Below are 912,928 nucleotides of genomic sequence, written 5' to 3' on the forward strand. Positions count from 1 at the left end.
CAGTGTAAATACCTATGAACTGTTTTCTCATAATTTTGAAAGCTAATATGCTCAACTATTCGGTTATGAAAATTATGTATACCAATGATGGTTTTAGTGAATGGCGAAGAGAATGTAGGCACTGCGGATCAAGGCAGCGAAGGAAATGGCTATGTTGGTGCAGCAGAGGACGGGAACGAACCAACTCCCACGCTGAGGGAAGTTAAGGATGCCATCCACTAGCTCAAAAACAACAAAGCGGCTGATAAGGACGGTATCGCAGCCGAACTCATCAAGATTGGCCCGCAAAAGATGGCCACCTGTCTGCACTAGTTAGTAGTCAAGATCTGGGAAAACGAACAGTAACTGGGAAAGTGGAAGTAAGGGGTAATCTGCCCCATCCACAAGAAAAGCGACAAGTTAATGTGTGAGTCTTTCACCTAAAGTAAATGAGTTCGTGCGAAGTTACCAAGCCGGTTTCCATCGACGGCCGGTCGACAACGGACCAGATCTTCACCGTACGGCAATACCAGGTCCCAACGCATCACCTGTTCATCGACTTCAAAGCGGCATACGACAGTATCGACCACGCAGAGCTATGGAGAATCATGGACGAAAACGACTTTCCTGGGAAGCTGTCTAGACTGATTAAAGCAAAGTGTTCAAAACTACGTAAGGGTTTCGGGTGAACTATCCATTTCATTCGAATGAGTAGGGGTAGCCGCGTGCAGACGTGTTTTGTTTTGCTCGTCGCGTTTCTTTCGTGTTCGCCATTTTTTTTTGTGATTCTGCCGACGGTTTGGTCGGTGCTACACAGATAAAAATAATGAGATTTACACGTCATGTAAACTTCATTTTAGTCATGTAAACTTAGTGTTTTGATGGTTTACATGATATATCATGTAAATTTATGTTATATGTCATGTAAACACTCAGAGTCATGCGGAATTACATGACATATAATGGAAGTTTACATGATATTTTATGACTTTAACATTATATGTCATGTAAACTTCTGTGATATCTCACGCTCCAAACATGTGCATCATATGTCAAAGAATTTTACACTCCTTTTTCGATCTGTGTACGCCATCCGGATAGCTTCCGCGTGTGAAGAGTGCTTGTTCTGTGAGAATTTCAATAGTGGATTTATTGATTTCGGAAAGAATCATCATTTCCAAATGACTCGTGCGATAGCGGGGGGTTTCAAAGATTGTGTGTTTGAATGCCGCTGCTAAATTAGTTCGGGTTCGGAAACGGTGCTGAACGGTCAATGGCGCTACGTCTTCCAGTAGTTTTTCATTGTAAAGTCCCTATGACTGCAGTTTTGTTCCGTGTTTTTTACGTATGTGGCTATTAAACTACCACCATGCCATCAGTGGTTCGCGAGGGATTAGAGAATCATCCCGTGTGGCTCAATATTCATAATTTCGTGGGGGCTAAAGTGACGTGTGTTCAAATGATGACTGACTGCAAGCGCAACGGTGGCGAGACGAAGAGAAAGCCTGAACTCATTTAACCAACATTTCAATGACATTTTTATTCCACATTTGATTGAATTACAGTTTAACATTATTTCATCACAGCTTGTAATCAAGCGTTGTTCAAACAAAAGTGGAGAATTTATTCAGCAATCTTTTCTGCAAGCGCGATACAGGCTATACAGTCGGAAGTAATCTGAGTTATATCAGCCTCATATTAAACTTATATTCAGCTATAATAACCTGCTGCGAAAACAAAAACAAATTGAAGTGCGAGGTGCAATTATAGTCCAATCATGTTTATTTGTTGCATCTTAACGCATTTATAACACACAAGCTCTTCTAAAAATTTCTCAACTTGGGATTTGAACTCGTGATCTCCCAATCACCCGTCGCATGCCTTACCGACTACGCCATCCTGGAATTGGTAAGTTGCTCGCTGAGAGTGTAACACCTTCGCAATACTATGAAAGATCAATATTCAGATTTATAGAAGGCTGTAAATATTTATTTAAAAAAAAGTTGTGAAAAAGACTACAACTTCGAAAATGCTACGAAAATTTACAAATGTTTCGAATATTTTGCATTGGTGTGCAACAATCATCAATATATTTAATAATGAGGAACATTCCAGTACTGCTCTATTATAATCACTTTGACCTGTTGTTCAATCGAAAAGTGATAATCGAACAAATAAATCATAAACCCGTTTATATAGCTCACTGTTAACACATTATTGAACGTTCCCACAATAGCTGAAGTATTACACTTCGAAAGCATTTGTTCAACTTATGTAGACCGGAAACTGTGGAACATAAGCTTTTTAACGCGTAGAAAAAAGTTCTTCTTCAGCTTATATTAAAGCTAGTAAGGGCAAATCGAACAAACAAAAATTGCCGACGTTTGTTAAGCTTATAATTAAATTGCTGTTCACAGACGTGTCAAATGTTGCATTTTGGCTTATTTACCATGTAAATAGCATCATTTCAGCTTATTATTCAGCATTTAGTTTTGTTCAGCTGCGGATGTTATAAACCAGTAATAGTTTGACATGCATGCTTATTAATGACTTGGAATTTATTGTTCTTTGGGATGTACACATGCGGGGCTTATTGTAAGCAAGGGGCTAGTCGCTTGGAACATTGTGCCAAGAGGTGCCAAGCACACCGTCTTATACGCTGTGTGGCACACCAAGGCACTCTGAGGCACAATTTTGACACTTGAGTTTGGGTGAAAAAACTAGGCAACCATGTGCATTTGACCTGCAAAATGAAAACAAACAGTTGGTTGTCTTGGTAGTTGCCAAGCAAAATCTGAATCATCAAGCAGTGGCACTTCGGGGCACACTGAGACACAATTCAATACCCGGTGGCACACTGAAAATAATTGGCGAAAGTAAAGATGTGCTCAGCGACTCCCCCTTGATTGTAAGTGAAAGAGACTTCTGAATGGACGTGTCTCTCGAGCCATTCTGAAATGGGTCTCTGAATCTGCAATAGAGCTATCAACACACACACACACACACACACACACACACACACACACACACACACACACACACACACACACACACACACACACACACACACACACACACACACACACACACACACACACACACACACACACACACACACACACACACACACACACACACAACTATCCAGTTCATTCGAATCTCGCCGGGGACTGCGACAAGGTGATGGACTCTCATGCCTACTCTTCAACATCGCTCTGGAAGGTGTGATGCGACGAGCCGGGCTCAAGAGCCGGGAACGACTTTCACAAAATCCGGTCAATTTGTGTGCTTTGCGGACGACATGGACATTAATGCAAGAACATTTGGAACGGTGGCAGAGCTGAACACCCGCCTGAAACGCGAAGCAGCAAAGGTCAGACTGATGATGAATGCCTCAAAAACAAAGTACATGCTGGTAGGCGGAACCGAACACGACCGGATCTGTCTGGGTAGTTATGTTACGATAGATGTGGATACCTTCGAGGTGGTGGAGGAATTCGTCTACCTCGGATCCTTACTGACGGCTGGCAACAACGAAAGCCGTGAAATTCGGAGGCGCATCATCAGCGGAATTCGGGCCTACTACGGGCTTCAGAAGAAACTGCGCTGCCCATAACCGCATAACAGTAACATTCGACAACAGTAGGCATTGGAGAAAATGGAAACCAAAGTTGCAACTTTGAATAGTATAGGAATGAATTGAAATTTTAAAAATTTCTCATACAATTTTCATCAGTCGTAAAGCAATCAAATTTTCTACAGCAGTTCCTGTATGCTGGGGGAATTGTCAAAAAATAAATAGGACCTCAGTATGATTGATGTCACGCTTTAAAGTCAATCTATTTTCCTAGTGTGACTGTTATGCGGTCACATTGCTCAATGAGACAAAATGACTTGGTATTTTTTCATAAATCCTAGAACAAACTTCATTTTTTAATTCAGGTGGTCGAAAGCACTTGTGATTTGATGCTGATCCCCGATATTAACTCAATACCAGCAAAATATGCAAATGTTACAAATATGCGGTTATGGGCAGTGCGGTCGAAAAAGATTCACCCACGCACCAAATGCAGCATGTACAAAACGCTAATAAGACCGGTGGTCCTCTACGGACACGAGACATGGACCATGGTCGAGGAGGACCTGCAAACACTCGGAGTTTTTGAGCGACGCGTGCTAAGGACGATCTTCGGCGGTGTGCGGGAGAACGGTGTGGGGCGGAGAAGGATGAACCACGAGCTCACTGCACTTTACGGTGAATCCAGTATCCAGATGGTGGCCAAAGTCGGAACGATACGGTGGGCAGGGCATGTTGCAAGAATGCCGGACAACAACAAGCTGGTGTTTGCAACTGATCCGGTTGGCACAAGAAGGCGTGGAGCGCAGAGAGCACGATGGGCGGACCAGGTGGAGCGTGACCTGGCGAGCATTGGGCGCGACCGAGGATGGAGAGCGGCAGCCACAATCCGAGTATTGTGGAACTATTGTTGATTATGTCTTGTCTTAATGATGTTGAAAAAATAAATATATGTATGTATGGCACATTTCTAGAAATGGCAAAGTTGATGTTTTTTGCTTTGGTCGATAATTAGTCTTTGGTCTAGATTGAATCTGTGTGTGTATTGGACGGAATGCATTATAAGAGCTGTTGTTGATTCTGCTAAGGCTGTAGTAGCTGTGGTTGTGTTTGTGTTTTCATCATTTTGTCTACAGGTGCAGAAGTCGGTTGATCAGTTGTTTGGGGTAGTTGTTTTTTTCGCAGGATTTCGTGTATTATTTGGTCTGTTTCATCGTTGGATTTATTGTGGGTGAGCGACTTCACTCGATGGATGAGGTTGTTGGCGACGTTGAGTTTATATTTTGGTTGATGAAACTATCTATAATTAAGCATTCTTCCCGAAGCTTTTGGCTTAGCGTACCACTCGGTTGTTAAGAACTGGTCGGACTTCATAATGACCGTCATGTCTAGGAAGGGAAGTATGTTGTTCTGCTCGGATTCAATTGTGAACTACATACGTGGTTCGATGCTGTTGAACACTTCCAGGACCCTTGGCTCGAGACCCCTGGGTATCGCCATGAAAATGTCGTCAACATCGTAGCCTCGAATGATAGAGAGCTCATAGCTTGTTTAATGATGGAATCCAGTACTATGTCCGCTAGAGTTGGCGACAATGGGCTGCCCATCGCGGTTCCATACGTTTGTTTGTAGTACTGTCCATTATAGCAGAAGTAACTCGTTCGGCTCCATGGTCGTGCGGCTGGGGTCACCAAGCTCTTTGTCGCATCGTGCTGAGGAGCGCGGGTTCGATTCCCGCCGCAGCTGTCACTGGGCTGTGCCACTGGACGTTGCATGCTAGTCTGTTGTCTAGTGTCGTGCTTCCTTCAAAGAGCGAAAAGCTCACTGGAAGCATTGAACGTGTCCGTGTCTTTAAGTAACTCGCCTCCATACAGAAATCAACGGATTTTAAAAAGCGGCCCAAGTTGATTTGGGTGTTGATTTTGTCCCACTTTTCTATAATGGTTTTGATAACGAGCTGTCGTGGGACATTCGTAAATAACGACGTCACGTTGAGGGAGATCATCACATATCCATCTGGGAGTTTAGTGCTGTTCACCTTTTTACAGAATTCGAAGGAGCTATTTTTGCTGTACTGGCTGCTTAGTGAGTTCTGTTGAATGTTGGCCATGAATTTGGCGAGGTTGCAGATGGGAGCTGTGATGTTCGTGATAACAGGTCGCAAGGGTAGTTGTTGTTTGTGGGCCTTTAGCTGACCATATATCCTAGGCAAATGGCGTTGTTTGTAGACAAGTTTTTGGTTGTCTTGTAGTATATTAGCTTCAGACCTCTCAACCGTTTTGCTATGTGGTTGTTAGTAGTTAGAAATCTCGATGTGAGATCGGACTTTAGTTTCTCGTACGTTAAAGTGTCGTTGACTAACGCTTGCATTTTTTGATCGTATTCGTTCCGAAGCATGAATACCGTTCGGTTGCCCTAGTCTGCCGATAGGACACAAACCTCGGGGTGTGTGCGGAGGTATTGTTTGGTTGCTTTGTTTGCTTCTACACAGAATTTTGTCGCGCAGTCACGAGTCTCAACCATCGAAGGGAAACCGTGAATGAAATTCTGTGCGGTTGGTAGTGCAAATTTCGGCCCCAAAATCGGGAAGTGCAGTATGTTTGGTGGAATATGTAGACCTGTCGCGTTCAGGATAGCTCGTTCAATGAGAAACGGCGTTTCGTTGCAGCTTTGTTTGATCTTGTAGGATGTTTGTGAGCCTTCGCGAAGTATGTCGATCCTTTATCCGTAGCCACTTTTTGTATGCCTTTGACTGGGTCGAGATGGATTCTTCTGATACTGCTTCTCCAGTGAGGGTTCGGAGGTTTGCTATAAGCGTGTTCATTTCTGCTGTGGTTGGCCCTATTTTGTAGAACGTTTGTTTTATCTCCAAGCTTAAAACCGCTTTCTTGAAGCGATTTATTGTTCAGTCGATCTTATTGACATAGGGACCGTTATCGGCCAGTAGCGCATGCACATATTTGAATGTACTGGTAATGTGCCGACGAAAGATGCCTCGTCGTCGACATCCGATTAGAAAGGACTTTCGATTTATAAGATTCGCGAGTTTTTCTATTAATTTTGGCGTATGCTTTCATGGTGTCTACGGTGTTACCACCGAAGTTGTCATTAATGTACTGGAATGTGCCATATAACTAATACTAACAATACTGTAAACCAACGAACAGTTTTAAGCACCACATAGGGTCTTGTACCATTTGGGCAGGTGAATCTATTTTGGGCACTTGCCACTATAACTAAGTCAATTTCAAACCGATTGATTTGAGTTCTTTTTATAGAGTTAGATACTGAACGTCCCTAACTCTATACAAAAAATCAAATCAATCGGTTTGAAATTGACTTAGTTATAGCGACAAGTGCCCAAAATAGATACACCTGCTTAAATGGTACAAGACCCTATGCAGGCGTATTACACTGCATCAAAAAACATCCACCAACGTAAAGGAACATCGCACAGCAACAAAAACTCAAATAGGACATAGATGAACTTTACCACTAGGGAACTGCTATCAAATTCAAAAAGGGGTTCATAGCTCAAAAAGCAGAATTGCGCTAAAGTGTCCTCGCCAAAAATTAACAAGTGTTACAAAAACTGAAGAGTAAGACATCAAATTTGCAATTAATACAAATAATGTAACTTTTAACACAAATTATGTAATCCACAGTATGTACCAACATTTACATCACCCGACCGTTAGAGTTAGACAAAATTACATTGAACAAAAAATGAAAAACGTATCGTAAGTAGGAACAATTAACAACAGTCACATTCAAAAAGAAAAATTTAATCATTTCAGTTTTCCCTGAAGAAGACACCATCCAAAGAGTCGAAACGTCAGGTTAGATTTAACAAGACTCGTTTGATTTAACAAGACTGCGTAGCCGTCAAAATCCGAGTTGCACAGAATACAGTCGATTCTCTCCCATCTAACTGACAAGACCGGTAGTCCTCTATGGGCACGAAACATGGACCCTACGTGCAGAGGACCAACGCGCCCTTGGAGTTTTCGAACGGAAGGTGTTGCGTACCATCTACGGCGGAGTGCAGATGGAAGGCGGGACTTGCAGAAGACGAATGTACCACAATCTGCATTAGCTGCTGAGAGTTCACACCGCCAAAAACGGGAGGCTACAGTGGGTGGGCCACGTCATCAGGACAGCAACCCGATTAAAATGGTTCTCGAGAGCCATCCGACCAGTACTAAAAGACGTGGTGCGCAGCAAGCAAGATTACCCAAGCAACCAAAAGTTCGGATTCGACTTGAAGAACGAACTCAGAAGTTCAAGTTCGGTTCAATTCCGGTTTCGTTGAACTTAATTCTCCAAAAAGTTACTCTTGTATTGTTTATGAACTTGGAAGTACATGTACAAGCTTTTGACTTCTCTTCAAAACGACATTTAAGTCGAAAAAAGGTTCAAAAAGAACTTATGTTGAACTTTAAAACAGAGTTCAATCAAATATTAAAAAGTCCCAAAAAAATGACCACGTGGTTTATGGACAGCCCCTTACTTGTAATCAACGCAAAGGATCCGTATTGTGTGGCTCAAAGGCTGCCCCCGCAGCGGAAAACTGTTCCCCCCAGGATGCCGCCGGGAGTTTTTCGGCTGCGCACAAAAATTCTCCAGCTTTGCTGGATGTTTTCACACCCGTCTTACTTGTCGCTGCAGCGCACCGGTAATCGACGCAATCGTAGTCACTGGAAACCAAGCTAAAAACTTATAATCTTTTCTTAAAGTCGATACACTTGTCCTAATTTATTGCCTTGCACTGCGAACCACAACAAACTGAAAATGTCAAACTGTGTAAGTTCACAAGAAGTTCCACGTGAACTTCTTTCGAACTTTCGACTTCAAAAACTATTCCAAGTTCAGGGAAAGTTCACACGCGAACCTGATTGAGCTCTACTATATGATATCAGCATATTGAGTAAAATCCCACAGTGTACAACAACACATACATGGAGTAGTGGTTAGGCACCGACTTTCAACGAGGAGAACCCGAGTTCAAATCTCAGTGCGTAAAAAACATCAAACATTATTTCAAGGTATTAGTCAATTTGGGATCCACATGAACTAAAGGTTCTTAATAATAAATTACTTTTGAGGACTAAACATTTTTTTTTTTTTCATTTTTTCGAAGTTTATTTTTAATCTGAATAGCGTTCCTTTCAGCGACACAAGTGTACTTTTTGTGAACTCAAGTTCGGTTAATTACTTAAAAAGTGAGCTGAATAGAATGCTATTCATCTACCTTCGAATAGCTGATTAAGCCCAAACATGATATTTTATCCGAACTTTTGGTTGCTTGGGTAGTCAACCAAGGAGGACGATCTGCGGACCCTTCGCAGAGTGCGGAACTGGAGTTGAACAGCCATGGATCGAGTAGAATGGAGGCAACTCTTACGTACTGCAGAAGACACTCAGGCCTTAGTCTGACCGGTAAGGTTTGTTGTCATATACGATCAAACATAGCAAAATTCTGAGCTAGTTGATCGGACGTGAGGCCAGGTTTGACCAACCGTTTGGCTGGTGTATGGGTACCCTAATGCAATAGATAGGCAAGAGCATCTATAAGTCATAATAACCAGAAAATACTCTTATCCGAATCGAGATTCAAACGTAAACACCATCAGCACGATCTTACCTTAAAAGTCACCTCCCTCATCAATCAGTTGTTTCACCCGTTAACCAACTTAATGGAAAGGGGTTAAAACGACGACGAAATTGAATGTACCGCAACTTATTGTAAAAACAATGAACATCCTTTCTTTGTCCCGGGAGACCATAACCCATTTTCTTCAAAACCTACGCCGAAAATGTCCGTTCCGTACCCACCACAATCGATCACAACAAGACGACGACGCCCGCAACATGTTTGTTCACACCTTCACCAATCGCGCACACACAAGATGATTCACACCGGCGCGGCGGCGGCGGCGACGGATGCTGCCGATACAATCAGCACAGCGAGCAACGCAGCGCCTTAGAACAACAGAAGAAGAAATGCTTTCTTTTCTCGACTTTCCTGCGTCACCGATGATGATGATGATTGACTGCAGGTCCGGCTGTTTCCCACAGAGCTCCGGTGGGAGGATATGCGCGAGCCGCGTATGTGGCCACATGTTTCGGTCGCTGGACGTCACGCTGAGTAAGTATTTGTTTTTTTCTTTTCGAGTCATATTTAGTTGTTATCTTAGGATGCAGTCATTTTTGACACCTTTTTGACAGTCGCGTAGGTTTCCACGCGATGCGTTGGGATCTATTGATAGAGACCATTCAGTATAGTGTTGAAAAATTAATTTAAAATGGAAAGAGTTCACCATCCCTATTCTTCATTGAACTTAAGTTACTTAGTTGACACGAATGCAATGGTGATTTTGCATGTTGGATTTGGAAAAAAAGTTATTCATTTCAAAAATTGAAACCACGAACTAAAAAATCATTTGATCAACTAAACTAGTTGATTCAGCCCATGGGTGTTCCATTCATGAATTTGCGATTGCAGTTGCGAGTAAATTTCGATTAAAAATACCCAGCCTTCATTTATATCTATTTTGAAATCATCAACCGACATAAATATCCGGTCAGTCAAAGCCAACTGTTGATAACAGCGCAGAATGAACCGAATTCTGTTCAGTGAGATAATTATTCTTTGTGACAATCGGTGAAACTGTAAATCGACACCACATGATCTGATTTATACCTGATACATATTTTCGATGCAGCAAAACAAATTTAAACTTGTCTAATAAATATTACGTGGATGTTATGCGTTTCTGCAAAGGTTGTTTTGCTTTACAACCACCAAAATGACATTTCTCATCCGAAACACTGTTACCCCATTTCAGCGGTGCCGGTGCAAATCCGTTACAATTTTAGCAAAACATGTTTGTTTACATACCTCTCACCGCATTTTTCGCCATCTATTTTTGCATATGCTTTCACATGTTGATGCGAATTAGAATCTACGCATTATCCTAGAGTTTGTTTTTCTCGATTTGATTAATTTGTTTGTTCCACATTCACAAATCGACTTGCCAGCCTAATGAAGTTAAATTTTACTATACTTTTGTGTTGATGCTTCATTGACCAGAAAACCTCGAAATGCCGTTCCAATGATTCACTCGGTGCGAACTTCAATCGCCACCTGTAGTTTATGACGACGCCACGGCGCGGCACCGTAGGCCGTTAAGCCGTTAATCAATCGCTGCGGTTCCGTGTCCCTGGCACAGAATTCCGTAGTAAATCAACGCTTGAATTTTCTCCCGTAGGAAACCTAGCAAACAAATTTGGTCGTGGGTAGGGTGTGGGTAAGCCGAATCTGAAACATGTGATTCTGTTTTCGAGGCGAAGACGTGGAGTAAACAAATTTAGCGCCACATGAGACTTCCGGATCGAATGGCAAGATTATCGATGCTTTGCGTGGAGAACAAATCAATTACAATCAGAATTTGTGCAGAAAATAATACTGCACATATTATAATACATCTCTTGTAAAATAGTAAAATTTCGAAACTATGTACGAATTACATACCGTGGGTATCTGTTGATGAAGATCTTAAGCCATGTATTGTGCTTCAATGAGGCCGAGGTGTCAGGGATTCCGTATGCCTTCCTCACTGTGTGGTTAATTCGGAAGTGAATTTGTGATGTGGCCTTTGAGCATTAGCATCCATAAGATCTCAATAGGGAGTTTCATTCATCTATGCAACGATTATGGATATGCTCTTATGAATTGAGCTCCCGCTGGAAATGAGTGCATGACAGAAATTGAGTGGTATCAGGTATCAGGTATCAGTAGGTCGGCTCTAGAGGCACGTTCTCCTCCATTCGGGAAATTTGTGCCATCGCCATGAACACGAGCCTATTCATCATTTACCTGACGGAGAAGGGAAGGAAAAAGGATAGGACATGGGAAAGGACAGGTAAGGGAATAGGATCGTCATACTCGCAAAAGCGTACCACAATGGGTTCACATAGCGTCCTGAAAAGGACACTGTAATAACGCATAAGCGTGCCACAATGGGTTCGAACAGCGCCCTGAAAAGGGCACTGTGATAATGCATAAAGCGTAAAGAGAGCCTATAGCTCTTTACCACAGCGGGTCAAGAACAACAGAACGTCCTGAAGATTCAGGTTTCTGAAGTCAGTTTCACTTAATAAGTGTTTCCCGAGTACTCGGAAACGCAATTGCGCAAAAACTGGACAGTTACATATTAAATGATACGAAGTTCCATAATCGGATTCACAGCTATCACATGCAAATGAATCAGCTTGCTGAATATTCGCCATGTGATAACTGAGTCGGCAGTGGCCAGTCAATGCTTTGACCAGCATGCTGCAATTCTGCTTTGACAGATTTGTTAGATACTTTGCCACCCCTAGAGATGGCTCAGTACAATACAATTTTGTTTGACGACATGACCCCAAACTATTCCAGTATTGTTTGTGCTGAGTGGCAGCCCAGGTGTCAATCCGAAGCTTCACCCAACACTTGGATACCGGAATAGCTGGCTCAGGGCCAATGAAGTCATGTGATGCTCCAGTGCGAGCTAACTCATCAGCCAATTCATTTCCAGCGATGGAAGAATGGCCAGGTACCCATACAAGGTGAACAGCGTTTGCTAAATTCAGCTCCTCAATTTGAGTTCGACAAGCGATAACTATCTTCGACCTGGAGTTGGCCGAAGCAAGTGCTTTAATAGCAGCCTGGCTATCTGAACAGAAGTATATTACTTTGCCCATTACGTGCTGCTGAAGTGCTGATTGCACTCCGCACATAAGAGCAAAGATTTCGGCCTGAAAAACGGTGCAGTGTCTGCCAAGTGAATAAGACTGATACAGCCTTAGCTCACGAGAATAAACACCAGCACCTGCTCGACCTTCGAGAAGGGAACCATCAGTGTAACATACGATGCCGTCTGAAATACTTCTCTCCAGATAACCAGATGTCCACTCTTCCCGGGAAGGGAATTTCGTGGAAAATGTCCTATATGGAAAATTACAAGCAATTGTAAGATCACTTGGAGCAAGGACAACTTTGTCCCAATTCACCAAAAGTGGAAACAACGAGGTGTGTGTTGAACTGCGGTTCACAGGAGTTTCCTCTAGTAAACCGAGTACCCATAGGCGGTAAGTGCAAGAAAGTGCTTCTTGTTTGAGATGAATGTGTAGTGGGGCAACGTCAAAGAGAACTTCGAGAGCTGCCGTGGGAGTTGAAGAGAACGCTCCAGACATCGCCATTAAGCACATCCTTTGGAGATGGCCTAACTTTGATTGGACCGTTCTCACTTCGCCCTTTTGCCACCACACAAGGCATCCATAGGCCAATATTGGCCGAACAACAGTTGTGTAGATCCATTTGATATACTTGGGTTTTAGACCCCAAGTTGTACCAAAGGTTCGCCGGCATTGCCCGAAGGCCATACAAGCTTTCTTGATTCTGAACTCAACATGAGGTGTCCAGGAAAGCTTGGAATCAAGAATGACTCCAACGTACTTTACCTGTTCAGTCACATTGATTTCAGAATCGAAGAGACGTAAAGTTCGAACACCATTACGGTTGCGCTTTTCCGTGAAAAGAACAATAGATGTTTTACTCGGATTTACCGAAAGGCCATATTGGCGACACCAACCCTCAACTACCTGAAGAGCGTTTTGCATCAGGTCGAAAAGGGTGCTGATGCACATACCGACTAACAATGTTAGGTAGTCGTCGGCAAAACCATAAGTAGGAAAACCGCTATTATTGAGTTGCCTCAATAGCGTATCTGCTACGAGATTCCATAAAAGTGGTGATAAGACTCCCCCTTGGGGGCATCCACAAACACTCAATTTCCTAATCGCCGCTTGACGCAATGTCGAGAAGAGATGTCGGTTTTTGAGCATTTGGTGAATCCAATTGGAAATCATTGGAGATATACCATGACCCCGTGCGGCTTCCAATATGGCATCGAAAGGCACGTTGTCAAAGGCACCCTCGATATCTAAGAAAACACCTAAGCAGGATTGCTTTTGAGCGAATGCCTTCTCGATATCGTAAACAACTTTGTGTAAAAGAGTCACAGTGGACTTTCCAGATTGGTAAGCATGTTGGTTCACATGAAAAGGCACATTGGCCAGATGAACATCACGGATGTGATGATCGACTATGCGTTCTAAGCATTTCAGAAGAAAAGAGGTCAAACTGATAGGTCTGAAGCTCTTTGCTTCTTCATACGACGCGCGACCCACTTTCGGAATAAACTTCACAGTAATATCCCGCCAGGATTTGGGAATATACCCTGTAGCAAAACTGCAAACAAGTAGTTGTTTCAAAACATGTTTGAAATGATCAAATCCCTTCTGAAGCAAAATAGGATAAATCCCATCTGCCCCAGGAGATTTGAAAGGAGCAAAGCTATTAAGTGCCCATTCAATCGATTCTAAAGTTATGATACTCCGAGCCGAAGCTAAAGAATCATAACTACAAGAAAAGACATCAGGTTCATCCGAAGATGCAATATCCACACATCCGGGGAAGTGTGTACTGAATAAACATTCTAAAACTTCCTCATCAGAGGAAGTGAAATCACCATTTGGCAAACGAAGTTCGTTCACTTGAAAATCCTTAGATTTTGCAAGGATTTTGTTCAATCGACTGGCTTCACTCAGACTGGAAACATTTGTACAAAGGTTTTTCCAGCCGGATCGTTCAGCAGACCGAAGAGCTTTCTGGTAGGCCTTGCGAGCCGACCTGAAAGCCTCCGATCCAGCCGAACGTCGTCTGTTCCAACTCTTTCTACATTGTTTCCTGAGCTTCGCCAGATCGGAGTTCCACCAAGGGGTTCCTCTCGTGGTCTTCACAGACCGCAGAGGGCAGGCTTCTTCAAAAGCTTCCATGATGAAGGCCGTTGTAGTATCAACGGCATCATCTAAATCACTTGGAGTGTCAATTGATGGTGAGTATCCATGAAATTTGGGTGCAACCAAATCGGTAAAGAGATCCCAGTTGGTTGACCGGGGATTCCTGAAACGCAAAGTTTGCGAAGTAACATTCACATGTTCAAACAAGATGTAACGATGGTCAGATAAAGATTCTTCATCTGACACATGCCAATTGGTCAGCTCATGACTAATTCTGTTAGAGCAAAGCGTTATGTCTAACACTTCCTCTCTACCAGATACCATGAAGGTTGGGCGGTTGCCTATGTTAAGTAATCCAAGATCTGTACTACTTAAGTATTCCATCAAACTGGAGCCTCTCAAATTGATGTCTGAGCTGCCCCAGATTATATGGTGAGCATTAGCATCACTACCAACAATTAGCGGAAGGCCTTTTGAAGTGCAGTATGCAATGACTTGCTTGAAAGCATCCGTAGGGGATGGTTCATCATGCGGTAAATAAACCGAACAATAAACGTATTTCCTGTTGAGGTTTCCAACAGATACATCTATTGTGATAGCACATACATCTCTGGTAGTTAGTTCAGAGATGAGTGTAGCAACGATTGCGTTGTTGACAAGCACACATGCTCGAGGCATGACACGTGAGTTTGCCATTTCATTTTTACTGAAAGTAGCAAACACCGGATTCACAAGGTTTCCTAAATAGAAATTCCCCTTACGAAAGTAAGGTTCTTGGACTAACGCCACTTGGGCTGTACCATTTTGCATAAGTCTACAAAGATTGATCGTTGCTGTTCTTTTGTGCTGAAGATTGATCTGAGCTATCCTAACCGTAGCCACTACCCAAACTAGGCAAGATTAAACTCTTAACAATCACAGCACAAAAAAGAACAGCAACAATAAAGCCAGATCGGTATCGATTTGAGTTCGCCAAAGGCGAGGATTCACAGAATACACTGTGTAAATCGCATAATGCGAAACCATATAGGTGAAAATCTAAACTAATTAATAACATCTTCATAATCCCGCCCTTATTCAGCCTCAAGTATGAGATTGAAGAAGGGCAGCTGATTGTCTCGGAGAAACACAAGGTCCACCGCGCTATTGCTCCGGTTAGCACAGTAAGGGCAAATACTGTGGAGGGTGCCCTGGTTCTCCACAGGGTCCGTTTGCGATTAGGTTTTTATAAGACCCCCCTAACCATTCATTCCTAGGCACGGTAAGCATAAAGCCGCATCACACCATGAATTAGGGGTCACCGGTTGGTGGATTCTTACCACCGGAACAGGCGGTCCGTAGTGTTATTCTTAGCCAATTGAGATAATCGCTACTGACACTACACAGCTATCTAGGCTGATCGAGAAAAGAAGTTAATATTGATGATCAACTTCATACGGGCTCGAACAGCCACAAAACGTTTTCCTTATGTCAACCCTGAGATCAACCCAATCCACTGAGCATAGTTCAAGGGGTTATAATTTTGAGCCATGGCCAAATAGCACCATTATACAGGGAGCGTGCGGTAATTTTGCACTAACCTTCAAACAGGAATATTTCATCAAAGGGTTGCAAAAAAATATAAATCCCACATCATCAAATGCACCATATTTCTAGTGAACTGTGAAAAATATAAAACCATTAATAATCAAAAACGTGGTGGTATGAGAAAATATTTTCAGATCCTATGTTTTACACTGGCGCGCCCAATAACATTTCGGGTTCTACTATTTGTTGTGTAAATAAGACGAAATCAGTAAAATGTATGTGTAAAAGCCCGATAATGATACTCGAGACGTAATGATACAGATATGCTTCAAAAATTATAATTTAAATAATTTTGACGTGGTGATAACACATTATCGAATAGCATCAATAAAAACTGGTTGTTTTTTCGATACACTAAGTCTAGGGTACAACTTTTTTTTAGATGTTCCGCATAGAATTCCTTATAATAATACTAAAAATAAGGGTTATTGAACGCTTCCAGTGCCATCTATTGGCAGAAAACTAAAACTATGCCATTCCTGCACATATTTGTATCAGTTTTACCATATAAAATTCAGACTTGTCGAGCGATACCTAAGACCTTATCAATTCAGCTCAAATTTGTGCTGTAGCTTATGGGAGTCTAAAACAGCAAATTGAGGTGGTCAGACTTAGGATATTTTAGTTTTAAATTTTCTCATAAATGTTTGAGCAGCCCTAGTAGAATACCATTGCTCAAATTAGAATTTCCTACTTCTTCCAGTTATTTCTCCGCTTTCTTCCATTCCAGCGATGTAGATTTTTGTAGGTAACAAGCCTATGTAATCTCCCAACTACACTGAAAAAATCAGCTTCATAGCGTTCTTGACAGCTGAGAAAATGTAGATAGTATGCAGCTGCTCCATATATTTATACTCAAGTTGTTCGCATTTTCGTCTTCTAGAAACCTCTTTTTCAAATTTATGTGATATTTTTTGAACGGTGCGCATAACGATGATACCATTGGAGCTCCTCGTACAAAAAAATATTCTAGTTTTACCTAAAATAACACAATTGTTGCCCAAAATATAGAGAACAACACTAAAACGGACTTGCAGCGGTTCTCGGGATCGTTCAAAAAAGGTTATCGATATTAGGACCATTTTTTTCTGCTTCTTATCATTGAAATAATCACAATTGTTCGCGAAAAATTCGTTTAGTATAGATCTATTGTCGAATTATTTTTAAAACGTGTTTAATGATTACGATATGATTTAGTGCAAAAATATCGCACGCACCCTGCAGTTGTCATATTTATTTACACAGTGTGCGTTTGATAAATTATGATTTCTCTGCAAGTAAAAGGTAAGTATTAATGATGTTTGCAGTGAACATATTCGATTCTTAATTTTATGTTATAAGAATGTATTGAAAAACATCTTTAGTAACATCGAAGATGTTTTAAAAGCCACCAATTTTTGCTCTTTTTCAGTGATACGTTTCCGATTTGGCACAAAACATAGGTGTTTGTATGAAACATGTATTATTTACGTTATAATAACAAGCTGTGTTACCGTAATCCGGGGTAACATTGATCAGAATTTTCGATCTTTCTTGAATAATTCTCTTGTTAAAGCAAATGTTACATGTTTAATATTTTTAAAAGAAGTACTGGCCCTCTGAGTTTGTGTTAAGCTACTCGAAAAAGTATTGTAAAACTTTAAAACATGTTTAAAAGGGTTTTTAAATCTAATTTTTGATTGTGTTGATTTGGGGTAACATTGATCATGTCAGTGATCAATGTTCATTTGTGTTGAAAATACCCTTACTTACAAAATTCGGGGTCGCTGATTTCGAATATGTTGTCTAAATTCTTACAAATAATGTACTTTTTAAGTTATTTTAGGATTAAAATCCTCTAAACCACGAATATCGCCTAAAGGTAGGCAATGGCTTAAGGAATTGATAGTCGACTTTTAATAAATCGAAAATTTTACTGAAAAATAGCATTTTCATAAAAGTTTCGTTTATTAAATCTAACTCTAGGATACAATATTGAAGTAATACAGTGATTTCGAACCTCATATTATATCTAGTATTCACGCCAAGCATGAATGTTTGACAGTGTATCTCATTGCGTTACGAAACACAGTTATGGAAAAATCGATTTAATTCAATGTTTATGAAATTCAATTTTCATAAATTGCATGTCATTTAATAGCTAAATGATAGCAGATTACGATATACCATTCCATAGTAGAAACTGATTCAATGTAAAATGCTTGTTTGAAGATTTCATGAGGTGGGTCAAGCCGATCAATGTTACCCCGCTGATCAATGATACCCCGGATTACGGTACTTTGAGGGCACACCTCAGTCTGCTTCATTGACTGAAAGTGCGCCATTTTGCCCCATTTTGCCCCATTTTCCCATAAAAATACTATTTTTCTGGATTGAAAAATAGTTTCAATTGATTTCGGCTAACCAATCCATTTTTTCCTGATGTAGAATTTTTAGGTGCTTACTATGGAACACATTTTGATATGCTTCATTGGCTGGACCCTGTTTTAATCAGAAAAAGCTGTTTTCTAATATATTAATATTATATTTAAAAACAACATTTCTAATATTTACAATCAACAGTCGTTCTCTTATACATCTTCTCTATCGGCTGCATTCATCATCGGTATGTTCCAAAAATATGTCGTTTTCTTGCTACCATCTTGCTCCTTGATATTATGCATTAGAATATTGAAGTTTGGCAGCTATGTTATCGCTCAATCAAAAATTAGAAATTAGCAATAAACTTGATAAAAATCGCCCAATAAAAAAAGGTTTTTATTGAATAACTGGAAATTCTATGGATATTTTTCAATAGTTTTTTTGTGCAGATGATAAAAAGAAGGAACATCTCTCTATGATCGAAGACTTTGATAGTTTTTAATATTATTTCTGTGAGATATTGGCTATTGCTAGTTTTGGTCGTTTCAGTGCGCGTTAATATTTTAGTCTTAAAGTGTGGTTGGCCGCAATCAGCCAAAAAAATAAAATTCTGAAAAACCTTTTCGAAGGTAATTAGGATGAAATGGGGTTTAACGGCCACTTCCATTCATCTGACATGTCTTTTTGGTAAATTGGTTCAGAAAAAAATGGTTAGTTGGTCGCAATCAGTTGAAACTAAATTGTAATTCATAAAACAATATGTTATGGGGAAAATGGGGCAAAATAGACACTTCCATTCAATGACCCAGACCGAAATGTACTCCATAGTATGCATCTGTGAATTCTACTCCAGGAAAAAAAGTTGATTAACCGTACTCAGTTAAAACTATTGTTTATTCCAGAAAAAAGTGTTTTAGGGAAAAATGGGGCAAAATTGACACTTCCAGTCAATGACACAAATTGGGGTGTGTTCCATAGTTTCCACCTGCCAACTCTACATAAGGAAAAAAATGGTTGGTTAGCCGCAATCTGTTAAAACAGTTTTTTAATTCAGAAAAAAACAGTATTTTTAGGGGGAAATGGGGCAAAATAGGCAGCTCCGGTCAATGGCACAGACCGAAATGTGCCCCCTAGTATGCACCTAAAAATTCTACATCAGGAAAAAATGGGTTGGTTAGCCGCAATCAAGTAAAACATTTTTTTAATCCAGAAAAAAACAGTATTTTAGGGCAAAATAGGGCGAAATGGGCACTTTCAGTCAATGACACAGACTGCGGTGTGCCCCATAGTATGCACCTGTAAATTCTACATCAGAAATAAAGTGGTTGATTAGCCGCAATCAGTTGAAACATTTTATTTTATTTCAGAAACCCGTGTTTTTTAGAGGAAAATGGGGCAAAATGGACACCTACACGCAATTCCGGTGAATGAAACTATCATCATTCGATTTCTTGACCTTTTTCCATTCGGAAAAATTTGGGCTTCAAAGATGGCAATCATCCGCAATAATTAGGTGCCTTTTTGGGTCGGTTTTTCCCCACTGTGGGGCGTCGTATGATTTATCGATGGTTCCCTTCTCAAAGATCGAGCTGGTGCAGTTGACCAGTTTCGTGAGCTTTATCAGTCTTACTCACTTGTTAGACACTGCACCAAAATCTTTGCTCTCATGCGTGGAGTGCTATCAGCATTTGTTACCGATTGATTCGGCAACAATGAAGGCCATTTTGTTATATGTTAATAATTTTGTTAATTCAAATATTTTGCTTTATATATATATATATTGTTAATCCTATTAAACAAAAAGAAAAATGTTATTGTTAGTAACGTACATTAATTGTAAAGCGAACATTAAAACCTCTATTTAATTCCTCAAGTATATTTATGTAAAACTAAAATATTTAAATTTGCTATAAAACCCAATGTACACCCCTCGTTTAAAATGAAGTATAATGGGATCAAAGTAAAGACTGGGCAACACCGGATTCAGCTAGAAGCATCGGAGGCTGATGGAGGGGAGAGGAATTGTACGGGGGGAGGAGAGGAGAGGAGGTTTTTTGAGAAAAGAGGAGGTTGGAGTCGATTGGTTTTGGGAACAGAGAGCAGATAAGTTCGGGATTGGAAGCGAATCAGATGTTAGAAAAAGTTCCTCACAAAGTTAAGGTGGAAGTGATAGTGCCCTGCGAAGAAAAGAGTTTAGTGCGTAGTGTCCACGAGGTCTAGGCCTTATTGTCCGCCGAGTGAGTTAAGACTCGAAGTGTGAGGTCCGGTTCACCCTACGTAATTTGGGTAGAATCGTAGGACCTACGCGAAAGCTCGTGGTACGTTCCGGTACACGCTCCGCTGCTTCCCAGCGTGACCCCGGATATAAAAATCCCGACGGCACCGATCCTGAAATCTACCGTCAACGGTTTCGGAATCGCGCTCCACCTGTACCGAAGTGTACACCCACCTCGAGACGGTCCACATCTCGTGGATCCATAAGTTTTGGCCAATTCGGCAACCCACCAGCATTCAGCCCGCCGGCGTGTGCCCTACCGACCAGATTTGCCCGCCAGCCCCGGCGGCTGATGGTGAACCCACCCACCACCTCACCGAAGCTCGTTCGGTGATCGTCGGCCACGAACGACCGGCCAAGCATCGTCTGGACCAGCGTCGCGACGCCATTGTCGCCTCCTGCAAGTCGGCCGACTATCAGCACGTGTTCAGCAAGGTAGGCTTTCCATCCTCTCTCCCCTCCCAACGTTTACCAGAAGGGCCCCAACGACCAGCAACAGCCGTCTTCACCCCACGATCCCCGGTGATTAAGATAAATAAATCTGTTTTTTTTTCTCTTACTCAACTTGAAACTTTTAATTCTAAAAAGCTAGAGAGTAATTCCATCTCATAAGAGGCCTTTCATTGTCCGCTCGCAGAAAGGTAAGTGTAGGGTTGCTCAGTTCTCCCGGGTCTAAAGCCGACCCTGAGATAGCTAAGAAGGTGAGCTGGCCGAGGCGTTTGGACGTCGACACCCCAGGACGAGTGGACGTCCATGGTGATTTCAATTGGCGATCCTTCGGAAAGTGATAATAGGTTTGAATATTTCAATCAGTCGATTGAAATATTCATCCTTGCTCGGGGAGACTCGAGACAACCCTACAGTTATCTCGCTTTCAAATTTGTTGAATTGCTACTTGCTTGACCTTGAATACTCTCGTTGGCTGTTAGAATTGTTTTGCGAACAAAAGAACCGAGTGTTGCTTGTCGTATCTACAAAGGGAGTTCGATTGTATAGATAGCTCATCATGCCATTTGCGGTACATTTATTGCGGGAGATTTGATCACATACAACCAGATTTTGGGTACATAGAACTGGACCGTAGGTGGAAGGCGATTATCGTTTGCTTTAGAAGCAGAAAGTAACACACAATGAATACCGAAAAGGGATTTACGTTGGAAAATTTGGCCAGGAGATGTTTGGAGCTCAGAGTAGATTTTTTGGACGGAGACGAATTGGATCATGAATTAACTATGCGAAAGGTGTTTTTAACTGACCAGCAGGCCAGTTCAATGTCTCGTATACGACGAGTGTTACGCGAAACGATCAAGCAAGAGAAGGAAAAGGGTTTGTTCAGTAAGGTTTTGCTAAACAGTCCAGAAGACGAAATTACAGGGTGTATTGAGAAAATTCTTAAACTGGAATCTTCGGCCTTCACATGTGCTCAAATAGCGCCAAAATTTCGTTCCACTCTTTTGCACTTGGCCAACCGTTTGTTGGTATTGGAGGAGTATTCGGACGGGGACATCAGGGAAAAAGCGCATGGGCTTATTTTAAGAGTGCTAGCCCATCTGAATCACTTTTACGGTGACGATGTCGCAGTGTCCTCATCTGAAGACAACACGGCCGACAACGAAGATGAATTTAGGGAAGATCAGGCACCGGATGAGGCAATAGGGAGCCTGCCCATTAGGAAGGCAACTTCGAATCCCGTGGGTCATTCGCCGGGAAGGCAAATAGAGTTTGAATTTGTGGAGTTTTTCCGACGTTTAGGAATTTCGTCAGAAGGTTTGAGTACTCAACCGGAGACAATTAGAAACGTCCTTAGTGGCATCGAAAAGGAGTTGAAACAATTGAGGAAAGGTAAAGAAACATCTCGCCATAGTTCAACAGATACCGAAGGCACAGTAGTCTCTGTCGATAGTGACAGGATTCGGGATGCGGGGATTGGAAGCATAGCTTCAGTTACGTGTACCGGGACTATACCGAAAGCAACTCCGGCTCTATCAGTGGTTTCGGCATCTAGTTACTATACGCGGCCAATCACTGCCCCGACAGTCGTGTCAACGACTGGAATATACTCAAACGTTTCTCATCTACTTCCTGCCCCTGCGACAAACCCGTGGGATCGATCATTGTCTCCTACGGCGGTCAGTTCAGTTTATCCGACTCAACCGCTCCCTCAGTTTGCTTCACCCTACCCGTCTCGCCCATCCTGGTCAGACCCTCAATCGGCATACCACAACCCCCAGGTCGCGGAAGCAGTTCCCCAGGCTCGACTTAGTCAGAACCAGCCGCCTTCGTCGACGGTTCCTTACATGAACCCTTGGCTTTCGAACCCGATGGTTCCAGGCACTGCGGTCAGCGGTTTGCCGGTGTTCAACAGCGGTACCCCAGCTTATCGGGTAACGCCGACTTCACGCAGAACCATTCCTGTGTCGCAGTGGAGTATTGAAAAATACTCCGGCACAGACCAAGGAATGAAATTGAATGAGTTCCTTGGTTTGGTGGAGCAGCTGTCATTGTCCGAAAAAATAGGAGATGACGAACTGTTCGACTCGGCTTTTCATTTGTTTACTGGTCCGGCAGCGAACTGGTATATGTCCATGCGATCTAGTGGTCGGTTAATAAACTGGCAGCATCTAGTGCATGAGCTCAGGAAAACTTTCGTTCATCCCGAGCTGGACACACTGGTACGCTCTCGTATATACCAGAGACGCCAGCAACGGAACGAAACGTTCCAGGAATTCTATTTTGATGTGGACAAAATGTTCCGGTCTATGATCACCCCGATGGATGATCGGGAAAGACTTGACATCCTGCGTAGAAACCTTCGATCGGACTACAAAAAGGCTCTTCTGTGGAAGCCGGTCCAAGATCTTCCTCAATTAATCGAGGCGGGTCACCTGATAGATGCGTCCAACTTCTCGATGTACCAGAAGGTATTTGGTACTGAGAAATCGGTGAATATGATTTCACAAAAGAACCCCCCCAACCAAACACAAACCCACCCTCGTCAAAAGTCGAGTGCTGACCAGGTTGAGTCCTGGAAAAGCCACAAACCAAAACAGGCTTCAGCACCAGCAGATAAACCAGCACCCTACCGAAGCGGTGACAACGTAAAAACGCCGACTGAACCCAAACCAAAGCCCTCAACTTCCCAGGAGGGTCAGCCCAAACCGAATAGAACACTAGATTTTCTGGTCGCAGGGTTCAAACCACCTCCGATGGATGTGTGTTTGAACTGTCGTCAATCAGACCATCGCATTGACCAGTGTCGCAACCTGAAAGGCCTGATTTGTTACGTTTGTGGCTTCAAAGGTTTCGATTCGCAACATTGTCCCTATTGTCGAAAAAACGGACTGCAGACGACCGAAAATCGCCGATCGTCCGAGAAGTCCGCGTAAGTTCACCCGTTACTGTAGATCGTGCGGAATACTGCGTGCCAGACCGCGACGATTATCAAAATGAAACCCCCTCGCAGATTCTTCAAATTATCCTACCAGAATTGGACGATAACCGGCCATACGCGTTGGTCGGTATCCATAATATACAAATTAAAGGACTGTTAGACTCGGGCAGTAATCGTACGATTATTAGTCAAAAATTATTCCTCCGTCTTCGAGGATTAAAGCTAAAACCACCAGACGGACTGATTCAACTAAGATCGGCTGATGGAGGACAACTGAATATTATTGGAGAAGTTTACATTCCATTTAGCTTTGAGGGAAAAGTACGAGTGGTCCCTACCTTAGTAGTTGAGGCACTGCTGGTGGATTGTCTGTTGGGAATGACATTTTGGTCCCGATTCAACATTTACCCTAGAGTAGAAGAATGTGCTCTCACTCAGGGAGGCCCTACGGAAGCTGACCCACCTAGCCTAGTGCTCTCTTCCGATGAGCTTCAAAAGTTGGATGAAGTCAAGGCTCTCTTCAAAGTAGCAGTGCCTAACCAGGTATCCACCACCCATATGGCGGCCCACTCAATCGAGATACTCGATGAGTGGAAAACGCGCCCACCAATACGGCAGTACCCATACACCATGTCACCAAAGGTTAGGGAAAAGGTAGCCGAAGAACTGGACCGTATGCTCGGAGCCGGAATTATAGAGCGTTGTCACTCAGATTGGTCACTGAATGTGGTACCCGTCATCAAACCATCAGGTAAAGTTCGTCTTTGCCTAGATGCACGGAAAATTAACGAACGCACAATAAAAGACGCTTACCCTTTACCCCATCCGGGACGAATTCTCAGCCAGTTGCCCAAGGCCAGATATTTAAGTACACTGGACCTTTCCGAGACCTTTCTTCAAATCCCCCTTGAAGAAAGATCTCGACGGTACACTGCTTTTAGCATTCAAGGAAAAGGAATGTTCCAATTCACCAGGTTGCCGTTTGGTCTAGTGAATAGCCCGGCAACCTTGGCCCGGTTAATGGACCAGGTCCTAGGTCACGGTGAATTGGAACCATTCGTTTTCGTCTACCTGGACGACATAGTCCTGGTCAGCGAAACGTTTGAGGACCATTTAAGGTTGCTCTGAGAAGTAGCCAGGCGGTTAACAGAAGCTAACCTAGCTATAAACCTCGAAAAATCTCGATTCGGTGTAGATGAGTTGCCATTCCTAGGGTACCTTCTCTCTACTCAGGGCCTTAGAGCAAACCCTGAAAAAGTCAAGGCTATCGTGGAGTACGATAGACCAAACACCATTACTAAAATGCGCAGGTTCCTAGGAATGGCAAATTATTATCGCCGATTCATTGATGATTTCAGTGGGATTACGGCCCCCTTATCCGATCTCCTTAAGTCGAAAAGCAAAGTCTTACCCTGGAATGAAGCGGCTGAGGAAGCGTTCTGTCTCATCAAAGAGAGACTAATCAGTTCTCCCATATTAGTCAGTCCAAATTTTGCATCGGAGTTTTCGATACAAACGGACGCCAGTGACGTGGCCGTCGCCGGTGTCCTCACCCAGATCCAGGAGGGACAGGAGAGCGTCATTGCTTATTTTTCACACAAGTTGACAACTCCTGAAAGGAATTATCACGCGTGTGAAAAAGAAACACTGGCTGCCCTCCTGTCCATCGAGGCTTTTCGAGGGTACGTGGAAGGGAGTCATTTTACCCTGATTACGGACTCCTCCGCATTGACGCACATTCTGCGTACTAAGTGGAAGACATCGTCCCGGTGTAGTAGGTGGAGTCTGACTCTACAGCAATACAACATGACGATCATTCATCGCAAAGGGAAGGATAACGTTGTTCCCGATGCGTTGTCACGTTGTGTTGCCGTAGTTTCAACAAAACCCCCGTCACCGTGGTACGAAGATCTTAAGTATAAGGTCGAAGAAAGTCCTGATGAATACGTAGACTTTCGGGTCGAGAACGGCGTCCTATATAAGTTCGTTTCCGCCTCCGTCGAACCCTACGACCACCGGTTTGAGTGGAAGAAAGTAGTGGCCCCCGAAGATCGTGAGGATGTTCTTCGGGAGTGCCACGACCATGCTATGCATATGGGTTTCGATAAAACTCTTTCCCGAGCGAAGCTCAAATATTATTGGCCTAAAATGTCGAAGGAAATCAAAGAATATGTTCAGAACTGTACCGTCTGTAAAGAGGTCAAAGCTGCATGTGTTCCGGTAACACCTCCCATGGGAGAGCAGAGGATTACCACCCACCCTTGGCAGATAATTGCCACAGATTATGTTGGGCCCCTTCCGAGAAGCAAAAAGGGCAATCAACACATCTTAGTTACGCTAGATTTATACAGCAAGTGGGTAATGCTCTCTCCGGTACGCAGCATAAGCAGTAACTCCTTATGTAATATACTCAAAGACCAGTGGTTTCTGCGATTTTCTACCCCGGAGATTATCATTACCGATAATGCATCGGTCTTCTTATCTCGAGAATTTAAAGCCCTACTAGATCGGTTCAATATCCGGCATTGGTTGAATTCGAAATACCACTCTCAGGCAAACCCTGTAGAGAGGGTAAATCGAACAATCAATGCCGCGATACGCACTTATGTCCGCGAAGATCAGCGTCTTTGGGACAGCCGCCTGTCGGAAGTTGAGACGATCCTTAACACTTCAGTCCACTCTTCCATACAGTTGACTCCATTCTTCGTCATTCACGGGCATGAAGCCTTCACTCAGGGAACGGACCATCAATGGTTCGGTGCGGAATCTCAACGGGCTCCTGAAGAACGCGAAGAAGCTCGAAAACAACTTTTCGATAAGATTTACGATTTAGTGCAAGCAAATCTCAAAAAGGCTCATGAATCGGGTAAAGCTCGTTATGATCTTCGCCACCGACAGCATTCCAAATTGCTACAGGCCGGACAGCTCGTATACAGACGAAATATGAGGCAGTCCAGTGCCGCCGAGGGCTACAATGCCAAATACGGCCCACTTTATTTACCAGCTCGAATCAAATCACGCGTAGGCACCTCTTCGTATGAAATCGAAGATTTAGATGGAAAAAGCTTAGGTGTTTGGCCTGCAGCACACCTAAAACCAGGTTAATCATCAATGTAAACAATACTCCTTATTGAATGGGACGACGGACGTCTGGCGCAGCTGGTTTCAATCCGGTTCAATCCGCGTTTCGCAAAAGTTTCCCTTCCTATGTAATGGTCTTGTTCTACGCCATTGAGAAATGTTGTCTAGTTGTCTGACCCTTAAATTTCACCATTCCTAAAAGTAAAGAACCTTTTTTTGGGAATTAGCTGACTAAATTAATCAAAAAGAAGCGGAGAAAAAATCCGTTCGATTGATGTTGAATACGTTGTTGTTTTGATAGGAGGGCGGGATTGCCCTGATAATGACAGACGTTTCGTGCAGTTACCAGTTTATTTTCGCGGGGATGGTGGCTTACATCTCCCTTTGAGGCGCGTTTAGTAGAGCTCTCTTTATGCCAAGATGCATACAGTGAATGCTCGATTTTGATCCTAACGAGTCAATCTGATCCCCGTCTACTCGAATTCCAAACATTTGATTTGATTTTCCGAGAAGTAGTGCGGGATTGAAGGTAAATTTCGGAAAATTCGATTACCGACAAGATGCATCGCTGGAGACCAGAGTCATGATGACGATTACGGTCAGTACAGGTCCATCATGAATGATGGAACCTTTAAACTGAGCGGAGTTGAACCCATTCAACGTTGATGCCCTATGACCCCGATGCTATCTCTCGTAGAATTTATCTGAAAAGGTATACTTGTAAGGCAGTCTGCCTTAGTCGTTGAAAAGTAATCCCAAGCTGACGGTAGAATAGTTTTTGTCACTGGTTATCAAATAAAAATTTAAGTTAGATTTTTGGATTGAATGAATGAGTGTGTGTACGTGATGAATGATTGTTAATGGAGGACGCGTCCAATGAATGAGATTGATGAATGAAGTTGAATGCTTAAATGTAAAAAGGTTTTTCCACCTACGGCAAGCGTTGGAAGTTCGAAAGATTGATATGGTGAGGTATGTGATGATTTTCTCCCTAAAAAAAAAAAAAGGCTAGATGGCGAAGAATGATGTTGATTATTTAACACAAGAGAATGAACTAGACCATTAATAAGGAACACTCCTGTAACTGATATGATCCAGCCACACGATTTGTTTGAGTAATGTAAGTGGTGAGACAGCAAAATTGATAGATTGCGAAAAATTATCGGAATAATTTTTCTCTCTGCCGAGGGGAAAATTGTTACCGATTGATTCGGCAACAATGAAGGCCATTTTGTTATATGTTAATAATTTTGTTAATTCAAATATTTTGCTTTATATATATATATATTGTTAATCCTATTAAACAAAAAGAAAAATGTTATTGTTAGTAACGTACATTAATTGTAAAGCGAACATTAAAACCTCTATTTAATTCCTCAAGTATATTTATGTAAAACTAAAATATTTAAATTTGCTATAAAACCCAATGTACACCCCTCGTTTAAAATGAAGTATAATGGGATCAAAGTAAAGACTGGGCAACACCGGATTCAGCTAGAAGCATCGGAGGCTGATGGAGGGGAGAGGAATTGTACGGGGGGAGGAGAGGAGAGGAGGTTTTTTGAGAAAAGAGGAGGTTGGAGTCGATTGGTTTTGGGAACAGAGAGCAGATAAGTTCGGGATTGGAAGCGAATCAGATGTTAGAAAAAGTTCCTCACAAAGTTAAGGTGGAAGTGATAGTGCCCTGCGAAGAAAAGAGTTTAGTGCGTAGTGTCCACGAGGTCTAGGCCTTATTGTCCGCCGAGTGAGTTAAGACTCGAAGTGTGAGGTCCGGTTCACCCTACGTAATTTGGGTAGAATCGTAGGACCTACGCGAAAGCTCGTGGTACGTTCCGGTACACGCTCCGCTGCTTCCCAGCGTGACCCCGGATATAAAAATCCCGACGGCACCGATCCTGAAATCTACCGTCAACGGTTTCGGAATCGCGCTCCACCTGTACCGAAGTGTACACCCACCTCGAGACGGTCCACATCTCGTGGATCCATAAGTTTTGGCCAATTCGGCAACCCACCAGCATTCAGCCCGCCGGCGTGTGCCCTACCGACCAGATTTGCCCGCCAGCCCCGGCGGCTGATGGTGAACCCACCCACCACCTCACCGAAGCTCGTTCGGTGATCGTCGGCCACGAACGACCGGCCAAGCATCGTCTGGACCAGCGTCGCGACGCCATTGTCGCCTCCTGCAAGTCGGCCGACTATCAGCACGTGTTCAGCAAGGTAGGCTTTCCATCCTCTCTCCCCTCCCAACGTTTACCAGAAGGGCCCCAACGACCAGCAACAGCCGTCTTCACCCCACGATCCCCGGTGATTAAGATAAATAAATCTGTTTTTTTTTCTCTTACTCAACTTGAAACTTTTAATTCTAAAAAGCTAGAGAGTAATTCCATCTCATAAGAGGCCTTTCATTGTCCGCTCGCAGAAAGGTAAGTGTAGGGTTGCTCAGTTCTCCCGGGTCTAAAGCCGACCCTGAGATAGCTAAGAAGGTGAGCTGGCCGAGGCGTTTGGACGTCGACACCCCAGGACGAGTGGACGTCCATGGTGATTTCACATTTCAGCAGCTCGTAATGGGCCTGTTCAGGTAGCCTGGCTGCTATTAAATCACTTGCTTTGGCCAACTCTAGATTACAGTTATAACTATAGTAATAACTATAACTATAGTTATCGCTTGTCGAGCTCAAATCGAAGACCTGAATTCAGCAAACGGTAAATATCATCACTGGAAATTCTATGTCTGATGAGTTAGCTCGCACGGGAGCATCACATGACTTAATTGGTCCTGAGCCAGCTATATGTACCATGTTGAACATTTAAAACGTCGTTGATCGGCCCTCATGATACCAAACTAGGAATTCGTCGAAGAAGAACCCCGCTGAATTGTATAAGTCAATTGAACAAAATATGTGACATGGTTTACGATGATTGCTCGATGATTGGTTAACTCCTGCACATCCAAACTATTGTAAATTTGAAATTTTGATCGAAATTTCGTAGATTTTTCTAAGAAATTGTATTTTTTATATATTTCTGAAATCCTCTGTCTTATTGAAATCTGTGTTAATATGTGTAATTTTGTTTCGAAGCATATTTGGCGATATATTTGATGACTTCTATTTACTTCTTTTTATTCTTCTTCTTCTTTGTGGTTCTACGTTCCCCCTTCAACTTGGGTTGCCTCTCTTTAGCTTAGCGTTCTTTGAGCACTATCACAGTCATCAATTGATGGACTTTATTAACCTGCTATTGGAGGAATATATTTATTGTAAGACAAGTGCAATGATACAGAGTATTGTGTGGTTCTTTATTGCGCATGCATCGCTTCAGTATGGGGTGAGTATCGCAGCATAGTCGATCGCGTTCGCTATTGTCTCGTGCGAAAACGAAACCAATAGACGCATGGATGTTTAATTTTTAGTATTGTAGACTACATCTCAAATTGGACTAGGGTATCGCGCTACTTGGGTGGTGGCTTCTATATTCGTCTGTTTTCCACTATAACTCAGTCAATTTTGAACCAATTGACTTGAAATGTTGTACACGGGTAGATACTATACCTATCTCACTGCATTCCAAAAATTGTGTCAATTGGAACAAATTTGACTGAATTATAGTGGAAAACAGACGAAAATAGAAGCCACGGCCCAAGTGGCGCGATTCCCTATCACATTTTTTTTTGGTACGCGTAAAAAGTGTGATAAAAGTGCACATTTGCCTCGGATCGTCTCGACGTCTTCGGTGCACTTATTCCTTTATTCACAAGGAATAAGTGCACCGAAGCCCTCAATTCGATCCGACGTATCCCTGCGCTGTAATCACACTTTGAAGGTGTGTGCACACTATTGTGTCAGTCCAATTTGGGGTGCAGTCAGCAATATTGTGTTGTTCCTTGCTTTGCCTGCGAGTGTCGAAAAATAGTGTCGCACGATCGTATCGTTTTTAGCGATAGGTCAACGGGGGCTCGAGTGAATGTTTGATGATTGGTGATCTTGTTCCTTGCTTTTTTTGTATAGTAAAACAAGTTTCAATATATTGATTTCATGGCAAGTAGCATATTGGTTCACCAGTCTTCCCAATTGCAAGGTGACGCAAAATGTTTTTCATTCCATAAATTTTCATTTAAAATTTTTATGGTCTCATCGTTCTCCTAAACTGTGAGGTGACACATTTGTGTGCATACTGTACGGTTGCATGGATCGTATCGCTTACCAAAGTGAATTCTTGATCTATGCAACTATCAATCCCTCCCTACTAAGAAAACTCCTTCCCTTGACAACTGTGGAGGGTCCAGTGGTACATAAAACCTCTAGTAGCAACGGTTGTCGAACTAACATTCCTTCCCTTTCCCGGTTAGAACGTGACCAGTGCTCTTATTGACCCAATAAAGTTTGAGCTTTTGAAGCGTGTACATTGAGGATGGTGGCAAATCCAAAGCACCAAGCCTATTGGTTCTCTGTGCAGTTTCGCTAGCTGAGGTTAATCACAGAGTAGCAACTACGAAGTGTACGGTGCTCCTGTTCATGTAAGACGAGAATAATGATACACTATGCCCAGTAAAGTTGAGAAAAGATTCTGATCGCAACGGGAATCAAATTCGCCGTCTCCGAATTGGAAATCCCAAATTTTGTCCACAATTCTTTCTGTAGACCCGAGCTTGATATATCCACGACATATTCTAATATTATATTTCCAACTTTTCAGGTATCAGCAGATGATTTCATCGGCCGCAACGAATCATCACTGGCTGCCGAAGAAAATTTTTCAAGTTCAAGAATATCAACAAATCGATCAATTCTGACTATACATGTCAATGGTTGCTCCTCCGTGATTGATCTGAACTGGTACCAGTTGCACTGAGATCCAACTGAATAAGGGGCTGGGACATTCCACTTATTCTCAAAGTGCAATTTTAGCAGCTCATGCATATTTGATCAATAACGGTGCCGGCCAAGTCCTTATAGTCAGCTGGGAAGGGAAAGGAATGTTAGAGTGTACTGGTTGTTGCTACTAGAGACCGAGAGCACTCTGCGTCCCCACAACGCAGCACGGACTGGGGTATTTGTTAGACGGAAAGGATGGGAGATCTGGGAGTCACCGTTGGGTCGGTGATGCGATCCATGGATAGGGTTATTTATAGTGTTCGTGATAGATTGTGTGGTGAAATAAGGTGAATAAGGTCAAGCGGCACAGCACGCTTTGGTTGCATAACTTATAGGCGTTATATACACTGTGCTGTGAGTGGAAGTTGGAAGGGAGGGAACGACTTTTTTTTTAATTCGTTTCTGGTTCTAGCGATGGCTATGAACATATGAATATACATGAGTTGTATATGTAGAGAAGAGAGAGCGAGAGAAAGTGGATAGAAAGATACAAAGTAGGATGAAAAGGACGGGCCAGGGATTGAACCCATGACCTTCTGCATACGAATCAGAAGCGGTAGCCACTAGACCACCAAGCCCGTCTTCAAGTTCAAGAATATCAACAAATCCGCCAAAAACAAATAGCTGATCAGCGCCAACAAATGTTGTTTGTTTTTATTCTGCTGTATGTCGAACAGCACGCAAATGGGTGTAAGAAAAATAGCATCTTCTTGGCACACTTTTCTACCAATTATTTCTCGAAAACAAACGATCACAGCCAGCTTTAATATAGTTACCGAACCCTCTCAGAAAGAACGAACGAACGAACGAATCACCATCTCCGCCACCGTCTGTCGTCAGCAAATCTGCAAACCAGCTGTACCCGATCTTTCGAACATCTTAATCTCAGCCAAAGAAATTGTCTGCCATCGGCGAAAAATTGGCTTGTTTCAGAATAAAGACGGCGGCAAAAATATACCACTCAAGTACACGATCCCCTCACATTGATCTTCAGCCAACTGAACTCTTACTAACCTTGAACCCAGCGACAGTATCGCAACTCTTTTGGCATAAGATATTGTCTTGCGAAGATACGAGGTTAAGCGGTCATACCCCTCCGTCCACCACCGATCTTTTTCGCAGTTGGACGATTCACAAATAGGAGCAGATTTATTGCAACCCTGAGAACACGATGATCGCGATCTGGTGATTGGTGGTCGTCCTTGACGCATTATGTGGGAGAAAATTAGAAAGCGGCGATGGGTGCTTCTGGTTGTTAGGTGTGGAAAGTCAGATTGTGTATTAGTCATTCGTGCGAGTATCAATGAAGGCGATCGTTGACCCAGCTATCGCGGTCGGAGGAAATAGAGATCAAAAAGCGATTTATGGCTGGGAAATGGAGGTGGAATGTATCAAATTTTAAGCGTTTTACTGCGCAACGAAAGTATAGCCTTCTGAAGAGCAGTGAACTTGTTTTTATTGAAATTTATTGCAGTTAATCCTAAAGAGACCCATACCTTTTTCTAATAAACCCACATCGTCAGATTACACTGATACGCCTAAACCATCAATTGATGCTTTACAGTAACTCACTTAAGGGCCCATATTGTCGAGGCGGTAAACGCACGGGTATTCAGCATGACCATGCTGAGGGTGACGGGTTCGATTCCCGGTCGGTCCAGGATCTTTTCGTAAAGGAAATTTCCTTGGCATCCTTGGGCATAGAGTATCTTCGTGCCTGCCACACGATATACGCATGCAAAATGGTCATTGGCAGAGGAAGCTCTCAGTTAATAACTGTGGAAGTGCTCATAGAACACTAAGCTGAGAAGCAGGCTTTGTCCCAATGAGGACGTTACGCCAAGAAGAGAGAGAGAGAGAGAGTAACTCACTTACATCCTATCTTTCAAATGAACTTTAAAATAGTTATTCCCCAAGCAACACACATGTTATAATAGAGTTACGACAGCGCAAGTTTTGGTTGTATAGAAGTTTATTTTACGTAATTCTAACATTGTGTTGAAATAACGTAATAGTAGTTTACGCAACAAGGTGCAGAATGACGATTTTTACAGCACGAGTCGTACATTTATCCAACGAGGCTTGCCGAGTTGGATAATTACGACGAGTGCTGTAAAAATCGAGTTCTGCACCGAGTTGCGTACAACGTTTTTTGCACCTTCATAAATTACCACTTGAGGATAGTTTTTAACTAAACTTTATTATCAGACTGCACACTGATGTCCATAGCCATGATTAAGGAAGTCTGATCATAGCAGGTTATACTATGCATTGTTATTTTGGTGTGGGAAAGTAGGCCTTTTCCTGTCAGATTTGCGTGAGGTAAAATGGCCTATTACGATGAGAAGTTGCAAAATAGTAGTTTACGCAACAAGGTGCAGAATGACGATTTTTACAGCACGAGTCGTACATTTATCCAACGAGGCTTGCCGAGTTGGATAATTACGACGAGTGCTGGAAAAATCGAGTTCTGCACCGAGTTGCGTACAACGTTTTTTGCAATTTCATAAATTACCCTTGAGGATAGTTTTTAACAAAACTTTTTCATCAAACTGCCTACTGATGTTCATAGCCATGCTTAAGAAAATCTGAACTTAACAGGTTACACTGTGCAGTTGTTACAATTTTACAAAACTGCGTACAGAAAGCATCAAGAAGTTGACCAAAACTGAAAACAGTGCTGTAATGGTTCATTACGCAACGCAAATCAGTGCTGCAATGAACCATTACAGCACTGTTTACTTGGTGTGGGAAAGTAGGCCTTTTCCTGTCAGATTTGCGTGAGGTAAAATAGCCTATTACGATGAGAAATTGCAGAAAATAAACTTCTATACAACCAAAACTTGCGCTGTCGTAACTTTTATATAACATGTGTGTTACTTGGGTTATGTAACGAGGTGCAAAAAGTTGATTTTTTTTTCAGCACGAGTTGTACATTTATACGAAGAGTGCTGAAAAATCGAGTTTTGCAACGGGTTACATACAAAAGTTTCTGTAATGATTTTTCCATTATACAACTCATTTGAGTTTCATAATGTTTATAATGCAACTCAAATGAGTTGCGTAATGAACATTATGCAACTATTTTTCATTATGCAACTTATTTCAGCTTGAACCAGTTTGAAAAAAGGTTCAGTATGATAACGAAATGAGTTATATAAAATAGAAATTAGGATACTGAATTGCAAAAATAACTTATTTATTTTTTTCATGTTGAAGAACTACACATTTAAACTTTACGTATTTTTGGCAAGTTTTTGCTTACGTTTTGATTTTCTCGTACACCAAAGTGTACTGGAAACTGCGACGATTTTTGAAACTTTTAGCATGGTTGACGAATTTTGTGTGGAAATCAACACTAGAGATCATAAGTTCCACGATGTCGGCCCAAAATTCAAGATGGCAGCCTAATATTCAAGAAGACGGCACAAAATTCAAGATGGCGACTATTTAATAGAATTTTAGGCTCTAAAATCATACGATATGGGTATATTTGGTATGAGAAAGATGTCCAGAGTCCAGGAATCCAAAATGGAGGCTCAAAATTCCAACAGGTGCCTTGAAGAAACTCCTGGAGGAATCCATGAAGAAATTCTGTGCTAATATCTGCAAGAACTGCTGTATGAAACCCTAAAGAAACTTCTGGAATCTCTGAAGGTTCAAAAATCTCTCTTAGAGAGACGCCTGTAGAAACTTCCAAAGAAATCCTTGATTGGAATTTTCGAGGAATTTCAGAAGGGAATCCAGGAAGAATCAGCAAAGGATTACTGGGAGAAACCAACGAAAAAGGTCCAGTTTGAATTTCTGAAGATATCTCAGGAGAAGTTCTTGAAAGAATTCTAGGAGGAATTGTCGAAAGAATTTCACGAGAAATCCTCGGAAGAATTTTAGGAAGAATCCGCGAAGGAATTCTAAGAGGAATCTCAGAGAAATTCCGTGAGAGATCTCCAAAGGAATTCCAGAAGGAATCCCCGACGGAATATCAGAAGAAATCCCTGCAGGAATTTTCGGAGGAATCTTCGAAGGAAGAACGCTCCAGAAGAAACCCTCGAAGGAATTCTAGAAGGAATACCCGAAGGAATTCTAGGATGAATCCCCAAAACGATTCTAGCAAGAATCATTAAAGCCTAGGGCTAAGAATCTCGTTAATACAGATATAAAAAAAAAAAGAATCATCAAAGGAATTCCAGGAGGTATCCCCGAAGCAATTCCACGAGTAATCCCCAGAGGAGTTCCAGGAGGAATCTCCGAAGAAATTTGAAGAAGAATCACCAAAGGAATTCTAAGAGGAAATCCCGAAGGAAGTCCAGGAGGATTCCCCGACGGAATATCAGGAAGAATTCCCGAAGAAATTTAAGAAGGAATCCTCGAAGGAAGCCCAGAAAGAATCCCCGAAGGAATTCCAGCACGAATCTTCGAAGGAATTCCAGAAGGAATCCCCAAAAGCATTCCAAAAGGAATCACCGAAAGAATTCTAGGAAGAATCTCCAAAGCAATTCCAGGAGAAAACCCCGAAAGAAGGAGGAATTTACGAAGAAAGTCTAGTAGGAATCTCTGAAGAAATAACAAGAAAAAATCTTGAAGTAAAATCAGGGGGAACCACCGAAGTAATTTCAAGAAGAATCTCCGAAGGAATTGCAAGCGAAATCCTCAAACATTTTCCAAGAGGAAACCCCGTAGGTATTGCTAAAGAAATTCACATAGGAAGTCCAGAAGGAATCCCCGAAGAAATTCAAGAAGAAATCCCCAAAGGAAATCTAGGAAGAATCTCCAAACTCAAGGAGGGATTTCCGAAGGAATTCAAGGAGAAATCACCGAAGAATTTTAAAAACGAAATCCCGAAGGAATGCCATGAGGAATTCTGGAGGAATTCCATGAGGTATTTCTGAAGGAATTTCGTGAGGAATCACCAAAGGAATTCCAGGAGGAAACCCCGAAGGAATTTCAGAAGGAATCCACGACGGATTTTTAAGAGGAATCCCCGAAAGAGTTCCATGGAGTAAGTCCAGAAGGAATCCCCAAAGGAATTCAAAAAACAATTTTCAATATTCTTTACAAGGAAGCACGAGCCATCCAATTTCAACTGCTTGCTGGGCAATAAACTAGTTGTAAGTCAAACCAAAGTAAGAGAATTAGGAGTATTACTGGGCTTTGAGCATTTTTTGTTGATCATTACAACTCAGTTATTCATAATCCTCAAAGTATGCTTGACTTTATTAAAAGATTCAGCTATCATTTCAAAGATACTTAAACAATAAAGATTCTCTATTTGTCATATGTGTGATCAATACTAGAATATTGTAGCTTTGTTTGGTCTCTATACCAAGATGTTCGTTCAAACTGTATTTAATCCGTACAAAAACAATGTTTTCTCTTTGCTCTAAGAAAGTTAGGATGGGCATTCTATCATCTTCCGTCGTATGAGTCCCGGTACTTATTTATCAATTTAGGCTCTTAAGAAAAGGAAAACTGCATTTAGCTTTCATAAACGATGTCATCTCACAACGCAATTAATCGGAAGATTTATTACCGAGTTTAAATGTTTATTTTCGGTTTCAGTAACGATTTTTTGGGTTTCGGAAACAGTAGGTTGGTGTCCTAAGGTCCCCTATCCACCGTGGTGGGGCTGCCACCTTAGGTATAGCTTTCGGTGGATAGCATTTCATACTCAGTCGCTGGATGCCAGAACAGACGCTGTTTGAGTCGCACCTCCTTGGTGAACAGACGCTCGGGTCGTACCTCCTGAATCTAGTCAGAAGGACAACAGTGCCCAGGCTGCACTACCAGCTAAGTACACAACCCTTAGCTGGCGGTCTTTGTCATTGCTTGACCCATGGAAGCATGAGGTAGAAACTTGTGAGGGCCAGAGCTATGTTGGACGCTCTCCTTTTCGACTCACCTATTTGCAGCCCAAATAAATGTCAAACGTTTATGCTCCAAGTCGCTGTTTAAGATCACGTAACATATTTCAGCTCAAATAGCTACGAACTTTATATGCTATAAACGGACCAATGAGCCCATCGATTTGACTATGTACAGACCACTACTAAGGAAAGTCCTAAATGGTAGATCTAAAGACACATAAAATGTTCGAAAATCCAAGTATCAATATCTGTAAATTTGTACATTAAGCTTGTAGTCTACTTTCAATGATTGGCGAAATAAATAAATAAATAAATAAACAAAGGAATTCGGGAAGGAATCTTTAAAGGATTTCTAGGAGGAACCATCGAAAAATATCCAGGAGGAATCCTCGAAGGAATTCCAGGAGAAATCCTCAAAAGAATTCCATGAGGAACACCTGGATCAATTTCAAGAGAAATCTCTGAAGAAATTTTAGGATGAATCTCTGGAGACACCAAAAGAATTCTAGTGAGAATTTCCAAGCGAATTCGAGGAAAAATCCCCAAAGGATATCTAAGAAGAATCAAAGAAAAATATCCAGAAGGAATAATATCTGAGGGAATTCTAGAAGGAATCACTGAAGGAGTTTCAGAGGGAAACCTAGGAGGAATTCTTGGAGGATTCCCCGGAGGAACTCCTGGAGGAATTCCATGAGGAATTCTCGGAGGAATCTCCGAAGAAATTTGAACAGGAATCACAAAAAGAATTCCAAGAGGAAACTCTGCAGGCAGAGGAATTTCCGAAAAATTTCCAGAAAAAAAAACCCTAGAAATTTCAGGAGGAATTCGCGAAGGAATCCGCGACAGAATGTCAGGAGGAATCCCAAAAGAAATTTCAGGGGGCATCCTCGAAGGAAGAATCCCTGAAATTATTTCAGGTGGAGTCCCCGAAGTAATTTCAGGAGAAATCTCTGAAGGAATTCTATGAGGAATCTTCGTATTAATTCCAGGAGGAATCTTCTAGGGAAGTCCAGAGGAATCCCTGAAGGAAGTCTAGAAGGAATGTCTGACGGAATTCCTGGAGGATTTCCTGAGATAATTCCAGGAGAAATCTCCGAAGAAATAACAGGAGAAATCCCTGCAGGAATCTCAGGGAGGAATCTCCGAATTACTTCCATGAGAAATAATCAAAGGATTTTCAAGAGGAATCCCCGAAGGAATTCCAAGGGAAATCCCTATAGGAGTTCCAGGAGAAACTCCCGAAGAAATTGTAAAAGAAATCACTGAAGACATTCCAGGAGGAATCCTCGAATATGTCAGGAAGAATCTCCGAAAGAATTCTAAGAGGAATCACAAAAGTAATTCCAGGAATAAACCGCAGAGGAAAGTCTAGAAGGAATCTCCAAAATAAAATCTAGGATGAATACCCAAAGGAATTCCAGGAGGATTTGCAGGAGGTATCTCCCAAATTGCCCCCAAAGAATTCCTGGAGGAATTCCAAAAGGAAATCCTGGAGGAATTCTTGTGGAAACACCATGAAAGATCCCTCTTGAATATCCTGGAGATATCCCTGATTATAATCCTAAGGAAATTATTCAATGAACTTCTACAAGATTCCCTGAAAGAACTCCTGTAGGAATTTCTGAATGAGCTTCTGGAGAGATCTCTGATGTAACTCCTGGAGGAATCTGTAAGTTCTCGTGGAAAAATCTCAATCTCATTCTATAATTTGAATGAACCCCAGGAGCGATCCCTGGAAGAACTCCTAGAAAAAGCATATCCTGAAAGAATCTTAGAAGGAACTATTTCATAGGAATCCCTGAATAAACTTGTGGGGGAACCAGGGATGGGAACACTCACTTGCAGAGTTACACTCACTTGATGTTTTCTCAGCTCAGAAGCGTGCAATCAAGAAACGGTGTATGGACGACTTTTGCCTTGTGGTTTTGTCTAAAAGTTTGCTGAATAGGGAGGTGTCGCACACGCATATCAAAGTCGTGACGAAGCTGTGAAAGCGACTCTCCACAGGGTGAGTGTAATTTACATTCACCTCGAGGAGAGTTGCCTTCGCATCTTCTTCACGGCTTCGGTATGCGTGTGCGACCCCTACTCTGTGGGCAAAATTTTAGACGCAACCACAAGACAAAAGTTGTCCATACATCATTTCTTGATTGCACGTTTCTGAGCTGAGAAAACATCAAGTGAGTGTAACTCTCTGCAAGTGAGTGTTCCCATCCTTGGGGAAACCCCTGAATTCTCCTGGAGGTACCTACCATTGGATCCCCCTCGTAAGGAACTCCTGGAGAGATTTCTGCAAGAACTTCTGTAGGAATCCCTGAAGAAATGTAGGAGGAATCTCTGAAGAAACATCTGCAAGAATTCCTGAAACTCCTGGAGGATTCTCTGTAGAAACTACTGGACTGATTTATGTAAGAACTCCTGTGGGAATTTATAAAGAAACTTCAAAATGAATTCTTATAGGAATTTCTAGACTAAGACTGAACCATCAGATTATATTTCCTAATTTCTTGTTTGCTATGGCATACTGTTAGGGCCGTAGTGCTCGTCAACGTACTGATAAAAGCGGTCTTGTATTTGTGCCATATTGAATTATGGATGTTCGAGGGTTTGACTGTTTGGGAATAACGATTTAGACTTGTTTCTAAAGACCTCCTGCAGGATTTCCTGAAGAACCTTCTCATGGGACTACTGGAAAAATACTTGATGAAACTCCCTGAGTGATCCCTGAAGTATCTCCTCGGGCGATCCCTACAGAACGTCGGGAAAAATCCCTTGTTTGAATACTAGAGCAAATTGTAAAGGTTCACCTGGAGGAATCTCTGAGAAAACTCCTGGAGTAGTACCTAAAGAAACTTCTGCAGGAATTCCTGATGGAATCTCAGAAGGAATACCTGATGGAACGATCCTCAGACTAATCTTTGAAGGACCTCCTATGTGAATACCTGAAGCATCTTCTGGATGAACCTCTGATATATTTCTAGGAGTTATCCCTGAATCCTCCTGAAGGAAGTTCGAAAGGAACTCCTGGAGTCGAGAACTTCTCAAGAGATCTTCTGAAAAAAAAAATCATTCCTGGATCAATAAAAAAAATTGAGGCATCCCTGAACAATTTTCTTGAGGAATCCCTGGAGGCATCACTGAATCTTTCTGGCAGAATCTTTGAAGAAACTTCTGGACAGATGTGAATGATGAATAATACACGTAATCTAATGAAAAATTAAAAAAAAAAATCTAAGAGTTTCGTATTTCAATGGACACCCAGAAATTGCATTTGAATTTCTACAGAAGAGTCTTCAGCAGAGTTTGTCTAAAACAAATAAAAAAAAATAGAATGACGCCAATAACCAGACTTTGAATTGTTAGAACGTAATGGTTTCAATTTTAATATAAAAAGAGCATAACTTTAGTGATTGATTTTTTTTGTTATTGATGTTCTATTAATGGTATTTTTCCAAAATACGGTTCGTTTTTTAATAATCTCATGGAAATCTGACCAAGAATAGTTTTCACCTGTTTTCACTAGCGTCTATAACTGCAAAAGTATGCGAATATGAATCATCGATTTTCTTTTTTGCTAATGATTGTATTATATTTACAGATGAGAAAATGGATGATGAGAAATCAATTATTGCAGTCTTAGCCAAGTCTTAACTCTTATGATAGTGATCGTAAACATTGTTTATCTCAGCTTTATGTATACTTAATTTTGTTCACCGGCGTGAAAAATGAAAATTGGCGGCGGTGACAAACAGCGGCGTGTGGTGCGCCACCAATACCAAGATGGCGGCTGTGTAATGGAGGTTCGTGATTTTAGAAATCATGAAATATGGAAATATCTATCTATATATATAAAAATGCAGTGGCATACGTGAGACCGCGCATAACTTGCGAATGGAACGTCGGATTTGGGTCGTCTTTGTTTTGTTCTGTTAGTTTTCACCCAAGGAAGGTTTATGAGGCAAAAAACATGGAAAAATTGCGAGTTTTTGGAAAATCGATCTTCCATACATTTTGACCGGGGACTTGGTCTTGGCTAGAAACTTGAAACGTCAAGAAACGCAGTAGGCAAGACAAAGTTTACCGGGTACAGCTAGTTTGATATATAGAAGATGTCCTGCCCGAAGTTCAAAATTGGCGACCGGTTGTTCAATGGGGTTTTCGCACTAAAATCATGCAGTATAGGTAAATCTGGTATGGAGAATGAAATGGATGCGATATTCATCATCATGTCACTAGAGTTTTGTTGAAATGGGTTTTCGAGAACGAGAAAGACGCTATCACTGCTAGGTGGATTAATTTAGGTTTTTCATTTTATTTTCTCTAAATGTCTGCAGTTACTTTTTATGACTTTCTAGCAAAACCTGACAAAATATAAAACTAAGGTTGTCATTTGAAATTTTTAAACCACTTCTTCTCAAATTCACTATCAGAAATTGCATGAGAACTAACAACGTGGCATTTCTCCATTAAATTATTCAAATATTACTATCAGGAATTTTAGTCAATTTCTCAAGGAATGTGGTTTAAACAATCGTGAAAGGAAATAAGAAAATACCCCAAGTTATTCACTGCCCCAAATTGGGCCAAAGGGATTCAGATTTTTATGAAACTTTTTCCACAGGCAGGGCTCATGGATATATAAACAAAGAAAAATTGAAGAAAATTCGGGGACACCTATTTTCCCGGAAAACTCAGGTGGTTTTTTTTTGTTTTCTCCTGACACTACTTCCTTTGAAAAATCATAACTCAAGAACGAAGCATCGTAGAAACAAAACTTTTAATGAAAATGAAAGCAAATTTTCTCAGAAATCAAAAAAAAAAATGAAGTGGAAAAAGTTTTCCACAAAATTTTTCACCGTTGAGAAAATTCATTAGGAAAAGCCGGAAAATCTATGTCCGAATTCGCGGAAAATATTAAAAAAAAAATTGAGATGGTTATTTTATAAGTTGTGATAGCTGAAATTTTGGAATGCACTTTTTTTCCTTCCTGAGTTATGGCCAAATTTGTGAAAAATTACCTTGTAAGCCTATATTGTATGGTCATTTATCACATCTTATGAAATTACTTTTTCAAAAATATGTTTTTGAAAATTTTCCGCGAGTTCAGGCATAATTTTTCCGGCTTTTCTTTACGAATTTTCTCAACTGTGGGAAATTTTGTGGAAAAATTAGAAAAATGAGGTAAAAATGAAAAAAAAAAAAACACCAATATTGATTGAGCTTGGAAGTAATACAAAATTATTGTAATATGTGAAACCAATTGTAATAAATATTGTAAAATTAGGAAAGGCAAGAAAACGACTTCTTAATGGCTCTACGTTCCCACTGGAACTTGGCCTGCCTCTCTTCAACTAAGTGATCTTTAAGCATTTCTACAGTTATAAATTGAAGCACTTTCTTTGCCTGCCATTGTATGAATTTGTATATTGTGAGGGCAAGGACAATGATACACCCAGGGAGTCGAGAAAATGTTTCCGACTGGAACGGGAATCGAGCTCACTGTCTCCGAATTGGCGATCCATAGCCTTTATCACTAGGCTAACTGGAGACCCGTGCCTGACAACTATTGTTATTTAAGAACTGTATCGGAAATTAACTATAAACATTCAAAAAGCTCTATCTTGACGCACGGTTGGTCTTTTCATTCCGGTTCTTCTATGAAATCTTCACAATATAGTTAAGTTTAGAACAGCTTGAAGAAATTTGGAAAATGTTTAGTATTATTGAAAATATGGGTATATGAGTATACCACACAAAATAACAATCTGTACAAACAGTTTTGCCTTTCTCGTACACTAAGTGTACTGGAAAGGCTATATGTTCACTCCAAAAATGACTTTTTGATAGGAGGCCCGGAGAGTCGAGTCACATATACCAATCAACTCAGCTCGACGAATTGAGGTGATGTCTGTGTGTGTGTATGTATGTGTGTATGTGTGTGTGTATGTGTGGATGTGTGTATGTATGTGGACAAAAAAACTCACGTCACTTTTTTGAACTAAATCTCAACCGATTTTAACGACCGATGGTTCATTCGACGGGGAATCTGGTCCCATTGTTTCCTATTGAAAATGGTTCGGATCGGTTCAGCCGTTCCGGAGTTATGGCCATTTTTGTGTTCCGGACCGGAACCCCAGGCAGGGGCCAGATATGAAAATGCAGCAAACCCATGCATGCGACACATCAAACCGCGGCTTTTTCGGTAACCTTATAAACGGTTAGCAAGAAAATAGGCTCAGAACAAATTTGAAACTACCGGTAGTGTTCCGGAACCGGTTCCGGATGTCCTGCCGGAAGTGGCCAAATATGAAAGAGAACCAAATCCATGCATGCGACACATCAAATTGCGGCAATTTCGATAACCTGATGGACAGTTAGCAAGAAAACAGTCTCAGACCATATCTGAACCGGTTGTGTTTCGGAATCGGTTCCGGATGTCCCGCCGGAAGTGGCCAAATATAAAAGTGAACCAAATCCATGCATGCGATATATCAAAGCGCGACTTTTTTGATAACCCAATGAAAGGTTGGCATAAAAAAGACTCAGACCATATCTGAACCGGTTGTGTTTCGGAACCGATTCCGGATGCCCCGCTGGAAGTGGTCAAATATAAAAGTGATCCAAACCCATGCATGCAACACATCAAACTGCGGCATTTTCGATAACCTGATGAGCAGTTAGCAAGAAAAAAGCTTAGACCATATCTAAACCGAAGGGTTTCAGAATCGGTTCCGGGTGTTATTACGCCGGAAGTGGCCGTATATAAAAGTTGACAAAACTTTTGCATGCGCCACATCAAATCACGGCTTTTTCGACAACTGGATGACCGGTTATTGAGGAAGTAGGCTAAGACCACATTATGGACTGTCAGAAGTGCCGAAACTAGTTCCGGGTTTCTCTCCGAAAGCGGCTAAATATAAAATTGAACCAAACCCATGGCTGTTTTGATAACCTAATAAACTTTAGCAAGCAAATAGGCTCAGACTATTTAAGAGACTATCGGTAGTGTTCCGCAACCGGTTCCGGGCCGGAAGTGACACCAAACCCATGCATGCGATACTTCAAATCACGGCTTTTCAGGTAACATGATGAACAGTTGCAAGAAAATAGCCATATCAGTGTGTTACGGAACCGATTACGGGTGTCCCGCCAGAAATGGTCAAATGTAAAAGACAACCAATACATGCGACATATCAATTACTTATTCAGTAACAAGATAAACGGTTAACAAACGAATAATCTCAGGCTATATTTGGGAGAACCGGTAGGGTTCCAGAACTGGTGACAAGACGAGTAACGCGTCGGAAGTGGTAAAATATAGAAGTGAACTAAACTATAACGGCGTTTTTGATAATCTGATGAACGGTCAACAAGAAAATAGTCTCAGGCCACATCTAGAACTTGTAATAATATTTCGGAATCGGTTGCGGGTGTTCCATCGGAAGTGATTTAATAGAAGTGAACCAAAATCATGCATGCGATACATCAAATCCCGGCTTTTTCAAAAATTTGCCGAATGGTTAGCAAGAAAATAGCCTAAGATCACATTTATTTTCGGCTTTTCAGGTAAGGGGCTGTCCATTAATTACGTAAGGGGATTTTGGCGATTTTTCGACACTCCCTCCCTCCCTTGTAAGATTTTTTGTATGGGAACCCAAATATTTTTGTATGGCGTGTAAGATTTCTCGAACCCCCCCTCCCCCCATAAACCCTTACGTAATTAATGGACAGCCCCTAACCCGTTGAACAGTTGACAAAAACATAGTCTCAGACCATATTTGAGACAACCAGAATCGGTTCCAGGTGTTCCGCCGGAAGTAGTCAAACGTAAAATTTAACAAAACCCATGCAAGCTGCACAGCAAATAGCGGAATTATAATAGTGAACAAAATAAGTGTCAAAGCGATAAATCAAATTGTGGCTTTTTGTATCATGTAAACGTTGGGTAAGATTATAAGTGAAGAAATGGTCTAAGCGATCTCTTTAAATCACACCATTTCAAATTCCTGCGGTGTTAATGTATAGTAGGATGGATCATCGTTTTATGGAAAAAATATAATTTAATCGCATCAACACCTTATACAGTTTTTCAATCTTCACTCTCCTTATGCTTCTAAAATTACAGTGACCCCACACCGATGAATCACCTTAATTTTGTACACTATTTATGAATCACCATGTTGATCAAATGGAGTGATCCATAAACTGTGGTCATTTTTGCCGATTCATAAATTGTGGGGTCACTGTACTGCTAACAATTTGAGTGCGGCTGGTTGAGCTCTCACTCTTCTCATTGCGATTGAAATTTGAATAGAATATTTATATTTCTGCATTTTTATCGTAAAAATGTCTAATTTTACATGAATCGTGTTATCAATAAAATATAGCCTAAAGTGTGCTGAAATAAACATTGGCGAAGATCACAAAGTGATCTGTGATTGTGAATAAAGTAAACTTTCTTCATGCATTAGCTGACCCTCACCCCGCTGAGTCATAATGACCCCAATACACGACTAGGGTTAAGGTGGTCAAGCAGTCAACTGAGAGGTCTGATATTTTTCAGCTCTGTTTTGCTGTTGAACATAACATCGGAATATCACCAATATTTTTTTTAAAATCGATGATGGCTTTGTTAAAATTGTTGCTTTTCAGGATTCAGGAATATTTTGGCTAACGTCGACGAAACGTTCATGAGTACATATTCGACGAGAAAGGCACTATCACCACTAGGTGTATTAATCTGGGTTTTTATTTTAAATTTTTCTAACGTTTCAAACATTTGTAACGAAAAAAAATTGTACGGAGAAAAATCTGAAAAATACTGATTATTACTAGCAGTTATGTACACATAACATATCACTCAAAACCGACTTTTAAAATTCTTATTTTGGATAGAAAATCCTCCAACATTAAGAATATGGTCTATCCCAAAAAACACCTACTTTTTGGTCGAACTTTGATGCTCTGTTTTAAATATCTTTAGAGGTTATAAAATTCCGTTCTCTGGTAAAACTACCTCTTCAATAGATTTAAATACATACCCAATCGAAAAAAAAATGCAAACTTTCAACTTTATGTATTTTTTATTTGCGTAATCGTTCTTTGAAGACGCATAAAAAAGAGTTCCTCGAAAAATGACCTTTTTTCATTTTTAAGAATTGTCCTAAACTGCGGAGGGAATTTTTCTTGATAAAAATAATTTTGCTATATCATGAGCATTCTGGAAAAGAATATATTTACGCAAAAATAAGAGAAAAAATTGAATATTTTTCCACAGTTTTCGCAATTTTAAATTTTTAGGAGGTGTTCAAAATTTTAAAAACATTTGTGCAATCTTTAAGATAAAAGTTCAAGTTAAATAATTACTTTTTGAAAATCAGAACTGCCATTCTTTATTTAAGAGATTTATATAGTATCCCCAAAAATAAAGTTATGTTTATTTCGAACAGATTACTTTTCAGGCAATTGTAAACGTTTATAGTTAATTTCCGATACAGTCCTTATTGGAATCAGTTTTGCATGGTTTCTGTAACAAATGTTATTTGCTTATATTAAGTTTATAGTCAAAATTAATAAAATCATTCTGATTTCATCTCGGTACTCCAAAGCTCGCAAAATGGTAAAGTTCAAAGTCTTTCGCCTATGAATATACAAACTGTAAAGCTCTAGTCTGTATAAGACAGAGAACATACTGGAAGCTATGCGCATGCTTGTAAGCTTAAGTCGAGTGTCCGCGTGTCTTGCAAATAAAATCTCTATTAAAATGGTGCTTCAATTGTATGCAATATTGCTTTCAAGTTTATCGGTATTTCTTTCACAAAATTTATCCAACACAACTTCCGGAACATTAACACTATTAAACTTTTATTTTCTTAAATCACATTAAATTTTAACATTCATTTTAAACACGAATGTTTTCATTAAAATACACATATAGATAAAATACTTGTCGCTTCGCAACCCCTCCCCATCATCACCCTACTTATTTCTCATCTTCGATTTTCATCTTGTTCACATATCCCCCATCAAAACCGTTCTTTTCTCCATTCCTTTCCTTCATCAGTTTCTCCTGTGCCTCGATCGACCACGGCTGCAACTCCCCGGACGCCCAAATCCAATAAATAACACACCCAATCAAATAGATACCGGCGGCAATGTAGAACACCACTCGCCACTCGTCATCGGACTTGTTCGACGTGATGTAGCCCGTCAGGATGGGACTCACAATGCCGGGGATCGTGGCAAAGGTGTTCGAAATGCCCATCAACACGCCGGCGCTCTTCGGCGACAGATCCAAGTGGTTTACGGCAAAACCGGACCACGCAAAGGCTCCCATACCGACGGCGATCGTGAAACAAGTGATGGTTGCTCCCGGCTTCAGAATGAACGCTCCGGTGATCATGAACACCGTTTGACCGAGGAAGGCGCCACAGTTGAAGAATCGTCGGACCTGTTGTAAGAGTTGAAAGTTGAACTTATCTGGATTACCTATAGACTTTATCGGACATTACCTGAGTAGTTGTAAGCCATCCTTTGACTTGACACAAATCAGCCAGGTAACCGGAAACGAACAGAAGGATGCCCATGACTAGATACGGGATGGCAGAGATGAATCCAGTTTTCTCCAACTCGAAGTGCATTGTATCTGGAAGTTGAAAAGATTATTCAATCAGATGCATTTTAGGGAAGGTAATTAAGGAAACTGGGACATATTTCAGACGATTATAACGGAAGGCGTTGTGGTATTCCAGAGTGGTTTCAGAGAGAGACTCGATTTCTGAAGCCGCTCGGAACTTCCGAATATGGGTTTGAGAAGGAGAGCCAATGTGAGCTTAAGTGGCTAATAAAGGTTTCATAGAGTTCAATACAGTCTCAGAAGTGCTTGGGGAAGGGTGGGGCTCTAATTGTTACTTTGCATTTCAACTTACCCTTCAAGAACGTCGGCAGCTGCGTCAGCAGCGTGTAGAAACCCCAATTTTCCGAGAAGTGCGATGCCACCAGGGCCCACACGGCCATCGACGTCAGCATCGCCTTCCACGGGTGCCGAATCTTCTCCGGAACGCCCTCGGTCCTGCCCAAGCTGGACAAGATAAACTCCTTCTCCTTTTCGCTGATGCCCCGATCCACCTCGGGCGATGTCTTAATCATAAACGTCCACAGCACGAACCACACGCACCCGATGACTCCGAAGATGTAGAACACACTCTCCCATCCGTAGGCGTTGGCAAAGATTCCACTCAGGGGCATCGCCACCACCGTTCCGGCATAGTTCCCAGCAAAGGCAATCGATGCCATGCGGGACCGTTCCGAGGGTGGAGCCCACTTGGACCATACAGCGTGGATACACGGGAACGTGACACCCTCGAAGATGCCCTCGATGACTCGCACCCCAATCAACCAACCCAGACCGGCTTTGGCAGCTAGCGGGGTGAGCAGCGTCAGGATGGCGGTTGTGCCAATACCGACGCCGAAAACCTATTCCAAGAGATAAGGTGATTAATTCAATTTGCTGTTCTGGTAAGTGGCTCTCGATGTGCGAGAAACGATGATAGACACTCACATAATTGCCACCGAGTTTGTTGGAAATGAACCCTCCGAGGAAAGGCGTCAAAATGTAGCCGTAGAAGAACGAGCTCAGTACGAAGCCTTGCATCTGCGTTGTCCAGTCAAAGTATTGCTCCTGATATGGATATAAAGAAATAAGGATTATTAGTTACTTAAATATGATACAATTAATTTCAAAATGATATGACCAAATCATTTGAGGGAATATTAAACAAAGCCAAGGTGGTAAACGATTGGGTAACAAAGTACTCCACTGCATGACTCTTCTGTGACATGTGTGTTGCTTGGGAGAGATTCTTACTAAATTCTAAGGAAGATTCTTTGAGGAATTTATCAAGGGATTTCCACAAAATCCAGAGGAGGAATATCTGATATGGATTCGCCCATAATCCTGAGAGTTATTCTCTCAGATATTTTGATGGGGTTCCTCAAGAATGCTAAGAATGGTAACCCCAAGTCCCCAGAATCGTGAAAAGAATTCTCCCAGAGTCTTTACATGGACAAGGATTTTCTCTGAACTCTAGTTGGAATATCCCCAGAATCCAGAGAGGAATTCTCCCTTAATTCTGAAAGAAATTCCGTCTGAATCCAGTGAGAAAATCTCCCAGAGTTCTGAAGGAAATTGATACAGAATCCCGAGAGGAATTTTTACAAAAAAAAATCTCCTGAGATTATCTAAGAATGCTGAGAAAAATATCACCAGAATCTTCAGACGGACTCTCCCAGAATCCTGATATAGATTCTAGATGACTCCATCTCTGTATTCAAAAAGAACCCTGTGGTGAGGATTCTGTAGTTATTCATCTCCACAATCTAGAAGAATTATAGGCAAAAGCTTCTATATGAGAATTCATCTCACGATTCAGGGAAAATAACTGCTAGGATTTTGGGAGAAATCCACTTCACATTATCTCAGTAACCGTGCTCAGCATACTCGAAGAATTCTGATGCAGTAGTGTCGAAATTACACTTACAAATAACCGATTACGAACTCTTCTTAGGACAAACGCAGGATTTTCTTACACATTTTCTCCAGTAGAACATAATGAAAAGACTTTTTGAAAATGTCTACACAATGTCTTCCATGACTTAATTGGAGTTCTTTCAATAATTACCCAGCCAACCACATATCGTAAATCATTGTGAAAAAAATCGTATATTTCCATATATTGAATCAGAATTGTATAATAATATGTATATTTGTTGACAATGATTGCGAAAAATCGCATATCATGCCAAATTAAATTTCAATTACGATTTTGTTTCATACAGTCGTCTCCGATCATAAAAGGTGCGAGATACTATCGGTAGGATCGCACAGAATCGGATAGAATCGTAAAAAAAATACATTCTTAGTGTCCTTAAGCTGCAAGTTCGCTAGCATCGTATATATGATTTCTTTGAATCGTGGGAATCGTCGCTTCACATCGTATATGCATCTGCTAAATCGAGCTTGCTATCTAAAGGTATGATGAAAATCGGTGAAATCGTATACAACTATAACAATGTTGTATATTGATCGTTTGCGTCACACTTGCGTCGTATACGAAGTGAATGAAATCGTTGAAATCGTATATTCATTTTACCAGTCGCATATGATTGTAACTGCACTTTTAATAGTCGAATCTTGATCTCGGAAATCGTAAATGGTTTTGTTTAAATAATTGTATGATGGAGAAAAAGAAAAAAAATGGTATTCATCACAAATTTGTATTTTTGTTGTTGTTGACACATTCCGACCATGGTAGCAATAATTTCAACCAAATATATAGGTATTCATACTAGCAGATGACTTACAATAAGTGGTGATCGCACTGGTCGCAGTGAAAAATGTACACAACAGGAAAAAAATACATTAAGTGAAGTATAGATTCCAACAACGATGTGAATTCCGGGCCTCTTGCACGGAACCACTTTTGATGCCACTCAATGCACAACAACAACGCTCCCACCACAAGTCTCGCAACGTATCATGCAAACTTTTATTCGTTTCATACCATTCACTTTTAATTCTCTATTTTCAACTTGGCAATATAGGCAATAGAGATAACGCGCAGTTCTCAATCAAAGGACCTAAGTTCGATTCCCACTGAACACCAATTGTTTTTTTTTATTTGAAAATCTTGAGTCGTATATTAGTGCTCTCAATCGTAATAAGATCATGCATAATCGTATATTTAGACGGATAAAATCGTCGAAATCGTAGAAATTTTTAGAGAAATCGTAAATTATGTTGGATGGAATCGCAGTAATCGTATATATGTTTCGATATGGCCTCCACTTTAGTATGTATATGCCTATTTCGTGCATTGAATACGATTTCTTTGGTGCTATATATGTGTGACTATATCAGTTGCAATTTCGATATAGCAACCAAATTGCTGACTGGGTATCCATCCAGCTTATTAGCAATCTTGGAATGTCCTGGATCTGTATTCCTCTAGGAATAAACCTTCAGTTGTATTGTTCTGAGTACATTCTTGCCGCGAATTTTCTAAAGACAGTTTTATATAGGGTAATTTATCCGATCATGGAGGAGTACTGAATTCATGTTTAAACCACAATTGTATCGCCCCAAGCAAACTTTTTACATGGATTGAATTGAAAATAATAAAATCCATATATTATAATATACAGGGGATAGACAAAATGATCGGGACAGGCAAAATTTTCACTTTTCAAAAAGTGTACAACTTGCTGTAACTTTTCGAAAAGTGCATCAAATATTCTCAAATTTTTACTGTAAGTTCATCAACTAGTTGTGTATCAGTGGTTCAGATTTAGAAAAGATCGGGCCATTCTCCACGAAGTTATAAAGATTCTTGAAAAAGGTAAAATTATCCGATAGCCAACTTTGAGCTGTTATATCTCTGGATTCAATGAACCGAATGCAATGAAATTTCGACCATTTATGACTTATATAATGAGCTATGAAAAACCATTGGCTTAACTTAATATTCTTAACACGGAAGAAAATTGTAACGATTAGATTATTTTTCTAATGAAACACCAAATTATCTAAAATATCAACAACGTTTCAAAATTCAAGATGTAAATTATAGTTAATTTAATTTCCCTCTAATTGACTAATATATAAATGTGTTTTGAAGGAAAGTAACAACATAGCCACCAATAAATTGAAAAAGTAATAGAATGCATATTAAAAATAGACCAATTTACTAAAAATCGGGAAAAAAATAAAATCGCTATAATTTTGTCTCTTGTTAAAAATTTCAAGTTAAGTCAAATGTTTTCCAGAGTTCATTATATAAGTCATAAATAGTCAAAATTCCATTTCAATCGGTTCATTGAATCCGGAGATATAATAGCTCAAAGTTGGCTATCGGATAATTTTACGTTTTTCAAGAATCTTTATAACTTTGTGGAAAATGGCCCGATCTTTTCCAAATTTGAACCACTGATACACAACTAGTTGATGAACTTACAGTAAAAATTTCAGAATATATAATGCACTTTTCGAAAAGTTACAGCTAGTTGAACATTTTTTGAAAAGTGAAAATTTTGCCTGTCCCGATCATTTTGTCTATCCCCTGTATTTGCATATTGCTTGCACAAAAACGCAATTGGGCCCATTCAACGTATTTTTCTTGAAAACTAGAATTCAATAGCTTTAAAACAAAAAAAAAAAAAGAAGTTTCAAGTAGATGAAAATTTTAAGTTTTTAAAAACCTTGATTTTTAGGACCACCCCATCTGAAAATTGGTCACCCTAATGACGAAATAAAAAAATACGGGTCTTATTATTTTCGAAGAACTACGAACCCACTAAATTTAACGACAATCGGAGTTGCACTATATCATTTTTCTATGGAATGGCTGTATACTCATATACTCATCTCAGAATAATCCTATGAGAATTGTGAGAATTCTTCAAGGTATTCTCATGAAAGCATTGAAACTGTTAACTGTGTATTCAAAAAGAATGGATGAGAACTTCTACAGAAATACCTGGTACATTCACAAGAGAAACTCCAACAGGTATCTCTATGAGAATTCCGAAAGAGTCCTTCCTGGGTGAATTCCTGAAGGATTCCCTGGAGAAATGTTTAAAATAATCTCTGAAGGAATTTTATAGTAAGGACTTCTGATGGAATCTCTTCTGAAGAGTCTGCTGAAGACCCAGTCAACCAATCATCGTATAAGATGTTGTATAAGATGTTAAAGTGGAGGCGATATGCGTACATTTTACATGCGCCTAAATGGTGACATGCACGCATATGGCCTCCACTTTATCATCATATGCAACATCTTATACGATGACTGGTTGTCTGGGGAGATTCCCGAAAGAATCCCTGGATCAATTGCAATTTCCGGGAGAACTTACAAAATAAATTTCTGAAGAAATACCGTTGAATTGTTGTGGCTTTCTCAGTCTAAGAGCATTGAAACGGCTAGTTTGGCATAGCCAAACTAGCCGTTTCAATGCTCTTAGACTGAAAAAGCCACAGCAATTCAACATTTCCTCCCAGTCGTATACCTCCTCCAAATGAAGAAATACCTACACAAATTTCGGAAGCCGATCCCTGATGAAATTTCTAAAGGAATCCCAACATAAGTCCTGAATTAATCGATGCAAGAAACACTTAAGGCATGTTCTGGGGAATTTCTAAATGCTTTACTTTTTTTAAGGAATCCCCGAAGGACTTTGAACATAATTGTCGTCGAAACTCCATTCAGGATTCTAGAGAAATTTCAGCTAGAATTTCGGGAAAATCCCTTCTAAGGTTCTGAGAGAGTTCCTCTCACGATTTTTGGATAATTTATCTCAGGATTTCGGAAGAGTCCCTCTCATGATTCTCTGAGAATCCATCTCAGAATTATAAGATAACCCCCCTCAGGATTTTGGAGAAATCCTTCAGGAAATTCCTGAAATTCTGACAGAATTTCTTTCGGGATCCTGATGTAATCATGCTCAACATTCTGGAGAAATCCCCCACATGATTATGGGGGAACACCTCTCAAAAATCTGAAGGATTCTAAGATTTTTTTTTCTCTGAATTCAAAATGATGCTAAAGAGGTAAATATATACCTCTCAAAGAAAATTTCCTTGACAGGACTGTGTGAAAATTCCCATTTAAATTCTTAGGATTTCAAGTCAATCCATCTCAGGAATCTAGATCTAGAACATCTATTTCTGAATCCTGGGGGAAATCTCTCATGATGCAGCATGGTCTGATTTCATGATTTTGTGTAAATCTGTCTTTCAAGGGTAAGCTGTCCTAAGATTCTAGGGGAATCGCTTGAAGAATACTAGGGAATAAATTTCACATTTTTTGGGAAATCTTTTCTCTGAGAATGCCTCTCAGAATTCCGGATAAATTCCTCTCAGAACTTCTCTCAGGATTCTGAGGAAATAAATCATAGTATTTTGATGGATTCCTCTCAGAGTTATACAGCAATATCTCTCAAAATTATCAGGACTCTAAGGAAACTCTTTTCAGATTTCTGGAGGAATCATTCTGAAGATTCTAGAGTAGTTTTTCTCAAAATAGAAAATCTGTCATATTGGGATAATCTTTCTCAGTTTACTATGATAATTCTTTACAGAATTCTTTGAGAATCTCTTACGAGATTCTAAGGAAACGTCTTCGAAAAGCCTTTCAGAATACACATTTTTTGAGGGCCTGGATGCACTACTAGACAAAACAAGTCCATGCACAAAGAGGGGGGGGTTGGGTGTTGGGGGTATGCCCCCATTAACGACGCTTCATACACTATGCGCCCCCCGACTTTTGCCACCCTTGGCAACACTTCCGGACACGGGCCTGAGACAAATGTGTCTATTGGGCCGATTATGTTGGGAATACTAGTTGTTTTTAAATTGCAATTTTTATTTTTGATAACTATCAATTTCAAATGCCCTATTTCAATTTAAGAAAAACTCCAGAATCATGGCCATTTCCAAGAACCCTTACAAATCCTCAAATCAGAAGCGTATCCGGATCTTGTGTCCAAATTTTATTGAAATTATTTTTTTTTTTGTCAAAAATTTCAATAAAATAAAGAAAATAAACAAGAAAAAAAAGTTACATTTATTTATGCAAACTTGACCCAGTCAGTAATAGATAAAGTAAAATCAGCTCTATCTATTGGTGATATAAAAATTACAAGAATAATTGGAAGGACGGAAGAAGCAGAAGTTCGTAATGTTTTTACGCCATTTGGTCTAGAATTGATCCATACAGTATTGCAAAGACAAAAGTAAATATTTTCTGATTTCCATACAAAATAGCCATTTTTGGAGGTATATTCTATTGGTGTCTGTAAACCGATTGAGCTGAAAATCTAACAAGGAATGAAAAATTACCTGTATTTAGTATAAAAAATAGGAAATTTTTGCTTTTTTTATAATGTAGTCGTTCGCTCTCTTTCAAATTCATACATATGCTCTGGAATTGTAGCATAAACCTTTAGGCCCGGAAGGCCTTATGAAAGCTAAAACAATCAGACTACTGTAAAAGACGAAATCGATCAATCGAACTTCTGTTATGTTTGCATGAAAAAGTCCTTTGATCACTAGAATGTGATCTTTGGTAATGCATGCACAAATGATGAAAGAAATTATTTGAAGTTCATCAATTTTCCTTAAAACTACAACTGCATGGAAATTGACCCATTCTCAGCCCTTCGAGGGTCATGGGTTCCGAATTTGTTCTGCATGTTGTCAATGCAGTAAGTCAAGTCAAGTAAGTTAATAAAGTTCTGGTGCTGGTTAATACTAACTATGTACCAATAATATATTAAATTATGGCTATGGGTTTGAGAAACTAAAAAGTACCAATCCACCTAAAAGTGTGCTGATTCATCGGGCCTAAAATATGGCATTTAACAGAAAGCCTTTTTCGAGATTTCTTCGATGATTTATGAAAAATTGGTTGCTTAAGAAACCTCATTTTTGACAGGAGCTGGTGGCAACTACAGGGGAAATGATAATTCCCGATTTTACGAAAAAATCCGCATATATCCATCCCTAACACTAGTTTACAGCATTTTTGAACTCGGTAAGTTGATGATCGTTTTTGGTGTAGAATCATGCTCTGAATTCGAAAACGCGAAGGAAAAAAATTACAGTAGAGCGGAAAATTTTCCGACTTTCCATACAATGTTGATGATTTGAAATCGATTTTTGTTCTATTTTTAAGCAATGTCGCTCACTTCAAACATCTCATTATCCGTAATCAATGCTCCGATTGAGCTAAATTTTTTACTGTAACTCGCCTACATATGATATGTCAAATAAACGTTGAGAAAGAGTTTTCAAATTGTTTTTTTCTCATTGAAAAAAAAATACATATCTTCATATATTTTTGGAAATTTTGCTAAAATTTAAGGAGATCGTCCCCAAAACTCGCCAATATCTTGAATTTCATCAATCTGACGCAAAACCTGTATTCAGATGAGCGAATGGTAGTATATTCAGCTTTTAATTTATGGAAAAAGATTTAAAATTGGTTGAACAAAACGCAAGATATTTGAATTTTATTAAATTCCATATTTTAAAAAGTTGTAAAACTCGATATTGAGCTAAAACTCAAAAACTGCTCCACTTTAAATTTTTTGAAGCGCTGTTTCGAAATCAGCGCTAAATTATGCTTCAAAAATTTTGGTCGTTGACAGAAGTTCACGACTTTCGTTTTATTTTGTAAACTAGTGTAATCATCGCTAATCGCTGCTAACTAAGGGACGGAGCAAACGCACATCTTGAAAATTTTAAAAAAAATATAGAATACTAGCTGTACCCGGCAAACTTTGTCTTGCCTACTGCATTTTTTGACGTTTCAAGTTTCTAGCCAAGCCCAAGTCCCCGGTGGAAGAGGTATAGAAAATCGATTTTCGAAAACTCTCAATTTGTCCATGTTTTAGGCCTCATAAACCTTCCTTGGGTGAAAACTAACAGAACAAAACTAAGACGATCAAAATCGGACCTTCCGTTCGCAAGTTATGCGCGGTCCCACGTATGCCACTGCATTTTTATATATATAGATAGCTTTTAAAACTTCCGTTCAAAAATATTGTTTTGGGATTTTTTTCGGATTTCGAGAATAGTTTTTCCAACTTTTCCAACCGATTTTCCTATGAATCCCTACTGAAAACTGTCCCAAGATCTTTCACTCCGGAAATCCTTGCCGGGATTTACAGGTATCTTTGAATATTCTAGGATAGCCTTTGATATTTCTTGTAAGAAATTTCCGAAAAAAAATAGGGAGGAGCCCTGGTGAAATATCACGAGAAACTTCGAAAAAACTAAGAAAATTTGAAAGAAGCTCCTATAAAAATCAAGACAATTCAGACATAAACTTTTGGGAGTAATCTGAATAAGAAATATTAGAAGAACCCCGGGATGAACTCTGGCAACCTTTGAGAGAAGTTCCCGAAGCAACCAACTTCATAACTACGAAAGAAACTCAACGAGGAGCTTCAACGGAAATTCTAGAAAATTCTGTGGGAAAAATTTCTGTAAGAACTTCTGCAGAAGCCTCGTCGCAAAACTGTGAGATAGCCTGTGAAATAAAAAGGCGAGTTTGAGTTGTGAACAGAATGTTACATGATATTGTTGCTTATTATTGAAAAGGAGAAGGAGAAGCAAGAAGCCTCAATACCCTGATAAATCCTCGACTATTCAAGCCGTCACATCATTAAAAAAAACTCTTATCTATTTATTTTCTAAAACTTACCACCACAGTGGTCCCATTGGCGAGGACCACCTCCCGCTCCTCGGTCATCGCCACGATGGCCACACTGAGATTCACCCGCAGGGCGTACACGTTGAAGAACCCGAAAAAGGCCATAAACACCACAATGTATCTCCGCCGCTTCCAGAACATCCACAGTGGGGCCGAGATTCCATCACTGAAAATAATAGAGAAAAAAAAAGAACACGTTACTTTTGTTTGGTGGAAACTGCGTCGCATCCATTGCGTTGCGTTGTGGATAGATAGTGAACGGCATTGGCGAGTTTACACAATGCGCTGCAAATGACAGTTACTTGCTGATTGGATTATTTGGTTGGTAATTTGCGGCCTTTTCAATTAGATAATGAGCGCTAATCTTTATGGTATAATCAAAGATTGTTGGCACGTGAGAGCTAATTATTTTGACCACTTGTGCCAGTATGGGGATAATTGACGATCATCGCAAATAGTGTATCTGGACTTCCAAAGATTTATGTTCCATAAAATTTATCCGACAGTCCCAGTTAGAAACTCCAATAAAGTTAAGCAAGAAGTCTACCAGTCAAAAAAGTGATCCCAAAAATATGTATATGTTTCAGCTTATTCCAAATCGATACAAATGATGCATTTAGGATGGATTTCGTAACTCGATCCAATTACCATCCAATATCCAATTATTGCTGGACCATAACTTTCTCAAAGCATAATTTTCACCGATCAATCATGATCAGATGACCATACAGTTGATATGAGCAAGTGCGTGTCAATGCCATTTAACGGTGCGAATCCATCCATCATTCGGATGTTGACAATTTTCCAATCGGTTCGGCTTCCAGTAATATGTACGCACATCATGCATAGGCAGGAACATTCATTCAAGTTCACATTTTCCCACGCAACACAAATCCACATGAAACCAGTTGACAAATCAAGTTCATGGCGATCGAAAGTGGCACCTGCCAGGTCGGTGAGTAAGTACACATGTCTTTGCACTTGTGCATATCAGTAGACGGAAGCCGGTGCTGGCTGGCAGGATTCGATTATCACGCACCAGATGCAGTGGTTCTCAAACAGTTGTTCATATATCCCTCGATTTTTCAGAGGAATTCTTCAAGACATGTCCTCGAGATTCTTTCAGCAATTCCTCTAGCCATTCCTCCAAAACTTCTTTTTGAGTTTATGAACTTCAAGAATTTCTGTAGGGATTCCCTCATGGTTAATTCCAGGAATTGTTCCAGTAATAACTTCAGAAATCTCTGAAGGGATTCCTTCAGGAACTCTTCCTGTGATTCCTCGTGGAAATCCTGTAGGAAATCCTCGAGAAATTCCTCCAGGGATTTTTTCAGGAATTTCTCCAGGGATTGTACCAGAGATTTCTCCAGGGATTCCTCCAGACAATCCTCAAGGAGTTCCTATTGAATTTCCTCCAGAAACTCCTCCTGGAATTCATCGAGCAATTCCTCCTGGAATTCCTTCTGGAAGTCCTCCTGGAATACCTCCAGGAATTCCTCCTGGAATTCCTTCTGAAACTCCTCCTGGAATTTCTCCTGGAATTTCTCCTGGAATTTCTCCTGGAATTTCTCCTGGAATTTCTTCTGGAATTCCTCCAGGAATTTCTCCAGGAATTCCTCCTGGAATTCCTCCAGGAAATCCTCCTGGAATTCCTCCAGGAAATCCTCCTGGAATTCCTCCAGGAATTCCTCGTGGAATTCCTCCAGGAATTCCTCCTGGAATTCCTCCAGGAATTCCTCCTGGAATTCCTCCAGGAATTCCTCCAGAAATTCCTCCAGGAATTCCTCCAGAAATTCCTCCAGGAATTCCTCCAGGAATTCCTCCTGGAATTCCTTCAGAAATTCCTCCAGGAATTCCTCCAGAAACTCCTCCGGGAATTCCTCCAGAAATTCCTCCAGGAATTTCTCCAGAAATTCCTCCAGGAATTTCTCCAGAAATTCCTCCAGGAATTTCTCCAGAAATTCCTCCAGGAATTTCTCCAGGAATTCCTCCTGGAATTCCTCCAGGAATTCCTCCTGGAATTCCTCCAGGAATTCCTCCTGGAATTCCTCCAGGAAATCCTCCTGGAATTCCTCCAGGAAATCCTCCTGGAATTCCTCCTCGAATTCCTCCTGGAATTCCTCCAGGAATTCCTCCTAGAATTCCTCCGGGAATTCCTCCTAGAATTCCTGCAGGAATTCCTCCTCGAATTCCTCCTGGAATTCCTCCAGGAATTCCTCCTGGTATTCCTCCTAGAATTCCTCCTGGAATTCCTCCTCGAATTCCTACTGGAATTCCTCCTGGAATTCCTCCTGGAATTCCTCCTGGAATCCCTCCTGGAATTCCTCCTGGAATTCTTCCTGGAATTCCTCCTGGAATTCCTCATGGAATTCCTCCTGAAATTCCTCCTGGAATTCCTCCTGGAATTCCTCCTGGAATTCCTCCTGGAATTCCTCCTGGAATTCCTCCTGGAATTCCTCCTGGAATTCCTCCTGGAATTCCTCCTGGAATTCCTCCTGGCATTCCTCCTGGAATTCCTCCTGGCATTCCTCCTGGAATTCTTCCTGGAATTCCTCCTGGAATTCTTCCTGGAATTCCTCCTGGATTCCTCCTGAAATTCATCCAGGAATTCCTCCAGGAATTCCTCCTGGAATTCCTCCTGGAATTCCTGCTGGAATTCCTCCTGGAGTTGCTTCTGGAATTTCTCCTGGAATTCCTCCTGGAATTTCTCCTAGAATTCCTCCTGGAATTCCTCGTAGAATTTCTTTATAGAATTCCTCCTGGAATTCCTCCTAGAACTCCTCCTAGAACTCCTCCTGAACTTTTTTCAGAAAATCCTTCGCTGTTTTTTTTCGGAAATTGTTCAGAGGGCCTCAATACTTCCTTAAAATCCATGAAATGTTGTTTGTTCCACTGCCAAATAACACACTCCACGTTGAGAACCACTGCTTCATAAATGACTGATACACGCAGTGCAGTGACCGACAAAACTAAACAAATCATCATACAACCATACAGCATTTTACTACCGAATACTACTGAGACATCAATGTGCTTCACTCTGGCTGATTACATTTGATAAGCCGTCCGGGAGCCGGCGGTGGAGGTCGATAGTTTCAGTAAAAGATAAACGTGCCGATGATGGGTGATGCCGTGTTTGCATTCAAAATTACAACCTAGTCGTAGAGCCTGTAGTCACGTGCTTCGGTGGACGACCGCGATCAGCACTGGATCTGGATGGCATTGTGGGCGTTGAGTCTGCGGTTGGAGATGTGACTTGAGAGATGTTGTTGCGATAGAATGCGTTGCGATTATTGAGTGTTGCGTATCGAAAGAATTTATTTCTATCTGAATTCAACAGATTTCTCGTCTCTAGAGAGCTCATTCCGGTTTCGAATCAGTTAATCATTGAAATATAGAAATCCCCAAAATTCATCAAAAGATAACACTTCCTCTCTACACACCAAAACACAGACCACCGCGAATTATCTGAGCTTAAATTATCATCTTAATTTACGACAGCTCAATTTTCCCATTCACCGACCGTATCAATCAATAAATAAACACCCTATTAGCATCGCATCAGACCGGCTGTTAATCGACACAGTGTACCCGTATATTAGCGCACGATTGTTGTACGTACCTCCCTGTCGTTATCGAGCGAATTGATATGCGGTTATCTCCTCAATAGAAGCTATTCTTTCTGACACCTGATAAGGTGCGCGTTGGTGGAGGTCGATTGTACCTTTGGGATTTGTTTTGCGAATTCAAGCTTTTATGGGGCAATAAAACAGACTAATCAAATTCCGTTTGAACATCAATTGCTTGTCAAGTGTTGGATAGATTGAATGCATTGAATGAGAGTTTGATTGTACACACATTTCCAAAGATTTATTGCTAAATTTAGATTGATGGGCATTCGTTTGGTTATTTCGATTCCAAATCTAATTGACTAATAAATTCCGCAACTTGTACACCATTTAGTATCAGTGCGCCAAGATCACAAAAACCAGTTTTGGAATAACAGATCTGGCAGAAGAACCAAAGTCGTGCAGCAGAAGTTGCAGATCACTTTGTTTGAGCTGCCAGTTAAGCATCTACCCAAGCCGGAAGGTCACATGGTTGTGCGTTGTTTATTTCTGGTTAAATGGCACGGATTCTTACGTCACTGTATTTAGTGGAAGAATGCAGATTAGCTAATAATAAAAAAAATCCGTGTCAATCAATTTGTTATTAATTTGTTGATTATTTCTTCTCCAGCGAATGCTAACCATTCTTTCGTGGCACCCGAGGAGCTAAGATAAAAGTGTCAAGAATACAAGCTTCTTGATTTGGTTGTTGTTCCCAAGTAAACTCCAGTAGTTTGAAAAGTTTAACAAATTAACAACACAAAGATTGATGGTACCCATTGCACTTTGAGATGAAAGACATAATCATCACGACATCCAATACCATAGTGAAAACATAAAATTACAAATCGGAAACGATTCGATATTCAAACTTCCAGCGAAAGAAATTTTACATAACCGTCGCCAAAAGCTGGAACAGAATGATATGCGGAAATTTTATGAAATAGTCAAAGGCCTGCGAAGAAAAACAGTGCCGTCTCTTGTCGTTGGTGTCTATCACAATACGAGGGTAGTTTTTCTGCGGGGCAGTAGGGTCTTGTACCATTTGGGCAGTTGTCTAAAGTCAAAAGTTTTGGGCAGGAAATCTAAGAGTTCTGGAGAGCCAAAGTTGAACAATTTGTACAGTGACCCCACACCGATGAATCACCTTAATTTTGTACACTATTTATGAATCACCATGTTGATCAAATGAGCGATCCATAAACTGTGGTCATTTTTGCCGATTCATAAATTGTGGGGTCACTGTATGAGGTTTAAAGTTTTTCGTCGTATTCAAAATGTATGGAGTTTCAAAATGGAGCCAATTTCCAACACGAGGGTGAAAAGAACTAGGTTACTCACACTGACACGCAGCATGCTGAAAGCGAGAGTTGAGTTCATTCAATTTTCTGTAGATGGGTGTTCTCATGCTCACCCGTGGTGGCATATAGGGATCTCATTCTCACAAGCAATCGCTTGAAACAAATGCCCTGTGCGCACGAGCCGTGTGTGGATGATTGGGAATGATACAGTCGAGACTCTTATAAGATGACTGGTCGGGTGGCGCAATAGGAATCCGGTTAGTAGGAGCCTAAGAGCTTATCGGATTTCGGCTTTTTTGGGGGTGTGGCCAATTATCTCGGATACGTGCTAAGAGATAGCGCAATGCTTTCTTCTACAAAGTTGAAATAATCTACCATATAGAACTTTGGTTCATATGAACAGTTGGTAACTTGGCCGCTAGGGACGCCATCAACAGTTTGATGCTATATTAGTTTGTCAAGCAAACGTTGCGATATGTGACAGCTCAAGACCTTGATAAGTTGTAAGGATAGCGACTTAGGAAATGTTGAAACGATACTCGTAAAGCCTGTATCCGCAATAATCGGAACACAGAAGTACTGAATCGATAAAAATTGGCCAAAAATTAACTGAGAACTCTTTGATGTGTATTTATTATTCGTGCAAAATTTCATAAAAATCTATGTATTACTTTTAACTGTGGATGAGAAACAATCAATCGTAGTTTTTAAGATTTTGTACAATCATGATCAATTTTCATTCGCATTATACAGTATCGGACAATAAAAATGCACCAAAGCCGTTTTCCCATACAAACTAGTCAACTTTGGATTGCCATATCTCAGTTATGTCTCAACCGATTGTTTTCATTTTTCTGTGACGAACTACAAAACATTTCAATTTTCAAAAACTATTAAAAAACTTCAGTGATAACTATTGATACAAAAGTTACAGATAGGTTGAATTTTGATAATAAAAATGCACCAAGACAAAAAATTATGTAGCCAAAAATGCTGAAGTCAAATCACTATGGTGTCTTCGGCAAATATGTTTCTTGTGTGATGACCAATAAATTTGCTGAAGACACTATAGCTATCTGACCTCAGCATTTTTAGCTACACAATTTTTTGTCTTGGTGCATTTTTTTTGTCAAATTTCAACCTATCTGTAACTTTTGTATCAATAGTTATCACTGAAATTTTTCAATAGTTTTTGAAAATTGAAATGTTTTGTAGTTCGTCACAGAAAAATGAAAACAATCGGTTGAGACATAACTGAGATATGGCAATCCAAAATTGACTAGTTTGTATGGGAAAACGGCTTTGGTGCATTTTTATTGTCCGATACTGTATATGGTTCCTTTCCGCTACAATTCAAAGTTCTGCGAGGATAATTATGAAATTTCGTAAGCAGTCATGATACTTATAGAGACAATTTCTTGCAAAATTTCATCAACTTTTATCAATTGGATTGAAAGTTACTGGTGTTGATAGGGGTTAGTGTTAGTGAAAATGTTTCATATTTTTCATGTGCGATGTTTGCCCATTTTTTTTACATAAAATTTAGTTTATTTCTTTATAGCGTAAAAAGTAATTACAATGATAATTATTTATACACAATTGATTTCAAATTCTAGCGATTGTACATCAATAACATTGTTACACTTCATAACAAAGATGACATATCCGATAAACATTTTTAGAATCTGTATTTTCTTATGTTTTCCTACACCTCGTAGCTCTGATCGCACGAGCTCTTCTATCGTCAGGGTACGCCATCCATTCAGAACAGCAGAAATTTTCCGCTGCAAAAGCCTCCAAGCTGCAGCAACTCGCACGCATCCGCCCAGCTTATGTTCGAGGGTCTCACGTGCACAATTGCAGTACACGCAATTTTCGCTGTCCACTCTATTCATACGAAACATCAAGGAGCGATGCTCTAGTTTCGCGTTCACCAACAAAAAGAGAGTGCTTCGTTGGTCAGAAGGCAGCTACCGCATCGCAATGTTTTACCAAATTTGTCGCCAATTTTCTGCTGGGTATTTTTGGCAAATCTTTGGTGCATCGGTCCGCTCAATGTAATAACTGTGGATGCCCACGGCGGAGGGAGCATCTTGTATGAGAGGCGGGAGAGATGGAAATTCGGCAAGTATAATTTTGAGGCAAGGACAGTCTGCGGGGGGGTTAGGATTTACTTGGGTAAGGATGGATTTGTAGAAGGGTAAGGATTCGATGTCTTGCAAATGACGATTCAATAGTAAGGCTTTGAACTTCAAAGCAGGGAGATGTAGCTTCAATCCGCCTTCTTCTTTGGTACGAGCCAGCTGCTGAATTGGAGTTCTTGCTGATAGACCTCGCCACAAAAATGTTCCCATCGTTGCCATCAGCTTTGCCGTTTGAGCAGCTGATGCCGAGAGTACGGAGGCGAGATACCATAACTTGGAAGTCATGAAAGTATTGAGCAGAATAACTTTCTGGTGCAAGTTGAGTGTTCGCATAGCATGTAGGTAAGCTAAACGAGTAAACTTTCCTACAAGCTCATCCCAATTCAACTTGCTCATTAGGCGAACGGAGTTGGCGAAAGTAATATCCAAAATGCGTACAGTATTTTCGCACCGCAGCCACGGTACGGTAAGGGCCAGCTCGTCAGTGTAACCCACCGAAATCGACGACGATTTCTCCAAACTCAGCTTCGCACCAGATACACGTTCAAAGCCTCGGAATGCCTCTCGCATCCGTTCGAGTCTGTCGCTGCAGGTAGAAATCGTCGTCGGAATATGCCACCACAAGATCGGGTCCTCCTATCTGTTCGAGTCGTTTTAAGTCTTCTATAACGCTCACCCCTGTCTAGTTGGAGTCCGTTTTGTAGGAGTCCGCTAAATAGTAATTCGCTTAGTAAGAGACTCGACTGTACTTGGTTGGGTCGCTCACGGATTGAACGCTCGGACTGAATCAGTTCTCACAACAAGGAAATTTAATCGACCGCTGCAGACATTAATTTTTTACTGAAAAACAATAACTGAGACTGATGCGTCACAGCGCTGGTCAAAGAGAATATGTGATAATAAAGTTTACACCAAAAATATACTGCAACAGTGTAAAGCTGTAGATATTAATGAATAGTTTGTGTTGCGGTAACTACTGCGTTACGTAGCAAGCTGATAAAGCTGGTGAAACAACCGGCTTTCAATTTGTGTACCCCTGAATGTGCAACAAACTTCATTGATTGATATTCGAATATTAATAGGCTCGCTCGAGAACCGCACACAATAATTCGTGGATAGCATGTATTGAATTCGGGGCTGCAAAACGGTGAGTCGATAAGCAGAGCGTCCAACAAGGTCCTACCTCATGCTTCCACGGGTCAAGCGATGACAAAGACCACCAGCTAAGAGTTGTGTGCTTAGCTGGTAGTGCAGCCTGGGCACGGTTGTCCTTCTGACTTCAGCTAGATTGAGGAGGTACGACCCGAGCGCCTGTTCACCAAGGAGGTGCGGCTCAAACAGCGTCTGTTCTGGCATCCAGCGGCAGAGTAAGAAACGCTGCACCACGCCCAGCTAGATCCAAGGTGGAAGCCCCATCCCAGTGTTGGTTGGGACGTTAAACAGAACTGGCACGATGGCCCTCCGGCGAGACAGGAGTGTTGGCGTAGGCTCAATAAGCCACCCGTAAAAATCCCCATTGCGAATAAAATAGGACAAAATACGACTAGATACAATCGGCAAAGACCCACGCGACGAAGTAAGGACTACGATAGGAAACTTGGAACATGGAATTGCAAGTCACTAGGTTTCGCAGGATGTGACAGGATAATTTACGACGAACTACATCCCCGCAACTTCGACATCGTGGCGTTGCAGGAACTTTGTTGGACTGGACAGAAAGTGTGGAAAAGCGGGCATCGAGCGGCTACCTTCTACCAAAGCTGTGGCACCACCAATGAACTGGGAACAGGATTTATAGTGTTGGGCAAGATGCGACAACGTGTGATCGGGTGGCAGCCGATCAACGCAAGGATGTGCATGTTGAGAGTTAAGGGCCGTTTCTTCAACACAGCATCATCAACGTCCACTGCCCACACGAAGGGAGACCCGATGACGAGAAAGAAGCGTTCTACGCGCAGTTAGAGCAAACATACGATGGTTGCTCGCCGCGTGACGTGAAAATCGTTGTCGGCGACATGAACGCGCAGGTAGGAAGGGAGGAAATGTACAGACGGGTAATCGGGCGAAACAGCCTGCACGCCGTATCGAATGATAACGGCCAGCTATGCGTAAACTTTGCAGCCTCCCGTGGTATGGTAGTCCGAAGCACCTTCTACCCCCGCAAAGATATCCACAAAGCCACAAGATCACCCGACCACCAAACAGAAAACCAAATCCACCACGTTCTAATCGATGGTAAATTCTTCTCGGATATAACCAATGTCCGCACGATTCTGTCACATTCGCCCGAAAACCATTCGCCCAAAAAGACCTTTCGACCGAAAAACCATTCGCCAGAACGATTCCAAGCGATTTCTTAGAAAAAGTTTATTTTTCTGGTTTGCCAGGATGAAAGTTTAAGAACAGACGCATGGTGTATTTAGTATCCAACCAATCACAAGAACAGCTGGACTAGCGCCAGCTTTAAAAAAAACGGCCTATGTTTTGAAGAACGCCTAATTGCTTGTTAAATATAACATAATAGGACATTAATTGTTATAGTATTGTTGATCGAAAGACAAAACTTCAGTACAGAGTAGTCAACACTTTCAAGTTAATAGTGTTCACGACTGATCTACTTGGAATAACTACGTTAAACGAACAATAATTGATAAAATAAAAAACGTGTGAGCTAACGGAAGCAGAAAAAACACAAAAGTAGCGAGAATTCACCATTCTTATTCAAACAAGCTGTTCTTTTGAAACCATGTTTGGAAATTTCCAGAAATTGTAAAGGGGTTGTCCATAAACCACGTGGTCATTATGGGGGGGGGGGGGGTTCGGCCAATGACCATTTTGTATGGACAAATAAAAAATTTTGTATGGACTATTCACCACGGGGGGGGGGGGGGGGGGTTTGAAAAGTCCCAAAAAAATGACCACGTGGTTTATGGACAGCCCCAAAGTTATATAACGACAAGGTTCCCCAACAACTTAAAAGAACAACTCATGATTGAAAGAAGGGCAAGTTTCTGGTTAAAAATGACATCAAATTGAATTTTTGTTCCTCGGAGGTGAAACTAGAAAGAAAAGCCTATTAACAAAAGAAGGGAAAATTTCAATCAATGTTTCGGCAGCTATATTGCCGAACATGCCTGCAACTGTATAAGTCTCAAATCAGACTGTGTTCAAAGAAAGCAAAACCCTCTGACGAAAATGGTTGCAGATACTTTTAGTTGATAATGACGTTCAGCCATACGCGTGGACGACGGCCAAATTGATTTCAGAAAAGGGTTTTCAATATTATTATGGTTTTCGGGCGAATGGTCTTTTCGGGCGAATGACTTTCGGGCGTTTGTTACATTCGGCAATTTGTCATTCGGGCATTTGGAATTCGGGCGAGTGGTTTTCGGGCGAATGTGACAGAACCGTCTGCACATACGGAAGCGAATATAGATTCGGATCACTACTTAATCGCTGTATGCATGCGCTCAAAACTTTCGACAGTTATCACCATACCACGCGTCGAAGTCGAACGCCGCGGCTCAACATCGAGCAGCTGCGTAACGTACAGGTGGCTCAAGACCACGCGCAGCAGCTAGCAGTGGCCCTACCAACGGAAGAGCAGCTTGGCGCAGCTACACTTGAAGATGGCAGGAGGGACATCCGATCCGCCATAGGTAGTACCTCGGCTATAGCGCTAGGCTTCGCGACTCCGAATCACAGAAACGACTGGTACGACGGCGAATGTGAACAGTTGAAAAACAAGAAGAATGCAGCATGGGCGAGAATGCTGCAACACCATACGAGAGCGAATGATGCACGTTACAGATAGGCACGGAACAGCCAGAACTCAGTCTTCCGGAAGAAGAAGAGCCAGCAGGAAGAACGAGATCGCGAAGCGATGGAAGAGCTATACCGCGCAAAAGGTCACACGAAAGTTTTACGAGAAGCTGAACCGCTCGCGCAGAGGCTTTGTGCCACAAGCCGACATGTGCCGAGATAATCACGGGAATATTCTCACGAGCGAGCGTGAGGTGGTCGAGAGGTGGCGGAAACATCACCAATTGCAAGAGAGTTTGTGAGGCAATATCAGCGGTGAACGCACTACAACGGACCAGATGTTCACCATCCGTCAGGTGCTGCAGAAATGCCGCGAATACAACGTGCCCACACATCGCTTGTTCATCGATTTTAAATCGGCGTATGATACAATCGATCAAGATCAGTTATGGAACATTTTGCACGAATACGGAATTTCGGATAAACTGATTAATCAAAGCGACGATGGATCGAGAGATGTGCATAGTTCGAGTATCACTTTCGAGTCCCTTCGAATCTCGCACAGGGTTACGGCAAGGTGATGGTCTTTCGTGCTTGTTGGTCCCCATTGCTTCAGAGGGTGTAATCCTCTGCGAGGATAAACACGAGTGGAACGATTTTCACGAAGTCCGTTCAGCTGCTTGGTTTCGCTGATGATATTGATATTTTAGCCCGCAAATTTGAGACGATGGCGGACACGTACATCCGACTGGAGAACGAAGCCAGTCAAATCAGATTAATCATTAATGTGTCAAAGACGAAGTACATGATGGCGAAGGGCTCCATGGAGAAATTACCGCACCCGCCACCCCGAATCGACGGTGATGAATTCGAGACGGTTGAAAAATTCGAGGACTTGGGCTCACTGGTGACCGCCGACAACGATACCAGCAGAGACATTCAAAGAAGTATTGTGGCAGGAAATCGAGATTCGGGCTCCGCAGAACTCTACGGTCGAACAAAGTTCGCCGTCACACGAAGTTAACTATCTGCAAAACACTAACAAAACCGGTAGTCCCCTATTGGCACGAAGCATGGACTCTAAGTACAGAGGACCAACGCACCCTTGGAGTTTTCGAACGGAAGGTGCTGCGTTTCATCTACGGCGGAGTGCAGATGTAAAACGGGACTTGGAACACTGCGAAAATCGAGAGGGTACTAGGGACAGGTCACGTCATCAGGATGTCGGATAGTGACCCGACTAAAGTGGTTCTTCAGATGAGTCATCCGCCAGTACAAGAAGACGTGGTGCACGCTATGTCTGAACTAGAAGATTATAAAAATTGAATGTACATCGGGTTTCTTTCCACAGATTATCAGAATTCATGCTATATTATCATATGCAGAAACTTTTAAAATATTTCATCGGGGAAATTTTGATTTTTTTCATCTTTTTAGCTTTTTTTTCATACAAATTTGCATGAAATAATCGTTTTCGGCCAATTTCTCTCCCGTACAAAATGTATGGAAAAATTTTCACCGATAGAATATTTTCAAACCTTCTGCAAATGAAAATATAGGTTGAATACTGATGTTCTGCGGAAAAAAATCCGATGTACATTCAATTTTTATAATCTGCTGGTTTAGACATAGCGTGTGGTGCGCAGCGATCTAGGCGGGTCGGTCAAGTGAAGGACGATTTGCGGACCCTTCGCAGAGTGCGGAACTGGAGACACAGCCATGGACAGCAGAGGATACTCAGGTATTGAGTTAACATCAGGGATGGTCACGAAATACTAGCGAAAGTTGCAAATTTTAGTCTCCGTTTTCACCAATGACTACTTTTGTCGAATGTTACTTTTACGCAATCATGGGCAGTATAGCAAAACTTTAAAAAAATAATATAATCCTTTTTCAGTTAGGCCCCAGCAGTCTGACCCTTTAATTGGCGGCTATTTCAGTTACGCCCTTTTGTTTCTTTAAAGTTTGCAAATTTCAATTGAAATAATTTTTTAATTTGTAATTTATCAATAATTCGAATGGCCCTTCCGAATGCAGATAAACTCATAAATATTATTGGATGTCAGGTTGCAATACTCAAAGATATTGATAGGAATAGTGAAAAATCGGGTTGGTTTACATTTTGTATTTTTCCTCCCTTTTGCTAGCAGTTAAGCCCTTTGTAAATGTAACGCTAGAAATAATTAGCAAAGTGATCAATTTGTATGGATGCCTTAAAGTTTGTATAATACCTACAAATTAATCTGAACGAATATCTCCGTTATCATTCTACAAGTGTTTCCCAACACTTAAGTAAGACAATTATCACTCGGGCAATCAATTTTACACATGTTACCGATTGGAAGCTACAAGGTACTTCAAGGTTCGATAATAATAATAGGATTCATTTATTTTTCACGATAAAGACATTTTCAAATAGCAGGCATAATCTTAAATCTTCCCCTCTCTCCGTTGGACCTATTTATTGCAAAAATCCATTAAAGTTCACCTTCGCCTCTGGCCAGCGACCAGCGAATGGAATGAAGTGATTCGTTTTTATTGGCCACTAGTAACCAGTAACTTACAGCCCCCTTCCATCTAACTATAAACAAATTTTCCTCCCCCTAAATCCCCAGCTTACCTCAGTTTGCTGCTCTCCGTAACGTCCATATTGTTTTATTGCCCGGCAGCAGCCGCAACAGCAGTAACAGCAGCACTTCAAGTGGTGGTATCACAACAGCAAACAGCTGGTTTTTGCAGGCAAAACAAAAACAGACAACTTTCCAAAACAAGTTTTTGATCTCTGTTGTTGTTGGTTGGTTGGTCTGCGGTCGGTCGGTGCCCCTTCCTCGCCGTGGGTATCTATTTACCACCCGCCACGCGGCACTACTGGTCTCTGGTGTGTTGACACAATTGTTGCTCGGGAATTTGGCTTCTGTTACATTGTTCGACTTCGGGGATTTCGCACGCGCACTAATGTTTTGTGATATTGCACCTGTTTAGAGTTATGGCACTTCCTGTGGCGATGCTCCAATTAGGGTATGCGTATTCTCTTAACTGTATTGTTGCTTTTCAGTAGTGAAACAGCTGGACCAACTTCAAAAATTTGATTGTAGCACTTTTTCCCGCTCAGCATCAGACCATTGAACGCGCGCGAATGTATCGAATTGCCGTTTGCGACTGCAGCCCACCCGGCTCAATAATATCCCAAACGACCACTGAATGGGCAGAAACACGTTTCGAAACGACGACGGTAGCAATTTCAGAGACCCCAAAGTAACCCACGGTCAACTGGTCCGCTCTCCGGTGCTGCAGCAGCTCCTGACGTCAACTCGACGTCACCGTGTGGAGGTCGTTGAAGCGTTGCGAAAATGTCGACACTTTAACAATAGCGATCAGCACGTGCACGTAATTTCGTTTCGACCGATCCGCGGTAACCGCACTTTCTACAGACTGATAGGAGAAAAGCCCACCCACGCTCCAACTCGCGGACGGTGTACCTAACTGAAGGGCTAGATCGGAATCGGAAGGGCAGCTAAATTGCTCCTGCTGGACCACAGAAGCCGAACGAACCGATTGTGCTGAGCGCAAACAATCGACTGAATACGCCAGAAAGGCTTACTCTACTACGTCGGGGCGCCGGACGCCGCTCGAAAAAAACCCCGAAGTAGGTATATGTATCTCGATAAATTAATGTGCCCGACTGTGTGTGGTTATTTCCTTCTCCGGGGGCGCAAAAATATATGAGGCACACCACACCGGCATCAAGTTGGGGGTGATAATCGGTTCGTTAAATACCTGGCTGACAATTGAAGCGGGCAACCACCACCGGCCGGTGCGGCGGCGACGGCGCTCAGATGTTATGATAGATACACGAGTTTCGGTACTTCCATGCTTGAGTGGAAGCTTACTGTTTTAGTAGAAAAAGTATCGTAGTATTCGGCGAACTAGGTTTGTATATATTACCATAGCCCAAAATGTAAGATTAATGAACTGTACAAAGGTTTTCAGATCGTGCACCAAGGTGCACACTAGGAAATATTCCATTTCAAATTTTTATCGCTCTTATTATACTTAAAAATTTGTATAATGTTTTTTATGTCAACGAGCTGCAGAAAATTTGGACGAACTGATTGAAGTCATGTTTTGACTTCAGAGAACCGTAGATCGACTATAATGAGAGTTATTTGCACGCGAAAAACAACGTTTGGCTCCAGAAACCGATAGAACACCAATCAGGAGTAAGTAAATCCCTCGAATAGATTCCTGAGTACCCGGGATGGCCTGGTTGAAGTCAGGCCTCGAGTTCATTGAGCTATAGATAAACTGTAATCACGTGTTTCACCTATGTTGAACCTCAGTGCACTACATAAACTCATATTTTATCATTATGTATTGATAAAAGGTCACTCGAAACTATTCCTCGAAATATTGGATGATCTAAGCGAAGTCATCCAATGACTTCAAAGACCCATAGATGTACAACAATTACAGTTATTTGCACGCGGAAAACAACGATTAGCTCCAGAATCCAATGCTACACCGAACAGGAGTAAGTAAATTCTTCGAATAGATTCCTGGATACCCGGCATGGCCTTGGGTCCATTGAGCTGTAGATAAACTGTAATCACATATTTTACCTATGTGGAACCTCTGTGCACTACAAAAATACATATTCTATCATATGTCAATAAAAAGGTCTCTCGAAACTATTCCTAGGAAAATTTGATGATCTTAAAATTTGATGATCGAGTAGAATTTTTGACGAATTTTTACCATCACCAGGTAGTGGTCAATGTTGATGTAAGCGCCACGATAGGTCTTGGTGTCGATAATGTCGGAGTAATGCCGTCCGTCAATCAGGACGTGGTCAGTTTGGTACGTGCGCAGGACGAAAGATTTCCAGCCCCTAACCTCCAAGAGATTGAGGAGAAGGTTAGATGGTTAAAAAACAACAAAGCCGCTGGAGCAGATCAAATACAAAGCGAGCCTTTAAAATAAGGTGGTGGACAAGTACTGGTGAGAGCAGTACAGTGGGTCATTACCAAGTTTTGAGAAGAAAAAGTATTACCGGAGAAATGGATGGAAAGTATTGTGTGTCCCATCTACAAAAAGGGCGACAAGTTGTATTGTGGGAACTACCGCGCGATCACACTACTGAGCGCCACCTACAAGATACTCTCTCAAATTTTATGCCGCCGTCTATCACCGATTCCAAAAGAGGTCGTGGGGTAATATCAGGCTGGATTCATGGGTGAACGCGGTCAACTAACCAGATGTTTGCCATCCGCCAGGTGTTGCAGAAATGTCGCGAATACAACGTGCCCACACATCACTTATTCATCGATTTCAAATCGGCGTATGATACAATCGATCGAGAACAGCTATGGCAGATTATGCACGATTACGGATTCCCGGATAAACTGATACGATTAATCAAGGCGAAGATGATCGAGTGATGTGCGAAGTTCGAGTATCAGGGACACTCTCGAGCCCCTTCGAATCTCGTAGAGGGTTACGGCAAGGTGATGGTCTTTCGTGCTTGCTGTTCAACATTGCTTTAGACTTTTAGAGGATGTAATAATAAGTTTATCCCGAGAGGAACGATTTTTACGAAGTCCGTTTAACTAAAGAATGAAGCCAGGCGAATCGGATTAGTCATTAATGTGTCGAAAACAAAGTACTTGTGGGCAAAGGGCTCCAGGGAAGAAACACCGCGCCCGCCATCCCGAGTTTCTATCGACGGTGATGAAATCGAGGCGGTTGAAGAATTCGTGTTTTTGGACTCACTGGTGACCGCCGACAACGACACCAGCAGAGAAATTCAGAGACGCATTGTGGCAAGAAATCGTGCTTACTTTGGACTCCGCAGAACTCTATGATCGAATAAAGTTCGCCGTAATACGAAGTTAACTATCCACAAAACGCTGATTAGACCGGTCGTCCTCTATGGGCACGAAACATGGACCCTACGTGCAGAGGACCAACGCGCCCTTGGAGTTTTCGAACGGAAGGTGTTGCGTACCTGACTAGATAGGAAAAACAAAATTATAACAGGTTGTGTTATTTTGTTACAATGATTTTTGTAGCAACGGTTGTTGTAAAACATACACCGATAGTACATGTAACAAAACTCGTTCCAATTTAAACAAAAATATAACAGGTTGAGATATAATCATAACAAGACTATATCAAATTTGGTTAGACTTAACATGCGAAACCAAAACAAAATTATTACAAGTTCTGTTATAAATTTCAGAACAAATTTGTTACCAATTTCTTGGCTCGGGTGACCAAAACAACAAAAATTATTAATCTTTTTTGGGACAATACAAAAAATATCACAAATTCTAAAAAATCTTTGTTACAAAATATATAACAAAGATTGCAATAAACGTGTTAGAAAATTAAATTACTGGCAATAATATATATTATAATGCATAATATAACGAATGTTATTATACATCTGTTTAAATAAATAAAACAAGCTTTGTTATAATTTTGTTTCTAAAATAATAACAAATTTTGATACGATGTTGTAATGATTATTCACCAATAAAAATCCTTAGAACAAAATTATATCAACTTCTATTATTTCTGACAACGGTTGTTATAATTTTGTTATTATCTTGTTAGGTGCTTCTGGTTGGGTATCATCTACGGCGGAGTGCAGATGGAAGACGGGACTTGGAGAAGGCGGATGAACCACGAGCTGCATCAGCTGCTGAGTGAACCAACCATCGTCCACACCGCGAGAATTGGGAGGCTACGGTGGACGGGTCACGTCATCAGGATGTCGGATAGCAACCCGACTAAAATTGTTCTCGAGAGTCGTGTGAGCGGTACAAAACGACGTGCAGTGCAGCGAGCTAGGTGGGTCGATCAAGAGGAGGACGATTCGCGGACCCTTCGCAGAGTGCGGAGCTGGAGACACACAGCCATGGATCGAGTAAACTGGAGACGACTCCTACGTACAGCAGAGGACACTCAGGCCTTAGTCTAACCGGTAAGGTAAGGAAGTTTTCCTTCTGAACTTCTTCAGTGATTCATTCGAAAAATTCTTAACCAATTCCTTCAACGAACCATTAAAATTCCTCCAAGCGTTTCTTCTGGTAAATTTGCAAATATTTCTTCAGAAATCCATCAGGAATTTTTCTTAGATTTTTTGTGAATTTCTTCACCAAGAACTCTGTCAAGCGTTCTTCAATTATTTTTGCAGGTGTTCCTCCGAGGATTTCATCAGGAATATCTTGATGGTTTAAAAAAGTCTCCAAGGTTTTGATTAGAAATTCATCCAATGACTCCTTCAGGAACTCTACTCACGAAACCTTCGAGAAATCCTCCAAGGATCTCTTCTGAAATTTGCTTATGTACTCTTCCAGGAATATTTCCGAATATTTCCAAAGATTACTTTAGGAATTCCTCCAATAATTGTTTCGGCAACTTCTCGAAGGATAATTTTCAGAAACTCCTCCAAGAATTTACCCAGGAACTCCTCCACGGAATCCTTTGAAAATTTCTACAGGAACTCCTCTAACAAGTCCTACAGAATTTCTTTTAGAAACTTCTTCTGGACTCCAAGTTTTCATTCATGAATTTTGTCCTTTGAGGACAAAAACATCTTCAAAGATTTTTTAGTAGGGTCAATCGCCAATTGTTGCACACCTCATATAAAAAGCATGAAGTGTGCAACAATTGGCGACAGTTTTTAGGGTGTGCAATTAACCTTAATAATTCCAAGCAGTTCTTTAAATTTTCCTTCAGCAGGTTTTCTGCAGAGATTTCTTCAAGTTTCCCTTTAAAAAAACCCCTCAAAGACTAGTCTCAAAAATTCCTCCAGGGATTTTAACAGCAATTTCTACTCCCTGTAGTACACACATTCAGCAAATATTCATTCCCGTAAAATGAAACTTCTATGCAGGCTTGTCCCGCACTGAGCGCATGAAAATCCTGCCCTTTGGATTTACACCATCAAGCACATCATAATTTATAAATCTTTTCATCTTATCAGATAGAAGGATGTTGAAATATTGTAAATGTCATTTTGAACTGTCAAAAAACCGCACCGCAGAGCCACACGGAGCGCGCAAAAATTTCACCCGGGTGAAAACACTCTAGTGAATTTCACTTTGAACGGCCCGTTCGGCGCTGCGGTGCGGTTTTTTCACAGTTCGATCTGATAAGATGAAAAGATTTCTAATTTATGATGTGCTTGATGGTGTAAATCTAAAGAGCAGAATTTTCAAGCGCTCAGTGCGGACAAGCCTGCTTCTATGAATAAAAAGAAGGCGACACTCATTTCCTCTACAAAACCGAGGAATCCTTGAAATCTTCATGGATGTCACAGGAAATGGATGGTGTCTATTTAAGAGGGGTAAAAATTAGGCAATTTAATTAAAAGAAAAGTTCCGTGTCACGGTAGATGAATCGTTACCGGTTTTTATTTGTTTTAAAACAACATTTTTACGGCACAACTAGCGATGTTGATTTTACATGCAATAAATTTTTGATACCCTCCCGCAAATGGCATGTGCTTCACGACAAAAACAGACAATAATGACATCGTGATGATAATTAACCGATTACATAGGCTTGTTAGAACTTATTTCCATTTTTTCTAAGGTTTACCTTTTGGGGGCTCGTCATTGTTGATACATTTAGTATCAGTAAAAAGTTAGTTTGTAATTCCACTCATGATTCCACTTAACCCATTGATCAGAAAACTGTACAAAATTCCAGTAGCTCTTTAATCTTGATCTCACACCTTTCGATATCAGCTAATTCATTTGCGTCAACCACCTTCCCACGTAACCGCATCGTCAGAGGAAGCTGGATCCCTGGCAGACAGCGTTAATCGCTCTTGTACCACCGGATGATGATGGAAGAGAAAAATTGACACCTGAGAAGCTCCAGCTCAAGGCAGTTCGCCGCAACACCTCGACACAGGGAAAACTGCACAGCACATTCCTTTCTAGGAGAACAATACCCCTTACGTCGGTCGGTTGGTTTGTTGCGCGATGCGTTGGTACAGACGCCATCGACAGGAAGCTGGTGATTAGAAAACCGATATTCTTCATATTATCGGTTATCAGTCGCAGCTGTGCGGGCGCTGTGATGGTCGGGCCATCACGATGATGGATTACCGGGGGACGGATGCAAGATTAGATGGTTGACCGAGTTGCAAAACCGAACCTAGATGGATGGGATTGATCTTTTCTAGTAGAGGTGAGTTTTCTCCGGCTGGATGGGTAAAGTTAGGTAATTAGTCTAAGAATTGTTTGTAGGGGATAATGACGCAGAATGCATCCAATAAAATCTTAGGGGGATTTCAATGAAAATCATCAAGTTTTAATGAAAACACTTCGTAGAGCTCCCCGTAATGAATGTCTCTTTGAATATTTTGAAATCCCTGAGACTCTTCTGAACCCTGAATCCCAATGTGGTGTACCTCTCTTCAACTTAGTGTTCTTTGAGGACTTCCACAGGTAATAACTATAAGGCTTTCTTGTCTACCATTGCATGAATTTGTATATTGTAAAGCAAGCACATATGCCCACGAAGTTGTGAAAAATTCCCCGACCGGAACGGGAATCGAACCCGTGGTCTCCGGATTGACAAACCATGTCCTTAGCCACTAGGCTAACTGGAGACCCGAGACACCATATAATTCCCTGGAATTGCCTGAAGTCTCTCTCGAACCTCCCTATCTTTGAAACTCTCCGAAACATTTCATGAGATCCCCCTGAAACTCCTTCCAACTCATAAGACCACTAAGCCCCATAGGCATTCTGTGCCCGGTTCGGCTTATGAAACCCGCCTAAAACACTTTTTCACATTTCCAACTATTTAATTATACTAGTTCCCTTAAACGTCCGGCAACAGTTCTTCATTATTACATAAAACTTCCTTGAAATGATCAAAAGGTAGATTACGATTCATGCTATGCCTATCTTAGTCGGAGGCGTAAGGCAGGCGTTTTTGGGGGTTCAGATGCGTTACATTGGGTCCGAGGGGATTTTAGAGGGATTTTGGAGGCATTTCAGGAAGTTTCAGAGCATTTTTGGCGGGATTCAGAGGCGTTACGGAAGCGTTATGGAGGAGATTTTTTTATGCACAAATTTCCCTCATTTTATGCCTTTTTTAATTTATGCACCCCCAGCCATGTGCATAAATTGAGGTTTTAGTGTAGTAACTTGTAATTGCGCACTCGTATATAGTGCGGCAGACAATTAAACGTTGCATAATAAATAAAAAAAATCATGAGGCGCAGTCCACAAATTACGTAACGCTCTTGGGGGAGGGGGGTAGTATGGCCAAGCGTTACGGCCCATACAAAAATTTTTGGATTTCCATACAAAAAAGCGCTACGGAGGGGGAGGGGGGTCGCAAAAATATCAATTTTAGCGTTACGTAATAAATGGATGCTGCCTAAATAATTCTTTAGTTATGGCATGAATTGAATTGATCTTGTACCGACTTTTCGAACCCTCTAAGCAGAATACCCTCTATGAATGAGTGTAATCAGTTTCGTACCTTTTAATTCCGCCCTATGTTGCTTATCCTTTGACAGATACGCGTATTTCGACTACCACTTGTAATCTTCCTCAGTGGATAACTGACACTGAGGAAGATTACAAGTGGTAGTCGAAATACGCGTATCTGTCAAAGGATAAGCAACACAGGGCGGAATTAAAAGGTACGAAACTGATTACACTCATTCATAGATGAATTGAATTATTAGGACCTGAATTCTTCAGATTTCAAGCTTTCATGAACATTTTTAAGATTATTTTTACGATGATTGAAAAACACTTATAATACATCGGAGAAAATTGCGTTGATTTTGAAATTTCTCACATTTTGTATGTACACTGTGGTGCATAATTGATCGGACAAACGCCGATTTTCATACAAAATGGCCAAATTTGAGATGCTGTAACTATGGTTTGCTTTGATGGATTGAGCTCAATTTTTGACATGGAACTACAAATATGCTGAATTTTGTGTATACAAAGTATAAAATGTTTTCGTTCACAGGTCTGGGCGTGGCAAGGCGTTGAAAAAATTGCAAAAGTGATCGGACAGCGGCACGCGTGTAAATCAAAGGGGTCCGATCACTTTTGCAATATTTTCAACGCGTGGCAAGGCCCAGACCTGTGAACGAAAACATTTTATGCTTTGTATACACAAAATTCAGCATATTTGTAGTTCCGTGTCAAAAATTGAGCTCAATCCAACAAAGCAAACCATAGTTACAGCATCTTAAACTTGGCCATTTTGTATGAAAATCGGCGTTTGTCCGATCAATTATGCACCACAGTGTATGTAATGAAAAATTGACGAAAAATTTTAAACCTCATTTACTCGAAAGTGGGTTTTTGTCACTTACACCCCTTTGCTTCTAACCGCCTCAATTATAAACGAACGTCGTTATGACGTCACGCGGGTAAAAGCATGCATGCTGTCATTGCATGCTTTATACACCTTGTGTGAAGAATATGATATTTGCTAGGATTTTTATATGATAATATATAAGTGACTAAAAAGTAACTAAAATCTCAACAGGATCATTGAACGAAATATTTTGTTTATGCGGCAATGAATGACATGCATTCATTTTGGGAGCGTTTAAACTTAAATCGATTATTTTCTGAAGATTATTGGGGAAATTCTAAGTTCGGCGGCGTGATGAGTTTTAAGCTGGCGGCGTGCTAGAAAATCAAAACATCCGGCGGCGTGAAGTAATAAATCTCGACGGCGCACATCTCTAGTCCTTGAGACAAAATGAGATGAATATAGGTACTAGGCCGAAGAAGGGGGCTTTTACCCTACCATATCTCTGTTTGGCTGCAAAACGGTGAGTCGATAAGGAGAGCGTCCAACATAGCTCTGGTCCTCACAAGTTCCTACCTCATGCTTCCACGGGTCAAACGATGACAAAGACCGCCAGTTAAGAGTTGTGTGCTTAGCTGGTAGTGCAGCCTGGGCACTGTTGTCCTTCTGACTTCAGCTAGATTGAGGAGGTACGATCCGAGCGTCTGTTCACCAAGGAGGTGCGGCTCAAACAGCGTCTGTTCTGGCATCCAGCGGCTGAGTATGAAATGCTGTATTACGTCAGCTATACCTAAGAAGGCAGCCCCTTCAATGCAATGTAGGCAGCGCGGCCCCGGTAAGGTAGCCTGCTGAAAACCTTCAAACACTCAGAAAAGCAATAGTAGAGTAAACGGATTGATTCAACGGCAACAGACCCGGCAACGAATAAAGGACAACGATTGGAAAGTCGGATCTTGGAACGTGAGAACTTTGAATGAACCCGCACGTGTTGGGCTCCTGGCTCGTGAACTGCGGAATGTCGGCGTTAATGTGGCCGCTATCCAGGAGATACGCTGGCCCAAAACTGGAGAACGCGAATTCCGAGCGGTGGATCCCATCGCCAACACTTCATTCAAGTACCACATCTACTACAGCGGCGGCGAAAAGGCAGAACGCGAAGTTGGCTTTATAGTGATCGGGAAGCAGATGAAGCGAGTTATTCGGTGGAAGCCGATAAGCGACCGAATCTGTGTGTTGAGGATGAAGGGCAAGTTCTTCAACTACAGCCTGATCAGCATCTATGCGCCAACGAACGACAAACCCGATGACATGAAGGATGAGTTCTATGAGAGCCTTGATAAGGCCTACGGAGAGTGCCCAAAACAAGATGTCAAAATAGTCATCGGAGATGCAAATGCGCAGATCGGCAGAGAAAGTTTCTTTCGGCCTGTCATTGGAACGGAAAGCCTTCATTCTGTTACCAACGATAATGGTCTGCGCCTTGTGACATTCGCTGCTGCTAGAGGGATGGCAATCAGCAGTACCTACTTCGCACGTAAGAATATCCGAAAACACACCTGGCGACACCCGAGTGGTGACACTTGCTCCCAGATAGACCACGTGCTGGTCGACGGGCGACATTTCTCGGACGTCATAGATGTGAGGTCCTACAGAGGCCCGAACATCGACTCGGATCATTATCTTGTAGCCGCTGAAATTCAGGCGCGATTATCCAGCGTCACGAGTTCAAGAAACAACAGGACGATGCGTTTCAATATCCAGCGCTTGTCAGCCGAAGGGGTTGCTGCACAGTACCATCAGAAGCTAGACGAGAGGATAGGAGAGACCAACGGATCTGGAGATGTCAACAGCTTGTGGGGAAGTATCCACGAAGCAGTGACAACAACAGCGCAAGAGGTGATTGGTACCGCTCAGCGACGCCAACGTAATGGTTGGTTTGACGAGGACTGCCAACGAGCGACGAACGAAAAGAATGCCGCCAGAAGTCGAATGCTAGTGGCCGGTACCCGGCAGAACAAAGAGCGGTACAGGGTTGCAAGAGCAGAAGAGAAACGAATCCACCGCAGGAAAAAACGGCAACACGAAGAGAGTGTTATTGCTGAAGCGCAGGAAAGTATGGACAGGAACGATACGCGGAGATTTTATGCAACTGTCAATGGCGCGCGGCACAAGACTGCGCCAGTGCCCGCCATGTGCAATGACCGGGAAGGAAATTTGCTGACAGACAAAACAATGGTGGCAGCCAGGTGGAAGGAGCACTTCGAAGATTTGTTGAATGGTAGCAGCGAAGGAGCACCCAGGAACAGGATTAACATAATGGATGACAGTCAAGCAGTGGAACCACCAACACTGGATGAGGTTAAAAAGGCCCTTAAGGAGCTGAAAAACAGCAAGGCTGCTGGGAAGGACGAGATCCCGGTCGAACTTCTTAAGCACGGAAGCGAGCAGCTACATCAATCAATCCATCAGATTATTATAAAGATTTGGGAGGATGAAGAATTGCCCACTAGTTGGTTGGATGGCCTCATATGCCCAATCTACAAGAAAGGGCACAGACTGGAGTGTGCCAATTACAGAGGGATTACCCTTTTAAATTCGGCGTATAAGATACTGTCGCGTGTCCTGTTCAACAGACTGCGACCTCTTGAGGAGTCCTTCGTCGGCAAATACCAGGCTGGTTTTCGTGAGGGCCGATCAACGACGGATCAAATGTTTACCCTGCGGATGATCCTAGATAAATTCCGGGAATATAACTTGCAGACTCACCATCTGTTCATTGATTTTAAAGCAGCGTACGATTCAGTGAAAAGAAATGAGCTTTGGCAGATAATGTCAGAACATTGTTTTCCGGCGAAACTAATTAGGCTGATACGCGCAACGCTGGATGGATCAAAATTAAGTATTCGGATCGCGGACGAAGTGTCTACGTCGTTTGTGACCTTGGATGGGTTGAAGCAGGGGGATGCTCTTTCAAATTTATTGTTCAACATTGCACTCGAAGGAGCGATTAGGAGGTCAGGCGTGCAGAGGAATGGCTCTATCATCACACGGTCGCACATGCTCCTCGGTTTTGCGGACGATATTGATCTCATCGGCATCGATCGTAGGGCAGTGGAGGAAGCTTATGCTCCTCTGAAGAGAGAGACAGCGAGGATAGGCTTGACGATTAACTCTACCAAGACGAAGTACATGATAGCGGGTAGAGACAGAAGCAGGCCTAGTGGTGTTAGTGCTGAGGTAGTGATTGATGGGGATGTGTTTGAAGTTGTTGAAGAATTTGTTTATCTTGGAACAGTTGTGACATGTGACAATGACGTTTCCCGTGAAGTGAAAAGGCGTATTGCAGCTGCGAATAGGGCCTTTTACGGATTGCGTAGCCAGCTTAGGTCCCGTAACTTGCAAACGCAAACAAAATTCGCTCTGTATAAGACGCTGATTCTTCCGGTTGCCCTCTACGGTCACGAAGCGTGGACGTTAAAGGAGGTAGACCGAAAAGCTTTTGGAGTTTTTGAGCGCAAAGTGCTGCGGACAATTCTCGGTGGGAAACAAGAAAATGGAGTGTGGCGCAGACGCATGAATCACGAGTTGTACCAAGTGTACGAAGATGCGAATATTGTGAAACGTATAAAATACGGCAGACTTCAGTGGGCTGGACACGTAGTGCGAATGTCGGAAGAAAGAATAGCGAAAACAATATTCAGCAGAGAACCCGGTAGAGGTAGGCGACTTCGTGGGCGGCCGCGAACTCGCTGGCTGCACGCGGTTGAAGAAGATCTACGATCCCTACACGTTCGGGGAAACTGGAGGAACATCGCCCAAGACCGACGAAGATGGTGCTCTACTATACGCTCGGCATTGGAGTAAAGTTACTTTGTAGCCAACAAGGTATCAAGGTAGGGTATCTATGTTTGTTTTAACAAACTGTCAAACATTTCGACAAATGAAAATATTTGTATTATTAAACGATAGAACAGTTCAGTTTAAACTAGAAATCAGTTTGTCGCTATAGTAAACTGAAAAGTCGGTTGATTGGAAATAGCATTTAATTGTGTTTACAATTTATTTTTCAGCGTGTAGAGTACTTAATACATTGATAAGATCTATGGAGGAATTCCTAGATGATTATTTAGACAAATCGCTGAAAGAATAACCGAGGGCATTTCTGGAAGTAATCTAAGAATACTGCCCGGAAGAATACCAAGAGAAATTTCTAAAGAGATTCCTTCAGGTATCATGGTAAGAATTTATGCAGGAGTCTTAGGAGGCATTCTTCCCTGGAAAATCCCAGCATAAAAAATTCTGGAGGAAATACCGAACGAGCTTCTGGAAGAATCCTAAAAAGATAACCTTGAGTCATCCCAGCAAGAGTCTTTGAAGGAATTCAAGGAGAAATTCTTAAAAGAATGCCTAGAAGAATTCCAGGAGGTATATTACAGTTAAAGCTTCTGAAGGATGCCCTAGGAGGAATTGCTGGACGAACCACAACAAAAATTGCTTGAGAAATCCAGCTGGAATTTCTGGTGGAAATTGAAAAGTTCCTGGACGAATCCCACGAGAAATTTATGGGAAAATCCTCGAATAAAATCACCTGGACAGAAATTCATAGAGGATAAACTTCTGGAAAAATCTCAGAAAAAAAATCAGAAGCGATTCCAAGGATTCTGGGATGTGTCATTGATATTTCAACAGAATTTTCAGCAGCAATCCTGGGAGGAATCTGTGGAGAAACCCCATCAGGAATGCCTTGTGGAATCTATTATCAGGTATCAGAAGGCCGGCTCCAGAGGCACGTTATCCTCCATTTAGGACATTTGTGCCATCGCCAAAATAACAGCCTATTTCATCATCTACCTGAGGGAAAAGGAAGGAAAAAGGATTTGGATGGGGATAGGGACAGGTAGGGAAATAGGAAAAATACCCTGGAAGAGGGTACTAACGCACAAGCGTACCACAATGGGTTCAAACAGCGCCCTGAAAAGGGCACTGTAATAACGCATAAAGCGAAAGAGAGCCTATAGCTCTTTACCACAGCGGGCTAAGAACAACAGAATATCCTGAAGATTCAGGTTTCGGAAGTCAGTTTCACTTTATAAGTGTTTACCGAATACTCAGAAACGCAGTTGCGCGAAAATTGGACAGTTACATATCAAATGATACGAAGTTCCATAATCGGATTCACAGCTATCACAGGCAAATGAATCAGCTTGCTGAATATTCGCCATGTGATAGCTGAGTCGGCAGTGGCCAGTCAATGCTTTGACCAGCATGCTGCAATTCTGCTTAGACAGATTAGTTAGATACTTCGCCACCCGTAGAGATGGCTCAGCACTATACAATTTGGTTTGACGACATGACTCCAAATTATTCCAATATTGTCTGTGTTGAGTGACAGCCCAGGTGTGAATCTGAAGCTTAATCCAACACTTCGATATCGGAATAGCTGGCTCAGGGCCAATGAAGTCATGTGATGCTCCAGAGCGAGCTAGCTCATCAGCCAATTCATTTCCAGCGATGGAAGAATGACCAGGTACCCATAGAAGGTGAACAGCGTTTGCTGAATTCAGCTCCTCGATTTGAGTTCGACAAGCGATAATTATCTTCGACCTAGAGTTGGCCGTAGCAAGTGCTTTAATAGCAGCCTGGCTATCTGAACAGAAGTATATTACTTTGTCCATTACGTGCTGCTGAAGTGCTGATTGCACTCCGCACATAAGAGCAAAGATTTCGGCCTGAAAAACGGTGCAGTGTCTACCAAGTGAGTAAGACTGATACAGCCTTAGCTCACGAGAATGAACACCAGCACCTGCTCGACCTTCACGAAGGGAGCCATCAGTGTAACATACGATGCCTTCTGAAATACTTCTTTCCAGATAACCAGATGTCCACTCTTCCCGGGAAGGGAATATCGTGGAAAATGTCCTATATGGAAAATTACAAGCAATTGTAAGATCACTTGGAGCAAGGACAATTTTGTCCCAATTCACCAAAAGTGAAAACAACGAGGTGTGTGTTGATGTGCGGTTCACAGGAGTTTCCTCTAGTAGACCGAGTACCCGTAGACGGTAAGTGCAAGAAAGTACTTCTTGTTTGAGATGAATGTGTACTGGGGCAACGTCAAAGAGCACTTCGAGCGCTGCCGTGGGAATTGAAGAGAACGCTCCAGACATCGGCATTAAGCACATCCTTTGGAGATGGCCTAATTTTGATTGGACCGTTCTCACTTCGCCCTTTTGCCACCACACAAGACATCCATAAGCCAATATTGGCCGAACCACAGTTGTGTAAATCCATTTGATATACTTGGGTTTTAGACCCCAAGTTGTACCAAAAGTACGCCGGCATTGCCCGAAGGCCATACAAGCTTTCTTGATTCTGAACTCAATGTGGAAAGCTTGGAATCAAGAATGACTCCAACGTACTTTACCTGTTCAGTCACATCGATTTCAGAATCAAAGAGACGCAAAGGTCGAACGCCATTACGGTTTCGCCTTTCCGTGAAAAGAACAATAGATGTTTTACTCGGATTAACCGAAAGGCCATATTGGCGACACCAACCCTCAACTACCTGAAGGGCGTTTTGCATCAGGTCGAAAAGGGTGCTGATGCACATACCAACTAACAATGTTAGGTAGGGTTTGGGTACTAGTAGTGGACCCCCTAAGCCTTCGAAATTTACTTCTGCTGCTTTTTAGCTATGTTAAGGCAGTGGATTGTTCCAAAGTGGATTTTTTCAACAAGTTTCACGTCCCCTCTTTATATTAAGACCGTCATACATACAACATTAATACATTTTTCCAGTGAAATACGCATTTGAAAATACGCATCGATGTTGCCTGTAATGGACACCACCGGGGTCCATTATAGGATTATTTACAAATATCTTGGCGCCTACAGTGGACCCCCCATTTGATTTCCATGTTAGCTGTCACGCCGCCGACGGTGCCTATAGTGGACCCTCCCTGAGTGTGCGTATAGTGGACCTTTTTGAGTGTTTACATTCATTAAATAGTTAAAATAACCGATTGTTGCGGCCACTGAGTTATTTGTTTGCCAGGAACTGCTGTGTAGCAATGTAATTGATGTTCCCCCGATGGAAGTTGCCTGGACATAGTTGATTTGGGCATTTATATTTGAGTTTTTTCTGAAGGGGGTCCACTATAGGCGCAGGGTCCACTACTAGCACACAACCCCTAGTCGTCGGCAAAACCATAAGTAGGAAAACCGCTATTATTGAGTTGCCTCAATAGCGTATCTGCTACGAGATTCCACAAAAGCGGTGATAAGACTCCCCCTTGGGGGCTGTCCATAAACCACGTGGTCATTTTTTTGGGACTTTTCAACCCCCCCACCCCCCCGCGTGGTCATTTGTCTATACAAAATTGTCATTGGCCGAACCCCCCCCCCTCCCCTTTAGGACCACGTGGTTTATGGACAGCCCCTTGGGCATCCACTCAATTTACTAATCCCTGCTAGACGCAATGTCGAGAAGAGATAACGGTTTTTGAGCATTTGGTGAATCCAATTGGAAATCATTGGAGTACCATGACTCCGTGCGGCTTCCAATATGGCATCGAAAGGCACGTTGTCAAAGGCACCCTCGATATCTAAGAAAACCCCCAAACAAGATTGCTTTTGAGCGAATGCTTTCTCGATATCGTAAACAACCTTGTGTAGAAGAGTCACAGTAGACTTACAAGATTGGTAGGCATGTTGGTTCACATGAAGAGGCACGTTGGCCAGATGAACATCACGGATGTGATGATCCACAATGCGTTCTAAGCATTTCAGAAGAAAAGAGGTCAAACTGATAGGTCTGAAACTCTTTGCTTCTTCATACGACGCACGACCCACTTTCGGAATAAACTTTACAGTAATATCCCGCCAGGATTTGGGAATATACCCTGTAGCAAAACTGCAAACAAGTAGTTTTTTCAAAACATATTTGAAATAATCAAATCCCTTCTGAAGCAAGATAGGATAAATCACATCTGCCCCAGGAGATTTGAAAGGAGCAAAGCTATTAAGAGCCCACTCAATCGATTCTATAGTTACAACAGAAATTAGAAAGCGATTCCAAGGATTCTGGGATGTGTCATTGATATTTCAACAGAATTTTCAGCAGCAATCCTGGGAGGAATTTGTGGAGAAACCCCATCAGGAATGCCTTGAGGAATCTAAGGAAAAAAATCCTTGAAGAAATACCTGTAGGAATACCTAGGGAAGTCCCTGGAAGACCCGTAGAGGAATTCTGGAAGAATCCACAGAATCACCGAAAGAACGGTACCATAATTAGAATATCTGGAGGACATATAAGTTATTTGAAGAATCCCTTGAAGAAGGCAAGGAGGAGTTTCTGCAGGAATTCCATGAGGATTTTTTGGGTAAAATCTCTGGAGGGATTCCTGGAAGAATAACCGAAGGAATTTCTACAATAATCTCTGGAAGATTGCCTGCAAGGATCTCAGCAAAAATGCTGGAAAAAGGTCTTGAAGAATTCCCAGCAGAATTTTTGAAGTATGTATCACAGTTAGAACACAGACAAATAGACGCAACACCTAGAACAATTTTCGTGAAAATCCATCGCCCAGTTCGCACTTCTATCACCTGGTGCTATCAAAGGTGCTAGTGTGAAACGTCAAATGCACAGAAAAACGATGCGCGTTCCTCTGGATGTGAAATCCACAACTATGCAGATTTAAAATGATCGTTAAAAGCGTGGTCGATGGAAATTTTATCAGTGCCACGTCTGTTTGTCTGTAGTTAGAATTTCTGGAGGAATCCTAGCAAGAATAACTGGAATAACCGCAGGAAGAATTGCTTGAGGAATCCTAGCTGAAATTTCCGGAGGAAGGTCACGAGGAGCTCCTGGAGAAAGCCTATGAAAAATAACTAGTTTATGAAATTTCTGAAGGAATTCCTAGACTAATCATCAGAGTAACTTCTGGAAGGATATCCCAAATAAATGCCAAATGCCATGAATAATCCCAGCAAAAATTCCAGAAGAAAGCCCACGAGAAATCTCTAGAGAAATCTGTAGAAGAACTTCGGAAGATATTACAATAGAAATTTCTCGTAATTGCTTGAGATATCCCGGCTCGAATTTCTGGATAAAATCCCTGAAGATGATCCTGGAGAAATCAGGGGAACTACTGGAATAATCCCAAGAAGATTCTTATGATTTATCCCACCAAGAATTCTTGATGGAATTTCTAGAATTCCGGAAGGAATTTTTAAAGGAATCGTTATGGGAATTACTGGAAAAATCTGTACAGGAATTATTAGAGAAATCCCATCAAGCATCCCGGGGGAATTATGAACGATTTTTTTTTTAATGAATACCTGAAGGAACACATACAGTTCTTCTTACAAGAATCGGTAGAGGTATTCTGGGGATGTCCATGGCGCACACAACTAACAATCGCAAGCCACAGGCAAGCATGCTTGCTGAATTGTTGCTTTATAATAGTAATAATAACTGTCCTAACATTATGATATAGACATCACTATACAAATGCTTTTTCAATTGAAAAAGTAGCCATTGTTCAACTTTTCGTGGCGTTATTAACAATGATAACTTAAAACACTTTTCGAACGTTTTGCCTTTCTCGTACACTAAGTGTACTGGAAAGGCTATATGTTCACTCCAAAAATGACTTTTTGATAGAAGGCCCGGAGGGTCGAGCCACATATACCAATCGACTCAGCTCGACGAATTGAGGTGATGTCTGTGTGTGTGTGTATGTGTGTGCGTGTGTGTGTGTGTCTGTATGTGTGTGTACAAAAAAACTCACATCACTTTTTGGCAGTAAACCTCATCCGATTTCAATGACCAACGGTTCATTCGACGCGGAATCTGGTCCCATTGTTTCCTATTGAAAATGGTTTGGATCGGTTCAGCCGTTCCGGAGATATGGCCATTTAGGTGTTCCGGAACGGTACCCCAGGAAGGGACCAGATATGAAAATGCATCAAACCTATGCATGCGACACATCAAACCACGGCATTTTCGATAACCTGATGAGAGGTAAGAAGAAAAATAGTCTAAGACCATATCTGAACCGGTAGTGTTCCCGAACCGGTTCTGGGCGTCCCGCTGGAAGTGGCCAAATATACAATTGTACCAAACCCATGCAAGCGACACATCAAACCACGGCATTTTAGATGACCTGATGGACAACGAGCAGGAAAACCATCTCAGACCATATCTGAACCGGTAGTGTTCCGGAACCGGTTCTAGGAGTTCCACTGGAAGTGGTCAAAAATACAATTGAACCAAACCCATGCATGCGAAACATCAAACCACGGCATTTTCGATGACCTGATGGACAATGAGCAGGAAAACCATTTCAGCCCATATCTCAACCGGTAGTGTTCCGGAACCGGTTCTAGGCGTCCCGCTGGAAGTGGCCAAATATACAATTGAACCAAACCCATGCATGCGGCACATCAAACCACGGCATTTTCGATGACCTGATGTATAATGAGCAGGAAAATCATCTCAGACCATATCTGAACCGGTAGTGTTCCGGAACCGGTTCTAGTCGTCCCGCTGGAAGTGGCCAAATATACAATTGAACCAAACCCATGCATGCGGCACATCAAACCACGGCATTTTCGATGACCTGATGGACAATGAGCAGGAAAACCATCTCAGACCATATCTGAACCAGTAGTGTTCCGGAACCCGTTCCGGGGTTCCCGCCGAAGTGGTTAAATCTGAAAGAGAAACAAACCCGTACATGCGTCACATCAAATATCGGCTTTTTAGATTACCTAATGAACGGCCAGCAAGTGTTTCGGAATCGGTTTTGAGTGGCCGGAAGAGGCCAAATGTAAAAGAAAACCAAATTCAGGCATGTGACACATCAAATCATGGCTTTTACGATAACCTGATGAACAGTTAGCTAGAAAATAGCCTTACGTCACACTAAAGACAACTGGTAGTGTTCCGGAATTGGTTCCGAGAGTCCCGTCGAAATTGTCAAACCCTGCATGTGACACCTTCAATTTGCAGCGTTTTTGGTTAACCGATGAGCAGTTAACAAGACAATAATGTTAGACCATATTTGGTTCAGCCGGTAGTTAGCCGGGTAGTAAAATGTAAAATTTAACCAAACCCATGGATGCGGTACATCAAATCACGACCAGTCTTGTAAACATTCGACACTTTTTACTACCTTCATTTCGTTGCCGCAGTCGGGTGTCAGTCGGCTTTGTTACATTCGTGCGCTATCGTTACCTCTTACACACAACACGAGCAGTAGAACGAAGATCAATAAACATAAGAAAGGGTCAAATCAATGTCATCTGACACGATGACGTCTAATTTTAGCTTTACGCATAGATTTTCAGCCAATTCCGATTATGAATGTTAATATTAGTTTATTCTTGCATGTTGCATTGAATACGACACACAGATGGGCAACATTGCTCTTATTATGGAAGAAAACAGGAATAACAAAAGCCGAACCGTCTCCCGAAGCCGCTATCGTGGTGAAGTGCATTCGTTTGACATTTTTGTTTCGAACAGTAGTTTGATTGCTTGTGTTGCGAATGTCGGAGACAAAGGAGGTCGAATATCGACGAAAAGGTTCAAATGACTGTAATCTCTAACCAGACTGATCACGACTTATCGACAACCTGATGGAAAAATAGGGCCAGACCACATTAGATTCCCGGTAGTGTTGCGGGTTCAGCTGTGGCTTCGAAAGTGATTAGAAGTAAAAATGAAGCAAACCCATTCATGCGATATACCAAATCACGGTGATTAGGTAAAGGTGAATAAATAGCAATAAAATATTCTCAGACCATAATTGGGACAACCGGTAGTGTCATGGTCCATGACTCATGGAATCAGATCCGGCTATCCCACCGGAAATTACCAATTATAAAAATGAACCAGACCCATACATACGACACATCAGATCGCAGATTTTTTGATAATCTAATGAACGGTTAGCAAGAAAATAGCCTTAGATCACATTAGAGACTAGCTGTTGTGTAGCAGAACCAACTTTCATGTGAAAAAATAAATCGTGGCTTTGTTTAATGGCCTGATAAACATTAGGTATGAACAACAGTGACGAATAGGTCTAAGTTCTCATATATGAGAACAAAATATAGACAAAACTAAAGCGATCTCATCAAATCGTACCATTTCAGATTCCTAAGGTGTGAATTTATAGCAGGATGGGTCAACGTTGAATGAAAAAATAAGAATTTGATCGCGTCAACAGAAGATGGTGGCTGTTTTAAGGAATTTTGAGCTCTAAAACTATGTAAAATAAGTGTATTTGGTATGGGAAATATGTTCGGTCGGAGTCCACCAGAGTATCCAAGATAGCGGTCCAAAGTCCAAGATAATGGCCCAGTATTCAAGTTAGTGCCTATTTTATAGGGTTTTTAATTCTTGAATTATGGGCATATTTTGTATGAAAATATGTCCAGAATTCAAAATTTGTAATCAGAAAACCCAAGCTGTGCGCTGTTTCACAAGGTCTGCAATATGACTATAGTTTGAATGGGGAAGAATGCCGGTCTTCGTCCAAAACTGGTAACTAGAAAATCATAAACGACATGCCAAAATTCAATACGGAGACTATTTTATGTAATTTTAGGTGCAGAGTCCAAAAATGAATACTAGAACATCCAAGATGGTGTCTCAATGTTCAAGATGGCGGTTAGTTTAGTTGGGGTAGATATCCGGAGTCATAAAATGATGACCGGAAAATCTAAAATAACGTTTCAAAATTTTGCGGCTTCATGACACTTGTTTGGTTTGAGTTTTGGATCGTTGTCTTATATTTTCTGAATATTGGATTTGATGCTAATATAAAATGTATCCATATTGAGTAGATTAAGCAAGCAGCTTTCATTTTGTATTTATGTCAATTGTCATCAACATGTCGCTCGAGTTTTGTTGAAAGGATATTTTAAAGCACGAGAAAGGCACCATCACCGCTAGGTGGATTAATTAGGGTTTTTTTAGATTCCTATTCGACTTGCTGTAATTCCTTTACAAAATTGTTTAAAAAGACTGGTGCCGAAACCCGGGATGGATTACTGTGGGCCGTTTCTCGTACGTCCGTTAAGTGGTCGGGGCGCGTCGGTTAAGATATACGTCGGTCTTTTCGTATGTCTCGTGGTGAAAGCCGTGCATCTCGAAGTCGTCGCCGATCTGTCGTCCGCCGCCTGCATAAACGCCGTTAAGCGCTTCGTAGCTCGTCGCGGTCGAGTGCTCGAACTACACTGCGACAACGCGACTGCTTTCGTCGGAGCAGACCGAGAACTCCGTTCGATGCGGGAAGAGTTTCGTCGTCAATTCCGGTCCGAGGACTGGGAGAACTTCTGCGTGGAAAGCGGAATCAAGTTTCGCTTCATCCCGGCGAGATCCCCGCACTTCGGCGGTATCTGGGAGGCCGGAATCAAATCCTTCAAGCACCACTTCCGTCGCATCATGGGCAACCGCTCATTCACCGTGGACCAGCTCCAGACCGTCGTTGCCCAAATCGAATCAGTCCTCAATTCCCGTCCTCTCTCTCCGCTTACAGATTCTCCTGACGATTGCTCCGCTCTGACTCCAGGGCATTTCCTTGTTGGCGAACCGCTCGTGGCTATCCCTGAGCCAGACCTGGCCGACGTCAATCCAAATCGACTCTCGCGCCTGCAGGAGATGAAGAAGTCGGTCCAAGACCTTTGGCGTTGTTGGCAGCTGGATTACGTCAGTCAACTCCAGCAGCGAAGAAAGTGGAAGCGATCCCAGCCGGATGTGCGCGTTGGACAGCTGGTGCTCGTCAGGCAAGCGACTGCGCCGCCACTGCAGTGGCCGTTAGGACGGATCGTCGAAACCGTTGCGGGCAAGGATGGACGAGTTCGGGTGGTCGTAGTCAAGACCGCTGCCGGGCAGTACAAACGAGCAGTCACGGAGATCGCCGTTCTACCGATTGCTCCTACCGAGGACGAACCGAAGGACGACAACACCACAGTCAGTACCAGTCACCAAGTCGAAGATGATCGTTGAACCGGACGGCTTCAACGGCGGCCGGCATGTTACGATCTACCCCTTATAATATTTGAATTATATAACGAAAACCGCTCACCAACAATTATTGTATTTACCCTACAACCAACACACTACACATGCACTCGATACGATCGCCGAACAGTTGGATCCCCTAGCAGCACACAGTAGGTACAATACAGACAGTTATTAAAAGCTATTCAAATCGAACGCACGTATTTTGCTTTCCCGTCGGTCGGTCAGTCCGAATAGACCACGTCTATGGAATAATTACTCCGTCGTCGTCTTTGCAGAAAATTTGCAAATTTCGTTCGTCAGTTTTCGCTTTTGTGGACAGTTTTCGATTCCTCCGGTTTGTAGCCTACCGTCGTGATCATATCACGGAGCGTGCCACGGGTCAGTGTCGCGAGTGACCATCGTAATCGTGAACAATTTGGTGCCGAAACCCGGGACAGTGCGTTGCAATTTGTGTCGTTATCGCCATTGCACTAGGGTCGCGTCGTGGAAGGTTCCAGATAACCGCCATCGCGATTCAGACCGCGTTCAGAACACGTGTTCCAACGCAGTGCAGTGAAGTGAATTGTTCCCGTGGATAGATCTGTGGCCAAGCCAAGATCAGCATCGCTCCCGTCGGCTCCAGCAGCATCGGAGGATAGCAGCGCAACGCACCGTGTACCCTTCCCAGCCACAGCAGTCAGCAGAATTAAATCGGTCAGGTAGAGTTTACCACCGATCCCAGGTACGTGCCCTTTCTGGTGGTGGTGATCGATTTAATTATGCCGGTGAAGAAGGCAAGCAAGGCCAGCTCAGCTACAAAGCTGAAGCTTTTACATCGTCGTCGCTCGAACATTTTGGGCTCGGCGATGATGGTGAATGAGTTCAACCGAACGTATGAGCCCGCTCGTCAAAACCAATTAGCCACTCAAATTGCGCTTTTGGATGAGTTGTGGCGTGATTTTCTCTCCACCCAGGAGGAAATCGAAATTTTGGAGGACAGTGAGGAACATTTTTCCGAAGAGAGGCGAGATTTTCAACTGTTGTACCTCGATCTGAAGGGGTCGTTGCAGAGCAAGCTTCCCACTGTACCTCCGGCCCCACCCGCACAGCCTCGCGCACCGTCTTCGGTTTGTGCTCTACCGGCCCAGCCAATAACCAACGTTCGGCTGCCGGAGATTAAAATTCCAAATTTTGGAGGCAAGATTGACGATTGGGTACCGTTTCGCGATCTTTTCGTCTCGTTGATTCATTCCAATCAACAGTTGACGGCAGTGCAAAAGATGCACTATTTGCGAGCATCGTTGACGGACGAAGCAGCTCGTATTGTATCCACACTTGATATTTCCGCCGATGATTATCAAGTTGCGTGGAACCTTTTGAAGGATCGCTTTGAGAATCCGAACTTGCTCATCAAGCGACACATGTCGGCATTATTGGCGATCAGTCCCATAAAGAAAGAGTCTGCTTCAGGACTGTCGGAGCTGGCCGACAGCTTCGATCGCCATGTGCAGTTGCTGAATAAGCTCGAAACAGTGGAGGAACACTGGAACTCGTTCCTCGTTGAGCGATTGAGCAGTTGCCTGGACCATGGCTCACTGCGGGAGTGGGAAACCCATTTAGACGATGGCCAGAGACCCACTTATAAGCAACTTGTCGACTTTATTCATAAAAGATCGCGAATAATCACCACATTAATGCTCTCCCACACTACCAGTACCCAATCAGAGTCAAAACCGTCAAAACCACGCCTCACAGCCCACGTCGCTTCTGAGAACGTGAAGAAGTGCCCTCACTGTAAGCAAGCCCATCTCCTGTTTCAGTGCAGCGGTTTCCAATCTCTCGTTCCGCAACAACGTTTTGAATTCGTAAAGAAGCATGGGCTCTGCATAAACTGCTTGAAGGGTGCACACCTGGCGAAGGATTGCTCCAGCGGTTCCTGCAAGCAGTGCTCCAAGAAACATCATTCACTGCTGCACCTCCCGCCGATTTCGTCTGCTTCGGTCCCTGGTGCACCAGCAGCAGCTCCCAACCAATCTGTACCAGTTGCATTTGGTCAATCCGCTGAAGCAATCGGTGCGCGTTCGTACCAAGTATCGCCACGCGACGCTAACGCCGCCGTACGTCCACCGTCGGCAATTTCCGGTGCATCACCACTCGCGAACTCGTCGTTCCGTACATTTCCGCAATCGTATTCGGTCGGTATTCCCCCCATCACTTCGTCGGTCGATTCTCTCGTCGAAACAAATTCGCCTCCCTCCACCTCCTGTCAAAGTGCTGAAGTGACTCAACATTCTCGTCAGAATACGGTCGTGCTATCGACAGCCGTTATCAAAGTGAAAGATGCCGACAACAACGACCATTTCGCTAGGGCGCTCTTGGACAGTGGCTCCCAACCCAGCTTCATCAGCGAATCACTCTGCCAGAAGCTCCGTCTGAAGCGTTTCAAGATCAACTCGCCTGTCAGTGGGATAGGCCAATCCACCGTGAACGTCCACTTCGGCGTAACGCTTTCGCTCGCTTCACGCTTTGGAGATCATCGCTTCACTCTGGACTGCCTGGTATTGCCAAAGCTAACGGTGTCGCTACCCAGCCACCACATCAACGTCTCTCGTTGGCAAATTCCTCGCAATCTTCCGATGGCGGATCCCCAGTTCAACATCAGCCAGAAGATTGACATCATTATCGGAGCTGAACTGTTCTTTTCGTTGCTAGAACATCAGCAAATCTCTCTCGCCGCTGGGTGTCCGCTACTACAGAAAACCGTACTTGGATACATCGTATGCGGGAAGATATCGGATCCAGCTCTCGATCCACCGGCAGTTCAGACCAGTCACATCTGCACTGATGACCTGCTCGACAAGCAACTCGAACGCTTTTGGGAAATCGACAACTTCGACGTCGGAAGATCCTACACTCCCGACGAACAACGCTGCGAAGATCATTTCCAACAAACCATTGGACGAGATACAGACGGGAGATACATCGTCCGTCTGCCGCTGCGAGAAGACATGTTGCCAATGCTTGGCGACTCCTACCAGCTCGCATTCCGTCGCCTCCAGTCTATGGAGAAGAAGTTCGCTGTCGATGAAGGTCTCCGTATCGCCTACCACGAGTTCCTGGAGGAGTACGAAAGTCTGGGTCACATGGAGGAGGTGAATCCGCGCGCGTCGCGTAGCCCGCAGTTTTTCCTACCCCACCATGCCATCCACCGTCCTGAGAGTTCCACCACGAAGACACGAGTAGTGTTTGATGGATCATGTCGAAGTTCTACCAGCTTATCACTCAACGAAGTTCTGTTTGTCGGACCAACAGTGCAGCCAGCTCTGTACTCTACCGTCATCAATATCCGTCTTCCTCGGTACGCCGTCACTGCTGACGCCGAGAAGATGTTTCGACAGATCTGGGTGCACCCGGATGACCGGAAGTATCAGCAAATACTCTTCCGGAAAGATCCATCAGAACCAGTTCGCATCTACCAGTTGAAGACAGTCACCTACGGTCTCGCTAGCTCGCCGTTCCACGCTACTCGTGTGCTCAACCAGTTGGCCACTGACGAAGGAGAACGTTTTCCATTGGCGGTTCCTGTCATCAAGAAGGGAACGTACGTAGACGATGTCCTCGCCGGCGACGACGACCAAGTCAAGCTTGCCGAAACTTGTCGCCAATTGATGGAGATGCTACACCAAGCAGGCTTCGTTCTACGTAAATGGGCCACCAACAATACCGCCGTTCTCGCCAGCGTTCCTCGTCAGTTGTGGGAAACCAAACCAGAATTAGAAATCGATCGCTCCCCTACTGTGAAGACATTGGGACTTCTCTGGTTTCCACAGTCGGATACATTCCAGTTCAAGATTCCAGCTCTGTCGCCGCTGGATGTCGCAACCAAACGCCTCGTCGTATCCGAGATGTCGCAACTGTTTGATCCGCTCGGCCTTCTGGGACCCGTAGTGATGAAAGCTAAGACGTTCGTTCAAGTGCTCTGGGCAGAACACTGGTCGTGGGACGACCAACTGTCCGAAGAACACTCCAGCTGGTGGACAATCTACCGCTCAGAGCTCAAACAGCTACAGGCACTCTCCGTGCCGCGCAGAGTCGTGCAAAACCACCATTACAGTCTGCATTGCTTCTGCGACGCCTCGAAAGCAGCATACGGTTGCTGTATCTACGTCGTTTCCCGTGACGAGCTCGGACAGTCCCATAGCCATCTGCTGACAGCCAAGTCACGTGTTGCTCCACTACGTGGACAATCCATCCCTCGCCTGGAGTTGTGCGCCGCGCTACTTGGCAGCCAGCTTGCCGACAATCTCCGGCAAACAACGGATTTCGTCGAACCTCCAACATTTTGGGTTGATTCCAGCATCGTGCTACACTGGATCAAGTCGCAGTCAAATGTGTGGAAGGTTTTCGTCTCAAACCGGATCGCAGAGATCCAACGCCTTACCAAGGACTGCAAGTGGAGACACGTTCCGTCGGAAATGAATCCAGCAGACCGGATTTCCCGAGGGATGATGGCAAGTCAGATCTCGAAGGACGATTTGTGGTGGCATGGACCGAGTTTCCTCAAAGACCCCGTCGACAGTTGGCCCGAGTGTGTGGTTTCGATGCCGGATCTTCCGGATTTGCAGCAGGAAGCCTGCCCAGTCATCGCTCTGCACAGTGCTACCGTTGATCAAACATTGTGCGAACGATTCACGGACTTATCCAAGCTAATCCGTGTCGTAGCACGATGCTATCGCTTTTTCAACAATGCAAGGCTCCCACAGAGCGACCGCACCATTGGTTCACTGACCCCAGAGGAAGGTGAGCATGCGCTCAAGATTCTCGTACGACAAGTTCAGTTAGCGTCCTTCCCAGCTGAAGTTCACCACTACCGTAGTGCTCAAAGCGTTCCGTCAGCATCTGCAACATCGAAATCGCCACTCAAGGACTTGAAGTTGTTCATGGATCAGTTCGGCTTGCTCAGACTCTGTGGACGATTAGCGAATATGAAAGCACCGTACGACACTCGTTACCCGATTCTTCTCCCCGCCGACCACCGGCTCAGTTGGCTCATCGCCCGATCCAGCCACATCCGAACACTTCACGGCGGTCCAACGCTCACGCTCGCTACAATTCGTCAACGATTTTGGCCAGTCCGGGGTCGACAGCTAGCTCGCAAGGTGGTACGTCAATGCGTTACCTGTTTCCGTTGCCAGCCACGGCTAGCACAGCAGATCATGGCCCCCCTTCCAGCCGTTCGTGTGTCACCTGCTAGACCGTTTATACACTCCGGGATGGATTACTGTGGGCCGTTTCTCGTACGTCCGTTAAGTGGTCGGGGCGCGTCGGTTAAGATATACGTCGGTCTTTTCGTATGTCTCGTGGTGAAAGCCGTGCATCTCGAAGTCGTCGCCGATCTGTCGTCCGCCGCCTGCATAAACGCCGTTAAGCGCTTCGTAGCTCGTCGCGGTCGAGTGCTCGAACTACACTGCGACAACGCGACTGCTTTCGTCGGAGCAGACCGAGAACTCCGTTCGATGCGGGAAGAGTTTCGTCGTCAATTCCGGTCCGAGGACTGGGAGAACTTCTGCGTGGAAAGCGGAATCAAGTTTCGCTTCATCCCGGCGAGATCCCCGCACTTCGGCGGTATCTGGGAGGCCGGAATGAAATCCTTCAAGCACCACTTCCGTCGCATCATGGGCAACCGCTCATTCACCGTGGACCAGCTCCAGACCGTCGTTGCCCAAATCGAATCAGTCCTCAATTCCCGTCCTCTCTCTCCGCTTACAGATTCTCCTGACGATTGCTCCGCTCTGACTCCAGGGCATTTCCTTGTTGGCGAACCGCTCGTGGCTATCCCTGAGCCAGACCTGGCCGACGTCAATCCAAATCGACTCTCGCGCCTGCAGGAGATGAAGAAGTCGGTCCAAGACCTTTGGCGTTGTTGGCAGCTGGATTACGTCAGTCAACTCCAGCAGCGAAGAAAGTGGAAGCGATCCCAGCCGGATGTGCGCGTTGGACAGCTGGTGCTCGTCAGGCAAGCGACTGCGCCGCCACTGCAGTGGCCGTTAGGACGGATCGTCGAAACCGTTGCGGGCAAGGATGGACGAGTTCGGGTGGTCGTAGTCAAGACCGCTGCCGGGCAGTACAAACGAGCAGTCACGGAGATCGCCGTTCTACCGATTGCTCCTACCGAGGACGAACCGAAGGACGACAACACCACAGTCAGTACCAGTCACCAAGTCGAAGATGATCGTTGAACCGGACGGCTTCAACGGCGGCCGGCATGTTACGATCTACCCCTTATAATATTTGAATTATATAACGAAAACCGCTCACCAACAATTATTGTATTTACCCTACAACCAACACACTACACATGCACTCGATACGATCGCCGAACAGTTGGATCCCCTAGCAGCACACAGTAGGTACAATACAGACAGTTATTAAAAGCTATTCAAATCGAACGCACGTATTTTGCTTTCCCGTCGGTCGGTCAGTCCGAATAGCACGTCTATGGAATAATTACTCCGTCGTCGTCTTTGCAGAAAATTTGCAAATTTCGTTCGTCAGTTTTCGCTTTTGTGGACAGTTTTCGATTCCTCCGGTTTGTAGCCTACCGTCGTGATCATATCACGGAGCGTGCCACGGGTCAGTGTCGCGAGTGACCATCGTAATCGTGAACAAAGACTTTGTTCAACTTCTTGTTAAGTTTATAAGGTCGAATAAGCGCTTTCGTCTCATGATACTTCGACTCAGAGTACAGGATGCAAAACACGTATTTTTACTGAACAGCAGCTGAATTAATGTGTTGTTCAGTTGTTAACCATAACGTTCTGTGCTAATTCACCACTGTTGAATAGGAGTCAAAGTGTGATCATTACTAAACGAGTAAAAACACTTGTTCTTCATCCTGATTCGAAAAATGATGAAACGAAAGTGCTTATTTGACTTGTGAAAAACACATTATGCAGATATATATGCTATTGTTTACAAGAATTTAACAAGAAGCAAAAAAGTTCTTGTTGAAAAATTTTGTAAAGGAATTACTGCAAGTCGAATAGAAATCTTATTCAACTCTTGAAAGTGTTTTAAATTGTTATTGTTAATACCGATCCGAAAAATTGAACATAGGCTAATTTTTCAATTGAAAAAGCATTTGTACAGTAATGTGTATAGCATAATTTTAGTTCAGCTATCATTGCCATTATAAAGCAACAATTTAGCATGCTCGCCTGTTTGCGGCTTGCGATTGTTAGTTGAGCAGTTAAAATTTCTGGATGAGTCCTAAAAATAAAAATTTCCCCCTGGGGAAGACACTATCCCCGTTTCGAAACGTCGGGTGAATGATAAAACTCGTTTTTTGAAGCCTAAGACTGCGTAGAGGGCTCTTCATTATGGTATACCAGAACTATTGCTTTACAAGAAGCTTGTCTTCTGTGATCTGTGAGGACCGCAAGAGGTACTCTGATATGATGAAGATCATAATATCTATAAATAAACCAGTCTTTTTCTATAGTTACGAATCTCTAGTATCCGATCCGAGTATTTAGTAGTATCGATTTATTGGGTACTTAAAATCCTTGCTTCCTTCAAATCCCCAGGGGTTTGAGTATTTCATGCATGTTTTGAATAACTACTCTTTTGATAGAAAAACATTTGGGTATTTTCATGGTATGAAATTAATAACTCAATAGTTTTATCCCAAAAGGGTACGTGCGTTGTATGATGAAAAAAATCCAGACTTATTCGGTTCTTCTCGTTCCTTCCAGAGTACTTAAACACATTCTGGATTATCACATCCATGATAAGTAAAAGAAAATCGTGTTAAGTACTGTTCCTTTTAATTCCACTTAGAATTTTCATCCTTTGACAGATGCGTAATTTGACCAAAACTGTAAGGTCGTCTTCAGTGTCTTGTATTTGACTCACTTACAGGTATTCCACTATCAAGCTCAGGTTCATCATCAACATCCATAATGTTCGTCGACCTATTATGCCTATTCATGTGAACTCGCATACCTCCCAACTTGGGATGTAACATCAGGTAGATGATAAAATAGGCTCAAATTTGTGGCGATGGCACAAATGTCCCAAACAGAGGATAACGTGCCTCTGGAGCCGGCCTTCTGATACCTGATACCAAGCTCAATTATACGACTAAGTTTCAGGCAATTTAGCCTACAAAACCCCTATGACGGAGAGAACAATCCTGGAGATAATACACAATGTCACCCTATTTAAAAGTTTGAATGTGGTGTAGACTTTTTTTTTCCTGTAGGGTAACTTATCACTGCGACCAATTTTCTGATCTTTTGTGATAAAAGAGTGTAGACTTTCGACAAGACAGACCCTCTATGCACCTTTCTCCTGAAAGTTTTCGTGGTTTACGGATGACCCAATGCATTTCCGTACGTGTATTGTACATACAACTAAAAGATAACAAATACCACCAACTGCTTCTAAATTTGACTGTCCCGAACCCCCGTCAATCCCATCACGTGGCTCGCCATAAAATCATCCCGGTATCAGCTGAATTATCTAATCAACTGTTTGCAAACAGAATTGTTCCCTCGTCCACCTTATTGACGGCTTGTCTTTACTCTATGTACCTTCACAGAGGTACAATCATCTGGAGCCCATCATAAACTCAACGACCGTCCATTCCGAGAAGACGTCACCCTTGTTAAGCTGGCGCTGCTGCTGACTTCCACCGTTGTCATAACATACGCCGTTGAACGTAACTCCTGAACCATCACCAACTGAACGAGATAATGAACTTGAGCGACTACCCGGCGAAAAAAACGGTCGCCCCGTCAGGAAGCCACCCAACCGCTTCTCCTTCATCGCTGCTATTAGATAATTCCAAATGCACATATTTTACCGCACCATAACAGTGAGGATACAAAACGGCGCGCATACCCAACCGTCGTCCCAAGCCAGATTAGATTAAATTGTTCAAATCCTGTCACACTGCGATCCCATCAATCGCTCAATCGATCGTCGATCGAGATGGTTGTTGATTGACTCGGGTTTGGTAGGTACCTAGTTGTGAAGGAAAAAAGACCTTTCGTTTTGATTGGGGGTCTCCGATCAGCGCGCGACAGCAGTGGCCGATTCAAGTTCATTTTTATTTATTTTCTCATGCTATAATTGTCGTCCAGCCTCTCAAGTGGTGGCTTCGACTTGCAAGGCGAGGCGATGACGTGATCGCGAACAAGTCGATAACTGCTGAATGCACTTTTACTTTCTTCGAATAAATTCACAAAACCTGTCCGTCACTGTTGTTGCGTGGTGGGGGAGGGATAAAACGCATTTCGAATTTCTCGAAGTCTTACCCATGGTGCTACAGAGGGTCGAATTGAAAGATCTCCATCCTGGGCGATTTCCCACCATCGCCTTGACCTGTGGCCAGGTCAATTTTCTGTCGAATTCCTTTATTTCTTTATTGAGGCTGCACCATCATGAGCCTCTGTGCCTGCCTCTGCTGCGATGTCCTGCTGGGTGCCTGCAGGTTTAGTTCCGGCCCCTGCGTAGATTGTGACCGACCCAACTTTACTTCCGCTGCCGAATTTCTGTCGATATCGGCTTTTGATGACGTCTACGCAAGGGCGTAGCCAGCTTTTCGGTCAGGGAGGGGCAAGCACCCTTAGCAAATTTGTATCTACTAGCTTTTATAGCTAAACGCAATACGATGAAATTGAATATAATAACATTAAATTCTAAAAGCATTATATAGCCATTCAGCAGTCACGCTATTGTATTTTGCGCAATAGGGGGCATCCATTAAGTACGTCACGGTTTGATGGGGGAGGGGGGGGGTCAGGAAAGTGTGACAAGCAATGCATTAGGTATAAGAGAAACCCGTACGAAGGGGGGAGGGAGAGTCGAAAATTCCCAAATTTTGCGTGACGTACTAAATGGATGCTCCCATAGGTTAGAAAAAGCTCGTCTGATCTACATAACCAACGTGGTTCTGGTAACGGTGACCAATTTCTGGAAGATTAGGAATTTTTACTTACTTGTGCACTATTTTGAACTGTTTTTTTTTTAAATAATTTTTTTTTTTTTTTTTTAATTTATTAACGACATTTTACACCAAGGGTGCATTCATGTCTCTTAAAACTAAGAAAAAACTACATACAATTCAATCACTTTGTATTCAATAATTCAGCAACGCGCTTCTCTTGCTTTCTAGATCGCTTACTCAATTTCAAAACCCAACCGTCGATGTCATCTTTAGCTGGATCTGGGCCGGAGTCTGAATCGCTATCGGTCGTTCGATGATATTCTATTATCGGTTTTGTTCTTGTAGTTTGCTGATCCTGTTCAATCGCGCGCATGACTTGCTTCTTCCTTGGCGGTGATTTTATGGACGATGTGGCAGTACTTCTCACAGAACGCTTTTGTTCTCGTTGTTGTAGCTCTGCATGCATTTCGTTCGATACTTCCATCTGGTTGTCAGCTTCGCAGTGTGTAATCGGTGACTGTTTGTTGATTGTTTGGTTCCCTTTATCTTCGGCTGATACTTCCGAGCACTTTTTTCTAGGGTGTGCTTTACGCTGACAGTGGCGGCATGTTGCAATTTGCGAACGATAGCTGACCGTTGTGACGTGATCGGCTATTTGTATGAATGACGGCACATGCTTGGCGAGCTCAATCCTCACCACGCGAACGCCGTTTGGAACACCGGGAAAGAACTTTTTCCAAAGTTCTCGCGCCACTGATTTTACTTTTCCGTACTGTTGCATATGTTCGGCAACAATTGCATTCGGTACGGTGGGTGGGAGGTCGAGGATGCGAACATTAATTGCACTATCCTCAACGTAAACGGGTATGTTGAAACCCTTCATCTCGGAAACAATTACGTGTTTGAGATGATGGGTCAATGCTATGCTTTCGGCTACATCCAGACTACACATCTCGATAAGCACGCAGTTGCGGATAGTGTGAAGTTGGAGATTCTTAACTGAAGCAATGTCCAGTTTGAGTTTCTCATCGATAAACTGTTTTATAGTTCCCGCACTCTGTCGGACGGGAAGAACGCCAAAATCGATGACTAACGTGTTTTTTCGTACAGCATTCATTGTTCAACTAACAATGATGCTACATCGCGTATTGAAAACGAGAGCCTGCTCTGCGGTAAACGCGTCCGAACAGATCAGACGGTGGCTGACAACTGTTTTAAATAATATCTACAAAACATTCATAAGAAAATATAGCTAAACTCTTTTAGAAATTACGAACTCTTTTGAGGACTAACCTACAATTTCCTGGTTTCTGTATGGGCCCTTTTTAAATTATCTTACAATACTATTCGCTGGAGGAATTCCTCCAGAAATTGTTGAAATAATTAAAAAAAAATCATCAGGTGATCCTGGAGAAATTCTTGGGTACCTCCCTAAAAATATTATTGAAGGATTTCAGAAATTTCCGAAGGAATTCCTGAATGAATTTTTAAAGTGAAGCTGACTGGAATTTCTGAACAAATCATTTGAGGAATTCCTGGAGCAATCCCAGGAAGAATCCCCGGAGCAATCCCTGGAAGATTTCCTGGATAAATCCCTGAAAGAACCTTAATGAATCCCTGGAGCAATTCCTACAGGAATGACTGGAGGAAGCCTTGTAGAATCCCTGGAGGAATTCCCGGAGGATTCCCTGGAAGAATTTCTGAAAGTATACCTGGAGGAATTCATGTATAAATTATAGGAGGAATACCTAGAGAAATATCTGACGAAATCTCTCAAGGAATTCCTGGAGGAATTGTTGGAGGAACCCCTGAAGCAATTCCTGGAAAATACCTGGAAATACCTGGAGAGAAAATCCTGGAGAATGCCTGGAGAAACTTCTGCACAAATTCTTGGCGAATTATTGGAAGAATTTTTGGATGAGACCCAGCAGGAATTCCTGGAGAAATTTCTTGGAAGAATTTTTAGAGAAAATTCGTGGAGGAATTCGTGGAGAAATCTCCAGAGAAATTCTGGGAGAAATTACTGGAGAAACTTCTGAAAAAATCTCATGAGAAATTCCAGGAGGATTTCCTGGAAGATCCCTTGGAAGAATTTCTGGAGGATTCCTTGGAAGAATCTCTGGGAATATCTCTGGAGAAATTTGTGAAGAAATCCCTGGAGGAATCCCTGCAGGAATTCCTGGACGAATCTCTGGAGGAATTACTGCTGGAATGTTTGGAGGAATCTCTGAAAAATTCCTGAAAGTGTTCCTGGAGAATTTCCTGTAGGAATCTCTGAAGAAATCCCTAGGAGATTTCCTGAAAAAAAATCAATTGCTGACATACTTTCTGGAGGATGTCCAGGAGCAATTCCTGGAGGAATTCCTGAAGAAATTCCTCGGGTATTTCCTGGAGGAATTCCTGGATAAGTTCCTGGAGTTATTTCTGGATAAAACCCTGGAGGAATTACTAGAGGTGTATTCCCGAGGGAATTGCTGGATAAATCTCTAGAGGAATTCTTGAAAGAATTACTGGATACAGAGGATTTGCTGGAGGAATCCTTCAAAAAATCCTGAGGGTATTTCTGGAGAATTTCCTGGAAGAATTTCTGAAAAAAATCCCCAGAAGATTTTCTGGAAAAAATCCTGCAAAAATTTCTGACATAATTTCTGAAGGATGTCCAGGAGCAATTCCTGGATCAATTCCTAGAGAAATTTCTGGAAGAATTCCTGAAGAAATTCTTGGGGTAATTCCTGGAAGATTTTTTTTTAAATTTTTATTTCTGTGTATTTTAACTAATAAAAATTCTACACCATTTCCCGGAGAAGTTCCTGGAGAAATTCTTGGATAAAAGCCCGACGAAATGCCTGGAGGAATTCCTGGAGATTTTCCTTTGGGAATTGCTGGAGGAATCCTTAAACGAATTCCTGGAGGAATTTTTGGAGGAATTCTCGTAACAATTACTGGATGAATTTTTGGGGAAATCTCTAGAGGAACTCTGAGGGAAATTTCTGGAAAAATGCCCTGAGAAATTCTTGGCGGAATTGCTAGAGAAATTTCTAGAGGAATTCTCGGAGAACTTCTTGAAGGAATTTTTGAAGAAATCTCTTGGGGAATCCTTGGAGAAATTCGTGCAGAAATCCCTGGAAAAATCTCTGAAGAAGTTCCTGGAGGAATTTTTAGCGAAATTCCTAGAGGAATCCCTACAGCAATACTTGGAGGAATTCCTGAAAATAAAAATCTAGAACGTATTCCTAGAGAAAATCCTGGAAGAACTTTTTAGGAGAAATTCCTGGATCAATTGCTGACATAATGTATGATGAAATACCTTGATTAATTCCTGGTGAAAAGCCTGGAGGAACCCCCTAAAGAAATTCCTGGAGAAATCCCTGAAGAAATTCCTGGAAGAAATCCTGGAGGAATGCCTGCATGATTTCTGAAGGTATCCCAGGAAGAATTCCTGAAGCAATCCCAGGAGAAACTCCTGGAGGAGCCCCTGAAGCAATTCCTGGAGGAATATCTGGTGGAATTCCTGAAGAAATCACTGAAAAGTCCTGGAGAAATCTCTGCAAGAATCCAAGAAGGAATCCCTGGAAGAATGCCTGGAAAAATTCCTAGAAGAATGTCTTGGAGAAATTCTGATGTAATTTTGAGAGGATTGCCTTAAATTAATTCCTGGAGGAATTCCTGGAGAAATCTTTGGAGGAATTCCTGTAGAAGTCTCAGGGAAAAATCACTTGAAGATTTCCTGGATAAATTTATGCTGGAATTCCTGATGGGATTCTTGGAAGAATCACGAAAGCTATTACTGGAGTAATACCTGGAGGAAGTCCTCAATGAATGCATTGAGGAAACCCTGGAGGATTCCTTGGGGGAATTTCTGAAAAAGATCTTGTAGCAATTCTTGGAGGGATCCCTTAAAATATCCTAGATGAATTTCTGAAGAAATTCGTGGATGAATCTTTTAAGGAATTCGTAGAGGACTACCAGGAATAATTACTGAAGAAATCGCAGATGGAATTTTCGGAGAAATTCTAGAGGAATCTTTTGAAAAGTTCCTGAAGAAACTCGAGAAGGAATTCCGGAAACAATATCAGGAGAAATTCCTGAGGTCAACCCTAAACATTTCCTAAAGGAAGTACTGCATTAATTCCTGAAAGAGTTCCTGAAAAAATACAAGGAGGAATTCCTGGAGGAATCCTTAGAAGAGTTCCTGGAGAATCTTTAGAGGAATATTTAAAATAAGTTTTTCCAGAAAGAATCACAGAAGGAATTCCCGAGTTAGCGCCCTAAAAAAATCTTGGAGGAATCCCAGGAGGATATCCTTGAGAAATGCCTGTAAGGATTAACGGACGAATCTCTAGAAATACTCCTGCAGGAAACTCTAGAAGAACTTCTGGAGGAATCTCTTGAGGCATTTCTGAAGGAATGCGATGAAAAATCTGGATCCAGTAAAACTCAATGGCACATAACTTGAAAATGACTCGCGTCCAACCAAAAACCTGCGCTGTCGACACTTCTTTGTGACTTGTGTACTGCTAGGAACACGTGTTCCTATAGGGTTTAGCTCAGGAGTTCCTCCAGAAATTCCTCAAGGAGTATCAAGGATTATCGTAGATGATTCTTCAGAGATTCGTCCTGAACTCCTTCAAGGATTCATTCAGAAGTCGTTCAGAGATCTCCTCGGGAGTTTCTTCAGGGATTTCTCCAGAACTACTTTCAGAGATTCTTACAGGATGATCAAAAGAACCCAAGTAACACATCTAGCTATATAATAGTTTAAAATACCCTTTTCGTACAAGTTCTGTTGTATCATTCTTGCATAATTTACGCAATATTAAACACTTATAAATTCAAAACAGCGCAAAAAATGGCGGCTTATAAACATCTATCTGGTTGTATTAGATGTCTTCCACAACACTTATAGTACTAATAATTGCGTTCCATCCAGCTTTCATTTACCGATTAGCTCAAATTGAGTTATGTGTCAATAAAAAAACTAGTAAAGTACTTTTAACATACAATCTTATTCACTAGTTGAAATGAAGTTACTTCAAAGCTATATAACTGATGCGCACAACTTTTATGTAACATATCATATGTATAGGTTCTACTTAAGCTATATGTAGGTAACACAACCTACGGGTACCTTTTATTTTACAAACTAATATAAGTAGAATAGCAACCGGCTAAATAATGGCGGAAGTATACTCTTGCAATTTGGAAAAATTAAATCCAAGTACCAAGTGATCATTGCCATTTGATGATCAAACATGACATATTGTAAACTATTCTTATAATTATTTATGACATTCTTAACAGTCAATAGCAGTAGAGATGTTCAACTTGCGGTTTCAGATTTATGGCGAAACAGTTGTTTTTACTCATCCATAATTCAGCCGCCATAGAATTGAATTGAAAATTGTATGCTGAAACAATTAAATGGTGCGGTTTGATGACATATTTTTCTTTACCAACATGAAAAGCAATATGGCAGCAATTCCATCTAGCTTACAGTGTAGTTCAAAAATATTGAGATCAATTTAAATTTCTATCCAAGTTATAATTGTGCCTATAGCTCACTACTGGCTATGACTCAAATATAATTGTGAAATTTATAATTAAAAAAGCAAGTTTCATAATTTCATCAAAAAACCAAGAGAAATGTTTCAATTTGCTGCTAATTTTATTTGGGGTATCTATTCTTTTGATCGGTAATGTAATCTGAGAAAAATACACATCAACATATCTCAAAAATTCCAGTGTTGAAATTACGATGGTAATACATCTAAAAAACATATTTTCAACTGAACTACAAATTAGCCATAATTTTGTTTACTGTACATCTTTACAACGTGTGAAAAACTTTTGTATAGCTTTATTCATAACAGACCAGCAGCTGTCAAAGTATCAAGACATTGTCAACAATAATCTTCAAGCGGCCGCGATGGCCCGTCAGAGGTTTACAGTTTCCGCAGGATTTTAGGTGTTCGATAATTATATTTACGAAGCAGTATATCGGATCCCTAAGACGGAGTCCTGGAGGATTCCATGCCAACCGGAGGCCGAGTGTATGTTACCATCAAGAGCAGTTGATAACAGTTCCGGCGGTGCTTGAAATGCGAAATTGGATCCCGGCGAAAACCTGAATCAACAAACAAACACAGTTAGTTTGTGTTTAGAACGTTGGAATGATGAAGCGGCCAGTTAGATTCAGGCTGCTGTTTCATGTTGTCGATAGCTACCCAGATTTCTGTTTGGGAAGACGAAGTTTATTTGAAAAGCTCAGGTTATATGATAAACGGAACATTGCAGGCGACCTGGCCAAGATGCGATCACTGGCTGCAAGTGATCAAAATACGGCATATGTGTGGGTCCTGGTTCTTGAAAGAAGCTCGATCATCGTCTATCCTCCTGCGAAATGGATAACCTTTTGGCACCAGTAGTATCCTAAGAAGGGTCTAGTCCATTGCACTCTTTGCATTGATTGCTTGTTAGTGTTACTTAATAGAGTTGCGTCATGATTTATTTTCGTATGTGAGATTATTATGTTGTTTAATTGTAATACAAAAGTATTTCATGAGTGGCACCAAAAATGATGTTTTTCGGTGATGTTTGTTATCTTCCAACATATTTACAGCTAGATAATAACACAAGGTGTATTCTGAGTCCCTTATATTATACTTAAAAACATCTTTAAAAAATTAGATATGCAAAGATGTTTTCTGTGTTACTTCGGAAACCTCCAGTAGAATTCAGGGAAGCCAACAGAAGTTTCTTCCTGGATTCCTACAGAAGTTCATCCAGGAATTGGTTCAGGAGTTTCTTCAACGATTCTTTTAGAAGTTCATTAGCGGATTCCTCGAGAACTTCCTTTAAGGATTCTTCCATAGTTCGCTCTTGAGTTTCTTTTAGGCATATCTACAGGATATCCTTGAAGGAATCCTGAAACTCACTGAAGGCTCATGGGACTTCTTTGGAACGCCTCTGGGATCCCCTGAATCATCTTGAAACACCACCTCTGGAACACCCCTGAAACTCTCCGAAACTAATTGGAACGCCTCTGCAACCCTCCTGAATCCGCATGGAATGTCCCTGACCTTATGCAACACCCTTGAAACATCCCTGGAATACCACCCGGGGATTCCTTCTGGATAGCTTTCGAAGATTGCAATTGGAATTCCTCCAAGATTTCGATCAAAGATTTTTTTAGAACTTTCTTCAGGGATATATGTAATAGAGATTCTTGAACCACCAGGAATTCATACAGAAGTGCCATCAGGATTTCCTCCACTAGTTCTTTCAGAGAGTTTCTTCAATGTTCCTCCTAGAAATCCTTCGAGGATTTCTTAGTCTAAACTATCAAGTTTGGTTGCTTCTGAAGCTTCTAAGAACAATAGCTTTTGAGATTCCTTAAATAGTTAAGTAGCTTTTGAATCTCGTAACAGGCAGATGAATGGGAACGTCAATCGTACCCATTTTCCTGCAGGTAGTGTAGTGGACGTATTTTGGCAGGGGGCATGTATTTTGGCCCACCCTGGGTTTTTTTAGTAAACATATCATATAATTTCTACAAAATCATGGCAATAATCATTTGCAATATTTTGTAGAGATTATATGATAAATATAATAAAAATCCCAAGGTGGGCTAAAATACATGCCCCGAGCCAAAATACGTCCACTACCCTACTATTTCTAACAACGCCAACTCTTCCATCTAGCAAATCATGTTTGTCAAGCCGTGGAGTAGCTTACAGCTCAAATTGTCTTGAACAATCCTCCAGGAATTCCTTTAAGGGTGTCTACAACGGATTGATTTTGCAAGTTCTTTTAGGACATTTTCATAACAAGCGGTAGGCAGGCCTCGAGCTGCACATCTCTCTCCAAATCTTTTATGGATTGCTTGAGAAACTCCTCTAGAATTTCATTCTGAATTTCCTCATGAAAATTTCCAGAAAGTTATCAAGGAACTCGTCTAGAAAAGCTTTCATGAATTTCCTCTGAAATTCCACCATTGATTATTTCGGAAATCCGTACGAGAATTCATTCAGGAAATCACGCACGGATTACTTTAGAAAAGCTTTCAGCGATTACTTCAGCAAATCAAAAGTTCATAATTCCTTCAGAAATTATTCCGGGGATTTCTCTAGAAATTTTCTTAGAAATTCCCCCAGAAACACTTTATTAGATTTCTACAAACAATAGTCCAAGGAATCCTTTAAGTTAGCTTCTATGGATTCCTTCTAAAACTGCTCGGTCTTAAAATCTACCAAGGTATCTTTCAGGAACTCCTCCGTTGGTTTTTCAGAAATCATACAGGGATTCTTAAACACATTTCCCAATGGATTGCTTTAGATTAGATATTCCCTTAAGAATTTATCCTGAATTTCTCCAAGATTTTTTCTATGGCTCTTTTTTAACTCTTTCAAGGATAAATTGAGAAATTCTTTAGGGATTTTTTGTTTGTTCTTTCAGAGTTTCGACAGAGATTCTTTCAGAAAGGCTTTCAAAGATTCTTTCATAAATTCTTCCAGTGGTTTCTTCAGAAAATCTTCCTAAAGAAATAAATTCATGCATTATTCCATTTGATATTTGTCTAGGAATTGCTCCAAGGATTCTTGCTTTACACCTTTCAGTGATTCAGGCAGAAATTTCTCCAGAGATTCCTTTAGGATTTTCAACAGATATTCCTAAAACAGACATTTTTCCGGCATTTCTTCTAAGGATATCTCTTAACCCTCCAAGGATGTTGTGCTGGGCGCAACCTGATGGCGTAGTGCTCGTTCAGCGAGACTGTCTGGGTCATATTGACCCCAACATCCTACCAGGGTTAAATCATCTGCACGGATACAGTAAACAATTCAATCAAAAAGTATTTTCTGAGAATTTATACAGGAATTCTTTGAAAACTATCTCAAGAGTTGTTTTAGGGATATTTACAAAAGCTTATCTAAGCGTTTCTCCAGATATTCCTGGAGGCATTCCAACATAAATACGTCCACAGATTGCTCCAGGAATACCCTCTGAAATTCCTCCATGAATATCGCTGGAATATTTCTACAGGAATTTTCCTAAAAAATACTTAATCAACTTTTCAATCAATTCTACCAAATATTTCACGTAGAGTCTCTCCAGGTATTTCTCCTGCAAAATCATCAAGAAATATCTCCTGTGATTCCTTCAAGAATGTCTTCGAGATTTCTTCAGATATTTCTCTAGAGAATCATACCAGAGTACTTCCTGAGATTTCTATAGGCATTCTACTGATGATCTCACCTGAAACTCATTCATGTTTTTTTTTATTGGATGGACAACATGGATTCATTTTCATTTTTTTTTTTTCAAATATATCCACGGACTTCTCTCAAATTTTAAGGGATTTCTTCAGAAGTTTCAGTAAAGCATTTATTCAAAAGGTCTCCCATTGTGTTTTCCTGAAATTCCTATATAAATTCTTCAGAAATCCCACAAACAATTCTTCCAAATGTTCTTCAAGAATTCCTTCATAGATTCCTGCAGAAATCCCTACAAGGATTTTTTTTTCAGATTTTTCTCCTGTGGTTTCGTCTCAAACATCTCATGGGATTCTTTTAGCGATTTCTGCAGGAATTGCTTCAGATATTCCTCTACGGATTTTTTCAGATTACCAAATGAATTTTTGAAAGAATCCCAGAGAGAATTCCTAATGGAATTCCTAGAGGATTGTTTGAAGAAATCCCTCAAAAACTCTGGTTGATACCTTTGGAGATTTAAAGAAGAAATTATAGAAAGTTGTTTTTGGAGGAATTCTTGGACAGAATTTCCTGAAGCAATGTCCAAATTCCTGAAGTTTTCTCTGTAGGATTTCTTCTGAATTAATGCCTGAGATAAAACTTGAAGAAACTTCTTAACATACATCCTAAGCTCCTAGAAAAAAAAAAAAGATGAGAAACTCGTGGAGGAATTCTGAAAGTAATTCCAAGGAAAAATTGTTTGATAAATTTCTGAGGAAGATTAAGGATTTTCCGAAGAAATCCTTGGAAGAACTTCTGGAGATACACTCCCGATCAAAAGTTTGGGGTCGCCCCTCAAAAACATGTAATTTTTTTAGGCCCATATATCCGCCGATTTGCGTCCGGTTTCAAAACCGTAGGTCTCATTCAAAAGATAATAAGTCAAAGAAACATTAAACATGATTTGAATGAAACTTTTTCAAAAAAAAAAAAAAATATGTAAACTTAAACTAAAATATGGTTTGGCATGCAGTCTCTCAAATCAAAAGAAACAGAGGTTTTCTATTTTCCGACGTTTCGGCGTAATGTATTTTGTCTTCTTATTGGGATCACTTAAATGGTTTATACAATAAGTTTCATTTGTAGATTTCTATTTGTGTAGCATTTACTCACCATAGCTCTGTTTTTTATCATTGCTGCTTGATTGTCATAAAACTGTCAAGAGAGATGAGTGTTGCTAAAACTGCTACACATTTCAACTTTTCGATTCACACTACCCGTCATAAGTACGGACTCACAAAAAGTATTGCTATAATATTGCATCACCCTGACTCACCTCGATATCTCTAAAACCAGAACTCCTACAACAATGCCGTCTTCAGAAAAGTTGTTGCTTCTGGTCTTCTGAATAACTTTCCTGAAGACAGCATTTTTGGAAGTCCTCGGGTTTTGGAGATATCGAGGTGAATCAGGCTGATGCAATATTGTTGCAATACTTTTTGTGAGTCCGTACTTATGACGGGTAGTGTATGTACCACGGCTGTAGGACCCATTATTATTCAGATGACCTATAATTTATTGCTGATAACGAAGCAAATCATTGGGAAAAGAGATGTATTCCAAATAAATTTCATGATTGGTTTCTTATGCCTTCGTATCTCATGTGGTAGATTCTACTATCACCACTTGTCCGAGCCGTTGCCCGGGGTACAACGAAATAACTTCCGGCGTGGTACTCAAGCTTCAAATAGATCACATTATCTGTTCATTTATAGCTTATCCTGTAGCGTGGTTCAGCACCTCTGGTTGATGGATCGAGGGATCGAATCGCAGTTTCGGCGGGTTCATCGAAAAACAACTGCAAAAGAAAAAAAGAACAGCCACAAAAGTTGCGGAGTGGAGAGTGAGAGAAATATGAAAAGAGAATGTGGGGAAAGATATGAAGCAGCTGAAATGAGCAGCGAAAAATATTTTTGTTTTTATTTTCGACAATTTTGGAGATTCGAGAAATAAGCATTTAATCAGCCGTATGTTGGGCCACAACCTGCATTTAATTAGCACTTATGGCGCATATACGGCAGATTAGCATTCAATGACCTGCAGTAAAGGCACATATAGTGCAAATGCAATATTCAAAATGCAATTTTTCTGCTTATTGATTTCCTGGGTCGTTATCTGGTATTATCTCGCTACATTATAAGGTAAAAATAGCTCAATTTCCAGAGGAACAAATTATGAATGAATTGCGAACTTACAGAAAATAGTATCTTCTACATGGTCAAAAATTTCAGATATTCCACAACTACTGACAAAATGTAATACTATCTCACATGTACGACATGATATCCTGTGTAGCAGATTTCCGGTGGCCAATGTTCCCGGAAACAATGAACAGGGCTTGCGACTAGCTTACCATTCTCAATATGCGCTTCAATGTGCAAGTTTCATAACTAATTAAGCAAAAATGTTAATAAATATAAGTATGATAGGTATTTACAAAATTCAGATCATAATGTGTAATTGTTTCTAGTTAGAAATTGCCCAATATTATACTCTTGTCAGGGCCCGTGGCGCAAGTAGTCACACGTTCGCTTCATAAGCGAATGATCATGGGTTCGATCCCAGCCTCGGCACTTCGTCAGTTGCATAGTATACATAGTGCAATGCATACCCATAGCCTAGAACCACATCTCCCCTCCCAAAAAAGAGCGGCTGGTACTCGATCCTCTTTTGAGCTCCCATAGCACTAACGGATTCGGATAATTGGATATCGGCAAAATTGTAACTAATAATGGACTCTCAATCGGACTGGAAAAGGAATAGCAGCCACACATTATCAGCCTCGTGCTCATCATCCTACCATGGACGGAGTAGAAAGTGAAAGCAGCACATAGGCAACCAGTTCGATATAGTAGAATTAGAATAGCATAAATTTAGGCGTTGTACTAACTGTAAGTGTTGCTGTCAGTTGTGATCGTTTTCGTAGTGCCCCAGTGGACAAAGGAGCTGTAAATTAGGTTAAGTGGTTAAGAATAATAAATGTCATGTAATGGAAATTAGGATGATTCAAAAACAATGGTAGCTTGCAACGTTCTGTACCACATCGTCAAAGTATTGCCTTGGGTCAATTTGAATCATGGGTGCATTTTATACCGACTCCCCTATAATAGCAATTGGGAACTCTAGTCCGATGAACGTGAACAGTTGCTGTACTCAACTCAGCTGATGGTTTTGCTACTGCAGCAGTTGGTTCTCTTGTTGCGAGGGCAAAAAGGATCAGTGGTAATGCCAGTGACAAAGTTGTCGTACAGTTTGACTTGGATAAGATATTAATGTAATGCAAACATCCAGTATCATAGTGGTAACAGAACTACTAAACTGTCTGCTGTCACTTTGGCGCGACAACAGCAGTTTAGGATTTGATTTGTTTTGATTGCACGTTGATTTCACGGTTGGCCATAGTGCATACATAGGTACAAACTTCGCACAATGTTGAACCCAGCAATTCATTTAAGTCAATTTAAAACAAGTAAACGGGTGCAGTAACAAGATTGAACCTTGCGGTTGCACTTGCCTAGCTACGAGAAATTGACCCGATGCAATGTGAATGTGGAGTTGAGAATGTACATACCTACCTACCCGGCAGAAGGGAAATCGTACGCTTGGGCTTGGTACTAAGCTAACGGAACTGTTTTCTCATTCAATTGCTCTGTTTACTACGTGGTCGTTGCGAATCAAATTGAATGAAGTCATGATTGAAGGCAAATCATTCATATTTAAATGACAAACCATTGCAAAGGTCATGGTTTCTACAAACTATTATGTTTACGTGTCTGGACCGGGACACCAACATGAGAATTGACTGTTATTTATCATTCTTACAACATAAGAAAAAGCATGGATACCGCTTGGAAATTCCACTGTCGATCGAAGAACCCGAGGATCAAGTTTCATAAAACCAATTAACATAATTCAACGAATTGAGAAACTTTCTGTCAATTGAGAGTCGATATTAGTATCACGATGTGTCCAGACAACGATATTGTCTGAAATAAATTATAAAATTTATAAGAAAGTCATCATGAGGCATGTTTACAAAAGATCGAACTTAATCTTGCACATTAATTTTATTAACATAAACAAAACAATCATTTCTTGCTTCCCGTTCTTTTTTCTCGCGTTCTTGCATTTCAATTGACCAAGGCTGCAACTCACCAGACGCCCAAAACCAATAAACCACTATACCAAATGCATACACGCCAGCTGCTATGTAGAAAACCAACTTCCATTCACCGGGAGAATTTCCCGCCGTCAAGTACCCAACCACGATCGGAGTGATAATTCCCGCTGCGGTGCCAAAAGAGTTCGAGATTCCCATCAGAAGTCCTGCGCTCTTCGGGGACAGATCCAGATGGTTAACGGCATATCCACTCCAAGCGAAAGCACCGGCTGAAACTGCCAATGTAATGAACACAATCGATACGGCCGGCGTGAACACGGCAGCGGTAATGATCATGGACACACACTGAACCAGGAAGGCTCCACAGTTGAAATTGCGACGGACTTGGGTGGTGGTCAGAATTCCCTTGATTTGGAACCAGTCGGCAAGGTATCCGGCGATGTACAAGGTGATGCTCATTCCGAAGTACGGTATCGCTGAAATGAATCCACTGGATTGAACACCGTAATGTAAGGCTTCCTTCAGGAATCTTGGCAGCTGAGTCAGGAGCGTGTAGAAGCCCCAATTGTGACAGAAGTTCGCCGTCACGAGACCATACACGGCAGTAGACGTGAGTATTCCCTTCCAAGGATGCTTCACCTTCTGACTATCCTGTTCGTTTCTGCCCAAACTCATAAGAATGAATTCTTTCTCCTTCGTGGTAATATAACGATCGTCTTCCGGTGAGTTCCTAACCAAAAACAGCCAACCCACATACCAGGCACATCCAATTGCACCAAAGAAGTAAAACACACTCTCCCAGTTCCAGCTTTTCGACATAACGCCACTCAGCAGCATTCCCAAAATCGTACCCACAAACACTCCGGCAAACGAAAACAGCACCATCCGGGATCGTTCACTTGGTGGCGCCCAGCGAGACCAGATCGCGTGCATACAAGGGAAGGTTACTCCTTGAAAGACTCCTTCCAGAACGCGAACCGCTATAACACATCCGTATCCGGCGTAGGCAGCCAAGGGCGTCAACAGGGTCAGCACCGATGACGCTCCAACGCCGACTCCGAAGGCCTACGAGGGAAAAAAAACTTGTATTATTGGTCTGAATGGCATCTAACTTGAAAGTATTACAATGTGTGGTCCAAACCAATTCGATACGAAGCCTCCGGGAATTTGGGTGATGAGATAGCCGTAGAAGAACGAACTGAGTATGTACCCCTGAATTTGCGAACTCCAATCGAAGTATTGTTCCTGAAAAATAAGTTTAAGTGAGGAAGCACAATCCAAATGAATAACTTTCAAACTAAACACAAAAAAAAATCTATGAAAATCAATTACAATAGAATGTAAATATCAATGCCACATCAATAACTCAAAAATAATTCTATCAATTTAATGAAAATCAAAGTTATGTCTTTCCCAATTGGGATAACACTCCAAATGGAACAGAGACTGTATTTCTACTTGGAGAAATCCTACGCAGATTTCCTGGTGGAGTCCTTGGAGAAATCCCTAGAAGAATCACGAAGGAATTTTTAGAGAAATTCCTGCAGCGATACAAGGATTTTTCCAGCAATTGTTGCTGGAATTCCTCATGCAATTACAGCTCAGATTTAAACAATAGTCCTACTGTGATTCCTCCATAAATTTCCTCAAAATTTCCTGCTTCAAGGATTTCTATAAAGATTCTTAAAAAAAAGTTCTTAGCTGATTCCATTTGATAATTCTTCAGATATACTTAATATTTATTCAGGTATGCTGCTAGCATTCATTCAGGAATTTCTGTTGAAATGCACCAGGAAGTCTTGGAGTATCTGAAGTAATCCTGACAGGATTTTTTGTTGGTATTCGAAAAGAAATTCACAAAAAAAGAGTAATCTAGAAAAATAGGGAGGGTATAGAGAAATTTCTATACCCTCGTAGCCGTGCGGTTAGGGTCGCCAAGCTTCTATGGGGTGAGGATTCGATTCTCGCTCTGGGCGATGAAACTTTTCGCAAGAATAGTTTCTTCTCCGTATCCACTGGTACATCCCAGTACACATTTTGGTCTGTATAACTTGTGTTATACATCACCATATAAGATCCAATTCAATCGTATATGGTGCACAAAACCGCCATATGCGGACCAAAATGGAGGCCATATACATACCCCGGACGACTCTTTTAGATTTCCTCTGAAAACTAATACGATTTGCAAAATTGATGACACAAAACGGCATCATATGATTTACATACGACGTTTATTTAACGTAAGTAAATAAAAAAAAATATAAAATAGGAATCCGGACTCGAACACGGAACGTTGTGCTTCATATTCTGATACCATACCACTCCCCAACGAATCACTCTTGAGTGAAGTGCTAATTTAGACCAACATAATTTAAAGCTTACCTTAGTAGACGTGTGCGCCGCCGCGCCGCGCCGCCGTCGCCGACGATTTTTTCACGCCGCCGCCGCCAGTTAAATTGACCCGGCGCGCCGCTGTTCATATTTTTCCGCGCCGCCGAACAAAATTTCCCACGCCGATGAGAAAACGACAAAGATTTTTTTCTCACCAACATTCACGAATCACATATTTAAACCTAATAGCAATTTTCAAACAGTTTCTATTGTTTTTGTTTTGCATATTAGGTGTATTTTTCTGAAGTTCTTCTTGTATATTTTTTGTAACAATTTAATGTGATTTACTTTAGTGATTTCTTACAGCTATACTTTGATAATCCTCACTTATTCTGTTTCTAGTACTAAGTGAGTCTCTTGTAAAGCAATTCTTGGCAGTGATCTTATTAGGTTCACAAACACATCCTCCTACATATTCTTTGTTTATCTCTTGGAAGATTCTCATGGCAATTTACGAATTACATCCTTGAAGGCATATATTGCATGCAATCTTCAGAAATTCCTATAGGACCCTCCAGAAATTTCACCATGAATTCTTCCAAAAAGCTCCATGCTTAAGAAATTCCCCCATGGATCATTTCTAAAACTTCTCCGGTTTTTTTTTTTCAGAAAACCATACATGGATTCATGACTTTCAAACAGTTTTTTTTTAAATAAAAAGTCCAGAATACTTTCAGAAATTTCTCCAAGGATTCTTAAAAAAAATCTAATGTTCCTTCAGAAATATTTTTAGAGGTGTTATATATTCCTCCATATATTTTCCAAAGAATTTCTATGGAATTCCTATAATAACTCCATTGATTTATTAGAAATTTCATAAATAAGGTCACACAAAAATGCCCATTTTCAAATTCCACCCTTCACCCCCGTCCCTTCTATGGCACACTGTTTGTATAGGACTCCTCTGAAATTATCACACTCTTCGGAACCCCTCGCTCCCCAAAGCGTGGCGTAACTTATGAACGGTCCTTCAGAAGTAATACCAGTTGTCCCAGGGTTCTTTCAGGAATTATCCTATCGGATACTCCGAATTTTTTTTAGGGCTTCTTTTATAAATTTCTTAATGCAGTGTCTCCAGGACATTATTCAGAAATTCTTCCATAATTTTGTTTTGTAATTCCAGTGATTTTTGAAAAAAAAATATCATACAGCTCATGAATTGCTCCGGGTACTCCTTCACGTATTTCACCAGTAATGCCTTCTGAAATTCTTCTAAGAAATGTTTGAGAAATTTTTTAAAGAGTTTTTCTCCAGACATTTTTTCAGGGATTCTTTTAAAACTATGTTCATAAATTCCTTCGGGAATTCTTTCCGAATTTGTCTTGGATTTTTTCGTAATATTTATTGATAAATCCTTGTCGGAATTTCACCAAGGGATTCTGTTAGAGAGTTTCCAAAAATTTCTTTAGCAACTCTTTCTAGAATTATTTCAGAAAATTCTTTGGGATTCTTTAACATAATGATCAGGAATTAGATAGAAAATTTATTCAAAAATTCCTCCAAAGATTGTTTCAGAAATTCCCCCATGGATTCCATCTAAAGCCTACTAAAGAATTCCATCTGAAATATTACTAATGACTCCTTCACTAATATAAGAATTTTTCAAGAATGACAGTAAGAAATTACCACAAACATTTTTTCATGATTTCTTCCAAGGAATCCCTTGGAAAATATCGTCTGGGGTTACTAAAGAAATGCCTAGACGGTTTCTCTTTGGAATCCCTCTTTCGCTTCTTTCAGAAATACATACTTCCTGGGATTCCTTTTGAGATTCCTCCGTGAATTTTTTTGAGATATTACTCCACAGATATTTATAGAAATATTTTATGAAATTACATAAAACATGTTGGAGTTATTCTTGGAAGGTTATCTGAATGAATTTCTATAGGTAATTCCTCAAAAGATTTAATTTCATTGAGACAATTTCAGAAACAATCTTTGGAGGAGCTCTTGGGAAAGTCCTTGGGGGAGCTCCTGAGATTCACCACAAAAGTTCAGTAAATTTGACGCAGTGGTTTAATTTCCCCAACAGGGTAAGAAAAAAAAACTTTGGAGGAATTTCTAGAAGAATTTTATAAGAAATTTTTGGAAAAAATAAGAAAAAATGGATTAGTTTCTGATAAAATCGCTGAAGGAATATTTAAAGAACATCCTTGAGGAATTTCTGAATTAAATCATGAAGAAGCTTCTGAAGGAATCTTTGAAAACAATTCATCGGGAACTCGTGCAAAAAGAAATAACCAGGAAAACTGGAGATTGCTGTGCAGTAATTGCAAGAAGAGATATTCTTGAGATATTTATGAAGAAACGTCAAGAAATAAATCCTGAAATGATTTCTAAAGGAACTCCTGAAAGAAACTTTGGAGGGATTTTTAAGAGTTGTCGGAAAAAGAATCCATGAAGGAATGTTTCTATAAATCTGTAGAGAAGTATGCGATCCCACCCGTGGAGGAATATCTGAGGATCTTCCAGGAAGCCCCTGGAGGAACTTCCAGAAGAATCTATTGAGAATTTTCTGGAGGAACTTCTGAAAAAAAAACGCATGAAAGAATTCTTAGAATCCTTCTAGCCATTACTGAAAAGAACCCTAACAGAACGCAAAAGAAAATTAAATTTTACCATGACAGTACTGGTCTAAAATGAGTTTTAGAAAAGAATATCCTAAGAAGAGACGAGCGACGTAGTGATTTTCACTCGAGAGGAATCCTTTATAAATTTCCTTGTAAACGTAAATTTATAGCATAATTCTTGCAAGGATAGTTTTTATTGAAATCTCTGATTTACATACGTTTACACCTTTAACACAAAATAGATGAAAATTGTACTCAAATACAGGAAACAAATTATTTTGTTTTAACGTTTTCTAGCATTTCACAAAAAAAAAAATGAGGTCACGCCGATTACGCCGCCGCCGCCGCCGCCGAATAGGGCGAACGGCGTGGCGCCGGCGTCGCCGCCGCCGCTGCCTCAAATTACTATACACGCCGCCGCCGGTGAAAACTGCTTCGGCGCACACGTCTATACCTTAGTATTTGCTCACGAATACTGGGTAGTCAATTTGTCTAAGTTATTGCGATTCACTTAGATGCTTTACATACATGCATTATACAAACAATCATGATCTGTCAGTTATACAACTTGCAATGATTTTGAATTGTGGTATTTACGGCAAGTCCTGTTGTCAACACAACATCGCGGGCACACAGTTGTCATCGTCGTCGCTGCTGCCGCCGCCGCCGCCGCCGTCGCGAAAATAATTCTATTACTCGTCCGTCGTTGTCCAGTGCATCATTTAAGTGACCATTAGGAAAATCCACAAAGTGTATCCATACATCATAGAGCAACGTTTTGTTGAGGTCGCATTATTGACTGAGAAGATAGGCATCGGATTCCCACCACACGAATTCATCGCATGCAGGCCGGGTGTACTTTCAATTGCAATTAACTTCTACCCGGATCATGTCCTTAAGCCCGACTACCGTGTGTCCTGTGCTGCATCTCACATCTTTTCCAAAGGTACGTAGGAGGCAGAATTTTGGCTAGAACAGGCCCAAACTTCCTCATCAGTCAGTGGGGAAACTTGCCAAATTTGCATTAGTGATGATCAACGCCGTATAATTGGGTTGTTATTTTCGCTAAGTGACTGCGATTTCGACTGTTACAATTAGGTCCTGATTTATGAGCTATCAATGTTTACCACTTGTAGTGATTTTGTATCACGGTATTTACATCGTTCCTATTCCCAAATAGAATAATCGTTTTCGAATCGCAATTATGATGTTTATACAATTAGGCGTGCCATTCTAACTTACAAAATAAATCAATTTGTGCGATTCTGATTTAAAATGAAATAAAATACAATGTTGTATGCACATCTTAATACGATGTGTGGTTAACTGGGATGATCCGTGTGTCCGTTGTATAGTGTTAAGTTTCGTTCAGTCTGTACAGCCGCTGGCTGAAGACGGTGTCCGTGTTTTTATAGCAATCTGTACAGCAGGGGTTCTCAAACTTTTTCAGCCTGCGGCCCACTTTTTATTTGCATAAATATGGCGACCCATCAGCACGTATTTCCATTCCATAACATACGTCATTTCAGAAATTTAAGATTATTTTTTTTAATAATTCAATTATTATGTGTTGTTGAATTTGGGAGGGTGAAGAGAGAAATGTTCCGATACTTCAATGTTTCTTTATTGTTGGAAGTTTCAATAACCTAAGAAGAACCTCAATTAGCTAATAAATCATGAGTTAACGATAATTGAACTTACGTTTTGTCAACTTTCCGCCTATCTTTCCCAATTCCATTTACAATTAAGATTCTGGTCGGTGCTACGAGATCTAAAGTTTGGTATTATTCAGTTGTAGTCTAAGTCGCGTTAATAGTAACTTTTTACCTGTTCTTTTGGATACAGAATAATTCAGATTTTGTAGAACTGCTATACTAGCTAGATGAGAGGATCTGCGATGCAATCAGTAAAAGATTAATGACCGCATCAATATAATAATCAAATTATAAACTTATAGCCCTTAAGTAGCTCACTAATTTACTATCCTGCATGGATGACGACTTTCACTTTTTCCCCGCAAATAGGCCTTGTTTACATTTATTGCATTCACATCTCATTATTCTCCTGTCTAAGGTTCATAGGCGCCCTACACTCGTGCCGCAGGGGGCATAGAATGTAGACAATGTAGACAATCATGAGCGGTACAACACCGTGGGGTTGTAACATGTGTAATACAAAATTTAATGATAATTTGGCAAATTTCTAACTTCCGACACAATGTAATACTTCAGAAATCCTCATATTTTAGGGATTCTATCACACATTTTAAAGCTAAAGAAAACCTTAAAATTCATAAAATTTTTCTGGATATACTGACAATTTTACGCTTCTGTTCAATTTTAAGAATATCCTTTGAAAGAAATTTCAATCGCGTTTTACTGATTTTGGAAGATTAAGCAAAATTCTACAGAAGTTCCCACCACTCTAAGTTTTGCATCCTAAGTAAGTAAGTACCGAAGTTCGATAAAAATAAATATACATAGAATTTGGCGGTGAATACCTAACAAAATTATATATTTTTCGGTTTTCCTGAAATTCTAACTGCTGAACTTGGCACTATATTTCCAGCGTGTGAAATAATGTAAAGATGCAAAAAGAAATCTGAATTAATGGAAACATCCCAAAGTCTTGCACCATTTAATACTAAACTTGTTGTTCCAAAATCGATTTCAGATCAGCAGCAGTAATATTAATATTCAATGAAAATGTATAAATAAGACTCGTAATACGAAAGTTTGAATAGAAATAAAGAAAACCTTATTTCTAGAAAAAAAAATCCGAGGATTCTTATTGGCTAATCTCGAAAAACGAAACTGAATGCATTTTCTCGTATATTGGTTTTTGATTTTCATCAAATGACGGATCAATATTCTGTAAATCGGGTTTCATTCCCATTTAGGGGAAGGTTCCAGCTGGTCGAAAATTGTTTTAATTCTTAATCAAAATTTCATAAAAAATGGTTTCTGAAAAAAAAAGAGAAATATTTCCACTCAGAAAGTATATCTGACCTTAAGTATATATAATACAATATCGTCTAGACCTCCGTGACCCACCAAAAATCAGCTCGCGGCCCATAGTTTGAGAAACGCTTTTTTACAGGATTCTCAACAATATTTCAATTTCAGTAAAAATTTCCCTTCAGCCATATCCCATATGTAGAGAAATTCCAAGAGGATTTCCCAGGATTTTTCCGTGGGAGGTAATTTCTCTAGGTAACTCTCTTTTACTGCGCACTAGAATTCCTGCAGAAATTCCTTCTCTGATTTCTGCAGAGATTTAAAAAAACATCTTCATAAACTCTTCTTCCCCAAGAATGGCTGCTAGGTTTCCTTCAAAAATTCCTTGTGTGGTTCCACCAAGAATCCCATTTGGAATTAATCCAAGAATTCCTATGGTATTACCTCTAAAACATATTGATGGGATTGCCCCAATTATTCTTGATGGGATTTATCCAGAAGCCTCCTATAGCTTCTCTATGGATTTCTCCAAAGTTCACTTAGAGATTTTTATTCAAATATTCCTTCAGAATTCCTCTGCTTCTAAGAATTTCACTTCGTTTTTTTTTACTGGAAATCCTCATCAGATTTCTTTGAGAGTTTCTATTGGAATTGCTTCCAGAATGATGCTAGGATTTCTTCAAGTATTCGTAGTGGGATTCCTCCAAGCAGTCTTGCTGGGATTCTTCAAGCAATTTCTGCTGGAAATCCGCCAGGAATTCCTGAAGGAATCCTGAGAGCAATAACTGCTGGAAATGCTTGAAAGATCTCAACAAGAATGCTTTTGAAGAATTGCAATAAGAATGGAGAAATTCTGGCAGGAATTCATGACTTAATTCCAGCAAGAATTTCTGGAGGAATTCTTGGAGAAATCCGCACAGGTATCCCAGCAGAAGTTCAGCCGGCATTCCTTGAGGTATTTTAAGAGAATTTCTCAAAATATTTCTCCAACAATTCCTCCATCCGTTCCAAGGAACAATCCTTGGAAGAATTTTTAAAGAAATTCTTGGAAAATTGAAGGAACTTCAAGTGGACTCCCTGGAGGAATCGCAGGTGAAATTCCTGAAAGAATCCTTGAAAGTATTTGATTAGCAATCGCGACAGCGAATCTAGAGAATCCCATCTGGCATTCTTGAAGGCAATTTAAAAGAGACTTTTGGAGAAATCCTCCAGGCACAAAATTTATGCTGAAGGGGATTTGTAAAGGATTCCCAAAATAATTGTTCGAAAAGTTAAAGAGTAATCAAACGGATTTTAAAGACAATGTCAGAGAAATTCTGAAAAATATTGCTGAAGGAATCCTTGAAGGAATGACTGAAGACATTTCCAAATGAATTTTTAAAGGAATTGGCGAATGAATTTCCAAAACTATACGCGAAGAAATTGTCAAAAACAAATGAAAGATTTTTCGAAGAAATTCAAAAAAACCCCTTAAGGATATTTGCCATATTTTTTAAAGGAATTACCGAGGACATTCTCAAAGGCAGGCTTGTCCGCACTGAGCGTATGAAAATTCTGCTCTTTAGATTTACACCATCAAGCACATCATAAATTATAAATCTTTTCATCTTATCAGATAAAAGGATGTTGAAATATTGTAAATGTCATTTCGAACTGTCAAAAAACCGCACCGCAGCGCCGCACGGGCCGTTCAAAGTGAAATTCACTACACGGAACCACCAAACTACCCAAAATTGAGTTCTTTTGACGCAATCCTATAGTTCCGCCCAATAAGCCAAATTTGAGTAAATCGATTAAACTCACACTAGGTAAATTGCCTTTACCTCCAGCAAAAACATATACTTAAGAGTAGGTAAATTCAACCCAAGACCCCCCCTCATTCAACCCAAATTTGAGTATACCTACATTTACTCAAAATTGGCTTATTGGGCTCAAGGACCCCCATTGGGTAGACGCATCTCAGTTTGTTTTTGACAGCATCGGTGGGGGAAAGAGGGAAAACAACCTAATTTTGGGTAACTAGTTTATTCGATATTCTCAGCTTTGAGTAAAATCGACCCAAAAATTAGGTAGTTTGATTTCTCCGTGTAGAGTGTTTTCACCCGGGTGAAAATCTCTTTGTGCGCTCCGTGCGGCTCTGCGGTGCGGTTTTTTGACAGTTCGAAATGACATTTACAATAGAGTTTTGTATCGAAAATTAACCTCAATTTTCTCTCCGAGAGAGAAAAGAACGGCAACGAATGGGAATCAAAACAAACCACCGGAAAATGTCAAAATTCGCGTGAGAGGGAAAAGGAAGGGACGAACGAGAATGAACCGAACGTTCATTCGTGACGTCACCTTCCAGAATTCTATATTTCAACATCCTTCTATCTGATAAGATGAAAAGATTTATAATTTATGATGCACTTGATGATGTAAATCCAAAGAGCAGAATTTTCATGCGCTCAGTGCGGACAAGCCTGCTCAAAGGAAACGCCGCAAAAACTTTCAAACGCATCACTGAAGAATTCACGAAGAAAATGACTGAAGAATTCATAAGAATTGCAAAAGAAATTCACCAATGAACTTTGTAAAATCCTTCTCCAAGGAATTTGCAAAGGGATTACCGAAAGATTTCTCAAAAAAAAAATGCGGATGGAATTTCAAAATTACAAAAATGGGAAAATGTAGAAACCCCTAAAGTATGTTCAGAAAATAAAGCCAAAAGGGAATTCCCAAAGAATTGCCAAAAACTCTCTTAAAAAACTGCGAGAAATTGACAAAATTATAGCTGCTTGGAATTTTCAATGGGATTGCTAGGAAAATTCCAAAGAATTCCTTCAGGAAATTTCTTCAGGGTTTTTCCCTAGGAATTACTTCTGGGGATTTCTCTAGGAGTTCCTTCCTTCTGTTGATTTCGATGGGAATTTATCCCAGAGATCCCTTTGAGAATTCTTTTGGGAGTTCCTTCTGGGTATTCCTACCGTAGTTCCTACTGGGGTTGGCTATGAAAGACCTATCTGGGAGTTCCCCAAGAGTAGCTTCTGGAGATTCTTCTAGAAATCGCCGCTGGGGATTCCTTCAATGCTCCCTGTAGGAATTGCTTCAGGAGATGCCTTTGGGGATTCCTCTTGGGACTCCCTCTGGAGGTTTCAGTTGAAGGTCCTGCAGAGATTTTTTCCCACAAGTTTCCTGGAACTTATTCTGGTTATTCTATCTGGAAATCCCTCCGAGGATTCTTCTAAGAGATCCTTTTGGTGATTCCTCCAGGATTTCAGTCTGAAGATTTCAAAGGAAGTTTCTGCATGGAGTTTCTCCTGGGGTTTCCTCTAAAGATACGATTCTGAGTATTTCTGTGGAAATTTTCCCAAAAGTTGATTGTGGGGATTATGTTTTGAGAATTTCTAAGAGTTCCCAAATGGAAAATTCTCCTTCTAGGAAAATTCCTTCTGGGTATTTCAACGGGAGTGCTTTCGGAGAATTTTCCCAGAAGTTCCTCCTGGGAATTTCTCAAGTAGTTCGTCTTGGGATTGCTTCAGGAGTTCCCTGTGAATCCTGTGAATTCTCCATGAGTTAAGTCTGAAGATATCAATTGTAGATTCTGCTGGGAATTTCTTCAGGCGTTTCCTTTGGGGATCCTCCAGGAAGCGCCTCTAAAGATTTTTTTCAGAGGATTTCAATTAAAGTTCCTATACGGATTTCTTTTTTCGTATTGTGTGGTTTCCTCCAAGATACGTTTCTGGGCATTCCTTCCAATGTGCCCTCCGGGGAATCCTCTTGAATTTTCCTTTAAGGATTCCTTTTGGAATTATTCCTCAATATCGCCAGAACTGTTTGAAGAAAATTCTTGATCTATTCTGGTGCAAGAAGATGATGTTCCGATGAGCTTACTTAACCCTCTAATGGTGAGCTGAGGTCCATTTGGACCCCAGGCAACTTTGGAATAATGGCACACAGAACGTAATACGGGCGTATCTACGGGCGTATCTGCAATGATCGACTTAACTAGTTAACAAAAAAAACGAAAGTCATGAACTTCTATCAACTACCAAAATTTTTGAAGCATAATTGAGGGGGTTAGAAGCAAAGGGGTGTAAGTGACAAAAACCCACTTTCGAGTAAATGAGGTTTGAAGTTTTTCGCCAATATTTCATCACATACGAAATGTATGAAATTTCAAAATCGACCCAATTTTCTCCGATTTATTGTAATTCTTATAATCATCGTAAAAATAATCTTCAAAAATCTCGGAAAAGCTTGCAATCTGAAGATTTTTTTTTATATGCTCAGCTCAAAATCGACAAAAAGATCTCTTACATCTTTTAGATTTGGGGCCCCTCAATTATGTTCTGATGTTAGGATCGTGCTTCAAAAAATTTTAAGTTGAACAGTTTTTTTTATTTTTTTTTCCTGAAAACTAAGCTCTAAAGTTTTTAAAAATATGGAATTTACTAAAATTCAAATATTTTGCGTTACAGTCAACGAATTTTCAATCTTTTTGCATAAATAGAAAACTGAATATAATAGGGGGATTCACTTAACAGCTTAAACTGACTAAACGTCGCGAACACCAAGGCAATCTTTATTTCATACGCAAAATCATGAAACATTTCAAATAAGTAGAAAATCATGGCTAACGCAGCAATTTAATCTGGTTAGTGAGTACCCCTAATATGTTTCGATCATCTGAACATAATTTTTGCATCAAATTAGTGCGATTCGAGATATTGGTGATAATTTAGGCCAAGGGTGTTCAAAGATTGTTGAAAATGTTAATGTGCTTTGTGACGTGAGTTTCGAGCTTTCGCACGCCAGTATTGGTTTGATACTGACTTATTATTCTATATTTGTCACTAGGGGTATTCACTAAACCGATTAAATTGCTGCGTAAGCCATGATTTTCTGCTTATTTGAAATGTTTCATGATTCTGCGAATGAAATAATCAAAGATTGCCTTGATGATAACGACGTTTAATCAGTTTAAACAGTTTACGCTGTTAACCCTCTAATACCCAATCCCGCCTTTAGACGGGGTATAGTTGGAGCATTTTTGTAATTTTTGTTTCGTGGAAAATCAATTTTTTTATATTTTTGGCTGATATTTAGGACTGTTTTATATATCTCAAAATGGTTTTTGGTGTATTATAAAGCGTATTTACATTTTTTGAAAATCATTGAAAAATTGATGTTTTAGTCACCTTTTAGAAGTCATTATTTATTTTGTATTGAATCGCTACAATTAACATATTTTACATTTTTCCCAAATCATTCTATCCTTGTTTAATAGTTTAAGGGAATCGAATACACTCTAAAATTATTTTCCTTAAAATTACACGGAAAATAAAATTTTCTCTGAAAAAAATTTAAAATAATAATACTTCAACAATAATCATAAAATCTCAAAATATTTTTTTCTCAAAAAATCCGTTCCCCAAATTGGCTTTCAGGAAAAATATAAAAGTATGGGGATGTTCAAAAATAAAAATTAGAAAAATCAAAACCTGAAATTCACGAAATCGAGAATTAAAAAGAATCATCTTCCAAAACATGTTTAAATCGATTTTAGATGACGAAAAATGATATTTAGATCAAAATCAAAAATTTGGGTATTAGAGGGTTAAGTGAATCCCCCTACTATAATTCCATAACACAATCAAGACAAAAACTTGTTCAGCATACGTAATTTTTAACTTTGTATGTGTTTTTGGGAAGTTTTTATGTGACATTTTTAGAAAAATACCTAAAAATTCAAATTTCACCAAATAGTAACTTGTTATTAACTCTAAAACGGATAGAAAAAACGCCATGCTGCCTTCGGCAAAGTTTTTCCTCAGAAAATTTGCTATCTTTTTATGGAAATTGTTTTAATTTAGCATTAGGCTCAGATACTTTTAATGATGGGTAAAATGCACAGTATACCAAAAAATGACAAATTTTAGTAAATTCAAAAATTCAGTAACAAAAAGTTACCTGCAAAACATGTCGTTAATTGTTTTTCCCAAGTAGTTTGAATCCATATCAAGCTGTAAAAAATATAAAAATTGTGGGTATTACCCATTTTTGTACGGTAAAAAACATTTGTATGAAATTTATTAAGAAAAATGGCCATTTTTCAAAAATCTCGCTGCGGCAACCTCTAAACGTCATTTCTGAAAGTTGCCGTCATACAAAAGTTTGTTTCTAACATCCTGAGCTATCATTAGCAGAGTGAGCCCCCAAGCTTTTTAATCATGTGCAATTTTGGGACAACCTACTTGATGCGTGAACACACGCGCAGTGGACTGTATAGTATAGGGTGGATGGAATGGGGCTGGCTATTGGCCGGTTGGCCTCACCGGATGCGCTCGTCCCCGCAGAGATCGAGCCGATGGGAGCAGGAGCGGTTTGAAGCTCCTTCCCGGGGGTGCCCGCAGGCGAATGGTATCCAAACTCCCAGGTGGACTGTATCAGCCTCGCTCGGCTGATAGTGCACGACAACTGGTGGACATAACCCTAGTCGGATATCTGGCACCAGAACTGGGCTTGGTTCGGATAGGGTGGATGGAAACACCAGAGGAATATTTCTCTAAACTTAATTCTATTTATTACGATCGTTAGCCGGATCGATTAAAACTGACTCAAACTTCGCGCAACGCGCGCATATAAATAGCGCGCATATAATAATATAAATATTTATACCGTCCCAAATGTGCACTAGAAACGGGTGGAACGTTCTAGATGCGCGCGTGATGATGATGGTTGATGATCAGTAGCGCACGCGCACACCGTGCGTGGAAGTTCTCTCTCTCTCTCTCTGTGTATTGGCTTCGTCGGGTTACTCATCTCTCGTGGGTTCTCGCCTCGCTCGTCACACGTTTCTCGTCGTCGTCTCGGTCGCTCGTATACTCCGTATACTCTCGTTGCACGGGTGTTGTGTCGGAGAGCAACTGTTCGGTACTCGTGGTTTTGCTATGCTCCGACTGTGCGCTCGCTCTCAATATGTGCCGACTGACTGCTAAATTCTGCTGGTTGATGGGAGGTGGGATTCGACGGGCACAATGTGATGTTGATGGTGCGTTTTCAGTCTTCAGTTCGCTTTGCGGACTGAACACTACTATACATTCAAAATTATTTGCTTCAGAGATACAGTTTCTTGAAAGTTTCCTTAATTCATTATTTCAGAAAAATCTTCATAGAACATTGCTATCAGTCACTTGCGTTTATGGCAGATTTATTTATCAAGTATTTTTCATCATGCTTGTAGCCAATTCAAAACTCTCACGGTGCACTTAGGAAGGCTTTGCGGTGCATCAAGTGTACCGCGGAGCACGATCTGAAAACCCCTGAATAGGCCAATCACCTTAATTTTGGCAAAATTTCCAAAAAATAATGAAAATTTGTGTGGAGTTCCAAAATAAACGGCTCATCATCTGGAAGTACTTGACCTACACAACAATTTTTACGAAGACTTCATCTTACTATGTGATTAGAATCCACGAGATATAAATTTTGCATGCTCACTAGCGCCATCGATATGTTGAATTCCAAATCAAACGGCAAATCGTAAGTCCTTGACTCACTTGAAAACGTTGCCGAAGATGCCACATTTCTAGGTGATAACCATCCTGAGATATATGAAATATTAAATTTGCGGGCTCAGTAGCGCCATCTATGTTTGGAATTTTCATATAATGATAATTTAACCCAATAAACAACTTTTCCGAATACACCAAATTTCTATGTAGCCTGGGTTTTGATATGTATGTGATCAAATACTTAATATTTACATGTTCACTAGCGCCACCTATGTGTGAATTTCTAAATTAAACCACCCAACTTTGCTGTAAAATACCAATCTTCTAACAAGTCAGAATCATGATATAACTGTCGAGTGGATAACTGACACTGAGGAAGATTACAAGTGTATTCGAAATACGCGTATCTGTCAAAGGATAAGCAAAATAGGGCGGAATTAAAAGGTACGAAACTGATTACACTCATTCCAAAAAAAAAAATCATTATTGATGTTTTTTTACATGTTCAATGTTGAGCACTTCGAAACGATTTGTGAGTTTTAACGTTCGTTACAAGTTTCAAATATGTCTACTGACTTCCACAAAATGTTTCAGTACCGTCGTTTGGGGTGACATTGGACCTAGAGGATTACATTGGTTCGTCGATCTCACGGATTTAATATAAGTCAGAAAATCCAACGGTGGATATGAAGTATCTAAGAATTATGTATTCTAATATTTAAGTACTCAATATGCATTCCTATCGTATTCTAAACGTGCCAAATAGCCCGATGTCACCCGCTTTGGCCCAATGACACCCTGCACGACGCACAGTGGAGCACCTAGTACATCAAAACTGATCAAAATTATTTTGACGCATTTTCACAACCCAAATGCAACCCAAATTAGTAATGAAACGTATTTCATAGTTCTCGTATTTTTTTATTTCATCATTAGGGTGACCAATTTTATGATTGTAAAAGTCAAGATTTTTTGAAACTAAAATTTTTCAAAAAATCACAACTTTTGAACCAGTTGACCGATTTTAAACTTCTTTTTTTTGCTTGAAAGCTGTTGAGTTCTAGTTTTCAGCAAAAATACGTTCAGAGGGCCAAATAGTGTTTTTAGGCAAATAATATCATATAATAATATAATTATCACGATTTTTTCAAAGTGTTGCAACTTTTGAAATCGGAAACATCCGGAAGGTTTTCTTTCTGCATTTGAAAGAGGAACAATAGTTTTATCATACACTAAACGCAGATTTTCCGGAAACAGCCGGAAAATCAACTTATTTCATTTTGAATGTACGGTAAAGGATTCCATCAAATATTTTTTTCAATATTTTCATATATTGTATGTAAATTCAACGTCAATTTGCTTGGGTTTCATATTAACAGAATAACAAAATTAACCTTCTTTAACAAACTGCATTGTTGAATTGATTGACTATCAATTTCATTCACTTTGTACGGTCAAAACTAGCACGCGCTGTGAGTTATATCAAAGAAAACGGCTAAACTTCAGCTTCACTTAACCTCTTCTGATAAGCGTAAACAAAACATTTGTACACTGCTTAGCTGTCAAACGATTACACGATAACTACACTTGGCAAAAACACAGCGGAAAACCCAATTACTTCATTTTGAGTTTTTTCCACTTATGATCAGGTTTTGATGTGATTTACTCCAATGTGAGACGGTACATTCAATGCTTAAGGCGAAACTGGAAGCATTTCCTCACTTTTTGGTTTTTGATTTTTTATTAAATAATGAAGTATGGATCACGTTCTAATCGACGGTAAATTCTTCTCGGATATAACCAATGTCCGCACATACCGCAGTGCGAATATAGATTCGGATCACTACTTAGTCGCTGTATGCATGCGCTCAAAACTTTCGACAGTTATCACCACGCGTCGAAGTCGAACGCCGCGACTCAACATCGAGCAGCTGCGTAACGTAGAAGTGGCTCAAGACTACGCGCAGCAGTTAGCAGTGGCCCTAACAACGGAAGAGCAGCTTGGCGCAGCTACACTTGAAGATGGCTGGAGGGACATTGAATCCGCCATAGGTAGTACCTCGGCTACAGCACTGGGCTTCGCGACTCCGAATCACAGAAACGACTGGTACGACGGCGAATGTGAACAGTTGAAAAACGAGAAGAATGCAGCATGGGCGAGAATGCTGCAACACCGTACGAGAGCGAATGAGGCACGTTACAAACAGGCGCGGAACAGGCAGAACTCAGTCTTCCGGATGAAGAAGCGCCAGCAGGAAGAACGAGATCGCGAAGCGATGGAAGAGCTGTACCGCGCTAAGGACACACGAAAATTCTACGAGAAGCTGAACCGCTCACGCAGAGGCTTTGTGCCACAAGCCGACATGTGCCGAGATAATCACGGGAATATTCTCACGAGCGAGCGTGAGGTGGTCGAGAGGTGGCGGCAGCATTACGATGAGCACCTCAATGGCGACATTGCAAGTACCGGAGGTGGCGTGGTAACAGATCTAGGAGTATGTGCACAGGACGAAAGACTTCCGGCCCCTGACCTTCATGAGATTGAGGAGGAGGTTGGCCGGTTGAAAAACAACAAAGCCGCTGGAGCAGATCAACTACCAAGCGAGCTTCTAAAATACGGTGGAGAAGCACTGGTGAGAGCACTACACTGGGTCATTACCAAGATTTGGGAGGAGGAAGTATTACCGGAGGAATGGATGGAAGGTATCGTGTGTCCCATCTACAAAAAGGGCGACAAGTTGAATTGCGGGAACTATCGCGCGATCACACTACTGAGCGCTGCCTACAAGATACTCTCTCAAATGTTATGCCGCCGTCTATCACCGATTGCAAGAGAGTTCGTGGGGCAATATCAGGCTGGATTTATGGGCGAACGCGATACAACGGACCAGATGTTCGCCATCCGCCAGGTGTTGCAGAAATGCCGCGAATACAACGTGCCCACACATCACTTGTTCATCGATTTCAAAGCGGCGTATGATACAATCGATCGAGAACAGCTATGGCAGATTATGCACGAATACGGATTCCCGGATAAACTGATACGGTTGATCAAGGCGACGATGGATCGAGTGATGTGCGTAGTTCGAGTATCAGGGACACTTTCGAGTCCCTTCGAATCTCGCAGAGGGTTACGGCAAGGTGATGGTCTTTCGTGCTTGCTGTTCAACATTGCTTTGGAGGGTGTAATAAGAAGAGCGGGGATAAACACGAGTGGGACGATTTTCACGAAGTCCGTTCAGCTGCTTGGTTTCGCCGATGATATTGATATTATTGCTCGTAAATTTGAGATGATGGCGGAAACGTACATCCGACTAAAGAGTGAAGCCAGGCGAATCGGATTAGTCATTAATGTGTCGAAGACAAAGTACATGATGGCAAAGGGCTCCAGGGAGGAATCACCGCGCCCGCCACCCCGAATTCATATCGACGGTGATGAAATCGAGGCGGTTGAAGAATTCGTGTACTTGGGCTCACTGGTGACCGACGACAACGACACCAGCAGAGAAATTCAGAGGCGCATTGTGGCAGGAAATCGTGCCTACTTTGGACTCCGCAGAACTCTACGATCGAATAAAGTTCGCCGTAACACGAAGTTAACTATCTACAAAACGTTGATTAGACCGGTCGTCCTCTATGGGCACGAAACATGGACCCTACGTGCAGAGGACCAACGCGCCCTTGGAGTTTTCGAACGGAAGGTGTTGCGTACCATCTACGGCGGAGTGCAGATGGAAGACGGGACTTGGAGAAGGCGAATGAACCACGAGCTGCATCAGCTGCTGAGAGAACCAACCATCGTCCATACCGCGAAAATCGGGAGGCTACGGTGGGCGGGTCACGTCATCAGGATGTCGGATAGCAACCCGACTAAAATGGTTCTCGAGAGTCATCCGACCGGTACAAGAAGACGTGGAGCGCAGCGAGCTAGGTGGGTCGACCAAGTGGAGGACGATCTGCGGACCCTACGCAGAGTGCGGAACTGGAGGCAAACAGCCATGGACCGAGTGGAATGGAGGCGGCTACTATGTACAGCAGAGGCCACCCCGGCCTTAGCCTGACCGGTAAGGTAAGTAAGAGTATGGATCTAGGTATCTTCTGATTTTTTTGTAGTGGGAAATGTTTTTCGTTTTTGCAGAAACCATTTTTGAACAAAATTTCACAAAAAAATGTTTTTTGCAAACATCGAAAACATTTTCCACCTCAAAAAAATGGAGAAGCTACCTTGATCCATACTCTACATGTGCACGAAACCGATTTTGAAAATATTGCTTCGTTATTTAATAAAAAATCAAAAACCGAAAAAATGAGTAAATGCTTCCAGTTTCGCCTTAAATAGCTATTTATGCGACGAGTCCCAAAAGTAGATTTTTTCAGCACGAGTCGTACATTTATCCAACGAGAGTATTGTGTTGTTCTTTGCTGTGCATGCATCACTGCTGTAGGGGTCAGTATGGCAGCATAAACGATCGCGTTCGCTATTGTCTCGAGTGAAAATCAAAACAATAGATGCGCGGGTGTTTAGTGTTCAGTATTGTGTTGTGCTTTGCTGAGTATTGTGTTGTTCTTTACAGAGAAGAACATTAATCAAGACAATTAGATGATCGGCATTGAACCACAAAAACCCCACAACAATTGGTGAGATCTTTCCAATATGATTTATTTATAAATAACTCTGCTTCAGTATATTTACTTTATAATTGCATATAAGTTGAAAATTCGCTATTTTCAACATCCTTTCATCTATTGGAAGATGCTTCAGTTCTGGGCTCTTTCTAAGTTGATGAAGGGATTTATAAATGCTTGCAAGGACTTGGCCAGGTGTGTGGAGCTGAGTGAATCTATGACTACAATGTCGTAGCGACATCAGCAATGTCAATGGAAATATTCAACTTTGCAACTCCATCCAAGATTTGTGCAAGTATTCATGCTATGCTATGCTATGCTATGCTATGCTATGCTATGCTACGAGTCGTATATTTATCCAACGAGGCTTGCCGTGGTCCTCTTTAATACATCATGAATGTGTATAGTTTAGGGCCCTTGGCATTCTTTCCATAACAGTTTCGTCATACTTTCCTCTCACTATAATGACTATACCGTCTGCAAAGCCCAAAACATCGAAACCTCTTTCCTTCAAGCTTCTTAGAAGATCGTCTACAACTAAGGACCACATTAGTGATGAGAGGATTCCTCCTTGAGGGCAAGCCTTCGTTGCCCTTAATGTTATAGAAGACTGGTAATCTCAGAGGTGATTTCTTTTTTCTTGCAAGCACAGTGTAAATCCAATGTATGATCCATTGGTCAAAGTTTTCATTCTCCATGGTACGCTTCATAGATGAATGGAAGGCATTATCAAAAGCTCATTCTATGTCTAAAAAGACGCATAGAGCTATTTCTTTCGCTGAAAACGTTTTTTTTTTTCACCTTTGTTACTAACGAATGAAGTCCCGTAACCATTGATTTTCCAGTTTGATAAGCAAACTGGAAGCCTCTATTATGTAAGAAGAATTGATAAAATCCTTCAAAACCTTTTCCATAGTCTCCAACAAAACTGAAGAAAGACTAATTGGCCTATATGCTTTGGGGTCTTAAACTAGTCTTTAACATCTGAATTAGTGATGGAACCAATACCGCTGCTCCCTTTTGAATCAGGACTGGAAACATCCCATCAACTCCTACAGATTTAAAAGATTAAAAAGATCTAATTGCATTTTCCACTCTACCCTTCGTGAAAATTCCATCAGCAAAATATGAGGCGGTGTTTATCCAGATTTCCCAGTTCATTTGCATGATATTTTGCAAGCGTTTTTTGTAGTCTTACAACTACAGTAATCTTGTTAATGTTTTCACATGTCAGCACCAAGATTTTCTTTTAGATTTTCGTATTTCGTTATTGTATTCAGTCAGGGCTTTTCTGTACTGAGTCCAATCTGCCGTTTGTTTCGCTCTATTGAACATTTTACGAGAACATTTTCTAATGCGATTAATTTAGAGTTCCACCATGGCACGTCTCTAGTAGAAGACGATTGTATAATGGGACAACTGCTGTTAAGGAAATTGATGAATTGACGGTACGGTTAGAAAATTTACACAATAACTGTAATTATTGGGTTATTCTGGAGCAACACGAAGTTAATTAATTAGCTTCTCAAAACAGTTTTAATACTGACCAATTCTGTATGCAATGTTCGGACTGCAATTTGAACAACATGTTAGCCAAATTATCGCAATGATAAACGTTTTCAAATCAAATACATCTCACCATTTTACATTTATATCAATACTAGCTGTACCCGGCAAACTTTGTCTTGCCTACTGTGTTTTTTGACGTTTCGAGTCCCTAGCCAAGCGCCCAAGTCCCCGTTCAAAATGTATGAAAATCCGATTTTCAAAAACTCTCAATTTTCCCATGTTTTAGGCCTCACAAACCTTCCTTGGGTGAAAACTAACATAACAAAACTTAGACGACCCAAATCGGACCACCCGTTCGCAAGTTATGCGCGGTCCCACGTATGCCACTGCATTTTTATATATATAGATGTGCTTTAAACTTAGCTAAGAATAATATGTTATTCAGTCTCCAATCTGAACACTACATGACTACACAATTTGAGAACCGTAAGTACTCATAACTGAGTTATTAATTCAGTGCTAAAGCCAGAGTGTTTTTGTGTAGCCTTAGAATAGCTCTTCTGTTAGGGTCCCTGCTCAATTCTGTAAAACTTTTCTTAGATTACAGGTGCAATGTACCAAAACCAAATTAAAATCTCAGCAATCACCTACATAATGCACCGTTCCGTTAGCGAACTCCACCGTCCGGTTCTCCGTCATCGCCACGATCGCTACGCTGAGATTCGTCCGCATCGTGTACTGATTCATGAAGCCCAGAAAAGCCATCACCACCACAATGTAGCGACGTCGCTTCCAAAACATCCACTTCGGAGCGTCGATCCCATCGCTGAAACGGTTGTTGACACAATTAAAGTGCAAATCATCATCAAACAAATCCGCCAATTAAAAAGCTTTCGCATCTTATCACGAGATCTCACCTTAATTTACTGCTTTCCGTTGCATCCATTCTGTCTCTCTGTCTCTCTCAGAAGCACTCAGCACAAAACCGCCGAAAGGGCAAGGTCAGGGGACACACACTCACTGCTGGCTGGACTGGTCGAACTTGGACCACGTCTGGGAGTATCTCTCGTCCGACTGACTCGCCACCGATAGCCTTCGGAGGCGAACACTTCCACAAACCGATTGTGCATTGTCAAAGGGGTAGAAGCTCCACTGGCCAATTTGCTAGCCTACCGGAGTAGCGAATTAAAACCGTTATCAAAACATGTTTTCTTCTTGATTCTTCGATGCAAAACACAACTGTATTATTGACAGTTGGATTTGTCGTGGGCGTAATTGTCCCCCAGGTAAGTGATGTGTATTGCCCCCACTGTTAATATGAATGCGTCCGGAATGACTGATTAGAGGCATACCGAGACAGTCGGCTGTGCTGGGCAAGGTTGCACGCGACGGCATGCTCTGTCGGTGTGTATCAGCATTCAGCACATTAGGCTTCTCCGATTAGCAAGATCATTTACAAGGGTCCACGTACATAGGTATTTGCCATTTTCAAGTTATCGAGAGATGGGAATTAGAGGGAGATACCTGTCTATCTACCTACCTCTTATCAGAGTAGGCATCCGAGAATAGATGTTGTTTGTGATGTGACGTAGTCATTGTTTTGCGTCTATAATCATGGCATGCATTGATTTAGTAATTTTAAATTTATGACGTTGCGATTAGCAAGGGAAGTAAAGAATGAAAATGTTTAGTGCAGCGTTTCTCAAACTATGGGTCGCGACCCACCGGTGGGTTGCGAAAGTTTGAGCAAAAATTAATATCATCATAATTTTGTGAACTCTACTGTTTGATTGATTGAAACATTTCTAAAAATGAGGTTTCTCTTTAAAAGTTTTGGAAGAATCTGATTGAATTCAATAATTTATATCTTAATCTCTACAATATTCTTAAAACTTCACCTTGTTGACCTTCGAATGAGTTCTTAAGATTCTGCGAATTCCTTGAATTGAAACTGTACATATTTTTGTTTCATAATATATTTGTAAAAATCTTAAACTTTTCTTAAAATTTTACAAAGTTCTAAAGTTTGTATTGAAAACAATTGAAGAATTTTTGAACAGTCGTTTTACAACTACAATAGTAGCTATACCTTATCTTAAGAAGAAACTTCAGATAATCCAAACATGGCTGTCGCAATGGCCGACTAGGTCCCCTACTCACGTTTTCAAGAGCACCAATCTTCAGAATTCGTAAACAGATGCTCTCGATTTGGAAAAGCTCCCTCACACTCGTCTTCTGAAATTAAAATATATCAGGTACTAGGTACCACGGGTCCTAATAGAACGCCGGAAAGAATCTCGTCCGTTATGTGCGTCGCATCAGCAGCGGTCCATCGTCGTCCTGGTCGTCCTACTCCACATCCATAATATTGCCCGCGAGATCATCTATAATTGCCGACCGAATTCAGTTGGGTTTCAACCAGATTCATCTGTTGCGGTACTAGTCCGGTAGCTGTAGTCGGAACCAACTGGATCAAGCGATACTAATGCAATGTGGTTCTGCTGCTGTTGCTGGAGCAGATTCGTATCCTTCGAATTTTTCTTGCAAAGAATTTCGAATGAAACTTAACTGCTCCAGCAATAGAGCCCAGTCGGTAATCTGTTGATCCCTTCAAGAGTTAACGGATCCGTGCTGTTGCAGAGGAATCTGGTTTAACTTAATGGAATTCGCCCAGTGATCGTTTGATCTCAATTGACGACAATATGGAGAACGTGGAGCGGTACGAGTAGCACTTTAAGTTTGTCGGAAACAAACTCACACGTCCCCACATCGTACCCACGGAGCATTTGTCTTTTGTACATGCCATCCCTCAAGGGTTAATTCGATTTGAATGGTGATGGGTCAGATCGGTCAGATGGGTCAGATAGAAAAAAAACTGACGTTTTCGCTGTGTTGCTACCTAGATTGCTACGATGTCAGTGTGTAAAAATTATGCTTCATATGCTTTTAATGCTTTTCATATTTTAATGCTGGCTACGCAATAGGAGGCGGTGTGTCAGCCCCCTGAGACGAGTGGTTTATGATTGGACTTGAATGCACAAGTAAACAAACAAACTTCTGACGGCTTGGATCCGTTGCTAATGCTGTTGACAACTTGGATCCATCGCTTGAAATCGAGTTATGCTGGCTACGATGGAATGCATGGTGTTGCTATGGCGCTGTCAGGGCCCTGCTCCCTCATTTTGCAAGTGAGCAAATCCAGGATAAACAAGTGCGGCTTGGTTCGATGCTTCGTGCGTCAGATTTGTGCCTCTATAGTTTGTATGCAAAATTGCGATAGGATTTCTTGATGTTTCACCTTAACTTTCCTTAAAAAATGGTATTTGTAAATGTCATTTCTTGCGTTTAGTGTCATACAGGCGTATTTACAATGATCGATTTTTTTTTTCTTTCGATTTTTACGGAAAATACGATCAGTGTGGTGCGCGGATAATATCTTGACGTTTTTCGATACAGTACGCCTAGAAGTAGCATCTTGAACAATAAAAATAACTGGAAATGATTTGCCAGCCATGTTATTAGACCGATGAAGAGAAACTCTTGGAGAAATCGATCATTGTAGATTCGTCCGTATTATACTAAGCGCGAGATTTATTTCATTCACTTTTTTAAGCCCTGTTCTAGTGTAGAATTAGCAGTTGTTAAAAGTAGTTAAAATTAGTATCCGGTTAGAATCAAGACAGACATTCAATCAAAAATGGTCATTTCCTTGGTCCACAAGTGTCGCATCTAGTGCGCTGTGTTGCTGACAACAACGGGAAGGATGCGCACTACTTTTGGCATGACTCAAAAACGTTGCGAGTTGGATCGCGTCGCAACTTGATTGGGCGACGTCCGGTTTGGTGGCGGCCCGACAATAAGTAGTTAAAAATGCCCTGTTTTGTACAAGTTTTCTCGGGACAAACGACTTCTCTTCTCTTCTTGTCTAAAGCTCTAACTGTACTAAACCAGGTTTGTTTTGAACATACCGCTCAACATGTTTATTACTAAAATGAGTCCGAATTTTCTGATGTTACTATTTTTGTGGAAGTAGATGATGGTGGGTCGCCAAATTATCTAAGAATTAAAGGTGGGTCGTGAGCTGGAAAAGTTTGAGAACCCCTGAGTGCAAACGTGGAGGACGCATGATACATTAGGGCAGTTCAGACTTTAAACATGTCAAAAATTCAAAGCTTCCATATGTTCATTACAATCCTTGGTGCAAAACTAGAGTCCTGTCAAATATGGGAGCTGTGATTTTTTGACATGTTTAAAGTCCGAACTGCCCTAATGATACATGTGTTCTACACCGCATGTAATCACCATTTATTTTTTTTTAAGTCCATAGTACGCACAAACTACATAACAAAAATCCACTGGGTTAGATGCAAGACACCTGATAAATTGCGGTGGGCGTAAAGTGGGTGGCAGCGTCTAATAAGAGACTCGACTCGGCTTATTTTTCAAACCAGGAATTCGTAAGCTCTTTTGGATTCAAATGACACAAAAAGAGAAACCTCTGAGTTTAAGCCAAAAATATTGAGATTTAGAGGTCGCGCAATCGCTTCAAAGTTGAATTTTAGAGTAATAAAAAGGTGTTTTCACTTCAAGTGCCATAACTTTCTCAATTTTCAATCTTTTTTTATGAATTTCTCACAAATTAAATTTCGAATAAACTCGTAGATCATATTTTTTTTTCAAAGTTACGCAAAATATGAGTTTTTCAAGAATTAATTTGTTTTTTTCTTCTTTTTACAAAAATTTTTAACTTTATAATCCTATAACTCTTTAACCGTTTGACCAATTTTAATTTTTTTAGCTTGCTTTTGCAGATATTTTTTGTTGCTTAAAAATGCTGTGAATAAACTGTACCTTTAAAAACACGTTTCAAAATAGTTAAATACCAAAAACCGTTCAGAAACACGTATTTTATTGGAAAAATCAGAATTTTGGCAAAATTTCAATTATTTTCATGCTTAGTTTCGGGCTCAAAGTGAAAAATGTATTCTCTATAACCATATGGAAGCCTTTAACTTCAGTTTTTAAAGTGTTCTGAATCAAAACATATTTTCATGTTCGAAATGTGATAAAAAAAAATTGAAAAAAAAATCCTCCAATGTGTTCTACATTCCTAAATATGATGCTGAGTATCTGGTTTGGAATAAAAAATTGCAAATAATCGACAAAAACTCCAATTTTGCATAAAAAAATCATGCCTTAATGTTTTGGCAGTTTTTGGTGAAAAGTATCATAAAATGACTACTTTGATGAAATGTTTGTTTAGGACAAAGTTAGACAACAAAAATATCTACAAAAGCAAGCTAAAAAATTTAAAATCGGTACGGTTGAACGGTTGAAAAGTTACAGGATTCTAAAGCTAAAAATGTTTGTAAGACGAAGAAAAAACAAATTAAATATTCAAAAACTCATATTTTGCGTGACTTTGGAAAAAACAATGATGTTCTACGAGTTTATTCGAAATTTAATTTGTGAGAAATTCATAAAAAAAGATTGAAAATCGATTGAAAATTGTGAAAGTTATGGCACTTGAAGTGAAAACACCTTTTTATCATTCGAAAATTCAACTTTGAAGCGATTGCGCGACCTCTAAATCTCAATATGTTTGGCTTAAACTCAGAGGTTTCTCTTTTTGTGTCATTTGAATCCAAAAGAGCTTACCAATTCCAGGTTTCAACACCTTTTGAAAAATAAGCCGCAGCCTACTGCACTATTGTGCACTTCCAGAGTTCCGTTGTGGTTACCTTGATGGCAGAGCAGCATGTTACTTGGTCAATATTTCAGCAGTGTAAAGGCGTCATCATAAGCATAATAATTTTTGTGAGCGCTAGTGGAGTTGCACATTCTCCTGTGGACGTTAACCCGTATATACCCGGGTCGATCTTTTTTTTTTTTGGCAGAAATTCAATATCTTCTTTGTTTTAAAACATTAAACCCTGGTTTTCTTATAGTCAAGGGGAATAGTTGTGCTAAGGAATGCATGGTACCTCCCCCCTTTTACTAATAGCCGGAAGTACGTGTTTTTTTTTTGTAATTTATATCAGAGCGTTCATGATTAACAAAAAGTTTAATCATGATTAATCACTGATGATTAATATTCCAATTTTGGTGATTATTGATTATGATTAATGATTAATTTGATTTTTAGGATGATTATTGATTATGATTAATGATTAAAATTGGTTTTATCTGTGATTATTGATTACGATTAATGATTAAAATTGGCTCATTGATTAAAAATCATGATTAATCATGATTAATCAATCACAAGAAACTGGAAATGATTAAAATATATTTATTGTTTACCATGTTTTGAAATTTCAAAAGTAAAACGTAGCTCTGTCCGGGAGATTTTTGAATAAAGAATGATAAATTATATCATTTAGAACAGCATTTGAACCAATTTAAATTGATTCATATATTTTATATGATGAATCATTTTTGGTGATGAATGATTAATGATTGATTAATATTTTTTCTTATGATTATGATTACTGATTAATGATTAGATTGCAAAAACAGTGTGATTAAGATTAATGATTAGATGAGATTTTTTGTGATTATGATTAATGATTTTGATTAATCTTAATCATTAATCATTAATCATTAATCATGATTAAACTTATGATTAATCATTAACGCTCTGATTTATATGAATTCCACATGTTTTTGCTCAAATTTCATCATTTTGCTAATCGTCAATAGTTTTCACTAATAAAATACAATACAATCTAATACTACCTATCTAAGTCTGCTGAAGTTTTGATCCCAGAGCTATTCTAAGGCCTCAAAGTACTCCGAAGTTTGTGCCAAAAATCCAACACATTTTTTTACACGATGAATAATCACAGAACTAGACATGGGTAACTCACTAGCGAGTCGACTCAAGGAATCGATTCGCAAAACCGAGTGAGTGAACCACGATTCTTTTCAAAAGAGTTACGATTCGCTGAAGTTCATTACGAGTACAAGTGCCGAAAATAGTTGGATTGACTACGTACTTTAGTGATGTTTAGACACAGAACATCGCAATTTTTGCAATCGCATAATTTTTCATTCGTATATACCGGCTTACGCTAATGAATCGACTCTTTAGTGGAAGGAACGAAAATTTGTGTATCCTGTATTTATTGCGTCGATGGCTTAGTCGACGTCCATACCTTGCGAGCTGATTTCCTAGAAAACTGGACATATGAAAACAGGAGTCGGCCATCATCGAAAAAAGGCATTTTTCAACAAGTTACGGAAAAGTTGCTGAATCGGTCAAAAGAGTCGACTCTTTGTTGAGAGTGAATCGGTAGCGATTCACTCTCAAAATTGATCATTTTCCCATCTCTACACAGAACATAGTCTACTGTACTCAAAAAACCTCAAAGTACCCCTATAAAATTCATGGGACATGAATTGGGTGGTCTTGGTCATCCAAACTACTCTGGAATTCATTTTCTTAAGATCTACAGCATCAACCATATTGTGATAGTTGGACATTCCGTGAAATATAAATGGCCTCCAATACGCTTTGAAGTTTGGGTTACGATATCTACATACTGTATCATGCTTTATTTGTAAAAAATATTCGTGGAATGTAGCCTATATGTAGTCTAACTGCTGATGGAATCTCAATGCGCAACTATAATGCTGTTGGTACATATATTCAAGGGATATTCCAAGCATTCAAAACTATTTTTTTTGTCTGTATTAACGAGATTTTTAACCCTAGGCTAGTTCATCTCGGGACCCACGTTTTACTTCCCTTCCGAAGGAAGAACCCACATTTTGTGAGTATGTCGGGAGTGGGATTCGATCCCAGGTCCTCGGCGTGATAATCAAGTGTTCTAACCATCACACCAGGTCCGCTCCACCTATTCAAAACTATTCTGGAATTATGACTTTCAAGGTCTACAGGCTCTACCCTTGTTTCTCTTCACTCTATCGGCATAATTCTTCCACGATTGTATCTATTGCACCTCATTGTATTACGAGCATCTCTCTGTTTTGCTATTTGGGTGTCCACTGGTATACAAATGGGCCTAATGTATTTTGAAGTAGGGGTTGCAATATCTGTAAATCTTGGGATATTTTTATTGTAGCAAATGCTCTCGTAAAATGATCCACGCTAGTCTTAGAGCCTCAGAGTGCTAATCTGATAATTAAGCAACATTCATTCGGTGATCGAGGTGATCCAAATAATTCAGGAATTGATACCTTCAAGCTAGACTGTCCCAAAAAAAAATCGATGTTCGAAAAGTCAAGGTGCTCAACCCTTAAATGAAAGATATGCATATTTAAAACATTTTTGTAGAACATTTCGATTTTCTAAAAAATCATTTAGAGGTTCCGCTAGGGTGATTTTTTAAAAATGGCCTTTTTTCATGAAAAATCTCAAAATAATCATTTTTTCGTAATATTTTTTCAACTTCTAATTTTTTTCAATATTTTTGTATTTTTCTATGGACCTCTAGGCATAGTTGAAGGGGATGAGTTTTTGAAGTATTGTATTTATATTGACGGCAGAACTATTTTAATGTTGATAAAAAGACCAATTTTTGAGAATTTTTCATCTAAATTTGAGAAAAAAATACATGCACGATTTGTTATTTTCAATTTTGAAAGTTTTATCTGATAGTACTATTTGTATGTGTCATTTCTAAGGGCCCATATAGCCGAGGCGGAAAACGCACGGGTATTCAGCATGACCATGCTGAGGGTGACGGGTTCGATTCCCGGTCGGTCCAGGATCTTTTCGTAAAAGGAAATTTCCTTGACTTCCTTGGGCATAGAGTATCTTCGTGCCTGCCACACGATATACACATGCAAAATGGTCATTGGCAGAGGAAGCTCTCAGTTAATAACTGTGGAAGTGCTCATAGAACACTAAGCTGAGAAGCAGGCTTTGTCCCAGTGAGGACGTTACGCCAAGAAGAGGAGAGAGGAGAGGATGTGTCATTTCTCTAAAAAAAGATTTAAAATATCTTGTCTAGAAGCTGAGATATTAGGGTTTTAGTAAATGGACAATATTTCAAATTTTTGCAAAACTTTGTTTATTTGTAATATTGTAAGGTTTTTGTGACACTCCAATGTACGTATGTTAAAAGAAGTTAAAAAAAAAACAGCTTTTCTTGTTGTATGGTCAAGCTAGTTTAACATGGATCTTTTATTCTGGGCTGGTTGGCAGTAGATTCATGAAGAGCTTTTATCTTAATAACTACAAATATGACGGGTATCGTGATCACTGGTAGCAACGCGCTTAGTTCGAGATTACGTCGTGGATTTCCCGACTACTGCGCCCATTTTTTCTGAAATAGGAACGACCGTTCCATGCAGAGATTATATAACATTGATAAAATCAATAAAAAACCATAGTTAAGCCATGATTTTTGTAATGGTTAATTTGGTATGATACTCGGCAACAGGGGTGCATAGTTAATCGGACAAACACCGATTGTCATACAAAATTGCCAACTTTGAGATGGTTTAACTATATTTTCTTTGATGAATTACACACAAATTTTGATACGAAACCGACACGATGAAGAATTTTGCGTATAAAAAATACAAAACATTTCTGATCACATGTGTGGGCGTAAGTGCAAAATTGATCGAACAGCAACACACGTGTTAATCAAAAGACTGCCGTTGTCCGATCACTCTGACACATTTTGGTTGCCCTATCGTGCCTAAGCTTGTGATCAGACACGATTTGTATTTCGTATATGCAAAATTCAGCATATTTGCAATTTCGTGTCAAAATATAAGCTCAATTCATCAAAGAAATAAACGTGTAGCAATCATAAGATCGCGTATTTCCTCGAAAGCCTATTATTGTCTATTGTTTTCTAAGTTTTTTTTTTAATCAGTCCTGACTTAACTTAGTTATTTTTTATTGATTTCACCACTATTATGTAATCTCTGGATGAAATGGTTTTTGCTACTTCAAAAAAGGGGTGTAATTGTCGAGAATTCCACGACATAATATCGAAATTAATGCGTTGCTACCCGTCACTGTTGTAGTTATTCAGATAAAAGCTCTTCATGAATCTACTACCAATCACACCAGAATTAAAGATCCATGTTTAAACTAGATTGACCATCCAATAAGGAAAGCCGTATTTTTAAGCCTTACTTCTTTTAATATACGTACATTGGAGTGTCACAAAGACCTTACAATATTTCAAATATACAAAGTTTTGCAAAAATTTGAAATATTGTCCATTTACCAAAATCCTAATATCTCAGCTTCTAGACAAGATATTTTAAATCTTTTTTTAGAGAAATGACGCATACAAATAGTACTATCAGATAAAACTTTCAAAATTGAAAATAAAAAATCGTGCATGTATTTTTTTCTCAAATTCAGATGAAAAATTCTCAAAAAATAGTCCTTTTATCAGCAAAAAAACGGTTCTGCCGTCAATATAAATACAATATTTCAAAAACTTATCCCCTTCAAGAATGCGTAGAGGTCCATAGAAAAATACAAAAATATTGAAAAAATTCAGAAGATGTAAAAATATTACGAAAAAATGATTTTTTGAGACTTTTCATGGAAAAAGGACATTTTTCAAAAATCGCTCTAGCGGAACCTCTAAATGATTTTTTAGAAAATCAAAATGTTCTACAAAAATGCTTCAAATATGCATATCTTTCATTTAAGGGTTGAGCACCTTGACTTTTCGAACATCGATTTTTTTTTGGGACAGCCTACTTCAAGCCCTACAAGCTCTACTCTTGTATCTCTTTACTTTATCGGTGTAATTCCTCCAAATAAATCCTTCAGAATTTTCTCCAAGACTTTTTCAAAGAATCCTGTCAAATTCCAAGATTTTTTTTCCAATAATTCCTTCAAGAATTCATCTAGAGTTTTTTTTTTAAGAAATTCCTCAAAAATTCTTCCAGTAGTTCCTCTAATAATTCTACCAGAAATTCATACAAGAATCCCTCCAGGAATTTCTCCAAGAATTTCTTCAAGAACTCTACCAGGAATTTCCTCTAAAAATTCTGTCAAGAATTCCTCAAATAATCCTCCGGTATTCCTCCAAGAATTTCTCCAGCAATTCCTTGAAGAACTCCCCTAGGAATTTCGCAAAGAATCCCTCTAAGAATTTGTCCAGAAATTGTTCAAAGAATTTCTCCAGAAACCTGCAGAAAATCCTATCGAAATTCTCCCCAAAATTACTACAGCGATTTATGCGAAAGCAATAGGCATTACTCCAGAGATTCCTCCAGGAATTCGTGAAGACATTTTTCAAGAAATTTCTTTAGGAAATTCCCCAGGAACTTTTTCAGAAATTCCTCAAAGAATTCCTCCAGGAATTTCCACACGGATTTTTCAAGATTTTTTTTTTAAATGCTCCAGAAAGTCCCCCATTAATACCCCCAGGATCCTTCGAGGAACCTTTAGAAATTCCTCAAAAAAATACTCCTGGGCTCACTCTAAGATTTCCTTCATGGATTTCTTCAGAAATTCCTCTAAAACAATCTTAAGAATTTTTTTTTGGAATGAGTGTAATTAGTTTTGTGGATAACTGACACTGAGGAAGATTACAAGTGGTAGTCGAAATAGGCGTATCTGTCAAAGGATAAGCAACATAGGGCGGAATTAAAAGGTACGAAACTGATTACTCTCATTTGAAGGGGGTATTCTGCTTAGATGGTTCGAAAAGTCGGTACAAGATTAAGAAATTACGCCAAAAAATCCTCCCGAAATAACTCCTGGTTCTATTTCAGGAATTTCTTAAATTTATCAAGAAATCCTTCACAGAAGTTAATCCGGAAATCCCTTCAGGAAGTCCTCCAGAAATTCATCCAGGAATTCCAACCAAAAATCCTCAACGAATTTCTCCAAGAATATATCCAGGAATTTCTTCCAAGAATCCCTCCAGGAATTCCTCTTAAAATTCTTACAGGCCCTTCCCCAGAAATTTCACAAGTGGTTCCTCTAAGACTTCTTCAGGAAACCTCCAGAAATTCCTCAAGAAAATTCTCCTGGGAAAGTTCCGACAATTCTTTCAAATAATTCTCCAGAAACTGCTCCAAGAATTCTTCCAAAAATTTTCAGCAAAAATTCCTCTAGGTTTTTTTTTCAAGAGTTTCTCCAGATATTCCTCAAAAACTTCTGCTAAGAATTCTTCCAAGAAACTCTAATTAGAATTTCTCCAAGACCTGCTCTTATATTTCTGTGAAAAGTTCCTTCAAGAATCCCCCCATGAATATGGCAAGGAATACCTCCAGAGATTTTTCAATAAATACTTTCAGGAATTCGGTGACGGTGTCCGGCCATTTGGCCAAATGCCGTTAGTCCGAACGCCATTTGGCCGCATGCCATCTGGCCGAATGGTCGTTTGAGCGAATGCCGTTTGGCCGAATCATATTCAAAAGAATTCAGAGGAAGTATTTGACATTCCAACTACCAATATGATCATTAGAAATATTTCCTTCTTTTAATCATAGGCTGTTCTTTCTAGTTTTGACATTCACGGATGAGTTGGCGTTGAACCTGTCAATATTTTATCAAAGATTTTTCCTTCTTTGAATCATAGGCTGTTCTTTCGAGTTATACTGATGCGAGGAATAGTGAAATGGTCACTTAAGTTCATCATTTATTTTCGGCCAAACGGCATTCGGCCAAATGGCGTTCAGCCAAATGACCCGGAACCCTCCAAGACGTTTTCCAAGAATTCCTCCAACAATCCCTTCCAGAATTCCCTTCCATGAATTCATTCAGTCTTCTTTCAAGAATTCCATCAAGAATCTCTCTAGAAATTTCTCCACGAATTCCTTGAAGAATTCATTCAGGAATTTCTTCAAGAATTCCTACTACAACACTTCCAGGAGTTTCGTCAAGAATTTCTTGAAAAAAAAATCAGGAGGAATTCATGGAGTACTTTCTGCAAGTGTTCATGCAATAATTTGTGAAGGATTTTTTAAAGAATTTCCTGGGGGAATTCCTGAAGGAATTCCTTGAGGAATTTATGAAGGAACTTCAGGAGGAATTTTTAAAGTTATTTTTTTTAATTTTTATTCTCTAGATGAATTTCTGGAAGATTTCCTGGAGTGTTTGCTGTAAGAATTTATGGAGCAATTCCTGGAGGAATTTCTAAAATAATTCCTCGATGAATTCCTAAAGTATTTCCCGGAACAATTCCTGGAGTAGTTCCTGGAGGATTTCCTGAAATAATTCTTAGAGCAATTTCCTGGAGCAATTGCTTTTCGAGTTGATCGAGGCATTGCGAGATCTAATGGACATCAACGTTACTAAATTTCTTGAACAGAGTGAACATAAACGATGGTTGATGTTGTAGATCTTAAGAAAATGAACTCCAGTGTAGTTTGGATGACCTAGACCACCCAATTCATGTTCCATGGATTTTCTTCGCTTATTCATCGTGTAAAAGGTAAGGATGGTATCGCAGCGGAACTCATCAAGATGGGCCCAAAAAAGTTGACCACCTGTCTGCATCGGCTGATAGTCAGGATCTGGGAAATCGAACAGCTACCGGAGGAGTGGAAAGAAGGGGTAATCTGCCCCAGTCACAAGAAAGGCGACCATTTGGAATGCGAGAACTAAGAACTTCAGGACGATCACTAATTTGAATGCCGCCTACAAAGTGCTATCCCAGATCATCTTCCGTCGTCTGTCACCTAAAACGAATGATTTCATGGGAAGTTATCAAGCCGGCTTTATCGACGGCCGGTCGACAACGGACCAGATCTTCACCGTACGGCAAATCCTCCAGAAATGCCGTGAATACCAGGTCCCAACGCATCACCTGTTCATCGACTTCAAAGCGGCATATGACAGTATCGACCGCGCTGAGCTATGGAGAATCATGGACGATCTCCTCGCCTTTCGGTTGTCGTCAAGTCAAGTCTGGCCCCGTCCCTGTCCTGTCCTGTCAAGTCAAGGTTCAAGTGTCTGGTGCACTAATATACGCTCAGCGTTGGAGTAAAGTTATTTCCCTACTAACAATAGTAGCTGCATAACAGCTTATGCAGCAATCGCTTTTAGAAGAAAGCTCGCCTAAACTCTTATACGACGAATTTCGCCCCAAATCGTATTCGGAGTTGGCAGCACCCTCTCAGATTATAATGAAACTTTCTGGGTATGTACACCAAGACTAGATAAGCCACTTTGCATACTTAGTTTCTTCAAAATTTATCTGGACTGACTTTTGAAAAGGGCTAAACTTTTTTTATGGATTTTTTAAAAATGTTTTTAATCAAAAAATGACTACTCCTACAAAAAAGTGTTGTATGGGTGATTATCACAAAATAAGTCAAATTTTAAGAAAAAAATACTGAAAAAAATCTAAAATGAGCCCTACACTGAAAAAAATCATTTCTAAAAATTCAAAGTTGATTTAAAAAAAAACACCATTTTTGATTTTGATGAAATTTTGTCTCAAGACAGGTAATTATGTTCCCTACCAACCACACACCACACAAGATGGGCACTTTTAAGGAAAGAAAGTTTTTCTATCAAAAACTTTTTCATGTCCAAATTATTATTTTTTCAGTGTCTTTTTTTAAAAACAAACTAAACCAGTGAAGGTTATCTAGAAATCTCAAAATGCAATGAAACTTATTGTGTCATATGCGACAATGCAATGCACCCATATTCACGCAGCAGCACTCTAGAAGTACGAAACAATATACAATTAGAACACGCATTTCATACGTGCTGCTGTAATTTCTACCCAAACGTTTCTACCCCATGTTCTTACCTAATATTAGGTAAGGCTATTTATTAGATTCGAACTACCTAATCGAAAAAAAAAAACAAATCAAGAGTTGTACCTAAAGCAAATATGAACAAAACAAGAAAATGAATCGGTATCATTCAACGTGTTACTTCTCTTTGGTTATTAAAGGCAGTTCTGAAAAGTAATGGATCAATCGTATAAATCAAAATTCAACAAATTCAAGTGCAGTGCAAAAATAAACAATCCAAAGTGCAACCGTCATAATCTACGGGGCATGTCATTAAGATTGATAGATAAAATTCATTCCATGGGATATACACATGAAATCGACGAATCGATGAGTATTTGTGAGTCATGTCGTGGATTGATAAGTCACAACAGAAGCCCGAATACGAAAAAACGCCGATCGGATGGAAACGACGAAACTATGCAACCATCATTTAGTGGGCAGTAACATCATGATGTTCCAGAACCAGAACCGTCAACGAGTGGTCAACAAATCGAACATGAGCTGGGTAAGTAAGCCTTCAACGTGTTAGCTTCTTTTATATAACTCATTTTGCAGCTCGTTGCAAAACTACATTTTTCAGTATTCTTCGTATTTATCCAACCCGGCAAGCCTCGTTGGATAAATGTACTACTTGTGCGAAAAAAAAAATCATTTTTGCAACAAGTTGCATAAATAACTATCATTAACTTTCTACTGCATTCATTATTATATTGTTAACCTTAACTTTTATCTTACAGATATGGTACCATCTATTCCATCATTGGAGTCAATTCCGTCAACAGATCAACTACAGGGTCCCCATAATATTGAGAAGTTTAATACCATTGCTGAAACATTGAGTTTATCGCCAATCTCATCTAGAAACATGAGAAGTATGGAATATCGCATAAACAAATCATTGCAGATTACGAAAGCAGTTCGAAAAAATATCTTCGGAATAGATTCAACGGATGTTGGCAAAGTGGAGGCGTATGACGAGATAATTATGCAGTTAAAGGATAAGTTCAATCACCCTACAACTGACAGAAGCGAACAGATTAAAATACTATCTGTACTTCCTAAGTCTTGGTCGGTAAATAAAATCACAAGAGAGTTTAACGCACCAATGTATATGGCGAGGCAGGTGAAGGATCTTGTTTATGAACAGGTTATTCTTTGTACCACCGAAAAAAGAAGGGGGCATGGTATTGATGACGATACAAAACAAATAGAAAGAGAATTTTTTGATGATAATGATATCAGCAGGCCAATGCCAGGAACAAATGATTTTGTTTCTGAGGTTCGAAATGGAAAAAAACAACAAGTTCAAAAACGACTTTTGATGATGTCGCTCAAAGAGGCTTATATGATTTTTGTAGATATGTACAAAACTGTGAATATTGGTTTCACAGTATTTACACAGTTGCGACCAAAGCATTGTATTTTACTTGATTCTACTGGTATACATAATGTATGCATATGTACTATTCATGAAAATGTAAATTTAATGTTCAACAGTATAAGAATTGTGTCACAAGATGAAATAATACAAAAAAATGCTATGCGATATTTCCACCAGAACAGATAATTGCTTTTTCCGTGCTTGTGAAAAGTGTGCTTGTAATGAACACATTGAAGAGGAACTTACATTGATATTAGAATCAAATGACAAAGAAGAGATTATATTTCAGCAGTGGTTGAATACTGATCGCTGTAATTTAGAAACGATTATTAAACCTGTTGATGAATTTGTTCCGTATCTTGTTGATAAAATTGACAAACTTATAACACACGACTTTATTCATAAACAACAATCATCATTTCTCAGAAATAAAAAAGATACATTAAAGGATGATGAAATTCTTGCGATTTGTGATTTCTCTGAAAACTATTCATTCATAATTCAAAACGCTGCTCAAGGATATCATTGGAACAACTCGCAAGCAACAATACACCCATTTGAAATTTACTATATGAAAGATAATAAACTTGTAAATGTTAGCTTCATTATCATATCGGAAGTAATGGCTCACGATACAGTTGCGGTCCAGTTGTTCATCTCAAAAATGATAGATTTTATGAAACAATTAACGAACTTTTCTAAAATTTATTTTATGTCTGATGGGGCAGCATCACAATACAAAAATAAGAAGAACTTTGCTAGTCTATGTAGATTCCAGTCAAAGCATGCATTAAGAGCAGAATGGCATTTTTTTGCAACGTCCCACGGTAAAGGTCCATGTGATGCTATTGGTGGCACTCTCAAGCGAATGGCAAAGAGAGCAAGTCTTGCTCGAGATTATGGAAATACCATAACAACTCCACGAGAGTTATATAACTGGGCAGTTGTAGTTACGTATCCACTGAACAGTACATTAAAATGTCAGAAGATCTCGAAGAAATATATAATAACGCCAAAACAATACCAGGCACTCAGAAATTCCATAGTTTTTTGCCTATTCCTGGCGACAAAGTAAAGGCAAACAGGTATTCTAATTCAGAAGATGAACCAAAAATATTTAGTATGATCGGAAAAAAATAGAAAAGAACATGTTTGAAATTGGCTCTAAGACACATATATATATATTTGAAAAATTCATAATTATAAATAATTGTATATTTAAAAGTGCACTTCAATACATATTGCGATCAAACATTACATTTCCTAAGAAAATACATTTGTAATATTTTGAAGTTTTTTATGTATAGGAAAACCCTTCCAAATGATTGAATAAATAACACAAAATCTCCTAGAAAATTGAGTTTCATTGGATTCTGGGATTGTTATGGCCTTCACTGGTTTTATTGTTGATAACAAAATACACTGAAAAAAAAATCATTCGAACAAGAAAAAGTTTTTGTTAGAAAAACTTTTTTTCCTTAAAAGTGCCCATCTTGTGATGTATGGACGGTTGGTAGGAAACATAATTACCTGTCTTGAGACAAAATTTCATCAAAATCAAAAATGGTGTTTTTTTTTTAAATCAACTTTGAATTTTTAGAATTGACTTTTTTCAGTGTAGGGCTCATTTTGGATTTTTTCAGTATTTTTTTCTTAAAATTTGACTTATTTTGTGATAATCACCCATACAACACTTTTTTGTAGGAGTAGTCATTTTTTGATTAAAAACATTTTTAAAAAATCCATAAAAAAAGTTTAGCCCTTTTCAAAAGTCAGTCGAGAAAAAAAATTAGAAAAATGAGTATGCAAAGTGGCTTATCTGGGCAAGGTCTACACACCAAGAAAGTTTCGTTGTAATCTGAGAGGGTGCTGCCAACATTTGTTCGAGTTGGCGCGAAATCCGTCATACAGCAAAAACATTAGTTGGGTTTGTAGCCATCAAGGTATCAGGTACATTCAGTATGTCACGCTAAATATGGACATGTTGATCTCTTCCCACCTTCTTATGGCTTTCTATACTCCCTGTCAAGCTTTTACAAAGTCCCCTAATTCTTTTGGGTAGTGACGTACTTTATGGATGGCGCAATAAATTTCGTCTCTTATGTTACTTAAGATCCCAATACACAGAGGGTCAATTACTTGTCCAAAAAGAAACCAATGCTCAAACATCTTGCTTGATTCGTTCAACATAACATTACTGTCAAACAGATGTTGATGTTCATTCCTTGTGTAAGGCCTCAATTTCACACCAGTCAAACGGTTTTTGATCAGTCGTATGGTAAGGTTTGACCATCCGTTTGACTTGAGTGTAAATGCTCTTACAGAATTGATCCATTCTCACCCAAATCAAGATAAGATTGTTCAATGATGCAAATGGCAGCTTATGTTTCAACTATGCTAACAGCTTTCGTAGCTAGATATGCAAAAATCCGCCAAACTATAATACCATCAACCAAATGGCTACGTAACACTTTATCGCTACAGTTTTATCTTTATGATTCCACCTTTTCGACGTTGTAGAGGCAACAACAATCGGACACCTTCGGTGGTTAGACGCAGACATATTTGGACAGACACTGACACACAATAGCTAGTGCTAGTGGTTTTTACCCCCAATTGAGACATTAATTACCAAATTTGCTTGGTGCCATTTGCGCTGTAATAAAAAAAACGATAAGGTTGATTTATCTTTCTGTCTGATACTCTCGGTGGAGGATGCAAACAACATTCATCAACGCAACTCAGTGATTCGAGATTGCCCCATGATGATTATTTGGATTAGGCCAAACAATCTCTTATATGCACCACCGACCGGTGTGTAGAGTTAGGAATTTGCAATTTTGTTTCACTGGAAACCGGTATGTGACATTGCGACAAGTAATGGGTACCTTTCGAGATACGCCCAGCCCTGCCCGCGTGCTTGCGCAATGTAGATGCCATGTTAATGCGTTACACTTACTTCTCAGTTGGTAGTGCATAGGTACATACTTCCGCGGATGCAACATAAATAGCCACTTTCGTTTTGATGTCTGCCATGGCCATCATCATCATTGATACCGTAAATTGTTCGTATTGATATGGAGTTGATAATGTTGCAAGTCGTCCAACTGGTGCAAGTTCGCAGTCTGTTGAGGATAATTAAAGGATTAATTACCCGCCAGTGCACCGACTAAAACAGCCGATAAAACATGCATCAAACACGATCCAACATATTACTTCGCAAGTGCATTTACAGAGACCGGCAAAATATAAGATCTGATATGTAGTTTTCGACTTGAAGTTGTAGCCACTAAATGATGAATCTTTAATTTTGCAGCTCACTAAACGATGAAAATAAAAATTGAAAAATCTCTCATCAAACTGGGCGTGGAGGAAAAATGCTGTTTAGCTATCAAGTTAGCGCCGAGTCTGGTGGCTGGGTGACGTTGAGTGATCAGACTTCGATCGGATCGAGAAGCGAACAGCGAAGACAGCGCTGAAAAAGTGATAATTTAAAACGCAAGTCCGTCTCCCGTCCGTCTCCCATCCGTACCAATGAATCCGGAAAAGACCCCGGAGGCCTTGACGAAGCAGGAGCTGAAAAAGCTCCGGCGGCTGGAGAAGAGGCAAGCCAAGAAAGCGGCTGCGGAGGAGCTGAGGAAGAAATGTGTTAAGGTTGGTCATTGTGAAAAGAGAACATCGAAAGGGCAAATTGAATCGCTATGATAAAATTTCAGGATCATCTGAAGCGAGAGCAAAATTTTTCTCTTGAAACTGAGCAGCGCGTGTTCAAAGACTGGGATCGGATGTGTGCCGATGTGAAATATGCCGAACTACTGGAGGAAATGCTGCAAATCAAACAAAACCTTCAGCTGTTGTTTGACCGGAAGAACAACTACATCGAGCGGTTGTTTGGAGATCGTACTGAGATCGAAGATATATATGGGAGGAATTTGCAGCGGTTGAAGCGGTTGATTGATTGCTATCTGGGTGAGTATAATCTCTAAGGGGCCATTCATAAACCACGTATACCAAAATATGACCATCTAAGACAACCCCTCCAGTCTCGTATGGAGCGTAGACTTTAGCCAGAGCTCCCCCAAAATTTTACGTGGTTTATGAGTGACCCACAAGTTAACATTTCCTAATAAGAACTTGTTAATTATTATTGTTATTACTATTTATTTACGACACTTTACCATTATTGTTGCATTCGTGTCATACTTGTTAATTGTTAAGACCAGTTAATGATGGTGAGAAGCGTTTACAGCAAACAGGACAAGTTAGTTGCTTGGGGAATCCAGCCTTATGCAATCAGGCTCGCATGTGCAAGTTGTGAATGCTAAATGAGTTAACCTCGAAACAACTTAAAGCAACTTAAAACTCCTCCGCATCTTCTCGGAATTCGTTGAACCCCTCCTAAATTCCCAGGAAGCCCTCTAGAACGCTCAGGAATCCATACGGTACTTCATTAAAACGCTCCCACCAGGTCCCTGCACCCCCTTGAAACAAATTGAACTTTCAACTTATTCTTCTTAAACCGAGAAAACCGACCTTTACAAACGTGTTCTAGACCAGCAAGGTTACATCCAGAAAGGCTGAAATACCCGTGATTCCCGCAAACTTCTCCCAAACACTCTTGAACCCCTTAAAACGACATGCAATCTCCTGACCTTGACCTAGACCCCGGGAACTTCTGTTGAACCTTCGGGAACCACCCTGAAAGTTCCTAAAACCTGCTGGAGCCTGCTGATACGCCTTAAAATCTCTGGACACCTTTATAAAACCTTCCATAAGCTCTCCTGAGAGTGTCTGAAGCCCACTGTAACTCCACAAAGCTCCTAAATCTCTTGAAACTACGCCCTAAAAAAGCAATAAGATTTTTTTGTTAAACAACAAACCACACACACCCCCTCTCCCTTCCCCAAACTCGTTAACCCATATACGTAAAACATCGGTGATGCCTCTAGAAACTCTCTAAGAAGCCTTTTTTATCGGTGTCCAGCCATTTGGCCGAAGTCGTTTACACATATGTGCAAACAAAATGTGAGTGGGAGAAAAGAGAAATTCCAGGGATATTTCTCCTTCATAAATTCCACCATCTGAATCCAAAAATGCTTGAATAAATTCTTTAAGACGATCTTGCTCGATTATTTCAGAAATTCCTTCATGAGTTTCTCAGAAGTTTCTTCACTTAAAAAAAATAAGAGATTCTTTGCAAAAAAAAATCGGTGCTTCTTCAGAATATCTTTCCAAAATCGTTCAGAGATTCCCCCTTAGGATTTCGTTGGATTTTTTTTCCAAAGGAACGACTTCTTTTTTTTTCAACTTTCTGCAGAAAACCCTTCAGGAATTACTTCAAAAATTCATCCAGAGGGATTCTTCGGAAATTTCTCGAGGGATTCTATTGAAAATTATCTGAAGAGTTGACTATAAATTCCCCCAAGAATTTGTTAAGAAAATCCTCCAGACTCTCCCTCAAGAATGCATAAATTTCATGAAGAATTACAATGATTTTTTTCAGAAACTCATCCATGAATTCTTTCAAAAATTTCTCTCCAAGGTTATGTTTTAAAAATACTTCCCTCCCCATGGATATTCGATCTTGCCGCGATGGGAGGGCTCTCAATAGCCCTTTCAGTGTCACATTCTTCACCTCCCCTTGGACTTTAAGCTAGCGGTAAATCTGGAGTCTAGGTAGGTGAAGAAATCGGCCGTAAGCGCTATTGGGAACCAAAGGAGTGTCCGCTGTGAGCATATCACCATTTTCTACGTCATGCCATAGTTCAGCTCGCATAGACGTAAATGTAACGCAAGAGTGGGTATGGGAGGTCTCTGCGTTACACTCACACTCACACTCATCATTAGCGTTAGGAATAGAACGATAGGATAGAACAATATTCTTGCAGTAGAAAGTGGACGAGTTAACTTTCAATAGAAAATGATGGACTTTACAACAGTATTAAAACAAAGCTTTGCACTGGTTGATTTTCTTTTTGTCAATTGGTGTAGAGCTGACAAAGTTTTGACGAGGGTACTCGGGATGGTGAATTCTGCACGAATACTCTACATAGATTACAATAAAACAGAACCTTATTTTATATAATTTTCAACACAATACTCATCTGACCGACTATACACATTTTTGTTGATTTTTTTGAAAGCTTATGATTTTTTTTTACTCTTGTTTTCGATTAATTTTGAATACATTTTTTTTCTCCAAATTCTTAAATTCAGAATACTTGTTGTTATTCAAATGTTTTATGGCTTAAGTAAATCTCAAGTCAATATCAATATTTGCATATTTAATTTTTTTCCAGTATTTCACGTTTGAATTCAATGATAATGAACTAAATTGTTATGTCCATGTTCCGTTCAATTTCGCGATATTATTTGCATTATTGTGCCTCAAGTCTAGTCCAACCCATATCATTACCCTTCGGATGGTATGCATGTGGTCTGCTTGATCTTCGGCTTTGGATTGACTTGCGCTCTTACCAAATGCTGCAAAATGAAAATGAAATGAAAGGAAATGTTTAACAAATACTTCAAACATTTCTGCACAATTTTTTCCGTAGGAACATCACAAGATCATCTAAAAATTTATTCAAAAAAGAACTTTGACAGAAATTGCACCCTCAATTCCTTTAGATAGTTATTCCGATTTTTTTTTCCAAGAGTTCCTTTTTATAATCCCTTAGTGATTTCCAAATTTATTTTTTTTTTTTTGTAAAATTTTACAATATTTCAAAATTCTACTAATCTTCAAAAAAAAATCCTCCAGAAATGCTCCCAGGGTCTTACGAATGCTTTCAAGACACATTGCAATGATTGATTTAGAAAAGTTTGACAAGGACTGCTTGTACAATTATTTTAGATAATATCCCAGGTAACCAGTAAGCAGTTGAAATGCGCCTTTACAGCAGGTCAAAAAATGGAAATAAGTCGTATATGCGCCATAAGTGCTGCTTAAATGCAGGTTTTGGCCCAATATACGGCTGATTTAATGCTTATCTCTCAGACTATCGAAAATGAAAACGAAAATATGTGTATAATTTCACACTTCTTATCTCGCCGTCTTTTCTATCTCTCTCCCATTTCTCTTTTCTTCACTTTGCGCTTCCAAAAGAGGTAATTCATGCAATTTCGAATGAGCTGGGCAGTATTTTTATGCTAGAAGACCCCAAAGGATCGTGCATTTGAAATGCTACGCAACAGCTGTCACATTTTCAGTAGCAGTTCAGTTGCTAATTTAGTACAGTTTAGCAGTTGAACTGCTATGATAGAGCAGAAAGCAGGTGGAATGAAGATATAATGCTGAAATACGGCTTGTTTAAATGCTTAGTGGTTACCTGGGATTACATTAATTTCACTAGCGATTTCCTTTTTTTTAATCCTCAATGATTTTTTTTTAATCTCCCGGTGATTCTTAAAAAAAAAATCGTCCCTTCAAAGAGTCGTCTGGATATTTATCTAAAAATTTTCTCAGGGAATTCTGTAGAACATTGGTTTTCAACTCATTACCCTTTAAATCTGTAAGCTAATACGACCAGCGAGGCTGAAAATCACTTGTGGTAGAAAATCCTTAAGAAAACCCTTTTGAATGATCCTTCCACCGCAGCGGTTGCTTCAGAAATTTCGCTAAAGGAACAGTTTGTTAAAGGGTTTTAAGGTAATCTTGTGTAGACTTCTTTCAGAAATTCCCATTTTGATTTTTTTTTTTAGAAAATTCTACACACCGAAAACGCTTTCAGGAAACTTTCTTGAGTTTTCTTCAGAAATAAGTCTAACAACTACTACAGAAATTTTTCAAATTGTTCCTTTGAAAAATCTTCTATAACATCCCCTATAAGTTTTTGTCAATGATTTTTTAAGAAGAAATGTTCCTGAAAAACGTATTAAAGATTACCCAGAGATTCATTCTCTGAAAATATTCCTTCAGAAGTTAGCATAGCATAGCATAGCATAGCATAGCATAGCCGACCGTACACATCCTGGGGTGGCTGTCGATAGAGACGTTCAATGCGCCAGAAAAGATGCCTGGGACTTGACAAACTTTTCATTCAACGAACTCTCGACACCTGGCCAGGTCCTTACGATCAGCGGGGATGGGGAGGAAATGTTGATTAGATATCTACTCAGAATATGTCCAAGAACTTGGCCCACTTCATAGATATCAGGAGTTGGATTTTGGATAGGAGTTTATGGGACGCTTTCCTTGGCGAGAAAGCAATTTTTTGGCATATTTACGAATATTACGAAATTTTCATTTACCTGAATAGATATGAAAGTAATAATCAGTTATACATATAAAATGGCTAGATCTCACCAAACTGGATCATTTTCTGCTGATTGCTTCCAAAAATTCCATTTTCTTCTGATGAGACCTTCTTCCTTCTTCCTCAACAGGTCAGCTGTTGTCTCAGCAGGGGGTAGAGCCGGTCTCAACCAGAAAATTTCCTCGAGATTGTTAAACTTCAGGGTTAAGCTTTCCAATTGAACGGGAATATTGCAGTTTGCCGTTGACGCCGATCCGCAGCAGAACGGGTGGGAGGAAGTACATCTTCTTGAAATGCATCTGGTTAACCGGCGGGATCCTCTTCTTACCGCTTGAATTTACCAACTTTGAATCGTTTTTCTTGGTAGAACAAACCTTAGCTAGATGACGTTTCATGTGACGATTTAGGTAAACGTCTTCCGATAGGCTTAGGTGGGATATTTATGTAATAAAATTAAAACTTTTAATTCAGTCAATCTGGTATCTTCAAGTTGAGTAGAAAATCACGGACGCGAAAAAACTGGCTGCCGAAATTTTCGATACGTCCACACGCGCGCACAGACTACTTTGATCCTGAAAATATTGCTTCAGAAGTTGCTCCATAAATGCTCATAGCAATACCTCCGGTTTTGTTCAAAAAGTACTTCAGATATTTCGCCACAAATTTCTCCAAGTATTTCTTTAAAAAACCTGTCAAAGATTTCGTCAGTCCTCCTAAAGATATTTTTCTAGAGATTGTTTTGGCCACATTTTCATTGTTTTTTGTAGGATGGTTTTCCAAGAACTCCTTAAGTTTTTTTTTAACTCCTGCAGAAACCCCTCCATGGATTCCTTCAGAAATTTCTCCAGCGATTCCTTCAAAATAAACAAAATTCCGCCCTTCCTCCGGAAATTCTGCCAAAAGTTTCTCTCCAGTTTCCTTTAGAATAGCGGTACTCAACCTGTGGCTCACGGGCCGCATGTGCTCTTGCTAACCAGTCATTCTTAAAATTATGAATTAGAATTAAATTCGATTTCCATCAAGTCATCAATGGTCAGATATGACAGGTTTAGCGTATTGAAGTTAAAGAATAGCATGTTAAGTTTTTTTATTGGTTTGTCTCAGATTGAGAACCACTGTTTAGGAAACATTTTATGAATTTTTCAAAAAAAAATTCATGGGTTCCTCTAGATATTCATTTTGTGAATCATTCAGAAATTCCATTGAAAATTCGTGAAAGTTGAAAACCTCTCTTCAGAAATTTGCTTCTCTTCTTCTCTTCCAGAGATTCTTGCATGATTTCTTTCACTAGATACAACAGCAGTAATTCTTCCATGGGCTTATACAGGAATTCATACCGAGAGCTCATCACAACCTTTCAAGAGTATTCCAACGTTTTTTCACTAAAACTCTTTCAAGATTTCCTTTATGAATTTCTCCATGAATATTTTTCAGGGACGTATTCAGATATTCCTGCAAACGTCTTACTCTTCTTCTTCCAATCATAATGTACCCTCTGAGACAAATTCTGCCCTCAGCAATTATTAACTGAGAGCTTCCTCTGGAAATGATCTTTTTGCATGTATAGCAGACAAAAAAACTCTTTTCCCAAAAAAACTCAAGAAAATCACCATTACGAAAAAATACTTCATCGATCTGGAATCGAATCTGTCACCCTCAGCATGGTCGATAGTCATGCTGAAAATCCACACCTTGATAACTGTGGCAAAACATAAGTATTGTGTTTTTTTTTTGCTGTGCATGCACCGCTCCTGTAGGGGATGAGTACCTCATCATAATCGATCGCGTTCGCTTTTGTCTCGAGTGAAAATCAAGACAATAGATGCGCGGGTGTTAAGTGTTCAGTATTGTGTTGTTCTTTGCAGAGTAGAACATTAATCAAAACAATTAGATGATTGGCATTGAACCACAAAAACCACACAACAATTGGTGAGATCTTTTCAATAACATTTATTTATAAATAATTCTACTCCAGTATATATTTGCTATATAACTGCGTATAAGTTGAAAATTCGCTTTTTCAACATTCTTTCATCTATTGGAAGCTGCTTCAGTTCTGGGCTCTTTCTAAGTTGATAAAGGGATTTATAAATGCTTGCAAGGACTTGGCCAGGTGTGTGGAGCTGAGTGTATCTATGACATTGTAGACAGTAGCGACATCAGCAATGTCAATGGATGTATTTAACTTTGCAACTCCATCCAATATTTTTGCAAGTATTCATGCTATGCTATGCCTTGATGGATCGCAGTAGTCAATGTGCGCGCGCGGACGTTTCGAATTTTCGCGCTGTCATTTTTTTCGCGTCTGAAAATTTTAAATTTTGGAAGCGGTGGTGATTTTTCATATTTCGAATTAGGTCCCGCTGCTGTCGTCGCGTTGGTTTGATTTTGTTGTGAGCGTCGTCGTTTTTCAGTGTGGATGATGGATTGCCCTCAGTGAATTCCGCGTTTATGAGACGTTCTGAAGTGGTGCGGCGATTTTGAGGTGTTCTGGCTTGAGGAATAAGATTTTTTGTCTTCAAGAGACAAATTTGGTGAGATCTACCTTTTCAAAATTCAATAAAAAGCTTTAAATAAAAAAGGTACCTACAGTTTTTTCACCATAAGTAGAACAGAGTACGGTCTTTCCAATGCAACCGGGAGAATGAAAATCCATTTGCTCCTTTTTGAGATATGACTTTTTGAAAACAAAGTGATTTTTTGAAGAAAAATGCCAATATCTTTTTAACTACGTTAGTTAGAAATTTGAGTTCTTTGAAAAAAAGATGCGTCGTTAATAGTTCTAAAAGTGGTCGGAACAAAGTATTTACGAGAAACGAACGAATTAAAAGTTATTTCAGGAAAACTTAAATTAAATGGATCACGCTAACATGAATATTTTAAAAAATTATAAGTTAGGAACCATAAGAGATAGAATAATGGTTTCTTCGGCAAACTTGCTCTAAATAAGTTCTTTTACATCTTTGTAGAACATTTTGTGAACGTACATAAAACTATTAAAAAGCAGATGTTTGGATCAGCGAAACTAGAGGTACCACCCTAATTGAGAAAAAAAGGTCGAAAAATAAGAAGAAAGTTTCCCAAAGACACCATGTATCTAAATTTTATGGTTTAGGCACAAACATTTTTGTCTTCGTAAACACGGCTCTGGACCCATTGTGCATTGCATTCATGAAATTCTCGAAATTATTTAACTCTCTCTCTACTTTTGGGAAAGGTTAAATCGATTACAGTAAAGCGCAAAGAATGAGTTGAGAATAGAAATGTCAAACTACTTGATCTTTACTTGAATGCAGAGGTTTTCCAGTTTGATATTTTTCCATTGATGGTCTTAAAATGATTACGTAAATCTGACAGAAAAACATACTAATAAGTATACCTACATCATGACGTTTAGGTAAGTTATTGTATCGTTCCGTATATGATCAAGATAATAGCCCGATGGGGTTGTTAAGCACGCTGTATAGTTTTTTTTTATTAGGGTACCGTAAACCGGGGTCAAATTGATCATTCGGGTACTACATTGTAATTCCATACTAGGAATTCTTAAGCGTCGGAATGATCTTGAACTTTTTACATCAACTGGTTTGTGGATGCCTAGAGATGAGAGTAGACTTTTATTTTTTGAGAAAAAAAATAGTTTCGCCTTTTTTTTAGGAATTTGCAATGTATTTCTCATTTAGCTAAAATCATTGCTACTAAACAATCGATTGCTACTAGGACTTCCCGTGAATTCTCTGTCTTAACATTTTAGTGGAGCCCTGGTTGGGAAGTTATGTAGCTAATCAGAATATGAAATATATAAAAAAAAGTTCATTTCATGATGAAATAGTCCTTCACTGTGTTAGAAATCACTTCTTTCAAATTAAATTGCCTACCTTTAGGCGTTTAAGGGGAATTTTTTTTTTTATCTAGTTTATTTATTTGGGGCTCAATCGCGTCTAACGCTTTGCGGAGCCGAAGATCTTTTTTTGTACTTAATAGTAATAGTAATAACTTTTTCATGATATCTGCTAGTAATGAGTGGAAGCCAGGGTACTCGTGGCAGCTCGAGGTTAGACGGTCACATTTTGAGGGATGGACAGGGTAAGGATTGGGCCAAAGGTTTCACTGCAGCTCATCCGGGGGTGAATCGCATCTTGCTAGCGCATTCGGTGCCTTGTGGTGTTGGTACCAACTTGTTGTGGGACTTGGTCTTCCGGATGGCCAGGAGCAGCTTGGTAACACAAAGAGGACAAAACAGAGAAAAAAAAACTGGAGAAGAAAACACAAGCGAAATAAACTTTTATACCAGCAAAGCGAAGAAAGTCGAATAATTTTATAATTTATTTTGCATTTAAAGTATTAAATTCGCTAGTTGTAAGATTTTAAACGCGCTATTCGGTTTAAGAGAGGCAAAATTAGGCTGAGAAGGAAGTGTTCCTTTCCAATCGATGCTTAATTGTATACTGATCCATTGCGCCCCAAAAAGGCATTTCCAATGTTTTGTGATTTGGAGTTAGTTAACTTAAAGTTTAAATTTGTTGAACAAAATTCTGTCACATGGTTCCATGGAGATCCACTGGGTACTAGTTTTACAGAAATTCTTTTGGCAATATTTGAATTGGCACTGAAGTTATCCGCAAAAGTTGTTTTAAAGTGATCAATTTGACCCCGTATTACGTTACCGATTTAAATTTGGAAATGTGAATACGTTGAGCGTTGGACAATCATCTGGTGAGAGCTTTCAAATTATTACATTTTTGATACACGACGTTTTCCATTTTCATGTATAAAATTTGAAGTAGATAATGGAATACTATCATTTCAGAGAGCGAGTATTGGATAATAGCGCTTTCGTGAGATAATTTCTTCCAACATTTCTTGAGCTCATCACAACTTCTTTTTCTCCATTAATTCCTCCATTTCTCATTATTTCTACATTAATGCCTTCGGATTTTTTTTGCAATTTGTTAGAAAATCCCTCAGTAATACATTTGGAAATTTACGCGACTATGACTTTGGAAATTCGTTTGAGAATGTGTCCAAAGAATCATTTGGCAAATTATCAATTTGATCGGTATTCCTTTGGAAACTGCTTCCATCATTTCTTTGGGAGTTTACTTGATTATATTTTTCACAATTGCATCGTCACAAACCCTTTGGAAATTGTTACGTGATTTCCATTATTTTCGGAATTTTTCGAACATTTTTTTCATTGCTTCAGCATTTCTTTTGGAAATTTTCTTGGGAATGCTTTTGGTTATTTTTTATTTGTGGAGTTTTCCTAGCAATTCCTCCGACAATCCCTTTGCGAATTCCTTCTGTAATTAAATCGGCATTGCCTCTGGGAATTTCTTTGCAAATTACCAATTTACCATTATTCAAGAAATCACCGTTTTCCTAAGGAATTGCTAAAAAAGTTTCAATTATACGACCGTATAAATTCACATTTTTTGCCGAAGTAATTCAGTAGATGTATGGAAATTAAATCGCTAATGGCGTTGTAACCAATAAATTAATTTTGGAGATGTATTTATCCATAATTTTGAAATACACATGTTGTTGTGGATGTTTTGTTTTGTTCATAAAAATTAGTTTGACACTTGTAGGACCGCTACTGACTCTGTAAGGGCGTGGCAAACTAGGGTAAAAGCCCCCTTCTTCGGCCTAGTACCTATATTCATCTCATTTTGTCCCAAAGACTAGAGATGTGCGCCGTCGAGATTTATTACTTCACGCTGCCGGATGTTTTGGTTTTCTAGCACGCCGCCAGCTTAAAACTCATCACGCCGCCGAACTTAGAATTTCCCCAATAATCTTCAGAAAATAATCGATTTAAGTTTAAACGCTCCCAAAATGAATGCATGTCATTCATTGCCGAATAAACAAAATATTTCGTTCAATGATCCTGTTGAGATCTTAGTTACTTTTTAGTCACTTATATATCATCATATAAAAATCCTAGCAAATATCATATTCTTCAAACAAGGTGTATAAAGCATGCAATGACAGCATGCATGCTTTTCCCCGCGTGACGTCATAACGACGTTCGTTTATAATTGGGGGGGTTAGAAGCAAAGGGGTGTAAGTGACAAAAACCCACTTTCGAGTAAATGAGGTTTAAAATTTTACGTTAATTTTTCATTACATACATGCAAAATGTGAGGAATTCCAAAATCAACCCAATTTTCTCCGATTTATTATAAGTTTTTTTAATCATCGTAAAAATAATCTTAAAAATGTTCCTGAAAGCTTGAAATCTGAAGAATTCAGGTCCTAATAATTCAATTCATGCCATAACTTAAGAATTAATCAGGCAGCATCCATTTATTACGTAACGCTAAAATTGATATTTTTGCGACCCCCCCTAGCCCTCCGTAACGCTTTTATGTATGGAAATCCAAAAATGTTTGTAAGGGCCGTAACGCTTGGCCATACTTCCCCCCTCCCTCAAGAGCGTTACGTAATTTGTGGACTGCGCCTTATGGATTTTTTTTATTTATTATGGAACGTTTAATTGTCTGCCGCACTATATACGAGTGCGCAATTACAAGTTACTACACTTAAACACATAGAATCGGTCGTCGATCAGTTCGGACGCGTTTTTAATTGCTCCCGCACCTCGCGCGTGCTTCATTTTTATTTTAATTATTTTTTTTTATTAAGTCAGCTTTAAATTTGCTGCGGCCGTCGTGCGCGATATTGTGTGTGTTTTAGCAATTTTACCAATTATTTATCATGATTTGCAACGCCCCGGAATGCCGTGCATCAAGCACTCAAAATGTGTGGATGTGTAGTGGAACCTGTGGACAAAGCTTCCATGCAGCATGCATAGGCGCTAAGCGTGATTGGGAGGATAATCTTCGGAATTATGTTCTTCCATTGTGCAAAAAGTGTGCCTCAAGTTTTTTGGAGACGGTCGACCTAAAAATGCTTTCCATGCGGCAAATGGAACACCAACATAAAATCCACACACAGTTGGAAGGCATTACAATCATGCTGGATATGGCTGATGCAATTGAAAGGCGGTTGACCGTTTTGGAGCAGCGCTTGTGCGAAAATGCAAGCCACAGCAAAAACATTATGGACGGTTTGAGCAACATGGCACAACAGCCTTCATCAACGGAAACCGCTGACCAAATTGGCGAAATTGTACGTAGTGGTAATTCAAGCTTCATCAATATTATAAAAAAACACATAAATGAGTCAGTCGAACATATCATTGAAAAAATGAATAGCGATCGTCACGATTTGCTCACAATTGCATCAGCGTCAGGTGACTTCCCGTCAGAAGTCATCATTGAAATCATGGACGAAGTTAAAACACTGTCCACGCAATTTTCCAAATTTAATGATGCAAATTCTAAAGAAACTTTGAACTCCTCCCTTAATCAATCCACCAGTCTACAGTCTGAATTAAATGCAGGATCTACTACACACGACAAGTCCGGTTACGCATCAAATACCGTCACAGAAGACAAGTCCGGCTGGCGCTTACTTGGTTCAAGAAACATATGGAAGGCTGATTGGACCGACTACGACAAGCGTCAGTCGAATCGTCTAAATCAGCAAAAGCAAGCTGACAAGGCCAGGAAGCGTAAAAAGCGAACAAGCCATAACAATATACGTAATGCACAAAATAAAAAAAATCGCTCCGTACCTGCCAGCCGAAACAACGACATACATCGGAACGCGAATTTGCTGCCACCTGATAGAATTCTTCTGGCGGAAGCAAAGCATAGGTTTTCCAAACCACCGTGTTGTTCTGCTCGCGACGCAACGCACTCTAGAAGACCCGTACATTATCAAAGTGGAGAAACTCGAAACCCGGCTCACCTCGCGTGTGCCGATAGAAACCAGAGGAGCATTCAATTTCAACGTGGCGAAACATTGAACCCCTACCCAGCTGATCGGAATATTGTACAACGAACCTGTGAATCATCTTGTAATTGGACGATCGGATCGCCGCCAAGGCCATCCGTCAAAAACCACTGTGCGTCGTGCTCCTGCCAGCAACCGGGTTTTTAGCTGAATCGACGCAATCTGAGGATGTAGGATGCAATTCTTGTTTACCCAATTTGACGCAATCTACGGAGGAAGAAGCAGACGACCCAGAAACGCTTGGTAATAGATCATTAATTTTAAGCGATATTATACAAACGAACGAATTGCCAAAAATTACTTCAAAAACAAGTGCTATTGAAATTGTAGTTTATTGCCAGAATTTCAATCGCATGAAAAGCGCAAAAAAAGTAAATGAAAATCACAAACATATTTTGAGTTCATCCTTCTCGGTTGTTTTGGGTACTGAAACCAGTTGGAATGATAGCGTTAAAAGTGAAGAAGTTTTTGGTAACGATTTTAATGTTTATAGAGACGATCGAGATTTAACTCTTACCCAAAGAATGTCTGGTGGCGGTGTTCTCGTAGCAATTTCCTCAAAATTCAACTCAGAGCTTGTGGTTTCTACTAAGTTTAAAGAATTTGAACAAGTTTGGGCTAAAGCACAAATCGCCGGCGAAACTCATATTTTTGCTTCGGTATATTTCCCACCTGATCAAGCTTGTAAATCAACATATGAAATGTTCTTCCAAGCTGCTGAAGAAATTATTTCACAATTTCCTCCGGAATTCAAAGTACATATTTATGGCGATTTCAATCAACGTGACGTAGATTTCATATCTGATTCTGAAAATGAATGTATTTTATTACCAGTTGTAGGTGAAAATGAAACGCTACAGTTGATTTTTGAAAAAACTGCTTGTTTAGGTTTGAACCAAATCAATCATGCGAAAAATCAGCAAAATCGATATCTAGACTTTTTATTAACTAACATCCTTGAGGACTTCTGTGTGGAAGAAGCTCCCCTTCCATTATGGAAAAACGAGGTGTTCCATACCGCTATCGAGTATTCTGTTTTTTATCCATATGAACGTTAACTCAAATAATTGTGACTATGAGGATGTCTATGATTATAGTAAAGCCAATTATGAAAATATTAGACTTCAACTTAAACGAACTAATTGGCAATCTGTTTTAAGAAATCCAGATGTAGAATATGCTGTTGAGACTTTTTATAGCATTTTGTCGGAAACAATTCATTCGGAAGTTCCACTAAGGAGAAAACGACGAAATAATGGTTCTAAAAATCCAGTCTGGTTCAACAGGCAAATTATTAACTTAAAAAATCGGAAACAAAAGGCTCACAAAGTATACCGACGACACAAAAGTCAAGAAAACATTGAAAAGTATTTGAGCATTTGCAATCAACTTAATCTAGCCATATCCACTGCTCTTGAAGAGTACAACAGAAAAACCGAGAATGAAATAAAATCCTGTCCCAGGAACTTCTTCAATTATGCTAAAACTAAGTTGAAGTCGAGCAATTTCCCATCAAAAATGTCGTTAGATGGTAAAGTGGGAGAAAATTCCGATGAAATTTGCAATCTTTTTGCGGCTTATTTTCAAAAGACTTATAGTACATTTTCTGATACCGATCGCGACTATGAATATTTCTCCCACTTTCCTGACTTTACCAGCAACATTGGAATCAATCATATCATGTTACAGGATATTTTAACCGGTCTAAAAGACTTAGATCCAAACAAAGGTCCAGGGCCAGATGGAATTCCACCGGTTCTTCTGAAAAACCTGGCAACTGAATTTGCGGCTCCATTATTTTGGCTTTACAACATGTCACTTGAAACTGGAAAGTTTCCGAAAGGATGGAAAAAATCTTTCCTCATACCCATCTACAAATCTGGTAAAAAATCCGATGTTCGTAATTATCGTGGGATTGTCATTATCTCATGCATACCAAAACTATTTGAATCTATTATAAATAGATGTGTGTTTAATCAAATCAAACTAAGAATAACAAATGCACAACATGGATTTTTCAAAGGTCGGTCGACTACAACAAACTTGTTAGAATTTGTTAATTACACCTTATGTGCAATGGACAGCGGTAACTATGTTGAATCACTTTACACCGATTTCAGTAAGGCGTTCGACAGAATTGACATTCCAATGTTGATTTTCAAGCTTGATAAAATGGGAATCGAGTCAAGACTACTTAAATGGATCGAATCGTACTTAACTGACCGATTACAGATAGTAAGATTTGAGGGGAAGAAGTCAGAACCTATCAACGTATCATCAGGAGTTCCCCAAGGCTCACATTTAGGACCTTTGCTTTTCATATTGTTTGTAAATGATATCACGTATATTCTAAAACATCTCAAAATCCTTATATACGCTGATGATATGAAACTCTTCAAAGAAATAAAAAATGAAGAAGACAGAGAATGTTTTTTGAGTGAAATACGCATATTTGACCAATGGTGTAGTAAAAGCCTGCTGCAGTTAAACGTGAAAAAATGTAATTCAATTACGTACAGCAGAAAACATAGTACACCACCATTAATTGTATCTTTAGGAAACCAAGAAGTTGAAAAGTGCAATAGAATTAGAGATTTAGGTGTAATCTTAGATTCCAAATTAACTTTCACCGATCATTATAACGCTATCACTCATAAAGCAACTAATATGTTAAGCTTCATTAAGCGTTTTAGCTACAACTTTCAGGACCCATACACGATTAAAACATTGTACGTCGCTTATGTAAGATCAGTTCTAGAATACTGTAGCATAGTATGGTCTCCCTACATGGTAACACATGTGGATCGAATCGAATCAATACAAAAGCAGTTCCTCCTATATGCCTTACGCAAGTTAGGTTGGTCAACATTTCCACTGCCTTCATATGAGGCTAGATGCATGCTTATAGATATTCAAACGTTGAAAGAGCGTCGCGAATTAGCCATGGTTTCATTCATAAATGATTTAATATCTCAACGCATCGACTCCGCCAACTTACTATCATGTTTAAATTTCTATGCTCCTACTAGACTATTGAGAGGTCGTAATATATTTGCTCTAAACAAACATAGAACAGATTATGCAAAATTTGGTCCTTTGAACCGAATGATGAACCTTTATAATCACCACTGTGCATCTATTAGTTTAACGATGTCTAGAACAAATTTAAGAGAATATTTTAAGTCTTTGAGACATAATAGAGTATAGTTCTTAAGTGATATAATTAAGTGAAATTGTAGTCTACGGTATGTTTGACGAAATAAATAAATACCTTACATTTTTATAAACCTCAATTTATGCACATGGCTGGGGGTGCATAAATTAAAAAAGGCATAAAATGAGGGAAATTTGTGCATAAAAAAACTCCTCCATAACGCTTCCATAACGCCTCTGAATCCCGCCGAAAATGCTCTGAAACTTCCTGAAATGGCTTCAAAATTCCCCTTAAACCGCCTCGGACCCCATGTAACGCACCTACGACGCTCCAAAACCCCCGAAATCTCCTCCGTAACGCTTCCGTAACGCCTCTGAATCCCAACTTCCAAAATTCCTCTTAATAAGACGCTCCGAAACCCCCTAAAACGCCTCCGTAAGGCCTCTGAATCCCACCAAAAATGCACTGAAACTTCCTGAAATGCCTCCAAAATCCCTCTAAAATCCCCTCGGACCCAATGTAACGCATCTGAACCCCCAAAAATGCCTGCCTAACGCCTCCGAATCCATCTAAGACCCACTTGCACCCGTTTAACGCATGTGAGATCCTCGGAAACCCCCAAAAACGTACCAGTAACGCCTCCAAACCCCGTCGAAAATCCTCTGAAACTCTCTGCAATGCTTTCGAAAACCCCCTCAGACCCCCGAAAACCCCCCGGAGATCTCCTGTTACCTCGTGGAAACCCCTGGGAACCCCCTGAAACTCCCCTGTGACTTCCATTTGCCCATCCTTATAAACACCCTTTAGCCGCCGTTGCAATAGTTACCGTCATTATTAAATATTCTTATGCACAATATTGGTTCTGAGTAGCTTTCCCTTAATTTATGCAGGTCATAAAAAAGGTGCATAAATTAAAAAGTGCATAAAAATAACATGCATAAATTGAGGTTTTAGTGTATTTACATTCTCATATGCAAAGTATAGTTTGTTAAAATGTTTCGTTATATGAGATGTAAAAGAGCGAAATTTGGAATCTCATTTTTAACGCCGCCGCCGCCGACGACCAAAAATGATGTTTTAACCGCGGCGCACATCTCTGCCGAAGCACCAAAGCAAGCATCACAGCGGTGCCAGACATCAAGAAACAAGTAGTTAATTGAATGAGATTTGGTCACTACAAATACGATGTTTTTTCAATCATAATATGGTCGTTTCTTGGTTTAGCATCTTGATAATCGAACTTCTACGCAAATCGATCAATAATTTCATTTTCCAACGTCATTTCTTTCAAAATATTTGGTTTGGTTTTCATCTAAATATGCTGCTACCGCTCAAGCTTTACGAACTATCATCCAGTTCGGCAGCACTGATTTGCCAATCAGCTGTGAATGTATGCGAGTGCAAAACGTAGGGAGCGAGCATAGACGATTCGTCGCGCCGCACATTGTTGTGACTTCTCCTTTGCGAGAGAGAAAAACAATCACAATGAAACTGTCACCTGCTAGGGAAAGGGCTTGGGAAAGGGAGTGCGTTAGTGGGTGAGTGCAGAATGCTCTACGATGAGAAAATGTGAGAGTGGTTGTGGATTTGCTGTAAATACTGTTGAGATGAAAAAGGGGCCACCCGGTGGACCGCGATGAGATGAATTTTTTACGGTGTGCTGAAGATAGGTGCGAGTGGCTCGCGATTTGTGATCGCAATTAAATCAAATATTGAAGATAAATCCCACTCTAGTGCATCGTAGGATCAACAGTGGAAGTGAGCACGTGTATTAAAGGTTTGTATCATTAAGTTTGAAGCGTATACATTGCGCTGTGAGTGATTTTTCATGTTGCACATCCTTAATGAGACTAAGATAGGCACAAATACCCTAGATGTTGGTCACACAAACATTCACATTGACATTCTGTGGCTATTTTTTCTACTAGTACTTAATTCTCAACGAAATCGCCGAAGCAGTTACTAAAGAAATGACCAAAGAAATTCCCAGCGAAATTGACTAACGAAGGAATCCGGAAAGAAAATTTTCATGGAAATAATCGTTTCAATAATTAACTAAATCACCGAAAATAATACAAAATACATTACAAAGAAATCCCCAAAAAATATCCCGAAATTTAGAAAGCTTGAGTAACTATCTCTGATCTAACTATGTTCCCTGAGTGTCATTCATAAATGCGGTCTGAATACTAACATTCACAAAATGGCAATGTTTTGATTACCAATTTTCTATATTCTTTTCTCGTCGTTTTGCCTTTTTGACTGGAAAAAGTCTTTCAATGTTTTCAGAAATTCACCAATACTTCGTTACAAATTTGTCAAAACAATATCAGAAGGACTCCAAGTCGCGTCTAGAAGAATTCAGTCATGAAATTGAACTGAAAGAGGTGAGCTTTGGTTAGATAAGTAGGTAAAGTTATGAATTTAACGATATGCGTTGCCATGCACAGGGACAGGCGAACGAATGCACCCAGCAAATGGAAGGAGCTCTCTTTTCACTGGAAGAAGCAATGGAGCAAGGATTAATCGATGATCGAGTGGATTTCATCAAGAAAAATGATGACAACATAAATTTTGTATGAGGGTTTGGAAATAATCGAGTGTTCCTTTTTAACACCATCGATATTTACAGCACATTGAAAAACGGGACCGGCTTCGTGACGAGAGCGTTCAACGAATGGAACAATTCTATGGAGAAATTAGGAATGTTTTAAACAACTATTTTACCACTGTTCTACATCCCGACATGGAAAAGGCCTATCAACAGATGTACAATGAGGATGGGCAGTCTCGGAATCTTATCCAAACAAATCGTAGCAAGATAAAGGAACTCAACCTTCGAATCAATCGTCTGACCAAGAAAATAACTGAGGTGGAAATTGCTGGTACTAGGAAAGTAATCTCCAAAAAGTTTATCAAACGGAAACTGGAGGAAGAGATTGATACGCTGAAAAGGCAAATTATTCAAATGAACGTCAATTACATGGATGATATGAAGGAACTATCCTACGAGGTATTCCACGTTCAAAAACATCTGGAAAAACTATTGGAAAAAGGAAAATTGATTCTGAGTCTGGCGCAAACTTGCCGCAAGTTCGAATGTGATGACGACGTCAATTATTTCAAAAAACGAATGGAACATGCCCACTCCCAATCGGGCGACTGTCCACCTGAATATGCGTTGCTATTTGACAAAATCAACCGTGTGAGGGCGATTAATGTGCTTCAGCGAGAGGAACGAGATCGGCTGGTGCTTGCGAACCGTGAGCTGCAACGCCAATTTCAAGATTACTGCAAGTTGACCGGTCCCGAAGCCAAAGTGGCCCTGTTGCAGCCTTCCGTTAGAAACGTGGACCTGGGGGTTGGGGACAAACGGCAGCAATGAGCGGAACTTGTGTGGCGTGAGTTGAGGTGGTGACAGATCGATCTGATCTCACAGTGCAGACAGTGAGGGATTAAATATTTTCTAGATCTGATGTGGAATGTCAGATGGGATTGTTCACAAGACAAATTAATAGTGAATGAATTTCATACTTGTTTACTGTCTATCGATTTCGTGTGATTAGATTCATTGGGTGGTTGGCATAGTTGTTGAGTCGCTTCAATTGACCAGGGTTGGAGTTCACCGGAAGCCCAGAACCAGTACACAAGGGTTCCGATGATGTACATTCCAACTGCTATGTAGAACACTATCCTCCATTCATCTTCGGTGTTGTTGGTGGTGACGTATCCGGTGACGATGGGACTAATAACTCCGGAAATGGCAGCAAACCCGTTGGAGATTCCCATGAGTACTCCTGAGCTTATGGGAGACAGATCTAGCGGGTTCAGCAGGTAACCGCACCATGCGACACCTCCCAATCCAACGGCGATCGTTACACAGAGGATCGTCGGAGTGGGACTCAGGACTAAGGCACCGACCATCATACATACGAGCTGACCTAGGAAGGCACCACAGGTAAAGTACTTTCGCACTTGGGTGGTATTGAGGTAACCGCGAATTTGGAACCAGTCTGCCAGATAGCCGGATAAGCTCAGGAGAACGCCCATCGCAAGATATGGTAAAGCTGACAGGACACCGGATTCTTGAAGGTCGAAGTTTAATACGGCTGAAAAAACATGATTTATCATTATTGCGTTATATTGCGAATTTTTAGAAAATTTTCCACTCTGCGGTAGCCGCCGAGTTCTACCGCAGCTGTCAAAGTCCTACCGCAGCCATGAAAATCATCGTATCATTGAAAAGTTGGGCCAAATCATAGCATGCTTGCAAAATGAAATGTTCTGAAAAGCAACAACAAATAATGATCATCGGCGTCGTATCCAAGGATCGATCCAAGGTATCCTTGGACTGATTGATGATACCTTGGTGAAAATCATCAGTCTGACAGCTGCGGTAGCTTTTCAATCTTCCGTAAAGTGGAAAATTTTCTCTGAATTAACAATATTTATTAGTAGAATGTTTGGGTTTAAAACTTCAGGTGAATTGTTCCAAGTACATCCTAACTGAAATTTCCATAAAAACAGTTTTATATACTCATATAATGCATGAACTCATCTCGGAGCATAAGTATATAGAAATGCCATTGGCATATTTACTTCTGGGAGGATTCTTGGAAGTATTCATGAAGGTATTCTCGTCATAGCCTTGAAACTATCGTTGAAGGAAACCGTAGAGGTATCCCTGAAAGAATTCCTGAAAGGGAATCCGTGGAGAAATTCAAGAAGAATTTACTGAAGGTATTTCCAAAAAAAAATTAAAAAAATAATGTCTAGAGATGGAATCAAGAAAAAAATCCCAGAGGAGGAAGAAAACCCTGGAAAATGCCGGAAAGCGCTTCTACCATGTAAGTACTTATTTGTTTAACCGTTTAGGACGGATGGGTCATATGTGCCCAGCCGAGGAAATTTACCATCACAAACCTTTTCTAGACCGGCGAGGTTGCACCCAGAAAGGTGAAAATTCCGCCTCCAATGGGTTAAAGTAAGTCACAGTGACTTCTGCGCAACTAAAACCTGTGAGTCTTCTGTGATTTGTGTGTTACTTGCAAGAATCATTGGAGACCTTATTGTAAGAAATTATGATGGAATCCCTGAAGAAACTGATAGAGGGATTCCTGAAAGAATCCCTGGAAAATTTCAGGCAACTTTTTAGAGAAGTTCCAATTAAAATTTCTGGAGAAATCCCTACTGGGGTTCCAAAAAAAATCTATGTTCGAAAAGTCGAGGTATTCAAAGCTTAAGTGAAAGATATGCATATTTGAAGCAATTTTGTAGAACATTTCGAATTTCTAAGAAATAATTTAGAGGCTCCGCCACGGCTATTATTAAAAATAACCCGAAAATTCACGAAAATTCCCAAAAAATCATTTATTTGTAATATTTTTTTCATCTTCTGATTTTTTTTCCATATTTTTATATCAATTTCTTGATTTTGCTTTGGCTGACCAAGCCATGTGGAAAATAACACTGTTGAAAATGTTTTGACATCCATGTGCACAACAGAACATGTGCTAGATGAACAAATTGAGATTTGAAATTATGAAAAGAAATCCACGTACTCCGGTGAGACTCGAACTCACGACTCCTAATTCGCTAAGGAGCGCTTCTATTCCTTCAAGCTACGGAGTCACTCGACTAACTCCGTTGCCAGTAGGCCTAGAACTGAACTCGATTTCACATGTGCGATTGTGGAATCGAGTTCTCTTCTTTTCACAATCCAAACCTCCTTTGGATGGGATTAGATGATATTTAATATTAAATATGATATAAATATTTTTCTACTTTTTTAGGGACCCTAGACATTCTTGAGCGGATCATGTTTTGACATATTGTGATTATATTAACGGCAGAACCATTTTTGTGATGTTAGAAGAACTTTTTTTTTTAGAATTTTTCATCAAAATTTGATAAAAATATACTTGTACAATTTATCATTTTTAACCATGAAAGTTTTCACTGATTTCACTGATAGTAGTCGGGAATTCCACGACATAATCTTGAACTTAAGGTGTTGCTACCAGTAACCACGAAACCCGTCACTGTTGTAATTATTCATATACAAGCTTTTCATGAATCAATCCTAGAATTAAAAAAAAAAAACATGTTTAAATTAACACTTTTATCCGAAAAGTAAATCTATTATTCTAAGCATGACTCTTTTCAATAAACGTACATAAGATTGTCACGAAGATGATATAATATTCCAAATATACAAAGTTTCACAAATATTTCAAATATTGTCCATTTACTAATGTTGATGAAAAATTCTTAAAAAATATTCCTTCAAACAGAACAAAAACGGTTCTGTTGTCAATATTAACTAAATATTTCAAAAGCTTATTCCCTTAAAGAATGCCTTGGGCCATAGAAAAATACAAAACTATTTTAAAAAATCAGTAGTTGAAAAAATATTGCAAATTTTTTTATTTTTTTTTTTTGATAATTTTTATGGCAAGGGGTCATTTTTCAAAAATTGCCCTGGCGGAACCCCTAAATGCTTTTTTAGAAAAAAATCATAATGTTCTACAGAAAGGCTACAATTATGCATATCTTTTATTTAAGGTGAAGATATGACGAAGCCACACCTCAACTTTTCAAGATCACTAATCTGAAGAACCAAAAATCGGTTTGCGCTGAAAAGTTGATCGATTGGTTATCCGCTGGTGGTAATCGATCAGTATTTTATTTTTGGGACAGCCCAATCCCTACTCAAAACTCAGAAGGAGATCGTTGGTAAAATTTCTGACGGAAACATACGGAAGTCCTAATAAAACAATCTTTTGGGGTGACCCTTGAGACGTTCCCGGGGTGATTTCTTTAGGGTTGCTTGACATTTTTTTATTTGAAGAATAACTGAAGGATTTTCTAGAGGAGCACGGCACCCTCACACTTAGAGCAAGGGCGTAGCCAGGGGGGGTGCCGTGGCCCCCCCTGACCGAGCAACTATATTCTAACTTAACCGAAAGACTTAGATGATCAGAGCTGTTTTTGACTAGCAAAAATAAAATTCTCCTGCATCCTCGTATTTTTTTAAATGTATACAGGAATTCCTTCGGAAATTCTTGGAGGAATATCTTAGAAAATTCCTGAGGGTATTCCTTCGGAAATACCTGGAGGAATTCCTTTGGAAATTCCTGAAGGAATTCCATCAAAAAAACCCCGGGGGGAATCCCTTCGCAAATTCCTGGAAGATTTCCATCGGAAATTCCTGAAGGAATTCCTTCGGAAATTCCTGAAAAAATTCCTTCGGAAATTGCTGAAGAATTCCTTCAGAAATTCATGGAGCAATTCCTTCGGAAATTCCTTGGGCAGTTCCTTGGGAAAATCTTGGATGAATACCTTCGGAGATTCCTGGAGGAATTCTTTCAGAAATCCATAAAAAAATTCGTGAGGAAATCCTTACGGAATTCCTGGACAAAATAATTCCAAACTTCCTGGAGGAATGCTTTTGGAAATTCCTGGAGGAATTCCTTCGGAAATTGCTGGACGAATGTCATTGAAAATTCCTGGAGGAATTCCTTCGGAAAGTCCTGGAGGAAATCCTTGGGAAAGTCGTGGAGGAATTTGTTTCGGAAATACATTTTGGATTTTATTGGAAATTCTTGCAAGAATTCCTTCGGAAATTCCTAGCAGAATTCCTGGAGGAATTTTTTCGGAAATTCCAGGAGGAATTCCTTCGGAGATTCCTGGAGGAGTTCTTTCAAAAATTTCGGGAGGAATTCCTTCGGAAATTGCTGGACGAATTCCTTTGGAATTCCAGGAGGAATTCCTTCAGGAATTGCTGGAGGAATTCTTTCGGAAATTCCAGGAGGAATTCCTTCGGGAATTCCTGGAGGAATTCCTCCGGAAATTGCTGGACGAATTTCATTGGAAGTTCCAGGAGGAATTCCTTCAGAAATTCCTGGAGGAATTTTTTCGGAAATATTTTTAGATTTTTTTTGGAAATTCCTGGAGGAATACCATCGGAAATTCCTAGCAGAATTCCTTCGGAAAATCCTGAAGGAATTCTTCCGGAAATTCCGGGAGGAATTCCTTCGGAAATTCCATTAGGAATTCCTTCAAAAAATTCCTGGAGGAATTCCTTCAGAAATTTCGGGAGGAATTCCTTCGGAAATTGCTGGACGAATTCCTTTGGAGATTCCCGGAGAAATTCATTCGGAAATTCCAGGAGAAATTCCTTTAGGAATTCCTGGAGGAATTCTTTCGGAAATTCCTGAAGGAATCCCTTCGGAAATTGCTGAACGAATTCCATTGGAAATTCCTGGAGGAATTCCTTCCAAAATTCTTGGAGGAATCCCTTCGCAAAATCCTGGAAGAATTCCTTCGGAAATATCTGGAGAAATTCCATCGGAAATTCCTGAAAGACTTCGTTCGGAAATTACTGGAGGATTTCCATCGAAAATTCCTTGGCGAGATCCTTTGAAAAATCTTGGATGAATGCTTTCGGAAATTTCTGGAGGAGTTCATTCGGAAATTCCAGATGGAATTTCTTTAGGAATTCCTGGAGGAATTCTTTCGGAAATTCCGGGAGGAATTGCTTCGGAAATTACTGAAGCGATTCCTTCAAAAAATCCTGGAGGAATTCCTTAAAAAATTCCAGAAGGAATTCCTTCCAAAATTCTTGGAGGAAGAATTCCTCGGAAATTCCTGAAGGAATTCCTTCGGAAATTCCTGAAGGAATTCGTTCGGAAATTCCTGAAGGAATTCCTTCTGGAGGAATTCCTTCGGAAATTCCTTGGGGAGTTCCCTCGAAAAATCTTGGATGAATACCTCCGGAAATTTCTGGAGGAATTCTTTCAGAAGTCTATAGAGAAATTCCTGAGAAAATCCTTGGATGAATTCCTTAGGACATTCCTGGAAAAAAATCATTCTCTTCTTAGAGGAATGCGTTTTATGATTCCTGGAGGAATTCCTTCGGAAATTACTGGACGAATTCCTTTGGAAATTCCAGGAGGAATGCCTTCGGAAATTGCTGGAATAATTTCTTCGGAAATTACTGGAAGAATTCCTTCGGAAATTGCTGGAGGTATTCTTTCGGAAATTTCTGGAAGAATTCCTTCAGAAATTCCTGGAGGTATTCCTTCGGAAATTCCTGGAGAAATTTTTTCGGAAAGTCTTTTTGAATTTAATTTTTGGAAATTCCAAGAGGAATTCCCTCGAAAATTCATGGAGGAATTCCTTAACAAATTCCGTTAGGAATTCCTTCAAAAATTCCTGGAGGAATTCTTTCGGAAATTCCGGGAGGAATTCCTTCGAAAGTTGCTGGACGAATTCGTTTGAAGATTCATGGAGGAATTCCTTTGGAAATTCCTGCAGTAATTCTTTCGGAAATTCTTAGGGGAATTTCTTCGGAAATTCCTGGAGAAATCCCTCCGGAACCACTTGGATGTATTCCTTCTGAAATTCGTGGAGCAATTATTTCAGAAATTCCTAGAGGAATTCCTTCGGAAATTCTTGGGGGAATTTCTTTAAAAATTCCCGGAGGAATTCCATTGGAAATTCCTGGAGGATTTCCTTTAAAAATTCCTTCGGTAATTCCTGGAGAAACTCTTTGGAAATTCCTGAAGGATTTTTTTTGAAAATTCCAGGAAGAATTCCTTCAGAAATTCCAGGAGAAATTCTGTCGGAAATTCCTTGAGAAATTCCTTTGGAAATTTCCAAAGGAATTTCTCCATGAATTTCCGATGTAATTCCACCAGGAATTTTGCGAAAGAATTCCTTCGGGATTTTCCGAATGAATTCCTCCATGTATTTCCGAGAGAATTCCTCCAGGAATTTCCGAGGGAAATCCTCCAGGAACTTCCGGAGAAATTCCTCCAGGAAATTTCGGAAAAAATCCTCCACAAATTTCTGGAAGAATTACTCTAGGAATTTCCGGAGGAATTCCTCCAGGAATTTCCGAAGGAATTCTTTCAGGAATTTTCAAGGGATAATTCCTCTTGGAATTTTCAAAGGATTTCCAAAGGAATTTCCGACGGAATTCCTTCATGAATGTGCGAAGAAATCCCTCCATGAATTTTCGAAGGAATTCCTCCATGAATTACCGAAAAAACTCCTCCAGGAATTTTGGCAAGGAATTTCTAAAGGATTTTCCGAAGGAATGCCTCCATGAATTTCCGAAGGAATTCCTCCAGAAATTTTCCGACGAAATTTCTCTACGAATTTCCGAAGAATTTCCTCGAGGAATTTCCGGAGGAATTCCTCCAAGAATTTCCGAAGAAATTCTTCTAGGAATTTTCAAAGGAATTCCTCTTGGAATTTTTAAAGGATGTCCTCCTGGAATTTCCGTAGGAATTCCTCCATGAATGTCCGAAGGAATTCCTCCATGAATTTCCGAATGAATTCCTCCAGGAATTTTGCGAAGGAATTTCTAAAGATTTTTCCGAAGGAATTTCTAAAGAATTTTCCGAAGGAATTCCTACATGAATTTCCAAAGGAATTCCTCCAGAAATTTTCTGACGGAATCCCTCCACGAATTTCCGAAGAAATTCCTGGAGGAATTTTCGGAAGAATTCCTCCAGGAAATACCGAAGGAATTCCTCCATGAATTTCCGAAAGAATTCCTCCAGGAATTTTGCGAAGGAAATGCTAAAGAATTTTCCGAAGGAGTTCCTCCATGAATTTCCGAAGGAATTGCTCCAGAAATTTTCCGAAAGAATTCATTCACGAATTTCTGAAGAAATTCCTCCACGAATCTTCAAAGGAGTTCCTCCAGGAATCTCCTGAGAAATTCCTCCATGAATTTCCGGATGAATTTCTTCAGAAATTTCCGGAAGAAATTCTCCAGGAATTTCCGAAGGAGATCCTCCAGGAATTTTCAAAGAAATTCCTCCTGGAATTTCCAAAGGAATTCCTTCATAAATTTCCAAAAGAATTCCTTCAGGAATTTCCGAAGGAAATCTTTCAGCAATTTTCGAAGGAATCCCTCCTGGAACTTTCGAGGGAATTCCTGCAGTAATTTCCGGTGGAATTCCTCGAGGGATTTTCAAAGGAATTTCACCTGGAGCTTTCAATGGATTTCCTGCCGGAATTTCCGAAGGAATTCTTTCATTAATGTCCGAAGGAATTCCACCAGGAATTTTCGAAAGAATTTCTCCAGGAATTCCATCACGAATTTCCGAAGGAGTTCCTCCATAAATTTCAGAATGAATTCCTCCAGGACTTTTGTGAAGCAATCGCTCAAGGATTTTCTGAAGGAATTCTTCCATGAATTTCCAAAGGAATTCCTCCAGAAATTTCAGGAAGGAATTTCTGCAGGTATTTCCGAAGGAATTACTCCAGGAATTTCCGAAGAAATTCCTCCAGGAATTCCCGAAGGAAATCCTCCACTAATTCTCGAAGGAATTTCTCCAAGAATTTCCGAGGGAATTCCTCCAGGATTTTCCCGAAAAATTCCTCCATGAGTTTCCGGAGGAGTTTGTCCAGGAATTTCCGTAGGAATTCCTCCAGGAATTTTCAAAGGAATTTCTCTTGGAATTTTCAAAGGATTTTCTCCTGAATTTCCGACGGAATTCCTCTACGAATTGCTCAAGAAATCCCTCCCGGAATTTTCAAAGAAATTTCTTATGGATTTGCCTTGAAATACCTCCAAAAATTTCCGAATGAATTCGTCCAAAACTTTTTGACGGTTGTCCTCAAAAAAAATTCCTTAGGATTTTCTCACATAATCCCCAAACGTGTTTCTGAAGGAATGTTTGAAGAAGTTTCTCAAGTTTTCGTAGGAGTTCCGCAATACATTTTTGAAGGAATTTCTTGAGGAATTTCCGAAGAAATCTCTCAAGGATCTTTCGCTGGAATTCCTTGAGAAATTTTGTAGAGATTTATAAAAAAAACAAAAAAAATCCTCAACGAACTTATCAAACAATTTCTCACGAAATTTCCGAAGTAATTCCATAAGACATTTCAGACATATGCCAAAAAAAATCCAAACGATCTCCTTTAACAATTTCCGAATTTTCCTTATCAAGGAATATCCTATGGAATTTCAGAATGGATATCTCATGAGACTTTTAGTGGAATTTTTTCAATATTTTCAAAAGAATTGCTTCAGGAATTTGGGAAGGAATTCTCACAGAAATTTCCGGTTGAATTCCTCCAAGAATTTTTGAAGGTATTCCTCAAGGAATTTTCGGAAGAATTCCTCACGAAAACTCAAGTTCCTCAAGGAATATTCTAAATCTATTACTAAGAAATTCCTCAAGGAATTCCCGAAGAATCTTCTAAAGAAAATCGTAGAAGAACTCTCGAAGGATTTCTCAAGAAGCTTAAGAAATGAAGGAATTCCTCAAGAAATTTCTGAAGAATTTGTTAAGGAATTTCCTGTGGAATTCCTCAAGGATTTTCGAAATAAATTCCTGAAATTATTTTTAATTGATTCCTTTAAAAATTTTCGAATGCATTCCTCTAGCAACTACCAAAGATATTCCTTCAGGAATTTCGGAAGGAATTCCTTTAGAAATTTTCAAAGATTTTTTTCCGGTAATTCCGAAGGAATTCATTAAAGGATTTTTCGAAGAAATTTCTCCAAAAATTTCATAGGGTATTCCTCAAGGAAAGGAATCTTAGTTTGGTTGGAATTTTTGAAAGAATTCCCGGAGAAATTCTTTAAGTATTTTCTGGAGCTTCTCAAACGGATTTCTGGTGGAATTAAGAATGATATTTGTAAAGAATTACTGGGGAAATTCTCAAAAGAATGCATGGTGAAATTCGTAATAAAATTTCTGGAGGAATTATTAAAGAAATTTCTGAAGGTATTCCCAACGGAATTACTGCAAGTTTTCCGAAGGTAATTTCTGCTGGAATATCTACATAAAAATAACCTGGAAAAATATTTAAGAAATTTCTGGAGAAACTGCTGGATAAATTCAAATTCATGATGGCATTTGTTAAGAAATTCCTGAAGCAATGTCTTGAGGAATTCCTCAGGATTATAATCATATATGATTTTTCCATTGAACCATTCCTGTTAATCACCCATTTCAACTTCACTTTTATTTTTTTTAAATGATGAAGTATTTGAACTCTTTGTTACTGCAAAGTGGTTTTCAGTGTAAGGGTGCTCGCCCCCCCCCCCTAGCCGAAAAGCTGGCTACGCCCTTGACTTAGAGTACAAAAACCCTAATTAATCCACCTAGCGGTGATGGTGCCTTTCTCGTGCTTTAAAATATCCTTTCAACAAAACTCGAGCGACATGTAGATGACATTGACATAAATACAAAATGAAAACTGCTTGCTAAATCTACTCAATATGGATACATTTTATATTAGCATAACATCAAATATTCAGAAAATATAAGACAACGATCCAAAACTCAAACCAAACAAGTGTCATGAAGCCGCAAAATTTTGAAACGTCATTTTAGATTTTCCGGTCATCATTTTATGACTCCGGATATCTACCCCAACTAAACTAACCGTTATCTTGAACATTGAGACACCATCTTGGATGTTCTGGTATTCATTTTTGGACTCTGCACCTAAAATTACATAAAATAGTCGCCGTATTGAATTTTGGCATGTCGTTTATGATTTTCTGGTTACCAGTTTTGGACGAAGACCGGCATTCTTCCCCATTCAAACTATAGTCATATTGCAGACCTTGTGAAACAGCGCACAGCTTGGGTTTTCTGATTACAAATTTTGAATTCTGGACATATTTTCATACAAAATATGCCCATAATGCAAGAATTAAAAATCCTTTAAAATAGTCACTAACTTGAATACTGGGCCATTATCTTGGACTTTGGACCGCTATTTTGGATACTCTGGTGGACTCCAAACAAATTTCCCATACCAAATACACTTATTTTACATAGTTTTAGAGCTCAAAATTCCTTAAAACAGCCACCATCTCTAGCACCATCTTCTGTTTACGCGATCAAATTCTTATTTTTCCATTCAAAGTTGACCAATCCTGCTATAACTTTACACCTTAGGAATCTGAAATGGTACGATTTGATGAGATGGCTTTAGTTTTGTCTATATTTTGTTCTCATATATATGAGAACTTAGACCTATTCGTCACTGTTGTTCATACCTAATATTTGTCAGGCCATTAAACAAAGCCACGATTTAATTTTTCACATGAACGTTGGTTCTGCTACACAACAGCTAGTCTCTAATGTGATCTAAGGCTATTTTCTTGCTAACCGTTCAATAGATTATCAAAAAATATGCGATCTGATGTGTCGTATGTATGGGTTTGGTTCATTTTTATATTTGGTAATTTCCGGTGGGATAGCCGGAACTGATTCCATGAGTCATGGACCATGACACTACCGGTTGTCCCAATTATAGTCTGAGAATATTTTATTGCTATTTATTCACCTTTACCTAATCACCGCGATTTGATATATCGCATGAATGGGTTTGCTTCACTTTTACTTCTAACCACTTTCGAAGCCACAGCTGAACCCGCAACACTACCGGGAATCTAATGTGGTCTGACCCTATTTTTCCATCAGGTTGTCGATAAGTCGTGATCAGTCTTCGTTCAACTGCTCGTGTTGTGTGTAGGTAAGAGGTAACGATAGCGCACGAATGTAACAAAGCCGACTGACACCCGACTGCGGCAACGAAATGAAGGTAGTAAAAAGTGTCGAATGTTTACAAGACTTGTCGTGATTTGATGTACCGCATCCATGGGTTTGGTTAAATTTTACATTTTACTACCCGGATCTGATTCCGGGTAACTACCGGCTGAACCAAATATGGTCTAACATTATAGTCTTGTTAACTGCTCATCGGTTAACCAAAAACGCTGCAAATTGAAGGTGTCACATGCAGGGTTTGACAATTTCGACGGGACTCTCTGAACCAATTCCGGACCACTACCAGTGACGTAAGGCTATTTTCTAGCTAACTGTTCATCAGGTTATCACAAAAGCCACGATTTGATGTGTCACATGCCTGGATTTGGTTCACTTTTACATTTGGCCTCTTCCGGCCACTCAAAACCGATTCCGAAACACTTGCTGACCGTTCATTAGGTAATCTAAAAAGCCGCTATTTGATGTGACGCATGTACGGGTTTGTTTCTCTTTCAGATTTAACCACTTCGGCGGGAACCCCGGAACGGGGTCCGGAACACTACTGGTTCAGATATGATCTGAGATAGTTTTCCTGCTCATTGTCCATCAGGTCATCGAAAATGCCGTGGTTTGATGTGTCGCATGTATAGATTTGGTTCAATTGTATATTTGGCCATTTCCAGCGGGACGCCTAGAACCGGTTTCGGAACACTACCGGTTCAGATATGATCTGAGACTATTTTTCTGCTTACCGCTCATCAGGTTATCGAAAATGCCGTGGTTTGATGTGTCGCATGCATAGGTTTGGTTCACTTGTATATTTGGCCACTTCCAGCGGGACGACTAGAACCGGTTCCGGAACACTACCGGTTCAGATATGGTCTGAGATGATTTTCCTGCTCATTGTCCATCAGGTCATCTAAAATGCCGTGGTTTGATGTGTCGCTTGCATGGGTTTGGTTCAATTGTATATTTGGCCACTTCCAGCGGGACGCCCAGAACCGGTTCGGGAACACTACCGGTTCAGATATGGTCTGAGACTATTTTCCTGCTTACCGCTCATCAGGTTATCGAAAATGCCGTGGTTTGATGTGTCTCATGCATGGGTTTGGATCACTTTGTTATTTGCCACTTCCGGCGGGACACCCGGAACCGGTTCCGGAACACTACCGGTTCAGATATGGTCTTAGACTATTTTTCTGCTTACCGCTTATCAGGTTATCGAAAATGCAGTGGTTTGATATGTCGCATGCATAGGTTTGATGCATTTTCATATCTGGTCCCTTCCTGGGGTACCGTTCCGGAACACCTAAATGGCCATATCTCCGGAACGGCTGAACCGATCCGAACCATTTTCAATAGGAAACAATGGGACCAGATTCCGCGTCGAATGAACCATCGGTCATTGAAATCGGATGAGGTTTACTGCCAAAAAGTGATGTGAGTTTTTTTGTACACACACATACACACACACACACATACACACACACACACATACACACACACAGACATCACCTCAATTCGTCGAGCTGAGTCGATTGGTATATGAGACTTGACCCCTCCGGAGGCTCTATCAAATTTTCGTTTTTGGAGTGAACATATAGCCTTTCGGTACACCTTGGTGTACGAGAAAGGCAAAAAATCTTAGGAATACCTGAAAGAATCTCAGGAGGTATTGCTGAAGGAATTCCTGAGCTAATCTGTGGATGACCTTCTTGAAGGTTTCTTGGAGATAATTATAAATAAGGAATAAAGAAATAAATAATTCCTGGATGATTTCTTGGAAAATTTCCTAGCTCCTGTATGCATCCCTTTAAAATTATCTAATAGGATTCCAATGCAAATCGTTGAAGAAATACCTCTAGAAATCCTTGAAGTAATTCGGAAAAAAGTCATCATATAATCCTGGAAAAATTCTTGGGAGCACCCTTTTAGAAGATGATGAAAGGATTTCTAGAATTTTTGAAGGTACCCTGAATATTTTGTTAAGAGCTCCCGAGTGGAATCACTGGAGAAGTTCCTGGAAGAACACCAGGAGGAAACCCTGGAGGAATTTGCGAAAGTATGGAAAAATTCATAAAAGAATCCCCGATTGGATTCCTGGATTCCCTAAAGGAATCCCGGAATTTTGAGAGGAATCCCGGAGGAAATTTCTAAAGAAGTCTCTTGAGAAATTTCTAGGAGAATCCCTGAAGGGATTACTGGATGAATCCCTTGAAGAATTCTGGGAGAAATCGCTGGAAGTATTCCTGAAGGAACCCCTGAAACAATTCCTGGAATAAACTTCAGAGGATATCATGGAGGAATGCCTGGAGGAACTTCTAGACAAATTCCTGGCGGAATATTTGGGGGAAGTCTTGGAAGAATCCATGAAGGAATCTTTGGAGGAATTCCTGGAGGAATCCCTAGAGCAGTGTTTCCCAAACTTTTAGGAGGTATCGCCCCCTTGAAGCTTGAGAAAAATATTTTCGCCCCCCTCAGTGAGATTGAATTTTTCCATGATAAAAGGCTAAAAATTTGTTGACCGGGAGCCGTTAATAGCCCACTATTTGACACTATTATCACAGACAAACAGACGTAACACTATCAAAATTTCCATCGACCACGCTTTTCACGATCATTTTAAATCTTCATAGTTGTGACTTTCACAACCAGAGGCGCACGCATCGTTTTTCTTTGTGTTTGACGTTTCACACTAGCGCCTTCTGTTGACGATGTTGCACAACGCAGTGTTCCGTGAAATATTTCCACCAGGTGATGGTAGTGTGAACTGGGCGATGGATTTTCACGAAAATTGTTCTAGGTGTTACGTCTGTTTGTCTGTGCTATTATGGTAACACTGATATTTAATGTACCTAAATTAGTATCGCTCTCATTTTCATTGAGTTATAATGCAAATGCGTTGATTGTCTGCATTAAAAAAAACTGCATTATTGCATGTAAAAACAGTGCATCTTGAAATCATGTTTGTGCTATACATAGTTTTGAACAAAATCGAGCAAAATAGAACGGACTGTGAACATTTACGAACACTCGTTAGACTCAACCAGATGTTTCATCAATATTCTAAAAGGGGGTTCTTCAACACCCGAAATGTTTAGTCGTAAGAACTCAAATAGGACTGGTGGGAAATTGAAAAACAATTACAAAAATATCGTTGATGCAAAAATTACAACTCGAATAATTGTATGGAATTTCAAAATCGACCCATTTTTTCTCGATTTATTATAGTTTTTCTAATCAACGTAAAAATAATCTTAAAAAATTTCCTGAAAGCTTGAAATTTGAAGAATTTTCTAATAAGCTTAGTTTAAAATCGACAAAATGGTCACTTAAACCCCTTTGCATCTGGGCCCCTTATTTGTATATTTTCAAATGTAGCTTTGCTCAAGCTTTGCTCAGTAATTGAAAATTATGGAAAGCCTGGGATGTATGTCAATTCAGCTTCCCATGAATTGTAGAAATTTCTCTTGTTCGATTTTAATTGGTGTTTCTCGGTGATGATATTAAATTAAAATCGTAATTTGGTTTTACGTTTCAACCTACTTTTATTTTTCGGTCATCCTCAGAACTGTCATATAAAAGGAACAATAAACAATTTTTCACATTAATTACAATCACATAATTACAAACATTTACAATTTTCAAATTTCTAGACTAAACACTTACAATTTCCGCCGCGCCTGCGTTCTTTGGGGCGGCACACTTAATTCTAATTATCTATGTCATGTTCCGTCTCGGTGTCGTCTTGTTCGTCGTTGGTCGTCTTTCAGTTTGTGTATCAAGTTATTGTATGTGTTTGAGAACCCGTCTACGTCACGCTGTAAATTAACCGTCGTTTCTCTGTTTATCTTAATGTGAACTACCTCTGCTGCTAGTCTGCTCGCGTCATTGTTGATTCTCTCCAGAATTCTAGTTCGAGAGAAGTCAAAACGATGTCCGTTGTCTAGCGCGTGTTGGGTGAGTCCCGTAGCTGATGCGTTCGTGCGTACTGAGTTCTTGTGTTGCGCTATGCGCTTGTCAAGTGTTTGAGATGTCTGTCCGATATATTCCTTACGTTCGCATGCTCCACAAGGTATAGAATACACTACATTTGTCTGTTTTAATGGTGGTATAGTGTCTTTCAGTTTCGTAAAAATAGTGGTTTTTACCTTGTCGCATGGTTTGAAGGAAGCGGTGATGTCATGTTTTTTCAACGTCTTGCTCACCTTCTCGCTGAGACCCGGTACGTATGGAATGGACACATATTTTTTTGGTTCCTCATTGCACTCCCTCTCTAATGTGTTGTACAACCGGTGTACCCGATCTCTCACCGTTCGTTGAATGAGATTCTCCGGGTAGTTGTTGTTGCGGAGAATGCTCTTTACCGTTCCAATGCTCTCCTGTCTTCGTTCGACGTCCGTGAGTTTGAGTGCTCGATCGACCAAAGCGATCATCGTGTTTACCTTGTGGGTATGCGGGCTTTCCGAGTTGTAGTCGAGGTAGCGCCCATCCTTCTGCTTGGGGAACCAGACCTTCTGGATTCGCTCTTCGTTTCTCGTGAGTGTGAGATCCAGAAAGCGAAGTGAACCATTCGTCTCCTCTTCTACGGTGAACCTCAGTTTCTCATCGATGGCGTTGAAATGCTCCACCACCTTCTCCACATCCTCCTTTCTCCCCATTAGGAAGCAATCATCGACGTACCTTCTGTACACTGTCAGTGGGATGTGTTTCTGCTCTAGTTTGGTCATGGCCTCCTGTTCCACCTTCTCCATGATTAGATTTGCTATCACTGGTGAAAGCGGGGAGCCCATGGGGACCCCCGTTGTTTGGGCATAGAATTTTCCGTCGTATTGGAAAAAAGATGCTTCGAGAACAGTTTTCATCGCCTGCTTGAAAATTTCCCATGGTATGGTGGTGTGTTCTTGAAGTTCTCCCCATTTTCCTTCCACCAGATCGTACACCTTCTCCACTGGAACATTTGTATAGAGGGACACCACATCTAGTGAGTACATGATATGGCCCTCTGGAACAACCACATGCGATATTTCTCCCGCGAAATCGAAGCTGTTGCGCACGTGATATGGTGTTTTTCCTACAAGCTTTCCCAACATTTCCGCTAGAAATTGTGCCATACGGTACGTCGCCGTTCCTATGGTTGACACAACTGGGCGGAGGGGTCTGTTCGGTTTGTGAATTTTCGGCAGACCATATATTCTAGGTGGGTGACAATTATAAACCTTAAGTTTGTTTTTTGTTAGTGTGTCGATGTGACCTTCTTTCCACCATTTTTCTATAATCGTGTTGAGTTTCCTCAAGGTTTTGTTCGTTGGGTTATCGTTTAGGGGTTTATACGTGTTCGTGTCACTCACCATTTCCACCATTTTTTCACGATATTCCGAAGCGGACAGCACCACAGTTTTGTTTCCCTTATCTGCTCTCGTGATGTACAGATCGGGATGCTCTTTTAGAAAGTTTCGGGTCCTTTTGACTTCCTTGAGTATCCAGTCGTTTTCCTTCGTCTTCGGTTGTCGCTGGTAGTTGACGTAGTTCGACATGATCGTTGATACCTCCCCTCTGATTTCTTCCGCTTCGGGTTTCCGCTTGATCGCTGTTTCCACATCGGCTATGAACCTCACGTATGGGATCGTTCTTTTGTTCTGGATGTTGAAATTGGGCCCGAGGAGCAGAGTTCTTTCCACGAAGTCCGGTAATTCCGTCGTGGTCGTGTTTTCGATCCATTCGTGATTCCGATGTTGGTTCCGTATTTTCTCCATTTTGAGCGCCTCCAGTTTCTTTGTTTCCACAGATTTAGACTTGTTGTACGTGTTTCTTGCGCTCTTTTCCACCATCGCGACGATGTATTGGCAATCTTCGGTGTTCGTTGCTTCTTCAACTTTCCTTCTCAGGTGGTGTTTCGCGGCTTTGGTTCGTTCTAATGTTCTTTTTGTGTCCTGAATTGCCACGCTTATAATTTTTATTTTCTGTTTATGGACAAGTTTGTTCAATCTATCCATAGACACGGAATTCGCCAGATTTATGTGGAGTTTGTAGTTTAGGCAATTTGGGACAACCTTGCATCTTCTACAGTTGAGCAAGAACTTCAATCGGTTTTTAGTTTTGGCCATCTTGATGGCCGTTTTCAGCAGAGATTTTACCCAACTGCTTACTTGTCTTCCGTATTTCCTCTTCACAGTATTCACGAAGAACATTGTAATTCGTGTCACTTCTTTTCTTCACCAAACTATTTGATCTTGATATGGCTTTGATCACCGCTTACTTGATCTTGTTCGATTTTAATTGGTGTTTCTCGGTGATGATATTAAATTAAAATCGTAATTTGGTTTTACGTTTCAACCTACTTTTATTTTTCGGTCATCCTCAGAACTGTCATATAAAAGGAACAATAAACAATTTTTCACATTAATTACAATCACATAATTACAAACATTTACAATTTTCAAATTTCTAGACTAAACACTTACAATATGTGTCCATTCCATACGTACCGGGTCTCAGCGAGAAGGTGAGCAAGACGTTGAAAAAACATGACATCACCGCTTCCTTCAAACCATGCGACAAGGTAAAAACCACTATTTTTACGAAACTGAAAGACACTATACCACCATTAAAACAGACAAATGTAGTGTATTCTATACCTTGTGGAGCATGCGAACGTAAGGAATATATCGGACAGACATCTCAAACACTTGACAAGCGCATAGCGCAACACAAGAACTCAGTACGCACGAACGCATCAGCTACGGGACTCACCCAACACGCGCTAGACAACGGACATCGTTTTGACTTCTCTCGAACTAGAATTCTGGAGAGAATCAACAATGACGCGAGCAGACTAGCAGCAGAGGTAGTTCACATTAAGATAAACAGAGAAACGACGGTTAATTTACAGCGTGACGTAGACGGGTTCTCAAACACATACAATAACTTGATACACAAACTGAAAGACGACCAACGACGAACAAGACGACACCGAGACGGAACATGACATAGATAATTAGAATTAAGTGTGCCGCCCCAAAGAACGCAGGCGCGGCGGAAATTGTAAGTGTTTAGTCTAGAAATTTGAAAATTGTAAATGTTTGTAATTATGTGATTGTAATTAATGTGAAAAATTGTTTATTGTTCCTTTTATATGACAGTTCTGAGGATGACCGAAAAATAAAAGTAGGTTGAAACGTAAAACCAAATTACGATTTTAATTTAATATCATCACCGAGAAACACCAATTAAAATCGAACAAGATCAAGTAAGCGGTGATCAAAGCCATATCAAGATTGTAGAAATTTGTGTTGTCAAATAAGTAGATATGCAGACATGCAGCTATTACTCGCTTTTGAGAGAATTCAACGCTGTATTTGTGGAAAAAAAAATCAAAAAGCTCATTTCACTAGTGGTCAAGCGAGGATTAATGAAGAGAACATTGGTGAGCAAAGCGAAGATCAAACGCGATCCACAAACTGTAGTGTTCTTTATCTACCGTATGAGTTTGTACACCTATTTCGCTATGAGCTTGATAAGAGATGTGGTAGGAGAGAAAAGGCCTGTTAGGAGAATCAGGCAGGCAGATGATACTGTATATAGGCAAATACATGTTAGTTATAATCAGACCGCCGGGAAATACACTCCTCGTCTATTACAGTCCGCGAAATAAATTCTTATTACTACAATCGCAGTCGTTTTGTGTAGCGAATAAGTCTCGGAATAAAGTTTAGTGTTGAAGTGAAATAATTCTCGGTTTTACGGTTTCTACGGTGTCCGAAACGATCCGTTTCCCGCGCGTGGAAAATCAACTAGCAATGTTTGAAATTCCTCCTGGAAGCTTCTTTGATATATTTTGAAACAATATGTGACGACCTTCATCCGAAAAGTGTTCTAGATGCATACTAAACGTCATGTTTTTGATTGAAGTTTCAATAAAAAAACCCCACATAAATTAAGAACAAAACTTTCTTATATTTTACTTAATCAGAAAGTTTTGTTCTTCCTTTCATAACTTGGACAAAAATCAATCATGGATTTTTGCCTAGGAGTTTCTCATTTATTGGATCTTTTGAATCATTAGGAATTCTTTCGGAAATTCGTGTAGCAGCCTTTTTTTCTTGGAATTTTGCCAAAAAGTTCACATAAACATCAAAAATACTGTAAAATTTAGTTGGTCTCGAAACATTTTCAAATCCTATAAACAAAAAATCTTGAAATATCAGGGAGTTTTAATGATTCAGTTGACATTCTGAACTTGTTTTTCAATATTTTTGATATTTCTCAATTATTTAAAAAATCGCCCCCTTATTTAGCGTTTTCGCCCCCCAAATTTGATATTTCAAATTTTCGCCCCCTTCGGCCTGATTTTCGCCCCCTGGGGGGCGATTTCGCCCACTTTGGGAATCACCGCCCTAGAGGAATTCTCAAAGAAATCCCTAGAAGAATTTCTGAAGAAACTATTGGAGCAATCCCTTACCGAATTCCTGAAGGAATCCTGGAATGAATATCTGAAGGAATCCCTGAAGCAATTCTTGGAGAAATCTCTGGAATAACTCCTGGAATAATCTTTGGAGAGGTTTCTGAAGAAATCCATCCAGAATTTGCTGGAGAAATACTTAGAAGAATTTCTGGAGGAATTGCTGAAGAATCCTTGGAGAAATTTCGAAAATTCTGTAGAAATTCCTGGGGAGAATCCCTGGAGAAATTTGTGGAGGAATCCTAAGAACAATTTGTTAAGAAATTTCTGAAAAAAAACCCTGGAGGAATGCCTAAAGCAATCCATAGAGTAATCTCTAGAGAAATGCCAAGAAGAATTCATAAAGGATGGTCAGGAGCAAATCGTTGAGGAATGTCTGGAGAACTTCCAGGAGGAATGTCTGAAGGAATCCCTAGAGCAGTCCCTGAAGGAATCTCAGGTGAAATCCCAGGGGATATTCTCAGAGGATTAAAAGGAAAAAAAAAACCTGAAGGAGATATTCCCACATTAGTTTCTGGTGGAAATACTGCAAAAATTACTGGAGAAATTCCTGGAAAAAAAATCTGCAGGAATCCATGGAGGGTTTCTGGAAAAATGTCTGGAGGAATTTCTTTAGGAATTTATAAAGAATATCTTGGAGGAAATCTTCAATCAATTCCTGGAGGAATTTCTCGAAAAAAATCTGATCGAAAACGAAGATAATTCCTGGAGGAGTTTTTGGAGAAATTCCTGGAGGAGTTCTTGGAGAAATGCCTGAAAGAATTCCTGGATTTAATTCTGGAGAAATTTCTGGTGGAATTACTGGAGGAATCTCAACAGAAATTCCTGGAGAAACCCCTGGAGGAACTTCTGGATTAATTTTTGGAGGAACTCTTGCAGAAACTTCTGGAGAAACTTCTGGAGAAACTTCTGGAGAAACTCCTGGAGGAACTCCTGAAGGAATGCCTGAAGGACTACCTTGAGGAATGCCAGAAAGAATTCCTGGAGGAATCTCTGGAAGAACTCATGAAGGAATTCCAGGAGGAATTTCTGGTTAAACTCCATGGAATTCCTGGTTCAACTCCATGAGGAATTCTTGGAGGAATTCCTGGAGGAATTTCTGGAGGAATTTCTGGAGGAATTTCTTACAGAATTCTTGAATCTATTCTTGAAGGAATTTGTAATGACAACCCTGACGAAATTCTTGAAGGAATTTCTGGGGAATTTATGGAGGTATTCCTGGATCAACTCCTGAAGGGAATGCCTGGAGGAATTCCTGGAAACACGCCTGGAGGAATGCCAAGAGGAATCTCTTTGAAAACCCCTGGAGGTACTCTTGAAGGAACTCCTGGAGAAGGCCTGGCGACATCCCTGTAGGAATTTCTAGAGGAATCACTAGAAGAAAACCTGGAGGAATTCCTGAATCAATTCCTGGAGGAATTCCGGGAGAAATTTCTAATGAAATTTCTAGGGTAATTTAAAGAGAAATTCTTTGAGAAATTCCTGGATAAAATCCTGGAGCTATTTCTGGTGGAATTTCTAGAGGAATCCCTGAAGGAAATTCCGGATAAAGTCCTGGAGGAACTACTGATGGAATGTCAAGGTCAATACCTTGATTAATGCCTGAATGAATTCTTTGGAAGAACTCATGGAGGAATTTCCCGAGGAATTCTTAGATTTATCCCGGAGGAATTCCTGGAGGAAATACTGAAGATATCCCTGGAGGATATCATGGGGAAATTGACATAGAAAATTCTGGAGAAATTTCTTGCAGAATTCTTTAATCAATTCCTGGATAAATTTGTAAAAGAATCCCTTCCAAAATTCCTAAAGAAATTCCTCGGGTTCCTCGGTCTTAGGAATTTATAAAGGATTTCTTGGAGGAATTTCTCGAGAAATTTCTGATCGAAAATCTAAGATAATTCCTGGAGAAGTTCTTGAAGGAATTCCTGAGTGAAATGCTTGATGGAATTACTGGAAAAATGCCTAAAGGAAGGCCGAGAGGAATCCCTTTGGAAATTCCTGGAGATATTTCTGTAGGAACTTCTGGAGCAATTCCTGTAGATTTGTCTGTAGGAATTCCTGGAGGAATCTTTAGAAGCATTCATGGAGAAAACCCTGCATGAGCTACGTGGAGGAGTCCCTGGAGGAATTCTTAGATAAATCTCTGATGGAAATCCTGAATGAGTTGCTGAAGGAATCCCTGAAGAAATCCCTGAAGGAATTCCTGGAGCAATGCCAGTAGGAATTCCTGGAGGAATCTCTAGAAGAAATCCAAGAAAAATCTCTAGAGGAATTTTTGGAGGAATTCCTGCAGGAATTCTCGGAGGAATCCCTGGAGGAATCCCTGGAGGACGAATCCCTGCATGAATCCCTAGAAAAACTCCTAGAGCTTTTCTGAAGCAATCCCTGGATGAATTCTTAGTGCGATCCCTGGAGGAATCCTAGGAAGAGTTTTTGAAGAAATTCCTGAAGAAATCCCATGATGAATTGTTTAAAAATTCCCAGGAGAACTTTCTTAACAATATTCTGTACGAAAATTTGTAGGAATCACTGAAAAAACTGAAGGAATCCATCTCCTCTCTCTTCTCTCTTCTTGGCGTAACGTCCTCACTGGGACAAAGCCTGCTTCTCAGCTTAGTGTTCTATGAGCACTTCCACAGTTATTAACTGAGAGCTTCCTCTGCCAATGACCATTTTGCATGTGTATATCGTGTGGCAGGCACGAAGATACTCTATGCCCAAGGAAGTCAAGGAAATTTCCTTTACGAAAAGATCCTGGACCGACCGGGAATCGAACCCGTCACCCTCAGCATGGTCATGCTGAATACCCGTGCGTTTACCGCCTCGGCTATATTGGCCCAGAGGAATCCATTTCTACAGTAATTTTAAGACCAATTATTGAAAAAATGCTTGGATGGACTTCTAAAGGATTTGTTGTACAAAATGTTTCTGGAGGTTCTGGATTATTTTGTTTTTTTTTTTCTTAATCCAGTCGATGTAAGGGAAATTGTGTATTTTCGGCAGTTTTGTTCTTTCGTCATAAGGGTTTTTGAGAGCTGCTTAGCTCAAAGATGGCCCAAATCTTTCCCAACCAAGCTGAATTATATGACCAAATTTCAGGAAATTCGGTCGACAAAAACCCCTTATAACGAAGAGAACAAACCTGCCGATAATACCCATCGTCACCCTACTTCGGATAATTCCAGATGAAATTAATACCGATAAGAATTCTTGAAGCAATATGTGGAGAAACCATTGAAGAAATCTTGAAGGAATACCTCCAGAAATACCTGAAAGAATCTCAAGTGAAATTCCTGTGGAAATTTTTGGTAATCACTGAAGGAACTGTTGAAGATATCCCAAGAGAAATTCTTGGAGGACCTCTTGAAAAAATCTCCCGAGTATTCCACGCTGGAATCCCTGAGGGAAGCATCCTTGCAGAAGTTTCTGTAAAAAATCCCTCATGGGATCATCACAAACGAGTTGTGATTGAAAGGTGAAATCAATATTTTGACGAACAACTTATTGACACAGGTATGTATGTCATCTCTTAGATTTTGGGAACCCATCTTCTTTTTCGCGGAGTGAAGCTCAGTAACAATAAGGAAGCTGGTAATTATTGTATTACAGCTGAATTCATCCAGATGGCCCGAAAATGTTGACTATTTGTCTTATTTCTGTCTTATTTTCAAGATCTGCGAGAAACGGAATAGCAACAAGATTAGCAAAAAGATCCAAAACTTGTACTTACTTTTCAAAAACGTTGGCAAACCGGTCAAAAGCGTGTAGTAACCCCAGTCCTCTACGATACTTGCAATTGACATAGCTATGACAGGCTTGGAAGTAAGCATCGCTAACCATGGATGCTTCACACCATCAGAATCCTCTTCCTGCCGGCCCGAAGTCACCATAATAAAATCCTTCTCCTGTTTGCTCATCCGATAGTCATGTTCCGGAGACTTTCTTACCATCAGCAACCAAGCGGTATACCACAGACAAGCCAAAGCTCCGAAGAAATAGAATACGCTTTCCCAGCCCCACGATGCTGCCAGCACTCCACTTAGTGTCATTGCCACTACCGTACCGGCGAATGCTCCAGTGAAAGCTATCGAAGAGATCCGGGATCGCTCGCTGGGTGGCGCCCAAACTGACCACATGGCATGTCCACAAGGAAACGTAACTCCTTCGAATGCTCCCTCTAGGACGCGAACTGCAATGAGCCAACCAGCGCCCTGCCGCGCTAAAACCGGAGTCAGGAGAGTCAGAAAGGCCGTGGCTCCAATTCCTACGCCGAAAACCTATGGAAAGGTTCAATGTTAGACTTTGGCTGTACTCTGCGCAAGATACTTACGTTTGTACCGCCAAACTTGTTAGATAAGTAGCCACCAAGCACTTGGGTGAAAACGTACCCGTAGAAGAACGAGCTCAACACGTACCCTTGAACACTTGAACTCCAATCGAAGTCACGTTCCTAGAATCAAATATCTTAGGTTTGCTCAGTTTTATTTCACAAATCACTCACAAATCCCACGGTTCCATTGGGATGAACCACTTCGCGAATCTCGGTCATGGCTACAATCGCTACACTGAGATTCACTCGCAGAGAATACACGTTGAAATATCCCAGAAATGCCATCGCCACCACAGTGTATCTTCGTCGCTTCCAAAACATCCATAGCGGTGCGTCGATTCCATCGCTGAAATGATCAAGGTTCTAGGCATTGGTCGCCGGCTATTTGAATTTGGTGAACACTACATACTAACCTCACTTTACTGCTTTCCACGGCATCCATCGTTCACCCGAGACAGTGAACCGAGTATGAGTTACCTAATGTCGCAACGTCAAATTCGAATCGTCACAAACCAATCGAAGTTGTCACTTTATTGCCGATCATTGAATGATGACAATTATGCCATCCCAATCTGAGCAAGCGCCAGGAAATGATAACACTGACCAACCGCGAAGGAAGGCGCGTGTGACAAACTTATTCCAAATCTAAGGTATTGTCGATTCCAACTGCGACGACTGCGGTGCGGTAATGATGTGAATGTAAAATGTGAGTGTGATGCTGTTAGATGGCAATTATTATCAGTCGAAGGTGAGTGAGATGAGACGTGCCTATTTTTATGACTGCACACATAGCTCTATGGTGGGCTATCAGACGACCAGATGGGTAAACAGTAGCGCAATGTTATTACTTTTCTAGAGATCAACAAGATAAAATTGACAATGAAATGCATTTTTTTCCAAATTAAATGAAATTTAAAAATACAACTCAAGGAGCGTTTAAACTTTTAAAGTGGAAATAATGACCGAAGGAGATGCAAGTTGCCAAGGAGAGTTGAGGTGAACATTCAATTCAGGCTGGCTTTCTACTCCACAAAAAATGCCTTATCCTAGGCCTTATAAATCCCCCCCTAGGCCGTAAATCCTCATTACGAATAACCATAACGAATAACGAAAAGGGAAATTCGCATGTAGTATGGGATGACCACGCAATACGAAAAGAAATTGCATGTTGATCTCATTTGTTAAAGTAATTCAGCCCAGAAGGGAAAAGTAAATACGCGTGTAGCTCGGAATAGTCAACAGGGATTACCCTAGAATTTCTTTCCGGGAATCGCTTCTGGGAATCCTCCAGGATTGCTCTAGGAGTTCCTCCCGAGATTCCTTCTGATATTCCCCCGGCAATACTCCCAGCCCGAGCAGAAGTGCATACCTTACAAATACCATGCGAAGAGCAACATGTGCTCTAATACCTAAAATTGTTATTGCTGCGTTATTCTACGAAATGTTATGAGAACATCACAATAACAGCTGGAGGTATTTGAGCAGAGTTTGATATTGATGTAGTATTTGTTGGTTTAGCAGTGAAAATAATCGAAGATCAAGATTTACTATTACATCATGAAGTCATCGAACAAATGAAACATTTAATAACAAGAAATGTTATTAATTTGTTATTCAATAACTTTGGAATAACAAATACAGCACTTGAAATTTTAGGTATGCTTTTATTTTTTATTTTTTTTTGTCTGTATTAACGAGATTTTTAACCCAAGGCTAGTTCATCTCGGGACCCACGTTTTACTTCCCTTCCGAAGGAAGAACCCACATTTTGTGAGTATTTCGGGAGTGGGATTCGATCCCAGGTCCTCGGCGTGATAGTCAAGTGTTCTAACCACCACACCAGGTCCGCTCCTATGCTTTTATTATTGAAATAACAAGACTTGTTATTTTCTAGGTGTTATTTATATTAAATTTTGGTATTCATTTTTGTTATTTTGCCTCTTATTACCACCTAATGAAGGGCATATCACGGTATGGTAGTATACAAGATAAATACCTTGATATGTTATTCACTTGTTATTTTGTTCTGTTCGGGAGGGATTGCTACATAAATTCCTTCCATAGTTTATCCAAAAATGTATTTCAGGTTTCCTGCAGAAGTTCATTCTGGAATTCGTCAGGGAGCACCTTCAGAGATTTTTTAAGGGGATTATTCAGGATTTCTTCATAAGCACTCTCTGGGGCAGTCCCAGAAGATTCACATGAGATACATAAAGAGGTTCCACCCAGGATTTCTCTAGTAGAGTATTTCGTGATTTCTCCGGGAACTCTTCCAGAGATTCCTTCAGAGGTTCTTTCCGGGATTTCTCCAAAAAAAAAATATTTCTAAGGCTTATTCAGGAAACCCTCCTGGCCTTCATCCAGAAGTTATTTTAGTGGTTTTTCGAGGAATTCCTTCTTGGAAGCTGATCCTAAATTCCTCTAGGTGTTCCATCTGGAATTCCTCAAGGAGTTCCTTCTGGGATTTATGAAGTTTTCTCTAGTGGAATTTCTCCAAGAATCCTGCCTGCATCCAGAAAATCCTGCATTCAACAAATCTTCCCTTCAGGATTTTTTTTCAAGGATTCCTTTAGGAACATCTTCCGGGATTCTTCAATAAACTTCTTCTAGGATTCCTCCAAGAGTTCCTTCACGGGTTCATTCCACAGTTATTTCTGGAATTGCTTCATTATTTTTTTCCGAGACTCCAGTAGGAGTTTCTTCTGAGAACCATCCAGTAATTTCATCCAGAATTCATCCACATATTCCTTTCGCAATTTCTTCAGGTGTTTTTTTTTCAAGCTCGCTTCAAGAATTACTTCCAGCATTTCTTCAGAATTAGTCCACCTAAGATTCCTCTAAGAACATCGTACAGGGTACTCCCAGCAATACCGGAACTCCATCTGGGCTTTCTCCATGAACTCCTACCGGAGTCCTTTTAGTAACTGCTTCCGGTTTTATCTTTAGGAGTTCCTGATGGAATTTCCGCATATCCTTATGCAATTCCTCCAACAGTTAATTTCAACTTCTCGCAGATGTTCCCAATGGGAATCCTCCCGGAGATTATTACAAAATCCATCATGAAGATTTTGTCTTTGGATTTTATACGAAATTACTCAAGAAGATCCATATGGAATTCTTCCATAAGTTCCCTATAAAATTCCTACAGGAGTTCTTCTTAAGGAATTTTTCCAAAAGATCCTTCTGAGTTTCCTCCAATAATTTCTTCAAGGATAATATTTACGTTGTGGGAGTTCCAGTAAAAAAAAACTGCCGAAGACTTTCCAAAATGTCTTCCAGTTCATTTTGGAATGTCTTAGGCAGTTTTTTTTTCTCAGAAAATACGCCAATAGAAATCCTTGTAGTAACTTCTAGGTGAATCTCAGAAGAATTTTTCTTGAGGAATATCGGAATGAATACCTGGAGGAATCCGGGAACTCCTGGAGGAATCCCGGAAAGAACAAATAAATTTCGGTAGGAATTCCACGAGGAGTTGCTCGAGAAATCCCGGAAAGCACTACTGAAAGAATGCCAGATGGAACTTCTTTAGGTATCTCTAAATAAAAACTCTCTTTTAAGGAAGAATCTCCCTGAGGAATCCCAGATAGAATACCGGTAGGAACCCTGGAATACATTTTTGGAGAAGCAAGGAATTCTCAGATGAAATTCCTAGAGGAAACTCGGAAGGAACTCCTAGAGGAATCCCGAAACTCTTGGGGAAGGAAGTTTCTGGAGAACTGCTGGCAAGAACTCCAGGAGGAATCATAGTTGGAACCGTTTTAGGGATCTTAGTAGAAACTTCTGTAATGTACATCGGGGCAAGTTGAAACAGCGGGTTACCATGATGTTTTCTAGTGATGATAAACAGTTTGATTGCCATAACACATAGTTTTTGATTCAAACTATCTTTTAGCGAAGGATAAATTTACAAATTGTATTGAAATCCATTTCAAAACTTCGCGTTTCATCTTACCCCACCCGTTTCAACTTGCCCCGGTGTACCTTAAGCATCCCAGAGGGCATTTCTGATGGAATGCTAAATAAACCCCTGGGAGAATTTCAAGAGGAGCTCCCTCAGATACAGCAAAAGGAATTCCTGGAGGAAACCTGAATTAATTTTCTGTGGAAATCTCGGAAAAAAAACCTGAAGGAAGAAAGGAATTCAATCATTAACTGATATAATTTATTCAGCTAAAAATTAACAAGTATCTACTATGCGAACAAAATGTCCTGACTGTGTATACTGTTGCAACAGCAAAACCTTGCCCACCACTCCACTAAGATTTGTGGGCAATACTCTCCTTCTTCTCGTGATCGGCCCTGATTCTCTTCAGCGGTTGCCCTGTCTGAACGATCGGAATTGACTTGTGGCCTTCCGCATCCGCAACTGCCCTTTTCTGAGCCGAAATCTTCATGATGCCGTCCGACAAAATCGACGAGTTTATCTGATTGGAATCATGTCCCGTTGAAAGAGTGAAGCGTTGAATGAAGTACTGGGAGATGTAGGTAGCCATGATCGTCTTGCATCTCGATGTGTTCCCTTAGATGATGATGCTGTTGTCGGAGGTTTGGTCGAAGGCCTTCACCGAAATTTCTAAGTTGCTGCACATCCAAGGCGCTTAAACCTAGGCACAAGGGCCAGGACACGGACCAAATACCTGTGTTCCATCCCAGGATTTCAAGGACTATGGGGTGACATTAACCCTCTTAGCATCGTCACCCCCACCGATTTCTCGCGTATTTGGCTTTCTATATAAAACTGAGCGGTTGGTACGAGATGTCCCCGCCTTAATGGTTTTATTGTAGAATCAATAACGCTGCACAGTAGGACTGGTCGCTTTAATGCTTGTAATGCATTTTCGATGTACTGCAAGCATTAATAATGCCAAGAAAAATGGTAGAAGTAGTCGATTCTATCATTTTCCAGGATTCTTTCAATGAATGGCTGTGTATGTGTAGACTAGAATAGACTAGACTAGAGTTTATCGATAAAAAATTATCAACAACATTTCACGTTAGAAACTTCAATCGTTTCTACAAAATGAAGTTCACAATCTTCCTATAACTTTCCAATCAAGTGAGTGATTGTTTTTGGGATATACAAATGTGTTGGAAATAACATAATGCTGTTGATGGAGCATCGAATAACTTATGAAAATAGCGCATCTTCTTACATATTGAGAGACTCATGAAGTAAAATTAAAAATATGTCGGAAACGGTTACTTTCAGAAAGGTTATTACAGTAGACGTTTGGTCAGTGCAAGCGGTTTAACTGCAAGCACCTCCAAATGTCAAAATGGTGCGCATGTTAGCCCAAATGAACAGACGGATTAAGTTCACGTTCATTTAAGGTCAGTTGATGGCTTGTTGATACTGTCAGGCGTTCCAGTTATCGGATTTTTGTTCGCTAAAGGTCCCATTAGACATGGCAAATATTTGGCCAAACAAGCCCCCAACAAATGACCAACGCAACGTAAATCATGGCAACCTCGGATAAATGTCGGACCACCATGGCAAATATTTGTCATTATGACAAACAGTCTAATAGCCCCTTAAGTGAAACGTAAATATGTTGCAGTTACCGAACGTCTACTGTATCTTTGATATCCTTCTTAAATTTAAAAACGGTATGATGAAAAGTTCCAAACCTTTTTTCACGTTGTTTACCCGAATATCTATCGCATAAGAATACAAAACTAAGGTTAACAGAGAAGAAAGAAAAGCTAATGATCTGATGAAGGGAAAGATTGCCAATGATTGTTTCACACCAGACAAGACTTAACAATTGTGCCACAAAACTAACCCAACATCATCTAGATTCTGGAAATTACTGTGCTGTTGCGTCAACATGTTCTTCGGCACAGCTTCCATCAGAAAGTATGTTCTTTAAAACGCTACAAAGCACTGCTGGTTTTCGAAGAATTTGGCAGATTATAACTAAATGATAACTCTGTTGCAGTTTTTTAAACAAATATGACGCCGTCCCCAAATTACGCGTCGCTCAAGGGAGAGGGAAAAGTACAACCGAACGTTACGGTTCATACAAAAATTTTAGGACTTTCATACAAAAAAGCGTAACGAAAGAGGAGGGGTTGTTAAAACATGACGACTTTGTCGTTGCGTTCTAAATGAATGCTATAAGTTTTGTTTTTATGGCTTTTGACTCGAGTGGTCAGTATTACAAAAATGATCAAACTATTTCGCGTCAATATAAGAAACCTAACACATTTTGAAATTATTTTGTTAAAAAAAATGTAGCGAATACTACAATAAATGTGTTACGATATTTTGTTATAGGCAACTCTTTTGATATGCATAATGAAACAAATGTTGTTATACATTTGTTTGCATAAATAATACAAGTTTTGTTAAAGTTTGGTTTTTAAAATTATATCAAATTTTGTTACAATTTTGTTATGCTTATTCACACATACGAATCCGTCCAACAAAATTATATCAAATTGTGTTATTTGTAGCAACGGTTATAATAATTTTGTTATAATCTTGTTAGGAACTTCTGGTCGGCTATCCAGTTCATTCGAATCTCGCCGGGGACTGAGACAAGGTGATGGACTCTCATGTCTACTCTTCAGCATCGCTCTGGAAGGTGTGATACGTCGAGCCGGGTGCAGCAGCCGGGGAACGATTCTCACAAAATCCGGTCAATTTGTGTGCTTTGCTGACGACATGGACATTATTGCCAGAACATTTGGAACGGTGACAGAGCTGTAGGAGGGGGGGGGGGGGGGTTAAGACGGACATGTTTAAGAAACACTCTATTTTGACAGTGTAAGCAATGCGATAATTATAATTTTATCTCCATAAGGTACTTTACAGTCTGCAAGTCGATTTTGCAATAAAATTTGATTTTCCATGACTTTTGAGATAATTAAAAAGTGATCTCCAAATGTATGTTTTTCAACAGTGTGGGTAAGACGGACCGGTAGGGTGGGTAAGATGGACACGTTTGGAAATTTAGCTAATACGCCTCTAATTGTGTTAAATGATGTTTGTGGCCGTTTGTATTCGGTAGATCAATCATAGTAGAATCTAAATTTGGCCTTGAATCTCTTAACAAAACGTGTTTTTGCAAATTAAAATCTAATTTGTAAATTGGAAACCTCCATAGACTGATAAACGCCTAACAGTATGCAATGCTCTGGTAATTTTACAAAGTTCAAACTGTTCCAACAACAAAAATTCTAATAAAATGAATTTTTGCATAAAAAATCAATATGAAATGCTTTATCCGGCTTCCATAATCATTTTTGTACTCCAGAGATTTCAATCTGTGAACAATGTGTGGGTCTTAATGTATTTCTTGACACTATCAAAGTAACCCCAACACTGTCCGTCTTACCCACCCTCAAGGCGGACCGTCTTACCCCCACACAACGCAAAATATTCATTCCACCACCGTTATTCATAATCCATGAAATTTACCTGAGTTTCGTTGTGTATAGGACGGAACAGATTAAAACTTCTGGGAAACTCAAAATAAAATGCAAAAACTTAGCAATTCAATGTTAAAAAGCATATTTATTGCTGCCTCAAAATTAGATCCCAGCACAAAAGCGTATAGCCTGGAAAATAATTGATTATTTTTTGCACTTTTGACATATGTATTCTCTCATGGAGTGGTTCAATAATCATCAACTGATAAGAAGATATAGTTAATCGTAAAAGAAAGTCTAATTTCAGCTTTTAAGTGACAGAACTAGTCAGTGGTCCGTCTTACCCCCACCCCCACTACACCCGCACATGTTAAAATTAAAATTTAATGTTTCTTCTTAGTCTGTAGAATTATTATATCCGGCTCTCAGATCGCATACAAGTCTTTCGAATCCCATCTATAGTGGAGTTCAAGAATCATCTTCGCCTATACTTTAGAATTCCATTCATCACGAACAGCGCTATACATTGAGTCGCGCAACTTTTTTGTTTCGCTCCGAGAAAGAGATTGTTGAGTAAATTCTCTTCCGCACCACGTTCTCTCGCGTATCACACGCGCGCTCTCTGTCGCGTCCACCGACAAAGTTGCAATGAATGTTTTATTTTGCTGCAACCGGTATCTTGTTGAATAGCAATAATACATTATAATCTCATTCAGCCGAACGAAGGGGGAGACAAAAGGGAATCAAACGACTGGCGCTTCTTCTTGTTGGATGGTTTTATCATGGCACCTACATTACAGATACCTTGATGCTGAGCAGGGGGTGAGCTCATAACATATTGAAATGTGGTTATCGCTCACGCTCAGATTTTGATTTTGATTCTAACCTAGGTTAGAGCTCTTTTGTATTCTGATGAGCCAATCAATTAGGGCCCAGGGCTTTGAGACAAACCTATGGTTGAAGCGATCAACTTCAATCTTATTAGGATTCTGATAAATTATTTAATCAGAGAAAATCGGGTTAAGTACGGTTCCTTTGAATTCCACTAAGAATTTGCATCCTTTGACAAATACGTATTTCGACCTCAACTGTAAGGTCGTCTTCAGTGTCTTGTACTTGACTCGACTTCGAGTCGAGTCAAGTACAAGACACTGAAGACGACCTTACAGTTGAGGTCGAAATACGTATCTGTCAAAGGATGCAAATTCTTAGTGGAATTCAAAGGAACCGTACTTAACCCGATTTTCTTTTATTTACAGATATTCCCCTAACAAGCCCAGCCTAATCATCATATTTAATCAGGATTGTTTATATTGATGTACTAGTTGATTATTATACAGTTGTGCAGAAATTACTGCAACGGAAGTACAGCATAAATTCTGTCCAAATGGCCCGTTATAATTTGTAAAAAAAAATCGTGAAATTCATCAACTTTTTTTTAAACTTCATTGAAGACTTCCATTACCTTGTGACAAGTATTGAAATATATCTTAAGGATTCCCAGGGAGCTAGAATCAGACCGCCATCATCATCAATCACAGCCCTAATTGAATGGACAGTCATCTAAAATGCTAAACGGGATCTCTGCTACGGTACGGTGCTATCTTAGTGAGGTCGGTTCGGCTAGTTTAGTGGGAGGTCATCTTTCGGGTATTCTCAGAAGAGAACTCGAGAAAGCACGCTTAGAATCGCTAATACAAATGTTTGTTTATTTCATGAAGAATACTTGAAACTTTTAATTTTACCTCAAACTGGTACATGAAATTTACGAAACTATTTTCATGTAACATTCTTGGACTTTGACTCAAGATTATTTATCGTTTCCATAGATTAGTTTGAGTAAAACAAGTTGTTTAACTAAAAATGAACCTTAACGTGCAACGCAACAAAGAGGAGAGAAAGATTGCACATTTGCCTCTCTCGATTCTCTCGCACGAGTAACGCGATGCATCGCAGAAGAATCACTATAGCGGTACAAAGAGAAAGAGAAAAACTGGATGCTGTGTTGCGGCGCTGCGCTGATGTTTGAGAGAAGATCTTCACCGAACTCCACCACCTGGGTTCGGACGGAACGCGCGTGATGGAGTGCTGTGAAGTTGAAGCGCAACTGCTGCCTGCTGCCGCTCTGGCTGCTTCGAGCACTCCGGCATGTTCGAAGTTCGGGGGGACGACAACACATGCATTCATGAGAGTTCAGGCTTCAGAGCGGCAAGATTGCAAGCGAAAGCGAAACGTCCGTCAGTCCGTGTGGTGACTTTCGAGTGAACGGTAACCCCAAACCTTTGGCGCTCCGGTGTTCTAGTAGTGCGGATTGAAGGGGGACACGACTTCGGATGTTTGTTTTATTGGTTGGAGTTTTGAGTCGCTTCTGCGAGTGAAGATGGCTATCGGAGGGTAGTTAATCAAGTGGAGGATCACGGCGTTCCTGCCGAAGACCTACAAGTGCGTTTGGGTGGATGTTGATCAAGTTCTGGGTTTCTGGGGAAGGGGTGTAAGAGACGCTGTTGACTTATGTAACGTGACTCCCCCGACTTTGATCGATGATCATCAACGGCAGCGTGATTGTGAGGAAGATATATGTGGAAAGTGCAAGAAAACCCAGTGTGTCGTAAACTTGTGATTGCTGGACGCAGACAAAGCGTAGATCGTCGCGTCCAAAAGAAGAGCCTAACACAAACAACACTTCAATAGCGAAGGTCCAGGAAGATACCGAATCGGAAAAACGAGTTTCTCGACGCGGTGTGATGTGTGAAGTGCACTGATTTCTGCCTTTGGAGTTTGGAGAACAGTCGTCAGTCGGGCGAACGGGGCACAGTGGATAAGCCCACATCGCCGCCCCGACTTGGCAACGTGCGAACTGCTCTCGCCCTCGTACAGCAGCGGGGAAGATGCTTCAACGTACGAATGCAGCCCAGCCTCCGCACGCCGGATTCGCTTTATGCAAATGAGAATGAGTATCGACATGTTAATAAATTATGAACGCATCGCTGAAGACGGATGTTGAATGCCACCGTGCGGGCACAGTTGGGCGAGTTCTGATCTTGGTTAGAAGTGCATTTGGAAACTGAAAGTTGTGAAACCTGTATTGAGTGCGAAGACGCGAAACAGAAAAATCAAAGTGCCGTGTAACTGGAAAATATCAAGTGAATCTCCAAGTGGTGAACCAATACAATAGGGGTGCTAGTTGACATCGAATTACCAACTGGTTCATAATAAGAGAGGAATCTGTGAATGGTGGCGGTGAACGACTTTGAGAGAAGAAGAAAAAAATCAGTTTCGGAAAAGAGGCAAGGTGGACTTCCAAAAACGAGCAGACAGGCGGCTTCCACAATTGAAGTTGAAGTTTGGCGCTAACGATCGATTGTGTGTTAATTGCCCGATTAGGTAAGTATTGTTAATTGTAAAAGGGTTGGTCTGGGGCGCAGTTGTTGCTGGCGTTGTGATGCGATGCGTAGGAAGATAATGGGAGGAGTTTATGTTGTGTTTTCGTCGTGAACAACGGATGCTATTTGAGTGATGTGATGAGATGTGACTTGTGGAGTGGATTCGGAGAGAAAATGTTTGTTTCAATAAGCACTCGCTGTTACATCACTGGTATTGGTAGAAACAAATCCGAGAGGATAGTGTTACTTTTAAATTTCAATTTGTATAGGAGACCTGGTGAGATTGTTAAAGCACGTGACTATCACGCTGAGGATCTGAAATCGAATCCCACTACCGACAAACTCACCAAATGTGAGTTGTTCCTTCGGAACGGAAACTAAAGGGCTAAAAAACTCGTTAATCAAAGATTTGATTGATTTGTCTTTATTTCAGAGACTTTCAGCCCCCAATCAAAGACAAAAAACAGTTTAACACGTCTTAAAGGTCATTGAAACAAAGGTCTTGTTAATTTAATGAATTTCAGACATTTTGCCAGTACAGTTTTTTTTATCTCTACTGCGATCGAGCCTGAATCTAAGCTAAGTGTTTAATTTTATGGCTTTCTGTGAAATAATTGTAACAATAAGTAGCCGATTTGGAAAAGATTCTGTATGTCTTTATAGGTATTCACGATTGAAGCCTTGAAAGAATGTCTGACATAATTTCAAACAGAATCAAAAGAAAGGATTCAAGAGAGAAAAAGAAGTCCAGAGAAAAGTTCAAAGTTTTCTTGATTTGGTTGCAGGTTGCAGGAAAAGGAATTTTTTGGCTTTTTTAACTAGAAATTTTCAAAAAATCATGATTGTTGCACCAGCTGGCCGTTTTGAAATGTCTTTTAATTTTGTTTGAATTATATTGCATTTCACTTTTTTTTAAATACGTTAAAACCCAAGTAACATTTGGATGAATCGAAGAGAGGTTTTCAGAACCGTCATAAAGCCTCACACCGTTTATTTTAGTTTTATGATGGTTTTTATATTTGACTAAAAATGTTGCTTGGTGGCCCTTCCTAAATTGTGTTTAGATACAATAAATATTTGTATATTTTTGTTTTTTCATGTTTTCATAATCTGTGGACCAGAGGGGTATCTGTTTTTTTTTTAATTTTTTTTCAGCTAATTTGGAAAATTTGGCTAAAACATAAAAACAAATTTTTTTTTTTTAATTTTTGAGATATGATTTTTTGAAAACAAAAAACTAAATAACGTAATGGTTTCATTGGATATTTTCTTTATTTTTACTAGCTCTCACAGTGTGGTTCAATAGTTGGGACTTCTAGAGTAATTTTAGTTCCGATTTCAAAATTGATCACTCTAATGACGAAGTAGAAAATACGGGTCTAGGGTCATTCAAATATGAAGTCAATCGTTTAGGTAGGGGCTGAGGAGGTGCTCATAACTGCATATTTGTGACATTTGCATATGTTGTTTAGTTGATATCTTAGATCATCATCATATCACACCACTTTCGACTAGTTCAATAAGGTTTGCCCGTGGATTTATGAAATAAATACCAAGTCATTTTATCTCATTGTCAAATCTGACCGCATAACATCACACTAGAAAAATAGACTGGCCTTAAAGCGTGTTATCAATCATACTCAGGTCCGATTTGATGTTTGGTAATTCGTCTGGTATACAGGAAGTGCTGTAGAAAATTTTGAAGCAAAATAAATGGTTTTGAAGTTTTTGAAATTCCGGTCCATTCCCATACTAGCGAAAGTGTTGTAACTTTAGGCTCCATTTTCTCCAATGCCTACTTTTGTCGAATATCTTTTATGCGATTATGGATAATGCATTTTTTTAAGAACTGGAAGATCATTTGCTGCAGTCTTTGTACATTCAGCAAGAAATTGCCCATATTCATACGAATTTGTAAACTAAGCAGAGAAATATAAACCTTAAAATATACCTTCTAGTCTAGACGATCCAGTGTGCTACTTAGACCCAAGTTCTGTTGAATACCGCAGAAGAATTTAAATGGACATAAAATTTTTCCATCCACTTCTTGGCGTAACGTCCTGGAAAAATACTTACTTCTCAGCTTCCTCTGCCAATAATCATTTTGCATATGTATATCGTGTGGCAGACACGAAGATACTCTATAATCAAGCAAGTCAAGGAAATTTCCATTACGAAAAGTGCCTGGATCGACTGGGGATTCCTCCAGCGATTCCTTTTGGAGAATTTTCTTCTAGAGGTTCTTACAGAATATCCGGGAATTGCTTCTTTCTAATGCCCCAAAAACGCCATCTTGGATTTCTTCAGTAACTACTGCTAAGGATTCCACCTTGTATGCCTTCTGTGGATATCTCACGATTCCTCAATGCATTTCTTCTGAGAATTTCTACAAAACATTCTTCAGAAATCCTTTTCGAGAATGCAGGAGTTCCCAGGTAACAGTTTGGTGATGTACAAACGTGTTTTCCAACTTTTTTAAAAGCAGTCATCATGTGAACAAAAGCTGAGCACAAGAGGTACAATTTCTTTATTCAGTTCCTGAACATCTAATTTTGGTGATTTTATACAACCTTTAGCTGATTTGAAATTCATTGAAAGGCTGATTTAAGGCTTAATATGCACTGGATCAGCAATCAATCATATGTATAGAAATTAAAAAAAAAACACTTTCGGAAGCGCATTTTTACCATCTTGTAAAGAATAAGCCTAAGTTAAAATTCACGAATAAAAAAATACCATTTGCTGTTTTCATTTTCCAGAAGAGATGTTAAGGAATGTATAAATTAATCTATGGGAAAACTGGGAATTGAACTCGAACCTTGTGATTTAGAGTCACTTCACCTACACCAACTGATGATTAATTCTACATGTTAGTTGATGTATGTTTTAACCCTTTGGGGACGGATGGGTCGTATGTGCCCAGCCGACAAAATCAACCATCACAAACGTGTTCTAGACTAGCAAGGTTGCATCCAGAGAGGTGAAAATGCCGTCTCCAAAGGGTTAAAGCTGGTTACACAGTTTAAGAATATTCTATTCAATTAGATATTCAGCCATCTTTGTATTGCTGATTAAAGAAGTTGAACAAACCATACTTCAGACCAGTGCTCGGCTACCATTTTGTTCAGCCACTGACACCATTAATCAGCCAATGTTCAGCTAATACTCTCATTGTTCAGCATACATTGTTACTTGGGTCAAAAGGAACTTTGAGAAAACTTCAAGAAATATACCCTGGAAGATTTCCTTATGGCACACCAGAAGAAAATGCTGAATAATTTGCAGAAGGAATCCCTGGAGGATTAGTAAAAGAAACTCTTGGAAGCCTTCAGAATAAACTCCTGAAGGATTCCCAATTGGGTCTCCAGTTAGCCTAGTGGTTAAGGCATTGGATCGCCAATCCGGAGACGGCGGGTTCGATTCCCGTTCCGGACGGGAAAATTTTCTCGACTCCCTGGGCATAGTGTATCATTGTACTTGCCTCGCAATATACAAATTCATGCAATGGCAGGCAAAGAAAGCCCTTCAATTAATAACTGTGGAAGTGCTCAAAGAACACTAAGTTGAAGCGAGGCAGGCCAAGTCCCAGTGGGGACGTCCAGAGAAGAAAAAGAATAAGAAGAAGAAGAAGGATTCCCAACTCTTGGAGAGATTTCAAAAAAGGAAAAGAGAGCATTCGGCAATATCTCATGGAAGTATTCAAGTTCCAGAAAGAACATATGCTGTACAATTAACACAAAGAACTCCTTCAAAAATCTTCCAAAGAACTCCAGAAGAAATGTATGGATTGGAGATTTTTGAGTTTCCTGTCAAAGTACACGCAAAACAAGAAAAGCTACCAAAAATTGAGATATGCCTTTTCTATCAATGTATTAAAAACGTACAGAAAATGTGATAAATCATAATCCATTCGTTGTATTAAGATGCGCTACACGGTTCCACAGTAGACATGTTCACATTTTAGAAAATGTCTTGAATCCCACCAATGAAGTAAGTATCATAATTCTCATGTTAAAATGGACTTCTGGTCAAATTTTCAGCTCGATTTATAAAGATTTCGATGTGCTTCAAGTCGATTTGGTAATTTCGAGCTTCTTAAGCTAGTATGACACTCTTTGACCAATGCCAAATAGTTGACCACTTTTGACAGTTCAATTTTGACCAAGGTGTACCTGGCAAACAAAAATATTTGTCACTCTCGAAAAACGAATAGGGACAAACAGAGCCAAACAACCTGCCAAAATTTATCTGTCAAAAGTGGTCAAATATTTTACGTCTGGGAAAAGAGTGTAATAGCACCCTTGCACTTTAAAAAAATAATAATTTATTTTATTTTTAGTTGCATGCTTCAACTAATTTGCAACTAGCACCGTCTATTGGCAGAATCCTGAACCAATCAGCTAATCAACTGAAAGGCCTTAATAAACCAAACAACATTGCCGAAGAAACCAACTTTCTAAGTGATCAGAGTCCTGAGATATATCGAATATAATAATTGATTTATCGTCAGCGCTACCTAGTAGTTGAATTTTGAATCACACTGCCCATCACCAGTAAGACCTTGGCTGACCTAACAACTTTACCAAATACACCGAATATTTAAGTGATCATGGTGCTAAGATATACGGTATGGAAATTTCGCAAGTGCTACGTCTTGCTGTCTGTGATATCTGCCATGCCAGAGACAGACTTAATACTGATGAAATGTCTGTACCAAATATCTCATGACCCTAATTACTTAGAGAGTGGTGTCGTCGGCAATATTACTTGGCTGGTCAAGAACTAACAAATGATGGGCCTTTTGATTCAAAATTCCACCACTAGGCGGCGCTAGTGAGCAAACAAATCTTATATTCCTCTGCAAACAAATCTTATATTGACTCTGATCACTTAGAATGTTGATGTCTTCGGTGATGTTGTTAGGCTGGTTAAGGCCTCTCAGTTGATTAGCTGATTGGTTCAAGGTTCTGCCAGTAGGCGGCGCGAGTTGCAAATTAATTGAAGCATGCAACTTTTATTTATTATTTCGAATACATATATTCAGCAAGCAGTAGTACACCAAATTTTCTCAAATTTTACCTGTCAGTTGCACAACTAGTTAGCTATAAACGGTACAAATTTGGACTCGATTGGATAACTTTACACGAAGTTGGAGCAACTCTAGTAAAGTAATTCATATTTGAGTGTTCTTCGTAAAATTGCTATATCTCTGGATTAAGTGAACCGAATGAAATGAAATGTTGCACATTTATGACTAATATATATGTAGCTCTTTGAAAAATCTTTGACTTGAATTAAACACGTTCAAAGAAAACAAATATACAGCTTTTTGATTACTTTACGAAAAAAATCAATCATTGGAATGATTTTGCAAATGTGTAACTAGCGCCGCCTAGTGGCGAAATTTCAAAACAAGTACACCATTAACTGTAAGCTCTTGAATCACTTAACAACATTGCCGAAGGCACCAACTTTCTAAGTGGTGAGAGTCCTGAGATATATGAAATTCAAAATATGCTTGGCCTCTGGCTCCGCTTATTGGTGGAATTTCTAATTAAACGATCCATCACCATCTATCATGAAATCGTAAATAACATTATTAGAAAGCAGATTTTTTAATCAGTTTAACCAGATGAACCACCTTAACATATCAATAATGGGGAATCGGGTCACAATTAAAAAGAACCTTCTAAAATACAATACCTATGTGTCTAAAAACTTAAATTTCAAGCTTAGACAGTTTTGTCTTCGTAAATACGGCTCTGTACCTATTGTGCAGTGTGGCGGCTGTATCACTTTCATCGCCAAGCCACGTTTGTGTTGTTAACGATGGTTTTCAGCCTCTCCCTACCCATGTGCAGTTGTAGCCGTGCTGGTTAGAGCGCTGCGTATTACCATGATAGGGTCTCGGTTCGATTCCTGCTGCCGCCCGTATTTCTTCTTAAACATGTTTTGGTAATTGATGCCGCAGCTGCTGCCATGACCAGTCGAAAAATAGAACAATGAGAAACCAGTGCGACAGAGCACACGCACACATGCGAAATTTTCCTTTTTCTGATTCTAGGAAGCCGAAACAATTTTTGATATACTGCCACCTACCAATTTTTGTATTTACAAAGCCTTAATACAATATTTGTATATGTTTTATACCGCATTGTATTAGAATCTGCCAATCTCTGTTTGCGTGTACCAGAAGGAACTCTTTGAAGAATCGCAGAATAAACTCCTGATGAAATCATAGACATTTTTTAAGGAATCACGGATAGAAATACTGGGTGAACTCTATAAGAAACTTCTGGAGGAATTTCAGAAATAATCTTTGAAGAATGTCCGTGTGAAATTTGGAAGAATACTGGATAAATTTTAGAAGGAACATCGTGGTAAATCTCAGCAACTCTTGGGGTCATCGAGGTTTTTCCTAGAAGAAACTCTTGAAAAAAAAATCCCAGCGGACAGAAATTCTCAAATAACTAAATAATACGAGATAACCTAGCAAATCCCAGAAGGAGCTTTTTGGGGAAACCTAAAAATGGTTTTGAAGAAGCTCCAATTGATCACACGGACAAACTCGCAAAATGTGAGTTCTTCCTTCGGAAGGGAAGTAAAACGTGGGTCCCGAGATGAACTAGCCAAGGGCTAAAATCTCGTTAATACAGATACAGCCAGATCACACGGAAAAGTTCCTTGAGATTGCCTAAAAGTATCCCAGAAGACAGGAGGAACCCCTTGGTGGAACTCTGATCTGGCGAAGCTCAGGAAACAATGTAGAAAGAGTTGTAACAGACGACGTTCGGCTGATTCGGAGGCTTTCAGGCCAGCTCGCCATGCTTACAAAGAAAGGTCTTGGGTCAACTGAACGATGTGTCTGGAAGAACCTTAGTACATTTTTTTCCAGTTTGCTTGAAGTCAGTCGGTTAAACAAAATCCTAGCGAAATCTAAGGATTTCCGAGTGAACGAACTTCGTATGAAAAATGGCGATTTCACTTCCTCTAATGAAGAAGTTCTGGAATGCTTTTTCAGCACATTCAGCACACACTTCCTCGGATGTTTGGATATTACATCTTCGGATAGAGTGTGATTTTGGAGGCAAAGTGAAAAGGCCGCTTTTTTCATTCGGACCGGCCGCGTCAACGTCGTCGTCAATTTGATTGTGCACATTGTCGTACCCGTGTGTACATAGTTGTAGCGGTTCAGTGCGATTTCGGAGAAGAGCATCACATACGCACAGGACACTTCGAAGGATGTTTATTGGTGAGCTCGTTCCATTTTATCATAATAATTAATGCTAAAGGATATATACAATTCTGCTCTGGTTTTTGTGTATTTATCTAACAAATATTGAAAAGTTCGTCACGTCATGTGTCGGCGCTAGTTCCCAGGGCACATTCAATTGATATTAAATATGTTTTTTTTTTCATTTTATGCATTTACACAAAAATTTGATTGGTTCGTCATCTTCGGTGTCGACATTTGTAATATTTTAGTCGAAATGAATAAATGTTTTGACTCAAGTAAAAGTTGCAAGAATCACATCACTTACCAAAGTGAATCCAAATCATGTGACTCTCTCCCTCCCCACTAACAAAAGCTCCTTCCCGTGACACTCGTGGAGAAGATGAGGTGATCTCGGTCTCTAGTAGCAACGTACGTCACACTAACATTCCTTTTCCTTCCTCGATGACCGTAAGGACGTGGCCGGCGCCGTTATTGACTAATAAAGTTTGGAATTCTCGAACTGTGCACATTGAGACGGTAGTTACTCCCAAGCTCCGTTTGTTGGTTCCTTGTGCAATTTCGATTGTTCTGGTCAATCACGGAGTAGCAACTACGAATTGTACGGTCATCTATGCTCATGCTCGTGCTCATATTTGGATATTACATCTTCGGATAAACCTGATTTCTTTACTTGTAGCTATGATTATCTGGCTTCGGCGCGTAGTATTGCGAACCTTTCCAGTGCGCCATTTTTCCTCGATTAGTTAATGAAGTATAGAGATTTGAATGATGTTTTGAATCATTTTTGATAATAAATGAAAGGTACATACCTAATAGCATTAAAACTAGATAGTCTCATTCACATTGCTTGTATGGAATAAATTATTACCCCGTATGTGTACTTTTACATCACAAATTCAAGAAAAAATAGTCAAAAGTAGTAAGCAAAACTATTAGTAGGTATCTCCATGGGGAAGTCTGACCCCAATTGTCATAAACACACTAACCCTGAAAAATAAAACGCAAAAAGGTTATGGTTCTTTCTAGCCGCAACCAAGGCCGCAAATTAGTTTACACGACCTATCAATGAAACCATAACTAAACCGAATCACAATACAATTTTCCCATTCTATTCGGACGCAACTAAACCTCATTTCGCTTATCATCCGACATAATTCCCACTAATTGCCAGTGAAAAGGTTGCGGCTTCTATCTACAGCACGCAGTTCAAAAACGACCCAACCCAAGGTTTGCACTTCCGCGCGCTATGGCGCTCGCTCTAGCGCGCCAGATCCGATCTTCAACCGTCGATCACGTATACAAATGTTGGTTGGTAGGTTCCGCCGCGGCGAACAACAGCGAACAACGAAACGTGCGTAGTCCGCTATCAATCGTGTGCTTCGCCGAGCTTGCACGCGGTTGTTACCTGGTGCGATACCCGCATAATCGAGGTGTGACAAGCTCACACCTCTCTTCTTCGCTTTTCTCCATCATGGCAATCAACCGCCGTAATGCATTGCAAGCCGAAACAGTCAGTGGCATAGTTTGGGTGCTGCATGATGTTTTGCGGTACCTGCTCTACGAACGAATGCACTTGCTTTTGGCAATGAGTTGTGTCACCCAGTTATGACTTCCGAAGGCTTTCTCGGAAAGTTTGTTTCTATGGAGAAGCTACGATATGGATTGTTTGGAAAGGTAATTCAGGCTAAGAACGTCTGGATATAAGGTCATATTGTTCATTTCCATTGATTGCTGTACCCATTCCCTCTAAGTTGTTTAAGGCCTTTCAAGGGCACTTTCAAAAACATTTTCTCAGGTGAAGTTATTTTACCATGCAATCTTCAGTAGGAAATACATTTGATCGCCCAACCAATTTGTCAATCGAATTGCGTATTCACTTGAACGTCCAAAGTCTCATAACCCTTCGCGCACTGCATAACGCATCGGAAAGCCAATCCAATCACATTTGCGTCCAATCATGCATAATTGCAAGAAAAAGCCATCGCCACCACCACAACCGGCCACGAAAAGCGAGCTTAAAATGTCACCCGGCGCAGTTGAAGGTCTGCCACTTGATTTGCCTAGATTGCACCTTCCGTCGTCGTCGTCGTCGTCGTCGTCCTCCGTCCCGGCGTCCCACAAAACATCGCACAACTCGCGCAAATAATGTAATGTGTTTAATTCGACAACCTTTCCAATTTTTTAAGCCAACCCTGCAGCTCGCGGACGGATTGTGTGGTGGTGACCGTCCGTCCCTCACATAACTCGCGGAAAGTGACCGAGCGAGCAAAAAAAAAAGATCATCGTCAGCATCTCGGCGCAAGCAACTTTGCGCAGGTCGCCGACACTTGTTTCGCTCACCGGTCGACCGACCGACCGGTGGTGCGGTGCTGTGGTGGTCGTCGTCATTCATTAGGCTTTGGTTGGCATAAATTGGACCGCAGCTTGAAGCCACTCAGACCAGGCCAGGCAGGAGGGACCAACTCACCTGTGACGGTTATGTGTGCTCCCCAACATTGCATTGTGTGTCTTCCACGCGTCACAGCTGGAACGTATACTTATAGATTGGCACTGGTCTTGTGCTTGAAAAAAAAAATCAAAAAATCGACACAGATCGGCGACTGGCGGTCATTGGTTTATGTATTGCTAAAAAATAGTTGCTAGCTTGACCGACTGACTGACTGATTGCCGACTGGCAGACTGAAGTGTTATGATTAATTAGTGGCGACCAACTTTCCGAAAAACCTGTCCGACGGTTTTCTGAAGGAGAGCTTCGCAGCTGACCTGCCCTAAAATGGGTTGATTGTTGTTCTATGAATGACCGACTAAAAGTGGTTCTGATTGTGTGAACTGTATTCATAGCCTTGCATAAAAAATTGGCTCATTAAAATTGTGAAGTATATGAAAATGGCACTAAATAATTGACATTTGATCTTTTTATTATCGTCCTTCTTCTTGGCTGAGAGCTTCCGTTGCAAATGCCCTTTTTTGCATGTTTGTATCATTTGCTAGACGCTTAATGCCCAAGAAACTCTTCAAAACCGAAACTAAGTTATTGTTTCAAGTCAAATAAGCTTAAGGAGGTTATTACAACTACCATGAAACTAACATGGCATATTTTTTGGCTTAATTATGGTTTTCAGGACGGGTTTAAAACTAAATAGACTGGACCATGCATAAGATGTCTACGTCAGAATCTTGGCCAGCTCAGACACATTCCCAAACTAATCTCCTGTAAGAATTTCAAAATATGCTTCTGAATTCCTGGAGAAATTTTCAGATATCATTTCTTCAGGAATCCCTTAGATAAACGTAATGGGGTTACTTACAAAAGGCTGAATAACGAAAGACTGAAATAACATAAGGCTGAAACACAAAAGACTGAAATTACAAAAGGCTGATATGACATAAGGCTGAAATAGTGATTCGACTAGTTTTCCAACTCACCAGCTTAAAGACTAACTTCAACATTAACAACTCAGACAAATAGACGTATCACTCCAATTGGGAAAAATTAAATACTTTCATTGATATTACGATAAACATTTTAATTGAATATTTGCTAGTTGGTCGATTACCCAGCCGCGGCACTGGCATTGGTTTTGCTTGAGCTTGACCATCCTACCGTCTCCCACCCAGACAACCAGCAATCGCACAAGAAACCACGCTGTACATTGTATAAAGTACTATTTTAAGTCACTATCGCATATATGTACGGCTGACTGACAATTTTCATTGCATATGATGTTATTTTTTGAACTTATTACGATGTATCAGGTAAAGTCATATAAGAATACAAATCAACTTTTATAAGGTATAAGTTCATCGTAGTAGATGATATTCTGATGTTTTATTGCGATGAACTTTACTTATTCGTAAAAGCGTGCGAGTGAACTCGCATTGGGCTATGGATGAAATCGCATAAAAGTACAAATAAACTCGTTACAATGTGCATACAAACTCGCATAAGCAAGAAGCGTTTATGTTGACATAATGCGATTTGATATGTGATAACAAATAAAGAGTTTCTGTTGGGCTGTGGATGCTGTGCCAAAAAGCTACAAGAAAGTGAACAGCCTTAATTATGGTTACAAAGGCATCATTATTTGTTTTGTTGGCCTGATAATCAACATTGGGAGGCGCTAGTCAGAGAGGGGCAATGAAAACTGTGCGGGAAATGGTGTTTCGTCGTTTTTAGCCTGCCAAACACGCACAGCGCAAGTGAACCAAGCGCATTCCAACAAACACTGAGGTGAGTTAGAATATCATGATAAAAAATCAGCTTGTTTCATAAGTAGCGTTTGGTGTTGTGTGTGAAGGGTGGCTCGACAATCCAAAGGTCATTAGTTCGATATCGAGCTGAAAAGAATTGTTTTTTTTTTTAATTTTTAAATCGCATAACATGCTGAATAACGTCGTAATAGTGCACACGATGCATCGCATAAGATATCGCTTCAAGTCATATAGCGTTAATATTGTTCCGTCAATGCACGTATAACGCCTCCCATGGCGTCTCCAGTTTTATACGCAAAAGGCACTTCTACTGTATCTTATGCGATGTAACTTTAACGCATAAAAGTACGTATGACATGAATATGAACTTCATTATACGTGCTAATTGGCTGTCTGGGTAGTTTATAGCTGGCCAAACTAAGCTATTTTGGGGGAACATGCTTCAGTTACTATGTTCTGAGTCGGAATGCTTTACGACTGGTTTTGGATTATTGAAAGCCTACCTACATTACTTAGACAGTATTTTTCAAAGAAATAGCATATATTTCAAAGAAGGGAAAATCTCTGATGACATTGTTAGTAACTGTAATGCCAACAATCTCCAAAAAAACATGACTCGAAAGAATAGCTCATGTTTAAAGAAGGAAAAATTACCAACATGAATATTATCAGTTCCTTTTTTTGTTCGTTGGTATGCACCATTAGTATCTTCACTAAGATCGGTTTCGAAACTAAGGTGCTGACAGTTACGCGTTCGATTCACATTCGGACCAAGAACTTTTCATTATAAAAATTTTCTTAACTTTATTTGGCATTGAGTTCTTCGTGACTGTTACACGATATGCTTAAAGTGAAACATCAAGAAATCCCATTGCAATTTTTCATACAAACTTTAGAGGCGCAAATCTGACGAACAAAGCATCGAGCCAAGCCGCACTTGTTTTTCCTGGCTTTGCTAACTTCCAAAAAGAGGCAGCTTTTACAAATCCAGAGCATTTGTTTAAAAATTTTCAAGATTGGTGCTCTTGAAAACGTGAGAAGGGGACCAAGTCGGCCATTGTGGCAGCAATGTTTGTATTCTCTGAAGTTTCTCCTTAAGCTAAGAAGCAGGCTTGATCTCAGTACGGGCGTTAATCCAAGAAAAGAAAGAAGTGCTATAACTTATATATGCATTTTCGTATTTTCAGCCTTTTCAATTTTCAGCCTTTTGTCATTTCAGCCTTATGTTACACCTTATTATTTTCAGCCTTTCGTATTCAGCCTTTTGAGCATTTAGCCTTTTGAGCATTCAGCCTTTTGAGCATTCAGCCTTATGTTACCATCCCCTTTTTAAACCATCCATATCATGCTTATTTTTTACAAAAAAAAACTTCGAGGAAGCCTTCTAAAGTCATAACTTGGTGCCACAACTCAATTGGGTTGAGCACCTTGACTTTTCGAACATCGATTACTTTGGGACAGCCTACTCCGGATAAATACCTTAAGTAATTTCTGAAAGAATCCTTACTGCAATCTCCGTAGAAATCCCTAGAGACATCCCTAGAGGAATTCCTGGAGCATTTCCTGAAAAATCATTTAAGGAATTCTCATTGTAATCTACGAAGAAATCTCTGTTAGGATATGAGATGAAATTCCTTGAGAAAGTCCTTGAGCAATCCATGGAAAAAGTTCTGGGTAAAAATCTGGAGGAAGCGACATATTTGGCAAGTCGTTTGACATAATGTGGTTTGGCATAACGGTCATTTGGCATAATCGAAATGCACCCTTTTTGTTATGCCAAATGCCCATTATGCCAAATGACCGTTATGCCAAAAGTCTTTATGCCGAATGGCCTTATGTCAAATGACACAAACTCATACTGGAGTAGTTCCAGAAGCAATCACAGTTGCAATGGGTTGATAAATTACAGCATGAGTTCCAGGAGAGATTCCATCAAGAATGTCAAAAGAAATTTCAGAAGCAATACAAAGAGATTTTCTACATAAATACCAAGAGGTAACTCTAGAAAAATCCCAAGAAGAACCTCTGGGAAATCCATAGAGGATGCCCAATTGGGAAATATTATAGAGGAATATTAGTTAATTCTTCAGAGGATTTCGTATATGAGTAATAGGTGAAGGAATTAATATAGGGAAAATTTTAAGAAATTCCTAGTAGTATCCATGAAGAAATCCTAAGAGGCGTTCATGAAAAAATCCTGTGAAAATCGCGATTTATTCATCAGTCGGTCAGCTCAAGGGGCACATTCTCCTCCATTCAGGAAATTAGTGCCATCAGTTGATTTATTCATGGATTTAATCACGGAGTAATTCAGATAGGAATAATTAAAGAAATATCTACAGATATCTCTAAATACATCATTAGAGGAGTTCCTGTAGCGATTACTGGATTAATTTCTCTGGGGATCTGGCTATTAGTCACAACAAGTTGCGTTGATTTTTATAGAATCTTCACCGACGTTTCGATCCCTTATAGGATCATTGTCAAGGCCTAAAATTGCAGGATAAAGTCCTGCAATACAAGTAAGAATTTTTGGGTGAATTCCAGCAGGAATTCCCGGAGGTATCATAGGAGGAATGCATAAACAATTCTTAGGGAAATATCTGAGAGGAGTTCTTATAGAAATTCCCAAAAAAATCTTGGAGGAACTCCAGTCGAAGTTGCTGGATTGATCATAGCAGATATATATATATATGGAGAAATCTTAGCAGGATTGTTAAAAAAAATCCCTAGGAATAGGAATTCTTGGAGAAATCCGTAGAGAAACCCCTAGTTTCATCGCTGTAGGAGTTCATGTAGAAGTTTTTGGAAAAAAATCCTGCAGGAATATCAGCAAGAATTTTTGGAGGAATCCCAGCCCCTGAAAGAATCTCAAGAACAGCTTCTGGAGTAATCACAGGAGGAATGCCTGGAAAATGTTGAAATAGAAACATCTGAATGGATTGTTATAGAATCCCCAGTTGAATTTCTGGATGAATTTCCGGAGGAATTCCTCGGAGAAACACCAGCAAAAACACCTACAAGAAACGATGCAAAAATTATTGAAAGAATCGCAGCAACAGTTTCTGGAGGAAGCCCACCTCGAATTCCTTAAAGGTTTCTAATGGACAAATCTCTGGAAGAATTCTGACAGCAATTCCTGAAGCAGTTCAAGCAGGAAATCTATAACATAAATCTCATAATATTTTTTTGGAGCAACCCCAAAAGGTAACCTAGAGAAACCCCAGAGATACCGGAAAGCAGAATATTGGTAGACTTGTAATCACAACAACAGGCAGCGTTTATTGTTTGTTCTGTTCCAGAGGAAATTAAGAAAAATAGTCTTTAAGCCCATATAGCCGATGTGGTTAGTGCACGTGCAATCAGCAAAACCATGCTGAGAGTGGCGGGTTCGATTCCCGGTTGGCCCAGAACCATTTCGTTATGGAAATTCCCTTAACTAAATTATGTATAAAATATCTTCATGACTACCACACGATATACATATGCAAACCGAATTAAGAAGTGTTTCGGAGTAAAATAGGAAGGACACGAAATGTAAGTCTAAAATTGTGTACATTTGAGCATTACTTAACCTTCAACAAATATACTTACAGCTTGAAGCTGCATTCACTGCTGAAAAGACGTGGCCACTTAACACCTATCCGAAACATTGATTATAAAATGGCAAGGCCGAGCGAAAAATTATTTTATGCAATTGCGTTGCTATGTCCCTACTTTTCACTCGCGGTCATATAACGGTCTACTTTTCGTTTTATTCACCCTGTACCGGAAGAAGGAGTGCTGTATAGCTGCCATTAGGATTATTGCTATTGAAATACGACTGTATGGTTGACTCTCTCGATTAACGGCTACGCAGTCTTGGGATTTAAAAAACGAGTTGTTTTATTCACAACTGAAATGTTTGTTGAGAGACATGGACCGATTCGAATGGAGACGACTCTTATATGCAGCAGAGAGTACTCAGGCCTACGTCTGAGTCCGCTAAGGTAAGTTATTCCGGACATCAAAAAGGCTCCGTCTCCATTTTCAGCTGATGCAGATGTGGTTGAATTGGCTTTCAGAATGTAGATTACGAGAGACCTACGTCACGTTATGCACTGATCGGCGGTCTATATAGAAGAAGCGAGCCCTCAATCATCAGGTCGTTTTTGCCACAAAACTTTGCTAACAGCTCGCCGTTCTCGCTCATTTCTCCTACATCGAATTTTCCCTCTCGCTGATCGACGGTTCAACATCAGCTTAAGCGTGAATATCATCATATGAGCTGCTCTGCTCTCCGATCACTTCAAACACGATCGCATCTAGCTCGTTTCTGGATACCCTACGCTGCTGAACAGGGCAGTACTTGGATACGTCCTCTGTGGAATGCTAGGGTTCATGGAGGACTATGAGGGGTTGGATTGTATGAAAATGGAACCCATCGGAACGCGTAGATTAAGACAGTTTCTATTGTAGACAGTTTATCTGTCGTGGAGATGTCTCGATATCTCTGAACGAAGCGCTGTAGTCGAACCAACGATACAGCCGGCGCTCTGCTCAACTATCTAGCTTCCGTCTGCCGCGCTTTGCAGAGGAAATTTTCCGGATGATTTAGCCACACGTATAACCATAAACTCCAGCAATCAACTAAGAACCGTCAACAACGGTCTTGTTAGCTTGCACTTCCATGCTGCTCGAGCTTAGAATCAGCTAGCCATCGACGAAGGACAATGCTTCCCAATGGCCGTGATTGCAAGACACGACGAGTTTAATAAAATAGCTTACAAGTAGTTGAACGAGATGTAGAAGTCCCATGGATTTGTGATTCGAATTACAAAACAATTCTCTATCACGTTCACGAAGAACTGTGGGAGGTATCGACAGAGTTAGATTCAAGTCGATCGTTCGCTATTCGTCAAACGCTGGGGATATTGTAGTTCCCTTACAACAAGTTCAAAGCCTTTGCGATATGCCTACCGTATCCGAGATGTCCCAACTCCACGGCTCACTCGAACTTCTTGGACCTTTGCCGCTTCACATTTTCACATCAGTCTTCAAATGTACTGTCGATAATATCCATGTCAGCCGCAAAGCACACACATTTACTGGATTTCATGAAAAACCTTACTCCAGTTTAAATGGCTCATTGTATTACACTTCCAGAGTGATGTTGAAGAGTAGGCAAGAGAGTACATACGTCATATTGTCACAATCCCCGATGAGAATTACCTGAATAGACCTCCCGGAACCTTTATACAGTTGAGCACATTGTCCATCCTTGATTTGATTAGTGTGGTCAGGTTCCCAAGAAAGCCGTATTCGTCCATGATTTTGCATATCACTGTTCGGTTGAGCTCAGTTTGTATTATACTGTTGCTGTCATATGCCGCCTTGAAGTCGATGGGCAGGTGATGCATTAGGATCTGGTAATCACGACATTTCTGGCCAAATCTCAATATTTGCCGAGAAGTGGTTCATTGTCGACTTGCCGGCGATGAAGCCGACTTCCCACAAACTCAGTCATTTTGAACAACGGAAGATGATCTGGGATAACTCTTTGTAGACGGTATGCTGAATGGTGACCGCTCTACATTCTAAAGTTCTCAGATTCCAAATTGTCGCTTTTCTTGTGAACGGGCAGATGAAGGGGTAATTCACTCCTGCCATTTCCACTCAGCTATTCAGCTAGTGTATTTAACCTTGCAGTTTTCAGTTCGCGGTACGAAGCCGTTGCTGGATGCTGGTAGAACTTCCGTGTTTCTTCGGGACGGCACAGTAGATTCATTTCCTCGAACACCGCTTTTTCCAGGCTGAGTTGCTTCTACAACGTTCCACTTTTTGCCCGATTCCTTGCTGCAGCATTACCGCTCGAGCTGCGTTCTACTCCTTCAAAATCTCTCTGTGCTCCGCCTTGGATCATTAGTTCCGTTTACTCTGTTCTACGTACATAATAGTGCTAATAGCTGTTTGCAGCTCTTGTGTGTTGTCGCAGCTCTGGTAGATGGTATGGTAACCTCTAAACGTTCGAACCAAGGATTCTGTCCAACACACCTTTTGCAGCGCTATGATGCCGAAACTGTGGCCGTTCAGTAGATTAGGGAGTATGCGGGTGCTCCCAATGCAGTTTAGAGATGAGCAGTTCCGCGTACCGAGCTTCCAATCGCAATTTTTGTTTCGTCGTTAGGGTCGAAACTGCTTCATAAGCTTTTGAAAATGCCTATTCCTAAATTGAGCTTCGTTCAAAATGACCTACAATTTCCCATGAAAAAGAATTCCCATGAAAGGGACATCGAATTGTGAAGTTTTAGAATAGGTTGGTTTTTGTGCATCAGACACCAGAGGAACTTAACTTAAAAATCAGTTCCTCGAATTCAGCAACCGAGCGAAATACATAATTGAATTAATTTGGTGTCCTTCTACCTTTCCATCTTTTTCCAGAACCGCAAAAACTACCAACATCAACTGCACCGACTTCGATTCAACTTGTGAGCAAAGCACAAAAAAACTAAATAAAGAACCTCAACCTTCACGAACTACATCGCTGCATGATAACACCCTACTGCACCGCGCCGCGTATGCAATTTTGAATTACGACGGCAAAGACGACGACGACGACGACCTGCCCCTGTGAGTCTGTCCCGTGTTTGGTCTCTGCGCCTTCCGAAAAGAGCTTCCACCATCGCCATCGCCATCGCCAACCACCCGCCGCCGGAAGGTTGGAAAAAGTTGCAAAACCGGAGCTGCTGAAAAATTTCTTAAACCGCGGAGAAAACAACAAACTCCACACATCGCATCGGTCGGTACCTTCTCGCGGGTCCGGGGTTAGTGCATGCAAGAAGAACCAGCCGCACCACGGAGCGGTAGCATCGGTTGCGCTTTTACGACGACGTCGAGGGCTGCACAGAGAGCATGAATATGTGAAAACACATTCGGTGGCTCCGGAGCAGCAGCAGCAGCAGGTTGAGGCCACAGGTAGACAGAGGTAAGGAAGAAATCCAGTTTAGTTTTTAAGCCTTCCTCCATTCGAGTCTCGGCCGGCCGCCGCCGCCGGTTCGGACTCTCCTCATCCGTGTGGTTTTGACTTATTCACGGCGAGCGATGCTGTTGGTCCAAGCCGAAACGAAGATCAATTTCGCTAACCTCCGCATCGGCATTGGGGACCCGGGGCAGGCAGGTGGGGTCTACGAGCATTGCGAGATCACGGACGACCGGCGACGACGGGGCATATCTATCGATGTGTGTGTATGTGTTATTCTGGTATCTTTCGGGCATCGCGAAGGTTTTGCCAGGTATGGTGGCTTGCCAGAGCACATTCTTTCGCTGATTTATGCATGCTCAAAATGCGGCGCATTTCAGCGATTGCTCGATGGGGTGGGTAGATGGGTGGTCAGTAGAAAGTTAAGAAATAATCGAGGTTTTCTTAATAATAAATTCTTCTTTTGCAAGATATAGAACTAACAGTTGACCTGGTGATAAAGATTTTGGACCGACAATACAAAAAATTTGATTGAAAAAAAAATGTTTACCACAATTGAACTACACTCAGGCAAATAAACCTAGGATTATCATAAGGTCTAACATATGAAATGGTTTATGAAGCAGAATCGACTCACTATTTGGCTTTTATACACATTTAGCAAGATGATATTCTCAAGCGTCGATAGTCGCGTGGGTTGGGCACGAGCTCGGTGATCTCGACGTTCATGGATCGATTCCAGTCTGCATCATTTTACGATTTTTCTGCTCTTTTCATAAGTTTATCTTATGTAATTAGGTCATAATAAGCATGTTCAATTTTAATAATGTATTCTTATGGCATCCATACTTTACAGTTATGGCTAAATTTCATAAGGTATTTTGATGAATTTCGGTAGTTTAATTCGCTGAGTGTACCGGTGGGCTCAAAACTGTTCATTTTCTATTTATTTAGTATATCATCAAACTCAAGATAAAACTGAATCAACAATATTGTTCCATAATACACGGATCGTGGCTGCCGCTCTCCATCCTCGGTAACGCCCAATGCTCGCCAAGGGTGAATCTTTTTAGACAGCAGCTTCTTCTGGAGCCCGTAGTTGGCCCGCGGCTTCCGCTGATGATGCGCCTTCGAATTTCACGACTCACGATGTTGTCAGCCGTTAATAAGAATCCGAGCTAAGGACTGTATCGGGAATTAACTGTAAACATTCAAAATGCTCTATCTCGAAGCACGGTTGGTCTTTTTATTCCGGTTCTTCTATGAAATCTTCAGAATATAGTTAAGTTTAGAACAGCTTGAAGAAATTTGGAAAATGTTTAGTATTATTGAAAATATGGTTCTTTGAGTATACCACACAAAATAACAATCTGTACAAACTGCATTTTTTTGAATTTTTTTTAACGTTTCAATCATTTGTAGCGAAAAGAATTGTACGGGGAAAAATCTGAAAAATAATGATTATTTCTGTACACATAACATATCACTTAAAACCGACTTTTAAAATTCTTATTTTGGATCGAAAAACCTCCAACATTAAGAATACGGTCTATCCCAAAAAACACCTACTTTTTGGTCGAACTTTGACGCTCTGTTTTAAATATCTTCAGAGGTTATAAAATTACGTTCTCTGGTAAAACTACCTCTTCAATAGATTTAAATACATACCCAATCAAAAAAAATGCAAATTTTCAACTTTACGTATTTTTTTTATTTGCGTAATCGTTTTTTGAAGACGCATAAAAAAGAGTTCCTCGAAAAATGCCTTTTTTCATTTTTAAGAATTGCCCTAAACTGCGGAGAGATTTTTTCTTGATAAAAATAACTTTCCTATATCATGAGCATTCTGGAAAAGAATATATTTGCGCAAAAATTAGAGAAAAAATTTAATATTTTCCCACAGTTTTTGCAATTTAAAATTTGTAGGTGTCCAAAATTTTAAAAACGTATGTGCAATCTTTGAGATATAAGTCCAAGTTAAATGATTATTTTTTGAAAATCAGAACTGCCATTCTTTATATAAGAGATTTATATAGTATCTCCAAAAATAAAGTTATGATTATTTCGAACAGATTATTTTTCAGGCAATTTTGAACGTTTATAGTTAATTTCCGATACAGTCTTTAGACGAATTCCTCCAACACCTTGGCATGAGAGTCCATCACCTTGTCTCAGTCCCCGGCGAGATTCAAATGAACTGGATAGTTCACCCGCAGTTTTGCACACCGTCCGTCGTTGCTTTAATCAGTCTAGTCAGCTTCCCAGGAAAGCCGTTTTTGTCAATGATTCTTCATAGCTCTGCGTGGTCGATACCATCGTATACCGCCTTGAAGTCGATGAACAGGTTATGCGTTGGAACCTGGTATTCACGGCATTTTTGTAGAATTTGCCGTACGGTGAAGATATGGTCCATTGTCGACCGGCCGTCGATGAAGCCGGCTTGATAACTTCCCACGAACTCTTTCGTTCCAAGTGACTGACGACGGAAGATGATCTGGGATAGCACTTTGTAGGCAGCATTCAAAATAGTGATCGCTCTGAAGTTCTCACATTCCAAATGGTCGCCTTTCTTGTGAATGGGGCAGATCACTTCTTCCTTCCACTCCTCCAGTAGTCGGATTCATAACTGTCCCATATACAAAAAACACTCAATCTTGAAAATCGCGTCCGAAGTTAAAAAAAATGCCGACCTACTGATGCCTGATACCTCTGATGTTTTTATTGGATTGGATTGGATTTTTTCAGATTACTTTGTTCTGAATACATTTTATACGAAAACGACAAATTCGTATCTGTTATATTTTCGTATTTAGAGCCATTTTTCTATGAAAAATTCCATATTTTCAAAATCAATTTAGACGCTTTAAACGAAAAATACCTTTTTCATTTTTCACCATATAAAGATTAACACAAGATCACTCGAATAAGACTAAAAGATTTGAAATCGTCTTTCGCCATTCTGAGGTATTAAGTGTCTAAAATAAGCTATTTTTAGAAGAAAACTATGAATAACCTTTTTAATTGAGGTTACAGGAGTTTGTCGTATTTGGATAACGAATGTTGCATATAAGATGCACTAAAAGTTTTAGTCTAAAACTGCACGAAATAAATATTTATATTTTTTTTTGTGAAAAATCAATGTATTAGAAGTTATCGAAAGAAAACTTTTTTGCGGGTGTAATTCTTTTTTTTTCTTTTTAAAATGATATCTCTGAAACATTGAGAGATAGCAATATCGTTTCTTCGGTAAAGTTTTTTCTGAATTGAGTGTTTTTCAACTTTGTAGAACACCAAGTTGCTCTATATGGAAATAATGAAACGTTGACATTTTGGTCTTGAGAACCAGACGACCCAAGTAACATTTCCTAGACAAACAGACTAAAAGAGGTTCTCAGAACCATCATAAAAGCAATATTGAAGGTATTAGGTTTTATGACGGTTCTAAAGATCGCTTCAAGACTGAATAGTCATCAAAATGTTACTTGGATAGGGATGTAGTAGGCGTTGAATCTTCAAATTACAATACGAATGGAAGAGTTTGGAGTCATTTTAGTTCTTAACACTGAAGCGTCATAAGTATGTTACAATTGGTTGCGGAAAATTTCATCACTCGGAGCGGAAATTGAACCCGCAACCTATATTTAGGCGTAAATATTTTTTCTACTTACATACGGCCACGGACCATTGTGCAATTCTTGGTGCAAAACTAGAATTCTGTCAAATTTTCACTCTTTTCAGTGGTGGTTTAATGGTGGCCCAAATGCAAAATAGGTTTATTTGGGAATTACTATGGAGAATTTTCAAAAAAGAAGGTCTTCCGCGTTGTAGAGCATTCACACATTGATGAAGTCAGAGGGACAAATTCAAATTGAATTCTTTAGATCTCAATGATGAATGTCGCCGAAGACCGGAACTTATTTCGAAAATCGGGGAAAAAATGCTGAACAAATTCTCACTCGCAACTTCATACATAATGTCCTACATGGTGTACAAGAAGGTATTTACTATGATTGTTTGTCAAGCGTGTCGATCGAGATGTGGCGAGGATTTTTTCGATCATCTGGCAATCGTTTGACTTATTTGTCCATAACTCTGTTTAGAAACCTAATATTGAAATGTCATGTTCAGCAAAGTTGTAGGTTAGTGTTTTCCCTACATTTATCACCAAGGACGCCATATTCGAACTCTAATATTTACCGCGTAAAAGCGTTTGTACCATCTAAACGATCAGATTTTTCAGTCGTTTAGTATGAGTAGGTGATACTAGTGCTCAAGCGCCGTATATAGAGTTAGGATATGGCGTCTTTGGTAATAATTGTAGGAAAAACACTAATCTACAATTTTGCCGAACACCACATTTCAATATTAGGTTTCTGAACTGAGTTATGGACAAATGAGTCAAACGATTGCCAGATGATCAAAAACATTCCTGAGCCTGTAGTTTTCTGCAGTCTTCTGTGATGGTAAAATCAGAGCTGGTAACCCGAGAAGAAGAAAAAAAATCAAAACAAAATCATCATATGATATTATTCAGTGAAGTACTCAAGATCATAATTAACTATTTTTTTGGCATGAGAGGTAAAAGATCAAAAATAAGATCAAAAATTAGTATGGGAAAGAACATAAAAATATATGGTATGGATAATTTAAAATCAAACTAATATCTGGGGAGATCTGGGCTGTAGAACATCGAACCAATATCAAAAAATGATCTGACAGATGGATTAGAGTAAAAAAGGAATATGACCGCGACTAGAATCGAACTTATGACTTTGTAATTTGTGAGCACTGACATTATCACTGCACTACGACTCATAACTGGAAATAGAAGCTAACAAGAGCATCAAGGTCTATGTTTTCCAAGGTGTTTGCAGCTCATGGTAGTTGTGTTGGTTTGGTCACACCATGTTGTAGACGAGTGTGTGAAAGAACTGATTTTGAGTTTGAATAGTAGTTTTCAGATTTTACAAATACAATACCCAGGGTTTCCACATTTCAGCGCCCCTATAGTGGTACGCTCCATGCGTTATTGTTTCATGATTTTTTTTTCTGTTATAATTTTTGCTGGGATTCTTTTTATGAGTTTTGCAAGAATTCCTCTTAACATTTCTAGAAAATTCTACAAAATTACGTCTAGTGACACCGCCAGAAATTCCTTTGGGGTTCTTTGAGGATATATTAAAAAAAATTGAATGTTTTCAGAACGAAGAATCTTGCAGGATTTCTTGGAATGATTTTGTCAAAAACTCCTCTCAGTATTTCTCTTAGTGTCCCTGCATCCCTGTCCATCCAAATTTCTTCGGGCTTCCTCCAGATATTGTTTCAGGAATTCCCACAGGCATTTTCCTTGGCAATTTGTCAGGCATTTTTCAAGAAGTTTCCCAAAAGATTATTCTTGACATTGTTCCACGAGTTACTTCCGAACTTCCAACTGGGATTCCTTAAGGGATTCTTTGTGATAAATACAAAAATTCTTCAGAAATTCTCCTAGGAATTTCTCCAAGAAGTTCTCCGAACGTTTCTTCAAACGATGCAATTCCAGGAGATTTTTTTCACAAATTTCATCAATTCCTCTAGGGTTTTCCTTTGAAAATTCCGTTTTTTTTTTTTTCAAAAACTTTCCCAGAAATTATTACTTTATTCATTCAGAGATTTTCTCCAGCATTAAACTGCTGTAAAAAATACTCATGAGATTCTTCTGGAAGTTCTTTCAGGAATACCGAGCATGGCTGTGGGAGTTTCAGACTTTTCTTGGGAGACTTGTTTTTTGTTTTTGTTTTTCCAAATATTCTCTCAATAAATCCTGCAAAAAAATACTCTAGAAACTATTCCTTAGTGTTTTACATAAAATTTTTCAAGATATTTCGTCTAGTTCCTCCAGATACTATTTCAGAAATTGCATCAAAAAATAATTACATCAATGTCCATAAAAAACGCTTCTGATTTTTTCCTACTTTTTTCATAAGTTTTACTAGTGTTTTCCTTCAGAAACTTCTCTAGGTAGTAGTAGTTCAGGGATTTTGTGTACAAATGACTCGAGCATTTGCATAAATTTTCCAAGTAGTTCCAGTACTTTTTCCAAGGATTCCTCTAGAAAATCCATCAGAGACCCCTTAAAAATTTTATTGAATAATTTCTTTAGAACTTCAACAGAACCTTTGTCTAAGATTCCTGCAGACATTCGAACAGACACTCCTTCAGATATTTTGTCTATTGGCATTATCCCAGGCATTCATTCAGATATTGTTTCTAGACATTTTGTCCAAGATATACTCCAAAAAAATAATAATTTCTTCTAGGAGTTTTAAGGGATTTCTTGCGACAATCCTCCAGGGATTTCTTAGATGTCCCAGATATTTTTTCAGTATTTTTTGTGCAATTTATGGAAACTTCTTAAACCCGTGAATTTCGTGTAAATGATTCTACAAAAGGGTTCGCCACACCCCCTTTTGGCCCTTCATAAAGCGGTAAGTTGAATTCATTGTGGTAATGAAATTTAATCTTTACTGTCAAGTGGAACTGCATGCAGAGCAAGACTAAAGCTAGGATGGTGGCTACTTACATACATACATGCGTACTGGGGTGGCCCACACTTATATGAAAAACAAAAATTTCGAAAAATGTCAAGTCTTACCTCATAAATCAGTTGTTTTGAACTCCCAGAAGCTACGTTCAAAATTTGGGCAAATCAGTTGAGCCCAAGGGGGCGCTCAAAACGCTTGAAGTTTGTATGGGAAAACTTGGCCAAATGTATGCAGAAATTTTAAGTTTCCGAATTTCGCCGCTAGGTGGCACTGTAAGCGTTCAATAAATAAACCCTTTTGTATTATTGTAGGTGACTATATGCCAAAGAACTTTGTCGAAGACCGCGAAGCGATCCGACGGCTGTGAAAAAAGTAATACCTTACGCAAAGTGAGGCAAAGTATTGAAATTTCATTATTGATATTATTTCTTTACATGCACCTATTGGAAAAACAACAATAAAGTTTATCCTCACTTTACCTAGGGTATTACTTTTTCACAGACTTTGGATCAATTTGCGGTCTTCGACAAAGTTGTTTGGCATATAGTCACCTACAATAACACCAAAGGGTTTGATTATTGAACGCTTACAGCGCCACCTAGCGGCAAAATTCGAAAACTTAAAATTTATGCATACATTTGGCCAAGTTTTCCCATACAAACTTCAAGCGTTTTGAGCGCCCTCTTAGGCTCAACCGATTTTGCTCAAATTTTGAACTTGGCTTCTGGGAGTTGAAGACAACTGATTTAGGAGGTAAGACTTGACATTTTTCGAAATTTTTGTTTTTCATATATGTGTGGGCCACCTTAATGCGTACATACAATTTCAACTTCTGAAAATACCTGGAGGAATATCTGAATAAACTCTGCAGGGATTTCTAAAGACATCCCAGGAAATATTTCTGATGCGACCGCAAGAACAATTAAAAAAGCCCTGAAGGAATTTCTACAGAAACCCAGTAAAGAATTTTCGCAGCAATCACTGTAGGACTGGTAAAGAAATTTTTGGAAAAAAAAAACTCTGAAAAACTCGTCGGGGAACTTTTGAAAAAATCCCCCAAAAGAACTTCAGAAGGAATTCCTGCAGGAATTTCTGAATCAAATCCTGAGGAGTTCCGTGATCAGGAAGGTGGATTCTCTCTTGAAGTCTCAGCTCAAACTTCTCGTTCTATGAATAAATGAGTATACTTCAGCCAAACTCCACATTTGGGTGCAAGGATTTTTCAATATCAACTGTCCTTTTTCACACTCAATTCTGCACTTTCCTTCCGTGGAAAGAATCAAGAGTATAGACCATTCCAGAAATTATAAGCACACCTACGCTTACCGAGAAAGTAATAATTTTCTTAACAAACAACTATTTTTTTTTGTATTTCTATTTTAAGTATATTCTTCGATATCTGTGACAATTTGATACATTAAAACTAGTTTTTGTATGCATAATGTTCATTACAAAAAAACTTTTTAGCTCTTTTCACAAACCACTTTTTTACATTTATGCTGAATTCATGTACTGTAAACTATTTTTTTCCAATTTGTTTCACAGGATTACTTCAAAAACTAGTTTTGGAGATACTTGATTAACGTTTTTTGAAAATAACATTTTGCCCGTGCTTACGGGCACTTCAAAATTTTGAGAAAACTTGAAAATTAAGCTTTTTTTTTTATTTTTTGAGGAATAAGGCCGCAGATTTTGGAACGTTTTAAATGTACCTCTAAGAAATGTTCTGCCTCTTACAAACCAAGGGTCAAATGTAACTTTTGATAGCCGTTATTTGATAGTAATATATTAGAGCAGGATATGTGTGAAAATGACGTTTGTTCTTGCATTCATTCTTAAATGGCGGGACTATACATGTGTACATTTTTCAGCATAATTCCAACAATTGAAAAGGCCGCATCAACATTTTGTAAACAAACATGTTTCTGTCGACTTGAGGCCTTTTGAACTCCACCCACACACCTCACAACCACTAACAAATAGCGCAAACATCAAGCTTTCTGTTAATGGTGGTGAGATGCGTGGGTGGATCCCAGAAGACCCTAAATCGACAGAAACGTGTTTGTTTACTTAATGTTGATGCGGCCTTTTCAATTGTTGGTCTTGAATTGTTAAACGTATAAATCTTTGAGCTTCATTTTTTTTTACCTAAATACGCATTAATGCAAGAATTTTGTATTAATCTTGGCGAGGCGCTGCGCGAGCACTTACACTTTGCACAGCGCCTAAATGTATTCTATTCTTATTCTACTATATCGAACTGGTTGTCTTTGCGCTGCTGTAGTTTTTTTTATATTCTATTGTATTCATATGTATTCCTTTGACAATTTCTTTAGAGTTTACATCGTCAATTTCTTTGAAAAGTTGTTTGGAAATTTATTTAAAAATGTGTTTGTGAATTGCTTCAATAATTATAATAAAATTTGTACAACTTGTACTTCGGGAAATCCTTCGACAACTTCTCTATAAATTCCTAGTGATTGTTTTTTGAAAATCCTTCGGTAGCTCCAGTAGTGCTTTTTACATCTTTTTTCGAAAATTTCATACATATATTAAGAATTTCGTTGGCAGTTGTTTGTGAATTCCTTCTGTCGTTTGTTTGGATATCTCTTGCAATTCCTTTGGAAATTCAGAAATTTCCAATTGGAATTGCTGAAGGAGTTTTAAAACAAATTTAAATCAGAAGGAATTTACGGAGGAATTGCGATTTCCAAAAGTATAACCGAATGAATCTGAAAATTGAGCTTCTAAATCTATTTCCATAATAATTCTTATAGGAACTGTCATACAAGAATACGAAGAATTTTCCGATAAACTGCCCAATGGAATTGCCGAGGGAGTTTCCATAGAAATGCCGAAGAATTTTTAAAAGAAATTGCCTAATGAATACCTATGAGACTTGCCGAAGGAATTCCTAAAGGAAAATCGGAAGAAGTTTAAAATGGATATAACGGAAAAATTTCAATAAGAATTTCTGAAACAATTCAAAAAAATTCTGAATGGCATTTCGAAGGAATGTTGAAGGAATATAAGAAGAAAAAATCCAAAGAGATTGTTCGAGGAGTTTAAAAGTTATTTCTGAACGGTTCTTATTGACAATGTCAGAGAAATTCCTAAAAGAGTTGCTGAATGACTGCTTTAAAATTTAGCTGAGGAAATTTTCAAAGAAATTTGCAAAGGAATTTCTAAAATATTTTCCGGAAGAATTTTCAAAGCAATGCTGAAAGAGTTGCCCAAAAATTTTCCAAAGAAATCTCCGGAAAATGCTCAAAGAAGTGCGACTGAAAAATAATTCATAGGAATTGTCGATGACATTCCTAAAGAAAATTTCAAACCAACTTCGGAGGGAATTGTCGAAGAAGCAATTCACAAAAGATTTTTTTTTTCAATTTCTTCTGCAAGGAATTTTCCTCAAAGAAGTATCCGACGGAACAAAAGATCAACAATTGGTCGCAGTGGAAATGTACCCAACAGGGAAAAAAAATCCGACGGAATTCTGGAAGGCATTGATGCAGAAATTGCCAAAGAATTTTCAGAAAATTTGACAAAAAAAAAAGAATTTCAAAAAAAAATTCCAAACAAATTTGCGAAGAAATTCTTACAAGCATTTCTGAATTAATAACTTAAGGCGTTACCGAAAGAATTCTCAGATAATTGCTATTATTGTTAATTATTTTTAACTAAAAATTTTGAAAGCAGAAATGATTGCTTGGTAGTTTCCTGAAAATAGAATAGTCAAAACAGTTACAAAGAGATTATCCAAAAAAACTGCTAAAGTAATGTAAAACAATAATGCTTGAGAAATGCTCAAAATGATTGGCAAAAAACGGGGAAAAACTCCCGGAGAGATTTCTGATGTAATTGCTAAAAAATACCAAGTTTACTCCTAAAGTATTTGAACCAGTAAATTCCAAATGAATAACCGAAGATTTTTTTTTCAATAATTTGCGACAGATTGTTTGAAAAAATATGCAAAGGAGATGCAAAGAAAACGTCAAAGAAATTCTCTAAGTCTTTAGTCTATTCAAAATGTAGCGGTATGCATGAGGATTGTTGGTGGATTTATAATACGGCAGTGGGACTGTTACGATTTTGTGAAGGATTGTGCTCGCTCAACCAATAGGCTGAAAAGGAGACGGGGAGGAGTTGGAATAAAAAGCTACAAAACATAGATTTTCTTGTTCGAAGAGGATATTCTGCTTAGAGGGATCGAACAATCGATACAAGATCTCAAAATTTCGAATTTTGTACGCACAATTGCAACGGGCGAGGTAGGTAGGATCAGTGATGGCTCAAAATTACGTTACGTAGTTTGTGGATAGTGCCAATAGGTTTGCTAGCGTAAAACGTGGAAGATTTCTGGCAGACATTTCAAAAGTCGTAACTGCGTTTGGACACAGGACCTTCTTTCAAAACCGTGGGATTCAACGGAAATCTGTACAATCAAAACGAACAGCTTCGATTTTTCAGAAGTAGTGGAGGGTTTGGCGGATCTATGAAATTGAAAAAGTGTATCGTTGTAGCTCCCTTTTAAAATATTGGCACGGAATCATAAAATAATTACTCAGTGCATTTTTCCAGAACCCCTGAAGTTGCAGAGATGCATATTTTTCTTTTTCTTTTTTTTTTGGCATGTTGAAGCGTGTCTTCTGTTACTGACAGTTATTTGACCAAGCCTCAGATAAATTTTTGAAAAAGTCCGTCGAAGCAGTCCTCAAGGCTAAACTAGATGCATTTCTTAAATTTTTGGTTTTTGTTTTTTTTTTTTTTTATAACGGAGCAATACCCGAGCAGAGGGGAATACCTTCCACATACCATGCATAGAGCACCCTGTGCTATTATACCAAAAATTGTAATTGCTATGCTATTCTACGAAATTTTACGAGGACATCATAATAACAATTGGAGGTATTTGAGCAGAGTTTGGTATTGATGCGGTATTTGTTTATTTAGCAGTGAAAATGGCCAAAGAACAAGTTTTGCTATTACATCTTAGAGCTATCTAAAAATGTACAATTTAATAGCAAGAGTAGTTATTACTTTGTTATTCAATACCCTTTGAATAACAAAAACTGAACTTGAAATTTTAGGTATGCATTCATTATCAAAATAACAAGACTTGTTATTTTCTGGGTGTTCCTTATACTAAATTATGGTATTCGTTTTTGTTATTTTGCCTCTTATTACAGCCTAATGAATGGCATATCGAGGTATTATGGTATTTAAGATTAATACCATGATATGTTATTCAATTGTTATTCTTTTCTGCTCGGGTATTATCTAAATTCGTTAGAGGAAGGATCAATTGAGAACTCAAAATGTGTCCTGCATTTTTTCTTGGTGAAAAAGGTGTATCCATTTTCCGGGGACAATTTTATTTCGAAATTGTTATTGTTAATTGATGAACTTTTACCACCAAAAAAAAAATTGATAAGATACCTTGATCCTTCCTCTGAATGAAAACCGAATTTGAAAAAAAAATACTCCGTTATTAAAACAAATAAATAGAAGATGTTACTGCAATGTCTCAAAAATTTCATTAAAATTTCAAATATGTACTTTTGAAAAATCCACGGAGAAATATCACGACATATTATTAAACTCGACTATAATTAGAAAGGATCTAAAAATAAAATAAAAACTCAAAATTTCTATTCTTTTCTGAGGCTTTAAATTTATTAATTTTAATTCATTCGCCTTCAAATTTCTATTACATAATATGCCAACAATCTCGTTGGACTTCCAATAGTCTCAGGCATTCAGTACTTTTTCCGAAAAAAAATCATCTATCTGCCAATCTTGCCATATACAAGTCCATTGATCAACTAGTTCTGGAGATATTTAGATTGTTTTCTTCTGGTACACGGTAGTAACTTTGAATAAGATTTGAATAAGATTTCTTGTGGATAATTCCTGAATTAGAGAATTTTCAAAATATTGCGGAATAACATTTTAAAAATACTAGGCCGGATTATATTATCTGGAGTCGCATTCTCACACTTCTCACACATGACCAACGAAATGTTGTATAAGGCTGCCATTTTTTACATTTTCTCAAACTAACTTTGATTAGTAATTAGATAAAATGTCATCTTAGTTCAGCGTGCGGAATGTTTGCTAAAAGTTTAAGAAGATTTGAAACACGACGCTGGATAATCGATACACTTATACAGCGGATGGCCAAAATGTTTGGGATTGGCAACTTTATTTTTCTCACAAAAAGTTTAACATGCTGAAAGTTTTCATAGAGTACACCAAACATTCTCCAATTTTGACTGTATATCAACCTATTATATGTGCATCATTGGTAAAAATTTGAGCTCGATTGGTTGATCTTTCGCGAAGCTAGAATCGTTCTTGAAAAACACTATTTTTAAACAACTTATTTTTGTACTGTCATATCTCGGAAACCAGTTACCAAATTGAAAGATATTTTGAACGTTTATCAACAATATATACAAGTGTTTTTCAAGTCTCTCTTAAACACAGGTACCTTTTGAACGTTGAAAAAAGTTATGATGGATTGACATTTTCGGATCTTTCTCGAAAAAAATGTAAATTGTTCACATCAATGACATTAAATTTTAGTTTTGATATCTAAAGAATTTCTACTTCTGTTCTCAAGATATCCATAATAATATTTATTAGAGAATATTTGTGTGGAGCGGACCTGGTGTGATGGTTAGAACACTTGACTATCACGCCGAGGACCTGGGATCGAATCCCACTCCCGACAAACTCGCAAAATGTGAGTTCTTCCTTCGGAAGGGAAGTAAAGCGTGGGTCCCGAGATGAACTAGCCTACGGCTAAAAATCTCGTTAATACAGATAAAAAAAGAGAATATTTGGATTTAAGGAAGAACACATTTGATAATTTTTGTGTGGTATTGTAAATTTGACTTATTTTCCTCTATATGGGTGAAAATGAGAGAAACATTGTTAAATTGTTAAGAGTATGTATTGCTATTCTATTGCATATATTGAGTTCCTTCAGAAAACATTGAATGAACTTTAATTTGTAGCTTTTTATTAATGCAAGGTTTCACCTTCTCCCACATCTTTGCAGCAAAATCTATATTCGCACATACCTCGACCAGCATCGAACCGAACCGCATAAGGAAGCGCGAAATAAGAAAAAGCGCCAGGACCGGTCCAGTTCCAAAGTTACTCGTACCCAACCAGCACACATACACATAAGCAACCCAATTGTCCGAGTAGTGGTACTCGGTCCCAACTGGTTCTAGATCACTGCGCTGAGGTCCCTCCACATCCATCCCATCATCCCCACAGGAAGGGGGCACGATCGGCCACCAACATCCCATCCACATCGCTACAACGTGACTCCAGCAACGCAACGGGATGAACTCTGCTGCACATACGATGGTGGTTGGTTCTACATGACCACAAGCGCCAGTAGTGTGGAGACGGTAGATGATCACACGAATCACGCGAATCCAATCCGGAAAAGTTTGCAAGTTTTGAATCAAGAGTGAAAAGTGAAACATTTCCACCCAAAACGAGTTTGGGGAAGGAAGGAAAGAAAAAAGTGCATGTCAATTCCAATCTCCCATCAGAAACGCAACACCCCGACCAAAGTGCGAATTTAATGCGCCGCCACTGAGATGCTGTAATGGAAACGTTTAGTGTTTAGTGCCGTTTGATGTTTTGGGTGTTTTAGTTTTTTGTTTCTCTCGAGTCGATCAGTTGCGGTGAATTGCAAGAAGAAAGTCAATGTCTATTTTACGAGCCCGGCGCGAGAAACAATGGAAGAAACGAATCATCATTAGATGTGCGTAAGTCGGTTTCGCATTCGCAGCTCTCCAAAGTGCGTGTTTTCGCTAGTGTTTTCGAATTGTGAGGGGTGACGCGCAGAGGATTAACACAAGTCAGGCCTCTCTCGAAGAAAGGTGTGAATTTTTTGGATTGTTTCAAGGTTTGATGACCTTGTACCGGAGTGTCACCGGAGGATCGATTGAACGGTTTGGGTGAAGGTGGAACAATACCGGTTCAATGGACGTTTGGTCCGCAAATTGGATAAGCAGCTTTTTCGACGTATGCTATTGGCAGAGCTGATTGAATCATCACTGAAGGTGAGTGGCAATATTCAGTTTATCTTATCGAAATCTGATGCTTTTTTTGTTCAAAATATACAGATAATCCTAGACTAAGTACAAGTTCACGCTTTATATCATAAGCTCTACTTTCAATTATCATAGATCTGTTATGGTATGACCACGTTCCAATGTCTCATTGGAAACACTGTCAGAAAGTCAGGATTTTCTCAGGAATTCTTTTAGAAATTCTTGTTTATAATCCTCCAATATCTCTCCAGGGATTCCCCCAGGAATTATTCCAAGGCTCCAAAAATTCATCTAGAAAAATCTTTGAAAAGATTTTTCTAGCAATTCCCCCAGAAATGCTCGAAGGTTTTCATTCAAGGTTTCAGACCATTTTTTCGAGAATTCTTCCAGAAATTGTTCTAGTGACTTTCGCGAATATCTTGTGAGATTCTCTCAAATATTCCTTCAGAATTAATTCTTTGGCATTTCTTCAGAAATTTCACAATATTTATAGGATTAGCTGCTGAGGGTTCTCCAGTTCAACCAGATATTCATTCCAAAATTTCTAAAAATCCTGCATCTCTTTTTCAGGGATGACTTCATTTTAATTCCTACAGTATTTTTTTTCTTAATTTCTAAAGAGTTTACTTCAGAAATTGTTTGAGGCATAACATTAGTTTTTGATTCGTTTTTAAATGTAGTACGCCGTTTAAAAATTGTACAATAAATTCTTCTAAGATTGATTGATTTAGCTTTATTTGATAAATTCTTCTAAGAATGTTTGGAGCTCTTCTAAGAATACCTCCGGAAAATGGTTCAGGGATCCCTTCAGAAGCTTATTAAATGAGTTCCACAAGAATTCTTCTACAAGGCTGAAAATTCTATATTATTTATTTTGGAATCCTTCAAAAATTCATCTTGCCTCTTGGATTTCCTTCGGCATTCCCCTTAGATTTTTTTCAGGACTTCTCCAAAAATTCTTTCAGAAATTTTTCCAAGATTTTTTTTTCAAAATTGCTTCCAGAGTTGCTACAGAAGTTTTCCAGGTGTTCATAAAAAGGTATCTTTAGAATCTCTTCAAGAATTACTCCAGATATTACACCAAACATTGCTTCAGGGAATTTCTTTCAGGAATCCAAAGCAGAGTTTTTCTGATGAATACCTGTAAGGTTTCCATATTGGAATCCCTAGGGAAATTCCTGAACAAACTTTTGTAAGGTTTAACTTAAGAACTCATTTCAGAGATTATATGAAAACTTCCTGATAGAAGAAATTTTTGAATTTCGGAAGCATATCGCTAGGAAATCCTGAAGGTTTTTTTTTATGATTACGTGGAAGAATTTCTGTTAAAAATTATAGAAGGATTAAGTACGAATTATTTGTATAATTTCTTTAAAAAGCCATAGGGTGATTTTGAAAGAAATCCATAGAAAATTTTCTAAAGATTTTTTTAGAGAAATTCATCAAGTTTTTTTTTATTTCTCCAAAACTTCTTTTAATATTTTTTCTCCGGCTATTTCTCCACAACTTCCTCAGTAATTCTTTCTGGGATTCTTTCCGGAATTTTGCAAGGATTCCTCCAGATATTTCTCCGGGGATTCTTCCAAGAATTTAAAAAAAAATACTCTACTGGAGATTTCTTCATTCATTCTTTCAGAGTTGTCTTCAGAAATTCCTCCGGAAATATCTATAGACATTAATTCTGCGTTTTAAAGAATTCCCTGAATGATTTTTTTAAGAATCTTTGATATTTTTTAAATTTAGGGAATTTTTGAGAAAACAGCAAGTTAAAATCTTTTAAATTTGTTTGTTGATGTAAAAGTTAAGTGGACATATTGCTGAAGAAATATAAAATACATTGAGGACTTTGCGGAGGAATTCATGGCAGAATCTATTAACGAATTTATGCAGGAATTCATGGTTGAAATCTGAAAGAAATCACACAGGAACCTTTGGAAAATTATCAAATAAATTGCTGAAGCCATTGCCTCGAGAATTCCTGGTGAAATCCATGCAGAAAATGTACAAGGGGTGTAAGAACTTCTTCAAACAATCCCTTGAAAAATGTCTGAAGAAATCGTTGTAGTAATACCTGTGGGGTAGGCCGTCCCTTATTTTTCAAAAATTGGAAGTGTTATAAGTTCGTTAGTGGAAAATGATCGTTTTAGCTAAGAAATGATCGTGTCAAAATTTGAAGTCCATATCTCAAGGCTAAGTGGTCCCTCAAGGGGCCTAAAGTCGTCAAAAATGGTATGGGACCAAAAAAACATGAATTTTTTTTCGACGAAAAAATACGCTATTCTACTAAAACCGGTGTTTTTAGGACCCTAAAGGGCCGAAAAAGTGCTTAGAATTGTGATATCTCTACTCGTTATTGAGTTAAGTGTAGAATTAGCTATAAGTTAAAATACACATAAATATACACAAAAAAAAAAAATCAATCATTTTTTATTTCTCAATTATTTCTTTTACGATTTTTTCGAAGGATTCTCCAAGAATTTTCTCCAAGTATTTCTCCACTTCCTCAGTAATTCCGTCTGGGATTCTTTCTGGAATTTCGCAAGGATTCCTCCAAATAGTCCTCAAGGGATTCTTCTGAAAATTACTCCACTGGAGATTTCTTTATTTATTCATTCAGAGATTCCTTCATAATTTTTTTCTACGGATTTCTCCTGAAATATCTTCCGAAATTCCTCCGGAAATATCTATAGACATTCCTTCTGTGTTTAAAGCAATTCCCAGGATGATTTTCTGAAAGATTTTTTTTTTTAATTTAAGGAATTTTTGAGAAAAAAAAAACGGCGAGTCAAAATCTTTTAAATTTGCTTGAGTAATTGATGTAAAAGTTTCGTGGAAATATTCCTGAAGGAATATAAAATACATTGAGGACTTTGCGGAGGAATTCATGGCAGAATTTCTGGTTGAACACTGAAAAAAAATCACACAGGAATCTTTGGAAAATTACTAAATAAATTGCTGAAGCCATTGCCCCGAGAATTCCAGGTGAAATCCATGCAAAAACTGTAGAAGATGTATGAGAACTTCCTCAAACAATCCTTTGAAAAATGTCTGAAGAAATCGTTGTTGTAATTTCCAAAAAATACTTCTAAAAATTCAGAAAAAAAAAATAATGTAAGGGATCTTGCATTATTTCGGGAGTTTTGTTCTCATTGTCATGGTTTTGTTAACCTTTTGTACTCAAAGTTGGCGTCAAATCTTTCCCAATCAAATAGACTTATTCGACCAAGTTTCAGGCAATTTGGTTTACAAAAACTTCCCATGACGAAGAGAACAAACCTGTCGATAATACTCAAAGTCAGTCTTATTTCTAAGAAATCCTGAAATTATTTCAGAAAACTCGACCAATGTTTCTTTAAAAAAATCAAAAACTCTAAATTCCTTCAAAACGATCACAAAAAAATTGACGTTTTTTTTCAAATTTTCTTGAAATGTTTTTAGGGATTTATGCTATTTTTAAGGGTTTTTACAGGTCAATCTTCCAGGGATTCATTAAAAATCGCCAAGTTTTCTTTGAACATTCTTTCAGTGATTTTTTGAAAAATCTCTGCTTTAGAAAATCTTCTATGGATTGCTTCTTAAACTGCATTATGATTTCTTTCAGAAATTACAGAATCCATTAAAAAATCTTTCAAGGATACTTTTTAAAATTCTTCCAGATTATCTTTAAGAATTTATCCTGGGCTTCCGTAACTTCGTAACAGCGCTAGCACCACGCTAGTGCTGAATACAAAAAGCGAGATTTTTTAATGTGTTGTGGAAAATACAACAGCGTGAATACTCGAGGGTTAAGATATGTCCTTAAGAATTTCTAAAGATATTTCACCAAGAATTCGCTTAGGAGGGTTTCCTATAGATTTCTTCTGAAACTTCTGAATTTATAACTATAGGAATCCTTTAAAGATTTTTTTTAAATCACTGAATCACTGAAAGAACTCCGGAAGATACCGGTGGAGATTACTAGAAGAAATTCTTGAAAATTTTCTAAACATAAATCCCAGCTGCAATTTCTGTAATAATCGCTGGAGGAAATCCTAGAATGATCCTTGGAGGAATTCCCTGAGATATCTCTGAAGGAATTCCCAAGAGAATTTCGTGAGAAAATTCTGGAGAAATTCTGGAATTAATTTCAAGAAAAAAACTCCTGGACTGGAGGTATTTCTGAAGTAATTTGTGGAGAAATTTCTCAAGGAATTGCTGGAGTATTCTCAGAGAAAATTGAAAAGCTTTCTAACGGACATAATCAGGAGTTTCCAAAGGGATTCCTAGATAAATTTTTAAAACAATCTCTAAAAGATCTCCTATTGATCCCTTAGAGAAAGACTTCGAAGAATTTCTTGTACAATTTTTCTAAAAATGAGAGGAACTCCTGTTGGAATTTGTGAAAACCAAAGCCTCCTCCAGCACTTTCAAGGAACCACCGAAAAAAAATTTAAGAAAAAACATTTTTGAAGGAATCCCTAAAGCAATATCTGATATTTATAACTGAAGAACCCTCTTCAGGTACTTCTAGAATTATTTCTTGAAAACGTGCTTGAGAAGTGCCAAGGAAGCTCTGGAGAAACTGGAATAATCTCTGGTAGAATTCCTAGAGGAATGTCTGGATAAAGTACTGGAGGAATTCTTGCAGGAATCTCCAGATAGTATCTGGGAGAAGTCTCGGAGGAATTCCTAGAGGAATTTCTGGAGGAATTTCTGAAGGAATCTTTGGAGAAATTCCTGGAGCGGTTCCGGGAGAAACTCTTCTAAGGAGTTCTGGAAAAAAATCCTAGGAGAATTCAAGAGGAGTTCCTGGAGGAATCCCAGGAGGAATCACTGAATAAATGCCTTTAGGAATTCCTCCTGAAGTCACCCCTGGATGAATCCCTGGAGGAATTCCTGGAGTATTTCCTGGAGGAATCCCTGGAGGAATTCCTGGAGTATTTCCTGGAGGAATCTCTGGAGTATTTCCTGGAGGAACTCTTGGAAGAATTCTTGTAGGAATTCGTTGAGGAATTCTTGCAAGAATTTCTCCAAGAATTCTTTTAGGAATTTCTGCAAGAATTTTTCAATGAATTCTTGCAAGAATTGCTCAACGAATTCCAAAAATAATTTTTCCAAGAATTCTTGGAGGAATTTTTGGAGGGATTCCTGGAGGAAATTCAGGAAGAGTTCCTAGAAGAATATCTAGAGGAGGTCTGAATCATTCCCAAAATGAATTTATGAAGCAGTCCTTTAAGGAATACCTAGAGGAATTTTTAAAGAAATCCCTGTTCCCTGTTCGTGGAGGAATTCTAGAAGAAATGCCTGAGGAAAACTCTGGAGTATTTTTTATGATACCCTCCCAAGTAACATTTTAGCTTCTCAGAACAACCATCAAACCATAATAAAAGGTATTCGGATTTAAAGCCTGTATCCGCAATAATCGGGACACAGAAATATGGCTGCAACTCTGCAATAGATACATTAAAATTACTCAAATGTTGCCTGATAATATCTTAAGATGTGTTCATTTCACCTGCAAAATTTCACGTGAATCGGTGAAGTACCTTTTGTTGTAGCAATGAAACAGTAGAACGCGAGCAATTGAATTTTGTACAGCCCCTGGTTTAGCTTGTCAGCGCTGTAACTTTTGAATTTGATAAAGAAAATGACTGAAATTTTGGACACAAACCTCTCAATCTACTTTGCTTACATAGGCAAAGTTTCAAAAAAATCGATGCACTATCAACAATTTTATATTCGAAACATATATTGGGGCTGACCGTGATTTTAGCCCTTCAGACAACAATTAGTGAGCACCCCTTATTGTTTCGATTGTATTGTTGAAAGTACTACACCAATAATCATCAAATTTTGCAGGCATAATATACACATAATCAACTACTTTCTGTGAAAATTTCATGCAAATTGACAGATATATTCAAAAGTTATGAATGGACAAACATCGCACATAAAATTCATGAAACATTTTCACTAACACTATCCCCTATAAACACCAGTAACTTTCAATCCAATTGATAAAAGTTGATGAATTCTTGCAAGAAAGTGTCTCTATAAGTATCATAACTGCTCACGAAGTTTCATAATTATCCTCACAGAACTTTGAATTGTAGCGGAAAAGAACCATCTAGTATGCGAATGAAAATTGGTGATGATTGTACAAAATCTTAAAAACGTCGTCTGTTTGTTTCTCATCCACAGTTTAAAGTAATGCATCGATTTTTATGAAATTTTGCACAAATAATAAACATACACCAAAGAGTTCTCAGTTAATTTTTGGCCAATTTTTATTGATTCAGTACAAAGTTACTGCCGTATTTTTGTGTCCCGATTATTACGGATACAGGCTTTATGAGGTTTGCTTCTTGTTCCATGGGATATTTCACTGGTTTATATAACAAGAAACACTGAATTGCTCGCTATTTCAGCAAAAGTTGCATTTGAAAGATTATCATTTCTGATTCGAAAATTTTGGAAGTCATGGATAAATTGTAATGAATCTCTGCAAAATTCTTTGAATATAACTGTGAAGGAATTTGTGATGATAACTTTTAGCATTTCTTGAAGGAATTTCAAATGGAATTCTTGGACAAAATCTGAAATTCCGTTGAAGACTTTCTCTAGAAAGTCGGTTGAGAAATCAGTGAAAACAGAATTCCTTCAGAAGGCTTTTATTGAAACCCACGAATCATTTGTTAAGGAATTCCTAAAGTAATTTCCGAAGGGAATCCATGGAAGCTTTTCTGAAAGAAGACACTTTTTGATAAATCCATAATACAATTTGGGAATGGTTATTAATTAATTTACTGTGCAATCCGTGGGAAAATCCCAGGAAGAAAACTTTGGAGAAATTTCTGAAGGAATTTTGAAATTCATTTTTTTTTTTCTAATGAATTGCTGAAGAAGTTTCTCAGGAATCCGTGGATTTTTCCTGCCAATCCCGGAGGAATTTCTAAAAGAGTCATAGAAGAAATTTCTGAGAAAGTCCATGGAATGTTCTCTAGAGGAATATTTGGAGTAATTATAGAGGAATCTCAGGAGAATTTTCAGAAGGAAGCTCCAGAAGAGTTGCTTAATTAGTCCCTAGAGGATTTTCTAACAGTATTCATGCAGCAGTTTTGGAAGCCCTACATGGAAGGTTTACCAAAAAAGTTCTGAGAAAAAAAATAGTTGGAATCTCCTATCGGAATTTCTGACGAAATCCCTAGAGAAATTTCAAATGTTATTTCGAGAACATTGTTTTGGGAAATTGTGTTAGAATTTTAGAATCGATCCGTAGAACATTTTACAAAAGAATCCGTGAAGGGATTTTCAAAGAAATTCCTGAATATTTTTTGAAAGAAATCTTTAATAAATTACTGAGAGTGTCCAGGAAACGTTTTCTCAACGAATCCTAATAATTTTTTTTTTTTTTTTGAGAAAACTCCAGATGAATTTTTGAAGAGAACTCTTAAGAACTTCTTCCAGGATTTTTTTTATGAAAATCTTGGAGGAATTTCTACAAAAACCATTAGAAGAATTTCTGAAGCAACCTATAGAAGTTTTTCCAAAAGAAGTACTCAACAAATTTCTGAGGTAATCCGTATAGAAAATTATTATGGAATCTCTGGAAACATTTGTATTGGAATGCAACGAGAAAATCCTGGATGAATCTTCAAACTTATGTCTGAAAAAAATCACTAGAAAACTTCTTGAAAACTCGCTGGAAGAATTTCTAAAAACAAACCTGTAGAATTTTCTAAAGAACTCCATGAAAGAATTTTTGAAGAAACCTCTAGAGGACTTACTGAAGGAATTTTCCGAAAAAAAAATTGGATGAATTTCTAGAAGAATTTCTGAAGCAACCCCTAGCGAAATTTCTGAATTAAGAAAGGGATTTTTGAAGCAATTCAAGCAAGATTTTCTTATAAAACTGATGAATAAATTTCGTAAGGAACCCCTGATAAAAAATTCCGAATGAATCCTAGGGGGTTTTAGAAAGAATCCGTGATGAATTCCCATGATATTTTCTCAAAGAATCCACGGAGAAAATTCCGATGGAATTTTTATTTTTTTTTTTCTGAAGAAATCATTGGACGTAGGGTATGTGTGCCATCAGTAATCTCACGCTCCCATGTTCATCCTATTCGAAAATAAGCGATTACGGCACCGATTGATTCCGTTCTTTTTGTTTTCATGCGTGCTCACTTCTAACAAAAAATACAAAAATATGAAACAAAACAAACAGCGCTTCAAGCCTTTGTTTTTCGTAGGATGAAAATGGGAGCCACATGCTTAATAAGGGAACCAATACCCTATTTCTAAACAACAAAATCTCAGAAGAAGTTTCTAAAGCAATCCATGTACTTTTTTCTTACTTTTTGTGTAATTTCTGTAGGAACCCTCCCTAGTAGAAGATTCTGAAGATTTTCTGTAGAATTTCCTGAAGAAATTTTCTGATTGTTTAAACTTAGAATGTTCTTAAAATAACCCGTGGAAAAATTCCGTTTTTTGACGAAATTTCTAAAAAAAAATGTTGAATAAATATTAAGATTAATTTTTAAGGATACCGTGGAAAAAAATCTCATGAAAGTGCATCTGTGAATTATCTACACACGTTCTACTGTTTCAGTGCAACAACAAAAAGTACACCATTGATTTCCATGAAATTTTGTAGGTGAAAAGAACACATGTAAAGATGTTCCTGGACCAAATTTGAGAATTTTTTTAGAAATGTCAAGTTACAGACGGGCTTTTGGTTCAAATCATTTCGGTTCCAGGCATCAAGATTCCTGATGTTCTAGTAAATTTCATTTTTGGAGTAGTCATATAGCATTTCGGTAGTTAAAATGCAAATCAAGAAGTGATAAAAGAAAAAAAACAAGAAGAACAATAACAGGAAGAAGAATAAAAAGGGTAAGAAAAAGAAAAAAATGTCAGGCAACAGTCGAATTGGAGCAAACGAAAGTTACCCAAGGCTGTTGTGAATGGTGCATCTGAAAATGCAAAACTTACATCTCCACAAAGGATGCCAGTGAACCGAAAAGCTTCAATTTCCGTCTTGAGTAACATTCCGGTGCCCACATAGTATTTGAGCTAAACCTATTCGTCGTCTCATCCCGCACACACGACGGCGAAAGATGCACTCGAGTTGTTGTGTAGAGCATAAACTCACTTTCTTACATGATGCAAGGTGAGACATTTACGACACGTGGTGCGTTAGTACCTACTTACGACGACGGCCAATTCGCCGGACAGAGAGAAAGAGTGGTTCACATTTCTCGGGAAAGGCAATTTCCGTTGTACCTAGGTACCACCATAATGCGTGGGTCTAAAGGAAAAAAAAACGAAATGCTTTTTCTTATGGCCGTGCATTGCACGAATCTTCAAATTAGACCAACTAACCTGTTTCCATTTGGAAACGGAAAGTTTTGGCATCGCTAGCAGATGAAGCGTTGCGATCTTGCCATCACAGAAGTGAAAAAAGCTCGATTGACTTCAATGTCGTTGGTGTCACAAAAAATCGCTTTGTACGACACGCAACGCAACAAACCGCGAGTTCAGTTGCAAGAATATTTTCAAACCAAGGCCGCTACTCCATGGTACCACCCCCATCCTGATTGTATCATTTTGACGTGGACGAGCCCTTTTCCACCCGCGCCGGCCGTACCGGCGGCTGTGGCGTCGAGGCATTCGTGTAGGAAACATTAGAGGTGGCAATGAAAACTAAAAGCTCGATCGCGCACCGATTTCGACATCTTCTCACTCGCCCCCTCGTTCGTTCGTTCGATCGTGAAGCGTAGAATTAGGCGCGCGCGGGATTATGGCACCCAGTAGCACCCATTTGGTCTAACTAAGGTGATTTGGAGGAACTCGGTGTATGGGTCGTCGTCGTCAGTCACTGCAGGCAGCCGACAGAAGTGAATTGAATTAGATGGAGTCATAATTGATGGGGCTGTTGCTGCTCTGTATGACGCATTTTGTGGATGTGATTCGGTCGATGTCTCAGATGCGTTGAGTAAGATTTTCGAGGAATTGGATGCTGTGAGCCACGGTTGAATGGGCACGTTGGAATTGATATGTGGACCAAGGACCAGTTTGTCCTAACATGGTGGTTAGGTTTTTGGGTGAACGGTTCGGTTCACGGTGAACTATTACACAATGGTGGGTTCACAATGATTTCGCAGTAAAATGAACTGCTTTAGCTATGGATCAGATCTTGATAATAACAAAACACAGAGAACTAAACAGTATTTTAACTTATTACGTAGTGTTAGCATTTCAAGAGAGATATGGGGTCTCCTGTTAGCCTTGTGGATAAGGCTTTGGATGGCCAATAATGAAGAGACGACGCACGGTGTGCCAAAAACCGTTATTAACAAATAAAAATGTCCACCCAAGTGGTACCCGGCATTCGAAAGATATACCATTTTAGTATCTACTCTGAAAATTTGAAAATCTTTCATCGAGGGAAACTAAAGTTTATGTGATTTGAAGATTTTGAGCCATTTCTCTAGGATTTTCTTATATGAGTACATATGCACGCACGGTGTGCCTGATATCACTATTAACAAATAAAAATGTATTCCAAACTCACACCCGGCGTTCGAAAGATATACTATTCTTGTGTCTCCTCCAAAAATTTGAAAATGTTCTATCGAGGGAAACCAAAGTTTTTACTGTTTGAAGATTTCCCTATATTTTCATAGAATTAGCACATATATGGTAATATTGTCATAGAATGTTTCATTGGCTCTTCAAATCATAAACAAATACATATTAATAAGTTTTACAAACACCATTCCAAAGATACAACATTCAAACAACTTCTCTGAAAATTTGACAACATTTCATTGAAATTACAGTGGTTTGAAAATATCATATCATATCTTGATGAAGTGTATTTTTTAAAATGTAGTAACTTCATAGAATATTATTTCAATTTCTCATGTTAATCACTCCTTGCAATGAATATACATTTCGTAACTCATCTAAAACTTTTATTATGTATCACATTTTTTGCGATACTATTACAAAACTCAGTAAGTGTTTTTAACGTGTTTATAGATAAAGCGGTAGTATGCATATCTCCAATGAAATTGAAATTGTTGTTACTGATGATCATTCAAATGTAAAATTTATAAATTCACGGAAGACACGTTAGTAACTTGACGTATAAAAGCTGGGTAATAAAACGATAAGCATTTAGGTTTACTTTAAAAGCTTCAATATCTTAAACATTATACCAACGATTGACAAAGCTTCCTAGGATTACCAAAACATTGGGCTGTTAATTCAGTTTAACTCTCGTTTCACCATGAAACGTTTTCAAATTCACCGACAAGATACCAGTATATTTATAACGTGCTTAAAAACAAAAAAACCGGTGCCAAACACTTAGAAAGGTTATGAAATCAACGCTCACGGCGTGCCACATTTTTATTTGTATTCGAGTACCAGGTAGAACTATGAAATATTAAACTACGGTAATTGACATTCCTCTCAATGAAATGTTGTCAAATGTGGAGCGGACCTGATGTGATGGTTAGAACACTTGACGACCACGCCGAAGCCCTGGGATCGAATCCCACTCCCGACAAACTCACAAAATTTGAGTTCCTTCCTCGGAAGGGAAGTAAAGTGTGGGTACCGAGATGAACTAGCCTAGGGCTAAAAATCTCGTTAATACAGATAAAACAAAATGTTGCCAAGTTTTCAGAGAAGTTGCTTGAATATTTATTGTACTTTTGGAATTTGTGAAACTCATGACGCCGTTCGACACTAGTTCGCATCATGGGATGAGAAAAAAATAAGGGTTTGGGACCCTAGAAACTCTAATGCGTATATCAATTGAACACCCTAAGTTCTCAATTCAAACTTCGGTCTTTAACTGTGAAGTCCAATATTTTTTCGAAAATTCTTTCACTATGACACTTCTAGGGTTCCAAAACCCTGTTCTTTTTTTCTCATCTCATAATACGATTTTTTTTTAAATTTTTTTTAGCAGTGTTATTATTTGTTTAAGATATGAAGAACACCTAAGCTAATTCTATGAAAATATAGGGAAATCTTCAAACAGTAAAAACTTTGGTTTCCCTCGATAAAACATTTTCAAATATTCGGAGGAGATACTAGAATGGTATATCTTTCGAACGCCGGGTGTGAGTTTGGAGTACATTTTTGTTTGTTAATAGTGGTATCAGGCACACCGTGCGTGCATATGTACTCATATAAGAATATCCTATAGAAATGGCTCAAAATCTTCAAATCACAAAAACTTTAGTTTCCCTCGATGAAAGATTTTCAAATTTTCAGAGGAGATACTAGAATAGTTTATCTTTCGAATACCGGGTGCCACTTGGGTGGACATTTTTATTTGTTAATAACGGTTTTTGGCACGCCGTGCGACGGGTTCGATTCCCGTTCTTGTCGGGACATTTTTCGACTTCCCCGAGAATAGTGTATCATTGTACTTATCGCACAAATATACAAATTCATGCTATGACAGGCAAAGGAAGCCCTTCAATTAATAACTGTGGATTCCAGTGTGGAAGTGCTCAAAGAACACTAAGTTGACGAGAGAGAGGCCGAGTGGGAAATTAGAACCACATAGAAAAAGAAAACGAAGAAGAATAACAATAATAATAAGAAGAAGAATAGGGGTCTCCAGTTAGCCTAGTGGTTAAGGCTATGGATCGCCAATCCGGAGACGGCGGGTTCGATTCCCGTTCCGGTCGGGAAAATTTTCTCGACTCCCTGGGCATAGAGTATCATTGTACTTGCCACACAATGTACAAATTCATGCAATGGCAGGCAAAGAAAGCCCTTCAATTAATAACTGTGGAAGTGCTCAAAGAACACTAAGTTGAAGCGAGGCAGGCCAAGTCCCAGTGGGGACGTCGAGACAAAAAAGAAGAAGAAGAAGAAGAATAAGATGGTTGAATTGTTATCCGACTAGAAAATCATACCATACTTATCACTAACTTGCTTTAAGTCCTGAACACACATGGTGGTGCAGAGGGCCGAATTCAAAGATATCTTTATCCTGGGCGATTGCCCGCCATCGCCTTGACCTGTGGTCAGGTCAAATTTCTGTCGACTTCCTTTATTTTCTTGTTGAGGCTACGCCGCCAACCTCTGGGCCTACCTCTGCTGCATTTTCCTGCAGGGTTTCATTTTAACGCATGCTTTCAGAGTTTGTTCTTTTCCCTGCGTAGAGCGTGGACGACGCACCTCCACTTCCGCTCCGCAATTTATGTTGCTATCGTCTTTTGATTACATCGACCATGGAGCTCCACGCTGGAGATTTAATTCTGAAATCATCATACACAAATTGTACACCGCAGGTATTTATTGGTTTATTGAAGACCTTCAACCGTTAAGTGTTTAAAAAAAAATAAAAATAAAAATTAAAAAAAAATAAAATAAAAAAAAGGTTTCACTGGCGTAGAGTAGCACATATTTCATGTTAAGGATTTTGGTGCGTCGACTAATCTGGTTGTGTTTCCAATCTCACAGAAGCAATAATCGCCTTATTGATCCGTGAACTTATGTCGATCTTGGTGCCGCCTTCCTCCGGCATTCCCAAATAGATTCCTTCCGAAATTCTTCCAAGTATTTTTCCAGAAATCTTCCAGGGATTTTACCCGAGCTTCCATCATTAATTTCTCACTGGATTCCTTCAGGGACTTTTCCGACATTTGTTAAGAAATATTTTTTTTTTTTGATTTGTTAAGAAATATGCCTCGAATTTTCTTCAAAGATTCATCCTGAAGCTTCTTCAGTTGTTCTCCCCGGGATTCTTTCAGCGATGTTTTCCGGCATTCATACCGAAATTCCGTCAACTATTTCTCTTTGGGATTCTTTCCGGGACTCCTCCCGTGATTCACTCCAAATATGATTTGGAATGGATTCCATCAAGGATTCTTTCATTATTTTTCCCGGGCTTCCTGCAAAGATTTCCTTCAGGAATTCCCCCTGGAATCTTCATTAATTTCTACCTGTTCGGCATTTTTCATGGGATTTGTATAACGATTTATTTCTAATTATTTCCAAGATTCCTTAATTAATACTTCCCAAGTTTCTCTTTGAAATTCATTCAGGGATACTTCCATAATTCTGCCAAGAATCTGTCCAGGATTTTTTCTGGATCCCCGAGACGAATATGATTTCTTTCAAGGTTCCTTCATTAATTCCTCCCGAAATTCCTTCATGAATTGCTTCTGGGATTCTTACATGCATAAGTTTCAGGATTTCTTGACTGTTTCTTCCACGGGTTATTCCCGAGATTGGATCAGGGATTTGAACAGTTACTCATGGGTTTTCCATGTATTCCTTTAGGGATTTCACCAGGGATTCCTACATAGGTTCCTATTAGGATTATTTTAGGAATTTCTCCTGGGATTCCTCTAAAATTCATAGATCTCTCCCGGCAATTTTTTGGATTTCCTCCAGGATATTCAAAGGGATTTATTTTGAGACTCTTTTAGGGATTCTTTTAGAAATACGTTCAGTGATTCTTCCCGATACGAATTTCCACCAATTTTTTTTTTCAGGGAATCTACCCAAGATTCATTCAATGATTTCTCCAGGGTTTCATTCAGGATTTCTTCAGTGATTTCTTTCTGGATGCCTTGCTCAGTTTCTCCAGGGATTCCTTTCAGATATTCCTTCGAGAATTCTGTCAAGGTTCTTCTTGAGTTTCTTTCAAGAACTACTTTAGCATTCTTTCATGCATTGCTTCTGGGATTCCTTCTGGATTCTCCCAAGTATTCCTCCAGAGGTAATCGTCCATGGATTACTTCAAATATTTCTTCGGTATTCCTTCAGGAAAACATCCCGGAATTCTTTGAGGGACTTTCCGCCCTACAAGATATTAGAGAACCACTCAAATATTGTTGCACCTTCCAGTGCGCAAAAGAGGCGGCCAGCGAGGGATTTTTCGTATTTTCATGGAAAATCAGATGAGCACCTAGTAAACGAAGCTATTTCAATGGGAGGAGTTTCATCCATAATCCTCCAAATGCTTCTAAAGAAATCCTGCAGCGATGCTTTCAGAAAATTTTCCAGGGATTTTTTTTTAATTCTGCCAAGAATGCTTTCGGAGATTTTTCTGGGTACTCCTTCCTCCACTGATTTCTTTATAAAATTCTTGGTTTTCTTTAGAAGTTTCCCTAGAGTTCTCCAGAGATTACCCCAGAAATTAATTTAACGCTGAAATGAATTCTTCCAGAAATTTACCCATGATTTTTTTTTAAAAATCTTCCACACAAGCTTGAGCAATTCTTGAAAAGTTCCCTACAGAATTTCTTTAACAATATTTGAAAATTTTTCTTCAGGAGATTCTCCAAAAATGTGCCCAAGGAATCCAAGGCCAAAGAAGTTTTCCAAAATTATTCCATGGATTTCTTCAGAAATAACTCCGCGAATTCGCTCCAAAAATCTCAACAGATTCTTTTCAGAAACTTCATTGGCGTTTTTTTTTCGGGATTTCGAAGAATTAAAAAATAATTTATAATTACGTCAACTAGTGTCCAAAATAACGTGATTACCGTAACGGCACTTTTTAAAAACACAATTTCGAAATAACCATGTTTAAAGTTTCGCCTTGCCTTGTCCTTATGGAGGGTTTTTGCATACAATGGGATGTAACTTTCCTTTTAGTGCTCCAATCTTTAAGAAAAAAAATAGAGTGTGTACTGTGTAGATAGTATACTTCCTGATTATGCAATAACATAAATTCCGTTTTTCTTTTTGATCCAGTTCAACCTGGGTTGGAACTGGATGAGATCATAGTTTCAACTCCAACCCGACTTCGGATTCGCTTGTGCTGACGTTGTTTGTTTACACATCTACTTCCGCCAATCTAGTTCTAACCCAGGTTAAAAAAAACGGCAAATGTTTTAGATCATCCTCAAGGTATGTATCACATTAAAACCCCTGCAGATATTTTTGAAAATTCCAGGAAGAAATTCTTGTAACGTTCTTGGGGGAATTTCTGGACGAAAAATCCTGAAGCAATGTCTGAAGTTATCTCTGGAGCGATTCCTGGATAAATGTCTAGGGGGCATCCATAAAGTACGTCAAGCCTATAGGGGGGGAGGGGGGTGGTTCGAAAAGTGTGACAAGCAATGTATACGAAAAACCCGTACGAAGGGGGGAGGGGGTCGAAAATTACTAAATTTAGCGTGACGTACTAAATGGATGACCCCTAGGATAATACATGCCTAATGATTTCCCTCAATTCCAAGGAAAAAAAGGGTGGGACACTTCTGGAGGAACTCTGCAAGTAATTGCAAGCAAAAATTGCCTGGGAAATTTCATTAAAAAAATGTCTGCTGAAATCTCTGCAGAAATTGTAGACAAAGGTATGGGTGGAATTCTTGAAAAAATCCCTCAATTATTTTTTTGAGAGATTTTCAGAGGATTTTCTGAAGGAATCTTTGGAAGAACTCCTGGAAACATCTTTGAAGAATTCTCAGAAAAAAATTTGATACAATTTTGAAGGGATCTGAAGGCATGTATACTAAAAAATCCCTAAATTTCTAAAGAAAACCATGCCAAAAAAAAATCCTGGATGAATTCTTTAGAGTATCATCAAAGAAATTAAAAAAATGAAGGAATATTTGAAAAAAAAAAACATCTTCTTAAAGAACAAGAGAATCCTCCTATTATTCATAGAAATTCGTAGTTATTAATAGGAATTTTTTTTTCAAAAAATCCTTGAGAAGTTCTGAGGACTAGATTATGGAATAATTTCTGCATGATTTGTTAAGAGGATCTTTGGAAAACAAATTGATATAATTTTCCTCAAGAAAGAAGTTCTGAATAAATCCAAAGTAATCCATTGAAGTATACTTGAAAAAAACTATTGGAAATATTTATGAAAAAATTTGCAGAATAATTACTTGAGAATTTATGGAGTACTTTCTAAAAAAATGCCCGGCAAAACCCCTGTACAAATGGAGTCATACCTCCGGAGAAATTCAGGCAATAATTTCTTGAAAAGAAGTTTCTGGAACGGTTCACTCTTTTTTGAAAAAAAAAAACTTCTGAAATCGCATCTTTGAGAGACACGTTCGGAGTAATTCCTGGAGAAACTCCCACAAGAATTTCTTAGGAAATTTGCAGACGAATTTTTGGATAAATCTCGAAGAAAAACTCCTGTAGAAAGATTTGATAATATTTCTGGAGGAATTCCTTCAGAAATGGTTGAAGAAATACATGAAGGAATGCTGGCATGAACTTTTGTTGCAATCTTTGAAAAAATATGCCAAAGAATCCCTTAAGAAATCCCAAGAGGAATTTCTTATGAAATTGCTGAAGAAACACGTGCACCAATTTCAAGATAAATCCTTTAATTTTTTTTCTTAAGGAGTAGTCCTGAAAAAATGTTCAAAATAATACATATATATATATATATATATATATATATATATATATATATATATATATATATATATATATATATATATATATATATATATATATATATATATATATATATATATATATAATATATATATATAATATATATATACATATCTGTATTAACGAGATTTTTAGCCCTAGGCTAGTTGATCTCGGGACCCACACTTTACTTCCCTTCCGAAGGAAGAACTCACATTTTGTGAGTTTGTCGGGAGTGGGATTCGATCCCAGGTCCTCGGCGTGATAGTCAAGTGTTCTAACCATCACACCAGGTCCGCTTCACAATATAATACATGGGCATACCTAGAGGAATATTTTGAGGAGTTTTTGCTTAAAAAAATCTAGAAAATTCAGGAAAATCATCTTTTTGGGAAAATTTCCGAAAAAAATTGATAAATCCTGAAAGAATCATCCGGATAAATTCAAGCGATAATTCTAAAAAGAAAAGTTTTTGGAACAGTTTCTGAATTGTCGAAGGTTACCCTTTTTTGTGAAAACAATTTGTCCTATAATCACATCTTTTGATGAATGGTTTGGATAAATTCCTAGAAAATTTCTTGTGAAATATGTACCGTAATTTTTGGATAAATTTATTCGTAATGTGTGTCCAGCTGTCTTGTATTAAATTTCGTTTAGTTTGTACAGCCGTTGACTGAAAACGGTGTCCATGATTTATGAAAATAGAGAAAAATCCTGGAAAAAATTTTGACAGTATTTCTGGAGAACTTCCTTCAGAAATGATTGAAGAAATGCGTGAAGGAATGCAACCATGAACTTTTGTAGCGATCCTTGAAGGAGCCTTGTGGAGCCTCGTAGCCATGCGGTTAGGGTCACCAAGCTTCTAACCGCACCATGCTATGGGGTGAGGGTTCGATTCCCGCTCCGGGTGATGATTTTTTTCGTGAGAAAAGTTTCTTCTCCGTATCCACTGGTGCATGCTCCGTGTGTCCCTTGTCTAGTGTTTAGTTTCATTCAGTCTGTACAGCCTCTGGCTGAAGACGGTGTCCGCGTCCTTTTAATTTGTTCGATAAGTCTCAGGAGGAATTTCTTAAGGAATTGCTGAGGAAACCGTGCAACAATTTCAAGATGAAGATTTTTGTGAAAATTTAAAAAAAGATAAATTCTGAAAGAACCCTCAAAGGAATTTCAGAAAGAGTCCCTGCAAGTAATCGTGGAGAATTTGCTAGGAATTTCAAGAAGAGTTCTTGCAGAACAATGAGTGATTTTTCCGAAATTATTCTTATCTCGGCATTTCCTTGGTATATTTCCTTGGGAGCATACCAGTATAGAAGGCGCTGACATTTGGATTTTTACCACTGGTTGAGCCATGTATTAAAATAAGCTACAAGGGTCAGGGCAATATCAAAAATGGATAGAAAAAAGGGAATGCCATTTATTTTCTCTTATGGAAAAAAATCCTGGGACGATCAGAAATCGAACCCCCTTGCTGTCAGCGTGGATTTACTGAAAAGCTTTATATCAAATAAGAGCGGTAAAAGAGACAAATTCCGAGAACGGTAAAGTCTCTCTAAACAAAAAAAAATAAAAAATAAAAAATAAGAGCGGTAGCGTAACAGAAAAATAAGCAATTTTTTAACTAGGTCTGGTAGTCTTTTCTCTATATTTGTTGATGAATTATTGTCTCTATCACTCTTCAGAGTTGATTTGAATTAAAACGTTTCAGAATGTAGTGATAGTGTAGAAGCTGTGCTGCCATAAAACTTGAGAAACCATCAAAAAGGAAAAGATTGATTAACAAATTTTTGTCAAATTATCAGCTCAGTACCCAAGTAACGTTTCGATAACCAATTAGTCTTAAAGAGGTTTTGAGAACTGATCAAATCAAGTACCGTCGAGCTTTGGACGCTTTAAAATAGAGATTTTTTGAATTCAAAATATGGTTCAAATCTGTTTGATGTCTTTGGGACTATTATGAAGCAATATTTTCCCCTTCATTTGAATGAAACTGTTTTTTAAACAAATTCTTTATTGCTTGTTAGGACGAGAAAAAACATCGAATAAACCAAAAATATTATCACGTATTAGAACAATTGCTCTGTAAACATTGTTATTTCTACAATTTTTTTTTCTTTTCTTTATTTTTTTTATTTTTTTTTATTTTATTCTATTACAGTTCATAAATTTCAAAAGGTTGATCAATTCACGCTGTTCATAATACCAAAGGTAGCTCAGAACCATCTCAAAACGCATATATTAATAAAAATCATATATGATAAAGTTACTACAGTATTGGTTCAAAGTGGTTTCCTGAATAACCCTGGAATTTGAAATACAGTTCTGTTTGTTTGTTGAAGTGTCCAAAGTAGCCCTCATCCGGTTCTATATGGAATGTGTCCGATTGGTGTATGAACAACTTTTTTTGTTTATTGATGCATTTAGTTCATATTTTGAATACATCCTACATACATTCTCACGATTATCTATCTATATATATAAAAATGCAGTGGCATACGTGGGACCGCGCATAACTTGCGAATGGAAGGTCCGATTTTGGTCGTCTTAGTTTTGTTTTGTTAGTTTTCACCCAAGGAAGGTTAATGAGGCAATAAATATGGGAAAATTGGGAGTTTTTGAAAATCGATCTTTCATACTTTTCGACCGGGTACTTGGTCTTGGCTAGCAACTTGAAACGTCAAAAAACGCAGTAGGCAAGACAAAGTTTGCCGGGTACAGCTAGTTATGTGTAAAAAATGTGGAAATCAATTCACTACTCTGGGAGTTATAATGTCATAAAGTTGGAAAATCACGAAAACGTGTAAAAAGAAGCCCCGCACGACGACGGCACCTTTTACCATCCCTCCCCCTTGTCGAATCAATGGGCACTGTGCAAAAGAAGAAAGTGAGATTTGTTCCGGTTTAATAGGACTTTTTCTATGGTTTACTCTTGGTATTCTTGCAGACATGTATTTTATTGCTAAAGAAATTTCTCTTGTGATTTCTTCCGGAATTCATGCAGGATTTTTTTTGAATGTTTGCCGGAAATTCTCCTGGAAATCAAGCTAGATTTTCTTAAGCCATCTAGATATTTCTTTGGAACTCATTTCAAAAATGTTTCAGTCCATCTGAAATCCAAACAGGGGATTTTTTCAGATAATTCAATAGGAATTGCTTCAATGATTTTTCTAGAAATTTATCCATATAGGGGTTTTCAGGAGATTACAATTGGGATTGCTTCCGAAATTACTCAAGGGATTTATCCGGTAACTCGACTACATAAATAACATACGAGAATTCTTCAGGAATTCCTGCAGGGTTGTTAACAATAAATCTGAAGCGCACAGGTTCCTTACTGTAATACCACGGGTAATTTCTATAGGGATTCCTCTTTAAATTTCACCTAAATTTCACAAAGGATTACTCCAGTGAATTGGGACTGTTTTAGAGGTTTCTCTCTTTTCAGGAACTACACTATAAATTTCTCCAAGGAATTGTGCTTAGTATTGTGATATGCGTGCATTTCAGTAACTGGCGTAAGTGAAGTGAAATTGAAACGCATAACTTTGGGTTTGGTTTTATGAAGGTTCCAAAAACCTCTTCTATTTGACTCTATTTGACTAAAAACTGTTGTCAATTTTTTGATTTTGCTTTGGCTAATAAAGCCAAGTATAAACTACAATGTTGAAAATACTTTGACATCCATGTGCACAATAGAAACATGTGCTCGATGAACAAATTGAGATTTGAATTATGAAAATAAATCCACGAACCTACGAATCCCAAGTCGCTAGACGGGCGTAGCTTAAAGGAGTAGAATCGGTTCCGTTAGAACTTTTGGCTCAGAGCTGGAGTCGAACCCATGACCATCCACTTATGAAGTGAACGTGTGACCACTGCGCCTTGGGCTCCGGCTTCACCTTACATTGTGCGTGCGTTATCTGTGGGGTGCCTTGAAGGGGGTGAGTTCGATTGGATTTCATACAACAACCTTCGCCTTTGAGAAGTTTGAGTGAAACGTCTGATTTGTTCCTCCATTTACCTTTTAAAATGCACAGCATTGCTTAAAGAACACAAGTGCAAATAAAATCCCATGTCAATCGAAAATTGTTTCTTCGTAGCGAAACTAACTCCACTACCGTTTCACTATATGAATCGTGAGTAACGAGTAACAATAGACCGTTCGTCTGCTGGGCACCATCATCGTTCCGTGTGTGATATCTGGAGCATATATAAAACAATAATGTCGGTCGTCTCAAATTGCAATTGTTTGCTGAAATGATATTGCAGCGTTGCACTTTGCTCCTCGGACATTCCCTGTCTGTTGGCTGCCGGCAACACCATCGGGTCTCTAGCTTTTTTTCTGCACAGTTAGTCAGCGATGTCAGGAAATACGGCTCAGCTCTCGGACGATGACGGCAGTTCAAGAGATCTTCTTCCTCGACTCCCGCACACCTCACAACTGCCACACCGTGCAAACAATTAAATCCCTTTCATCTAATGACTTTCCGCATTTTACCGCATGCTGGCTGCCACGCCGGTACGGTCAGATCGACATTTTCCGTTTTCCCATCGCAAAAGTTGCGGCGGTGCGGCACACGGGAGATTTAGCAATTTTTAACACATCTCGTGAGACGCTCATTAACCGCGTGAGTCGCCAATTGTGCCGCGGTGATCTGATCTAAGCGTCGTCATCGCCATCACCACCAACGACGACGACGACGACGTTAAGTTCGTTTTCACTGCTCCAGATTTTTCCGACAATGCCCCCTCACTGTTGCTGCTAGTATAAGCATACATACTAACGTCATGAACGGTGCCGAAACTAAATCACCTTAATGTGAGGGAATGTGGTGGCAGCTTATTTTCCCGTGCATTGTGTGTGCACTGTGCTGTGCATACCTACATGTGTGTTTCACCGCCGTCATAGCGCCTTCCGAGGAACATTACTTGAACTTCCAACAAGTCGCGTTTCCACACTCCATAACCATTGTTCTCTCAGTCAATTTTCAAAAAATAAAAGCAACTTTGAAATATATGAACCAGATTGGCGGAGGCTTTGTTTGCAGAAGAGTTGGTTTTCTCAGATTTCCCATCCTCAGCGCCAACAACGGCTCATTCGACCAGCAAACTATGTAGCTTTGTGACGCGAGACTAAGGCAAATCTACGGCGCTGGGATATGTTTCAAAGTTTTATCTTGATCGATAAACGCGCGGCGGGCGAAGGCGATTCGCTTGGGAAGTATGTTTCTGTAACGTTGTGGAAGCTTGATAATTTCGTGAAGTCATGGCAGCAGGAAACGAAAGTGAAATTGTATTGTGACGGAAGCGTGCCGTATATGTATATGACAAAACTTGCAAGACACATCTGGACGAATCTGTTAGAAGCAGATCTTGGACATTCTATGTGAAGTGACTCGCTAATCTAATCTGGAGTTTCTTCATGCAATGACTGTGGAAATGCAGATGTAATCTCGGTCTCTAGAAATAACGTTTTTCGATCTAACATTCCTACCCCTTACCAGTGCTGGTAAGGACGTGTGACCAGTGCACAGTGGTCCACGAACCAGATTCACGAAGAAAGATGTATTCAGCGCCTTCAAATGAGTTTTTAGACAAATATGGTCTTCTGCAAAGTTGTCCCTTATAATAATGCCCTCTTTCCAATGTGCATGAAAATAAGGGTGGTTCATTTTTTTCAAAGAAATTGGAAACCAAACTTCTTTATTTGCAAGAATAACTAGGGTATGTGTACCGTTCCTTGGCCTAATATGCAAGCCGCCTTGACAATTTTGTCCAAAACTCGTGAATTAATAGCAGTATAAATGATGTGTTCACTCTATCACGCACTCTAGGCAGTGCATGTTTCTGCAATTGGAAGTAAACCAGCGTAAATATTCAAGAACTTACTTAATTACGTTGAAAAGATTCGATGCAATGGTATGCAACGTTGGTCTACGGTACAAAAATTGGCCTATTAGTGGATACAACGTTGGCCTATTGCTCTCCAAACGCTAGATCCACTTATTCTATAATTTTTTAATATTTCTGCTGAAGTATTATCACTGTTTGTTCACCAATCTTGCTTTCAAATTACATTTTCGGAGCCAAATTTTCACATAACTATAAATAAATCACTTAAACTAAAGTTCTATCTTAATTTAGTAACGATAACAATGCAACCCCATTATTGTGTTATATTTTTACAGTCACCGCACACAGAATCTTTCTTCCCGTTAGTTCTTTCTGGTTCATTCGAAAGCAATGTGATTGACGTCACTTTTTTGGTGTTGTTGACGTCAGTTTATTGATGGGCCAAGTTTTGGGTACATAGTGAAAAAAATTTCCTCAATATTTGGCCCACATTTAATTTGTAAAATAGTTATTTTTCGTTGAAAACAAGTATACAAGATCAAAATATCGTCTTTGACCGTCGCATTAAATGTTCAGATATCGAAAAGTCAATTTGAAATGTTCCAGAATCAGGCCATTTATGATCATGTGTATAGACTACCCACTAAGCCGAAGAACCATGGCGTCTACAAAAGCTAAACAAAGTGACATTTTCATTCAATTTTAATGCTTCAAAATGCTGAAATTGAAACGAAATGTTACACTTGTTTGGCGCATAGATTTTCCGATCTCCAGTTATGCGTGTTTGTTTGAGTTTTTGGTTAACGTTAAGATAGGCCGAATGAGGGGACTATGCCAACGAAGCATCCCGATACCCTATATACATTCTTCGGGAAAGTTGTAGATCTATCAATTTGGAGCAGGTTTGCTGAAAAAAGTTTCTATGTAGCTTTAAAATTGACCAACCTAGAGATATTTTTCTGAATAAGCTTAGGGTGGTTCAAGAAAACCGGTTTTCTGGCACTAACTTTTTCAGTTTCGATGTTTCATCAAAGTCGACCAAGAAATAATTGAGGAGCATTTGAAGACGCGTCGTTTCGTGCGCTGAGATGGTCGTTATCTCTTGTGGTTCAATAGTTACAGATGTTTTTCAAAAATCATAGTCTTTTGAGAAGGTGATATGATGGGTTGGGGCAAACATTAAAATATCTGTTGCCAGCATTGAATGGAAGAAATGTTGTTATAAAACATATCAAAAAATTAGAGGGGTGAAAAAATGTTGTTATAAAACATATCAAAAAATTAGAGGGGTATTATTTTTGTAACTCAAGTAAAAAATACTTGAGAAATGCCTTTTTTTTTTCTAGAAAATAATCAATATCGAAAATGCACGTTTTTGGAAGCTCTAAAAGTGGTTCTCAGACTACTATGACGAGAAATTTGAAACTGAATGCATCTTTCCTTCTGTTTCGTGGAGCATTGTGCAATGCGCAATATGGTCCGAATTCACGTTTTAGCAGGAACAAAATCCCCATTTCTGTTATCGTTAATTTTTAGGAATTTGGTGTCTTCAGAGGAGTATTTTAAGGACCACTCTAATAAAAAAAAGGGAAAAGATTCAGCAAACGAGCATTTTTCCCAAGTTTTTTTTTATTAGGGTGGTCCTTGTCTTAACTCAAATCTGGTATGGAGCTTTTTAATTTTAGATCATATGCGATCGAGTTCTTCAGTAAAGTTGTTGTACAGTGCTATTTGGAGTATCTTTACCCAAGACACTTTTTATCTAGCTCTTAATTTGAATGTAGTAGGTTAACTTTAACTTTTGACTTAAGGTGATACGGGACGCCGTGTTATTTTCCCTATCTTCCCTCTCTTTCGATATCTCGGCACCAACATTTCAAAAGGGCGTAACTGCATTTGGAAGTAATACCTTCTTTCAAAGCTGTAGGTCGTACTGCCTCCCTTACACTCAAACCACCGTGGTTGTCGGAAAGAGGAGAGTTTTTCCCATCTGGTACTTGTTGTGCAAAACATGGAAATCATAACACATGATCCACAGCTTTAAAAGAAGGTGATGATTCCAAAAGCAGTTACGCCCTTTTGAAATGTTGGTGTCGATCTATCGCATTGAAGATGCTGAAAATCAATCACCATATGCACTGCAAGTGCGCATACTCAATGATAAGTTTTTGTTGCAAAATATGAAGTAGATTCTGAGATTACCATCTTAGTAGTAACATAGCAATGGCGGATATTTCCTCGACCGTCCCGTTCGTCCTTAAAGTGATCCCTCCAAAAACGGTGTTTTTCACAATAACTTTTTATATGATTTTTTTTCCGAAAATGTGAGCTTTGGAGCATTTGAAGAGCAAGTAATGACGCATATCTGTTTTGAACATTACATGGTGCTAGGTATTGCCATTCAAATGTTATGGTCAAGTTTGACGATATCATGAAATCTCATGGAGTTGGTACGATAAAAATGTTCTTTAAGCGACAATTGGATGGTCACATATAAAACCAAAATTGGAGCAACATTTACGAGAAAGTTAGTTTTTAAATTGAAATAAATCGACTGCAAACATCCCCTTAATAAAAAAAACTACATATAACTCATACATTTTTAAAGACAGTCAAACTGTCTTCAGAAAAAAAATTAAGATTTTTACCGTACCTACAAGTTTTCCAAACACGAGTTTTTTTTTTTGCAAAACGTGAATCAAAAGCTTAAAATTTATAATTTGATTCTTAGGGGTACATGCTATGGTTTTTTAGGGAACCAGAACTATTATATTCTTTAGAAACAAATTATCAATTTGTAAAAATAAAATTGAGTATTTTTTTAATAATACATTTAAGCAATCGATTCTACATAATTTGGCAGGTTCAGTGGCCATCTTTTTCTAAGGGGATCAACCCAAACAACCAGTACTCGTATAAGATGCAGCATAAGATGATAAAGTGGAAGCCATATGGCTCCATTAAGGTGCATGTAAAATGTACGCATATCGCCTCCACTTTATCATCTTATGCAACATCTTATACGAACACTGGTTGACTGGGAAGTTTTTGATGGAAATGCTTTTGAATATGCTACTGATTTTCGGTAGAATGTGGATTCTGAGGATTTCTTCAAAGCTATAACTAGGTTTTTCTAGTAGTATTTTCAAAATATATGACCCTTTGTAGACCCTTTGTAAATTATTTGTAGAAATTCTGGAGTCTTATAAGTAAAAAAAAAATGAAAAATAACTCCTGACAGTATTTCTATAGATAGGCCCCAATATAATTCTAGATAGATTATTTTTATTTTTCTTTATTATCGAGATTTTCAGCCCTCGGCTGGTTCATCTCGCTAGATACATATTTTTTGCGATATCTTGAACAGTCTTGTAAACATTCAACACGAATATCGACGAAAAGGTTCAAATGACTGTGATCTCTAACAAGACTGATCTTGAAGTTATTTCCAATTAACTTCCCTGAGATATTAGCAACTAAAGTGGATTTCCTTGAAGATCTATTTTGGTAAGAATCAATAGAGAAATTCCAAGTGATAATTTTTAAGAAATTTCGGGGATTTTTCAGCAAAAAATCACATTTTGCATACCACATGGTATACGAATGTGACCATGTTTTATAAGCAACTTCTATAGTTTATAACTGCAAAATTTTCGATAACAAAAAGCTGAAATACTAAATTTCAAGAAGCTACCATTGCATATGTTCAAATCAATGTTCCAGCTTTTTCCACCCAAATTTTGTTAGAAAAATTCTCAAAATTGCTTTCAGAAATAACATAAGATTAGTTATTAGATGAAAAACGAAATTTCAGAATTCGTCCCTTAACATTTTTTATCGGTTTTTTGAATTTTTTTTTCGATACTCTAGGATGTGATGAATGAAAATCCCGAGCCCCGGAATTTTTCCGATAGGGGAAACAAGACCCTTTATTCAATCTCGTTCAAAGTTTTACCATAGGAGCTTTATTGTATATTTTATTCAAAATTTCAGCATTTTTCACAATCAACAAAAAAAACACAAAAAAGTGATGAACATTTGAAAAAAAAATCGAGGGAAAATTGTTCGATACATTGTATGGGTTGGGACCCATGGGTGGATCACAAGCTGAGTTTTGATTGGTCGCAAGAGATTAAACGATATTATAATAGATATCCTCTGAAACTTATATTAAATTATGCGGAAGTCTGTTTTTCACATCTACATATTTTTTTTTAAGAATTTGCAGAAATATTTGGAAATAATTTAGATTTCACTTTGATTTTATTCCATGCTTTGGTACAGGGTGCGGCAGGCAAAAATGCGAAAAGTTCAAGGCACTATTACACGCTAAATATGGGATATATATGATTATTTTTTCATGACAGTGTATCAGTCAATGTCTATATTCTAGCACTGAAAAATAAAAATGAACATATTTGATGTTTAACATGTGATAATGTAGGCCTAATAAGCGGATATCAATAAACTGCGCGCCCAATGGTCATTAAACAAAATGACTATAACAGTATCAAAATTAGCTCAAATTCGATGAACAACCAGACCACACTGATCCAGAGCCATGTAGTTTCACATACCAGATGAAATAAGTACATATATTTGATGGTATTGTAGAGAAAATCAAAAATGTTGTTTTATCAGATGTGAAATTTAGCGACCTGTGCGATTTTCTGCGGTTTGAAAATTCTGGTTGTCTTCATCTTCAGGCGCCGCCATGTAAAGGTTAGTGACTAAAATAGGAAATTTTTTAATTAACTTTTCAGAAAACTAGCCTATTATAGATCATGGAACGTTGAAACATAGATTGGTTAATGTCAAATGGACGAAAATGAGGTTTGAAGTTGAAAAACACTTTCGCATTTTTTCCTGCCGCATACTGTATTTATGAGAGTTATGGCTAGTTTCCACCTGGTAAGTACTGTGTAAAAGGATAGGACAAGTAATGGTTAAGTGAAACTTTTGCAATTAAAATTACTCGAGCGTTCGCAGTTGATAAGTAATTCGCAGCCAAAAAGATTTGCCAACAGATGGCACTGTCATGCGATGCTGTCAGTCATGTTGTCAATTTTCCGTACGGAATAATATGTCGATGTATTCATTTCTCTTTCTTTTTGTTTCTTCTTTCGTACCAAAGACATCAGTGTGCATTAAGCTGCTAGTACACAGGGTGCTTAGGCCTATAGTACACAGGGGGAAAGATTTTGCAAGGGAAGAACTCAAGATAAAACATCTGTTTGAAGTGCAACGGAATGCGGAAGCACTGTGGTATGTGCTCAAAAAAATTCCGCAACTCTGCCACAGCGGCAAAACGCAATGAGTGGGGATTTCCTCCGGTTAATTTCAAAACAACTTCCGTTTGGTGAATAAGTTTGTTTCCTGGAAGAAAGTAATTATGTGAGAATCTGCAGCATTGCTCTTGCTTTGCCTCGCTCTATCGGTGGTAGTTATTGGAACGATCTTGGGGACGATAATGCGATTATAGAGAGAAAATTAGTGCAGTAAAAATCCAAATATTTTAAGAACGAACAACCTGGTCAATCCATGAGATATAAAGAAGTTAATACGGAAGGAAATTCCAAGAATTCCATTCTTATAAAAGAAAGTTATGATTTTATAGGAGTCCGAGTATTGTCCGAGATTCTGCAGGAAGCGGGAAATACTATTTAAAAAAAACGAATAATTCGGCGATGCTCCTCAAGTTCTTCGAAGAAGCTGTGGGCCCAAGAGAAGCTTATGATTTCAATAGAATGTTCGGGAGTTCTGAGAGTTTTGGAAATATGGTGTTTTTGAGTTCCTCACGAAAATAGCTCGTAATTCCAGGAACAAGCTGGTTAGTTCTCGAAAATTCCCAGAAGAGTTCTATCAGGAGTTCTCCGGGAATTCCTCCAGAAGTTCCCCGGGCTTTCCTCCAGAGAGTTCCTCGAGAATTCATCAAGGAGTGTTCCGAAAATTCCTCTAGGGATTTCCCACACACTTAGAAATTCTGAAATTTGCACGAAACGGAATTACCAAAGAACGTAAATGTTTTCAAGACTGAATCATAATTTGGACTCAATTTTACGCGCATCATGTAAGTGCTGGTTGGTTGCGTTAGATGTCAACAAATCCGTTTCACCAGAAAAGTAGAAGCAGTATCACGTTCATCAGTCACCTTCTAACTCGGTGAAATAGCCGAGAGGTAAGAGATGTGGCTCACGATCAGGAGATCCGGTGTTCGAATCCATTCATCGCATTATTTTACTTTTCTATGTTTTATCTGTCAAATCGGTTTTAGCGATTGCTAGACGCTAAGAAAAAATAAGTTTTATTTTGGGGTGTCTTGAAAGACGTAAATTTACATGTTTCAACCTCTAAATTTGTGTTTTTGGAGATGCTCGTATATGTCAGGTTCAGGACATTTAAAATTACATGATATTTTCTAGGTGTGCAGGAAATCATCCAGGAATTCTCATGTGAATACTCTAGGAAATCCCCGATAAAACTTCCGAGAGTTCCCGGGTATGCCTCCAGAAGATCCCTGTTAATTCTTTAAGGAGTATATCCAGGAGTTCCCCAGAAATTCTTCCAGGAGTTCTTCGGGAATTCATCGAGGGGATTTTCGAGAATTTCTGCAAGAGTTCCCCGTGAATTCTTATAGGAGTTCCCCGAGAATTCTTGCAGAAAATCCCCTGGAATCCCCCAATGAGTTTCCAGGAAATTCCCCCAGGAGTTTCCCAGAAACTCACCTAAAATTACCTCGGTAATTCCACGAGAAGTTTACCAATAATTCCACCATGACTTCTTCGGGAAATTTTCCAAGAGTTCCTCTGAAATTCTCGTGCAATTCTTCCAGAATTCCAGCAGGACTTCCCCGAGAATCTTCGGATGGATTCCTGGAGAAATTTACCGGAGAAATCCCCGAAGCAATTTCTTGAGCAATCACCAGAGGATCTTCTGGAGCAAATCTCTAAAAATTCCTTCTAAGATTTTTCCAATAATTCCTCCGGAGATTCCTCCAATAATTCCTCCGGAGATTTCTCCAGGAATTGCACCGGAGATTCCTGCAAGAATTCCTCCGGAGATTCCTCCAGGAATGTTGTACTTTACTACTAGTATTTATTGTTCGAGTGGTAGGTACAGAATGAATAGTGTTCACAGGTATCGGTACTTATTGTCGTCGCGGTTGAAACCCGAAGTTTTCCCACGCACGACATTCGGTTTTTCTCCAAATCCATACGTGAAACCTAACGTCGGACGTAGTGCGCTGGGCAGCGGATCTGGCCCTCCATCCAGCGCACTTTTCCCTACGTACGTCCGACGCACGGTTTAGGAGAAAATTCAATTTTCGCGTGTCAAAAATTCCGATTTTCAACTGCACGAACAATATATAGTGCCAAGTTGTTAGGCTGATTTGTGGTTGCTACGGTTGCCAAGGTATGAGCGATAATTGCTTGGACAATAACTGATCGATGGTTGGCTACTATGTTAGTCTCCAACAAGGAATTCCCCCGGGGATTCCTCCAGGAATTTCTCCGGAGATTCCTCCAGGAATAGGAGATTCCACCAGAAATTACTGCACGAATCTTTGGGGGAATTCCTGGACGAATCTCCGGTGGAATTCCTGGAGAAATCTCCGGAGGAATTCCGAGAGAAATTTCTGGAGGAATTCCGGTAGGAATTTCTGGAGGAATTCTGGGAGGAATTTCTCGAGGAATCTTTAGAGGAATTGTTGGAGAAATTTCAAGGAGGTATTTCTGGAGCAATCTTCGGAGAAGTTGAATGAGGAATCTCCGCAATGTTTTTTGGAGGGATCTCCGGAGGAATCTTCGGAGGAGTACCTGGAGGAAACTTCGGAAGAGTTCCTGGAGAAATCAGCAAAGATAATCCGGAGGAATCCCCAAAGAAATTCCTGAAGGAATCCTCAGAAGAATTCCTGGAAAAATTGGCGGAGATAATCCAGGAGGCATTTTCGGAGGAATTCCTGGAGAAATCCTCGGAGGAATTGCTGGAGGAATCATAGGAGAAATTTCTGGAGGAACCCTCAGAGGAATTCCTGGAGGATTTTTTGGATGAATCTCCGAAGAAACCTCCGGAGGATTTTTAGGAGGATCTTTTGGAGGAATCTCCGGAAGGTTTTCCCCGAGGAATTTCCTAAAAAATCTCCGGAGGAGTTCATGCAAGAATCTCCAGAGAAATTTCTGAAAGAATCTTTGAAGGAATTATTGGAGAAATCTGAAATCCTGGTGGATTTTCTGGGGGAGCACCTGAAAGAATTTCTAGAGAATTTTCTGTGAAATCTCAAGGAAAAACCTTCGTACGGAATGCCAGAAAATTCATCACAAAGAATCCTTTGTGGATCTTCATTAAATTTCCATTCAATTCCCTGTGAAGCTTTGTCCCAGTATTTCTTCAAGAACTCCATGAACTAACCGTCATTACGAAAGAGGGCACTTTCAGTGGTTGTATTTGAGAGTTTCGTCAAAAATTCTTTCATAAGTTTCTCTTAAAATTGCCAAAGAAGGTATTTCAAGCAATCTTTGCAGGTATTTTTAAAAATGTTGTATAAAGTTTGGTCCTCAGAATATTCAGTAAGAGTTTTACGGACAAGAGCATCGTTTTCCAACATTGGCTCTCACGACTCCTCTGCATGGTTACATACCGCTTTTCGTAGAAGGGTGGGAAACCGTGCACCGTAAGCTTACAAGAAAATTTAGAAGAAAATTTACAAGATTAATACTAGGAGATCCTTTCGTTGATCTGTCTGCGCTATGAGTGTGCCATATCATATCTCGAAAACAAAACAACATACATTTTTGATTTTTTGATATGTTACGCCAAATTTCCTGAATTTTCTGATAAAAATATAAAATCAGGGTACCTTTTTGGTCCCGAGACCATGAAAACGTGAAAAAAACTAATATAATTGCATATTTTATAGTACTCTTTACATTTTAGCCCCTTTAACGTATTTTTCCTGAAAACTACAATTCAATAGCTTTCAAACAAAAAAAAAGGTCAAAATCGGTCAAATGGTTTAAAAGTTACGATTTTTTGAAAATTTTTAGTTTTGAAAAACCTTGATTTTTTGGACCTCCTATATGAAAATTGGTCACCCTAATGACGAAATAAAAAAAATACGGGTCTAATTATTTCCGAAGAACTACAAGCCCACCAAGTTTCACGACAATCGGAGATGCACTATATCGTTGTTCTATGGAATGCCACATTGGTCGGGCTCCATACAAAGGGGCGGCCAAAACTCTCAAAAGACGAAATTGATATTTTTGAACTTTATTTCACCTTATAACAAAGTTAATGTATTGTACTTTTATGATTCTTAATTAAAAGCATACCATCGTATATTTAGATACTGAGATCCATCAGCAAGAGTTTTTCAAAATACTACAATTTACTCGTAGGTTTTTCAAGGAGGTTAAGATTTCTCAAGAAAAACTTCGAAGTAACCTCAAAAATGTCTGCAAATGTCAAAGCTTTATACGCTAATTCCACCAAAAGTATTACCAAAAGTACTATCATGCTTCAAGAGTATCGTAATAAATAAATCTTAAAAAGAATTCTGCTAGCAGTAATGGTGGATGTTTATTAAGACATTTTTACAGAAATAATTCTAAGAATTTTCTGAAATTTAGATGGTTTAGATGCTCCATGAAGTTTTGTATAGTTCATAACCCCCTGCACGTGCTGTGCGCAGATGCAACGGTTGATTTGGAAATCAAACAACCGAATTCTGCACATTCATTACAATACCATTGAGTGGCGCTCGCTTTCAAATCCGGAACCACGAGATTTCCCACTTCTCCTCGAGAACACCCAACAAATCAAATGCATTATTCATCGCGCAGTGCCTCTTCCTCCAAAACTATCTGTTTTCACCGCGTGGCGGCGGCGGCGGCGTTGGCAGTTTCCTTAAACAGCTCGAGAACCCGTGGCAGCAACAACAGCAGCGGAGTCGTTCCTTGAATGGGCACAAAATGTTAATGCCGATTCTTCCTCTTCACAAACAACCTGTTTCGGGTGGCACGTTTGTTTCGCAGTGCTTCTAGTTGCTGTCAAAACTAAGACACGACAGGCATCATGCATGGTAGGTACCTAATGTGGCAGCGCTGTGCCGCCTCCTCGCCAGTTGTTGGCAACTTGACGTTTCATCGCAACTTAATTTATGATTCATTAGCCAATAATTGTGGATGAATGGCTAATTGAAATGTACGTACGCGCCTAACAATGGCTGGCTTGAGATTTATTCAAGTGGGATGCCACTCAAAACTGGGGAAGACCTTGGCCCTGTCTATGTATGGACCCTAGAGCCGGAAGCACTTGGCACCTTATTTGGGATAAACCGTGTGATTTAGCGATCGATTCCTAATGTGCTCAATTCTCCAAAAGAACACGAAACAACTGCTCACTACAAATCGATATCCATCAATCCACATGAGTCACACTTGCACCCTACATATATCTAATTACCGCATCAGGCCAAGACAGCACGCTGTGCGGTGTCATTCATTGAGTTCAAACCGAAGAGTATCGCAGAAAAAATTCCCCACTCGAAGACGCATGTCATGTGTAGTGTATCGAGGCCACATCTAATGCATTTTCTTCGCTTTGCCCTTCACCCTTCGGAAAAGAAAACGTTTAATGGCTGGCGCCCCTTCTGATAAGATATTGAGACTGCTGCTGCTCTCGTTTCAACACTGCTGCTGCTGAGGCAGTTCGAATATCGAAGAAAATTGACCTGCCCGCAGCAATTGCATACTGCCTCACACCCTCGGTTGTGCGTAATATTTATGTGTTCATGTTTTCGTTCGATTTCCAATTTGAGTAGGGTATCCTTTTCGACAAATGTAAACTGTGAAACCATTCCACATTCATCTCTTAGTTTCAATTGTTTGTGTCATTAGCTCTTGGGGAAATCGAGGTACATAATGGTAATGGTTTTTGAGAGGAAATAGGGAACCAATGAATCTTTGCTAGGATGGTGGTCGTTCAAACGCCGCCGAAGCGGTTCAAGTTCTACTTCGTTTAAACGGTTTTCAATTCATTTGAAGAATTTCTTGCTGAAGGGTAGTCGTAAATCTTGTCGTCAGACTATTTCTGGGTGGATGTTTTGAATGATGGTAGCGGGTAACGGAAGAGCCTCAATAGCTATAGACGAGGTGGTAAACTTGCATTCAGCCAGATCCTGCCAAGGGCAACGCTGTAATAGTTCTGCAAAGTGACGTAAGCACCATTTCAATTTTAGACGTCTAGATCCACTTAATACTTATACTTTCCATTGAATTGGATTTTCCCTAAATTTTATTTTCTATATGAAAATAGAAAAGTTGGAAAAAACTTGAAAATTAAAAGACACAGAATGTTGATTTATTGGCAATTTTAGAGAAGAAATTGTGAAAATTCGCGTTCTGGTGGGATTCGAACACACGACTCCGTATTGGCTAGATCGGCGCTTTAACAAACTAAGCCACAAAACAGGGAACGATTCTGAGGAATAGGAAACCAACGCCAAGCCCACACCTAATCCCACCAGAACGCGTTTATGTGTATCGGATAACTGAAACCTAAATTTTGAACGCATTCTTAATCTGGCTTACCCTAACGTTGACCGATTCTCGCTAATTGTTGAATGGTTCAACATTTCATACAAATTTATCGGATTTTCATTTTGAAGTATCATGTCAGTTTACGACTAGGTTTACGAAGGGTTTCAGAAGGTTTCTCGGGGGTTCAGGTGGTTTCCTAGGACTTCTAATAGGGTTTCAGGTATATTTCAGTGAAGTTACAAGGATTTTCAGGAGGTTTCAGGATTCATGGAGAATAAAGAGGGCTTTCAAGGAAGCTGTATGGGTTACAGAGAGGCTTCAAGGTGTTTTGTTTCACGTGATGTCAGAGATACACTTTGGTGCATAATTGATCGGGCAAACTTAGATTTTCATATATAATGGCCAAGTTTGAAATGCTGTAACTATGGTTTGCTTTGACGGATTGAGCGCAATTTTTGAGGAAAATTGGTAAATACGCTGAATTTTGCGTATACGAAATACAAACTGTTTTCGTTCACAGGTCTGGGCGCGACAAGGCGTTCGAAATATGCAAAAGTAATCGGACAGCGGCACCCCTTTGATTTACCGCTATCAGATCACTTTTGCACATTTTGAACGCCTTGTCACGCCCAGATCTGTAAACGATAACATTTTATACTTTGTAGGTATACATAAAATTCAGGATATTGATGGTTCCGTGTCAAAAATTGAGCTCAATCAATCGATGCAAACCATACTCAGGTAACCACTAAGCATTTGAATAAGCCGTGTATCAGCCCGTATTACGCATTTAAACTGCTTGCTGCCCTACATAAGCAGTTTGAATGCATAGCTGCCTTGAGTTAGCATAAGCTGTGCTGCTCAAAAGCTTTCGGCTGTTAATTAGCATTTCAACTGCTTGAAGTGGTTTCACTTGGGAGCATACAGAATGCTTTTTAACTGCTATTTAAATGCTAGGAGCAAAAAGGTTGGGGGATATGTTACGCATTTGGCAACACATCTTGTCTCTCTCTTACAGAGCCTATGCTTCTGTTTACAAATTTGTGCATCTTATTTGTTTCTTCATTTTCCCCTACACATCCAAAAGCATCAAAGAAAACATTACTGCAGCTAGATTGGATTGGGAACTTCATCAACAAATCTCCAATTATTTATAATTTCGTCGGAAAATATGTGCCGAATAGGTGGATGCTTTGGTGGATCATAGGATTGTTTGAATGAGGGAAGAATCAATCATATTCCACAGATATTTAAAAGATGGGCTCGTAATGCTCTGCCACAATGAAATATCATAATGAAAACAAGTTTTGGACGTTGAATCTGAAGCTGTTATCGAATCATTCTTTATATTGGCGATTAAATCAATGCACGCCACCGGGACAGCTTTAGCATCGTGGATCAGGAGCAACAGAATCCGAAGCAGATATGATTAATCAATCTCCGGATCGTAAGTTCAAAACTACATCACTAGAAAAATCAGCAAGAAAGTGCCACCTAGCGCCGGCTGGAATATGGAAGGACGATGAAGCGGGGAAGCTGGCTGTGAGAACGAGAAGCAGACGTCAATGTATTTTTGTTTTTTTTTTTTTGCTCGACGAGGCGTTACGCTTCTTTGACATTTCGTCACGACGTTCCTGAAGGGATAGCATTAAGACAGCCCGTTATTTTGCCAAAGCCTGCTGTGAGGTAGCACTATAGGCGCATATACGGCTAATTAGCATTCAACGCCTTGTCGTAAAGGCTACAATAATGCTGAAGGAATGCTATTTTAAATGCTTACTGGTTACTTGGGTAGTTACAGCATCTCAAATTTGGCTATTTTGCATGGAAATTGGCGTTTGTCCGTTCAATTATGCTCCACAGTCAACAGGTCGCAGTGACCTCAATACCCAACAAGGAATAATAATATAATGCACGACCGTGTATATACCCTAGAACGCTCTTCAAACCCCATGAAAACATCTGGATCGCTTGTGAATCCTCCTGAAACCCCTTGGAACACCCTGTAACGTACCTATAACTCCCTGAAACACCCTTGAAACGCCCCTGTGATCATCTGAAACCCCCTATAACACTCCTGAAAATCGTTGAAAACCCTTGCAACCAGGCATCAAATTTTTCACTCACGTGATCAAGTTCCCCGGATTTATCCACCTCCGCGATCGTGATTTCTCACTGCGTGGGATGAAAAACAAGTCTCTCACTCCAGCGCTCACGATAATTATCTTTCTCTCCATGCACAACTCACGGATAAACAACAAAGCATCCGATTTCTCACTCCGTCTGCGAGTCACAAGACATCTCCATCGATGCACGAGAACAATTATTTGACGTTTAGTGGTACCGTGTTTACACTCCCGTTCAAAAGTTTGGGGTCACCCCCTAAAAAACATGTCATTTTTTTAGGCCCATATCTCCGCCAATTTGCGTCCGATTTCAAAACCCTAGGTTTCATTCAAAAGATAATAAGTCAAAGAAATTTTGAACATGATTTAAAAGAAACTTTTTCAAAAAATTTTGTATGTAAACTTAACCCAAAGTTGCCAAATTTTCTAAAAAATGAATATAAACTTACGGCAGTGTCGCTGGAAGTTGGGTCGACCAAATTTTAAGATGAGAGCGGTAATATGACCCATTTTCTATTAGCTTTCAACTGCTTTTTACAGAACTTAGCTAAAAAATCTAGAAAAAAAGTTATTAAGTAAATTAATCCTTGATGTCATCGACCAAAAGTTTGGGGTCACCCCTCAATATGATGTATCGGCCAAAAGTTTGGGGTCACTATCGTAAAACATGGAAAAGTGATTTGTTGATATCTTTGTCATCTTTCATTCAATTTTAATTCTTCTTGGCTTATTTGAAACAAAATGAATGATACTTACTGCATAGACATTGAACCACACATATTTGTTGAAATTAACATACTAAAACTTAACGTAAAGTTGCCTCATTTTTTGAAGCGTGGTAAAATGTGCTAACTTTACATAACATTTTTAAATACAAAAATTGTTAAATACATTAAGCTTAAGACATCAAACGTAAATTTAGTTAATTATCTTTGAAATGAGCCAAAAATAATTAAAATTGAACTATAGATGACGAGGATATCACCAAATCACTTTTCCATGTTTTACGAAAGTGACCCCAAACTTTTGGCCGATACATCATATTGAGGGGTGACCCCAAACTTTTGGTCGATGACATCAAGGATTAATTTACTTAATAACTTTTTTTCTAGATTTTTTAGCTAAGTTCTGTAAAAAGCAGTTGAAAGCTAATAGAAAATGGGTCATATTACCGCTCTCATCTTAAAATTTGGTCGACCCAACTTCCAGCGACACTGCCGTAAGTTTATATTCATTTTTTAGAAAATTTGGCAACTTTGGGTTGAGTTTACAAACAAAATTTTTTGAAAAAGTTTCTTTTAAATCATGTTCAAAGTTTCTTTGACTTATTATCTTTTGAATGAAACCTAGGGTTTTGAAATCGGACGCAAATTGGCGGAGATATGGGCCTAAAAAAATGACATGTTTTTGAGGGGGTGACCCCAAACTTTTGAACGGGAGTGTACATATTGTTTCATGGCCATCTAGATAACAAAGCACCGGTCAGACGTCAACCGGGTGAAAACGTGGGTTGGTGCAGCCTGAGCAAATATTTGCTCCTGAGAGTGCAAACGATTTGTGAGTGAGCGCTAGTCGGAGAGAGCATAATTTTATCAAGCAAAGGAGCCGGAGTGAGAGCCTTTTCAATCGTTCATGGGTGCAAGGAAAATATCGCAGGCTACTCTATCCGGATAATATCGCTGTGTGATAGATCGTTACTCGCGTGAGTGAGTGAAAAATTTGGTGCCTGCTTGCAACGCTTCTGAAACTCCTTGGAAACCCCTGGAATGTACATACCACTCCCTAAAACTCCCTGAAACGCCCCTGAAACCTTTTGAACCCTGGAATGTTTGATTCTGAAAACATCGGTCTATTTCGGAGCCTACAAGGAAAAATATGCAAGTGTAAGAATGTTAAAAAACCTTATTAATCCACCTAGCGGTGATGGCGCTTTTCTCATCCCTTCGAAAACCCATTTCAACAAAACTCAAGGGACATGTTGTGAATGTCGCATTTTCATTCGTTTAACAAAAATCCTTTTCATGGCTCCAGAAATCATATCGTTTATCTGGCACTTGGTGTTTGAGCCTTAAACTCTTAAAAAAAACCGCAACCTTGAATTTTGAGCCGCAATTGAAAATTTTGGTCGCCATTTTTGGATTCCAGGCATTTTTCCCTTACAAGATATACCCATATTGCATGGTCATAGAGCTTAAAACTCTATTAAACATCCGCCATCTTGGATATCGGACCGCCATCTTGATTATTCTGGTTAACATTTTTGGACTCCAGAAATCCGCCCTATACAAAATTTACCCATATCGAATGATTGATTAGCCTAACACACCATTGAACAGTCGCCATATTGAATTTTGGCCCATCTTGAATCTTAGATTTTAGATCGCCATCTTACACAGTAAAACCGCCCAGCACTAAAATGTGTAAGACCTACTCATAAATGTATAATTTCCATACCACTCATAAAATGTGTAAGAGTTACACATTCACAATATCTGCTCCTGCGTCCACAGAATCTTTAAAGTTGCATTTTTCTGTATGGCAATCTAGTAGGTTTACTAGTGACCTTGGCGAACCAAAAAATATAGCCATTTCGCATCTAAAATAGTATACGAGCAGATTTCGTGAATATGTAACTCTTACACATTTTATGAGTGGTATGGAAATTATGCATTTATGAGTAGGTCTTGCACATTTTAGTGCTGAGCAGTTTTAGCGTGTAGATATTCTGTTCGTCATTCCTGGTCTCCGGACAACTGCCGCCATCTTGCCCAAGTGCATAATGTCCAAGCAACACGACTTGTTACCAAGCCATTAATAGCAACATCTGTGCAATTAATTCACTGTTCGTATTAAGAACGATAGAACACAATTGCTTTTTCTTTGAAACGCAAAAAGTGCTGATTCTGAATCGTTATGCAACTTGAGCTAGGAAGAATGATAAAAAAGGAAAAAAAACTATGTCCAGACTCGAACCATGGAGTATTAACAACTCACCTCACATACTACACCAGAAGCTCTGTGAAAGATTTGCTGCTCAATACACCATAAAAGCTACTGAAGCTACGTGTTACTTTATGGCACCTTCTTTGTTACGAGTTAGAGAACTGTCAAAATGGAAAGACGCGCCAGTTTTGCGCAACACATTTGAAACCTAATTTTAACATACAAACCAGAGTAAGATGTTTCATGTGACTGTACTGTCACTTGTGTGGAATATGTAAGCTCCGCCTCCATGAATCGATGTCAAACACTTGGTCAAACACAAGGTAGTTTATGATTCAAATGAAACAAAGTCGCTACTTTACGAAATTTTGAGTTTAAATGCAACTCAACTGACGTGATGGAATTTGCATCTTTCATATATGCACATGATAACTGTTGGCTTCCAATTGCAACTAAAACTAATATCAACGTTCCATAGCAGTATTTGTTTTTCATAAATACATTTTAAATCTCTTTTTTTCATGAAAATAGGGCAGGATGGGGCAAATTGGACAACTTCCGAAGATGATTCTGGTGATGAAAGATCTAGCACTTTTTGTTTATGCCAAACAAATCAACTTCAAGTCAGTAACATTAAAAATCCATTCATAATTAGGAAAAATTGTGAATATCCGACAGTTGTTGGGGCATATGGGGCAAAATAAGCATTTAAAAGGATCCTTCATGTATTCTTATGATTCCTATTAACTTTCAATTACACCTGCAGCTGTTTTCAATTATCTACAGTCGTGTTAGTTGTTTGTGTTGTTTTAAAGTACATGTTGATTCTCTTTTTGTATGAAAAAAGGAAAAAATAGACCACATCCCGTGCCGTGCGGTGAATAAAATTAGCACCAATCGATTTCTCGTATTTTTTTACGTCAGAAATGGTCAAATTCTCGTACCGAATCCAGCGGCGTTAAAAGATCCGTTTTTGGGTCGATTTTTTCCACTGCACAATGAGTTCAGAGCCGTATTTACGAAGACAAAAATGTTTGTGCCTAAACCATAAGTTTTAGATACATGGTGTCTTTGGGAAAGTTTCTTCTTATTTTTCGACCTTTTTTCTCATTATTGTGAAATTAGGGTGGTCCCTCTAGTTTCGCTGATCCAAACATTTGATTTTTAATAGTTTTATGTACGTTTACAAAATGTTCTACAAAGTTGTAACAGAACTTATTTGGAGCAAGTTTACCGAAGAAACCATTATTCTGTCTCTTATGGTTCCAAACTTTTATTTTTTTAAAAGATTCATGTTAGAGTGATCCATGAATTTCAGTTTTTCTGAAATAACTTTTGATTCGTTCGTTTCTCGTGAATACTTTGTTCCGAGCACTTTTAGAACTATCAACGACGCATATTTTTTCCGAAGAGCTCAAAGTTCTAACACTAATAGTTAAAATGATATTGTCATTTTTCTTCGAAAAATCACTTTTTTTCAAAAAGTCATATCTCAAAAAGGAGTAAATGGATTTTAAATCTCTCGGTTGCATTGGAAAGATCGTACTCTGTTCCGTTTATGGTAAAAAAAACTGCAGGTACCATTTTTGTTTAAAGCTTTTTATTGAGTTTTGAAAATACGTTTTTTTTTCATGCAAAAGCAGTTGTAACTTTGAAAATTGATGAGATACAAACTTGGCGTCTTCAACAAAATTGTGAGTTTTTGGCTGCTCTAAAAGTTCCCAGAACAAAATATTGCGAAAAAATCAACACATAAAATTATATTGAATAAAAACCGATTTTTATATGGAAAGCGGAACAATTTCAGCAAACTCGACTAGTCTTTGTTAGGTAGATCGAAGTAACCATGTCGAAAATGTTTAGATTTGCTTATAATCCATAATTCGTCAATGAACTCAACTTAAAATGTGATATTGATCTGATTTCCATAAATTTAATTTCAATTTCATCATTTCAATGTCTCTCTCTCTCTTCTTGGCGTAACGTCCTCACTGGGACAAAGCCTGCTTCTCAGCTTAGTGTTCGATGAGCACTTCCACAGTTATCTGAGAACTTCCTCTGCCAATGACCATTTTGCATGTGTATATCGTGTGGTAGGCACGAAGACACTCTATGCCCAAGGAAGTCAAGGAAATTTCCTTTACGAAAAGATCCTGGACCGACCGGGAATCGAACCCGTCACCCTCAGCATGGTCATGCTGAATACCCGTGCGTTTACCGCCTCGGCTATATGGGCCCTCATTTCAATGTATGGATAGTGAAAATGTCAATCACTAGTATATGTTTATGTTAACGTAAAAGCCTATCAAAGTTACATGATTTACAATATCTTATCAACATTGTGCCCAAATATTGATGGTTCTAGAATGAAATGGATGACCATTTACCAAGCTACTTTGATCTATCCAACAAAGTCGAGTTGAATTTGCTTGAAGTGCGTCGTTTTTCATATGAAAATCTGTTTTTATTCAATATAATTATGTGTTGATTTTTTCGCAATACTTTGTTCTGGGCACTTTTATAACAGCCAAAAATTCACAATTTTGTCGAAGACGCCAAGTTTGTATCTCATCGATTTTCAAAGTTACAACTACTTTTCCAGGAAAAATATCGTATTTTCAAAATTTAATAAAAGTCTTCAAATAAAAAAGGTACCTGCAGTTTTTTCACCATAAATAGAACAGAGTTCGATCTTTCCAATGCAACCGAGAGAATTAAAATCTATTTGCTCCTTTTTGAGATATGACTTTTTGAAAAAAAAAAGTGATTTTTCGAAGAAAAATGCCAACATTTTTTTAACTATGAGAGTAAGAACTTTGAGCTCATTGGGAAAAATATACGTCGTTGATAGTTCTAAAAGTGCTCGGAACAAAGTACTCACGAGAAACGAACGAATTGAAAGCTATTTCAGAAAATCTGAAATTCATGGATCCCCCTAAAATGAATCTTTCAAAAAATTATAAGTTAGGAATCATAAGAGATAGAATAATGGTTTCTTCGGCAAACTTGCTCCAAATAAATTCTTTTATAGCTTTGTAGAACATTTTGTAAACGTACATAAAACTATTAAAAAGCAGATGTTTGGATCAGCGAAACTAGAGGGATCACCCTAATTTCACTATAATGTGAAAAAAGCTCGAAAAATAAGAAGAAATTTTCCCAAAGACACAATGTATCTAAAACTTATGGTTTAGGCACAAACATCTTTGTCTTCGTAAATACGGCTCTGGACCCATTGTGCACTGTGCGTTCCCTTTTGGTGACATTCAGAAATTGTGTCATGAAAAGTTAGGCTAAAATGTGTTATTAAGACGATTTATCGGTAAATTTTCTTTTGTCTAAAATTTTTGTTGCCAAGATCGGTTAGAAACTGTATACCTATATTGCATGGTTGTGAGGTCTAAAACTCCATTAAATTGCCACCATCATGAATTTGGACCAGTCATCTTGAATTTTAGGCCACCATCTTGGATATTCTGGTCGCCATTTTTAGTCTCCGGACATCTTCCCCAAACCAAATATACCCAAATTGCATCGTTTTAGAGCTTAAAACTCAATTAAACTGCTTCCATCTAGAATTTGGAGCAGCCAACTTGAATTTTAGGCTGTCATCTTGAATTGTGTGCCCATATCGTGAAATTTCTGGTCTCCAGTGTTGATTTCCGCACAAAATTCGTCAATCATGCTAAAGGTTACAAAAATCGGTGCAGTTTGATGTGTTGCATGGTGGAACTTGCTTCAGTTTAATATACAGCCAATTCTTCCGGGGCTTATTCGGATCATAACTCCGGAATGCCTTGACCGGTCTCGGCCATTTCCAATAGCAAACAATGTTGTAAAATTCCGATTCGATTCAAGCTATAATCCGAAAAATTGGCCAATGGGAAGTGCCTTAAAAGTGAGTGACCTTTTTTGTACACAGACATACATACACACTAGACTGGGTCAACAAAGTCGATTTTTTTGAACAAAGCTTTTTCGATTCATTTTAGCGTAAAAAGTAACTGTGCAAAATTTGGGAGCGATTGGTTGCTTCCCCGTATTCCGCATTGCGATTGAAATTTGTATGGAATTTAGTATGGGAAAACGTGCTTTTTTGCATTTTTCTCATAAATTGAAATTTTTCGTCTAAAACAATCTAACCAATGACGGTAAAATATAGCCTAGGATATGCCGGAAAACTTTGCCGAAGACCGCAAAGTGATCCGACACTTGTGAAAAAAGTTATAACGTACAGATTGCCCGGTGGTGCTTAACATTTAACATGTGAAGGAATAATATCAATAATAAAATCTCAATTTTTGGCCTAAGTTACCAGGCGAATAACTTTTTTCACAAGCGTCGGATCACTTTGCGGTCTTCGGCAAAGTTTTTCGGCATATCCTAGGCTATACTTTAACGTCATTAGTTACATGCTATTGGACAAAAGAATACAACTTATGAGTAAAATGCAAAAAAGTACGTTTTCCCATACTAACTTCCATACAAATTTCAATCGCAATGCGGAATACGGGGACGCAACCAATCGCTCCCAAATTTTGCACAGTTGTTTTGGACGCTAATATAGATTGAAAAAGCTTTGTTCCGGGTTGATACGATCAAATTTAAAATTTCTCCATACAACGTTGACCCACTCTAATACACACATACACACATACACACATACAGACATACAGACATCATCTCAATTCGTCGAACTGAGTTGATTGGTGTGCGTGACTCGACCCTCCGAGCCTTCTATCGAAAATTCGTTTTTGAGTCAACATATAACCTTTGAGTACACTTTGGTGTACGAGAAGGCAAAAAGATGTTTTTCTGTTGTTTTCGAATACTTATCTTCCACACTATGTCTTAACCTTCCGTAACTCGCGCGGTTTGCCGCCACCGCCAGCACCCTGCTGATGCTGAATACAAAAGGCTAGATGTTTTCAACGTGTTGTACAAAATACAACAGCGCTATCGACCGGCGGTAAAATCACTATGCCTAAGCTGTTAGTACACAGGGTCAAATATTTGTCCAAAAAGAAACCAAATCTCAAACTCAATCGAATTTTCATTAGTATCAAACTGATGTTGTTTCTTGTGTCCTTTCCTGGTCAAATATTTGACCCTGTGTATCGGCATTATCGGAAACTCCATCACAGTCAAATATCTTCCTCCGAATAGCACAAGGAGGATCGATTAAATCATTACTCCCTGAAATAGTGTATTCAAACGACAATCAACCTCTAAAATGCCACCCTTGCAATGTCGTTTGACCGACCGTTCCGGCACGATCGTGACGAGTTTGGATTTGCGTTTTCGGGGAGGTCCATCTGCTAGGTACAATTTCGCGGAAGCCGACTAAACTTTCGTTTTGACTTCATAATCCATCCTGAGGCTCAACACGGCAACTAACTACCACGTCCTATCTTTAGCCGCACCGCCACCACCTCCACTGCTCTACTGTGGAGTGTCTTAAATGGACCTATAATCAAATTAAGATTAAAATGTTAAACACGGACCAGTTGGCGGCAGTCTCGGAAGAAGAGAGCGCCCACCCCTAAGAAAGCCGGCGAAATGGTCGGTTGCCGGCGGCGGTGGCGGTGGCGGTGGTCTAGCTTGCATGATCAAACATTGCTGCTGAAGTGCTGAGTGAACTTGTTCCGATGCCTCCGGGTTCCGATGGTCGTCGGTAGTCGCTCCAGGTTTAAACTTTCACATCTCTGGCCATGTTTAGTGGACTTGTTCGGGGATGTTCGACAATTGTTTTCACGAGACCGTGATTTGAGTGATCGATGATTTATGACGCTGGAGAAAATTTTGAGATTAGTAATTTATGATTCATTGTTGACTGAAACGCATGTGATTGAATGATTTTAAAGTAGATTTGGACTGCGTGATAAATCCATTTTTCCTATGCCAAGCCAATTGTGTGATCGTCGAAGTTCAACTTCCACCTTTCAATAAACTCACATTTAGCAAGATGCTCCTCTTCTGCTCATTTTGGATCGTGTTGAACAATCTCCGTCAAAATCTTGAATCTTTGCAATCATGATCGACGTATTGTGATCTGCAGCTCATATTTAGCAGTACCGACTTAGTTTCTATTATTAAACGTGGTACCGTAAACTGGGGTGTATTTGATCAATGGGGTGAACCTGATCACTCAATTACCTGCGGATATCGACTTTCAAAGAAGCATCAATTATATTTTAACCATTCGCAATCTAATGACGTAACATTAAAATGGAATGATAACTTGAAAGTCGATATTCGTGGGTTATTGAGTGATCAGGTTCACCCCACTGATCAACTACTCCCCAGATTACGGTACCATTAAAACCAAGAAACCTCCGATTACCAGCCTCCTCAAGGCAAATTTTTTTCTTTTCATATCGATTGTCATAGTTGGTGAAAATTTTCTCACCCCAAATAGAATTAACTTTCAAGTGTTTAAAACTCCGCCACCACTGCGAAAACGCCCAGCCAGATGAAAATCTCGGTGCGTTGCCACGATGAAAGTGTGCGCTTGAGAGATCGTTTCGACGTGATTACAACTTTGTCGATTGTTTTCCACGTCACACACTACTGTGGAAAGGGCAAGCGCGCGAACACAGAGAACAATCACACAAACAATTACCGAACGCAGCAGCTGTTGAAAATGCACCACCCAATCGCAGATCCGCATGAAAACGGTAGCTGAACTCTCGAACGATTTCGGGGCTCGATTCGGAAACGACGCTTCCCACCCTCGGACTTAACACAATCGCCACCCACCGGAAAACAAAAATCGGAATGCGCGAAGGGCGGATGGCGGATGGCGATCAGCTCACGCCATTTAGTGGAGATAAAAACTTAATTTCAATTAATTTGATTACGCTTTCACTCTCGGCCGGCCGCCCGCACTTGCCTTGCACGGTGGACCCTCCGACTAACTGGGAGAAGCAAAGCATCTCCTCTCCATCTATGGCTGTCTCTCAGTGTGTTGCGGTTGGTTCGTAATTTAGATTACGCGATTCCGGATTAACCCTTGGCGCTGGCTGGTCCGTTGCACTGTAGGTCAATTTTGGAATTTTTTCGACCAACTCTATACTATATATTCTAAATTAATTTATTATTGATTTTTTCGGCTCAAAGTTTCAGTTAACTCAAAAAGCTAGCTTTACAAATACTGGCAACTGAGAAATGAACAAATTGGAGTAGAATTTGCTCGCGCTATCTTACTCGTCCTCTCGGTGAGACTTTAACTCACGACTCCTACTCACTACCCAGACAACCAGGAATCGTATAAGGATGCACGCTGTACATCGTATAAAGTCTTATTTTAGGTCACTATCGCATATATTAACTTTTATTATGTATGACTACATCGTAGTAGACGATATTCTGATGTTTTATTGCGACGAACTTTGCTTATTCGCAAAAGCGTTCGAGCGAACTCGAAAAGTGTCAATTGAATTCGCATAATTAAGTACTGCGATGGTTATACGACTTCGCTTGGTACTTTTCTTATTATGCCAGTTTATCTCGCATTAGTTTACAAACAAAATCGCATAAAAGTAAAAATAAACTCGCTAAAATGTGCATACAAACCCGCATAAGCTAGAATCGTTAACGTTGACATATTTCGATGTGATACGTGATAACAATGAAAGAAGTGCTCTTGGAGTGCCAAAAAGCTACAAGAAAGTGAGCAGTCATCAGTATGGTGACAAAACAAGTTACAAAGTCATTATTTTTGTTTAGTCGACCTGAAAATTTACAATGAGTTATTCTAGTAAGAGATAACTGTGCGGGAAATCACGCTTCGTCATTTTGAGCTCCAGATAGTCTGCCGAACATGTACAACTCAGGGAAACCAAGTGCAATCCAACAAACACTGAGGTGAGTTAAAATGTCATGACAATTAGCAAGTGTATTTTATAAGTGGTGTTTGGTGTTAAGTGTGAAGTGTGGCTCGATAATCCAAAGGTTATTAGTTCGGTACTGAGGTGACAAGAATTGCTTTTTTTTTCGAATATTATAAAGTCGCATAAGATGCTATATTACGTCGCACCGTGCATCGCATAAGATATTGCTTCAAGTCATATATAGCGTTATTATATTTCCGTCAATGCACGTAAAGCGCCTCCACTTTTATACGCAAAAGGCACTTTTACTGCATCTTATGTGATGTAACTTTACCGCATAAAAGTACATATATCATGAACATAAACTTCATTTTACGTGCAAATTGGTTGTCTGGGTAGACAGGCGCGTTGTGAATATACCACGAGAAGACTCGAAGATGTAGTGACTAACCTGTATTCAAGTTCAGGCACTTTTCAAATCTACCGGTTCACTTATACTTTATGATTGCGTGAAGACTGAAAGCCGAAAACCCCTGTAGTAACCACAATCACAGTCGATCCCCATACTTCTGGACACATCACTGAATGCATGTCTGCAGAAGTCCTTGAAGAATGTTTTGAGGGGTTCATGAACAAATTCCTAAAGGAATATATGAAAGAATCTATAAAGGAACATCTGTATTGTTCTGTTTTCAATGCTGGTTCTATAACTCAGTAGCTTTTTATGGAAATTACACTGAGTAGAAAACGACCGATAAAGCCATACAATTATTAACTTGAATTTAAATACGGTAGATAAATAAGTAAAATAATTTAAGAATCGAAAAGTCAAGGTACTCAACCTTTAAATGAAAGATATGCATATTTGAAGCATTTTTGTAAAACATTTTGATTTTCTAAAAAATCATTTAGAGGTTCTGCTAGGGCGATTTTTGAAAAATGGCGTTTTTTCATAAAAAGTCTCAAAAAATCATGTTTTCGTAATATTTTTTCAACTTCTGATTCTTGTATTTTTTTTATGGACCTCGAGGCATTCTTGAAGGGGATAAGTTTTTGCAATATTGCATTTATATTGACGGCAGAATCGTTCTGTGCTGATAAAAAAAACCTTTTTATTTGAGAACTTTTCATCTAAATTTAAGAAGAAAAATATTTGCACGATTTTTTATTTTCAACCAAGAAAAATTTACCTGTACTACATGTATGCGTTATTTCTCTAAAAAAAGATTTGAAATATCTTATCCAGAAGCTGAGATATTAAGCCATAAGAGAATGGACATTTTTTTAAATATTTGCAAAACTCCAATGTACGTATACTAAAAGAAGTAAGGTTTAAAAATACAGCTTTCCTTATTGGATGGTCAAGCTAGAATGAACATGAACCTTTTATTATGGGGTTATTGGCAGTAGATTCATTAAGAGCTTTTATCTGAATAACTACAACAATGACAGGTATCAACGCATTAATTTCGATGTTATGTAAAGAAATTCTCGACTATTACACCCCTTTTCTGAAGTAGCAAAAACCATTCCATGCAGAGATAACATAATAGTGATGAAATAAATAAATAAAAAACAACTAAATTAGGTCAAGACTGATTTTAAAAAACATAGAAAATAATAAACAATAATAGGTTTTTGAGGAGAAACGCGAGGAAAGCTGTTTTTTTAACTTCTTTTATTATACGAACATTGGAGTATCTCAAAGACCTTACCATATTCCAATTATACAAAGTTTTGCAAAAAAATAAATATTGCCCATTTACTGGAATCCTTATATTCAAGTTCTAGACAAGATATTTAAAATCTTTTTTTTAGGAGAAATGACGCATACAAATAGTACTATCAGAAAAAACTTTCAAAATTGGAAATAAAAAATCGTGAATGTGTTTTTTTTTCTCAAATTTAGATAAAAATTCTCAAAAAATAGTCACAAAAACGGTTCTGCCGTCAATATAAATACAATATTTCAAAAACTTATCCCCTTCAAGAATGCCTAGAGGTCCATAGAAAAATACAAAAATATCGAAAAAGTTCAGAAGTTGAAAAAATATTAAGAAAAATGATTTTTTGAGACTTTTTATGAAAATGGGCCATTTTTCAAAAATTTCCCTGGCGGAACCTCTAAATGATTTTTTAGGTAATCGAAATGTTCTACAAAAATGCTTCAAATATGCATATCTTTCAATTAAGAGTCGAGCATCTTGACTTTTTGAACATCGATTTTTTTGGGACAATCTAATACTGATGCGCCCCAAAGGAACTGACTCGACTATTTTCTGTAATTATCGGGAAAGTGTTTGGCTAGAATTCTTCTTAAAATTTCTAGAAAATTCATCAGGATTACCTCCAGAGTCACCGCAAGATATTTTTTGAGATTTAGGGGAATTCAAATAATTTGGACAGGCCATTACGCGTATATATTTTGGACATTTACGGAAAAATCAATTGCAAATGTCCAAAATATATACGTGTAACGGTAATACCTGCATCACCCTATTTTGAGATTTATTAAAAATTTCTTGAATGTTAAGGAAAAAAAGATTCTCGCAGGAGTTCCAAGAATGATTTTAGCAAGAATTTATCTAGAGATTTTTCTTAGCATCTGTTCAGAACGAACCCTGTCTATGGATTAATTAAAAAAATTCTCCAAGAATTCCTTAAACGATTGTATAGGAAACTACATTAAATATTGCTAAAAACAAAATTTCTTGCATTCCTTCATGTACTTCTACAAACATTTCTGAAGGAATTGCTTCATAAATATAATCAATGTTTTCCAGAACAAAGTCTGACAGCAAACTGTAAACCAATTTTGATGTTGTGATATTGCAAATTATGATAACTGAGGTTGTTGTCGTTTTGGTCGTTTTAACAGTTAAAACAACAAAAATGAGAGCACAAAAATGTTCGTGTAACAGGGATTTTTCCTTGGTATTCCTTCAAACACTTCTTTAAAAGATGCAATTTTAGGAGATTTTTTTCCACAAAGATTCGGAGATTCTTTCAGAAATTCCTCCGGAGGTTTTCCTTCAGAATTTTTATAAGTTTATCCACAAAACTATTTAGAAATTAAAGAGTTTCTCCAGAGGCATTCATGTGGACATTTCCCTAGAAACTCTCAAAAGATTTTTCTGCAAGTTCCTCCAGAGGTTTCTCCAATAGTTTTTTTCTCAGGTATTACTGCAAGCATTGCTTTGGATTTTGTTCAGACCTGCCGTCAGGGTTTTTTTCTTCTATTTTTTGTATATGTATGTGTGTATGTATGTGTGTATGTATGTATGTCTGTGCGCAAAATAAGTTCACTCACTATTAAGGCTCTTCCCATTGGTTGATTTTCTGATTATAGCTCGAATCGAACCAGAATTTTACCGCATTGTTTGCTATTGAAAATGGTCCAGATCGGTCAAGGCGTTCCGACGTTATGGCCACTTGAGTGATCCGGACCAGCACCGGTACTGAACCAAGCTCCATCATGCGACACATCAAACTGCGGTATTTTTGAGACCTTGAGCATGGTTGACGTGTTTTGTGCATAAATCAACACTGGAGATCACAAATTCCGCAATGTTGGCCCAAAATTCAAGATGGCAGCCCAATATTCAAGATTGTGGCTCCAAATTCAAGATGGTGGCTGCTGAATGGTGTTTTAGGCTCGAAAACCATGCAATATGGGTATATTTGGTATGGGGAAGATGTCCGAAGTCCAAAAATGGCGACTAGAATGTTCAAGATCGCGGCCCATCCAACATGGCGGTCTTAAGGACAAGGTGTTTGGAGTACATAGCTCAAAATTTCTAGAGCACCGTTTTTTAGAACCGTTGAACGGATTTGGATGAAAATGCATCACGCTAATTTTTCAGTGGTTGTCAACAGCGTGATGCATTTTAATCCAAATCCGTTCAACGGTTCTAAAAAACGGTGCTCTAGAAATTTTGAGCAACGTACTCCAAATACCTTATCCTTTATGGCTGTTTAATGTTGATTTAGACCCTAGAACCATATAATATGCGTATATATAGTATAGAGAAGAAGTCTGGATTCCAAAAATGGCGTCCAGAAAATCCAATATAGCGTCACAAAATTCAAAATGGCGGCTGTCAAAAGCCTTGGGCCTTGAAATATTTATATATTGACTAATTTCGCGCCAACTCGACCAACGGTTGGCAGCAACCTCTCAGAATCGAATGAGACTTGGTGGACATAAACAATACGTGTTTCTAAGCAACTTTGCATACTTTGTTTTTCGAAATTTTTCAAGAGTAACTTTTGAAGAGGGCCTAATTTTTTTTCATTGATTTTTTTAAAATCGATGTAACTCAAAAATGACAAGAGCTACAAAAAAGTGTGGTATGGCGGAGTATCGTGAAATTCTATGAAGTTTTTTAGAAAAATATCAAAAAAATATAAAACTAACTAACACTGAAAAAGAAAAAAAGGTTTTAAAAATTAAAATCAATATTGCAAAAACCCTATGTTTTTAAATCGATGATTTTTTTTCTGGAGAAAGGTATTTCAATTACCTACATTTTCTCCGAACAATGTTGCTGTGACATATTTAAGGAAAAAAAGTTTTTCTAACAAAAACTTTTTTTTTGTGTCTACAATGAGTGAATATTTTTCAGTGTGTTTTGTTCCAACATAGCCATATGGGAGCTTGCACGCTGACGTAATCATTGTCTCCTTCTCTTTCTTTCCTTCGGAGTCGGTCCATAAAGCCGTCCTTGCCCTCAAAAAAAATTTGAGGGCAATGTTTACAAATCGTATGAGAATTCGATGAGGTTATGTTTTTGCTGCAAGCATCTATATAGCCTCAGAAGCCTCTTGTCAACCAATGAAACTTTACGGATGTATCAACTTTGAAAAATCTTACACTTATCTGGACTAACATTTGAAAAGGGCGTATATTTTCTCTAAGTTTTATATTAATGTAACTCAAAATTATAATATATATGGTGATATATTGTGGACTGTTGTAGAATTGTCGGAAGTGATAAACAGTTAATCTATATGAAGATTATATTTATATTGTAAAAAAGCAGGATTTTTTTTAATACGAATTTTGAATGATCAAACTGAATTTTGTTGACGCTCAATGGTAGGCGCATAATTTCATTGTGGGGATTTCGGATAAACGCATATTAAAAAAAAACTTTTTTTTATATTTATTTTTTTTTTCTTTAATTTTATGTGGCATTGCACTTTTTTCTTATTTCTAGTTGAATATTCATATAGTTGAAAAGTTGAAAAGTTGAATAGTTGAAAATTGAAAATTGAAAATTGAAAATTGAAAATTGAAAATTGAAAATTGAAAATTGAAAATTGAAAATTGAAAATTGAAAATTGAAAATTGAAAATTGAAAATTGAAAATTGAAAATTGAAAATTGAAAATTGAAAATTGAAAATTGAAAATTGAAAATTGAAAATCGAAAATTGAAAATTGAAAATTGAAAATTGAAAATTGAAAATTGAAAATTGAAAATTGAAAATTGAAAATTGAAAATTGAAAATCGAAAATTGAAAATTGAAAATTGAAAATTGAAAATTGAAAATTGAAAATTGAAAATTGAAAATTGAAAATTGAAAATTGAAAATTGAAAATTGAAAATTGAAAATTGAAAATTGAAAATTGAAAATTGAAAATTGAAAATTGAAAATTGAAAATTGAAAATTGGAAATTGAAAATTGAAAATTGAAAATTGAAAATTGAAAATTGAAAATTGAAAATTGAAAATTGAAAATTGAAAATTGAAAATTGAAAATTGAAAATTGAAAATTGAAAATTGAAAATTGAAAATTGAAAATTGAAAATTGAAAATTGAAAATTGAAAATTGAAAATTGAAAATTGAAAATTGAAAATTGAAAATTGAAAATTGAAAATTGAAAATTGAAAATTGAAAATTGAAAATTGAAAATTGAAAATTGAAAATTGAAAATTGAAAATTGAAAATTGAAAATTGAAAATTGAAAATTGAAAATTGAAAATTGAAAATTGAAAATTGAAAATTGAAAATTGAAAATTGAAAATTGAAAATTGAAAATTGAAATTTGAAAATTGAAAATTGAAAATTGAAAATTGAAAATTGGAAATTGAAAATTGAAAATTGAAAATTGAAAATTGAAAATTGAAAATTGAAAATTGAAAATTGAAAATTGAAAATTGAAAATTGAAAATTGAAAATTGAAAATTGAAAATTGAAAATTGAAAATTGAAAATTGAAAATTGAAAATTGAAAATTGAAAATTGAAAATTGAAAATTGAAAATTGAAAATTGAAAATTGAAAATTGAAAATTGAAAATTGAAAATTGAAAATTGAAAATTGAAAATTGAAAATTGAAAATTGAAAATTGAAAATTGAAAATTGAAAATTGAAAATTGAAAATTGAAAATTGAAAATTGAAAATTGAAAATTGAAAATTGAAAATTGAAAATTGAAAATTGAAAATTGAAAATTGAAAATTGAAAATTGAAAATTGAAAATTGAAAATTGAAAATTGAAAATTGAAAATTGAAAATTGAAAATTGAAAATTGAAAATTGAAAATTGAAAATTGAAAATTGAAAATTGAAAATTGAAAATTGAAAATTGAAAATTGAAAATTGAAAATTGAAAATTGAAAATTGAAAATTGAAAATTGAAAATTGAAAATTGAAAATTGAAAATTGAAAATTGAAAATTGAAAATTGAAAATTGAAAATTGAAAATTGAAAATTGAAAATTGAAAATTGAAAATTGAAAATTGAAAATTGAAAATTGAAAATTGAAAATTGAAAATTGAAAATTGAAAATTGAAAATTGAAAATTGAAAATTGAAAATTGAAATTTGAAAATTGAAAATTGAAAATTGAAAATTGAAAATTGAAAATTGGAAATTGAAAATTGAAAATTGAAAATTGAAAATTGAAAATTGAAAATTGAAAATTGAAAATTGAAAATTGAAAATTGAAAATTGAAAATTGAAAATTGAAAATTGAAAATTGAAAATTGAAAATTGAAAATTGAAAATTGAAAATTGAAAATTGAAAATTGAAAATTGAAAATTGAAAATTGAAAATTGAAAATTGAAAAATTGAAAATTGAAAATTGAAAATTGAAAATTGAAAATTGAAAATTGAAAATTGAAAATTGAAAATTGAAAATTGAAAATTGAAAATTGAAAATTGAAAATTGAAAATTGAAAATTGAAAATTGAAAATTGAAAATTGAAAATTGAAAATTGAAAATTGAAAATTGAAAATTGAAAATTGAAAATTGAAAATTGAAAATTGAAAATTGAAAATTGAAAATTGAAAATTGAAAATTGAAAATTGAAAATTGAAAATTGAAAATTGAAAATTGAAATTGAAAATTGAAAATTGAAAATTGAAAATTGAAAATTGAAAATTGAAAATTGAAAATTGAAAATTGAAAATTGAAAATTGAAAATTGAAAATTGAAAATTGAAAATTGAAAATTGAAAATTGAAAATTGAAAATTGAAAATTGAAAATTGAAAATTGAAAATTGAAAATTGAAAATTGAAAAGTGAAAATTGGAAAATGAAAATTGAAAATTGAATATTAAAAATCGAAAAAAAAACCAAATGATTGTCTATATTTTGCTTTTTTTCCACGACAATTATAATTCTAGCCCATAGTCCCGTGTCGGAAAACAATTTCTGCCCATTAGAGTTTGCAGAAATTTGAGCTGGGACAGGGCGGAAGCCAGGTCGTCCACCGATGCGATGGTGGAAGAAAGCCAGCGTTCCAAACTCATCAACAGCAGCTGAACCGTTCACTTCTTAATGGCAGTGGCGGCGGCGGCGGCAGCTGATCAAGTCATAACCTCTCCCCCACTAGGCTGGCGCTTAGGTTTGGCTAGCCTAACTGCCCGGTGGGTCATCGTCACCATCGCCGCGCCGTTGTAGCTGTAGGTACGTAATCATAAACGCGCACACGCAAAAGCGCATCAAACGAAAACAAAAGTTCATCACCATCAGCATCATTAACGGGCAGAGAAGAAGAAATGGCATCTCATCATCACCGACCGACCCGAGAGGCAGAGTCTGATTCAGATCCCGCGCGAGACGCAGTGAAGTTCGGCGTGAGGTGGTTATGGTTTGATTCGACCACCGCCGCCTTTCATGAAGGGAGATTTCACCTGAAAAGTTTACAACTTTTTTGCAACTTTGTTTGCCGAGTGGCGACGACGGCGGCTGGCTGATGACCGTTGTTGACGACGGGGATGACGCTAGAAAGGCCTTGGGAATTGCAAACGTCGTAGAAAACCCATCAATGGAGGTTGACGCTTGATGGTTGATTAGTGAGGCCCTCCTCTCCTCATATGAATACTGTTGTAAGGTGATGAGCTTCGAACGATCGAGGTTTTGGTTGATTGGATGGGACAAGTGGGTGTAGTCGATGTGTAGTTTTGTTGATGTCTATTACGTGTTGCAATATCCAACGATAATTGACACACAAAACTACAAGTCCTTCAAAAAAGTCTGGTCTGGTAAACCTAGTGACGTGACAGATATTCAAAGTCCTTCCAGTAGGATATGCCCCAGGTTCATTAGAAATCGATGAACTAGTCTAAATCACTGTTGTACTCCGCATCCATCAAAAGCTATTAAGATCAATCAAACTTCCCAAGATGGCTCGCTCAAGGATCACAGCAGCGCGTTCGGAATCACAATAAGCAGCCACTACAGCAGAGCAATTGATCCAATTTAGCTAATCTTAAGTGCAAAATAGAAACCAGCCGCGCAAACTGGCGATGATGATGATAGTGCAAACTTTGGCCTAGCACAGATCCATTGCAATCGATCGATTGTAATTATATTCCTCGGCGGCGAGGCGCCCGCCGCAACTTGGGTCACCGTCTCAATGTCACCCTCCTTCAATTGGATGCTGCGCAGTCGCCACTGACTGACTGTGCCTGGGTTGCCCCAGGCAAGGTATCCACGAAGCCGGATCGATTAGCGCACCAGCTTTTCTTGGGCTCAATCGAAATAGATATTCAAATCGGGCTCTAATCGAGTTGCTCAAACAAGGGGGCTCGAACCTTTTTAAGATCATGCCGCCTTTCTTTAATTGACACCCGGTTCACTTGGAGGAGCGAGGAGCAGGTCCTGCAATGATCGCGCGTCACGCTGTCGCTTCCATCAAAGGGCGCAATTAACACTCCCACTGCCATGCCTCCCAAACAGTGGGAACGGTAATTTCAACTTGATATAACTCAGCCGTTTTTCATCCGATTTGCAAAATTTTTGAAGCTATGAATTTTCCCAGCCTTCTAGATGAATATAAAATTTTCAAATTATGGATTTGACCAAAGGTCTATTTTTGAGTACTCAAAAACTCGGAGCAAGTACCTTAAAAATGCTGTTTTTCTGGAGCCATTCCGAATGTAAATTAGTTTCCACGCATATTGTAATGTTGAATTGCCCATATTAATAAAGCAAAATTATTGCAAGGAAATACATGGAGATACTCATTATTTAAGACTATAAAATCTTCACAAAATTACGTATAATACAGAAAATTTGTATATTCGATTTGAACTTTGTATTCATCGCGACAACTCCTGTGTTTTATTGCTTGAAACCAATCACGTGCACATGAGAAATCTTTTTCCGAACGATTGTGAAAAGTGTGAATCTCAGAAACTACAAAATTTTCATAAAATCACGTATAATACAGGAAATTCGTATTTTCAGTTTGAACTTTACGTCCATCGCGACAATCCCCATATTATATTGCTTGAAAATAATCACGTGTACATAAGAATACATTTACAGATAAATGGGGACAAGTGTGAATCATAAAAACTACAAAATCTTCACAAAATTACGTACAATACAGAAAATTTGTATATTCGATTTGAACTTTGTATTCACCGCGACAACCCCTGTGTTTTATTGCTTGAAACCAATCACGTGCACACGAGAAATCTTTTTCCAAATGATTGTGAAAAGTGTAAATCTTAGAAGCTACAAAATTTTCATAAAATCACGTATAATACAGGAAATTCGTGTTTTCAGTTTGAACTTTACGTCCATCGCGACAATCCCCATGTTATATTGCTTGAAAACAATCACGTGTACATAAGAATAGATATACAGATAAATGGGGACAAGTGTGAATCATAAAAACTACAAAATCTTCACAAAATTACGTACAATACAGAAAATTTGTATATTCGGTTTGAACTTTATATTCATCGCGACAACCCCTGTGTTTTATTGCTTGAAAACAATCACGTGCACATGAGAAAACTTTTTCCGAACGATTGTGAATAGTGTGTATCTTAGGAACTACAACATTTTCACAAAATCACGTATGATACAGGAAATTTGTATATTCGATTTGAACTTTGTATTCATCGCGTCAACCCTAGTGTTTTATTGCTTGAAAACAATCACGTGTGCAAAGGAATACTTTTCAACGCGAAAGCGAGAAGTGTGAATCGTAAAAAATACAAAATCTTCACAAAATTACTAATATTAATATTAAAAAAATTAATACAGAAAATAAGTATATTCGGTTCGAACTTCACATTTGCCGTAACAACCCCTATGTTTTATTGCTTGAGAACAATCGCATGTGCATAAGAATACTTTTTCAAAACGAATGTGAAATGTGTAAATCTTAGGAACTAAAAAAACACAAAATTACGTGAAATACTGAAAAATTTGTATTTTCAGTTTTACACTTCACGTCCGTCGCAACAATCCATGTCTCTCATTGTTTCAAAACAATCACATACATACATAAGAATACATTTCCACAGCGATAGGGAGAAGTATGAATCAAAAAAACTGCACAGTTTTCACAATTTTACGTATAACATACAGGAAGTTTGTATTTGTGGTTGGAACTCAACATTCATCGTGACAACCCCTGGGTATTATTTTTTTTTAAACAATCACATGCGCATGATAAGTATGATTCTTGAAAACTACAAAATCTTTAAAAAATTACGTGAAATACAGGGTTTTACTTACACATGTTTTATCTCTCGCTTCAGCTCTAGCGATTGCTAGCTCGACTTTATTTGTGATAGAAGACGTAAATTAGTGTCAAACGGGCCGCTCCTTTTATGTGCATTCAAGTGAACTTAAATTTACATGGTTTTTTTCTGAGAGTGTACACTTACATTTTGACGACGATGATTCACGATACACTGAAAATTTTCAATGTTGAAAATTGTTTCTTCGTTCTTTAGATAAAATCATAAGATAATATTCTTGAATTGGCAATTCCCCGTATGAAAGAACGAAAATCCCCCCTATGGGAGAATTCCCCCCTGGTTGAAAACCACTGCTATAATGCAAGGTAAATGTATTTTAAGTTCGAGCTCAGCATTGATCATGACAACCTTATTGCTTTTTTGCATGAAAATAATCAAGTACATAAGAATACATTCTCAGAATGATTGTGAGAATGAGGAACTATTAGAACTACAATATCTTCACAAAGTTACGTAAAATACAGATTTTGTTTTATTTTTGGTGAAAACGTTCGTAGCGGCATCCTCTTTGCAAAATTATTTTGAAATACCCTTCAGTTGAATTGTTCCGAGTACATCCTTGCTGAAATCTCTCTAAAGGTGGTATTATATACCCATATGCACTGCATGCACTAATGTCAGAGCATAATCCTACAGAATTGTCAATGAACGCATTTCCAGAAGGATCCTTAGAAGAATTTAAAAAATCCTAGAGTTTATTCAAAGAAAAATGTTTGGAAGAATTTGAGAAGAATTTCCTGGAGGAATTCCTGGTGCATTTTTGAGAGAAATTTCGGGATGAATTCATGGAAGAATTCCGAAAGAGTCTTTTCTGGGTGAATTCCTGAAGGATTCCCTGGAGAAATGTATGAAAGCACTTTTAGCATGTAAGTATCTAGATGTTTATAGTAAGTCACTGTATCTGCATAATCTAAAACCTGCCCTGCCGTGACTTTTTAGTGGCATGTGTGTTGCTTGGAAGATTTCCTGGAGGACTAATAGTCTCGCTTATTGAAAGAATTACTAATGGAATCGCTGAATAAACTTCTGAAGAAACTGCTGGAGGGATTACTGAAAGAATCCTTGGATAATTTCCTGGTTCTTGTATGCATCTTTATTAAATTATCTTCCAATACTATTCGCTGCATAAATTCTGGCAGAAATTTTTGAAATAATAAAAAAATATCATATAATCCTGGAGAAATTCGTGAATACATCCCTGCAAAAGATGACTGAAGAATTTCTGAAATTTCTGAAGGAACTTCTTACTACATTTTTGAAAAGAACCTGAGAGGAATTTCTGAAGATATCACTTGTAGAATTCCACGAGCAATCCCTGGAAGACTTCCAGGAAAAATGCCGTAAGAATTTCCGAAGGAATCCCTGGAGTATCCATCTAAAACTATATCAAGAGGAATTATTGGATAAAATCTGGGAGGAGTCCTTCGAGAAATTTGTGGAGAAATCTCTTGAGAAATTCCTAGAAGAAATCCTATATAAATTTCATGAGGGTTCCTTGGAGTAATTTCTTAAAAAAATCCTGAAGGAATTATGGGAGGGATCCCTAGAAAAGTTTTTGAAGAAATCTCTTAAGGAATTTCTAGAGAAAGTCTTGGAGGAATTACTGAAGGAACCTCTGAAGAAATTCTTGGAGTAATCCGTGAAGGAATTCCTGGAGGAATGTTTGAAGCAATTCCAGGAAAAATCTCTAGAGAGAATCCAGAAGGAATGCATGGAGCAACTTTCAAATGAATTCCTGGCGTAACCCCCTGAGGAATTCTTGGATGAGACCCAGTAGCAATTCCTGGATAAATACCTGATGGAGCTCTTGGAGCAACTCCTGGTGAAATATCCAGAGGAATTCTGTAAGGAATTTCTTGAGAAATTTCTAGAAAAATCCCTTGAGGAATTTCAGAAGGATTTCCTGGAAGAATCCTTAAAGGAATTTCTGGAGGATTTCCTGGAAGAATCCTTAGAGGAATTTCTGGAGGATTTCCTGGATGAATTTTCGAAGAATTTCCCGGAAGAATCTCTGGAAAAATCTGAAATCTGCAAGATGTCCAGGAGCATTTCCTGGAAGAATTCCTGGAAAATTCCTGGAGTTATTCCCGGAGGAGTTCCTGGAGAAATTCCTTGATAAAATCCTGAAGGAATGCCTGGAGGAATTCCTTGAAGTATTCCTGTGAGAAGTGTTGGAGGAATCCATGAAGGAATTCCTGGATGAATCTCTAGAAAAATTCTTGAAAGAATTACTGGATGAATTTTTGGAGATATCTCTAAAGGAAATCTGGAAAATTTATTTTTCTGAAAAAAATCCCTTGAGAAATTCCTGAAGGATTTTCTAGAGGAATTTCTGAAGGGATTCCTGGAAAAATTTTCGAAGGAATTACTGAACTAATGCCCAGTGGAATCCTTAGAGAAATTTGTGAGAAATCCCAGGAGGAATTCCTGAAGCAACTCCTAGAGGAATTTCTAGAGGAATTCCTGAAAGTATCCCTGGAAAAAATCCTGGAAGAATTTCTGAAGAAATCCCTAGAAGATTATTAGAGGAATTTCTGAACGATTTCCTGGATGATTCTTTGAAGTATTTCTTGGAGGAATCTTCGAAGGATTTCCTGGAGGAATTCTTGAGAAACGCCCTGGAGGAATTCATGGTGAAATCCCAGGAGGAATCATTGAAACAATTCTTGAAATTTGGAGTAATTCCTGGAGAAATGCCTGAAGGAATTCCTAAAAAATCCTTAAGGTATTCCTGGAGAATTTCCTGCAAAATTTTTTGAAGAAATTCCTAAAGGATTTTCTAGAGAAATTCCTGGAGAAATTGCTGACATAATTTCTGGAGAATGTCCAGGAGCAATTTTTGTATCAACTCCTGAAGAAATTCCTGGGGCATTTCCTGGAGATTTTCCTGAAAAAGTTCCTGGAGCAATTCCTAGACTAAATCCTAGAGGAATTCCTGGAGATATTTCTGTGAGAATTTCTGGAGGAATATCTGGAAGATTACCTGGAGGAATCCCCTAGAGGAATCATTGAAATAGTTATTGCATGAATTTCTGGAGGAATCTCTAAAGGAACTCTGTGAGATTTTTTTGTAAAAATTTGTAAAAATCTTGAAAAGTTCCTGGAGGAATTTCTAGAGGAATTTCTGGAGGAATTCATGAAGAAATCCTCAAGGGAATTTTTGAAAAATCCCTGGAGGAATCCTTAGAGAAATTTGTGCAGAAATCCCCGAAGAAGTTTCTGGAAGAATTCTCTTTGCAGAATTCCTGAAGGAATCGCTGCAGCAATTACTGGAGGAAAATCTGGTAAAATTACTGAAGGAATCCCTGAAAAAAAATCAAAGGGTCTTCCTAGAGATAATCCTTGAAGAATTTTTGAAGGGATCCCTGAAGGATTTCATAGAGAAATTCGTGGATGAATTTAAGACAGAATTTATGGAGGAATTTCTAGATCAATTCCTGGTGAATTTTCTGGAGAATTTTCCTGTATTTGAGGAATGCCTGCATGAATTCCTGGAGGAAAAGCAGGAGGGATCCCTGAAGGAATCGCTGAAAAGAACCCTGGAAAATTTTCTTCATGAATCCAAGTTGGAATCCCTGGAAAATCCCTGAATAAATTCCTGGAAGAATGCCGAGGAGAATTCGTAGTGGAATTCTTGGAGGATTCCTGGGGAAATCTTTGGAGGAATTCCTGTAAGAGTATCTGGAAAAACCCTTGAAGGAATCCCCTGAATAATTACTGGAAAAAATCCTGTAGGAAGTCCTAGGAAAATTCCTGCTGGAATTCTTGGAGGAATCCCTATAGCAGTTTCTGAAGAAAACTCTAGAGGAATTCCTGAAGAATCCCAAGAAATTCCCAAGAGAATCCCTAAACAGTTCCCGAAGGAAGTACTGAATTTATACCTGGAGGAGTTCCTTAAAGAATTCAAGGAGAAATTCCTGAAGGAATCCTAAGAAAAGTTACTGGGGGAATTTTTAAAATAAGTTGTTCCAGAAAGAATCACAGAAGGAATTCCCGAGTGAAGCCTTGAGGAAATTCCTGGAGGAGTTTCTGGAAGATACCCTAGAGGAAAGCGTGTAGGGATTTCCTGAGGAATCTCTGGAGAAACTCCTGGAGGAATCTCTACAAGAATTCCTGGAAGCATTTCTGAAGGAATTCCTAGAGGAATATGATAAAAAAAATTATAGGCATTTCAGTAGGATTTCTTGGTGGAGTTTTTAGAGGAATTTCTGTAACAATTCCCAGAGAAATCACTGGAAGAATTCTTAGAGGAATTCCTGAACAAATTCGTGGAGAAATCCCATGGTAAGTTCCTGAATAAATCACAGATGGAATTCTTGGAGAAATCCTGAAGTAATTGTAGAAAGAGTGGATGAACTTTTGGATGAATCCCTGTAGCAGTTCCTGAAGGAATCCCTGCAGGCGTTCCTGTAGAAACCCCAGGATGAATCCTGGAAGCAATCCAAGAGGCATTCCTAAGGGAATCCATAAAAAGTTCCTGAAGAAAGTACTGGATTAATTCCTGGAGGAATTCCTGAAAGAATTCCAAGAGGAAGTCCTAAAGAAATTCTTAAAAGAGTTCCTGGGGAATTCTTGGAGGAATTTTTAAAATTATTCCTGCAGTTGTTCCTGAAATAAACACAGAAGAAATAATCTCAGGTTGAATTCCTGAAGAAATTCAATGAGGAATCTCATAAGCAATCCCATGAGGAATTATTATTTTTTATCTGTATTAACGAGAGTTTTAGCCCTTGACTAGTTCATCTCGGGACCCACGCGTTACTTCCCTTCACTCACATTGTCTGTGTTTTTTCGGGAGTGGGATTTGATCCTAGGTCCTCGGGGTGAAATGCCTGTGCTTTAACTAACCATCACACCAGGTCCGATGAATTACTTAGGAAATCCCAGGAAAGTTTTCTCAACAATTCTTGAAGAAATTTCTGTAGGAATGCCTAGAAGAAAAAAAATTGTAGGAATCCATGTTTCCAGTGATCTGTAAATTTATTCTTATATACACGTGATTGCTTTGAAACAATATAACACAAGGATTGTCACGATGAATGTAAAGTTCGAACCGAATATACATCATTTCTGTATTGTACGTAATTTTGTGAAGATTTTGTAGTTTTGATGATTCACACTTCTTACAATCGATTGGAAGAAGTTTTCTAATGTACACGTGATTGTTTTCAAGCAATAAACACAAGGGTTGTCGAGATGGACGTGAAGTTCAAACTGAAAAGTCAAATTTCCTGTAATATACGTGATTTTGTGAAAATGTTGTAGTTCCTAAAATACACACTTTTTACAATCGTTCGGAAAAAATTTTCTCATCTACACGTGATTGTTTTCAAGCAAAAAACATAGGGGTTGTCGAGATGAATGTAAAGTTAAAACCGAATATACAAATTTTCTGTATTACACGTAATTTTGTGAAGATTTTGTAGTTTTTATGAATCACACTTGTCCTCATTTATCTGTAAATATATTCTTATGTACACGTGATTGTTTTCAAGCAATACAACATGGAGATTGTCGCGATGAATGTGAATTTCAAACTGAAAATACGAATTTCCTGTATTATACGTGATTTTATGAAAATTTTGTAGTTTCTGAGATTCATACTTTTCACAATCGTTTGGAAAAAGATTTCTCATGTGCACGTGATTGGTTTCAAGCAATAAAACACAGGGGTTGTCGCGATTAATACAAAGTTCAAATCGAATATACAAATTTTCTGTATTATACGTAATTTTGTGAAGATTTTATAGTCTTAAATAATGAGTATCTCCATATATTTCTTTGCAATAATTTTGCTTTATTAATATGGGCAATTCAACATTAAAATTAGCGTGGAAACTAATTTACATTCGGAATGGCTCCAGAAAAACAGTATTTTTTAAGTTACTTGCTCCGAGTTTTTGAGTACTCAAAAATAGACCTTTGGTCAAATCCATGATTTGAAAATTTTATATTCATCTAGAAGGCTGGGAAAATTCATAGCTTCAAAAATTTTGCAAATCGGATAAAAAACGGCTGAGATATTAGCAGTTGAAAATACCGTTCCCACTGTTTTGAGGCATGGCAGTTGGTGTAAGTGATTTATAGCATGGCAGTGGGAGTGTTAATCAAAACGCGGGCCTGTTTTGTACGGGTGACGGCGGGAAGTATCTAATGGTGCGTTGCAACAATAATGGCACATGCAAATGGATCTCGCACGGTTTGACAACGACGCACTTAGGCCCATTAGTCGGCGTGACTAAGAATCTCCGATGTTGTTCAGAACGGGCGCAAGCGCGCGGTAAAGTAACAAAGTGTTTACAAAGCTGGAGGTGAGATGTTTACTGCTACATATTGCATATTGATGAGGTGGGATGGTGACAGGTTGGTGCCGAAATGGGCTTGTTTGTCGCAGTGAGGTGATAATTGGCGGTTCTGTATCTGGTGGAGTGCATGCTCTAGAATGATTAAGATTGGATCTAGCACAGATCTGGTTTGATAGACAATTTGCATACTGATAGGTGTCAATCAAGTTATGAAATAATTTGTGACGCCGATCAACATATGTATAAGTGAAGCTTTTATGGTTTTGGTACTTACCTTACCGAACAGGCTAAGGCCGGGGTGGCCTCTGCTGTACATAGTAGCCGCCTCCATTCCACTCGGTCCATGGCTGTTTGCCTCCAGTTCCGCACTCTGCGTAGGGTCCGCAGATCGTCCTCCACTTGGTCGACCCACCTAGCTCGCTGCGCACCAAGTCTTCTTGTACCGGTCAGATGACTCTCGAGATCCATTTTGGTCGGGTTGCTATCCGACATCCTGATGACGTGACCCGTCCACCGTAGCCTCCCGATTTTCGCGGTATGGACGATGGTTGGTTCTCTCAGCAGCTGATGCAGCTCGTGGTTCATTCGCCTTCTCCAAGTCCGTCTTCCATCTGCACTCCGCCGTAGATGGTACGCAACACCTTCCGTTCGAAAACTCCAAGGGCGCGTTGGTCCTCTGCACGTAGGGTCCATGTTTCGTGCCCATAGATGACAACCGGTCTAATCAGCGTTTTGTAAATGGTTAACTTCGTGTTACGGCGATTCGATCGTAGAGTTCTGCGGAGTCCAAAGTAAGCCCGATTTCCTGCCACAATGCGCCTCTGAATTTCTCTGCTGGTGTCGTTGTCGGCGGTCACCAGTGAGCCCTGGTACACGAATTCTTCAACCGCCTCGATTTCATCACTGTTGATAGAAATTCGAGGTGGCAAAGGGCTCCAGGGAAGAATCACCACCCTGGAGCCCTTTGCCATCATGTACTTTGTCTACGACACATTAATGACTAATCCGATTCGCCTGGCTTCACTCTTTAGTCGGATGTACGTTTCCACCATCGTCTCAAATTTACGAGCTATAATATCAATAACATCAGCAAAACCAAGCAACTGAACGGACTTCGTGAAAATCATTCCACTCGTGTTTATCCTCGCTATCCTTATTACATCCTCTAACGCAATGTTGAACAGCAAGCACGAAAGAACATCACCTTTCCGTAACCCTCTGCGAGATTCGAAGGGACTCAAGAGTGTCCCTGATACTGGAACTACGCACATCACTCGATCCATCGTCGCCTTGATCAATCGTATCAGTTTATCCAAGAATCCGTATTCGTGCATAATTTGCCATAGCTGTTCTCGATCGATTGTACCACACGCCGATTTGAAACCGATGAACAAGTGATGTGTGGGGAGGCAGGTTGTATTCGCGACATTTCTGCAACATTTGGCGGATGGCGAACATCTGATCCGTTGTAGCGCGTTCACTCATGAATCCAGCCTACTCCACGAGCTCTCTTGCAATCGGTGATAGACGGCAGCATAAAATTTGAGAGAGTACCTTGTAGGCAGCGCTCAGTAGTGTGATCGCGCGGTAGTTCCCGCAATCCAACTGGTCGCCCTTTTTGTAGATGGAACACACGATACCTTCCATCCACTCCCCCGGTAATACTTCCTCCTCTCAAATCTTGGTAATGACCCAGTTTAGTGCTCTCACCAGTGCTTCTACACCGTATTTTAGAAGCTCGCTTGGTAGTTGATCTGCTCCAGTGACTTTGTTGTTTTTCAACCGTCCAACCTCCTCCTCAATCTCTTGGAGGTTAGGGGCCGGAAGTCTTTCGTCCTGTGCACATACTCCTAGATCTGTTAGCACGCCACCTTCGGAGCATGCCCGTCTTGGTCGTAATGACCCTAATGGACGGCTAGGGTTGAGATGGGGTGAAAAGAGGTTTGCAGGAAGTTTAAAAGGAGCGTAAGAGAAGCTGTATCAGGGCTTCACAGAGGCGTTACAGGGAGTGGCATACTTCAGGACATTTATGGGGCTTCAAGGTAACAAACGATTTCACGAGGTTTCAGGTTCGTTTCAAAAGATGTCAGGGTTCTCGAACACACCGAGGTGTCCTCTGAACAGTTCCTGAAACTCCCCTAAACATCCCTTTTCTTGGCAGTTTCGTAGTTTTCAAGGGTTTTCTGGAGCTTTTATAGGGTTCCACGGCTATTACAGAGGGGGTTTCAAGAGGTTATTGGTGGTATAACTAGAGTAAACATAGATCCGCGGACATCGCTGAGTGAAATGTTTCAAGCGTTCAAGCGTGTTTTCAAGAGTGTTACGGAGAAATATGACGTCATGTGCTCCATTGTCGAAGTCGTGACGTCATCTTGTTTGGATAGAGATTACTTTACTCTACTATCTATAATAGGAGACATTTTAGCTGATTTTAGAGGCGTTATATGGGGCTTCGTACGGATTGAGGGGTGCTACAGGAGGCTTCGGGGTGTTTCAGGAAGTTATGAAGGCATATCAGTGGATTTTAGAAGATTTTCATAGAACATCGGATGCATTACTGGCGGACGTTTTCAGGGGTTTCAGAGGGTTTAAAAGCGTTACAGAGGGTCTGAGGGAGTTTCATTGGGATTTTGGGACGTATTTCAGAGATATCCAGAGTATTTTCAACGGGTTTCAGAGACCTTACAGGGTTTGGAGGTTTTGAAGGGTTATGGGGGCGTTATAGGGGATTTCAGGAGGCGTTTCAGGGTTTCAGTGGATGTTCAGTAGATTTCAGGGACGTTTTCAGAAGCGAAAGAGGTGATTTATGGGATTTTCAAAAACACAAAGAAAATTCCAAGAACATACTCCCCCCCCGAATGTTCTTCAACAAACACCCTCCTTAAAACCCCCTCCAACCAACACAAACGCTGGACGGCTGTTCGGGTCCGTATAAAGTTGATCATCAATATTAACTTCTTTTCTCGATCAGCCTAGATAGCTGTGTAGTGTCGTTAGCGGTTGTCACAATTGGCTAAGGGGCTGTCCATAAACCACGTGGTCATAGGGGGGGGGGGGGTTCGGCCAATGACCATTTTGTATGGACTAATAATTTTTTTTGTATGGACTAATGTCCACGCGGGGGGGGGGGGGGGGTTGAAAAGTCCCAAAAAAATGACCACGTGGTTTATGGACAGCCCCTAAGAATAACACTACGGACTGCCTGTTCCGGCGGTAAGAGTCCATTAAACAGGTGACCTCTAATTTATGGTGTGATGCGGCTATATGCTTACCGTGCCTAGGAATGAATGGTTAGGGGGGTCTAATAAAATCCTAACCGCTTAACGGAGCCTGTGGAGTACTAGGGCGCCCTCCACAGTATTCTGCCCTTACTGCGCTAACCGGAGCAATGTTGCAGTTGACCTTGTGTTTCTCCGAGATAATCTACTATCCTTCTTAAGCCTCACCTGCGAGGCTCAATAAGAATAGGATTATTAGTATGTTGTTTATTAGCTTTAGCTATAACCTATATGGCTCTTCGCATTATGCGTTCTTCACAGTGTCCTCTGTGTATATTCGTCTCTGGCGTTCTTCAATCGATACCGAATTGGTTTTTATCGCTGCTCTTTATTCTTGTGTTGTGATTGTAAGAGTTTGATCGTGCCTAGTTTGGGTAGTGGCTATGGTTATGACAGCTCAGATCAATCTTCAGCATAAAAGAACAGCTTTGATCCAAGAACCTTACTTTCGTAGGGGGGATTTCTATGTAGATGTAATGCTTTAATTAACACCTATATGGTTCCGCATTTTGCGTTTGACCCAATGTTTGCTACTTTCCGCAAAATTGAAATGGTAACCTCACGTGTCATGCCTCGAGCCCCAAAATGTTTTGATAAAACTGCTTGTTTGCAGCCTTGCTATTCCCAAATCTTGATGGGATTATACTGTCAAGTTTATTCTGTAAGTGGATAATGCATCGTATGAAGATCAGACTTATCAATAGACCTCTTTCTTCTGAAATGATTAGATCGCTTTGTCGAGCATCACACTCGTGATGTTTTTTATGACAAACATGCCTCTCCATGGGAACCAACATGCTGACCAAAATGGAAAGTCCACTGTGATTTGTTCACACAATGTTGCTTACGATATCGGAAAAGCATTCATGCAAAAACAATTTTGTTTGGGTGTTTTCTTGGATTTCCAGGATACTTTTGAACACGTACCTTTCGATTCCATATTGGAAGTCGCACGGATTGTACTATTTATCTTTCAATGATTTCCGATTGGATTTACCAAATGCTCAAAAACCAACATCTCTTCTTGGCATTACGTCAAGCAGCGATTAGGAAATTGTGGATGCCCTTATGCGAGAGTCTTGCCACCACTTTTAAGGAATCTCGTAGCAGAAATGCAATTGAGACAACTCAATGTGGTTTTCCTACTTATGATGTTGTCTATTACAAGCCTCAACAGGCTGCTTCATTTGTATATCTTAGCTGAGAATCTGACTGTGGAACTTTGAATGATTTGACATGTAACTACCCAGTTTTTACGCAACTGCGTTTCCGAGTGCTCGGTAAACACTTGATTAAGTGAAACTAACCTAAGAAGCCTGAATCTTCAGGATGTTCTGTTGTTCTGAACCCGTTGTGGCAAGTAGCTATAGGCTTACTTTACGCTTTATGCGTTTTTTTTACAGTGCCCTTTTCAGGGCACTGTTGAAACCCGTTGTGGTACGCTTATGCGATTATGTCAACCCTATTCCCTTACCTTCCCTTTCCCTATCCCATCCCTTATTCCTCCATTCCCTCTCTCTCAGGTAAATGATGAATAGGCTCGTATTCATGACGATGGCACAAATTTCCCAAATGGAGGAGAACGTGCCTACTGATACCTGATACATTGGGATTTTGGGACGTATTTCAGAGATATCCAGAGTATTTTCAACGGGTTTCAGAGACTTTACAGGGTTTGGAGGTTTTGAAGGGTTATGGGGGCGTTATAGGGGGTTTCAGGAGGCGTTTCAGGGTTTCAGTGGATGTTCAGTGGGACGTTTTCAGAAGCGATAGAGGTGATTTATGGGATTTTCAAAAACACAAAGAAAATTTCAAGCACAACCCCCCCCCCCCCAATTGCTCTTGAACAAACACCCTCCTTAAAACCCCCTCCAACCAACACAAACGCTCTTGAAAACTGCCTGAAAACTACTGAAACTTCCCTGAAAACCTCCTGTAACGCCCCTGAATCAAAGATGACTGGCGCAGACATTAGGGCCCATATAGCCGAGGCGGTAAACGCACGGGTATTCAGCATGACCATGCTGAGGGTGACGGGTTCGATTCCCGGTCGGTCCAGGATCTTTTCGTAAAGGAAATTTCCTTGACTTCCTTGGGCATAGAGTATCTTCGTGCCTGCCACACGATATACGCATGCAAAATGGTCATTGGCAGAGGAAGCTCTCAGTTAATAACTGTGGAAGTGCTCATAGAACACTAAGCTGAGAAGCAGGCTTTGTCCCAGTGAGGACGTTACGCCAAGAAGAGGAGAGGAGGCGCAGACCTCACGCGGGCGCTGAACTGCAACAGGGTGGGCTACCAAACATGTTGGTAGTCTCTGAGCAGCTCGATGAGCTGATTGATTACACCAGCAAGCGGACGAACATCAGCAAGGCACTCAAGCAAGGTCTACTGAAGCTCCGCCCTGACAAGAAGAAGTACGACCTTTTGGCCCCATAGCGTAAAACGGTCAATGCGGACAAGGAGGAGCGCTCCACAAACGGACAGCTTCTTCTTTGCTGGCAGCGCGACGATGGCGCACGAAACAACGCTGCTCGCACAAAACATAAGTGGAACTCTGGCTCAAAAAGTTGATGCCTTTCCGAGTTCGTACACTGGTATACAGGGCATCGAAATGTCAAATGCATTATAACATTATTGCCATACTATTTTTAAGCATGTATACCATTTTTCAATGCTGTGAAGTAAAACAAAGACCTCATAGATCTAGACTGGCAGCACGTGGAGATCTAAAATAGGACATAAATTATAATAAAATTTTGTAAACTCAAGTCGAAAGTACGTTTTATGGCTTTAAATATAAAGGGAGATCGATATCCATATCCATATCCACGCTCCATATCGTGGATGTGTTATTTCGAAGATTTCAATGGATTTATGACAACATGAATAAGTGGAATTACAGCAGCTAGTTTTGCGCATATCTCAGATGCCAATCTTCGTTCCTGTATTCTTTGCCAAAACTGGAATACTGGTTGGATCAGATGTTTTTTGTTTACCAAAATAAGTGACAGTTCGACGCCTTTTAGGAAAGATATAACAGTTTCGCGTGCTGGAAAAGGATACAACTTTTTCCTTCGCTCTGACCATGGAGTTCCACTTATGTTATGTGCTGCTCGTCAAGCGCCCGGCCGCTCGAGCTGCACAGTTGAGGCCTGTTGAAGGGCATGGCCAGCGCGAGCAACCAGGGCTCCAAGCCGGTTGCAAAAAGCGTAAGAGGCAGGGAAACCAAGCCCCGGGAGGCCAACCCCAAGAAAACGAGGGACCAAACGAGCCAAGAGAAGGAGAACCCTAGGATTACGGTTAAAAAGAGGAAGGAATTAAGAAAAGTGAAGCCAGCCTGCAAGCGCGAAAGGAGTGACGCACTGGTTTTCAAAACCAAGATAGGTACCTACGCCGAGGTGTTGAAGGCAATGCGGGCGAGAATCATATCTCACTGTTAGGCACGGATGTACAAAGCATCCGGCGTACCAGGACCGAAGAAATGATGCTAGTACTGAAGAAGTAGGCGGCCAAAAAGGCACGCAGACCGCACAATCAAGCTCCCAGTAGGGGAAGCGAACAAGGCGACAACAGTCGGAAAGTTTAGAGTTGGCTGGTCAATGTTCAGTGTGCCCACTCAGCATCCACGAGCCGTCGGAGGCGTGCTTCACAAGCTTTCCACTAGGACACAAGTCGTGGGTGTGTAAAGGCTCAGATAGAATCAAACTCTACAGAATGCGCGGAGATGAAGGCCACACCGACAGGCAGTGCAACTTGGCACCAGAATGCCTGATTCGCACGGCGAATAAGGGTCACACAACGGGTGGATCCACGCCCGCGGTTGAACCAACCGACGATAATGCAGGTTACACAGCTAAACCTGAACCACTGTGAAGCCGCACAAGTTGTTGTGGCAGTCAGTCTCAAAGTCAAGCACAGATATCGCCCTACTATCGGTCCAATACCCACTCCGTATAACGGGAACTTGGTAACGGACAGAGCGGCGATCTGTACAACCGATTTCCGGTCCAAGAAATAGTTTCCACGTCGCAGGAGGGCTTCGCAAAAGCGAAGATCAACGGGGTGTACTATTACAGTTGTTATGGTCGCCCCAGGTGGCCGATAGACCAGTTCATGCTGAGTAGGGTAACCACTTGAGTAACGCCAGAGGCTGGGCTCTACTCGAAGCTATGGTTAGACTGAACGTGAATGTCGCAAACGTAGCCGACACAAAAAATACTACAGTAGGAACAGGTTCAGAGTTCATCATTGATGTGACCCTCTGGAGCCTGGGTCTAAACCCTAGCTCGGACAGGATGGTCGATGATGGATATATGTACAGTGACCATCTGGCGATTCGATACAGGGTGGAACACGGAGGAAGACGGCCACAGACGAAGATCATCGACCGTCATCGGGGATGGCTGCCCTTGCGGTTCGATAAGCCAGCATTTGTGGAGCTATTGCTTATGGAGTGTACCACCGACGACGCAGCGATGATCTAGTCGGAACCCTAAACCGTGCATGTGACGCTGCAATTCCAAGGCGATCCCTACTCAGAAATGAACACAAACCGATATACTGGTGATGTTCAAAAATTGCAGAAAGGTCGAAAGGACAAAAGGTCGAAGGGTCAATAGGTCGAAAGGTCGAAATAAAAAAAAATAACTAGGACAAAAGGTCGAAAAGTCGAAATGACAAGCGGTCAAAAGGTCGAAAGGTCGAAATAACAAAAAAAACTAGGACAATAGGTCGAATGTTCGAAGGGTCAAAAGGTCGAAAGGTGGAAAGGTTAAAATAAAAAATAACAAGACCAAATGTCGAGAGGAAGAAGGTTGGAAGATCAAAAGCTCGAGGCTGTAGTTAGTAATAAAACTGAAAGGCCAGGATTCGTTAGGTACGAATAGCGGATTTCAAATTTATTCAAGTACCTGCAGCGCGATGATTTACGCCATACATATTTTTCGCATTACGTCACTCATAATCAGTCTCCAGGTCTCCAGTTAGCCAAGTGGTTAAGGCTATGGATCGCCAATCCGGAGACGGCGGGTTCGATTCCCGTTCCAGTCGGGAAAATTTTCTCGACTCCCTGGGCATAGTGTATCATTGTACTCACAATGTACAAATTCATGCAATGGCAGGCAAAGAAAGCCCTTCAATTAATAACTGTGGAAGTGCTCAAAGAACACTAAGTTGAAGCGAGGCAGGCCAAGTCCCAGTGAGGACGTAGGGCCATGAAGAAGAAAAAGAAGAATCAATATGAGTTTTTGGATGGAATATAAAGAAATGGTCAAAACGAATAGAAAAATTACGTAAAAAGTATCAAAAATGCAATGTCTAATAAGTACATTGAACTATAGGTTATTTAAAAAATAAAACGTAACGTTGATCTTCACATCTTTTGATATTTCAGTAGATCTTTGTAAGAGATCTCTTTGGAAATATTTAAAATCAAATTTAAAATAATCGCTGTGATAGTATAACTAGAAAAAAACGTCCCGGTCAGGAAATATTGTCGACTTCTTAGGAATAGTGTATGCTTGTCATATAGTATAAAAATTCATACAATATCAGGCAAAGAAAGCCCTTCAATTAATAACTGCGAAAGTGCTAAAAGAACACTAAGTTGAAAAGATGCACGCCTTGCTGCAGTGAGAATGTTAAGTAGGAAGGAAGAGGAAAGAAAAGATTTATAATTATTTTGATCTTCTGTATCATCGTCATTGTTCCCCTTCATCCTTTCAACCTTTTGACCTTCGACCTTTTGTCCTACAACCCTTCGTGGAGCAAAGGTCGAGTATGCAGGAGATTTACGATAAGATAACACGTTGAAGGATATGTACAGGGGCGGCCAAGTGGGATTCCGTTACGTCCACGGTCTCCCGAATCGTACTTGATCTACAGAGAAAATGGCAGGCCGACCAACATCAAATTGAGTTGCGTCCCCCTCTCCATCCGGGAGTTTGAGTCCAATGAGTAGACTATTGTACTAGCCAGAATCTAATCTTCCAGGCGATAGTTGGTGGAACGCTTTCCAATAAAGAGTACTCATGTACGGTTTCCCCCATTTCTGGAGGGGCCATACTGTCCCAGTCGTTAAGTCGCGTTTTTTGCGCAATAACGTCCAAAAGTTTGGATGCGTCATAAGATCATATGTGCCTTCTTTCCCTGGACTTCGTGACATATCTGCATGTTTGGACGTTATGCCCCGGAAAAATGCGCCATAAAGTCCTGGGACGTTATGGCCTCGGACGTTATGATACTGCGCCCTTTCTGGAACTCATCCCGAACGGGCGTACCGCGGAACAAAGAGAATGAAGTTTTTGTGGGTCGACCCCCACATAACCCGAGGACCCATCTTCTGGGTATCTGATCAGAAGATTACCTCATTCTATAGAATGAATACATGGCTTACAACGTTGAGTGTGAAGTAAACGTTTTGCCCATAACTTCAGCCGGACGAATTTCGTTTTTCCATCAATTCAAACTCTTGGTGAGCAACTGGAGAAAACTGTCATCTTCGTCGGCCGGTCATCACAGTTCACCACACATCGCATGGTCTCATCGTCGCGCAGCAGCAGCCTCCGCAACTGACGACGCTGCTGGACGAGCCCATCCGTAGCTAATTGCCGGAGATCAGTCAGTGCTCTCTTTGTGCGTCCGTCGTTGTAGGATCCCGTGCAGAGGACAACTTTCCCGCAGGGGGGCCAGTTTTTAGCACCGGTGAAAAAATATTACGCACTCTCCTGTGTTGTTGTGGTGATCATGTTTTCCGAAATTGCGCTTATAGGTAAGGTTGATGGCGGCCGGGCTCGGCCACCCTTGCTTCGCTTTGGTTGTCGCGGTCTACACGAAGACGACAACGTGCGTTCGTTGACAATGACAAGCCTCCGCGCACCGCGTTGCACTCGGCACGGCAGTCCAGCTGGAACAGAGATGTTGAGCTTCGAACTAAATGGTGTTTGGTTGGTGGCTATTGCAGCATCATCGGAGAAAAGACTGCTCGCGCGGTCGTTTAGGTGTGCGTGTGTGTGTGTGTGAATGGACTGCGCAATATAATTGGTAGCCGGAACATTTATGTTGCGTCTTTGTATGAGCCATTTTTTACATTTTTAATATGCTTTTGCCGCTTGGTCTGTTGCTACCGCGGCTGCCGCCGCACCGTTGAATGAGTATTCAGTTAAATGCACGAAGTTGTTTAGCTATGGACACTGACTGGATACAATACGGATGCTGGGAAACTGTCAACTCTCGCGAGACGTGTGCATTTCTTTCTTCGCGTAGATTAGGTACCTACCCATATTTTCACTCGCGTTTAGCTGATTAGTAACAGATAACATTTAGTAGGTAGCGGTGCGGTGCGTTTCGATTGCGAATGGCTTCGTGCGTAGCGGAAAAAAACAGAAAATGGATTGCAGGCAGTAGCACTGCAGCGCTGACGCAATTCAATGATAAATCAATTAGATTGGATACACTCAATCAATGTAAGTTTTTACGCTTCCTTGATGACTGGTTGTTGTTTTTTTTTTTGCAGAACGGGTTAGTGTAAATTGGTTTACCCCAGTTTTACTTTTTTTGAGTTCTAGCTTAGACTGTTATACAAAACATGTCATTTTTTAAGGCCCATGTATTCGCTAATTTGCGTCCGACCCTAGGTCTTATTCGAAAGATAATAAGTCAGAGAAACTTTGTACATAATTTAGGTGAAATTTTTATGAAAATATTTGTATGTAAACTTAGCTTGAAGTTGTCATATTTTCTAAAAATAAATTTAAACTTACGGCAGTGTCGCTGGAAATTGGGTCGACCAAATTTTAAGGTTAGAACAGCAATATAACCAGTGTTGAAAAATTCATTTCGTCATTTCTAAATTCATCAGCCTACAGCTCATTTTTGAAGCTCAACCTGAGAATATGGTATATGAAAAACTTGTGCGGCTAGACCAGTTCTGCAAGAAAGTCACGGAAAAACCGATATTTTTCGAATATTTAAGGTAAATGTCACAGACTACCTTTGAAAAATGCCAAATGATATTCACCGTGATCGCTTCTAAAATGAGCTTTAGGTGGTTGAATTTAGATATGACGAAATGACATTTTCAGCACTGAATAACTTAGCTTACAACTGGATTTTGCCGAACGTAGCTAAAAAATCTAGAGAACCAAAAATTATTAAGTAAATTAACTCTTGATGTCATCGACCAAAAATTTGGGGTCATTTTAGTAAAACATGGAAAAGTGATTTGTTAATATCACTAGCTTGCAGTATTTTTGAACTCGGTAAGCTGATGATGATTTTTAGTGTGTTATCATGCCCTGAGTTCGGAAACGTGAAGAAAAAAAAAACAGTAGAGGGGAAATTTTCCCGACTTTCCTATCGGCTGTCAATTTGAAATCGATTTTTGTTCTATTTTTAAGCAAATTTGCTCCCTTTATACATTTCTATTTCCCTAACCAATGCTTCGATTGTGCTGAAATTTTTACTGTAACTGGCTAACATATAATGTTTCAAATGTACGTTGAGAAAGATTTTTTGATTGATTTTTTCTTACTAAAAAATTCAAATCCTCCTATTTTTTTTTTTTTTTGAAATTTTGCTCAAATTTAAGGAGATTGGTCTATATAATCACTAATATCTTAAATCCCACTAATTTGATGCAAATGCAAATATAATGTTCAGATGATAGAAATATATTACATTTAGCTTTCCATTTATACAAAAAGATTGAAATTCGTTGACTGCAACGTAAATTCCATATTTTTTGAAACTGTAGAGCTCGATTTTCAGGAAAAACTCATAAACTGTTCAATTTAATTTTTTTGGAAGCACGATCTGATATCACATTATGCTTTAAAAATGTTGGTCGTTGAAAGAAGTTCATGACTTTCGTTTTGTTTTTTTTTTGTGTATCTAGTGCATCTTCTACATTTTCCATTCAATTTTAATTCTTTTTTTCTTCGAAATTCAAACAAACTGAACGTTGTTGCATTGTACTATTCCGAAACATTGCAACATAATAGTATGGAACAAGCTCACCAATTCCTGACACGTAGAAACATCGTGAAGGGCTCTACCCAATTTGGCATAATGATCATTTGGCATAATGCCGTTTGGCATAATACGAAGATCAGCCTTCTTGGTAAGAATGTGCATAATTCTTGTTACGCCAAACGGTTATTATGCCAAATGGCCAATATGCTAAATGGCATTTTGCCAAACAGCGTCATGCCTAATGGCATTATTCCAAATGGAGTAGAGCCATTTCAATATTTCACTAAAATGGTAACAAAAGTCTGAATGCACAAAAGGCTGAATACGAAAGGCTAAAATCAAGAAAGTGTAACATAAGGCTGATATTACAAAAGGCTGAAAAAACGAAAGTGCATACATAAGTTATAACACTTCTTCCTTTTCGTGGAGTAACGCCCGAACTGAGATCAAGCCTGTTTCTCAGCTTTGGGCATATTCTGTAACAGGTACAAAGATACTCAATGCAAAGGAAGTCAAGAAAATTTTCATTATGAAAAGTTCATAGTCTTCACGTGAATCGAACACGTAACTCTCAGCATGGGTATTAGTGTCAAAACTGAGATTAGTGAAGAGGCTAGTGGTGCATACCAACGAACACAAAAAAGAACTGATAATATTCATATCGTAAATATTTCCTTCTTTAATAATGAGCTATTCTTTTGAGTCATATTGTTACTAACAATATCATCAGAGATTTTCCCTACTTTGAAATATATGTTATTCTATTGAAAAATATTGTCATAGTAATGTAGGCGTTCAATAATCGATAGCATTATGACCAGTCATAAAACTTTCTGATTCAGAACACAGTAACTGAAGCATGTTCCCCCAAAATGGCTTAGTTTGTCCAACCATGAACTAAGCGACGACCAATCGTCAAGTTCAAGCAAAACCAATGCGAGTGCTACTGCTGGGTAATCGACTAACAAACATAATTTTCAAATAGTTCGTAAAATCAATGAGTGTATGTAATTATTCCCAATTGGAGTGATACGTCTGTTTCTCTGAGTTGTTACCCGTGCACAGAAAAGGCGGCAAGGGAGGGGTTTTTCCTAACTTTGGCAAAGGGCGGATGAGTGCCTAGTGTATGGAATATCGGCAATGGGAGGGGCTTAACCCCCAAAACTCCTCCCTTGTGCACGGGCATGGTATTGAGAATAATCTTTAGGCTGGTGCGTTTGAAAACTAATCTAACCACTTTTTCAGCTTTATGTTATTTCAGTCTTTTGATACATTCAGCCTTTTATAATTTTGGCCTTTCGTGATTCAGCCTTTTGTTATTTCAGCCTTTCGTAATTCAGCCTTTTGTACGTAACCCGTTTCGTACATGACACTGAAGACGACCCTACAGTTGACATGAAAATTTGTATTTGTCATTGGATGCAAATATATAATAGTAAATGTAACATTTTACTCGATTCAAACGGCCCAAGTTTTAACGTTTTATCTCTTTTCTCTTTTTTCAGGTACGAATAATAGACGAAATCCAATCTTCCATGGTAATATCGACATTGATACAGTATGTTACAGGTACACAATTTTACGTGGCTTTTATTTACGCAGCCGCGTAAATTAAAACCCCATACATTTTTTTTTCATCTTCTTATTTTGGTTTGTCGAGAAATTGTGAGACTTTTTTACGCGATTTTCAGATTTTGAACTAACTTCATCAATTAGCGCGGTACGTATCGCCCGCTAAAAAAAACTTGCCTATAAACAACTCGATAGAATCGCATACCAAACCGGGATCAGAATTCCGTAACGCTCAACATAAATTTGCAGAATACATGAAAGCTCTAATCATAATTAAAATAACATGTTTTAGTCATTAATACTTTATTAGTATCATCATAAAACCAAAATCAAAAGGTATACCCAACTTTGCCAAGCTTTCATTTATTGAAATGATTAATCATAACCTATATGGGCCAACGGCAATGGTCCTTTAAACTTTTGCATCATTCTATCAGATTTTTCTTAGGCAATCGTAATAGAACAAAATGGCCGAAGATGATCTTCAAGTTTGTTTCTTCAATAGGAAGCAATCAGTGAAGTACTAGATTGAAAGTAGTGAGCTGGATTTTTGTATGGTGAGATGATCAATTCTCCGTTTCTGCAAAGAAATGCTGCAAACAGCGTGGGTTATATGATTTCTTGCTTAATTTGATGCTGTTTGAGCAAAACTTTGGGTAACTGTGTTGTTGAAGTTGCAAGAAATAAATAATACAACAACACAGTTACCCAAACTTTTGCTCAAACAGCATCAAATTAGGCAAGAAATCATATAACCCAAGCTGTTTGCACCATTTCATTGCAGAAACGGAGAATTGATCATCTCACCATACAAAAATCCAGCTCACTACTTTCAATCTAGTACTTCACTGATTGCTTCCTATTGCAACAGTTGTCGGACTAACATTCCTTCCCTTCCCCGGTTGGCCGTAAGGACGTGGCCAGCACCGGTATTGACCCAATAAAGATTGAGCTCTTGGAACGTGTACATTGAGGATGCTGTGCTAATCCTAAGCCCCATCCGTTGGTTCTCTGTACAATTCCGTTAGCTCTGGTCAATCACGGAGTAGCAACTACGAAATGTACGGTCACCAATGCTCATGCTCAACTGCTTGTGCCATCGTCCTTAGTTGAATTTGTTCTTCATTCAACATGTTATTGCTCGTAATTCCTAGAGTAACCTTAATAAAATGAATTGTCACAGAATGTCGTGAGAACATCCGCAAATTTATTACAGAAATCATTGGTAACTAAATTCCTGATTCTACTGAAAATTCAATATAATACGGAGATTTTTTCAGGAATTCTTCTAGAAATTCCACCGTGGATTCCTCTAAGATAATTTTTAAAGGAACCTCCAGGAATTTCACCACGATTTTTTCCAGAAATTTTTCCTGTGATTTTTTTTGTAAATCAATTGTTTGAAATTCTTACATAAGTTTGTCCATTTATTTTATGAAAAAAAACTTCCAAATATTCTTACAGAATTTTTTTTTTAGGAAGATTGTAATATAATTCACCAGTGATTCGTTAAGAAATATCTTTCAAGTTTCCTTTGGAAATTCTTCCAGAAATTCCTGTGGAAATTCATACAGAGATTCCTTCAGGAGTTCCCCCGTGTATACTTCTATGTATTTTCTCGGAAATTCTTCCAGGATTTTTTTCAAAGATGTCATTTGGAATTTCTCTACAAATGTCTTCTAGAAACTACTACATAAATTTATCATGAGATTTTTCTATCACACTTTAATGAAGTTTATTCGTTTCTGTACACATTCTTCCTGGACTTCGAATTTCTTCGAATGTTCTCTCAGAAAATCCATAAATTTTGATTGGGGATTTCTCCAGGAATTCCTCTAACTTATTCTAAAGCAATTTCACCAAGGGTTCCTCAAGCTGTTTCTCCAAGAATTACTCAAGGCAAGAATTTTCTCCAGGAGCACCATCTAGGATTTCTTCAGGAATTTCCCTGGGATTCTTTCAGGTGTTGCTTCAAGGATTTTTTTTATTTTTGAAGAATTTATCCAGAGATTTCCACAGAAGATAGACAGAACATTTATTCAAAAACTCCTCCAAGGTTTTTCTCAGAAGATCTTCCGCGAATTCTTTTTGAAAATCCTGCAGAAATATTTCCTCATCAGAAATTCTTCCAAGGATATTTTTTCAGAGATTCTTCAGCGATTCTTCCGGAAATTCTTCCAAGGGTTCCGCCAGGTATTTTTAGGAAAATTTAGTCAGGGGATATTTTTTTAAAGAAGGTTGCTTTTTATTATTGCTCCAGATATCATTTTAGAAATATAACTTGGGATTCCTTCCGAAATTCCTCCAGGAATTCTATCGAATATAACTTCACAGATTTTACTGAAATACTTCATGGAATAACAAATACTGAAGAAAACTGTCAAGGATTCCCTGAAGGAGTTTCTAAAGAAACCCTTAAGATAAAGCCTGTATCCGCAATAATAGGGACAGAGAAATACAGCTGTAACTCTGGAATAGACACATTAAAGTTGTTCAAATTTGACCTAATAACATCTTAAGATGTGTTCATTTCACCCACAAAATATCATGTAAATCGGTGCAGAACATTTTGTTGTAGCAATGAAAGAGTGGAATGTGCGCCATTGAATTTTGTACAGCCCCTAGTTTTGCTTGAGAGCGCTGTAACTTTTGAATTTGGCAATGGAACTGGCTTAAATTTGGAACACAAACCTCCCAATCTACATTCGTTGCGTAGGCAAAATGCACTGCCAACAATTTTGTAGTCGAAACATGTATTGGGACTGAACGTGATTTTAGCCCCTCAGACAGCAATTAGTCATCACCCTTTATTGTTTCGATTGTACTATTGAAAAAACAATATCAATAATTATAACATTTTGCAGGCGTAATATACACATAATCAACTATCTTCTGTGAAATTTTCATGAAAATTTTCAGAGAAACTCAAAACTTATGAATAGGCAAACATTGCACATGAAAAACACAAAAAAATTTCACTAACTCTCACCCCTATCAACACCAGTAGCTTTCAAACCAATTGATCAAAGTTGATGAAATTTTGCAAGAAAGTGTCTCTATATGTATAACTACTAACGAAATTACATAACTATCATCACAGAACTTTAAACTGTACCGTAAAAGAACCATCTATTTTGCGAATGAAAATGTTTCATGATTGTACAAAATACTTAAAACTACGTCTGTTTGTTTTTCATCTACAGTTAAAAGTAATGCATCGATTTTTATGAAATTTGATACAGATAATAAACATACACCAAAGAGTTTTCAGTCAATTATTTGGCCAATTTTATCGATTCATTACAGAGCTACTGCCGTACTTATGTGTCCCGATTATTGCGAATACAGGCTTTACTTCTGAAGATCCCAAGTATTTTTTTTTCTTTTTTTGAAAATTTCCTTACAAGATTCCTGAACAAAATTCTGTACTGCCATTTCCTAACCCTGCCGGGGCCCGTGGCGCAGTGGCTATACGTTCGCTTCATAAGCGAATGGTCATGGGTTCGATCCAAGCCCCGGCACTTTCGTCAGTTGCTCTTCCCCCCAAGAGCGGCTGGCACTTGACCCTCTTCTGAGCTCTCATAGCTTAAACGGACCCGGATAATTGGATATCGGCGAACGGTAATCCATAATGAACGACCCCCAATCGGACTGGAAAAAAATTCTAGAGGAATTTCTGAAGAAAAATCCTTTAAAAATGTAAAGGACACTCTAAAGGAATTTCTGAAGCTAACTTCCTGAAAAATTCTTGGAGAAATCCTTGGAATGATTTCTGTAGGAATCCGAGCAGGAGGTATTCAAGTGCTCGAACAAATTCCTAAATATTTTTTCAACCGGCTTTTGGAGGATGTTCTGAAGCAAACTTCTATACTTCTGGATAGGATCATGAAAAAGTTCTTGCAAAACATCCGAAGGTATAAGTGGACAAAAATCTTTGAAAGCTTTTCTATAATAATCACTAGAGGAATTTTCGGAGGAAATCCAGAAGAAATTGAAACAAACCTGGAAGAATTCTTGATGGAATCACAGTCTGGGAAAATTTTAAACGGCTTGTTTTGTATTGCCCGACGTTTCGGCCTTGTGTATTTGGCCTTTATCAAGGGTAAAAATGTCTGCGTTTTTCGCTACATTGAAATAAATGGTTTTATTTTTCGAAGAAATCTCTCAAGGAATGCCTGGAAGTCTGTAGAGAATGATCGGAAATAATTCCATGTAAAGATTTCTTGATATATTCCTGGGGAAATACCAAGAAATAGCCCCGAAAGCGATTTCAGAAAAAAATCTCTGAAGGGATTCCTGAAGAATCCCCGAAAAAAAAATGAGAAACCATTGGAGAATCTTCAGTAGGCATCTCTAAGCAACTCCTAGCGATAGACCATATTTTTATTGAACAATCATGCATTTTGAGCTGCTGGACGATAGTAGGATATGATGTTCTAGAAGTTTTCGGTACCGGAATAGTCAGATTATAGGTCCATATGGTCCATGAATTTAAATTTTACTCAATAACTAAAGAAAAATAATAATCAATAATGTGTGGAAAGATGTTTTCTTTGGGCGCACTAGTATATTTATGGGGGTCTGAAATTTGGAAACCTTAGATAACCAGCTCTGGTTTTACCGTTACAGCACTTCTATTATGAGTTTTAGAAATATCCGTAGATCAGGCATTTCATTCATTCATTTATTTAGTTCAACATCCAATTCATGATAGCACTGAATCAACAATTTGCCGCCATAATACTCGATTTGCAGCTGCAGCTCTCCAACGTCGGTCTCGCCAATGCTCGCCCGGTCACGCTCCACCTAGTCCGCCCATCGTGTTCTCTGCGCTCCACGCCTTTTTATACCAACCGGATGCTTAGCAAACACCAACTTTGCAGGGTTGTCGTCCGACATTCTTGCAACATGCCCTGCCCACCGTATCCGTTCAGCTTTAGCCACTTTCAGGATGTTGAGTTCACCGTAAAGTGCAGCGAGCTAGTGGTTCATCCTTCTTCGCCACACACCGTTCTCCTGCACGCCGCCGAAGACCGTCCTTAGCACCCGTCGCTCGAAAACTCCGAGTGCTTGCAGGTCCTCCTCGAGCATTGTCCATGTCTAGTGTCCGTAGAGAACCACCGGTCTTATTAACGTCTTGTACATGGTACATTTGGTGCGGGGTGAATCCTTTTTGACCGCAGTTTCTTCTGGAGCCCATAGTAGGCACGACTTCCACTGATGATGCGCCTTCGTATTTCACGGCTCACATTGTTGTCAGCCGTCAGTAAGGATCCGAGGTAGACGAATTCCTCCACCACCTCGAAGGTGTCCCCGTCTATCGTAACTTACTAATCAGACAGATCCTGTCGTATTCGGCTTCGCCTACCAGCATACCTTTGCTGCTTCGCGTTTCAGGCGGGTGCACAGCTCTGGCACCCTTCCAAATGTTCTAACAATAATGTCCATGTCGTCCGCAAAGCACACAAATTGACCAGATTTTGTTAAATCGTTCCCCGGCTGTTGAGCCCGGCTCGTCGCATTACACCTTCCAGCGCGATGTTGAAGAGTAGACATGAGAGGCCGTCACCTTGTCGCAGTCCCCGGCGAGATACGAATGAACTGGATAGTTCACCCGAAACCCTTACGCAGTTTTGCACACCGTCCATCGTTGCTTTAATCAGTCTAGTCAGCTTCCCAGGAAAGCCGTTTTCGTCCAATATCCAAATCTATAATCCTCAAAATTGTCTAACGGTGAGGCAGAAGCTGCTTCTATAGGTTGCTTATACAAGTTTGCTATCCGAATTTACACGTGAAGCCTTTCAGCTTTTATTTTGGCAAAACAGCAGATTAAAAGCAAATAAAATAGTGCTTCCTAACAGTTTCTTTAGTCATCAGAAGAATTAATAGTAACACACATCACCACACAAAATTATGCAAACATCCATTTTTTCCAAAACACATACTGCAAAAAAAAAAACATTAATTAGTTTTAAAAGCCAATCATAATTTTCCTCCTGCGATCAACTTCCTCTGCTGGTGGTGTGTTGTGGCTCATCTTGAGCCAAAAATAGCCTTTCTTTGCAAGCGGCAGCAATTATCCTCGTTCAATGTGCCTTTTCTATTACCACAATTCGTTCGTTCACATTGCTGTCCATATTTCTCGCCTCTCGGGTTTTGACCAACAAAGAGCCAACCGAGAGAATAGTGGCTGGCCGTCAATCCAAAATCTGGAGCACACGCATATCTCCAATCGGATGACGACGGTTGAATCAATTGCAAGCCCCCAGCAGCAGCAGCAGCACATACACGTATGGAAATTATTCAACCTAATCACCGACTGACCTATGCAGCAGCAGCAGCAAGCAGATCGCGCGTACGCATATGATCGATTTCCTCCCATCTCTTTCTTTTCTATTTTTCTGCCACCATCATTGTGTGCGACGGTGAGACGAGGAACGATCATAATCATATTTTCATAGTCTCGCATGCGGGCGGTTACGAAACGCATGGACCGAGCATATTCCACACAATAGTGTGGTGCGGGCGCCTTGGACGGACTGACCGAGAGACACGATGTCGCCGATTTTGCGAACGGATCTCTATTCGGATCAATAGACTGGTTCGGATGGAAGTAATCTATTTGTTAGTGTCCAAAGACTACTGTCGTAGACGTGTGCGCCGAATATTCGGCGTAAAATCGGCGTGCATCGGCGTGGGGCTTCTCAAACAATTATAAACAAAGTAAACTACTTTCTAATGATTGGATTACAACAAATGGACATCTAGCTATGTGCTGCTGCAGAAATTTTTTGGTTTTGATGATGGTAGCCTTTCTGAGAAGGGATACGCCGATCGGCGTGCGGTTTTGACGCCGCCGCCGCCGCCGTTTGCCACGCCGACACGCCGATGCTTCCTGGATCGGCTTCAAACAACATAACCATAAACTTTTTCCACCAGTGCATGGGTAGAACCCCCCTTTACCTATCCCCGTTTACAAAATATAGTATTTTTGATTCTTGTTGGCTTGGGGAGCCGCACGCCGATTCACGCCGATTTCTCATCGGCGCGGCGCGGCGCGGCGGCGCACACCTCTATACTGTCGGAGTAACTAACTGAGAAATTTCTTGGCGATGCGTACCCCAGTTATGGGTTGCAATACGTTCTACGCCCTAGAATGTCCTGTAAATGTCTATAACGCAATAATCCTGATTAGCAGTTATGGAAGCTTTTGAGTTAAGTGATGGACTCCTAAAACTTGTATCAATGTGTGCCCCTCACAATTCCAACATGGTTGTTTACTTCCTTTTTCTGAATTGTTCAGAGTTTTTTTTAATCTTTCTACTTCACATGTTTGTTAATATTTGTCTATTTTCATTTCTTTCTTTGTCTTTTTATTATTGATTGTGTCTTCTTTCTGTTTTGAATACATGACTTCCAAATTTCACCTTCTTTACACTAATCATAGAGATAATTATCTGTGAATGTTAAGTAATTCTGTGAACATATATTGTAAATTCACCTAACAAATATCTTTCAGTTTGCGATACCATACAGGTCTAATCCGCTTCGCAATTGATAATGACAGCTGAACAAGGAACCGGCAAAAATTACGACGCCATACATGTCGATTTAACAAAACACCCCAACATCCAAATCAATAGCCAACGAACGACGAACAACACGTGAGGAAAAACCCAATTCGCACCGCAGCTGCGCCGGTTTTGATTGATCCCGCCACCACACACCGTACCGGGTGGCGGATCGGTGATCGACAATATGACTGACGGACGAATGGGGGCTGCCCCGTGAAGATCGTTCCTCAATCGCAATCCGCCGGTTTTTAGGGCAATTGCCAATTATTGCGTACTTCCCACCCACACCGCACCAGTTGGTTTTGCATACCTAACCTGGCAACCTACCTAGACGGCGGCGCTGTATGACGTAGAAAAAGATTTTCTTTCCTTGGTTTTCTTCCACGTGGGATAAGCTGTTTGTACTAGCGCTGCACCGTCAGTGGTGATGTAATAGTGACCGGATGGTTACAATTTATAGGTTAAGGTTTAGGTTGGATGAGTGCGACTGTTACTTCCGAAAAACTGGTAGCTGGTTCTCGTTGACCGCTATCCCCTTGAAAAAAAAAAAGGCTGAATAAAAGAGCCGAAACGCCGGACAAAGCGAAACACACTGTTTTGAATAGTTCAAGACTAAGAAAGCCATACAAAATGGTCATTAGTCGGGGCCCGTGGTGCAAGCGATCACACGTTTGCCTCATGAGCAGCTGACACTAACTTTCTTCTAAGCCCATGGCTCAAACGAACCCGGATCAGTGTACGCAAAATATGGCACCGCAAGCGAAAAATAGGCAACAAAGAAGGCACGGCAACAACGCTTTGTTTTTTCGTTAGCAGATAATGACAAAATCGCTCCCGAGTTTGTTCACAACAAAAACGGTTGGAATATTTGTCTTGTTCTATTCACATCGTGATTTTCGCATTGTTTTACAACTGAAACTCGACTCTGAGGATGGCAAGAGTCTTAATTCATCCAAATGCTCATGAATTCGATGATGTGGGTCGAAAATTTCAGCAGAAACGCCGAAATATCGGCACACGCACGGCAAGCGATATTTGTTTTATTGCTCTCATCGCTTGTTGCGGAGCGCCTTTGTTACCGACATGCACCGCTTAGGACAAAGCGTTTGTTTTTCGGCGTGATCCGTTTTTCGTACCCTGACCCGGATACTTGGACATCGGCAAACAGCAACTCATAATGGATCCCCAATCGGACTGGACAAGGAATAATTAACAGTCACACATCAACATCCTCGTGCTCATAATTCTACCATGGACAGGGTAGAATAGTGACAGCAGCACAAAGCCAACCAGCTTCGATTATTAGTTCGATATAGTAGAATAAGAATAGAATACATTTAGGCCCTGTACAAAGTGTAAGTGCAGCTGCCAATTGGAATCGCTCACGCAGTGTCCTAGTGAACAAAAGAGCTGTAAATTAGGTTAAGTGATTGAAGAATAAAAAGTGATCAATGGCAGAGGAAGCTCTCAATTAAAAATGCTGTAAAAATGCTCAAAGAACAGTTTAGCAGCAGCAGGTTTTGTCCCAGTTGGGACGTTATGCCAAAAAGAATAGATGCCGGTTTTGGGAAAAGAATGATATGGGATTCCTCTAAAAGCACAGAACTGAACTCGATTCCAACAATATACATGGTTGGTTTGGTTAAGTGGCTTCGTAGCTTGGAGGAAAGAAGCGTCCGTCTAGCGAACTGGGAGTCGTGGGTTCGATTCCCACCGGAGCACGTGGATTTCTTTTCATAATTTAAATCTTTATTTGTTCATTAAACACGAGTTTCAGTTGAGTGCATGAATGTCAGAGCAATCAAACAAATAAAACTATGACAAAATTTTGAAATCATTTTCTGATTTAAGTTTGTGTTTGTTAAAATCAATACATTTTTTACGGCAGTCTTGTTATTTTCTAGGCAATGCTTGTTATTTTCTAGGTGTTATTCATACAAAATTTTGGTATTTGATTGATTTGGCTATATTTTAGAGACTTTCAGCCCTTGGCTGGTTCGTCACTTATTTTGGTATTCATTTTTGTTATTCTGCCTTTTATGTCCGCCTAATAAAGGGCATATCGAGGTATGATTGTATTTAGGATTAATACCTAAATATTTTATTCAGTTGTTATTCTTTTCTGCTCGGGATATTCCGGCGTTAAAAACTTTCACATACTGATATTTTGTATGCTGCCAATCAGTCCAGTAATTTCCAAATCCATAATGGTCAGACAGAAATTCATTTTTATATGTATAGATCTTAAAAAACCCTAATTAATTTACCTAGCGGTGATGACACCTTCCTCGTGTCTTCGGAAAACCTGCTTTCAACAAAACTCAAGTGACATGTTGATGAATACCTAGAATATGTTTTAGGCTAGTGTTGATAAATTCTACGAGAAATTAACCCCAAATAATAATTTCGGTGAAATCTCAAAACCAATAAAAAAAACATGAGTTTTCACTAAAAAGCTATTTCGTTTTTTGTACTTCGATATAACTATGTAACACTAATGTTTTTCCCAATGCAACAAAACATTGATTCGAGTGACAACTAGTTTATTACTGAAAAAAAATTATTGGTGTACGCTATATCTAATGTACGTTATATCGTATTCGCCATATCGAGGTTTCGTTATAACAAAGATTACCTGTATCGCACTTTCATACGTTTAACAAAAATCCATTATACGACTTCTAGTCATATTGTTTATCTGGCTTTTGGTGTTTAAGCTTTAAACTCTTAAGAAAAAGCCGCAATCTTGAATTTTGAACCGCCATTTTGGGTTTAAGTCCACCAACTTGGATATTATGATCGACATTTTTGGACTCCACACTTCTTCCCCATACCAGATATATCAAGATTGTATGGGTTAAGAGCCTAAAATTCCATTAAACAACCGCCACTTGACCGCCACCTTGGATATTCAGATTGCCATTTTTGGACTCCGGACCGAACATCTTCTGTATTTCTGAAAGTCTCTATAATAAAGACAAATCAATCAATCTTCTGTATTTCAAATATATCCATATTTCAGCCAAAACAACCATTAAACAGGTGGAGAGGACCTGGTGTGATGGTTAGAACACTTGACTATCACGCCGAGGACCTGGGATCGAATCCCACTCCCGACAAACTCGCAAAATGTGAGTTCTTCCTTCGGAAGGGAAGTAAAGCGTCGGGACCCACGGGAACTAGCCCAGGGCTAAAAATCTCGTTAATACAGAAATAAAAAAAAAATAAACCATTAAACAGCCACAATTTTGAATTATGGGCCGCCATCTTGGATTTTAGACCGCCAACTTGGATGTTCTGGTTGCCATTTTTGGAGTCCAGACATCTTCCATACAACAAATATACCCATATTGCATGGTTCTAGAGCCAAAAACGCCATTGAACAGCCGGCATCTTGAATATTAAGCTGCCATCTATAATTTGGGCTGACATCGTGAAAGTCTTCTGGTCTGTTGATTTCCGTACAAAATTCGTTAACCATGCTAAAGATTACATGATGTGTCGCATGATGAGGCTTGGTTCAGTTTTATATACGGTTAGTTCTACCGGTGCTGGTCCGGATCACCGAAGTGACCATAACTCCATAACGCCTTGACCGATCCGGACCATTTCAAATCGCAAACAATGCGGTAAAATTCCAGTTTGACTCGAGGTATAATCCGAATAATTGACCAATGAGAAGTGCCTTAAAAGTGAGTGAAAACTTTTTGCGCACAGACATACATACTTACACACATACAGACAGCATCTCAATTTGTCAAACTGAGTTGATTGGTATATCCCTTCCGTGACGAATCAACACAATTGTGCTGTTGAGCAATAACAGTTTTGCATATTTTTTCATCTGTTTAGTCTTGGTTTTATGCAATGTAAACTGTTTTATAATTGACCCATTATGTATACTTGCATGTGTGCAAACCAACTTTTGTTTACGTTGCATGTGAGATATACCACAACAAGTTGAACAAAAAGTGGACAAAACCCGTAAAACATGAAAAAGTTTTATCCGTCGCATATTTTTTATTTCCGATTTATTAAGGTTGTCAAAGCTAGACATCGAAAGTTTGGGAATACTTCTTCCAAATGAGGATCAGCAAATGTTGTTTTGTTGGGAAATATAAGAGTTCTGGAGAGCAAAAGTTTTGCCATTTATATGGAAATTTCACTTTTTTTGCTATCCGTCCCGAAAGGGATATGTGACTTAACCCTCCAAGCCTTCTATCGAAAATTCATTTTTTGAGTGAACATATAGCTTTTCAGTTCACTTTGTTGAACGAGAATGGCAAAACAGGAGAAATAAGAAAGAATATTGAGCAGACACTTTTATTTTTCTAAAAAAAATTTATTTATTTATTCAGAGCCTCGAAATGTTGGCGATTTCCGGCTGAATATCTAAAAAAATGCGTTCAAACCTTCGAGGAAGTTTAAAGTTGATAAGAAGCTGGAAAGATTGCGATCTAGAAGCCAAAACATATTCCAGGCATCTTTGCAGTTGTTTGTCAGCAGTTATTATTGAAAGTAATAAAATAATCTTGAAGGCATTTGTAGCTGCTAAAAAACCAAGAGATGCTTTGCACTTTATATATTTTATTAATATTTTTTTTCGTCAAGTGAAATTTGGTGCATGGGTAAAATTCTGATCCTAAAAATCATAAAAACGACTCATGATTTCATGAGCCTAGTGTATTTTGGTTTTATAAAAATACACCATGCCCAACAACAATTGCAAGTCACAAACAAGCAAGCTTGCTGAATTGTTACTCAATAATGGTAACGATAGCTGAACAAAAATTATGATCTACACATTACTGTTTAAATGATTTTACAATTGGAAAATATAGTCAATGTTCGACTTTCCTAATTTGTGTTTACAATGATAAATTTAAACACTTTTCAAAAGTTTAATAAGAATTTTATTGGTTAAGCATTGATTCCTTTACAAAGCAGTGCTAGAGATGAACCAGCCTCGGGCTGAAAATCTCTCTAATAAAGATACCTAACCTACAAAACAGTTTAAAAAACATTGGTATGCTTCTTATTAAGCTGATGTATCAATAATCATGTGTTCCTGCACAATGTGCTTTTCACCTATCGAATAAACGTTTTCAGTCCCTCATACTTCGACTTGCAACTTTGTCGGATAATGGGATGAACCGTGGCTAAAACTGTTTAGACAACCAAGTTATCAAAAAACCGATATTTTAAAAATAAAATAGAATAAAATTATGCAGCTCAACATTGAGTGCCAAGAGACGTTATCAACGTATTTATGAGGCATTTATGTCTGTAACTAGATAAACTGAACCTTGATTACACAGCGTAACAAAAATTAACTTTTTGTCTGTCTCAAGAGCAAACTTATGTGTCTCCGAAGGATTTTGGGCCGCTGAATCTGAATCCGGGCTCAGATTTGCTCTAACACGTCACAATTTTGAGGTATATTTATAGGGCAAAATATGCGATTTTGGGCTTTTTTTACTGCAAGCCATTAAGCAAGGGAATATTTTTTTAAGCACTCAAAAGGTTTATTGATCAATTAACATCTAAATTAACGACTTATGCAAAATATTTCGTTTTACCAAATCGAATTTGATAGTTTTAAGCGATTTATGTTAGGTACTATCTTTCCCATACAAGTCACCCTCCAAAAGTTGCATGCAAGTTTTCATACTAACATAAAATGCTTAAATCTATCAAATTTGATTAGGTAAAACGAAATATTTTGCATGAGTCGTTAATTTAGATGTTGATTGACCAATTAACCTTTTGATTGATTAAAAAAAATATTTCCTTGCTTAATGGCTTACAGTCAAAGAAGCCCAAAATCGCATATTTTGCCCTATAAATTGAGGTATAGCTCCAAAATGTGACGTGTTAGAGCAAATCTGAGCCCGGATTCGGATTCAGCGGCCCAAAATCCTTCGGAGACACATAAGTTTGCTCTTGAGACAAAAAAAGTTGCGCTGTGTTATTATCCTTTTATCCCATCTTTTTCTATCCTTAAGCACTTCTTGTTAAAAATGATATTAATATTCTCTGACAAAAACATGAATCAAAAATTTGCTTCACGGAATTCCAACAGAGTATGTGTAGATTACCTCAACAGATGTTGTGAATGCGCCATGCTGCATCACATGGCAATAAAGATCGATATTAAGGCGAAACTGGAAGCATTTCCTCACTTTTTGGTATTTGATTTTTTATTAAATAACGAAGCAATATTTTCAAAATCGGTTTTCGTCCACATGTAGCGTATGGATCAAGGTATCTCCTGAATTTTTTTTTGTGGTGGGAAATGGTTTTCGTTTTTGCGGAAACCATTTTTGAATAAAATTTCACAAAAAAATGGTTTCTGAAAAAATGGAAAACATTTTCCACCACAAAAAAATTCAGAAGATACCTTGATCCATACTCTACATGTGCACGAAAACCGATTTTGAAAATATTGCTTCGTTATTTAATGAAAAATCAAAAACCAAAAAATTGAGAAAATGCTTCCAGTTTCGCCTTAAATAATAAAAATAAAAACATTTTCATTTTGCAATTTGTACATCAGCCCCAAAGTTTGGAAACATTTTTTTTTTATTAATACCAAAACTTTTTTTGGCCGATTTAGATACAAGTTTTCTTACCGTGCGATAAAAATACTGACAGTGAAAGCACGTGTCTTGGGCTGAACAGCAACTGAAGTAAATAAGTGCTGTGCTAGTTCACCACTGCTGAACACAAGTTCAGGAGTGATCATTTAATAATGGGCCATGGGAAGTTTATGTTTTGTTTTGGGTTTTTCAACTCACCATCTCTAGGATGGCACAGATAAGAAGGCATGCGGCTGGCAATCGACCGATATCAAGTCTGGATTTAGGTAATTTTGTATGAAATTCATATTTAATAATAGCTGTTCTTAACATGAGAGCAAATAATTACTCTCGGGAGAGTTCAACATTTTTGCATTTTATTTATGTTTAGTCATTTTTGCCCAAGCCTCATAGAAGCTTTCTTGTATTTTTGTAAAACGCTTTTTACAACAAATTATATGAGGTTGGTACAAAACACTAAGCTTTATAACTTCTCCAAATTTGTGTAAACAAAACCCGAACAAAGGTTAAACGTGAAAATAATCCAAATATTATTCAACATCATGCTGAATTAATTCGTCATAATGATGCCTGTTGAATAAGTTAGTTGGGTGATTTATGATCATGATATTATGAGTTATTGTCTCGTAACGCTGCAAACGCGTTTTTTTTGTTTCAAAAATCATAAAGCTAAATCATATTATTGAGATTTTTAATCATGGTCTCAGATGCACAAGGCTTATGATTCCGGTGGATTTTTTAGGACTATGAAGCTAAATCATCTCAATGAGATCTCGAATCATGGTTTCGGATGCGCTTATAATTCTGTTGGATTTTCAAGAATCATGAAGCCAAATCATCATAGTTTTGACTTTGAACAGCTATAGCTTATTTGTTTATGCCTTAAACTTATTTGTTATTTATTTATTTATTTTTAACTTTAAATTTTGTAAGAGGGAAAAACCCCTTTGAGTGATTTCCAAATTTACATGTTGAAATCGTTCTCAAAAAGGCACAAAACCTCTTAATTTTTCAAAATACATTATAAACAATTTTTAAAACTAAATAAAGGCTCCTCCGGATATGCATTAAGCTTATTCAAATTTTGTCAACAAATACACTATATGCATATAATGTTCCGGTATGGGTTCGATTACCGACCTTTTTTTTTTCAAAAGAATATTTCCTTGACTGCTTCGGGCATAGAGTATACGAATGCGAAAATGCTCATTGGCAATGCAAATTTTCTCCTTGTTCACATTTCCAGAGATTTTGTTCAGAAACATCTCAATAAAGTTCTTCCAACGGGAAATTTATTGGGGATGCATCAAGAGTGGGGGTCTCCAGTTAGCCTAGTGTTTAAGGCTATGGATCGCCAATCCGGAGACGGCGGGTTCGATTCCCGTTCCGGTTGGGAAAATTTTCTCGACTCCCTGGGCATAGTGTGTCATTGTACTTGCCTAACAACATACAAATTCATGCAATGGCAGGCAAAGAAAGCCCTTCAATCAATAACTGTGGAAGTGCTCTTAGAACACTAAGTTGAAGAGAGGCAGGCCAAGTCCCAGTGGGGACGTAGAGCCACAAAGAAGAAGACGAAGAAGCATCAAGAGTTGTCTTCAAAGTTTCGAAGAATTTATTTCATTGGAATTCTAATTGTATTACAATATTCCTGTTTTTCTTTCGGAATGCTTTCACGGCATTCACCAGGAATACCACCATGATTTTTTTTTGGTATACATTCATCAATTTCTTCCCGAGCTTTTCCAAGAATTTGTCAAGAAAAACTGACAAGCTTTCCTGCTGAAATCCCTGCCGTTGTTTCTACAAGAATACCTTTAAGATTTTTCAAGAATACGTTCAGGGATTTCTCCAAGAATATTTTTTCAGACATCAATTTAAAAATTGTTCTAGAGGTTTCTTCAGGTATGTTCGAAGGAAATTTTGATGACAATATATCTTCAAGAATTCATGAGGCATTTTTTTTATTATGTCTGCGGAAGTTCATTTCGTCTTGAATACATCCAGAGATTTCATTTGAAAAATTTGCGGGTTATTCTTAAAAATAAAACTTAAAGAATTTCAAAGGGAATACATCAAGGAATTTCACCAGCGATGTTTGAATTATTCAAAAATATCGCAAAGGAGTATAATCTTAAGAATTTCTTCAGGGATATCTACAATAAAACCTTTTAAAGATTCATAAAGACTTTTTCAAGGATTATTTCAGGAACACTTTTAGCTCATTTCTCACAAATTCTAGCGGAATGACCAAGAGGTTGCGTCAGGAAAACTTCTCCAGATTTAAATCTTGTAGATTAAACGTATCAGCGAAATTACAAAGGGACCTCAGAAGAAAAACTAGAATCCTTGTAGAATAAATCCTGATGGAATATCTTGAAGAATTCCTGGCTGAAGGACTTCTCGAATACATCCATGAAAACCCCCAATGGAATAGCTGCAGAAAATTCAAAATAAACCCATGGAAGAATTTCTGAAGACATTCATGGAACAAGCTTGAATCTCTGAAAAGATTGCAAAAAACACTCAGGGAATCCAAAACAAAATACCTAAAGGGAAGAAATTTTGAAAGGAATTTCATTGAAAAATTCCAGGAAGAATTTCTGTGGAAATTTTTGAACTATTTCTTGAAAAAAACCCGGAAGGAATTTCCGAAAAGATCATTGGCGAAAATTCCAAAAGAATCCCTGGAGGAGTAAGCAAAGGACAACGTGGAGAAATTCTAGAAGTACCCTAGAATTTCGGAGGGTATCTCTGGAGAGTTTCCCTGAGAAAATCCCGAAAACCCGACTGAAGGAATTTCCGATGGAATCACTGGAGGGATTCCCAAAGAAATCCCTTGTGGAATTTCCAAATAAATATCTAGGGGAATTTCCGAATCTTCAGAGGAATCCTTAGAAAAAAATCCAGAGAAATGTTTTGAGGCGTGAGGAAAAAAAAAATCCTTGAAGAATGTCTGGAGCAATTCCCGAAGACATCCCAGAGTGAACGAGATTTTTACACGTTGTTTATCCAAAGTTGTGAGCCTTTTTAACGCGTTTTTGGCCACTTTGCGGAGGACAAATTGCGTAAAACACAAGGTTTGGCAATTTGTTCGAGGTTTCGCGATATTTTACACTATTATGTTTCTGAACGGACGCATCCAACAAAATTCAGAACATAGAAAAAATTCCTGAAAGTTACACCAAACGTAAAAAAAAATTAGCATATATGTTTCTATTTATTTCACTGAATATTATATTGAAGAATTTCTTGTATGGAATATTGAACACAAGATGAGAGCAAGCTGTAAATTTGGAAACTGATGGAAAAATGTGTGCGATATCTTCTTCTTCTTCTTTGTGGCTCGACGTCCCCACTGGGACTTGGCCTGCCTCGCTTCAACTTAGTGTTCTTGAGCACTTCCACAGTTATTAACCCTAAAAGGGATACCTGGGGTCCATTGGACCCCAGGAGCCTTTCAGAGCTCGTCTTTGATGGAACACACTCAGTGAGGTGACGAAACTGAGGCCATGAAGGTATCCCTTTTAGGGTTAATTAAAGGGCTTTCTTTGCCTGCCATTGCATAAATTTGTATATTGTGAGGCAAGTACAATGATACACTATGCCCAAGGAGTCGAGAAAATTTTCTCGACCAGAACGAGAATCGAACCCGCCGTCTCCGGATTGGCAATCCATAGCCTTACCCACTAGCCTAACTGGAGACCCATGTGTACGATATGTTGTCTGCAATTTGGTTTCCCTATATTTCTTTTGAAGAACTTTTGATCTCGTACTTACCTAGTGTGCGTTGCTGGGTCACAGTCCAAAATCTATGTAGTGTGAAATTGGATTGGAAACTGCAGTTCACCTCCGCCACGCGTCACCACCATATGTTAGATTCATAGTCTTCTACTACCGTTGAATGGCCTATAATGGGTGGGTGGGTGATATAATGGCTGATTGACGAAAGGTTGCACCGGGTATTACGACGTCGCCAACCGAAAGTCAGCCATCGAACCAATCGAAGAATGTGTCTCAATTATGGAAATGTGTTACCATTTTTGGCACAAAAGGGAGATCCAATTGGGCTTTTTGCACCACGCCGAATTCGATTTGGCCCCAATAGGTGCGTTTTGATGGCGGTGGCGACTGCGGCGGCGTGAGAGCGTTGAAATGGTTACCATGGGCTGTGGTCGCAGCAGGAAAGTCTGGGAAGCTGGCGCAATGCACGGTTGTTGCTCGGGAAGCTCGCAGTCAGTCGGTCAATGTGCTACCATGGTACCCCTATAATGCCCACTCACTCATGAGAAAAGGAGGTTAAACGCGGCTTGAGTGGCTCCGATTTGAAACGTGAAATTTGGAAGAATTATGCTGTAGGCTCTTACTTCATGTGTTTGGCTGACGTGTGTGGTGTGACCTATGTGGATGGAATGCGATGTGTTATTAGTTGAACTGGGTAGATGCAGAATTCGATAGTCGTAAGGTTTTAAACTAGTGGGTCCGTGGTCTTAGATGAGTAGTTTGTTTATGGATCATGATGTGAAGGTCACTGTGATGTCAGAATAATGCTTTCGACGTTTCAAAAATAATGAATACGTACGGAAAGTGTTGTGACCATAAGTGTTAATTATTACAGTACATGTGAACGAGATTTACACGTTTCTTGAATTCTAATGCCTAAATACGTAATGTGCTGTAGAAGTTAATGGGAAACTTAAATTGCTCTTGACAATGGAACTAAATATTTTTGCGAACATAGCGAATTAAACATGCTGCATAGAAAATCAAAAATCGGTAAGTAGTATTAGCCATAACTAAGTGTAAATTTTCCTCAATTTCAATAAAATGTACCGGTTGAAAACTGCAAACTGAAGAGTAGAATTGGCCCAAGCTAAAATACACGAAAATAAAATTTAAAAAAAACTGCAAATTGTTTTAAGTTGAAATTCTATCCATACATTTATGTTATTTGTAGCAGTTGCACGGTGTGTTTATAGAGCAACTTTAAAACAAAAAAATAAGTAAGTCTGAAATTTTGCCTAATGATACTTTGGGCCATTCCCTTCAGTTTGCTGGGTCGGAGGAAATCATCCATCGGGGGGTCTGGAACAAAAAATTTTTTTTGAAGGTTTTTCATGCAAAAACTGTTAAAAGCGCATATTGTAAGTTTATGCGTCTCCTACAAATAGTCACAACTTTTTTGTCTTTGAAGATAGAACCATAAAAATTTCAGGCGTTTCGAAGTAGTATGCGTTGATAACTGTGTAAAAATTTCATTGAAATATGTTGAATGGTTTTCAAATAATAGCAAAACTATCACACGCATTCTAAAATACTAAGCTTAGTAGCAAAAGTCCAACAAAATATCTATATATTTTTTATATAATAATACATGAAAAATATTTAATTCTAAGCACCTTGAGTCATTATGAAGGCACTGCCATTATGTAGCTTTTCTCTAAAATATTAATTATTTAATTCAAGAATGTGGTTTTGCGTATACATGTTTATTTTTTCCATTTTTTAATGATTAAGGTCTTATCTAAATATCAAATTGCAAGCGAAAGGCTTTAGAGGAGCGTGGCCCAATAATTTGGATTACAAAAAAAGAACTGTTTGTTATTTTTTCGAAAGATATAGTTTTATGTTAAAAATATTCTACTAGTAAACAACGCCATAACAATGATCAATCACTCTTAGTCATGCTTGGAGGTTTTTAATTACACAGAAAATATTTTTAAACATCATATGCAAATCGATAAGACTATTTAAGTCATTAGGGGTACTCACTAAACAGATTAAATTGCTGCGTAAGCCATGATCTTCTGCTTATTTGAAATGTTTCATGATTTTGCGAATGAAATAATCAAACATTGCCTTGGTGATCGCGAAGTTTATCAGTTTAATCAGTTTACGCTGTTAAGTGAATCCCCCTATTGTTATGAAATTGTTTTTTTTTTAGGTTTTATGCTGAACAGCCTATTTTCATGCATAATGTAGAAACATTACCAATAGGTATTCCGTTCTTCAACTATTATTTCAGTATTTATTATCAGTTATTTGTTAATAAATGGTGGCATAAGCAATAAGCATCATATTGCTATTAAATTCAAAGGCAAACTTAAGTTTAGGTTTAACAATGTTTAGTACCATAAAGTTGCCCTTGATCGAATATTACCCAACTGAATTCTGTTTTGAATTCAGTTCTCGTTATTGTGTTCTTCAAGACAGTGTTTTAATATAGACTCATACCCACAACTTGCTAACATACTAACATACTAACAACAATGTTATTATGAGGTCTTTAACAGAGTTAACTTGTTTTTATTGTTTGACTCAGGTGAAATACTATTTAATTTTGAGCTTGTAAACATTAGTTTCAAATTTATTTAGTTTCTGTACTTTTTCCTCAAAACAGAGATGTTTCCCAATCCTCGAGTGCTTTTCTTGGCTTACCAATAAACATTTAAATATTTTTTTGGGGAAGGCCGACATGCTCAGCAATCATGATAATTGTGTTTATTATAGGATTCGTAATAGAGGCATACTTGTACTTGTAAACATGTATATGCAAAACCACGTTCTTGAAATAAATAATTATTACTTTATTGCAAAGTTACATAATGGCAGTGTGTGTGTTTTCTTTTCATGTATTTGACTATGTATCTGTTCATCATTTGAAAAACAAGTTTTCACAATACCGCCATCATAGACTCAAGGTGCTTAGAATTAAATATTTTTCATGTATTATTATAAAAGAAATATAGATATTTTGTTGGACTTTTGCTTCTAAGCTTAGTATTTTAGAATGCGTTTGATAGTTTTGCTATTATTTGAAAACCATTCAACATATTTCAAAGAAATTTTCACACAGTCATCTACGCATACTACTTCGAAACGCCTGAAATTTTTATGGTTCTATCTTCAAAGACAAAAAAGTTGTGACTATTTGTAGGAGACGCATAAACTTACAATATGCGCTTTAAACAGTTTTTGCATGAAAAACCTTCAAAAAAAATTTTTGTTCCAGACCCCCCGATGGATGATTTCCTCCGACCCAGCAAATTGAAGGGAATGACCCAAAGTATCATTGGGCAAAATTTCAGACTTACTTATTTTTTTGTTATAAAGTTGTTCTACACAACACACCGTGCGTTGATATGCGTGAGAAACAGAGATGCCAGATATACAGATTTTTCTGTATTATACAGATTTTTAGAGGTTGATACAGACAGGATACAGAGTACAGAAAAAATACAGATTTCATGATCATGATACAGATTTTTCCTCAACATATTGTTTTCCTCATACATTCACGCCAGATGGAAAAAAAGTAATAAAAAATATTGAGAGTACAAACCCATTTAATTATTCATATTTTTCACATTTGACCTCAATTTTGAATCGTTCCATAAAGGTTGAAGGATTCGTCATTGACATTTTCGTCATCATTGAAATTTCGTAAGCAGTTTTCTCGCTCAAAACTGAAATTTTCGCAGTGAAAAAGTATTCACTTTTTTTATGTCTTTATTATCGAGACTTTCAGCCCAAGGCTAGTTCGTCTCCAAAGTATTCACTGTTTCGCGGGTGGAGAATGGAGTGCAGTGAACACATTTTCAATGCAAACAATAAAGTTTTGAGCGAGAAAACTGCTTTCGAAATTCAACCTCATAGTAAAATTTTTCTTTCAAATTGAATTTAATAAAAAAAAAATTACGAAACATAAAACGTCCTAGATATGCAATAAGCATTAACGGGCGGGCTTCTTTACGTTTTTATCAGGTATAAATCTTAATCTTGTAAAATATAGCTTTTTAACCTTCGCCCAAAATTAAGTTTTTCAGCAAGTTTTCAAAGATTGTGTTGATATAAGTATGAAAAAATCGAATAAACTATATCTTTGCTGATTTTTTATGTGCATTGCTGTTTGCTTGACAATTTGCTAGAGTCGCGAATTTCCAGTGAAATATTAAGTTGTATGGAAAATTTAAGCTTGAAGTACTAAACATGAAAAATTAAATAAAAGTTGGAAACTTTGATAAGCGAAAGACCTGGTTTTCTTTATGCTTTTCATTCTTATATGTGGAATGAAAATAATGAGAAAATTTACGAATAATGTTTTCGTTGAAAATTGAAAATAATTACAGTTTTTTTTAAATAATAATATCGAATTGAACCTGAGAAGAAATAGCCAGTACACACCCTTTCAAACAACTGAGTTACTAACTATAAAATTGTGTTAAAGATTAAAAATCGATAGAGCTTTTGGAAACCACAGAGTACGAAAACAGCTTGCAAAAATATGATGCATCGAATGTAGCAAAAGGAACACGTCATATGTGATAGAAATTTTTGAACATTGTCAACGTTACCTTGCAGATGAAAAGAACAAAATTGCGAACGCGAATTGAACTCAGGTCCTTTGGGTGTGAATATCACGCACTAGCAATTTCGGCCATCATAGCTTGTTAAAGCACAGAGAAGGCGGCATGGGAGGGTTTTTTTTCTAATTTCTTTAAAAGGCGGAGAGGCGCCTAGTATATGGAACACCGGTAATGGGAAGAGTTTTTTTTTTCAAGAAATTCTTGCAGAGATTTTTTGGGAAATTTCTAGAGGGCAGTATTAAGATTTTCCTTGATGAATTTCTCCAGGAATTCTTTTGAATAAATTTCTATGGGTTCCTCCTTAAACTCCAGCAAGAAAAACTTTACACACTTTTTTGGAGATTTGTTAAGTAAAATTTCGAAAAATTATTTTCGAATTGTTTGACAAATTTATTCAGAAATATTCTTAAAGAATTTCTACGAAAATTCCTTAAGAAATATCTGAAGAATTTATTTCTGGGATCTTTGCAAATGTTTTGTAATGCGTTCCACCAAGAATTTCCCGAAATGTTTCTCCAGGTATTTCCCCAGGAAGTTATTAAGGAACTTCTTCTAGGATGTAAAAAGAGAAACTCGGGTTAAGTACTGTTCCTTTCAATTCCACTAAGAATTTGCATTCCTTGACAGTTACGTATTTCGACGTCAACTGTAAGCTCGTCTTCAGTGTCTCGTACTTGACTCGACTGGACTTGATTGGAGTCGAGTCAAGTACGAGATACCGAAGACGACCTTACAGTTTAGGTCGAAATACGTATCTGTCAAAGGATTCAAATTCTTAGTGGAATTAAAAGGAACAGTACTAAACCCGATTTCTTTTCACTTACCACTAACTTTACTTCCTCTAACTTTTTCTTCAATAATTTCCTGCTTAGATTTCTTCGGAAATTCGTATGTGAAGAAATATTTATTTCCACAGATTTCTTCAAAACTTCAAAATTGAGAAGTTACTTCAGTAGTTTTCCAGAAAAAATAAAAATTCTGAAATTCTTCAAGTAAATTATTCACAAATCCTAAAGGGATTTATTCGGAAACTCTTCCAAGGGTTCTCCAAGATTTTTTGAGAAATTCGTTCAGTGATTTCTGCTGAAACTCCTTCATGTTTTTTTAGAAAAAATGAAAAAAAATCTTGATAAACTACTGGAGTAACTCTATCAATGAAAGAATTCTTGAGAAATTTCTGTAGTGATTCCTGGAAAATTCGTGAAGGAATTTCTGGAGAAATCTCTTTAAAAATGCAGACATTGCAGAAAAAGTTGCTTGTGGATTTTTCAAGAAATCTTTCATTGAATTTTTAAAGATTCCCTGGAGGATTTTCTGAAGGGATCTTTGGAAGATCTGCTGGAGGTACCTCTGAAAGATTGATCAAAAAAAAATCTCGTGCAGTTTATGAAAAAAATTCTTGGAGGAATTCTTTGAAGAAACAATAAAGAAATTAAAAAAAAATAGACCCCTCTACAAATATTCTTTGAAACATTTCTTGAAAAAATCTTTGATTAATGCCTATTAGTTGAAGTTCTGCAGCAGTTGTTAAGAGAATCTTTTGAAAAAAAAGGTTAAAAATCTGAAGAAAGGTCTGAACAAATCCAAAGCAATGCCTGGGGGAATACCTCAAGGAACTATTGGATAAACTCCTGTAGGAACTTTCCAGAAAAATCTTTTGAGAATTTCTAGAGGAATTTCCAAAAAAAACCCTGAAAAAATGTAGTAATCCTTTAGGTGAAAATTTAAACAATAATTTCTGGAATGGTTCTTGAAGTTTATTTTTTATTATCTTTTTATTTTTGTGTATTTTAAATTATGCTAGTATATACAAACTGGAAGTTTCTGAATTTCTGACAGAATCTCTGAATGTTCGTTGAAGAAAAATATCTCCTGGAATTGCATCTTTTCAAGATACGTGAGAAGAATTTCATGGCGAAACCCCTGGAGAAATTCATTGATTAATTTTTCGAAGAAATGCTACAGAAAAACTCCTGGAAAAAAATTTGGAAGAATTTCTACAAAAATATTGAAAAAAAATATATTAAGAAATTCAAGCATAACTTATGTAGCAATCCCTGAAGGAATTTTCTCTTTCATCCTTTAAAGAATCCCATGAGGATTTTCGAAAGAAATTTCTGTGGAAACCTGTGAACCAGTTTCAGGATATTTTTTGAGAAACTCCCAGGAAAGTCCCAGGGAAAATTCTTGGAAGAATCCCTGGAGAAATTTTTACAAAAAATCGGCGACGTTAAAGTTCAGAATTTTTGAGAATATACATATTTATTTCACTATGCAAAATCATAACGTTCTGCTATTTACACCATTTAGTGAAAACTTACTGCAAATAGAAATGTTCGTGCAAAATTCGGGACACAAACATTTACATGTGCAACATACAGATTTCTCACGGGGTCTGACTGGATTTACGGAAAATTTGTGTTTTTTGGCTTTCAGTCACAGTTCTAAAATACAGACAAATACAGATTTTCTAAAATCCTGATACAGATTTTTAGAAAAAAATATCTGGCATCCCTGGAGAAATGACATATTCATGGAAGTTAATGTCATTTCTAAGGTCTTTAAATAATATTTATATTCAGGTTATGAATTCAGTAGAAATATGTGCAACTTCTCTGCTGAACTGGTATTTAACACGATAAGAACTTGTGTTTCTGTTTGATTTAGTAATTATCTGCACGGTGGAAAATGGTTTAATAAATGATGTTGCATTAATCGAACAACCCCAAATCGATTCCTTTCACCTCTCCAAGCGGATGTCGCTCCTTATCTTAACCGCGATACGCATCAGTATCTTCGCAATCTAACAATCATTTAATTGCTCTTACGACACGGAATTCCGTTCGAGCAGCAGCCCACAATAATAACAGCAAACTCTCCGCCAAAAGGTCAAAGAGATTTGTTCCGTGAAACCACGGCCGCGCGAATTAGGAATACGCGAAGCCGATCGCCATCGACCGAATCACCGATCAACCCTACAATTATAAAATTACTTAATGTGGAAACAGCTCGGCGTGCAATTCGGCGAAACCATTCCCTCTAGTCTAGATTGGGAGGGCTCGATCGCGTTCGAGTTCACCGCCTTGAGATTTGTTCCGTTTGACCACCACAGCGAAAGCGATCCGATCGTCGCGTCGTATCGCGCTGGAAAACTTAAAATTTCCTTTCGATTGCAAGCAAGGCTGTCGTGAGTGGTTCCGTTCGATTGCGTGCCTCGGTTTCGGACTCTCGGTCAGCGCCGCCAAGTGTGGGTGCGAAAAATTCGTGCGAATCTGCTGCGCGATGTCGACGACGGGGTTGTCCGATTGCGGTTTCGATTATGCAATGCTGGTGGCGCTGATTTGGTGAGATGGAGGCGCGCTACCTGATGCCATTGAGCTGATGGTAAGACATGGAGTTGGGTATTGTGGTCGGCTATACAAAACGGCAACAAATTGCAGATGAAAAATGCGAAATTGTGTATGGAACCCATACAATAATTAAAACATCCTACAGTTGAGATATGGGGAGTTAAACTGCATCCGGTTTCCGAGTGGAACAGATTTTTACGCTATGTAACGCTTCTCTCGAACCTCTAATCCCAATTCAAAGCTATATTCTACCAGCGCCATAGAGATCTATGCTCAGCCCACTTCCTTTGAACAACTTCAGGACTATCGATAGTAGAGTAAACATAGATCCGTATTAATGAATCCGTTGTATCCAAACGAACTGTCAAGATCTGTATCCAAACGAGCATGACGTCACGATTTGAACAACATCAATGGAGCGCATGACGTCATATTCAACCGTCGCACTCTTGAAAATTACTACTTACACACTTGAAACATTTTAGTCAGCGGTGTCTGCGGATCTATTGTTTACTCTACTATCTACAGGGTGCGTGTGATATTTTTGCACTAAATCATATCTTTCTTGAGGAATCGACTGTTGATCTTATGTTTTGAGGTTATGGCTTTCAGTCTTGGAAGAAAAACTCAAAAACGGATTGTTAAGTCTTCATCCGACGTTTCGGTCACTAAGAAAGGCACAATATAATGACCGAAACGTCGGATGAAGACTTAACAATCCGTTTTTGAGTTTTTCTTCCAAGACTGAAAGCCATAACCTCAAAACTAAATCATATCGTAATCATAAAACACGTTTTAAAAATAATTCTACAATAGATCTATACTAAATGATTTTTTCGCGAACAATTGTGATTATTTCAATGATTTAGGAAGAAAAAAGTGGTCCTAATATCGATAACCTTTTTTGAACGATCCTGAGAACCGCTGCAAGTCCGTTTTAGTGTTGTTCTCTATATTTTGGTCAACAATTGTGTTATTTTAGGTAAAACTAGAATATTTTTTTGTACGAGGAGCTCCAATGCTATCATCGTTATGTTTGCCGTTCAAAAAATATCCCATGAATTTGAAAAAGAGGTTTCTAGAAGACGAAAATGCGAACAACTTGAGTATAAATATATATATTTTTTTATTTTTTTATTTTTATTAACGTGTATTTTAACTTAAATGCTAATTCTACACTCTATAAATATATGGAGCAGCTGCATACTATCTGCATTTTCTCAGCTGACAAAAACGCTATGAAGCTGATTTTTTCAGTGTAGTTGAGGGATTCCATAAGATTGTTACCTACAAAAACCTTCATCGCTGGAATGGAAGATATTGGAGAAATAACTGGAAGAAGTCGGAAATTCTAATTTGAGCAATGGTATTCTACTAGGGCTGCTCAAACATTTATGAGAAAATTTAAAACTAAAATATCCTAAGTCTGACCACCTCAATTTGTTGTTTTATATTCCCATAAGCTACAGCACAAATTTGAGCTGAATTGATAAGGTCTTAGGTATCGCTCGACTAGTCTGAAGTTTATATGGTAAAACTGGTACAAATATGTGCAGGAATGGCATAGTTTTAGTTTTCTGCCACTAGATGGCACTGGAAGCGTTCAATAACCCTTATTTTTAGTATTATTATAGGGAATTCTATGCGGAACATCTTTGTTGAAGACCGCTAAGTGATCGGATGCTTGCTAAAAAAAAGTTGTACCCTAGACTTAGTGTATCGAAAAAACAACCAGTTTTTATTGATGCTATTCGATAATGTGTTAAAATCACCACGTCAAAATTATTTAAATTATAATTTTTGAAGCATATCTGTATCATTACGTCTCGTGTATCATTATCGGGCTTTTACACATTACATTTTACTGATTTCGTCTTATTTACACAACAAATAGAAAAACCCGAAATGTTATTGGGCGCGCTAGTGTAAAACATAGGATCTGAAAATATTTTCTCATACCACCACGTTTTTGATTTTTAATGGTTTTATATTTTTCACAGTTCACTAGAAATATGGTGCATTTGATGATGTGGGATTTATATTTTTATTGCAACCCTTTGATGGAATATTCCTGTTTGAAGGTTACTGCAAAATTACCGCACGCACCCTGTATATTCAGGACTTATATCAGTATAGGAATTTCCAGCATTCTGTAAATACCGGAATTACTTCTGGTATTTTCTTATCCGGCATTGATGTTTGCAGCATATCGGAGATATTACACAAACATTAAAATGGACAAGCCCACTGTGCAAAATTGAGGGGTCTGAAGATAAATCGAAAAGGAACAACAATCAGATTATTGACTAATGAAAGTTCCAATATATTGGGCGAATGCCATTTGGCCAACTGCCATTTAGCCGAACGCTGTTTGGCCGCATGACAAAGTCAAGTGGTCATTAGGCCGTCCCTATTTTTGCAAAAGAATTGCTATATCACTTATCGTTTTAAGTAATTTACAAAAAAAACTACTGAAAAGTCAACATTTGGACCATTTTATGAAATCCCAAAGGAAACAAACCATACACAGATAAAAATAATGAGATTTACACGTCATGTAAACTTAATTTTAGTCATGTAAACTTATTTTTATGATGGTTTACATATATATCATGTAAATTTGTGTTATGTGTCATGTAAATTCTCAGAGTCATGCTGATTTACATGACATATAATGGAAGTTTACATGATATTTTACTTTTACATGTTATGTCATGTAAAATTGTGTGATATCCCACGTTCCAATCATGTGCATCATATCCCAAGCAACAAACATGTTATATAAGAGTTACGAGAGCGCAAGGTTTGATTGCATAGAAGTCAATTTGACGTAATTCTAACATTGTGTTGGATTAATGTGAAATAAACTTCTATACAACCAAAACTTGCGCTGTTGAAACTTTAATATAACATGTGTGTTGCTTATGATGTCACATAATTTTACACTATTTTTTCGATCTGTGTATTTTGCTCGATAACTGAGCACATTTTTGGCCCTTTATTGTCCTAAAATCATTGATTATAGTAGAATAGGGTATTTCAACACTAATAAGACGCGACGCGACACAGGACACAACACTTATTATTCTTACAACGTTAAAAAGGAGATAAAATAACCTTTTTGAGTCGACCGTTTTCGGGCTCCTTATTGCCCATAGACAGGACAATGGTAACTAATGGTAATTGCCCATCGACTGACTACGACGGTAACTAATAATACAATCCTTACCTTATCTTACTGGTCAGGCTAAGGCCGGGGTGGCCTCTGCTGTACATAGTAGCCGCCTCCATTCCACTCGGTCCATGGCTGTTTGTCTCCAGTTCCGCACTCTGCGTAGGGTCCGCAGATCGTCCTCCACTTGGTCGACCCACCTAGCTCGCTGCGCTCCACGTCTTCTTGTACCGATCGGATGACTCTCGAGAACCATTTTAGTCGGGTTCCTATCCGACGTCCTGATGACGTGACCCGCCCACCGTAGCCTCCCGATTTTCGCGGTATGGACGATGGTTGGTTCTCCCAGCAGCTGATGCAGCTCGTGGTTCATTCGCCTTCTCCAAGTCCCGTCTTCCATCTGCACTCCGCCGTAGATGGTACGCAACACCTTCCGTTCGAATACTCCAAGGGCGCGTTGGTCCTCCGCACGTAGGGTCCATGTTTCGTGCCCATAGAGGACGACCGGTCTAATCAACGTTTTGTAGATGGTTAACTTCGTGTTCCCTGGAGCCCTTTGCCATCATGTACTTTGTCTTCGACACATTAATGACTAATCCGATTCGCCTGGCTTCACTCTTTAGTCGGATGTACGTTTCCGCCATCGTCTCAAATTTACGAGCAATAATATCAATATCATCGGCGAAACCAAGCAGCTGAACGGACTTCGTGAAAATCGTCCCACTCGTGTTTATCCCCGCTCTTCGTATTACACCCTCCAAAGCAATGTTGAACAGCAAGCACGAAAGACCATCACCTTGCCGTAACCGTCTGCGAGATTCGAAGGGACTCGAGAGTGTCCCTGATACTCGAACTACGCACATCACTCGATCCATCGTCGCCTTGATCAACCGTGTCAGCTTATCCGGGAATCCGTATTCGTGCATAATCTGCCATAGCTGTTCTCGATCGATTGTATCATACGCCGATTTGAAATCGATGAACAAGTGATGTGTGGGCACGTTGTATTCGCGGCATTTCTGCAACACCTGGCGGATGGCGAACATCTGGTCCGTTGTAGCGCGTTCACCCATAAATCCAGCCTGATATTGCCCCACAAACTCTCTTGCAATCGGTGATAGACGGCGGCATAAAATTTGAGAGAGTATCTTGTAGGCAGCGCTCAGTAGTGTGATCGCGCGGTAGTTCCCGCAATCCAACTTGTCGCCCTTTTTGTAGATGGGACACACGATACCTTCCATCCATTCCTCCGGTAATACTTCCTCCTCCCAAATCTTGGTAATGACCCAGTGTAGTGTTCTCACCAGTGCTTCTCCACCGTATTTTAGAAGCTCGCTTGGTAGTTAATCTGCTCCAGCGGCTTTGTTGTTTTTCAACCGGCCAACCTCCTCCCCAATCTCTTGAAGTCCGGAAGTCTTTCGTCCTGTGCACATACTCCTAGATCTGTTACCACGCCACCTTCGGTACTTGCAACGTCGCCATTGAGGTGCTCATCGTAATGCTGCCGCCACCTCTCGACCACCGCACGCTCGCTCGTGAGAATATTCCCGTGATAATCTCGGTACATGTCGGCTTGTGGCACGAAGCCTCTGCGCGAGCGGTTCAGCTTCTCGTAGAACTTTCGTGTGTCCTTAGCGCGGTACAGCTCTTCCATCGCTTCGCGATCTCGTTCTTCCTGCTGGCGCTTCTTCATCCGGAAGACTGAGTTCCCTGTTCCGAGCCTGTTTGTAACGTGCCTCATTCTTCTCGTTTTTCAACTGTTCACATTCGCCGTCGTGCCAGTCGTTTCTGTGATTCGGAGTCGCGAAGCCTAGTGCTGTAGCCGAGGTACTACCTATGGCGGATCGGATGTCCCTTCAGCCATCTTCAAGTGTAGCTGCGCCAAGCTGCTCTTCCGTTGGTAGGGCCACTGCTAACTGCTGCGCGTAGTCTTGAGCCACTTCTACGTTACGAAGTTGCTCGATGTTGAGCCGCGGCGTTCGACTTCGACGCGTGGTGATAACTGTCGAAAGTTTTGAGCGCATGCATACAGCGACTTAGTAGTGATCCGAATCTATATTCGCACTGCGGTATGTGCGGACATTGCTTATATCCGAGAAGAATTTACCGTCGATTAGAACGTGGTCGATTTGGTTTTCTGTTTGGTGGTCGGGTGATCTCCAGGTGGCTTTGTGGATATCTTAGCGGGGGAAGAAGGTGCTTCGGACTACCATACCACGGGAGGCTGCAAAGTTTACGCATCGCTGGCCGTTATCATTCGATACGGCGTGCAGGCTGTTTCGCCCGATTACCGGTCTGTACATTTCCTCCCTTCCTACCTGCGCGTTCATGTCGCCGACAACGATTTTCACGTCACGCGGCGAGCAACCATCGTATGTTTGCTCTAACTGCGCGTAGAACGCTTCTTTCTCGTCATCGGGTCTCCCTTCGTGTGGGCAGTGGACGTTGATGATGCTGTAGTTGAAGAAACGGCCCTTAACTCTCAACATGCACATCCTTGCGTTGATCGGCTGCCACCCGATCACACGTTGTCGCATCTTGCCCAACACTATGAATCCTGCTCCCAGTTCATTGGTGGTGCCACAGCTTTGGTAGAAGGTAGCCGCTCGATGCCCGCTTTTCCACACTTTCTGTCCAGTCCAACAAAGTTCCTGCAACGCCACGATGTCGAAGTTGCGGGGATGTAGTTCGTCGTAGATTATCCTGTCACATCCTGCGAAACCTCCCGGGAAGCTGACTAGACCGATAAGAGCAACGATGGACGGTGTGCAGAACAGCGTAAGGATTTCGGGTGAACTATCCAGTTCATTTGAATCTCGACGGGGACTACGACAAGGTGATGGACTTTCCTGCCTACTATTCAACATCGCCCTAGAAGGTGTTATGCGACGAGCCGGGCTCAACAGCCGGGGTACGATCTTCACGAAATCCAGCCAATTTGTATGTTTTGCGGATGACATGGATATTATTGCTAGGACATTTGGAACGGTGGCAGAACAGTACACCCGCCTGAAACGTGAAGGAGCAAAGGTCGGACTGGTGGTGAATGCGGCTAAGACAAAGTACATGCTGGTAGGTGGGACTGAGCGAGACAGGACAAGCCTTGGCAGCAATGTTACGATAGACGGGGATACTTTCGAGGTGGTAGAAGAATTCGTCTACCTTGGTTCCTTGCTAACGGCGGACAATAACGTGAGCCGTGAAATACGAAGGCGCATCATCAGTGGAAGTCGTGCCTACTATGGGCTCCAGAAGAAACTGCGGTCAAAAAAGATTCACCCCCGCACCAAATGTACCATGTACAAGACGTTAATAAGACCGGTGGTTCTCTACGGACACGAGACATGGACGATGCTCGAGGAGGACCTGCAAGCACTCGGAGTTTTCTAGCGACGGGTGCTAAGGACGATCTTCGGCGGCGTGCAGGAGAACGGTGTGTGGCGGAGAAGGATGAACCACGAGCTCGCTGCACTTTACGGCGAACCCAGCATCCAGAAAGTGGCCAAAGCCGGAAGGATACGATGGGCAGGGCATGTTGCAAGAATGCCGGACAACAACCCTGCAAAGTTGGTGTTTGCCAACCATCCGGTTGGTACAAGAAGGCATGGAGCGCAGAGAGCACGATGGGCGGACCAGGTGGAGCGTGATCTGGCGAGTGTTGGGCGTGACCGACGTTGGAGAGCTGCAGCTGCAAATCGAGTATTATGGCGGCAAATTGTTGATTCAGTATTATCATGAATTTGATGTTAACTAAATAAATGAAATGAATCCTGCGAAACCTAGTGACTTGCAATTCCATGTTCCAAGTTTCCAATCGTAGTCCTTATTTCGTCGCGTGGGTCTTTGCCGATTGTATCGAGTCGTATTTTCTCCTATGTTATTCGCAATGGGGATTTTTACGGGTGGCTTATTGGGCCTACGCCAACACTCCTGTCTCGCCGGAGGGCCATCGTGCCAGTTCTGTTTAACGTCCCAACCAACACTGGGACGACCACGCTGATGGGGCTACCACCTTGGATCTAGCTGGGCGTGGTGCAGCGTTTCTTACTCAGCCGCTGGATGCCAGAACAGACGCTGTTTGAGCCGCACCTCCTTGGTGAACAGACACTCGGATCGTACCTCCTCAATCTAGCTGAAGTCAGAAGGACAACAGTGCCCAGGCTGCACTACCAGCTAAGCACACAACTCTTAGCTAGCGGTCTTTGTCATCGCTATCGCCCGCCCGCATTATTCGTCATGAAGCATTTTATTTTACTGAATTCTCATCTAAGTCAAGTGGAAAAGAGAGGACATAATTGGGGCATCGTCTTCATTCATAAGCGGGCGGTCTGTGGTAGATATATATACTGGATTCCCATGCGTTAAGTTGCGAGACTTTTCGGACATTTTTAAGCAGTTTCGCTTGCTTTTAGTCTGCAGTATGCCTTAGTGTCGCGGTGTGCATTGCCACACTTGAATCGCAGGTTCTTTCATGTTCTACTGTGTTCTTGTGTTCACCTACGGCGTGTTTGCCCAATGTACACGGCGGGGCAGTTTCGGCACGGTATCTGGTAAATTCTCGATTTTTCGTTTTTTGGGACTCTGTCTTTCAGATTGTATTCAATGTATTACGGCTCTTGTACACCACCTGAAATCCGTGATGATTGAGGGCTGTTTGGATTGGGTTGGTGAGCTTTGGATAAAAAGGAAGGCTGATCCTTTTAATGATCTCCTTTTCCGGCCTAAGTGTTGTTGCATTATTCCTGTGCTTCTTCCTCTCATGTTTTCTCAAAATTTTATCCACAAACTCCTTTTCGTACCCGTTCAACTCTGCAGCTTTGTGGATCCTGTTCCTCTCCTCGATGAAATATTCTCTCTCCATAGGTATGTTGTAGAGACGATGGGCCATGGAATGAAATGCTGCTTTTTGCTTGGCTCCAAAGTGATTTGAGTCTGATGTAATATACCGATCCGTCGAAGTTGGTTTTCTATATGTTCCAAATTCAAGTTTATTATCTTCCCTCCTGGAGATCATCAAATCGAGGAAAGGTAATTTACCCCCTGCTTTTTGCTCAACTGTAAATTAGATGGTTCTATGTCGCGAATTTAGTAGTTCAAACGTCTGGGACAAATACCGCTATTTGACTACTGCGAAGACATCAGACTCCAGACTCGAGGGAAACACCTCTCTTTCTCTAATCCAACTTCGAAGTAACTAAAGAAGAGATTTGCTAGAAGCGGAGAGAGTTTGCTCCCCATGCTGAGGCCGAAAGTCTGCTTGTAGAACTTACCTCTGCATGAGAAATAGTTCTGGTTCATACAAACTTCTGCCACCGAAAGATACGCCTCAATTTGGTTTTAAGACATTTAGAACGATGTCAAATGCCCCAAAACCAAATCGAGGCGTATCTTTCGCCAGATTATCAATTTATTGTTGATAAACGTTCAAAATTTCATTCAATTCGGTTCACTGGTTTCCGAGACATGACAGCTTAAAAAGTTGTTGTTCAAACGATAGTGTTTTACTAAAATGGTTTTAACTTTGTAGTTAGTTGTAACCATTAGCCAATCGAGCTCAAATTTGTACCAATGATTAACATATAATAGACTGACAAACAGTTAAAATTTGAGCAGTTTTTATGCACTTCATGAAAAGTTATAGCATGTCGATCTTTTTTGTAAGAGAAAAAAAAAGTTGCTTATCCCAAACATTTTGACCACTCCCTGTATTTACTGCAATTATTTTCAACATTTTCACACAGTTTAAATTTTTGCAAGTGCTCCTAAAAATCCAAATTTTGCCATAACAAAATTGACCATATTTTTTGTTCGCTGCCAAATTTTTAACTCAATCGGTCACAGGAGAACAAAGATGCAAAATGTCAAAGTTGACTTTTTTGCATGAAAATTGGCTTTCACTACTATTTTTATGAACACACGGAAAATCTATGTTTTATATAAAAAAAATCCAATTTTGTTTCCTCTTGCACATTTTTTATTTTTCATCGATTCTCAAGAAAAATAAAAAATCGAGAAAATATAGTTCGTAGCATTTGAAACCAATGTGCAACTTGACAATTTTTGAGGCTGTAAGTGAACCTTCTACATAACAATAATGATGGTTTATGGAAAATTTAAATTACTGTATATTACTCTCAGTGTATTTTTTATCCTAAATATCTTAAAATAACCTCAAACGCCTTCAAAGACTTTTCTTCTTTTTTTTATTCAGGGATTTTCTGCCGTAGGCTGGTTCATCCCGGAAACATCATTCAAATACATCATTTCAATTCAACTAAAAGTATTTGAGTTATTTTTTACAGAAACTACCGTACTTTAGATTTATTTTGTATATTATTGGGATTTTTTCATACGCCCTTTTCAAAAGTTGGATATAGAATACATAAGTGACCCGATTTCGTCAGCCCCTTTCCGGAACACTGTTTTTGCGCCCCTCAAAAATCTAAACACTTTTTATCCCTCTATGTTCTGCCTTTCAGCAGTAGTTTGATGATAATCTTAAATGAATTGATTAAAGTTTGACCGTTAGATAATGAGAGCAAAAAGTTCGTCGCAAAATTGGGCTGACAAAATCGGGTCCGTACTGTATTTCAAAACAAATAACATAGAAACATTTTCAGATACATTCTTTTTGGTAATAACTCTCTCACAATTTTTTAGTGTTTGATAATTCATTTGGATATTTCTTCGACGGTTTCTTTGAGAGTTCTATCGACACTGGTCCCTAGTCCCACTGAAATTTGTTCAGCAATTCCAGTGGCTGTAATTTCTTTTGGTAATTTATTTGGTAACATCTTTGGGAATTGCCCACTTCAGAAATTTGTGTACTAATTTCAGTGACCATTTTTTTTAAACAATTCTTCAAATGGATTGATTTTTTTTCTAAAATTTCTAAAGGAAACTTTTTTTGATAATTTTTCTGGATATTCTTTATTTGAAATTTTTCTACTGTAGGAATTCTCAGAGGACTTTCGATTTTTTTTTTCCAAAACTATTGTCATAAATTTTCCTATGGAGATGCTTAAGAAAGATACCGCAGAAATTCACAAACTTAATTCTCAAAATAATTAGTTGAAAAATTGTCTAAAAGAAAATGTTCATAGAAATATTCGAAAACAAATTTCAAATACATTGCTTGGAGTTCTTTTTTTTTAAATATAATTGCCTAAAAATTCCAAAGTAATTGCCGAATCAATTCCAAAACTATTCCGAATATATTCTCAAAGAAAATGCAAAAGGAATTTACCTATAAAAAATGGCATGTGGAATTATCAAAATAACAAGCGAAGATTCTCAAACACATTTTCGAAGCAAATTCCAACGAAATAGGAAATCAGGAATGGAAATCAGGAACATTCAAAAGCACTAAAAAGTTAATAAAGACATTTTTTACAAAATTTTCAAAAAATGAAATTTATAAAATTATAAGTTTCAAAGGGATTGCTGAAAATACTTCTAAGAAAGTGTCGAAGGAATTTCCCACGGAATTGTTGAAACGAATAATTGAAGAAGTTCTGGAAAAACAGCTGAAGGACTTCCTGACAAATTTTCGAAGTTTTTCTCAAATGAATTGCCGAAGCATAAAATGAATTTCCCAACAAACTGCAAAAAAAACACCAAATTATTTCATTAAAGTTCACAAAAAGTTTTGAACAACAGGTTTTTGGTACATTTTGGTATGCGAAAAAGACAAAAAGCAAACTCTTGCAGAAGTCTTTTGAAAATTTTGGATTGAATTATTGGGAAAATGTCTAGGGTGCACATACCACAACTATGGCATTTACTTAAGGAAAAATTTTCCTACAAAATTAATGAGTAAATAAAATGCAAGAACGCCGAAATTTAAGAAAAATGTTTGTTTTTTTATCACGATCTCAGTAAGTTTTGAAGTTTTAGGTACTATAGCCATAACTGGTACATTGAGCTTCCAAACAGATTCCAAAAATTTATTAAAAGAGAGATTTTTTTATTACCATTCAAACTGGTACGAAGATTCTTAGATTTTTTTAATTTATTTTTTACTAGTGGGACTCATATAAATATGAACAAAAACTAAATTTAAAAAAAAATCAGGATCGCCAGTTTTTTCGGAAAACGACAGTGGATTTTTTTTTCTCCCAGAGACACCACCTACTTTGAAAAATTGTAACTCAAGAACAAAGCATCGAAGACACAATATTTTCCGTGTAATCATAAGCATATTTTCTCAGTAATCCAAACAAACAAAATGAATGTTGTTTTCCACAAAATTTTTTACCCGAAAATCAATTGAAAAAGTCGGAAAATCTATTTACGAAGCACGGTAAATTCACAAAAAAAAATTGACAGGAAATTTGATAACCTATATTCTGTACAATTTTCATGATCTGTTTTTTTTTCGTTTCTGAGTAATGACCAAATTTGTGGAAAATCAACCAAAATCACCGAAATTTCCACAAAATTGGTCGAAAAAAACACATTTTGAAAATTTCACAGAATAAAGCTTAAAAAATTTCCTTCCAAGCATATATTTTTGGAATTGTTCTGGACTTTGTAAACAGTTTTTACGAACAGTTTTTTCTTACTTTCCAACCGATATTTCTCAACAGTGGAAAATTTAGTGAGGAGCTTCTCGTGCTAAATCTTGTAAACTCTGTATGATGAAGACTTTGTGGGAAAACATCAAATCGGAATTATTCTTAATAATCAAAGTACGTAGATTGAGTCGTAATACATCTGTCGGGTTCAACTTTTCATTCTTTGCTTCTATGTAGTAGACCTGCAAAATTAAATCTGTCACAGTAAGTAGCCACCTACCGCAACAAACTGCAAATGCCAAAACCCTTATCTTCTGACCCCAATTCGCAGCACCGTTTTCTCGCACCTAATCGCAGAATCTTCTCAGGTGAATCTTTCCCAATGATGGTGGCCGACGGACCCTCTGCTCGTGAACGGACAATTACCATTATGCCATCTCTATCCTGTTGGATAACTGTCATGCCAATCATCATGACTTAGAAGTACGAGAAAAAAAATGACCCCACCAGCAATTCGCTTATTTATGGTGGCAAAATTGGCCACATTAAAGCGCCGAGGGTCGCCATTTCAAACGATTAGCACTGGATAGCACTGTGTGTCCATTTTTTCTCACTACCACACCAGACGTCTAAGGGGTGCGCCAAGATTGAGGTGGCGTCTGTGACATTTAGCTGCCATTATTCGGTGAGTTTGCGGCAAAATTGAGAGGTAGGTAGGCCATAAAGAAATGCGATGACATAAAAAATGGGGTGACCTATCTTTCATTCGGCTAAGTATGTACTTTCGTGAGCAGTTCGGTCCAGAAAACGGTTCACCAGGCAGGAAATGACCCGTTCTGGGATTGATTGCAGTCAGACAGCTAGCTTTCACGAAAAAGGCCCAAAAAAACTGCCATCCGACAAAGATTGATCGAGTTTCCGCTTCGAATCTCTTTGTTCGATTGTTCGCGACGTGTTAATTAAGAGAATTGCTAGTTTCTCACCATTAAAAACAATCTACAAATTGACAAGATATCCAGATAAGATTCTCTGAATGAAGATGCTCTAAACTCGGTTGTTGTATAAAGTGCCGGGAAAAAATTCTATTTAATTATGTAACTGATGAGCGGCTTCGTTTTTTACGATCATTTTCCCCTCCGCTATGACCACAATCACTGGAGGGGGGCTATGATGGGGTAAAGAACAACAGTGACTATCATTATGAGAAGATGATTCCATCCCGGTTCTCCAAGGGCGGTTCCGTTCAGATGACCATCACGGCCATTCACTGCCAGGCAAATAAGCATAATTGGTTGATTTTTCCTGTTCACGCCTGGATTTAATCCAGGTCTTTAGAGCTGATCAATTACTGTGAGAAATGGAAACATCGTGAATTGGGGTCTTAGCTGATGAAGCCCGGATTAACGTTTATAGAAGAAAGCATGGTTGAGCACTTTATTTGTCAATTCGGAAAAAGGCAAAAAGCACGCCGAGCGCACACATGATCGGTAATTAATTAGCTGGCAGGATTAATTGAGAACGATTAGATAGCTGTTTCACAATTAAAAATAAACTTGATCCGTAGATTATACGGAACAAATGTCGATGACCCCCACGTTCGACTAATGAAGTCAAGCAAATCTTAAATCTGCTGGGAAATCCAAACCGCTACCAGATACCGAAAAAGAAGCGGTGTACCTAATGGCTCACCATTAACCTATTATTTACGATCAATTCACATTTTACTGTGTCACTAAATCTGAGCACCGAACCGAAGAATCACTCCCCATTCACAGTTGGCGCTTGGAGGAAAATCCCGATTATTTACGACCTAGTCACCCGAGTGTATTACAAACAATTATCGTTCGTTCTTTCTTTGTCCCAGCGACCGACATAGCGCTGCTGGCTGTTCCTAAGCTGACGACGAAGCTGTAGGGTCCCTAAATGCTCATCTCACGTGTGATCAGCGGATTTGCTAGACGTATTATGTTTCCATTCAGCCTCCCTCTACTAAGTTACACTATTACAGTTGGCCGCATTTCGTTCCGCGTTTATTTAGCTCACCCATGCTATACTATACGACCGGGTACCACATACTTACCGAACACCGGCCGCCAGGAAGATTATCTTCCGAATGCGGTTTAAAGCGGTGGAAGGTATCATACTTCGTGAGCCCATGCGGATGGAAGGTAGAGCATGAAACTAATTTTTATAGATTTTTCCAAAGGGGGGGGGGGAGGGGTGGTTGGTTTGGTTGGGGTATATTAGTCAAAGCTATAATTGTACCATTTCTTTTGTTAGGGCCTGATGTCTGTCAGTAGAAAATTAAGAGCACAGAATCATTGAAACATCCATTTAGGTAAAATCTATTTAGGTCCGTTTATTTAGGTAACGTTACCTAAATGGAATTTGATTGTGTTCAGAGCTGTTAGTCTGATTTACGAGAAAAAACAGAATGAAGAGTTATGGGACGTATATGAAGTATTTAAGGGTAAAAAGTTTAAGAGCTCAGATACTCCCTGGAGTTTAGGCCATCTGATCTACAAGCGTAATCAGTGATCTATTGGAGCATTATGAATGAAATTTATGCTTGCATAGCCTCATGAAACTATGTGCTGCCAAGTGATGAGTTCATTGTCAGTTTGAGGATCTCCAATAACTTCCTTGAGTATAGGTCATCAGATCTACTAACGTATTTGGTTGTCTCTAAGAGATTTACGACTAAGGTACATACTCACACAACCTCAGGTAACTATGATCTATTAAGTTTTGAGTTCGACGAATCTTTAATGGTCTCCAAGAACTCTCTTGAGTATAGGTCATCGAATCTCTGCAAAATTTACCAAAGAGCCCCGGAAGCCCCCTAAAGCCCCTGTGAAATATCCTGAAATGCCCTGAAATGCATTAAAACGCATATGAAACCCTGCTTAAACCTGCCCTGTAACGCTTTGAAAAGCACTGAAACACCTCTAAAACCCCTTTGAAACCTGCGTGAAAGTCACCTGAGAGCCTCTAAAGCCCCCAAAAAACCCTGTGGAACCACCTGACACGCCCCGAAACGCCTTGAAACGCTTTGGAACGCCTTGAAACGCTTTGAAACGCTTCTGAAATTCCTATTAAACCACCGTGAAATTTACCTGAGATCCTCTGAAGCCCCCCAAAACCCATGTCAAACCCCCTGAAACGCCCCGATACGCCATGAAACGATTTGGAACGCCGCTGAAACCCCCGTGAAGTTCACCTGAGAGCATATGAAGCCACCCTCTGAAACCTCCTAAAACGCCCTGAAACGCCAGGAAGCGCCTCTGACCCTCCCCTGTCTGTATTAACGAGGCCCTAGGCTAGTTCATCTCGGCACCCACGCTTCAATTCCCTCCCGGAAGGAAGAACTCACATTTTGCGAATTTGTCGGGAGTGAGATTCGATCCCAGGTCCTTGGCGTGATAGTCACGTGTTTTAACCATCACACCAGGTCCGCTCCAAGTTCTATTTAGCCAGTCCCGACTCATTACCTCAATGGAGGTTCGGAGTGTCTAACGTACATTAATGTTGTATGAATAAATGTAATTTCAGACAAAATTGTTCATTTTCCACATGATGATAAACTTAGGTGTTCTAGTAGCAGGGATGGCAGGTGATTTTAATCATAAATCTGTATCGAGGTTATCAAAGATTTGCATTTATCAGTATTTTCAATATATATTATCTGTATAACCGACTTTGTTTGAAAATTGCCGAAATTTCAACTACTAATCTTTCAATAATGGGTTTTACCGCAATCTTGTAGAAAAATACCGAATTTTCATTAAATGTTATCGTTTATTTGCAAATCTCTAACAAAGTTCGGCCAAACCAATTTTTCCGGTAAAAATATTGACACTGTTGAGATTTCGGAAAAATATTTGCAAGCTACAAAGCAAACACCAGTTAAATAATTCTGAATTTTCAGTAACATTTTTCTGGAATCTAGCATTACATTGTGCTTTATCAGCACAAATTGTTTGATGTTTTAGAAAAGTGCGCTGAAATCCTGCAATTGGTATTGCTAAATGCAATCAGCATGGCAAAAACCAGAAAAAATGATGGTTATCTGGCAAAAATGATGAGGGAGTAGCATTGCGATGTTGTTTAAAAACATTTGTATTAAGAAACCTTTGAATATTTGAGCAATACAATGTTTATTTACACTTTAAAGTAATTCTAAATTTTTTTATCATCATATTAATTACATTCAAAAAATCAAACTTGAGGGCTTTTCAAATATTGGTTGAAAGTCTCCGAATTTGAGGCATACATTTTGAGATTAAGATGTGCGCAATGGCTATGAAAAACGCTCATAATGCATGCTTATTGCATATTTAGGACGTTTGATAAATTTGCAGAAGTTAAATTAGGATGAAAGTTATTCCAACAGAATAAAAATATTTTGAAAATTGATTTCCAATGTAAAAAATATGAATAAATAAATGTATTTAGACTCTGAATAATTTTTGTCACTTTATTTTACATCTTGATGATTACATGCGGAACAAATACGTGGAGGAAAAATCTGTACCGTAATCCGGGGTCAAATTGATCACTTTAAAACAACTTTTGAGGATAACATTAGTGACAATTCAAATATTGCCAAAATAATTTCTGTTAAATCAGAACCCAGTGGATCTCCATGAAACCATGTGACAGAATTTGGTTCAACAAATTTAAACTTTTAGTTAAATTACTTCAAAAATCAAAAAATTGAGGATGCCACTTTGGGGCGAAATTGATCAGTATACAATTGAGCATCGGTTTAAAAGAAAAAAATCCTTATCCACCTATTTTTGCTCTTCTAAACCCGAATAACGCATTAAAACTCTTACAACTAGTGAATTTAACACTTAAAATGCAAGATTAAATTTTGAAATTTCCCTCTTAACGCCTAAAGGTAGGCAATTTCCTTTGTAAACAAGTGATTCCTGTTACAATAAATGACTTTTTCGTCAAAAAAAGCAATTTTTTCAACTTATTCATATTCAGAATAGCTTCATAACTTTCCAACCAAGGTTCCACACAAATGTTAAAACAAAAAAATCACGGGAAGTTCTAGTGGCAATCGATTGTTTTAAGCAACGATTTCAGCTAAGTGAGAAATACATTTCAAATTTTCTAAAAAATAAGGCAAAACTAACTTTTTTCTAAACAAATAAAAGTCTAAACTCATCTCTAGTCATCTATGAACTAGATAAGGTAAGAAGTTTGAGATCATTACGACGCTTAGAAGTTCCTGGTATGCAATGACATTTAGTACCCAAATGATCAATTTCACCCCGCTGATCAATTTGACCCCGGTTTACGGTACCACAGTTTTGAAATCTGTATTTTACTGTACTCTGTATCCTGTCTGCATTGACCTCCAAAAATCTGTATAATACGGAAAAATCTGTATATCTGGCATCTCTGTACCCGAGCTTGGGCAGTCGTATCAATCTTTGCTTGTTCCTTCTTCTTCTTCTTCTTTACGACTCAAAGTTCGCATTGGGACTTCAACTTAGAGTTCTTAGAGCACCTCCACAGTTATTAATTGATGGCCTTTCTTTGCCTGCCTTTGCATGAATTTGTATATTGCCTGCCTTTGCATGAATTTGTATATTGTGTGACTTTTAAGGTAAAACAATGGTTTTTCATAGCTCATTACATAAGTCATGAATGGTCCAAATTTCATTTAATCCGGTTCATTGAATCCGGAGATACTTATAACAGCTCAAAGTTGGCTATCGGATAATTATACCCTTTTCAAGAACCTTTACTTCGTAGAGAATAACCCGATCTTTTCCAAATTTGGACCATTGATACACAACTAGTTGATGAACTTACAGTGAAAATTTGAGAATATGTGATGCTTTTTTCAAAAAGTTACAGCTAGTTGAACATTTTTTGAAAAGTGAAAATTATGCCTGTCCCGGTCATTTTGTCTATCCTTTGTACCTAATCTTAAATACTCCAACTGTTCTTAACACAATCAAATTCTATTTAGGTAACGTAACCTAAATGGAGGGACATAAATAGATTTTACCTAAATGGATCCTACGTAGATGGAGGTTTGAGTGTAACTCGTTGAGGTATTTTTGTCGATGATCTATACCTTGTCTTGGTATGATATCTAATTCGTTCCTGCTCGGGTATAGACCTTCAGGATGTTTCCATGGATTCCTCTGGGGATTTTTCAAGACATTTTTACAGAAATCTGTTATGATTTACAGCAACCTCTCTAAGGAATCCTCCAGTGATTTTTCCAGGGGCAAATCAAGAAATTCATTTAGAGAATTCTACAAATACAAATATTGTGATCGTTTTTGTATGAAGCGTGTTTTTGCGGAATTGACATTACCGCTCTCAGTACTACGTGTGTATCATATGCCCAAAATGAACATAAACCACAAGTCTTCGTGTGATATCCCCGTCTTGTTGTTTCACTTGTCCACCTCGTGTCTTTATTTGATATCCCAGTCTTGTTGCTCCACTTGTCCACCTCGTGTCCCTTCGAAAATCGTCTGTATGTATCGTTACAGGTTGTTTGTCCACTCTACGTTTGACCAGCAGCAATACGCCACACCAAGCTGTCACGTGTCAACGAAAAACCCCATCACCCTATCCCTTCCTCTAATATTTTTGTTCCCCCTAACCTCGACCAAACCGCGAGTTTTTCGTTTCCCCAAAACTAACATAGCTTATAAGACAAAAACATGAAATTGTAAATAATTCAACAGAATTCGGCTCCGTTATGCCTGTTGGCGCATGAGCCTTAAATAAATGATTAAGTAAAAAAAACTTCACAATCGCTCTTCAACTGTATTGTTTCCTTTGATAGAATCAGAACCTTTTTATGGAGTTCAAAATTCACATAAAAAACTTTGCCGATTTTGTCAGCCTAAAATACAATCAAGGTCCCACTGATGCAATATTCCAAAGGAACGCCTATAACTTACGCCACGCTTTACGAGGAGAGGGGGAATTCAACATAGAGTGATGACCAATACAAAAAACTTCAGCCGTCTCATTAAAACAGTAGTCATACTGGAAAGGAAAAAAAAATACAATTTTGTGTTACGTAATTTATGGACGTCCCCTAATTCAAATTTCTGATTACTTCACTGCTTCATGCACATAAATTAACAAAAACATACTTTTACAAACGTTTTCAAATTCTATTTTAATATTTTTTTCGTGATTCGATTATCCGGAGAATTCGATTATCCGGAGTGAAATAAAAACCAATACTCCGGATATTCGAGTCCGACCTGTATATCGAATTATATTATGATAATTTCATAATTTACAAATAATCACTATGCCATAAATGCCCCCAGCTATGTTTTTTGCACCATCTGTCGCAATCAGCTCGACATTTTTCATTCCATCGAGTGAAACATTCCCTATTGCATACCACGACGACACTATGATATCCAAGGAAAGTGAAAATTCGTTCCGATCCACGCGCTCCGGTTTGTCACGATTTTCTACGGGCACTTCCTCTCCACGAATAATGGCTTCGGCAACCTGCGGCCGGGTATCAATGATTCGTAGCAAAGCAAGCCACTAACCTGGCGGGCGGTCCTCGTCCTATCCTCTAAACTCCAGCTGAATAATTAATTCAAAGCTCCGAAACGCCCGGATTGTCAAATCGCCCGGCAGCGACACAACGGAGCTTTCATCATCTGGCGGGCGTGCAAAAATCTCCGGACAGGGAGAAATGTTTGCCAAGTTGTTTCTTCGATTATTGCTTTCGGTATTACTGAAAACCCTGTCCCGCCAGCAGCAATTTCGGACGCCTCGCCACTCGATCTATTGGTAATGTTGACTTTTCGCTTTTGATTCCTCAAAACTCAGATGCTAGGGTAGGTATACCGTTGGAAGTCGTCCAGCTTGAATAGGAAACAGAACGAATTAATTTCTACGCCTCGGAACATACATATTTTCGATCTATTCCTCGAGGGAATCAATATCGGATCGGGAAGGGATCGGAGACACACGGGTGGTGCATAAATTCGGTAAAATTGCTGGCAGCATGTCACGCTATTTTGCCATGTTTGGTCGCGGCGCATATTTTATGCTCCGCGCGCCGTCCGATGTCGATCGAAAACGGTTCGGTTCGAGTTGGTTGTGTGTGATGCCTTCGCTAGGCCCAATGATGCGAGGGATCTTTGGTTGCCATGGTGGTTCGAAGGTGGGAGGAGATCACGTTGTCTCTTTATGAGCCGTGAATCGTGACAATTTGGTTTATCTCCGCCGGGAAGAGCTTCGTCAGTGAAGAAACAAACTGTGATTGGGGGAGAGTGGGGACACGAGGTTGAATGAAGTATCTCACTGGTACTGGTTGATATTTGTGTTGTACATTCCACAGGAACTGTCACAAAAAGCATTTCCTGGTTAACTTACAGCATGGCAACCTTGAAGCAAGTGTGAAAAGTATCATACCCAGAACGATAATAGATATTCTTAAAGTTGATCATGATTAATGGAGGATGATCCATCAGATTTTTTTGCCCTTCCTGGAGTATAGCTCATTAGATTTACAAACGTAATCCTATTGAAGCATTTTGTTAAGTTCAATGTATGTTTCAGAGCCATTCAGGAATCCCATGAAACCCCGTAGGTCCAATGTGTATTCGTTTCCCTTATAAAGCCTCTGAAATTCCCTGAAAGCCTCTAATACCCTTCAACCCTAGTAGGATGTTGGGGTCAATATGAGCCAGACTGGCTCGCTGAACGTGCAGTACGTCATCGTTGTGCGCTTAGCCTAACATCTTGGGAGGGTTAAACTATATTCCTTAAGTCCCTCTAAAACCCTCCTTTAACCTCCTGCAATCCCCCTGAAAGGCTCCTGAAATACTACCAACAAATACACCTCCCTCCCAACGAAACCCACCTAAATCAATTACCTTCACAAAACATCCACAGCATTCCACTGAATGCCTCCTGAATCCTACCTAGAATTCTCAAAACTACATAAGTCTTCCTAAAAATCCTTCGAAATACCCTAATTTGACCTGAAACTCCCTAAAATTCCCTTTAAGCCCCAGAAACTCCACTGAAAACCCTCCGAAACACTCCTTGAACGCTTCTGGAACCCCCTGAAACTTCTGGAATCTGGAATTCTTCCCCGAATTGTCGAATACCCTCTAGAGTTCTCCTAATGTCTTTTTGGGACTCTACCGCGTCCCCAACTGTAAACCCATTCCATGAACGGGTGATCATGAATACATATGGAAAATCTCCCGAAACTCTTCTGATATCCATCCCAAAGTCCCGAATGCCTGAATCCCCCTAAGCCATAATACTCCCTTCCAGCAAACCCCTCTAAAAACTTTTCGAAATCCACTTTAGTATCCTGAAGGCTGAAGTGAATACCCCCGTTGCTTTGGCCCTGGGTGCTGCGGATAGAATCAAAACGGTTGTCTGGATATCTCCATTCACCACTGTTAAAATACAGGGGATTCAGAGCTTCAGACTTCCTCATATAATTCTTTTAGGATTCTAACAAATATTCCATAGGATTTCTTCACGAACTTCTCTGAAATTTCTTCAAGGGTTTTATTTTCTTCAGGGCTTGGTCAGTAATACTTTAATCAAGATAGTTGGTACACATTTTTCAAAGCTTCCTTACATAAAAAAAACTTCATACATTTATTATGGGCATTTCTCTAGAAATTACTGTGAATAAAAATCCGAGAATTCGGGAAAAAACATGTTGGAAGGAATCTTTGAGAATCTCTTGCCAGAATACTCCGTGCTGAAGAAAAATTTTCTGAAAGTTTTCCTGCTACAAATCTTAAAATAATTCCTTACATATAGCATTATAGCCTTCTTATTGTATCACGTTGGGAACAGCTCGCTAGCGTAGTGTAAGGTTTGGGTCAAAAATTACCCTGATGCCAAACGAGGGCTAAGGATGACACACATGAAGGGATTGTTATTCAATCTCCTGAAGAATTTCTGGAGAATATCCTAGCAAAACTGTTGAAGGAATTCTTAAATACCTGAAGCAACTCCTGGAGGAATCCCTGCACGCCCTCCTGAAGAGTATTCGTGATCTCGTATGGAACTTTTGGAAGATATAACTGGAGAAACTCCTAGAGGAACCGCTAAAGAAACTCCTGAAGAGAATGCAGAAGGAATTCCTGAAAAAACATTGCTCGAAGAATCTCCTAATGAACTCCTGGAGGAATCTCCCTGATGGAACTTATGAAAGAATCCCTGATGAAACACCTGAAGGAATCCCTGAACTTTCAGAGTAAACCATTTAGGATTTCCTGGAATCTTGAAGAAATTCCCGGGAATATCTTCAGGATTCATTCATTAGAAAAACTGCAGAAAAAAAGATCTAAAGGAATCCCTCGAGAATCTCTTAGAGGAATTCATGAATTATTTCCTTGACTACTTACTTACTTTCGGTCTTGAAGAATTATTTCCATGAGGAATCAATAAATTAACTCCTGAAGGAATCTCTGAAGAAATGCTTGGAGAAAATCCTTAACCAACTCCTGTGGAATACCTAAAGAAATCCCCAGAGAAGCTTGTTGAAGGGTTCCTGAGAGAACTCCAGAAAGAACTCCTAAATGAATCTCTGAAGAAACAGCAATGGAAATCCCAGGAGGAACTCCTTTAAGAATCGTTGACGCAACTTAAGGAGAAACATCTTAATGATCTGAAGGAGGAATTAACATTAACTCATAGAAGAATCCCTGAAGAAACTGTTGCAGGAGTGTGAATAATTTTCTAAAGAAATCTCCGATAAAACTCCGGGATTCCTGAAAAACTTCTTGAATCCCTGATGGAACTTTTGGATGAATTTCTGATGAAATACTTATAGGAATCTCTGAGGAAACTCCCAATGAAATCCCTGGCGGAATTGCTGAAGGAACCACTACTGATACACGCTATGTCCAAAGGGAAGTATTATGGAAAGTGAATGTACCTCAGAATTTATTCGCTAGAACCATATTTTTGGACCTCTAGATTCAGAAAATGTTTGGTTTAAAATAATCCATCTTGGGTTTTTTTTCCATACATTTTTATATGGGACGAAATTGACCTAAAAATGACTTTTTTCGATATTTGTATGGGAAAATAGGAAAAAAATCAAAAATATCGAAAAACCCAAGATGAAATATTTTAAACCGCACAGATTCTGAAACTAGAAGTCCGATGCGACGATCCTATGGAATAACATTTGAGGTACATTCGATTTTCATAATACTTCCCTTTGGACATAGCGTGTGATAGGAATCCAGGATGAATGGGATGAATCTCTGAAAAAATCTTTAGGTAGCTGGTGTAATTTTTGGACGCAACTCCTGAAAGAATTCCTGACGGAACTCATGGAGGAACCTCTGGATAAACTCCTGGAAGAATCCTTGAAGGATCTTTCAAAGCAGTCCCTGAATAATCATTTGGAGATTCCTGAAAGAACTGCTGCAGGAATCTTTGGACCTCCCACAATAATCTCTGAAGTAGCACCCGGTGGAATTTTCGAAGTTCCTTTAGATCTTCATCTTAAAGTTACTTCATGAGTTCCTCTTGGAGTTCCTAAGATAATTCCTTGAAACATTCTCCCAGGAGTTCCTGCAGGGATCCATCCAATAGCTCCATCGGAGACTCCTCCAGGAGATCCTTTAGATATTATTTTAGGAATTCTAGCAGGACTTCCACGAAGAAAATGTCAATCAACATACGGTATGCAAGAGATCATTGAGGACTTCTTTCAAAAATTTCTCTGAATATCTGGGTCTATTATTTTGAAAATTTTCCTGTACGGATTCCTGAATAAACATCCTTAGAAATCTTTTAAAATACTCCCGTTGGAGCTCTTGAAGTAACCCTGAACTCCTGGAATAATCCCTGAAAGAACCCGAGGAGGAATATCTGAGAGAAGTATTGAAGGAATCCCTGAAGATGCTCCTGGAGGAACTCTGGACGAAATTTCTGTAATCATAGTTGTAGAAACTTCGAAAGAAATTACTGAAGAACCTTCTGGAAAAATCCCTGAAGAAACTATCCCTGAAAGAACATCTACAACAATCACTTAGCCCTTTGAAGCCGTAATTTTTCCATGCGTTATTATAAAGTTTTTTCCACGTATTTATGTGGTTTTGGTGCTCAACAGCATAAAAATGGTAGAATAGGATACAGAATATTTTTTTCTTGATATTCTAGGTCATCCAAACTGTTCTTGAGTTTAGATCCTAAAGTCTACGGGTGTGACAGTAACTTCTTTCATTATACGGAGCTACAATTTGTAATCTATCATGTCCAGTAAGTCTTCTGAAAGATCAACAGACAGTATCAGATCAGTCGGGATATCCCAGGTCATCCAAACTGTTCTTGAGTCTAGTTCATAAAGTCTATGGGTGTAACGGTAACTGCTTTCATAATACAAAGCTACGATTTGAGTTCTATCATGTCCAATATGTCTTCAGAAAGTTTAATAGGCAGTATAAGATCAGTCGGGATAACCTAGGTCATCCAAACTGTTCATGAGTTTCGAAACTAAAGTCTACGAGTGTAATGGTAACTTCTTTCATTATACAAAGCTACGATTTGCATTCTATCATATCCAATGAATCTTCTGAATGTTCGATAGATAGTTTCAGATCAGTCGAAATATCCTAGGTCATCCAAACTGTTCTTGAGTTTATATCCAAAAGTCTATGGTTGTGACAGTAACTTCTTTCATAGTACAAAGCTACGATTTGTAGTCTATCATGTCCAGTAAGTCTTCTAAAAGTTCAACAGATAGTATTAAATCAATCGGGATATCCTAGGTCATCCAAACTGTTCTTAAGTTTAGATCCTAAACTTTATCCGTGTAACGGTAACTGCTTTCATAATACAAAGCTACGATTTGTGTTCTACCATGTCTAGTAAGTCTTCTGAAAGTTCAATGGGATCATCTAAACTATTATGTTGTTTAAAATCTGGTATGTATTCACAGCAATTGAAGTTTCTGTTCTGAGTTGTGTTGCATAATCTATTATGCTTACTGAAGTTCAGGTAATATAAACAGAGGCTATGACATGGCTTTGGGATGTTCAGAAACGTACACACTGACCTGCTATATATAACATGAACTCTACAGCCGTAATAATATCTTTTATGCAATTCTGTATCATAATCTCCATTTTATAGGACTCATTTTGGTATCATAATGGCCAATTTTTCCGAACTAGCTCATTATGCAACTGAAATGAGTTGCATAATTAAAAATAGTTGCATAATGTTCATAATGCAACTTATTTGGGTTGCATTATAAACCTTATGCAACTCAAATGAGTTGTATAATGAAAAAATCATTGCATAAAATTTTGTATGGAACTCGTTGCAAAACTCGATTTTTTCATCACTCTTCGTATTTATCCGTACGACTCGTGCTGAAAAAATCAACTTTTTGCAACTCGTTATATAAATAACTATTATGTTGTTTTGAGTTACACAACATTACCAAACCGCAATGATTGTAAAATTTCAAAGGTACAGAACAATCCCTAGTAGTCTTTGAAGTATATTAGTAAATATAGTTCTTTATGTATCATTATTCAGTGTAGCAGGCTAGCATTGCATGGGTAGATAAAAAGTTGGGTACTCCATGAAAGATTGGACGACCTAAATTATCACAAAACTATCATGAAATGATCCTTGAGAGTTAAGAGGATCATGGATCTTATTTGGTTGTTCAATGTTACTACCCAAAACGAAGCATAACGTGGTTGTTTTCATCAATCAAGCTCCATAACAATAAGGATGACACATAATACCTTAAAAATAACTAACAACGTTAATTGTTCCTCAAATTACTTGGGTAAATACTATTATCGCAAGTGTCAATCTGAAGCTATGGTATTCGGAGTACTTTGGTTGATCTGAAATATCTCTAAAGTATCTTGGAATGAATCATGAAATGCCAGGGGATAACATGTAGGATGTGTAATGTTACAGCTCATTGTGTTACTGTCAAGAGCTAGACTTCAGGACAGTTTGGACGACCCTTAATGTCCCAAAGGTTTATAATAATATCTAGTGGATTTCAGGTTGGTCCAGTAACCGTGTTTGATTATACATTATTATACATTACTCAGTATATCAGATATGGTTATTGGTACGAGTGTAGACCTAAAGTTCTGAACTCCAAGGTAGTTTGGCTGACCTGAAATATCCCTATAGTTTCTCTAAAAGACATTTGAGATTTCAAGAGCTTCACGGATCACAGCAGATTATGCAATGCTATTATTTATAGCGAAAACACATAAAGTTATTCTTGTAGATAGGAAAGACTTTATTATAGGACAGTTTGAAGCACCTTGGACATCCCAGAATAAAAAACATCTTTTGATATTCTTGACGATGTTTATATGAATGCGTATGAACGTAACCCATATCCAAATTCAGCTTTTAGAACAACTGGTATATCAATTAATCAAATTATGTCAAACTTCATGGTGTTCAGAATGTTCTAGGTTGTCAATTAAGTCTGTCTCAAATACAAATATTCCTATTTTTCCTCAATAGAGGACTCAATTTGTAACAACTTTGCCGCAGATAGTGTTCTGTTTTATTAAATGTGTGAATTGATTCAGCCGTTTATATATTTGGGTCATATATGACCCCTCCAGCTCCAAAGGGTTAAGGAACTCCTGGACGAATCACTATATGAGCTCTTGAAGGAATTCTTGAAGAAACTCATAGACGAATACCTGAAGGCGCTCCTCAAATAGTCCGAGAAGGACACCCAAAAGAATCCCCAATGGAGCTCCAGAAAAAAATGCCTTTAGGAACTCTTACAATAGTCCAAGAAGGAACACTAGGAGGAATGTGTCCCGTCTTAGACCTTAGCGCACTGGTCAACACAATCGAACTGACCGTTCTCAATGTGACCTATTCTCGATTCGCGGCTTTATGGGAATCCACGGATCCATCTTCGGATGGTACGGGCAATTTTATAATAGGATTATAATTTATTTTCTATTATATTTTCTTGCCATAGTACATTTATTCTCAAGTCTGTAAATTTGTATCATTCTCTATCGTTTTTAACTCTTAGTTTTCTTATCTTCCAGGTACGTGTCGCATCCATTTATGAATTGAATACACAACCATCACCCAGAAGTTCAGGTATGGTACCTCACAATCCTATGAATAGCTCTAACGAGCAGCCGTTCCCGACAAGCGTCCCATTAACTCCAAGATTTCTCCCCATCAATCACAATATTGCCCAACACCTTTTGGCGCTGTTGTTGAATGCGCGCCCCGACGATGGTCGATAATCAACCATCAATTTTCCTCCAAATCACATCCCAAACAAATCAAAGCTCGTTTCAGTGTGCTTACCCAACGCAGTCCCAACCTTGGCATTAGACGCCGCGCGCATTAGATGATGGTCGGTCGGCCTCTGCCGCTCGGAGTGCCAAATACCAAGCCCAATTCGTATCCAATAGCATACCATTATCGTCGCCGTCGTCTTCAAGTTCGGTCGTTGTCATTCCGATTTCGAGGTGGACCCCTCTGACGTTGCGTCGCCTTGTTACCTACCACCAGACATCCTTATAAGGAATTCAAACACAACTAACAAAGGCCACAGCAGCACAGCCGAGATCTAGTTCCGTCCGTCCATCCGAGTCTAAATATTGGAGTAGCCAAGCAAGCGCCACTTTATGGAAGTTCTAAATATGGTCATCGCAAAACGAGCATGAAGCTTTCTCACCCCCGTTGCGAGACCGCGCCGCGTCACGCCGGATGCTAGACGTATGGACAATTGTTTTTCGAGTAGTTCAGCTCCATGCAACTACACACTCAATGTAGCTTGTGCAGCTGGTTAGCTCATAATAGGATGTGACGACAATGCACGCCGACGAATGTTGAACATCGGGTTTTATGCTCACTTTCCATTTTCTTTAGAGGAACCGGTTTATGCTCGCACTGCGCGCTGGAGTCCTTTTGTACCGAGAAGTGTTGCGTTGCTAGTCATGCACATGGTCTTTTATTATTCATTCCGATCGCGCGTGTGTGTGATACCCGTGAAAGACACCTTTCCCATTGACCCTCCAATTTTGCCAAATGGAGCCAATTCACAAAAGCTCTGAGCAGCAGCGAAACGAATGACGGCTATAGGGTATTAATTTTGGTATTTTTGATCAATAAAGGAAGCGTGTTGACGAAAAGGTGATACGTGAATGGCATCGGCGTAGCTAGGAGGGATACTAAGGGAACCTGGCACCAGCGAATATCAACTTGACAACTCTAAAATTTGTCATGACGAAACATGTAAAACTCAAACGAATGAAATGCTTAAATATGGTTACTGAACCAACTTAAAGTTTTTTTTAAATTTCTTTTTATTTGTGAATTTTAACTTAGGCTAATTCTTCACACACCAACTTAAAGACTAACAATATACTTTTGTGGCATTCAAAGTTGCCCAAACAGTTCTGGAGTTGAGTCATTGATGCCTACAGCCGTTACAGTAGTTATTTTTGCTATGAGCAGTTACCCAACTATCATCTATGAACCTCTTGGATTTGTACGAACCATTCTACAATTGTTAGCGTTATGCTGCCATTTTGAAATATTTTGAGTTGTCAAATGATGTCGAAAGTCGTCTTTGAAATCTGAAGCCATAGCAGAAAGTGGTTTTGTCATGAACAGTAACATTTCACAACCCACAAAGATTCGTAAACCTTTTGGAATCTTAAAAGCCATTCCAAGATACTTTGAAGACAATTCAAGGTTACCCTGCTTGACTAGATCTAAGAACTTCAAATCTACGCTTATTATAATGTATCTTATCGTTGTATAGAGAGGAACTCTTAAATCATTCATGTTTACTTTTCTGATTGGAGTTCACAAGACATCAGTGGCGGAAGCTAAGGTGTTCCGGAAGTCAGTCCTTTTTAAAATGTATTGCAATAACGCTAGGAATAGAAAAAAGCTCATAATCAATATTCATCAAACTCCCGAAATCCAAAGACGTTTAATGACAGATACTTTTCAAATGTGCCGCTAATCTTTAATTCCGCATATATAACATAAGTCGTTTATATTGCTTTGACTACCGTTAAATGATCAACTCTGTACACTGAATCTCTTTACTTTGAAATCAGTTATAGATTATGTTCTTTAAAGTCTACAAGATTTGTTTTTACTGTAAACATCAATGATACATAGTCAACTGCTTATATCGTATGTTCTACAACTGTGTCCTGAAGTTGTAAGTATTCCTGTAAGTATTCTATAATGTAGCGTGAGCTACCTGGAGATACTATTCTTATTATTGCTCATTTGCACTACTCAGAAAGGAAAAAAATATTATTTTGGATGTTGATCTCTTGCTCTAGATTCCAGGATAATTTGGTTTACCCTGAATATCTCAGAAGTATTTCACAGTTATGTTGGTGGCACGACTGATGTTGTTGTTCGAAGACATTTTCTGGCAATACAGTCATTTTTGATTTGTTGATTTAGATCGAGTAAGTGTAATTTTAGAAATTTTGTAAAAGTATCTTTTGAAATGTCCCCAAAGTAATAACGAATAAATTTTCGGCCCTGAAGAAGGTCCCTACAAGGCCCGAAATGTTGGCGAAGATTTAAAAGAATAAACGCAAGATTTCTTTGACTATATTGCCGGAAAATGTCTTCGAGTATTTCACAATGTTTGTTGATATCAGTGCTGTCAGGGTAAAATCCGATCTAGTTTCCCAATCTCAGCGCTCCTGATACTGACAAGCCCCCATAGGAATGACGGTAATATTGCGCTTTTTATAGAAATTTTCCAAGAAGACCACCCTATAAACTACCCTCTCACGAAATCATTCTATAATTATCGCTGAACGATTTCAGAAATTTGATTTATGTGTCCAGCAAAAGTTTTTCTAAAGAGAGCTTCGAGTATTCTTTTAGAATGTAGTCCTTCCCATGTACTTCTTAAGAATAAGTATTCGCCATGATTACCACCAGGGACATCGACAGAACTTCCAAATTCAAAATTTCTAAGAATGATTTCAACAAAAATCTCCAGAAAATTTCTTTAACAATCCTGTTTTGAATGCATTCATGTTCATGTATTTCTTTGAAAATTTTTCCAGTGGTTCTCTAAGGTTTTTTTCCCGAAAATTCTCAACAATTTTCCTTGCGTCTGCTCCAGAAGTTTCTCAAGAAATTTCTCAAAATATTCATCCTGAAACTAGCCCGCGGGTTTCCTTAGAAACTCGTACGGAAATACATCCTGGAAAGCTTTAAGTGAAAAATATGGAAGTTCCTTCAATGATTGCCATGATAGTTAGTGCATGTAATTGTTGATGTATTTCGTTGAACATTTTGTCAGGATTTTCTTTAGAAATATTATAAGAATTTTTATCAGGAGATTTCCCTTAGCATTTCTCCACGTTTTTTTTTCTGAAAATTTCGCAACAATATCTTCCAGGAACTTCTTCAAGGGTTACTGAAGAAATGCTACCAAAGATTTCTTAAAAAAAAACAATTTGAGAAGGTTTTTCACAAACATTTGGAAATTCCTTCAGAAACTCCTCTAAGGGTTTTTTAAAGAAATGCAGATTTTTTTTCAAGCACTTTTTCAGAAGCTATTCCATGTATTCAAGTTTTTTTTCGGACTTGTTTTGGAAATTCTTCCAGGGATTCTTTCTAACATTTCTAATATCTGAAGCTTCAGATATTTCTCCGAAGATTCTGTCAACATTTCCTGCACTAATTACTCCAGAATCTGTTTCTGGGCATTTTTCTAGGATTTTTTAAAGAAATCCTTGTTGGTTTCCCTGTTCAAAGATTCTTTCATTTTTTTTTAATTTGATAAGAATTTCCAAAAAAAAATCTTTCAGATTTTTTTTCTTGTTTTTAAACAATTTTTTATGTTTTTTTTCGTCAGGAATTTTTCATGGATTTAAATGTAATTATTTTTTAAATTGTACGAGAAATTCTTCTATAAATAGCTCCAGAGCTATCTCAAGAAGTTCTTCCAAGGATTCCTTTACAAAATCCTTCAAAAATCCCTGGGAAATTTATTGTAGGATTAATTCAAGAATTCCACCAGTACATTTGTCTGAAATTTCTGCGGAGATTTCGGCAAACATGTTCAAGAGATTCCTTCAGAAATTCCTCAACGGATTTCTACAGGATTACCTCCAGAAATTTCCCATGCAATTTTTTTTTTGAAATTACTATCAGAGATCCTCCAGAAATGTCTCAAGATTTTTTTCTTCTAGGAGTTTAATAAGGTATCTTAAGGAGTTTCTTTGTATTATCCCAAGCATTCATCATGAAATTTCTTTGGAGATAACTTCAGAAAATGTTTCATGAATTTATGTCCAGGAACCACTTAAAAACATAGTCAAGTATTTCATCTACAAACCTTCAAAGATATCAACAGGAGTTTTTATAAGAAGGAATTTTTTGAGACAATCATACAGGGGGCTATATAGGGCATTCTTTTAAAGATATTCTTCCGAATCCCAGGAGTAATATCTAAATCAATTCCTACAGCAATCTTTGAGGGAGTCCCAGGGGTTATTTTTGCTGGAGCCACACAGGAGCAAATTCTAGTAAAAAAAATCATTGCGGGAGTTTCTGCAGGAACCCCTGACGGAATTTCTCATGCAACTCTTGAAGAAACTAAGGGTTTTTTTTATATATTTCTGTAGCATTGCATGACAGAATTTCAGATCACATTTTTTTAAAACTTTTGACGTAGTACCGTTCAGAACGTTCGCAATGGAATTGGCATAGACGTTATAGCGGAGCTGCTGGCATCTCCACAAATATAATTGCGAAGAAAAAACTAAAAACTAAACGGTGCATGGTCAAACTTTATTGCTATTTAAAAAATAATAATAACGTGAATAGATCAACTTATGCCGTTTTAGCAGCTATGTTCTCTTCGCCAAGAGCTGATTCCAAAAACTGATTGAAATCAAAATTGGTGTCAAACCTTTCCCTGCAAACTAAATTATACGGTCAAGTTTCAGAAAACTTGCCCAACAAAAAAACGCACATGATGACGAGAACAGACTCGTTCCATATTTTCAGGAAATAATTTCGAGAATTCTGAACTGAAGTTGATCGAATTATGTGTTTTTTTTTTTAAATAAATGCCAAATAGGTTTTTGCGGTCAAGCGAAATGCTCACATAAAACTGAATCTCAAAAGGCTGAAATTATGGTATAGTTAAAGCTTTATGTAGTTTCAGCTTTATGTGTTCAGCCTCACGTGTTTTCGTGGGGTTGCCATTCCAGCGATGAACAATTACTCCTGTGTTATATTTCAATTTATATATATATATATATTTTTTTTTTTGAGAAACAGTTCAAAAAAGTGAAACATTTTTATTATTTTTGAACATGTTTCAATAACTCTATTGGCATGTATCGTACACAACGTTGAATAAACTTAATTTAAAAAAGTTCAATCATGTCTAGAACCTCAGTTGTTTTTTTTTCGAATTTATGAATTTTGGAATTCTCATAATTTTGCTTATGACAGAACTACCTACAAAACCTCTGATAACCACCTGGAATTATTTCCACAAAATCACAAATAAGCTTAAACACGAATTTCTCGAAAAACTCCACTGAAACGTGTTTTAAAGGACATGTTTGCACTTAAGATTTTCCTCTGACTTTTCACGAGGCAAGCCTAAATTATAAACAAGGATTTCGTTAAAAAATATTTGGGTAATTCCTCTAGAACTTCTTTGGTGTCTTAACTGGAAATTATTTCATGAGTTCATTTACGGGTAATTATTTTTAAAATGCGCCCCACCTCCTAATTTCCGCTAAAATTCCTCTATAACTTTTCTAAGGAAATCCTCCCAAAGTGCTTCTAATATTTAACCAGGAATTCGGCCTGTTTTTTGGAATAACCTCCACAAGAGTCAAGAGGTTTATACAGATTTTGCACATGCTTTCTCCAAAGGTGAAATACTCCAATGTAATCGCTCTTGAATTCCTACAGAAATTCCTCCCCAAGTTTCCTCTAGGAGTTTTTAAAAAATATTTTTCGAAATTTAATTGGATTTTCGAAATTTAATCATAGCTAGCAGCAGAACTTTTCCTGATGATGCTTTCAGGAATTTCTCCAAGCATTTTTCCAACCAATACTTCCAGAATGCCCCTAGCATTTTTACCAAGAATTCCCCAAAGATTGATTTTTTTTTCCTATTATTTCCTCTAAAGATTGCCAGGATGTAGCTGGAACTCTCATAGACTTTTCTTCAGAGATTCCTCCAAAAATCTTGAATAGTCAGTCACTAGGCTTTTTTATGGACAACTACAAAAAAATTCCAAAATATTTCCATGATTTCTTCATAAATTTTATAATTACTACTGGTGATGTCCAAAAAACTTCACCAGAAGATTTTTAAAATGTTATCTCCAAAGATGAAATACTTCAAAAGAATCGCTTCAGGATTTCTGCAGAAATTCCTTCATTGGTTTCATCACGAGTTTGCCCTCAAGGTTTCCTCTGAGCTTTTTCCATAAATATATTCAAGTATTTTCCAGAACATCTCTCATTCAGAAATTTCTTAAAAGATTTCTCTGGAATTTTCTCGAAAATCTTTTTTTGAAATTTTATTATGGCATGCGCCAGAACTTTCAAGGATTTCCAAAAGATTTTTTGCAATAAATGCTTCTATCATTCTCTCCAAACATTCTACTAATTTTAACGTTACTTCCCTACTGGGACAAGGCCACATTTCTTCGAAGATTTCTCCAAAAAATCGACTAAACATTTTTTCTAAAACCACTTCTAGAAAGTCTTCCAAGGATTTTCGAGAAATGTTTCAACGGATTCTTTCTTTTTTCTCGAAGATTTTTCAGAAATATTTGGAACGATTGATCCATAAACTTTCCAAGGGTTTTCTCACATGCAATATCTAGGAAAAAAGCATGGATTTCTTAAAGAAATCCAGAATTTCTTGAAGATTCTTTCATTTTTTTACATACCTCCTGGAGTTTCCCCAAGAATTTCACCGAAAGTTAATCCTTAGATTCCTTTGGTATTTTTCCATATTTTCCTCAAAGAATTCTGCTAAGTGGTCCTCCAAAAGTTCATTCAGAGATTTTTCTAAGAATATTTGTAGGTTTCTCTTCCAGAATTTCTCCAGTAACTCCTCCTCGGATTACTTCAAGAACCCTTCAAAGCATTCCTACAAGAATACTTCCAAGAAATCCTTTTTAAAATGTCCTTCTTGATTTTCTAAATGAATTCCACCATGAGGTCTACCGAAGATTTCTACAGAAATACCAGATTTCTACAGGGGCTCTTCCAATAGAATATGACTCCTCCATGGAATTTCCACAATGATTTCTCATGTTTTTTTTTTAGAAATTCATCCAAGGATTGATACAAAAATGTCTCTATAAATTTTGCCGAGTTATTGAGTTCTTCCATGGATTTCTTCATCAATTTTCACCATGAATCCATCCAGAAATTTTTTTAATGACTCCACTATAAATTTGATCAAGGATTTCTTCTGAAATTTCCCATAAAATTTTTCAACAATTTCTCCAAAAACTTTTCCAAGAATTTATACATTTAAGATTCCGTCGAAAATTTTCCCACGGACCAGGAATTCCACCACGGTTTCCACCAGCATCTTCTTAAAGCATTCCCCCAAGTATTTCTCCAAGCTTTTAAAAATTTCTCCAAAACTTTTTTCTAGTGTTGCTTCAATTATTTCTCCAATCATCATAAAAAAGAGTCTCCCATAAACTCTTCAGATTTTTCCTTGAATTCTTATGAAGACTGCTGCTGGAATTCTTTCTGGAATTACATTTCTTAGAGTTTTTGCAAGGATACCATCTGATACTTAAATAAGAATTGCTCCATGAATTTCTCCAACAATTTTCTGGATGATTTCTACAGGAATGCCTGCAAAGATTGCTTTTTATTTATTGTCATCACCGTCTTGAATTTTTAAACAAATTCCTAAAACTGCACCTTGATCTAAGATTTAAAACCTATTTTTGTAAACAAGTTTGAAAACATTTGACCAATGAATTTACTATTTGTCTACTCAAAAGTTCTCAGAATATCTTTGATAAATTCTCAAACAATTTCACCAGGAATTTGAAGTCAATCCGGGAAGGAGTTTTTGAAGAAAACGTTAGAGCAATACATAACGAAACCATTGAAATTCTGAGGGACATAACTGAAAAATTGAAAGAAATTGTTTTGAAAACTGATAAAATTTTATCAGAAATGTGTGAAGAAGAAAACTTTAAAAATATAACTGTACCTCATCATTGTGCTCAAATTGATGGAAGGATACCTCCTAAAACTTTTGAAAGCATTCTCTAAGAAATGTTTGTGGAATTCCACCAGAATTTATACCAGAAATACAGTTTCGGACAAAACGATAAGACCACCGGTCCTTTTTCATACAAAATGCCCAAGTTTGACGATATGGTACTCGGTTTCTAGTAAATCGACTTTCTGGCAGCCGACTTCGATTTACGGGAATTTTGATTTGTAATTAATTGATTGAGTTCTGTTCACTACTTTCAAAGTTACAGATATACGGTGCGACAAAACTCTGACACCAATTTTTTATGATGAATATTTGTGGTCAATTAAATAAACATGATCCCAAGTTTGAATGGCATCCTTAATTTTAGTACTTGTTTATCGATCATCCAGTATCAGATACTCTCATATATCCTTCGATAATGACAATCTGAAAGTGGTCCTATTATTTTGTCGTTTCGTATATCTGTAACATTTGATGTAGTGAGCAGCACTCACCCAATTAAATACAAATCAAAATGCACATAACTCCAGGGCGACTGTCAAAATTTCAGCCAAATCGGTTCACTACAAACCGAGCATCACATCGTCAAACTTGGCCATTTTGAAGAAAAATGGCTGGTGGTCTTATTGTTTTGTCCGACACTGTACCTTCAAAAAATCACTCGAAACTGTTTGATGGATTTCGAGGATTTTCATCCGAAATGTTGGTGGGGTGTTGAAGGATTTCTCTAATAAAAAGGCAAGTCCATAATGGATACACCAATAAATTTTTTGACAGATTTTTCCAGAAAACTCGTTAAGGATTTGCACGAGGCTTTTTTAAGAAACAAAACCTCCAGACAGGTTTTTTTTGTAAACATTCCACTAAGACTTTTTCCAATGATTCTTCGTGGATTATTTTTTTCTATGGAGTTCTTCAAAGATTACCAGGAAATTGCTGAAATTCACATAAGCTGTCATCCAGAAACATTCCTCCAAAAATCTGCTAAAGATCCATCCAAAAACCCCTCTAAAGATTTATCCAGAAAGTCTTCCAAGGATTTTCGAGGAATTTCTCCACGGATTCGTTTATTTTCAGCCCGTAGAACGTTCAGAACTTTTTTCATCAATTAATTCATGAGATTTTCAAACGTTCCCCTCAAAGACTTCTCAGGATATTTTCATGTATTTCTCCAAAAATTTTCCAGAATTTCTACTAAAATTCCGTCAGAGAATTGTTCAATTCTCCTGGAGTTTCCTCAGGAGTTTATCCATAGATTTCTCTAGAATTTCTTCTAGAATTTTTCTTAAAAAATCGTTTAAGTTGTCAAAGGTTTTTCTTGTTATTTGTAAAAATATTTATTCAAAAATTTCTTCTAAATTCCTTCAAGGGTTACATCAAGAGCTGTTCCAAGGATTCCATTTAGAATAACTTCAAAATCCGTAAGAAATTTACCTTCTAGATTTTTTTAAAAAATTCCACCAGTAGCTGTTCCAAACACTTCTTCAGATATACCAGCTTTCTCAAGGAGCTCTTCCAACAAAAAATATTTTTTCCAGGAAATCTCCCGAACATTTTTTTTTTCAGAAATTCTTTCAAGAATTCACTCAAGAACTGCTTTATGAATTCCTCTATGAATTCTACAAACTAATTCTCCAGGAATTCCTTGAATAATTTTACAAATATTTTTAAGGAAGTTCTCCAAGGATCACTCGATTTTTTTTGCACAATTCTTTGCAAGGACTGCACCAAGATCTCTTCGGCAATTTTCGATGAATACTTTCCAAAAGTTCTTCCAATGAATGTCTCCATGAATTTCACAATAATACGCCAAGCATTTCTCCAAGGTAGGTACTACTAATTGTTTGTTGTAATTGCTCCAAGTATTGCACAAGAAGCTCTACTAGAAAATTCCCAGATTTTTTGAGGGAATTCTTGAAAGATTCCGGCAAAAATTCCTTCCAACATTGTACCTGGAATTCCTCCCATTCAAGGAATGCTTCCAAGGATACTCCGAGACTTTTCTTGAATAATTCTTCCATGAATTTCTCCAGCTATTATTTGAAAGATTCCACAATCAATTCCACTAAAAAATTATCCAAGGACTCACCCAGGATTTTTTCCAAGGATTCCTCCTGCAATTTCTCAACATTGTGCGTCATGTTTTCGATTCCCGACGGGATCACTCACGTAGTGCCCTAGTGGACAAAAGAGCTGTAGATTAGGTTAAGTGATCAATGCTAATAAAAAAAAGTTTTCTCGACTGTAGCGGGAGTCAAACCCACGATACGAAACGTCTAGGTGACTGACGCCACTTATCGAACGGTCACGAAGCTCACAATCGTAATATTCAATCAAATTGGTTTTTAAGGCCTATTTTATTATGTAGCCATGAAAAGCATGTTTTACCAGTATTCTTATTTACTACAGTTCCATATTTCCTTCTACTGTAAAATTGAACCAGGTTATACCGGTCACCTTTTTCAAAACTTCCTAACTACGCCACTGGTCATACGATATTAATTTTGGCAACCGTAGCGATCAATAAAAGAGCGTGCTGACGAAAATATAATACCCGATCAGACGGCTGACGACGCGACGACGACACGGCAACTATAAATTGATTGTTGAAAGGCGCCCGAGTGGTGAACCTGGCCACCACCGGTATAAACCGCAGTCTGCATCCCGTTGATTGTGCGGTTTGGGTGGGGTTGTGGATCGGTGACAGGTAGAAGCTGCAGACAAAACATGCCCCAAATGGCACACGTTTCGATGTAAGGTGATACACTTTTACTTATTTAGAGGTTCGGATACATGACGGGATATGCGCGATTTCCGTGATCTCGTGCATGTCGTGTGTCAGCGAAATTTCATGAACTGCGGAGTTGCCGAAGATTGAGTGCTGGAGTTCAGGATTACTTTTTATTTTAAGTTTGTAATTAGGTAATGGGTGGCAATGCTCTGGCGGGGAGGTGATTTTTATGTGTTAGTCGATGATAAATGGAACAAAAGTCAAATAGAAGCGTTCGTTGACAACATTACATCAATTATGTCCAACACCTTCGAGAAAACTGGCGTTGCCAGAAATAGTTGTAGAACTCGTTTGTTAAATTACCTTTATCCTCCAAATGCAACACTCCATTCGTTCCACATTTCACCACGGATCGCTATTGACATAGTATCCATTCATTCCATCGCGCCAGCATTCGGTGTGATCTTGCTTGTTTTTGTTTTGTGTGATCACTGGACTGAAATAAGCCATTGGATCGGAAATTGACAACCGATGTGCGATGGATCAAACAAGATTGTTTTAAGTGTTGCCGGAATGAGCCCGTATCGTTACCGTCATAACCCGTTCGTTCGTCCATTCGTTAGTTGGTTGGTTCGGTCTGCTACAGGAATATTGTTTCGACTAAAGCTTAGCCCCCCTCGGTAATGGCTATCATTATCGCTGCGAGAGAGGCTTTTTTATTGGACATAACTCTGAGAAGTCGTTCATTTCGTACGGATGCCCAGTGAGGCGGTGCGGTACCTAATCAACGGATTGGTTGTATTGAGTAGCAACTGACAAACAGTGGCCACCATTGGGCTAGGGGTTGAACAGTTCGGTAACGTAGTTAAATTCGGAATGAGTTAGGGGATATCGGTCAACGGTGTGGTGTATCATATACTGTCAGATTGGTTTACATTGCAAAATTATTATATTGTCCCAACTCTAATCAAAAGAGTGTAGACACCTCGATGACAAGTCATTCGAAGGGTTTCCTTGAATACAAAATATAAGAAAAAAAAAGTAGTGTATCACATCAGTTTGTTAAGAAAATCGATATCTCCTAACATCGCAAAAACGAAGTAGCATGAAACGAGCTCACCTATTCATGTGCATCCATACATTGCACAATATTGCCGGTAGAGATCTAATTACTGTTCAGTTTGGAATGAGTCACACCAGTCAATCCCGGTCCCCGCACTCGCGTCCCCCGTTGATTTTTGTTCAAATAAATTGTGATTCTTCAATAATAGAAGAATACTTCAAGCTCTCTATAACAAACCAACATTTTCCTTCATGTGTCCCGAAGGTAACTCTCCCCTACACGTGCCGAATGGCCCCCAACACGCGTCGGGCGGGGCCAAAAGGGCTGATTGGGCGAAGCGAAGCCAACTTTGTTTTGAGCTTTCGTCTCGTCTGCTCAACACTGCAACGAACGCTATACCTAGTATTAAACACTGAGCCCAAGAGGCGGGCGAGGAAAAACTATCAATTTTTATCCGATGAATCAAGTTGACCATTAAAATTGAGTCTTTCAATCTGGCACGGACGGCGGGCGGCGTCGGGCGGATCCGCAGCCGAGCGTTAAACTACTTTTTATAACATAATAATGTTAATCCGTCAGCTGATTATGTGTTTGTATTGCATACTTAGAGCAGGGTTATCAACAGTCCGACAGACGGACGGCGGAAAACGATTCCGTGGTCGGATTAACTGCGGTTAGGGGCTTCCATGGGACGCAACGGGAAAAGCATCATTTCATAACGGTTCACCGCTGCAGCCTGCCGCCATTACGTAACAAGGTTCAGTCCTAAAAAGTTCCTTCGACGCTTATAAAACCTTCGGCCAACAACAGCGTCATCATCGTCATCATCATTGATAGTGGTATCAAATTGCACTTTTTAGTAAATCCAATCCAGGCCGGTAGACTGCAATACGTCCGAGCAGGGGCCCGTGAATAATTTAAGGTTAATTATCATCCGTCTCGACTCATGTAGGGTATTGGTTCCCTTATTAAGCATGTGGCTCCCATTTTCATCCTATGGAAAACAAAGGAATGAAACGCTGTTTGTTTTGTTTCTTATTTTTGTATTTTTTGTTAGAAGTGAGCACCCATGAAAACAAAAAGAACGGAATCAATCGGTGCCGTAATCGCTTGTTTTCGAATAGGATGAATATGGGAGCGTGAGATTACTGATGGAACACATACCCTAGATATATCTTTCCCTACATGAGAGAGAATCACGCATAAACACTAATATGACATGTGATGGGAGGCTGCAGACATTGTGGTTGGTGTCCTGAATAAGAGAGAATAACAATTTCTTTCTTTTATTCCTGAAAAAAAAAAACGAAACGGGAATTTCCGACGAAGTTGAAGGAAGAATTGTTGAAAATACACCTTGAAGAATTCTAGAGGAAACCAATAATACAATTTAAAATAAATCTTGGAAACATCTCAGAGGAACCCCCTGGAATTTGTCTTGAAAGGATTCTTGACGAAATTTCTAGAGGAACCCTTGAGCAAATTTCTGAATAAAGGGATTTCCGAAAGAGTCCTTGGAAGAATCGAAGAAGGAATTCCTTGAAAAACTTTTGAAATAATTCCTTTCATTGAAAAAATCTCTGAATGATTATATGAAAGAATTCTTAGAGAAGTTTCTTGAAAAATTCTCGAAAGATTTTATCAAGCATTTCTTGGAGGAAATTCTGATAGAATGCCAAAAATTCTGGAAAAAAAACTCTAGATTCAGGATTTTTGGGATCCAGGCATTTTTTCCCGGAAAAACCTGGGCAGAACCCTCTAAATCAGAAGTTATGGAGAAATTCCTCAAGGAATCAAAAACCTTTGGAGAAATCCATTAATAAATTCCTGAAATAATACCGAATGAATTCCTGAAGGAGCCACATGAAGAATTATTGAAAATACACCTGGAACTATTTTGGAAGAAACCAATAAAACAATTTAAAAAAAAATCTTGGAAGAATATCACAGGAACCCCCTGGAATTTATCTCGAAAGGATTCTTGAAGAAATTTCTACAGGAACCCTTATAAGACTTTCTAAATAAACCCTTGGAGAAATTTCTGAATAATTATCTGAAGTTTCCTGAACAACTCTTGAAAGATTTTTCTAGGAAAAACTTTTGAAGGAACTCTATAATATATATTATAACTTCTTCAGCAAGTTTCTTGAACAATTTGTGAAATTTTTTATGAAGCAATTTCTGATGTTAATTCTGATACAATTCCAAAAGTGAAATGCAAATTTTGATGAAATGCAAGGAAGGTTTTTTTTAGCCTTAAAGAAACTTTTCGAGGAATCTCTTCAAAAGCAACATGAACGTATACCCGAGCAAATTTCTGAAGTTGAAATTTAAATGGAGTTCAGGGAACATTATTCAATATTTTGAGAAATTTTTAATGGAATCTCTATATCATTTTCTGAAGTAATCATTGCGATAATATTTAAAAAAAATCCATGTGAAAATTTATGTACTCATACCTGAACGAATACCTGCACGAATTTCTGAAGGATTCCCGGAAAGAATTATCAAAATTACACCTGGAAAAATTACTCCTGGAAATAACCTCCAACAAAATTTTAAAAAAAATCTCAGAGAGAACTCCTTGATTTTTTTAAGCTTTGGTAAATTTCTGAATGTTTATCTGAAAGAATTCTTGGGGAAATTTATTAAAAGTTCTGGAAAGGTTTTATGAAGCAATTTCTGGAGTCAATTCTGATACAGTTCCGAAAGTAAATTGCAAATATTGATGAGCTTACAGGAAGGTTTTTTTTAATTCTTGGAGAAACTGAACAACCTGAACAAATGCATGAACGAATTTTTGAAGGAGTCTAGGGCAGCGTTATGGAAAATGCACTTGAAAGATTTTGGAACGCACGGATGCCAAAATTTCCGAATTAGTCATTGGAAAATCTCAGAAGAAATCCTCAGTTTTTTTTTTCGAAAGGAGTCTTAAATAAATTTCAGAGGAACCCTTAAAAAACTTTTTAAGGGATTCCTTGGAGAAATTTCTGCATTTTTGATTATCTGAAGGAATTCGTAGGAGAAGTGTTTTGAAAAAAAAAATCCGAAAAGATTTGATGAACCAATTTATGGGGTAAACTCTGATAGAATCGGAGTAAATTCCAAAATTGAGAGGTTTTATGAATGCATAGAGAAACTTTTCGATGAATCTATGAAAAGAGAAATTGTGAAACAATCTTTGCAAGCATTTTCAAAAGAACATCTGTGCAAATTAATAAACTTTACGAATATCTCAGAATGTTGAGATTTCTGGTTAGTTTATCAGAGAATGGATGCAAGATTTTCTGAAGAAATCGCTGAAATAGTTTCTGATGGGGTCTGTGGGTTTTCCAAAGGAATCCTCGTAAAAAATTCTGAAAAGATCCATAGAAATTTTTTTTCGGAAAACTCATTAAAGGTTTCCATAAGACTCATTGGAAATATTTCTGGAGGAGTCGCTTGAGGAATTTCTGACGGAAATTCTGGAGAAATGTTTGAAGAAACTCATTGAGGAATTTCTAAAGAAATACATACAAATGAAAAAAAAAATATATCTGAAAGTGTTTGGAGAAAAGTTTCGAAAAGGACTTCTTGGAGAATTCTCAAAATAAAATCAAACATCGATATCGGAAGCCATGCATAGAAAATCATGAAGATTTTTTGGGAGGAGAAGGAATCTCTTGTAGATTTTGCGGAAAAAACAGTAGGTATTTTTAAATGAATCCATGGAGGATTTTCTTAACGAATTTCCGAATAAATATTAGAAGAAATCTCCGAAAAAAGGAATCATCAAGATTCCCTTGGATTTTTTTTTTTGAAGGAAACGCTGGAGCAATTTTTGAAGAAATCTCCGCAAGAATTTCCATAAGAACCCTTGGAGAAATTTGTGAAGCCATCCCTTCTGGAAGTTTTAATGCAATTCACGGAGGAATCTCTAGAGGAATTTCTAATGCAGAATTACAACAAATTTATCGAGAATTTCTTGGAGGGATTTCTAAAGAAATCCGATCAAGATTTTATTTGAGAATTTCTGAATAAATTTATTGAAAGAACTTGGGGTAGAAATAAGCTTCTGCAGGCTTTTATAAATGAATTTGAGCGGCATCGAAAGCAAAAGAGTGGTTTCTTAAGAAATCTCTAGGAGATTTTTTTAACAAACCTTGGAGGATTTTCTTAATCTCAGAAATGAATCGGAAGGAATTTTTGAAGGAGTTCATTAAAAAGATCGTTGAAATAATCTCGCAAAGCATCTCTGAAAAAGTTTGAGAAATAAGTTATTGGAGAAGTTTTTAAAATAATCTTTGGAAGATTTTCCAAAAGAATCTCTGAAGGAATATTGAAGGGAAGGGAATTATTAAAGAAATCTGTGGACGATTTTCAAAAAGAATTCGGAGAGAAATTTCTGGAGGAATTCCTTAAAACCTCTAGACCTATTTCTTAAAACCTTCCAGATCTATGCGAAATTTTCTAAAACAATCCCTCTATAAGTTTCTCCCAAAAGTTTCGGGAATTGTTTAGTAATCCCTAGACGAATTTCCGAAAGAATCCCTGACTATTTTTTAAACAAATCTTTGGAGAACTTCCTGGCAGATTTTCTTGAAGAATCTCCTAAGGAAAGTCTTAAGGAAGTCAATGTTTAGACCAATTATTGAAGATATTCCTAGAAAGCATCCTAAAAGCTTTTCTGTTGCAATTTCTAGAGAAATTTCAAAGCAGTTCATTTGAAAGTTTTGGAGAGAGTGTAAGAAAATTTCCAAACCACGCGTAAATATATTCCTGAAGATTTTTTTTTTATCTAGTTCGTTTATTTATGGCTCAATCGGGTCCCGAAAAATTTTCTGGAGTATAATTCTTGGAAAAAAAAATCGAAAGAATCCCTAGAGTAAATATTCGGAATAAAACTTTTGGGAAACATCAGAATAAACATAAGGTTGTCCCAAAACTAAACAATGTTCGAAAAGTCAACCCTAAAATGAAAGACATACAAATTTGAAGCATTTTGAAGATTTTAAAAACAATATTTCAAAGTCATAAAAAAAATCCAAAAATTATTTTTTTGTAGCTTACGATTTTTTCACTTTTTTTTTCTAAGCACATCTAGGAATTTTTGAAAGGCATGGGTTTTTCCTCCAAAGTTTCACAAAGGTCAAAATTTGAACTATAGCCAACACATGAAATATTCACAAAAATTGTAATCCCAGATGAAATAAATAGGATGAATAAACTCTGTCATTCGAAAATTCTCAAAGAACTGCTGCAAAATCCTGAAAGTGCTTCTGAACAAAAATCCAGTGAAAGATATTATAAAGGAAAGAAAAAGTGATGAATTTTTAACAATATAACAGTGTTGTTCAAATTCAAAACATGTATTAACGGGAACCTAAGGGAATTGTTAAGGGAATCTGAAGACAATTTTCGAAAAAAAAACAAATTTTCATATTTTTTTCAACTTATGAGCTTTTTTAATATTTTTTTTTAAATAATTCTGAGTACATCTAGATTCTAGACATTCTTGAAGAGCATTGGTTTTTACTCCGGAGTGTTACAAAGGTCAATATATAAAGTACATCCTACATTTGAAAACTCACAAAGCATGTAATATCTCAAAAATTGTGATATCTCAGGTTTTATTTCTTTTTTTCTTTTAATTTATTCCTAGCTATCCCGGAAAACTTTGTCTTGCCAAGCTGTGGTGTTTTGACAACTGCTGAGCTCATTGTAACGAATCTGCTCGAGCTTATCACAAACAGCAGCTTAAGCGCCACTTCCCCAACGAGGAAGGCTGCTGATGCTGTTTGGGTCCCGGCTTTGAGACCCTTTTCTAGGGCGAGTTTTAATAGTTGCTCAAACACACCAGCTATTCTTGGCTTCCAAATGACGACCCGACTTACCTTTCGAATCCCTCCCGTGTAAACCTCAAAAAACTCTTTGGCCTTTGGCCCCCTCAATTCATAAAATATGGAGCTAAAAGTTACGAAAAAAAAACGATTTCAAATCACTTCAGTAGAGATTTCAAATCAGCGCAAAATATCGCCTAGCTGTGCTTATGTAGGAACCAGTGCAAGGTTTAAAAATAACTTTATTGTTCCAATTTTCCTTGCACAATCGATCTACCTAGGCTACCTATCTTAAAGCTACTCTTCTCTCTTCATGCATGCAAGTACTTGCCGGCAGGTTCCAACGACGCGATGATCGGGGCCCCGACGTGGCTTCACCTCGATGCTCTTCGCTCTCGTGCTCAGGCTCTCCGCGTGACCGAGGGGTGATTTGACCAACGTAGTTGGGTGCAACTTACCACTTTCGTTTGGTTTGATTTGTCCAGCGACCGCAAAGTACTCTCACGACGCGTGTCCAAAGCTCTCTTGCGCCTCGGGATGACGACGCCTAGCACCACTGTAGGGGCGTCGGGTGCTGGTCGGTGATCGTTTTGGCTTGACACCGAAATTCAAAATTGAGTCCTCGGCGGATATCGAGCAGCTTGGTTGCGTTCTAGCACTCGGTCGGATTCTGGGATAGAACGACACTGCAGTGAGTACTCACGAGCCACCGCAGCGGCGCACCGGGATACGCCTGGACTAGTTGCACGTGGTCGACGACGGTTGGCGGTTGTCGATGGTCCGAGCCCAAACAAAAACCCCACGTTGTAGGGTTATTCCTATAACGTGTTCATTAGATTTTGGCTTCGCATTAGAATCCGTTGTATGCTTACCTCAAAATTTACCACAGTAAATTAATTACAGCACACAATCAGGTGTGATAACAATCTCGGAAGGCTCACTATAAAACGGTTAAGACTATCGTTAACACAGTATAAACTTTGAAATTTACAAAAGTTTTACCTATTCGATTCTTAATTTGTGTAATCTTCGCACTTCCGGATTAATAACGTTCTCAAATTATCACTATCGAATTCTTAATAACTTCCACTAGCGTCGTATTAACTTTCAGTTAGGCACATCCGCACTGATCGTAGATCAAGACTCAAGTGATGTTCTTCTTTCAGAGGACTCATCGCCCTAGTCATTGTTTAAAACTCTACTGCGCAATAAATTTGAACAAAGAATTTCTATAGGTTTAACGTTCAATAGCAGCTACTAACCCAGCATTCCCTATGCAGAAATTAGAAGCGCAATATGCAAATATCAGGTAGGCGCTCATCATCTTGGAACTCAAGAGAGAGAGAGTGGAGCAAAAAATATTTAAAACTGATTTTACCGAAAACGATCAGAAGCGATCCATCGAGTAAAGAAGAGTGCCTAAGGGTTTGTGCTCATGATAAGCTTTTCGCTCTGTTGGTTCTTTTCCAATGCACAAAACGAGATTGAGAATTAGTCTTGGCAAATAATATTAAAGTGGTGTACAAATTGGAACATGAATTATTATAGCATTACATCATAACGTCACCGCACTCTAGATTGATTTAATTTTGATTTGTTCCCGGCTCATAAAAAATCAGTATTTTCACAATTTTCATACCTTTTTAAAAGATTTCCGTAACTTTTTCTGCATATAAACACAGCAACCATGAATACGAATCAAACCCTGCATAAGTCATTCTGATCAGTTCTCCCGTTCGTGAGTTTTGTTGCCTCAAAGGGACTTAAAACTCATTTTTATTTATAGACTAGCTGGCCCGGCAAACCTTGTCTTGCCGTCTTGTGGAGGTTTGACAACTGTTAAGCTCAAAATAGCACCGCACTCTAGATTGGTTTCATTTAGATCGTGTTGATTTCTTTCCCAGCTCATGAAAAATCTGTTATTTGTAAATTGTCTTACTTTCCCAGTTTATTTTCGTTATTTTTAATACTTATAAACACAGCCACCATGAATACGAATCGAACCATGCAAGAGTCATGCTGATCGGTTCACCCGTTCGTGAGTTTTGTTGCCTCAAAGAAACTTTGAACTCATTTTTATATATATAGATTTATATGAAACTTGTATTGAAATACTTCATCTGAGAGCTGAGACTTTACAATTTTATTGAATAAATCAGAAGTTTGCTAGACTTTTAAAATTTACCTTTTGAGCAATTTTTGAAAATTGACCTTTTTTCATAAAATAAAATCAAATGTAAGAAAATTTCCAAACCACGCGTAAATATATTCCTGAAGATTTTTTTTTTATCTAGTTCGTTTATTTATGGCTCTATCGGGTCCTGAAGAATTTTCTGGAGTATAATTCTTGGAAAAAAAATCGAAAGAATCCCTAGAGTAAATATTCGGAATAAAACTTTTGGGAAACATCAGAATAAACATAAGGTTGTCCCAAAACTAAACAATGTTCGAAAAGTCAACCCTAAAATGAAAGACATACAAATTTGAAGCATTTTGAAGATTTTAAAAACAATATTTCAAAGTCATAAAAAAAATCCAAAAATTATTTTTTTGTAGCTTACGATTTTTTCACTTTTTTTTTCTAAGCACATCTAGGAATTTTTGAAAGGCATGGGTTTTTCCTCCAAAGTTTCACAAAGGTCAAAATTTGAACTATAGCCAACACATGAAATATTCACAAAAATTGTAATATCACAGTTCCCAGATGAAATAAATAGGATGAATAAACTCTGTCATTCGAAAATTCTCAAAGAACTGCTGCAAAATCCTGAAAGTGCTTCTGAACAAAAATCCAGTGAAAGATATTATAAAGGAAAGAAAAAGTGATGAATTTTTAACAATATAACAGTGTTGTTAAAATTCAAAAAATGTATTAACGGGAACCTAAGGGAATTGTTAAGGGAATCTGAAGACAATTTTCGAAAAAAAAAACAAATTTTCATATTTTTTTCAACTTATGAGCTTTTTTAATATTTTTTTTTAAATAATTCTGAGTACATCTAGACATTCTTGAAGAGCATTGGTTTTTACTCCGGAGTGTTACAAAGGTCAATATATAAAGTACATCCTTTGAAAACTCACAAAGCATGTAATATCTCAAAAATTGTGATATCTCAGGTTTTATTTCTTTTTTTCTTTTAATTTATTACTAGCTATCCCGGCAAACTTTGTCTTGCCAAGCTGTGGTGTTTTGACAACTGCTGAGCTCATAACGTCACCGCACTCTAGATTGATTTAATTTTGATTTGTTCCCGGCTCATAAAAAATCAGTATTTTCACAATTTTCATACCTTTTTAAAAAATTTCCGTAACTTTTTCTGCATATAAACACAGCAACCATGAATACGAATCAAACCCTGCATAAGTCATTCTGATCAGTTCTCCCGTTCGTGAGTTTTGTTGCCTCAAAGGGACTTAAAACTCATTTTTATTTATAGATTTTTTTCTTTTTTTTTATTACAGGGATATTTCAGTTCCCAGATAAAAAAAATAGGATGCAAAAAACTCTGTCAATGGAAAACTCTTTGAGAACTGCTGCAAAATCCTGAAAGTGCTGAAACTGGAATTCAAGGAAAGATATCAAAAAAATAAAAAGTGACGAAATTTTTAACGATATAATCGTGTTGCAAAACTTCTGAAAAGTGCTTTTAAACATTAACTGGAACCTAATGGAGTTATTAAGGAAATCTTTAGACATTTTTTTAGAAGAATCAATAGAGAAATTTCTGAAGGAATTTCCAAAAAAAATCGTGGAAGAATTTCCAAAGCAATCTATGTCGGATTTTCTACAATAACTCCACGAGTAATTTCTGCAGATACCTTTTCAGGAATTTCTGAAGGAATCCTGGGACGAGCTTTTTTTAGATTTTTTAAAAGAATGCCGTAGGACTTCCTGCAGAAAATCCTTGCGGAATGTTTCCAGAGTTAATTCAAAAGTAATGGATTCCAAAGGAACCCCTGGAGCATATATTACGAATTAAACTTTTGTAATACATCAGATTTATTCTGCAGTAATAACTGTCCCCAAAATTGATTTATAAAAACTGATTGCTTGAATGAACACAAAAATTAAAAAAAAACAAAATTTGATTTTATTTTATGAAAAAAGGTCAATTTTCAAAAATTGCTCAAAAGGTAAATTTTAAAAGTTTAGCAAACTTCTGATTTATTCAATAAAATTGTAAAGTCTCAGCTCTCAGATGAAGTATTTCAATACAAGTTTCATATAAATTTTGCATAAAAAAAAGTTCCTATACATGAGTTTTCGTTAAGATTTCTATGCAAAAAAAAATAAAAAAATGTGATTTCATCAACACAAAAAAATAGTGTGGTCAGTTTAATCACCAAATTTTAAAAACCAAACCCCTCCAATAACAGTAGTTGCCGAGGCCCGTGGCGCAATTGGTCACACGTTTGCTTCGTAAGCTGATGGTCATGGGTTCGATCCCAGCCCCGGCACTTTTCGTCAGTTGCTCTTTCTACCTGAGAGCAACTGACACTGACCCTCTTCTGAGCTCATGGCTCAAATGGATCCGGATACTTGGACATTAGTTTATAAAAAATATAAAAACATTCCAAAAATTTTAGAATTAAAAATTTTAGGAACCATGTTTTTATAACCCAGATCTTTTTAAAAAAGTTTTTTTTTGTTCTGTAGAAAATTTCTGTAAGGGTCAAGCTGCTTAAGTTTTAGAACATCGTTTTTTTTTGGACAGTCTATTAAACATTTGCAGGAATATTTTGAAAAAGCCTCATGACCCTATCACGGAAATAAAGAAAACGTGAAGAATTCTGTGAAGACTACAGGAAAAGTTAGGATGAGTTTCTTCAAAAGGATTTTCACCAATAGCATTCAATGCATGCATTCATTTCTTCAGGTCAGTTAATTACCAATATTGGAGGTTGCAAAGAAGTTTGAAGATGATGATTGGCTAGACGATTTAAAGGGGTAGTCATTAAGCAGTTCCTTATTTGGCAAAAAATTAAAATGTTCAAATTTCTACATTGGAAAATAATTATTTTAGCCAACCGTGTCAAAATTTTAGGTTTGAATCTCACGGCTAAGATACCGCAAATCAATTCTTAGCACGTATTCGGCCCTTATGATCCTAAAGCCATCAGTTTGTTGAGTAGCTATTCGTCCAAGAAAAATCATGTTTTTGAGCTCCATACAATGTTTAAGAAGTTTGGGCCCCTTGAGGGACCCTTGAGATACAGACTTTAAATTTTGACATGATCTTTTGATATTTAATGTTTTTGCAAAAAATAAATAAAAAAAAGGACGGCGTAGTGGTTATGCGGGATTCCAGATGGTTTTCAAGGAAGTTTCAAAGGCGTTTGTAGGCATTTTAGGAAGCTTCAGATAATTTTTAGGGGGATTCGCAGGCTCTCAGGTTTCAAAGCGTTTTAGGAGGTTTCAGCGTGATTTTAGGGGGTCACATAAGCTCTTGGGGATGTTCACGGATTCCTCAGGAGCGTTTCAAGGCGTTTCAGAAGGTTGCTTCAAGGAACTTCACAGGCTCTTAGGTGAGCTTCAGGAGGGTTTCAGAGGCATTTCTGGGCGTTTCAAGCAGTTCCAAGGAAGTTCTTGGCGATTCTCAAACAGACATTGTACTCATCACATGACAGAGCGTAGTTGAATGAAGCTGTGCAAGCATGAGTACCATTCAAACAATTTCTTTGTTACTTCCCTCTACTCGGGTCACATCCTTCGGCGTGCGGAACAATGTCGACGACTGCCAATATCAGGAAGTGCTTCTCTCCAGTCCAGTCATGGGTGTATTATTCGGACCTGAAATTAAACCATGCAGCAACCTACTCCCATACTCAGACATGTACAAAACAATTCACTTGCAGCAAAATAACACAGATCGTACCCGGACCGGAGTGGATTATAATTGGTCGTCATTCAGCTTGATTGGATTCGGTCGACCTTCCCAAGTCGTTTTACCGGGCTGCAGAAACAACAAGACTCCACTTTAGCGGTGGTGGAGGTTCGTGTTCTATGCTGGTACCAGAGCAAGACATCTACTGAGCTGAGATTGTGCCTAATTTGAAACTGCAATGAGGTAAGCAGATTACCGTCGCTCGCTGCTGCTACCTACCCGCCGACAATGCAATGGTTAAAGGGAAGCACATAAACCTTAACTGCTTATTGTAAGGCACTTCAGCTGGGGACCCGGACTCAGGGCATGTGAGGCTGCCTGCGGTGGGACAGATCTTTTAATACTGTTTTTCTCTCTAAAAGCCTATCTTGCAGTAGCTATCTAACGGTGGCGGCAGTGAGATCTGTTCTGTACGGGGACGAACGAGCAACGCATCTCTCTAGTAGGTTGATGGGCCTCACAGGAAGGGAAGATTAAGGTCACACTCATTAGAGTACACCTGTGAAAAGTGATCCGAAGTTGACTGTTGAGCTTTGAGATGGTTTTCTTGTTCACATTTTACGATACAAAACGTTCAAGGTGTTTTTTTCGGATGATGAATGTGTACCACGACTTTATGGATCAAAAGGTCTGAGCCAGTAAAAAGAGAGAATGTGTACCACCTTCAATTAAGAGGCGTTCGTTTTGAACAAATGTGGATTTTTAGTTGGATAACAATATGCTACCCTTGTTGACCGCGTCAGTATTTATAATTGGGTAACTAAATGAATGTCAGCAAATTTAAGACTTCAAATTTGGTATCCTAGCGATTTCTGCAAGAATTACATATCTTAGGAGTTTTTATTTCTAAAGATCTTTACAGAAGCTTACCTACGCGTTTTTCCAGGTATTTCTACAGTACACTGTCAGGATTCCTTCAGAAACTCCTGGTTGGATTGCTTCTGATTATTTTTTATGGATTCCTTCAAAGTATTCCCAAAGACTTCTTCCAGAGTTTTAGAAAATACTTCAGGAATATTAGCAAAGAATTTCTGAAAAGTTTTTCAGACATTCCTCAAAAATGTTCTCTTACATCCAACAGTGATTCCTTCAGAAATTATTCAAAATGTTTCTCCCAGAGTTCCTTGAAAAAATCCTAGGAGGATTCTTGTAGAGCTTCTTCTTTATGGCTCTACGTCTTCACAGGGACTGGGCCTGCCTCGCTTCAACGTAGTGTTCTTTGAGTTTAGAATTAGCATAAGTTAAAATACAGTGTATCAAACAATTGTCCGTACAGCAATTTTTTGGTCAAAATAATTTTTCATTCAAATGTTCATAACTTTTTTATACGTCAATCAAAAATGCTGAAATTTTGACCAATCATAAACCATACATTATAGCTCTATTATTAAAATTTTGAGCGAGATCGAATTAGTTTTCTGAAAGTTATAGAACTTTTAGTAAAACTTTTAAGATTTTTGAACACATTTTTAAAACATTATTTCTCAATATGTACTCGATGAAACTTTTTCAATTTTTTTGTGATACAGCTAATATCTAAGGCTTTCATAAGCAGTTTCGTTTGAGGTTTTATATTCACTACAAAAAATATGAAAAATCTGTATATGTTCAGAGTGTCATTTGGAAATTTATCATATTTTGATCAATAAAAGTGCCAAATGTTTTCAACGTTTTGAAACTCTCTTAATGTAATATTTTTATACAGGACCTACTAAACTACATATGAAGAGTAGGTCCTATGTGTTTTTCGTTCAGTTAATGCACTTTTATTGGTGGAAAACGTTTGGCAGATTATATGTGCAAAATATGGTAAATTTAAAAAAATCGTCATCTACATAAGCACATTTTTCATATTTTTTGTAGTGAATATATAACCTCAAAAGCAGCTGCATATGGAAGCTTTAGGTATCAGCTGTAACACACAAAAAATTGAAAAAGTTTCATCGAGTACATACTGAGATATCATGTTTTAAAAATGTGTTCAAAAATCTTATAAGTTTTTCTAAAAGTTTTATAACTTTCAGAAAACTTATTCGATCTCGCTCAAAATTTTATCAATGGAGCTATCATATATGGTTCATGAATGGTCAAAATTTCAGCGTTTTTGATTGACGTATAAAAAAGTTATGAACATTTGAATGAAAAATTATTTTGACCAAAAAATTGCTGTACGGACAATTGTTTGATACACTGTACACTAAAATAAAAATTAAAAAAAAAAGAAATCACTGAGGAATTGTCTGGTGGAATCCCTTAAAAAAAACTCTTGGTGTAACCTTCGATTATTCCTTAGAAATTCTTGAAGATTTTTTAACAAAAAATCCCGAGGCAATTTCTGAAGTTATCTTTGGAGGATTTCCTGGATGAATGTCTAGGAAAATTCCCGATAAAAAGCTCCTTAAGATACCAACTTAGAAATAAATAATACGAGAAACTTTGGCCTCTGCCAGTTATTCCAAGAAAAATGCTTGGAAAATATTGGAGGGATTTTTGAAAAATCCGTTGAGGAATTTCTGAACGAATCTCTTGAAAAATTTCTGCAGACATCCCAGAAGAAGTTGCCGAAAAAAATTTTGGAGGAACTCTTTAAGAAATCCTTCAATAAATTTCCGAGGTATGCCTGAAGAATTTTCTAAATGTTCTGCAATGGAGATGAGGTTTTGAGAAATCTTCTATTTTTTTAAATATCCGACTGTGATTCCTTTGAAGCTTGTTCCAAGTGTTCCTCTAAAAATTTCTTGATAAAATAATACAGGGATTCTTGCAGGTATTCCTATAAGCGTTATATTTGGAAATTGCTCCTGCGGTTCTGTCAGAAATATCTCCAAGGATTCCTTTAGAGATTCCTCCAGGGATTTTTTCAGAAGTTTATGCAGAAATTCCATAAGAAGTCTGAAGATTCATGGATCCTTAGATGTTCTTGAATATTTTCTGGAGAAAAATCCTAAAGCAATTTCTGAAGCTCTCTCTGGAAGATTTCCTGGATGAACATCTAGGAAAATACCTGAAAAAATCCCTACGACACCCTATTAAAAAAAAATACGAGAAACTTCCGAAGGAACTCTGGTAGCAATTCCAAGGAAAGTTTTGGAAGAAAGGGAAATTATAGAGGAATCCTTGGATTTCTCCGGTTTTCCGTAGAGAAATTTCTGAAGGAATCTCTTTAAAAAATGGCTGCAAAAATCCCAGCGGAAGTTGCCGATAAAGGTTTTGAAGGAAATCTTTAAGAAATCCTTAAATAAATTTCTGTAGTATGCTTGAAGAGTTTTCTGAATGGATCCTTGCAAGAACAACTGGAGATACTTGTGGAGAAATTGTTTGTAAAATTTCTTATGCAATTTGGAATAAAGAATCCTGTTGGGAAAAATCCAGCATAAACAAAAAAAACCTGGAGGAATTGTTTAAAGAACCACTGAAGAAATATTTGAAAAAAAAATGTTTTAAAGAAATTATTGAGAAAATACATTGAAGAACTCTCTGTAGGTAATTAAAGATGAATATCCTGATTTTTTTTTTTTTTGAAAATGTTAAAGAATAGATTTTCTAAAAGAATCCCAGAAAAAATGATGGAATGAATCCTTTTGAATGTCTTCTAAAATGCCTGAAAGAACTTCTGAAAACCTCACAAGATTCTCTTGAGAAATTTCAAAAGGAATTTCTAAAAAAATACCTGTGTGTATTCCTAAATATTTGGAACAGCGGTGTCATTGTGGCTATTCCAGGTTACTCTTGATAAAAAAAAATCGTTTCCGCCCAGCTGGATAGAAGAAAATTGCGTATGTGATTTTAACGATGTTTCAGAAAAAAAAACTTTTGTGAATATTTTGTGAATATTTGTGCGCCTATATACGTGTAAGAAACATCTTATTAATGACATTGGAAGTGACTCTCTCGCATTCGAAGTATATATTTTTTTTAAACTTATGCATACAAGTTTCCTGTAATTGAAAAAAAAAACAGGTCTGTGATTTTGGGAAGGCAGAAAAATTCGAAACGATTTTTTTTGTGCGCTCATAAATATTAGGGAAGTTACCAATACATTTTTTTGAAAAAAAAAGCTTCCCAAAATAAAAAAAAATAAATAAAAAAAATACCACTTGAAGCAATTGAAATGCATCGACCTTCTCCGAGAAGTGTTTCAGGAAATTTGACATGGATTCATTCAGAAAACCATAAGTTCAGAATTGCTTCAGATATTCCTCTATGGATTTCTTAAGAAAATCTTTCACAATTTTACCAAAGTTCCCTACAGAAATTCTTCCAGGGATTCCTTTAGTTGACATTTCTCTGGTGCATCATTCAGAAATTCTTTATGAGATTCCCCAAAGAATTTGCCCACGGATTCCTTTAGGTAATCTTCCATGGATTTCTTGCAAACTTGATCCATGCATTTCTTTAAAAGTTACTCCAGGAACGTTGTCTTAAAATCTACCAAAGTTCCATCAGAAACTGCACCATCGGTTTCTGCAAATAATCTTCTCAGACTGCTTTAGGATTTTTTCCAAGGTTATTTTCAAATATTTCCTCAAAAAATTTTCCAAGAATTATTTCTGGTAAATTTCTATGGGCTCCATCTGAAACTCCACCAATGATTACTTTAGAAATTTTTCTACAGATTCGTTTTGAAAATTCTTTCAGAATTTCATGCAAATTTCAGAAATTCCTCTATAGTTCTCCCAGTAACGGTGTCTTCAGAAAATCTTCCAAAGATTTCTTCATTGATAAGTACACCAGTGATTTGTTCAGGAATTGATATATGGATTCCATGAAAAATTCTCACAGGAATATGTTCAAGAACATCTTCAGTGATTCATCCAGAAAATCCTGCAGGAATTTCAACAGAGATTCTTACATTATCCTGCCTTACATTGAGGCAGGATTTTTTTAGGGATTCTCGCAGAAGTTTGTTTCCAGTTCAGGATTGCTTTAGTTATCCCTCCATGTTTTCACGGAATTTTCTCTGACATTTCCTCTAAGGATAACTCTAAGAAATTGTCTACGAATTCTTTGAGCAATAAATTCAGAAATATTTTCTAGGCATTTCTACAGGAATTCTTTTAGAAATATTTCATGAACCTTTATTAGAGGTCTTTACAACTTATCTAGAAGTGTCTCCAGGAATTCCATCTGAATATGTCCACTAAACGGTCCAGAATCCCCCCTGTCAATTTTATCAAGGGATTTGTTCCGAAATTTTCCCAAAAAAAATTCACAAAAAACTTCTTCTGATGGCTTCTCTGAGAGAGTCTTAATTTTTTTTCTCAGCGAAATTTTTAAGAAATGCCTGCTGGGATTTCTTCAAGAATTTCTCTGGGATTTAAAATTTCTGAGAGTCATTTCTCTAGAGTCCTTCTGTGGAATTTTTCAAAAAACTTCTCAAAGTTTTCTTTAAAAACTCACAGAGATTTTTTCGGAAATACTTCCAAGCCTTCTTCTATGAATTCCTAGTAAAATTCCTACAGAAATTTCTACAAAAAATCTTTTTAGAAATTTCTCCTGTGATTTCGTCACAAATAGTTCCTGGGATTCCTGTAGAGATTTCAACAAGAAATGTTTCCAGGGATTTTTCAGAAGTTGCTCAAAAATGCTTGAAGAATTTTTGAAAGAATTCCTTAGTGATTTTTTATTAAATCCCTGGTTATTTATGGAGAAAAAAATCTTGAACATTTTATGGAGGAATTCCCGGACAATAATATTGCTTAAGGGATTTCGGGAAAGATTGCTGATGAGATTCATAGGGAAAATTTCTGTAGGAATCTCTTGAATAAATGTCTGAAGTAATCCCTGCTGAAACTTCATACAAAGGTATTGGTGAGATTCTTGAAGAAACCTCTAAATAAATGTGTGAGGGATCCTTCGAGAATTGTCAGTAGAAATTCTTGGAAGACCTGCTGGACGAATTCATCAAAGAACTTCTTATACAATTTCGAAAGGAATTACAAAAGAAATCCCTAAAATACTGGTGCATTTTCTTACGGAAATCCTGCAGAAACATGAAACAAAAATTGTAAGGGAATTCTTTGGATAATCACTTAAGTAATTTCTGTAAAAATGTGTATTCTTGAAGAAATCTTTGAAAGAATACCAGGTGGAATTAGAGAACTTTCTGCATTCAATAAAGAATTTCTCCAAAAGTTTCCGTGGGAACTTCTTTAAAATTTATTACTTGGCATTTTTCAATACGTTATAGATTTTGGAGAAGTTTCTGCAGGAGTTGCTGGGGTCTACGACGCATTGCTGGTAAGATTTCTAAAGAAAGGTCGGAATGTATTCTCATACCTGGAGGAACTTCAAGAAGAATCTTTCGAGGATTTTTAGAGGACTTTCCAAATAAATGTCTGAGAAAATCCCTAAATATATGCAGTTAGACATGAAATAATCTCTGGAAAAAATCAAACAAGAATTTCTGAAAGAGTTAGTCGAAAAATTAATGTTTTTACAAATGAAACCCCTCCCAAGCAACACACATGTTATATAAAAGCTATGACAGCGCAAGTTTTGGTTGTATAGAAGTTTATTTTACGTTATTTCAACACAATGTTAGAATTACGTAAAATAAACTTCTGTACAACCAAAACTTGCGCTGTCGTAACTCTATTATAACATGTGTGTTGCTTGGGCTAGAGGTACATCTGAAAGAATCTCCGAATCTAAGTAAAAAAATTCTCCTTGCATCTTGTGAATCTTTGGAAGATCCCCTGGATTGCTAGAGGAATTTCTTAAAAAAATCACAAAGTAATACTCCGGGAGGATACCTGATAATATTCCTGCAGGAATTCTATTAGAAGTGTTTGAAAAAAAAATTAGGAATACATGCACGAACACGAATATTGTTGTAAATCTGCTGAGATCATTCAAGAAAATCTTGCAAGAATCTTCTTTACATAAAAATTTCAAAAAAAAAAATGGGTGAATCCTGAAAGAATTCAAAAGGAATGTCTGGCGTTGTCCCTGGTGGGTTTCATTAAGAAATGTCCAAAAAAGTATATAGAAAGGATCAATCTTCAGACAAATCCATGCTGAGCTCATAAAAACTGCAAGATTGCCTCTTTTGCAACAATTACAGAAAAAAATATTCGTGAAACAATAATTCATGGATGGATTCCCCTGGAAGATTTCTAAATTAGGTGCAATATTGAAGTTATTTCCATAAAGGTGTGCCAGTATAGGGTCGCAGCAATTTGAAAAAAAAAACGAGATGAATATTTAAAAGAATTTCCGAAGCTTTATTTGAAAAATTGCACCTTTTGACGAAATCTTTGGAAAACTTCCTAGATAAATTCCTGAAAGAATTTTTTTAAATGTTTTTAGAAAAAATCCTGAAGAAATCCCAAATAAAAACTCCCGGTGGAAATTTCGCTAATATATCTGGAGAGATTCCTTAACGAAATTCTAAAAAAAATGCAAAAGAAACATCTGTAAGGATTCCAAATGAAATGTGTAGATCATTTTCGCTAACATCTACAATATATTTCCAATATCATTAAGCTGTTTTTAAGATTGATTTTATAATAGATGAGATTGGGAAATTTTAATTAGATTATTATGATGACTCAGAATAAAATGTTTGAAACAACTTTCCAAAAAAAAAATACTGAAAAAAATTCTGAAGGAATCTCCAAGCGTGAAAAACTTAAAAAGAAAGAATTGGCAGACATCCAAAGTGTTTTGAGTGTTTGGCAAGGGCGTAGCGGAACCACGATACGGTTCTGGTTGCGTGCTCCGATAGACGATTCCACGGTTTCTCATCTTGCATCTAATACTTTGTGGGACTTGTACATAAGCTGGTATATGAGCTTTTCGCCAAGGATCTGTTTTTGAATGGAAATTGTAACCTGTAAGTACAACTGCAGTAGGCTGTCTAAAAAAATCGAGTTTGAAAAGTCAAGGTGCTCAACCCTAAAATGAAAGATATTTGAAGCATTTTAGTGGAACATTTCGATTTTATGGAAGTTTCGTCAAAGCATTTTTTGAAAAATTACCCTTTTTTAAGAAAATTCTCAAAAAAAACATTTTTTTCGTAATATTTCTTGGAAATCTGATTTTTTCAATTTTTTTTTATTTTTCTATGGACCTTTAGGTATTCTTGAAGGGTATTGTTTTCTTTTTTCAAATATTGTATTCTTATTGATGGCAGAATCTTTTTTATGCCGGTAAGAAGTTTTTTAATTAAAATTCTGTTTCATCTTTGAAAGTTTTATCTGAAATATTGTCCATTTTCTATAAGCGTAATATCTCAGCTTCTGGACAAGATATTTTTTTAAAGAAATGCCGCATATGAAAAGAATTATCAGATAAAAATTCCATGGTAATAGTATTTGTAAGAAAAAATAAAATTAAAAAATCAGAAGTTAAAAAAATATTACTTGAAAATGTTTTTTTTAGACTTTTCTTGAAAAAGGGTATTTTTTCAAAAATTGCCCTGTCGATACCTCTAAATGTTTATTCGAAAATCGAAATGTTCTACAAAAACCCTTCAAATACATATATCAGGCCAAACATGTCTAAAGGTCCTAAGAGGGGCTTTCTTTGGTTTCCCTCTCTTTCTTTAATATCTCAGCTGTTTATTTGTATTATGATTGTCTCCTTGCATTGAACGATGGTCAAAACAATCGTCTTTTGATTTGTACTGCAAAAATAGTTTAAAAGTGTACCATTACATTGCAATAATTAAAAGAGAAAGTGAACAAAGAGAGCCTCCCAAATGCAGATAGGACTTATTGAAATGTTTGGCCTGATATCTTTTATCTTAGGGTTGAGCACCTTCACTTTTCAAACATCGTTTTTTTTTTGGACAGCCTAAACTGCAGCCTTACAGTACAACTTTATTGCACGAGCAAGGTAAAATCCGTGAAGTCAGGGTTCGCCATAAAATCACGTTTGGCTTCATTTGCTTGCAATTTCTTTCAGAATCTTCAAACTATAGGACTGACTGATTGACGTCTACATTCATTATTTGCAATGAAAATTTGTTTACTCATCAAAGGGTTCGAAACAAATAAAATTCCTACTATCATGACCGAAATCTTTGCCAAGACAACATGACTTACGAACTTTTTTTTTTCAGATTGAGAGCTATAAATTATACCTTCACCAGCGATCGTTCCGTTTGTCTGTCTGTTGACGCCAGCCAGATGTAATAAAACTTCTCAAAACAATGGTTCGCCGCTACGCTGTACTGGATAGAAACCATGGAGAACAGACAAAAAAACGGGACTTTTCGACTGGCTAAAATCTTTTCCGCAACCCGTCATCACCTCCATCAGATACATAGATATGACGCAAAGATTTTGCCCATCCGCTATGGAAGGCGGTATCGTGGTGTCACCACCATCGCCGATAGACATTGTGGTTCTGGGCAGACTGCCAGACGCGTCCAAATGGAGGAAGTTGTCATGATTAGTGGTGATTCACGATTCATGGTTTGAAGTAGTTAGACTAGACTTGGTCAGGGTTGAAACTTTAAGGAATATTTGCTGCAAGACCACAACCTAAGAAATATGGATTTATGTATAAATCTCGCCGGTATTTTGGGGTTTCTATGACAGTCATATTGCATCTACGCAACCAGTTCCTCTCTTATAGTCTATTCATCAGAAACAAAAATTTTATAAACAATTTTTATTAGCATTATAACTTTATTATTGAGATTTTCAGCCCTAGGCTGGTTCATCTCTTAAGAAGAAACATCAGAGAATACCAATATGGCTGCCACAATGGCCGACACGGACCCCTACTCACGTTTTCAAGAGCACCGATCTTAAAAATGTGTATACGAATGTGCTCGTTATGGAAAAGCTGCTTCTTTTTGCAAGTGAGGAAAGTTAGGATAAACAAGTGCGGCTTGGTTCGATGTTTCGTTTGTCATATTTATGCCTCTAAAGTTTGTAAGCAAAATTGCAATGGGTTTTCTTGATGTTTCACCATGAAAATTTGAAAAAATAAAAAAAAAACAATTATTAGCTGATTATACATGCTCATGATTCCACAATAACGCTTTGCTTGAATATTCTCATAAAAAGTTGCACACAAATAGCAACATCGTTTTCTCCATTGTGGAAGCACTTCTTTGTTGTGTTCATTAGAAAGGTCTTGACCGCTCGCTACAGGAAGACACAAACCATTAAGATTCAAATATGCTACTGTCTTCCTGCGAATGTTGCGATGATGACGGTGTGGACTTATACCACACAGGTCATTGTCGTTTTCGCTACGACGACGACGTCGTTCACCTCTTCGTTTCCCTACTGTGTTGTTTTTACAAACGCCTTTTTTAATTTTGCATATATTTGGCGTTTGGTATTATGCGCCCAGCCACCGCAGCCACTTTTTCTTCCTCAATGATGCGTCTCATATTCGCCGTGCGGAATGTCTCGCGCGAAAAACGAGGTTTCCATGTCAGTGGACCAGTTCGATTCCGATTTGCATATAATGATGGCGCTTCCATATGGCTTCCTTCCTGCTGCATCGGCAACGAACACGGATGATGACCCAAGATGACTAACCGCCATCACCACCACCGTGTGTGATAGAGTCGAATGCGAAACCGAACCGACGAACGGATGGTGGTGTCGGTTTCATTAACCCATCTTTTATCACACTCCAGCTGGTTTGCCGGCAACGACCGCCCGCCCGCCTGCATCGAAGAAAGTGGTCAACGATTTTTTATGCATATCAACTCGCTTTTGCTACCTTCTGAGACCCAGACCGAGACCAAGAAGATTGAAACTAAAAGCTGCAGCACAGCTTCTCCGTTGCTGCGCTAAATGGATTGAGGGTTTATCGGTTACCGTGAGTCGAGGTAGCTTTGGTAGTCTCTAAACTTAGTGTTCTATGAGCAGTTCTACAGCCATTAACTAAGAAGTTTCTTTCTTGAGTGCACAGCACGTTCTTGCGTTCATGTGTCGTGTGGTACTCGAACAGAGAAAATCACGTATCATGCCTCGAGCATGTGTGCTTGTCAGTAATACAATCGTTGCCTCATTTGTCTCTGAGCTCCAGAGATGTATGTGCTGTAATAATTGACGTATCTGTTGGGAATGTCAAAATAAAATACGTCTATATTTGCATATATGACCATCCGCTAAGGATCGCAGTAGTCGGTGCGCGCGCGGACGCTTCGAATTTTTGCGCTGTCATATTTTTTCGTGTCCGAAAATTTAAAATTTCGGGAGTGGTAGTAGTGACATTTTACTTTTTCCTATATTGAATTCTAACAGGCCGTGCTGTTGTCGTTGCGTCGGGTTGGTTGTGCGCGTCGTCGTTTTCCATGTTTTCGGCGTGGTCAGTGGTACTGTACTTGCTACTGGAAGTATTTAATACGAACAAAAAAACTAGATGCGCAGGGCAGCATTTCTCGCAGGATGGAGGTTGCCCTTATTGGGTTTTGCGTTCAACAGGTGCTCTGACTTCTGGAAGTGGGTCGGCGGTTTTGAGGCGTTCTGACATCAGGAATGGCATTGCGTGTCTTCACAGGAGACAAATTTGGTGAGATCTACCCAATTTTACCTTTAATTGTTTATTTATTATACAACTGTACAATTTCCGTTTCATATTACGGGGTTTATACATTCTTACACGGAGGGGTAGCCTAAGGGGGTTAATTGAACTGATGACCGGACTTAAGTTCGTGGAGTAGCCAGTCTTTTGTCATGAGCTAGCAACTTTATGTTGACTACCGAAGGAATTCAGCGATTTTAACTCACCCTGCTACAACAAACCATCAGGTAGATCATTTCCTTCCGGTATGACTCTGCAGCCATAGGTAATCCTTGCGCTGATGGTGGGTACACAATCATCATCATCATCATCATCATCATATGACCATCCGCTAAGGATGATTTCAACCTTCAAGTCATAGCATACCGTTCCAAAAAATGCCTTCGGCTAATTGTTGGCAGTGTTGCTAATGCTCACCACATCATCTGAGACAGCTCAGACTTTAAAATGAGAGGCTCCAGTTTGATGGAATACTTGAGTAGTATAGATCTTAGATTACTTGGCACAGGCAATCACCGACGTCCTTGGTATCCGCTAGAGAGCTTTGTTCTAGCAGAATTAGTCACGAATTGAGCAATTGGCATGTATCAGAAGGAGAATATTTATCTGGCTATCACAACAACGTCTTTGATCATTTGAATGTTACTTCGCAAACGTTGCGTTTCGGGAATCCTCGGTCAACCAACTAGGATCCCATTACTGATTCAGATGATGCCGTTGATACTACAACGACCTTCAACATGAAAGCTTTTTAGGGAGCTTATCCTTTGCGGTCAGTAAAGAGCACAAGAGGAACCCCTTGGTGGAACTCTGTTTTGGCGAAGCTCAGGAAACCATGTAGAAATAGTTGGAACAGACGATGTTCGGCTTCATCGGAGGCTTTCAGGTCGGCGCGCAAGGCCTACCCGAAAGCTTTTCGGTCTGCTGAACTGCTGGCAAAACCTTTCAATAGAATAAAAATCAATAGAATATTTCTTGTTTTTTCGGTATAGTAAGAATAATTTTAAGATTTTTTTTATTCAGTGTTGGAAAAATGTTTTGCCAAATTCTTGTGCAAATACAAAACAGGTCTACAATAACATCGGTAACGAGGGATATTTTGTAAAAAAAAAATAAAAGTATACCATTCGAAATTAAGGCGTGTGAGATGAATTCACTTGCTGAAGACTAACAATAATAAAGATGAGCCGTGTTGATCAAGGGGGAAGACAGCTTTGCTCAGAGCAAGCTTTTGTTGATCGAGCAGCTGTGAGCTACTCCCGTTGCTCCCATTTGCTCAAACATTTTTCCCTAATCCAAGTAGTCAGACGTATGCCGAACACTCGATCTGTCAATCTTGGTTGGATTGAAAGTCTCGTTCCAGAATAGGAACAAAAAGTTTTACTATTATTTGGTTCGATGGCTTTTATCCTGAGCCATAAAGTATTCAATGATGGCATGACCGTGCATGGAAGTGGCAGTTGATCCGTATGCGTATCCCCAAGGCAGCTTTTGCGGGGCCCGGTTTGTTCCAGGCATAAAAATCCTAGCCAGTTGCAGGATAGGTTCCGCATAAGCATCGAATTAGCATAAGCATACTGGAGACACTTTTTATCCCACACCAAACAACACCACACCAGTGGACTAATTTCTTCAAAGAAAAGAAAGTTTTCGTGTTGGTTAGCATGGGAAGAAAACTACCTTCTGAAAAAAGGGCACCGGAATTCACCCACAGGTTAATCTTTCACATCATTTCAAAAAGAAAAATATATAAAAAGCACGGATAGGGTATCCTGCAGGCGATACATGAATGTTCCAATGCATAAACAAATCAATCATATGGTTGCTATGTACGGCTGACGCTGTGCTGAGCAAAGCGAGTTGCTCCGAGTTGCTCAAATTTTACTCAAGATCAGCACAAAGAGCAAAAGCTGTCCACCCCCTTGGTGTTGATTTACAAATTATCAGTTTTCACCCAGCACTTAATTATGTAGTTCGATCAGGAGAGTGTGCTTTTTCTTCAATATGGTGGAGTTGAAAAAAAAACGCAATTATATCTTCACATTCCCGCGGATTTGGCGCGAATCAATTTTCAAACCCTCACGGATTTGGCGCGTAATCGAGCGGATTTTTTCCACCCTTCCTAATTAAATCTGTATAAGACAGAAAAATTTGTATACACTTAGTCCTTATTTTTATGCCCATCATTGCCTGCGCTACACAAATTCCCACCGCCAAAACTATTAATGAAGTAAACACTTTATTAATTTTTGAAACATCTTTTCAATTAATAGAAGTTTACAAAAATATGAAATTGTTTAGTTTGCTTATTGTCTTAAGTAGAATTTTTTGATGCTCAGCCAACGATGGAAGTAAAAATCGTAAAACGAGGTGGAAATGTGTAAGGTATCTCTGGCTCCCAGTCATTCTTTCAATAAAGTTATTCATAGCGCATTTTCACTGGTTAACAATATGAAACTTTTTCAGTTATACCGTCGTTGGGGGTGAGAATGGGTCAAAAAAGGATACTCAAAGATTAATTGTTAAATAACAAATGCAATTGAAGTCAGAATAACTTTTTATTTGGTATGTATACTCTTCTATGTGGTAATGATAGTTTAGCAAGAAAGTATCACATTATATGAATTACTTACTAAACAACAAATGATTGAAAATTGACCCAATATCACCCCTTAGAGGGGGTGAGAATGGGTCAAAGTATTCGAAGTCGCCTATCTAAGAATATAAGTTAATTTTATTGATCATATCTAGTAAATCTATTCAAAATATAATGTAACCATGACGAATATAAACTTAGGTAATTTTAAAAGATGATAAATCCACCTAAAAGGGCTTATACAACCGAAAAAATTGTTCAAATTTGATAAAATAACGTCTGTATTTTGTATCGCCATTTTTAGCCACCATAATCATCCTCATTTAAAATCATTTAAAATTTCAACCTCCAAGAGAGGAGGGGGAAGATTACAATGAGGGAGGGACGCATGATTGAAAAAAACATGATATTTTTAGTATACTGCATAAGAAATGTTTAACCAACCCTCCGTTATAAACTCTTATGTACATGATCATTGGCCTCTCAAGAGTCAAGATAGAGGGTCGTTCAAATATTATGTTACACAACATTTCACACTATAAGACCCTCTCTCGCAATAACATTTAAACGTATATGCAGTACACTAAAGGCTAGATGATGATTAGAGGAGCTGTCCAAACGCATGGGTGTATTTTTATAAAAGATTTTAGGCACTAAACGTATGGACACACTTGCTTGACACTTCTTCGACATATTTTCGAAAAAAGGGTGTTTTTATGAAGATACGGTAAACATGGCACCACTTTAAAGTCAAATGGGGACTGGATAACAAGTTGAATTTCTAGTTAAGGTTATTCGCACTCGATAACTTGCTTGACCCAATCTCACCCCCATTCTCAATATTTAGACATAGGGTCGAAAATATTGAATTTTTAAATAAAAAGTGCATTGACAGCCCACTTTTTTTTATTGCATCAACCAGGTAATACCTACAGCTAACTACTTATAAGAAAATTTACGGTTAGGTGCTTGTGTGGAACATTGCGAAGGAGATATTTTTTCAGAGTGATTTACTAGTAGTTTCATCACATAAGTTTAGCCACAAATTTAACAAAAAAAGATTATTGCTAAACATCTTATTCTGCATCATGACGTTTGAAAACTCCTCCTCTTTGAAATAATATAAAGTTTGCAATATAAATAAGCGATAGTTGATGAGTTATTTCAAATTTTATGTTTCTCCGTTTTGACCCAATCTCACCCCCAGACCCATTGTCACCCCTATCGACGGTATATCACAATAATAAAATTTTGAAATTAAAATAAAAAAATGAAAACTTGAAAAATAAAACAAAACAAAATCTAAAACTAAAAAAAATTAAACAAACAACAGACCAAAAAACAAAGATTTAAAAAAATCAAATATTCACATATTAAATTCAGGGTTGTTACGCCTGGTATCAATTTTATTTTTTTTAATTGTCAAATTTTTCGTTATTTTTTTTGTGTTTTGTTTTTTTTTTGGTTCGAATTTTTTTTTCATCATCTTATAAATTAACTAAAAAAAATCGTACTCTAAACCAGTAAAAATGCACTATAAATCAATTGAAAAAATGACCGGGAATCAGAGATATGTACCATATATCAGCCATTCCATAGAAAAACGATATAGTGCAACTCCGATGGTCGTGAAACCTGGTGGGTTCGTGTGTCTTCGAAAATAGTTAGACCCGTGTTTTTTTTTAATTTCGTCATTAAGGTGACCAATTTTCAGATAGGGTGGTCCTAAAAATCAAAATCAAAATAAAAAATCAGAACTAACAAATATTAAAAAATCAAACTTTTGAACCAGTAAACCGATTTTAAACTTCTTTTTTATGTTTGAAGCTATTGAATTCTAGTTTTCAGAAAAAAAATACGTTAAATGGGCCAAAAATGTTTTGTATGGGGAAATTTGGCCTTTTATTTTCAAAAAATCATATCTCAAAAATTAAAAAAAAAACATACATCTTTGATTTTTTGATATGTTACGCCAAATTTCCCGAATAATAATATAAAACCAGGGTACATATTTGGTTCCAAGACCATGAAACGTGAAAAAAACTATTATATTTGCATATTTGTTGCACAAAAACACAATTTGGTCTATTCAACGTATATTTTCTGAAAACTAGAATTCAATAGCTTCAAACATAAAAAAGAAGTTTAAAATTGGTTGACTGGTTCAAAAGTTATGATTTTTTTTAAGTTTTTTAGTTTTCAAAAACCTCGATTTTTAGGACCACCCTATCTGAAAATTGGTCACCCTAATGATGAAACAAAAAAAAATGCGGGTCTAATTATTTTCGAAGAACTACGAACCCACCAGGTATAACGACAATCGCAGTTGCACTTCTTCTTCTTCTTTATGGCTCTACGTCCCCACTGGGACTTGGCCTGCTTCGCTTCAACTTGGTGTTCCTTGAGCATTTCCACAGTTATTAATTGAAGGGCTTCCTTTGCCTGCCATTGCATGAAGTTGTATATTGTAAGGCAAGTACAATGATACACTATGCCCAGGGAGTCGAGAAAATTTTCCCGACCGGAACGGGAATCGAACCCGCCGTCTCCGGATTGGCGATACATAGCCTTAACCACTAGGCTAACTGGAGACCCCCTACCCTACACTATATCGTTTTTCTATGGAATGGCTGTTATACAGAATTATCTTTATCTGTTTTATACAGATTTTCAAGCATTCATGCAAGTTGCGTTTAACAATTAATACTGATTTATTAGCTAGCGGAGTTATTTATTTTTTTGTTAAGGATAATACAGATCCTTCATATGGAACATCTGGCATCCCTTCTGGGAGAGGTCATATAAAAAAAAACACTTACAAAACATGCAATAACGATTCTAGGCAAGTGCCGACAGTTGAGAAAAGATTGGGAATATTTGAGGTAATCCTTGCTGTTCAGAAACCATGCCTGCGTCTCCATAACAGTCACGGGAATGAGAGTTCAAAGGGAAACTTCGATGGGCTTAATTATGCACTAAGGAGTGTATCGTAAAGTAGTTGAAAGTGTTGACAATAGCCTCAAAAATAGTTTAATACAACTTTTCAGTAATTTTATTTTTGGAGATATTGTATAAATCCTTCAAAAAGAAATGGCTTTTTTGATTTTCTAAAAATGTTCTTTTAACTGGGTTTTTAATCTAGATAACTGAACACATGTTCTCAAAATTTTGCACACCTTCTAAAAAATTGAAATTGCAAAAAAAGTTCGATAATGTTCGAAAATTGTTAACTTTTTTTGGGTAAATATAATAATCTCCTGAATGCTCATGATGTAGGCAAATTATTTTTTTCAAGAAAAATCTTTACTGCATTTTAGCGCAATTCTAAACATGAAAAAAGGCCATTTTTGAGGAACCTCTTTTTTCTATGCTCCTACAAATCATGTTTACGCAAATAAAAAATATATAAAATATATAATTTGCATTTTTTTTAAATCGGTTATATTTTTTTATTTATGGACGAGTAGTCAGAGCAAAAAACGGAATTGTATAACTTTTTAAGATATTAAAACCAGAGCTTCAAAGTTTGATAAAAAAAATATAAGTTTTTTGGATTGGACCATTTTGTAGATATTGGAGATTTTTCTATCGAAAATATGAATTTTGAAAGTCAGCGTTGAATGATATGTTATGTGTACATAACTGTTAACAAGCAGCAATATTTTCCTGATTTTTTATCGTACAAATTTTATTCGCTACAGATTTTTGAAATGTTGAAATATCTTTACAAAATTGCATTTTGTGCAGATTTTTATTTTGTAAGGTGTATTCATTTAGACATATTTTGAATAATACTAAAGATTTTCCAATTTTTTTCAAGCTGTTCTAAATTTATATGTATTGTGAAGATTTCATAGAAGAACTGAAATAAAAAGATCAACCCTGCTTCGAGATAGAGCATCCTGAACATTTTCAGCTTCTTTCCGATACACTCCTACAAGCGATTCAAAATTCATCTTTTACCAGAAAGTGTTAACGTTGTGCGCAACACAATGCACACAACAGATTTATTTATTTATTAATTTATTTATTTTTTCAATCTTTCCTTGTGAGTGATGTGTGTGTGTGTGTGTTTTTTTTAGATGTTTTAATAATGATTGGACAAAAGTAAAAGTAACTTTTGGAAAAAAAATACACGCATCTCTAGAAGAATTTCTTCAAAAAATGTTGAATAATTTCGACGGTTTTATAAGAGTTTTTAGGGCCTTTCCTGAAAGATTGATGATTTCCCTTTGAGCGCTTTTTTATCTGGAACTCTGATTTGAGTGTTCTTTTGACGTTATTTTGACATATTATTCATGCAGAATTCCAGCAGAGGAAATTTCGGCTGTCAGTTTTTTCGCGTCCGTGATTTTTTTCTCGATTTGTAGATACTAGATTACGCCGAAATAAAGTTTCAATTTTTTCTACATATATCCTACCTAAGCCTATTGAAAGACGTTTGCGAAATTCGCCGCGTGAAACGGCAACTAGCTAAAGTTTGTCTCACAAAGAAAAATGATTCGATGTCGGTAAATTCAAGCGGTAAAGAGGAGCCTGCCGGTAAATCAGTTGCATTTGATGAAGATGGATTTCCTTTCACCTGTTCTGCTGCGGATCGTCGACAACTCGTCGCGCTTTCATCATGTTCCTGCCAACGGAGTCGTCCTGGTCCTTCGGTCGTGGTTGGTGACGGGACCTCCCGGCAACTCCTCTCTGACATCGCTGGAAATCATTATGCTTGCAACGGCGATGAATCTGCAACCGTCACTCCTATCGTGACCAATGATGGAGCGGCAACTGTGAGTACTGGAAGCTCCATAATATGGGTGTATTACCAAAACGTGCGTGGATTGATGACCAAAATTGATTCATTTTTCCTGGCTGCTAATGACTGCAATTTCGATGTCATAATCTTGACAGAAACGGGCCTGAAGGAGTGGGTTAATTCTATTCAGTTGTTTGGAACCCAGTATTGCGTGTTTCGGTGCGATCGAAATAGCCTTAACAGCGACAAGTCGAACTTCGGAGGCGTTTTAGTTGCAGTTTCCCAGAGATATACCTGTTCCTTAGTTGTGACTAATCGAGGTAGGAACTTAGAACAGGTTTGTGTATCGTGCAGGATTAAAGGGCTGAACCTCTCGATTTGTGCGATCTACATACCACCTGATAAGAGCAAATCAGTTGAAATTATGGAAAATCACGTGGCATCTGTTCGTGAACTTTGTGAGAATCTGCATGGTGATGATGCTGTTCTCGTGTGCGGTGATTATAATCAACCTAAATTGAAATGGATACGAAGAGACACCGAAGCTGTTATTGCTGCTGATTCCTCCCAGTGTATGGCTTCTAGTTCAGCATTGATCGACGGCATGGATTTCCTGAATTTGCACCAATTCAACTCGTTTGGCAATCGGCTCGGGCGTACATTGGATCTTGTCTTTGGTTCTGATATCCTCAACGTAGTGGTTGAGAGATCGGTTGCCCCGTTAGTGCCAGTAGATCACCACCATCCACCTTTAGTGCTTTCGTTACAAACTCCGGCTAGAAATGCTTCACAACAAGGTTATGCTGACCCTGGAGTTCGTCTGCTCAATTTCCGTCGCATTGATTTTGCGGCTCTGCGTGCTTTCTTCGAGGGAGTTGACTGGAACACTCTTCTTGGTGATATGGACGTTAATGATATGACTGAAATATTTTGTAACGAAGTAAGTCAATGGTTAGATTCGAATCTCCCACTGAAAAGGAAACCTGTGTCGCCCGTATGGAGTACTCCGTTATTACGTGACTTGCGGCGCAAAAGAAATGCATGCCAACGTAAACTTCGTCGAGATCGTTGTTTCATAACAAAACGAGACTTCCATAATGCCAGCGAAGCATATCGTAAGGTCAACGCGATGCTTTATCGATCATACGTTCAGCGTGTTCAAATCGGTTTACGCAACAATCCTAAAGATTTTTGGAATTTCGTCAACTCCAAAAGGAAGAATCCAAGTGTACCAACTAACGTTTTCCTCAATGAAACAGCCGCTAATTCCGATTCCACTGCCAGTGAACTGTTTGCAGATTATTTTTCTTCTGTATTTGACGATCGCACCGCTTCCGCTAACGAAGTGCAAGATGCCGCAAGTTCTGTTCCCCTGAATATTGTCGACCTCGACTTATTTCTCGTCACCCCAGAGATGGTTTCCACTGCCATTAGGAAACTGAAGCAATCGTATACTCCAGGACCTGATGGGATTCCTGCCATTGTTTACGTGAAATGTTGTGATGCAATTTCCGAACCTCTTTGTCGTATTTTCAACAAATCGTTCGACCAGCGCGCTTTCCCCGAGATTTGGAAGCATTCAGCCATGTTTCCTGTCTTTAAAAAAGGTGATCGGAACAACGTGGAAAATTATAGAGGAATCACGAGTCTCTCTGCCGGATCAAAAGTTTTTGAGATTATGGTTGGGAAATTTATTCTTAGCCAAACGCATAATTACATCTCATTGGACCAGCATGGTTTTATGCCCGGAAGATCCGTAGTGACAAACCTTCTGGAATTCACCTCCACGTGTCTAAATCAAATGGAAAATAGAGCCCAGGTTGACACTGTTTACACGGACTTAAAAGCTGCTTTCGATAAGATTAGTCACGAGATTCTTCTCCAAAAAATTTGGAAATTGGGCGCTTCTGGGAGATTTGTTTCATGGCTACGCTCATACCTCATTGGTAGAACACTCCGCGTCAGAGTTGGCTCCGCAGTATCGTCTCCTTTTTCGAACGGATCAGGTGTTCCCCAAGGAAGTAATTTGGGCCCTCTTTTGTTTTCCCTGTACATCAACGATGCTGCAACGCTGCTTGGACCTGATTGCAAATCATTTTTTGCTGATGATGCAAAAATCTATGTTGTGGTGCGAACCATTGAGGACTGTCGTCGCTTGCAATCGTTAATTGACACATTCTCAGACTGGTGTTGCAAAAATAAACTTATGCTGAGCATTGCTAAATGTTCAGTGATAACATTCCATCGAATACAACAGCCCATAAGGTACAACTACTGCATTGACGGAGTTCAGCTCAACCGTGTGGAACAAGTGCGTGACTTGGGAGTGCAGCTAGACACGAGTATGACATTTGTACCGCATATTACGGCAATGATTACTCAGGCAAATCGTCAGCTTGGTTTTGTTTCGAAGATTGCCCGAGATTTCTCGGACCCGTATTGCCTGAAATCACTGTTCTGTGCACTCGTTCGTCCAATTTTGGAAAACGCATCTGTTATCTGGACGCCATATCAGCTAACATGGATATTAAGGATCGAGCGGGTTCAAAAACGTTTCATCCGCCTTGCATTACGGGGTCTGCCTTGGCGGGATCCCGTAAATCTGCCACCTTACTCTGATCGATGCCGCTTGCTGAATCTCGATACTTTGGAGGACCGACGAAAACTTGCACAAGTAACTACCACTGCCAAAATTATTAACGGTGAGTTAGATGCTCCAGGCTTGTTGGCCAGGATTGGCTTTCGTGCATCCCGGTGGACTCGCAACACCGCTGTGATACATCATGCTTTTCATCGCACCTCGTATGGCTTTAACGAACCATTCTCTGCTATGCTAAGGACATTTTCTACGGTGGAAGATGAATTCGAATTCGGGGAACCTGTCCAGCGCTTTTCCAACCGCGTGAAACGTCAGCGTCTACTATGATGTTAAATGTTTTTAGTAAATTGTAATTTGTATTGTTTGGCTTAATTTAGTTTTAATATGTAAACGTTGTTTAGTTTAAGTTTTTACAATCATTTAGACTATAAGTCCGATGGTTTCTTTTATAAATAAATAAATAAATAAATAAACAACAAGCTGCAGGATTTGCGACCATTTGGAAAGCTTAACGCTGAAGTTCAAGGACTCGATTCCGAAGAGGAAATTTTCCGGTTGAGACCGGCAGTACCCCCTGTTGAGACGACATGGCCAGTTGAGGAGAAAGATGTCTCCAAATCATTAGAAAATGGAACTTTGGGAAGCAATCAGCAGAGAAAAATGATCCAGTTTGGTGAGATCTAGCCATTTTATATATAACCGAATAATTATTATTTTCAGATCAATTCAGGTAAATGAAAATTTCAATATCCTACTATATCCGTTAATATTCTAAAATTCTGCTTTTTCGCCAAGAAAAGCGTCCCATAATTTCCTATCCAAAACCCAACTCCAGATATCTATGAAGTGGCCCAAGTTCTTGGACATATTCTGAGTAAATATCTAATCAACATTTCCTCCCCATCCCCGCTGATCGTAAGGACCTGGCCAGGTGTCGAACAAAGAGGCCGTTCAATGAAAGGTTTGTCAAGTCCCAGGCATCTTTTCTGGCGCATTAAACGTCTTTATCGACAGCCACTCCAGGATGTGTACGGTCGGCTATGCTATGCTATGCTATGCTATTATTCTTGCAGAACTCCAATAGCATTACTTTTTGCAACGAAATTAGCGAAATTAGCATTACTTTTTGCAACGAAATTAGCGAAAATGCAGATGTTGCTGGAGAAACATTCAACGTGCGCATTACATGACATGTTCCTCATCGACTAAAGTTTGGTTATCTGTGAGTTCAGCAAAAAATATTAACGTTGAACTTTTTATCATTGAAATCATCGTCATCATCAAACATTTGAAAGCAGTTTTTTCGTTCAAAACAAAAGTTTTTGCTATGAAAATATATTCACTGTACTCCACATGAGGAATATAATGCACTGAATATATTTTCATGATCCTAGATTTGATTTGCGGCGCGAAAACTGCTTTTTATTTTCCGAAAAATGATGACGGATGCTTGAGCCTTAAAACATTCTAAATGATCTTAATAATTCATTCATTATTTACGTTGAAATTGTCTCAAAACTCCATATAATAGATATATCTCGAAGCTACTTCGTTGAACGGTACTGCCCACTCATCTGGCTCGTATACGGATCATCTTCGCATCACACACCCCAAGAAGAGACAACCAACATCAGCGTCGCTCGCAGTTATGCATGGCGCGTGGTGATGGTGATGCTGTCTTACCGACCATCACAGAAGCTGATCTGCTATGCGGCGACGAACGGCGGCATGAATCTCAGTTTATGCTGTTGGCCACAAAGGCCCGTCTCCGGCTTTGGATACCCGTCATCGACATCGGCCTATGGGGCTCCCCCGGTAACGAGGTGGCGGCGGCGTCCGCAAATGAGAGCGAAACTAATGAAAGTTGTGTCGAATCTCTTTCGGCGTGTGTATGTTGGGCTGATTTAAGATAGGGGTACCTACCCACTTGAGGCTTCTATAAAGTGGACTGTCGCGCTCGTGTGAGGAAATATCGCTCCAGTTTTAGTAGTACGAAATCGAAACCAATGCAAATTGATTCGATTTTGCAGCAGGGGAAATTTAGTCGATCTCGTGGATGCTGGGAAGCAGGGCATGTAGCAAAAAGAGATTTAAAGAGTTGGGGTGGCAGTTTGTGATGAGGAACAGAGATAATCTTGTGAAACGTTTGACAAGAAAATCATATATTGAAGTGTATTCATTTATTCAGTTTTTTTTTTATTTTTGTTTTGATGGTACACAAAAAGTCCTTGCTGTAAACGTTTCCAATAGTTTATCCCACAAAAGAGTTCAAAAGCATGAAAAATTCCTCTGGTTTTATCATTTGCTGATTTTGTCGAAATAAGTTATCTTGAAAGTTTCTTAAGACATTTTCTTCATCATATACAAAGTTGACTTAAAACACTACTTCTTGTATAGTAAAACTTAAATTTTCACAGACCCTATACCTGGATTTTTTTTGTATTCTGTATCTTAAGTTCATGTGTCTTTTAATAATGCATCTAGTTGTATGAAGAAAGGAACGAAAATCCTTGGTAAGATATCCGGTCAACTTGTTTGCTTCACACGAAAATATGGCCATTTCAAGTATCATTTGATGAAAGTTCTCATCAGCCATCGGATGTGCAGAGTCCATATGCAAAAACATAGGAAATGCAAAGAAGCAATTATTTTTGATCCAGTTTTTAGTTCTTGAGTTAGTTAATTAGAAATAAAAAATATAAAAATGTAATAAAACCCTTTTTTGAAAAGAGGTATGAAAGAATGCAATACGTCTTCTGAGTTCCAAATGTTATCTCATAATTCTAGGTCACCCGTAAGACAAACAAATTGACCAAGTTTCAATAAAATAATAGAAAAAAAAAAAAAAACAAAAAAAAAATAAAAAAGGACATGAAGAACATTTCAGTAAATTGCAGCTCTAAGTCTACAGCTCAAGATAATTACCATACATTTATCCACCTTAAACAATCACAATTATCATCATCCAATTACGTTCGCACTGATGGCCTTCATCACGATTGTCTCAACCACCATCGTCGTATTCACTTTCGCATCAGATAGAGATATTATTCAAATCTCGTATTCAATTCCATGCTCCCATCCATACACAATCCAACTGTCCCGCACTCCATGGGAAAAATATTCTCACCCAACAACAGAGGCGCCTCTCAGAAGAAAGACTAATTTGCGATTGCGCAACTCGACGTAGTTACTCATCGATGACCACCACAATTTGCTACGCCAGGCACCACCGGCGCGGCGCGCATCGGGGTCCGTTCCTCAGCAAACTTGGCAGCAACGACAAAAACGGAATAGGGAAAACGGGCGGAAGAAACGTTGACGCGTCGTGTCGTTGGTCGCCCATCTCCCAAAGGGTCAACACTTTTAGCTAGGTACAGCCCCATCATCGCATCGGTGGCGTCAGTCTGGGACTGACCGAAGCCGAAGCCACCGCATCGGATTGGTGGGAAGATTACCGTTCGTGGATAGAGCAGCACACTACTGGCGTTGATGCCGACGATCGTCATCGTCGCAGGCCTCCAAACATCCAAACTGGTAGCTTCCCGGTTGGCCAAACGTGGCGGAATTTTAATTACCGCTGCACGCGAATGGCTGTGACGGCGACGTGTGACGCATCGTGACTAACCGTGAAAGCCCTTTTCCGCTAGATCCAAGGCCTGAAAACTCCCGACTCAGCCGAGCACGGGGTGCTGCTGCCAAAAATAGTGTTTGTGCGGTCGGGGACGTCGTCGTCGTCGATTACCGTGTGTGCGGAGGCGGCTCCTAATATGGACTAGGTATAATTAATTTAGAAAGGCTGTGCGATTCGGAGTGTTCGGCGCGGACGAATCACAAAACACGAACGTTCGAGGATCGTTTATCATTTTCGGTCATTTTACAGCTGTCGCATCGTGTAAGGTCGTAAATTATGATAGGCTTTGAATGGCGTTGGCACACCTCACAGTGGTGTTCAACGATATTCATATGTTTCAACTTCTCTTAACAATGCACAAAAACTTTTCTTTCCTGAAAAAAACTATAAAAAAAATGATACCGTACACCGAGATCAAAATGATGTCCAGGTCGAAATGCGAGATGTAAATTCTTCATCGACCTAATTTTTTTTTACGATTACAATTCGATGTTAGGAATATTTCAACTGAAGCTTACAACAGGTCTGGGAGAGTGAAGATGTTCAATTTTGGTATTTCCCTAAATGATCTGCACCAGATGATTGCAAACGTCAATGGAAATAATAGAAAAAATATTCAGCTATGAGTATTGCAGTTAACGTGATAATTTAAAAAAATATATGAAAAATAACAATAGATAGTATTTTACATCCATTTTTCTACGAAGTTTTTTTTTGATTATTGTCTAAAACCTGTATCAGCAACAATCGGGACACAGAAGTACGGTTGGAACTCTGTAATGAATCGGTAAAATTGGTCAATTAACTGACTGAGAACTCTTTGGTGTATGTTTATTAACGGGTGGTCACTAAATAACGGGAATGCTTTAAATGTGCTCTTAAAAATATATGATCTTTAAAAATGGCAATCTGAATTTAACTATCATAAAGGTTTAACAATGTACGTCCATGGAAAATATAAAATTTAAGAAAGTTGAACGTAGTAATTTGTACAGTATTTTTTTGCAGTGATATTGGAGCAACTGCTTTGTACGACTTTTCAGAGTTTACTTTCACGCATTTTCTGCGTCTGTGAAATCGTTGGTCAAAATAAATGGTTTCTCAGCTACCTTTAGCATCTTCACACTCAAACAGTAATAAGAAAAAATGGGGATACTGACTTGTTTTTTTTTTTTGCTTTGGTTGTAGCCTTTTCCCGTAAATGACATTTATAGAAATTTCCAAAAAATGTTATTTTTCTGTATCACCAAAACGTGTCGATGTAATTTGTGCACTGCGGTTCATTGCTGAACTTTTTTTGTGCTATTTTTTTTATAACGAACCATTTACATGTTGTTCAATGTGTAAATGTGATTTGATGTAAATATTTGTTATTTAACAAGGCATTCTATTGATTTATCCAGCCCATGTCACAAAAGAAGATTTTATTATGTGAAATGATATCATGCTTATTGGTTTTGCTAGTTTTCCTCTATTTCCTTCAGGATCTGTTTCTTGGGATGCCGAAATGTGGAATTCATTCAAAACCGGGCGGGTTCTAGTTTTATAATGGTTTACTATTAACTTTTTTTACGGTTGTTTTGAGCAATCAGTAGAGCCGTCCAAGGCGTTTTTGTAGTGCTTCCTGTTTCAATGTCGTTTTCTGCAGAACAGAATAAGTTGACACAAAATAAAAAATACGCTGACTTTGTGGATAGATAGACGATGGTTTTGTCTAAAAAATGTTTACTCTATGGACGCTTCTATTGTTTTTAATCAGCTGCTAAAAGCATTCCCGTTATTTAGTGGCCACCCGTTATTTGTGCCAAATTTCATAAAAATCGATGCATCACTTCTAACTGTGGATGAAACACAAACAGACGCGGTTTTAAGCATTTTGTACAATTATGACCAATTTCCATCCGCATAATAGATGTTTCTTTTACGCTACAGTTCAAAGTTCTGTGATGATAATTATAAAATTTCGTTAGCACTTATGAAACTTATAGAGACACTTTCAACTTGCAAAGTTTCATCAACTTTGATCAATTGGTTTGAAAGCTACTGGTGCTGATGGGGGTGAAAATTGTTCGTGTTTTTCATGTGCGATGTTTGCATATTCATAACTTTTGAATTCCTCTGCCAACTTCATGTAAATTTCACAGAAGGTAGTTGATTATGTGTGTATTATGCCTACAAAATTTGATGATTATTGGTATAGTACTTTTAATAGTACAATCCACATTGGTCGGGCTCCATACAAAGGGGCGGCCAAAACTCTCAAAAAACGAAATTGATATTTTTAAACTTTATTTCACCTTTGTATTTCTATGTATTTCAATGACATTTTCACTGCCAAAGTGGCCTAAGTCATAAAATTGAAAAATGAATTAAGTAAAATAATAATATTTTGAGAATGGAATATATGTTTTATGTTATCCAGCATATGAAAGCTTGTTATTGGACTGTTTGAATGCACGCATGGTACAAAACTAATATGTCACAAAACTTTTCAAATTTTCATATATTGTACCTTAGAAATTTTGGTAGTTTTTAAGTTAAAAAACGGTTCGTGTCGTCACGTGTCGCCGCAACTTCGAATAGTACATCTTAAACATCATGCTTAGGACTGCATAAAAACGTTTAAATATTTTGCAGAAATTTGCAGTTTTTCAAATTAGAACTATTTAAAAAAGTCATGTTTTTTCATATATTTTACGTTATTTTTCCATTTTTGACTGAAATAATATTTATTTTCCCACATTTTTCAAACGTTTTGAACAAACTTAATTGGTTTTGATCGAAAGATTATCATATAATTAAATTCAAATTGATTTAACAATAACAATAACAATAACAAAAAACAAAAAAAATGTGGGGTTTACTGATTTTTACCGTTTTTTGAAATTATTGAAGTTACGTAATTTTTGAATACCCCTTTTTAAACACTAAAAATACTATATAACATATCTAGACAACCTATAACTTCGATTAAACACATAAAAAGAGTTTTGGCCGAACTTTATCTTTTTCCGACCATTGTGCAATCGAAACAATAAAGGGTGCTGACTGATTGCTGTCTGAGGGATTGTGCGACATTTCCCCGAAGACCAGTACCCTGAATGAAGTTTCCCCTAAAGGTTTTTCCCCGAATGTACCGTTTCCCCGAAAAGTGTATGTCATCTGCCATTTGGGAATTAACTTCTTTGGGAATTAGCTGATGCTCACCACGCTAACGCAGGACGCGCTTGCGTAACCTGTCTGGGTCATCATGAGCCCATATACGAATAGGGTTACTAAACATTAGCTCTCGGTAACATTTTTTTTGCCTAATTTGATGCTGTTTTAGCAGAACTTTGGCTTTTGTAAGATGCATTTCAAGGTATGATAATTCAGTAGGGAATGTATCATCTCATCACACATATATTCAGCTCACCGATGTCCTAATGCATTGCACAAAAACTTCAGAACAATGAGATAATCAACTATTTGGATATATGTGCACGGGTGCAACCTTGATGTTAATAAGGTTTTATGGCAATAATAGCATGATCCACAAGTTATGAACGATAAGGTAGGTAATATTGGTAAATGTCCATAGGTCTATTGATTGATGCCAATAAACCCTAGTAGGATGTTGGGCTCAATATAACCCAGACAGGCTCGCCGAGCGTGCACTACGCTGGTGCGTCTGGCGTAACATCTTAAGAGCGTTAAGCTGAGCGGTGATCAGTAGACCGAATGGGCATTGACCTAGTGTCTTCACCTGATTGATAACCTTTTCATAATATATTTACCTTCTTTCAAACAACCTTTGTTTAGAAGAAGAGGAAACGTCATTCAAACATCCATTTTATTAATTTGTATTGAATATTGACTCAAGGGAAAATCCAGGGTGCTCATAATACCAATAACACAGACAAACACTTCGAACATTTTTGGATTCAAATCGTAGTCACGGAAACGTATTCGTCCAATACTAAAAGAACAGAGTATGGCCAACCATCAACTAGGTGGCGTCAAACTCAAACAAAGTCGATGCGATCGCCACGGATGGTCAGTTGGCCGATTATCAAGTTTTCAGACCGTTAAATCGGTGTACGATGGAAAATATCAGAGTATGGCGTCTATTTGTCTGTGTCAATAAGGTGTACAATTTTTTCCAGATGCGACTAATGCAATCTGATAAGTGCCAAGCACTTGATATGTATCCATCAAATCGTCAATTGTGTCAAAGTGAAAATAGAAACTCCAAGGTGGTCATAAATCAGTTGAACAGTCATTCTAAAGCCTGCACATCGGCCAAGCCTACCTTTTCGTTCCAATGACTGATTCGGTCAGATGGTATTCATCAAGAAAATTATCAGAAACCACTTTTGAAAAAAGTTTAATAAATATTTCGGGGAAGTAGTCTATTCGGGGAAACGGTTCATTTGGGGAATCGTTTTTCGAGGAAAACACTTTCGGGAAAATTTCATTCGGGGAACTGGTTTTCGGGGAAATGTCGTATGATCGTCTGAGGGGCTTAAATTGATGTTTCGACTATAAAATTGTTGATAGTGCATCGATTTTTTTTTATTTTTTATTTTTTGAAATTTTTCTCATCCAACAAATGTAGATTGAGAAGTTTGTGTTTAAAATTTCAACCATTTCCTTTCCCAAATTCGAAAGTCACAGCGCTGACAAACATACCTAGGGGATGTTATTTCTTAGAATTTCCGTTAAGAACAAGAAACCCTCATAGATTTCTTAGCAGAACTCTTGTAAAAGAGGTTTTCGACTTGGAACGTCAAAAAGACACAGTAGGCAAAACAAAGCAAGTCGGGGACAGCTGGGTTTAAATATAATCTTAAAGTCTCCTAATGCAGTATGTTAATTTTACCTGTAATTTACGAAAAAAATCTTGGATAATTTGCCAATGCTTTTTCCAAATGCCATTACAGATTAGGGGCTGCCCCCCACCCCCCCTCCAATGACCACGTGGTTTATGGACAGCCCCTTAGTGATAAATTTCACAAAAAATAATAACAAAAAAAATTAACTAACTAATTCATAACCATCCTATTCCGCCAGCTTCAAATCCGCAAGTAACTGCTCATAATTATTTTTACTTGTAATTTCAAAATTATCAGTGCCAATATTCCTGTTTTTTAAGTTTGTTTCGCGAAAACAAATACGAGGAAATCTTGCGAGAGCACCCGCAGGCATTGTTCCTGAAGCTCCTGTGAGTATTTCGTAATAAAAATTGCGCATCAGTTCCAAATTCAGGAACTTAAATGGTGGTGAAATGAATCGATTCTAACATAGATAAAAATCTTTTTAAATTTGGACGTAAAACCTTTGAAGCATTTGAAGGCAAAATGTGTTCAATTAACAATTTGAGCTATAAAATTGTAGAAAGATACCACTTGATTTGGTGGGATTCAACATTCTAACACAATACGTTTGCACTTGTATACCGCGAAAGTGCGGGAGATTGACATCTAAAAATCGAAGGAAATATAAGGTTGTGAAAAACAGACCCGATTAGGGTGGTGCTTCAAATCCAGTTTCACTTTTTATTCCGCAGAATCGTTTCTTGTTCAGTGGCTTAGTTGGTAAAAGCACCGGACTAGCGATACGGAGTCAAGGGTTTGAATTCCGAAAATCAAAACAAAAATACAGCACCCGAATAAAAATGCAAGGCAGTATAGAACGACTATTTTGTCGTTTTGTTGTCCGGTGGTTAGGCAAGCTTGTTTCTCTTATAAACGAGGTAAGACAGTAACAAATTTGAAAAAATCCTGGTAGTATCCTTCGAGCAATCAGAGACTTCTGGGAGTATTCCTGAAAAATATATACGGAGCAATTGCTTGCGGTGTTCTTGATTAAAGTTATAATAGTGCTAGAATGCTACAAGAACTCCTTCTAAAAGAATAACTAATAGTCTTGCAATATTCTAAAGAAAACTTTATAAGCTCATATAATTTTTCCTACGAAATTGTTAGATGAGTGACAGCTATTATATAACATACTGGGGAGTTACAGTCAGTATTGTTTTATGGAAGAATACACCTTGAAAGTGTATGTCAGTTTTCATTGCACTTTTTTGCTTTTTTTGAGAAAATCGCTTTTTGCTTGACTCACCACTTTTCTTTGGATTTCTTTATCATTTCCTGAAGAAACTCTACCTGAGCTACGTATCTCTAGCATAGTATTGATATGCTTGATACTTTATCTGTGAGAAAAAGAAGATCCTTACGCAACATAAAATTTCACCAGACTACAGAGCTTTGAACTCATAGAGAAATCCATCTAGGATTTTCCAAGATTCCATGTTTCGTTCAATAATACTCCCAAAAAATTAAGTCGTCTGATGACTACAGCTTTTTATTATTTTTCAAATGATCCTGGGTTCAGCCTCCGATCCTTCCCCTTCAGCCTGTGACTTTGTACCTTTCTGGATACTTTTTTGGTGGTTCGGCTAAAACTCATTCCATCTGAGATTGAAGGGAATATTTTTCCTTGGCCAAACGAAGTGACAGGGATAGGGAGCGTGTGAAAAGTTTGATGGAGTTCCATTGAAAAATTTACTTCTTCCCCAGACCCGCACAATCACTAAGGTGTGAATAACACGTTTTCCTGCGAACAATACTGCTGTAATCGAATAATCGCTCAATCACTCCCCATAACGAACAAAAAAAACCCCTGTGGTGAAAGTGCACACTGCTGACCAATATTCAACAAAGAGAAAACACCAAAAACAAAACACACAAAACAAAAAGCAAAACATAATAAAAACTCAACCACCGACAGCTGGCCGGTCAGACGAGTCGGGCGGTGGTGCCGCCCTCCCGCAGATGATGAAGGAGTTCGCGCGGTTCGGATTGCGTAAGCTCTTACTACACCAATCAACCGATCATCGAACACAGGAACCATTCGTTCACACCCCGCATGATCATCTTGGCGGCGGCAGCGCAGCGTATGGAATCAGAATCACTTATTTCTCGCCAACAACAACCGAACCCGGCAGCTTCGAGCTTCGGATCCACTTGATTGGCGGCTATCGTTTTCCCATAGCATCGGTGGTGGTGGTGGTGCGTAAACAAATGCGCCTAAAGCGTAATTATAACGCCACCTCAGGGCGATTACGGGTGTCCAAAACGTGACATCCCCCTTAAAACAACTCTCACTTTCCGTACTGGACTGGAAGAAAAGAAGATGCACGAGGCGATAGTCGAGTCGCAGCGGCAACTCCTTTGTGGAGATATCGTGCCAATGGTATTCTTCCCGCAGAAAGCGGATCATACGCACTAGGAATTGAAGATGACTTGGAACAAGACGGACCGACCGGGCATCGTTTATAGTGCAGGGATTTTCAACTTTTATCAATTGCCATCCCAATGCAATGAGTGCCCCTGAAAAAGACGTAAAGCCCGAACTGAAACGTTGGGCAAATAATAAAACTCGATATTCCAAACAAAAAAAAATGCATTGTCAGTTTTTGAGATCTATAATACTACTAGTTTACAGCATTTTTAAACTCGGTTAACTGATGATCATTTTCAGTGTAGAATCATGTCCAGAATTTGAAAATGCAAAAGGAAAAAAATACAATGGAGCATAAAGATTGACGATTTAATTTTTTTTGTTCTGTTTTAAGCAACTAACTTCGTACCCATCATAACTCGTAATGTAGCGAAAATGTTCACTGTAAGGTGCCATTATACTTTGTTTGCTATGATGTCAAATATTTCCTTTGTAAGTTTATCAAAATATGTGGTCATTTTATTTTTCAAAGCAAACCAATCGTCAAATATTTTTCACAAACATATTTGATGATTCTGGAGTGAATCCAGCAGTAGCTCTTGGAACGATCCAAAAATGAAGCTTGTTATGAATTTCAGAAGGATCTTCTTCTTGGATTCCAGAAGAAACTCGTGCAGAAGGCACATAATGAACTTCTTGAGGACGGATCCCAGAAAGAGCTTTCGATGGGATACCAAAAAACAAATTCAGAGAAAAAAACCTAGGAAGAAGTTTTGGGGAATCCCAGAAGGAACTACTGGAGGAATTTCAAACCAAACTGCTTGTCTTTATGATGTCTACTACCTTCTGATCCACTTTGCCGAAGACTTGAGCTTTCTATCTGATAGTGCAATAGAGCTGGTTAAGAATGCTCATTTCTACATACTCACTAGCGTCACCTATCGACAAAACTATAAGCTGAACTGCTTGTCTTAATGCAAAGCAAAACAATTTCTGGACAGCTTTGCCAAAGACTACAACTTTATTTCTTATCGAAGATACATTTGGTAAAAATCCTCAATTTTACATGTCCACTAGTGTCACCTAGCGGCAGAGTTGCGAACCAAACTATTGGTTTTTAAGATGTCAACGACCTTCTGAATAAATTTTCTGAAGACCGTATCAGGTTTTCGAGATATAGCAGCAAGAACTTAATAGTTTACAGGTGATGCTAAACTTTTTGGGGGTGAGTGTTACTTTTTCAAGTGAGTCCGTGACGGGTAATGTATTTTAGGACATTCCAAAATAAACACATTATAGACAATTAAAAGTAATTCTAGAGTAATTAGAAAAAATCTCAAACTTCAAATGGGAATCTCGATTTAGCATCTCAGAAAAACTTCTGGTGGATTTTTCCGAAAATGGAAACTCCTAACGGTATTTCAAGAGGAACTTCTGAAAAATACTTTACTCGATAAACAAATAGGTAAATATCTAATGAAATACCCAAAGGAAATCATGAAAAAGTTTTTGAAGTGGTTCTCCAAAGAATTCGTTGAGAAATTTCCCCAAAAAACTGCTGTACAAATTTCCAACAGTCCACCCGAAGAAAGTTTCGATGGAATCCTTAGAGAAATTTCAAAAAAAAAATCATGTAGATGCTTGTTTTGTCATGCCTTGGTTCCTGGCAGTGGTTCAAATTTCGTTCCGCAAGCAGGGAACTAAGCAATCAGAAATTCTAAAGGGTTACTGAACCATCAGCACTCTAGATATAATAGGGGGATTCACTTAACTGCGTAAACTGATTAAACTGACTAAACGTTGCGATCACCAAGGCAATCTTTGATTATTTTATTCGCAAAATCATGAAACATTTCAAATAAGCAGAAAATCATGGCTTACGCAGCAATTTAATCTGTTTAGTGAGTACCCCTAATAGTTTTTTTGGGATTTTTGAAAAATCAACCTTCTGCTGTCTGTATCAGAGGACCGCCAGTTCACGCTATGATTAGGGTTCCGTTAGGTGTTAAAATAACCATTGTTATGCTTTCGGGTCATATCCAACAATGGTTTAATCCCGCTATGGCTTACCAGGCGACCATAGATCTGAAGTGATTTGTTTTGATTTATATTTTTTCACGATTTTTGACAGCTAACACTACTAAAATACATGTTTTCATTAATGACAACCATACGAACATATATCACATCCCGATTCCAAAGTCCAGGAAGCTAGTGCCCAGCATATTATGCAACGAAATCAACACCTTTTGTAAATGCCTTTCATATTCAATTGAAAGAAACATGCCACATTTTGTCCCTGAAAATGTTACAAACACATCAAATAGGTTTTTTTAAATTGCATTCCTAAAATCTCAAAAAAAATAAAAGCTGCAATATTTCCGTTTTTATAAGAAACGTTGTGTCTTATTAGCTAACTTTGCAGAAAATTTGAAATTTTCTAAAAACGCCTATAAAAAATTACAACAAATAAACTGATTTTAAGGCACCTTTAAAAATTATGGCCCATTAAAATAAGCAAATGAAATAAAAGTTTGTTCGGCAAGTTTTCTAATACTGATATTTTCTACAATTTTGCTGAGAACATAAACACGCTATCTCAGTCATATGTGGATTATTCATATTAGCGATTTTTTTAAAATACGGACTGTAATGTACGAACACCTTCTTCGAAGATACTATGTGTTTAGAATCAACTTTGCATGCCCATGGAAACATTATGAGTTGGTCAAGGTTGGTCAGGTGTCAACTTGGTCATTCTTTTATTCTTCAACCACTTAATCTAATTTACAGCTCCTTTGGCCACTGAGGCACTGCGTGAGCGATTCCAATTGGCAGCTGCACTCACACTTTGTACAGCGCCTAAATGTATTCTAATACTACTATATCGAACTAGTGGGCTGTGCGCTACTGTCACTTTTCTACTCTGTCCCTGGTAGAATGATGAGCACGAGGATGTTGATGTGTGGCTCTTGTGCCTTTTCCAGTCCGATTAAGAGTCCATTATGAGTTGCCGTTAGCCGATATCCAAGTTTCTGAGTCCGTTAGAGCATATGCTCAGAAGATGGTCAGGTGTCAGCCGCTCTCGGGGGAAGAGCAACTGACGAAAAATTGCAAGTGCCGGGGCTGGGATCGAAACCATGACCATCCGCTAATGAAGCGAACGTGTAGCCACTGCGCCACTCACTGCGCATTGAAATCATCGATAATAAGTGGTTTGATCGAGTTAATTGATACAAATTGGATTAAAACAAATCTCTAATGAATTAATAAAGAGATAAAACATTAATTAAAGAGTGTTTCAGCAGTAACTCCAAATGCTTTAGTAAACTTTGAGATGAAAAAATTGGAATTGGTACTACATGTATTTGGAAATGAAAACAGCATCCTCAATACATGTGCCATAAAGGCGACCAATTCAATTACCAAAATATTTTGGATTTTGTCTGAACAAAGGCTCAAATATGCCAATATGTTCGAGTAAAATCAGCAATATGCATATGATTGACTGTTAAAAATTCAAATAATTCATCCTTTTTAGCATGCGAAGAACTATGCCATTTTGATCTTTATTTTCAATTTATTATTTTAACAAATACCGGTCCATCGTAAACCACCAATTTGCTCAAAGACATAGACCTAAACAATATTGGCACTTATAAATAATAATACACTAATAATCTAATAATATGACTGTTTCTTTCTCTTTTCAGGTAAACACTATTTCATTGAATAAAGAATAACGAAGACCAAGTGGTAATACAGGTGTAAGCATGTGATTTCATAATTTAAAACGTCGGTTTCTGATGTAAGATTCGCTTTAATGACAAAATTGCGACGTTCCCAAATTGTTACAATGTCATAAGCATATATAATGGTAACACACTACGCTTCTAGTCCGGATTTCTACGATTATCTCGAAAAACGCTCATCAAACCGCACTTTTTACGCCAGTTTCCACACTACTCTAACCTCGTCCAATCATCGCTGAACCGTGGTGTGGTCCGGTTATTCAAGAGCTTTCCAAAATGATGACCCTTCGCGGCCGGCGTCCGTAAGCTGTTTTTCACCAAGCTGACCAGGAAAACACTCGCCAACAACACCCACCTCCTACCCATTAATATCGACTGCTGCTGAGCGGTGCTGTGCTGCTGAGCGGTGCTGTGCTGTGAGGTCCCAGCGTAAGTGTAGTAACCCACCATAAATCATGCCCATCTGCACACAGAGAGCTTCAACAAACAAACAGCGCGTCTGGCTCACTCATTAACCCCTCATTTAAAGTGGCACCCCCATCGAACACAAGAAGAAAAAAAAACACCCAAAACGCAAACAAACAATCTCCGGCGGCCTCGCCGCAGTTCATCGAAGATGAAAAACCGAAAAAGCCCCAGCCGAAAACAAAGGGTTCCAAGATTAAACCTACCGCGCGTTCGTCGCGTCGTCGTCTCTTCACCGTCACTCGCGTCACTTTTTTCCGGTCCTAACTATTTTGAACCTACAAACAAAAAGCCTCTCTAACTATCCTTTTTTGACTGCGCCACCCACTTCATCCCCCATCTCTGCGGCGCTGCGTTGGCTGGTGGAAAACCGCTGCAATGCTTTCGCCGGGTTTCGCCTCCGGCTTCCAAGAGCAGTGGTTCCCAACTTGTTCGGCTGTACCATTTGAAGTTCTTGTCGGTATGGCTTGAAGGATCTCCTAAAACTTTCTGGTATCAGCGGAATCACTTGTAATTTGTGTTTGATTGGCCTGGATTTGAAATTTTGATAGTAGTCTGCCACTTCCAACATTTGGAAAGTCTAATTTTTTGATCCTGTTATCCATGTGGAGATCACTGTTTTGTTAAAGATTATTTAGCTTTTTTGTCTAAGATTTCTTCCCAACATTATTCTTGAAATTTTAGAGTTAAGGAATTCTTAAATGGTTTCATGTGGCTTCAACAATCTCAAACTGATTTTAGGTAAAGATGTCTGTCAAAAAAAAGCTAGTGACGGAAGAACAATTGTAAACCACTGTCTTGAAGAGCACCAAACCTATGCTGAGTTTCAATTATGCACCACTGGCTGTTCGAATATGAATACCCAGCAGCAACTCATCCTATGCTCCAAGATATTACGACACACACCTAGCCGCCCCTACATTTGGGGTCCCATCATCATCGGGCGCTCTCGGGGGCCCCTCGTTTTTCTGCAAACTGAAGATGATTTCTGGTTAAACTTTTACTCATTAAACTTTAACCAGGGCGACTCGATGCGCGCGCGCACGCCGGCTGATGTATGTATGTAGCACAAATGTAGGAAAACGAACGTAAGTACCTACTTCTGGGATGGAAGTAGTAGGTAGCGTTTGTTGCCAAACAACAGAGAGCAAAATAAGTTAAGCGGAGCATCTCCTTTCCAGTCACCAGCTTCCAATTCAGGAGGTTGTAGTTTCGGGCGCCCAACAACACTTCCTCTGTATATAAACATGTTTGTAAGCAAACAAAAGAAAATTAGTTAATTTTTGGAGTTGCTTCTACAAGCTGAACTTGAGAGCGGAGATGATTTGTTACGCAGTGTTATGCAGATTTAAGATGAATACTTTCTAACTTCGTTTGCCAAATGGCGATTTCACTTTCACTGATGAGGAAGTTCTGGAATGCTTATTCAGAACACACTTACCCGGATGTGAAGAGATAACATCTTCGGATGAACCTGGTATATATTCTTGTAGTTATGACTCTTTGGCTTCGGCTCGGAGTGGCGTAACTTTAAAATCGATTGAGTGGGCACTAAATAGTTTCACCCCTTTCAAATCTCTTGGAGCAGATTACATACATCCCATTTTGCTTCCGAAGGGATTTGATTATTTCAATCATGTTAATTTCGGGTGTTCGAGCCCGTATGAAGTTGATCATCAATATTGACTTCTTTTCTCGATCAGCCTAGACAGCTGTGTAGTGTCGGTAGCGGTTGTCTCAATTGGCTAAGAATAATACTACGGACCGCCTGATTCATTGGTAAGAGTCCACTAAACAGGTGACCCCTAATTCATGGTGTTATGCGGCTTTATGCTTACCGTGCCTAGGAATGAATGGCTAGGTGAGGTCTAATAAAAACCTAACCGCAAACGGAGCCTCCGGGGTTGCCCTTACTGCGCTAACCGGAGCAATGGTGCAGTGGACCTTGTGTTTCTTCGAGACGATCAGCTGCCCTTCTTTAGTCTCACTTGAGGCTTGATAAGGGCGGGATTATGAAGATGTTGTTAATTAGTTTAAATTTTCACCTATATGGTTTCGCATTATGCGATTTACACAGTGTATTCTGTGTATCCTCGCCTTTGGCGTTTTACAATCGATACCGATCTGGGTTTTGTTGCTGCTGTTCTTTGTTGTGCTGTTGTTGCGAAGAGTTCAATCTTGCCTAGTTTGAGTAGTGGCTACGGTTAGGATAGCTCAGATCAATCTTCAGCATAAAAGAACAGCAACAATCAATCTATGCAGACTTATGCAAAATGCTACAGCCCAAGTGGTCTTGGACCAAGGGAATTTCTATTTAGGAAACCTTGTGAACCCGGTGTTTACTATTTTCAGCAAATATTACATGGCAAACTCGCGTGTCATGCCTCGAGCCTGTGTGCTTGTCAACAACGCAATAGTTGCTACACTCATCTCTGAACTAACCACCAGAGATGTATGTGCTATCACAATTGATGTATCTGTTGAAAACCTCAACAGGAAATACGTCTATTGTTCGGTTTATTTATCTCATGACGAACCATCCCCTACGGATGCTTTCAAACACGTCATCGCATACTGTACTTCAAAAGGCCTTCCGCTAATTGTAGGCAGTGATGCAAATGCTCACCATATCATCTGGGGCAGCTCCGATATTAACTTGAGAGGCTCCAGTTTGATAGAGTACTGAGATAGTACATATCTTGCATTACTTAACATAGGCAACCGCCCAACCTTCATGGTATCTGCTAGAGAGGAAGTGTTAGACATAACGCTTTGCTCTAGTAGAATAAGTCACGAGCTGACCAATTGGCATGTGTCAGATTAAGGATCTTTATCTTACCATCGCTACATCTTTTTTGAACATTTAAATGTTACTTCGCAAACTTTTCGATTCAGGAATCCCCGGTCAACCAACTAGGATCTTTTTACTGATTTGGTTGCGGTCAAATTTCATGGATACTCACCATCCATTGACACTCCAAGTAGTTTAGATGATGCCGTTGATACTACAACGACCTTCATCATGGAAGCTTTTGAAGAAGCATGCCCTCTACGGTCTGTGAAGATCACAAGAGGAACCCCTTGGTGGAACTCTGATCTGGCGAAACTCAGGAAACAATGTAGAAAGAGTTGGAACAGACGACGTTCGGCTGTTTCGGATGCTTTCAGGTCGGCTCGCAAGGCCTACAGGAAAGCTCTCCGGTCTGCTGAATGATCCGGCTGAAAAAATCTTTGTGTAAATGTTTCCAGTTTGAGTGTAACCGTCAGCCTCGCTAACTTCCCTTTTATCAAGTAAGATGGCTTAAGCGCCACTCCCGAGGGAGACCATCTACCAAGTGTAGGGTTGCCCGACCGTTGAGACCTTTCAGGGGATTAAGGCTCAGATATCCAAATTTGGACGGGAAGTAAGGTGGCTGACTAAAACTGCACGCAAAAATTCCGCTACTAATAGCGACTTAATAATATATCCGCCAGAAACGTGATCGCAACCCTCGGTCGATGACGAAAATGGGATGACGGGATTTCTCATCACTGGCCAAGTCTACAATTTCCCTTCGGACCAACCTGTGTCCGAATAAAAAGTTGCCCGGTTGGTTTCGGAGCCAACCTCCCCAGTAAACAAAAGAACAATGAAAACCTACAGACGAAACACGTGTAACATGAAAAACCTTCGACCAATTTCACTTCATCAGGACCTAATTAAATACACTAGTTCCAATTATCATTACCCACAGTGTTTATTGAAACCTTTCCCAGTGACATGCCATAAACAAGTATCTTGCATCAGCGTATTTATTCTACCCAAACTTCCATACAATAAGGTTCATTTCATTTACGCTCTTTCCTCTCTCTACGCTCTTTCTACCTTTCCCATCTGTCTGGTCCCTGACTGACTACCTATCGTGTGTGCTTGGCTGTGGTGTGGTTTTGTGTGCAATCTCTCGTTTGCCCCGAAAACGCAATGGGGTTTTGTGCAATCAAATTCACTTCACGGCGAGCATAGAAAATGCCGTGTTTACGTCTTGCAACGTGTAGCTATGTTGCGGCGTGGAAACAAGTCACATGCGCATGGACAGAACAACATTCATTTGTGAGTACTCACGACCTTTTCTCGATGACCACGATGACGGCGCCCGCTCGATGGATGAACGGTAAGGGGTGGCGGTGAACTTGCTGCTGTTCGCCGGCGGGAGGGTGGTGTTCGCTCTAACCGCTGCTTCTGCTGCTCGTCATGGGGGTGAACCAATAGTCATCTACCGACTCATGGCTGCTTGGTAGCGAAGACGCTGCACGTGCGTCGGTGTTTCCGTTGGTCGTCACCAACGGAACGAAAAACGTGTTCGCTTTAAACTGGTTGCCGATATGCCCTGCCTAGGGCGCGTTTGGTGACGGACGCGGCCCTCTTCCGGCGTGCTCCGGGGAAACTTCGGAGCCTGATGGTGGGGTCAGAAATGGCCACTGACGGTTCGATGGTGGTGTGTCGGGCGTCTAAACGGCTCCTGCCACGAATCTACATTGAACAAAGATTGCACGACACGTGTCACAGTTCACCATTACAAAAACCACATCCAAAGAAATTTACCTTGGTTTCTTCAAAGCCACACACGATAACACACCGCCTTAAGACTGTTGCACACACAAATCTATTTGGGAAAACTAACTAAGGGAAAGGGTTTAAACTAAAGATCCACTGGTCGAACAATTCTCACAGTCACTTATACCTGAAATTCAACACCACGGCGCGAGAACACTTGGGCCACTCCTGCCTCTTCCACAGATCAGTTCGAAGTGATCTTGTTAAACTTAAGAATCCTCAGATCAACCGTCATATAATTAATTTCGTCACCGGAAATCACGAAGTGATATTCGCGATCCCGAAGGTTGCTCTCCCGCTCCCAACAGTCATATTCGCGCATTTTCGCATCTCATTCTACGAACAGTCTTAATCAACCACCTTACCGACTGCTCAAATCATGGGAGGAAAAGAATCGGGGAAAGGTCAATATCTCTTCAAAGGATTCTCAACGGGTCGATGTACGCTGTAGATACAGCTTGCAAAGCGAGAAACCCAGTATCCGTGACCACGCTGTGTGGTAAAATTGCGCGCATTTCGCAGTGGGGACTCATTTAATTTTTTAGCGCAAACGAAAAGTGGCGGATGAACAAATGAACATTTTGGCGGTGAATTCGGCTTAGGCTGGTTCAAAGTTTTAAGGTTTTCTAATAATTGTAAATGATTTTCTATTTTAATATAATGATAATCTGAACTAAATACTTAATAAACAACATACAGATAATGACACCGTTACATGAGTGAAGTCAGTCGGTTAAACAAAATCCTTGCGAAATCTAAGGATTTCCGAGTGAATGAACTTCGTTTGCCAAATGGCGATCTGACTTCCTCTGATGAAGAAGTTCTGGAATGCTTATTCAGCACACACTTCCCTGGATGTGTGGATATTACATCTTCGGATGAACCTGATGTCTTTTCTTGTAGTTACGATTCCCTGGCTTCGGCTCGGAGTATCGTAACTATAGAATCGATGGAGTGGGCACTTAATAGCTTCGCTCCTTTCAAATCTCCTGGGGCAGATGGGATTTATCCTATTTTGCTTCAGAAGGAATTTGATTATTTCAAACATGTTTTGAAAAAAAATACTTGTTTGCAGTTTTGCTACAGGGTATATTCCCAAATCCTGGCGGGATATTACTGTGAAGTTTATTCCGAAAGTGGGTCGCGCGTCGTATGAAGAAGCAAAGAGTTTTAGACCTATCAGTTTGACCTCTTTTCTTCTGAAATGCTTAGAACGCGTTGTGGATCATCACATCCGTGATGTTCATCTGACCAACGTGCCTCTTCATGTGAACCAACAAGCCTACCAATATGGTAAGTCCACTGTGACTCTTTTACACAAGGTTGTTTACGATATCGAGAAAGCATTTGCTCAAAAGCAACCTTGTTTGGGTGTTTTCTTAGATATCGAGGGTGCCTTTGACAACGTGCTTTTCGATGCCATATTGGAAGCCGCACGGAGTCATGGTATATCTCCAATGATTTCCAATTGGATTTACCAAATGTTCAAAAACCGATTTCTCTTCTCGAAATTGCGTCAAGCAGTGATTAGGAAATTGAGTGTTTGTGGATGCCCTCAAGGGGGAGTCTTGTCACCACTTTGTGGAATCTCGTAGCATATACGCTATTGAGGCAACTCAATAATAGCGGTTTCCTTACTTATGGTTTTGCCGACGACTACCTAACATCGTTAGTCGGTATGTGCATCAGCACCCTTTTCGACCTGATGCAAAACGCCCTTCAGGTAGTTGAGGGTTGGTGTCGCCAATATAGCCTTTCTGTAAATCCGAGTAAAACATATATTGTTCTTTTCACGGAAAAGCGAAACCGTAATGGTGTTCGACCTTTACGTCTCTTTGATTCTGAAATCAATGTGACTGAACAGGTAAAGTACGTTGGAGTCATTCTTGATCCCAAGCTTTCCTGGACACCTCATGTTGAGTTCAGAATCAAGAAAGCTTGTATGGCCTTCGGGCAATGCCGGCGAACCTTTGGTACAACTTGGGGTCTTAAACCCAAGTATATCAAATGGATTTACAACAACTGTTGTTAGACCAATATTGGCTTATGTTTTGTGTGGTGACAGAAGGGCGAAGTGAGAACGATCCAATCAAAATTAGGCCATCTCTAAAAGAACTAACTTATCTGGGCATGGTGATGGGCACGTACTGCATTCCATAGCGCCGACCTTGGCAAACCATTCCACCTACTCATTTACCGGACGTGAGCACTCGATGTAGCTTGTATTTCACTGAGGAAATACGAGGAGTACTGTACCGGCCTCATTGAAAAAAATGCCTCCATTGAACTGAGAGTATCTTAGAAGGCATGTTATTCTTGAAGAATTTCCTGTAGGTAATCCCGAAAAACTCTCAAGAAATAGATTTTTTGAATAAAAAATCCTGGAATTTATTCAAAAAGAAATGTTTGGTGGAATTTAAGAATGAATTCCCAAAGAAATTCCTGGTGCATTTTCTAGAGAAATTTCGGGAGGAACCCCTGGGAGAATTCCGAAAGAGACTTTCCTTGGTGAATTCCTGAAGGATTCCCTGGAGAAATGTCTGAAAGCACTTTTAGCATGTAAGTACTAATATGTTCAATGTAAACTGTGACTTACTTCTACGCAACCAAAACCTACGCTGCCGTGACTCTTTTGTGACATGTGTGTTGTCTGGAAGAATCCCTGGAGGAGTTATTGTATCGCTTATTGTTAGAATTCCTAATGGAATCCCAGCGTAAACTTTTGAAGATTTTGCTGAAGCAATTCCTGAAAGAATCCCTGGACAATTTCTTGGTTCCCTTATCTTTTTGAAATTATCTTCCAATACTATTCGATGGAGGAACTCCTCCAGAAATTATTGAAGTTTTTAAATATAAATTATTATTATTATTTCTTTATTAGCGAGACTTTCAGCCACAGGCTGAATGAAAGAACAGCTGAATTAGATTTTGATGAGAACCTGAGAGGAATATCTGAAGAAATTACTTGAAAATTTTCTGAAGCAATCCCTGGAGAACTTCCTGAATAAATCCCTAAAGAAACACCTGGATGAATCCCTGGAGGAATTCCCGTAGGAATTTCCAGAGGAATCCCTTGAAGAATTTCTAAAAGTATACCTGGAGGAATTCCCAGATAAATTCTGGACAGAGTCCCTTGCCCAAGTAACATTTTAAGTTTTGTTCGGCTCTACAAGAGATCTTCATGACCAATTTTATAAAACTCGCAATAAAACTGAATCATACATCAAAACCTCTTGATAACCTCTTTAAGAGCATCTTCCGGCTAAGTGGACCACTCTCTGAGAGGTTTTGCAAACCGCATTAAGAGAAGCAATAAAACCGTTTAAAAACCTAGTAGAAAAATTTCCCATTCTCGATTGTTGTTGTTTTTTTTTTCAACAAAAACTATGACAGCTCAAGATGCAGAACAGCTTCTTCGATGACACGTTAAGTTCAGGACGATACATCATTCGTAAGTAGAAGCGGTCATTTCAAAGTAATCTTTTAGTTGTTATTGTGTTGGTAGGCTTATGCGCATTCAATTTTACCGTGAATATTGGGGTTGCAGAAGCATAAAATTAATGCGCTTCAAAAAAAGTGAATATTATCATCTTGTAATGAAATAAATCAATTTGTTTATTTGGAAAAACTATCTCGAATCAAAACAAAACTCAGCAGAGAGAGTTTATTTATGTGAGCATGTTATGGAAATGGTAGCAAACTATCAATTCATTGCTAATTTGAGCAAAATTAACTATTTTCCATTCACGTTAGCTAATTCTTCAATGTGGCCACAACCATAATCAGCAAAAACAAAACGAAAGCAAGTTTACTTTTATGATGACCGCAATAAACCTAGAAATGCCGTAGTTCTGCTTTTCCACCAACAGATGTCGTTACTAATCGAACGGAACGCCATCTGTTGAGAGTTTTAACAGTTTTATTGTGGTAATAATGATTGCCAGAAGGTTTACAAATCGGAAAGTTTTGTTTACTCTTAAAATCTTTCTTTATTAATATCTTCATGTATACTATAAAACATTTTATCGATGGTTTTCATAAAAGCAGTCATAAAACTGCGTGTTCTAATTATTTCTGCAACAAAACCCTGATAAAAATCAAACAAATCCAATCAGCAATGAAATTGTTACTTGGGTTGAAATCCCTAGAGAAATTTCTGAAGATATCTCTTGAGGAACACCTAGAAGAAAATCTTGATAAATATCTGGAGGATTCCTTGGATAAATTTCTGGAGAAACTAGATGTTCCAACATCTAGTGCATCCAAACAGTCGAACACTCAAACCTCCAGTTTCTGAAATCCCTAAAGGAATTTCTGGTGGAATTCCTGAAGCAATTTCTGAAAAAAATCTGGATTCTGGATTCTGGACTCTGTAGAAATGCTTGAGAACTTCTGGCGTAATCCCTGGACCCAAGTAACACACATGGTAACAAAACAGTCACGGCGTCGCATGTAAAGGTTGCGCAGTAAGTCACAGTGACTTCTAAGCAACCCTTAATGCGCTGTCGTGGCTGTTTTGTTTCCGCGTGTGTTTTGCTTGGGGAGGAATTCCTGGAGGAATTCTAGAATAAGATACAGCAAAAACTTCTGGAGAATTTTCTAGAGGAAATGTGGGAGGAATACCTGGAGAAAATTTTGGAAAAATTCCTTTGAGAAATTCCAGGAAGATTTCGTGGAAGAATTTCTAGAGTATTTCCTGGAGGAAACTTCGAAGGATTTCCTGTAGGAATCTCTACAAAAATCCCTGAAAAAAATCGTGAAAATCTCTGGAGGAATCCCTAAAGCAATTTATGGAGGAATGTCTGGAGGAATCCCTTAAAAATTCCTGTAGGTATTCCTGGAGAATTTCCTGGAAGAATCTCTGAAAAATTACTAGAGGATTTCCTGGAAGATTCCTTGGAGGGATTTTCGGAGGATTTCCAGGAGAAATCTTTGAAAGATTTCCACGACGAATCCCAAAAAAAATCCCTGGAGAAAATGCTGGAGGAATCTCTAGAGGAATTCCTGGAGGAATGTCTGGAGGAATTTCTGAAAAAATCCTGAAGGTATTCCTGGAGAATTTCGTGGAATAATTTCTGAAGAAATCTCTACAAGATTTGCTCGAAGATTCTTTGGAGGGATTTCTGAAGCATTTCCTGGAGGAATCTCCAAGGTATTTCTGGAGCATTTCCTGGAAAAATCTCTGAAGAAATCCCTAAATGATTTCCTGGAGAAATCCCTGAGGAAATTTCTGAACGATGTCCAGGAGCAATTCCTGAAGAAATTCTTGGGGTAATTCATGGAGGAATTATTGAAGGAATTCCTAGAGAAATTCATGGATAAAATCCTGGAGAAAAGCTTGAAAGAATTCCTAGAGGTATTCCTTTGGGAATTCCTGGAGGAATTTCTAAAGGAATTCTTGAAAGAACTACTGGATGAATTTCTGGAGGCACCTAGAGGAATTCTTGGAGATTTCTATTTCTATTATTTGACTATTTCTGAAAAAATCCCTTGAGAAATTCCTGAAGGAATTCACGAGGAATATTTGAAGGTTCTAGGGAATCCTTGGAAAAATTCATGGAGGAATACCTTAAGTCATTCCTGAAGAAATCTTTGAATGGATTCCTGTAGGAGTCTCTGGAAAAATCCTTGGAGGAATCCCTTGAAAAAATCCTGGATAAATTCCTGTAGGAATTCCTAGTGAAATTCCTGGTTTAACTCTTTTACGAATCCCTGAAGCCATTCCTGGAGGAATGCCTGGAGGAAGTCCTGAAGGAATGCATGGAGGAAACCCTGGACGAATTTTTGGAGGAATCGCTGAAAGAATTCCTGTAGGATATCCTGAAGGATATCCTAGAGGAATGCCTGCAGGAATTCCTGAAGGAATCTCCAGAGGAACTCCTGGAGAAATTTCTAGAGGAATTCCTAGAGGAATTTCTGGAGGAATCTCTTGATTAATTCCTAGAGGAGTTAAAGAGAAATTCCCAGAGGAATATCTGGAAGTATTCCTGGAGGAATTCTTGAACATACTCCAGAAGGAATCCCGGAAGCAATTTCAAGACGAATTCCAAAGGGAATACCTAAACAGTTCCTGAGGATGTACTGAATTGATTCCTGTAGGAGTTTCTTAAAGCACACATGGAGGAATTCCTGAAGGAATTCTTGCAGGAATCTTTGGAGGAATTTTTAAAATGAGTTGTTCCTGAAAGAATCACAGAAGGAATTCCCGAGTGAAACCCTGGAGAAATTCTTGGAGGAATCCTTGGAGGAATTCACGGAGGAGTGCTTGGAGGATATCCTAGAGAAATGCCTATAAGGATTTTCGGATGAATCTCTTGAGAAATTCGTGAAGGAATCTCTAGAAGAGCTCGTGGAGAAATTTTTGGAGGAATTACGTGAGGAATCCCTAGAGGCATTTCCGAAGGAAAACCTGGAGGAATTTTAGAGGAATCCCGACTAAAAGTTTCTAACAGAAATGTAACATAATTATATCAAACCATGATATCTATAACTTGCTGTGTTATAAATCTCTTTGGAATCTGCGGTGCTCATAAAATATTATAAAACAATTATATCACATCATGATATAAATTTTGTTTCATATATCATTGTACTATAATTCAGTTTTGATTCCCTGGCACTCAAATTGTATTGTTGTAAAGTTGCATGAAACCATTATAGAAACTTGTTATATTAAGGCTGAAATTCATATCACATTTTGTTATATTTTGATCTGCTTATAGCACAATAAATTATTTTCTTGTTTAGACCAGTGTACTTTTTGATACGCTTTTATTTATTTTAGTATCATTCTGCATTTAGTTAATAACACAATAAGTTATGGAAAACTATTATAACATCATAACATGTTATGACATAATTTTCTAGTCGGGATCCCTGCAGCAATTCCCAGAGAAGAATTCCTGGAGGAATCCCTAGAGCAATCTCTGAAGAAATTTGTGGAGGAATCCCTTGAGGAATTACTGGAGAAATCCCAGGAAGAATTCCTGAAGAAATCGCGGATGGAATTCTTGGAGAAATTCTGAAGGAATCCTAAGAAGAGTTCGTGGAAATCCCTAGAAGAACTCTTGAAAAAATCTCTGGAGCAATCCATGGTGGAATCACTAAAGGAAGCTATAAAAAATCCTGGAGGGATGAATTCGTCGATGCATCCTTGCAGAAGTATCTGTAAAAATTTCTGAAGGAATCGTGGAAGAAATTCCTTGGAACCTTTCTTGGAACAAACCTGAAACAATCACTATCGGAACCTTTCAAGATGCCCATGGAAGGAGTCTTAGTTTTTCCCTACCGGAACAACGCCCCCCTGCCTCCCTCTGGCTACGCCCATGCCTTTTAAAGTTACCAAAATTGTGACAACATATACATCTCTGCTAGTGGCCTCAGAGATGAGTTTAGTAACGTTGTTGACAAGGACACATGCTCGAGGCACATCACTCAAGTTTTCCATTCCATTTTTACTGAAAGTATCAAACACCACTGAGTTCACAAGGTTTACCAAGATAGAAGTTCTCTTTACGGAATTACAGTTCTTGAACTAAAGCCACATCGGCTGAACTAGTTTGCATAAGTCTGCCAAATTTAATCGTTGCATTTATTTTATGATGAAGATTGCGATCTTGCCTATCCTAGCTGTAGCCACTACTTAGAATAGGCAAGATTTGCAATCACAGCACAGACTCAAATCTTTACCTTCATCGCCAAAGCGATCATCTAACAAATCTTCCTCACTATACGCAATTAATAAATTATTTATCGTCTTTTTTTTCTTGAGCTGAATCTTACATATAAAAAACATTGCATCTTTATTAATATTGATAGATTTTTATTTTCAACGTATTCCGATAAAAAGCAATTGTCGCTTTTACTCAAAAACTTCTCGGTCTCATAAACCGTTCACCTATTTTTTTTTTTTTTTGTCATTGACTCAAAACAGTCCACGCTCGTAAACCCATTCAGTTCACCAAATTACCAACCGCTACGTCAATTAGAATCAGTTTAAAAAGACATAAAACTTATCTCGACCAACCCACCGACGATCCAACTACGGCCATAAAGAATATCTTTCCGAAGTTCCCACAACCTATTTACGGAAGCTCACCGAGCCAGAAAATTCATATTCTACTAGCAGCACAGCGTAGGGGTTCCCGTTAGCGTACCTGGGAATTGTCTCATTTTGACTGAGCCAGAGATCACTACCGTGATTATTGTTTAATGTTTGGAAAATGTCCGCTGATCTAGCTTCACGTGTGTCAGATCCAAGAAAACAGATACGTTCAAATAGGTATGACAGACGACGATACGCTCGGATGCAAAACCGAAAAATTTCGAGTTCGGAACAGTAAAACAAAAAATATGCTGCAACACTAAAAGCATTCATAACTTGCTTCGAAAGTTTTGCAGTAATATAGACCATTCCCAATTTATGCGGCAGATTTGATCTGTCCGGTGTGGTGTAGAAGGTTATATAATGCTTACGCGACGACCGAATAGTGTGCATCTTGGCATTCCAGTTGCCGCTACTCGGTGGCAGCTTCTTGTCTGCGGGAGTCAGACGGAAGGTGCGAGTGTGTTAAATGAGAGCGGGTCGTCGGCGCTGACTGCACTTCTTTCGGCGTGCTTCATCTTGAAACGCAACGATGCGATATTGTGACGTGTGGGGATCAATTCGGACCCGGACAATTATGGTGATGGTGGTGCTACACGCTACTTGACTGTCACACCGACTGGAACCATCAGATTGTTGTCGTGTTTTCAAGATGTTAGCTAATAAAATAATGGATCTGGTGAGCTGAAGGGGTATTGAGATTGAGTGAGTGAGATTATCGGCAAGAGGAGGACATGCCCATTGGAGGCAGGTAATTCAATTAGGACAGGATGAGGTTATTATAGACACGTTTTTCATCCAAAAGCGAGACAAAACAAAGGACACGGACTTGATGCAGAAATTAATTGAAAAAAAAAAACATTATTTTCATGCTTAGCGATAGCCATAAACACCAATTTGTGACGTTGTTAGACAAAGTGCAACTTTTTATGCTCTATGAATTTAACATGTCGCCGTACATGACATTCCATCACACCGGACCCCAGGGATTCCTGGAGGTTATGTGAAAGAACTTCCGACTCTGCTAGCCGCATAACTGGCCCAAATGAATGCGATCCTTAGATGAAAGTAACTACTGCAAGAAGCGGATTCACTTCTTACGATGAATTACGATTCCTTTCTTACGGTTGACGTTAACCGACAAGATAGCTTCTACGGTCGATTGCCCCTTCCGGAAGCCGAACTGGTCACTTGAGAGATCATCAACAATATCAACGCCCTCAGTGTACCTCCATCAACAGTCTGTAGTAGATGATCTTCTCGAGCACCTTCCCCGCCGTATCGGCCTAGCATATTAGTTACTATGCCGACAGATCACTGGGTGGTCTCCGCTCAAGACTAGGCTCTGCTGCCTTCCTACCTCTTGGAAGACTCTCTTGTCCAGATATTTCTGTGTTTTTTTTTTCCTTTTAAACCATAGGGGAAAAACCTGCTCAACAAACACCCTAACAGGAAGGTTGGGGTAGTGTGGGGTTTAGGCCGTCCTCTACAACAAAAGTAAAAGTCAGGACTACTCTATCCTCGACCCACTAAAACACATTCCAATGGTCGCCAAACCCTACGTCTCTCCGGAACCACCAAGAAGGTATTGCTTCAGAAAGGGGCTAGTGCACATCGCACCCACAAGGTTAGCTGCGTAGCCTGCAGCAACGAACATCGATGACTCGCTTTGGAGAGTCCATCACGGTAGCATGCTGGCGCTTAGCCAGTTTCCCCAGAGGTCCTCGCCACTCCCTTTGTCCTCGGAAGGCGGGCAGGGTCAACCTCGCCCGCGCCCAACTGCTTTGCAGACATCAAGGCAAGGGTATCACTACTCTTCAGGCCCTATCAGCTGCACCAGAAGGTTGCTGACAGCAGGGTCTCCACCTGCCCCGACCCTTGCCGGGGACCCTCCAACCGCGGGCTCGGATCCAACCCAGTAGACCGACGCCACAACAGCACTGCTACCGGGACTTCCTCTCCGCGCCACTTAATCGCTGTAAGGGTCGATCTCAACCGCAGGGCACCGGTATGACCTACGAAGCCGACTCTGAACCCCTGGACCACCTCTTGTACTGCATCTGGACTAGCCATTCTTCGAGTCCACGCGCCACCTCCTCTGTAGCTCCCAGACGATATGGGTGATAGCCGTTGAAACGGCGTTCCAGCCAAACTCATCCCTACACATCCTCTGGACCAAGTTGTCCGGAGTTGTGTCCTCCCCGCATGTGGCAAGCATGCGGTCACGCATTGTGCGAAAACGCGGGCACACGAACAAAACGTGTTCCGCCGTTTCCTCTAAACCATTGCACACTGGGCATTCGGGAGAATCCGCATGCCCGAAACGGTGTAGATACTGTCGGAAGCAACCGTGACCTGTAAGGACCTGTGTCAGGTGGAATGTAACTTTCCCATGGCGCCTATTAACCCAACTATCTACCTTCGGTATCAACCTATGGGTCCACCTTCCTTTGGTGGAACTGCCCCACGCGCGGATATTTCTGTGTAGAAGATCTGAACATACCGGGAGCCTGCAACTGCTACTTTTAAGGACAGCTTCGGTATTCCGTATGCACCTGTGATATTACTTACGCAAATGGACTTTTCAATCCCCGCAAGTAGCAAGTGGTTCTACGGAAGGACGCGGAAAGAGCCTCTTAATGATCCTCTCTAGCATTTGTGGACATTGCTCGGTACTATCGATTATACCTCTTGGACATCATGACCCTGAAGGCTCCTCACCGCCTTGTTCATATTAACACACTGACCCTCATAGTGGGCGTATTTGCAAGCCCTGACTTTGGCAGCAGTGAACGCAATCCCTCGTTCATCTCGCTCCTAATCAGTACATGCTCACTGCATCCGTCGCCTGGTATAATGTCCTCCACCTGCCAAGCCCTCGACTTCACTTCCGCCTATCGCTTACTGCAGTCACTTCTTCCTCCACCCGTTATTGCAGTCGATACTTTGGCGAACTGCCAGGTAGTCGCTATGAGTGTAGGCATCATCTATCCTCCAATTCGAATTTTCTTGTTATGCCAGGACTGCAAAAAGTTACGTTAACGATCGATTCCACTTCGTGCCGGCTAAAAGTATTTTTAGCACCAGCATTGGTCATATCGACATTGAGCATAACCAATCCTCTAGCAGGATTTGACCCCGCTGGCTGGTTCGTGAAACGGCCAACTCATTACACGGTCGTGGCGTCACCTGTTAAATAGCTGTGGTAATATTACCGACGGCCTTTACCCTGTCCGCGGAGACGTGTATCAGCTTCAGAAGAAGATCTCGCTGACTTTGGCGACCATTCTTCTTCTTCTGTATGGCTCGACGTTCTCACTGGAACTTGGCCTGCCTCTCTCCAACTTAGTGTTCTTTGAGCACTTCCACAGTTATTAATTGGAGGGCTTTCTTTGCCAGCCATTGCATGAATTTGTATATTGTGAGGCAAGCACAATGATACACTATGCCCAGGGAGTCGAGAAAATTTTCCCGACCGGAACGGGAATCGAACCCGCCGTCTCCGGATTGGCGATCCATAGCCTTAACCACTAGGCTAACTGGAGACCCCCCTTTGGCGACCATAAAGCCCTCGTAAAAAGAAGGCACTTGAAAAAGTCCTGAAAGAATTTCTGGAAGAATACCTGAGGAAATTTTCAAAAAAAAAACCCCAATGGGAAAAATAAAAGAAAAAAATGGGCGGTGTCCCTGGAGGTAACCTTGGAGAATTTTCTTGAAACTTAAGGAAGATTTTTTTGTTAAACTAATTAAGGACAAACGTCTTGACATTGCGGTTCAATAGTGTAACAGAATATCAAATGAAAAAATCTCAAGATGCAAGCTTCAAATTGCAAAGTTATTTTAATTTTCTTTATGCTCATTTGTGGAACGCTTACAATAAGAAGATCGCATGCGCTGGTTTTGTTTTAAATGAAAATTGTGCGCCTAAGATCATGAGTATGTGCAATTTGGCCATTGTTGGCCATTGTGGCGGTCATTTTGGGATTCTAACAAGTCTGGCGAAACTGGAAGCATTTCCTTATTTTTTTGGTTTTTGATTTTTTATAAAATAACTAAGCAATATTTTCAAAACCGGTTTTCGTGCACATGTTCTTCTGAATTTTTTTGTGGTGAAAAAAGTTTCAAATTTTTGCAGAAACCATTTTTTTTGTGAAATTATATTCAAAAATGGTTTCTGTAAAAACGAAAAACATTTTCCAACACGAAAAAAAAACAGAAAATACCTTGATCCATACTCTACTTGTCCACGAAAATCGATTTTGAAAATATTGCTTCATTATTTTATAAAAAAAATCAAAAACCAAAAAGTGAGGAAATGGATCTAGTTTCTCCTTAAGGAATTCCAGCAAGAATGGCCTTTTCGCGTTTATTACAGAAAAACATCGTGAAATAATCAGACACGGAAGGGTTTAAGGTGAAGGTTGCTCGAGATCATAATAATAAGCTTGGCTCCCGCTCTAAAAACCCTCTCAACCACCCACCCAAAACAAACAAATCAGACGGCACACAGTGTAGTGTGACTTGGTCAAATAAACTAACAAAAACGTTCCAAAATGAGCTGTATTAAAATAGCAGTTGTACCTTTGAATTTTGGCACACATATGATTTATTCCATATGCCCACCAACACAATTTGTTCTTATAAAATATTTTTAAATTTATTTAAATCCCTACTTTGCCCAATATTTTCACCAATTATCCCATTGTGCACCACTTTATTTACGTTTTTGTTGACAACTCTCTCCTCTCTTCTCTCGTACTTTTTCTCTCTGACCGTAGAAAACTACCGTGTTATGGGGTGACATTAATTGATGTAATTTCAACTCATAAACAGCGAACGATTGTTCTGTTATCTATTGAAATCACATTGGCAGTATGATATTTAAAATAGTTAAAAAGATTAACAAAATTGTAGTGACCTTGATGTTGCCTTGATGTTCCCTACAAAAATAACAGCCTTGTTTCGCGATAAACATGAACTGCGGTTTAATCAATTTCACCGTACGTTGAACAATACCACTCAGTTTAACGGTACGCTTTTCCGTTTTAGCGAACCGCGATGTTAATTGATCCGGGTTTTCGACCACAAAAGTGGAAAACGCGTAAGTTTTTCGCGATAAACGATCGGTCAGGCGAAAGTGCGGACAATTTCACGTAATCGATCAACTTATTACAGTGCTGTGTTGTGTAGAAGACTGTTTTTTTTTTTTTTTTTATTTTCTTTTTTTTTTTTGGAGTAGGGAAAAGCCAGCGGGAGTGTGCTCAAATGAACCCCTGCACGAGCTTATTATTTTGCGTTTGAACGGTGCCTTGCTTGCAGAAAATGAGATCATTTCCATGAACATCCTGTTAAAAAGTGATTTAAAAATAAGGGTGACGCGCTTGTCGAAGAAAAAAAGTGCAGTGTGTGCTACATTTTGGCACGAAATTGTGAAAATATTGTGAAAATTGCAAAGCATAGTACTTCCTGGCGGATGAAAAATATAGTTGTCTACCACAAGTAGCAACCTGAGTGCAATTTGAGAAGGTAAGCAAGTATAATTTTTAGAAATTGTTCGCTAACTTCCGAGCTTCTCGATGACTATGGTGAGGGGAGGGAGGTATAAGGGGGAGAGTGGCGGCCATACTCGCTGCCATTTTGTAACCCCTGCAACTATGTCCTTAATTCACGATTGTGAAGTCATTTCCTTGGGAAACCTTGATTAACCACCTCGGATTTTACCACAACAGCACTGTGGGTAAAGATTCGTGGTAAATTTTCTGCGCGTCCATAGGCTACGTTTCGTTCAGTCCCTACTGCCTTTGGCGGAAGATGGTGTCAGTGGTGTCTTGAAAACTCAATATTATTCAAAACAATCAACCATTTGAAAATTCTTTTTGACGTTAAGAATGAATCATTACATAATAATTTAGATTTGTTGGGTTAGCCATAATATTTTTAAAAGTCTAAAGGGACTGAAACTCTGGAACTCCCTACACCCGTAGCAACTAGATAGAAGGTTTCTTGGTCATTCCGTTTCAGCCGTAGGAAAGTGTTGATGTTAGGAAATGATTTGCCACCGTTACAACCCGTTGTTTGAAGTCTTGATCCAGAGCAGCAAAGTTCTAAGACGCGTCCGGGTATAGCGCGTTTCTAGGTTGTAGACTACAAAGTATGGGGTAAGTACAGTTTTCACAGATACATATGACTGCAATGAGCTATTATTCTCCAATACCTATTTTATCCAGCGTATTTGACTTCCTAGTGCCCAAACGAATTATACCCAATCACTATAGGTTAACGATCCCATCGGTTCCAATCCCAAAGAAACCGCCTCCCTTCGAAAAAGTACCATTGATAATCTTCCTAATGAACGTGATGCACGGGCGTACAAGTACTTACACTATGTAGTTATACGATCTACACACGATCGTTTACCGGGATCATGTTTCACAGAGAAAGAGCCGTACCATACCGGTCACTACTTCAACAACAATCAACCATCATCGGGTTTACAACAGAGGGAACAAGCGATCTGCATGGCTCGTGGTAAGTTGTAGTAACCTCTCCCTTCGCTTCGGTGGCCACTGCACTAAGGGGATTCAGGTGGCCAAAAATCGAAAATTGACTTTATTTAATTTGAGATTCAGGTTCGGTAGTTGGAAGTAGACCACTTGGACCAGTAATCCCTAGAATATTAGTTCGAGGGACTATACTTATCCAGATATTGGCAGCAGAATGAGACCATTGCCAATTTTTGATAAAATTGATGAAATGTTCAACTTCGTATATCTTCGCCTTAAATAAAAAATGTCAAATTTTGAAAGTAGTTTCTAAAAGCTTACTTATAAACCTTTCGAATGACGTATCAGACGTAAAAATGTTGATTGTAAAACTACTAAATGATACCGCATCAAAAAATTAAAATTTTTCCCATACAAACCGTTCTATACAAAAAAAAGTTTCGCTGGGTTTCGCTTCGGGACTACTTCTATGTCTTTGTTTAAGATCCCTGGGAGGCATTGAAATCAAATTTGGCTGCTACTAGCTGCTATTCTGCAATTCCTATCATTTTGTCGGCGATGATTGAGATATTGCTGTATAAAATCACCCTATTGGCCATTAAATACCACTGAGGAAACATTTGGTCGTCATGGCCACTTTTATCGGTAGATCAATAATAGTGCAGTCTAATTCTGGTCTTGGATCTCTTAGCCAAGCGTGTTTTTACGAATTGGAATCCATTTTGTAAATAGGAACAGAAATCCTTAAACGCCTAAAAGTATGCAATGACCATGTAATTTCATGCTGCTTGAAACTGTCATGTTGAAACAACCTGTTCAACATGTTTTTCATATTTTTCAGGTATAAATCCTACGAATAGGAGCACGACGTTATAAAAATGACGCGAAAATATTTTTGGCCACCTGTTTGTATGGAGCCGCCCCATAGTGCACTGGCCAGAGCCCTCCGCATCCCTAAGCCACCGATTCAGTGATTGCGATGCGAGTAAATGGCCATATGATGAATGGATGCACGTTATTCGGATGGCGTGTCCATTCATTAGATTCGTTCGTAAGTAAGCGTGCTCTTTGGGTCAAGCAGTGTGAAATGAAAGTGAAAAATGAGGATTATTGGTGTGCTTGAATTAAGCCCCTATTGGGAATTAACGATCAAGGAAATCGAGAATGCTGTTCGGTTAAGTTTTCCAGTGATTTGCCTACATGGCGGCGCGGCGGTGCACTCGAACTGACAGCGATCACGAGCGCGCGGCTGCACTTGGTTGATATCGATTTGATTCGACCGTCCGTCCTGGCACGGGACAGAGTCCGATCTGGTTTGGTCAAGCTAGGCCGCCGTGTAGCCTTGCGTGTTCTGGAGTAGTAACGCCATTTGGCACCAGCCAGCCAGTGCGTGGCCTCTTGAGCAATCTATTATGCAAAGTGAATTCGAAATTATGGCACAACCGTTTATCATCCGGCTGCCGCCGCCGCCAGCAGCGGAGGGAACCTAAAGGCCTCTTAAGAGATTACATTCACAAGTGGTTCGTAGTTGATCAAGTTGGGGAAAATTGTTGCTGAATCGTACACATATGCAGCCGGGGAGATGCGAACCCCAAGTTGGTTCAAGAGTCGCAGTCGGAGTCGGTTCATTTTAAGTAGGTGCACTCTTGGTGGTGGTCGGTCTGACTGATCGAGAGCTGCGAACCTTTCTCTGTCTGTATATCGTACCCGGTGTTCGTTTGTACTATTATGGGAATGGGGTTTTTCTCCGAGTATCCACTTACGCTTTGAACGGATCCGACTGACTGGCCAACACCTGATGTATGGAGTTTAATTGCATAATTTTCTGGCCGTGGCTTATTACTTCATTATCAAGTTAGGCTGCCGGACGTCCCACAGCGCACAGTGGGAAAAAACCGACCCAAAAAGGCACCTAATTATTGCGGCTGATTGCGATCTTTGAAGCCCATCTTTTCCGAATGGAAAAATGCCAAGGAATCGATTGGTGATAGTTTCATTCACCGGAATTGAGTGTAAGTGTCCATTTTGCCCCATTTTCCCCTAAAAAACACTGTTTTTCTGAATTAAAAAATAGTTTCAACTGATTGCGGCTAACCAACGATTTTTTCTTGATGTAGAATTTACAGGTGCATTCTATGGGACACACCTTGATTTGTGTCATTGAATGAAAGTGCCCATTTTGCCTCATTTTCCCCTAAAATACAGTTATTCTGAATTAAAAAATAGTTTCAACTGGTCGCGGCCAACCAACCAATTTTTACCTGATGTAGAATTAACCGGCACATACTTTGGGGTGCACCTCGATATATGTCATAGACTGGAAGTGCCCATTTTGCCTCATTTTCCCCTAAAAATACTGTTTTTTCTGAATTAAAAATTAGTATCAACTGATTGCAGCTTACCTACCATTTTTTCTTGATGTAGAATTGACAGGTGCATTTCTTGAGGCACACCTCTTCCCGTGTCCTTGACTGGAAGTGCTCATTTTGCACAAATTTTCCCCTATAAATACTGTTTTTCTGGATTAAAAAATAGTTTTAACTGATTGCGGCTAACCAACCATTTTCAATCTGTTTCAGAATTAACCGGCGCATACCTTGGGACGCACCTCGATCTGTGTCTTTGACTGGAAGTACCCATTTTGCCCCATTTTCCCCTAAAAATGCTATTTTTATGAATTAAAGACATGTTTCAACTGATTGCAGCTAACCAATCGATTTTTGCTTGATGTAGAATTAACTGGCGCATATTTTGGGGCACACCTCGTTCTGTGTCTTTGGGTGGTGGTGCCTGTTTTGCTCCATTTTCCTCTAAACTACGGGTTTTCTGGATTTAAAAATAGTTTCAATTGATTGCAACTAACCAATATTTTTCCTGAAATAGAATCGACCTATGCATAGTATGGAATACACCTCGCGCTATGCGTTAGTCTGAAATTGCCCGTTTCACCCCATTTTCCCCTAAAATACTGTTTTCTGGGTTAAAAAGTTTGTTCCAACTAACTAAAACAGTGTTTTAGGGGAAAATAGGACAACATAACCACCTCCAATCAATGACACAAAGTTTGTCTGACAATATGCTCTGATCAATTCTACATGAGGAAAAACTTGTTTTGTTAGCTTAAGCTGTTAGCTTAAATTGCTTAGCTCGTTAGCTTAAATAAGTTGAAATTGTTTCTCAAACGAGAAAAACAGTGTTTTAGGGGGTAAAGGGAGAAATGGGCACTTCTAGTCATAATGCATCGATTAATTTCACATTAGGAAAAAAATGCTTGGTTAACCGCAATTAGTTGGAACTAATTAGGGGAAAATTGGTTAAACGGGCAATTTCAGACTAACGCATAGCGCGAGGTGTATCCCATACTATGCATAGGTCGATTGTACATCAGCAAAAAAATATTGATTAGCTGCAATCAATTGAAACTATTTTTAAATCCAGAAAATCCGTAGTTTAGGGGAAAATGGAGCAAAATGGGCACTACCAGTCAAAGACACAGAACGAGGTGCACCTTAAAGTATGTGCCGGTTAATTCTATATCAAGTAAAAATTGATTGATTAGCCGCAATCAGTTGATACAATTGTATAATTCAGAAAAATAGTATTTTTAGGGGAAAATAAGACAAAATGGGTGCTTCCAATCAACGACACAGATCAAGGTGTGCCCCAAAGCATGCGCCGGTTGATTCTACATCAGGTAAAAATTGGTTGGTTAGCCGCAATCAGTTGATACTAATTTTTAATTCAGAAAAAAAACAGTATTTTTAGGGGAAAATAAGGCAAAGTGGGCACTTCCAGTCAATGACATATATCGAGGTGCACCCCAAAGTATGTGCCGGTTAATTCTACATCAGGTAAAAATTGGTTGGTTGGCCGCAACCAGTTGGAACTATTTTTCAATTCAGAATAACTGTATTTTAGGGGAAATGAGGCAAAATGGGCACTTTCATTCAATAACACAAATCAAGGTGTGCCCCATAGAATGCACCTGTAAATTCTACATCAAGAAAAAAATCGTTGGTTAACCGCAATCAGTTGAAACTATTTTTTAATCCAGAATAACAGTATTTTTAGGGGAAAATGAGGCAAAATGAGCACTTCCAGTCAGAGACACAGATCGAGGTATGCTCCATAAAACGCACCTGTCAATTCTACATCAATAAAAAATTGGTTGGTTAGCCGCAATCAGATGAAACCATTATTTAATTCAGAAAAACAGTGTTTTTTAGGGGAAAATGGGGCAAAATGGACACTTACACTCAATTCCGGTGAATTAAACTATCACCAATCGATTCCTTGGCATTTTTCCATTCGGAAAAGATTGGCTTCAAAGATCGCAATCAGCCGCAATAATTAGGTGCCTTTTTGGGTCGGTTTTTTCCCACTGTGCAGCGGTTGAAGGTGAATGCTGGTAATTAAACTGCACACTATCGTCTATTGTATGATGAAAATGTAATCCTACAATGTAATAGTTATTTTGGATTTGTTATGCCAACAGATGAACGAAATCAACCGTCTTGAACATTATCTTCAAGGCTTCTTAAGGAGAGTGTTTTAGTGTGTTTCAAAATTCGAAATAAACATTTGAGGCCAAAACATAGCATAGTGCTGCGGCGGATACTTTGAAATTTCACAGCGCAGAAGATCAATGGAGCGCCAAGAATGCCTTCATAGCCATTGGCGAGAATAATTTGAGTGAGATTTGCACTCATAGAAATCAGTGGATCACATGGAGGAAGATGGAGGAGTGAAGAATTTAACGTCAAAGCCACGATACATCGAGCGACAACACAAGGAGCCAAATAGCCTGTCAGAGAGCCGACGCAAGCGAGAAAGTCGAAAATACTGGCGACAGTCGTCTCCTTTACTATATCTTATGTCATCTTAGACTTAGATTAATTCTACGATACCCGTGAAGGACAGTCTAAGTATACGGTTGTCAACCAACGCCAGGAGATCACTGGGTCTCCAGTTAGCCTAGTGGTTAAGGCTATGGATCACCAATCCGGAGACGGCGGGTTCGATTCCCGTTCCGGTCGGGAAAATTTTCTCGACTCCCTGGGCATAGTGTATCATTGTCCTTGCCTCACAATATACAAATTCATGCAATGGCAGGCAAAGAAAGCCCTTCAATTAATAACTGTGGAAGTGCTCAAAAGAACACTAAGTTGAAGCGAGGCAGGCCAAGTCCCAGTGAGGACGTAGAGCCACAAAGAAGAAGAAGAAGAAGGTAATCAAAGCGCTTGACCATGACCGAGCGCTTTGGAAAGGTTGACATACTACTCTACACCAAAGCTTTATCATTACTGGAGGTATAAAAAATCAGTTAAAGGTAGCATAAAATCGAACTGTAAGAAACCGCGACATTCCCTGTTGGTTGGATGCAAGGCGTCTAAGTAAAGGTACCCAGTAAAGGTGGCATTGTCGAACTCAACATCGAGCAGCTGCGTAACGTAGATGTGGCTCAAGACTTCGCGCAGCAGCTAGCGGCCCTGCCAACGGAAGAGCTATTTGGCGAGAAGAATGCAGCATGGGCGAGAATGTTCCCGAACAGGAATGAATAACTGACACATAACTGGAGAATACCAAAGTCAGGTATTATACCAAGACAAGGTATTGGTCGGTTATACAGGTATTGAAAATAACTTATTTTGGTATTTTGTAGGTATTGATACAATACCTCAATGAGTTATTGGTTTGGTGTTGAGAACTGCTTGAAGTATTATTCAATTATGGAAAAATCGCTATTTGTATGGAAACATCGCCGATTATTATTTAGGTATTACAATACCTGATATCATTATTCACGCGTTATGCACAGAATACACACCAGTTATTATTTTAGGTATTTTACCTCTTATGCAGGGCTACTTAATACCTTATTCAGGTTGTAGATATTCGGTTTTCCATACCTGAGTTAGTTATTCTTCAGCTACTTTCTCCTGCTCGGGTTGCAACACAGTACGTGGGCGAATGTGGCTCGTTATAGACAGGCGCGGAACAGGCAGAAGTCAGTTTTCCGGAGGAAGAAGCGTCAGCAGGAAGAACGAGATCGCGAAGAGATGTACCGCGCTAAGGATGCACGGAAGTTATACGAGAAGCTGAACCTCTCGCGCACAGGCTTTGCGCCACAAACCGACATGTGCCGAAGAGACAATCACGGGAATCTTCTCAAAAGCGAGCGAGAGGTGGCGGTAGCATTACGATGAGCACCTCAATGGCGACGTTGCAAGCACCGAAGGTGACTAGGTAACAGATCTAGGAGTACGTGCGCAGGACGAAAGATTTCCAGCCCTGATTAAAAAACAACAAAGCCGTTGGAGCACATCAACTACCAAGCGAGCTTCTAAACTACGGTGAAGGAGCACTGATTAGAGCACTGATTATACTGGGTTATTACCATGATTTGGGAGGAGGAAGTATTACCGGAGGAATTGATGGATGGTATCATGTAACCCATCTTCAAAAAGGGCGTTGGAAGTTGGATTGCGGGAACTATCGCACGATCACACTATTGAGCGCAGCCTATAAGAAACTCTTTCAAATTGTATGGCGCTGTCTATCACCGATTGCAAAAGAGTTCGTGTGGCAATATCAGGCTGGATTTATAGGTGAACGCGCTACAATGGATCAGATGTTTGCCATCCGCCAGGTGTTGCAGAAATGACACGAATGCAACGTGCCCTGCCCACACATCACTTGTCCATCGATTTCAAATCGGCGTATGAGAGCAGGGATAAACACGAGTGGAACAATTTTCACGATTTTCAGCTGCTTGGTTTCGCTGATGATATAGATATTATAGCTCGCAAATTTGAGACGATGGCGGAAGCGTACATCTGACTTAAGAATGAAGCCAGGCGAATCGGATTAGTCATTAATGTATCAAAGACAAAGTACATGTTTGCCATCACCACTCCCGCCACCCCGAATTTCTGACGGTGATGAAATCGCGGCAGTTGACGAATTTGTCTACTTGGGCTCACTGGTGACCAACGACAACGACACCAGCAGAGAAATTCAGAGGCGCATTGTGGCAGGAAATCGTGCTTACTTTGGACTCCGCAGAACTCTACGATCGAACAAAGTTCGCCGTCACACGAAGTTAACTATCTACAAAACGCTGAATAAACCGGTAGTCCTCTACGGGCACAAAGCATGGACCCTACGTGCAGAGGACCAACGCGCCCTTGGAGTTTTCGAACAAAAAGTGTTGCGTTCCATCTACGGCGGAGTGCAGATGGAAGACGGGACTTGGAGAAGCGAATGAACCACGAGCTGCATCAGCCATCGTCCATACCTCGAAAATCTGGAGGCTACGGTGGGCGGGTCACGTCATCAGGATGTCGAATAGCAACCCGACTAAAATGGTTCTCGAGAGTCATCCGACCGGTACAAGAAGACGTGGAGCGCAGCGAGCTAGGTGGCTCAGATGTTTTTTTTTTTTTTTCAAAAGCATCTCAACAATTGCTGTAGAAATAATCCCAAAATCTATTCAAAAGGATTTTTTTTATAAAATTTGTTTATGCAAAGGGTTCTCCAGTTTATCCAGGTATTATTTCAAACATTCCTACAAAACATTTTTTAAAGTTTATTCAGTGGTCCCCAGAGAACTTCTACAAGAAATACCATCAGAAATTCAATTTTTCCAAGGATTTCTACAGAAATCTTCCAGCGATTGCTCATAAAAGGTATTGAGGGATTTCATGAAATATTGGACCAGTATATTAGTCTGCGATTTTTGCAGACATTTTTCAATAGATTCCTTCAGAAAATCTTCTATATATTTTCCAGGTATCCTTCCTCATATTTCTAAAGCGTGTTTCCTTGGAATTTGCGGCGTTCCTCCAGAAGTCTTTCAGGATTTCTTTCAGAGGATAAAGAAACTATCTTAAGATGTTTCTTCTGTGTAATTTTCTTAGGCATTATCCTAGATATTCATGCAAGAATAAATCAATAGGTAACTTCAAAAATCGCTTCAGGAATTTCTGTCCAGAAATCTAAAAAATTCCATGAATTTCTTCTTGGAGTTTCGATGGTATCTTCGAAAGTTTTGAAGAAAAATCTTGAAACAGTCTTTTAGAGATTTCTTCAAAAAAAAATCCTTCAATGGTTTCTTAAATAATTTTTGGCAATTTCTCATCGTAATAGGCTGTTTTTTCAAAAGGCGTCCAACAGAGAGCGAGTTTAGGCGCTTAAGCCTAGGCATTAGGGCCAGGACACGGACCAAATACCTGTGTTCCATCCCAGGACTCAAAGGACCAAGGGGTGACATTAACCTTCTTAGCAACGTCACCCCCACCAATATTTCTAACTACATGAATATAGCTTTCTATACAAAACTGAGCGGTTGGTACGAGATGTCCCCGTTTCATGGTTTCATTGTATAATCAATAACGCTGCACAGTAGGCCTGGCCGCTTTAATACTTGTAATACATTTTCGATGTACTGCAAGCATTAATAATGACAAGAAAAATGGTAGAAGTAGTCGATTCTATCATTTTCCAGGATTCTTTCAATGAATGGCTGTGTATGTGTAGACTAGACTAGACTAGATTTCCCATCGTAATAGGCTGTTTTACCTCATCCAAATCTGACAGGAAAAGGCCTACTTTCCCACATTAAATTAACAGTGCGGTAATGGTTCATTACAGCACTGATTTGCGTTGCGTAATGAACCATTACAGCACTGGTTTCAGTTTTGGTCAACTTATTGATGCTTTCTGGACGCAGTTTGGAAAAATTGTGACAACTGCACAGTATAACCTGTTATGATCAGATTTTCTTGAACATAGCTATGAACGTCAGTGTGCAGTTTGATGGAAAAGTTTTGTTTAAAACTATCCTCAAGGGTAATTTATGAAATTGCAAAAAACGTTGTACACAACTCGGTGCAGAACTCGATTTCTACATAACTCGTCGTAATTATCCAACTCGGCAAGCCTCGTTGGATAAATGTACGACTCGTGCTGTAAAAATCGTCATTCTGCACCTTGTTGCGTAAACTACTATTTCAGTAATTTTGAACTTCTGAAAAATCTCAGGAAGAATATCTGAACAAATCTTGCAGGCACCCCATGAGATATCTCTTAAGGAACCGCAAAAGCAAATTCTTAAAAAAAAATCTGTGTTGGAATTTACATGAATCGTGCTGAAAAAAAATTTCAAAGAAATCTTAGAGAAAACCTGGGAAATTCTGTAGGGTTTGTAAAAATCTGAAAAGCTCTGTAGAAAACATTTGAATAAATCCCTTTATGAAAATCCTGAAGAAATCCCAAAAAAATCAAGAAATCGTTGGAGGCAAAATATTTTCTTAAAGTATTTTCAGAAGGAATCCCAGCAGGAATTTCTGAAAGAACCTTGAAGGAATTTCTGAAGAAATATCTTCAGTAGAATCCCCTTGAAGTCTAAGCAAGCACTTTTAACCAAATCTCTGGATACCTCCTAGGAGGAATTTCCAAAAAACTTCCTGAAGAAACTTCTCGGGAAACCCTTGGTGAAATTCATAGAAAAAAGTTAGGGTCTGTCCATAAACTACGTAGACTCGAAAGGGGAGGTCTGACCAAAGTCTACGGCCCATTCAAATTTTCAAAATTTTATATGGAAGAAAGTCTACGAGGAGGGAGGGGTGTGGTCTGAGATGACCATAATTGAGTCTACGTAATTTATGGATAGCGCCTTAAGGGATTTATACGAAATTTCCTGGAGAAATCCTTCCATGAACTTCTTGGATGATTTTCTGAAAGTATTTCTGGAGAAATCTGTGGACGAATTTCTGAAATAATACTGTAGATCTGTATCCTGTAAACAGGAGATCCTGTAAATAGAAGAAATCCGGTGAATAAAAAAAGGCCCGAGACAAACGCATAGATAAACGACTGCAAAGTCTCGAAAAAAAACTCTTGAGATATTCCTAAAGCAATTTCCATAGAAATTCCTAACAAAAATGTTTCAATATTTTTTTTAAAGAACCTGTTGAGGAATAATTGGAGCTATGCTTAGAGGAAATGCCAGATAAATTTCTAGAAAAATAGATGGACAATAATGGAATCCTGAAGAAATCTCCGTTCGAGCTCCTGCAAGAATCACTGGAGGGCTTCCTGCCTGAATCACCGAAAGTAGTAATGGAACAATCTCTGGAGAAATTCCTGCAACATTTTCTAGATGAATCCTTGAAGAAATTTTTCGACAGATTCATGTGGGAATTTCCAATGGAATCCCTAGAGCAATTTCTGAAGGAATATCTATAGTTTTTTTTAAGAAACCATTGGAAAAAAATATTAAAGAATCTTTGAAGAATTTCTGATAAAGTCCCCGTAGAAAATTCTGAAGAAATCTCTGAAGAAATCTTCGAAAAATGTTTTAAAAGAATCTTTAGAAGAATATCAAAAGTAATTCTAGGTGGAGTTTTTGAAGAAACCCATAGAATTCTACCCAAAAGAATTCCTGGAGAAATTCATCTGAGGGAAGCCGTGGAGAGATTTTCAAAAATTCCTGGAACAATTTCTAGAAAACAAATCACCGGAGGAGTTTCTGAAACAAAAGTTCATATAAAAATCCAAAATTTCTGGAGTAATTTCTGACGAAATTCATGGATCATTTTTTAATTAATCCGTAGAAGATTCCCTTGGACATAGAATCCATGGACAAATTTATGAAGGAATCTCCAGGGATTTTTTTAATCCCTGGAAGAATTTCTACAGGAACTTTGAAGGAATTTCCAATGGAGTCTGAATCAGACGACATAGAATAAGGTCGTCCTTGGCACAGTTGATCAGGACATCAAGATCTGTATGGTAATGAAATAGTTGATTCTTAATTTATATGCGCTAGGTAGCGCTAGTCAGTCTTAGAACTTCCAAGCTTCTGTATCTCGAGAATCAAACCTCAGAGAAGAATTTCGTCTTCGGCAAAGTTCATCCGAACATGATGATGATTAACTTGTTGAAACTGAATTTAGCCCCTAGGCAACCGTAGTGGGTTTTAGAAATTACAAAATTCTGTATCTCGAAGATGGGTCCACCTTACAATAATTTTTTTTTTGTGTCTTCAGCATATTTTTTTAGCTTTTTATATGTTTATCAACGAGTATTATAAATTAAAGCTTATTATACACTTACAGAGTGTCGCTTATATTAATAGCAATTACATTGCCAAAGACACTTAATCTCTAAAACATCATCTTTATAGTCAAAATATTTTTTTTTTTGCTCCTAAATTCGTGATTTGTCCCAGTGTGAAATGAACTTCAAACAAACTTCCTGAAAAAAAAGTAAAGTGCGTCAATTCCAAAAGAATTATCTGAAAGAATTAGATGTGCAAATACTTTATAATTTCTAACGGATTGTCTCTGTACATACCATATGGACATATTTGGAAATTTACCTAGACTAATCTTTTGACGGAATTTCGAAATACAAGTCCATATGTGTGCCGGGGCCCATGGCGCAATTGATCACACCTTTGCTTCATAAGCAGATGGACATGGGTTCGATCCCAACCTCGGAACTTTCGTCAGTTGTTCTTTCCCCCTGAGAACAGCTGACATTGACCCTTTTCTGAACTCATGCCTCAAACGGACTCGGATACATAGACATCGGCGAATGGCACCTCATAATGGACCTCCAATTGGACTGGAAAAAGGAACAATCAACAGTCACACATCAACACCCTCGTGCTCATCATTCTACCATGATAAGGTAGAAAGTGAAAGCAGCGCAACGGCCACCAGTTGGATATAGAAGAATTAGAATAGAATGCGTTTAGGCGCTGTGCAATGTGTAAGTATAGCTTCCAATTGGAATCCCTCACGCAGTGCCCTAGTGGACAAAAGAGCTGTAAATTAAGTTAAGTGATTGAAAAACAAAATTAAAAAAAAAAAAGTCCGTATGCGTATGTAAGAGCTTCAGTGGAGCGTTGGAGCTTCCAAAATAAAGAATTTTCTACAACCAGTTTTAGAAAATATGTTAAGGTTGCAGTCGTCTTTGATATCGTTGAAATTTCTAAAACAATTTTGCGTGCAAAACGTAAATGGTTTTCAATGACAAAGTATTCTGTACTATACTGTACTCCACTCTCCTTCTGGAATACAATGAATACCTTTTTTATAACAGATCATATTTGTTGCAAATTTTACAATGAATCCGAATATGCAGAAATATGTGAAGTTTACCGTCGTATGATCGAGTTATAGTGGGAAATCTGATCAAAAAGGCGTCAAAACGTTGTAACGTCACAGTAAAATCTGTCATTAGTGCGTTATGAGGTGACAAAATTGTTCTTTCCGAATATTTTTAATATCGCATAAGATGCTATATTAATAGTGCACACCGTACATCGCATAAGATGTCGCTTCAAGTCGTTTAGCATCACTATTTTCCCGCAATGTACGTAAAGTGCCTCCACTTTTGTATGCATGAGATACTTTACCGCATTGAAGTACGTATAACATGGACCCGTACAAAAAAGAATCGGATGTATTCGAAGTCGAAGGGTGGGATGTTTGAGGCTAAAGAAAGTCAGTTGATTTGATCGAAGCAGCACTCTACCAGTCACATCGTTTCCACGGTTAGAGTAGTAAGTTAATTGTGTTCCCTAACACAATCGAACGTGTTTATTAACATTGAAAGCTATCTTTGAAAATTTAGTACATTATTGTCTGTTCCACGCCTTAATATCAGCATTTAACAAGTAATGAGTCTATAAATGTCACAAACCGTACAATTTATGACGCCGTCAAAATGATGGATTCGCTACCGCAAGATCAGCACCACCTGCTCCGTTAAAACCCCAACATACCAACCCACCTAATCTAAAAAGACCACCAAAGAACACCAGTGAAGCTTAGTTGCTTCTCACTTCCAACTATCACTCCATTCATTCCATTGCTAGAATTCATTCTCACACTTATCATTTTTCAGTTATTCTTCACCGGGGCTTCGAACCGCCTTCCTAACGGGACAATGCGTGACGAGCGGGAATTCGTTCCTCTTCATTCTGCCCTCTCCTCTCCCCACTTTAGAGCCAGGTGCGATAAATTAATGACGATCCCGAAAAATAGTTTACGATTGCTGGCTTATGGCTGCAGCCGGAAGCTCTCCCGGGGGGACGCGCAAGCCTAAGCTTAAGCCCGTAGACATGACGACGAACACGGGCCGGCTGACAAGGCAGGTGATCATGGCGCAGTCGCAGCGCGCGCAAACTGACCCAGAAACTAGTGGGGAGACCCACATTACACGGTTATGGCTCTCGGGCGAATGCCTTCGCGGGCTAGGCCATTTCATGGTTTGAGAATGGGAAAAAGGTCATAATTGATATAAATATTCCCCCCCCAGAATGGGACGATGGGTACGATGACACTCGTTGGGTCTTACGGACCAATAAATGAAGCGGGATTCCGGCCGTTCCGTCGTCGGTAACTGTACAAAGTCGTTCCCCGGGTGGCAGTGCGATCGTTAGGGTTCAATTATGAGGTTCAATCTAATCAATTAGTTTGTCGCTTGGGAGGCAGCGGTTTTAATTGGTGAAAACAATGGGATCAAGTTGAAGCTGGGAGCAACGAGATAAATTGTTTTGTGAGTGAATTGTTTCCATCAAAGTGGATTAATGATGCTTTACGCCTTTACAGTTAACTTATTGCCTTCATTTCTAAATAATTACTAATTAATTTGTCTGAGATTCTTCTGCATGCGTGTTGTTATAACTTCTCGTAATTCTTGTGTGAAAAAATAGATATAAATTTATAAAATCGTTATCTGCAAATTATCACAGCAGACAAAATCGCAAATCGGACACGTTCTAATTGATGGACGACACTTCTCCGGCATTATCGATGTCAGGACTTAACTGCGCCAAAAACTCTCTATCATCAATAAACGTAGGTACCAGTGATCGGTACAACCTAGAGCAACTGAAGCAACTGGATGTCGCCTCAGCCTACGCGCGGAGTCTCGAGGCAGCGTTGCCAGATGAGAGCGAGCTCGCCCAAGCAACCAAAAGTTCGGATTCCACTTGAAGAACGAACTCAGAAGTTCAAATTTGGTTCAATTTCGGTTTCGTTGAACTTGATTCTCCAAAAAGTTATAAGTGTATTGTTTATGAACTTGGAAGTACATACACAAGCTTTTGACTTCTCTTCAAAACGACATTGAAGTCGAAAAAAGGTTCAGAAAAAAACTTACTTTGAACTTTGGGGCAGAGTTCAATCAATTTTTAACCGAACTCATGTTGAACATTTGCGTGCCACTAAAGTTTAAATACAGTTCAAATGGACATATACCAACAACTTGAAATGTTCCGCTCCGAACTTGTTTTGAACTTTTTTTGAACTTACTACTCAAAGTTCTGATAAATTTTAACCCTACCAAAAGTGAACTTTACATGAACTTCGGAGACATGAAGTTCGGATAAATATTAACCGGACCAAAAGTGAACTTCACATGAACTTCGGAGACAGTGGAACTCGGGAGAAGTTCACATTCAATTAAATCACTCAGCAATCGAGCTCAGCAGCCACAGCTTGTGTTAATTTCACAAGTACACTTTGTTTCACTATTATATTTCAACGTACTTACTTGAAATCCACGCAAAGAATCCGTATTGTGTGGCTCAAAGGCTGCCCTCTCAGCGAGCAACTGCTCCACCCAGTGTTCCGCCGGAGTCACTTGTCGCACTTGTCGCACCGGTGTTCGACGCGATCGTAGTCACTGAAAACTTATAAACTTTTCAGAATTACCGACACTGGCACTAATTTATTGCTTTGCACTTGCCTAAACTGTGGACCAAAACAAACTGAAAATGTCAAACTGTGTAAGTTCACAAAAAGTTCCACGTAAACTTCTTCCGAACTTTCGTCTTCAAAAAGTTTGTCTCGCAGAGTATTTCAAGCCCAGAGAAAGTTCACACGCGAACCTGATTGAGCACTAATAAATGATATCAGCACATTGAGTAAAATCCCTCAGTGCTTAACAATCCAAACATGGAGTAGTGGTAAGGTGTCGGCTTTCAACGAGGAGAACGCGAGTTCAAGTCTCAGTAAGTAAAACAACATCAAAAATGTATTTCAAGATATTAGTCAACACATGCTAATGTCTCTCAATCAAAATTTTATGCAATGAATTTTTCATAATGCAACCCATTTGAGTTGCATAATGTTCATAATGCAACTCATTTGAGTTGCATTATGAACATTATACAACTATTTTTCATTATGCAACTTATTTCAGTTGCATAATGAACCAGTTCGGAAAAATTGGCTATTATGATACCAAAATGAGTTATATAAAATATAAATTATGATACTGAATTGCATAAATTACTTTTGAGGACTAAGCGCCTTTTTTTTCATTTTACGGAAGCTTATTTTTAAGCTGAATAGCGTTCCTTTCAGCGGCACAAGTGTACTTTTTATGAACTGAAGTTCGGTTAACTACTTAAAAAGTGAGCTGTATAGAACGCTATCCATCTTCCTTCGAATAGCTGATTAAGCCCAAACATGCTGTTTTATCCGAACTTTTGGTTGCTTGGGAACAGGTTTCATCGTGATGGGAGATATGTAGAGGCGCGTGATCGGTTGGTGGCCGAAGAATGTGCAGGTTCAGGATCAAGGGCCGATTCTTCAACTCCAGTATAATAAACGTGCACAGCCCACACTCCGAAAGTACTGATGATGACAAGGACGCATATTACTCGCAGTTCGAACGCGAGTACGATCGCTGCCCAAGCCACGACGTCAAGATCATCATAGGAGATTTGAACGCTCAGGTAGGTCAGGAGGAGGAATTCAGACCAACGATTATAAAGTTCAGCGCTCACCAGCAGACGAACGAAAACGGCCTACGACTCATTGATTTCGCCGCCTCCAAAAATATGGCCATACGTAGCACCTTTTTTCCAACACAGCCACCCTTATCGTTACACCTGGAGATCACCACAGCAGACGGAATCTCAAATCGACCACGTTCTGATTGACGGACGGCACTTCTCTGACATTATCGACGTCAGGATCTATCGTGGCGCCAACATCGACTTCGACCACTATCTGGTGATGGTCAAACTGCGCCCAAAACTCTCCGTCATCAACAATGTACGGTACCGGCGACCGCCACGGTACAACCTAGAGCGGCTGAAAAAATCGGATGTTGCCTCAGCATACGCGCAGAATCTCGAGGCCGCGTTGCCAGACGAGGGCGAGCTCGATGAGGACCCTCTAGAGGACTGCTGGAGTACAGTGAAAGCAGCCATCAACGACGCAGCTGAGAGCACCATCGGGTACGTGGAACGGAATCGACGGAACAAATAGTTCGACGAAGAGTGCAGAACGATTTTGGAGGACGCAGCGAGGGCGGTAATGCTGCAGCAAGGGACTCGACAGAACGTGGAACGTTACAAACAGAAGCGGAAACTGCAGACCCGCCTCTTTCGGGAGAAAAAGCGCCGCCTGGAAGAAACGGAGTGTGAAGAAATGGAACTGCTGTGCCGTTCCCAAGAAACACGGAAGTTCTATGAAAAGCTCAACGCATCCCGCAACGGCTTCGTGTCGCGAACCGAAATATGCAGGAATAAAGAAGGAGGCCTCTTGACGGACGGACGTGAGGTGATCAAAAGGTGGAAGCAGCAATTCGATCAGCACGACAACGGAAACGACAACGCCAGTGCAGCAGAGGACGGAAATCTCACGCTAAGGGAAGTTAAGGATGCCATTCACCAGCCCAAAACCAACAAAGCAGCTGGTAAGGATGGTATCGCAGCTGAACTCATCAAGATGGGCCCAGAAAACTTGGCCACCTGTCTGCATCGGCTGATAGTCAGGATCTGGGAAACCGAACAGCTACCGGAGGAGTGGAAAGAAGGGGTAATCTGCCCCATTAACAAGAAAGACGACCATTTTGAATGTGAGAACTTCAGGGCGATCACTATTCTGAATGCTGCCTACAAAGTGCTGTCCCAGATCATCTTCCGTCGTCTGTCACCTAAAACAAATGAGTTCGTGGGAAGTTATCAAGCCGGCTTCATCGACGGCCGGTCGACAACGGACCAGATCTTTACTGTACGGCAAATCCTCCAGAAATGCCGTGAATACCAGGACCCAACGCATCACCTGTTCATCAGCTTCAAGGCGGCATACGATAGTATCGACCGCGCAGAGCTATGGAGAATCATGGACGAAAACGGCTTTCCTGGGAAGCTGACTAGACTGATTAAAGCAACGATGGACGGTGTGCAAAACTGCGTGAGGATTTCGGGTGAACTATACAGTTTATTCGAATCTCGCCGGGGACTCGGACAAGGTGATGGCTCTCATGCCTACTCTTCAACATCGCTCTGGAAGATGTGATGCGACGAGCCGGGCTCAACAGCCGGGGAACGATTTTCACAAAATCCGGTCAATTTGTGTGCTTTGCGGACGACATGGACATTATCGCTAGAACATTTGGAACGGTGGCAGAGCTGTACACCCGCCTGAAACGCGAAGCAGCAAAGGTCGGACTGGTCGTGAATGCCTCAAAAACAAAGTACATGCTGGTAGGCGGAACCGAACACGACCGGATCCGTCTGGGTAGTAATGTTACGATAGACGGGGATATTTTCGAGGTGGTGGACGAATTCGTCTACCTCGGATCCTTTCTGACGACTCACAACAACGTGAGCCGTGAATTACGGAGGTGCATCATCAGCGGAAGTCGGGCCTACTACGGGCTCCAGAAGAAACTGCGGTTGAAAATGATTTACCCACGCACCAAATGCACCATGTAGAAAACGCTAATAAGACCGGTGGTCCTCTACGGACACGAGACATGGACCATGCTCGAGAAGGACCTGCAAGCACTCAGAGTTTTCGAGCGATGCGTGCTATAAGGACGATCTTCGGCGGTGTGCAGGAGATCGGTATGTGGCGGAGAAGGATGAACCACGAGCTCGCTGCACTTTACGGTGAACCCAGCATTTAGAAGGTGGCCAAAGCCGGAAGGATACGGTGGGCAGGGCATGTTGCAAGAATGCCGGACAACAACCCTGCAAAGCTGGTGTTTGCAACTGATCCGGTTGGCACAAGAAGGCGTGGAGCGCAGAGAGCACGATGGGCGGACCAGGTGGAGCGTGACCTGGCGAGCATTGGGCGCGAGCGAGGATGGAGAGCGGCAGCCACAAACCGAGTATTGTGGCGTACTATTGTTGATTATGTCTTGTCTTAATGATGTTGAACAACTCGTTCGAGTTAAATAAGCCAGTCGGTAATAGATGAGGATTTTCTTAAAAAGGTTTGTGAGAGAGAGCGGGGTAAAATGAGCTCAATACACTGATTTCCAACTGCGTGCGGTGAATGACACCCTCCTTATCTGAAACTGTTGAGAATTTTGCAGTTTCTGTCAAAAATTCATTGGAATCCATCCACTTTGAGCAAAGATATTGATTTATTTTTGGATTTTATAGTCCTTTTTTTCCCACTGTTGACTGCTCGCGTTGACTGTTGACTGCGGAATTCCCGGCTCGCGTGTGTTGCCGCAGCTCTGGTAGATGGTATGATTACCTCTAAACGTTCGCACCATAAATCCTGTCCAACACACCTCCTGCAGCGCTACGATGCCAAACTCGCGGTCCTTCAGTAGATCGGCGAGTATGCGGGTGCTCCCAATGAAGTTGAGAGATCGGCAGTTCCACGTACCGGGTTTCCAATCACAAGTTCTTTTTGTTCGCTGGGGTCGTTGCCGTTGGTCTCGGTTCGTATTATTCTGTTGCTGATTTTCCGTTACAATGGTTTTTTACGGCTGGCTCGTAGGGCCTGACACCAATCCCCTACTTTCCGGAGGACCATAGTGCGCAGTTTAGCTTAGAGTCCTTTCCTGGCACTCGGACGTAGATCAGCCGTTCCTAACATGGGGATCAGACGCTATTGTGAGCCGCTCCTCCTGGAGAACAGACGCTCAGGTTTGCCGAAGCAAACTCCCCCTTCCCTGTCAGCCTACGACCAAAGTACCCACCGGGGTTGGTTACCCGATCTTCCCTAAGGTTGCTCATAGTTTCCGGCCGGTACCACGAGGAGGTACGGATAGGAGTTGCTGGGCAGAGGCTAGTGGATCACAATGGGATCTGAATTGCGCAGCATACCCAGCCTTTACCGTGAGGATATCATTAACCAACTCAAAACCAACAAAGCGACCGGTAAAGATGGTATAGCAGTCGAACTCATAAAGATGGGCTAAGAAACGCTGTACACCTGTCTGTACCGGTTGATAGTCAGGATCTGGGAAACCGAACAGCTATCGGAGGAGTGGACGGAAGGTGTAATCTGCCCCATTTACAAGAAAAGGCAACCATTTGGAATCTGAGAGCAGAGTGATAAGCATTTAGAATGCTGCCTGCAAAGTGCTATCCCAGATCATCTTCCGTCGTCTGTCACCTAAAACGAATGAGTTCATGGGAAGATGTCAAGCCGGCTTCATCGACGGCCGGTCGACAACGAACCAGATCTTCACTTATGAAAATTCCTCTATCGCTTGCTTGCAGATTTCGCTTTGCAGCTCAATGGAACTTTCTATACAGCAAATTCTTAAATGATCTTTGAAAAAAAAACTAGCACTAGAAATTTATTTTGATCGAAGAAAGCTGTTCTAGAGATCGTCAGACAAATTCCACCTGCCTCCTGCTATTTGCATTAAGCGATCAGGGTCCCAGTGGAAGCAAATGGGATGAGACGAAGCTAACTACCATGCACACATTAATGAATACAAAACACTTTAACACAATGATTCGACTTCTTCTACGAATCAAAACCAGCTTCGAGAAAAATGCATCGCCAATCCTGTTAAAATAATAGCCTCACTTAGGATTTCCCCGCAACCAAAATTGAATTACCATAAATCAAGCGGAAAAGCTTCAAGCAGCCGCTAATAATACCGATAACGAACCAACTGTTTAGCAGTTCAAACTACCAACAAAACAACAGTTCTCAGGCATCCTCTCCATAAGCTACCACCACACCATCCCGGATCAACCAAACCCCCCTCACCCCTCCCAACTGAACACCCGGCGCAAAATCGAAAACAGTTTCGCCACTTTTGCGCCTTCGCCGGGGCTTTTTGCACCGTGCTAAACTTATACCTCTACCTTGAGTGGCAAGAAAACTAGCACCCCAAGCCGCGCGCGATAAAACCGCCAATCATCGGTCGCGCCACGCCGTGACTTGGGGTTCAAGAGCCTTCTTCTCCTCTGCTGAACGAATGTGAAGCCAAAAGTCACACCAATCGGTTCCGCGGCGATGATGCGATGGATCCCCGCAGGTCAAGTTATTCTCTTAACCCATTCCTCCGTCGCGTAGGTACTTATCCGAAGGCGCGAGGCGAGCTGCAGTCGGTATGGTTTGATGTTGGCGAATCAACTCAACACCACCGCGCGGCGACCGGATTCGCTGACCGTCGTCTGGTCCTCTTCCTTCAATGACTCCGACTCGGTCCGAAAGTGTTGATAGGCGTAAAACTCTTCTTGCCCGGAGAGGTTAGCGACTGTGCCGCAACGTAGTCGAGTAAACCACCCGATCCGACCGGGCTGGACGGATGGAAAATCGCGTCTTCAATTAATGCCATTAAAAATGAAACTCTTCAGTTTCCCCTGACGACGACGACGACGACGCGACGTGGACGATTTGGTCAGGATGAACAACGGGACTCCGGCTCTATACCGACTACGGGGAGTCAAGTTGGCGTGTTTTTATCATCGGTTGTGATTCCGGAGGCCATTGGAATCCCTAATGTTTGGTGAAGATCCGCGTGTAATGATCATTGGCGGCGGCGGCGGTGGTGAAGGTAATCGGTCGTCCGTTTGTGTTTGCAAACGTTCGATTTCTCAATTATGTGCAGTATCATTACTTTCGCTCTCTTTGCCGAGTTGCCGCATCCGTGGGATAGTTCGAAGGTAACTCGGGAATCTTTCAAGTACGAGGACGTCCAGCTTTCGGATTTAATTGATTGGAAGGAATGTGTTGTGATGGTTTCTCAGGGCATTTCACTTAGTGTCGCTTTCCAGCAGATTTTTTTGTTATGCTCCGGCGTATACCGTTGTCCAGAATTTAAGTATCCCATATTTATTAGTTCGGTTGACATATCATGCTCATGAGTAGCATTAATGTTCTTGAGCTGCTGAAAGGCCTTATGTGGCCGACAGGGTACCCGGATAGATGTTCGATCGTTAACAGGGCCCCTACCGTGGGCAGATTACCTTTCCGGGTTGCATTACGGAGTAAGATCTATCAAACCGAAATCAAGTGAATGATAACGAACTGATTCAACGGCATCAACTTTTAGCGCGACAAAGCGTACAAGAGTTGGAACTTGGGATGTACTATGTAACCCTAGTCCAACAGGGTAAACTGGCACAACTAGCCAATGAGACAATCCTAGGACTGAGCGAAGGACTTAGTAAAGGTCCCTTACCATGATCCAATGTAACGCGCCAACCGATGCTGCCAAAATGACCGTGAACGGAGAGCTGTATGCAGTTTTGCAGTATGAGTTTTGTGACAACAATGACATAATGATAGAGGGATCGTCCGACCAGGGTTACCATTATGCCAGATTTATCTGGCACTGCCAGATTTTCAGGAGGCAAAAAGACAAAAAGAGAAACCACCGATTTTGCCAGATTTTTATTTTCAAAACAGATTATTGATCAACGAAATTTTACCTTGGTGTTAAAGTTTATATTTTTGACAAGAAAATTTTTGTCAGCTCAAAATTACCTATGCATTTTTCATCACAATTATTGCTCCAAAATCTAGAGCAGGTGCGTTGAAATTCACCATGCTTGTTTGTCGTTAACTTTCTTGCACATTCAAAGTATCAAAATCGGTTGCCTGATACCTGTTTTTCAGCTGAATAAGGCTCAATAATGAATACTTGTACAATATACATTTCAAGATGTGTTACGCAGCTTTTGTTCAATTTGATTACATTGTAGTGTTTTTGGGGTTAAAATTGAATTGGTTAATCTCGATCGAATTTGTATTCATTAACTAAGAAATAACTGAGTAGGTGAAGAGGAGAATCGACAATGTCTTTTTTGTTTTGAATATTCAATGCGGTAATGGTCAAGTTAGCACAATTCTTTCTCAATAACTGTGAACATCTTGTACGTTGAACACATTACTAACGCTTTTTTGATTTTTTTGTAACTTACATATAACATACGTATGTTTTATCATACTTCACATGTAATTGTTTTTGACAACATCCCATGCTGTCATCAAATGTTTTCGAGAGGACTAATGAAGTGAACATTTAATGATTGAAAAACAACATTGTTTATTATTGAAATTGTGAATTCAGTAAAAAAACTAAATATTTTAAATTTTCAAAGTTGCGACTAGCGCCAGATTTTGCCAGATTTTTTATTACTGACTTGCCAGATAAGTTCGAAAAAATAGTGGCAACCCTGCGTCCGACCATCATCTCCCCGAGCAGAAGGGAATAACAACAGCATAAGGAGCTGTGTTATTTGGGCAAAATAACTGAATAATAAAATCGATTATTTCTAAGTTATTACCACAACATATTAGGGGTACTCACGAAACAGATTAAATTGCAGCGTAAGCCATGATTTTCTGCTTATTTGAAATGTTTCACGATTTTGCGAATGAAATAATCAAAGATTGCCTTGGTGATCACGACGTTTAATCAGTTTAATCAGTTTACGCTGTTTAGTGAATCCCCCTATTGTGTTATAAACTTGTCGGTCATAAGCGGCAAAATAACAAATTCCATAACAAAAAAATGTTCCTGGGAAACCATTTCAATAACTTGTTTTGGTTGTTTCAATAACAACTTAATAACAGTGAATTCGGAAAATATTTCAATAACAAATTTTGATATTAATATGTTATTGATAATAATCGCAGAGCAGAATTTGCTATGATATCAAACTCGTTACTAAATAAGTTATAATACTTATTATACAAAATTATTCGCTTTGTCTAACAAGCCCGCCAATAACATGAAGTTCATCACTTTGACGTAAGAAATTCTTTCAAATGATCGAAAAATACTACAGTGTATCAAACAATTGTCCGTACAGCAATTTTTTGGTCAAAATAATTTTTCATTCAAACTATCATAACTTTTTTATACATCAATCAAATACGCTGAAATTTTGATCAATCAAGAACCATGTATCAAAGCTCCATTGGTAAAATTTTGAGCGAGATCGAATAAGTTTTTTAAAAGTTATAGAACTTTTAGTAAAACTTATAATATTTTTGAACACATTTTTAAAACATTATATCTCAATATGTACTCGATGAAACTTTTCCAATTTTTTTCATGATACAGCTGACACCTGAGGCTTTCATATGCAGCTTTGTTTGAGGTTTTATATTCACTACAAAAAATATGAAAAATCTGTATATGTTCAGAGTGTCATTTGGAAATTCATCATATTTTGATCAATAAAAGTGCCAAGTGTTTTCAACATTTTCAAACTCTCTTAATGTAATATTTTTATACAGGACCTACTAAACTACATATAAATACTAGGTCCTATGTATTTTTCATTCATATAATGCACTTTTATTGGTGGAAAGCGTTTGGCAGATTATATGTGCAAAATATGGTAAATTTTTATACATCGTCAACTATATAAGCACATTTTTTGTGGTGAATATAGAACCTTTAAAGTAGCTGCATATGAAAGCCTTAGGTATCAGCTGTAACACACAAAAAATTGAAAAAATTTCATCGAATACATACTGAGATATATTGTTATAAAAATGTGTTCAAAAATCTTATAAGTTTTTCTAATAGTTCTATAACTTTCAGAAAACTTATTCGATCTCGCTCAAAATTTTACCAATGGAGCTTTAATACATGGTTCATGATTGGTCAAAATTTCAGTGTTTTTGATTGACATATAAAAAAGTTATGAACATTTGAATGAAAAATTATTTTGACTAAAAAATTGCTGTACGGACAATTGTTTGATACACTGTATATTCTAAGAGATTTGAAGTCACAAGATAATCGAACTTTAGTAATTTCTATATTATCAAATACGACGAGCACGGTTTTGAAATCAACACGTGTACTTGAAAAAGTTTGATCGTCGATAGCAATTTGTGACTTTTGTTTTGTTTTTTTCAGCATAGAAACTGAAGAATTTTTAGTATGCTCAACAGTTTTGCAGAATTTTTTTGGGATATTGGAAATATTGTACAGATTATTACAATTTATCTGGAAACTTTGTTTTAATTCCTCTCATTTTTCCCTGGATTCAAGAATTATGTCGAATATTCCTCCTGAAATCTACAAGGATTTCACCAAAAAAATTTATATAATTTCTCCTGAACTTCCTCTGATGATTCCTACAGGACTTTTACCAGAATTTGTTGCAATATTATTTTTTTTCTTAATATCCTCTATTTAATTGTCTAAGGATTCCGTCAAAAACTCCTTATATGTTTATCAAGTGACTTTGTCATAAAATTCTTCTAGAAATTCGTCGACAGATTTGGTCATAAACTTTTCCATAAATGACTCCAAAAATCTTCCAGAAGTTTCTCCGGGAGTTCTTTTACGGAATCTTTCATAGATTTTCAAAGAATCATTTAGAAATTCTTCCAGAATACTGCATAGATTCCATAGGATTTCTTCAGAATTTCCTGTGATCATTAGTCCTGAAGTTCATCTTAAGATTTCTCTGAAAATTTCTTTGAGGATTTCACCAGGAGTTTTTCTTAAAAGATTCTGCCAAGAATTCTAATAATTGCTCAGAAGAATTACCTTCGAAATTTCTAAGAAAATTACACGAGGAGTTCTCTTGAAGACTTGTCTAGGGATTCATCGAAAGTTCCTCCTGAACTTCCAAGTGCTTATCCGAAAATTATTTAAGGAATTCTTAAGGACAAACTTCTTGAAATCCCGCTTCAACAGTACATCAGAACTTCAGATGCAAAAATCTTAAGAAGCAAGCTTCAAAAAACAGTGTACTTTATTATTCTGTTCTTGCTCACTTGTAATAAGCTTAAAATAAGGAGCTCAGGTGTGCTGGTTTTGTTTACGAAGAGTTTTGTGCCCTCAAAATCGTGAGTAGGTGCCAAAGTCGGCCATTGTGGGATTCTAACAAGTCTGTCCTTAAAAGGAGACGTTCAGAAATTTCCTTCTTAACCGAATACAAAAATTGTTAGCCGGGGCCCGTGGCGTAGTTGGTTACACGTTCGCTTCATATGCGGATGGTCATGGGTTTGATTCCCAGCCCCGGCATTTGCAATTTTTCGTCAGTTACTTTTCCCCCGAGAGCAACTGACACTGACCCTCTTCTGAGCCCCATGGCTCAAACGGACCCGGATACCTGGACATCGGCGAACTGCTACTCATAATGGACCCCCAACCGGACTGGAAAGGAACAACGGCCATCCATCATCATCCTTGTGCTCATCATTCTACTAGGTATGAAGTAGAAAAAGTGAAAGCAGCAGAAAGGCAACCAGTTCGATAAAGTAGAATAGAATCTAGGCGCTGTACAAAATGTAAGTGCAGCTGTCAATTGAAATTGCTCACGTAGTGCCCCAGTGGACATTAGAGCTGTAAATTAGGTTAAGTGATTAAGAATAAAAAAAACAAAAATTGAACAACACAACGAGACAGGTCATAATTGTCGAATTGTTGCTATGATTTCCAATCTTTTTACTGTTGTGCGATTGCTGATATGTGGATCAATACTACAACAATAACTAAACTTGTACTTCAACAAAGCATGTTATGTAAATGTAATTTAGTTAATGTACATCAATAGCTTGATTATAACAAAATGAGATTGTCCAACAAAATTTGTTATGGAAAAGCTTTGCCTTGATAATTTAATAATAACAAAACAAGATATAAAAACAGGCTACGTGATTTCGTAGTTATTAACTTGCTATTCTCCTCTGCTCGGGTCTCAATCGGCGAGTTCCGGTTTCATATTGCTAGAATCCATCAACAGTAGGAGAGAATCGGGCACCAGATCAACAAATTCTGGCTGAAAGACGATGTGGTGAAAAGGTCCTTCTTTGAGGAGAACCATGCTGCGGATTTTCCGCAAGGCGGAAGCGTAAAAGATCAATGAAGCGCCATCCAGAATAATTTGGGTGAGCTATGCACCCGGAGAAAGCAATGGATCACCGATGATACCTGGAGAAAGATAGAGGAACGAATGAACGCCAACGCCACGATCGAGCGAGCAAAAACACGATGAGCCAAAGCCGTAGCCCGTCAGCGCTATTCGGCTCTCGAGAAGGAAGTGAAACGCTCATGTAGACGACACAAAAGAGCGTAGGTGGACTCCCTTGCCGACGAAGGCGAGAAAGACGCAAACATCGGCGACATCCGTCTCCTCTACGATGTTTAACGTCGCCTTAGTGGGAGTAACATAAATGCTACGATGCCCGTGAAAGACACGTCTGGACAGTTACTGACTGACCCGGCTGACCAGTTGAAACACTGCTTTGAGCACTTTGGAAACAATTTTCAAGTGTCGGTCACGCCATCAACATCTTAGCATAATCCGCCAAGGGTTCGACGCATTACCCGTGTCAACACCGAAGCTCCATCAGTGCAGGAGATAGAAACAGCCATCCCTAGCATGAAATCGAACAAAGCCCCAGGGGTCGATCGCATATAAGCTGAGATGCTCAAAGCTGACCCCTTAGTATCCGCATAACTGCTGCATCAATTATTGTGCAACATATGGGAAACTGGACTGGATGCAAGGCATCTTAGTAAAGGCACCCAAAAAGGGTGACCTGACTGTTTGCGATAATTGGCGGGGCATCATGTTACTGTGTATCATTCTCAAAGTTTTCTGCAAAGTGAACCTACCGGATACAGGAGAAGATTGACGCAACTCTCCGACGGCAGCAAGCAGGATTCCGTGCCGGACGATCCTGTGTGGACCATATTGTCACGCTCCGTATCATTCTGGACCAAATAATGAATTCCAAGAGTCTCCCTACCTAGTGTTCATTGATTATGAAACAGTTTTCGACCGTCTCAATCACGGAAACATGTGGGAAGCCTCAAGGCGCAAAGGTGTCCCTGAGAAAATCATCGGCCTCAATGAAGCACAGTACAGGGCATTTTCGTGCAGAATACTGCACAACGGTATTTTGTCCGATCCCATCCGGGTCGTTGCTGGAGTGAAGCAAGGATGTTACTTATCACCGCTATTGTTCCTCATCGAAGAGATCCTGGTTGGTGCGATTGACCGTGAACCAAATCGTGGGTTGCTGTGGCAACCCATTACCATGGAGCACCTAAATGACTTCAAACTGACTAATGACGTTGCTCTCCTAGCTCAACGGCGCTCTGATATGCAGAGAAACCTCAACGATCTTGCCGATCGCTCTTCAGCGACACAGGTCTCACCATCAACGTCAATAATACCAAATCGTTGGATGTAAACATGGTCAATCCCTACAGCTTCACGGTAATTGGGCAAGCAGTAGAGAATGTTGAAAGTTTCCAATATATTGGTAGCAAAATGGAGGCCGATGGTAGCACCAAGATCGTCACAGGTGCACGGATTAAGAAGGCGATGACTGCTTTTGTGATTTTAAGAAATGCATGCACAAAACAACCAGATGAGTAAACGCACCAAAATCCAAGTTTTAAACTCGAACGTGAAATCTGTGCTGCTGTACGCCAGTGAAACTTGGTGTGTAACACTCACGGTTACAGGTCCTCTTCAATAGATACGGTATATATTTCGTGCATGGTGGCCTCACGCGCAGCTCCATCGTCGATGTCATCAAAATCCCATAGCAACAGAATTTAGGGTACCCATCCGTCCTGATTTAGCAGGACATGTCCTGATTTTGTCCTAAATTTAACAAAAATTTCTTAACAAACCCGATGAGTTTTCCGAAATATCGAGAAAATACATGAAATGTCCTGATTTTCTAGGCTGAGTAGATGGGAGCCCTAACAGAAATTCGGGAGTGAAAGTGGAGGTAGGTCGGTCAAACTCTACACAGGGAGTATGAAAAGCATCAGATAAAAGTCACGATCATCACCAATAAATATATATATATACAATAGCTCCGATTTTAAAACGAATTTAACCTATCCTGAACTTATTTAACTGCAAACAATATTAAATTTCGCCATTGTTTCTTTTTTCTTTCCAGGTTAGTAACAGCTTTGCGATTCCTGTCATCATACTACAATAGTGAAAGCAATAAAATTTTATTGGTAAGTTACTTTATTAAACTTACTGAGATTCAGAAACAAATGTTTCAAAACAAATGAAGTCTCTTCTAGTTTGTTCAACTTGAACTAAATTTTAACTAAACCTATCAAAAGGCTTTTGTAAATCCTTCTGTAATTCCTACTGGAAATTCTCCGGAAATTGCTTCGAAGACTCCCAGATGAACTCTTCCAGGTATTCCATCAGGATTTTAATTAGATTCATTGAGTGCCTTCTGGGATTCTTGTAGGTAGAACATCCATTTCCCCAGCTTTTTCCTACAACTCTATCTGAAAAGCTACCAAAAACCCTTCTGGGATTCCTCTAGAAAATCCTTCTTCAATTCTTCCAGGATTTGTTCGGTCAATAATTCATTCTGGAAATATAAGATTTTTTCTGACTCAGAAGTTCTGAGATTACGTAAACATTCTTTCGGAGATTCAACTTTTCGAATCTTTCGAGAAATTCTGTGTGGAATTCCTCCGCGATTATTTGTTGAATTTTTCCAGGAATTATGTCTAGGATTCTTCTTCCAGAAATTCCTACTGAAATTCATTCTTCAATTTCTTTCCGGAATTTAATGGGATTCCTTCAAAAAATCCTTCACAAATTGCTCCAGAAATTCTTGTTTTTATTCATAGATGAATTACTATTGCGATTCTTCCAGCAAATGCTTCTCGAGCTCCAGCAGGAATTGCTTTTAGTATTCCTCGTGATTTTTATGAAAATTCATGCAGGAATTTCTTCTGGGATTCCTCCAGGCATTTCCTTTGAAATATCTCCAGGATTTGTTCAGGATCTCCTATCAGGATTGGTTTCTCTTTTGGGGGAATCTTTTTTGGGCTCCTGGTATTCCATCAGAAAATTCATCTGGAACTTCTCCAGAAATTCCATCTAGTTATTTCTGGACTATTTCTGGCATTTGTCCGGAAATTTACTCTGGGGTTATTTTATCACGAATTCTTACTAAAATTACTTCCAGCATTCTTCATGGTTTTCAGGGTTCCTCCAGAACCTCTCCTAATTTGTTTTCAGAAATTCTTTCTGAAATTCATGCAGGAACTCTTTCTGACAGTCCTCTAGGTAATCCTTTTTGAAATCTACCAGGTATTCTATCTGGGAACTCTCCAATTCACTTTCAGAAATTTCATCTTGGATTCTTACAGGACTTCCTTCTTTGAATTGGCAATTCATGGAGGAATTACTTCTGGGATTCCTCCAGGTTTGTTTTTGGCGATTCTTCCACGAATTTCTTCTGGGATTCCGCTAGTGTATCCATCGGGAATATCTGCAGTTTTCCTCTATTGATTCATTAAGGATATTTTTCTGAAATTCCTCTAGGAAATCTAAGAAAGATTTCTTCAGAATTACTTCTTGAATCAAACCTAGGAATCCTTCTAGAAATCTTCTGTATTTTTTCCAAAGATATTTTTTTTCTGGAATTCCTCAAGAAATTAATTCTGGGGTTCTTTGTTCAAAAATTTGTACTTAAATTCCTTTATACTAGGATTATTGAACGGATCCCAGAAAAGAAAATCCCAAAATAATCACAGAAAAAATCTTGGAAAATTCAAATTCTCCAAAGAAAAACATGGAAGACTCCCATAAGAAATTTCTGGATAAAGAAATCTTGGTTTTACCCCAAGAAGAAATTTTTGAAGGAATCTCAATAGGAATAATATGAGAAATCCCAGAATGAGTTGCTTAAGAAATCCTAAATAGACATTTTGTATGAATTCGAAAATGGATTTGAAAAGGATTTTTTGAAGCAATTCCAGAATAAACTCAAAGAGTTATTCCTGGAGGGGTCCTGAAAGAAATACCTGGAAGAATTTCTCAAGAAAATTAGGATGAATCCCAAAAGAAATTGCTGGAGGAATCACAAAAGGAGTTCTTGAAGAAACCCCAGACAGGATTCCCAACAGGAAACTCAGAAGGAGTTCCGAAGACATTTTTAAAGTATTTCCCAAGCAGGGATGGGAAATATCATAAAAATGTCATTTCGTTATTCTATAATTTCAATGCACTTAGTCGACAATGTTAATTGATGACATCATTGATTATCCATAACTTATCAGCGTTATGGACTGGTGATGCGTACGAACAGAAATTTACACCGAAAGTGGTGTAAATAGAAAAATGTCATGACATTTTTTTAAATGAAATTCTGCGACATTTTCCATCCCTGTTCCCAAGGTATTCCCCAAAGGTTCTCTTCGTGGGATCCCAGAAGGAATATTTGAAGAAATCTCAAAAATAATTCCTGAATAAATCTTAAGGATTTTTCAAATAAACCCTACTAGAAAATTCAAGGAGAGCAGACAGAAGTCCTGGATGGATCTCCGGTGAAAATACATCTCAGCAGAAATTCAATGTTTCCTGCCGGAGACCCATAAAATTTTTGAAGGAATTCCAGGAGAAATGCTTTAAGAATCCCAAAAAGAGTGATTGGAGGAATCTCAATATAATTTTTAAAATTTTCGAGGAATCTCATGAGGCATTTTGGATGAATTTCAGAAACATTTTTGACAGAATCCATGCAGACATTCCTTGAGCGTTTCCTGAAAGAATTACAGAAAAAAACCCTTGGATAGTCAGAAAGAATTACATAGAAAATCCCCAGAAAAAAATCTTGGATACATCATTTTTGATTGAGTTTCAGGAGTTCACGGAGGAACCCTTGAAAGATATACATATAGAAGAGATCTTTGAAAAAATAAAGTTTACAGAAAAACTCTCGGCATCTTTTCTGGAACAATTTCAAGTCAGGTACTCTTGAAATTATTTCGGGAAGAATTTCTAAAACAAATGGTTCGTAAGCGTTGTTATATGCAGAGTGCAATATTCTTGCCGTACGACTTGAGCGGATATGACATGGGCCTGATGCTAAAGCGCTGATGGAAGGCCATTCTTGCTATTCCATATTGTATAAAGAATTCACTTTTTGACATAGGAAAGTTTTTATTATGTCCTCCCAAATATAATTTTCAGTGGGTAACTCTCGCTGAGACCGACCCACTATTTACACAATGTCTTCAAAAATGTTTAAGGTGGCGATTTTCATAAAGTCCTCCCCAAAAAGTAAGGAAAATGCATTTGGTTAATCAAATTGGTGGACCCCCCGTTAGTTAGAGCCACAAGCATTTTGGTGAACCCCTCGATTTTGGTCAATTGTTGGCTCATTTAAACCGTTGTAACTCGAAAGTTTCGCCAGAAACTCTTAAAAACTATAGGTTGTTGGAAAGAGAAAAGATAGAGGTACTCTTTGCAGTTATAAAAAGTTTGGTCGGCCATATTGATTTCGGCCGCCATCTTGAATTTATCTCCCAAAACATTTTTTTTCACCATGTTGGAAACCACCGATTTTCAAATTTCTTGCGTCAATCGAAAGCTGGGACATTTTTACACAACGTATCGAAAATTTAGAGATGTATCTTTTTCCTATCAAAAGTTATCTGCACTTTTGTAAATCATGACACGTTTTCTCCATACATTTCCATGCGCACCGGCAATGACACGCAACAGCATCAAAGTTGGCACCTGCTTGTATACACAAACGCACCTGCAGCAAAATTAGTACAAATCGGAGGTTTGTTCTCATTTTTAACTGTTTCTCAACGATGTGGGCATTGCTTTTTAAACTTTTTTGGTGTTTTGAAAAGCTGAAACTTTCAACTTTTCATTAGTGGATTCAGATTTAGAATAAATGTTCGTAAACACTGTGAAATAACGCTGCATTTATGTAAACAATCGGCACCTGGCCCAGTGCGCAAAAGTGGCATGATTCACAAAAGTGCAGATAACTTTTGATAGGAAAAAGATACATCTCTAAATGTTTGATATGTTGTGTAAAAATGTCCCCGCTTTCGATTGACGCAAAAATTTTGAAAATCGGTGGTTGCCAACATGGTGCAAAAACAGTTTTGGTATAAAAATCAAAGATGGCGGCCAAAATCAATATGGCCGACCCAACTTTTTATAACTGCAAATAGTAGCCCTACCTTCTCTCTTTTCAGCAACCTATAGTTTTTAGGTGGTTTCTGGCGAAACTTTCGAGTTATAACGGTTTATATGAACCAACAATTGACAAAAATCGAGGGGTCCGCCAAAATGCTTGTGGCTTTAACTAACGGGGGGTCCACCAATTTGATTAACCAAATGCATTTTCCTTACTTTTTTGGGGAGGACTTTCAGAAAATCGCCACCTTAAACATTTTTGAAGACATGGTGTAAATAGTGGGACGGTCTCAGCGAGAGTTACCCAGTATGAGTTTTTAAAACATAAGGAAATAACCTGTGTGAATATTACATTTTTGTGCCTTCATGTTTGAAAAAAAAAAATACAAATAAGTTAAAGTATGAAAGGCTGTGATATATTTTTTTTTGTACTCTTAAGTTACTTTTACGAAAAAATCTTTGAGAGTGCAGCTTCGGTCAGGGAGTCCTTCAATAAATTCCAGATACTCTTCCAAAAACTCGCACAGGGATTCCTTAAGAAATCCTTATTTTTTCCCTTTTATCGTCTAACATAAATGCCTTCGGAAATTTCTTCAACAATCCACGGGAACCGGAGATTTTTTTGGAAATTTCTCTGCAAGGATTCCTTCAGAAAATTCCCTTTGAGATTCCTGTAGCAATACTGTACAACTACTTTAAGAATTTCTTCAAAAATATCTCTAGAGATTCCTTTGGAAATTCCTATAGGAATTCTTTCAGTGATTCTTCGCAGGATTTTTCTCAACACTTTCCAAAGTTTCCTTCACAAATGCATCCAAGCATTTTTCTAGAAATTCCAGGACTTCATGTTTCTTTCCCAAAAAAAAATATATAGAAGACTTATTGGATTTTTTCCCACGTAATCGAGATGTTTCACACCTATATTTTCATCGTTTTTAGAATTACGTTAAATTAAGTAATGATATACCTCGGAGTTCGATGATTTTTTTCCAAATAAATACGAACTCAAATTCCTCCGGATATTCATTGGGAAATTTCTGTTGAGAATCCTTTTCAAAATTCTCCAGATAATTCTGCTAAAATACTTCCATTTTTTTTAATCTTTCAAAAATGTCTTTGAAAATACCAGTAGAGACTCTTTTCGTTTTGTTTTCGAATATTCCATCAGAATTTCGTCTATTATTTCTTCACGGGTTATTTCAAAACATCCTTCAACGATTGATTCAAAAATTTTCCTCCAGAAAAGATATGGAAAGTCCTCTAGATAATTTATCATCCACAAAGGATTCCACCAACCATTTGCTAAAATCTTGCATGTATTTCTTTAGAAGCTCCTCTATATTTTTTCAGAATTTCTCCAATGACTCTTTAGTTAGTTCTTCTAAATGAATATTCAAGCATTTTATTCAGAAATTCTTTTAAAAATTGTGCATTAGTTTAAAATTAGTTTACAAAGTCTTCCTGAAGTTTTGAAGAAATGCTTCCAAAATTCCTTAGAAATTCTTTGAAAAAAATCTTCCCAGGATTCACTTGGACAATATCTTTTTAGGTGAAATAAAAAAATCTTCTAAGTTTTATTTTGAAGATAATCTAAGTATGTTGTTTTAATGAATTTCGAAACGTTTCAAATTGAGATTATAATTTGACTAGTTCAAATTATGATTTCGTACCCTACACTTCCTTGGCTTCGCAATTAATGCCAACTACCTTCTAATGACTATATTACCATATTAAAAGGATATTATACCGCTAATGGAAATCAAAACGATCACACTAATTATATGATGCATCATCACTATAACCTGAAGTACATATAGGGTATGTGTGCAATCATTAATCTCACGCTCCCATATTCATCCTATTCGAAAACAAGCGATTACGGCACCGATTGATGCCGTTCTTTTTGTTTTCATGGGTGCTCACTTCTAACAAAAAATACAAATATAAGAAACAAAACAAACAGTGCCTCAATCCTTTGTTTTTCGTAGGATGAAAATGGGAGCCACATGCTTAAGAAGGGAACCAATACCCTACATAGCGGCAGAACGTTGGTGGCGGCTTCAGTGACTTCTGAGGTGTGAAATGAAGACATCATAAGCAAATCATCGAGCACTGCAGCGCAGCCTGCAGGGCAAACGTGTTGGTACGACTGCGCCGACGATACGATGGAATGAGAATTCATTCGGGACAAAAGCTTTTAATCAGCACCCGTCTTGATTGTGTAGGGTGATTATTTCTACAATAGTCACGCAGCAGCGTGTCGTCTGCATCTCATCCAAGAGATGTTCCAGTCAAATCAAGCACCCTGCGTCTTCCGGGGCCGGTACGGCTGGGAACTTTCCACATTTGGACCAAACCGTGGAACGAGGTTAAAATGTCGAATCGATTAAGCGCCTTCCTTCTGATGATGGTACGCTGCTGGTGGGGAATCCATTTCAACAAAAGTGTAACCGTACGCCGTGCGCCGGCCGGGCCGGGTTGACGTAGGTATGTGCTCGTCGTATAGGTACTTAAGATGACGAATGGCGCCTCTGGACGACGGAGGTTCGCTCTGTGGAGAGTGGCATCAGACCCGGACCGGGAGGAAGCTTTTATGGAAAATGACATGTTTAGGTTAACTACTCGGTGCGAGCAAGACGCTGGCTGGATGGCGGGGAAAAGTTATAGTTAGTTTGACTCCCCGAGGTTGGCTTGAGTTGGGGGGTTTTGAGGAAGCGACAGCTCCTGGGACAAAGTGAATGAGCCCGAGCCCGAGCGTCATCGTTTGTTAGACACACGTAACTCGTTAGGAGAAAAGGGAAAAGATTGTTTTCGGTTGCGGTGGTCACCAGACTGTGGGTTAATGTGTGTCGGCTTCGTGGTTTGAATGCATTAGGTTTCTGCAAATTTGATGCCGGTTAGCTTGAAAGGGAAATCACTGGTGATGAGAGTTACGTGACTGCAATATAGTGCTGTTTTGCTGTTTGCCAACTATGAGTACCAAATTCCAGAATTACTTGCTAATTCCTTAGTTAAAATGTTTGAGTACTTTCTCAGCGATAGATACTCTCCGTCAAGAACCTTTTGAAAACAAATTCCCAAACCGTCAAAACAAGTTTATTTCAGGAATTCTATTTTGTAGCTAGAATTATCCATTGGAGCACTTAGAAGTTGACAGGAGCAGACAGTATGCCATACTTGAAAAAACATGAAAATTAGGAGGCACAGAATGATGTTGTGAAACAATCGCATTCTTCGCAGAATCTTCCACCTCATGTTTTTGTCTTTCTCATACACCAAAGTATATGGCTATATGTTCAATCAAAAAAACGAATTTTTAATAGAAGGCTCGGAGGAAGAAGTCACATATACCAATCAACTTAGTTCAACGAATTGAGATGATGTATGTATGTGATGTGTGTATGTCTGTGCGTAAAAAAAAAGTTCACTCACTTTTAAGGCATTTCCCATTGATCGATTTTTCGGATTATAGCTCGAATCGAACCAGAATTTTACCGCATTGTTTGATATTGAAAATGGTCCTGGTCGGTCGAGGCGTTTCAGAGTTATGGCCATTTCAGTGATTCGGATCAGCACCGGTAGAACTGGCCGTATATAAAACTGAACCAAACGCCATCAAGCGACACATCAAACTGCGGCGATTTTTGTAACCTTTAGCATGATTGATGAATATTGTGCAGATATCAACCTAAGAGATCAGAAATTCCATGATGTCGGCCCAAAATTCAAGGTGGCAGCCTAATATTCAAGATGGCGGTTCCAAATTCAAGATGGCGGCTGTTTAATACAGTTTTAGGCTCTAAAGCCATGCAATATGGGTATATTTGGAATGAGTAAGAAGCCTGGACTTCAAAAATGGCTGCCAGAATATCCAAGATGGCGGTCTAAAATTCAAGATGATGGCTCCAAATTGAAGATGGCGGCTGTTTAATGGAGTTTTATGCCTAAAAACCATGCAATTAGATATATTTGATATGGGGAAGATGTCTGGACTACAAAATTCGTGACCAGAATATCAAAAATGGCAGCTCCAAATTTAGGATGGCGGCTGTTTAATGAAATTTTAGGCCCTAAAACCATCCAATTAAGGGTTACACATTCACTAAATCTGCTACTGCGTCCACAAAATCGTTAAAGTTGCAACTTTTTTTGTATGGCAATCTAGCTAGGTTTACTAGGTTTACTACTGACCTTGGCGAACCAAAAAATTTAGCCATTTCGTATCTAGAATAGTGTACGAGCAGATTTTGTGAATGTGTAACTCTTACACATTTTATGAGTGGTATGGAAATTATGCATTTTTGAGTAGGTCTTACATATTTTAGTGCTGAGCAGTTTTAGCGTGTAGGTGATTTGTTTGGAAATCCCGGTGCATATTTTGTAGTAGCTTCAATGTATCCACATGAAAGTTGTTTGACGGAATATTTGGAACTGTTTTAGGCAATTGAAGTTGACAGGGCTCTAAAGGTAAATGCTTATTTTGAATCTTCATGAAAAACTGAAACGAAATCGGAATTTTCATTAATTTCGGAACACAGAAACTGTTTTGACAACCTGTTCAAAGTTTGTATGGGAAAGATTTGTTATTATTTTGTAATTAATCTGTATTTTGCTATATCCTGATTTCACACCATTTTTTTTTGTACTCCATCACCACAAATTTTGTACAGGGTGAGCTGTCAAAATATATTTACGTTCCAATCCCTTAAAGTTGATTTCAACGATCAAAATAAACGCTCAAAAATCTGAAAAAAATCATGCTGGCCACGAAGCACATACTCTTTTGAATGAAATATGAACAGCAACACATTCTCTAAAACTCTGAAACTAAACTAAACTAAAGTTCAAAAAAAATATATATATTTTGAAAGGAATTTTTTTAGGCTATATTCTGGAAAATTTTCAAAATATGGTTTTTCTCCGTTCCTGAGCTATGACCAACTTCGTAGAAATTGTCCAGATGTGTAATACGAGGCGTTTGTTTAAAAACTCATAACTTAAGAACAAAACATAGTAGACACAATGTATGTTTTTGTGAAATCGTAAGCAAATTTTCTCAGCGATTCAAAAAAAAAGTGAGGAAGCAGGAGATTTACGAACGTTTGATGAAAATTGTTTTCCACAAAATTTTCCACTGTAAGGAAAATCGGTTAGAAGAGTCAGAATACTTGTTTATGTATCAAGTTGCAAAATGATGATTTTTTCAGCACGAGTCGTACATTTATCCAACGTGGCTTTCCGAGTTGGATAAATACGACGAGTGCTGAAAAAATCGAGTTTTGCAACGAGTTGCATACATTTTTTTTTGTAATTACGAAGACTACCCTTTCAGTACAATCTTTTATAAATACACAAGCATGCTTCAGTAGTTTTTTTTTTCTTTTTTTTTGTGTGTAATTTCTGAAGAAATCGTTTTAACATATCTTGAAGAAATCTTTGGAGGAGCTCTTGAAGAATTGGAGAAAAAGATTAAATTCTTGCTGGAATTTCTTAAAGGGTTCTTGAACGGATTGTAAAAAGAGACTTGAAAAAATTGCCTAAGGAATCTTTTGACGATTTCCCATAGCAACTATTGGAGAAGTTTCTGAAGAAATTCCTGCAGCCATATCCTAGAAAATGCTTAAAGAGTTTTCTGAGAAATATTTTAAAGGACTTGAAATCATTTGAAGGATTGCAAATCGAACGCTTGAAGAATTGTTTTCTTTTTTTTTTTAATATTTAGAAAATTCTTTATGGAATTCTTGGGAATGGTATTGAAGGAACTCCTTTAAAAATGCTTGGAGGAGTTCTCGAAGCACTCGCTGGAGCAAAGTCTTTAAATTGATACCATAAAAGAAAAGAAACCCTGATGGAAAACTTGAATAATTTTGGAACGGTTTTTTATGGAACTCCAGTATAATTTCTTGGAGGTACAGTATCGGACAATAAAAATGCACCAAAGCCGTTTTCCCATACAAACTAGTCAACTTTGGATTGCCATATCTCAGTTATGTCTCAGCCGATTGTTTTCATTTTTCTGTGACGAACTACAAATCATTTCAATTTTCAAAAACTATTGAAAAAGTTCAGTGATAACTATTGATACAAAAGTTACAGATAGGTTGAATTTTGACAATAAAAATGCACCAAGACAAAAAATTGTGTAGCCTAAAATGCTGAAGTCAGATAGCTATGGTGTCCTCAGCAAATTTATTGGTCATCACACAACAAACATATTTGCCGACGACAGTATAGTGATTTGACTTGATCATTTTTGGCTACATAATTTTTTGTCTTGGTGCATTTTTATTGTCAAAAATCAACCTATCTGTAACTTTTGTATCAATAATTATCACAGAACTTTTTCAATAGTTTTTGAAAATTGAAATGTTCGCCACAGAAAAATGAAAACAATCGGTTGAGACATAACTGAGATATGGCAATCCAAAGTTGACTAGTTTGCATGGGAAAACGGTTTTGGTGCATTTTTATTGTCCGATGCTGTATATATGTGAGAATTGATGAATAAATTCTGACACATTTTATTTTAATTTCTGAAGTAATCGTTGGAAAAATTCCCAAATCCGAGGAATGATTATTGGAGGCATTTCTAAAGCATTTCTAGAAAAAAAGAATTCTCTTGAAGAATTCCTATTGATTTTTGGAGGAATTTGTGTAAGACATGACAAAATCCTTACATGAGAGAATTTCCGAAGCATTGTTGGTAAATTTTCTTACAAAATTCTTGGTGAAATTCCTGGAGAAATCATGTTTGAAACTTCCAATGGAATACTTGAAGGATTGATGGAATTGCGGGAGGAATTTCTAAATATAGCTCTAAAGGAATTCTTTAAGAATTTCGTAGAACATTAGTAGAATTCCTAAAGCAATCACTGAAGAAATTCAAAAAAAGAATCTTGGGTAGAATTCTTGGAGAAAAGATTAAATAAATTAAACAAGAAATGCTTGGATTGTATGAAACCTTTGCAGGAGTTTCTTAAAAGATCCTTGAATAAATTCTGAAAAATCTATGCATGATTTTATTTTTTATTTATTTTTTTTATTTATTTTTGTTTTTTGAATAAATACTTATGAAATCCTTTGGAAAATCCCGAAGGAATTCTTGATGTGATTCCTGAAGAATCCCCGATAGATATCCTCTATGAAATCTTAGCCTTGCAATCATAACTTAAAGGGTGTGTCTAGTCATTCTAAAAGAAGAAACTGAGAAAACAGTCTTAGGAGGAATTCCTGAAGGAATCCTTGGAGACACTTCTGAAGAAATTATTTGATTATTTTAAGTTACCAGGAAACCTCAGAGAAATTTTTTACCGACTTTTTGGAGGAATGATTAATATATTCTAAAGAAGTTTTTGACTGAGATGCTTGACGGAAGCTAAGAAGGATTTTTCAAAAGTTTCTCGAAATAACTTTGGAAAATTATATTTCGCCATTTTGGTCTTATAGGGCCATTATACAACCAAAACAGAGCAGGTAAGTTCAACACTAGCACTTTATTGGCACGCAAGGCGAATAATAGTGCCATATGTTTACTTTGGGAGTCTTCCCAAAAATCGTAATAGTGCATGCTAGTCCGTTGTCTAGTGTCGTGCTTCCTTCAAGGAGCGAAAAGCTCACTGGAAGCATTGAACGTGTCCGTGTCTTTAAAAAAAAACTTTAGGAAGAGTTCCCAGAGAAATGTTAGCAAAAAAACAGAAGGGATCTTTGGGGAAGAAGCTCCAAGACAAGATGGATTTTACAGAATTCTTCGGAAGAACTTCAGAAATTTTTCAGGATTTTTCAAAAATATCCAGAGATTTTCTTAGAGAAACTTCTGTAGGAATTTCTGGAGGAATTCTTGAATGATCATCCAATGGATTCTTTGAAAATTTCCCGGAATTCTAGGATAAATCTTTTAGTAAAATCTTGAAAAAACTACTAGGTTGATTGACCATGCTACTCAGCCGTACTTCATTCTGCAGAAGTATGAAACCTAGAAAAAAATAAAATCAAACCTCATTTTTCGTAATGACAAAAAAAAGTATTCAACTCGTCGCAAAACTAGATTTTTTCAGCACTCATCGTATTTATTCAACTTGGCAAGCCTCGTACGGCTCGTGCTGGAAAAGTCCTCATTTCGCAACTTGTTGCATAAATAACTATTTGAATGGTCTTTCTGATGAGTCCTCAGAGATATCATTGAAAGAATCCTTGGTGGACTTTCTGAAATAAAATTTCGAGAAATACTTAAAGAAGTCTTTGCAAGAATCTTTTAAGTATACTCTGAAGAACTTTTAAAAACACCCTCGTTGCCAAGACTTTCCGAGTTTTTTTGAATATTCGAGAAATACTGAAAGACATCCTTGCACATTATGCTACGGAAACGGCTAAGCAGTCTCGAGGAAATCAAACGATACTATTTGAGTTTACCCAACGTTTCGACCACTTTTTTTGGTCTTCTTCAGGGGCTAATTGCTATTACCGTTTTACGTCAGATTTTCTGCATAGAACTGTCGGGGTCTGGTTAACTATTTCGTACATCAAGGTGGTGTATTAGTGATTCGTAACTAATTTCTAATTTCTCGTCACTAAATTCTTCCACTTGTTGTAGGCACTGTTTAGTTTTCTGTTTGCAACTGTTAAATTGAACCCACCACACACCATTTTCAATTTAACAGTTGCAAACAGAAAACTAAACAGTGCCTAAAACAAGTGGAAAAATTGAGTGACGAGAAATTAGAAATTAGCTACGAATCACTAATGCACCACCTTGATGTACAAAATAGTTAACCAGACCCCGACAGTTCTATGCAGAAAATTTAACGAAAAACGATAATAGCGAAAAACCCCTGAAGAAGACCAAAAAAGTGGTCGAAACGTTGCACAGTGGGAAAAATCGACCCAAAAAACGGATCTTTTAACGCCGCTGGTTTCGGTACGTGAAGTTGACCATTTCTGACGTAAAAAAATACGAGAAATCGATTGGTGCTGAATTCATTCACCGCACGGCACGGGAAGTGGTCTATTTTGCCCCATTTTGCCCTTTTTTCATACAAAAAGTGAATCAATATGTACTTTCCAACAACTAACACGACTGTAGATCGTTGAAATTAGCAGCAGGTGTAATTAGAGGTTAATGTAAATCATAAACACATATGAAAGATCCTTTTAAATGCTTATTTTGCCCCATATGCCCCAACAACTGCTGTAAATTGTGAATTTTACATAATTATGAATTGATTTTTAAGGTTACTGATTTAAATTTCTTTTTTTTTTTGCATGAACAAAAAGCGCTAGATCTGTTATTACCAGAATCATCTTCAGTAGTTGCCCACTTTACCCCATATTGCCCTATTGTCATAGAAAAATGATTTAAATTGCATTTAAAAGAAACAGATACTGCTATGGGACGTTGAAATTAGTTTTAGGTCCAATTGGAAGCTAACAGAGATCATACGCATATATGAAAGATATTTTCCCTATTTTACCCTACATGCCCCTAAATCTGTTGGATGATAACATTTTTTGTATTGTTTTGTTATGTTACTGGTTGCAATACATGAAGTCCTGGATCATTTTTTTTATATTCAAATAAGGTTTATCGATTGGCTTTAGAATCATTCTTGGGAGGGTACAAATAGCTGTCCATTTTACCCTAATTTGCCCTGATTTATTTTTGCCTCATGTATGAATTGATTTCCCGCATTTGCTTATGTGCGAATTGATGGACTTTTGGTACTGAAAGGATGATAAAAAAAATTAGGGCAAATTAGTTTATTCATCACATGACAAAAAATCAGGGCCAATTGGGGTGAAATGGACAGCTATTCATACCATTTTCGAGAATGGTTCTAGTATAAATCGATAAACCGTATTTGTATATATCAAAAATGATCCGTGACTTCATGTTTTGCATCCAGTAACATAACAAAACCATATAAAATATGTTTTATCCAGCAGTTTTAGGGGCATGTGGGGTAAAATAGGGACAATATCTTTCATATATGCGCATGATAACTGTTAGCTTCCAATTGCACCTAAAACTAATTTCAACGGTAAATATCAATATTTATTTTTCATAAATACATTTTAAATCTCATTTTTTCATGAAAATAGGGCAAAATGGGGCAAATCGGACAACTCCCGAAGATGATTCCGGTGATGATAGATCTAGCGCTTTTTATGTATGCCAAACAAATCAACTTCAAATCAGTAACATTGAAAATCCACTCATAATTAGGAAAAATTGTGAATATCCAGCAGTTGTTGGGGCATATGGGGCAAAATAAGCATTTAAAAGGATCTCTTATGCATTCTTATGATTGCTACTAACTTGCAATTACACCTGCAGCTATTTTCAACGATCTACAGTCGTGTTGGTTGTTTGAAAGTACATTTTGATTCTCTTTTTGTATGAAAAAAGGGCAAAATGGGGCAAAATGGACCACTTCCCGTGCCGTGCGGTGAATGAATTTAGCACCAATCGATTTCTCGTAATTTTTTACGTAAGAAATGGTCAACTTCACGTACCGAAACCAGCGGCGTTAAAAGATCCGTTTTTTGGGTCGATTTTTCCCACTGTGCGTTGGGTAAACTCAAATAGTATTGTTTGATTTCATCGAGACTATCCCATTCAGTCGAACCCTCCCAATCCTTGCACATTATTCTTCAATAAAAATGTTTTGAAAAAGGGTAATGTAATCTTAAGAGGTATTCCTAAAGGATTACTTGGTGGAATCCCCAAACATGTTGCAGAATTTTTCGATACAATTCTTAAAAAATCTTACGCTCATTGATGTAACTCCAGAATGTACCTTGCAAAGATCCCGAAGAAATTCATAAGGGAATACTTGGCAAAATGTGTTTTGAAATGCTTGGAAATTTTATGGGGCATTTTCATGTACAGCTAAGTCTACAAGGGATAGACAGAAGTTCTTTTTCAAATGTTTATATTTATCATCGTGAAATATGTGTTTCTGTTATATTCAGGGGGGCCTGCAAACTTGGTTCCACACCGGGCCTCTAATTCCTAGTAACGTCATTAGGCTACCAGAAAAAAATATAAAAGTGTAGGGATGTTTAAAAACAAAAATTTCAAAAATCAAAAACCAAAATTCACAAAATCGCGAAAAAAATAATCTCCAAGATATGTTTAAATTGATTTGAGATGACGAAAAATGATATTTGGATCAAAATAAAAAATATACAATATTTCAGGTCTAATTAGGTACTCCGAAGAAGAAGAAGAAGAAGAAGAAGAAGAAAACGAAGAAAAAACAAGAAGAAGAACAAGAAGAATGATAAGAAGAGTAGAATAGAAGAAGAAGAAGGAGAAGAAGAAAGGTGGTATATCCGATCATAAGTTACTCCCATTACTTTACCCTGGTTGTAGTGGTTTTCTTGGTCTCCTTTCTTATACCATGCAATGCAATCGCGACAACGAATCTTTTGCTATTTAAAAGGATTGGAGCTAAGTCCTTTTGAATACAGACCAGGAGCAATAACCATTACAACACCAAGCGTTTTTTCTATTGCATCATTAGACCGCATTGGACCATCTATCAAATCGTGCAGTTTCCTTTCACATCGATCATGATCATTTCATTAAAATTACAAAACATAAATGTCGCTTACAAGTCAGCCACAACAAACCGATTTACGCCACCTCAACCGGACTCTAATACAAAATACCCGTTCGTCGCGTGAGATAATCATCACCAAACGCTCCGTTATCAATAAACGAAAAGGTCTTCTGGTGGCTGCTGCTTCTGATGCTGCAGTAAAAACCCGACCGATTTATAGTTTCGGAGGTGAAACTTTGTATTACCAGCATGCTGCTGATGCTGGTGCTTGTCATAGCGGCAAATAAAATTAGCACCTTCTGGGAATCTTGTTTCACCGCCTTTACTGCATCATCGCTCTCCAGGAGGCACGACATCATTACCCCTCGACTTAGACACTTTGAGATGCTTATGAAAGATGGGTCGAAGAGCCACGAAATCCTCATCAATCACCGATCAGGTTTCTGCACCCAGCCATCAGAGACCCTTCAACGGCGACGACGAATTCCTCCATTATGGAGTGGCGCTCCGGTTGGCTGGTGGGCAATCATAATCATAATAAATATTTTCCACCACTTTGGGAACAACTTTATGATTATTTGACGGTTTTGGCAGGTCTTTCAACCGGAATCGACGCGTCGCGGCGTCCATCATTAGGTAGGTATCGGAAAACTGTGAAGGGAGCAAACGTGATAGCACGACTCGACGAGGATGATCATCGCCCCTTGTGGTGGTTTTGATGGTTATGGACCAATTAGTTTCGATGTGTCATAATTTTGATTCACGGAACGCTGAAAGGCCCCCCTGCTGTCGGGGTGTTACGTAATGCCAGCGAAGAGTTCTCCAGGTGGTTGTTGTTGGGGTTGTTATGTGGTTGAATGCGTGAATTGATCGCTGAATAATCGTAATCGATCGATTATGAGTTGGGGTTGAAGTTGAGGGACCTTGGAGTTCTTATGGGTCTGCGAATGGTGGTGCCACCATTCGCTTGGTCCTAATCGTTATGGCAATTGCCCACCAATTTTAACATATTCATCGATGTATCTGACTGTGTAGGATAGTGCCTGACTTTGAAGGCAACGACAAACTTCTTCATGGTGTCTATTTGTATCTATAAATTAGTTCTACCGTATGTACAAACGCACACGGTTTATTGAATTAATTAGTGTACAATCAGCATAACAAGAGTAGGTCAGTATAAAGCAATAAAGCACTACCTTAGCCAGACCCCACACCCCTCCCGCTGGACGGCTACATAGTAAATGATAACAAAAAAAAATGTCAATGGAATAAATATACCATGAATGTAGATCAACCAATTCAAATGTACTCAAATATGTTTTCATATATATTGTTTTACCAAGTCTGCAATTTTTGAACGTTGGAAACAACATCCTCATGCCACATACCTACTACAATCACAAATAAATCGAAACTGATCTGATACGATCGACCAGCCAATCCACTCAATTGGCAATTAAACAATCGTTGCTAATCATAATCATCATCAGCAGAGGAAAAAACAAATCCTAATGTCATCAATTAGTTCCCAACCAGCGCAGGCCCCGCCATGCTAATTCATTGCTCAAATCACGCCAGAAAAGTGAAAGAAGCAAAAAGTCGTCCCTGAACGACGACGACGACGTCGACGACACGCAAAATTAATGTTCCATTAAATTGTATAACTGCATCTCGGCTTGCCGATAAATCATTGTCTCCAACCAACCAGCCAACAAGCGGAGCATCGCTACTGTTGTCGTCACTAATCGTATTCGTATTTGACTTGGAACCTATATGTAGAGTTGCACCAACTGGCTTGGAGTTGGCATGCGTCAGCACTCAGCTGCGTTCCATTCAGACTAGCGAAACCTCAGAAAACAATCGTATGTTTGATGAAACTACTGACGCTATACGCAAAATTGCAGCGATGCACTATGGGACAGAGCTAAAATTACGTGATACATATCACGATCTCTATTTTCAAATGAATAAAGATGAATTAAAACCCTAGCCGGATAACAAAGTGATATCACTGTGTTATCAGTGTTATCATTTTGTTATTGTCTTTTCTAATTGATGATAACCAGATGATAAAAAAACTACTTATCTATAATTGCTGACTAGTCTGATTAAAACAACGATGGACGGTATACAAAACTGCGTAATGGTTTCAGGAGAACTATCCAGTTCATTCGAATCTCGCCAGGGACTGAGACAAGGTGATGGACTCGCATGCCTAATTGCCTACTCTTCAACATCGCTCTGGAAGGTGTGATTCGACGAGCCGGGCTCAACAGCCGGGGAACGATTTTACAAAATTCGGTCAATTTGTGTGCTTTGCGGACGACATGGACATTATCGCTAGAACATTTGGAACGATGGCAGAGCTGCACACCCGCCTGAAACACGAAGCATCAAAGGACTGTGGTGAATGCCTCAAAAACAAAGTACATGCTGGTAGGCGGAACCGAACACGACCGGATCCGTCTGGGTAGTAATGTTACGATAGACGGGGATACTTTCGAGGTGGTGGAGGAATTCGTCTACCTCGGATCCTTACTGACGGCTGACAACAACGTGAGCCGTGAAATTCGGAGGCGCATCATCAGCGGAAGTCGGGCCTACTACGGGCTCCAGAAGAAACTGCGGTCGAAAAAGATTCACCCACGCACCAAATGCACCATGTACAAAACGCTAATAAGACCGGTAGTTCTCTATGGCCACGAGACATGGACCATGCTCGAGGAGGACCTGCAACCACTCCGAGTTTTCGAGCGACGTGTGCTAAGGACGATTTTCGGCGGTGTGCAGGAGAACGGTTTGTCGCGGAGAAGGATGAACCCAGCATCCAGAAGATGGCCTAAGCCGGAAGGATACGGTGGGCAGGGCATGTTGCAAGAATGCCGGATAACAACCAAAGCTGGTGTTCGCGACTGATCCGGTTGGCATAAGAAGGCGTGGAGCGCAGAGAGCACGATGGGCGGACCAGGTGGAGCGTGACATGGCGAGCATTGTGCGCGACCGAGGATGGAGAGCGGCAGCCACAAACCGAGTATCATTACTATTTTGGTCGATAAAATAGCACTGATTGATAACTAGTTGATAACAAAACCAGTCATTGATCAGCTGTATTTTTCATGTTGATAAATAAAAGTATGTAATGTTGAACAAAATATTGTATAACTCAATTAGTTATCAACTTGAACTCAATGATACCTTAACTTCTTATCATTTTAGTATTCAAGAAGTAAATTTGAGTTATCACTTTTGATATGTTGGCTCTTAATTAAACCTAAATGATAACAATCTCAATTATCAACCGAATGATAACCAGGTAACAGAACTTGTATCATTTTGTTATCCGCCTATACCAAGACAAGGTATTGGACGGTTATCCTGGTATTGGAAATATCCTATTTTGGTATTGTGTAGATATTGAGTCACAGACCAAGCATACCTCAATGAGTTATTGGTTTGGTATTGAGGACTGTTTGAGGTATTATGCAATTATGGAAAAATCATCATTTGTATGGAAAAATTGTCGGTTATTATTGAGGTATTGCAATACCTGATGTTATTATTCACGAGGTATTCGTAGAACACACACCAATTATTATTTTGGGTATTTTACCTCTTATACAGGGCTCCTTAATACCTCATTCATACCTGATTTTGGTATTTTGCAGCTCTTTTCTATTGCTCGGGTAACCAATCCAACAAATGGATCCATTTCGGCATTATTCCACGCAATTTTTTATGCATTAACAGGTAGAGCATTATTTGCAAAACCCTAGAAGAAATTCTACGCCTTATAAATTTTAAAATTTTTGTATGGGAAAAGGGCAGACAATTAAACGTTCCATAATAAATACAAAATTTCCCATAAATAATTCGAAAAGTCCCAGTGAAGAAACAGGGGTGTAAGCAGTAATAAATAACAAAAGTTCCATAAACAAATAGAAAAATGCATAAATAAATCAAAAGTTTCCATAAATAATTGATTTTTGAGCAATTAAAAACGTCAAAAATGCAATGAATAAATCAATTGTTGCAATAAAAAAAGCCAATTTTCCCACCAAATAACTTCGAATTTTCCATAAATAAATCCGATTTTTCCATAATAAATTAGAAAATTCACAATAAAAAAATATCGAAAAAGCAATAAAAAATTCAAAAAATGCAATAAAAAATGACGAAATTACCCATGAAAAACAAATGCAGAAAAGTATGAGACAGTGAAATGCTGAATCGCACTTATATAATTGAATCGACTGAAAAGCTTGCGTAACTATGATTGCAATTTACCAAGCAATTGCTTGCTGTCCGAACTCGCTATCGCTCGTCGGACCTAAAAAAAGGGATAACATCTATGTTTGCATTATACCGGGCAAATTCTTGAATCTGTGGTTTGCCTAGAACCGAATCGATGCAGTTGCGGTGCATCGGATATCGGAAACTTCGGCGGCCTTCTGCCGCCTCAGTTCCTCAATCCTCTATGCGGCTTCGCCGCATGGTCTATGTCATTTTTGGCTCAAAATGCATTTACGTTTATTGCTCGTTTTTTGACATTTATTGATAATTTATTTTTTTGTTATTGCACTTTTTGAATTATTTATTGCTTTTTAGATATTTTTTTATTGTGAATTTCCCAATTTATTATGGAAAAATCGGATTTATTTATGGAAAATTCGAAGTTTTTTGGTGGGAAAATTGGCTTTTTTTATTGCAACAGTTGAATTATTCATTGCATTTTTGGCGTTTTTAATTGCTCAAAAATCAATTATTTATGGAAACTTTTGATTTATTTATGCACTTTTCTATTTGTTTATGGAACTTTTGTTATTTATTACTGCTTACACCCCTGTTTCTTCACTGGGACTTTTGGAATTATTTATGACGAATGATCACTTTCTTATGAGTCGTTTATATTTTAGCCATGGGAAAAGTGTACGAGGGGGGAGGGAGGTTCGAAATGACCAAATTGTGGTCTATGTGGTTTATGAATTGCCTCTTTCATAAGTTGACGAAGCAGCCTGGTGATTTATTTGTGGAAATACTTTGGCGTATCCGTAAAAAAATCTTTAGTCCGTTTTGAATGGCATTTTTTTTATATTTTCTTCATAAATTTCTTTAGAAATGATTCAGCTAAATCAAAAAAAAAAAAATTTCGGAAGGCGTTCTTGAAGTGCCACCCTCGAAACAAAGATTCAACGTTTAAAAGATGATGTGAAAAAATGAGTATCGTTTTGCAAGACGAATTCTGCTAAATTATTCTGTAGCATATAATGATTTTACAATGTGGAGAACACTTTAAGAAAATATTTAGGAAGCATAATAAATGAATAAGGAACTCAGAAAACTTGTCTAGTATTTATTATTATATTTTTTTTTTCTTTTTTAAGCATTTCTCAACTATTTTTCCGAACATTTTCCAAGATCTGCCAAATCTGCAACATTTTTTTTTCAAGAATAATGTGTAAAGCAAGCAGGAAAAAGGAAATTTTTCAAGAATTGTTCCAAAATCCCGCAGGCAATTTGGGGTTAGATTCAAAGGGGTGTAAGTGACGAAAACCCACTTTCGAGTAAATGAGGTTTAAGGGCAAACGTCTTGCCATCCCGCTTCAACAGTGCATCAAAACTTCAAACGCACAAATCTCAAGAAGCAAGCTTTACACAACAAAGCATTTTAGTATTATGTGAGCAATGTAATAAGCTTAACATATGAAGATCAGGTGCGCTGTTTTTGTTTACGAAGAGATTTGTGCCCTCGAAATCGTGAATATAGTGGAGCGGACCTGGTTGGATGGTTAGAACACGTGACTATCACGCCGAGGACCTGGGATCGAGTCCCACTCCCGACAAACTCACGAAAAAATGTGAGTTCTTCCTTCGAAAGGGGAGTAAAGCGTGGGTCCCGAGATGAACTAGCCTAGGGCTAAAAATCTCATTAATACAGATACAAAAAAAAAATCGTGAGTAGGTGCCAAAGTCGGCCATTGTGGCGGTCATGTTGGAATTCTAACAAGGCTGTCCTTTAAGTTTTTCTCCGATTTTTCACTCCATACAAAGTGTATGGAGTTTCAAAATCGACCCATTTTTTCCGATTTATTCGATTTTCATCAATAGATATCCGATTTTTTCAACATTTTTTTCAATTGTTTTTATTGGAATTTCTGTTAGAAATAGAACTATACAGTTTATTCATTCCTATAGTTTGTTCTACGTAGTTCTGTGGTTTCAGTGCTCAACAGCATAGAAAAAGTAGAACATGACGCAGATTTTTTTTTTAGAATATCCCAGGTGATCCAAACTGTTTTGAGTGTAGATCCTAAAATCTACGGGTGTAACGGTAACTTCTATCATTATACAAAGCTACGATTTTTAATCTATCATGTCCAGTAAGTCTTCGGAAAGTTCAATGGACAGATAAGCTGGGGTTATCCAAAATACTATGATGTTAAAATCTGGTATCTACAGCAATTGAAGTTTCTGTTTTAGCTGGATGGTAACATAACCAACCGCAATGATTGTATCTATTTATTTCTATAGCGCTAATAACAATTATAATAAAACAGAATCGACAATTCTTCACTACAACACTCGGTTCATGGCTGTAGTCCTTATACTCGACCGCGTCCCTCATTTGCCTTTATATCTTCACCTTAGCTGGAAGTTCTTAGTTGTAGAGAAGTTTATTAATCCTGAAATATCTCAAATTGATTTTGGAATAGCTCTGAGTTTACCTGAAGTTCACGGTAAACTTGGTAACATAAAAAACTGACTTCAAAAATGAGTTTCATAATAGTTTAAACAACCTTGAATTTTTCAAAAACACAGAACAATGCCTACTAGTCTTCGGAGAAAACTCTAAGAATAAAAATATCATTATTTAGAGTAGCAAGCTAGCATTGCTAGTGTAGATATAAAGTTGTGTACTCCATAAAAACTATATGATCTAAATTATCACAAATCTATCATAAAGTGACCCTTGAGAGTTAAGAGGTTGTAACGTTTTGACGTTTTTATTCTGTTTAAGTAAAATAAAGTTTGAATTCAGTTAGATTAAATTGTTGAATTTGTTCAATATTTCGATTTTGATTTTAAAATTTGTTTTTTTTTTTTATAATTCATTATTAGTTTTCATGATTATTTTAGTTTAATTTGTAGCTTTTGACGTTTTTATCTTTTCAAGTAAAATCTCATTTGAATTAGATTCGTTGAATTTGACTTTTGAATTGACAGTTTGAACCGTTTTTATTAGTAGAGATTATCCGTTTCATGTAAGGTTTGTGTCTAGACTAAGCTAATGACGATTCATGTTACGTATCTTATAGGACTTTTTCGAAGGCGTTAAATAGTTTTTACGGCCATGTGCGATTTGAATTTGGCGCACTTGTAAATAATTGTTTGTACATTCAATAGACGACTGCTTCAATAGCAGGAAATTTACTTGACTAGAGAAATCGACTTGACTCCATCACTTTATAGTTAAGTCGGCTGGAGAGCAGAAGTGAGCTTCGGCGACCTTCTCCCAGTTTGTAGTTTTTTAAGGTGTGTAGTGTTTCTTAGAGTTGAAGTTTAGTAAATTTGTGTTGTTTGAAGTGAGTTTAATTTGAATTGCTTTAATTTGAATTGTCTTTGTTCTCGTTTTGTAGTGTTTAAAAATTGGATTTTGTCGCCAGGGGCAGACACTCTGCTTCCTGAGCATTCGTTTAATTTTCCAAAAGGTAATTGTGTAATTGAATTTGTTTTAGTGTATATTGTTCTGATTTGTGTTCGTCTTTGGACCTCAGCGTCCAAAAAGACGCTTTTTATTTTGGCTTCAAGCCTTTTTCGCTGCTCCTCGCCCGCCAAAACTGGCAGTCAAACGGAGAGTAGGGATGACATCCGGCCTACCCGCGTGCGGTTTAAGCACGATCGGGCAGAGTACCGGACCGCCGACACTCCCCCTCCGCACCTATAATCCGGCGAACGAAAAGGAGAGCGTATCGTCGACGATTGGCCACGGAAATGCACCGACAACGGAAAAGCCTGCGCAGGTACGTCGTTTTGAGTTCATGGCCATGATCATACACACACACAACACACACACACACACACTTGACGAGCATTTGTAAAAGACAATATACATACGAATGAATTCAATTGTTTTAGTTTTTCTTTGTTTTATTATACATTTTTGTTTTATTCCTTAAATTCATTCAAATAAATTCACTTCAGTGACTCCTAAATGTTCTCTTGATTGCTTACTTGTTGTGTATTCAGTTTTTCTCTCCCGTTTAGTGTAAATTTCCGTTATTGTTTCAGTTTAAACGTTATTTGTATTAAGTTTTTAGTACGTTTAAAGATTTTAAGCCACGGCCGTTCGAGAAAGCCTTGAGATAAGAGTCGTCTTGGTCGGGCAAACTTAAATATGAACCGGTGGTCTCTCGTTCGCGAGAGTGGCGCAAAAGCCACCGAGTTTTAAGACTCTCGAGTAAATTCGGCGGATGCTATTTGGTTGTGTATAGTGGTTGTTTTTATCAACGAATCTCCATAACAGTAAGGATGGCATATAATATCCCAAAAATATATAACAACGCTTATTGTTCCTCGAACTACTTTGGTAAATACAGTGGATGTAACACTACTTAACGTACTGGTAAAAGCTATCACAAGTGTTGACCTGAAGCTATGGTATCCGAAGTAGTTTTCTTGATCTGGAATATCTCAAAACTATCTTGGAATAACTCATGAAATGCCAGGGGGATTACAGAATACAGTTGGATGTACAATGGTACAGTTCATTGTGAAAATAGCTATTGTTACTGTCAGGATCTAAACTTCAGAACAGCTTAGACGACCCTGAATATATCAAAGGGTTATAACAATTTCTAGTAGACTTCAGATTGCTCCAGTATCCGCAGTTGATTATGTAACGTTACTCGGATCTAAAAAAACTGGTCGCAGTGACTTATATACCCAACAAGGAATAAAGAACGTTACTCAGTGTAGCAGATATGGCTACTGTTACGAGTTTAGACCTGAATTTTTGAACTCCAAGGTAGTTTGGCTGACCTGGAATATTCCTATAGTGTCTATAAATGACATTGTAGATTTAAAGAGCTTAACGGATCCCAGTTAATTATGTAATGCTATTGTTTATGGCTAAAACACATAAAGTAATTCTTGCAGATTTGAAAGATTTCCTTATAGGACAGTTTGGAACACCTAGAACATCTCAGAATATAAAACACCTTTTGATATTCTTGATGAAGGTCAAATGAATACATATGAATGTTACCAATATCCAAATTCAGCTTTTAGAACAACTGGTATGTCAATTATTTCGTTTCACCAAACTTTATGGTGTTCAGGATGTTCTAGGTTGTTAGTAATGTTTCAAATACAAACATATCCATTTTTCCTCTTTAGAGGACTCAATTTGCAACAACTTTGACGAAAACAGTGTTTTGTTTTATTGATTGTGTGATGTGCTGTATACGTTTCTATGTTGAGGTCATATGTGACCCCTCCGGCTTCAAAGGGTTAAGGCCTTTTTACTGTCTTTCCTAATCACTTTTGCATCTAAATTCCTATGCTAAGAGGCAGGTTGGAGCAATTATTTCTGCGCGGAAATAGCTACTAAAAGCTTTGAATAGCTCTGGTATAAACATTCTTACTTTCCCAGAACGGCTTATTTTTTTTAGGGCAAAAATTGGGTCTCTACTGGAAATCTTCTACCACACCGTCTACCCTCTAACATAAGAGCTATTATATTCAAATAACCTTCAGTGCACGTAATACTTCTTCAATTAGCGTTCACGAAAGATAATCTAATGCACTACAAAACAGACAATTACGTATGTGCTTCACATAATGACAAATCTTTTGATATGCACTAAAAAAACTCGCCGAACATTCCCACAATAGTCTGATGAGAGGAACTAAAGTCCTCTACCTGATGTGGGGCTATGTGTGGTGACTACATCGCAATTCACTCGCGTAAGGGAGCTATTGTTGGTACGTATATAGGTCTTCCGACGGAAAAAAAAAACTCTTGTCCAAACACCCATTCGGATGACATCAAAAATTTATTAGCAAACACAAATTTCACACGAGTTTCCACCACAAATGGCTGTTTAAAAGGAAAATAATATCCCTTTTCGTCTGATCCCCCTCAGTTGGGAATTGAGAGACCAAAAACCCAAATAAAAAGTAATTCCCGCAACTAGCCAACACAAAACCATCATCTATCATCATCAGCTGTCATCGCCAGTTGGGCGAGAATTCCCCTGTCCTACGACACCTAGTACGACACTACTACCTACTGTCAGCCAGGCAGCTCTGCGGTATACCAATGTAGAACTGTTAAATTAATTTGTTAATTTCATGCAAAGCTGATCGCCGCCGTCGTCCGCCGGGGTCTCTCCCACAATCACCACCTCCACGTCCAGCCAGCCAGACAGAGCGATTCATCGCTGAAGCTGAAGACGTCCACAACGATCAGCGCGATGATTGATGATTGTGTGTGTCGTTTGCGGTGGAGTTCCCATCATCATCGTCCATATGTGAATGCACACGCAAATCTACGACGGCAGCAGCAATCAAATGGTCGGCGTTAAGTCAGAGAGGACCATGTGTCTTTTGCTTAATTTCTAGAAAAACGACTTTAAAGTTTGCTACTCTATAAGTTTTGAGTTTTTCAACGAATGTTCTTGAATTTTTGCCATGAATCTTAATAACTATTCATCACAGCATCACTCTGTATTGATCGAGAAAAAACGTAAAAAAAAGCTTGAAACCGAGAAATTGCTATGTAATTGATTGTACTTAGTCCACTCTGACTGAACGGTTTTTGGAAAATCTTCAACCAACTACAGTTCACACTCAAGTTTTTACATATTTGATGAAAAAATAATGCACAGGTAGGACAACAGTTAATAGGAGTAGTGTATAATGTGAGCAGGAAGTTTGGAATTTGATATTTCTGTTATTACACTGTCGATTACCATTTTCAATTTTTATGATCAGCCAGAGTGGACCAAGTACAACGATTAATATCACATGAAGGGTAGTCAATTAATGAGCTATTTAAGAATTCCTAACTTGAACATTTAATAGCTAACAACTTTTGAATGTATTTTCATAGTTTGGTACGTTTTTGAAATATTGTAGTTATTAAGTTCTTAATAATTTATTCAGAGGACTGGCATTTTTCAAAAATTCGTTCAGACAGAGTGAACCAAGTACACAATTCTTAAATAATCGGTAAAATCGATTTCTTCATGAAACGGGTATTGGTACATTTCAATATGATGCCCAACAGCTACTAAACAAACATATTTAGATTTGGAAAAGATTACGAAAAGGTATTTTCAACCATTTTTCTTAGAGACACATGGTCCACTCTATCTGCACGCGAAATGCCAAAATATGCTTCAACACGATGATCTGTAAAATACGATATTGACCATAATAAATTGGAATTTCACGTGCTTTCTTGATCAATAATCATCAGAAAATGCGTTAGGGAGTCATACGATTTGGAAACGTATCACATTTTGATGATAAACTATTTTGTTTATTGGATTTTAATCAATAAATATTTTTTCAACTCTCTTGACATCAAGCATATGGTCCACTCTGACTGCACACTATTATCGATTTTTGCAGTTCAATCAAAAGAAAATTGTGCTATAACTCTCGTTAATTGTAACATTAAGAAAATTGGGTGAATGTTCCAAGTAGCTTAAGTAATTCTTAACCAAATGCCCTGAAAATCTAATTTTCGTCAATTTTGTTACTTGGTCCCCTCTGACTTAACGCCGACCAAATGGTAGTTAGGTAGTCGGCGGCAGTCAGCAGTGTGGTGGTCGGAACGGAATACAGGGCAAATCAAAATGAATTGCATCCAACCTTGGTGAGATTCTGGCATTGTTGTACTACTACCAAATGAATTCAAATAATACGTCGACCATGTTTCATTTGGCGGGTCGTGGTTTTGCGATGCACTATGGACCGGGAAGGGAAATTATGCGACAACTGTTGAAGAATCAACGAAGAGTGGTAACAGTTGAATGATGTATTGAATGAGCGAAATTCAAATTAGAAAAGGTTATAAGTAACTACAAACTTAAAAAATACCGGAGATGCATTTCATTGTGAACGTATGTACAAGGTGGCCAAAATGTTTGGGTTTGGCATCTACAGAAATTCCTCCATGATTTGATCCAGAAACTCCTTCAGGACTTCCTCCAGAAATGTGGGCTTCGTGGCCGAGCGGTTAGCGGCGTCAGTCGTTTAGGTGTCTTGTAAGCCTCGGAGTGTGGGTTCGATTCCCGCTCCAGTCGGGGAAACCTTTTCGTCAAACGGAAAATTCTCCACTGGGCCACTGGGTGTTACATGTGTTGTCTGTTTTCGAATGTTTGTACTGTTCAGTCTGTAGAGGCCGTAAGGTCGAAGACGGTGTAATTGTCTTTTTTTTTAATTCATACAGAAATTTCTCCAAGAATTCCGCCAGGTAATCCTCCAAGAAATTCTCCAGGGATTCCTCCAAAAATTCCCACAGGAATTCTTCCTAGAAACTATCAAGGAATTGTTTCAGGGATTCTTCCAGAAAGTTCCTCCGGGGATTCTTTCAGGAATTCCTTCAGGGGTTACTCCAGGAATTCCTCCAGGAGCTCCTCAAGGAACTTCCACAGGAATTCCTACATGAATACTTACCGATACTGCTACAGGAATTCCACCACGCATTCTTCCGGGTATTCCTCCAGACATCAATTCAGGAGTTCCTCCAAGGTTTTCAGGAATTCCTCCAGAGATTACTCCAGGAATTCTTCTGAACATTTCTCCAGGATTTTTTTTAGGCATCCCTCCAGAATATCTGAGGAAATCACTGGAGAATTTCGTGGAGATATTCAATCAGGAATTTCTTCAGAAATTGTTTCAGCAGTTGCTCCAATAATTACTTCAGAAACTCCTACAGTCAGGCCCGGATTTAAGGGGGGGCAATGGGGGCAAGTGCCCCGGGCCCCCCGATTGAGGGGGCCCCTCAAGAATCCCGAAGCACTATATTTATTTTGTTCAACGAATTTATATAAAATACAGTTGTCCTAGAGTAGTTGTAATTGGGTTACCAAAAGTATCGAGATTATTTCATAATCTGAAATTTGAATTGAGAATAAATCGAAATGCTGAACTTCATGGTTTTTTGGTGCACTAGCACTATTTTCAGAATGGATTTTCAATTTTTGTGGGATTTTTTCTTCAATATGAGCTACCATTCTAAAACCATAAAACTGTCTTGTCAATTTATTGATAAATGCAAAACAATTGAAATTAAAAAAAAAAACAACAATAACTAAGCTATTCAATTGTTTCTCCAGAGAGGTATACAATATTCATCAATTGGATAAATAGAAGTTTCTTGTTTATTTTGGTGTACACGAGTTTCTCTAAAACATCTTGAAAGTTTTTATTAAGTTCTGTAGAAAAATTAAAAACGTTTCTTAACAAAACCAAAGATTAATGTTTTCAGAGTAAATTAAACGATGATTGTGTATCAATAGAAATGTCATTTCATTGATTGCTTAATAATTCAATCACTTATTTGACAATGATTGTGCATGCTTCTGTTGATTATACGATTATATTCCAAAAACATCTATACCTATTAATACCCATCTGGCTCAGTTTGTTGAGGGCAGATGTTTTTATGGGAAAGATATGATAATTATTATAAGAGATTTTCAGGAAATTCGGATCAATTTTGGAAACCTAGCTTTCTAAAACATCTCGGAGCAGTGGTAGATATGTAACTATATTTTGGGTTTCACCGACGTTTTCGAGAATTTATTGCTACAGTTGCCCACTAAAGACCTAACTTTTTTCAGTCTAAGTCTTTAATTACTCGTAAAATATTGCTATCGCCAGTAAAAATTAAAAAATAAAGAATTACACAACATTGCCAAAAAAATTAACATAAGGTTTACATCTTTAAAATCTTGCTTTTGGGGGCCTACTCTAACAAGTTTGCCCCGGGCCCCCCGAAGCCTAAATCCGGCACTGCCTACAGTAATTTATAAAGAAATTCCTGCAGCAATTTTTCCAGGAATTTCTGCAGGATTTCCTCTAGGCATTTCTCCAGGAATTATTCCATGGCATTTCTTCCAGAATTCCTTCAGATTCCTTCAGAAATTCTGCCAAGTATTTCTCCAGGGATTCCACTAGAAATTTATCCATGAGTTTCTCCTTCAGGGTTTCTTGAAGGGATTTCTGTAGGAACACCTGCAGTGATTACTCCAAGAATTCTTCTAAGCATTTCTCCAGAAATTATTTTAGGCATTTTTCCAGATTTTCTGAAGAAATCTCTGAAGAGTTTCGTGGAGAAATTTCAGCAGGAATTTCTTCAGGAATTTTTTAATGAATCCCTTCAGAAATTCCTACAGTAATTTATTAAGGAATTACCAAGGTATTTACATATTCTAAGGTAGTCTTAGATGTCAAAACTGGCTGAGCGGCCATTATTTTTTCACCGTGAGAAATTCTGAAAACAAACACCCCCCTCAGCAAATTCCTTTGAAATTTGGCTTCCTCTGCTTTTCCCCACAAACTAAACGACCTGCTTAACCTTCCATTATATAAAAACCTTGGGAATTACTACAGTAATTTCTCCAGGGATTCTTCTTGGAATTTATCCAGCAAATTCTCCTCCGGGGATTCCTCCATACATTCCTCCAGGCATTTCTCTAGGAATTCCATGAATTTCCTCCAGAGTTCCTTCAGGCATTTTTCAGAAATTCTCCCAGACATTCCTCCAGGCATTCCTCCAAAGATTCCTCCAGGAATAGCTTAAGGAATTCCACAAGGTATTTACCTGGAAATACCTCCAGGAATTTTACTAGAAGTTCCTCCAGGAATTTCCGTTGAAATTCATCCAGGATTTTCCAGGATTTTTCCAGGATTTTTCAAGAAATTCCTCCAGGGATTTCTTCACGAATTTCTCCATCGATTTCCCCAGGGATTTCCCTCCGATATCTTCAGGTATCAGGTATCTTCAGAGATTCCTCTTGGTATCGCTTTAAGGATTCCTCCAGGAATTCCAACAAGGATTTCTCCAAGAATTCCAGGGATTCCTCCAGATGTTTCTCTAGTAATTCTTCCAGGAATACCCCAAGAGATATCTTCATAAATTTCTTCTAGAAATTTCTCCAATGATTACTCCAAGAATTGCTCCTAGGATTGCTCCGGAAACTCTTCAATGGATTGCCCCAGGAATTCCTCTAGTGATTCCTTTAGAAATTCCTCTAGGGATCTCTTCCAACAATTTTTCAGAAGTTCCGTGAGAAATTTCAAAAATCCTTTCGGCATCTTTTCCAGGGATGCTTTTGAGATTTTCTCCGGGATCAGGTAATCAGGTAAGATTTTTTTTATTAATTCAAGGACTTCTCGAGGAAATGCTCTAGATTTGTATCGGAATTCTTTAAGATAATACAAAAGCAATGGATGCAGGAGCCAAGAAATTCTTAGAGAACTCAGAAATTCCCCTGGAAACGCCTCAAGTGTTTCCTCTATCCAATGATTGTTTTGGAACTTATCCTAGGATTCCTTCAGAATTCGGCTCTCCTTTCAAATTCTGTAAGGACTTCTCCAGAAATATATCTCGTCTTAACATTTTCCAGGGATTCCTTCAGGAATCCCTCCAACAGTTTCCTCAAGAGTTTACTCAGAAATTTCATCATAAATTCCAGGGTCTTCCAAGCAACACACATGCTTCTTTGAGTCACGGCAGCGCGGGTTTTGGTTGTGCAGAAGTCACTGTGACTTACTTCAAACAAATAAGTACTTACATGCTTAAAGCGCTTTCGGACATTTCTCCAGATAATTCTTCTGGAATTCACCCAGGGTAGACCCTTTCGGAATTCTCTCAGGGTTACCCCCTGAATTTTAGAAATGCTTCAGGAATTCCTCTAAGAATTTCTTCTCAAATTTCTTCAGATATGTCTTTTAAGTTTAAGGATTTTTACGATAATACCTTCATGAATTTAACTATGAATCCTTCCGAGAATACGTCAATTGACATTTCTATATGTATAATTATGCTCTAAGATGAGTGAGTATATGTAGTACATGAATATGAGAATATAAAACTGTCTCTAGGGAAATTTGAGCAAGGATGTTCAAACGGTTTTCCATTATGTTCCAGATGCAGCAGAAAATTATGATAAAAATTCTGGGTTACTACTTAAAAGATCCTGATTTCCTAGAGAATCCATCTACAAAAGCTATGCTACGGAAACGGCTAAGCAGTCTCGAGGAAATCAAACGATACTATTTGATTTTACCCAACGTTTCGACCACTTTTTAGGTCTTCTTCAGGGGTTCTGGAAGGTTTATTGTTCAATTTTTTTGTACTTTGAAATTAATGAATCTAACTTACAATCGCTAATATCGTTTTTCGTCAAATTTTCTGCACATAACTGTCGGGGTCTGGCTAACTATTTTGTACATCGAGCTAAAGCAAACATGGTCAATTACACATATTGGTTTGGACGTTACGTGGTGAATTAGTGATTCGTAGCCAATTTTTAATTTCTCGTCACTAAATTTTTCCACTTGTTTTAGGCACTGTTTAGTTTTCTGTTTGCAAATGTTAAATTGAAAATGGTGGGTTTTGTCTCTATTACCGTCGATGAATCTTTTCTCCAATAGTGTGGCTGCGTACGTTGTGCTTAAGCTACACAAGTCGGTGCGCTGATTCACAGTGTTGGGTCTATTTGTGATGTGACACACCTCTAAAAAGGGGAGATTGTGTGTTTTATCACTTCTGTTGTGTAATTGACCAATATATTAATGTATGTTTGTTTTAGCTCGATGTACAAAATAGTTAACCAGACCGCGACAATTCTATGCAGAAAATTTGACGAAAAACGATAATAGCGATTGTAAGTTAGATTCATTAATTCCAAAGTACAAAAAACTATACAATAAACCTTCCAGAACCCCTGAAGAAGACCAAAAAAGTGGTCGAAACGTTGGGTAAAATCAAATAGTATCATTTGATTTACTCGAGACTGCTTAGCCGTTTTCGTAGCATAATTATCCCATTCAGTCGAACCCTCCCAATCCATCTACAAAAGTTTTGTAAATACCAAAAAATATGGGTTCCAGAAGAAATAATGCACGAGTAAAGAAAAATCCTTAATCTTACCGAAGTTGGTCACCGCTACTAGCACCAAGCTAATTTGTGTAATACATGCGAGCTTTTTTCAACGCATTATTGTACAAAATACAACAGCATGACTGCTGAAGGGTTAATAATGCTTTTAGAATATAATGTTATTATGTTCAATTTCATTGTGTTGCGTTTGATTTTAGAAGAGTTCGTAGGTATGTATTTGCTAAGGGTGCTAAGGGTGGATTTGACCAAAACTATATTTTTGAGAACTGTAAAACGTGTGTAGAATTAGCATAGTTAAATTCGCAAATAAAAAAAAGGACTGAAAAATTTGGAGCACTGTTTTTTAATGATTACCGATGCACTTCGAAGCATATGGAGGTTTAAGAGAAGTTTTTGAGAGTCTCAGGAGAGTTTCAAAGGGGTTTCAAAGCTTTTCATGGGGTTAAGCAAGCTCCTGAGTTTTTAAGAAAAGTTCCGGGGGTCTGAGAGGTTTGAGTGAGATTTGAAAGCGTTTCCAAACATTTCAGTATGTTACACACTGATTCAGAAGAGGCGTTCCAAGGGGTAATAAGTTTGCTTTAGGATTGCTTAATACACTACTGGATTCTTTCTTTTACGTGATTTTTTACGCGGTTTTTTTTACGATTTTTGGATGTTCCTTGGTCGCAATTCCTTACCCTCGGTGCTCATTTTTAAACCAGAGACTTCTCTTATACTCTTTATCACCCTCCCTCAAATTCAGGGCGATTTGATAAATAAAAACATTATCAGCGTCTTTTCTACGCGATTAACTTTTAAGCGGAACCATTTTTCGCGTGAAAACAGGACTTGCAGTTCATGGGGATTTAGGAGGGTTTCAGTGGGGTTTCAAGCCATTTCAAAGCGTTTCAGTGGGCTATAGAATGTTTCAGGAGCCCTACCTTCAGAATTCCTGAGAATTTTAAGGAAGCTACGGTGGTCCATGTTCACGGGGGTCTCCGGGAGGTTTTAGAGAGGTTTCAAGGTGTTCTTAGATACGGTTTGGGTCAAAAATAACCCTAATGCTAAAGGAGGGTTAGGTTTCAATGCGTTACAATGGTTCTTGAAAGCTTTTTGAGAGCTTCAGGGAGTCCTGGGAGTTTCTGGGGGCTACAGAGGTACTTAAGAGAAGTTTCTGGAAGATCTCCGGGGGATTTCAGAGGGGTTTCAGAGGAGTTTCATGGGGACAGTGGTAATGCATATGTCTATCTGAGTATAAACTATACTCGTAAAACAGTGAGTGATCACTAGTTACGCTTGTAAATTCCATGGCCCATACTCTGGGGAGTTGAGAAAATCTCTTTCCAACAGTATGATCCAACAAGGTGAATAAAGAAATTCACATTACTTGTCAAGCTTTCTACAGTATGGTTTGTTACAAGAAGGCCGCAGTAAATACATTGCGACCGTTGAGATAGAAGAATCCATCTAGAAGGAATATTATAGTTACTTCTCACCTCACTCCGTCTATCAATACGCTCCTTCGTATTGGGCGTAAATTTGGGTTTTAGTGTACCAAGTAGAAGAACTTACGGTTCTCAGAACCTCTACAAAACTAATTGGACTTCAAATAGTATCCAAGCCAATTGTGTCACGATTGGAAGTAAAATCACGATGTATTTCCGTAATATATTTGTGAAGCTTGAGCTTAAGCTTGAGCTTGAGCGTAATTGACCGCCCGTGGATGCTACCCCAGTATCGCCAGACCAGCTACACTCACACAAGGAACCAATGAGGTATCTGCCGGTGGCTCAGCAGGCATCTTCAATATGTGAGTGCTGGTGATCTTCTATTTTAAGGTGACACATTGGTGTGTGGGTGCCAGGCGTAAGGTGATAGATTAGTGTATTTATTAGTCTGAAGATAATGCGGCACAGTTCGCTTGATTGCATAACTCGTATGCGTTATATGATAGATTGACACTGTGCTGTGAAAGTTGGAAGGATGGGCAACGGCTTTTTAACCCGTTCCTGCTCTAGCGATGGCTATGAACATGTAAATATACATGAGTTGTATATGTAGAGAAGAGGGGGAAAGTATATAGAGAGATACAAAGTAGGAGGAAAGGGACGAACCAGGGATTGAATCCAGGACCATCTACATAGGAATCAGAAGTAGTAGCCACTACACCACCAACCCCATCTTGATGTATTTCCGTAAGATACTTGTGAAGAAGTCCTTTTAAGGAGAAACTTCAGAGAATACAAACATGGCTGTCACAATGGCCGACTTGGTCCCCTACTCACCTTTTTAAGAGCACCAATCCTGAAAATTCGCAAACAAATGCTCTCGTTTTGAAAAAGCTGCTTCTCTTTGCAAGTGAGCAAGGCCAGGATAAACAAGTGTGGCTTGGTTCGATGCTTCGATCGTCAGATTTGTGCCTCTAAAGTTTGTATGCGAAATTGCAATAGGATTTCTTGATGTTTCGCCTTAACTGATCTAACTCATAGGTCTCCCTCCAGTTAGTTTTTGTGGATAAGGCTATGGGTCACCTATACGGAGAAGGCGGGTTCGATTCCCGTTCCGGTTGGGATTTTTTCTCGACTTCCCTGGCCATAGTGTATCATAGTGCTTATCACACAATATACCAACTCATGCAATGGCAGGTAAAATGCCCTTGAAGTTATAGCTGTGAAAGTGCTCAAAGAACACTAAGTTGAAGAGAGACAGGTCAAGTTTCAGTGGGAACGTAAGGCCACAAGCAAGACAACGAATCTTATATTTTAACACGTTCCACGACCATAACCAAACCGGGACTCAAATCCAGCTATCTAATTCTACAACACGGTTCATTTGGTTATAATTCCAATTAAGTAAGTCGATCGGTTCCCTCGTGGACACACCTGCCAAGCCACCGAAATTCATTATCACAAAACCCCGCCTGTTTTCGCGAAAAATACTAAATCATATGCAAATTAATCATCGCGTCAGCCCATGATTTTGTCGCCGACAACGCATCAATCAAAACAGGATGGTGGCCTTGTCGTCGCACCGTCGTCGGTCGGACCCAAAACAGGAAAGTAGCGTTGCAATCAAGACCCCCGAAAACCGCGCCTTTGTTTTTTCCATTTTCGGGTGCGAATTAAAACCCATCATCACCGTCGTCAACCATCCCATCCTTGTGTACCGAGGTTCAAGCTACAGCTGCCGCCGAGGTAAAGTCATAAAATATGTGATCATTTATAAGTGCGGCGCGGCGGCGCGAACCAGCAGCCCGCCAAACTTGTTTCGCAAAGTCAAGCTTTTTCGCGGTGACCAACGACGGGCGGGCAGTCAATAAATGTGCAGCTTTGTCCATAACGGTGAATTTTTCGGTCAATTAAAACGGAGAATTTGCATCGAAACATGGGGCTGTGCGAGGTAGAACGACTTGGTGTGGCTCCAGCCCAAAGAGGTCATGTTTTTTTGCGAAATGCGTGGTACTTCGGGGTAGAGGGCTGTTGGAAGAAAAGCTGCGATCGTCGCCAGAATTATCCGAATTCATTAAATCTTTATTACCGAGAGAGAGAGAGTTACAAATTCCTATAGGAAAATATAATTTTAGTTTTCTTAGTAGTCATTCCCATTACCCATTAACTTACATTTAGTAATTCGCTTGTCTTCAACGTTTACGATACAACTGAGTCTAGAGCATCCCTACCGCCGGTGTACGTTGGCCTGTTATATAACGTTTTGTTAAGCAAACGGCGATTTCAAGAGTAATTAAGTGGTTTTTACCTTATTGTACCACCTACAATCCGTGGATTCAGACAGTAGAATTTCCCAACTATATTCACTATTTCCTAGACGTATCTGCGGTGAAAAAGTCTAATCACAAATTCACAATAAATAGCAAATAATGTTCATGATCTGCATCACCTCACCTTATAAGCTATTAGATTAAATCAAATAAAGAGCACTGATATTTGAGTAATCACTGATTCATGGGAGTATAGTATATCAAATATTTGCCAGCTATTAAACAGTATTTTCTGCAAATCAGTTAAGCTAAACCGTTTTGTCTCAGCTCACAAATTTCTGCTTATCATCATGTATGACAAATTGAACAACGGGAATGACGGATGGTGTCATTCAAGTGGTAGCTGATTTCTAGGTAGCGTTGGTGGTAGTAGCAGTACGAGGGGCTCGCTGATCGACGGGCGCGCTTACAGTCCCCCCGGAATGCGCAGAAGGTTCTCCTGGAGCGCATTGGTCCTTAACGCCTACGTCGAGCACTGCTAACTTCACAGTGGGGCGTTCGTAGATGCCTTGACTAGTCTGCACTGTAGCTCTTCTTACTTGGCCGTCCGAACTTGGTCTGGTCGCGATTTCCCGTCCTAGTGGCCAGCTGTTACGAGGAGCTTTCGGGTCTACAATGACTACGACATCGTTGACTTGAATTGGTTCTACCTTGGTGAACCACTTGGAGCGGCGTGTGATCACGGGCAAGTAGTCTCTCAACCACATCCTCCAGAATTCGTTAGCCATAATCTGCGACTGTTTGAAGCTGTTGCGAAGCATTGACGGACTGTCACTGTATGGCACCCATGGTTTCAGTCCGTTCGACGTTCCCAAGAGAAAATGGTTGGGTGTCAGCACTGGTGATTCGTCGTTTTCTAATGGGATCTCGGTCAGTGGTCTTGAATTGATTACGTTCTCGATTTCGATTAGAGTGCTGTTCAGCACCTCGTCTGTGGGCAGCCTTCTCCATTGTAGTCTGGACAAATTCGACTTTACGTTCCGGATCAGGCGCTCCCAAGCCCCGCCCATGTGTGGGGACGCTGGTGGTATGAAGCTCCACTCAGTGCTTGGTGTGGTGAACTCGCTCATCAGTTGTTCCTGGTCGACATTCTGCAAAATATCCTTCAGCTCTTTGCTTGCACCCTGGAAATTGGTGCCGCGATCGCTAAAGATAATAGCGGGAACCCCTTTTCTAGCCATAATGTTGCGTAACGCCAATATACAAGAATCAGTTGTCAGTGTGTGGGCTAGTTCTAAGTGGATTGCGCGTATCGTAAGGCAAGTTGCCAGGACTCCCCAACGCTTTTCGGAACGGCGTCCAACAGTAACGATCATAGGACCGAAGTAGTCCACTCCCATGAAAGTAAATGGTCGTGTAAAGGCGGCTAGACGTTGCAGTGGCAAGTCACTCATGAAAGGAGGGTGTGGAGTTGCGTGGTAGTTTTTGCATTCTTGGCATTCCTTTCGTACGGTTTTGTACGCTGCCTTCAGTCTTGGAATCCGGTAGCGCTGACGTACTTCATTGATAGTTGTTTGGTGGTTCTGATGGTTGAACCGCTTGTGGAAGTCGAGGAGGATTAACTTGGTGATTGAGTGGTCGCCAGGAAGAAAAAATGGTTGAACTGCATCTCGGGCGATGACCGAACAGGCTTGCGTTCTTCCTTGGATCCTAATAACCTTAACTTCATCCAGAAAGACGCATTGACGAAAAAGAGGGCTACTTCTTGGCAAATGCTTGTCCGGATTTTTGGAGTTCCTGTTCTTCGAAAGGATTGTAATTTCATCGGCAAAGGCAGCTAGCTGTGCCACGCGGTACAGATAGTATTCTGCATCTCTCAGCTCTTGGCTATTCAACGGTCCGCTGTTGCGATCTGCTTGTTGAACGGTAAGCCTCAAGTTTCGAACGTAGCGGAGTACATAGGCAGTGCAACGAAGCATTTTTTTGCCAATCAGAGAATCGACTAATGTCGACTGCACATTCATCGACTTTCGTATGCTGAAGCAGATGTGGACGTAGCTCTTCCGTTGTGCTTCCAAAGTGATGCTTTGAGGAGGGCCAATGCTCAGCTGATTTCCATAAGAACTCCGGACCTCGGAACCAGCGGCTCGATGAAGACAAATCCGAATTATGTCGCCACTTTGTTCCCTCATCTGCCACATTTTGCTTGGTTGGAATCCAATTCCACTCGCGTGTATCCGAAACTTCTAGAACCTAGCTAACTCGAAAGGCAACGAACTGACTGTAACGACGGTGATCAGAATTTAGCCAGCAAAGCACGTCCTTAGAGTCCGTCCAGAAGAATCTATGTTTTACAGCGAACGATAGTGTGCTGCAGACGGTTTGTGCCAAGCGAACTCCAATAACGGCAGCCTGAAGTTCGGATCGTGGGATTGACAAAAACTTCAGTGGTGAAACTCTTGTCTTGGACCCCAATAGCGCACACTCAACGATTGATCCCTCTTGAAATCTCAAGTACGCCACCGCTGCGAAGCCCGCTTCGCTCGCGTCTACAAACGTATGCAACTGAACTTCGTTGTCTTCAGATGTAGATGTTAGGGAACGGTAGCAACGAGGAATTTGAAGTTCTGCTATTTCAGGCAAAGCTGCGCACCAGGTTAACCACTTTTCGAAGTGTTGATCGTTGATCACGTCGTCCCAGCCGATTGAAGACCGCCATATTTCCTGAAGAAGCGTTTTCAGCACCATTAGGAAATGGCCAATGAAGCCTAGCGGGTCGAAAACCATCATCAAAGTTCGCAGGACTTCCCGTTTTGTAGGACGGCGGCCTCCTGACAGCAAAACTTCGTCTATGCGGTTTGAAATCTTGAACGTAAAGCAGTCTGTAGACGTGTTCCACCACATGCCGAGAATTTTCTCAACACAGCCATCCTCGCCGAAACTTTTCTCAGCTGTAGAAGGTTCGTCTAATTCCGCCAATACTGTAGAAGAGTTGGATGCCCAATTGCGGATTTCGAAGCCTGCCGAAGCATGGATTTCCCTCACGTCTCGTGTCAACTGAACTGCTTCTTCCTCCTGCTCCACGCTTAGAAGCATATCGTCGACGTAGTGTCGCTTCACAATAGCCTCAACGGCAGCCGGATGTTCTTGCTGAAACTTGCTTGCGTGCACGTTCTTGACATACTGCGCCGTACTTGGTGAGCAACAGGCTCCGAAGGTCATCACTTGAACGATGTACGTACTAGGCTCGACGTCGGTTATATTTTCCTTCCAGAAGAAGCGCTGGTAGTGCTGGTCATCATTCCGCATCAGGATCTGGTGGTACATTTCGCGGATGTCACCACACACGGCGATTTTGTACTCTCTGAATTGCATTAGTACTGACAGTAGCGAAGTCAACAGGTCTGGGCCCTTCAGCAAGACGGTGTTCAGAGATACTCCGTGGACAGTTGCAGCTGCATCCCAAACGAGCCTAGTCTTTCCGGGTTTGTTTGGGTTCACTACCGGAAATATTGGGAGATACCACACGCGGGGGTATCCTGTTTTAACCTCTTCGTTGGACAGCTTTCGGATATATCCCTTCGATACATGATCTTCGATCTTCGCTCTGACTACGTTCGCTAACTGCGGGTCGTTCTTCATCCTCCGATCCAGACATTCCCATCTCTTCAGTGCCATTGGTTTGCTGTCTGGAAGTCGAACGGTATCGTACTTCCAGAGTAGTCCTGATTCGTACCGCCCATCTCGTTGTTTGGTGAGCGATTCCAAGAGTATCTGTGCCCGTTGGTCGTTTTGCGATTGCAACAGCTTATCTGGTTTCACAATGCCGGTACTATCGAGCAAAAAATAGTTTTTTACGGTTTGGTGCAGGTCTTCGTCCGAGTATTGGTTGCACTCGCACACCTGAAGAGAGTGATAGTTGACGGAATTCGTTGTTGTACCCTCAGGAATGCAGCTTCCGTAGATAGTCCAACCAAGTCGTGTTTTGGTGGCTATAGGCTCTTGCGGCCGGCCTTCTCGACTCTTCAGCGGGTGACCAAGATTGAGATTATCCAGGCCTATGAGAATTCGAGGGCACGCATTCTCATACGACTCAATCGGTAGTCCTGCGAGGTTCCGGAACGTTTCCTGGATATCGCCGTACAATAGCGTCTGAGGTCGAATCTGAAGACTTTTGACGGTTTGTACTGACGACAGCTGATACTTCCTCGATTGATCGTTACTGCTGGATATCTGCAAACTGACTCTCTGAGAAGAATTCTACAGGCGTTGAGAACCTCCCGTCCACTTAAGGCACAGCGATGTCTTTGGCCCTTCTACGCCGAGCTCGTCAGCCAGACTCTGTTCCATTATGGAGAGTTCGGACCCATCGTCGATGAACGCGTACGTTCGCACGGTTTTTGAAGGCCCGTAGAGAAGGACTGGAAGAATTCGGAAAAGAAGTTTTGACTGGCTTTGGTGAATATTACAGCTCTGTTGTGGTGTCTCTGCAGGCACGATTGCGTCAGTCGCCGTTCCGTTGGATTGCTGTCTATCGACGGTATGGAAATGCGGGTGATGTAGATAAGTGCAGCCGTTTGTTCCGCACGCCTTTTGTTGTCGGCACGAACCGTTGTGCCTTCGCAAGCACTTTCGACACAGTTTACATTCGCGAACAGCGGCCCATTTTGAGTCGCAGCTGAATTCGGCAAACCGTTTACACTTTGCGATATTCGGGCAACCGCCTTTACAAATTGGACATTCTTTTTCCATTTCGTCGGAAGTATACTGCTTCACCTTCGATGACACCACGTGATTGCTATCGGAATCGCCTTCTCCGTGCACGTTCAAAAAACCATCTTTTTTGTTGGAACGAGGCTTAGAATCACTGCTAACCGACGGCATCACTGCGCTGGCATCCTCTGCTGTTGAATACAACCAAGTACTGAAATCGAGTAGATTGGGAATCGGTGTGTTTCTCGAGTATTTGGCCCAGTCAAGCTTCAAAGACGATGGTAGTTTTTCTACAAGCGTAGCGAAGCGTTGTAAACAAAGTCATTCACTCCGCAAGCTTGGATCGTTGCGACCAGGTTCTCAACAGTGAGCGCGAAATTGACTACCGTCTCTAGCCGGTCGATGTTCGGCGATGGTAGAGTTCTGACCTTCTTTACAATTGCTTGAACGATTGCTTCCGGCCTTCCGTACAACATCTTCAGTGTTGACATCACTCCGGCGACGTTAGACGGATGGAGAAGTCGGCATCGGACTGCTTCTAACGCCCTTCCTGTAAGGCACTTCCGGAGACGCAGCATATTTTCTTCGTTTGAAAATCCACACATTTGAGTGGAACTGTTGAAAACCGAAAAGAAAAGCGGCCAGTCTTCCGGGTTTCCACCAAACTCTGGGAGATCCTTAGGGACTGCTTGTCGCGCAGCCAGCTGACTGCGGTTAAGTATGCAGATCGTCTCGTCATCGACGGTCTGCACAGGTTGAACTGTCGGACGCTGATGTTCACCACCCATTGGAGTTGATCGTTGCCCTGGGATGAAGCGATTCGGCTGCATTAATGTTTCCGTCCTCGTGTGTGAAAGTTGTGCATGTTGCGCTGGATGACTGCCGACGATAGGAGAATTTGCTATCTGGAAATCTCGCCCGGTAGGTGATGGTTGCTGACCTAGTTGATGAACTGGATGCTCAACGTCCGGTCTGAGATTTCGAGCAGAATGCTCCGCAGGCCTCCGCGAGTTAATCGCCACGGGCCCATCTACCTCATCCACTACACCGGAATCCACGTCGGCACCAAAACAATCTGTATCAGCCATCCACTGTTCGATCTTCGAAGTATTGTCGAGAATCGATTCACTGTCACTCACCACTGTTGACGACTCACTCCCAAACTCAAGGAGAACTTCGTATTTCTTCTCCAAAAATTCCTTCTCAAGCCTTTTCTCTTCTTCGATTTTCATCAACTGCAGCTTCAGCCTCCTTCTTGCCTCACTCTGCATGCTTTTCCCACTGCTCCTGGATCGCTGCGACGGATTTGGAACTTGTTGCATCTGAGCCTCCGAGTTTCGACCACCACCGGAGGGAGCCAACGAACGACGGAGAAGAGCAGCGCATTTGGCACAGCTCCAACTGTGATCCTCGGTTTCGTCCGTTACCTTCGCACACTCACAATGGAACCATCCTCTGCACGCATCACACTGAATCATGTTCATGGTATCTAGCCCATCACACAACTGACAACTTGACTGACGATTCGGACGCGCATTACGTGGCGGATTACGACGCGGAAAGCTAGTGGTACTACCGGGTTTATTACTGGAGCCCTTCGGAATGGTTCCCGTTTCATGGTGACCAGAGATTCGTTTATCTACGTTTACCTGGGAAGCGGTGCCTACCGCATTGTCCGTCGAAAGTACGGCCGCAGTCTGCGCAGACGTTGCCACTGTTGCGCTGGCGGTGACCGTTAATCCATTGCCATTGTTCCCGGATCCGGTCTTGGAATGCTTCGACGACATCTTCTCACAATTCGGTAAATGAATTTGTAAATTGTTGGAAGAAAAGCTGCGATCGTCGCCAGAATTATCCGAATTCATTAAATCTTTATTACCGAGAGAGAGAGAGAGTTACAAATTCCTATAGGAAAATATAATTTTAGTTTTCTTAGTAGTCATTCCCATTACCCATTAACTTACATTTAGTAATTCGCTTGTCTTCAACGTTTACGATACAACTGAGTCTAGAGCATCCCTACCGCCGGTGTACGTTGGCCTGTTATATAACGTTTTGTTAAGCAAACGGCGATTTCAAGAGTAATTAAGTGGTTTTTACCTTATTGTACCACCTACAATCCGTGGATTCAGACAGTAGAATTTCCCAACTATATTCACTATTTCCTAGACGTATCTGCGGTGAAAAAGTCTAATCACAAATTCACAATAAATAGCAAATAATGTTCATGATCTGCATCACCTCACCTTATAAGCTATTAGATTAAATCAAATAAAGAGCACTGATATTTGAGTAATCACTGATTCATGGGAGTATAGTATATCAAATATTTGCCAGCTATTAAACAGTATTTTCTGCAAATCAGTTAAGCTAAACCGTTTTGTCTCAGCTCACAAATTTCTGCTTATCATCATGTATGACAAATTGAACAACGGGAATGACGGATGGTGTCATTCAAGTGGTAGCTGATTTCTAGGTAGCGTTGGTGGTAGTAGCAGTACGAGGGGCTCGCTGATCAACGGGCGCGCTTACAAGGGCATTGAACTTTTTGAAAAAAAAAGCGTTGGTATCGAGTGAAGTTCAATTAAAATTATTTTATAAATTAAAAAAAAACGGAACTATAATAAATTGTTTTCTTTTTCTTTTCAGGTATGAATATGCGGTCTCGACTTGCTTTAGGCGTACATTAGTCCTACGTAGGCCCTACTTTAGATTTCAGGTAGGAAAGTTTATTAATATCCCAGACATAGCGTGTTTGCATAACAATATTTACAACAAAACCAGTTCTATCTCAATCTTCAAAAAGAAAAAAATGGAAAAAGATGTGTTCGTTTCTGATTATTACAGTGGAACCTGTACGTTAAACCCATTTTTTGATATCAAAATCCCAAATATTGTTTCCTTTGGCTTATTATGAAAATTATTGAAAAAAACAATCATTTGAACAAAAAAAGTAAGAAGCATTTAACTTGGAAAATTTTGAGACTAGAAAACTGTTTTATACAGAAAAATACAAAAAAAAATCGAGCGGTAAGGTTTTTGGAAAATCTCAGTGTATTTTTTTTTTTTTTTGATCCTCAAATATGTATCTTCAAAGACATCATTTTAATCCAACATGCCGTTTACGAGTTACATTTTTTAGGAAAAAGTTAAGGGATCTCATACGCACTTTTTAAAAGTTAGGTGAGAAATATTGCAAAACAAATAACATGAAAAACATTTTCAGATAGAAGCTCAAACATCAGCAAAATTTCATATCAATTGAAAAAGGCCGCGTCTATGTGATTCGTGCGTAAAGCTGGAAATGCTCTATACCCTCAAGATTGGAGCAAAGTTACTTTTCAGTCATCATGACGATATCAAGGCGCATAGGTGTTGTTGCATTTCTTTCTGACCGATACCGTAGGTAATGTCTCTTCATCCATCACAGACACATCTCAATAGAAATTCCGAAGCCCGCTCGATGTCTTACCCGTTGATTTCAATGCATGGGGCACCGATCATTCCTTCCAAAAGCACCATTTCACAGCTCGAACACACCGAGCAACTACAACCTATGATTATGCTTTTACGATTATCATTATATTTTATGGCTGGTTTGATTTAATAAAACCCAATTTTACTACCGACTTGCTTTTGCGTCTCCGTGAGCCCTGTCAGTCAGTCAGTAGGCTCCCATATCTAGGTGAGGTGGTGGTTTACAAAACAAAGCCAAAAAGCCCTGCCCGTTCACATATCGGAGGGTATCTATCTAAATAGATACAGCCCAGGAAGAGCACATAGCAGGTCTCGCTGAATGAATGCGGCGAAAACTGATCTCGATGCTTCAATAGGTGCCGAACCCGGCGTTGCTCTAGGTCTAGAGAGGAACGATGCAAATTTCCATTCAACTCAACAACGACGTATGCAAAAATGCATTGTAAAGCTAGGGCGACGTCGATGATGACGACTCGAATCCAAACCGCTTTGTCCGGAGAAGCCACAAGCGCTCTTCTACACTACAGATAGGGTATTGCATTCCACAGCAGCGCTGGCTGCGCTAAGCGGAAGGTTATGATTATCACATTACACCGAGAAACAGTGCAAATAAAGATAGTAATTTATATGATGATTTTCTTTCCTTATGGTCGGTTGGTTGGTCGGTCGGATGAGCCACATGGAAAGGAATCTGCAGTCTCTTCTGCACTGCACTCATCGCCACCGCGGTATGCATCAGGGTTCCACCTCCGGGGGCCGACTTTGAATGGCTTTTGTGATGATGAGTCGGCTGTCTTTCGCGCTATCGCCTGTCTGTCTTGTGGTGGTTCTTTGATAGAGGCCGGCTTCTTGGATTTTATGGTTTGTTCGCTGGAGTTGAGAGTGAGCACCGAGACTTGCAGTTTGACCCAAAAGCTTTGCAAACATTTTACTTTCATACTTGCCATGCAATGAGAGAAAAAATGCATTTGCATTTCTAGTGAATCATTTTGTTTGGAGAAACCACAAGTTTGTCCAACATAATTTCCAGAAAGCAACAAATGGTTTGTAGGAAGTAGGAAGTCAAAATATTCACTGCCGTTAACCTAGTTTTTCAGTGGTAAAGCAGGACTCCATGCTCGCGAATACTTTTGTAATCAAATTGTATCTAATACAGATCTCTAAGCTGTATGGTTTTTATCTAATTCCCGTCTACCTATGCACCAATCAATAATGATCGAGTTTATGCTTGCACTTTGGCTAATGTCTCGTGGCCAATTTGGTATCGATAACTATTTTACACATTAGCTATCATATCAAGTAAACAAATATTGCGAAAGATCTACAGCTTCCATAAAATAATAAGATGGAATAACTGTCCATTGAATTCTGTTTCCGTTTAATCCTCGTCTATTTTGGACACAACCTCAATTCAATTTCTGGCACTCCTTCTACGTGACACTATAATACATACATATGATGGTCAAATATTATGATTAGACCGTTGGTGTTTATTCGAAAAGTCAGTCAAATTCTTCAAAGTATGATTGAGCAAAAAGTTTTTAAATTGAAATGAATGTAGCTTTGGAATAACGACCAAAATATTTCAATAAATGTTTATACCCACCAGATACACCATCACAGTGCAACGATGAAAACTTTCTTCGTGGTTCTGAAATACGATGTGTCGTATGCAGAAAATCCGCGCACACATTTGCTTGCATCTCCCTAGCCGAAGAAAACTTGTTTGTTACATTTTGCCGACGAGAGAAAAATGATTTATTTGTTAAATGGACAGCTCTTCCTGCATTCTGCAGCAGTGAAGTCCAACTTTGAAGGGTCACAGGGCATTTTTGGGGTATGAATTCAACAAGTGAATCTGGCAAAGTGAAAATTGAGCGGTGATGAAGATAATTTCGGCTACCTGCTGCTATGGTGCGGTTGCCTTCGTCATACGCAAACGAGAAAGTATGTCAAATCCTATTGAAAAATGAAATTTCGCGTAATTACTCGATTTCCAGTGTTATAGTAGAACGATAATTAAAAAAATATGGTTGCTTACATATTTTTACAAAAAAAAATCAAGCTTTTCCTTAATCTCGCGCACCTTAACATAACCGTTATATGTCATTCGTGGATTCTATTCTGAAATTATGCATGGGTTCCTTACGATTGTCCAACAGGGTTTCTTTCCAAAAATCTTTTGGTGTGATATTTAAAGATTCCTTCAAAAAATCTTCTAGGGATCTCATCTGAAATTTCTCGAGGGTTTTCTTCCGAATTTCCTCTCGAGATTTATCCAGAAATTTTACCAAGGAATCATAAGAAAACCTCTCATAGATTTCTTCAGCGTTCCTTCCAGGGTTTCCTTTGAAACATCAGCCATGATTTTTATTTTATTTTTTATCTTTTCTTCAAAAATCATCCACGTATTTCTTCAGAAGTTTCTACAGGCATTCATTCCTTTAGAAAAATCTTTAAAAAGAGGTTTCCTTAGAAATTCTTCCAAAATTTCCTGCGTTGAATGTTCTGGACTTCTGGAGAGTCTTTTGCATGTTTTTGCGGACTGTTTTAGAAAATCCTTCAAGGGTTTCTTCCAAAAAACTTTTGGATTTTATTAAATCGTCCTGAAATGTCTTTCAGGAACACTTTCTCGGATTCCTTCAGAAAATTATCCAGCGATTTTTGTAGAACAGCTTCTGAGAAATGTTCCAGAAATATCTCCTCTGAGGTTTCTTGCAAAAATTCATCCATAGATTCGTTCCGCAACTCCTCAAGAGTATCATCAAGAAATTTTTCCCACGATTCCTTTAGCAAAACTTCTACAAATTTCCTCAAAAATTCTTTAATGAACTGTTTCAGAAACCCCTACGAGGATTTTTATTTTATTTTTTTTTAAATCTTTTACGAATTAGTGCAAATTTTTATGAAATGATTTTTTTTATAAAATCCGACATTTAAAATTCCTGCAGAGTTTTCATCATGGATTCCTTTGAGGGATATCTTCGGGAATGTCTCCAAAGTTTCCTTCAAAGCTTCTTCCAGAGAACCTTTAAAAAATCTTCTGAAATTTCTCTAGCGATTCCATAAGTTTATCCAAGTATTCCTTTAGAAAAACTTCCATTGATATCTTCAATAATAAGGATGTTCAGTGAATAAAATATTTTTATTTGTTAATCGAAGAAACTCATTTTTTCTGAGTATATCACGAGTTTATTGCGTTCAAATACCTTCGTTTTGATGGTCAAATAAACAAGAAAAGATGTAGTTTTCGTGAATAACAAACAGGACAGTTCAATCGATAGAATGTCAGTTCGTGCTGAAGATAATAATGTCCCATAAAAACCTCAAATGATTTTTTTTAATACTTCTCGGACAACTATAATTATGTAATTTTGGATTTAAACTGATTTTGTAATAATTTTAATTATATAGTAATCTGGAAATCTTTGTAGAACACCATTTGTCCTACGGTTTCTTTGTAAATTACTCCAGGAAGTTTTTTTAAAAAAATCTGTTATGTATTTCTAAAAAGTTCTTCCTGGGGATTCTTCAAAAATCCTTCAACGGATTCTGTACACAATTTCTCTAGAATATCATTTAGATATTCCTCTTAAAATTACTGCCAGGATTCCTTTGGTAAGTCAACCATAGATATCTTCAGAATTTCGTTCAGGGACTTCAAGAAATCTTCTAGAGGTTTTCTTAGAAATTTCTCAAGAATTCTTTAAAAATGTAATCCAGTATAAAGGAGTTCCCATTTTGGCAAGCTTCCCAAGGATTCTTTCAGAGATTTCCTCAAGAATCTGAAATTCCTTCACGAAATCCTCCAGAGATTCATTCAACAATTTCTCCAGGGATTCTATTGAGAATTCCTCAATAATGTGTCCCGAAACTTCTCCTGAAATTTCAGCAGGAATTCATCCAGAGAGTCCTTCAGAAAATCATGCAAAGGTTTCTTTTTTTTGACAATACCATCAGGTTTTCCGTATTTTCTCAGAAACTTTCCCAGTACAAATGTTATACGGAGTATGTCTGGGTTTACATTAAACTTAGTATTTTTCAGCTTTCAGTCACAGAAAAGCGCTGATTATTTAAGATCGTAGCCAACGTTTCGATCCCCAAACAACACGCATGTCATATAAGCGTTACGGCAGCACAAGTTTTGGCTGTATAGAAGTAAATTTACCGTTATTTTAACACAATGCTAGAATTTCGTCAAATTTACTTCTATACAACCAAAACTAGCGCTGCCGTTACTCTTATATGTATAACATGTGTCCCAGTCAACACACGATCGCATATGATGTTGAATAGGATGCAAAAGTGGAGGCGATATACGCACATCTTACACGCGGTTCAATGGAAGCATGTACGCATATGGCCTCCACTTTAGCATCCTATTCAACATCATATAGACTTTGTGTTAGCTGGGGTGTTACTTGGGTCCTGTGGCAATGATCTAATGCACGTACGTCTTTCTTCCTCAGGATTTCCTCTAAGGCATGGTTTCCCAAACTGTGGGTTGTGACTCCCCAGGGGGGTTGCCGACCTTCATCCAGAGGGTCGCGAGGGACAGTAGAATAGACAGTAACAGACAACAAATGGGGGGAATTTCTATGGTGGGTCGCGAAAAGTACGTCTGCTGGCAAAAGAGGGTCGCCCATCTGAAAGTTTGGGAACCTGTGCTCTAAGGATAGCTCTAGCATATCCTCCAAGGTTTCTTCAGGAAATTGATTCAGAATTTTCTCCGGTTTTATTTCCTGGAAACTTCCTAGGATTGCTTTACCAATTTCTCAAGTTATTTGTTCTGGGTAACTTTTACAAAGGTTAATATAGATGATTCTCGAGGAATTCCTCCACACATTTCTCTAGAAATTCCTTTTGGAAATCCTCCAGATTGAGTTTCATCAAGAAGTTTTTCCAGGAATTCTTTTTAAAAATTTCTCAATTTTTTCTTCTTCTTCTATTAGGAGTGTTTGAAGGAGTTTCAGTAGAAATGCATCCAGAAATCTCCTCAGAAATTCCTCATCAGAGCTTTTTACCCATCAATTATTTCAAGGGTTCCTACGAGGTTTTCTTCAGGAGTTTAACTAGAAATTTAGGGAATCTTTCAGAAATTTCAACGGGTAACCGTTTTAAAATCTCCACAGGGATAATTCGACCAGAAATTCCTAAAGAGACTCCTTCAATATTCTTAGAGTTTCTTCAGAAATTTTTCCATGAATTTCTAGTGATTCTTATAAAATCCCTCGAATATTCTTCCAAGGGTTCCTCCAGGAATTTGTTCAGGGATTCCATTGGAGATTCCTCAATGTGTCCGAAAATTTCTTTTGAAATTTCAGCAGGAATCCCTACAAAATTCTGCATAATTTGCTACAGCGAAAATAGCAAGAGTTCCTCCAGAGATACCTTCAGATATTCGTGCAAAGGTTTTTTTTCTGGAAACTTCTTCTTTTTTTAATATTTTCTAAGGAACTCGTACAGGATTTCCTCTACGGATAGCTCATGGATTTTCTCCCCAACTTTTTTAAGGAATTGATGAAGAACTTCCCTCGGATATTTTTTCTGGAAATATGTGTATGCTTGTTCTAGAAATTTTTCCAAGCAATCTTTACAGAGGTACATTTTGATGATTAGACATTCCTCCCGGAATTCCTTCAACAAATCCTCTAGAAGTTTAAACAAACAATTTCTCCAGGAATTTTTCGGAGAATATCTTAAAGATAATTCTCGAGTTTCTGCTAGGAATGTTCTCCAGAGTTTCTTCAGAAATTCCTATTGGGATTTCTTGAAAAATATCCGCAGAATTTCTTCAGATATTTTTCCGATGTTTTCTACAAGAATTTCTACATGAATTTGAAGTTTATCTGGATATTCCTTCAGGGATTCTTTCAAAAATTTCAGCAGACATCGCTTTTGAAATTTTTGAAGAGATGATTCCATCAGAGCCTTCTTCAATATTCCTAGGATTTTTTTCAGAAATTTTAGGGATTTCCTCAGAACAGAAGTTCTTTCATGTTTTTTTTTTTAATTTCTCGAAGGATTCCTATAAAAAAAACTCCAGAAATTCTCTCAGAAATTCTTTCAAGGTTTCAAAATTTCAAGAAAATCCTACAAGAATTCTTTCAGGTACTGCTCTTTTGTTCGGAAACAGAGTAAAATGTCACAAAAACTTTTATTTACGATAAGCCATTCTAATAAACAGTTGCCACTATTTTGTTTTATTGAGGAATTGAAATCTTTGAGTTACGATGAGCGTCTTTTTTTTTCATGAGAGGTGCTTATTATCTCGATTCGTTGGGCAGAACAGTTGACTCATTACTTTGCCATTTACCCATTTACTCTAGTAGTTATTAATACAAATATGTGAACATCATGTTGGTAAACGTCACGCACATTTATGATTTTTTTTGCTAAGCTGACGTCATTTTTTTCCAAAATATGGAAGCTCTTGGTTTTGAACTCTTATTTTTCCACGACAGAACTAAAAAAATCCTCTCTTAATTGAATATAACGGAATTATTATTTAAGTGCAAAGTACAGTAGCTTACGCTTGAGAAATTCGATGGCGATTCCTCAAGGAGAATTCTCCTCAGCATCCTCAATAGTTTTCAGCTCGTTTATGGTATTTTTAACCTTATCCAGGTTATAGCTACCTGCACTTTTTGACCGTTATCAACTATGTTAATCCTGTTTCTAGGTACACCTAACCGACTGCTATCGTCGTTAGGAAATTTTCTTCCCGGTCATTGCACATGGCGGATACGGGCACTGCTTTATACAGCGCACTATTGACAGTCGCATAAAACTTCCGCATATCGTTCTGAAGCATACTTTCGTGCGCTTTAGCTATCCAACTTTTCTTATTCGCCGTTTCTTGCTGCGGTGAATTCTTTGTTTTTGTTGTTGCTATCCAGTATCGCTCTCTGTTGATCTGTGTTCTAGCCACTAACAATCGACTCCTCTGGCGATATTCTTCTCATCAGTCACTCTTCAGCATTCTTCCAGATACCGAATGATGCGAACGATACTGAATTAACATAGGGTATCGCGCCACTTGGGCGGTGGCTTCTATATTCGTCTGTTTTCCACTATAACTCAGTCAATTTTGAACCAATTGACTTGAAATGTTGTACACGGGTAGATACTATGCCTATCTCACCACATTCCAAAAGTTGTGTCAATTGGCTCAAATTTGACTGAGTTATAGTGGAAAACAGACGAATATACAGGGGATGGCCAAAATGTTTGGGATAGGCAACTTTTTTTTCTCTCACAAAAAAGTTCAACATGATATAACTTCTCATAGAGCGCATCAAAAAATCTCAAATTTTGACTGTTTGTCAACCTAATTTATGTGCATCATTGGTACAAATTTGGGCTCGATTGATTAATATTTCGCAAAGTTAGAACCGTTCGGGTAAAACACTATTTTTTAGACAACTCTTTTTTGAGCTGTCATATCTCGGAAACCAATGAACCGATTTGAATGAAATTTTGAACGTACACTAACAATATGTGATTGCTTCACAAACTATTAAAACATAGGTACTTTTTAAACGTTGAAAAAAGTTATCATGGATTGACACTTTTTGGATTTTTCTCGAAAAAATGTAATTTTTTTACATCAATGTCAATAAATTTTCGTGTTGATATCGAAAGATTTTCCACTTCTGTTCTCAAATTATCTCTAATCAGATATATTAGAGCTTATTTAGATTGAAGGAAGAACACATTTAATATTTTTTGTGTGGTATTGTAAATTTGACTGATTTTCCTCTATATGGGTAAAAATTTTAACCCGGTATAACTTAATTCGTCGTGAGAAAATATTACATTTTATAACGTTGTATTAAGTATCAATATATTGTTGATAAACGCTAAAAAATTCATTCAATTCGGTTTACTGGTTTCCGAGATATGACAGTTCAAAAATTAGTTGTCTAAAAAATAGTGTTTTACCCGAACGGTTCTAACTTCGCGAAATATTAATCAATCGAGCCCAAATTTGTACCAATGATGCACATGTAATAGGTTGTCAAACAGCCAAAATTTGAGATTTTTTGATGCACTCTATGAAAAGTTACAGCATGTTGAATTTTTTTTGTGGGAGAAAAAAAGTTGCCTATCCCAAACATTTTGGTCATCCTCTGTAGAAGCCACCGCCCAAGTAGCGCGATTCCCTACGATTTCAATTGTTTTTTTTTTTTTTTCAAAGAAACAGCTAGTGTTAGTTTTTATAAATAATCCGTAGCATTTGCTCAGTTACAGATGCATTTACACTTAAGTCGGAGATTTAACTATGTAACAATTACAGTTCAATATCCTAAGGTACACCGGGGCAAGTTGAAACGGGCGGGGCAAGATGAAACAGCGGGTTTACATGATGTTTTCTAATGATGATAAACAATTCGATTGCCATAATACATAGTTTTTGATTCAAACAATCTTTCAGTGAAGGATAAATTTCCTAATTTTATTGAAATCTATTTCAAAACTTCGCGTTTCATCTAGCCCCCCCCCCCCACATTTTATTTTCTAATCCTCGAGCACTTCCAGATTGCGCTTCCTATTCATGAGCAGTACCACCAAGATACTAGCAATATAGAAGACGTGTACCATGTATACCTTCTAATCCAATGCAGCAGCCCTCTCATAGCTACAGCATCATCGATATGAAGCGATCATTACTTCTTTTCATACATGGTAGGTAGGTATGACCGACCGACGTGCAGGAAATCACCATCCAACGACCGTCGCGGTCGACGATGGCGGTCCGATTGAACTTAAACTCTAGCTGGATCCAACAACTGAGGAAACCAGATGCATCAGCACAGCAGCGTTGCAATATGGGCCTGCAAACATATTGCATTTCACACGACGAAATTAAGTTTCTCCCTTTGCGAGCCGATATTTCATCCGATGGGGCTTTGGCAAACAAGATGCTTTCGATTGGACTGCATCGAAGGTTAGCAGTAGGGGAGCACGGGGTGGATTGCTCATTGTGATTTAAGATATGTTTAAAAAAATGTTAAAAAAACAACAACATTGGTTGATGTTTTGAAACTTGGTCACTGAGTTGGTTTCCCTCAGAAATCGATGTCTTGCGTTTTCTTGCTAAGTTTCCGTTAAAAGTGGGACAACCCATTGGTTATTAAGAGTTGTCAAACCTTTTAACGAAAACTGAGTAGAAAAACAAAAGAGTTATCGAATTCTGAGTAAGACCATCTCAGTCACTGAGTAGAAATATTTCTGGGTGCTTCAACCGTAATACTTTTGGATGTTGCATACATTGAGGCGTTTGAGTTGAAACTGCCATCTATCGATGAATTTTAATTTTAATACCAAAGTCTGTTTCTATGTTATTGATAAAGGCATTTCACCCCAGTTCCCTCAGTTCCTTTGACCGAAGCGTCGTCGTCGTGGTTGTCATATCGATATGGGAGGCTTCAATCGAAGGCACGATGCAATGCAGCTGGACAAGCTCGCTGCACGTCCCACCAATATGTAGTATGCGAATAAATAATAATGCCTTTGCTTGGCCGGTAGCCAGGGCGCGCTATTTGCTCGCATCCAGAGGGAAAAGCTCATTTTTATTACATTTTGCTCCATTCCGAAGCGTGTGCAAAAGCTAGACTATCGCCGTCCGTCGCCGTATTTGGCCAACGTGCTCGAGGTACACCAAACTTATGGGTACAGATTGCAAGGGTCTTTCGCCTGATTCCACACTTCGTTCGTCGTTATTCCTTCAATAGTTAAATGTGGCTCCCTTTACTGCACAGAGCCAGCCACTCGGCATCGATAGCTTAAAGGTTTAACTTTTGTTAACCGAATGCATGTTTGCTTTTATTCGTGTACTAATGACAGTTTTTGATGTTTCCGACGCTGGCTGCTGCCCGGGAGAAATTACCTATCGGCGGGTTAACTCGGGTGCAAGGTACAGCACGCCGAACCACGAATGGTGGCTACTTCCAACGATATTCGATGCATTCCACTTGGTTGAGGTTGGGTTGTTAACTTGGTTTGGGGAGCTGCATTTCTTCGACGGGTGCCAAGACGGGTGCTGTTTGTCGGTGGGAAAAGATCAATGACCCTTGAAATTGAGAGGAAAATATTTGCTACTGGGATTCGCTTGTTGTGTAAAAGATGTGCAGAAATGGCATTGAATCTGTTAATTTTCCTTGGAATTACTACATCTCTATACTTTTTACGATTAGTAGAACACAATTGCATAAAATGTTTACATTTTGCAATATTAGAATGTAATACAATATCCTGTTTGACTTCTCAAAACTTTGTACAGCACCGACGCCTGCCAGTATTTATAACGCCGTCGTATACTTGAATTGGACATCAATGGAATAATATTTAGAATCATATTCAACTGTCATTTCCGTTCCAACAACAAATGGAAATCAAATCACAACATCTCGAAACCACAACAAACTCCAACTCCAGTGTCAATATTGACTAATTTCTCCACTTTCACGCTCGATTAGTTTGCCATCGGCACAGATCACACCACCGCAACCGGCGTTGCGTTGCGTTGGTTTAGTTGTGGACCACGCTCGCTCCATTCGTGTGGATTTCAATAAATTTATTTACCTTCACCACCACCAGCAATGATTTACCCGCGGGTAGCTTCGGGAAGTTAATTTATTGTACTTGACATGCATATGTCAACGCGCCGTGCCAAGTCTGACTTCCAGCAGGCGGAAGCAACGCGACTGGACCTACCGGGAAATTGGATGACCGTTCGTAGCCGTAGGTACTTGCCAACAACGATGTGTTGCATGTCCGTTGATTCGCTCGCGGCATGCAAATGATTCGCGTCGAGACAGCTAAAATTGAAATAAAAGTTCCAAAATTCCCACGAACTTTCTCCATCAGAGGACTGTCGTTATGTTACGCATGCTCAATGTGATTATGAATCTAAATTTTGAGTAATCTTTTCGCCCATGAGATTCATCTGCAGGTTGACAATAATCAATCTGTGACACATTTAATGAACCATCTACATTTCCGCAATCAAATGCACACCAAGAAACCTCCGCGAAGTGCGAAAAACTAATGGGACAGCATGCAATTGGTGCACTTGCGCAACCACACGGCAACGGAAAGGATATTAAATTAATGGTAAGTGTCAAATGTAGTGTCAGGAAATGTCATCGTAAACTTGGACCGATCATTTCGATTGGTGTCCGGTTTGGTGCGCTGAATTTGTTACGTTGTTGGATAGTTGAATACAGTACCTTGGGTAATAAATGTGTTCACGGTCTGTATCCATTTGACCAACATCTGTGACAGGTTAAGAGTCCGAATCGCCGAAGCGATGAACGCGGGGGTATTTAGCAAGACCTTTTCTTTACTAGATATCGAATTATTTTAGGGAGATGATGATATGAACTCGTAGAGAATATCAGAGAAAAAGTTTTTCAAAAAAAAATGCTTATGAACGACATGGTGGCTCCAGAGAGGAAAAAGGGGAAAGAAAATGAGAGTGAAAGGAATTTACACAGTTCACAGAAGGATAAAGGTTTCTTTTTCCTGGAGGGAAATGTTTATGGTTTTTAAAAATGATTTCTGCAGAAAAAATGGAAAAACATTTTCCTCTAGGAGGATAATCAGGAGATGCCTTGTTCCTTCCGCAACATGTGTATGAAACCCGATTTTGAAAATATTGCTCCGTTGTTTAATAAAAAAAAATCAAAAGCCAAAACATGAGGAAATGCTCACAGTTTTACCTTAATCGAGAATGTAAGAAAACGATAAGAGTTGAGAGTTTGATGTGGAAGAACGAATTTCAGAGCGATTGTTTTTGTTAGTTATCAATATACCATCAATATTTCAAAGAGCGTAACAGCAAAAAAACCTTCTTTCAAAACTGTAGATCTTATTCCACCCCCCTTGTGTAAACCACTACTATTATCAGAAAGAAGAGCATTTTCTGGCCTGGTTACAGATGTAGAATGCTTAAGATGGATAAAATACGATCGAGAGCTTTGTAAGAAAGTGGTGCTTCCAAAAGCAGTTAAAATGTTGGTGCCCAATTATGATCTACTATTACCAATTGAAATACTAGCACAGACGCAATTAAATTTTATATAAGAAACTACAGGGTATTCACTAAACAGATTAAATAAATGTGTAAGCCATGATTATCTGATTATTAAAATGTTTCATGAACTTGTAGAAGAAGGGTGATGAGTTCAATTCACAGTCGGTCCCGGAACTTTTCGTTATAACAATACAGTTGACTTTCATGGGCATATAATATCTTACCCAGACAACCAATTTGCACGTATAGTTATGGCTGATGGCTGTTCACTTTTATGTAGCTTTTTGGTACTGCATCCACAGTCCAGTAGTACCTCTCTCATTGTTATCACACATGAAATCGCATTATGTCAACATAAACGATTCTAGCTCATACGATTTTATATGCATACTTTAACGAGTTTATTTCTACTTTCATGAGATTTCGTCATAAGTAAGCCCAGTTTCGTGTTTAAAAAGAATCGCTCAAGAAAGATCTTGACCGATTTCGTGCAGGTTTCTTGGGCGATTCTGGCAAGGAATTCCGCATGCATCAAGATAGGCCAAAAAAATCCTTCCGAACTGCAAACAGCCCTTGTCTATATATATATAAAAATGAATTTCTGTCTGTCTGTCTGACCCTTATGGATTCAGAAACTATTGGACCGATCGGCGTGAACTTTTTTATGCAGGAGGGGGTTGGGGCCGGAGAAGGTTCTTAGCATAGTGTGAGACCCCTCCATCCACTGGAAAAGGGGACTCCCATACAAATAAAGTTGCGGGGCACTTCTCTATGGAGCTGTATGTTAAAAAACACAGGGCATATGCCGGGGCAGCTAGTACATTATAAAAGTTGATTTGCATTCTTATATGACTTTACCAGATGCATCGCAATAAGTTTAACATCATATGCGTTGAAAATTGTCCCTCCGCCGTACATATATGCGATGCTGACTTAAAATAGTACTTTATACGATGAACAGCGTGCATCCTTGTCCGACTCCTGGTTGTCTGGGTCGTGCCAGCCACCCAACCAACACAGATCAGTGTTTGGACGAAAAAGTGATAAGTGAACCACTCGGCAGTTTTTCTGCCCTTCTGTTGGTTCTGTTTCAATTACCAAGCCGTGTATGTTCTCTCGTCGAGATGCATGGTTCACGAAGCAACACAAAGAAGATACTCCGATATAGACAAGCTGCGAACCAGCCAAGAGAATGAACAGCATTTCGAGGAGCGTTCCCGAGCGTGTCGGTTCACGAAATGTTACATTCGCGAATGTATCACTTGCTGAGCATGGACCATTCAGTGGTTCGTGATAAAAATCCACACACTGACACAGATGGTCACAAAACAGTCACGGCAGTGCAGGTAAGGGTCACAGTGACTTGGGCGCTTAGAAACAAAACGTCAAAAATGTAAAATCGCCACCTGAAGATACAAATCGAATTACTTGAGACAAAGATCAAAATATTTTTTTTTCAAAAGCATTATCATGTTTTATAAATAAAATCCATTCTTTATTTTTATAGGGTAGAAGCTTCAGTTTTGGCCAGCCCGGGGTTTTGGCCATAGTGCGGTATTCAGCCTGCTACGATCTAAATCGGTATAATTTTATTTTTTATTAGTAGATTCTAATGTAATATGATGACTGAAGCTGTGAAAACCATACATTTTGATCAAAAACTAGAAGAAAAAAATAATTGTCCTTAAAAAATCAGCTCTCATATGTCTATTTTGGCCACTCCAATAAGAAATACACGTGATTGGCCAAAACAGAAACCAAAGTTGAACATATTGCCAAAACTGCGGCAATGCTTCTATTTTGGCCAGTGCCACTTTTAATACAAAAATCAAGTATTGGCTTGATTTCTGTATTTTCCTTTTAAAGTATAGATATAAACCTTCCATTTTACGCGTTGGTTGTTTCCATAGGATTATTGGTTATTTTTATAAAAATAATTTCTCTTAGACTGGCCAAAACCGGTGCTCGCACCCTATATATAATTTTTTATTTTTTATACCAAGAAGTTATTTTTTTTTTTGTTCTTTTGGAGGAGATTCAATCTTTCATTAACATTGTTTCTTATATAAAGTTTTAATTGCGTCTGTGCCAATACTTCAGATGGTGATAGAAGATCATAATTGGGCGCCAAAATTTCAAAAGAGCGTAACTGCTTTTGAAAATACAACCTTCTTATAAAGCTTTCGATCGTATTTTATCCATCTCACGCATTCTAAATCTGTTACTAGACTGGAAAATGCTCTTCTTTCCGATAGTAATGGTTTGCATAAAGCGGATGGAATAACATCTACAGTTTTGGAGGTGTTTTTTTTTCCAGAATGAGAAAGGATCAAGGTACCTCTTGATTTTTTTTTCCTAGTGGAAAATGTTTTTCTTTTTTTTTTTGCGAAAACCATTTTAAAAAGAAATTTTGAAAAAAATGGTTCAAGCAAGAACCATTAACATTTTCCACCAGTGAAAAGAATCCAGAAGATATCTTTATCCTTCCTCTACATGTGTATGAAAACCGATTTTGAAAATTATTGCTCCGTTTCATAATGAAAACCAAAAACTTAAAAAAATGAGGAAATGCATTTAGTTTTGCCTAAACCATCTTTATTTTTGCTTTACCAAGTTTTTTGTTGCATAACCCACCTCCCCTCTCACCCAATTCGACTTTGGAAATCCAACCAAAACTGTTTTAGCCATCCTTTATTCCACTATAGGGTGGGAAGCCCCACTTTTTTTTAATTCCTCCTAAACACTCTTCCCCCTCTTTTCTCCTGAAACGCTATTCACCTCCCCCCTCCCTTAACCCACCATAAAACCCCTGGAGACCCCTCATGACTTTCTTTTACTCTTTCTTTAAAACACCGTGTGAATTCCTTTCACTCTCATTTTCTTCCCCCCTTTTTTTCTCTCTGGATTTTTTTCAGGGCTTGTAAAAATACATTTCATACTATGAAATCGTTATATCCCTTTCGGGACGGAACGCAAAAAAAGAAAACTCCAAACAAATAGCTCAAAAACATTAAAAAAAAATAAGAAAATGCATCCAATATTGCCTAAATTATCCTTATTTTTCCTTTTCGAAGTTTTTTTGTTGCGTAACCCACCTCCCCCTCACCCAATTCGACTTAAGAAACCCAACATCCTTCAGTCCACTATAAGATGGGATGCCTAACTTTTTTTTAATTCGTCTTAAAAACTCATCTCCTTCTTAAGACCACCTCAAGTCCCACTCAAGCTCCTCTCTCCAGCTATTTAATCCTCCTGAAATGCTCTTTGGCCCCTCCTAGCTCACCCATAAACCCCTGGAGACTCCTCTTGACTTTCTGTTGTCCTTTCTTTAAAATACCGTGCGAATTCCTTTCACTCTTATTTTCCGCCCCCTTTTTCCTCTCTGGAGCCATCCTCTCGTTCCTAAGCATTTTTTTTTTTGAAAAACTTATTCTCTGATATTCTCTACGAGTTCATATCAGAATCTCCCTAAAAATAATTCAATATCTAGTATTAAAAAGTATTGCAAGATGTCTATCATGATTTTTTCAGGACTAGTAAGAATACATTTCATACTATGAAATCGTCATATCGCTTTCGGGACGGAGCGCAAAAAAAGTGAAACCTCCATACAAATTGCTCAAATTAGGCTCTCCAGAATCTTAGATTTCCCAATAAAACCACCATTATTTTTCCTCATTTGAAAGAACTACTCTTTGTCTTTCGATTTCTAGCTTTGACTACCTAGATAAAACGGAAATAAAAACCCAGATTAATCCACCTAGTGGTGATAGTGACTTTCTCGTCGAATATGTACTCATGATCTTTCCGTCGACGTTAGCCGAAAATTTCTCGAATCCTGAGAACTTTTTACATAGAAAAACAACAATTTTAACAAAGCCATCAAAGATTTGGGAAACTTGTTGATGTCACACATTCCGATGTTATGTTCAACGACTACTTGACTACCTTATTTAACTTTATTTAAAATCTCAGATCATTTACGATCTTCGACGAAGTTCTTTTCTCAGCTGACTTTAGGCCATATTTCATTATTCTTGGTTACACGATTCATGTAAAAGTAGACCTCCTCATTAGAAAAATGCAGAAAAGGGAAATTTTCCATTCAAATTTCAATCACAATGAGAAGAGCGAGGGCTCAACCAGCCGCACCCAAATTGTGAACTGTAATCTTAGACGCAAAAGGGATTGAAAAAACTTTATTTGGTGTTGATGAAATCAAATTATAATTTTCCCCTTATTGGTTGATCCATCCTATTATATATTTACACCGCAGGAATCTGAAATGGTGTGATTTGATAAAACCGCTTTGATCGCGATTTTGATCTCTTGCATATATGAAGATCTCGAAGATCTCGACAATTTCTTAACTTTAAATCTTACCCAACGTTTACCAAACTATAAAAAAACATGATTTGCTTTATCGTTAACATTGGTTTTGTTCACTTTCATGATTCCGCTATTTGATGTGCCACATGTATGGGTTTGGTTCAATTTTACATTTGACCACTTCCGGCGGGAAACCTGGAACTCATTCCATGATACTACCGATTGTCCGAAATATGTTCTCGGACTGTTTTCTTGTCTGTTCATCAGGTTACCTAAAAACCCGCGAATTGATGTGTTGAATGCATGGGTTGACGTTTGACCAAATCCGGCGGGACATCTGTAACCCGTTTCGGATCACTACCGGTGGTTTTCTAATGTGATCTGATGCTATGTTCTTGCCAACCCTTCGATAAGTTATTGAACAAACCGCGATTTAATGTGTCGTATGCATGATTTTGCTTCACTTCTCTATTTATTACTTCTGGTGGAATACCCGCAAACCGATTCCGGAACACTATTATGTAGCAGTCTTAGATATGGTGTGCGACTGTTTTCTTGCTGACCGTTCATCAGATTATCAAAAAAGTCGCGTTGGTTTGGTTCCCTTCTATATTTTACCACTTCTGGCGGGACACTCGTTATCAGTTCTTCCAAATATAGCCTGAGACTTTTTGCATGGCTTACTGTTCATTGGGCTATTGAAAAAGCCTCGATTTGATGTGTCGCATGCATAAGTTTGGACTTTAAAATTATACCACTTACGACGGGATGCCCAAAATCGGTTCCCGGAATCGACCTGTTATCCCAAGTATGGTCTGAGACTATTTTCTTGCTAACCGTTCATCAGGTAACCAAAAAAATCATTTGATATATCTTGTACATTTGACCATTTCCGGCGGGACACTCGGAATCGAATTCGTAACACATTGATATGGTCTGAGACTAATTTCTTGCCAACTGTTCATCATGTTACCTTAAATTAGATCCCAAATATGGTCTTATCCTACTTCCTTGATCACTGGTCATCAGGTGTTATCAAAAAAGCCGTGATTTGATGAGTCGCATTAATGGGTTTAATTCACTTCTACATGTGGCTACTTCCGGAGGGACACATGGAACCGGTTCCGGAACACTACCGGTTCAGATAGGTCTGAGACTATTTTCTTGCTTACCGTTCATCAGGTTATCAAAAAAGTCGCGCTTTGATGTGTCGCATGCATGGCTTTGGTGGCTATTATATTTGGCCACCTCCGGCGGGTCAGCTGAAATTCGTTCCGGAATACTACCGACAGACTCCAAATGTGGTCTAAGCCTATTTTCTTAATAACCGGTCATCAGGTTATTAGAAAAGCTGTGATGCGACACATATGCATGGGATTGGTTCAGTATTATATTTGGCCACTTCCGGCGGGATACCCGGAACCGGTCCCGGAACACTACCGGTTCAGATATGGTCTGAGACTATTTTCTTGCCAACCGTAAATTAGGTTATCAAAATAGCTGCGCCTCGATGTGTCGCATGCATTGGTTTGTTTAACTATTATATTTCGCCCACTTCCGGCGGGACATCCGGAACCGGTTCCGGAACATTACCGGTTCAAATATAGTCTGAGACTATTTTCTTGGTAACCGTTCATCAAGTTATCGAAAATGCCGCAGTTAGATGTGTCGTATGTATCGGTTTGATGCATTTTCATGTCGGGCCCCTTCCAGGGGTACCAGTCCGAAACACCTAAATGGCCATAACTCCGGAACGGCTGGACCGATCCGATCCATTTTCAATAGGAAACAATGGGACCAGATTGCGCGTCGAATGAACCGTCGGTCATTGATATCGGTTGAGGTTTACTGCCAAAAAGTGATGTGAGTTTTTTGTCCACACACATACACACATACACACACACACATACATACACACAGACATCACCTCAATTCGTCAAGCTGAGTCGATTGGTATATGTGACTCGACCCTCCGAGCTTTCTATCAAAAAGTCATTTTTGGAGTGATCATATAGCCTTTCCAGTACACTTAGTGTACGAGAAAGGCAAAACATCATTGCAACGTATTTTAAACAACCATTTGCATGGATGCGATTTTAGTTTTTTATACCTATTTTGAACATTAGTATAACAATAACAAACTCAGTGTTCAATTTGCGAAGCCAGTATCAGTAAATTGATAATTAATATTTCGTGGGGTTAATTTAGTGGCTTTTCAGTGAGATTGAGCCGCCAGTAAGTATCTGAAGTGATTATCAGGTGATAGTAGAACTGACATTGTGGTGAAGTAAAAAGTGGTGGCATTCTTCTTCGCCTAGAGTGGTTTCCACAGTCGCCAACCATTGTAAACAATATTTCAATACCTCTGTTTACCTGTTGAGTAAATGGCAAAGCTAACAAATGTGAATGTTGCATACTATTATAGTATATTTTCTGGGAATTTTTTGGGTAAAAGATATTTAATGATCAAGACAGTGACGTTCAAGAAGAGACTGTGAAGTGATAAACAAATTATGTAATTAATACTTGAAAATAACGTTTCAGTAACCCATTTGGGAGCAAAGGTTTTAACTATGTGTTGCTAATGTTTTACAAATCATCTTTAATTGAAGCAGATGTTGATACAAAATACAGAATTCTTTGTGACACTTCTGGAGGAACACATGGAAGATTTTCCAAAAAAAGTGTAACATGATGCTTTGATTTGCATACCTGCGCCGAAACGTCAGGCTAAATAATAACACTTATGATTGAGAAGACTGTGTTGCCGATAATAAAAACAATTTCATGCTCTATACAAAGCTCTACGCAATTTCAGGAAGATTTCTCATGCAAATTGTTGTTTCTTCGTCTAGTCTACTTTGTTCGGTATGTGTTAAGTGTTGCGTTAAGTGTTGGAAGCTAAAGATCCAATAAAGATCGAAACGTTGGAAACAGAAAACATATAGTTATTTTGATCCTCGAAAAGACTGGAACGCCATAAAATACCCAAAAATTCTACCAAACAGTCGTTGTAAAAACTGTGCATTTCCACCAAAACTCTAATGGAACTTATTTGATATTCCTTCAAAGTATCTGCAAATAGATTTTGCTTCAAATCCTAGGAAAGGAATACTAGAAGGCACGCGACGAAAAGTCACTTAGAAATTCAACTAAGAATTTCCACAAAAACTTCACATATTTCTCTAGGAGTTCAGGTATCAGTAAGTCGGCTCTAGAGGCACGTTCTCCTCCATTTGGGAAATTTGTTCCATCTCTAAGAGTTACAAACTCATTGAATTTTTCTAAGATTCTTATTGCATTTTTCCAGAATTTGTTTTATAAAATAGGAAAAAAAAAATCCTTCATTTTCCAGGCAATTCAAGAATTGATTCGCTACGAAATCACTTAAAAATATTGCAATTATGTTTCTAAAAAGACTAATTGACTAATTTTTAGATATGTCTAGGTTGAGAAATATTAGGAAGAATTGTAATGCTCCTGATTAATTCAGTTGGTAGTATTCTTACCAAATAAAAAATACAACAATTTTCAGGAGTTTTGATGGGATAAACACAAACTGAAAGTTCTGACGGATTTCCAATAGAAATATTTGTTTCAAGCAAAGACAGAAGCAGTTTTTGACTGAATTTCTGTGAAAATGATAGGCTTCATTTCTGACAAAACGATTTAAATAAATATTCTAGTGGAGTCATTATCTAGAATAAACAGGTGGAAAAGCTATCAGGGAAAATTCTAATTTCAAATTGTATTGGGCTCGAAAGCATATTTCACTGATAGTTTTAAACAAATATATTGGCGAAATGTATGGCACAATAACGTACTTTAAATTACAAAACTTATTCGCAAAGCCGTGCAAGCGAACTCACAAATTGTTAAATAAAATTATATACATGGTGATTCAACTTCACTTGGTACTTTATCTTATTACGCCAATTTAACTCGCATTGGTGTATGAATTAAATCGCATATACGTAGAAATAAACCCAGTATAGCATGCTTACAAACATTAAAGTATGCTTACAAACTCATAATGCTATTAAAATGAGGAGGTGACAGGAACTGTGTGTGTGTTTTTTTGTTCAAATATTCATAAGTCGCATTAGATGCTACAGTACATCGCAATAGTGCACATCGCAATTCGCATAAAAGTCATAAAGCGTTATTATTTTCCCGTCAACGTATATCGCCTTCAATTTATTTCGCATAAGGCACTTTTACTGAATCTTATGCGATGTAATTTTGCCGATAAGAGTACGTATGTACTATACTGCCGTGAATCGCATATCTGTCCCATTTGCATAGGATATCCAGCAAAGATGGGACTGATATGCGATTCACGGCAGTATAGTAGTCATGATTTCCATTATAGATACGTGTAATTTGGTTGCCTCGGTTATACCTCATTTGTCATATGGGGGTAAGAAGTGCCCACTGAGCACTTGACAGTGTATACTCTTTACTCACTCACCATATACAAGTAAAACGCACCCTTATGATGACACTTCTCTGACCGTAGTCAGTGCAGCTTGACCACATCAAGATATGGCCCGCCAACTTGCGCCGGTGATGATGAGATGACGCCTAAGGTCAAACGCACCCTTCCCATCCACTTGTAACTATGCCACTCGCGCGAAGCACTACTGGCAATTTCATTACGATTGAGTATGTAATTACCATTGTCATAAAAGCGATGACAATTAGTCGGGAGGCCGTGAAATTGACAGTGACGTGAACTGTAGAGAGGCGTATGAGTTCCCATAAGATGCACGTAAACGTTCACAAAGCAAACTTAATCGTAAGCTGTCTGTTGGTTATATTTTCTGCAATAATGGTAAATCAAGCTTTTGTAGCTGCTTCTTTTAAAATAAGCAAACATCATTTCTATAATCGTCTCCCACAATCATGAGCAAGGGATATCACTCCACGGAGCGATCCGTTTCAACATCATACCCCAGTCACGTGATGACTTAATAAGTGCCGCCCATATTTCGAGCTTGCCATCATCTCCATTCGAAGGTGCAAAAGCTACCATTTCGCGAAATGTTGAGGAAGAGAATCGCAACAGATGCAGCAGCACCATCAGTCGTCTGTCAAAGTGTCTATCGTCTCTGGTGAGGGTCTTCTGCCTCAAGTCTACGCCTGCCTGAGAAAATCGAACCCCAAAGATCGTGACTTTCGGCTCCTCGCGGTCGGTAGTTGATGAAGTAACAGTCCGACAGTCCCATTGAAGCACCTTAACACAAAATCAACAAACCGTAAAATGGGCTTTTCTGCACAATAAGAAAAAGAATGAACCTTTGCGAGTCATCACCGACCGACTTGGCCGCGATTGTCTGCGAGTGAGGGTCGGAGTGGGATGATCTTTTCTGCTAGCTAGGGCTATTGGCAAATACCGAAAGTAAAATCCAAACAACGCGAACCACCTTGCGGCCTGCAACATCGATGAATGGTCATTGTTGCCCGGTGTGGGAAGGAGGTGCGTCCTTTGACTGATGGGCTTCTCGCTATCGGCGGACCATCTGCGACAGGGTAATGCAACTGGCTGTCTGACTGTCTTCTTAGTCCATGGAAATGGTTGTAAAGATGGATGGATTGATAAAAGGTTACTAACTTCAGGTTGATTTGGATCGAGTTCAGCAAAACCGCAAAAGGTTTTCAGTGGGGTTGTGTCGAAATTCGCCAGAGACTACCCGAAATGCCTCATCAACAGACTAATCAACCGTGCAAAACATCAAACGGTAAACAGCAATACAGCTATGGATGTGAGTAGAACAGAAACCGAGACAGAAACACACCAAGACGAAATGAAATTCTACTCGCTCACAAACATTGACGGATTAACACAACAAATAACCAAAACACTAAAAAGGGACTACCCAGGGATAAAAATAACAAACAGACAACACAAAACAATTGGGTCTCTTCTTCCGTCGGTAAAAGACAAAACACCCAACACCGAACAAAGCAACGTTGTTTACAAAATAGACTGCGCAAATTGTGAGGCATGCTATATAGGAATGACCAGTACAAAACTAAAACAAAGAATATCTGGACATAGATCAAACTTGAAAAAGCTAAAAACACTACTAGACAAAGGGTATACAAACGAAGACGCGGAGGTTAGCTGGGTGAGGGAAAAAACGGCACTTGTTAACCATGCAGCAACGATGGACCATAATTTTAAGCTAGACGAAACAAACATCATAGATAGGACATTCAAAACAAACAATCTACACATTCTTGAAAGTTGCCACATATACAACACTAACAATACTGTAAACAAACGCACAGACACTGACAATCTCCATGTAGCTTATGCCGGACTATTACATTTACTGAAAAACGAGACGACGAATAGAAGATGACGATCAAAACAAAATAGATAGATGAGAGAATCTTCTCAGGGTTAGATAGTTAAGACACACACTAAACTAAACAGAGAGAAAGTGACTCACACAAACAAAAAGAATATCATGCGAAAAGCAATGGTGGAAGATTCCAAAAACAGGGACCGAATTCTAGACCGCCCGATAGGTAGGAGATTGTCCGCATCACGACGGTTGAAAACCGAACGGACTCAATCTATGTGAGTACAGTGCAGGACAACAAATATGTATAAAATGAAAATTGACCTTTGAATCTTCCATTTAGACCAAAACTTCCGCATGACATTTTTGAGTTTAGCAAAGCCATCTTGACTAGGAAACCTTGACCGATTGGTAAATTGTAAAACTAATTGAATGTTTAAAATTTTGTATTGATAGTTGAATAATTATATTTTAGAACCCTTGAAAAAGGTCCCATACGGACCGAAACGTCGGGAAAATCATAAACTAGTGTTTTCGATTCCCCAAAAGACTGCAAAGCCAACATTCCGAAGCAAGTTACAGTGGTAGATATGGTTTGGATCGCCAATCCATTGCACAGTGGGAAAAAAACTCTGCAAACCTACACTAAATTCTGTATCTCACGAACGCATCCGGCTTTTCTAATGAACAAAACGGTTTTAGGCGTAAAATTGTCTGGAGAATCGAATGGAAGTATTAAAACAGACCGCACGGATCATTATCTTGCTCATTTTGCCCTAATTCCCCAATTTTTATTAACATTTATATGAAACTAGCTCTAAAACAATTATGAAACATTAATGGGGTTTGCCTTGAAGGACTTTTGTGAAGGATTAAGATGTAGAGAATCGATTTGAAGGGATTGCAGTGACCGCATGAATGTATTTATGCTTATTTTACCCTAATTCCCCTCATATATAGAGTTTTGTATGAAATTAGCTCCATAACTCGCAAGGAAATTATGAGTGGTATGCTAAGAAGGCTCTCTTTAGTGAATTATGATACAAGGAATTGATGAGAAGTGATTGCAGTGACCGCGCGAATGTAATTATGCCCATTATACCCTAGTTCCCCACATATATTAAGTTTTGTATGAAATTAGATCCTTGCTCGCAAGAAAACTATAAGTGGTATGCTATGAAGGATTTCTTTAGTGGATTATGATACAGGAAATCGACTAGAAATGGTTGCAGTGACCGCGCGAATGTTACTATGCTTATTTTACCCTAATTCCCCACATATATTGAGTTTTTAATGAATAGCTCACAAGAAAATTATGAGTGGTATGCTAAGCAAGAGTTTTTTAGTGGATGATGATACAAGGAATCGATGAGAAGTGATTGCAGTGACCGCGTGAATGTTAATATGCTCTTTTTACCCTAATTCCCCACATATACTGAGTTTTGCATGTAATTAGCTCCTTACTTGCAAGAAAATTATGAGTGGTATGCTAAGAAGGCTTTCTTTAGTAGATTATGATACAGGGAATCGACTAGACATTGTTGCAGTGACCGCGTGAATGTTATTATGCTTATTTTACCCTAGTTCCCCACATATATTGAGTTTTGTATGAAATTAGCTCCATAACTCGCAAGGAAATTATGAGTGGTATGCTAAGAAGGCTTTTTTAGTGGATGATGATATAAGGAATCGATTAGAAGTGATTGCAGTGACCAAGCGAATGTAATTATGCTCGTTTTGTCTCAATTCCCCACATATATTGTGTTTTGTATGAAATTAGCTCCATAACACACAAGGAAATTATAAGTGGTATGCTAAGCAAGGTTTCTTTAGTGGATGATGATACAAGGAATCGATAAGAAGTGATTGCAGTGATCGCGCTAATGTAATTATGCTGCTTTTACCCTAATTCTCCACATATATTGAGTTTTGTATGAAATTAGTTCTATAACTCATAAGAAATTTAAGGGTGGTATGCTAAGAAGGGTTTCTTTAGTGGATGATGATATCGATAAGAAGTGATTGCAGTAACTGCTCGAATGTAATTATGCTTATTTTACCCCAATTCCCCACATATTTTGAGTTTTGCAGGAAATTAGCTCCTTAACTCGCAAGGAAACTGTGAGTGGTATGCTATGAAGGGTATCTATAGTGGATGATGATACACGGAATAGATTAGAAGTGATTACAGTGTCCGCGCGAATGTAGTTTTGCTCATTTTCCCCTTATTCCCCACATATATTGAGTTTTGCTCCATAATTCACAAGAAAATTATGGGTTTTACCAAGGAAGTGTTTCTTTAGTGGATTATGATACACGGGAGTGATTGAAAATGATTGCAGTGACCGCGTGAATGTAATTATGCTTATTAAACCCTAATTCTCCTCATATATTGAGTTTTGTATGAAATTAGCTTCATAACTCACAAGAAAATTATGAGTGTTATACCAAGAAGGATTTTGATACAAGGAATCAATTAGAATTGATTACAGTGACCGCGATAATGTAATTATGGTATGGTATACATTAGTTTCTTGTGAGTTATAGAGCTTATACCATACAAAACTCGATATATGTGGGTAATTAGGGTAGGACAACCAAAATAACAATCACGCTCACTGCATTAATTTCTACTCCATTGTGTATATCATAACTCACTAAAGAAGTCCTTCACGGTATAATATTTGTGGCGAACTAGGGTAAAATGAGCATAATAGCATTCACGCGGTCACTGCAATCTTTTTTCATCACCGTGTATCATAATCCACTAAAGAAAACCTTTCTTGCATACCAGCCATAATTTCCTTGCGAGTTATGGTGCTAATGTAACTCAAAACTCAACATATGTAGAGAATTAGGGTAAAATGAGCATAATTACATTCACACACACACTTCAATCACTTCTAATCTATTCCTTGTATCATCATCCACTAAAGAAACCCTTCAGAGCATACCACTCATAATTTCCTTGCGAGTTATAGAGCTAATTTGATGCAAAACTCAATATATGTGGGAATTAGGGTAAAATGAGCATAACTACATTCGCACACACACTGCAATCACTTCTCATCGATTTCTGGTATCATCATCCACTAGAAAACTCTTGCTTAGCATACCACTCATAATTTTCTTGTGAATTATGGAGCTAATTTCATAAAAAAAAACTCAATAAATGTGGGGAATTAGGGTAAAATAAGCATAGTAACATTCGCGCGGTCACTGCAACCATTTCTAGTCGATTCCCTGTATCATAATCCACTAAAGAAAGCCTTCATAGCATACCACTTATAGTTATCTTGCGAGCAAGGATCTAATTTCATACAAAACTCAATATATGTGGGGAACTAGAGTATAATGAGCATAATTACATTCGCGCGGTCACTGCAATCACTTCTGATCAATTCCTTGTATCATAATTCACTAAAGAGAGCCTTTTTAGCATACCACTCATAATTTCCTTGCGAGTTATGGAGCTAATTTCATACAAAACTCTATATATGAGGGGAATTAGGGTAAAATAAGCATAAATACATTCATACGGTCACTGCAATCCCTTCAAATCGATTCTCTACATCTTAATCCTTCACAAAAGTCCTTCAAGGCAAACCGCATTAATGTTTCATAATTGTTTTAGAGCTAGTTTCATATAAATGTTAATAAAAATTGGGGAATTAGGGCAAAATGAGCAAGATAATGATCCGTGCGGTCTGTTTTAATACTTCCATTCGATTCTCCAGACAATTTTACGCCTAAAACCGTTTTGTTCATTAGAAAAGCCGGATGCGTTCGTGAGATACAGAATTTAGTGTAGGTTTGCACTGTTTTTTTCCCACTGTGCATTGTCGGCCAGCTCGATTCTCTTTCCAAACGGAAAGATTTCTCGACTTCTTGTGCATAATGTATCATTACGTTTGTCACAGGCCAAGAAATGTCAATTATTAACTGAAAAATTTCTTAAAGCACACTAAATGGAAGAGAGACAAGTTACAGGCAATTCTGAAAGATTGTTTTAAAGATTTTCTGAAAAACTTCCGAGAGCAAATCAGAAGGAATTTCTAAAGTAATCTCTGGAGAAATTTCTGGATAAAATCTTGAAAGAGTTTCTGAAGCTAGCATGTAATTTAGCAATGTAATCTTTCATGTATTTTGTTATCGGATTTATTTTATAAAATTCCTGGAGAAACACTACTAGAGGAATTTCTGAAAGAATCCTTTGAGGAAACTTTAAAACAACCCCTGTAGAAAATTTGCGAAAAAAAAATTTTTGGCAGATTGTTTGGAAAAAAATCCGTGAAGGAACTTAGGAAACATTGAACTATACACAGAAAGTTGATCAATTGGCAAATTGAGAGATGAATTGTGAAAAAAATACGTCTTGGTGGGATTCGAACCATTAACTCCGTATTGGCTAGACCGGCGCTTTAACCAACCAAGCCGCAGAACAGCAACGATTCTACGGAATAGTAAGCCAAACTGACTCCGAGCCCACACAATGAACACTCTTTTTTCACAATGAAATCTCTCTATCGACTAAGATGCCAATGCTCGACTGATGCTCCCCACTGAAATTCCGCCGAAGTTCTCCTAAAACACATTGGAGCACAAATGGAACCCATTTTAATACCCATCAAAAATCCCACTGAAAACTCTCTGCAGCTCGCACAGAAAACCCCTCTGAAACTGAAATCACTTACAGGGGATACTCAAAATAACTGGGACAGGTAAAATTTTCACTTTTCAATTTTTTTTCAACTAGCTGTAACTTTTCGAAAAGGGCATCAAATATTCTCAAGTTTTTACTGTAAGTTCATCAACTAGTTGTGTATCAGTGGACAAAATTTGGAAAAGATCGTGCTATTCTACACAAAGTTATAAAGGTTCTAGAAAAAGGTATAATTATTCGATAGCTAACTTTGAGCTGTTATATCTCCGGATTCAATGAACCGAATGCAATGAAATTTTGATCATTTATGACTAATATAATGAACTTTGAAAAACAGTTGACTTAATTCGAAATTATTAAAAAGAAAAAAAACAATTTTTCATATGCATCCCATTACTTTTTCAATTTAATGCTGGCTATTTGGTTGCTTTCCTTTGAAACATAAATATATTCAAGTCATTGAGAGGGAATTCAAATGAACTATAATTACTATCACGAATTTTGAATCGATTGTGAAATTTTGGATAAATTGGTGTTATATTAGAAATATAATCGAATGGTTATAATTTTCTTTCGTGTAAAGAATTTTAAGTTTAATCAAAAGTTTTTAATAGCTCATTATATAAGTCATAAATGATTAAAATTTCATTGCATTCAGTTCATTGAATCCAGAGATATAACAGCACAAAGCTGACTATCGAATAACTATACTTTTTCCTAGAACCTTACTAACTTCATGTAGAATAGCCCGATCTTTTCCAAATTTTGATCACTGATACACAACTAGTTGATGAGCTTACAGTAAAAATTATTTGAGAATATTTGATGTTCTTTTCAAAAAGTTACAGCGAGTTGAACATTTTTTGAAAAGTGAAAATTTTACCTGTCCCAGTTATTTTGAGTATCTCCTGTATATCCCCTAAAGGTTGAACATTCTTTGTCTTTTTTTTTTCAACTATTCCAAGTTCCTTTACTGATTCCCTCAAACAATCTGTCAAACATTCAATCAGAATTTCAATTCGAATTATATTTAAAAATGCATTAATTCCTTCAGAAGGTTCTCATGGAATTTTTTAATGTTTCTTAAGAAAATTTTTCAAAAATTCCTTCAAAAAGACCTCCCTCCAGGGATTCCTTTTAAACTTTGTTCAGAAAATCCAACGTGAATTCCTTCACGGATTCTTAAAAGGAACTCTCCTAGCGATCATTCGAAAATTTTCTTCAAGGCTTGCTTCCAAAAATCCTCCACCAAGGACTTCTTCCAAATTTTTTCAAAAAAATCTTCTAGAAAAACATGTATACGTTGCAATATGTTCTAAAAACTCCTCCAGAATTTTGCCGAACAATTGCTTAAGCAATCCTTCCATGGATTTCTTCTAAAACTCCAAATTCGTTTGTAAAATGCTGCAAGAATTTTTAACGAAATTTTTCCAGAGATGCTTTTAAGAAGTTTTTCAGGGATTTCTTCAGAAATCAGTTTGAAAGTTCCTCCGGAAAATTTCTCCAAGAATTAATTCCATTGCAAAATCCTCCATGGATTCTGAGTTTCTTTGGAAAAAATTCCTGGGGAGATTCATTCATAATTATTTTCCAGGTGTTCCTTCAGAAATTTCTTGAGGGATTTCTTCAGTAATTTCTATATAAATGAGTTCATTTACAAATTTCCAAATATTTTCAATGGCCTGCTTTAGACAATCTTCTAAGAATATCTTTAGAAATCCCAGTAAGTATACCTTCAAAGTTTTCGACAGAAATTCTTTTGGAGATTTTTCCAGAAATTTCTCCAAGGATTCCTTTTTCCAGTAATTCATCCATAGATTTATTTAAGAAAGCCCTTCACTTTCTTCACGGTTTGCTTCTGAAAATCTTCCAGGGATTGTTTCAGAAATTCCACTAAGGATCCCACCCGAAATTCAAAAAAAAATATTTCAGAAAAACTTGAATGGACTGCTTCAGAAATTTCGCTCTGCATATTTGCAGAATTTTCTGCATTGCTTCCATCAGAATTTTTTCTAGACAATCCTCTACAAATTGCTCAAAGGATTTCCTTCAAATGAATTCTTTTAGAAAATCTTGAAGAAATGTTTTCAGAAACTCTTCAGAGAGGCTTAAAAGAAGCTTTCCAGGGACTGAAGAAATCCTCCTAACTACTTTAAATATTCCTCCTGATTTTATTCTAAGATTTTCATTACAAATTCTTCCATTGATTCCTTGGAAGTTTCCTCCAGAGATTCTTTAAAAAAACTTTCAAGGATTATTTCGCACATTTTCTCCAGGAATTTCTTCAGGAATTCCTCTTGTGATTCTTTCAGAAATTTCTATATAAGTATTCCACATTTATAAATATCTTCAGAAATTCTTCTAAGAATTTCTTTTCTATTCTATTAATTAATTAATTTCTATTAATTTCTTCAGAGTTTTCTTCCAGAAGTTTTCTTGAGATATCACTAGAAATTTATCCAATGATTCCAGTAGAAAATCATCCATAGATTTCTTCAGTTTTCCTCCAAAAATTCATCTAGGATTCCTCCCGAAATTTCTCAAAAAAATCTATTAGAAAAACTTGCATGAATTTCATATGAAATTTCTCTTTGATTTTAGCAATTCTTCAGCAATTCTTCTAGACATTCCTCTAGAAATTTTTTCAAAGATCGCTTTAGAAAGCTTTCTTTATATTTCTTCAGAAATTCCTTATGGATTCTTTGATTTCACAGAAATTCTTCCAGGCAGGCTTTCAGGAAATATTCAAGGGATTTCTACAGAAACTAGTCTAAATAATAAAGATTAAAGATTAAATAAATAAATAAAATAAAAATAGCCTAAATATTCCTCCTGAAATTTCTCTACAAAATCTTCCATGTCTTCCTTAGGGATTTCCTTCAGGGATTCTTTCAAATAAACTTTCAGGAATTGATTCGTATAGTTTCTCCAGGAATTCTTTCAGAAATACATCTACGGATTTCTTCGGCAATTTCTGTATGAGTTCGTTTATAGATTTTTCAAAAATGTTCCACGATGTGCTTTAGAAACTCTTCTGGACATTACTCTAGAAATTCGTTGGTACCAACACCACAAGGCACGCTAGCGGGATGCGATTCGCCTCCGGATGAGCTGCAGTGAAACCTTTGGTCCAATCCTGACCCTGTTCATCCCTCAAAATGTGACCTTCTAATCTGGAGCTGTCACGAGTACCCTGACTTCTTCCCTATATTAACATATATGTATGATTAAAAAGTTAATATCGTGTATGTATTGTATATTTTAATTACAAAAAAGATCTTCGGCTCCGTAAAGTGTTATACGCGATTGAGCCCCAAATAAATTAACTAGAAAAAAAATTAAAAACTCTAGACTTTTTAAAGCATTCTTTTTAGATAAACTTCCTTGTATTTTTTCCATGGATTCTTTAAGAAAATCCTGCAGGATTTTCATAGTTTTTTTCCAAAGAGTCTTCCAGAAAGCTCTTCAGCAATTTCTTCAAAATTAAGTTGAAAGATTCCTCCAAGGATTTCTCCAAAATTTTCAGGGATTCCTTCAGAAATTCTATCAGAATTTCAGAAAATCTCTCAAGAAATCATTCGAAAATTGTCTACAGAGGGATTCCCTTAGTAATTCTGGTAGGGATTCCTTTTAAATTTTTCAAATATTTTCCCTGGATTGCAACAGAATGTCTTTAAAGATTTCTTTAGAAATTCCTCCAGGTTTTCTTCAGAAATTCTTTTTAAGATTTTCTTGAAATTTCTCCAATGATTCCTTGATAAAATCCTTCGAGTATCCCTCCAGAAAGCATCCACTGATTGTTTCGGAAAATCTTTAACGAATTCTTACAGAAGTTTCTCCAGCGATTTCTTAAAAAAATCTTTCAAGGATTCTTTGAGATATTCTTTTAAATTCCTCTACGAATTATTTTAACAATCCCTCCGCCTCCGGAGGCTCTCTCCGAAAAACTTTCATGGATTGCTTTAGAAATTTCCGAGGCAATTCTGTCAGAATTTTTTTTTCCAGGAAACAAACAAGAATTCTTCAAGTATTCTGAAATTACTTCAAATCCTTTCCTACGACTTTTTCAGAAAATCTTCCCTGAATTTCTATTCAAATTGATTCCTGGAAGCCTTCAGAAACTTTTCCAGAGAGTTTTTCCAAAAAATCTTCCGAAATTCTCCAGGGATTCATGATTCAACAATTCTTAAATTTTGCAGAGATTCCTATGGAAATTTACCCAGAATTTTATTTTGATTTTTTTAGAGATTTTCCAAGCATCCTTTCAGAGGTTCTTCCAGAAACTTCTTCAGAAACTCATTGCGTAACGAACTCATCCAGCAAATCATCCGGGAATTTCTCCAAGAATTCCTACTAGGATTCCATTGGAAACTCCCCAACATAGGTCTCTTGAAATTTAATAAAGGTTAATATAGGAATTTTTGCATGATTTCTTTCCATGTTTTATGAGGGAAATCCTCCAGGAATTTCTGCAGAAATTGAAACAGAGATTCTCTCATGAATCCGTCCGGGTATTTCTATTTGTATTTTTCCAGAAATTTAAAGTATTTTCATAAAAAAATCTTTTATATCTACAGGAGTTTTGCTTGGATTACTCCTGATATTCTTCCAGCGAAACTTTAAAAAAATCGATGATTCATTCGTAAATTTTCTCCAGCGATTCCTTCATTTCTATTTTTCTATATGAGTTCTATCACCATATTTTCGAATAGCTTCCATTGATTGCTTCAGAAATTCTTCTAAGATTTTTTTTAGAAATCCCTCTAAGAATTTCTTCAGAGTTTTCTTCAGACATTTATCTAGAGATTCCTCTAATAATTTGTTGAGAAAATCATGCTTAGATTTCCTTAGTAATTCCTCCAGAGATTTCTTTCGAAAATCGTCCAGGGAATCCCTCCACGGATTCTTTCGGAAAATTTCTCCAGCGATTCCTTGAAAATTCTTCCAGAGGTTTTTCGAGAAATTCTTTGAAGGGCTCCTTGAGAAATTGCTCCAAAAAATCTTTCAGAAATCTCTCTGGGGATTCTTATCTAAAATCTTTCACGGATTCCTTCAGATATTTCTACTTAAATTGCTGCTGAAAATAAGATATTATGATTTTTTCTTCTCCTTCAAAAAATTTTCCATGAGTTTCTCCTAAATTGCTTCATGGATTTCTTAAAAAATTCCGCAAGGGTCTTTCAGAAATTCTTTCACGGGTTCCTTCAGAAGTTACTCCAGTATTTACCTCAGAAACAAAAAAAGAAGGAGAAAAGAAATCCTCCAGGGATTCCCTTGTCAAGGTTTCTTTGAGAGAGTCTTCTATGGATTCCTTCATAAGCTTCTCTAAGAACTCATTCTCAATATTTTTTCAGGGGTGTTTAGAAAATTCTACAAGGAATTCTGTAGAAATATTCCCAGAAATTTCTTAAGGATTTTTTTTTTATTTTTCCGGAATTCTTTTGAAAAATCCTCTACAAACTTCTCAAGAAATTCTGCCAGGGATTTCTTCAAGAACTCATACAAATATTGCATTACGATACCTCTAAGAATTCATTCGGGAATTTCTCCAGGGATTACATCTTAGATTCCATAGGAGACTCCATGACGAAGGTCACTAGGATTTCTTCAAGCATTACTCTAGATTTTTTTTTGCAAAATTTCATCCGGTGGCTCAAAAGGGAAATTATCCTGGAACTCACTCATGAATTCGTCCAAATATTTCTCTATGTATTTTTTTCCGAAATTCCTAGTATTCCTAGAAGAAAATCTTTTATGTCTACAGAAATTGCCCTTGGATTCCGCCAGATATTCCTCCAGGGAAAATATTTACCTGATTTATTTAACTTTTTGTCCAGGGATTCTTACAGTAATTCCTTTAGGGATTCCTTCAGAAATTACTATATGAGATCCATCACAATATTTTCAAATATCTCTCATTGATAACTTAAAAAAAATCTTCTCAGAATTTCCTTAGAAATCTGTCTTAGACATGCCTTAAAAGAAACCCTTTCAGAAATTCTGCTAGAGATTTGTTTTAGAGATTTTTCTAATGATTCCTTGAGAAAATAATCCTTAGATTTCCTCAGCAATTCCATCAGGGATTTCTTTAGCGAATTCATCCAGGGATTCCTTCAAATATCCCACCACTGATTCATTTAGAAAATATTCCATGAATTGTGTCAGACATTTTTTCTGCGATTCCTCAAAAGTTCCAGGGAATTTTTGAGAAATTTCCCTTAAAATTTTTCACGGATTATTTTAGAAAATCCTACTGAAATTCCTTCAGAATATACAAAATTTGATTTTTTTTTCAAAATTTTCTTCAACGCTGGCTTTTTTGTCTTAAATAAATACAAACGGCTAGTTTTGCTCTTCCCGACGTTTGGGCTTTTTTATTAGACCTTTTTCAAGGAGTTATCTGTCATCTATTCCTCGTTAAATAAGGTATTGTCGGATTTTTGATTTTGAATGTTGTATGCAATTTTGTACAATAATTCTACAATTTTGGGACACTATGGTAATTATCATCAACGCCATGCACTACAGTCGACAAAAGACTACGCCAACACAACATTCACGGTTGTTCCTCCATTTGTTTCTCCAGATAATTTTCCAGGGATTCTTTAAGGGATTTCACCATGGGGGAGGTGTTTCTTAAGATATTCCAAACCCCTTCAGAAAAATCTTTAATTTTTTCACAAATTTCTCTCGGATTACTTCAGATGTTCCTTTAGTGATATTTTCAAGAATTCCTCCAGAAATCTGTGCAATAATTTGAAAAGATTTTTTGAGTAAATTTCTTCTGGGATTCATTTGGAGATAGGATATTGTACCATTTGGGCAGGTGTACTTATTTTGGGCACTTGTCGCTATAAGTAAGTGAATTTCAAACCGATTGATTTGATTTTTTGTACAGAGTTAGATACTGTACGTGCCCAACTCTGTACAAAATTTCAAATAAATCGGTTTGAAATTGACTTAGTTATAGCAGCAAGTGCCCAAAATAGGTACACCTGCCCAAATGGTACATGACCCTACCTTCATATATAAATTTAGAAACTTCGCCAGAAACATCCAGATTCTCCATTGTTTCCGGATTTCCAGATTTCCATTTGGACGTATTTTCCGTCAAAATTCTCCACTGGTGTTTCATAAAAGTTCCTGAGAGATTTGTTTCCTGTGAGATGAAGTTAACATATTTTAGGGATTTCAGCGGGTTTCTGGGGGCTTGAAGTGAAAATTGAGGAGGATTATGGGAAGCATGGTTGGTTTTTTGGGGTTTCTGGTAGTACAGGTAAGGAATTCACAAGGATCAAGGAATTTCAGAAAGGTTTCAAATAAGTTTTAGGAGTGTTCAGGGGCACTTAAGGGGTGTTTTAGGGGAATTTAAAGGAGGTTTCATGGTAGTTTAATAGCGACTTCAAATGAAAGATTTTAATAAGGTTACAAAGGAGTTCGTGGAAATGGGATGGTTAGAGTTTGGTTAAGGAGGTTTCAGGAAGTTTTTGGGGCACTACAAAGAGGTTTTAAGGAATTTCAGGGGGCTTTCAGTAGGATTACAACTGGTTTGCAGGACGGTCTTAAGGGACTCAAGAAGGATAACTAAAAGGAGGTTACATTGGGTTCCATGGGGCCTCCTGGAGTTTTAGGGGAACTAAACCGGAGTTTCAGAGGTCTTTGAGAGGGTTTCAGAAAAGCTACGTACTCCAAAACATTCCCAAAATAATGACCTATGTGACTTGTGACTCTTTAGACTCTTTTTGATAACAATGGGGATCCTCCGTACTCCAAAATTCCTGCTGGTAGTCTTAAGTTTGTGTACATATTCTAGCAGATCTATATGACAGTGCAAGTAAAGTTATTGATTGTTCTATTAAACGTCCAACGAACTTCGAGTAAACGCTTTAAACATTTCAAAAAAATCCGGATGTTGGGCTGGAGTCTTTGCATACGCTACCAATGCAAAGCAAATCATTAGTTTAAATTGCATGTATTGTTGGTTTACCAGCCGGGCGCTCTACACCAAAACATCATGAAATTCAACCTATGTTTTTAAACGTAATCGACTACGTGTTAATGGAAACTGTTTGAATTTTAATACATATGCAATATATATTCAATGTTGGTCATGAAGCTATGTCTGTTAAAATACAAATGTCAATGGTCAACCGAAGAACTCCATAAAATCCTTGGAATGTGGGTCTTTAAGACATACAAACGCAACCAAAGTGCTGTTGCCGTTCTGTAAGTGAATCTGGTGAAAATAGAGTGAGCGTGAATTGAAATTCCAGTTTGAGCAAAGTCTTCAAATTATTCCTCTTAACTTAGGCATTAAGAAATGTCGGGGAAAACCCCCAGATATTTATTCAAATACCTAGCAGGATGATGCCCTATACTACAGCAAATATAGTAGCCACTTCCACTCCAAATGATCCTATTCCTCCGGAGATTCCTTGCCAAGAGACAATTATTGCAAGAGCAGGTTGACGGCGCGATGATGAAGATGATGAATGTCGATTGCCATCAGCGACCGTGCTAGCTACTCTGCTACAACGCTTCGAAGGCCAACTACAGAAGAGAAAAAAAACCTCAAGGGACTCCAAGTGCAGCAACCGGAGATCACGGCTCGGCGATTGGAATCTAGGTCTGACCTGCTCCGAGGCCCCGGTAATGGGTCAGCAGCGAAATGACGACGGAGTCTCAGTGTCGTGCGCTTCTCTTGTTACGTCCCACCTGTAGGCTCAGTCAGTCAGTATAGTCTCATTGTTGGGACGTCGCTCAGCTCCGACTCAACCGCATGCTTCTCTTCTTTATGTAACGAAATAATTGGCGCTTAATTCGCCGCTAATGAGAACCTGGACTGCACGCGCCACGCGATCCGTAGCAGAGAAAAGCCACCGATCTCGGATCAGGATGTAGATTGTGATCTAGTTAGTGCACCACACTTAAGTGCCTACCGGACCGTGAGTACTGATGAGGCAGCGGAGTGATTTAGGGTTGTTTCCGAGATTGGAAATTCCAGTAGAAGGAATTCGCTTTTATTGGATCGGGGGAAACTGCAAATTGGACGATCATCGCACTGGCAGTTTGCCTGTCACACACCATGTCATTGCCGCCGCCAAGTGTAACCCAAGTAGTCAAAGTGCTGTGTCAAACCGATGACAACTTGTTGATCGATGCTGGCCACCCACCCACCGCCAACATTGAGGAGGCCGTCTGTCGTTGTGTATGCAACGCGGATCAACTTCCTCGCGCAGCAACACTCATTTGCATAATCGAGTATGACGTTCCGGCGTGGATGTCAGCCGGCGGTGCAATCAAGTTGAAAAACTACAAAACATGTCTCGCAGTGGGACTGCACTGGAGGGAATAAAACAAATGTCAATCAATCACAACAACAGCAGTCCGAATGCATCAGGTCTGGAAAACTTAGGTCGAACATTCACGAGTGCAACCCACGTGGCCGTCAAATCATCAACGTGTGTGTAAACATACACCAGCCAGCAGCGTTTCTACGATAGATCTCGGAGCTGTGGTGTGGAATGTTTCGTAACAATGTCACATGTCCGATTCGGGGTGTCGTGTTGCATTTGATAAAACCACAAAGGGCCGTATCCCACAACCTCCATTATTCCAGGAACGTTGACAATTCTCTGGTTACGGTTTGCACATGCGTGACCGTCTCACGTGTTTTTGCCACAAATGTGTTAGAATTTCGCGTGAATAGGACGGTTGGTTGATCAAATAGGTGCATCAGAAGAAATTTCAGTAAATTGATCGTCAATTAAACATATTGAGGTCATCGATAAAATTGCAATTAAGATAACCAGAAGATAACTAAGACAACTAAGACAAGTAAGACAACTAAGACAACTAAGACAACTAAGACAACTAAGACAACTAAGACAACTAAGACAACTAAGACAACTAAGACAACTAAGACAACTAAGACAACTAAGACAACTAAGACAACAAAGACAACTAAGACAACAAAGACAACTAAGACAACTAAGACAACTAAGACAACTAAGACAACTATGACAACTAAGACAACTAAGACAACTAAAACAACTAAGACAACTAAGACAACTAAGATAACTAAGACAACTTAGACAACTAGGACAACTGAGACAACTAAGATAGCTAAGACAACTGAGACAGCTGAGAAAACTAAGACAACCAAGATGACAAAGACAACTAAGACAAGTAACAGTACAACTAAGGGGCCGTCCATAAATGACGTAGCTTTTTGGGGGGGGGGGGGGAGGGGGTGTTTGTGATTTTGTGACGAAGTGTGACGATAGGGGGTAGGGGTTTATGATATGCTACGTAGCTTTCTACTAGGCCTATTGAAAAAAATATTTCATAATTAATAAACTTAATACTTGCATTAAATATTATTATCAAGTAAATAAAAAAAAATGCATGATTTTTCTTCCTTCCACATTAATTTAAATAACAAGTAATGGAAATAAATGCCGGCTTCATTTCATAAGACATGCAGCTATCGGACGCAACAACTGTATCTGAGAAAGTGGTTTTGAAATCCTGCGTAAAGTATAATATATTGTGTTTGCAGACAAAAATCAATATCGCTCAAATGCTTCTCAAGACCAATAGTTTGCTGCTTGCTATAGAGGACACTGAACGCCGCTAAGGTTACAAAGGAAAAAAAATTCTAAGCTTTTGGCATTACGGCAATATTCCAGGAGTTCCTTTTATAGTTTCTACAGGATTTCCTCGAAGAACTCATCCAACAATTTCTTAAGGAACTCTTCTAGAAACTTTGTAAGGAATTTCTCATTGTGTTCTTCATAGGTTTTCCGAACAGGAGAAGGATAACCACAGAAATTCCTACTGGAAATCCCAGAAAAAATACTGAAAACATTTCAAAAGGATCTGGAGGAATCAGAAGGAATCCTTGAAGGAACTTCCAGAAGAATTTCAGAAGGAACTCCTGGAACAATCATGAAAGGAAATAGAGAAATTTCAAAAGAAATTCCGTGAGGAGTACCTGGAGCAATTTAGATAAAGCTTTCGGAGAAACCTTCTATAAACATCTGGAAGAATCTTAGATGGAGATATTTGTAGATTATCAGAAGGGGCTGTCCATAAACCACGTGGTCATTAGGGGGGGGGGGGGGGGCGGGGTTCGGACAATGACCATTTTGTATGGACAAATAAAAAAAAATGTATGGACTAATGACCACGCGGGGGGGGAGGGGGAGGGTTGAATAGTCCCAAAAAAAATGACCACGTGGTTTATGGACAGCCCCAGAAGGAACTCCTGGTTTAATTTCTGAATAAGGCAAAGAGTAATAATTGAAAGAATTCCGTAAGGAATTTCTGAAGCAATCCCGAAAATAAATTTTGGGGAATCACAAAAGATTATCTGTATATAACTCCTGGTGAAATCTAAGGAAGAAAATTCTGGAGGAATTCCAGAAGCAACTATGGGAGGAATTCGTAAAGGGATGCCTCGCAGAATTCAAAGATATCCTGGAGGAATACTGGATGGAGTGAATGGAAGGATGCCGGAAAAAGTTATTGATGCAGTCCCGGGAAAAAAAATCCTGGATAAATCCTAGAAGGGAATCTTCGAGGAATCCCAGAAGAATCCAGGAAGGAGTTCCTGAAGGGATCCAAAAAGGAACACTCGGAGGAATCCCAGAAGCAACTCTTGGGAGGGTTTTGAAAGAAAAAATTCCGGTTAAAATCCCTGTAGGGAGTAGAAAAAAACTTGAAAGAACTCCTGAAGGAAACCATGGACAGTGCTGAAAAATTCATTTCGTCATATCTAAACTCAATCACCTACAGCTCATTTTAGAAGCTGAACCTGAGAATATGGTATATGAAAAACTTGTGCGGCTACCCCAGTTCTGCAAGAAAGTCACGGAAAAACTGCTATTTTTCGAATATTTAGGGTAAATGTCACCGAACACTTTCGAAAAATGCAAATGATATTCACGGTGAATATCATTTGGCATTTTTCAAAGGTAGTCCGTGACATTTACATTAAATATTCGAAAAATAGCGGTTTTTCCGTGACTTTCTTGCAGAACTGGTCTGGCCGCACAAGTTTTTCATATGCCATATTCGCAGGTTCAGCTTCTAAAATGAGCTGTAGGTGGTTGAATTTAGATATGACGAAATGAAATTTTCAGCACTGACCATGGATAAACTTTTAGAAAAACCTTAGAAAAGGAGAAATCTCAGAAGAAGCTTTTGGAGGAATCTAAGAAGGAACTCCGGAAAGAATTATTGGGAGAATTTTTGAAGGAACCCCTGAAGGAATACAATAACGAGGAATTTACTAATGGAGTCCAAAAAAAAAATATCCATGTAGAAATCCCAGAAGGAAGTGCTGGAGGAACTAAAAAGGGAGACATTCTCAAAAATGGGAATCGCAAAATAAAATTCTCTAGGAATTTCAAAATGAACTGCTGTAAGAATTTTAGAAGAAACTCCTGCAGGGTCCTTCGAATGTCGTGGTGAATTTTAGTCAAATGAATTCAATTTGATATTCTTAATAGATTTATTAGCGAACAAACTAATATCTTCAGAAGAGCTTCTAGGCAATATGGTATTGGGAGCATCAATTTCCGGTTCTTCGACATCAAGCAGAACGATGGGTGGTTTATTGAGTCATTAGCTTTGGTGATAATCTCCACCTATGGTCGTGATGTCGGCGATCTGAACCTGGCAGTCGGCAATGTTTTCTTGCTATTGTCGTTTTTTTCATAATATTCTATTAGCATACAAGTTAAAATTGAAATCAGAGCTAAGTTCGAGTTTTTACAAGAAAATTTTGTTTAAGGGGGGGGGGGGTTAACAAGCTACGTCATTTATAGAGGGGGGGTGTCTGAATTTGTGACGAAATGCTACGAGAGGGGAGGGGGTATTTAAAATCGCTCAAAAAAAAGCAAAGTCATTTATAAACGCCCCCTAAGACAAGAGGAGAATAAAGATAATATAATATAATTGACCAAAAGTTCTAGAAAATATTGTGAATTAGGCATCTAGTGGATTGGTTTCCAAAATAGCATCATGGACCATGGACTAAACTACCAGAAATGCCAGACACCTCCTACAGTCTTGTATGGAATGTTTAAAAAATAGCTTACATAAATACTCAGGAATATTGTATCTTTTGTTAACTGCCAAAAGATCTTAAATAGATTAACAAATGGATAAGAAAATCAGCGAGATATACTTTGTCTAATATCTCTTAATTAGTCGAATAATTTAGCTCCGAAGTACTTGGTATTCATGGTTATGGTTTAAAAAGGACAAAAATGATATATCTTCTATGTTAATCAGTTTTGGCATTAGCTAGTTATTTTGGCTGGCCGGTGCTTGCATTCCCGGGTAGAGGTGAAGTACTGACGATCAAAACGTGATATTGGTTTGATTGATATAAGAGATAAAAGATCTCAAAATAATATCTGAAAAATGTTCCTGGAACATCTGAACAATAACAAAATGTGATATTTCAAGATCAAACGAATGGCTTGCTGCTATTGGTTAGATCTTACAAGATCTAAATATGATCTGATGATGATTTTCCAGGAGTAAATTTGTGATATTATTTTTAGATCTTTTATCTCTTATATCAATCAAACCAATATCACATTTTGATCTCAATATCATAATATGATATTATCGAGCTCTTTTCCTCTACCCGGGTTTTTCCCACAATATATAAATTCAAAGCTTTCATTTAACATACTGTTAGTTTTCATAGAATTCCTGTTTATTTGTGATTTGTAATTTATAATTTTGTTGAAAACAATTACCTGCTAGTATACGCTTTATATGAGGTCAGCATTTTATTGAAAAATAACTTCCCATTGACTGGTTAAAATCTCATGCAAGATAACAAGCGAATATAATAATAAAAAACCCTAATTAATCCACCTAGCGGTGATGGTGCCTTTCGCGTGCTTTAAAATATCCTTTCAACAAAACTCAAGCGACATGTTGATGACATTGACATAAATACAAAATGAAAACTGCTTGCTAAATCTACTCAATATGGATACATTTTATATTAGCATAACATCCAATATTCAGAAAGTATAAGACAACGATCCAAAACTCAAACCAAACAAGTGTCATGAAGCCGCAAAATTTTGAAACGTCATTTTAGATTTTCCGGTCATCATTTTATGACTCCGGATATCTACCCCAACTAAACTAACCGCCATCTTGAACATTGAGACACCATCTTGGATGTTCTGGTATTCATTTTTGGACTCTGCACCTAAAATTACATAAAATAGTCGCCGTATTGAATTTTGGCATGTCGTTTATGATTTTCTGGTTACCAGTTTTGGACGAAGACCGGCATTCTTCCCCATTCAAACTATAGTCATATTGCAGACCTTGTAAAACAGCGCACAGCTTGGGTTTTCTGGTTACAAATGTTGGAATCTGGACATATTTTCATACAAAATATGCCCATAATGCAAGAATGAAAAATCTTATAACCCTTTCGGGACGAACCAGCACAATCGTGCTGTTTTTCGGCAGTGGTTTTACACATTTTTTTCAATTGTTTTTTCCTCAAAATATGTGATGTAAATATTTTGTATGATCGAGTTATTACTCTAACTTGTATTTCTGAGCTTCAGCTTTGGTTGGAATTGTTTATGAAAAACGCCACAATAAGTTAAATAAAAAGTAAACAATCACCCTAGAAGTTGAAAAAGTTTTATCTGTCGTATTTTTATAAATATTCGTTTAATCCAGGTATGCAGAGATAAAAATCGATAGAAAAAGAGTAGTTCTGCAAAACGGCGAAGAAAAAGTGATGCTTTGTTGAAAAGCACAAGATTTCTGGGTGGTCAAAGTGGGACCGCACAATTGTGCTGTTCCGTCCCCAAGGCGGTCCAAGTTCCATCGGAAATTGCCTATTCTTAGGCGTTTTATGGTATAGAAGATTGATATGAATTATTAAATCACTACAAAGTGATAGTTTGTAAAAACTTAGACGTATAATTTCATTTCAAGGAACACGATATCAGCTTGTACGAGTTTTTTTTAAAGGAATTGTTTGTGTTATCTTCGCTGTGTTGGATTGTTTATGTTTCGCTCCGGCAACTAAACCAGATTTTAACCGTGCGATAGTCCGTTTATGCGTTCCGTGTTAGGATACTGTCGTAGATTCTTGGTTCCTGCGCTTTGGTGAAGTGGAAAACAGTGCGAAGGTGTGATAACTATTGAGAAATCGTCCACCTCAATCGTCGGTGCCCGGTATCAACAATCGGTCGTGTACGCTTTACGCGCTATCTCCTCTCTGCACTTTTTGGGCTACCGTACTTTGCTTGCACACACATAACAGCTTCGTTAGAGCATCTCCACCGTACCATCGTTAGAACATCTCCACCGTACCGTTGCTATTTTGCCGAATCGCAATATGTCGACTTCTGGATGTGACCATTGTGCAAGGCCAGCAAAAGATGACGACGAATCTATCACTTGCATGGCCTTTTGTGACAACTTCATCCATTTGAGATGCCTGACTACGCCGGCTTCGACAACGAAGCTTTATAAGGCATTTATGAACATTGTAGAGGAGAATCCTAATCTCATTTGGATGTGCAACGAATGCGCGAAATTGATGAAGATGATGCGATTCAAATCAACCGTCACGTCACTCGGAAATGCAATTAACGCCATCACCGAAAAGCAAGAGACCGTGCATGCCGAAATACAAAAACAGCTGACCAAACAGGGTCAACAGATTGCCCAACTGTCTAGACGAATAGCTCTATCTTCTCCTTGTCGTCAAGATCCTGATCATGTCCTTCGTGGACCCCCTCCGAAAAGGCGCCGCGACGATGATTCGGCCGGCAACAAGCCGCTCCTTGGGGGCATCAAGATCGCGGACACTAATGTTATCACCGTTCCTGAACCTGTTGAGTTGTTCTGGGTGTATCTCTCGCGGATTCATCCTAGCGTCCAACCAGATGCTATCGAAAAGTTGGTGAAAGATTGTTTGCAGAGCGAAGACAATGTCAAGGCTATTCCGCTTGTGAAAAAAGGAGTTGACACTAGCCGTTTGAACTTTATTTCGTACAAGGTCGGAGTTGACCCCAAGTTCCGTGACGCTGCATTGAATGTAGCAACGTGGCCTAAAGGAATCCTGTTTCGCGAATTCGAGGATCTGAGTGCAAAAAACTTGTGGCTGCCCCGTCAGAATACACCCACCCTCTTGGTCCCTCAAGAAACCGGAACACCATTTTCGACGCCGACGCAGTTTCCAGCCATCGGAGTCGTTCTGGTCCTGTTGTCGAGATTGGTGACGGGGTCTCCCAACCTTCTTCCCCAGGCAAGTATGCATTTATTAGTAACAGTTTGTCGCCTGATCGAACTCCGTGTTCCAGTGATTCCCCCGAACCTGTTGAGGATCTCGGCTCCGTCGGTCGAACCAACAGCGAGCAACTACCCTCCTCTCTCATCCAGCAACGTTTCAACTGCACCATCCCACTGATTCTACAGCCAGGACGCATCGTAGACAGTCTTTTGGAAGCCCCTGATTCCTCTAGCTCAGTCGCGTTCTATCCTGCCAGCGTTCATCACAGCCGTCCTGGTCCTGCAGCTAGATGTGGATTAGGGGTCTTCCGAGCTGCGACCTCCGGCAAGTATGAACACGTTTTAGTCTCTCCATTATCTGATGCTGGATCGATTTCCAGTACTGTGGACCCTGCTAACTCCAATCCCGACGACGATGATCAGCTCTCCTTTCTCGGCTACCCGGAACGCACCGTAGAAAGCCTCATGGAAGCCCTCAATCCCTCCGACCCAGTCCTGCCATGCGCTGCCCTCGTTCATCATAGTCGTTCCGGTCCTGTGGTCGGATGCGGCGAGAGGGTCTTCCAACAACCTGACTACGGTGAGTATCCTTGTCTATCAGAAAGTTACCAGTCACTGGCTACTGTACAAACAACTTCCAGGACACCCGGAGATGCTGTTACGACGCGAAAAGAGGACATGGTTGTGTACTACCAGAATGTCGGCGGCTTGAATACAAGTGTCGAAGATTACCGCTTGGCCGTTTCGGACGGCTGCTACGACATTATTGTGCTCATCGAGACCTGGCTGGACTCTCGTACGCTTTCAAGTCAAGTATTCGGATCCGACTATGAGGTGTTTCGCTGCGATCGCAACTCTAATAATAGCAGTAAATCTTCCGGAGGTGGCGTGCTGGTAGCTGTTCGTTCCGGATTGAAGGCCAAAGCGATCCTCAACGACTCCTGGACCTGCTTGGAGCAAGAATGGATCTCCGTCAAGATGATCGACCGTACATTATTTCTATGCTCGCTGTACATACCTCCTGATAGGGTTCGGGACAATGAACTTATCGAAACTCACTGCCAGTCTGTGTTCACCATTCTGGATACCGCCCTTCCTACTGACGATGTCCTTGTAGTGGGCGACTTCAATCTTGCTGGAATCTCTTGGAGGCCATCGCATAGCGGCTTCCTCTGTGTCGATTCGGAACACTCGCAGCTTCATTCTGGCGCAATAAGCATTTTAGACAGTTATAACGCAGCTACGCTCACTCAATTCAATCACGTGTTGAATGAAAATGGACGAACCTTGGATCTATGTTTCGTGAGCACTCGAGATCAGGCACCTTACACTGCAGTTGCACCCTGTGCGCTGGTCAAAGACGTTCCTCATCATCCTCCCTTGATTATCAACGTGGAAAATTCGCTTGTCCATGACTTCGAAGATGCCGTTGCCTCTGTATCTTACGACTTCCGGAGGGCCGATCATCGTAGCATTGCTGAGGTGTTGACAAGTATTGACTGGGAACACGTTCTCGACCCGGGCGATGTTGAGACAGCCGCACTCACCTTTTCAAATATCCTGGCATACGTCGTAGACAGGCACGTCCCTAAAAGGATACAAAGCAAAGCTTCTCGGTCTCCCTGGCAGACTAGCGAACTACGAAAGATGAAGACGATTAAGAGAGCAGCCCTGAGACAGCTCACCAAACACCGCACGCTTGCTCTGAGAAACCACTACGTGAGGCTCAACCATGAATACCAGCGAACCAGTCGCCAATGCTTCTCAAGGTACCAGCGTGATATTCAGCTCAAATTCAAATCTCATCCGAAATCTTTCTGGAAGTATGTCAACCAACAACGTAAGGAATCCGGACTTCCCGCAACAATGCAGTTGAATGGAGTATCGGCTTCCACTCCTCGGGACATTTGTCAGTTGTTTGCCGAGAAATTTGCTAGCGTGTTCAATGAAGAGAGCTTAAACGCCGACGAAGTTTCTATCGCCGCTAGAAATGTTCCTCCAAATGGCCAAATGTTCAGTTCCATTCATGTCAACGATGGTATGATCTCCAGGGCCGCATCGCAACTCAAATCATCCAATAATCCTGGACCGGACGGCATTCCATCGGCATTCCTAAAAAACACATCTCCTGCTTACTAGATCCACTTCAACGCCTCTACCGCATGTCACTCTCCAGCGGCGTATTCCCTTCCTGCTGGAAACTCGCTCATATGTATCCTGTACACAAAAAAGGAAGCAAACGTGACGTGGATAACTATCGTGGAATTACCTCATTGACTGCCATCTCCAAGCTGTTCGAGCTCATCATCATGGAGCCTTTGCTCTCACATTGCAAGCATGTTTTGAGCCCTGACCAACACGGGTTCACTGCTGGTCGCTCCACTTCCACGAATCTGCTTTGCCTCACTTCACACATCACTCAGAGTATGATCGAACGTGCTCAGACCGATGTTATCTACACTGACTTGTCAGCAGCCTTCGACAAGCTGAACCACGCCATTGCGATCGCAAAACTCGATTGGCTGGAGTCTCCTAGCTTGGTTCCGCTCATATCTAACCGACCGTCAGCTGATTGTGACCATAGGTGACTGCAAATCGAACTGCTTTAACGCTACCTCCGGCATACCACAAGGAAGTCATCTTGGTCCATTAATCGTCCTGCTCTATTTCAACGCCGTCAATTTCGTGATTGAAGGCCCTCGGTTGTCGTATGCCGATGACATGAAGATCTTTCTTCGGATTCACTCAACTGATGATTGCGTCTTCTTGCAACAGCAGGTCACGCGTTTTGCTAACTGGTGCTCATTGAACCGAATGATTGTAAATCCAACGAAGTGCTCTATTATTACGTTCTCACGAAAGAAGCAGCCGATTATCTTCGTATACAGCATGCTAGGCACAGCTCTCGAACGTGTGCACCATGTCAAGGACTTGGGAGTCATTTTGGATTCGACGTTGACATTTAGGCAACATATCTCGTACATTGTAGAAAAATCGTCCAAGACCCTAGGGTTCATCTTCAGAATAGCCAAAAACTTTTCTGATGTCTATTGCCTGAAATCGTTGTACTGCTCCCTCGTGCGCTCTACGTTAGAGTACTGCTCTACAGTTTGGAGTCCCGGGTACAACAATGGCGTCGAGAGGATTGAATCTGTCCAGCGACGCTTTCTCCGGTTTGCATTACGACGGCTGCCTTGGAGAGACCCGTTCCGATTACCCAGTTACGAGAGCAGATGCCAACTGATCGATCTAGATCTACTGCGTACAAGGAGGGATGCCGCCAGAGCATTGACGATCGCTGATACGTTACAGGGACGAATAGATTGCGGAGCGTTGCTGGAACAAATCGACGTAAATGTCCAGCCGCGATCACTCCGCAATAGCATCATGCTGAGACTACCACTTCGACGAACTAACTATGGACTACATGGAGCTTTTGGGGGCTTGATGCGCGTTTTCAATAGGGTGGCGTCATTCTTCGACTTCCACTTGACACGCAACGCACTACGTCGTAGTTTTTTGTCTTTTTTTAGCAACAGAAATAACTGACGAATTCATTGTTATGTACCTTAGTTTAAGTTTCAATACCTTGACTGCGCTATTATGTTCCAACTTGTTTGTGTTTGACCTTTGAATTTGTTTTCTAATATTATTGTTATCATAACTATTATTATTATTATTTTTAAACCATCATTGGGGCTCTAGTAAGCCTGTTGATGTAGATCAAATAAATAAATAAATAAAAACTTTGAATACTTGGGTGAATAATGTTACTCCATATTATCGAAATCATGAATTAGATTGGAACAGGGATTTGCTGTTCTTATTATCTTCTTCTTATTCACTTCTATGATTTGAATACCCTGTCAAGCTGATCTCGTGTTCCTAGATTTGAAATTATACGTCTAAATTTCTACAAACTAACACTTTGCAGTGATTTAATAATTACAATAAATCTTCTGTACCATCAAACGCCTATCAGCAATTACTTAGAGAACATCGACCGGCTTGAGGACGGACCAGCACTATTGTGCTGGTCCTAATTTGACCCCAAAAAGTGCATAGGTGGGTAAAGTAGCCGAAGTAAAGAAAGTTTTATTCTAGAGGACGTTAAGTTTATAAGAGAAAATTTGAGAAAATCATTATTTTATAGTCCGTTACGAAAGGGATAAAATAGGCACTAACTTGAACACTGGGCCATTATCTTGGACTTTGGACCGCTATCTTGGATACTCTGGTGGCCTCCGAACATATTTCCCATACCAAATACACTTATTTTACGTAGTTTTAGAGCTCAAAATTCCTTAAAACAGCCACCATCTTCTGTTGACGCGATCAAATTCTTATTTTTCCATTCAACGTTGACCCATCCTGCTATAAATTTACACCTTAGGAATCTGAAATGGTACGATTTGATGAGATCGCTTTAGTTTTGTCTATATTTTGTTCGCATATATGAGAACTTAGACCTATTCGTCATTGTTGTTCATACCTAATGTTTATCAGGCCATTAAACAAAGCCACTATTTATTTTTTTTCACATGAACGTTGGTTCTGCTACACAACAGCTAGTCTCTAAGGGGCTGTCCATAAACCACGTGGTCATGAGGGGGGGGGGGGGGGGGTTCGGCCGATGACCATTTTGTATGGACAAATAAAAATTTTTGTATGGACTAATGACCACGCGGGGGGGGGGGGGTTGAGTCATGGACCATGACACGACCGGTTGGCCCAATTATGGTCTGAGAATATTTTATTGCTATTTATTCACCTTTACCTAATCACCGCGATTTGATATATCGCATGAATGCTTCACTTTTACTTCTAACCACTTTCGAAGCCACAGCTGAACCCGAAACACTACCGGGAATCTAATGTGGTCTGACCCTATTTTTCCATCAGGTTGTCGATAAGTCGTGATCAGTCTTGTTAGAGATCTCAGTCATTTGAACCTTTTCGTCGATATTCGGCCTCCTTTGTCTCCGACATTCGCAACACAAGCAATCAAACTACTGTTCGAAACAAAAATGTCAAACGAATGCACTTCACCACGATAGCGGCTTCGGGAGACGGTTCGGCTTTTGTTATTCCTGTCTTCTTCCATAATAAGAGCTATGTTGCCCATCTGAGTGTCGTTATCAATGCAACATGCAATAATAAACTAATAGTAACATTCATAATCGGAATTGGCTAAAAATCTATGCGTAAACCTAGAATTACACACATGTCATCGTGTCAGATGACATTGATTTGACCCTTTCTTATGTTTATTGATCTTCGTTCTACTGCTCGTGTTGTGTGTAGGTAAGAGGTAACGATAGCGAACGAATGTAACAAAGCCGACTGACACCCGACTGCGACAACGAAATGTGAAATAGTGAAAAGTGTCGAATGTTTGCAAGACTGGTCGTGATTTCATGTACCGTATCCATGGGTTTGGTTAAATTTTACATTTTACTACCCGGATCTAATTCCGGGTAACTACCGGCTGAACCAAATATGGCCTAACATTATTGTCTTGTCAACTGCTAATCGGTTAACCAAAAACGCTGCAAATTGAAGGTGTCACATGCAGGGTTTGACAATTTCGATGGGACTCTCAGAACCAATTCCGGAACACTACCAGTTGTCTTTAGTGTGACGTAAGGCTATTTTCTAGCTAACTGTTCATCAGGTTATCGCAAAAGCCACGATTTGATGTGTCACATGCCTGGCTTTGGTTTACTTTTACATTTGGCCTCTTCCGGCCACTCAAAACCGATTCCGAAACACTTGCTGGCCGTTCATTAGGTAATCTAAAAAGCCGCTATTTGATGTGACGCATGTACGGGTTTGTTTCTCTTTCAGATTTAACCACTTCGGCGGGAACCCCGGAACGGGTTCCGGAACACTACTGGTTCAGATATGGTCTGAGATGGTTTTCCTGCTCATTGTCCATCAGGTCATCGAAAATGCTGTGGTTTGATGTGTCGCATGTATGGGTTTGGTTCAGTGGTATATTTGGCCACTTCCAGCGGGACGCCTAGAACCGGTTCCGGAACACTACCGGTTCAGATATGGTCTGAGATGATTCTCCTGCTCATTATCCATCAGGTCATCGAAAATGCCGTGGTTTGATGTGCCGCATGCATGGGCTTGGTACAATTGTATATTTGGCCCCAGCGGGACGCCCAGAACCGGTTCGGGAACACTACCGGTTCAGATATGGTCTGAGACTATTTTCCTGCTTGTCGCTCATCAGGTTATCGAAAATGTCGTGGTTTGATGTGTCTCATGCATGGGTTTGGTTCACTTTGATATTTGCCACTTCCGGCGGGACACCCGGAACCGGTTCCGGAACACTACCGGTTCAGATATGGTCTTAGACTATTTTTCTGCTTACCGCTCATTAGGTTATCGAAAATGCCGTGGTTTGATGTGTCGCATGCATAGGTTTGATGCATTTTCATATCTGGTCCCTTCCTGGGGTACCGTTCCGGAACACCTAAATGGCCATAACTCCGGAACGGCTGGACCGATCCGAGCCATTTTCAATAGGAAACAATGAGACCAGATTCCGCGTCGAATAAACCGTCGGTCATTTAAATCGGTTGAAGTTTACTGCCAAAAAGTGATGTGAGTTTTTTTGTACACACACACACATACACACACACATACATACACACATACATACACACATACAGACATCACCTCAATTCGTCGAGCTGAGTTGATTGGTATATGTGACTCGACCCTCCGAGCCTCCTATCAAAAAGTCATTTTTGGAGTGAACATATAGCCTTTCCAGTACACTTGGTGTACGAGAAAGGCAAAAAGGGAATTTATTGAAATACTCTTCGAAAGATATCTAAGTAATCAAGTATTGAATCGAAATAATAATTCAGGACCTTTAACAAGGATATTGTAGCTTTCATTTGGTGCTAAGAGAACCCAAATTGGTTGACAGACGGCTGAGATATTTATTATGATACACTTGGTCAAAAATCTCTCAAAAAGTTAGCCTGTATTACTCCCAAGTACTCTTTCAAGGATATCTCGGTAACCAAATGTCCAATCCTAATGAAATTGTATAGGGTTGTACTAGAATATTGTAGCTTTCATTTGGTGCCAGGAGAACCAACAACGGTTGACAGACGACTGAGATATTTATTATGATACAATTGGTCAAAACTCTCAAAAAGTTTAGTTGTATAAATCCCAAGTACTCTTCGAAAGATATCTCTGTAACCAAACCCAAGCAACACACATGTTATAATAGAGTTACGACAGCGCAAGTTTTGGTTGTATAGAAGTTTATTTTACGTAATTCTAACATTGTGTTGAAATAACGTAAAATATACTTCTATACAACCGAAACCTGCGCTGTCGTAACTTTAATATAACATGTGTGTTACTTGGGAATGTCCAATCGAAATAAAATGTCTGAGCGTTCTACTAGGATGTTGTAGCTTTCATTTGCTGCCAAGAGAACTCAAATCGGTTGACAGACGGCTAAGATATTTATTATGATGCACTTGGTCAAAAATCTGTCAAAAAGCTAACCTGTATTACTTCCAATTACTATTTGAAAGATATCTCGGTAACCAAATGTCCGATCGTAATAAAATTCAATAGGGTTCTACTAAGATGTTGTAGCTTTCATTTGGAGCTAAGAGAATCCAAATCGGATGTCAGACGGCTGAGAAACGTGCGTGACTTTTTTTTGTAACATAAGCACACACACATACATAGACATTTGCTCAGTTCGTCGTGCTTAGTTGATGGGTATTTGAGACTCGGCCCTGCGGAAGTCGGGTTTTCGAGCGGTATTTATACCCTTCTTATGGATGTAAGAAGAGTAAAAAACGACAAGGGCGATAAGAGCGACAAGAACAACAAAAGCAGAAAAGGGAAAGAAATTTAAATGGTGACTACAGTGAAAAAAAAAAGTTACATGAGCAATAAAAGGACGAAAGTGTCAAGAACGATAAAAGCGATAAGTGTCACAAGAACAAAACCAAAACTTAAAGGCGATAAAAGTGCTTAAAGAGAAAAGATTTACATGCAAAACAAAAGCGATAAGATTGACAGAAATTGTGACAATATTGCCAGTAGCGATAAGAGTGACAAGACTGACAAGAGCAAAATAAAAACGATGAGCGCGTTGCGAGTGTCATGAACAACAACAAGAGCGATGAGAGCGACAAAAAAAACAAAATAAATAAAAGCGATAAAAGCAATCAAAGCAACAGCAACAAAAACAAACAGAAAAGCAACAGCAGCTACAAAAAATACAAGAGCGACAAGAACGAACAAAACTGCGAGAGGACACAAAATTTTGTTTTCTGATTCGATTCTTTGGACTTCTTCAACTCTTAAGAGAGCTTCATCCATATTTCTTGGTAACTCTTTCGGCAATTACTTTCTTGCAGTGATTTCTTTGAAAATTGTCTAAGGTATTCCATCGTTAATTTCTTTGGAAATTCTCTAAAGATTATCTCGATGATTCCTTTGAGAATTTTCTCAGCGTTTTTTTTAAGAAATTTGTTTTTTCGGCTGTGCAGTCTTTAATGAAAGCGTTGATTCTACTTAATCTCGCCGACGTTTCGGTCCTTGGATCGGACCTTCTTCAGGGCCTGTTTTATTAAAATAACATTTAAATTTTATAACTATACAATTTTGGGACCTCACAAATTACTTACTCGATTCTAATCAACTTTGGTCAAAAAATGAAAATCTTGTTTCGGTGTGTCAGTTTTGAGAGGGTTACAGCTGGTTGGATGGTCTATTGTTATACAAGGGGTTGGTACTTAAAGTGAGATTAATCAAGATAGAGCTATTAATGTCTTACGCATATCATGTGGGGGTGGTTTGGTGCGAATCTTGTATGCGTATGGTCTAATTCTGTCGGCGGAACACTAGTTTTTTTGGAAGTAGCTAGGTTTGGATCGGGTGTAGATGATGACCGAATGCTATTGTACATCGAGAGAGGATGGAATGTTGTTATTGCTATGGCTGGTTTGAGGGAGATCTCTGACAGGTTTTCGCAGTGTGTGTATAATATTGCTATATGATCTGTTTAGATTGTCTGTATCTGTGCGTCTATTGATGGTGTGTGGATTTGTTGCTATATGACACATTTCGAGAATCGGGAGTGTCGATCTCTTGAACGTGTGATCTACTATTCTTGTGTTTGTTAGGTCGAATCTGTGTTGGTGGTCGATGCAGTGCTCCACGAGAGCAGTACGGCCCTTGAGGTGTTGGATTTCTGGTTCATGGTATGGGGCTGTCCATAAACCACGTGGTCATTTTTTTGGGACTTTTCAACCACCCCCCCCCCCCCCCCCCGCGTGGTCATTAGTCCATACAAAAATTTTTATTTGTCCATATCAAACGGTCATTGGCCGAACCCCCCGCCCCCCTCATGACCACGTGGTTTATGGACAGCCCCTATTGGTGTCCTTGTTGCAGTTTGTTGTCCAGAGAGTTGATAGTGGACTGGTGTCCAGACAGTCTCTTCTGGAGGCTGTTGGTGGTCATCCCCACGTAACAGGAACGGCAGTTTTGGCAGGGTATTTCGTACATAATGTTATACTTGTGCGATTGTGGGACTGGATCTTTGGGGTTGAGGTATAGCTTCTGGTTGGTGTTGGTACTTCGTGTTGTGACTCTGATCGATGGGATGTTGTTTTGCAAGGTTTTGCTGATCATAGATGAAATAGTGTATACATACGGAATCAATCGGTATTGGATCGGCTCCGTATCGGTTGTTGTAGGTGAAGATAAAGCTGGAACGGGTTGTGGGGGCGGAAGTTGACGATGGAGCAATCTGTTAATCAGAGGCTATGGGTAGTTGTTATCCTGTAGCCGTTGTAGTATGAGCTGATCTTGTTCGTGTTTTGTTTTGGCTTTGCTGAATGCTCGCACTCTATCTATGAAATTGGTCGCAACTCCTATTTTCTGGTCGTACGGCTGGAAGGCATAGAAATTCAGCAACCGCCCAGATGAAATTGGCTTCGCATACCAATCAGTTTTAAGAGTGTTGTTCTCGGCCCTGATCACCATCGTGTCCAAGAATGCTAGTTTGTTGTCTTTCTCGATCTCACATGTGAACTGCAAATGTGTGTTGTATCTATTGAAGATGTGGAGTGTTGTCTCTATCTGGTTTTTATGTGGGATGATGAATGTATCATCTACATATTTCTTGATTAATTCCGGAGGAATGTTTGCTGTTCTCGCAGCCCATAACATTAGGTTTTCTAACACTATGTCCGCGAGAATTGGTGACAGCGGACTCCCCATAGCTGTACCAAACTTTTGGTGATAAAATTTCCCTCGGAAGCAAAAGTAGCTGGCATCAACGCAGAACTCTACGATCTCAATGAAGAAATCTAGATTGATATTGGTGTGCTTTTTTATGTCTGTCCACATTGAGATGATTCCCTGTCTCACTAAGTCGATCGGAACGTTCGTGAATAGTGATATCACGTCGAAGGAGACAATTAGGTGATCTGGAGGTACTTGTAGACCATTGACGTACTCACAGAATGCATATGAGTCTTTAATGTTGAAGCTGCTGCTGAATGCCTTCTGTAGTATATTGGCGATGTACTTTGACAGCTCATACGTGGGAGCTGTGACGTTGGGCACCACTGGTCTCAACGGTAGGCCTGGTTTGTGTGCTTTTGGCTGTCCATATATTCTTGGGCACACCGCCGCATTATTCGTCAACTTGTATCTGGTTCTATTGTCAATGAGTGTTAGATCCAGTAGTCTTCTGACGATGTTGTTCTTGTCCTTTTGGTATTTCGTAGTTGGATCCCTCTTTACTTCCTCATAGATGGTGGTGTTCTCTACCAGGCTGCGCATTTTCATGTTGTAGTCCTGTAGGTCCATTATGACTGTTCTATTTCCTTTGTCCGCTTCCATGATGAGAACGTCGGGATTGTTCTTGATGAATTGCCTAGTGCTGGATATGGCTTTTTTGCAGAACTGCGTTAGAGAGTCAGTGTTACTAACTCTTTTAGTCCTGTTGATGTAGTTCTGAATCATGTTCACGATCTGCGCTCTAGTTTGATTTGCAGTTTCGTGATCACGTGCTGTTGAAAGAATGTTCTCTACGTCGGCTATCAAGTGGAAAACTGGAACTTGGAAGAGCGTGGTATATGGAAGGGAGAATTTGGGGCCAAGGCTGAGGAGTATCATCGCTTCCGTGGGGACCGTCTTTTGCATGACGTTGAGTATGGCCCGATCGTTGATCGTTGGTATCGTGTTGACGTTGAAGCTACAGGTACTGTTGACCATCCGAGAGAACTTCCGTTTGATGTTCTCCTGTCGTCGATGGAAGTTGTTGTGATATGCGAACTCTTGCGTAAAGAAGAATTCTGCGTAGGTGTGTTGATCGGTTCGTTCCATAATTTGCTGTTTGAGGTTACATAACTGATGTTGGAGGGATTTTAAGCGGTGGAAGGTGTCCTTGATTTCCACGTTTAGTATTGACTTTTGGAAATTCTTGATGATTCTGGTTAACTTTCCCATCATGCAACTGCCGGCAGCTAAAAGCTCTCTGACGCATTTGACGGAGCGAAGTGGAATCAACGCTTTCATTCAAGACTGCACAGCCGAAAAAACAAATTTCGTAATACCAACAGTCGTTCCCAACAGTTTATTTTAAGTTTCTTCGGCAATTACATTGGCCTGTCCTATGTTAATTCATAGGTAATTTCTAAGCATTTTGTCATGCAATTCAATTGAGAATTTTTCGGAAATGTATTTGGTATTGGTCTCGGAATATTCTTTGGAAGCTTCTTGAAGAAAAAATAAAAAATAAAACTTAAAAAAAAAATTTCGGCTCATCCTTTAAAATTGCTTTGAGAACTTTTTCGGCAATTTCGATTTAAAAACTTCTTGGACAACTCCTTTGGAAAACTTTTGCGAATTTCTCTGCCTATTATTTTTGGAATTTCTGAAGAAAACCTCCGAATCTCTTCCGCAGCATTCTTAGAAATTACTCTGGTAATTCCTTGGACAATTTCACAAGTATATCTTTTGGGGCTTTTTTTTTTGTTGATTGTCTTAGCAATTCGTTTGGGAAGTTATTTGGTAATCGCTTTGGAAATTTCATCAAAAATTTCTTCGAAAATTTGTTTATGAGTTTCGTCACACACTCGTTTTATAATTTTATATTTTTTTTTATGTTCCTTCAACAATTCTTTATACAGTAACATAGCAATTGTTTTGGCAATAATGTTGGGAAATCCTTGGACAGTTTCTTTAGAGATTCCTCCAGCAATTTCTTAGCAGCTTCCTGTCGGTAATGCCTAAAAAATTTTCTGCATTTTTTTTTCAGAAATCCTTGGGCAATTCCTTCGAAAATTTCTTCAGAAATTCCTTCGGAAAATCCATTGAGATTTTTTATTGGAAATTCGTTGAGCAGTTTCTCTGCAAAAGTTTCAAATGTTATTCGTTGAATTCTTTAGAAATTTTTCAACCTTTTTTTAGAATGCTTTCCTCAGGGTTTTTATTTTTAAAATAATACCTTCGGTAATTGCTTTCTGCACTCCTTCAGTAACTCAATTTGAAACTTTTTTGGCAATATTCACAAGTATTATTTGATTATACATTTTGAACTTCCTTCGGAAACTCCTCTGCATTTTGTTTGGAAGTTTATTTGATAACACTAGTTTACAAAATAAAACGAAAGCCGTGAATTTTTGCAAACGACCAAAATTTTTGAAGCATAATTTAGCGCTGATTTAGAAACCGACCTTCAAAAAATTTTAAGTAGAGTAGTTTTTTTGAGTTTCGCAATATCAAGTTTTGCAATTTTTTAAAATATGGTATTTACTAAAATTCGAATATCTTGCGTTTTGTTTAACCAATTTCAAATCTTTTTCCATAAATTAAAAGCCGAATACAATACCATTCGATCATCTGAATAAAGGTTTTGCGTTAGATTGATGAAATTCAATTTATTGGCGAGTTTTTGGGACGATCTTACGCAAAGTTTCCAAAAATATATGAAGTAAGTTTTCAATAAAAAAAAAACAATTTTAAAAATCTTTCTCAACGTATTTGACATATCATATGTGGACGAGTTTCAGTAAAAAAATCAGCTCAATCGGAGCATTGATTACGGAGAATGTGATGTGTGAAGTGAGCGACTTTGCTTAAAAATAGAACAAAAATCGATTTCAAATCATCAATTCTGTACGGAATGTCGAAAAAATTTTCGCTCTACTGTATTTTTTTTTCCTTCACGTTTTCGAATTTATGGCATGATTCTACGCCAAAAATGATCATCAGCTTACCGAGTTCAAAAATGCTGTAAACTAGTGTAATTTCTTCTAAAATGTTTTCCGAAACTTTTTTAGAAAGTTTCGGCAATGTTATTAGAAAGTGATGAAGTTATTTTTTATGAATACTTTTAGCTATTCTTTTAGGATTTCTTCTGGCACACATTTCTTTGAAACTCCTTTTCCAACTTCTCAGGCAATTTGATTGGACATTATCTCGGCAATTTTAGAAGAACTTTACAGAGTAGTCTTTGGAAATTTTTCTTGAAATACCCTTCGGCAAATCTTTTTGGGCATTTCTCTTAATTCTTTAGGAAATCTACAATTCCCTTTGAATCTTTTGTAACTTTTTCACTAATTCTGATAGAAAATGTCTATCTTAAAGAATAAGTCTGTGAAATTTCAATGGAATGACCGAATAAGTTTACAAAGAAATTATCGAATGAATTGACAAAGAGATTACCAAAGCAAGTCCCAAAAGTTTCTGACGACAAGGATCAACTGCAAAAGGGCAACCAAAGAAATTCAATTTGAACTACCGGTGACTTGCAGGAACGTCATTTCTACCATTTAGTCATGAAAAATGATATTAGTAGCGTCATACATATGATATGTGTAATGTATAACATGGGATGATGTACAAAAAATAGAATGAGTGTAATCAGTATTGGACTTTTAGAGGGTACTCGGTACAAGGTACAAAAATTATTTATTTTCATACAATTTTCAGAAAACACAAGACATAATTAGTAGGAAACGAGCTCACCAATAGTTCATTTAAAATACCGCAGTTACATCCAACACAAACAATCTTAACAATATTTTTACACAAAAGTATATTCCATAGCGTGACTTGCAAGTCTATAGAATCTTAAAAGCATGCTGTAAGAAATAGCTTTCGTAAGATACCTTGCTAATTCATCGATACGGCTTATTATTCGAACACATAGTATTATGCAACTGTGCAAAAACTCTGTCCATGCAAATCCTTCACAAAACAAAGACCACAATGGCCTCCATTCCACATGCTTGCTGCGTTAACACTATAGTGATCGAATTGCATGCCGTCCGAATTTAACAAGCCGACCATAATTGAGAATTAACTTCGGCGTCAAATTAAATACATCCTGTCCCCATTATTGGCCGTGTGTAGCAAAATCACCGAGTCCAAATCAATCATAGAGAGCATTCAACACAATTAGTTCCATCGACACGTTCTGCTATTTTTTTTAACTGCTATATCAACCAACCAACAGATCATACACACCATCCCCGCGTGGTCGCCGCCTCAGCCGCAGCCGGTCAGACAAATATAATAACAACTCGTGAGAAATTGATTACACGCAAAGATATTAGCAAGGCAAATACGTCGCGTCGCGCGTCCGCTGTTGGCCTTAACGAGTCGGCGAAGTTCTGGTGGTGGCTCGTGGTCTCATAATGGGGGTCTTATATTGCACTTTACCCATTCATGCCGGCCGAATCGTTGGCCGGGGTCCGTTCGTTCGTTTGTTCATCTAACCTCCACTAGGACTAGGCTAGAGGGTACTTGCGGTGCCCTATCTTCTTAAAAACAATTCGATTCAATCGCCTTTTAGTTGCGCGGTTATTTCTTTTGCTCTTCAAAGCCTCAAAGCAAACGCTTTTGTAAGGTCGTTGTGGGCCCACCGTCATCGTCGTCGCAGGATCGTATTGCAACGTGATGCGATATTTACCGTCACCCAGCGGAGAAACTGCAACTATTCATTTGAAAAGGTTTTTTTTGCTGTGCTCAGCTGGCAAGGCTGGGATCGATGATGTGGTATGATGTGAGCGAAAAAATTGAGCGTAGGAAATTGACACAATAAATTGTAAGGCGACGCGCGAGATCGTTCGGGTGGAACCGTTTGTTGCCTGTGGCACGTTCCGTTCGTGGTTTCGTGACGGTCAGTTGAAGAGATGTGTGTCATTTGACAAATGTGTGCCGTTCTGGTACCTCGCGGGTTAATTAGATTAGCTGACTGTGTTTTAAGATTTAGCGTTATGATCTTTTCGTCTTTTTGATAAGTAGTCGTATTACTGCTCCCATCGTCTTCTGATATTTTTATAATGGTATTGCTTTTAGTTGCCATTTTCTTGATTTATTAGGGTAATTCGCCGATTGAATTTGAATTAAACGATTGGTACCGTTTTTTTATTATTTTGTTTTCCCGTTTATAATTCCTTGAAACTATAAAATATATATTCTCAGGAACACTCTTGAAGCCCCATGAAAATCCCTGACATGTTCCTGAAATCCTACGCCTCTAAAACCCCTGTAACGCCCCTGAAACGCCTTAAATCCCCTGAAACAACCCAAGAACTCCCTGAAATGCACTGGAACACCCTGAAACTCCTTGAAACCTCATTAAACGCCTCTGAACCACTTTGAACGCTGCTGGAACGCCTCTGCGGTCCCGTGAAACCCCTAGAACACTCTTGAAACTTCCTAGAACGTCCCTGAAATCCTATGAAAGCACCTGAAACGCTCCTGAAACCCCGTGGAGCCCGAAGAAACACCTTGGAACGCACCTGGGACCCCCTGAAACCATGTGGAATTCCCCAGGAGTTCCCTGAAACGCCCCTGGAATCTCTGAAAACTCTTGGAACGCTCCTGAAAACTCCTGAAACCTCCTGAAATACTGTAACGTCTCCGGAACGTCTGAAGAATTAGCATATGTTAAAAGTAACTAATAAAAAGAAATTTAAAAAAGTCACTGAAACGATTCCCAAGCCAACACACATGTCATATAAAAGATACTACAGTGCATGTTTTGGTTATGTAAAAGTTAATATGACGTAATTTTAACATTGTGTTAGAATTACGTAAAATTTATTTCTATACAATCAAAACTTGCGCTTCCGTAACTCTTATATGACATGTGTGTTGTTTGGGTTGGATGAGAAAACGTCAACAGCCCTGGAACGTCTCTGGAACCCTCTGGAACTCCTTGAAACAACTCTAAAACTCCATGAAACGCCCCTGAAACCCTCTGATAACCTCTGCAACTTCCTGAAACCCGCTGGAAAACCCTGATACGTCCTTGAAACCCCATAAAACAACCCTAAAACCTACTGAAACGCAACCGAAACCTCTTGAAACCCCCTGGGATGCTCCTGAAGCCTCTGAAAGCTGCTGGAATAATTGAAACAACATCCAAACAAACACATGAAAAACGTCCCTGAAACCCTCTGAAAACGTCCCTGAAGCCCCATTGAATGCCCTAGGGAACGCCTCTTAATCTCCCTGGAACACTCCCGGATCGCCTCTTGGCATTTCTTGAAACTCCCTGGGGTGCCATTGAAACTCTCTGGAATACTCCTCGAACGCACTGAAATCCGCTCGCTTGGACACATTGGAACAACCTTGAAACCACATGGAACGCCTCTGAGGCCTATCGAAACTCCTGGAACACTCCTGAAACTCTAAGGAACCCCCTGGAACACCACTGAAACCCCTTGATCATTTCTGAAAAGCCCCTGGGACCCTCTGAAACCCCGTAAAACTCTATTGAGCGCCCATAAAAATTTCTGTAACGCTCCTAAAATCCTGAATAATTATTTGGGTCACCTCAATTTTACTATCATCAATAAAGTGTCTAAAAAATAAGAAAATAAGTAGGACAAAATGTCAAAAGGACAAGTGGTCAAAAAGTCGAATGACGGAATGCGAAAATATTTATGACGTTACATCATCGCGCTGCAGGTTCTTAAATAAATTCGAAATCCGCTTCTCGTACCTAACAAATCCTGGTCCTTTCTGTAGCATTACTAACTACAGCTTTCGAGCTTTTGACCTTTCAACCTTCTTCCTTTCGACCTTTTGGCTCTTCGACTTTCAACCTTTGTACCTTTTGTCCCAGTTATTTTATCATTTTGACCTGTCGAGTTTTCGACCTTTTGACCTCTTGTATTTTCTACTTTCGACTTTTTGTGCTAGTTATTTTTTATTTCGACCTTTTGACCGTCCACCTTATGACCTTGGGCCTTTTGACCTTCGTTATTTTGTCGATGGTCAAAAAGTCGAAGGTCATAATAATATCAGCCAAAAAGATAAAAAAAAATGATTGTCCACGAAACCAAAATTTCAAAAATGCTCAAACTATACCCCGTCTGAAGGTGGGGTTGGGTATAAGAGGGTTAATTTCGACCTTTCGACTTTTTTACCCTTCGACTTTTTGACGCTTGAACCTTTTGACCCATTGATCTTTTGTCCTACAAATTTGTCCGATTGATAAGCTGTCTTCGGCAATATTTTAGAAAATTTTTGAGCCTATGCGGAAAATGCATACATTGTAAAAATAAAAAAAGTAGTATTTTTTTATTTTATTTAGGAGGTTATATATGTAGTACGTTAAAATAAGGAAAAGTTCGAGTTTTTGTAAAAATATGTAGACAGACATGTTTTTAAAAATTCTCTTTCAACGTCTTGCAATAATAAATGTGTAAAACGGCTTGAGAACATGAAAAAAGAGTACCAATTATCAAGTTTAAGGTACACCGGGGCAAGTTGAAACGGGTGGGGCAAGATAAAACACGAAGTTTTGAAATAGATTTCAATACAATTTAGAAATGTTTCCTTCGCTTAAAGATTGTTTGAATCAAAAACTATGTGTTATGGCGATCAAACTGTTTATCATCATTAGAAAGCATCATTTTAACCCGCTGTTTCATCTTGCCCCACCCGTTTCAACTTGCCCCGGTGTACCTTATAACAATTTCTGTAAAACGTGTTTTTCTGTCCGAGCAGAAGGGAATAACAAAAGCATAAGAAAATGTGTTATTTTGGCAAAATAACTGAGTAACAAAATCAGATATTTTTGTGTTATTAGCAAAACATGTTATCACAGACAAACAGACGTAACTCTTAGAGGAAATTCATCAAAAACTTTTGCCCGGTGTCATTTTCATGAGCACACTGCCACCTGTTGGTAGAACCGCGCGCGACACTGTCAGCCATGATGGATTTCGATTTGACGTTTTTCTGACACGCACACAACTACAGAAATTGCCTGTAATTTTTGTTTGCATCATTCAGCAACGTGTACACTGGCGAACGTCAAAGTGATCGAACACTAGCGCATCTAGTGGAACAATCGCGCAAATCAAATGAAATTTGAATTGAACGTTAAATGCATGTGCCAAGCCGTTTTGAAGAGTGTTACGTCTGTTTGTCTGTGATGTTATGTTATAAACTTGCCTGTCATAGGCGGCAAAATAACAAATGGCATAATAAAAAAATGTTTCTGGAAGACCAATTCAATAACATATTTTGTAAGTTACAATAACAGCTTAATAACTGTTAATTTGGAAAATATTTTAAAAAAACAAATTTTGAACTTTAAAAGCTATTGATAATAATCCAAAGGCAAATTTAGGTATAATATCAAACTCATAACAAAGTAAGTAACAAAGTAATAGGTCTATGACATAAAAAGTGAGGTTAGATCGAGTGCTTGAAGCACCCTATATTTGTCATTCAATACGAGGGACAGAAAATCTGGTCATAATTGCCCAAGTACTAAAACTCCCAAGGTGAGAAGTTGGCTCTGTATCAGCTAAAATGTAATGCCAGAAAGAAATGAAAGAGGTACTGATGAGAGAATACGCACACGCTCCTCATCCGCTCTAAACAACGGAATTCTCGAATGATGTGAAAATAAAAATTGGTTATTGTTGTGCTATTGTTGATAAAATATTTGTACACTCTCAATTATACAATCATAACTAAGCTTGGCTTGCAATCAAACATATTATTGGAATGTTATTTAACGAATGTATACCAAGAGCTTGATCATAACAAAATAAGATTGCCAAACAAAATATGGTATGGAAACGTAATGTCTTGATAAGAAAATAATAACAAAACAAGATATAAAACAAGTTGTGTGATTCCGTAGTTATTATTTTGATATTCTCCTCTGCTCGGGTGTATAGAGGTTTCAGTGACTATGCCCGAGCAAAGGCGGATAGCAAAGTGATATCACTTTGATAATAAACTGTGTTATCGGTGTTATCAATTTGTTATTTTTGTTATCATCTTTTTCAATTGCTGATAACCAGATGATAACAAATTTAGTTATCGATAATTTTGGTCTATCGCGATAACACAAAAATACTAAATGATAACAAAATATGTTATGTGTTTCCATACGCATATTTCAAAGCTTTCCCAAAACTGAGAGTCTGATGAACCTCGAATCTAAAAATAGATTCCGCTTTCCACCTTCAATGCGACTGCAGTTCGAAAGCGTAGCCTTTTATTACTCTCACTCTCAATGAGTCTCGTTGGTATAGGGGCTATCGGCTGCAACCGACAATCACTCGATCAGGGTTCGAGACCCGCCTGGGCGCAATAGTTGAAAACATTGGTTGTAAATTATAAGAAACTTTTTTCAATAGGTGATGATGTCGGTAAAGTAGATTTTAACTATTTTTGTCGATAAAATATCACTGAATGATAACTAATTGATAACAAAACTAGTTATCAATCAGCTGTATTTTTTCATGTTGATAACTAAATTTAATGTTGAACAAAATATTGTATAACACAATAAGTTATCAACTTGAACTCAATGATAACTTAAATTTTTATCATTTTGGTATTCGAGAAGTAAATATGAGTTATCATTTTTGTTATGTTGGCTCTTAATTCAACCTAAATGATAACAAACTCAATTATCAAACGAATGATAACCAGGTAACAGAACTTGTTATCATTTTGTTATCCGCCTTTGCTCGGGTGAACAGTCCCACGGCTCAACTGATAGCGCATACCCAAAACAAAAACATTACTAAAAGACCTTGTGGTATCCTTAAACTATCGGAATACCAAAAAAATATTTTATTTTGTTTATCACAAAATCGACCCAAGAACGGATCTTCTAACGCCACTGGTTTCGGTACGTGAACCCGGGTAGAGGTACAAACCAAAGACAAAAAAATATCAAGTTTTGTCATCATATCTCATTTTACCATTCTTTAGTTATTATGAATAACACTAAATAACTCGCTAAAAACAAAAGATATTATCATTGCAAAATGTGTTATGTCTGAATTTTTATTGAATAACAATAAATAACTAAATAATGGCAAAATATGCAATCATGACAAAATATGTTCTTCTGAAAAACCCAAGTAAAATAAAATCTCAATGGCATATTTTGCAATCATACTATTCTATCATTTATGAGTCACTTGGTATTTTTATATGTTGTCAGGTATCAGGTATCAGTAGGTCGGCTCTAGAGGCACGTGTTGTCAGAGAGAATAACATGAAAAGATCAAATATTGCCATTAAAAATTAATAGCTAAATGGCAAAACTTGTTTTTAATTTGTTGGGGATAAGAGCTAAAAGGAAAAAAATAATAACTGACTTTGTACCGGAAAATAACAGAATGATAACTATTTTTGTTATTATGAGATCATACCAAGGATAAAATTCTGAACTCAAAACACAGTTTTTTTTCCCAATCATAAGAACAAAATTCACAATTACGATGATCTTTTTTGAAATAACTTATTTTGTACATACTTTGTTCTCAATAACTCGATAATAACTGATTCAGTTATTTGACACTTCAAAATATTTTCTCCTTGGTTTGTTCTTATAATGATAAAATTAGTAATTATTGAGTTAATTTCCGATACAAATCCAGTTATTATTTTTGTTCCTTTAGCTCTTATTCCAAACAAACCAATAACAAATTTTGTTATACAGCTATTCATTTTTAATGGCAAAATTTGATCTTATGTAGTTATTTTCTTCTGCCCTGGAAGTTGACCATTTCTAACGTAAAAAAATACGAGAAATCGATTGATGCTAAATTCACTCACCGCATGGCACGGGGAGTGGTCCATTTTGCCCTTTTTTCATACAAGAAGAGAATCAAAATGTACTTTCAAACATCAAACACGACTGCAGATCGTTGAAAATTGCTGCATGTATTATAAGTGGTTAATAGCAATTATGAAAACACATCAAAGATCCTTTCAAATGCTTATTTTGTCCCATATGCCCCAAAAAATGCTGGAAATTCACACTTTGACCTAATTATGAATGGATTTTTAATGTTTGCGATTTGAAGTTGGTTTTTTGGCATAAACAAAAAGCGCTAAATCTATTATCACCAGAATCATCTTCGGGAGTTGTCCAATTTGCCCCATTTTGCCCTATTTTCGTAGAAAAAGAGATTTGAAATACATCTATAAGGGTTCATTCAAATATTAAGTAACGCAAAATTTGGCAATTTTAGACCCCCTCCCTCCCCCACGTAACAACTTTTGTATAAGAAATTTTGAAATTTTGTATGAAGCGTAACACAGTACTAGACCCCCTCTCTCCCCCCTCAGCGTTACGTAATATTTGAACGAACCCTAAGAAACAGATACTGTTAAGGAACACTGAAATTAGTGTTAGGTGCAATTGGAAACTAACAATAATTATGCGCGTATATGGAAGATCGTTTCCCTATTTAACCCTACCCTGCCCTAAAAACTGCTGGCTGATAACATATTTTGTATGGATTTGTAATATCACTGGTTTTAAAACATGAAATCATTGATCTTCCGATATGTACAAATACGATGTATCGATTAGCTATTGAATCGTTCACGGAAGGGTACAAACAGCAGTCCATTTTACCCCAATTTGCCTTGAATTTTGTCGTCTCATGAATAAATTGATTTCCCAAATTTGATTATGTCCGAATGAATCGGCTTCCAATGGAATCGAAAGAACAGTTAAAATATATTACTTTTTCTGTTACTTTTAATAAGCATTAATCTTAAAGTTAATATGTGTCAAATATGCACACAACTTATTAGATAAGGCATCTTAAATATATACATATTTTTATAAAACGATCAATTCTGACTATACATGTCAATGGTTGCTCTTCCGTGGTTGATCTGAGCTGGTACCAATTGCGCTGAATAAGGGCTGGGACACTCCACTTATTCTCAAAGTACAATTTAAACACATACACTTTTGATCAATTACGACGCCGGCCACGTCCTTATAGTCAGTTGGGAAGGGAAAGGAATGTTAGAGTGTGCTGATTGTTGCTACTAAAGACCGAGAGCACCTCTGCATCCCCACAACCAGCATGGACTGGGGTATTTGTTAGACGGAAAGGAAGGGAGATCTGGGAGTCACCGTTGGGACGGTGATGCGATCACCGAGAACATTTTTGAAAAAGTGTACAGGTCTAGACTCTATATGGGCCCAATAGTTTACCCTACACTACTCCAATCCGAATCTTTTTACATATAATCAAAGCTATACTGGTCCAACGCCTCATTCTTCTCATATTTGCTATGGAAGATTGAGTGCAAATTTAAGATTCAGCACGAAACAAAATCCAAATCCTTTTGACATACCATACCATTTACGACTCTGCTCCAATCGCCCAAGAAAACATTTCTCGATCTTGATCGCTCACTCCCACTCGACCATGAGCCACTAAAAGTATCCACGATCCCACGTTTAGTAGGTATACCAAATTCGATCACGCACCCCTGCACCGGTCGCCCGATCGATATTGTCGCCAATTGGCAAACCATTTGCACATTTTCGCGCACCGTCAAATCTTGATCGCAACGCCCGTTCCTTCCACATTCGAGGTCTGTGGGACGAATGTCATGGAGACTGCCATCGACCCACTAGGCAGGTACCTATTGCTGCCGCCAAGAACTCCAGATCTCTTGACCAACATCCGCGTCGCGTCTCGTCGTCAGCCGGAGCACAACCTGTTCGTAGCAAAACCACACCTGGGTATGGTACAACGCAGACATAATAGGTTCGCTAATAGAAAAACAATCATCTGTCGACTGAGCAGCTAGCTAGACACTCGATGGACGTGCAGCAGCACCAAACAACTTATAAAGCCACTCAAAAACGCAAGTTAGCACCGCACCGCCGCACCATCAAGCCTTTAACTCAAAGTGGATCAATGTGGGCGTTACCGACCGACGGAGTTAGGTTGCATGCGAGAACAGCAACCGAGATGGTTCACTTGAGATCTGAGGTACCAGCCTTCGATAGCTTGTGGCCAGTAGCTAACGTTTAGGAGTTTGCTCTTGAGCAGATATAGATACAGGGTCGGACGGAGGCTTTTCGCCTACCTTACAATCCTTCTATTCTTCTATTTCTATCCGTTTGTTTGCCTGTGCTCAACTTCTATGGTGGTTTCTGCTTTTAGTGGTGTTGCGTGTACGTACACTCCGCATGTCACGAACACTACCTGAGTTACTGGTTGAAAATAGTAAACAAAAATCAGCTGTTCCCGGCAAAATCAAATGGGCATATTTTCAACCAGTAGATTTGCATTAGTGTTCGTGACACCGCGCTGCGAAACCAGTATTCCCATACTGCTATTCTTCAATGCTTCTATCTGTCTGTCTTTCCATCCATCTAAACTTCTATCTTTTTATCTTTCTGTTCCCTTTTTCATTTAATTTCTTGAAAAAAATGGAGAAGGTGATGGTCTTTTTATCTTGCAATTCTACTTTTCTTCTATTCTTTGCTCTTCTGTTCTTCTACCTTTTGTTCCTTATATTTCTTAAATCCCTCTATAATTCTTTCATTTAACATCTTTATAATTCTACTTTCTGAATCTTCTTTTTCCTTTTATCTATTCTTCATCTACTTTCGTCCCACAACACAACATGCAACAAATTAATTGGAAACAAGTCCAAAAGAATCGAATCCCAGAAGCTACTGATTTCTTGCCAGAGGTCCAACCCTGGTTTCCTCTGGTCTAGTTTCCCACCTCTCGGAAACGGACAGATCTAGGTTTGTAAGAACCGCCCTTTTTCAACACCCTACATATCAAATAGTTGGCAAACTTCTCCAGTTGTTTACGACTCCACAAACAGTCCACTGACTGTTGTAGGTTGGTACAAGTGCTTCAAGTGCGCTGTGCAAAGATCGCGATCAAAACAAACTACAGCTGCAACTTGACAATGTTCTAAACATTATCACCGTCTTCGAAGGCAGACACAAGCCGGTGTGCAACATTGTAGTTTCCCAGCTAGGCATTATTACGAAACGTTTGCTTGACGCAAATGGCTAGCCACCGATCGGGTCACCGGATATGTAACGGTTCTCTCGCTCGTTGTTGGTTTACCACGGTCGTCCGACCACGCCATTATTCGTCTCGGAACATGTATTAATTTACGATTTCGACTTCGGTTCTCTCAGAATATCGATTTACTAGATTTGAATCCAACCGCCGCGCCGTCGTACCATCGACCAACGCAGCGCGAGAATACCACGACCAGTTTTGAACTACATCTACGTTGGACCTCAGAAAGGGGAATTCATTCATCGTCGATGAGCTCGGTATTCCGCCGCCAAGTAATGACGTAGCCGAAGGGCAGCTGTTGACCCCATCTCACTATGTTTGTCTATTTACTTTTTCTCCTAATGGATATCTTCGAATGCGTTTAAACTCCCGACGCGGCGTGCTAAGTTACCTTCTCCCGTTCAAGATGAATCGTCCATCTGATTAGCAGTTTATTAAAACGTTTACTTACTTCTTTCTCGCTTTTCCTCTTGATCTCATTTCAGATTCTCCTGGTGCGGTTCGGACAACAGTAGTGTAAAGGTCAGTATTGCTGAGTAGCTTCCCGGTATGAAAGCGATGGGAACCATTTGATTATTATAACGAGTTGAGGCAGATTTGTTCAATGCAATGCTCTTGGAAATGCAATCGTGTTGTTGAATAAACTTTAACCTTGTTCTAAGGTCAAAGTTGCTCATAAATCAGAAGGTAAATCACCCGATTGGCAGTCTCACTTAACCAGAACTAACACGCTTAAAACAAATTCAGCAAGTTGTCGCATATTTTACAACAAATAGGTGATGTTACTATTTTTTTTTTTTTTTTGCAAAATGTCATTCAAGAATTTATTGTAGTTATCTCTGAATATAATAATACTTGAGTATTCAAACAGGAGCTATTTAAAAATAAAACTCTTCTAGGTGTGTTCCTAACCAATTTCTCTGGATTTTGCCAGATGTTCGTTTCTGGTAATAACATATTCAGATTTTCAGGAATTCAGCAAGTTTTTTTTTTTTTTGATAATTCCACCATAACTTCTTCCTTTCATTTGTTTCCAATTTATATATCAATCAACACTATAGATTCTTTTACGATTCATCCTGTGGTTGCGTCAAAAATATCCAAGGCAAATTCCTCTATGAGTTTCCCGAAGGACCCACAACTTATGAAATATATAGTTTGTTTTTTTTTTCAATATTCCAACGTTTGATTGCTTCGAAATTCATGCATACAACAGAAACACGTGCTTGATGGACAAATTGAGATTTGAATTATGAAAATAAGCCTTCAGGGGACGGAGTTAATCAAGTGACTCCGTAGCTTGGAGGAAAGAAGCGCCCATCTAGGGGGTTCAATTCCCACCGGAGCTCGTGTTTCTGTTGTGGTGCATGAATCTAATTCGTGCGTTGTAATTCTCACTTGGTCCCAAGTCTTGAAAATTTCGTTCTTGAAAGGATGGTAAAAAAGTGGGTTCAAAATTTAGACGATTTATTTTTTTTTTTAGGGTAGATTCTGTGACTAAATTTATAGTATCACTATCACTTCTATTTTGGTGTTCCTATTGAACTTAATCGTTTTATGAGGTGGATTTGTTGGTTGTTCTTGATGAAGTTGGTGAATGTTCTTATTAACCCTCTAAATACTCAACCTCGCCTTTAGACGGGGTATAGTTTGAGCATTTTTATTTATTTATTTATTTTGTTTCGTGGACATTTTTTTTTTGGCTGATATTTCGGACTGTTATGTATATCTCAAAATGGTTTTAGGTGTCTTTCAAAGCGTATTTACATTTTTGAAATATCATTGGAAAATTGATGTTTTAGTCACCTTTCAGAAGTCATTATTTTGTATTATTTTGTATTGAATCGCTACATTTTACATATTTTATTGTTTTCCTCAATCATTCAATCGTAGTTGAATATTTTAATGGAGTCGAATACACTCCTAAAAATTACACGGAAAATAACATTTTCCATGAAAAAAATAAAATAAATATATTTCATCAATAATCATAAAATTTCAAAAAGTTTTCGGATATTCAGATATTCAGAAAAAAAATAAAAATGTAAGGATGTTCAAAAATAAAAATAAGAAAAATCAAAAACCGAAAATCACAAAATCGAGAATTAAAACAAAAACATCTTCCATAACGCAGTGTTTTGACCATGTGTACACCAATTCTTTTATTTTTAACAAATTTTATAAATTCTGTAAATTCGTTAAAAGCATTTTGTAGAAGTTGACTTTTTAGTTTTACTTTTTTAGCACGTAAGACTTGTTTTTCATTTTTTTTACACACAAGTTCGGACAATTTTCATAAAGTCATCCATACATCAGTCTTTGTAGGACTTATTATTTTAAGTTGCACCGATTTGAAAAAAAAAATCGAAATATAAGTCTATATAACTGAAAAAAAAAATGCGAAGTTGCATGGAAATATACAAAGTTTCCATACCCACAAAGATTCGTTGAAGTCTATGAGGATGCCGCCAATTCTGGAGACGAGTTTTCTCAGGCGAACACATTTTATGGGCCTTAACAAAATCCCACTTCATGAAATGTAAAAAAAAGTAGAACAGGATACATTTCTTCATTTGATTTTTGTTAAAGGAATCTCAAATAAGTGTCTGCTTGGAAAATTAATAATCAAGACAGTCGAAAATCAACAAACACCTGGACAATTTCCACAAAATTACTCAGGAACGAAAAACACATCTCGAAAATATCATAGAATATAGCTTGTGTAATTCCCTTCAAAAAAAAATTTTTAAGATTTTTTCCGGACTTCCTATATAATTATTCCGACTTTTCCAGCTGATTTTCCTGAACTGTGGAAAATTTTGTGGAAAACAATTTTCATTTCGTTTTTTGTTTTTTTGTTTTTAATTGCTGAAAAAATTTGCTTAGGATTTCACAGAAAAATATGTGTCAACGGTGCTTCGTTCCAAAGTTATGCTTTTTCAAAGAAAACGGCTCATATAGCATATCTGGACAATTTGCACAAAATTGGTCTTAACACAGGAACGAAGAAAAACCACATCTTGAATGTTTAACAGAATCTAGCTAATGTAGTTCCCTTCCAAAAATATTTTTTTGCGAATTTTTCCAGACTACCCAATTAGTTTTTCCGACTTTCCCAACCGATTTTTCTCAACTGTGGAAAATTTTGTGAAAAGTGACTAAACATTCTTGTTTATTTATAGCAAAAATTCCTGAAAATGTTATTAAAAATTTTCCTCTGAGTTTTTAAATTATTTGCAGGATTATTCTTGTATACTTATAACCTTCGGATGAATATTCTTGTATATTTATAACCGTCGGAGGAATATAAATGCTTTGTGCAAATTTGAGCTCGATTTGTAAATCTTTTGCGAAGCTAGAACCGTTCTCGTCAAGTATTTTTAGATAACTTATTTTTGAACTGTCATATCTCGGAAACCAATGAACCGAATTGAATGAAATTTTGAACGTTCATCAACAAAAAATTACACTAGTTTACAGCATTTTTGAACTCGGTAAGCTGATGATCGTTTTTGGTGTAGAATCATACCCTGAGTTCGAAAACGCGTAGGAAAAAAAATTCAGTAAAGCGGAAATTTTATCGACTTTCCATACAAGGTTGATGATTTGAAATCGATTTTTGTTCTATTTTTAAGCAATGCCGCTCACTTCACACATCTCATTCTCCGTAATCAATGCTCCGATTGAGCTGAATTTTTTACTGTATCTCGTTTACATATGATATGTACTTGAACACATTATGAAGAATTTTTCTCGATGTTCATTGAAGAATTGCACAAATTTCTATCATGATTTAGAAGAATTCTATGATTTGATTTTACTTAGAATATTTTTAACCTACTGGAACCTTTGGTTGGAAATTTCTCAGAAAATTTTGTCAGAAATCATCATGCTTAAATGTTTTCTGAAATTTCCATTGGAATTTGACAAAAAAGAAAAATGACACTTCAAAGTTTCCTTTCCTAGGTGATCAAAAAGTGATTAAAATGCGCCTTTGAATGAAAATAAGCCGTATTTGCTCCTTTTGTACAGCTTAAATGCTGGTTTCGACCCCATGACGGCTGAATAAATGATTATCGCTCGGATTCAGACACAAGAGGAAACCAAATTTTGTTTAAAATTCTGTCTTCCTTCTCCCGTTGCCTTTTTAATTTATTTTCTTATTCTCTTTTTCTCACTCTTCCTCTCAAAAAAGGTAATTTAAGAGAGTTCGGATGTGCTAGACGGCATTTTTTTTGCTTTAAATACTACGCAACAGCAGTCAGATTTTCAGTAGCAGTTAAGTTCCTAATTTAGCAAAGTTTAGCATTCGAACTGGTAGAGCAGTAAGCATGTGAAAAGAAGAACAAATTCTGAAATGCGGCTTGTTTGAATGCTTATTGATTACCTGAGTTGCTGTTCATGAAGTTTCGTCAGAAGTTTATTTCAGATTTTTGTCAGAAATTTATTTGGGAGGTCATCAGACATTCTCATAGTAGTTACGTTATAATTTTTATGCTTAAGTTTTCATGAAAATTGAGCATTAACTTCTCCAAAAATCTCACCACGGTTTCCGCTAGAAATTCTCTTTGAAGTTTTCGCAGAAATAACCCGAGCGATCGCGCTACCAAATTTTCTACAAAATTTTAGAAAATTTCTAAAATAAATTCTTTTTGGAATTATCCAACTCTGAATGTCTGTTATGAATTAACTATAGTTGCTATTAATTTGTTTTCTAGCTACGTTGGTTGTCTCAGTTTCAAAATCATACACATTGACATCAATGTTTTTTGTAAGAATTGAGTATTAGAAAAAATCTTGTTTTTTTTTATTTTTTTTAATATACCCTCTGTAAGATGACCCCTACAACACTATGCCCCCCCCCTCAACATGACGTTATCAGATCAGGGTTGTTCACAAATGACGACAGTATCAAAAATTCACGTACAAAAGGCTGAATCACGAAAGGCTGAAACAACAAAAGGCTGAAACACCAAAAGGCTGAAACACGAAAAGCTTAAACTACAAAAGCTGGATGCATCAAAAGGCTGAAATAACATAAGGCTGAAATAGTGATTCGACTAGTTTTCAAATGGCACCAGCCTAAGGGGATAATGCTGAAGACAACCCCAACACAGCCTATCACGCCCTAGTTCTTGGTTGGCTAAACTAAGTCGTTTTGGGGGAACGTGCTTCCCTTACTATGTTCTGAATCGGAAAGTTTCACGACTGTTTGCCCGCAATTACAATCTCATGCTATTCATTATTGAATGCCTACATTACTATGACTGTATTTCTCAAAAGAATAGCATCTATTCCAAAAAAGGGAAAATCTCAGATGATGTTGTTAGCAGCTGTAATGAGAACAATCTCCTAAACAACGTGACTCGAAAGAACAGTTCATGTTTGAAGAAGGAAAAAATAACGATATAAATGTTACCAGTACCTTTTTTGTGTTCGTTGCTTTGCATCATTAGCCTCTTCACTAAGGTCAGTTTCAAAACTAAGGCCCATATAGATGATGCGGTAAGCGCAAGGGTAATCAGCTAGATTAAGGACTGTTCAATTTATAAAACGGACAACTTTACAAGGCTATAAAAAAAAGACGCCTAGTTCAAATCTAACCACCCTTGCTTCATTTCTCAGTACATCATCTATCATTATGGTAATCATTTTTGAATCGAATAAAAATAGTTTTATTTTATAGAAAATCGGCCAGATGTAAAATGAGGTGAAATTTTTGATTGCTGAAAATTTGAAAAATAAATATAACTACTGTTCACATATGGTATATCGTTTTTAATATCAGAAAACTAAGTGCCATGCTGCAGCAGCATCAGTAATAAACATTCTGGCGAAATTTAAACTCAATTGGAAAATTAGATGTTGAGATATCAAAGTCTCAAGTCGAATTCAATTTTTTGAATAAAATTCAATTGTTAAGCAAAAAGGGCATGAAAATATTAAATAAACAATTATTTTATGCATTCAGTCGAAAGTAGGAATCATGTGGTTTCAAATGCAGAAAACCGCTTTTTAATAGCATTGCTGGTTTGGATACTGTGCGCCATTGCACGTACAGTAATCAAAACAGTTTCGTTCTTTGAAGGTTCTTCCAAATAACAATGCAACCTTATGCAAAACTTAGCATGACAATGATGTTAGAAATGAAAACTTTACATCTAATTATTATTAAATAAGGCGTACAACAGCATAGGGCCAACTTTGTTGAAAATAAATAATAACAAGATTCGCTAGAGTCGAAAAACTGCATTAACTGGAGCAAAAAGTATGCAGTTTTTTACTATGACCATCTTTATGGATTAAATTTTTGATGAAGAATGCAATTTAAAGTAAATTTTTCTTCTGTAGCATTCAGAAAGCAATATTCTACTACTCTGGACAAATTTTCAGCCGAATCCGTTGTGCTTTTGCAACACAGGACTTAAATAAATATTTTTTAATAATTACTATGAAAACAAGGCAACTCACTAAATCAAGCTGCAGGCTGCCTTGTGCATTATTATTGACCAACTATTGAGCTTTACCTTCAATAGAACAGTATGAGATTGCAATACATTGAAAACTTCATGAAAATGTGCATGTTAAATATGTGGAAAGTTATGTCGAATTTTGAGAATTGGGTTTTCATTGATGTTTCACGAAAATCGCTCCAGTTACACAATAAAGAACATTTTACTCAATGTTATATTTTTCCTACATTTCAAAATAGCTATTGAAAGTTGTGCAAAAAACTGATAACGATTTTATTGAAAAATAAAAAAGATATCGCACAAGCAAGTTGTCCGTTTTATAAATTGAACAGTCCTTATGCTGAGCATGACGCGTTTTAGCGTTCGGGCTACAAATTTCTCATTATGGAAATTTTCATAACTTCCTTGGCTATTAAGTGGCTTTGTGACTGTTAGTGGTTAGAAGCTGGCTTTATCTCAGTTGGGGCGTAACGGCAAGAGAAGGAAGAAACGCTATAGCTTATTTAAGCATTTTCGTATTTTCAATTTCAGTTTCTTCATTTCAGCCTTTCGTATTCAGTATTTTGTGCATTCAGCCTTTTGAGATTCAGCCTTATGTTACCGTCCCCAAAAATTATATGGCAGAGAGTTTGGATGAATTTTTTTCTTGGGGATTTTTATGAAGCTATCGGTGCAATTTCTCGTTTAATTTCAGAAAAACTAATTGCAGGCCTAAACTTCAAATACAATTACATATGTGAAGGCATTGCGCCAAAATTTTCCTTAAAAAATTGAAACAAGTTCTTCACAGCTTTTCTCCCATTTTTTATCATTTTTCCCCAATTTTGTCTTTGAATTTCATGCAACACAGCATCTGTTTTGAAACCCGGAGCAATTTTGATTTTTTTTATTTTATTCTGATACTCAAAATAATGTTTACAAGATTTTTTGATCCCTTTTTTAAATAAGTGTCCATGTTCAATTGCCGGACAGCTCAGCCAGAGCAATAATCACCATTAGGTAATGCAACTTTTCGCTCCCATACAAACTTTTAATCTATTTTAAAAAAAAAGTTGCTGAGCACAAAAAAATATGCTAATTTAACCCTAAAAGGGATACCTTCATGGCCTCAGTTTCGTCACCTCGCTGAGTGTGTTCCATCAAAGACGAGCTCTGAAAGGCGCCTGGGGACCAATGGACCCCAGGTATCCCTTTTAGGGTTAAATATCGGCTCAGTTTTTGATGCAGATTCAGAAAACTGTTCTGGAAAATTACAATAACTGGCTTAACTTTTAGAGTTTATATAACTTGTTATCTGAATCTTTGAATGTCAATTAAAATACACTAAAACCTCCTTTTATGCATGTTATTTCCATGTCCTGCATAAAAAAGTACTCAGAACCAATATTGTGCATAAGATTGTTTAATAATGACGGAACTATTGCAACGGCAGCCAGGGGGTGTTTATAGGGGAGAGCAGAGGAAGGTAACAATGACGTTTTAGGGGGTACCAAGGGGTTTCAGCGAGGTACCAGGAGATCTCAGTTTGCTAATTCTACACTCATCTCAGGGGGTTTTCCTGGGGAGTTGTCAGGGGGTATGGAGCCTCTCAGGAACGTTACATGGGGTCCGAGGGGTTTTAAGGGAGATTTTAGAGGCATTTCAGGAAGTTTCAGAGCTTTTCCAGCGGGATGCAGAGGCGTTACGAAAGTGCTATGGAGGAGTTTTTTGGGAGTTTCGGTCCGTCTCAGTTGCATTACATGGGGTCCGAGGGGGCTTCAGGCGGGATCTTGAAGGCATTTCAGGAAGTTTAAGTAGATTTTTGGAAACCTCATCACATATCTCTGAAACGCCCCTGAAATACCCTTTGATTTAAAGGTGTTCTTAAAACCCCCTGATACGATCGTGACCTAAAATGCCTCGAAATGCCCCAGAAACCCCTGAATGGGATTACGGCATTGAAACGCCCTTGAAATCATCATAATTATTTGAAATGCCTCTGAAACCCTATGGACGCCTTTAATAGGGTTCGCACCTGAAAACCCCATTGAACGCTCCTGAAATACTATCAAATACCCCTAAAATCATAAGGAATGCCCTTAAAATGTTCCTGAAACACCCTGGAACTCTTAAATTACTCTGAAATTACTCTTAAATACCTTGAAACGCCCCTCAAACCCCTTGCAACGCCCTTTAAAGGCTCCTAGGATCCTTTGAATAGCCCTTAAAGCCCCTTGAAACATCCCTGAAATCTCCTTATTACAATTTAAATGCCCGTGAATTTCATATAATCCCATTGAAACGCCAACAGACAGATGGCCCTTGCAAGGCTCTTCAGATACTCCGCAACAATCCCTTAAAACGTCCCTGGAGCCCCTTGGAACCCCCTTTTTGGGTTCTCTGAAAACTTTCTGGAAACCTCCTAAGCCCCACCTGAAATGCCCAGGAGCAAGACCTCTTTTCGCGATCTAGATTCTTTAATTGAAGCCCAAACTTAATTTTTGCATAAATTTTCCTTTTTTATCCCTTTTTTTAAATTAATGCACATTTTTATTTTATGCAGTCCCATCCATGTGCATAAAAAGAGGTTACAGTGTAAAGTAAAAGAATTTCCGTATTTCTTCTGCTTTTTTAATGTTATTGAAAACTACAACACAACGTGGATTTCTCAGATTATATAAAGTTTCCTTGTAAAATGTTGGGATTTTAATGAGATTTCTTTTATTTCTAGTTGTGTTATAATTGTCGTCTTTTAGCCGCATTCTTTGAGTATTTGTTTTTTGAATATTTTTAATGTTTGTTTCAAGACAAAGCATTTCCATCCCAAAACATGGAAAAATATGCCATTTTTGACTCGATAGTTTTCAATTTGAATGACATTTTGTTCATAAGCAGGATTTCGTGGATCATTTACTTTTGCATCATTGTGGAACGGACCTGGTGTGATGATTAAAGCACGTGACTGTCACGCCGAGGAACTGGGATGGAATCCCAATCCCGACAAACTCACAAAATGTGAGCTCTTCCTTCGGAAGGAAGTAATATTCATTACGCATCCTAATTCATTACGGATGACATCCTAACATCTGTCCGGTGACTAGCCAACCAGACGCAACACGCGGGGAAATTCTTACAAAAATATAAAATATTTGACACTTCAATTCTTTTTTACCATCAGATGGAGAGAACAAAACCAGTGACAACCTTAGACAACCAGACAAAGAATTTGATGAGAAAAATCACAGACAACAGACGTTGAAAATTTTAATTTATTTTTAATATTTGCCACTTCAATTCTTTTTCCCTATCAGATGCAGAAAACAAAACCAGTGACAACCTTAGACAACCAGACACAGCATTTGATGAAATAAATACAGACAACAGACGTTGAAAATTTTGATTTTTTTAATGCATAAAAGAATCTGTCACTCTTAGACAACCGAATGCAGCAAATAACACAGATAGCCCTGTTTGTCCGGTGACTTCACCAAAGTTTTCAGACGTAAATATAAGCTACATTGAATTCGCCAAATAAAAAACTCTATTGAAAACAATGAAAAATGTATTTTTTTTTATTTAAAATCAGCGTGAATAAAACATGAACCGTTTCTATTGAAAAAAGTTGATTACGATTAAAATTTATTATTTGTTTATAGCTTTTTCTCAGAGGTCATCAAACTTAAATCCCTTGAAAGAGAGTTCTATGCTGGAAAAGTTTGAGAACCCCTGAACTAAATCAAAATCAGTGGTTGAATTTCCTTCGCAAAATCCACCACAACCGAAAAAAAAATGCAATCTATATTGCAAAACAAAAAAAAATTTGTTTTTGCACTACGCAGCTACAGCAGCGTTGGAAATTGGACCAATTTTCGTCAATAGCTGCTTCTCATTATCGGAGGTTTTGTTTTGATCAAACTATGAGGAATTTCGGTGCGGAATTCATACAAGTCCCGAGTGGAAAATATGCTGTTATGAAATGAGACCTCTTGTTGGAGTGGTTGTTTTGCGCTTTGAAAACGTGGGTTGCGAGTAGGTACCACTAAGTGTTTGCTAAGACAGGTGAATGGAGTTTTAATGATCGATTTTAGTCTTTTGTTGTGTTTGGATTTTGGTCTCCGATTTTCTATTTGGATTGAAGTCTTTTTGGTTCATTGCCGTGACAACAAAGCTAATGCGATTTTCATCTACATTTTTGGTTTCACATTGACGTTTATAGATACAAATCACCTTTTTGTGAACAAGAATGACTAATCACTAAAGTTTTGAAACAACCAAGAAACATTCAAACTGAAATCATCCGAGTTATTGTGTGAGCTGACCACACACCGCGTCTACGCGGTGGCCATGCGTTCGAGGAATTGTCATAATGGTTATCATAACTTTGAAGGATTAATCTTATATCCAAATACGGTGTAGAGGCACTCACCGCGTCGTTCGTTTGAACGCTTTCAAACTAGCGAACGATAAACGATTATTGTTGCATCTGGTCGTAGTTCAAGTCATGACGTCTGCGGCGGGTGCATACGTTGGTTGGGGCCAAAACTCAATTTCATACGACGATGACGACGACGACGACGATGACGGTAGGATCAAGATTCGTTTCAATTCTTGAGAGAGGGCTCCTTGTTGTGTTGTAAGTACGATTACATTCAAGAGTGTGTAAACAAGCCGCCGACGACGATTACATGATCCATTCGTCTCGCGAGCTCTCTTGAATGGCTCCATATGATATCAAATGATGAACAAGAGCTCGATTGGTATAACTGTTGGAACGTGTGCCACCTGAAGTACCCACCAACAACGGACGATGATGACGGACGATGGCGATGATGGTTGTAATAAAGGCTAGTCATGCTAGGCTAGGGGATACAGTAGCTTTGGGATAGGTTCAGCTCATTGTGGGATCATTGTTGGTCGGTTGGATTACAATCGATAAACGCTGTCGTGTCGAGGATCTGGTTGTGTAGTATTGTTGACATCGATTTACTGTAGGTTTAAATTGTGTTGTATAAGGCTGTTTTGCGATTCAAATTCGCGTATATGATTTGCTGTAGGTGATGAATAGATGACGATTGTCGTACCCATTTATGATGATTAGATGGATGCTGGTTTTAAAAATGTGAAGTGACTGTAATTGCAACGGTAGCATTTAAGCCCGCCATATCGAATGTATCTTACAACTTGTTTTTTTTTATTTGAATTGCCTATCAATAATTAAGTTTAACAGAATAAATAAAATTTCACAAAAACAATTGCACTGTAGGGTTTGATTACTTCAACTTCTAAATGTGCGTCATATGTGCACTTCTGAGAATTTATTGAAACATTGTTTGAACACCAATCCCACACCATTACTATATTCTGTACTGGTGTTCCCATTCCTTTCTAGAGAAATGCTGTCACCGGGTGAGTCTGAATACTGGCCAATTTAACGATGATGACGAAATGATGACGTACATACAAAAACTAATTTGCTCAACATCACATTTAAGATTAGACATAATCAACAATAGTACGCCACAATACTCAGTTTGTGGCTGCCGCTCTCCATCCTCGGTCATGCCCAATTCTCGCCAAGTTACGCTCCACCTGATCCGCCCATCGCTCTCTCTGCGCTCCACGCCTTCTCGTGCCAACCGGGGCAGTAGCAAACACCAACTTTGCAGGGTTGTTGTCCGGCATTCTTGCAACATGTCCAGCCCACCGTATCCTTCTGGCTTTGGTCACCTTCTGGTTGCTGGGTTCGCCGTAAAGTGCAGCGACCTCGTGGTTCATCCTTCTCCTCCACACACCGTTCTCCTGCACACCGCCGAAGATCGTCCTTAGCACGCGTCGTTCGAAAACTCCGAGTGCTTGCAGGTCCTCCTCGAGCATGGTCCATGTCTCGTGCCCGTAGAGGATCACCGGTCTTATTAACGTTTTGTACATGGTGCATTTGATGCGTGGGTGAATCTTTTTCGACCGCAGTTTCTTCTAGAGCCCGTAGATGATGCGCCTCCGAATTTCACGGCTCACGTTGTTGTCAGCCGTCAGTAAGGATCCGAGGTAGACGAATTCCTCCACCACCTCGAAAGTATCCCCGTCTAACGTAACATTACTACCCAGACGGATCCGATCGTTTTCGGTTCCGCCTACCAGTATGTACTTTGTTTTTGAGGCATTCACCACCAGTCCGACCTTTGCTGCTTCGCATTTCAGGCGGGTGTACAGCTCTGACACCGTTCCAAATGTTCTAGAGCGATAATGTCCATGTCGTCCGCAAAGCACACAAATTGACCGGATTTTGTAAAAATCGTTCCCCGGCTGTTGAGCCCGGCTCGTCGCATCACACCTTCCAGAGCGATGTTGAAGAGTAGGCATGAGCGTCCGTCACCTTGTCGCAGTCCCCGGCGAGATTCGAATGAACCGGATAGTTCACCCGAAACCCTTACGCAGTTTTGCACACCGTCCATCGTTGCTTTAATCAGTCTAGTCAGCTTCCCAGGAAAGCCGTTTTCGTCCAAACTCCTTGACTATGGATGTTGTATTTCTCAAGAAGCTCCTTCATATTTTCTCCTATAAATCTTGAATTTAGATGTCTATTAGTTCTTTCTGCAACTCTACAAGAAATTACATTATAAATTCATTTAGGGATTCTTGCTGTGAAAATTTCTGCTCTATAACTTTCTATAGGGCTTTCTATAGAAATCCTTTCAAATATTTTTTAATAAATTCTCTCAGTGGTTTCTTCAGAAAATTTTCCATACATTCGCTCAGATTTTTTTCAGGTATTTCTTCAGAAAGTCCACCAAAGATTGGTTCAGAAATGCTCTAGGAATTCAATTAAAAATTCCCACATGTCCAGAAATTTCTGCTGATCCTGAAAAAAATCCTCAAGAGATTCATGTAGCAGTCTAGACAGAGATTTCTTCAGATTATCTCAGAAATTTATCGGGAGTTTCCTCTAAGGATAACGGTAATAATTTTTACACGGACTCTTTAAGTTCGTTCGAGATTTTTTTTTTTCGGAAATTTCTTTTAAATTATTTGAAGAGTTTTTTAGGGATGTTTGCAGGAAGTGTAGAATCAACTGTAATTAAAATACACAGAAACAAAAATTTAAAAAAAAAGTATGTCTGCAGATGATCTATGCATTTCTCTAGGTATTCATGATTTGTTAAAAAAATCTTCCTAAGATTTCTTAAAATAATTTCCTGGTAGTTCTTCCAATATTCCTGCAGAAATTCATTCAAAATTACATTCTTAAATTGCTGCAGGGGTTCTACTGAAAATTTCTTTATAAAATCCTTCACGAGTTATCTTATTAGTTCCTTCACGGATACCTAAAAATCTACTGGAAAATTCTCCAAGAAATTCCTGAAGGAATATTTTGGAAATCCATTAAGGAATTCGAAAGAAGTCCTTCAAGTGTTGCCTCAAAAAATCTCTTAAAATTCCGGGAGACACCTTTGAATCTCCTAGAAGAAGTTCTTGAAATTGTTTTGGAGGATTTTCTGGAAAAAAAATCCGGCAGCAATTTCCGAAGTTATCACTTGAAAAAATACGGATACATGCTCAGGATAATACCTAGGAGATTATCTGAAGGAATACTTTTTTTTCCTTGATTCTCTGAAAAAAACCCAAATTAATCCACCTAGTGGTGATAGTGCCTTTCTCGTCGAACATGTTCTCACAATCTTTCCGGCAACGTAAGTCAAAGTGTTTCTGAATCCGAATATTTTTTATAGAAAAGCAAGCATTTTATCAGACATCTTTGAATTGGCCTCAAACTTATTGATTGCACATAGTCCGACATTATGTTCAACGTATAAGCAGGGCTGAAAAATATCAGACTTCTCAGTTGACTGCTTGAGCACTTTGTTGAGCACCTTCACTAACACTGGAGGCTGATCAATATCAAGATGATACTAACAAGCAAAGCTATAACTCTTTACACAATCACAGATCACAATTTTTTTCTGAACATTTGGGCTTTATCTTATTGACCGTTGAAAACAAGAGCGATAGGTAGTGAGTATAGTGCGACGTCTGTTTGTATCTAGGTTTAATTTGTAAGATTTTGTTCTCTTACACATATTTATCGCTTGCATTGGTTTTATTTACTTTCGTAGTTCCGGCGAAGCACCAAACGCTAGTTGTGCAACCCTACCGGTAGTCTGTAATGTGGTTTGAGCCTATTTTCTAGTTAACCGTTCCTCGAGTTATTCAAAAAGCCGTGATGTAATATGTTGCATGGTACATTTGGTTACTTTCAATGCGGTACCGGAACAGGTTCCGGAGCACACCGGGTCTCCCAAATATAGTCTGAGACTATTTCATTGCTAACGTTCATTAGGTTACCCAAAAAAAACACTATCTCATGCATGGGTGGGTATAGATCACTTTTACATTTGACCACCTCCAGTGGGACACCCAGAACTGGTTTCGGGACACTACCGGTTGTCTAAAATATGGTCTGAGACTATGTTCTTACGAATCGATCATCGTGTATTCAAAAAAGCTGCTATTTGATGTACTGTCAAACACTTATTTGTGCATTTCGCCGGTTCCAGCGAAACACTCGAAAGTGGTTCCGGTACACTACCGGTAATCTTAAAGTGGCCTGAGACTTTTCTTGCTAACCGTTCTGCGCGTCATCTAAAAAGCCGATATTTAATGCGCGGTGTGCATGCGTTTGGTTCCGTTCTACATTTGACCACTTCCGGCGGAGCACCTGGAACCGGTTTCGGCACAGTATTGGTTTTCCAAAGTGTGGTCCATGATTGTTTCTCTTGTTAACCGTTCATCAGGTTACCAAAACAGCTATTTATGGGGTTGGTTCTCCTTTACATTTGACCACTTGCGATGGGGCACCCTTAATCGGTGAGGAACACTACCGGTTGTTCCAAATATGGCCGGAAACTTTTTTTTTGCCAAATCAAGATACCTAAAAATCCGCGATTTGATTTGTCGCATGGGTTTGGTTCAATTTTTTGTTTGGCCATTTCCGGCGGGACACCCGGAACCGGTTCCAGATCACTACCGGTTCAGATACATATGGTCTGAGAATATTTTCCTGCTGACTGTTCATCAGGATATCAAAAAAGCCACTATTTGATATGTTGCATGTATGGGTTAACTTTGAAACTAGGCCACCTCTGGCGGGACATCTGGAACCGGTTTCGGAACACTACTGGTTCCGATATGTTCTGAGATTGCTTTCCTGCATACTGTTCATCAGGGTATCGAAAAAGCCGCGATTTGATATGTCACATGCATGGTTTTAGTTCAATTTTATATTTGGCCACTTCCAGCGAGACACCCGGAACCGGTTCCGGAACACAACCGGTTCAAATATGGTCTGAGAATATTTTCCTGCTTACCTTTCATCAGGATGTCAAAAAAGCCACTATTTGATATGTCGCATGCATGGGTTTGGTTGACTTTTATACTTGGCCACTTCCAGTGGGACATCTGGAACCGGTTCCGGAATACTACCGGTTCCGATATGGTCTGAGAATGTACTCCTTCTTACTGTTCATCAGGGTATCGAAAAACTGCGGTTTGATATACCGCATGCATGGGTTTAGTGCACTTTTATGTTTGGCCACTTCCGGCGGGACACCCGGAACTGGTTCCGGGACACTACCGGTTTAGATATGGTCTGAGACCATTTTTCTGCTTACCGTTCATCAAGTTATTGAAAATGCCGTAGTTTGATGTGTCGCATGGATGGGTTTGTAGCGTTTTCATATCTGGCCCCTTCCTGGGGTACCGGTCCGGAACACCTAAATGGCCATAACTCCGGAACGGCTGGACCGATCCGAACCATTTTCAATAGGAAACAATGGGACCACATTCCGCGTCGAATGAACCATCGGTCATTAAAATCGGTTGAGGTTTAGTCAAAAAAAGTGATGTGACCTTTTTTGTACACAGACATACATACACACATACACACACACATACACACATACACATACATACACACATACAGACATTTGCTCAATTCGTCGAACTGAGTTGATTGGTATATGTGATTCGACCCTTCGAGCTTTCTATAAAAAAGTCGTTTTTGGAGTGAACATATAGCCTTTCCAGTACACTTAGTGTACGAGAAAGGCAAAAAAAAGAAAAAAAAACATGAGAGGCTAATGGAGGAACTCTGCAAGTAATTTCAAGGGAAAAATGCTTGAAAAACCGGAGGGATTCCTGAAAAACCCGTTGAGGAATTTTTGTAGGAACCTTTTTAAAAAATGTCTACCGAAATCTCAGACAATGATTTTGGTGGAATCCTTAAAGAAATCCGTCAAATAATTTCTGGGTAATCTCTGGAGGAGTTTCCGAAAGAAATCCTTGTAAGAACTCCTAGAAACACATCAGAAAATGTTTTAATTCAATTTCTGGTGGGTTTTGTACACAAAAATCTGTAAACAATGACCTGCAGAATTTTTTGGAGAAAATCCCGCATAACATTAAAAGAAAAAATCTTTGGAAACCACTGAAAAAATGAAAAAAATATTTTTTGAAAAAAAAACAAGAACTGTAAAACTGTGCAGGTATTCATAGAAAAAATAATGAAAAATCTTTGGAAATCAAGTAATTTCTGGGGATTATTGAGATAATCTTTGAAGAAAAAAATCTGAAAAAATCTGAATAAACCCAAAGTAATGCCTGGAGAAATAATTGAGGGAAATATTAGAGAAACATCTGCAGGAACTTCCAGAAAAATCTGTTAAGAATTTTCTAGAGGATTTTCTGATCAAATGCTTCAGAAAATTCCTGAATAAACGAAGTAAGACTTAAGGGAACTTCTGGAGAAATTAAAGCAATAATTTCTTAAAACAATTCTGTAAAAAACCTGATTTTTTTTAAAGGAAAATCCTGAAGGGTTTTTTGAAAAAATCTCCGAATCATTTTGATAAGTCTTCTTTGAATTAAGTCTTTTGAAGAATCGGGTGGAGGAATTCCTGTAGAAATTCATAGAAGAATAACTTGAGAAATTTCTAGAAGTGTTTTTAGAGAAATCTCAAAGAGAAACTGCTGCAATAAAATCTGACAATATTTCTGGAGGAATTCCTTCAGAAAGGTTTGAAGAAATACATGAAGGATTACAAGCATGAACTTATTTATCAATCCTTGAAGGTTTTTTTTTATAGAATCCGTTGTGAAATCCCAAGCAAAATTTCGGAAGAAATTTGTGAGGAAAGCCGAGGACAAGTTTCAAAATGAATATTCTGATAAATTTCTTGGAAAATTCCCGAAGAAGTGCCAAGGAAATTCCCTAAAAGAATCTCTTGAGGAGTTCCTGGAAACTTTTTCAAAAAAATCCATGCGTAGGTATGCATTTTTAAAAGATTCTAAGAGGAATCTTTAGAAAAATTCTTACCAAAATCATTTTTAGAATTCGTTCTAGAAAATTCTTTTTGTAGACATTCCAAAAATGTTTTAGTAAAACCTAAAAAGGATTCTAGTGAAGAAAATTTTCTAGATTTTTTAAGACGAAATCTTGCAAACTTATAGGAATTTCAGCTAGGATGTCCGCTTAACGATAATAACAGAAAAATTTTCGTTAAATATTTCCTAGCTAGGTGCAACAGTCAAGCCATTTCCATGGCACGTACCTGTATTAGGGGCGCTGATATGTGGAAACATTGAGTAACCAGCTCTGAATTTACCATGACACCACTGCCGTCCTCTACTGCATTGGCGTAGCCGTTTCATCCGTTGTCGTGGTCTCCCATGCCTACGTCCTCCACACCATTCAGGTGCTCGTCGAAGTACTGCTTCCACCTTTCTAACACCTCACGTCCATCCGTCAAGAAGCCTCCGTCCTTATCCCTTCGTATTTCGGATCGCGGCACGAAGCCAATGCGGGATGCGTTGCGCTTCTAGTAGAACTTCCGTGTTTCATGGGAACTGCACAGCAGTTTCATTTCCTCGCACTCTGCTTATTCCAAGCGGTGCTTTTTCCACCAAAAAAAGGCGGCTCTGCTGCTTCCGCTTCTGTTTAGAACGTTTCACATTCTACCGGGTTCCTTACTGCAGCAGCATTACCGCCCGTGCTGCATTCTCCTCCTCCAAAATCCCCATACACTTCTCGTTGAGCAATTCGTTTCATTGACTCCTTTCCACCTACCCGATGGATCTCTCGGCTGCGCCGTTGATGGCTGCTTTTACTGTTCTCCAACAGTCCTCTAGATGGGCCACATCGAGCTTGACGACCGGCCGTTGACGAACTACGGCTAAGCAACTCCAACTAATCCTCGCTCCAGACAGCATCAACAACATCCAATAAGCCATCGTCTATTCTTCTTCTTGAAAAACACGATGGCACATGACGCTCTGACTGCATGATTTTTTTTGTTCTACGCTTTACATTCATATTCTTATGGTTTGCGTTATTTGTGTTGGTAGCACCGTGCACTGATAATAAACAAACTGACATTCATTCGGTTGAAACTTGATGATGGTCATTTAATAGTGAATATCATAATCTCTGCGTCCGAGTTACTGGTGAAGGTGGTGGGAGTTCCACCAATGTGTTTGTTAGCGACATTGAGACAGTCGGCTATAGCGTTGATTTTAACCCTAAAAGGGATACCTGGGCTCCATTGGACCCCAGGCGTCTTTCAGAGCTCGTCTATGATGGAACACACTCAGCGAGGTGACGAAACTTAGGACATGAAAGTATCCCTTTTAGGGTTAAAAAGTAAAATGTAGATGTTGAGGAATTCTTGTGTTAGGATCGTCATCAGCACAATGGGTTGGGCGGATATGGGTTAATCTAAACCCAGTCATCAAAACCTGCGTCTAACATTATGCAAATGAAGTCATCGCGGGTTTACTATTTTGACTCCGCGCCAGATTAACTAAACATCGATTTCAGTGAAAGTTTACTCATTCCAAATTCAATAGAAACAATCAATCCATTCATAACCCCACGTGGTGGTACCAGACATATCCATTAGGTTTCCCAAATCCACCCAATTGGTTATGCTCTCAGTGGGTTGCTGCACTGGAAACCACTCAGATGTGCACCAGTTCAAACATCGACCTAACCTATCCCCATCGATGAATGGGTCAACACAAAACACAATCCATTAATCAATCGAAAAAAAAACGGATATTTAGCTTCCCCGCCTGCGTTTGTAATGTTATACTACACATCGCGCGCGCACCCCCTCCACACAAAAGAGGGCATTCCTCCCATCATCCAACGCCACACGCGCGGGATAGACCGCGACCGGCACGGCGCAGCAAACGAAAGTAAAAGCTTCCCCGGGACACATGAGCTGAGCAACCTGCTCCATTCATCCGTGCCTGCGGCCAATCAATCAAATCTAAATAAATTTTAACACCTTTTACCTCGGCGCGCGGCCGGCACGTCGCGTCGCGGCGGTCAGATTGAAATGGAAAACTCTCGTGACGTGACACGCACAACGCTTTCATCCGCGCAGACGTGCCTCGTAGTCTTCTCCTTAACTAGACTAGAGCAGTGCGGGGTGTACAGTGCGTTCCGCACAGTGGTTCGCACTGGAATGAGTCATGGCCAAAATTTTGATTTTTTTTTTAGAAGCAAAATAACCGAAATATGGTTAGCACGATTTTTCGCTATTTTCGCTGAAAATGTTATTGTGCAGCACATCTTGAGCTCCTTCATAGCATTATATAAGCACGAATGGCGAAAAAATATAAATATCAAATTCTTTGAAGAATATATTTCAGATGTGACATAATCTTATCTCTGACGTTTTTCTGAATATTAAAGGAAGGAAAAATGTCGTATGCTTCGAGTGTCGACTGTCACGACTTGCCTCGATAATGGTTTCAACTGTAAATGTTTTGATTGCGGATATTTTTTTTATTTTTTATTTTTTTTTTATTTGTTTTTTTTTACAAATATTTGAATATTGTGATCGCTATGCATTCAAAATGTCAATCATTTCACCGTCAATTTCAAGAGGAACAGTGCTGGCAAATTGGAATAGGTGTTATACAAAATCGGTTTACGAAAGATGCACTGTTACAGTACTATATCTATGAGTACTTCACCAATTTCAATGAAAATTTGTAGTTATATTTATCTATTAGATACATGCATCAAGATATTCCCAAGCCATTTTTTTTTTAATTCAACGTATACTTTGCACAGTTACTGATGTTTTTGTGTCATTAAATTATGGCAGATACAGGTTACACAAGTTTTTGAAAAATTTCGTGAAAAATTCAAAAACCATCTTTTTTAGATTTTGTCGCCTTTACCTCACAGTGCACATCTTTTCGGATGTTGATCCGATCCGAGGAGAGACGATGCAAAATGAATTTATCAAAGTCATGCTGAGGCGCATTTTCCCGGTTGGATAACAACACCAAAAAAAAAAGTTAATAGCTGATTAGTAACAGTGCACACAATGAATGAATGGTCGCAAGAAGTGAATGCTCGAGGAGACGTATTTTTGACAGTTGAACAAAAGCTCAATGCTCGATCCGCGGTGTAACGACGATGCCACAGACTTGCGAGTATTGGGAGAAAGAGGTGGTGGGATGCTGTGTTGGGTGTTCGCCGTTCGTTGTTTGTTGTCTGTAGTTTGGGTATGTAAATGGATTTACATTAGATCTAGCGGCACGGTATTTTGACGGTGGTGATAAAGCATGGGTATAACATGAAGAAAAATGAATGCGAATACATGACTGCTGATTTGAGAAATTTGAGAAAGTTGAGAAATGACACCATGAACAAAGCGATAGAAATAGATATGTGTGAACTTTTTTCTCAGGTTTTAGAAGTGTAGCTAACATGAAAGCTTGAATTGAGACAGCATCTAATGACAGGTACTACAAACAAACTTGAGGACTTCCTCAGTGAGGACCAGAAACGTGAAGCATTCGAATAGCCTAAAATTAAAAAAAAAACACTAGTTTACAGCATTTTTGAACTCGGTAAGCTAATGATCGTTTTTGGTGTAGAATCATGCCTTGAGTTCGAAAACGCGAAGGAAAAAAAATACAGTAGAGTGGAATTTTTTTCGACTTTTCATACAAGGTTGATGATTTGAAATCGATTTTTGTTATATTTTTAAGCAAACTCGCTTACTTCATTTATAGGGTGTCCCAGAAAGTATGGGCACAACTTTGTATAGCGAAAAAACAATAATTTTCTTAACAAACAACAATTTTTATATTTTTGTATTATTATTCAGAGTATTTTAATTGATATCTTTAAAATATGTATACATTAAAAAGGGTTTTTGTATGCAGAATGAACTACTTTTTTACGTTTCTGCCAAATATTCAAATTCGAAACATTGTTTTCACATGATACACATGGTTGATTATTTTTTTAAACATGTTTTGCCTATTCGTACGGGTATTTCAGAATTTTGAGAAAACTGAAAAATTCGCCTTTTCTATTTCTGGATAAGACATGCCCACAGTCATTCGAGTTTTAAAACATGTTTTGACGAGAATAAAAATAAATCAATCTACACTTTATAAAGCTGGAGCACTTATTCTACTTATAGTGAGATTAGAATGTAATTTTCTGCATGTTATGATATGTATTCAGAAGCTTGTTTTCAACTATTGAAAAAAACGGGGTTTCAAAACAATCGATTTTGGTGTTTCAATTCATTTTTCAGGTTCAAAAGTAGTTTTTAATTCGAACTAAGGGTTGTATAATAGATACGCATGTAGAAATACATGGTTATATTTTTTAATTTTCCTCTCTAATTTTTTTTTCGAAACTTACCCTGGAACTTCTCCAAGAATTCTATCAGTATATTTTCTATAAATTTCTCCGAAAATTCATCAAATGCAAATGTCCTCCATGGAATCCTCAATGGTTTTCTATAAAAAAAATTCCCAAGGGTTCTAACATAAAACCCTTAAGGGATTTTTTTTAGAAAACAACCTATGGGGGCCCTCAGCGATTTATACTAATTTTATTTTCAAATATGTTTACAATCAAGGTTTAAATTGAGCTTTCCTGTAGACATTTGTTATAGATTGCTTTCTCAACTTCTACCGAGCTTTCTCTAGAAATTTCCCAAGGATGACTCTTAAAATCGTCTACTGACCAGGACCCACCCAGCAAACATTTTTACGGTACAAGAGTGGAACAAACCATTCTCAAACAAACTTTAGCTCAAAAACTGTTATTCAGCTAGTTCTGTTACTTGGGCAGGGATTCACTCAGTAACTCCACCAGCAAATACTTCAAGAATTTCCAAAAAAAAACTTCCAATAATCTTGAAGAAGTACTCCAAGGATTCTCCCAGAAAATATCCTAAAAACCAACCAAGCATTGTCCCAGAAATGAAGAAATATGACCTGGAAATGCTGGAGGCGTTCCTGCAATTTATTTAAATTCTTCTGCAATTGCCAAAGTAATCCTGTTATGAAGCTACTTTATCGGCGCTGCGGTCTTGGGGAATCAAAACGACTGTTTTTGATTTGTCTCGACGTTTCGGCTCTGTTTCAAGTCTTCTTCAAACGAAACAGAGTCGAAACGTCGGGACAAATCAAAAACAGTCGTTTTGATTCCCCACGACTGCAGCACCGATAAAGCAGCTAGATCACACAGATCACAGTCGAACTCTCTTAAGTACCGTAATCATATTAGGAATTATTTTTTTTATTTCTTTTTATTCGTGAATTTCAACCACAGTTAATTCTCCACAAATTAGGAACACTTTAAGAATTCTCACAGCATGATCCTCTTTGAAAACCACCATAAGTCACCATAGAGACCACTATAACCATTTTGAAGAATATAATTCCCATAAAATGCCACGGTGTTTTCTTTCTCGAAAGATTGCCCCAGGAAATATTCTTAAGATATTTCAACCTAGCAGTTATCCAGAAATGAAGAAATATGGTTAAATAATTCTGGAGGCTTTTTTCAACTGAAGATGATTTCGGTGCTATACTAAAAATATCACCTGAAATTGTCTCAAGAATTCAAGCATTGAATTCATATTAGAATCTGTAAAAATCACTCAAATTCAAGAAAAAAAATCTTAAAGTTTCTAGATACAGCAATAATTTTCTATGTGTATTATATTAGAAATTGTTCATGAAATTCCACAGCACGATCCTCTTGCCGAGCCACCATGAACAAGACAGTAATCGGACCCAGAGAAACCTTCAGGGCTTTACTCAATAATTCCATCAGGGAATCCACCAGGAAATTCTTCAAGAATTTCTCCCGGAAACACTCCAGGTGTTTCCCCAGCAAATCCATCGAGAGTTTCGCTAGAAAAACTTCCAGGGATCTTCAAAAAGTACTTCAAAGATTCCCCCAGAAAATATTCTAGAAATATTTCAACCAAGCATTTTTCCAGAAGTGGAGAACTAAGACTAGAAAATGTTGGAGGTATTCCACCAATTTCCTGCAATTTCTGCTGCAATTTTCTACGTGATTTATATTAGGAGTTCTTTAAGAAACCTCACTGCATGATCCTCTTAGAGAGCCACCATAAACATAGACTGTAATCATGTCAAATTAGTTTTCAAACATATAAATCAAAATTCGCATAAAATGCCACGACATTCTCTTTCTCCAATAATCCCCTCAAGATTTTAACCAAGACTTTTTTAAACTGAAGATGGTTTCAAGCAGTCTACCAAAATATGACCAAAAAAGTGTCACAAGAATTCAGCCAGTAAATCTGATCTGTCAAAGATCTTCAAATTGAGAAAAATCCATAATCTTTCTTCTGGAAACTGTATAAAATTCCACAGCATGTTCCTGTTACAGAGCCACCATTAATCAAGTTTAAAATTATTAAAAAAAATACTTTTGCCAGGCATCTATACAAAAGTTGATATATTATTTTCCCCTTGAACCTTTTCGTAAAAGATCCCTAAGTCTGTAATCATTTCAAAAAATTGTTCAAACTTATCAATAAAAAATCGCATAAAATGCCAGGGTGTTTTCTTTCTACTAGGATCCCCCAGAAAATATATTAAAGATATTTCAACCAAGCATTTTTTTTCCAGAAATGGAGAAATATGGATAAATAACTCTGGAAGCTTTTTTTGCCTGAAGATTTTTTTTTTGTTTTTATTAATGTGTATTTTGACAGGGAGCTAATTCTACACTTACCTGACGATGGTGTCAGGCACTCTACCAAAATGATGAAAGTGTCACAAGAATTCAGCCAGGGATCTGTCAAAGATCACTTCAAATTGAAAAAAAAAATCCACAAACTTCCTTCCACGTGAATTATGTAGGGAATTTTTCAAAAAAAAAAATCCACAGCATGTTCCTCTTAAAGAGCCACCATAAACAAAAACTGTGATTTATATATATTTTTTTAAAATGTTTAATAACTTTTTTCAGACATTCATGTAAAAATTCATGCTTAATCAGTCTAGAATATTTTCGTAAAAAACTCTAAGAAATCAACCAGAAATTTCTGAAAGCTTCTGCAAAAAAATCTCTCGGAAATTCACAAAAATCAATTTCAACTCTGAAAACAAAGGAACAAATCTCAATATACGTAATAAATCTTACAGGCCGTATGCACCTTAAATAAACTTTGCTTGGATGTTATTCCATAGCCACTAAGCGTTCTTTTCATAAGACAGTATATCTAAGATGAATATCACGTGTTTTACACAATTTTTAGGTTCAATCTCATCAGAAGAGTTGTTCATAAAATCAATACGTCTTACTTGGTAACCAGTGCTGTCATTAAAAAATCAAAGCTGGTTACTCAAGGTTTCAAAATTTCGGCGCCCCCATACTGATTCGTCCCCATAGAAACAACTTCAATGTTGCGCCTCAAAAACATGATTTGGATTATTTTTCCTAATCTGGACGATAATGTTTCAATTGATAAGTGGAAGAAATCGTCTAGTGATTATTATTTTTCTGTATATTTTTTTCAATCGTTTTGCAATAGTGGATACAAGAATGGAGAATAATGGAGGACTTTCTAAATTGGAAAAGTTTCGACAGAAATCCCTGCTAAAATTCATAATGAAATCCTTGAAACACTGAAAGACATGTGTACGTCTATGATGCTCTTGACATGCACATGGAAAACTTGAAATAAATAGATACAGAATGTTAATAAATTCTAAAAATATCTGAAAGAATGCTTGAAAGAGATTTCATGAGGCAATTCTGAACAAGTCTATTGAAGATGTGCTGGAAGAATCTATTAAGTATTTTTTCAAGGACAATGTTTTTGAAGTAATTCCTGGAAGGTTTTCTAAAGAAATCCTTGGGGAAATTTGTGAAGAAAATTGAATTTGAAAGAATATTGCAATTTTTCATAGGAAACCGTGCCAAAAAAAGAAATTCTGAGAAATTTCTGAAGAAATTCTGAATTTCTGATTGTCTGCCCATGGAATGTCTCTATAAAAATACTTATTAGAGCAATATAGGAAGAATTTCTACAAGATTTTCATTAAGAATCGTTGCATAAGTGTTGAATGAATCCATAGAAGATTTAAAGTTATCCATACATCTATTTCGGAAATAATCCATTATATATTTCATAACGAAGCTCCTGGAAAAAATCGTGATGGAGTTTCTAAAGGCATCCATAGGGAATTTTACAAAAGGATCCCTGGAGCATTTTCTTAAGAAAATTTTAGAAAAACTGTTTGCTTCTCAATCTTGATGAAATAAAATTACAGCGTTTTGATTTTGTCAAGGCCGAGCAGCCACAACAAGCAGTTTCCTACTGCATTCAAGCCCACTAACGATCTCTAGAAGAACTTCTTAAGGACATTGTGAAAGATTTTCTAAAGAAATTCGCAGATGAGCCAGAGGAAGAATTTCTGAAGCCATCTTTGGAGCGTTTTCTAATGGAATCATTGGATGAATTACTGGATGTGCAATCTGTGGAAGATTTTCCCGAGGAATCTTGGAGGAAAATCTTTAATAATCCATGATAATATATTTCTGGAAGTTGAAGAAATTTTTGGTTTATTCTTTAAAATAATGCCTCTAAAAATCCCCTTAATGCTTCCTGGAAGCCTCTCTGGAGGATATTCGGAAGATATCCATTAAAGTTTTTCTAAAGAAATTATTTGAGAAATTTCTTAAGGGATTTCTATAAAAAAAATCTGAAGATTTTTTTATTTTTTGAAGAAATTCATGGACTTTTTCGTATTAAGGCTGTGCAATGTTGAATGTTAGCGTTGATTCTACATTGACGCCGACGTCAAATGATCAGCAATATATAATTAGGAATAATAATTCCCAATATTTTAATAAGGGCTGAAAACAATCCAAAAAACTCACAAAGGATATTTTTGGTATTTATGAGTGCTGTTTTAAAGAAGCTTATTCTAATACTGGGAATTAAAAACAATTTTAATAATCGGAAGATCTAGTTAATTCCTCCATGGGTTCCTCCAGGAATTCCTCCAAGGATTCTTCCAGGAATTCCTCCAAGGATTTATCCAGGGATTCCTTCAGAAATTCCTCCAGGGATTCGTTCATCAATTTCTGTAGGGATTCCTTCCGGGAATTCTCCATGGATTCCTCCAGGAATTCCCCCAGGGATTCCTTCAGGGATTCCTCCAGGGATTCCTTCAGGAATTTCTCCAGAGATTCCTCAAGAGATACCTCCAGGGATTCTCCAGGAATTTCCTCAAAAATTCCTTCAGGGATTCCTCCAGGAATTCCTTCAGGGAGTCCTCCAGGAATTTCTCCAGGGATTTCTGTAGGGATTCCTCCAGGAATTCCTCCAGGGAGTCCTCCAGGAATTCCTCCAGGGATTCCTCCAGGGATTCCTCCAGGGATGCCTCTAGGGATTCCTCCAGGGATTCCTCCAGGGATTCCTCCAGGGATTCCTCCAGGAATTCCTCCAGGAATTCCTCCAGGGATTCCTCCAGGGATTCCTCCAGGGATGCCTCTAGGGATTCCTCCAGGGATTCCTCCAGGGATTCCTCCAGGGATTCCTCCAGGGATTCCTCCAGGGATTCCTCCAGGGATTCCTCCAGGGATTCCTCCAGGGGTTCCTCAAGGGATTCCTCCAGGGATTCCTCCAGGGATTCCTCCAGGGATTCCTCCAGGGATTCCTCCAGGGATTCCTCCAGGGATTCCTCCAGGGATTCCTCCAGGGATTCCTCCATGGATTCCTCCAGGGATTCCTCCAGGGATTCCTCCAGGGATTCCTCCAGGGATTCCTCCAGGGATTCCTCCAGGGATTCCTCCAGGGATTCCTCCAGGGATTCCTCCAGGGATTCCTCCAGGGATTCCTCCAGGGATTCCTCCAGGGATTCCTCCAGGGATTCCTCCAGGGATTCCTCCAGGGATTCCTCCAGGGATTCCTCCAGGGATTCCTCCAGGGATTCCTCCAGGGATTCCTCCAGGGATTCCTCCAGGGATTCCTCCAGGGATTCCTCCAGGGATTCCTCCAGGGATTCCTCCAGGGATTCCTCCAGGGATTCCTCCAGGGATTCCTCCAGGGATTCCTCCAGGGATTCCTCCAGGGATTTCTCCAGGGATTCCTCCAGGGATTCCTCCAGGGATTCCTCCAGGGATTCCTCCAGGGATTCCTCCAGGGATTCCTCCAGGGATTCCTCCAGGGATTCCTCCAGGGATTCCTCCAGGGATTCCTCCAGGGATTCCTCCAGGGATTCCTCCAGGGATTCCTCCAGGGATTCCTCCAGGGATTCCTCCAGGGATTCCTCCAGGGATTCCTCCAGGGATTCCTCCAGGGATTCCTCCAGGGATTCCTCCAGGGATTCCTCCAGGGATTCCTCCAGGGATTCCTCCAGGGATTCCTCCAGGGATTCCTCCAGGGATTCCTCCAGGGATTCCTCCAGGGATTCCTCCAGGGATTCCTCTATGGATTCCTCTAGGGGTTCCTCTAGGGATTCCTCTTGGGATTCCTCTAGGGATTACTCAAGAGATTCCTTCGGTAATTCCTCCAAGGATTCCTACAGGGAATCCTCCAGGGATTCCTTCAGGGATTTTTCCAGGGATTCCTCAATGGATTCCCCTAGGGATTCCTCTGGGGATTCTTCAAGAGATTCATCCAGTGATTCCTCCAGGGATTCCTCCAGGGATTCCTCCGGTGATTTCTCCAAGGATTCCTCAAGAGATTCCTCCAGGGATACCTCCAGAGATGCCTCCAGGGATTCCTCTGGGGATTCCTCCAGGGATTCCTCCTGGGATACCTCCAGGGATTCCTTCAAGGAATCGTCCAGAGGTTCCTCCAGGGAATCCTCTAGGGATTCCTCCTCGAATTCCTCCTCGAATTCCTTCAGGGATTCCTTCAAGAATTCCTCCAGGAATTCCTCCAGGGATTTCTCCAGGGATTCCTCTAGGGGTTCTTCCTGGGATTCCTTCAGGGATTCTTTCAGGGATTCCTCTATGGATTCCTGTAGGGATTCCTCAAGAGATTCCTCCAGTGATTCCTCCAGGGATTCCTCCAGGGATTCCTCAGGGAATCTTTCAGGGAATCTTCCAGGGATTCCTCAATGGATTCCTATAGGGATTCCTCTAGGGATTCCTCAAGAGATTTATCCAGTGATTCCTCCGGTGATTTCTCCAGGGATTCCTCAAGAGATTCCTTAAGGGATTCCTTCAAGGAATCCTCCAAGGATTCCTCCAGGGATTCCTCCTCAAATTCCTTCAGGGATTCCTTCAAGAATTCCTTAAGGAATTCCTCCAGGAGTTTCTCCTGGGATTGTTCCAGGAATTCCTCCAGGGATTCTACCAGGAATTCCTCCAGGGATTCCGCCAAGAATTCCTCCAGGGATTCCTCCAGGAATTCCTCCAGGGATTCCTCCAGGAGCTCCTCTAGGGTTTCCTCCAGAAATTCCTCCGGGGTTTCCTCCGGGAATTTCTCCGGGGATTCCTCCAGGAATTCCTCCTAGGATCCCTCCATGAATTCCTTCTGGGTTGCTTCTAGAAATTCCTCCTGGGATTTCTCTAGGAATTCCTCCAGGGATTCCTCCAGGGGTTCCTCCAGGAATTCCTCCGGGGTTTCTTCCAGGAATTCTTCCGGGGTTTCCACCAGGAATTCCTCCAAGAATTTATCCAGGGATTCCTTTAGGGATTCCTCCATTTATTTTTTCAGGGATTTGTCCAGGGCTTTCTCCACGGAATCTTTTTGGGATTTCTCTATGTAATTCTTTTGTGATTACTCCGCGCACTCCACCTTAGATGCCTCCATGGGTTTTTCCAGGGATTTCTGCTGAAACTTCTTCAGGGATTCCTTCAGGAATTTCTCCAGGGGTTTCAGCAGACATTTCTTTAGGAATTTCTCTAGAGATGCCTCCAGTAGTTCTTTCTGGTATGTCTCAAGGCATACCAGTTGACTGATAGCCAGTAGAATGCAATAAATTAGTTGTCTTGTCAACAGTGTCTGTCGAAGAAATACGCAATGAAATTCCATTGCAATCTAACACAAATCACTGTAAAAGAAATATCCCAGATATGACATAACAAAGACGTTCCTGGGATGCCCATTTAGCAAACAATATTAACGACAACATCCAGCTTCAAAGCACTTTCACTCATCGCGTAACTTGTTACGTTACCTAACAAAGTACCTTCCATTAGCTGCACCAGTAACTGCAAAGTATTTCGCAAATCCCCTATAAAACCGCGGCGAGTTTGCCCTTTCGGGGGCAAATTAAATTTCCCATATTACCCGCTTGCAACTGTTGCCGATGCTCGGTACTCTCTGGTGCCGACTTCCGCCTTATCGATATCCATCCAGCCCCACCGAACGCCTCGGGGGATCCTTTGCAAAACGATCGCTGTATATCTGCGCACAATCAGCGCTAAACATTTAATCAAAACCCTTTGCCAAGAAATTAGCCGAGAAGACGCCTGCTGCCGGCGGCTCACCACCTCAACAGGTACACCGGGAGATAATTGAACATCAAGTTGCAAACACTCCTCCTCGTCCTTCGAGGGGGTTTAACTCCCATACGAAGGGAGGTAGAGCTTCACCATGATGGTGACGGAGCAGCCCAGCAGCATCCAGGTGGATAAATCTTCGTGTCTAAAACGCTGTAAAGTGCCGTCTGTCTTACTTACCATCAAGTGCTAATAACGGATTGGTTTCATGTTCGACAGCATCGAAACAGGTCGTTTAGTGATCGGTGAAGCCTAGACGACAGCAGCCGCGAGAAAGCACAGAATGTGCATCGTCTTTTCAGTGGTGTAGCTAGGGAAGGTGGCCCAGGGGAGATGACTAACTGTTCCCCTAATCACATCTCTGAACAAAGGGCTCACCTGCCACCACTGAATACTGCTCCCACAAAGCCTATGCGATGGTGTAGTAGCTACACGGTCCTATACAACTATTCCATGAACGACGGCAGCTTGACGAAGAGAATCGTCGATAGAGCGCAGCGCGGGCCTCCAAAAACGGTGCGGCATTTCGTGATCCGAGTGTCTGTCTGTCTGTCTTTCATCGTCGGATGAAAGTGAGATTGATTGCACACGGTCGGTGGTGGTGCTGAATTAACGTCGGTGGCTATTAGTGCGATTTAGCACCTGCTGAAGTCGTCGAAGTCGCCAACGACACAGACAATCAGCACAGCGCCAGCGGGGTGACATTTTCGGGGGCTTCGAGCCAAAAAGGATGCGATTTTTTCTAGTTGTCAAACGGTTACTACTGTTTGGAGACTTGTTCGAAAATTGAGGTGCAACGCAGCGCCACTCGACAGGTGTCAAGCAGCAGAAAATTAGCACCATTATTTGGCTGTTTAAATTATGCGGCGCCGTTCACTTTAATGGCACTCGGAAGTGGACGCCGCCGCGGTTTATAGAGGCCCATTCAAGTGACATGTTGGCGTAATCGTGCCATTTTAGGGTGACATTTACTATACTGCTGGCTTGTGTAATTCGGAAGGGGTCATTATAGCTTTACTGTTTGGGTACTTACTGTTGTATTTGTAATGCATATCAATACATATCGAAGATACAATATATCCGAAACGATAAATGCACGGATATTCAACAAAGTTGTACTGAGAGTGTCTGGATTCATTTCAAGTTCTCATTTATGGCCTATGGAATTGCTCAAAGAACACACCAGACAATCAATTTTTTTTTTTTTTTTTATTTATGTGTATTTTAACTAGTTGCTAATTCTACACTCACCAGACAATCAATTTGCACGTATAAAGAAGTATATGGCCGTGTTATACGTACTTTTATACGGCACAGTTATATCGCATTAGATGCAGCAGAAATGCATCATGCATACAACAGTGGAGGCGATATACATGAATGTGTATTTGCGAACAATAATTACGCAATTATGCGAGTAAGTTTAATTCATCGCAATAAAAACTCAGAATGTCGTTTACTACGATGTAGTAAAACATTACAAGAGTTTATTTGTATTCTTATACGACTTCAACAAATACATCGCAATAAACTCAAAAACAACATCATATGTGATAAGAATTGTCCCTGCGCCGTACCTGCGATAGTAACATAAAATAGTACCTAATACTACTACTTAATACTGATTGTCTGGGACTGAGCTGATAAGTGAGCTGCTCCTGTCGGAGTTTGTGCTCACAAGAACATGGATAAAAATAAAAATTACTAGCCTAAAGACTGCCCCAGAAAGTATGGACGCACCTAGTCTTCAGTTGTCTGGGCCTGATTGATGGTTCTTGTTTCGGATTTCGTTTTGACTGTTTCTGCTCACTATAAGATCGATAATTCAAACGTTCTTTGCCACGATGAACATTGGAATTCGAAATGATAACTTTTTTGGTCACACCCCGCTCTGTGTAAGTTAGAAGGTTTTTTCTTGTTTATCCAAACGAGGGTTAGCAGGATCTTCATTTTTCTTCCAATTTTTGCCTATGCTCAAACGTGTTATCCCCACCATGGTTGCTGATTGCTGCTTGCACGACTTTCTCACTTACTCTCAACATATTTTGCTCATTTCCTAAGTGACCTTTCAAACTCTGTACATCGTTTGTGCACATTTTTTCGATGATGTTTCGCTGAAAGCTCATGTATTTTGAAACAAATTGATGGAATCGCAAAAACCGCTATACAAATGCTGAGAAAATAGGTTGACCAACAGAATGTAGCTTACAAAAATAACTAGTCATCAATAGTTTTGAAATGCCAGTATTTACTTACTGCGTCCATACTTTCTGGACCGGTCTTTAATATGTGCAGCAAATGCTTTGTAATTCAAGTACAAATAATGAATGGAAATTTATACTAATGATTATTCTTTTTTCTCTTCATTACAGGTATAATCTTTCAACGACTACAGAATTTCGATGTCAACTTTATGTTTCATATGGTCATGTCAGACACGATTGTACTGTATGTTTACGTAAGTCAGATTTGATATTAGTAAGTATTGCTGGAACAAATCTCATTTTCTTCTTTTGTCACAGTACTCGTTGACTCGTCAAGAGATGACATAAGACAAAATCGAAACACCAACTAGTCTTGTAGAGATTTTTAGAACCGTCATGAAACCATACATCTTTTTATTATGGTTTTAAAAACCTCTTATAGTCTGTTTGACTAAAAAATGTTACTTGGGTAACGATTGTCCGCATTTTTAACACTTTTTAGTAGATCCTCACTAATCTCCACCTCGTTTAATCTAAACCATGGGTTTTCAGACCTTTTGCCTCGCGGTGCACTTTTAAGAAATAAATTACTTCACGGTGCACCTGATGTTCATTATCAAATAATGTACCCAGGAAACCACTAAGCACTGTTCTGAGCATTATAACGATCATTAAACAGCTTTTCAGTGCCAAAAAGCTCTATATGAGCATTCTTAATGCTTATAGGCACTATAAACAGTAAGCACTAACATAAGCCCTGTATGCCTATATAAATCCTACAAGCTGTATATAATTTTGTCAGTGATGTCACAGGGCTTGGGGCACATGACGTTTATGTCAAACAAAATAAAATTCGATCCAATACATTTTAACATGAATGTTAACGGATCGGGATCGGATCAGGACAGGATCATTTTTGTTATCATTTGTTGCTGGTGTTTAATATAAAATGGATATTTCCATTTTTTTTTACTAGCAATTGTGGTAATTCTAGAAACGATTCTCATAGTTTATTAGCTCTAAGACAAACTCCAGTTCATTTTCCTCCTCTTTTGCAACGTTTCCCGACCATTTGAATGCAAATATTGCTTCTCCTGCAGCAATTCCCGCATTCGTCACCGCCGTTTACCACTAAATCATCACCCTCCCATACCATTTTGAACCGTCGAGATTCCTGAACTATTTTGTTTTTCACGGTTTAAATACTAGTTTGATCACACTGTTTCCATGGTGCATCGGTGGAGCAGATGGAAAACGAAACGGACTTGGACTTTCTATCAGGAACCTGGAGGACAGCAGCTAGAATCTGGATCAAGTAGCAAAAAAAACAACTTCTTCGCTACTGAAGTTGTTTTTTTTTTGCTACTAGAAGTTAGAAAAGAACAGAAGATAAACTTTTTTTCTTTTTTCTTTGTCTCACGTTTGACAACTCTCGCTTCAGAGACTTGGTACGAAATTTTGAAGTTGGCCGTATATTAGCCGAATAATTCGCCAAAAGTGGCTTTTGAGCAGCTCTATTCGCTCTGTTAGCCATTTTTACGGCCTTATGGTTACTTGGGTAATTTTGAATGCCAAATAATGCTGCCGTGTTTTTCAAAGTGTATTCGTGATGCATAACGAAAACATCAGCGAAATTGATCGTTGTTCCTTCGAATATGTCCACTATGGTAGATGCTTTCTCAAAATCTTTACTGAATTTTTGAAGAGAACTTAAAAGAACCGTAGAACATATTTGTTTAAAAAATTGGCCCATTACTGAAAAGATTTTTAGGGTATCCTTCAAAATTGCATGACAATTTTTAAGGAGATCTGAAGAAGCTTTCTTCATAAATCTTAAAAAAACTGAGAGATTCTTGGTAAATTTCTTGCAATACCAATGATAGATTCCTTGTCAGGACATACATGAAACTACGGAAACACTATTTGGATTGCTACATGGATTTTCAACAATCGTGAAAATCGTCGGGGCGCCTTCATACCTATAGGTATTTTTATTTTTTTTTTTTTTTTCTAAACCATAGGGGGATAAATCTGCTCATCAGACACCCTAACAGGAAGGTTAGGGTAGTGTGGGGTTGAGGCCGTCTTCTACAATGCCGGTAGAAGCCAGGACTACTCTCTCCTCGACCCACTAAAACACATTCCTATGGTCGCCAAACCCTACGTCTCTCCGGAATCACCAAGAAGGTATTGCTTCAGAGAGGGGCTAGTGCATATCGCACCCTCAAGGTTAGCTGCCGTAGCCTAGCAGCAACGAACATCGATGACTCGCTCTGGAGAGTCCATCACGATAGCCTGCTGGCGCTTAGCCAGTTTCCCGAGTGGTCCTCGCCACTCCCTTTGTCCACGGAAGGCGGGCAGGGTCAACCCCGCCCGCGCCCTACTGCTGAGCGGACATCAAGAACTGATGCCCACATGCAACCCGATCTGACCTGCTGAAGGCAAGGGTATCACTACCCTTCAGGCCTTATCAGATGCATCCGTAGGTTGCAGACAGCAGGGTCTCACCTACCCCGACCCTTGCCGGGGACCCCTTTCCAACCGCGGGCTCAGATCCAACCCAGTAGACTGACGCCACGACAGCACCGCTACCGGGACTTCCTCTCCGCGGCCACTTAATCGCTGTAAGGGTCGATCTCGACCGCAGGGCACCGGTATGACCTACGAAGCCGACTTCGAACCCCTGGACCACCTCTTGTACTGCATCTGGACTAGCCATTCTCCGAGTCCACGCGCCACCTCCTCTGTAGCTCCCAGACGATATGGGTGATAGCCGTTGAAACGGCATTCCAGCTAATCTCATCCCTACACATTCTCTGGACCAAGTTGTCCGGAGTTGTGTCCTCCCCGCATGTGGCAAGCATGCGGTCACGCATTGTGCGAAAACGCGGGCACACGAACAAAACGTGTTCCGCCGTTTCCTCTAAACCATTGCACACTGGGCATTTGGGAGAATGCGCATGCCCGAAACGGTGTAGATACTGTCGGAAGCAACCATGACCTGTAAGGACCTGTGTCAGGTGGAATGAAACTTCCCCATGGCGCCTATTAATCCAACTATCTACCCTCGGTATCAACCTATGGGTCCACCTTCCTTTGGTGGAACTGTCCCACGCGCGCTGCCATTTGACCATAGAGGCCATCCTGACAGTCTTGCGTATGCCTCTTGTGCCGCGCATTTCGAAGCACTCCATATCCTCACTGATAAGAATGCTGATGGGCACCATACCAGTAATGATACAGAGAGCGTCGTGTGACACGGTACGGTACGCGCTTGCAACCCTCAGACACATAAGCCTGTAAGTACTTTCCAGCTTCCAATTCGTTTCTGGTTCTAGCGATGGCTATGAACATATGAATATACATGAGTTGTATATGTAGAGAAGAGAGAGAGAGAGGAAGTGGATAGAAAGATACAAAGTAGGATGAAAAGGGACGGGCCAAGGATTGAACCCATGACCTTCTGCATACGAATCAGAAGCGGTAGCCACTAGACCACCACGCCCGTCCATTATTATGAATGACCTCAAAATAATAACGTTTTACATGAAGAGGAAGGTTGGCATTTTATTTATTTTTTTATCGATGAAAAATAGTCAAACGATCCGTTTTTTGTACGTCCGTCCATAGAATTATGTCATACATTCAAACATGAATTATTTGGGTTTGAAATAAAATTATAATAGAAGAAATTATTTACACAAATCGAAATAAATGTTTGGGTGATTTCCTAAATTTTACAGATTGTCTACATACAGGGGGTGGCCAAACTGTTTGGGATAGGCAACTTTTTTTTTCTCTCACAAAAAAGTTCAACATGCTGTAACTTTTAATAGAGTACATCAAAAATTCTCAAATTTTGACTGTTTGTAAACCTATTATATGTACATTATTGATACAAATTTGAGCCCGATTGGTTAATCTTTCGCAAAATTAGAACCGTTCTACTATTAGTGTTTTACTATTTTTAGGCAACTAGTTTTTGAACTATCATATCTCAGAAGCGCAACCATTGAACCGAATTGGATGACATTTTTAATGTTTATCAACAATATAAGAGCATATAATAGGTTGACAAACGGTCAAGGTTTGAGAATTTTTTTGTACTCTATGAAAAGTTACAGCATGTTAAACTTTTTTGTGAGAGAAAAAAAGGTTGCCTATCCCAAACCTTTTGGCCACCCCCTGTACATTTTATGGATTTTTTTTTATATTTTAAAGAGCATTCTAAGAATCGTAGTAATCGGCAGTCTCAGAATCAGTTTATTTTTTTTCTTCCATTGTTCCCATTGTGGTTATGAACTTCGAACCCCTGGTCAATTTGTTGTAGCAAATCACAACACCGTTATATTGGTGGTAATGTAGCTTTAGCTGCAAATTTTATTTTCAATTAGATTAAGTTTTAGGTTAATTGCATGTTTGTACTCACAGAAAATCGTTTGCATGGGTAATTTATCGTACAATTCTAACCGCACTAACTTTAACACGAGGAGTATAATTTGTGTAACGTTTTGTGTAGGTTCTCGGGAATAACAATCAATGAATTTTTATAACTGTAGATACTGGGCACAAATAGCTTACACAAGTGTTCTTCACTATACTTTGGCCAACAACAACAATGACGAGGCAGGCCATCACATCGCTCTATTAATTGTCATCGCCCACCACTACAGATTCCTGACATAAGTTTGACGGTTTACTCCAGTCGTCATCGGAGTAGACCAGAAGTGTTGCCAGTATCAACATTCATAATATTTTTTCAAAAAAGGGCCCATTTGACATTTTTATGGATTTCTGATATGTTGCTATGAAACGTTATCATTGGATGAATGGGCAATTTTTTCATGGACTTTATAAGTTAAACGGCGCAAACAATGGGCTGCCAGATACAAACAAAAAAAAACCTTAAAATGTAAATCTACTGAGTTTGCGTAAAAGCTCAGTTCTTTATTTTTTACTATCAGATAAAAACGGTATGTAGCAGATCTCCGATTGTCTGGATAGTCAGTGGGTATAGTTAGACCCGTATTTTTTTTTTCATTTCGTGTTTTCAGAAACTAAATTTAAGATAGAGTGTGTGCAAAAAACCAGCGTTTTCCGAAACATTAAATTTAAAGAAAAAATCAAGGCAAATCAAAGTTTTAACCGGTTTAATTTTAAATGTATAGTTTTTTTTGTTCCTTATGCCTTTTTTTTTCAAAAAACTTTGTTGAAACTGTAACAATAATTTATTATGTAGGAATGTTGTGCCTGGCTTCCTTCTTAATCTTCCAGGACGCGCGCCATCAAGCAGCTGAAAACGCACCGCGCTTGCGCTATATACGACGAGCGAGGTTTTTTGGTGGTGTTGTACTTTTTACAACTCCGCGGGTCATAAATTCCTTCAGAAATCTCTCGTTGGAATGCCTCCAAAAAATTCCTGGAGGTCTTTTGTGTTCACTTTCTAAATATTGCATTTTGCCTCACGATTTTGCAAGTACAAATCTACAGATCCGTCAAACGAAGTGGACTGAAATTGTTACTTGATGATCTTTGCGAATGAGCAAGCAACAAGTATTGGCGCAAATTTTCCAAATGGAGGATAACGTGCCTCTGGAGCCGACCAATGGATACCTGAAGCAGCAAGAAGCATTTTCAATCTTGTTGGCCTACTGGATTTCAATATCCGTAGAGCACTGGAATGAATAGCAAGGCTATCTTTTTATTCGTTACCTTAAGAGTTCTGCTAGTAAAGTTAATTCAAAGAACTCTAGTGCTACCATAACGACTGTTATTTTTTTTTTGTGTTTTTGTTTTGGTGAATGGGATCTTTTTACTAGGATTTTTAAACTTGTCGAAATGCCACCTTTAATTCTTCTCGGTTTACTGTGCAGATCGACTGTGTGGTTTAATCTGATATATTAACAGCCTCGTTTCAACACGGAGTAGTGTTTTCTGTGGGGATAATATTTTTACTTTTTTGTTCTAGTTCAAGATTGTGAACATTAATCCATGAAAAAGTTATTTTGAGTCGACTGTAATTTCATCTATTGTCCACTGCAAATCATTGTTTCTAAAGTTAGTGAAGTGTTGCATGAGAACTTTACCTCTGGAGGGGCGGCTATGGAAGCTTTGAAACGTTTTCCGAAAACGTTCCAAAATGTACCTTATCAAAACAAACGGTGCAATACGCCCCATCAAAAGAGAAACGTTCAGCCCCGTGATAAAACTGTACCAGGGGATAATTCTACCACATGCTTATCCTAGGCGGGCCTTTTAACAAGTGTTTAACTGCATAAAAGTTGCAGAATAACATAAGCGAACAGAACTAGCTTCGTTTACAATGAAGCCAGCTTGCAAGAGGTAAAATATTACGCCAAAAGCCTCGATTTCAGACTTTTTGATATTTTTATTGCTTTTCTATACCAATCAACTAACGGACCAGCTTGATGGCAATTAATCATCAATATTTAAGATTTCCAATCGATCCCGCATGCAAATAGCGCTTGAATCGCTAGAAAACGAAGGGGGGCGTTTTGCCCCGGTGGGGCGTATTATACCCTTTTACCCTAATTAAAAAAAAAACTTGGAATATATCAAGAATATGTTTTCTTTTATTTCTCTGAAAATTCTTTAAAAAGTGAGGGGCCCAGATGCAAAGAGGCGTTTGCAACCTTTTTGTCGATTTTTAACTGAGTATATCAAAAAGTTCTTCAGATTTGAATGTTTCAGGAAATACGTTTACGATTATTGTACCATGAATTCAAAAAATACAATAAATCGACGAATATTGGGTTGAATTTGAAACTCCATACATTTTTTATTTATTCTTAACCACCCAACCTAATTAACAGCTGTCCACTAGGGCATTGCGTGAACGATTCCAATAGGCACTTGTCTTTTGTACAACGGCTAATTGTTTTCTATTTTCATTCTACTATATCAAACTGGTGCCCTTGAGCTACTTTCATTTTTCTACGCTGTTCACGGTTGAAGGATGAGCAATGTGAAGTTGTTGTGTGGCTGTCGTTCCTTTTCCAGTCCAATTGGGGGTCGTTCGATAGAGCTACAGGCTCAGAAGAGGATCAATGTCAGCCGCTCTCGGGAGGACGAGCAATTGACGAAAAATGGCAAGGGCCTGGGTTGGGATCGAACTCAAGACCATCCGCTTATGAAGCGAACGTGTGACGGCTACGCCACGGGCCCCGACACTCCTTATATTTCGTATGTGATGAAAATTTGGCGAAAAACTAGGGTGAGAAATCAAACTTTGAACTAGTCAAATTGTAATCTTAATTTGAACCATTTCAAAATTCATTTAAACGACGTACTTTTTAGGCAAATATTGTCCCGAAAAAGATGTTAAACAGCTTTCCGTAATATAACCTGATAGCATGGGCTTTAAAAGCATTGAAAAAACGTTTTTGACATGGAAAACAGGCAATTGAAAAATCACTGTGATTTCACCCATTTCCCCCCAGAGAAAGCACATTTTTGGTGCACTCGTACAGCTCATGCATTGTATCACACGCAATATGTGAACACGTCAAATGAAAGCTTATTTATCGTAGAATCGACCAACCGAAAAAAATTCCGCATTTTGTCATAAAATTATCAAATTTAAGTAATTCTTACTTGGAGAATGTTATACTAAGTTGAACTAGTAAACGGGGACGAGCTTCCAGTGTTGGCCTGCAGACTGTGCTAGTGGTTGTTTTGTTTACTCTTGGGGGATGAAAAATTCCAAATTTGATTTGATTGATTTGTCTTTATTAAAGAGACTTTCAGCCCTTGGCTGGTTCGTCTCTCGTTCCAAATTTAGTTTCCAAGCTCCTGAAGAGTTTAGAACATTCTTAGATGAAATCCCATTGCCTGATGAAAAATAGTTATGGGAATTAGCAGATCCATGTTCAGCACGTAATTGGCTGAGCTGCTGCCGCCAGTAGTTCAAATTAAGATTAAAATCATTGTTGACGAATAATCGATTTTTTCAATGAAATTCGGTACAAATACAAATTTTTTTACCACTTAACAGAAAGCCAATACCCGTGGCTTTCATGTACATAAGATTTTGCCGTAGTAAATTATTTCCATGTGGGAGAAAAAATCACTCAAAATTTGCGCTACTTCGGAAAGCCGCAATTTGGTTCAACTTTTGATTACCTACCCTATAAGCCTTCTTTACTCGAAACTGAGATTTTGTCACTTACACCCCTTTGCTTCTAACCCTCTATAGTATTCTTGTTTTGACGGTAGCCCGTGGTAAGGAAAACAAGGCCACTTGTTAACTATTCGATACACATTCCACTTGCACTACTTTCCAAGCAAGCCGTAAATTGTTCACCGCAGAAACATTCTCAACATTCCGAAGTCAGCTTGGCGTGGGAGCATAACAACTCAACATATTCCAAACGACACTCAACTATGCTACGCCAGCTGCACGTATATAAACACATTCCAAGAACAACATCTCAGCTCGGCACTTGTCGACTACGGCGGTGTACCGGTGTCACTCAACCGACTGCGCTAACAACTCGGATCGAAACAAGCAATCAGCATCACTAGAGACCAAGATAATTAATTCATAACGATCCTTTCGAGTTGATTTCATTCAGGAGAGCATCTGTAGTTCAACGGTAAAACGTCACAAGAAGCGCTGCTGGACGAGGGAACGAGGAACGGCAAATTCAACAACCATTCAAAGTGCTGTAGATCTAAAGTTTAATTGAATCTCATACCGTTTTTATTCCTCTGCTCGACCTTACCAAAGAATGGCCCTGCTCCGTGACAGCCCACCTTGTTTGGGTAGCATACTTTTAAATGATTCCCTGCACGCGATTGACTGCTGCTCTCCAACGCGGCGGCGCGGCGGCAGGTTAATGATGGACAATTTATTTATGGGATGGAGCACGTGAAACGGAGGTGTGCCGCCTCTTCTAATGAAGAATGCTCGCTGGCTCAACCATATTCCGTCCCAGTCTCAGATCGTGATCCAGGGAATTAATTCAAATCATGAATAATTTTAATTGTAATGTAATGGATTGGCACTGAACTTTGAACAGACGATGGATTGGGAACGCTGCGCTGTGCGCATACTTTGTATTGGGTTTTGCATGCAACAGTACCTTGGCTCATGTACGAAGAGCCCAAGAAAAGGAACTGGAAATTCCACTTTGCATCGGCGAACTACGTTGCCCATTCGGATTAATTTGTTAAACGTCATCAGGAAAAATTTATTGAAATTGTTCCGTACCAGGAATGGCGAGCGTTGATTCGAAGCTTGGTAAAACAGGATACCAGCTGTTAGCGAGTAGGTGGGCGCACACAATTCAAGTCGGACTCTTAATTTGGATGACCTGGTCCGTCCACTAGGGAGAGGTGACCCGAGTCAAACTTTCTTTAATCAAAAATGAGTGTGAGTATCAAGGTAAGAGTTTATTTTTCAAAAATTGTCAAAAGTTTACATACATTACTGATGCGTTCTAAAATCATCGCTATAACTTTAGGTCCATGCAAAAAATTTCAAAAGCTTTCAAATTTTGCACAAAAACCATGAAAAACCATTGCTTTTTACACAGCATTTCCAGCCCAAAAGACGAAAAAATGCTGTTTTGACTGCAAAATTTTTGATGTGAACGAGATTTTGTTTATGAGCTGCTTTTCGTGAATCATTTACTTTTGCATCCATGTTTCGTGCCCATAGAACACTACTGGTCTAACCAGCGTTTTGTAGATAAAAACCTTCGTGTGATGGCGAACTTTGTTCTATCGTAGAGTTCTGCGGAGTCCAAAGTAGGTTCGATTTCCTGCCACAATGCGTCTCTGAATTTCTCTGCTGGAATCGTTGTCGGCAGTCACCATTGAGCCCAACTACTTGAATTCTTCAACCGCCTCGATTTTATCACCGTCGATAGAAATTCGGGGTGGCGGGTGCGTTTATTCCTCCCTAAAGCCCTTTTCCATCATCTACTTTGTCTTCGATAGATTAATGAGTAATCCATTTCGCCTGGCTTTACTCTTTAGTCGGATGTACGTTTACGCAATCGTCTCAAATTTGCGAGCTATAATATCAATATCATCAGTGAAACCATGCAGCTGAATGAACTTCGTGAAAATCGGTCCACTCGTGTTATCCCCGCTCTCTTTATTACACCTTCTAACGCAATGTTGAACAGCAAGCATGAAAGACCATCACCTTGCCGTAACCCTTTGCGAGATTCGAAGGGACTCGAGAATGTCCCTAATACTAGAACTACGCACATCACTCGAGCAATCGTCGCCTTGATCAATCGTATCAGTTTACCGGGAATCCGTATTCGTGCATAATATGCCATAGCTGGTCTCGAGCGATTGTATCATACGCCGATTTAAAATCGATGAACAAGTGATGTGTGGGCACGTTGTATTCGCGGCATTTCTGCAACACCTGACGGATGACGAACATCTGGTCCGTTGTAGCGCGTTCACCCATGAATCCAGCCTGATATTACCCCACGAACTGTCTTGCAATCGGTGATAGACGGCGGCATAAAATTTGAGAGAGTATCTTCTAGACAGCGCTCAGTAGTGTGATCGCGCTAAAGTTCCCGCAATCCAACTTGTCGCCCTTTTTGTAGATGGGACACACGATACCTTCCATCCATTCCTTCGGTAATACTTCCTCCTCCCAAATCTTGGTAATGACCCAATATAGTGCTCTCACCAGTGCTTCTCCTCCGTATTTTAGCAACTCGCTTGGTAGTTGATCTGCTCCAGCGGCTTTGTTGTTTTTCAACCGGCTAGCCTCCTCTTCGATCTCTTGGAGGTTAGGGGCCGCTACCTTCGGTGCTGGCAACGTCGCCATTGAGCTGCCGGAACCTCTCGACCATTTCACGCTCGCTCGTAAGAAGATTCCCGTGATTGTCTCGGCAAATGTCGGTTTGTGGCACAAAGCCTCCACGCGAGCGGTTCAGCTTCTCGTAGATCATCCGTGTGCCCTTAGCGCGGTACAGCTTCTCCGTCGCTTCGCGATCTCGTTCTTCCTGCTCGCACTTCTTCCTGTGGAAGACTGAGTTCTGCCTATTCCGCGCCTGTCTATAACGTGCCTCATTCGCTCTCGTACGGTGTTGCAGCATTCTCGCCCATGCTGTATTCTTCTCGTTTTTCAAGTGATCACATTCGTCGTCGTACCAGTCGTTTCTGTGATTCGGAGTCACGAAACCTAGTGCTGCAGCCGAGGTACTGCCTATAACAGATCGGATACGCCTACAGCCATCTCCAAGTGTAGCTGCGCCAAGCTGCTCTTCCGTTGCGTTGGTAGGGCCACTGCTAGGTGCTGCTCGTAATCTTGAGCCACTTCTACGTTACGCAGCTGCTCGATGTTGAGCCGCGGCGTTCGACTTCAACGCGTTGTAATAACTGTCGAAAGTTTTGAGCGCATGCATACAGCGACTAAGTAGTGATCCAAATCTATATTCGCACTGCGGTATGTGCGGACATTGGTTATATTCGAGAAGAATTTACCGTCGATTAGAACGTGGTCGATTTGGTTTGTTTGAGGGTCGGGTGATCTCCAGGCGGCATTGTGGATATCTTTGCGAGGGAAGGAGGTGCTTCGGACTACCATACCACGGGAGGCTGCAAAGTTTACGCATCGTTGGCCGTTATATTGAATAAATACAACGAGTTCTGGGAAAATCGAGTTTTGCAACGAGTTGCATACAACATTTTTTGCAATTACTGAGAACTCCCATGATGTTTTATTATTTCTTGCTATACAAGTACTTTCAAAGAAGAAGAGCACGTGACCGTTCAAAGGATCGAAGGGTTTTTGATCAAGTAGGCAATAGTACGCAGAAATGCCACGCACACTTCCGAGTACCGTCTTCTCGGTGCTGCCCTCACTGATTTGGCGGTTCGATTCTGCATCAAATGAACAATCGATGTATTGCGCATTCCCCACCCCACTGGACCCCTTTCGCAGTTAGTATAAGTGCGGGAACGTGAATAAAACTGCGATTTTGCATCGAATCGTGTCGGTGTCTTCTGCGCACTAATGTATTACAAGGTGCTGAATAAGTGCACAGAAGACACCGAAACGATTCGATGAAAAATCGCAGTTTTATTCACGATCCCGCACTTATACTAACTGCGAAAGGGGTCCAGTGGGGTGGGGAATGCGCAATACATCGATTGTTCATTTGATGCAGAATCGAACCGCCAAATCAGTGAGGGCAGCACCGAGAAGACGGTACTCGGAAGTCACTTATTGGGCCCATATAGCCGAGGCGGTAAACGCACGGGTATTCAGCATGACCATGCTGAGGGTGACGGGTTCGATTCCCGGTCGGTCCAGGATCTTTTCGTAAAGAAAATTTCCTTGACTTCTTTGGGCATAGAGTATCTTCGTGCCTGCCACACGATATACACATGCAAAATGGTCATTGGCAGAGGAAGCTCTCAGTTAATAACTGTGGAAGTGCTCATAGAACACTAAGCTGAGAAGCAGGCTTTGTCCCAGGAGGACGTTACGCCAAGAAGAGGAGAGAGGAGGAACTATTACTCGTGTGGATCGACTGAAAATCTGGCTACGCAGTCTTTATTCTGAAAAAAGGATTTATTATTTACCCAACGTTTCGGCACTTAGAACAACGTTTCAAAAATAAAGACTGCGTAGCCACTAAAAGTTCACAGAAATTAAGGAAATTCTACAGATTTTCCACTTGACACATTGAATTTACAAATGCCGAGAATCAGAATAACACGCCTCGTTGCCAAGCGACCATCTACCATCTTGTTAGCTGAGTCTCGGTTAGAATTTAGAAACCGAAATTTGCACAGCCAAGCTCGGGAAATAAAATTGAGTGTCTATATTTTTGGATCATTCGGCTTAAAAAACTGTTTCAAGATTTATCATTTCGAAGATTGTTTTTCAATTCTGCTTATTTTTTTTCAATTTTTATTTTCAATTGGATTATTATTTTTTCCTTGTCAAGAGTTTTATCCCAAAATTCTGCTAAAAATCTTCCATAAATGATTTCTTGATGGATCTTTGCGACCAATAATCGTCTCAAAAAAATAGTCGCGTCTTGTGACTTCCCCAGATTCATTAGGAAAGGCCTGATCTTTATTTATTTTTTTTTTTTGAAATAGCGCTAAAGGTTCAGAAACTGCTGGAACTGTCTGTGTTTATACTCGCTGCATTTTTTTTTGTCAAAATTTCCTCTAGAATGGTTCGGTTCTGAATTCTTTTAAGATTCGTTTAAATATTCTATAAATCCCGGTGAAAACTTCTACGTCAATCCTATCTGAAACCAGTTCTGAAATTTTGCTTGAAATTCTTCCAGAAAAACTCAAAATAACATCTAAATTTCCAAGTACCTCATTCATCTAGGAATTGCACTAGTTTAGTAAGGCTGATACAAATTTCATTTTGACTTTTTGTCCCCCCCCCCACTTCAAATTTTTTTGACTGGATTTTGAGGGGAAAGATTAAAATATTTATCAAAAAGTAGACTTTGTCTAAAAGTTCTTTAACAAATCCGCTGAGTTTTTGAAATTTTTCAGATTAAATGCTTTACCAATTATTTCCCCCTCTCAACCATCGAAAGATTAGTGAGACAAAAAGTAAAATAAATATGTGTAACGGCCTTATGCTAAACAGCCAAACTGGAAGGTGCTGATTAAATTTGAGCCCAATTTTATTCAGAGCATGTCGACACAAACTCACATAGAACTTATACTTTGAAGAAGTCAAGAAACATTCAATGATGTTTCTAAGAATGCTCCAAAAAGTTATAGCAATGATTTGCTACCAGAATTTGATTCATAAGCAGATGGTCATGGGTTCGATCCCAGCCCCGGCACTTTCGTCAGTTGCTCTTTCCCCCTGAGAGCAGCTGACACTGACCCTCTTCTGAGCCCATGGCTCAAATGGACCCGGATATTTGGACATCGGCAAACGGCAACTCATAATGGACCCCCAATCGGACCGGAAAAAAGGAACAACCAACAGCCAGCCAACACAGCAACATCCTCGTGCTCATCATTCTGCCATGATAGGGTAGAAAGTGAAAGCAGCACAACGGCAACCAGTTCGATGTAGTATCATTGAAATAATACAAATTGTAAGTATATTTTCCAATTGGAATCGCTCACGCAGTGCCCTAGTGGACAAAAAAGCTGTAAATTAGGTTAAGTGATTAAAGAATAAAAAAAAACAATAATGCATACGGTAGAGCGGATCTGGTGTTATGGTTAAAGCACGTGACTACCACGCCGAGGACTTTGGATCGAACCCCACTCCCGACAAACTCGCAAAATGTGAGTTCTTCCTTCGGAAAGGGAAGTACAGCATGGATCCCAAGATGAACTAGCCGAGGCCCAAAAATCTCGTAAATACAGAAAAAAAAATAAAAATGCATACAACATTATTGAAATCCGTACTTTGCTTTAGCCATTATGCTACACATATTTTGATATTCCTATCTTCCGATTTCTGCTATTCCGTTCACCAATTTTCGTATTTCCTTTGACTAATTATTTAACTTTTTTTTTATATCTTTTAATCACGTTTTTGTTCATTTTTCATATATCTAACTCTGTTTATTCCTTTTTATTTTTCATATTTCCTGTATTCGAATAGTATATTTTTTTTTTTATTCCTATAAATCATTCACACTGAAACCACTTTCCCCCAAAAGTTTGAACTCAGATCTACTCATAAGTGCGTAATTTACAAATCATGCGTGCGTCCACGATTATCTTGTATGTTGCCTTGTATCGCAAAGTATTCTTCATGGACCATAAAGTTTAGAGATTCTATACTCATAGAGTGTAATTTTTATATCTGTGTAACTGTAACACAATTTTCAAGTGGTCTGGAAATAATTCTCCTATGTGTACCTACATCTCTCTCAATTCAGTGTTTAGTGGTAGCATGTTCGCACATATGTAATTGGATTCACCCTCAGCACGTTTTGCTCGGGCTCCCCTTGCTGGCCCGTATTTTATGACACTTGCATTTTATGGTCGATTTCTCGGAACCGACAAGCCTCTGCGGAATTTAATCAGCAGCCAGCAACTTGAACTCTGTTGCACTCCGGTAGAAATTCTTCCCAAACCTCTTCCTCCCTCAGCTCTGCGTACCTTCCTTCGTACAACGCAACGTACGTGGAGCCGACATACACCGTGAGATTCGGACTTGTTCCACACCATGGTCGTAAGAATCGGTTTGTGCGCGAAACCACACACAAAGTCAAGATCTTCAATTATGATATGCATTTTTCCTACCTCCCCAGTCAGCAGCAGTCAGTGCTCTGCTCTGTCCTGTTCGCGTAGGAAGAGACAAAGTTCCTCGTTACATCGAGAACCGTTCCGCCAGTACGTGGACCGACGACGGCGACTGTGGTGAGGTGATGCCCGGTGGCAGGTTCTGATGCTTCTACCACGCACCGGACCAAATCGCGAGTGTGCGGTGAAAAATTGTGCAATTAATTCCGAAAACAAAAATAACGTCATCAACTTGTTTCACACCGTAAGCTACAAGTGAATAAATTAGTGCGAAACTAGCGTCGTCGTCGTCGGAGCAACTGCAGGCTGCACGCGACTTCAACGGGTAACAGACGACGAACCTGCGTCATACGAGACGCGAGGCGACGATGGACGACGACAATGCCACGCGGAATCCCTATTTGGAAGGTTGAGCTCGAGTGCAGTGTTCTTGAACTAGCGGTCGGTTATGGATCTTGCTGAATGCTGATGTGGTGCAAGTGTAATGTGATCCTCGCTGTGATGTCATTTTAAATCTTTAGTAGCGGAAAACAGCAGTAATATGTGGAAATGGTGCCACCGATAATGTGTGAATTCAAGAATTGCAAACAGAATCAGATACACTGGAACCTCTTTTTATGCACATAGCTGGGACTGCATAAATTAAAAATGTGCATAAATTAAAAAAGGCATAAAAAGAGGGAAATTTATGCATAAATTAAGTTCGGGCTTCAATTAGAAAATCTAGTTCGCGAGAACAGGTCTTGCTCCGGGGCTGTTGAGGTGAGGCTAAAGGGGGTTTCCAGAAAGATCCCAGAGAGCCCAAAAAGGTGGTTCCAAGGGGCTTCAGGGGCGTTTTAAGGGGTTGTTTTGGGGGATTTGAGGAGCCTTTTAAGGGTGTTCTGACAAGATTTTTTGGTGTTTTCATGGGATTACGGGGAATTCTGGGGTATTTCAAAAGTATTACGTGGGTTTCAGGGACGTTCCAAGGGGCTTTAGGGGCAATTCAAGGGATCTCAGGAGCCTTTAAAGGGCGTTGCAAGAGGTTTGAGGAGCATTTTAAGGTTTTTCAGAGTCTGCTCTGAAACGTCCTGAAATGCCTCCAAAATCCCCTTTAGACCCCCTCGGACCCCATGTAACGCACCTCAGAAGCTCCGAACCCCTTGAAAACTCCTCCGTAACGCTTCCGTAACGCCTGTGAATCCCACCGAAGAGGCTCTGAAACGTCCTGAAATGCCTCCAAAATCCACCTTAAACCCCCTCGGACCCCATGTAACGCACCTGAGGGGCTCCGAACCCCACGAAAACTCCTCGTAACGCTTAAGTAACGCCTCTGAATCCCACCGAAAATGCTCTGAAACGTCTTGAAATGCCTCCAAAATCCCCCTTAAACCCCCTCGAACCCCATGTAACGCATCTGAGAAGCTCCGAACACCCCGAAAACTCCTCCGTAACGCTTACGTAACGCCTCTGAATCACGCCGAAAATGGTCTGAAACGTCTTGAAATGCCTCCAAAATCCCCCTTAAACCTCCCGAACCCCATGTAACGCATCTGAGAAGCTCCGAACACCCCGAAAACTCCTCCGTAACGCTTCCGTAACGCCTCTGAATCACGGTGAAAATGCTCTGAAACGTCTTGAAATGCCTCCAAAATCCCCCTTAAACCCCCTCGGACCCCATGTAACGCACCTGAGGGGCTCCGAACCCCACGAAAACTCCTCGTAACGCTTAAGTAACGCCTCTGAATCCCACCGAAAATGCACTGAAACGTCTTGAAATGCCTCCAAAATCACCCTTAAACCCCCTCGAACCCCATGTAACGCATCTGAGAAGCTCCGAACACCCCGAAAACTCCTCCGTAACGCTTCCGTAACGCCTCTGAATCACGCTGAAAATGATCTGAAACATCCTGAAATGCCACAAAAAATTCTCCTAAACCAAACCCCCTAAAAACGCCTCCGTAATGCCTCTGAAACCTGCCTAAAATGCTCTGAGACTTAAATGACTCCGAAACCCCCTTAAGACCCGCTCGGGCCCCATGTAACGCACATGAGACCTTCGGAAACATCCAAAAACGAGCCTGTAACCTTCCTTTGCTCTCCTCTGTAAACACCCCTTGGCCACCGTTGCAATAGTTCCCATCATTATTAAATATTCTTATGCACACTATTGGTTCTGAGTAGCTTTCCCTCTTTTTATGCAGGGCATAAAAAAAGGTGCATAAATTAAATGTGCATAAAAATAACATGCATAAAAAGAGGTTTTAGTGTACAACTTCTTTATTTTTGAAGTTTTTGTCAAAAGGACAACTGCAAATAGTTTTGAATGGAACTGAATTGAATTCCTCCAGACAATTTTCCAGAGATTCGCTCAGGAATTTCTACAAGGAGAAATCCGTCCATCGATTCATCTGAAACTCCGACAAGAACTCCTTCAGGTAAATTTTGCAACTATTTCTTTAAGGATAATATCAGACATTTCTCCAAGTATTCCTTTAGCAATTTATTCGAGGATGAAGAATATCTTCGGGGATATTTTGCAGGATTCTTTCAAGTCTTCAAACAACAATTCATCCAAGAATTCTTTCACAAATTTCTCCAAGGATTACCTTAAAATCTCCTTCAGACCTTGCTCCATTTATTGCTTGTGACATTCTACCAAAGATGACTTAAAGATTTTCTCCGATGGTTCCTTTAATGAGCAATCCGTCGCTAATTCCTGCATGGATTTCTTGAGGAATATTTCCATATATTAATAAATTCATTCAAGTATTCATTTAAAAAATCCTTCAAAGATTAAAGCAGTAATTTCCTCATGTTTTCCTTCAGAAAATTCTCCAAGGATTATCTCGCGAATTTCTCTTTCAAGGGTTTCTCCAGAAATTCGTCTTTGAATTAAGTAGAAATTTTAACAATTATTTTTCAGGTATTCCTCCTAGCAATGCTTCTGGAACTTCTGTAAAGATTCATTGATAAATTTCTACAAGTAATCTTCTGAAAATTCCTCCAAGAATTTATTCTTGAGTTCCTACAGAAGTTACTTCAATGATTAGTTCAATCATTTCTTCGAGAATTCTTCCAAGCAACTCTTCAAACATTCCTTCAAGTAGCATTTTGGAATTGTTGTCACGGATTTTATCGGGAATTCCTCCAAAGTGTGTCTTAGGAGTTTCTCCTAAAGTTTTTTTTAACAACTTGGAGAGTTACTTCAGAAACTCATACAAAGATAAATTCCAGAATGCCTTCTAGGGTTGCTCCATGAATTTTTCCGAAGATTATTAAGGAGTTGCTTAACCCTTTGGAGCCGGATAGTTTCGCCACTGCTGCCGCAACCTCGCTGGCCTCGAATACGTTTGTTATGCTTGGTTTCATCGCCGGGGTCATACTGACCCCTCCGGCTCCAAAAGGTTAAATAACTTTTCCATAAATTGCTTCAGCAGATCCTTCAGAACTCTTCCAAAAATCCCATGAGTTTTTTTTTTGATCAAGAATTCCTTTCATCACAATATTTTCAAAAAAAATTCAATGATTCCTGCAGTTTTTCCTCCAAGAACTTCTTTAAAAACTCCTAATAAGGCTAAGCAATTCACAAAAGAATAGCATCAAAAGTTTCCAAACGGATTTCTTAAGGAGTTTTTATAGAGATTCTTTCCAAAATTTTGTAAAAAAAAATTCAGGATTTTTTAAAAGATTCCTTCGAAATATCCCTCCTTGTTTCAAGAATTTTCTTAAGGATTCCTTCTGAAATTTTTACGTGTATTTTTTCAGGAACTCATCCTAAGATTTCTTTTAAAAAATGCCCCAATGATTGCTTCACAAATATCTCCAAGAACTTTGTCAGGGTTTTCTCCTAGGATTCTCTCAGGAATTCCCTCATGGAGTCCTTTATAAATAACACCAAGAATTCCTTAAGGAAGTCCACCAAGTATTTCTTAATATTTTTTTTTAAATCCGTCAGACATGATGCCTAAGAGATAACTCCTAGAATTTTTTCAATGATCTATCCAAGGATTGCTTCGCTAATTCCTAAAAGGATTGTGCTTCCATACATTTCTTAAGGTGAATATATGACGAAGCCACACCTTAAATTTTCAAGAGCACAAATCTGAAGAACGCCGGGGCCCGTGGCGTAGTTGGTCACACGTTCGCTTCATATGCGGATGGTCATGGGTTTGATTCCCAGCCCCGGCACTTGCAATTTTTCGTCAGTTGTTCTTCACCGAGAGCTGCTGACACTGACCCTCTGCTGAGCCCCAAGGCTCAAACGGACCCGGATACCTGGACATCGGCGAACTGCTACTCATAATGGACCCCCAATTGGACTGGAAAGGAACAACGGCCACCTATCATCCATCCTTGTGCTCATCATTCTACATGTAGAGTAGAAAATTGAAAGCAGCAGAAAGGCAACCAGTTCGATAGAGTATAATAGAATACATCTCGTGGAGCGGATCTGGTGTGATGGTTAGAACACTTGACTATCACGCCGAGGACCTGGGATCGAATCCCACTCCCGACAAACTCGCAAAATGTGAGTTCTTCCTTCGGAAGGGAAGTAAAGCGTGGGTCCCGAGATGAACTAGCCTAGGGCTAAAAATCTCGTTAATACAGATATAAAAAAAAAAAAAAAAAAGAATACATCTAGGCTCTGTACAATAGGTATAGCTGTCAATTGAAATCGCTCACGTAGTGCCCTAGTGGACAATAGAGCTGTAAATTATGTTAAGTGATTAAGAATAAAAATGGCGCTGTGGTCACTTAAAAAAAAAAATCTGAAGAACCGAATGTTGCTTTGCGTTGCAAAGTTGATCGATTGGTCACAACCAACGGGTTACCAATCGATCAACTTTTCAGCTCTAACCGAGATTCGGTTCTTCAGATTTGTGCTCTTGAAAATTCAAGGTGTGGCTTCGTCATATATTCACCTTAAAGGGTTCATCCAAGTATTCATTTAATAAATTCTTCGAAGATTGAAGCAGTAATTCCTTCATGTTTTCCTTCAGGAAATCCTGTACGGATTCTTTCACCTATTTCGCCAAGGATTCCAGTAGAAATTTCTACAAGAATTTGCACGCGTTTCTCCTAGGGATACTTCTGGAAGTTCTCTAAAGATTCATTTATAAATTCCTATCTTCTGGAAATTCCTCCAAGAATTCCAATTTCTTCTAAGAATCAATTTACTTAAAACTTTACCCAACAAACATTTTAGCTGTATAAGAATGAAATAAAGTCTTCAGCCAACTTTAGCTTAAGAAACTGTTATTCAGCTACTTCTGTATTTTGGGAACTCAGGGATTGATTTGAGGATCATTACAGAAATTCCTCCAATAATGATTCATTCGATAATTCCTCTGATGATTCCTTTATGAATTCTTTCAAGTATCATTTTGGAATGACTTCTTCAAAGGTTTGTTTCAGAGATTTCTTCAATTTTTTAATAACTCTTGTGTAAACCATACTCAGGCATTCTTCAAAATATTTTATAGATCTCTGCTCCAAGTATTAATTTCGGAATTCCCACTAGGGTTGCTCCATGAATTTCTAAAAAGATTATTAACCTTCCGCAACTCGCGCGGTGGACTACCTGCATCAGCACCACGCGAATGCTGAGTACAAAAAGCGAGATTTTTTCAATGTGTTGTACAAAATACAACAGCGCGATTACTCGAGGGTTAAGAAGTTCCTTTTAGATTTTTTTCCAAGGATTGCTTGCTTCCTGCAAGAAATCCTTAGGGAACACTTCCATACATTTTTTCATACAGGATTCATCCAAGTATTCATTTCAAAAATAGCAGTTATTTCCAAGGGTTCCTCCTGGAATTCTTCCTTGGATTCCAGTAGAAATTTCAACAAGGACTGTTCAGATGTTCCTCCTGGAATTTCTCCAAAGATATATTCATTAATTCCAACAAATAATCTTTCGAAAAATCCTACGAAAATTCCTTCAAAAATTTCTCCAAAATATTGATTAAAGGATTCTTACTAAAATTCCTCCAATGATTCGTTCATTTATTCCTCTAAAGGATTCCTTTATGAATTCTTCCAAGGACTTCTTTGAAAATTCCTATAAGTATTATATCGGATTTTTTTTCTTCACGGATTATATCGAGAATTCCTGGAAGGTTTACTTCAGGGACATCCCCTTATATTTCAAGGGTTTATTTCAGGAACTCTTCGAAAACATTTAAAATAATTTCTCTAAAAACGTATTCCGGAATTCCTCCAAGTGTTGCTCCAAAAATTTATCCAAAGTTACAAAGTTATTTAAGAAGTTCCTTCGAGAATTCAGCCAAGGATTGCTTCAGTGATTCCTTCAAGTATTTTTTTAGAACAAATTATTTCTTCAGGAATCACTCCAATATGCTTGCAAAAACTTCTTTAAAAATTCCTCTAAAGATTAAGGAACTTCAAACAAAATTCCATCAGATATTTTCACCCGGATTTCGTCAGGAATTTCTACAAAGATGCATTCAAGAATTTTCCAAAAAAAATCAGAAAATACAACTTGTTTCAGGATTTCTTCTAAAAATGTTTTAGGATTTCTCCAAATTTTCCCTTTAGAATTCCTCCACGTATTCCTTTGGGATTTCTTTTAAAAAGGCATATTTTAAGCAATTATACAGAGATTCCTCCAAGGAATCCGTCATGACCTCCAGACATTTTTTTGAAAATTCCTCAATGGATTCCTCTTTATCATCCTGTTCAACTTCACACCTTACCTTGCTGAAAACATCGTTCTGCTTAGTGATTTTTTTTACATGCAATTCCACAGAGGCATCCCCCGGAACGCTAATTTTTGTACTACCCATTTTACTTGCTTTTCACAATTAGTTTTTCATATGGTCGATGTGTTTGGTGCTGGCCGAACGCAACAGTGTAAGAACAATCAAAGCCATTAACTCGTGCGGCAAATATTAACGTATAAACACCATTTCTTTTTTTTTTCCATACAGATAATACAAAGTTGTCAGACACTTTAACCAGTTTTCTAGAGGTTATTTTAAAATCACTGCAATTTATTTCTGCTTGTCTTTTTCCAGCAATTTGAAAAATCTTGACCGAATGACTCGATGAATTTATATCTTATGATGCTTACAGAGATTTGGCTAGAAATAATGTCAACATTCGAAGTTTTGAGAAACAGAATTCTCGGAACGTCCAGCAAAACAGTTCATCAATCAAGTTTTCGGCAAACCCTGCAGAAATTGATTTAGACTTTATTTAGCATTTTCTTTAGGATCCACGAAAGTTTTACAGATTTTTTACCTTTTTGTATTTTTATGGATTCCTCTTGAAATTTTCCCTGCTAAATTAATATTTTTCATTGCAATCTTGCCTTCTTCAGAAATAAATTCTAGATTTTTTGGAAAAATGTATTAAAAAATTGTACGAAAGCAAATAAAAACAATTATTACACCATTGTTTTAGGCAATAATCCTTTAAATATGTTATCCTCAAGAATTTATTGTTAAAGTTGCTGAAATGCCATATTTCTTAGAAGTAAATGTTGCAATAATTCATGAAGTCATTACTGTGAGAATTTCAACATAGAATTTCAATATATGCCGAAGTTACTAGAAGTATGGTCTATGGTTATCAAAGAAAAACTTGTCGAAGAATTTGCTACCACTTATAAGAACTCATAGATTTACAATTGTTTCAATTGTTCTGAGAACTTTTGATGAAATCTTTTGGAAGTTTCCATGAAAAGTTACTGAAGGAAGTACAAAAATATTTCATTAGATGTTTTTCTCTTTCTCCTGTTCTGTTCTGGTAAGAGTTCATTTGCTGAGCCAAAAATGTGCAGGAATTTATTAGAATTTTTTTTTGAAAGAATTCCTGAAATTCCCAGACTGTAGACAAACTCACACCACTGGAGAGGATTCATTTTCGATAAAGTTTTCTTGGAATGATATTGAGGGATTCTCGTTGAGGCCGTCCGACTTTTTACAGCTTGTTCTACTTTTTTCACGTTGGCGATTCATATTCCTCATTCCATTTACACAGAACAGAAATACGGAAATTTGTACACAACATCCCAAAAAATTAGATATTCTTTTTCTTTTATCAAAAAGCTACTTATGATATTAAAAACTTGGTCCGTACATGAGTACTCTCTATTGGTAAAAGTTCCACAAGCTATCGCCTTAAGTTGTCCTCTCTCCCCTAGATGCTTGGGTCCTGGCTAGTACTGTAGACTTCCCGTTGGACTCAAGCTCCCGGATGGGAAGGGGGTCAACTCAACTTGCTGTTGGTCATTTCTTTGTAGTTCAAGTACGATTCAGGAGACCGTGAAAGTAACAGTGACCGCTCCCGTACACATCCTTTCAATAATGTTATCCGGAGTGATATCTCTATCGCATCCCGGGTAGAGGCTAATGGCAAACAAAGGATAAAATAATAACTGGTTTTGACATCATATCTCGTTTTGCCATTCTTCTGTTATTATGAAAAACTTAAAATAACAAATCAATAGCAAAATATACAATCATAGCAAATCTTGTCATTGATATGTTATTCATGAATAATGCTAAATAACACATCAATAACAAAAATTACTATCATGGTAAAACTTGCAATTTAGCACCTTTTATAATGAATTGTATAAAATATCAAAACAATAACATAATTTACATTCCTAGCTAAATTTGCCATTATTTTGATATTGTGAGAAATTACACTAGTTTACAGCATTTTTGAACTCGGTAAGCTGATGATTGTTTTTGGTGTAGAATCATGCCCTGAGTTCGAAAACGCGAAGGCAAAAAATTACAGTAGAGCGGGAATTTTTTCGACTTTTCATACAAGGCTGATGATTTGAAATCGATTTTTGTTCTATTTTTAAGCAAAGTTGCTCACTTCACACATCTCATTCTCCGTAATAAATGCTCCGATTGAGCTGAATTTTTTACTGTAACTCGCCTACATATGATACGTCAAATAAACGTTGAGAAAGATTTTTTAAATTATTTTTTTTCTTATTGAAAAAAATACATTTCTTCATATATTTTTGGAATTTTTGCTAAAATTTAAGGAGATCGTCCCCAAAACTCGTCAATATCTTGAATCTCATCAATCTGACGCAAAACCTGCATTCAGATGATCTAATGGTATTGTATTCAGCTTTTAATTTATGGAAAAAGATTTAAAATTGGTTGAACAAAACGCAAGATATTTGAATTTCATTAAATTCCATATTTTAAAAAGTTGTAAGGTACACCGGGGCAAGTTGAAACGGGTGGGGCAAGTTGAAACACGAAGTTTTGAAATAAATTTCAATACAATTTAGAAATTTTGCCTTCGCTAAAAGATTGTTTGAATCAAAAACTATGTGTTATGGCGATCAAACTGTTTATCATCATTAGAAAACATCATTTTAATTCACTGTTTCATCTTGCCCCACCCGTTTCAACTTGCCCCGGTGTACCTTAAAGCTCGATATTGAGCTAAAACTCAAAAACTGTTCTACTTTAAATTTTTTGAAGCACGGTTTCGAAATTTGCGCTAAATTATGCTTCAAAAATTTTGGTCATTGACAGAAGTTCACGACTTGCGTTTTATTTTGTAAACTAGTGTTATTTATAAACATTAGGCACCATAAAATATTTTATTCTTAATATACCATTAACTATTACATTGTATATTTCAAGCATAACTTTTCAATTCGACGTATCCCGCAAAAGTAAACAAACCCGGATTTTTTCGTTTTGAGTTTTTAGTTTCCATTAAATAAAACTGTTTTTACATTGATTGATGAACTTAAATTTTATTGAAGAAAAAAAAAAGAAATAGCTCATTTTACCTTTCTTCTGCTACTTTGAAATAATAACTGAATCTACCATTATTTTAAAATTGAATTTGAACAACTAAACCATAGACTAATTTCAACCTACCTACCATTATTTTGATCGCCACATAAACAGCTAAATTTGTTCTTATTCTGTTATCAATAACTCAAGAATGTCATATTTTGTTATTCACCGATAACAGTTAATTTGGGTCTTATTTTGTTATCAATATCTCAATAATAACTTATTTTGTTCTTCAATTTAATCCGCATGCTTTACCATTACTTTGTTATTACAATGGCAAAATAAGTTATTTTTAAGTTTTTCTGCTACCAAAATTTTGTTATTATTTTTGTTATTTTAACTCTTATTTCAAACAAACAAATAACACATTTTGCCATTCAAACATTCTGTTTTAATGGTAAAATTTGTCATTCTTTTGCCATTAAGCTCTACCCGGGATATCCCTTGCATACTCGACTTTTGCCTAACGAAGCGTGGACATTCAAAGAGCTCATGCTCTGCGGTCTCGTCGCAATCTGCGCATTCCAGACATACGGAGGAGCTTGCACAGGGAGTTCGAAAAAGTTTCAGGGGGGTTTCGGGGGCATTTCAGGAAGTTTCAGTGGATTCTCTGCGAGTGTCAAAGGCATTACCGGAACGTTTTCGGATGCTTGTGAGGGTCTCTGACGCGTTGCAGGGGGTCCTAGGGTGTTGCATGGGGTTTCCGGAGGAATTTCAGGAAATTTTTGAGGATTATCAGCGGGTTTCAGACACGTTACTGAAGCATTTTCGATTGTTGTAAAGGTACTCGTGTGCGTTACAGGAGTCCAAGACGATTGCAGGGCCTCTATGTGATGGCTCGAATAATAAGGTGGCAAAAAATATTGTAGCTTCAATTTTATAATGGCTTGAACCTATTCGTAGCGTTGATGTCTTAAGCAAATTGTGGTCTAATAATGTGTTTTTTGTTAAGGCAAAAACAAATAGGTTTTACTATTTTGAATTCTACATATGGTTTAGGGCATCCCAAAACTCCTTAAATTTTAGGCACAAGGTCTACAGGTGTAACTAAGATCTACGAAAGATTACTGCTTACGCCACATACCAATTCTAACTATTAAATGGAGTATTGTATTGAACTGTATGGATGGTAACAATTATAAGGTGCTGTCCATAAACTATGTAGACTTATATATGGTCATCTCACCAAAAGTCACCAATGTTCTCATTCTGCTGTCAACATTTCGATAAATATATGAATTAGGAAACTAATATTCTAGGGTTCATTGGTCAACGTGGTCTACTGTGAACTACCGAACCGAACCTAAATTGAATAAAGCAAATTTTGATTTTAGGTCACCTAAATCCGCTTAGTGAGGTGGAGCCATTTCAGCAAGTTAAAGAGGAATCTCAGCGAGTTTCAGAGGCGTATTGGGAACTTCTGGAGGTTCTCAGGGCGTTACAGGGGTTAAAGCTGGCATACGATTTTTGAAAATACTTTTGGGATCAGCTCTCAGGTGAGCTTCAGATCAGATCCAGACTACGCTTGAAGACACGATGACCTATACACAGAAGAGCTCTTGGAGAACAATGAACTCACTACTTGAGAGCACATAGTTGCATTAGGCGTTACAAGCATGATTATCATTCAAACACACAAGTTATGCAATTTGTAGAAGCAATTACTTTTGCTCAAAAAAGTTTCTAGGGAACCTTAAATAGTTCCAACCCCCCTTATCACGAACTATGCTCCCCTTAAATCCACTCGCTACTTCTTTCCCGTAATCTAACCTTATCTCTAGCCTTAAGAACTCCACCTGTTTTGAACACAATAAAATTCCATTTTGGTAACGTTAACAGCTTAAGTGAGGTAGGGTCTGGAACCATTTGGGCAGGGTGACCTATTTTGGGCACTTGCTGCTATAACTCAGTCAATTTCAAACCAATTAGCTTGAATTTTTGAACATGGCTAGACACTGTACGTATCTGATCGAGTCCCAAAAATCAAGCCAATCTGTTCAAATTTAACTGCGTTAGAGCACCAAGTGCCCTAAATAGGTCCCCCAGCCCAAATGGTCGCAGCCTACCTAAAAAGAATTTACCTAAATGGATTCTTTTTTTTATCTGTATTTACAAGATTTTTAGCCCTAGGCTAGTTCATCTCGGGACCCACGTTTTACTTCCCTTCCGAAGGAAGAACCCACATTTTGTGAGTGTGTCGGGAGTGGGATTCGATCCCAGGTCCTCGGCGTGATAGTCAAGTGTTCTAACCACCACACCAGGTCCGCTCCACAGTAAATGGATTCTATCAAAATGGAGATTCCAGTGTATTAAAATTGTCTCCACAGCATATGATTCGTAATCATATCTGCCTGTGAGCTAGAGTACCTAATTATTCGAAAAAAAAAGTCGTACATTTGTCCACAACCGACCGTAAGTTCATATCTCTCAATAGGATCTTGATGTAGCACAGGCATATCTTCTGTGCTGCTGGCAGGAAATTGAGAATCAATCAAATCTCCGCAGCACTCAGGGCCAAAACCTGTCGCAAATAGGCGAGCTGCAGCAGCTGTCGTTCCGAGCTTCTGGGCTTGTTGACGATCGTAAGTCCGGGGTGCGATGAAACGAAATAGATCCTCAGATGATAGAGCAATGCAGCAATGGCTTATACAGTAGCTATATCGAGCGAGAGCGAAATCTTCAAATCGGCTGTAATTGCGTCCGGAAGTAATCTGGTGCAGTGTAACTTTGCGTCAAACAAAAAACCAGTATCAAATCGAAGCTGAGCTGGTTGGGATACGACGATCGTTAAAAGGAAAAAAGCGTCGATGTAGGTACGGCGACGTACCCTCGTACCTACGGTTGCGTCAGTGGGTATAGATCTGCCAGAGGCCGTAAATGGTTTGATCGTGTTTCGAGGGGTGTTTTGTTTGGCTTTATCGCCTCCGTTGCAATTTTTTGTATCGGTTTACGGTATGGAAGCAAAAAATCGAACAATCGATATTAACAAGATCAGAGTCGGATATAATTTAACGATCCGCTATTAAGCGTGCGATCAGGCGTAGCAAAACAGTGATCGTTTGTTGGCGGTCGTTTCGGATGTGGATGATGATTGCAAACGTGACCAGAATGGGGGTCACTCCGTGTGTTGTGACAAGTGTTGAGAAATGTTGAATTCGCTAATGAACGTGAATCTAGAAACATTTAATCTCGCGTCGCGAAACCCTTTTACGATCAGCATCTGATTCAACAACGAGATCATTAGGGTTGTTCTCTGCCCATCGTTGATCATCACTGCCGTCCACCATCCGCCGTAGTCGTCGAGAAATATCTCGAGCTCACCCTTTTGGTCCGCTGAGAGCGACCTTTTTGAGCATCCTGCAAATGCCACAAATTTGCAATCGCCGCTGTCGCCGCCGCCGCTGCGGAGTTTCATCATTCGTCCCCTGCTGACTGAGTCGACTAACTGAAAAGTTCGCGTGTTTCGCAAGGTCATTCGTAGACAGATTTTCCCATGAAGTTATAGCGCGGCCTCGACTCGGCTCCGTGCAGGCCAAACATCTGTTCATTGTTGTTGGCACTGTCACTGCTGCTTTGGGCTTCCAGCCGCGCGCGCGGTCGAGCCGGGTGCCACCTGCTGCTGCCTCTAAGCCCTTAGATTGAACCCACGGTGGCGCAGAGTTGCTAGAAGCGCGAAAACAGCTAAAAGAAACGGTAACGCAACCTGAGTAGTGGAAGGTGCACCCGCCAGTCAACGATTGCAACGAGCTCCGCCGCCGCCATTTATGGATTGTAGAGACTCTATTAATAGCCAACATTTAAGTCGTGTTCTTAGCCCCCGGGAGGGGGTGGTGCTGGTAGGTGGCTCAAACCCGTACACGATCAATCATTACCAACCGATCGAATTCAGCATTAGCAGACAGCAGTAGTTGTTGCAGTGTTGCAGTTCGCGGCTAGCACACAGATGGCGACGAGGCGTGGGAAGAAATGAGATAGCATGTTTTTTGGTTTATGGTTAACAGTGTAGCAATGTACCTCGCTAATGAATATCGCGGATTGCTCGGCATAATCAGCGGTGGTAACGAGATGCTGAGAATAGTTTTTACTGCAGTTGATTTTCGAGCACTCTTGATGATGAAGTGCGATTGCAAACAGTTGTTGAATTGAGATAGGTATGTTTCTAGAGAATGTTAATTGTATGTGATTAAAAATTATGGGCCATTAGTGAGCAACCATTGAAAGGTTCGGTTCGATAAAATTTTAAGTAATTTTTTATACATATATTCAAAAAGGATCTACTCAATATTTGTGATGGAATGATTTACAGAACTTAAGAAGAAATTTTATGAGGTGCCTCTGGAGGAACCAAAACAGATATTACTGAAGCAATGTCTAGTGTAAATAATGACAGAGTTGTAGGTATACTACTCCAGGACTTACAAGCGGAGTTTTTTAAATAATATTATAGATATATTCTGTGCGGAGCCTGTTGAACGCGTGACATTAGGCATACATATTATAGAAGGTTTGCCTTCCAGTCTTGGCAAAAATAAGCATACTGCTATTTTATCTTATCCGACGTTTCGGTCCGTTTGAGACCATTTTCTGGGACTCTGGGTTCTTGCCCAACGAGCTGATACTACCGAATTGGCTACGTTTCCGCTGCCTTTTCACTTTAATTTCCAGAGCTCAATCTCCAAAAAAATGTTTGGATAAATCTTTGAAGAAATTTTTGGGAATAATCCTGGAGACATCACCCAAAGAATGTTTTATCTGAGTTAACGGGATTTTAAACCCTCGGCTAGTTCATCTCGGGACCCATGCTTTACTTCCCTTCCTCACATTTTGTGAGTATGTCGGGAGTGGAATTACATCCCAGGTTCTCGGCGTGATAATTATGTGCTTTAATCATTACACTATCATTACGGGACGTAACCCTCGAGGTATTCCTGAAGGAATCCCATAAGTAGTTTCTGCAAAAACCTTTACAGGAGTTCCGGATAAATCCCTTAAGTAATATTGCAATCTCCGAGGAAATCCCTAGAGGAATCCCTGGAGGAATTATTGGAGCAATTCCCAAAAAAAAAACCATTGAAGGAATTTCTATTTAATCTTTGTTAGGATATCAGATAAATATCCTTGATAAATGGCGGAATTCCTAAAAAAAATATATTGGGGGAATATCTGGAGTAATTCCAGGAGGAATCACGGCTGAAATGGGTTGATAAATTCCAGCATGAATTACAGGATAATTTCCAGCAAGAATTTCTAAAGGAGCTTCAGAATCAATACAAAGAGATTTTGGTATAGAAATACCAGGGGGTATCCCTAGGTAACCAGCATTTAAATGCCGCCTACAAAGCGCTATCCCAGATCATCTTCCGTCGTCTTTCACCTAAAGTAAATGAGTTCGTGGGAAGTTACCAAGCCGGTTTCATCGACGGCGGACAACGGACCAGATCTTCACCGTACGGCAAATCCTCCAGAAATGCCGTGAATACCAGGTCCCAACGCACCACCTGTTCATCGACTTCAAGGCGGCATACGACAGTATCGACCGCACAGAGCTATGGGAAATCATGGACGAGAACAGCTTTCCCGGGAAGCTTACCAGACTGATAAGAGCAACGATGGACGGTGTGCAGAACAGTGTAAGGATTTCGGGTGAACTATCCAGTTCATTCGAATCTCAACGGAGACTACGACATGATGTTGGACTTTCCTGCCTACTATTCAACATCGCCCTGGAAGGTGTTATGCGACGAGCCGGGCTCAACAGCCGGGTACGATCTTCACGAAATCCGGCCAATTTGTCTGTTTTACGTATGACATGGATATTATTGCTAGAACATTTGGAACGGTGGCAGAACTGTACACCAGCCTGAAACGTGAAACAGCAAAGGTCGGACTGGTGGTGAATGTGGCTAATACAAAGTACATGCTGGTAGGTGGGACTGAGCGAGACAGGACAAGCCTTGGCAGCAATGTTACGATAGACGGGGATACTTTCGAGGTGGTAGAAGAATTCGTCAATAACGTGAGCCGTGAAATACGAAAGCGCATCATCAGTGGAAGTCGTGCCTACTTCAGAAGAAACTGCGGTCAAAAAAGATTCACCCCCGCATCAAATGTACCATGTAAATACGACACGCTAATAAGACCGGTGGTTCTCTACGGACACGAGACATGGAAGATGCTCGAGGAGGACCTTCAAGCACTCGGAGTTTTCGAGCGACGCGTGCTAAGGACGATCTTCGGCGGCCTGCAGGAGAACGGTGTGTGGCGGAGAAAGATGAACCACGAGCCTGCTGCACTCTACGGTGAACCCAACATACAGAAAGTGGCTAAAGCTGGACGGATACGGTGGGCAGGACATGTTGCAAGAATGCTGGACAACAACCCTGCAAAGCTGGTGTTTGCTAACCATCCGGTTGGTACAAGAGCGTGATCTGACGAGCGTTGGGTTGCGGGGGCAGAGAGGGGAAATAGTGGCCACCGGGTTCATAGCAGCACTTACACAATGAATGCGTTGGATGCAGCTTTTAACTGCAAAATAGATTCATTTATTACCTTTAAATATACATTATTATAAAATGTTCTTACACTATCGGTGTTCTATTTTAAAAAGATTTGCCTTCTGCGCAACAAAGTAGACGAGTTCGTATAACCAAACTGCAAATAGAACTTATGATAATTTCTGATAAATTAAATCTAATTTTAACCGTTTACTATTTAGCATTTACAATTCGCACATAGGGAAAGTACTTTTAAAATGGAACTCATGTAGGATAGCCAATTCAACACTCTGTAGATTTATCTAATTAAAGCACATTTTAAGGCAATTGATTTCTTCTTCTCACAATTATTTCTGTCCATTTTCGCATGGCACATGTATCTCTTTACTTGACAAAAAAGATCTCGCTCAGTAGTTGTCACACAGTTAACGGATGGCTTTGAGCAGTGTGCCCAGCGGCAACACGTTGGGCGTGACCGACGTTGGAGAGCTGCAGCTGCAAATCGAGTATTATAGCGGGAAATTGTTGATTCAGTGTTATCATGAATTTGATGTTAACTAAATTAACGGATGAACCCTAGATAAATCCCAAGAGGAGCTCCAGAGAAATCCATAGAGGATGCCCAATTGTAAAATCTTACTGAGGAATCCTAGTAAAATCTGGATCGCTGAAGTAATCCTAAGAAGAATTCTTGAATTAGTACAATTATTGCAGAGTTCATGTAGAAACTTTTAATTTCGCCATGTTTTTGTCTCATAAACCTTCCTTGGGTAAAAGCTAACAGATATTGAAATATTTTTATTTGTTTTTCATGGAAAATTTAATTTTCCGTGTAATTTAAAGGAAAATAGTTCTAAAGTGTATCAGGTATCAGGTATCAGAAGGCCGGCTCCAGAGGCACGTTATCCTCCATTTGGGACATTTGTGCCATTGCCATATATATAAGCCTATTTCATCATTTACCTGAGGGAATGGGACAAGGGATGGAATAGGATTAGGAAAGGGAAAGGTGATGAAATAGGAAGGGGTGCCCTAGAAGAGGGAATGAACGCATAAGCGCAATGAGAGCCTATAGCTCATTGGAGGTAGCTTGTGACGTCATGCCTCTTTCAATATGACATTGAAAGGCACGGCATCGAAAGCATCCTCAATATTCAAGAAATCACCCAAGCAAAAACTACGTTTGAGCGAGTACTTTCTTGAAAACATATACAACTTTGTGTAAAAGAGTCACTGTGGACATCCCAAATTTGGAAGCATGTGAATTCACATGAAAAGGCATGTCAGCCAGACGAACATCACAGATTCAGAAAGAACGAGGTAATCAGATGAATCTGGAACTCATTCCTTCTTTATACAACGCACGCACCCTTTCGGGATAAAACTATAAAGTAATTTCACGCAATGAAAATACCCAATAGCAAACTACAAGAGTTCAAAACATGTTTGAAATACTCAAATCCCTTTGGAGAAAATAGGACAAACCCCCATTTGCACCTGGAGATTTGAAGTAAGCAGAGCTTTTAAGGGCCCGCTAAGTCGATTATATAGCTATAATTCTCAAGCGGAAGCTAGAGATTCGTAACTATACAAAAGAATTGTTTATCCGAAGATATTTTGAACTTGAACAGATCAGAGTTCCATTCAGGAATACCTCTTACGGTCCCCACAGACCGCAGAGGACAAGCTTCTTTTAAAGCAATAGTTATGGTATACCACAATGGAGGGCGTTGTAGGTACAAAACCACAATGAAACTCTCTTGGAGTAGCTATGGAAGCGAGTTATCCATAAAATGTGGTCGCAACCAATTAGTACAGGTTCCCTAGTTTATTGAGCAGGATCGCCTGAATACGCAAATTTTGCGAAGGAACACTCAAAAGTGCAAAGAAGGTCAAATGGAGACTCCTCCTCTGACACATGCCAATCAGTCAACTCATGACAAATTCTGCTCATGAGGGTTGGGTTAGGTGCAATTCTATGTTAAGTTATCCATGAACTGTACTACCTAAGAAATCCATCATACTGAAGCATCTCAAATTAATGTTTGAGCTACTTCAGATGATGTAATCATCGTAGCAATACTGCCAAATACCAGCGAAAAGATGCTGAATACAAGAGCTTGCTTGAAGGCATCCATAAGGAAATGTTGAAACATACTGTTAACGTTATTCTAAGATATAGCATGCTCGAGGCACGACATTTCATTTATAATGAAACAAGCAAACTGGGTTCACAAGGCAACCTATACAGAAGTTACCCTACGAAAATGAACTTTTCGAAGTAGAGCCACTTGGGCTACGCACGCATCTTACGCTGAAAATTGATCTGAGGTTTCCTAGCCGTAGCCACTACCCAAACTAGACAGGATTACACTCTCCACAATCACAGCACAAAAAGGATACATCAACGACAAACCAAATCGGTGTCAAATGAAAAACGCCAATGGCAAAAACGCATTCAGCGAAACCATAAAGGTAGTAACGTAAGCTAATTTACAACATTTGAATAATCCTGCCCTTATTTAGCCTCAAATTTGAGACTTAAGAAGGGCAACTGATTATCTCGGAGAAACGCAAGGTCCACTGCACTATTGCTCCGGTTAGTGCAGTAAGGGCGTAATACTGTAGAGGACGCCCTAATTCTCCACAGGCTCCGTTTGTGGTTAGCTTTTTATTAGACCCCCCTAACCATTCATTCCGTGGCACGGTAAGCATAAAGCCGCATAACACCATGAATTAGGGGTCACTCGTTTAGTGGACTCTTACCACTGGATCAGGCGGTCCGTAGTGTTATTCTTAGCCAATTGAGACAACCGCTACCGACACTACACAGCTTTCTAGGCTGATCGGGAAAAGAAGTTAACATTGATGGTTAACTTCCAAACGAGCCCGAACAGCCCCTTCCGTGTAATTTAAAGGAAAATAGTTCTAAAGTGTACTCACTTTTTTAATCATTGGGGCAAATTTTAAAATATGTTAATTGTTGCGATTAAATACAAATGGTGATCAAAACATCATTTTTTTAATAATTGCAAAAAAGACAAATATGATTTTAAAGACACCTAAAACCATTTTCAGATTAACAGAACAGTCCTAAATATTAGCCAAAAACATAATACAGGGTGCGGCAGGAAAAAATGCGAAAAGTTCAAGACACTATTACACGCTAAATATAGGATATATATGTGTATTTTTTCATGACAGTGTATCAGTCAATGTCTATATTCTAGCACTGAAAAATAAAAATGAACATATTTGATGTTTAACATGTTATAATGTAGGGCTTATAAGCGGATATCAATAAACTGCGCGCCCAATGGTCATTAAACAAAATGACTATAACAGTAACAAAATTAGCTCAAATTCGATGAACAACCAGACCACACTGATCCAGAGCCATGTAGTTTCACATACCAGATGAAATAAGTACATATATTTGATGATATTGTAGAGAAAATCAAAAATTTTGTTTTATCAGATGCGAAATTTAGCGACCTGTGCGATTTTCTGCGGTTTGAAAATTCTGATTGTCTTCATCTTCAGGCGCCGCCCTGTAAAGGTTAGTGACCAAAATGGGAAATTTTTTAACTAACTTTTCAGAAAACTAGCCTATTATAGATCATGGAACATTGAAACATAGATTGGTTAATGTCAAATGGACGAAAATGAGGTTTGAAGTTGAAAAACACTTTCGCATTTTTTCCTGCCGCATACTGTAGTTTAGATTGCCCAGGTAAGAAAAAATACAAAAATGCTCAAACTATACCCCGTCTAAGACGGATTTTGGTATTAGAGAGTTAAGAATGTTTAGAGACCAATAACATATAAGATATGTCGACAACTTCTGTGCATGAAATTCTAATTTTTCTCTCTCGATTAACGGCTACGCAGTCTTGGGATTTAAAAAAAACGAGTTGTTTTATTCACCCGACGTTTCGACACAACCCGACGAATAAAACAACTCGTTTTTTTTAAATCCCAAGACTGCGTAGCCGTTAATCGAGAGAGTCAGCCATACAGTCGTATTTCAATAGCGATTCTATTTTTTTACATAGTTTTGAAAAAAGTATTGTAAATTTACTGAAAAATATATAAAAATATGAAGTTGTTCAAAGTTGCAAACTTTGTTGCTTCCTACTCCTGTTGAATGTCAGCTGGCCTTATTTCATGATTGGATAAATATTCAATGGAACAGTCAATAAATATATAGGTTGTATGTAAGGGCGAAGAGGTTATTTCACTTATTTCATCGTTAAAACAATTTAATATCTATACTTTCATCCAAATCAAGCTAATTGAAGTATTTCTTTTCGTTTCAGGTAAATGCAATGCAAGAAAAAACAAATTCTAGGAAATGAAACAGTAAGTTTAGTGAAAACTAATAAATCTAGCATTCTGGCGATAACGTCTGTCAAATTTTCTAAAAGTAAAAAAAAAAAAGAAAAAAGAATGAAAAATGTTGAAAAAATTTGAAAATTTTTGAAACATTTAGAGAAATTGCTTGATTAATAAACCACTATTAGAGCGTCCATTCCAGATTGTCCAAGGAAAACGATCTGGAAATGGACACTCTATCCACCAACCAAACAGATGGGAATATAATAAGGAATTGTAAGTTTTGCTTAGAAATTTCTGTTTATTACTGGCCAAATTTGTAGTTGCTTACAAAGTTCAGTGAAAGTTGGGATCAGTCGTTGTACACGATGCCGAGTTGAGATCTCCAATCTCATACTTTTTGTTTGACAATTATTGTACTACATTCTATCCAGTAGTAGATGACATCAACTGTTATCACGTGTTATATAACAACCGCCTTTCAGACCATACTGCGGTAGTTACATTTCTTTTCAACGCAATCCAACTTTACATTGCTGCTCTCGGTCGTTTCGGTATCACGCAAAACATTCTTAATAATATATCGAATAAATTGTAGCTATTTCCATGAATTAGCTCCCGTTCATTCGGAGTTGTTTTTATTGTTGTTTCGTGCTATGCAGCCCAGCTCACACGATGCGGTCGGTTCGGTATGCTACTGTTGCAGACCTCGCCGAGTGAGGTGGTAGATCTTATTTCAATGACCGATTCGGAAATCATCATCTATCATTTTCGCTCAATTCCTTGTTTTCAAGGGTGCGATGGTTTGTCGGAAGGAGCCCTTCAGAAGGCCGGCTCCAGAGGCACGTTATCCTCTCATTTTACTAACCAGATATTTTGATACGGTCACGACGGTGAAGATTTGATTGGTGGAAGGCGATAGAAATATTTGTCCTGTTTCTTTTATAAGAAACTAAAAGAAACAGGAAAAAAAATTCTTCTCTAGTTTCTTATATTTCCAACTACTGAAGCTACACCCTTCCCGGGTAGAGGCTAATGGCAAACAAAGGACAAAATAATAACTGGTTTTGCCATCATATCTCGTTTTGCCATTCTTCTGTTATTATGAAAAACTTAAAATGGCAAATCAATAGCAAAATATACAATCATAGCAAATCTTGTCATTGATTTGTTATTCATGAATAATGCTAAATAACACATCAATAACAAAAATTACTATCATGGTAAAACTTGCAATTTAGCACCTTTTATAATGAATTGTATAAAATATCAAAACAATAACATAATTTACATTCCTAGCTAAATTTGCCATTATTTTGATATTGTGAGAAACTATTTTTTGCAACTTGGCACTATAATATTGCATTTTATACTTGCCGTTTAAGTTTCACTACGGCCTACTTTTCCTTACTATAAAAAGCAGTTGCATTATGATTCATAATGCAACTCATTTGGGTTGCATTATGAATCATAATGCAATTGTTTGGGCAACAAACTGTGTTTCCATGTCAAGAGCTTGAAAAACTGTGACGGTTATAGCACAGCTTACTTGATTCAAGTTTTGCGTCTAGCTTGATGGAACACGTGGGTGATCTCGTACAACCACCTGAAAGCATGATGATGCTGATGGAAATGATCATATTACAGTGATTATTTTTCTCATTGCAAAAAATGTTGTATGCAACTCGTTGCTAAACTCGATTTTTACAGCACTCGTCATATTTATCCAACTCGGCAAGCCTCGTTGGATAAATGTACGACTCGTGCTGTAAAAATCATCATTTTGCAACTCGTTACATAAATAACTATATAAACATTAGGCACCATAACATATTTTACTCTTAATATACCATTAACTAGTATATTGTATATTTCAAGCATAACTTTTCAATTCGACGTATCTCGCAAAAGTAAACAAATCCGGATTCTCAGCTGTGTGTTTGATTCGCAATGGATTCTATTTGATGCACATCAATTTATGTTAATTAAGAACTCAAACAATTAAAGAGTATAATTTGTAAAACGACGTATCTATCTTTTTCGACGCAACGGTGGTCTAGTCTAGTCTAGTCTAGTCTAGTCTATGGATTCTATTTGATGCACATCAATTTATGTTTATTTAGAACTCAAACAATTAAAGAGTATAATTTGTAAAACGACGTATCTATCTTTTTCGACGCAACGGTGGCTACGTTCATCAAAGTGAATTTGATTTTTAAGTTCGTTTCGTTTTGAGTTTTTAATTTCCACAAAATAAAACTGTTTTTACATTGATTGATGAACTTAAATTTCATTGAAGAAAAAAAAAGAAATAGCTCATTTTACCTTTCTTCTGCTACTTTGAAATAATAACTGAATCTACCATTATTTTAAAATTGAATTTGAACAACTAAACCTAACATTATTTTGATCGCCACATAAACAGCTAAATTTGTTCTTATTCTGTTATCAATAACTCAAGAATGTCATATTTTGTTATTCACCGATAACAGTTAATTTGGGTCTTATTTTGTTATCAATATCTCAATAATAACTTATTTTGTTCTTCAATTTAATCCGCATGCTTTACCATTACTTTGTTATTACAATGACAAAATAAGTTATTTTTAAGTTTTTCTGCTACCAAAATTTTGTTATTATTTTTGTTATTTTAACTCTTATTTCAAACAAACAAATAACACATTTTGCCATTCAAACATTCTGTTTTAATGGTAAAATTTGCCATTCTTTTGCCATTAAGCTCTACCCGGGTTCCCTTATCCTCATTTTTGTGTTTATAATTTATTCAGTTCATTCTCAATCTTTAACTTCAAACATAGTCAAGAGCTTTTGCTGTAAAACTACTGTTGACATCCAAAATAAAGTTTACACATACAATTTTATGGGGGAATCCCCGAAGGAGACCCTAAAGGAATTCCTGGAGAAATCCTTGAATAATTTCCTTGAGGAATTCCTGGTGAAATTCTTAGAGGAATTCCTGATGGAATTCTTAGAGGAAGTCTTAGTGGCATTCATGGAAGAATTCTTAGAGGAATTCTTGAAGGAATTCATAGGGTTCCAGGAGCATTTCAGATGGTTTTGAAGGGTCTCAGAGTAGTTTTGGAAAGGCTATCAGGGGGTTTCAAAAAGAGCTTCGGGAAGGTTTCAGAGCCTAAGAGTCTTAGAGGGGGTTCTAGAGGCTCATTCAACATTTCTCAAACCCCCGTTATTTCCCTGAATCGGCTATGAAACACCTAGGAAACCTCTGCAGGCCTCTGTAGCCCCTTGATTCCCCTGAAAGTCTCCTGAAACCTCCTAAAACGGCCACAAAACCAGTAGAATGTTCTGATTTTTTCCTGTATCCCTCTCTTTCTAATTTTTTTTTTTTTTAGATGCACCTGCAAAATCTTGAAGCCCTAAGAAACTTTTTAAACCACCTGTTCGCGCATTGGCGGGATAAATTAAGCGTCTTGATACATTTGCAATTAATAAGGCGGAACACGGTAGCTCCTTCCATTGCAATGGTCAAGCATATACTGATCTTTATTTACATGCAATACATTTGGGAGAACAGCACATACATACAGTGTATCAAACAATTGTCCGTACAGCATTTTTTTTGTCAAAATAATTTTTCATTCAAATGTTTATAACTTTTTTATGCGTCGATCAAAAACGGTAAAGTTTTGACCATTCATGAATCATATATAAAAGCTCCATTGGTAAAATTTTGAGCGAGATCGAATAAATTTTCTGAAAGTTATAGAACTTTTAGTAAAATTTATAAGATTTTTGAACACATTACATTACAAAATTACTGTACGGACAATTGTTTGATACACTGTGTATATCTAATGCAATAAGGTGCATTCCAAAAAATTCAGCGATTCAAACTTATGAAATAACCTTCTCAAAAATATTTTTTTGGAAATTTTCCTCGTGTTCGGGCATAGTTTTTCCGGCTTTTTTTTATAAACTTTGTCAACGGTGGGAAATTTTATGAAAAAATTTTTCCAATTCATATTTTTTTTTGGACTTCTGAGAAAATTTGCTTTCATTTTCATTAAAAAACGTCGTTTCTACGATGCTTCGTACTTGATTTATGATTTTTCTAAAAAAGGCTTATATAGCACATTTGGGCAGTTTTCAACAAATTGATCATAACTCAAAAACGAAAAAAAAGTGCATTAAAAAATTTCAGCGATTATAGCATGTAAAATAACTCTTTCAAAAATATTTTTCTGCCAAAATGACCTGAGAATTGCATTTTGATGTTAGGTTTGGTGGTGTAATAAAGAATAACAAAGTTGCAACAGTTTATAGGGCACTGTAAGCCGCGGTTGCTAAAATATTTTTTCAAGTCTTTCACGTTTCGTGGCCTTGTTGTTTACGATTTGAACGTGGAAAAATGTCAACAGCTATCGGATTTTGAAGAATTTTGCCAGCCATGGGTGGTTTGATTTTATTCAATATATGGAGTTCGCGAGCATGGGAAAGTATGCTGATTTATGACTTGATGACGGCACAGTGGTACCTCTCCAGGAGGTCCTTTTGGAGTTTCACAGGAATCACAAGAATCGGTTTCTCCACAAATTTGTTCCAGGACTCCTCCAGAAGTTTCTTGAGGGATTCCCAGGGGGTTTTTGATGGGATTCTTTCGGTGATTTATTTAGGATTTCTTCAGAAGTTCCCTCTGGGGTTCTTCCAGAAGATTCTTCTGAGATTCCTAAAGAGATTCCGTCTAAGATTCCTTCAAAAGCTCTTGCCAGGATCAGGGATGGGACTTCGGTATGCGTGTGCGACCCCTACTCTATTCGGAAAAGTTTTGGACAAAACCACAATGCAAAAGTCGTCCATACATCATTTCTTGATTGCACGCTTCTGAGCTGAGAAAATAGCAAGTGAGTGTAACTCTTTGCAAGTGAGTGTTCCCATCCTTGGCCAGGATTCCTCCATGAAGTACAACGATATTCTTTCCGAGATTCTTTCCTGGTTTGCTTGAGAAATAGCTCCTGAGATTATTTTAGGAGGTTTTTTTTAAATTCCTTCCGAATTTGTCCATAAATTAATTGCGAGATTCCTCTAGGATTACTCCTTCCAAGATTAACCCAGCAATTTTTCCTGAGATTCTTCCAGGTATTCTTTCCATGGTTACTCTACATTTTTTTCTATGATTTCCTTCTGTGCTTCCTCATGGAGCTATATCTGAGATTCTATTTGGGGTTCCGCCTGAAGTTCCCTCTGAGGTCCTTCCAGGAGTTTCCTCTGAGATTCCTAACAGGTTCCATCTCAGATACTCCTTCAAGGATTCCTTCTGAGATTCCTTCTGGGACTTCAAGGGATTTCTTCCGAGGTGTCCCATAGAGTTCCGAGAATCCTCCAAGAATTCCATCCGAGATTCTCCTATAAGCTTCTAAGGAAAACCAGAAGGAACTTGCAGGAATATTTCCTAAAGGAACTTTATGGAGAATTCTATAAACAAAAACTGCACGAGGAATTTCTAAAAATACTTCCTGACGAACTCCTGAAGGATTTCCTTTAGAAACATCTGAAAGAATTCCAAAATGAAATTCCAGATGATTTGCAGAAATTTCAAATTCTTGGAGGAAACCAGAAAAGAGTTCCTAGATGCATCCAGGAAAGAGTTTCTGAAGGAATCTGAATTCTGAAAGAACTCCGGAAGAACTTCCTGGAATAAGTTCCAAGAAAAATCCGAGAAAGAGTTCCAAAAGGAATCCCGTAAGAAGTTTCTGAAGAAATCCACAAAGCAGTTCCTGAAGAAATGTCAGAATCAATTCCTGACAGAAGCCAAAAAACATTCCAAAGAATCCCATGATGAAGCTCCCACAGGAAACTCGTAAAGAGTTCCCGAAAGAATCCTGAAAGTAGTTCCTGGAGGAATCTCGAATGAAGTTCCCGATGGAGTTACTGTAAGAATCCAGGAAGGAATTTTCGGAGCAATCGCAGTAATAGTTCCTTAACGAACTTCAGAAGGAGCTCCAGCAGAAATCCCGAAAAGTTTTTAAAGGAATACTGAAGAAATTGGAGGAATCTCATATAGAAGGAATTCCTGACAGAAATTTGGAAGGAGTTCTTGACGAATTCCAGAAGCAACCCCCGAGAGAACTCCTGGAGGAATCCCGAAAGAAATCCCGGGTGAAATTGCATGAAGTCCCAGGAATACCATCTGAAAGTAACAAAAAAAAACTTCTGAAGACATTCCAAAAGAAACTTCTAGTAGAATCTAGGATGGAATTATTGGTTGGTTTTCGACCGTCTTGATAATTTATGGGATTTTTTTGGCGCTATATCGGTCTTCGGGTTTCTTTAAAAACAACCGGTTAGGTTGAAAGCCTACGTTTCGACGTTTATTCATAACCGTTTGGATGTGCGCGGGTGAAAGCTGTGTAAGTTTGTGCTACGTTAAATGTTAGACCCATTCAAATGAATTTAGTCACTATGTCCGAATTTTTGTTTAAATATTGCAGTGTAATTTTGTCAGCCGTTTCAAAATCCATGTTCAAAAACAACTTGACATAGAAATAACTGTTTGGTGTAAGTAATTTGTATAATCTGTATGTTATATGTTAATAAGTGACTAAATGTGAAATTTGTAGTTTGCCCTGAGGATGAATGAATAAACATTCGAAACGTCGGCTTTTAACCTAACCGGTTGTTTTTAAAGAAACCCGAAGACCGATATAGCGCCAAAAAAAAAATCCCATAAACTAGGATGGAATTCCTGGAGGATGAGCTAGCAAAATGTTTAGTTAGAAGTTAGAAGTTAGAATCGCCAACCACCAGGCCAACGAAACTGAGTTTCCAGTTAGCCTAGTGGTTAAGGCTATGGATCGCCAATCCGGCGACGGTGGGTTCGATTCCTGTTCTGATTGGGAAAATTTTCTTAACTCCCTAGGCATAATAGTTGTGCTTGTCTCACAATATACAAATTCATGCAATGGCAGGCAAAGAAAGCCCTTCGATTAATAACTGTGGAAGTGCTCTAAGAACACTAAGTTGAAGAGAGGCAGGCCAAGTTCCAGTGGAAACGTCGAGCCATAAAGAAGCAGAAGGCCACGAAACAAGCCACGAAACGTCAAAGACTTAGAAAAAAATATCTTAGCAACCGCGGCTTCATTGACCAATTGAAAATTTCTGTTCTAGACTACCTGTATAAATGGATATTTTCCAAATATTTTGCATAATATTACGGAAAATCGAAAACTACAGTCTCAAGTGTTCAACAATTGGTGAATCACCTTATTATATCTTTCTATTTCCAACTGACTGTCCATATCCGATTCTTTCTGTCGCCTTAACCACGCAATGTTAATTTGGTTTCATTCATAAAGACAAGATTTTATTGCAACGCTTCAAACTATTTATAGAAATACACATATTCAATAGAACAACTTGATTACTGTAATAAAATGGAAAAATGGATTCCAGGATATGTAAACGATCAGAAGCCATAACCCACGCTTCATAAGCTGTATGAGCTAAGCAGCAACGTTTTACGAGCAATTGTTGTCCAATTATTTACCCTCTTTATGCGATCATCGACTAGTCAAGAACAGTATAAAAACTTGGCACAACGACTCCAAGAAACTTCTTTTGCACTTCGCTTCTCACGCGCTCGCAAATATGACTCATCGCAAATAATGATGGCATTCATCCCATTCTCCTCCTGCAGAAAAGCCCCTTCACGTAGTTGAACATCTGCGAACCCCGCGTATTTTTAGCCTCACACATCACCATCCGCGCGCCGAACTGATCCAATAATCTTCAAGTTTATTGGCACACTCCAAACAAAAACATTACACCATCATATCCCATTCAGCTACCCTCATGAACAGTAGTTAGAGGTTGTTCAATGCCGCTCGCTACCAACCTACAGCTACGCCATGATAATGACTCAACGGATCTTCACAAACTGCTAGCTGCAGACTCGCTTCCTAAAATAACAAAAACTCTCAAAAACAACCCAAAACAAAAACCTAGCCCACTGACTGACTACGGCGGCGGTCAATTGACTGTACGTCCGGAACGGAACCCTAAACGAGAGTGAGTGGCGGCGGCGGCGGCGCGCGAAAAATCAATCGACGAAAGTGATTGGCCAATTTCGTTCGCACCATCCTTTAGTTACGCATGCGTGCGGCTTCGACTTTCCTCCAATTCCTCCAAAGAAACCTTTAAAAGATTTGTTGCCAAAAACTTGAAATCGAAAGGGGCTTGACCAACAAGCACGTGCTACGCGAATTGTTTTTATCTAATGAGATGAGTTAGTGAGGGGGGGGGGGGGGGGGGTGTCCGAGACGCCACCACCCGTAGGTAATCGGAAGCAATTTCGACCAATTTCACTCTCTACGGGTGTAGGTACGTGGAAGAAGACGAGATGGAACAAACCTTAACCGGAGATGAAACGATGAGGTGAAGTGTGTTTTCGGTGGATTTATTTACCGGTACTTATTGGACCTCCCAAGGAGGATGCTCGTCGTCGTAAAGCTTCCAGGCAGTTGGGCGATTGGATCCGTAACTGGGCCGTAATGGTTGCCTAATGGCTGTAATAGAGTTACATTGTTTTCGGTTGGTTAAGGGTTGTTTAACTTGGCTGATTGAGCACGAGCTTGGTCGAGTGTGGAATGTTGAGCCTTACGCAGTAAGCAACAAAATCTTAAAAATAAACTTTAAAATGCTTACAGAGCTTCATTTGTAAAGCTGTTGATGGAGCGGACCTGGTGTGATGGTTAAAGCACGTGACTATCACGCCGAGGACCTGGGATCGAATCCCACTCCCCACAAACTCGCAAAATGTGAAATCTTCCTTCGGAAGGGAAGTGCAGCGTGGATCCCGAGATGAACTAGCCTAGGGCTAAAAGTCTCATAATTAAAAAAAACTGTTGATAGAATTTTAGGATGATTATTCTATGAAATTGCTAAAAAAAACTTCTGTCAAAATTTATTGGAAAGAGAACTTTCGTAAAAATTCTTAAATTTTCAGGTGCGGCAATCTCGGGGATTTTTTTAATTTCCGGCCAAGAATTTGGCTTTGAAAAAGAGTTTTGGCGAAACACATTTAATTTCATAAATATTTTGTTTTAAATCTCTCCAAAATTTTGTTCTGTTGTCTCCAGTGTTGCCAGATATTAAAATATATCCTTAATTTTAAAACATTTGAGTTTCTGTGAAGTTCTTTATTTTAGTCAAAATCTTCCATAAAAGCTTATCATAGTGGTGGATTTTTTGTAGTATTTTCAAGTTCAGGGTTTCCTGAATACCTGAATAGTCGACGATTGAATTACTGTGTCGGAAATTTAAACATATTTATCAAGAATATAATGTGAATCAAATGGGAATTCTAGTTAGATTTTGATCAGAATTCCATTTCAAATATGTAGAAGTTTTAGTATGGTTTTGAAAGGAATCTCCTTGAGTCTCTCACAGAAACTCTCTAATATCTCAGTTTATTTCATTTTTCATCTGCAATTCTTAAAACACATGAAGTTCCATTCAAAGCTATTTTTAACATCAACTGAACATCTAAAATAATCTTTAAACAATTCATTTGGTGTTTCCTTTGGGAATTCATCAGAATGTTTTCACACTTGAATCTTAAAAATCTCTTAAAAACAAATCACAAAGTTTATTCTAGAAATGTCAACGAGGAAAAATAATTTCTTTTAAAAGTTACTTCACGTGTTTTTTCCCAGAACTTCCCACAAATTTATTCAAGGATTTACCGAAGCATTCTTGTATAGAATTTTCTTAGAATTGCTATGATTTTTTTCAGTAATTTCTTTCATGAATTCCAAAATTTACTCGAGAAAATAATTTCCAATTTCTTTCGAGAATCTTCTCATTTTTGCCGAAAAAATATCTTTTAGAAAATCTTCAAAAAAGTCTTCCAGAACTTCTCAGACTTCGCAGATTCATCCGGGGATTTGCTGAAGCATTCGTATCAAGAGTTTCCCTAGAATTGCTATGAGTTTTTTCAGTAATATTCTAGATAACAAACAACTTTCAGAAGCTCTTCCAATTACTGTTCCAGAATGTCTTTTGAAGATGTATTGTACAATGTTTAAGTGCACTTCTACAAACATTTCTCTAGGGTGGCTGAAGGATTCCTGGAACAAATTCGGCTCCAGGGGTTACTCCGATATTTTTTTTTCAAGATATCCTTTGAAATTTCTTTGACGGTTAATGTAAAAATTCTCCAACAGAGCAATAAGTTTTTTTCCAAGAATTCCTACAAAAATGCCTCACATTATGACCAAAATGAACTATTGTGAAAAATAAATGTATCCCAAATTTGATTTGCTAGAACCGTATTTTTGGACATTCCGATTCAAATGTAAGGATTAAAATATAATGTCTTGGGATTTTTCTATGAGAGAAAATTACCCTCGAAATGTTTTTTTTTCTTGTTTTTTTTTATGGAAAAACAGGAAAAACATGAAAAAATTCAAAGGATCCTGGACGAAATATTTTAAACCACAAAGATTCTGAAACGAAAAGTCAAAAGCTACGACTCTAGAGCATGAAATTTGAGGTATATTCACTTTTCAAAATAGGGGGACATAGCGCGTGTTTCTATGAAATCTTCCAAGGGTACACATAAGGACTGTATCGGAAATTAACTAAAAACGTTCACAATTGCCTAAAAAATCATCTATTCGAAATAAACATAACTTCATTTTTGGAGATACTATAAAAATATTTTAAATAAAGAATGGCAGTTCTGATTTTCAAAAAATAATCATTAAACTTGGACTTTTATCTCAAAGATTGCACATATGTTTTTTAAATTTTAGACACCTCCTAAAAATTTAAAATTGCGAAAACTGTGGGAAAATTTTCAATTTTTTCTCTTATTTTTGCTCAAATATATTCTTTTCCAGAATACTCATGATATAGGAAAATTATTTTTATCAAGGAAAATTCCCTCCGCAGTTAAGGGCAATTCTTAAAAATGAAAAAGACCATTTTTTGAGGAACTCTTTTTTATGCGTCTTCAAAGAACGATTACGCAAATAAAAAATACATAAAGTAGAAAATTTGCATTTTTTTCAATTGGGAATGTATTCAAATTTATTAAAGAGGTAGTCAAAGTTCGACCAAAAAGTAGGGTAAGAAATCTAACTTTGAACTAGTCAAATTGTAATCTTAATTTGAACCATTTCGAAATTCATTAAAACGACGTACTTTTTAGGCAAATATTGTCCCGAAAAAGATGTTAAACAGCTTTCCGTAATATAACCTGATAACATGGACTTTGAAAGCATTGAAAAAAGCGGTGGCAAACAGGCAATTGAAAAATCACAGTGGTTTCAGAGAAAGCACATTTTCGGTGCACTCGTACAGCTCATGCATTGTATCACACGCAATATGTGAACACGTCAAATGAAAGCTTATTTATCATAGAATCGACCAACCGAATAATATTCCACATTATTTGTCATAAAATTATCAAATTTAAGTAATTCTTACTTGGAGAATGTTATCTTAAATTGAACCATTTGTAATCTAAATTTGAACTAGTAAACGGGGACGAGCTTCTAGTGTTGGCCTGCAGATTGCGCTAGTGGTTGTTTTGTTTGCTCTTGGGGGATGAAAAATTCCAAATTTAGTTTCCAAGTTCCTGAAGAGTTTAGAACATTCTTAGTTGAAATTTCACTGCCTAATGAAAAATAGTTATGGGAAATAGCAGATCCATGTGTTTTTCTACTGTTCAGCACGAAATTGGCTGTTATGGGAGATGCTCGAGCTGCTGCCGCCAGTAGTTCAAATTAAGATTAAAATTGGTTCAAATTATGATTACGATGGTTCAAATTAAGATTAAAATCATTGTTGACGAATAATCGAATTTTTCAATGAAATTCGGTGCAAATACAAACTTTTTACCACTTAACAGAAAGCTTATACCCGTGGCTTTCATGTACATAAGATTTTGCCGTAGTAAATTATTTCCATGTGGGAGAAAAAATCACTCATAGGTTGCGCTACTTCGGAAAGCCGCAATTTGGTTCAACTTTTGATTACCTACCCTAGGTGTTTTTTGGGATAGACCATATTCTAAATGTTGGATGTTTTTCTATCCAAAATATGAATTTTAAAAGTCGGTATTAAGTGATATGTTATGTATACATAACTGCTAGTAATAATCATTACTTTTAAAGACACGGACACGTTCAATGCTTCCAGTGAGCTTTTCGCCCTTTGATGCTTCCTGCTTCCTTCGATACTAGACAACGGACTAGCATGCAACGCCCAGTGGCACAGCCGAAAACTTTTCCTGACAGCTGCGGTGGGAATCGAACCCGCGCTCTTCAGCACGATGCGACTAAGAGCTTGGTGACCCTAGCCGCACGACCACAGAGCCACACACTTTCCAGATTTTTTTCCCGTACATTTTTTTTCGCTACAAATTACAAACCTCCAGCAGTTCCTCCGAAGATTTTTACAGAAATTATTACGTGGATTTCTTCTAAAACGTGGATTGAATCTGAATTTTCTCCGAAGACTCCGCTACAAATTTCTTCAAGAATTCCTAAAAGAAATCCTTGATAATTCTCACTTCATGTATTTGACCTTCAGGAAGCTCAAGCATTCTTCCAAAGTGTTTTTTTTTTTTAAACAATTTATCCATGAGTATTTCCAAAAAAAATCTTACAAATTCTCACAGATTATCATTCTAAAACTCTCCATAGAATTTCAGAGACGACGTTGTAAGGCGGAAATAAGAGCATTTCCTTTTTTTATTATATAATGGAGCATTATTTTAAAAATAGGTTTTCGTATACACGTAGACGAAAAATCAAGGTATATCCTGATTATTTTTTCCTGGTTAATAATGTTTTTCATTTTTGCTAAAACCATTTATTTCCAAATTTGGTTAAAAAATTGTTTTTGGAACCAAATTTTGAAAATATTACTCCGTTATTTAATAAAAAAATAAAAACCAAATAATGGAGAAATGCATCCAGTTTTGCCAAACACATTTCCCCAAAATTCCTTAAATCAGGAGTTTTCAGATCGTGCACCGCGGTGTATTTGGTTCACCACAGAGCCTTGACAACTACACCGTGACACTTCATAAATTCAACCTTCACTTTAATATTTATTATTCGACTTGAGAACTCTAAAACAGAACAAGGCAGTCACTTGGCAATACAATTGAAAAGTATTCCAATTGGTCACGATAAATAATCACCATTATTTACGCCTGAGAATCTACATCAAGTTCAAAATAGTTCAGGATCATCGTCCTGGGAGAGCTCTCACCAAGATATTCTCAAAAATTTGGGAAATAAATTTACCAAAAATCTTGTCAGAAATATCGAAACAATTTTTTCGAGAATTTATTGGTATTCACAACAACAAACATCCTACAAGGAATCTACGATATATTTAAAACATTTTTAACAAAAATCTCACAAGCAATCCGTGTACCAATCTTCCTACTAAAAACTTGCTTAATATTTTCAAAAGAATTTTCTCCCGATCTCCTTATAAGTTGGCCAAGGAAACTCTTAGGAAACGTTCAGAAATCATGTCAGTGATGTACGAAAGTTCTGAAAATATAACTTTCAATGATGGTTCCTGGAATAGGCCAAGGATCTCTCCAGAAATAGCAAAAGTTATTCAGGAGTACACCGTGATTATTGTTAGAAATCCCAAAATTTGCAATTAATTTGACCATAATTTCACTACAGAATCGCTGTGAATTTGCTATTTCACTCAGTGTCCCCTATTTCAGAGCCTGTCCCATCAAGAAGATATACATAGTCGGATAACCGTATTATCCAAAGCTTGGACCAAATATCGAAACAAAAAAACACAAGCCAGTTTAATAGTAACAGTGAGAAAAACATATCAACAACGGGTGTATGAACCTGGAAGTCAATTTCGAAAATATGAAAATTTGACATTACATATTTTGACAAGAATGAAGAGGTGCACCACCAAGCACATAATTTTGAAAAAGTGCACCGCAAGCCAGAAGACCTGAAAACCCCTGCCTTAGATGATTCTTCTAAGAGTTACTCAATGTATTCTTCCTGGGAAATCTCCGAAGCTTCCTCCAGAAATTTCTGCAATCCGCCAGTTCTTCTGATGTTTATCTAGAAATTTCTTTGGGACTCGTTCAGAAATGCTTCCGATGTTTACTCAAATCCGAAATTTACTGTGGGGATTCTATGAACAATTCCTACATCCACATTGACAATAATTCTGTTTTTTTTTTTTTAATTTCATGAAAATTTTGTCTGAAGTGAAAACTAGATATTCTTGCTAAAAATCTTCAAGATTTTTTACAGTAATTGTCTAAAGGTAAATTCCGCATACGCAAAAAAAACTGGTCCTTCTTTGCCATGTCGCTCGAGACTTTTTGAAATTTTTCAGAATCTTTTCATAACACCTCGCACCTAGAAATATGCCAGAATGTCACCAGGAAATTTTATGAGACTTATCGCAGGTGAATAGCTTACTCTTTTAATTTCCTCCTTCGCATTTTTTTACAGAGAATGTTTTGAACATTAGCTGCATTTATTTTTACAAAAGATTTTGCACAATTTTTTTAGGAAATCTTACAGTTATCGGAACGTTTTACAGGTTTAACGAACACAGAGATAACGAATAGCACGAAACATTCAGTGGAGGTTTTCTCGTTCTGATGAAAGTTTTTGACTGATTGAGGGACGCCACTAGCCGAACAGTCACAAAGTACTATTTACCTTAAAAAATACTCACAAATTCGCTGTAAAATTTACAGGAATTAATTGATTCTTCAACTCACACATCTCTCCATTTGCAATGTTACTTTACGTCTATTCGTACAAATACCAGGACATTTTACTTACATTACTTAGTAATTTCTTTATGAAGTTCTTAATACATATATGCTTTTGAAAATTGTTCGTCAATTCAATTGGGAATTTCTTTGTAAATATGTTTATTGTATGTTTGTAATGTTTGTTTTTTTTTTAATTTCTGCGAAACTATCATAGGGGTTTGATCGACAAATCCTCCGTGAAATACTTCGGTGTTCATCACTTTTTTTGAGATTTTTTTTCGGTAATTTGTTCTGAAAATCCTCCAAATCTTCTTCGAAAATTTCATAAGAAGCTTTTTCAACAATTCCTCTTAAAATTCTTTACTCCAACCATTTGAAAATTTCTCAGAAAAAATATTTTGGGAATTCATTTTGCAATCTCTTCGGTATATTCTTTGGGAATTCTTCTCACTATTTCTTTGTGAATTTCTTTGGCCATTCTTTTGGAAATTCCCAAACAATTCCTTTGAAAATTCAGAGCTTCTCAATTGGGCTTGCTCAAAAAATTTACAAAGGAATTGTGATTTCAAAAAGAATAGCCGAAGAAATTGGAAATGGAATTGCCGAATCCACTTGCAAAGGGATTGTCAAAAACGGAAAACTCGAAGAAATTCCCGAAAAACTCCCTGAGAAATTTTCAAAGAAATTTCCGGATAGATTTCCATAAAAATAGCATTGTCAAGAAATTCCTGAAGAAATTTTGAAAACTTTGCAAAGTAAACGATCAGATCCAATCTTAAATAAATTCTAAAAGTATGTTCCAAAGGAGCAGCATAAAAACTATGAAAGTTTCCACAAGTATTGACAAAAAAGTTTTAAAAGGATTTCTTAAAGAATATCATGAAAAAGATTCAGAATGAATTGCCGAAAGAATTGCTTGAGTAGTTCCCTGAGCAATTACCGAATGTTTTGCAAAGATCATACCAGAGAAATTCATAAAGGAAATGTTGGAGAAATCATCAAAGAAATTTTAGAAAGAATTCCAAAACGAATTTCCGAAGGAAAAAATAAAAAAAAGCATAGCCGAAGACTTTTTCAAAATAAATTCTCGAAGGAAATCTCTAAAATAAAACTATAAAAATACCCACAACTGTACATAGAGGAATTTTCAAAGAAATTCACCAAGAATATTCCAAGAAATAGTTTCGGAATGCATTCCCAAAAGAATTGCTTGAGTAGTTTCCTAAGAAATAACCAAACGATTTTCCAAAGACCATACCAGGGAAATTCATGAAGGAATTGTTGGAGAATTCATCGAAAGAATTTTAGAAAGGATTCCAAAGCGAATTGCAGAAGGAAAAAAATAAAGAAAGTATAGCCGAAGATTTCTTTAAATAAATTAACAAAGGAAATCTCTAAGAAATTTGCCAAAAAAATCCAAATGAATTACCGAAGAAGTTCCAAAAGTAATAACCCAAGACGTCTCCAGAAGATTTGTCCAAGAAATTTTCAAAGGAATTCCTAATGAAATTTTTCATAAAATTTTAGTGGCAAGTTACTTTGGAATTGACGAAGGTACTCAGAATGAAACTGATGCAGCAATTCCTTAAATGATTACTGAATAAATTTTGAAGAAGTTGTCTTTAGAATTCTCGTAGGAATTATAGAAGGGCTTTCATAAAATAATTCCCGAATGAGCTTTCAAAGAAATTGTTGAAGGAACAAAACAGTAATTCATAAAAAAAAAAATAGGCGGAGACATTTCCAAAGAAATTTGCGAGGAAGTGTCCAAAGTCATTGCCGAATTGATTACCAAAGGCATTACTGAAGGAGTCCCCAAAGGAATTTCCGGAAGAATTATTTCCAGGGAAATCTGAAAGGAATCTAATTTGACAAACAAATTAAGAATCATCTTCCAGCGAGATTACCGAGTTTATTCCCTGAGATATTGCCAAAAGAAGATTTTGTCGAAAACAAGAGCCGTTGCGTACGGTTGGCCAGGCCAATGGCGCCAGCTTCAGAGGGGCGTCAAAAAAGGTAGAAGACTAGATAGCATGATGATGATATGGTTTTCTAAAATGTAACCAAGATTTGAATGTTTACAGTACCTCATATTGATCATCAGTTTTGTGCGTTCCTTCGTATTATCAAATTCAGATTTATTTATATAGTTTCCCGAGCAGAAGAGAATAACAACAGCATAACAAAATGCGTTATTTTGGCAAAATAACTGCATAATGGAATTAGTTATTTTCATGTTATTAACATAACATATTGAGTTATAAACTTGTCTGTCATAAGCGGCAAAATAACAAGTAACATAACAAAAATTTGTTCCTGAAAAATCAATTTAATAACATGTTTTGTTAGTGGCAATAACAACTTAATAACAGTGAATTTGGGAAATATTTCAATAACAAATTTTGATATTAAAGAGTTATTGATAACATTCCGAAAGCAAAATTAGGGTAAAAACTAACTTTTTTTACTCATTTTTGGGTAATTATTTTAAGTGTGTTATTCTATTTTTAGAAAATAATAGGTCACATAAAAAAAAATTTCGAATTCATTATAAAACTTACAAACATGGACGGGATTTGAACCTCCAATCCTGCTATCGTAAATTTTCAGTCGCCTTTACCAATGAGGCTATCACAGCACTTGCAGTGAGGGACGATAGAAGCTTTACTGGTTCTACGTATTGCCAGTTTCCCTATTCCCCCATTTCATGTTTGCCAGTCGCAGGACAAAAATAGACAGAGATTTGAATGCAAGATCAAACAATGAACCTCTCTCTCTTACCAACAGCGCTATCGCGGTGCGCAGACATGTGCACTGAAACACTAATAACAGTGGTGGCGTTCGCATGGCCCGTCGTCGGCTGTTTCGGAACAAAGAGATCGACGAAAAAGTTGCTAGTCGACTCTTTATGATTGAGCTTCGTCATGGGGTGCATTTTGGCGGCGACAAAGATTCTTTCCGGACGGAGATGATTTTTTTTTATTTTTTGTTTTATTCGCATTGTGAGAACGGCGATTATACACGTACCTACGTGAGCGAAGGTAAAAGGTAATTATATCATATGCCGATATGATTACTTCTGCAGATGCTGTTTAGTTTTATTCTGTTTTAGATTATTTTTAGTAATGAAAAAAGATATTTATGACATAATGTCAAACAATATATGATCGAATAATAATAGATCGAAAGAAAAAAGTTATAATAGACAAATGCAATCATCAATTGAGCAGAATTGTCTGTATAGTTGACATTTGTATTGATTAGAATTATTTAGTAGGTACCATATTTGCTTTATCCACTCTCATTAACATTCATTACTTCGTAATACATAGTCTGTTCGGTACTTTTTGACGTTATAATTAGAGGTTAGAATAGCAGTACTGTTAAAATGACATATAAATTCAACTAAGTTTACTCAATTTTGAGATTAAAAAAAGCTCATTTGCAGATGTATCACTTTTTGAAGCTAAAATTTTACTTAACCTATAAGAATTGGGAATCGTAGAAAAGTGATAGGAATTTGGCACCGTAACGGGACTGGGATATTGAAAGAAGGAAATTAATACAAAGATAAACATATCAATAGCTATGATGCTGTATTTACCCAAAAACTCAAATTATAGCAATGAATAAAATAAAAAATACGGAAGAGTCTGATGAAATTTCTAGAAGTTGCAATGCCTTTATTTTTTACTTCATAATATGAAACAGCAGACAATAAAATAAAGAAGGTAAACTATGTAATGGTTATATATGCGATAAATTTTCTCCGATTTTGACAATATTGATCTCATTTGATCCAGATTTATTTTTTCCATCAAAAAACAAATCCGACTGAACCGATCTGGTCATCGTGAGTTAAGAAAAACCCGAATTGCCATACACGTGGAATTTTCCATAGACCAGCTGCAATTGGCTTCTTTAGTGGTGTTGAGATAATTCCATATTCACAATCTACATGCCAAACTGAGCCGAAATCCAAATTTTCATGAACTTTGGTGCCCGGGAACCTATATAAAAATCGATTTAAAGTTTGTATGGGAGCGATTTGTCGAATCACCCCTCGTCGCATTTCGTACTGGGCGGAGCTGTCAAGCAGTTGCCCAGCTGTCAAAAGGTGATTTCAAAAAATCTTTTTGTAATTGAATTTAGGTATCAAAATAAAGTTTTAAAAATCTGAAAAAAAATCATACTGGCATAAAAAAGGTGCTCTTTCGAATAAAATCAAAAAATCAATATATTATTCTTAATTTAAAAACCCAATTGGTGATTGGGTACAAATTAAGTACCTTATCAAGAAAAAAATGTTAAATTTAAATTTATACGTTCAATATGTAGTCCGTCCAAAGTCTTACACCGTACATCAAACCGTTTTTAATTAGATTTTGTTTTAGATTTTATAGAGGCATTTTAAAATCATCTCCTGTGTGGTAGGGATAGGATTTTTCAAAACACCATCGTTCTTCTTTTTCTTCATGCACCATCAAATCACCAATAGCATATCTGCCCAGCCTAGGCCCAAAGTATTGACTTCAAAGTAATCATTACGAAGCATAAATGTCAATTTCTTGATTTGCTTTGCTCTTGATTTTGCTTAATTTCCTCTCCCGCTTTGACACACGTGTGCACAACAGTGTACTGCCGTTCTACGCCCGATTGTCCCATGTTATATGGGAATCCCATATAACATGGGACAATTATGCGTAGACCGGCAGTGTATGTGTTAGATGTTCATCTAATCCCATCCGAAGGAGGTTTGGATTGTGAAAAGAAGATAACCATGTACGACTGTAGAATCGAGTTCAGTTCTAGGCCTGCTGGCGACGGAGATAGCCGAGTGACTCCGTAGCTTGAAGGAATAGAAGCGCCCGTCTAGCGAATTGGGAATCGTGAGTTCGAGTCTCACCGGAGTACGTGGATTTCTTTTCATAATTCAAATCTCAATTTGTTCATCGAGCACATGTTCTGTTGTGCTGCACGTGGATGTCAAAGCGTTTTCAACAGTGTAATTACGAAGCATGTTTCACGAGAGACCATATCTTTTCAATACGCTAACTCCAACAATGCCGATATTAGAATAGAGGAACTTAGAAGCAAAGGGGTGTAAGCTACAAAAACCCACTTTCGAGTAAATGAGCTTTGAAGTTTTTCACCAGTTTTTCATCCCATTCAAAATGTATGGAGTCTCAATATCAACCCAATTTTCTCCAATTTACTGTAATTTTTCTAATCATCATAAAAATAATCTTTAAAAAGTTCCTGTGAGCTTGAAATCTGAAGATTTTTTGATATGTTCAGCTCAAACTCGACAAAACCGTCATTTACACCTCTTTGCATCTGGGCCCCTCAATAGCATAAGGATATGTTCCAGAAAATTTGGACTTTTGGGAATACCGCGTAACCCAATCGTTCTATTCGCATAACCAATCAATAAAAAAAAGATTTCTTATTCAAACGAGTCGAAGTTCACTTAAATCGGTTCAAAGTTGAAAAAATATGAGTACTTTTCAGTTTTGAGGGTAGCCGGATACGCTTCCGGCATTCTACGCAATGAAAAACAAGCAAAACTGCGGCCCCTCAACAGCAATCGAATTTTTTTTTTAATTTTTCAATTACATAGAATAAAGCTGTTTCCTTATAAGCATTTTCTGATCTTTTACCTGCTATCCATCGACCTTTTGCTCTACAAGCAATGAAAAAAACGAATACCTAATTTGAGGCGAACCAACCAAGGGTTGAAAACCTCATTAATAAAGACAATAATAATAACGAATACCTAATCAAATTTCTAATTTTTTGTAATATAGCTAAAAATTAAAATTATTTCATATTCTGATATAATTATGTTATTTTTGCAACTGATTATTTTGTTCAGTTGCAAAAATAACAAAGTTATAACAGAGTTTGTTCTGATTTATTTGTAACAAAACTAGTTACAAAAGATTATAATATATTTTGTTATAATTTAGTTTGAAAAAGTTTGAAACAGTCCATGTCATAACAAAATTATAACATAATTTGTTAGTTATATCACATTAAGATATAATTATGATATATTCTTGTTATGTTCATCTAGTCGGGTATGGCCTCCACTTTAGCATCCTATTCTACATCATATATGACTTCGTGATGGCTGAGAATTCTATATATTTAGACCAACATGTGAGAATGCGAACTTCAGTTTCTCTCTTCCCTAATAGGTGTATTTTCAACTATTCATGTACCTATCTTTCAAATAGGTAGATCCGACTTCATCCTCTGGAACGACAGAGAAAACATGTGAAATACAAAATATTTCTGAAAAATCCCATTCAAAACCATCTACAATTTTGGATTCAGCTGTCTGTATTAGCTTCGTTCAAACAAGTTTACTCCATAAGTTTGACATTTTTATCATTGAAATTCACATGTCAAAGGCGGAATCTGGAACGTCCCTTTGAAAACCTTAAAAACCTTCAATATCGTCTGCTATGTTCTCGTTTAGATGTATGCAGGGTGCTGCGCCACTTGGGCAGTGGCTGGTATTTTGGGTACTTTTCAGCTACAACTCAGTCAATTTCAGAAATTTAGCAAAACCCCGCGCCGCCCAGCAGGGACTTTGTTTTGTACACATTACAGCACCTCCATGTCACGTAATATACCACACCTCTTATCAAATGTGATACCGTAAGCGTACCATACTTTGCGCACCTAGGGCCTAACTTTGCGCACTTTTCAAAAAATCGTTAAACAGTTTTTCTGGTGCATTATGCAAACTTTTTCCCACGGATTACTAGCTAGTGATATGGGGCATGCACTTTGTCTCAGTTTTGATGTAATGATAAATGGAAGAGGAAGACAAATTGATGAGTGAATATGCAGTTGCTTTCCCTCAAATGCTGTAAATAACGTTGTAGAATGACGTAGGTTTTGTTTCAAAATTTGTTTTAGTTTAGATAGCAATACCATAAAGTATTTGTGCACTCTCAATAATACAATAATAACCAAACTTGTTCCACAACAGAATGTAATATTGAAATGTTATTTAAGGGCTGCATACCAATTGCTTGGTCATAACAAAATAAGATTGTCCAACAAAACATGTTATGGAAACGTAATGCCTTGATAATTCAATAATAACAAAACAAGATATAAAAACAGGTTTTGTGATTTCGAAGTTATTAATTTGATATTCCCCTCTGCTCGGGTTTGAGTATGTACCATGATGTTACAAAGATTTTTTTATTATGAATATTTTGAGAAACAATTTTAGTTTTTTGATGATGATTTCGATTCCAAAATCAATATGCTGTGGAAACTCTAGAGAAAGTTTCTTTCTGAAAAATTCCTAAATATTCTCACTGAGGAATGTCTTGAGGTAACTAACGTGGATTTTCTTCGCATTCACTGAAATATTTTGCAGTGTTGTCAAAAAGTTTTTTAAATTGGATATATTGAGATAATTCATACAATTGTTATTTCCAGTAAATGTTTCTTTGGACTTAAGTAAATCCAACAAAAACCATTCAAGTCATATTCGCCCAAAAACTGTCAGTGAATCTTTTTTACACTGTTGAAAATGCGTTGACATCAATGTGCACAACAGAACATGAGTTTTTTTATTCAATTTTTCCTCAAATATTTGAGGAATTCTTTCAAACATTTCGGAATTTCCTGCGGGATTTCTTTCAGAAAATCTTTCAAAAATTATTTCAATAATTCTTCTAGGGATGTCTTTGAAAATAGTCAATTCTCAAAAATCAAAAATCCTCCAGAAATAGTAAAAAAAAACTGCTTCGGAGATTCCTTAAAAAAATCTTCTCGTGGGATTCCTTTTAAAATTTCTCCAGAGAGGCTTCATTCAGGCAGAATTAATTCAGAAATAAGTCAGAGAATTTCTCTCGATATTTCTCCAAGGCTTTTATAAGATAATCTCCCATATTTTACTTAAGAAATTCCTGTAGATATTCTTTTAAAAATATTTCAGGGATACATTTGGATTTTTTTAAGAATACCTTCAGAAATTTCTCCACAGATTTTTAATTAACAATGTCCAATTAAAAAAGTCGAGTCAAGTACAAAACACTGAAGACGACCTTACAGTTGAGGCCGAAATACGTATCTGTCAAAGGATGCAAATTCTTAGTGGAATTCAAAGGAACAGTACTTAACGCGATTTTCTTTTTTATTTACAGATATTCCCCTAACAAGCCCAGGTTAATCATCAATGTCCAATTGTCGTGGGGCGCCATTCTAAATGCTTGCCAAACTACGGCTCTGCCGAATACACAAATTTCTGTTCAGGCCGGACAAGATTATCCTGAGTCGTGTTTCGGAACTTCCCAAAACATATATCTTGCAAACGGAAGTTTACAGAGCTGAAATATAAATTGAATACTAATCAAAATTGGTTTTACAAAAGTCTAAATATCAGCTTTATGCAGCCTATTATTCACCAATTTCAGCCCACCATTTCAGGGATACATTTGAATTTTTTTAAGAATACCTTCAGAAATTTCTCCACAGATTTTTTCAGTATATCTTAGATTTGTCAATACTACTATTCCCCATTTTTTCCCCGAGGTTTTCCTGGAAGAATAGAGATTCCTAATGTTTGAGAATTACTTTGAAACTCTTCAATAGATTTCTTCAGTATTTCCTCATGGATTCCTTTAGAAAGTCCTACGGAGATTCCTTTGGATATTCCTCCAGAGATTCCTTCAGGAGTTCTACCAGAGTTTTTTTTTTAACTTCTATAGATTACTTTAGAAATTCTTCCTGAAAATCCTCCAGAGATTCATTAAAAAGATCAGGGATTCGTTCAAAAATCTTTCCAAGTATTCTTTTATAAATTCTTCCAATGTTGGTCCTTAAATTCTTACACGCATTTCTTCAGGCAGTTCTTCACGAACTGCTCCAGGAAATTCTGCAAGAATTGCATTAGATTTTTTTTGCTGAAATGCCACCCGGATTTTCATCAGTTATTCCTAAGGATATTCCTGCGGGAATTCTTCCCAAGATTATTTCATTCAGTGATTCCAGCAGAAATTACTGGAAAATCATGGTGAAACCAATTGAACTAATCGTCGAAAGTTGGTAAAATAAATCGTTCGAGGATGGAAAACTCCCAAAACTCAGTTGAGCATTTATCCAGAAAAGAAAAAATAAAATACTGTGAGATTTCTTGAAAAAATGATTGCATCATTTAAGTTAGGAATCTGTACTGTCAATTCTAATTATTGTGCTGATCTTAGTAAGATTCTGGAAATGCAAAATGTGTTCGTTTCGTACTTAAAATTCTATTGGAGAAATAAAAATTGGAAAATTTTTGGGCGACTCCCATTGAAATTCCTAAAGAAATACATTCAAAAAAACTTTGAAAAAAAAGAATAACTACAAACTTTTGCAAATTAACAATGTCCAATTAAAAAAGTCGAGTCAAGTACAAGACACTGAAGACGACCTTACAGTTGAGGCCGAAATACGTATCTGTCAAAGGATGCAAATTCTTAATGGAATTCAAAGGAACAGTACTTAACGCGATTTTCTTTTTTATTTACAGATATTCCCCTAACAAGCCCAGGTTAATCATCAATGTCCAATTGTCGTGGGGCGCCATTCTAAATGCTTGCCAAACTACGGCTCTGCCGAATACACAAATTTCTGTTCAGGCCGGACAAGATTATCATGAGTCGTGTTTCGGAACTTCCCAAAACATATATCTTGCAAACGGAAGTTTACAGAGCTGAAATATAAATTGAATACTAATCAAAATTGGTTTTACAAAAGTCTAAATATCAGCTTTATGCAGCCTATTATTCACCAAATAGGGTAAGCGTGACCATCTTTGTGGTATTAAGGTAAATTCATACGTTCAATTCACGTTCATACGCCTATCGTTGACGACCTTTGTATAAAGACACGGATCAGTCGTAATTGAATGTAATTTTGTGAGTTTTTCGGCCGCCTAAATTCGTAACGTGATTTGAAACACGTTTTTGCTAACTCCTACTATCGAGAATAATCGGAAGTTATCGATTCACCCGTCATTAATCTAATTAAATCTGATTTGCATTACCCGTGCAGCGTTTTAAACTGATAGTGCTAATTGTTTTTGCCGCCCGCCATGAACTGTAAAAAGTGCTCCAAAAACATCGAAAAAGGCGAAATGTATACTGTGTGTGAAGGCAAATGCGCTAACCGATTCCACGCAACATGTGTCGGTGTTGATGAAGATCAGTGGAATACACTGGCAAATAACGTTATTTGGCTGTGTGATTGCTGCATGGACGACTTCTGCAAATATTGAGATCGTCAAGCACCGCATGTGCGTGATACCACTACTGCAGTTCGATCCGTGGACGAGGAGATTTTGGAACTGAAAACTAAAGTGGCCACGATATTGGAGACTTTAGCGACTATCACCGTACCTACGACACCATCCACGAAAAAAAGGGATCATTGTCATTCTACTCCTGTGACGTCGGCGCCTTGTCTTCGTGGAGCAACGAATGTTGATGTGTGCGAATCAGACGATCAGCTGTCGCAGATACACCCGCTCGGAAGCAATACATTTGATTTGTGTTTGACTAATATTGATCCACTTGTGACCGAACATGACATCAGTTCGCTGGTATGTCGTTGTTTAGGCATGAACTCGACGGATAGTTTTGAGGTGATAAAGTTGGTTTCCAAACGAAGAGATTACACGAAACTAGATTATATTTCTTTTAAATTAGTCTTAAATGAAAACTGCAGAGCGTTAGCAATGAACGATAGAACGTGGCCTAAAGCGGTCAAATTCCGTGAATTTTTGAATCGGCATAATGAGACTTGGAAGCCTTAAATGATTGTGAATCTTTGCTTGTTTTTTGCTACGTTTTTGAAAGTTGAATTGTACTATTTTATGCTTGTTTGAAAAGTGTATTTATTGATGCTGTAGTTAAAAGTTGTTGTAAACTTCTATTGTATATAATGTTTTATTGGTTGATATCCTTGTGATGTAATACGTTAGATTTAGTTTTAAGTTTTCATTGAGCCCTCCCGAGTAGGTGGAAAAATCTGATGAACAGCATATTCAGCTATGATTGATTGAATTACTGAAGAGCAAAAACTGATATTGGTTTGATTGATATAAGAGGTAAAAGAACAAAAATAATAGCAAAATCTAATATGGTGAACTACTCAATAATAGCTCGTTAAGATATTACAAGATCAAAATAATAGCAGACAAGATTTGTCACTTTTTTCTAGAAAAAATAAATAAAAAAAAATGTCAGCATGCAGCATCGAACCTACGACCTTAGGATCACAGGCGGCGATGCTTATCACTCAACTGTGGCTCGCTGTTGTAAATAACATGGCAATAAGAGCATGCGGTTCTTCGTTTCCACCGCTCAGAAAGGGGCACATGGTATTTCACATACATTGTGCATTCTCTATGGGTATGTGTTCCATTTCGTGCAGAAGAGCTAAACTTGTTCTTATGTAGAAATTTTTAGCTATTTCGACAAGAACAAAAACTGATATCATATCACTTTGAGCTATTCGTGCGGTATTCATTAGATTTTTAAATAACTCATCAAAATCATATCGAGCTATGACAGCAAAAAGTGTTCGATTTGAGATATGATTTAGATATTCCGGTCTACCCGGGCTTTTAGGGCGGATGGAGAACTAAATACAAATACAAATACAAATTCATTTAAAAAACAATGATCGTACCATCTAATGAAAACGTTAGTCGGTAGTTTTCTATCCAAATTTGCTTGGAAAAATATAAAAACTGTCGTTTCTCTCTGTTTTCGATCATAAATTGCTTGCCACAACAATAGGCACACTGTTCCTATTATGGAGGTAAAATGGAGGTAAATTTTGGTTCCTATTGTTGCGGTATCCCATTGAAATCATATGGGATACCGCAACATTAGGAACACAGCAGCAATAACATTAAGGAAAATATTTTTTAAAATAGGTTTTTGGGCAAATCTTAAGCACACAAATGGTGCAATCTCATAATTTAAGCATAAAACATCTATTAAAAATGCCTTTTGGTAACACTTCAGTCGAAAAAGTGCTCAATTATCATAACCGCAACAATAGGTACTACCACAACGAAGGGAACAATTACCCTATATCTTTGTGAAGCTTCAGAACGCGACTCAGGATAATCGAGTCCAATCTGTGCTATATGAACATTTTGTAGTTTTTAAGAATCATACTCACAATTGCTCTGTAAAAGTGTTTTCATTTTCACGTGGTAGTGTTCAACTACTAAAATAAGTAGACTGTTGCTATTTATGTGTGTGTTAAGCCTAAAATGTAAATATGTATCCTGGTTTTGTAATTTTTAATATTCATAACTCCAACTTCTAATGGTTTCGGCTTGCAGTCACAGAAATAAGCGTTGATTATTTTAATTAATGGCCGATGTTTCGATCCTCGGGTTTGGATCTTCTTCAGGGCCTGTGGTTTATTGATGGGTTTAACCCCTCCGGGATGATTTTTTCCCCAACCTCGCCGCTGTAGAACGCGTAAGCGAGGTGCAAACGATCCAACCGTCCTGAAAGGGTTAAACTCGGTAATTACACATTTTTACTTCTACTTACTCGAAGTTAAACAACTTGTGAAGTGCCGTATTTACACGGATGTTTGTCGGGATTTTGGTGAAATGGCCTCACTGAGGATGAACAGTTTGGGCATCTCGTAGAGCAACCAAAATACAGTAGGACATCTATATAAAACAGCCAAGGATCCCGTGCCATATTTGAACAAAAACAACGTACCGTCAAACGGGGTTACTTGCAACAGCGGAGTAACTTGCAACACGATGACATACATTAAATGTGAAGTATTTTTTCATAATAATGAAAGCAAATATGCTCCACTATTTCGGTTAACAAAATTATGTGTACCTAAGATCGTTTCAGTGAAAAAAATAGTTTTGTTTCTTTGTTCATTGTTCAGCTGCACCGTTAAAACGGTTTGCTCATTTTATGCCATAAATACAAGTATGAAAATCGTGCCTTGCCTCTCTCCTATGGTAAGTTCGATAAGTCTGATGACCTTGGTTGCAGTTAGGCTACCTAATAGTAAGCTTAGCTGAACGATAAAAGTTTGATAAACTTATCGACTAAGTTATGTAAAAAATCATTATTTTATACGACAATCAATATGGGGTAACTTGCAACAGTTAAAATTAATAAAACTTTTTAAGATTTATTTTTATTTCACGATATTTCGGATATTAATAATCGAAATGAGTCATTTATTAATTACGTGACGTGCTCATTTTCAAATGTCGACTCAATTTTACCATTTTTTTGAACGTGGTTTTCAAACAAAGTCTTAATATTTTGAAATTTCATTCATGTTTCACTTTGATAAAAGTTTAATTCAGTTTATAAACGTTCTAAGACAATCATCAACATCTATTCTGAACCTAGAAAGAGAAAATTATTTCAATAGAATGCCCAAATTGACGGCTTCAAACTTTGTAAATAGTGTTTCAGTGGGCGTTTCAATCATATTATTTTAGCTGAAGTAGCCAAACACCACTTTATACTGAAAATCACAAAAACATGAATTACATTACCTTTCCAACAAATTAAATTAAGCATTGTTGGCATTTTGTAACTAGTATTGAGTCTTGAGATCCATAAATGTTCCATAATTGAGGGACGTAAGACCTGCTGTGAAACGATATTCTCACGCTTAAAATAACTACCAACCCTTTAATGAAAAATCATATTTGAATTACACTAATACAGCTTATAACATGACCAAGAACTAGAATGTTAGTGCAGTTTAATGGTGGCTAACTTAGCTTCATATCATGTGTTGCAAGTTACCCCACAGATGGGATAACTTGCAACAAGCATATATTTCACTCCTCCTGATTAGGTGGCAACGAATTTTTGGTAAATGAAGTTGTGCATAGTATTCTACTCGTGGTAATTAGTGTACACCATGCTTTACAGTATGTTTCAAATGCTAAGATTCTCAATGATATTGATTCAAAGTCGAAAAGTGTTGCAAGTTACCCCATTTGACGGTAATCTACAAAATTGACTGCCGAGACTGCCACCGAAACTATATGGGCATGACAACAAACAAGCTACAAGCCCGTATGCCCGTATGACACCAATCTCACATCAATGCCCTAGAGAGATTGCTACAAGAAGGGAATAGCTCCACGGACCCACCAATACAAGCGCTAATGGAACACTGCATTAGTGCATTACCCACCAACACCGTTTCAAGGTGAACAACCCATCCATCATCGACATCACTTACACGCTAACGCCGCTCAGCACTAAAGTGCATAATTTCCAGACTACACCAAAAGTGTGTAACCCTTGCACATTTACAAAATCAGCTCCAGTGTCCGCAACATTGTTAAAATCGCAAAAATTTTTGTACGCCAATCTAGGTAGGATTACTAGTGACCTTGGAAAACAAAAAAAAATCAACATTTCGCATCTAGAAGAGTGTACGAGCTGTTTTTTGAGAATGTGTAACTGCTACACATTTATGTGTGGTCTGGAAATTATGCACTTATGAGTAGGTCTTACACATTATAGTGCTGAGCAGTTTTAGCGTGTATGTCGAATTCGTTTATTCCCGACGGTGCACTGCACCGGTGTAGCAATTGACACCGGAAAAACGAACGGTTTCGGTGCAATTTGTTGACAGCTTATGATGGTATTAGTAAGAGCGCGTGAGAGCGTCAATGAAAACAGTAAAGGATATCAAAAATAAACATAACCATAGGCATAATCAATGTTTTCATGATTTCCGTGATGAACAAAATTATTTTTATTTATTTTTATTTTTTACTTTCTATATCCAATTTAACAATTTTAAAAGTTTTCAGTAATCCCCTTGTACATGATAAACTTGTAATAATAAATGTTACTTGAAAATTGTTATCCAATGTTTTAACACTCCTACATTATTTATCTTCTTCAAATTCTCGTAATATCATAATTTTTCAATTAAAAGCAACTTTTAAGAATTTAACAATTTCCGTTGTCTAATAAAAAAGGATGCTAACATACAATTCTAAACGATCTACGTGCACAAATTTAACACAAAAAATGTTGAAGGCAGTTCAATAGAAAACGTTTAGCTACAACGTAAAAAGAAAAAAATAAATAAATGCTTTTTAGAACATAACGTTATTGAAACGCAACTCATATTAAAAACGCTTTAACCATGCTTTAGTGACATTTGTTTGACTTTCAATGTAATTCAAAAATTCAATATTTGTTGTAAGAAAAAAAAATACAATTAACGGATTTTGAAACTGTTTGTAACTACAAAATGTTACTTCAGTAATATTTCAGTCCAATTTGAATAAATAGATTTTTATTCTATTCTGGGCTCATCAAAACTTTATTACGTCAATTTTTTTTCATAATTAGTAGATCACCATGTGACAGAAAATTCTAATGATTAAAATCATTAAAAGTAATCCACATATTTGCGATAATCAAAAAAAAATGTAATGGGAAAATATACGTTGAATCAACTCTTTGAAATTTCATGTTACCGATAATTTTTGAAGATTCCTCAGAAGTTGATTGAAAGACGTGATAATCATCGATCAAGTTTAAATAATTTTTAAACGGACAGATTTGCTGTTTAATGAATATCCAAGAAAACTGTTTATCTAATGCCGAAGAGAATATCATCATTCCTACCAAAACAAAACCACGATACAAGTTCAGCGATATGCATGTATTGATAAAACTAGCTTTGTACCTGCTACACCGCGCTCAAACTGGGTGTAGCATTTTCTTGCACCGGTGCCAATCGGGTGTCAAAACAGAACAGTACCTGCGAATAAACGAACGGTTTCGGTGCAAGTTTGCTACACCCGGTGGCAAAGCGGTGCAGGCGGTGCAAATAAACGAATTCGACATTACAAACGACAAGCTTTACAAGTGTTGGAGATGTGTTACATCGCTACTACGCCCAACGCCGTCAACCGTCGGACAGACACCGACCATCTCAGCTGTGCGTACGTAAATCTGCTCGAAACTATCAGACGAAGCAGAGAGGAGAGAATTTCGTCTTCATATCGTTCCGTAGTCTCCAGTAGTTTGGGGTCTCCAGTTGGCCTAGTGGTTAAGGCTATGGATCGCCCATCCGGAGATGGCGGGTTCGATTCCCGTTCCGGTCGGGAAAATTTTCTCGACTCCCTGGGCATAGTGTATCATTGTACTTGCCTCACAATATACAAATTCATGCAATGGCAGGCAAAGAAAGCCCTTCAATTAATAACTGTGGAAGTGCTCAAAGAACACTAAGCTGAAGCGAGGCAGGCCAAGTCCCAGTGAGGACGTTGAGCCATTAAGAAGAAGAAGAAGAAGATCGTTTCCGTAGTACACAAATCAATGATAGCAACATCCCCACACAACCAACACTAGTTAACCCAACCACCCAACAACCTCCCATACATCACAACCCACAATAATCTCCCTCTTTTAGACAGTGAAACATCCGAAAAAGGTTCGAAGTGTAAAAAATCCGGACGTCGAACAGCGTGTAAAAATCCCCATTAATTAACTTCCCCGTTAACCTAGCAAGGGTACAACAATTCTTGAGTAGGTTTTTTTTTTGTTACATCTCCACAATTTTCTACAATTTTAAACTGCTCATCCTCAGTGAGGCCATTTCACCAAAATCCCGACAAACATCCGTGTAAATACGGCACTTCACAAGTTGTTTAACTTCGAGTAAGTAGAAGTAAAAATGTGTAATTACCGAGTTTAAACCCATCAATAAACCACAGGCCCTGAAGAAGATCCAAACTCGAGGATCGAAACGTCGGCGATTAATTAAAATAATCAACGCTTATTTCTGTGACTGCTTGCCGAAACTATTAGAAGTTCCACCAAAATCAGTCTTCCAATAAACACAACTCTAACAATTGTTCTGGAAAGCTATTTACTGTTGAATATGGCAAAAATGTTGTCGAAATGAATGCCAAATTTGAAACGAAAATACAAAAAAATGCGTCTGTACTACACGCAATTTTGTGGATATTTTGTACATTATGCAAAACCATAAATATCTAGAACTATCCTTAGGCGTACGTTTTGAGAAAATATAATTTTTGAAAAGTCAGGATAAGGAAGTCCATTTCAACTCTTGCCGTAAAAAACATCTTAGAAGATTACGTCATAACATGCTGTTCTTTAGATACTCACCCTTCTGACTGGGTCAACCCGAACGACATCCAACAATGTGTTTAGTTTTGCTACAATCAACACCTTGAAGGTGACACCACATGATCCTACTGATTCGCCGCCACCATGCATGCAATGGATTGGCTTCACTCAAATAGGTATGCAAATCGGAAAATAAAACTTTAACTTAATATTCATGACACCACCAAGCAGTTAGCCAGCCACTTGTTGGGATACGATCATAAAAGCGACTCAGCGTGGCGTGGCGCGGCATCGCACTTTGGAAAATGTGTGGTGCCGTTTGTTTTATTAGCATTAGACTGACTGGGGATGCTGTTTGCACACTTTGCTGTTGTTGTTGGTCCATCATCATCTGGCAGCGACGAAAAGTTCTTCTACTCCATCATGAACCGCAAACTGTTATGCAAATATATGGATTGTTTGACTAAACGTCGCTAAATGGGGACCTCATGTGTTTGAGGGGGGGGCTGGCTTGAGTTCGGGGAGATGCGAGTTTACGGTAATGGTGTCACCATCGTCTATCGGAGAATTTACTTACGCTGAAAACTTTGTATGAACAGCTTTGTTTAGTTTGGAGTCTATTTATAACTGCAAAGAAGGTTAGTAGAAATCGTAACTTCCTGATTGAAGTTCTCATGAATCAAATTAGTCGAAGCTTTCCTTTGCAATACTACTATGAAACCGAAAATACCTCTGAATTTTCCACGGATAAGTTTAACGATGGGATATTTCCGTTGGATTCTGTACACTTTCAGAACTTTTTGGTGTAACGTACCAACAGTCCAGCTTCTCAGCTTAATAGTGTTTTATGAGCACTTCCACAGTTATTACGAAGATACTCTATGCCCAAATAAGTCACTGAAATTTCCGTTACGAAAAGTTCCTGGACCAACCAAGATTCGACCCCGTCACCCTTTTATATACTTTTGTACACAAAGGTCGAATCAATCCTATTTCATTTTCAAACCTTGAAGCACAACCAAGCCCTACATATATTTATTGATATTATCGTCCATCAACATCAATCCAAAGCCGATTATATCATTATTTGAAGATCATTCACAATACTATATGCCACCATATCGTGACTGTTGGTTGATAATACTTCCATATCCGAAGGCACTGGCTGCCATAGAAACAGTCATAACACCATAACCTCCAAAATTCTACTCTAGTCAATAAACTGTTTGCCCAAATATTTAGTCATCACCGACCGCCCGCTCGAACATCCACATCTGATCACCATGAAAACCCAATGGAATTACATCACCATCCAGCAGCACCTTATCACACCGAACCCGAAAGCCCGAAAGTCAAACACCGCTCAACAACACCGCCAGCCTAAGTACAACGAGCATGGTCGCCATGTAAAGCACATGCGTGCTTCCCCTTGACCATCTTGGGGCTTGACCAAAAGAAAAAAAACCGCGCAAATCATTCCTCGTTGATGGTGCGCGCGATTGGCGATGAGGATCAAATGACCTAAACAGGGAAGCGTGAAACGAGTGAGGAGCAGTCCGGTCCTCTTTCGCACACATTTGGACTCGCGATCTTGAAGCATCGTCTTCGCGTTGTCCGGATCCAGCCACCAGCATCTTCCTCTTCAGCTAACGATCGACCTTCTTCTTCTCAAGTGGTTCCTGCCACGCCACCGCACCCGCCTCGCCTGTTGTCGGAGGGGTGTGTTTGTGTGTGCGCTAAAGATATGCTTGTCCGAAAAATTCTTCCAATAAGCACTTGGTCTTGGTCTTGGTCGGTCGGTCGTTGTCTTCTGAAGCATCTTCTTCGCAGGACCGCGACCGCCTGGAAAAATATTTCGAAATTTTTGCACTCTAACAGTTTCGGACAGGGTTCGGTCGTGATCGGTCGTGGTGATTCGTGTTGCGAGTTGAGCGAGTTATGGGCTTTTTGACGTAGGACTACGTCTCTCTTTTCTATACCGGGTGTCATTCTAAATTTTCAGAAATCAGCCGCGTTACGTTTAAAGTGGAGATTTTGAGCGTTAATAGCTCAGCCATTTCTTGTTGAATTTTCAAAATTTTGGCACCAATCGATTGCAAATCTTTACACCAATTATGTCCAATAATAATATTTGCTGTTTTTCAATAACAAACTATTGAAAAATTGGGAAAAGTGAACCCATGTTTATTCCAGCCAATCACGATCGAGCACATTTTGGAGCACATTTTGGATGCTCCCGTCGAATATAAAAGCTACTGCTTCTTCGCATCTTCCCTCATTTGCCTTTGTCGTCTCGAGGTGAACGCATCGAACGAGAGCTGCCCACTTTCTTCGTTTGCGTTTTCGCTCATTATTCTTTGACGGCCGTGTTGGCTCGGCGTCGGTGGTTGTCGGCAAGGGTGCTGTTGCATATTCGCCTTCTAACCGTCTAAAGCGGCAGACGAAGGAAAGAATACGTTTCATCGATTGCTCGGCGGTGGTGGCAGAGGCAGCAAAATCCACAGAAAGATCAGCGACATACGAATTTGCGAGTTGCGTCGCTGTCCTCGGGGCTCGGTCCTTTCGCCGATTGATTGGCGGTGGCGCATTGATGATAGCATCAGGAACATCCAGGGCAACAAGCGGCGGGCCAATTTTCGACGGCGTTCAGCATTCAGCACGGAGGAATCCAACACGCATTGCGTGGCATGATAAATTCATGTCATTTTTTGTCTAAAATCTTTCAATATTCAATCGGTTCTTTTCAGGACCATAGAAAATTATTCATCAAGAGTTGTGAATCAGATAATTATTTCATTCCATCATGGATCGGTAAAAGTGTGGTGCAACCGAAAAGTGAAAGATTGAATGCTTGGTGGCCCCGCAAGAATGATGATGCCGGCCACTAATGGTTCCATCCGGAATTTATCAACCCCATCCGAACCATTTTTCGTGAAACATCGATAAATTATAACGTTGTTCGAGTTAAAATGATCTTAACCTTACAATATTTTGATTACTTTATTCGTTAAATGGAAATTTTCTCATTTCTCGGTTGATTAACCGTTTCAAGCGTCTGGTGCATGCGGGGCGGGTCATGCAAATAAAATATACTGAAAAGCCAGCCGAATGGGAGGAGCTTCATCTGCTAATCTAGGGCATAAAAGCTGCTCCCTCTGATTTCTTTCGTCATTTTCGTTGGATCAGTCAAGCAGGGTGGATGTCACCTCCACACCTGAGCACTACCCATCGGCGACTCTCGGCTATCGTGCTGATAGCGTCATGAATCTTATCCACGGCAGAAAGCGGCCTACCAATTTTCGGTGGCATCCTGCAGGATTAGCACGGAGAAAACCAACACGCATTGCGTGGCAAGGCGGTTTCATGCCATTTTCTTCCTGAAATCGTTACTTTATCAAACGGTCCTTATCAGGATCACCAAAAAATGATTCTTCAAGAGTTGTAAATCAGATAATTTTACTCCATCAATCGAGAAAAGTGTGGTTCACCCGAAAAATGAATGATTGAATTGCGGCCACTAATGGTTCCAACCGAATTCAGCAACGCATTACCCTATCAGAACTATTTTCCGTAAAACATTGTTTAACTCTAACAATTTTCGAATTAAAATGATCTAAATCATCCAATATTTTGTTTACTTTAACGCTTAATGATTTTTTTTTCCATTTCTGGGTTGATTAATCGTTTGAAGCGTCTGAAGCAGGCGGGGCGGGCCATGCAAATGAAATATTCTGGAAAGCCAGCCGAATGGGAGGAGCTGCATCTGCTAATCTAGGGGTATAAAAGCTGTTCCCTCTGATTTCTTTCTGGATTCCGCCAGACTGAAAAAATGTCGAATGTCGGGTTAAAGTCGGGTCAATTTTTATCGAATGTTGGGCCACTGTTGGACCAACATCGATCAACTATTGGGTCTATGTTGGGTTTGGTGGTCAAAATCAAAATAGGTGAATGATAGGTTGATGTCGGGTTTGACGTCATCAACTATGGTAAAAGCTTTAAACCTACAACACCACAAATTTATGCTTCCTAGCTGGGGCTCAATTGAATGATGTGCCTTGACTGAGGCTGGAGCTGAAAATTAGTAAAAGCTCGAGATCAGTCTTACCCAACCAATCACAATCAAGCATAGTTCTGTGAGGCGACACGACGAAACTTATATAAGTGGTGCACACACTCATTTCGATCATTTCATCGGCACACACAGCAGCGGACGGACAGCACCGAGCGGCAGCAAGATCCCAAAAAAGATCCGCTTCAACGGATGAGCAAGCGGGTGGCACCGCCCTCTGTCCAATGAAGCCTCGATTCTTTTCGGATCAATCGGTGGTGGCGGCATGGGTGGCAATGAATTATACCAAAATGGTTCTTTTAAGGGCCCCAAAGCTTCCGAAAGAGTTATTTGGAGCATTATTCAATTATTTCTAAAAATTCAACTAATTCTAATTTTTATAGTTTAGTTTATCGATAAAGTTTAATTTTTATACTAAATATACACCGCTGTATATTTGGTATTTGAAATTCCAAATTTACTGTCAATGTCATTCCAATCGAGTAGGATACCTGTCAAATGCGCTTTAAGGTTGAAGGATTCGTCATTGACATAATCGTCATCATTGAAAATTCGAAAGCAGTTTTCTCATTCTAAACTGAAATTTCTGCAGTGAAAATAAGTTCACTGTACTCCAATCTTCAGCCGCAATACAGTGAATACATTTTCACTGCGGAAATTTCAGCTTTGTACGAGACAACTGCTTTCGAATTTTCAATGATGACGATTATTTCAATGACGAATCCTTCAACTTTAAAGGCATTGCTCGGCAGCATCATCGTCATGATACGGGAATCATCATTACCAGCAACAATCGCCAGATTTCGAGTCTTTAGCATATAGTGATTTTACTCTGGCCGTTATTTTTGCTGAATAGATACACGTTTACTTCATCTGTGAGCCCCAAATTCTTTATTATGCGTTAAAAATTAGTCCTACGTCAACATTGCGGTTATGTCTCAGACATTACACACTCCTAGTTTTTTTATAGTGGATTGATTTTATGTGTTGCCTTGTGAATCGATTGGGTTGGCGATTGCCTTGAACTTCAAAAACCCTCAGGTATGTTCAAACGTCATCTAGGGTTGATTATGAAATGCAGATCTGTTTGGAGAATTGATTGCACTTGTAAATCCGAGTGACCCGATCAGAAAGGCATAACAAAAATGTAACAGAATTATATCAGCGGTTGATAGATATATCAACGTTTGATATATTTAGATATATTTGACAAACATGATTTGAAAACCTGATTTAATTATATCAGAATTATAACAAGGTCAGTTATAATACAAAAAAAATATATTTTGATGATCTTTATAGGAACATTATAACAAACTCAGTTATAGTTTTGAAAATGCAGTTTGTGTCAAATGAATATTTTACAGGTGGTGTTTGGTACGCAATTACACCGCTGTGTGGCGGTACTGCGCCTGTGAAATGCAGGATTTTTAACAAGTTCGAATCATGATCCAGACCTTTAAGAAAATTCAGGTTATTCATTAAATTTATTTATTGACATACTTGTATTTAGATTCAGGGTTATCCCTCATTGGAAGTTCAAAATCAATTTTTTGATTATCTTTCAAATTCACTAACACAAATTGAAATTCAAACCTTAAATAAACAAATGCAGTATTTTTGACATGTTTGAATCATGATCCAAATTTTTAAGAAAGCTCAGATGGATATTTTCGCGCTTATATTCACTGTACTTCACATGATTAATAGAATGCAGTGAATATATTTTCATGGTCGATGTTTTGATTTACAGCGAGAAAACTGCTTTTTATTTTCCAAAAAATGATGACGGATGCTTAAAGCCTTAAGATCATCAGTATCTTAGTGATGAGGCCACAATATTTAGTTCCTTAGCGAATGATTCTATATAGCATCACACAGCAACGTAGTTAAAAAAAATAAGAAATGAGTATCCCAGCAGTTGTCATTGTAGGTGAGCCACACTAGAGTATCTAGTAAAATTTAATGCCCAACGTATGCAATGATTTAACCCTCCTCCCATATTATAATATGTTAGTGTTTACGCGTATGTCCTTCCCCTCAACAATTGGAACTGGTCCTGTCCTTCCCCCCATCGATTTCAAGCTAATCGAATGTCAACAACATCCGCCTCCGTTCGAGCATAGTCGACGGCGAAAACCCAGAGGAAAAATTTTGTTAGTTTTAAGCGCAGCCATTGTAGAGAAACGATGCAATAAAACTACAGTCCGCAAAATCGAGTGTTATTCCACGTTTTATTTCGTTTTCCGACTCGGATTTCGGTTTCCTCCGTTTCCTGCTACGGTGTTCGAGTTTCGTGTTTGGCATTCCCGCGTACAGTTAGGCTTTTGCACCACGAAGGCGTAGCGTACGTTCAGCGTGCTTGTCTGGGTCATATTGACCCCAACTTCCTACTAGGGTTGATGCAACTCTCAAACGATCACATGAAGCTATGATAAGTGAGGCAACAAAATGGATATTAAAAGGATGACTTTCATTGAAACTGTTAACACTCATGAAGTAAGTTTTAAGTTTCACAAACCTCCATAGGTTTTGCAGTATGTGGTCCCATTCAAGATTATTCTAATAAATCATTCTGAAATTAGAAGTTTTACCATTAACATGATACAACTGGAACAATTAGTCGTCTGCAAATGAAAATCACCTTAGTTTTTGAAGAATTGATTATTATCTAAATAATTTGTGGAGCTTTGAAATTTATATCTAATTTGGTCGCGCCATGTCGTTAGTCACGTTTCATTGCCATGCAATTAACGTCCATATCAATTCAGTAGAAATACAGCTTCTTATTATCTGCAAACATGTGGTGTGGATGTTACATACTCAAAGATGAAGGAAGGCCGTTGATAAATAAGGCTAACATCAATGGTCCTAAAACCGATCTTTGTGGCACGCTCGATAGAGTACCGATCGGGCTTCAATGATTTCCTTTAACTTCCATAATTTTAAAGCGGTTATTCAAATAGGATTTACTTAATGAAACAGAATCTCAACTGAAATCAAATAGATGTGATAATCTGTGCAGTAGTTCAAAATGAGAAACACTGTTGAAAGCTTTTTAAAAACCAATCAATAGCAGAAGGTTATTTCTTTTTTACCGATGTGTTGATGGACATCGTCATGCATGCCGAAGCAAATGCCGAACACGTGCTTTCAACTAGTGGGGGAATTTCTTGTTTAAACTATTTTTGCTGAGAATTAAAACATTGATATCACGAGGCAAAGCAAACGCCACAGTTTGTCAATTCTTGTACCATGTAATGTTGAAATTGTGCTTTAAACACTGCATTTTTTTTTATTTTATAAGCCATCTAAAACTGACAAACTTCAGAAATGCACACTAACGCCACGATGCGGTGAAATTTTAAACCACCAGACTACTGCATAACTTTGCCATAGGCAGGAACTTTCTTGATGGTGAGGAACATTAGATAATTATTTAATAACACATGTCGAAATGTTCTGATTTAATTGCTCGCTAGGGGCTGTCCATTAATTACGTAAGGGTTTTTGGGGGGAGGGGGGTTTGAGAAATCTAACGCTACATAAAAAATATTTGGTTTCTCATACAAAAAATCTTACAAGAGGGGGAGGGGGAGTTAAAAAATCGTAAAAAATCCCTTACGTAATAAATGGACAGCCCCCTAGCACCGAGAGAAGGTGAAATTTAATACCACTCTTTTCACTGTTTAGCCATTAACTATCTCTACAACTTTGATGAAGATACGACATGTATTTCGGGTCTGAATCATAAGATAAAGCATGCCAAAATGCAGAGCAAATTATTGAGTTACAATTATAACCAAATTATATCCACTTTTGTTATATTCTAAGATGACGTAATTGCGATCAACTGTATCAAGAACACTTTTATGTGACGTCATATTTTCTCTCTCCTGTACGTTGGACAAATGAGTCTATTTATAGACCAGCCGCCAAAACGAAGAACCACTTGATCGTATACCGCCTTTCACTTCAAGTGCTGCAATGGTCTCATTGATAAAGGCGCCGGATTGCAGTTAAAGGCTGGCGTCCTTGGTTCGATTCCCGTCTGGGTGAGGGTTTTTTATATACTACGTAGGGCAAGTTTTTTATACAAAAAACTTTTCGCTAAAAATAAATAACACTCTTAATAAAAATTACCCAAAAAATGAGTTAAAATTTACCCAACTCAATTTTTACCCAATATATTTATATCTAATTTATAACAACATGTGTTATAACTTTTTGATCATTCCAATATTTATTATATCTCACGTTGTTATAAATTTGTTAAAATTGTATCAACACCTGTTATAATTATGTTATGGCTAGAGCAATTTTAGTTATATTTTTTGTTATTTTAACACCTAACCGGCGAATTTTATAACTCATTCTGTTATGAAAAATCTTTGAAATAAATAACTCAATCGGTTATAATTTTGTTATGCCTTTCTGATCGGGGAGGTTTGCTGATTTCCTCTGGACAACTATTACTTATATCCTTTGACCCAGTGTCCTTTTGCAGCTGCAACATAGATCTCCTGGTTATCAAACTCATCCAAAAGTCTTGAAATTAGTCAACCGAATACAAATAGTTTGGTTCACTTTCAACATCGCTTGAGCCATATCCATTAAATTCAAAGATATGTTTTGAATTATAGAACAGGGTAGGCAGCCACTTGGGCAGTGGCCGGTATTTTGAACACTTTTCGCTATAACTCAGTCAATTCCAACCCTATGAACTTGATATTTTGTACACCGCAAGGTATCATACGTATCTCACCGCGTTCCAAAAATGGTGTCAATTGGTTCAAAATTGGCTGAGTTATAGCAGAAAAGTGCCCAGAATAGGAGCTCTGCCGAGATGGATCCACTTCCTTATTACTAGTCATGTCCTGGTAACGTTCTAGGAAACATAAATTGCTCTGAAGTTCTGATTGTAAGGCCTATACCTGTAAGATGACATCAAACTAATGTAAGGATTTCAGAAATGATTTTATTAGATCCATACACGTAAATCAAGTTATGATAGACTAACTCCACATCACTAGCGATGTTTTGGGCCATACAAATCATTCTGAAGTTAAGGCCTTTATATCTACACACGTAACTATGCATCGGGTACATTTCAAACTCAGTGCAGTGCGTTTTGGTGGTCATAGAAGATCAGTTGAATCTTATGATACTCATATACATCTTTGTGACTTTCTGGAATCGTGAAACCCAAAGAGCCACAGCTGTAAAGACATTGATATTCAATATGACCATGCTGAGGATAACAGGTTCGATTCTCGGTCGGGACAGGAACTTTTAAAAAACCAAATTTCCTAGACTTCCTTGGGCGTAGAGTATCTTTATGCCTACCGCACGATATTTACATGCAAACGTCATAGGAGACAAATTTCCGGAGCATCAGGGATATCTAAAGTCACCTTTGATATTATGTGATAATTCATTACACTGGAATCTCTTTTGAGGTAGAATCCATTTAGTTAGAATCCATCAAGGTAGGCTGAGTGTACCAGTTATCGCATAAGTGATTCCCTATTTTGCCATAGTGGTTGTTTGAGGTAATTTAAAATTTGGCATCATTCCAAGAGTTTTATGACAAGATACATTTAAATTCTTGCTACGAAAACTTTCATGATAGGTCATAACTTGACAACATTCAAAACTTTCACTATGGCCAAGTAGGGTACCACTATGGCGAAAACTGGTACGCTTACCCTACCTTCACTGCCCATGATCGCATAACCACCATTGACAATGCCAGCATTCACAAGCTAATATCTGTCACATGTGCATAATTTAAACCAGTTTAATTCAATAGAGCACAAGATCTAATCATTAGCTAGATGTCAACGCGAAAAAAACTTCAAAGGCATGTTGAAATCTACGGCGCTTACGTCAACTATGCGAATATGGGCAGTCCATTAAGGAAAGGTTACCTAAATATTTAGAACTTGATTGTGTTCAAAAAAGTTGGAGTACTTAAGAGTAGAGATAAGTTTGATCTGCGGGACAAGGACTGCGAGTGGAGTTACGGGAAGTTTATCCAAAACCTTGTGAAACGCCTTGAAATGTTTCTGAAAGTATCCGAGATGAACTAACCCGGGTTAAAAATCTCGTTAATTACAAGATATTAAAAAAACGTTTCTGAAATCATCCCTAAAATGCCCATGAAACTGACCCGAGAGCCTGTGCAGCACCCTAATACCCCTCTCAAGTATTCCGGAACGCCCTGAAACGCATTGAAACGCCCTGAGACACTTCTGAAAACTCCCTAAAATCCTTGTGGAACTGATCTGAATGCCCATGCAGCTTTTTAAAACCCTTCGAAAACCTTTTGATTCGCCCTGAATCGCATTGAAACGCATTGAAACGTCTTGAAACGCTCCTGAAATCCTCCTGAACCTCCATGGATCCAGACCGTGCCCCTAAAACCCCGAAATCAGCTGAAACGATTAGAAACGCATTGAAATGTCTTGTAACGCTATTCAAACCTCCGTGGAACTGAACTGAGAGCCCTTGTAGCCCCCTAAAATCTCACTGATATCTTCTGAAATGCTCTGAAACGCCTTGAAGCGCATTGAAATGCCTTGGAACGCTTCTGAACCCTAAAACTTTCTTGGAACTAATCTGAGAACTCTTGTGGATCCCTTAAATTCCACTGAAACGCTCTGAAACCCCATGAAATACTTTTTAAAATCCTCGAAACCCCAATGAAATTGATATGAGAACTCTGGTAGCTCCTTTAAACCCCTCTGAAATTGAAACGCCGTGAAACGCCATTAAATGCTATTAAACGCTGCTAAAACTTCCCCTAAAACCTCCATGAAACTGACTGAAACGCCTGCAAAACCCACTCTGAAAACCCCGTGAAGCACATCTGAGAGCCTGTGAATCCCCTTCAAAGCCCTTTGCAGCTCCCTATGACACCCCTTTAAATCTTTTATAAAAGGAACTTGTTCTCTTTAAAGTTCTTTGCCACTTGGAATCCATTTAGGCTATTAACTGAATCCATTTGGTGTTTCCTTGAAAGGACTTGTCGTCCACTGGGTACATCTTTTTAGCTAGCATTTTTGAATTTAAATATCATTCTACTTATTGTATTTGACGGTTATAATTCTCAGCAATAATTTAGTAAATTATTTGTTTTAATCTTTGCTTCCAGGTTGCTGAGTACACTAAAACCTCTTTTTATGCATGTTTTTTATGCACTTTTAATTTATGCACCTTTTTTTATGCCCTGCATAAAAAGAGGGAAAGCTACTCAGAACCAATATTGTGCATAAGAATATTTAATAATGACAGGAACTATTGCAACGGCGACCGGGGGGTGTTTATAGATGAAAGCAAAGGAAGGTTACGGGTTCGAAACGGATCGGATCGTAGTAGGCAGTGCGCGCGGACGTGAATCAAAATTTATCTGTCACGGTTTTTTTTGTTCTCGTGAATTTTGTACTTTTACACTGCGAAATTTCATATCGGTTAACGCTCTGAATATCCTGGATTTGAAGAATACCTATCTAATTTTGTTCAGCTGAGGGCGCAAGGACCTTACTAGTGCATTCAGTGTGCGAATTATTTTTCGCTTTTGTGTTAGTATTTTCGACTGGCAGTAGGACTCATTGGTTAATGAATATCGATTCGAATGAAAGTATACTCAATTGTTGTGCCAAGGAGCAAGTTATTACCCTTTTGTGGAGAAGCTGCTGCAACGCGAAAGAAACAGTGGAAGGTCAAAGGTCCAAGTGGATTCGGAATTCCGGCTTGCCATGGTGTTGCCGATGGAATGCTGGAAGTCAGAATTGACGTGTGGCCGTTGCAACATCTTTTGGCCATTCATCATTACAACCGGTGAGATCTTTCTGATTTGATTTGTTTTGAGTAACATAATTGTGAAACACATTGATAATGGATCAAAATTGTGCCAACACGTGGTGGACACGCCTCGCTGGTTGTACCCAGATGCAGTGTGTTGCTCGACCGTGGTGATGCCCACGGTTGTTGTTGTTTTTTTAATTCATTGTAGTGTTTAAACCTTTTTTCAACTTGTCTGTAGTGATTGCTGTATTACTTTTCTGTTTCTTATAATGTGGCATATTTCATTCTGTACCATAATTGGGGAGTGGGTCATCATACTTCTTCTCGTTTCAGAGAGCGAGTAATGGCGCTTAAGCCTAGGCTTTCGAGCTTGGACATGAGGCTCAAATTCCTATGTCCCATCTCAGGAAGAAGAGCACCGACGGAGTGACATTAACCTTCTTAGCAAAGTCACTCCCAACGAATTTAATTAACATTCATACTTCATACTATGCTGAGCGGTTGGTACGAGATGTCCCCGTTCTATAGCTTTATTGTGGCATCAATGTCCACATCAAGACGCTGCACAGTAGGCCTGGCCGCTTCAATTCTTGTACTACATCTCCGATGTGCTGCAAGCATTGATATTGACAAGAAAAATGATAGAAATAGTCGATTCTATCGTTTTCCAGGATTCTTTCAATGAATGGCTGTGTATGTGTAGACTAGACTAGACTAGACTAGACTAGAAAGCAAAGGAAGGTTACGGGTTCGTTTTTGGGTGTTTCCGAAGGTCTCATGTGCGTTACATGGGCTCCGAGTGGGTCTTAGGGGATTTCGGAGTCATTTCAGGAGTCTCAGAGCATATTAGGCTGGTTTCAGAGCCGTTGCGGAGGCGTTAGGGCTTTTGGTTTAGGAGGATTCTTTTAGACATTTCAAAATGTTTCAGATCATTTTCGGCGTGATTCAGAGGCGATACGGAAGCGTTACGGAGGAGTTTTCGGGGTGTTTGGAGCTTCTCAGATGCGTTACATGGGGTCCGAGGGGGTTTAAGGGGCATTTTGAATAATCAAAGCGTATACGGCAGCTATTAGTTTCGTTTTTTTGTTGAACCAAGAATCTACTTCTACAAAAAATACAAAAATAAATAAAAAAAAAGCTTCTGTTTGAGTCGGATGAAATTTGACGGACCCTGCTGAAAAGATGGAACAGTATCTCTATTTTTTCGTCTATACAGTACTCTTCCTGGTCCTGGATATTATGTACCTGGTAATAATTTAGAAAATATGTCATTCATCCAGGTAGGATCTTGATATTTTATTGAAAACATTTTAAAAATGTCTCTGCAATTTATAATGATTCAATCAAATTCATAAAAGTATAGACATGAACCTCTAGTGAACTACTTTAGCATTATGGTTGCTTGCATTAAAAAAAATGATATAATCTTAGGTGAATTCCCTGAAAAGATTCCTTACCACATCCCTGGAAGAGTTTTTGATGGCATCACATAAACCGTTAAGGTGGAAAAACAAATAGACATCTCAAATGAAATGTCTAGAACAAATCATGCCAAAACTAATAGGAAAAAGTGGAGAAATTTCAAGCCCACATTTTACATAAACTGTCCATTCAGATTTGTGAATTCGATCAACGATCAAAACGATCTAATCTGACTTCTTCTTCTTTATGGCTCTACGTCCCCACTGGGACTTGACCTGCCTTGCTTCAACTTAGTGTTCTTTTGAGCACTTCCACAGTTATTAATTGAAGGGCTTTCCTTGCCTGCCATTGCATGAATTCGTATATTGTTAGGCAAGTACAATGAATGATACACTATGCGCCCAGGTAGTCGAGAAAATTTTCCCGACCGACGACCCGGCGGGAATCGAACCTGCCGTCTCCGGATTGGCGATCCAAAGCCTTAACCACTAGGCTAACTGGAGACATGACTTATACAGGGGATAGACAAAATGATCGGGACACACAACATTTTCACTTTTCAAAAAATAAATGGACTGTAACTTTTTGAAAAGTGCATCAAATGTTCTCAAATTTTCACTGTAAGTTGATCAACTAGTTGTATATCAATGGACAAAATTTGGAAAAGATCGGGCTATTCTGCACGAAGTTATAAGCATTTTAGAAAAAGGTAGAATTATTCGATAGCCAACTCAAAGCTGTTATATCTCCGAATTCAATGAACCGAATGACACGAAATTTTGACCATTTATGACTTACATAATGAGCTCTGAAAAACGTTTGACTCAACTTGAAATTATTAACAAGACAAAAAGTAATAGTGATTTCATTAATTTTATGTTTTTTAGTAAATTTGTCTATTGTTAATAGGTATTCCATTACTTTTTCAATGAATTGCCGCCTATATTGTTACTTTCTTTCAAAACATATCTGTATTCAAGACAATCAGAGGGAATTTAAATGAACTATAATTTGCATCTTAAATTTTGAAACGATGTTGAAATTTAAGGAAATTTGGTGTTTTATTAGAAAAATAATCCAATTGTTATAATTTTCTCCCGTGTTAAGAATTTTAAGTTGACTCAAAAGTTTTTCAAAGCTCATTATATGAGTCATAAATGGTCAAAATTTCATTGCATTCGGTTTATTGAATCCGGAGATATAACAGCTCAAAGTAGGCTAACGGATAATTATACCTTTTAAGAATCTTTATAACTTCGTGCAAAATAGTCCGATCTTTTCCAAATTTTGTCCACTGATACACAAATAGTAGATCAACTTACAGTGAAAGAATATTTGAGAATATTTGATGCATTTTTCGAAAAGTTACAGGTACTTGAAATTTTTTTGAGAAGGGAAAATTTTGCCTGTCCCGATCATTTTGTCTATCCCCTGTACATGTGTTTGATCTGAGCTGGTACCAATTGCACTGAGATCCAAATAAAGCAGCTCATATGTTTTTGATAAATAACGGCGCCAGCCATGTCCTTACAGTCAGTTGAGAAGGAAAAGGAATGTTAGAAGTGTGATGGTTGTTGCTACTAGAGATCGAGAGTTCTCTGCGTCCCCACAACCCGCACGGACTGGGGTATTTGTTAGATGGAAAGAATGGGAGATCTGGGAGTCATCGTTGGGTCAGTGATGCGATTCATGAATAGGAGATATTTATAGTGTTCGTAAGGTGATAGAATGTGTGGTAAATACTATGAAAGTCAAGCGGCACAGTTCGCTTTTGGTTGCATAACTTGTAAGCGTTATATGACAGATTGAAACTGTGCTGTGGAAGTTGGAAGGAATGGAAACGACTTTTTCAATTAGTTTCTGGTTCAAGCGTTGGCTATGAACATTATGAACACAGGGTTGTATGTAGAGAAGTAGATAGAACGATACAGAATAGGAGGAAATGGGGAAAGGGACGGACCAGGGGTTGAGCCCAAGATCTTCTGCATACAAATCAGAAACGGTAGACCACCAAGCCCGTCTCTTTTCCATTCAGATTTGTGAATTCTTAGTAAAAAAAAACCTGCTGATGTTTTTGACGGAATTATTCGAAGATAAACTATTTCGACAACTTCAATCATATTCTGAGTTTTTCAAGGAAGAAAAGAAAACTCGTTTGCTGCTAATTCCGCGTCATACATTCTTCACTTTTGACTCACCTTGCTTTCCACGTCGAACAGTGGACTCCGGGCAAAAAATCTCCGAAACCAGCCGTGTTTACGCCAATTTAAACTTTTCACGTTGAACAGCTCACTCCCGACAACCAGTAATCTGAAGAATTTCCTCAAGCAGCCTAGGAAAAAAATAATGGATATCGTGGTGGAGAGATTCATGGTATAATTTCCAGAAAAATATCCGATTGAATTTTGCCAATGGAGTGTGATGGTTAAAGTACGTGACTATCACGCCGAGAACCTGGGATCGAATCCCACTCCCAACAAACTCACAAGATGTGAGATCTTTCGTTGGACGGGAAGTATAACGTGGGTTCCTAGATGAGCTGGATGGCGTTAAGCCAGAATGGACTAGGCGATTTGGACGGGTAAAAATAAGCAAGGAAACTCGACAACACTTAATTTTTCGAAGTTATTTTGATGCAGATGTGCCCTTACATAAAATATTTATACTATTTTGGAATGAGCGTGCTATATTTCATATCTCAAGTGCTTACAGTGATTTTTTTTTCTAAAATCATTGAAAACACACAGTCTGAATTAACGCCGACAAACAGCTCCACTGGATAACTGACACTGAGGAAGATTACAAGTGGTAGTCGAAATACGCGTATCTGTCAAAGGATAAGTAAAATAGGGCGGATTTAGAAGTTACGAAACTGATTACACTCATTCGAACAACTGTATATTCATATGTTTATAGCAATCGCTAGAACTAGAAACGAATTGAAAAAGCCGTTTCCCTTCCTTTCAACTTCCTTGTATATAACGCCTACAAGTTATGCAACCAAAGCAAACTGTGCCGCTTGACCTTCACAGTATTTCACCACACTAACACCTTACGAACACTATAAATATCCTCTATCCATGGATCGCATCACCGACCCAACGGTGACTCCCAGATCTCTCATCCTTTCCATGTAACAAATGTCTGTGCGGGTGTGGGGACGCAGAGGTACTCTCGGTCTTTAGTAGCAACAACCAGAACAATCTAACATTCCTTTCCTTTCCCAGCTGACTATAAGGACTTGGCCGGTGCCGTTATTGATCAAACATGTATGACCTGCTTGAATTGCACTTTAAGAATAAGTGGAGTGTCCCAGTCCTTATTCATTTGGATCTCAGTGCAATTGGTACCAGCACAAATCAATCACGGAGGAGCAACCATTGACATGAATAGTCAGATTTGATCGATGATTGATCGATTTGTGGAAAAACCGCGTTCTGGTGGGATTCGAAAAAGGAGTGTTCACGGTGTAGCTTCGGAGTCAGTTTGGCTTTCTATTTCGCAGAATCATTACCTGTTCTGTGGCTTAGTTGGTTAATGCGCCGGTCTAGCAAATACGGAGTCAAGGGTTCGAATCCCACCAAAACGAGATTTTTTTCACAAATTTCATCTCTTAATTTGTGAATTAGCAACATTTCGTGTGGAGCCGATCTGGTATGATAATTCAAGAACGTGACTATCACGCCGAGGACCTGGTATCGAATCCCACTCTCGACAAACTCGCAAAATGTGAGTTCTTCCTTCGGAAGGGAAGTAAAGCGTGGGCCCCGAGATGAACTAGCCTAGGGCTAAAAATCTCGTTAATACAGATAAAAAAACATTTCGTGCCTTCTAATTACAAGTTTTTTCAACTTGAAATGGACTATGAAAACAAACATCAGCATGAAACGACAAAAATTAGAAAGAGATTTATAAGATTTTTGAAGTTATCAACAAACAGTTTATGAGTACATATAGACATTTCCCATCTCTGCTTGGGTGTTCTATTTGCAATTATCATTTCTAGCGTCTTTTGGCTGTACTTAACCTTGTCTTTCAAGTAATGCAAAAAGAAACAATAAAAGTATGCTTAAAAGAGCAACAAACGGTTTACATAATCGCTCTATCCAAGAAGATCTTTAAACAATCGAAATCACTTTACAAGGATACCTACATTCCGACCAACAACACTTTTCAACATGAGCTAAAACGTGTCGGAGCAAGTGCCGCAATCATGCCGCGCCGATTGCAAATCATGCTCTTTCGTGATTCCAATCTGCCAATAAAGGCCACAAATAAATTCCGTACTAGAGTCCGTTGTTCGGTTGGGAATCCCCACCACGAGAGGGACGGTATTTGAACCCATCATTTCCAAACATTTAACCGCTTGAACCATGCAAAAACGAAGACTGCGCAGATCGTGAGGTCAATGCTGCGGCTTTTTGTTTTCGGCGATGCTTTTAATTAATTTCGCCAGGTTATAACCATCATTGTTCGTCCGCCACTAAATCCTGACTCACCGAAGCTAACAATCGTCGAACCCGGATTGCACCAGACGACGACCAGCCAAGTCAACATTGCGCATGGACCAGCTGCTGCCAAATTCGCACGCTAATTTTATTCGCGCGATGCGCGTGCTCGCGTCAAATGGATGCGCCGCCGCCGCGCCTCACAGCATCAGCAGCGCAGTGCTTGAATTCGCGCGTGAACAACGAGCTGCCGATGATCGTGAGATGCTTTGCGCTGCCGCCGTCTGGTTGCACTTTGCGTGCTAATCAAATTAATATCGATACGCGAAGTTGTTGTCGGTGATGGTGGGTCGGGACGGGAGAAGGAAGATGAACGCTGGGCGCCCCATAATGGCGCAGGAACGATGCGAACAAGGCCAATTAAGCTGCCGAGTGCCGGTTGGTTGGTAAATCGTGTTTTGATGCTCATTTGAGACGCTTGTTTGTAATGGATTTTACCGCTGATGCTATGGCTGCGCTTGTAAATTTTGGTAATCTTTAATTGGCGGACAGGTATTTCAGTACCCGTTTCATTATGCAAATGAGAAACGATTATGTTTTCTCACTTAGCATACGCGATTTTTTATTCAAGATGACATGCATTCAACTTACCTGTTTGTTCAGGAGAACCTGTAAAGAGTGAAGAAATTTTTGAAAATGTGGCACGGCTTAAGGGTTTAAAAGCATTTAGGGGTGTTCAATGGACATACGTAGTACCTTTTCTCAACACAGTCTCTCTTATCGTTACACCTGAAGATCTCCACAGCAGACGGAAACGCAGATTAAACACGTTCTGGTTGACGGACGGCACTTCTCCGACATTATCGACGTCAGGACCTATCGTGACGCTAACTCCGACTCCGACCACTATGGTGATGGTCAAACTGCGCCCAAAACTTCCCATCATCAATAATGTACGGTACCGGCGACCGCCACGATACTACTTTGAGCGACTAAAGCAACTGGATGTCGCCTCAGCATGCGCGCAGAATCTCGAGGCAGCGTTGCCAGACGAGGGCGAGCTCGATGTGTCCCCTCTTGAGCGCTGCTGGAGAACAGTAAAAGCAGCCATCAACGACCCAGCCGAGAGCACCACCGGGTGCGTGGAACGGAATCGACGGAACGAATGGTTTGACAAGGAGTGCAGAGAGAATTTGGAGGAGAAGAACGCAGCACGGACGGTAATACTGCAGCAAGGAACCCGGCAAAACGTGGAACGTTGCAAACAAAAATGGACACAGCAGACCCGCCTTTCTCGGGCGAAAAAGCACCGCCCGGAAAAAGCGGAGTGCGAAGAAATGGAACTGCTGTGCCGTTCCCAAGAAACACGGAAGTTCTATCAGAAGCTCAACGCATCCCGCAACGGCTTCGTGCCGCGAGCCGAAATATGCAGGGATAAAGACGGAAGCCTCTTGACGGACGGACGTGAGGTGATCGAAAGGTGGAAGCAGCACTTCGATCAGCACCTGCACGGCGTGGAGAACGTAGGCACGGGATCCCACGGCAACGGAGGGAACGACTATGCTAGTGCAGCAGAGGACGGAAATGACCCAACTCTCACTCTTAGGGAAGTTAAGGATGCTATTCACCAGCTCAAAACCAACAAAGCAGCTGGTAAGGATGGTATCGCAGCTGAACTCATCAAGATGGGACCAGAAAAGTTGGCCGCCTGTCTGCATCAGCTGATAGTCAGGATCTGGGACACCAAACAGCTACCGGAGGATTGGAAGGAAGGGGTGATCTGCCCCATTCACAAGTAAGGTGACCATTTGCGGAAGTCCCCACGCACCAAATGCACCGTGTACAAAACGCTCATAAAACCAGTGCAGTGGTCCTCTAGGGCACGAGACATGAACCATGCTCGTGGAGGACCTGTAAGCACTCGGAGCTTTCGAGCAACGCGTGCTAAGGACGATCTTCGGCGGTGCACGAAGTTATAAAGATTCTAGAAAAAGGTATTATTATCTGATAGCCAACTGTTATATCTCCGGATTCAATGAACCGAATGCAATGAAATTTCAACCATTTTATAACTTATATAATAAACTAAGAAAAACTTTTGACTTAACTTAAAATTCTAAAGTTGGCAAAAATTGAAAAGTTATGGGATCCATATTAAAAATAGACCAATTTACCAAAAAATCATAAAATAAATTAAATCGCTATAACTTTTTCTCTTGTTAATAATTTCAAGTTGAGTCAAAAGTTTTTGGAGCTCATTATATAAGTCATAAATGGACAAAATTTCATTGCATTCGGTTCATTGAATCCGGAGATATAACAGCTCAAAGTTGGTTATCGGATAATTATACTTTTTTATAAAATCTTTATAACTTCGTGCAGAAAAGCCCGATATTGTGCAAATTTTGACCACCGATAAACAACTAGTTGATCAACTTACAGTGAAAATTTGAGAATGTTTTTTGAACCTTTCGAAAAATAACAGCTCTTTGAAATTTTTTGAGAAGTGAAAACTTTGCCTGTCCTGATCATTTTGTTTATCTCTTGTACATAAATTACAAAAAATTAAATATTATAAATAAATCTAGAAATTTCTGGAAGAATTTCAGATACTTCTGAAAAACAAAACCTGTTAATTCGAGTAAAAAATAAAAAAAGAAACATTTTCTGAAGGATTTAAAATTATGAAATGAAATTTAAATTTAAATTGAAGGTTTTGAAAAAAACCTGAAGAGGGTGGAGAAATTTCGAAGGAAACTCAAGAATAATTTGCGAAGGATTCCCAAATAACACCAGGAAATCCAGAAGCAAGTGCAGACAAATGAAGTGAAAGAATTCTTAAGAAAGCCCTAAATATGTTTTAATAGATCTCTGGAGGGTGTACTTAAGGGGTAATGTATGTTGAGGTCGAGAAAAAAAATATTTTTTTTTATTCTTTTATCTTCAAGTATGGGTTCTTAAGAATGCTCTGTCAGGTTTTCATAGAGATCCAAGCAGTAGAAGCAAAGATATAGCGTTTTGTGCCTTCCTCCCTTATGAGAAGCGTATTGTATGTTTAAAACTTTATAAGCGATTATTTCGGAATCGTGTTTCCTCAAAAACGTCGATGCGGTGACTACGATTGAAGAATCAGATCTCAACCGATTTCAACCATTTTTTTTTTTTTTGAGAATTCGCTATTTATGTGTTGCGTCCTTGAACGATCAATACTTTTCGTCATATTAGTGTTATGATTTTTTATTCGTTTTTTTTTTTGCTAAAAAGGGTGACTTTTTTGAGAAAAAACGTTCTCGTTTGCAAAAAAAACCTTTTTTTGTTATTCCGATCGTTCAAGGACACTACAGGATCTTCTAGTAATGTTTTTATTTTAGGTTTGTGTTATCAGTTGAGCCGTTATTGGACTGTAATCAAAGTCACGGCAAGTCTCTTTAAAGAGAAACACGTTTTGCAGAATTCGTTATAACTTTGGTAATAAGTACTAGTTCTCAAGCTGATTTTACACATTAAATATTTATTTATTTATTGATTTTTGTATACTTTTACAAAAAATCAAAATTTTCCTTAAGGTACACCGGGGCAAGTTGAAACGGGTGGGACAAGATGAAACAGCGGGTTAACGTGATGTTATCCAATGATGGTGAACAGCTTGAATGCCATACCATATAGTTTTTTATTCAAACAATCTTTTGGTGAAAAAAAATCCAAATTGCATTGAAATCTATTTCAAAACTTCCCGTTTCAACTTGCCCCGGTATATCTGATTTTCACGCAACTCAACATATATAACCCCTTAAGGAGTCCCAAGAAGAACTTGTGGAGATACATCTGGAAAAAAAAATCAGGAATAAGTACTACAGGAATTCCGGAGATACCTTTAGGAAAATTTTGGAAATAATTACATGAGGAATCTCTAATAAAGTGGAATGGAACTGGAGAACGCTTGCATAGAATAAATCCTACAGAAATTATTAAAGGAGATCCTTTTCCTGGGATGTAATCTTGAAGGATCATCAGAATAATTTCTGAAAAAAAAATCCTGGAATTTATGAAGCAATCCCTCGAGGACTTTTGAAGTAACTTCTACTAGAACATCTTGAGAATTCTAGAAGAATTTCTGAAGAAATACCAAGGAATAATTCCTGAAGGAATTCCTGAAGGTATCCCCGAAAGAAATTCTTGAAGCATTCTATGAAGGAATTCCAAAAAACTAAAATAATTTATTGGAGGAGTTCTGATTTTATGAAACATTCCTAGTTCATTAGTTTATTAATTTATTGATTCCTTGATTGCATTGATTCATACAAGATTTTTTGAAGAAGTCTCCAAAAGAACTCCTGCAAAAATCTCTATAGTTCCTCCTGCTAATCTCTGGATAAAGTCCTGTATGAAACTTTGAAGAAATTTCCACTGGAATAGCATTTTAAAACCAGCCAAGGGCTGAAAGTCTCTTTAATAAAGACAAATCAATGAATCATTTTTTCACTGAAAACCTGTGGACTATTTCCTAGAAGAATCTATTGACTAATTTCTTGTGAAACTTCTAAAGAGATTCCAAGTGAAATTTTTGCTCAAACTCCGGAAAGAAACCCTGGAGGAAATGCCTATAGAAATTTTCAAAAAAAAAGCATATACTTGGACCTCGAGGAATCAATTCTTGCTGAAATTATTTAGGAAATACCTGCAAGAGTTTTCTTTCTGATGCACTTCTAGAAAAAATCTTTCCTGGAAAAAAAACCCTAAATTTGCAAGACATTCTATTTTTTCAGAAATACTGAACATTTTAAAACATTCTGTAAATAATAATATAGTTTTAATACTGATATTATGTGGAACGGAACCCAATATACATTCAATCTTAATAATTTGCTGGTTGGACAGATTATTCGCCTAAAATTGCTTCCAAATGAAATTATGCAGCCAAAAAAACACAACATGGCATTTTACTTCGAGATCCTCTGGATGACTTGCTATTATCCATTATGCAATATTGGGCAGAACAGAGTACCAAGGAAAAGTATGTATCGGAGAGTCGTTACAACAAGTAACCTGATGATTTTCAATTTAAATTGGACCATCTCATATTAATCTGGGTTATGGTATATGATTCCATTCCAGTACATCCTACAGATTATCCACGATAATAATTTAATTCCATACAAACAATCAATTACGTAAAACTTCAACCCAGTGAATGCCTCCTCTCTCTCAGCCAATCGCCGATCAAATTAATTACATAAATAAACAACATCCACCTTTTGCTCGCGCCAGCTAACCTCGCATCAGCCTTCAACATTTAGCGATGCATTATCAATTTATCTGGTGGTACGCCCTTTCCAATATCTGACCCACATTTTCCCTGTTCGCAAATTAATTATTCTTCTCCGTGCGATCACTGCTTCTCCCCAGTAGTGTGGTGATGCGGTGGGGAATTGTTGTAGACTACGCTATCGAACGAAAGGTCCCTCGAAATCGCATAAAGCATAAAGCTTACAACCAACCAACGGTGATCGGTCAACCAACAACGGCGGAAAGGTATCCGCCAAACGAGACCACACCGACAGTAGTGTCTGACAGTCTGGCAAAACATGCACTTGCACTTAACTGAACTGAACAACCGCAATAATTGTGCGAGACATGCCTCCGTTTGGGGGCAACATCGATAGGCACGCACTTTGTACCTACCTGTGTACCTCTGTACCTGTACCTGAGCTTGAAAGGGGAGGTGTGTATCGAGAGGCCATAGCGCAGAATTAAGCGCCCCGCTTAGCTTACTGCTGCCTGCAGCAGCCTCGACACAGAAATATAGGAAAATGAGTAATTGCTCATTCAATTCGCTATCAACCTTAATCGGGCACTTAAAAAAGTAATGGTAATTTTACTAGACAAAAGGTTCAAAAATAATTTTAATAAAATATTTTTTTTTTCAAAAAAAAAAAGAACGGTTTTGAAGATACTTCTGATTGATCACAACAAAAATAAACAAGATGAGCAAAAGCTTGTCACATTAACCAGCTATATCAAGTCTATCTTGTTTTGAAGAGGTTTTTAGAACCGTCATAAAATGAAAATGACATTTTTTTTAAATTTTTGGTAGTTCTAAAACTTTAAATTAGATTTGAGTTACTGATAAGAAAAATATAGTCAAATTTAGAGAATTGTAAGTCTGTATGTCATTTGTTTTTCAACAAAAATCATAAAACTTTCACGATAAATTATGGAAAAAAAATCAGTAACGTTTGAACATTTATTTTTTTTACAGTGTATCCAACTGTCCTCCAGTTGGTGCCCGCAGCATTGCGATAAAAAAGCTCCGCACTCACGATTAACATTGGTTGGGCTATGTCTTTCGGATTGCTATTTAATTGTACCTACGCGCGCGCGCGTCTGGGAAAACAATCTTCCGCGAATCCACCGCCGCCGCACTAACGACTTCGTGTCGTTGGATGGATGTTTTGCGATGAATCGTAAGCCGTGGAAAACTTTAGAATTAGAAAATGTAGTAGATTGAAGTGACCAGATGTATTTAACTGGAGGGCATTTTTTTAATTATCGTACAAATTGGGTCGAAGGGTCTCAGATTTTCATGAAATTTTTTCCACAGGATAGGGTCATGAATATATGAACAAGAAAAAATGAGAAAAATTCAGGGTCGCCTATTTTCCCGGAAAATTAATGTGGAAATTCTTTGTTTTCCCCTGACACTACTTACTTTGAAAAATCATAACTCAAGAACGAAGCATCATAGAAACAAAGTTTTTTTAGGAAATGAAAGCAAATTTTCTCAGAAATCCAAAAAAATATGAACTGGAAAAAGTTTTCCACAAAAGTTTTCTCAGTTGAGAAAATTCGTAGAGAAAAGCCGGAAAAACAATGCTCATGGAAAATTTTCAAAAAACTATTTTTGAGAATGTTATTTCATAAGTTTTAATCGCTGAAATTTTTGGAATGCACTTTTTTTCGTTTTTGAGTAATGGCCAATTTCGTTGAAAAATGTCCAAATGTACCATACAAGCCTTTTCTTTGAAAAATTATAACTCAAGAACGAGGCATCGTAGAAACAAAGTTTTTTTAACGATAATGAAAGCAAATTTTCTCAGGAATAAAAAAAATATGAACTGGAAAAAGTTTTCCACAAAATTTTCCACCGTTGAGAAAATTCAAAAAGAAAAGCCGGAAAAGCTATTCCCGAACTCGCGGAAAATTTTCGAAAAAATATGTTTGTGAAGGTAATTTCATAAGCTTTAATCGCTGGAATGAACTTTCGTTTTCTTTCTTGAATTTGTGAAAAATAACTATGTACACTCCCGTTCAAAAGTTTGGGGTCACCCCCTCAAAAACATGTCATTTGTTTAGGCCCATATCTTCGCCAATTTGCGTCCGATTTCAAAACCCTAGGTTTCATTCAAAAGATAATAAGTCAAAGAAACTTTGAACATGATTTAAAAGAAACTTTTTCAAAAAATTTTGTATGTAAACTTAACTCAAAGTTGCCAAATTTTCTAAAAAATGAATATAAACTTACGGCAGTGTCGCTGGAAGTCGATGAAATTTTAAGATGAGAGCGGTAATATGACCCATTTTCTATTAGCTTTCAACTGCGTTTTACAGAACTTAGCTAAAAAATCTAGAAAAAAAGTTATTAAGTAAATTAATCGTTGATGTCATCGATCAAAAGTTTGGGGTCACCCCTCAATATGATGTATCGGCCAAAAGTTTGGGGTCACTTTCGTAAAACATGGAAAAGTGATTTGGTGATATCTTCGTCATCTATAGTTCAATTTTAATTATTTTTGGCTCATTTCAAAGATAATTAACTAAATTTTCGTTTGATGTCTTCAACTTAACGTATTTAACGATTTTTGTATATAAAAATGTTATGTAAAGATGGCACATTTTACCACGCTTCAAAAAATGAGGCAACTTTACGTTAAGTTTTAGTATGTAAATTTCAACAAATATGTGTGGTTCAATGTCTATGCAGTAAGTATCATTCATTTCGTTTCAAATAAGCCAAGAAGAATTAAAATTGAATGAAAGATGACAAAGATATCAACAAATCACTTTTCCATGTTTTACGATAGTGACCCCACACTTTTGGCCGATACAGCATTTTGAGGGGTGACCCCAAACTTTTGGTCGATGACATCAAGTATTAATTTACTTATTAACTTTTTTTCTTGATTTTTTAGCTAAGTTCTGTAAAAAGCAGTTGAAAGCTAATAGAAAATGGGTCATATTACCGCTCTCATCTTAAAATTTGGTCGATCCAACTTCCAGCGACACTGCCGTAAGTTTATATTCATTTTTTAGAAAATTTGGCAACTTTGGGTTAAGTTTACATACAAAATTTTTTGAAAAAGTTTCTTTTAAATCATGTTCAAAGTTTCTTTGACTTATTATCTTTTGAATGAACCTAGGGTTTTGAAATCGGACGCAAATTGGCGGAGATATGGGCCTAAATATATGACATGTTTTTGAGGGGGTGACCCCAAACTTTTGAACGGGAGTGTACGCATATATTATATGGTCATTTTTCACATAATTGGCCATAACTCAAGAACGAAAAATACGTGCATTCCAAAAATTTCAGCCATCAAAGCTTATGAAACTACCTTCTCAAAAATATTTTCATATTTTTTTTTTATTCCTGAGAAAATTTGCTTTCATTTTCTAAATGAATGGATGCTTCGTTCTTGAGTTATGATTTTTCAAAGAAAGGGCTTATATGACACATTTGGACATTTTTAAACAAAATTGGCCTTGAGTTATGGCAAAAAGTGCATTCCAAAAATTTCAGCGATTAAAACTTATGGAATAACCTTCTCAAATTTTTTTTACATATTTTCTTACGTGTTCAGGCATTGTTTTTCCGGCTTTTCTTTACGAACTTTCTCAACTGTGGAAAATTTTGTAGAAAACTTTTTCCAGTTCATTTTTTTTTTTTTTTTAGAAAATTTGCTTTTGTTTTCTAAAAAAAACTTTGTGTCTGTGATGCTTCGTTCTTGAGTTATGATTTTTCAAAGTAAGTAGTGTCAGGGGAAAACGAAGAATTTCCACATTAATTTTCCGGGAAAATAGGCGACCCTGAATTTTTCTCATTTTTTTGTTCATATATCCAAGAGCCCTGCCTGTGGAAAAAGTTTCATGAAAATCATGGACCCTTCGGCCCAATCCCGTACGGTAATAAAAAACACCCTGGAGTTGAAGCAGAAATCCTGGGGTCACAACCTCAGAAACATGTCTTTTTTGAAGCCCATATCTCCGCCAATTTGCGTCCGATTTCAAAACCCTAAGTTCCATTCAAATGATAATAAGTCAAAGAAACTTTGAACATGATTTAGATGAAACATTTACAAAATTATTAATATGTAAACATAACATAAAGTTGCCAAAATTTCTAAAAAAAATTAATATAAACTCATGGCAGTGTCGCTAGAAATTGGGTTGACTGAAATTCAAGATGAGAGCGGTAATATAACCTATTTTCTATAAGCTTTCAACTGCTTTTTACCGAAATTGGCTAAAAAATCTTGGAAAAAAGTTATTAAGTGAATTAATTCTTGATGTCGTCGACCAAAAGTTTAGGGTCATCCCTCAATATGATGTATCAACCAAAAGTTTGAGGTCACACACGTAAAACATGGAAAAGTGATTCGGTGCTATCTTCGTCATCTATAGTTCAATTTTAATTCTTTATGTCTCATTTTAAAGGTAATTTGTAGAATTTTCTCGAAGAGCCTAGGAATACTTGAAATCCGTTGGATGGACTATTTCGAAAATTTCTAAAAAAAAAACACTCTATTGTAATTCTCAAAAAAAATCTTTAACTGAAGAAATTTCCTATGGAATTCGTGGAAGGTTTCATGGCAAATCTGCGGAAAAATATCCAGATGAAGTCTTGAATGTTTGAAAAATAAAACTTGGAAGTTCAATACAGAATAAGTTGTCATTAGAATAAGTTTTTTAAGAACTTTCAGAGGAGTTTTTGGAACAACTTACAGATGAATACTTGAATAATTGACGAAAAAACTAGAATATGAATTCCTGCAGGAGCTACTGAAGGAATGTTTGCTGAAACTTATGGAGAAATTTCCAATGCAACTCTTGGGAGAATTCTCTTAGGAATTGGTAAAAGAAATTCTCAAAAAGCACTCACAGCAACAACTAGCATAAATCCTGAAGATTAGGAAGCAAAAGAAAAACTTAAAAGAAACTTTCCAAAACAAATCATGCAGGAAGTAAAAAGATCCTTGAGGTATGTTACCTGTACACCTAAACCTGTACACCTGCAAGACGAACACCTGAACTATTTATTAACTAGGAATTTCTTTTAGGAATTTGTGAAGAAACTTCTGGTGGAAACCCCTGAGGAACCCATGGAAAATTGCTCAAATTGAAGCAGAAATTCGTAGGGTTTGCTGTGGGTAATTCTCGCTGAGACCGGCCCACTATTTACACCTTGTCTTCAAAAATGCTTAAGGTGGTGATTTTCTGAAAGTCCTCGCTAAAAAAGTAAGGAAAATGCATTTGGGTACTCAAATTGATAAACCCCCCGTTAGTTAGAGCCATAACAATTTTTGCAGACCCCTTGGTTTTGGTCAAATGGTGGCTCATTTAAACCGTTATAACTCGAAAGTTTCTTCAAAAACCACCTCCAAACGAATTGTTGTTGAAAAGAGGAAAGATAGAGCTACTATTTACAATAAAAAAAGTTAGGTCGGCCATATTGATTTTGATTTGATTTTTCACTATGAGGGCAACCACCGATTTTCAAAATTTTTGCATCAATTGAAAGCCGAGACATTTGTACATAACATATCAAAAAATTAGAGATGTCTTTTTTCCTATCAAAAGTTATCTGACCAAAATCAAGGGGTGTTCGATCTCGCACCGAAAACGTTGTCAATAGGCATATCTAACAGCACACAGGCACCGCAGCGTACCATTCAACGAGCTGCCCATTGTCCACATCCAATGCATCGATCGCATCGTCAGCCCAACGCAACGGTGGGCGCCCTGCGATCAGCGTCCAGCGTACTGCGGTGCGCGCGGCAATAGGATTTAATTGTATTATATTTTATCTGCCCGTACTGTGTCGCCTATAAAAGGCGACAACGTTTTGTATGTAGCTAGGTATAAGTTTCTCGTTTACCGATCGAGCAGACACGCTGTCTGACTCGATCGCAATAAAATCCAATAGTTTGGAAAGCAGTAGTTGTTCTTCGTCGTCGCCTGGATCCCCGTCTTCCACCACACAACCCTAGACGAAACAAGGGGTCTGCAAAAATTGTTGTGGCTCTAAATAACGGGGGGTCCATCAATTTGAGTAACCAAATGCATTTTCCTTACTTTTTAGTGAGGACTTTCAGAAAATCGGCACCTTATACATTTTTGAAGACAAGGTGTAAATAGTGGGCCGGTCTCAGCGAGAGTTACCCTGTACTTTTTGACTCACCCTAGAAGAATCCGAATTTCAAATAAACTACTTAAGATCTGAGACGGTCTTCTTTTTCTCCACTTTGTTATTTTTGTCGTCTTCCTATCTGTGTTGACATTATGTTTTGGGCTGGTGGTTCAAACACGTACGTGACCGCATCACCTCACATGCAGTGTGACTGAATCCCATTCACGCACAAAATCATGTCGAGGTGAAATTTGGCATCGCCAACAATCGCCAAGCAAAGTAATCATTGGAATATTTTGTTTTCAATTTATTTTTGACAGTACAGGAGAAGAAAATGCTGCTCGGAGTGAATTTTGGCTTCAGCATTTATCCCGGATAGCAATACTTTCCTCGTTCAAGGTAACGTAATCAAACGGGCTACAACTGACAGCTCAGTTGGGCTGCACTTGACGTTGCTTTTTTTCCTCTTCGCGAGTCTCGTCTCAGCTTAAGATGTTCCCATCCAAAGAAACTCCTCAGAACTTCCTGAAGAAACTTCTTGTAGGACTTCTGGTAGAACTGAAAGGCTTGTCATTCTTGATCAATCTTTTGTAAAAACTTCAGGAAATTTTAGATGGAAATTTCTAGAAAAACCTCTCGGGAGACCCGATAAGAACCCAATTACAAGATTATAACAAAGATTTAGAGCAACTTTGTTTTAGAGCAACTTTGGAGTTAAAAATGAAGTAACACAGAGTGTCATGGAATATCACGGAGTACGACGGAATTCTACAAACTACCATGGAGTACCTTCAATAGGCACGGAGTACCATGGAATGCCTCGGAGTACCTCGAAGTGCCTTATAGTAGTAATAGGGAGCTTAGATCACGTCAAGCTTAACCTAAAATGTTACACTAGAACTGTTGACAAATTTCAAGTTTTTTTGTTATTCATCCGTTTTTACCCTTCTTACACCCATAAGAAGGGTATAAATACCGCTTGGAAAACCGACTTTCGATCCGAGGCCCGCAGGGCCGAGTCACATATACCAATCAACTCAGCTCGACGAATTGAGCAAATGTCTGTATGTGCGTGTGTGTGTGTATGTGTGTGTGTGTATGTGTGTGTGTATGTGTGTGTGTATGTATGTTACAAAAAAATGTCACTCACGGTTCTCAGCCGTCTGTTGACCGATTTGAGTTCTCTTGGAAGCAAATGAAAGCTACTACATCCTAGTAGAACGCTATTGAATTTTATTTTGATTGGACGTTCGGTTACCGAGATATCTTTCAAAGAGTGCTAGGGAGTAGTACAACTTAATTATTTTAGATATTTTTGACAAAGTGTATCACCATAAATTTCTCAGCCGTCTATCAACCGATTTGGGTTCTTAAGGCCCCAAACGAAAGCTACTACATCCTAGTAGAACGCTATTGATTTTTTTTTTGATTGGACGTTCGGTTACCGAGATATCTTTCAAAGAGTGCTAGGGAGTAGTACAACTTAATTATTTTAGATATTTCTGACAAAGTGTATCACCATAAATTTCTCAGCCGTCTATCAACCGATTCGGGTTCTTAAGGCCCGAAACGAAAGCTACTGCACCCTAGAAGAACGCTTTTGAATTTCATTCCGATTGGACATTTTGTAACCGAGATATCTTTCGGGGAGTACTTTGGAGTAATAGAACTTAACTTTTTAAGAGGTCTTTGACAAAATGCTTCATAATAAATGAATCAGCCGTGTGTCAATCGATTTGAGTTCTCTCAGCATCAAATGAAAGCTACAGCATCCAAGTAGTATGCTATTAAATTTCATGCCGTTTGGACATTTTGTTTCCGAGATATCTTTCCACGAGTACTAAGGAGTAATGAAATTTACGCTTTTGAGAGATTTTTTATAAAATGTATCATAATACATTTCTCAGCCGTTTGTCAACAGATTTTTTATGATCATATTTGGTTACACAAGTTAGTTATACATGAAAATGCAATTGCATCAAATACATAAAAGCTACTATCTCTTTGTAATATTTGAGCTTAATAAACAGTAGCAAAAATATCACGGAATGTATGTAGGAAAAGCCTTTTTACCCTTCTTACACCCATAAGAAGGGTATAAATATCGCTCGAAAAACCGACTTTCGATCCGAGGCCCGGAGGGCCGAGTCTCATATACCAATGAACTCAGCTCGACGAACTGAGCAAATGTCTGTATGTGTGTGTGTGTGTGTGTGTGTGTGTGTGTGTGTGTATGTGTGTATGTGTGTATGTGTGTATGTGTGTGTGTGTGTATGTGCGTTACAAAAAAAAGTCACGCACGTTTCTCAGCCGTCTGTCAACCGATTTGAGTTCTCTTGGAAGCAAATGAAAGCTACTACATCCTAGTAGAATGCTATTGAATTTTTTTTCGATTGGACGTTTGGTTACCGAGATATCTCTCGAACAGTACTTATGAGTCATACTTCTAAACTTTTTAAGATTTTTGACCAAGTGTATCATAATAAATATTTCGGCCGTTTGTCAATCGATTTAAGTTCTCTTGGCACCAAATGAAAGCTACAGCATCCTAGTAGATCACCCAGAAATTTTATTTCGATTGGACATTTGGTTACAGAGATATCTTTCGAAGAGTACTTAGGATTTATACAACTAAACTTTTTGAGATTTTTGACCAATTGTATAATAATAAATATCTTAGCCGTCTGTCAACCGATTTCGGTTACCCTGGCACCAAATGAAAGCTACAACATTCTAGTAGAACCCTATACAATTTCATTAGGATTGGACATTTGATTACCGAGATATCTTTCAAAGAGTACTTGGGAGTAATACAGGTTAACTTTTTGAAAGATTTTGGACCAAGGGTACCATAGTAAATAACTCAGCCATCTGTCAACCGATTTGGGTTCTCTAAGCACCAAATGAAAGCTACAATATCCTTGTATAAGGCCCTGAAATTTTATTTCGATTCGACATTTGATTACTGAGATATCTTACGAAGAGTATTTCAATAAATTCTTTTTTATTATTACATTCACTTGTTATCTTGCATTTGTTTTTCACCAGTCTATATGGGATATTATTTTTCAATAAATAATGCTGATCTCATACAAAGTGTATTCTAGCAGGTTATTGTTTTCAACAAAATTATAATTAACAAATTACAAATACACAGGAATTTTATGAAAACTAACAATATGATTGTGGAGCGGACCTGGTGTGGTGGTTAGAACACTTGACTATCACGCCGAGGACCTGGGATCGAATCCCACTCCCGACATACTCACAAAAAGTGGGTTCTTCCTTCGGAAGGGAAGTAAAACGTGGGTCCCGAGAAGAACTAGCCTAGGGTTAAAAATCTCGTTAATACAGACAAAAAAAAACAATATGTTTAATAAAAGCTTTGAATTTATATATTGTGGGAAAAATGCAAGAACCGGACAGCCAAAATAACTAGTTAATGCCAAAACTGATTAACTTAGTAGATATGTCATTTTTGTCCTTTTTACACCATAACCATGAATACTAATTTATTCGACTGATTAAGAGATATTAGACAAAGTGCATCTCGCTGATCCATTTGTTAATCAATTCAAGATTATTTGGCAGTTAACAAAAGATACAATATTCCAGAATATGAAAGCTATTTTTTTAACATTCCATATAAGATTCTAGGAGGTGTCTGGCATTTCTGGTAAGTCCATGGTCTGATGCTATTTTGGGAACCAATTCACTAGATGTCAAATCCACAATATTTCCTAGAACTTTTGGTCAATCACACAAAATAAATTTGCTTAATACGCATAATACAACAATTTTTTTAATAAGTGTAAGAAGGGTTCTGTTCACCATATAGGTGGATTAAATCGGGTTTTTTATATATACAGTGATAGACATTCGTTTAGCCGAGTACAAAAAAAGTGTCAGGAAACTCATACAAAAGATTTTATGATAAAACTTTTTTATCGTAGTAATAGTATATCTAGTACAGTTTTATAAAAATGTGATACATTAAACTTACATATACACTGAAACAAAACCGAGGGTAAAAACCCTTCAAATTTCATTTTTTGCCTAGACATTCGTTTAGCCGAGGTAAATGAAAAAATGGTTTTCAATAGATTTTTTGCAATTTCGTGAGTATATTTCGAGAATATACTCCAAGGCATTTAGTTTATGACGTGTTAGCAAGATATTTGACCTCAAAAGTTTATTTATTTGTGAAATTCAGAGAAATATTACAAAAAAATGTCCCGATAAGGAGAAGCGACGATAAACAAATTTATTTGAGAAAACTGATTTCTGTAAACACTCAAACGTAAGCTAGATTAGCAGTTTTGAAAATATGGCACAGAATTATTGTCAGAAATGTTCAAATTATTGCATAAAATGTCATGAAAAAAATAAGTATATTGGTTTTCAGTTGGTTAAAGTTTAAAATGGGATTGATAAAAGCTAAAATAAATAGTTCTGCATTGAAATAAATACGTGCCCTAATGCCTGTGGAGTATACCTGTTTGATACTACCATTACTAAATGAGTTAGAAGACTGCAAAGAGAAAGAACTGCAAGAAGTGTCAGATTTTGTGTACCCTGTTTATTCAAAAGCAGATTCTCATACAAAAATGCAAGATTTGGTTAAATAATTGGCTTATTTCATTCAATCTGAAGAAATATATTATAAATGAGTCTTAGTTGTGAACCACATTCATTTTTAACATGATTTATTTGAAAAGAATGTCTAAATTATGAAACAAGTAGTTCATGCTAGAAATTTGAATACTTTCGGTGCCATTTCTCGAAATATGAGCCGTCCAATGTATATTATTTCAGCCAGAATACAGTCTAGAAGATATTGTGAGCTATAAGCAGACGTAATAGTAGTAAACGCTGTGATTTATGCAAGTGAAACCATCATATTTCATCAAAACAATACTTAAATACGTGATTTTTTGATGGTTTGTGTTATTTTTTTCTGTTAAAAACGTTGTTTTTCGCAAAATTTCAACCTGCTTTGGTCATGAAACTTTCATTAGATTCTTTTGAAACACTTCCGATAAAAATAACTACATCAAATCTCAATTGAGAAACATTTAAAATATTATGACATATTTATATGAGATGCATACAAAATTAATATGGCAACACTTCCAAAAACGATCTAATTCATGATTTACAAGTCGATCTGTAATGCAGATCACCATACAAAATGACTTTGTTGGATATTTTTCGAAATTTGATAGTTTTTTTATTATGGAATTCTAAAAATTGTACAATTCGGCTAAACGAATGTCTAGGCAAAAAATGACATTTGAAGGGTTTTTACCCTCGTTTTTGTTTCAGTGTATATGTAAGTGTGATGTATCACATTTTTATAAAACAGTACTAGATATGCTATCACTACGATAAAAAAGTTTTATCATAAAATCTTTTGTATGAGTTTCCTGGCACTTTTTTGAATTTTGTTTAGCCTCGGCTAAACGAATGTCTATCACTGTATATATATATATTTCAAAAATATATTTTTTTTTCGAAAATCTTGGAAAATATTCTGTTGATATTTGTATTTGTATTTGTATTTATTTATTTATCCATCTGATCTTAAAGATCTTAATGAAAACTTAAAACTAGTTATACATCATAAAGATATCGAAACACATACAAGATATGAAACACACAACATCAAGACTAGTTCCAATAATCAAACAATTATAAACATATGTTCGTAACAAACAGTAAATACATCGCACAAACCAAAACTCAAAAATACAGCATACGCAAAACTCGAAGGCATATCATTGGTTGAAAAACATGTTAAGGCTTCCATGTATCGTCGTGTCGATTAATAAACTCGCGGAATCTAACTCTTTTAGGCCATGTTGTATCATTCATAGCTTTAACTCTTTGATCTTCATTCAAAACAATCTTAAAAGACACATAATCGAGCTTAGAATTATCAATACCTTTTGAAACCAACCTTTTAACGTCTAATTTATGCGTACAATTCAGATCAAGACATCGGGATACCATTAATCTAATGTCATTCCCTGTCACATACGGATCGATATTTGATAGGTATAATTGAAAAGTGCTATCAACGTTCTCCTACAGGTGCTGTTCATCATCAGTTTTGCAACCGTCAATATTAGTGTATACTGAAGCATCATCGGTTCCTCCACGAAGACTGGGTGACGATATAGGAGTAGAATGGCGATGTACATTCTTTTCTGACGCAGGTAGTTTAACGGTGATAGCTGCTAACGTGTCCAAAATCGCTTCCACTTTCGCTTGCAATTCCTTGATCTCATCGTGTATAGATCGGGTTTCGTCTTCTTCTCGAATCGGCTCTCGGCGATCACGGTATTTACAAAAGTCAGCCATGCAACAGTCACACATCCAAATAACATTATTTGCTAGTGCGTTCCATTGGTCTTCGTCCAAACCAACACATGATGCATGAAAACGTTTAGAGCACTTGCCTTCACACACAGCGTACATTTCGTTTTTGTTGATGAGCTGCGAACACTTTTGGCAATCCATGGCGTGTGGCAAATACGATGAAGAATTGTTTGTAATCGGCGATCGTATACGGCAGTGACCAAGACTTCAGAATCGAAATTTAGACAGCTTAATCAACCGAAAATGGATATCTTCCGATAAATTCTTAAATTACACATATAGGCAAATACGTTGCTTATCACTTTCAAAATATTAGGGTTCGAGTTTAATGCGAATTTTGCGTTCAATGACGGATAAACAGCAACCACGTTATTCATGCGATCACAATACACACATATTTGTTAAAAAGTTGTGGGGGGGGTGACTTTAAACGGTTTTGAAAATTTTTGGTGTTTAGTTTTTTGTAAATTCCTGGCAAACTGCGGCAGACTTTCAAGTGGAACTTCAAAAGAAATGAAAAAAAATAGCTTGAGGAACTTTAATAAAAGCTGTCGGAATTTTATAAAATATTGAGTTTCGTACGAACTTTGTCGAACAGTTTAATGGAATTATACCGATCAGAACATTTATGAAAATTAATGGCAGAAGCTTTTGAAGAATTCGTTCAAAATTTGGACCAAAATCAAATCTATGATTTTGTAAGGCACTGAATATAAAATGGATAAAATTTTTCAGATTTTCTGAAATTTCCCAGAACACACATTCATTTGTTTTTTTTTCTTACCGTGATCCATTTTAGGAATTTCTCACAGTCCAGCATAATAATACTAAAAATACATTTCTGAATCTTTAATAATCTATACATTTCATAGGGATTTTTTTCAGTATTATTCTGTTTATTTTATTTTTTTAACATACTTCAACTGAATATTTCGAAAAAAATACTTTTTGGTTTTCAGGGCTTGAAGGAATACTGTAAAAATCTTCTACGTTCCATTTTTCCGTGATTAATTCAAAAACCTTTTCCAGAATGCTGCAACAATAACTTCGTAAACGATTTTTCTGATTTTTTCGAGAATTTTAACCCATCTTTGGCATTAGGGTAATTTTTTAACCCTAACTGTATGTCAGCAAGCTGCTGCCAACGTGATGCAAAATAAAGGTTAATCAAAACATTTTCACCACTTTGTATCTAGGCCCCAGTAGGGTAATAATTATTGCAAAACATTTCAAAAAAAATTAAAAAAATCCTTGATAGTTTTCTAAGGTAATTCCCCAATGAAAACTTTGAAGGTTTTTTGTAGAACAAAATTAAATATTCACCTTCATACTGATAATACCGTCGATGGGGGTGACAATGGGTCTGAGGGGTGAGATTGGGTCAAAGCGGAGATACATAGAATTGGAAATAGCTCATAAACTGTCGCTAATTTATATTGATAACTTTATATTATTTCAAAGAGAAGATGTTTTTACACGTCATGATGCAGAATAAGATGTTTAGCAATAATCGTTTTTTTTTTGTTAAATTTGTGGCTAAACTTATATGATGAAACTACTAGTAAATCACTTTGAAAAAAAATCTCCTTTGTAATGTTTCACACAAGTACCCAACCATAAATTATCTTAAAAGTGGTTAGCTGTAGGTATTACCTGGATGATGCAACGAAAAAAGCGAGCTGTCAATGCACTTTTTGTTCAAAAATTCAATATTTTCGACCCTATGTCTAAATATTAAGAATGGGGGTGAGATTGGGTCAAGCAAGTTATCGAGTGCACATCACCCTAACTAAAATTCAACTTGTTATCCAGTCCCCATTTGACGTTAGAGTGGTGCCATGTTTACCGTATCTCCATAAAAGCACGATTTTTTCGAAAATATGTCGAGGAAGTGTCAAGCGAGTGTGTTCATACGTTTAGTGCCTAAAATCATTTATAACAATAAACCCATGCATTTGGACAGCTCCTCTGATCATCAGCTAATCTTTAGTGTACTGCAATATCGTGAGCTCACAAAATAAACTTGATAGCATTTTTCTTCTCCACTCATTTTTTAAATTTTAAGGAAATATCGTGAAATTACAAGACGGTAGTGGCCTTCAGGAAATACTGGGGCCATAAAGCCGGTAACATGACAAAATATCGGAAGACGAACGAACGAAATATCATGGTTTTTTTCAATAAACCTTTCAATGCGCCTCTCCCTCATTGTAATCCCCCCTCCTCTCATGGAGGTTGAAACTTTAAATCAGGATGATTTTGATGGCTTAAAATGGCGATACAACATACAAACTTTATTTTATCAAATTTCAACCATTTTTTCGATTGTATTAGCCCTTTTAGGTGGATTAATCATCTTTTAAAATAACCTAAGTTTTTATTCGTCATGGTTATATTGTATTTTAAGTAGGTTTACTAGATATGATCAATAAAATTAACTTCTATTCTTAGATAGGCGACTTGGAATACTTTGACCCATTCTCACCCCCTTTAAGGGGTGAGATCGGGTCAATTTTCAATCATTTGTAGTTCAGTAGATAATTCATATAATGTGATACTTTCTTGCTAAACTGTCATTACCATATAGAAGAGTATACATACCAAATACAAAGTTATTCCGACTTCAACTGCATTTGTTATTTAACAAACAATCTTTGAGTATCCTTTTTTGACCCATTCTCACCCCCAACGACGGTATGCAAATGTATAACAGTACCATGTTGACCACTTTTAATCTTCGTTTTTTTTTCAGCGCGCCCTCAGACTAGCGCCTTTGGCAACTGCACACTACGGCCTGGTCCATCTCAGCATGTTAATTGCAAATTCCTTATATGATATTTGAAAATCTTCGAAAATATGTCTGTTTGCATATATGATGTTATATTATCGAAATAGTTGTGGAAATTATGTCGAAGACATATTGAAAGAATTCCTCAATAAATCCGGGCAATTTTACAAATGAATTCCTAAATCAGTATTTATTAAATTGCGCTATTTTAAAGGAAACAAGAGATTATTAAATAACACTCGATGCTGTTGTAGACGATTTACATATTTTTGTATTGTATTTTTAAAATATGCCGATAAAATTCATTCAAAGAGTATTGTCGGAACTTGCGAAACATATTTTCCTTGGTGAAATCTCAATAGATTTTTTGTGGGATTCCTAATTAAAGCAGTATGTGAATTTACTATTTTTTTATTATTTTACCATGTATGTATCCTTAGAAAAATAATAAATTAGATAAATATTGACAGCTATACAATGTATAGTATACATATTGGTGGAAACTATCTATTATTTTCTTCGCTATGGTGTTAACCTTCTAATACCCAATCCCGCCTTTAAACGGGGTATAGTTTGAGCATTTTTGTAATTTTTGTTTCGTGAAAAATCATTTTTTTATATTTTTGGCTGAAATTCAGGACTGTTCTGTATATCTCAAAATGGTTTTTGGTGTATTTTAAAGCGTATTTACATTTTTAAAAAATCATTGAAAAATTGATGTTTTAGTTACCTTTTAGAAGTCATTGTTTATTTTGTATTGAATCGCTACAATTACCATATTTTTAATTTTTCCCAAATCATTCTATCCTTGTTTAATAGTTTAAGGGAATCGAATGCACTCTAAAATTATTTTCCATAAAATTACACGGAAAATAAAATTTTATGTGAAAAAAATTTAAAATAATAATATTTCAACAATAATCATAAAATCTCAAAATGTTTTCATCTCAAAAAATCCGTTACCCAAATTGGCTTCCAGGAAAAATATAAAAGTGTGGGGATGTTCAAAAATAAAAATTAGAAAAATCAAAAACTGAAATTCACGAAATTGAGAATTAAAAAGAATCATCTTCCAAAACATGTTTAAATCGATTTTAGATGACGAAAAATGATATTTAGATCAAAATCAAAAATTTGGATATTAGAGGGTTAAAAGCTGTCAGAATTGAAACGCTAGATTATTAAAATGAACACTCCATTTTACTACACTTTTGCAGAAGAAAAAATATAAAAATGCATTACTTTTGAACATGAGAAAAGCAGTAAGGACATGCAAATCCCTTTTTATATACTTCACTACTTCTGCTAATCACCGGATAGTAGATATAGTAGTGAAATAAAAAGGAATTTGGTCGTCCTCGATACTTTCAAATTTGTTTAAATTAGTTTCGTTTTAGATTTTCTTTTTTTTTAATTTTTGTACAAAAGTAAGGTAAAGTGATGTGCTTTTTTTAATTTGTAACTAACATTTTTGTTAACTTCGATTATTGGTTGATTATTTAGTAGTCTATACTGTCGTGAATGACAAGTCAGCCAATTTTTACATTTGTAAATTGCATTTTTGTAAAATTGAGTTAATGGTAGTTTATGATCTTTCTTTGGATAATTTTTCAAATGCGTAAAAAAAATTAAAAAATGCCTAGCCAGGTTGTCCCATAATGAAAAGTAATCGAAAGTTAGTCTATCTATAAACTTGCATACTACAGTACAAAACCGAACTGTTTCAGCCAGTTTATATTGTTCATAGTTACGTTTTCACGTTTCTGAAATTTGCATGATGATCGCAAAAGTTTTCAAGTTATTATTTTTTTTTTAATTTTACATAAAAATCTAAATTGAAAACATCACAGTTCATTCTCTCAATTTTCGTCGCACACTTGCGATTCTATCCACCGTTTCTTTCATTACTTCCGTTACTCCCTCCTTCTTTGAGTAGTATTTAGTTCACCGAGAAAAGCCAATAAAATTAAATTGTTATCATTATCTCAATGCCTGTCCAAAAAAACCCTAATTAATCCACCTAGCGGTGATGGCGCCTTCCTCGTGCCTTCGAAAACACATTTGAACAAAACTCAAGTGACATCTAGATGAATATCGCACTTTCATACGTTAAACAAAAATCCATTACATGGCACCATAAATCATATCGTTTATGTAGCTTTGATGTTTGCGCCTATATGTCTTAAGGATATATATGAGCGAATCCAAAGATGGCCGTCACAATGGCTGCCTTGCAAATGCCGAAAGTACGGATCTTGTCATCTAAACAACAAACAGAGCTGGAAAAGCAATGAGTAGCCTTGCTCACTCGTGATAAACATTAAGTAGCATTTTCGTTTTCGGGCGTTTTGTGGATGACGATATCGGTGCTCTCAAAAATGCAAGTCAAAAATGCACCTGGACGCTCTCCCAATTCACCATAACAAAAAGCCGCTATCTTGAACTTTGAGCCACTATTTTGGATTTAAGTCCGCCATCTTGACTATTCTGGTCTTTATTTTTAGACTCGACATTTCTTCCCCACTCCGGGTATACCCAAATTGCATGGTTTTAGAGCCCAGAACTCCATTGAACAGCCACCATCTGGTCACCATTTTTTGGAGTCCACAATTCGTCTTTATATCAAATAAACCCATATGACATGGATTTAAAACTTAGAACGCCATTTAACAACCACCATCTTGAATTTGGAGCCGTCATCTTGGTGTTTGGACCACCATTTTGCATATTGCGGTCGATATTTTTGACTCAAGACTGTAGCATTATCGTATCTGTAAAGAATTATTCTTTAGCATGTTTTTGAAAGATCATAAATATTTGATCTTGACAGTTTACAACTGTCCGTTTTCAAGCAGTCTTTCCCACATCTTTTAAAGTGGTGTTTTTCACATGCAGGACTGATGCGCCTGCATTTCTTCAAGTGCATTCCTCTCATGTTCCCACGAACAATGCTGGGACATGTCATTCACACCTAAATAACTTCGATTTACCACACAAGTTGTGCAACACTCTTGTTTCCCATACCGTACTCATGCTGAGTACGCGTATCACATTTCATACCCATAAATGCACACAATTCCTTCTTTCCACTCGAAGCGCTGACCTAACCGAACAGCGCACAGTTCAAGCAACCACGTGTGAACGTTTACTTAATTGAATGGTAAACGCCCCTTTTCGTAATTATCTTTTCCTTTCCTTGGATTGGCTATCGTTCTGTTGCATGGAATCGATAGGCTATTGATATGTATGCGTTTCAGCCTTCTCCAGAAATTATGTACTAGATTAAGCAGGTTAGCTTAAGCTTTGATTTTGAATAAAGACTCATTATTGTTTCAACTCTCAACAAGACTAGTAACTACTAAATGGCGATCGGTGAAGGTTCTAAGTCATAGACTTAGAGATTTTTTTTTTACATTGTGCTAAACCAATAAGATGGGTAAAACCCAGTCAAAACAGTACAACGAAAATGGTGAAGTGAAATTAACAACTATAGTGCAAAACCAACAAACGCACAGTGAAGACCATGAAGAACATACTCTAATGTTGTGGCTGATTCTAGCCGCTGTGTTGATTCAATTAACAGTCACATTATACACCCTCTATAAGAGGAGAGAACGAAAAGTTGCTATAAAAGCAGCAAAGTCGGTGGCTGCGCTAGATATTGTATAAGTGAATCTATCGAAGCAAAAAAAAAAAAGTGAAGAATAGTTGCAGATATAGCTAAGTCCATACTAGCCCTATTTTGAAAACTCATTAAGAACCCAATTTGTGACCTTTTGTGGCAATGAAAAGCGAAAAGTAATAAAAGTGGAAGACAAACATTCATATAACACAATTATAATGTCGAAATCAGACCGACACGAGGTGGATGTGAAGTGAATAAAAGGTGACTCGTAACGTAAACCCATAGTTCAGAGGGTGCAGCGGAATGGAAACCAGAAAAAAGTGCAATCACACTAGAATGTGTAAAATTTAAGAGTATCAACTGCAGGCGAGACCACTACCGGCAGGAGCCGGTAGGCGGGATTCAATGGATCCGGATCGGCGATTTGACGAGATGCGGTAACGTGCAATAACAACTTTACATCACGACACATCACAGAGCGGGAGCGCGAGGAAATCAACATTGGTAATGTACAAAACGAAATCATCACAAATTATCACAAAATTGTTTATTCATTTATATATATTTTTTTTATGAGTAAATTTGTTTAATTAAAATGCATCACGAATGAATGATTATGAAAAGTTGAAATTGTTACACACCTATATAAAAAAATGCATTAACACAACTATTTCGGAAAAAAACGTTAAGAGATAAATTAAGGCAGTGTAACGAGCTGTACAGCAGTTGTGAATCAAAATTAATTGATAATATTGACGATTTGTCAGATGAGCAATTGAACTCATTAATTTCAAAATTGAGGAAATATAATCAAGAAATTAAAGGTATCATAAAAATTAAATTAGATAAATTACAAATTAAGAAACGTGTAACTCCAAAAACTAAATTCAAACAGTGTCGTGTGGCAAAGGTTATATCGTGCGAAATGGCAGAAGAAAACGATAATCGTGTCCAACCAGTAGCTATTTTTGACATCAAACAAGCATCATCGATCATACACCCGTATGATGGTTCAGTAGCTGGATTCGATACATTCATCGATTCAGTGAAGCTATTGCAAGAACTAATACAACCGACACATATGGCAATGGCCGTCAAATTTATTAAAACAAGATTATCAGGAAAAGCTCGCAGTGGTTTACCTGATACCATAGTAACGATTGATGCCTTAATTGATCATGTTAGATCAAAATGTCAGGATACTACGACCCCTGATTCGATTGTGGCGCAGTTAAATACATTGAGACAACGGGGACCAATTACAAGTTTTTGTGAGGAGATTGAGAATCTCTGCAGCAAACTAGAAAATGTTTATGTTTCGCAAAAAGTGCCGGAAGATGTTGCGAAAACAATGACTACAAAAGCAGGTGTTAATGCCCTCATCAAAGGTGTTACCGCCAGCGAAACAAAATTGATTCTAAAAGCTGGAAATTATTCTAGCATTAAAGTTGCTTTGCAAAAAGCTCAAGAATGTGCCAATGATGTTTCCACATCACAAGTTTTTACTATCAAAAGTAAACAACATACCGGGCGTCAGGATAATAGATCTAATTTTCGCGGCAATGGCTTCAACAGAAACCAACATTATAGAAACCCCCCTAGAGGTGGTTTTAATCGTTTTACTCCAAGGCCTTATCCAAACTATTACCATTATTCATCACGTGGAAGATACCAACGCGGAGGTTATAATAATCGCGGACGATTTAATGATAATCGCCCACGGTTCGATAACACAAATCGAATATACATGGCAAATGTGGATCAGCTCCCTGGTCCACCACAATCTCAGAATCGCGATATTTCAAACAGAGCTCCTCAGCAACAGCAACAAAACCAGCAGCAGAGTCAACGTAATTTTTTAGATCAGTGTTAACTATAAATCTTTCTGCTTCCAATTTTATTAAGATTGGAGTAGAGATGACAAATTCAGTCTGCACTTTACTTGTAGATTCAGGTGCAGATATTTCTATTTTTAAATCTGATAAAATTTTGGTAAATCACAAAATAAACAACAATGTTAAAACAATTATTACGGGAATTACAGAAGGAGAGATTGAAACATTGGCTGTAACTGAGACAATTTTGAATTTTGGAAATGGCGTAAGAGTTAACCATTCATTTCATGTAGTTAATGCAAATTTTCCAATTTTAACTGATGGCATTTTAGGAAGAGATTTTCTGTCTCTCTTCAGATGCAATATTGATTATGAATCTTGGTTATTGAATTTTAATATTAATAATACACCTGTATCTGTTCCAATTCAAGATACAGTTAATGAGAATTACATAATCCCACGAAGATGTGAAGTAATACGTAAGATTAAAGATTTAAACATCACAGAGGACATGGTTTTATTTTCTCAGGAAGTTAAACCTGGTCTTTTCTGTGGTAATGCAATAATTTCACCTAATGGTCAGTATGTTAAATTCATGAATACCACTCTACAACCAATTAATGTTTCAAATGTTGACGTAAAGCTTATGATGGAACCACTGACTAATTACCAAATATTGAATTTTCGGAAATCCAAGAAACCTGATACCACACAAATGAGAAATAAAGAAATTTTGGAGCAAGTTGACTTGACAAACGTTCCTGATTTTGCAAAAGATGATTTAAAGAAATTAATTACAAACTATTCGGATATTTTTTCACTACCAGATGAGCCAGTAACTGTAAACAATTTTTACGAACAGACTATTAATACCAGTGATCCAGTTCCAACTTATATACCAAATTATAAAACCATTCATTCCCAAAGTGATGAAATTCAAGCCCAAGTTAATAAAATGCTGAAGGATAACATTATTGAACCTTCGGTATCGTCATACAATAGTCCAATACTTTTGGTTCCGAAGAAATCAACAGATGATAAGAAAAAATGGCGTCTTGTCATAGACTTTAGACAGCTCAACAAGAAGATATTAAGTGACAAATTTCCTTTGCCAAGAATAGATTCAATATTGGATCAGCTTGGTAGAGCAAAGTATTTTTCAACTTTAGATTTAATGTCGGGATTTCATCAAATCCCACTGGATGAGTCTTCGAGAAAATTTACTGCTTTTTCGACCCAATCAGGTCATTACCAATTTACAAGATTACCGTTTGGATTAAATATTAGTCCAAATAGTTTTCAAAGGATGATGACTATTGCAATGTCTGGTTTGACACCAGAACTCGCTTTTGTTTATATCGATGATATAATAGTCGTAGGTTGTTCAATGCAACACCATTTACGCAATTTATCGATAGTGTTTGAAAGAATTCGTAAATATAATTTAAAATTAAATTTGGCAAAATGTAAATTCTTCAATACAGAAGTTACTTATTTAGGGCACAGAATAACCGACAAAGGTATTCTGCCCGACAGTAGTAAATATGACGTAATAAAGAACTACCCAGTTCCGAGAAACAGTGACGAAGTTAGAAGGTTTGTAGCATTTTGCAACTACTACCGTAAATTCGTCCCAAATTTCGCAACAATTGCTTATCCGTTGAATCAATTGTTAAGAAAAAATGTAAAATTTGATTGGTCATCAAAATGTGAGGATGCTTTCAATGCTCTTAAATCATTTTTGATGTCACCAAAATTATTACAATACCCTGATTTTAAGCAAACATTTATATTGACTACCGACGCATCTGATGTTGGATGTGGCGCGGTATTATCACAGAATATTGATGGCAACGATTTACCTATAGCGTTTGCCAGTAAAAGCTTTACGCTTGGTGAAAAGAATAAATCAGTAATTTTAAAAGAATTAACAGCGATACATTGGGCTATCGATTATTTCAAAGCTTATTTGTATGGACGTAAATTTGTAGTTCGTACAGATCATCGCCCCTTAGTATTTTTATTTAATATGAAAAATCCGACATCTAAATTAACTAGGATGAGATTGGATTTGGAAGATTTCGATTTTTCCATTGAATATATTCAAGGTAAAACAAACGTTACTGCTGATGCATTGTCACGTATAATAATGACATCAGATGAATTAAAATCTAAAAGTATATTTACTGTTAATACTAGGTCAATGACAAGGAAGAAAGATAATGAAACTAAAAATGAACAACGATATTCCAGTCAAATCAATGTCGATAATAAGCCTGATCAACTTGTTATCTATATGACAGAGAACCCGACTGAAGCTAGAAAACTACCAAAACTTCGAAGTATAGTGGAAAATGAAAATTTAATTTTTACAATGTATGAAGCGCAGAAAAATAAAGTTATTATACGAATAACAACACGATTGCGAAGTATAAGACAAACACTAGTGTTTGCACTTTCAGTGTTAGAAAAAGAAATGAATATTAATAAAATTGATAAAATTGCACTTTCGAGTCTTGACCCAATTTTTAACATGGTATCTAAAGAAACTTTTAAAGAGTTAACTCTGAAATCAATCAAAACATTACAGATTATAATGTATAATCCACCCAAGTTCATTAGTGATCTTGGAGAAATTCAAAATATACTCAAAAACCATCATGAGACACCAACTGGAGGACATATAGGTCAGCATAGACTGTACCTCAAGCTTAGAGAAATTTACAACTGGACAAATATGAAAAGTTCGATTGCTCAATTCATTAAGGCCTGTGAATTGTGCAAGTTGAATAAAATTACCAAACACACAAAAGAAAAATTAACAATTACCAATACCCCATCTAGACCATTCGAAGTGATAGCTATTGATACCGTAGGACCACTTCCAAAATCAAATAATAATAATAGATACGCTGTGACTATACAGTGTGAATTGACTAAGTATATAGTTTTAATTCCAATTCCAACTAAAGAAGCGAATGTAATAGCTAAAGCTTTGGTTGAAAATTTTATTTTGATATATGGTAAATTTTTAGAGTTAAAATCAGACCAAGGATCCGAATACAAAAATGAAGTCCTTGGCCAAATATGCAAGTTATTACAGGTTAAGCAAACTTTTTCTACAGCCTACCATCCACAAACGATAGGTTCATTGGAAAGAAATCATAGGTGTTTGAATGAATACCTAAGAAATTATGTCAATGAACACCATTCGGATTGGGATGATTGGTTACAATTTTATGCATTTACATATAATACTAGCCCACATACTGATCATGGTTTAACGCCATATGAATTGGTTTTCGGAGTTAAAGCAAGAGTACCACACGAAACATACACAGATAAAGTTGATCCAGTTTATAATTTTGATCTCTACAGCACAGAATTAAAATTCAAACTTCAAAAGTCACATGAAACTGTAAAACAAAAATTACTTGAACAGAAACAAATTCGAAAAGAAATAAATGATCGTTCAACGAATCCGATTCAAATCAAAACAGGAGATACAGTTTATTTGCAAAAGGAAAATAGACGTAAATTAGATTCATTCTATACAGGTCCATATAAAGTAACATCGATATCAGAACCAAATTGTGAGATCATAAATTTGCAAACGAATCAATCATCTTTAGTTCATAAAAATAGACTAATTAGATCATAAGAAGTGTTAGTTCATAAACCCGAGCCTAATCTCATAAAAAAAATAATGGAAATCAAAAAATAGTAAAAAAATGAGATAGGTCAATATTCTTAGCATTAGCTGAGAAGTGAGAAATTCGGATAGTTTTAAGATACATTTTATTTTATTTTGCAACTACATATTCCAAATATTTCAATTATAATTACAAAAAAACTGACATTTTATTTCATCATTGTAAAGGAGATTGAAACAATATTTTAGAATTTATTGAAACTATGTTGACAATAATTGAATGATTTCACTGCGTTACGTCATTCACCCAAAGGGGGATGGTGTAGCATTATCGTATCTGTAAAGAATTATTCTTTAGCATGTTTTTGAAAGATCATAAATATTTGATCTTGACAGTTTACAACTGTCCGTTTTCAAGCAGTCTTTCCCACATCTTTTAAAGTGGTGTTTTTCACATGCAGGACTGATGCGCCTGCATTTCTTCAAGTGCATTCCTCTCATGTTCCCACGAACAATGCTGGGACATGTCATTCACACCTAAATAACTTCGATTTACCACACAAGTTGTGCAACACTCTTGTTTCCCATACCGTACTCATGCTGAGTACGCGTATCACATTTCATACCCATAAATGCACACAATTCCTTCTTTCCACTCGAAGCGCTGACCTAACCGAACAGCGCACAGTTCAAGCAACCACGTGTGAACGTTTACTTAATTGAATGGTAAACGCCCCTTTTCGTAATTATCTTTTCCTTTCCTTGGATTGGCTATCGTTCTGTTGCATGGAATCGATAGGCTATTGATATGTATGCGTTTCAGCCTTCTCCAGAAATTATGTACTAGATTAAGCAGGTTAGCTTAAGCTTTGATTTTGAATAAAGACTCATTATTGTTTCAACTCTCAACAAGACTAGTAACTACTAAAAGACATCTTCCCATGGTATACCCATATTACATGCAGTTAGGGTCTAAAACTGCATTAAACAGCCACCATCTTGAATTCGGAGCCGCCATTTTGGATTTTAGATCGCCCTCTTGGAAATTGTGGTCGCTATTTTTGGACTTCGGATATCTTCCTTATACCAAATATACTCATTTTTCATTGTTTTAGGGCCTAAAAATCCATTATACAGCCTCCATCTTGATTTGAAGCCGCCATTTTGAATTTTAGACCGCTATCTTGGATATTCAGGTGGCCATTTCTGGACTCCGGACATTTTCCCCATACAAAATATACCCTTCTTGCATGGTTTTAGGGCCTAAAACTCCGTTATACAGCCGCCATCTTGAATTTAGAGCCGCCATTTTGTATTTCAGACCGCTACCTTGGATATTCAGGTTGCCATTTTTGGACTCCGGACACCTTCTCCATACAAATTATAACCATATTGCATGGTTTTAGAGTCAAAATCTCCACTTTACAACCACCATCTTGGATATTCAGATCACCATTTTTGGACTCCAGACATCTTGCCCATACAAAATATACTCTTGAATTTGAAGCCGCCATCTTGGATTTTAGACCGCCATACCAAATGTACCCATATTGCATGGTTTTAGGGTCTAAAACTCCTTTAAACAGCCTCCATCTTGAATTTGAAGCCGCCATCTTGAATTTTAGAACGCCATCTTGAATGTTCAGGACGCCATTTTTGGACATCGGACGGCAATGTTGCTGAACACTAATGAAACATGCGAAGGACGATGAATATTGCTTCGCCATGTACATGTGAACTGTGAGTGAACATAGTTGCCAATGCTTGAGTTTTATTCGTCATCAACAAAGCTTCGTCGTCGCTCGTTACGACTGAAAAAAAAAACTTCATCGCCCGAAGACATGATTGCTTCGATGCAGCATGCGTGCTATTCGCGAAGATCAGAAAACCATTCGCCACGATTAGCTTCGTGAACTGCACCCGCTGCACGGCATCCTAGCTCACATGCTACCTTGATACCTGCTAAACAAAAATGGTCATATTTTTGCCATTTTGTCGCCGATTCTAGCAATCTTGGGCTAATTTGATTCAAAAAATCACTGAGAAATCTACTGAGAGGGGGAACCGGTGCGGTCACCGAGAATTACGGAAAATCCAGATTACGGCGTAGAATTTTAATACCTGATGCCAGGTCTTTCCCAACCAGACTAGCCGCAACGCAACTGTCAAAATGCACTCGCAACGAAGTGGACGAATGGAGGAGTGAGTACCATGAACGAATAGGAGTCGCATGTGGTCTGCAAAAGTGATCAACTTACTTCCTCGTTCACTGCTTCCATTTACTTGCTAAAGTGTTCTTCGCGAAGCATAAATGAAAAAACGAATGCTTGCGAATAATGGATCGCGAAGATGCAAAAATGAATGCTCGCGAAGAAGATCCAACGCAACATTGTCTACCCCATACAAAATGTACCCTTATTGCATGGTTTTAGGGCCTAAAACTCCATTAAACAGCCGCCATCTTGAATTTGGAGCCGCCATCTTGAATTTTAGACCACCATCATGGATACTCAGATCGCCATTTATGGACTCCAGACATCTTCCCCATACAAAATATACCCATGTTACATGGTTTTAGTGCCTAAAACTCCATTAAACAATCGCCATCTTGAAATGGAGGCGCCATCTTGGATTTTAGACCGCCATTTTGGATATTATGGTCACCATTATTGGACTTCAAACATCTTCCCCATATTGCATGGTTTAGGGCTTAAAACTCCATTATACAGCCAACATCTTGAATTTGGAGCCGCCATTTTGGGTTTTAGACCGCCATCTTGAATGTTGGACCGACATCGTAGAATTTTCGGTCTCCTGTGTTAATATCCACACAAAATTTGTCAACCATGCTGAAGGTTACAAAAATCGCCGCAGTTTGATGTGTCGCATGATGGGGCTTGGTCGGGGACTTGGTTCAGTTTTATATGTGGCCAGTTCTACCGGTGCTGGTCCGGATCACTCAAATGGTCATAACTCCGGAACGCCTTGACCGATCCGGACCATTTTTATTAGCAATCAATGCGGTAAAATTCCGGTTCGATTCGAGCTATAATCCGAAAAATCGGCCAATGGGAAGTGTCTTAAAAGTGAGTGACCTTTCTGTACACAGACATACATACACACATACACACATACACACATACACACATACAGACATCATCTCAATTCGTCGAACTGAGTTGATTGGTATATGTGACTTGACCATCCGAGCCTTCAATCGAAAATTCGTTTTTTGAGTCAATATATAGCCTTTCAGTACACTTTGGTGTACGAGAAAGGCAAAAATCTTTACCACATGTAATTTACAGCATTTTTAAATAGGTATTCTTATGATCATTTTTAGTGTTGAATGCCCAGAGTTTGAAATCGTGAAGGAAAAATATACAATATGGCGAATGTTTTTTCAACTGCTGTCATTGAATTCAATTTTTATTTTATTTTTTTTTTTTGCAAAGTTACTATACATTTATGTCTTTGTAACCAGTGCTTCGATTGAGTTGAAATGTTTACGTAGCTGGCTCACATTTTCTATTTTGGAATTACGCTGAAAAATCGTTTTTAAATTGTATTTTTTTCCATTAAAAATATCTTAATTTTTTTGTGATAATTTTACAAAAATTTACAATAAATATCCTGTAAACGCGCCAGTAACACGTTTTCCATCTGACACAAAAATTGTGTTCAGATGATCGGAAGATATTATATTCTATATATGAATAGAAACACGTGAAAAGATTTAAAATCAGTTAGTTATGACACATTATAGTTTAATTTAAGTAAATTTTATATTTTTAAACATTGTAAACTCGTTTTTCAGCGAAAATGACCAACTTAAAAATTTTGGAGCACGATTTCATAACCAGCACATAATAATGGCTTGTTCATAGAAAGTTCATGGTTTTCGTTTTATTATATTTAATCCAACAGTGCTTTTTAACTGTGTTATCTCTGAATTCAATGAACCGAATGAAAGAAAAAAAAATCTGTTATGACTATCATTATGAATTTTGAAAAAAAACAGTTCGATTTTACAAAGATACAAAAACATAGTTCAAGAGGTTATATTCCATTGGAATAAAATGAAGCCAAAACTACATCATTGTGCCAAAATTCAAAATCGTTTACTTATTAACACGAACATGAATATCTTTTATGAAAAAAAAAAACAGCTTGCAATTATAAAGTAATGAGACAGGTGTGAAATATAAACCTTGTGAACCTCTTAAATGTTTTGCAAAGTTAAATATTATAATTATTCATGAATGTACAAAATTTCATTTTATTTGTTTTATTCAATCTGGAGACAAAAACTGACCGTCACTAGTTGATAAAATAAAAGTCAAAATTTGAAAACATTTGGTGCACTTCATTAAAAGCTACGACTAATTGAACATTTTATGAATCAAAAGTTTGCCTGCCCGATCATTTTGTCTATCCTCTGTATATGTCTTAGAAACGCAGAACTCCCCAGTATCATTTTAAGTCAAATAAGGTCGAGAAGCTATACAGTGCAACCGCCCCAATCTCGAGCGATTGTAAAAAAAAATAAAAAAATGTACTTTTCGGATGTGATACTTTGTGGAAAAGCTAAATGAATCCTTAAAATAGGTTATTTATTAGTTCTTATACTTAGCTGCGTTTTCCATGTCAGATTTTCAGGAGCTTAATGATTACTCTTCCTGTTTTTCTTCTTTTTTTTCACAAACAAAAAACAAACTTCCTAGTCTAATGCTATGTCTTCACTATACACTTCAATATCACTTTCTAAGAACTCCCTAAATAACTTCCCTAAGCTCTGTAACGACTCAACTTCTTAATAACAACTCTTGAAAAAATTCTAAGCACTTCCCCGATCAAGGGTCCGGCAACGGTTTTTATATCCTGAGATTTCAACCTACACATCAACTCTCATTACAATACATATGCACTACACTTTTCAATCATCCCCACTCTGGAATCAGAAAAGAATCCTGGAGTTCCTGAGCTGGAAAGAGATGTGCATATATCCTTCTTTCATTTGTGCTGTTTCCCCATATGATGTCTTTTTGAATCAAAGAGATTCATTTGACCAATCATATTCATCATATTTACCCTTTTGGTTGATTACATGAACTCAAACGGTTCATTTGACCAATCGCATTCCAAAATTTTCCCCCCGAACTTGCATGCGTTTCAGCCCCTGCGCCTAGAAAAAATCTTGAGCTCGGGATAAACTTTGATTTTTCATGGCGAGTTAAAAACAAATATTCAAATCTAATGAAACTTCGATTCTATTGGAACCCAACCCGTTTCTACACACCAAAAGTATATTTTCAAACCGATAGTTTTTCTCGTCCTTAAAAACTAAACATCATTCCATATCACTTGTGTTCCCATAAAAATCGAACCCATCATTTTATAATTTGAAGGCAAACCATCCTCATGAAGTCCGACCCTAAAGGGGCCTTTTCTATTTTTCAATCCGACCACGTCCGAGATAATTATCTATGACAAAAAAAAGTTTTCGTTCAGCATCGGGATAATTCGGGTCCCTAAAAAAAAATGGTGGGGAGAGATCGGGTCAACATCGGAATATTTATCCGTGACGAATGGAAGGGAGAGATCGGATCCACGATCGGTCTTGATCGGGATACGAGTCCTACAAAATATCCTCAAATAGTGGTGGGGAGAGATCGGTTTAACTTCGGAATATTTATCCGTGACAAATGGAAGGGAGAGATTGGATCTGTATTCGTTAAACATCGGAATATTTATCCGTGATGAATGGAAGGGAGAGATCGGGTTCATATTCAACTTCGGAATATTTATCCGTGAAATATGGTGAGGTATTCTAGTCCATATTTGCAACCCCTACCCATAAATAAAATTCCACTACAAATAAAATAAGTTTGGACCCAAACACTATTAATACAAAGTGGTGGGGATAAGATCTAATCCGTGATGTAAATGATGTTTCCCAATTGACTGATTCGTACTCAAATATATGAAGAAAATGTCTCGTACTCAAATTCGTTCGAGAACCTCTGTAACACGAATACTCATAATCACAGTCGGACCGATTGTTCCTTACCCCAGGTTCTCGCCTTGATCGAGTGGCTAAACCTATGCCTTAAATGAATCAGTAGATGGATTCCTGTCTTTATCCATCGATACATACACTGAGAGGAAATTTCATTTCAATGTCACTGCAAAAAGTCAAGTAACCGTTCGAAAATTATTTTTTTGGTAGACTTACATGAACTAAGTGAAAGCCGCTGGAAAACATAGTCAAACTCCAACGAAAAGTTATTGGAAATTTCGCACTGTATCGTATTATAAATTGAAAATGGTTTTCAAGTGGATTTTACTGGAGCCGATAGTATACAAAATAGAAGCGTGTTGTTGTCACCCATCACTAACGAACCATGCATGAATGTGTTGATACCAATATGTTCTGCGATATCCGATGTTCCCTTTCTTTTAAGGGAACCATTTGGTGGTCTCCGATCGCAGGGAGACGGACCAAATTTTTGAATTAACCTTTTTTAGTATAAGCCGACTAATAATAATAGCAAAAATCAGTACAATTATACTAAAAAAAAAAATTAAATTTATATGATTTGGCAGTGACAAATTTCACTTAAATTTTATTGGATTTTTTCAGTAGAATATTTTTACTAACTAATCATTTAAGTTTCAAATATTAAGTTAGATGGAAAAAATCTACTTAAGATTTCCAGCAGAATTTAAGTGAATTTTTCGCTCAGTGTAGGCCACGTTCCGTAAGAGGTAATCTGTTCTAAATGGAAGAACAAAAAGAAAACCCAAGACGGACTGTCGCTTGCAACACGCATTGCGTTTTGATCGCGCGTCCGATCGATATTTCTCCAAACATAAACAACTCTCAGCTAAACGCCAAACTATCGATGATCGTTCTAGAGGAAGAGTGTTTATAAATATTGTCGCATATGGTGTATGCAAAGTTTTCTCCCCTTGAACTTGAAAAGTATTCAATGTCAGGGCTATATGTGGCTTGTTATGCTCGCAGTGGCGAGTGGATCTAGGCCAAATCGATTCAATGCTAATTGATTGACCAAAGTAAATTTGGACACTCAAAAACATTCAACTGCTGCTTTTAATCAAATATGCCAACTTGTAACAAACTGCCTTTTTACAATGGGCAGTTTGTTGCAACAGAACCATCATAAGGCCAAAATATAAACATGGTGTTTTTACCAAAACTTTAAATACCTTCTCATGACAAATTGGTCTTCAAATTGTTTCTTGAGCTGCCCCACAGAATGCAGCCCGTCTGGTCACCTTATGCCGCACAGTTTTTATGCACCACTCGCGTTTCCTCCGTCCATCAAAACATCTTCCAAATAACATGTTTTACATTAGATGATTACCGAACGCAACACTCACCGGCAATCATTGCCCGTTTCTTCCCATTTCAGAAGCAACCGTCCATCTATCAAAGGGAAACAACGCCAGCCCCAATCAACGACGACAACGACGACGCACATTGCCTTCTGGGAACATCCGATCTAAGCTGAGACTTGCACTTGCACTTGTACATTCTGCTTGTACGCAGCCAGGGAAAAAAAGTAAAATCAAGTTGTAATAACAGTGTTTCGCGAACAAGAGACCTCCAGGAATCGCGCAGAGCCCTCCCTCAGAGTGGCAAGTTATTGTGCGCAGCTGTGGTCTCTGTGTGGAGGTCTGGAAGACCTACGATAAGAAGAAAGTTATTATTCCCATCCCCATCGCGCGCGGAACAAAGCCCGAGTTGTGCTCCCAGATATTACACGCCTCTTCGCATCCAGTGGTCGTGAAAGTAAACCCGTCCAAGTGAAACCCCCAAGTGCAAGTAATTGACCCATAAAGAAAAGCAAAGTGGCCCCAACACGTGCGATCTGCGGTTCAAGATCTGCCTCAACGACGACGCATAATTTTTCATATATTTTTTCAACTGCATGGCTAGTGGTACTAGGAAGTAGTGCTGAAGAAAAAAATACCAAACAGTTTCTATGAGCGTTCCGGGTGGAGAACGACGACGTCGGGTACACCTTCCGCCAGCTTCCGAGTGCGAACCAAATCTGCTGCGAGTATCGTCGTCGCCTAGGGTCAGTGACGACGACGACGACGCCGGGACGTACCAGCGGCACCACAATGAGTACAAATTCGCCCGGTACGCCGAAAAAATGTCGGCTGATCCTGCAGCAGTGCCTGGCGATTCAGCTGACCAAGCCGGGCAACCCGCCGGAGGATTTCTGGATGTACGATAGCGGCTATACGATATTTCAGGTGAGAAGGCTTTTTTTTCCTTTTTTATTTTTTTTATTCTTCAATCATTTAACCTAATTTACAGCTCTATTGTCCACTAGGGCACTGCGTGAGCGATTCCAATTGGAAGCTGTACATACACTATGTACAGCGCCTAAATGTATTCTATTTGAATTGTACTACATATATCGAACTGGTTGCCGTTGCGCTGCTTTCACTGTCTACCCTATCATGGTAGAATGATGGGCACGAGATGGTGATGTGTGGCTGTTGGTTGTTCCTGTTTCCAGTTCGATTGGGAGTCCATTATGGGTTGCCGTTCGCCGATGTCCAAGTATCCGGGTTCATTCGAGCCATGGGCTCAGAAGAGGGTCTGTGTCAGCTGCTCTCAGGGGGGAAAGAGCAACTGACGAAAGTGACGGGGCTGGGATCGAACCCACGACCATCTGCTTATGAAGAAAACGTGTAGCCACTATGCCACGGGCCCCGGCATCTGTGAGAAGGCTTATCATTGCTAAGAATCCTATTGACCGCGCTACCTTAGAATAGGGAATTTCAATCAAAGTTGAATATGCCCTTATGACTAAAATTGAAAACAGTACGTTCTAACAATGTGAAGTCTAGTGATTGGAACTTTTGTCTGTATATTTTTTTCTTTCTATTATTTTAGGCAAACTAATAAGATTATATTATTCTTATTGAAAACTTCTGAAGAAATTCAAATGAAATTTTGGGGTGTCCATTCAAATAGGAAACACTTAAAACTTTTTTAATTTTTCATTAGATTTTATTTATTATTCATCATTTGCATCTCTTCAGAAGTTTCTTCAGAGGTTCTTCCAGAAGGATTCAGTGATGCCTCCAGGAGATCCACCAGGGATTCCTTCAGGAAACTGTTCTGGGATTCCTACATGAGTTTCTTCGAAGGTTCGAACAGGATTCTTCCTAACATTCCTTCGAAGATTCCTCTAAAATTCCAATCAAAAAATTCTTCAGGAGCTCTTTCAGATATATCTCCATTAGTTCCTTCATCTTCCAGGAGGATTCAAGGATGCCTCAAGGAATATCATCATGTATTTTTTGCTTCAAAAGATCTCTCAGGAAGATTTCGACAGGAATACCTTCAGCGATATCTCCATAAGTTCCTTCAGAAATTCGTATGGAATTCCTTCAGCTATTACCCTCAGCTATTCCGCTAAGGTAACCTTCCAGAACTCCCTCAGAAGATGGTGCTCTACTATACGCTCGGCATTGGAGTAAAGTTGCTTTGTAGCCAACAAGGTATCAATGTAGGTATACAGAAGCTTCTCAAAGAGTTTTTTCAACAAAATCCGAAAGTTTCTCCAGAAACTTTTCAAGAATCCTCCAGCAGTTTCTCCATGAGCTTCTCCGCAATTTCTCAGGATGTTTGAAATCCCCTAAGATTTTCTAAAACTATTACTTGAGTTTTAAAGGATTTCAACCAAAGGTTGCTTCGAATTTTTTCAATAATTTTATCAATAATTTCATTAGGAATTCCTCTAGACGTTCATCCAAAATATTCTCAGGGAATTCATTTCTTCGTCTACGAGAGTTTGTGCACGTATTCAATCAATTATTTATTTAAAAGTTCCTTCAGGAGTTAAACTAGGGGTTGCTGTATAACCTTTTTTTTAGATTTTCTTTTATAAGAAACTCCAAAAAATCCTTCAGAAAGTAATTGAGGACTTCCTTCAACAATTTCTCCACGATTACCTTTGAAGAATTCTTCTCTGTAGGAATTTTTATAGAGGTTCTTTCAGCAAATGTGCCAACAGTTCTTTTAGAAATTCCTTCAAGGTTTTTTTCTACAATTTTTATCAGGAATTCCTCTCAATGTTCATGTAGCAATTTTTCCAGAAGTTTGTCTTAAAATGTATCTACGATTACTTTAAGAAACTACTACAGGGAAAAAATCAATAGGGAAACTCATGATGATTTTTTTATCTAATGAACAATTCCTAAAAGACTTCGTTGGAATTTTTTGCAGGAACTTTTTGGAAAATTCTTGAAAAAACTATTAGAGTTATTTTTGAAAGAACTCTTAGGGGAGCCTACAAAGAATCTCGTAGAAGTACTCCTGGAACCATTTCTGAAGGAACCCGAGTAGGTGTGAATATCTTCTAAATTATATCATCATCATTACATAAATTTTGATGTCAAATCTCAATGTGATATTGATGTGTTTTTTTATATTTTTTAAGCGCTTGACCTAATTTACAGCACAATTTCCATTGACAGCTGTGCTTATACTTTTATACAGCACCGAAACGTATTCTAGTATACTATTCTACACTGTCCATGGTAGAATGATGGGCACGATGATGTTGATGTATTGCTATTGTTCCTTTTCCAGTAGAATAGTTTCTAAAATTAATTTCTGTGATAAATTTAAAAAAAAAAAGATCCATCTTGAAATATTTTGCGGATTAATTCAAAGAGGACCTGTTGATGGAATTTCTGAAACAACTAAATGAGCAGGTGCAGTTGCACTCCCGATCAAAAGTCCGATTTCAAAACCCTACAGGGGATACTCAAAATAACTGGGACAGGTAAAATTTTCACTTTTCAAAAAATGTTCAACTCGCTGTTACTTTTCGAAAAGGGCATCAAATATTCTCAAATATTTACTGTAAGTTCATCAACTAGTTGTGTATCAGTGATTCAAATTTGGAAAAGATCGGGCCATTCTACACGATGTAATGAAGATTCTAGAAAAAGGTATAATTATCCGATAGCCAACTTTGAGATGTTATATCTCCGGATTCAATGAACCGAATGCAATGAAATTTTGATCATTTATGACTTATTTAATGAACTTTGAAAAACAGTTGACTTAATTTGTACTTGTTAATGAGAAAAAAAGTTATAGCGATTTCATTTACTCTATGTTTTTTTTAGTAAATTTATCAATTTTTCAAATACATCCCATTATTTTTTTCAATTTAATGTCGGCTATTTGGTTGCTTTCTTTTGAAACATAAATATATTCAAGTCAATCAGAGGGAATTTAAATGAACTATAATCACTATCTTGAATTTTGAAACGATGATGAAGTTTTGGATAAATTGGTGTTATATTAGAAAAATAATCTAATCGTTATAAATTTCTTTCGTGTAAAGAATTTTAAGTTTAGTCAAAAGTTATTAATTTCTCATTATATAAGTCATAAATGATCAAAATTGCATTGCATTCGGTTAATTGAATCCGGAGATATAACAGCTCAAAGTCGGCTATCGAATAATTATACCTTTTTCTTCGTGTAGAATAGCCCGATCTTTTCCAAATTTGAACCACTGATACACAACTAGTTGATAAACTTACAGTAAAAATTTGAGAATATTTAATGCCCTTTTCGAAAAGTTACAACGAGTTGAACATTTTTTGAAAAGTGAAAATTTTGCCTGTCCTAGTTATTTTGAGTATCCCCTGTAGATCTCATTTCAAAGATAATATGTCAATATAAACTTACGGCAGTGCCGCGGGAAATTCAGTCGAACAAATTTTAAGATGAGAGCGGTAATTTAAACCTATTTTCTGTTAGCTTTCAACTGCTTTTTGCCGAATTTGGCTAAAACATTCAGAAAAAAAAGTTAATTAAAAGCAGAATTAATATTGAATGAAAGATGACAAAGATATCAACAAATAAATTTTCCATGTTTTACGATAGTGACCCCAAACTTTTGGCCGACTTTTTTTTTTATTAACGTGTAAGTACTTTTGGCCGCTAACATCAAGAGTTAATTTACTTATTCTAGATTTTTAAGTTAAGTTGGGTAAAAGCAGTTAAAAGCTAATAGAAAAAAGATCATATTACCGCTCTCATCCTTAAATTTGGTCGTCCCAATTTTCATCGACACTAACGTAAGTTTAAATTTATTTTCTTAGAAAATTTTTGAACAAACATTTTTGAACAAGTTTAATTCAAATCATGTTCAAACTTTCTTTGACTTATTTTCTTTTGAATGAGATCTAGGGTTTTGAAATCGGACGCAAATTGGCGGAGATATGGTCCAAAAAACATTACATGTTTTTGAGGGGGTGACCCCAAACTTTTGATCGGGAGTGTATATGTGCAATGAAAATCAATGAACTTCTTCAGAAACCTCTGAATATAGGGTGTCCAAGAATTTATGGGCACAATTTTGCATAGTGAAAATCCAATCATTTGCTTAACAAACGACTATTTTTTATTTTTTTTATTTTTATTCAAAGTATTTTCATTGATATTTCTAATGAATTGTGACATTGAAAGTTTTTGAATGCAGAACGTTTCGCGGGCAGAAGAAAATAACAATATAAAATCAATTTTTGCCATTCAACATGAAGAGCTGAATGGCAAAATTTTTATGTTTTAGCAATTCGCAAAGGGATTCTTGGAATGGAAGAATTTCTGAAGAAACTTCATGAGGCATTCATACAGGAACTTTTAGAAATATTCCTGGAAAAATTCTTGGAACAGTTGGCAAGGGAATTCCTTGGACTCCTTGGGATTGGACTCAGCCGATGATCATCTTCGAAATCATCGTAAATCATCATATAAATCATGCAGAAATGGCCGCAACAGCTTGAAATATATAAATAAGAAATAAAAACTTCTATGTAGTGCTAGAAGTACAGCAGTGTTTCCCAAACTTTTAGGAGGTATCGTCCCCTTGGAGCTTGAGAAAAACATTTTCACCCCCCTAGGTGAGACTTAACTTTTTACAATAAAAGGCTGAAACTGTGCTTAGCTGAAGCCCTTGAAGGCCTTTATGTATGAAATGGTGAAGATTTGAGAAGAATTTTAGGGGGAGGCAAGTCTATTGCTTTTGCCCTACCTACTGCAAAAGCTTAGCATTGGACCGTGATAACCACGAACCAATGACTATTGCACAATGAATAAACTGAATGATTGATTGGATATTGCCATAACTGTTCTTGCTGTGCAAGCTTCAGAGGTTCTTTTCAATGGTACAATAATGGCACCGGCCACGTCCATGCAGTCAGGATGGAGCAGAGAAAAATATTGAGTGTCCATAATTGTTATATGAAGGACCGCGTTTATCACTCCAAAAGCGTACACACAGACCGTAGGAAGGAAAACATGAAACACCGTTATGTCAGGATTTAAAGATCCAAAAATCAGAAAGCTATGATAGGATAGCAGTAATAATATCAAAATACATACGATTTATGCAACAACAACAAGTTAATGTACAGATTTATCTTTATCGCTACCTATTATTGCATCACCCCAACAAACAAAATGAAAAATTCCAACCCATAAGTTTACTATAGCAAACTGAAACTTGAAGGAAAAACAAAACAAACAGGAAAAAACAATGCAGTTAGCTGTGAAAGCAAATAAACCATTCTCGTTATCGCTAACCGGTCGTCGGCGGAAACATCTTTTCGCGTTCCATTCAAGGTGTCGAGAAGAACGGTTATCAACATGGCAACATCAGCAGCCAGCGCACAGTAACTTTCGTTTTTTCTACTCTTTCCAACTTTTACATCGCAACGAGAATCTGCTTAAACTAGTGCTCTTCAAGTAGGGTCTCAAGTGTGATACCCGCTAAAGTTACTAGGTACAGCCAAACGAGCGACAGGAAAAGCTTGGAAAAATAAAAGTTACTCTTTTTAGTCAGCCACCTACCACCCGCCGACAGAGAAATCAGCATCCAGATCCACCACCACCGCACCGGGTTGAAGTATTTATTATCATCTCGCAGACACCGAGTTAGTAGACGGCGACGGACGGACGGACGACAGAATAAATTATGCAATCTCGTTGCTGGGTGTCTGACGTGCGTTTCGTTTTCTTTCCAAGCAGCAGCACAGCATGGCACAGATATACAGTATGCTGCATATGCTTTTTAAAGTAAGTATCTAGCGGGCAGGAAAAAGGCCTCATTATGTTCAAATCTGATGGGAGATGCATTTTTCTTCTCACACATCCGTCTGTCATTAATCGTCGCCGTTGAATCGGCGCGGCTGGCCTTCAAACCACGGTTGCTGTAGAGGGTGGCTGTTTAGATCAGTGTTTCTCAGTTTTACCTTAGTGGTCTGATTCATAGAGTCATAGTGGTTTCTCTAGTAAACTGTAATTACACATGTCAGCAAAAAAACATCATTCAATCAAAAATCAGGGACCAACTATTTGATAAAATACTACGAAGTTTTTCAATGGACTTTATATGTCTACTGAGCATGAGTATGAGCGTGAGCAGAGCAGATGTCCATTAGGATGACTCAGATTTTTAGCCCCAAAATTTATTGCTTTAAACTCCGAGAAACTATCGTGAAAATTTAAATATATCAATTTCAGCGTTTCTCAAACTATGGTTCACAGCCCACTGGTAGGTTCCGGGCAATATTTTTTTGTGGATCGTGAAAGCTTGGGCGATATTGTAATAGATGACCAATGTCAAATGATATTGTTAGCCATTTTCAAAAATTTCAAATACTTTCTTGGAAAATCAGCAGAGTTATTTCTAGAAACAAGATTGCTCGTTAATTCTGTTAAAACTTGAGCCTAAGTCCAGAGTATATAGAATAATCAACTACTATCTCAAGAAACTAGCTGAATAACAGATTCTTTTGCTGAAATTTGCTGAGGGGCTTAGTTAGAAGACACAGAATGTTGCTAATTGACAAATTGAGGGATGAATTTTTGAAAAAAATCGCGTTCTGGTGGGATTCGAACCCACGACCCCGTATTCGCTAGACCGGTGCTTTAACCAACTAAGCCACAGAACAGGTGATAATTCTGCGGAATAGAAAGCCAAACTGAACCCGAGCCCTCACCATGAACATTCACTTTTTCAAGAACCATCTCTCTTTCGGCTTAGATGTCAATCCACAACACAGCCTCGTTTGTGCCCAACAACTACAAGTGAGAGCGTATTATTTTTATTTGAAGCCGAGACTCCGCATACCTAGCCACCAAGCAGTCTGCTTGCTGGTGTCTAATTCAGCATGCGTCAAGAGCTCGGCACGGTCGCACGCTCCACGACCAACTGCGCCGATGACGCAAGGTAGGGTACACTGATATATGTTGCCCTTTACTGGCATTTACCAGATAAGCTGGTATGTCATAAACATACAGAAAAACTTGTAGTTAGAAGACACAGAATGTTGCTAATTGACAAATTGAGGGATGATTTTTTGAAAAAAATCGCGTTCTGGTGGGATTCGAATTGCCAGTAAAGGGCAACATACAGTATCGGACAATAAAAATGCACCAAAGCCGTTTTCCCATACAAACTAGTCAACTTTAGATTACCATATCTCAGTTACTTCTCAACCGATTGTTTTCATTTTTCTGTGACGAACTACAAAACATTCCAATTTTCAAAAACTATTGAAAAAGTTCAGTGGTAACTATTGTTACAAAAGTTACAGATAGGTTGAATTTTGACAATAAAAATGCACCAAGACAAAAAATTGTATAGCAAAAAATGTTGAAGTCAAATCATGTTGGTCTGTTCAGCAAACTTATTCGTCATCACACAAGAAACATATTTGCCGAAGACACCATAATGATATGACGTAATCATTTTTTGCTATAACATTTTTTGTCTTGGTGCAATTTTATTGTCAAAATTCAACCTATCTGTAACTTTTGTAACAATAGTTATCACTGAACTTTTTCAATAGTTTTTGAAAATTGGAATGTTTTGTAGTTCGTCACAGAAAAATGAAAACAATCGGTTGAGAAGTAACTGAGATATGGTAATCTAAAGTTGACTAGTTTGTATGGGAAAACGGCTTTGGTGCATTTTTATTGTCCGATACTGTATATCAGTGGTTTGTTCCACTCTTGTAAAAATGTTAATTGTTGTGTGGGAGCGGACCTGGTGTGATAGTTGAAGCGCGTGACAATCACGCCGAGGACCTGGGATCGAAAGTTCTTCCTTCGGAAGGGAAGTAAAACGTGGGTCCCGAGATGAACTAGCCTAGGGCTAAAAATCTCGTTAATACAGGTTAAAAACATGTTAGTTGTGATCTGCGTTCTGAAATCGATTGAGAAGCTATTAGTTTTCAATAAGAGGGCTTAAGATTCTGATAAATCTTTAGGCTTTTCTTGTGTAATAAAAAAGTGAGTTTGTATTTTGATTAAGATTCACACACCGAGTGTGATTTTTGAGGCAAAGTGAAAAAGCCGCTTTTTTTATTTGGACCGGCTGCGTCGTCGTCGTCGTCAATTTGAATGTCCACATCGTCGTACCCGTGTGTAGTTGTAGCGGTTCAGTGTGATTTCGGAGAAAAGGCCAGTTAGTGGAAGATGCTGTAACACATACGCACTGGACACTTCGAAGGATGTTTATTGGTGAGCTCTTTCCATTTTATCATAATAATAATAATAATAATAATAATTAATGCTAAAGGATTTATACAATTCTGCTCTGGTTTTTGTGTATTTATCTAACAAATATTGAAAAGTTCGTCACGTCATGTGTCGGCGTTAGTACCCAATGCACATTCAGTTGATAATATATATGTTTCTTTCATGTTTTGCATTTACACAAAAATTTGAATGGTTTGTCATCTTCGGTGTCGACATTTGTAATATTTTAGTCAAAATGAATAAATGTTTTGACTCAATAGTAAAGGTTGCATGATAGTCCGTCTTGGTTCGTCGTTGCATCGCGTCGTCGTCCTGTGTGCGTACTCATCTTCATACGAGGCGGTTTAGTGTGTTTTTGGAGGCAAAGGAAGTGCCGCTTTTTTCATTCGGATCGGGCACGTTGTCGTCGACAATTTGAATGTGCACATCGTCGTACCCGTGTGTTGTTGTAGCAGTTCAGTGTAATTTCGAGGCCAGTTAGTGGAAGATGCTGCAGCTCTGGTTTTTGTGTATTTATCTAACAAATATTGAAAAGTTCGTCACGTCATGTGTCGGCGCTAGCTCCAAATGCACATTTAGTTGATAATAAATAATTTCCTTTCATTTTTTGCATGAACACAAAAATTGGAATGGTTCGTCATCTTCGGTGTCGACATTTGTAATATTTTAGTCCAAATGAATAAATGTTTTGACTCAAATAAAGGTTGCATGAATTTCTGGAAAAAGAGAGGGTCGGTAAAAGATAGACGGCGAACCATGCGGTAAGATCTTTCTGATTTATTTATCACGTGTTATTATGTTAATACTTGTGAATTGATCGCGTTCAGCATTGTCTCGCGCGGAAACGCAAACTACAGATGCGTCGGTGTTTAGCATTGTGTTCTCCTTAGTTGCGAATGAATAACTTATGTAGGGTGAGTTTTGAGGCACAAAAGATCGCGTTCGTCGTCCAAGGTTTAGAAGGGTATTTCTTCGCGAGCGCATTATCAATCGCGAATCAAAACATTACATTCGTTTACCCACGACAAAATCCTCAACACATCTCCATTTCCCCTGTCCAAACTCCTAGTGATTTCTCGTAGTAACGCAGAGAATTCCTCGGTTATTGGCCTAAGCGAGAATCACGTCATCACTTCCTTCCCTATCCTCAATTGACCTGCATTCGGACGCGGCCGGCGCTGGTATTGCTTATTGAAAAGTATTGGGATTGCAGCATTTACACAATGAAGAGAAAGCTAATCCCAAGCATCATCTGTTGGTTCTTTGTGTAAATGCAGTTGTCCTTGCAATAACAGAGGAACAACCGCGGGCGGTCAATCATGCTCATGCTCATGCTCATGCTCATTAAAATATTGCTGTTTTGTTCAACATTATTCATGCAATGCTTCAAAATCTTAACAACACGAACATAAAATAAAAGAAATGACTGATTATCTTGAAAAATCTTTGAGGTATCCAAATTCGTTCCAGGCAAAACAACATCTTTTGATTTCAGCAAGTTTCCCACATTTTTTTACGAACCCTGTTCTAGGATTAATAAACTTGTTCTAAAAAAAAATCAAACAAATTTTGGGTAGAATTCTGTAAATTGTAGTCAATTAATTCTTGAAATACTTGTGATTCACAGTTTTTTTAATTCAATTTTTGCCAGCAAAGACACTAACGCTGATGATCGAAAAAAGTTTTAAATTTATCCGGAATTTCGGTAATCGAGCAAAATGTTAAAAAACACGAACACGTTTAATGCTTCCAGGGAGTTATTTATGAGTCACGCCCCTCAGCACGATGCGACTAAATGCTTGGTGATACTAGCCGCACGACCACGAAGCCACTATGTTGCATTGGGATAAATTGTTTTCCTGTAAATGCGTTTCTGATGCGTAATAGAATCATGACTCGCATCAATTCTGGTCGGGATACCACTTGGTTCAGGTTGCCTGTAGCCTAACTTGTGGGAACCCCTGAAAAGGTATCTCCTGATTTTTTATCGTTGTGGCAAATGTTTTCCATTTTTGCATAAAACATTGTTTTGTAAAATATTGTTAAAAAATGGTTTCTGCAAAAACGAAAATCATTTTTCACCAGGAAAAAATAGGAGATACCTTGATCCATACTCTACATGTGTACGAAAACCTATTTTAAAAATATTGCTTCGATATTTTATAAAAAAAAATCAAAAATCTAAAAGTGAGGAAATGGATCCAGTTTCGCCTTAAGTTATATAGTCAGAAATCATTGCTGACGAAAATTATCATTGTCAATCACCAGACCGTCGCTCGTGTTCTCCACCTTGCGGTAGGGTAATTTCCATCATCGAGATTCTTTTTTTCCTGCCAGGTGCTGCATTTTACCGGGGCTCCATCTGCCAGTTATTTCTCACCTGATGGCAATTCCCTCGCGTGCGTGTAGCAATTTACCAATCTCGCATAATCTCATTTTCCGGCAGATTTTCGTTCACACTATGGCGCTGCACACCAAAGTGCATGTTCGTGCTGGCTGCTGCTGCAACTCACCACGGACGGTAGCAGTTAAACTGCCAACCAGAAGACAACCAGAAATGGGAATAGCAGCGTTTATCCGAACATTTAACAGCTGATTTTTAATTTTCCAGCCGTGATTACGTGCGAAAAGTGTTGTTTGTTTGTGGGATTTGGATGCCTATCCTCCTGCCTCATACTCTCGTTGTTGTTTGCAACTGGGGTTCTGTCGCTGATGGTTGAGTGGATTTTTCTCACAGCAGCCAGTCAAGCGCGATCGATGGAAAACTTGGAACGGGGGCTGAAATAAGCAGCGTATCGGATAAGCCGCGCCGCCGCTACAGCAACCGCCCGGCAAGCTAGGTTAGTTGGATAAGGCGTTTTTTCGAAGCTCACGATACTCTCAGCCCATGAATAATGACGACACGGATCGCTGGAGCTACCTCACATGTGCCGGAGGTTATTTACAAATACGAAACATAACACTTGCTATTCGGATCCATCACAACAACAACAACAACAAGATGAATCATTCATTCGGGATGCCATGTGAGACGACAGCGTCACCGAATGGCGGCAAGGAATTCGATAGCAAAAACTGTGTCAAATAAAATGGACTCATGTCGTAATGCATTGCGATTTATCAATGGCAGCGTAACGTCCACGTGGTTCAAACAGTCAGGTAACCTAAGGCCAAACTATATTATTTTCATCAATATCTCCATCCACTGTTGCTTCAATCAGTATGGTAAGCTTCCCAGGAAAGCATTTTTTGGTCTATGATTTTCCATACCTCTGCTTTTGGGGATGCTCTGGGAACTGGTATTCATAACAATTCTGGAGGATCGTTCCACATTCTGTCGGTTTCCATGCTGCAGCATTGCAGCCCGCGCTGCGTTCTTCCCCTCCGAGATCACTCTACCTACAGTCCTCGTTGATGCATTCGTTTCGTCGACTCCGTTCCGCGTAGGTACCTACAAATGCACTGAGCTGCATCGTTGATGACTGCTTTTACTGTACTCTAGAGGGGGCACAGCGAGGGGTGCACAGTCCATCAATCAGAACATTGTCGATTTGGGATTTTGTCTGCTTTGGTGATCTGGTGTTCTTGGAGACGGCAGAATCGATGAACTTTCTTTCGCCAGTTGATGCGCGCTAGAATGCCCTACCTGTACGTTTAGGTCTCCTATGATGGTCTTGACATCGTGGTTTGGGGCAGTTGCCTTACTCGTATTCTAGCTGCACGTTGGATGTGTTCTTGTCACCATCACTGCTTCTGGAGTGAGGGATCTTCTTCTTCTTTATGGCTCTACGTTCCCACTGGAACTTGGCATGCCTCTCTTCAACTTAGTGTTCTTTGAGCACTTCCACAGTTATTAATTGAAGGGCTTTCTTTTCCTGCCATTGCCTGAATTTGTATATTGTGAGGCAATCACAAATATGATTATGGCCGGCCGAATAGAGAAACGGCTGGTGTTACAAACTTTGCCTCGAAAAGTGCTTGTAAATTGATTCTTCGGATAATTCGCGATTGTTATGAGATCCCTCAGTCGATAGCTACGTCCAAATATGAGAGTTTCTCTTATTCCCATCCGGGCGCCGGAATTCGTCTTCGTTTTCGCGTGATTCGCCTGTAGTTTTTGGTGATAATGATGCTGGATTTCCGGGAAAGACGGGAGCAGGCCGTTAGGCCGAAAGCCGTTGGGCCGAATGCCGTTAGGCCGAAGGCCATTAGGCCGAATGCCGTTAGGCCGAAAAGGTCGTTAGGCCGAATGGATCATAAGGTCGAAAGGGTCGTTAGGCCGAATAGGTTGTCATTATATGTGTCTACTGACTTTTATCGTTTTATATTGCACAAAACGAAATAAACATGACAAAAGTCGACATCATTGGGGAACTGTGGGGGAAATCAATTTGGGAAGCGAAGTAGAAAAGTTTTATAATATAGCATCTAGAAAAAAGCTTATTTTTAGTCAGAAACAAAGTGTTATGGTGAACGGGCACAACCAAAGCTATCGACAGGATAAAGATATTCAATACAGTAACAATGTCAACATAATTATAGTGCTTGCAAATGAATGTAATACAAATCACAAAGGCTATTATACCTAACCTGAAAGCATCAACACCATCGTGCTTATCTTTCTACCATGAGCAGAATACAAAAAAAAACAGCGCAAAGGGAACCAGTTCAATATAGTAAACTAGAATACATTTAGGCGCTGTACAATGTGTAAGTTCAGCTGCCAATTGTAGTCTGCTGTAAAAGTTGTAAGCATAAGTGGTGAAGAATAAATTAGCATTTCTGCTATTAAATTTATCATCGGGGATTTTTCCTTCTTTTGAAAATAGGCTGTTCTTTCTAGTTGAACTATTCTTCTCTTTATAAGTATTTCAGCCATAATCTTTTTCATAAGAGTATTTCCTTCTTCTGTACATAGGCTTTTCTTCTAGTCTAACAGTTATACTCACTATAAGCATTGCAGCTTTCAAATCTTTCATCGGAGATTTTTTCTTCTTTTAAACATAGGCTGTTCTCTCTAGTTTTAGTGTTCTACTCACTATGAGCATTACAGCAATTAATTTTTTCATCAGAGATTTTTCCTTCTTTTGAAAATGTTCTTTCTAGTTTAACTATTCTGCTCATCATAAGTATTACAGCAAATAATTTTTGCATAAGAGTTTTTCCTTCTTCTGTACATAGACTTTTCTTCTAGCCTAACAGCTATCAACTTTTACATCTGAAATTTTACTTCTTCTAAACTCTTTCTAGTTTAACTGTTGAGTTTCACGGCGGTAGTCTACTGCTGCTCTTTCTAGTTTAAATGTTTTACTCATAATGAGGATTACAGCCCTCAACAGAGTTTTTCCTTCTTCTGAACATAAGATGTTTTTTCGTAATATTACTTTTATACTCACTATAAGCATAACGGCTAACAACTTTTTCATCGAAGATTTTTTCTTCTTTTAAACATAGGCTGTTTTAGAGACCTCGATTCAGTTGCACTTAATCTTGTTAATCATGTTCGTACTGGAACTCTGAATTTGTTTGCGGTGTAACTATAATTTAGACTTTAAAACGCGAAATACTATTAGTGTGTTTATTCAATTAACCATGCAAAGCCAACCAAAATTTCAAGGTCGATGACCGTTTCGCTCAAAAATTAAACAGTTCCTTACCATCCAGTTGCCTAAGCAAACCGTTTAACCTTATAACCCATTTGTCCTGATGACCAGTTCGTCCTAACGACCCTTTCGGCCTAACGGCATTCGGCCTAACGACATTCTGCCTAACGGCATTCGGCCTAACGGCTTTCGGCCTAACGGGGTAGAACCATCTCGTTTTACCAAATCGAATTTGATAATTTTAGGCGATTTATGTTAGGCACGATATTTCCCATACAAGTTACCCTCCAAAAGTTGCATGCTAGTTAAATTTTGGGCTTCCATTTTAAAAATTGTTTAGGCTATAACTTGGTTGTTAGTACATCAAAACGTCTGAAAATTTGACTGTAAGTTCTTCAAGTAAGTCGTAATAGGTGAAAATTTCATTATAATCGATTCAGTACTTTTTTTTAACAATTCAAACAAAAAACGGGGTTTTCAAATTTTGGGCACTTTTTAACATTTTAAAATCAGTGTGCATTATTTTGACTGTAGTATTGGCAACACTGTCCCGATTTTTTTTTTTTTTTGAAACTTTGACAGTGTAAATTTACTAACATAAAATGCTTAAATCTATCAAATTTGATTCAGTAAAACGTTTCTCCCAAAAAAATCATAAGAGGCCTGCCCTGAGATTCCTACGATTTTCTCTGGAGTTTTTAGAACTCTTGGAGAAGTTTCCGATCTTGTGCATTTCTCAGAGGAGTCCCTGAAGAATTATTTCGACGACACAAAATAGTCGAAGAAATAAGACAGAGGCGCGGCTACGTTCAACTGATTGACGTGCTCAGAGATTTTTCTTGAAATTGTTTTCAAAATTGTTTCGTCAGTGATCTTTCCAGATATTCCGCCAAAATTCCCCCAAAACATGCTATTGTTACTTTAGGAGTTTCGCAAACGAGTTTGCAAATAATCTTCTGATAGAGTCTGCGAACTTTTATATGAAATTTGATTAAAAGACATTAATTTCTAAGATTTATTTTAAAAATACTAGGAAAAATTTCAAAAAGTTATCTGAAAAAAAGCATTGAAATTTAATCTATCGTTTTGAGTGGCCATCTGACAACTGTGCTAACCTTTAATAAAACCTTATTCAAAGACATTATTTTCTAAGATTCATTTTTAAAATTCTACACAGCAAATAATTTTGTAATACCCAGGCGCGGAATTTCTGGCGTTGTAACCAATTTCCAACATAATTTTACTTGATCTTGTATATTTCTCAGAGAAATCCCTGAAAAATTATATTGACGATACAAAATCGTTGAAGAAATACGACAGAGACGCGACTAAAAATTGTTTAAGAAATTTCTTGATTCTAGATGAATACCAGTTTCTTTGTTCTCAGAAATTGCTCGTAGATTTTTTTTTTAATTTTAGCTCACTTAATTTTTTTTGCACCAACATGGATTCTACCATAAGTTTTTAATAAACCTATCGAATTGAACTGAGATCTGTACAACTACCGAAAATCCACCACGGATTTTGCCGAACGTTCTCAGAGATTTTTCTTGAAATTACTCTCAAAATTGTTTCGTCAGTGATATTTCCAGACATTCCGCCAGGAGACCCTCAAAACATGCTGTTGTTGCTTTAGGGGTTTCGCAAACGAGTTTGCAAATAATCTTCTGATAGAGTCTGCGAACTTTTATATGAAATTTGATTAAAAGACATTAATTTCTAAGATTTATTTTAAAAATACTAGGAAAAATTTCAAAAAGTTATCTGAAAAAAAGCATTGAAATTTAATCTATCGTTTTGAGTGGCCATCTGACATTGTGAGCGGTCGCAAATTTTCGCCGCTGTCACGTTTCTTTTGTGCTGGTTTTGCTTTTTTTTTCAAATTTCGGAAAATTGGAATCAAGTTTTTGTGTGTGTTTGCGTTATAGAAAATGGCCAGTGTGTGTTCCGCGAGTAAACCGTGGGTGTTTGATCAGGCCAGCAGAAAAGTTGTATCCGTAATATTTTCGGCTTCGGTGCATTCTGTGCTCGATGAACTTTCGATTGTAGCTTTCATCCACGCGCGTGTGTAAAGTGATGTTTCGGACTTGTGACAGCAAAAAAATAGGCGTCTGAATTATCTGTATGGGGTCTAGGAGCTGTGCGGACCCGATCCTCCTGCGAGCAGCTGCGACCGACGTTCACACGGTGGACGATTACCTATCATTGGATCCATGGATGCTTTTTATCGTCATCTTGTACCCCCTGGAGCAGCTTCATTCCGCCCCAGAAGTCAGATAAGTAGCCAGTGTGTGTGTGTTTTTTTTTTTTTTTTTTTTTTTTTTCCTTCTAAACCATAGGGGGATAATCTGCTCAACAGACACCCTAACAGAAGGTTAGGGTAGTGTAGGTCTGACAGGCCGTCTTCTACAACAAAAGTAAAATCCAGGACTACTCTCTCCTCGTACCCACTAAACCATTCCTATGGTCGCCAAACCCTACGTCTCTCCGGAACCACCAAGAAGGTATTGCTTCAGAGAGGGGCTAGTGCACATCGCACCCACAAGGTTAGCTGCGTAGCCTGCAGCAACGAACATCGATGACTCGCTTTAGAGAGTCCATCACGGTAGCATGCTGGCGCTTAGCCAGTTTCCCGAGTGGTCCTCGCCACTCCCTTTGTCCTCGGAAGGCGGGCAGGGTCAACCCCGCCCGCGCCCTACTGCTGAGCGGACATCAAGAACTGATGCCCACGTGCAACCCGATCTGACCTGCCCGCAAAGGAAGGGTATCACTACCCTTCAGGCCCTATCAGATGCACCCGTAGGTTGCAGACAGCAGGATCTCACCTACCCCGACCCTTACCGGGGACCCCTTTCCAACCGCGGGCTCGGATCCAACCCAGTAGACCGACGCCACGACAGCACCGCTACCGGGACTTCCTCTCCGCGGCCACTTAATCGCTGTAAGGGTCGATTTCGACCGCAGGGCACCGGTATGACCTACGAAGCCGACTCCGAACCCCTGGACCACCTCTTGTACTGCATCTGGACTAGCCATTCTCCGAGTCCACGCGCCACCTCCTCTGTAGCTCCCAGACGATGTGGGTAATAGCCGTTGAAACGGCGTTCCAGCCAAACTCATCCCTACACATCCTCTGGACCAAGTTGTCCGGAGTTGTGTCCTCCCCGCATGTGGCAAGCATGCGGTCACGCATTGTGCGAAAACGCGGGCACACGAACAAAACGTGTTCCGCCGTTTCCTCTAAATCATTGCACACTGGGCATTCGGGAGAATCCGCATGCCCGAAACGGTGTAGATACTGTCGGAAGCAACCATGACCTGTAAGGACCTGTGTCAGGTGGAATGTGACTTCCCCATGGCGCCTATTAATCCAACTATCTACCCTCGGTATCAACCTATAGGTCCACCTTCCTTTGGTGGAACTGTCCCACGCGCGCTGCCATTTGACCATAGAGGCCATCCTGACAGTCCTGCGTATGCCTCTTGTGCCGCGCATTTCGAAGCACTCCATGTCCTCACTGATAAGAATGCTGATAGGCACCATACCAGTAATGACGCAGAGAGCGTCGTGTGACACGGTACGGTACGCGCTCGCAACCCTCAGGCACATAAGCCTGTAAGTACTTTCCAGCTTCCGTCGGTAGCATTTAGTATTTAGCGCGGTGCCCCACGCCGGGCCGCCATACCTAAGTATGGATGTAGCAACACTAGCCAGAAGCTTGCGCTTACTGGCGTACACCGCAGAGCTATTGGACATCATCCGGGACAGTGCCGCAATAGCTGTGGAGGCTCTTTTACAGGCATAATCGACGTGGCTACCGAAGGTAAGCTTATCGTCGATCATCACGCCCAAGTGTTTGACGGAGCGCTTTGACAGGATAGTACAGTCTCCTACACTGATCTCCGTCTGCTGCTCCGACTTCAGGTTGTTAACAACCGTCACCTCTGTCTTGTGGTGAGCCAGCTCCAGTTTCCTGGACCGCATCCACGCCTCCACAACCTTGATCGAGTGGTTGGTAGTCAACTTTACCTCCTCGATCGTTTCACCGTAGACTTCGAGCGTAATGTCGTCGGCAAATCCGACAATCACCACTCCCACTGGATACTCCAACCTCAACACCTCGTCGTACATGACATTCCATAACACCGGACCCAGGATGGAACCTTGCGGGACTCCTGAGGTTATGTGAAAGCACTTCCGACCCACCTCCGTGTCGTAGACTAGTACACGATTCTGAAAGTAACTTCCGAGAATCTTGTACAGGTACTCCGGTGTCCCCAGACGCAAGAGCGCATCGGCAATAGCAGACCAGCTGGCACTATTAAACGCATTCCTTACATCCAGAGTCACTACCGCGCAAAAGCGAATTCCCCTCCTCTTAGGCTCGAGTGCTTTCTCGGCGGTTTTTGTAACCGACAAGATAGCGTCTACGGTGGACCTCCCCTTCCGGAAGCCGTACTGGTTACTGGAAAGACCATTTTCGCCCTCGGTGAACCGCAACATTCTATTGAGGATGATCTTTTCGAGCACCTTCCCCGCCGTGTCAATCAAGCATATTGGTCTATATGCCGACGGGTCTCCGGGTGGTTTCCCCGCCTTTGGCAATAGTACCAGGCTCTGCCTCTTCCAAGCTTTTGGGAAAACTCCCTCGTCCAGGCATTTCTGCATAGCAGACCTGAACATCTCGGGAGCCTCTGCAATAGCTACTTTTAAGGCCAGGTTCGGAACTCCGTCCGGACCTGGGGCCTTACCTACGCTAAGGGACTTAGCTATCCCCGCAAGTTCCCCATCGGTGACCCTCTCCTCATCGCCAGCCCCAGTCCCCGGCTGTCCTACGAAAGGAGGCCAAGGACTAGGATCATGACGCGGAAAAAGTCCTCCAATGATCCCCTCCAACATCTCTGGAGATTGCTCTGTAGGAGCCATCACACCTCTCGTCTTGGCCATAACGATCCTGTAGGCGTCACCCCACGGGTTCGTATTGGCACTCTGACAGAGACCCTCAAAGCAGGCCTTTTTGCTTGCTCTTATCTCGGTCTTAAGCGCGGCTTTTGCAGCGGCGAACACCACCCGCCGTTCGTTTCGCTCTTCCTCTGATCGTGCTCGCTGCATCCGCCGCCTAGCCCGTAGGCAGGCGCGGCGCAGGTCCGCAATCGCGTCAGTCCACCAGTAAGCCGGTGGCCTCCCATTTCTAGGGTGGACTCGCCTAGGCATGGTCGCATCACACGCACGTGAGAGCACCGCTACCAGCTCGTCGCCGTCTAAACCGATTAAGTTTCGCTCACGGCGGAGCGCCTCCCTAAATACCCCTTCGTCGAAGTATGATGTCTTCCACCTGCGAGGGCTTGGCCTTGGCCTAGCCGCCTCTTCTTCTATCCGCTGTCTGCTGTTATTGTAGTCGATACTGTAGCGAACCGCCAGGTGGTCGCTGTGAGTGTAGCCATCATCTACTCTCCAGTTCGAACTACTTGTTAGGCCAGGACTACAAAAGGTCACGTCAATAATTGACTCCGCTCCGTTTCGACTAAAGGTACTCTTGGTACCGACATTAGCCAAGTCGACATCTAAGATGGCCAGTGTTTCTAGCAGGATCTGACCCCGCTGGTTCGTGAAACGGCTTCCCCATTCCACGGCCCAGGCATTAAAGTCGCCCGCTATTACCACCGGCCTTCGCCCTGTTAGCACGGTCGTTAAGCGGTCCAGCATTTGCGTGAACTGCTCGATCGGCCACCGCGGAGGCGCATAACAGCTACAGAAGAAGACCCCGTTTACTTTGGCGACCACGAAGCCCTCATAGGTAGTAGACACCAACTCCTGAACGGGGTATTTACCCGTCGTCCATATCGCCGCCATTTTTCTGGTCCCATCCGCGACCCAGTTGCCGTTGCCGGCGGGTACTCGGTATGGGTCCGATATGATGGCGATATCCGTCTTCCACTCAGAAACCGCCTGACAAAGCAGTTGCTGAGCCGCATCACAGTGGTTCAGGTTCAGCTGCGTTACCTGCACTGTGATTTGTTGTTCACTGCGGCTTTCTTGAAGGCCGGGCACCTTGGACCACCCATCGGATGTCTGTTGTTCGAGGATTTCCCGGTACAGATCATGCAGATGGGCGGACTCGTGCAGCTTTGGGCCTTATGACCTTCAGCGCCGCATCGCCTGCACAGTTTGCGCCTGTCAGGGCCTTTGCAGTCCCACGACTTGTGTCCTGGTTCCAGACACCTGAAGCAAACCTCTGGTGGCTCGTGGAATGTCAGGTGACATAAACACCAACCCACCTTTATGCTCCCTACTTTAACGGACTTTTTGACGTCCGCCACAGGTAGCTGAACCAAAGCTATCTGTGTCCCTGCTGGCCCTTTCCGTAGCTTAACGGCTGCGGCGGCCACCTGCACATCGCACTGTTGCCGCAGTGCCGTGACGAGCTCTTCCACTTCGGTGATCTCATCGATGTCCTTGACCTTCAGAGTCGCCTCATGTGTCAGAGCCCTCACCTGCACACCCTCACCAAGGACCTCTTCTGCCAGCCTCTTATAGGCGGCGCCCTTGTGCTCCTTCTGGCGCTTCAGCTCCAGGATCATCTCGCCCGTACGAGTACGTCTAATACTGCGTACGTCGGCTCCAAGACCCTCAAGCTTGGCGTCGCTTCGCATCATCTTCAAGACGTCCGAGTACTTGGACTGTTCCGTCTTGATGACGATAGCGTCGCCTTTCTCGCGCTTGGCACCTGCCCTCCTACGCCTTGGCTTGGCGTCCTGCGCTACTACCTGCGGATTCGCCTTCTTCTTCCTCTTCCGCTCTACCTTCGTCCAAGGGGGGTCCTCCCCTTGGATCGCCCTACTCTGTGGCTGTTGAGGGCCCACTAGCGGTCGCAACCCTTTGTTCCCATCGTTCCGGGACGGGCCAGCCTTTTCAGGCCCACCCTTCCCAGCTTTCCGGGAACCCTGGCTGGGGTCCGACCTTCCGGCATTATTACCGACTTTCGGGGTAATGATTCGCCTGGCCTTGCGGGCACCGCCAGACAGCTCCTCGCCTGACGGTTGCCTCGCCCGCTTCTGCGATTGCTTGCCCCGTTTGTCGCGAGCAGTCGCTTCCGCCTTATTCGGACTTCCTGCGAAGGAGAAGGCCTCCGTTTGGGTAAACTTCGGCACTTTCTCATTTGCAGGCTCCGCTGCTGCAGCAGTCAGCAACGCGAGTGCCGCGTGCTCCTGCTTGGCATCGTCGATCGACGCCCTAAGTCGAAGCAAGGCCGTTTTCAGGTCCTTGCTTATGTTCGACTTAGTGGACGCAAAGTCGATGATTTTGCCAAGCTGCTGCTCAGCCACCTCTATTGCGGACCGTCCTTTGGATCCTCGGTTGACGGCCCTCAACAACCACGCTCCGTCCATAACCTCCACCGGCTGGCTTGCCGGGAAGTGGACTGGAGCACCCACGCTTGAGCTGCGTACGCAACTCCCAGCGCCTATCTCCTCACTTCTCCTTGTCGGAGATCTCATCAACCCGCTTCTTGCGAAGGGGTTGATCCCACCACTATTTCCACCTAGATTCTGATTTCTATTTGACTTCATGATTAAATCCCACGAGTAGCACGGGAAAGAATGTCCACCACGCCAGAGCCCTGCATTAACGCGGTAAGGGACATCTTACTGTGGGGGGTGCCAGTGTGTGTGTGTGTGTGTGTGTGTGTGTGTGAATGTGTTGTTGAAGTGGCTTAGGAGGGCGCGGTCTGTATGTGACGCTAACATGCCTATTGCGAATTGTTCTGCTTCATTCAGTAAGCGCTTTGTTACCATACTGTGATATATACATAGATGCAATCATTTAAAGAGACTTTTTTAATATATCAAACTACATAAATAAATTTATAATAATCCAGTGGCATAACTCATACTTAATTCCAGACCATTCCTGTATCAACCTCCCAACTCCTTTCTATTTACGAGGGCGTCGGTGAGTCGCTGGCACCTCGATAAATAGATATCATCCATACCCTACTATCCCTTCCCATCCACAAAACGTGTTTCTTTTCGTTTCAGAGAGCGACCAATGGCGCTTAAGCCTAGGCTTGTTAGCCAGGACACAGTGAAAATGCCTGTGTCCCATCCCTGAAGCAACGAGGCGCATGGAGTGACAAATTCTCTTAGCTACGTCACTCCCAACGTTTGTGATCAAATATACTAAACACTTACACTCACATCAACACATTTACATGATCTACACTTACACACTCTGAATCTTGTTGCATCACTTGCTTATAGTGATTCCCAAATCAACCTATTCCAAATACCCAACTCCTTGACACCTATGGGGGCGCCGGTGAGTCGCTGGCCTTTCATAAAGTAGGTGTCATATCATCACATCCTTTCCTTTCCTCGTAACGGAGAAGATGGTCGTGGCCGGCAATGGAAGTTCTCATGTCTTTTTTGCTTCAACCTCTAATTGGATAGCTGTTCCTTCCCAAATAGCATTCCATAAGCAATTAGAATCGGAGTATCAAAGTTAAACATGACAACTTTCAGTATGCAATCTACGAATTACTCCGTTACCACGCAACGCAACGCAACGCAACGCAACGTTTTGAGTGGCCATCTGACATTATTTAAAAAAATAAAATTTCGTTTTAGATTTCCTTCTATGATTTTTTTAAGAAATTTCTTCTGAGAACCCTCAAACAAGTTTATGGGAGATTCCCCAGAAATTCCTTCTGGAGTTCATTCACAAGTTGTTTTTTCTGAGATTCCTCCAAAATGTTCTTCTAAGTTTCGGCACGAGTCTTTTTCTTGAACTTCAAAGATTTTTTATTCAAAAATTCCTCAGATTTTTTTTCAGAAAATCCTTCTCTTAAGAATTCCTCAGGACATTTACAGGTGCTTCATTTTAGAGAAATGACTATTTTCTAAAATTTCCTCCGGTTAATGCTTTTGGTATTGATCCTGGAGCTCCTGATGATTTGTCAGAAATCCCTTAGTCTATTTCTACAGAAATTCTTCTATGACATCCTCCGGAAGTTCCTTTTAAGATACCGGGAGAAACACCAGAAGGAACAACATGAGGAGCATCTACAGCAGGAACCTTAGATAGAACTTTTCAAAAGATTCAAAAGTGAGAAGGGACTTATGCAGAAAGAAATTTCCAAATAAATTCCAAAAAAGATTACTGGAAAAACAGAAAAAAAAACATCTGGAGGAAGTTCAAAAGAATCTCTAGAAAAATCTCTTTCAGGAATCTCAGAAGGACTTCTTCGAGGTTCGAAAGAAATTCCTGGAGAAACTACCAGAGGAATTTCAGAAAAATTATGAAGCTTAAAATGTGACAGGCCTGGTTCTAACCCTGATCAGAAACTGGTCAAACTTTGTTTTTCAGATCCATGAAGTTTGACATGTCACATGAAAAACAATTTATGCGTTTATTCGGTAGTGTTCTATCATAAGTTTAGGTTAACGTTTCATAGGTTTGTCTTCAAACACTACAGTCTCTTACCGGTTTCAGCAACACGAGGTGAATTATATGTTCCCAAAATGGGGTGCTGCCAACTTCGGAAAAAAAACTTATATGCGTTATTTTGGCTTATATTATAAATATTGAACATTCCTAGAGTCGTAGCGTGGTCCATGGCGCCCTTGGCATGCAACCAGATTGGCGCCACACGACAATTGGACATTGTTAATTAGCAAAACTTTGTAATAATATAGTTTTATAAATTTCTCGAAAAGTTTGATTTTGGTGGTTCGAAGGCACAAATTTACGCCAATATTTTTTATAGTGTTTTTCTTTGGCATTTTCAATGAGAGTTGCCCAGAAATTTTCCAAATTGTATTTCTCTCATACGAGTAGAAGTACGAACACAGGCGCGTATGGACGTGAAAATTTTTTACTGTCACGGTTCACCTCGTGTCCGCGGAATTTTCAATTCGGACGAAGAAAACTAGTTTTGCTAGTAGAATTAGTGGTAACTTTTTCGCGTTCGTAGTGTCCGTTTGCGCAGCTGTGGGTAACAATCGGAGCGATGTATAGGTGGAGACCCCTGAAGCCAGCTGATCCTGGCCAAAATCATCATCAATGGCCGGAGCGGCAGTGACCAAATAAAGCTAAGTTTTCTGTTTTTCTTTTGCATTATTAACCCTAAAAGGGATACCTTCATGGCCTCAGTTTCGTCACCTCGCTGAGTGTGTTCCATCAAAGACGAGCTCTGAAAAGCGCCTGGGGTCCAATGGACCCCAGGTATCCCTTCTAGGGTTAAAGTGACCAAGTGACCAATTGTGCTCTTATGCAGTTTTATATAACGATTCGCGTTTGGCATTGTTTTCAAGCGGAAACAAACGCTATAGATACGCGGATGCTTTAGTGTTTAGTATTATATTTTTTTCTTGCTGGAGTGTTAAATCCGGAATCAGTGTCGGGAACTAGTGTCGCGCGTTCGCTTCGTTTTTCGCGATGGGCTGATAGGAGAGTAATTGTGAAATCCGAAATCAGTACCGGAAAATATTGTGACATCGTTTTGCGTGCGTGTAACGAAAAATACATTCTGTGATATTCGGTCTCCTTCATATATTTACAAAACAATAACTGCGAAGTTCGTCACTTCTAGTGTCGGCCCAAATTTTTAATATTTTTATTGTATTTTGATACAATTTTGCTGTATTTTTGAACAATCTACCACCTTACGGTGTTGGCCACACTGTTTTGTTGCGTGAGTCTGTTGAGGTACTTTTAATTTAGTTCGTGTGGTCCGTTCTTGGGATTGTCAAGCTGAATCTGGAAGATGCGATAGTAAATCGGTTTTTCTTTACCACCCTCAAAGTATGTAATCCCACTCTGTAAATAATTCCTGAAAATGACGCGTATGTGGGGACGAATTCAAAGGGAATTTTTTGCAAGTGCATCGTTCATAGCCAAACAAGAATCGGTCCGGGGATTGTAGCAATTTGTTTACCAAGACAAAATCTCTAACGTTCCCTTCCCATATCCAAACTCCTAGTGATTTCTCGTAGTAACGCAGAGAATTCCTCGGTTATTGGCCTAAGCGAGAATCACGCCATCACTTCCTTCCCTATCCTCAGTTGACCTGCATTCGGACGCGGCCGGCGCTGGTATTGCCCACTGAAAAGTATTGGGACGTCAGCATTTACACAATGAGGAGAAGGCTAGTCCCAAGCACTATCTGTTGGTTCTTTGTGTAAATCCAGATGTCCTTGCAATAACAGAGGAGCAACCGCGGGCGGTCAATCATGCTCATGCTCATGCTCATGCTCATACGAGTAGAAGTACGAACACATTTTGCATTTCAAGAATCTCACTAAGATCAGCACAATAATTAGAAATGATATTTCAGATTCCTAACAAAAACGATACATCAATTTCTTTAAGAAATCTTACAGTATTTTTCTTTTCTTTTCTGAAATTTTTGTTCAACTGAATTCTATTTTCAATTGGTTCTACCAAAATATTTTCCAGAAGATTTGTAAGAAAATGTTCAGTAATCATAGACGAACCATGGATATGGATAAATACCAGGAGGAATTTATAAATAAACATCCATTTGAGCTTTCGTTGGAATCTCTGGAAGAATTCCTGCTGGAATGAATAAAAATATGCAGTAATCACTGAAGGAATTCCTGCAGGAATATCCGGTGCACATGGAAATCCGGGAGACATTTCAGCAAGAATTTCCAATGGAATTCATGGAGGATTCATTCTTGCAGGAATTCTTGGAGTAGTTCGTGAAGAAACGCCTGAAGGAAAGCCTGAAGGAATTTGTGGTGAAACACTGGAAGAATTTTTGACGGAATCCCTGTTGAAGTTTCTTAAGGAATCTCTGGAAGGCTTTCAAAAGTATCCTTTGGAGAAACTTTGTATAAAGTCAATGGCAGATTTTCAACAGAATACTCAGATAAATTTCTGAAAGAATTCTAAATTTTCGGTTTTCTGGAGGAATTTACAAATAAAAAATTCATGAAAGCTTTTCTAGGGGAATTCTAACAGAAATTCATGGAGCAATCTTTAGTGAACATGAAACAATTTTGGAAAGAATTAATGAAAGATTTTGTATGCGCTATGAAGGAATCTATACAAGACTTCCTCAAGGAAACTTTAGTTAATTTACTAAAAAAAATATAGACGATTTTCTAAAAAAAATATCTGTAATAATTTCTGAAGCAACTTTCAGAGATATTTCTAAAGGAATCGCTGCATGATTTTTTATAGGAAACTTTGCGGAACTACTGAGGAAATTTACAGTTTAAAAGTAGACCTTAAGGATATTTTTGAAGGAATCGCTATAAGAATTTCTGAAAATTGAAGGTATCCTTGAGAAAATTTACAAATGTATCACTGAAAAAATTTGGGAATATCTGCTGAAATTCCTTGTAAAAAAATTGGAAGATTATCTAATAAAATCCTAAGAGAAATATCAGGAATAATTCTTTGACTAATTTCTGCATAAATTCCTAGATATCCTAGATCTTGGATTTCTAAAGGTATAAAAGAAATATTTAAATGAATGCGTAGAAAATCTTTGGAAGTAGCGCCAAAACATTCTCTTGTGATCATGTAAATGAATTTTTGAAAAGGGTTTTAAGAAAGAACTTTCACTAGAACTTTGAAAGCATATTGATTTTGCTTTGCTCATTAAAAACCTAAAATTCTTTCTCAAAATAGAATGGAGGATACACAGATAAACAGACGTCACACTCTGATCGCATCTCATCGATCACCTTTTTAACGGTTGATTCAAATATTCAGTTGTAGGTCGATTGGCCACTCGCGGCGCTGGCATCGTTTTTGCTCCTGTTTGACGTTTGCTCACTACCGCCATCTAGTGGTGGCCCGACTAAACACAGTACGTTTAGCATTGGGCGATTACGTTTTCGTGCCTATGTTTTTTAATAAAATTTGTTCTAAGTGTTACGTCTGTTTCTCTGTGGTAGATATATTCCCTGGAGAGGAGAGACATCATGGTAAATGTTCAAAATAAACTAGAGAATTCTGATTTTTTGAGAATATTGAAAAACTTAAAAAAAAAACAATTATCAATCTTAGACACTGAAAATGATGAAATCTTGATAACATTCAAGAAAAGAATAGCAAAACCCTGTTTTTTTTTTTCAAACCTCAGGCCTTTTCAGCGCCCCTGTGAGGCTGTCGCTTTTGGCGGGAGCCAACCTGGCCAACCGCACGCTACGGCTCTGCATAAACGCCTAGGTGACGTCCATAAATTATGTCAAGATTTGTAAAATTGTCGTTTTTGAAAAACTTAAATGATTTTAATTTTTTTAAGGAGTAAGTCAAAAATATGTACCGTAAACCGGGGTCAAATTGATCAACGGGGTGAAATTGATCATTCGGGTACTACATTGTAATTCCATACTAGGAACTCTTAAGCGTCGTAATGATCTTAAACTTTTTACGTCATCTGATTCGTATATGTTTAGAGATGAGTGTAGACTTTTATTTTTTTAGAAAAAAGTTAGTTTTGTCTTATTTTTTGTACGAATTTGCAATGTATTTCTCATTTAGCTGAAATCATTGCCACTAAACAATCGATTGCTAATAGGACTTCCCGTAAATTCTCTGTTTTAACATTTTTGTGGAGCCTTGGTTGGGAAGTTATGTAGCTATTCTGAACTTGAAATAGTTAAAAAAAAGTTCAATTTATGATGAAATAGTCATTTATTGTTAAAGAAATCACTTATTTCAAATGAAATTGCCTACCTTTAGGTGTTTAAAGGGAAATTTTAAAATTTTATTTTGCATTTTAAGTATTAAATTCACTAGTTATAAGATTTTAAACGCTTTTTTTGGGTTCAGAAGAGCAAAATTAACCGGAGAAGGAAATTTTCCTTTCCAACCGATGCTTGATTGTATACTGATCAATTTCGCCCCAAAGTGGCATTTTCAATTTTTTGATTTTTGGAGTTATTTAACTTAAAGTTTAAATTTGTTGAACAAAATTCTAATACATGGTTCCATGGAGATCCACAGGGTACTGGTTTTACAAAAATACTTTTGGCAATATTTGAATTGCCATTGATGTTATGCGCAAAAGTTGTTTTAAAGTGATCAATTTGACCCCGGATTACGGTACTATTTATGGGCTTCGTATCCGAGCGCTTAGCGGCGTCAGTCGTTTAGGTGTCTCGTAAGCCTCGCAGTGTGGGTTCGATTCCCACTCCAGTCGGGGAAAACTTTTCGTCAAACGGAAAATTCTCCTGGGTGTAACATGTGTTGTCCGTTGTCAAATGTTAGTAATGCTCAGTCTGTAGACGCTGCAAGGTCGAAGACGGCGTAATTGTCTTTTTATACCTAAAAATTGTTAGTCAAATCGTTGCCAAAAACAAGTATTTTCAAAATCAGTAAGAAACTGTAATAAAATTTTTGTCAGAATTCCAGTAATGATGTGTTTGGTGTAGCGTTTCTAATAATCATATAGTCGAATTAACATAACCGTAGAAATAAGCAGTCTGCTTAGTATTTAATATGTTGAATCATTTACAGCTGCGATTCTCAAGTTTTTTTTTTCAGTTTGGGGTTTTCTCAAGTTTTTCCAAGTTCAAGTTTGAGTTTGGTCAGAGCACGTGCGTAGATGACCGTAAAACCGGTAGTTGCTCCTCCGTTGTTAACTAGAACAATCAAAATCGCACACAGAATCAACATATGGATCCTACGGTTGGCTTACCATCCTTAAGGCGAAACTGGAAGCATTTCCTCACTTTTTGGTTTTTGATTTTTGATTAAATAACGAAGCAATATTTTCAAAATCGATTTTCGTGCACATGTAGAGTATGGATCAAGGTATCTCCTGATTTTTTTTTTGTAATGGAAAATGTTTTTCGTTTTTGCAGAAACCATTTTTGAACAAAATTTCACAAAAAAATGCTTTCTGCAAAAATGGAAAACATTTTTCACCCCAAAAAAATTCAGAAGATACCTTGATCCATACTCTACCTACATGTGTACGAAAACCGATTTTAAAAATATTCCTTCGTTATTTAATAAAAAATCAAAAACCGAATAAATGAGAAAATGCTTCCAGTTTCGCCTAAATGTGCAATTTTGAGAAACCCAAGCTTTATAAAGTCAATAACGGCGACTTCCTTACGGACATCGCGAAAGAGAAGAAATGTTGATGCGACATTCGTTGCTACTAGAGACCGAGACCATCTCTGCATCTCCACAGATGTCGCGGGAAAATATGTTTTCTGAAATTAAGTTTTGATGCTGAAATCCTGGATAGATTTCGGTTCACCTTATGTAATAGTTTGAAAACTGCTGGCCTACAGACTGTTATAATCGGATTTTATCCCCCACACCCTCTCAGAGAGGTGGCGTGGCAACGTTGTTCATTTTCGTTACTGTTGGCTGTTTTATCCATCACTATGGCTTTTGTACTCATGAAACTAGGACTTTCCTCATACTCATGCTCTTATCTGAACCGTTATTAAGGCAAAGTATGTGATGGATGTCGATACAAATCAATACCGATAGGGGACAGCATCGTTTCGACGACAAAACGACGAGGAATAAATACCACCGAGTTTCAGAGATTTCGTATTGTGGTTGAATTATTTTTCCCTGAGGCTGTGAAGTGAAATGCTACTGCATACCTACTTCCCTCTGCTGTTGATGGATTGATGTAATCCGCATAGCAGACAGGACGAGAGCGATTCATGCGAAAAAAGAAGAAGTGAAAATCCCTGTTTTCGTAGTCGGGAACCGTGAAGGATCTAATATTTCAGTTTTGGTATGAATCCAGTAGAAAAATTGAGAATTCTTCAACATTAAAGCCCATATCAGGATTATTAAAGCAGATTTTTGGCATCAAAAGCCATTCGCAGTCTATTGCCACCCAGGGCAATAGACGATGATGATTCATTACACTTGTCCGGTCCCTGATGGGTTGTAGCTCCGCTCCACTCGACAAGAAACGTGTAGCATTTAATTCTATCCCTTCGGGTAAACGGATACAGACAACATGGGTCCGTTGTTTGGTATCGACGAGTCGCAACAACGGCGAGAAAAGAACCCCTCCAATTTGTGAGTTATTGTTATTCTGGTGGTGAGGTGAAAGTCCCACCACTACCATCCCAAACAATGCGATTTGATATTATCATTTCGTTTTCATTTACGCTGGGCATATGTTGAAATTTCGGGTGTTTTTCATAACAGTATTCCAAAGTTTTCCTTCTCTGCTAGGAATCCACGGATTTGGTGTCTGGATAGAATGTTCATTGCAAATCTAGCATACTGTGAGATACATACACCCTTGAAGATGATAAATCGTAAGGAGGGTAAACGGTGCCAAGGGCGGTTTTAATCGATTTGACGATGAAAAATGCCACATAAGTTAATTGAAATTCTTCTTCTCTACATAGAACATTGAACATTACAATGGATGAATAAAAGCTCGAAAATGTTGATAATAATTTGCTTGAGACCTAATGATGAATGAGTTTGAATTATGACCAATAACACCAGTTGTTCGTAAGTGTTACTTCCTGATCTCAACAGGTAGAAAATTAAATATAAAATTCTAATAAAATATTATAGAACACATCATCTAAAGCACGTAAAACGTTCATCTTATTTATTCGTCGTCATGTGTTCACATGACTTTACCAGGGTAATGCATTTGGTCAGAATACACTTCCCAACTCTTACGCCAACCTTCACAATGTTTATTCACCGCTTGTGTCCCGCCATCCCAGCAACGATAAGCATCATCTTTTAACGGAGGAAAGCGTGTCCGATTCTTAGGGGGATGAGGACGTTTGTTTAGCCTCTTGTAGAGGATTTCCAGCTTCGGTTGAAATTCACGGTATTTATTGGAATTGGCTTTCGGTATCTCTGTGTGTACGACAGCGTGTTCTGTACTTTACGCACATTCAGGCGAGGAACCCCTCGCAGCTGTGCCCAATGTCAGTTGTTTGTTTTTCCGTGTGCTGTGTAAGCACATTTTGGCTATTTGTCAATTTTTTTTTGTGTAAACTCGATGACGATGACGACGACAGGTACCCAATGCCGATTATTTGCTCGTTTTGTTTGCACTACTATTGAAAGAGGAAGTACCCTCGTTTGTTAGAGGTTTTTCGATGGATTATAAGTTGACAACTCAATAAATTTGGAGTGTGTTTATTTTTACGAAAATTGGCTTTGCTACCAACAAGAGTACCTAAATAGTCACTGAAGGTTGTGCAATGTGCAATCAGCAAGTTTAAGTAGAAAACAAAACTTTAAAAATGATGCATGAGCATGACAATTCAGTATTGCTGAACTGACCCTTCGTAATTGCTACTCTTTGATTGACTATAGCTGGCGGAGTTACAACGAAAACCAAAAGATGAGGCTTAAGATTAGCACACCATCATCAATATACATGTTCCGAGAACTTAAGCTTTATTGGATCAATAATGGTCAACGGGGGAAGGAAAGGAATGTTAGTTTGACAACCGTTGCCACTAGAAATTGTATATACTGAGCCCTCCACAGTTGTCACAGGATGCATAGGAATCCTTGGAGAAACCTCTGAAGTTATTCTTACAAGATTTTTTGAAGAAATACAATCAGACATTTCTGGAGGTATTCCAAAAGGAATTCTCAAAAGATTTTTCTAGAAATGCCTCCAAGAATGCCTGATGGAACTTTAAGAATTCCTGCTAAGATTGCATAAAAATACCAGGAGGTTCTCCTCCAGGGTGCCCACTTAAAAAAACCGCAATAATTAATCTAGTTACTTATTCAAGGACACCCTTATGATCCAAGGATGCTTTCAGAAATCTTTCAGGAAAGCCAGCTGGGATTCCTCCAGAAATTCATCTTAAGGCACCTCAAGGAATTTCTACAGAAATTCCTTCTGTGGTCCTTCAGAAATATTTCCAAGGATCCCTCTAGAAATTCCTCATATGGTTCCTCCAGAGATTTCGGCAAGGATTCTTTCAAGAATTATTTTGGCATCACCCATAGAAATTATTGATGGATTTCCTCCAGCAATTCCTGCTTGAGGATTTCTCAATAAATTTAGATTTCTCACTGAGAATCCTCTTGAGATTATTTTAGGAACTACTACTGAGAGTTCTCTCTAGATATTTCGGGTAGATTTTCTGGTAGATTTTTTCTTGATTCCCTATGCAATACTTGCAAGGAATCCTCCCCAGGAATTCCTGGAAGACTATCAAGATCAATTATTGGATACATTCCTGAATCTGATATCCTGATATCCAGGGATGGGACCATTCATTTGGAAAGAGTTACATTCACTTGCTATTGCAGTTCAGAAGCATGCTATCGAAAAACAATGTATGGATGAATTTAACCTTGTAGTTTTATCTGAAAGTTTGCCGAATAACATTGGGGTCGCACACACGCGTACCAACGTCCTGAGCGAGGTGTGAAGGCAATTCTCCACGCGGTGAATGTAAATTACATTCACGCCGTGGAGAGTTGCGTTTGCTGCCTTTTGTTGACTAAACTATTGATTCTACGCTAATATATTCTTCGACAAAGTTTCAGGTAAAACAAAAATGAAAAAGTGTTCCATACATTGATACTGCGATGTTTCTGAAGCGAGTTAACAGCAAGTGAATGATTGCAAATGAATGATCCCATCCTTGCTGATATCTGAAGAAACCATAGCAGGAATTCCTAGAAGAACTTCAAGAAGACTCCCTTTATGAACCCCTGGCCCTGGGTGAAATCCTGGAGATATCCTAGGAGAAATTTTCGGAGGAATCCCTGCAAGCATTCCTAGAGAAATTCAAAGAGGATTTTCTAAGTAAATATTTAGAGAAATTCGCTTGGATTTCTTCTAGGTATACCTGATGGGATTCTGCTAGAAATTGCTACTAGATTTCTCCAAATATTCTTCCTGAAATTGCTTCGGTGATTTTTTAAGGATTTCTTCAAAGATTCCTCTAGGAATGTCACTCGGAATACATAGAGAAATTCTTGTTGGATTTCCTTCAAAAACACCTATCAAGCATTTCTCCACGCATTACACCTTTCAATACTAAATTTTGTTATGGGATGAGAAAAAATAACAGGGGTTTGGGACCCTAGAAGTGTCATAGTGAAAGAATTTTTGAAAAATATTGGTCCGGACCTTCACAGTTCAAAACCGAAGTTTGTATGGAGAACTTGGGATGTTCAATTGATATGTGCATTAGAACGCGCTGTGCATATATTTAGGCGTTAGACAATAACGAAACTAACCCAAATACCGAAAACGCCTAAAAATATGCACGGCACATTACAATGCGCATATCAATTGAACACCCCAAGCCATACAAACTTCGGTTTTAAACTTTGAAGGTCCTGTCCAATATTTTTCAAAAATTCTTTCACTATGACACTTCTAGGGTCCCAAACCCCTGTTATTTTTTTTTTTCTCATCCCATAACACCAAATTTTGTAAAATTTTGTCGAGCAGTATTATTGCTGGGATCAGGCTTGACAGAAACTCCCTCGCGAGAAAATGAGGAAGCGATTTTGGCGATTTTCTGAGGAGTGAAAATAAAACTCAGAAATCACAACGCAAATCCTCAACAGCACCGAGCGCGAGCTTGCCGCGCAGCGAGGAGTTCGTCCAACACTCATAATTGTTTGTTGTGTTTCTCACGTCCACTCACACTCAAAAAGCTCTCGCGAGTTCCACTCCCATACAAAGAAAGACTCTCGAGGCGAAAATCGCACTCAAAAACCCGAAATAATCATCGGCTCTTTTTTCGTTCCCCTCTTCCTCGCTCAGTTTTTATTGCCTCACTGTTTGGGGTTCGTTCGCTCCCTCGCGACGAGGCAAAAGCAAAACACCGCTCTAGAGCATGTTGCAAAACTCTTTTGATTTCGAGGAGGATTATCAAGCCTGGCTGGGATTTGTTCAAAAATTTCGAGGAGGTGTTCCTGTAGTTTGATCTTACGGTATCTCCGAAAATTCCTGGAGGATTTCCAGCAGGAATTGCGTGAGGAATCCCAGCAAGACTTTTTGGACGATCCTCAGAGCAGCAATTCCTGGAGAAATCTCAAAGCAGCATTCCAGGAGCAACAGAAATTCTTAAAGGAATCTGAAGAGGATCCCTAGCGGACTTCTGAAGGAATCCCTGGGGAAAAAATCTTTGAATTCCTGAAGGGATCCATGATCCATAGAGAAATTACAGCAGGGATTGCTGGATAAATTCCATCGAAAATAATTGGAGGAATCCCAACAACAATTTTTAGAAGTAATCCTAGATGATTTCTTGTACAAATTCCATGAGAAATTTCTGAAGAAATTCTTGCGAAATTCCTGAATAAAACCCAGCAGACATTCTTGGGAAAATTTCCAGAAAAGTTTGTGTAGGAATCCCGCACAATTCCTGTATAAATTTCAGAAGAATTCCAGTGGGCATTTCTAGTGGATTTGCTAGTCGAGTTCCCGAAGGAACTTTAGGAGATAACCGTGGAGAAATGTCAAGAAGAACTCTTGGAACAATCCACAGAGCATTGTTTGGAGAAATCCTCTTGGGACCCCTCCACAAATGCCTGAAGGATTTCTTTAGACATTCTTGCTGACAATGCTCCAGATGTTCCTCCAATGTTTTCTTTCTCTTCTGCTGGTATTAACCAGCAGAAATTCCTTCAGATATTTCTTCTAAGATTTCTTCAGGATTTTTTACTGGGCTTTCTCAAACAATGTCAGCTGTGATTTCTTCAGGGATTGCTCTTAGTAGCCTCCAAGTATTCCTGGAGTAATCCCAACCGTAATTGCCTGAGCAATCCCAGCAAAAGTTCCTCGTGAATTCCACCAAAAACCCTAAAAAAATCCCAGCAGAATTCGAAGCAATCACAGTAAGAATTTCTGTCTCAAGTGAATTTCCAGCAGATATTACTGTGAAAATTCTAAGAAAATTTTCGTATGGAGTCCTTGTACAAATCCCTGATGAAATCACAGCAGGATTTTTTTTTGAATTTTTAACTCACCAAATTCTGGCGAAAATTGTCTCAAAGCAAGTCCGTAGCATTTATTTTGAAAATAATGCATTTTATCACACGTTTTACGAGCACAAATGTAGACATCCGAAGAACGAAGTGGGCTATAACTCATCCATCATAAAAAGTTGAAAATATTTGATGCACTTTTCGATAAGTTACAGCAAATTGAACTTTTTTTTAAGTGAAAATTTTGCCTGACCCAATTATTTTGACTACCTTTGTATATATTGGAAAATTCTCCTTAGTTTTTTTGAAAAAAATTTCGCCGAACTAATAGAGCAATTTCTGTCGAATTTCTCAAAATGTTCTCTACCGTAAATGTGAGAAGATTCCTTGTTTGTTGTCGAAATATTTGGGATTATTGCCAACAAAACTTCTTAAAGTATCTTTGATAGAATCCCCAAGAGTTTTGCTACGGAATTCAATAAAAAATCTAATGAATGGAAAGAATAGTAAAATAATGTAATTGAGGAGATTCCCGAGATGATATATTGTTGATGATGTATTGTTGTAACTTATAAAATAATTTCAAATTTATTCAGCCCAGCGAACCTGGCGTGAGGGTTGATGCACATTAGGTTGTCTCAAAATTGCACATGGTCGAAACGCTTGGGGGCTCACACTGCAAATGATAGCTAAGGGTGTTAAAAACAAACTTTTGTATGACGGTAACTTTAAGAAATGACGTTTAGAGGTCGCCCCGGCGAGATTTTTGAAAAATGGCCATTTTTCATAATATATTTCATTCAAATATTTTTTACCGTACAAAAATTGGCAATACCCACTATTTTTATATTTTTTACAGCTTGATATGGATCCAGACTTCTTGGGAAAAACAATTAACGACATGTTTTGCAAGAAACTTTTTGATAATGAATTTTTGAATTTACTAAAATTTGTCATTTTTTTATATACTGTGCATTTTACCCATCATAAAAAGTATCTGAACCTAATGCTAATTTAAAACAATTTCCATAAAAAGATAGGAAATTTCACGCGAAAAAACTTTGCCGAAGACAGCATTGCGTTTTTTCTATCCGTTTTAGAGTTATTCACGATTGACTATTTGGTGAAATTTGAATTTTTAGGTATTTTTCTAAAAATGTCACATAAGAACTTCTTAAAAACACATACAAAGTAAAAAATCACGTATGCTCAACAAGTTTTTGTCTTGATTGTGTTATGGAACTATGGCGACATCATTAATTGATTTTTATTTTTTATTATTCTATCCCTTCATATAGAAATTAACTAGCAACGATTTCTTAAAAAGCTAGCTCTCTTGACAATCTTCGTACTGCCTATTGATTTTTTTAAAGATATTCTCCACAAAATGCTGAGCTATATTTTCGCGTTTATCTTACTTTCGTGTCGATATTCACAATTATTTTTCTACACAAAGACGTATGAGTCCTGGACCAGTGAAACAGCCCAGGAAACAGTGGCAAAGTGAATAAAGGCGAATACGTTGATCAATACCAAATTCAAATCGCATAGGAATATTAATTTTTAGATACTAAGTTCCAATTCAAGACATTCTAAAAAGCAGAGCATATCTTTTTTTTACATTTACTGACTTGAACTATCTTATCAACACCGAAAATAAGATACACCGAGGCAAATTGAAACGGGTGGGATGAGATGAACCAGCGAGTTTACGTAATGTTTTCTAAGGTTAGAACAATTTGATTACCATAACACACACACACACGGCATACAATAAGACAAGGTAGGCTATTATTGGCAAACAACAGTTTTGGACGTAAACAAGTGACATTATTTTTATCATCCTATATGTTGATCAAAATGATAGGGACTACTAGAACGTTTCATTCATGTCTTTGAACGATTTGAACAACATCATTGAAAAACAAAATTGGCATGTTTTGCGGAATATATCACCTTCTAAATGATATAGAAAATGTGCCGTGCGCTTGATTGTGTATTATGCTCGTATACACCATTGTCAATACACGTTAAAAATGCCATGGCCTACTGAGGCATCTCAAAATGGTACCTAATGATAAAGTTTCTCGCTAGTAGGTACCTTTCTATATCAAAGAAAATGGATTTGTCAACGGAAACAAAAATTCAATAAATGATGCCACCATAATTCCTAAACACAATCAAGACAAAAACTTGTTGAGCATACGTGATTTTTTACTTTGTATGTGTTTTTAAGAAGTTCTTATGTGACATTATTAGAAAAATACCTAAAAATTCAAATTTCACCAAATAGTAAATCGTGGATAACTCTAAAATGGATGGAAAAAACGCAATGCTGTCTTCGGCAAAGTTTTTCCGCATAAAATTTCCTATCTTTTTATGGAAATTGTTTCAAATTGGCATTATGTTCAGATACTTTTTATGATGGGTAAAATGCACAGAATATCAAAAAATGACAAATTTTAGTAAATTCAAAAATTTAGTATCAAAAAGTTACCTGCAAAACATGTCGTTATTTATTTTTTCCCAAGAAGTTTGGATCCATATCAAGCTGTAAAAAATATAAAAATAGTGGGTATTGCCAATTTTTGTACGGTAAAAAATATTTGTATGAAATTCATTACGAAAAATGGCCGTTTTTCAAAAATCTCGCCGGGGCGACCTCCAAACGTCATTTCTGCAAGTTGCCGTCATACAAAAGTTTGTTTCTAACACCCGTAGCTATCATTTGCAGGGTGAGCCCTCAAGCTTTTCGACCATGTACAATTTTGGGATAACCCTAATGCACATACTTTTCACGCCGAAGATCAGGGTTAAAATTCCGCCAAAACTGAATGTGAGTTTTTCCTTCGAAATGGAAATTGAAGTCACTTATACTAGTATATATCGTTTATGATTTTGGTTACATCGGCAAAAAGTGGTAAAATGAGTCATTATACCATGACGTATGTACTCCAGAGTCATGACTTAAACTTATAAAATCATAAGCCTTGTTTATGAAACTGGTACTTTCGGTTCCATCAGCAACTAAATCAACTTTTATGTACCGTAGCCGTTTCTAACTTCCGCAACTTTTTGGGGGTTATTAACTCCGGTAACTCAATTTATGTTGAATGGTGCGGAATGGACTAAGATTAACAAATCAGTGATTGAAAATAGGTGCCGTCATAGCCGATAATGGAAAAATATCTTCTGGAAAGCATCAACTCAGCAAACAAAACAAAAACCTTTCCCTTTTGCTCCGAAACACAGCCAATCGGAATAAGCTTAAAACACAAATGGCTTAACAGGTTTGTGTAAAGAGTACGAAGCTCGCATCCGTTTGTTTTGTATTATGGTTTCATGAAGCTGTTTTATGGTTATAGGACTCATCGACATTGTTTCCATGACTCAGCGTCATAATGTTTGACAAATAAAAGCAAGAAAAGGTTTGTGGTAACGCCTTTGGCAACTGTGACTTTTTTATGAAAAGGGCTGAAAATATTTATGATAATCGCCGTTATCGTCATGACATCATGACTCGTAGTCATGATATTATTAAGTGGCATGATTTATGATTTTATGACTTTTTAGTAATGATTTCGAAAACGGATTTCTAATTTTTCACTAGATCTAGATTTGTTGAGTGATTAATAACCATTGCAAATTTAAGCTTTTCGCGTTCTTCGTAGCCGTGATTCCAATTGTTCGTGTGTTTTTTGCCACTAACAAAGATCGATCTGATGTTTCTTCATCTGTTACTCGAGCAAATTTGCAATGAATGGAAGTATGCCTAGAATAAATAATAGCATGAATCGAGCTCACCAACTCATATGCATCACTCCATCGGTTCCGCTATTGATACGGGAATTGTGTAGTCAATAAAACCCTTCAGCAGATAACCATAAAGCAAACGCTTGATTGCTATTGGACCTGTTACAAAGCTGCAAGTGTGATTCTATTTTAGACTAATTATTGAAAACACATATCAAAATTTACAAATTTTCTAGAACTTTAGTAAAAACATTTGGTGTAAATAGGCTGATCTTCTCAACAACTACATAGTAAAACTGAGGGTATTGTTCGCAGTACATATAATTCTTATCGTCGCGTTTTATGAAACCTGTTGAACTTAAAATTGGCCTCTAAACTTCTCTATCAAACTTAACTATTGCCGAAAATACCAAAGTGACCCTATTAAATCCTGATTCTTCTCAGTCAAACTTTATTATCTAGGAATCCCTTAAGGGTGTTCATTAGGATGGCCCACACTTATATGAAAAACAAAAATTTCGAAAAATGCCAAGTCTTACCTCCTAAATCAGTTGTTTTTGACTCCCAGAAGCTACGTTCAAAATTTGAGCAAAATCGGTTGAGCCCAAGGGGGCGCTCAAAACGCTTGAAGTTTGTATGGGAAAAGTTGGCCAAATGTATGCAGAAATTTTAAGTTTCCGAATTTTGCTGCCAGATGGCGCTGTGAGCGTTCAATAATCAAACCCTTTGGTATTATTGTAGGTGACTATATGCCAAACAACTTTGTCGAAGACCGCGAAGTGATACGACGGCTGTGAAAAAAGTTATACCCTAGGCAAAGTGAGGCAAAGTATTGAGATTTCATTGTTGATATTATTCCTTTACATGTATTGGAAAAACAACAATAAAGTTTATCCTCACTTTACCTAGGGTATAACTTTTTTCACAGATGTTGGATCACTTTGCGGTCTTCGACAAAGTTGTTTGGCATATAGTCACCTACAAAAATACCAAAGGGTTTGATTATTAAACGCTCACAGCGCCACCTGGCAGCAAAATTCGGAAACTTAAAATTTCTGCATACATTTGGCCAACTTTTCCCATACAAACTTCAAGCGTTTTGAGCGCCCCCTTAGGCTCAACCGATTTTGCTCAAATTTTGAACGTAGCTTCTGGGAGTCCAACACAACTGATTTAGGAGGTAAGACTTGGCATTTTTCGAATTTTTTGTTTTTCATATAAGTGTGGGCCACCTTAGTGTTCATGTGTCTGAATTCATGAATTTTAAAGAGTGTTATTATGCGCAATGCGCGAAATTTACCAGAAAACTTGCAAAACTGCTGTTTATAAACAATAATTTTAGTAGAATCTATCAAACTAAACGTTTTTCATCATACAATTTTAGAGTTTTACTAAACATGTACATTGGATAATATTCTTTTGATTTCGGATCTCTACATACGATATGCCGAAGTTTGACTGTTTGACTTATAAACCTAAAGCAGAACCAAAGACTTGATATACCTTGCCAATATGTATTGTGCTCCAGCCCAACTTTTAAAACGGACTTTCCTACCATATGTACGTGAACATATTCCACCGCAATATGATTACTGATGCAAATCACGTTTCTTCCCTACATGCCAGTAGGGGTGGTGGGGGTAAAGTGGACAGGTGGGGTAAAATGGACAAGGTACAGTTTCATGGCTTTTATTGTTTTTCAAAATGTTTCAACGATTGGAGCTTATGCCTGAGCATGAATCATTATACTTTTGCTGATCTTGAACATTAAAATCTAATAAACCTCTTCAAGATGACAAAAACTTTAAAAATCACGTGAAAAATCGGAAATGATGTAAAATCTGCTTATAATTGCTAAGATTTTCTCGTAAGTTATTTTCAAACTATCACAAGTTTTAAACCCTAAACCAATAAAGCCCACGTAGAAGAATATATTTGACAGAAAAAAAAATTAAGTTTGGTAAAAAAAAAGTTTTTGTAAATTATTTTAATAAAATCAGACCGTGGGGGTAAAATGGACAATCGCTTAAAATTTCACCAAAATTTCATATTTTTTTTTACAAACTTCAGAATCATCAGCCGTCATACCTATCGTGAGATAGTTGAAGTAAAAAGTTATAAAAAAATATTTTATATCAACAAAATATAATTTTCATCCAAAACAGTGCTTGTTTTTACACTATTTTTTCAATAATTATTTAAGTGTGTTTTAAAGTTTGTATTAAAAGTTTGAAAACAACAAAATAAAGGTATCGTATGAAATTTGATAGTTTGTATTTAAAAACATAGAAACAATATGCTGTTATATAACTTTTAACGACTTGTTCATTTTACCCCATAGTTTGTCCATTTTACCCCCACCAATTTTTTTCACGCTATTTTTATGCACGATTTGGTGAAGAAAATAATCAAAGAAAACAATATTTTTTATATGCAACCCCTTACAAGATTTCTAGAGTATATCATTACCTTCCATGTAACTCGGAAAAGCATATGGATTTTGCCGCATTTCCGCGGAAACGATCAAAACGCTTAGGTTGTCCACTTTACCCCCACCACCCCTAGGTATTACATCATCTCCCTTCTTCTGTCGCACACACAGCCCATTTTCTCTTATAGAATTTACAAACGCATCACCATGGAAACCCACATACATATGACTAACACCCAAAACGTTTCCTTTCTCTCATCCCTTCCAAACCGCAGAACTTCCTGTCGGCGAACCTGCAGTGCTGGTGGAATGCTCCGCTGGCGGCCGCCACCAAAGTGCTCAAATATCTCGGCCACATTTCGCCCGGAATGCTGCTGATAACGGCCGAACCGTGCGCCCTCGAGATCATCCGCAGTGCCTACGCGAGGAGTGTCCTCAAACCGCCGGCCACCTATCTGATCAGCTCCGTCGGTAAGTCTCGGAAAAATAATGTGGTGAAATTTACGAGTCGAGTGAAGGCATGATAAAGTCAAATCCAAATTGTGCATTGTTTTCGTTTAGCGTCGGTTTCAATATAAGGGGACACAGTGGTTGTCCGGTGGTCGGCCGGTCGATGACCGGAAATCAGATCGCATCTTCCTACAAATATCCTGAAGGGACTCTGCCTCTAGTCCATGAATATTTATGTTTGTAGCAGTAATACCCTTGTGCCGGCCTACAATTGTTAACTGTATTGTGCGTACCGTACATGTGCCCGAAGCAGAAGGCTCTTTATTATTTTTATGGTTTTATAATCTCCTACCAAGTGGTGAATGGCCATAAAAGACACGTGACTTGGCGGAAAACGGAGATGGGATATTATTGCGATTTGTTCCGGGCAGGAAGAGGAGAATTTTAACAAGGTTCGATACAAATGTGAATAGCTTTGTTGTAATGTCATCAGGTGATGCTTTACTTAATTCAACATTTAACATTAAAAAACGAAGAGGTTTTGCTTACTAATTTAATGTTATGCTAAATACAGACAAGCACAAGAAAAGTGGGAATTGTTACCCTTAGAAGCACGAAGACAGAAACATAGGTTATATCCTACACATGAGGATTTTTTGATATGACAGGTAGTGTATTCTACTATGTACTACACACTACTATTAGTCCTCAGCACCCATGTGTAGAGGGCCGAATTGAAAGATCTCCATCCTGAGCGATTGCCCGCCATCACTTTGACCTGTGGCCAGGTCAAATTTCTGTCGACTTTCTTCATCCAATCTCCATCACGGGAAACCCATGCCACTTTGTGCACTGACTGGTAGATGTGAAAAGTGCGATCCCCAATCACCATGTCATTGTTTCCACAAAACTTTGTAAACAGTTCTCCGTTGTCACTCATTTCTCCAAGACCATGGCGTCCCATGACGTGCTCACAGATTTCTCCCACGATTCCTATCAGGCTTTATAGTAAGTGCCTCCCGAGATCCTGGAGGGTATTTTCTACGGATTCTTCCCGAGATTCTTTCAAGGTTCATTCCTGGGTTCCCAAGTGGAGGTTTGAATACTTTCAGAGATTCCTCCTGGGATGCTTTCTAGGATTTCTCCGAGATTCTGTCCAGGATTCTCGCAGGACCTCCACCCATAATTTCTTAGTTTTCATCAAGATTTATTGATTGATACTTTCAGAGAATATCTTCCGGGATTCCTTCAACGATTCCCCCAAAATTCATTTTGGAATCCCTCCACTAATCCTTCTAAGGTTTCCTTTAGGAATGTGTCCTGGAATTCCTCCGAGATTCTATCAAGGATTACTGCAGAAATTTAGTTAAGAATTTTGTTAGGAATTCCTCCCTGGATTCATTCAATGATTCATCTCGTGATTCCTTTCGGGTACTTTCAAAGATTACATCCGAGATTCCATGCGGGGTTCGCTCCCGGGATTCCTTTGAGCGTTTCTTCCGGGTTTCTTCAAATATTTCTTCTGAGATTTCTTCCGTGATTTGTTGATTGATTTTTTCCCAGGATCCTTTCAAGAATTTCATCCCGCATTAGTTGCTTCAAGGGTTTTCCCCGGGATTCCTTTCGGGATGCTTTCCAAATTTTGTTCATTGACCCTTCTCAGATTTCTTTAGGAATTTCTCCTGGGATTATTTCAGAAATTACTCCAGCATTCTTTCTGTAATTTCATTAGAAATTAGTCCTGGGATTCTTTTAAGGATTTCTCCGAGGATTTTTGGGGGTACTATCTGGTATTCCATCAGCGATTCCTCCCACGATTCATGTCTTGATTCGTCCAGGGATTTCTCGCGGGATTCTTCCGGGTTCTTTCACGTATTATTCCAAAGTTACCATCAGGGATTTCTTCAGATTTCTTTCTGCGTTTTAAGGATTTGTAAAATCCAGACTTTTTCCGGTCCCGGTCATGGTTCAAAACCGACCAAATTTCGGAAACCGGCCTTCGAAGGAACTGCAGCGGACTACGAATATGGCGGACTCGCGGGGAATTATTCGGACGGTGGAAATATCAAGAACGCACCCGAACAGCTTTACTGTTTGCAATAGGCCCTGACAGCGCCGCAGTGCTGCCGCCTGGCGGGAGTCGTATGGCAAACGTGAGAAAAAACGAGACAAAACACGTTTGTTTATACTTCTTCACGCACACGATGACAGATACAAATGGGATTTCCCATTGGAGTGAGTGCATTTTTGCTGCCGTCAGAGCCTATAGACTAACTTTATTTCTGTTCAGAGTGAGTTACATAGGTTTTCTTTAGGTGTGGTAGTGTAAGCTTGTAGAAATGAGTTGGAAGGGAAATACAAGATACAGCTAGTTCATTAGGGTGACGAAGTATGTGTCAGTCGAGCTTCAATATCAACATTCTGAAAACAATACGCGCACACTTCACCCTAAAACGAAAGTACACAGCGAATGAGTAACTTGCGAAAAGACAAAGGATTTTTCACTCATATTTGCGTACGACTGGATCAGCACAAAAAATGTGCTGATCCGGTGTTACACAAATTTGCGTGAATTTTCACACAAGTTTGCATGAAATCTTTTGTCTTTTCGATCACTGCGTGAAAGTTACTCCTTGCTCTGTGTACATCGATCTTTCCGTGTTGTTGTTCGTAGGCTGCGAGAGTGCGGGAGATTGGCATCTAAGAGCCGAAAGAGAGATAAAGCTGTGAAAGACGGACCCGGTTTAGGGTGGTGCTTCGAATCCAGTTTGACTTTCTATTCTGCAGAGTTGTAACTTGTTCTGTAGCTTAATTGGTTAAAGCGCCGGACTAGCGATAACGGAATCGTGGGTTCGAATCCCACCAAAACAAGTGGTATTTTTTTCACAAATTTATCTCTCAATTTGCCAATTAAACGTACTTTGCCTAAAAATACTTCAAGTTTTTACGTCTATTTCAGACATACTAGCCGACTGGTATAGCCGGAAAAGGGCAATGAAATCATTGTCATTAGGGTTATACAAAAGTGTTAACAAATTAGGGTAGTTCAAATTTTTCAAATTTAAGGAAAGTTTCTCTCTTCTTGTCAGTTAACAGGATTCCTTCAGAAATTCCTTCTAGGGTATTCCTTCATCGATCATCCCGGCATTTATTTATTGATTTTCCCGGATTTTCTTTAGGCATTCCTCCCTAGAATTCAGGGATTCTTCCTGGGATTCCTTTTGATTTTCTCGGGTATTTTCCCTGCATTCCTTCATTGATTTCCCCTAGGATTCCATTAAGGATTTCCCCAAGATAATTTTAGAAATTTCTTTTTGGAGATTCCTCCAGAGATCATCAGGGATTCCTTCAAAGATTACATCCTGGATTCATCCCCAGATTGTTTTATGGGTTTCTTTTTGCATATTTCCCGGGATTCGTTCAGCGATTTCCCCCGGGATCATTTCTTCGATTCTTCCTCGGGGAAACCCAGGGTTCAGGATTTTCTCCTGGAGATTCTTTCAGAGAATTCTTCCGAGATTCTTTTGATGATTTCTCCATCAACCATTTCACAATTCCTTCAAGGATTAATTCAAGGAATCTCTCGGGATTCCTTCCTAGGTTTTTTCTGGGATTTGTACTGAGATTCAGTCTTTCCTGCTGGATTCTTTCAGTGGTTCCTCCAGGGATGCCTTCCGGAAATTGTCCGGAATTCTTTGGCGAATACCTTCCGTGATTCCTTCCAATATTTCTTCCAAGATTTCTCCCGAGAGTTTTACTGGGAGTTAATATGGTATTATCTAATCATGATAAACAATTCGAATGTTTTAACACAAAGTTTTTGAACCAAACCATCTTTAGGTGAAGGACAAAATTTTAAGTTGTGTTTAAATCACATTCAAAACTTCTCGTTTCATCTTACCCCACCCGTTTCAACTTGCCTCGGTGTACCTTATTTTAAAAAAATATTTTGAATCGTGAGCTTTGGGGCTGTGTGGTTAACGGCACCAGCCGTCTGGGCAGTTTATAAGCCACGGAGTGTAGGTTCGATTCCCACTTCATTCGGAGAAAAATTTTCGTCAATTTTCATTAGGCCACCGGGTGTTGTATATGTTGTCCGTTGTCCAGTGTAAGTTATGTTCAGTCTAGCTAAAGACGGTGAGTAGCGTTTTTTATTGTTTCCTTGAAAACTCCAAAATCAGATTTCAACACAATAATATTGTATGTGTTGATTTTTCTAGTTTTCTTTCACTTAGTAAACATCTTCAAAATTTTGTCTTAAAGTTCTATTACAAATCCAAGTAGAACCAAGTAGAACCAATCCTTATGTGCCTGAGGGTTGCGAGCGCGTACCGTACCGTGTCACACGACGCTCTCTGCGTCATTACTGGTATGGTGCCTATCAGCATTCTTATCAGTGAGGACATGGAGTGCTTCGAAATGCGCGGCACAAGAGGCATACGCAGGACTGTCAGGATGGCCTCTATGGTCAAATGGCAGCGCGCGTGGGACAGTTCCACCAAAGGAAGGTGGACCTATAGGTTGATACCGAGGGTAGATAGTTGGATTAATAGGCGCCATGGGGAAGTCACATTCCACCTGACACAGGTCCTTACAGGACATGGTTGCTTCCGACAGTATCTACACCGTTTCGGGCATGCGGATTCTCCCGAATGCCCAGTGTGCAATGGTTTAGAGGAAACGGCGGAACACGTTTTGTTCGTGTGCCCGCGTTTTCGCACAATGCGTGACCGCATGCTTGCCACATGCGGGGAGGACACAACTCCGGACAACTTGGTCCAGAGGATGTGTAGGGATGAGTTTGGCTGGAACGCCGTTTCAACGGCTATTACCCACATCGTCTGGAAGCTACAGAGGAGGTGGCGCGTGGACTCGGAGAATGGCTAGTCCAGATGCAGTACAAGAGGTGGTCCAGGGGTTCGGAGTCGGCTTCGTAGGTCATACCGGTGCCCTGCGGTCGAGATCGACCCTTACAACGATTAAGTGGCCGCGGAGAGGAAGTCCCGGTAGCGGTGCTGTCGTGGCGTCGGTCTACTGGGTTGGATCCGAGCCCGCGGTTGGAAAGGGGTCCCCGGCAAGGGTCGGGGTAGGTGAGATCCTGCTGTCTGCAACCTACGGGTGCATCTGATAGGGCCTGAAGGGTAGTGATACCCTTCCTTTGCGGGCAGGTCAGATCGGGTTGCACGTGGGCATCAGTTCTTGATGTCCGCTCAGCAGTAGGGCGCGGGCGGGGTTGACCCTGCCCGCCTTCCGAGGACAAAGGGAGTGGCGAGGACCACTCGGGAAACTGGCTAAGCGCCAGCATGCTACCGTGATGGACTCTCCAAAGCGAGTCATCGATGTTCGTTGCTGCAGGCTACGCAGCTAACCTTGTGGGTGCGATGTGCACTAGCCCCTCTCTGAAGCAATACCTTCTTGGTGGTTCCGGAGAGACGTAGGGTTTGGCGACCATAGGAATGGTTTAGTGGGTACGAGGAGAGAGTAGTCCTGGATTTTACTTTTGTTGTAGAAGACGGCCTGTCAGACCTACACTACCCTAACCTTCTGTTAGGGTGTCTGTTGTGCAGATTATCCCCCTATGGTTTAGAAGGAAAAAAAAAGTAGAACCAATCCAATAATGTATATGTAAATCTATTCTTATTCTTTTTTTTTTATTTATTGCATTGGTTGTAAGAGTTATTGGAAAATTGTGCACTAAGAAACTAAGCGAAAAAATATCAAAAAAAAAATATCATTGAAGACTCCATAGAGGACTTAGAGAATTATGAAACTTCAGGAAGTATTTTGAAAAGAAATATAGTTTGAGATGTGTCACAAAGAAATAACAAAAAAAATACTCTAGTAACTCTCAATGAAAAGTAGAGATCACTTATACTAGATACTTAAAAAGAATTTTCTCTACTCATTAGCTAGCCAAAGTTAAATTCTTGAAATAAATAACAGAACTATGGCATTTCAATTATTTAAGAATTTCTAAAATTATCAAAAAGCTTTTCATGGAACTTTCGGTAAAACTCCTGGAAGAGTTCTAAATCCTGGTGTAGTGGTCGAAGTACGTGGCTATCACGCCGAGGACCTGGGATCGAATCCCATTCCCGACAAACTCACAAAAGTGAGTTCTTCCTTCGGAAGGGAAGTAAAGCGTGGGCCCGAAAAGAACTAACCCCGGGTTAAACATCTCCATTTGAGTGCTTGCCAAGACCTCAGTAGACCCACACTACGGCTCTGTCCTTAACTTCCCTCAACGTGGGTCTATCAGGTGTTGATCTAAGTTCTTCTTCCACCTTTCAGTCATCTCATGTCCGTCGATAAAGAGGATTCCGTCCTAATGTTTAACTGTGGGGCTCGAAGTCAATGCAGGGTACGTTGGCCGTCTTGTGCTCATGCTCAATCATCGTCACAAAAAGCCGCAACATAAACATTTCCTTTCTTCCTCCATCAACGCTACAGCTGACCGTCTCTATATTGCTAACAAACACATTCGCGACGAACGTATTGATAAGTACGAGGGAAACTTGCAACACACTATGTCTTTGCAAATCTCCTGAACGGTCCAACGCATGTTACCAGTCGTTCCAACACAGATCAGACCAATCCAATGCTTGTGATTAGTGTTCACATGCCCCGTGTTAAGAGTTTGTAGGAACTTTGTAAACATCTTTTGTTCTCCCGTATATGGAATGGATGGGCTTGCAGTAGGTTTCGTGAGACATTTTTTGGACAACGCAATGCCACTCACTGCTGGATGTTTGTCATCCGATAGGGGCAGGATGGAGATTTATTGGTTGTAGTATTGCATGGCGCAACAAACACAAACATAGCACATACACCATATGAATATGAGTGTAAAACGTAGAACAATAAATCATGCCGTTGAAGCTTCGCAGCTGTTGCATGTGGTAGACTCTACCTTGAACGTGCTTTGGAGTGATTCGATCCTGCTTTGATAGCCCAGACAACCAGTAATAGTGTAAGATGTGCATAAGATGATAAAGTGGAGGCCATATGCGTGCATGCCTCCATTTAGGCGCATGTAAAATGTACGCATATCGCCTCCACTTTAACATCTTATGCAACATCTTATACGATAACTGGTTGACTGGGAGACTGCGTTAATCTTTAGAATGATGGTTAGAGCGAGTGTCGTTCGAAATTTACCATCCTGAAATTACTCAACCCTGCATTGAGCTTTCAAGTTTCTTCGAGGACGGCACAGCAGATCCATTTCCTCGCAATCCGCTTTTTCCAATTGGCGTTTTTTCTTCGAAAGAGGTGGATTTGTTGATTCAACTTCAGCTTATGTCGTTCAACGTTTTACTAAATACAAATTATTTGGGTAACTCTCGCTGAGACCGTCCCACTATTTACACAATGTCTTCAAAAATGTTTAAGGTAAAAAAAAAGATTTGGATTATCAATTTGATGGACCCCCCGTTAGTTGGCCGAATCACGAAGATAAAATTGAAAGAGTTTGTAATAAACTTTTGGATGATCCGTGTGTCCGATGTCTAGTGTTAAGTTTCGTTCAGTCTGTACAGCCGCTGGCTGAAGACGGTATCCGTGTCTTTTCCCTCAACGTGAGACGTATCTCCGTAGATACCGACGTAGACGTTTCATCCGCTGCCATACTCTCACATGCCTATGTTCTTTGCGCCGTTCAGGGTCTAATCGAAGGGCTGCTCCCATCTTTCAATCACCTCTCGTCCATCCGTCAAGAAGCTTTCAACACTTCAGCACTTCAACAGTTTTTAACTGAGAGGCTCCTTTGCCGATGACCATTTTGCATGTGTATATCATGTAGCCCTTATAGCCGATGCGGTAATCGATGATTAAACCGGTAGTCCTCTATTTATGGGCGTGGCTATACGTGCGGAGAACCAACGCGCCCTTGGAGTTTTCGAATGAGAGGTGTTGAGTACCATCTACGGCGGAGTGCAGATGGAAGACGGGACTTGGAGAAGGCGAATGAATCACGAGCTGCTTTAAATGCTGAGAGATCCATCCATCGTCCACACCGAGAAAATCGGGAGACTTCGTTGGACGGGTCACATCATCAGAATGTCGGATAGCAACCCGATTAAAATGGCTCGCGAGAGCCACCCGACCGGTACAAGAAGGCATGGTGCGCAGCGGGCCAGGTGGGTCGATCAAGTAGAGGAAGATTTGCGAACCCTTCGCAGAGTGCGGGACTGTAGACGCACAGCCATAGACCGAGACGAATGGAAACAACTTCTATGTACAGCAGAAGATACTCAGGCCTCAGCCTGGCCGGTAAGGTAGTTAAGCGTTACCCAGCATTTGCCGTGCCAGATTTTTCAAGCATTATCAATACAGTGAATGAATTCAAGTAAATGTTTTGTGGTTGAATTTTATTGATTGTTAATACTCGCTGATTGAATACAAATTTATGTATTTTTGTTTATCAAAAACATCGAATTAGGTTTGTTTAAAAACAAATGTTATAAGCATCATGCCTTTATTCCAAATTCCATGAATACCTAATCAGAAGTAGCTTTCAAAGCCTCCGGTCCCTGGTCGGTCATCAATCTGCATCTTAACAACCCATTGAGCACCTCTTCGTCACGCCGTATTTCCGCTCCTCAAGTGGCTGCCTCTGCATCAACTTTGTAATCTGGCGCACTGTCTCCGCCGGCAGCGAGTCTGTCATATTTCATCTCGCGGGCATTGCTACTTATCTGCGGTCTGTCGTGGTCGGACTAACTATGTGGCGGAGGTGCCTCTTTTGTTCGGGGCTAAATTAAGTTATCATTAGTATAAAATTACCATAAATAACAAGCAGTCACCGGGCTCGAGCAGCGTGGACTAACGACGACTCCGATGGGCGCCCAACAACGCGGAGGAAGAGCACTCATCGCTCGATGGGGAGTAACCCTCCGAAGGCAATTTCCGTCGCTGACTTAAATCAGCGGCCACCCCATCGATAAACTTGCGCAGCGGTGCACCGTTTTTAGCACCCCAGCGGCATTAGGAAACTTCGAAAGTCAATATATTTGAAACCTCAACTAGACCAAATCACACACAATCTCCGATGATCACCGTTCGGTTTTGTGTTTTGTGTAACACCTTGATTTGAATGCATAGCGAGCGAGCCCCAATCGAGAGACAGCTGCAGAATGGCCCTTTATCGCTTGGTCCCTCAATGATGCTCAACGGAACGCCATTGTGGAAAACTTGAGAAACCGAAGAAAACCCCAAGACAACGGAGCAGACTTCCGCAACGGTGCTCTGCTTAGTTCGAGCTGACTGTGTTGTGTTGTGTATGCTAATTGCCGTCTTGAGAGGAAAATTAATTCATGTCAGAGTGTTAAAGGCAGGTCTGGGATCTTTCTCTCTAGGTATCGGAGGCTCACGAGTCGCGGCCGCGGGTGCATTGCTGGAGTGTGGGCTGCTGCTTTAGAGACACCACAGCCCAGCCAGCTCTGCTGCAGCACTTGTAGACAAGTGAAAGGGGGGGAAATCTATCGGCGAGATTAATTTGTTAATTATGCTCTAGCTAGGGGAAGACAGCGCCAGATCGGTCGTGAAATCTGGGGTAAACTTGTGAAATACGATCGCTGGTACAGATGCGATCGCGTTTGAGATAAATCAGGCCAGTGGTAATTGGACGAATTGCATCCTGGTGATTTGGAAATTAGTATAGAGTGGTTTTGAATTTTAACATTGGTGAGTATTAAGATTGATAACATTGAATGATGATAATATCTATCATCATACTAATCCTTATTTGCATCCTTAGTAGACTGGGTCAACAAAGTCGATTTTTTGGAACAATGCTTTTTCGATTCCTTTTAGCGTCCAAAACAACTGTGCAGAATTTGGAAGCGATTGGTTGCGTCCCCGTATTCCGCTTTGCGATTGAAGTTTGTATGGAATTTAGTATGGGAAAACGTGCTTTTTTGCATTTTTCTCATAAATTGAAATTTTTCGTCTAAAACTATCTAACTAATGACGTTGAAGCATAGCCTAGGATATGCCGAAAAACTTTGCCGAAGACCGCAAAGTTATCTAACACTTGTGAAAAAAGTTATAACGCACAGATTGCCTGGTGGTGCTTATCATTTAACATGTAAAGGAATAACATCAATAATAAAATCTCAGTTTTTGGCCTAAGTTACCAAGCGAATAACTTTTTTCACAAGCGTCGGATCACTTTGCGATCTTCGGCAAAGTTTTTCGGTATATCCTAGGCTATACTTTAACGTCATTAGTTAAACGGTATTAGACAAAAGAATTCAACTTATGAGTAAAATGCAAAAAAGTACGTTTTCTCATACTAACTTCCATGCAAATTTCAATCACAATGCGGAATACGGGGACGCAACCAATCGCTCCCAAATTTTGCACAGTTGTTTTGGACGCAAAAAGGAGTCAAAAAAGCTTTGTTCCGGGTTGATGCGGTCAAATTTAAAGTTTCTCCATACAACGTTGACCCACTCTAATCCTTAGCCATTACAAATCTTTTTCATTTTTTTTTTTTTTAGCGTCCAAAATAACTATGCAACATTTGGGAGCGATTGATAGCGCTCCCGTAATCCGCATTGCGATTAAAATTTGTAAGGAATAATATATGGGAAATCGTGTGGGCACGTTGTATTCGCGGCATTTCTGCAACAATTGGCGGATGGCGTTGTAGCACGTTCACCCATGAATCTAGCCTGGTGGTGCCCCGCGAACTCTCTTGCAATCGGTGATAGACGGCGGCATAGAATTTGAGAGAGTATCATATAGGCAGCGCTCAGTAGTGTGATCGCGCGATAGTTCCCGCAATCCAACTTGTCGCCCTTTTTGTAGATGGGACACACGATACCTTCCATCCACTCCTCCGGTAATACTTCCTCCTCCCAAATCTTGGTAATGACCCAGTGTAATGCTCTCATCAGTGCTTCTCCACCGTATTTTACCAAGTAACTCGCTTGATAGTTGATCTGTTCCAGCGGCTTTGTTGTTTTTCAACCAGCTAACCTCCTCCTTAATATCTTGGAGGTTAGGGGCTGGAAATCTTTCTCCCAGCAAACGTACTCCTAGATCTGCTACTACGCCACCTTCGGTGCTTGCAACGTCACCATTGAGGTGCTCATCGTAATGCTGCCACCACCTCTCGACCACCTCATGCTCACTCGTGTTAAGATTTGGCACATGTCGGATTGTGGCAGAAAGCCTCTGCGCGAGCGGTTCACCTTCTCGTAGAACTTGCGTGTGTCCTTAGCGCGGTACAGCTCTACCATCGCTTCGCGATCTCGTTCTTGCTGCTTGCGCTTCTTCCTCCGGAAGACTGCGTTCTGCCTGTTCCGCGCCTGTCTATAACGTGCTCATTCGCTCTCGTACGGTGTTGCAGCATTCTCGCCCATGCTGCATTCTTACCTATGGCGGATCGGATGTCCCTCCAGCCATCTTCAAGTGTAGCTGCGCCAAGCTGCTCTTACGTTGTCCGTTGTCTTGAGCCACTTCTACGTTACGCAGCTACTCGATGGGAAACCGAATGGGGACTCTGCGTGGCCAAACCAATACAGCTACTTTCTGAAGCATCCATGACCTGACAGGTACAGTGTTATGTTGAAGTTCACCTCTCCGTGTTTTCTGGACAACCATACCGACACATCTGGGATAAGCCGATGGGTTCACCTACCTTTCTCCGCGTTATTCTACTTTGCCAACGAGTTCGCTCTGATTGCCTTCTTCACGTTTGCAGTACCTCTTCTCCGGTAACACTTTACATCCTCTACCAGGGTGATGTGTATGGTAACCATCCCGGCGATAATGCAAACTGCTTCCGACGAAATCGTCCTGTACGCACTTTTCACACGATTCCGCTACGTTCGACTCCGCTGCAGCTTCAAAGCAGCCCAGGCCGGAACTCCGTACCTAAGTAACGAAGAGAACACTCCCGCCAGAAGACGTCTCTTGCTACTGCTCCGTCCACCGATGTTCGGCATAATCCTGGATACAGCATTAACAACTTTCACTGCCTTCGCACAGGCATAGTCGACGTGGCAGATGAAATTTAACCGGTCGTACACCATCACGCCGAGATGTTTTAACGCACGTTTTGACGGGATAACTTGTCCGCAGACGCAAATTTCGGCCCGGTGAACTGCTTTACAGTTGCTGACTAGCACTACCTCTGTCTTTTGGTGAGCCAACCGCAGCTTTACTTCGCTCATCCAGGCCTCGATGGAACCGATCATCTACGCCATCAGTATCTCTACTTCTTCCAGGGTCTCCCCGGTTATCGAAAGGATGACCGCGGATGAGTCTTACCACTCCGTCATACATAATGTTCCACAACGTTGGGCCGAGTTTGGAGCCCTGAGGCACAACCGCCGTGGCTCTAGCCGATCTCTGACTCTGGTTTGTCTCGTAGACCAAGACTCGGTTCTGAAAGTAGAGTAGCTTTTCAGAACCTTGCACAGATAAGTCAGGGACCCGCCTCCTGTGAAAGAGCCCTGACGTTGACATCACTGCCCAGAGACTTCGCGACGAGTTCCCGGTAAGCCAGGCTCTTGACAGCTAAATCTATCTTCAGATCGAAGATCATCTCGCCGTTCTGTGTGCGCCGTGTATTAACCACATTCTCGCCCAACTCTTTCAGTTCCGTATCCTCCCTCACGTTCCTGTGTTTTGTCGCTCGCTTCGACAATGAGGACATCACTTTGCTCTTCCTTCTAAGGAACCGATGTTTCTCTTTCTTGACCAGTTTTGTCTTCCTTTCTATTTTCTACTTTCGCGTTTTCTTATTCACACGCTGGATTTCAACGGTGTGCTATTCACTGTCTTTTCCATCGTTTCTCTAATTTTCTGCGCGCGTCTCCTTGTTCCCCTGCTTCTTCGGGACTTCCACATCTCCAGGCGTCTTCCTACGTCTTTTCACCGAGCGGTGACTATTAGGCGTCTCCAGAGTTTCCACCGCAGCCCTTCCTGCGGCTTCCGTCAGAGCCTTCTCAGCTGTTTCTGCTCTCAATCTGAGTGCCTTTTGCTCACGTTCGGCAGCTTTAACAGCAGATTCGATGTTCGCCACCAGCAGCTTATTTTTTTGGTGCACGATGTGTCTGTCTTTCGCAAACTCGCATACCTCGTTCGCCTTCTTCTTCACCTCACCCTGAACAGACCAGCGCTGTTCTTCGAGGTCGGTCTTCGAAGACCCTAGGTTCTGTTGGTTTCCTTGGAGCACGCTTCGTATTGTCCTGCTGGTAGCGATCTCTGCGGTTTGCAGCGCTGTCACTGGTGATCTCTGCATCCTCTCGCTTCATCAGAACGCGTTCGCGTCCTGTTCGTCTTCGGTATTCGTTGGATTCGCCATTTTGTTGGGGCCTCACTCCGGGTCGCTATCTCCACTCGTTGTAGCAGTCGCTTATGATACCTTGGTTATCTTTGCAAGCAGGGAGACCAAGCAAGGGTTAAACGCATACCTTTGTCGTGACCGCTACGGCTATTCTTACAGCCACAACACCGACCGCAGAGAGGGAACTCTTTAAAACCCCTCTGTGGTGGACTGCTGTGTACTGCAAATGCCATTGCTGTTGCCTTTTGGTGCGTCCGTTCGTATCCACTATCGTCTATCAACTGAACTGAATCCACGATGCGCAGCTCTTTTTGTATGTTCGCTTTTGTTGGTCATTCTAGCTTTCCACTGAGTCGGCCAATCAGTAGGCGCATATTTTTCGCTTCAATCATTCTCTTCTTTGTCTCTATTACTACATTCCCTCTCACCCCTACTCTCTAGTTTTCAATTTCGCATGTTTTTACGAGCATAACAACTCGCCAGTTTGCTTTAATTTTCAGCAAGTCTGTCCTTCCGCCAGACTGCTATTTTTCTACTAGCGCAAAACTGTCCTTTTACTCGCCAGTTTGCTTTAACTTTCAGCAAGTCTGTCCTTCCGCCAGACTGCTATTTTTCTACTAGTGCCAAACTGTCATTTTACTCGTCAGTTTGCTTTAATTTCCAACAAGTCTGTCCTTCCGCCAGACTGCTATTTTTCTACTAGCGCCAAACTGTCCTTTTACTTGCCAGTTTGCTTTAACTTCCAGCAAGTCTGTCCTTCCGCCAGACTGCTATTTTTCTACTAGCGCAAAACTGTCCTTTTACTCGCCAGTTTGCTTTAATTTCCAGCAAGTCTGTCATTCCGCCAGACTGCTTCTTTTCAACAGGAGCAAAACTGTCCTTTCATTCGCCAGTTTGCTTTTATTTCCAGCAAGTCTGTCCTTCCGCCAGACTGCTATTTTTCTACCAGCGCAAAACTGTCGTTTTACTCGCCAGTTTGTTTAATTTCCAGCAAGTCTGTCCTTCCGCCAGACTGCTATTTTTCTACCAGCGCTAAACTGTCCTTTTACTCGCCAGTTTGCTTTAATTTTCAGCAAGTCTGTCCTTCCGCCAGACTGCTTCTTTTCAACAGAAGCAAAACTGTCCTTTCACTCGCCAGTTTGCTTTGATTTCCAGCAAGTCTGTCCTTCCGCCAGACTGCTATTTTTCTACTAGCGCAAAACTGTCCTTTTACTCGCCAGTTTGCTTTTTTTTTATGCATTTATACTTACAAATATTAGGGAGACTCTACTGTGCCAATTGTCGTGATCGCTACGGCTATTCTTACAGCCACAACACCGACCGCAGAGAGGGAACTCTTTAAAACCCCTCTGTGGTGGACTGCTGTGTACTGCAAATGCCATTGCTGTTGCCTTTTGGTGCGTCCGTTCGTATCCACTATCGTCTATCAACTGAACTGAATCCACGATGCGCAGCTCTTTTTGTATGTTCGCTTTTGTTGGTCATTCTAGCTTTCCACTGAGTCGGCCAATCAGTAGGCGCATATTTTTCGCTTCAATCATTCTCTTCTTTGTCTCTATTACTACAACCTTCATGAGGTACGAGTTCAGAGCCGGATCAGCGTGAGTCAGGAATACTTCATCTGAACCGACTACCTATGTTGGTGTGAATATTGAACGTACCTGGAGGCTTGCCAAGGTTTTAACGACACGGAGACAAACGTACTGTCAGCGTTATCGTCATTTGAAGTAGGTGTTACCTTCCTTACTCAGGGAACCAGCAGTGTGCCATTATCAGGCTGTTACTGGCGTCAATCCTGATGTGCTCTTCAGGTGTTTAGGCTAAGACACTTTTGAAGCAGTACCAGGTCGCTTGCAGATGTGTGGCTTTTTATGGGAATCCCACAGAGCGCACTGATGAACCTCCGCCCCTTCCTTGGTATCCTCCGCTTGAGCTGTACGGAAACCAGTAGCTCGGTTACTACCAGAAAAAAGTGACAATGATGGGATTCCACACGAGTGTGTGAACGATTTTTGCTTGGGAAAAAATCCCAAGCTTCCACTCTACTCGCAGAAAGGCCCCTGGACTCCTGTCCCTGCTGTCCCTACACACCAAATTTTTCGATACGCTTCCAGCACAAAAAAAATCAGCAAAATAAATTGCTGAATTTCAGCAAAATTTTTGCTGGATTTCAGCACAACGTTGCTGATCAACTGTCAAAATTGCTGGATGGTTCAGCAAGTTGAAAAATAATTGCTGATATTCAGTAAATTCGTATTGCTGAATGAAATCAGCACAAAAAAAATCAGCAAAGTTTGCTGAATACCAGCAAACAAAATTTGCAGTGTATGTATGCATGTATGTTCCGGCATGAGCCTCTGCACGAATCTGGCGTACTGCTCACTCCCACAGAAAATTTAAAAACAGCGCGCACAGTAAAAGTCAAATTTGACTTTTACTGTGCGCGCTGTTTTGAAATGTTCTGTGGGAGTGAGCAGGACAGGGCAAATTCGTGCAGAGGCTCATTACTGTGGAATGCTATGGCTACGCTATGGAATGTAGGGAAGAGGGTAGGGTGAAGGATTAGAGCAGATGGTAGGATAGACCGTAGAGTGAAGGGTTATAACCTGGATGAGTAGGATGAAGGGTAGGGTTGAGGGTTGGGTGGAGGCACAAATCTCCCTGCCGTCGGAGAGCATGCTCCTTAAGCCATCATTCGGATACCTGGGTGGAGGGTTAGGGTAGAGGGTAGGGTAGATGGAGAGTAGTATAGGGTAGGGTAGAGGATACGGTAAAAGGTAGAGTAGGGGATAGGGTAGAGAATAGGGAAGAAGGTTAGGGTAGAGGGTACGGCAGATGGTAGGTTTGAGGGTTAGGATAAAGCGTAGTATAGAGAGCTATAGTAGAGGACAGAGAATATGGTAAGGTAGAGGGTAACGGGTCAGGGTACAGATTGATTGAAAAAATTAGATGAGATAAGATGACGTGAGATTTTCTCGAGATAGCTTCAGGAATTCTTCCCGGTATATCTTCAGGTGAGCGGTTCCATATCATTTCAGCAACGAGTAATTTTCATACATCTTTATTTGGATGAAACCTTGCATACAAGTCTTTGGGGGAGAAAAACGCCGTTTTGCATACTTGGTTCGCCATTTTAAATCTAGCCTTACTTATGAGAAGGGCCTAAGAAAAATGCACATGATATCTTCAAAAAATTGTATCTCGAAAACGGTTTGTCCGATCGGTTTGGTGTCTTCGGCGAAGTTTTAGACAATTGTTGGTGCTATATGGAGAAAATATGCACGGTAAAAAATATGTTTGGTTTTTGTGATTTGAACTAAAATATAGATTTTCCCTCAAAAGTGACATGTCAATATTTTCCTTATCCTTATGTTATAGCTGACTGAAAATGCTACCTAGTGCACAGTGGGTTGTTCTGGAGAAAAATAGGTTACAATGAAAAAAAAATGTTTTAAAAAATTACGGTTTTCAAAAAAAGCTATTAAGTAAAGTCAAAAAAGTTTGTCGCCCTAATTTTATGAAAGTACATCAAATTTGCAAGAAAAAAGTACTTCGGTAACATTTTTCTAAGATGCACCGTTTAGAAGATATTACTAATTTAATATTGATTTTTTTGATAACTTAATAAGTTTTAGCCCTTTTCGGATGTACTCCGTGTTTCTCCAGTTTCAAAAGTATTTTTTTCGGAAAGATTGGAAAATTTTGAGTTAAAATGACACTGACAGCTTAAGGTGAAGATATGACGAAGCCACACCACGAATTTTCAAGAGCACAAATCTGAAGAACCGAAAGTCGGTTTGCGCTGAAAATTTGATCGATTGGTTGTCCGCAGGTGGTGACCAATCGATCAACTTTTCAGCGCAAACTGACATTCGGTTCTTCAGATTTGTGCTCTTGAAAATTCGAGGCGTGGCTTCGTCATATCTTCACCTTAATGATTTGAGTGAAATTCACTGCCTTAAAAGTATTTTGAAACAAGTTACAAAATCCCACTATCAAGAACAATGATTTCTTCCAGTGGTTTTTATTGCCTTCTGCTGAAAACGTGCTAATAAGTATTAGATACAGGTAATTAGATACCAGTTAGCTGTACTACGTACAGTTGGTGATTGTAAACATGGTCTTTGTTGGAACTAGTCCACCATGGCCCAGGCTTGTAAACATTCGACACTTTTCACTGCCTTCGTTTCGTTGTCGCGGTCGGGTGTCAGCTTGCTTTATTTCATTCGAACGCGACCGCTACCTCTTACACACAACACAAGCGGCAGAACAAAGATCAATAAACAAAAAAGTGGATCAAACGTAGTCTGACACGATGACATTAGTATAATTCCAGCTTTCCGCAAGATTTCAGCCAATTTTGATTAAAATTGGTATACTATTAGTATAATATTAGTCACCTTCCATCAAACTAGACGGCTGCCGACTGATACCTCAATCAACAACCGCCGCACTCTTTATTCATTCCAGGTATATACAATTTACAATCTTCTTCAATAACAATATACCTACGCCAGCAAATCTACCTCGCTCCAACTCTCCAAACTCGTACCTGACGATACCTGAGCGTTCAACTCTACCTATCTTCCAGCAGTCTTTACCCAGCATTCTATGATTTATACCCGTGAGCTGTATAATAATGTCTGACTCGGTTCTGAATTCATCCAGTATCTACTAGGGAAAACCAAACAGTAAATGCAGAAAGGTTGCTAGAAGCATAGTGATTTCATAGTAATTTCAGCTAATAATCCAGTGTTTTTGAACTAGATCCAGTGTTGTTTGATAACATAACATAATAATTGTAAAGGAAAGTGTAACACGTTTTGGTGCAAAGGTAAGTTTTAAATACACATTTTAATTATATGTGTTGTGATATTTTCGTTCAAAACTAACAATTGGAAAATATTTTCTATGTTACAGATTACAAAATGAGTAAAATCAGATGTATTCGTCCATTCAAAGACATTCAGTGTTCGAAAGAGCTGCGATATCTCACGGATGGTATCATCCAAAAACTAAAGTCAATTGGATTTTCCAAGGTATCCACACTGAACACCAAGGATTTTCGTATTTGTTCGTCTTGCCGTCTACATATTGATTCAAGAGCTCACCTCACCCAAAACGAAGAACAAAGCGTAGCCGGTGGCTCAAGGATGCCAACTGTTCAGACCATACCTGTTGTACCTGATTCGCAAAGCTATGAAAGTTTGGTCACGATACCATCAGCGTCAACGCTAAGCACAATTCAATCAAATGAAGACTTCACGATGCCTGTAGACGTCGAAATATTCAACCGAGGAATAGCAGCTATTCGTGTTTCGCCTATAGATTTAGGTAAGGTTAAAAATGTTCACTATCCTGAAAAAAGTGCGCTGAAATCGTCGAAGGTGTACGAAGAAATCTTTTTAAATTAGACGCTAAAACAGAAAAAGCAAACGAGTTTAATGAAGTCATAGAAAATATGAAAATTAAATTTTTAAATTCAGCCACAAGGCAAGAAAAACTATCAATTTTATCATTGTTACCAAAATCATGGTCAGTACAAAAAATTGTAGACGAATTTAAAACTAGTAGAAATATGGCATCAGATGCAAGAAAGGAAAAAAATAATGTATTAGATTCATCTCAAGGTTCAAGCTCTGGAAAAGCTTTGAGTAATGAAACAAAAGAACTGGTTTTGAATTTTTTTGAGGACGATGATATAAGCCGTGCAATGCCAGGCCAAAGAGATTTTGTTAGCGTAAAGACAGGAAATAAGAGATTAGCTGTTCAGAAAAGATTGTTAATGATGACATTGAGAGAAGCTTTTAATCGCTTCAATGAAGTGTACGTCAATGTAAAAATGAGGTTTTCATCATTTGCAAGCCTCCGGCCAAGGCAATGTAAACTATTGACTATCACAGGAACACATAATGTTTGCGTTTGCACTACGCATGAAAATGTCAATTTAATTCTACATAGCTTAAAAAAATACAATGTCTTGAATGATCTAAAAACATTAACGAATAGATTACTTTGCGAAAATAAGACAACTCATTGCCATCTACGAAGATGTAAAAACTGCCCAGATACCTCAGTTTTAGAAGACAGTTTATTGAAACAACTGGAAGAAAACTTTGTTGAAAAGCTTTCATTCGAACAATGGGTTACCACTGACAGATGTGATTTAGAAACTATTGTAAAGCAAACCGATGACTTTGTTACATTTTTCAGCTCAAAATTAGAAAGTTTGATTCCGCATGATTTTGTAAAAACCGAACAATCCAATTTTTTGAAAACTACAAAACAAAACTTGCAAGATGGTGAATTTTTGGCTATTTGTGACTTTTCTGAAAATTACAGCTTCGTTTTGCAGGATGAAGTTAATTCACACCATTGGAACGTGCAACAGGCCACAATCCATCCTTTCGTAATATATTATACTGAAAATAGGCAAATTAAACATTTTAGCTTCATTATAATTTCAGAAGAACTAAGACATGATTCAGTCGCTGTTAATTTGTTTATTGATAAAATGATGAACTTTTTACAAATTGATCAAAATAAAAACATGAAAAAAATTTATTTTATGTCAGATGGTGCTGCTTCACAGTATAAAAACCGAAATAGTTATTTATGCAACAAGTTGCAAAATGATGATTTTTTCAGCACGAGTCGTACATTTATCCAACAAGGCTTGCCGAGTTGGATAAATACGACGAGTGCTGAAAAAATCGAGTTTTGCAACGAGTTGCATACAACATTTTTTGCGATTACAACAAAATACTTGAGTACGATCTTTTCTGACTGTTCAAACATATCTCAAGAGAAACCACGTGCGAGCATCCATGCGCACAAGTCCGATTTTTTTAAATCAGGTAGGCTATGTTTATAAGCGTCACAAGTACTCGGAGTCGCGTCGTCAACGAGCGTTGTTTTTTTTTCTGCTGCTGCTGCAAACTCTACGTCTGTCTGGGCTGACCAAATCGGATTTTGAAGTAGCTTCTATTCGGATTTGATCTGCCGAATAGTCATAGAGCTGCCACCGAATCTTTCAAAACAGGAAAGACCCGGAAAGACCATAAGCGTTTCAGAAAACTTGTGAAAAGTGCACCCTTGCAAAAGTGCCGAAAAGTAGTACTTTTCGGCACTCTTAACAGTGCCGAAAAGTTCTACTTTTCGGCACTTTTGAGCTAGTGAAGAAAAGTAGACCATTTCGTTACACTTGCGGCGATTGAAAAGTGCAATCATATAGCACGTAATTGCAAAAAAACTTTTCTAGCCTTTGTAAGTTTAAGTCAAAGTATGGTATTGACGCTGAATGGCATTTCTTCGCAACATCGCACGGAAAAGGTCCATGCGATGCTATTGGAGGTACGATAAAACGCATGGCTACCAGAGCAAGTTTAGCCAAAGAACGCGAACACCCGATAAAGACTGCAAGAGAGTTGTTTAATTGGGCAAACAAACGAAAAGAAGAAGAACTTACAAAGTTGTCATTTTGTTATTCTACTACAGAAGAGTACGAAAATATGTCTTTGCAGCTAAATAATCAATATAATAATGCAAAAACAATTCAAGGAACTCAAAAATTCCACTCATTTCTTCCTCTATCAGAAAATACAATAAAGGCAAAGCTTTATTCAAACTGCCCTGACAATGATGCCAAAATATTCGATATTGTTAAGAAAGTTGTGTGAACAATAATTTGATAAAAATACAGGAATAAAAATAAACTGATGTACAAAGTATAATGTTATTTTTTATTGCGCACAAATACCACCCCTGAAAAATAAGCCTTATTCGCTCTTTTGAATCTTGCTAATTAAGGAGCTTGCGATATGCAAGAGTTGAATGCACATTTTCAACACAATACACCAAAAACCACTGGAAGAAATCATTGTTCCTGATAGTGGGATTTTGTAACTTTTTTTTAAAAATACTTTTAAGGCAGAGAATTTCACTCAAATCTTTAAGCTGTCAGTGTCATTTTAACTCAAAATTTTCCAATCTTTCCGAAAAAAATACTTTTGAAACTGGAGAAACACGGAGTACATTCGAAAAGGGCTAAAACTTATTAAGTTATCAAAAAAATCAATATTAAATTAGTAATATCTTCTAAACGGTGCATCTTAGAAAAATGTCACCGAAGTACTTTTTTCTTGCAAATTTGATGTACTTTCATAAAATTAGGGCGACAAACTTTTTTGACTTTACTTAATAGCTTTTTTTGAAAACCGTAATTTTTTAAAACATTTTTTTTTTCATTGTAACCTATTTTTCTCCAGAACAACCCACTGTGCACTAGGTAGCATTTTCAGTCAGCTATAACATAAGGATAATAAAAAAAATATTGACATGTCACTTTTGAGGGAAAAACTATATTTTAGTTCAAATCACAAAAACCAAACATATTTTTTTACCGTGCATATTTTCTCCATATAGCACCAACAATTGTCTAAAACTTCGCCGAAGACACCAAACCGATCGGACAAACCGTTTTCGAGATACAATTTTTTGAAGATATCATGTGCATTTTTCATAGGCCCTTCTCATAAGTAAGGCTAGATTAAAAATGGCAAACCAAGTATGCAAAACGGCGTTTTTGTTCCCCAAAAACTTGTATGCAAAGTTCCATGCAAATCAAAAAATACAAAAAATAAAAACTGGAAAAATTTCCCACTTGTTCGTGGAATCGCTCAGGTATTTATTCTTCCCTTCAAGAATCTCTCCTTGAGATGTTCCTTCCAAAATTCCGGTAGGGATTGCTCTTGGAATCTCTTCAGGGATTTCTGCAGGGGTTTCTAAAGGATTGTTTCAAGTATTCTATTCGGCATTCCTTCAAGGATTTCTGCTGGAATTCCTTCAGAGATCCCTTCCGGGATTCGTTAAGGTATCCCTTTCGAAAAGGAATATTAACGAATATAGGTATTTTCCAGTCAAGATTTCATCAAGAAATCCATATCTTCTTAGATATTGGTGCCGGAATTTCCGATAGGATTCCTTCAAAAAATCTTTCCGAGTTTTTTTTTTTTCAGGAAATACTTTAATAATTCCTACCATGATTCCTCTAAGAATTCACCCAGGTATTCTCTACGGGACTCCTTCAGGAATAAAATCAGGAAGTTCTGCCGGGATTGGTTTAGAAAATCCTGAAAGGATACTTTCCAGCAATTCTAGCTAGCATTGTTTCAAGGATTCTTACCGGGATTACTACACAATTTTTTCCTGATATTATTTCAAAGATTTCAGTCAAGATATATTTTGTTTAATGCTTTCGATTGTTATTGCTGATTATTGCATCGACAATCCGACGGTTTAACGTATTTGAAGCAGACAAAATAGTAGTCGAAACGTCGGAATAGCGATGTATTAATCGTTTTAGTTGCTTATTTAAAAAACTGAAAGGGTCGGAAACTTTCCAATAAGTCGAAAGCATCCACGGTATTAATTCTATATTCGGATATCCAGAATGATTTGGATGACACAGCATCTTTTCAAAGATCCTGCATGATTTTATGAGATTCCCGAAAATTCAACAATTATGGTAATGTGTTCTAATGCTAGCTTTGTAGTCTGGAAAATGTTATTATTACTTCAATAGACCTTATGCCCTGAACTCAAGAACTGTTTCGTAAGGCATCGAAACCAACATTCCCGAATAAGCAGTAGCTCATAATCATTACAAACGCCAATTTTCGAACAAAATTGAAGAAGATATGTGTAGTACTAAATCAACTTAAGCAGGCTAAGGCTAATTAACCCTCTAATACCCAAATTTTTGATTTTGATCTAAATATCATTTTTCGTCATCTAAAATCGATTTAAACATGTTTTGGAAGATGATTCTTTTTAATTCTCGATTTCGTGAATTTCAGTTTTTGATTTTTCTAATTTTTATTTTTGAACATCCCCACACTTTTATATTTTTCCTGAAAGCCAATTTGGGGAACGGATTTTTTGAGATGAAAACATTTTGAGATTTTATGATTATTGTTGAAATATTGTTATTATAATTTTTTTCACAGAAAATTTTATTTTCCGTGTAATTTTAAGGAAAATAATTTTAGAGTGTATTCGATACGCTTAAACCATTAAACAAGGATAAAATGATTTGGGAAAAATTTAAAATATGTTAATTGTAGCGATTCAATACTAAATAAACAATGACTTCTTAAAGGTGACTAAAACATTTGATTAAAAAAAAATGTAAATACGCTTTAAAATACACCAAACATTGTTTTGAGATACACAGAACAGTCCTAAATATCAGCCAAAAATATTAAAAAAATGATTTTACACGAAACAAAAATTACAAAAATGCTCAAACTATACCCCGTCTAAAGGCGGGATTGGGTATTAGAGGGTTAAACCGATGTGAACTGTTCCGAAAGCAGAAGTGAATAGTTAAACAACTTTCCCATACAACAGCAATGCACCTTTCCAGCGACAACGTTCACCGCGCGTCAGTCTAATTAATTCCAGCGCACAAACGCGCGCGCGTCACCATTTCCCAACAACAACCCCATCCCATCTAACTAGAGAGACTCGTTTTCACCTGATGGCGGCGGCGCACTCGCGATTAAGACGTCAATTCTCCAAGAATCGTTTGAAAACGAAAGGCGAATAATCACCGCGACAGCCCCATAACAGTCTCAGACTCACTTATACCTATAGTGAGAGATGTACCCCATCATGCAGTGATTTAATTGTGATGCAATATCGACCTGCCTACCTCTATCTAGCAGCATTCGAAGAAGCAGGCCATTAGCTCGTTCGATCGAGTCGAACCTGGAAGAGCGAGCCCGGTTCCATTAAAAAGCACAATCAGTAATTAATCAGCCTTCCATCTATGCCCTATTCATTGATTACCATTTTGGGCCAATTAGCTCAGCAGGAACGTCCTCTCCAAGTGATTAATTTCTTTCTCTTCGTTTCTCCCGCCCCATCAGGTGACATTGACGATTGCATCGTGACACCGATAGTGCAGACGCAGTTCACGCCGCTCACCGAGGCACTCTGTGACGTCATCATGGAGCTGACGACCCAGGGCCAGTCCGCTACGATCGAGAACATCCGCTCCCGGCTACGAACGAGGTAAGTGTGGGCTGCTATTCGAAATTATGTGATCATTGATCACCTTCAAAATGTTCCATACATACAGACATTGACTTTCTTAATACAAAGAGTAACGCAACTTAACACTGCTCAACATAGGTTACAGTTATGGGAATAAATTCAAAATCGAATGCGCGACGTTAGGCATGAAGTACGATAGGCATAAATGCAATAGGCTTAATGGACGACTAGCATAGTTGGCGTTAGGCATGAAGGACGTGTTCTTTTAAACGCTCTATATGCCTAACGTCCATTATGACTAACGTCTGTTATGCCTAATGTATTTTATGCCTAACGTACGTTATATCCTTATGCCTATCGTCTTCATGTATACTAGGGTGGGGCTAATTTAAAAAAATCTCTCCGGGATAAGATTTCCCAAATGGAAAGTGATCTACTAGTCGAAATAAGTGAGCTGTACAAAAATGAGCGATTTCGGTTGATATACAGGGGTGGCGAACCCTTTGTTCAAGTGAAATTTTTGCTAGAGCAAACCGTCAAAAAACATTTCAAATTTCATTTTTAAACATAATTTTTCTAGACTAAATCGGTGATTCTAGAACCTCAATTGGGCCAAATTTGTGCTCAAAATTGCGATATATCTACTGATTTCTGAGATATTTGAAAAAAATGTCGTTTTCTTGAAAAAATACAGTTACTAATTTTTTTCGGGATTTTTATCAGGGTTTCCTCCCAAGATATCTTCTAAAGTTATTAATGTAACAAGTTGCAAAACGGAGATTTTTACAGCACGGGGCCTTTTTATCCAACGAGGCCTAAGAATCTAAAGTATAACATCCAAAATTTTCATTTGGGAAATTATCTGAGGTCCCTAATGAATTTCCCCAGAAGTTCGTCAAGTTTTTTTTAACTTTTATAAGCAATGCTTTATTCCTCCAGAGATTTATCAGGAATTTCTTTTGAATTTCATCGAAGACCAAAAACAGGAATCTATGAAATTGTACAGATTTTTTTTAAGAAATTTTCAGGATTTTTTAGTACTTTCTTCAGGAGCCCTGGTACGTATTTGAATATTCATTGATAATACATGGGTTTGTCTACAAATTCCATCAGAAATCTGGGATCCCTGCAATATCAAGACAATAACATATAGGGAACCGAGCCACTTGGGCAGTGGCTTCTATTTTCGGCACTTTCCGCTATAACTCAGTCAATGTTGAACCAATTGGGTCTTGAATTGGGTTCTTTAGGGGTAGCCGGATTATTTTATAATCGGAATCTCCACCCAAAAATTAGTCGAGATCCAAAATTTCATAATTTTTGGAGTGTGGAACTATATTTAAAATGCATTTAAAGTTTGTATGGGAAACAATTTTTGTTCGGGTCGAACTGTCATTTTATCGATTGAACTGTCATTCTATCCACGAAAATTAAAACTGTTTTGTTATTTTAATCATCAAAACAAAGCTGTTGGAATCCAATAAAATCACGTTATACTCAGAAAAATGAGCTCTATCGATTAGGCAATAGAAAATAGCAATATTTTATTCACTAAACAACCCAATTGACACAATTTTTGGAACGCGGTGAGATAGGTATAGTATCCGTGTACAAAATTTCAAGTCAATTGCTTCAAAATTGCTTGAGCTATAGCGGAAAAGAGCCCAAATAGAAGCCACTGCCCAAGTGGCTCGGTATCCTACTGAATCTGCACGCTAATCTGTTTTTCTTAGCCCAAGTAACCACGCTGTTGAAGCTGTACGTATTTCATAAACAACGCAAATATATTTACATGCAATATATTACCTAAATCTTTTATCTAAACAAACTGTTGTGGTGATATTGTCAGTGTAACTGGCAACACTGAATACAATAAGAAAACAGAAGTAAATAGTTAATTAATTCTCTAGGTTGGAAGATCGTTTCCTTGAATAATCACGAAAAATACCAAATTGTATGTATATATTGATTTGTATAACTGCTGAATATTTCAAATAATAAAGTGAATTACAGCATTGAAGCTGACATCAAAAATGCTGCTCTCAATATTTGTGTTCGTGCTAAAGGTGACTGTAACCCTTCCCAACATTCTTCAATGAATTTGGAGGACCTACTGCATGCTACAAAAGGTGCAGTATGGAAAGCGCAATCCTAAGACTTGCACAGCTCGAAGAGCGAAGCAAGTTGTGGCAGAAATATTATGAGGTGGAGGAAAAACGTATCGAAGACGAATACGACCGTGGACTGGCTGATATCGAAAGAGCATATAAAGAAGCTGCCAAAAAGATTCAGTTAAATTTCCTCGCCAGAAAAGAAGCAATAAAAAGACAGTAGGTACTATCCAAAAGATGAAATTGAGACAAAAACTGTTAAATCTTCATCCAAATGCACATCACCGGACTCGACGTCTCCGAAAGTTGTGTCCGATCAACTGTCATCAACATCGAAGCCGAATTCAATCTACGAAAATTGTAGTGGCAGAACGCAATTGGATGGAGCTACAGCTCATTTGTTTGCTTCGTTGTGATATTGTCCGTGGATGTGACCAAAACAGTTTAACAAACGAAATAGTGCTTATCGTTTTCGATCCCGGCGGCGAACAATGTCCATACTCTTCTGTTTTTCAATGTGTCGACTACAATCCACCGCTGCAAGTAATCGTGTTGCTGCTCATCAGATGTTGGACATTCCATGCGAATATGGCAATCGATTGTTCAGATACGTTACCAGTTTCACGGGTGGGGGTATGTTGTGGTGATATTGTCAGTGTAACTGGCAACACTGAATACAATAAAAAAACAGAAGTAAATAGTTAATTCTCTAGGTTGGAAGATCGTTTCCTTGAATAATCACGAAAAATACCATATTGTATGTATATATTGATTTGTATAACTGCTCATAAGCCTGCAATAGTGGCGCCACTTGTCACTTTAATACAACTTAAATGGTTGATGTAGGGCAATACATGCCAATATATGCGCTTTAAATATGCAATACGTACAGCTTCAACACTATGGTTATTTGGGAGTACTCAGTGCGCGGAAATAATTTAAAAACTTAAAGTACAGCTTATATTGGGGAGGAGCTTTTCGGATAACCTCTAACTAAACTTTGTACTAAATGTCAATCAATCGAAAAGTGAAATAAAAAAGAACACTTTGAAATTGTTTTGTGATATGAGCATAAATCAAGTAACTGTTCCATTTCTGATTGGTTTTGTTTGATTTTGTGAAACGTCAAACGCAATAATGTTTACATTGAAAAAGCTGTGTGGTTGCGCCAACAGATTCTTCTTCACAGCTTCTAGCTGAAAGAGTGTTCTTTAAACGGCTACGAAGCGCTGCTGTTTTGTGTTTTGGCAACATTACAGTATAAAAGCAGCTGTTTTAGTGGCTGGGACTCTTACTCGATTTGCACATCTTCCGGCAAATCTTCCGGCATTGAATTAAAGTGCAATAAAAGCAACCCAAATAATTTCACAGCACAGACATGGATAGCTGTAAAGAATTAGTGTAGTAGCTATATATCCCGCTTAAAGTTTGTTTTGACAATAATGTTTATATCCGACAAGCCGTGTTGGTAAACCAACAGTTTCTTTATTACAGCTTCTAGTCGTAATGAAATCGCATAACGGACTTTAAAGCGCTGCTGGTTTGGGGATTTGACAGTATAACGAATTGTACTGAATAGTAGCAGCTGTTTTGTTAGTGGGGACTCCTATTCGATGTGTTCAAGTTTTCACATCTTCCGGGAAATCTCCCGGAGTTGGAATAGAGTGGAGTAAAGGCAGCCCCAGTGACAAGCAATGGATTTCTGAAAACCGAGTTTGGTAGCTGTATGGTGCTTGTTTTGCAGTCGAGTATTAGATTATGATTTATATTTGACTGTTTTTTTTTATTCAGCGTTGACTGCTTTTACTCGATGGTTACACAACAGAAAACAAATGACTGAAGCTTATAGCGCTGAAAATGTTAGTTGGGTAGATCACCAAGAACTTGTAAGAGTTTCTAGGAAACACCAGAAGGAACTCCTGGCGTAATCTCGGAAGCAATTTTGGAATAGTTTCCGAAAATAATTCCGAAGAGACCCCGGAGGAACTTCAATAGGATCTTCTGGGTAAAACTCAAAATAAATTCGTTGGGAAATTTAAAATTCTGATGGAGCTCCTGACGGAATTCCCGTATAAACTCATGGAGGAATAAAAACGGACATCTGGTGGGAATGAACTCCTGAAAACTTCAGAGAAGGAACTCTTAGAGGCATCTCAGGGGCAGCAACTCATCAAGCTATCCAAACAAAAACTTCTCATGGATTTCCAAGAAACAATCAAGTGAAATCGTGATTAATTGCCTAGAGGAATTCAAGAAACATTCATTAATGAATCCCTAGGGTAAACCTGAGGAATTCTAAATCATTAGATAGATTACATAGGAATACCTAAAAACTTATGGGAAATTCTCGGAGCAAGTGCACCTGGATTTTCTGCAGGAACTCCAAGAGGATTCCTTGAGGAGCTTGGAAAGATTTTTCTTTGAATTCTAAATGTTTTTCATGAGTTTAAGCTTCAAGCTGCTCAAAATAGAAGCGTGACAACTCAATTTTTATTTGAAAAACACAAGGTCATCATCAGAAGTGCTCAATTCAAAGGGCAAAAAAGCATATTGGAAGCATTAACATTCTAGGATATTAGGCTTAACGAAGCGAAGTTCTATCAATTTGGAAGCAGTGTAATTTTATAGTCAGCTCATAGCCAAAAAGACGTTAACAATAACTGTAGTTTAATGACTGAAGGTTGATCGTTATCTCCGTCTGTCTTTGCTCGTTTGCTTAACCAGCAGATTTTACGATATGGTTTCTTCCTCCAATCCACAGATTCACGCACATGCAGCAACCTTCGGTGGAGGTGATTTACGATACGCTTGTCCAGCTGATGCAAGAGATCAAAATCTATCAAACATCCAAGGGGTATTTCATCGTCACGCCCGAGTAAGTTTTCGATTTTCGAACATTCCGAATTCTAGTTTATATTCATAACGCTTTTCGTTTAAATATCTGCCTTTCCCAGGAAACGACGTAGCAAAACGAAACAGAATGATTACAGCTTCGCAAGCGACGAAACGACCCCACCCCAGAAGGAGTCCAAGACCATGCTAATGAGTAGCCACGAGGCCCTGCGCAGTCTGTACGGCGAGATATCGACCGAGCGGGACGGCGACCAGACGCATCAGTGTATCCAGACGAACCTGGCCGACGTGATCTGCGGCGGCAATCCGAACGATAAGATCCTGTACGCACGGACCGGCACCGCTGGCAGCAAGCAGCGGAGTTCGTCCCTCGCCGGAAGCCACAAAACCCTGGAGCGACGGCACAGTCTGCGAATCTTTGGCTCTTCGAAGAGACTTCAGCGATCCGCTTCCACGAGAAGTCTATCGAAGAACTACGCCCAAACGATCGGCAAGGACGGTACGGTGGCGCCGCCTTCGGCAGCGGGGGCGGCAACGATGGCCGCGGCGAGCAGTTCCAGCTCGGAGAATCAGTCCAATTGTGATACGAGTAAGTGGGAGAATACTTCGGAACGACTCATCCGATTTCAAACAATTTTTTTTCTTATTTTATCCTCGCAGAAAAACAAGCGTCTTCCCAGTCTCTGCTGTCGAGGATCTTCAGGCGAAGCACTCGATCGAAGAGCAAATCGAAACAGCTCGAAACCTACTCGGCGCAGTTTCCGCCGCCGGAGTGGTTCAACTCGAAAACGACGCACCTGCACAGCGTAGGGACGCAGACCACGGATTACATGGTGAGTACACGAACCTCTGACCCTTGTCTTGCCTAGCAGCGATGTTCTGCCGAGTTCCGACAACAGCCGAGTCACTTACACATTTGCTTTGAATGATGATCATTCAATGATCACTGCTGACACCTGTTGATTAAGACCTGCTCAACCGTTTCCACTGATACACACCAAGTTTCACTGGCGTACAGCGCAACACACATTTAGTTTCGGGCCGCTTCTGATTCGTTTCCAGAAAGTTCTAATCCTCCGAGCCCCTTTTCTACTACTTTGTTCTCTCCGAGAGTTTGCTTCATGATTCCTACTTAAATTCTTTCTCATGATCCTCCAGGTAAACATGCATTTCTCCAAAAGTCCTGAAACAGATTTCCCCTGAAGTTCCTCAAGGAATTACGGTTGGAGTTCTCCAGAGATTCTTTCAGCAATTCTTCCAATAATTTCTTGAGAAATTTCTGCAAGGGCTTGATTAGAGAGTCCATCAAGTACTTCCTCAGGATGGCCTCCGTGGATTACCACATGAAATGCTTTAAGGTTCAGCAATTCCTTCAAGGTTTCTTTCAGAAATTCTCACAAGGATTGCGTCAAGAATTTCTGCAGAAATTCCGTCAATAAATCTTCCTCGTTTTCTTCCGAGTAATTCTCCAAGGACTCAGGAAGTCCTCCAAGAGTTGCGTCAGGAATTATTCCCAGAACTCTTTCTCTTATTCAATCACGAAATGTTTGAAGATTTCTCCAGATTTTTTTCGAGGAAATCCTCCCATGATACCATCAGTAACGGCACCAAGGATTTGTTTATTAATTATTCTACGGATTCCTTATAGACACCTTCAAGGACTCCATGAGGAATTCTTAAGGAATTCCTCCAATTTTTCTTTCATAAATTTCCTCAAGAATTCACTCACATATTCCTTCTTAAGAATTCCTTTTCTCCGTTGATTCGTCCGAAATTTCTCAAAAGATTTCTACCTCGAAATTCCTTCAAAAGTTCTCTCGGAAATCCATCAAAAGATTTTATGCAGAAATTCTCCATTTTCTGGATTTTTTTCCCCAAATATTACTTCGGGAATTCTTTAGTCTTAGCAGTACACTGGAATCTCTTATTATGCCATGGGCTGGACTGCATAAATTAAAAAGGTCTTTAATGAGGAAACTTCAATCGCTAGAACAGGTCTTGCTTCTGGTCATTTGAGATGGGGACAAATGGGTTTCCCAGAGATCCCATAAAAAGGGGGTTGCAATGGGCTTCAGGGGTGTTTCAAGGGGTTATTTCAGGGGATGTCAGGAGCCTTGTAAGAGCGTTCCGATAGGATTCGTTGTTGTTTCAATGTGGTAACGGGGCATATCAATAGTATTACGAGGCTTTCAGGAACGCTTCATGGGGCTTTAAGACGATTTAGGGGGTCTCAAAAGCCTTTGAATTGCGTTACAAGGAATTTTAGAGTTATATGCATAACTATGCATTTGAAAGGGATTTCAGAGAGTTCACGGGGGTTTCAGGAACATGATGAGGGTGTTCTGAGAGGGTTAGAGACACTTAATAGTAATTCAGGAGCGTTCCAGTGGAGGTTTCTGGGACATATTAAAGGCGTTTCGAGGGGTTTCAAGGGCATTTCAAATTAATTACGGGAATTTCAAAAGCGTTTCCATGGAGATTCCAGGGGCTTTTCAAAGCATTTCCAGGGCGTTTCAAGGGTTTCAAAGGTTTTTCTGGAGTGATCTCAAAAGTTTAAGGGCGTTCAAGGGAATTTCAGATCAATTACGGGAAATTCAGGAGCGTTTCAATAGTATGAAGCCTTGGAAACGGCGCTGGTCTCCCTGAAATGCCCCTGAGATCCCTGGAGCCCCCTGAAACTCCGTGGGACCCGATTAAATAATCCTCAGACCTTTAAAAATGCACCTGTGACCCTCTGATACACCCTGAGACCCTACAAGCGCTCCTGAGACCACCTAGAACTTTACTAAAATCCCATGGGACCAATTTTCTCTAGTCTGAAACGCCCTTTAAACTCCATAAAATACCCCTGAACACCCCATAAACGCTCCTGATACCCCTAACACCCTGGAACGGTCTTAAGACCTCCTGAAGCGCCTCTGAGATCCCCATTGAGTCCCCTGGGATCCACTGAAAGCCGCTGCCGAGGCCGCTGCAACACCTTGAAACGCTTCTGAAACCCCCTAAAACGCTCCTTAAATGCCTACCTATAAAACCCTATAAAATGTCGCAGGGCCTTTGAGCGCCCCTGAGTCGCTGTAATGGCCCTGAGACCCCGTGAGCCCTCCTAGAACCCCTGTGAAACTCTTCCTACCCCCTGAAACGGTTCTGAGGCCCTGAAATGCCCCTGAGACTCCCTAGAACGCCCTTGAGACCCTCTGGAGCCCCCCTGAGACCTTCTACAACCGCCTGAAACGTCACTGAGACCCATTGAAGTACCCCTTAGGCCCTCTGGGAACCTCTGAAACGTCACTGGAGATTCCCTTTGCTCTTCACTATAAAAGCCCGCTGGCCACCGTTGCCACAGTTACTGTCATTATAATGTACAATATTTGTTCTGTATAGCTCTACCTCATTTATGCAGGACATCTAAAGGTGCTTAAATTAAAAGTGCATAGAAATAACCTGCATAAAAAGAGGTTTTAGTGTAATCTTTCAACAGGATTCTTTCAGAAATATTTACAGAAAACATTTGGGAATGTCTGTAAGGATTTCTACGATTCCTTCAAGAGTTCCTTCATTGATTCTTTCATTAATATCCTGTAACCTGAAATCTTTTTTTTTATTTTAGAAGATTTTTTTAGGCATTCATTCAAAGAATCCTTTAGCTATTCCTACAATGATTTCTTCAGGAATTCCTTTCATTAGATCTTCAATAACATATCCAAGGATTCCCTCGGAAGTTTTCTCATGCCTTTTTGCACAAATTCCCAAAGATTGTTTTAGAAATTATTTTCATTATTGTTTTGGAAATTTCTCAAAATTGTTTCCTCAACTCCTCCTTCAAAAATCTATCAGAAAGTTATCCCAGGACTTCCTATGAAATTCCTACAAGTAATCTTACGAAAAGTCCTCCAAGAGTTCTTTTAGAAAATTTTCCAATAATTCATTCAAGAGTTTCTGTCAGGTTTTCTACAGAAATTATACCTATGATTTCCTCCAATATTTCCTTCCGGAACTCCCACAAGGCTTCGTTGAGTTATTCTGGATTATTTTTAAAATTGCACCAAAGATTTTCTTATGAATCCCATTAAGGAATCCTTTAGTAATTCTTACAATAATTTCTTTAGGAACGCCCCTCAGGGCATCTTCAAGAACACAGCCATGGCTTCCCTTTGAAATTTTCTAATGCTTTCTTCCACAAATTCCCACAACGATTTCTTTAGAAAATACTCTAACAATTATTTCAGAAATTTCTTCAAGGATTTTTTTTCCGTAACTCTTCCAAGGATTCCCTCAGGAATTCCTCAGTGGAAACATGTAAGAATTCCTCCAAACACTCCTTTAGTAACTCCACCAAGATTATTTTTTTCGGGAATTCTTTCGAAAATTTCTTCAGGCTTAACACCCTCCTTGAGGCATTCCGAAAAGACTTCCAGGTGCCGAACAGATTTTCTCCTATAATTGGCGCGAGTGTGTGTTTCTGGAACATTGAAGTATTGATATCAACAGACTGTTGCAGTTGCATTCAATGATCTATTCTTTGAAACAGGAGCGGGTCATTTGGCATAAAGTTATTTGGCATAAAGACATCTGGCATAACGGTCTTTTGGCATCAAATGCACTCTTCTTTATTATGCCAAATGATCTTTATGCCAAATGACCTTATGCCAAGTGACCTTATGCCAAACGGCCTTATGCTAAACGACTATGCCAAATGACACAGACCCCTTTGAAACTACTAACCATTTGAACCTTACTCTTCCCTTGCAGGACGTACCCATCAAGTCCCGCCTCATGAACTCGACCTTCTACGACAGCTCGGACGTGAGCCAACGATCGCTATCGCTGCCTAGACGACGCCATCACCGAAGAAACCTATCCAGCGAGTCGACTTTTTTCATCTCGTCCCGTGACTGCTCGCCGGTCCGTCGAGGCAAGTCACCGTCCTACTACTGCGGAAGTCTACCGCGATCGATCCACTCGACCCCGGCCAGTTCCGGCTACTACAAGGTATCCCGCAGCAAACAGCTCTCGTCGGCGGACAAACTGCACAGCAACAGCCAGAACAAAATCGAACACAAAACTAGTCGAGTCGGTAGTGGTCCATCCAGTATCGACAGTGGTAAAATGACCTACATAACCTCGGGTCCGTCCAGCTTCGATAGCGAGAAGTTGTCGTCCACTCGCACCAGTACCCACTCGAGCTTGGAATCCCACGTCTCGGCTGCTACGGTTACCACCACGATACAGCAAACGACCACGTCGAGCTTCTTCATAGCCAACGACACTAAACCTTCGTACTCCACTCCAAGTGATTCGAAGGATCAACCGCCCTCGGCAGTTACCACCACCACGGCCAGCGCATCAAAGTCCAACAACAACAGTAACCACTACAAGGGGTTCGAAACCACCTTCGGGTACAATAACCAAGCCATCAACACTAGCACAAACCACCATAGCAATAGCACCAGCACCCACAATAGTAACCTAGGTAAGAACTCACTGAATGCACTTTGTAATGAAGCCATTACGAACAACGGCATTTTGAAACTGGACTCCGACGCCCCAAACGGACCCAACGATCAACTCTCTGCCCTGAACGAAACACTTCTGGGCTTCAAACTCCACCAGGAAGGTCCACCCGACCTTCACGAAATGAACAGGTACAACAAGAACTTCAACAAGCAGGAAAACATGCCCATGAACAATAGCAAAACGTTGCCATCGACGCCTCCAGTACAACCAGCCAATTTTTTCTACAAAAACGTCCTCAAGAACATCCAGCACGACGCCAAGAACATCTGCGGCGATCTCGCCACGGACAAGGACCTGACCGGCTGCCTCCTGCCCGGAAGCGATCACCAGTCGAATCTCCGCCGGTCGAACTCCGAAATCAAAAAGCTCAACTCCAACCTCGACCTCAAATCAAATCAAACGTCCTCCCCGGAGAAGATCAGCGGGCTGATCATGATGAAGAAAAGTCTATCGGTGTCCAGCGAACCCAACCTGACCAACCAGTCGCAGGAATCCACCACCACCACCAACAAGGTCACCATCCTGGTAAAGGACTCGGACAAGCCGAACAACGCCGACCGGCGGTACTCGTTCCAGAGCAAAGACGACCCGCCGACGATGATCGAGGAAATGTACGACTTCCCCAGCCTGACCGATCTGAGCTTTAACTTCACTTCGCTGGCGGCGCAGAAGATCCTGCAGGGCGATGCCAGCCTCAACAGCATCGACACCCTGGTCGAGCTGAACATCAACCAGGAGAAGCAGCAGACGATCATGAAGCTGAAGCACGACGCGCGGATGATGGCTCAGGAGGCCGCCCAGGACGCCGCCAAGATCGTCACGGACTTCGGGATGGTGTGATAGGTTGGGGACAACAGATGGAGCGAACAAATCAAACGAAAATATGTACATTTAAACCCAAGTATAAGTGCCAATACCTTAAAACGGAAAAAAAACGAAAGTATATCTGAGTATAATTGTAGCTAAATCGGCTAAGTATTATAGTGGTATTATTGTAGTTAAATGCTGTTAATTATTTGTATTATATAACCCCGATCGCAACGAAACAACCGAATACTTATACAGGCAGGAACATTTCTGGAGACGATTTTAACGCAAAGTTTTAAGAGAAAGTGATGTATACTAAACTGTGGTAATATCTGCATAACCCAAGTACTGAATAATACGACACAATGCACCCAATTTACAGAGAACAAAGAAGAAAAAAAAACTCGTACTATCCGACCTTACCGTTCTGTACAATAACGAATACATGGTATTATACGCAATAAAGACCGAATGAAACCTTAAAAATGCAACTCTCGACTGTTTTATGCCTTTCTCGTATATTTTATCACATACCGATTCTCTTCTGAAAAAAAATAAGCGAGGTCACACGTATACCACAAGCATAATATCGTCGTCACGCCGCGTTCCACAGTACCCGGGCTTAGGATTGACCCCCGCTCACGGTCATATTTTTGCTCCTTCCCAAGTAACCAAAAGTTCCGCTTCCCATGGCAAAATGCACATTCAAGTTTCGCGAAGTTCAGATAAAGTTCCAAATGGAACTTTCTTGCTGCTTAAAAGGCTAACGATGAGCTTTGCCGGAACTTCGGTCACAAGTTCCGGCAAGGCTCATTGTTAGCCTCTTAAGGAGCCAGAAAGTTCCATTCGGAACTTTATCTGAACTTCGCTGAACTTTAAAGCTGCTTAAGATGCTACTCGGAACTTTGTCGGAATTTTCAAGTCCATAGAAGTTCAGTTCAGTAGCATTGTGTTTCAATGAAGATTAAATTTATTTCTTTTACAGAAAACAACTGTTTAAGTATACACGAATGAATAATTAATTACACTCCCGTTCAAAAGTTTGGGGTCACCCCCTCAAACACATGTCATTTTTTTAGGCCCATATCTCCGCCAATTTGCGTCCGATTTCAAAGCCCTAGGTTTCATTCAAAAGATAATAAGTCAAAGAAACTCTGAACATGATTTAAAAGAAACTTTTTCAAAAAATTTTGTATGTAAACTTAACCCAAAGTTGCCAAATTTTCTAAAAAATGAATATAAACTTACGGCAGTGTCGCTAGAAGTTGGGTCGACCAAATTTTAAGATGAGAGCGGTAATATGACCCATTTTCTATTAGCTTTCAACTGCTTTTTACAGAACTTAGCTAAAAAATCTAGAAAAAAAGTTATCAAGTAAATTAATCCTTGATGTCATCGACCAAAAGTTTGGGGTCACCCCTCAATATGATGTATCGGCCAAAAGTTTGGGGTCACTTTCGTAAAACATGGAAAAGTGATTTGGTGATATCTTCGTCATCTATAGTTCAATTTTAATTATTTTTGGCTCATTTCAAAGATAATTAACTAAATTTACGTTTGATGTCTTTAACTTAACGTATTTAACGATTTTTGTATATAAAAATGTTATGTAAAGTTAGCACATTTTACCACGCTTCAAAAAATGAGGCAACTTTACGTTAAGTTTTAGTATGTAAATTTCAACAAATATGTGTGGTTCAATGTCTATGCAGTAAGTATCATTCATTTTGTTTCAAATAAGCCAAGAAGAATAAAAATTGAATGAAAGATGACAAAGAAATCAACAAATCACTTTTCCATGTTTTACGATAGTAACCCCAAACTTTTGGCCAATACATCATTTTGAGGGGTGACCCCAAACTTTTGGTCGATGACATCAAGGATTAATTTACTTAATAACTTTTTTTCTAGATTTTTTAGCTAAGTTCTGTAAAAAGCAGTTGAAAGCTAATTGAAAATGGGTCATATTACCGCTCTCATCTTAAAATTTGGTCGACCCAACTTCCAGCGACACTGCCGTAAGTTTATATTCATTTTTTAGAAAATTTGGCAACTTTGGGTTAAGTTTACATACAAATTTTTTTGAAAAAGTTTCTTTTAAATCGTGTTCAAAGTTTCTTTGACTTATTATCTTTTGAATGAAACCTAGGGTTTTGAAATCGGACGCAAATTGGCGGAGATATGGGCCTAAAAAAATGACATGTTTTTGAGGGGGTGACCCCAAACTTTTGAACGGGAGTGTATATATATAATTAACAGAAACAATTTCCGTGCATGAATCACAAACCCACCAACAGGGTTGTGATTCTGGAAAACACGTATTTTTGTTTCTGCATGAATTTTGTCAAAGTTCTGTCAGAAGCTGCTTAGAAAGCTATCCAGCGTGCTTATGTGAACTTTCAAGTTCCAAAATTACTTAAAAATGAAGCTGCTTATTTAGAAGGCTAATGAGCAACCTTGAACGAGCTGCTTAGCTTATAAAGTACCCTTTTATCTGAACTTTTGGTTACTCGGGTCCTCTCTCCTTCCTCGGTATCGTAGAGCAGCACCCTGTTCTAAAAGTAGCTCTATAGTATCCGCCATAGACTATCCGGAACTACTAGGCGCTCAGGCAATTGATGGTGGTCCAGCTGAAACTGTTGAACGCGTTCTTCACGTCTAGCATGACAACCCCGCAGTACGGGTTTCCCCCTTCACTTCTTCTTGGATCGCTATCTCAGCCATTCTGATCACCGTGACCTGATAGCGTCCATTGTCGATCGTCCTTTCCGGAGACCCAGAGTTATCTGACCTCATTGGTAAAAATCGTCAGCCTCAACAGAATAATCCGCTCCAACAGCTTCCCAGTAGATAGATTGGTCTGTACGCCGACGGGTTACCACGTGGTTTCCCGTGTATTTCCGAAAGAACATATCTTTGTTTCTTCCATCTCTCTCGAAATTCGCCTCTGTCCAGGCACATCCGCTTAGCCATTCTGTACATGTCAGGGCCAGACTTGATGGCCGCCTTAATGGCTACTATCAGGATACCATCTGGACCTGGTGCCTTGTTCACCTTGAGTAACTTCGCTATCGCGGTGAGTTCATCGTTTTTCACCGGGGCAACCTGGCTTTGGACGGTTTGGTCATAGGGGACGGGAGTCCATGATCGTGTGCCGTGATGCGGGAACGACGTATCGACGATCTACTGCAGCATCCCGGGGGAGTACTTCAAAGGTGTTAACGAAGCCTTCGTCATGAGCTGATGCAGCTCGTGGTTCATTCGCCATCTTCAAGTGCCGTCTTCCATCTGCACTCCGCCGTAGATGGTATGCGCAGTACCTTCCGTTCGAAAACTCCAAAGGCGCGTGGGTCCTCTGCACGTAGAGTCCATGCTTCGTGCCCATAGAGGACTACCGGTCTAATCAGCGTTTTGTAAATAGTTAACTTCGTGTCAAGGAGAACTTCATTCAATCGTAAAGTTCTGCGAAGTCCAAAGTAAGCTCGATATCCTGCCACAATGCGTCTCTGAATTTCTCTGCTGGTGTCGTTGTCGGCGGTCACCAGTGAGTCCATATACACGAACTCTTCAACCGCCTCGATTGCATCCCAGTCGATAGGAATTCGGAGTGGCGGGCGCGATGATTCCTCCCTGGAGCCCTTTACCATCATGTACTTTGTCTTCGACACATTAATGACTAATTCGATACGCCTGGCTTCACTCTTTAGTCGGATGTACACTCCCGTTCAAAAGTTTGGGGTCACCCCCTCAAAAACATATCATTTTTATAGGCCCATTTCTCCGCCAATTTGCGTTCAATTTCAAAACCCTAAATATCATTCAAAAGATATTAAGCCAAAGAAACTTTGAACATGATTTAAAAGAAACTTTTTCAAAAAAATTGTATGTAAACTTAACCCAAAGTTGCCAAATTTTCTAAAAATTGAATATAAACTTACGGCAGTGTCGCTGAAAGTTGGGTCGACCAAATTTTAAGATGAGAGCGGTAATATGACCCATTTTCTATTAGCTTTTAACTGCTTTTTACAGAACTTAGCTAAAAAATCTAGAAAAAAAGTTATTAAGTAAATTAATCCTTGATGTCATCGACCAAAAGTTTGGGGTCACTATCGTAAAACATGGAAAAGTGATTTGGTAATATCTTCGTCGTCTATAGTTCAATTTTAATTATTTTTGGCTCATTTCAAAGATAATTAACTAAATTTACGTTTGATGTCTTCAACTTAACGTATTTAACGATTTTTGTATATAAAAATGTTATGTAAAGTTAGCACATTTTACATCGCTTCAAAAAATGCGGCAACTTTACGTTAAGTTTTAGTATGTAAATTTCAACAAATATGTGTGGTTCAATGTCTATGCAGTAAGTATCATTCATTTTGTTTCAAATAAGCCAAGAAGAATTAAAATTGAATGAAAGATGACAAAGATATCAACAAATCACTTTTCCATGTTTTACGATAGTGACCCCAAACTTTTGGCCGATACAGCATTTTGAGGGGTGACCCCAAACTTTTGGTCGATGGCATCAAGGATTAATTTACTTAATAACTTTTTTTCTAGATTTTTTAGCTAAGTTCTGTAAAAAGCAGCTGAAAGCTAATAGAAAATGGGTCATATTACCGCTCTCATCTTAAAATTTGGTCGACCCAACTTCCAGCGACACTGCCGTAAGTTTATATTCATTTTTTAGAAAATTTGGCAACTTTGGGTTAAGTTTACATACAAAATTTTTTGAAAAACTTTCTTTTAAATCATGTTCAAAGTTTCTTTGACTGATTATCTTTTGAATGAAACCTAGGGTTTTGAAATCGGACGCAAATTGGCGGAGATATGGGCCTAAAAAAATGACATGTTTTTGAGGGGGTGACCCCAAACTTTTGAACGGGAGTGTACGTTTCTGCCATCGTCTCAAATTTACGAGCAATAATATGAAAAAATATCATCAGCGAAATCAAGCAGCTGAACGGACTTCGTGAAAATCGTTCCACTCGTGTTTATCCCCGCTCTCCTTATTACACCCTCTCACCAAAGCAAGGTTGAACAGCAAGCACGAAAGACCAGCACTAACCCTCTGATACTCGAGCTACGCACATCACTCGATCCATCATCGCCTTGATCAATCGTATCAGTTCAGTTTTTCCGGGAATCCGTACTCGTGCATGATCTGCCATAGCTGTTCTCGATCGATTGTATCATTCGCCGATTTGAAATCGATGAACAAGTGATGTGTGGGCACGTTGTATTCGCGGCATTTTTGCAACACCTGGCGGATGGCGAACATCTGGTCCATTGTAGCGTGTTCACCCATAAATCCAGCCTGATATTGCCCCACGAACTCTCTTGCAATCGGTGATAGACGGCGGCATAAAATTTGAGAGAGTATCTTGTAGACAGCGTTCAGTAGTGTGATCGCGTGATAGTTCCCGCAATCCAACTTGTCGCCCTTCTTGTAGATGGAACACACGATACCTTCCATCCATTGCTCCGGTAATACTTCCTCCTCTCAAATCTTGGTAATGACCTAGTGTAGTGATTTCACCAGTGCTTTTCCACCGTATATTAGTAACTCGCATGGTAGTTGATCTGCTCCAGCGGCTTTGTTGTTTTCCACCCGCCAAACCTCCTCCTCAATCTCTTGGAGGTTAGGAACTGGAAATCTTTTGTCCTGCGCACGTACTCCTAGATCTGTTACCACGCCACCTTCGGTGCTTGCAACGTCGCCATTGAGGTGCTCATCGTAATGCTGCCGCCACATCTCGACCACCTCACGCTCGCTCGTGAGAAGATTCCCGGTATAGTCTCGGCACATGTCGGCTTGTGGCGCGAGCGGTTCAGCTTCTCGTAGAACTTCCGCGTGTCCTTAGCGCGATACAGCTCTTCCATCGCTTCGCGATCTCGTTCCCCATGCTGGTGCTTCTTCCTCCGGAAGACTGAGATCTACCTGTCTATAACGTGCCTCATTCGCTCTCGTACGGTGTTGCAGCATTCTCGCCCATGCTGCATTCTTCTTGCTATTCAACTGATCACATTTAGTGTTGGGTCCCACTTAACGCCGCTACACAGAGAAACAAACGTCATACTTCAAATATTTGGTATTTGGTCGTTTGACGCTGGCATAGAAAACTTTCGAGATTATGTCATTATCTGTTACCAGTTGGGGGCTCGAAGGAAAAAACAAACTGATGCGTGTTTGGAGCAGTTACCCCAAGTAACCAAAACTTCAGATAAAAGGGAACTTTATAAGCTAAGCAGCTCGTTCGAGGTTGCAGCTTCATTTTTAAGTAATTTTGGAACTTGAAAGTTCACATAAGCACGCTGGATAGCCTTCTAAGCAGCTTCTGACAGAACTTTGATAAAATTCATGCCGAAACAAAAATGTGTTTTCCAGAATCACAACCCTGTTGGTGGTTTTGTGATTCATGTCCGGAAATTGCTTCTGATAATTATATTTTCACACATGTCGCTGCTATGTAGATTTGAACTGGATCCTCCTGCGTGATAGCCTGCCGACTTACCACTGCGCTGCTGAAGACATTTGACAAAGTCAAGCTAACTTCACTACTGTAAAAATGTGCAAAACTAGCGGCCGACAGAAAATCGATTCAAGTCAGACTTTAGCTGCTGGTCTCTCTATTGCAACTGTAGTGCTGTGGTAGAGCGTAGGGTTCTCACGCAACGAGTATCGGTTTGAATCCGATGGGCGGCATTTTTTTTTTTTTTGCTCAAGCCTAGTATTCATTGATTTGATAAATTCATATTTGTCTTTTATTCGTGTATGCTTAAACAGTTGTTTTCTGTAAAAGAAATAAATTTAATCTTCATTGAAACATAATGCTACTGAACTGAACTTCTATGAACTTGAAAGTTCCGACAAAGTTCCGAGTAGCATCTTAAGCAGCTTTAAAGTTCAACGAAGTTCAGATAAAGTTCCGAATGGAACTTTCTGGCTGCTTAAGAGGCTAACAATGAGCCTTGCCGGAACTTGTGACCGAAGTTCCAGCAAGGCTCATCGTTAGCCATTTAAGCAGCCAGAAAGTTCCATTTGGAACTTTATCTGAACTTCGTGGAACTTGAAAGTGCTTTTTGTCATGGGAAGCGGAACTTTTGGTTACTTGGGACGATGGGGATCTCGATCGGTTGGCATTGTTCGAAGGAGAAAATGAAAAATGACGCGTTTGGGGCAGTTAAAAAGACAAAAAAAGACAATTCACACCGTCTTCAGCCAGAGGCTGCACAGACTGAACACATAACTTACACTAGACAACGGACAACACAGAGCACCCAGTGGCCCAGTGATGAATTTTTCGTTTGACGAAAAGTTTCCACCGACTGGAGCGGGAATCGAACCCACACTCCCTGGCTTACGATACGCCTAGACGACTGCCGCCGCTAACAGCACGGCCACGAAGCCCACAAAGTTGCGACGGGGATCTCGGTCGCGTTGCATTGTTCGAAGGAAAAAGTGAAAAATGACGCGTATTTGGGGCAGTTGCGATGGGAATCTCGATAGGGTTGCATTGTTCGACGGAAAAAATGAAAAGTGAAACGTGTTTAGAGCAGGTGCACATTGTCCTTCCTCGTGAAGTGATAAAAATGGATGCACACTTGATAGCAAACAGTATTGCAGAAAATTGAAAGAGTTAAGGAGTGGCTGCAGTCATCCGACGACATGGAACTGGGTGAGATCATTCCGAGTTTTTTTTTCTTTACATATTAGAAGAAGGTGGAAGCAGCACTTCGACGAGCACCTGAATGGCGAAGAGAATGTAGGCACGGAGGACCAAGGCAGCGGAGGAAATGACTATGTTGGTGCAGCAGAGGACGGGAACGAACCAACTCCCACACTGAGGGAAGTTAAGGAGGCCATCCACCAGCTCAAAAACAACAAAGCGGCTGGTAAGGACGGTATGGCAGTAGAACTCATCAAGATGGGCCCGGAAAAGTTGGCCGCCTGTCTGCACCAGTTAGTAGTCAAGATCTGGGAAACCGAACAGCTACCGGAGGAGTGGAAGGAAGGGATAATCTGTCCCATCCACAAGAAAGGCGACAAGTTAATGTGTGAGAACTTTCGAGCGATCACCATTTTGAATGCCGCCTACAAAGTGCTATCCCAGATCATCTTCCGTCGTCTTTCTCCTAAAGTAAATGAGTTCGTGGGAAGTTACCAAACCGGTTTCATGGACGGCCGGTCGACAACGGACCAGATCTTCACCGTACGGCAAATCCTCCAGAAATGCCGTGAATACCAGGTCCCAACGCATCACCTGTTCATCGACTTCAAAGCGGCATACGACAGTATCGACCGCACAGAGGTATGGAAAATTATGGACGAGAACAGCTTTCCCGGGAAGCTGACTAGACTGATAAGAGCAACGATGGACGGTGTGCAGAACAGCGTAAGGATTTTAGGTGAACTATCCAGTTCATTTGAATCTCGACGGGGACTACGACAAGGTGATGGACTTTCCTGCCTACTATTCAACATCGCCCTGGAAGGTGTTATGCGACGAGCCGGGCTCAACAGCCGGGGTACGATCTTCACGAAATCCAGCCAATTTGTCTGTTTTGCGGATGACATGGATATTATTGCTAGAACATTTGGAACGGTGGCAGAACAGTACACCCGCCTGAAACGTGGAGCAGCAAAGGTCGGACTGGTGGTGAATGCGGCTAAGACAAAGTACATGCTGGTAGGTGGGACTGAGCGAGACAGGACAAGCCTTGGCAGCAATGTTACGATAGACGGGGATACTTTCGAGGTGGTAGAAGAATTCGTCTACCTCGGTTCCTTGCTAACGGCTGACAATAACGTAAGCCGTGAAATACGAAGGCGCATCATCAGTGGAAGTCGTGCCTACTATGGGCTCCAGAAGAAAATGCGGTCAAAAAAGATTCACCCCCGCACCAAATGTACCATGTACAAGACGTTAATAAGACCGGTGGTTCTCTACGGACACGAGACATGGACGATGCTCGAGGAGGACCTGCAAGCACTCGGAGTTTTCGAGCGACGGGTGCTAAGGACGATCTTCGGCGGCGTACAGGAGAACGGTGTGTGGCGGAGAAGGATGAACCACGAGCTCGCTGCACTTTACGGCGAACCCAGCATCCAGAAAGTGGCCAAAGCCGGAAGGATACGATGGGCAGGGCATGTTGCAAGAATGCCGGACAACAGCCCTGCAAAGCTGGTGTTTGCTAACCATCCGGTTGGTACAAGAAGGCGTGGAGCGCAGAGAGCACGATGGGCGGACCAGGTGGAGCGTAATCTGGCGAGTGTTGGGCGTGACCGACGTTGGAGAGCTGCAGCTGCAAATCGAGTATTATGGCGGCAAATTGTTGATTCAGTATTATCATGAATTTGATGTTAACTAAATAAATGAATGAATATTAGAAGAAGTTGGGGTAATTTCGCCAATGCGTTTTTATGAGGACTCCTGGAGTCTGTAATATCTGCAAATTGATCTTGTAGCTCTGGTGCTGGCCTAATATTGAAGCGATAAAAATGTTAGAAGAAAGTGATTGTAGTTCACAACAATCATTGAGCAAATTTAAAATAATTGGCTTAATTACCTCAACGGCTGTCGATCACAGGTAGCACATGGGACTATTCTTGGTAAAATATATAATTCGAAAATAGCTATCTAAGCTTGATAGTTTATTCTTCGTATACTCTAAGTTCAATACTGTGGGAAACGCGCGACTAATTCAGTGAGTCGGTCGGTTTTCTCGGTTTGGAGATGGGGACGCGAATATTGAATGCGAAATCAGAAGCGCGCGATAACTTTCGTGGGAAAGTCGGTTTTCACGATTGTGTAAACGATCAATACGGTGACGCGTTCAATATAAAACGATCGTTGACGTATGTGCATTACCTTTACTATCGCGACCAAATAAATCATAAACGGGATGAAGACCGTGTCGTGTATTTTCATATAACTAGTGGATCATATCGCCTACCAAAGGTGGCTCCAAGATCCACACCTTACTCCACCCTACTATCAAACACTCCTTCCCGAGACAACTGTGGGGATGCTGTGGATTCCACGGTTTCTAGTAACAACGGTTGTCGAACTAACATTCCTTCCCCTTTCCCGATGACCGTAAGGACGTGGCCGGCGCCGTTATTGACTTTAAAATATTGAACTCTCGAATTATGCACATTGAGAGTGTGTAGCTAGTCCCAAGCACCATTCATTGGATCTCTGTGCAACCTCGATTGTTCTGGTCAATCACGGAGTAGCAACTACGATGTGTACGGTTATCTTTGCTTTGTTTGACGTTTACTCACTACTGCCACCTCATGATGGTCCGGCCAAACACAGTACGATTAGCATTGGGCGATTGTGTTTTCTTAGCGATGTTTTTTTAATGAAATTTGTGTTAACCCGGATGGGCTGCAAAACGGTGAGTCGATAAGGAGAGCGTCCAACATAGCTCTGTTCCTCACAAGTTCCTACCTCATGCTTCCACGGGTCAAGCGATGACAAAGACTGCCAGCTAAGAGTTGTGTGCTTAGCTGGTAGTGCAGCCTGGGCACTGTTGTCCTTCTGACTTCAGCTAGATTGAGGAGGTACGATTCGAGCGTTTGTTCACCAAGGAGGTGCGGCTCAAACAGCGTCTGTTCTGGCATCCAGCGGCTGAGTAAGAAACGCTGCACCACGCCCAGCTAGATCCAAGGTGGTAGCCCCATCAGCGTGGTCGTCCTAGTGTTGGTTGGGACGTTAAACAGAACTGGCACGATGGCCCTCCGGCGAGACAGGAGTGTTGGCGTAGGCCCAATAAGCCACCCGTAAAAATCCCCATTGCGAATAACATAGGAGAAAATACGACGATACAATCGGCAAAGACCCACGCGACGAAATAAGGACTACGATTGGAAACTTGGAACATGGAATTGCAAGTCACTAGGTTTCGCAGGATGTGACAGGATAATCTACGACGAACTACATCCCCGCAACTTCGACATCGTGGCGTTGCAGGAGCTTTGTTGGACTGGACAGAAAGTGTGGAAAAGCGGGCATCGAGCGGCTACCTTCTACCAATGCTGTGGCACTACCAATGAACTGGGAACAGGATTTATAGTGTTGGGCAAGATGCGACAACGTGTGATCGGGTGGCAGCCGATCAACGCAAGGATGTGCATGTTGAGAGTTAAGGGCCGTTTCTTCAACTACAGCATCATCAACGTCCACTGCCCACACGAAGGGAGACCCGATGACGAGAAAGAAGCGTTCTACGCGCAGTTAGAGCAAACATACGATGGTTGCTCGCCGCGTGACATGAAAATCGTTGTCGGCGACATGAACGCGCAGGTAGGAAGGGAGGAAATGTACAGACCGGTAATCGGGCGAAACAGCCTGCACGCCGTATCGAATGATAACGGCCAGCGATGCGTAAACTTTGCAGCCTCCCGTGGTATGGTAGTCCGAAGCACCTTCTTTCCCCGCAAAGATATCCACAAAGCCACCTGGAGATCACCCGACCAACAAACAGAAAATCAAATCGACCACGTTCTAATCGACGGTAAATTCTTCTCGGATATAACCAATGTCCGCACATACCGCAGTGCGAATATAGATTCGGATCACTACTTAGTCGCTGTATGCATGCGCTCAAAACTTTCGACAGTTATCACCACGCGTCGAAGTCGATCGCCGCGGCTCAACATCGAGCAGCTGCGTAACGTAGAAGTGGCTCAAGGCTACGCGCAGCAGTTAGCAGTGGCCCTACCAACTGAAGAGCAGCTTGGCGCAGCTACACTTGAAGATGGCTGGAGGGACATCCGATCCGCCATAGGTAGTTCCTCGGTTACAGCACTAGGCTTCGCGACTCCGAATCACAGAAACGACTGGTACGACGGCGAATGTGAACAGTTGAAAAAGGAGAAGAATTCAGCATGGGCGAGAATGCTGCAACACCGTACGAGAGCGAATGAGGCACGTTACAAACAGGCGCGGAACAGGCAGAACTCAGTCTTCCGGATGAAGAAGCGCCAGCAGGAAGAACGAGATCGCGAAGCGATGGAAGAGCTGTACCGCGCTAAGGACACACGAAAGTTCTACGAGAAGCTGAACCGCTCACGCAGAGGCTTTGTGCCACAAGCCGACATGTGCCGAGATGATCACGGGAATATTCTCACGAGCGAGCGTGAGGTGGTCGAGAGGTGGCGGCAGCATTACGATGAGCACCTCAATGGCGACGTTGCAAGTATCGAAGGTGGCGTGGTAACAGATCTAGGAGTATGTGCACAGGACGAAAGACTTCCGGCCCCCTGACCTCCAAGAGATTGAGGAGGAGGTTGGCCGGTTGAAAAACAACAATGCCGCTGGAGCAGATCAACTACCAAGCGAGCTTCTAAAATACGGTGGAGAAGCACTGGCGAGAGCACTACACTGGGTCATTACCAAGATTTGGGAGGAGGAAGTATTACCGGAGGAATGGATGGAAGGTATCGTGTGCCCCATCTACAAAAAGGGCGACAAGTTGGATTGCGGGAACTACCGCGCGATCACACTACTGAGCGCTGCCTACAAGATACTCTCTCAAATTTTATGGCGCCGACTATCACCGATTGCAAGAGAGTTCGTGGGGCAATATCAGGCTGGATTTATGGGTGAACGCGCTACAACGGACCAGATGTTCGCCATCCGCCAGGTGTTGCAGAAATGCCGCGAATACAACGTGCCCACACATCACTGGTTCATTGATTTCAAATCGGCGTATGATACAATCGATCGAGAACAGCTATGGCAGATTATGCACGAATACGGATTCCCGGATAAACTGATACGATTGATCAAGGCAACGATGGGTCGAGTGGTGTGCGTAGTTCGAGTATCAGGGACACTCTCGAGTCCCTTCGAATCTCGCAGAGGGTTACGGCAAGGTGATGTTTTTTCGTGCTTGCTGTTCAACATTGCGTTAGAAGGTGTAATAAGGTGAGCGGGGATAAACACAAATGGGACGATTTTCACGAAGTCCGTTCAGCTGCTTGGTTTCGCCGATGATATTGATATTATTGCTCGTAAATTTGAGACGATGGCGGAAACGTACATCCGACTAAAGAGTGAAGCCAGGCGAATCGGATTAGTCATTAATGTGTCGAAGACAAAGTACATGATGGCAAAGGGCTCCAGGGAGGAATCACCGCGCCCGCCGCCCCGAATTTATATCGACGGTGATGAAATCGAGGCGGTTGAAGAATTCGTGTACTTGGGCTCACTGGTGACCGCCGACAACGACACCAGCAGAGAAATTCAGAGGCGCATTGTGGCATGAAATCGTGCTTACTTTGGACTCCGCAGAACTCGATCGAATAAAGTTCGCCGTAACACGAAGTTGACTAAGGACTGTTCAATTTATAAAACGGACAACTTTACAAGGCTATAAAAATAAGACGCGTTGTTCAAATTTAACCACCCTTGCTTCGTTGTTCAGTACATCAGCTGTCATTATAGTGATTATTTTTGAATCGAATAAAAATAGTTTTATTTTATAGAAAATCGGCCAGGTGTTAAATAAGGTGAATTTTTCGATTGCTGAAAATTGAAAATATATATAAAATTACTGTTCACACATGGTATATCGTTTTTAATACCAGAAAAGTATGTGCCATGCTGCAGCAGCATGAGTAATAAACATTCTGGCAAAATTTAAGCTCAATCGGAAAATTCAGTGTTGAGATATTAATGTCTCAAGTAAGATTCGATTTTTTCAATAAAATTCAATTGTAAAGCAAAAAGGGTATGAAAATATTAAATAATCAATTTTTTTATGCATCCAGTCGAAAGAGGGAATAATGTGGTTTTGAATGCAGAAAACTGCTTCTTAATAGCATTGTTGGTTTGGTTATTGTGCGCTATTGCAGACACAGTAATCAAAACGGTTTCGTTCTTAGAAGGTTCTTACAAATAACAATGCAACCTAATGCAAATTTTGCATAACAATAATGTTGGAAATGAAAACTTTGCATTCGATTATTATTAAATAAGGTGTACAATAACATAGGACCAACTTTGCTAAAAAAAATAATTACAAGATTCGCCAGAGTCAAAAATCTGCATCAATGGAGCAAAAAGTATGAATTTTTTTAATATGGTCATCTTTATGGATTAAATTTTTGATGAAAAAAGCAATTATAAGTAAATTTTTCTTCCGTATCATTCAGAGAGCAATATTCTACTACTCTGGACAAATTTTTAGCCGAATCCGTGATGTTATTGCAGCACAGGACTTAAATGAACATTTTTTTCATAATTTCTATGAAAATAAGGCAACTCACTATATTAAGCCGGAGACTGCTTGATGCATTATTAATGACCAACTATTAAGCTTTACCTTTAGTAGAATAGTATAAGATTCCAATACATTGAAAACTTCATGAAAATGTGCATATTAAGTATGTGGAAAGTTATGTCGAATTTTGAGAAATGGGTTTTTATTGATGTTTTACGAAAACCGCTTCAGTTACACAATAAAGAACTTTTTGCTTAATGTTATATTTTTCCTACATTTGAGAATAGCTATAGAAAGTTATGCAAAAAACTGATAATGATTTTATTGAAAAATAAAAAAGATATCGCACAAGCAAGTTGTCCGTTTTATAAATTGAACAGTCCTTATCTACAAAACGCTGATTAGACCGGTCGTTCTCTATGGGCACGAAACATGGACCCTACGTGCAGAGGACCAACGCGCCCTTGGAGTTTTCGAACGGAAGGTGTTGCGTACCATCTACGGCGGAGTGCAGATGGAAGACGGGACTTGGAGAAGGCGAATGAACCACGAGCTGCATCAACTGCTAAGAGAACCAACCATCGTCCATACCGCGAAAATCGGGAGGCTACGGTGGGCAGGTTACGTCATCAGGATGTCGGATAGCAACCCGACTAAAATGGTTCTCGATAGTCATCCGACCGGTACAAGAAGACATGGAGCGCAGCGAGCTAGGTGGGTCGACCAAATGGAGGACGATCTGCGGATCCTACGCAGAGTGCGGAACTGGAGACAAACAGCCATGGACCGAGTGGAATGGAGGAGGCTACTATGTACAGCAGAGGCCACCCCGGCCTTAGCCTGATCGGTAAGCTAAGGTTAACCCGGATAAAAACTAACCATAGGGTATTTAGTGAAAACCATTCCTGCACCATACAGTGTACCAGCTAGCTACAATAATGTATATTGTAATGAAATAGTTCGCTAAAAGCTTTGCACATTGTAGCTACTATACATTCACATTCGATTTTTATGTGAAAATATATTATACTGTTTTTCTTACGTTTGAACCATTCACTTTTCCGAAACATTATTTTTCCATTCATTTTATATTATTCTGTTTTAGATTTTTTCTGTGCTTTGTTTTATTGATGTTTGTGACTTTTTTGATGCAAAGGAAAGGAAAGAAAACAATGTATGAGTTGAAACATCAATTTACAGTCAATAAAATGTTTAAATAAGTAGTAAACCAGATGTCTTAAGAACTGGAGATCCAAGAAATATGGCGGGCTAGGTATGTAGAGTGCGATGAGAGGAATACGATTGACGAACTTTATCTTTGACGGTGAGCCATCTTTAAAATATAATATGGACTAGACTGAACACTGAAAGAACTTCTAATATAGGTTCGTCTGTGGGTTCGCTTTTTAAACTAACTTATACTTGAATCGAACTTGACAGTTTTCTCATGAGTTGTTATGTATTTCCCCGTGTATTTCAAACTTTAGTCAAACTGGAGCCTCAATATTGCAATAACGGTTAAGCACGCTGTAATGATACTTATGTACCTCGTCACCCACTTCATGCAACTACATTAGTGGTCTAATAATACTTAGTGCGCTCGGCATAGTTCCATCATGCCGCTCAAAGTGTTGCCACAAATAATGCTTAGTTTGCAAAACCCGGTTATCTGGTTGGTGAGGCATGGGAGCCTAAGCTTCAACTGTTAATCTAATCAGAGACTACTCAGACTTAGACGTGGGCGATCCAATATATGAAGGGTTATCCAAAACGGTCTGGAGAATTCCCAAAGCGCATTCTTATAATGCTAATAAGCCTAAGATGCCATTAACAGAAGGAAAATGACAAGATAATATAACATTATATGATTTATGTAATGTAAAACAATACAACCAAAAGAGAACCATTCCAAAACCATTTAATTAAATGTATAATCAGTAGTGAAATTACAATTAAAAACAATATATTTACGGTACATTTTATTGTTTGAAACCATACGTGTACCATACAATGTACGGTATATTCAAACCCACGTATCAGTATTTATAACAATTCATTTACAATATAATGCATGGTTTTGCAAAAATATATATATGGAGAAAAATATTTTTTATATTGTTACGATACTTAACAACCCGTATAGTATATTGTAAAAATCTTATTTACAATTTACTATATGCTGTCTACATTACATTTTATTGTTTTTGTATTTTTATTTTTACAGTGGTGTCTATTGTAAAAATATGGTTCTAAATAGTACTGTTACAATACAACCAGGGATGGGAACACTCACTTTCAAAGAGTTACACTCACTTGCTATTTTCTCAGTTCAGAAGCCTGCAATCAAGAAACGATGTATGGACGACTTTTGCCTTGTGGTTTTGTCTAAAACTTTGCCGAATAGAGTAGGGGTCGCACACGCATGCCAAAGTCGTGACAGAGTTGTAAAAGCGACTCTCCACGAGGTGAATGTAATTTACATTCACCTCGTGGAGAGTTGCTATCGCAGCTCCCTCACGACTTCGGTATGCGTGTGCGACCCCTACTCTATTCGGCAAAGTTTTAGACAAAACCACAATGCATAAGTCGTCCATGCATCATTTCTTGATTGCACGCTTCTGTGCTGAGAAAATAGCAAGAGAGTGTAACTCTTTGCAAGTGAGTGTTCCCATCCTTGAATACAACGTTCGGTTTTTCTACTGTATTTTTTATTCGGGAAGTGTTACCTATGTTTCTCTGTGGGCGCTATCCCTTATTGCTAATGAAGTATTCGCCAATGATCCTAGTGGATATCAAGGCAAGCAGAGAGATCACCCGAAGATGAACACAGTTCATTACGTTACTTTTGGACAGAAGCAGTTACATGCACATTATTATTTAACCCAGTCTTTTAGCTATAGATCCAACCCAATGTTGTTGTTTTTGCTTCACTAAAAATGTAAAATAGTGAGGCTGAATGCTGTTTTTCATCTTATTCTATTAAACAGCATTCTGTATTTTCTTTCAGTGGGGTAGTGCATTGCGTGATAGACTAAAGAATTTCGGAAATTCAACAAATAACAGCTTGATGAGTATTGTTTGGTTATGCTTTATTTTAAATTTTCATGTATCTTTTTATCATAATTGCCACAAATAGGCATGTCATCATGAAATTCAAACATCAATACAAACAGGCATGGATATTTCAACTTTCCATTAGCCATTGTATCCACTACAAATATTACCATTATTATGAGAAAAATGGTCACTTAAAATTACTAAGTTGATAAGTTAGAGTCAATTTTTCAAAGCATTGCCATCCTGGTCTCTGCAATCTCGTCTAAATCTTTATCATTTGAACATTGGAATCATGTGAAAATATGTTTTCCTTGCAAGATACCTACCTCAAAATTACCAACGTCGGCCGCCACCACCGAAACCTCCTCGGTTTCCTGCATAGCCTCCTCCATAACTTCCTCGGCCTCCTCCGTAACTGCCACGGTTTCCACCGTATCCTCCCCCAAATCCTCCACGATTACCCCCAAATCCACCGCGATTGCCACCAAATCCGCCACCTCCACCACCATTATCCGACCGTGGGAACTTATTCGCGTTGGAGCGAGCCTGATCCAGCGGACTCAACCCAGTTTCCCGTTTGATTCCCTCATCTCCGGCATTGAAAGCGCACAGATCTTTGACCACATCGATCAGATTCTGGTAGCGTTCTTCCAAGGCATTCGCCTCTTCGGTATTCTCGGAAACCCTGATCAGGAGATCCTGCAGCACTGGGCGTAATGTGACAATCAGCGCCGCCTGATGCGGGTCCATTTCGTAGTTCATCCAATTATCGATACGGACCATGTTGTCCACCCACTCGACCTTCTTGCTTCCGAACAGCAGGATGTGGATCGGCGCCACCATCGACATCTGCTTGCAGGAAACGGCCCGGGTACGGATCTTCTCGCCGAACACAAACATCGGATAGGGGAACGTCACCTGCAGATTGCTGCAGTTCACGGACGTCTTGTGGATCAGGGCGGCCTTCGATTCCGTGGTCAGCACCTTGCGCTTCTCCTTGTGGATGCACACATTCGGATACAGGCCCACGCACAGCAGCGACAGAGCCATATCCAGCCGGGGATCGTCATCGTTTTGGTCGAAACCCATCTCGACCATGGTCTCCTCGGGGAAGCCGGCCTGCGAGAGCAGCTCCAACAGTTGGCGCTTGGCTTCCGACATCACACGGAGCGTGGACAGCTGCAGGCCCTTCCATTCGCAGAATTGGATTTCCGCTTCCTCGCCGCGGCGACGCTTCTCGCCCCACATCTGTGAAAACGGAAAATGAATGAAATATTAAAAAGGCGAAGGAAATTGTGAAATATTTTTACATGCTGCATTCTGAACAAAGCTCAGTATTCTTAGTCCTGCTCTAATTTAGTATTTAATCCTAAAAACCTACCCTGTAAGCGGTCAGCATGGCAACGTAGTCCGAGTTCCTCTTTCCGCTGAGTGCCTTCTGGTGGGTCATCAAACGCCGCTGTCCAACGTCCAGCTGGAAAATTTCCGAGAACGTTCCCGAAAAGGCAGCCATTGTCGAGACCGGGTCGCACACCCCGAACAGTGTACTCAGGATCATCATCTTGCCCAACCTCGGTTCAATCGGTAGACGAGCCAGGATGCGTCCGAACGGTGTTAGCTCTTCTTTCATATCCAGACACTTCATCTCCTTGAGCATGACTTCGGCTTCGATGACGGCATCCAGCGGTGGCGGCTCGATGGCCTTGGACAAGAACTGGCCAATCGAACCCAGGCGCAGGAGTTTGATGCTCAGGGCAAGCTCGTGCAACGGAGTACGGAACATTTCCGGTGTCATGTGCTCGTCCAGTTTCTCAAAGCGAGCGCGAGAGCAAAGCGTGAAGCACTTTCCGGGACGGACACGACCGGCGCGACCCTTTCCTGAGAAAAATAAAAAACAAAATTAATATGAAATATGTACAACTGTTGGCAAAACTCGAAACTTACTTTGTTCCAAATTTGTCCTGGCGGCCCAAACTGTGGCATAGCTGGTCATGTTGTTATGCGACGTGAACAGCTTCATCCTGGCCTTGCACACATCGATCACGTACACCACATCATCGATGGTGATCGACGTTTCGGCAATGTTCGTAGCCAAGATAACTTTTCGCACATTTCCGAAATGGTCAAATACCTTCCGCTGATCCTCGCGGGGCAGCTGCGAATGCAGCGGCAAAATGATAGCCTTCGATCCGCTGAATTGCGGTTTGCTCTGGAGGTACTTCATCAGAGCGAAAATCAAATTCCAGCCGGGCAAGAAAACCAGCACAGCTCCGGGAACGTTCTGCGCATCGATGAAGTTCAGCAATGTCTCGATCAACTCGAACGACACTTCCGATTCCGAAAGACGAGCCATGGCGTTTTTCGTCGAGACAGAGTACTTGTGCTCATCAATAACCGTGTTCAGATTGGAAGTGTCCGCTTCACCGGTAATCTTGACCGTGGCATCCTCGCCACCTTCCTCGTCATCATCCTTTCCACCATTTCCGCCACGCTTGCGCTTCCTATTGTCCATGGGTGGAACAAAGTTCACCAGTTGGATACAATCTTCCAGGAAGTACTGGTCCACGGGGAAAGTCCGTCCCACGACCTCGATGCAAGGACAATTTCCAAAATAGTCAGAGAACAGCGTAGTATCGATGGTAGCAGACATAAGGATAACGCGCAGATCCGGATAAGTGTGCAACATGTCACGAAGGACCACAAGGATGAAGTCGCTGTTGACGTCCCGTTCGTGAATCTCGTCCACGATAACGTGCGACACTCCGCGCAATCCAGCTTCCAGCTTCCTCAGCAGCACCCCAATCGTACAGAACATAATGGAACCGTACGGCCTCGGCAGAACCGACTCGAATCGCACAGAGTAACCAACGGCCTCGCCCAAATTCTCGCATCGTTCATTTGCAATTCGCTCGGCCACGCTCACGGCACTGATCCTTCTCGGCTGCGTCACGGCCACGTTGCAGTACGCTCCCTGGCCGGAGTTGATGTAATCCTCCAAGATGAATTGCGCAATCTGCGTCGTCTTGCCGCAGCCGGTATTACCCCGGATCAACACCACCGGATGTTCGTTGATCGCTTCCATAATCGCGTTCCGCATGTTGGCAATGGGAAGTTCGGTACGAGCCCTCATACGCTCCTGCAGCTCCTTATCCTGCTGAGCCCGTTCCCGAGCGCCGTTCATCAAATCTTCGCTAAGCTGATCCAGTGTGGCCGTAGCCAGATAGCCCTCATCGATGTTGCACGCTGTCCAGGGGTTCCAGTTCGGAATCGGTGGGGACCACGGAATAACCGAAGCCTGTTGGTTCAGGTTTACCGATTGCGGTTTGTAGTGCACATCGTCCGAGGGGTGCAACAAACTGATTGGCTCGCTGGGATCACCCTTTTGTTCGATGTTCACCGGTTGGATCTCCACGTCCTGCAGACACCGCTCGATGCGTTGCTCCAGCTGTTGCGAAATGCGAACCGGGAAGGGCTTCAACTGCTCCTGGTTCCTGTTGGGAAACACGGAAGAATTAAGTAAAAGGGAAAAAATCACCCGACAAGGGCACTTACTTTGCAGTTTTCAAGTTGCCACCATAGGCCTCGATAACGCCCAAATGGTACATCTGGCGAACCAACGACAGGGCGCAGGACTTGCTGGCCGATTGCTTGTTTGAACCGGATTCACGACCAGTGATATTACGGCGCAACTGCTTGACAAAGAAGGTCATTTCGGCCATGAAGCTCCTGCAAAGGTGATGAGAGGATGGAAAAGGTTACCTACTGTACCGTATAAAGGCAAATTGAAGAAAGCACGAATCAATTTAGAAATTAACTGTTTAACTTTAATATGTTTTCTTTTCCTATTACCTAAATGGTGCGCATTCGACGAGTGGAGTGACCAGCTCGACTGGCATATCGATCTCGAATCTCCATTTCGTTTACACGTACACGGCAAGTCACTTCATTCGAGTCGTCACGTCATTCCACTCGTAGAATAAACATAGCCTTCACAGCTGTGGCTATATGCTCCTACACATGACATAGTCGTTTTGCCCTCTACAGCAATTATTGTGACAGAAAAACAGTTTCCTTTTAGTTAATGTAATATCTGTTGTTATCACTGCAGCAGAAACAGTCCAAGGGCCCAGCGCGTATGGAACTCATCTAGCGGTCTTCAACACTTCTGGTTCGACTTCCGACCTGGCAACAAAAAATTAACGTTTACAACATTCATGTGTGGGGGCAATAGTACCGTCGGTAACGAAACGGTACTAAAAATAGATTTTTGTTTTGGTTTTTCATGTTCCACGTATTAAGTAAGTGCAAATGCAAATGTACAACACATGCATTTATATTACTTTAGCAATGGCTGCATTATATGGCACTAATTTGATTTTAGTGGGGCCCTTTTCGACTTTAATATTGCTTCAATGAGGTGTTTAAAGTAACGCAATTTTAAATATCACTATATGACAAAATTGATGCACTTATATACGGCTTCGTGGTTACTTGGGAGGATCTATGACATTTCGTCGAATGACATTTGGTCGAATGACGTTTGGTCGAATGACATTTGGTCGAAAGTACATTTGGTCGAACGGACGTTTGGTCGAAAGGACATTTGGTCGAAACCCATATTATGGAGTAGGAAACATATGACATTTAGTCGAACGGAAAATTCGTCGAATAGACATCTGGTCAAAAGGCACTAATTGATTAAAAGACACTAGACCACTCGATGACAAAAACCCCTAGGTACGAGTTATGTGCTTAGCAGGTAGTGCAGTCCGTGCACTGTGTATTTCCGACTTCAGCTTGAGGAGGTACGTTCCGAATACTCAATAGGGAGGTGCGTACCCAAGGTGGTAGCCGCTTGAGCGCCATGTAGGCAGAGCAGCCCCGGTACGGAAGCTTGCTTTAAACCGTCACATACCAGAAAAAGCAAAACTAGAGAAAACTGAATGATTTAACGGCAATAGACCAGGCAACGATTTAAGGATAACGATTGAAAAATCAAATCTTAGAACGTGAGAACTTTAATTCAACCCACACGTCTTGCGCACCTGGCTCGTGAACTGCAGAATACCGACGTTAATGAGGCTACGCAGACGTTCGCAGATTAGCGGAAAAACTTTCGTTGAACCTGTCATTGGAAAACTTTCATTTCGTTGCCAACAATATTGCTCTGCGGCTTGTAGCATTCGCTGCTAGAGCAATGCAAATCAGCAGTACCTATTTACTTCGTAGGTGAGAATGTCCGAAAACACACCTAGCGATACCCGAGTGATGATACTTGCTTGCAGATTGATACTACCATAAGAGAATAACATGAAAAAAGTGACGCATTTAAACGCGTTCAAGTTTAAACTCGGTACGCTGCGATCAGAAATATTTGAAAATTCTTCGATTGGAAGTTGGAAAGCATGATACCCTGGTATCCTCAAAACTAAAATAGTTATATAAATATCCGCCATTTTTTCAAAGATTTGATTTTTGGGATTCGATTCAGAAATTTATCTTTTATTGGGAGCATATCCGAGTGAACCGGTCTGATTACCGTGGTTTTCGGAAAATCCGGATTTTCAGGAACATGTTCGGCATGTCAGCTACAATAACCATCAAAGATCATAAACCAATAGTCTTGTCCAATCAGTCATGTCATCAGAGTCCATTGGTGGGCTCTTCCAGAAAAAAAATCTCAAAAAGTCATGGCTATCAATAACACTTTGTTACACCTCAACCCCTCTCAACACCACAATGTATATCTATATTTACAGATTTTCTGAAACTCCGGGTGACCGGACCAGTTTATTCGCATAACATATCGATAGAGTAAGCACATGTGAGTTCGCAATAAGCTCTGACACGCAAGTTGAATTACTACTGCGTTTCAAACAAAACATTGGAAGCATTTATATTATTTTCGACTCGTGTTCAGTTCAAGTGCAATACTATATGAAAGAACAGCCTATGTTTAAAGAAGGAAAAATATCAGATGAAAAATCTGCAGCTTCAACATATGAACATAGTAAAATCAGGAAACTTGAACAAAACCCCAGAAGGTAAAACCACTGATGAATAAAATCTGCAGTTGGTACATGACGCAATGAAATTAGTCAACTTGAAAGACCGGCCTATGTTTGAAAGAAGGAAAAATATCTAAAAAAGAAATCAGCTAATGAAGAACAGCTTGTGTTCAAAAGGAAAAATTTCTTCTGAAACATTCAGCCGTTGGTACAGCGTACAGGAAAACGATGTTGGGGTCATGACCCAAACAGGCACGCTGAACGTGCATTACGGCATTGTGGTGCGAAAAACCTAACATCCTGTTAATAAACGTGAAAGAATAGCCTATGTTTCAAAGAAGGAAAAATACATGAAAAAAAGACAGCAGCTATGACATTAAAACATAGTACAAATACGAAACTTGAAAGAATAGCCTATGCTCAAAAGAAGAAAAAATCATCGATAAAAAAATCACAACCATAATGTCCACTGTCAGCCCAAATAGCAAACTTGAAAGAACAGCATATGTTGAAAAGAAAGAGAAACCTTTGATGGAAAAGCCAGTATGTGCTACACAAAAACGCAATGAAATGATGAAACTTGAAAGAAGAGCCAATATTAAAGATAAGGAGAAATCTTCGATGGAAAATCAACTACTGCACCAATGCCAACGAAAACTACATTGCAAAACAAGTAACCATAATAATAAGTAATCACCCTTGCATGAAATATCTGCTGTTCAATGTTTGATATTATTAACATGACTAAATTGCTATACGACTTAACGTCCATTCGACCAAACATACTTTCAACCAAATAAGTTTAGTAACAAATAAATTCAGATACCGAAATCTATATTTTTTTCACTTGAATCTCTTTTCATCGGTTAGCGCCTTTCGACCAGATGTCCATTCGACGAATTGTCCATTCGACTAAATGTCATATCCAGCTTTTTACGCTATGATGAGGGGTGATTCATTTTTGACAGGTGCTGCCGACAGCCCTTGCAGCATCACAGCAACCGAAAATTTCAGTTCACTGCTCCCGAATTGTCAAAAATTTTCACCATCCATGTTACCATTGTTACCATCAGCAAATAATCAGTTGACCCCAAGGAACCTTTGTTATGGACACAATCAACCCATCACCAAACCGGTAGAATTAGGAACTTTACCTGCATCAATTCCGTAGGGGTCGGTCACGGATCGAGCATGGTTTGGAGGACACAGTTCTGTGAACTCCGCAAACTCAGATTCCAGGCTATACATTCGTATTAGATTTCTGACACTCAGATTTTCGTTACGATCTTGATTGGATTACTGGCAAGGTCCTTCTTAGATTCCTGATGCAATCGTTGATGGATACCGTCCAGCACAACCTGTTAGACCTAGTACAACCCAACTAGGATGATTCTCCCTTAAGTCTGGTTTTGAATTATTTTGTTCATGGTTTTTGGTTGGTGTTTAGAGTTTTACTCACTAATATAACTAACTTATTCCTTCCTGTACATTCGCTACTCATGTGGGCGGATTCAGGTGCATAATGTCTTCAAAGCAAAGATCTTTTCTTCCATGTTTCCTTCCTTTGAAAAAAAAAAAATGTACGCCGGAATTTAGCTCTTGGTTGGCTATCAGCTTCGAATTCCCAGCTCTGTATAATTCAGAGATTTGGTTTGTCATATTGGGGTGCTGCTATCGTGCGCCTCAAGCTACTCAAATGAGCTTTTCACTGTAATTTTGAAAGGGAATTAAACTTTGTTCGATATTAGTAAGGATATTAAATTCTCAACATTCCAACATCCTATAAGCTAGTTTTGTTGTGAAGGTAACAATGGTAACAATAGGGGAAAATTTTTGACAATTTGAGAGCAGTGAACTGAAATTTTCGGATACTATGATGCTGCAAGGGCAGTCGGCAGCACCTGTCAAAAATGAATCACCCCTCATCACAGCGTAAAAAGCTGGATGCTTCTTCTTCCAAAAAATAGGTTTCGACCAAATGTCCTTTCGACCAAACGTACTTTCGACCAAATGTCATTCGACCAAACGTCATTCGACCAAATGTCATTCGACCAAATGTCCTAAAGCCACTTGGGAAGCTTCTTGTCCAGAGTCAGTCCCAGATATTCAACTTCCTCCTTCCAGGAAACTGTCGATCCGTTGACGGTTATTTCTGCGGTGGGAAGGTATCTCAGTGAACGTCTTCGGGTTAAGAATATCGCCTGAGTTTTCGAAGCATTTGTTTTGATACGCCATTTTTGCTGGAATGAATTGATGTAACTGGTTCTGAGCATGTTAAAGTTTACAGGTGACGATTTGGGGGTCGTCATCAGTTGCCAAAAACGCAGTATCATCTGCGTAAAATGCGTAGGTGACACCGTCGACCATGAGTTTGATGCTCTTTTCCTTGTGTTTTGTAGTATTTGTGTTTCAATGTACTGCTAATTATCATTTAATTTCAGCAGGATTCAGGTAAATGTATCGTACGATATAAATAATATTTTAAAAATATGTAACTGTGGCGAGCGTATCACTATTATGTAGCTTATTTGACGTACGATGTTAATATTATGTTATATTTCAGATTATCAACCAAATGCCAACAAGATGACGAGGATAAATTGGGCAGACAACTGTTTCGAAGCAGTCTAACAATGGTGTGCCTGAACGTTAACCAAGCGTATCCTTTGTAGTTTACCCTTCCACTAACAACACCCAAATTCCCGTGACACCTAGGCCTGAGAGATCGTAGAGTTGTCTACATTTTTCATAGGTGTCCAAAACTAACCATCCTTTCCCATTCCTCAGCAGTCGCAAGGACGTGGCCAGGACAGTGCTCGACCATTGGAGGATTACGTCAGTCTTGTCTAAGAGTCAGAGATTAGTCCCAAATCTTTGTGCTTTGGTTCGGACGGGAAGGAGGCAACCCTCATAACAGCGGTCTAGGACTGTACCACCTACGAATTTGTGCGACTCGCTTAATGCTAATGCTAATGCTAATGCTTCACAATGTATATCAGCAGTAAGTCTTTTGGAGTTTAAAAATAATTGCTTCCTGCAAGACAGAATCATTGGGGTGGAAGCTCAGGTAAAATATTATCTCCTGGGCGCCCATTAAAAACACCACCCCCGGCGAAGACTGGCGCTTGAGCCTAGCTATTTAGCACTGTAGTTGGAGGAAATACCAATGCAGAACCCGTAGCATCCGGGAAGGTAAGCCCAGCTCCCTGGGTTAGTGGGTTGGTGTCAGGCCCTGCGAGCCAGCCGTAAAAAAGACTAGCACCGGAAAATCAACAAGAGAAGAATGCGAACCGATACCAATGGCGACGACCACAGCGACGAAAAGGGACTTGCGATTGGAAGCTCGGTACGTGGAACTGCCGATCTCTCAACTTCATCGGGAGCACCCGCATACTCGCCGATATACTGAAGGACCGCGGGTTCGGAAGCGTAGCGCTGCAGGAGGTGTGTTGGACAGGATCTATGGTGCGAACGTTTAGAGGTAATCATACCATCTACCAGAGTTGCGGCAACACACGTGAGCTGAGAACAGCTTTTATAGTGATGGGCGACATGCAGAGGCGCGTGATCGATTGGTGGCCGATCGACGAAAGAATGTGAAGGTTGAGGATCAAGGGCCGATTCTTCAACATTAGCATAATAAACGTGTACAGCCCTCACTCCGGAAGCACTGATGATGACAAAGACGCATTTTACGCGCAGCTCGAACGCGAGTACGACCGCTGCCCAAACCATGACGTCAAAATCATCATAGGGGATCTAAACCCTCAGGTACGCCAGGAGGAGGAATTCAGACCGACGATTGGAAAGTTCAGCGCCCACCAGCTGACGAACGAAAATGGCCTACGCCTCATCGATTTCGCCGCCATTCGTAGCACCTTCTTCCAGCACAGCCTCTCGTATCGTTACACCTGGAGATCACCACAACAAACGGAATCGCAAATCGACCACGTTCTGATTGATGGACGGCACTTCTCCGACAATATCGACGTCAGGACCTATCGTGGCGCTAATATCGACTCCGATCACTACCTGGTGATGGTTAAACTGCGCCCAAAACTCTCCGTTATTAACAATGTACATTACCGGCGGCCGCCCCGGTACGATCTAGAGCGACTGAAGCAACCGGATGTCGCCACCGCATACGCGCAGAATCTCGAGGCAGCGCACAGTGGGACGATTCTGAAAAAAGACGATCAAAACCTCTAAGAGCCATTAGATGACATTTTAGCATGTAGGTGCCTTTGGAAGATATGTTCAGAAAAATCTTCTCTATTTTTGTGCATATTCACTGTATGGTAAAACTGTAAGGTGAACCCGAACAAATAAATATTTTTTCAAAATTTTCTTTTAGAGGGTAGATGTCTTTAGCAAAGTTGTAGAACATGTAATTTCAAGTAACTTTGCTGAAGACACCATGTAGCTTGGACTTCATTTTTGGGGAGAAAATATGAAAGTTTTAAAACACAACCTCAAAATCAGTTTTTTGAACTTTTCCATGATTATATCGTAAAATGTTAACGTGATATGTTCTACAAGTTTGTAGGTACTACTATAATACACTGTCTTGCCGAAGACACCAACCCTGTAAAATTGATAATTGTTCCACTGAACCAATTTTTTTGATAATTTTTCACTATTTTCACTACTGAATATTTTTTGAATAGGCACTTTTTGGCAGCCGTGCATTCAAAATTTCAATGCTTTATTATGTCCAGAATAGACCAAAAGTGACTTAACAATCGGGTCTGATAAGGCACTTTGATTTCTGATGCTATTTGAATAGTCATTTTTCAAAGAAAATATTCGTAAATTTCATACAAATCATTCAATACACACTGAAAACTCACGAAAACTTTTCGACATTATTACTAGTTAATCCAAATAGTATTCTTGTTGAAATAGTCTACATTTCTTACACTGTGGATGACTTTACATTCAATACCCGACAAAAATATCACTTATTAATTTTTTAAATGAATTTTTAACACCCATTAAAAACCGTGTTTTTCATCTATTTTTTTTATTGCAATTCTCTTTGTTTATGTTAAAATACATGCATTAATCAATCAACTATAATAATGATAACATTTTTTTCGTTTGCTATGTTAACCAGGGTTGGTAACCATCTGTTTCGTCACCGACCAACGACGAAAAATTAAGAATGTTCGTCAGCAAATAAAACTCCGTCACTTGCACCATTATCAGCGACCGACAAAGAAACCACGACGAGGATGAACCGAAAACAAAACAGGGAGCGATAGTTTTCGTCATTCTCTTTTGTCTCCTTTTGCTACGACGAAAAACGAACATGTTTTCGTCACATGATATCCGATTGCAGACGAAAGGCGAACCAGTTAAGCTTTTATTGACGATTTAGCCTCAGGCTATCGGAGCTGTTGAATTAGCTCTGATGGTATGCTTGTTGCGTTGCCAATCTGAAGGTTTTTGGTTCGGTTCCGAATGAAGGCGGGTTTCATTTTTGCATTTTTTTTTTCTTGTCAGCCATTCCCGTGAGGCTGATTGTTCGTTCGCCTGCTCTGTTCGGTGCAAGCCACTCAACGAAAATGCCAATAAAGAGGAACGGCAATAATGTTTCGTCGCGACCAGCAAACTGACTGACGGTGTTTGAAGAAAAATATTCAAGAGCTGCTGACTCAATGACGCAAACTTTTTATTTCCCGTTGTCGTCAGTGATTATGCTTCAGCTCCGATGACTATTAACAACTCTGATGTTAACATTACAATTTCGGTTAAAAAAAAAGAAAGGCGAAAATATAATGAACGCCTCTAAAAGTTGTGTGTTAAAAATTAAAAATAAGGGAGCATCCATAAATTACGTCACGCAAAAATTGCAAATTTTCAACCCCCCCTCCCCCCTAAGTCACACTTTTTGTATGAGACCTCGGAAATTTTTGTATGGGTTGTCACAATTTGCAGAACCCCCCCTCCCCCCTGAAAGCGTGACGTAATTTATGGACGTTCCCTAAAATAAAACGAGTGAAACATTGTTAACTCAGATTGAAATAACCTGTATCTATTAGAGATATTCTAGGTTGTAAATCTTTCGTCATGATGAAAATTCTTTATATTCTATTGAAATTGGTTATGCTGTTTGATACTCTTTAAAATTTATTTTTTCCAGTTTTCAAGAACTGCCTCCGTTTATAGGGCGATTCTTGTCCCTAATGTTCAAAATTCCTTCGTCGTAGACATGTTACCTTGGTTCATACCTCGACAAATCCGCATCAAGATCACGGCTCGATTATGGATACTTTTCCAGAGGAGCCATTAGTTTTAAATTTATATTATAACGATTTTTTTTTTTGAAAAGATAAAGAGGTTTTGTGCCTTTTTGGGAATAATTTCGTAGTTGAGGAAATCACTGAAAGGGGCTTTTCCATCATTAAAAATTTTTAGTAAAAAATAAAAACACTAACAATTGAAATAGCCTGCATTTATTTAACTTGTGTTTCTTATTCAGAATTACTACTCGGATAAACTAAAAATAATATCGAAAAGTTGTATGAGATTTGGGAATATTTTCTTTGAAAATGACTATTAAAATATGTACCATCAAATATCAAAGTGCCTTATCAGACCCGATTGTTAAGTCACTTTTGGTCTATTCTGGACAAAATGAAGCATTGAAATTTTGACAGCACGGCTGTCAAAAAGTGCCTATTCAAAAAATATTCAATAGTGAAAATAGTGAAAATTTTTCAAAAAACTTGGTTTACTGGAGCAATTATCAATTTTACAGGGTTGGTGTCTTCGGCAAGATAGTGTATTTTAGTAGTGCCTACAAACTTGTAGAACATATCACGTTAAAATTTTACGATATAATCATGGAAAAATTCAAAAAACTGATTTTGAGGTTGTGTTTTAAAACTTTCATATTTTCTCCCCAAAAATGAAGTCCAAGCTATATGATGTCTTCAGCAAAGTTACTTGAAATTACATGTTCTACAACTTTGCTGAAGGCATCTACCTTCTAAAAAAATATTTTGAAAAAATAATTTTTTGCTCGGGTTCACCTTACAGTTTTACCATACAGTGAATATGCACAAAAATAGAGAAGATTTCTCTGAACATATCTTCCAAAGACACCTATATGCTAAAATGTCATCTAATGGCTCTTAGAGGTTTTGATCGTCTTTTTTCATAATGGTCCCACTGTGCAGCGTTGCCGGACGAGGGTGTGCTCGATGTGGCCCCTCTAGAGGACTGCTGGAGTACAGTCAAAGCAGCCATCAACAACGCAGCCGAGAGCACTATCGGGTACGTAGAACGGAGTCGACGAAACGATTGGTTCGACGAGGAGTGCAGAGCGGTTCTGGGGGAGAAGGATGCAGCACGGGCGGTAATGCTGCAGCATTGAACCCGACAGAATGTGGAGCGATACAGACAGAAGCGGAAGCAGCAGACCCGTCTCTTCCGGGAGAAAAAGCGCCGCCTGGAAGAAGCGGAGTGCGAGGAAATGGAACTGCTATGCCGTTCACAAGAAACACGTAAGTTCTACCAGAAGCTCAACACATCCCGCAAAGGCTACGTGCCGCAAGCCGAAATCTGCAGGGATAAGGACGGGAGCCTCCTGACGGACAAACGTGAGGCAGGGCTGGTAGCGATCAAGCATGCCAAAAAAAGTTATTTTAGTGACCACGAGATAGAAAAAAGTGACCAAAAAGTGACTTTTGATTATGAAAAAAGTGACTAAAAAGTGAGTTCGGAAAATGTAATCCAGAATTCTTTTATAGTAAAACATTTATTTGATCTTTGTACCGACTTTTCGAACCCTCTAAGCAGAATACCCTCTTCGAATGAGTGTAATCAGTTTCGTACCTTTTAATTCCGCTCTATTTTGCTTATCCTTTGACAGATACGCGTATTTCGACTACCACTTGTAATCTTCCTCAGTGTCAGTTATCCACATATCTACAGTGGATAACTGACACTGTATCTGTCAAGGGATAAGCAAAATAGGGCGGAATTAAAAGGTACGAAACTGATTACACTCTACAGAGTGTTTTTGGAGGAATCTGTCAAAAGACTCAAGAAGAAATTTCTAGCGAAGAAAACATGAAAAAAAACTACTAAAAAAATTCATGGACACTTGAAGAACCCTGAATGAAACGGGAATAATTTCTAAGTTTTGAAATACTGTACCTGATGCAAACTTTTTTTTAGTAGTCTGGAAAATCCTAGAGATCCTAGAAAGAAACTTTAGATAATTATTCTCCACGGAAATATTCATGGACAGTGCCTTAAGGAAATACTGAAGAAATGCCAAGAGGAGCACATGGGGAGATGTTTGTAAAAAAGAAAAAGTTATACTTCTAAAAAAACCCTACAGCAATAAAAAGGTTTTTAAATTTTTAAAAAAGTATAGATTTTTTGATTTTATACGAAAGAGCACCTTTTTTTGAGCTTTTTTTTCTCAGAATTTTAGAACTTAATGTTAATACCTAAAATCAATTTCAAAGAGATTTTTTTAAATCACCTTTTGACAGCTGGGCAACTGTTTGACAGCTCCGCCCAGTACAAACTGCGACGAGGGGTGATTCGACAAATCGCTCCCATACAAATTTTATTATTATCTTTATTAACGAGATTTTCAGCCCAGGGCCCCCATACAAACTTCAAATTGATTTTTAACCCTCTAATACCCAATCCCGCTTTTAGACGGGGTGGCTGATATTTAGGACTGTTTTGTATATCTCAAAATGGTTTTTGGTGTATTATAAAACGTATTTACATTTTTTGAAAATCATTGAAAAATTGATGTTTTAGTCACCTTTTAGAAGTCATTGTTTATTTTGTATTGAATCGCTACAATTAACATATTTTAAATTTTTCCCAAATCATTCTATCCTTGTTTAATAGTTTAAGTGAATCGAATACACTCTAAAATTATTTTCCTTAAAATAACACGGAAAATAAAATTCTATGTGAAAAAAATTTAAAATAATAATATTTCAACAATAATCATAAAATCTCAAAATGTTTTCATCTCAAAAAACCCGTTCCCCAAATTGGCTTCCAGGAAAAATATAAAAGTGTGGGGATGTTCAAAAATAAAAATTAGAAAAATCAAAAACTGAAATTCACGAAATCGAGAATTAAAAAGAATCATCTTCCAAAACATGTTTAAATCGATTTTAGATGACGAAAAATGATACTTAGATCAAAATCAAAAATTTGGGTATTAGAGGGTTTAATAGGTTCCCGGCTACCAAAATTCATGAAAATTTGGATTTCGGCTCAGTTTGGCATGCAGATTCAGAATATGGAATCATCTCAACACCATTAAAGAAGCCAATTGGAGAACACTCTAGGAAAATTCCTGAAGGACAATGTTACGATTTTTCAAAGATTTTCTTGCTGGTATAAAATTCATTTAGGATTTTTTGTATGATATCTCCAGGAATATCTCCAATTATTTATCATGAATTTCTTCAAAGATTCCCCAGGGGTTCTCACCAAAGTTTACACTATTCAGGGTGGCCACTAAATATCAGTTTTGAAATTCCCGTCTTTTTCCCGAATTTTCCGGTACGATTTCTGAAATTTTCCCGGTTTTTAAAATGCACATTTTTTAGTAGCTAACGCCCAATTTTCGTATCATATGGATGATAAGTACCATGTAAAAATGCACTTGCAATCCTGTAAATACTATGTACTAGATATTTATAGTTTAAATATTATTCTTGACGTAATGCATCTATGGAAAAATGGAAGTAACTACCAATGATGACATAAAAGGCGTATGCTACACAATTACTTACAACATATTTTCATTCAGCTCCAAATAGTGCATTATTCAAGCTTTCCCCCACTCATTATTTTACTTTTTTTTCTTGTACTTAAAAAAACAAATGTAGAAGTGGTAGCTAACTATGACAGATCTATAATAGGTAAGATGTGCATATAAAATCAGCAAAGGCCGCACTCGATTATCCGGGACATGGAGGATAATCTAACCATTTTTTTTTTAATATTATTCATTAGCGTAGGTGCCCTAACGCAACTTCATTAGTGTCGTTTCCGGGGATTCCTCCAGGATGTCCAACTGAGTATTCCCCCAAAAACTTACATCTGGAGATTCTTTCAAAGTTTTGTAAGAGATTTCATCTTTCGATTACTCCAAAAATACTATCTTGGATTTCTTCAGTAACATCTGTTAGCGATTCCACCTTGTATATCTTTTGTGGATTCCTCTAGATTCCTTAACCGTCCATAACTAGCGCGGTTGGCCACCACCGCCAGCACCACGCTAATACTGAACACAAAAAGCGAGGTTTTTTCATCGTGTTGTACAAAACACAACAGCGCGATCGCTCGAGGGTTAATGGATTTATTCTGGAAGAGGTTCCTTTAGGGAATTTAAGATTTTAGTCAGTCTGTTGGCAATTAGTGAATAGAACTTTCGGTCTGGGATCATGAATTCGATCTAGGGATTTCTCCTGGAACTCCTGAAGGACTCTCAAAAGAATCTCCCACATGTCTAGAAGGTTTCTCAAGGAACTCTTGGAAGAGTTCTCGATTACAAAACTCCCGCAGTAGTTTGATTTTCAGGATTCTGGAGTATTTCCAGAAATAGCTATCGTAAAGTTTTTGTAAGGAATTTTGGGAGATCATCCAGAAGGAACTCCTGGGTGATATGCAGAGGGAGCTTCTGAAGGATGCCCAAGAGCAACTTCTGGAGCAACTCCAAAAGCAATTTTCATAAGCGACTCCTGGAGGTTTCTTTGAATAAACTCCTGGAGGGTTCCCAAGAAGAACTCTTGAAGGAAACGCAGTAAGAAACACTGGAGAAATTCCAAAAGCAAATATAAAATAATGATAAAATTCAGCAAAACCTCTTGAAAGTTTTCAAAATCAAAGTTTCAGTAGGCACTCCTGCAGAAAACGTGCAAAGAACTCGTGGAGATGGATGAGTAATAGAATGATATCCTGGAGAAATATCAGAAGAAACTCTGTAAAGAATCCCAGAAAGAACTCCCGATTGATTTCTAAAAACAGGAAGAAAAGGATTTCAAAAATTAATCTGGGAAGAATTCCCGTAGGAAATTTTGGAGATTGGAGCAACTCCTGTTACAATTGCGGAAGGAAAATCTTGATGAATCTTAAAAGAAACTCTTGAATAAATTGCAATAGGTTGTCTTGATTAAAACCCAGTTTAGTGGTTATGATTTTCACACAGGTTAATTCAAAAATAAACTTTTGAAAAAATCTCAGATGTAAGAAACTCTTTCCTCGAAAAAATCTCGTCGAATTCCAAGAGATAATCATGCGGTAGAAAAACCTAGAGGAATTCTAGAAGAAACTTCTTGAAGAATCCCAAGTTCTGTTTTAAGGAAATTCCAAGTGATTGCACAGGCGAATTCCTTGGGATTTCGTAGAAGTATCCCAGGAGTATTTTGGTTTGGCTTTGATTTTGCAGATTTTCGATGAGATGTAAACATTCAAATATGCACATCAAGTTATTGCGACATTTGCACCCATTTAGACTCGGCCGAAATTCATTATCATCACAGTCGAATTTCGCACACGACTTCGCAGAGGATGTCCGACGTGGTCGGACGCTGACCGAAGAAAGAGGAAGAGTCACGGCTTGCTATGATCTCGTCAGCAGTTGTCACTCGATAGCGTAGGCGTAACCTCGGATGGTTAATGTGCGTGCGTTATCAATAATTGCCTGTTGACATATTAGTTCTGTTCAACGACGTAGGTTGAACTTGCTCGAAGTTGCTGCATCCCACTCTTACCCGTTTGATGACAAATGGGTAAGAGCAAGATGCATCATTTTCGAGCAAGTTCAACCTGCGTCGTTGAACAGGACCATTGAGGGATAAGACTCTTAATACACTGATAGATGCTCATTGTCAGATATAAACCACACACTGTTCAACATTATGCTAGGTGAAACAATTTGGAGCTCTGGCGTGCAGAGGAATGGCACCATCATCACCCGGTCACACATGCTTCAAAGTAAACAATTGCTGATAGAGTGAGAGGCAGGTCTCGTGGGTAGTTATCATGGCGACTTCGTCGACGCTCCATCAACAATTGATCAATTCTTCAACGTACTACCTGTTACATAAAACTCAATGGCGACTGAAACCCCACAAACTACAGTGACTCCACAATTTATGAATCGGCAAAAATGGCTACAGTTTATGGATCACTTATTTGATCAACATGGTGATTCAGAAATAGTGTACAAAATTAAGGTGATTCATCGGTGTGGGGTCACTGCACTACCTGTTCATCGACTTTAAACCTGTGGAGCCGGAGAGATCATTTTGACCTCGGTGATGAAACCGAGCATAAGAAACAAACGTGTTCAAAGCCAGCCAGGTTGCGGCAGCGAAGACCAAAAAATCCGGCTCCAAGGAGTTCAGGAAGTATACAGCAGTGTCGACTAGTCATATCTATTCAAAATAATGCAGGCCAAACATGTCTAAAGGTCCTATCTGCAGAAGAGAGGCTCTCTTTGATTTCCCTCTCTTTTGTTAATATCTCAGCTGTTTATTTGTATGTATTATGATTGTCTCCTTGCATTGAACGATGGTCAAAACAATCGTCTTTTGATTTGTACTGCAAAAATAGTTGAAAAGTGTACCATTACATTGCAAAAATTGAAAGAGAAAGTGGACAAAGAGAGCCTCTCAAATGCAGATAGGACCTATTGAAATGTTTGGCCTGAATGGACGAGAATGTTTTCCCTGGAAAATAAATCAGACTAATCAAAGCAACAATACGTAAAACTGCGTATGAACCTTCCAGTTCATTCATATTTCCATTGAGTTGTCCAAAAAAGTCTCACGAAACCTACTGCAAGCCTATCCATTTACGTGAGTACAAAAGATGTTTACAAAGTTCTTAAAGATAGATTAACACGGGAAATCTGAACACAAACCACTACCACAGAGGAATTTGGATTGGACAATGGGAATTGAGACAAGGCGATTTTCCTGTTTATCGTTCAACCACGAAGGTGCATCGTCAGTGGCAATCGTTCCAAACTGGGTCATTACTGTTTTCCTTCTTCAAGGATGTAATAGGCAATCTCCCTGTCCAATCCAGTCAAATAATTACCCGAACCACAACGCACACAGCGGCATCTTTACTCTAGGTAAATTATCATGACAAGAATAACAACATTTGATTTCATTTGTTTAAGTACTTACCTCATATATCATTCAACTCCAACTCGAGTCCCAATGTACATCTCACGAGTGCAACTTCCGAAGGATAACCATCCATTCCGATTGTCCAATCCGCAGTTTGGTCCACCATCTTCGTCGTTCATTGAAGAAGGAATCCAAGAAATAAAGAACAAAGATCATTTCAAATGTTTGCCATAAGCGGGGGGTCACAACATGTGCACATTGCTGTTGCCCAACGACATCGATACAGGAATATCCTACGCAAGCAAGAATATTCCTCACGATACCGGGCAGGAGGGGGATTTTGTGTTCTTTCTGGCAAACATTTGACACGATCTTTGTTCCGCCTTTGGCGTCGTCGTCGGGGGCTCGCTTCTTTCGGACGTTGCACTCGTGAGATTGTTACCAATTGTAAGTGTTTGCCAAATTTTACGAGTTCTTATCGAGAACAGTAAAATTTGAGATACAGATAGATTGGGGGATTTCCAAATGGCATGGTAGCTGATTGGCATAAGACCTTCAGAACTTGATGTTAACACTGATTGATCATATGGCAAAACGACTAAATGTCGTTTGAAATAACCCTCACAGAAGTAAGAACAGAATAAACTGAACAGACTACCACCATTTCCCTCCATTTCAAAGATTACGAAATCAAGGGAAATGAAAACATACAGAAAGTTCCAAACAAAGAGAGATATCCTTAAATATTACCTGGCATGATCCGGACCAACGGCCGTGTACTTGTACTCCGGATTCATCTTGTTCATCTGCAGCCACTGGTTCAGCTTGGCCTTGGCGTTCTCGATGGTCCAGTTGCCGTGGATTCCGGCGTTGACATCGAGCGACTCGGCCGATTCCATGATGGCTTGCTCCTCGGCCAGTTCCTCCTTGGACGGAGTGTACGTGTTGTCACGTACAAACGGCCGGTAGGCCTGGCCAAGGTCCGAGGGACCCAACCCACTCTGGAACACCCTGGCCGGATTGATGTTCATCAGCGATGGTGGTCCTCCTCCGGATGAAGGAGCACCGTTTCCAGCACCACCATCGCCAGCACCGCCGCCGAAGCCGCTGTCCGAATCCGAGGGGACATCCGATGCGGCAACTTTGCCCGTGCGAACCAGATAGTTGACAAAGTCCCGGGAAGCGTTACGTTCGGCGTCCTTCTTGTTGGTGGAATTACCGGCACCGACGTAGGCCTCCGATTGAACGCGCACCTCACACAGGAAGCGCTGCCGGCTTTTGGGACCTGAAATTTTGATTTATTGAATAAGAATCAGATTGAGATTCAGGTTGAAAAAAAAGCTCCTGTGTATTCTTTAATTTTGATACCATTGAACCGAATCAAAAACTGGTTACCCTATTTGTACCTTAAGCACGTCTATCAGCCCCGACTTGACGGTGAAACTTTGGGTCATTACTTGCTTCGAATTACTCCAGATTATTCTTATACATATCTACAACTAGCTTTATTTCCGCACTTACCAGTCGGTCGCACCTCGAACGAAGGCGACATGTTATTTTTCTGGCACCATTCATGGAAGAACGATTTTATATCTTTGGTCGCCGCCATTACGCCTGTCGTGCGCTCCGGTGAAAATCGATAGGGGGAACACTTTTTCAAACAACGATTTTTCCTCACAAACAACACCTTTCACTGGATGCAAACTGGCGGAAACTGCTTTTCACTAACTACGCTTAAACTTTAGCGTAAATTCAAATCGATTAGCACACGATTTACACCGGAAAATTGCGATAAAAATGCGAAAAACGCCACTTTTGCACTTGCACTGCTAGCTGATTCAGGCAAAGAGCGAAGATGCGGTCATGCTTGATACTGAACTAGATAAGTTTTGACAGCGCTCCGCTCAGCTCAACGCGTGTTCGATGTGAACGCACGGTTACCTGGCCGTTGTTTACACGCGTACATAACTGTAAATACACTACCTACGGGTGTGTAGTGGTGATGCCGCCCCCGACGCTTGAATGAAATTTGGCAGTGTTCGTGCGTTTCTGTATTTACCAAACATTCTACCGACTACGACGATGACCGCGTCGTTCATTCATAATCAGCTGGGTGTCAGTCCTCCCCGCAAGAGCAACAACAACGACGTTGTGTTTTATGTATTAGAATTGCACCGTTATATATAAGTCCGGAACGGAAGCCACCCCCTGCAACAATGTCCCGTGGACCCAAACGAAATGTTGCCTTCATCAAACCGGACGAGCCGGACTTTCTGAAGCGAATGAAGGCGCAGATCGGCTACAAGGAGGGACCGACCGTCGATGAGAAGGTATAAAGCTTTCAAAAATTTGATTATCAATGATAACTTTTGAACTTTTAGCGGCGGAGGATTGAAAATCTCTCGGATTCGGACGACGACGACCGGGAGGAGCGGGAAGACGAAAAGCCCCAAGTGGTGGTTCTCAAGGAGGGAGATCTTACCGCCGAGCAGGCCGCTGAAGCGAAGAAAGGTAATTTTGATAGGACTCACTTTAGAAATCTTTTTTTTTTGTGTGTTATACCTATTTAAGTTTCTTCAAAACACTAAATGTTGAAGAGCATCCTTTTACCTAAGATTAGCATTAGCATTAGCATTAAGCAAGTCGCACACATTCGTAGGTGGTATAGCCCTGGATCGCTGTTATGAGGATTTCATCCTTCCTGTCCGTTACCAAAGCACAAAGATTTGGGACTAATCTCTGACTCTTAGACAAGATTGACGCAATCCTCCAACGGTCGAGTGCTGTCCTGGCCACGTCCTTGCGACAGCTGAGGGATGGGAAAGGAAGATTAGTTGGACACCTATGAAAGTACATAGAGACCTCTACATTCTTTCAGGCCTAGGCGTCACGGGAATTTGGGTGTTAGTGGAAGGGTGAAGTTCAAAAGAAACGTTTGGTCAACGTGCACACAATATTTTTGGTTGATGCCTGGTTCCTTTTCCAATTTAATCCTTGTTGGGTGTTCGATTTTAAATCTGAAATAGAAAAGGGAAATTATAGATTTGTCTGAATCTTCCTATATGAAAAGGTAGATTTACCTGAATCCTGCTGAAATAAACCGTTTATAAGTAGTAAATAATAAGACAGAACGCAAAAATAGAGCAAATTATATCCAAAAATTGATCCTGCTATGATCAAATATTTCTTTCTGGAAACAGCCAGATCAAAATTTAAGTTTGAATGCTATGATTTCCATAAATTATATAGAACATTCTGAAGGTTTTAAATTAATAGATAAAAAAAACTTATTCTTGAAATTGCTTTTCAAGTACAATAAACCTGTTAATATACAAATTTTATTTGTTATGAAGTTTGGTTCTACCATTTTTTGCGTATTATAGTGTATGAGTTAAATTATAAGAGTGAATTAATCAGATATATTTAGAAGCTACTTGAATGTAAAACCACAGACAAACAGACGTATCACTTGGAACAAATTGCGATAAAAATCATCGTCACGAAAATATAATCGCCCAATGCTAACCAAGCTGTGTTACGCAAATCACTCAGTAGGCGACGGTAGTGAGCAAACGTCAAACAGGAGCAAAAACAATGCGAGCGCCGCAACCGAGCGATTTGCGAACTACAAAATATTTGAACTAGCCGTTAAAAAAGGTAACGATGAGAAGTGACTAGAGTGCGACGTCTGTTTGTCTGTGGTAAAACTATTTGCTTGAAAACGGACATATGTGTTAAGCTATTGTTTTTTGTTTGCTTTTTTTGTGTACATGTTTAAAAAAAATAGTATGTATAACTATACCCGAGCAGGGAATGAGAACAAAATTATAACAAATTGATAACTAATTTTGTTATTGATAACAAAATGAAATCAAAAAGAGTTTTCGTTTCGATTTTTTAAATTGAATATCAAATTGAGATATCATTTTGTTATCATATCAAAAACTCAATGATAACAAGATTTGATTTCAAAAATCCAAAATAGGTTCAATATGTTTTAGCATTAATTTTACCGTGGAGGCCCATATTCTATATATATACGAAATTACGATCGTACTGGAACATGACATCGTCCCCTTAATGCTAGAACTATGTAACTCAAAAATCAAGGTTTCGAGAAAAACGAGTTTGAAAATTTTACATTTTTTCATGTAGTTATTCCAAAGGTATGGGCCCTTAAACTAATACTTTTTTTAGCATTGATTGCTAGTTCAGCTTCCACTCTTTCTTCTACAAGAGTAAATTGTGAACTAGTTTGATAAAAACCTTTGTTAAATACTATGAAGGGTTGAAAAATGGTCGAGTTACCTATTTATAGCACTCACAATCCAACATGAAAAATGGAGATGTTCTGAGATACCTAGTTTTTACCACTATTCATTTCATTCTTTTAAGTTTTCTTATTGTGGTTTGCAAATCAGAAAGGTTCCACATATTGAAATTAACGTGCAATTACTGAATTTGTTAGTGTACTGTTTTAAGTCGAGGTTCGGAGAGGAGGCAAAAGATAAGATGTGGCTTGCTCGATGATCAAACTAAAAGTGCTGGTCATGTATTTCGTTTCTATAACGTCAGTTCGAGTGCGTTACATTTCATGTGTTACAATACGAGTATTGCGCGATTGCTCATAGCATTTCTTCTGTCATTCGACAGCACATAACAACAACTAACATTTCGATTTATAGGACATATAAAATAATTCAATAATTTAAATGTATTCGAAATGACACTTGTCAACTACATATAATAATTCGAGTTCTTGTATTCAGATCTGTTATTCACTAATCTTATATCCTATGGTTTAATAAAAATTGGTATTTTAAGCACTTAGTTCACTTGTATATAAAATCACGGTCTTCCTTAACCATTCTCCTCCGCTTCGAACGTCTAAGTTCAGGGCTTAGTTCGACCGCCATGCTTCGGCGCTTCCGCTTCCACCTTCCGTCCTTATGTTCATTCGGAAATCCCCGAAACGGTTCTTCGTCCTCTACGCTCTCTCTTCTTCTCTGGGTTATCGGTGTGCCAACTACCGGAGCCGACACAGTCACGTTGGGTCGCAAGGGTTTGTCCTCTTTAGCAAGGCGAAGCTGCGTCCGATGGGCCATTACCCGCACGCTTCCAGTTTCCACCTGGAAAGTATTTTTGGAAAAACGTTTTAGAAATATTGCTTTTAACCATCGTGAGTGATGGTGCGGATTATGGTTCCTATACCATACAATATCACCAGCCATCAGATTGTCAAGGGGATCTTGGGAGCAATTAGTACTATTTGACCTATCAAATCTTTCCTCATTTGGCTGCGGTGGTATAAGTTGGTATTTATAGCTTTTCTTTGGGTTAATCAAATCTACCAGCGTCTTTGGATTAAAGGTAAATATCTTTTCGGATGGAAACGTTCCATCACTCGTCAAGGTGCTGTTACGATAATTGAACAAGAACAAACTTATTTGCTCTTCCAGATCTAAATGTGCCACTTCTGGGTCCACCAAAAACTTCTTTAAAACTTCTTTCACTGTTCTTACGAGTCTTTCAGCCTAGCCATTACTAGGTGGGTGGTACGGTGGACTCTTTAGGACCTTGATTCCTTGCCTTTCCAAAAAGTTGAATGGTGGGCCTCCATCAGAAACAAGTACATCCGGTAGACCGAAACGAGCAAAATACTCAACCAACTTTTTCAAAACTTTACTGCAATCCGTTCCCCTTTGCATCCATTCGACTTCTACCCACTTAGAATAGCTATCAACAATTAGGAGGAAGGTATGATGCATAAAAAAGAAAAAATCTACGTGAATTCTGCTAAACGGACGAGTGGTCGGTAGCCATTTGGTTGTAATCTTTGCTTTGGGAATAATTGCCATTGCATTGCACGCGTCGCACACTGAAACAAAATTTTCAATGTCCTTATTGATTCCGAACCAGTAAACAACTCTTCTTGCGAGCTGCTTCATTTTCACAACGCCAGAATGGTTATTATGTAACAATTTTAAGGTCTCCTTTTGCATCAATTTTGGAACAACAACCCTGTTTTGATACAGTAGACAATCCTCCACAATTTCTAAGTCTAGTTGGTTTGAGTAAACATCACTATAACTTTTGTCTAACTTTTTTGGCCAGCCATTTCTCAAGTAAGAGATCACATTTTGTAAAAAGTCGTCATCTTTTGTTGCCGTTGCTATTCTTTTATAGTCCATTGGGAGATTTTTGCTAAAATTTATGCTTTTTACATATTCATAGTCACACTCTTTTGGGACCATCTGCTTCAGGGGAAATCTTGAACAAAAATCCGCATTCCCCATCTTAGCCGATGGTCTATATTGTATATCAAAGTCGTATATTGACAATTCTAAAATGTACCTTTGCAACTTCGTAGCATAAATCGCATGACCTCCACATTTACCAAAAATCCCAACCAACGGCTTGTGATCCGTAAACACCGTGAATCTTTGGCCGTAAAGGAATTTGTGGAATTTTTTTATCGTACATACCAAGGCTAACGCTTCCAAGTGCAATATGGGGTAAGACTTCTGAGCATCATTGAGGGTAAACGAAGTAAAGCAAATAGGTTTCTCAACGTTGTCAATACTGTGAGCAATAACTCCTCCAAGACCGTAGCCTGTGTAAGATCCGAGTTTCTTCCCAAGCTGAATAAACGCAAGACAACTCATCTCGTTGCTAGACAGTAAAACAAGACACTGATACTTTATTTACGGCTTATTTATAATACATCGGGCACAATACAATCATTGTAAATGTATGAACAATACATCAACAGAAAATGGCAATAGTTGTCACTTTATCAGCTGTCGACCTGCGTAGCTATAAACGACTTGTTTAACTTCCTATCAACATACACTGAAGGAATATTGTTTGTACATTACAATACCTTTCCCCTTAGAGGAGATTGTTTATGCTTAAATTCGAAAGGTTTATTAATCTGGGAAAACCAATTACAATTTTAACTTCAGAGCGATTTATGATCTGAGAACAATATATGAAAATTTGATATAAACAATTTTATTATACTGATTTTATTATACGCAAACTAATACATATGTCCCTTCATATAAAAAACATTACTTCTGCTCCTTATGTTAACAACACACACACCTGCGCATTTTTCCTTATTTACCACTAGAAAAACAACAACATCCCCAATAATCTAATACGAGTCACAACCGTCATCACATCTTAATTTAATCCACAACTTCACTGCATAACTGATTTTCTAAAATGAACATATTTCATCACTACCAACATTTGTTAAACGCCTTCCCATCCTCCAAATGGGTGCTCCGATACAGCAATCCATGCAAATTTGCACAATGGACCTATACACAAAATTATTCGTCAACACATACAAATCTTATGGCTATTCATTTGCCGTTGCCCAATAAACTTTACTGCAATAAACTGTCACGTTATTTTTCCTATGCAAAGTAATTCACTTCCGCGTCAAAACTTATTTCAAGGGCACAACATAGCTGCAATTAGCTCAAATGTTGTGATTTACCCTTGACTTTACGATAAATTTCTCCAGCATCCATAACGTACGTCGCTATTCAATAGCGCAACCGTAAGATATAAAAAAAACGTCGCTTACGACCGGCTTATATGGTATTCTCAACAATATACGTTCACCATGTTTACTGAATTATAGTTAGCACGCACCATCATCACAAAAAACTTTCTTAATGCCTTGTCGTAAAAGGCCATTATTTCAAGAATTTCACAATATAATATCCACTACAGAAAAACACTAAACTTTATCCTCGTTCGCCAGTTGTAAGATCCGAGTTTCTTCCCAAGCTGAATAAACGCAAGACAACTCATCTCGTTGCTCAGCCTGTAATTTTACTGATAATACAAAGTCTTCGGCAGTTTCGTCCGGTTGCTGGACGCGGTTATTAAACTTTAATCTTTGAATCAAGTCTGATTCTGTCTTGTCGAAACGAGCACGCAGTTTGGAAACCATGTCCTCATATTCGACTTCTGCCAAATTGCCATTAGGATAAAGTAGCTTAAGTTCGGTGAATACTGTCGGCCCACTAAGGGTTATAAAATGGGCTCGTTTTGCATCGGCTGCAACGTTGTTAACCACAAAAAAGAAACCCAGTCGCTCTATCCAATCACCAAAGGGCGTTCCCTTTCGGTACGGCTCAATGGTTACTGAAATACTAGGATTTGCCATGGCGCAACAATAGCCACGCCGAAATCTACGGGATCCTTGAACGAGACCGCTGAGTGGAAGGACTGCACCTCAACTTCCTATACGGTTGGGAAATTACCTCACCAGTTTACGATAGCTTTCTCGGGAAATCCGTCGGGACGTTCACCCAGGCGTGGCCTTGCCGTTTCGCAGCCGTCTGGTCTCTCCGCGAATTTCGCCGCAATCCACCGGAAAACTTCTTCAAAAACGGTTGTTTAGTGTCTGCTATTAATCTCACCAACTAAATCGTTTGTATTGTCGTAAACCAACCGAGTTGTAGTTTTCCTATTGATGATAAACAGAAACACTCTTAAAAAACGGTGCACAAAAACATGTATTTTTTTTTGCTGTGAAAGAATTTAATCCAATTTGAAAATCGTATTCAATGCACACTAGATATTCTGGTAATCTTTGGTTTCAAGCACCACAAATACAGTAGCTGTTCAAGAAGGTATTCAAAAATAATTCTTTTGTTCACGATTACTTATTATAATCCGAATAATAATACCTGAAAGAATTTCTTTGTTTGCTTTTTTGTGCTTGCGCTAACAAAAGAAACTGGCAACACTGCTCCGCTAACCGTATCGAACAATAGGTCACAAATCACAATGCAATGGTGATTTTTTTCCACAATTTGCGCAATTTGCTCACGGCTTCTTCTAGCATAATTTATTGAATCACCTACCTAGACCACGGAAAAACTTATCCCGCTTGCTGAAGCCTGCAAGTAGCGTCCTCGATTTGCCAGCCAAATCTACAGATCTACAGATCGATGCACAGCAATGAAATGATGTCTCTCACGTTTCTCGCCGCTTCACTTTAGCTGCAATAGAGCTTCGTTGATGATGGAGCTGCTGGAATAAGGAAACTTCCACTTTTTTCCACTGTGAACTGTGCAACTTCCAAATTAACTTATAACTTTTTCTTCTTCCTCGTCGTCAGCTGTACTGTTTTAAGTCGAGGTTCGGAGAGGAGGCAAAAGATAAGATGTGGCTTGCTCGATGATCAAACTAAAAGTGCTGGTCATGTATTTCGTTTCTATAACGTCAGTTCGAGTGCGTTACATTTCATGTGTTACAATACGAGTATTGCGCGATTGCTCATAGCATTTCTTCTGTCATTCGACAGCACATAACAGTTAGTATACCTGCTATATCTCCACAAAATACTTAAAATGTTAATGAAATAATCGTCTACGAACAAAGCACAGTTTTAGCCAAATCAATAAAAGTAAAATATTTTAAATTTTTGAGCTAAACATCTTACGGATTTTCGTTCGACTAACAAAATAATGACAAGTAACATTTCCACTGCGGTTGGAAATAGATATGATTTTTCTAGTTACCTAGTTATAGCACGCAGTTCTTATATACTACACTGAGATACCTAGTTTTGAAATTGATGAATATTTTTGTCGTTTATAATCGTAATTCATTGGTCTTCGGCTATATTATAGTGCTCAAAAAGCTCAATATAATGGTATATTTAACCCAAATTTAGTCAAATTTTGAGTTTAGTTCTAGCATTAAGAGGACGACATGTCCCCATGAAGCCCCTTCTGGCAGCTTTGCTAACGGACACAGATTTTGGGAAATTTCACTGCCTTCAAAACTGTTTCATTTTTTTTTACAAATTAATGGTCGTTAGTTTGAAACATTTTTCTTACAAACTTTTTCATAACAATGAAAACAATATTTAAAAGATATATTTGAAGCTAACATTGAATAAGCATTCATGTGTCGTAGTTTCCTACTGTTATAAATGAGTCATTATATCCTATTTTTTACATTCTTCGTGTGTTCGCGTTCGGTATTAAATATTGTCAAGTTTATATTTATCATGTTACCTAGCTAAAATCTAAATAATTTATTGTCCAATTTTATTAATTTATCTAATATTATATCAGTAGCCAGGTATCAGAAGGCCGGCTCCAGAGGCATGTTATCCTCTATTAGGGACATTTGTGCCATCAGCCAACATAAAACTTTTTTCTACCGTCGTACAGAGTCATCTGTGTTTCAAAAGGATACCAACATTTTGAATGCCAATTTTTAACCGTTGAATCTTTTATTTCGGAGCAGTGGCAAATACGGTTTATTATATATTTTTTGAAATTTGAACTACAGAGTGATTCCTTCAGAAACTTCTTCAGGCAAACCTTCAATAATTTCTTCCGTGAATTCTTCAGAAATTCAACCACGAATTCGTTCTGAGACTCTACAAATAGCTCCTTCTAATATTCTTCCAGGAGTTCATTCAAGATTACTTTAAAAGTTCCATCTAGAATTGCTCCAGGAACTCCTCACGGGATTTCTTTTGGGATTTCTCTATGATTTCCTTTCAAGATTCCTGCAGGAGTTGCTTCTGAAATTCTTCTGGAAGTTCCTTGAGGGATTCCTTTTGAGATTCCTCCAAATCCTTTAGGGATGTTTTCAGCAGTTTTTTCTGGGATTCCCAGTAGGAATTCCTGTGAAAATGTTATCCTTCTCACATTGGAAAGCCTATAAAGAACACCATGAGAAATTTCTTACAAAGCTATTAGAGGAGCTCATTAAAAAAATTATGGAGGAATTCTTATATGAAGTTTTGTATGAACTATATAAGGCACTCCTGGAATAATGCCATAATGCAAAAAAATGTTTCCTTAACAGCCTTAGCAGCGTGCATTGCCCTATAGCAAGCAGCAAACTATTGATTGTTGAAAGCATTTGAGCGAAATTGATTTTCATACACATTATTCTTTCATTATTCATTATTCTATATTTTTTTATTTACTGGATAATGATACTTAAAGCAAGTAAAAATTTTATTAGGTTAAGTAGAAAGCTACGTAGCATTTCATGAACCCCTACCCCCCTATCGTCACACTTCGTCACAAAATCACAACCACCCCCTCTCCCCAAAAAAAGCTACGTCATTTATGGATGACCCCTTAGCGGTAGAAACGCTGAAAAACTTTTATAACCTTATTTCACATTTCTGAATCGTTTCAACAAGTTTTTATCTAACAGTGGAAATATAGTACGATGAAATCGATAATATTCGCCATTGATGGCGGCGTTTTTTTAGCATAATATCAAAATGAATACTAAATTTGTTATAAAATTTTAGTTATTACCCTATAGAATTGATAACTCCCTGAGAACTGTGTATGATATCAAGTCGAAAAAGATTGATAACTAAATGAGATATCAATTTGTTATCAATGAGAACTCATTTAGTTTTCAATGAGATATTCCAGTACATTTTTTTTTGTTATCACTTTTTGTTATGTTAACACTTAAGTCATACAAAATGAAAACTCATTTTGTTATCAAAATACGTGATATCTAAAATACTCAATTTGTTTTCAATGAGTTCTCATTCCCTGCTCGGGTAAGCTATTAATTGGATGCTATTTTTGTTTTGTGGTAGTTTCAGATTGCATCTGTGTATGAATTGATAATTGTTGCCACAGGAATGCTCCATTGATTAACATTTTTCTGAAAAAAAAGCGACCCATTTAATGCAATAATAATAATGATGATAATTTGGTGGTCATAAAGGTTTTGCCAAAAACGCTCCTCTTACCCTCCTCTGGCTACGCTGCCATTGCAAGAATTTGTACATTGTGAGGCAATCACAAAGGTATACTGTGCCCAGGAAGTCGAGAAAATTTCCTCGACCGGAACGGGAATCGAACCCGCCGTCTCCGGATTGGCGATCCATACCCTTAACCACTAGACACCACCAATGCAGTCAGTGGTTCCCAAACTTTTCACCATCGCCTTTTGAAATTCACAAAAATGTCACGGCGCTTTTTTCCAACTCACTCTCCTAAATAAACATGAGAAAGAGAAGGAAGGAACAGGAGGCGCGAGCTCCCTCTTTTATCCCGCTCTTTCTTGTGTTTATCAAGGAGATTGAGTAAGAAAAAAGCATACGCTAGCTACGCCAATGATGTTGATGATGATGATGATATTTTTTCTACCATCTATTGTAGCAAGGCAGCTGCCTATAGCAGTGGAATAATCTGAAAAGCGATTGAACAAGATTGTGTTGTTGTTAGTGGTCAATCAATCTCCTGTATGAAGGGCCAAAAACGGTTTTTCGGACCCGCAAGAAGAGACACTTGCACGAAACCCGCGTCAGGGGAAAAGAATCTCCTTCCAGAAGAAAGTTCTCACGAACAACTACAAAATCAAGCCCTCGATTGACAGAATACTCCCAATAGATGCGTCCTTTTACCTAAGATCATGGTAAATTCAGTTTCATTTGATTAGGCCTGGCAAAGGATCCCCAATTTTCAACAACTATTCTATTTCACACACTCTTGACCTTAAATTTTAGCATGACAACATAGCAATGTTCCGAATAAATCTTCACTGCATTAACTTTGCTGAACATTGCAATAACCTACAATTATTTCTTATTGTACCATTTATCGTTTATTAGAGTTTTTAACCACAAATTGAAGTTTACTATTTCTGTGCAAACTCTAAAAATCGGTAAAAATTAGTTGTATAATACCTACAACAAATTTTTAAGCAACAAACTTGGTAATGTAGATTCAGTTAAGATTTGTGTCGTAGATTGTCATGTTAAATATAAACCATTTGAGGGTTAAAGCCCCCAGAATTCTTAGTCATCCTTCAAGTTATGCAGGCAAACAAAAAAAATGGATTATATTTTTGAAACGGTTAGGCGCAATGGATATAACTTTAGTATAGTTAAGACTATTATCGATAAGAAAAAGAGCTTTTTTTTTTAAAAAAAAAACATGACAACTCTTGCTACTGAACAAGATGAGTTGCAGGAACAGCACTTTCTCAAAAGCAAATATTTAAGGAATTGCTTGCGAAATTCCTTACACATCTTAAAATATTATTAGCAACAAAATCTCTAAGAATTTCATTTTGCAATCGCTGATTACAGAATGCTAGACAAATACCTAACAGAATTTCTTGAATTTCTTTGATCTCATAAATTTTTCCAAAAATTTACGATTTCAGCCTTCGAAACCTGCCAGACTTCTAGAATAACTAACTCTACCATGAAGTTCACCACTGGTTCGTCAAACAGTTCCAATTCTACTCGGATATTGCCAGAAGTTGTCAGACATTTTCCGAGAAATTGTTTCCAAAACTTTTGAACGGGTAATCTTTCGTAGGTTATTTAAGGTTTAGGTAAGGTTCATAGGTAATTCGCCAATTGTTGAACGGTTAGTACTGGCATTTTGGTTTTCGTTTGTTTTTCCGTGCATAATTTCACTTTAGTTGAAAAATATCCAGTGAACGTCTAGATCTACTCATCCCTTATACTGCCCATTGAATTTGTATTCCCTTAAATTCCATTTTCTAAGAAAAAATAGAGCATTTGTATGGGAAGTCTGTAACCCAAATGTTGAACGCTTCCTTAAGCTCGTCCTAATGTTGGACGGTTCTCGCCAATTGTTGAACGGTTGAAGCTTTGTTCGTAATTGATGAAGTATAACCCGACATCAACCTATCATTCACCTGTTTTTATTTTGGCCACCAAACCCAACATAGACCCAACAATTATCCGATGTGAGTCCAACAGTGGTCAAACATTTGATAAAATTTGACCCGACTTTGACCCGACATCCGATATTTTTTCACTATGGCGGATTTTTTCCGGTTTTTTCGTGTTTTGTGCCCAGCTAGTCCGAGCTAGTGACGATTCATTTAAATGGCAAGGAATCGCTCATTTAAAAAAACTCCAGTGGATTGAAATCGTTTTAAACATGACTAGATGCAAAAATGGTCGAAAAGATTTGATTAGAAGCGAAAACGACAGAAGAAAAGTACGCCTTTGAAAGCCTCTGAAACACTTCTGGAAACCCATGGGACCCACTCAACCCCCAAGAACACTCGTGGAACTACTCTGAAATCCCTTGAAAACCCGTGGGTTGCTCCTGAACCTCCTGGAACGCCTTGAAATACTCCTGGGACCCCCTTAACACTCTAAATCAGCGTTTCTCAAACTATGGGTCGCGACCCACTGGTGGGTCGCAGGCTGATTTTTGGTGGGTCGCGAAGTCTTTATTAACTTATGTCGAATGTTATTGCTAGTCATTTTCTAATTTTCAAATATTCCCTTGGAGAATCCTTTTCTAGAAGATTTATTTCTAGAATTTTGGTTTCTCCTTGATTCAATTCAAAATTTTGTTTTAGGAGTCTTGTCTGGAGTACATTGAATATCGAAACAACTGTCTGCGTTCTGAAATCGATTCTAAAGCTATGAGTTTTCAATTGAAAATTTTAAGAATAGAGTAAAATTTCAGATTTTATTTGTATTTGTATTCTGTATTTTGTATTCTGGAAAAAAGCTCATGTTGTTATTTGCAGTTAGCATTTTCTGTTAGACTTACACGCCAGTTTTAGCAGATTAGCCAGTTTTACATCGAAAAAAAAATAGAAATACAATACAAAAAATCAGCAAAAAAAATACAACTTCGGCTAGAACCCTTACCTTTACTGAACCTCTGTGTAGCTGATAGCTGAACTTCTGTGAAATTCAGATGAATGTCGATTACGAAACAACTGAAAAGTGATTCAAATAAAAATGGAAATTAAATAATTGTGTATAAAGGATATCATTGAAAAACACCACTGGTTAAATATATTAGAAACTAGGGGCAAGACAGATACAGCGAGAGTAACTCTGTTATCGAAGTGTTGCTCAAAATTCCTCTGAATTGCTCTGGATCACTCTGTTTTCCCGAAGTGTTGCCTGATACCAGTGAAAAATCGAGCAGTCTTGCCCGATTTCCCGCTTCGTAGCGACGTTTCTGAATGGATTCGAGCAAAAAGAGTTACTCGGGATTGCTCAAAGTTGCTCCGGATTTCACAGTGTCTTGCCCCTAGATAAGAAACTTGGACTATTATCTCACTTTTTAAAGACTTAACTGATACTGCAAACTTGAGCACCTTAACCTTACCTTCACTATGAATAAACAAAAAACAAAACTTTTTTTTATTTGAGGGCTACGTAACATAAGTTTATCATAACCTATGAAAGTGATAAAATGTATTCATTTAGTAAAGCAGTCCAAATTTACAAAAAAAAGACTTATTTTATAAATTCTTGTGCTGGTGGGTCGCCGAATTCTTTGAAAATCAAAAGTGGGTCGCAAGCTGAAAAAGTTTGAGAACCCCTGCTCTAAATTCCTCTTGAACAACTCTGGAACGCCCTTGAAACCCATTGAAAACCACTGGAATCTTTCTGAAGCCCACTGGAACACCCCTAGAACATCCCTGGAACGCCCTTGAAAACCCATGAAATGCACGGTTAGGTAAAGTGAAGAAAAAAATCTAGCATTCATGCTAACATCGTAGGTTATGCCAGTGTTCAACAATTGGATCATGGATGCATAATGATAGTGTGATAAGAAAAATATTTTTTTCAAATTAAAATACAGTGAAAATGTGATTTTAAACAATGTTAAACTGTTAAGGACATCCTTCCAGTTCTTGTAACTATGGTGTGCCCTTGATATTTGTGGTCGATTTGCCCGCAAAGCTTATTTCGTAACAGCAATTTCTTAAAATAAATCTTAAGAATTAGAGCAGTTTTCGTGTCATCAGCGGTACTAAATTTTCAATCAATTTTTTTGACATAAAATATGTATAATTTTGTAACTTAGTTAGAGCAATATCGTAACCCACATGTATATGCATCTACATCATACGTTTACGTTGGATGAAAATTACTTAAGTGAGATTTATAATAAAATATTCAGAAACTGTTCAACATTTGGGTAGTGTTCAACAATTAGCGAACTACCCTACCTATGAGTTTCGCAAACGAATTTAACAAGAATCATTTAGATGAGACTGCTGGGTTCTTACTAAGAAATATACCTATTATTTTTCTATCAATATTCTATAGATCGTACAACCAATCCTAACCACAGTTTTTTTTTAATTCAACCCTTCACGGTTAACCTCATCATTTTTGTTTCCACAAATAACTGCATAAATTCTACTAGTTGGCAATTTATGAATTTAAAAATCCCTGAAGTAGTTCCTGTAAGAATTCTGGAAGATTTTGGAGGCATACTGGAAGAAGTTTTCGTCAGGGTTCCAGCATCATTCCTGGAAGGATCTTAGTAAGAGTCCCCGTAGCAATGCAGGAGAAATCTCGCATAGAAGGATTCTTTTAGAAGCTCCCTGTGGGGTTTTTCCAGGAGTTTCTTCTGAGAATCTCAAAGAGGTTCTGTCTGGGATTCTTTCTAGAGCCTTGCCAGGATTCCTCAAGGAATTCTCCCGGGATTCTTCCAGATTTCCTTTTGTGGGATTTCTTAAGAGATACATGTTGAAATTACTCGAGGTGTTCCTAGATTTCTTCTAAACTCCTTCCGAAATTTCTCTAACCCGACGTCTCCACTAGACAGAAATGTCTTGCCATTTTGCTGGACAGATGTGTCATGACAGAAATGTTCTCTCGTTGTTTGCATGGAAAGCAGCGGTCATTTCTGTTACGTTTTCTCTTTCTGGCAGCAAAATGGCAAGACATTTCTGTCTAGTGGAGACGTAGGGTAAAAATTAATTCAGGGATTTCTTAAGCGATTCTTTCCCAGGATTTTTTCCTAAAATTTCTCCAGGAAATTTACCCATGGTTCACAAATTTATTCTAGGATCCCTCTAGGATTTCCTCCTGCGATTCCTCAGGGAGCTCCGTTTGCGATTGTTTTTAAGATTCCTTCAGAAATTCTCTCTGGGATCCTTTCTGAGATTATTAAAAGATTCCATCTGAGATTCCTCCTGATTCCAAGATTCCTTCTGGAACACAAGAGATTTCTTTCGTGATTTTTCAGTGAGTCCAGCAATCCTCCAGGACCTTCATCCGATATTCTCCCAATAGCTTTTTGAGTTATTTAGAGGTGAACGCAATTTAACCACCGACAAAATTTAACGGTTAACGGATAGTTCGCGTTAACCGTTAACCGATAAATTGTGTTTGCTCTTCAATAGCTCGAAAACTAAAAGTTTAAATTGAACGTTTTCCGCCTCAATAGAAAGGTACACATCACTTGTAAATTGGAGAACATTTAAATGATCTTTGTGAAATTAGAAGCAAATTATATGCATCTGAAATGCGTTAACGGTTAACGGCAAGCATGCCCACCTCTGCTCTAAGTATTGGACATCTACATTAAATAAATGACAACTGGACAAAAACCTAACAAATTACATGAACCGTTCTACAAAAACCAGTTTTCACACTGTCTATCCGTAAGGTGATAAACAGTTTGCAACAGTGTTTTCATGGATGCCACATCATCTTTGCACGACTGGTAAACTTCTTTAGAAGGATTACATTCTGTCCTATCCAAAGTCTGGTTTATGAATAGCTGTAACATTAAAGTTCTTCTCTCTTGTTATTTCTTTTCCAGTTCTTTTTCTCTGTTTTGTCCTTTTTGTGTTTACGAATATCATTGTTCCGGACTATGAGGAAAATTTTACAAATGAGGCGATGCGCACATTAACAAGATGCACAACACTTCCCGGGTGAGCTGCAGAGAATCTTTTTTTTTATAATCCTTCACCTGTACATTCTGCCATTATAAGGCCTACTAACCTCGTCCTCATGAATATCCTGACGAGCATGCCTTACATACTAAATTTACCAGCAACTTATAATACATAATAAAATCTATAAAACCTTACTTCCCTCGTCTAATTTCTCTATTATTCCTATGAGAACTATACTGTCCCCACTCGCATATACGTTAGTCCCATTTAAATGTTCATCACTTTAAAGTTATGAAAATTATAAACAGTCATTATTTTCAATGTACTTTCAAAAACCATAATAAGAATTAATCTGTGAAAGTTTTGAGATAATCGAAATATTTTTCAAGTTATGCTGATTTTTCAAAGTTTTCTATAGATAAGGGTTTTTTGAACTTCAAATGCCGTTTTCTCAATTCCTACATTTTGCAAATGGGACTGTTATGCTAGCAGGGACAGTATAGTTATCACAAATATTCCAATGATGATGTCTGATGAACCTACAAAAACATCCGTTTTCCCACTTTCAGAGGAAGACGAAAAACCGGCCGACCTCAACCAGAAGATCGTGTTCAAATCGAAAAAGTCCAAAACGGGAGGCAGCGTTGACGACGCCCAGGTTCTGGACCGGAAGGCTAAGAAGAAAAAGCAAAAGGAGGCCCAGAGTAAGCTTTCATTTGGCGATGATGACGAAGAGGGGGAGGAAGAAGATTGAGTTGAGCATTTTGAGTGTTGAAGTATGTCATAATATTTCTGGACAAAGAAATCTACGAGAATGTACAGATAAGTTTAGTTAGTATTCAAAAATAAAATACAATAAAATGTGAATAAAATAATTGGTTGTCAATTTATTGTTGAAAGAAATGTTCACCCAAGTCCTTTCTAAAAAATGAACAAGATTCGAAATTATATAGGTATGTATGATTACAATGCATATTTCAGATACTTTCTTGTTTGTAACGTTAATCAGATCAAATTTGACCTCCTCAGATTCGTAAAATAGTTGTGTTCAATAACCTGCTAGAACTTGGTTGCAACTAGTTGTGAGTACATATGTTTTTAGCGTTCATTGTTGAGTCATATTAACCTACTTCGAATCGTTCAGGTTTGTGTTCACCTAGCAAATTTCAAGCAACATGGAGTCTTTCGAAATACTTGGATAAAATAGACCAACCTAGTTCTACCTGCTCGAAGCCCAATCAATTTGGACCACATTTCAGGGATGAATTTCTGGATTACTGTATTTCTGACGTATTGATGGCAAAATTGTTCAAGAAGTTATTCGAGATGTCTGCGGAATATTATTACCAGTTGAAGTTCTGATGAAAACCTGATGATTTAGGTTAAATTTTTGGAACACTCTTCTACAACCAATTAAAATTAAAAAAAAATGTTGATTATAATTTTTGAGGAATTTCTGACAGACAAGATAATATGGGAGTTTTGAATGAATAAGCATTTTCTCTGAAGGTCATCCAAAAACCATACTTTTATGTTTCCTCAAGGACTCTAAGCTTGTCACTAAAAGCTCACTCCTGAGTCATGTAACCCGTCATTCAGATATTATAAAAGAAACAGCAAGGCGAAACTAGAAGCATTTCCTTATTTTTTTTATTTTTTTTATTTTTTATTAAATAACGGAGCAATATTATTTTCAAAATTGAGTTCCATACAGATTTAGAGGAAGGAGCAAGGGTCTTGTTTCCCGGACTGAAAAAAATCCCGGGTTTCGGGATTTTTATTTTTTAAATCCCGGGATTTCCCGGGATCCCGGGAAAAATAAAAAATCCTAAAACCCTATAAAAAAGTAACGGATTAAATCCTAAAATATTTTAATCATATTTCATTGACAAACAAAAACGGTTAAATCTTTCTGTTTTTTCAACTACACCGTCTAACAACCCCAGAGTAATTATTATCGGTAAAAATAGTGTTAAATATTCGTTTAAACATTTTTGTGGAATTGCCTAAATCATCTTAAAAATCCTTCGAAGAATCTTATGAAGTGATTTCTTACGGGGACTGACTGGATCTATGGAAACTTGGTAGGTTTTCGGCTTTCAGTCACAGAAAAAGCGTTGATTATTCTAAATCATTGCCTACGTTTCGATCCTATGGTTGGGATCTTCATCAGGGCCTGTTTATTGTGTAAAAGGGGGGGGGGGGGTGCTCTTAATTTTTATAGTTCGTTTTTGATTAGTTTAATTACTCACTCGATATGAATCAACTTGTGAAGATCGTGTTGATCACACGGTGGAATGTCGTTTGCATTGGGTTCGGGCACCGCACTTGTAACACTGTGATTAGGAAATTATTGATTAAAGGAGATTTGAGAAGCAAATTACGATCATACTTAGACCAACCAGCACCCTGGTTGAGATGGTGGGTGGGTGGTACGTTTAACCGTTCGAGTCGCAACACTTGGTACTTTGGGAACACTTCTGTTCTTGTTCGCCAGATTGGGGTTACTGTGGGGTGTTTATAGTTGGTGCTGTTTGGTTGGTCGGATTTGTTTGTGTTAGTGGGGTGGTTAGAATTCTTGTATTTTGTCGATTTTGGTTAGTAGTTGACGACGCATTTCTCGCTCCTCTCTGGGTTTTGATCGTTGAGAGCAGATTTGCGTACGCACAGCTTAAATTATCGGTGTCTGTCCGATGGTTGACCGTGTTGGAAGTCGTCGCAATATGGCACATTTCCAACACTTGCAGAGCTTGTCTCTTGTAGGTTGAATCGACGAGGGATGGTTGTTGGATGTTGAAACGGTGTTGGTGATTGATACAGTGGTTCATCAGTGCCGATTTCTCTTGTAACAGCTGTATTTCGGGATCGGTGTATTGGTAACCTTCTGCCAGTTTGTTTTCAAGAGTGTTGATGTGGGTTTGATGGCCATACATGCGGGTCCGCAACTTGTTGGTAGTCATTCCGATGTATGCGCTGGGACAGTCTCTACAGTCAATTCTGTATATCACGTTGTTTTTGTTAAGCACAGGTATGGGATCCTTAGCGCTTTTGTACAGGTTTCGGACTGTGTTCCTGTTGCTGTGAGATATTCCCAACTGCAGTCCGCTGTTAGTGATTATCTTTTTGATAGAAGGTGTGAGGCCATCGATATACGGGATCGATCGATAGACAGTGGGCCTGTCTGTATTTTCGATCCGTCGAGGTTGGCGCAATAGTCGGTTGATGAGAGTGTGAGGGTAATCGTTGTTGCGGAGGTGTTGGTGAATCAGCTGATCTTGCTGCTCTCTAGTTCGGATGGTGCTCAAACTGCGTACTCGGTCAATAAAGTTGTTTACAACTGCGAGCTTTTGGTCCGTCGGGTGGAACGAGAAGTAGTTCAACATTCTGCCCGATGAAATTGGTTTCGCATACCAGTCCGTTTTTATGCTATTGTCCTCTTGCCTAATCACAAGCAGATCGAGGAAGGGAAGTTGGTTGTTTACTTCCACTTCAGCTGTGAATACTATCTTTGGGTTTAGCGAGTTGAAAATCGCCAGAACCGCATCTATTTGGTCCTTGTGCAACACTAGGAACAAGTCATCCACGTATTTGCGAATGAATTGTGGAGAAAGGTTCGCCCTCCCAATTGCTTTTGATAGCAAGTTTTCCATGACAATGTCTGCTAATATTGGGGATAGTGGGCTTCCCATTGCCGTACCAGAGGTTTGGAGGTAATACTTTTGCCGGAAACTGAAGAAGCTAGCACCGATGCAAAAGTCTACTATTTCCAGGAACAGGTCCAGGTTGATAGTGGTGTTGTCTCGGATCTGATCCCACATCATGATAATGTCGTGTATGACAACTTCCTTAGTGACGTTTGTGAATAGCGAAACTGCATCAAACGACACCAGTACATGGTCTGTTGGTATCGTCAATTGATTGACATACGTACAGAACGTTTTGGAATCCACGGTATTGAACTCACTCGTGAATGATTTTTGAAGTATGTCGGCGAGGTACTTACTCAATTGGTACGTGGGGGAAGTTGTGTTAGGAACCACTGGTCTGAGTGGTAGGTTGGCCTTATGCGCTTTGGGCTGTCCGTATATCCGTGGGCACACCGCATTGTAGCTCGTGAGCGTGTGTTTGGTTCGGGCGTCTATGAGCTGCAGCGCATACAGTCTCTGTACGATGCTGTTGTTTTTGCGCTCGTATCGGCCCGTCGGGTCATGGTTGATCTGCTGGTATGTGTTGGTATCCCCGATCAGCTGTTGCATCTTGTTGTCATAGTCAGCCAGACTCATTATGACGGTACGGTTGCCCTTATCAGCTTCGGTGATTAGAATGTCCGGATTTGCCTTGATAAATTTTGTAGTGACGACGGTTGCAGCTTGGCAAAACTGGGCCAGAGGGTTGCCGCGATTGTCGCCGAGTGTGGAGTGCCTATTGACAAAGTTTTGTGTCCTGTTGATGATCCGGCATCTCGTTTGTTCTCGAAGCTCGATGTCCGTGTGGGCGGATAGAATATTTTCCACATCCGCGATCAAATGGAACAGTGGCATCTGTTTTATGTGGCTGTAGGGTAGGGCGAATTTCGGACCAAGGCTGAGGAGGATGGATGTTTCTGGTGGTACGATTTTGTTTGTTGCATTGAGGATGGCGCTGCAGTTTTCGGTCGGAAGGGAGGATTGATTAGCTTCCACGGAGTGGTTCATTAGGCGGTTGTACTTCCGAGCAGTTTGTTGTGATTTTCGGCGAAGGTTGTCGTGGTATGCGAATTCTTGTGTCAGGAAGAAACGTGTGTATGTGTCTGACCGGGTCTGATGGACGATTTGCTCTCGCAGTTTCTCCAGATCTTGGTTTAGTAGTCGCACCCTATGAAAAGTGTCCTGTATTTCGATGTTCAGCAACGATTTCTGAAATCTGCACACGGACGAGGACAGCTTTCGGGTGTAAGGGCTTCTGGATGCGATCAGTTCTTGTGCGCACCGGACGGAATGAACGATATGCGATGGTATGATTCCGGCTCGGCGGCATTTCAGCAAAAACTCCTTGCGACTTTGCATGTTGCCCAACTTCGTGTTGCTGTTAGCATACAGCTTAAGCAGCTGAACGGTCGGCTGTCCGTATTGCTCTCGAACTTCGGTATAGAAAGACGTGCGTGCATTTGTCGCCATTGTGATTTCTTACGGGGACTGACTGGATCTATGGAAACTTGGTAGGTTTTCGGCTTTCAGTCACAGAAAAAGCGTTGATTATTCTAAATCATTGCCTACGTTTCGATCCTATGGTTGGGATCTTCATCAGGGCCTGTTTATTGTGTAAAAGGGGGGGGGGGGTGCTCTTAATTTTTATAGTTCGTTTTTGATTAGTTTAATTACTCACTCGATATGAATCAACTTGTGAAGATCGTGTTGATCACACGGTGGAATGTCGTTTGCATTGGGTTCGGGCACCGCACTTGTAACACTGTGATTAGGAAATTATTGATTAAAGGAGATTTGAGAAGCAAATTACGATCATACTTAGACCAACCACAAAAGCGCTAAGGATCCCATACCTGTGCTTAACAAAAACAACGTGATATACAGAATTGACTGTAGAGACTGTCCCAGCGCATACATCGGAATGACTACCAACAAGTTGCGGACCCGCATGTATGGCCATCAAACCCACATCAACACTCTTGAAAACAAACTGGCAGAAGGTTACCAATACACCGATCCCGAAATACAGCTGTTACAAGAGAAATCGGCACTGATGAACCACTGTATCAATCACCAACACCGTTTCAACATCCAACAACCATCCCTCGTCGATTCAACCTACAAGAGACAAGCTCTGCAAGTGTTGGAAATGTGCCATATTGCGACGACTTCCAACACGGTCAACCATCGGACAGACACCGATAATTTAAGCTGTGCGTACGCAAATCTGCTCTCAACGATCAAAACCCAGAGAGGAGCGAGAAATGCGTCGTCAACTACTAACCAAAATCGACAAAATACAAGAATTCTAACCACCCCACTAACACAAACAAATCCGACCAACCAAACAGCACCAACTATAAACACCCCACAGTAACCCCAATCTGGCGAACAAGAACAGAAGTGTTCCCAAAGTGCCAAGTGTTGCGACTCGAACGGTTAAACGTACCACCCACCCACCATCTCAACCAGGGTGCTGGTTGGTCTAAGTATGATCGTAATTTGCTTCTCAAATCTCCTTTAATCAATAATTTCCTAATCACAGTGTTACAAGTGCGGTGCCCGAACCCAATGCAAACGACATTCCACCGTGTGATCAACACGATCTTCACAAGTTGATTCATATCGAGTGAGTAATTAAACTAATCAAAAACGAACTATAAAAATTAAGAGCACCCCCCCCCCCCTTTTACACAATAAACAGGCCCTGATGAAGATCCCAACCATAGGATCGAAACGTAGGCAATGATTTAGAATAATCAACGCTTTTTCTGTGACTGAAAGCCGAAAACCTACCAAATCTTATGAAGCTTTTCCAAAAATTGTTGAGCGAAATCTATAAGAGATGCTTTTAAACCACCAGGAGTTTTTCTAAACGACTTCAACAATCCTACCCAAAAACTCCACAGATCATAACACTCTGTAAAAATAAATCTACAGAAAACCTAAATACAGAGTGCCTTTTTAGCTGGAAATGAATTCAAAAACTCTCTTAGAAGTTTCTTTCTTGATTTCTTCATTAATTCTTGTCCACATTTTTTTCAAGAGGTAATTGAGGAATTATTTTAAGAATCCTGAGAGAATCATCTACCAAAATATGTGGCAATCCCATGGAGAATCTTGAGATCATCATCTACAGAGTTCCATTCTCAGCCGAATCCAGAGAGGGTTCTCTCCTAAGAGGAGTCGCTATAGAACCATGAGAAGTTTCCAATGAAATCCTTAGAAATTTTCTGCTAAATCCTTAAACAATTCTCTGCATTTTCCTGAGAGCGCTCTATGCCAAATCCCAAGAGTATTCTCTAAAGAACTCTGATAAAATTCCCTGCAGAACCTTCAGCATGCTAAGATAATTAATCACAGAACCTTGAGAAGATTCCCCTTTAGAATCCTCACATGTTTTTCAGTAGAGTTACGTATAAAATTTTCTGGACTGGAGGAATATAACTCAAGGAATTCCATCGGTAAAATATTCCATAAATTACATAATATAGTTATGCGAAAGTTCCGTCAGGAATTGATTACCAATTTTCCTGTATGACAAGCAAATGGTTCCATTAAGATTTAAGTGAGGGAAATTTCGCCAAAATCATGTTGGGAATGCGTCAAGGATTCGTTTAGATCGTAAAAAATATGAATTAATTACTTTTGGGAGATTGCTCCAGAAAGTTTTGAAAAGCTGTAGCACTTAATTTTAGAAAAAAAAAACATAAAAATTGTTCAGGAGTTCATCTTGAAAATATTTTACAAGTTTCACAAAAAATCAGGCCAAACATGTCTAAAGGTCCTATCTGCAGAAGAGAGGCTCTCTTTGGTTTCCCTCTCTTTCGTTAATAGCTGTTTATAACGTTAATAACTGTTTATTTGTATTACGATTGTCTCCTTGCACTGAACGATGGTCAAGACAATCGTCTTTTGATTTGTACTGAAAAAATAGTTGAAAAGTGTACCATTGCATTGCAAAAACTGAAAGAGAAAGTGAACAAAGAGAGCCTCTCAAATGCAGATAGGACCTTTTGAAATATTTGGCCTGAAATAGCAACAAATTCTGCTACGTAAAATGTTGCAAGAAATATGGTCATAGGAAAATAGTTTTGTCATAGCTTAAAATAAACACTAAGAATCCACGTTTTAGTAATTTCCATAGAAATCTGTATCTGCCAGATAGAGTAGAATCGAATGCAAAAATGAGAACTTTGATAGAAATGATTTAGTGTGATAGTTATGTTATACTAGAACTAATTGTTGCTATTATTGGAACTTTCGGGAAATCCCGGGAATTTTGGAAAAATATGAAAAAAAATCTCCACCAGGAAAAAATAAGAAGATATATATGGTCGGCGTTAAGTCAGAGTGGACCATCTGTTTTTCAATGATTTCAGGGAAATGTCCTGCAAGCACTTGGGATATCAAATCGAGCGCATTATTTTCTGAAAAATTGTAGTTATTTTATGTAATGACACATCTACATCAAAGAAACGTCGAAAAGTTCAGAGTTATCGAATTCCTTCACATATCTTTACCTGCCCAAAAAATTGCATAGTCCACTCTGACTTAACGCCGACCATATCTAGGTATAAGGTATACCTTAATCCTTCCTCTGAATGTGCATAGGAACTGATTTTAAAAGTATTGCTCCGTTATTTAAAAAAAAAGAAAAATGCATCACTTTCCGCCTTAACTTTAGAAATTCATTGAGCGAATATTTCTAAAACTTTACGATAAAGTTTTCAATTAGTATGAATTAGTCCTCAAATTTATTCAAAATCCTTCTTTGGTTTTGCCTATTGTTTATTTGAAAACATAGGGAAGTGGAACCATCTCGGCAGGGGTCCTATTTTGGGCACTTTTCTGCTATAACTCAGCCAATTCTGAACCAATTGACACAATTTTTTGGAACGCGATGAGTTACGTATAGTATCTAGCCGTGTCAAAATTTCAAGTCAATTGGTTTGGAATTGACTGAGTTATAGCGAAGAGTGCCCAAAATACCGGCCGCTACCCAAGTGGTTCGCTACCCTATGTCAGGTTTGCATTACAGGCCATTACAAATATTTATTTCACTTTTTGTCCGTCCCACCACTCTTGGGGATAAAATAATAAAGCATCTAATCTGAAAAATATTAAAAACTCATCGGATTTGTTAAAGAATTTTTAGCTAGACCCGATATTTTGATAAATATTTTTTATCTGTCACCTCAAAATGCAAAATCCTGCCTGGGGGGGGTCGCGAAACGCTTGCTGAAACTTCAAGAAAAAATGTTGAGAAACTGTAGAACTCCTGAAGATATCCTTCAATAGAGTAGAAATTCCTAGGAACTACAGAAGTATTTTTGAATCCATAGAAAATATCCTAGAGGATCTTGGAGGAATTTCCGGGGAAATATAAGTAGGAATACTGCTGAAACTTCTGAATCTATACAAACTTCTGAAGGAATCTGTGGAGCTACTATAATTAATTATTGAAAGTAATAATTCTAGAGAATAGAGATTTTCTAAAGGAATCCCCAGAAGAATTTCTGAATTCCTAGGCGATGTTAAAGAAGGAATCCATAGAACACTTCCTAAACGGATTCTTGCAGAAATTTCTGAAAAAAAACCTTAAAGACATATCTGAGAGACAACCTGGAGAAAAGATTCCCTGTTAGAGTTTTTTAATCCTTGGAAGATTATATGAAAGAACTCCTGGAATAATTTCAGAAAGATATGCACAGTGTAATTCTGGAAGGAATCCACAGAAGATTTTCTAAAAAAGATATTTCTGAAGAAATCCCTGGAAGAATTTTAAAACTAATCTTTGTAGATTTTTCATGAATCCCTATTTATCTTAACTAAAAAAAATCTGATAGATTGCTTGAAAAAAAAACTATAAAAAATGTGCTAACGAAATCCTTTACGAAATTTCTGATGGAATTTTGAACTTTTGATTTTCCGTAAAGAACTGGAATTCGGAATGTCTGGATTTTTATAAGGAATGTCTGAATAGTGTGTTCCTAGAATAAGCTCTATGAATGTCTGAATGAGTTTTACCTGAAGTTTCTTTGGAAGTTCTACCAAAAACTTCTTCCTTAGCTACTCCAGATTTTTTTAGAAGTCATGCACAAATTACTGGTTTTTTTTGCTGGACTTTTTAATAGTTTATATTAAAACAATATCAAGCAATCTCTGTTCTAGATTTTACATAAAAATATTTTATTTTAAAGTGTCGAATCGTTTTGGGATCGAAAGTCTTAGTCCCTGGAAATATTGATGTAATGTATGGATCAAGGTATCTTCTGAATTTTTTTTTTTAAGTGGAAAATGTTTTTCGTTTTTGCAGAAACCATTTTTGAATAAAATTTCACAAAAAAAAATGGTTTCTACAATAATGGAAAACATTTTCCAACTCAAAAAATCAGAAGATACCTTGATCTATACTCTACATGTGTACGAAAACCGATTTTGAAAATATTGCTTCGTTATTTAATGAAAAATCACAAACCGAAAAAATGAGAAAATGCTTCCAGTTTCGCCTTAAGTTTCAATGACGAGACGACTTCTTCAATCTTAATAAAAAAAACTAAATACTATTTCAAATGTCTGTAAACAACCGTTTACCTTTTCTTCTGGAACTTCATAACGAAATCTTCCTACAGCGTCACTACCCACTATCACTATCGTCAGTGTGAAGCTCACCAGACGATTTTAAAGAATAATTGTTCATAATAATTAGTAAGATGATTCTAAGCATATTATTGAAAATAGTATTATTTTCTCCTTCCATGAAACATTTTTTTTTTGAAAATTTTTCAAGAGTACGGGCATAGTTTTCCGGCTTTTCGTAACGAATTTCCTCAACTGTGAAAAATTTTGTAGAAAACTTTTTCTAGTTCATATTTTTTATTATTATTGAGAAAATGTGCTTTCATTTTCTTAATAAAAAGCTTTGTTTCTACGATGCTTCGTTCTTCAGTTATAATTTTTCAAAGTAAGTAGTGTCATGAGAAAACAAAAAAATCCATCTGAGTTTTCCGGGAAAATAGGCGATTCTCCATTTTTTTGTTCATATACCTATGAGTCCTGCCTGTGACAAAAGTTTTATGAAAATCGGAGACCCTTCGGCCCAATTTGTACGATAATAATAGAATCCCCATTTCTAAACTCGTGGTGTACGATCTCATATGCTGGGGAGGATTGTCACAAAAAAATGTTCTGAAGATAAAACCCGAAGGACTAAAGAAACTTGTTAAATAAGTCGTTTGAAATCTGTCTCTTCCATGATTTTTTTAAAGAGGTCCAAGCTCCATTTAACTTTCTTAATCTGTCAAGAAATGCCTTCTTCTTCTTTTTGGATTGACATCCCCACTGGGACTTGGCCTGGCCATCCATAGTTATTAATTGAAGGGCTTTCTTTGTCAGCCATTGCATGAATTTGTATATTGTGATGCAACGACAATGATACACTAAGTATGCTCAGGGAGTCGAGAAAATTTTCCCAACTAGAACAGGAATCGAACCCGGCCTATAAAAAACTTTACTAAAAGATATCTATTCAAGCCATTATGAAACCGTTGGTTTTATCCATGAAAACACTTGTTAAAAATCTGAGATAGGAGCCTGAATATTGTAATGGAATGAATTATAGACGTTGTTGGTTCGTCTTTTATTTTTATAATATTTTAACATTAAAACAAGGTCTTGAACTTAGATTTCTGCAATTATGTATGTTTGTCTATAATATATTGCCATTCGTCATGCTTCTTTAAATTCATGTTCTATCGAACATCAACCCCCCTCGTGTAATTGTTACATAATGAGCATCTAGTTAAACTATACTAAAACGTCTATGACGGTGAGCCGCTACATATAGGACGTGGGCCATACGCAACTTAAACATACCGTATCAAGGTATCAACCACGTCAGGTTCATAGCAGGAGTGGATGGATATGTACAGTAAGGTAGTTACATTCGTCGCTTGCTGTTGCCCAACAGTGAAATCCCTTTTCGTGGCGTTTGTTTGTTCTTCAGGACTAAGTCCGCATTAGGGAGGTTTCCCTTTAGCTTGGGACGGCGCGCGCTCATCGCGCGGCATTTCCGTTTCTCGTACTTTTAGGTGAATCAATGCTGTCAAAGAACTATTGAAATTTAGCGCTATTTGAATTTGACGTTTGAGAGTGACGTAAGTGACCGTTGGTGATTTTACTTTGATTTTAGGATTGATAACATTTTGTTAGTTTTTTGTTGTTTCATAAAATTTATCAAAACTTGTATCGGGTTGTATGAAGATAATCTAGAAGAATGATAAAAACTCATTAAATATTAGCAATGTTCTAAAATATGCATTGTTCTAAAATATAAATTTCAAGTACACCAAATATTTTAAGAACACATAATAAATTGATTACGCTATGGTCGGTAATACACAAGATAGCCGGACAATACAAATTGATTGCAGCACGCCCGAAGTTTCAATATTGGCTATAGTTATAGAGATCGCAATATTGCTTATCAAACACGTCATCACTGAAGTTACGTTAATTGTTTAATCATTTTGGAGAACGACTCGCAGTTCGATAAATTTTGATTGGATGTTGTTGAATGATTTCTATCAATATGTTGAATCTAATTGAATTAAATTTCTGAATGGAGTTCTACTAAAGAAGTCCTAACATGTTTCTTAGTGATTCAACTAAAAGTGTATCTGAGTCTGAGATTTTCACTGGAAATTGCTATGTTTGACAACAATATTGAGAATTCTGGCTAAAAGTCTCACAAACAAGAGGACTTTCTGTGTTCAGGGATTTTTTCCTTAGTTTCTACTAAAGGTTATGGGCACCTCTACGAGAGAAGCTGTGAGTGGTATTCCACAATTCGACGCTGGTGCAGGTTTCCAGCACTGGAGCTTCCGAGTCAAAATGTTCTTGGACCCCGTGGTCGTTTTGAACACGATTACGGAGGATGTACCCGAAGCACCGGCTGAGAAGATCAAGTTTGAGGATCAAGATCGGAAGGCGAAGTCGTTCATCGTCAGTTTCTTGGCAAACGAATGTCTGGTGATTGGTTGTGAGAAGCGTACGGCCAAGGAAATGTGGAAGGCGCTCGAGAACACTTTTGCGAAGCGATCGATCAGCACTCAAAACCTGGTGAGGAAGCAACTGAATTGTTTGAAGCTCAAGGACGGTGATTCCGTGAGGGCGCATCTCCTGGTGTTTGAAGACCTGATCCGGCAATTGAAGACTGCAGGCGCAAGAATCGAGGAAGCCGACCTGGTCATTCTGCTTTTCCAAACCCTTCCTGATACGTTTGACCCCTTGGTGGCAGCACTTGAAAGCATCCCAGCGTTTTCTGGAGAAAAGAATCGGAAGCCAACGAAGTTTCAAGGCAAGTGCGGTAAGCGAGGACATCTGAAGAAAGATTGTCGACAGAAAGGTGGTGAAGCTAACTCGGCAGATCAACGGAAGGCGGAAAATGTCATAGCAAGTCGCAAGATGGAGAAACCACGAGCCGGTAAGCTGGTGTTCAAGCTCGATTCAGGTTCAAGTGACCACCTGGTGAATGATGTTGCTGTATTCTCGTAAAGCCACCGACTCAAGCAACCAATCGAAATTCAAGTCGCAAAAGACAGAGAAACGTTGGTGTCCAAGTTTGTGGGAACTATCGCTGGATGCAGTAACAAGAACACCCCGCTGATCATGAAGGATGTACTCTTTGTTCCTGAGTTACGAGACAACCTGATGTTTCTTGGATTCCCGGACAGTGAAGGAAGAAACTGGATGCCAAAAGTTGTGAAATGGTCATGGTTGGATATGCCCCGAACGGTTATCGTCTATGGGACAGAACAACGAGGAGAATTTCAATTGCTCGTGACGTCAAGTTTCAAGAAACATGCTACCCCTATGAACAAAATCGCGAGCAAGATAAAAATTGTCAACTAGTCGTTATACCCCTTATAGTCACGCGGAGGAAGTCACTCAGGATCTACACGAACCGTTAATCGAAGGACGCCAAGGACCTGATACCGATACCGAAACTGAAGAGCCGTTGATTGAAGCTCGTAATGATGAAATCCTCACTGATGACGAAGACAACCGCCATTGAGGCGCAGCGAACGGGAGCGCAAGCTCCCCGGTAAGTTGTTGATTTTTTTCACTGGTTGCAGAGCAACTTCTGTTTGCTCGTATTCTTCAGATGTACCCAAGTGCTTCAGCGAAATCGAGAGGCGTAGCGATCGTGATAACTGGCTGGAGGCAATCGACGATGAGCTACGGCCCATGAAGGCAAATAACGTGTGGAAGATGACATCCTGTCCACGCGGCGTGAAGCCCCTAAAGTCCAAGTGGGCATTTCGAGTGAAGGAGGACGAGAATGGCCAGGCTGTACGTTACAAGGCTCGACTGATAGCGAAGGGCTTCCTACAACGTCAAGGTGTAGATTTTGAAGAAACGTATGCACCAGTTGCCAAGCTATCAACCATCCGGACTGTGTTGGCGGTAGGCGTCCACAAGCGATTCTATTTTCAATTCCAATTGGACGTCAAACTGTGTTTTTACATGGAGAGTTCAAGGAGGAAATCTACAGTGTATCAAACAATTGTCCGTACAGTAATTTTTTGGTCAAAATAATTTTTCATTCAAATGTTCTTAACTTTTTTATACGTCAATCAAAAATGCTCCATCAGTAAAATTTTGAGCGAGATCGAATAAGCATTTTGACAGTTATAGAACTTTTAGAAAAACTTATAAGGTTTTTAAACACATTTTTAAAACATTATATCTTAGTATGTACTCGATGAAACTTTTTCAATTTTTTTTGTGTTACAGCCGATGTCTAAGGCTTTCATATGCAGCTACTTAAGAGGTTTCATATTCACTACAAAAAATATGAAAAATGTGCTTATGCAGTTGACGATATTTAAAAATTTACCATATTTCGCACGTATAATCTGCCAAACGTTTTCCACCAATAAAAGTTCATTAACTGAATGAAAAATACATAGGACCTACTATTTATATGTAGTTTAGTAGTTCCTGTATAAAAATATTACATCAAGAGAGTTTAAAAACGTTGAAAATACTTGGCACTTTTATTGATCAAAATATGATGAATTTCCAAATGACACTCTGAACATATACAGATTTTTTATATTTTTTGTAGTGAATATAAAACCTCAAACGAAGCTGTATATGAAAGCCTTAGGTATAAGCTGTATCACAAAAAAATGAAAAAGTTTCATCGAGTACCGTAATCCGGGGTCAAATTGATCACTTTAAAACAACTTATGCGGATAACATCAGTGCCAATTCAAATATTGGCAAAAGAATTTCTGTAAAACCAGTACCCAGTGGATCTCCATGGAATCATGTGACAAAATTTTGTTCAACAAATTTAAACTTCAAGTTAAATAACTCCAAATATCAAAAAATTGGAAATGCCACTTTGGGGCGAAATTAATCAGCATATTATGATTTTGGTTGGAAATCAAAAAAAAAATTAAGAAAAATAGTTTTGCTAATTTTGGGTTGTTTACAACATACGTCGGAAGTGACGTATATGATAGTGCATCATTGAACGCACACAGCGCACTACACCCGGTACTGAAAAAAAGTGTCGCTTGTCGAAAAGTGTCGCTAGTCAAAACGTCGCTATTCGGTTTGGTGCTGGCGCTATAATACAATTAAGCATCTGTTGGAAAGGAAAATTTCCTTCTCCGCTTAATTTTGCTGTTTTAAAACCGAATAACGCGTTTAAAATCTTACGACTAATGAATTTAATACTTTAAATGCTAAATTAAATTTTGAAATTTCCCCTTAAACGCCTTTAGGTAGGCAATTTCATTTGAAATAAGTGATTTCTATCACAAAAAATTAGGCTGACACAAATTTCGATTTTCTCTAATGTCACCCCCCCCCCCCCCCCCCCCCTTGGAAAATTTTGGTCGGAATTCGACATTTTGAGGGGCACAAATAAATTATTCAAAAATTAAAAAAAAAATGAACTGAAATTAGAGTTGTCGAGAAAATTTCTTAACAAATCGGATGAGTTTAACGATTTTGCCTAATTGGGTTCTTTAGGGGTATCCAGTTTATTTCATAATCAGATTCTCCGCCCAAAAATTAGTCGAAATCCAAAATTTCATAATTTTTTGGATTCCGGGAACTATTTTTAAAATGCATTTAAAGTTTGTATGGGGAAAATTTTTTGTTCGGGTCGAACTGTCATTTTATCGATTGAACTGTCATTGTATCCACGAAAATAAAAACTGTTTTGTTAATTTAACCATCAAAACAAAGGTATTGGAATGCAATAAAATCACGTTATACTCGAAAAAATGAGCTCTTTCGATTAGGCTATTTATTCACTAAACAACCCAACTGTTTGGGTAATTTTTCATTAAATACATTTAATATTTATTAACCCCCCCTCCCCCTTGACGAGTCAACGAGCAAAGTGACAAAAGAAGAAAATGAGATTTGTTCCGGCCTTACTATTTAATCATAATTTTTTTTAACTATTTCATGTTCTGATTAGCTACATAACTTTCCAACCAAGGCTCCACAAAAATGTTAAAACACGGGATGTCCTATTAGTAATCGATTGTTTAGTAGCAATGATTTCAGCTAAATGAGAAATACAATGCAAATTCCTGAAAAAAAGGCAAAACTAATGTAGTAATAGAGACAGAGAAGAGAATGATTGAAGCGAAAAATATGCGCCTTCTGATAGGCCGACTCAGTGGAAAGCTAGAATGAACAACAAAAGCGAACATACAAAAAGAGCTGCGCATCGTGGATTCAATTCAGTTGATAGACGATAGTGGATACGAACGGACGCACCAAAAGGCAACAGCAATGGCATTTGCAGTACACAGCAGTCCACCACAGAGAGGTTTTAAAGAGTTCCCTCTCTGCGGTCGGTGTTGTGGCTGTTAGAATATCCGCAGCGGTCACGACAATTGGCACAGTAGATTCTCCCTAATATTTGTAAGTATAAATGCATAAAAAAAAACAAACTGGCGAGAAAAAGGACAGTTTTGCTCCTGTTGAAAAGAAGCAGTCTGGCGGAAGGACAGACTTGCTGGAAATTAAAGCAAGCTGGCGAGTAAAAGGACAGTTTTGCGCTAGTAGAAAAATAGCAGTCTAGCGGAAGGACAGACTTGCTGAAAATTAAAGCAAACTGGCGAGTGAAAGGACAGTTTTGCTCCTGTTGAAAAGAAGCAGTCTGGTGGAAGGACAGACTTGCTGGAAATTAAAGCAAACTGGCGAGTAAAAGGACAGTTTTGCGCTAGTAGAAAAATAGCAGTCTGGCGGAAGGACAGACTTGCTGGAAATTAAAGCAAACTGGCGAGTGAAAGGACAGTTTTGCTCCTGTTGAAAAGAAGCAGTCTGGCGGAAGGACAGACTTGCTGGAAATTAAAGCAAGCTGGCGAGTAAAAGGACAGTTTTGCGCTAGTAGAAAAATAGCAGTCTGGCGGAAGGACAGACTTGCTGAAAATTAAAGCAAACTGGCGAGTGGAAGGACAGTTTTGCTCCTGTTGAAAAGAAGCAGTCTGGCGGAAGGACAGACTTGCTGGAAATTAAAGCAAACTGGCGAGTAAAAGGACAGTTTTGCTCCTGTTGAAAAGAAGCAGTCTGGCGGAAGGACAGACTTGTTGGAAATTAAAGCAAACTGGCGAGTGAAAGGACAGTTTTGCTCCTGTTGAAAAGAAGCAGTCTGGCGGAAGGACAGACTTGCTGGAAATTAAACTGTCCTTTTACTCGCCAGCTTGCTTTAATTTCCAGCAAGTCTGTCCTTCCGCCAGACTGCTTCTTTTCAACAGGAGCAAAACTGTCCTTTCACTCGCCAGTTTGCTTTAATTTCCAGCAAGTCTGTCCTTCCGCCAGACTGCTATTTTTCTACTAGCGCAAAACTGTCCTTTTACTCGCCAGCTTGCTTTAATTTCCAGCAAGTCTGTCCTTCCGCCAGACTGCTTCTTTTCAACAGAAGCAAAACTGTCCTTTTTCTCGCCAGTTTGTTTTTTTTTATGCATTTATACTTACAAATATTAGGGAGAATCTACTGTGCCAATTGTCGTGACCGCTGCGGATATTCTAACAGCCACAACACCGACCGCAGAGAGGGAACTCTTTAAAACCTCTCTGTGGTGGACTGCTGTGTACTGCAAATGCCATTGCTGTTGCCTTTTGGTGCGTCCGTTCGTATCCACTATCGTCTATCAACTGAATTGAATCCACGATGCGCAGCTCTTTTTGTATGTTCGCTTTTGTTGTTCATTCTAGCTTTCCACTGAGTCGGCCTATCAGAAGGCGCATATTTTTCGCTTCAATCATTCTCTTCTCTGTCTCTATTACTACAACTAACTTTATTCTAAAAAAATTAAAGTCTACACTCATCTCTAGACATCTACGAACCAGATGACGTAAAAAGTTTAAGATCATTACGACGCTTAAGAGTTCCTAGTATGGAAAGACAATGTAGTACCCAAATCATCAATTTCACCCCGCTGATCAATTTGACCTTGATTTGACCCCGGTTTACGATACATATTGAGATATAATGTTTTAAAAATGTGTTCCTAAATCTTATAAGTTTTACTAAAAGTTCTATAACTTTTAGAAAACTTATTCGATCTAGCTTAAAATTTTACCAATGGAGCTTTGATATATGGTTCATGATTGTTCAAAATTTCAGCGTATTTGATTGATGTATAAAAATCATATCTTTGAATGAAAAATTATTTTGACCAAAAAATTGCTGTACGGACAATTGTTTGATACACTGTACATCGAAGTCCCTGAAGGCGTCCAGGCTCCTCCGAACATGGCATGCAAGCTCCTTAAGTCATTATACGGGTTGCAGCAGTCACCGCGCTATTGGAACGAGAAATACAACAGCCAAATGGTCGAGCTGGGTTTCCACAGATCTCATCACGATTACTGTTTGTACATCAGAAGCGAGAGGGCGAGCTCGATTTGGCCCCTCTAGAGGACTGTTTTGGAAAACAGTTAAAGCAGTCATCAACGACGCAACCGAGAACCATCGGGTACGTGGAAACCCGGATAAAAACTAACCATAGGGTATTTGGTGAAAACCATTCCTGTACCATACAGTGTACCAGCTACAATATAGTGTATTGTAATGCAATGGTTCGCTAAAAGCTTTGCACATTGGTAGCTATTATACATTTACATCCGATCTTTATGTAACAATATATTATACTGTTTTTCTTACGTTTGAACCATTCACTATTCCGAAACAATCTTTTTCCGTGCATTTTTAATTTTTTATTCAGTTTATGATTTTTTCCCTGCTTTATTTTGTTGATGTCCGTGACATTTTTGTTGCAAAGGAAATGAAAGAGAAAAAAGTGAATAAGTTGAAACATCTATTTAAAGTCAATAAAATGTTTAAATAAAGTGGTAAACCAGGTGTCCTAAGGACTGCATATCCAAGAGATATGGTGGGCTAGGTATGTAGAGTGCGATGAGAGGAATACGAATGTAGGTCAACCCGGAAAGACGCAGGCCAGATTACCGTAAATCAGTGGATGAGTTCAACACTATTCTTTCTCTTCTTCTCTCATGTGAAATTGCCTTGTACAACAACCGAATTAAATGCGATTTATCTTTGACATTTTTAACATAAGGACTGGACTGGACACTGAAACGACTTCTTTGCTTTTTAACCTAACTTATAGTTGAATCGAACTTGACAGTTTTCTCATGAGTTGTTATGTACACATTTCATAGTTCAGTCAAATTGGAGCCTTAATATTGCAATAATGGTTAAGCACGCGGTAATGATACTTATGTACCTCGTCACCCACTTCATGCAACTACATTAGTGGTCTAATAACACTTAGCGCGCTAGGCATAGTTCCATCATGCCGCTCAAAGTGTTGCCACAAATAATGCTTAGTTTGCAAAACCCGGTTATCTGGCTGGTGGGACATGGGAGCTTAAGCTTCAACTGTTAATGCAATCAGAGGCTACTCAGACTTAGACGAGTTTAGGTTAGTTTGGCTAGAACTGCCATTATCGAAGGAACATGACGAGATAATATAACATTATATGGTTTATCTAATGTAAAACAATACAACATAACAAAAGAGAACCATTCCAAAACCATGATTAAATTTATAACCAGTAGTGAAATTACAATTAAAAACAATATATTTACGGTACATTTTATTGTTTGAAACCATACGTGTACCATACAATGTACGGTATATTAAAGCCCACGTATCAGTATTTCGAACAATTCATTTACAATAAAATGTATGGTTTTGTAAAAAAATATATATGGAGAAAAATATTTTTTTATATTGTTACGATACTTAACAACCCGTATAGTATATTGTAAAAATCTCATTTACAATTCACTGTATGGTGTCTAACATTACATCTTATTGTTTTTGTATTTTTTATTTTACAGTGGTGTTTATTGTAACAATATGGTTCTAAATAGTACTGTTACAATACAACATTCGGTTTTTCTACTGTATTTTTTATTCGGGAAGCAGTCGACCACCAGCTCAAAACCAACAAATCAGTTGGTATGGATGGTATCGCAACTTAACTCATCAATATGGGTCCAGAAAACATGATCACCTGTCTCCACCGGTTGATAGTCAGAATCTGGGAAACCGAACAGCTATCGGAGGAGTGAAAGGAAGGGGTAATCTGCCCCATTCACAAGAAAGGCAACCATTTGGAATGTGAGAACTTTAGAGCGATCACCATTTTGAATGCTGCCTACAAAGTGCTATCCCAGATCATCTTTCGTCGTCTGTCGCCTATAACGAATAAGTTCGTGGAAAGTTATCAAGCCGGCTTCATCGACGACCGGTCCACAGCGGACCAGATCTCCACCGTACGGCAAATCCTCCAGAAATGCCGTGAATACTAGGTCCCAACGCATCACCTACTCATCGACTTCAAAGCGGCATACGACAGTATCAACCGCACAGAGCTATGGAGAATAATGGACGAAAACGGCTTTCCTGGGAAGCTGACTAGACTGATTAAAGCAACGATGGACGGTGTGCAAAACTACGTAAGGGTTTTGGGTGAACTATCCAGTTCATTCAAATCTCGCCAGGGACTGCGACAAGGTGTAGGTATGGACTCTCATACCTACTCTTCAACATCGCTCTGGAGGGTGTGATGCAACAAGTCGGGCTCAACAGCCGGGGAACGGTTTTTACAAAATCCGGTCAATTTGTGTGCTTTGCGGACGACATGGACATTATCGCCAGAACATTTGAAACAGTGGCAGAGCTGTACACCCGCCTGAAACGCGAAGCAGAAAAGGTCGGACTGGTAGTGAATGCCTCAAAAACAAAGTACAGACCAATTTCGGGTTGCCTTGCAGACTCTCGATCTATTCATTGATTTCAAGGCAGCTTGCGATTCCGTTAAAATAAAGGAGCTTTTGATAATGTCAGAACATGGTTTTCCGGATAATTAGGCTGGTACGTGTAACACTGGATGGATCAAAATGAAGTGTTCGGTTCGCAGACAAATTGTCTACGTCATTTGCGATCTTAGATGGATTGAAGGAACAATAAGCAGGTCTGGCGAGCAGAGGAATCACATTCATCACACGGTCACACATGCTTTTCGGCCTTCCAGACGACATTGATCTCATCGTCATCGATCGTAGAAAGCAGTGGGGGAAGCTTATGCTCCTCTAAGTTGAGAGATAGCGAGGATTGACTTGATTAACTCGACCAAGACCAAGTACATGATTGCGGGTAAAGACAGAAGCAGGCCTAGCAAAAAGGCCTTCTACGGATTACGTATCCGGTCTATGTCCCGTAACTTGCAAATGCAAACGAAATTCGCCTTTATACGTATAAGACGCTGATATCTAAAAGAGAATTCGGTTAAGGAACTTCGTGAAAAATCCTGATACATAGCATTTATGATACTCCTTAAGAATATCTGGAAGGACCTCTGCGAGAAATCTTGGGAAAGCCACTATGAAAATTATGAAGAAATTTCTGTTTAAAATTCGAGTGGAACATTACAGAAAAAAAAGCTCTCAGTTAATAACTGTGGAATTTCAGATACAAGCTGAGAAGCAGACTCCAGTTTAGTGGGGCCGTAACGCCAAAAGGAAGAACAAAGTTATGAGCCTTCATGAAAGTATCTAGATGCTAACAAACGAATTCTTATCACTGATCGCTGCTGGACCGCTGGACCCTTGTGGTTATAATCATTGCATTATTTAACGACATTTATTTACGACAATCTGTTTTACATATCAACCCCACTTAGTAAAAGATGTTAGGATCAATATGACCTAGAGTGATAAAGTGATAAGCTTATTTTGTACTACGCCAGCTTGGTGCGTCTGACTTAACTATCGAAGAAGTTGGAATAAAATCCATACATGCGATGTAGACACCCCCATAGTACAGCGAACATGTGACCGGTAACGATTTCTGGCGCGCGGAAATGATCATTATCCTTACCAACCACTTCCGTTCCGAAGAGTTTTCCGGAAAATATCGTTCAATTAGCCGATCATTTTATTGCATTTTGCACCAAGCGCTAAAGCTAAAAAAGTGCCAAAAGGCGCCGCTGGATGGCGCGCGCCGTCTTCCTTTCACGCGCGCCCGCCCCGCAAACAGCAAACAACGACTTCCTGTTGCTGTTGCGACTTGCCGCCGCCGACTGAAGAGCAAAACAGAAACTGCAGAAAACGTCACCCTTCGGGTCTGACCGTCAGTCACAGACAAACACTCGTACCGTTCACAGTGCGACTCTTTCTAGTCTTTCTCCGCGCGTAACTTTCGGTCAGTAGTGCGAGCAAAAGGAACGAACAGCAGCCGTGTGTGCAGCAAGCAACACATACAACTGCTCTGGAAAAGCCAATCTGGTGCTGGGCGAGTGAGCGAGTGAGAAGTCGACGCCATTTTATGTTTTTGTGCGCTTACACGCACCAAGAAGATCAGGCCCAAACCAAAATCGCCGTCCGTCAGTGAGTTGAGTTGGTGTTCTGTGCAGTTTCGTGAAACCTCTTCTCTCGCGGATGGTGAATAAAAAACGCGACTTTTTCCGATCTAGTGTCACCGGGAATGCAATGAAAAGTGCACCAAAGTGAAGATTGTCGCAAGGTAGGCAGTTTTTCGGTGAAGGTCCGTGGTTTCGGCTGCGGTCGAGGGGGTATTTTTGTGAATCTTGTCGCCCTGGCGATTGTGAAAAGTGAAGCATGTAGCCTAGCCAGGCTACAACAATGATCATTCACGACGACTCGGTCGGATGTTGGCGGCAGAAGCTGCGCCAGTGTTAGTGCCATCGAATGTCAGTTCTCGCGCGGTCTTGGGTGGGAATGTGTGTGTGTGCGTCCTTTGGGGAGGACCAGAGCGAGCAATGTTTGGCACTGGGTCAGCGTTGTCAGATCTACCAGGATTATCAGGAAAGGAAGAGATTTTTGTGATGTTCTCGAAGATATGGAAATGTTGATATCGATATCCTGAAAGTGAAGTGATCTGTGACATTGATAACTGAATAATTATTGTGGTGCTTCATAGTCATTTATTAGTGTTCTTCTTTTAGGATACCTGCTATGATTTTGATTTATTTACCTATAAAAATCTGAGTGTTTTTATTATGAAGATCTTTCTTGTACGTTAAGTTTTTATGAAACTGGATTTTTATTTCTCTTTTGAAGTCTTCAAGTAAGTACTATGAATTATTTATTATCTTAATTTTTGCAACAAAACAACAAAAATGCACAGGTTTGCTTTCCATTGAAAGCCCTTCAATAAGTTATTGGAAACTATACAATTTAACCAACTTGTTCTTGAAAAATCACTAAGTGTAGTGGGATGGTTTCGTTATGTCTCCGCTTTAATGAACAAACGCTGTATATTCCTATTCCTACATCAAGGTATATTATTGTATGTTCTGCTGTTATTTGCTATTATAATGATAAGTTGAATTAATTTCACAAATGCAAATCAGTTGAGATACGGGACAATAAATACAGGGGGTGTCCAAAATGTTTGGGATAGGCAACTTTTTTTTTCCTCACAAAAATGTATATCAAGCTGTAACTTTTCATAGAGTGCATCAAAAATTTTAAAATTTTGACTGTTTGTCAATTTATTATATGTGCAACATTGGAACATGAGCTCGATTGGTTAATTCTTCGCGAAGTTAGAACCATTCTCATAAAACACTATTTTTAGACAACTAATTTTTAAACACCGTCATATCTCTGAAGCCAGTGAAACAAATTTAATTAAATTTTGATCATTCATTAGCAATATATTGATACTTGATACGACGTAATAAAATCGGTTCAACGTTTTCACCCATATAGAGAAAAATGAAACAAATTTCGCACGAAAATACTAAATACGTTCTTTTTATTCCAAATGAACTCTAATATATCTGATTAGAGATATCTTAACCCTTCAGAACTCGTGCTGTTGTAAAACAACACTGCCAAAAAAAAAAACCTCGCTTGTGTACAGCGTGAGTGTGGTGCAGTTTATGAATCCTACAGGCGCGCGTCCTGAAAGGTTTAAACAGAAATAGAAAATCTTTAAATATTACAATTGAAAAATAGTGGCATTGATCACTATCAACATTTTTTTTCGAGAAAGATCCAAAAAGTGTCAATCCATCATAGCTTTCTTCAAATTCAAAAAGTGCCTAGTTTTCAAAAACTTTTGAAGCTTTTAGGCAAAAAGGTTTGGATTTAACATTGTGTAGCCCTACACTCTCAAAGAAATAAAAATATAAAAATGGCATGTGTCAGAGGAAATTCCTTAATCTGATCACAATCATATCTACTTACTATTTGAATATGAGGCTTGCTGTCAACTCATAGAAACTACAAGATATCCCAGGAAGACTAACTTGGAGATCTACACCTTAAAACTTTTATCGAGAATTGATACCTTTTATGCCATTGCTAATTCTCGTCATGAGCTTCAAGAAAGCGCTTCTAAGATGTTAGGTTTTTCGCCCCACGGTAGCGTAGTGTTCGTTCAGCGTGCCTGTGTGGGTCATAGTGACCCCAATAACCTACTAAGGTTTAAACAGGGACAGTTGTGCACCGAAGAAACGCTCTTCACATAGAGATGTTCCTTGATGGAATAGTAAATTGCAAAAACTGCGACAGACAAGCGGAAGTTATAGAACCGGGCAAAATAACACAACAGTAGGAACAATACATAGAGTCCCTCACAATTTATAATAGGGATATTCGATGATCAAAGAGGATAAATTGGAGGCAAGCACGTGAAAACATTGAAAGTACTCCGATTATTGCTAGATTGCAAGGCCTCACTAAAGATTATTCAATAGGTCTTGAAACTCCTAAAAAAGAACGGTTCTTTTACAAAGAGCTCCGAAAAAAAAAAATAGAAACAATTATGAAAACATACTTTCCGTGTTCTTTTGTTGCTTTCACTGAATACCAGAACACATATGTATCACAAACTGAGACCAATGAAACCAGGAGATGATAAATTTATGAAGATGATGAATCAACTGTGTTCGTAGTTTCCAGGAGTGATGCATGCATTCTGAATGTTTGAATGGGCGATTGATTTCTTGGAGTCCTTCAAAGTGCCGGGTAGGGATGGATTTTTTCCTGTACTACTGCAGCAGGCTGAAGAAATCTTGAGACATATCTTAACCAAGTTGTTCCGATCCGATTAAACTTATTATTAAGTCATATTCCTACGGCTTGGAGAGAAGTGCGAGTCACTTTTATCCCAAAGTTATTTGCTTCATTAAAATCCTTCAGACCCATAATGAAAATTGAAAATAATGGAAAAACTACTTGGCGAGTATATCAAATATTCATAATTAGCAAAAAGTCCATTTGCATATCAAGAGAGCAAATTTTCGGTAACAGCACTTTATAAGTTGGTTACAAATTGGAAAGATCCTTTGAAACAAAGGTGATTTCACTTCTGCGTTACTTGATATTGACGGAGCGTTCGATAACATATTTGATGATTCAATGAGGAATGCTATGTCATGACGTATTTTGACAGATACGAATGTTATCAAAAAGTGAGATATCATCTAACCTTGAAAGCGACGTGCTTTCACCCCTATTGTGGTCTTTGACAGTTGATGTTCTCCTCAAAAACCTGGAAGTACAGAGCTTCCAAATAATTGGCTCCGATGATGACATAGTCATATTAGTTCGTGATAAATGTGACAACGTTATCGCTAATTGCAAACTGCCTTAAATTTAGTCTCCTCGTGGTGCGATAAGGAAGGATTGAACATAAATCTTTTTAAAACCACGATCGTGTTATTTACCCTACGGAAAGGGGGAATGGCACTGCTTTTGCTATGGGGCTGTCCATTAATTACGTAAGGCTTTATGGGGGGAGGGGGGGTATGAGAAATCTTACGCCCCATACAAAAATTTTTGGGTTGTCATACAAAAAATCTTACAAGGGGGGGAGGGGGTGACGAAAAATCGTAAAAAATCCCTTACGTAATTAATGGACAGTCCCTATCCGGAAAATCCGCATTTATCCGTTGCTATCCGTCGTAACCGCGTCTAACTGCTGCTCAATTAACAGCGGTTAGCGACGGTTAGGAACGGATAAATGTGGATTTTCCGGTTAGAAAAGGATATGTCATTCCCCTTGACTACGAAGAAAATTATCAATTTATAACTTGGAATTGAAAGGAACTTTTTTGGAACTTTCAAGAACAATCAAGTATCTTGGAGTACATCTTGACAGCAAATTAAATTGGAATTTACATCTTGAGCAGGTAGTTGGTAAAGCTTCAAGTGCTCTATAGATCAGTAAGAAAACTTTTGGTGAAAATGGGGTTTGAAACCAAAAATGATCCACTAGATTTACTCGGCAATTGTGAGACTCAGAGTTACTGTAGAACATCGAAGATTAGCTACTATTTCAATTGCTGTTGTAATGCGAAGTACACCATCTAAAGCTAAGCGCTTGACACTTTTTTCTTCACCTTCTTACACTGCATCAATTTGTTCAACTAGAAACTGCAAAGAGTAAGAACTACACAACTCTTTGATGGTGACCTGAGAGGGAATCTCTCGATTCTGAAAACAATCGGTATCGACTCTCTTATCGATAATAGTAGTGATTGAATGAGCAGAAGATACGGTTTTGAGTGCTCGTTTGAAGTGGTTAATCCAGGGCGAAATCTGTGGAAAAATGGTAGCCCAGAACTACACCCAGGATCAATCGTATTTTACGCTGAAGGTTCGAAATTGAACGATCTAGTAGGCAATGACCTACAGTTTTTCATGTTGAAATTCAGCCGATTTTAGAACGCAGTAATATTTGCTTGATGATGATGATGATTGTGTACCGAACATCAGCGCAAGGATTACCTATGGCACTTCTAAACATGTTTGGGAGTGTATTCAGTCACTTCAACAATTAGCTTGCTGCAAAACTATTTTAGGTTCCAGAGCATTGTGGAATTGTAGGAAACGAAGAAGCCTATTTGTTAACAAGACTTGGATCGTCTCATTAATCCGTAGGGTCGGCACCACTTTGTGGGGTGTCTGGATGTTCTCTCAGAATTAAACTACATTCAACATAAGAAAATATAATCCAACTGGAAAACACCACTTATGCGAGGCAGTCAGTCGAAACGTTTCATAAAGCTGAACGTTCCAAACACTTGTATAATTTTAGATCTTTCTATAAAAGATTTCAGTTCTCATACTGGCCTTCCAACAGGTAATTTTCCAAGCCGGTATCATCTGAAGCAGATTGGAAAACTTCAAGATGATTTATGTCGCTTTTGCGGCATAGATACAGGAGACTCGGAGCATTTGTTGTGCCGTTGTCCGGCAATTGCAGTCAAGAGCATAAGGTTCTCCTACAAGGGGCTGAGACACCTTTGATGTCTGGAGAACAAATTCCAATGCGGTAGTACATTTCATCTGAACTGTAGCACTGTGTTGAGGTCAGGCTCACAATCAAGGCTTGCTTATTGCTAAAGTGCTCAACACAATGGATACGTTTGCGTGTGCGTGACTATAGTCCGACAGATTTTCCATGTGAAAGCTGTCTGCTTGAGCTTGAGCTTGATTGACCGTCCGTGGATGTTACTCCAGTATCGCCAGTGCTACACTCACTTCTTCTTCATCTTCTTCTTCTTTATGGCTCTACGTCCCCACTGGGACTTGGCCTGCCTCGCTTCAACTTAGTGTTCTCTGAGCACTTCCACAGTTATTAATTGAAGGGCTTTCTTTGCCTGCCATTGCATGAATTTGTATATTGTGAGGCAAGTACAATGATACTCTATGCCCAGGGAGCCGAGAACATTTTCCCGACCGGAACGGGAATCGAACCTGCCGTCTCCGGATTGGCGATAAATAGCCTTAACCACTAGGCTAACTGGATGCCCAAGATACACTACACTCACACAAGGTACCAATTAGATATCTGCCGGGGACTCATCAGGCATCTTCAGTGTCTGCGTGTTGGTGATCTTCTATTTTTAGGTGACAATAGCGCCTGCCATGTCATGTTACAGGTCAATGTGGGGAACGGGAAGGAAGTGATGATTACAATCGTTTGTACGTAGAAGAACAGACAGTATATACCTCTGCGTAGGAACAAATTCATGCGGATGTCGATGTGTTGGTGGGATGTGGTTGGGTATGGGTTCACAAATTGGTGTGTGGATACCTGGCGTAGAGTGATAGATTAGAGTATTTTATTACTCTGAAGATAGTGCGGCACAGTTAGCTTTGCATAACTCGTAGGCGTTACATGATAGATTGACACTGTACAGTGAAAGATTTCCCGTGTAAAAGATGTAAAAAACGCAAACCTCGACGGAA

The 912,928-nt window shown here is 39.0% G+C and overlaps 15 protein-coding genes and 3 long non-coding RNA genes across 24 annotated transcripts in view; 9 read left to right on the plus strand and 9 right to left on the minus strand.

Moving 5' to 3' along the window:
• Positions 1–47,671: 47,671 nt before the first annotated feature.
• LOC109413498 (sialin) lies at positions 47,672–72,606 on the minus strand. The gene is made up of 6 exons (XM_029879177.2): positions 71,540–72,606; positions 58,096–58,270; positions 49,395–49,514; positions 48,763–49,309; positions 48,346–48,479; positions 47,672–48,284 (listed from the first exon to the last, which is right to left on the minus strand). Exons 1-6 carry the CDS (start codon positions 71,566–71,568, stop codon positions 47,817–47,819), a joined length of 1,473 nt encoding a protein of 490 aa, XP_029735037.2. The 5' UTR covers positions 71,569–72,606; the 3' UTR covers positions 47,672–47,816.
• A 22,422-nt stretch (positions 72,607–95,028) lies between these two features.
• LOC115254600 (uncharacterized) lies at positions 95,029–100,488 on the plus strand. Its single transcript, XM_062848512.1, has one exon. The coding sequence runs from the start codon at positions 95,029–95,031 to the stop codon at positions 100,486–100,488; it is 5,460 nt and encodes a 1,819-aa protein (XP_062704496.1).
• A 17,012-nt stretch (positions 100,489–117,500) lies between these two features.
• LOC109410773 (sialin) lies at positions 117,501–140,272 on the minus strand. The gene is made up of 4 exons (XM_019684302.3): positions 140,042–140,272; positions 139,776–139,950; positions 118,698–118,817; positions 117,501–118,637 (listed from the first exon to the last, which is right to left on the minus strand). The coding sequence occupies exons 1-4, from the start codon at positions 140,068–140,070 to the stop codon at positions 117,501–117,503; spliced, it is 1,461 nt and encodes a 486-aa protein (XP_019539847.3). The 5' UTR covers positions 140,071–140,272.
• Positions 140,273–158,614: 18,342 nt separating this feature from the next.
• LOC109410801 (serine/threonine-protein kinase MRCK beta) lies at positions 158,615–178,010 on the plus strand. The gene is made up of 5 exons (XM_062853229.1): positions 158,615–158,868; positions 158,931–159,183; positions 176,779–176,876; positions 176,940–177,065; positions 177,122–178,010. The coding sequence occupies exons 1-5, from the start codon at positions 158,749–158,751 to the stop codon at positions 177,872–177,874; spliced, it is 1,350 nt and encodes a 449-aa protein (XP_062709213.1). The 5' UTR covers positions 158,615–158,748; the 3' UTR covers positions 177,875–178,010.
• On the minus strand, positions 177,903–202,256 carry LOC115254796 (sialin-like). The gene is made up of 5 exons (XM_029852480.2): positions 202,228–202,256; positions 201,986–202,160; positions 201,815–201,934; positions 201,215–201,761; positions 177,903–178,598 (listed from the first exon to the last, which is right to left on the minus strand). The coding sequence occupies exons 1-5, from the start codon at positions 202,254–202,256 to the stop codon at positions 178,018–178,020; spliced, it is 1,452 nt and encodes a 483-aa protein (XP_029708340.2). The 3' UTR covers positions 177,903–178,017.
• Positions 202,257–211,239: 8,983 nt separating this feature from the next.
• Positions 211,240–830,807, plus strand: LOC109410775 (mucin-3A). 2 transcript variants are annotated; one of them, XM_062853232.1, is made up of 11 exons: positions 211,240–212,572; positions 230,441–230,984; positions 244,569–245,592; positions 597,694–597,730; positions 752,350–753,199; positions 794,496–794,691; positions 818,902–819,046; positions 823,901–824,014; positions 824,094–824,581; positions 824,653–824,825; positions 828,745–830,807. In XM_062853232.1, exons 5-11 carry the CDS (start codon positions 753,065–753,067, stop codon positions 830,347–830,349), a joined length of 2,856 nt encoding a protein of 951 aa, XP_062709216.1. In that variant the 5' UTR covers positions 211,240–212,572; positions 230,441–230,984; positions 244,569–245,592; positions 597,694–597,730; positions 752,350–753,064; the 3' UTR covers positions 830,350–830,807. The 2 variants fall into 2 exon arrangements, with proteins under 2 accessions (XP_062709216.1, XP_029735041.2); XM_029879181.2 differs by lacking the exons at positions 211,240–212,572; positions 230,441–230,984; positions 244,569–245,592; positions 597,694–597,730 and adding an exon at positions 702,256–702,590.
• Positions 355,624–357,645, minus strand: LOC134287292 (uncharacterized). Its single transcript, XR_009997195.1, has 2 exons — positions 357,223–357,645; positions 355,624–356,165 (listed from the first exon to the last, which is right to left on the minus strand). It is a non-coding gene; the product is annotated as an uncharacterized LOC134287292 (long non-coding RNA).
• On the minus strand, positions 521,410–523,200 carry LOC134286829 (uncharacterized). Its single transcript, XM_062848513.1, has one exon. It carries the CDS (start codon positions 523,198–523,200, stop codon positions 521,410–521,412), a length of 1,791 nt encoding a protein of 596 aa, XP_062704497.1.
• LOC134286830 (uncharacterized) lies at positions 523,253–525,883 on the minus strand. The gene is made up of 3 exons (XM_062848514.1): positions 525,469–525,883; positions 525,320–525,420; positions 523,253–525,247 (listed from the first exon to the last, which is right to left on the minus strand). The coding sequence occupies exons 1-3, from the start codon at positions 525,881–525,883 to the stop codon at positions 523,253–523,255; spliced, it is 2,511 nt and encodes an 836-aa protein (XP_062704498.1).
• On the plus strand, positions 705,999–717,751 carry LOC134288411 (uncharacterized). Its single transcript, XM_062853230.1, has 2 exons — positions 705,999–708,896; positions 710,100–717,751. The coding sequence occupies exon 2, from the start codon at positions 716,137–716,139 to the stop codon at positions 717,025–717,027; it is 891 nt and encodes a 296-aa protein (XP_062709214.1). The 5' UTR covers positions 705,999–708,896; positions 710,100–716,136; the 3' UTR covers positions 717,028–717,751.
• LOC134288412 (uncharacterized) lies at positions 812,758–815,221 on the plus strand. Its single transcript, XM_062853231.1, has 2 exons — positions 812,758–812,804; positions 812,891–815,221. The coding sequence occupies exon 2, from the start codon at positions 813,432–813,434 to the stop codon at positions 814,842–814,844; it is 1,413 nt and encodes a 470-aa protein (XP_062709215.1). The 5' UTR covers positions 812,758–812,804; positions 812,891–813,431; the 3' UTR covers positions 814,845–815,221.
• Positions 830,808–847,626: 16,819 nt separating the features above from the next.
• On the minus strand, positions 847,627–868,628 carry LOC109413491 (dosage compensation regulator). 2 transcript variants are annotated; one of them, XM_019687174.3, is made up of 6 exons: positions 868,277–868,628; positions 867,506–868,040; positions 851,164–851,337; positions 849,556–851,102; positions 848,993–849,489; positions 847,627–848,859 (listed from the first exon to the last, which is right to left on the minus strand). In XM_019687174.3, the coding sequence occupies exons 1-6, from the start codon at positions 868,362–868,364 to the stop codon at positions 847,945–847,947; spliced, it is 3,756 nt and encodes a 1,251-aa protein (XP_019542719.3). In that variant the 5' UTR covers positions 868,365–868,628; the 3' UTR covers positions 847,627–847,944. The 2 variants fall into 2 exon arrangements, with proteins under 2 accessions (XP_019542719.3, XP_062709217.1); XM_062853233.1 differs by lacking the exons at positions 867,506–868,040; positions 868,277–868,628 and adding an exon at positions 866,813–866,921.
• Positions 868,629–868,855: 227 nt separating this feature from the next.
• On the plus strand, positions 868,856–885,299 carry LOC109410777 (uncharacterized protein KIAA1143 homolog). Of its 2 annotated transcripts, XM_062853234.1 has the most exons (4): positions 868,856–869,085; positions 869,137–869,266; positions 884,359–884,473; positions 885,007–885,222. In XM_062853234.1, the coding sequence occupies exons 1-4, from the start codon at positions 868,972–868,974 to the stop codon at positions 885,083–885,085; spliced, it is 438 nt and encodes a 145-aa protein (XP_062709218.1). In that variant the 5' UTR covers positions 868,856–868,971; the 3' UTR covers positions 885,086–885,222. The 2 variants fall into 2 exon arrangements, with proteins under 2 accessions (XP_062709218.1, XP_019539853.3); XM_019684308.3 differs by lacking the exon at positions 884,359–884,473 and having other exon boundaries at positions 868,859–869,085; positions 885,007–885,299.
• A 1,177-nt stretch (positions 885,300–886,476) lies between these two features.
• LOC134287293 (uncharacterized) lies at positions 886,477–886,900 on the minus strand. The gene is made up of 3 exons (XR_009997196.1): positions 886,830–886,900; positions 886,690–886,773; positions 886,477–886,613 (listed from the first exon to the last, which is right to left on the minus strand). It is a non-coding gene; the product is annotated as an uncharacterized LOC134287293 (long non-coding RNA).
• A 41-nt stretch (positions 886,901–886,941) lies between these two features.
• LOC134286831 (uncharacterized) lies at positions 886,942–889,593 on the minus strand. Its single transcript, XM_062848515.1, has one exon. It carries the CDS (start codon positions 889,591–889,593, stop codon positions 886,942–886,944), a length of 2,652 nt encoding a protein of 883 aa, XP_062704499.1.
• Positions 889,594–889,979: 386 nt separating this feature from the next.
• On the plus strand, positions 889,980–890,926 carry LOC134287294 (uncharacterized). The gene is made up of 3 exons (XR_009997197.1): positions 889,980–890,612; positions 890,669–890,752; positions 890,828–890,926. It is a non-coding gene; the product is annotated as an uncharacterized LOC134287294 (long non-coding RNA).
• A 7,237-nt stretch (positions 890,927–898,163) lies between these two features.
• The window catches only part of LOC134286832 (uncharacterized), a 25,439-nt gene continuing 10,674 nt past the window's right edge, over positions 898,164–912,928 (plus strand). The window contains exons 1-2 of the mRNA XM_062848516.1: positions 898,164–898,231; positions 898,311–898,593. Coding sequence (XP_062704500.1) covers positions 898,164–898,231; positions 898,311–898,593 — 351 coding nt within the window. The remainder of the gene's footprint in view (positions 898,232–898,310; positions 898,594–912,928) is intronic.
• The window catches only part of LOC109413489 (MOG interacting and ectopic P-granules protein 1), a 33,045-nt gene continuing 26,935 nt past the window's right edge, over positions 906,819–912,928 (plus strand). For all 4 annotated transcript variants that reach the window (XM_019687170.3, XM_019687171.3, XM_019687172.3 and 1 more), the window contains exon 1: positions 906,819–907,223. The gene's annotated coding sequence lies outside the window, so the exon portion shown is untranslated. The remainder of the gene's footprint in view (positions 907,224–912,928) is intronic.

The sequence above is a fragment of the Aedes albopictus genome, chromosome 2 (assembly GCF_035046485.1).
Source record: "Aedes albopictus strain Foshan chromosome 2, AalbF5, whole genome shotgun sequence".
Taxonomy (NCBI): Eukaryota; Metazoa; Arthropoda; class Insecta; order Diptera; family Culicidae; genus Aedes; species Aedes albopictus.

Excerpts from the sequence above, each read along its gene's own strand:
- LOC109413491 (XM_019687174.3), bottom strand. The coding sequence starts at position 868,364 with ATGGCGGCGACCAAAGATATAAAATCGTTCTTCCATGAATGGTGCCAG. Across the intron at positions 868,041-868,276 it reads GTTCGAGGTGCGACCGACTG|GTCCCAAAAGCCGGCAGCGC; the intron begins GTAAGTGCGGAA and ends TCAAAATTTCAG. Across the intron at positions 851,103-851,163 it reads GGCAACTTGAAAACTGCAAA|GAACCAGGAGCAGTTGAAGC; the intron begins GTAAGTGCCCTT and ends GTTTCCCAACAG.
- LOC134286830 (XM_062848514.1), bottom strand. The coding sequence starts at position 525,883 with ATGCCGTCGGTTAGCAGTGATTCTAAGCCTCGTTCCAACAAAAAAGAT. Across the intron at positions 525,421-525,468 it reads AGAGACACCACAACAGAGCT|TCCTTCTCTACGGGCCTTCA; the intron begins GTAATATTCACC and ends GAATTCTTCCAG. Across the intron at positions 525,248-525,319 it reads GTCTGGCTGACGAGCTCGGC|AGAGTCAGTTTGCAGATATC; the intron begins GTAGAAGGGCCA and ends AATTCTTCTCAG.
- LOC109410773 (XM_019684302.3), bottom strand. The coding sequence starts at position 140,070 with ATGGATGCAACGGAAAGCAGTAAATTAAG. Across the intron at positions 118,818-139,775 it reads CTAACGGAACGGTGCATTAT|GAACAATACTTCGATTGGAG; the intron begins GTAGGTGATTGC and ends CTTATTTTTCAG. Across the intron at positions 118,638-118,697 it reads ATTGGTTTGGACCACACATT|GCCTTCGGAGTCGGCGTTGG; the intron begins GTAATACTTTCA and ends TTTCCCTCGTAG.
- LOC109410775 (XM_062853232.1), top strand. The coding sequence starts at position 753,065 with ATGAGTACAAATTCGCCCGGTACGCCGAAAAAATGTCGGCTGATCCTG. Across the intron at positions 753,200-794,495 it reads GCGGCTATACGATATTTCAG|AACTTCCTGTCGGCGAACCT; the intron begins GTGAGAAGGCTT and ends TCCAAACCGCAG. Across the intron at positions 824,015-824,093 it reads TATTTCATCGTCACGCCCGA|GAAACGACGTAGCAAAACGA; the intron begins GTAAGTTTTCGA and ends TGCCTTTCCCAG.
- LOC134286829 (XM_062848513.1), bottom strand. The coding sequence starts at position 523,200 with ATGTGGCAGATGAGGGAACAAAGTGGCGACATAATTCGGATTTGTCTT.
- LOC115254796 (XM_029852480.2), bottom strand. The coding sequence starts at position 202,256 with ATGGATGCCGTGGAAAGCAGTAAAGTGAG. Across the intron at positions 201,762-201,814 it reads ACAAGTTTGGCGGTACAAAC|GTTTTCGGCGTAGGAATTGG; the intron begins GTAAGTATCTTG and ends ACCTTTCCATAG. Across the intron at positions 178,599-201,214 it reads TTTGCCAACGTTTTTGAAAA|CCGTATTAAACTTCGACCTT; the intron begins GTAAGTACAAGT and ends ATGTTTTTTCAG.
- LOC134286831 (XM_062848515.1), bottom strand. The coding sequence starts at position 889,593 with ATGGCGACAAATGCACGCACGTCTTTCTATACCGAAGTTCGAGAGCAA.
- LOC109413498 (XM_029879177.2), bottom strand. The coding sequence starts at position 71,568 with ATGGACGTTACGGAGAGCAGCAAACTGAG. Across the intron at positions 58,271-71,539 it reads ACGGAGAGCAGCAAACTGAG|TGATGGAATCTCGGCCCCAC; the intron begins GTAAGCTGGGGA and ends TATTATTTTCAG. Across the intron at positions 48,285-48,345 it reads GATGGCTTACAACTACTCAG|GTCCGACGATTCTTCAACTG; the intron begins GTAATGTCCGAT and ends CTCTTACAACAG.
- LOC134288412 (XM_062853231.1), top strand. The coding sequence starts at position 813,432 with ATGAAAATTAAATTTTTAAATTCAGCCACAAGGCAAGAAAAACTATCA.
- LOC134288411 (XM_062853230.1), top strand. The coding sequence starts at position 716,137 with ATGGTGATGGTCAAACTGCGCCCAAAACTTCCCATCATCAATAATGTA.
- LOC109410801 (XM_062853229.1), top strand. The coding sequence starts at position 158,749 with ATGAATCCGGAAAAGACCCCGGAGGCCTTGACGAAGCAGGAGCTGAAA. Across the intron at positions 158,869-158,930 it reads TGAGGAAGAAATGTGTTAAG|GATCATCTGAAGCGAGAGCA; the intron begins GTTGGTCATTGT and ends ATAAAATTTCAG. Across the intron at positions 159,184-176,778 it reads GTTGATTGATTGCTATCTGG|AAATTCACCAATACTTCGTT; the intron begins GTGAGTATAATC and ends CAATGTTTTCAG.
- LOC115254600 (XM_062848512.1), top strand. The coding sequence starts at position 95,029 with ATGCCGGTGAAGAAGGCAAGCAAGGCCAGCTCAGCTACAAAGCTGAAG.
- LOC109410777 (XM_062853234.1), top strand. The coding sequence starts at position 868,972 with ATGTCCCGTGGACCCAAACGAAATGTTGCCTTCATCAAACCGGACGAG. Across the intron at positions 869,267-884,358 it reads GGCCGCTGAAGCGAAGAAAG|TTCTTTTTCTCTGTTTTGTC; the intron begins GTAATTTTGATA and ends TTTCTTTTCCAG. Across the intron at positions 884,474-885,006 it reads AGATGCACAACACTTCCCGG|AGGAAGACGAAAAACCGGCC; the intron begins GTGAGCTGCAGA and ends TCCCACTTTCAG.